The 927,500-nt window shown below is 42.3% G+C and overlaps 4 protein-coding genes, 1 long non-coding RNA gene and 1 other non-coding gene across 19 annotated transcripts; 2 read left to right on the top strand and 4 right to left on the bottom strand.

Moving 5' to 3' along the window:
* Nucleotides 1–11,950: 11,950 nt before the first annotated feature.
* Nucleotides 11,951–62,276, bottom strand: Deup1 (deuterosome assembly protein 1). 5 transcript variants are annotated; one of them, XM_036193696.1, is made up of 12 exons: nucleotides 62,112–62,276; nucleotides 60,899–60,994; nucleotides 56,871–57,002; nucleotides 50,959–51,072; nucleotides 50,148–50,387; nucleotides 42,951–43,096; nucleotides 39,338–39,443; nucleotides 34,930–35,124; nucleotides 33,539–33,625; nucleotides 25,392–25,588; nucleotides 14,420–14,534; nucleotides 11,951–12,127 (listed from the first exon to the last, which is right to left on the bottom strand). In XM_036193696.1, the coding sequence occupies exons 1-12, from the start codon at nucleotides 62,247–62,249 to the stop codon at nucleotides 11,951–11,953; spliced, it is 1,743 nt and encodes a 580-aa protein (XP_036049589.1). In that variant the 5' UTR covers nucleotides 62,250–62,276. The 5 variants fall into 5 exon arrangements, with proteins under 5 accessions (XP_036049589.1, XP_036049590.1, XP_036049591.1 ...); XM_036193697.1 differs by lacking the exon at nucleotides 60,899–60,994; XM_036193698.1 differs by lacking the exon at nucleotides 34,930–35,124.
* On the top strand, nucleotides 15,584–25,725 carry LOC118587697. The gene is made up of 3 exons (XR_004945463.1): nucleotides 15,584–15,633; nucleotides 16,061–16,141; nucleotides 24,969–25,725. It is a non-coding gene; the product is annotated as an uncharacterized LOC118587697 (long non-coding RNA).
* A 67,673-nt stretch (nucleotides 62,277–129,949) lies between the features above and the next one.
* Slc36a4 (solute carrier family 36 member 4) lies at nucleotides 129,950–159,805 on the top strand. Of its 4 annotated transcripts, none has more exons than XM_036193826.1 (11): nucleotides 129,950–130,092; nucleotides 141,163–141,286; nucleotides 142,233–142,323; nucleotides 143,503–143,591; nucleotides 145,008–145,103; nucleotides 146,120–146,204; nucleotides 148,350–148,577; nucleotides 150,213–150,311; nucleotides 153,808–153,977; nucleotides 157,619–157,775; nucleotides 158,883–159,805. In XM_036193826.1, the coding sequence occupies exons 1-11, from the start codon at nucleotides 130,047–130,049 to the stop codon at nucleotides 158,910–158,912; spliced, it is 1,215 nt and encodes a 404-aa protein (XP_036049719.1). In that variant the 5' UTR covers nucleotides 129,950–130,046; the 3' UTR covers nucleotides 158,913–159,805. The 4 variants fall into 4 exon arrangements, with proteins under 4 accessions (XP_036049719.1, XP_036049717.1, XP_036049718.1 ...); XM_036193824.1 differs by having other exon boundaries at nucleotides 129,951–130,092; nucleotides 157,619–157,788; XM_036193825.1 differs by having other exon boundaries at nucleotides 129,951–130,092; nucleotides 148,350–148,409; nucleotides 157,619–157,788.
* A 77,733-nt stretch (nucleotides 159,806–237,538) lies between these two features.
* On the bottom strand, nucleotides 237,539–251,611 carry Mtnr1b (melatonin receptor 1B). The gene is made up of 3 exons (XM_036191856.1): nucleotides 251,289–251,611; nucleotides 238,824–239,742; nucleotides 237,539–237,548 (listed from the first exon to the last, which is right to left on the bottom strand). The coding sequence occupies exons 1-2, from the start codon at nucleotides 251,509–251,511 to the stop codon at nucleotides 238,871–238,873; spliced, it is 1,095 nt and encodes a 364-aa protein (XP_036047749.1). The 5' UTR covers nucleotides 251,512–251,611; the 3' UTR covers nucleotides 237,539–237,548; nucleotides 238,824–238,870.
* A 44,343-nt stretch (nucleotides 251,612–295,954) lies between these two features.
* On the bottom strand, nucleotides 295,955–879,967 carry Fat3 (FAT atypical cadherin 3). Of its 7 annotated transcripts, none has more exons than XM_036193850.1 (29): nucleotides 879,362–879,958; nucleotides 757,471–760,776; nucleotides 627,708–628,022; nucleotides 471,434–471,495; nucleotides 413,843–414,157; nucleotides 412,708–412,918; nucleotides 412,194–412,262; nucleotides 404,359–404,498; nucleotides 391,096–391,371; nucleotides 388,577–388,787; nucleotides 380,752–384,825; nucleotides 376,563–376,759; nucleotides 375,424–375,577; nucleotides 371,623–371,856; nucleotides 350,213–350,602; nucleotides 347,845–348,059; nucleotides 346,462–346,599; nucleotides 345,544–345,687; nucleotides 342,213–342,410; nucleotides 338,724–339,522; nucleotides 326,874–327,008; nucleotides 324,818–324,975; nucleotides 317,784–318,252; nucleotides 307,934–308,087; nucleotides 305,249–305,901; nucleotides 302,269–302,382; nucleotides 299,759–299,818; nucleotides 298,990–299,025; nucleotides 295,955–298,410 (listed from the first exon to the last, which is right to left on the bottom strand). In XM_036193850.1, exons 2-29 carry the CDS (start codon nucleotides 760,757–760,759, stop codon nucleotides 297,788–297,790), a joined length of 13,833 nt encoding a protein of 4,610 aa, XP_036049743.1. In that variant the 5' UTR covers nucleotides 760,760–760,776; nucleotides 879,362–879,958; the 3' UTR covers nucleotides 295,955–297,787. The 7 variants fall into 7 exon arrangements, with proteins under 7 accessions (XP_036049743.1, XP_036049744.1, XP_036049745.1 ...); XM_036193851.1 differs by lacking the exon at nucleotides 879,362–879,958 and adding an exon at nucleotides 879,118–879,337; XM_036193852.1 differs by lacking the exon at nucleotides 298,990–299,025 and having other exon boundaries at nucleotides 879,362–879,959.
* A 7,201-nt stretch (nucleotides 879,968–887,168) lies between these two features.
* LOC118588129 lies at nucleotides 887,169–887,274 on the bottom strand. Its single transcript, XR_004945530.1, has one exon. It is a non-coding gene; the product is annotated as a small nucleolar RNA SNORA67 (small nucleolar RNA).
* Nucleotides 887,275–927,500: the final 40,226 nt, after the last annotated feature.

Raw genomic sequence — 927,500 nt, forward strand, 5'->3', positions numbered from 1 at the left:
AATCCTCAGCTGGTTGTTAGACTCTTCCTTGGACCCTGGGAGCAAACAATATAGGCTGGACCTATTATTGTTTGCGTTACCCAGGTGAGGTAAAGGGTTGGTGGAGTCAGAGCCAGTTCTCCCTAGTGCAGCAACCAGTTTGGGGCAGGGCCAACTCTATGCATCCCCATCTTCACTGTCTTCGCTGGTAACAAGAGTCACTCAGACATCAAAACAGAATGTAGCTACAGCAAGGACCTAGACATGGCCTTCGACAGTGGCCCAGGCCTGGATGACATCATGGCCCCAGGTGGCAACACAGGCCATTTCAAATCTGTATGGCCCTGGCAGTGGCACAGCCCTTGGACACTAACATGGCCCTAGGAGGTGACCCAGACCCCAGACTTCCAAGTAGCCCTTGGTGTTATCAACACAGATGGATGTCAACATAGATCATGGCTACAGTTGGACCACGGACCCAGACCTGGTCCTTGTCAGTAGCCTGGGGCAGGATGTCACCATGGCCCTGGTTGGCAGTGCAGGATACTCAGATCAGCATGTTCCAGCAGCTGCAGGTCCCATGAACACCAACATGGCTGCAGGTGGTGGCCTAGATCCTTGGCATCCACATGCCCCCCAAAGGCAACAGGAGCTTCAGACATCAACATAGACCCTGGCAGCAGCCCCTGACCCAGATATGGCTCTGGCCACAATTTAGCAAGGACAACACCATGGCTCCAATTGCCAGCACATGTCACTTGGGTCTGTATGGTCCTGGCAACAGCACAGCCCTCAGACTGCCACATTTTCTTTATTCTTCTGTTGATGGATATCTAGGTTGTTTCCAGTTTAAGGCTATTACAAATAAAGCTGCTATAAACATAGTTGAGCAAGTGTCCTTGTGGTATGGTCCTTTGGGTATATGCCCAAGAGTGATAGAGCTGGGTCTTGAGATAGGTTGATTTCCTACTCTTCTGAGAAATCACCATATTAATTTCCAAAGTGGCTGTACAAGTTTGCACTCCCATCAGCAATGGAAGAGTATTCCCCTTGCTCCACATCCTCCATATCATGAGATATCACTTGTGTTTACTTATCTTCGCCATTCTGACAGGTGTAAGATGGAATCTCAGAGGTGTTTTGATTTGCATTTCCCTGATGGCTAAGGATGTTGAACATTTCTTTTGAGAATTCTCTATTTAGAGCTGTACCACATTTTTAAATTGGATTATTTGGTTTGTTGATCACTGATTTTTTGATTGTTTTAGCTATCCTGGGTTTTTTGTTTTTCCATATGATGTTGAGACTTGTCCTTTCAAGGTCTGTGAAGAGTTGTATTGGGATTTTGATGGGGATTGCATTGAATCTGTAGATTGCTTTTGGTAAGATGACCATTTTTACTATCTTAATCCTACCTGTCCAAGAGCATGGGAGATCGTTCCATTTTTTGATGTCTTCTCCAATTTCTGTCTTCAAAGACTCGAAGACAGTCTTTGCCACTTGCTTGGATAGAGTTATTTGTGACTATTGTGAAGGGTATTATTTCCTTGATTTCTTTCTCAGCCCAATTATGATTTTTTTGAGTTTATCTTGTATCCAGCCACTTAGCTGAAGGTATTTATCAGCTGTAGGAATTCTCTGGTAGAATTTGGGGTTCACTTATATATACTATCAAATCATCTGCAAATAGCGACACTTTGATTTCTTTCTTTCCAATTTGTATCTCCTTGATCTCCTTTTGTTGTCCTATTACTTGAGCTAGAACTTCAAGTACTATATTGAATAGATAAGGAGAGAGTGGACAGCCTTGTCTTGTTCCCGATTTTAGTGGAATTGCTTTGTATCATGAAGGGGTATTGGAATTTTTGTCAAAGTTTTTCAGCATCTAATGAGATAATCATGTGTGGTTTTTTTTTTAAATTTCAGTTTGTTTATGTAGTGGATTATATTGACAGTTTTTTATATGTTGAACCATCCCTGCATCTCTGGGATGAAACCTCCTTGATCATGGTGGATGATCTTTTTGATATGTTCTTGGATTCAGTTTGCAAGTACTTTTATTAAGTATTTTTGCACCAGTGTTCATAAAGGAGATTGGTCTGTAATTCTCTTTCTTTGTTGAGTCTTTGTGTGATTTGTGTATCAGGGTATCTGTGGCCTAATAAAACAAATTTGGCAATGTTCCTTCTGTTTCTATTTTAGGAGTATTGATATTAGCTTTTCTTTGAAAGTATGGTAAAATTCTGCTCTAAAACCATCTGTCCCTGTTTTTGTTTTTTGTTTTTTTTTGATTGGGAGACTTTTAATGACTGCTTCTATTTTCTTGGGGCTTATAGGTTTATTTAAGTTGTTCATCTGATCTTGATTTAACTTTGGTAAGTTGTATCTATTGAGAAAACTGTTCATTTCTTTTAAACTTTCCAATTTTGTGGAGTTGAATATTTTGTTAATTTGAATATTGCCTCTCTGCCTTTTAGTTAGTTTGGACAAGGGTTTGTCTATCTTGTTGATTTTCTCAAAGAACCAACTCTTCATTTCATTGACTCTTGTATTGTTCTCTTTGTTTCTATTTTATTGATTTCAGCCCTCAGTTAGATTACTTCCTGCCTTCTACTCCTCTTGGGTGTTTCCTTTTGGTTTAGAGCTTTCAGGTGTGCTGCTAAGTTGTTAGTATGAGATCTCTCTAGTTTCCTTATGGAGGCACTTAGTACTTTGAACTTTCCTCTTAGCACTGCTTTCATAGTGTCCCATAAATTTGGGTATATGTGCATTTATTTTCATTTAATTCTAGGAAGGCTTTAATTTCTTTCTTATTTCTTCTTTGACCCAGTGGTGATTCAGTTGAGAGTTGTTCAGTTTCCATAAATTTGTAGGCTTTCTATTGTTTCTATTGTTGTTGGAATCCAGCTTTAATCCATGGTGGTCTGATAAAGTACAGGGGGTTATTTCAATTTTCTTGTATATGTTGAGACTTGCTTTGTGATCAAGTATATGGCCAATTTTGGAGAATGTTCTATGAGGTGCTAAGAAGAAGGTATAACACAAATTACTAAATGGTCTTATTAATAAAAAAAACCTGGAGCTAGATAATTGGGGTGAAAGCTTAGAGATAAGAATAAGCCAGGCACAAGTTCTTACTGCTAGGAAATCCTCAGCCCAAGAGAGAGCTACTTCCTGTATACTCATGCCTTATATACCTTTCTGTGCCCTGTCATCTTACTTCCTCTCTCTGCCCATCTACATCACTTCCTCTTTCTGCCCAGCTCTATCACTTCCTGTCTGTCTGTATAGACCTCCAGACCTCTATAGTTAACTAGTGCTGGGATTAAAGGCGTGTGCTGCCATGTCTGGTTCTGTTCCCAGAGTGGCCTTGAACTCACAGAGATCCAGATGAATCTCTGTCTCCCGAATGCTAGGATTAAAGGCATGTGCTATCACTGCTTAATATAGTGGCTGGCTTTTTCCTCTGATCCCCAGGCAACCTATATTTGTTAGAGCACAAATAAAATATCAACACAAGAAGGTGTATTCTTTTGTGTTTGGGTGAAATGTTCTGTAGACATCTTTAGGTCCATTTGGCTAATATGTCTGTTAGCTCTGTTATTTCTCTGTTTAGCTTTTATCTGGATGACCTGTCCATTGGTGAAAGTGGGATATTGAAGTCTCCCATAGTTATTGTGTGATTTAATCTTTAGTAATGTTTCTTATACAAATGTGTGTGGCCCTTGCATTTGGGGCAAAGATGTTAAAAATTGCAGTGTCATCTTGGTGGACTTTTCCTTTGATGAGAATGAAATGTCCTTCTCTGTCTCTTTTGATTAATTTTGGTTGGAAGTCTACTTTGTTAGATATTAGAATGGCTACACCAGCTTGCTTCTTAGTCTGTTTACTTAGGATATGTTTTTCCAATCCTTTACTCTGAGGTAATGTCTATGTTTGGTACTGAGGTGTCTTTCTTATATGCAGCAGAAGGAAGGATCCTATTTTCAGACCCATTTCCTGTTATTCCGTGTCTTTTTATTGGGGAATTGAGTCCATTGATATTGAGCAATATTAATGACCAATGGTTGTTAATTCCTGTTATTTTGGTGTTGGTGGTATTGGTGGTGTTGGTGATAGGTGTGTGTGTGTGTGTGTGTGTGTGTGTGTGTGTGTGTGTGTGTGCGCATGTTTTTCTTCTTGGGTTATGCTGGTGTGAGATTATTTATTGCTTGTGTTTTCATGGGTGTAATTAATATTCTTGGGTTAGAGTTTTCCTTCTAGTACCTTTTGTAGGGCTGGATTTGTGGATGGATATTGGTTAAATTTGACTTTGTCATGAAATACCTAATTTTCTCCATCTATGGTGATTGGAAGTTTTACTGGGTATTGATAAGTTTTAGGCTTTTGATTTGGTTGCAACAAACCAAATCAGACCAAATTAGGAAAAGCCCAGGTTTAATGGGTGAAGTGTCCCAGGCGATTCCTGTTCCCAGGTGATTCCCACCCCGCAGAGAGGAGACAGGGAAGGGACCAGAAGAACCATGAGTCTGTTTTGGGGAGATGCTGCTTGTATATCTCCTGTGGGAGTCATCCTGAGCCTTTCTGGGGTGGAGCAGTGTTTGGTGGGCTTTGAAGGGGTGGGTTTAGGGAAGAGCTGTATTTGGCGGGCTCTGAAGGAGTGGGTTTGGGGAGGAGCTCTGTGAGGTGGAGCTCCCACCTAAACAGGTGTAGTAGTCTGGGTTGTCACTCATGGTCTAAGAGACTGCAGCACATCTGTCCAGGCCTTTTTGGCTTTTAGAGTCTCCACTGAGAAGTCAGGTGTAATTCTAATAGGTGCCTTTATATGTTTCTTGGCCTTTTCCCTTTGCATCTTTTAGTATTCTTTTTTGTTCTATATGTTTAGTGTTTTGATTATTATGTGGTGGTGGGACGCTTTCTGGTCTGCTCTATCTGTAAGGTTCTTGTACCTTTATAGACATACTCTTCTTTAGATTAGGAAAATTTTCTTCCGTGATTTTGTTAAATATATTCTTTGGGTTTTTGAGCTAGGAATATTCTCCTTCCTTTATGCCTATTATTCTTAGGTTTTGTCTTTTTATAGTGTCCCAGACTTCCCTGATGTTTTGTATTAGGAATTTTTTAGACTTAACATTTTCTTTGACCAATGAATCTATTTCTTCTATCATATCGTCAACGTCTGAGATTCTTTCTTCCATCTCCCGTATTCTATTGGTGATACATGCGTCTATAGTATCTGATCATTTACCCAGATTTTCCATTTCCAGAATTCCCTCGGTCTTTGTTTTCTTTATTGCTTCTATTTCCATTTTCTGGTCTTGAACAGTTTCCTTTAGCTGATTTTTTCCCCTTGGCTTTCTTGGCATTCTTTAAGGGATTTATTGATTTCCTCCAGTATTTGTCTTTTCTTCAGTTTCTGTAAGGAATTTTTTTTCATTTTGTCTCTAAGGACATATATCTATTATCTTCAGAAAGTTGGTTTTAAGGTTGTTTTCTTGTGCTTCAGCTGTACTGGATTCTTTAGGTCTTGCTGGGCTTTGGTGATGCCATGTTGTTCTTTATGTTGTTGATTGTGTTCTTACACTGGCTTTAGGCATTTGGGATGATTATAGGTCTAGGTATTGATTTCCTGCATTTATCTTTGTTGGATGGGTGTTTTGTTCCTTGGTTTCTCTGGTCTTCTGGCCTATGTGGCCAGGGGTTCTGGTGACTATGAGTTTTTAGATCCAGTAGATTGTCTCCAATAGGGATTTTGCAGCCTCCAAGACCTCTGGAGTTTTGGGTGCCAAAATTGCCTCTGCAGTTTCAAGTACCTGTGTGGCCTCTGGGATTCTGGGTACCTGCTTGGCCTCTGAGATTGCTAGTACAGCTTGGCCCCCAGTACAGCAAAAGTTTTCTGCCAAAGTTGTGGGCTGGAATCTGGAGCTCAAGGCAAGGGGGTTCACTCTGGGGCTGTTGGGTGGGCTTTAAGGGGTACTAGTGGGCGGTGGGTGATGTCTTAATTATGGTCCCTAGGACTAGCCTGGCTTCCTGTAAAGGAGCAAGAGGTATGGGCTGGGATATGGAACCCAGGGAAGGGGTCCTGCTGGGGGATGTTGGGCTGGCTTTAAGGAGTGTTGGGGGTGTGTGTGTATGAGTGTGGAGGAGGGGGTCTAAAATTTTATGTATATTATTTTTCGAGACAGGGTTTCTCTGTGAAGTTTTGGTGCCTGTAATGGATCTCGTTCTGTAGACCAGGCTAGCCTTGAACTCACAAAGATCTGCCTGGCTCTGTCTCCCAAGTACTGGGATTAAAGGTGTGTGCCACCACCACCTGGCTAAAATTATATATATATATATTTGGAGCTGAGGATTGAACCCCGGGCCTTGTGCTTGCTAGGCAACTGCTCTCAACTAAGCTAAATCCCCAACCCCTAAAATTATATTTTTAATTAGCTTACAAAGTCCGAGTTTCCATAAGGTCTTTCATACTGATTTATGGTTTTGTTTTAAGGACTTGGTACATTTCAAGTTGGTTTTCTGATAACCATTTGTGTTTGTTGTTTTGGTAATTTATACCCCCCCCCTTTTTAAATTTGTCAGTCTGGCTATAGATTAGTTTATTGATTTGTTTTTCAGAGATAGCTCTGAGTTTTCTCCACTGTTTCTGCTTTGCTTATCACTGCTCCTGTGCTTCACTGTCTCCAACTTGTTTTGTGGCTTTTTTTTTTTTTTTTTTTTTTTATTTTTGGACTTTATGCTCCTAGATTCTGCAGATTTGAGTCTTATCCTGTTTGCTAATATATGCATTTAGTGACTAAATTTCCCTCTTAGCACTGCTTAAGCCTGCTTGTGAAGGAGACTCTCAAAGTGGAAAGGTGGCTAGCCTATCAAAGCCTCAGGTTTCACAGTGGCTAGCCTATCAAAGCCTCAGGTTTCACAGTGGCTAGCCTATCAAAGCCTCAGGTTTCACAGTGGCTAGCCTATCAAAGCCTCAGCTGTCTAGTGGCTAGCCTATCAAAGCCTCAGCTGTCTAGTGGCTAGCCTATCAAAGCCTCAGCTGTCTGTGGTCTTGTCTTTCCTTAGTGAGGGAGGGGTTTTGCTGAAGTTTTTTGGTTTGATACATTGCCAGGGATGTATCAAACTCCAGTTCAGGGATATGAAAGGGTGTTGGTTTGCTGGGCCTGCCCCAACAGTGTGCCATAGACTGGTGGCTCAAACAGCTGGAATGCATTGTCTCTCAGGCCTAAAGGCTGAACATCTGAAATCAGGATGTTGACTGGATGTGTTCCTGCTGAGTGCTGTGAGGAAGAATCTGGGTTCAGGCCTCCTTCCTAGCTGCCTGTGGTTTGCTGTCAATCTTTGGCATTCCTTGACTGGTAGGAGCAGGACCTTGGTTTCTGCCTTTGTCCCCAGTGTGCACCCGTGCCTCTGGAGCTGTGAAGGGTGAACTTCTGGTGTTTACAAGTCATCTGGTCTAAGTAGCTACAGTAGCCTAAACAGACTAAGACAGCAGGTCATCACACTTGAAGGAACACAAATCAATAAGTGAGAAGCTTAATTACCCGTTATCTGTGGTGTGTGTGCAGGCTTGCACAGGCCACAGTTTGCCTGTGGAGGTCAGAGGAGACCTTCCTGGAGTCTGAGCTCTCCTTGCACCTGTCTGTGGCTCTGAGGAGTGGAGCCTGGTTGCCAGGCTCCTGCAGCATGTACTTTAACTGTTCAGCCATCTTACCAGCCCATTAATTACTTTATGTGAAGCAAAGTAAGTTCTCACTCTTGTTAAGATACAAACAAGACAAAACATGGTTTAGAGAAAGCTGATATTAAATGGAGTGCTGAAGTGGTAATTTAACTCGAGTCTGCTCATGGGTTGATGCACTGGTGCATGGAGGCTGGGCTTCAGGACATACTCTCCCACTCTCCTCACAGCTGACGTATGAGAATGCTGTATCCTACCTAGATCTTGGTTATCCTGAGGAGACTCAAGTGGTCCAGGACTTAGGACTCAGTGAAGGTATGTTTAAACTTTCTGACCATTTCTGTTTTTTTTAGGGGTGTATAGGCTGTAGACAAGATCAGATGGGTTCAGGGTGGTTGGCCATGGGCCCCATTTCTAAGTAAACAATTTATTCCCATCTTTTAAGGAGAATACTGACACGCCTTTTTTTCTACGTTTACTGGGGGCTTTGGTCCTTTTTGTTTTTGTTGTGCAGTTCAGAATTCACCTCAAGTCTCAACGCATGTTAGACCAATGTTCTCTGTTCATTGAACCCAGCCTAGAAACTAGTCAATAACAGAAGAGTACCCCAAATCCTATGGCTTTCCTCACAAGAGGCTTTTGTGGGCACATTAAGGGCATGGAACTCTCTGATGTTTCGACTGTCTCTGTTCCCTATCTGCCTGCTTAGAGGAAGGGATATTGTGATGAAAGCCAGGGGTCCAAAGTCCATGCTCTTCCTGCTTACCACAGCATAGTTTGTTTTGTTTTGCAAATGTATGTGTGTGGTGATATATTGTCCACCCCAATACACAGTATATGTATCCTAATAAATTTATCTGGGGATCAAAGGACAGAGCCAGCCATTAGATTAGACATAGAGGCCAGACAGTGGTGGCACACACCTTTAATCCCAGCACTTGAGATCTCATGTCTTTGCTTGGGAAGGACACACACCTTTAATCATAGGAAGTGATGGCAGGAAGCAGAAAGGTATATAAGGTGTGAGGACCAGGAACTAGAGGCTTTTAAGCAGTTCAGCTGAGATCCCTTCTGGGTGAGGACTCGGAGTCTTTCCGTCTAAAGAAACAGGATCAGCTGAGGAGTTGGGGAGGTGAGGTTAGCTGTGACTTGTTCTGTTTTTCCGACCTTTCAGTTTTTACCCCAATATCTGGCTCCAGGTTTTCAATTAATAAGACCTTTTAAAATTTGTGTTACAGTATACATATGGATGTGTGTGTACCTGTGTGTGTGCAGAGGCCAGAGGGTGATATCAGGTGTCCTGCTCTGTCACTCTCCACCCTAATCCTCTTCAGACAGGGTCTCTCAGTGAATCTGGAGCTGGGATAGCAGCCAGAAAGCCCTGGTGATCCCCCTGTTTCTGTCCACACAGCATGGGGTTTGCAGGTGTATATGGCCATGCCCTGTCTTTTTACATCAGTCTTGGATCTGAACTCAGGTCCTCATGATTAAGCAACAAATTCTCTTTCTCACTGAGGCACAAATTCTTTTTTGTTTATTATTTATTTTTTATTATATTTGTGTTTTAATTTTACATATCAGCCATGGGTTCCCCGTCCTCCCCCTCCCACCCCCACCTTCCCCCCAGCCCCTCCCCTCCATTCCCATCTCCTCCAGGGCCAAGACTCCCCTGGGGATTCAGCTCAACCTGGTAGACTCAGTACAGGCAGGTCCAGTTCCCTCCTTCCAGGCTTAGCAGAGTGTCCCCACATAAGCCCCAGGTTCCAAACAGCAAGCTCATGCACTAAGGACAGGTCCTGGTCCCACAGCCTGGGTGCCTCCCAAACAGTTCAAGCTCTTCAATTGTCTCACTTATCCAGAGGGCCTGATCCAGTTGGGGGCTCTACAGCTTTTGGTTCAGAGTTCATGTGTTTCCATTAGTTTGGCTATTTGTCCCCAGACTCAGAAAGACAAACATGGTATGTACTTACTCATAGTAGGATACTAGATGTAAAACAAAGATGACTAGACTGCTACACAACTCCAGGGAGGCTACCTAAAAAACAGGACCCTAAGAAAGACACAGGGATTACCCAATGACAGAGAAATGGATGAGATCTATATGAACAACCTGGATGACAGTGGGAGTAATGAAGGGCAAGGTTTGAGGGAAAGAGAGCTTTGGGGAGCAGGAGATCCCAGCTGGATCAAGAACAGAAAGGGAGAACAAGGAATAACAGACCATGATAAATGAAGACCACATGAGAACAGGAAGAAGCAAAGTGCTAGAGAGGTCCTGAGAAATCCACAATTATCCATCCACTGTAGACTACTGGCAATGGTCAAGAGAAAGCCTGATCTGACCTAGTCTGGTGATCAAATGGCCAAACACCCTAATGGTCATGCTGGAACTCTCATCCAATAACTGATGGAAGTGGATACAGAGATCCTTGGCCAGACCCCAGGTGGAGCTCCAGGAGTCCACTTGTTGAGAAAGAGGAGGGACTGTAAGAGTGTGAATTGTTGAGACCAAGATTGGAAAAGCACAGGGACACATAGCTAACATCAAATTCTTAAGTTTAAATGGTGCTGTGGTGTGTTTGTGTGTGTGTGGGCACACGCGTGTGGTGGCTAAAGGTCAATCTCAGGTGTCACTCCTCTGGTATCTTCTACCTTACTTTTTGAACTAGAGTTTCTCATTGGCATGGATCTCCCTGGTTAGACTAAGCTAGCTGACCAGTGAATGGGGGATCTGCCTGTCTCCGCCTCTCAAGCACTGGGTTACAAGTGCAGCCACCACACTTGGCTTCTTTAGACGGGTTTTAGGGACCCAGTTCAGATCCTGTGTGTATAAAGCAAGCACAGTACCTACTGAGCTGGCTTCCCAGCCCCTTAGAAGGGATTTTGTACCATAAATGTATCTCCCCTCAAATTTATATGTTGAATTCCCAACCTTCAATGAAATGCATCAGGAGCAGGCGGGGCGGGGGAAGCTTTGGGAAGGCATCGCCCATATGAGGGTGGAGCCTCATAAAGGTAATGGATTATCATCCTTATGAGACCTGAGAGAAATTGTTTTTCTCACCTCATGTGCGAATACAGCAATAAAATGGCTGTCTCCAAGTCAGAAACTGGGCTGTCATCTAATCTAATCAGCCGGTTCCTGGATCTGGGACTTTGCAGCCTCCCCAAACTGTGAGAAATCCTGTTGAAGCCACACAGCCTGTGGGACTTTCAAAGTAGCTTAACTTCCATGGAAATCTTTTGAAATGCCAGAAGCTGTAGAGTCACAGACAGTGATGCTTCACAAAGTAGATACCATTTTGTATAGTTCACTTGAAAAAGACACTTGTTATCCACGGACACAGGGCTTCTCTTTCGGTATGTTGACACTATTTCTTTAAAAGGAACGAAAACTACAAGAGCTGTAGTCCTTCCTTCCTTGAAGTTCTTCACAACTCTGTGTGCTCTGATACAGATGTTCAGGGGTGTGTGTGTGTGTGTGTGTGTGTGTGTGTGTGTTCCACTTTTAAAGAACAAGACATCAGATTATCATTTTGTATGTTTGTTATGTGAATTTCCTTGTTCATTTTCTTGCTATTACTGCTGTAGAAACTGGACACTTGTAAAGCAACTGAATTTCGCATTCCTTTATTGTATTACAAATAGGGATGATTACAAAGGAGACAGAGGAAACTGGTGCTCTATGTTTGCTGTGTCTCAGTGGCAGCATGGCTCTCTGGCTGTGCGCAGTGTACTTTCAGGATCCTGTTTGATGTTAAGGCAGAGACACTACAAAAGTGAATGCAGAAACAGCAAAGACATATCCTTGTGCTTCTAAAGCAAATCTTAGGGTGTTTACATAGTCCAGTGTATCTATCTAAACACCTTTCACTTTTAGAAGTTCTTGAGCTTTTGTGCCCAGCACAGACTGGCTGCACTCAGTTTCCTTACATTTGGAGTTGAGCGCTTCCCTTTCTTGCTGCCTGTTACACAGGAAATGGGACTTTAGCATACATGATTAAAATCAGAAATAATTCATTTTTATTCCCAAACTATTCCTTAGACAGGAAAGAAACCCTTTGGGGCTAGTCATGCTTATTCTATCCTAACAGAACAATTAGTATGTGAAATGCAGAAACAAGCAGCTTTATGGAACAAATGCTGTTTTCTAGCTGCCTTACAGAAAAGTGATTTACTTGTGGAGACTGAACCAGATTTCTGTTTCATGAGCCTGCTTTGCAAGGGTTTTGCTGGAGCTTTCCCCCTTTCTTCCTTTTGGAGAGGAAGCAAATAGAAAAGGTGCAGAGCTCATATGTGTCTGTTCTGCTTGAACTTGGTGTATTTGTTAAGCGTGAACTCGGTGTGTCTCTGCAGCTCGTCGATGTGTGTGTTGAGCAGCTTCTCAAGCTCCTTGGCCCGTCTCTCTTCTTCCATCAGGAAGCGTTGTGTAGCCAGGGAAGCTGGGAAGGATACATCTGGTGGAGACTGAAGAGAGGGAGGCAAGTAAGGTGTGGCCAGTGCAGAGCCTTAAGTCATAGCATGCACCTTCCCTGTCATGTGAGGCATGGTCAATACAGAGCCTTAAGTCACAGGCATGCATCTCCCTGTCATGTGAGGTGTGACCAATGCAGAGCCGTAAGTCATAGGCATGCACCTGCCTGTCAGTCAACCCTGCAGCATTGACAAAGTACCCAGTTTTGAGCAGAGTCCTCCTCCCCTTGCAATGTAGTCCCTGCTAATGAAGCCCTCAAGGATTTGAGACATCTCAGCTCCACACATTAAAGAGCTCTAGAAATGAAAACTGCAGTGACCAGCTGCAAATTCAGGGTAGACCTAAGTACCAGGGAACCCAGGCAGAACACATTTTGCTGACTCGCAATGCAGGTAATCAGAACTCAGGTAAAGTCCCGGATCTGGAGTGAAGATGTAGCAGATTGGGTAAAGATGATTCATTTGGAAACAGAAATCAAGCTAGGTTTGAGGAGGAGCTGAATGCCTAGGGGAGTTAGGCAGGGGGAGGCTGGCCCAGGACATCCTGCTGGAGGTGTGTGTGTGTGTGTGTGTGTGTGTGTGTGTGTGTGTATGTGTGTGTGATGAAACTAGTGCTGCAGTACTCCCTCACTAGTCCTCCCCACTAGTCCAGATCACAGCAGGTGATGGCAGAGGCCTTGCAGCCATGTCCAAGGGTTAAATCCCAACTGTACCTTCTGCACTGGGTGCAGCCTCTCCACCAGTCTAAGGAAACAGCCTTGGACATTCAGTGTCTGATGCTGGTGGGTCAGGCACACTTGTTCTATATATCCAGGGCAAAGATGATTAGAAGCAGTTGTTGTTACATGGGATGGACACTGTTAACACAAGGTTTGCCCCAGCCTCTGCTAATGAAGTGTCGTAGTGAATTCCAATGGACTTTGCCCATCTGGACACCCAAAAGACCATGCCTGTGTACTAACACAAGTGTCAAGTTAGAGAAACTGAGGAACCCAAGGCTTGAAAATTTGCACACACTCCAGGGGTGGAAACAAAGCCCCACAAAAGACTCAGGGGCTTGGCATGCTTTTAGGTTGTGTGGGGCAAGCAAAGATATCCATGTAGAGCATAAGTTAATTAGTGTACTGGAGTTCTGTGCTTTTGGATAGAGCAACCTGATGCCATTACCAAGCAGCACAGAAGGCTGGCAAACCTAGAAAAAGGAGAGTTCCATAGTGGGTTCAGGATAGGTTAGAAATCCTGCCACTGGGGTCAGATGAATGGTAAATCCTGTTCTAGAAAAAAATCTCCAGCAGGGAGAATGCATTTCATAAGCCTCAGAGGGAAAGTCATGTTGCAGATGTTTAAGACCAGAGTGAGGCTGTGTCTCCTACAGCAGAACCTGCATACTCCTTAGACTACTCCTTCCTGTGAGCCCAGGATGACACAGAGCAGCTAGCAGATGGACAATGTTACCTGTCCCATTTTCTGTCCTTGGCAACCTCAGAGGATATTATGTATGGACCCAGTGGCAGAGTAGCCCTCTCATTGAGAGCTCCTGAGCTTGCTTCTGTTGACTCTTGGGCCAGCTGAGCCCAGGAGGTGTTCCACCCCTCGCTGACACTAAGCAGCCTCTTGGTTGCAGCTAGACCTCACTGGGTCCCTTGCACTTTGGAGAGGGCAGAGTCTTCTCCTCCCTGGAAGTGATCTGCATTTCTGGGCTGACCCTTTCTGCCTCAGGGCATTAGCACTTAAATCGATGTTCTCTGGGATGACTCAGCACATGGCCATGTTCAGTTTATACATGCTACTATATGTTAAAAGTCTATCTGGGCCTGGTGGTTCATGCCTGCAATCCCAGTACCTGAGGCAGGAGGATGGCTGCAAGTTCAAAACCAGGCTGGGCTGCCTGGTGAATTCTAGGTCAGCCTGAGCCCAAGTCAGATCCTGTCTCTAATGAAAACAAAACACACAAAAAACTAAAAAGTATAGCCAGGATTCTTTTCCTTCTAGAGATAGGTGTGGTCAAATGGTCTGTAGAGAGCACCCTGCAGTCTTATTTCAGAAGTAGTGCCACACCTTTAATCTCAGCACTCTGGAAGCAGAGGCAAGTGGATCTCTGAGACCAGCCTGGTCTACATAGTGAGCTTCTGGCTAGCCAGGGCTACACAGAGAAACCTCACCTCAAAACAACAAAACAAACACAAGGAAAAGAAGTGGCATTTTAAGCTCTTCTGCCCTTCCCTGTATTGGTCTCAGTATTGAATAATCTACCCTTAAAGGAAAACTCAGCTTCCAGAAACTCACCAGAGGGAAGACTTCATCGTCACTAACCAAGGAGCTTATCATTTCTTTGGTCTGAAATGGCAAAGGTGGTATCGGTGGTGTTGGGCATCTGTTCAGCTCACAGTCTTGGCTAATTCTAAAAGAGAAGAAATGGATGTCAGTAGTCTTCCTAAGTATCCTAGTTTTTTTCCCCTATTGCTGTGATGAAACACCATGACCAAGGCAACTTATAAAAGAAAGTGTTTCATCTGGCTTATGGTTTCAAAGGGTTGGAGTTCATAATGGCAACATGAAAGAAGAGCTGAGAGCTCACATCTTGATCTAAGACCACCAAACAAAGAGCTAAGTGGTAATGGCATGAGTCTTCCGAATCTCAAAGCTCTCTCCTCTCCGTGACATACCTCTTCTAGCAAGGCTGTACCTCTGAACCCTTCCCAAACAGTTCCACCAACTGGGGACCAAGTATTCCAATCTGTGAGGCCACTCTCATTCCAACAACCCACCAAAGGCCATGTGTGTTGTAGCTGCAGGTTTTGATTTCCTTGATGTTCAGCTAAGGAGAATCAGTTGAATGAATGAGTTTGCATATTTCTTTGAAAAAAAATTTTTTTTTAATAATCTCAACTTCCCTTTAAAAGCTTGGAATGCAGAATTATGAAACAGAAAATACAAAGATTGCTAGGACAGTCTACTGTCCTGTAGTCTTAGCCTTCCTAATTCTGTTGTGCTTTTATATTTCTAGGCCAAATAAAGAACTGAAGCAAATCTGACAGAAATCTGAACACTGAACACCACTGCCACAGGGGAAACGTTTGAGTTCTCTGCTCACTTCACAGGCTTTCGTAACGAGTCGTGCTTTGGGGATGTGGTACCACGTCTCTGTACTAACAACTCCCTTCGGATTCACTAACACACAGTTTGCTTCCCACTGGTGCACTCCCAGGCATCTCAGGCACTTGTTCTCTGACTTCCCTCTCACTTATGAGAAAGGGTTCTCAGGACAAGGGCGGGTCAATGCATGCAGAACACAGAGAGCACGATGCCTGCTGCATCTCAACACCCAGTGAGGATCAGATGCCATCTTGATGCTTATTTGATCTTCAGAAACAAGGTGAATATCACCACAGATGAAGAAACTAAAATGTAAAGTTAAATTATTTACCCATTCATTTTCTTTTCTGTTTTTTCTTTCTGGTCCTGGCAAACTGAGCCCAGATTCTTGCAAAGACTGCTAGGTGAGTCTCCTACCACTGAGCTACATTCTAGTTCTGTTTATTTATTTTTTTTTAATCTGAGACAGGGTCTCCCCAGGCTCTCCATGAACTTGAAGTCCTCTTTGCCTCCGTGCCCACCTTCCCCTGATGCCTCAGCCCCCACTAAGTGTGGGATTATATCCTCTGAGTCACCAGTCCAACTTCAATCATTTATTTTAATTGTATAAATTTTTTTCTTTTACTTTTGAGATTACAATATAACTACATCATAATCCTTCCCTTTTCTCCCCCAAGCCCTCTTATGTACCTCTCCTTATTCTTTCAAATTCATGGTCTCTTTTTTCATTGTTACATGCATATATATATATATATATATATATATATATATATATATATATATATTCCTAAATACAAACAGCTCAATCTGTCTAATGTTACTTTACTTTAGATTCCAAAGAAGGGAAGCAATGGACAGTCCTACACAGCCATGAACCACATCAACAAGCAGAATGGCACTGTAACCCTAAAGGTATGGCAGTGCCTTGGTGATAACAGCTCTCTAACTGGACTTAAGATACACTCAACAAGAGGATAATCATGGTTGATACTAGAAACCCAACCAACTACCCAAGGCTAGTGAAATCATGGATCTTGGAGAAGAACCCATAATTTTACTAAACCAGTGTAGTTTCAGCTACATTTAAACATTTGTCCCTGTACCCATATAAGCATAGTCCTCATCCCTCAGGAAGGAAACTTCTCTTTGCAACAGAGAGAAGCCATTACAGAAAATCATAACTAATCAAAATGTAGAGTTGTGGAGCCCAGCCCCAGTAGATATATCTCTAGTACAGCTCCTGTACCTAAGGCTCAGAGAACATTGCAGAAGATAGAGCAGAAAGATTGTCCGAGCCAGAGGATCGAGTTTGCTGTATGACTGTCCCTCCTAGGAATGTCAGAAATTACACCCAGAAAGTTTCACCATTGTGACTGCCCAAATGTGAACTGAACAAGGCCAACACCAATGGACATACCAAGGTGGATGGAAAAAATCCTATGGCGCCTCAACTCTGCACAAAGAACTATAGGCAACTAAGGAAGGCTGAGAGGGAGAAATAGTCTTCCTCAGGGAAGAGTACACCAATTGGTTATCTAGTACCAAATGGTCAACCCTGTTGTGGGGGCCCACAGAGGCTTCCTAGTGACAACTTACTCAGGGTCAGATAATCTGAGCTTGTTTTACCCAGCAGGGCTGTGTAAGGGGATGATTTGGCCACAGGTGTGTTTACCAAGTGTTTGGAAGGATATACACTTGGCTGTACAGCATGCTTTGATCTTGCGAGGGGGAAATCTTTTGCCTTCCCCCTTGGCGTATTATAAAAAGCCCTTTTCAATAAAGGACGAGGCTGTTGGGTATTGACACAGGCCCTCCTGAAGCTATCCTGAGTCTCTGTTTATCTTTCCATCTGATATTTCCTTATTCCTCTCTCCTCCACCTAAGAACCCTTCAAAAGGTGGGACTGGATTCCCACAACTGTAAAAACAATTGTTTACTTTTAAAATGAGAATAAATTGCTAGGAACTGGTAACTTTGAATTGAAGTCCAAGTTTTCCTGAAATTGAACCCCACAACAACAGTGCAAAGCACACTATGAAATGTATTGTTTATGCTAAAATATTGGGTGGAAGATGTAAGTAAAAAAAAAAAGCCCACTTATCAGCTTAGCAAATAATGGAACAAAACAACATACATTAAAATTGGACCAAAGACTATCCCACCTGGCCTGTCTGACTAAATAAATGTCTTTCCTGAAAGTGGGGCTTAAGTTTAATCAAATCATCAAAGACCATGAAAACATAAAAATCTCTTTAAATGAAAGCTATTTATCCTTACTAATAACCCAGATTTCCCACAGGTGTTGACCATTTTCAAAGCAATGTTTTGATACAATTTAAAAACCCACACTGTATTTTTTCTGTTCTCATCCCAAGCCCAGTCCATGTAGACTTGATTCTTATGCAAACTTCTTCAAGTCTGTGCATATAAATGACACGAAGTATCGTGCTGGGTGCCTGCAGATCAGCGTAAAGAAACAAATGTTTCTCAGTTTTACTTATCTTGAGATAAATCTTTCCCCCCATTATCCCACACCATAATTACCATGGAAACAGAAGAGCAAATTAAATGGAAATAACATGGTTTATAATGTGAACAATAGATGAAACATCTCACAGTTCGAACTAAGCAGTAACAATCGTATAATACACCCATGTATCATCCATCTCTGGCCTGAGCCTAGTGTCTACACTTCCAGGTGGAAAAAAAAAAAAAAGACAATTATAGAGGTGATCTGAGAAGTGTGTGTGTGTGTGTGTGTGTGTGTCTTGCAATCTCAGTTGTGCAGAGATTTTATACAAAGTATTATTTTTTCTAAATTATCTAAGTAATTATCCCAATTATCCATTTTGCTGTGAATGCATAGAGATGGCTTTATGGTGTTAATTACTAAGATTTATATAGGAACATTTTTTATATTATAAGATCAATAAAATATTGAGATTGAAGGAAAAACTATATTATTAAGTAAAGTGCTTTGCCTTAAATCATCTTTACAGCTGAAAGCCCTTCTAGGACATAGCTATTCAAATACTTCATAAAACTACCTTACACAAAATGCTGCACATATCAACTTAAAAAGGGCTTTAAAATTATTGCAGAAGGCTTTTGATATCCACTCACAAGTCCCACTGTGCAATTAGCTTTCCCATAGGCCCTGCTCCAGGGCTGCTAAGTATGGCAGGCTCTTCTGCTTGGAGTGTGAGATCCTGTCTAAAGTGTGAAGGCCTTTGATGTGTGGCCCATCCCACTTTTCCAGGTCCTCCTTCTGGACTATGGGATAATGTCCTAGCCAGGGACAAGAACCCACCACCTATTGCTCACCTCCCCAGCCTCACCTTCTCACACTCTACAGAAGCTCCCCATTCTGTGGCCTGCATTGTCCAGGCCTGGACCCTTTATTCTGCTGTGTTCCACTTCTTACTGGTTAATACCACAGTACAGAATTTCATAACTTATTTTTGGCTTCTAGATTCATCACTTGACAAGGGACCTTGCAAGAAGCAATGACAAACCTGCCAACTGTGTGGCCTTTTCCTGTTGGACACTAACTTTATTAGCTAGACATGAAGTCATCTTAATGATTAATGTTTCCAATTACTGATGTCTTCTTGGTTCATGATATAAGAATTTAAACCATGAAAATCATGTTTTAAAAGATTATTTATTTTCACGTGTATGTGCCTGTGTGGGCTTACTTGTATGCAGGTACTGGTGGAGAGCAGAGGAAGTCAAATCCCCTGAAACTGGAGTTGCAGGAGGTTGTGAGACACCTGATGTGGTTGCTGGGAACTGAACTCAGGTCCTCAGAAGAGTAGTAAGTGCTCTTAACCACTGAACCGTCTCTCCAGCTCCTGTGACTTCACTTTTAAGTGTATATTCTCATATAAAGACAAGCTCCATTTATTACAAAATTGGTTTGTCATAAAATTAGTTATATATTAACAGTTCTAGATCCCGGTACTTTAAACCAGCTTGTAAGTTCTCCCATAACTTCAAAACACTTTTTTAAAGAATGCTACAGAGCATCTTCACTAAATTCCATTAAAGCTCATAAAAAGTTTTAAGTGATGAATAGATTATTATTCTAGAAACTCAATGCTTTGGATCACCTGAAAATGCTTCAGATTTCAAGTGAGCTAATATCACTTCAGATAGGGATGAAAGACAAAAGTTAGGAATGAACAACAGATTGTCTAAATCACAGACTGCTCGAATCTTCCTCACTTACAAGGGAGCATTTCCTTAAACTGCGTCCTTGAGGTTTTATGAAGCAATTTTATTTTCCCTTCTCCAAATAGTTTAACTTACTGATATGTAAAGATGACTTGGGTATTTTCTGGCTAACTTACACTAGAAACACACCCTACATGCACAGACCCACATACATACATATATACACATATAAACTATATATATAATACATATACACATATGCATACATATACACACATACACAACATGCATATACATACAGATACTTATACACCACACATACACATAACTATACACATTCATATACATATATACACATATATACACATACTACACATACTCATATGCACACATACACCATACATATTTATACACACATATACACACATGTGCATATGTAAACACACACATCCATGTAAATGCACACATATGTGTATATGGATTTTGCTTCTTGACTCCCGGAGCTGGGCTGTGAGGAAAGGCTTCCTCTTCCACTGCTGGTTTCAGCAGTGAGCTACCTGCTTTCTGGTTCTCCACTGCTGAGCTCACAGTGTCCCTGCATCTCAACAACTCTTCCCTATAATGGGTTTTACATGGCAATACTTTATTCAGACTATTTGAAATGCTGTTTCTTTTCAAAACCAGGTCACTGAAGAACATTGAAATCAGACAAGGCATTAAAACAAATTTAATGAAACTTTCAGCAAATGGAGCTGGCAGGGCACGGCTCTGCAGTAGGAGCAGTTGTCCAGACTGCTTATTAAGATAATCTCCCGTGGAGCCTTTTACTCCCTCCTGCCTCCGTCTCCCACTGTCTTATTTTTGTTGGGCACTTTTAATACATGCTGCACTGCCTGACAAAGTAAGATTAAAGGCCAAGAAAAAATATTTTTAAAATAACAAACTGCAGAGTAATGGCACAACACATCACCTGCTGCTACCAGAGTTGCTCTAGGACTGAGGTGAGGAGCTGGGAGCTCAGGGCCCCAGTGACTCCCTGACATCAGCCAGCAGTGGGCCAACCCCTCCCAGCATCTTGGGCCTCTGTGGAGACTGGAAGTAGTGACATGCTTTGTGAGGTTCTTATTCTAGATTAGAAAGTGACCTCTTAGAACAGATTTTCAGTTCTACCAGGTGATCAACATGTGTTCAGCCATCAGAGGATAGGCTTTTACCCACAATGCTTCCACTGAAGTCCCCATCATTGTGTCATACCATGGCACTCCTTCCATGGTACCACCACCACCACCACCACAGCACCTTCACTACGACACTCCCACCATAGCATTCTCACCACAGTACCCCCACCATCACACCCACACTACAGCACCCCCACCATGGCATCCTCATCATGGCATCCCCACTAGGACACCTCCACTATGACACTCACACCTTGGCACTCCCAACTCTGGCACCACCACCACAGTACTCATACCCTGGCACCCTTACTATAGTGCCCCCACTGTAGTACCACCATGGTACCACCTGTTGTGGAATAATCTTTTTGTACACTGTGAAGAAATGTCACTAGGATTGGTTTAATAAGAAACTAAATGGCCAATAGCTAGGCAGGATTTTTGGGGCAGGGAGAATGCTGGAAAGAAGGGTGGAGTTGCCAGATAGACCGAGAAAAAGTAGTATGGACAGTATAGAGTAAAGGTAATAAAGCCGTGAGACAAAAAGTAGATTGATTTAAAAAAATGGGCTAATTTAAGTTGTAAGAACTAGTTAGTAACAAGGCTAAGCTATTGGCCAATCTTTTATAATAATAATTAATATTAATGATAATAATTTTATAATTAACAAATAGCACCCAACATTCAGCCACATATATTTACATAAGACCTGAGAAAACTTTAAAAAGAAGATTCTAAACACACACAAAAATGAGCCAGCTGTGGCTTCCTAGTCTTGTGTCCCTCATGCCGGCCATGGTAGACACGTCTCCCAGCAGCTGCCTGAATGCTTGAGACACCATTGTGCCATGAGCTAAGCTGCATGGCAGGCTTAAGGTTTTGCTCATGTAGAGAGAAAAGGTTACCATATTCAGTAAAGCAGGTTCAGATGGAAAAAAATCTCTAAACAGGTTACAGTGTGTTTAACAATGTGTCTAGGCTTAAGAAAAAATAGGTATAAACAGTCATAGAAAAAAATAGTTTAAAAATAATAAAGTCTTGAAAGAGAGTAAAGTAATAAAAAAAATTAAGTCATGTAAGGATGGGAAATACACAAGGAGTGTTGATCCTATATGATGTCATTAACTTTGAATTTATTAAATGCTAATGTACAAAAAACAATAGCTGCAGAGGGACATTGGATTATGGAAACTGCTAAATTAAACCAACCTATATATTTTCAAAATGTCTTAATTTCAAAATGGAAGTCTGTCAATGTGTTGTATTGGGAGAGAGGTTATGCTTTTGTTTCCAGAGGAAATTGAAAGGCTGTGGATTCCTTTTAGGTTAATAGAGATTATATTTGACCAGGGGACATCTCCTGAGTATCTTGGCTACAGACATGGGGTAAGAAGCCAAAAAGACTACAGGACAGGTGACATGTAAGCTGATCTCTTGACATGGGAACAGCTCTGATATGAGATGAGACATGATAAATCTTGTTGGCTACAGAGTCCTCATGATTTATTATATGCCATCCTTTCATATGGCATGGATAAAGATTTATATTACAGTTTGATTATGTAGTCCAAATGGACTTAGAAAGTTGACAGATATCTTTTACCTGCTGAAACATAAAACAAAAAATTATCTTTAGTTGACTTGTGGACATGGCATATTCCATACTTGTGTTAATACTGATATGTACATTACCTTTGAAAGTTTAGGTGTTTTCAGAGCAAGGGGACCAGACACCAATGAAAATGGGTGGTCCAGATGATGCAGCCTCTTAGAATGCCTCTGTTGCAGTTTCCTCAGAGTTAGGCATCCAGAACAGCTTCAAGGCTGCTGGCTGAGATGGTCCAGCCTCACACACTACTCCAGGTAGGACTTAAAATGAGCTGAGCACTTTCCCACTGCACAGAGACTGGACAACAAATAATAAAGCTAACTCTCCCACGACCTGACCATTATCCCAATTTTCTCAGGGTCTCCTAAAGATTTCAGCACCCCCAGACAACAGAAAGCAGTCTAGAGAACACAATGCCCACATTCCAAAGAGGTAGGCTTGATGGCTTTTGGTCATTCAATGGGTTGTAGATATTTGTCATCATTTAGGGGGGATGGTTACAAGTTGTTATCTTTTATGGTTGGGAAAAAAGCTAAAAAAGGAGTTAGATTCACGGATCCATTTCTGAAGGAAAAAAGGGATATATAGTATAAAAATGATGAGCTAAAAGGGTAGATTGTTGAGTCTAATTTTGAACAATCACTAGTCTCAATTATTTTACATTGGTATGGATTTTTATATATTGATACAAATTTAAGGTTATTGTTGTTAGAATAGATGTTTCTACTCTTATTTAAGGTATTGTACCTATGAAGCTCATTTAATAATGCAATGTAAGTTTCTAGTCCTTGAAAGTTATTATTATAAGCTATTTAGGATAATAAATAAATGAAGGTTAATAGTAACCTATAACAATCAAACTTGTAGTCATGTTAGGTGTTTTCAAAGTTAGAGATATGTTTTAGGTAGTCTTCAAACACTTTGAAGACCCACAGAATATGGCATTTAAAATGTTTTGTTAATATAGGGCTTTTTATGACAATGAAACATGTATGCTCCTGGTAGCACCAATTTAATTCAGAGAAGATGGTGGGCATCAAAGAAACTCCATGTGGAATTTGCTTTCAATGTGGCAAAACTAGCCATTTGGGCAAGAAACTGCTCTTGTCTTGACTGCTGACAATATGCTGTACAAACTGTACAAACAGGACACAAAGGAAAAAGACTGTAGAACTTTTCCACGATGAGGTGGGGGTGTCTTTCAAAATTTCTGCTTCAGGGTTGGGGATTTAGCTCAGTGGTAGAGCACTTGCCTAGCAAGTGCAAGGCCCTGGGTTCAGTCCTCAGCTCTGAAAAAAAAAAGACACAATATCAAAATTTCTGCTTCATAAAAACTGCCAGACATTCTTTGGGACACACAGGAAAGTGACTGCTGAACTTTGCCAAAACAAGGCAGGACAGTCCTTCAGAATTCCTGCTTCATAAAAAAAGTCTGTCAGATATTCTAGGCCAATATGTAGGCTGAAGATGGATGCCCCAACATTACAAAGGAACCTTGGGTGACTGTCCAGGCAGCCAGATGCTTCTCATTTCTATAGGTTTGGAAGTGGCTTGCACTGCACTTCCTGTTTACTCAGATAATATTATATCCTTCTGGGGTCTTTGATGGAGTTGAAGACTAGGTAGTTATAGTTACAGTTTTCCTTAGGTATGATAGAAAGTAAATTAGGTACAGAGCTTTGGACTCACCAAGATAGAATAAGTATAAAGTATTTTTTCCAAATATGCCAAATACAAATGGACTGAACATTGTAAATGAAATTCTTATCTGATAGTTGTTCTTATTGTATATAGTTTTACTATGTTAGAGTTAAAAGCCTTTACTTTTTATTTAGACAAAAAGGGGGAAATGTGGAATAATCCTTTTGTACACTATGAAGAAATGGCACTTGGATTTGTTTAATAAAAAGCTAAATGGCCAATAGCTGGGCAGGATTTTGGGGGCAGAGAGGATGCTGGGAAGAAGGGCAGAGTCGCCAGCCAGATGGAGAGGAAGCATCATGGACAGTACAGAATAAAGGAAATAAATCCACAAGACAAAAAACAGGTTGATAAAAATGGGTACCTATGGGACTGAGGTAGTGAAGGGAGAGCACTGCTCTAGAGCTTGGGAGTGTTAAGCAGACTTTACACACACACACCCCGTTTTGGTCTGTTCCATAGGTTTTGTTTAGCTATCAAGATGAGCCTGGCATTACCTTCTCCAAACCTCAGGGTCAGCTACAATTCTAGTCACCAAAATAAACATTTTAGTCACCATGAATTATTACAGAGGTATTAATGATATAAAGACAATTTACTAATAATAATATTAGTGATTAGTGACCAACATTAATACAACTACACATATTACACAGATTCTCTCATACAATCTCCACTAATACCCAACACACAAGAAACCATGAAGGCATCCATGCTAAGAATCTCAAGCTTCTGAGGACATGTTGAGTTGCAGTGTGGTCTGGACTTTCTTAATCACCATGAAAGGCTTATGTCAGGGAAGTTTGGTGAAGGCAACATGCCATAGCCCTTCTCAGAAACCCATGGTGTAAACTAACGTCTTCATGGCTCTGAGAAGTTCTGTGGAAAAAGAATTGCTTTGCTGAGCATTTTGTAAGATTGAGGAAACAGTGATCAGCCTCCAGAGACATTTCTGACTCCATAAATCCTTTGTGAAAATTGAGTTAATTAGCATGTTTCGTTGTTAACATTGACTTAGGATGTGAAATGGACAGTGGGTATTGACCTTCCATGCCCTCTACTCTCTTGCTATCCCTAGGGCCCTTGTGAGGATGTGATCACCAGTTGGTCACCATGGCAAGAATGACAACACGAAGTGGCTCTACCATGGAAGGACGGACAGAAATGATGCTTTGCCTTGATACCTACTGGAGTAGATCTAGTTTTCTCTGTTCTCAGAACATTAAAAAGACTACTAGTTTATTTGTACAGGATGTCTTCTTGCACAAGTGTTTTGAAGCAACTAGCAAACAAAAATCCCCAGGAACTCTCTGCCCAGCTCACCATTATATTTGGACAGCTATTGCCAGTGTGTACTTCTTATGAAATAGTGTGCCCAGACTCCTGTGTTATCACTACCAGATAAAATATAAACACCTGAAGAAGCCATCATTTTATATTACTTATGAATTTCCCCCAAGGCATTTCTAAATGTCTGCTCTTGATGGTCAAGCCAGCATACCTGTCTCCACTGGTCTCCATCTTCAGCTGGCTCTGGTAGGCATATGCTTCTGCTTCATCATAGCTGCTCTGATTAGGCCATGCTGCTTTCCCGTTGACATGGAGCTTTGCAAGATCGCTTCGGAGCCTTTCATTCTCATATTCCAGTTTGTTAATTGATGTGTACCGTGAATGCGCCTTGTCAGTGAAGTCCACATTCTAGGGAGTAAAACAAATCCCCACTGAATGACCTCACACATGACATGTGTTTTCCACATGTTTGGACTCATAACTTGGGAAGGCCTTTTCATTTGAGCTAGGTGACATGGTTTTTGTGAACTCTTTGTTCCCCTGGAACATTTTAGATATAAATTATTATTATTAATAAATTAATTAAAATGTACTTTAAAAGACTTTTAATGGCTGCATTAAAGAGGTGTAAAATTTATTTAATCACTCCTGTTCTTCAAAATTGAGTCTGTTTCAAAATCATCAATGGCGCTGTGACTTGCTCATACACAGATTTTCCCTGGCACCCCTTTAGAACGTGAGAATCAACTGAGTGTGTCTTGGAGGACCTCACTGGGGAGTGCTAACCCCTCTCATTGCTCTCAGACATTCGGCTGGAGCGATGGCTCAGAGGTTGTGAGCACTTGCTGCTCGTCCTAAGGACCAGCATTCAGTTCCCAGCACCCACACTGGGCATCTCACAATCTCCTATAACTGCAACTCCAGGGGATCTGATGCCCTTTGGTTTCCAAGGGCTGTGAACATATGAGGCACACACACACACACACACACACAAATAATAAATCCTGAAGAGAATCTCATAAATTCCCACCAACAATAGACTAGTGGTCTTATTTATTACACTCAGAATTGAATTATTAGTATTTGTTAGATTTGCTAATGGTAAATAAACAGCCATCTTTTTCACTGAAGTTGAATATGTTTTCCTGTTCTTTTGGCAGTTTTCACTCTGTGTGTTCTCAGTTGCTTCTTGTATTCTTTGGTCATTTTCCCACTGAGGAATTTCTGCTTACTAATATTGGAATATATTTTAACAGTAGAGGCCGCAATCCAATGTTTCTCCATTGGATTGGTGAAAGTATGGTGTGTGTGGTTTTTAAAAAGATTTTTTTTTTCTGAGACAGGGTTTCTCTGTGTAGCTTTGTGCTTTTCCTGGAACTCACTTGGTAGCCCAGGCTGGCCTCGAACTCACAGAGATCCGCCTGGCTCTGCCTCCCAGCGTTGGGATTAAAGGCATGCACCACCAACGCCTGGCTTAAAAAGATATTTTTAAAGTTTTAATTGTGGTATGTGGCATGTTTTATCTGGAAAGGGACTTTGAGTTTTGTTGTTTTAATTTAGTGAAACATCATCTTTCCCTTGCGCCTTCCTCCTTGCCTCACATCCAATTTTCTTTTTTTAAAAAGAGATGTTAAATATTTACTTCTACTTTCTTCTATTTGTTTTACAATTTCATTGTTCCACATTCAATTCTTTATCTTATTTTGAGTTAATTTTGCTATAAAAGTAGAGGAGACAGTAAAAATAATAAATTCTTCCAATTATTCAAATCACATATTGATTAAATTATCATGTCCACTGCTAGGTGATGTAACAAATTACATGGTGAACCTATGAGGACTGGGATTGGAATCTGGACTGTTTTGCTGCACTGATCTTGCAGTTGAAATAGAGCCAACCCTGCACATTTGGAGCAATGTCGTTTCATAGTAGAGATTTGCTACATCGTATATTAATGTACCACCCCCAGAATGTAAAGCAAAATATATTTAAATTACAAAATGAATGGCTTAAAAGAGGCTTAGAGATTTCTCAGGCTGCTTTAATTAAACACTGTAGGAAATTTCCAGGGCAGGTGAGTGAGTGTGAGTGCATGCACTCTTCTTTTCTCAAAGCTTTGTAGGATAGACTCTATTCTCACACACAGCAAGATCCACCTCCATCCTTCCAGTCCTGTAAGTTGACTGTCCCAACCTGCATTGTGGCTGATGGGACAACAGTTCTCTGGGGTCGGAAGGGCAATACCTTAGCACAAAATGCTTGGCTTGAGAAACCCCTTGCTTTTGAAGCTCCAAACATTTGGAATTCAAGGCCTAGAAAACTAAATGATTGGAGCTTAGACATTTCTTTTTGAAATTCCTAGACTCTCAAGCTTTGAGAACCATTCACATAGAATAACACTTAACATTGCTCCCAACTTTCTCACATTTTTGAATAGCTGCACATTGATAATCATTCATACCTCAATTAATATGAACACTGAAAATAAGCTTATAAATATAATTATGCAATATGTACATAAAAGCTAGTAAAATGTTTACTTGTTTTGCTTTGCATCAAAGGCTACATTTACTTACTGTTTTCTTGCATACTATGACAGTTTAGGAAATGTAGAGGAAGGTCTGAATTCTGGCTGAAGACTCAGGAGGGCATCCAAGCAACTCACTGAGACCTGAAGAAAGTTAGCCACTCTGTGGTTGGCCCAGCCAGTCCTTCTCCACAGCTAGAGGAAGCCACCCACAGGCAGTGGTCCACAAAGGGCTTCCCAACCACTGCCCAGGCGCCTTTGATCAACGTTTTCTCCTCAATGTAAGGACGCAAGGAGCTTCAGAATTAGGCAACTAGGAACACTCTCAACTCTGTATTTATTTAGATAGAACCAATCTCAGGATCAGCAATTTCCTGTCTAGAAAAGAAATTCTGGGGCTGGAGTTATAGCTGGTTAAGAGCACTTACTCTTGCAGAAGATCCAGGTTTGGTCCCAGTATGCACATGGCAACTCATAACTATCCCTAACCTTAACTCTAGTCCCAGGGGATCAGACATCCTCTGACTTCTGCAGGTAATGCATGCAGTACACAGACATACATGCAGGTAAAGAAAAAAGAAAAAGAAAAAAACAACTACTGTTTTAATATTACCCAAATATCACAAATATTAGGAGGCTGAAAATAATGATGTATATATTTTGCTTTTTTTTATACCTAGGGTGAAATTTCAGCTCTAATTATCCAATTTTATATTTGTATATTCTAGTAGTTGCTGAAATAATTATCTGATTATGGGGTTTTTTTGTATTTACAGAATTTTAATACACAAAAGTAGAGTTTTCTTCATTTCATAAAATTTGAAAAGAGTAACAAAGTAAAGTAAACAAGAAAGAAGAAACTGATAAACTCTAATAATAAATTAAATAGGGTGCTAAAGAGAGGGCTCAGCAGTTATGAGCCCTGGCTGATCTTCCAGAGGATTCAAATTCAATTCCCAGCAACTGTATAGTGGCCCACAATTATTTGTAACTCCAGTCGTGGGGGATCTGATGTTCTATTCAGGCCTCCACAGGCAAGGCATACATGTGTTTCACAGGCACCGCACACGTGGTCCACAAGCATAGTACACATGTGGCCCACAGGCACAGCACACATGTGGTCCACAGGCATAGCATACATGTGGTCCACAGTCACAGCACACATGTGGTCCACAGGCACAGCACACATGCGATCCACAGGCACAGCACATCTGTGGCCAATAGACATAGATGGAGGCAAAATAATAGACACAAAATAAAAATAAAGGTTAAGATTTTAAGAAATAAATGAAGTAACAGTACTCTCAAAGCCATTATTTATACATGTCAGTAAAATAAACTTGTGAGTCATAATTCAAACAAATGGAAGAGGATGTGTTCAACCACCCAAGCCCAAGAGTAAGAAAGGAAACTAAACCCAGAACTGGGCACAACACTTCACATCTGGAACTCTGACACACAGGAGGCTGATGTAGGAGCTCAAGGCCAGACTTGGATAAATAGTTCGACCCTGTCTCAAACAAGAAAACCTGACAATAACACTTGGAATATGGGAGATGAATAGAGCTGCTGGCTCTGAGTAACTTCAGTAATGAGGAAACAAATGGAAACGAGCATATTTCTTAAAAAGATACAGATTATCCAAATGACCTTGGAAAACATATAGAGATTTGAATAAGCCAAGAGGAAGAGGCAAAGGGAACTCCTTCATGTCCAAGCTGGTCCAATTGTTTGTTCTCCCTTTCAGTAACAAAGGCCAGTATTTATTATTTAGCTGCTTCTAGACACCACAGAGCCAGGAACCTCCAGTGTGTGCCTAAAAACAATTACAAAGAGCCAAGGACAAACCTCACCTTAACTAAAGCATCATCACACTGACCCAGTAACGCACTAAAACTGACAGAGTATGACTACTGTGTGTTGAACTGTGGCTCCCTACCAAAGCCTGTTGAAGTCCTAACCCCTAGTCAGAACAGGGTCTTCACAGAGGCAGCGGGCCCAGAGTGAATGCCCAGCAAAAGGAAAAGGAAAACCTGACTCCTGAGAATCATGGCATGAGTCAGACCTGGAAACCACAGCACCCTGAGACAAAGCACTGGTGTGAGGCACTCTTCTGCCCAGGAACACCAAAGACTGTCCCAGACCAGCAGAGAAAGAGGAGGAGAAAGGGAGGGGAGGAGGGAAGGATGCGGGGAGGGGAGGCTATGTGTATGCAGAATCCTTTTAGAGGGAGCATGGCCTTGAGGACATGTTGGGACTTCTTGCCTCCTCCTAGAGTCCTGCTGTTCTAAGCAAACACACTGTGACATCAAGCCAATTTAGAACTGGGAAGAATTATCCCAGGAACCCAAATCTGGATGAAAACTGGGAAATATGTCAACTACAGCCTCTAGACATCACCAGATGCAAGGGGGAGACTCACTCAGTGTGGTCTCTGCTGCAAAGGCCCTGGCAAGCTCTAGCAGCTGCATTTCACAATGGGGCAGAAAGGTCGACACAGGATCATGATTTGAAAACAAATTTACACACTGCAAAACTCCAAAAGTGTGACATTTATAGTCATAAACTAGAGTTTGCCAGCCATGCTACCATGCCTCTCCTGGAGGTCCTGGCAAGGGCATTGTGACAATGACGAGATTGGGGTGAGCTCAGGAAAAGAAAGAGCCAGAGAGCTAAACTCCATTAGCAAAGTTCCTTCTAGAATGGCAGCTCCCAACCTGTGGATCGTAACCCCTTGGAAGGTCGAGCGACCCTTTCACAGGGGTTGTCTTAGACCATTGGAAATGTCATGTATTTACATTACGATTCATAACAGTAGAAAATTACAGTTATGAAGTAGCAGCGAAATGATTTTAGGTTGGGGTCATCACAACACGAGGAACTGTATTAAAGGGTCACAGCATTAGGAAGGCTGAGACCCGCTGCTCTAGAAGGAATAGAATAACCTTCTTCTATATTGGCAATTAGCTGCTTGATGTGGTAAAAGCAAGATATTCCATTTATAACAGTGACAGGAATTGTAAATAACTTGGGAAATAATTTTAAAGGAAGGAAACAGGAACTATTCAAAGAAAACTGTATTACTGGTAAACGTGTTATAAAGAAATGGGGAATCATGCTATATCTTATTATAATAAAGGTGTTGTCCTCAAAGTTAATACAAAACCAAATTCAATTCTAGATAGAATGCACAGAAAATTACAAGAACAAATTCAGTGCACTGAGCTTAGTCTACATGAAAATTTTAACTGAGCTATTACACATTGCATTTCAAAGTACAATTTAAATGGATTGAACAATTGGATGGAAAATATAACACTTCTGAAAAAATACAAAAGCATATTCGTACGTGTGGAAAATCCTATTACCAAAGAAGGAAGCTCCAAATATATCCACCAAGAGAGGGTGATTTTTGGCAAGTCAAAGTTTAAAACTTCTTGTATAACAAAAATATGAAGTTACAGAAAATAGACTTTGAAAATGCTTCTATAAATTGACAAGCAAAAGAAAACTAACATCAGAGAAAATATGCATAAACTGTGTCTAATTCATATTGTTACAAACTGTCAACTAAAGCAGGAAACCGATGCCTGCCTATTGGCAGGGAATGGAAATCAAGGTGCTGTTGGAAAAGTTACTGTAGAAACAGTACTGGCAACAAGAAAGCTCAGTGCTGCAAAAGAAACAGGCTGTGATAACAATATTAACATTAAAACACAAATGTCCCGTGAGCAATGGCTCCTCCCTCAGGAAGCTGCTCCAAGATGTCCGTGTTGGGAAATTTTATGACCTATTTATCCAGGTGAAAATACAAAAACTCAGTCGAATACACTAGGACTAAAATACTTAGGAAAGACAGTCTGATACATTTTGATACATCAACCATGAAATATTACACAATGATTATGAAGGGTAGACTATGTTTCAGCCAGCTGGTGTGGAAAGGCATTTTGGAGCAAACAAAAACAAGACACACAGAAGTGTGGCATGTAGAGGTATGTGAACCTAGGTTTTAAAATATGTATCTCTGTGTGTATGTCTGTGTGTCTCATATGTATAGGAGCCGGAAGGGATCAGAAGATGACATCACATACCCTGGAACCGAACTCCGCAGGTCATGATGAGCTGCGATCTGGGGGTGGGGAACTGAATCAGATCTATACCAGAGCAGCAAATGCTCTTAAGTTCTGAGCCACCCCCTCTATCCCTGTCACCCTTTACTGTTTTTTTTAAATGATAAAATCCCCAAATAAGCATGTATGTGTGTTTGTATGGTATGTAAATATACAAAGTGATAGATACAAACCGAGGAGTCATTGTATCTGCCTGGCACACAGGATGAGATGTGGAAGAAGGGGATGGAAAGGCAGAAGCAAGGAAAACATGTGCTTTGAAGTCACCTGCATGCACATTATGGTTAACTCATAGACAATTATGTGCAGTTTAGATAGTGTAAAGTTTCCTAGGACTTGCTGACTTGTACTGCTGTCCACACACACACAGTTGGAGGTCAGCTCTGGGCAATGCTTGAGTTTCACATCTATGGTGTAGGAGACTGTCTCCCACCTTATCTGTGGGAATGGTCAGGAAAAAACTATTGGAGCCACCATTGTTGGCTGCCACAGAGCCCTCTGCTGCCCAAGTAGGGCTGGAGAAAGGGGTGTGGGTAATTAGCAGCTGCTTTATATATCTTTGTGCATTTTAGTTCTTAAAAAAACAAATAATATAAGTGAACAAAGCTAAAGGCCTACAGGAGCAGAGTGAAGCCCCTCAGCAGGGCTGAGGTGACCTAGGAGACAGACAGACAGACACTTGGCAGCCGATTTAACTTGTGTGTTCCATGTTAGGGAATGAAAAGACAGAGATGGCAGGCAGGTTTTTAATGTAGCAGGTAGGGAGACATTTTTATCTTCCCTTTTTATCCATCTGTGCTGCGGTCACAGGGTCCACAACCACGCTCAAGGGAGAAGGGAGGGTGCTTCCAGGTGCTTCTCCTGTCTTCATGCTGGAATATGGACTCGTGTGAGAACAGGAACACAACATGATAGAATACAACATTGGCTTCAGAAGGGGCCAGGCCGAGGCCTCAACCTACTTGCTCACATTATGGCTAATGGGACAGGCAGCTTACATAACCATGATGCCTAAATTTTCCTATCTTACCCTTTCTGTTCCTTGAACAGTTTAAAAAAACTAACAAACAAACAAACAAAAAAAAACAATGGTAGGATTTTCTCTGAGTGACTATAAGAAAAGATAACAAGGAATGCTAATATGTCAATATTTCAACCAAAGAAAGTTCTTCTTCAAAACCAACCATCAGCGGCCACATCAGACAGTGGGAATCGAGAGGCCTGGAGTCATTTCACTTGTTTGAGAGACCAGGTAGAGCCAGGGGCTAATTCACATATTCAGTCAACAGTGCTGAACGCTTGCTTTGTACCGGATGTGCTGAGCTGTTGGCTATGCCAACCTCCTGCTTGTCATCCAGTTGAAAGGGACAAGTCACAAAACAAGTCAGAGCCAAATACAAGGAAGGACGGGCCAAATCGTTCTGATCTGGGTTTGCGGGAGGGCTTCACTGAGCATAAGGTTGGCACTGAAGTTGGGCCATCTAGAATATAGGGTTTGGGGATTAAAAATCAAGAAACTTCATGTTTTGCATGTCTGGGAAGTGATCAGAACTGAGCCCTAAACAAGTGTCCCAGCCTGAGCATGGGAAGATAGCACCCAGCTCTGGCATGTGTGCTCAGTGACCACACAGAGGGTCAGCCCTGGCCAGACAACCACCTCCTAGGAGTTCTGTTCGGGGAATGAATTCAGCGCATTACCAAGTACCGTGCAGGGTCCAAGTCTCCCATCATTCCTTTCAGGTGTGTGTTTTCTGTTCGGACAGCTTTGTATCTCATATCCGAGACCTGAAAGATTAGTAGATAAGAGACACTCGTGAAACTCCTCATCTTGTTCATTAGATCTGTCACATGGGTGCAAAGCCTTTTCTGTGGTGGCGAAAGGGAACTGCCCATCAGGGTCCCCTGTTCCCTCTTCTGGCCTCTCTTCCTGTTTGAGCAGTGCTGGATTTAAACACTTAAATAATGATTTACCTTTTCCCAACAAGTCTGAAATTCCATTTCTCATGTATAGGAAATATAGCTCGAAGAGCCATGATTTAAAACCCCTCTTGAAGAGACTGCTCATTACGCTTCTTAACGCCCGATTAACTTTTACAGCAAGCAGTGTATGGCTTAATTTGTTCCTTCTGGTGTTTTGGCCGCATTTCCTTGCCTGCCTATGACTTCATTTTGTATCTTTCTTTTTTTCTTTCCCTGATATACCTGAAGGTTGGGAGGACAGACGTGTGCCTCTATCCCTGGCCTGCTCTTTTGTATAGCTAAGGCTCATTTTTTTTTTTTAAATAAAACTCTCGCTTTATAAAGATTTACTTTTGTAAGTTACAGAATATATTTCATTGACAAAGTCTAGGAAACACGGCCATATGAAAATGAGTCTCATTCATGTGCCGCGGCCCACTCTACCATGTGAGCAGCCCTCTGCCTGTGCAGTCTAAGGCCTGTGACTGGATAGGGGCCTACTCTTTCCAGCTTTTGTAAATACTCATGATTTAACTGCTCTTATGCAGATTGTTTTGGTTCATGTTTTGTGCACCTAGATTTAGAATGAAAAGGCCATAAAGCCCGTGCTGTCAAAAGTTGGTTATTCGTAAGAGAGCAGGGAAATTTAAAGACTAAATAGGGAGGGAGGGTGTGCATGAGTGTCCTTTAATGGATGAACCTCACAATCTCTGCTTGTTTCTGAGGACAAGCTGTGTGCTGGATGGATGTTTAGTCTGCAGCCCCCATGTTTAAAACAGTAATGGCAGTCTATTAAATGTGTGTGTGGGGGGGGGGGGCGGGGAAGCATTAGTGGAAAGGGCCTATTGAAAACACCGGCCAAGGAAGCAGGGTACATGTGATGTGGGAAGACAGCTGCAGGAGAATGCCAGCATGGGACTAATCACACTTGCACGCCCTGCCTTTAGTTTCTTTGATGATGCTTTGTGGTATGGCACAGGGTTTTATGAGGCACCGCAAAGCATCTCTGACACCACGTCTCAGACACTAACCCTGAGCACCCAAGGCTCTTGACAGTCGAGGGGAGGGCTAAGAGGGGCACTGGGCATGAGTGGGAGCCAGCCCTCGAGCGTGCTTTCCTGCGTGCATACCTGTTGCTTTGTTAACATTTTTTCTTTTATTTCTAATTCTATCTTTAGCTGTCTTTCCAGAAGGGCAGCTTTCTTCATGACAGTTGCTATAGTGATCTCTTTCTGGTGAAGTTCCTGGGTGAGGTCGGAGATCTCATTCCTCATGCGTTCCTGTTCGGAGCTTCGGTCTTCCTCCTGATAGAGCTGGTTTCTCATCTGCAGTGAGGATGACCCAGAGACACGAACCCTCTCACTCACGGAGCAGTGCAGCTCGTGCTGGACTCCCTCAGTCCTCTGCCCTAGGACGTCTGCGGCCCATGGCACCCCTTCCTGACCAGAGCTGACCGACAAGCACCTCGCTAAGTCCACAGTTTCCTCCCAACCCCCAATGTCCATTGCTTTCTTGTCATGTGTAAAGTGTCGCTACTGACTCAGGTTTGGTACAGACTTGACAGAAATTGTTACTTTGTTTTGTTTTGGAGGCAGGGTCTATCTCCACAGCCCAGACTGTTCATTATCTTTGGATCCTCATGCCTTGGCCTCTGAAGTTCTGGGATTATGGGTGTACACCTCCAAGTCTGGCCATCAGGAACTTCTTATGGGAAAAAAAAAAGGACCTAGGGAGGGTAAGCAACTTGCTCAAATCATACAAAAGTAAGTGTCAGATCTGAGACTAGAACTCACAGTTCTTGGCTTTAATTAAAGATTTTTTAAAAAAATGAAATGAAGTGTAAATCCCACTGTGCTGGCGTGACTCCACACTGCATCTCAACCTCTAAGCAACAAAGCACACTGTGTTGGTTAGACTGTCCTCCCGGCTTCTCACGACCCCTTGGAGTCATGTTCACTCACCTCCTAACAGGACCTGTAGGCCTTGGACTCCTCACCACCCCCAACTTTCCAAATCTAGCCCAGTTCACCTCTGGGATCTTCTGTTCTCTATTCCTGTTACTCCCGCCTTGGTCACACTCCCCAGCATCGTTGTAAAGACTACCCACTGCTTCTCACTTTTGGGAGTCACAGATAAAGTACACAGTGAGCCCTCTCGTGGAACACATGCATATGGGGCAGGGGAAGAAAAAGAAACATTTACAGCACAGGGTAGTAACTGAAGTTTGAGGAATGCCCTGGAGGGTGCCTAGCCCAGCTGAAAGGTGGAGAGCCTGGCTTATATCAGGATAGTCTTCCCAAAATCCTGAAGGGTAGATGGAAGCCAGAAAGCCAGGAGAAAACTCCCAGGCAAACAATGCAGCAAGGGTGGGGCCGGAGAGCTGTGTTCACTGAGGGAGCCTGGAGTGTTTTGATCACCTGTGTGCCAAGAAATAAGGCCAGAGAGGGAAACCAAGAAAATCCACAGAGACATACATGAATATACTCAGACACTTGGAAGGTGAGAAGTGACTCTTCTAAACTTCCTCTTTGAAAACCCAGTGTCTATCTCTAAAGGAGTAAGGGCTCGTTTTCTGTCCTCTCTCCTGGAAGAACACCTTTACAGTGTCTTCACGATCACTTCTTCCATATCACCAAATAGCCAGGCAGAATTCCAATGTCAAATTGTCCTGCTCGCCAGTGCTCTTCAAGTTTGTGAAACTGAATTAGGAGCTCACCTCACCCATCTGGCTCTCTCTTTCCAATCTGCTCTCTCTTTGGGTATGTCTGGTCTCTTCATCCAGTCCCATGATCTCATGTTCCAGTTCCAGTACTCATGAAAGGCAGTCACTTCCAAACCTGTGTCCCCATCCATAGTGGGTTGCACACCGGGATGGCCAGGATTTAGGACAGACACCCAGGGAAAGATGACCTAAAGCAGGGGGTAGCTGTGTCCAGAGGACAATGGGCAGCATCCTAGGCTAGGCACCACCCACTCCTTATCTGGTCCTGCTCTGATTACTAATATTAGAAATGTGACTTAGAAATCACGTGGTCTCAACTTTGCCATTCAGCAAATAGGAACCAGAGGTGTGTTATCCAGCTCCCCAAAACAAGAGTCTCGGTGATGAGACCTAACCCCAGAATACATGATGGGTCTCTTTAAATTACACTTGTTTGTGTGTTCACGTGCATGCTGTGGCACCCATGTGGAGGTCCAGAGAGCTCATAGGTGTTGGTTCATTCCTACCATGACTCTTGGGGATGGAACTCAGGTCATCAGGCTTAGCAGCAAGCCCCTCTATCCACTGGGCTGTCTTGATCACCCCCTCTGAATCTCTATGATTCCCATCTCTCTCTTTTTCCTCCTTACAGTTTATTTAGTGTATCAGCTATATTATTCTGCAGTGTGACAGTCTAGATTTTACTGTTTATGTCCCTGTGGTATACTTTAACATGGTCCTCTTTAAAAATGAAAGTCAGAAAATTAAGAAAATGAATTTGCTATTCTGAAAGAGGATTAAGATTTTTTTTTTATTAGTTTAGTTAGATAGTAAACACAGAGCGTGTTTCTAAATGAGATGAATTTATTGGTGCTTCCAATGACATGACTATTTTTTAAATGTGAATTTTATCACAAAATAAGGGACTAAAAACATCTCTGTACCCACAAAAGAAAAACCACTCACAAGATTCATAGTGCATGGCACTTGTTGGTGTCTTTACAATGGAATGGAAATGCTCTTTATTGATACTTCTGGAAGCTGCAGCTAGTTACCCTGGCCATCCACTATTGCCCTGCATAGCGCTGCTGCCTGGGCCTCTAGGGGCCTGGGAGATCTGTGCCTTGATCTCTCCCTCCACCTCAGAGGCTGACTCAGAGGATTCTTGACTCTGTGTTTCTGACTCTGTTGGAAGCCTCTGAACTCCAGGAGAGTCCAACTCCACACAGTGTTAGTCACTCCTTTTACCATGGCACAATCTCTGGGAATATCAACAGAGAGCAGTTTTTGAACATTATATTTGTAAAATCAGTTTTATGAGGTTATGTGGTATCAGTGTTCAAAACAGGAGAGCAACAGCAATTGCTGTCCCACACGTTTCTGCGCTGGACCTGCATTAGTTCTCAGCCAGCTCTGCCAGGATCTGTCTTTCAAGGGACTGAAAGGTAGAGACAGTGTCTTGATATATAGCCTAGGTTGGCCTCAGACTTCTTGCAGTCCTCCTGCCTCAACATCCACAAGTGTTAGGATTATTGGTATGAATTGCCACACCCAGTCAGGATCTATCATTCCAATGTATTTCCTATTGCAACTGGGGAATAATTACAAAGAAGATATATTGGTTGTAGGAGAATGAAGAACCGCAGGCTCCATATGAATCATGCCCACACCCTCCTTATCTTGGGTTTTTAGCTTTTGGCAGAGTTCTTGGTTTATTCTGGACCCTCAGAAATGTGGGTGTGGCCCAAACCACCATAGGCCACATCTGTCATGTGTTCCTCTGAGCCAGACCCTGTTCGAAGCATGTGACTTGCACTAGCTCATGGATTTTAACAGAGGTAGGTATGCAGTCTCTGGGGTAAGATAGTCTATATTCAAAATTCGTGTCTACAACTTACTGTATAATGTGGGAGAATCTTCAACTTCTTTGTGTCTTAGTTTCCTCTAATGCAAAAAGAGGATGACATAGATCCCATTTTTAAAGATGATTGTGAGGACTGAGTGATGTTAGGCTGTTAAATCCTTTGGACAGTTTGTGCCTGGCACACAGTAAGAGCCACAGGAGTATCAACAGATACCGGTTCATTTCACCCCCATCATAACCTCAGGGTGTTGGAAGGTGTGTTTCTAGTTCCTCTGAGTTGAGACAATCCCTCTGGCACTGAAAACAGAGCTTATAAGACTCAGGAAACTAACAACCCCCTGCAAGGTGAGGCCCAGGGGCCCAGAAAGTTGTAAGGTACCTCAAGTCCAGCCACTGTTTTCAGCAGTTAACAGTTGATGGGACTAGGAGACTGCAGCAGAGTTGCCAGCCAAGAAAGAGCCCCAGGGATGCAGCTTCTGTGATGCATCCTCCTCCTGCAGGTCTCTGCAGTGATGTAGCTGCCTCTGAATCACACATGGTCCTGTAACTATGCCCCCTTCTGAGGGTAATCAATAAACTCGTTGGTTTACCAAGTGAGCCTTGAGTGGAATCCTTCCCCCCATCTATAGTCAGTGCCCTCTCTGGGGTGACAGATGTTTGTTCACTCTGTCTACAGTACTAACTGCCCCATCCTAGATGAGGTGTGCAGGCAGGTCCCCCAAGGTCAGCCACATGCTGAGCACCTGCCTGTCCTCTCTCACAAAGGCACGCCTCCACATTTCATCTGCAGTCTCCCGCTAGCAGAATAACCCAAGATTTGTGTTCACACAGAGATCAGAATCATCTGCTTGGTGGATTATTTCTTTTGGAGATAGTGCAGCAGGCAAAAGAAGGGAGCGTGAAGGGAGGTTTTAAAGCCAATTTTATGCAGAGACTTTAGAGCTGAAAGAGTGGATCTCATCATATTCCATACCTTGTTTAATTCTTTTTCATGATTTGGTTGATCTGAGACCATTGAAAACAACTCTTTCTTTTTCCTTTCTGGTTCTTTAGTAGAAGGGGAACATAACGATTCAAGTCTACAAATTAAGAGTAAAGCAACACTTAGCTTCACTTGGCGAACTCTTAATTGGATTGTTAGTCTAGTCTTTGGAAGCTGTAGAAATTGATCATTATATTGTTAACACTAGCAGCTACAAAAATCACAAATTCTAATAATTCCAAGTCCTGAGAATATTTCTCTTTTTGAGTGAGAGTGGTTTTAATGGAGAAAAGGAAGCCGTTAATAGCCATTTCAATAATACATTAAAATAGGCAGCATACTGGGATTGCATATGGAGATAAGTTTTTTAAGTGTATTTATGTATATATTTTTGCACACAAGTGCTTTGTCTGCGTATATGCCTGCACACCAGAAGAGGGCACCAGACATCATTATAGATGGCTGTGAGCTACCTCATAGTTGCTGGGAATTGAACTCAGGACCTCTGGAAAAGCAGTCAGTGCTCTTAACCACTAAGCTAGCTCTCCATTCCTTGTAGATAAGATTTTTGAATAAGAGGAAAAGTCTTCTTCTTGTAATAACATAGCTTGGGAACCTAACTGGAAATATTCCCAGCTGCTGGAGCATCAAGTGCTGATGTACCGAGGTGAAGAACTACGTCAGAAGTCCAGGGAGCACACAGTCTGTAGAACATTGAAAATGACAGTGTGGCCAGGGAGGGAACTCAAAGGTGCCTAGTGTTTTTTTTTTTTGTTGTTTTTTGTTTTTGTTTTTCTATTTGCAGAATAAAATGGAACAGGAGCCACTTGTCAATATGGGGAGGGGGGAGCATTGAGGGAGGACAACCCCACCTGTTGCTTAGAGAAGCATGGCTAGTGAGGACCATTTCCCTATGTGGTAAACTGGAACCAGTCACTAAAATATAAGGGGGGGGGGGCAGCTCCAGGAAGAGAGGTGAGCTCACCACTCTAGAATCTGCTGTGACTCAGCAGGAGTCACCTGTGAGTATAACTGGCTTCCCAGAGACATCCCGAGGCTGTTCCAAACATCAGAAACACAAAGCACACAAAGCCACAACTCCAAATCTGAGCAGTGGTGGAGAGATAATTACTTTAAAGATTAGAAATAAAGGATCTTTCAAAAGGTACAAATTCCAGCGGTCTCCCTGAGGTACGCGTGTCTAAGCTGGTTGATCTTTCTGACCATCACAGTTATCACACACCCCTCCCCACATCTGAGTTTATGTAGGCCAACAGAGTGTGTGAGTGTAATTACCACTGTTGTATAGCGACCCTGGAAGGACCACTGTCAGCCTTCCGGTGAATGTTGTCCTCTCCCCCATATATACAAGGAAACATGTTTCTCATAAGCCTAGAGTACACATTACACATTACTTGCTTTTGTACAATCAGCGTACACACTGCATGCTATTTTCTACTGTCCTTGTGTTTCTCACCAACTAATGTGTTGTGAGTACTTTTATTTAACATTCTATTTCAAATGTAGTCTTCAAATTTCTCCCTTGCTATGATTTGGAAAGAAAAAAAGAATGTTCTCATTTCTAGATCCTTCCCAAGCACTCTCAAGGGTGCAGTGCTGAATGACCACTGACCCTTTGTGGTGAGCTTGCCAGGTTCCGAGACTGCATGGAAAAACATATGTGTCTGGAAAACATGACCATGTTCATGCAAATAGATAGAGGAGGTATGGTTTTTATTTTAGGAAAAGGATCTTGGAATTTTTTTTTTAATAATGCAAAACATGTCAGATCATGGTGCTTGTGCCCTAAAGAAAGAAATGGAAATGCTAACAAAATTTATTATCATCAAGAAAGGTTCTGGGAACGAATGGAAACATCACTAACCACTGTGCCCGTGCTCTGGACTGCTTCATTTTAATAAAACATAAAGAAGAGGCAGGGTCCAAGTTCAAGAAACCCAGACAACAAGTTCAAGAGCAGACAGGCAGCAGCCATGGAAACCAGACAGGAAGGATTTAAAAACTGTGGTGGGAAAGATGAAGGCTGAATAATCTACCATGGCGGGAAGCTGCGTGCTCAATGCATGGCAGCTCATTACGTCTCAGAATGAGACATCTGAGGGGGTCCCTTCAAGGGAGAAAGACATAGTTTGGAGACTAAAATGATCATACAGCTTGACAGGGACTAGAGAAGAGTTTGTGTTGTCCAAATACGTAGGAACTGTGTATTGAAAAAAGAAAGAAAGAAAGAAAGAGAGAGAGAGAGAGAGAGAGAGAGAGAGAGAGAGAGAGAGAGAAAGAAAGAGAGAAAGAGAGAGAGAGAGAGAGAGAGAGAGAGAGAGAGAGAGAGAGAGAGAGAGAGAGAGAGAGAGAAAGAAAGAAAGAAAGAAAGAAAGAAAGAAAGAAAGAAAGAAAGAAAGAAAGAAAGCAGGCAGGCAGGCTGTTTGGAGAGAACATTACCAGTTTTGTTCTTTGGTAGCACTAGCTAGACTGAAACTCATTATGCAGACCAGCCTGGGCTAGAACTCACAGAGATCTGCCTGCCTCTGCCTCCCTAGTATTGAGATTAAAGGCCTGTGCCATCATGACTAGCCTGACATGGGCTTTTTAAAAAGTATTTATTTTATGTGTATGGGCATTCTACCTGCATGCATGTCTGTGCACCATATTAGTGTGTGTAGTGCCAGCAGAGCCTGACAATGATGTTGGATCCTCTGAAACTAGAGTTGGTTATGAGCTGCCATGTATGGTTATGAATATAAAAAGTTGAACCCAGAATTTCTGGAAGAGCAACCATTGCTCCTAACCACTGCGCAATCTTTCCATGTTATCATGTCCTACAACTTTGAGGAAATTATTACTGTCTAAAAAGCAATTATCTTTCAATAAAATACCCTTGATCATTGAGCTATTCAGATTTTTATAAAATCCTATTATTCCTTTCATTAGCTTGCTGATTCTGAGAAGAAAGTTCCACACCAGTGAATTGTTGAAGAAATCAGACCATCTCTTGAGAACTTCAAACACTGAGAATTCTCAGAAGACCTACTTTTTAGTGGTTGTGAAAAACATAATATATGTCTGCTCTTAAGGGGGGAAAATCTGTGCTAATAATAACTTCTTAAAAAGAGATTCATCTTATTTTAAATTATGAATATCTATGTGTGTCTGTGCACATGAGTGCAGGTGCCCTCAGAGGACAGACACATCAGGTCTCCTGGAACTGCAGTTATGTGTTTGTGAGTCACTTGACATGGATGCTGGGAACTGAGTTAGGGTCCTCTAGAAGAGTAGCAAGCTCTCTCAACCACTGAGCCATCTCTCCAGAACAGGCAATAACCCTGTATATGGAGCTGCAGGTCATGAACGCAGAGGCAAAGTTACCACCCCACCAGCAACTAAAGCAGAAACTGTTATAATAAAGAATAAATCTCTTTTCTCTGAAAATCTATAATTAAACACCAGCTCCACACTGTTGTTTATATTGATATCCTAAAGAATGCATGATAATTCAAACCAACTTTATTCTAGTTCAAATAAGAAGCCCTTGAATATGTATATACATCCTGCTTTGAGAAGTTTCTCTCCAGGGTGAGAACTGTACCTTTTCCTGTTGTCTTGAGTAGTCTGGCATTCTCCCATTTTCAACAGCTCCCTATGCAAGTGCAGTCTTTCCATTTCTATGATCCTCAGGAGGTCATCACGTGACTGTAACTCATTCTTCACCTCTGACAGTCCTGCTTCCATGGCCTGCATTAAAAATTTTTTGACGTTCACTTTAGAATTATGGTGCACAGTATATTAAAAAACCATCTAGCCCTCAAAACAGTACAGGATATTGCCATTGCTCTCGGTTGCCCACCAGACCCTACTGCTGAAATATTGATTGCAAGACACGGGAAAATGAAACTGGTGACTTCCTCCCTGAAGGACAGGCCCGGCAGAATGTGCTAGCCAGGCTGATGTGGGAGAAAATTCACCAATGGTATTATCTAGTGCAAGTCCCTGCGTGCCAACATGCCAAGCAACACGTGCCTGCCAGTGCAATAATGGCACCAATGGTGTGGAGATAACCAGTCACATTCCAACTGGACTTGAGGCTTGCTCCTCAGGAAGGAGTCCATACCTGGGATTGGATGATGGGGAGATCCTAAGTCTGAGGAAGAAGCTGCTACCGTTACTTTGCTAAACAAACATGTTAAAGTGCCTTCCAAATATTTGTTTGTATCCATAAGTTAGTGCTGTTTTCAACCTTGGTCAGAGAAGTTTCTTCTTGCCACGGGCAGTGGTTACCTCAGAGACTCATTACTGGTCAAAATGCTGAGAATAGTCACTGTGGATGCTCAGCCCTAAATGGGACATTGTATCACCCAACCCCTCGAGGCTCAGGAAATACTGTGCAAGGGAAGAATGTAAGAGCCAGAGGATGAGGAGTTCTCTGGCATGATGTCTAGTGGACATTGGCCTGGCTGTTGTACTCGAACTTACAGCAGCTGTGGTTACCTGTGCAAGATAGAGCCTGTCAACATTCCATCACGGATGAGAGAGCTCTTGAGGACCCACTCCTCCTTGAGAAGCTGCTGGTAGTTAATGGAAACTGGGAAGAGGAAAGTTGTTTTCTTCCATGATGTAGTCACAGGCAAGTTGCCCATGCTCCAATACATAAGTCCACACCCATGGAAGCAATCCTAATGAAACCCACAAGCGCTCGCTCTCTCTCTCTCTCTCTCTCTCTCTCTCTCTCTCTCTCTCTCTCTCACACACACACACACACACACACACACACTCATGCATGCATACTCACATACATACACACTCTCACTCTCTCGCACACACACACTCACACAGTCACTCTCTCACACACACACACCTTACACACATGCTCATATACACTCAGTCTCACTACACACTCACAGAGTCACAACACACACACTCACATATAACACAACACTCATATACACACATAGTCACACACACACTCACATATCACACAACACTCATACACACACATAGTCACACGCACAACAATTCACACTCATACTCAAACACTCTCACACACACATAAAAGTAGGAAGAAGCCTTGTTAGGAAGAAGGAGGGATACGGTGAGGAAGGAGGGGACTGAGAGAGGATGATGATGGGTGAAATGACCAAAATCCACCATATATATATATGAAACCATCAAACAATTTAAAAATTAAAAAATAACAGCTCTAAGTCAATGCACTCAATTTTAAGTAAAGCATATTTCCTCTTTTGCTCCCTCTTTCTTACAGAATTCCTTTTACTCATTGGTCAGATCCTAACTGAGCTCCTAGTACATGCTCTGGGGCACAGATGCAAATTGCCCTCAGAGAGGTCACCATCCTGGATAAAGACAAAGAACCAATGACCAAACTGCACCTATGTGGTCACATTGTGTGTGAACCTGAAGAAGTGAAGTTTGAATAAAGTACGAGGGTGAACTCTAATCAATGTGGTACTTTCTGATTAGTAAAATAGTAAGCAAATGGCAGATAACCTCATGACCAAAGCCATCAGTCAGCTTTCCACACAAAGCTGGCAACACAATGGGCTAAGAGCCTTGCTCCTCTCCTGCCTCATGGCAGGCAAGCTATGCTGAAGGATCTAGGAACACCAGGGACCCTGTGGGTCTACAAGAGGCCTGAACAGCTGGAGTGAAGCAGAGGGTCTGGACAGGAGAGAAAGGGCGAGAGCAGTGGGCGAGGCTCCTTAGAAGGTGGGTGGGAGAAGCAAAGCCAGGGTAGAGAACCTGCATCAAGACCAGTCTCCTCCAGCAGCAGGAAGGAAGGACGGATGGGCTGGAGGTAAGTTTCTGCATTTGGATATGAGGAGCTTCAGAGCCCCACGGTGTGCTGGTGGAAGGGAGGAGGTGTCAGGATTGGGGGTTACAGACATGCATGCTGGCCACTTGACAATGCTGTGTACCCCTTTCAGGCATGACCATGGCCTGTGGGATGATTCCTGCAGCAGTGCTGGAGATCCCTAGGAATCAAAGGGTACCACACAGGAAGTAGTTCCCGAAGCTGTTTCCTTTCCCTTGGCAAGTTTCCAAGGTTCATCCATGCCGAACTACATCTATTCCTGTTTATGGCTGAACTATATATATATATATCCCATTACATGAATATACCACATTCTGTTTCTATTTATCAGTTGGTACACATTGTGGGCTAGCTCTACTTTTTGGCAGTCATGAGCAATGATTCCACTTTAATAATGGGAGTCCTCAGGAAGATTTCTTAAAGAAAACCTTTCATTACATGTCTTTCCCAAGGGCCTGGGTTTGGGAAGAACTGATTACTATACTTGGCCACACACATTCCAGGTGACTCAGAAATAAGTATAAAAACAGATTCAAAATGATGTCTTATGAGATTAGTTTAGCTATTCTCTGTTTTGAAGAGTGGGGATTTTTCAGGCAGAGTTAAAATTTCAAAAACTAAAGAGATGTGAAACAATTAATTATACGGTAGAAAAGTGATTTACTTTAATGCGGAAGCTACCTGTTATGTCATACAGGTGAAGAAGGGACATGCTGGGCTTTCTGCTTTGTGGAATTTCCACCGTGGAACATGAATGCCAAACAGACGGTGGCTGTGTCTTTCTTGGGAGAGAGAATTGGGAAAGCCTCAACTCCAGGCTGGTGACCTGTGGTGTCAGGGTGATGGGAGTGGTCTGTTCTGTTTCTAGAAAAAATTTCTCTGTGGTGATGAGTATCCAGGAGAAGCACTCTTTGTAATGATCCACAGGTGTGAGACTGTAAATTAAGATGTACATTGTACAAGTTGGAGATAATGATTTGATAAATAGGCAAAATAGATTGTAGTTGACAGAGTAATGTAAATTGTCTGCAAAAGTATAAGAACAATTGGAAGGATTTGTTGATATTGACAGATCTAGAATTATATTCTTGCTTTGGATTCAATAAGCCCGAGTTGACATGAGAATTAATGGATTTTTAAAACTAGAGTGTAGTTTTGAAACTGGTGCAATTTTGCATGAAAGTCAAATCAATTATTTGTCAATGTGTCAACTATCTGGGAAATGATTCGTTATTGGGACATTTCAAGCATGTCTGGAACAGTGGCGTGCTGCAAGCTACCATTAATTTTGATCTTTTATGAAATCTAAACAGAGATCAGGCATTTAAGAGTGAAACGTAGGTATGTTGTAGGTTTATCATATACACAGATTTTTGATGACTTACTATGAAAATTGTAAGATATCTCATTAATAAGTTTTACATTTTGATTACATTTTAAGTGACAATGTTTTTATACATACATATATTGGTTTGAGTAAACATACTACTTACAGTAAATTTACCCATTTCTGTCTAGTTCTCTAATGTGTCTACAAGAAGATTTTAAACCAAGGTTGAGGATGGAGCTCAGTTGCAACAGCGCTTCATCTAGTGTGCATGAAGGCCTGGGTGCTGTCCTTATTGCTGCAAAAACATAACACAATGGTGTGCAACCAAACTCCCAGTTCAGGAAGTAGAGGATGAAAAGTTCAAGGTCACCTACGGCTATATAGGGAATTTGAGGGCAGTTTGGGCTACATGAGACCCTGTGTCAAAATAAAATAAAATAAAATAAAATAAAATAAAATAATAAAATAAAATAAAATAAAATAAAATAATAAAATAAAATAAAACAAATGAAATGAAACAAAAACCAGTAACAAACACTCCAGAATTAAAATTAGACCTGTGGTTGGGGCATACTTTCCTTGGATGGTGTTGCTCTAGTTTTTAGCGCTGTATTAGCAAGCACATGAGACGTTAACTTTCCTAGCATACATATTTGAAAAGCAAGCACATGAGAGGTTAACTTTCCTAGCATACATGTTTGAAAAGTGCAGAACCATCCATTTTGTCATGAATCTCTAGTGCTGAATGCCGCACATTTAAAAACCTGAGGGGTGTGTAGGATAGTAAATAAACATGAGCCGTGGGCTATGAGTGCTGACACATTTCAAGGCTGTGGAGAGACAGATGATGTGCCTTGAGAAGACGCCGACACAGCTGATGTCAAAAGGTGCCGCCACATGTTACATGACAGCAATTTAAACAGGAATTCTCGTCTTTTTACATTTACGCCTGGGATGTGGAGCACTGTCAGGTGACTGAAGAGAGAGGACACTTTTTTTTTTGCAAATGCATATTATGGTTGCTGTATTATTTACCTCTACTTATCCTTATGTGGTAAAATGCAAATTTTGTAGAACAAACCCAAAGCTCATCTGTTTCATTAGGAAATTGTTTAACTCTGAGAGGAGCAACGGTTTTAAACCTTCAAATTAGCTGAGAAGCTTAAACAATGGATTCTCAGCATTTACCAGAAGGCACAAGGACAGGCCATAAGTGACACCTGGAAATGAAACACAGGGAGGAGGAGAAAGAAAAACAAAGAAAAGAAAAACAAAAAACCCCAAAACAACAACAACAACAACAAAAACCACAACAGAGTTCTTGGTGCTTTTTCCAAAGAGAAATTGTGAAACTTTGAGTCAAGTTACTTTTCAATTTTCAAAAACAATTTTTTTTAGGACAATAGATATTTTTTCTCTTGATGTTCCACAATCTTAGCTTTTCTTTTTAATACATGTAATTTTGTGTGTGTGTGTGTGTGTGTGTGTGTTTGTGAGAAGGACAGAGGTGGACCCTGGGTATCTCCTATTGCTCTCCACCTTGTTTTATTTTATTGTGAATGGGAGAGACCGTCTTTTGCTGAACCAGGAGCTCACTCTTCAGCCAGACAGTCTGGCTAGCAAAGCTCTGTGAATTCTCACATCTGTCCCCACCTACTCAGCAAACACTACAGGGAACAGACTTGCAGAGACCAGAGGCAAAAAGACCCCAAGGAGAGACAAAACACAAAGGTCTTCAGTCCATGCAGTGTGAATTGAAGCCCAGGGCAGAATATTTTAGAAGGACCTAGAAAAGTACTCTGCTTATTCACTGAGTATGATCCTGGCACAGGCTCCACCTGTGAAGACAGCAGTGAAATGTATGCTCACGTTGTCTTTAAACAGAAGGTAGGACCAATGTCCCATCCCAGAGGAGAGAATCCTGCTGGACCCAGCAGCTGTGAAGACAGCTCTCACAGACAGGTGGGTAACTAGCAAGCTTGATACTAGGAGATCCTGGCAAACTTCCAGGAAGAGAAGGATTAATCTTAGACTATGATGGAACCAGGGAAGATACCACCACACCTATCCCCTACGTCTGGAAGATGCCTGATTCTTCAGGATCCAGTATTTTCAGTTCAATCTGCTGTGTTTGTTTACATCTGTACTCAAAGTTTATGTTAGAATAACATCTTTCTCCAGACAAAGTTGGAGTTCAAGATGCAGATCTCTTAGAAATACCACTGGAGGAGAGAATGTGGGAGCCTTGTGGTCTGTCCCCTCACAAACACAGGGGAAGAGGACACAGGGGGAGAGCAGATGTTGATGCAGAGGTTTCAGGATAGTCCTGCAGGTCATACTGCAGGGTGGGGAAGGAGGGGCTGGCCTGGGACGAGGAAATGATCCTGAGAGGTGAAGAGCAGAAGCTATGGGCAGACTATCTCAGAGAACAGGGGTCTGCCCAGGCAGTGAGCCTTAGGATGGGAACAGACGAGAGGAGCTCAGAGATGGGTGGACCGAATGAAGAAAATGGTAGAAACAACATCTGGATGTGAGAAAGGAGGACTAGACGCAGCGGACGGCTGGTAAGGATGTCTCAAGTGTGAATTCGCACAGGTAGGAAATGAGTGTGGGACAGCAGGAGCTGGTTTTGAAGGGTGCTGTCACCGAACCTCCCTGCTAATTAAAGTACAAAGTACTTGCAAAAATTACAAACTAAAAATAGTTGGCTTAAGGAAGACAAATCTGGGTACATACCTATCAACCTGTCAATCTGATGGTGTCACTGAGAACTTCAGTTCCACAAGACTGTTCCACAGAGGCTTACGACCAAGTGTGATGATCAGACACTGACGGACCCAAAGGCTTACTCTGCAAAGAGTTTCTATGGGCCAGGTGGTTGGGCCTTTGGGAGACAGGGGCCAGTGGACACCCCAGCTTGTTCCCCTTCCCCTTTGCTGTGGGCCATGAGGTTTTAGTTTACCCTGCTCTCCTACCATGATGTTCTACCCCACCACAGGCCTGAAGTGACCATGAGCCTCAAGGAACCTTTAGTCTTCAATGTTTACCGAGAGTGCTTTGCAAAATGGTAGAAAGCAGGCTAATGTGGAGCTCCCAGCCATAAATCAAAGAGTAGCTCCATGCCTCTCACTAAAGTCTAAACCTGCAAACAAGACTGGAGGGAGGTGGTGTGGAGCTACTGGGGTACGGCTTTTAGGCACCAAGGTTTGCGACTGCTGTTCCGATGCACTGGTAATAATACACACTGTCACTGCACTATTACAAGATGCCAGACACTAACACACCCATGAGATTACTGAATTTACTCAGGTGAGAATTATAGAGGGGAGCGCTGACTTCAGCTGACAGTGCAACAGAAAGCTGTCATGTGACTGTCCGTATCCCTGTCAGGCCAGCATCTGTGCAGCTTATCAACAACAGCTGGAAATGAAGCTGAAAGCACAGGCCCTCACCTGGAACCACCTCTGGCGCAGACCCTCACCTGGAACCACCTCTGGCGCAGACCCTCACCTGGAACCACCTCAGGCGCAGACCCTCACCTGGAACCACCTCTGGCGCAGACCCTCACCTGGAACCACCTCTGGCGCAGACCCTCACCTGGAACCACCTCTGGCGCAGACCCTCACCTGGCACTGCCTTTGGTACATCTTTAGTTCTTGCAGAAGCTTCTGGTTTTCATCCTGTAACTTGTTCCTGCTCAGTGCTATTTCACTCACGGCTGACTTTAACTTTTCAATAATGAACTCATCTCTTTGGCTGGCTTCACAGCCAGGATCTGATTCACACACCAGGCGAGGGATCTCAGGGCTGCTGTCCTCTGGGCATTGCTTACCGTTTAGCTGTGTTTGGTAATTCTGTGCCTGTTTCTGAAAAATATGATAATCAGGTAAATTAAGTGAATAATATCATACTTAAGCTTCCAAGCAGTCAAAGAAGTAAAAGAATTAGTAAAGATATCTTTTAGTATTAAGCTTGGTTTGTACAGTACAGTGCTATGCTTGTTTATAATCTTAATTTCAGATGATATGAAGAGAAAATGTATTTGCTTTGGAGCAGGGAAGGGATCTGGAGGAGGAGAGATCTTATTAATCAACAAAGAATATCTAGAAGCTATAAAAAGAGAAAAAAATTAATTCAATTATATAATAGTTGAAAAATATCTCTGTTGTAAAGAAATAAAAACCAGAAACAGACTGAAGAAAAAACAGTTGCCAAGACATAACTAGTTTTAGTCATTCCTAATGTGTACAACCTCTACATCTCAAAAGAAAAGCAAGTTACGCCATGCAGGATGCACTGAGCATGGGGTGTGATGCCGAAGCGTGGAGTATGATGCCAAAGCATGGGGTACAACGCCAATATGCCATACTGAATGCAAGGATGGCAGTAGTTAACCTCTACTTATAGTTTCCAATTCAGACAATAATAATAGTTTACCTGAAACTGATTACATTTTTCAGATAGTAATTTTTGTTGAGCATCCAAAGACACCAGGTGGGTCTGGTAGAGGATCTCTTTTTTGTCCCATTCCCTTGACTTTGCTCTAAACTCCTTTTGGAATAGAGAAGGAGGAGAGAAAGAAATCGGAAATTATTATTCACTAAAAGTACAGTGCACAGAGCTTCTTCCCTTTGTGTGTCTTCATTGGGAGAAGAAAAGGTCTGTTCTTTACCTATTAGGAAAGCAAACAGGAAAAAGATGGAATTACACATTGATTGATTACTATGGCTCTGTGTTCTGTATCTGAACCACTTGCACCAGAGAGTTGCATTTCAGATTTGGGATTATTTGCATATTCATACTGAGATGCCTTGCTGATGACATCTAAGTCTAAACACACATTCATGTGTTCCACACACCCTGTGTGTACTCTGCCAAAAGGGGATGTTACATGCTGTGTTTAATATACCCATGCTGTGGCCACCCATATGACTTGTGGCACTGTGTCAGCGCTCAAAAAGCCTGAGTTCCTGGAGCATTTGGGGATTTATTTTTTTCGAGACAGGGTTTCTCTATGTAGCTTTGAGCCTTTCCTGGAACTCGCTTTGTAGCCCAGGCTGGCCTCGAACTCACAAAGATCGGCCTGACTCTGCCTCCCGAGTGCTGGGATTAAAGGCAGGCTCCACCGCCCGGCACATTTGGGGATTTTAAGTTTTCAGAAGAGGTGTGCTTAACTTGTGTATTCCATTTTTTTTAGGAAATTGTACAATTTTTAACATTCATAGAAATATGAAACATACTGAAAGCATTGATCTCTCATATGTCAAAGGGTGAGTGCTAACAAGGGGAGTCAAACAGCCTTTGGCATCAGCTGGCACCTCCTATCCACTCCTTGAATGCTCCTCCCTTTTTTTCATTCCCTACACCTAGTCACTGGACATTTTCTTTCATTACTAGGAGCTGGAGAGATGCTCAGTGATCAAGAGCCTGTACTGCTCTGCAGAGGACTCCACAGCTGCAGGGGATCTGCCACCTCTGGCCTCAGCATGCATCAGCATTCACATGTATATACCTCCCCCATAATTAAAAACAATCCTTTAAAAAGATGCCTATTTATCAAGTTCCATGAACTCAGTGTTTGTGCCTCTTTTAACCACATGTGTTGAAACCAAATGCTCACTGTAATGAAATTGAAAGTTGGGCCTCTGGGGGGCTATTGAGTTATGATCCCAGAGCCAGTGTAAGCTGGATTACTGTTCCTGCAATATAAGATTAAGAAGTACAGGGGTCAGGCTGGGCACGGTGGTACACACCTTTAATCCCGGCATAGAGGCAGGCAGATCTCTTAGTTTGAGGTCAGCCTGGTTTAGAGAGTGAGTTCCAGGACAGCCAAGGATACAGAGAGAAACTCTGTCTCAAAAAAATCTCCCTCCCTCTCTCTCTCTCTCTCTCTCATACACACACACACACACAGAAAAAGGAGGAGGAGGAGGAGAAGGCGGAAGGAGAGAAGGAAAGAGGAAGAAGAAGAAGAAGAAGAAGAAGAAGAAGAAGAAGAAGAAGAAGAAGAAGAAGAAGAAGAAGAAGAAGAAGAAGAAGAAGAAGAGGAAGAAGAAGAAGAAGAAGAAGAGGAAGAAGAAGAAGAAGAAGAAAAGAGGAAGGAAGAGAGAAAGACAGGAATCTGGGAGATGTTCAGCTGGTAAAGACATTCACTGTGCAAGTATAAGGACCTGAGTTCAATCCCCACCCACCTGTATAAAAATTCTGGATGGTATATCGGTACCCATCTATAATCTCTGTGCTGGGGAGGCAGAGGCAGAAGGATCATGGCCTAGTCATTCTAGCTAAATAGGGTCTCAGTGAGAGATCCTATCCCAGAAAAGCAAAGTAGAAAGAAATGAGGAAGATACTTGATAATTATTTCCAGCTTCCACACATACACACATTCTCATGAATGCACACACCTATCCTCAACAAAGGTAAGAATCGTGTCCCCCCATTCCTCCCATTTCCTGCTGTACAACCAATAGACAGCTGCTGAACCAAGAGGAGGAGGCCCCCATCAGAATCTCGCCCTGTTGGCCATTTTGTGTAAGCTCCCCAGCCTCTGCATTCTGCTAAAGCAGTCTGAGCTAATGTTGGTTTTATTGGTGTCTGGCTTTCAAAGCCATTGTGTATAGGATAAGGCTAACATCAGCTCATTGGGGAACAGAGAACACATCTTGGCCTTCATTCCTATGTGTCAGTTGGGGAAGAAAATGTGGGACTAGCTGGATACTGCATGCTTAGCTGCACAGTGCTGATTCAAGTAATGCAGTGTAGAGCACAATGCAATACTATGGGCAATGGACATGGCTTCAGAGGTGCCAAGAGAAGACCTCCCTGTGTCTCACTTCTGGATGGGCTGGCCACTGCAGTGTGCCTTTCTATCCAGGCTTTAGAAAACTAGCCTGGAAGATGGCCTGCTCTGAGCTCTGTTTACAGGACCTTGTTTGGAACTATTTCATGACTAACCCCCTGCCCCAATTTTAAAGGAATACATAGTAAAGGAGCAGCATGCACATATAAACCAGCTATTTACAGTACACAAGTATGATAAAAGTGTCACATAAAAGCCATGGGAACATTTTCCCTACTATGTCAAGTTGGAACATTGACGTGTTTGTCTGGAGTATTTTGAAAATGGCTGCGGGACTGGCTGGGCTATGCTTGAAAGGAAACCCGTTGATTCTGAGAATGCCAAATGTATCTTGCTTAGAATGAGAAAAACAGCGCCTTTCATATTCCTTGCACAGAAATGATTTTGAAGAATATTTGGGAAAATTTAAGTGTCTGTGTTTTTTTAAATATACAAGTCTTAATCAGTGAAGGAGGTCTGTGAGTGAGGAAGACTATAGTAACTAAAGGCAATCTGAAATCAAGTGGAGGGCATTTGCCTGGGGAAATGCAGGCACACACCTCGCTGTCTACATGCATACCTTATGACAAACTCTATTTATTAGGATAATGGGGACAGTCCATTTATGGACTGATTTTTCCACTCAATGATGTAAAAATTAAGAATGAGTCTTCAGTAGCAGTTACATATTTGAAAAATTAGGTTACAAATAGAGGATAAGAAACATTTAAAAATCAATGCAAGTTTAGATTTCAAGAATTTGATTTTAATATTTATGATGATGCCATGAGGAAACCCATTATTTTGTATGCTAACTTTAGGAAGTAATTTATTTTAATTTAAAAAGAACTCTTTGGGGAAAAATAGCAAAAATTGGAATAAGATTGGCTTAAACAGTAAATACGTTTTCCTTTTTTTAATGTTTCAGATAGTGTCTCACTGTTCATCCCAAGCTGGCCTTGAACTCAAGACCCTTCTGCCTTCACCTCCAAAGTGCTGGGATTAGAGGCATGACCCATATGCTCAGTTTAGAAAATATCTTTTAGATAATAAATATGCTTATCATCACCTTCTTAACATCCACAAATCATCTTAAATATTCCCCCAGAATGCTTTATGGGGAGGCAGTACCATTAACCTTAGCTCATAAGGGCTAAAACAGGCATCGATGAAATCTAGGATAGCTAGACAGTGTCACCGACATATCAGTGGGTACTGATACAGTCTAGATTCCTTCGTTAATCAGAGATATGGCTTTCAAGGTTAGGAGAGTCACCCAGCCCTCCAAGGGGAGTTCTTAAGACTACAAAGCCTTCTTTGAGCCACTTAGGTTGAGAGTGGGTCATGATCATGAAAATGAGTATTTCTGGTGATACCTGGGGTGTTAGTTTTTGGTTGCTGTTGTTTAAAAGAGCCCTTCTTCTGAACCCTGAGTAACAGTGTCAATGTATCAGTGAGACTACAAATCACAAAATGACCTTAACTTTTTATTAGGAATTTTTTCATACTTACATAAAAGTGGAGAATAACCAAAACCATGTGATCTTTACCCACATTAACGTTCTGTCTCATTTCTTACTCTTTGTTGACATATTCTAAGGGGACTTTCTGAACTCATGCATTTGGAGGTCAAAGGGCAGCCTCAGATGTCATCCCTCGAAGCTGTCCACTTTGGTTTTTGACTGTGTGTCTCATTTGGCCTGGAACTTAGTGATTAGGCTAGGCAGGCTGGCCAGTGTGCCCAGGGATCTGTTTCAGGATCCTTAGTGTTGGGTTACAGGTGTGCACCTCCATGCCCAGCTTCCAGACTTGAGAGTCTGGCACTTGAACTCGGGTCCTTGTGTTTGTGAGACAAACACTTTATTGACTGAACTGTCCCCCAGCCCCATCAGACTAATTTACTGATCAAAGATGGAACATCCGAGGTTAACATGGTCTAAATATCATAGAGTGAATGGATGAGCAGCATAGGGATGCTCGGGGTAATAAGCCATGATGCTCTCCCACTGCACACACACTGTCCCTAGCGACATTACTATAGCATTGATGTGTTTGTCCTAATGGAGAACATGCTACATGCTTGAAAACAAGAACAGCCATCCTCCTGAATGCTATTTCCAGATGGCTGAAAAAAAAAAAAAACCCAGCTATGTTGGATGCTTATAATCATTCAAGTTATACTGAGCTGATTTAAAACTCTTGCATAAGTATAAACATATTCATGAGGATGTTGTCAGAAACAAGTATATGCATGTGGTTCCCCTCCAGCAGCCCACAAAGAACCAACCAGATGGGCAGTGGGTGTTCTGACCTTCAGGTCAAGAACTCTGGTGAGTTCTCCAGAACCTGTGTTTGACACCTCTGAGAGGCCAGTCACACCCTTTGAGAGGCTGGGAGCAGGTGTCAGGATTTCCTGAGTGTTCACTGGGGGACAGTGGCTTTATATCTGAAGAACTCTATCTTATCCAGCAAGGTGGGGAATCTGTGGGGCCTTGAAGGTAAGCCCCAGGCCTTCCACCACACTGGCTAGTTCCGTGTCTGTGATCTCAAACTGCGATTCTCTCTGCTTTTACATAGATTTCAGAGCAGGAGTTAGAAAAAAAAGAGCAGAGTAAGGTGGTGATGTTTGAAGACAAGGAGACAGGAAGAAGGTCAAGGACAGATCCAGCTGGAAAATAGCAAGGACAAGAGAGGCAAAGATTCCTAAACTGTCTCTGACCTTGGTCCCTGGGAGATGCAGGATGGTCCTGAGCTCATGAGTAGGAGAAAATGAGACTGTTGGCTGGGGATGGGTCGCTCGGCTTAGGACCTGAGGAAAATGAAAGAAACTAAATAGGGAAACACATGGGTTAAGGAGAAAGTGACCCCCAAGCTGCACTGGAGCCCAGCAAGCCAGATGTCAGGGGCTCACGGAGACACCATCCCTTCAGGATTTTCCACAAGGGTTCTCAAGAGCACAGGAAGAAAGAGCTGGTTCGTGTTTTCTAAAGCTGTAATGTTAAAAGGGTGGGAATAAAGGTCCTGGCAGCATATGGAACCTTTTCAGAGATGGACTGTAGAAGTTCTCAGCAACGTGGCACAATTTAAAAGGACTGGAATTAGGCCTTTACAGAAGAGAAAACAACAAAACAGAAATCCCTGGGCCTTCAGACCCTGTTCTGAAGACAGGTTTGAGGATCACTGAGATTTAGTACACTAATAGTTAAATGGACATTAAAAGATTTAGTAGGTATTAGATTTAACTGACCCCAGGGTGCCCTTCAATTTCACTCAACAGCTGAGGAATCTTTGTACTTTACTTCTTCTTAGCTCTCCTAGTGTGTGTGTGTGTGTGTGTGTGTGTGTGTGTGTGTGTGTGTGTGTGTTATAAATCATAGTCATCTTTTAATTCACTAAGTTCCTGAAGAGGAAGGAGCACTCAGAGACCATACCGAATGCCATGTGCCTGGAAACAGAGCCCACGTCTCCGCAAGTCACCTTCAGAACATAAGGACTGGCGATGTGTGCTCACCTCTAACTTCTGGTTCAAACTGCTCAGCTCAAAGGGTATTTCTTCTTTGCTGGGGGCTTCCTTTCGGTGAACTTGGCTTTGCTTCATCTGGTGTAGTCTCAGTTTCTCAAAGTTATTGGTTAGCTTGGAAAACTGCAAATGATACGAAATAGTACCAGTTACAGCTGGCCTTCATACCATTTCTTTGTCGCGCAGCTCTTTGAAAATGTAAGCCATGATTAGAAAGTGCAGTAAATCTTAAATGTTCCAATTAGTGAGGATGGAACCTACTATTAAAACTCAGTTGCTGAGACCAAACATGATTCTACTTCTGTGCATATGAATCTGGGCCTTCATTAACTGTGCAGTGAGCCGATGACTCACTTGATAAATGTTTTGTTCAGTTTTGTGTTAAGCGTACGTAGGCAGCAAAGCTAACAGTCTAAAAAAAAAAAAAAACCCACAAATTTTCCTTACTTTTACTTAATGCCATCTTGTGTTGACAACTTTAATCTCAACAACTCAGTTGGTGTAACAGCCGGCGCATACTTTCATGTACATCCATAGCATCATATCGTAGCATCTGAGGAGATTTCAGAGAGTCTGTTCATTGTACCCGCTGACTATCTTTGTGTTGAACTAGCTACAGAGGTCGTTAAGCCATTGCTGACAGACTCAGGGTCCATGTCACCTGCGTCTCCGAGCGTGTTCCTGAGCAGTCTCTGTGTGTTTGTTGAAGGGCTAATCTCCTCTGCTGAATCATGGCAGCACACCTGCTTTCATTTCTTAAACATTGCTTGCTGTAGTTTTGTCTTGTCTTGTCAGCCTCCCTGTGTAATCACATTTGAAGGGAATTCCCTGAACAGCTCGTTGAGCTGGCCCTGTTTTTACAAATCTGGCACTCTTTAATTTGTGTGGCTAGGCCATTTTGTTTAATATAATTATGGATATTCTCGACTTAAGCTTGGCTTCTTGTGTTTTGTTTTCCGGCTTCCTCTAGCTTGTAGTTTGGTTTTACTTTCTTATCTCCCCATGGCTCACAGGGGTATTTTTAAGGCTGCACTGTGAGTTATAGATGTTTTGAGTGTGTCTTTTTACATCTTTCTCAGCCATTCCTCCAAGCATCAGGTTAAATACACACAGCTTGTTGTGGTTTGCAGGTATCTGATGTTTCTCTAGTTCAAATGTGGAATCCTTATTTTCTTTTCACCTTGAATCATTTATAAACAAAAATATTACATATTTTTGTTTTGTACACTGGAAACTACATTAGACATTTAAAGATTTTAAATCAAACAATTAGTAAAACTCGAGAACAGAAGGAAAGCCTGTGGCCAGGGACCCAGGATTTTACACCATATGTCTTCCTGGTGCCTGTAAAGAACTTCGGTAGCCATTGTGTTAAGGTAACTGCTAGCAGAGGCTCGAGTTTTCCCCTCTGACTGTGCCTTGGTTTCCCCATCACTCCTGAAGGATATTTTCTTTGGGATGGAAATCCCGGACAGTTCTGCTCTCTTGTGACCCTTCTGCCCCTCCCCAGGAAGCCACTGCTACCCAAACTGCTTTTCTCCTCAAGACTTGTCTCCTTCAAAGGCTTCTGAGGTTGCTCACTGTTTCTTTGATTTCTCTGGGTTTATCCTGTTTGAGGTCCACTCAGCTTGGTGACACTCTGGTCAGATTTTGGGGCACTTTGTCCACCCTTATCCTCTTTTTCTTTCCTCCTGGGATTTTAATGACAGGGATTTAAATGGTTTGTTGTGAAGCCCCATGTCCCCAGGTCTGTGTCCCTTTAGTGTTCCTTTCTTCTTGTATTCTCCATTCTGCTTCTGAGACCCTCCACTGAATCTTTCAGTTTGAGTATTCTAGTTTTCAGCTACAAAGTTTATAATTATTTTCAATATTTTAACTTCTTTGCTAGAATGATGTGTGTGTGTGTGTGTGTGTTGAGACAGTGTTTCTTTGTGCAGCATTGTCTGTCCTAGAACTCGCTCGGTAGACCAGGCTGGCTTTGAACTCACAGAGATCTGACTGCCTCTGCCTCCAGAGTGCTGGGATTAAAGGCATGCACCACCATCACCTGGCTAGAATGTTATAATTTTGATCAATTTCAAGCATGTTTGCAAGTGTTCATTGAATCATCTTCGTGGCCACTGCTTCCTACTCAGATTATTCTAATGGTGTCATTGGATCTGCTGATCCCGTATTCTCCATTACACTGAAATCTGGTTTTGTTATTGTGAGTGATTCTCTGTAGGAACCTGGAAATTTGGGGACACGGTGTCTCAAGGCTGTCTCCTGACTATGCTGGAGCAGGGAAGATGGCTACTGCTGGGCGGCAGTGGAAGTCCAGGTACCAGGGCAAACACTCCTTGTTGCAGCTGAGAGGAAGGGATTCTGAGGATGCTGCTGCACTTGCCTGGAGGGCATGGGTACCAATTTCTGCACACAGACTTTAGTGATGCTGTATCGGGGGAGATGAGGTGAATCTTCACCTTGCTGCTGCTTTAAGAGGATTCCTCTGACACTACCCTCAGGAGCAGGGGGTGGAGTGTCTTATGACCTACCACAAGGCAGTTGTAGAAATCCAGGCTCCACATTTGGTCTTCTTGACACCACTCAGGCAGGCAGCCTGGGGTGGGGGGTTCTATCTGGAAGAGGGTAGAAATCTAGGTTTCCTACTCAGTGTTTGTTGCTGGGCCAGGGCCATAGTTATTTTTTCTGTGGTATTTGGCTATTTTTGAGAGTTTCTGTGTTGGTAGTTTTGCTACTTTCTTGGTCTTTCTGCTATAGATGACAGGATTTCCTCTGGGCTCTGCCACGGTTTGTCTGTCTGCACCCATTACTGTGTCTGAGCTGTGTGATGATGCTAACAAATCCCAGTGAGCTCACTGATGCACTCACTGTGTTGGATCTCAAGGCCCTTAAGCAACCAGCCTCTTTTCCCTACTTTCTACCAAGTTCACAGGCTGTCTTACAATGTCCAGGGCTTTCAACTGTGCTTAGGAGGATAGAGAAACACACAGCTGGTCTAGCTCTCCAGAAGTATCAGACATACCCACACTGGACTGTGAGAGTGAATTCAGATTTATGTTGCTATTTTTGTAGGAGGAAAAAGAAACTAAGACTGATTGCATCAAGTTTTAGATGCTTCTGGTCTCAGCTCAGAAAACTGTAGGCAGCTTCATAGTACAAGCTGCCTTCTAGTGGCACACACCTGAATTGCAGGCAAAATGTAGACTTAGCTAGTCTGAAATATTTTGTAATAACAGTTAAGTAATGGCTTCAAATGTTCTTATTCCATTTTTAATAGCTGAATTCCCTTTCTAGAAAAGGCACTTAAGTAGGAACATTGAATACTTCAGGCTCCCTTGATTAGGTCATTACATATGAAATCTTTGCTTTCCAAGAAACATTGGTGGTTGGAGTTCACAATCACACCACATTCCCTACTGACTCCTCTACTAGGTTAAGGACCTCAGCAGCTGCTGGGCCTGTGATGCTGACACCGGCCCTATGAGACATCTATGGAAGGAGACAAGACTTTGAGGCAAGCCTAGTGGGGAGCTGCAGTGATGGGCAACAAAGAAATTGGTACCCCTCTCACGGCATATGCAGAGGCACTGCCATTTATGAACAGCCCATCAGTAGCAAGCCCAACTTGGTTCTTTCAGCGGCTTGCTTCATGGTAGTAAGCACCCATATTTTAGGCTGCTGTGGAAGAAACCCTATCCCCAGAAATAACCACAGGAGAGAATCTTGATTTTTGTTGTTCTCATAACTAATAACCATTAAAAAATTGCCCCTAGAGAGACAGAAAGTTATTTGTCTAGCATCCTGTCACAGTGAAGGCAGTGCAGATGGTATCCGAGGTGACAGCCTAGTCAGAGAGACAAATCAGGACGCAGAAGATAATGAAAGCCAGAGACAAACATGCAATTAAGTAACAAGAACATTTGCTTATATACAAAACAATTTTTAGAACATGTTAACATTCTTATCGGTCAAAAGGTATCAAAGCATGTAACAGTGCACTCAACAGGTTCTCTTACCTGAGCTTTTAGGGTCTGTAGCTGTCCTTCATAGTTCTGAGTCATCACTAAATTACATTTTTCTAGACTATCCAGCTTCTGTCGAAGTAACCCCACCTGCATTAAGAACAAACTTTAAATTAGCCTTTTCTGAATTTTACCTTAAAATAATCAGAAAATGTGCAAAGGAGAAGTGCAATCCAAGTTAAGCTGCTGCACTGAGCCAGGAGTAAACATTTGTCCTGCAGTTCTTAAAATAGCTGCTAATCACTGAGTTCGCAGACACCAAACGTCTCTAGCCGGTCCGCCGGCATGCATTAGGACAGCATGGAAGTGTGTTGATCAGCAGATCCTCGGCACCGTTGCAATTTAAATTAAGATTTGGAATTTACTCTGTATGATCTGTTTTGGGAGGCTGCTACTCATGTAAAGCTCCTGCTAATGTAACCAAAAGATCGTCTTTGGGTTAGGCTCCATTTCCTACCAGAACTAACATATTAATGAGAAAATAAAAATGTTTAAGAGCACTTGTTAAGGATTTAAATGATTCTGTTTAAATGCAGATGAGACACCTACTTACATATTTGTGTCACGGCAGGTCCTTGCCTACGCCAGGACCAATGGACCTGCCAACGGAAACCAGAGCTGCACCCACCTGTGAAACACCAGCGCCCTCAGCTTTGCTAACACCAAGTGCCATTCAGAAGTCCACAGAGGCAGAGAGTGACTGATGAAAACTTCTGTGATGATGTGTGATTCAAAGCTGGAGAGCTTTCCCACGCACATAGGAGAACACACCCACACACGCACACACCCACACCCACCCACGAACACATGAGAACACACATGCACATGCACACATACACTTTCACCAAATGCACTCTCCTTTGACAATTAACTCTTGATATGTTTGTTCACAAATGATTTTCTCGCAGATCAGAAGCAGTAAACGTCCTGACCTCTGCAGAACAAGACAGCTTTGGTCTCCATGACAGAGCTCCTAGAGGGGCCAAAGTTTACCTTTGTTTCTAAACACTCTTACTTCACACGTACCGTAAATGTCTGTTCACATTTACTGGCAGCACTGATGTAGTGAGTGTCTCCATCAGTAAATACCTGATTTAGTCTCGGCATCTATTCGATGGCATACATTTAACACCAAATGTGCTGACAGAATTGTAAGTGACAAGTGAGTTTGGCGCGTGAACACTTTGGCGACATGCGTGCTCAGTACCTCCTGTCCTTTCTGGTCCAAGCAAGTCTGTGCGTTGGCCAACTCTTGATCCCGAAGGTCTAACCGTGTCTCTAAAGCCCGCATCTTTCTTTCCCAGTCCAACTTCTTGTTGCTCACCATGATGTCAATTTGTTCCATCAGTTCTTGAAGCTCTGCTTCACAAGGAGAAGCTCTGGTGAATGTAGAAAAGTGAGATAGTTTCAGAAGACTAAGATGGGGCAGGAGGGATTCCTGCATCACTCTCTGCAGCTGCATCGCCTCCTCAAGTGGTTCAACTGTTCAAGGAGGAAGAAGCCTCAATGCTGCCAGCTAATCCTTTAAATAAAAAGGGAATTTCAGAGATGATAGTACCTGACTTAGGATTTCTACAGCTGCAATGAAACACCATGACCAAAAAGCAAGTTGGGAAGGAAAGGGGTTATCTGGCTAATACCTACACATTGTAGTCTACCCATGAAGGAAGTTGGAACAGGAAAGATTCTTTCTGTTAGTCTTGCTCATCACTGTCTCACCACAAGCCAGAGCAACACTCCAGCACAGAGGGAATGCTCCAGCATATGGTGAGTACCCTAGCATCTAGGTAGTATTCCCTCATGTGGGAAGTGCTCCAGGAGAGGGTGAGTCACAATTGCTCAGTACACCTCTGTGGTGATCAAAGAGCTTTTTCATTGACATTTCTTTGTCATATAGGAATACAACAAGCCAGTGGAATTTACATACTGGCCCAACATAGACTATGGAATAAAAGAATCTACCCCATTGATATGGTTATATTAATAAGTGAATGACTTGTGTCCTGGCTGTGACTACAGTATAATAAGCTAGAATACATGACGCAGAGGGCAGAAGAAATCCAAAACAGCAGGATCTCCATGACACAGGACAACAACAGGATATCCAAGAGGAGCCCCAGTGAGAGCCCATTTTTGGTGGTGTGACAGAAACCAGAGGCCTCCTGCCAGACCAATGACTCCTGGCAATGAACACTTGCAAATAAAGATGAATGGACTAAAGGGTAAACTGTGACTCAATGACCATACCACAGCTTCCACGACGTGATTCTTCCCCCTTTCTTGTTTTATTTGTTTGTTATGTTTGGTTTTTCTTTTAAATTGTGTTTTGTTTGTGGGGGAAGGTTGCAAGGGCAGAGGGAGGATGCGAGGGTACAGGGAGATGAGTGGGAATCGGAATACATGATGTGAAATCCACAAAAATCAATAAAAGTTAAAAGAATTTTAAAAAAGATTTATTTATTTGTGTATGTGTCAGTGAGAGTGTATGTGTATATATGGGTGCACATGATACATATGTGTGTGGGGGGGAACAGAAGAATGTATCAGACATCTTCCTCTGTTTATTACCTTGAGGAGAATCTCTCCCTGAGCATGGAGCTCATGTTTTCTTGGGTAGGCTGGAAGCCATCAAACCCCAGCTTTCCTTTTGTCCCTGTCTCAGTGCTGAGGTTACAAGCATGTATGGGATTCCTGGCTTGTTTCATGTGTGCTGGGGTCTGAACTCTGATCCTAATGATTGTGGTAAGTGCCCCTATCCACTGAGCCATCTTGTGTCTTTATTAAGCTAAACATGTGCTTATACGACATTCCCAATTCTGTTATACACTGTCTTAGTCAGTGTTCTCAGTGATGACCGTGGCAACTCTTGCAAAGGGAAGCATTTAACTGGGAGTCTTGCTCTTCAGAGGTTTAGCCCATTATCAGCACTGTGGGAAGCATGGTGGCAGGCATGGTGCAGGAGACAGAGTTGAAAGCTGAGAGTTCTATATCTGGATCCAAAGGCAAACAGGGAGAGAGAGAGAGAGAAAGAGAGAGAGAGAGAGAGAGAGAGAGAGAGAGAGAGAGAGAGAGAGAGAGAGACTGGGCTTGGGCTTGAGCATTTTAAATCTCATAGCCCACCCTCAGGGTCACACTTCCTCCAACAAAGGACACACCTACTCTAACAAGGTTATACTATCTAATCCCTGTCAAGTAGCACCACTCCCTAGTGACCAAGTGTTCAACTATATGAGCCTATGGGGGCCATTCCTGGTCAAACCACACATGCATACTCATAGGCAATTCTGGCTTCCCTTTGTTGTTCTGTGATTCCTGATTCTACCAGTGGAAAAACAAGCTCTGGCCATTTGTTTTATTTAGTTGGGAAACTGTAGTAGTATATATAAAAGTGTTAATTTAATAAAGTAATAATGGAATTATTAACTTTATCAATCAGAGCTCAGCAGTTAATCTCACCTTCAGCTTTTGTATTGGCTAGCTTTGTCAACTTGAAACCTAGAATTACCCGAGAGTCTCAATGATGGACTTGTCTACATTGGGTTGGTCTGTGTGTATGTCTGTGGGAGATTGTCCTATGTGTCGTAAACTAATGTGGAAAGATATGGTCTACTGTAGGTGGCACCATTCCCTAGGCAGGGGCTCCTGAATTATGTAAGAGTAGAGAACCAGAGCTGCACATGAGTGAGCATGTGTGCATTCATTCTCTGCTCTTGACTGTGGATGTGATGTGACATCTCAGGCTCCCACCAGGACTTCGCTGTAATGACAGACTGACCTGGAATCATGAGCCACATTCAACCCTTTCTCCCCTAAGTTGCTTCTTGTCAGGGTATTTTCACAGCAGTAGAAATGAAAGTAGAGTAGCCCTTCAGCATATGATGATGAGGCAAACATGGCTAGATCAGGCCCCTTTTCTTCTACCTCTTTTAGCAAGGTGTTTCACATATGCCTAATATGATTATCTTGCATTGTCATGTGCATTCTATCCTCAGTTTTTTCAGCTTCCTAAATGCTTTTAAATTCGCACACACTAAGCTCACTCTTTGCCTTGTCTATTGCTGAGACACTCTTTTGCCACCTTGGCTTTGAGGAGAATCTTCTACTGGAATCAACACAGAGCAGAAACTCTAGGCAAGAGCTACCTCCAGGATTTGCCCCCTTGTTGGCGTTTCTGCTTTTACCTGGGGGTTGACATTTTTTCATTCCCTTCTTCCATTCCAACTCACAATATATTACTATTTTAAGAATATTTCTTTGTTTTAATTTGAACACTTGTTGAGGAGTATCTACTTAATTCTACTACTAGAAATAGAAGTCCTTTCTACACTATTCCTTCAAATTATGTTACATATAAAACCTTTTAAGTTTTCTTTGGTTCTTGTTTTTAGAACTGGGGAGAGAAATGTAAATAGATTAAATAAGAAATGAGTGAAGATCATTTGTTATGAATAATGTTAGGAGAAGACTAAAGAATATAGTAAAATAGTTTATACAAAAAGAGCTATGTCTTTAACATGTATTTAGAGAGCAAGGTATAGGGGCACACATCTGAACCCCAACACATGGATGGTAGAAGCAGGAGATCAGGAGTTGTGGGGTATTTTGGCCACACTCTGACACTTCAGACTGTCAATAAAGTTTACCTTGAATGGGGGGCAGGCAGAGCCAGTGACTAGCTGACCAAAATTAGCTGTAGAGAAGCCAGCAATTTAGATAGAGAAGGAAGGTGCACAGTAAAGAAAGGGTGGGGACTAGAGTTTGAGCTTCCTTTTGGTTCTGGGATGAGAAAAGAGATGCATCCCTTGCCAGGTCTCTGGCCAAAATGCAAGGTCAGCTGGTTGCTTCTTGGCTTCTCTGATATAGTAAGTTTTCACTCCCACATCTGACTTCCAAGTCTTTGTTGGTCCATAGAATGATAGAGATTTAATTTAAACCTACATATGGTTGCCGGCAGCAGAGCCAGGGTCACAGGACTGGAAGCCCTGCCAGGCTATGGCCTGAGTCGCCTGAAGGGTGCTGACTGCAGGATAATGGGACCACATATGATAATTAAAATATCAGTAGATTTATGTGCAGCCACTAAGCCAACAGAAAAACATCATTTGGCACCCAATGTGGAGTGCCAAATGTAGTCAGACTTTTCTTTGGGACCACCAGTTCACAAATAATGACATGGAGACTTATTAATTATGAAAGCTTGGCCTTTAGCTTAGGCTTTCCCCAACTGTCTCTTACAACTTAAGTTAACCTATATTTTTAATCTATGTTCTGCCACATGGCGTGTTACCTCATCTTTCAGTACTGCACGTCCTGTTGCCCCTGCAACAGTGAATCTGCCTTTCTTCTTCCCAGAATCCTCTCTGCTTGGAAGTCCCTCCTATTCTCTCCTGCTAACTATTGGCCATTCAGCTCTTTATTACACCAATCACAACAATACATCTTCATAAAGTATAAATAAACATTCTGAAACCAACAGGAATTTAAGGTTATTTATTCTCAGCAACACAGCAAGTTCAAGGATAGCCTGCCTGAGTTACATTTTTTTTTTTGAGCCATCCAATCTTAGAAATAAAAACAGCAACCAATATGTGATTGCATGATGTATAATTTTGCAATAACAAACACAGTTTTATTTTCAGAAGTTACTATTTAATTTCACTGAGAAGTCTTCCATGAGTTGAGAATCTCTTGGTGTATCTCTGAGTGCCAAGGCTTTTGCCAGCCTGCACCAGTGGTTAACTGAGCAGAGAGCTGAGACACTTGATGAGTAGTGAAAACAAGCATGGATGAATAAACAGGCTGTTCCAGGAAGCAGGGTGGTGTGCGCTCTAGAGAGATACCAGTGCTCTGTTCATTCGAGAGTCACCCTCAGTTCCCATGTGGTTGAAGAGAAGTGAAGCCTGTCCCTCACATCACTTGGGCTTGCACTGTTGCATGGTTCTCTGTTCCTTGTTTTGCCCCTGGTTCACTCAGCACAGCTGCTGCTGCAGCATATAGGCTGTTTCAGAAATAAGAAGAAAACATTATTCGAGGACGCACCTGAGCTCAGCACTGAGGCACAAATTGGCCACATGCAGCAGGAAAACAGAAGATAGAATTTTTCTTTTGTCCTTTTTCTGGACTGAATTCATGAAAACTCACGGACAGATCTCTGGGGGGAAAAGTAAGGGAATGCTTGTGCATGGAATGTAACTTGACATGCCCTCCCTCACCGTGCCAGCTTCTCCCCACATCTGAGTTCCATCATGCTGTGGTTCTGTTCAGAAATAAGTTTTGACGGTAAGAGGAGTTGTCTCTAAAGAAAAAAGTCCTTTTACATCATTCTGATGGAACATGTAAGGTGTCTGTGGTGACCTCAACTTCCTGAAGCACAAATTATCTCTGAAAGTTTGCAAATTGCTTTTTGAAGAAGCCATCCATCCTTGTCTATATGGTGTTGTGTTAAGATTCATTATTCAGCTTTATTTCTGACTCGACTGAAAGAATTTTCACAGCTTGACATAAATCCTCCAACAGTAAAGACTGATCACAGGGAGATTTTCTACATTTTATTTTTTCCCTTTATAGTTAAATGTTTCAATTGCACTTTCTGATTTTGAGCTATAGGTTAGGTTGCAATTTGTATATTTTTGTAAAGGGCTGGAAGCTTTTTCGCAGCGTGACTGCAGAGAGATGGAATGGGCCTACAGGAAGTCAGTGAGTCACAGGGCACCATCTGTCTTAGTCAGGATTTTTTATTGCTGTGAAGAGACACCATGACCATGGCAACTCTTATAAAAACAACATTTAATTGGGGTGGCTTGCTTACAGTTTCAGAGGTCCAGTCCATTATCATCATGATGGGGAGCATGGCGGCATGCAGGCAGATGTGGTGCTGGGGCTGAGACCGCTACATCCAACTACAGGAAGTCAGCTGAGAGTCACACTGAAGGAATCTAGGAGCAAAAGAGACCTCAGAGTCTGCCCCCACAGTGACACACTTCGTCCAACAAAACCACACCTCCTGTAGTGCCACTGTCTTTGGGGACCACTCCATCCATGGAAGGATTTATGTTTGTCTCATGGGACTGTGGTCCAGGACTGCAGCAGGTTGTCTTAAAGTTTGAGCTGCCATACTGGTGGAGGATCTCTAGCATTCCTACTAAGTGGAACCATCCGCCATGGTGTGACACAGTACAAGACCCCCAAGGACCAGGTGGTCACCCAAGCTTGGACTTCTCAATCTCTTATACCATTAGTCAAAAGAAAACTCATTTCTTTATAAAGTTTCCAGTCTTCAGGATTTTGTTGTACTAACCAAAAAATGTACTGAGACAGAACATTAAACCCATTGATGGCTGTGTTGAGATTATAAACCATAAAGGAAATGAAAATATAATTTCTTCTCACTCAAGGTTTTTTCCTTCTTTCTAGAAGTTACTGAAAACATACACAATAGGAGTAAGGGGCTGGCCTTTTTTTTTTTTTTTTTTAAGAAAAAAAGTATTTGAGTTATTAATTGGGGGACTTATTTATAGAAAGCCCTTACTTTTCAGTAGGAGAAAACAGTGAATAAAGCAGTTTATGTCTAAGAAAGTCAGCTGAGGACTGTGGAGAGAATATGAACTTTGAATTTATGCAGACAGGATCATGGATACAAGCTAAACACTTCTTCTTCTCATTTCCATGGTGGGGACAGTAGTTACCGGGCCTCAGCAAAGACTACACTACATTGTGCCAGTTATGTACACAGTGCACTGTCTATGATATAGATCCTCAATATTTAATATTAGCATCATTAATGATGTCCTTTTTGCCTCATGATTATTCTAGTCCATGGCTGCTTTTAGAAGCAGATTAATATGAACTATTTTTTGAGATAAAGATCTTAGAGAATACTCAAGTGGTAATTGAATAGTGAAAAGTGGGAAGGGAAAGGATAATTAAATTAATTAAAGGCTTTCCTCAATTAAAGTTAGTGGCACAGGGTTCAGTAGAAACTGCATATCTGAACATCACTTATTTAATCACTCATCCATTTTGAACTGCTAATTTGTGTAATATGAACTGTTCGGGATAAAAGATAAGAACACCCAAAGAGAAATTAATCTGAAATTTAAAAAAAAAACAAAACACTTTGTCACTCCATAAACATACAAAAAAGGATTCTCAGTGTTTCCCCTCACCAGGAGTTAAAGACTAAAACCCAAAGTGGAGGGTTGCTTTCTTTCACAGGGTTGGGGAAAATGGAGAAGAATATAAGACTTAAAGTTAGCATGGGCAGATGTGGTGGTTTATGCTTTGAATGCCAGCACTTGAGAAAGAGAAGTGGGATGCTTGTGAACTTTAGGCCAGCCTGAGACACCTAATAAGACCCAGTCTTAGAAAATACAGGAGCTGGAGAGATGGCTTACAATGAAGAACACTTGCTTCTCTTTCAGAGGACCAGAGTTTGGTTCCCAGCACCCATGTTGGGTGGCTCATAACAACCCATAACTCCTCCTCCTCCAGAGGACCTGATGCCCTCTTCTGGCCTTCATAAGCCTCCCCCCCCCAAATGTTCTGATTTTTAACCTATTTTTATCTTATGAGTATGTTAGTCTGTATGTATGTATATATGTGCACAATTGCATGCCTATCTTCTGAAGAAGATAGAGGGGGACAAATCCCTGCAACTGGTTATAGATGGTTGTGAGCAACCATTTGGGTGCTGGAAATGAAACACAGGTCCTCTCAAGAGCAATAAGGGCTCCTAACCACTGAGCTAACTCTCTAACTCCCACTCTATTGCTATACATTAAAAATGCAGAAGATCCACAATTCTAGTTTTAAGAATGGATTCTCTAGAAATGAGTCATGAGAACATGACGGTGTTCATATATAGAAATTTATTATCACACCATTCACAGTTTTATAAAATAGAGAGGAGAAAGCAACAGAGTAGCACATGTTTGTAATACTTAGGACTGGCTGGATGGCAAATTACTCTAACAGTTAATAGTCCAAATAGCAGACATTTGTGATCACAGAGCTTAAAAACTGTTGTATCATTATGTATGCATGCATTAATATATAATTTGTGTATGCATGCATATATCAGTGTGTAAGGGCAGGTGTGTGTCATGGCAAGCCTACAGAGGTCTGAGGACAGTTTTCAGGAGTAGTTTTATTTCTTCCATTATGTAGGTCTTAGGGTTACACTCAGGCATGACAGCAAGCATTTGGCCACTGAACTGTCTCAGCTGCCCTGTCCTTACAGTTCTCATAAGTCAGGACTTTGGGGGTGTGTTAGCCAGACAGTCCTGGCTTAAGATGTTAAGATGTCAGCTGTAACAGTGGTTATCTCGGCAGAGGGAAGACAGAGATCTGAAGTGGGAGGAAATGGACAGATGACATCATCAGCAAGGGCAGAAGAAATGGCCAGGGCACTTTTATCAGCTCTGACTGTTTGTCTTCACAGGCAACAATGACAGGAGGAGAAAAGGGTTGTTTCTCTCTTGTCTAAAGTAATCTTAACACAAGAAGCTGGAGGCTGGTAAGGGTCACAGTTTCAGAGTACAAGTCTCCTAGCTCACTGTGTGGATTTCACTTGATATTTGCAAGACATGACTGTGATGGACGGGTCTGACTCCATTTTAAGATTAGAATCCATCTTATTACAAAGCCAAAATAAATTCATTCCTATTTTCTGTAAAACTTAAAATTTGACCAGGTCTTGACACATTTTCTGGAATTTGATGTGTTCCACAACCTATATCCTAACCTCCACCATGATAAGATGTTCTGCCAAAATAATTTTGAAATGTTCAGCCAAGTTGCTACGTAACCAAAATTCCCTTGGAAACCCCCAACCCTTGGAAACCCCCTAGTCTTGTAGTTTTGGGGCTATATAAACCCCAGATTCTCCTTGTTCCATGTTACTTTCTCAAACCCTGCTTTAGGGAGATAGCCCTGTCTGACAGAAAATAAAGCTTGCATAACTTGACCAAGGAGTTTGGGTAACGGTTTTTATTCTCATTTGGTGGGATTAACAGCCGCTTCAGCCTGCACCATTGAGTTTGTGCTTCAGGCAGTGGGCTGGTGGAAGGAGACAAGGAAAGGCATTGTCTGTTCCACAGAAGTCTGTCCATCTCTTCCTGTCTGAAAGAGGTCATTGGGCCACATGGAACTGCAAAGAGCAGAAAACAGATCACTTGTGTGGACAACAAAGTATTTATCTGAAATTCAGTGTTTTATTGCTTTAGAGAGGCTAAATTATAGAATAAAATACATATGGTTTCCCTGAGACAGTAGGGCAGGGAGAAGCAACAAGGCCAGGATGAGGTTGCAGGCAAAGCTGTCATTGCCTGAAGATAGGAAGCAAGGACTGGAGATGTGCATCTGTTGGCTCAATGCTCGCCTAGCCTGCATGAAGCCCTGGGTTCCAACCAATGGGTGTCGTAGTGCCTGCCTGTAATCTTAGCACTGGGAGGGGGAGGCCAGCCTACAGACAAAGTTTGAGGCCAGCCTGGACTACCTGAGTCCCAAGAGAAAGGGAGTGGGGGAGTCAGGCACACTCACAATCCTTACATGCTTACACTACACAGTGGGTGGAAATAGTTGGGTCGTGGGTCACTAATAAACACAAATAAGCCTGTTGGTCCCCAGAAGTCCATGCATCCTTTTTCTCTGAAAAACATTTAGCCCTGTCAATGTTTTCAGCACAGGCTCCTGGGCAGTGTTCCTTAAACAGTTTTTGTGCTCAGGGGTCCTCTGAATATTCTATGATCTCCAAACATCTTCTGCACATTTGGGGAGTCTTTTTAAAGAGTGAAGATGTAAATATTTGAAGTCAGAGTCCAATACATTTGGCCATTAGATTCCTGTTTTGGACAGTGTGCATCTGCCAATTAGAGAGACTGGTGTTTGGATTCTCAAGAGAGGAGATACTAAAATGATACTATTCCAGAGGACTCAGCATCAGCAGAGAATCAACTTACAAAATCCTCGACACGGTTAGATTTCCATCTGTTTCAGGAACTGTTGACAGTCCATGTGGGGTTATCCAGGCACTGTTTCAAAATGATGTGAGTGGCAGGGACAGTTAATCACCTGCTGACTCACTGTGGGAGGGCGACGTGGTGCCAGGTGCAGTGTGGCAGATGCTGTCCCCAAATTCCTAAGATCATGTCACAATTCATCCATACTATGGCAGTCTGGAGTTCAAAGTCTGCTGCAGAGGAGACAGACATATGCTGTGCACCTGCTGGGTAAGCACGTTTCTCGAGGTACTACATTATACCTAGCAGGTGGATGGAGTAATTGATTTATTTCTGATCTGCTAGACACATTTGGGAGCATCTGTGGACACCCATGTCAAAACCTTCAAGTTCTAGATAACAGGCAAAGATGAAGCTCAGAAGCTTGCTGGGACCAGGACAACCAATTCCTCATTTGATACTAATGTGTTGTAAAGTGTGTACTAATGAATTACAAATGGTGTCACACCATCTTTGCACATTGTCATATTAATTCAAGATTCAGAACTTTAAAATGCACTTCCAACATCAGTCAAGTGTACAAATATTAAGGAGGCATTAACCTTTATCAAGTCTTTTTTTTTTTTTTTTTGCCTTGTATGAAAAGATCAGAGTTTAATGTAACAGAACCCATAGTCTGGCTTCGCTGTAGTGTGGCGATGAGAACATCTCTCCTTCAACATTCATATTTCCCTATTGAAACTCTCCATTTATACTCTTTGGGAATGTCACGGGTAGGAATGGGATTTGAGAGAAAGCGGATGCTTTGACTATTGAGGGGGAGTGCAAAGGAAGAGTGTCTGTCCACCAACATTCTGCCATCCTTAGCACAGACAGGAGCAAAGCCCATGGGAACAATAACAAATGGACCTCGAATCGCCTACCCCAGACACACTGCAGTGTTTGCATTTTAGAGCCTCTGATGCAAACATTTTGTTCAAATACTTCGTCTTCCACTTGCTATCAAGAAACAAGCTTTCAAGGTCAAATGGATATTTTTGATAAGCTTGAATGGGAGATCCCAGGAACTGGCCTCCTTGAAGCTGATCAGAGACCTTGGTGAAGAAAATTGGGGGGGTTCAAATTTGTCCTTGCACATTGACCCACATAGCTATCAAGGCCCCTGGGGGGGGGGGACCAACAGCAAAAGAAGCACCAGCTGCAACAGGAACATGGCTCAACCTGATCGGCAGGGAACTAATCTCCACCCTCGACACATCCAGTTCGCAAACAACAGACAAACCAAGCCCCGAATGCACGAGAGGAACTCACTTCTGCTTTCTTTTGTCAATCTTAACACTTGGGGTAGCTATTTGGGGTACATGATGCATACCACCTCACTCCCAAGCCCACTCAGACAGCAGACTCTGTAGAGTTCCCCACTGCCCTGGCAATTGTGTGGACCAGGGCCTGGTGCAGAGCAGGGGCTTAGCTGTAGGTGTTGAACAGGAACATAGGTGAACAGGATCAGACACTGAAAGGAAGCTTTTTGATTAGTTTGGGAATCATTCCAAAGAGCACCAAGTCATAATTAAAATGTTATGCTGCCAGCTATGACCCTGATACATCTAAGGATTTGGACAGTTTCTGGACTGCTAAGGTTGTATTCTGTAAAACGAATCTCTGTGTAGCCTTCTGAACACCCCTGCAAAAACTAAGTGAGGTATCAATCAGATCTGGACTGGAGAAAGTAAGTCCAGGTCCTTATTAAAACAAGGAATATGTATGTGTGGTAATAAAGTAAATTGTGGTGCTTTAGAGTTTGTAGTCACATGACTTCAGTGGTATCCTACCTGTGATACCATTCTTTGTTGTCAACTTGACTACATCTAGAATGGACTAAAAACCCAAGTTGCTGGGCACACCTGTGAGAGTTTTACTTAAACTGGATCATTTGATGGAGGAAGAACCACCTCAATCCTTATCACTAGAGGTAGGAAGAGACATCTTAAATCCAGATCCATTGAGGTGGGAAAAACCCACCCTAAGTCTGGGCCACACCTCCTCCTGGCAGCCTAAAGGATGGGGAAGAGAGGAGCTTGCTCTTGTCTGCTGGCCTAGCTCTCACTTCACTGGCATTAGAGCCTACTTCTTCTCTTTGGGATTCTGACATGTACTGAAGACCAGCTGAGACATCAAGCCTCATGGACTGAACAACTTCTGGGTTCTTGGATACAGCCATTGTTGAACGCCTTGGACCACAGCCTGTAAGCCACTCCAATCAACCTCATACATGCATATTCAACACACACACACACACACACACACACACACACACACACACACACACACATTCTGTCAATTCTGTTCCTCTAGAGAAGACTAATACACCACTCCATGACAGGATGACCCATTTTCCCAGCCGCTTTGATTATTTACATGCTGCACGCCTCAGGAGCTTGGTTCAAGCACTGGGATCACTGCTTGCCACTATACTGAATGATACCTCAGTTTGGGCATCTTGGGTTAAAACGATTGCAGTGATGTGGCACTGTTCCCATGAATTCATTTGGAAGAGAAGGGCAAGAGAGTCCAATGATTTTTCTCTGAGTGAAAACTCAGTAGGACATGAAGGTTGAATTTCTATCTCCTGCTATTTTGTGAAGAAGCCATCCACTGGCTTCAGACAGAGCACCACCAACAGAAACTGTTCCACCGAAGTCTGGCTTTGTGGATTGGTAAATTGAGTGGGGTTACTCAGGAGCATGGGTGATGGGTTACTTACAGGAGCCTGGGTAAGTTATGGGTAGCTACAACACTGAAGAAACTCTCTCAACATCTGGATTCTTGGTTCTAGAAAACTTTAGCTGCCTGTTTATCCTCAGGGAAGGCCAGGGCCTCGTGATGGAATGCTAATGGCCCAATGTGTCCAGACTTCTGCCACCCGTTTCCAGTGTATTTACCCTCTGTGACACTTCACTAAGTTGTGATCATTTTCTCGCTAGTTGTGCAAAGTTGTTATCAATTAAGAGTATACCAGAAACTCATCTAACCACAGGAGGCACTTTACGTATGTGTGCATGTGTATGTGCATACATATATGTTTTGTGTGTGCATGCATGTGTATGCATGAGTGTGTGTATTTGTGTTTGTGTGTGTGCACATGCGTGTATGTGTTTGTGAGTGTGTGTGTATGTGTGCATGTACATGAGGAAGACAGGGGTGCATGTCAAGTGTCTTCTTCAATCACCCATTCCCTTATTTTTGATCTCTCACTGAATCTGGAGCTTGTCAGTTTGGCCAGGCTGGCTACTTCCCTAGGGATCCTCCTGGCTCTGTCTCCTCAGTGCTGGGATTACGGGCACATGCCAATTGCATTTAGTCATCTGGAGCTGGAGTTAACAGTAGCTGGGAGCTGGGAACTGAGATCTAGTCCTTTGCAAGAGCAATACGGGCTCTTAATCAGCCATTTGTTTTATTTATGTCTGTTTGTGTCTGTGTGAGTGTATGTGCATGTGGGGGTGGGGATGCAGAGGGGGCAGAATGCCTCTGAGCTGGGGTTATAGGCATTTTGCCTGATAGAGGTGCTGGGATTTGAACTCTGATACTCATAATTGAGCAGCAAGTGCTCTTACCATCTCTGCAACCCCAAATCAGACACTTTGAATTCCTTGTTTTGTGCAGGTCATGGCCTTTGGCTGTGTTCTAAGTCCACTTAGTCTAGGTTTAACAGAATCTTGCTGAATTCATTAGTGAAAATCCCATTGGTATCAAATGATTGACTTCCACATGCTGTACCCAATGTCTTCATATCTGTCTGCAGTCTTCGAACTGTTTTGAGTTGGTCTAGCCAGAATCCTGTAGCCTTGACGTGTCCTTTCACTTGGCCACTTCTCTGAACTTGCCCTCTTTGTATGTGAAGTGGAGCACTGTTCTCATTACCCCAAAGCTCCCTGTTGCACCTGTCCCAGGACTGTTCTCTCTTTTGTAGTCACTGAGATGAGGTGAGTGTTGCTGTTCCTTCCTGGTTGACTCTCAGAAAAGTTGGGAAACTCCTGGGAATGCACGCCTTGGAAGTGAAGCATGTTTCCCTAGTCTTCCTACCTGTGCCCAGATGTTAGGTCTACAGTAAGCACCTAATAAGTGTGCATGGAATGAGCTCCTCACCTTGAGATAGGCTTTGAAGGTCAAAGGAAGAAGCACAGGCTGAAGGTAGAGTGGAGTGGCAAGAACAGGAACCAAGCTCTGAGAAGAGATGGTTGTGGATCAGGCTCAGATGGGCAGGGGTGGGAGAGGTGGGGGATGGGGGGGGGGGGGTAGGGGGGCATGGGTGGGTAGAGCAGCAGTTGGGAGATAGAGAAATCTGGTTGATTGAGTCATAGGAAGCATGCAGGAGCAGAGGCAGAAAAAAGTCTGAAAAGTGTATTTTGGTCACATGATAAGGCCCTTGAACACCAGGGTCCCCATGCCAATGATTTTGGCTGGCAGTGGAGGGTCCCTGAAGGCTCTTGAATGAGGCAGACGTGCAACTGGAGCAGTGCATCTTGGGATTGATGTAGAAGTGGCATGAAGCCTGCACTGAAGGAAGACAGATTTTAAAGGAAGCCACTTCAGCTGCTCTGTGGTAATCCAGCAAGATGATAGAAGGCTGAATGAAGTGTGGAGGGAGAAGGTGAAGAGGCACTCAGAGGTCCTGAATCATCTCTCCAGCTGTGACACAGATGACACGTCCCTCTGCCTCCTTCCTTTCTCTTCCAAAGGCAGCTAGAAGCAGCATATTACCCACAATATGCTCATATTTCTTTAAGATGCTGAAGGTATCTGAGCTTCTCAGAAATACTCAGATTACATAGATAATTCACCAAATGAATGGAATTAAAACAAAACAGTAAAACGGAAGAGCCTTGTTGGCTGGAAACTTCAGTTTCCCATAAAGACATTATGTAATTAAAATTGGAGTTCAGAAGGCTACATTCTGATTTGCTATCTTCCTAGAAAATGCATTTGCAGATTTGAAAAAATACTCAGTAGCCTCATAAATTAATAAAAATATAGGTTAAAAACTCTGGGAAGGAAATAATCAATCACGGTGAACCTTGGCAGCATATGACTCGAGTATCCCAAAATAACTCAGGTGCTGTTAACCATAGCTTTACTCTAAGCCACAGAAGAAAAGGGCTTCCGGGATTATTGTTCAAACCAACTGTCCATCATTTCCCTTTTGGAATTCCCCTTCTCCTCCCTCCTTTCCATCATATGAGGGGCCATTTGATTCTTGGGGGTTGATTTCTACCTTCACTTGGAGTCCTTGCATGTTCTCCGCACTGTGAGCTGGTGTAGGGAATATTCTGAAGGTCACTGCCCGCTCCGACTCAAATTGGCTAAAGTAATAAGGGCTTTTTATTTCCTTTACAAGAAGTCTCAAGGTAAACCACTTCCAGCTACACCATGTTAAGAGCTCCTGGTCCTAGCTCTGCCAACACAGAGTGCACTAGCCTCAGACTATCTTTCCTCATGACTACAACAAGACTTCCAGCAGGTACTAGGATAGTATACCACACAAGTGAGCCTGCCAGGATCCCCTTGGTTTTTTATGTAACTGGGCCTCCTGAGGACATAGCTTCACTTGAGTCAATGAATGACCATGAAGATATCTTTGTTACTATATTATGCTTTGATTCTTGAACTTCTCATTGGTAAGAGGAACAAACATACAGAGACTGGGTCACATGAATTGGGACCCCTGACATGATGTAGGTATTTGAAGAGCGTGTTCTCTTAGGAAAGCAGGAGTGAGGAGAGAGAGAGAAGAATGTGAGTGTGGAAAGAAGCAGGACTCCTGGTATTAACCGACATGATAGCATGCACTATGAGCTGGAGGGTAGTTTACCTGCAGAGGCAGAGTAGGTAGCCAAGATGGCAGAGAATCAATCAAACCAGGACTATTATGTGGTAGAATGGTTGGGGATTGAGAGAAGGCCTGGTGTGAATGACTTTGACAGAAAGCTGCCTGTATGCTCTGAGTTCCAAACCCTCTCCCCTTGAGGGAGCAGTGCCCAATCTCAGTGGGAGTGGAGTGAAGGGACCCATGGGGCACTTTGCTCTTTCCTCTGCAGGTGATCCTAGTCTGGCGTGGAAGTTCACTCAAGAGGCAGAGGCTGCTTCCTGGTCTCAGTGTCATACTGCAAAGTCGACTTCTCACTGGTGTCCAGGTTCGACCCTCCCATGACTTCCTGGCCCCTGTACACCATTCCTGCTGCCCTAGCCTAGCCTTGAGCATGAAGATTTTTCTCCACAGGCTTCATCAGGACCTTCTAACCTCCCATCTATCCTTTGTGTCCCACATAAGTACTTCCTGAATCAGCTTTCCTCAGTTCCCCCAGGACCCCAAAGTTCCTTCTTTTCTGGTGACTCCAGCTCAGCATCCTTTTACTGAGAATGCATGAGGCTTGACTTTGATTGCCCACTAGTTAACTCATTCATTCATTCAACAAATTCTGAGAGCTGAAGGTACTTTGTGGGTGCCAGTGATGGACACAGCAGATGTGGTCAAGGTCCTCAAAGGTAACATCTTATGTTGAGGAGACAAGCATGAATAAAGAAGACAATATATAATTCAAGTTTCCATAATTATTATGAAGTCAACCTTACTGATGCATTGAGAGAGGAAATCAGGGATCTATCCTAGGCTTTGTGCTCAGTGGAGGTACCTTGAGAAGGCAATACTTACAGCAGGAAATATGATTGTTGCTTACACAAGTAGATAATAGGCAGGAAACACAATGTAGGCAGAGGAACCCTGAGCCCAGAAAGATCCAAATATGCAAGAAATGGAAAAGATAAGAAAACCTGTTTGGGTACAGTGGCCAAGGGCTGGTAGCAGGATTCAGATAAGCTCAGAATAGAGGAGATCTGATGGGAACTTCCAGGGTTGTGTTAACAACTTACAATTTAGAGCTAAGGATATTGGGGGAAATTTGAAGGGTTTATAGCAGAGCAGCAATAACCCATATCTTGTTTTGCAATTTTTCTTTAATTTTAAATAAAAAATTTTAAAATAGAATTACATAATATGATGGCTATACCTGGTTGTCAACTTGACTACATCTGGAATTAACTGAAACCCAGGTGGCTGGGTACAGCTGTTAGGGATTTTCTTAATTAAGTCTTTTGGAGTGGGAAAGCCCATCTTTAATATGTATCTTTCTTTTTTTAATTTTTTAAATTTATTTTTAATTTATGTTCATTGGTGTTTTGCCTTCATGTATGTCTGTGTGAGGGTGTAGGATCCCCTATAACTGGAATTACAGACAGGTGTGAGCTGCTATGTGGATGCTGGGAATTGAGCCCAGGTCCTCTGGAAGAAAAGCCAGTGCTCTTAACTGAGTCATCTCTCCAGCACTGATATGTATATTTCAAGGTGGGAAGAGCCACCTCTAATCTGGACCACACCTTCTGCTGGCAGACTATTTAAAGGATTTGGAAGAAGGCTTACTCTTTGCCTGCTTGCTCTGGCTCTCACAGCAAGCTCATTCCTTCAGTGTTATCAGAGCCTACCTCTTCAGAATTCCGACATACACTGAAGACCAGCGGAGACATCCAGCCTCTTGGACAGAACAGCTACTGGATTATTGGACCTTCTGTTGGTAAACAGCCATTGTTGGACTAGCTGGACCACAGCTGGTAAACCACTCTAATCTCAATCCCGCCCCCCCCCCCAATATACATCAGTTCTGTTCCTCTAGAACCCTGATTGAAACATAATTCCCTCTTTTCACTTTCCATCCTCTAGGTCCTTTTAGGTATTGTCCTCATGGAGGTATTGGTGTGGCTGATTCCTCTGCGTCCTGAAGGTGGGAACCCATTCCTCGGTTCATCTAGCTTCTAGAGGCTGACCTGGCTTGTGGCTTCATCATTCCAATCTGTTTCTCTCTTCACTAGCATTGCCTCTTGTAAGGATCCCCATGATTACAGTGGGTCACATAGAAAACCCAAGTTGATCTCACGTCAGGATCCTGGTGTTCACAAGTCCCTTTCTCTATAAAAGTTGATGTTTCAGGTTCAGACATAAGGACATCATTGGGGAACATTTATTCAGCTCCCATAGGCACTAATCAATTGAATGAGATCAATAGCTGTTAAAGAATGGCAGAGAAAGAATGCAAACTGAGGGCTTTTGCTTTGAAACAGAAATTAACACACTAAGCCATACTGTCCATTGCTGAATTATTGATGTAGTTTGGCTGTTTAAATTAGCTTCTATCAGACAATTTAAGTAAGAAATTCAATTTATTGAATCCATGACTTGCTGCAGTGAGGACCCTGGGCTGAGGACCTTGCTGGCAGAGCACAATGATAAAGAGGATAGAGAACTGTTGGAAAATTTCACTGACCAGGACACGGTTGGTACAGGGCCACCAGGCTGGAATTGTTGCATTTGCTAGTGACGAACCCTCATCAGTCTCAGATGGCTCACCTTAGGGTTTCTAGAGGTCTACAGAGAACTTGCATCCTTGCTACTGTAACTATGGGCCAGGACCAACAGCATTAGGAATATCTTGGTAGCATAGAGAACCTCAGGTATCACTTCAGACCACCTAAACCATGACCTCCATTTTCAAAAGACATCACACGGTTTGTATGCAGATTCAATTTCAAGAGTTAACTTTAACCCAGCTACTGCCTCCTTGTGGGAGAGAGGGGCTGTTACTTGCCGAACCCCGGTTGTTCTTAGGACACAAAACATTCTAAAGCAGTGCAAACACTATTGGTGGCAAGGCACAAAGGAAGAGTCTGGGATAGACTGACCTCAAGATTAACTGCCTCAGAATCAGCATAGATAGTCAGTTCAGTATGAGAGACAATTCCAAGCCAGAGAAGACAGGAGTCAAGGACATCCTTTGAACATAACTTTCACTTAATTAAAGAAATCTGGAAAACATCCAAGAATGACCTTAGGACTGTCATCATGCAATGCTAGAAAGTCACCATCAGGTCAGAATGAAATAAGATGAAATGCAAATGCCACCTGAATAGAACATAAGAAGAGTATATGTCGTTCAAAGGTCACAGAATTAATAGAGGGGAGGAAGTAAAATATGAGAAGTTGTTAGGAAACTCTATTCAATTATTTTTAGAAAAATCAGTGACCAGAGCCAAAGTAGAAAAGGTCGCACGTGAATTATATGCTCTGATTCAATGAAGTCAGACTCAGGTGCATCAGGCAAGCATTTGTCAAACTCTCCCGTGTGTAGGCACAGTGGGTAGGAAGACAAACAGTCTAGTGATTTGTCTACAGGGATTCACAGAGAAGGTACATCTGTTTTGTTAGAGGCACGATATAGGGGTAATAAGCATGGTGCAGTGGGAGTGCCTGGGGTCATACAGAGAGGCTTACCCCTAGGTCCCATCCCTGGGCACCAGCCATTCCGGGGAAGACCTGCCCAACTTGGTCCCAGGTTCTGGCCATCAGGTAGGACCTCCCAAACACACAGGGAAGGTTTCCCTTCTCCAAGACCCCCAGCAGACCTTGCAATCTCCATGCTCTGGCCCCACACCCATCCGCCCAAGACTCCAGCCACTGCCTGAGACTCAGAGACCAGCCCCCATCTCCCATCCAGCCCAGAGCTTCCATCTGGACCAGAGAGAGGCTTCCTGAATCTGTCAGCTCTGTCTGGACCAAGAGCGCTGATAAGACCAAGAACGAATCCACAAGGAGATGGGCAGACGTCAAGGCAGAATTACATACAACAAAATAAAGAGCAATACAGCATCACCAGAACCTAGCCCTCCTCCAACAGCGAGACCTGAACATCACAAAATAGAAGAAGCAGAAGAAAACAACTTTGTGAATAATATCATGAAGAAGCTAGAGGCTTATAAAGAAATAAAAAATGAAATGGTGGAACAGACAAACAAAAAATGGGAAGAACGCTATAAAAACTAGAGGAAAGCTGTCTTCTGTGCTTTTGATCTTAGCCATTCTGACAGGTGTAAGGTGGTATCTCAGAGTCGTTTTGATTTGCATTTCCTGGATAATTAGGGATGTTGAGCAATTCCTTAAATGTCTTTCAGCCATTTGAACTTCCTCTGTGGAGAATTCTTTGTTTAGTTCTATAGCCCATTTCTTAATTGGACTGTTGGGCATTTTGATGTCTAATTTCTTAAGATCTTTATATATTCTGGGACAAATAGCCAAACGAATGGAAGCACATGAATTATGAACCAAAGGCTGTGGAGCCCCCAGCTGGATCAGGCCCTCTGGATAAGTGAGACAACTGAATAGCTTGATCTGCTTGGGAGGCACCCAGTCTGTGGGACCAGGACCTGTCCTTAGTGCATGAGCTGGCTGTTTGGAACAGGGCTTACACAGGGACACTTTGCTCAGTCTGGAAGGAGGTGACAGGACCTGCCTGTACTGAATCCACCAGGTTTAAATGAATCCCCAGAGGTGCCTTGATCCTGGAGGACAAGGGAATTGAGGGGAGGGGCTGGGGGGGAGGGTGGGGGTGGAGTGGGAGAGGGGAGAACAGGGGAACCCATGGCTGATGTATAAAATTTAAAACACATAATAATAAAGAAAAAAAAACTAGAGGAAAGGACAAATAAAGGAGAAGAAAACAATAAATCCCTGAAAGAAAACCAGGAAAAGGCAATGAAACAGATGAGGGAAACAGTCCAAGACCTGAAAAGGGAAATAGAAAAAAATGAAGAAGACACTAGCAGAGGGAATACTAGAAATAAAAAATCTGAGTAAATGAACAGGAACTTCAGATGCAAGTATAACCAACATAATGCAAGAGATGGAAGAGGGGATCTCTGACGTTGAAGATACAGTAGAAGAAATAGATTCATCAGTCAAAGAAAACAATAAAGCCAACAAAGCCATGACCCAAAATGTCCAAGAAATTTGGGACACCATGAAAAGATCAAACCTACAAATAATAGGGATAGAGGAAGGAGAAGAATACCAACGCAAAGGCACAGAAAATATATTTAACAAGATCATGGAAGAAAACTTTCCCAACTTAAAGAAGGAAATGCCTATGAAGATACAAGAAGCCTATAGAACACCAAACAGACTAGACCCCCAAAAAAAGTCCCCTTGCCACATAATAATCAAACAACTAAATGTACAGAATAAAGAAAGAATATTAAGAGCAGCAAAGGAAAAAGGCCAAATGACTTATAAAGACAAACCCATCAGAATAACACCAGATTTCTCAATGGAGAATTTGAAAGCCAGAAGGAGCTGGACAGATGTAATGCAGACACTAAGAGACCATGGATGCTAGCCTAGACGAATATACACAGCAAAACTTTCAATCAAGACATTCCAAGACAAACCCAGATTTAAACAATACTTATCCACAAACCCAGCCCTACAGAAAGCACTAGAAGAAAAATTCCAACCTAAGGAAGTCAGATACACCCTCAAAAACACAGGCAATAGATAACACCACAGCAGTAAACCCCAAAGAAGAGAAGTACACACACACTACCACCAAAAAAAAAAAAAAAAGAAAAAAGAAAAAAATGAATAATCACTGGTTATTAATAACTCTTAATATCAATGGACTTAATTCTCCTATAAAAAGACACAGGCTAACAGAATGGATATGAAAGCAGGACCCACCTTTCTGCTGCATATAAGAAACACACCTCAGATTCAAAGATAGACACTACCTAAGAATAAAAGGTTGGGAAAAGACTTTCCAATCAAATGGTCTTAAGAAGCAAGCTAGTGTAGCCATCCTAATATCCAGCAAAATAGACTTCAAACTAAAATCAATCAAAAGAGATGATGAAGGACATTACATACTCATCACAGGAAAGATCCACCAAGATGAAGTCTCAATTCTGAACATTTATGCCCCAAACACAAGGGCACCCATATATGTAAAAGAAATGTTACTAAAGCTTAAATCACATATAAAACCCCACACATTAATAGTGGGAGACTTCAACACCCAACTTTCACCTCTGAACAGATCGGCCAAATTGAAACTTAACAGAGACATAATGGTCTTTACTGATGTTATGGCTCAAATGGACTTAATCGATATCTACAGAACATTCCACCCGAACAAAAAAGAATATACCTTCTTCTCAGCACCCCATGGAAGGAACCTTCACTAAAAATCGACCACATACTTGGCCACAAAGCAAATCTCAACAGATACAAAACAATTGGAATAACCTCCTGTGTTCTATCACACCACCAAGGTTTAAAGATAGATTTCAACAACAGGAAAAAACTACAGAAAGCCTGCAATCTCATGGAAACTGAATAATGCTCAACTGAATCACCAGTGGGTTAAGGAAGAAATAAAGAAAGAAATTAAAGACTTCCTAGAGATCAAGGAAAATGAATACACCACATACCCAAACTTATGGGATACTATGAAAGCAGTGCTAAGAGGGAAATTCATAGCACTAAATGCCCACATAAAAAAGTTAGAGAAATCTCACACTAGTGACTTAACAGCACACATGAAAGCTCTAGAACAAGAAGAAACAAAGTCTCCCAGGAAGAATAGACAGCAGGAAATTATCAAATTGAGAGCTAAAATCAATAAAATAGAAACAAAGAGAACAATACAAAAAATTAATGAAACAAAGAGTTGGTTCTTTGAGAAAATCAACAAGCTAGACAAGGCCTTATCCAAACTAACCAAAAGACAGAGAGAGAGCATCCAAATTAACAAAATCAGAAATGAAAATGGGGACATAACAACAGAAAATGAGGAAATCCAGAGAATCATCAGGTCATACTTCAAAAACCTCTACTCCACAAAACTGTAAAATCTAAAAGAAATGGATAATTTTCTGGATAGGTACCACATACCTAAGTTAAATCAAGACCAGATAAACAATTTAAATAGTTCAATAACCTCCAAGGAAATAAAACCAGTCATTAAAAGTCTCCCACCAAAAAAAGTCCAGGACCAGATGGTTTCAGTGCAGAATTCTACCAGATCTTTAAAGACTTAATACCAATACTCTTTAAATTGTTCCACACAATAGAAGCAGAAGGTATATTACCAAACTCATTCTATAAGGCTACAATTACCCTGATTCCTAAATCAAACAAAGATGCAACAAAGAAAGAAAACTACAGACCAATCTCCCTCATGAACATTGATGCAAAAATACTCAATCAAATACTGGCAAACAGACTCCAAGAACACATCAAAACAATTATCCACCATGATCAAGTAGGCTTCATCCCAGGGATGCAAGGGTGGTTCAACATACGAAAGTCCATCAATGTAATACATCATATAAACAAACACAAAGAAAAAAACCACATGATCATCTCACTAGGTGCAGAAAAGGCATCTGACAAAATCCAACACCCCTTCATGATAAAGGTCTTGGAGCGATCAGGAATATAGGGAACATACCTAAACATAATGAAGGCAATTTACAGCAAGCCAACAGCCAACATCAAATTAAATGGAGAGAAACTCAAAGCGATTCCACTAAAAATCAGGAAGAAGGCAAGGCTGTCAGCTCTCCCCATAGTTATTCAATATAGTACTTGAAGTTCTAGCCAGAGCAATAAAACAACATACAGAGATTAAGGGGATACACATTGGAAAGGAAGAAGTCAAGCTTTCCCTATTTGCAGATGACATGATAGTATACATGAGTGACCCCAAAAATTCAACCAAAGAACTGATACAGCTTATAAACACCTTCAGCAACATAGCAGGATACAAGATGAACTCAAAAAAAAAAAAAAAAAAGAATCAGTAGCCCTCCTATATTCAATAGACAAACTGGCTGAGAAGGAATCAGAGATAAATCAATAGCCACAAATGATATAAAATACTTTGGGGTAACTCTAACTAAGCAAGTGAAGGACCTATATGACAAGAACTTTAAGTCCCTGAAAAAAGAAATTGAAGAAGATGTCAGAAAATGCAAAGATCTCCCATGTTCATGGGTAGGCAGGATTAACATAGTAAAAATGGCAATCTTACCAAAAGCAAGCTACAGATTCAATGCAATCCCCATCAAAATACCAACACAATTCTTCACAGACCTGGAAAGAATAATACTCAACTTCATATGGAAAAGCAAAAAACATAGGAGAGCCAATAGAATCCTGTACAATAAAACAACCTCTGGAGGCATCATGATCCCTGACCTCAAGCTCTACTATAGAGCTACAGTAATAAAAACAGCTTGGTACTGGCATAAAAACCAACATGTGAACCAATGGAATGGAATTGAAGACCCTGACATTAATCTGCGCACCTATGAACATATAATTTTTGACAAAGAAGCCAAAACTGTACAATGGAAAAAAGAAAGCACAAAACTTAAGTCTAAGTGGATCAAAGACCTCAACATAAATCCAGTTACTCTGAACCTGATGAAAGTAGGAAGTAGTCTTGAAAGCATTAGCATAGGAGATCACTTCCTAAACATAACTCCAGTAGCACAGACACTGAGAGAAACAATCAATCAATGGGACCTCTTGAAACTGAGAAGCTTTTGTAGAGCAAAGGACACGGTCAACAAGACAAAGTGACAGCCTACAAAATGGGAAAAGGGCTTCACCAACCCCACATCTGACAGAGGGCTGATATCCAGAATATATAAACAACTCAAGAAATTAGACATCAAAATGTCCAACAGTCCAATTAAGAAATGGGGTATAGAACCAAACAGAGAATTCCCTTTTTGTTTATTTGTTTGTTTTTAGAGACAGGGTTTCCCTGTGTAGCTTTGCGCCTTTCCTGAACTCACTTGGTAGCCCAGGCTGGCCTTGAACTCACAGACATCTGCCTGTCTCTTCCTCCCGAGTGCTGCGATTAAAGGCGTGCGCCACCACCACCCGGCGAGAATTCTCAACAGAGGAAGCTCAAATGGCTGAAAGACATTTAAGGAATTTTTCAACATCCCTAATTATCAGGGAAATGCAAATAAAAACGACTCTGAGATACCACCTTACACCCGTCAGAATGGCTAAGATCAAAAACACTGAAGACAGCTTATGCTGGAGAGGATGTGGAGCAAGGGGAACTCTCCTCCACTGCTGGTGAGAATGTAAGCTTGTACAGCCACTTTGGAATTCAATATGGTGCTTTCTTAGAAAATTGGGAATCCATCTCCCCCAAGACCCAGCTATACCGCTCTTGGGCATATACCCAAGGAATGCTCAATCATACCACAAGAGCACTTGCACAGCTATGTTCATATCAGCATTTTTTTGTAGTAGCCAGAACCTGGAAACAACCTAGATGCCCTTCAGCTGAAGAATGGATAAATAAAATGTGGTACATATATACAGTGGAGTACTACTCAGCAGCGAAAAAACAATGACATCATGATATTTGCAGGCAAATGGATAGATCTAGAAAAAATCATCCTGAGTGAGGTAACCCAGACTCAGAAAGACAAACATGGTATGTACTCACACATAGGAGGATACTAGATGTAAAACAAAGATCACTAGACCGCTAATCACAACTCCAGGGAGGCTACCTAAAAAACAGGACCCTAAGAAAGACACAGGGATCATCCAATGACAGAGAAATGAGTGAGATCTACATGAACAACCTGGACGTGAGTGGGGGTAATGAAGGGCAAGATCTGAGGGAAAGAGAGCTTAGGGGAGCAGGAGATCCCAGCTGGATCAAGAACAGAGAGGGAGAACAAGGAATAATAGACCATGATAAATGAAGACCACATGAGAATAGGAAGAAGCAAAGTCCTAGAGAGGTCCCCAGAAATCCACAAAGATACCTCCACTGTAGACTACTGGCAATGGTCGAGAGAAAGCCTGATCTGACCTAGTCTGGTGATCGGATGGCCAAACACCCTAACTGTCATGCTAGAAATCTCATCCAGTGACTGATGGAAGCAGATGCAAAGATCCACAGCCAGGCCCCAGGTGGAGCTCCAGGAGTCCAACTGGCGAGAAAGAGGAGGGACTGTATGAGCAAGAATTGTTGAGACCAAGATTGGAAAAAGCACAGGGACAAATAGCCAAACTAATGGAAACACATGAACTATGAACCAAAAGCTGAGGAGCCCCCAACTGCTGGATCAGGCCCTCTGAATAATTGAGACAGTTGATTAGCAGTGGGACCCGGTCCTTAGTGCATGAGCTGGCTGTTTGGAAGCTGGGGCTTATGCAGGGACACTTTGCTCAGCCTGGGAGGAGGGGACTAGTCCTGCCTGGACTGAATCTACCAGGTTGAGCTGAATCCCCAGGGGAGTCTTTGCCCTTGAGGAGATGGGGCGGGGGGGGGGGGGCTGGAGGAAATGTGGGGGGGGGGGGGGGGGGGGAGGACAGGGGAATCCATGGCTGAGAAGTAAAATTAAATTAAATTATATATATATATATATATATAAAAGCATGGTGCAGTGAGGCCCTGGGGCCTGGGGGAAGCAGCCTGGTCACTGAGCATTTACAAAGTAGCAGTGTTAGGGAGAAGAAATACAAAACACCAAGGGTCTGACAGTTCAAACCTTGCTGTACACCCTTTGGAATTAACTATTCCTCATGCACATAAGTTCATCCTGCATTTAATTCTGATTTATAAACTGAACTATTTAGAATTGCCCATTTTACAGATGAAAAATAATTGTAACAGCCAGGAATGGTGGCATACACCTTTAATCCTGGTACTCAGGAGGCAGAGACAGTTAGATCTTTGAGCTTGAGGCCAGTCTCGTCTACATATAGAGTTCCAGGCCAGCCAGGGTTATATAGTGAGATCCTGTTTCAAAACATTATATCTTCAGATGGTTTAACCCAATATTCCAAAAATATCCTAGAATAACATATAATGCCATAGATATGTTAAATAGTTTATATTTTAAAGGGTAATACAGCTATTGAAAAACAGTAGCTCCACAAATGGTTATGGCACCCGAGGCTCACCAGTGTCTAGCTTCCTACCTTATACTGTGGCTGTGTGCTGTGGATATCGCTCTGTATAAATAAAATGCTGTTTGGCCAGTGGCCAGGCAGAAAGTATATGCGGGACAAGAGAGAAGAGAATTCTGGGAAGTGGAAGGCTGGGGGAGGAGACACTGTCAGCCGCCGCCATGAGAAGCAACATGTAAAGACACTGGTAAGCCACAAGCCATGTGGCAAAGAAACGGGACTAACAGAAATGGGTTAATTTAAGATAGAAGAAGTAGATAACAAGAACCCTGCCATGGCCATACAGTTTGTAAGCAATATAAGTTTCTGTGTGTTTACTTGGTTGGGTCTGAGCGACTGTGGGACTGGTGGGTGAGAGAGATTTGTCCTGACTGGACCAGGCAGGAAAACTCTAACTACAGCTGTGAGTTTCTTGGCAGCTGAAAAGCTCTTCAGGTATCAAAATCCTCTTTATAATTTAAAGGAAACAGATGCTGTTTACCTGGAGTGATGAACTTTTCCTCTCAGTGAAATAAAAGGTTTTTGTCATTTTAAGTGACATTTCCGTTAGAGCCAAAACTTCACAGGGAAATGACCCAGTTTGGTTCTGGGAGATTGCAAGGAGCTCAAGGTTTGGAAACTAGTGAGTCTCTCAGGTCCATTCTCGGATATTGCTTCAAGTAAGCTTTTAGTGGGTGTCTGTGTTGCTGAAGTTCATTTTTGAGTTCTGTTTCTTTTGCTGTGGGTTGAACATAAAATGTCCCCCATAGGCTCATGTGTTTGAATGCTTGGTCTATCTCCAGCCCCACAGGCTCATGTGTTTGAATGCTTGGTCTATCTCCAGCCCCACAGGCTCATGTGTTTGAACACTTGGTCTATCTCGAGCCAGGGTGCAGTTTTCAAGTGTTCCGGAAGCTTTAGGAAGTGAAGCCTAGCTAGAGGAAGTGGGTGACTTGAGGTAGGTCTGGAGGTTTGGTAGCTCAGCCCATTTCCTATCTGCTCTCTGCTTCTGACTGCATCAGGGTGTGACCAGCTGCCTCATGCTCTGGCCTCCCTGCCTTCCCTGCTGTGGGATGTACCCGCTCCAATTGTATGCCATAGTAAGCCCCTCCTCCTCTATGCTGCTTCTGGTTGGGGATTTGGTCACCACAGTGAGGAAAGTTAACTAACACATGCCCCCAAACAAACAGATTGCTGTGCTTGGCTTGCCTAGTGAGCAAGGACCAAAAACATCTCATGTGATGTTTTTGATGCCATGCCATATCATCTGACCTACTTGGAGCTGGAAGTTGAATATTTTTCAGGGGCATATAGTGGGAACCAGCATATCTGTGAGCTTGTCACAGCCCTGGTGACACATCCCCTTCCTAGTTTCTAAGTTGAGCCTTTTCTGGATTTACTTCTGTATTTCTGCCTCTCCTGTCTTCTTGGGGTAGACATGTCACACTGAAGACACCCTGCAGAAGGAGAGGACTTGACAGTCACTAGTCCATCATGGAGCAGAAAGGGAACAGGAGTAGAATGAAGCCATTACACAGGTTATGGGTGAAGGGCACATGGCCTCTGGAGTTGCACAGATGGAAAAATTCAGCTTCAGGCTCCCACACTCACCAGTCTGTGACATCAGACCAGCTGCCACGCCTTCATGATTGTGTCAGCACACATGGCTTCAAAGTCGCATTGGTTGACCCACCTAGAATTTCTCTACTGTTGTTACTGTCACTGTTTACTGATTGATCTCGATGCCACAGCTACCAGAGAGCTTGAGCACATCCACAGAAAAATACCTTACATTGTCTTTTTATTTTCCCAAATTCTCAGGGAAATGAGATCCTCAAATGGAACTTTTGATCAGTCTTACTGAAAGTAATTAAATCTTAATTAAATATTTGTTTTCTCATAAATGGAAATACCTATGTTTTTTTAAAAGTTTTACAGTTTGACAGGCGGAGAAATCCTGCCAAACGTGGTGGAAGAGCTTGTATTCTCAGACCTCTGTGTCCTCTGCCCCACAGATATCACAGAAGCTTAGCAGATCTCTGCTGAGAAAGACCAGGTCACATTCGTGTTTTGTAGTTACTGTATTAAAAAAAATCACATCATATTATATACATGCATGAGTGTGTCATAATGAAACCCATTATTTTACACAGTGAATTATTATGCTAATAACTAATAGAAATTATTTGACAGCCACAAAATTTATGTGGCATAAAACAATGTAATACAATTCTCTATTTCTAAATAATTAAAAGATTTATAAAAATATTGATGAAGGACTCATAATGAAAGTGATTGTACAATCAACTAGCAGGGTTTTTAACATTTAAAGTGTGCTCAGCTCATAGAAGGAAAAAAATCAAAGAGCTGAGGTAAATGCCCTAAGATGCACACTGGATGGCTGGGCCCACCAGGAGGCACACATGTATAAGCAACGTGGTTGTTGACAACTTCTTTGAACCTTTCCAGGTTGCCTCTGCAGCCACGTGTTTTGCTGTTTGTCTCTCAGGTCTGGAGGTCCAGCAGTCTGGAGGATCTTCCTCCTCCGGCCACACTTCTAGCCAAGTGCAGTGCTGTGGGCAGAGTCTGGGGCTCCCTTAGAAGTCGTCCTTGCCCTGCCCTGCTCTGCACCTAAGCTTGCTTCTCATCCCTCCTTTCATCCATACCCCGCTAACGTCTGCCTTTAATGACAGGAGGATGGAAACAATATCCGAATATCCAATATTGTAATAATCAGTGAAGTGATGTAGATGTCCTCAGACTCCTAAGGCAGATCTCTAACCTGCTGTCTCCTAGCCTCCTTCCCAGACACAATGCAGAGGGACTCCAGCTGGTCCTTCATATCCTGTTGGAAGCCGTAACTTGTTCAGTCTTCTGTGCTAGAAGGCCACACTCCTTTTTTTTTCTTTCTGGTCCTTGTGTTTGCCCCCCCCCCCCCCTTATCATTGGCCAGGCTCAAAACCCTGCCCATTCCTTTTTGAGAGTATTGATTTGTATATACTGTAGACACATACAGAAAAAAATCCTGTTATCTCTAAGAGGGTAAGTCACTTTCTAAAGGTTCAAAACTTGCCAGATGATGTTTGAGCACAGTGGTCCTAACTCTGAAGTTAGTGAAGATCTAGTAAATGGTCTCCAGGGAAACAAGACTCACAGTCCGTAGACACAGGAATTCATACAGGACCAGATCATGCAGTTATGAAGTGTGGGTTGGGGGGAAGTTCATGGTCTGTAATCAGAGTCCACCTCCTGGCTGGAGGGCTCATGGGCTGGTGAAATGAGTCTTGGTCCCAGTCCATCAGGAGGACTGAGTGAGTACTGATGTCCTAGAGCAGGGGAAATGGCTGTCCTAGCTCAGCAGAAGGTGAATCTATCCCTTCCCTATCCTTTTGTTCTGTTCAGATCCTTTGGATGACACCCGCTCACACTGCTCAGTGGTTCTTCTTCATTCAGTCCACCGGTTCAAGTGCTGACCTGTTAGCTAACACCATCTCAGGCAGGCATACCCAGAAGCAGTATCCAGCAGCCCTATGAGCATCTCTTAGTCCAGTCAAGCTGTCAGATAGAATTACCGTCACAATGATGTGAGAATACTGTGCTCCATGCTCCAGGGGGAGGTGGATGAAGACTGTGAAATTTGCTGTGAGACAAGCAAACCACAAACATAAAACACATAAGGAACGAATTTGAGGTTTAAATCCTGATGTTTCTCTCTGCACTCTCCAAAGGGGTTCACAGACCACAGACTAGGACATTTTATTTGAAATTGATTGTTGGTTTCGGCTTTCGTGTGTGAGTGTACTCGCTGTGGTCTGCGGATCTTTCTCTGGCTCCGGCTTTCCATCTAGTATACTGCCAGCCTAATTGCTCCAAATTGCATCCATCCTTTCACACCTAAGCTGAAAACATCCATGGCAATGCTGTGAATGTGCCTTTCATCCATCTTCTAATCATTTACTAACAACTTAAAATTTTAGTCGCTCTTTTGTTTACTATCCCATAGAATCCATAGGAGGCAAGACTAATGCCTGTCTTGTTTATTGTTATATGACCGTTGCCAAGCTCAGAACAGATAAGTGTGGTGAATATAAATTGTAAGAATGTTTGCATAGAAAGACTGTTGAAGACACAGAGATGTGGTTACAGCAAATCTCTCAGAAAGGTGGGTTAAGGAAGTCTTCATTTCTGGATTTTTTTTTTAAAGTTCCAATGCTTTTGCTTAGCTCACACAAGCTCTGGTGCTGTCCCCCCACCCCTTTTTCTCCTTCCTCAACTTCTTTTCAGTTTGTCACTTAAAAGGTGTGTCAGAGCTCAAGTCCGTGTTCACCATCTCTCTTATAAATGCCTTCTCCAGTCGATTTATCCACACATGCATTAAAATGCTCTTTACTGGTGTACCTTGCCAGGCTCCATGGCACAGGGAGAACATATATGAACAATGGACTATTGAAGGAAGATGCAGAGTGGCCATCCACTACCCTGGGGACACACATAGGCTGTGGAACCACAGAAGAGTGTTGCTGACTTGACTCAGGTGCCAAAGGGGATTAGAGAAAGCTCTGGAAGAGAAAATTAGGCTGGAAGTAAGCCTTGAGAGGGATTTGTCCAGAGAGAAAATAGAAAGAGACTTTTTCAGGCAGAGTTGGGGGCCCATGAATAATTTTATGAGGCTTCTTCTAGAAGCAGCACAGAGCAAAATGCTGTGTGTTTGGATTTTAGGAGTCCACAGCAGAAGTGAGAGTCCAGCTGCAAAGGTTTCATACCGTGCTTCCCCCAGTGGGACTCCAGGGTTGCTCCAAGACCTCTGGCCTCTCCTCCTGTAGTCCAGCTGCCTGAATTTCTGGCATCTGATGCAAGAATGCTGCTGTTATATTTCCTCATCTGTCCTGCCTCCTTTTGTGCACGCATCTGATGTTCCCAGTGGGGACTGATAAGTGCCTAAGATAAGTCCCTGAGGGATAGACAGGTGACCTTTAGTCCCGGTGCTTTCAGGTAACCACACAGAAATTGGTTTCAGATAACTAATCCTGAAGGTGGCAGGCTAGAGAGTTTCCATACATCCCCGAAATAAGGATCTTGTGCAATAACCCTGAACCGTCTTTTGAATCCTCCCTCAGAGTAAAAGGGCAGGCTCAGAACTGGGGTAGAACCAGTGCTGCCATAAATAAGGCCTGCTGCGGCCCGTCTGACCTTTCAACATTGACTGAAAAGCTTGCTATGTTTACCAAACTCCCGAGATCATGGGAGTCTGAAGTAATCTCTCACGCCTCATTAATCTGCAGTGTTTGAAGTAGTTGCTAATGTGTAATAAATCTCTGCTCTCTGAGGTTTGAGCTGAGCAGATGTGTTGTTTCAGATGAGTAATGACAGGTGTCACTCTGCCTGTCAGTCACTCGGCCCTCAATGAGGAGGTGGCAGGTCCGAAGAGTGAGGCTCCCACTTGTGACTCACACTGCTGTGTCCTAAGTGCTTAAGTGGAAGCAAAGAAAATCCAGAAATATATAAATATACAAAAATGTAGAGAAATGCAAAATGGAGGGTGATTCCAGTGTCTGCAGGTTTTGTGTGTATTCACAAAGGCACAGTGCTGTGGTTCACTGGTATGGTGTATTTTCAGTCTGTTTTCTTTCTGTTCTAGCGATTATTTCCTCTCTTCTTCTAGCTTGGGGTTGATTGTACTCTTGGAGTTCCTTGGGTGCAGCTACAGTGTTCACCTTAAGTCTCTGACGTTATTGATTGATCACAGTGACATTCTTTCCTGGCTTGGCTTTGTGTGCCGTTTTTGTAGGAAGAAGACTCACAGATTTAAAAAAAAATCCTTAGTTATTAAAACAATTTCTGATCCCCCAAATTTTAAGAAGCTCTATCCATTGGTTTACTTGATCTGTCAAAAACCAACTAGGAAGGGATGTTAAACTCCTAAATACAATTTGAAGTCAGTATTAAAACATACTCTGAAATAAGTAAAGACTACAATTGTTTTATATATACAGGATTCCAGAGAAGTAGCTGTGTTTATGTTTACTATTTACCCCTTCCATGAATAGCATTGCGCGAGCTTTGCTTATTTCTTTTTAGGCATTGGAGTGGAATGCACAGAGAAGCTGGCTTCCTGAAGGATGGTGGAAACAAAGCAAGTCACTTTGATGAGCTGGTTAAATCTGGAATAAATTGCTCACATATATTGCACTTTCCCCAGAAGGTTTGTGTCAGCCCCTTAATAGTTTCTTCTGATGAATTCTCCATCTCTTTTCTGATCAGCCTCCTCTGTTGATGCTCTGAGGAGAGACTCCCAGTTTTGAAAGCTTCTCACATCCTTATGGTGAAACAATTCTAAGTCACAGACCTCCTTAAGGGAGATGGGGGAAGTAAAAGATACCAGTTTGGGGGATGGGGATGACAACCACATAGAGACAGACAGCTTAGAACGGGAAGCACCGGCTGACAGACCAGTCATATATTTTCAAAGAAACCTCAAAGAACACAAGGCAATCTTAAAGAAAACTGAAACACTCTTAGAGGGAATGTTGGGATTTCAGCATGCTTGGCAAACATTCCTCTTGCCTAATCCCAGAGATGTTCCTAGTGTCCCCTTATCCACTAGCTACGACACTGTGTCCCCGCTGTGCCCCCCAGTACTGTCAGGGCTTTGAGCATGCCTTTACCTGTCCATGCAGATATAAAGCATAATTTCTAATATTTTTCTACTGGAGGAAGGGGCCCAGGGAAGTCAAGATATGTATGCCCGTCAGAGTCACAAGGAGACCTTGGAAACAATGATGCTCTTTGCAGTGGACGGCCAGTGTCTGTCTTTGTTGTTTTCCCCATTGTCATGACTAAATGCCAGAGAGGAAGCAATTTGAGTGAGGACATTTAGTTTGACTCACAGTGAGGAGGGCACACACCGTCGTGGCAGGGAAGCCACACAGTGAGAGCACGAGGCTGCTTGCTCACTTGTGGGGAGATCAGGAAGTAGGGGAAGATGAATGATGGCTCCCCTGACCCCAACTCTTTTTATTTGGTTTGGGCCACCAGCTCACAGGAGGGTGCCATCCACTTCAGTGTGTTTCTGCCTAACACAGTTAATGTTCTCTACAAACACTCTTTCAAGGTTTCTGTGTAACCCAGACTGGCCTCAAAGCTAATTAATATGCAGGCCAGGCTGGCTTTGAACTCACAGTCCTCTTGCCTTAGCCAGCCATATGTTCTACTATGCTCAGCTAGGCTTTAAAGTGAATCTATTTTACTCACTTAAGCAGCCATAAGAAGCGGCCCTAGCAGTAAGCGGTGGCCTTGCTGTGACTACATCTCTGTAATTTCTCCTGCCCCCGCTTGTCATCTTGCTATGCATTCAACATGTGGGAAGCAGAAGGCTCCTCTCTAGGAAATGCTATTTACCAAGGCTGCTTCCAGTGGAGGAGCACTCAGTTAAGAGTCACAAGGCATAATCAGGCAGGACTCCTGCCTGGAGACTAAGCTATTCTCTGAAGATGAACAGACACCCCACTGAATCCTTTTAGCCAGATGGTGACCTGTCTAAGTAAGTACCCATGTCACACACACTTCCTGCCACTGTGGGACTGTGACAAGACTTCTAGTTCATAAGTATGGATTAGGATCTTCTCAGTGGATGTGACATTAATAGCAAGTTGGAGTTTATTTAATTATCACACTGTCACACGTTTTTCAACATTTGTAGAATTCTAATACTCAAACACACTATGGTTTCACTGTGAAGACGAATGTAGGAGCATAACAATGTGGATTGCTGAGACATCTATTGTCTAGCTCAAATAAGATGAACCCTGAAATATAAACACTTTACCTGCCACACTTTCAGGTTGTAGAGGTCAGTCCTATTTAAACTAAAATGGGGAATACTGTCTTTCCTTTTCTTTCTTTCTTTCTTTCTTTCTTTCTTCCTTTCTTTCTTTCTTTCTTCCTTCCTTCCTTCCTTCCTTCCTTCCTTCCTTCCTTTCTTTCTTTCTTTCTTTCTTTCTTTCTTTCTTTCTTTCTTTCTTTCTTTCTTTCTTTCTTTGTGTGTGTGTGTGTGTGTTGTGTGATGCATGCACATGAGTGTGCACACAGTTGTACCAACTTGTCCACATGAACACAGAGGCCAGAGTAGAACATCAGGCATCTTGCTTTGTCACTCTGTGTTCTTGCCTTGAAAAGGGCCTCTCACTGAACCAGAAGGTCACCATTTTGACTAGGCTAGCTGGCACATGCAGCTATGCCTGGCTTTTCCATGGGTACCAGGGGTTCAAACCCAGGCCTCACACTTGCAGAGCAAGCACTCTTGCCCAATGAGCCTTCCCCAACCACTCCAAGTCTTTCTTGATCAAAACAAAGCTGATGAGAAGCAAAGGAAGAAAAAGACTAACCAATACCATTTGCTTTTCTTTTTCAGTTATTCTAATCAAGAAAAGGGGGTATTCTCTTGTGGATATTATGAGCTAGTTTTGACTTGTGAAGAATAGAATCTATTCAGAATATTTAAAAGCAGGACATTTATTAAAGGTATTTTAAGGTCTATTTCATTAGTAGGAGTCAAAGAATTCTCTTCTTAGCTAAAATTCCAAGAATAACTGGAATCAAACACACCTGGGCAGTGGCTGCCTGGTTACCTGCAGTGACTGTCTGGGTGTCCACAGTGTCTTTCTGGTTGTCCGCTGTGGCTGTTTAGTTGTCCATAGTGGCTGTCTGGTTGTCCACAGTGGCTGTCTGGTTGACTGCAGTGGCTGTGTGGTTGTCTGCAGTGGCTGTCCGGTTGTCCTCAGTGGCTCTCTGGTTGTTTGCTGTGGCTATCCAGTTTTCTGCAGTGGCTGTCTGGTTGTCCTCAGTGGCTGCATGGTTGTCCTCAGTGGCTGTCTGATTGTCCTCAGTGGTTGTCTGGTTACCTGCAGTGGCTGTCTGCTTCTCTGCCATGGTTGTCTGGTTGTCTGCAGTGGCTGTCTGGTTGTCTGCTGTGGCTGCCTGGTTGTCATCAGTGGCTGTGTGGTTGTCTGCAGTGGCTGTGTGGTTGTCTGCAGTGGCTGTGTGGTTGTCTGCAGTGGCTGTCCAGTAGTCTACAGTGGCTGTCCGGTTGTCTCTAGTGGCTGTCTGGTTGGTTTGCTGTGGCTGTCTTGTTGTCTGCAGTGGCTGTCTGGTTGTCTGCAGTGGCTGTCTGGTTGTCCTCAGTGGCTGCATGGTTACCTGCAGTGGCTGTCTGGTTGTCTGCCATGGCTGTCTGGTTGTCTGCATTGGCTGTCTGGTTGTCTGCTTTGGCTGCCTTGTTGTCCTCAGTGGCTGTCTGGTTACCTACAGTGGCTGTTTGGTTGTCCTCAGTGGTTGTCTGGTTGCCTGCAGTGGCTGTCTGGTTACCTGTAGTGGCTGGCCAGGTGTCTCCAGTGGCTGTGTGGTTGTCTGCAGTGGCTGTGTGGTTGTCTGCAGTGGCTGTCTGGTTGTCTGCAGTGGCTGTGTGGTTGTCTGCAGTGGCTGTCTGGTTGTTTGGTGTGGCTGTGTGGTTGTCTGCAGTGGCTGTGTGGTTGTCTGCAGTGGCTGTGTGGTTGTCTGCAGTGGCTGTGTGGTTGTCTGCAGTGGCTGTGTGGTTGTCTGCAGTGGCTGTGTGGTTGTCTGCAGTGGCTGTCCAGTAGTCTACAGTGGCTGTCCGGTTGTCTGTAGTGGCTGTCCGGTTGTTTGGTGTGGCTGTCTTGTTGTTTGCAGTGGCTGTCTGGTTGTCTGCAGTGGCTGTCTGGTTGTCCTCAGTGGCTGCATGGTTACCTGCAGTGGCTGTCTGGTTGTCTGCCGTGGCTGTCTGGTTGTCTGTAGTGGCTGTCCGGTTGTTTGGTGTGGCTATCTTGTTGTCTGCAGTGGCTGTCTGGTTGTCCTCAGTGGCTGCATGGTTACCTGCAGTGGCTGTCTGGTTGTCTGCCGTGGCTGTCTGGTTGTCTGCATTGGCTGCCTTGTTGTCCTCAGTGGCTGCATGGTTACCTGCAGTGGCTGTCTGGTTGTCTGCCATGGCTGTCTGGTTGTCTGCAGTGGCTGTCTGGTTGTCTGTAGTGGCTGCCTGGTTGTCTGCAGTGGCTGTGTGGTTGTCTGCAGTGGCTGCATGGTTACCTGCAGTGGCTGTCTGGTTGTCTGCATTGGCTGTCTGGTTGTCTGCTTTGGCTGCCTTGTTGTCCTCAGTGGCTGCATGGTTACTTGCAGTGGCTGTCTGGTTGTCTGCCGTGGCTGTCTGGTTGTCTGCAGTGGATGTCTGGTTGTCTGCAGTGGCTGTCTGGTTGTCCTCAGTGGCTGCATGGTTACCTGCAGTGGCTGTCTGGTTGTCTGCAGTGGCTGCCTGGTTGTTTGGTGTGGCTGTGTGGTTGTCTGCAGTGGCTTTGTGGTTGTCTGCAGTGGCTGTGTGGTTGTCTGCTTTGGCTGCCTTGTTGTCCTCAGTGGCTGCATGGTTACCTGCAGTGGCTGTCTGGTTGTCTGCCATGGCTGTCTGGTTGTCTGCAGTGGCTGTCTGGTTGTCTGTAGTGGCTGCCTGGTTGTCTGCAGTGGCTGTGTGGTTGTCTGCAGTGGCTGTGTGGTTGTCTGCAGTGGCTGTCTGGTTGTTTGGTGTGGCTGTGTGGTTGTCTGCAGTGGCTGTGTGGTTGTCTGCAGTGGCTGTGTGGTTGTCTGCAGTGGCTGTCTGGTTGTCCTCAGTGGCTGTCTGGTTGTCTGCAGTGGCTGTCTGGTTGTCCTCAGTGGCTGCATGGTTACCTGCAGTGGCTGTCTGGTTGTCTGTAGTGGCTACCTGGTTGTCTGCATTGGCTGTCTGGTTGTCTGCTTTGGCTGCCTTGTTGTCCTCAGTGGCTGCATGGTTACCTGCAGTGGCTGTCTGGTTGTCTGTAGTGGCTGTCCGGTTGTTTGGTGTGGCTGTCTTGTTGTTTGCAGTGGCTGTCTGGTTGTCTGCAGTGGCTGTCTGGTTGTCCTCAGTGGCTGCATGGTTACCTGCAGTGGCTGTCTGGTTGTCTGTAGTGGCTGCCTGGTTGTCTGCATTGGCTGTCTGGTTGTCTGCTTTGGCTGCCTTGTTGTCCTCAGTGGCTGCATGGTTACCTGCAGTGGCTGTCTGGTTGTCTGCAGTGGCTGTCTGGTTGTCTGCAGTGGCTGTCCAGTAGTCTACAGTGGCTGTCTGGTTGTCTCTAGTGGCTGTCCGGTTGTTTGGTGTGGCTGTCTTGTTGTTTGCAGTGGCTGTCTGGTTGTCTGCAGTGGCTGATTGGTTGTCCTCAGTGGCTGCATGGTTACCTGCAGTGGCTGTCTGGTTGTCTGCTTTGGCTGCCTTGTTGTCCTCAGTGGCTGCATGGTTACCTGCAGTGGCTGTCTGGTTGTCTGCCATGGCTGTCTGGTTGTCTGCAGTGGCTGCCTGGTTGTCTGCAGTGGCTGTGTGGTTGTCTGCAGTGGCTGTGTGGTTGTCTGCAGTGGCTGTCTGGTTGTCTGCAGTGGCTGTCTGGTTGTCTGCAGTGGCTGTCCGGTTGTCTGCTGTGGCTGTCTGGTTGTCTGCCGTGGCTGTCCACCTGTCTGCCTTGGCTGTCTGGTTGTCTGCTGAGGTTGCCTGGTTGTCCGAAGTGTTTGCGTGGCTGCTGATGTAAAGTGCTTATGCTCTAGCTACCTGCTCTTGAGCCCACAGCTTCTCAGCCGATGCTGCTGTCACATCAGCAAACTGGTGTGGCTTCCGTACTTTCTTGCTGTGTGATCTAGTTCCAAATCAATCTCTCACCTGATGATTTGTGTTAGCTGCAAGGAAACCTGAGAATTACCGTTTGTACTTTTCTGCCTTTTCCATGGTAAAAAGCAGTCAGATTTCAGCAGCTTTTGTCGGGGTAGACAGACAATACTGGAAGATCAAGTGACAGAGGGCACTAATCGGACATGATGTTCTTTGGGGGCACTTCCTCTTCTATGATTGAGAGAGTTTTAAATATAACCCTGGGCTAACAAAACAAAGGAAGGAACTGACCTGTTGATAGCTCACAAATCTTGAACTGTGTACACTGCCTAGCCTAGGGCCATCACTTTTTATGTCATATCTTACTACACACATGTGTTCTTACATGTTGTGTATTTAGCTTTTTCGTTATCATTATAAAGATGAAATTATACGGTATGTGAGCTATTGGTATATCAGGTTATTTTTCCGTTGTTGTGATAAAAGGAACCATGACCAAAAGAAGACAGCTTATTTGGGATTACATTTCCCTATGGAGAGTCCATAATGGCAGGAGTGGGGGATAGGATGAGGTCTGGGGGTAGGATGAGGTCTGGGGGTAGGATGAGGTCTGGGGGTAGGATGAGGTCTGGGGGTAGGATGAGGTCTGGGGGTAGGATGAGGTCTGGGGGTAGGATGAGGTCTGGGGGTAGGATGAGGTCTGGGGGTAGGATGAGGTCTGGGGGTAGGATGAGGTCTGGGGGTAGGTGAGGGTGGCAGCAGGCAGCCAGAGCTGGATGGAAGCTGGAAGATCACATCCTCAACTATAAACAGGAAGCGGAGACAGCCAACTGGAAGTGGGATAAGGCTATAACTCTCAATGTCCGCCCTCAGTGATGGCTTCATCTAGTAAGGCTGCCTTCCTAAAGCATCCGTAACCTCCCAAAGAGCACCACCACCTGGGGACAGCTTTCAAACACAGGAGTCTCTGGGGGATGTTTCTCAGTTGCTTCTTTCTCAGTTCAGACAGTGCGGATTCTACCTTTTATCTTTTGATTTTCACAGTAGCTCGCTCCTTTCAACTGTTCCATTCTGTGGCTGAAAAGATGAGCTCACACAACATGACTATTCAGGCCTCTTTCTCTTAACCGGCAGTCGGGTGTTTCAGTGTTTTGCTGCTGTGAACTGTGTTACTATGAAAATAACCATACATGTACTGGAGCATTATGGGTGTCATCTTATCTTTTTGTGGGACTGTAAGAGAACATTCGAGACTGGGTAATTTATAAAGAGCAGTCGATGGTAGGGCTGAAATCTGGAATTTCCAAGGTCAAAAGGCTTGCTCTTGGTGGCCATCTTTTTGATGAAATAGACACTATGTAGCAGTTAGCTTTGGGAGTGAGCGTGTGCTGGCTTTGGTAACAAACCCACAATAATCCCTCAGAACATCCTTGGGGGCAGGTGACAAATGTATGCTTTTCTTCCCCACCTGCTTGAAGAATTCATGACCTTCCACAACTGGACTATAGCAGTTTCTCCCTCTAATAAGCCTATGTCAAACTCAGAAGCCCTGTCACTGACCTGAGCTTGCCATCCCACTGAGCAGCCACCAGCCACATGGGAGAACTAGCGATCAAGATGCAGTGATGAAGGATCCTGAGAGAAGAAGGAAACAACAGAGGGCCATGGTGTGATCTGAGTTGATTGCTCAGGTGCAAGCCGGAAGGGCTTTGTTTCCCAGCATCCTATTCACAGTGTCGAACCAGGGAACTGTTTTATAGTGATTGTATTGTCTTACTCAACAATATGCCCAGACTGATGCTTAAGGAGCATTTTTTGGATTCTCAAATAGTAACATTTACAAAGCTGTATCCTGGTCCTCTGATTCATCAGTGGTCAAGGAGCAAGCTGAGGTCACAATCAGATTTCTTTTAGCAGAATTGCCTAGCATGTGCAATGGTCTAAATAAAGATGAAACACACGAAGGAAACAACAAAGTTTAAAGAATCATTCTCTTTGGTTTCTTTATCTCAGGAATGTGCCCATGTAGCTCCTGGGCCTGGGCTCTGCAGAGGATGGTATAAGTCTCTGAGAATTCTGTGACTTGGGCTGTCTCCACAGTCTGCGGGTCTCTAAAGCACAGTAGCTAGCCTTCCCACAAGCCGCTGGAATCTGGATCTAGGGGAGGTCTAGATCTTGTTTTTCAAGGACAGAGAAGCACAGGGAACAACACCCAGGAAGGGGGAGACACAGCCTGCAGAGCGGAGGGGAGAGCACAGGACACACACAGCAGCCTGCCCTCCCTCCTACTCAGTCACTAATCAATCAGGGATGCTAAAGAAGCTAGGAGCCTCAATAGAAACACAGCAGGAGAAGCGAGGAGGTGGGTGAGAGCACCCAGAGTCACCGTGCTGAGGCTGGGGAATGGTGTTGACTAGAGAGCCAGAGTTTGCACCTGATAGAAGCATGCTGGCACACTTTAGCCAGACCTCTTAACACCTGCCCATGCCGCTACTGGCTGAGAGAGGCTTCATTCCCTGTCTCCGCCCCCAGCTTAGGTTTATGCTCCTATATCCCACTCTAAATGCAGTCCATCCAGTCCATGCCTGTGCACTCTGGACAATCCTTTGTCTGTGATCAGGCTCCCTGCAGAGTTCTCGGGTTTAGGGGCTGAGGTGACTGGGATTCCAGACCATCACGTGTCCTTCTAATCTTCCATTGCTATGCTTTCCTCCATGGTAGAAACTGTGTCCTTCAAGCATGACTGTTCCCTGAAACACATGCTCTCTCTATGCACGCTGTCTGCAAAAGATCTTTCCCTTCAAGAGGATGGCTTTTATGAGCCTGAGTTAAGCAGGGTAATGGTGAATCTTGGAATCACAGCTGGAGTACATTCTCCTTGATTACTGGGACTCTCTCTCTCTCCTATGAGCCAACTATCAAGATGCCCTGCTCACCACCCCTACTCAATTCCTTACCTTCTGTTTCAAAAGCCTTTAACACCCCCAGGTATTGACTCAGCAGAAATTACACACTTGGTCACCGAGAGACCTGAACAACAATGTCTCATTCATAATGACCTCAAACTGGAAACAGGCATGTGAGCCCATAGGATGGATCAGCATGTTGTGGTGTATTAGTTCCCAGAGGCAGGCAAGCCCCAGTTACTGTAACCCATGTGGAAAACCCTCCCAGGATGTCTTAGGGTTTCTGTTGTGATCAAACACCATGACCAAATGCAGCATGGGGAGAGCGAAGGTTTATTTCATGTTATAACTCTAGGTCATAGTCAAACACCGAGGGAAGTCAAGGGCAGGAGCCCAGGGCAGGAACTGAAGCAGAAGCCATGAAAAAAAAAAAAATGCTGTTTACTGGCCTGCTCCTCCTGGCTTGCTCAGCCTGCTTTCTTATACAACCCACTACCACCTTCTCTGGTGGGACGCCACCCACAGTTGGCTGGGCCCTCCCATATCGATCACTAACCCAGAAATGTTCCACATGGAAAAACCCACAGCTTCTGGTCCTGTTGACAGGAAGTTCAAAATGAAACAAAACTAGAGTAGATTTAAAAAATTCTGGAGGGTCACACAAGGGCTGGAGGGGCTCTCCCCACGTAGCTGTCCCTGTGTAGCTAGCTGTCCCTGCCGCCTCTTCCATGGCACCTTTCATAGGAAGCGAGGAGAAGGAACAGGATGGAAAAACAGGGAACCAAACCCAGGCAGACTTCTGGAGAAACAGCAGGTAAGAGATAAGTCTTAATACAAAAGGAAGCAAAGGATGATGGGCACAGAGCAAACACCTCCTGTGATGCCAACAGTTTCATTTGAATCATGAAATTACTATTTCTGTTACTGCTGTTCAGAGGCTGGGTGGCAGATCCGCAGCCTCAGCGCCCCATCCACCTTAGCCATCCACACCTGGCAGTTTCCCCCTCTGCAGCATAGAAGGTGGCTGTTGAGATTGGCATTTCTAGTTTGTGTTACACTGAGATTTTATTCAATTGCCTTATCTCAGTGCTGTTTCTAACTGGTTTATCTGAGGCTTTCATAACCTTCTCCTCTGAGATATCAACCAAACAGGCCATGGAGCAGCAGAGAACCTTGACACAGAGGTGGAGGCACATTCTTCCTAAGGCATTCGAGGAGACAGAGAGAAAACAGAAAAGGGAAAGTGGCTAGTGATCGGGGCTCAATGTAATTCTCAGTCTGTGAGTCACATGTATGAGTGTGTGAGTGCATACCTGTGTGTGTGCATGCACATGTGCGTGTGTGCCAGAGGTTGTCATTGGGACGTCTTCTTCTATGGCTCTCCACCTTATTTTTTGAGACAGGGTCTCTTCACTGACCCCAAAGCTCACTCACTGATTCACCTAGGCTGACCAATGGATTCCTGAACACCACAAATCTCTTGTCTCTCTGTCTCTGTATCTGTCTCTCTCTTGTTTGTTTTTTCAAGAAAATGTTTCTCTGTATAAGCCTGGCTGTCCTGGATCTCGCTCTATATACCAGACTGGCCTTGAACTCACAGAGCTCTATCTGCCTGCCCCTGCCTCCTGAGTGCTGGGATTAAATGTGTGCACCATCACCACCTGGCACAGTCTCTTTGCATTCTCAGATTCTGCCGGTCTCTATTCCCCCAGTACCGGGACAAGAGTAAAGCCCAGTTTCACATTGGTTCTGGGGATCTGCACTTAGGGCCCAGTGCTTGCTGTGGCCACTGAGCTATCTCCTCAGCCTGTGACTGGGTCTCTCAAAGATTTATTTAGGGTGTTGTGGGTATCCTGTGGAGAGTGGGAGAGGTCTGTGAGTTGAAAGTATCTAATAGCAGGTGTTATCACATGCATGTTTTTGGTGGTCAATGATCAACATACGGAATATTGAGACTGACAGGCGTATAGAGTAGGTGCCAAATAAATGGTATCCAAATGAAAGACCAAAAAGAGGCGGAAGCAGACATTTGCTCCTATCATCCTGGGGTCTTGATAAATCATGGAGTTTGAGAATGAAGAGACTCACGCTGCCTCTTTGTCTACTGCCTTTATGACTGGCTTCAGGTCAAACCCTTGAAAACCTTGGAACTGAATTGGAGGCAAGGATGAAAGAGAAAGATGTGGTAACTAACGCATGGGTGCTTCTTAAAGACAGCAAGACTTTGGAGACTAACGAGAGCTTCAGGATGATTTTTTAGCTAAAAGGCTATCATGAGAGAATTAGAATACCCCCCACGAGTCATTTGTCATGTCATCTCTGGCTGAGAAACACAGGATTCACCAGTTGTCGATAACTATGCTCTACATATGTGTAGTCCTTCTGTTCCCAAGGAGATCTCAAAGACAAGATCTCCATTAAGTCTCACACAATGTAAGCATGGACACGAGTTGCTTGACTTTGAGACCCACCATGAGATGTGAATTGTCTGCATTTTAGTTGTGGTAACATCATGAAGTACACTTACTTTACTCCAAATGATAGAGCTTCTGACATGACACATCTGGTCTCTGTAGTGGAGTCCATACACTGGTCCTTGAGATGGATCTCACTGTACCCTAGTCTCTGAGGTAAAGTCCACTGCACCTCTGGTCTCTAAGGTAATGTCCACTGTACCCCTGGTCTGTGGGGTAAACTCCACTGCACCCCTGGTCTCTAAGGTGGCACTCCAACAGAGATATCATAGAAAGTAGAATGAAAACCCAAGGATAGCTCCATTACTATGGTGAGAGACCACAACCCATTGGTTGTTCCTGATTAAAATGTCATTATGTAGTGCATGACCATTTTCTGAGACTCAAAATAAGTCCTGGTTTTCTAAATAACAGATTCAAATTGACTTACAATTTAGCTACCTGAAGACAGAAACAAGCAGATATCTTGGAAAGTTTGCTCTGAAGGATACACATCTATTTATTAAGTAATAGGAAGAGCTTGTGATCGTTAATTGGTGCTTTTCTTTCTGAAGCTACTAATCAATCAGTGTTCACTGGGGACTATTTCCTCCTCCCCTTCCGGTACAAGAACCACAGAGGTGCTTGGGAGCTGAGATCTAGTGGAAGGGCTAAACTTGGAGTGGCCGGCCTGCAGATGTCTTTCCAGGGACTAGAGCGGGCAGGGTTGCCTGTGTGTTCTGGCCTTACTTAGTTAGCATTGAGGCCCTCCTTGTGAGCAGTGCAGGCAGTGGGCAGGTATGAGATGAGAAGCGCTGCTCGGGGCAGGAGGGGTGCTGTGACAGGTGCTGCTCTAGTCTGCAGCACAGTGGCCCAGCTGGCAGTCAAAGACCAGGGCCCAGCCCGGCGCCCGAGACAGTGGGACAGGCTGCGGGCCTCTTCTTCCCGCTTGTCCAGGCGCACCTACTGTCCACTTTGGTTTGGCCCCTAGGAGTGAAAGGAGATTGAAGCGGGGGAGGGGGGCGGACTTACAACTAACCTTGGTAAACGGAGGTTTTTCTTTGGTTTAGAAAAATGCAGACATAGTGGGTTTGTGTGTGTGTGTGTGTGTGTGTGTGTGTGTGTGTGTGTGTGTGTGTTAGAGACATCATGGAATCCCTCGTTCTCCTTCATCCAGCAGCATTTATGAACCTGCTACGGTTGTAAGCCAGACTTTAATGGCGGATGTTGGAGATATGATGAGGGACTGGACAGAAGCACCTCCTGCCTGAGTAGCTTGTTACATGCAGCAGCGAAGAAAAAAAAGCTAGCCAAGGAATAATAACACAACAGAGAAATTCAGGGATCTGAGGCACCACAGAATAGGGGTACACAGCCTGATCTAGGGGTTAGAGCCAGCATTTAAGATGGGAAGCCTGTTTAAGATGATTTGAAGGACTTCACTCTGCATTACGTTCCCTCCATCCCCACCACCACTGACTACAGTGATGCATCATCTCTCATTCACTCAGCATCTGGATCCCGGGGCTTGGGAAGGAATGTAGATTATTAAAAGCAAAGACACATCTTTGCATCCCCCTTGACACGAGTTCTTACTTATAGTAGGTTTTAAAACGACACAGAAACAGATAAGTAACTGACTGCAAGAGTGAGACAGAGTCCTACAGAAACACCCACCTAGTTCACCCACAGCAGCAGCCTTAGCCTGGGCATAGTGGTTCAGCAGCTTTGCAGACCTGCAGAGAATAGCATCTGCTAGTTAGGGCTGCACTGCCACCGTGAGGACAATCAGGATTAGGACCCTTGTGACACATTTCCTGCTGGAAAGAGCAATGGCTGTGTGGAGAGGCAAGACCTACCCAGCCTTGGAGCCCTTCCCTGGGCTGTCCCAGCTTCACTACAAGGCAAAGGCAGAGAGTCTCCTGGTAAATGTGCACAGCACCACAGGTTAGAAAAGCACACATACAAAGGAGTCATGTTGCATTTCTGTCCTGGGCAAGGCTGACTTCTCTTGGACTCCCGATGGCCCATCCCTCCCACTGACCACAGGCAGGCTCAGCTGATCTTGAGAGGAAGCACTGCTCCCTCTTTGGCATCCTCTCCTCTTCAGGGGCTTTGCATGCTGGTACAGCCTAGTCATCAGTCCTGGGAGAAAAGAGTTCTTTCACAGAGCTCCTTCCTCAGGGGTCTTCCGGTCCATCCTGTCTGCTGCTGTGTCCCCCAGGGAATCAGCAACCAGAAAACTCAGACTGTAATCCAGCCATGCTAACTTCGGATACTTGACCCGAAGGTTGGTTTACCTAGTTGAACTTCCTGTTTGCTCATCTACAAAATAAATATTAATACACCAGACTTGTCTGACAGGCTTGTTGAAATCAAGGCATGTCCTGTGGTGGATGCCAGCTCTGTGTACATGCAACACACTACCCCTAAGTCCTATGTGTCTGCAAGGGTGCATATTCCCAGGATAAAGGCAAAAGGAAGCATAGCTACACCTTGATGGGAGGAATGTGTGTGTGTAGCAACTTGCAAACTACTTTTTGTGGATTTGGGGATCAATCAAGTATGCATAGAAAGTCTTCTAGAAAGGGAGTTTCCTGTTGTGAAAATTAAAGAGGTGTATTTTCTAGAATGAGGGATTAAGGAAGGACTTTTGGGGGCTGGAATGAAGGCTCAGCTGCTAAGAGCACTTGCTCTTGCAGGGGACCTGGGTTCAATTCTCAGCACCCACGTGTCAGCTCACAACCATCTGTAACTCCAGCTCCAGGGGATCCAAAGCCTTTTTTAGGCCTCTGAGGGCACCAGACACACATGTGGTGCACATACATTTAAGCAGGTATACTTATAGTTTGTAATAATACAATTTCCCACAAGGTGTACAATTATAACACTCATACACATAATATAAACGAAAAAGGGAAGACCTTTACTCGTAGACTAAAGTGACAAGCGACAGGTGGAAATTAATATATGTAGATGCATATAACTGGCCTAGCTCTTTTTGCCTTTTTCTTGTTGTCTTGAATGAGATCAGCATTGACTACCTGCAGGAGACACTCATGAGATTGGGCCTGTGAAGGGTCTGCTGTGGAGGGAGGTGGAAGTGTCACAGGGCTCAGAGGGCATTGATGACATCCTCACTGGTCCCTTTCCTCAGAGCGGTCACAGAAGCTGTAAACCACTGGCTTGGGACTTTTTGGTGATGTGGATGCCTGTAAGCTGAGCATCGACCTTCAGGCGATATGGCGGCCTTGAGTTCCCCATTCAACTGTAAATAACTACACTAAACTCACCATTCACCAAGCTGGACTTCTGCAGAGACCTACTAATCTCCAATCTCAGGTGAGCAGACATTTTAAAAACGCAGAATTGTTACCTTCGGTGATGGCTGAGATTGACTGATTGTCAATTTGTCAGGATCTAGAATCACTGAAGAGCCAGGCCACGAGCATACCCGTGAGGGATTGTCTGAATTCGGTTAGCGCTGGCAGGCCTAGGAGGGATGATCATGATTAGGTCCAGCGGGATGACTGGCCCACTATGAGCAGCTCCACTCCACAGGCCAGGCTCCCCCACGGAATGGAAGGGGAAACGAGCCATTTGCCATCCTTCTTCTTCCGACTGTGTGCAATGTGACCTCAAGCTCCCGCCCACCATGGCTGTATCGTGAACTGTGAGACAAAACAAACCCCTCCTTGCCTTTTTCCAGGATGTTCTACACAGCAATGGGAAAGGTCTGTCCTAAGGTCTTCCTGATGACCCATCACAGCATCCAGGGAGCTAGGCAGAGAGCTCAGGAATGGAGTGCCTCCACTGACCTCTCCAGGGCCCAAGCTGCATTGTTCTTCATGAGAAGGGAATTTCCCTTCTTTAAAAGGTATGCCATTGCATAGGCTTTTCCAAAAGTAAGATAAGAAATTACAATAGAAAACACGAGAAACATGATTCTCAGACTGCTTTACTTTTGGTTGAGTAGGTACTTGTCCTTGTTGCTTCTTGTCAGTAATTAAAGTGGCAAGCATCTATCTAAAAGTTGCCCATCAAAGACTCACCACTCCAAACAGACTGGTTCCAGTGACCAGGATTCCTGGAGGTTCAATAGGAATGTTCTCTGTATGTGTTGGTTTGTAACTGGGCAGGTCACATGGGATTTGCTGCTTTTTGTAAGGAAACACTTCATCGGTAAGTTAGTTTGTAATAATACAATTTCCCACAAGGTGGCAGCAAAGCCCACAGCATGGTTATTCATCCTTCTACTAAGCCTTAGTGTCCAGGGCATGGGCATGGAGAACCTGGAGTGGGTGGTGGACCTGCCATCCTACCATGCATATCATCCCAAGACTGTGATGTATGCCTTGAGATGCTGTAGTTATTCTCCTGAGAAAACTATACTCTAGATTTAAAGAATGGATCTTAATTTTTGACATTCTGTCACTAGAATTTATAGAAACACCTACATCCGTTAAAGAGATGACAGGGCTGACATTCACAGAGGATTTGCTATGTGCAGGAGCTGTGCTGAGTGAGCAAGGCTCCTGCCACTGCATCCTTGAGGATCCCTAGGGCCCCAACCCTCTGTGAATAAAGAACTAAGCTTGCCCCGGGCCCCTCGAACCGTATGGAGCACCTGACCCACACATGCAGCCTTCTTCTGTTTAGTTTAACATCATTTCTTGGGAATTTCACATCACACACCTCAATTGCACCCACCCCCCAGTCCTTTCATATCCTCCCCCGACTCCTTGAGCACTCCCCTCCCAAAAAATAAAAAAATCAAACCAAACCAAAACAAGCAAGCAAACAAGCAAAACAAAAACAAACCAAAACAGAACACTTCTTCATGATTCCATCTTTCCAGCCTCTCCAATACCTCCTCATTTGTCCTGGTGGCATTGGGAGCCACAGAACATCACACAGTAGACCCTTTTGTCCAATCAGCTTTACTTGCAAATATTCATTACAACAAGTCCTTGGTTTGGTTCAAGGCCTCTGGTTTCTGGTACACCATCATCACTGGATCCTCACCAAAACTCCTCTCGGATGTACCAAGGCTGTCCAGAGTCTTGGAGATCCTGCGGGTATTATACCACAGGACTATAGATGGGGTAGATGTTAGGTGGGCTAGTCCAAGGCCTGACTATCGGCCTAGGTGGTAGTTGAGCTGATCAGTCCAGGCCACTGGGGCTGTGCCCCTCAGTTGAGGGGTGAAGCCAGCTCCCCTATGCCCCCTCATAGGGTCAGTTATCCCTGAAACCATGGTGAAGGGTGGGGCCATCTCTCCCATGAGGATTGGGGCCAGCTCTCTTGCTGTAGTGTTCAGGGAGAAGTAGTGCCAGCTATCCCAGGGCCAGTGTAGGGCAGGGCTGGCTCAGCATGGCCCTCTGGTTTTATCATAAATGGTTCCTAAAGCCCCCTGAGGTGACAGGGGCCACAGACATCAATACAGACCCTGGCTGCAGTAGGGCCACTGACCCAGACAGGGCTCTCAGCTGTAGCTCTGCCTCCGACATCACTATGGCATTAGGTAGCAGTGCAGGCCACTCAGATCTGCATGGCCCTGGCTGCAGCATGGTCTTCGGCCACCAACTGTTGTTGGTTGTTTTTACTCTTTTGGCTCTTTTGGGGGGCTTTTCACCCAGCTCCCAAATAAATTACAAACTGAGGCTTATTCTTAATTGTAAATGTCCAGTCTTAGCTTGGCTTGTTTCTTGCCAGCTTAACTTAAAATTACCCCATCTGGCCTCTTTCCTTTTTCTATTCCTGTATACCTTTCTTTGTTGTTTCTTACTTTGTGGCTTGCTGTGTGGCTGGGTGGCTGGCCCTTGATGTCCCCCTTCTTCTCTGGCTCTTCTTTTTTTCTCCTCCCAGATTTCTCCTTCTATTAATTCTCTCTGCCAGCCAGCCCTGCCTATCCTTTCTCCTGCCTCACCATTGACCATTCAGCTCTTTATTAGACCATCAGGTTTTTTAAACAGGCACAGTAACACAGCTTCACAGAGTTTATACAAATGCAACATAAACAAAAGTAACACACCTTAAAATAATATTCCCCAACAACCAACATGGCCTTAGGTGGCTGACCTGACCCTGGGAATCCACATGGCCCTTGGTGGTAACATGAGTCACAGCCTTCAACACAGACCCCACTTGGTAGGACCATGGACCCAGATATGGTCCTTGGCAGCAGCCTGGGTCATGGCCCCAGGTGGTGGTGCTGAACACCCAGACCATAGCATGGCCCTGGTGGCAGCAGCAGCATGGCCCTCAGACACCAACACAGCCCCAGGTGGTAGCCCAGACCTTGGGAATCTGGCATCCAGCCTTCTAACCCTGCTTGGAGGATTGGGGTTTGCTTGAGTGTGATAGCAGCTAAGTTTAGAGTCCTCCACAAGGTTTTCAGGGGGGGAGTTTTCAGTGATAAATGGTATTTTTCAGGACCTGTATCTTCCCATTCACAATGTTGTTTCCTTAGCCTCAGGAGAACCCACAACTAGCCTGGGTCAGTTAGCTATTGTCAGTAGATGTTTGGATTGCCTTTGGTAAACAAACAATCATGATTTGCAAATCGAAGTTATGTCAACATATTTCCAATATTTGTTTAAGGTTTTTGAAAATCTTAGAGTCTGTCTTAGTCCATTTGATGCTCCAGTGGGATCCTGGCGTGTTTCTGCATGGGGAAAAGGTTATTCAGCTCACAATTCTGGTGGCAAGGGCTTTCTAAGTACATTACAGTGCAACAGAGAGGCTAAAAGGGTGCTAAGCACAAGTGGGGAACCAGAGACAACTGTGTGGGAGTGGCCTCCATCTGTAACAAGCCTCTCAAGAGAATTGACCTAGTCCCCAAAGACCCCAGAGGCAGCATGAATCAGCTCAGCGGTTGCTGCCCTGGCTGGTTACCCTGGGCTAAGGCCCACCCCTTCCTTCCCCTCTCCCTACTTCCTCCATTGTTTTGCTGGGTTGCTCTAGACCCTTGCTAGGTAGGCTGACCTTGAACTTGCCATTTTCAGTGTCTCCTGCTGCGATTACACAAGTGCTCCCCTGCTTACCTTTCAGAAATGTTAACGTCACCACGACAAAGAGGAAGAAACTTCCAGCACAGAAATGGTTTGGGGACAAGATTTTCCAAACCATGGCAGAATCTAAAGTTCTAGGACATTGATATGTAGTAGTACCTAACGGCAGGCTTGTCTTCTTCCTGGGCTTAGTAAAACGCCGTACTATTATTGTAAGGGTGTGTGTGTGTGTGTGTGTGTGTGTGTGTGTGTGTGTGTGTGTGTGTGTGTGTGTGTGTGTGTGTGTGTGTGTGTGTGTGTGTGTGTGTGTGTCTCCAGTAGGATTCTGGGAAGGAAAGTCTTGGGAGAGACTGAGTTATTGCACAAGATCACATCTTAACACTTCCCCTTCCTGGTGAGGATAAACCCCAGATGCATATGCTAGAGGAGCTCTCCAGGATGATCCCTGCCTTAGCAGCTTGTGGATCTTAAATCCAGTTTATGGTGCCTTTCCTGTCAGGTGGAATGTTAATTGTCTCAGCTCCCCAGGACCAGGGACTTTCAGAGTGAATGCTGGGGAAGTCCTGGGCAGAACGGGACAAGCGGGTCAGCCAGAGTGCTGCTTAGTCCCTTGCTTCTTGCCCCCCCTCCCCATCAGGCAGGCTGCTCCACGTGATGAGAGTGCTCCAGGCAGGCTGCTCCACATGATGAGAGTGCTCCAGGCAGGCTGCTCCATGTGATGAGAGTGCTCCAGGCAGGCTGCTCCACATGATGAGAGTGCTCCAGGCAGGCTGCTCCACATGATGAGAGTGCTCCAGGCAGGCTGCTCCATGTGATGAGAGTGCTCCAGGCAGGCTGCTCCACATGATGAGAGTGCTCCAGGCAGGCTGCTCCACATGATGAGAGTGCTCCAGGCAGGCTGCTCCACATGATGAGAGTGCTCCAGGCAGGCTGCTCCATGTGATGAGAGTGCTCCAGGCAGGCTGCCCCACGTGAGGAGAGTGTTCAAAGGTCATGCAGGGCACACTCACCTGGACAGACACTTTCCACTGTCATCTTAATGATATTAACCAGATTCAGGGGGTACTTAGTCTTTCTAAAGAACTTACTAGCAACTTGTGAAGAACAGGACTGAGGTGATTTTAGCAGATTTGCTCTTTGGTTGCAGCAGCGCACTAAGACGTTGGCTATTCTGATTGGGGGAAGTGGAAAAGGGAAAAATGGGTGCATAATGCAATTTAGTAACACAAATCTGGGCCTCCTCCCCCATAAGAGTGGAGACACTCGACTTCCAGCTCCCGTTAGAGGCACAGAAGAGGTGTGGAAGGGAGAGTTCTGATTGCCTGAGGGGAGCAGGCCTCCTGCTGCAGCCAGCTCAGCTGTGTTTGGAGTCAACTTGGTTGGTCATCATTCACTCAGCTGCCCTAACCACGGCTGAGAAGGACCAGCGTCCCTGGATGGATCCCTGGGTGACTGACTGCTGGGGCAGAAGAGGTGAAAGGCGTGGAGTCAAGCGTTTGCAGCACAGGGACCCAGAGGCAGAGGACTGCAGGCTGTGGGATTCACGGGGCCATCTGTGAAACGTGCAGCTCCACATGTGGCTCATAGTCAGGGTTCACTACAGCCTACTGTGTTACTGTGTTCAGTGTTTGCGGCTCTGGTATAGGTGGTGACGTATAGGTGATGGTATAAATACTGATGTCCCCGGTATAGGTGATGGGAAAGACACTACAGAAACTGTGTTTGTTCTTCGACCCAAGCGGGCAGTGGAGAAAGACAGGCAGTTTTGCAGTGGTACTGGGAGGAGACACCACTGTTTATGATGGGAGAGATGTGGGAAGATCCCTCTCAGCTCTGGGTGGGCAGGGGACCCTGGAGTGTTTAGAATGTGTCTCCTGGTAACATCAGAAGCGACACCCATAAGTCTCACCAACATGACTCCCCAAATGTGAGCCGAACCAGGAGCACTCCAATGGACATGCCAGACTGGACTAGAAATAGCCCATAAGGCCTCAACCCTACTCAAAGAACTACAGACAACTGAGAAAAGCTGGGAGTGGATAGGTGATCTCCTTCAGGGAAGAGAACAACAATCAGTTGTCCAGTACCAGATGGTCAGCCCTAAAAAATACATGCAAGTGACATTATACAGACTGAGCAGGATGTACATTTGCACATGTACATACATGCATGTAATAACAATTAATGAAAAAAGAGGCCATGGATTTGAAGGGGAGTCGGGAGAGATATAATGGAGAGTTTGGAGGGAGAAAAGGGAAGGGAGAAATGTGATTATAATATATTATGGTCTCAAAGATTAAAAAAAAAAAGGCGAGAGCAAGCTGTGCACCGGCATTTAACCCTGTCTGCGTCCTGATCGTGACCCTTAAGTGACCTGCTGCTTTCCGCCCTGCTGCCTCAGCTGACTTCCTTGGCTTTACCCTTGCATGTGAGCTGAGATAAACCATGTCTCCCTTGAGTTGCTTTCTGCCAGGGTATTTGATCCCAGCAACAGGAAAAAAGCAACAACAAACACTGATACCACTCCCACACCTCCTAGAGGAACAGTGGGACTGGAGAGACCCATGGAGGCCAAGGGAACCTATTTTCTTCATCTCCATAGACACAATGCATCTGAGGGCACCACATTAGCCAAGCTTGTAAGGGTGAGAGAGTAACTGGTGTATCTTTTATTTGTAGTTTTTAATTTTAATTTTTAAATTACATTTACCTATTCTTGTGTGTATAGATGTGTGAGGTTCATTCATTCTTCAGAGGAAATTACTCTGGGGCACTAGTCACAGAACCCAATTATAAAAACACATAGACTTTGAGGGGGAAACCCAGCCTGCCTCAGGAAGCAGCTGTGTTAAACACCAAGCTCAAGGTTAAGATGTCATTAGCTGGGAAAAGTTCCTCATTCAGGCAGCAAACACCACTGGGACACTGCTTCTCTGGGACAGTGCTGTCCTGGGCATTGATAACTTCACCTCTGTGGCCATTTCTGCCCCCCCCCCTCCATGACATCTGTCTAGCTCATCACTTTCTTACCTACACATGGTTTTCTCAGCCAAAATCATCCCTTCATTTCTGCGACAGACAAGTCTTGCAAACCCACATACATTTCTTTTTCTCTTCCAAGAGATTTTGTTGGTCTGGGGCTATGCTCAGTTGGTGGACTGCTTGCAGGAAGCCCTGATTTCCACTCCTAGTACCTCGTAAGTCTCGTGTGGAGTGCATGCCTGTAATCCCAGCACTTGGACAGTGGAAGGCAGGGAAACAGAAGTTCAAAGTCATCCTCAACTGCATGGTGAGTTCAAGGCCAGACTAGACCACATGAGATTGGTTCAAAAAGAAAACAGGAACAACCATAGATAAACAGCACACAGGACATCCAGTCCCATGTGTCACAGCCATCCTGTTACACAGATGGTTGTGAGCCACCATGGGTGCTCAGAATCCAACCCAGGACCTCTGCAAAGACAGCAAGTGCTCTAACTGCTAAGCCTTCTCTCAAATCCCAAGTCATTTCTTAATCCATAAGACCCCTTCCCAGTTTACAGTAGTAGACAAGAAGCCCGCCACCCCCAATCTAGACAGCCCCCCAGCTCCATCCCTCCAGTTTCCCGTCACAGAGCTGGAAGCAGAGCAGAGCCATGTCATCCCTCTCTTCCACTTACCAGTCCTACTGCTCCTTCAAGCTCCCATAATGCAATGGAACATGCTTTGCAGGGTGGTGCTGGCTCCCCTGAAGACCTCTTCTCCCTGAGGCCTAGCTTTGCTAGAGGGAGACACAGCTCCCAATAGGCCAATCCAATTTCCCTCTTGGGAGAAACAGACTTTGCTGAGTTCTACAGATAGCTGTGCCTCCAGGGAAGGCCTGTGGATTCTAGACTGGCCTGCAGATTTCAGAGTCCTTGCTTCCTACCCTGGACTCTGTTGTTAGCTCATTCATTGATTCCAAACTGCCCAAGAGGTTCCTCCAGCACTGACCAGTTTTCTATTTAAGCTAGCCAGTGTCTGGCTTCTGGCATCCACAGCCCAAACACCTAGCTGGACCGAACATTAACCTCTTTAGGAACGAAAAGCAGCAGTGCTGAGGAAGGTTTCTCCTGGCTGAGTATCACCCTGCATCTACTGCCTGTGCACTCCACATTCCCACCACGATACCCCAGCCCTCTCCACACCCCCTTGCCACACTGCTGATTGTGGATCTGCCCAACATTTATTACTGGGAACTTTTTTCCCCACATGCCATCTGTTTATCTCAATTAAACAAAGTTTGAGTATACTAGATACCCTTTCTCCTCTATTCAGAAGACTTCACGCAGACTGTCAAATCTCCACACACCTCAGAATTTTTTTTCTTTTCTCTTCTTTTTTTTTTTTCAAAACAAGGTTTCTCTGTGTAGCTTTGTACCTTTCCTGGAACTCACTTTGGAGACCAGGCTGGCCTTGAATTCACAGAGATCTGCCCGCCTCTGCCTCCCGAGTGCTGGGATTAAAGGCGTGCACCACCACCGACTGGCCTTCAAACTCAGAATTTTAAAAAACCAGATTCATGATCTTATTCTTCAAGCATGATCACTTTCTGCCTTTCCAGTTTTGATACACACAACTCTATCCCAACTCCCTCTGCTCCCCGCCACCCCATGGTATCAGAGTCTTCCTGTTTTCTCTTCCAACCTGTTTCATGTGCAAGCCCTGCCAACTCTGACCTGTCATGAACAGGTGACACACAGTTCCTGTGAAATTACCTCACATTCCACTTGCCAAGGTTTGCCACCTGGACACTCTGCATGGTGGGTGTGCCCCACCTAGCTGTTCCCTGTTCAACCATCAGGGCACACTGAGACTAACCATGGTCAGTGGTTCTCTGGGACATGTTAGTACCATTGCTCTCGGGGAACCTCAGTGGCTGCTGGGTGATTTTCACATTTTTTTCCCGGTGTTTAAGATGCCAGCTCTTCTTTCAAGCCACATCTTATTCTTGCCGCCTTGGCTATCCTTTCTTCTTCGTTTCTACTTTTCTCCATTATGCCTTTCCTCTGTGTCAATCAATGAGACAAAATCATAAAAATACACTTGACATATTTAGAGCAGTGGTCACCATCAGAAGATTCCATCAGAACCAGTAAATGTGACTGGGATGACGATGTTGGTGGTAGTGATACCATAGCTCATCTCTGTGAAGTTCTCACTGTCCCCTGAGGAAGAGCTGAAGCGTGATCCTAATTAGTCTTATCAATAAAAACCAGGAGTCAAAGATCAGGGTAATAACCTGAAGCAGAGGAACAGCCACTAGTGACTTTTTACCTCTCTGAATCCTCAGACTGCAAGGAGGTTGAGATTCTGTCTCCACCTACCTTATATTTCTGTCTCAGCTTCCCGAGTGTTGGAATTAAAGGTGTGAGCCACAACTGCCTGGCCTCTGTGGTTAACTAGTGGCTAGCTCTGCCCTCTGATCTCCATGCAAGCTTTATTTGTCAGAACACAAACAAAATACCACACAACAAAGAGGTACTCTTTATCTCTTCTGGGCTTCCATCCCCCATTGTTTCTGCTGCTTTTTAGGCCCTGGTGGGCTCTTGCTTTGCTTTCTGATTGTTCTGCTCTGTCCTGGGAAGTGCAATCTCGATGCTCTTTACCTTGGTAAGTGTGATGGGTAGCTTTAATTGTCAACTGGACACAAGCTGGAATCACTTGGGAAGAGAAGGACTATCTTAGCTTAATTCATGTGGGAAGGTCCAACCCACTGTGGGTGGCACCAGTTCCTAGGCAGGGGATGTTACCAGCTGCTTCCAGTTCCTGTCACTGTCAAGTTCCTCCTGTGATGGACTGTAACCTGGAACTGTAAGTTGAATAAGCCCTCTTTTCCTTAAGTAGTTATTTTCCCTTTTGGTCAGGATGTTCTATCACCCAACAGAGCTGAAACTAGAACAGTCAAGCACTGCAGCATGTCCAGGAGTCACATGGTGTCTTTCAGCTCCTTTTTTCATCCTTGTATCCAAACACCTGATGAAGAGGAACTTTACTGCAGTTTCAATGCAGTGGCTGGAGCTCTGGCCTTGGGCTGGAGTTCGCAGTTTGTTACATACATGGGATGTTGGAGAGGAAATGGAAGACCAAAAGTAACCTGCCCTAGTGACCTCTTAAAGGTTCCACAACTTCCTGGAAAAGACCAGCAGCAGTTGGGGCCAAGAATTCAAACACATGAGACTATGGGGACATTGCACATCCAAGCCTTAATGGTGCTGAACTAACTTAAAATCTCTTGACTTCCATAAAGTCTGTGAAGATTGCCACCCCTACTTTCTTGCCCAGTAAGAGAAACCTGGCTCAGAGTCCTTTAAAAGTGTAGTTATGTTGACACCAAAAGAAGCATCCAGTTCTGGGAATGGATTACATCTAGTTGAGTTGTTGGCCAAAAGAGTCTCATGGGAATTTCCAAATAACCCAAGTTGTTGACAAGACAACAGCTCTCCACAAACTGACAGCAAAGTCCCATTGCTGAAGACAACACCTACATGACTCATTGAACATGGAGAAGTTAAGCTGAAGCCCTATATGCTAGTGCCTTTGGTACAGGAAGGTACTCTGAATGCTACCAAATGAGAAACATGAATGCCAACCCAGCCACAAACCCTTGGATTGACTGGCTGCAGTATATGTTAGGGCAATGGTGGCACACAGTCTGTGGGAGTAACCACCCAATATCCGATTTGACTGAAAGTGTACTCCATGAGCTGGAACCCATACTCAACACTGCTTGGGTGACCAAGTACTTGAGACTAGCTAGCCCAGGGACCTAGGGTAAAAACAAATATTGTTGTTCTTAAAAACAAAAACCAAAATAAAACAAATAAAATCCTGAAATGCAGCAGTAAGATGACTTCTAATGACATTCTGCTATACTCATAGATCAGTGCCTTGCTCAGCCATCGTCAGAGAAGCTTCCTCCTGTGACAGATGGGAACAAATACAGAGACCACAGCCAGATATTATGCAGAGAGACCTTGGAACACTCAGACCTAAACAGGACATCTCCATCAAACCCCTCCCCTCAGAACTCAGGGAAACCTTCAAGGAAGAGGAGGCAGAAAGAGTGTAGGAGCCCGAGGGGATGGAGGACACCAAGGAAACAAGTACCTCTAAATCAACATGATCAACCACATGAATTCATGGAGACTGAGGCAGCCTGCACAGGTCTGCACCAGTTGAAGCCCTAGAACTTAAAGGAGAAAGTGGACACATGGCCCTATCCCTAACCCAGAAGCAATCTTCAGTTGATAAGCACTTGCAAATGAAGATTTAGTTTCTTCCAAGGGCGTCTGACTGGGGAAACAAACTACTCTTAAGGTAGTCTGCATGCCCACCAGTAGATGGCCAACAGAAATACATAAACTTCCAGCTTAGTGTTTTTTATGTGATTTCCTGAGTGTGCCAATGAGTGGGTCTATTTGTTATACCTTCTCTTGGGCTCTTTTCCTTATGTTTGTTTATTTTGTTCAATTCCAATGTATCAGTTTTTGTTTTATTTTATTATTATCCCAAAGAAGCCTGCTTGTTTTCTAATGAGAGACAGAAAGGGGGTGGACCTGGATGGAAGAGGAAGTGGGAAGGATCTGGGAGGAGTAGAGGAAGGGGAAACCATAGTAAGGATGCGTTATGTGAGAAAAAAATCTATCTTTAATAAAAGGGAAAAAAGAAGAAAGAAAAAGTGTGGCTATATAGCAAGATGTCTCTCAGTTAGAGGGACAGGGGTTACAGCCTTTGCTGAGTGTACGCCATCACAGTCCAGCTGCATTGCTCTCGGAACAGCTGTGGAGCATGTGGCTGCTCCTCACCTGCCCTGTACTCTGCACCCTTTGTTTGCTGAATGTAACATATGTCTGGTGGTTTCTGGGCTCAGTCCTCCAGCTGTTTCTGTGTAGATCGAAGTAGCTCATTGGGTGGCAACACCAGGCACTTAAATTTTCTCAGACGTTCAGGATTGAAGGAGCTGTATGGGGCTGGAGTGCTAGCTAGGCTCTCGAAACAGACAACACACCACTAAGAATCAAAATATCTGTGGACAATTTGCTGTTATTTTCTGGCAAGGGGCCATTCGGATGGTCTTGGAGGAGGATGCATTTCAAAGCATTCGGGGCCCTCCTTAAGTTTATGGTCTTAAGGTTTTCTCTGTGGTAACTATGTATATCCTTGTGAGCAATATCAAAACCAGATCTGCTTTGATGGTAAAAGGGACTTAGTGGCATCTGAGCCATGCTTACATGTTAGATGATGGGTTTTCATATGACGATGTAACTTCTTCAAACTGGGATGCTGTGAATAAGAGAGAAAATGCAGGCTGCCTGAGCAAACTGGGACCAGGTGATCAGCAGGCTCCACCTGCAGATATCACTCAGCTGGGAATGGACTCTTATTTCAACTGAGCTGAGGGGCAGAGCAAGCAGGAGCAAGGGAGAGACTGAAAATGAGAGCAAGAAACACACAGAGAAATCACAGAGATGCTCCGAACAGTTTGTGGGTATTCTCAAATGGCTAAAGAAAGCTAAGGACTTGAGTTTATAAATCCCTGCTCAGGAGTCTCACATAAAAGCAGGCATTTCAGTTAAGGATAAGTCACATCCTGGGTCTGCTGAGGACAGGTAGATCTCTTGTAAATATTGGATGTAACAGATAATGAACTACCATGAATACAAGCAAGATTGGCAGGAAGGCACTCAGTAAACAGAGCACAGTATACTTGGCTACCAACTACGCCGTAGGGGAAACAGGTAGACTTTTTTTTTCTCTTTATTTTGAATGTCATCTCTTTCTAAAATGTCTCTCTCCAAGTCCCAGAAACTTCTGGTGGTGTGAACTTTGTGGACTGGGATGTGACTGTCTGACCGGAACTTCTTCCTGAAGCTTTCTAATGTCTGTGCTATCAGGGACTGGGTGTTGGTGTCATTAATCAGAATCCCTAGGAACCTGTGTATCCCAGGTCGACTTCCCTTGGGAGCTCTGGTTCTCAGTGGGGCTGATATTCTCCACAGTATCATTAAGTTTCGAGCATGCACCTCAGATCAGCATGAGAGAGTGTCGGATGCAGGAATTCCAGGCTTCCTCATGAATAACATGGCTCTCCAGTGACCTACTTATCAGAAATCTTTCACATACTCCCTTTGAACTGTGATGAAAGTGGGCTACATACAAGCTGACAGGCACAGCCTGTGAAATTAAATCCCAAGCCAGACCTTGATGTTAAAACCCTGGAACAGAGAGTTAAATTTACACAGGAGGATCTGAGCATTCAGAGGAATCCTGGGCTTCAGTGCTCAGCAGGACAACAGTTTGATTTGAAGACAGAGCAAGTGAAGTCATGTCCTCATAGTTTAGCCGAGACATAATGCTTATGGTGGGGTGAGAGCATGAAAGGGGCGTGTTCTCTCTCACTCATCTGAGGCTTTGAAACCACACATTTATTGAAATCAGAGCTGTTTGGGCCACTCCTGTGCTTTCCAGCTCTTACTGCGAGTCATTATGTGTGTATTGTTCTCTGAACAGCTTACATTTCCTGAAGATAAATAGTATGCTTACATGTTAGCAGTCCCTGACTCCACAGGGACTTTGCTAATCTTTCATTGGTCCCAAGAGAAGTGCACAGAAATGTGTGATGACTGAGTCACATACTGTACAGTGAGGGGCAGTGGACAGCACTCACTGACAGCTCGGGACCTTGAGAAGCTGTGAAGCAGAGCGGGAACACCTTCCTGGAGTCACAGCTGCATTTGGCTTCCAGGTGTGACACTTGGGGCAAGTTGCTTAGTCTAAAGCATGTCACCTCTGCTCTTTGGTAAGCTCTCTGCAGTGTTTGGGACTAGCCCTAGGGCTGGAGCACACCAGGCAAATTCTCTACCACTGAGCGATAGCCTCAGTTCTATTTTGTAGTAGTTGTGTTTTGAGATAGAATGGCTGGCTCTGACTCACTGGGTAGCCCAGGCATGCCTTGAACTGGCCACCTTCTGCCTCAACCTTCCAAGTAGCTAGCATTACAGGCCTGTGCCACTGGGTTTGGCTTCCCTTGTTTGACTGTGTAGTTGTATAACTGAAAAAAAACTAATGTAAGCCAGGTAGGATGGTGCACACCTGTAATCCTAGCAGGAGTGTGTGTGTGTGTGTGTGTGTGTGTGTGTGTGTGTGTGTGTGTGTGTGTGTGTGTGTGTGTGTGTGTGAAGACAGGAGGAGCAGAAGTTGGAGGATAGCCTCATTTACATTTGAAGGTAGCCTTGGCTACATGAGACGTTGACCTGCAAAACCATAAATAAATAAATAGATAGATAGATGATAAATAGATAGATAAATAAATAGATAAATAAATAGATAGATAAATAATTGAATCTATTTACAGTGTTTGTGGTATCTTGACAGACATACATTGTGAAATGGTTATCATAGCCAAGCTAACATATCCTTCACCTTGTGTGGTATCCTTACACTATGCATATGTAGTAAGATCACTGAACACCTATGTTTGCAATTTTCCACTGTACCATGCACTCAGTATCTTAACTATATCCACCAAGCTGTAAATTAGAATTCCTTAACTTATCTATGGCCCATTGCTGAAACCAATAAGGCCATGGATGTACATGGAAACAGAGGCACACTGAAAGGCTAATTGAAGGCAGTGGAGGCAGGAAAGGACTGTCTACCTGTTCTGTTTGTTTGTTTGCTTTTGGTGAGTAGGCACTGTGGGCTCACTTGCCAGATCACCCTAACCTCAATGGGATGATGATAAGAAGTGTGGCCTTTGAGAGCTTATGAGGGTGATAGCCTCAAGAACAAGATTACTATCCTCATAAAAGGGACCTCATAGAGCCATCTTATCATCCTTCTATGGTGTAGATGCAATGAGAAGGTAGCAGTCTGCAGCTGGGAGGAGGCTCACACCACTTGTACTCTGCTGACGCCTTAATTTCAGATTCCAGTCCAGAGCTATGATCTGCCAGTTCCCCCTTCCCCTTTTTTATTAAGAGATTTCCTATTCATTTTACATACCGACCACAGATTCCCCTGTCCTCCCTCCTCCCAACCCCCAGCATCCTCCAACCTACCCCCCATTTCCACCTCATCCAAAAAAGGTCTCCCATGGGGAGTCAGCAGGTCCAAGCCCCTCCCCCTGCACCAAGGCTGGCAAAGTATCTCACCATAGGCACTAGGCTCCAAAAAGCCGGAACAGCCAGTTTCTTTGTTTACCAGACACCTATTGAATGGAACTTGGTTACTGAAGGCTCAGCCAATTAAGAAAGCAGGTGTTTAGAGAACATGGGAAGGTAGAGCCCCTTAGGTCAGGGTCTTGAGAGGAACCACATTCTGTACCCTATAAGGAAGGCACAGTGGGAGTGAACACCTAGCTCCATTCTGCCCTATGGTCTCCTTCCAGAAACCTGATTGGAAACATAACTCAAGAGAGCCACTGAGTATTCTGTGCAGGGAGGCTGTCCAGGACAAGGAGCTAGGTAGAAAGTGGGTGTGAGCTTGGTTGGAAGCTAGCATTAACTGGGGAAGGCTACCACGGTTAGCATGCTGCCTGTCACAAACCTTGTAGTAAGGAGAAAAATGCAGAAAGAACTCCAGAATCTAGCTGGACCTTTGAGAACAGTGGATGATCTGAGATCATTTCAATGTTTTCTACACGGGATCTTTTAGAACATTTCAGAATGTATCAGTGTGCATGCTCAAAGGCTTTCCCGATAGCAGCACCTGTATGCTCTGTTGTACATGGGATGGTTGCAGGCTTAACAGTACCTGTTGCTCCACAATTGTGAGCATGCTCACTGAGCCCTGCCATTTGGGGGCAATGCAAACTGCTCAGCCTGGCCTTCCTCCTTCTCAACTGTGCCATGCTTTCCCAGGACACCCTCCTTAGGTCAGTTAGTCTAACAGCCAGTGAGTGTTTCAGTTCATTGCCTTGAATTTCCAGGCTGGGGAACATTTACCTTTCCCAGCCCCAAAGGAAAGCGACTTATAACTTACGATGGTTCCTGGTAGACTTTTACATGTAAATGGGTTTAAATGGAATATCATAGCTGGATGAGCTAGTATTAGTTTAAACCTGTCACTTGTGGGTAGGTAGTCTTTAATAAATACATGGGCTCCTTTTGACTCTAAGTGTAGTAATTTAAAGAAATGTATTTCAGGAAATACATTTTCTTCATCATCTTTCACAGATTCTAAAACTTTAGAATCTGAGGTGCTGTGTCCTTAGCCATAGAGATGGTTGGCACTGAAACAGTGGATTTGTGCTGGGCACGATAAAATGTACTTGAGAGCCTGGCTATTGGGGAAAACAAGGCAGTGGGATGGAATGCTTGAGACCAATCTGAGCAATTACTGAAACTGTCTCAAAAAAGAAACAAAAATGTGCTGGGATGTAGCTCATGGGGGTGGGGGACTTACTTGGCATTAAGACTCTGGGTTCAGTATTGAGATAGACACAACACACACACAACACAACACACACACACCACAACACACACACCACAACACACACACACCACAACACACACAACACACACACACCACAACACACACACCACAACACACACACCACAACACACAACACACACACAACACACACACCACAACACACAACACACACACCACAACACAACACACACACACACACACACACACACACACACACACACACACTAAGCCCTTTCTATCTCCCCATCAACACCATGACCACCAGCACCACCAGCATCACCAGCACCACCAAAATACCAAAGGATTCTGAAAATAACTACAGAACAGGAAACAGTATGATTTTAAAAATTAATAAGCTTCATGTTATAGATGACTTTCTAGGATATTTGTCTTAATAAAAATGAATAATTTGTAGAGGCTGATATTTCTTTTGAGAATTTAGTATTTTTTTTTACCATGTACATAGCTTAAAATCAAATAGGACTTATGATGAAAGATGGAGTCTTGCCTACTTACCATTCTGTTTGGAGGCCACTGCTCTAAACTCAGGAACTTCATTTTGTATTTGCCTCCACACTTCAAGAAAGCACACACTATTTTTTCCGTTTTGTTTATCACCATTTCCCCATAATGATAAAAAGTAAGAACTTAGCTTCTTTATATCAGCCTGCACCTACAGAATCGTAAAGTGTTTGCCATTGTTCATCATCCATTGGGATGTGACTGTGTGTATCACTCACGGCCAAGGTATATTATGTGCTCTGCTCATACTTTCCTCTATTTCTTTTTTATCAACATTGCATTGACTAGAGCTGCTGTCCGTGTGTCTATCCAGCCCCTCATCTTGTCCTGCTGCTTGGCTTTTGTCATGCCTGCAGCAAAGTCTTTTGATGTTCTCCAAAAGGAGTAAAATGTCTTTTTGACCAAATTTTATCATTTCAGAATATTACTTAATTTTACCATTTCTTTCATCCCTTCCTGGTGCTCCAGGTGGATGGACATCTGTCCAGGTGCAGCTGTGGTCTGGGATCTCTTAGGACTTCCTTGCCTGCCTAGGATCCTTGCTTCCTTGGTTGCCGTGTCTTCTAACTAGGTTTACTCCTTAATTCTGGTAAAACATTCTTCCAGGGCTCACTAAGACAGAGTACATGAGATGGCCAGACTGAGCTTGTATGTTATATTAAAGCGTGTTTGTATTTTTCTTTCACTGTATCCACAGTTTGGATACAGTTTTAGCTGGGCATGTTTTCCCTGAAAAAGTGGAACTCCATGCTTCCTGGAGCTCTAGCCTTGGACGTTCACTATTAGTTGGCAGGTGAGCTTTATGCCAAGGAGGCTCTCCCCATCACCTTTTAGAGTTTAAACTGGCAGCACACCGTTAGCATCTTTCTGTTGTTTTCATTATTCTAAAGTTTCATGTCTTGGCTTAAGCTGGCTGTCACTTGCTGTAGTGTCAGTGGTCTGCTCAGTTCTGGAAACAAATGCCCTTCAATGATAAGTATTCTTCAGTCCCCATGTGTGACTCCTGGCTTTCCCTCTCTTTTGTCTGTTTGAATTAAGATTCCATATCTGCTGGATGGATCCTATACTTAACTCTTCCTTGTCTGTTGGTTCTGCTTCCTGCTCCCACATTATTCTCTTTTTCATTGCATTCTATTTGTGTTTTGTGGATGTGCTGGCTGTATTTTTGTCAACTTGGCACAACTCTAGACATCTGAAAAGAGAGAACCTCAATTGAGAAAATACCTCCATTTGGCCTGTTGACAAGTCTATTGTGTTGATTGGTGAAGGGCCCGGCTCTGTGTGGGCAGTACCACTCCTGAAGAGGTACTTCTGGGTGCTATTAGAAAGCAGAGTGAGCAGGCAGTGCCTCTTCATGGCTTCTGCTTCAGTGCCTGCCTCCAGGTTCCTGCCTCCAGGTTCCTGCCTCCAGGTTCCTGCCATGTGTTCCTGCCCTGGGTTCCTGCCATGTGTGCCTGCCTCCAGGTTCCTGCCACGTGTTCCCACCCTGGGTTCCCCCAGGGATGGACTTCCATGCTGTCAGGTGAAATAAGCTCTTTCCTCCTCAAGTTGCATTTGGTCAATGGTGCTTTATCATAACAATAGAAACCCTAACTAAGACAGTAGATGTGATATGTTTATAAAAAATCATGTGAGGACAACGTGAAGCCTTTTCAAAATAAGTTAAAAATCTCACATCATTTTTCTTGGTTTTCAGCTTGAGAAGTCAGCCATAAAGAGCTAAGTAAACAACGACACTGCAGTAAAGGTCATGTTATCAGCACCAGTGAGGAATCTCCCAGGGAACTGTCTGTGTTTCCTAGGTCCACTCATCAGACACCTGCGATGTTCAGAAGATAGGGAGGAGGTTGCTTCTCCTTCCGGGAAATCAGCAGATGGTGAAGCCACTTTAAAATACAAAATAGGCAATACCTAACAGGCAAGCTGAAATGGTCTTCTCTATACACATGCCTGGTCAACTCGTCCCAAAGCAGAGTCCAACTGTTCAACCTCCATGATCTGAAGAGGGTTCCCTACCAGTAACACTCTGTCATTTTCCACAGCAGCAGTTAAGATTATCTGTCTGCTCCCCCTTCTCTTCCCCCCTCTCTCCCCAGCTTCTCCACTCTCTCTGGCTTGCTGTATACAGCACCTTCAGTTCCATGTGGATGGAGGCAGTGACATTCTACACCTTCAACTATAGCAGTGGTCGCAGTTCCTATGGTGGCAAGGACTAGGGTGTGTTTCCTTATATGTGATTTCGCTTCTCAAGTCTGCAGTCACTCCCTGTCAGCTGTGGTCTGAAAATAGTAGAAAATCTTAGACATAAAGAAGTCACTCTCTGTGAGTTCAAGGTCAGCCTGGTCTCCAGAGCAAGTTCTAGGATAGTTAGGGCTACACAGAGAAACCTTGTCTCAAATAACAAAACAAAGCAACAACAAAGAGGAAACCACAAATTACAAACCACACTCTGAGTACTGTGGTGAAGTCTCACACTGACGTACCCTCCTCTGCATGTTTGTGAATCTCCTCCTTCTTGTAGAGCATCCATGCTGTATACACTACCTTCCCAGTACTCACTCCGTGTCTTGGTTTATCTTACCTACTATCGTGGTACCATACAGCTTGTAATCAAGTGACCCTTAGGAAGAAGGCCAATGTCCCAATGCCAATCTCACACGTCTTTTGTTTTATCAGTCAAACCCTGCCTTATGTTTGCTTACACAGGGTTCAGTATTTATTTCACCCACAATTGCAGACATTCTGTCAGTCTTGGGATGTAGGGGACTACTGCTTCAATTCATAAGACCGGGAGCAAGAGTGACATAAGGAAGTGTCTTTTTAAGCAATGATGTATGATAGTATAGTTCTCTTGATTTCTTACTGCTTGTTTTTTTTCCTCACATCACAGGAATGAAACCCAGTCTGGAAGCCTGTCTTAACCAGGCCTCGAAAGACAGTCCAGTTAGTCTCCCCTATGTGCCATTATTAAGAGGCAATGGCTTTTGATGCTTTTAACACTTCTGGTACAGATCTCTGCTGCCCTCCAGCCCAGGGACCCAGGTCCCAGTAGCTCACCATCTCTGCTACATTTGTGCTGTTTGTGAGGAATGGGGATGTCCCTGTGTTGTGGACGTGTTTTCGGGGGAAAACGGGGTGTGAGCAAAAGTTTTACCGTGTCTAGTTATCCGATGAAAACCTTGAGGACTTCCAAGAGGAGGAAGGATGTGGGTCTGAGAGGAACGGGTTCTCTCTTAATCTGGGAAGTTTGAATATCTAACACACTGAACTTTTATTAGTGGCCTGAAACTAGACTGCCCTGTTCCCACTGAAACAAACATACCTCTTTCCTGAGCTGACTCCAAAACACAGACAAGAAACAAAAAGTTTTGTGTGATGTCCTGACAGTAATTTCTAAGTTATTTGTTTACTTACTTTTTTTTGAGACAAAATCTCATGCAGCTCAGACTGGCCTCGAACGCCGTACAAAACTAAGGATAGCCTTAAACTCCAGCCTCCTCTTCCCAAGTGCTGGGATTACAGGCATGTGCCACTGTGGTAGTCTTTCAAATTTTAATTTTATGGTAAGGCAGGGTCTGTGTATGTAGCCTTGGGTGTCTTGGAACTCTCTATGTAGCCGAGGCCGGCCTTGAACTCACAGAAACCCACCTTCTTCTTCTTCCCAGTGTTAGATTACCTGAGTAAGCCACTACACAGTCTTCAGTCTCAAAACTAAATATTTTTCTAACCAGAAGTGTTTTTTTTCCCCTGTGGATTCATCATGTATTTATTGGGGTCCACCAAAGGCCAGCTTTGCATGCAGGCCAGGAGTCCCTGCTGCAGTGGCGGTTCCCTGACTTGCCTTCTCTGGCTCACTGTGGGTGGTGAGGTGACATCCCTTTGCGTGGACAGTGAGCACAGTGGGTTCCAGTATCGTGTGGTCTCTCCGGTGCCCACAGAACCATGCAGCAATGTGTGTAGTGCTAGACAGCAACCCTAGCTTCAGCTGTCATTAAGATGCCCACGCCGGAGACGGAGTGTAAACTGGGATGGAGGAAGACCGACCATCGACCGTCGGAGTTGCAGGCTGCCCGCCTTCTGCGCGGCCCGAGGCCCCGTTTTCCGGCACGCGAAGCCCCGGGTTCAGAGACTCGGTCCCCGGCCTCTCGGAATCGCGCCTGTCACCCCGCGAGGCGCAGTCCCTCGTGGGCTGCGGTCGAGGCTGGCCCGGGCCCCGCCCCTCGGGGCGGCTCTGCGCATGCTCGGCAGTGCAGGCGGCAGAGCGGGCGGCGGGGACCTGGAGACCCCCGAGGGATGGAAGCGCCGGCGCCGGCAGAGGCGGCGGGATGCGAGGAGCTCGGTGGGTGTCTGCGGGGGCCCGACCCGAACCCGGGGCGTGGGCATCTGTCGTGTTCGCAGTCCGGGGTGCAGGCCTCCGCGTCCGCGGCGGCATCCGGGCTCCCTGTGTCTCGCGCGTCTGGCGGGGGCGTCCCTGCGCGCGCACTGAGCACTGGGGGACCGGGGACCGGGTAGCGCGGTGTGCAGAGACCCCAGGCAGAGGCTGGGAGGTCCTGGGACCCCGGCTGGGGTGCGCGCCTCCAGAGCCAGCTCCTCACAGTGGTCCGTAGGCCTGGCCTGGCCTTGCAGGGCGCTGGCTGCATCATGTGTGTCGGTGTCTGTCTGCTGGTGTGTCTTCAGGTCTCTTGTCTGTGTGTCGGTCTGTCTGGCCACCGGCCTGTTCTTGTAGCGCTGTGCGCCCGCGCGGGGAGTCGCCCAGTTTGTTCACGTCCACGTCAAAGGGAGGCGGGAGCCGCTGCCACTGGGTTTTTTCCAGGATGTTTAAAGGAAGTTGCCATTGTGTTCTTTTCTAAGCGCGGGTCTCAACTCTGGGTGTCTCCAGGTGAATCCTCTTTTGACTCTGTGCTCCCCAGCTGTTCTGACGTGGCTGCCTGGGAGAACAGGACTCACCTGGCCGTGACCTGCCCCCACTCTGCTTTCACCGTTTTGGAAGGCTTGCTTCTGTTTGCTGCTGTCAGAAAGAAAAACAGAAGCCAGGGTTAGGATAAAACGATGTCTTCCCAGCTGCACACTGAGCTTAGGAATATTTCTAATTCCATGCAGGATGTTAAGCCTGAAGAAAGATGCACTTTTAAAGTACTTTATGGGGCTGGCGTTTCTGTAATAATTGTGCCAGCCCTTTGTAATTGTTTCCTTTAAAGTTCAATAATGGTGGAAAGTGTAAGCGTAAAGTAACCTTTATTGAGAGCCTCAAGCAGGGAGCTACATAATTTGCTAGCGGGTGCCCATTAAAGGCACGATCATGTTACTACAAACTCAAGTTTATGTAACTTTTCAGTTCATGGATAACTCATGTTGGTGAGGTGTGAGGAGATGGCAGGATAGTACATATCATTAAAACCTATAAAGCTGGCGTGGTAATAGAACACACCTGCAATCCCATTTTCCTGGACTGAGGCCAGAGGCCGATAGCCTGTGCCCTACAGTGAGCACCAGGCTTGTCTGGTCCACAGAGTGAGATCCCGACTCACCTCTTTCCTCCAGAAGAGTGATTTTTTTTTTTTTTTCCCTCAGCAATTTTATGTCTAGGATATTTCTCAAAGAAATGAATCATGTGATAGCATTTTACATTTTACTGAGGAGATGGTTCAGTGCGGAAGAGCACGTCCCCTGCAATCCTGATGGCCTGAATTTGAACCCCCAGAACCCCTGTAACGTGGAGGGTGGCCAGCTGTTATCTCTGTACCCTGAGATGGGAGACAGAGGCAGGAGAATCCTTCAATGCCAGCTGCATGGCATAGCAGCAGAAACGACACACACACACACACACACACACACACACACACACACACACACCTAACTGCCAGAGGATTTTCATTACAGCATTTGTAATAGGGTCGAGGTAGTTACTGTCCAAATGTCCAATGAAAGGCCATGGGCTAAGACATGATTTAGCCGTACAGTCATCTACTGATTAGCCATTAAACATGATATGGAAGAATGTTCACCATGCATCATGTCTGTTAGCTGGAAAATTGTGTTGGCTCCTCCTCCCTAGCCCTCTTTTTGAATTTTCGAGATGGGGTCTCACTGTGTAGCTCAGGACAAAGGAAACATGAAAAAAGACCCCTTCTCCTAAAAAACCCCAAGCCCATGAGGATGCCTGCTTTGGTTATTGTGTTTAATAAGCAGACACAGACAGTGAACATGCGAGATCCCAGTCAGGTAATTGTACAGCGTGTCCAGTGAAGGGTGCTGTGGATGAAGAGCAGTGTAAGTGAGAATGAGCTGAATGTTTACAGTAACCTGACTGACTTAGGTTTAGTTGTTTATTTTTGAGACAGGGCCTTCCTGTGTATCCCCAGCTGTCTTGGAACTGAGAGGCCTGCCTACCTCTGCCTCCTGAATACAAGTGGCAGGATTAAAGGGTAAGCTTTGCATAAGTTAGGTTTTAAAAGGAGGATGGGGGAGGCACATGGGATGTAGCTAGGCCGATAGAGTATTTGTCCAATAGGCCTTAAGCTCTGGGTTTGATCCCCAGTACTAGATGAACTGGGCTTAGGGTACAACACTCAGGAGGAGACAGAGGATTGGAAGTTCAGGGTCATCCTCTGCCTCATAGCAAGTCTGAAGCCAGCCTAGTCTACACAAGACCTTGTCTTAAAAAACAATGCAGTACAAAATAAGGCGAGCTTCTGGTGGTCTCCATGTGAAGAAGGGAGTAAGAGGCAAAAGCGGAAAGCTGGAAGGCATTCCACAAATTCAGGAAGGAGACCAGCGTGCTGTCAGACCAGCATGGTGGCAGCGATGCAAACAGGCGATGAGACTGCATGTGAGGATGTGGACCAGCTTGGTAGACAGGATGGCTCCAGGGAATGAAGATTCCTTGGATTGCAGGCTTACAGCAGTTTTATTATGTGTCCAGCCTTTTATGTTTCCCTCTTTAAAAGGAGGGGTTTCATTTTCTCTCCCTTGAGTATGTGCTGGACTTAACTTCTGACGATTAGCTTTTGACTGATGTGATGGTTCACCACTTCAGAATTAGACAGTAGAGGCACCGTGCCTTCCTCCTGGCACTCTCATTAGATTACTGCCTGGCAGGGAGGCCAGCTGCCGTGTTGGGAAGATACTCAGGCAGCCCCAAGACAGCATCCATAGGGCACAGATTGGAGGCCTCCTGACAGAAGCCGCAGACCTTCCTTTTTCCCTTTTCTCTCTCTCTCTCTTTTTTTTAAATAAAATAAAAACAACTGCTATCAACAATAGAAGTGACCCCATGTAAGAGGTAACTTGTTTGCTGGGTGAAGTCACATGGGTTTGGAGAGGAGAGGAGAAGTTTGGTGTGCAGAGTTACTGGAGAGTGAGGTCTAGGGAGGAAGTTTGGAGGTTGTCAGCAGTTGGTTGTTGGAGCCCACTAGGCTTCCTAGGGGCTGTACCCAGCAGGACTGCATAAGAGGTTGACTGGACCACGGGCCTGGGTACCAGGTGACTAACTAGCAAGGGGAGGTCTTTTGCTCTACCCCTTGGCATTGTTTTAAATAGACCTTTGGAATAAAGTTCTGGGCCGGTGGATAAGGATCCAGGCCTACTGGAGTCTATCCTGTGTTTTCTCTCTGTTTCTTTCCTCTCTATTTCTAACTAAGTCTCTTATTCTTCATTCCTCAAGAGTTCCTGGGGTAAATAAGTGTGGGGGCTGGTCCTCCACAATAGGTGAGGTCTAGGGAGGAAGTTTGGAGGTTGTCAGCATATAGGTGGTATTGAAGCTGTGGAGAGGGCAGGTAAGGGAAGGAGAGGCAAAGGAGGGAGGGAGAAAGATACAAAACTGTCTGCATTATTACTGAGGCACTGTCTGGATGGTGAGATGATTTTTAGAAAGTGCTGTCACACTGTTACCCATATGCTGATTTCTGATTTTCTATAGTGGCCAAGCGTTACCCAATTTAAAAGGCATTTGAACATTGGGCATCTGTGGAGAACACTGCTGAGGATTCGGCTTCTTAGCTCAAAGGCTGGTCTTTATGTCACAAGTCATTGGGGATTTCTAGACTGTTTATATACTATTCTCCCAACCACAGGAATAAAGTAGTCTGTCTTCGTGATCAAGATAGTGGGTCATAGGTTTAGGTGACTGCATTGTGCTGTTTTTATAACAGAAACCATGTGAACTTTGTCCTGTTCTCATTGCCAGCGGATAAATGGCTTCTTATTTTGCTGGAATAAGAAGAGCAATCTAACATTACTTCATGTTTTTAAAACTTTCATAAGAAGAGGACACAGATGTTTTTCTGTGGTCCGTCTGCACCCTCGCTAGCTTAGTCCTACTTTGGTGTATTTTCTTCTGTGCATTTCCACTTTACCTTTTAAAACATTGCTGTGTAGTTGAGTACTGATTCATTGTAAGCAATGACTGCCCTTGTTTGTCTGAGACTCCTAACCACAATGTGAAGTCAGGGTTGTATTTTGTAGAAGGGATGTGCCTTAGTGAGTAGAGTAAGCTGTATACTTAGCAAGTTTCAAGAAGTCATTTTTTGGCAAGTGTCTTTGTCAGTAGCTTGCTAGTAATGAACACTGTAAGACATATTGCTAAGTGTGTCAGTCTTTAGCTACAGCTGGAGCTTAAGCTGATTTTTGGGTAGGCAATTGAGGCTGAAACAAGAGTTGGGGTGACATAAGAGAGCATTTGTGTTCTGCCTCATTCAAGTTTCATTAGTGTGTGCATATGATACCTAGTATGTCTAAGGTGTATAACACTGAATCAGATGAGTGTTTTATATATATATATATATATATATATATATATATATATATATATATATATATATATATATATATTTGAGATAGGGTTTCTCTGTGTAGCTTTGTGCCTTTCCTGGAACTCACTCTGTAGTCCAGGCTGGCCTTGAACTCACAGAGATCCGCCTGCCTCTGCCTCCCAAGTGCTGGGATCAAAGGCGTGCACCACCACCGCCCAGCCAGTTGAGTGTTTCTTATTCCTACATGTTATCCACTTGTAAATAGAAATAATTATGTTCCAATAGTTTGAAATCCACCACTTACTAGTATTTTATAAGGCATTATTGATTTTTAATCTGTTTTACCACAGCTTTTATCAGAACTGTCTGATTCACTGCTTGGCCAAAAAGTATATCAAAACACCAGCAGATAACAGAGTATGTGTAAACTACATTGGCTCATGTAATTTTTGATTTCTTGATGTATAGTATTCAGATGTTATTCCATGTGCTCTTAACTGTTAAATCTTTTTACCATATTAGGTCTTTAGTATCATCACTATGGTTATTATTTCAGAATTAATTCACTAATTCATTGTGTGTGTGTGTGTGTGTGTGTGTGTGTGTGTGTGTGTGTGTGTGTGTGTGATATAACAGGCCCAGAGGCCTCTGGGTAAGATGTCATCCAGCTGACTTCATTCCTCTGCTTAAAGCTTTCCAGCAGCCACTGGCTACATGAAGTTGGTCTTTGAGTATTTGCAGTGTGTGTGTCCCAGTAAATGCACCCTGGATTTCAGGTCCTCAGTATGGAAAACCCTACTTTTTATGTTGACTGTCTTGTCAGGTGGCAGTATGTTGGACTCATCAGATTAAACACAATACACTATTAGATGGCCTCACCATCAGACAGAGGTTCAGACCTGGTGTGTGCTCTGTGGTCTCCTGACCAAAGCTAGTGTTATTTGCTAGAGACTAACATAAGAAAACATCACTGCATTTCCTATGGGGTCTGAACCAAGGCATTATTGTGGTATTTGCATATTATATCCTGAAGTTCAGAACAAAATACAATGTCTCATTGCACGGTTAGTGATTCCTGGGGTTTCTGAGAGTTATAAGTGCCTGAGTTTGTAGCAGATCTCACCCTTAGGTTCTGACTGAAGTGGGCTATTAAGGAATATTTTAAGTTGTAGCTTCTTAGCTGTAGCTTTCCTTGTGTTAGCATCTGAGTATCTTTTAATTCTTCAGGTTTGAGTTACTTTGTGTCCTTTAAGCTGATGTAGTAGTCAGTGCTAGAACCTGATGCTTCACCTAGTTGTAGTTTAGTTAAAAGAGATAAATATTCCTTAGTATGAAATGTTCTTCCAGTAATGAAGTCGGAAACAAGAGGAAGTCATAGAGCCTTCCCAGCTGCTTTTAGACATCATTTAAGCACCGAGGCAGGCCTTGGTTAACAGAGCACCATGCCTCTGAGTTCTCCCTCGGTGGCAGAGTCAAAGTAATACATAAACGTAGACTCCTGAGTTCCAAACCTGTTAAGGAATTTTCTCTCAATTTCAACTTTTACAAATTAATTCCCTTAAATCTCATTTTGAGAAGGTTAGAGGAGTGCCCTGGAATAATTAACCTTTATTAAGATGTTCAATATGAGGGATAAAAAAGTGGATTGAAAGCAAAGAAATATAGCAATGGAATTTTTTCACAGTAGAACCAGGGAAAAGTGGAACTTGGAGCTGGTCTAACAAACTTCAGTCCGTTGCTGAACAACCTAAGTTAGGAGGGAGTGAGAGCCCAGCTGACTGAGAGTCAAGGGAACACTGTGATGCTGATTTGAAAGTCAACCATTAATTACAGTAGGTTAGATTCCCAAGTTCTATCTAAAAAAGATACTGAAAATAAATTCCCCACCTATACAATGAAAGCAAAGTTCTCATTTAGAGTTGGTATGTTTTCATGAGAAACATCAAAGTATCAAAATCATGAGAGAGCTTACCTTTTCCTTGACGTTTCATGGCTGCTGTGATCTCTCTAGCAGCCGGCTTCAAATAATAGATGGTTAAGGTTTTGAAATACTGAAGTGATAACTATCTTTATGGAGAACACAATGAACTCACTACAGCCACAGCCCAGGGCAGAAAGAAATTAGAAAGTGGGCGTAGCTGGTAGTTTGGACAAGCTGAGCTAATCAAAGTGAACGGATCAAGAGCCCACAAGGCAGTGGGGTGTACTGAGGCATAAAACCAAAGCTGACGGAAAGAATAGGGATGGATGATGGGGTTCACTAGCTTCCCCAGAAGTCACATGTTGGTCCAGCACCTCAGGAAGTGACCTTACCTGAGATAGGACCTGCTGTAGAAGGCAGTGTGACTGATGTCCTTACAGACAGGCGGGGGACTCAGGTACCGGCTTAGTTATGGGGAGTATTGCATGAATATGAAAATGACCACACACAAAATGGGACAGAGCCTTCCCAGCCCCTGAGAGGGATTCACCCTCCCAACACGCTTATTTCAGGCTTCAGCCCTCTTGACCTTTGGGATGATGGATTTTTGTTGTCCCATTTTGTTATGGTAACCCTCACAAAACCGCAGTGATGGTTTTATAGGGGAAACAATGCATTGCTTTGTGTGGACACAACAGAAAGGAAGCAGGATCTGCTGCTAGAAAGGAAACATATAACCGATCGTAATGTGTGTCTGGGGTAATTATGAGACGGCATCACAGTAGACCTGCTGTGGGCAAACGATTACTGTTCTCTTCTGAGTTTTCACTGCATTCAGGTCTAGCCTGTCCATTCTTTGCTACTAGAGACTGAGGAAAAAGGCAACCCTACAGATTAACCCATGGAGAATACACTGAGGATGACAGTCAGAGGAGCCACCCAAAGACGAAAGGTGGTGGAGCCTGAATTACCAAAGTCCTCATGAATTTAGATGGATGACTGGAATTTGGAGCTTTCCATAGCTTAGAAGATTTTAGCCTCTCTGTCTTAGTTACATCACTTCAGGAGGAATGATTTAAGCATTTCCCAGTATTGCAAAGCCTTGCCAAATCATTAAAACTCCATAGGCTGTACTCAGGTGGTGCTAGAATGGACTGCCTGAGCTAATGGATGAACACATCAGTCCCAAGCCTGTGAATTCAGTTAAGGAAAAAAGTCAATGACTCATGGAACAGTGCAAGGAGACCCAGCACAAAGACATGAGAAGCAGTGAATGAAACACTGTTTATCAAGTTGTTGATGTAAACATGGAGAGTGGACAGGGGGACAGCATGGAGTGGACAGAGGGACAGCATGGACTGGACAGGGCAGAGCATGGAGAGTGGACAGGGCCTTACCAGGATATGTGGAGAGGTGGGAGTAGAAGACTAGGAAGCAACTTTGGAAAGCTCCTTTAATGTGATTGTGTCAAAGTGCTAAGATCTGAACAGAGAGACCTAGTCTTCAAGTTAGCAGTTCAAGGCCTGAGGCCCGGAAATTAATTTTATTAGTAGTAGGACTGAGGGGCAGCCTTGGCAAAGATTGCTTATAGAGAAGAGCTAGACAGAGCAGAGGAGAGGCTCCCCTCACCCCAGCGGTGAAGGGAGAGAGAGGAAGAGAAAGCTGAGGACCTTGTAGAGGTAATTGAGCCAGAAGACATGTTGCTTCCTCCTCAGCCTCATCCAGGACCTAAGCTGGACTTCCTGCTCCAGGATCCTTGTATGTGAGGTATTTAAGAATAGGGAAATGCAAAGTAGATAGGAAATTACAAATTGCCAAGGGAGAGAGAGCATATTGAATTTAAAAAAGTAATGTATCAAATGAAGCAAAGACAGACGTCCAAAGGGTCTTAGAGAAAGGCACTAAAGTGAAAGGTGGGCAAGGGAGAGCCAACACACGTGCGGGTGGAATCCCAAGAGAGCATTTGAACCTGCAAATATCTAGAACTAGAATCCAAGATTTTAGAAATAAAAGAGAAAACCAGAATCAGTATGTCAGAAAGGCCCATTCAGTTCCTAGAGAGACGGACTCAGGATGACCAGATCAAGACACCCATAATAAAGTATTCGGGCCTTAAAGACACAGGTAGGAGGGAACCGAGATGACACTGGCCGCCACTGCAGCCTCAGCATCATGCTCCAGCTACTTGGCTGCAATAGCTGTAGCCTCAGCCAGGGCCCCATCTCTCCCTGAGTGATCCTGCTCCTCTTTGGCCAGGCAAGAAGGGCGAGAGAGTGCTGCTTGCACCTGACAGGGATCGAGAACAGATCTGTGAGGTCCTTGACCCCTCTGGCTCCTCCAGTCCTTCCTCCCTCTCTTTAGCAGGATTCCCCAAGCTCAGGCTGATGTTTGGCTGTGGGTCTCTGCATCTGTTTCCATCAGTCACTGGTTGAAGGCTCTCTGATGACAACTGGGGTCATCACCAATCTGATCACAGGAGATGGACAGTTCAGGCTATGTGTCCACTATTGCTGAGAGACTTAGCTGGGGTCATTCTTGTAGATTCGTGGGAGTTTCCCTTGTATTGGGTTTCTACCTGACCCCAAAATGTCCCCCATTTCCATCCATCTCTTTCAGTACTCTTCCCCTCCACCCACTCCCTAACTTGATCCCTCAAGTTCCCATCCCCACCCATTCCCCAGTCCATGCAGGGGATCTCTTCTATTTCCCCTTCCCAGGGAGATCATGTGTGCCCCCTTGAGCCCTCCTTGTTACCTAGTCTCTTTGGGTTTGTGAATTATAGCATGGTTTTCCTTTACTTTACAACCAATATCCACTTATGAGTGAGTATATAACACATTTGCCTTCCTGAATCTGGGTTGCCTCACTCAGGGTGATTTTTTTTTCTTTTTTTTTTTTTTTTTTTTTTTTTTTACTTCTATCCATTTGCCTTCAAATTTCATGATGTCTTTGTTTTTAACTCCATTGTGCAAATGTACCACATTTTCTTTATATCATTCTTTGGTTGAGGAACATTCTTAGGTTGTTTCCAGGTTCTGGTTATAATGAATAAAGCTGTTAAATATAGTTGAACAAGTGTCCTTGTGGTATGATTGAGCATCTTTGGGTATGGAAACCCACAGAAACAACTAACTGTGCTTATAGGAACTCACAGAATCTGAACCAACAACAGGGAGCCTGCATGTGACCGACCTAGGCCCTCTACACATATCTGACAGTTGTGTGGCTTGGTCTACTTGTGGGACTCATAACAGAGGGAGAAGGGGCTGTCCCTAACGCTTTGGCTGGCTCTTGGGAATCTATTCCTCATACTGGCTTGCCTTGCCCAGCCTTAATACAAGGGGAGGCATTTAGTCTTACTGCAACTGGATGTGCCATGCTTTGTTGATACCCATGGGAAGGCTGCCCCTTTCTGAACAGACACAGAGAAGGACGGGGGTGCAGAATGAGAGGAGAGGAGGGAGGGGAAATTGTGATTGGGTTGTAAAATAAAATTTAAGAAAAGGAAAGAAAGAAACAGATCCTGGACACTGGGACACCAAGGCCCGGCCTAGCCCTAGCTGGGCCCAGGTGCACTGGGAAGCACAAAGATCACACCAAGGCTCCATGGCCGGCTGGGTGTAGTGGGAAGTGAGTGGGTGGAGTGGGAGAGGGAAAATGAGTAAATAGGTGGTGGAGAAAGGGAAGACCAGTGGTTTGTGCACTCTGAAGTGAGGCGGCGCAAGAGACATGAAGACGGTTGCTTCTCTTGCTCCTTGGGAAAAGGTGAATGACAGTGTCCATCAATTGAGCCAGCAACAAAGGTGCTCGTGGGCCTATGAGTCTTCATTTGAGAAAACCAACCACTGTATGAGTCGCTGTGATTCCCAGAGCTGCATCCTAACCCAGGAAGAAGATCAGCACCTGCAGAATGGAGACCCACAACTAACTGGACATGCCCTGCTGTGTTTACTTCTCATCATTGGCCTGGCTGCTGATCTCTCTAGTTGTTGTTGTTGGTGGTGGTGGTTCAGCCATGAGACTGGACAATTCTATGTTGAATTACAGTTTTACCGTGCTATGCTTAACTTTGGCCAGAGATTTATTTCCTTTGGAAGGTTTGGGTTGAACAAATACTTGAAGACACCCAGAAGCCCCACCCACCGTCACTTAGAGTAGGCAGGAAGAAGACACCCAGAGACCCTGCTCGAGGCTCAATTACTCACCTATTACAATGTGATTTGAAGCTGACCAGATATGGAAAATATGTTTGATTATTTCTTCACATTTCTTGTCCTGTAAACTTCATGTGGATAAAACAAGAAGTTACTTATATTACTTAAGCTTTTTCCTCTAGATATGTGAGTGCATGTGGTGCAGAGTGTAGGCATGCTTGTGTGTGCATGTGTGTAGGCCTGAAGTTGATCTTGAGTATCTTCCTAGGTTGTCTCCACTTTATTTATTGAGACAGGATCTTTCACTGAATTCAGGATTTATGGTATCTTGCTAGTCTGGTTAGCCACTTGGCTTATTGTCTTGTCTCCCTAGAGATGATGTTACAAGCAGCTGCTCTGGCTACCTGGCTTCTTTGTGAGTGCCAGGGATCAGAACTCAGGTCCTTAAACTTGTGGGTCAGCTGTTTTATCTAGCGAACCATCTTGTCTCTGTAGCCTGATACTTCCTGATATTTAAAAATTCGAGAGATATAGCCTTACCTCAGTTTTACAACCAGTGGTACAGGACTATTTTTGTTTTGTAGATATGGACGTGATGAGGCCCTTAATAAACGAGCAGAATTTCGATGGGACGTCGGACGAAGAGCAGGAACAGACACTCCTGCCTGTGCAGAAGCACTACCAGCTGGATGGGCAGCATGGAATTTCGTGAGTGTCAGGGGTCCTGGGTCCTGGGCTCTGTCTGACTCTGTGTGTGTTTCTTAGTCTCCCACAGGTCTGAGTGTTTACAGATGCTACAGATGACACAGAGATGATTCAGAAGACTAAGAAGTCAGACATACTCCTAGATGTTTGTAGTCTGGGAGAGAAGGATATTATGATATTGAACAGCATGGGGATTTCTTCAGTGGTAATGGATGTCAAGCCCTGTATCCCTCAAAGAACAATGTCAGTGAGAAGACAGAAGTGTTTCGTGTTAGGAGAAGGCTTCTCAGAGGGAAGGAGCCTGTGCAGAGTGAGGAGACAAGCTACTGGTAGAATGGGTTATAAAGACATGTTTTGGTGTCTTGTGATCATTGAATTCTTACTTTAATAGTGATTTGGTGATTAATCACAGACACCTGAAATTTGACCAAGTAGAAACTAAAAACAACAAATAACTCTAGGTAGTTGTTTTTGTTTCATGAGTTTGAACTTTGGGTTTCTCTTAATTTCAGTTTGTTTCTTCTTGGTCAAGGAGATGGTCTCCAGTCACTCCTAGAAACTTCCAAGTCCTGAGGGAGCTCATGATAGCAAATTATTATTTTACTTGAGGGTAGTGTTAAAACTTGTATAAATATTTTTTCTTTATAACTTCCTTTTCGGGTAACAATCATAGATCAAATGTTTAGAGCCATAATTAGACAGTGCCAACAAGTCCTTCTGTTTTACCAGCAGATCCTCAGTGTTCTGACACCATAGCAACAAAGCATCTATTCTATATGCCCCATATTTCATTTCATTTTCACAGTAATTCTATGTACTTGCTTTTTATGAGGGAAGATGGGATTTGACCCTAGGGTGACTTCTTGCCTGCTGGTGGGATGGAAAGCATTACTTGTTTGTTGCTTAGGTCCTGGGTTAGTGCTTGAATCTTACGATTTCCACTTTCTAGATTCATGCAGACTCTGATGCACCTGCTTAAGGGGAACATCGGGACTGGCCTTTTGGGGCTCCCCTTGGCGATCAAGAATGCCGGCATTGTGGTAAGGTTGTCCATGTGCCCTCCACTCTAGATACAGTCTGTGAAAATGATTGAAAGCCACCATCTCGCCTCATCCAGTATGGGTTACATGTAGGTGGCCATTGGCTATTGTCCTGATACAATTATGTGAACTCTAATAATCATGGTGCCTAACCCAGAGTGAGAATTACTGTTTTCATTTATATGTGATTGCTTATTTTTAATATTTAACAACAATAAAGTCTCAAACCTAACCCAGTTCTCAATTTCTGAAGATGGATATGTCAAATTTGGGGGGGTTGTCAGAGACTTAAGCAGTGTACCCACAGCAGCTAATGTAGTAATGGAATTGATTAATTTTTTGTGTAATTTCATTAGTATTTTAGAGTCATTATAATGTGTACGTAGTATTCATAACTAAGAAGAATAGTTGAAATGAGTAGCAGCGTCTCTTAAACACAAATATCAAAGCAGTGTTAAAGACAGTTACTATAATTGCTGCATTTGAGGGCCTTGGTGAGGCGGGTTCCTGGATGAAGTAAACTACACAGAACTATTTTTAAAGGGGTTGATTTCCATGGAGGTTGTAGCTATCCCATTTTTCTGGGCTTAATGGTCCTGTGTGTAAAGTAACTAGATTTTTGATTGTTCAGGTAAGCTTTGCCCAGTTCTGCTACCCACCATAATCCAGGCATCCCTTTGAATCTGCTACCCAGCCATGATCCTTGCACTTGGGAGTCTGGCGAGTATACACTTGAAACTTTTCATGAACCACTTTTTGAAAGAATTATTTCCTAATTGCTGTCCCTGACATGTGTGCAGATTCTCCACCAGCAATTTGTAGAAAGTTAAAGATCTTTTTTGTCTAGACAGGGTGTCTCAGTGTGTACTACACCCGTGGGACACTAATACTGTAGATTGTCCTCCTGTGCTGGCTATGACTTGTGTTCCATACTCTGCTGAGTGTCTGCTCTAACACAGGCTTCAATGGCCAAGTTGGCAAGTTAGCATCATTGTCTAAAATATCACCTGAAATAATTTCTGTGTCAGAATTACTGATTTTCTTCAAGTCTGTGAAGATTTAATCAGTGGATTCAACAATTTTTTCATTGTAAATGAATTATCCATTGACCCATTGCTTATAAGCTCACTCAGTTTTTAAAAGTGAATATTTAAATCTTCTGTATTTTCTTCTCCACAGCTTGGACCAATCAGCCTTGTGTTTATAGGAATTATTTCCGTCCACTGTATGCACATATTGGTACGTTGCAGTCACTTTCTATGTCAGAGGTAAATGTGGACTCATTAAGTCTATTTGATTTATTGTAAAGCTTCATATTTGCTTAGAGAATCATTATATCATGTATCTGTTGTGCTGTTGTGCTTTGCCTCTAGAGGTTGGGTTTCCTTCCACTGCCCGACACAGCTAAGATAATAACCATGGGGCAGGCTAGCATTTTTCTGTAGATAAAGTGGTCAGGATCTGTGGGCAGTCACCCCTAGTGTTCTCAGAGGCCTGGTTTCAGGATCCCCATGGATACCTACAAGTGCTCGAGTCCCTCACATAAAATGGTGCGACCTCTGCCCGACCTTCCAGATGCCATAATCATCTTTAATACAGTGTAAATGCTATGCACATTATTATTCTATACTGTTCACCAAGAAAAATAAAGTTGTGTATGTAATTATCACAGACATGTTTTTCATGAATTTTCCATATGCAGTTGGTTAACCCACACATGAGGAACTTGTGGGTAAGGAGGGATAATGACTGTACTTTCTTTAGTGTTGACTATTGTCCGTGTGTACGTTGTATGTCTGTGGGCACATGTGTGACAGAAGGTGAGAGGGCATGGAGTCAGCACTTTCCTCCTCTCTGGGGCTTCTGGGGGTGAGCTCAGGTTGTTGGGCTTTTCTGGCAAGTACTTTCACCGCTGAGTCATCTTGCTGGCCTGTGATGACAGACATTCAAAAGGTGCTCTGCTGGGGAGGTGGGGTGGCTGCTTTTATTTAGTAGAAGAGGTAGCCAAGCAGCTGTGCCCTTGAAGTGGCAGCTCTGGGTCTTCAGTTCGTTGGTGATTCAGTTTGGGGCAGTTACTGATAAGTGTGCTGACAGACCTAGAGAAGTAAATCTCCCTTTTAGTCCTGCTCCATGAAATGCTTCATGTTATAGCAGACCAGTGGTCTGGCCCCAACATTTTCATTAAATGTTCATATAAACAGTTTAGTATAAAACTTTTTATATCATGTTTGCTGTTTAAATAATGATGCAGACTCTAGAGAGGAAGGTGGAATCGAGACTGGAGAAGGGACACTGGCTTCATGGAAGTCTTCTGAACAAGACAGGTGTAGGGAACTATTGCAGAGCCTGCACACTGCTCCACGGTGCTGTCACAGGATGGGATCATCTTCAGATGATCAGTAGAGTTGCTGGTTTGGGGTGCTTGAAGTATTTAAATCAGCTGTCTGAGACCTACAACTAGGAAAACTACAGCAGCAGATAAAATTGTGTGTGCTGCATCAGGGCAGATGAAAACTCGTGACTCATGCTCACGGGTACACAGATATTTATTCGCACTTTGAAAACAAGAGTGCTAATGTATATCCTAAGTTCACAAATCTCTATTTATTTGATGCTATTTTCATGGAATGGCCTTACAGACCAATTTAATACTTTTCTCTGTGTGTATGCCATTTAAATTGCAGGTTTAAGAAGTCAACGTTGGGGTACAGTGACACTGTGAGTTTTGCCATGGAGGCCAGCCCGTGGAGTTTCCTTCAGAGGCAGGCTGCGTGGGGGCGGTGAGCACTGGCCTTGCTCCTAATGTCTCTGTGTTGAAGTTATGCTGATTTTAACTATTCTCACTGAATATGACATAGCTCAAAGTATGACTAAGTTGTGGGAACATAGTAAATGTTTGTTATAGTTGGACGGACTCTGGTTCTAGTCGTTTACTTGTTTGCTATTTTATGGTGTTGATGGCCGTTGACAGGAGTCAGTCATTCAGACCATGTGCTCACCCCTTGCTCCAAGTCCAGTATGCAGGATGCAGTACGTGGGACCTGCCATATCCAAATGATGTCACATAGATGTCTGGCAGTAGTTGCTCTCTCCTACATAATGTTTTATGTTTTGGAACTTTCCAGGGCATCCCATTGTAAAGTAAGAACAGAGAAAATTTATCGAAGATGTTTCTGGAGGGTTGATTCATGCTTCCAGTCCTCTTGTGTTCTGCGTTCTTATGGACTTAGGAAGTAGCAAGTGTACTCCTTCTGTGTGTAAATGACAGGAGGCTGGCCGGGTGGAAGCACACTGGGCTGGTGTGCGGAACATCTCGTGAAGTAGGGGAAGGGTTTAGTCTAAAATGCAAATTTTTCTCCAGTCCTTGGGCACACTAGCCTAAAGGCTGTATTGTGAGCCATACCCTAAGCCTGAACAGAGTTCTGTGAAATTGTTTTACAAGCAGCAGTTCTTACACAGCAGATCACAGAAGTAGGACATGATGTAAAAATCTTTGTCAGCCTGATCTCTAGAGTGAGTCCCAGGACGGCTATGGCTGTTAGACAGAGAACCCTGTTTTGAAAAAACAAAAACAAAAACAAACTTTGCCTTTTAACTGAGTGAAGCGTGCATTTACTATCCTAGCCTTCTGCCTTGCTGACTGACATATGAATTTCCTGGGAAACATATTTTAAATGGTCATTATCTTAGGAAGTACAAGACTAAATGGTATTACAAAACGTTTTAAAGTAGTTAAAGGGAAATGTGGCCTGTTTAGTGCTCCCAGTGACACCACCCTGTGGGACTGTGTTTTCAGGAGCGTGGTCGACTTCTTTCTGGTGATAACACAACTGGGATTCTGCAGCGTCTATATCGTCTTCTTAGCTGAAAATGTGAAACAGGTGAGTGTGTTCTGCAGTCAGGGAGACGTTTCCTTCAGATGCCTTGTTCATTGCACGGCTCATCTGTGGAAGCCATGGCTGAAGCTAAAGGCATGTTTCACTTGCAGCCTTCTTTATAGATTCTTTTTTAGTTTTTCTTCGACAAGTTGGATTTCTGATGTTATTATTGTTGGTATTATTATGCCTGGCATTATATCAACTGTGCTTGGTTTTTTTGGGGTGTGTGTGTGGGGGGACAGAATGTTGTCTGGCTTACTGTTTTTTGATTATTTCAAATGCAGATCTCAAAAACATGCACATAGATACTGGGGTCACATCCTTGATGTTGTTGATATTCTTTAAAGGAGGTATAGGATAGTATACAGCAGCGGGAAGCCTGAGGTAAGAAGGCGAGCATTTATTCCTAAGGTCCAGTAATTGTTGCTGTTGTTTTAAAGGGTCTGAAAATACATGACATCTTGCAGTCATTCTCATGGAACATGATGGCAGCAGAGTCTGTCTGGGATCCTGCAAGATGGCAGTGATGGAGCTATTGTCACATCCCCACCATTTTTACTTGTTTTTTGAGATGGTCTACACTTTCTGTGTAGCTCAGGCTGGCCTTGAACCTTCTGATCCTCCTATATTTACCCCCCAAGTGCTGGAACCGCAGATGCGTGCCACCGTGACTGGTCATGGCTAGGTCTTTCTAGTTCTCCCAAGAGAGTTGCCGACAAGCCCTGTTTGAATCAAGGAACAATGCCTTGTGGTTTTATGTTCACAATTAGCTTTTGCAGTTACCCTGGAGTAACTACTGCGCAGTCTTGTGAACATGATTGGCATGTACTGAACTTCCTGGGCATTTTCCTGAAATGGAGCCCTCAGTCACAGGTCACAGCTGCTATGCTAGTGTGGCATTAATCTTAAAAGTTCTTATTAATAAAATCAAACCTGAAAGCCGGGTATTGGGGTGAATGCTGGAAGATCAGAGAAGCAGAACAAGCCACAGCCACCTCACCTCGCCAGTTCCTCAGCTGATCCTGTTTCCTCAGACTGGAAGCCTCTGAGTTCTCATCCAAATGGATCTCAGCTGAACTGTTGCTCAAAAGCCTGAAAGCTTAACCAGCCAAAAACTGCTAGTTTCTGATCTTCATGCCTTACATATCTTTCTGCTTTCTGCCATCACTCCCTGGGATTAAAGGCTCACTTCTTGGGATTAAAGGCGTGTGTCACCATGCCTGGCTGTTTCCAATGTGGCCTTAAACTCACAGAGATCCTAATGGATCTCTGCCTCCCAAGTAACAAGATTAAAGGTGTGAGTGCCACCATTTTCTGGCCTCTGTATCTAGTGACTGTTCTGTCTCTGACCCCAGATAAGTTTATTAGGGTGCACAATATTTTGGGGAACACAATACCACCACACCCTAGTATGTGGTTTGTTAGTTGTATATTGCCTTGAACTTAGGGTCTTGGCATCTCATTTTCTAAGTGTTGGGTTTCCAGTTATGTACTAATGATTTTTATCACACCGGGTAGGAATTTTAGGGCTTTATTTTGGGTGGGGAGTGGGAGAGAGAGGAAACCTCTAAAGACTTTTAATGACTTTCTCTTATGAAACAATGTCTGTTCCAGCCAGAGTTTAATGGGAAATTTAAGGCATGAGAAGATGAGGTAGAAAAAGTGGCTCCCTGGCTGGTTGGAAAGGGAAATTGTCTTTTATAACTAGAATGGTGCAAGTCTTTTAGAAGCATAAAGGGAAACAGAAAGACATGGAGTCAGACTTTAGAAAACAGCCTGAGGCAGCAAGGAACACCCATGTGGGCAGGTCGGGCAGCAGCCACAGAAGTGTGAAATTGTAATTGTCACTCTTGGCAGAAGTTTTCCTTTCATTGTGGGCAGTGCACATTTACTGTGTACACTGGCTAAACCTCACTGGTCATCACCATCACTGTTAGACACTGGGATGACCTCACAGGTCACTCTGGTTGGAGGGAGTCACCGTGGGATGACCTCACTGGTCACCACTGTCATAGGGAGACACTGTGGGATGACCTCACTGGTCACCACTGTCACGGCGCTTGATCATAGAGGATGTGAGTTTTATTTTCTCTCTCATGTCTGTAAGCTGATGGATAATTTCCTTCCTCCTCTGTGACTGTACTGCAGGTTCATGAAGGACTCCTGGAGAGCACAGCGTTGGTTTCCAACAGCACAGATCCATCTCAGGCATGTGAGAGAAGAAGTGTAGACCTCAGGGTCTATATGCTCTGCTTTCTCCCGTTTATAATTCTTTTGGTCTTCATTCGTGAGCTGAAGAATCTCTTCATACTTTCGTTCCTTGCCAACATTTCCATGGCTGCCAGTCTTGTGATAATTTACCAGTATGTTGTTAGAGTAAGTCTGCTTTTGAGTGACCATCCTGTGTTCCCATGTGTGTAAAGCTTTCTTTGGAGGTGACAGTTGACATGGAGAGACCTGTTCCATACACATGGCACACAGACAGTAGAAAATGTTGATTGTCCTTCAGGGGATAATGCTAATGCATTACATAGATGCTAAGAGGCTGGGTCTGCCTTGAATGTTGGTGAGGGTGCCTGTGGGTTTGTATCAGTGTTCCCAGACATCCCACCTGCCCTGTTTTAGTTCTTGTGAGATTGAGGATTGTGCTCTTACTATAGAGCCCCCATGACTCAACTCGTTGAGTTACTGTGCTTATGCATTGGAGCTTTGAGCCAGTTACAAGGATGGGCATGTATGTAATGCTCTAAGGTTTTTGCTTGCTACCCTGTGCCCTCCACTGCCATGGCTCAAGTCTGTGGCTCCTTTATTTGAAGACCGTACAGTAATTGGAATTGAGGTCACTGTTTGAAGTCTCAGGACTCTTAACCCAATTACATTAGGCAGAGGCCAAGCACCCCAAGAAAGTCAAGGATCCTGTTTTATTTCCTCATGATCTAATCCATCAAACATACTACTTCCAAGATAAGATTTCCATGAGAAGTTCACATAAACTCATTTACTGGGTCTGTTTCACTTTTCTCCCTCTGGATTCGCAAACTGGTAGGAAAGAAGGTTGCCTGAGCCTTTCTGAGCTTCCCAGTCCCTTAGCTGGACATGTTAGGTTGGTGGATCTCTCAGGAGAGGGAAGAGCACAAGGAAATGCCACAGCATCCTGCTCCGCTGAGTCTCAGTTTGGCGGTAGCAGACCATCAAGACCTTTGGGCCCTGCCCACTCTGCCCCTTGCTTTCTCTGTCATGTGTCTTCTTCACATCATGTAATTCTACATGTGCCTCAACTGTTACCAGCCTCCTCATTGCCCACATTATCACGTGCTTTCACACTGGTTTGCATAGCCTCTTTCCTTGGCCTTGAGTTCTAATTCAGCAGGTAAGGCAGAGAAGAAGATTGTGGCAAGAGGGGACCAGAATTGGGGTGTCTGGAAGGAAGGTCATTGTGGTCAGTGGTTTCGAGCCAGGTGTGTTACAGAGACTTTGTCTAGATCTCAAGAGAGTGGGAAGCATTACCATGAGATGGTGCCAAGTAATAAAGGGCAGCGGGGTCATGCACAGTGAGGAATAGGTCATGTGTGTTGTGTTGGAGCACACACTGAAACCAGAAGGAGACCTGAACCAGGGAGCAGCCAGTACTGCAGTCAGGAGCCAGGGACCTGAAGGAGTGGGGATGCATGGAGACTGCAGCAGCCTGGTGACAGTTGGGCTCTGGGTTCTGAGTCTGCCTGCATACTTCTCATGTGGCCGGAGATCTATCCCATGTGCTGTCTGGGACTGGCCAGTGGACACTGGTACTCAGGAGGAATGTGTGGATGTGAGGGAAACAGTTGTTTCTGTAACTATGTCCTAACAGCTTAGCCTCCCTTAACATATATATGTAAAACATTTACTGAATTTCGTAAGCCCAGTTGTTCTGTGAAGCTTGGAAGATGTGATTTTGTTCCTTAATTTTAAATACTTTGCATTAGATAAAGCTGTAACTTGGTTTCTTTATTCTTTTTTCTTCTTTTTTTGCAGAACATGCCAGATCCCCACAACCTTCCAATTGTGGCCGGTTGGAAGAAATACCCACTGTTTTTTGGTACTGCTGTGTTTGCTTTTGAAGGCATAGGAGTGGTAAGAATTAGCCATTACTTGTTTTTTAAACTCTTAACACAGGAAGTTTTATAGTCTAACTGTATAAAAGCACATGTGTTTTTTTGGGGGGGCAGGGCGTAGTTTCGTGTATTCATAGAACATGATTTCAGTTTGGTGGGTGAATGAAAAAAATAAAATCAAAGGAGGAGGGCCTGGCTGCCCTGAAGTGAGGTTTTTAGTGTAGCTGTAAGGGAGAAAGCAGGCAGAGGGAAGAGTCCAGGCTGAACGTGACGACTGGCCGGCACCGAGCCTGAGAGGAGAGAAGGGGCGAGGGAGCAAGGGAAGAACCACAGACTCTGGCCAGGCCAAGAGGCGGAGACTGGGGGAACCCAGCCCCTGGGAGGGAGAGGTTGGGGTGGGGGGGTGAGGAGTTCTGAGAGGAACCACAGGCACTGAGTGAGACATGTTGTAGCTTTGAGACCTAACAGTGGGCTAGACTTGAACTGGTGTTTAGTTTTTCTACTGACCAGTAACTTAACCTTAGACATGTTTCTTAGGTTCTCTAAGTCTTTTCCTTGGTAGGTTAAGTGACAATATTAGACTAGATTTTTAGCATTTTATTGGGAAAAATTTCAAGCCTATAAAAGCCTTAAGGTATTATACTGAAAACTCTTGTTAAATATTATGTAACTTCAGAAAATAGAACTCACAGTTTTGTTTGTATCCCACATTTTCAAGCATGCCCAAATAAAGCTTCTTTTTTTTAATTTTTGAAGTTCTATTATGCATCTGGCTTGTTTTGCTTGTAAGCATGTCTGTGCACCAAGTGCATGCCTGGTTCTGGTGGAGGCCAGAAGAGGGTTAGTGAGGCCTTGGAAAAGGAGTTACAGATGTTTGTGAGCCACCACATGGGTTCTGAGAATTAAAACTAGGTCCTTTGGAAGAGCAGCTCGTGCTCTTAACCTCTGAGCCATCTGTCCAGTCCTCAAATAACACATTTTCAAAAGGTGCGTGTACTGGTGTGGGTCAGGGGAGTTCAGAACAGCTTCCAGGAGTTGGCTCTCTCCTTTTACATTGTGGGGGCAAGGTCTCTCCTGTCCTGCTGCGCTGCGGCTCTCCAGGGCCAGTGTCTAGGTAGTTCTCTGTCTCCACCTCCCTCTTTCCGCAGGAATGATGTGGTTATAGATGTGAGGGAGCTTATGTAGCCTCTGCAGGGTTCTGGTGACTGAACTCAGTCCATCAGGATTGCATGTCAACCTGCCAGCCCAAACATCCTGTTACAGACTAGAATATTTGAAGGTTATGGAAATAATTATAAAGTTATTGCCATGTGAAACTCAAAGATAAGTCTCCCTTTGGGTCGGGCACATCTTGTTTGTTTTAAGGTTCAACATCAGTGAGATGTCAGTGCCAAGAGATACATCCTGAGGCCTCTAACATCTTAAGTATTTCTACTCTAAATACTTTCAATATTTGTAGCCTAGAATTGCAGATTTAGGGAAATTTGCATATTAATGTCTACTGTCCTCAAGTCTGATGGTTTGGTATCAGAACAGAAGCACTGTAAACGCCTCTTCCTGTGAATGCAAGTAGATGTTGTCTTGCACCCCCACCCCCAGCTCCCACCCCCTTGGCTCTCTGCCTGCTGAATTCTTAGGAATTCCCACAGCTCCTCTTATTGCTGTTGTAGCTGTAGATGCAGATTTTAATGTCTGTCTTTCATTAGTTTAGGATCTTAATCATTGGATGTTTAGTTAAGTGTTGATTCTCTGACAAAAGTCCAACATACAGTTGCTCATTCACAGCCAGCCTCACTATCTTTCCCTTCTCTTTTTTATTTTAATTTTTAACAGTTGCTTTGTTAGGACACAAATCAGACTCTCCTATGACATTTCTGTCATATATCATATGCTGCCCTCCCCTTCTTTTGGCTTGTCTCTTCCTATGCCACACGGTCCCTCCTGCCTTCCTGTCACACGCTTCATTCCTACCTCTCAGCCCTTCCCAAGATCTCTGTCCTGTTCTGTAGTCCCCTTCCTGCCCCCTCCACACACACTATAGGGCAGTTACCTGTGTGTTCTTATGCATGTGAGCTTTAACTTACTCTGTGTCCTGAGGACTTCAGAAGCAACACTCCACATAGCACACACCCTGGAGATCCGATTTCTAAATGCCATGCTCTAAGACAAGAACCATGTTCTGTGGAAACAAATGTCTGATGGAGACTGAAACCATGGAATCCAACATGAGTGTGGGGTCCCTCTATAGGCCAGGGAGGAAGGATGTGCTCAGAGGGACAGACAGTGAGACAGTGAGCACCACCAGGGATGCACACATGCCTGGTAGTATCCCAGTGACAGAATGTTGGGTTGTAACTCAGTGTGCATAACAGATCGCAGAAGTCACGTAGTTTTCGGAGAGTGGGTAGAGTTAGTATGATGAGGTGGGTGGGACGAGACGGAAGTACACCAGTCATCACAGTCATGATGGAAACGTGAAAGAAGAGCTCTTCAGGGTGTGGTGTCCATCTCTAAAAGCCACAGCCTCTGTCTAGTCACAAGGAAGGCATCAGGAGGAGTTCAACAAGTCAGGACAGTGAGCAAAGAAAGACTGAGAAGCCAGCCAGACCACAGGAGAGCGAGGAAGCAAGGTGAAAAATGCAGTCAGGTGACATGGAAGGTCATTCATGGAAGAGCTGGAGAAACAGAAATGGAATTCGGGGTTCAGTCACTTGTAGTTGGCCACTGTTGTCTCAGTTGTGACAACTGGTAGTATAAAGTGTTAATCACGGGAGAGCTGCTCCGGGGACACATAGGAGCCATCTGTGTTTTCCTTGGCATTTAAAAAACAAATCTAAAATTATTCTAACCAGAAAAGGTGTATAAAAATAACCAGCAGGTTGTCTGCTGAAAGCTAATCTTCAAATCGTTTTAGGAATTAAAAACTGTAGTATAAAAATCTATAGAGCACAGGAGCTGAGTGTGTTGGCAAAGTGCTTCTGCATAAGGGTGAGCCCATCACCCACATAACTAGCTGGGTGCAGATGTAATCCCAGTGCTGGGAAATGGAGACAGGCAGATCCTGATTGCTCACAGGTGGGCAGTTTAGCCCAGCCAGGAAGCTCCAGGTTCATTGAGATCCTGTCTCAAACAGTAAGGTGGAAGCTTGGTATGGTAGTGTGTGTCTTTAGTCCCAGAATGTGGGAGGCAGAGGCAGGCAGATCTCTGTGAGTTTGAGGGTAGACTGGTCTGTATAGTTCCAGGCTAGCCAGGGCTACATAGTGAGACACTCTCAACAAACCCACGAGGGGAAAACTAAGGTGGAACATAGTAGAGGAGGACACTGATGTCAACCCCTACACACGCCATACACACAAACATAGATATGTCTACATATCACAAAAATAGCTCTTACAAGTGGAACGAAGAAAAGATTTTGCACATGAGACTGCAAAAGACCAACTTCTCTAATTACCCTGGTTATTCTGAAATTCCTGTATTCTGTTCCTTTAAAAATAGTTACATTCTCCTCGTAGGTGCTTCCACTGGAAAACCAGATGAAGGAGTCTAAACGCTTCCCTCAGGCGCTGAACATCGGCATGGCGGTTGTCACAGTGCTTTACGTCAGCCTGGCCACTTTAGGTTACATGTGCTTCCGTGATGAGATCAAAGGCAGCATTACACTGAATCTTCCCCAGGACACGTGGTGGGTGAAGCTGACTCTCAGTCATAGTTCATGTGTTTTATACTCATGAGATTTGATGGGGAAGATACATTTTTAGATTTATGATGTGAGTACTTAAACTTTTTCATGGTTTCATTATTTGTAAAACTGAAAATGCATTTGACAGGCTTTAAATTTTCAAATATGAGACATGGCTAGAAACAAACAGTAACAATATTTATTCACAGAAGTATTTAAGGAACTGAAGAGAAAGCCTACAGACAGACAGATAGATGCCCTGTTCCCAGCTAAGCCATGGGGAAGGATGGGGCAGGACTCTAGGAAGGCATGCCTATATATTGCCAGTTCAAGTGTGGGGGTGTGACCTGTACTTGAAGTAGCTCTTCATTCCCTACAGGACAGTCTTACTTCTGACCCCTGCTTGCTATGGTTCTCAAGTTAGAACAGAGCAAATTAGGACCTGTGACTCAAAGACTGTTCAATCATAGTTTAGCCATCTGGTTTTCAGCTAGAAGAAGGCCTCCAAAAGTTATTCTGAGAAACAGTAGACATCTTGAAAAGTCGGCGAGCAAGTCAGGGTAGAGAGAGGTTTCCTTTGGAGAGTCTGTCTGAACCTCTTCACAGGGTGGCTGGGTGCAGCTCACTGTCTGCGCTGTGGACCTGGTAAGGTAATAAAAGTTCATAGTCCCTTGGACTAGTAACTCCCTGAGAGCTACAGGGTGACTGTCCTCTCAAATGTGAGTGCTCTGGAAAGCAAGCGTGCAGAAGGCCCTGGGTTGCGTGTTTCCTCATGTCTCCTGTGCGCATCGCAGAGTGTACAGCTCTGTGGACACTTAAACCCAAGTGAGGAGTCAAGCGAAAGTTTTCAGTGTTATTGAAGGACAGACGCCAACTGAAGAGAAAAATGGGCTTTTTAACAGAAGAGGAAAAAGTGGAATAAATGGGGCTTTTCTACAGTGTGTTTGAATTTCTGTATTACTCTTCTCGGGTTGAAAACAGTCTGTGTAGTGCTCACTTCTCCAGCATGTACTGTGAGGAAAAAAGGAGAGCAGTGTTCCAGATAACACCAGATAACAGTACTACGCGTGGACGGTCTTAACACTAACTATGTGTTAGCCTCTGGAACTCCAGCTTTATGTCAGTGAAATGTAATTATAATTATATGCAAAATAGTGTTTTCATTTTAAAGTATATTACCAGCCATTCTTTGAAGATATAACAGTAATTAGAAAAGTGAATTATGAACTAATAAGAATGTTTGCTTAATTCTCTACAGCTGCTTATCAGAACATGTGAAAAAATAGTCATTTGGTAATTTTGCATATTTTCAGCTACAACCATTTCCAGTTAAATTTTAAGGTCCTAGCTAAGTATGTCCTTGGGTAATTTCTAAATGAAGATTTATTCTTTCCAGCCCTGAGGACTTCCTTGTTTCTAATTGTGGTGTTGACCATATTTTCAATTCTACTTGCTTCTTGTGTCTGCTCCTAAGATGTGTGCCCTGCGACAAAAGCCTATTGAGTCCTTGCTTGGTCCCGGACCAGAGAGTGCATATGCTTCTCGGGGCTGTTGGTCTTAGACTGTCAGAAATAAGCCTACGCTCTAATTAATAGCTTTGCTGAAAGTGTCCTGTCTATCCTTTTCGGATAATAGGATTTGTTCCAAGGAGGTGCACAGAGGCTGTGGACCCTGGCATTTCCACAGGCGAATGAACACAGGGGCTGGTCACTGCCCCAGCCTGAAGCAGACTGCCCCAGTCACAGCTCCTCTGCCATAGCCTCCTTTCTAGTTTGTTTCTTAGAACACGCAAGTGGAGATTATTTTAAATATAGAACATATTTTAAAAATTCAGAATGTTAAAGTATTGAAATTTTGTTGTGTACTATTTTTTCATCCAAAGCTCAGAGGTTCATTGTTCATCCAACTCTTGTGAGTCCACACATTCTCCACACCTCACTGGAAATGTCACTTTCTCTAGACAGGGATTTGCTGAGGTATTGACTGAGACATGCATGCTGAAGGGTTGGAGAATTGGCTCAGCCTTTCCGAGCACTTGGTTCAATTCCCAAGACCCATGTGATAGCTCACAGCCAGTTGTAATTGCAGTTCCAGGGCATCTGGTGCCCTGTTTTGTTCCCTAGAGGCACTGGACACTCATATGGTACATAGAGATACATATAGGTAAAACACATAAAATACTAAATTAATTAATTAAAAAAAGAGGAAAAAATGAAGTGCATATGAGTTCTGGCAGGGAGCAGTCACCAAGGTAGTAATCTAAAGACTATCACACATTTTATATTGAGTTGACATACTACTGTTTATAGTGAGTCCTCCAGAGATGACCACCTAGACACAATCTAGCCAATTGAAAGTCTTTATTGTAGCTGGCTGGAACTACACTCAGATATTTAGGACTTAGTTGTAGCCCTGAGCAAGGGGTTTTTAAAGGCAAACAAAACCTTCTGTATCTCACTGGGCAGCTGCAGGGGAAGATTTTACATAACAAGCAGTTCAATAGGAGCTAAGTTAAGCAGTCAGCTGGAGAGGAGGTTTGTATAAGCAGGCAGTTTAACAGAGACTGAGATGAGGTAGCTGGGGTATCGTGGCTTGATTCCTAGTATAGAGTGGGTAATTTTCCCTGGGATTCTTCGTCAAGGAGATCAAATTCTAGTTAAACCTAAAATGGTCTTTGCAACAATACAAGATGGAGGACCCTCTGCACTGTCTTGCTCTGACAGACTACACTGGACCCTGTTAGTATGTGGGACTCTCCGTGTATCACATAATATGAGTAATTAGAGAATTCTGAAGCTGTCTATGAGCGGAACACTGATGTGCACTCGAAGCCCTGAGCTCCACGGGACAAGTTTGCATCATAAGACCAGCAGCAGCAGCAGTACAGCTCTTCCTCACTGCTTTGATCTCAACACGGGCAGCAGGTGCTGCGTGGAGAACTCAGCTGGGGAAAGATTCAGACATCCTCCTTGTGCCCTTTGCCTCACAAAAATGTAAAGCCAGGAACGCTCACATTGAGAGTCTAATATGACATTTACTTCTACATGGAAATCACTGAGGCTGTGACTCAATATTTCAAAGAAATAAAAGGAGATTCAAATTTTTAAAAGAAAGTTGAAAAAAATATTGTTTGGAAATCTCTTCAAGGGGCTGAGGATAGGTAGGGAGCACCAGCTTGGCCCTAAATGCAGTCTTCTAGCACCATGTCCCCAAGTCTGCGCTCAGCCTCACCAGGCTCATCAGAGAGTTGTCTATTGAGGACTAGAAATGTGGTTAGAGGAGGTTAGTGTTTTTGTTGTTTTTGTTGTTTATTTAAGTGTGTGTGTGTGTGTGTGTGTGTGTGTGTGTGTGTGTGTGTTGTTTTCTTTCTTAGTCTGTAGCCACTGGTCTAGTCTGGAAATGAGTACATATGTTGGCCAGACTGATGTGGAACTCACAGCGGTCCTCCTGCGTTGGCTTCCTGAGTGTTGGCCTTATAGTAGTACACCACCACATCTGGTTTGATTGGCTTTTTCTCCTTTGATTAGGACGTTTCTAAACTGCCTGGTGATCTTTATTTCTTGTTTACTCTATAAGAATTTAAAAAAAGGAAAGTCAAACTCACATTAAGAAAAACTAAATGTTGAATTTCTTTTTTCCAACAGGTTGTATCAGTCAGTGAAAATTCTGTATTCCTTTGGCATTTTCGTGACCTATTCAATTCAGTTCTATGTTCCAGCAGAGATCATTATCCCTGGAGTCACTGCCAGACTTCATGGCAAATGGAAGCGCATCTGTGAATTTGGGATACGGTCCTTCTTGGTTAGTATCACTTGTAAGTATCAGTACATGTCTATCATAAGAGCTTACTTGCATGTGCATGTGTTAATGTGAGACCTGCTTAAATCATATATTTTGCAAACAGTTATTTATTTATTTTTTTTAGAAATGGAGCTATGTTTGTATATGTGTAGATCAGGGCAGCTTCACACTCATTGTCCTCCTGCCTCAGGTTCCCAAATTCCAAGATGGCAGGTTTGCACCACCACTCCTGGCTGAGCCTTAAACTATTAGCAAGAATTCATCAGGAGGAGCTAGCCACTGTTGAGCATACCACATCGGGGCACTGTGGCTACTGCTCAGTGTATCACATCAGAACACCAGCTTTGCTCACTTGGTTAAAGTGACCTCTGTGTTTCTCTGCTACAAAGACAGTGTCTTAGGGAGATAATTTGTGACTGTACACATATCCAGATCTCATCCAGCTTTTAAACTTTTGGTACTAGAAACAAACCCATGGCCTCACACATGCCAGACATGCACTATACCCCCAGGCCAGACTTTGGTGTTTGAGACAGGGCCTTGTATGTAGCTCAGGCTGGCCTCGATCTCATGATCTTCCTGACTTGGAAACCCAGTTTCTGGATTGAAGCTTGCATTGCCACACAGCACACCCTGCTTTGTCCACTTATTTTCACAACCTTCATTGACTCCTCTTGCTCAGTGACTATGGCCTTGTTCTCTTGATAATGACCCTCTGGTATGTTGTCCTGAACAGTGGCTGACCACAATTCTGCTGTAAGAACTGGGCTTTCTCTGCTCCTGTTTATTCCTGGCACACCACACTGTGTTGTGTGTCATAGACTCCTCTGTGTGGCAGGGGAGGAGCTCAGTGCTCTGAAATAGGTACTCCAATCTCATAGCACAAAGTTAATAGTTGTTTACATGAGAAATGTTGTTGATAAGTATGAGTCCAGGAAGTGTTTCTCTGGTTTGCTCCTCCTTAGCTCAGAATAAATTATGACAGTTTCCCCATTAGCAGTGAGTGGCTTCTGCTAATTACTTTCATTGTATCAAAAAGCTCTTTGTTAATTCCCTATGTGTGTAGTAAACATGTCAACAGAAGCCATTTTTTTTTTTTTTAAATAGGTGCTGGGGCGGTTCTCATTCCTCGCCTAGACATCGTGATCTCCTTCGTTGGGGCTGTAAGCAGCAGCACCCTTGCCCTGATCTTGCCCCCCATCGTGGAAATCCTTACATTTTCTAAGGAACACTACAACATATGGATGATCCTGAAAAACATTTCCATAGCATTCACTGGAGTCGTCGGCTTCTTGTTGGGCACATACGTCACTGTTGAAGAAATTATTTATCCAACTACAGTAGCTGTAGCTGGTACCCCACAGAGTCTTTCTCTGAATGTGAACTCTACATGCTTAGCACCTGGTTTGAAATAGTGGAAGAGCTGTGAGCCTTCTGTTATCATCCCAATTCTAACAGCAATTAAGAACCAGTCCAGTGTATCACCCACCTTACACCTAAACATGGTGCCAGACTCTTGTTTTTGTTGGCACAGTATTGAAATTGGATTGTGAACGGGTCATCTTTTGCAGCTGTGGTAAACTATGGCAGATTCTTGCTTTTATCTAAGGACAATGAAAAATTTTAAATTAGCCTTGAAAATTGAAAAAAACTAAAACCAAAACCTAAACAATAAGCATACCCTGTTATTCTTTGTTTCTGTAAGAAACACTTTGAATAAGAATTATCTTTCTTACCACTATTGAGAAGATAAAGGAATTCAACATTGTGGAAATTAAATAGGGTCATAGTTAACAAAATCTTTCTGGAACATCCCGTAATAGCAAAGTAAGCCTTCTTTTTGAAAATGTACCAATTTCTGACAGGCTCTACAGACAGCCGGACTGCATAGTCACCGGGAAGCACCAAACAGGGTTTTCACCTCCTGTTTCCACTGTAGGTGGAAAGGCCATTGAAGTTTCTGGAATACTGCTCCTTTAGTTACTGTCTTAGTTAGGTTCCTATTGCTATGATACAGCACCAGGACCAAAAGCAACTTATGGAGGAAAGAGGTTATTTCAGTTTACAGTTCCATATCACGGTTCCTCCTCAAAGGAAGTCAAGGCAGGAACCGGGAGGCAGGAGCTGATGCAGAAGCTATGGAGGACACTGCTTGCTGGCTTGCTCCTCATGGCTTGTTCAGCCTGCTTTATTATAGAATCCAAGACCACCAGCCCAGAGGTGGCCCCACCTACAAAGGGCTGAAGTGTCCCAAATCGATCATCAATCTGGAAAATACTCCCACAGACTTGCCTACAGGTTAGTCTTACAGAGACATTTTCTCAATTGAGAGTCTGTCTTCCAAAATGACTCTGGAGTGTATCAAGCTGACATAACTGACAGGACAGGACAGGACAGTTACCAGTGTAGGAAATGGAGTCCCAAAATGTCAAGTGACTTCATCAAGAGCACCTACCGAGTCAAGAAAACCTGATAGTTGAGTCCATGCAGAGATTTTTTTTAAATTATTATTTTTCATGTTACAGTCAAGGAGAATAAAAAAACACATCCAGCTGTTAGTGTAGAGTTTAATTATATTAATTATATTTTCATTTTTTGAGAGTATGTGCCTGCTCTTTGAATATATGTGATATAAAAATCCAAGAATCCTGCCTGGTGGCTTTATAGACCTCACACTGGAAGAGAAGCTAACATTTCTTTAAACAGCAGGGGACTGGCTATCTGTGGGGTCTGCTGGTCCCAGGAGGTGGGGTCTCTTTCAACAGCAGGGGACAGATGGCTAACTGGGTAGTATTCTGCTCACTTGCCTCCTGGGCCTTCAGGCATCAGAGATAGATGACGAAGGACAATTCTGGATTGTCCTAGCCTCAGCATTCTTACTGCAATAGTAAAGGAACCCTAAAATGCATGCTTTGGCAACCTTGAAACAATCAAAAACTGTGTAGTAAATACTGAGACACTTCAGGCACCATCCTGAACAGCGCCTCCTTCATTCCATCTCCGAGCACACGAGCTAGGCAGACAAGCTCATTTGAGGATGAAGATGAGAATTACGGGGGTTAAAGGAATGCGTGCCACATCTCCTGACTTCTCAGCCCATGGCTCTCCAGTGTGTTGGTCTATAAGATGTTACCAAGCCATCCGTGGAATTCTCTATTTTTCTATGTAAATGTTAACTTATTTCCTTATGTCATTACTTTGTCGTCATGTGAGCCTATAACTATATCAGAAGCTTTATTTTGGTATGAATTCATAAGAACCAAAACTTTAAAAACATTTATGTTAGATATTTCTAATGATTGTTTATGATATTTAATGTTAAATTGTTACTTCAAGTCTTGTGCAGAGAAAGTGGACAAGGTTGTGAGGAAAGGAATTTCATAGGAATGTGTCTGAGAAATAGATATTTAAAACATGCAGTGGCATACAGTGAGTTAAAACTCACTGGCTGGGAGCTACATGAGGCTCTTGCTAGTTGTCTCCACGTTATATTCTACTCTGCGTGCTCAATTTTATTTTTGTATCTTCACCTGTTACTTGTGGAGTTCACCAAGTGCAGTGGGTTTTTAAATACTGGGTCACTGCAGTACTTTTTAAGTTCTGCACAAACACGGTGAGCATCTTAGCCAGGATTTCCCACACTGGAAAATCACCCCATGTGGAAGTCCTCAAATGATCAACACAAGAGAGTCACCGTACTGAAAGGAACACAGACTAACAGGAGAGGAAATAGTGTGAGACACAGTTTAGATGCCCAGTGTAAAAGGCTTGCACTCTTGTTTAAGGGCACCCGAAGATGTATCTATCATTTGATCATTTTTCTGTAATGGTTAGTTTTACAGAATTATGTTTTCTAAAGAATTTTTGGAGATGATATTTTGATTTAGCAGCTGTTTCCTTTGTCTGGGGGCCTGGAGGAAGGAGAAGTGGCCACACATACTGAGTTCATGTTTGCTGACTTGATCCGTCACATGGTAGCTGAAATGACCCCACAGTTTACTTCTCAGCACAGTGGGAGCTTCCCTGAAAGATGGCTGTGTGGGTGCCATTTCTGCTGTGGAGAGAGGGGAGAGGAAAGCCGTTGTTCACCTCCCATGGGCTAGACTCAGCCATTTGCCATTTGTCTCTGTTCCCTGACACTCCAAAGAGTATTCATCGGTGGCCGAGTCCTCTTGTCGAAACACTGCTCCTGCATGGCCCAGTTTCTTCACGTTAAGAAGTGGGAGCTAGAAGTTTTCAGGTAGATAGTGCCGCTTGAAGAGAACACACTGGTGTGTGCAGTGCCCACTACTGCCCTGCCCTGTTCTCCCTCACTTGTCACCAAAGGCAGTTCTGAGTCTCGTGAGATGGTAAAGTGTTTATGAGCCATTTATGGCAGTGCACTTGTGAATTTCCTAACAGGGTTTGATCTTTGATGTATTTGTAGTCCTAGAAAATGTCAGCGTAAGTACATGTGGGTGCCATTTCTAATGGAAGTTCACTCAGCCCTCCCGTTTCACTTGAGTCCCCACAGATGCCAGCATGTTTGTTACTGGCAGCACACATTAGGTCTTGTATGCAACTCCTTTTTCTTCAGTCAAGATGGAAAAGATACAGAGTAAGCCAATGGAGATAATACAGTTGCTTATATAAGCAGATATTAACTGTTGAGCAAGAAGATAATTGGTTAAAATATAAAGCAGTAATGTAAAATTATAAAATATTGGAAATGGGTTTATTTTGATCAGCTTGGCCCAGTTATCTTCCCTCAATTAAGAAAGTGAGAAATTTGTCTACTGAGGATAACAGGATGCTTCCTATCATTAAATGGCTACATGTTACTTGATCACACAGGACTTCCTGGATCTGGTTAGGATAGAAAAAGAAATGTGACTAGGTCTGGAATTTATTGCCTAAAAAGTGAAATGACAAATCACCCAATTGTTCAGATTTCCTGTTGGAATTGGCTCCTTTCTATGTGCATCCATGCATGTTACCCCAAAGGGACTCATCTCTGAATCCATGCAACTACTCGACTACAGATTGGACCACACTGACGATCACATTGGAAAATGTGTATTTGTCATGTGAAAATCGGAGCTGTAGACTTGGGTTTAAAAATGACTTTGTTAGCTTTCTCAAAAGTCCAGTTTCACTGGACTTGTGTCAGTTATCACTTATTTTTCTTTCTAAAAGAATTTGAAAAATGTCTGAAAGTACTGTAACTTCTCAATTGTCATTAAAGTATTATTTTGCTTGCTATTAAATGCCTTTTAAGGTTTCCATTTATAAGATTAAATAAAATGGAAAATATCCTAGCTAAAAATGCACAACTATTTTATTTTATTAAAGTTTTAAAATTAATTTCTTATTATATGTGTACATGATCCAGATGTGTGGCTACACATGCCACAATGCATGTGGAGGTCAGAGGACAACTTTGTGGAGTTGGTTCTCTCATCTTTATGTGGGCAAGATGGAACTCAGCTCCTCAGACTTGTGTGGCAAGCTTCTGTAATCATTTTGCCATTTTGCTGCCCTCCCCAGTTTTCTTAAACTTTGTTTCATTGTGTGTGTGAGAGAGATGCCTAACATTTTTCATGATGGATAGTATAAACAGTGTTTATGGATATTAAAGGCCTCAAGATTTAAGAGTAGATTAAAAATGAAAGGACACTCAGAACCATATACCCAGTGATGTACATGACTCAATTTACCACTTTTTGTATTTTAAAAAATCTAAAGTGTGTTAAAGGTTGCCACCACTAAGGATTGATAAATGTTTGAGATGATGAGCATGCCAACTCCCTGACTTGAAAACCACACATTGTGTACACGTAGTAAAAACTCATGTTGTACCCAAAAAAATCTGATTTTTATTTGCCATTTGAAAAACCTTGAAGCAATGTCAGTCATATGGGTTGATTTATAAAAATGAGACAATGGTTTCAGAAAGTGTTTTTCCACCCCCCACCAAAGGAAAAAGAATCCTAGGAATTCTGGTCCTGTAAACTTTCGACAAGGACATCTCAAAGTATGTGAGAAACTTCAAGAGGAAATACTGAAAACAAATCATCACCAAAATAATGGTAAAGCACTACTGGGCAGGTGTTGTGTAATAACGAGGCTGAGGCAGGAGATCTGAAATTCCAGGCCAGGCTGGACTACAGAAGAAGACCCCATCTCAAAAACAAAACCAATAAGCAAAAATCACTTGTAAAGCAGAACATGTTTGACCCACAAGAGAAGAAACAGAACAGAGCCTCCCCCCTCATTGTAATTGAAGGGAGATGTCCCCATAACGAGAAGCCACATCCAGTCGCCCACTATTTGTGACCAAACCTAATAAAAGTCTATACCTGGCTTGTGTCACCAGGTGCTGAACCCTGGTCCCTTCTCCATGTGGGAAGCAGCATCCAGATCTCTCCCCAGTGCTACCAGCACTCAGAACATGGCTTCTGAAGTCACCACTGGAGGGAAAAATGAGCGTGGACTGGAAGAGACGTGCCATTTCTTCATCTTACTGCCTGGAACTAATCACATAGTCTTCAGCCACCAGTCCAAAGTCGAAAGGGGCTGGGAAAGAACACACGCCAGAAAGAGGAAGTAGGATCGAGAACATCTAATGAGTTTCATATGAGACATGAATAAGAGTATCATTTTATAGAAAAAATTCTATTGAGTATGATTTTAAACTATGAAATTTAAAGCTAAAACATGGTAGACCTAGTAAAGCTTGAATTTAAGGGTTCCTGTTTGGGATGTGCTGTGGACCCCTGAGAAAACCCAGAACCACTGCTGACCATTAGGTGTCTTACAAACTGCTGCTTGTACTCTGCATCTTCTTAGTTGAAGTGATGATGTTATTGAGAACTGGCTCAGCCTGAGCTGTTCACATGAGTTCTTTTTCATCTCAATCATGAGCTATGGGGAGCCGGAGCAGCCCCTCCCACACACCCTCTTCCTGAGCTGTGGAGACAAGAGACTTGGGATGGACCAGAACCTGTGGAGTGCTGATCTGATTAGCACTGAGCATCTACATGGGATCCTGAAAAGGCAGTGGTGGAGAACTCATTTCTGTTACAGTAAGGTGGGAGGAAGGTGGGCTTTCCAGCTTTTAAAAGGTTAACTTTCTGCATCTAGGTTTCTTTTCTGTTGCTGTGCTAAAACACCCTGATCAAAAGTGGCCTGGAGTGGAAAGGGTTTATTGAGCTTACATCATGTCACAGTCCCTCACTGAGGAAGTCAGGGCAAGAACAAAAGCAGAAACCATGGATGAGGGCTGCTGTTTTAATAACATCTAGTGTGGTGAAGAGACACCATGACCAAGGCAACTCATATGAGGACGCATTTAATGGGAGCTTACAGTTTCAGAGGGTTAGTCCATTGTCATCATGTGGGAGCATGGCAGCAGACGGGCATGGTGCTGGAGCGGCAGCTGAGAGCTCACATCTGATTCAAACCATTTCTGCCAACTAGGGACCAAGCATTCAAATAGAAGCCTATGGGGGCCATTTTCTTTCAAATCACCACAGGGGCTTGCTGGATTGTTCTCGGAGTCACTCTCTGTTAGTTTCTTATACCAGCCAGGCCCATCTGCCAAGGCAGGTGAGAATTCTACCACTGATTATTTATACCACCCGTGCCCACTGTCTAGTACCCACAGTGGGCTGGGCCCTCTCACATCAGTCATCAATCAAGACAATTCTTTTCAGACATGGCCACAGGTCAGTCTGATCAAGGCATTCTTCATTTGGGGTCCCCCCTCCCCAGGTGATTCTAGGTTGTGTCAAATTGACGATAAAAACTGACCAGTACAAGTTGCCATACCAAGCCGCAGGCTCCTTGTTGGCGCTTTTTATACATCCATGGCTGATACTGTGTTCTTAGCATTCTTTCCTATCTCCATGCCCTTCCTTTCCCCAGATTATCCCCTTTCTTATATTTAGGTTTTAGAATTCAAAAAGCAACTAAGAAACCTGACTACAGAGAATATGGAATAATATTCCATGGTGTTTTGATTCTGAAATTTGCATCTACCTTTTCCTCTTCGGCCCCCAAGTCTCAGAGTTATACCAGCACCATTCCAGGACTGCAGCTGCTGAGATGAATTTAGATTCCTGTCTAAGCATAAGAAGGTGTCAATAAACGTTTGGTGAATGAGAAACAGATGCAGGGACTTAGCCCTGCAGGACCCCAGGCGCCACCAGTTCCCATTTAAAAGATAAAATCAGTAATTAAACCTGCTGTTTTCGGTCTTTTTTTTATAATTTTTTTTATTTAAAAATTTTTTTCTTTCCTTTTAAATACCAACCCCTGTTCCCCCTCTCTCCTCTTCTCTCGATCCCTCCCACCTACCTCCATCCCCATAAACTGGGAGGGGGGAAATAGAGGAGAGGGGATTGGAGGGAATGGGAGGTGGGAACATGGGGGAGGGAGAGCAGTGAAAGAGGTATCTTGACAGAGCGTACCTTTAAGGGGGTGGGGAGAAATTTGCAGCTAGCTAGGGAAATCCCCAGGAACTCATAAGATTGTTCCCAGCTAAGACTCACAGCAGTGGTGGAGAGGGTGCTTGAACTAGCCTTCCCCTGCACTCAGATTGGTGTTTTGAGTCTTTCTTGAGCCTTAGTAGTATGTATAATCCTGGCATGGCTGGGAGTGGCTACTTGCTGTTAAGTTTTGTATTTTTTAGTACAAAGCATTGTTTAATACAATATTGAAGAGAATATACCTTTGAAGAAAATAGGTAACATGAAAAGTGCCTGGTGTAGTTTGAGTATGTTTAAATGTGTTCTTCCAAAAGGTTCGTGTGTTGGGAGTTGCTCCCAGATTTGAGGTGTGGAGGTGCTGTGGACCCTTTAAGAGGTGGGATGGAGAGGGGCCTTCATGGGTCACTGGCAGCAGGGCCTCAGAAATTGTGGAATTCAGACTCTTTCTGTCTTCCTGTTCCTGTATGTCTGTATTCCTAACATGGACATCCATGAGATTGCCTAGGGATCTCACCAGATTTTCAACATCAATGAACTACGGACCTCTCTTTTTCTTGGTAAATAGTTTGTCTCTGGAATTTTACCCGAGTAATAGGTAATATACAACCAGACCTCCTTCAAAAGAGGACCTAACCCCCATCCCAGTGGGGTTAAGGCCTATGGCCTGTTCTTTTGTGCTTAGTTCTCACCAACAACTACCACTTGAGCTGAACCATCTGCTCTTGGCTTGCAGCGTGAACAAACCCAGTAGGGCATCACATGATCAGTTGAGTTGGCATGGATTATGGTGCCTTATTTCTGGAGGGTTCCAGGTTCCAGGTTCTGTGTGTGGTTTCCAAGCTGAGCATGCTGGAGTAATAGGCCCTCTGTGTGAGTCCAGGGCAGAACAAGCAGTAAGGAGGCTTATGTCCGCATACTCACACACCCCAGGTTCATCCCCTGACATGCTGTCTCTCATTCCCTGAGAATAATGCTTTCCAACCCCTGTGTTTTATAGCTTGTATGTTATTTTTCTTGCGACCTCTCCTTTCTATTAGACTCAATTAATAGTGGTCTAATGAACTGAATAAAGCAATCTAAGAATTAGGCCATTTACTCCTGACAAACACTTGGCCAACAGTAGCTGAGATTTGTCACGTGAGTACCATTATTGCCTGGTCATCTAGGTTTGAGGACATGGATGTGAAAATGGGAAAAAAGAAGAATATGTGGGTGCAGGGCGGGGGGATCTAGGAAGAGTTGGGGGAAGGAAACCATGATCAGAATAATGTGTGTGAAAAACATTTGTTTTCAATTTAAAAGAACATTATTTAAAGTTTGTGAAAACATTTAAAAAATCTCCCTCTTTGTGTACTCAAACTCAGAAAAAAAATTTAAGCCAATAAATAAACTTGCATCATTACTTTCGACTTTGACCACATGGAGCTATGAGAATGGAAACAATCTCTTAGGTAGCCTAGGACATATGATGCTCTGATAAAGCAGGTCAAAGGAAGCAAACACATCCATGTCAGTGCAGGGCTCTTTCCAGCTAAGGTCACACTTGTTGAAATCTTAAAACCATGCAGAGGAGGCACTAGTATTGAACCATTTTCAAGAAAGGAAAATGAGAGAGTCAATAAGGTTCAACAGCATGCCCAAGGGGCTAGGAGGAACCCAGAGGCCTGACCCCCACCCAGCAGCCTGACCCTCCCGACACCTTCTGACTTTAGCCAGTACATCACTTACTCCATCCATTCCTTCTTTGTGCAGGGGGATGACACTGAAAAGTTAAAGATCAAATTCATTATCATTCTATGGCCTTGTTCAACTTTAACGATAATTGCCCTTGGCATTTTTCAAAAGTCACACGACATGGCAGTGACTTCTTGGAGGTGATTATGTTATGCTTCCAGTATGTTCGAGTCTCCTTCAAAATGTCAGGAGACAAAGGAAGGAGACCAGTTCCAACTGGAGCAGGCCAGATGTAAGAGAATTTCCTATGCGTGTAATAACTATGGAAATGTGTGACTAAGAAGTGTGTTAAAGTATCCTCAAAAGACTTAAAGGATTCGGCCCACCACCAGAGAGACTGGTTGACTTTAATTTTGAAAAATCAAGGATTTTAATTTGTAGGGAAAGCCCAAACTCAAATTCAAATCCTGATAACATTTATCTAATATCTTGATTATAATTAGGAAATATCAAACAATACCCATCCTCTCTGAATGTAAGAATTATTTAAAAAATGTAAGCTTTGACATTATTTTACTGCCATTTAAGAATTCAAAGGAAATTAAGAGAGCCAATGTAATGTGATATTTCAATATTAATTTAAAATGGCTACAATTTCAGATATGTATATATGTATATGTATGGACCTATGCATATATATATATATTTTGCATAATTATCCATAGATCCACATGCATCCCATGTGTATATATACATACTTGTGAGTGTGTGTGTGTGTGTGTGTGTGTGTTTGTACTGCTTTCTTTGTCACCTTGACACAAGTTGAAATCACATGGGATGTGGGAGCCTCATTTGAAGAATTGCCTTTATCAGATTGGCCTGTGTGCCTGTCTATGGGTTGTTTCTGGATTGATGATTGATATAAAAGGGCCCAGATTACTGTGGGTGGTGTCATATCTGGACAGGTGGTCTTGGGATATATAAGAAAGCAAACTGGGCAATCTGGGAGGAGCAACCCAGTAAGCAGCACTCATCCATGGTCTCTGCTTGGGTTCCTGCATTCATCCATGATCTCTGCTTGGGTTCCTGAATTCATCCATGGTCTCTTCTTGGGTTCCTGAATTCATCCATGGTCTCTGCTTGGGTTCCTGCCTTGGCTCAGTGTTGGGACCTGTAGGACAAATAAATCCTTTCTTCTCCAAGTTGCTTTTGGTCATAATTTTTATCACAGCAGTAGATAGCAAATTAGAATAATATGTAATATATATTAAATTCTTCTAAAGTATGTATATATGATTAGTAAAACTGAGTTCAGTGGCTTTTGTGTTGCACGTTTGGGGCTATAAGGCAAATCAAATGATATTCTCATTCTGTAAATATGAAAACCTTCAGGATAGTTAGGCAATATAATCTGGCTTCCAAAGTAAATATATTGGAGTTAATGTGATTCTGATTTACACACACACTGAGGTTGGGTCTGCCAAGGGGTTAATCAAGGAGAAGTGGTGGGTTTCCATCTCCTGATGGCAAGTTGGGTCCACAGTTGGCTCTCCTCGTTCATGAGACCCTTTGCAAGAGCAGTAGAGATATCAAAGGAAATAAGACATTATAGCGAGGAGCATTGCAGGGGAGTTATCAGCAAACAAAGGATTCCTCAAATACGATGTCATTGGAAATGTGTAAATACAGGAAACACAGCAGAAATTCAGTGCAGAAAGTAATCCTAACAAGGCTGTAGGAGCACACCTGGATCTTCAACATGGACCCTGGATAGCGCAGACCTCCCTGCCTCTGGGTCTGGAAGTCCCGCCTCTGGGTATGGAAGTTGCTTGTGAGACAGGCAAATTAGTCACAAGCCTTTCTCCAGAAGGTCTGTGCCAGTTCACCTCAACCACCTAGTCTGAAGGCTGACCTAGTTTTTAAAAAGTTGAAACTAACTCTGCAAATTCTTCCAAAACCTAGAACATAACCCATGCTGTGTTGCCAGACACTAGATTCCTGATCCCAAACCAAGATAAAGATGACACTAAGAGAGAAGATTGCAAATCACTCTTCCCTTTAAGTATAGACATGGTGTACGTGAAAGAGGAGCCTCAACACATCAAAAGGAACATGCAACTCAACCGTTAGTCAGTGTTCTATTGCTATGAAGAGACACCATGACCACAGCAACTCTTACAGAGGAAAATGTTTAACTTGCGTACAGTTTCAGAGTTTTAGCTCATTACCAGCAGGATGAGAAGTGTGGTGGCAAGCAGGGAGACATGGTGCTGGAGAAGGAGCTGAGAGTTCCATCCACAGGCAGTAGAAAGAGAAAAAGCCGCTGGACTTGGCTTGGGCTTTTGAAACTTCAAAACCCACCCTGTGACACTTTCTACATCAAGGGCACACCTCCTAAGCTTTGCAAATGGCGCCAGTCTCTAAGCATTTAGATATAGGAACCTGGGGACGTTCTTACTCAAACCATGGTAATGACTAAGCGGGAAATTTGTCCCAGGATTGCTGAGCAGTCACATGTCAATTAATGAAGTGCACTGTATCAATAGAATAAAGCCCCCAAGCCACAATTAGCTCAACAGAGAAACAGTGCTTGTTGGAATTGAACACCTAGATCAGCCTGTGTTAGGTAGCAGAATCTTGCCAGAAACAAAACAAAGCAAACTCCCTCACCAAAGGACTCAGTAATAGAATGAATGCAACCCAGACACAATAGGTGAACTTGAAGACAGAACAAGAGAATTGACAATTTGGAAGGTCCTCGGGGATCTGAATAGATTTGTGTCAACAGATTTAATATTTGTATATGACAAGACAATCAGAAAGAGAGAACAGGGCTCTTTGAGAAAAATAGTTCAAACTTTAGAGCAAGATCTCCTTTTTCACAATATCAAAGCAATTCAGACACCTCCCCGCTATAGCTACTATAGTGCATATTTTTATTGCTTTTCCTATATATTTTATTTGTTCACACAGGAAAAATATAAGTGGTTAAAAAAAAACCCCACAATTAGTTTGCTGTCTCCTGTATTGCACAATTTCCTCAGGACTTGGTAGAGAGACATCTGCAACACTCCTTGGGCTTCCAAACAGTTCTGTTGTTCCATACAATTGATGGATCCAGTACACACTGTCTGGGGTCTATGGATGCCCACTGTTGTGTGTATTTGCCCATTTATTCAACAGTGTTGCTACTTGTTCTCACTGACCCATGTGTAGGAAAGTGGTGTTTGACCAAGATTGCTGCAGAAAATGCTGCTGTTTGTTGTGACACCTTACTTTAACACCATTAAATAATCCATAGCTAAGAAAAACTTGTTATAAAGCGTTACATTCATCGAAGCATTCACCCAAGTCCCAGTATCATCCCCATGTACATTTTAAGCAAGGAAACCCTTCTAGCATCGCATCTGGCTGTCTCCATCACTGCTGTGACACTGGCAATGGATGTGACCCGAAAACAGGTGAGTCCCTGTCAAGTTCATTAGAAATTTGGGTGAAGGGCACTGGGTTCTGCTAAGTATTTTGTGTCTGTTCTATTGTGCTAACCAAAATAGCAGAAGGCCACTTCTATATTCCACATCCTGATAACACTAATAACTAAATCAATACTAATTAACTGAAATTTGTGACCACAGAGGCTAATTTTCAAAAATCAAAAAGATTTATGACTTCCAGATGGGTTTTATTGAGAAAGTATATGAATTGTAATACAGAATAGAAACGTTGAAATGAACCTGCAATACTATTCTACCTATCAGGCAATACTTTTATTTCAACTGGTCTCATCTAATTTAAATTTCTGTGGACAACCATTTTTGTACTCCCGTCAGTTTGCTAGAGGCTGATTCATGCCTGTGGAATTGTAAACTAGCATGGTAAAGTCACCTTATGTGGAGTCAAATAACTTCTGAAGCCTTTGCCTTTCATTGAAAGGTGTAGTGCCCTGGAACTCCCAAGTTGGGTAACTGCGCCCTGCTTGCCGACCTTGACCTTGATGTCCTCACTATGCTAATTCCCTGCCACCCTCCCGAATGCTCATCAGAGGTTCTTTGTTTGTGTATCCTGCATTTGGTGTAAACAGCTTAGATGCAAGCATGTAGAACATTCAGTAGTGAACTTCTGTCCTCCGGGGTTCCTCCATTGTGCTGTAAGCCTGTATTTAAGGTTTCTTCCCTTCTTCAATAAATGGCATTCGGCATCCTCTGGCACGAATGACTGCTGACTTTTGTCTCTGTTTTCCTGATCCACAGCCCCTGGCTCGGACATGGTAAATGGGTGGTGGTAGTGCGGGCGTTATCGCAACAGAAAGGTTTATCCAGTGATCTTTTATTGCCCACTCCAATGTCATTTTTTTTTTTTTTTTTTGGTTTTTCAAGACAGTTTCTTTGTTTAACAGTCCTGGCTGTTCTGGAACTTGCTTTGTAAACCAGGCTGGCCTCGAACTCACAGAGATCCGCCTGCCTCTGCCTCCCGAGTGCTGGGATTAAAGGCATGTGCCACCACCGCCCAGCTCCAAAGTCATCTTTTTTTTTTTTTATAGTGATCAAAGCTATATATAATTTTCTTTATAACAGTTATAGAAGGTAGAATAAAAGACATCTCATTGAAATTATCAGGCAGAAATCACATTTCTTTGCTTCTCTCTAAAACCATGTAAGCAGATGAGGGAGACAAATTCTCACCATCAGTGTAAGAACACTGTGCGACTGCGTTGTGGATCCAAGCAGAAATGTAACACTATTAAGTAAACATGTCTTCGAATGTGTAAAGATTGTTCATTGTCAGTCTGGAAACCTATATACATTTTTTTTAAAGAAAGGAACTTATTCCAATAAATTCTTCTTCACCTTAGTAACAACACATGCATTTGTGTTAGAGATCAGAGCTACAGAAATCTAGAAAGATTTTTCCCTAGTTCTGGTTCAGTGCAGATAGCCTAAAGATGACATTTGGAGGTGTCTGAGAAGTAATTCCCTTAAGTGTTGAGATTTGACCAACTCTTTCCTTTGGCACTGAGGTGACACCAGTTGCCTGCAATGGAGTGCCATGCATTTTAACTTGTAAGCCCTTAGAACTACTGTGGGATGCTCTGAGCCCTGCTGTTATCACATGCTCTTACTCAGACCATTGTTGTTATTTCGGTTTATGGAGGTCAAGGCTTGGCATCCCTCACGTGTGGACCAACAGAGAAGCTAGGACCAAAGGACAGAGAGTTAGCTCAGCTCATAGGAGGTGGGTGGGCAGGACTGGCGGTGGGCGATGGCCTCAGAGCATCAAAAGTTCAACCTCACATTCTTTGTGCCCTGCTCCCTGCTTCACAAGCCCCAAGACAGTCTTTGTCGAGTTCTTTAATTGTACCAAAGCAGCTTTCTAAAGCTTGCTAGCTGAATGAATCCCCTTCCTGGATCTCTGTGACCATCTCCCCTTAAACCCTCTATCTCAGTGAATTGTTCTGAGAGTGAGATTCTAGCTTGAATCTGTGCCTGGATCCAGCACATAGAACATCACAGACACTCAAATCATCTTTTGTCTGAACAGTTAAAGAATGAATAACACATTAAAACAAGATTAGAGATTTTTTTGGGTTATCAAACATCAAACTCTCAGAAGCATGAGGATGACCCAGGAGGAAACCCTCACAGGACCCTTCTAATACCCTCAGAACACCAACAGGGAGTGGGGGTTGTGATGAAAGATCTGAGGCTGGGATGGAGATGTCATTTCCAAGCTTGGGGCTGGAGGGAAAAGTTGCCTCCACAAGACCTGAGAGGCTAAGAAGTACTGGATCTGAGGACCAGTCTCCCTTCATAGCTTTGCCTGTTTCCTATTTGTCTGGGACGAGAATGTTTCCCCTTTTAAAAACCTAGTCACAGGGGGAATGAGAAAAGCCCCAGCATCTGTCACTGACCCACATTCCATCTTGGAGGGCCAGAGCAAGGACCAGGACTCTTGAAGGACGATTCCCTCTGTCCAGGACCGTCCTCTGGACAGCAGAAGGACTCTCTCTTTTACATCTCTGTATAACAACACTGGACTTGTTCACAAGGACTCCACTCTCATGACCCAGCGACCTTCCAGAGTTCCCATCCCTGTGGCGTATTACCTTGATGCACAAGCCTCAGCATATGAATGTGTGAGGATACCCATCTTCCCTTCAAAGTGCCACTCCACTGTCAGAGCAGGATGGAGAAGAAAAGAGTGTTGGTGAGGTGTGGGAGGCTTGTTTAGGTTCAGTAAACCAATAACATATTTAGAAATAGAGATAAGAGCAATGGTTTCAGGGGAGTGTTGAACCAGGAACAATCATTTGAAGCTGTGTGTTTAAAAAGATATAGACTTGTTTAATAGTTTAAGGTTCATGTAAAATAAGTTTCCAGATACTCTCAAAAGAAATGATCAAGTTCTTTGCAATTTTATCCTCTGGGGCAAAGCAACCCGGAATAATGAAGTCATACAGATAAAGGCAGTGCATGGAGTCATTAGTGCACAGTGAACCCAATGGGCACAGATATGCTCTAGTCTCAAAGATTATCAGTCACAGCTCTCCCTTGCTGACTGTCCACTGCCCTGCATTCTGGAACGAGGCTTGTGCTGGTTAGTTTTTGTCAATTTGACAAAGTTAAGAGTCACCTGGAAAGTGGGAGCTTCATTTGAAGAACTGTCCCCATCAGATTAGCCTGTGGGCATGTCTGCAGGACATTTTCTTAGTTAATGATCATGTGGGAGGTCCCAGACTGAGTAGTGCTGCCCCTGAGCAAGTGGTCCTGCATTGTATAAGAAATCTGAGCAAGCTATAGGGGGCAATCCAGTAAGAGCACTCTTTATGGTTCCTGCCTGGACTTCCCCAGTGACAGAGTGTGACTGGGACTTGTGAGCCAAGTAAACCTTTTCCTCCCCAAGCTGCTTCTGATCAGCACTTTCTCACAGCAGCAGAGAAGCAAACTAAGACTGTGCTTCTAAAGTGTGATGGGCCTATTTCCTTCTTCCTTGGTTTCTCTCAATTTTGTAGTATAAGCAGGGTAGGTGTTGGAACTTTAAGACCTGGGTTCCTGCTGTTCAGACTGTGGACCAGAGACCACAGTCACCATGTACAAATTCAGGAACCTGTTAGAGATAATACCCTTGATCACATCTCAGACCTTCAAGATTAGAATCTTTATTAGAACAAGATCTCAACTGAGGGACTGTGTGCTGAAGTCAACATTTCCAGCTATTTGTTAGAACAATATTAAATATGAAAAACAAAAACAAACAACAAAAAAGGAAATAGAAGGTGAGGGTGGAGCTCAGTTGGAAGAGTACCTGCCTAATTACATGAAGGCCTGGGTCTCATGGCTACTGTGCATAAACCAGGGCCTGGCAGGGCAAGGCTTAGGAGCTTGAGGCAAGAGGATCAAAAATTCAAAGTCCTCTTCAGTTATATAGCAAGTTCAAAGCCAGCCTTTGATACATGAGGTTTTCTTTTAAAGATTTAGCTTACTCTTATGTATGTGTCTTTCTGGGGGTTTCTATGTGTATGCACACCTGTGTGCAGCTGCCCTCAGAGGCTAGAAGTGGACATGGAACTCCCAGAAGATGGAGTATAGTTGTGAATGAGCTACCTAGATGTGGGTGCTGGGAATAGAACTCAAGTCCTTTAGAACAGGATATGCTCCTAGTCATCAAGCGCTGATACGTGAGGTCTTGTATGTGGTGATACATTGTGTCCCCCCAATATATTGTGTACCCTAATAAAACTTTTCTGGGGTCAGAGAACAAAATAGCCACTAGATTAGACATAGAGGCCAGACAGTGGTAGCACCCACCTTCAATCCCATCACTTGGGAAGCAGAGATCCTTCTGGACCTCCGTGAGTTCAAGGCCACTGGAAACAGAGCCAGGCAGTGGTGGCACACACCTTTAATCCCAGGATTTGACATCTCAAGTCTTGCTTGGGAAAGACACATGCCTTTAATCCTAGGAAGTGATGGCAGGAAGCAGAAAGGTATATAAGGCATGAGGACCAGGAAGTAGAGGCTTTTAAGCTTTTAGGCTTTTAAGCAGTTCAGCTGAGACACTTTTGGGTGAGGACTCAGAGGTTTTTAATCTGAGGAAACAAGATCAGCTGAGAAGTTGGCAAGGTGAGGTTGGCTGTGGCTTGTTCTGTCTCTGATTTTTCAGAATTTACCCCAATATCTGGCTCTGGAATTTTTTATTAGTAAGACCTTATAGTGATTCATCTTACACTTGTACAAAACTATTAGTGACAATAATGATGATGACTATTATCTTGGTTTTAGAGACACAAAGAAGCTCCTGTTTCTAGATGTCCATACTTTGGACTGACAGTTGCTACTATCTCAGAGCCATAGGATTTAATGTCTGTCATAAACTGTGAAATAGCAGAGAGGACACGTGCCTTTAGCTCAGGTTCACTTATTGACAGATCCAGGACTTCAATTCTGGTCTATTTGTCACCAAGGTCAAGATTCAGCCATAATACCACACTGACCTCTAACATACCTCAGGAGCTTTCTACGTCATACTTAGACTCCTGCATCCACCTCCAAACAGTTCTCCACATATCAACTATGAAACTCACCATGTCCTCATCAAGTCCAAGTGCTTTGGTACACCATTGAGTGTAAACTTCATGGCCTCCAGTGTTCACTACCTGTTTTGCATCCAGCGTGGTGCAGGGAGGCAGCCACAGCTTCCTAGTCATGCTCATGCTTAGGACTTGTGGTGGTTTGGATGAGAAATGTCCCCCTGGGCTCATGTGTTTGTACACTTGGTCCTCTGTTGTGGTGCTGTTTGCTCTTTGGGGAGGTTGAGGAACCTTTAGGAGGTGGAGCTTTGCTGGAGGAAGTATGTCACTGGGGTGGGCTTATGGCCTCACTCCACTTCTTCATTCTCTACTTCCATGTGTGGTTGAAGATTTGATCTCTCAGCTTCTTCTAGCTGTCTGCTGCCATGCCTCCTGGGCTCCTGTGGACTCCCCTTCTGGAACTGTAAACCCTAAGGACCTTTTTCTTCTAGACGTTGCTTTGGTTGGTTTGGTCATGGTGTTTTATCACAGCAACAAATGGTAACTACTGCAAAGGTCTTCAGCGTCAACAGTGCTGCCAGGGACAAGCCTCACCAGAGCTCTTAGGAAGAATCCCATGGGAAGGCCTCCAGAGTGCATTAGCTTTAGGCTGCTGGGCTATAGTTTCCTGTCTGTGAACTCTTCTGGGGAATCTTGCCAGGACATTTCAGGTAAGACCTTGGATGATTTTCTCTGCTTCTCTCTGTGCGTTTTCATCTCTACAATATAGGGATGTGAATATTGTCTTCTCTAAAATGAGATTCTGCCTGTTCTTAGCATAGTTCCTGCCAGATGGAAAGATGTAGATAAATGTTGGCTAGAGACATCATATATAAAACTCAGATGGTATCTACAAGGTTGCTATTGTGGTTAATACATTACAGTGAGGAAGTCATTTGGCAATGTGCCTGATGTAGCAGGTGGGCAATGAATGCTAGGAAAGAAAAACAGAAATCATGGTCATGGTTCACGTGAGATGGGGGAAGGAGGGATGGGACAGGGAAAGAGACCTTAAGATCTCAGACTGTGACATAGACACATTGTTCCTAAGGAATCTCACAGAGAACCATGGTTGTATTTGGCTTTAAATCAGAGCCTGGCATCATCCATCCCCCAGTATGGAGTCCTGCACTGAGTTCCCTACCTACTGAGTAGGAAGGGAGGGGCTGGTGCCTAGCACTGAGACTATTTCTTCCTCCTCCCCTTCCCCTTTAAACTTCTCCTCCACTCCTCCTCCAATTCCCCCTTTCCTCCCTCCCTGGTTGTCCTTGAACTGAACGGGTACACAGAGCTAGGGACCTGGCTGAGACTTCTCTGGCCGACACATGGCCCTTACTGTCCCAGCTGCTTCAACAGAGCCAGGAGAAGTTAGCATGTGTCTAGACATGCTTGTTCAGAGTAGGAATGCATTTCCAAGGAGGCAGAGTAGCCCTTCTCCTGAACACACAATGGCATCATCCTCATCATTACTTATGTCTGCTGGGTTTAGGTTTTGTGTTATGTGTGTGTAGGTCACAGGTTGACATCAAGTGTCTTCATCAATTACTTATTGTTTGAGACCTGGTCTCTTGCTTAACCCTGAACTCACCAGTTTAGGTAAGACTGGCTGGCTGTCGAGCCTTCCTCATTGAAAGGACCAAGCAGATGCCATAACACGCTGCTCATTCTTCTCTCAGAGATCAGGCCTCAATTTCAGTTTCCTGAGACTTGAGCAAGCAGTCTCTGGGAGGGCCATGAATAAAATACATAGTCCTTGCAGTAGCTCCCACGTACTCTGACTACTCAAAGTTCAGCCAGTTGTTCACTGTCTGGGGTCCCTCACCAACTTAGAGCTATGTGCATGAATCAAGGACAGAGCCTGGGCCACTGAGTCAGCCCCCACAGTCAGTCCATGCTAGGCCAGCCAGCCTCCATGGCAGCTCAAGGACAAAGCCTGGGACTTGTCCCGGACAGCCCCCAAAATGATAACTGTAACCCCCAACCAATAAATTCAAAGGTTACATACCCTCACCCAATTAAAAGAGAACAGAGATAAAAATAAACCAATCCAAGTTGCACCCATGCCAAACCCCCCAAATGTCCTGAAGGGCTTGCGGTTTTTGTCTTTAAAAAGCCCCACAAAGAAAGAGCAAGCTCCTCCCAGCCTCACTGCTATGAGTGAGTATTTTGGAATGAGCTTCCCTGCTGCGACTTGTAAACTTAAACAAAATAAACCTTGTTGTTGCATTCTGGACATCCACGGTCTTCGGTGGTCTCTTTGGGGTCATGATCTGGGCATAACACTCATCAGGTTTTCTCTCTGCACCTCGGCCCTATCTTCTCCTGTCTGCAAACAGATGAACTGTCCCATAAATTCAGTGCGTATGGACCTGATGAGACTTTATAGCTCCAGTACTCAAGACCCTCACAGTATGCTGCTGCCTGTGTCTTCAGCAGATGAGGGGTGGGGCACTGAGTAAGAACACGATTACTTCAACAGAGGATTTGGGGCTCATGTAGCAAGGCAGCATGTAATATATGGGGCATTCTTAACCCTAAAGCTAATTTCGTGTGTGTGTGTGTGTGTGTGTGTGTGTGTGTGTGTTCATCTGTGTGTGGGGGCACCCATATGTGCGTATACATATGAAGGACAGAGGCCAATCTTGGGTTTCATTCTTTGGGCATGTCCTCCTTTTTGTTATTTTTTTTCTTGAGATAGAGTCTATGACTAGCCTAGGACTCACTCAGGAGGCTAGACCAGGTGGCCAGCAAACCAGAGGGACTACAAGCTGGTGCTAATGTGCCTGGGTTCTTCTTCCTGTTTTAGGTGGGTCCCAGGGATTGAAGTCAGGTCTTTGTGTTTGTTGGGCAAGTACTTCACCAACTGATCCATCTCCCCAACCTGTCGGAAGCTAATTTCCTGTTTATGGGAAATTCAGTGGAGCTGTCGACCTGTTTGAGAGGTCTGGCTGCGTTGTAAGGTCACTCTGAGGAGTCTACTCCAGGGTCAAAGACACAATATTGATGAAATGGAGCCTATCTTTTTGTCTTTCAGGTAAGGGCTGGAAGATCATTTTTGCTGTGGATTGTGCAATTTTCTGAGCACTCATTTCTAAAAGGGAATAATTCTCTTATTAAGTAGAAACAAGCAATAAGATAATTAGCTGCATTCCACTTTGCTTCAAAAAATATGAAATGGAGTTAAAATTATGCTAATCTGTTGGTGATGCTGTTTATTCTTTGGGGAGGTTGAGGAAACTTTTGGAAGTGGAGCTTCATGATCTTCCAGCTTCAGCTTCCAGAGTTCTAGGACCAGAAGCATGAGCCACTGTCCTGACTGGTTCTGAACACTCTTGTGTAAGGGTTTAAGGATAATGGAAATTTTCCAAGTTCCCGCCTTTAGAAATTTCCACCCAGAGTCCTGGGAAAGACACTACATACGGTTTGGGGTATCTGAGGGAAAGGAAACGACATGCACTATGCTCTTTTGTCCGTTAACTTTATTCCTCTATGACAAAATTCTATCTATACAGTTTCAGCCCCGTCCTCACATTCAGCTCCTCTCTGTGCCTAGTTTTCCTGTCCTCATAGTTTCCTAAGCTCCTATGCTTTTGACTTAATCTTCGTCTGCTTCATCCGCTGTTCCTTCATCCTTCCTGGCTCCCAACGCCTGGCCCTGATAAACCTTACAAGAGATCTGCCTTACCCTCTAGAGAACCTGACTTCTCTCTCTGGCCACTCAGTTCTGTGTCTCTGGAGTTCTGCTCCAGTCCTTACTGCACCTGGTTATGCAGAAAGCCCCATTGACCCCAGTCAATTGCTCTGGGAAGCCCCAGGACTGAAGGAGGAGGATGGTCTGAGCTTCATTTGTACAAGAAACAAAGCTATGCTTCTAGAGCCTTCTTGTCTTCTAGGATGGGGGGTGGGGTGGGAGTTAGTTACCTACAAGTTCAGCAGGTCTGAGAAGCTGAACTGTTTGCCAAATGGTCTGGGAGTATTTGGGCGCACAAGAATTTCATAGCAGAAGACAGCTGAAACATTAAAAACTGGATAACACCAAATATTTTGTGATAAATGGCTTCCACTAGAAAAAAATCCTTGAAATTTCTAGGTATAGCTTTAATATCCAGCTGAACCTCTATAATATATTCTTGGGGCCCACAAGAAGGGTTCATGAATGTCTGTCTTCTTCCTCCATTTCTGAGTTCTTTGTGTATTTTGAGTGAATCTCTTGTTAGACTTATGACTTGCAAATGGTTTTTATTATCTTATAGATTTTTTTTCATTTTCTTTCTTTTTTGTGTATCTATGTGTGTGGTGTATGTATGTTTTTGTGTATGTGAGTTTGTACATGTGGGGGCACAGGTATATGGACAAGTGCACACATGTGGTGCACATATGTGTGCATGTGTGGAGGCCCCTGTTGATGCCAGGTGCCTCTCTCCATTGTTTTGCACATTATATATTGAGTCAGGGTTGCTCACTGAACCTGGAGCTTGTCATTCCAGCTAATCTGGTTAGCCAGCTTGCTCCAAGGATTCTGTCTCTGTCTTCCAGGCACTTGGATACGGGTTGGTTGTCACACCCAACCAACTTTTTTTTTTTTTAAAGATTTATTTATTTATTATGTATAGTGTTCTGTCTGCATGTACACCTGTAGACCAGAAGGGGGCACCAGATCTCATTACAGATGGTTGTGAGCCACCATATGTTTGCTGGGAATTGAACTCAGGACCTCTGGAAGAACAAGCAGTGCTTTTAACCACTGAGCCATCTCTCCAACTTTTACTTGGAGTCTAGGGATCTGAACTCTGGTCTTTATGCTTGTGTAACAAGCACTTTACCACTGAACCACTTCCCCAGCCCTCTTTTCAGGTTCTGAGTGTAACTAATTTCAGTGTTAAGACCCTTCCACCTTGACAGAGTCTTAAGTGGTTTTGTTTTAGCTGCTGTATTTAGGCTTATAACCCATTTTCAGTTTGTTTTCTTCTGGAACTCAGTATTTGCAAGAACTATGTGAGACAGATTTTATACTATTACCTTAACAGATGTGACTCAGATTCAAGTGAGTTTCCCAAGATCAGACTAATACATGGTGATGCTGGGATTTGGACAGAAACATGAGACCAAATCCAGGTACACACTTGGTTATGTCACAGGCAATGGAGCATTGCTGGCCATAAGACCTTAGTTATTTTCTAAGCACAGAGCACACCCACATTCTGTGATTAGATAAGATAGAGAAGTTAAGATTTTATCCAAATAAGTGTTCACTTAGGAATTGCTATTCCATTTGTGTTTATACTGGAAAAAAATAATTTGGCAAATACCTTCCGAGGCTAGAGTTCATTAAAAAGACATGTACTCCAAGATGAAAACACATCTCAGAAGACCAACTAGATTCTCTCAAGGTCAGTGAACCATAAGCCATTTTACATTATTTTCTTCCTTAATTAAACGATGCTACATACACTATTGCCGCGCAACTTTTCTAAGATGAAGCCAATGACCAACTTCAGGCTTAGATCATTTGCTTCAGGACCGTAAGTAGCTCATCTGTCCTGAAGGTGGGGGAAGCTCAGATGGAATAGAAATGAAAAGTAACCAGTTGCAGCAGGAAGAAAAGCAAGAGGGGCAGTAAAGGATGGCCACTTGCTTAGACAGGGACTCATCTCAGCAGAGTGTGTTTGGGGACCGTCAATCTTAAATGACTGGAATGTGATGGCTGCTGGGAGAGCTTTCTGCTGCAGGATTTCAAAGCCCATTTGTTTGATTGCATAACTAGACTTGGTGACTTAACGAATACTAGTCTGGAGGCTGAGAAGTCCTGTGGGTTGCACCATTTTCTTGTCCATATTCCTGCATGGCAGAGAGAAGGGGATAGGAGGGTGAGGGTGTCTGCTCATACAAGGGCTCTACTTCTACTCATCAGGGTTTCCTGCCATCCATAGTCAAGAAGTACCCAGAGTTGTTGGAAGGAGAGAGGAAGAAGGAACAGATTTCCCAGTCTGTAAACAACTTCATCTCATATGACACTCTATGAAACAAACACACAGAGGAAATGTTGTTTTTGCTTGAAATCTTCAAGTCTGGAGACAGCTAGATAAGCAGAGTCAAAGGAAAGATTGAGTTGTCTTCAGGAAAACATCACCTGTGGTGACTCTTCTATGTAGAAGCGTCCTGTCAAGGCCTGGTCTCCTTCACAAGTCACCCTCTTCTCCTAAAAGCACTAACACTATCAACTCAGTTCCGTGGGTAAAGAAATTAAGGCTGAGATAAAAACACACTGTCCGAGGTCATGCTGCCCATGGATAAGTGGTGAGTCTGATTGTAAAAATGTAATTATAGCTAACGTAGAGCCCTCCTGTGTCCAGGCACTACTGTGAGGGCCTGATGTGTGTGTATATGGTTTCAAGGTTGCTCACTTGGTATTAGATATGCAATTAGGGAGGCCATGCCTGGGAAAGACTAAATCTCCCTCTCAGCAGGCAGTAGTTGCCTGTAGTTCTCTGTGTAGGAGTCAGGCCACTGGTGAGATTTCCATGTTAGCAAGTCTCTTGGTGTCCTCATTTGGTCTTGTGTAGGAAGCCATATTGTTGAGGTGTTTGGGGGTAGCCTCCCTGTCATTTCTAGGAATCAGAGCCTCACATCAGACTTCTGGTCCACTGACTCTTCATTCTGCCGTGTCCTTCTCTGTGATGTTCCCTGAGCTTTAGGGGCAGGAGTTGTGTTGTAGATACATGCATTGGGGCTGGGCAGCCTGTGATCAGTTGATCTCTGCATTTAGAGATTTGTGATTTTCAGAGACCATCTTTTGTAAAGAGGGTGAGAGCTACACTTGACTGGGGGGATAAGAATAAATATTTAGGAGGTGTGCTGGTCTCCTAAAGTGACAGTATTATGTTCTCCCCTAAGATCCACAACCTCACTAGCTCCACCAGGTAGTTGTTTAGGTTTCTAGTACCAGTCATGACTTCTTTATAGTGATATTTTATTTGTATTGAAATGTGATTTTATTTGTATGTCAATAAAGTTGCCTTGAGGTCAGAGCAAGCCAGAGCAGAAGCTGAGCAGTAGTGGGGCACGCCTTTAATCCCAGCACTTGGGAGGCAGAGCTAGGAGGATCTCTGTGTATTCAAGGACACAGCCAGCATGGCAGACACTCGCCTTTAATCTCAATACCAACCATAGAAGACCTGGAGGTCTGTACAAACAGGCAGTGATGAGGAGGTCATGTGGCTGGGTTTACAACCAATGAGAAAACAGAACAGAAAGTCTTTAAATAGACAGGACACACAGAAGTAGGTCTCTTGCGGAGAGGAAGGACAGCAGAAGCAGTGAAGGGTAAGGTTTTCCACTCTTGCTCTGACCTCGTGGTTTTTAACTCTGCAATCGGTTCTGTGTTTCTTATTTAACAAGCCGGTTACATCTACACTTCTTCCCTGCTGAGTGGGCCTTAATCCAAATAGACAGCTAGCTGTTAGTCACCACCAAGATACGAATGCCACTACCACATCATACTGATATCTTGTCATGCTAGTCATTGTAGTTCACAGAGTGCACAGATGGTAGGACTGTGGATTGCTTTCCTCCCATGGCAGACTACATGGGACCTTCTGACATTCTGGAAGCTAGATCTTAGGAAGGAGACCTTCAGGTCCAGCTCTAATCCTCCAAATCCTATGTCCTGAGTATATGGTGTGTTCAGGAACAGGGATTCACCTTCGGCTTCTGGAGGCAGCCAGGGGCAACAGGAACAGTTTATATTGTTTTGAGAGTCTCTTGGGCTACCCTGACCACCAGCTTGAAAGGTGGTTCCTCATACCTGCTAATGGGGGTTTTGTTAGTCTGTGGTTATTGTGGGGAGCATTGTCAGCCATATGACACACACATATGTGTATATATATGTATATATATATATATATATATATATATATATATATATATACACACACACACACACACACACATATATATATATGTATATATATATATATATATATATATATATATATATATATATGATATGCAGTTTTAGGTAAATATAACATGAATCCTTTTTTTCTTTTTATCACATCATGCATTTCCATTCCATTCATTTCCCCGTCCCTTTGTATCCATCCTCTGTCCTTGCATCAGCGCCCCCCCCCTCAAAAAAATGAAATAAAACAAAAGTTAAGAGGAAAACGGAAAGAAAAAGAGAAGGAAAAAAATCAATCTCGTCATGGAAGCTGTTGTATGACCCAGTGAGTCGTTCAGTAAGCCCTTTTATCCAGCCCTGCAGCTACCCAGGCCCAGAACCAGAGTTATGTGCTGGCCCACCCCAACATCCACCCCATCTGTGATCTGCTGGAGCATGTGAAGGGGCTGGCACCGCAGACCCAAAGTGGCAGGATGTCCATGACACAGGGCAACAGCAGCATGTCCAAGAGGAGTCCCAGTGAGGACCCAGCATCCATAGTGTGGCAGAATCCAGAGGCCTTGAACTAGACCAGTGACTCTGCAATACCCACTTGCAAGTAAAGTTATATGGACAAAATGAGTTCTTGAGGCTTTTCAAACATCCTCAGTGTTGTCTGTCCCTCCTCCTTCCCTTTCACTCTGTGTTGAACCCTCCCTTCTACCTAATTCAGTGGTTCTCAACTTCCTAATGCTGTGACCTTTTAGTCCAGTTTCTCATGCTGTGGTGACCCCAAACCATAAAATTATTTCTTTACTACTTCATAACTATAATTTTGCTACTGTTGTAAATATCTGATGGACAAGATATTTGATTTGCAACCCCCCAAAAGGGTTGAGACCCACAGGTTGAAAACTGCTGACCTAATTAAGGCTCTATCCCTGTTTTTCCCATTTGCCCTTTATATCTCCTGCATCCTGCTATTTCCACTCTGGAGGAGGTTTCAGCCCACTTCAGGCAATGCCACCCTTGAGCAAGTGGTCCTGGGGGTGTACAGGAAAGCAGGCTGAGCAAGCAGTAGAGAGCAAACCAGTAAACTGTGTTCCTCCACGGCCTCTGCTTCATTTCTGGCCTCTAGGTTCCTACTTTGAGGCCTGCCCTGACTTCCCTTCATAATGAACTGTAAGTTGTAAGATGAAATAACTCCTTTCCTCTGAAAGTAGCTTTTGAACATAGCAATGGAAAGCAAGCTAAGATGATATTCGATCTTAGCATGTACCTCAGTTTCTTTCTCTGTGTAATGGGATCCTGTCAGCACTTGTCTATGTGGTCCTTTTGAAAATCAAATAGATGGACTCTTTTAACTCACTAAGACAGGCCTCACTTAAGATAAATGTTGTCTACCTGCAATATTATTAATTGCTATTATTCTGTGTTATAGGCACTAAAGTCTTTAAAAATCTAAACTTCAATTTTAAAGCCCTTTGGTCTTAAAAGGTGTCTTTTCTTACTTCTCTGTCAGTTGATGTTGTCAAAGTTTTTAGCTATTTTGAAAGCTTAGTTCTTGTAAAAATTACATTCATTTGTTTCTGTATGTGCATGTGGAGGTCTCTGCCCTTTTAACATATGGGTCTTGGGAATTGAACTCAGGTCATCCATCAGGCTTGGCAGCAAGCACCTATACCCATGGAGTCATGTCACTGGTTCCAAAACTAAACCTTATAGTCTTATTTTCAAAGAATGAAACAGTGAACACAAAGAGCTATAGAAGTGGATCAAGGGACATTTGAAACAATATTTGACAGTTTGCTCAAAAAAACAGCAAGTCAATGGATTAATTCCTGAGTTGAGACAAAAAACACCATTTTTTTTTTCTTTTGATGCTGGTATATATTAGTTTTCTAGAAAAATCACAAAAGCCTTCAAGCTCAGCTCTACAGGGAGCCATCCAGCCATTTTACTTTCATTATTTCTGGAGAAGTTTACGATGCTGTCTCTTGAATTATAAACATGAGTGAACAGATGGTGCGGGAGAGAAGCTGTACATACTCATTTCTATGACTGCAAATTGGCCCTTCAAAGAGTCTGCCATAGACAGAGTTTGCTCTGTGACCTTACCCAAACTATGTGGACATCAAAAGATGCTATTTGTATTCCAGCTATGACTTGAAAGGATTTTAAAGTAGCCCATATTAAAATATATTCTCTTAGGTAATGAAGTTAGAACAGAAAAAAAAAATAGGAAAAAGACTATTATCAATCCCTGGGAATAGCTTGGCTAATGTAATTAGCATACCAGTTTGTTCTAAACTTCCAGGAAGCCCAGGCAGAAAGGCAATCCCATTATCAGAAAGAAAGCCATGTTGAATGCCCATTCAGATGGTAGAAAGGAGGGAGCCCTGGGCTCATGGCAAGTGTGTGATGCTGTGTGCAGCATTGTTCATTGACTGAGGAATGCTCTACCTTCATGCATGGGGCTGGAACACAGCAGTCTATCAAAGACCGACATAAAGAGAATTTGAACATCAGATCTGCATGGCCCATTTGCTAATTTGTTTTGGCTAAAGGGAACAAACCAATTGCTTTGCTATGACCAGAACCTGGACCTGTCCTGGTGACACAAGTGCCCGTGTATAACAGAAATACAAGGTATTCAAATAGTCTCTCTCCCTTTCTTCTCATGAAAAAAGTTCGTTGCTGTCAGGACTTTTGTTCCTGAGCAAAGATGAAGCTGCCTTTTTCAAAATGGTCAGGTCTAGCTTTGGCTCTATGATTCTTATTGTGTTGGAATTATTAGTAAAGAAAGAAGTATAATGAACATTTCTGAAGAAACTGCAAGTAAGCATGAGGCTTCAGAAGTCTTTATTATAGACTTAGAGGCAAAGCCATGAGACTTGTAAGATTATAAACATTGAAGCTTGTTGGATGTCATACTATTCAGAAGAAGAAACCCCATGGAAGTACCCAAAGGATTCCAGAGAGATCTTGGCAAATTCACTTGGCTGTGTCATTTCTCAGAGAAGTTTCCTATAAGAGTCTGAGTGGTTGTTGAAATAGGAAGAGACTTCTGTGGTAACTCAGTCTTTGCCAGGGCTACAGGGGTCCTGGCAGAGATTCTATCTAACTGGGGTCTCCGTAGGAAACTGTCTTTGTAAGATTGCAGGTCTCCTGTACATGGTTGTTAGTTCTGGACAGCTAATGGAAACCCCCAGGGACATTATAGAAATAATTCAGTGAATTAAGGGTGCTTTAGATTGAGGAGCAGACATTTGAATCAAGCTGGGTCTTATTATAGGAGCCATAATTGAAAGCCCTCAGACATTTTGGAGGCAGAATGTACTCCACAGAATAGTACCTGGAAAAGATATTAGAACAGCACGCTTGGGCTGTAAGTGTAAAGCATGTTTTCCCTGTGATTAAAACTCATTGCTGCTCACATCCTGTGACTCGGAGGGAAAAGTTATTTGCTATTCAGAGTGAACCATTGGGATTTGTCAGGCAGGACTCTGTTCTTCACAGACTTCCTTTCTTCTATCACTTCCCTAGGGTGCTGGCCCAAGGGACCCCTCTTCTCACATTTCAACTTCATTTCCTTCCTACAGTTATTGCCTCATTAAATATCTTCCTTTTCAAAAGTTTACTAGACACATTCTGTTGCTCTTTCTAATGCATGGAGCTTGTCATCCTCTGCACGTTCAGAGTCCTCACTTGAAAAGTAGAAACAAAGTCAGAGGGTGAGTCATCTCCATCATCATTACAGCAATCTCTATTTTACTTTCTTCCATGAATATCTTACAGACATAAGATCAGATATGTTAACATTTTTGATGAGCATCACAATTCCTAAGATGTTATGCAAAGCTCTGCATGAATATTACTTAAGTTGTATATCATAAATGTTACCAGTTCTGTCTTTCTCCTCTAGGGGTGTTTAGTGCTAGGTCATCATGAAGGTTAGCCAGCATCTGTTGCTGTTAGGACTCAGCCAAGAGATGAGACCCAAGTCACTGGTTTTATAAGAAAGCTAACAATACAAAACATCCCTAATTAGGTATAAAACACGTTGATTAATTAATTGAACAAACCAGATAAAACCATTATGCATCACAGAGATCTCAACTGCTGTGTCCAGGGCTCAGGGAACACTTCAGAAGATGGAGAATGTGGTGAGGTGTAGAGGCCAGAGCTGGAGTGTCTTCTGGACACCACAGACAGGCCTTTGAACTGATGAACTCCCAGCAGCTGGGCTTCCCAAGCCCTGGACAAGGTCAAGTCAGGAAGCTTCGTAATGTGGATAAGGGAGGGGCTGGGGAGCTGCTCCACTCCCCAGCTGAGGAGGTACTGGCAGTTGCTGCTGAGGGGAGGTCAGTTTTTTCAGGGTCATGGCATTGGACAAGTTGATGATGCGCTGGTGGGTAACTTCCCACCCACATGCATTTAGATAGCACTGATTCTGTACTCTGTGAGCTACTGGAAAGAGAAGAGGATATGAAATTGCAGAAGGCTGGAGGGATCTGGAAAGAGCTGGAGGGGGCAATGTCAGGGTGGGTATGATCAAAATATACCATATGCACATGTGGAATTCTCTGATAACAAGGACAATGAAGCCATAATAAAAGAGTCATAGAAACACCAAGTTCAGAAGGCAGCTACTATGCTGAGCTGGCCGAACAAAATAAAGATGGTGAAATACACAACACTGAGCAGTTGATGGGGAGCCCTACCCAGGTAGGGGTGACTGAGAATGGAGCTTGACTGTTCTGGCATATCTATGTATAAAGAGACACCAGGATGTGTGACCCAGTCCTGTGAGGAGGGGACATGGGCTAAAGATGTTAGAGTCTCTGGGGGTCACAATAATGGCGCCCCTGTGAACATGGGAACAGCTGTTGTTCCTGGTAGGGAAAAGACTAGAAGGTATGGGTGATGTTGGTGGGAATCTGAGGGAGAGGGCAGTTACTAATTCCCATATTACCCATGGAGTCCAAAGAACCTCTTGGTACCCAAGCTCTGTGACCTTGAGCTGGCTACTGACTCTCTTAACATCTGTTTCCCAGGCATAATGGAGACTATGGCTCTTTATTTGATATTTCTGAGTGAGAATGGAGAGTGACAGTCTTTGTGAATCTCTTGGCAAAGTACCTGGGACACAGGCCCCAGCTAAATGTTGCTGATAAATGCAGGAGGACTTTAATCATTGGTTTTTTAGATCAGAGTGATTTTGTTCCCAGAGCACATTTGGCACTGCCTGGAGATACTAATGATCACCATGTCTTGACAGCAGCAATACTAAATGCTCCTGCCAAAGATGCTGCTGAATCCCAGGCCTGGGATGCTACTGAACACCATACAGTACACAAAACAGCAAACAGTTATATGACTCCAATTATTAACAGTGCTTATGTTATATCTCCCTGGTTTGAGCAGGTCATAGTGACCCATATCAATAATTCAAGAACTCAGAGGCCAAGGCAGGATGAGGAACATGGTGGAGAGAGCAGATTAACTTCCTCTACCTCATTAGTTCTGAGTAGGGTGAGAGGCTTAAACTCACCATCAGGGACATTTCAATTATTTTTCTCATTTCTGGGACAAAATGCTCAACCAGAAAATGTAACTGATGAGGGGTTATTTTTGCTTATGGTTCCAGTGAGTTATCCTGGGCAAACCAGGCAGTGGGAACACATGGCTTACTGGTTCTCACACCAGAAAACCAAGCACTCAGGTCAGCACTATAGACAGATATAACTAGAGCTTAAATGCTATATGACAGGTCAGTTCTGCTGGAGACCATAACCCCACCAAATTGAGGCGAGCATTGACATTTCTATCTGTAAGAGTTTAGACTATTTGGACTGAGTCAATTGGTTTTGAATCAGTATTTAAAAAGCCTGTAGTCTCTATTTAGATAACATTTTTACATTTTCTTAGAAATTATAACAAGACGTCCATATCACCATCTTTAAATTGTCCTGTGGGCTTTTATGAGTGTATATACAAACATTTGTTTTGAACCACTAATGGTATCATTTTCTCTATTAGATTCTCACTCCAGGAAAAATAGTCATTTTCTGCAGTCAAAATGTTCTGCCCCTGAGCTATTCCCCCTGGAAATATAGTCATTTTCTTCCAAGTCATGTTAGTGTTACCAAATGGACTCAAGGAAAGCAAACAAACAAACAAACCCCACTGAGCAAAGTTTCTCAGTGCTTGATAGTTTACAGTTATCTTCCTGGACAAGGGTCTCACATTCTCCTTGAGGTGTTCTTGTCTCCTTTAGCAACTCTGCATGCAGTGCTAAGGTCTCTCCCTTCTCTCCCCTCTCTCCCTGTACGTGCAAGCTGCTATTTCCATAGACACCGGTCCTCACTTCAATATGAAAGACTAGCCATTACAGCCTAGGTACCACTCACATCCATGGGTGCATTGTTCACTTTCTGTAAGAGGAGAGATGGCGAGGTTTTCTTCTTCTGTGACTTTATTGCTGCATTCATAATTGCGAGTTAAAATGAAAGTGGCAAGGCCCCTTCGTATCTGGCAGAACACATGCTCTCTCCCAGTTACAGATGAGACACAAAGAGCTCCATTGAGTGGTAACAAAGAGTCTCGTATCATTAGCGCTGAACCACCTTATTAGTCTGTTTTAATTAGCCCTCTAATTATTTTCAGCTGCTGCTAATGAGCTTCAACTGTGGTAAGAAACACATCCTTAAGTAAATGTATTGAAAACTACTATTCAGCTCAGTGGAGAGGGTATTATAGCAGGTTCACGGTTGCTTTTGGTCAATGGAGGGGGTCTGCCCGGAGGTTTGTGGGGACTTTTGGTCAGCGGAGGGGGTATGCTAGCAGGGTCATGAGGACTTTAGTTCAGTGGAGAGGGTATGCTAGGGGGTTCATGGGAACTTTTCCTGTGGAGAATTAGCTGTACTGAACTTCATCAAATAGTCACCCTTATTCTACATTTTTTTAAAAAAATTAATTATTTATTTTATGTATATGAGTGCTCTACTTGCATGACAGAAGAGGGCATCGGATCCCATTATAGATAGGTGTGAGCCACCATGTGGTTGCTGCGAATTGAACTCAGGACCTCTGGAAGAGCAGCAAGTGCTCTTAGCCACTGAGCCATCTCTCCAGCCCCTGTTCTACATTTTGATTCAACCTTTTCATGAGTTTTCACTATTCAGGTCTGAGGGGTCGTCAGACTATAGCTCAGTTTAACTTCATGTAGCCCACACAAACCTGGGAAAGTAGTTTTACCTGATACCACATTTAAAAATATTTTTTTAAATTATTTTTATCATTTTGTGTGTGCTAGTGTTTTGCCTGCATGTATGTCTGTGCACCACACATGCACAGTGCCCTAGGAGGTTGGAAGTAGGCATCAGATCCCTCAAGACCTGGAATTACAGATGATGGGGAATCAAACCTAGGTCTTCTGCAAGAACCCACATGCTCTTGCCTGCCAAGTCATCTCTTCAGCCCATAGTTTAAGATGTTTCTATTACTCTGTTTCGTGAGTGCATGAGTATGGTATATGAAGAGATCAGAGCACAGCTTGGTGGAGTCAGTTCTTTCCCTTCCACCCCATTGGCCTCAGGGATTGAACTGAAGTTTCCAGACTTCCAGCAAGCACCTTCAACCTCTGAGTCACCTCAAGGGCCCTGGAAACACATCATTTTCCTTGTGTGGAGGGTCTTCAGCTCACACATTCTGAATGATCATTCTGATTCTTTGCTGACTGGGTGAGTGAAGTGCCATGGAAGTGTTATTTCCTTTCATCTCCTTGATTGCTGAGAGTCTGATCTCTGAGCTCAGCTTATCATGTCACAGAGCAGGTTTTCAGTGTCTGTTCCTATAAGAAAAAAATGTAGGTGTCTAGGTCCTTGTGCAGAGGCCATTCCTTTCCCCCAGTGCTCCCCAGCACACAAGCACCGTCCAGGCATGGACTATATTTCTTCCTTTGGGCTTTTGATCATTTCATGGCAACTATTTAGAATCTGATTATGGCCGAGGATCATCCTCCTGACTCCAAATATATGGATCTATACCATCCCTCAAAGACATCCTTTGTATGACCTCTGCAGTAGGCTGGTAACTATTTCACATCTGGATCTCCACCAAAAGGGCAAACTGATTTATAACACTTGAACAGATACTGTGGCTCTGTTTGTGGAGAGGATGCAGAATATAAAAGGGAGCAGGAATGAGTCATTGTTCAAAGGTGTCTCCATCATCAGGTACAATAACCTCATAGCTCAGATAATAATGGAATAAAATATGAAGTTATTCCCATCATCACATACTGTAAACAGTCTTAGCTTAGGTAATGATATCATGAAATAGCTTAGAGCTGAGTGATGAGCATTTGTTACTTTTATTTCAATAGAGTTCATTTAATTTTAAAATAATTTAATTTGGCTCTAACAAAGGCTGTGTTTGCTAGCTGGCTGAATATTTGACAATGGGCTCTTGTCACCTCCAGGAGCCACAGCATGGAGCTGAACATCTCCCTCTGTATATACAAAGCATCTATATAACTTTGTTTTTCACATTTTTCAAACATCTTGAACTTACTTGTAGCCTAGGCTTGCCTTGAATGCCTAGCCTTCCTATCTCTACCTTGAAGTATTGGGATTATAGATGTCATGCCACCATGCCTGAATCTACCTTTATTCTGTCTATATAGTATTCCACCCTCTCTGGTGGCTTTAAATACCAGGTGTATGTAGAGATATTCATAGCTATTTTCTCAGCCCCAGCTCTATCCTGACTCATTTTCTATCTACTCTGACAATATCTTTTGAGTACAAATATTCTTGTTAGAGATTCAGCCAAAAAGCACCGAGAGAAAAAAAAAATACCACACACTTTCAGGTAGAATTGGTCTGTGGATAAGTTGAAAAAGCAAGACAGTCATGACTGGGTAGACAATGGGATGTTTGCATAGAGACTGATGTTAGAGCCCTCATGGGGAGGTGAGGAAGGGGTACTTGGTTCTCAGACACATCAGTTTTCAGATCTCTGTTAGTGTAAGGGGGAGATAATTTTAAGCTCCCACATAGACTTTAGAAGCAAGGAGTGGTCAGGACTGAGAATACAGTCAAGGATAGCTCTATACACATGTTGTATTTAAAGCCACAGGAGCAGATGGAATGTTATACAGACAGAATAAGGGTGGACACAGGCATAGGAACATAACACCTGTAATCCTAACACTTCAAGGTAGAGATAGGAAAGCCAGGCCCTCAAGACCAGCCTTGGCTGAGTTCAAGTCCAGTGTCATCTACATCAGACTATGTCTTTAAAAAGAGGCAAGAGCCCTGAGATACATCATTTAAAAATAAGGTGAAGACTATTATCATATTCTAACTACATGACATTTTTATGCACTCTGTCTTTCCCCAGTCAAGCAATAGCCTTGAAGACAGAAGCCTCATGGGATACACGGTGGTGGCTTGCCATAGCAGGTTTTTATTGGAATGAAATGCAGACCAAAGCCGAGGCTTCTTTGCATAAAGCAGAACTGATACCTCAGTCCCTGCTCTGCACAGGGCAGTGCCTGGTCATGTAGAAAGGAGCTTCCTAGGCAGCATGCGGGTGTGGTAGGTAGCAGAACATGAATAGCTAGGCCACACAACCACACAATGTCCTGAAGCCCTCCCTCCTCCCAACAGCTCCCCAGGAAGGCAGAGAAGATGCTGACAGAGCCACAGGTGAAGAAAGAGAGCCCAGAGCTCAGCTTCAGCACAGGTCTGGGGCAGGTCCCGGGCCAGCTAGCACTCTAGTGGGCAGGTTCTGAAGAGGCATGATCCTCAAGTGTACTGGAAATCCAAGGAAATGTCAAACTGAAGGTATTTTAAGTAGCATAAAACAAAGGCTCCCTCAGAGAATAAAGAGCTCTTAAATCTGGGAAGGAAAGTGTCTGGCTAACAAACCGAAGCCAGCAAGCTTGTGCCATGCATTATTCAGGACAGCATCCTCTTCAGCTGACCGGTCAGCTCACTTTGCAGCCCAGCAATTTGTCTGATTAATTGTAGGCCCAGGCGTCTAGAGCAAAAACACTTCCCACATTTGCAAACACACCAAACTTCCTTTCCAAGACCGAAGTACAAGTTTTAAGTTTACAAGGAAATGAATGTAATTTACTTGACTTTCCCTCTAAGGACAGGCAAAGACCACACGTTCTGCTATGCCTGTAACTCATCATCTCTCCAGATTCCTCAGGCTCACTGACCTGATCTGGGGGTAATGCCACCTTTTCATTTTTCCCTTTGCACAGAACAGAATTCGGGCTCAACCAAAGAACCCACAAAAGTCTGCTGTTCTTTGAATCAGTTCTTCACATTTTAGTCCTCCAGCTTTCCTAGTCTCTTCCTCCTTCCTATTAGCTTTCCATTAATGCAACAGGTGTCTGAGGCAATTAACTTGTAATGAGCAAAGTTGTATTTTGACTCACAGTTTTGGAGACCCTGACTTAAGAATAAAGTGCTCCATTATTGTGGTCTTTGTGGAGGTAGCATATTGAGGCAGAGTCAAGCTTCCCATGTCATGAGTTAGCAAAAGAGGACAAAGAAACTGGGACTCTACCAACCCCATGGAAGCCCTGACCCCAAGACCCTCCCATAAGGTCCAGCCTAGAGAAGAGGCTTCTGTCGCCTTTGAAGTGTGCCAGTAACACACTAGGCACCGAGCCTTTAGGATGTGACCCATCTTCAAATCATCATGTGGCCTCCCAGGAAGGCACTCCTGGAAGCTGTGTTTTGACATGTTTTCACTGTGAGCTGCTTTGACCACTTTAAGAAAGATCTGACAGCCACATTTAATTTTCTTCTGTTTTACATCAACAGGTCAGTCTGAACCAATAAAGCACCTCTGCATACGAGCCTTCCAGTTCACACTGCTCAAGGGCCAAGACGGGGGAGAGCTCCAAGAGGAGAGAGGGCACTGCATAAGGAAGAAGAGAGTCAGGTGCAGCCTTGCGGGCCTTTGATGGGGAGAGAAGGCCCGCCAGGTCATGGAGATAAGAAGGTATACTGAGTTTGCAGGACACTGCCCTTGGGATTCCAGAGAGACAAAAATTCAGGAGAAAATGCAGGTGTGGACAGGAGGGAACAGCTGAAGTAGAATAGGGAGGAACAGCCAGAAGTTAGACATAGAGGAAATCATAGACCTGTGCTGCCTTGTCTACACCGGGGAACCATGGAGCTGTCCTTCCTGAGCCTGGAGGTCCCTGTGGGAACCAGAGACCAGACCAGAGGCCTTATTGGGGTCCATAGCCATCTTTTTATTTATGGCCTTAAGAGAGCCAGCAATTTTCAGATGGCCCATCCTATCATCCTAGTCCATCAGCCTCCAATTTGAATACTATAAACAACCAAAGATTATTTACTCCAGGCTAAAGGTCTAGGAGTCTAAGATCAAGGCAGCAGCAATGTTTTAATTGATGTGTGCATGAGTGTCTCTGTGTGTGCACATATGTGTATGTAAATATGGAAGCCAGAAGTTCATATTGGGTGTCAACTAGTGACCAGTGATCTCTTTAGAATCTTCCCGTCTCTGACTTCCCACTGCTTGTATTAAAGGTGCACCCCGCCCCAGGTCTGGCTTTGTACAGGGACTACTGAGACATCTCCTTGTTCCTGTGTTGGTCTCTTCATGAGACTACCCTCTTAGATGTTCTTAGATGTCAGGTATTTATCTGTGTTTTAAAGACTGCTTCATCCCTCTGCACTCCTGTAGGATGAGAGCTCTCATCCTCACTGGCACCTGGCATCCTCATTCTTTTTAGTTTTAGTTATTGAGGTAGATAGATGTAGTTGTTACTTTGTTGTGGTTTTAATTTCAATTAGAAGATTTATATATTGTAGCTTTGCATATATTTACTGATCATCTGGAAATCATCTTTTGAAAAACACCTTGTTTTTTTCCTCTTAAAAACCCCGAGCTTTCTTTTCCTTACTCATTTATATGATTTCTTCATTGTGGGTGTGGGGTCACAAGTCTTTTGTTGGATATAACTATTGCCAATGTTTTCTCCAGTAAATATCTACCTTTTATTTTCTTAATTAAAAAAATACCATTAAACAACAGTATCCTTAAATTTGAAGATGCCATAATTATAAGACTTCTTTTGTATGTTTGGTGTTTTTTGATGTATTGTTTCAGAAAACTGAGTACCATGAAACCATGGCAATATTTTTTGTCATTTTAACTTTAGCATCTGAGACTCTGAGCCATATGAGTTAATTTTTAGTATAACGTAAAGAATCTATAAAGACCACTTTAAAAAAAATAGGATTATACAATAACTAAGGAAAAAATGTTTCCCCAAACCACACTAGTGGTTTTTCAAAGAGAAACAAAGTAACTCCATAAGTATAGATATGTTTGTGGTATCCTGTCTTTACACTGGTCTATCTCCTATTCTTACGAACGAGTTTAGAAATTTTTCAGTTATGTTCAACTTTTCTCTATTTTCTTATTTCTCCAAATAATTCCTGTCAATCTTAGATCCTTGCATTTCCACAGATATTTTAAAATAACCTTTTCAATAGCCAAGTGTAATGAATCTTTCTGTGTCCCACTAGTCAGCTTCCAAATAATGACACGGAGACTTCTTATTATGAAAGTTCAGCCTTAGCTTAGGCTTGTTTCTAACTAGCTCTTATAACTTAAATTAACCCATTTCCATTAGTCTGCATGCTGCCACAAGGCTAGAGGCTTTTACCTCCCCTCCTGCATGTCCTTTTTCCTCTGTGTCTGGCTGGCGACTCCCTCTTGCTTCTTCCCAGAGATCTCTCTGTCTAGAAGTCTCACCTATATCTTCTGCCTAGCTAGTGGTCATTTAGCTTTTTATTAAACCAATCACAGTGACACATTTTTACACAGTGCAATCAAATATCTCACAACAGCCCAAATTTTTTTTTTTACTGAGATTATGTTGAATGTGTAGATCAATTTATAAATAAATGACATCCTGACAATATTGAATTTTCTAATATATGATCATATTATAACCTTCTACTCATTTGAGAATAAAGATTTTTCTCAGTGTCACTCAATAGTTTTCAATATTAGAGGTATTACACATCTTTGCTGTGTTTATTATCAGTTATTTGAAGATGATTACAAATGACATTTTACTTATTTCTGGTTAGTTATTGCAGTACATAGAAGAACAATATATATATATATATACATATATATATGTATATATACACACATATATATGTATATATATATATGTATGTATCTATATTTATTTATTTATTTATTTATTTATTTACTGTCCTTGTTTTTTATGGCCATGCTAAATTCAGTCTTTAATTTTGGGAATACAACTTAGAATTAAATTGTCTCTTTATATACCCTGAAAATATAAGATACATTTACTGTATAATCTTGGAATATAGGTGTGGGAGTCTGTAGGAGACCAACTTTGACCTACTTCCATCTTTTGAAGGGCTCTTGGGTGGAGGAGAGAAGAATAAGAAAATATCAGATAGAAAGATAGACCTAGATGATGAGGAGAGAGACAGAGACACAGGACAGCTTTGGGAGGGCCCTGGGTCAATACCCAACAGCCCAGATGTTTATTCAAATGGGCTTTTTATAATCTGCCAAGGGGAGAGACAAAATACTTCCCCTTTGCAAGATCAAAGCACACTGCACAGCCAAGTGCAGACCCTTTCAAATACCTGGTAACCATGCCTGTGGTCAAATCATCTTATGCAGCCCTGCTGGGTAAAGCAAGCTCAGATTCTCTGACCCTGAGTAATTTGGGCTCCCACAAATTCCCTCTTCTTAATAATATAAAAATTTTAAGTGGGAGTACAGAGCTTAACTCTATGCAGCTCTGAATCATCATTCCACTAAGAGCTTGCAAGTAGCTGGAATAATTATAGTAATACTCTTGCTCCTTATGGCTATTATACCTCCTAGTAAAGGAGTAGAGGCTGATAAAGATGGAATGGTCTTTTTGAGTGGGTCTAAGATGACTACAGCAGGCTTAGCTGCACCAAGACCTTTTAAAAAATCAGTAAGTCGGGGGGTGGTGGTGCATGCCTGTAATCCCAGCACTCGGGAGGCTGAGGCAGGTGGATCTCTGTGAGTTCGAGGCCAGCCTGGTCTACAGAGCTAGTCCAGGACAGGCTCCAAAGCTACATAGAAAAGAAATCCTGTCTCGGAAAAAAAAAAAAAAATCAATAAACTCCTGATGCAACCACATCAAATCTAAAGACTTTTTAGCATCAACATCAACAGGTTAACATCATAATTCTAACATAAATATTACTATACATAATTACAATTCTCTCAAACTTATATCCAAAAGCAAACTCTTAATAGAACCATTTACACTTTACAAACTTCAGCAAAAATCCAAAAGCAATCTCTCAATAGAACTTTTTGCATTTCTTGTTAACAAAATGTAGGTTATATTAACACAGGCTAACATTATCCATACAATGAATAAGAATTTTTTTTTCAAAAATTAAAGAGGAATATTAACTACCCATTTTCTTTATAATTTTTTAAACTTCAGCTTGAGCCTGGGGTAAAAAAATAAATTCTGTATTCTTACACAAACAGTTCCATTTCTACACAAAAGTTTCATTTCTACACAAAACAATTTATGAGTCAGCACAGTTAATGAAACATATATACATACACAAAACAGTTTGTGAGTCATCATTGTTAGTAAAGCATATATGCATACACAAAACGGTTCCATTGCAATTGAATCACTCCTGTTCATCCCATTTTTTAAATCTGATACCAATCTTAAAGTTCCACTGAAAGCCTTCTGATACCAGTCTTATAGTTCCAAATACGAAGAAACCTATAACCAAAAAATTTTTGCTGTTCCCTTGAATGCAACCCAGTTCAAGCACGAGTCTCTGAAACTTTCAATCTTAGTTATAGCAGAATTTTATGACAGTCTTTCCCTAGGAACTTGGCCTCCAGAAAAAAGCTGCTAGCTGGCTTCTTCAAAAAAGCTCTCTGTGCAGCCAGCAAACAGAGCTGCTTGGCTTTTTTACAGTCCCAGTCCTTGAATACCAAATACCAATAAAGCCTTTGTCCGAAATTCCTCCTCAGCAGTCTGTCTGTGCCTCCTGTCTCTGCTGGCCAGCCTAGAGACCCCATGTCCTGAGGCTCTCAATTACCTTGTGTAGCAAAGGCTCAAAGTGCCACCTGGCTGCTATGAGCTGGGGTTCTCTATCAGCCTCATGGTCCCAGTGGAAACCCAGCCTCAGCCACCACACTCCCAGCTCTGTTATCTGCTTTGCTAGGTAGGGGTTTTCCTCCTAGTGCTGCCCTGCTTGCATGGCTGAATGCTGCCCTCAGGGTGGCCGCAGGCATGGCTCCACCTTTCAGCTTGCTGCTGGGAACCCAGACTGGCCTGAGTTCACCTGGGCATTCTGTCAGCCAGCAGTTTCTCCTGGGTCCACAGTACTATCTCTGCTGCAGTTCTGCCCTGGGGGAATGTTGCTCCACCTCCGCAGGGACCCTGGCTCACTGTTGCTCATGGTAGTCAGTCCGTGTCCTTGGAACATATGCACACACTCAGAGTCACCTGCTCCTTGGCCTTCCTGGTGTGTGCCCCATGGGCATCCCTCTCTGGAGGCTCTGTCTCTCATGCAGCTGCCTTGGCACCCTGAGTGCTCCAGCTGCCTGTTGGCAGACTTGCTCTGGCTGCTGGGGTCTGAAGCATCTCCCACAGCTTCTCTGCTCGGTTTGTCCAGGTCGAAGAGTGTATCCTATAGCCATGTCAGTCTACTCTCACAAACACTCTGGCTAACTACGCTCTCCTCAGGGCAAGAAAACACACAGAACCCCATTGCTTGCAGTGGCATTCAGCATCTGCTACCCGTGACACTATGATGCCCCGAGGGTCTTAGCTGCCAGTACCTGGCTGGCACTGCCACTGCTCCCGCTGCTTCTGCCTGTGGTGGGGACTCCTGAAGCCAGTTTCAGACTGCCAAGTCCGCAGTAGCTGCCCAGTCGTGGACGCTGCTTTGTGCATCCTAGATCCCGCTCGGGAAAACCTATTCTACTCTAAGTTAAACTTTCTATTTATTCTAAGTCTTCACCTTATTCCTATACCTGAAGCCTATATTTCTCAACCTTCACCAGAACTTTTTAAAACTTTAAGTCTAACTTAGTGGAGAGATAGAAACAGAGAAACAGAGACAGAGAGACATAGACAGACAGAGACTTGCTGCAGCTTAACTTTAACTACTCACTTCATATTTACAATTTTACTACTGAACTTTAGAATATCACTGCCTCTTTGAATTAATTACCGGGCATGCCCCCTTAACCCAAGGTGTTGCTACTCTCTTTTATCCTGAAATTCCAGGCTCCATGTTCTGGTGCCATATGTGGGAGTCTGTGGGAGTCCAGCTCTGATCTACTCCCATTTTTTTGAAGGGTTCTTGGGAGGAGGAGAGAGGAATGAGAAAATATCAGTTATAAAGATAAACCTAGACAATGAGCAAAAAGATAGGGACACAGGATGGATTCTGGAGGGCCTAGGTCAATGCCCAGCAGCCCAAAGATTTATTCAAAAGGACTTTTCATGACATGTCAAGGGGCAGGGCAAAATACCTACCCTTTGCAAGATCAAAGCATATTATACAGACAAGAGTAGACCCTTCCATATACCTGATAAACACACCTGTGGTCAAATCATCCTATTATGCAGCCCTGCTGGGGAAAGCAAGCTCAGATTCTCTGACCCTGGGTAGTTTGGGCTCCCACATATAGGTTTAACAATTTGCTATTAACAAAAATATATATTGTCATGTTTTCAAGTGCTAGACAGAGTCATTTAAGGAAATAGTACCAATTTTTAATATTTAGAACAGATATACAAAGTTCCTCCTACTTGGAAGCAGAGATATACTTAGAACCTTTCTTTTCAGATTTGCTTCTTAGATGCTGACTTTAATTGACTTCAGAGCTTTTGGGTGTGTGTGCAGGAGTCTGATGGAAGCCAACAGTTAGTTACAGTCACCTCACACTTCTACATGAATTATGGAGCTGACTGGATGTGATGAGGAATGATCTCACATGCATTGCAGCCCTGACTGTGGATGTGATGAGGAATGATCTCACATGCATTGCAGCCCTGACTGTGGATGTGATGAGGAATGATCTCACATGCATTGCAGCCCTGACTGTGGATGTGATGAGGAATGATCTCACATGCATTGCAGCCCTGACTGTGGATGTGATGAGGAATGATCTCACATGCATTGCAGCCCTGACTGTGGATGTGATGAGGAATGATCTCACATGCATTGCAGCCCTGACTGTGGATGTGATGAGGAATGATCTCACATGCATTGCAGCCCTGACTGTGGATGTGATGAGGAATCCTGAAACTGGTCAACACAGATACTCATCAGCAGGTGAATGACAATTGGAGGTTACAGACAGAACATGCTAGATTAATCGTGTGCTTAGCATGGATATGAGCCTATGTGCAGTCCACAAAACTGGGGAGGAGGAGATGATATGGTAAGGTATGAAACTGCTGCAGAATATAAGAAGAACTCAGGAATGAACTTTATAAAAAGTAATAAAATTTAAGTAGTGCTCTGACAAAGAAGATAATTGGACCTAAAATCAATCACAATGCACATGGAGGGCCTCATCATCATTCAGAAACATGTGTTTTGTGTGTGTGTGTGTGTGTGTGTGTGTGTGTGTGTGTGTGTGAGAGAGAGAGAGAGAGAGAGAGAGAGAGAGAGAGAGAGAGAGAGAGAGAGAGAGAGAGAGAGAGAACCTTATAGTTCAAAGAGCAGGAGCAATCCAAGTGAGATAGGTCTTGCTGAGACAGCACAGGCCACACATACATCCAAACAAGTCTCCCCTCCAGATGTTCTGTCCCCTGTGACTAGTGATGACAGTTATCCATACTGAATACTTCTCCTTCCATCTTAAAAATTATTCACAAAGATATTAATTCAGGGAGGGGAACTGCTGTAAACTGTTCAGTAACCCTGTCTCCTAATGAAATGTTTGCCTGTACTGTCAGCCAAAGCAGTACTTGCCACCACTAAAGGACCTTTATTGAGAAATCACTTAATTAGAGGTGACACCCACTGCCAATTTCTTGTCTTTAATTTTGCCAAGACTTCGAAAACATTGAAATTTGATTCAACTGTTAAACCTCAAATGCCAAGTTCTTAAGAAAATAAATAATTTTAATATTATTGTTTTCAGAATACAATATATGCAAAATATTGTTATTTTAATCAATGTGAGCTATTTTGCATTTTTTCTCACATGGAGTCTTACTTAATATATCCCAGTCCTGACTAGCCCCATTACAGTTGCCCAGCACTCACATACGAATGGCAGCCACTGATGGGGTCCAGAGCCCATGACTCCCAAAAATCATGTCTTAATCCATTGACTCCTGAATTCAAAGAAACCTGAGAATTTTGCAGAATCAGGAAGGTCTCTATGATTTCTTTCTATCTATCAAGTCTTCTCCTGAATATAGGTCTAAGACCTTCATTCTAGATGGGATGTCCCTGTACTAGAAGGGAAAAGTTTTCTATGCAGAAGCACAGAAATGAATTGGGGTGACCAGACCTTGCTGGGTACCTGCTCCTCTATCTTATTACCAGAGCATCATTCTCTGTTAGGGACCAAGATTTCAGGAACCAAACATGAACCATGGAAAGTACTAGCTAGGCCAGAGAACAAGTCATAAGACCACTGCCCTTCCCTAGAGCAGTAACACCTGTTTACTAACTGGAGGCTCCCAAAGATAAGACATTCCACAGTCAGGTGCCATGACAACCAAATGTAAAGAGCATTCCATGGTCAGGTAACCTAGCAACAGAACAAATGGCCCTGACCAGTGACCTTAGCCGACATCTTGCAGTTGCACGACCTGCATGTCTCCCACGTCTTGCACGCCTTCCACGTCTTTTCCCCTTCCCCTTCCTGCCCCCTCCCCTCCTATGCTATATAATCCTTGTGGAGGAAAATAAAAAATGCAGCTTGATCAGAATCTTGTCTTGCTGTCGCCCCTCGTGTCCTCTGTCTCTTTCATTCGCTCCCACAGGTGGGTCGCCCCTGTTGAAACCCCGCTGGCTGGGGCAATTCTCTTTTGTTGGATTTGATCATCTTTCTCCACAACCATTCACTTCATCAGACTAACATTTAAAACATGCAGGTTTTTCCCTTTTTGGGAGGAGATAGATCTATATTTCCTTCTGCAGTCTGAGTGTTACATAAAATATACCAGATGAATTTGTATGCTTTTGTCCTGTTCATCTGACTTTGTAATCTTCACTTTTAGACTGAACCAGGGACCCTGGAGGGCTGAGAAGAATCTTCCTCCCCTACACTACACACTAAGGTGTGTGGTTTCTGGGCTCAGTTGAATGCTGGATAAAGAATACTTCATAGATGACACACCATTCACCAGAAGTCCTTGGTGTCTTACAATGACCAGCCTATCCTGTCACTCAGCTGAGTGATCATTAGATTCTTTCACTACAAGGTAAATTTTCATGTCTATCCTCTTGAGAACTCTGTATGTTAACACTTTGACCTAACTAACTTGCACCTACCATTGATGACAGCTACCAGAACCAATTGTTATAATGGAGTCAGGAAACAATGGTTTGATAATTCTATTTTCCAGGTATATCATCATCCAACCTTGGTTCCTGATGGCTTAGAACTGTTATTACTAGGCATGTTAGCATTAATTTTTTCCTTCTCTTTCTTTATTTGACATAACCCAAGCTCATAATCCTCACGCCTCAGCTCCTGAGTAGCTGGGATTTCAGGTAAACACCCCATACTCTGCCTATTGGCTCTATTTTCTCTGGTGTTGAATTACTGTTTTTTTTTTTTTTTTTTTTTTGTCCCATCAAGCCCATTTCTTTAGAGCAATTATTATTTTTCTTAACCTCTTTAATTACTTGTCTAAGTGTACTAGCCTTCATAATCTATTTTAAAGGTAAATGCCAGTAACATTTCAAAATGGGACCATTGCATATTCTATATCTCTCTAAGTGAGTGATTTGTTCTATCATCATTGGTAAAGGTGTATGTGTGTGTGTGTGTGTGTGTGTGTGTGTGTGTGTGTGTGTGTTACGTTGCTAGATGATAAAAATGTGTTCTACTTTCTGTCTGAAAAATGGAATGGTTATTTGTCTTATAAATATGTCATCCTGCACTGGCGCAGTGACAGTTTGCCTCTGCCTATCTTCTGCTCTCTGTGCACATGTGTCACCCTCCAGGATCCCCATCAGTCCTGGTAATAAACAATATTATAATCCGTCTGTCACAAACTGAATCATGGAATTTCCTGCCTTGAAGTTTCTCCATGGCACATTTGCACCCTCCTCAAGCTCATCTCACACACTAATAAACAAAGACACTTAGTTTACTTTGTTTTAAAGAAGACAAGTGGGATGCATAAGAGCCCTCTTTGTTCTTCGAGGAGTGAGAGCTCCAAGCTCACTCATCCCAGAGGTCCTCCTTTACACCCGCAAACTCAGCAGACAAGTTTGTCTGGAAATGACCTGGGCTGGGCTTTCTCAAGGATACCTTGTGAAGCAACCCAAGTCTGCAGGGCTCCTTCAGCCCTCCTTTGACCTTGAAGTCACTTCTGGGACTGCTTCTAGCTCAGTGCAAACTTTAGGTCTTCTCTATAGCAGAAATTCCCATCAGCTGAGATTTCTGCAGATGAAGAATAATTTCATTCTTCCAGGGTGAAGGCTGGCCAGACCATGTAAAGCGATGCTCAAGAAAGACCACCCTAGTACGTCGCTGGCTACACTCTTGCTCATGTGGGCACAGTTGCACACATTTCTTTTCCACTATTTGAAACAGAGAGGGATGAAATTCTTCAGATGCTATTCTCCAGAAAGGATATGGCACTAAAAGATAGTGTTCTAGTAGCTACATTTAAAAAGTGAACAAGAAACAGATGAGATTTATTTTATGTGCATGAGTATTTTGCTTGCATGTCTGTGCACCATGTGAGTGCAGTGTCCAAAGAGGCATGAGAGGGTGTCGGAGTCATAGACAGTTGTGAGCAGCATGTGGGGGCTGGGAACTGGACCCAGATCCTCCTCAAGAGCACCCAGTGCTCTTGACCACTGATGCATCACTCCAGCCCCTAGTTCGTTCTTTCTCTCTCTCTCTCTCTCTTTCTTTTTTCTTTTTTCTTTCTTTTTTTTGTTTTTTTGTTTTTTTGTTTTTTTGAGATAGGGTTTCTCTGTGTAGCCCTAGCTGTCCTGGAACTTGCTACTCTGTAGACCAGGATGGCCTCAAACCCACAGAGATTCACCTACCTCCACTTCCCGAATGCTGGGATTAAAGGTGTGAAATGAAGTGTAAGTATGTGTTTCTGATAATCAAATATATCCAAAATATCTTTCTAACATCATAAATATTAAAACTTTAGTAATGGGATATTTCATGGTGTGTGTGTGTGTGTGTGTGTGTGTGCGTGTGCGTGTGCGTGTGCGTGTGCGTGTGCGTGTGTGTGTGTGTGTGTGTGTGTGTATGTGTATGCGTGTGTACAGGTCTGTGTGTCTGTCTGCTTCATAGGCTCTCATGTACCCCAGGCTGCCTTTCCTTTGAACTGACTATGTAGTTGAGAATGCCCTTGAGTTTTGGATCCTCTTGCCTCTTCCTTTTGAGTTCTGGGAATATAGGATGCGCTACCATATCTAGTAGATGCAATGCTGGGCCTTGAACCAATCAGGGAAGTGTTTTCCAAGCTGAGCTATATCCCAAGCCCTCTTTTACAAAAATACTACATTTTTGAAATTTGATGTATATTTTGTTATGGATAGCCCAGAGTTTGGGGAAGACACTACATCTGGCATGGGATAGCTGAGGAGAAAAAAAATCTATGTACACTATGCTCTTATATCTGTTAACTTTATTCCTCTAAGAGAAAATTTTATCTATACAGCTACAGCTCTGTCAGGCATTCAGGGCAGGAATAAGTCTAGACATACCAAGCTCCTTGTCTGTCTACTCTGTTTCTCTGGGATGAAATCCTGTCTACATAGCTTCAGTTCTGTCCTGACACTCAGTTCCTCTTTGTCCCCTCATTTACTATCCTCTCAGAGCCCTGCTAAAGCTCTTCTGCTTCCAGCCTCATCTTCATCCTCTGTTTCTTCACCCTCCATCTCTACTTGCTCTCTGCTCCTGGCTCTGATGAACTCTACAAGAGTTCTGCCTTACAGTCTACAATATCTCTGTTTTCTTCTCTACTCCCTGGTCGCGCTGCTCTGTCTGCTACAACAGAAAATGCCTGTCCCTTCTTCCCCTTGTCATGTGATTCTCTGCCTCCTCAGGAATGTTGCTCCACCCTACCTTCCACCTTGATATGTAAAAACCTCTTTTGTTCTCAGTCAGTTGCTCTGGAGAGCCACTAGGCCCCAAGGCAAGGGAATGGTCTGAGCTTCATTTGCCCAAGAAACAAAGGTATGTATCTACTGCCTGGTTGGCTCTGCCTATGTGACCTTATCCAAGTACTGGCCCGAGTGGGAAGTTCACACACACATTCTATGGGAATTGTGAGCACAAGAAATTCTTAACAAGACACAGCTGAATATTAAGCTCTGTAACACCAAATAGTCCATGCTAGATGGCTTCCCACTTGACTGACCCTTGGCCTGGTCAAGGTACAGCTTTAATACACAGCTGGACTCCTTATAACATATTCTTCTGGCTCACCACATTTTATGTTGATACCCGTTTCCTTTTAGCAGCCATACTTCAAATGCTTGGTTGTCACAGGTAGCTCATGGTTACCACAGGAATGGCACTGTTGAGAAGTGGGTAGAAGCATGATGTGTATTCTCTTGAAGAAATGTGTGAGTATTCATCATATGTTCTGTCTGCTGAGTTTGCCAAGTGTGCCTTCTGAGTACATTCCAGAACCAGAGGACGACGTTTGGAATCTTACCATCTTACTGGTAGCACATTCAGTTGGTTTCCACCTTTGTTTAAAATCTTTGCAGATCTGGGTCAACACACTGCTTATCTCTTTACTTCTTATTCCAGTTTCATTCTGTTGCTTTGATAAACTACCCTGACCAAAAACAGCTTAGGAGAGAAAATCGAGTAAGTTTTTTGGCTTATATTTCCAGGCCACAGTCCATCATGAAGGGAAATCCGAGTAGGAGTTCAAGTAGGAGCTGACGCAGACGCATAGAGGAGAGTTGCTTGCTGGCTCAATCGTGGGCTAGATTTCTTATGCATTCTAAGTACACCTGACTAGGGGATGGTGTTGCCCACTGTGGGATGGACCTTTGTATATCAATTAATAAACAAAACAATCTCCCAGCAGCCAATCTGATTTAAGTTATTCCTTAATTGAAACTTTCCTCTCAGATGATTCTAGGCTGCGTCAAGTTGAGGGAAAACCTGAGATTTCCAGAATATCTATAGCTTTGCTTTATTTTATGGATGCAACATGAGCATTTCCAGCAGTCTCAGCTTTTTTATCTACACCAGACTCACAGACCTATTGTTAGTTATTTATTTGCACTCTTACCCCGAGAGGAACACGTCCCGAACACGACAAATCCACAGAAGAGCTGTTTATTAATATAGGATAGAGGATAGAGGTGACAGGCCTGTGTGAAGCACACAGGTGAGTGAGGAGAGGAGAGAAGAAGAGGAGAGAGAGAAAAGAGGAGAGAGGAGAGAGAGAGACCTGTGCAACATGGTGCCAGCTTTATAAAGAGTGAGCTGCGCATGCGTACAGGACCTCATGTGGCTACTTGGCCGTGCGCGCTTTACGCAACCATGTAAAGCCACAGAGTCTTGTCACGCGAGATGTTCTGACCTGGAAATGGCTATTTTGAACTGGAAATAACTAGGTGGTCCGCCGGGAAAGCCCAACCGTGTGGACATGTTGTGATTTCCTATCACCTGTGGCTACCAGCTTCTGGAAGAGTTCCTCCCATCAGCATCCCAGACAGAAGATTCCTTGAGACAGGCAGAGCCAAGAAATCGGATACAAAGCATTTGTTTTCCATAGGACTTTGCCAAGGAAGCCAAATGTTGGTCTCTGGAACATTTGTTATGCATAGAGGTCTCTGTAGGGTCATCAGGTGGCACCATGAAGGTTTCCAGAAGGAAATATGCGTGGGTTAATGTGTGCATTTGACCTATACAGCTAAGAATTACCCACTTTGTGATTGTGTAGATCACGTGGCTTGTGCCTTGCCTCACTGGTCAGAGCATGTCTAGAACGAGCTAGTGAGGTGGCACGACACACCTTGTCATACTTTGATCTTTGTTGTTCCAGCTCTGTGTGCTCAGAGTCGCTGACCTGCTTCTCTGGAATGTTGAAGGATTGGTCCACAGATCAAAGCACCAGGAGACTGCTGCTGGCTGTGGAGGGGCTGTTGGCACTAGGCAAGTTTCTAAGAAGCGGCTGATAGCGTCTTACTCCGTTTCATATTGGTTTTAAAACACACGGACACACAGACACACACAGACACATAAACAACACACACACACACACAGACACACACAGACACATAAACAACACACACACACACACACACACACACACACACACACACACACACACACACACACACACAGGAGACAGATAGAGAGGGGGCTGTAGGGAGGAGGAGAGGCTTCCCCCCACCCCCACATTTCTGTCTTTAAAGCATAGAGGAGCACACTTCACCATCCTGATAATCACACAGATGGAGCCATTGGATGAGTTTCTTCTCAGCCTTTTCTTCAGCCCTCATCGTCTCTCTTATACAGGTGGCTGCTGCGTAACAAAGATCAAGGGCTAATTTTTCTCTTTCCAAAATCACCAGACTTTGGGCCCTTTAACTTGTCAAAATGGACTCTGGCTCTTTAGTGTTCAATAAGATACCATTATCTCAAGTACTGTCTTGTCTCTGATGTAACATGTAAGGTCTGCAGAAATAAGCTCCCAGTGTGGTTTCCAGGGAGTAATTCGCTATAATGTCCTCCTAAGTAATCACCCAGAGGCAGGTGCAGGGCTTGCTCTGTAAGCTGACAGTCCCAGGATCAGGGGTGCTCTGCCATGCATTCTGCAGCTACCCAGGCTCTGAAGCCCATTGTAGTTTATGTGGGACCTGTGCATCCTTCCAATAAATGACAGTTGCATCATCTCTGGAGTTTCATGTGCTCCAAAGGTGTGCCATCAAAGAAATCAATGGTTGAAAAGCTCCTTACCAGACACCAGAGTTCAATTTTCCTCCTTTGGCAGCCATGTTCTTAATATACCAGGGACTCAGAGCAACCCTCCTCATGGTAACACCCCCAATATATTGTTTGCTTTCTCATGATCTCACCTCATTAGAAAACTACTGCACCCTTCTTCTCATGGTGGCTTGATGAACATATCGCCAGAATTCCTTTAGATTGCAGAACTTCCAATCTCAGAAACTTTTATCAGTTCTTAGAAACACTCCATTTATTCCTACATTACATGCAGTCACACCACAGCATTACAGTTACAGGGGTTGGATGATGACCTTACCCTGGGCACCCTAGAGATAAATAGTAGCTTTGTACCAATCCTTGAGAATGGGGCTTAAAACAAATTGTTTAATGTGAATACACTTTGTCCACTTCAAGATCAAAATTATGTTTCTGGATGTTTGCAGTTTTGATGGTGAACATGTGGGTGTGTGCCTCATTTTCCTCAAAGTCTCAACTTGCACTGTCACCCTTAGGCACCATCTCCCACTTTTAACTGTTAGAGTAAGCAGATAGCATTTATTCGGTGCCCCCTAAGAGGATCCTGGGTTCCAGAGACAAGCACAATTCCTTCCTGCAGGGTGGCTTTGGAGAGAGTGGAGTGGATGCGGAGCTGACTCATTTTAGCAGTGATGGCCCAGTAGCCTCTCTCTGGGAGAAAAAAAATTCCATTTTACAGTCATAGCTGCTTCCCACTACTGACCACCATGGGCACGGCTGATTGGAAGCTTCAGACTTCAAGAACAGGATGATGTATCCATGTGGAAGTGGTGTATGTGGGCTGCCACCCAGGGTTGTGCTGGTGTCCAAGGGCCACACTGCCACTGAGGCACAGACCCTGGCTGCAGTAGGGCCACGAACCTAGACATGGCCCTTAGCAGCAGCCCTGGCCTGGATGACACCATGGCCCCAAGTGACAATATGGGCCACTCAGATCAGCATGGCCCTGGCAGGGACATGGCTCCTAGACACCAATGAGGCCACAGGATACTGCCTAGACTCTGGGTATCCTTGTGGCCTTTGGTAACACCACAGGCCATGAGCATCAACACAGATCCCAGCTGTGTAGGACACGGACCCAGACATGGTCCCTGGCAGCAGCCTGGGCTTGGATGTCACCATGGTCCCAGGTGGTAATGCAGGCCTCTCAGATCCATCCGAGTGGTGATATTTTGTTTGTGCTCTAACAAATAAAGCTTGCCTGGCCAGTTTCTTGAGTTCTTTATATACTTTGGAGATAGTCCTCTGTCAGATGTGGGGTTGGTGAAGGTCTTTTCCCATTCGGTAGGCTGTCTTTTTGTCTTATTGACCATGTCTTTTGGCCTGCAAAAGCTTCTCAGTTTCAAGAGATCCCATTTATTAATTGTTGTACTCAGTGTCTGTGCTGTTGGTGTTGTATTTAGGAAGTGATCTCCTGTGCCAATGCATTCAAGACTACTTCCTACTTTCTCTTCTTTCAGGTTCAGAGTAACTGGATTTATGTTGAGGTCTTTGATCCACTAGACATCAAAATACCGAACAATCCAATTTAAAAATGGGCTAAAGAGATAAACAGAGAATTCTCAACAGAAGAATCTCAAGTGGCTGAAAGACATTTAAAGAAATGCTCAACATCCTTAGTCATCAGAGAAATGCAAATCAAAACAACTCTGAGATACCACCTTATACTGTCAGAATGGCTAAGATCAAAAAACTAATAACCGTCTATGTTGGAGAGGATGCGGAGCAAAGGGAACACTCCTCCACTTTTGGTGGGAGTGCAAACTTATACAACCACTGTGGAAATCAGTATGGTTGTTTCTCAGAAAACTGGGAATTGATCTACTTCAAGACCCATCCATACCACTCTTGGACATATACCCAAGGAATGCTCAATCATACCACAAAGATACATGCTCAACTATGTTCATAGCAGCACTATTTGTAATAGCCAGAACCTGCAAACAACCTAGATGCCTGTCAACTGAAGAATGGATTAACAGAATGTGGTACATATACACAATGGAGTACTACTCAGCAGAGAAAAACAATGACAGCATGAAATTTGCAGGCAAATTGATGGAACTAGAAATATCATCCTGAGTGAGGTAATTCAAACCCAGAAGGACAGACATGGTATGTACTCATTCATAAGTGGATTCTAGATATAAAGCAAAGAACAATCAGACTGCAACCCATAGATCCAGGAAGGCTATATAGCAGGGGGGACCCTAGGATGACTGTGGCTTATGACAAGGTTTAGTTTTACTCAATCACTGGGCAAGCCTCAGTGAAACATTTTACTATTAGGATAAGAATTTGCACTGTGTCAAGCTGATAATATAAATAAATAGATAGATAGATAGATAGATAGATAGATAGATAGATAGATAGATAGATAGATAGATAGATAGATAGATAGGAAAAAAAAATCATGACCAAAAGAAAAAACAAAAACAAAACCCACAAAACTTGCCTGGCAATCAGAGTGCAGAGCTAGCCACTAGAGGTCAGGCAGTGGTGCAACACATCTTTAATCCCAGCACTTGGGAGGAGGAAACTGGAAGTGATAAGGCGGGGTGGAGACAGGAGCTAGGCTCTTTCAGCCTAGAGGTAAGAAGTCTTTCTAGTGGCTGGCTGCTCTGCTTCTCTGATCTCTCCGCTTTCACCCTGATATCTGATACTGGGTTTTTATTATTAAGACCAATTAGAACTCATGCTACAGATTGCACCCTACAAAACTCTTTATCAGTGGGTCACCAGTGAGCCTTGCCATGCTCTGCAACAGGGATGATTACAGCAGCTTGGGTGTGTGAGAGGGCAGTGGCGTGGCCCTCTTGACAATTGTGGCTTAGGTGGAAGCTACTGGACCTGTTTCTGCCCACCCATCTCTGCAACCTTATACTCCAGGTGTGTGTAAAAGAAAACATCTGGTTCAGATTTCCCAGATGAAATCTGTCAACGGTACTCAGTACCATGTGAGTTTAATAAGGATTCTTGGTTACTTTAAGAATTACTAAGTGACTCCAAGCTTGGTGACAGACACCTTTAATCTCAGCACTGGGAAGCAGCTCTCTGGGATTCTAAGGCCTCCCTGGTCTATTGAGTTCCAGCAAGGCCAGAGCTATATATTGAGACCCTGTTTTAAAAAGAAGACCACAGCAAAACAAAAAATCCACACTGCACACTTCTTGCAGGTACATTTGATTCCTCAGAGCTCCTGCAGGATTCTCAACCGTTCAGGGTCTGACTTGGGTGGGAAGAGCTGCATGAGCCATCTCCTCACTCCACCCAGGAAGACCAGGTAGCTCCTCTTCTGAAGAACGACTCATGTGGTTCACAGACACCCTCTCCATTCTGTGAACCCTGAACTCTATGACACAAAGAAATTCACCTGCAGCTTTGCCTCAGTCAAACCCTCGGCTTGCTGGACACACCTTTCCTAACCCTCTGCCTTTCACCCTCCCTAACTTGCCTGCAAAACTTTGGCCATGTTCTGTGTAGCTGGTGTTTCTTACTTCTGTTCCAACATTGTGAGCATCTGAACATTTCCATGAAGATGGATGGCCACTTCATTATGTCAATACTACTGTGGCTTTGAAATCTTAGTACTATGGAATGGGGTCTGTGCGTGTTTGTACTGCCAATAACAGTCAAAATCATGAAAGACCAAGGGTAGGAACTTAGGGAAGAGTTTTCAAGCATTAAAAAAATATAGCATCCTGTTTTTATGGTATGATAGTTTCTTTTTAAAATACTTAGTACAGATGCCACAAATCCACATGTAGGTTAACCTTGACATTCTAATAGAGGTGGGTTATCTATCAATTGGCAGGAACTGTTCAGCACTCCATACTGCGTGTGGATGGCAGACCCTTCAATTAGTACCAGATTCTACACCAGACATAAGGACTTGAGAGAAATATCTTTCTACTAAGAAATTAGTGGTGCTCTAAATGTGTGGTTGTAAAGAAAACAAGCCCTGTAGGCCAGCATCTTCACGGCAATTCGGAGACCTAGATAGACTCTTTCTAGTCCCATTCCTCACTTCATAGATGGGCACCATCTTTTCTTGTACTTCAAAGCTTCAGAAGACTGTAGCTGCTGTCTCTGGTTGAAGTTCCCAGGCACTCTCTGAGGTATCCAGGACAGCGCAGAAGTTCTCTGCTTAGCGAAACAAGGCCCAGGGCTGTTCTGTGCCTCCATGTGAATGTCTGCACTGTGGTGGGACTTGGTCACTCTTTCTTTTGTAGAAGTTTGCTAAGGAGAGGAATATTGGAGACAAAGAGTCCTGCCACCACAACACTTAATTATCACAGGTTAACGATATTTTCAAAAGAATTTAACACTTAAATGGCAACTTTGGCCAAGGTCCATTTGCAATATGTGCTTGCTTTCCAAGTTGCACAGAATCCCCGATAGTGACTTCCTAGTGCTGGAATGGAGGAGAGCAAATGAATTTAAGACAGAAGAATGTGTGTTGCAGTGATCATAACATCACTGACATCTCCCACAAATGTGTGCACCAAAACAAAAACTGCTCCAATTGTTTTAATCCCTAAATTCTATCTGACTGACAATGTCATTCATTCCAACAGCAGATTTCCCCCAGGAAGAAGAACATTTTCAGAAATCTGCCTGCATCCTTAACCTGGTCCGTCCATTGGTCATAGAGATGGCTAGCGGCCAGCTGATTGCATCCTTTGCAGTAAGAAGGGCAGCAGTCTCTTAGCATTCACTGGCCAGGAAATGGGGTCAGAGGGCATCCTTTACCTGTTTGCTTCAGGGCTCAGTGACAAAACAATCATTCCACATTTCCAGAACACCTGTGCACCTTTTCATAACAGATCACAGGGCAGCACTCTTCTGAGGAGATACTGCTTTTGCAACTCAAGATCTGGGGCACCAAAACAGAGCTTTGCACATCAGCTTTGTACTAGAGAGAAAAGACATGATCACCGGCTTTCTGGGTTACCCTGTTCACCAGTGGTTTTAATTACCTTTTGAATAATGAAAGCTCCACATCAGTTCTGTCTAGACAGGGATCTTGCAAGCTTGTCATCTGTTTATTGTATCCAGTGTCTCAGTTCTACACCCTAGGCATCCTCCTCCTACTCTCCACCCAGAGCCTTGTGTGTATTCACAATTACTGAAATGTGGGTGGCTGCTGCGGTGGGATTTCATTTTACATTCATCATGAAGAGGTCTCTGTCTTGTTGCCTTTAAAAACCCCAGGCAGAGAGATGCCATTTTCACATGTAATTTTCAGGGTCATCTACACGGGACATCCAAGTGATGATGAAGGCAGAGAGAATAGATTTGCCCCACAGACACTTTACCAACTCCGACTAAAAAATGTCATCTTTGAAAGTCAGCTCGCTGGCCTGTCTGCATCACTGTATCTCCTTTTTGAAGACCTTTGGTTCAAATACACTCAACTTTCACAGAGAAGAAAGACTCTTCATTAGAATCTGCTAAAGCTACAATTTACTTCAAGCATATATCAGAGAAAGAATTCACTAGATTCTGATATTTTCTTATTAATGAAGAAAACCATGCAGTATAAAGTAGTGTGTGGGGGGTCATTAATATTCAGTCCATAGACTAAGGGAGTTATGGATTCATTAGCTCCAGACTTAGTGAGTACATTTTAGGGTGAGTAAAATCAATTTATTTTAACAAATATATTTAACAGCCTAAGTGAACAAATAAAGTTTCCTAAAATAAATGTCAAGCAAGTTTTGTGGTTATAAGGAATGTGTGGTTAAAGTTTACAGTCCTGTGAAAGTAAATGAAATCTTCACAGTTGAGTAGCCAAGGACCTCGAAGAATCCTCCGGTTGCTTTCCACCAGCATGACACCATCAGAGGAAAGCAGAGAAACAAATAACCAGAGGTGCATGCCAAGACCCCCGTGTGTCATCAGACATTCTAAAAGGGGATCAATCATGGGACCAGCTTTCCTTCACAAAATGCAAAGACTGAAAAAGTGCTATTAAAACACCCCAAACTAGATTCAAAAGGTGAATGAAAAAGCATGAATAATAATAGAAATTGAAAGAGATATTTACATAGATGCTTCAGACAGAGTCAGCAACACACTATAAGATAGACTACTACATAAACAGTTAAAACAACAGGGAAATGAAATTTATTAAAAACAATCAAATCTTGAACAGAGTGAAAATCATTTAACAAATCTAATCGAATAATAAAAAGTTCCCCCACACAAGCTAATTCCTAAAACAAATTCTACCTAATATTTAAATGAAAAGGGAGGAAGAAAGGAGGGAGAAAGAAGAAAAAGGGAATGAGGACTGGGTGGTGGGGAGATGGCTTGGCCTCTAATGTGCTTGTTATGTAAACGTGATGGCCTGAGTTCAGTCCTCAGATTCCTCATAGAAAGCTGGGCATGGGTACAGGTGCCTATAGACCAGCACTGTGGAGGCAGAGAGGGGCGGATCTCTGGCTCACAGGCTGGGCAGCCTGGCTGAACTAGCAAACCTCAGACCAAATGAAGTAGATAGTGTCCTGGGGAATGACACATGACATTGACCTTTAGTCCCCTCCTCCATCACATGCACATGTATCCACACACATGAACACACATGTGTACACACATCCATACTTGAAAGAGGAATGAGAAGAAAATTAAAAGAGTTGAGTAGTATGAAATGAAATCATTATCACTGAAGATAATGAACACATCTAGAAATATAAATGCAATGATAAGACAACTTAGATAGATTGTTAAATTAAAAGTATGTGAGTCATAGTATCAGGTAGAAAAATGACATTTTAAGCAGCATTAGTTTTAGAGATGAATGAGCAAAATTAGTGGCAGACACAGAACAGTCGCTGCCTCTGCATGTTGAATAGCATACGTGGAAGCAGAGGTTACAGAAATAGAGCTTAAAATCAAGTAACCAAGTACTCTGGAGAGTAAATAGGTGCCACTGTTGGCATCACTGATGTCCATTCCACCCTGGAACTTAGTGGCCGACTCCAGTTCTGGATGGTACAACTACAGCTTTGCAGAGAAGTGTGATTCTGACGCCAGCAAAATGTCCCACACATTCCTTGATGACCTCCAAAGGTCACACTCTCATGTGAGTGGTCTGGTGGTAGAAATCATATGACACATGTGTGTTATAGCCACAGAAGACACTGAAGAACAAAGACTTCTGTGATTTTTGAGCCTCATGTTTGTGAAGGGTCTTTGCTAAAGCTTACAAAGCATGTCCAGGACTTTCTGAGAAAGGATAAATATTACTGGAAGAAATTAGGACCAATCTACATATATTGAGAAGTATATTATGATTAAATTTTAAAAGTTGATACTGTTAAAATATAAATTTTCTCCAATTTATTTAGAGATTATTGTAATTCCAACAAAAATGTCAATGAGTTTTTTGTGATATTCAATAATATGATTTTAAAATTCTTATGGGAATTGCTGAAATCACAAAATGATCAAGATCTGAGTGGGAAATTCAGTTTCTCAGAAACTGAGACTCATTTAAAAGATAGTATGATAAAACTAATTGGATTTAGGGAATGGGTAAATATACAGATCAGTGAAACAGAATACCGAATAGAAACCCTTAAATACCTCCATTAATATGTGGACAGGAGCTGTGGTGTACAGGCACCACAGGCTAGTGGAGCAGATGTGTTTTCACAGTGAACCAGGCTGAGAGGCCTGAATGTCAGACAGACAGAAGTAAAGCTTCATTCTTCTTCCCCTTACACAGTCAATCCATGCAGAAGGCAAGAGTATAAAGGCTGGACTGATTCTGAAAAAAAAAAAAAGGTGTGTATATGGGGGGCATGTGTATGTGTACATGTTTGTGTGTGTGGGCACAGAAGTGCAGGTGCACACAGAGGCTAGAGATCTAACACATGGTGTCTTTCTCAATGGCTTTCCTCCTTGTTTTTTCAGACAGGATCTCTTGCTGAACCAGGAGCTCATCAATTTATCCTGGCCATGGAGCTCCTGTCTCTGCTTCCCAGTGACACACAATCCTCATCCCAGTGCTTGTGCAGCCAAGATAGAAGGGTTGGAAGTTTGAGGCTAGTCTGGATTACATAGGAAGAGTCTACCTCATTAAGAATGAAAATCAGTATAAGAATATGTGTGAAACATTGCATTCTGACTATTAAAGATAATGATAGAATTCTTATAGTCTAATGCTTATTCTTACTTATCATTGTGTCGTTAGGGTAAATTCTTGAGAAGTAATTATTGTCTAGATCACATCTCTATTTCCTTTCAAATTTTTATTTTGAAGACATTCATGTACAGAAAAGCTAAAAGGATAGAATAAGTACCTACAATTATAAGAATAGATTCACATAATATTATCTCTCTTTATAAGTATGTATTTTTAAGTGTTCAACACTAAGAACATCATAACATTCTACCCCTCACTGTTCAAACCTGAATCTCCTAAGAGCAAACTCATTAGCCTACTTCCCTTAACACCATCACACCCCATATGTCAACAATGACCCAATAATGTCACCCAGGTTTCCTCAGTTATGTCTTAACATCTGGCTCACAGACCCTACTTCTGAGATCTAATGTGGTTTCTTTTTATTACCTTTGGTGGTTATGTTCTTTTTAATGTTATGTCTCCTTTAATTTAGAATAATTCCTTCACCTTTTCTCTCCTTTCTTGTCTTCACTATCTGTTGTTTCTTCCAACTTTAGTGGCTAGAAACAACCATAAATATTTGCTTTCTGTTTCTCTCAGTTGTGAGTTTGGGGGTGTTTTCCCTTGTACTGTGGCTGAGGGTCTCTTATGAGGAAAATCAGCACACTGCTGGAGACAACTGAACGCTTGCTTGAGGCTGAGGCATTGCTTCCAAGGTCCCTCACTCCAGTCTGTCAAGATGGTTCTGACATTGGCAGGTGGTCTCAGTTTTCATGACATGGGCCCATCTGTGAGACTGATTTGTGCTTCTTTCTCCTAGCATGGTGACCAGCCTCTTCCACAAATTCTAATCTAGGATGACATGGAATCAGAAGTCAAAGTAATTTCTACAGCCTACCCTTTGAAGCAGCCCATAGTCCACTCTACAATACCCTAGTACTGCATGAGGTAGCCCTATTCAGTGTACTATACTATATATGTATACATACACACACACATATATAATACTATATAAATAATGTGGATTAATGATTGATGTGAGACAGCCCAGCCCACTGAGGATGGCATCATTCCTAGAAGTGTGGTCCTGGGTTGTGTAAGAAAGCAGGCTGAGGAAGCCATGAGTAGTGAGCCAGTGAACAGTGTTTCCTTGTGGCCTCTCTTTGGTTCCTGCCTTGCTGGAATTCCTGCTTTGGCTTCCCTCAGTGATCGATTTTGATCAGGATGTGTAGGCAAAATAAGCCCTTTCTTAGGTTCTTTATCACAGCAATAGAAAGCAAACAAGGACACCCTGCTCTTTTGATGTTCTCAGGTAGCTAAGGCCAAATTCTTGATATAGCTGAAGATAAGATCAGGCTTGAACTCTGGTCCTTCTGTCTGTACCAAAGTGCTGGGATTATAGGCATGCATTACCAAGACCTGCTTTATAGTGTTATGAGCACTGAACTCTGCACTTTATGCATGCTAGGCAAGAACTCTATCAACTCAGCCACATTCCCAGCTATAGTCAGAAGTTTTCCTGTGTCCTACCTGGCCTGTGGTCAGGACAAATCTCTCCCACTTATGTCCCAAAGCTGCTTAGTCCCAAATAAACACAGGGGGGCTTATATTATTTATAAGCTGGATGGCCTATTTGTTCAAGGTTCTCACTAGCTAGCTCTTATAACTTAACTCATTTTTATTTATGTATAAGTTGCCATGTGGCTTTGTGGCTTACCAGTACTTTCATATCTTGCTTCTCCTGGCAGCGTTTTGTAGCATCTCTTCCTAGTATGTTGGCTCAAGTTTCCACCTGAAACCTGAGAGAACTTAAAAAGAGATTCTAAAATTGGGCTAAGAACAGCTTCCTACTTCATGTCTCATGTGGGCCGAGATATAGAGATGCCAAGGTACAGAGATGCCGCAACATTTAGGCTTGAGCACAGTATGATGGATTCCTGCCTCAGTATTTAGAGATGTCTCCAAGCTGTGAAGAATGCTGCATGGTGGATTTAGCTTTTACTCACACAGACAAAAAAGGCTTATGGGCTACCTGCATGCTATCTGGTAACAGCATTGGCCCCAGAGTTGGCAGGGTAAATGTGATTCTCCTGGTACCTCTGCCATGTTGAAAAGTTGAGATGGGTAGAGTCAACAGCCAAGGCTGCCATGTTGATCCTAGCAACACAGTTTAGCAGTTTAAAATGTCTCCTGGTCAGAGAAGGATTATAGATTCACAATAAGACAGATTCAGATGGCATAAAACTCTAAATGGTTTACAATGTGTGTAAAAATGTATGTAGGCTTGGGAGAGAGAGGAAAAGGAGTATATGCAGTTATATAAAAAAAAAAAGTTTTAAAAAATAAAGCCTTTAAAGAGACTGCAAAAGTAGTATAAAAAATAAGCCATGTAAAGATGGAAATCACACAGAGTCTGGATTATATTGTCTTTGGGATTTTTAAATGGCGAGAAACATTTTATCATTGGTTTTATCAGTTAAATATATATATATATATTAAAGGTATCTTGACTTCAAAATTTGTGTCTAAGGATACATTGCTTTGGAAAAGAAGTTATGTTCTTATTTCCACAGAAGATAAGAATCTGTGGATTGCTTCCAAGCTAATATAGTTTGATCAAGGAAGATCCCTTGAGAGGTCTCCAGATGTTCCAACATCCAGAACAGCTTCAAGGCAACTGGCTCTGACAATGCAGCCTCACAGACTACTCTAGTCAGGATTTGACTATAATTCTTAATTTTCGCAGGATCCCCATAAGATTGCCAGCCCCCACAACCAGCAGGAAGTAGTATGAGAAGCTATACCCAAATTCCCAAAATATTGTTTATAAATGTTTATTTTTATTTAATGGGGGTTGATTATAAATATAATCTCTTTCTAAAGAAGAAAAGGGGATATAGATATGATAGGATAAAAAGGTAGATTATTAAATCTACTTTTAAAGAGCAACAACTTGTTTAAAATGTTTTACATTGCTATAGACCTTAGTTTCTTACAAATTTAAAGTTAATTTTATTATGCTGTATGTTTATTTCTACTCTTATATTATGTTTATGCAGTTCATTTAAAATTGCAATATATACTTAAAAATACAGATTAATAGTCATCCAGGATAATCAAACTTATAGTCATGTTAGTGAAGTTTTCTAGGTATACATAGACATATTTCAATTAGGTAGGTAATCTTCAAACACTTCAAAGACCTACAAAATATGGCATTTAAAATGCTTTAAAAACTTAGACTTTTCTGGACATTGAGATATGCCTGCTCCTGGCAGAACCAATCTACTTCAGAGAAGATGATGGGCAATGAAGAAACTCCATATGAATTTTGCTTTCTTTATGGCAAAGAAACTGCTCGTGTCTGGACTGCTTAATAGTATGTTATAAAAACTGGACATGCAGAACCCATAGGAAAGTGACTACTGAACTTTGCAAGGCAAGATGGTCCTTCAGGTTTCTGCTTCACTGAAGAAACTTGCAGACACATTCTGTAGAACACAGGGAGAAGCTACTGAAGAACTTTGCCAATAGGTGAGATGGTCCTTCAAATTTCCTGCTTCACTAAAAAGTCTGCCAGATACTCTAGTCCTGTAGGCTGAAGATAGATGCCCCAATGTTACAGAGGAACTTTGGATGACTGTCGAGGCAGCTAGACAGTCTCTGTCATTTCTAGAATTATGGAAGTTGCTTGCAATGCACTTCCTGTTTTCTTAGCTAATATTATATCCTTCTGTGATCTTTGATGTATTTGAAGACTAGAGAGTTATAATTATAATTTTCCTTGATTATGACAAAAGATAAATTAGATATGAAACTTTAGACTCACAAATATAGGATAAATGATAAAATTTTTTAACTTTGCCAAATACAAATAGACTAGATATTATAACTGTAATTACTGCTTGATAACTGTAATTTTACTATGTTAAAGTTAAAACCTTCCTTTTTTATTAGACAGAAAAGGGGAAATGCTGTGGGATAATGCTTTTGTACACTGGTTTAATAAAACACTAATTGGCCAGTAGCCAGGCAGGAAGTATAGGTGGGGTGAGCAGACTAGGAGAATGCTGGGAAGAGGAAGGATGGAGGAGTCATCAGCCAGACACAGAGGAAGAAGGATGACAAAGCAGAACTGAGAAAAGGTACCAAGCCACATGGCTAAACATGGCTAAGAATTATGGGTTAATTTAAGTGTAAGAGCTAGTCAGTAATAAGCCTGAGCTAATGGCCAACAGTTATAAATAATATTAAACCTCTGAGTGATTATTTTATAAGCAGCTGCGGGTCAATGGGGGTGGGTGGAACCCGAGAAAACTTCCAACTACACCCATCCTCCATTGTTGCCTTCTTGACTGTCTTGCTGGGGAAATATCAGATCAGTAAGCTAGTGCCTCAGGTTGATCTCTTCAGAAGGTCAGAAACTTGAAGAGCTAGAGAGATAATTTCTTCAATTTGTAAAAATATAGGAACCTAAAATATCACCGTTTACCTCAAATAAATGTATATGGGATCCCTTGTTCTCTGACTTCCCTGACATGATGCCTTCAGGAATTTCAGACTTGCTGTCTTCAACCCTGTCATCACTAGGGCTGTGGGTCCACACAGTCCTAATGTGCAGTTCCTGCATGTCTTAGGAAGCACATCTCCATTACAGCCACACTACCCTGAGCACACACTCTCCCTGTTCTCAGAAGTGGGTGAGGCATGGCTTACATTCTAAATCAATGTTTCCTTTTCACTATCATGACTATTAATTGCTTCCTAGACGTCATGTCTCTAGGAAGGAAGTGGGGCTCAGAACTATGCTTTTTTTCTGACTGGGAAACACTGAAAGTATCACTCCTGAGAGTATCTGAGTGTGTGTCTGTGCTCAGAAACACCCTCTCACATTCGATTTCATTTTCAGGTTGTATCTCTATGCTGGGCTGATTCGTGAGCTCTCCTCCTGAGTTTCATGGAACAGTGGCAATCTGCTCCCTGGTGAGCAGAATAATTAGAACAACTGCTTTAAAATGCACTTTAGAAAGATAGCATGGGGATGCAGCAGACACTGTTCTCCTCTCTTTCAGCGTGCTTCTTGAGCCTTGGCTGAGCCAGTGGGGAAGGATGCACCTTTTCTTCTTCTGATCCAGGCATATAAACCCAATAACTAGGCAGCCCAGACACAGAAGTATAAATGAAGGAAGGGAGGAGTAAATATTTACCCGAGTGGGCTGTCCTTGGAACTGGGCCAGACAGTGTCCTGAAGCTACATTTACTGGAGAGGTACATACGGCCTGATGGACACTGCTTGCTGCAGACCTCAGGCAGCCAGCAAGGTGCAGGGTTAGGGAGGATTTTCTTTAAGAACTTTAGTTACTGTACTTCCATTGTACAAAGTGTTAGGTGTGACAAAGCTGCTTTGTTTGTATCTATCATGAACTTTGGTCTTTCCTGGGCTTATTTCACTTAATAATCTATCCGTTTCCCCACTGGTCTCACAACTCAAATCTGGGGCTGAATATAATTCTGTTGTGTATATGCACCATGTTTTAAGCCAACCACCCGATGGTGGACATTTAGGTTGGACATCCCCAACTTGGCTGGTGTGAACAGGGCTTCTGTGAGTGTGGTGAACAGGTGTCTCTTGTACTTTTGGTGGGAGTATAGACTGGTGTGACCACTATGGAAACCAGTGTGGATGTTCATTAGAAAGCTAAAGTTAGGCCCAGACATCCCACACTTGGGAATATACCCAGAGAAAGAATTACAAAGCTACTTATCCTTCCCACTGATCAGTGCTCTGAAAACTGGTCTGCCCTGACTGTGCCTCTCCCTTTGGCATGAAAGACCTTCATCTCCAGTCTGCTTCTTCTTCTGCAACATGACTTCCTCAAATCATTTACCAGATGCTTAATGTGGTATTAAAATAAATAGAATATGGCTTAGAGCTGCGTTCATATTTGAATCTATACACAGCAAACAACACATAGTCTATGTTTTTTTCCCACAATATCTTTTCTCAGCCAGTCACAGCAGCTGAGTCTCAATAATCCTAGCCTGACATATGAACAGACCATAACCACGGAAGGGAGGTGTCTCCTTACATTATTTGCACCAAGGAGGTAAAAGTTCCAGTGCAGCCATTAGGTGAAGTGTGGGAACACAGTGCCGAACAAACTATATACTATGAACTGCTATCTAGTTGTTGGCCATGGTGCTGCACATCTGGAATCCCAGCACTAGGGAGGCTGATGCATGAGTTCAAGGCTAACCTGGGCGACACAGTAAGACACTATGAAAACAAAACCAGAGACAGAGGAGGAAAGCAAGCAAGCAAACAAAAATACCCAAACAATAACAAAAGCAAGCACTCTGAATATATTCAATAGGAGAGATCTCGGGTGATATGGTCATACAGAAAAGAATGTAGTGAAGCTGCCTCCACTCATGTGCCTGTCCCCAGTTGCCCTCCTCTCAAGCATTCAGCATATGTAATTTTTTAAATCTTTTCAGAGACATTTGGTGAGCATTATTGTACTAGTCAAGGCTGTGCAGAGAAATTAAGTTGGTAGGACATATAGGAAGAAGACATAAATGAGAATATTTATTATAAGAGTTGGCTCGTGACATTTAAGTTCACTTTTTAACACTTCGATTTTTTTATTTTTATATTAACTTGCATGTGTGTGCATGTGCATGTGCATATGTGTGCATGTGCATGTGTGCTATAGCACACATATGGAAGCCAATGGGTGGGAGTTGGTTTTCTCCTTCTATCTTGTGGATCTTGAGGACAAAACTCAGATTGTCAGTTTTGGAACAAATGCCTTTATCTGCTGTGCCATCTCACTGTCCCAGGTCTTGACATTTTAAAGAGTTCCACAAAATGCCATGTGCTAGATGGAAATTAAGGAAAGCCAGTGGTATAAGTCAGGCTAGGTCAGAAGATATATAACCCCTGTAATTCCTGGTCCACAGCTGAGAGAAACAGGCCATTTTCATAGGAACCTGAATTCTGGTTTCCAAGGGTGGGAGATAGATATCTCAGTTCTGGAATAGAATCTGTCTATCCCAACTTGGCCTTTTGCCCAAGCAAGCCTTCATGGGTTGGGTGATGCCTGCCTACATGGTGAAGGTGAATCTTATTTATTGTTTTACCTGCCAGTCTCTTCCAGGAACACCACCACAATCACACCCAGACCTATAGTTTAACAGCAGTACAAGTGTCCACTTATCACACCTCAGTCTACACAACAGTGATGAAATGCTTGTGTTTATTCCATTTTGTTCACATTATTTGTAAAAATGGTGGTTCTGCACCTGCTACTTTGCATATCGGCTAACCTGAATCGTTGCTAACCTGACTGTGAAGAGCCTTCCCATGATGGCCTGGTGCCATGGTGTCACAGAGCAGAACTGCACTGAAGTTTATTTTCCAAGTTCTTTGATACTCTGTTACTTTTAATCTTTTGCCCTCAAAATATCAAAAGGGTGTTGCCCTAATTCACTAAATGCGGTTTGCACAAGCAGGAATATACAGTACAGCAACTCAAAGCTGAACAGATAGACTAAATGCGCTTGTTTTCACGGGGGCTGTGTCTAATTCTCCTCATTAAGGGATCAAACCCACTTCGGATCCAGCCAGAAACACCTCAGAGGGCTTGTTCCAACACTGGCGCCCAAACGATAGCGCTCAAAGTTTTAACTTGACAGTCTGACAGGTAGAAGTGCGCATGCCCCAGGCTTCCTTGACTCTCCTGATCCCCTGTTGGGGTGCTGCTTTGGGGAGGTTGTGCAACTTTTAGGAGGTGGAGGAAGTATGTCACTGGGGGAGGCTTTATAGCTTTGACCCATTTCCTGTTCTCTCTCTCCCTCACTGCCTCCATCATGTGTGTAGGTGAAAGGATGATGAGCCCGCTTCCTGTTCCCGCCCTTCCTACCATGACGGGCTCTGTGACTGGGACCGGGAATCAGGAACTGTGAGCTAAAACACACCTGCTTTTCAGGATATTTTATCACAGCATTAGGAAGGGAACTAAGACCACCCTCCCAATCACCCCAGCTTTGCTTTACGCTTCCTGACATCCTAGGGTGCTGCTCTGCCTCCGGACCTCTCTCCGGACAAGCTGCCTTGTCCCCATCCTGGCAGAGAACAGGAAAGGCCCACAGCAGTGACCACCAGACTTTACACTGTGGGTCTGGGTGTAGTCAGACCGACTCCTGAATGTGAGTAAACCCTCTTTCGTGTCATGTGTGCCAAACTTCAAAAGTATGGGAATGCTAATATTTCTGCCATTGAAAATGTCCCCTGTAATGTGAGAAATCCATAGAGTCTGCTTAAAGGGCAAAGGAATTTATTCAGGGAGAAAAATTCACTGTACAGAACAGAATTGTCCCAGGTTCTGGAATACTGGGGCACAGTCTCACCAGTTCAGACCGGCTCAGTCAGTCCCACATCCAAGCCCACCAGGGAGAGAAGAGAGCTGCACATGTGCATCTCAGGACTTAAGGGTAGCAAGAGGCCATGCCCCAGGGGCATGTACTTCAAGGTCATAGGCAAGTAGAGCAGTTACTTGCTAAGTCTTTAGGGCTTCGCTTCAGGGTCATAGACCAGATATCCACTACACCCCTGGTCATTTACATAGTCAAAATGAAAGATTATGTTACAGACAGAAAAAAAAAGCAATTGGCTTTTTTTATATATATATATATAAAGCATTTGTTTTTTATTTTTAATTACATATGTGTGTGTTTGCATGTGTCTGCCTTTGGGTATGTGCAGGTGCCTACAGAGGCTAGAAGAGGGTACCTGGACACCTGGGACTGAAGTTACAGGTGGTTGTGATCCATTTGAGGTGGTGTTGGGAAGTGAGCTCTGGTCTTTGAATGATAAACAAGTTCTCAACTTCTGAGTCATCTCTCCAGCTGCCAGACTTTTGTTTAGAGTGGCTAGTTTGAACAACAAATTTGAATTTCAGGTGCATAGATCATCTCTGCCTTCCTGACTCCTTCCCCGTCACAATAGCTGTATCCCACATTGTTGTCTGGACAATAGAAGACATAAGCTTTCACAGTAATTCCCCCCACTTAAGTTAGCTTCAGATATCCTGTCTAGTTGTCTTCCCCTGGATGTCAGTGCTGGAGATGAATGACTGCTGTCTGTGAACTGCAGAAAGGTCATTCACTGCCTGGAGTCAGGAAGAGCAGAGGGCCATGGTTATGGCCCAAAAAGAACAAGGCAAACTCCAACTTTAAAGGAGTGAGCAGATAGATACCTATGGCTGCTCAACAGAGCTGCTGACTGGAGCAGAGCAAAGTTCGTATTTGAAGTCCAACAGTCTCAACTCTTGGTTGGATTGGGTCCCAAAGAAAAACAGGCAGATACCGGTGCTATTGTGTGTACTTGAGAAGGTGCTTCGAATGTTAGGAGCAAAGCTGAATGCCCCAGAATATATTTGGTCTCACATGAAGATCTTAAAAATAAATATGCACATTTAAAGAAATAAGAAGAAATAGCATTGACTCAAAAGTGACTAGCTTCCAGAATTTCTGATATATGATTCTGGGAATAGACCTCTTAGTCTGAATATTTTTGAGGGTCATTAAGAATGGAGAGGCTGGTCATAGTTATATACGCCTCCACATTAACAATGAGTTCATCAATCTCCATAGAGCTCTTCCTGAATTCTCCTGAAGCTCATACCTGCTTGGAGATGATGTAGTATCAGGCAAAATGAAGAACACAAGTGCTGGCTTAGATTTATGACCTCCTTTATCACTCAAGGTAAGGACTCAAGAATTCAGAATATTAAATTTTATCTAATTCACAGGACTAGATTAAACATTGAGCTACAAGATAGATGAAGCTGGAATTAATTAATGTCAGTATTCATATAAATTGCTTGTGATAAGGAACAATGGAATCATGGGAAGTAGATATGACACATCATCATTTCTCTTCATTTACTCCAACTGAGAGGTGGGTCAGGAGGAAGACACGATGTACTTCTGAAAAACGTGGGCAGAGTGGTGATAAAATAGTACTGGTATCTGCCTATTTGCAGTGAATTTGTATGTCCTATATATTTTGTCTGACCCAAGTTCCAAGACCTTAATTGCTTTCTGTGATTATGAGTCCAGAAGACTTGATTTTTCTCTCAGGTTTCTGTCATCTTCCAAGGCAGTATTGTTTCTATCGCCATCACATTGTCAGCCTACCAACCTTTGTCTGTTTACAACTCAACTTTAATTAAGAATGAGATTCCTGAGCTGAAGAGATGGCTCAGCAGTTAAGAGCACTGGCTGTTTTTTGAGAAGAACTGGGTTCAATTTCCAGCACCCACATGGCAGTTCACAACTGTTTATAATGACAGTTCTAGGGATCCGACACCCTCACACAGGCAGGAATGCCGACAGAATAGCAATGCACATAAAAAAGAATGAGATTCTTGTGCAAAGTCAGGGCTGAGTCCAGATGCAGTCTGTGTATGCATCACCTGCGTCCCTCAGTGGCAATCCAAATGTGAGTGGCACCGGGGTGTGCATCCCATTGTGACACACACAGATTTCCCACTGCACAGGTAGTGATGCACATGATTGATTTTTCTCCTTCTGTTTCTCTTCTAGGCTGAACATAGTCCTCTTATGAGTGTGTTTATACAGTAAAAGTTATCCCCAACTGGAATTACTTTTGCAACACAGCACTTGGAAATGCTGACTGGGGTATCAAGCTAAATATCTATCAGATAATGATGTAGAAATGTAAGTACATAATCAGTTCACATTTTCATAAGAAATATTTGAAGAGTTGTTGCATGACCTTGAAAACCACTGAGCTACTAGGACACAACTGATCTAGAGTGTCTGTATAGGGGTGGGAGATTTTGTGAGGAGTTCAGAAACTTCCTTTCCCCTCATAAGAAAGATGAGATTGGAGAGAGCTGACCCAGCAAACACAACTTCCCTCAATGAGTGACATCCCACCTGGGAAGAAGTTCTAGGGAAGAAAAGAATAGAAAACAATTCTAGAAGAAGAAGGGGAAAATAAAAGGCTAGAAAAAAGATGGTGTGACAGCTGGTCTTGTTTGTCAACTTGCCAGGGTCTGGAATCACCTAGAAGACATACTTCAGGGCATTTCCATGGAGGTGTGAATAGAGAGCATTACTGAATAGGAAGACCCAAACTCAAAGTGGGCTTCACTCTCTAGGGTCACCCCAGACATAAAGAGGTCTGAGGAAAAGCACTGTCCTCTGTCTGCGCTTGTTTCTTCTTGAATGAGTTGCTCTCTGTCACCACTGTGAGACTCCAGTCAATGTGAACTCATTACCTACAAAGAACTCTCCAGGAACCTTCAAGGTATCACTTGCAAGCTCTTCCATCATGCAGAAGGCTAACACAGCTGTATATAGTTCTGCCGACAGGCCCTCTTAGAGTGGTTTTTCTTTCTTTCTGGCTTTCCTCTTTCTCTCAGGAGTACACAGATGGCCTGAGTAGCAGAAATTTATTTCTCACAGTTCTGCAGGCTGGACCCTGCGTCTGCTAGGAGACGTCTTCCTGGTCTCCAGACAGCCAGCTGCTTGCTTAATGAAGGCAGACTGAAAGGAAGATAGCCTCCCTCTTCCCAGCTCCTCTTGTAAGGACACTCATCCCATTTTTGAGGGTTCCTTCCTCATGACTCAATTATCTCCCTGCAGTACATTACATAGTGGTCAGGTCTTCCATAGGTGATTTCTGGGGAGACACATAAGTTCAAACCATTGTACCTTTATCAGTGACTATCCCTCAAACTCAGAAGACCATGCTCAATTTTATCAGGTCTGGCCTAGTTGCACACCTGTTCTTACATGATTAACCGTATCCCCCTTCCATTCCTTGAAGTATTTGTTTTCCTAATCTCCCACTTCAGGAAGGCTGGAGGTTTTGTAATGCTGTACTGTGGTCAGAAGGCATTGCATCTGTGAGAGAGCACATGCCCTGCCATCTTCTTCTCCTGACTCCAGTGAAGCTGTGTCCAATGAGCTACGCTGGGCATGCACCATGGTGACTTCTACAGACTAAATACCTCCAGCCCAGGGGCAGCTGTAATTTCTCCTCATGGCTGAAGAAGAAAATCATAGGGTCTTCAACCCTTACCCAGGAAAATGAATAGCCCAAGGAGCAGGAGGGCTGAGGACTTTCATGCCCACATCAAGATGAATTTTCCTCTGTGGCAATGCCTTCTCAACACATCTGACAGCAGCAGTGTGCAGCTCAGTCTGCAGGGCATTAGCTGTATGGAACCTAACTGGATAATTGCAATTTGGTTAAACATTGAGAGGGCTCTGTTTTCCTTTTGAACTTTCATGTGCAATTAGAACAGAGTTGTGCCTCTGTGACTGTTAAAGGGCAATCCTTCTGTTCAGAGGATGCCCAGAAAGAAAAACAGTCCACACCAAGATACTCCGATTGGGCAATTCAGCAAGGTAGGGCCAATGTTCAGGGAACAAAATACTTGCTTGGAGACCATGTAAACTGATGCCAGTATCATAGTGGTTTTCAAACAAACAGATACAGATACATCATGAGACATTCGCACTATGGGGCTTGATATACAGTTCTATTTTCAGCAGGCACATGTCACATCCTGATGGACACATGTCTTAGAAGTTTAGTCTTAACAACAGCTATGCAGTAGTAGACAGTGGGAGTTCTCTGCCTGATGACTGGAGGAAGTGAGGCCCAGGGCAAATTCTGTCTTCTCCCATGAGCTAAAGGTACTTCCATGTATGAATTTAGGAAAGCTATTGAATTTGAACTTCTGCTTTTCACCACCTCTATGAAGTCGTCATTTAAATGGCTAATTCCCTTAAATAATAAAGACGATAAGCATTCAAAGCACCTGTGCAGAGCCTGTCCCACAGCAAGCACCAACCACTGACAATAATTGAGTCATTGAGGTCCTCCTTGACCTAAGTGCACAGCATGGTCATCATCGCTGCCAGCTCAAGCACAATTGTGGCTGGAGTCCAAATAGTCAGGTGGCTGGTAGGAAAGCCAGACTTGTATTTTTCACATGCTTTAGATGAGGAAGCCATCCTCTGAGCAAGGCCCATATGTGAGCATACCTTCACTCCCCTTTTTTCTGCCAAACACCTGTCAGTCATCTCCCAGTGCCAAAAGCAGGTGAGCTGCCACAGAGCTGTGGAGTGCAGCCCCCAGCCTGGCACAAGGTACATCAGAGTCTCAGACCTGCAGCTGCTATCAAAAACCTCTCTCAGAGCTGGTATGCTTGTTGGCTTGACACACTGGCTCCATCATTGGCCTGACTTAAAGGGAAATTAGCTACCAGGTACAATTTGGCCTGGTCTAAGAGCTTTACAACCAGCTAGCCAATTTCCAGCTTATAACTTATTAACCATGAAAGACATTGTACCCCTGAACCATGTGCACGCTCATGCTCAGGTCTTTTGAAAGCACAGATTTTCCACAGGAGACAGTGGACAGTGTCACTGGGTATTCTTGACAATTTTATATCTATGTATCTATCTATGTATCTATCTATGTATCTATCTATGTATCTATCTATGTATCTATCTATGTATCTATCTACACTTTTAAACACCCCCCATTTTCATGTGTGTGTGTGCGCGCACGCGTGGAGGTCCGAGGTTGTTACTGGGAATCATGTCTATCAGTCTTCCGCTGTATTCACAATCAAATGCAGAGCCCCCTGCAGATATGGCTAGTCCTACTGCTCAGCTTGCTCTGAGGAGCCCTGGATTGACACATGGCTGCCATGCCTGTATATGGGTTTCTGAGGATCCAGACTCTGGCCCTCATGCTTGCCCAGCAAGTGCCTCAACCACTGAATTATGTCCCCAGCTCTCTTTCATATTCTTTAAAACTATATGTTTCATAGCTATATATTTATCTCTCAGTTTGTTTTCATGGCTAATCTACATCCCTTATGTAACTATTTATGTTTTAAAATCTTTTTTTATACAAACTGGAAAAAGCAAATCAACTAAATAATTTTAATAAAATATTAATTTGATAATTTAATGCAGTTTCCCTCAGAAAACTGCAAATACATTTCTGAAAATTATAAATTTAGCTACCTGAATTTATTTGCTAGAGTTTGCTGAATGAATCGTTTACACTTACTCTTCTGCCATTGTGTGTGCTAAGAGACAATTGTCTAGTGAGGCATAACTAAACCTGTGCTTCCAATGGCTGTTTTTCTTCCAAACATCACTCTTGGGAAGCTGTGCACTCCATTCAGCCTGTGCTGTAGAGACCTGGCTTGGAGGTCAGAAGCCAATCCGTAAGACACACAGGAAAACCAACCTGTCCTCCCAGCCAAAGTTCTCAGCCTTGGTGGCCTGCCACGAGAATCCTGTGATTTAGCAGGATGTCAGGGACAGCCCTGCCATGAGCTAAGGAGGCCGTGGGAATCCTGGGTGCTCTTCATTTCACTCCAGTTTCTCTGGTGATACTAATTATGGTAAAGACCTAGAACAACTCTATCAGGCATGCCCAAAACCTGAATAGTTTTTAAACTGCATCCAAGATTTAGCTCTACCAGAAACATACTCCCTTTGCTAGATGGCTTTGGTCATGTGAGCCTATAATTGTCTGGGAGGCTGACATAGGATTCCAAGTTTGAATGCAGTCTGGGCAACTTAGTGTTGAGACCTTGCCTCTAAACAAACAAACAAAGAAACAAAGAAACAAACAAATAAATACTACTACTACTACCCCACCACCAACAGTATGTTTGACTGAGCCCTGTGGTAGAGCCCTTACTATGTATGAGGCCCAGGGTTCAACCCACAGTACTGAAAACAAACACAAAAAAAGCAAGCAAACATGTCCTAAGAAAATGGTACACTTTCCAAAAACCAACATTTACATTTTTCTGAACTGCTACAGTCTTACCAGAAAATGCATTTGGAAACGCATGAAGGACAGCAGAGTATGGTGATATTTTGTTTGAGCTCTCACAAGTGAAGTTTGCCTGGAGATCAGAGTGCGAAGCTAGCTATTAGAGGCCAGGCAGTGGTGGCACACACTTGGGAGGAGGAAACAGGAAGTGATATGGCTGGGCAGAGAGGAAGTGATAAGGCAGGGTAGAGACAGGATTCCTGGAGGTAAGAAGTCTTTCTAGTGGCTGCTGCTCTGCTTCTCTGATCTTTCAGCTTTCACCCTGATATCTGACTCCAGGTTTTTATTATTAAGATCAATTACAATTCAAGCTACAATGGGGATTCATTCATTTTTTTTCTTAAGTATTAGGCTCTTAAAGTTTTTGGTAATTGTGAGAAAGATGCCATAAACATTTGCAAGCAAAGTTTGTGTGGTCATATGTTTTCATGTGGTCAGTTCCAGGCTGAGGGTTCCTATGTGACTGACTGACTAAAATACTAGACAGTGGGGCTCAGGAGAGCTTCCCTGGCAGACAGTACCTCACAGGGCTGTCTCTGTTAATCCCTGGAGTGATGTCTTCCGGTGTGATTCTCAGAAGCCTGTGCCTGTCCCTGCCAGATGTGTGCTATGCTGGCTAGTTTTATGTCAACTTGACACACTAGAGTCATTTGGGAAGAGGGAACCTGGATTAAGAAAATGCTCCCACCAGATTACCTGTGGGTGAGCTTGAGCGGCATCTTCTTGATTGATGATTGATGGGAAAGGGTCTACTCACTGAGGGTGGTACCACCCCTAGGCTGGTGGTCCTAGATAGTATAAGAAGGCAGGTAAGCCATTAGGGGCAAGTCAGTAATCATCACTTCTACATGACTTCTGCTTCAGTTCTTGCCTCCAGTTCCTGCCTCGAGTACCTTCGATGATTGACAGTGATGTGGAAATGTCAGTGGAAATAATCCCTTTCCTCCCCAAGCTGTTTTTGTCACTGTGTTTTTCACATCAAGAGAAAGCCCAGCCAAGATGTGCCCTGTGAAACTTTGTCCTGTGTGTTTGCTTGGAGCCCTTGTCTCTGCAGCATGTGGTTTTCTGTTGTCTTTCAAAAGGATGTTCACATCTGCCCACTTTTTTCATTTGGATGTCTCTGTCTTCAAACATAGCTTTTACTTCTCTGAAAATTCTCATCACGTGTGTCTCCCCTTCCCCAACACCTCTTTAAACACACTTTTTTCATATTTCTTTAAAACACTTTCTAAAAGCAACTCTCTGTGCATCTCTTCTGTGAATGGATTTGCTTTTATCTACAAATCATGTGCTCTACCATCTTTGCATATCTTATAATTTTAAAAGTTATATGCTCTCTCTGTCTCTGTCTGTCTTTGTCTCTCTCCTTGTGCATAAGGTTATTGCTCTTAGTTACTGACAGGGAGACAGAAAGACAGAGAGAGAGACTGGGCCTGGCATGGGCTTTTGAAATCTCAAAATCCACCCTCAGTGACATACCTGTTCCAAGAAGCCCACATTTCCTAATCCTTCTAATCCTTTCAGACAGTAGTATTTCCTCACCCGTTAGACAGCTGTTTTATTCCATGTGCAAATGTCAACTCAAAATGGACTAGGCTTAAATATGAGATCTGAAGCTATAAAACTCCTGGAGGAAAATGTGTGTGGGGTGAGGGAATCTCATTGGTCTGAACAATTATTTCTTTGATATGATATAAAAATCACAAACAACAAAAACAAAATAGATAAGAAGGATGGTGTCAAGCTAGAAAGCATTTGCAGAGCAAAGGAAACAGAGTGAGCAGATACCCTATGGGATTTTGAATGATCTTAACACAAAGAAATGAGACTTTGAGGTGATGGTTATGTTTGCTAATTAGTCTGATCACTAAAGAATGCATGCATATATGTGTTATATTATTGCTTCTCAAAAGTAATACAACATGCAATTTTGAAGGTAACTCCAAGTCATTACCAAAATCAGAGTCAAAACCAAAGCAAACATCCCCCAAAAGTTTAAGAGAGAGAGAGAGGGAGAGAGAGAGAGAGAATGTACTTTATTTCATTTGGCTTAGAAGCTTTTATGAAATACCACAGACTTTGTGTGTTGTTATATATATAAACAACAGAAGTTAGTTTCTGGCAGTTGCACAACCCAAGGAGTCCTTGATCCAGGCTGCAGCTTGACTCTTCTCACTTGAGTTCATGTGGCAGAAGAGGCATGAGCTCTCAGAGATCTCCGTTTGCAGCAGTGATGATCGTGGTCACTGGTTCTTTGCCCTCATGCGCTAATTGTTTCTCCTAGTGTCTCCTCAAGATCCATTCACACTGGGAATGGGTCCTTGAGATGTCTGGGGTGGAGACATAAATGTTCAGTCTATAGCTGAACTTGAATACATGCAAGAATGGGCAACAGGATTCCAAAAAGGTGCTCAGAATCACTGAGCAGTAGGTAAATTCAAATAAAAGCTGTAGTCACTTGTAGTGATATTGTATTCCCCAAAATATTGTACACCCTAATAAACTTATCTGGGGTCAGAGAACAGAACAGCCACTAGATACAGAGGCCAGAAAATGGTGCCACACACACCTTTAATCCTAGCATTCCAGAGGCAGAGATCTGTCTGGATCTTTGTGAGTTCAAAGCCACATTGGAAACAGCCAGGCATGGTGACACATGCCTTTAATCCCAGGAAGTGATGGCAGGGAACAAAACGGTATATAAGGCGTGAGAACCAGGAATTAGAAATTAGTTAAGCTTTTAGCTTTTAGCAGCAGTTCAGCTGCGAACCATTTGGATGAGGACTCAGAGGCTTCCAGTCTGAGGAAACAAAATCAGTTGAGGAACTGGCAAGGTGAGGAGGTGGCTTGTTCTGCTTCTCTGATCTTCCAGCATTCACCCCATACCCGGCTTCAGGTTTGTCTTTATTAATAAGACCTTTTAAGATTCTTGCTACAGTCACTTCCTATCTTTTAGGATGGTAGTCATTATGAAAAAGATAAAAGTGGAACAAGTAGCCATTGTTAGCAAGGAGGTGTGGGAGCTGGAGTTTGAGCACTTTGCTGCACTTAAGTTGTGCAGCCACTTTGGCAAACAGCGTGACAGTTCCCTAAAACACAAAGAATGGAACCAACACTTGAAATTCATCTAAGTGCCCAGTAGTATCAGAACATTTGGATAGAGCAGCCATTTCCACATCATGGCTGTTTTGAGCAATACCACCACAGACACAGGTGTGCACCTAAGTCACTGAAATCTTGATTTCACCTCTTCTTGGTGAATATTCAGAACTGAAATTGTGGGTCACAGTGCCAGTTCGGTGTAGTGGACGTGGGCAGTAGGTTGGTCATTCTTCCTTACCCAGGAAGGAAATATCACTGTAAGCAAAGTCACAACAGAACCTACAGGACATTGTCCCCTGTGAAAAGTCCACTCACAGAAGGACAGGTACTGCATAAGCTCAAGTAAGAGCTTCCAAAGAAATCACTCCCCAGAGCAGGAAGTAGGCTTATGTGGAGAAGGTTGCGATTTTGCACATGGAAGTTTCCTAATGCTCTGCTGTACACTGAGTTCATACTTGACACTGGCACACTGCACACTTTAAAATTTGCTCCTCTGAGCCAAGTGTAGCAGCAAGCATGCTTGTAATTCCAGCACCCAGAAAGTAGAGGGGACAGGAAGAACAGAAGTTCAAGGCCATCTTCAGCTAGCTACATAACCAATTCAAGGCCAGCTTGGACTACATGAGATCCTATCTTAAAACTGTCTCCACCTTGGAAAATGTAAACAGTTCAGATTTTACTTTATTTATTTATTTTTGCATACTAATGTTTTATTTTTTAACCAATGATTTGTAGCATATCTGGTTGGCTATTATTTGTTAAGGAAAACTTGTCTGTCTCTTGTGACTTTCTGTGTCCTAAGTGTGTCTCTGACAAGGTATAGGTGTACTTGCGTGTGTCCTGATCCATGGTGGCCAAAGTGCTGGATGACCTCAGAGGTCAACCCAGTCAGAAGTCTGCACCTGAACTTGAGGTCCCTTGAAGGCTGAGGGTTTCCTAGAGAGCTCAAGAAAGGTGTTCCCCAGAAGGTCACAGGAGGAAGATGGCCGGGAAACATCTTTGCAGAGACTGTAGGGTCCATCAAGCAGAAGGCGAGTCATCTCTACACCCTTTGAATGACTGTCCTTGTTTAAACTCAGGGCCAGTGGTGTGAGACCATTCCATGGAGTATGCACCTCATGGCCTGATGCTCTGACTTTCTCTGCTTTCCTTTGTTCTCTAGGACACTGGTTCATCCTAGGGACACAAGAAAAGGTCCTGGTTATTAGACTTACATGCCAGGACCAGCGACATGGATAGGCTGGGAAAATGAAGGTAGATTGTATTCCTTCTGCCTGTATTTACTGAGTATGCGCACACATTTAGCAGTAGGAGACACAGGTGATGACAAGCAAGTGATGACCCCCTCTTTTTCAGAGCTGAGGTAGCAGGAAACCTCTGTGTCTGGTGTCTGGAGAGGAGGCCAGAGTCACATCTGCCTAAGGAGGTCAACTTTGACCTCCACCCACCTTCAGTGCATGGAGCCTGAGCATTTTGGGAGGCTTTGTGAGACTGAGGTGTGAACTGTGGCATTCCCTAAGTGGGAATATCCACCCTCAGTCACCAAAGGTGCCACACATTTCCCTAATCATTCCTGTAATGGTTCCCTAATATCAGACTCTGATTTCCACAACTGATTTATTTGCAGGGTCCAGGGAATTCACATTTTTTTTTTTAATTTAATTTAATTAATTTTTTTTTTTTTAGTTTTTTGAGACAGGGTTTCTCTGGGTAGCTTTGTGCCTTTCCTGGAACTCATTTGGTAGCCCAGGCTGGCCTCAAACTCACAGAGATCCGCTCTGCCTCCCAAGTGCTGGGATTAAAGGCCTGCACCACCACCGCCCAGTGGGAATTCACATTTTTAAGGAGTGCCCAGGTAACCAGGTGTCTAAGCATTCAGCCCAGGCTGGGCTTTTCCCACGTCAGGGAAGGTGAAGATGTGCTGTGGATCTGAGCCGGAAGCACACCAGCACCCCCTTGTTCTGCCTCCAGGGAAGCCCCATGGCCAGCTGAGGTGACTGTCCTTCCCTGTGGACGACATGCATATAAGATACATAACCTAGCTCAATGCATCTCTGCTACTGGTTCCCAAGTCTGCAGGGGCAGAGTGGGGTGCCGACAGGCCTGGCTCCATACCTGCCTTTGAACTTAGCACCTTTTTGGACTCTCCTCATCAGTTAAGTTCTTTGAGTTTCAGTTTCTTACTCCACAAACACATAATAGTATCTATTTGAAAGGATTAGATGTGATAGTACATATCAAGCATTCAATCACATGACTGGTACAAAGAAAACACCCTCCAGCTTTTGCTTATAGCAGTCTGTCAATAGACTGACCACCTAGAGGACAGGCATCATGGTTTTCCTGCTGGACTACACTCACCAAGCACCTTCAATTAATATCTGAAGAAAACAACATGGTGTGCACATGTGTTATTTGTGTGCTCTGTTTGTATGTGGTGAATGTTTTGTGTATATGTGGTATGTGTTTTATGGGTATATGCCTGGTATATATGAGTGTGATGTGTTTCTGGTGTAAATGTATGTAGTATGTATATGTGTGGTGTTAATCTTGTTGTATGTATATGTGGTACATGGTTGTGCTTGGTATTCATGTGTCTGGTGTACAAGCACATGGTGTGTGAGTATGCATGTGTGTGTCTCATGTATATGTGTATGATGTGTGTTTGGTGTATATGCGTGATGGATATGGATACAGTATGGTACATTTGTGATGTGCAGGAAAGGTTGATGGGTAGGACCTTCTGCACCTGCCTTTTTCCTGGGTTTCTGGAAGTCACCCACCTTCAGTACTGTAGATTTTTCTCTTTCAGCCCAGGTAATCAAAAGAGATCTCTTCCTGCTGGCCCTTCAGGGACATTAGTAACAGGGCAATGTTACTAATGTCAAAGCAGCATCTCATGGGTAGGGTTTGGCTTGTGCCCTTTGGAATCCAGTGTCCAACCTGGCACCATGAGTGAGTGTCTGCAGGTTTGTGCTTTGGCCACCTGCCAGACTTCACCAGTTGTGGACTGTGATACGAGCAGATTGGTGCACAGCACTGGGACACAAGTTACACTCCCCCACTTCAAAGCTTTACTGCTATGTCCATGTACTTGACGCAGTCTAGAGAGCACCCTCCTGGATAGGCATGGGAGCCCTGACAGCAGGCGGTCCTGGGCTCCGCAGCTCCTCAGCAAGGCAGCATTTGGAAGTATCATGGAAGCAGCACCCAGTATTCCAGAGGCCCGAGAGGATCCTCCTGTACTCCCTGCGGAAGTTCTGATTCAGGAGCCCGTAGACAATGGCATTAAGGCAGCTGTTGAAGTAAGCTAGGAAGTAGCTGGTGACAAAGAGCCCATCTGGGACCTGGAGAGCCATCACCTCTGGGTTAATAGCCACTGCAAGGCCGATGCAGTTGAGGGGGGCCCAGCATATGGCAAAAACCACAAACACTGCGAACATGGTTAGGAAACTGCGCAAGTCACCAGGCCTCAGGCGCAGCTTACTCTCAGCCTTGGCCTTCCTTCGGACCTGGAGCACCAGTACCCAGATTCGCAGGTAGCAGAAGGATACCACAGCAATTGGAAGGAGGAAGTGGATGGCCACCACGGCCGCAGTGTAGTGGGTGCTGGCTGTCTGGATGAAGGTGCAGGAATAGATGCGTGGGTCATACTCTAGGGACCCCACAAAGAAATTGGGCACCAACGCCACCAGAGTAAGGAGCCAAACGAGGCTGATGTAGAGGGGAGCACGCCAGTGACTGCAGACGCGGTGGTAGGTTGCACTATTACAGATGCACCAATAGCGGTTGATGGCAATGGCTGTGATGTTGAAGACAGAGCCAAGGACGCTCAGGCCCATCACAAAGGCACTGGCTTTGCAGTGGGCCTCTCCAAGGGCCCAACCATCATGGACAATGGCTACCAGGATCAGTGGGTAAGGGTACAAGGCTACCACCAGGTCAGCCAAGGCCAGACTCACCACAAACAGGTTACCTGAAGCAGGAAACACAGGTTAGTAGTTAGTTAGTAGAGGTCCTACAATTCGTGGTCATTACTTATGGGGGTGGAGGGAAATCACTTGGTGGGTAGAATGCTTGTAACTCAGGCACGACACCTGAGTTTGATTCCAAGATCCCACACTTTAAAAAGAAAAAGAGCCAGGTGTAGGGATAATTCTTGTAATTCCATGGAAAGACAGGCAGACCCCCTGGTGCTCGCTGACTAGCTGTCCAGCATAATCAGCGAGCACCACATTTCTAAGAGATCCTGTTTGAAACATAAGGTGGATGGCACCTGAGAATACAGGAATGATACCCAAGGTTCACCTCTGGCTTCTGTTCCCACACAGGCTTGTGCATTTCTACACAGAAACCACACACACACACACACACACACACACACACACACACACACACTACACAGATATGCACACAACGTTTTATGCTTCTCTGAAATGCTTTCATCATCACTGGGAGTGGAAACCAAATGACATTTAGAGACAGAGTCGAGGACTCAAATTGCATCCATACTTGTCTACTCACGTGCTCACTGACTCCCTTTGGTAACTTGCAAAGCACTGATAATTACCCTACTTTGTGGTAGGTGTGATAATGAGAGCAATGCCCAGTGAAGTGGATGGTCTCAAATAACTGCTTCTAGGACAGGTATAGAGACATGGTGTCCTGGTTGCATGTGTCAAAACACAGCTTGGGAAAGGGCTGCCTCCAGCCTGTCAGAAGACTGTGTGGTATAGAGTGCCTTGGGCAGGGACCTGCAGAAGTGCCTATTTCATCTCAAAAGCTCCAGGTCAGTCTAGCTCAGAACTGAGAGAAAATTAGTCCCATCATACTATGGAAGTTCTCAGGACCTCAGGATTATGCCGGCATCCAGAGCAGGACAGGATCAAAGAGGGCCAGGGCATGTGAGAGGTTGCCAGTGAACCCTGGCAAGGAGCATGGGGTGAGAGGGAGCATGGCCCGGGGTCTGAGGACCACACAGGGAGGTTGTTTAGGGATGGTGTATCCTGAATGATCTGCTGCCTTTCATCCTGTTCTGTTATTTGAGGGTTTTATTTACTTTGTGGATTAAGACTCATTTTCTTTCCAGTTGTTACTTCAAGGTGAGAAATGCACATCTGAGGACCCGTGCGCCATGTGGCAGATCTGGTTGGTGTCTCTGAGTTTCATTTCCAGTCCTGGTGGTTGTCTCCACCATCAGCAGCAGCCTTTGGCTCCTTTGGCTTCCTGGCCATGACAGTTCATCTTCATTGTCAACCTGGCAGAGTCAGAACCACTAAGGGACAGACACATCTCTGGGTGTGTCTTGAGAGTGTTTCTAGGTTAGGGCAGCTGAGCAGAGAAGACACAAGCTGAATATGAGTGGCACCATCCCATGGGTTAGGATCCCAGACTGAGGATCCATTGCCTCTCTCTGTGATTGAGGTGTGGTTGTGAGTCATGACCTGCACTGTCCCTTCCCCACCAGCCACACTCCCAGCAGTTAAGGAGTCAACCGTTGGTCCTCAAGTCTTTGTTATTAGTCTTGTCAAAGCAACCAGGAAAGCAGCTGATGTTCAAACTGTCCTGAGTTCCCAGAAGCAGGGACTGCTTCTCATAACCCAGTTCAGATAAGAATTGCTTTATTCTGGGATTTTTAAGGCTCCTTTTGAAGTTTGGAGAAGGTGCTGGAGGTGGGAACAGCCTGAGGTACACTTAGTTCTGCCCATTTCTGGAATTTGGCATTTGGGCAATGATTGAACTTTCTCTGTGACTTCTTCACCACCCCCTTCTCCTGCTGGATAACCCCCCACACTCTTCACAGTGTTGGTTTTTTAAAGAACACTCCCTTTTACCAATATAGGAAGGTCAATTGCTGCAGATCCTGATGGTTTCTGGATGGACAGCAAATAGGCGTTTGGAATATACAAATGTGACAGAAAAAGTCAAATGTGGCTGGAAGTTGGTGCCAGCTCTGCCAGCTGTTTCTCTGGGAAAGCTAAGGCAGGCACCGCTGTGTTAATGCAGCTTGTCCCCTAATAATGCCCCAGAGGCTTTAAACAGCTTGTAAATAGCGTGCAGAACACGTTAGCTCCACGTGGAAAGTGATTCAATTACTCTCCCCTATTAAGCCGGCTGTTCCTAAAAAGCTGAAATCCACCAATCCCTGTTGGAGAGTCATCTGCCCAGCGGTCCTACTGTCTTCTAGCTTTCTTGGCATGAATCCCAATTAGGTGACTGCCGATCTTACATTGCCGGCCATCTGTGAGATGCTGAGATGCTGGAGTCTCTCAGGATGATATTTGGGAGGAGATCCCTGCTGCATCAATTTCTTCCCCAGCCAGATGAGAGATCAATCAGACAGCCTGCAGCTCTGTTCTGTGCTGTGTGCAACGGCTTGTAATAAACATTCCTATACAAGTCTTGGAGTGACTCATCCTGCCTGCCTCTGTCAGACAAGGTGTGTCGGTAGGAAGGGGCTGCCACAACAGGCTTATATTCTCTGAAGCAGAGCCCCTCCATTATTCACAGGTAAAGCACACCACAGTAGCTTCTTATCCCGTCTCCTTTCTGGGAATTCTGTTTCTGAGGAGGTGGTCAGCGCTACACTGTCTAGTTTTCATCAGACAGAACTCTGAAAGGCAAAGCCACCCCTGTCCTCAGCCACTCTTTTGTTCACCTTCTGAACTCTGAAGAGTTTCCATGTGTTTAAAATACCCTTGGGCATGGAGCTTCAAGTCAGTGTTCACTTGAGCCAGTCAGTTACTCAGCAGGCATCCCCGAGAACCTCCTCATAGCAGTTCTGACTGTGCTGGGAGCTTAGAGAACGGGGGGGGGGGGGGGGGGGGGGGCAACCCATGGGCGTCCATTCTCTCACAGAGAAGACAGCCAACAAATGAAAGCAGGGTATACTGAGGGAAGTCCACAGCTGACACACAGTGGTCAACAGAGCAACAGGGCTAACCACCTTCAGATCAAAGTCTTCCTCCATCCTTTATTTGATGTACAGTACATCTGTGCTCTTCCATACACAGGAAAGACATGGCATGGTGCTCAGAGAAAGACCTGTCATGATGTACCAACACAGAAACAATAGCCCAGGTAGTCCAGGCCAGAACAACAAAGTGGGAAAAGTCCCACGTCAAACAATGAAGAGGGATGGTGTTAGTCAGGCTGAACAACTTCCCCAAACCCTTCGACCAGATTGCTCCCACCCAAGACTGGCAGTGCACCTGCCAAACAGAACCTTACAGTGAAAGGTCATAAGCAATAGCAATGTCAACATGAATCATGGGAGGCATTCTAATAACATTGTGGGTGTAAGCAATTTTGAGAAGATTGAGCAGATAATTTGTTAGAAAGTTGCTTTTCTCACAAGCACTGAAGCGATGGATACATGTAAGGTAATCTCATTATGTTCTCAATTTCCTGGAGGGTAGAAATTGTTTTCTTCCGAAGTCCTATTATTTATGAAAAACCCTCAGGGTGTCAGGATGACTCATAGAAAGGCTGAGATAAAGTTGTTCTTTCCTTAGTTATATAAATTAAAAGTATACAGGAAAATACTAAGGATGATGTTTCAAAAACTTATAGGAAGATACATAAGATGCATGTGTTTGAAAGAATAACTGTTATGATGTCACAAACATTCTTCACAATCATCAGAAGCGATCAGCTGGAAAATGTGATGATGAGCACCATCTTATTACTTTAACAAATGCAATAGTGACCAAGGATAATGGATGTGCCACCAGACTCAATGGTATGCACTCAGCACTTCTGTAAGAATCCTGCATGTTTAACCAGACAATTTAGATCTCCTAGATGAAGAAGCAGGTGCCCAGTTATGTAAATCTCTAACAGAGAAGGCTGGAGAAGAACCCGAAGACAAGAGAGCCAGGGGGGAAATGGAAGTGGAATAAAAGGCAAGGGTGTAGAGAACTGGTGTTCATCACAAGTGAAGGGCAGAAACAGGACACTGACCTTGGCAGCGAGGAGATCAGCCGGGCAAATTCTGCTCTTTGCAGCAGAATAAAGTGATGGCCTATTCTCTCATTAGCTTTGCCTTCAAGGAAAGAGAGACTGAGTAACACTTGGACAGGAATATCCCTCAGAGAAAGGATTGTAGAATTTTATTTTTTTATTCTCTGTTTTCCCCTTTTCCTTGTTTTTATTGGTGTTTTGTTTATAGGTACTGGATCACCATATGTAGGTTTTCATCGAACTCTAGCATGTACTTTCGCGCCTTTTCTTTCTCCTCTCTCACCTCCCACTCACCTACTTCCTGTTTCTGTCTCTTTCTCAAATGAAGATTTCTGACACCTGAGAAATACCAAGTTACCTCTCTGTTGCCATCATAAAAATATCCTGACCAAAGCAATTCCAAGGAGGGCTTATGGTTCATGCTTCCGAGGTCCATTATGATGGCAAAGGCATGGACCACATTCCATCTCCAGTCGGGAAACAAAAGGAGGTGAGTGCTGGTGCTCAGCTCTCCTTTTTATTTGGCCCTGGACTGCAGCCCATGACATGCTGCCACCCACAGATAGGGAGGGTCTTCCCATGTCTATTAACCTAATGAAGAAGCTCCCTCACAGGCTGCCCAGAGGTTTGTCTCCTGATTCTGCCAAGTTGACAATGTTAACCATCATGATCATGTCAACTATGACTATGAGCACTGTTATTGTCTTACTGTTAGTTGTACTGAAAGAACTGAGCATTTGACACCTGGGTCAGAATAGGATTCTTGTGAGGTAAGACATGAGTTGTCGAGCCATGTTTCAGGTTGGGATGTGTTCTGACACATGTGAAGTCAGGTGATTTAATCCTCCTGGGAACTTCCCAGGGTGTCCTTAAATAAGTACAGTCGTTGCAGCCTGCTGTGCCCTTGCCTACAGTAGTCCTGATGACTAAAGACAGCAAAGAGGGTGGGAGGTTCCCTGATGATTGCCAACTCCACAAACACAGAGGCTACATTTGCTCTCTAATTTTAACCTCTCCAGCAATACACATTTTACACTGTGAGTTACAGAAGCCATGCTCAATGTCTGCCATGCCCTGAAGGACATCATGTGTATGTATGGAAGCCATGCTTTGGAAATGAATGAAGGCAGTTGGACAGGAAACTCTCTATGACCCCCAGGAAATGGAGAACTCCCTGGGAAGAACTAGAAAGACAAGAATTCTCTTCCTTATGCAGCTAAAGACATAGTTACAGATTAAAAAAATGTTCATTTTTGCTCACTGAAAAGATAATAAGGTACTTAGAGTTGAAATGTAAAGCTGGAGATCTCAGAAACATTGGAGAGGGAGGCCAAGGTGGCCTAGTTTGTTCTTAAGCTGATAACAAGTGTCCCATATCCTGCTCAGCAACAGAGACAGCTGTCACTGAGTGGTATCTTCCTGAGTGCAGGCTAAGTGCTGATTGGAGTGGGTTTCTTCTTTCTCTCTCTTCCTGGGACCGTGGACTTCAGGTCTACTGGACATTTCTTTCCAGGCCTTCAAGTGCCTTTGTCCAGGGCCACCCACCTTCCTCAGGTATCAATCACATGCTGTGTTTCCTTATAGGGAAGGAACGGGGGTGGCCACTGTCTCTGCACAGTACCAGTGGGGAAGGATAGCCTACCTGCACCTTCTAGGAAAGCCCTCGATTGGGTAAGAGATGGTGAGAGCCCTGGGTGCCACTGGGTACTGAGGGAAGCATCCGAGTGGGGAGAACAGACCTTGAATGTGGGCCTGTGTTCAGAATATACTCCCTCCATATTTTCCCAGGAAATTGTCAGCCACTGATGCCCTCTGCCTTACAAATGGCTAAAAATTTTCAAAATGGCAGCATCCACTCACTAGCAACACCACAGCTGAGCACAAAAGTCCATTGTCAGATCATGGCTCCTGATTGGTAACAAAAAACTCTGGGTGAGTTGTCGACAAAGTTAGGGTTGATGGACACTGTTTTACATCCCTCAATGCTGGCGGAGAGAAGACAAAGGCTGGCAGCTCAGAAGGGGTGCCATTTTCTAGCCTCTTGTGCTGGAGACTGTATGGTGGTGGTGATAGCAGGAAATCCCGGTTTTATAGATGTGTGTGTGTGTGTGTGTGTGTGTGTGTGTGTGTGTGTGTGTAGACCAAAGCTTGACATCAGTGTCCATGACTGATTTCCACTTTACACATCGAGGCAAGGTGTCTTGCTGACCTTAGTGTTCATTGATGGATTCAGCTAGTCTGGCTAGCCAGCTTGCTGCAAGGATCCCATCTCTGCCTCCAGAGTGCTGATGTTATAGGTGGGCCACCACACCCACCCAGCATTTATATGGGTGCTGGAGATCTGAATTCTGCCCCTCTCACATTCATACAGCAAGTATCTTACTCATGGAGCCATCTACCCCTGCCCTTCAGACAGCTTAAGGTGGCTCAGGACAGACCATCAAGGATGCACCAAGAGGCAATGGGAAGCACAGGTGTAGAGACTATGGTATAGCTGAGGTTGCTAAGGGACTCCAGCCACCCAGGAGCAAGAGCAGGCATGCATGCCTTTGTGACTGGTCCAGACATCAGCTTCCAAGGAAAGCATGAGGTATTCTTTGAGCTTTCATTGCTCAATGCAATGATTAACTGTCAGTTGCTGTGTTGAGCTGAGTACTGTTGACCAGGTCTCTGCCACCCACTGTAGCAGAGGTTCTCCTGTCCTTCTGTGCCTGCTGTTTTCTCCAGGACATTTGGTCCCTACTGTGTACAGGCCTCTGAGGACAGAGCAGAGCAAAAGTCTATGTATTTATTCAACTAGACAGGAAGCTGGGAAGGAGAGAAGGAGGGAGGAAGGGATGGAAAGAGAGATGAGGGGGCAGTTACTCTGTTGGGGAGAGCACACAAGTATCATGGGGGCCTGAAGAGTGTGACACTCACTACACCGTTCACAGGGTTGATAGCAAACATAAGGCTGAGTTGGGGACTGAGGAAGGGGGAGTAGACATCACGGAGGTGCACCGGACAGCCTGGCCTGCAGGGAACTTGACAACAGGCTGTGAGCAGGTGAGGTAGCCAAGCTGATTGAAGAAGTCTCTGGAAGAGACTGTTCTTTGGATGGAGGAGGTAAGAGGTTGGCAAGATAGTTCCAGGAAGAGGAGTGGGGAAACCATCAAAACACTGTAAAGTGTGTGTCAGGGGAGATGAGGGGATTCAGACTCTCAGGATACAAAGCTGAGGAAAGGGCAGAGTGAGAAATGTTGTAATAGAGCAAACACATCTGGGATGAAAGAAAAGAATGACTCCCAAGACTTAGGTGCCGGGAGACAAAAAGAGGAAGAAGAGCTAGGGATTTGCATCAGGCAAGGTGAGGGAATCGAGGTCCCAGGAGAGTATGACTCTGAGTGTCACAACTAGCAGGGAAGGACGGTTCTAGAAGCTGGGGAAGGAGCAGGAGAAGCAAGATATCCAGAGGAAGCATCAGGGGAGACACAAAATTAAGGGTGTGGTAGTTTGAATTTAATTGGCCCCCATAAACTCATCGGGAATGGCACTATTGGGAGGTGTGACTTTGTGGGAGTAAGTATGGCCTTGTTGGGGGAAGTGTGTCACTGTAGAAGAGGGCTTTGAAGTCTCATATATGTCCAAGCCATGCCCAGTATCTGAGACCACTTCTTGTTGCCTGCAGATCAAGACATATTAACTCTCATCTCCTTCTTCAGCACCATATCTGCCAGCATGCCACCACGTTGTACCATGATTATAATGGACAAATCTCTGAACTGTAAGCCACCCCAATGAATGCTGTTTCTTTGTAAGTGTTGCTGTGGTCACAGTGTCTCTTCACAGCAATAAAAACCCTCACTAAGACAACCCTTTTTAAACCAAACAAACAAAAAATAAGGGACTTTGGTGTATATCTCTGAGGGCAAGTAGAGAGGTGGGAAATAAAGGAAGGAGGATATCATGGATTAGGGGAGAGTAAGGGAGGGCAGGGGAGAGTAAAGGAGAGCAAGGGAGAGTAACAGAGGTCAGGGAAGGGTAAGGGAGGGCAGGGGAGAGTAAAGGAGAGCAGGGGAGAGTAAGGGAGAGGAGGGGAGAGTAAGGGAGAGGAGGGGAGAGTAAGGGAGAGGAGGGGAGAGTAAGGGAGAGCAGGGGAGAGTAAGGGAGAGGAGGGGAGAGTAAGGGAGAGGAGGGGAGAGTAAGGGAGAGGAGGGAAGGGTAAAGAAGGGCAGGGGAGAGTAAAGGAGAGCAGGAGAGGGTAAGGGAGGGCAGGAGAGAGGAATTGGAGTCCAGAAAAGAGAATGTAGGAAGGGAGAAGGTAGTGGAGGACGCTAGATGAGAGGTTAGGAGAGAAGGAGAGGGGAGGAGGAAAGAGTAGAGAAGAGGACCTGATAGAAGACTGTTTCCGGAGAGAAAAGAAGTGATCAAACCACAAAGCATACATACAGGTAAGGTGGAGGTGAAGCAGGCAGGACAAAAGTCCATGCGTGCTCCCCAGAGAGCCCCAAGCTTAGCAAGCCCCAGGAAGCATAATGTGAGGGGACAAGCCACGGTGGGCAAGCACTGGCTTATAGACAGGGGTGACACACACCTGACTGCCCTTCTGGTGGTCAGTTCCCTGAACCTGCCCCCCACTGTCCCCAAGTTCTGTCTGAAATGGGAACTCATTTCACCACACAACAACAGTTGGCCTTGTGAGAGTCAGTAAGGGGGCCTCATGTCTCCTGGGAAGCATGCTGAGACCTCAGGTGGGCCATGTACCTTTCCATGCTCTAGTCAGAACTTCGTAAGGTTTATGTTGATATTGATATCAATTTTCAACTTGACAAGATCTAGAATAACCCATGGCACAAACCTCTGGGTATGTCTGCAGGACATAGATGTTTGTAGATAGCATTAATTGATGTGGGAAGGCTCACTTTAAATGTGGGAAGGAGCAATCTATGCACTGATTCCTAGACAGAATAAAAACAAGAATCTGAGCTGAGCTGGGTGGTCACAGTGCATGCCTTTAATCCCAGCACTTGGGAGGTACAGGTAGCTTGATCTCTATGGGTTCAAGGCTAACCTGGTCTACAAAGTGAGTTCCAGGACAGCCAGGGCTGTTACATAGAGAAAAACAAACAAACAAAATAAATAAATAAATAAATAAATAAATAAATAAAGAAAGAAAGAAAGAAAGAAAGGAAGAAAGAAAGAAAGGAAGAAAGAAAGAAAGATAGATAGATAGATGATAGATAGATAGATAGAATCTGAGCTGAGAAGCAGCATTCACCTCTTCCTGCTTCCTAACTGTGAGGACAATGTGACCGCTGTCTCACACTCCCTCTGGCCTAGCCTGCCCTTCCTTTAAAAATGGCTAATAAAGAGAGAGTAGGGGCTCACTTTTCACAGTGTTGGAGGTTTTCAGAACATTTTGAAATATCATTTTACCATGGTCATTTAGTTTAAGCCAATACTACATTAAGTAAATGACTGTCACCAGCAAAGTCAACCATCATACAAACAAGGGCTGGGCACATGGCACACAGTGAGTACTTGCCTGGAATGAATGTGATTCTTTGGTTCATTCCTAGCATCTGAGAGAGGGAGAGAGAGAGGGAGAGAGAGAGAGAGAGAGAGAGAGAGAGAGAGAGAGAGAGAGAGAGAGAGCAGGAGAAGGAGGAAAAGGAGGAGAAGGAAGAGGAGGAAACGAAAGACAGAAAACACTGGTTTAATGCGTGACTGTGGAAGTTGCCAGTAGGACAGGAATAAATGCTTGTGGACAGCATGCTAGTTTGGTTCTCTAGTGCTGGGCTGCAGCACAGGCATCAAGAGAGAGAAAAATAGGATGAGGCATTAGCAGCTCCACATGCTCTCTATTCCTGGCTGCTGGGAACTGTGGGGAGCACAGGGTGGGGCTGTCCTAAGTGGCCTGAAGGAGAAGTGGGATTCTCATCTTCCACAGGCTAGAAGCAGCAGTGGCCACTTCCTCAATCGTTTCTCTCAGGAGAACCTCAGACAACCTAAGGGCTGAACAGGGAGCCTCCGCTCATAGAGGCTTCCCTGGCCCCCAGCATGTCCAGGAGTGAAGCATGAGGACCTGGAGGGCTAGCTAGGCACCCTGATCCACAAGGACAAAGCTTAGGGTGGCTGAACTTCTGCTTCCCTGCTCAGAAAATGAATGTTTGAGGCTGCTGTGCCAGGGCAGCGTGATTAAAAAAGTAGCAAACACACATTCTGACAGTAACTTACTCTTTGCTAACACATGTCTCTTTTCCAGAGCAGCAATGAGGTCTTGAAAAGGTATTCCAGGAAACACCAGCCCCAGTGACTGTGTGAAGTTTATGCTCCTTAACAACGTTAGGGTTCCCACAGGACAACTAAAAAACTCATACTTCCCTTCTGGCTTCCTCTGTAGATAAAAACCCTCAGAACCATCTTTAAGATCCCCAAGACATTTATAATCATTTACTAGCAATGGCTTTTGCAAATGGCCTGGCATTTTAGGAAGTCATCTTTAGGCTTTCCCACTGTTTATATTTACGCCATTTTCCGTTTTACTTGACCTTACCAGGCAAGGTAAGAATTACACGATTAGCTGGGCAGTGGTGGTGCACGCCTTTAATCCCAGCACTCGGGAGGCAGAGGTAGGAGGATCTCTGTGAGTTCGAGGCCAGCCTGGTCTACAGAGCGAGTTCCAGGAAAGGCGCAAAGCTACATAGAGAAACCCTGTCTAAAAAAAAAAAAAAGAATGACAAGATTAACAGTGGGTTCCTCTCAGGTCACTTGACTAGCATTTCTCACTACCCTGTCAGGAGATGAGTTACATGCTCCTCCCCCCTGGTTTTGTTGCCCTGTGGGGAAAAGTTGAACTGGGAAAAGACTGGAAAGGAAAAAAAAAATATTCTCAGAATTACCACCTGATTTAGCCAAATCATTGTTGTGGTTCTCAAAGTGAGTCCCCCAACTCTGTCTTCATTCAGAAAAGCCAGCCCTGCCTGCAGTGTCTGAATCAACACCCTTGCTTGGAATTAGATCTTCCAGTGACTAGATGAATTTTTGACACAGTGCCAAACAGAATGCTCACATCCATTCACTGCTCACATCCATGCAGTGTCCACTCTCTCCTGCAGCAAGGGCTTTCTAATTACCGAGTGTATGAAATCAGTTTGGCAGTCGGAGAGAGAGGTGTCTCTCACAGGTTGGGAGCTTCTGTGGCCAAAAGGGGCCCCACTGAGCAGTAACAGTTAAAATGCCACCAATAGCAGCATGCAACCCTTCAGTGCCCACATCCTGCCACAAACAAGAAAAGCTTGGCTCAATTCACAATGGTACTAGTGTGTCAAGTGTGTCCTGGGTGGCTAGCTGCTAGAGGCAAGTTCCAGAATAGCTTCGCACCCCTGAACCAGAACTTCCTCTAACTTCAAAGAAACAAAGTTTAGGACCAGGATGAAATGAATGGATGGAGACACCCGGCACTGAGGGGGGAAAGTGGGAGCGTGGGGGTGTTTGTGGGATGCAAAAGGATCTAAGATTCAGGCTTCGAATCAGTGGCAGGGCACACAAGGAACCCAGCCCCGAGAAAGCTGCTCTTACCTGCGTTCCGCAGCTTGCGGTTCCTGAGCACAGAGAGGATGACAAGGAGGTTCCCCACGACATCCACGGCTGTGGTGACAACGACCACTGTAGATAGCGTGGGAGCCACCCAAGGAGCCCGGAGAGTCCCTGATGGCCTTACGCCTGCTGACCCGGACCAACTAGGGTGCACCGCCAGCCCGCCGGCCTCAGAGCAATTGGCGGCAGAGCTGTTCTCAGGCATCGCGGCGACGCTGCCAGAGGCACAAGGTGAGCACTGCTTCGGGCACTCCCTTCGCCTCCACTCCGCCTGCCCGCCCGACCCAGTGAGCGCTAACAAGAGGCTGTGGGGAGGGACCGAAAGGAGACAATTAATTGAACGTGGGCAGAGGGGCGGAGAGAAATAAAGGACCCAGACAAGGACACGGGCTCAGATGTTGTAGAAAGGAGTGCGTCCTCAGAGGCACACTCAGGACCAGCGCTGCAGCATCTCTGCCCCCAGAGCTCAACCAGTGTCTGGTCCACTTCAAGTGGTCTAATTGGTAAGGCCAGTGTCCCTAAAAACCAAGAATCCCTAGTTCCTTTACAACGTGGAGAAGCTGAGTCCATTTGGGGACACCCTGCTTTGAGACTGGAGTGCGTGCTGGTGGTTCGAGCTATCTGGTCGTCAGTAGGCTCTGCCAGGTGGTGCAGCTCTAAAGAACTCATGACTCCTGGGGAATGAGGAGCAACCCCAGAGCAAAGAAGCCAAAAGTGTTGGGCTCTGAAAGGTGACAGGAAAGCTGTTCCTTAGCCGCGTGTTGTGTGTTGTGGATGGCCTTGAGGTCAGTGCTGGAAAATCAATACTTTAAAAAAATGCTTATGTGGATATCCATTTAAGAATGGCGCTTATATGGATACATGGTCTATGCTGGAGGTTATTATAATGTAGGTTTGGACAAGAAGATCAAAGAAGTAAGTGTGAGCACAAGATGGAAGGAATATTTCCCCAGGAATGGCACTAACCTCGTTTGTGCCCCTTATGTTGGCCCTGCGTGGCTTTTACACCCACTAGAACCACTGACACCAAGAGACCAGTAAACCTGAGAGTATCAAGGTTCATTGGGCCAATGAAATCTCATATTGCCCAAGAACAAGGCAAAGTGGGGTGGAGCTTTAAAGAGGTGCCTGTGCTTTCCTCTGCCCATCCACCAAAGGACAGATGCTCAAGATTAAACAGAAATTCAGAATGAAACTCCACATTAAAACAAAGGCTGTTTCCTCCAAACCTCTTATCCATCATTGTCCACAGCAGCCTTGTGTGTATTAGCCCAAATCAAATAACAGACCACACGTCTATTGGCAGAAGAGTGGGTGAATCAACTTCACACAATGGGATAAAAACTGCTTGTAAACACAACAGCATGGATTAATCACAAAAGTACCACATAAAGCTAGAAGTGTAACCCATATATACCCAACACCCACCCACACACACACACACACACACACACACACACACACACACACACATGCCTTCAATGTGCATATGTATATGAAATGGAATAAAAGAAGGCAGTATGTATTAAAATACTATGTATCCAAAAAGTACATACTATTTGGCTTACTTTTCATGAAGTCTAAACTTCATCTGTGGTGATAGAGGTCAGAACTAGCTTGATAATAGAGATTTAGCTAATGAAGTAATTAATTTGGCAGTTTTAGGGTATCAAATCTTGTAATGGTGGGCAAACCCAGCTACCTCCTCAACTCTGGAATGTTGTTTTTTTTCCATATAACTTTATATAAGTAAAGCTCTTCCCAGAAATCAACAGAAAAAAAGATGAAGTAGAGGTAGGGGGCCTGATAGTGCAGGAGGAGGCGTATGATGACAAGTGTGCACACCTGGAAAGGTGAGATGAGCACATCTGGATCCTGGGAGGAATGTGGTTATGAGGAGAGGAGGATTTCCCCTGGGCAGAGAGAAGGCTGAAGCCAGGTGCAAATTCAGAAAGGGTTCTAAACTGCAGGGGCAGTTTGGGCTCCTTTCAAATTCTGTATTCTTGGGCAGTTTGAGGCTACATCATAGGACAAGCTTGGGGATGGGGAGGAGTTTGAGGAAAGAGAAGATATAAAATGGCATTTCAGAGAGTGAGAACTCTCCCTAGGAGGCACAGAATGCATGCCGGCCAGGACTGTCCCTGTGTATGACTTTAAACTAAACCGACCCCTTGCAGTGTCAATCAGCAAGCCAGAGCTGCTCCTGATGAGCGGGTGAGAAGGTGCATGAACTAACTGCCTCAGCTGGAGAAAGAAGTGAAATCACAGGAGAGGTCATGCAAGGCCAATGAACTGTGCTGCGTTGTCTTATGTTTAAAAGTGTGATCTTGAGAAAGCAAGTGCTTAGAGATGTGAAGTCTCCTTGTTTACTTAGTGGTGCTGGGTTTTGAACTCAGGACCTTGTGCTTGTGAGCATGCTCACTTCACTGAGCTATGTCCCAGCCTGAAAAGCAGATTTCCGAGGTGTGAAGGCTCTTGTTGGGAAGGCTCAGAGGATGCTTATGTAGTTGGTCCCTGGAGAGAGGCAGAAAAAAAAAGTCTTAGAGATGGGAAGTCTGGGATGGAGATGTAGCTTAGTGGGATGCTTCTAGTACACGTGAGGTTCAGGATGTTCTACCACCGGATGAAAGGAAGAGGAAGAAAAGGAAGATGAAAGAGGAAGGGGAGGGAGAAGGAAAGAAGGGACAGGAGGGAAGAGTGAGAAAAGGAAGCAAAGGGAAGGGGAGGAGAAGGATTAGGAGATGGGCAGAGGGGGAGGAGGAAGGTGATGGGAGGAAAAGGGGACAGGAGATATAGACACAAGACAGAGTGAAGATCCACTTTGACGGGAAGAGACAAAGGCCAAAATACCTCTTTGTTCCACACACAGACCTATAGTGAGACCCCTCTGCTATTAGCAACATCCATAGCACAAATGGAATACCAGCTGTGCCGCCTCCATTCCAACACACTCTAATAACGGCATTTGGCTAATGGAGGAATTGGCCCTGTGCTGTCCTGGAATATAATCTTGCACCTTGCTTGCATCACAATTGTGTATGTTAAGACCTTTGGGATTGGGTTACTTGAAGTCAATGCTGTATCTTGATCCAGCAGGCTGTGCTGGGTCTTGAAGGCACACGGCACTTGTAAAGTCAATTTAAAAGTCAAAACTAAATATACTTATATGCTTCAACAATTTTTATTCATACCATTTTTTAAAGATCTGAACACTATTTTTATTTGTGTGTTTGTATGTGAAACCAAGTGGAGGGAGCTGCTTACTGGCTTTCTCATCATGATTTATTCAGCCTGCTTTCTTTTTCTTTCTTTCTTTCTTTCTTTCTTTCTTTCTTTCTTTCTTTCTTTCTTTCTTTCTTTCTTTCTTTTTTTAAGACTTATTCATTTATTATGTAAACAGTGTTCTGCCTACATGCATGCTTGCAGGCCAGAAGAGGGCACCAGATCTCATTACAGATGGCTGTGAGCCACCATGTGGTTGCTGGGAATTGAACTCAGGACCTCTGGAAGAATAGTCAGTGCTCTTAACCTCTGAGCCATCTCTCCAGCTCAAGCCTGCTTTCTTATAGGCTGGACTCTCCCCCAACAATCACTAATTAAGAAAATGCCCTATAGCTAGATCTTATGGACGCATTTTCTCAGTTGAAGTTCTCTGCCTTCAGATGACTCTAGCCTATGTCATTGGCTTAAAACTAGCCAGCACAATGACTGCCTTATAAAAGGAAACATTTAATTTGGGAGTTGCTTACACTTTCAGGGGATTAGACCATAACCATCATGGCAGAGAGCGCAAGCAACAGGCAGGCAGGCATGACACTTGAGTAGCTGGGAGCTCACATTTGATCTGTAAGTTGCAAGGATGGGGGAGAAAGGCTGAGCCTCAAAGACACCCCCCCCCCCCAGTGACATACCTCCTCTGAGGCAACACCTTCTCAACTTTCCCAAACAGTTCTGATAACTGTGAACCAAACATTCAAGAAGTTCTGTGCTTACCTTACTGGGGAAGGGATGTATGGACAGCATATGAAGGATCTTTAGGTCACTGAGACTCTTCTGTGTAATCATGGAGGGCATGATAGTAATCTGTTTTTATTCCATGATGGTAGACTTTGTCCAGACCCATAGCACGTGAACCAAAGGCAAGCCCTAATGTAAACTGTAGAGTTTGGGTGACAAGAGTGTGCCAATGTGGTGTTATAGATGTGCCAACTGTCCTACTTGCTGCAGGAACTTGAAGGGGAAGTTGTGTGTATATGAGGATAAGGGGTCCGTGGGAACTACTCATGTTGGTCTTTTTTTTTTTTTTAAATTTTATTGTGACTCTAAAATAAAGCTCTTTCTAAAAGAAAGGGATTTTGGCTGGGAGAGTGAAAATTTCCCCAAGCTCATCCTTCATCAACCCAATAGCACATATGCGAACATCAGTATGACTAACTAAAGTAGATCCAGGGAGCAGTCCTGATAGGAAGTTGGGGCTATGGCATCCAGGTAATGGATGTGGTGTCAGACTCAAGAGAGTGGGTTTCATGTTCAAGGAAGACATTCTAGAAGGAGTGATTTCAGGGCCTGGTTTAAAGAAGCAGAGTGAGGTTGAGGGCTCTTGAGGGCTTGGGCTCATATCCAAGCACAGGGAATATGTTGAGGGAGTCTTAGACATCTTCAGCCTGTTCTGAAGTCAGACTATTGTCTGCTTCTTCTCTGCTGTGATTTGGGTGTATGTTGTGTTGGGTGTGTTTTAGGTACATGTTTGGTGTGTGTTGGGTTGGGTATGAGTGTTGGGTGTTGTTGAGTATGTATTGGGTATGTGTTGGGTATGTGTTGAGTGTGTGTTGGGTTGGGTGCATCTTAGGTATGTGTTGGTTGGGTATGTGTTGAGTGTGTGTTGGGTATGTATTGAGGGAGTATCCCAAGTTTGCTGTTAGAAGTTTTGTTTCTGGAAGCTTGGTTCCTAGCGTTAGGTGGCCAAGAGTAGCAGAACCCTGGAGAAGTGGGACCTGGTGAGATCTGGTGAGATCTAGTAGGTCTAGTGAAGACATAGGAGGTTTTGCCTGTAGAAAGGACTAAAGTAGGTCTCATGAGACTAAAGTCTTGTTCTTATTTCCTGTGTTACCATGTGACCTATCCCTCTCATGTATGTGCCTGCCACTGTAATGCCATGTGCTACAAGGCCTCACCAGAGCCAAGCTCATGCTGAAGCCATGTCCTTGAACCTCTAGAAATGTGAACCAAAGAAACTTGTCTTATTTCTCAAGTACCCAGCTTCCCAGATTCCATTATAGTGACAGAAAATCGACTGTTTATTTTCCAACTGTCAGAAGCAACTCTCTCACTAACAGATAGGGGGTAATTTCCTTCTTATTTGATGGTGATCTCAGTGTTTAGTTAGAAGGACCTGAGCCTGTCCTTGGGTGACACTGACTCCTGAGTAAGTCTCCTTGATCTTTAAAAAAGGTGTTTTATTTTAAATTATGTGTATGTATGTGTTTGTGTGTGGGTATATGCACATGTGAGTGCAGTGCCTGCAGAGTCCAGAAGAGGGTGTTGGCTCCCCTGAGCCAGAGCTAAAGCAATTGTGAGCCCTCTGACTAGGTGCTGGGAGCCAAACTTGTGTCCTTTGGATGAGCAGTATGTGTTCTTTACTGCTGAGCCATCTCATTACTGTTGTTTGTTATCCCACAATTTCTAGATTGGGTGCCTCAACAAATAAGACTAAAGTTTATTTTATGTATACAAATATGTGTGCTACACATGTTATGAAAATTTATATGTAAATTATTTTATATCATTAATTTACAAATTATGTATATAACTTAAACTGCTTAAACTTTGTCCTATTAGAATTAAAAGTAGTTTGCAGTTTACTTGAGGAACACTACTTAAAAATAATCTTTAAGCCAAACATCTTTAATAGAAAAATTCAAGAGAAAGGGCTGCATCATAATAGTGATAATTCTGACTCCAGTAGAGGAAAATCTAATTTGGAATCTTAATGAGATGCAGACAAAGGACGGTTGGTCTTAGAACAGGATGTTAGGCAAGCGAGCCCTGGAGTGAATAGCATGGAGTTATATGTATGGACTCCATCTCTGGGAGCACAGTGTATGGGTCTTCATGACCTCTGAGGGCAGAGAGTGCAGATCCTGTGCCCCAGAGGCTTGGCTGGGCAGGATGGGAAGTGTATTATTTAGTTTTTTCATTGCTATCATCAAATGTATAGTAAGAAACAATGTAAGGAAAGGAGGCTGATTTGGGGCCACAGTTTAAGAGTCTGTTATGGACAAGGTGCTAGGCAGCTGGTCTACACAGTGAGGAGAGCAGTGAATGCTGGTACTCAGCCCCCTGTCTTCCTTCTGTTACATCAGTTCCCTTGGCCTATAAGATGGTACTGCCCACCTCAATTAAACTTCTCTAGAAACATCCTCACAACACATCTGGAGATGTGTTTCCATGGTGATTCTAAATCCCGGCAAGTTGACAATGCAAACTGACTCTCATGGGAAGTGCCTGCACTCTCCCCTCACAGGGATGTTTCAGTCTCTGCTCAGGGCCTCTGCAGGTCCAACAGCAGACCAAGCCTTTTCTCCATTAGCACACAGGCCCATGGCTCAACAGCTTTGCATTGGGCTTTTCAGCTTACACAGCCAGAAAACCATCTAGGTTCTCTCTGTAGTTTCTCTAGTAGAGATACTTTCCTGTTCTAGTCCAGCCAATTTTCTAGAGTCTGTCCCAGGCCACAAAGCTTCATTGTAGAGATTTGAGCCCGTTCTGGTGTATGGAGTACCACTCCCCATGGGAATGACTGATGGGATTGCCCCAAACACTACCAGACAAGCCTTGGGTGTCCTTGAAGAAAGACATGGGTTGGTCATAGAAACCAACTAGTGCAGGGCACTTCTGTTTGGCTCATGTGTTGACATAGGTTTTCAGCTCATGATGCCATTTGTGAGTTTGTAGATGTTAGACTGTAGGACTTGTCTAGAGGGTGTAGGGTACTTGAACTATGACCCTGGAGGTTGTAGTTTATCCTGGTCTCTGAGGGGGTAAGTTCCTGGAAGCATGTTTTCTGGAGCAGCGCTTTGTCCTGGGCCCTCTCTGTTGTTTGCTCTTCTTCCTGTCTGATCTGAGGTGAGACGCCTCCTTTGTCACATGCTCTCATACCCAGGATGTCAGCCCAAGTTCATAGGGCACATGGTGGTTGTGTATTTGCTGTGGAGCCAAGGACGACATTGAAATTCTCCTGCCTTCTATGTCCAGGATTATAGACATGCATCACCATGCCTTGTTTCTGAGGTGCTGGAATCAAACCCAGGGCTTTGTGCATGCTGGACAAGCACTCTAGTAAGTGAGCTTCTCTCTCTCCAAGCACTATGTTTGAATGGTTGACTCTTTTTTCTTTTAATACATTTTTATTTGAAATAGACTGATCACTCTCCTAACTTCCTTCCCTCCAATCCTTCTCAAATACCCTGCCTCCAACCCCTCCCTTGAATCCCCATTCTCCAGTTGATAGCCTCTTTTTTTATTGTTAAATATATCTATATCTATGCATAAACATGTATAAATAAATCCTCTGAGTTCATTTTTGTTGTCGGTGTGTCATTGTGTTGTTTGGTGGCAGGGCTGGGTCCCATTGGCATCACCTAGGGAGGTCATGTAATTCTATGCATCCTGCGCCAGCTCCTCCACTTCTGCTGTGACAACTTACCTGAGAGGAAAACTTCTGCACACTTCAATCTGCTCTGTCATTTCCATATTCCCCTGTCCATACTGTCCCACCCTTCTGCCTCAACAACCAAGGGTTAAATGGGCCTTATTTAATTCATTGAGGTATTATTCCTCATTCATCAAGAACGTGGCTTGCCTTTTGAGAATTGCCCATTATTGTGGGCACATCTGCCCCCTAGTGGTAGTAATGGAAAATATACAACTGGACTTGGTATGGAGGGATTTTGATATAGTCTCACTGTTCTCTTTCCCTTCCTCTATTTTAAACAGGAATGGCACGCCCTTTATATGACACACCACTGTGGTGATATTTTATTTGTGTTCTAATAAATAAAGCTTGCATGGAGGCCAGAGGAAAAAGCCAGCCACTATATTAAACATAAAGATTAGGCAGGTAGCACATGTATCCTAGCATTCAGGAGGCAGAGATTCATGCGGATCTCTGTGAGTTCAAGGCCACACTGGGAACAGAGCCAGGAGTGGTGGCATACGCCTTTAATCCCAGCAGTAGTTAACCATAGAAGTCTGGAGGTCTGTATCGACAGACAGGAAGTGATAGAGCTGGGCAGAAAGAGGAAGTGATGTAGCTGGGCGGAGAAAGGAAGTAAAATGGCAGGGTCAGAAAGGATATAGGCATGAGTATACAGGAAGTAGTCTCTTTGGCTGAGGCTTTCCTGGAGGTAAGAACATGGCTGGCTTCTTTCTGTTTCTCTGATCTCTCAGTTTTTACCTCAATATCTGGCTCCGGGTTTTTTCTTAATAAGACTGTTTAGCAATTCATGTTACACACCACTGTGTTTTTAAAACATGTAACTAGCTTAAATTTTAGAAGTATTTTCTTGGAGTCTCAAAGGAGACTGGAGTTGGCATGTGAGCAATGTTGAAACAGTGGAGACAGAACATGGGGACCAACAGGACACATTTACTTTGTGATGGAGGGATCCTGAAGGTCAGGGTGAAGATGCCACCCTTAGGATATGGAACATTACCCAAGGTCCCATGTTAAAGACTGGTGGTCTTCATGGTGGCACTGGTTGGAGATGGTGAGACTTATAAGAGTATATGGTCAAGTGGAAAGTCTCAGGTAATGTGTGCCTGTTCCAAATTGAGGTTTGGTTCTCTCTCTCTCTCTCTCTCTCTCTCTCTCTCTCTCTCTCTCTCTCTCTCTTTCCCTCCCTTCTTCTTTCATCCCCTCTTCCCCCACCTCTTTCTCTACCCCCTCGCTCTCTCCCTTTCTCCTTCCCTCCCATCTCAGGGCATCACTCGTGCCTGTGACGAAGATTCTCCTATGGAGTTAAAGCTCCATCCCCATCTTTCCTTCACTCCTTGGCCATGCTCTCTGTCATTCCGCACAGAAGAACAGCAAGGAATCCACTCTGTTAGGGACCAAGATTTCAGGAACCAAACATGAACCATGGAAAGTACTAGCTAAGCCAGAGAACAAGTCATAAGCCCACCGCCCTCCCCCAGAGCAGTAACACCTGTTTACTAACCAGAGGCCCCCAAAGATAAGAGCATTTCATGGTCAGGTAACCTAGCAACAGAACAAATGGCCCCTGACCAGTCACCTTAGCAGACTTCTTGCAGTTGCACGACCTGCACATCTCCCACGTTCTGCACACCTTCCACGTCCCTTCCCCTTCCCTCCTTCCTGCCCCTTCCCCTCTTATGCTATATAAGCCATGTGGAGGAAAATGAAGTTTGGCGGCTTGATCAGAATACTATCTTGCTGTCAGTCTCTTGTGTTCCCTGTTCTTTCATTCGCTCCCACAGGTGGGTCGCCCCCGTTGAAACCCCGCTGGCCGGGGCACCACTCAATCAAGAACTAGAAACTCCAAAGCTATAAGCTCAAATAGACTTTTAAATCTTAATTCTGTCAAATATTTATCACAGAAACAAGAAGCTGAGTGACAGACATTATTGTTTACCTGAGTCAGGAACATTTAACCTAGGATATACTATCTCTATTGAAACAGTCCATTATGTTAACTGCAGCATCATATTGTAGTCTAGAATATTGGCAGTTACTTCTCCTCCCAGCCACCCCTCAGTATTGTTATCTGTAAAAGCAGCATGCAACTCTAAGAAGCATAACGCCAATGTCTTACCATCTATCAGATGTTCTATGCATTCCTTTAGTTTGTAGGGCACCTTACTGTGGCAGGGAGAGTGCAGGCTTTGAAATCTAGCCATTTGGTTTATGCCCAGCTCTGCCACACAGTGGCTCTCTGGTCTTGGAAGAATGGCATATGGTCTGTGGAGGAGCGTTACTGTGACATCACAGATTATCGTGGTGACCAGCTGTGGTGACTCAGCATGTCATGACAGTGTCACACTTCTGAATGCTTTGTGGCAGCTTTAATAAATATGCTAAAAAACAAAAACAAAGGCAAAAAACAGAAACAAACAAATGAACAACAGAAAAACCCACCTTTGCAAGCAGACCAGCTTGACTCGCACTGCTCAGAGACTTTGGGCAAGGCACTTCACATCTTTGGAGTTCAGTTATTTTTCAAATAAGGATAAAAATAAGTGATGAAGATAAAATGGGTGAATCTAAGACAGAATCACGACTGACTTGTATAGTATTGAGATTCCAGTCAGCATCTGCGTACAGCTGGCTGGGTTTTTTGCTCTTATAGTCAGGGAATAAGGGTTTTTGTTTGTTTGTTTGTTTTTGTTTTGTTTTTTGTTTTTGTTTTTTGAGACAGGGTTTCTATGTAGCTTTGGAGCCTGTCCTGGACTAGCTCTGTAGACCAGGCTGGCTTCAAACTCACAAAGATCCACCTGCTCTGCCTCCCGAGTGCTGGGATTACAGGCGTGTGCCACCACCGCCCGGCCAAGGGAATCAGGTTTAAAGAGAGTTCCTTCCATCACTCCAGGTGGAAGATCGAGGATTTGAGCCTAGATTACTTCAGGCTGGACTCGGAAGGAAGCCTTTCTGATGTTCTCCATGTGAGAGTGAGCACTGCCTGTCTTATAATAAGTGACCTTCCTCCAGAGCTCTGGATCTCTCCAGTTAGTCCATGGAGGTCAATGCCCATCCCACTCCCAAGTTCAACAGCAAAGACTCCCCAGCTAGTGACTTCCAGCTCATGCATCAACACACTGTTACTTCCTGGAGAGATTTGATAATAGATGAATATTTGAGCCCCATAATCCTTACACAGTTTCTGTCTAATATAAAAATGAATTTCTCAGTTGCCTAAATATACTGAGAAGTAATGCCATTGTTCTGATAACTTATATTGAAAAACAACCCTAAAAACTACTATAGATCTCTCTCTCCACATCTGCAGGAAAGGCCAGATCACAGAATTTGGACCCCTGGCCAGCTTCCGGTATTAGTTTCAATTCTTTCCTTTTGGTAGCCAGAGACTTACTCGTCTCTCCTCACTAGCCACGCTTCCTGCTTTCCCCTATGACTTCCCTTCTTCTCCACATTGACCCACTTTTCCAGCTCTCTGGTGCTCACTAGTACAGACTTAGGGCAGAGCACAGATTAAGGGTTCAACCTCACCAGCCCACCCTTCCATTTCAGACACCAATTGCCAGTCTCAGACTGTGGACCTGTTCATCTGACCACCACCCTGCAGGTTTTTCCAACGTAAGCAACCAAGGGGTCTCCAACCCCTTTCTTTTGGATTTTTGTGGAGACTTTATTACGTAAGCTTAGATAATTAAATAATTGGTCACCAATGACCAATTAGCTCCATTTCCCTTGCTGGAGGTTAGGACCATTTAGTAATAGACTTGGTTCCCTTGGCAACAAGCCACCCCCACCTAGGAGCTATTGGGGCTGCAAACCTAAGTTATCTCATGGCATACAAAACAGATACATCGCTTAGGAGAGCTCAAAGACTTGAGCAAAGAACGGGAAAGGGAAATACGTATTATTAGTTATATCAGAATATCGTGCCCCCTGATTAACAGGACCACCACTTACCCTCTTGTGTCAAAGATTTGGAGTCCTTTTTCCTTTCTCTGCAAAGTGTTAGCTTCCCTCCTTTTTACCCTCTCTAGCCCTCAATCTCCCTCCCACCATCCAGACAAAAGTACGCCACCCGAGGAAATGCCTGATGCTCCCACGGCCTCACCACTCCTCCTTTAACTGGACTACCTGTCTATCTCCGGAAAAAGAAGAGTCCCTTCCCAGTCCTCTGTGGGTCTCATGCCATGTCACCCTCCTACGGAACTCACATCGATTGCTGTCTAAGAAGTCTCTCATCGGTTTCTTTTTACTGGCTGTGATCAGTGTTTTCAAATTCTGCCTCTCCTTTTTAAATCCTACAGGAAAACATTTCTTGATTTCAAACCCTCTTTTGGCTATTTATTTTGTCCCTCCTTTCCCCTTCAGATTCAGTTTTGTTCAAGGTTACTCAAACTCCAGGCACCCAACTTCTTCACCTCTCATTGGCTATAACCCTTCTATCCGGCTCCTAACCCCATTACACAGGCCACAGTGCCATCTGTGGAGTCATCATTGAGCACTCTTGATGTCAAATCTCAAAAGTTCAAGTCATGCATTTTACTATCTGGTGTCAGTATAGCTGTAGGCATTGTGTAAGGCAACAGGAATCAGTGTAAACATACCAACATCCCCGGCATCATCCGAATATACCCCTGGTTAAAATCCTTAAATGCCTTCCCATTGCTCATAAAGACAAAAGCCCAAAATAAAGCACTCCACCCTGCAGCTCTGAGTCTTTTTCTTCACTCTGCAGCATCACTCTTATTTGGTTTCTCCCCACTTCCGGGTTTTTGCAGACGGCGCGTCTTCAGCCTAGAGAGTTTCCTACACTGTTTTCCTGTACACTTGGATTGCCCTACTACAGCCGTGTCTCTTTGCAGAGGAATTTCAAGGGTCAAGGACAGTTGCCATAGAAGACTACGTACTCTTTCTAGGTGTGCAAGATCCTGCAATTCTTTTCCTCATAGACTAGAGCCTCTTCTGTCAACTGTACATGTTTCTTACCTGAGTTTATTCTCACAAAGTGGTCTAATATATTAGAGAGAGCAGCCCAGGCTTGATGCATGTTTTGTGGAGGGGCTGGTAAAGCTGGGAATGTGGTTTGGATAGACAAACCGAGACATCCTCACTCCTGTGTGCAGGGGTGCAGGCTGCAGAACTGAGCCCAGGGTGAGGGAAGAGCATCCTCACTCCTGTGTGGAGGGGTGCAGGCTGCAGAACTGAGCCCAGGGTGAGGGAAGAGCATCCTCACTCCTGTGTGCAGGGGTGCAGGCTACAGAACTGAACCAGTGTAGGAAACTGTTAGGCATGGCTGGAGGCCCAGCCAGCAATTACACTGCCACATTTGGGCCTACAACTCTGAGAATTCCAGGAATTCCAGATTCAAACCTGGCCTTCCAGGTATTTTTACAGTGAATTTGTTAAAGTAGAATAAAATACTTAAAGTGATGCTTTGTTATCTTTTTTTATATAACATAATTCTTTATTAATTCTTTGTGAATTTCACATCATACTCCTGAATCCTGCTCACCTCCCAGTCTCTCCATATCTGCCCCTCATCCCTGCAGTGTCCCCCCCAAAGAACTCTCTCCAAATTAATTAAAAACAAAAGCTGGGTGCAATGGTGCACGTCTTTAATCTCAGCACTCGGGAGGCAGAGGCAGGTGGATCTCTGTGAGTTTGAGGCCACCCTGCTCTACAGAGCAAGATCCAGGACAGGCATCAAAACTACACAGAGAAATCCTGTCTTGAAAAACAAAAACAAAAAAAAGAACAAAAACGCTTACTTGCTCCTCCATCTTTCCAACACCTTTTCATTCATCCTAGTGGCATCAGGGGCTGTGGTGTGTCACACAGTATACCCCCTTTGTCTAATCAGCCCCACCACAGAATGCAATTAGTCATTGGTCTGGTTCAAAGACCTCTGGTTTCTGGTACACCATCATCTTTGGATCCTCACTGAAACTCTGCTTGAATAGCCCACGGCTGCCCTGAGTCATGGAGATCCTGCAGTTAATGTTCTGCAGAGACTAGTCCCTTCACAAACTCCAGCAGATCATAGATGGGGTAGAGGTTAGGGTGGGCCAACCCAATGCCCAGGTTTCGGGTCTGGGTGGTAGCTGGTCTGGTCTGTCTGGGCCACTGGGACTGCCTCCTCAGGCAAGGGGCAGAGCCAGTTCAATTAGGCCCATGCCATCTGCGCCAGCTCTCTCATAGCAGTGGTGAGGGGCAGGGCCATCTCTCCCAATGGTAGGGCCAACTTTCCTGCTACAATGTCCAGCAAGGGGCAGGGCTAGCTATCCCAGGGCCAGTGAGGGGCAGGGCTGGCTCAGCAAGGTCCTTGGATTTCAACAAGCATGTTTCCTATGACCCCCTGTATAACACAGGCCATGGACATGAATACAGACCCCATCTGCAGCAGGATCACGGACCTAGACATGGCCCTTGGCAGTAGCTATGGCCCAGATGTCATCATGGCCCCAGTGACAGCACAAGCTACCCATACTAGTATGACCCCATAGGCAGCAAGGCCCTTGGACACCAACATGGTCTCAGATGGTGGCCTAGACCCCATATGGCCTTTGATGGTATCAGGACCATGGACATCAACACAGACCCTGGCTGCTGTAGAGCCATGGACCTAGACATGGTCCTCAGCAGCAGCCTGGGTCCAGATGTTCCATGGCCCCAGGTGACAGCACAGGCCACTAGGATTGGCATGACCCCCATGGCAGCAGGGCGCTCAGACACTAACATGGCCTCAAGTGGTGGCCCAGACCTCAGGTATTTTCACAGTCTTTGGTGGTATCAGGAGCCACAGATATCAACACGGACACTGGATGCAGTAGGACCATAGACCCAGACATGTCCTGGGTGGCAGGGCCACAGGCCTAGACATGGCCCTGGCAGCAGCTTGGGCCCAGATGTTATCATGTCCCCCAGTGGCAGGACAGGCCACCTAGATCAGCATGGCCCTGGTGGTAGCATGGCCCTCGGACACCAAAGTGGCCACAGGTGGTAGCTCAGACGCCAGACATCCTCATGGTCCCTGTTGGCAATATGGGTCATGGATGTCAACAACACAAGACCCTGGCTGTGGTAGAATCACAGACCCAGACATGGCCCTAGGCAGCAGCCCAGGCCCATCTTGGTCCCAGGTGGCAAGCAGACTGCCAACATCAGCTAGCACTGCCCTTGACCTTCAGACCTGCCTCTTACCACAGCACATGAGCTGTTCCACCTCCCTTTCTCTCTTCTCTCCCATACACTTGCTCATCATAATGCCTTATACACACAAGGCTCCAGGTGGAGCTGTGGACACCTTCAGCCAGTCTAGGCCTTGAGGAACCAGGATGGCTAGTAGGTGCCTTTCGCCTGCCTGAGCAGCAAAGCTTTGGTATCTTAACTTTCATTTTTTGAATGTTTAGAACTTCCTTTGTAGTCCAGAAGCTGATAGTGAGAACTTACAGAAAGAAAGAGTTGATCCCCACATCCCAGTATTTGCTATGTAGAGTGACTGGATGGGAAAATGGGGCCTATGTTCTGCAAATCAACCTTCTGGACAATAACGGCATGTTCTGCAAGCAAAGCTCTGGCTGCTGGATAAATAGCCTGCCTGTTCCTACCGAGGCTGTGATGATTTCTCTCAGGGAATCTCTGCCTTGGAAACTACTTTCTATAATTCCATAGCAAGTGCATGTAAATAATAATTGTAGTGAGCATTTACTGAGCATATGCTCAGGACTTTGAATGCCTGTTCTGTGCAATATTTTATTGAGTAGTTATAATACTATGTTCTCTCCATTTTATGAATGAGGAAACTGAGGCTGAGGCTAGTTAGGTACCTTGTCCTAGGCTGCAAAGCTAGCATCAAGTCTCTGCCCTGTGCACTTCATAATTATATGTGCAGAAGCCAAAGTCCTTGTGTGTTTCCCCTTTGGGGCTTTGAGTGTGAGGGATGGTGTACAAGGGCCTCATTCTCCAACACCAACTTGCCTTAGTGGATGAGAAGTCACAAGGCACTAAACTTGGAATTGAGAGCAGGATGGTTGCTGCCCCACAAGAAAGCACTCAGTCCAGTCTCCACATTCAATTTCCTCTCCTGAGTCTGTGGGGATGCAGAGAAGACAAGGTACCTCGTGGTAGGACAGTCACCGGATTTTCATGGACTGAACATGGCATGGAGAGTCCTAAAGAACAAAACAAATTTCAGCTTGAAAAATGTAACTTTTTCACATGCTGTAAGCTCCAAATAGCAAGAGTCTATGAAGGGTCTACTTCCTCCAACCGACTTTCCACTGTGAGGTTAGCAAACAGCATCTCAGAGTAGAGCTGGAGCATCTATCCACTGCTTTTAGCCACAGTATCACCACACGGGCTTCTGGAAGGAGTCCTGGAGATGCTCAAAGTCTGTCTTCTTCAACTTTCTCTACAGCTCTCATCACATGAGAAATTTTGTGCAGGCCTGCACAGGAAGGTTTTAGTGATACAAGTGAGACACCGAGAAGAGCCACAGAGAAATTATCTTAAAACAATTCTTTGGTGTTCATATATTTCACCATTTATTAAGGATGAAAAATTTGCATACTGAGACGGATGTGGCTGTTTTTCATGAAGAACTAAATCTTGGCTGAGTATTTGGTCCTGCAGGATGTAGAACAACCTTAACGGGTTTCAAAGCTGATCAGTATTTTGATTTTATAATAATCAATCTCAAGAACACCATTTTGCATAATTATGTAGTACAAATGTCAAAAGAGTGTTTAGGATCATTTCAGAAACAGTTGGAAGTTCTTTCCTGATGCCAAGCCAAAATTTATTTAATGATTCTTTTCAATAGCAAGATAGCAATTTTTGAAGTCAAACAACACATTAAAATGAAAAGATGTGCTAATTTGATACATGCCAAGAAATGACCATAGGAAATATCAAAACTCTATTTCAACAGAACAGTACAATCCAGATAATTTGATATATGTGGCCTTGTTAGGAAAGTATTCAAAGTCTGTTTCTTGTGATCAAATTACTACATTTCTATAAGAGCAGACAACTTTGTACGTATAGTAAAAACATATCAGTTCATAACACAGAATAGTCTGGAAGCATTATTTGATGATGTTTTGCAGAACAATGACGTGCAACACGCACAGTATACATGTCTGTTCAGTACCACGGCTGCAACATGGGCAAGTACCTCAAGAAACATCTCAGATTCCTTCACCTTTGACTTGGAATTCAGTTTTGGTCGGGAACCTTTTCTGTTGTCACTATTTTTCTGTGTGTGTCAGCTGAGTATTTGGTTATGGACCCTGGATGGGGTTGCTACCAACAGCTTCAGAAGCTGTAGTCTGGGCTGGTGGTATTGGTGAAATTATTAAGGCTACTCTATGCAGTTAAAAGGGAGGTTTATTTTGTGGGGTAACTTACAAATGAAGGGTTAGGTAACAGGGTCTGGGAAAGGTGTGGCGCAGTCCAGCCATGTTCTCTGGAGAACTCTGCTCGGTCTACCTCCAGTGTCCAGGGTCCAGGAACCAAGAGAGGTGGTGCATCCAGATCTCAGGTCTTCAGGGTCCTCTCTTCACCCCACCTTGTAGGCATGACAGTTACCGAAGCTTGAATGGGGGTTGGAAGTTCCAGATCAAAGCTGGAATGGCTACCCACTACAGGCTGGAGAGATGGCTCAGTAGATAACATGCTTGCCCCACACCTGTGAGAACCCATTTAACCCTGGGTAAGGTATGGTGGGAGAAGACAGAGGCAGGATCCAGGGCCAGCTATCTGATTAGACTAGTCTTTTGTTGAGCTCTGGATTTAATTGAGAGACCCTGCCTTAAAGAATAAGGTGGAGTTCTCTCTCTCTCTCTCTCTCTCTCTCTCTCTCTCTCTCTCTCTCTCTCTCTCTCTCTCTCCAAAAATGAAAAGAAACAGGGCTTTAAGTTAAGTCAGGTTTGAAGTCGTGAATGGAGACAGAGAGAGAGCGGAAGAGGACCGGCTGGACAGAATGGCATGGGTATGGAGTCCACAGCTGCCCTGTTTTAATGTCACTTTCACCCCGTGTGTGTGTGGAGGGAGCAAGGTCATTCCCAGGGTGAGTTCAATGCCAGATTAACAGATGTCAATCCCTCAGGACTTTCAGAAGCCATTGAAGGAATAGAGCAGTGTTTCAAGCAATGCCCACAGCAATGATATTTTTTGATCCCTATTTTCAAAGAAACTATTTCCCTCTTAGAGTTACTGCCTGTGATTTTGCTCACAGTAGTAAACATGTAGGGAACACTTCCAGAGGCTCCCTCAGTGGTTGGCTTGGTGGTTTATATTTCAACTTTGAATGTTTGTATACCTTTTTAAAGCTCCTTTGCTTAGGGTCTCAGACTATTTATGACAGTTGAGAGCATTCAATGTTCTCTCTTAGGCCATGCAAATTTACACTAGTACCATGAAGACCTGGGAATAGTGGTATACATTTGTCTCACGTCAGAAAAATGGCACTGAGATTCCCATATCTGATCAGCTTCCTCCCTGAAACCCTCCCACCTTGGACTCACAGGGAGGAAGGAGAGGAATGGAGTGTGGAAAGTGAGTAGCTACCAAGCCTAGAAAAGGTCACCATGTACTCTTTGTGACTGCTACTTTATGAGTAAACAAATCTCAGTGGTAACTAGTGACCATCTTTGTGGTCTGTGAAGTCAGATTACTGCTTTCTCCATCCATCCTCAGATGGGATAGAAGTAGGACACTTTTATCTCCCATGTAAGCCCAGGATAGCTGTGCATTTTGTGGGACCCACAGATCCACTCTGGCATAGTTCATATTGGGCCAGTGCTCACAGACAGGGTAGTGGTTTGTTTTAATGGTGTGAAAAATTGACAGTAATAGCTTCCATAAAACACTGTATTTCCATGTAACCACAATCAATAATAGCTACAGGTGTCATGTGCATGTCCCAGTTATGGTCACACAGTAGTAACAGTAGCAGACAGTGGTTTTCAGACATCTAGGCATGCAGACAAGCTGAATTCTTAATACTGTGAACTGCCAGAGATTAGCAAGATTGGGGTTTATTTCTTCTCAGGAAACAGGAACACATGGGGACTTTTTTTCTGTCCCATTTTTCATTCTTCAAACTAGCATATTTTAGACTATTCCTTAGTCTTAATTTCACAAGAGGCTAATATATGTCTCTAAAAATGAGTTCTCCAGTTAAATGCATGTGTGAACTCTAAGATGAGCTTTGCCTATTAGCCAGGCTCCCGGAGAATCTCAAGTGTGGGCTGCTATGTTCACACCACTGATGAGTCTTTGGCTCTGCTAGGCAAAAGAAGACACAGCTCTCTTGGGATTACATTTTTATCGGCTTCTCTGACACTTAACGTGTACAGATTATAGCTCCATTGGGGTTATTTATTCAGAACATTAAGCTCAGCAATTACAAGTGAATTTTCCCATAATTTCTTTCTTTCTTTCTTTCTTTCTTTCTTTTTCCCTCACAGCTTCATCTCCCAGGGTTTGGAAAAATAGACTCCTATATACTAACGATTGCCTCAGCTCACACACATGAGTCCCTTGGTCTTTGCCATTTTTGCCAATCATTTGAATTCCTCTGTGCCTCTCCAGCTGCCTTGACCTTTTCTAGTTCACGCCAGCCCCACCCTCTCCCAACCATCATCTTCTGCAGGAGGCTGCTGATGTGTGTGAGCTTTGTGGAAATGTCACCTCCTGCTTTCACTCTGTTGTCCAGCACTGAGTACCTGTTTCAGCGGGGCGTTGCAGCTGCATCTCAGGGAAAGGGTTAGCGAATGAATAGAGTTACTCAGGGTGGGGAGGATCTGTTCAATAATGCATGGCTGGGCATGCTGATCTTTTAGGGAGAAGATCTCTGTAAATGAGAGCACTATTAAAATATTTACATGCTGGTTTAATAAAAAAAAGGATAGAAGCGGTTTTCACTATAATAGGGATTCTGATAATTTGCATTTACATAGCACATTATTGGCACAACAATGGTGTCCCTTTGAGTAGCTTCATTTAAAGTGGTTTTGCTTTAATTATCATCTCTCACAGGGAAGCTATAAAATGACAGTAAAACAATTTGCAAATATGTGTGTTATCCATACATGGTAAATAACAATTAAATTGTAAACACAGTTCAATAGAAAGTGACATTCCTCAGGATAATGTTTTAGTTGTTTGTCTGATATGCATCAACTCTTTTACCCCTTCATTTTTTCTTTTGTCCTATTATCTCCTATGTATTAATTAAATGATTTCTGAGGTATCAAAATGTTCATAAATGTAGTGTGTGTTCACAAGTTAACATTCAAGTTCAGATCTGTAGGGTGCGGCATTATCTGATAAACTGGCACATCATGACATCTGACCATTTCACTGCACCCTTCAGTAAAAGGACTTCTGCTTTTTGCAAGTCACTGTGAGTGTTGCCTTGGAAACAGAGTGAGCCAGCTGAGAGTACCAGGGGGAGGGGCCACTGGGGATCTATCCACATCGCATCTCTTTTCTCTTCCCTACCCCTCTGCTCTGTGCCGCACACATGGAGCCTATTGGCTTTACTTCCAAATTGTTGTCTGTCTCTTCTGTGGCCTGGCAGAAATGGATCACTATCTCTGCTGTAGAGGGAGGTCTCCCAGTTCAGAGATCAGTGGTCTATCTAAAGACGTATGGAGACCCGTGAGAGACAGAATCTGAACTTGGATTTCTAGACTCAAGGGAGGGAGGAATTCTAATGAATATGGAATACAGCTCAAGTCTGATTTATTGCTTCATATAGTTCCCAATAGAAAAAATTAGAACTGAAAATATGCAACTCCCGTTGCTCCTTGAATAAATGAGCTAATGAACAAATGACTTGGCAGTTCTCTGCAGATGTCCCCTGCTGAACTCTCAGATTTTCAAGAGGCCAGCACTGAACTTCCACTAAGCCCTTAGTACCCTACTCTTTACCTCCTCATCCCATGCTGGGTGCTCATGCTCTGTTGAGCCAGAGGAAAGGATTCTTCTGCTGCCAGGTTCTTCCTGGGACATTTTTTTTTTTTTTTGAGCAAGCACCAGGGATGTGGGACCTTTACCCTCTTTACCCTCTTCATCCTCTACTCCTGCCCAATCTGCCTCTGTGCTGAGTTATAGAGTCCACTTGGGATTTGTGATCCAAATCAGCAAAGATTTGGATGCTTAAAATGAACTCTTCAGCCCTGGAGAAGCAGCCCTTAGAAGTGTGGGCAAGGATGCTGTCTGAGAAAAGAGACACATCCTGACTGAGATTCCTATTTCCCTGTAGTGGATAGCCATCCCAGCATTTAGCCTGGAAGTTCCAACCCCCATTGAGGCTTCGGTAATGATCACGCCCACAAGGTGGGGCAGAGGAGGGAGTGGAAGACCCAGGATCAAGAGGAGGTCGCTCTCTAGGTTCCTGGATGCTGGACGCTGGAGGTAGACCGAGCATAGTTCTCCAGAGAAGACCGCCAGACTGCGCTATACCTTTGCCAGACCCTGCAACCTACCCCTTCATGTGTAAGTTATCCCACAAAATAAACCTCCCTTTTAACTACATGGAGTGGCCTTAATAATTTCACCAATATCTGGCGCCCAACGTGGGGCCCGAATCCCCTACCCTGAGATTAAGAGTCTCATGCTCTACCGACTGAGCTAGCCGGGATGGTCTTTCAGAATTCCTGCTTCTGAAAGTGGTCTGTCAGATACTCTAGGCCTGTAGCCAATTTGAATGCACCAATGATACACTAAGAAACATTAGGTGACTGTCCAGGCTGCTAGCTGTCTCTGTCTACTCTTGCAAGACTACCAAAAGTTGCTTGCGTCCTTCTCCCATTTCTCAGGTATTATTATATTCCTTCTCAGGTCTTTGATGAGGTTGGAGATTAACAGTTATAGTTACAACTTAGTATATATACATATATAATATCTTAGATAGAATATATTAAGTATTAGATTCAGGTTCTTTAGGATAGTACACCTTTTGGAATGATCTTTGTAACATGCCACCTACCCACACTCTAGACTTCCCTGGATTTTAGTATGTGTTTTTTGCTTGATATTGTTTGCACTTATTGTAATTCCAACTTATCTAAGTCATTATCCCTCATTACTCCTGGACAATATTTGATAACCATCTCTTTGTATATAGTCTTGTATTAGGTTAGAACTTTCTTATTTAGACAAAAGGGGGAGATGTAGTGGATAGCCATCCCAGCATTGGCCTGGAAGTTCCAACCCCCATTGAGGCTTCGGTAATGATCACACCCACAAGGTGGGGCAGAGGAGGGAGAGTAAGACCCAGGATCAAGAGGAGGTCGCTCTCTTGGTTCCAGGACGCTGGATGCTGGAGGTAGACCGAGCATAGTTCTCCAGAGAAGACCGCCAGACTGTGCTATACCTTTGCCAGACCCTGCAACCTACCCTTTCATTTGTAAGTTAGCCCACAAAATAAACCTCCCTTTTAACTACATGGAGTGGCCTTAATAATTTCACCAATATTTCCCTGTCAACATCTCCCTTCTGTCTGCTGTGCTAGGGAAAGGCCTGTAAGCAGCTCTAGGGTGGAGATGATGTAACGTGTTGAATGAATGATGCTCCCTGATACCTCAGAGAAGAAGCATTCCATTTTAACAGGGTTCAGGCAGTACTTCCCACAATGCAGTGGGTCATGGGAGTTGCCAATCTCTGGAAAATAAAGGAAAGCTGTTCTTCCTCTGTTTTCATTCTTTAAGCAGAATCACTGATTTGGAGCCTTAACTATATGAAGACCATGTCTCCTTCCTGACAGTTGAAGGTGGGAGGCCATGCGCGTGTCTTTCCATCTTTCCTTCTTATTCCTTTTCTCCTTTCTCCTTCCTCCCTTCCTCCCTCCTTCCCTCCCTTCCTTTTTTCTTCCATCCCCCTCTCCCTCTTTCTCTCTCTCTCTCTTTCTTTCTTGCTTTCTTTCTTTCTTTCCTTAAGAGCACAGATTTATTCTTGTTCTATCTTTATTCTAAGATTTTTTGGCATCAAAAAGCCATAAAAATTTATTAGAATATTTTCTTGTTGCTTGGGAAGATGGATAAAATCTTTAAACATGTCTGAGGCTTTAAATCTGAAAATTTTCAAATTCGCAGTCTGTCATTCTTTGACATTCTCTTTAGGATTGTTCCACTGCTGACTTTGACCTGGTTTAGTAATCTTCTAAAATTAACAACTCTAGGCAAATTATTCAGGGCTCAAACTAAACTGAAAAGTTTTTTTTTTTTTTTCATTTTTGCATTGTCCTGGGAACATCAATGTGCAGTGTCAGAAGACTGTTCATGGGCACTGACCCTTTCATGGTCTTGTAAGATCCTGAAGGTTGATTTTTAAGTGCATAGAAGAACCTAGATCATGTGAAAATGCTCTTGTACGAACTGATAACCTATGATCACTAGATTTTTCTCGATTATAGAATTATACACAGCAATGAAAAGGACAACAGAAATCCTCATCTTGGCTTTGCACAAACTTGCCAGCTGGGTTGCAGGACTGTCGCCCTCCAGTAGGGAGGACCCTTCCTGCCTCCTTCACCTTTCCTTGGGGCTCTCACTGGAGCCCTTGCTTTCTTGAGCACGCTGCTGCATTGCTTCTCTCTGTTGAACCTTCATTAAACCCCATCACCAATTCTAGTTTGTTTCATTTTGAGTATTGTAAGACATGGTTATACAGATCCAGTCTGTGTCTAGAATCTTAGAAAAGGTAAGAAACTTAGTTGTCCCACCACTGCTCACTGTAATGCATCGAGGGCTTTGGTTACTAGTCATTTAGATGCCAGTCAGTTCATTGGTGTGTTTAGTTCCTATGCCTGTATTGCCTACCTTACCTGTTCCCTTAGGAGCTAATTCCAGGCTCTTTGCTTGCTTTTCCAAAAGTCAACTCCCTGTGTTTACACAATTACACAACAAACACATCCTGACTTGGAACCTTGTCTGTCCCACTGGGTCCCCACAACATTTTGCTTGTTATTCTAAATGGTGCCAGTTCATCCCATTGGAAACTTGTATTTCTGTCAGTGTAAATTCATTTCTAATGCCTATCCATCTCACTGTAGAGACTCTAATGACTTTACTGATGTTTATGAACTATAAACACATTTTAAAATAAAATTGATGAAGAATTGCCAGGTTCTTCCAAACTTATAAATAACGGAGGTATCTCCCCATCAACAGCAGGTAACAGTACACAGGAAAAGTCATCCAAGCAGGTATACTCACCCTGAGCTACTTCAGTGTCAGTAAGCCTCTTATTATCTCTTGAGTTCTGGTCCAGGCAGTACCAACAGACACTCACTATGTAAGCAGCTCACATGGAGCAAGTGACATACTCATTCTTGAGAAGACAGTCTGGCTCAGATGAAGGCAGGAAACCTCCAGAGCAAGAGGTGTCATCCCGAGTCTTTGACTATGTATAATTTTGTTCTTATTTATTCATGTGGTGACCTTGGGCAGGTCATTTTGCTTATATAAGCTCTTTACCTCAGTGGGAGCACCATCCAGCAGTGCAGACTGGGAAAAGAAGGCAGGGTGGCAGGAGTTACAGTTATTGCTCATCGCTGTGGGCCAGGCATGTAATTTGAACATGAAGTGCTCCCTAGAAGCTCATCTTTTGAGGACTCAGTGCCCTGTTAGTGGCACTGTTTTGGGGGGACCTTGGAAGCTTTGGATGTGGTGTCTAATGGGGGCAGTTTGGAGCAGTAGAAGCAGGACTTAGCCACCATACCTGTTTCCACTCCCAAACTGGCTCTCTCTGTGTTCTGATTATCCAAAAGCTCCCACCACTGTGGATGTGCCCTCTCAGCTACCATGCTTTCCCTCATCACGAGGAACTGATAGCTCCTGAGCTGTGAGCCACAGCCTTCCTCTCGGTGCTAGTTACTAGTCTCATCTCTGAGACAAAAGATGTGCCCAAAACCAACCAATCAACCAACCAATAGACAGACAGACAGACAAAAAACCTGGGATGGTTTGAGTGAAAAATATTCCTCGCAGGCTTATCTATTGGAGCACCTGATCCCCAACTGGTGGTGCTGTCCGGAGAGGTAATGGGACCTTTAGGTGGTAGTGCTTACTAGGGGATTTAGAGACTCGCTCACTTCCTGTTTGCTTTCTCTATGTAGAGATAAAATATGATCAGCTTCCTTCCTGTTTCTGTTGAAAAGCCATGTATTTCCAGACTATGGACTCTTCCTCTGAAACTGAAAGACAACTCTTTTTTTTACCTCTTAAATTGCTTTTGGTCATAGCATTTTATCACAGCAATAGGAGCATAATTAACACAGCAGCTTAAGGAAGGAAGGGAAGAAGGGAGGGAGGGAAGGAGGAAGTGGGGGAGGGAGGAAGGAAGGGAGGGAGGGTTTATTATGGCTCATAATATGAGGGTGTCCTCTGCCATGATCAGGAGGGCGTGGAGGCAGGAGCATGAGGCAATGGGCCACAGCACATTCACAGTAAGAAGTAAAGAGAGACAAATGCTGCTGTTTAGTTTGCATTCCTTTTTGTCCATCCAGTCCAGAACCCTGGTCCGTGGAAGTTGCTTCCCACAGTCAGAGTGGATCCTACCCAAATTTATCTAGCCTAGGAAGCCCCTCATAGACATGCTCAGAGCTTTGACTCCTAGGCAAGTCTAGATCTTATCAAGTTGACAACCCATGTTCACCACTGCATTCCCTGAGTTGCTCTGCCAGGTGACTTTTTACAGTGACGAGCAAGCAGATGACAGTCTCATCATCTTAAGGATCAGGAAGTTGAGGCTCTGAGATGGTAGAGCCACAACAGTAAGAAGTGGAGGAAGGTTTAGACCTGGGTCATCTAACTCCAAGGCACAGTCGTCTTAGGAGCTGAATGTGCCTTTGCACTAATTTAAAGAGAATGACATTCCAAGAGACCAATGATTTCTTGATGAAACTGGGGGACTTCAAGGTCGGACAAAGGCTACCACAGTTCTAAGACCAGGGGAGCTGGTTCTAATGTTTCACAGTGCAGAGGGTAACTAGATGGACAACAAATCATTGTTTGGTTCATAAAGGATTAGAGAAGAATTTCAACCCATAAGAAATGTTTATGGAGATAGAAACACCAGTTACTCTGATTTGCTTTTCTACATTACATATATATAAATTATCATATAACTCATAGATATGCATAATTATTATATATACATTTAAAAGTAATAGCTGGGGAGTTTCATATCAAGAGGAGGGAGTGTTCAGCTTATTTCTGTCATGTTAGTGGATTACAAAGCCAAGAAGGGACCAGAAATTCCCCTCATGGTGGGTTTTCTGGGAATCCTGGTAAACTACATAGCCTGGCTCTTGGTCAGGGAGAAGGTCTTGATGAAGGATGTTCCAAGTCCTGGTGGCACTCTTACTAGCTTCTTTAGTTTCTTTTTTAAATGACCCTGTCTTAGTCAAGGTTTCTATTGCTGTGATAAAATTCCGCGAATAAAAGCAATTTGGGGTGGGGGAGAGGGTGTGTTTCCGGTTCCAATTCTCAAGTCGTTCTCTGTAGCTGAGGGAAGTCAGGGTGGCGACCTAGAGACAGGTACTGATGCAGAGGCCATGAACGAGTGCCACTTACTGGCTTGCTCTCACGGCTTACTCAGCCTTTCTCTTTCTCTCTCTCTTTCCCTCCCTCCCTCCTTCCATTCCTTTCATTCATTTTTTTCAAGACAGGGTTTCTCTGTGTAGCCCTGGCTATTCTGGAACTTGCTCTCTAGACCAGGCTGGCCGTGAACTCAGAGATCTGTCTGCCTCTGCCTCAAAATTGGTGGGATTAAAGGTGTATACCACAACACCCAGCTCAGCCTGCTTTCTTATAGCACCTAGGACCACCTGCCCAGGGGCGGGACTGCCTACAATGAACTAGGCTCTCCCATTACAATCATCAACTAATGCAATGTACCACAGTCTTGCCCACAGGTCATTCTGGTAGGAACATCTTAACTGAAGTTCCCTCTTTCTAAATGACTGGAGCTTGTGTCAAGTTGACATAAAACATGCCAGCACAGTGCCCCTCCCTCTTAAATATGCTCAGCATTGGTCAGATGTCCTAGACAGTTGTGCTGCTAAGGGCTCCCAACCTTCAGTCCCAGGTGACTCTGAGTTGCTCTTACACAGTGAAAAGTAAAATTTCCTCCTGAGGGCAATAAAGAATAATCAAGCCATTTAAGCATAAGAAATATGCAATTAGACTTTCCGTTTAGGAAAAAACATTAAACCTGAGGAGAATACTTATGCTTACTCTAATCCTCTGATCTCACTCATCCTCTTGTACACATCCCTACTTAGAGCCCAGGACCCCTCCTCACTTCCTGTCCTATAACCTTCTAAACATCCCTACTTAGAGCCCAGGACTGTGCTGTGGCCCCTGGAAGGACCTCCACATCCCCTCACCTCTATTTAACCTTTCCTACTCAGAACACAGGACTGTACCACGACTCTGTTGGCAGGGGCTGTCTCCTCTGAGGTCTTAAATGCAAACTGGTCTATAAGACCAGACGCAGTTTCTTCTCTCTGAAGCTGCCCTCACTTCTCCCCACAGCTCTGATGCTTCCAAATGAGACTCTCTATTATATCCCATGTATTCATTCGTCATGATGAACATTCCTTTGCAGTTATCCATCTCCCTTATCCACACTCAAGACCTGACATAGAGAAGGAGAGGGGATGCTGGACAGGAACATAGTAGGAGAACATAGAGGACAATGACAGGTGTAGGAGAATTCAGACTTACCATGCTGTTCTTTTGGGTAGTGGCTCCTAAGCCCATTGCCACAGTCAAGGAGAAGTTTCTCATTAATGTTCTCAACTTCAACCATGTGAATGGCAATGAATCCACCATCATGGGACATTTTGTTTGCAACTGTGGGGTGCTGAGAAGAGAATCAAGAAATCTGAGGAGGCAGGAGAGGTCAGGCTCACACTGTGAGTAAGGGTCCAAGATATGGGTGCACAGCCTCTTAGAGGTGATCTAGTTGCAGAATGCAAAAAGAAGGACATGCTTTTCAGGTAGGGGATGCTGTTGGGGTCTGATGTGGCATCTCTGTCTGCTCCCCAATGCAATTATCCTTCCTCACATGGTCAAGGTCCTTCAAGTGTGCCTAGGACCTGATCAAACTCAAGGTGGAAAGGATAACCACTGAAGTCTCCTTGAAGAAACCTGAGACCAGAAAATACTATGACATGAAGACTTTATCAAGAACACCATCAGGGACACTTCCCAGGTACTGCAGTCTATGTCTCCAGGGACCTTCACACTGCACGGTAGCCCAGGCTCTATTTATAAGGCTTGAGAAAGGAAGTGTGGATTGCAGCCTTGAGAGTGTCTCCCTCATTCCTGTCAGTCATCCACCCTGAAAGAATTAGGGAGAAGTTTCTCATCACTTGAATGAAGCCCCTTGCTTCTGATTTTTGAGGCAAGTAGATAGTTTGGGGACAAGGAGGCAATAATTGATGGACTTTTTATGGCCTACATGAGAGTATCAAAGGCTAGAAGAGTCCTTGTGTGCCACATTGAAGGTCTGTGAATTGCTTTTGTGTTTCTGGGGATTGTTTCTATGTTTTTCAACTATGTATGGAATTTGTGGACAGCTCGAAGCTCTAGTGCAGCATGTGTGGGATTGCCAGGCAGTGTTCACTGTGCATCAGAGCATGGGAGGAGCACAGGCAGGTCTCTCCAAGAACATGCAGACCACATGCACACACTGCTATTGCCCATCCCTATGTCTCCAGGCAGGCCTGAAATACATCATTGTGGTGGTCAACAGGACAGACTTAATAGAATGCCTAAAGCACCAAATGCTACCTGAGAACACCACTAACAGTGAGACCCTCCTATAACACTGTTGCCATGGCTTCCATGCCTATCTTAGTCTGGCACTGCAATAACACGTTTGAGTTCAGCACCAGTGTGTCAGGTGGCTGAACAGTACAAATGGCCTTGGACTAGGGTGCCTGAAACCATACCCAAGATTCACTTCCACTCTGCCTCTGGGCTGATGCTCTTGTTCAAGGATGGAGAAGGAGAATAACCACATAGGGTGACTGGTAGGGGCTTTGAACTCTGTCCTTTCACCTTCTTGCTGGTACAACAAGCCTCTGAGGCTATTACGCCAAGAATGTATAAGATTTTGTACAAGGTGGCTTAGGGCTTGGTAGACTTGAGAGTTCAGTGCTTATATGACTCTGGTTTGTCAGAGCTTCCCTAGCTTAGATAAAGTACAGAAGTTCCTTGAATTCTGTTATTGTGAGATGTAGCATCCTCAATACCTTCTAGGATGTACTACTATGTACACTTAGGCACTGTTACCATAGAAGAAGAAATTTACTGCACAATGCAATCAGATTTCTATTGCAAAGACAATATACCACAAATTTTGAAAAGTCTAACTTGAAATGGGTCAATCTCCAGGAAACCTCTTGAACCTCTTCTGAATCAAGTTGGACATAGCATTGCTTCTCCTGAGATTCTGAGGTAGTAGGCTAGACTGTCGTTCTTCGGTTTTTCAGCTATCAGTGACATCACCTGTTTCTCCTGTCATGTTGACTCCCTTTCAAGTTAAACCTTCTGGGAAACACTGACCCAGCACAGACCTGGAAATCATAGCAGGAGAGGATCAGGCCTGTCTCGAGACATGTCAAGAGCTCCACTTGTCTCCAGTGTTGGGAAGCCTGTCAGAGTCCAGCTCCTGCCAGCATGAGCCCATGCCTACTGGGACCCAGACCAAGTGGCGGAGCACCTCAAGCTGTCAATGTCATCAAAAGCCACCCATTGTGGACAGGGGATCCAGGCAGGGAAAGGGGAAGTAGGAATCCAGTGCGGAATGCTCCCATCCTATGTTCCACCTCCTTATTGAGACCTATACCAGTGAACAAACCATTTTATCTGGAATCCTTTGTTAAGATTTGTATGAATCATAATTATAGCTTTGCTGAAAATGAATGGGAACTAAACATTTAACTCTGAAGCACCCAGAGTTCTAGTATCACTCAATAAGTATGGGCAACAATGAGTGGACATCACTATATAGTTACTGAAATGAGTGAAAGAATAAGTGGATATCAGTTCACTCTTAATTCTCAAAAATTCAAGGCTCAGGTGCTTGTTTTTGAGGATGGATTCAAAAATCAAATTTTCAAAGAAAACTTAAAACATCAGTTGTCCTAATTTGGTTTCTTTTGCTGTGTTAAAACGTTGGCAAAAAGCAACTTGGGGATGAAAAAGTTTTTGTCCAAAGGCTGTAGTCCATCAGAGAGGGAAGCCACAGCACAGACGTGGGGGCAGAAATGAAGGCCACAGAGACACACTGGTTACCGCCTTCCATCTTCCAGCTTGTTCAGTAGGCTTTCTTAGACAGACCAGGCCCAGCTGCCCAGGGGTAGCACTGCCTACAGTAAACTGGGACCATCCGCACCACTCATTGATCAAGAAAATGCCACACAGATGTGCTCACAGACAATTCCTCAACTGATGGCCCCTCCTTCCAGTGACTAATTTGTATTGAGTTGACAAAAACTAACCGGTACATCAGCTAATTTTCAAGTGCCTGTTCTCTCCTAGGTCATCTTCCAGTAGACACCCAAAAGCACCTTTTGGGAGAAATGCACTAAAATAGTTTCTGATGCATGGGCAATCCAGTCCCATGAGCATTTAGGGCAGCACTACAATAAAGCTAGTTTCTCAGCAAATGATGGCTGTTTCGTGCAGACAGAGAGTAAGAGCTCCATCTTCTCACTAGAGGGTAGGGCTTTGTAATTGTCCTCTGGTGGGTCATTGGGGAACTGGTGATCCAGTGTCCTACATAGGCCTTAGCCTAATGTCAATGGATCAGAGCCATCTTAATTGAAATTATTAGTTACTTTGTGGTTGCATGTCAAGTATTAGAAGTCTTCATTTGTTAGGTTTGCTGCCTCCTGGGTAGCACAATGAAACATTCCTCAGGATGCTTTCTACTACTTACACTTCTATGAAAAGTTTCAAAGTAGTCATGTCTTCTTCAGATTCACATGGCCAGCCTGCTCATAGCATCCAATTGAATCTGACAGGATGGACAGAGCCCCAACCATGAATGTGACTGTGGTTACCTTGGGTGAATGTAGGCTTTACCACCTAGTTCCCACAGTCTAGCAGTGGAGACATACATGTAACAGAAGACAAATTACCTGTTGTAAAAGCACAGTGATAGGGGTAATTTTATGAGGCTCTGGAGGAACGTGAGAGCTAACAATGGAGATGGAAGAACAAGAGGAATTGATCTCTGTAAGAGTATATGCAAAGGTTTGGGATGGTGAGCATGGAGGACATGATGGCTGGCCTGCACCATGGATCGGTAAATAGACAGCATCTTAAAGTTTCTAGATGTCACTCTGAGGGTCTGAGCTTGATGTGGAGGCCAAGAGGAGTCATGCAGGGTATAGGTGGCTGACTTTTCTCTAAATGAGGAGTGTGGGTTTTTGTTTTTGAGACAGGGTTTCTCTGAGTAGCCTTTCCTGGAACTCACTCTGTAGCCCAGGCTGACCTCGAACTCACAGAGATCCACCTGCCTCTGCCTCCTGAGTTCTGAGATTAAAGGCATGTGCCACCACTGCCCAGTGAGTGTGGGTTTTAAGCTTCCTTAGAACTGGATTTGGTTCTCATCTAAGACATAGCCCATGCCTTCTTGACCTGATATGGCCCAGTCAGGATGACATCTATGTCATTGTTATAGAAATAAATGATCAAGACTCCAAAAGACTGAGATGGTCCCTTCTCTGGCCAGAGGCTTAATTGAAATTCTGAAAAGATTCTATTGACATTTGTTGGAACACAATCGTTCTTGTCATACCAAGCCAAGTCCTAGATACAGGAAACAGAAACCCAGGCTTCCATTGTCCATTCAGATAAACAACTGGTGTCTCAGTTCTTTGGGATGTGGACCAGCTCATATTGTCAGAGCTGTTTGCGTTTCATGATAACTCAATCCAAATGAGAAAAGTCACCCTGTGGGAAACCTGTTTTCCTTCTATTCTTCAAAGCAAAATTCTATTGCCACACAGAACAATATGCCAATCACAACACAGATATCATCTGACCAAGATTCCTAAAGAGAACCCTGCCTGTCACCACCATGCTCATCCTGTTTCCCTATAGACCAACTGAGGGCTGGAACTATTTCCATGGATAAACCTTTCTCTACTTGCATTCCTATTTCCCATAATTACCAAGTCCTCATTATTTTCTATATTGTCTCTGCCACATTAGTTTTGTGAGACAATGGTGCATAACTCAAACACAGGGCCAGTCTAAATGAGAAACTGGCAGAGGGCTCTCGGGACAACTGCATTATTCATGAAAAGACATCAGAACAATTGGAGGATAACATTAGCTTTTACATCACAGCAGCAATTACAAGACAATTATCCCAAATAGTATAATTGTCTCAGCTACGGCTTGTGGGGCAGAGCCCACACAGCGTCTGTGCTACTGTCTTGCAATGCCACCGTGAAAACTGGTCTGCATATTGTAAGAGGAAAGTCTAGAGAGGAAAACACTTGACTTCTCTTCCCTCTGCGGTACCTGACAGCTCATAGCAAGCTACCAGACATTGTATGGGAAAGGCAGCCTGAAGCCATGCTTACATCATTTAAATCACTACCTGCTTCTTCCAGGATGTACCTCCATTAGCTGTCAGCTCCTGTCTTTGTAGAAATAAGAGTCCCAGCACAGAGACTGAATCTCACTTTTAGATGTGGTCCCTGAGCCAGGACACCCTGTGTGGGACAGTGTGAAGGTGTGTGTTTGGGCGACAACCAGATGACTGACCACTTCCTGACAGTGACATTTGGTGCCTATTAGTATAAAAGCAAGCACCTGGTAGTCAATGGATGTGCAAGATCGCTGCCATACCTTACTCGTCCCAGTATCACTGAATCCCACTCTTTTTTACCCATCACTTTCTTTGGCTTAGGCTCTGCTCTAAGAGCTTTAGTTATGTTACCAACAGACCAGAGCTGTGATTCCTGGGGCTTGCCTAGTGACAGTGGCTATGCACTGTCCATGGAGGTATACAGTGTGCTGTCTCTGGCACTGGCAGAGCAAGATTCAAATGGAGATGGCACACTCTCTTCTCTTCCCTGGTCTCATGCCTTTCATATTCTCTCTAGTTCTCCCATCTTTTCTCCTCTGCTGTCCTGGGTTTTAGACTAGAAACTGGAACTCCAGGACTCCACAGAATAGTGTGTTTCCTGAGACACCAAGGAAGTATCTCCACTAAGGGTCTCTCCTGGTTGTCATTGACCCTTGACCTTCCTTGACTTGTAGAAGTAGCACCCAGCCTTGTGGCCACATGCTTTCTCTTTGTCTCTTTCCTTCTTCTTTTGTTGGCAATGGTTATTTTGGTTTAAGGAATCTCCTAATCCAGTATACCCTTATTTTAAACTCACATACATCTGCCAAGACCCTACTGCCAAATATGATTGTTCACAGGCACTGGGTAGGAAGTCATGAAATATTTTGGGGACACAGTAAACCTCATGACAGAGACAAACCCAAGTCTCTGAAACCCTGTGTGAGATGCTCAGTTTTCATAGTGCAATTGAAGGAGGAGCTTTATGGGTATAAAATAAAAATCAGCAAGTACTAGGTAATCATTCAACAGCCTTGAACATGCTCACTGGACAGCTGATGCATTGGTAAGTGTCATGGGACGTCTTGGAAACACTGATAGAAGCAATGTCTGGAATTATGTGGAAAGTAGGAAATTCTGAAGCTGTTGTAAATTGTAGCACATGTGGATTCTGGGTTTTACATACACATATATACATGTATGCAAACATGCATACACACATATATACACACATAAATATACATGTACATAGAAACACACATTCATACAAACACACTTATACATACACATACACTCACACATACAAAGACCCACACATACATATTCATAAACACACATACAAACACACACACATATACATTCACACATACACACATGCATGCATATATATGCAAAAACATACATATATATTCACACATACACACATACACATGCACACACATACACAGATTATAAATAGAGTGATTATAGTTTCATGTCATGGAAGATAGAAAATTCAATTGAAATTTGTCTCTCCAGTATTTTTTCATGTACTACAATCATCTCCCCAGTTTTGATTCAACCATTTGACACTGATTTTCACTGGAAAATCAAAATCAAAAGAAATAACTTAATTTTCTGAAGGCTTTACATAAACATTGTTCTTCATGTTATCCGAATTCAAGATCTACGCCATGTGACCAGAAAATTAAATTTTCTTATTGTTAAAAATGATCAGAATAATTGAGCAGAATGCCTCCAGGTTACAGCTCCTCTAATTACCTTGTATCCTGAATTCTTAATTAATTATATTCTGAGGCACGAGGAAGCAAGTCCCTGTATGCGCTGAGCCCTCTGAAGCCATTTTCTGTGCTGGATAAATGACTGTTAGCTTTCTCCAGCCCAGATCGCCTCCCCTGTCACCACGTTCCTCTGTGACCCAGTTAAATGCTATTTCTCTCTGGGTCACAGAAACGATGCAATCCTACAGCCTCTGTCTCAAGAAGTGGCTTCCGAAATAGATGGGAATCTTGACTTCATTGGAAAGTGAGTGGGGTGGGGTGAGAGCCTGTGTGGCTGGGTGGCACACTAAAGCCCTGTATCTCACTTTTTTTTTAGACACTGTTTCTCAATTGGTTAGGCTCGATGGCCAGCATGCCGTCATTGCTCTGCCTGTTTCTGTTTCCAGAGCTTAGAAATTCCAGGGCTGGCATTTCAAGCATGCTGTGTCACACCAAGCTTTTACAAGTAGGTTTTGGGGATTGAACTCACATCCTTGTGTTTGTACAGCAAGCACTTTACCAACTGAGCTATTTTCCCAGTCTGGAAATTTATGTTTTAAGGACTATGTTGGGTTTTCCTGTGTTGTAGAAACAGACAACGCTAAGGCTGAAGGTGGTAAAGTCATGACTCCTCCAACATGAGCTTCGGTAGTGGACATGAGTAGGAACAGCTCACATGAAATCTCTTCCCCAAACCTTCCTGTCTGAGCATCCAGCCTGAGCAGCAGGTCTCTGGTGCCTCTGAACATGCAACCTCTACAGTTCTACCAGCCTGAGATCAGGTCTTTCTCAGTGTGCTTTCTCTGGACAAAGTGAGGAACACTGCTGAAGCGCACTCCTAATTAGTCTTAATAAAACCTGGAGTCAGATGTCAGGGTGAAAGCTGAAAGATCAGAGCGCAGAGAAGCCACCAGAGACTTCTTACCTCTATGAAATCTCAGACAGAATGGGCATCCTGTCTCTACAAATCCACAGACTGAATAAAGCTGATCCTGTCTCTGTCTGCCTTATATTCCTGTCTCCACCTCCCAAGTGCTGGGATCAAAGCTGTGAGCCACAACCTCCCGGCTGTTTCTCTTTTAAACTAATTCAATCTGGTGAAGCCCAGGGTGGCCTTGAACTCCTGATCTTCCTCCTCCCAAATGCTGGGATTAAAGTTATGTACCACCACTGCCTGGCCTCTGTGGTTAACTAGTGGCTAGCTCCACCCTCTGATCTCCAGGCAAGCTTTATTTGTTAGAACACAAACAAAATATCACACAACACACTACAGTTGACAGTAGACAACTGTAGTCTTAGGGTTTCTGTAGTCTTAGGCTGTGATGAAACACCATGACCAAAAAGCAAGTTGGGGAGAAAAGGGTTTATTTGGCTTACACTTCCATATTGCTGTTCATTATTGAAGGAAGTCAGGGCAGGAACTTAAACAGGGCAGGAACCTAGAAGCAGGAGCTGATGCAGAGGCCATGGAGAGATGCTACTTACTGGTTTGCTCCCCATGGCTTGCTCAGTCTGCTTTCTTGTAGCACCCAGGACCAGTAGCCCAGGGATGGCACCCCCACCATGCATTGGGCCATCCCCTATTGATCACTAATTATGAAAATATCTTACAGTTGGATCTCACGGAAGCATTTCCTTTACTGAGGCTCCTTCTTCTCTGATGACTCTAGCTTGTGTCAAGTTGACACACAAAACCAGCCAGCATAATCTACAAATGTGGAAGCTGAAAAGCCAATTTTGGGGATGGCAGTGAAGAGCCATGACATCTGCAACCCAGGGTCTTCTGGGAATCTTGAAGAACACAAAATCAGTTTCACTCAGTTGACAGAGTGAGTGCAATATAGATTTCTATATGTGGAATGTGTAATATTGATAGTATTATAATTTATTCTATTTATAATTATTTAATGGTTTTGCAGGTAGTTAAAATGGGAAGAAATTCTTAGAATTAAAAACAGACAGAAACATTCTTTGACCTAAATTTTTCCTCCCAGAAACTTGTCTTCAGAAATACATGCATGTGTGCCTGTTTTCACAGCGATGCTCCTGCAACATCAATGTCAAATATTAGCCTATGACAAAGAGCTTGCTTTTGTAAACCACAGACTGATCATAGTACAGTGAACAGCACAGACATTACACAGAGACACACAACAGACAAATGATCGTAAACCCCATCAGTCTATCCAGCTTGGACACAGGAGGTGTTCAGGATGTTAAGTGATACAGTGAGTTTCAGGACAATTTATACATACAAAACAAATTTTGTTATGAACCCTCCTTTTATCTGTACATATGACTTGATGGGTATGTATGACTTGGATTATTTGGGATATAATTACCAAGTATTATAGGCTAGAAGATGTATAAGCAGCAAAAATTTATTTTTTGCAGTTTTGTAGAGTGGAAGTCAGAGATCAGGGTACCAGTGTAGTTGGGGTTTGAGGACTTCTCCCGTTTGTAATGTCAATATTTTATTATGGAAGGTGGTAGTGAAAGTGTTTTAACCCCCCTCCCCATAGTAAGGGCACTAATCTCATTTGTGAGAGCTCCTCACTCATAACTTTATTGCCTTTCAAAATCCCTACTTCCCAAAACCAGAGTATTAGGGTTGGAGTTTCAATATATGCATTTTGGGAAGATATACTATTTAGCCCATAGCACATATATGTGAGGTAGCTTCATCTAAATGTCTCAACAGTCAAAAGATTAGTGAGACTGCCCAATCATAGAGCACTCCTTGCAGAAAGTCTAGGAGGAGTACAAAGCCCCAGAAAAGGAACTGGGGAGAAGTATGGACCTATGGAATGCAGTGGGGATGTCTGAAGAGCTGATCATAAAACCCATGAAAAGGTGCTGGGAAGAGAACAATTTTTGTATGAAGCTTAAAGATTCCTCCTACGTTAAGGAAGTGGCCCTTTTTTACCAGAGGTGGAAATGGTGTGAAGACCCTGTTTCTATGGGAGATGGAAATGGTGTGAAGACCCCGTTTCTCTGGGAGGTAGAAATGGTATGAAGACGTTTCTATGGGAGATGGAAATGGTGTGAAGACCCTGTTTCTATGGGAGGTGAAACAGTGTGGACACAGCTGTAGGACAAGCAGACCTCCGTGCATAGCTTTGTAGACTTCTGTCTTCACGAGGAAGTCGATTTTTATTATGTGGACTATTTTTATAAAGATCCTGTATGTTCATGAGAAAAAATGTATATCGGCATCTACCCACCCTGAAATAAGCCTGAAGGAATATTTACAGAACATTGGTATATGTTTATGTACACATATCTTTTATATATTACATATGTATAATTTATAAAATATTGCTATTCATCGATGAAAACATACATATGACATGTTTTCCTGTCTTCGTTTTCTCAGTTTGTAATGAATTTGCACTGCTCAGGAAATGATAAAAAAAAGTAATACAAGTTGGGTATCCCTAATCTGAAGTCCCAAATGCTACAAAATCTGAAACATTTGAGCACTCACACACCACCACCAGAGGGCCACTCCACATTGAACCTCACACAATAGATGGCAGGCCCACTAAACATATCCTGTATGATATGAAATATAAATGAGTTGCATATTTAGACTCAAGTCCCATCCTCAACATAGCTCATTATGTATATGCAAGAAGTCAAAAACTAAACCAAAATTGAAAGTTTGAAACACTTTTGGACCCATGAATAAGGAGTAAAGGACGATCAACCTGTAGTACAATAAATAAAGAAATGAAGAAATCAGTAGAAGGAACACTTTTTATATGAGAACTGTTTTAAACTTTTGTTTGTTCAGTTGTAAATGTAGGGTACAGCCTAAACAACTAAACAGGAGAGGGTGATGGTAAGTGATGAGGTGATGAGGAAGGGTGGGGCAGGTAAAAGGACTCATAGGACATGAACGAGGAAAAGGGGTTGGGGTGGAGGCACAGGGGGCACCAGGGCTGCAGCTGAGGATGAGGAGCGAGAAGACTAAAGCTCACTTTGTTCAAAAAAATCATAATGATATGTGACACCTTATATGTTAATTTTTAAATTCATTTTTAAGCTTGTTCAAGTGGTTTATTTGTGTGTGTATGTGTGTGTGTGTGTGTGTGTGTGTGTGTGTGTGTGTGCAGGTAGATATTGTCACTTACTGTTTAATATTCAGATTGATCCAATTTTTTCTTTTCTTTTCTTTTTTTTTTTTTTTTTTGGTTTTTCGAGACAGGGTTTCTCTGTGTAGCTTTTGCGCCTTTCCTGGATCTTGCTCTGTAGACCAGGTTGGCCTCGAACTCACAAAGTTCTGCCTGCCTCTGCCTCCTGAGTGCTGGGATTAAAGGCGTGCACCACCACCACCCCGCTCCAAATTTTCTTTATTAAAACAGTATAGAGTTGGCAAAACTGTCTAAAATTTAAGTAGAGTTTAAAAGCAAAGGAGTGCAGACAAAATGGGAGAACTTTGAAAAAATAAAAAAACAACACGAAGTAACCAATATTTGTCAAGATGAACTTGTAGGTGGAAAGTCTTCCCTTCTGTACAGAGAACCATGCTTTCTAAACCCGATAGTGAGGTTTGGCAATTTTGTACAAATCTTGTCGTTAAGAGAATCACTCCGTTGGCCAGCATGTGTTCACACAGGATGCTCAGGCGGAAGCATGGTGGGTCAGGGCCTCCACTGCTGTGGTGGAAGGGAAGGGGATGATCACAGCAGGTGGGCTTCTCCAGGACTTCAGCTTCCCACAGTGTGCTGTGAAAAGCAGAAACTGCCTTGAGGAATCAGCAATGTCACTTTGGTGAAAATTTTAAGGAACTGTGAATAAAATATCTTCCAACTTGACTGCAGTCCTGTGAAAGATTGGCCATTGATGATGTCTGGGCATTGGGCTTTGGAAGGTTTTGTAGTTTCCATAACTGCTCAGAGTGACTCATTTATGAATGTTTCTACAAACAGTGTTGTTCCCAGTGAACACCCACCTTACCCCATACAGCTGTTCCTCTCACTGAATTTGCTTTGCATTCTTTCATTTAGGTAAATCATAGGTGTGAGTACAGTTGCCCACAGAGTCCCATAAATCTTCCTGGTGAATTATCCAACTGGAAGTAGTCTTGGGGACTGACCCAAGGAGAGATCTTTTGAGAGAACTATTTCCAAGTTAGAATCCAGCCTTTCTACTGCAAGACACGGCAAAGAAAGTGGACAGACAAAATCTATCCTCTCTCCTCATCTGAGAGACCAGTGCTGTGTCTCATCTCTGGATTGCCCTACCATTTTACAAGGAAGGGGGAAAATTTAAGTCAAGGCTTTCCTGCAAAGGATGGCACAGGGAAGAAACATCTGTGACTGAATGTCTTCTTGCTGCTCAGCTCCTGAGCACACTGCTGTGGTGGTGCAGGCCTTGGTGGGTCTGGTGGGGGTGGAGAGGTGGGAAAGAGTGTAAGGCACTGGTGAGTGGCAGGATACTAGCATCACCAACACTGCCCTCTCAGAAAATCCTTCTTACTAGTATGGCCAAATTTACCAAAATGAAGAATGATTGGGGAAGAAAAAGGTAGTTAGCTGCAAAAATTATTTGACTAAAATAATTTTTTTAGTCAAAACCTTCTAAGAAAGCCATATATGTACAGGGATAGTGATACACAAAGATACTATGAGAAGGAAAGTCACTACTTGGCCTGCAGGTAGCTTCTAGTGTGGAGGGAACCCTTAGAGAGGCAGTTGGTTCAAACCAGTTTGTGACAGGCAATAACTAGACTCTTAGGAATATTATAAGCTATTTCCCATCACCTTAGCGCTTGAAATTGTAACTGGAATAATTGTTGCACAGAGGCTAATGATAAGAGACAGGAATTGAATCTTTAAGTTATTAGGCCAACATTCTGAGAGGCAGTAGATGAGCACACTAAGAACTGTCTTTTCTTTTTGGTTTTTCTAGACAGGGTTTCTCTATGTAGCTTTGCGCCTTTCCTGGAACTCACTTGGTAGCCCAGGCTGGCCTTGAACTCACAGAGATCTGCCTGGCTCTGCCTCCCAAGTGCTGGGATTAAAGGCATGCGCCACCACCGTCCAGCAAGAACTGTCTTGTATCTCATTCCCAACTGATTTTATGAGAAGCAGGAGAAGGAAACAAAGGAGATGAGTTGTTCTTGAGCTTAGGTTTGCCTCTCTGGTCAGTTGTGAAAGAGTGCTTCCAACAGAAGGGCATCTAGGCATTGGTAGCCAAGGAATACCACAAAGTCATACCATGCAACGAACTTCACACAACAGATTTGTTGGAACAGAGTGACAACTGCTTCTGAGCAGGAATAGACTGTGGAGGGCTGGGCAGAGGGGATGGCCTTTTGTAGGGATTTTGGAGCATGCCCAATGAGCTAGTGGGAAAGTATGGATATTTGTTTTTGGCCCTTAATGCCACAGGGCTGGAAATTTCAGGAGCTCCAGCTCAAGCCAGGGCAGGGTTTTCCCCCTGGTGCCTACACTGTGGTCAGCCACATTTCTGCGACTAACCTCTGTGCCTCTCTGACCACCATCCCTTGCATTCTTCCTTTCCTCCATGAATGTCTGGGTTTAGGCACCTCTTAGAACCCCCAGTCAAATTACTGTCTGCTGATCTCAACCTTATTCTCCCATAGGCTAACTCAGAATGAACTACTGCATTGTGAGTGTATGCTAAGCTTATAATAACACACACATGCAGATTTGTTTCTACAGCATGGAATACAGCATGTTATAATAAAGAATATGAAAATGCCTCTATCCATCCTTTCTGTCATTTATCAAAATCAGCTACAATAGGAGTACTTATCCAAAGAATTGGTGCATATTATAAGTTGGTGCCCACCTTCCTATCTAACTTTTAATCCTTACCTTTGATTCACAGGGGGACAGACAAGCGTGAAGGGGAGTGTTGCTTAGCTGTAGTACTCCAGTGGGGTTGTGGTTGAAGGCTCTAGTATCCTGGCTAGTGCCCAGCAGGTGTAGATCCACAGTGGATGAAGCATGGATAGGGATAGCCCACTTTGACAGCAGCTCGATCCCCTTTACTGCTGAACCTGACCCACCTCACCAAGGGGAGCGTTTCTTCAGAACCTTCGAAGTCACTTCCTCAGATTAGCATTTGTGTCCTGTTCTCTCCTCTCACACATTTTAACCTTTATTTCATACAGAGAAGTTTCTGGAGACTTGGAGGAAGACTTAAGCACCAGCTATGACCTAAACTTTTGAAAAGAAGTTTTTTGATGGAGGCAGGGAGGGAGGGAGGGAGAGACAGAGTGAGAGAGAGAAGGATGGAGGGAGGGAGGGAGAGAGGGAGAGAGAGAGAGAGAGAAGGAGGGAGAGAAGGAGGGAAAGACAAGGGAGAGACAGGAGAGACAGAGGAAGTGGAACCCTTGCAGAGCTGGGATTGGGTTCAGTGATTTGCTGTCTGGCCTCCAGCATCCTCTATTTCATGCTTCTTAATCAGGCAAAAGCTCACAGACCATATGCCTGGGAAGACATAAGATTTTACTATATGGGCATCAGAATATCATTTAAAGGAACTCTGAGCTGAAACAAAGGAAGCCACACCCTCTCCTTCGGAACAGAGACCCTATTTGAGGCGTAAGTAGTGCTGGATGGGTCTTCCTAGCAGAGTACTTGCTCCCAAATGCCACGTCAGACGGACATGAGGAGACGTTTAAGAAGAGCCAACGCAGCAGAGTTTCATAGTATCTTTTTTCTTTTTACTTGAAAACGTGTTTTAATGATCAAATTTGGCAATTACAAACCTGTACACCATTGGGTAGATTTTTTTTCTTGTTTTAGTTTTTGGCTATAATTTTTGTGTCCTTTTATTCATTTTGTTTTTCTTTCATTTCTTTCTTTCTTTTTTTAAGAACACAAGACTGAATACAGCCGACAGCAATATATGCAGAAACAATCCATTTCTGTAAGGGACAAGATTCAGTGAACTATTCGCTTCCCCTTTGCATAAGGTTTGGGTTGATATGTGTGGGAGCTGAGGTGAGCGTGTAGGTGAAGAAGTGACAGCTTGTTCTGTCTAGGAAATGGCATGAAGGTCGAGTGCTTAATAACTGGGCAAAACACATTCATCTTAAAAAAAAGTCAATAGAAACATTTTTTTGAAAACAGAGTTAAATGAAAACAATAGAATAAAAGGAAAGACACAATACATTTCAAAATGAATAAAAAACATCTTTTTCAAATCTAAAGTCCTCTTTTTTTGTGGGTGTACCTCAAAAGTTTACAGAACAACAACGTGGATGACTAAGAATTCTATTTGACCTCCCAAATTAAAGCATCCGGATAGGCATCAAATACTGTATCTACAAACGCCTGAAAAATTGAAACCACCTATATACAATTTTATAAACATTTTAAACACCAAAAACATACATCTTTTACAAACCAGCCTGTTTATAACAGACAAATGTACAACATGGTCTCTGGTAACAGTGCTTTGCAAGAACCCTCCCCATTTCCAGACACATCTGTCACTCCTGAAATCCAGTAGTATGGGCTCATAAAATTGTGAAATAGGAGCAATCCAGGGATTTGTTTGTCGAAGGGTGCTACAGGACATTCTAATGGGTCCAACACACTCCAAATGACTACAGAATTCTCTAGTGCATCCTGAACACTGGAAGAGACTAATTATGGCCTTTGTGTATTGTTACATACTTGTAATTATTGCTTTTCATTATTACATAAGGAAAGAAATACCTTATTCGTTTCCTGTCTTAGCCATCTGGCTAAGTGTTCGCTGATCTCAAACCCATGCACGGTGACTTGAAACCCCCTGACGTACAACCGGAAGCTCAAAGAGATGGGCCTGAATCAGCAATGTGCGGCTGAAGGTTGCAAGACACAAACTAACAGGAACACACACCTCCTCCTCACAGACCACATAGAGACACGGCACTGAAGAAATGCCCTTGGAAGCCCCATGTCCCATAAAGCACAGGACATCCAAATCTAAGTGCATGACCAGTGTCTGCAGCAGTGAGGAGGCCAGATATCTGCCAAACAGACAACCCACAGAACACGAACACTAGATCATCCTGAACTACTTCATCCACACAGGTCTTTCATGGTTTGTTCTGACCATCTTTCTCTTTTTGTTTGTTTGGCTCTCTCAGTTTCTGCAAAGCAGCCACAGCACTGTGGCTAGTGAGTCAGCAGAACAAGGCCAATAGGAAACATTTCCCTTTGTTCTGAGATAGTGATTTCTTACGGCAGTTCCAGGTAAATCTGCCCAGGCCTCCCTGTGACTCTAAGAGCTTAAAATTTACGATTATGGCCTTGACCTACATATATTGCTATGACTTTCCCATTGCATTTTGTGAATGGACGAGATAGGGGTACACAGAAAGCAGGCATGGGATAAGGCTCAGCAGCAAAATACTCTCAGAGGAAGGGAACAAATGAAGCACACTGTCTATCCGTTATAGCCCTCTAGCTCCTGCTTAGAGCGGGACAAACATTGACAGCTTCTCTCACACCAGAACGTGTGCAACACAACTGCCAACAGATACACAGACACTCACTAATTGGCTAATTTTCTACCATGGTGGACAGAACAAGAACAGATAGTGGGCAGAGCTTATGAAAAGGAATCAGCAACATTAAACCCATAAAACACACCTAGTGGGTGTGCTATACACCACCAGTTTCACTACCAGTAACAACTATAGTCTGTGCTCACTCCATCCCCATTCTAGAAACATTCATTTGGCAAAAGCAGCATTTTGATGAATGTCCAAATCTCTGGGCCCATCAGAGTCCCGGAGAAATGGTCTTTATTTGTTTTGTTTCTTGCATATTTCAGTGAAGGAACAGCGGGAAGTTAGGGGTCCAGCAGAAGAAAGCAGCTTCCGGCTCAGGACAGCTTAGCGGTGTGCAACATTACAGAAAAGAAGTAGTGCCTATGTGGACGGGTGACAGTTTTGTCAGTGAGTTAACTTTTGTGTGAGCCTGGGCAAGTCTCTTCCTCTCTCTGGGCATGCTTCTTCCCGTTTGAAGTATGGGGACTAGCCTAGAAAATCTTAATGACCCAGTTCTTCAGAACTGTGGTCACGCCACCTAGTTGCATGTAGATCTCACTGCACTGCATCTTCTAATCTGTAAGGAAATCTAATATTTTTTAAAAAGAGAAGAACCCAATAGACCCAGTGCTTACCTGGAATGTCTATAGAGCTATTTTGCTGAAATTTAACAGAAAGGTGTCCTAAAGAAAAAAGTATTTTATGTAGGTCAGAGGAGAGGGTGGGCGGGGATTTCTTCAGTGACTCCATATCTGCCTGCAGTTAGCTCTATTTATGCCTTCATTATAGGGTTGGCCAGGCATCCTCTCTGGAAGAGATGCTGGCTAAGCACTGGTGACTCATTGGCATGGATTTCATCTCATATTGCCTGGGGGCAAGAAATGAATTGTTGGTTTTACTTTGATGGTTTTATGCTGTTGTGTTATTAGAGCACAGCAGTGATTCAATTCTGGACCATTAGTTTGTCATTTTCTTTGCGATTCTTGCAAATGTGCTTCTTACCTACGAAAAATACTAAAGACTTTATCCTTGAAAGCAGTCTTAGTGAAAGTCATTTATTTCAAGACCACAGTGTGGAGAATGCCTCCATGTGTGACTCTAACCTAGAGAACAGAAGAGAAAAACAGAGAAACCAGACAAGCATATCCTCTAACTTAGGAAGTGTGGGAATGAAAGGGATTTTTTGAAAATGACAGATGTTCAGAAACCAACTCCTCCAGAGAAGTAAGTGGATTAAAGACAACGGAGGAGGTGATAGGCAGATCCCAGACAGCTCCCTTTACACACCAGGAACCATCCATACAGAGATTTGCTCACTAGGCAGATGTGCAAATATGCGTTCCTGTGCCGTGCTCATGGCACAGGGTGGCCACAGCTGATCAAAGTAGAAGAGGGAAGTTAACTCCACCGCCGACTTGAACTTTGGAATGTTGGGGTTTTGTGTTTTCCGTGGGATGAGCATTCTGTCACGGGAAAGCGATGGCCAAAGGCCATAGGTTAGATGGGAGGGAGCCCCTAGGGTGTAATCAAATGTTACACAGTTCAAATAGTAGTTCTGGAAAACTATAAAATAGTCTTTAAAAAATCACAGTACTTGCTTTAAGTTAATATAAATGGCAGTACTAAAATAAGGTTAACTGAATTGGAGTAAGATATGGCATTTGGTGTTTCCGTAACGCTAAAGAGAAATCAGGAGGTTGAGCAATGCTTGCTCACCTCACAGTTTCCAACACTGAATCCTAAACCCTCTGGGGCAGCTTTCCCCAAGAGCAGCTGTAGTGAGTGCACGCTCAGAGAAATACTTAGGCCCTCCTCACATGCACACAGGCACACACACTTGCACACACTCGTCCTCCCCCACCCCCAATTTAATTTATGCATGGTCACTACTTACCTTTTTCTTAAAAGCCTAAGAATATTTATAATGACACCACTACCAGTTTAGAATAACACATACACCTTTCACCTTCAGTGTGAAGAATTGTGATCACCTCTGACAATCTCACATCCCACTTCTCTGAATCTGTGAATTCTGCTTAGGCTTTCCAATACGTCTCATTCTAGAGAGCAATATACCAGCAGGGATCTAGTCCTGCAGCAGTGTTAGAACCAAGATACAGCTAGGATTGTTTGCCAGAAAACACAGAACAAGGTCGTTGCAGTCTTTCTAACGTTTGAGCATTAACCTCCCCAACCCACCCACTGAAGTCTAGATAGTCTCTTATTGCTCTTTCCTAGAAACTTTCTCAAAGACCACAAACCCAACTATATTATACTGGATGCTTAACACAAATAAGAAAAAAAAAATCTGAGCACACTAAGCATGTTACTCAAACCTAGTTTTAGAGCTGAAAATTAGACAGCTTGTTTAAAAATAGAATTGGTTTTAAAGGCTTCCATCCACCTTCTTGTTTACCATTTACGTCCCTTTTCTTTCATCTAGAACACTAACTTTCTGACAAACATCACTACTATTTTCACTTCCTTGGCTCAAAATCACATGCAATGATGCCCCTGGTGGGGGCAGGGTTTAATACTGCAAGGACCTTTGCCTCCATACTTTCCGGGGCACAATAATGCACAAAGCCATTCATGTTCTCTCTTTGACTTAGTAAACCCATTCCTTCTTCTTCGTACTTCAAGCCACAAACACAGATACCCACAAACAAGGATTGTCAGCTCCCCCTCCCCCAAACAACAATTTCTGAGCCTCTCCTTGTCACTCTGGGAGTCAAGCTTGTGACAGTAAGACTTGTGAAGGTGTTCCTCACAGAAAATCCACATTTCCACAGACTTCTCTCCATCCAGACACAAGGGCAGCTTATTTTCTTCCATGCTGTAACAGTCAGGGCACAGCACCTATGGATGTCCTCTACACCTGGGTCTGGTGCTGTGTTTCCATGAAGGGAATGTGAAGGTTGGTGAGGTTGAGCTCTCCTGCGCTCTCGTAGTCACTCATGGCTACCTCAGAATCGTCAAAGCCACAGCGGGCTGACATATCTGAGGATGATGTGCCTCTGGATTTGTGCAAGGACAGAGACACACTGTCTGCTGGGCCCATGACCTCTGCGCCCTGGTTCATGCTTCCTGTAAAAGTACTAAAATCGCAGCTGGAGGGCCCCCCCCCTAAATCTGTTTCATTGGGAAGTGAGTGAGGAGGGAGGTACTGGCTGGGGTGAAACCGGGGCCTTCTCCTGCAGTCCGGGCTCATGGTGCCAGCTAGTGAGGTGGGCTGGGAGGGAGGCAGTGCCTCATACTGGTCAGGGAAGTCCTCAGGCAGTGGCGGGGGCAGCTGATCCTGACTCAGGAACTCTTCTTCATGAGGTGGGGGGTATTCACTGTCAATGTCATATCCACCTAGGTAGTAGTCGCTCTCCAACTCTCGCGTGCTACCCTGGTGTGCAGACCCTCCATCTTGGCTCTCATAGTTGGGCATTTCCTCGATGTCAGACAGCCGTGCCCCAGGCATCCAGTCAGAGGTGTCCCAATGATAGGCTGTGAGAGGAAATCCAGATGATTAGCTACCGGCAGACTAGAGGTGGGGCAGGGACAAATGAAGAGCAGGGATGGGCCTGCCATGCATTACTAATGTCTAGGAAACCCCAAGAGCCAAGGTCATGTGCAAACTCTCTATAAGGGCCCATTAGGGCCGGCCATGCAGTGGCATGGAGAGAGAGAAGGTGCCTGGCCAGTGCAGTAGTCACTAGGCCCGGAGTGATGGCCAACAAAGGCATGCTGATGGAACACAGACTCAGGATCCTCAATATCCACCCCACCCCTCTTCTCAGCCACATGCTGTGCACAAGGCCAGGCTGGCAGCATGCTGGCAGAGAGATGCACCAGTGTACTGTGATCTGCAGAAAGCAAGGAGCTTTGCGGGGAGATGGGTGGCTTTCACACACAGGGAATGAGGCCGGGAAAGGAATGCGTGTGGAACTGAGCACACAAGATGCCCGGAACATGCAAAACTCAGACTGGGAGACTCAGAGGGGATGGGGGAGGGGGGTGGTAAGCATGAGTGGAGAGGTTCGAAACACTGAAATGAGCTGTTATCCCGGGTGGTGGCAGAGTCACCTCTGTTGTAGTTCTGTCCTTGGTCCATGACAGACACTGTTCAAATACAAAGTGAAAAGTGAATCTGGCCATCCAGGCCATGCGAAGAGAGATAAAGCAGGTATTTCAGAAGCCTTCAAACTACTCCTAGGGAACCAAGGCCTAACACTGAGTTTAGGGTTTTTTGTTTTTTTGTTTTTTTTTTTTTTAAATCCCCATCGCTATTTAGGAAATTAAAACATAAATCCCATCTGTATTTTGTTACAGTTTCATTAAAGCACTAACAAAATTACCTGATATAAATTAATCCCCATAAAATTTCCATTTCTGATGACTTTACAAGTATCCACAGCTCACAGCAGGTATTTAAAACATACTCGAATGAATGTAATATTGACTGATTAACCTGGATTGCAAATGAATATTCTTTACTTTGAAGGGATTTGATAAGAAAACCTAAATATTAAAAAAATATGAACTAGATTTTTCTCTTAAAATTATTAAGTTTTTGCAATCCATAGAGATATATCTGGCATTGAATTTGATTTTTTTTTCTGGTGCTGGAGAACAAATCTAGAGTCTGGGCTAGTTAGGCAAGTTGTCTATAGCTGAGCTAAATTCCCAACCCCATTATTTTATCTAAACCCACCATTATCTTGTCCTTTCTGTTGATTACAGTCAACCCCAGATAAAGCACCACAGAAGCAAACTTTCCAGAAGGACACAGACATGCTATGAGAGGAGGAGACAAACACAAATGAAAATCAAAACCAAAGATAACAGTAAATACCTTCGTTCTCTATAGAGTCAACTACATTGTTGACAAGTTGAATGACAGTCACTATGGATGCTTTTGGCAGGAAAAGAAGACAGGAGGAAGGGGAAGGACAGTTTCTGGTTAGTTACATATTTCAAACACATGTTAATGACCAATAACAACAATAATGAAGACATTATACATAAACTCCCACAGCCTTCCCACAGTCTGTCTCTCAGGGCTGGTGTCAAGAGCACACTTATATATTGAGGCCTGGGGACTGTTGGAACAGAATGGAAACAGCAGAAAGATAGGAGGATGTATTCCTAAAAAGCATGATTTTCAAGGATGTCTGAGTCATTTCATTTCTGCATACCCCATGGCCTGTCACATCACACAAGGAAGATGGTGGCTCATGGAACTCATGGAGATTTCTCATTAGCATTCTCAAAGGCTCCAGAGGAAGACTGTCCCTGGGGATAACTAGCTGCTGGTCAGCAATGTGCTCTGAATTCAATGTCTATCATGTAGGATTCTCTGAATTGATGAGTCTGATGGCCTCACACAAGCCACTGATGGTCCAAACTAGCCAGAAGCCTATCTCTTGCTGGTGAGGCTTGGGGTATGTGAAGGAGACCTCTGGTCTATTGGAGTTGCTTTAGATGCTCATGATTTCAGATAAAAGGGCCCAGTGTTACCTGCCCAGATGCAGGTCATGAAGGGGTAGGTGAGTGAGTTATAGAGCCTTTGAGAACCATCAGCCAGAGATTATGGCTGGAGCCACTGGCTGGTCTCTGAAATGAAAAGTTCTAGATGTTTAACCTAAGATACAAAGTTGCTCTAGTTTTTCTTCTCACTGGAGGTGAAGAAGGGAGGGCACAGAAGGTAAAGGCACATGGGTCAGAGGCCAGTGCCTTTGGTTCAAAAACGGTCAGAAGAAATTTACATAGTTTGTTATCCCAGCAGACAGCTAATACCCATCAGTGTGTATGTGTGTGTGTGTGTGTGTGTGTGTGTGTGTGTGTGTGTGTGTATTTGTATATGTGTGTTTGTATATGTGTGTGCGCTTATGCATGTGTGTTTGTGCATGGTAGATTCATGTGTACAGGTTGATGGGTCTGTGCAATCACATATGGAGGCCAGAGCAAAATGCCTAAGTATTTTTCTCTCTCACTTGGCCTTGTTGCCTTGAGGCAGGTTCTATCAGTGGGCGGGAAACTTGGAATGTTGACTTGGCTGACTCGCCTGTCTCTTTCCCCCAGTGCTTGGGTCTGCTATGTGCCACATGATTTTTTTTGTTCTTGTTTTTGTTTTTGTTTTTGGAGACAGGGTTTCTCGGTGTTGCTTTGGCGCCTTTCCTGGAACTCTGTAGCCCAGGCTGGTCTCGAACCGCCTCTGCCTGGGATTAAAGGCGTGTGCCACCACCTGCCGCATGCTTTTTTGTAGGTATAAAGAGATTCTAACTCATGTCCTTATGTACACAACAAGTGCTTTTACCTATGGAGCCATTTTCCCAGCCCTTGCACTGAGACTTCTTTGGGGTGGCTTGTGTTGGGGGAACATGTGGAAGAGGTTGGGGTTACATGTAAGAAAGCAAGCTGTTGTAATCCACCAGCTACTTCTACTTGGGTCACTTTCCCTTTCTGCTCGGAGGCTCTTCTGTTTTCCTTCTGCTCAGGACACCCAGCCCAGGACTTAGCACACAGTGGATTAACAAGGGCTCACATGTTGAAAGATCACATTAATTAGCAAGTGTTAATTTTCTTTCTTTGCCAACTGCTGGTAAACAGGAAAGGCAACCTGAGGTTTTGGCTAGGGTGGGCTGCCTACCCCGGGTAGGCTGCCTGCCTGGATGATCATTTGAAAGGATTCTTGCTCTAGCACCACATGACAAACATCTGCTAGTTGGATTTTCTTCCTCTTTCCCTCTTATCCTCCACAGCTAGTTTCCTAGTTAGAAACATCAGCTCCTTCTCCATCAGCACTGGTTCATGGGAACTGGATGCACCAGATTTGGAGTTATCAAAGCAGTCTGTGAGCCACAGGAACTTCGTGTAGCATTCTGGGCAGAAAGACTTTTTTTTCTAAAGATCTGTGTCATAGTTTTTAATCAGTTCTCTGAAATCCCATGACCCCACATGATTGATTAGAAGGGAAATTCAATTGAACAAAGACATCACTGGCTCTACAGAAAAGTCACCCTGTCTCCAAAGTAATGTCTAATGCTGTGGTGGCTGAATGTAGAGCAGGGAATGAGAGGGTACAAGCGACACAGAAAGGGAGCTCATCATCATATATATCTGCTGTGAAGTATCTTCAGGGAGGAGGCAATTCTGTCACCATATAAATCAAAGAGGGAGCTGTCGTCCACACCCCCGGATGCAGATCCTGCTCTGACCAGTGACCTATTGGGTACTCTGGCAAGGACTCTCAACAATGGGTAAAAATGGTTAAAAGCCAACATACAGGCCAAGAAACAATAGCAGTAATGCCCACCTTCACCTCTTCTGCTCTCCCCAGCACCGGGAAGGGAATGTGCTTACCATTGTCATCGCCAGAATCCGACTGGAAGGAGCTAAGGGACTGAACTTCGGAGTTACTGCCTTTGTTACTGTTGGTGAAGCAGGTCACCTCTCCCGGGTCGTCAGCCCCTTTGTCTTCATGAACAGGCAAGAGAAAGCAGAAACAGCACTCAGCCCCGTGCAGTCTTTCAGTCTGGTTCTCTCCCTTCCCACCCCCTTTTCTTAGAGGCTTTCTGATTCGCTTCGAGAAAATAAGTTAGCTCCACAATGGAAAATTGATTGTGCCATAGGGGGCAAAGGTCTGTCAATCAAGTGATTTACATTATGGATTTGGACCCCTTAACCCGTGGTAAATGAGCTTCCGCATAGCTGTCAGCTGAAAGTAAGTGTTCCTGCCTCAAAGTGAGGACTACGGAGACAGTGAAATGGGGATGGAGTAGCTGACTTGCTCTTCATTCAGACTTAATTTATGTCATTTACATGAACCGATGTGGTGTCAACACCAGGTTAAATGAGATTACTTTTAAAACAGGGGCATAAATATTTTATAGGCAAGAAAGCTGTTATATTTCTTCCAGCTTCCATCTCTAGGGATAAGTGGAATTTTCAGCTCTGCCTTCTAGAGGGCAGTGGTGTTTCATCCTGGGGCTGCCAATGTTCTCTGCCCTGTGTCTGGGAAGAGGACAGGCAGATGTGAATTTTCCCTTATCCACTGGTGTTTTTTTTCCCTCTCTCTCTGCTATAGAAAAATAGCCAGATCCCCTGCACATACACACACAAATGCACACATACAAATGCACACACACAAATGCACACACACACACAAATATACACACTCATATACATCCCTTTCTAATTTGATAGATGTAGGAAGCAACAAAAAGCACTATATCTTGAGGTGGTCAAGTCCACAATGAGTTAGTTGCTCAGAAACTGTCTTGCTAGCTCTAACTGTGCCTTGCTTAACAAAGAGGGAAGCATGTTCTATAAAATCCAATGATACTTCACAGGAGAAGTGAGCTTTGGCCTGGGGTAGATTCTGGAAATAAAGCTGTCGTGTCATGAGGTATTGATGAAAAATATCCTCCAAGAACTACTGCAGACCATCTTGGAATGTGAGTGTCCAGAGACACAGAGCTGTGATGAAGGGAATAGTTACTTGGTTTTGCAGCCACAGCTCCCTACATAAAGAGTAACATCAAAGGCAAACAAGAGGGCTCTCCACCTGCTTTTAGGTGATGAAGCCAGAGCCTCAGATACACTGATAGAAGTGTAGAGAGACCCAGGGTGGGGCTTTATTTCCCAACAGCTACAACTCAAAACACAATGATGTATTTCAGCAAAGAGCAAGGTGTTCATGACTGAGCTCCAAACACTGAAGAACATGCAGGTGGTCAGCTGGCCCTGGTGGCCTCAATGACACCTGCAAGCTCTCTGCTTTGCCTTTAACTTAGAACTTCCTTTATTTCCAAAATAAAAGGGAATGCTTTGCCTGAGCGTGGTAGCACACAGATTTAATTGCAGGATTTGGGAGGCAAAGGCAGGCAGATCTCTGTGAGTGAGTTCTAGGCCCTAGTCTACATAGTAAGTTCCAGGACAAGTAGTACTACACAGTGAAATCCAATAAACAAGCAAACAAACCAACAACAATCAAAAAGAGGCTCTTCACAGCATTGTTATGGTCCCTGACTCCACTTAAGAGGCCAGGGGATGGTTTAAAATACATGTGTGTCCACAGGACCGAACCAGCACTTGGCATTAGAACAGAAATACCTCACCTGAGGTCTCCCTTCCCATGGAGCGATACTCTCTCATACTCTGCTCTGTCTCTTTCCTGCTGAGCTCCTGGAGCAGTTCCAGTAAGAGCCCAGACTCTGCCCTTTGCTTCCATCAAGCTAGTCTTCTCCAGGAGCTGATAATGGCACCCATCTTGGAGAAGCCATTTAGATGTGAGAGTACAAGCAGATGGCAGACACACAGCACTGGCAGCTTTACTTCCGCATTCTCATCAAACCTCAGTGTCTACCCCCATATGTATTTTTTCCTTTGTCTTGGTCAGTTCCTAGTACCTCACACTAGGAGCCTTATGGACATGCTTGGCTTCTATAATAAAAGCTGCCTCTCTTCCCCCTCCTCTTTCTCTCCAGAGAGAGTTTTTTTCCATTCTGCCCTCTGCCCTCAGACTGGCATCTCCAAGCTTCTTTCAGAAGTCCAGCCAGCCTACTTTCTCTTTCCCCTCAGTGAGCTGACTGTCCTACACCATCAACTGTACAATATGCAGATGGTGGTCAACTGTCATCTCGTTGACTTCTGGATTGCCCCTCCCCAACCCCTGCATGCACCCTTAATACCCACCTGGCTGCTTCCCGATTCTAGGAAACCCTCTCTAATAGTTTCCTACTGAAATTGACTCCATGTTAAGGATTCCTCAGTATTGCCCTTTTGTCCAGGAGCATGGTTTACTTCCTTGTTTGAACATGCTGTGTAGGACCATTTGAAACCCACACCATCCTCCTTCCTCGGTATAGATAGCATACTACAGAAACTCAGACTTCTTTCTGGCATATCACCTGCTTTGCCGACTCAGCCTCCCTGCTAAGTCTTAATCAGTCCCTTGTGGGGTCTGTAGAGCTGTCTTTAAAACTGTAACTAGCTCATGTCACTCACCTGCTTACAAACCTGCATCACTGGATCCTAAACCCCACCTTCTGCCTGATGCTCAGCAATCACAGCCACACCAACTCTGCTACATAGCACACCAAGCCCTTTCCCGTTCCAGATCTTATACCCCCAGGTCTTTTCCTGGGGGTTAGAATCTTGCTCCAGGAAGCCAAAGGGAGAGGGAAATACAGCCACCTGGCTCCAACCACTGCTGTGTTCCATCATCTTGTTTCATGAGACTGCCTTTCCTTCTTTCCTCCTTCTCAGAGGTTAGCATGGCTTGAGCTGCCGAGACCCAGGGGCTTCCCAGCGCACCTGCCCGTTATTGCATCTCACTTACTTTCAGGTCCTGTGTCCCAGCCATTCTTCCGGATGGAATCGCAGTCTGAGCGGCAGGGAGACACAGCTGGGAGGTTGGGAGCAACGCTGCATACCACCACACCACGACGTGCGGTCAGGATGCGCGGAGACTCAGGATGGAATGTGCTCATCTCCTGTGGCTCACCACCCAGTGCATCCAGCCCCTTGTCCATATTGCTCCTGGAGTCACTCTGGAAGCAGGGTGTGTAGGCCATGGGGCGCACTGGCACCTGCGGGGGCCCCACCTCCTGGTACACATTGCGCCCATCCCCTGCACGCAGGCTACGGAATGGGATGCCATTGCTCTTGTGCAGCAGCGCCGCTGTGGCTGGGTCCTGCACTAGCGTGATGTTGTTCCGTGAGTAATTCTTTCGAAAGACCTTCTTGCGAAAGACGATGAAGAGTACGACCAGGGTGAAGATGACGAAGAGGACCACAGCAATGCCTATCAGTTCCTCCTTGCCCACATATGAGTGACCAGCTTGGATGTTGGGCACGACCACGGGACGCAAACCACAGTACTGGCCCACATAGCCTGGGGTGCAGTTGCAGAAGAAGGAGCCGAACAGGTTGACGCAGGAGCCCCCATTCTCACACTCCTCTCGCTCACACTCGTCCACGTCATCCTCGCACCTTCAGAGACAAAAGTACACAGAAGCCCTTCCAACATCAGGACCACTAGACCAGAGTTCAGACAAAAGGCCCAGCTTTAAAACAGAAGGAAATCCCTAAAGGGTACAATTCCACGTGGCAGTGTGTGCCTGTGTGAGTACATGCACGTTCATATTCATATGTGCATGTTCATATCTGTGTATGTGCATTGTGTATGTACACATGGACATACACATAAGGACGAATTTGGGCATTTCTGTGTCCACCAAGCCCTTGCCCATTTCCTTGCATCAAGGTGTGCCCTCTCAGGTTTTCATTGGATTTGGAGAGGGAAGAGCTAGTGGAAGAGGAGAGTAAGGAGGAGAGGAGACAGTGTGGAGAAGTACCCTATCCAATCCTCTGGTCAGGTGCACCTTAGAATGTAAAATTTTGCACGTTTAGAAACAGCATATAGTATACATTTCAAACATCATGTGAAACACTTCTACACCTCTTCCCTAAGGGTGCAACATAGGGCCTCATAATCAAATTCACCAGTATTTCCGCAGGGAAACATGGATGGTTGCACCAAGTGAGAGAAACGGACAAGGAAGAGTATTGGAGCAGTTGTAGACCTCTTGTACCACCCCAGCAGTACACACACACACCCAAAGCAGCCCTTTAGAATTAGTGTGTGTGTGTGTGTGTGTGTGTGTGTGTGTGTGTGTGTCTGTCTGTCTGTCTGAATACCGTGTGTGCAGGTGTCTGCACAGGCTAGAAGAGGGAACTGGATCCCTTGGAGCTAGAATTACAGGTGCTTGTGAGCCACCAACACGGGTCCTGGCACTGACTTCAGGCCCGCTGGAAGAGCAGCAAGCTGTCCAGCCACCGGCCTCTCCCTGGCCCCAATGCAGCAAGCCTTTCAGTCTGACTCCCTCTTGCTTTAACACTGAAAGCTCATCAAAGAACGTCTGCCTCCACGCTTCTCCACCCAAGCGATGGTTCTGATACTATGCTCATCGAAAAAGTCTGATTCACCTACAGTTTTGGTAACCCACCTTTTAAAATGTGGTCCAAACATCCCCAATTTGAATAGACTGGGGCCAGGTCAGCCAGAAATTAGTTAGAATCAGAGTATTTAAAAATAAATGCAACTTTATTACTTTAAATTACATCCAGCAATTCAACGTCAGCTAAGTATTTCTTGGTAGACTCCTCAGAGACTTGCTCTAATGAACATGCCAGGCTGATCTGTAATTAGACTATCACTTGCTGAGAGTACACGGATATACTTTGAAGTGATCAAGGATGCCCGGAAGTGGCCTTTTACTCAGAAATTAAAGGATTCTCTTTCCATCTGGTTAACACTTAAATTTCACTCATTTCCTGGAGGAAAAGTTTTCAAAGGAAAGGTAAGGATTAATTTCTCAGAATAGTCATTAAACACTATACAGTAGAGTCCAGCCGGTTCTGGGAAGTGAGTTTTATGTGTGTCTCAGAATTATACTGGAAAGTATAGGTGGTGTTAAGCACGTTTGAAGAATATTATAGAATATACAGGGATTGATTAAGCTTGAAAACACAGAAAGATAAAGTAAAACACACAGATCAGATATAACCCTAGAGTCCCTACTGACATTTAAGTACTTGAAAAAATGTAGTTAGTGGGGTGTGTGTGTGTGTGTGGTGTTTTCTTGTCAGTGTGGTGCTGGTGTGCACATGCCCTGTAGAGACCAGGGGTTGATGGCGAGGTCTTCCTCCAGCACTTCCCATCTTGATCTTTTGGGAGAGCCCATCTCTCACTGAACCTTAAGCACACTAGAACAGACTGACTGGCTGATGAGACCCAGGAAATCCCAGCCCTAGGATTATTTGTCTGTGCCACCACACCCAGGTTTTTATGTGGGTGCTAGGGACTCTTGTACTCCAGTCTCTTTTCCTACTAAGCCAGCCCCTGTGAACCCTATATGGGAAAGACAGCAGTGTGGCCATTTATTCTAATGAACTATATGCTGGGTTGTTTTCTTAGGACAACAAACAGTGTAGAGAGAGGTCCTTGAAGAGTCTCACTTACGTGACACCTGTGAGGCCGGTTTTACAGCTGCAGACGAAAGTGTTTCCTATGGGGTCGCAGGATCCTCCATTCCGGCAAGGGTTGGGGAAGCAGGCTGTGATCTCTGATTCACAGTTTCTTCCAGTGAACTGTGAGAGACAGGAACACTGATAGCCTGGGGGAAACAGAGGGCCTCATGAGCTGAGGATGCCACAGTGATGTACAGAGTCCTTGGACTCGTCTGTGATAAGTATTACCAAATCCTTATCTCGAGCACAGTCCAAATTCCAAAGTTGATCAGCACATTGGTTATGTGTAACTCAGTTGCCACAAAAATACCAGGGTAGGCCGGGCAGTGGTGGTGCATGCCTGCAATCCCAGCACTCGGGAGGCAGAGGCAGGTGAATCTCTGTGAGTTTGAGGCCAGCCTGGTCTACAAAGCTAGGCCAGGACAGGCTCCAAAGCTACAGAGAAACCCTGTCTCGAAAAACCAACAACAACAACAACAATAATAATAATAATAATAATAATAATAATACCATGGTACAGTTTGGATTTCATGTTAGTCCACCAAAAATTTCCCTGACTTTCCACATTTTAAAGAATGCTAATGATACTGTCAGAGACACCAAAAGCAGAGGCCAGGGTGGTGTGTGAGGTGACCATGCTTTCTCTACCACCTTCTGCAAATGGTGACAGCTCAAGATGGGGGAGGCCACTGGTGCCACGCTCCCTCCTGCCCTGAGCTCCAAGTGAGGCCAAGTCAACTCAACCAAAGCTCAAGCCCTAACCCGTCACCTCCCCATTGTGTCTCTTTCAAGTTCTGTTCATGAACCTGTCATGGAAAAATAGGCACTGAAGTCTGCCCTCCAGACAACATGAACTACCAGAGGAAAGAAGACCCTCAGACTATTACATGTGTCTTGGGGTGGAAGGGTACATTATCATGGCTCTTTTTTTTTCTTAAAGAAATTGTTGTTGCCCCTAGAGTTAGACAGGCACTTAGCAAATGGGGGATGTTCTATGAGTTCTGCTTTGTCAAGCACAGTATTTGTCCTTCCTTAGAAATGACCCAGGCATCCCTTTTAGTATTTTAATATTTTCTTCTGTGGAATGTTGATATTTCATGACTGTTTCTAACAATCATTTTCTGTTGGCTTTCCATCATATCTTTTATTTCAAAATATTAATCACACCACACATGGACAGTTTTCTGATGGCCTTCCTCTCAATACATTGTAATTTTTAATGTTAATTAAACAAACAGCATTTGTATTATTATAATTAACTGTAATATTCTATTTGTAGCTAAGCCCCTTAGTGAATTGTGACTTTTATTTTCATGCATATCTTTGTCTTAAAAAAACAAAAATCAAAGATGGACCTGTGTTTCGATTGCTTTTTTCTGAATACTTACTTAAACTGACCTCCAGACTTTTTGCCAGGTTGGTCTTCCCGTTTGAGCCGCACATGGTGGCTTGTATTTCCACACACTAAGGAGATCTCTGTGATGCTTCTGGGGCCTCCTCCTTGAACAGCTGACCTATGCAGCTCATGTGCATGCCTGTGCTGAAGCTCAATTTCTGGATCACCTGGTTTATTCTCTCTTTCATTTGCAGATTCTATAATTGCTTCCCAGGGGAAGGGGTTGTAGGAGGCAAATTTTATGAGAACTTGTAAAGTCCTTAGAGCTCATTGAAAGTTAGATTATGCAATCTTTTGCCTGCTGTTTTTGGGAAATCCAAAGCCTCTGAAGCCTGGAATAGGCCTGTTGTTTATTTATTTATTTAATTTTTTGTCTCCAGTATGTTGGAAGATCATATTTTTGGAATTTCATGACATTAGCCATGCTGTGATTTAACGTGAGTTTGTTCTAGCCAGTGCTTGGATCCACAGTAGGCCCTTGCAATCTTAAAACTCTTATTCTTTAATTTTGGTAAATTTTCTTGCATCATTTTATTGGCGATTTCCCGTATTTTCTCTTCTGGGGACAATTTCTCATTTTGAATTGTTTTTGAGACTGGCCAACACTGTCATCTTCCAAAAAAATTTTTTTCTAAATGTCACTGAAGTCTCTAGCTCCACACCCCATGCCTTTTCTTTTGGCTATTGTACAACCTTAGCCCTAGATTTGTGTATTATGGTCATAACATCTTATCTCTCCAAGGATATTAATAATAATTATTATATAATTATTATATTATTTAATATAATATAATATAATAATTATATATATATATATATTAATAATAATAATTATATATAATAATATAATAATAATTTCTCTACCTGTATAGTTTCTCCTGGTATTTTGATCTCTATGATTGGTACTTCATGTTTCAGGCCAGCTAGGTTACTGTGCTCTGCCTCATAAACACTGGTCTAGATGTTTAGGTATTTGCGAATTTATCAACTTTAACAACTAGTCAGTGTTCTCCATAATGTATGTGGGCCAAAGAAGAATTTTTGTCTCATAATCAACAACAAAGAGATATTGCCCATTTGGCTTACTCTTCAGATTATTATTTCAATGCTGCAAAAGCAGCTCTTAGATGGATTTCCAGCCACTAGCCTGCCCTAGACTTGCTAGTCCCAAATCACATTAGAGAATCCCATAAGATCAAATCTCTTTCCTACCCTTTCTGTGTTTGTGTGTGAATGTGCATGTATGTATGTGTATGTGTGTGTGTGTGTGTGTGTGTGAGAGAGAGAGAGAGAGAGAGAGAGAGAGAGAGAGAGAGAGAGAGACAGAGAGACAGAGAGACAGAGAGACAGAGACAGAGGGAAAAAAGAGACAGACAGAGAGACAGAGAGAGACTGAGTACGATAGATTTCTTCATGTTGATTCTGCTTCTCTGGAGTACTAACACATTATCTTCCAGATTATAGAAATCCCTCATGGTCTTCTGTAGAACCATCTACTTGGTGTAGCAGTCAGCTTGACTGACCCTTTTCCTCTAAAGACTGATCAGCTATGTAGTAGTTGGGGGAGTGTTGGTGCCGGTTCTTAGTGGTGGGGGTTTGTCAGGCTAGTTATTCAACCCCTGGTAGATCAATTAGAAACAGGATAACCACAGACATCAGCCAGCACTACAAAGCAGGGAGTGTTACCAGTACATTCGTAGGAAAGAAACTAAGAAAAGCACTGGGATACGAGGTCAGAAAAGATGTTTACGGCCCAGGAAACCTAGTCCTAGAGAAGCCAGCATTTACTCATGCTCACAAAGCTAGACGGACTTAAACTCAGGCCTGGTCAGTGTGGTCTTGGCCTGTTTCTAACACCATTCATCACTGTAACTACAACTCACTGTGCATTTCTCTGTCTTCAGGATGAGAGGCAGAGTGTCCAAGCTCTGCATTGTGATCTCAGACCCATAAGACAAGAGGGCTCTGGGAAGAAATCTGCTTTTAAATGTTTACTTTTGGAGGAAGTTTATGATACACAATGAGAGAAGAAATGATGGGTTAAAATACTCAAATGAGATTTTTAATAAACAATGACAGCTATTATTCATTCTCTTTGAAAGGCTTGATTATCAAAATTAACTTGTTACTACCATGATGTTATTATCTCATTATTCTGCTGCAGAAGCTTTTATTAACAATTTTTATATCAGTAAGGCTGCCATAATAATCTCAAGTGATCCAGTGACTTAAACATCACTTCCAGCCACTCAACAGAGAATCACAGTGATCCTCAAAGGGAACAGCACAATAATCCTAGGATGGTCCCCTAGTGTCCCTCATGGGGCATTGGAGAGGTCATGAGGCTGTTCTAACACATAGGACTAGGAAGTGACTGAGTCTGAACTTAAATCCAGGTTTCCCAAGAATTTTCCATAATACTGTATGGAGTCTAGAAATTATTGAGTGAGACTAATAACTTGCCAAGAGTAAGAGGGAATAGCTTGTGATAATTTCACATCGTTCTCCTGGGGGCAAAAGAGAGATAGTAAGACAGACAGAACAGATACTCCTTCTGGGAGCCAAATAATCACTAGATGAACAAAGTCACATATGTTTCTGTTCTTCCAAGAATTCCCTATGTTGTTATAACACACACACACACACACACACACACACACACACACACACACACACGCATGTACTCATATGCAAACATACACTCCAACATACACATATACATATATACTAACACACATACACATACACCTACACACATGAAACATACCAACACATATGCATACCTACATATGCACATACCAACACATATATACATTCACATACAGTTGCACACATGTACACACTTAAACATGCACAACTATATCTACACATATTAATACATCTACACACATACATATACCTATGCACGCACACACACACACACACACACACACACACACACACACACAAATTCCTAAATATATCTAGAAAGTATCACAAATATTATCTAACACTGTCATGAGTATAAAAGAAATAAATTATTCATTGTATAATTTCCCAAAGTCTGAATAAGAATTAATTTTGGGGGAAGTAGGAGAGAACTTAGAAAACCACTAACCCGAATAACAGCTTTTCATATGAGCATATTCTAGGTGCTCTCTGTAACTTTTTTTTTACTTCTCATAACAACTGCATGACTTGTATTATTTAACTGGTAGTAATTATCAACTACTTGACAAATGAGAAAACAGGCTCTTAGGTAAGACGGTTATCTCGTGGTTATGGAAGCCAGTGAGCAGATGGACTGTGTACACTTCTCAGCTTGGAAGAGGGAAATGGCCTCACTAGCATTGAAATATGTGTACAAAAAAAGCCACAGCTTCTGTTCCTTCAAATCTTGGCGACATAAGAAGTATATTTTTAAGCCTTGCCTCCAAATCTGTGTTCCTGTTTACACTCCTACTTATAGCCTCTGCAGATGGTTTTGAAACCTGTACCCAGACAAACTTAAAGTGCTTCTCCTCCCCTTACTCAAAGAAGAACATCCCCAAACCTATTAAATGCAAAAATAGAATTGGAACAAGCAATTAGAGAGCAGATTTGGGTAGTGTAGGCAAATGATCAAGACATTTCCTGTCCTATCCCCTTGCCTACTTGTTCTTCAACCCAGTTCACCCAGACAATGGCTTCAACCTTCTGCTCTGCTCATCAGGGCAGATGAACATCATTCTGTGGGTCCACAGTCTTGATAAGAAAACAAACAATGCCCACAGCTTTGAGGTAGAAATATTGATAGACACATGCAAAGTGCCCAAGACCTAGAGTTTCATCTGCTGCCACATTGGCTGAATGACGGCATGATCATGACTTGGGAAACTACTTGGATATGGTGAGGACCTGGATCAAGGGCTGAGTACTGGCTGTTGCCCATCATCTGCATGTGGCCATGTCCAAGATGCTTGGAGAACCACTATCTATAACACAGTAGGAAACAAGAGGTAGATCACCCAGATTCCAGGGCACCTTGGAGCCTGGAGGTAAAATTGGAACATTGTCTAGGGGGCTTGTTGAGGTACAGACTGAATCAGGAGGTTCAGGTGGGATCTGACTTGCATCTTTCTAGCATCCTCAGTGATGGTGTAGCTTGTCCTGGGACACACTTGAGTAGAGCAAGGAGTAAAATTCTGGCTCTACATTTTCCCATGTATGTGATGCTATACTTCTTATTTAACTTTGCTGGCCTATTTAATCTGTAAAATGGGAGCAGTTAGTAGAAGGGAAGAATGTTCCCAGAGTATTGAAAAATCAAATGTCTTAGTGTATAAGCATTTGCAAGGTAAGAATATTCTAGTACTATGTACACTCAAACCAGTATCTCCAACCACTGAAAATTCGCCAGTGTTTCCTTTCAGGATTTAGGCATCCAGTTTCATGCAAAGCTGTCTGAGTGATTGCCTCTGGCCTGGTGACAGCACGACACAGCTTGGTGCATTACTTCACTAAATTACAACTTAGCTTCTGCTGCGTCTCCCCTTAAACTGTCTTGAGTTGAGCGTGATGAGGCATGGAGAATTGAGCACATCTTATTCAGAATGTGGGTGCTCTCTGGTCTGTGCCCCACCCAATGGGTCTGAAAATTTAAGGGTCAGAACAGGCTCCAGCCAGTCAGCCAGTTCTTCTCCACGGTGGTTGCTGTTTCTAGGTCATGTTGTGAGATATGTGTGTGTGTGTGTGTGTGTGTGTGTGTGTGTGTGTGTGTGTATGTATGTATATGTATATAGAGAGTTTTAAGACATTACCAAGGGGCAGCCTTCTTTCTGTGGTTGATTTACAGAGTCACGTTACAAGCCCACACTCTGTGCTTTGACTCCCCTGGGTTGCTGAGGGTTGCTTCTCAGGCAGGAAGAATTATAAGGCTGGTCAGAGCTGCTGACTATACCATTCCAGGCTAGTAGATGCAACTCTTTGGTCCTTGTGCCAAGGCTTTGGTTGGGTTTGGGGTAGTTGGGAAGAATCCTGAAAGGAAATGTTTCTTGCTGTGGGTTGACTTTATAGATTATTAATGTTCTGGAACAATGTGCCACAGTTTGAGAATGGAGTCTGTTACCAGGAGACCCAGTCCTCCAGTATTGTTCTGTAATCAAGGGGATGGCAATGGCAAATCATGTCCTGGAATTTTATAGTGATCAACAGGAGAGAGTTAGAAAACCAAAACCAAAACCAAAAAACCAGACTGATGTTCCAGTGAACTCTGCCATCAGATTGTCATGTGCAGGGCTTACCTCTAAGAAGTTCAATCTATGTCCTTAATTCAAATGTCCTCTTGGAACACTGCATGCATTTTAGCTTTTGATCTGGGAGCCCAAGACCATGGCTGTGTGATTAGACCTCTCTGGCAGCCAGAAATAGTTCATGAGGGCATGGCTATACTTCATTTCACTGTGCTTTAAAGAAGGCATTTCTTGTAACTGACTTTAGGATTAATTTAATGGTTCCATAAATAGGAAATAGAGGCCTGATTTTTGGCTCATTCTTTTCTTGTAACCCACCCTCCTAATTTGGCAAAAGGGATGTTTCAGGTAGTAAAAACAAGGACATGACAAAAGTGTCCGTGCTAGGTGCTGAAGAGATGGCCTAGTGGTTAGTAGGACCCAAGTTCTATTCCCACTATCCACATGGCAGCTAACAACTGCCTGCATCTCTGGTTCCAGGGGGTCTGATGCCCTCTTTTGGCCTCCTTAGGCACCAGGCATGCACATGGTGCTTGGCATCCACGTAGCCAAACACACATAAAATAAAACAAAAAAATCTTTTGAAAAAACCTTTTTAAAATGCCTTGATATTAATAGAAAACGGAGGAAAGAAAATAGAGCCTCTTCTTTGAGGCCAAGGCCTCATCTTTATAGCCGGGAGGCTGGCAGGTCCCCACTCATACTGGAAGAGGACCTCTGACATTCTTATTCTTATTCCACCTGGAGCCATGCTTCCAGAGCCAGGTTCTCTCAACCAGGCTTGGAGTCCCTGTGGGGCCTCCTCACACCATCAGAGTAGTGGGTTTGAGGCAGGGGAGTGATGTGGATGGACATGAGAGAAGATGCATGATCATTTCAGAAAAGCATATGCTCTTAGGTGCAAAGAGAAGACTGGAGCTGACAAGAGGAGCTGAGGAGTCCAGACCCAAGAAGAAAGCCCTAGCATAGAAGAAAGTAGAACACGGCTGAGCAAAGAGAGAAGGTTTGCACCATACAGAGCAAGCCTGGCCCTTAGGGAGGGCAAGGAAAGAGTATAGGAAAGAGTTGGTATGCAGTTCAGCTGGTGGGATGCACGAGGCCCTAGTTTGATCCCTAATGCCATGGATACTGAGTGTGGTGATGATGCATGCCTGGAATCCCAGTACTTGTAAGGCAGAGGAGGAAGGTAAAATATCTAAGAACATCCTTGGTTACACATTAAATTTGAAGCTGTCCTAGGATATATGAGACCTTGTTTCAATGAAACAAAACAAAACAAAACAGAAAAAAAACCTGGTGTTTCTCAGTGGAGCCCAAGAGCCATTTAGTTATATAACATACCTGCTCTGGGTACTTAGCTAAAGGATTTTATGGCAGTTAAAAATGTACCCTACTGAGCCAAATTTCCCTTTGTTCAGTGACTATTATTATTTTAAAGATAACCCTCTATGGAAGACCATGGCTTTGCCAGGAAAAACAATGTCCTGACATGGTTCAAGTATGTTACAATTTGTGGCTGCGTACCCAGGATTTGACATGGCGTGGTGTTCCATTTCAACCCAATTTAATTATATGGCTCTTTCATAAATTGTCAGTGGCTCACACTGGTAGGGTTTTTTTTTTTTCCTCATGAAAAACTGGCCATGATTTGTCATAAGGGGCTGGTTTACAGAGCAGCTAGTGGAGAGGCACTGCCCATCATTCGGGAATTATGGAGCCATAACCACCATTTATTTACATAGACTGCTGAGACAGTAAAAACAGCAAATAGATTTCTTAAATTGAGACTGTAGAAAGTTCCCCCAGGGCATGGGCCCTCATTGTGACAGTGACATGTCTGAGTCTGAACAGCTTTGCTGTCTGTGTTCCTGCACCACATCGTTCCATGGACAGTTTAGAACATTCTAATAATAAAATGGACTCTAAATTCAGAGCCAGTCTGCACGAAACATAGATGCCAATGCCGAGTAGTCTTAAATGATTGTGGAGAATATTTAAATCTGCTACTCAGATGGCTGCTGCAAAAGGCTGGAGGGGACCAGCTGGGGCTGCTGAGAGGTGGCAAGGCTCAGCCAGAGGGAGGCCTGACCTTGTGGACCACCACAAAGACCCTGCACCTAGGTGGAGCAAGGAATTCTTAGATCTCAGGCTCCTGGGCCTTCAATAACTATAGAGATGTGCTGTGGCTCTGTGCCCCTCTTTCCCCTTCATTTCCTCCCTGTACCTCCCATCTCTTTCCTGTTCTTGCCCCTTTCTCCTTGAGGATATACCTGGGGAGATGTGACTAGAGAGGAACATTGTGCCCACCCCTAACTGACTCCCCTCCTGAGACTCTCTGTATATTTTCATTTCCGTGGGTGTGAGTGTGAGTGTGTGTGTGTGTGTGTGTGTGTGTATGTGTGTATGTGTGTATGTGTGAGTGTGTGTGTGTGTGTGTGTGTGTGTGTGTGTGTGTGTGTGTGCGCTCATGTTCATGTGTAATTAGGAGGGTTTAAGGACATCCCTACTAGGAGTTATTTTTTTTCAGACACTTCCTATCTTTTCTGTTTTGAAGACAGGGTCTTCTCCAGCCTGGAACCCACCATACAGGCTAGACTGGCTGGCTATTGAGCCCCGGGGCTCACCCATCTCCACCTTCTCAGTGCTGGGGTTACAGGTTCACTTCACTGTGGCTAGCTTTTGATACATGGTTCCTAGAGATAAAACTCAGATTTTCACAGTTACCAGTCAAGCACTGACTGACTGGGGTATCCTCCAGCTCCCTCTCCTTTACTGTGACTTCTTGCGCCTTTGTAGAGTTCAAAATAGAGTTGTTTTCAAGACATATCTCAAAAGCATGCTCCATAACCATTAACTCTTGATTACAGGTTCACTCCTCTGCCCGCTTTAGTTGCTGGTAAAGTTATATCCCAGCCTGATTAGCAGCTCAGTCAGTGCAGACACCAGGCAGCCTTCTGCCGTGACAGCAGGTGGCTTCTGAAGTCACTCACACCCTACAGGGAGCTGAAGTCTCCAAGGGTGTGGGCTGTGCAGTGATGAGGTGGTGGCCTATACAGTCTGACATCTAGTTACTGGCTAATCTGGAGACCAAGCTTCAGCAGCAGAGAGGATTCAGAAGCAGGTGAGCATCATCTCCAGGAAGATCATGGGGAAAGTGGGAGGTGCTGGTTGTGAGGGTGAACCTCCCACAGGTACATGCCCTTTTCCCCTAATCGCAAACACACAAGTGCACTCACCGCCAGAGGGTAGGCCGCTGCAGCTGCCACCATGCAGACAGGGGCTGCGTTGGCATGCATCTGGGTAGAGCACACAACCCAACTTCAACTCGGTCAGACCCACGACCTCGGCGAAGCTGCTGCGCTTGTTTTGGAGGGGCAGCTCGTTGTGATTAAGCACCACGGAGTCCAGGCAACCCTGGAAACCACCGAGGACCTGTGTGACTCGCGTGTCTGTCAGACTGCGGATGTTATCCGCCTGCACCAGGGCACCAAAGAAGATGGCACTGTCGGTGCTTAGCGTCTGGAAGTACAGGGGTGCCCTCCGCCGCTCCACATAGCTGTCGTCCAGGGCCAGGCTGGTGAAATTGCGATTGAGCTCCAGGAAGACTGAGTGCCAGCTCCCGTCGTTGACAGCGCGGCTGGAGATGCCTAGGATCCCAGGGCCACTGCCACAGTCCAGCTGGAACCACAGCTTGCCTTCCACAATCTGCGTAGAAAGAAATGCAGAGCCCTCATGAGCCTAGTTTCGAAATGCCGTGATCCCGACAGGGCAGATGTTCCATCCAGGCCAGAGTTTGCATTTGTGTGAATTAAGCCCTCCACTGTCTGCTAGGAAAACATAGACCTAACACCTCTCAGATCTTCCCTCTACCGACCATAGCGATGGCCAGGAAGCACACAGTGGTATTTAAGAAAGTTTCTAACAACGGATCGTCCCCCACGCCTTTTTTTTTTTTTTTCCTTTGAGACAGGGTTTCTCTGTGTAGCTTTGAGCCTTTTCTGGAGCTCACGTGGTAGCCCAGGTTGGCCTCGAACTCACAGAGATCTGCCTGGCTCTGCCTCCCGAGTGCTGGGCCTAAGCCTTGAGACAGCGTGTTGGGATCGTGCCCCTTTTAAGACCCACTGCAATAACTCATTTGCTTCTGCACCACTCTCTATCACAGGAATGATTTCAATGAACTCACCAATATTCACTGGAAACTCACCATGTGGTAGGCAATAAGCTAAGGCAATCTACCCAGCCCTTCTGGGGCTCACTAGTCCAGTGGGGGAAGGTCATGTATTTAATCTGTACACACATACTCCCCAGACAAATTTGCAAGAGTGTGATATGGGGGAGAGAAGAGGCCAATAGAAGCAAAGGCTTCCTGGTAGCCAGCTTTGTGTGGATTTTGGATTTTAAACTCTCTCTATTAAATATGATGCCATCCTTAAGCCCATCTTTTCCCACGCTGTTCACCATGTAGACAAGAGGCCCTCCCAGTGTGTCCAGGCTTGGCTACTGCATACAGCAGAGCTGTCCAACCTCTTGTCTTCCCTGGACCACACTGTGTGAAGGACTATCTTGGGCCACATATTAAATTCATGGGTGTCTAACTCAGCCCACCACATGGCTTGCAAAAGAATAGAAACATTGATTCTGAGTGACATTGGGACATGATTTTGTCATCTATAAAAGTATGAAGTTCATGCTTGAAAATGACACAATTAAGTTATAAAGTGAAAATCACAGAAAAAAGTAGTAACATTTAAGTGAGTTTATAATTTTGTCTTGAGCTGCATTCATAACTATACTAGGGTGCATTGGTTGGGAGCCCTGGCTTAGAGCTTATTCATATTTAACAAGTCCTTCTGGTCAACTGTTTTCACTTTGGGGATGTTCCACTCCCTTGTCAGGGTGCTACAGGGGAGACACGCCAGCTTTAGACATGGTGTCCAGCACATTCCCTGGAGGCTAACACCAGGGAGCATTGCCCATAGGTGAGAAAGCTGTATCATCGAAGGATCCTACCTGGCAGACAGCATGGATCTTTAACAGCTGTGTAGACCCAGGCTGCCCTGCTGTTGAGATGGCTGGCCTCTGACCCTTGCTGCTCCACTCTGGACTGTGTTTCTTAGAAATGATATGTGACATCAGGATTAAGGGATTGAGAGCTAGGCCCCCATGTGGCCATGCTTAAATTTGGCCACTAAGGGATTCACAGCTGGGCACTGTGAGACAAAAGCCTCTAGATCTAGAAAATGATTCTGTGGAGTCCAGTGTCCCAGTTGTGAATGGGATGGAGTGGTCTGTCTGTCCTGAGAGATGCCAACACCTGCATTTCTGTTTTAGCACAGACTCTCTCAACAAGAGGAAATAGTAGAAAGGAAGAATGGAAATGAAAGACCAACAAGGACACTTCTTCCATGTCACCAGCAACTAAAGAAATAAAATGTTAAATGAATTTTTAGAAATGAGCCAAGCTGGTCTTTGCATGGTGTGTTTTACTTGTGAAAGAACCAGTGGCTTCTGCAGCATGCTCATCCTCACAAACATCCTGTTTCAGAAAGGTCCACAGTCAAACAACCCAGTGACTCTCATGCCTGCCTTATGACTCCATGGATTTTTCTCACCTGCAAGTCAGGGTCATAAATGCATGCCCCCAAATCACTGGGAGCCTGGAGAGCAGGGCAGAGCCAGAGACTCAGAGAATGCAGAACTTAACTCCAGGTCTGCCTGTACCACCCCGCTCTCTGGAAAGCATGGGTCTACCTCAGTGGTTTTGGAATTAGAGAACAGAGAGATGTGTCATGGTGTCTGCTGCAGAATGACTGACCATGTCACACATGAAGTGTGTGTGCACTCACCAGTATAAACACACACACACACACACACACACACACACACACACACACACACACACTGCTCTGGAGTATATATGTTTGGATGTGAAAGGGCTGAAAACAAACATTTATTTCCAGAGAGCTTTCACCTATATACAATTGCTGGTTTTTGTTGTTTAGCAAAATAGGCTGAATGGCTATTGTAAATCACAGAGAACTTTCTCAAGTGACAATGCACAGATGACATCCACATCTGTATTTGAGTGCAGGTAATAAAGTGATAGAACACAGCTTTGGAGACACCTTCTTCTGCAGCAGCCCATCTGCTGTTTTTGCTCCATGGCTACAAAACACTGTCCCCAGTCTGTTGTGGGAAATCTGGTGGTGAAGGTGTAGTTCACATAAGTGTTCAATTAACGTATTACTTGGTTCATTCCCTTCCCCCATCACTACCAATTGCCTGTGTATAATAACCAGAAAAAATTGACATGAGTCTGATACATCCATACACATAAAAATTCTGCAGCTAAGGATCTAAAACTATCCTCTGTGAACACTGAACACAGATAAGTCACCCCACCCTTTTTATAACATAACAGCAGCAGCATAGCCAAGTGAAAGAAGCCAGGCACCTACAGTTTCACTTTGTCCAAAGAGATATCACCTGCATCTTTATGATTCTAGGCTTCTTGAACCTTCAGGTTTGTTGCTATGACACTCTAGAATCCTGGTGCCCAAAGTTACCCTGTGAAAAGTTAATAACAGTAGGTATGTTATACCAGAGAGATAGAATACTTCCTTCTCTTTGAAGTATCTGAGTCATCTTCATATTGGAAAACTATACTCTAATAGTAGTTAATTTTTCTCTGTTTGCCAAGTTTTAAAGTTTTGGGGTTTTTTTTGTTTTTTGTTTTTTGTTTTTTGCAAAAGACGAACTTCCTCAAATCAGAGCACCAGTGAGATGGTGCAGTAGAGACCGAAGTGTGTCTGAGCTGCAAAAGATCTGTAGTCATGCCACTGAAATGGTTTATTGGTTGGGCAGGTGGGTGTTTTTTTTTTTTTTTTTCAGTGATATGCATAATTCAGAGAACGATAGATGCCCTTATGTCATAAAACATCTACATCTTCAGAGTTGGGTGAAATCAATGGTGTGCTTTGATCAATTTCAATGACTAGGGCATTAAGAGACAAGAAATCAGATCCATAAAAGTAATTTTCATAGTAAAGGATTTTGAGTAGAAATTATTAAATTATGAGTCTTGTTGCATGGGACTGTTTGTCAGAGGGCTGTGTTAGCTAGCTTTATCATTGCTGTGACCAAAATATTTTACAGAAACAGCACAGGGGAGGATTTAGTCTTCAGTTTGCACTTTCAGGGGGCCTAGTCCATCCCATCCAGGTGGATGTGACAGGGGAAGAGGACAGCTCCCATCTTGGTGGCCAAGAAGCAGAAAAAATGTGGAGTTGGAAAGGGGTCACCCACATTCAAGATAGGTCCTTCTTTCTCAGTTAATTATCTCTGGAAGCCTCTCACAGCCATATCTAGATGTGTGCCTCACCCATCTACTAAGTACATCTAAATCTAATCAAGGTCTCACTTAAGACCAATCATCACAAGGGTCATTAAGTAATCTCTGGAAAGGATGTCTTTCAGTCATGTATTTTCAAAGCCACTTATTGGGCATCAGACATGTGGGGTATCTTTAAGAAAAAAATAATTGCATGAAGAGATAAATAAATGTGTGAATATCCCTCTTCTTAACTCCTGATGTGCTTCTAACCTGTTCACCTGTCACACTCACTGTGGAGTAGTCATTACTTGTTAAAGAAGCAAACAAATGCTTCCAAATCTCAGTCTTCTCAAGGGCAGACATGGGCACTGCCTTTAAGGAGTGGGTAAGAATCAGAAAGCCGTATATGTGAAAGTACTCTGAAAGTTTCTGCAGTCCATGATGGAAAGACCCACCCACATCACCTACAAAAGTACTGTCTTTCTTTCAGTTCTTGGGTATCAAACCAAGTCTGAGAATAATCCAATTAAAGGACTTATTGACATATCACATTCCTAAATATTTTTTTATATTTAAGAACATTTCTACATCAGCCACCCGAGTTTCCGTCTGCTTTCCAGTTGGTCTGATGCCAGCACAAAGGGCTGCTCTGATTCCTCCACGTCTGCTCTGGAAACCTGACACTTTGCTTTAACAGGCATGAAGGGGACACAGCCCCTTCTTACTCTGTGGCTTTGGTTTCCTGGAAGCTCAGAAGTGGGCTTGTGCTCAACTAATGTATTTTCTATGGTTTTTTTCAATCATGATATTTTACTTTTTTTCACGTCATTGATTGCATTGTAACCTTTTATTTTCATGTCAATGGTGCTTAGATTTTATTGTATTTGTGTGTTTACGGTAAGTCTCAAATCTCTTTTAGAAGCCAGGGCAGTGACAGGAGACAGAAAGACAAGTGCTTGTCACTGCAGCCAGGGTACAGTGACACTTCTGTCCACCCAGTTTTTTGTATTTTCTGACCACTGTGCAACTCTTCACCACTTGCCAGGGGATGCTCTCTGGTTGTTGTAAACAGATTTCCTCAGCACACACTCTGCCTGAGAAAATACAGGCAACAAGGAGGTACAGTTTAGGCCAGCATTTCATTTTAGTGGCTGAAGCAAAGCACAGGGTGCTCACTGTGCCTAAAGCCAATGAGATTAAATCTCCCATGAGGCTCAGTGTTCAGCAAGTCCCCTATGAGGATACTCCTGGTGACATGGATGACTGTCTGCTCCAGTTCAGTACAGTTGCATCCTGCTATTGGCAAATTCAACATGTGAAGAAAAAAACAAAACAAAAAACAGAGAGAGGGCAGTGATGGTCCACAACCCCATGGCATTCACTCACAGAGGGTCTCTTCAGACAGCAATTGGCCTTAGATTATTGGAATTCATTTTAGCAATTCAATTTTACAACTTCAGAAACACATTTGTTTCATAAGGTATCTATCACACACGTGCATGGTGAGTGCTCCCTCAGGGGTTTATTCTTCTTTTCTGTCCCCAGAGAGGTGCACTGGTAACACACTTGCCAGGGATGGACAAATGGCAAGATTCAATTTAGGATCAAGTCATCCTTATATGATATTCTGTTCCCTCTCAAGGTTAGTGCTGTACAGAGATGATCTAACAGCAAATATTGGCATTACAGTAATCTGTTAGAGCTTGAGAGAGGAGAGGGAAGGCTAGAGACACCAGATCCTGGCATCTCTGACAGGCTCCTTCCCATTACACTTCTAGCTGTTCTTGTTTGATGATCAGTTTCCACTGGGCAAGCTCTGAAGACTTCTAAAGAGCCCGAGCAATAATAGAGTGAATAAGAGACTGAAATATAACCCTCCAAGGACAGATCAGGGGAAGCATATTTCTTCCCCACTCTCATGCCTAGACACTGGATCTGGTCTTCTCTTATCCCCCTGAGCCAGAAGCCAGGTCTGGTCTAGAGATGTGCAGCATGTAATCTGTGATCGTTTGAACAGGAATGTCAAGAAGAGCAGAGGAGAGCTTGGAGGCTAAGAGCAGGGGGTGGGAGATACCGCACTGTGGGGTCAGACCTCACTGCTCAGTAACTGAGCCACCTTGGGTGAATACATAAAACTCTCTGCATTATTCTTCTTGATCAGGTAAGTGGAGATAATATGTCCATAGCAGACTTACATTAAATTTAAAATTAGAAAGATGCAGATACATTTGTTAGTATTCTTAGTATAATCATGAAGGCACTTGAAATCCCAAGTTGAATACAAATGCCAGATTTATTTTAAAGAAAATCTGTCTGCTTTAGGCAAACTTCTGAGGTCAGGAATTTATTTAAAAATTGGGTGACTTGGATTATGATAGGATACATGGAATATTTGTGCCCACGATCTCCTAGTTCCTCCCTACGTAAGTGTAGCTAGCCCGAGCGTGGAGAACATGTGGTGAACATGGACAGTCAACCTGTTAAAGGATTAGCCTAGTCATGGGATTAATAGAGAGATCTGTCCTAATGAGCTGTGGAGTGATTGGAATGTTAAGGAGGTGTGTGCATATTCAAGCCCTTTCTATAGGGAGATGTCTCCACCAGCCAGTTTGAAAATACAACTACTAGAAAGAAATAGGATGCCAGCACACTTTCCAACCCCGTTGCTCGCTCTTTTGTCTTGAAGTCTGTTCTGGTCTTCTAAACTGACAAGACAATAATTTCAGTATCTCCCAATTTAGTAGCCAATGTAGCCATATAAGAAACAATTGTGGGTGGGGCATGGTGGCTCATGCCCATAATCACAGCGCCGAGAGGCTGAGGCAGGAGGATTATTTTGAGTCTGAAGTTGTCCTGGGCTTCAATATACGACTGTCAACAACAACGAGAGGTAAGTATAGGAGCAGAGCTGTGGAAGAAGCAGCCCATTTTACTAACCTTCAGAATCATGCAGGGGTTGGCTCGAGTGTACATTACAATTCCATTGCTCTGCAGTGTTCTCAAGCGCAGAGCCAGCTTGAAGTCTTCCTCTTTGCTATTTTCAGAGAGCCGGTACTTGATGTAACTGTTTCCAGCAAAACTGAGAGAAGTGTGCCCTGAAAAGACCATTTCAATAGCAAAAGTGTTCTTTTAAAATCCAGAAATGATCAGGGACCTATGAAGCCACCCCTACACACACACACACACACACACACACACACACACACACACACACACACAGACCAGGAAAGCTGATTACAGACCACAGCAGTTAAGGGTGGAACCCAGGGGTCTTAATTAAATCCAGTTCACAATTTTACATCATTAAATTATTAACCAGTCAGCTACCCAAATCATCCCACTTGTCCCATGTTCAGAGCGACTTGGTAAATTCCATAATGCAGATTTTCTTAGAAGCCTTAGATTCTTAACTTCCTCTTTCCAAACTTAGTATTATTAAAAGACATCATTTGATTACTCCCCCACCATTGCCTTCTCTTAGACACCAAAGAGCGGAAGAGCGTGGCTGGGTCAGGTGGTGCAGGCCTGAAATCCCGCAGCAGGAGAGGCTGCTGCAGGAGGCTGGCAAGTCAAGGCCTGCTTAGATTATAGGGTGAGTTCACTGTAACTGGATCACTTATTCTCAAATGAAAAAGCAAAGGCTAGCAGCAGCTAGACGACAGAGTGCTTGCCTTGCATATACGAGGTCCTAAGTCAATCCTGCCTAGTGAAAGAAATAGAATAAAAATTAAAAAGAAGAATGTTCAGTTCTGTAAAACAAATCCACTCTCATGAAATACTTGTATTCTCCAGTAACACCAAACAGCCAACAGGTGTCAGCTGTTGAAGAGGAAAGCCCTCTGCTGTCACAGTTCCATTGGCTAATCATTAATGACAAGGCTTCCTTTCCCTTCCCCCACCTCTCTCTTTCTCTTTGAAAAGTGTAGGCTTAAGCTTGAGGGTTAGGAGAAAAAGGATTCTCAGAAGAAATCAAGGCACGTGGTACAGCATGGCTTCTCAAAGAAGAGTCACCCTTCCCAGACTGTAATCCAACTCACTCCACCGATTCTGAACTCACCTGATTCGGAATTAACCCTCTTTTGAATTTTTAACATTCTCTCCAACATAATGTTGCAGCAAACAGATCAATAGCCTTGTAGAGTGAAAAGCAGAAAGAATGGAAATAAAGCAAATGGGTGATTGTCACCAGCAATCCAAAATTCTCTGTTTAGATGTCGGTAGAAAGGGATGCTGTGTGCATGGCATGTGTGCCGGGGCAGGGACACCCCAGTGACTTACTCAAGTTCCCTGGTTTTCCCTTCGTTTCTTGGGTAGCTCTATGCTGGACATCAACCATAATGGAGTGTGGTTCCCATTTTTTTTTATAGTAGGACTTCTCCTTGCAAAGAATGAACTTCTAAACCCTGTGCTCAGCAAAGTGCTTTCTTTATACATTAGGCGTGATAGCTCATATTCCCATGGTTACTACTATAATTACCATCACTGTATCACTCACAGCACCACAGCCATGCTGTTGGGTATGCACTACAAGAGATAGTAACTATCTCAGGTTCCAATATTGGTATTAATGTCCCCCGGGTGTTAAATACACCTTATTACAAAAGATGATCCTACTGGTGTAGCAAATGAAGACACTTACAGAGGAAAGAAGAGAAACAAAGTGAAAATAAAGTGTGAGAAGTAGATAAAAAATGTTATATTGGATAAAGATCAGAAGAAAATTATATGTATGAAAATGATGTAAATATCAGCCATGCAACATGACTGTGGACCCATAATATGACTTCCCCTTTACACAAGGAGCCCTATCTTCATTTCTCATTAGCATGGACTGGCTGTGACCTGTCCCAACTAAACATGAGGGTGAACATAGGCCGTGATCCTTTCTGAAGGTAAATGTTGTATGCACGTGTCTCCTGGGCAGAGTCATTCACACAAGGAACACGTCCCAGGAACAGGAGATCCAACCTGCCCTGTCCATGCCACTCTGTACCTGAGCACTCTCCTAGCTTCCCTGGAGGACACTGGCAGAGGAAAGGTCTCCTGCTGGCCTCATAACCCACACATTGCATGTCCTCTGGGCAGGGCTTCTCCACACAAGGATCATTGGACCCCGGGCACACTCCTCCTGTGACAAAGACAGAAGAAACATGATCAGGACACTAAAAGATTCACCACCAATTTTATGGATCATAAGAAATTGTGGGGTTGGGGATTTAGCTCAGTGATAGAGCGCTTGCCTAGCAAGTGCAAGGCCCTGGGTTCGATCCTCAGCTCCAAAAACAAAAAGAAACTGTCAAGGCCTGGGTTATATGTGATCTCAAGTGAGTGACAAATGGACCACCCAGAAGCATGTACATCAGGATGGTCAACACTGGTGATTGGTGCCCACCACAGATCTCTGTATCTGTCAACATTCCAATGCCAGGATAAGAGCAAAGGATAAGAGTTCATCCTATTAGAACAAAATATGCCAAAGCTTTATTTGGGCCAGTATCAGCTGTAGAGAGATCACCACATCAAGACTCTGCCAGGAGGTCCTGAAGGTTTCCAGCTCCCTAGCAGTCTCTTGCAAGCACTGTGGGCTTCTCTGTCTTCTGCAGCCCATTACCACTCTGAAAAACGTAAGGGCGCATTGTAAGAGATGTTAGCTGTTGATTTCAGGGAGAGAAAGGCGGGGTGGGGGTGGGGTGTGTGGGTGGGGGGATGGTGAGGAGGAAGGGATGTGGGAGGGAAGGGAGAGGGGTAGTGAGTACATATTTCTAAATAAAAGTCTAACTGTAAATTGTGAAAGCCCAACTCACTTTGTTTCCTAATCCTTTCTGCCACATGGTATTTTATTGATTATCTATAAGGAGTCCCTGACAGCTATCAGAAAAAGCAGAATTATCCTTGGCTGAGTCAGGCTTCCACTCCACTGCTCTATTCACGCTCAGTCAGATGAAAGTTTAATCCCTTAGAAGGGAAATCCCTGAGAGAAGATTAAAGTGGACTAGGGCCCAGATAAATTAGGTCAGAACGAGGGAGAAGGCAGGTACAGCCTATCGAAAGAAGCATGCTTTCCACAGGCCCCAGGGTATTCTAAATGTATTTAGGATTTTTTCAACTTGGAAGAGTTTAAGGGGCGAAGGACTCTTGAAAAAGTGAATCAACTAAAATTAACCCTCAAATGCAATGGCAATTCCTCAGTGGGTTAGTATTCTTACTGGAGTGCTCTTTCCCACTTAAGGAGGAACGTGCTGGACTTCAGCTACTCCCTTCATTGGCGGGAGCTGGCCCTTGAACTCAGTCCTCTCCATGATGCCTTCCCTGGTTATTAAGACTGTCCCACAACAGTCATCGCTGTCCAGGAGAAAGCAGGAATGTGGAGCTAACTACCTGCAAACATTTTTGGAACTGTAGTCCCCAAGAGGAGCAGCTCGCCAGTACTAGCAAACTCAGGATTCATTAGCCCCATTTGCCACTAGCTACAGATCAGTTGCAAAGGTCACTCTTGGCATTAATCCAGCTCTCAGTCTTAGAATATGAAGGAATTTTAAACTGAATATTTAGAATGATCTCTACCATGATTCTACAAGATCCAATGCCACAAAATACATCTTGAGATTTATTTAACCCCAAATCTTTATGCTTTTCATATATTCATCAGTGTTGGTGGAATATTAACTGATGTTTGACCATCTCATGAACCACTTCAAAGAGCTCTGATGACAAGTTTTAACATAACTTTAGGCATATTTATTCAACAAATAGTTGAATTCATTCAACAAGAAAACTAAAATATTAATTCAATAAAGAAACTGAGACCAATGAGCTAATAAGCCAGGTCCTACAATGATGATGAAAAATGATGTCTATAGACATTAAATACACACACACACACACACACACACACACACACACACACACACACACACTATACATCAGATCACTGTTTTGACAGGTAAGGTATGTGATATCAAGGGATGCCCCAGAAAAGGGATGCTGTCTCCTGGGAGAACATCAGACCTCTTCATAAGGAGGATTATCTAGGCAGATCCTTCCAGCTACAGTAACTTCCAAGCAAGACCAACATGCAGTAGTTTATGTATATAAATCTGTTGCTCTCAATTCCATTACATTCCTTTTACCTTCCTATTTCAGTACACGTAGGGATGCTGTCTCCAAACATCACTACATTTTCAATATACCACTATAGATATTACATTCATTATCTGTTATGGTTTTATGTAACTGCTACATTTCTAAGAAATCCTACATCCTCAAAACTCTAATTTAAAAGCCACTATTTTAAAGAAGAAAAGATGATTAGGTAAGCTGAAACAGGTGACAATGATGATATTTATATCTGTAGAAGTTGCGATTATATTTAAAAAATAAATCTAATGAATGATAACCACTGTGTTTCAGAGAAAATTCAGCACTGAGGTATTTCTACATTTTATTCCTGTTTGGCCTGTTGCCACCACGCTTCTCATCATGATAATTAGCATAGGACTTTTCACGTGATCTGCCAAATCTCTGACTTTGAGATAAAGCACAAATTCACTTACCGGCAATTGGATTTCAAGCCCACAGCTCTTTTTTTCTTGGGGATTTATGTCATAATACACAGAAAAGCATATAATTAAACCACAGCCACCAATTAATGAATATTTTACATCCAATCCCCACTAGGGAAAAGCAGCATGAGGTATGAAAAATAGTAATACAAATATAACAAGTGAATTATAAAGTGAATACCAATATTCATCATATAATGATGTACATGTGTTTTTATTCTATCTGCTTATGACTTCGATCGTTTCTTCCTTCCTTTAGCTTTTAATAAGCTTTTCATTGTGAAGGGAACATTTTTGGGTAAGGAATGTACCTCTGGACCCGCAGGGTCCTTTGCCTTCATTTCAGCCTGGGATCTGCTTAGCCGTAAATAAACAGTCAATCCAGAGGCCTGTCAGGGAGCTTGGCTCACAGGCCCACCCTCTGATGGCTTAAGGAACTCTGACAGCAAATCAGAGCCTGCAGGCCAGTCTACATTCAATATGCTCCTTTGGCGAGATGTGGTTAGCTCAACAAGTTTAATCCAAATAAAAGCATAAAATCATTGAAAACCAGCTTCCTCTGAACAGGAGAGTCTCCACGTATAACACAGAAATTCTCCGGTCCTTTCTGAAGCATATATTATCAAGGTGCATGGCTTCCACTGTTGATTCTGGAGCAAGCCATGTGTTCCTGGCCTCTGATGGTGCCAGGTCTGGATCCCTGGGACACTTTGGGAATAAATGCTCTTTTCAGTAGAGGTCTAAAGGTTTCTGGGTACACAGAATGCAGCCTGCCTGTGTGCGCCCTGAGGGGTTAATCTGATTTTAGAAATCCCATGTGGATGTCATTCCTTCTCAGGCAACTGTGCACACCTATTCTTGTTAAGAGCCTTAAAGACCCTCTCTCTGGTGGCAGAAAGTGCCTCATCAGCTCCTGAGTACCAGTTAAGAGATGACAGTGTCAACTCCTGTTGGCTTCTGGGGGGAAGTTTATCTTATTAACTATCATTGAATAATCCAGGTTTAATGAACTTGTGCTGTGCTCCGTGACAGCTCAGGGAGTGGGGCCCATAGACCTGCAGGCTCTGCATCTCCAGGCATCCATCAATATGGAGTGAGCCTGAAGGGAGGAGGCTCCCTCTCTATCAAGCCAAATGATTCCATTTGTCCTATATCAGTGGAGGGTGGGCGGTGGGAGTCTCTGTCACAACACGAAGCCCGAGGAATAAGCTCTATTTCCTATTTCTGGGTCCCCTGGAGAAAGGGTGAAGTGTGAGAGGAAAGGGTTCTGATCTGTTGACAAACTGAAGACCTGGTTAGTTATTGAATTTATTTACTCTGTGGTCTTGGACATGTTGCTTAGCTTTTCTGGATCTTGACTGCCTTTCGGAAAATCAGGACAAAGACTCTTCTTAGCGTTGTGAAAAGTAAATGGGGCAGTATCTGAGAAAACAGCTGTAAGGAAAACTTGGAATGAGGCTGATAAACTGATGATGTTAACAGGACCTGTCAAAATGGCAGGGACCAGATCTTTGTGCCTGCTGCCTGATCTGAGTAAGCTTCATAAACAGAGATGACAGGGAATACGATGTGTATTGGAGCTGTAAAATTCCACCTAGAGCCTTTGATCCTGCAGGCTCACAGGGCGCATGCAGCTATGTGTCTATGCTTCCAACCCTATCCTGGATAGAGCCTCCTGCCTCCTCTAATCCAGGGACAGTTCCTGTCTTCTCCACCCTGTGTGCAGTCCCTTATCTGAACTTCTGCTCCAAAGCGAAGGGTTTTCCACCTTAGAGTCCTCCCCAACCTTCTCCACTTCAGGTACAACCCTTCACCTCCACCTCAGGCACAACCCCTCTCCTTCCAGGTCTCAGGCATGACTTCTCACCTTATCCACCTCAGGTACAACCCCTCTCCATGTCCTCTTCAGACACAGCTCTCTCACATTCTCCATATCAAATACAGGCCCCACCCATGTCCATTTCAGGCACATCCTAGCGTCTCTATGTCATGCACATTCCTTCACCTTTTCCACCTCAGGCAGTCCCCTGCCTTGGCCACCACAGACACATCTGTATACCTCCTCTTCCTCCTTTAGGTGGCTATCTTCCCTACCTCAAGTGTAGTTGTTCTTCATACACCAGGGAGATGCACACAGGGTGTGTCTGTTCTCTGTAACTTCCCACTTCCTCAAGTTCTTCTCAGGTGGAAATTCTTGCCTCTTTCTATAGCTCTGACAATGGAAAAGCCACCTGAGCTGGAGCTCAGGGCTTCTGTGCAGTGCAAAGGTGGTTCCCTGGAGACTTTTGGAAGGCTTTGCTTCCATATTTACGACTCTCCTCACTGCCATAGTATTCCCACACCCCTCAGGGTTATGTCTGATCCAATAGCTAATACCTCAGCATACAGCTGTGATTATTAAACTGCCACTTTGAGCTGAGTCCATTTCTTGATTTACGCCATTGCCTTGTTATGCTGAAGAGTCCAATAACTAATGCTAAATCCCCGAACCAAACCCCATATGCTTTGTTGAGATGCTGTGTTTTGGTAAATGCTGTAGAAGTCAGCAAGACACCTTCTTGATTCATGGCCTGCAATAACTTATCTGAAGAAGATATGAGACATATTCTTCTGAGAATCAAGATTTGAAGCAGTCTCTGTGGCTTTCCAAGAAGCAGAGACATGCCCAGGCTATAGTATGCTTGGCTCAGCCATCCTTTTTTGTATTAGTTCACAAATTGCCAAGCTTGATTTTATTCAAGACATCCTCTCTGGAGCCATCTTATGTGGATGGAAAGTCCTCAGATGATTAGTACCAACAAACTCTAGACTGAGAACAAACCCAAGTCAGAATTCTTTTTTAGTTTTAAAAAGCTCATGGCCAAGTTTCAAGTATTATGCTGCCTCCAAATCTCTCATTTTATTTTATCATACTTATTAGAATGTACCACCATGGCCATCTACCAACAGGCTCTCATTCCCTGTTTTATAGTATCCATTCCAAGGACTGTTTTTACTCCTTCCCATCCAGCCAGCCCAGCTCTGCTACCTTTTTGACATCATGATGCTGTTTCAGGCTTTGTGGGGACAAGGACTATGCCAACTATTTCACCATGCATCTTCACATCCTACCCAAAGCTTGGGTTTTTCTCTTCACTGCTTTCTTTGCTCAACATGTATCCCTGATTGGCAAAATCACATCATCAAAAACTCCTGCTTCCAAAGTCTTTCTTAGACTCTTCAAACTAAAACTGATATGTCTTTCCTTTTTATTTCCTCTGTGCCCCAATTATGACCCTTCTTCCTCTTGCCAGCATGTGATTGTTTATATCAAGTAGTAAGAGAACACTGGTGTTTGGCTGAGAAAAGAGGACCCAAGGAATCATAACCATTCTCCTTAGCTATCCCAGGCAGGCTGCAGAGCAGGGATGAACAGGCAGTGTTATGTGAGTCTGTCAAGGCTGAAGCTGTGTGATGTAAGAAGATGGATTTTGGTGGAGTGGTGTACAATCATCTGGAGAGACCCTGGGCTGGTGCTTAAGCCTTAGCTGAATTTCTACACCAGGGATAAAGCAGACATGATATCTGCAGTGTGGAGGAGGTTGGGCTGGGTAGCCTCCAAGCTCATTCTACAGTTACACAGAGGTAGCAAGGTGCTGTAGCTAACAAATGCTTGCAGCAAGATGGTCGTATATGAATCTTGTTTTAGCCATTTATGAGCTCTGCAGCTATGAGCCTGTCAACAGACATTTCCAAGTCTCAGTTTCTTCAGTTTTTGAAGAAAGCTGATGATAAGTCACAGTGTTCTATGTAATTCTAGAAATAGAATTGGAAACTGGTCATGGATCAACAGATATTAATTCTTTGTCCACCCCTGCTTCAATCTGTGGGTGAACTGTATACTTCCTCATTTCCATGCCTTGGCTCTCACAGTCCTCTTTTGGAATTCTCCCCTGTGGCCACCTGCCTAATTCCAGGCATTCTGCCAGACCCCACTCAGGTTCCAGTGAGGTAGGATAGAAAGACAGGAGACCTTATAAGGACCTTGGAAGAAAAAGGAGCCCCTCAACTCAGAGTCTGGTTAAGGCCTCTTGCCAGGTAAAAATCAAGAAATCTAGTACAAGTAATATTCACCATAAAGACCATATTTCTGTTAAGAGTCTATGACCTCTAGAGGGCCTCCCCTCTTCTGGATATTTACTGAGAAGCTTACAAACAAGTAGACTGTTTAAGGTGGGTGAGGACAGCCCTGCTTCCTGCAGCCTTGGCATCTAGAGTTCTATCTACTAACCTGTCTGTAGTCCTGTCTGATAAACATCAGGAACCATGCTGGGATTGTCTAAATTCCTTAAGCCGTTCTTCAAGCATAATAACTTCAAATACACTCACATCCTGTTCATGACTGCAGAGAAGATAATGAGCCATGCCTGCCTTTTGAGAAGCCCACACCGAAGCTGTTAGGACTCACTTTCTTCTTGTGTGCCCCTCTAGTAATTCCTGAGCTTAAGATCTGAGTTAAATCCTTCATAAACTCCACCTCTACACTCGCAATTGCTCTTCCTGAATTCATTTCTTGAATGTCCATTTCAGGCGTTCTCTGAATGGAGATACGATAAAGGAAACTCCCCAGGCTGCCCACCCCCACGCAGCTGACACTATGACCTCCGGCCTGGTGCTGCTATGTGCTCCCTTGCTGGTGGAGGGCATGGCTGCTGTCCCACTCCCCTCTGTCTCTCCTGGAGCATCCCTCACAGAATGTCCCATTCATCTCACTGGCCTCTAGGTTCCATCCTCTGTTTCTTATTTGAATAAATATGACAATCCAGGCAGCTGCTTCTGCCATGGCTTCTGTAAACACACTGACTTTAAATGCTGATGGTCACCTTGGGAGTCTATTCTAGACAATATGTCCTTTTTGATATATTTTTATTTCGTATTTTTTGAGCAGCTAATGAAAAATTTTAAATGAGGATAATCAGTATGGTCTCATGTGTTGTTTTGACATCCTTTCCTTTTGCTTACCCCGGGGAGGGCTATGACATCTATCACTCCCTGTTTAACTTGATGTCAGACTTCCTGACTGGCATGCCAACGTTCATTGACTACTCCACGTTTTCAGTGGAGGTCATCTCAGGACATCAGAACTCTGTGTCTCTCTAGTTCTGTTCAAAGGAGCTGTTTCACGGTGCCTGGGATTTAATGAGCTTATTTGGCAGTAAAATTCACATTGGATTTCACTTGTTAGCACAACTCAGCATTTTGGTTCAAGATGCTAATGATGATAATTGGACCCCAAAATCTGCATGAGAAAAAGACGAGCTGGAAGTAGGGAGGGGCAGAGGACTGAGGCCAACTCTGTATAAACATCACTATATAGCCCCAAATGATCACTACATTCATTTATCATGCTAATTATTCCACCAAGTGGTGGGAAAGACCATTTAATGAGTCTGTCAGTCTCCCAGGATAAACAGAAGAACAGCCACACTAGTGTGTGAGTTAGATTGTGTGTGTGTGTGTGTGTGTGTGTGTGTAGGGAGAGGAATGTCTGTTGAATTTAGTGATCCTTTATTTTTAATAAATGAAAAGATGCCTCAAAAGTCAGCACCTGCTAACTTTCTACATTCCTTTATCATATTTTCACTTAATAGGAAACTTTTGAAGAAGCGAGAGGGACAATAGCTTGTGCCCTGAGTTTGAGGGAGAACTTACTCTCCTTTAACTTGTGACATTCTTCCATGTTTGTTTCCTGCTCATCAGCAGTAGAGGCACAAGAGTTGATCGACTCCTACTGTCTAGGCCTGAAGACAAGGCTTGGCTCCTGTGGCAAGCTCCCTGAAAACTGTCTGAGACACTGACCACCCTGGGATCACACTGACCACTCTACTAGGAAATAGGGATAACTGAGAACCTCATGGAGCACATACCACTGAGACTCCGATTTATATAAAAAGAGAAGAAATTGCTATAGTGCTGGCGATGTGGTACTTTGGTACTTTGTTCTCTCTTGTTGCTGTGACAAAATACCTGAGGAAATCAAGCTGAAATGTTTGGTTTTGGCTCACGGTTTCAAAGGCTTCGATCCACTGTCAGTTGTCTGCACTGCCTGAGGTAAAGCAGAACATCATGGTGGAAGAGAGTGGTGGAGCAGAGTTGCTCACCTCCTAGCAGCCAGGAAGCCGAGAGACACAGAAAAGAATCAAGGAACAAGGCACTCTCTTCAAAGGTGTGCCCTAGTGACCTTTCACCCATCATAGCCACCTTGAACAGACAACTCAACTATGAATTCCTCAGTGGACTAATTCACAGATGATGTTAGGACCCACATAAGATCCCAGAGCATAGACTGCAGTGACAGGGATCGCCAGGGACAAGCTTACTAGATAGATTAGCCAAATTAGCAAGCTCTAGAGTCAACAAGAGACCTACCTCAATATGTAAAGTGCAGAGAGAATGAGAAAGATGCCTGGCATGGGGCCTCCATACACACACACACACACACACACACACACACACACACACACGCACATGCAAGTACACACGTGTGAACTCATGTATAAATATACACATAACATACACACATATACATACACATACACACACACACACACACACACACACACACACACACACACACACGCACATTTTAAAAGAATTCTATCAGCTGGCAGACTTTGACACATAGGCCTTGAGGAGATAGTTGTTGATCTCTGTGGTGAACCAGTGTGAGTTCTTACTGTGGGCTTGGCCAAGACACATGGACCTCTTGTTGGAGGTTATCCTTGCATTATCTGCTGAAGATGAGCCTGAGCCACACAGTTTCAGCTCTATTTACTACTATGTTTTAGAATTTTACTTTTCAGCTTCATTTTAAGACTGGCTTAGAGCTGAGGACTTTCCTGACCAAGCCTAGTCTCACTAGAGAGAGGCCTAGTGAGTACTTAGAAGGCCTCCTCTTGCCTACCCAAGGGGCCGAGTCACAAAATCTATAGCATTGTAGGTTTACTGAGAGTAGAAAGATTTAAGGGGGACTATTGGGGTCCTGGGTGGGGATGTCACCTTGAAACATTGCATTTAGAATACCAGAATAATATATACACCACAGAGCAAGTCTGCATTAAAATAATAAACAAACAAACAAACAAACATATAATCCACTACATCATTCCATAAAGACACTTTGCTAAGCTGGCTAACCCCCATCTCTTGAACTCATATTTATATCTGAAGAGTCCCCACACACTTGGTCTCTGTGTACACATATCACAGAAGGCTTCCTTTAGCTGCAGGAGGGATTCTTGTTTTCTATTCCTGAACTTTACAGTAGGCAGGTGCTTACAAGCCATCCTCAGCATCATTGGCTCCTGAGGAGGCTGTGTGCCTCTCATTTGGAGTTTTCACTGTCTAGAGCACTGTTGCTTCCCAGTATTTTTATTTTCTCTGAGTTCTCAGAGTATGAGGATTGATGGGTTGCTGCAGTTTTCCTGCAGAGTTTGCCCTGTCCTGTCCTGAACTCCTTCTGACCCCTGCTGTGAATCACTACATGGGTTCTTTAGCACAGCTTTGGTGCATAAATCAGGTTGTCTGCAAAGGACATCTAGACAAGCCTGGACAGCTGGCATTCATAAATTGTTCATGGTGGCATCTGCCAGAAATGCATTTCACCTAGCATGTTTGTGCTGAATTACTTTGCAGCTAAAGTACATATGTTACAGGTCTGGCCCTCACTGCATCTACCTGATGAAAATGCAAACCAAAGTCACTCCTACCAAAGGGCAAGTTTCCACTCTTCTGGGAAGCTCCGAGGCTGTCAAAATGGCTCCTGCAGGGGACTAAAGTCCCTAGGCCCTCCCTTTGAGGAGCTTTTTCTCCAAAACCACAACCAAAATGGTGCTTAAGAGGCCTGAGGTGTTGCTGCCTGTCCCCAGTTATCCACAGGGATGTTTTATAAATGGTTTCTCTTCTGGCCACAGTCCCCGTGGACCAAGTTCACACTGGAAAGAGCAAGTCCAGCATGATTTTCTTAGAGGAAGGCTGTGTATTTATGGCTTCCAAGTCAAAGAGAGGGAAAGGGTCAGAGAGAACAATTCTTCTCACTGATTACTGAGGGCCTGTGACTGTACAGCTATGACCTTTGACCAGCCAAGGTCAAGGTTAAGTGACAAGCAGGAAGCATCTGAGCTTATCCCTCCCCTTGAAAGCGCTCTCAGACAGCTGGCCGGTTCTCAGGTTCTCAGGGAGGCAAATGGTGCTGCTGTTAGCTGTGTTACAGCTTCCTAACTCATGTGCTACCAGCACCCTCTAGCCTGCCCACTTTGCACCCTTTGGAAAGGACATACCCTACCCCATCACTTCTTCCCTTCTAATCAGTGGATGGCTCCTGCTGCCTCGGGGTCCTTTCTAATTCTTCATCCTAGCTAATGGCTGAGGGTGGACACGGCCCTCTCTGGTCTCATTTGTCATGGCTGCCACTTCCTGCCAGAGAGGGAAGCACTTTCATTCTCCTTGGGATGGTTTCCCCTCTCATCCTTTAAGCTTTCCTTAGGCAAGCCCTCCTCTGATCCCTACCTGAGTTTATCTCTGCCTACAGGATAAACTCAGCTGCCTACTGAGCCTGCCACAGGGGCTTATACTCCAACAGTAAGGTCAAAGCTGGTGGCAACAGAGGGTTGCAGCGTTTCCTGCACCAGTTGCTGCACATTCACAATGACATCAATGGGCACTTGCAAGTGGCCATCACTCACAAACTAAGCTACAACTCCATGACTATGGGGGCCAACTTCTCCCATTTCTTGTTTCTTTTACAGCCTCAGCATCTATATTAGGCATGTGAGAATTATTATTTAGTTAAATGAGTGATTGAATGTAAGAGTGGCATTTCAGTCCACCTCTAAATTCTCAGAGTTGGGAGGTGTGATGATTCATCTTCACTGTTAGCTTGACTAGATTTAGAATCATGGAAATACCTGTGGGTGTATCTACAAAGGTGTTTCCAGAAAGGTTTGATTGATCTGAGAAGACCCACTGTGAATGTGGGCAGCATCACCCATGTGCTGGGGTCCTGAACTGATTAAGAGAGAGACAGTGAAGCACTCGTACTCTCCGACTCTCTGCTTTATGACTCCAGCTACATATGTGACCAGCTGCATCAATCTCTTGCTGCCGTGACTGCCCTGCAATGACAGACTGTACCCTCAAACTGTCACAAAATAGACTCTTCTTTAAATGCCTTTGCCGGGTATTTTGTAACTGCAATGAGAACAAAAAGCATTATAGGAGGAGATTCATTTAGCAGAACCCACCATTACAGGTGCAGCGCACATTCCTATAGAAACGTGGACACACGAAGCTGATGCGAGCTGTGCTGTAGGTCATAAGTGCGTGGGAATCCAGTGACAAGCCTTGCTCACAGTGCTGCTCCTGACAGTCCAGTCCTGAGCAGTTCTTCTCCAGGATGGCTGCAATATGCATGACATTCTCTAGGTGCCTCCTGGCATTGGACAGCTTCTGGATCAGGTAGGCTGGCTTGTAGAACTCACTGCTGTGCATCTCCACAGCAAAAAGCATGTCCAACTGGTTGGTTCCCATCACAGGCTGGATGCTAATAATGCGCAGGCTGTCCTGCTTCTGGGTGAGCACTGCATTCCGCAGGATGCGCCGGAACCCATGCATGTGCAGCCCCACAAAGTCCTCAGGGGACACATTCTCAAAGCGGATGGTGACAGTGTTTTGCAACATCTCATGCACCAGCTGCTCCACATGCACAACAACATCGATGGGCACTTGGAAACGGCCATCACTCACAGAGACGTTCAGGACGTACTTCCCACTGTCCAGCCCTCCCAGGGCAATGATTTTCCCGTCATGACTGTTGACCTTGAACAAGCTCTTCTGCTCTGATTTCAGGGCAAATGTGAGCACATCATACATGTCCTGATCTGTGGCATGGATCTTTCCAATGACTCCACCGGGAAAATCATCCTCCATGGTGACAATGAAGATTTCCAAAGGGATGGCTGCGGGTTTGTGGGTGCTTTCCTCAATGACCCGCACGCGGATGTAGGTCTGAGAAACTTGCTGCGGTTTTCCCGAGTCTTTTGCCTAGGGACACCAAGAGGAGAAGAAAGAGTTAAGAATAGTAATTCAAATATCACCCTGAGACAGCAGCTGTCTGGACCTTCTACCAGGTTCACTTCTTCCTTCATCCCTTGTCATTATTCTAAAAAATGCTGAGTGTGGGCACTTAAGCAGAGGAGTGGTTTATCACTCTCAGTCATTCCCTGGGTACTGTATTAGGGGCAATAAAATGTGTCAACACAATAAAGCCAGTGGGGGTACATTAGGGATGATGGGCAGGAGTGCGACAAGACCCAGCATGCCCACATCAGGCTTGCCTTATTTTTATTTTGGACAGAAAACAGAAAAAAAATCCCATAAATGATGTCCTCACTTAGAGAAGGAATGCTTGTTTTCTGTTGGATTCTTTCCCTTGACTGGACCAGGTGACACCTTTTGGCATGTAGAAGGAATGCCATTACTTAAATGAGAATTACATCATGGTAAGATTTAGAATACAAAAGATGGCCCATCAAAGGGGAAATGGAAAACTTGAAAACCCCCTCCTCTCTTAATAGAGGAACTGCTGAAACAATCACCATGACAACAGATCTTTAATGAGCACCTGTCATGCATGGTAGAGGGGTCAGTGGTGTCATGCTTCAGAGTAAAGTCAGGTCCTCATGAGACAGATCCTCAGGGATCCAGACAGAGCTACAGAAGAGGAAATATGTCCTCAAATGTAGATGGCAAAGGGAAGCCGAGTCCTGAGCACCACACAAGCTTTCAGTCCAGCTTTCTACACATTTTGTTTGTGGTTGTGGGTGACTTGACTTCTCTGAGCTTCAAGCTTTGCATCTTCATCATGAATATATCAGTAATATAGCCCTTGAGGTTCTTGTGGTAATTAAAAGAGAAAGTGATTACAAAGTATTTAGTACAGGCATCACCCACAAAAGTATTTAGCATGTAGTTGTGCATATGGTTGTTGTTATTTTCATCATTGCCATCATTACCTCTTTATTTGGATATGCCAATCAAGAGGTGCTCAAATGGAAACTTCCTGAAGGTTGAATCAAGTTTGGCCAATGAGGTCAAACTTGAAGTCGAACTGTGGACACTCAAAGGACAATGATGAGTTTGAATTTCATAGATCTGCCAGAGGTTGCCGACCCCGATGCAAGAGGCCAGAACAGCATCAGAAAGGTATGACATCACTGGACAGAAGGTGGCAGGACAGTGAGCCCGTTCCAGAGATGGACAGGGAAATGGGGTAGACCTAAAGACCCTGGCATTGAAAATATGAAAACCTGAGGCTGAGGCTCAGGTTTGCAAGCCATACCATAGATAACTTTGGCTTAGTTGGCAAGCACTTTCTGTAAGCACTGGATGACTAATAGTGTAGAATGTGTGAATTATGTGACCTTTAAACACCCAGTTCTGTCTCTACAGCCCAGGGGCAGCCATAAAAGTAGAAATGAATAGGTAAAGCTGTGTCCTGATAAAGCTTTTTTTTTTTTTTTTTTTTTCCATAAAACATGCCAACAAGAGAAACTGTACTAGGGATTTTCATTTGCTTGTCTCTTATGGAGAGAAATGACATAAAGTAAAAGGGTTAACCTGGGATGGGTGCAGAGATGGAGCAGAAGAAAATAAAGCCAGAGGAATGACCCAGCAGGCTCTCACAGAGAGAGTTTGAATATGGGTGAGAGGGCAAAGCAACAGGGTCCTTTGGAGGAAGGAGAAGGACCTTGTGGGTGTGTCCTATGAGGGTTTACTGTGGGAGATGTGACACCCATGGTCCAGGCTGGTGTGCAGAGAATTGTGCTAGGGCTGTGAGAAGGCACTGAAAAGTGCCCTTGTCCCTGGAGTCTATGTCCTGTGACATGACGTTATTTAAATGGTTGGACAAAGGGTGTCACTGGAGAGTTCACAGATGGGCTGGGAGCCAGCGGTCACTAATTTGTCAGGGACAGAAGAGCACAAGCTGTTGCTTCATCACTGTCACCACAGCCACCCTTCCAAATGGCCAGGCAGCCTGCTGTGGGCAAGAGTGGGTTGAAACATCCTTCAGTTTTAGGACTGGAATCCAAATCTTGGTATAAGCAAAGGTGCAGGCAGGAATTCCACATGCTTGGTCACTGATGGCTCCTTTTTGTGGCTCTTGCACACCTGCCATTTTGGACTCTGGTTTTTTTTTTGTTGTTGTTTGGTTTTTTTTTTTTTGTTTTTTTTTGTTTTTGTTTTGTCACACAGGCCATTGAACTTGAGTGATTTGGATATTGGAAAGCGAGTGTCATATAAGTCCCTGGTTCCCTACTGCCTCACTAGGGAATGTATATCTAGCAGAGGTCAGACATAGCCAAGTCTTCTATGACAGTGATTGACATCCTCCTCAGCAAGGAGTGGCAGACACTACTGAGCACACCAGAAACATGGATAGGAGTCAGTTATTACCCCAAGACTCTTTACAGTACTGATTAAGGCCTCTTAACTATCCATGAGAAACATCCTCCAGAAACATCCATGCTGAACGGTGACATGTTCTTCCTTCTTATTCAGTTTCACACATAGAAACTATCTTTCTTGGTAAAAAATGAATTTAGGATTAGAAGAGGAACAGTCCTTCACTGTCATGAGCTATGTTGACTTAGTGAAGAAAGAAAAACCAACCAACAGGCAGAAGGACAGACATGAGAGAGCAGCACCCAGCGTGGACAGACAGCAAGCTGTACCTGGATGCACAGCAGGTACTCTGGGGATTCCATGTGCCGGAAGACCACTGCTGACCTCAGGGTCCCATGGGAGTCCAGCACAAACTCATCATCTTCATTTCCCGACAAAATAGAGAAGGAGAAGGGAGGCCCGTTGTGAAAGGAGTCTCTGTCTGTCACCACAAGCTGTAAGATGCTGGTGCCCACTGGCTTATTTTCCTGTATAAAAGAGTGTTGCAAAAAGGAAGTTAAAATTATACCTCTCATCACATTAAAAACAAACAAACAAGCCAACAAAACACCATTCCTGGCTGGGAGTGCTGAGCTAGAACACCAGGCATTTGCCATAAGGAATCCCCCATGGTACTTAGTGTGTCTTTGAAAACAGGCTGTGGTTGCAGCCTCCTCTTTCCCATCTGTAGCAGCCTCCTCGCTGCTGTGTCCAGAGACTATAATCTCTGCAGATGACAACACAGAGTTTTGACTGAACAGGTTCTTAGGTTCCAAAGATACAGTCAGGTCCCACCTGGCTGTCACTCTCAGAACCGAACTACAGGCTTTGTGAGTGACACTCTATCCAGGTTTTGGATGACCTTGGAAATTTACCCAGGGCCAGAAAGCATCCCCTTGCTGGGATGGAAATGTGGGTTGTTCGTGATTATGTTGTGTGGCAATTTTTTTGGAGGCCTATGACTATTATAACACAGTGACTATTATAACACAGTGTCGTATCAGACATTGTCGGAAGACAACACGTAAGAAACTTTTTAGTCAATATAGAAAACCAATGGACTTTTACAACCCATCTCCCAACATGGTTGTTGCATGTTCCTATAGGGGAAAGAAAGTAAATGCACATTTATCAACTTGAGAATGAGGAGGGACAGAGTCTTCAACTTTAGCAACCATTTTGGAAACATGATCTCGAAACAGGAACATGAAATGTCATAACTTCTTCTGGGATCAAAGTTTATCTTCTTCACTTTGAAAGCCCAGATGAAGTTCTTTGTAGCTAAGGTCAATATTGGTCTCCTTGACTCACTGTGTTAGACTTTGGCCTTATCACTCTCTAGGCTGATGTCAGCTTTATTAGTTAGTCTACTGATGACACCAGTTTAAGGATTATGTTTGAGTTCCAAGAGATGAGGAGCGTAATACATGATAATGGCTGAGCCCAAGGTTCATATGCTGAATTAGTTTATAACTATGTGTTACTAAGCATGGTGGCTCACACCTGTATTTCTAGCAGTTGGGTGCCAGAGGCGGGAAGATTGTTGTGAGTTTGAGTCCAGCCTAGAATATAGAATGAGTTCTAGATAAGCCAGGACTACATAGTGAGACTTTGTGTTGAAATTTAAACAACAAAAATTTAAAATGAAAAAAAATAAAAAGAGAAATGAAAAAAAAGAAAGAAAAAGATAGCCAGGTGCTGGAATAAATCTATTATTCTGCGCGTTAAAAGGGAGGCAGTCTTGAAAGAGGGCTAGGAAAGAACATCAGAGGTTTCTACTCTGCCACATCTCTGCCTGCTTGGTCATCAGGCTCCAGGCACTGCCTCTCTTTGGAGCCCACCGTGGGACCATGTCATCCCAGAGAAGATTTACTGCTTTACACAGACAACATACTCAGCAGCACACAAAACAGAAGATTTATTGATTTGTTTGCTCATTCTCTGAAGGCCATTTCCTCCGCAGAAGAATCTGAAAGAGTGAGAGAATGTGTGTCCTTGGGGTCACTGTGTAAGAAGGAAGGGTGTGAAATTACAGACAAGCCCAGCCTGCAGTGGGAGGGGGCCCTGGCCATGTGCTCTCCTTGTCGACTTCCACATCTGAAATAGTCTGTCCAGCTGATGGATGCATGCCGTAAACGGAATGTTGAGAAGGCAAAGTGTATTTTGTTTGAGGAGGGTGCAGGGTGGGGTGTGGCAGAGAGTGCTCCGGCAGGCCATAGCCACAGAGATCTAAGAGGAAGAGGGGAGGAGGTACGGGGATAAAAGCAGAGAGCAATCACACGTGTGCCGCTGGCAGCAGCACATGAGAGGAAATCAAAGTCTCTCCAGGAAGGAATATGATCGCACTGACAAGGGGCCAGGGATGAGCAGACAGTGCTAGCATTTGCTTCATGAACATCTCAGCGTGATTACCAGACAGCTCAGTGTCACTGGGGTGAAGGAGGCTAGTTATAGATGGCTACACTCAAGGTCTTCCATCTTATCCCAAAGGGCTCTCCAGAGACCTGACCACTCTCATTTGACTTCTCCACAAAGCTCCTGGGAGAGCTTGAGACACCCAAGGAGTAAAGTAAGATCTTCTTCTCCAGAATCCCTGTGGACCCATAAGGCACAAGCATCATTAGCTGTCTCTCTAAGTCTTCCCCATTCACAGACTGGGTCCGCACATCTTCCTAACCTGGCCTTCAGCCTCCACTAAGGAAACTTGGGCACTTTGCTCACAAGCTAACTGCTGAATAATAAGCTAACAGAGAAGGCTGCCATTTTCCCTGCAATCAGAATGCCAGCTGGAAGTCACTCCATCCTGCAACATAACTTTAAGGCAGGTGAATTTAAAGTACTAAACAAATTGGAAGGTGAATTTAAGGAGTAGCTGCTCTATCCTGAAGTTGGGCTAGTCCTTATTGATCTCTCTCCCATTCAGAAGACCACAGGTTTCTTAAAGATAGCCTGCCACTGTACAAAGATTATTCAGATTGTGTGTTTACATGGTAGATTCAAGTTCAAATCCTGACCACTTTCCAGCTCCATGATCTTGAGAGGACTATTTAAGCTCACAGATCCTTGGCTCTTTCATCTGTAAGGTATGTGTGTGCTGGGTGTGGGAGAACGTGTGTCAGTCCATGACACATGGTGACGGGGACAGGCTGTGTACATGGGACATCTAATACTTAGAAGAAACAGTACTCAATAACTCTTCTCAACAACTGAGGTGGAAAATTGAGGTTGTTTTCATACCTTCCCTAGGAAGACACACGTTGATACGGATACTAATAACCCACAGGTGGTTACTAGTTCCCAATGCAATAGTTCTAAGACACAGGTCTTTTGAGCACTAATGTCCTCCTAGAAAAGCCTGGAGGAGCATGTTTGTCTTTTCTGCCAAGTGTGAACACAGCTAGCAGCCACCACTATGAATAGAATGGGAGCTCCTGCTGGACACAAGATCTGGGAAAGCCTTGATCTTGATCTTCTCAGCCTCTGAAACTGTCATTGGTAAACTTCAGCTGCTAGAGTCTCCTATTCTAAGCTATTTTGTATAGAAGCCCCAACTCAACAAGCCAGAGCAGAGGGAGGAGGCCGAGCCACACAGGTAGTACCTGGCAGGCAAGATTTACTTACCTGGATCACAGCAGTGTAGTTGGCAGGTGTAAACATGGGGCTGTTGTCATTCACATCAGAAATATCTATGTTGACAGTTGTAGTTGAGGACATTGCAGGAATGCCGCTATCTACTGCTTGGATGAGCAGGGAGTATCCTGACACCTGCCAAGGCATAGAGATAGCAATCGAGAACTGCAGAGCCTCCTCCCTTCTGCACATGCTCAGATAACCTGAAGTCTCTGGCTGTGTCACCTTTACTCATATTGTGTACTTTGGCACCATTAACATTTGGGGCTGGCTCATTCTCTTTTGGGGGCTGGCCTACACATTTCAGGGTGTTTAGAATGGCCCAAACTCTGCCCACTAGGATACAATATCACACTCCAGATAGTTGTGCCAACCCAAACTTCAGCCTGATATTTCTAGCGGCTGATTTTGGTATTTCTGGGCTAGAGGGCTTTATCACCTAGATTAGATTTGTCTTTTAAGGTTATTGCTATGCAGTTTATTTCTATATTTAATTTTCCTTGAAAACAAGTTTCAGTCAAGAATTTAGTATTTAGAGTTAGCTCAATCTTGGACAAAGGGATTTTCTGGATCATTCTTTTTCTTGGGTGCCTTCAGGTGATCTTTCCTGATCAACTCACAAGTAGGACCGAAGTTACTAATGAAAACCAGGGCACAGCATCCTGGTTGAAGGGTTCTTCTTTCTCTGACTTATGAAGGACTAAAGTTCAAACTATGCAGAAAGGTACACATTTTTCTTTTTTTCTAAGATCCCCAACATCTGCCAAAAGCTATTATCAGTAGAAAATTCTTTCAGAAATCCAACCCAAATATCTACCTACACTTCCTTGCTACTCACATGGAGCTTGTGCCCATGAGTCTAGGGATCGTGTAGGTGTGGATGGTGAGGGATGACCCAAACCCACTCACCCGTTCCCGGTCCAGTTTCTTCTTGACCTTCACAAGTCCCAAGATGGGATCCACAGCAAATTCATTGTCCCTGTCTCCACCCACGATGGAAAAGCGAATCTGTCCATTGGGCTTGCTATCTGCATCTTCTGCTATCAGCTTCATAGAAAAGAAATGAAGCGAAGACAAACAAGGTATCACACAAGAGAAAGACAACAGGTTGATGCTTAGGGTCTCTGGCTGATGACAGTGTTCTAGGACCCCTGCCCACGATAAGCTCTCAGTGGAGGAGATGATTGGTGGGGCCAAAAAGGGCAACATTAGCATGGGACACTTATATTTCCTTATTAATTTGTACCTTTTTAGAGTCTGACATCAATTAGGCCTGATTCTCATAAGAGTTTGAGATAATGATGACAGACTGCAGAGCTAACTGGCAGGGTTGATTTCATGACCTCTTTACAGTTCTGCAAATAGTGGTCTCAGCCACTTGTGATGGTTCTTCATTGTCAGTGTGGCTGGGTTGGGGGTCACTTGGAGACACAGCTCTGGGGGCTCTTTTAGTGCCTCTATGGATGGCACAGGTGATGGATGACATCATCACTATGAGTAGAGGCCCTAGACTGAGTGGAAAGGAAGACTACAGAAACCTAGTGGAGCATTGCGCTCTGCTTCCTGACTGTGAGCACATGGGACCAGGCTTGCGCTCCTGTTGCCTCGCCTTCCCACCACAATGGGCTGTGCTCCCTCTTGAATCATGGGCTTTGTTCACACTCACCCTTTCAGTGTTTTCAGTTTTCATGTGTTCCCTCACTCCCCAGTGAGAACATACCCATGGATCTCCACTTTAGTCATGGGTCAGTTAGTCTCTAGTCTTGGATTAGTTGCCTTAGACCAGTAGGCATGATCTTTCAAAAGTTCATCTATGATACCTTGTGTTTTCTTTTCTTTTTCTTTCTTTCTTTCTTTCTTTCTTTCTTTCTTTCTTTCTTTCTTTCTTTTTTTTTTTTTTTTTTTGTTTTTGTTTTTGTTTTTCGAGACAGGGTTTCTCTGTGTAGCTTTGTTCCTTTCCTGGAACTCACTTGGTAGCCCAGGCTGGCCTCGAACTCACAGAGATCTGCCTGGCTCTGCCTCCCGAGTGCCTTGTGTTTTCTTTAAAAGCATATACTTCTGGAAGGAAAGCAATTACTAGTAATTCATACATTGATATAAATGAATCTGTGAGACCCTTTCTAATACAACAACCAGGAAGGAGCCATTGAAAGACCATGTGTGACAGACGTCTTTGAAGGAGGGTACACAAAACCCTGGAAGGGGGAGTGTGAACGAAATCCAAGACAGACCTTGCTCCTTTCTTCTCCGTGAGGTTGCTTTGTCCCAAATTCGGATGCTGCTGGCACCTACCAGAATGACAGAGTCCCCCTCCAAGGCATCCTCACTGATGACAGCACTGTAGACATCTTGACTGAATTGAGGAGGATTATCATTCACATCTGTGAGGTCGATGCTGATGGTGGCTGCAGCGCTTAGGGCTGGGGTGCCCCCATCCTTAGCTTCTACCACCAGGTAAAATCTTTTGCATGTTTCATAGTCCAGAGCTTCCAAGACAGAAATACCTCCTTTGAAGGAAAATAGAGAACTTTATATTTGATTAGGGGAAAGTGGGGTTCAGTTGTTCTGTAGGCAAAGTGCTATATTTATATCATCTCTAGCCAAGATTACATATGTGGGAGTTTGTTGAGTCCCTGAAAGCATCATGGGAGTCTGATGAGCACTGTCAGTAAGCATAGCCTCCTATTGGACACACTGCTGAAGAAATGGTCAGTGTTCACAGGTTTCTGTGATAACTCCAGTATTTCTCTCAGGCAGCGTGGAAGTCTCTGTGTGTGAAGCTGGAGAGCTGGCCAGGGACAAGCACCCTGAGGAGTGTCTCTCAAGTCTTTGAGTGGACCCAGGAGGAAGAACAAGTAATGTGTGATTGTGACCTGAGGGCACTGACCCTGTCATTAGGTAACTACTCACAGCCAACACTGGACTGAATAACAACACAGTTGCTGTGCCAATTTATAATGTTCCTGTCTAGAACTATCATGCACAGAGGCTGAGGATTTGGGGAATCTCAAGGCGGGGTGGCATGAGGTAAAAGGAGCACCTGGAAAGCAAACAGCCCTGTGGTATCACAGCCATGTGTCCCAGGTGTCCATACCCATGTGTCCAGGTGTCCACACCCATATGGCCCAGGTGTCCACACCCACATAGCCCTTGTGATGCCACCACAAGCAATCAAGTGAGCAGAACAAAAGAAGGCGTCTAGTTGAGGGCAACCTCTAAGATGGACTCTGAGAATGGTCACCCCCTCTGTCCCAGCCCTGTCTGGTAATGACCCTGTGCAGTGTTCTCAAGTTGGTAGCTAGTCATTGTGCCCATAGGGCAGTTCCCAGGTGTTTGTCTTTCTCTCACCTGGAAAACAGTCATTAGGACAATTGAGAGGGTCATTTTCTTGGGCATAGCCAGCCAGAGGACTCTAGTCCCAAGACTGTCAATAGGCTCCTTCAAATTATGATGGAAACAGAAATTTATCTCAATCAAGAGCCCATTTTGATTCATAATTGAATTTTCTGAGCATTTACTACCCCTGGAGCTTAACTTTGTCAATTTAGTTACCAAATTTAAACTATCCTTAGCCACCCCTCCATGGTATTCATATACAATTGTTGGAATTGGACAGGACAAAGCTAATGCAGATCTTGATGAGTGGAATCTTCATACAGTTTGGTAATGGCTTTAGTAAACACTTTCTGCTGGGAGGACCTGCTAGTGCAGCCTTTCAATCAATACTTCCACTTTCTTTGACTCAAGTGTACATTTGTATGTTTGTGCACAGTAGTTAAGTTGTGACGGTTAGAGCGGGCACTCCTGAGTCAGAAAGAAAAAGGTTCAAATATTGGACAAGACACTTAGGAATAGTAAAGGCTGAGGAAACTGTTAACTACTCAAAAGTTCTGTTTTTCTCATTTGGATTATGTGAGTTATATTTAATAGGACTGTAGAATACTGGCAACGTTAATTGAATGTTGGTGATCATGATACTCCCTTTTTCCTGTGTACTGACTAAGGAGAAGCAGGCCTCCTCTGCCATCTTCCATAACAGCTACACACTTTTAGTGTGATTGAGGAAAAGGGCAAAGGTCAGAGGTGTGAGAAACTTACATCCTGCCTGGAAAATGGGAATAGTCTTGACTATGAGAGGATAGTTCCTTCAGAAGGGAGCATACAAAGGTACTCTGAACCAAGGTGAGTGGGAACCCATCCATATAAACACGTTTTGGATTGACAACAGCAAAGCACCCACTTGATGTGCAGGGGTCACAGCCAATGTAAGTCATGGATCCCATGATGGGGTACAGAGGCAGCTCACCTCCTGTGACCCTCCTTACCATAGGCACATGGGATCCAATCAGAAAACAAACCCAAAGGAGACACAAATAGACTCTTGTGCTTGAATGTAAACACCACAGCTGCTACTTAGGGAATGCATGCTGGCCCAAGCCTCCTAACTAGATGTTCTGTGCTCAATTCATGAGTCAAGAATTTGTCAAGTAATCCCACTGTTTGAAGCTTGGAATTTAGAAGGGCCGTTGTTAGGAGCAGGGCACTGAGGTCTACATGCAGGCCCTGCAAGGAAGGCAGGAGGAACACGTAGATCCCACCAAGAAGGGTGATGGGATGAGAGAAGAAATAGGAAGTATTATTGGAATTGTCATTTACCCACCTGTCTTTGGGTTGATCCTAAATTTCCCTTGATCGTTCCCAGACCGGATGAGATATGTTATCTCAGCATTTGTGCCAATATCTTTGCTGGTGGCAAAAACAGAGAGGACTTGGGTACCAAGGGAAGTGTCCTCAGGCACTGTCACTAGGTAGTCCCTCCTCTCAAACACAGGGGGGTTATCATTGATGTCCAGGACAGTGATGGCGACAGAGGCGAGAGAGGAGAGGGATTGTCCTGGACTCTGGTCGGTGGCCCGCACACTGATGTTGTATGATGACTGCTGCTCTCGGTCCAGAGGCTGTTCCAGGATGATGACCCCAGAAGAGCTGTCAATGGAGAAGACCCCACCAGCTGAGTCCTCCAGGGAGTACACAACCTTCCTGTTGATGCCTGTGGAGTGACACAAGAATGAGAACAAGAACATAATAGCAAGATATTGCACTTTCCTGACTTCTGAAAGACCTGTCCAGAGAAAAAGCCATGATAGAAATAGCTCTGACTTTACAGAAATGAAATATCCAGTTTGCAAAATAGAACAAAATTAAAGCTGGGAAATTGACAACCAATACCATAATTCTTTGGTTATAATTAATGTATACATCGTTCAAGTTAATTTTCCCTGAGGAAAATTCAGGGGTCAATAGATATATGGATAACAATATACCCCAAAGAAAAGCAGAAACAAACTAACCGATCACTTCAGCACATATTTATTGAGAATATACCAGGTGCTAGTGAATGTGATGGGGGTTCTAACCATGGATGAGAATCTGAAAGCACCTGACAACTTTGAGAGGGGAGTCATGGATCATGCCTTAGACATGCCAGGATTCTTCTAGCTACTGCTCGTAAACAGATTGAAGGCTAACAGACAGGAGACAGGCACCATTTGATGGCCTCCCACAGGACTGTAGGCTTTGCATAAAGGCAGCTTGAGCAAAGGTCTGGGGTTGGCAGTGATAGAAAGCACTGGGTTCCATCTCTTCTGAGTACCAGAGGGTATTAGGTGAGATGTCCATTGAATGTGTAGGTGGTGATGGAATGCCTTCTGATGTGGGACTGGCAGCATATGTGATGCCAGAGAAGAGAGGTTTCAAATGACTCTCAGATGCAGTCTGAGCAACTGTTCTCGGTTGCTGAGAAGGACACAGATATGGGAGAAGGAAACAGATGTGGGAGGAGACAGATGTGGGAGAAGGAGGTTTGTGGTGAAAGACCTGACGACCTGACATTGAATGAAAACGTTAGGTAGAAGAGGCTGGCATTCAGAAAAGAAGCTCAAACTGGAGTTGCACTTTTGAGCATCATCAGCCATGATTCACATATAAAATGAGACTGTTTGAGGCCCTAAGGACCACAGAGGGAAAAGTGAAGTCATGGGGCTATCTAGCTGAAAAAGAGCTGATTCTGTGATCTTAAGAAATGTGTTTAGCTAATGATATCATGAAATTGGCAGGCAAATGGATGGATCTAGAAAATACCATCTTGAGTGACATAACCCAGACTCAGAAGGACAAACACAGTATGTACTCATTCATAAGTGGATACTAAATGAGAGGGAAGGGATGGCCAGTCTGCAACCCACAACTCCAGAGAGGCTAGCTAACAGGAAAAGACCCTAGGAGGGAAACATGGATGATCCTGTGAAGGAGAAGTGGATGAAATCTATGAGTGGACTGGGTGGGTGGGGTTGCAGAGGACGAGGAGTGGGGGATGAGAACATAGGGAAATGGGAGGGTCAAGCTGGAACAGGGACAGAGTGGGAGGGCAGGGAGGAAGATACCATGATAGATGAGGACATCATGGGAGTAGGAAGAGGCAGGGTGCTGGGGAGGCTCTCAGGAATCCACAAGGTTGACCCCATCTTGGTCTGCTGGCAGTGGTCCAGAGGGTGCCTGGACCAGTCTACTCTGGTGACCAGCCTAGCAAATAACCTAGTTGTCACCATAGAGCCTTTGTCCAGTGACAGTTGGAGGCAGATACAGAGATCCATGGCCAGGCACCAGGCTGAGGTCTGGGAATCCAACTGATAGAGAGAGGAGAGATATTGCAGGCAAGGGACATCAAGATCATGATGGGAGGATGTGCAGAGATGACCGGCCACACTAGTGGAAGCCCATGAACTGTGGATTGGTGGCTGTGGATCCCCCATGGGACAGGACTAGGCCCTCTGGATAAGGAAGATGGTTGTTTGGCTCGATCTGTTTGGGGGGCACCCATGTAGGGGGATCGGAATCTGTCCCTGGTCTATGGGCAGGCTTCTGGAATCCAGTGCCTGTGGTGTGACACCTTGCACAGACTTGGTGCAGTGGGAAGGGGCTTGGACCTGCCTTGGCTCAGTGTGCTGGGCTCTGCTGACTCTCCATGGGAGACCTCGATTTGGGGGATGTGGGGATGTGGGGTGGCTTGGGAAAGAGGGCTGGGGGTAGGAGGAGGGGGGAGGCAGGAGGGGGTCTGTGGATAGCATGTGGACTGAGTAGAAAATTTCTTAGTAAAGAAAAAGGAAAAAAAGAAATATTAAAAAAAGAAATGTGTTTAGCTCCAAAGCAGTCATCTTAACATATAACATTAACAATAACATATCAACCAAGAAATGTCCACCAATAGATTTCTGAATGACATTACCTGAAGGTTATCTTCATTAGAAGAGCCTAGCTCTTCCAAATGGGCATTAAACCTAAGATTTGCTTGGTCATTAAAATTCATAAGGAGGAAAGTAGGATGAATTTGTTGGTGGAAACAGCTCTGTTTTGATCATAAAATTCTCTTTAGAATAGATTTTAACTTAATATTTTAGTTATTTGTGTGTATGTGTTCTTTTGTTGAGTATGCAAAAGTGAGTGTGAGTGCCTGTGGAGGCCAGAAGAAGGCATCAGATCCCCAGGAGTTAGAGTTACAGTGAACTGCCCAAAAGGGTTCTGGGAATCTAACTCTGGTCCTTAGAAAGATAGCAGGTACTCTTAACTGCTGAGCCGTCTCTGCCAGTCCTCACAAATACTCTCAATGAAAAAAGTCATCTGTCAGAGGCCTTTGGCTATGATGACCAACTGCAATGCAAATCATGGAACCTGGAACACAAGCTTTTTAGGGGAAGACTTCATTGTATATTTCCTAGCATGACACCTTGCCAGGTGTGGGGTGGGGGAGGGCAGGCATTTGGCAAATAAGAACTGAATATCTTACTTCCCCATGTATATTTTCCTTGAAAAACAAACAAATTCCCAGCAAACCAATAAAATCAAGTGTCTGGAAAGGATGCTATAAATCACACTCTGTGGCCTTGACTTAAGAGGCTGACATAGAGAACATGTTCTTGGTCCCATTCCCAAGAGTCCATTTTTTTTCACCCTAAGCTTCATCATCTACTTTTATTTCTGTTGCAAAACAACTATCCTGTTATAAATATCAACCTCCAATATTAGTACTCAGACTAAAAACAAATGGGCTTCCTCGTTCTGTTCTTGTCCCTAGAACTATGGCTTCAGGGAAGGGCCATATAACTTCGTGATGTGAACAGGCAAGCATGCAGAAGGGATTGAGTTTATTCCTTGAAAACAATCACCTTACTGAGTGTCAGAACAGGTGCTCTGGATGCTGCCTAGACTGATTCAGTGTTCTCAGGACACTGTTCAAAGCCATGGAGGAATGTTTACAGAAACAGAGCAGCAATTGACATGAATACACCCCACAGGTTTTCAAATCACACACATTCCCTGTAGGTTCAAATTCCACCCCCAGCATATGGCACACAGTTCTTGCCAAGAGCAGGAAACAGAAGATACAGAGCCTCTCATGTGAGTATGTGCTGGGAGCTACTAAATTCACTCCAGTGGTGCAGGAGCCCAGGGCTGAGGGCCTGGCCTGGTCCTCTCAGCATATTTAGACATGAGGGGTATTAAGCTAAGTCCTGGTTTTCCTGTATTCCTTGCTCAGATTCCTGGAGGTGTTGTAGGAGACCTGCTCATGGGCATTTTATCTCTTCAGGCCCAAAGGTCAGTTAAAGAGGAAGGCAACTTCTGATTCACTGTGGAAAATCAAGTTGAATTAAGAGAGACAAGAAGGGATGCTCACAGCAAGGCCAACTGAAATGTGCCTATAATGGGGCTGTGTTTTCTTTATTGAGACAGGTAGACAGTATCATTAGAAATAACATGTTTGCCATTCCGTGGTGGCACATGCTTTTAATCCCAGCACTTGGGAGGCAGAGTTAGGCAGATCTCTGTGAGTTCGAGGCCAGCCTGGTCTACAAAGTGAGTTCCAGGACAGCTAAGGCTGTGACCCAGAGAACCCCTGTCTTGGGAAGCAAACAAACAAAAGAACAAAAAGTTCTAGGTCCGCAGCTTTCCCCTCCAGCCTCCTGGTTAGAGTCCACCTCTCTAAGGAGGGAATGCTGTTCTCCCAACTCATGCTGGCCCTGCTGTAAGAGGGCTGCTTTTATGCGGTTCATATGAGTCAGCCACACTAAGATCAGAGATCCACTCCAGGTGGATTCTGTTCACTGTGACTTTGTGAGAAGCCTTTTCTGCTTTACTTCAGCAGAATAGCAGAAGGTCATACTTCTGCCTCCTCAGAGTAGCCGGCCTACACTCCAACCCCACCTTGCTATATATTTTCAAATTCAGCAAATAGAGCTAGTTTTATTTGTGTCTCCAGTGGACTTCAGCTCCTCTTGTGAGGAGCCTACTGCAAGCATGAACCAGAAACTCCATTCCCTGCAAGCTTGGCCATGAAGGGCTTCTGGAATCTTGTGGATGGAAAGGGAACAGAAGATATTTATGCTATTCAGCGACTTTGAAATTCAATCATAGAGCTTAAACAAAGTTTGATTGCTTCTGTGAAAAACAATACCTCGTGTGCTGAGATCAGCTCCAAAGAGCCTACCTGATGTCAAAGCACTCAGCTTTATATTAGGTTGTCAAAGGCATTAACATCAGCACCACGTTTGAAGAGATGGTTCAGCTGGTGGAGTGCTTGCCTTCTAAACATGGGGACCTGAGTTCAATACTTAGAATGCTCATGAAAATAATTAAGTAAATGAAAAAATAAGCAGTATCTCAGAGCTGAGGTAGTGGCAGAAAAGATACTTAAGGCCCCTGGCCAGCCGGCTAGCCTATTTGGAGAATTCCAGGCCAGTGAGAGGCCCTGTCTCAGAAAACAAAAGGTGAATGCCCAAGGGATGACACTTCAGGTTGTTCTCTGACTTCTACATGCATGTGCACACACACACACACACACACACACACACACACACACACACACATGCACACACACACATACAGATGCATACACATGCACACGTGCACACACAGATGCATACACATGTACACATGCACACACACACACATGCACACACACAGATGCATACACATGCACACGTGCACACACACACACACACACACACACACACACACACACACACACACACCAGCTTAAAAACCAAATGGCAAGAGTCCCCACCACAAACATAGCAAGATTATGTTGATCTGGGCTTGAAGTCCTGTGTGTTCTCCTTTCTAACAGACTCTGTAAGCACAAAGCCTTCAGGATTTGCTTCACCTAATTCTCTGTCTGATGCCTATGTCTGTTCTGCCTGTCCCTCTGTAGAGCCGTGTTGGTGACATCTACCTCTGTGCTCTTTGTCACCTACATATGAACTGTCCTACAAACCCTTCTATCCAATTAGTACCTAATGGTTGTTAAGTGGGCCTCTATAATGGAGTGTGGAGTGTATAACAGAGGAAGAGATAACCTAAAGAAATTTCAATAGGTTTTCTAATAAGCCTTTCTAAAAATTATTTTTATTTATTCTTAAAAAATCCACACATATATTTGATATTTATTTGATAATATCTATCCATAACTCAGGATGCCCATCACTTCTCCCTCCCAACTTTTTGTCCTCTTTTATATTTATTTCTTGCTCACTGAAATAATTAATGCTGCCCATGTGCACGTGAGTGTTGGGTCATTTACCCAGGCACAAGAAACACTCATAAAAAAGTGACTTTCCCTCCCTGGCAGGCATCAGTGGCCAGTAACTCATCAGATAGTTCTAGGCCTCAGACGCCTCTTCCAGCTCCATGCTGGGATTTTTAACTGGCCGGATCTTGTGGAGGTTTTGTGCAGGTGACCACAGCTACTGGGAGTTCGTATGTGTATAGCAGCCATGTCATGTTTAGAGGACAGTATTTCATAGTACTCTTCTCCATGCTCTATCTCTTACACTTTTTCTGCTCTCTCAGCCCCAATTTTTTGCTCATTTTTATTTTACTTTATTGAGGTATCATAAGTTACATGTAATAACATGAACACAGAACTCATGATCAAATTCTGACAAATACTTACCATGTGGAAGCAATGCTCCATCAAGACCAAAACATCCCAATCACCTTAAGTTCATGTCTCATGATGCACATCCCCAGGTCATCTAATGGCTGGTCTTGAATCAGCACCTTCTCAGTCCCTTACTAATGTAAATTCATCAATATCTGATATTCTACAATTATGTTTAGATATCACGTCTTTTATAACCCAGGCTGTGTGGTTAAACTATAAAAGATTATCACTAAAGAAGAATGATAACAAAGCTTTGCTTCTTGAATATGTCATTGAATCTTTTGGTAATGACTTTATCCAGAAAAGACACTGTTTTCTGTCTTTCTCAAAGGAGAAACTGGCTATTATGATCCCTCCATTTGATAAAGATTTGCTAAGTGACACCTTGATTGTCTGCCCTTGGCCATGACTGAGGGCAGTGAACCCAGAGATCCCGTTTCTAACACTAGTGTCTCAGCAGCATGATACAGAGCTCTATAAAGTGGTGGTTTGGACTGTCCTGTGTCTCCCCAGCCTCCCTCTCACTTGAATCAGAATGCTAGATTTTCATGAAAATGCCTTTGGCACTGTGCTAAACAGACTGTGGCTAGAAGTGACAGCCAGGTGGGGCTCTCTTTCTCTTCCCGAGACTGTTGTGGGAAACCCTGAGCTGCTCAAAATAGTCACTGCTAAAGACAGGGTATTTCCAGGAGAAGGCATGCTAAGATTCAGTCCCCACTGTGAGGTCAAAAGATGGGACATTTAAGATAGGAATAGGTCATAAAATTCTACCCTCAATGCTTAATGGTTAACAGTTAGTGGGCCTGTTATAAAGGACATTGGACACTTTTCCATGAGATCTTTTGCATTGTAATGGTTTGCCCTATTTTAAGATTCTACAGAATCTCCATAAACAAGGAGCCCTTCACCAAATGCAATCCCTTAACCTTCCAACCTCAAGAACCATGAATAAAATAAGCCTTTATTCTTTTTAAATGAACCAGTCAGGGTTATTCAGTTATAGCAAAAGAAATGGATAAGATAGGTGCTGACTTCTCACTTCTGTAGACAGAAGCTGTAGTTGGGGTGGATGATGTTGTTACTCTTACAGCATAGTCCTGCCCTGCCTTCTCTTGACCCATATATATTGTGTCTGTCTCCTTAGACACAGACACATTTACTTCTGTGGCCTGTGCTCGAGCTGTCTTCTGATCAGAATGTTTTCTTTTCTCATCTGTCAAAAACCTTCCACATTTTTTTTCAGGGTGTTCCTGGAGCAGCTTCCTTGGCTGCTCCAGCTTTCCTCTGTTCGGTGCCTCCTTGATTTCATTTTGGTTTCTATTGTGCACTAAGTTATAAGTGTCTCCTATTCCCACTAGATTAAGGTACCTATGGGTAGAAGGACTACATCTTGATCATTTAACTGTCCAACACCAAGAGAGATAGAGAGCACCTGGCATACTAAGAGCCATTATTCAATAAGGGAGAAGCATCCAGAGAGAGAAAGCCTGGGCCTGGTAATGCTAACACATGTGAGTACAGGAGATTTGTGCACCATATATATGCATGTCTTTTGAAAATGTACATGTAGAAAGAATTAAATAACCTTAAAAGGACAAAGCATGGAAAGACATGGAATAAAAAAGATTAAAATGTGGTGAGGGACTCTAGAGCTGGTTCAGTGGCTCAGAGCACATTTCAGGGCTGGAGAGACAGCTCAGAGTTAAGTGTGCATGCTGCTCTTCCCAAGGAGCCAAGTTTGTCTCTCAGTAACCATATGTGGCAGATCACAGCCACCTGTAACTCTAGCTCTCAGAGACCTGATGCCTCTTCTGGTCTCTGTGGGCACTGCACTCATGTGCATATACTCACTACACATAGTTAAAAAATGGTAAGAATAAATCTTAAAAATCAATGCAATGCAGATAAAGCATTTGTATATAAAATGTTGTTGAGTAGATATTTAGTTCTGTAGAAATGAAAACTGGGTAACCAGTCAATTTTTCTACAATGGATACCAGCTGAATAAATTATGTTACATTGATATGCAGATAGAGTGCTGTGTACACAGTATTTAATGTAAATGAATAGATGACATGAAAATCTGTTTGTGAATCAGCATAAAAATGTGCAGGTCATAAAACAGTATCAAGTTTATAAGTTTATTTTTTATGAAGAGAAAAAGCCGAATGGATTCAGTAAAAATGTTAACTGTTTTAAAGCTGTTTTTCACATTTGCTTAACTTTCCAGATCTTACACAGTGGGCACAGATACTTTGCAAATATAAACGAGCTGTTAAAAAAAAATCATGCACTCTGAAAACAATTCTTTAATACCAATTTTGTAAAGTATCCAAGCTTTCAAGTGATTATTTCTCCAGCCCAGCTCTAATTTAATGTACATACCATTTGAAATAATTATAGAAAATTAGACCTACATATTGTATAGGCTTTCTGACAGGTGTTTCCATTGTTCATTTTAGTTCATCATGCTTAGAAAGATACTAATGCTACTTAGAAAATTGCTTTTGTCAAAGGCCCCATTATAAAGTTACTGCAAAGAGTATTTTTAAACTAAATTTTACACTTTAATTAAAGCAATTAAAAGAAATGGCTGGCCTAAAATTCTCTCATCTTCAGTAGAAGGCAAGTACCGTCCCAAGGAGTCAAACAGCTTAGGCTGAGTGCTCCTGTTTTATCTTTGAAATATATGTTGGGATAATATAGAATTAAACTGGAAGTTCCTATGACAAAGTCCAGGAATTAGCAATACTTTTAGCTTAGCAATTACTGTCCTTATAATATACTTTCTAATGACTTCTGTTTTAAGTGCCATTTCAAAGTTTTTCAATGGGTGATGATTAAAGCTGCCACATTCTCCTAGGAAGAGCATCAACTCCCAGGTTCTGAAACTCCCTTTGAAAGGTCCAAAATGGATAGAAGGCTGCCATGAACAGGTCAGGGAGATCCCACCAACCTCATCCAACATCTCCCCGGTGTGTGCCAAGTAAGTTGGCAGCAGCTCTTTCACTGGGTCTGATGGCAAGATTGTGACCCCAACCCAATACAAAACCCCAGGCCCTTTGTTTAGAAACATGAAGACATCCAACACAGCTACATCAGAGAATTAAATCAGGAAAGGGCCCCTCTAAGCAAAGGGCATTATTCTGCTTGGACAGCATGGACTGTACACACAAGAAGCCGGCTCCTGTGCAGTGAGATTTCCCTGTGACATGGAGAAAGCTACAGATGGCGTAGCCTGGCCTTGTACTAGGCCTGACAGAGTTAATTGTGTGTAAATTAATTAATTCACAAAGAGCTAAAAAAATCTAACAACTTTGCTAGTATCCTGGACTTCTGTGCTATGCTGTGACCCAGTGATGATGTTCCCAAAGTTTCATACATGGAACATTGAAGATGAGCACTGGACTATTCATTCAGTCTTCACATAGTCACTGACTCATGTATTTACTCAGTAAGAGCCTGGGGACTCCTGCTGCACACATTGAGTGTCTCTAGTACTTCCATGTAACCTCAAACATCCCCAGTTTCTCAGGAGACAAATGTGCAGAATTGATTATTCAGAAGCATTGGTCAGGAGTTTCTCAGAGACCAAAGCTGCTAAGTTGAGTCATGAAGGAGGGTAGGTGACAGGGGCGCTGAGGTGGAACCATCACAGATACAGAGAGCATTTGGGGAGACACAAAAACAAGGGAAGTTGTTGCTGTGGATATTGCCCTGTATAAATAAAATGCTGATTGGCCAGTAGCCAGGCAGGAAGTATAGGCGGGATAAGAAAGAAGAGAATTCTGGGAAGTGGAAGGCGGAGGAGAGAGAGCTGCCAGCCACCGCCATGACAAGTGAGATGTAAGGTACAGGTAAGACACTAGCCTCGTGGCAAATTATAGATTAATAGAAATGGGTTAATTTAAGATAAAAGAAGTAGATAACAAGAAGCCTGCCACGGCCATACAGTTTATAAGTAATATAAACATCTGAATGATTATTTTATAAGTGGGTTGTGGGACCTTGGGGGCTTAGTGGTACTTGGAGAGAAGATCTCCAACTACAAGTTATAAATACTGAAACTACCATTTACTCACAAGAAGTCAAAGGGCTCAGTGTTGATAAAGCTGTAATGGTAGGGTGAAGCTGCCTGTTCTCACAACCAGCCCAGAGCCACCAGTTCATTAGAACCCATAAGTCCTGGAGTAAACTAGAACCTGGACCTAAGTAAATGAGGAGGTAAATCAGCAAAGAGAGAAGGATGCTTGCAAGGGGTGGCTTGGAAAGGGTGTCTGAGTAGAAAGTGTTCTGTGATATCTAAGCTCAAGGAACTCACCAGCAGATGTTGAGTATAATGCCTGTCAGGGCGGCCTCATGGTGGGACAAGACCACAGATAAGAGCCCCACTGCACCCTAAAAGGCAGGAGGTCACACTGGGGTCCTTGGCATTTCTGCACAAAATGCCAGGAGTAGGAAGAAATTCCCCAGTTGTGGGTCTTCCTTGAGGCCATCCCTACATTGCTGTGCTTTGCATAAGTCTCTCATCCAGAGAGGGACTGCCAACATGCGCATGTGAGTGGGGAGTGGTAGAAGATGCTTGAGCTCTTGGTAGAAATCAGAATTCTCTACTCATGCTTCCTTAGAAGGAATTACCATCTTAGATGTTGAGTGTGTTCTGTTGCCATTTTAGGATGCTTATTTATTTAACTATTTGTTTTGAATAAAGGTGTTTAAAGCTGATAGTGCTTAGAATTATAGCCCGTTTGAGGATGGTGTGGGGCCCAGAGTGTTGGGGAGCTTACTCCGATGGCTAGTAAAGGATGGAACTGCTCTATGTAATCCAGTCTTAATCTTAATATCACTCTGGGTTCATTCCGAGAGTGTGACATAGGAAAGGTACATGTCTCAAGCTTGTATTCAGCCATATGCACTACTAAAAGGACTCTGATTCCGGGAGAAGGAAAAGAATCCACGGAAGTCTTAAAGGGCCTCAGAGCCCTTCACTGTCTCCAAGCCACTCACCATTAAACAGGCACCTGGGGAAGCCATTTCACTTTGAACAGCTTCTCCATCTGCAGGTAGGAGGACCAAGGTCCTCTCCTTCAGGAATATGGTACATGTGAAAGTTCTTTGAGGCCTGGAGAATGGCTTTATGCATAATATTATATACACATGCACACACACAACACACACACACACACACACACACACACATATACAGAGAGAATGCATTTGTATATGTGTACATGTTTGCATGGATGTGGGTACTTGGATATAAGTCTGTGGAGCTGAAGTCAACCTCAGATATTGTTCCTCAAGTATCATCTACCTTTTTACTTATTTTTGAGACAGCGTCTCTCATTGGTCTGGAATACACTGGTTGGATGAGGCTGGCTGGTCAACAAGCCCCAGAGATAGACCTCTGTAGGTCTCTAGTGTTGAGATTACAAGCACATGCCACCCTGCCTAGTAGTTTATTGCACAATAGAAAGAGGCTTGGAACACATTGTTCTCCAGAAAATGACTTAAATCTCTCAGTTCTCACAGAGGGTTATTTAATTTTTAGTGATATTTTAATAATCCTTTAACCACCTTTAAAGATTTAATACTTCAGACAATATTGGAGCTTGGGGGAAGGAACACACAAACCTACATTTAGTCCTAACTTGTGCAGCTCAGCAGTAATGATTGCTAAGGCATCAGGAAAAACATTGATTTATATGATGCTTACAGGAAGATGGGAGAAATGAGGATAGAATCCCTCTTAGAATATTTTCCAGGAGAAATCATCATGATTTAGAATATTGGCTCTAGGTGTTGAGGTCCTCCTTTTAAAAGAAAGTCTTCTGGGGTCAGTTTCTGTCTCTTCAAAAGGGGACAGTTTGGGCTAGATTTCAGTAGTGACATTGTAAACATCTACTAGGATTGTGATTTCCATGGGAAACAGTTATCATATCCACCCATTTCTCAACCATGTCAAAGTGGCTGTGGTCCCTAGGTGGCTGAACTGGTCGCCATGGGGTTTACCATGGGTCTGCATAAGACCCCATGTTCCTCAGAGAGATAACCATTCTGCAGGGGATTCCCAGCGATGCATGGATAGATAGAATTTAAGATGCCTGTGAACTTGCCTTCATGTATTTCTCTATTGCTCCATAGCAAGTTGCTTAAGACCCTAATAGCATAGCATAATGAATACACACTATCACATGATTTTTATGTATCAGAAATCCAGGTGTGGCTTTGCTGGCTGTTTCTCCATTATGGTTTCCTACGAAGTTGCTCGTACATTGTGAGGTGGGATGTGAGTTCATCTGTTAGCTCAATGAAGGCAGCAGGTTTGACTTTTAATCTGACTCATGCAGTTTTAGGTGAACCCTGATCCATTCATTGCCATGTGGGTTTCTCACAGCTCTGCAGTGGTTGCTCCCTGCTGTGAGTAATCCAAGTGAGAGTGAGAGAGAGCCCTCTGGATGGAACTATGGCCTCCTAAAATTCATGTTTCAAGGCTGTATTCTTTAAGAGATGGAATGGAAGACTTTTAGGAGGTAATTTAGGGTTGAATAAGGTTAGGTCATGGGGAGAAGTTAATGTGAGGCAATGGGAGCTCTTCAAAACAAACAAACTAACTAACTAACGAACGAAAGAAAGAAAGAAAGAAAGAAAGAAAGAAAGAAAGAAAGAAAGAAAGAAAGAAAGGAGAAACAAAGAAAGAAAAAGATACTTTTCTGTCCCACCTAGTATACACAAGAAAGGTCATGTTAGTCTAGAACAAGAAGACAGGGGTCTGCAAATCAGGAGGAGTTCCCTCCCCTGGTCCTAACCAACACACACCCTGACTCTAGACCATGAAACTCTGGAACTGTGAAAAATAATTTTCTTTTGTTTCAACTACCTAGTGCTTCGTTACAGCAACCTGAAGTGACTGAGCAGAAGACGGAGCTCCAGTGAATGTCGTGGCCTTCTAAAACCTACTAGCCAAAGGGGTAGCAAGGAAAGAGCACACTCCAGGAAGCAAAAGTCACAGGGCTCAAGGTTAGAGCAGGACCAGAGGGAGAACAGCTGTGGTGCTTGAGTAAGAATGGCCTCCATAGGCTGACATGTCTGAATGCTTAGTCACCAGGGGGTGGCACCATTTAAGAAGGATTAGGAGGTGTGGCTTTGTTGGAGGAAGTATGTCACTGGGGGTGGGCTTTGAGACTTCAAAGGCCTATGTCAGACCTAGTCTCTCTCTCTCCTTCTCTCCCCTCTCTCTGCCTGTAGATCAAGTTGTAGCTCTCAACTACTAGTCTAGCACCATGCCTGCCTGCATGCAGCCATTCTCCCTGCCAAGATGATAATGGACTAAACCTCTGAAACTATAAACCAGTCCCTAATTAAATGTTTTTTTTTTTTATAAGAGTTATCCTGGTCATGGTCTCTTCACAGCAATAGATAGTGACTTAGACAATCGCTGATATCTTCATGTTCATTAATTTCTAAATAGATTTGAAAGCATGTTCAATTACTGGTGTAGGCAACAAAGACAGTGATATGTGTGGTGCCTGTGATTTTATAGCCATACTGTGCTGGATCTTGGTATTAATGTACTAAAGAAGAAATGCACATGAATACATAGCAACTTTAGAACATACCTGGACTGATATATTTAATTGTAATGTTTCTATTTTTATGAATTGCAAATGATCTTCTGAGAGATGATCTAGCAATGTAACCAAGTGCTCAGGTGTTTGCGACACAGAAGTAGAGTTCCTGAGTGGTTCTCAGTGCCTATTTAGCAACAGTAGGTCATGCTCACCTGGGAACTATCTGAAATGTAATTACCATAGTGCTTTGCATCCCAGACTACTGAGTCATAAACTCTGGAGGAGGGCCATTGCCAGTGGGGCTCTGGCAATGGGGCTTCTGACTCTGTTGCATGCATAGCCATTCTACTGAACCGGCTGCTTGCTGACCTCTGAGGGCCCTCAGGTGACACCAGCATAGGTAGTCCAGGGAACTAATTTGAGCACCACTATTTTAATAGCATTATGAGATCCCCTGCATATCTGTTCCCCAGTTCTTCTGAGCTCCCTTTTATAATACCTGCTATCCTGCCACCAGCTTACAGCTCAGAACAAGTAAAGCCTGCAACGTACTCATATAGTAAATTGAACAATGGCATGCCAAGGGCAGGGCTATTATGAGAAGTGGGAATAATGTATCTGAAGCCCTTGGCACAGTGCCTGCCATGGAACAGTAGCTGTAAAAGTGGATGTTAACAACAACATTATGATTATTTTCATTTGCTGTCCTTACTGAGTGCTGTTCTTGCTTGGGAAGGTGTGGAATTGGTAGAGTCATGTAAGATACATCACACCAAAATGCACACTGTACTGAGGGAATTCAAGGCAGAAAATGGAGTGCCAATGGGGAAATGGGGCATTCCAAGTCCTGAGAGACATCCCTGTCCATCCTGAACAAATCTTATACTGACATTTGAGGTTGGCAATGCAAGCTACTATTACTCTAATGTTATGCAGGAGGGAGGCCCAAGACTTGCCCAAGGCCACAGGCTGCTAATCATCTAGGCATCTCTACAAATATGTGGTATTTTGGTCCATTTGTTTATTAGGGGATATGTGTCTTAGGGGTATCTGGTAACATCCCTGTGGCTTCATCCATAGGATCCAGAGGAGGCTGGGTACAGTTTCGTCTGGGGTGTGAGGCTTTGAGGGTGTAGAATGCTTAGGGAACCTGAGCAGAAGGAAGTCTCAGAACATGTACATAGATCCCTTGCAGCATCCACATGAACCAATTTCTTCCTGACTCCACAGGCTGTTCCCTTCCCGAGTACTGAATGTGGTAGATACTTCAGAGTTCAGATTCCCCTCTTCTGTTCCTGTGTGTTTCTGTATTTGCCTCTGAGGTCCTGTGCAAAAGTGCTACGTTTAATCAGATTGCTCTCACAGAGTATGGTGAATATATTTACTTTTCCTCATGAGGGAATCAGAAGAGTGATCACGGGAGATGAATCTTTACTTTGCCCATCCGATTTGAGAAGCTTGGGTACAGAATAGAGAGCATGTCTGATTCTCACAGAATGGCACAAGTACTTCACACTCCATTCCAGGAGGAGGCCGGGGCACTTGAACATTTCTGCTGGTTCAAGCATTTCACCTACATACTTTCCTTTGCTCTTTCTGGTTCTCCAGAAGTGGCAGACTAGAAAGCAGAAACACTGGACAGATTTATTGGAAATAGTTTTGTCAAAGAGATCTGGAAGCCCTCAGTGTTTCCTTTAGAGTACACTCCCTCACATGGCTTTCCTCTCTTTGATCAGGACCTATGCTCTCAGAGTTAATAGTTGACCAAGCCCCTGGGAAAGTCCTGTATGTCCTTATATGTCCAGGAAAACTGGTTCTTTTGGTTTCTGCTCCATGAATAGTACAGGACCCATTATGCTGTACAAATTCCCAATGGCCAAATGAGCTGTGATTATTGTAAGTGTCCCCTAGGAAGAATGATGCAGGGACAGTAGAATCACACTCAGGGCAGAATGGAAGTTTTCAGGCTCCTTGGTCTTCCTGCTTCCTTCTTTTCTGTTAATAGAAGGCTGTTATCTCCTAATTTTAGAGAAGGACCCCTTTCTGGTAGACTTGGAGCTTTTCATATCTCTGAATGTAATTACCTGTCCACACCACATCTTTGTTAGGAACTTATGATCTTTCTGCTCATGTTCATCTGTTCCCTAAGGTTGAGATTTTGATGAGCCTGCCTTGCCATTGACCTAGGCCCCTGCCAAAGTTTGTAGATTTCACACTTGAATCTCTCTCTGGGCTTCCTCCGATCCTTCTCATTTTGGTCCTTGTGGTCTTCCTCAATACTTTTTTAGGATGTTTTTTCATATCCTTGTTTGTCCTGTTCTAATCTACTTTAGATGCTCCTACTGTGTCAGGCTTCCATACACCCAGAATTGTCTATTCATTTCTTAAAAATGCTCATCCGTTTTCTTTCTGATTGAGTACCTGATCTGTAGTCTTCCTGAATGATCATAACACACCCTGCCCAATTTTCTGGTCCCATCCCCTTTCCTGTGTCCTGGACTACATGCTGTTCTCCCAGCTCTTTAGTTGGCTTAACAGAGTTCTATCTTTATAACTTCATCTTCATGGTCCATTGACTTCCTAAGTCTGTTCTTACTGAAGACTGTTCCCAAGTCCCACTTATTCTGGGGCTCGACATTTATGACTTACTCCTTGACTTCTGAGTAGCTTGAGGACTGTCTCTCTACATAACTCATCTAGGAATGTCTTACTGTCCCATTTACAGCACTTGTTACCCTGGTGCTCACTAAGTATGGGTTAAGTTGATTGGAAAATACCTGAGGTGTGCTCTGGGCCTGTACACTTCTAAGATTCCTCAAATTCTAAATTTTGTGGGAATTAGGTAACAAGAAAGGAGCAACTGGCTCATTAGAATACATTCCTTTCTTTATGCTCTTTATTCATAGTAAGAAAGCATTCCTCCTCATATCCCGGTATCTAGAAAATGACATTTTCATAAACAAGGGGCTGTAGCATATTTATTTACACTTTACAAATTTACACTTCTTTTCATGCCATGTTGCCTAAAATGGTCACAAGCTTTTTGTTCTGATCCTTCACACCACGTGTTTCTTTTGATATGAAAAACAAACAAACAAAAAACAAAACAAAAAACAAAGACCCCCCAATGAAATTCTGATAGGCAGAATTATTATCCATTTAATTAGCTACTGAATTCTTCCCTCCCAGAATTCCCTCCCCCAGTATATTCTCTCTCTCTTAAGGCATGCAACCACGGTGCTTCAAAAGCCAGATTGCTTTTCTGAAACATGAGAAGTGCAACTTTTCTTTTTCTTATCTCCTTTCTAAGCATGCTTTCCCATACACTTCGGGCTTCACTGTTCCTCTAAAGATGCCTTTCTCACTGCGGGCTGCCTGCTGACCTGTGGCAGCTGACCTGCATCCTGCTTCACTTAAGCAGCATAGTTTTCCCCCGTCTTTTCACTCTCCTCCAGGAAACTGCTAGGAGTTAAGGCTTGCCCTGCTCCATGCTTTGTCTTGTTCTGTTACTTGTTGTTTGTTTTGTTTTGTTTAAATTCTAATAAATTTTGGCTTTGTTTGACTTTTTGAAAAACAAGCAAAATAAACAAACAAACAAAAAAACCAACAAAACCAAACCCCCTGAGCTCCTAAGAACTGTTAATATCTAAAAGGTCTACTAAATCTAGCATAACCACAGAGGTACTGCTTAAAAGGCCAAGACATCCTTGTTTTTACTGAAAAGATTATTAAACTTTCATAAATTTGGGGTCATGAAGTCATGTCACTACTTTATGTGGCTGAGGATATTTCCATTTTACAGGAAAACTAAGAACTTACTGCTAATATCTAGACAGTTACCATGCTATTTCTTAGAACTCATAAAATGGGTGTAAAATTCTCTTCCTCTGTTTTATGTTATTCCTGATGGAAGAAATTCTTATAACATTATTTTTCATTCATTATGAATGATTCATTGGAAGGACCTGTTTGACTAAAAGAAATAATATGTTTAAAAAGAAGAAACCCAAAAAGTGAAGGTCTTTGGACTTGGGAATTCATGGAATCAGATTTTAGATTAATATCTTGTCATGTCTCTACAAAGTAGAGTGACTAAGTATATAATACAGCTCAATGATGGTTGTCAGAGTCCATTTGGAGTGTTATGACAAAATATTTTACATGAGTAACTTAGAGGTACCAAAATTTTGCTACAGTTCTTGATGCTGGAAAGTCTAAAATCAAGGCACCAGCAATTGACTCCTTAAAGATGCTACCTCTGTATCCTCACAGCCAGAAGGAGCATCAGGCTCCCTCCAGCTTTCTTGACAAAGGCATTCAACACTCTTCATGGACCTCCACTTTTGTTACATGCACTCCCTTCCCTTCAAAGGCTGCATCTCAAGACAAACACATTAAGGGTAAGGTTTCAATGAAAGCATTTTAGAAGGACACAAAAATTCATGAGCGGACACCAGTGAATATAGTTTACCATTTCATGTAAAGGGGTATTCTTAACAGAAGTCTCCTGAGCCAAACAGATTCATGACTTGTCACGACAAGTTAATTCAATAACTTGGATAAAGCTGAAGCAAATTCTGCTAAGAGAAAACATGCCAACCTCAAATGGGACAAATGATATGATTTTGGTTAATAACATTTTAAATAACAAAATAGAAGATATAAAGGTGAATGTTTGGCAGTGTATAGAAGTTGGGAGGGAGGAAGGAGGGTGTGGTCATGATGGTGTGAGAGGGAGCCTTGTGCTGGTTCAGGATGCTGGAAGCTTTGTGAAAGTAAGCAGTGATACTGCTGCATGTGAAGCCTTGTTCACTTCCAGGAAAGGTGACTATGCCTAGTGGATTGCACCTATGTCAGCTTTGGGATTTTAGTAACAATTCTGTAGTTAGGCAAGATATCTCCACGGAGGAGTGGGCTAAGTGAAAGTTAAAAATTCCTATGAATCTATAATTATTTCAGAATGACTTTCTTTAAGAAAGATGGAAATTTCTTTATTCTTCCAGAGAATGGCTTTCAATTGAGGTTGCATGGTACCATCAGTGCTTGGGGGGGCCGATCTATAGAGGGGGTCAGTGGCTACCTTTCAAGCCTCAGCTGCTATTGAACACATTATGAATGCATAGAATTCAGATCTTCTGAGTGCCATGAAATTTATAAAGTGCTAGAGATTAAAATATTAAACACTAACCCAACTTTTATATAATAATAACTAAATTGAGCTCTGTATAACACTGTATAAAGAAAATGAAACACACTAGAGGGCCAGATTCAGCTTCACAGCTATGTGTGTGAACTCAATTTCCACACATTTCATATGGCCCCATAATGGGTACCAAATTCAAGCACCTGATAATCACTCTACACTGCTTCCTCTAGTCTTTCACCTTAGGAAAGACCGAGAAATTTACACTGGAGACCAATGTCATATTGGGGACGCTAAGGACTCTGTCTTAAACTCTCAGTCATGAGACCTTCTGATGACAGTTCAGACAGACACTACTGTGAGCTCTGATCAAATTCCCCACTACCACTTCCTCAGCTTGGTGCATGGGCAATGGTGGGTCCTCGGTTAGTATTGCTTAAGGCACTCATTTGTTCTACCCCAGCTATCACAGTTCTTTTGTGGGAGTAAGATCTTTCTTTCCAGTTTTGCATGTGTTTCCTGATTTGAATTCAGGCTGCCAGAGAGAGCAAGTGACATGTATCTTTAATTGCTGAGATGCCAGCCAACCCTGCCATGATTCTTTTGAGAAAATGAACAAGAGTCTGGTACCATACAGGAGGTTTCTTCAGGTTGACATGATGGCCAGGCACACATATTTCCTACACTGATGTCTATGGCACCTAGGTCCTTGGTCTCCATGTGAGGCTCTGCAAAGAAGCCTTCTACTTATTATGGAAAATGTGAAGATCAAAATATAAGGTCTCCATCAATTTTTTCTTCTTCCAGGTCTTCCCATCCCTGTCCTGATAAATGACCAGAATTTAGATATTCCTCCCATTTGCCAACCTGGTTAACTGAGCAGACAGAGGTGAAGGAGGACACATAGCTAACCATGTTCTTCCTCACATCATGCAAATCAGCTCTAGGACCATATCTCTCCACCCCACCCCACCCCACCCTACCCTTACACTGTCCAAATAGCATGTGCAGTGACCAGACTTGTGTTTCTAATCTCCAGCAACTTGAACATATCTGGTCACTTCATGAAATGAATGAGTGACAGAATTGAAGGCTTTTAGCTTTTGAAATTTTATCTATGGACTAATTATACATCTTCAAGTCAAATTTTAAATTGTTAAAAGACTCATTAGCATTAATTCTGTCCTCTTTTCCCAAAAGTCTTCAGATAAGAGTCCAGAGAATCTTTCCTAATTTTCATTTGAAAAAGATTATTTGCAGTTATTACATAATTATGCACTAACAAACAGTCTTTTTGTTTTCCATTTTTCACAATAATATACATGCTTTTAAATAATTGGTCTCGGCCTTAAAATTATGCTAATGTGATAAGAGCAATAACTCAAGTGTAGCCTCTAATTTCTGTAAGGGAAAATACGAAGAGACCCTGAGTGCTACGTTTGTTTTCAGCTAATTATCATGTGTTTGCTTTTCCATTAGTCCAATAATTTTTCTATCATTTCAGAATTAAGCAGTAAGACAGTGAATTATATAAAGGCCTGCTTAGCATAGCAGACACACCCCATAATTTCCTAGTCCTCTGATTGACAGCTCTTAAAATGTACAAGCAAAAGGCTCTGTATGCCCTTTCATATTTATATCCCATCATATGGTCACCTCAATAACTTATGCATTCTTAGAAGGGCTACCTTGCAATTAACTCCAGTCTCTTCCAACTCATCATCTCATTATGTAAAAAGGATTTGAACATAAACTTTATTAGTGACTTCAGTTCTAGGTCTTTCTTATCTCCCCCCCTCCCCACTCTGCCTGGTGGTGCCTGTTTGTAAGTAATGGGGGGTGGGTAGAGGGAAGAGGCTCTGGAAAATGCCATTTAAAAAATCCACATTGCACTAGTAGTAGATTTAATTATTGGTCTTCGCACTGTGGGCAGTACAATAGAGACTGTCATATTTCAGCAGAGGCTGTGTCATGAGTCTTCTTAGAAATGGAAATGAACTCTCCCTGCTGCACGGCACAGTGTTTCAACTGTGCTTAGGAGGAACAGGCAAGTACAAATGCTATTGTTTTTATTGCTATTTTAAAAATAAAAACCACATAAGCAAAAGACCAGAGCCTATAAACTATCCCCACATCCTTAGTTACAAGGTCCAGGGATCCCTAGAACTCTAGAGGAGGAATGGGGGAGGGGAAGGAGGAGGTGGAGGAGAACACATGGAGATTTTCCTGCATAAGAGGCACCCCAGCTTAGGAGTGAAAACCTGGCTTACTGAATGTGTTCTAGCAGGAGAAGTTTCTAGAACCTACTCCTAGGAGGGGTATGCCAATGTGGGAGAAGCTTGGCTGGTGAACTGACTTACCAACATCAGGGTCCACTGCTTGCACTCTGGTCAGCAGAGCCTTAGTGGCTGTGTTCTCGTAGACACATGCAGTGTAGTGGTTGGAAGAAAACACAGGGGCGTTATCGTTCACATCTTCCAGGAGCAGAAGGACACTGGAGTGGCAGAAGCGGCCGCCCCCGTCAGTGGCCCTGGCAACCAGGTTGTACACTGGGACCCTCTCCCGATCTAACAGGGCCAAGGTTTTTAACTCGCCTGTGAAACAAAACAGCAGCATAGTTGGTCTGACTTTTCAAAAACGGTCTTTCCATGGAAAAGCAGAAAATCAATTGTATGAGGAATTCTAAATACAGGAAGTACCAAGGACATAAGGCCTAAGTGCCTTGTAAATTGAAGAAATAGAGCAAACTCAATTTTCAGGCATAAAGGAAATAGCACAGAGTTTTAGATGCACTGGCAAACCAACTGCTTGACCTTCAGATTAATTATTGCTTTTACAAGGTTTCCAGGGCTTGTCTCTTTTGGTGAATGGGGAAAGCTCTCATAGATGGATGGCTCCAGGTATAGTCCTGGTTTCCATGAGCCAGAGGCCCAGAGCATAATATCCTGTTGCTAAACATGCTGCTTTTTATCCCATCTTTTAGAGGGAAATAAAACCATCAAAATTGGATGGCTTTAACAGAAAAGTCTTGAGGGGCCCTGTGATGATTGACATAGGTCAGTTTGACATGACCTAACCAGGATCAATAGGAGTCAAGGTTCCTGGAATATTAAAGAGAGGCTATCTAGATTAGATATTCCTCTGAGAGATTTTCTTGAATAGGCTGGTTGAAGCCTTAAAAACCCATCTTAAATGTGGGAGGCTCCATTCCCTGGGCTGGAATCTTGGACTGTGCAAATGGAGAGTTTGAGCAGAGTGCTGGAATTCATTTCTCTGTCTCTAGACTGTGGAAGCAATGGGACCATCCAACTACCCCAAGCTCCTACCACAGGAGCCCCCCATCATGATGGACTGTACCCTAGAGCAACAAGCGAGATCAGCTCTTCCTTCCCTACAATGCCTTTGCCAGGGTGTTTTTTCACAGCACCTGGAAAAGCAACTAATGTAGGTTCTAGAATTACAAGGATCAAGCTGAGTATATAAAATAATGGGGTTCTAATGTATTAGCTCATATTTGTGCCACATTACCATCTATCCTTCCCTTCTTTGTTTATCTCATCAGTCTCCCTTCTACTGTCACACCATATAGATGATGGACAGATAGACAGATGGATGGATAGATAGATGGATAGATAGATGATAGATAGATGATAGATAGATAGATAGATAGATAGATAGATAGATAGATAGATAGACAGATAGATAGATAGATAGACAGATGATAGATAGACAGATGATAGATAGATAGATAGATAATAGATAGACAGATGATAGATAGATAGATAGATAGATGGACAGATGATAGATAGATAGATAGATAGATAATAGATAGACAGATGATAGATAGATAGATAGATAGACAGATGATAGATAGATAGATAGATAGATAGATAGATAGACAGATGATAGATAGATAGATAGATGATAGATAGATAGATAGATGATAGATAGATAGATAGATAGATAGATGATAGACAGATAGATAGATAGATAGACAGATGATAGATAGATAGATAGATAGATAGACAGATGATAGATAGATAGATAGATAGATGATAGATAGATGGACAGATGATAGATAGATAGATAGATAGATGATAGATAGATAGATAGATAGATGATAGATGATAGATAGATAGATAGATGATAGATAGATAGATAGATAGATGGACAGATGATAGATAGATAGGTAGATAGATAGATGATAGATAGATAGACAGATAGATAGATAGATAGATAGATAGATAGATGGACAGATGATAGATAGATAGATAGATAGACAGATGATAGATAGATAGATAGATAGATGATAGATAGATGGACAGATGATAGATAGATAGATAGATAGATGATAGATAGATAGATAGATAGATAGACAGATGATAGATAGATAGATGATAGATAGATAGATAGATAGATAGACAGATGATAGATAGATAGATAGATAGATAGATAGATAGATAGATAGATAGATAGACAGATGATAGATAGATAGATGATAGATAGATAGATAGATAGACAGATGATAGATAGATAGATAGATGGATAGATAGATAGATAGACAGATGATAGATAGATAGATAGATAGATAGATGGATCTGATTTTGCACGAGAGAGAAAATATGCAATATTTGTTTTTGTCTTTTCCTCTATATTACCCTCTCTGACCCACCTCCCTGCATCCTTGTCTCCTTCTTCCTCCAAAATAGTCTCTTTTACCTTATGTCACATACATATGAATATACATGTACATTGGTAATCTGTGGAAATTATCTTTGTTGTTGCTTAAGTGTCAATAGAAAAAGATAAGTGCAGTGAGAACCTGATTAATTGCTATTTGGTACAATGTATGACTTGTGGATCATTGCTACTCTGAATAACATTGGTGACATTTGGAAGAAGCCACATGAGTTATCAGTCACTTCCTCCTATGGTTTCCTTGCTGATTATAGTTAGTTCTCCAACACAGGCCACACTGAGTCGTTTGCCTCCCTTATTCAAAAGTCCCCAGGGGCTTTTCAGGAGGACATTCAGACCCTCCATGGTCTGTTTCAAGATGCTCCCTCCTTCTCTCATGCTCTGGTCCTTGTAACCTGCAGTGTTCTGCTTCAACTCGTAGAATCTTGCCTCAGTTTCCCATCTCCCTTCCTCAGAGTATCAGCTACTTCTGTGATATTCCTTTGCATTTCTTCTGGGCAGTCCCTTCACTGTACCTTTCTATTGTGGTTTCAGGTTGTCTATCTTCCAACAGGGCCCAGGGAGTTAAGGAGCATGTGCTGATGTGACTATGTCCACGCTTCCTGGTAGGATCCATGGGAGTGAGACAAGGGGAAGCCAGTGATTCTTGAAGACTTAGTTCACTGGGATGAACACAGGACTGGAAATATGCAAGCTGTTTACTCCTTACACTTCATTTAAGAATTTCCACTAGATGAACCACCCAATCCACAACACAGAAATAATATGCTGCCATAAAAAAGGACTTCTCCACCATCTCTGGCCTTCAAATTCTGGCATCTAACTTTAGTTTACATAACCTTTTACCTCATAATTTCTGTCTGATTATGCAAGAAAATTGGGGGCTCATAGCTTTGGAGAACTAGGCACGAATGGTAATGAAAACCAGACAGGAGTGCTAACAAGAATCAGAAGAGAACCAAAGGGATTTTACCATGAAGGAACTTCTGGATAAACATTGTGCCTTAGTTTGCATGGTGACCAGTGTTTGTGATGCAACTGCCTGCCATTCTTTGTGAGCCTGGTCTTAGCTCACAGAGCTGTGTGCTTATTTAATGCTAGTAAATGTGTGTGTGTGTGTGTGTGTGTGTGTGTGTGTGTGTGTGTGTGTGTGTGTGTGTGTGTGTTTGTGTGTCAGGGGGATGGAAGGAAGGAAGGAAGGAAGGAAGGAAGGAAGGAAGGAAGGAAGGAAAAGGGGGAGGAGACAGGAGGAAAGTCCTGACTTTAACCAAGTCAAATTCCTGTGGCCCAGAGTGCCCACATCTATACATTAGGAACTGTTTATTTCATAGTTTCTAGCACATCAGTGCCTCATATCAAGGCTCTAGTTCAGTAACTGTCTACTGATGATGAGAACACACAAGAGGATAAACTCTCACATGGATAAATAATGGCATTTCCTCAGAGAATAAATTTCACCTTACCATTTTCTGGATCTAGAAAAAATTCATTGTTTCCAGATCCATAGAGTGAGTATCGTATATCTCCATTAGATCCAATATCTGCATCCTTGGCACTGACCTTCAGGATGATTTTATTTGATGGAATGTCTTCTGGAAGAGATGCTGAATATGCAACCTGGGCAAAGGTCAGCAAGAGTGAGTCAATCATTACTGCCTGTGGTACAAATTTTATAGCTACCATTTAAGCAGATTTCTTTAAAATTCATTCATATGGTTTAGCTTTTGTAGGTTCTTTCTTTTGCCTGAGACCACATTTCAGTGTTCAATAAAACTTACTATATTCATTTTATTACATTTCTGTGCACAATAACTTATAAACATTTATTGAGCATTTACTGTATGTAAAGAAGATGTGACTGCTAAGAACACCGTGGTGAAGACAACGGATAATAGTACTGCACTGTGAGATTTGACACTGACACACTGGCTCTGTCCATTTCTCTGTTGAGAGCAAATGGACTCCCGGGATTGTTTTCACCTCTTTACAGAGTCATGGGCAACGTTGGGCCTTAGTATGTGAGATTAAGTCTACATACTTCACTGGTCTAAGATACAGAACACAAATATTGTCTCTTGGTCCACAGGTTAGAAAACACAGATTAACAATTATTTAATTTTGGCGAGAAAAAATGCAATCTAGCTCTCGTGTCAGCGTTGTGAGTTTGTACAACAATGGAAAGGCTATTTCACTGGGGTCTGGAGACCTCACTCAGCAACCATGTGGCCACGGACAGCTGTGTCATCTGCAAACAGGCAACTCACCCATAGGGTCCATTCCTTTTGTCCAGTGACTAAGAAAGGTGCTGAGAGTTACTTAAGAAGATCCTTTATGAATTACTTAAAATTTGACTTTAAGGCCCATCATTTCTGTTTAATTAGGGAGTGGCATGGGGATTGGGTGCTTGGTCTTGCTGGCTATCTAGATTCCTTTCACACTAAGAACATTTTATCCCAGGCTCGACTTCCTTCCCTTTGATGTCCAATTGGAGAAAAGAACAGATATTAGTCTGGATTTAGGAAGAAATGTGCAATGGGTTTGAATTTCATTTTAGAGGGATTAAGCCGGGTTTTAAAAATCAGTTTTCATCCCTGAAGCTCACCTGATCACATACTGGGCTGTTGTCATTTACATCACTAACAGTCACTTCCACTATGGCCTGTGTGACAAAGAGTCCATCAGAGGCAGTGATATTGAGGAAGTAAATGTCTTGTTCCTCTCGATCCAGAGGTCTCTTCACATAGACCTTCCACTCACTCTGCACCATGCCCAGGGCAAACCGTCCTCGGGGGTTCCCTCCTGTGGTGGAGACAGAGCTTCTGAGAACTCACAGTTGACACCTACATGAGAGTCCATGTGGGGGCATCCAGGTGTCCCTAACACTGTATTCTTATGATACTGAAAAGAGTGGAGAGTCCCTTCATTTCTCCTGCAAAAAGCATGATATTTATATGCTCATCTTGTGTGGAAAGTGAAACAGCAACTTTCTGAGATAATCAAATTCACTTGGAGAAGCTGGGGATGGTCCTTTGTTTAGTTTCCCTTAAAGATAATCAGATTCAAACTGTGAACCATCAATTGGCTCCTCAGGATGATGCAATTGTCTTTCCACTTGGTCTCAAGAGAGGCTGTATTACACTGTAGTTCCTGTCACCAAGACAATTTCATTAGCTACTGAGGTGATGGTGCAATCAAGGAAAGGCAGCTAGTTCTGTTAAGCGATCTTTTAATGAACGCTTTATCATACAGCAGAGGTCTCCTCACAAGGACTGGAGTTTGGGGAGAAAAGTTTGTACCACAGAGGACAAACCATTCGTATTAAATAGTCCCAACAAGAGGTCATTTAAGAAACAGCATAAAGATAAGCATTGTAATGAAATCAAAGGAACGAGAGTGAAGTTGTAAAACCGGAAAGTAGAAGAGCTGGGGGAGAGTGGCCCAGACAGATTTCCTTTCCAGTCATGACCCTGAGCAGATAAGACAAGAGCTAGGAAGAGGGAAGGAAACTTGACCTCTCCTCCCTAAGGGGGAATCATGCCAATTCTGACACCTGGAAAGGCTGGACCAAAGACGACAGGAAACAGTCAGAATGCAGACTGGGGTGGCCATTTACTTGGTATTCAGTACTTATCCTCTGCTCTAGACAGCAGGGATTCAATAGTAGATGAGACCACAAAAACTGTTTCATCAGTAAAGCTCAAGTCATAAAGGGGAAGGCAATGGATGACATGACCGAGTAAGTGGCTGAGACAGCCCCATTGCCTTGGGTTCCTCTGGGTGTACCCCAATCCCCCACGCTATGGAAATGCTGAAAGACAAACTTTGCCAAAAGAATCCACCAGCTAACCTCTGCTTTCTACTCCACATTCATCCACAATAGACACTCAGGGTTTTGATTGCTTAGGCATTCTGGAAGCGCCCATCCCTCCTGTCCCTTTGGTAGGTCTCTGAACAGTCTGCAGCTGCTCAATTCATGGATTTCCCTTTCCTCAAATAAACTGTTCACCATTTTAATGTGAAGCTTGGTATGGAGGTACACATCTGTAATGCCAACACTGTGAGGCTGAGATGGGAAGGTTGTGAGTTTAAAGTCAGAACGGGCCACATAGTGAGTGAATGCCGTGGGATGTTCTATATGCTGTGAATGTGTTGCTCTGATTGGTTGATAAATAAAAAGCTGATTGGCCATTAGCCAGGCAGGGTATAGGTGAATAAACAGACAAGGAAAATTCTGGGAAGGGGCAGACGCCAGCCACCACCAAAGGAACAACATGCCAGCAGACGGGTAAGCCATGGCCACATGGCAGCTTATAGATTAATAGAAATGGATTAATGGAAATAGGTTAATTTAAGATATAAGAATTAGATAGCAAGAAGCCTGCCATGTCCAGCAATATTAATTAATATAAGCCTCTGTGTGTTTAACTGGGGAACACAAATGGGAGAGATTTTTTCAGACCGTTGGCAGGCTGGGACTCAAGAAAACTTTTAGTTACAAGTGAAGAGCAAAATGAAGAAATGAATGTACCTAAATTTATCTTGGAACACAATAAACAAAAGCATACAGAAATATATATTGCAAACTGTTATTTCACTGTAAGAATGGAACTGGCTCACTTCATAGTCAACTTTTTATAAAAAGGCACACATGGTCCTAGAATTCTAAGTATTATCCTGGTTCCAGAGACACTTCACTATAAGAAAACACAGGATAAATGGACCCAAATCATATTAGATGACACATTGCTCCACTAGGACCATGTTTCCCCCTTTTTATAGAATTTTTCTATCAGTGTAGATATTTTTGGTTGTCACAGGATGGTAGTGAGTCTATCTACTACTGGAGTACCATGGGTAGAGGGGCCAGGTGTGACTGTGAAGTGATCTATAATATATAAAGAGCAGACTGCCTACCATAAGAGACACACCCAGCCCTAGGTGGTGGTGGTGATTACTGAGAAACCATGCCTTGGGAGACTCAGGTTCCTCTCTGTAATATCACTTTCTGCCACCACTGGCTGGAATTCAATTATGCTTTAGTTGAATATTATTCCAGCACACACACAGAGTCAACCTCTCTATTAAACACCTTCAATGAAGGCAAGCCCACACCGTTCCTTTGTTACATAAAATGATTAATGTTTCTTTGTTAATCTGAGGCAGCACAGCCAACTTGTGCTACATCAGGAGCAAAGCTTAAATCTAATTAAAATTAGCCGGGGTTGGCGCTGCTAATAGTACGAGGGGCTTTAAGCTGCGCGGCACTCACTACCTTAGAGAAGCTGATGGGATGGTCCTTTAAGTCATCTACTGATACTTCAGAGCCTATGTAAAAGTAATCGAGACTGGGTATTTAATAATTCTTTCAAGTATAAACGGGTCCCTCAGAGTGTCTTCCCTCCAAAACAAAATACAAATAAGTCAAATCCTTGCTTCTTTTGTATCTCTCCTTAGCAAGATGCTCTGTGCTTTAACTGTAGAAATATACATTTTCATGGAACAAGATGCCAGATTTTAGAGAAAGCAAAAAGTACTTGAAGTGTTCTTACGTGAGAAATGCCAGCTCCTTAAAAGACACAAAGAAGAACCTTGGGAACGTGTGGCAATCTCAGGCTCTTGGTGTTTGCTCCAGTACAGATCTTATTCTGAAGTGATGAATTAACTTTTCCACTAACTTACTTAAGCAGAATCTGTGTCCTGAGGGCATCCTAATTAATTCATTTTTCCCTCTGAATAATGTGGCTTTTCTAAGGGGAAAGCCACTTGACTACAGTATTGATGGTTTATTTAAAATATTTTGGCACAGGCCTTATGTTCTGCAGAAAGTCTCAGCATCAAGGTGTTGGCTCCAAGGCCCCAAATGGTTTTTAGGAAGGACTTTCCTAGTGCTGCCAACCTTTCCCTCTTCATTGCTGAAAGTGGGTCATCCCAGAAAGCTCCTCCTGAGCAGGGGCAGACTCTTCATTTGATGTGAATCCTGCAACCTCACAGATCAATGGTGACATTTTTGTACACTCTTAATGTCTTATTTGTCCATCTTGATTTTTCTGGTGAACAACAACTTACTATTGGGGAAGACAGACAGGGGTTTCAAGGAAAGAGGGATGTCAGAAGAAATATCCTTTGATCCTGAGTTATAAATTTAGAATTTCTCAGCAAAAGGTCAAAGGGGGACCTCTAATTTTCATGTGTATGAGTGTGACGTCTTATAACCAGAAGAAAGCTGCCACAAAGCTTTGGGGACATACTCTTGATCTGTAGCATTATTGAAAGCTCAGAAGGGAATCAAAGTTTAAAAACATCTTTTCCTACTAAAAAGAGCTGTTATTTTATTTTCTTCAATTAAAATATTTTGCTTGGGTTTTGTTTTTTAAAGCAATAGGAAGTTGGGCAGTGGTGGCACATGCCTTTCACCCCAGCACTCAGGAGGCAAAGGCAGGTGGATCTCTGTGAGTTCGAGGCCAGCCTGGTCTACAGAGTGAGCTCCAGGAAAGGAGCAAAGCTACACAGAGAAACCCTGTCTCGAAAAACCAAAAAAACAAAACAAAACAAAACAAAACAAAAACAAACAATAGGGTGTGATGCAAAGGTTTGTACCAGCTCCTGTACGAGCATTGTAGACTGTGGCTGAGCGAAGAAACAACAACTGGAAGCCTCCACGTAATCAGATTTCTCACTCAGGGCCACAATTTCCACACCTCTCATCCACATCTCATCCACCTGCCACTGGTCTTTGCCCACCTTTCTTCAGTAAGCAGAGCACATGGGAAAACTGGGGTGATGGGACTTACCCGTAATGTGGTAGCTCACTTGGCGATTTATGTTGGAGGTATCTTTGTCCAAGGTGCTGAGAACAGCTACCACTTCTCCTGGGGGGTCGCTTTCCTTTACATTTCCTCGGTAAACCTCATGAGCAAAGACTGGTGCATTGTCATTTATATCTGTCACCTTGACTGAAACCAGAGCCATGGAAGAAAGAGAGAAAGCCTCTCCAAGGTCAGAAGCTACCACAGAGAAGGAGAAGGTGGGGTCTGTCTCATGGTCCAGGTCCTTCAGTGTACTGATCCATCCTGTGTTACTGTCAATATTGAATGCTTCCATTACCTTTTCAAGGTGGGAATCTGAGTGTAGGGAGTAAGTGACCTGCCCATTGGCTCCCCAATCCATGTCTATGGCTCTCACCTGAGCAAGCTTGGTGCCGACAGGCATTCCTTCCATTATGATTGTCTCATAGCTTGATGTTTCAAAGACTGGCTTGTTGTCATTCAGATCCAATACCTTGACATCTACATCCACAGTGAATACAATGTCCACCTTGTCCAGTGGTATAGTAGCTGCTACTTTAAAGTGGAAAGCTGGGTTGACTTCATGGTCAAGGCGCTTGTCAAGCTTGATAGCTCCTGTCTCTTGTTCTATGATAAAAATACCCTCTTTGTTATTCTCTGGCCGTTCTCCATTAACTGTGCTGAACCGGACACTCTGGTTGGGCAGAATCCTCAGGGTGTCCACTGTGCTTCCAATGGCTGTATCTTCTGCAATGGTAAAGGAGTACTGTGACTGGGTGAATGAAGGTAGAAATGTTTCAGGGGGCAGGACGTGGATGTAGACGGGGATGAGGGAGTGCCTGACTGGGATGCCACCATCTACTGCCTTCACAAAGAAGGACAGCACTGTATTTTTCAGTTGGTTAAAATTGCCCTTGGTCACCATCCAGCCATTATCAGGATCAATTTCCAAGAGGTCAGCCACTGAGACTGAGGCCTCGCTGTAGAGAGAGTATGTAATTCTAGAATTTGCTCCATCATCTGGATCCAAAGCTTGAACTTGAGTAACTAAGTGGCCCCTTCCTACGTCAGCCCTGACGCTGGCCCTGTACTCCACCGTCATGAACTGAGGGGCGTTGTCATTTTCATCCACCACAATCACCCGCACAGTGCAGAATGTCATCCTCCCCCCTCCATCCAGGGCCCTCAGATAAATACTAATATCTCCTTCCAGAGGGTTTTCACGGTCTAGTCTTTCTGTTGTGATGATCTGTCCATTGCTGCCTATGAGGAATCGATCCTTGGCAAAGTCATTGATGATGGAATAGCTGATCTGTCCATATGTTCCTGGATCTCCATCTGTGGCTGGGACATGAATGACCTTTGTCCCAGAAGCTGCATTCTCTCTTACCTCAGCCACATATGTGCTTTGTGAAAAGGCAGGGCTATACAAGTTAGCCCCAAGGACTCTGATGTGCACCTGGGCAGTGCTGGTAAATAGTCCATCAGACACAGACACATTGAGACTATACAGAGGCTCCATGCGCTGCTTCCTGTGGCTAGACAGTGTGAGGACTCCACTCTTGCTGTCCATCAGAAAGCTCATTCGGTCATTCCCAGATAAAATGCTGTATTCCAACCGGTCAAAGTCAGAGCTGTCTGCATCTGAGGCTTGCACACAGGTTACAAAATGGCCCCGGGGGGCTAATTCACTCACATAGGACTCATAAATGAGCTGATTAAAAACTGGGGGGTTGTCATTGACATCAGATATATAGATGTAAACCAGGACTTCGCTGCTCATGGGTGGGAAACCATTATCAGTTGCTGTGACTTTCAAGGTGCAGTGTTGCACCAGCTCATGGTCTAGCATCCTCGCTGTCAGGATTAAGCCACTTGAGCTATCTATGTGAAAGTAATCTGTGCTATTGTAGGTATCCTGGACAATCTGATAATGCACCAGCTTGTTGTTTCCTGTGTCTGCATCCGTTGAGACAAGTTGCAGAACAGGGGTTCCAATGAGAGATGCTTCAGATAGTGTTGTGTTGTAGGTGGGCTGATCAAAAACAGGAGGGTTATCATTGACGTCATCCACTAGCACATCCACAGTGACTTCAGCCCTGGCACCTGTAAGAGCATCACTGGCTCTCACTGTCAACTTGTAAACAGATGTGACTTCATAATCCAAAGGACTAATGACTTTCAGGACCCCTGTGTCAAAGTCAATGTTAAACTGTTGGAAGGGATCCCCATCAATGATGAGGTATATGATGCCCTGGCCTTCTGGGCTTGTGGCATTGATACTGAGAATGGGAGTGTCCATTGTGACATCTTCATTGATTGATGCTGTATAAAAGGGCTTATCAAACACAGGCATTGCTTTGTTAACAATGGTGATGGGAAGTTCCACTGATTTGGATAGAGATGGATTGCCACCATCTTTGGCGAGGATGGTGACTCCATAGTCAATGTTGGAGAGGTCTGAGTTGAATGCTTCTTTTAAAATCACATTCCCTGAATTAGGGTTAATTTCAAAGTGGCCATAGTCATCCTGCAAGATGTAGGTCACTTCTCCATTGGCACCTTTATCTTTGTCTATGGCTGTCACCTGGTATATCAGAGTCCCTGGCTCAGCATCAACTTGCACAGCAGCATAGTAAGGGAGGCCCACAAAGACAGGAGAGTTGTCATTTACATCTTCAATGTTAACCCTGACTACCACCCTTGCCACACGCAAATGGTCCAGCTCACGACTGGCTTCTACTACCAACTCATATAACTCCTGTTCTTCGCGGTCAAAGGGTACTCCTGTGGTCTGTATGACTCCTGAGGTAGATTTTATCTGGAATTTATTTCCTGGGTTTAAGATGCTGTATTTCAAGGGCTCATTAAGGCGGTTTCCAACTGCATTGACAATAGCAACTTTGGTTATATTTGTGCTGTTCTCTGAGATGGAGGTGGAATAAAAGCTTTGTGTGAAGTGGAGGCCACTGTCCATGGCTTCTTTAACCATGATGGTGACCATGGCAGTACTGTAGAACTTCCCATCAGATACTTTGACTATCAGCATGTAATGATCTTTGGAGAGATTATTGTTTTTTATGGTGAGCACTCCACTATTTGGGTCCATTAGAAAATGATCCACACTCCCTTCCATGAGGCTATATGTCAGTTCAGGGGGTACCTCAGAGTCAGGGTCTGTGGCACTCACCTTCAGAACCTCCACACCAACATAGGTGGGGAGAAGTAAGACTGTCTCAAACACGGCCTGAGTGAACACAGGTGGGTTGTCATTCACATCTGTCACCTCAATTTTGACTTCAACAGGGCTCTCCGCAGTCAGCTGGGGGCTCCCGCTGTCTCTCACGTGCACATGGAAATGGAAATGTGCAATGGCTTCATGGTCCAGGTTGGCAATTGTTCTGATAGCCCCTGTGCTTGAGTCCACTGTGAAGAACTTCTTGGCTGTGGACTCCACAATCTGATACACCAGTAATGCATTTTGGTTACTGTCAGCATCGGTGGCTCGGATCACCAATGGGCTGCTGTCTAGGCTCCTGACAATGCTGTTGATGGGGGCAGCCTCACTCAGGCTGCCTGAGTATTGAGAGAAGAGGAATACTGGAGGGTTATCATTTTCATCCACAATCTGAATGCTGACAGTGGCATTGGAAGCCATGCCTGCCATGTTAGTGGCCTGAATGATGAGTTGATAGGCAGAGGTCTGCTCATAATCCAGAGCTCTCCGAGTTGTGATGACTCCAGAATATGGATTTATGGTAAAGACTCCATTGATGTTTCCATCTTTGACTTCATAAATGAGGGTTGACTGGCTGATGGCTGAGATCAGGATGACAGACGTTCCAATATCAACATTTTCATTTACTTCGGCTTGATAGTCTTTGTGAGTGAACTTGGGATGGGAGTTATCAGACATGCTGATGGAGATGCGCACAATTGCAGTGGCAGACATTGGTGGAGAGCCTTGATCTGTGACTTTAACTGACAGGACAAACTGACCCATGGCTGTCATGTCTGGCTCTTTGGAGATGGTGATGAGGCCCAGGACTGGTTCAATCTTGAATGTGTTCCCCGTGTTCCCTAAAACACAGAGATGGATGGGGAAATGAGTTGTGAAAGGGTCATGAAAACCTTTTAGTGGAGAATCAACCTTCCTCTTAAGGTACTTGTCTATAATTTGGCCAGCAGTGAGCAGCTGTTCAAACTCTCTATCAATCATTCTGGTATCAAAAGGAGAACTTTCTTTCTATGATATTGAGAAACAGCTCAAATGATTCCTAATACAATTATATCAAATCAGTAGCTTCTCAATCCAGAATAAAATCATTAGCAACACTGTAGCTCTGTGTACACATTTGAACTGAGACACAACAGCACTTACAGCAGAGTCCCTTCTGCTTGGAATATATGGAGTTTCCTCTTTTCTGGACCCATGAGAAGAGGGACAGCTGGGATTGGCATATACCTTCACTAATACATCTGCCTATGTGTATGTACACACTCTAAATATAAAATGAATATGTATTGGTAACTATTATAGGGCTGCATTTTCTGTCTTAACCCTTAAAAAAGAGCAATGTAGAAATAGTTTCAGAACACCATCATAGTCACATGGTTTCAGGTTGTGCCATTGGAATCCATGCTACTTTTTCACATGAAAACAGGCTTTCTCCAAAAGTGACTTTGGTCAGGTGGGGCATTCTTCTAAGTCATTGCTTGCTTTGCAAGTTTTAAAGATTTCCTCAGTACTCCCCTTCATCTATTCTGTTGTTTGTCCCTTTCCTATACTATATGAATACACACAGGTACAGATGCAGGTGTAAAAGCAGACACAAGAAACGCAAGATTGTTACTCTACTCTGTAACTGTTCTGTTTACTCCACATTGGGGAGCTTTCAGGAGAAGTAGGGCAGTGATGGTCAGCAAAACTGTCCTTGACACCACAATGATGAGGCACAGCCTCTGTGAAATGGAGGCCTGGGTGCTGCTGTGACATGTCTGGCATGGGAAAGAAGAGGGCTTATAGCAGAAACACTTTTGCTAAGTATGTGTAGGCCCAGCATCCATGTCACCCAAGCAATGGTCGTCCTCTACAAGTCACAGTGGCGCACAGCTTTGACCTAAGGATGCTAATAGTTCACGTCCACATTCTTTGATGTCAGTGTCCTACTGCACAGTCAGCAGGTGAGTACTGCCTCACTCTAGGTCAACAGAATGTTACAGAAGGAGTGACGCTAAGGCATATTTTCACTCCAGGTGGCCTTTATACCCCTGCTGTCCCATCACTGTGGAGCCATATGAAACATCCTTCCAGGGTGCTGTGCTCCCGTATCAGTGGGCCTCTCTACTCTTTCAGTATAGTGAGCTTCCCTTAGAGTTGGCTACTTGCTTATTCTTTTCTTCTACTCATGAATCTTTGGAAAATCAACGTCTGATTATGGCTTGGAATATGTGGCTCCTGTAGACTTTGGGCACCATGGCTAAAGCTGTGTTGTCCTTGCTTATCTGGCACACAGCACGGCAGCTGCCACAACCATAGGGCTCAATTATTACTGCAGAATGACCAATAGGAGAGGCAGGCTTGAAAACGATGTTTACTGCATCTTAGGATCCAGTGTGTTCCCAACCCTTGCTGCCTTTTATTTTGCTGAGTTAGAGGCAACACTAGCCCCAAACGCCAAACCTATACAAGACTCAAAACTGCCACACACACCCCCAACACTTTGCTTTAGTCCAAAGTAAAAGCTTCAGTATGACTTGAGACCAGGCAAAAGATAAGAATTTTATAGCCCACCAGTAAACAGAATAAAATCTGGCTTATCGGAGGCTGGTGAGACAAGTTCAATAAAATCTAGCATTTTATACAACCACCTATCCCTTGCTTCTGTTCCCATCATCTGGAAAGGAGCTTGCTCAGTTGCTCTGTCCCAAGTCAGGCTGTGTGTGAGGGATAGGCAGGCCTGGGGTCTGGCTGTGTGTGTGTGTGTGTGTGTGTGTGTGTGTGTGTGTGTGTGTGACAGGAAGGCGGGGTGGGGGAGGTTGGGATGTGTGAGAGGGACAGGCAGGCCCAGGTTCAGGCTATGTCTATGTGAGGGACACAGGCCTAGGGTAGGGCTGTGTGTGTGAGGGACAGGCCTTGGGTAGGGCTGTGGGGGGAGGGGCAGGCAGGCCCAGGGCTGGGCTGTGTGTTTAGAAGGGGCTGAATACTGTGACAGGGTTGTCATGCATACTGTAACTCTCATTAGACTCGTATGCATAGAATCAAAGGTTATTATTATTATTATTATTTTTTTGAGATATCTATCATTCCCGGAGTTTTATTTTTCTGGAAATTTGTGTTTTCTATGTAAAATGTGTATTAAAGATATAGCTTTTCTTTTGTATTTCAGTCAGGTGTCAAAGAAATGACCATGCTCCATGCTCCAGGCATAGACGTAAAAATATGAGTGAAACAAATGTTTTCAGGGATGTAACTCATACATTTCTTGAGAAGCTAAATATTAGTTTAAAAATCATCTGAAGCCTCAGGAAAAAAAGTAGTAAATTTATAAACCGATCAGTGTCCATAAAATGATAAGAATGGTGGAAATAAAGCCTTACACCCAAATGTTTACAGTGACATGAGGTAATGTATGTGGATGAATACAGGAAAGAAAAAGACAAGATTAGATGGCACCTTAGGAAGAACAGCTGAGGATGATGGACAGACTGGGAAATGCTTTCTGTGATATTTAATATTCACTTCTTAGTTTCTTTATTTGTAAACTAGAGGAATAAAGATGATTTAGTGCAGTAATAACAATATTCTGCGGTAACCAAGAGGTATAAAACAGAGATTTTAAGCAGGTCTAGATTTATGGACGTCCTAACAGTAATATGTGGGAAAACTCTTCAGGCACATGGCCATTAGTGAGCAACGTCTTCTGTGTGGATGCCAACTCTGACCCATTTAAAATGTGGCACCTAATCTAAAAAGTAGTTTTTAGATTATCATTTGATACAGGGGCTTTTTATATGTTATTGGCTTTGCTTTTTCTTAAATTTTTATTCCCAAATTACTTTCCTACCATGCTTATTTTAATCCAGCTGCTCACACAAATGCTCTTCATTTAAGGAGAAGGGCAGGGAGCTCTCCCATGCTGTCATGGAGAGAGTGTGCAGTTGGCACTGCATCCACAGACATGCCACAGAACACTTTGGGAATGTGCAGCATGAATATTCAAAAACAGTAAAACAGAGGAAGGGACACAGAACAGATAAGGGAGACTTGTCATTTTTAGCTTCATGGTCTTTTTTTTTTTTTCCTTGCTTGGACATTCATCTCTGTCATAAATGTTTTTTAGCTATCCACCTTCATCGATAAACTTCTCTTCAAATGTTACTATCCTTTGAAAACACATAAGATTTAACACACATGCTCTTATTTATTATCTGTCTGTTTAAGCAAGCAGTTCAGGTTCCACAGCCACCAACTGCTCTGTTGCTCAGATTGCCTCCAACCTAGGTAAGGTGTTTGTGTTCATGATGGGTGTGCCAGGGTGTTCATGAACCCAGCCACTGGTAAGTGAACCCAACTGTGGTTATTTTGGTCTAAGTCCGTGGCTTGTTGGTTTCTGGATCTGGGCCACTGAATTCATTACACACTTCTTTTCTTCATTTCAGAAAACTCCAAGATTGAATGCAAGGAAGGAAGCTCTTCCCTTGCTGGCAATATTGAAATGCTAAGAGCTTTACACACATCATTGCACAAATAGGTTGGTGGGTTTATAGGGTGGGCTGTGCTGCCGAGGGTGGGTGTCATGCTTTGTGTGGAGGTCTCTGCAGCTCTCACCTGCTTCTATGGAATATATGAGCTCTGCATTTTCCCCTTTGTCTTTGTCCAGAGCTGTCACTTGCAGAACAACTGATCCCAGAGCAGCTGATTCGAACACCGATGCTTCATACAGTGGATTGGTAAAGTAAGGGCTGTGATCGTTAGCATCCTCCACGTTCACAATGACTCGGGCCAAGTTTCTTCGGTAAGGAAATTCCTGATCTCTGACCTTTAGGCAAAATATAAGAAGCAGTAGGACTAAAAACTTGAATTGCAAAGAACTCACAATGCTATGTTTGTTGAGAAAATAAAATGAAGTAATGCATGCAAAGTGCTTGACCCAGTCTTGCACAACACAAAGCACTCCACAACAGTGGTATTACAGAAGAGAGAGAGATTGAGACTGCTAGCCATCTGAGAGCAGGGCAACATCATCTTTATTGTTTCACATGATGCCTAGCCTATGATGTAATATGTGGGTACCATAGGCCCAGTTCTCTCATTTCTTCCGTGTTATGTATTTATATTCTGTCATGGAATGGTAGACAGAGACTCTTCTAAGGGGTGGGATTAATGAATACAGTATTGTTACTTTCATCCATTTAACTAACATTTATTGCTATTTATGACGCCAGGTTCATGGTGTAAATAGAGTGGTTCAGTAACGAACCAGACAGTCTTTACCTTCAAGAATATTAGAATCTTTGAAATGGGTGATACAAGCAGGCCACAGAAAGGCATAATACCAAGCAGTTAAATGCTGGCATGGAATACATTTAAAGGTCTTCATAGAGAGTGGGAAGAGGAACGTAATCTAACATTCAACTCCCTGGATGAACAAACAAGGAAAAGGAAGAAGGAATAACATGATTGTGATGGTGACAAGTGATACTTTTAGACAAGCAGAGCTCAGAGCTGCTGGAGAACCTTGACCACCAGAAAGATGCATTCAGTCATAACGTCTAAGAACCCTCAGTGTGATTTTGCCAGACAGATTTACTTAATGACTTTAAAATTCCCCTGAATTGCACATGGCAGAAACTTATAAATAATCTATTCTTTATCTATGAAGCTCTGTTATTATCTGATGTATTGTTAGTTGAAGTAATACCCCAGCTTGTTCAGTTTTAAGCTGCATAACTCTAGAGAAATGTGAAGACATTGGAACATATACAAGAGGATTTATCAAGGAGAAAAGCATTTTCATGACTAGTACAAGGGAGGAATGAGCAAGTGAGGCTTGGAAGAAGGTGGCCTGAAGCAGTCATTTGTTCTAAGCATCTAACTACATAAATGATGAATGGCAGTGGGTAACCAAACTGATTTTTGAGTTTGCTGAGGGAAGGATGAACAGAAATGACTTGAAAAACAATGAGAATGGGATTATTCACCACTGTGAGGCTTCTTCCCCTAAAATATCATGTAAACATCATTATGGCCAGTGTGCCATGCTGGAATTCTATAGCTTGGTCACCCACACACAAGGATACAACCAAACTCTATTTGGAGATTGTTTTTAATGAATTGAACACTAGTCCCAAGAGTGTGAGGACTTTGTCTATCTCAGTGCTTGTGAGAGTGTTTGCTACAAAATATGCGCTTATCTGTGCATTCATGAATGAATGGCAAAAAAGGTGGCCTCTGGGAACTGTTCCTTCTGTCTCCTAGGACCTTAGGTGGAAACTGTAGCTGAAGGTATGGCATTCAAGTTGCCTTTTGTCCAAGAAGATTGCAGTGAAGGATAATGTTACTGTTGTGGATGACTTGGGAATTCATAGGCTTGGGCATACCAAACTCAATCAGTGTAGGAGATTAAATCACTGTCACCCTTCCTGTTCTTCAGGAGTATAATGGGAGCCCTGATAGGCAGAGGTTGTGCATGCCAGAGTTGTTCTGGGGCTCATTACAGGGACAGATTTTAGGCCATAAGTGAGTCAATGATAATTCTTACTCATCTTTCTTGCCCACTGGGTGGATTAACCAAAAACCTCACTTTAAATGCAAAGCCATGTCTACATAATTTGAAGGAAGGTAAATGAATTCAAGAGTCTCTGAAGATTTAATGCATGTTCAGTTTTTTAAGGGTCACCAGTATTACCCGCAGGTATCAAACCAAAGTGATATGTCATAAACTGGGTCTCTGTGCTTCATGTGGGCTGAGCAAATGACCACCCTTTTGAAGATCTTCTCAGGGGGCTTCTTTCAAACTTTTCCACACAACCTTCTGGTTCCAAACAAACCCCTGAGTTGGGGACATTATCTGTTGCTTTCCTCTCTAACCCATCTGTCAGAAGCATTTTCTGAACAGCCAGCATTTGCAGAATGTATCTAATATTTCAGGTTGACAAAAACTATGGAGTTTCTTTCTAAGAAGAGTAACTTCTGCATTGAAATACAAAGGCTAAACTGAATGTACCCTGACAGTGCAAAGGCTAGATTTATGGAATTTAAGGGACCTGGCTTTCTGAAGAGTGAGATATATGCCTTGGCTGGCTAATGGTTCTGTCAGGAGAGCAAAATTATGAGTCTGGTCCTACCATTATGTTGAGGATGTGCTTGTCCTGGGCCTCATGATCCAGCCTTTCAGCAGTGTAGAGCACACCTGTGCTGGGGTCTATCCGGAACTTCCTCATACTGATGGCATCAATGCTACTGTGGATGGTGTAGCTCAGCTTATGCTTCTCATCTCTGTCTGTGGCCTCAATCTGCAGTATCTCTGTATCAGGAAGCACATCTTCAGAAATTGTCACGTCATAATGTGGCTGGGAGAATTCTGGGCCATTATCATTATTATCCAGCACTTTGATAAATACCTGTAGTCAAAAGAAGACAAGAGTGATAAGGAACCCCAACTCACTCACTGTTAATGAAAAAGGTCACCTTTTTATTTCCTCTCTCTTTATATCCTTGTATCCTAGCTTCTAGTAGCAACCTCAACATAGAGCAAGTTCCCCTATAAAACATTCTGCCAGTAAGTAGCTGATGGTAAAGCATCAGTTCACATTAGCAGCAACATAATTTATTATAGGATCTATAATCTCATTAATTATTGAACAGCTGAGGTAGCCATGAGAGGAAATAATTCTACAGACTGATCTGAGGCATAATGTGAATGATTAGAAGGTGGCCTTCTTTTGGAGGTTTCTATTGCTAAAGTCCAATTTATATGCCATTCTTATGGTGGACTAACATAACAGCAGTGGAGGGAGGGATTAATCTTCTTTGTCAACTTGACTGTGTTAGGAGTCTCCTAGGAGACACACTTCTAGACATGACTTTGAGGGTGTTTCTGGAAGTTGAACTGTCTTGAATTTTAGTGGCAACATATCATGGGCTAGGGTACCAGATTGAATACAAAGGGAAAGAGAAGAAAGCAAGCTAACTAGTGACCTCACACTACTGTAGCCATGCTTTCCTGTCATGGTGGAATGTGTCCCCTTGACATATAAGGAAAAATAAACCCTTACATTGTTTTACCAGAAACTTCTCTTACAGCAATGAAAAAAGTAATTAATACAAAATGGGAAAAGAAATCAAGATTAGGCAGGGTGAAGGAAGGAAGGAAGGAATGGGGGGAAATTGGATGCAGTCAGAGCTTCTCAGCAGTCATAACCTCATCCTGTGCTTGTTCTTTGAGAGAAGACTAGCCAAAAGCTTGCTCAGACAGCTCCAATACAAAACTAGCACCATTTCCTCATAGGGCCCTTTGGCATGGAATCTTCTCGGCAGGTATAGAAGTGTTACGCTGATCACTCAACTTTGACAGTGATTAGATCATGGCTAATCTGGCTTCAACTGTTTTCCTAATCCTCCCCACTCACCACCCAGACTGTTTTGAAGCAAATTACAGCTATCACATCATTTCAATGTGTATTTCTAAGAGCTAGGGACTCTTACACCTGTACAAATACCTACCAGAGTATTATTGTCCCTATCTCAAACAAACAAACAAACAAACAAACAAACCAAAACCAAAACCAAAACCAACCTCAGTAATTCTTTAATGTTAAGTGTACAATTTATGCTAATATTTCTCCACTGCTAAATACACTATGTGTATGTGTATATAAACTTCTTTTAATCATAATATAGAGGTTCAAGCATTGTATTTCACATTTTAGTTTACAGAATTTCCCTCTACCTCTTTGTAAATCCTCCTGATTTTCTCTGCCCCATGGTGATTATTGCTGGGGAAGAGACTGAGAGTTTTCTCCTTAGTTTCCTGTCTGAATTGCTTGCATGATCAGTCCTCCTATTTGTGATAAATTGGTAGTGTAGTCTAGGAGACAAGGTGTGGTTCAGGTTCAAGTTCCTTTTCAGTTTGATTTCCTTGTACAAACATCCTTCTTGGGTGACACACATGCTTCTTCTGAAGATGTACCCTGTCTGATTTTGTCCCTTATACAATGATAATAGCAGTCATTGGAGATCATTACAGACTAATCTAGTTATAAAATGTTTGATGTTCTTACTCTATGATCCCTCCCTGGCTTGTCAGCTGGGAAAGCTCTGTAAAAGAAACTCCTCCGATCTTTGGTTACTATTTGCTCACCATGTAGAGGAAAGGCAGGATGGTCACTGATTCTATCCTTTAGTTCCAAGTAAGCTGTTGCTTTCTTAGCTCCACTGAGAGTGAGCAATGATGAATATTTTTAAGTATAATTATGCTTTATCAAGTTTTGGTCTGCATTTCTGTATTATTTAAAGTTTCTGTTGATGTGATAGAGACTAAAAGCAACTTGTCTTACACTTCTATATCACAGTCCATCATCAAAGAAGAGGAACTCAAGACAGGAACCTGCCGGCAGGAACTAAAGCAGAGGGAATGGAAGGACACTTACTCAGCCTGATTGCTTGTACAACTCAGGACCATCTGCCATGGAGCAACATCACACATAGTAGGTGGCCCTCCCACACCAATAAGTAATCAAGAAAATGCCAGACAGACTTGCCGATAGGTCACTCTTATGGAGGCATTGTCCCAGTTGTGAGTCCCTCTTCCCAATGACTTTGGCTTTTGGCAAGTTTATAGAAGACTAACCAACACACTGTTTTTCTTTAATATTTTTATTAACTCTTTGAGAATACCATTTAATGTATTTTGATCACATTCACCCTCCAATCCTCCTGAAACTTCCAGATCCACTTCCTACCTCCTCACTCTCAAAATTCCTGCTTCCCACCTCTCTTAAAGAAAACACTCACTGAGGACAATTTGTGCCTCATATACTCACAAGTGTGGGATCATCCACTGGAGTATGGTTGGCTACCAGTGGCCACACCCTTAAATAAACTGACTCTCTCTCACCAGAAGCCATTAACTATTACAGCTCTTCAGTTGAGGTGGGATCTTATGCCCTTCTCTCCTTTCCATGCTGGAATGTTGACTGGATTGATCTTGTCCAGGTCTTGTGCAGGTAACAATGGCTGCTCTGAATTCATGGGTGCCAACAGTCCTGTTGTCCCAGAAGACACTGTTTCATTCTAGTCCTCCCCAACCTCTAACTCCTCCCATCTTTCACCCTCCTCTTTTGTGATATTTGCTGAGCACTGACCAGGGTAGGAGGTGAGATGGATGTGTCATTTATGGCTGAGCACTACACTGACACTCAGCACAATGATAAAGGTAGGGTTCCTAGTACAAGGAGAGTGAGAAAACCAGACTTGTGCGCCTCAGTTAGTTTGATCATATTTGACTATTCTATTCATCGTGGTATTCATGTTTACTGTCTATTCATGTGCAGTCTTTCCTTGGCCAGTAAGATTGTTTTCAGGTTGGTGCTTGAGTTTTTCTGACACAATCTTGGTAGTCTTTGAATTTTTCACCCTTTCTTCTTTTCTTACTCCCTCCCTCCTTTGATTTTCAAGTGCTAGGAATAGAACCTAGAACCATGCTGTGCTAAGTAAGCACTTTGCTATTGAACTGCATTCCCAGTCAGCTCCCTTGCATTCTGATAATTGCAACTGTTATTATTTTTAGGATTGTCTTGAACATTTTCTATTCTGTTCTTGAATTGTCTATTGCTCCAAAAGTTGTTGGTATCTCTTTTTCTTCCATTTGTTAGAAATGATATTTGGAGATTACAATCTAGTACTGGGAATACTTGTTAGTGGGATTGACTTAAATTTTGCTTTCATCCACTGGGCAAAATTAGGAGAGAATTAAAAAATAATAAAAATGTTGAGTTCACAAATGTTTCCAGTTTTAGTGATTTTACTTGGTGCCATTGTTTCTGCATTTGTTTGTCCTTCCTCAGATGCTGACATTTTTTATGTTCAGTGACAAGATCATAATTAGTCATTGTTTTGTTTGAAATAGGAATTGAAGAACTCCAAATAATAAAACCTGCATTTCTATTACAGTTATTCAAAACAAGTTGATACTGTTTTTCAGCTCTCTTATTCTTGAGATGAATCTCAAAGGAGGAACTCAAATTTGAATTAGATAATTAACATCTGTTACCATAATTCTCCTCCAGAATTGAATTCACATATAAGATAATTTGTTTCCATTTGTTTCTATATTTTTGAACTTTTCTTTTAAAGGATGGAGAATGATTTATTAGCTGAACTAATAAGGAATGTCCAGGAGTTACTTTAAAGCAGAGCCTTGAAGAACAAAGGAAGCCTGGGGACTTTATTATGGAACCTAGACAAGTTCACAGAGGACAGTATTGGGACAGGCAGACTTCCTAGGGTGCCTGAAGATTATCCTGGAGTATGCCCATTTTAAAGTCACCATTAAAGAAGGAAATATGTCAACTATGTTTGGGTGCAGGCTTAAGTTACATACTTGCTTTTTCAACATTTTTATTTTGCCATTTTAAAATCACATCCAAAGTGTATTCAGAGAAGTTTAGGTTCTCAATGAGTGGGTCATAGAAAGGACATGAAGGTAAGAAGAGGAGAATGGTTGGGAAGGAGGGATGTAGAGGGGCTGGGAGAGGAATAAGAAAAGGGGAGGGGGTGGATATGATCAAAATATATATTTACTAGACTGTTGAAGAAAAAATTTTAAAAAATTAAGGAAGTTTGGCTTCCCTGCTTCTCCCTTCTCTCCTGTAGATAACTTTTATTAAAAACAGATGATTCCTCCTCTGTTTTGTCAATATAGTGATACCATATACATTTTTCCCTATGACACTATTCACTTTGCATTAACATTAGAAATTACAATGAACACAAAATGTATATTGTTCCCAACTGGCCTAAGAGTCACTTCAAAAGTGTCTGGAGACAGCTTTTGTTTTTACAACTGAAAGGAGGGATGCTGGTGACATTTAGTGGACACAGGGCAGAGCTGCTAGCTGCTCATGGCCTTGGGGAGTGTTGAGAAGCCTACTCAGTATCCTGAAGATAAGGCCACAGCCACACAGAAAGAAATGCTCTTGCAGTGAGCATCATGCTCAGCTTAGTAATTCTTTACAGACTCATTAAGACTTTTCTATTATTTGTTCTTAGAGTATGTAAAGAAAATAAATGTGCCTGTGTCTCTTAACACTTTCTCTGGCATATAGTTCTGTCCTAGCTTTAGGACAGTTTGATGAAAGGATAGATGTTTCTACAGTTTTTGTGAAATATTTTTATGTTCCACTCTTCCAAGGCTTTATCAATGTGCCTTCCTACAATAATATGTTAGAACGACTGTCTCCCCAGCCTTGCCAGCAGTGTTTGTGGGAAGAGCTTTTGTCAGCCTGCTAGATGGGAAGTGGTACCTCAGTGCTGGTTTTGTTTGCATGTTCCTATTATGAGCGAGGCCGAGCACTGACTCATGATCCTCAGAACCCTTTGCATTTTCTTTTCTGTTGAACCGCTTATGTTAGTTTATTCTTCTGTGGGCTAGAAAGTTTATTTTCCTTCTTTAATTTTGGAAACTTGGTGATATAAATGACAAGGGTGTGCTAAACTCTGCCATGGACTTTATTCTGGGTGCAAGTTTCTTTGGCATGCCACGCAGAAGGAAAGCCACCCAGCATTTCCTCTATTGTTTCTGGGTGGTGAATCATTTTGGAATATTTTCCACATCTATAGATAAACACATGTAGTTTTTATAGGTAGCATTTGTGTGTTTCCTTTCTTTCTTTCTTTCTTTCTTTCTTTCTTTCTTTCTTTCTTTCTTTCTTTTAAACTTTGCATTTGGAAATTTTCTGGAATTTTATGTGAGGGCAAGATCTAGTTTAATTTTTCTCTTCATGGCTCTGCATTTCTTTCTATGTTACTATTTTAGGGATGTTTGTGAAACTAGAGGTGCTCTTGCATTTTCCTTTATAATTCTTTTGGCTCAGTGCCTTATTTTGCCTGGTAACACCATCTCTTACAACACAGTTTTACATGGCAATGGGTCTGGTACCTCTTCTTATCTTGCTCCTGACTAACAGGAATGCCACTAATGGTTTTTACATTTCATAATATCTTAGCTTATGACTGCATTCTAGAAAATCATTGATTTTTTCCAAATAAACATATGCAGACATACCACCCTTCCAAATAACTGCACAGCTGCTTACAGTACCTGAGATATGCTCTGCTGAGTGGAATGATAGACACTCCATCACATTTGTGGCACGGCAATTTTCACTTAGGAGAGATACTAACAGGGACAGGCTTTGTCCCCTAATTTGTGCTTGCAAAAAAGTTTGAGAAGTGTGCCAAGAGAGTTTTAGGTATTGTTTTTATCTTTAACATATTTGCAAAACCATATTGTATTCTTTGAATGCCAATTCTTTAAAAAGTTCAAGTAACTTAGTCAAGATGCTAAAATATTTGTTTTGAGAGTGGCAATTACATCAACAGATGTAAAAGCCTTTCTGGCCAGCAAGCTGCCCTGACCTTCAGGAAGTTTCAAAGCTGATGTGATCTTGAAATGCTTGCCTCTTTCTGCTTGCTTTGTTCTGAGCCTAATCTACAGTCAGAACAAGTGTTCCTCTGTAAAGACTTCCTTCTCCTCATTTGCTTTTTATTTCCCACAGTTGGGGCCGTCTGTGAGCTCCTGAACTAACAAAGCAAAGTAACTCTCAAAGATGTTGTGTTCAAAATGGGGATTGAAAAGCTTACAGAAGCACAAAGGACCCACGGCAGGAGTAGAGCCAGGCATGGGAAGTATCTCCAGGGCTGGTTTCAATGCTGCCCCCCATAAACATGTTGCATTCCACAGGCTCCTCTAAGCTAAGTCTGGGTAGGTGCCAAAGCCCTGCTTTACAAAGGCTCAGGGTAGAACAGTCCATGGGGTGAATTGTTGGGCAAGACCAATTAAATCTTAAATTACTGAAATCCTGTTGTGCCTCTGTTGGCGTTTCTAAGCCACATTTAGAACATCTTTTCCAGGGGAGATGCCCCTTGCATTCTTCATAAAGGTGTGAATTTTATTTTGGAATGTATGAATAGAAAACTTATATCACAGTTGCTTCCTGTGTAGAAATGTGCATTGTAGTTGCTCCTCAGACTCTATTATATCTGGTTCCTCAATGGAGAAGAATGTTAAAGGGTGTGCCCAAAGTTATCGGAACAAGACCGGATTCCTCTGGCTTTTTCACAGCCACTTCTGTATTCATTCACAAGCATTCTCACGTGCACTTAGATTACCTATACATAAGAATAAATTTACATCTATATATGTTAGCAAATGTGGGTAAACGTCACGGTCTTTGTTATAGAGAAACACTAACTCATAAAACAGATGGGTGGCATGGCCATTTCATGTCATCATTATCAAGGAATTATTTTGAATAGGAAGTTACCTGCTACCTTGAAAATTGAAATCTGTTTTCAAAACTGATTTTCTCATAAGGTGGCAGCTACAGATCTATTACATATAGTGAAATTTTATCATTCTTTGTCTACCCCCTTTTTTAAAAGGAAGTCTTACATGGTATTTTATCAATATGCAGCAGGGTCACTTCAGCTCTTCCTTGATCTAACTAAATGCCAAAGGAACACTTGGACCAGTGTGTTTTCACATGTTAGAGGCAAATGGCACTAAAAGTGGATGGAAGAGAAGTCTTGGTGGGAGGAGAACTATCTGGGAGGTCTCCTGATCTAACAAACATCTTTAGAAAAATACTCATTTTCTTTTCCTCCTTTTGAAGCATATGTGGACAGAGAAAAGGATCAAGACAGAAGACACATTTTCATGGTAGAATCCGTTCTAAGTGAGTAGGACAGTGAGGGACTCCCAGCAGTCTTAGTGATGGGATCCACAGAGTGGAATTCAAGCCTAAGTTTGGGAATCTGGTCATAACTCCACCTCACCCCCACTCCAATCAGTATAGCCTATGCTCAAGTAACTGCCCATGTACAGCTTGAGAATTTTGAAGGATATGGAAGGAGATGTTTAATGTCAGGCTTGGTTGTAGAGCCACAATTATGACCTTGCTCTTCTAGCTTCACAAAACTAAAGCATGCCCCGAATAAGAAAATGATATTAAAAATCACAAAATCACATATCCTGAGTCCCTGAAGCAAATCAACATAGCTTTTAGATTATTATTTTGCTAGGACTATCTGTTTTCTTTCATATAAACAATAAAGGTCACTCACATAATTCATAGCTATCAGGCTCTAACTTTGTATTTGTATTAATTTGTATATATTTGTGTATAATTTATATTTGTATTAATAAAGTCTGTATGTGTTCAGCATTTGATAGTTCCAAGAGCCTTCTCATTTTTCTTCATCCTTACAACAATCTGTGAATCATGTATGATTATTTCACAGTGAAGAAGATTGAGCCTTAGACAGAATGAGCTGCCTTCTAGGAATACACATAGGTCAAGTGCCAACCTAGACTTCCACTACCTGATTCTGGCTGAATACTTTTTTCACTATACAAGATTCTTTCTCTACTGGATGAAGTTATATATTTTGTAGATATAAATGTGTAAAGGAATGTTTTCTGAATAGCATGTGATTTTGTAAAGGAAGAAGTGGGCTTGTATCTCTTTCCTGTGAACCTAGGTGGCTACTGAAACAGTTGGGGCTTCTATTTCTCCCTGGAAAAGAATGATGATAACTCCAGATTTAAATTTTCTAGGGTTGTTGGAAAATGGACATTCCTAATGAGACTTGTTGATTATCACTATGCAAACATCAAGTATTATATATTTGCATGCCTTTTCATCCATTGAGTCTTTGGGAAGGCCATGTTCTACATTTGTTTACAATTTCTATGAGGATGCAGCAGCTCTGATTGATTTGGCAGATGTACAGAGAGTATTAATAGTCATCATGGGTCATCCTTGGCAACATCTGTCCTTGTGGTTGATGCTACGCTAAGAGGAGACTGGACCTCTGGATAGCTAGGGGATAGTCCAAAGGTTACAGGTATCGTATTTCATAGAAGAACAACTTAAAAAGCTGTGCTTCTGGTAACTCCTGTCTTAGAACAGACATCAATGACTTAATGTTGTCTGTGAGAGTTGGCACAGTGCACTGGGCCAAAGGGTAGGCTCTAGTATCTACCCGTGTGAGTCTGAGTTCAGATTCTTCTCAAACCACTTGACTTTGCTTTGGGCAAATAGTAAAATGGAAATGATAGTAGTCAATGAGTTTCATATTTCTGCCACAAAAAAGTCATTACCAACTTAGATGTTTAAAATAACATCTGATATTATTATCTCATAGTTCTGAATATTGAAATCAAGACCCAAACTCAAGGGACTGACATAGATGCATTCCTTTTGAATGCTCCCCCTTTCTCATTCAGACTCAATATAGTGTCTTCTGGTTATGGGACTGGGGTCCCTGTTTTCTTGCTGGCTCCCCAGTGTCTTGAGGCCACCTGTACATACAAATTGTCTCAGCTCTTCCTTGCACTGGATTCTCAGCCTTCTTCCTTTCCTTTCTGATTCCAGCTGGGAAAAGTTGACAGTCAAACCTCTGTTAGTATATAAGTCCTACCTGGAGACTTTCGACCTTAATTATATCCCTTAAGTACCTTCTGCCATGTAATACATCAAGATTCTAAAGTGGACATCTAGAATATGGACATTTTTGAGGGGAGGCAGGGTATACCAATTCTGCCTGCAATGAGTATTTTCAGTACATGTTTTGTAAAGTCATTGTGAAAGTTGAGGGGCCTACCCATTTTTATCTAGTGAAAGCCAATTTGCATTGCCTCTGGTCCCTTTTTAACATGACTCTATGAGTCTTTAGTAGGATAATATGACGGAGACTCTTACCCTAACTTGGGGTTAGCTATCTCTATAAAGCATCTTAGTTCTTTTCTAATGCAAACAGCCACTGCCTCATCTGGGAACCAAGGCTAGGATCCACTTAAACCCCTGCAATTCTACTTATGTTGGGATAGGTGGGGACTCTTCCTTGGTGTTTTATTCTGTTCTTTATGTGCTGCCTGCCCTTCCCGCCATTCTCTGGATATTTCCTAATCCTGCTGCTTAAAACTACTAGGGCTCCTTGTGATTCTTCATCTTTACTTGAAGCAGACAGTCCAGAGACAACTTCCCTCTTTTGTCCTTCCATTTTAATACAGACTTCCTTGCTCATCTCTGGGCTTCTACGACGACATGGGGATCACTTCTGTACTGTGTTGTAATATGAAAAGTGCAATAATATCCTTTGCTGAACCTCACACAATTTCTTTCAGAAGTCTTTGTCTACCTCATCAGGTGGCTTCTGCCCACATGGGGATGCTCTGTTTTCACAGTTTGTTCTTTGAAATCTTTGTAATGTGAAATGCACAGGCCCCTTTAGAATTTGCACTTGGCCTAGGCAGTCCTCAGAAAGAAGGATATTTATGTAGCATCGAATTTTGTAGCTTGGAGGCACAAGAATCCTGTGAGAGTCAGAAGACTAGGACAAGCCTGAAGATGAAGTGAGAGTTTCATGTTGACACTGAAACCCCGAGGCTCAGATTTATTTGATATTTGTGAATTAAAACTCAACACATTGTTCATTGCTGATGAGAAGCCCATGTCCTACCATATTTTATGATCTCATGTGAACAACAGAGAGAAAAGTCCCCCAAGGAGTTCTAAACAGGTGGCTTGTAAACTACAGAACATTAATCTAGTTACTTGGAGAGAGGTGTCTGTTTGGTGCTGGAATCATTGTGTTGTTTGGGGTCATGCATGGATTTGAGTGTATTCTAACAGTTTCTAAAAGAATTCTAGAATGCTCTGTTTATTTCCCAAACATCCTATTGTTCAAATGTACCTGACACTGGTGTAGGGAACTGTTTCTGCTGCCCTGCCCAGGGAAGCCTGGGTAAAGGCGAATCAGTCTGGACTGACCAAGGCTGGTGGGCAGACAAGTCCAACATAGCCTATGGCCTTCTGACAGCAACAGTCTTGATGAGGACACAGTACATGCTTTAGAAACTGAGTTCTCATTCCTTAATGGCATGGTTCCTGAGAACAGCATGACTTGGGTATTTTTGACAAGAAAAATCTCATGATATCCTTTATTAACCTCTTTAATTTGTCCTTGCTAAGGTGATTTCCAAGTTCACTCCAATTCTCAGACTGCTTACAAATGTTCTGGAGTCAAGTCTAAATGTATTTAAGCTTGGAAAAGCCTGGTCTCAGACAAGTTCTCATCCAAAAGTCTCATTCAAAGACTTGCAACTCCATATTATTTTAATGAGTGCATATTAGACATTTGACCTTAAAACTTCCTTACTAGCTTAGTGTGGTGGAGCGTGCCGTAGTCTCACTGACTATGTGACCCGAGCCAGAAAGATTGATTGGGCTTGGGAGTTTGAGAGCAATATGGGCAATACAGTGAGACCCTGTCTTAAACAACCAACAGTCAAAACTATACCACTGTGACCTTAAGTACCTTAGCTCACTGCATATGGCATGAACGGAAGAAATATTTAGAAAATAAATGCTACTAAATTGTTGCTCATCTTATCCTAGTGGAATTCTAAATGTCTTTCTGTAACTTTTTCATTGCCATTGTTAAATTGTTAACATGAATATTTTGTGCCTCAGAGATCTGCGTACCATCTAGATAGATGCTGCTGGATATGGAGAAACTATTTATTCATTAACTCTGAAAATATTTAATGAATTATACATTCTAGATACACTGAATACTGTTTAATTCAACTGGTTAAAAAACCCAGAGGAAAGTCTGGAAACAAATAGGCTCCATGCTTATTTGTATTTTACTAGAATATGTCTTGGATTTTTAATTAGCACAAAAGAGCTGGGGTTGGATATGATAAGAAACCACTAATTTTAAAAAATCTAATTTAAGTTCCCATTTAAAGTGAATTAGCACTAACAACATAGCAGCACTGTACATGAATTGTTTGGATTGGTCTTCTAGCACACTCTTGTACTGCTCAGTGTCCATGGAATCTCAGTGAGGGGCCTCATTTATGAGTCTAGATCTAAGTATTGAAAAATGCCAAGAGGTGGTGTGGTTTAGATAGGAAGAATATATAATTTGTTGTCCCAATTGGGTCAATTATCAGACAGTATGAGGTGCTATTAATACATATTCCAGGTTAACAGATGTAAGTGGGACTCTCTAAGGCAAATGGTGGTCACCTGATAAGCAGGAAGGGACCAAAGTGAGAATCAGGAATGGTCACACACTGGCTGTCTATATATAAGTCATTTTCATTTATAATTATATTGAAATGGGAAGTAAATGGTCACTTGAAACCCATTGATCTCTTCCGCTTCTACCACTCTCTGATTATAAGGAAACAGTCATGTTACATTTTTTTTGCAGCAGCTTCAGACCAAGAGACAGTTGTCTGGACAAGCATATGAAATCTCTCTCCTCCTGCTTTCAAATTTCATGGTTATAAAAGTGTAAATCATATTTAAAATTAATCATCACTTGCTTGCTTCTGGTTTGGCAAAGCTTTCTTACTCACTACCTAAATGTGTTGAGTAGGATTCTGAATATCCATCTGGGTTCAGCAGAGAACAGGGCCCAGATCAATCATTCACATCTTCTGGGGTTGTGGGAACACCTGAGAGAAGCAGGAAGGAAGACTGGAGTTGCAGTGTATGCCGTATGGGGCTGGGTTTATGGTGCTGAATAACAAAACAAAAATCTTACATTTAAGATAAATCCACTGTGTTGAGAGCTAACATTGTGTTAGTGTCACTTGGGAAGAAGTTCGGAGGTGTTCTGAGTCAGACAAAACCTGGAAGTTTTCCTCTGACACTCAGATCTTTCATAGGCTCTCAAGAAGCAGAGCAGAAGTTCCTCAGCCTCAGCTGCATGGGGACATCAACAGGAACTTGGGCTAGATTCCAGCTCTCAGGGCTTTGGGCCTGCTCTCACCGTGCTCCGTGTCTGAGGGTATAATGTGCAGTCGGGATAGAGAACCCTGAACACAAAGACAACAGTGGATACCCAGGCCTCAGTCTTGTCCTTAATTGAGGATGCTGGGCCTTGGCTAGGCAACTTCTGTCTTAGTATATAACTGAACATGGACTCTTAGGCATCTCTAGCTTTAAATTTCAGTGACCCAAGAAATGAGGAGGGGAAGAATTTCATGTTGTGCTAACACTGACGACATAGATAGGCTCTTTGTGAGTTGACTGTTGTCAGAGATAAACCTACAGTAAACGACCAGGAAACAAATACATATCACTCTTCCATGAGCAAAAAACCACAGTCACCTTGGAAGAGGTAGACGAATAATTCTACAACATCACCAATAGAACCCTTGTCTCAGTTGTTCAATGAAACAATTTTCTGAACAATAAAATCCATGGACATAATTTATTACTCCCTGGATCTAGTTTTCATTGCTTCCATTGCTCTCTTTAGCACATCTTTGCACATTCTTGCTAGTGAGTAACTTCACATCTCACCTGAGTGACAGCAACATTTGTTCCATCGGTGACTTCCACGCTCATGTTGTAGACCGACCTTTGCTCTGCATCCAAAGGTTTGGCAATGACAATTGTCCCAACACCCTTCTCTGCATCAAAAGAGCTGTCAAAATTCCCCCCTGATGATTTCACAGAAACAACATGGAATTAGCACAGCTGAGAAGGTATTGACTGTATGGAGGCATATATCTTTACAGGGTGTTTTTATGTAGATACATTTTCTGGTGGCATCCCTATGGCTCAATTTTATAAATCTTAAATGGGACCTTACTATTTCTAACAATTCATATTTCAAATCCATCCTCTATAAGCATAACAAATGACACAAAACCCAATATATTGTAAATAAAAACCTCAGCAGTATTGTTAGAGTAACGGGCTATAAACTGACTTCATAAAACACTGAGCACATTAGCAACTCTTCTCAGCTACCGTGCTGAGAATTTGGGGAATACTTTAACTTTTTCTCTATTAGAGTACATTCTAAGTAAAAACTATTCCAATTACAAAAAACCACAAGTGATTTGATACTTTTAGGTCTGTTCTAGGATTGTTGGTAAACATTTGGCTGGTAGAATTCATAGTCCCTCAATTAAATGTCAGAAATAAACTATGAATACAGGAAGATAAGAAAAATTTGAAAAATGAATTTCACATGAAAAAGAGTCTTTCTGACTTTTGGAATATTCAGAGAAATGTATTTGGCATCTTGGCAGTGTAAATTATTTTTGTACCAAGTGGCTGATGATTTCATAGAAACAACATTTAATCAGCAGATCTGAGAGGTATGCATGGATATTATATTGCTGATACAACACTAGTGAACATATAAGGCAATTTATACAAAGGCTTAGGAAAAAATTGTCTTTTGTTCTCTTGTCTTGAATGACATACTTAAGATAGCATTAGAATCAGGACCATTTTATTTCTGAACAGAAGTGTCACTTATAAACTTTCCCAAATTAGAGACCTTTTTTAAGGGAAAGAAAAGATAACGGTCTAAGTGTTAGAACAATTTAATTAAATGTCAGTGTATGTTCGCCAGCACTATTTATTTTTGTTGGAAATTGCATGTGTGAAATACTTTTGGTTTCAGATGATAATTTTGTTTAACTTTAGTATGTAGGGCAATATATTTATTGAATTTCATGTTTTAGAAAAGAGAAGCTTGACTCTTCTGACTTCCTACAGACTGAATTTTATTTTTCTGGCCAACACATTTTTATGGTATTACAATATTAAGTAAGCAGGTGAGTGAAGGGGATGAAGAGTTACCCCAAATTACTGAAATTTGTCCTACAGTGACAAGAATAAATAATGTGGTTTACTGTCTAAAAATGTAGTCATGTATATTCCAAGCACCAACTGCTTGCAGCTACCATGTTCACATAAGATTATTTAATTACTGGAGAGAACATAATTGCCTTTGACATTTAATTAAAGCTGTGGAGATACAGGGGTACCAGAGAATTGCTTGGAGATGATATATGTTCTCAAAAATTTCATCTAAAAGAGACTCATCTTCCAATTACTGTCTTTAATTGATTTACTGAGAAGTACTAGATGCTAACTCCAAAGAAGAGTTTTGAAGGCTCAGGAGAAGAGGGGGTTCCTAGCCTGAGAAGAGAAGTGGGTCTTAGAGAGTGGCTTTTTGTTGAAGCCAATGCTCCTTGATGACAGCACATAGAATAAAACAGGAAGCTGATATGGATGACTGGCGGTACCAGTCATCTTGAGTTGCAAGGCAGATTATTTACCTCCAAGAGGTAAATGCTGGGGAAAAATAAAAACAAACCAAACACCTTTTCCATGGAAACCCCCAAAGAAAGGTACTAACAATCTCCAGAGACATGAGAGAAAGACAAGGATACAACTTCTCAAGTTGCTTCTGGAGGATATATTAATTCATGGTTCCTGTCACAGCTCAATCAACGTTAGACTTTCCGCTCCCATCCCTGATGCTTTTTACTTTCTTAAATATGAAGACTCAGATTTTTTTTTAAATTGTTGTTGTTTTGGGGGAATAGTGTTCATCCCTCTGTGTCAGTTATTTAGGAAAGGCAAATATTTGTGGGTCAAAAGAAGAGAATTGTGCAAATTATCATCTCCAGCTGAAAGATGAAGGTCAGAGGAAACACAAGCAAAGGATTTCAATGTCAGTTCTTTCTTTCACTGATTGTGACGCTTCAGAGTTTGTGCAAAACACACTCTCCCCCCACCTGTATAATGGTGTAACATTTATATATTTATATGTATATATATATTATATGAATTTTCATAATTTTTGCTCTTGTTAATAATTTTGGCAACGTTTGCAAATTTCAGTTTTATAATCCTCTCTTTTTCCCTTTGCATGTATATGCCATGTTTGTATTTGTTTCTTTCATTAGTCTTTGCAGTTTAAATACTCCTGATGAGAAACTTTGGATGTCATAGAAGAGATACATCAATAGCATTCTTGGTACATTTTCCCATCCACCAATGTGGCCCAGTATGCTATAGTACTCATTTCTAAGACATTTGCTCCTAATTAAGCCAAGATTTTATTTTAATCAAAATCTTTCCAAGTTTCCAAATGAATTTCTGACAAGGGACATAGAATCTAGACCAGCAGTTCACCATCAACCCAGACACAATATAATAAGCTACACTTAAGCATCCCATTTCATAAGCGACTCCATGCCTTTCCCCGAGGTCTTGTTTTTCCAGACTCCCTTTTGGCCTGAAAAGTGATTTCAATTTTGTAGGAAAACAAGTCCAAATCATCTGGGGCGAGGCTATCAATCAAATACAAGGAGTCCATCTTCACTAGCAGCATTCCGTTTAAACAAGATATGCTTCCTCAGAGCCAGTAACAGAACATGCAAAGCCAGAGTGTGTTGGGTGCAACAGCATGAGGCCAAATAAAAAGTGGGCAGAAAGGACACTGCAGAGCTGGCCCAAGTCCCAGCAGAGTGGGGTTCAGAAGTGTCACAGCCTTTGCATTGCTAAGGGGGGAGGGGGAAGGGGAGAGGGTGTGCGGCAGGAGTAGTTAAAAGCGAGGTCGTGAACAGCTCGCATGACAATAATTCACTTTGGGGACATTTCTCGTGGACCATTTGTGATCCAGACAGGTGTCACAGAATAAAGAAAGAGCAGAAGAGGCACATTGGATTTCTGTTATCATATTATGAAATGTAATGGATCAAGGAGGGTCCTGAAAAGACTCAAGAAATAGGACGAATAAAAACACTGGGAGCTAGCCTCTACCACTCAATTCACTGGGTATAACTGAGTTGAGCTTTTCTGTGAGATGTGAGATTTGTGGATCACATCATCTCCAAAGGCTGGGCACACCTGACGGAGGAAGAAGCTGCTGCTGGTGCTGTCTCTGCACAGCTCCCAGGCTCTTTCTCCAGAAAATCACTCCACTCTTGCATGTGTAATTATAAAAATACCAACCCCAATCTAGTAGTCACCCAGGGGGAGGTGTGACTGAGGAGCTTCCAAAATCCTGAGCAACTGAATCTCAATGAATGAAGGGAGCCGTGCACAAGCTGTTCGTTCAAGTTCAGCATGTACACTCAACCGAAGGAAAAACATTCGGTGCCAGTTACGGTGTGATTATGAATAATTTTCTGCTTTGGAATGAAGCAAGCACACAGCAGGCTGATATTTAAATGGTGGGCAGGAGCTGGAGGGCAGGAAAGAGTGGTAGGAAGAGAAAAAAAACCTTCTAGAGTTTAGTCCAAGGTTCCTTTTCTTAAAATAATTAATATGTGAAGTATTTTTAGACATTTTATTACTTTTCTAAAATGTTCTCAGGTAAGATTCTATAAATGAGATTGTTGCTACAGAGAAAATTGAGTCCTGTTTGTGATCAAGTTTGAGCATGAAGGCAGGATAGGAAAAATGAAGTGTTTGATGTTCGTTGACTAGCTGAGCAGAATTTACTCTGATGGGGGAGCAGGTGAGTTAGAAGTAGATGTGGCTTCTCTAAAGACAGGCTGGATAAGAGTTACACGATGGAGAAATGTGGCTGCTAGGTCAGGGTAGACCCAGAGGTGTCTAAGCTCTGCGGGGTGTCCAACCTCATGTGGCTGAGGATAGCTGTGAGTACAGATACAAAAAAGTCAGAGACATTTAAAATTCGGGGTTTCTTCTCTTTACCATTTAAAAAAGTAATTGTGTAGTTCTCAAGCATGAACTTTGTGGATTATATTATGCATCAATGTCAAAAGGTTGGACACACCTGTCAGAGGACAAAGTTACTGCTGATGCTGTCAGGAGTGTGGCTTGCCTGCTTGACCCAGACCTAAATCATCTGCGGCGGTGCAGGAGACAAGGCTGCAGAAGGACAGGTGTGAGTTGAGATGGCAGCAGCCAATGACTCCAAGTCACAGAGATCTACTGCCACCTGACCACCAAGGTAACCTCTCTCTATCAACACAAAAGATGGCTGAGAGGCCAGCACAGAGGGCTGGCCATCAGAGAGTCATGTAAATAGAGCCTTTCTCCTTCCTGATATTGGGTGAGGCAAGTCAGGGTGGTTCATGAGCTTCCTATTTGCAAAGTAAAGCACCTTTCTAGATTCAGGTAAAATCTAAACACTGGAAATCAGCATGCCTCAGTTCTCAATACAGAGTTGTTAATGACAGTGGCCTTTACAATTCAAATATTTGCCATCAGGATGAGATTCTGGGGCTGAGCTGAGAACCAGATTGTATGCACATTGGAGGGTATGTAAATCAGGAACGGCTGAAGGGAAATTGGAGCCTCCTGAGAAGTGTGAAGATACATGACAAAGCCACAAAGGATTGTGGGTTATTTTTGTTCCCTTCATTTTCTTCCCCTTTTAACAAGGAGAGGAAGCATGCTGTGTGTTGGGCTGTTTAAATCCTCAACAGCTGAACTTTATTATGTTTCCTTTTAATTACAGATTTCTTAGCTTGGTTATAAGTAGGGCTTGTTTTTGGGAGCTGAAGAGAGTCTCTTTGGAGTCAAAGCAATGCAAGTGTCTATGGTGGGAACAAAATGCTGCTCACATGGGGTTTCTACAACTTCGTGTTCTGATAGGAGGTAAGGAAATTCAGTTAAAATCAGAATCATGTAAGTCTGTAAATGTGCAAGGGGAAGCAAGCTGTCATGGGTTTACAACATTAGTATTCTTTCTTTCTTTCTTTCTTTCTTTCTTTCTTTCTTTCTTTTTTTTTTTTTTTCTGAATGAGGATTCACTGGGCTGAGCAGTTTAAAGCTGTCCATGCCAGATCAGGATGGTGTTCCCTGGGCCTCTCAGTGAGTTCTTCATGGGTGTCTGGATGCACTAGGTCTATGATAGAAACATGGGTTGGTTTATTCTTGACAAGAGTACTTGGGCAAAACCTGATAGGACCTGAAGCTTCATTTCAGATCCATGCTGATCTTGTCAACCTCATGCTTACTCTTTGTATCTCTGTACAAGTTACAGATGAGGATTAAGAGTTAAGGGGCATTGCCCACTCTTGGTCCCTCTCTTCTAGTTTGATCAAAGATGGTGCTTAGGCAAGGAGGAAAGGAAGACTCACAAGAGATAAATAAGCAAGAAGTTTTGACAGTGAGGACGAAACACCTGAAGATGCTAAAGCAAACGCCGGGCTTTAAAAGAAGGAAGAAGATGTAGCACACTGGGAAAAATATGACTCTGGGCCATGAGCTGCATTTTCAGAAAGGGGATTTGGTAGAGGAGAGCATCTCTGCTGAAAACTGCCTGCACCTGGGGAAAGGACTTGTTCTACAGTGAAGTAAAAAGTTGGCATTGCAAGACTTTGTTGACTGGCTGTGGGGATGAAAGTACAATCATGATCTGTTTGGGCAGGAGGCCCAATAAGTTCAATTTGTAGAAGAAGCTTGACAAACTGTTACCAGATTTACAGAGAAATGTCTGCATGGAGAAGTCCAGATCAAGGGTACAGTCCTGGGAGTCTTCAGTGAAAAACCTACTTTTATTCATGCAGTAAAATGGATGAGGAGGGAATCTATGGAGAAGAGCAGTGCTTAGAAACACAAAGATAAAGAGACACAAAAGCTAAGGCCATGGTTTATATCATTTATATCATTTCTGGATTATAGTTGGATGCCAGGAAGTGTGTTCTCTATAAACTCTTCTTTCTCTGTGGACTAGTAAGGCTATTGTGACTGGTGTACAATGGAATGTCGCACTGACCCTGGGCAGGGCCAGGAGTCCACAGAAGGGTTAACATGGTTGCCCAAGGCATCACCAACATGCTCTGTATTCACTCTGAGGGTGAAGAATGAAGATGGGATAAACAGAAATGAAAATATACAGTAGTACTGATAACATAATGTGAAAAGACTGTGAGCGTGCAGTACTTACATGCAGTACTCCTAGCATCATGCTAACCTGCATACTTGTGGAGATGCTGAAGAACTGCAGACTGGTCTGAGTAGTTGGCCTCAGGTGACGGACCACACTGAGTAACTAAGGAAGGGATGCTAGTGAGATTTACCATTTATGGGCAGCCTGGGCTAAGTGGGTAGAGGTGGGATGCTCATGCAAGGGACAGGAAGCACTTTTATGCAATAGAGAGGCTTGCAAACTGAGTTGGCGAAGGAATGACCAAAGGTATCTAGGCAGGCAAAAGACAATTGCCTGGTGACATGCACAATGCTTCCTTGCATGGAGAAAGAAGAAACTGTATAATATAATAGCTGAACAAGCAGAAAACTACTGAGATGGTGGTAAGACATTTCTCATGGGGCCAGAAGGTGTTCCATCTCAAATATGTTGGCAGAGATGAAGAAGGAATTGAAAGGTTGGTCATATGAAAAGATGGCGAGATTAATGTCAAATAAAACAAAGATGCCCCATGTTTTACAGAATAAGATGCAGAAGGCCAGCTTTTATGTGTTGGGAGTTCAGAGGACTCTTTGAGCTTTGACTGGGAGACATAGAACATTCTTTTCCTTTGCTTCATTAAACCAGATGTGGAACCTCCTAAATGCTTTCCCCAGACCCAGCTGTTCTGGAGGAGTAGCAGGTTCCTGCCCATATTGTCCAGGCAACATGAGGAAAGAAATGATTCTCCTACATCACTGCTCTTTGGGCTACTCCACTGCTTACAGAGAATCATGGGAAGTGGGCTCTGGCTCAGGCCCGCCTCTTTGACAACAGCCTGTTTTATTTCCCTGTCCCACACGCACTTCCTCTCCAGCGCTCTCCCTGCAGGTTGTGGAAAGGCTGTTTCGCTCTTTTCCTTTTGCAGCCTGGCGTGCTTGCTTGCTTTCTTTCAAGGAATTTAAAGGTTGGCTCCCAAGGTCTGCCCTGCCTGCTTCCTTCCATCTGCTTTCTCTAGTCAGGGCCACTGGAGGCTTACTGGCTGCACATGCACATCTAGGCTCTATTTCCTGCCCTTCCTCTTGTGGACAGCAGCCAGGGGACTCTCCTGCTGGGATTTTTGGTCTGTGAATACCACTACTGCTGAAAAATAGAGAGGTGGGAATACATTTTCATTTATTTTTCAATTGGAAAATTCCCAGTTAAATAAACTAACCTACAAAAAGATAAAAACAAAACAACAAAAAGCCCACATACCTCAAAAGCAATGGGAGAAAATCAAAACAATACCCCCCAAACCCAAAACCCATTTAATCTCAAACGAAGAAGTCATTGGATACGAGTAATGAGATAGCTGTTAGAGGCATGTATGAAATCTGTGGGCTGCATTTCAGTCTGTCACAGGCAGTTATGAAAGATGTAATTCAATTTGTTTAAAAAAAAAACGTAAAAGGCAGATTGGATAGTTGTATTTTAGCAAATGTGTTTGCACTAAGGGTACCTTCTGTTGAACAGTTCTGCCCACAAGCTGTCTGTAGAATATAGAACATCTCTCGAGCATGCTTGCCACCTTGAAGCAGGGCAGTCGGGAGCAGAAAAAAAAAGAACAGAATGCAGAAAAAAAGGTGAAGAAAAAGAGAGAAATGAAGGACAGCAAGTCTAGTACCATCAATACATTTAGAAATGAGATTAGCCAAGTGTGACCATAGAATTAAAATGACACACAGAAAGACATCAAGTTTGCAGTAAATAACAGACTATGGAAAATCCAGCCAGAGAGCACTTTCTGTTCAGCTTAGCTACAGAATTGGAACGAAAGCACAGGTTGGTTATTCATTTTACTGGCTCTTTTGCATTCCAACACTAATTTTAATCTTAGGCTTAATTGCTAGTTTTTAAATTTTTTCTTTTGCATTTTAAATTATTTTAAAATTTATTTGTTTGTTTGTTTGTTTGGCTAGTTCCTTCAAACAGTTAAGTCCATTTCCTGATATGCTCTAGAGACTTCAACTTACCAACAATGTCAAACCACAGAGGGGTGTTAGCTGGCTGCACAGACACCACCCCTACGATCTCTGTGACTTTGTCACTTTCCATGACTGTGAAGTTGTAAAACGGTTCATCGAACGTCAATGGTATAGGTGAAGGTGGGGGCTTCTTAATCCATTCAATATGGAGGCGGGCTGTGGAGGACTTCTGTGGTCGGCCGTTGTCCACAGCTTTGATCTACTCACACATGGAGGAAACACAGAAAGGTGACTTAGTGCTCCGAGTCTGTGGACATTCAAATCTTTCACTCACACAGTACTGAGCTAAAAGTCCATTTTCTGATAACACAGTGTTATGAGAAGAAGAGTGGTGTCCTGTTGAGGGGACTCTGGAATGTGAGCAGATGACCTGTTTGGAAACAGGGCTCACGCTACATCTGCCAGAAGCCAACTTTTAAGATATGAAACTATGAAAAAGAAATGTTGTACTTACAATTCATTGTATCTCAGGGCAAGAATGATAGTTTATGTGAGTAAAAATAGCTGATTTGATTTATCATAGCATGACTCTGAACTTCACCTCTAGTGAGGTTGAAGGGAAATGGAGTACACTGTGAGTCTCTATTTGTGTATTAGGATGTATGAGCATGTGTGTACATTCATGTGAGTACAACATGTGGGTATATATATATGCACATGTATGGGAATGTGTGCAAAAGTGTATGCATTTGTATGACCATATGTATGTGTGCACATGTGTGTGAGTATATGTATATCTGTGTCCGTGTGTGAGTGTGAGCATATGATGTCTATGTGTACATATCACATCTTCTTCTGCTTTACTCTAGATAATACTGTCATTTATGTTCAGTTCCATGAGAATAATTTAGGGCCCAAGATGTTTGGTTGGGGGGCCTAGAAATCGGGGCCCTAGAAAGCAGGCCATGGAACTGGGAAAGGTTCACTAATTGGACATAACAAAGATACCTCATTATTTAGAACATCACCTAGAAAGGTGAGAGTTTTTGCCTGTAACTGGCTCCCAGAAAGCATCTTTTTACAGCTATCTCTGCGCTCTCCACATTAGAGAGTCACTGATCAAGGAAGTAGGCATGAAGTAGGCTTCACCAGGTGGAGGTGATACTCTGGAATTTGATCTTACCGTCAGGATGTCATAACTTCCTGCTGTGAATTGCTTTCTGGAAGAAACCATGCCAGTTTTTGGGTCAATAAAGAACTTTCCGTCATCATTTCCATCCACAATACTGTAGGATATTTCTGCATTAGGGCCTTCATCTCGGTCAAACGCAAAAGCCCTGTAAATAGGCTCTCCCCTCTTCTTGCGGTCACGTTCTGGAAGCTTGATCTGGTAGACCTTCTCAGGGAACTGGGGTTTGTTGTCATTTTCATCCAGAACCTGAACTACCACCCAAATGGTAGACTGTTTTGGAGAAGAACCACCATCTGTCACTGTCACCTGAGTTTTGAAAACAGAAAGGATGATGCAATCAGAAAATATGCACACTGTCACCTACTTGTCCCAGCTCATCCCACCAATGTCCCGTTTATACACTGGGCCATCTCAGCTCTTCTGAGCACTGTTATTTATGTAGGATAGACAACTTTTTCACAGTTAACCTGTAGGAGAGTGAAGGCCTCCAAACCAGCCATGAAAGTTGCTGGAGGGGAGTAGCAAAACAGCAGTTCACAGCTGGTTTCTGCTGCTGGGTCACATGCCGTACACTGGTGACTTTAAAAGGCAGAGTTTATTTGAGTCTGGAGCCTGGGGGAAAAGGCTAATCCAGGCTCTGAGGTCTCCTGGATAAGCATTCTAATAACCTAATAAGTGCACAAAGGCCCTCTTTGTGATGCCATCACCCTGAGCTCTTCAATTCTACATAGGAACTCAGTGGGGGCATCACAACGAGAAGGCCAAAGCAAGGGTTTATTGTTGAATATAGCAGGGAAGAAGTAGAATTGACTTTGCAAAATTCCTAGTTTGTGTAGTCCAGGACTCTAAGTGGATATAAAATATGCCTTCCCAACAGACACAAAATATATTATATAGTCATTATTATAGAGCAGAGTTAGATGGTAAAGGCCTTATCTGTGCACTGGATGAAACCCTCTTGTATTGAAGCCCTATTCCTGCTTGGGCCTGTAATGCAGATGAGATCTTCAAGAAAAGGGGTTAAAAGGTTGAATAAGATCATAAAGATCCTGACCTATCTGGATTCTTTCTGAAAGATGATGCCTGATGTCCCTGTCTCTCTCTGCCATATAAGCACACAGCAAGAAGGTACAAGCCAAGAGGAGCCCTCCACTAGAAGTAAAACCATGCTGGAACTTGACCTGGGATGTCCCAGTCTCCATATTTTTATCTCAATGTTTGTCTCATCCTCAAATTCTGGTTTTCAATGTAACAGTATTAGCAGGTGGGGTTAATCATGAAAGCTTCATGGATGGAATTAGTGTCCTTATAAAAGAGGTTAGGAATACTTGCCTGTCCCCTTCTGTGACCCAAAAACACATCCAGAAAGTTCCATATGTGAGGAAGAGTGTACAGACACATGACTATTCTTGGGACTCTGTTTGTGTGATCAAGTTTACATGGGAAAATACCTTAGAGTGGAAATTTGTGAACAAAAGATTTGTTCACTCACAGTTTCAGAGGCTGGGAAGCCCACAGTCAAGGTCCCAGGAAAGTCAGTGTCTGTGAAGGCATCTTTACAGACAGAGCATTGTAGATGTGCCTTCTGATGACAGAAGGGCACAGAGAAGCCCCATTGATCTTTTAAAAATGAGGACACTAATTCCATTATGATCTAACCATACTTCACAGCCCTGCCTGCTGATACTGTTGTACTGGGCATTGAGACTTTGAGAAGACTAGTATTCAGACCAGATCATGGGGAGGAGGGAGACCAATATCCGATTCTCACTTCTGGTGAAGGTTCTTCCTGGCTTGCTGACCCAACTTCCTACCATCTGCTCATATGACAGAGAAAGATGGAAATGTCTGGTTTCTCTTTTTTACATTGTTATGGAGCAAAAAGAAAAGCATCAAATAGTTGGTTTGTACTATAATGATACATAATTTATAATTCACAGAGCATATTTTAAGTGCACTTGACAGTTAGGACAACTTGACAGGAATAATGGAGGAAAAGATCAAAATTATTGGATAATAGATTAAAGTTTCTCTTTCAAATGGAATTATAATGTAGTTTAGCTTCTTTTACAAGCTGCCTGGTAGGGTAGCTTTAATAGACTCGAGATACATTTCTATCAGAGTTCTTGCTTTTGTTGAAAAACTAAATCAATGCATTTTCTTCCAATGTTATATTTTCTGTTGGTTTATTGTTCTTTGCAAAAGTGCCACTGAGACCAGATGTGTACTCAGGCTGGCAGTAGATGCTTGGGCTATTTCCTGGGCTTCTGAGTTCTGAAGAGACATGTTTTGTTCTGCTCATTCCTGAGATTATACTACAGGTGAATTGTGTTGACCAGGATTGATTTCTTGGCTGCCTGGTCTCTCTGCCTCTTTGCTGCTTGAACAGTTTTTCCAAGTCAAGGCAGCTCTCACTGTTTTCCCTGTGCTCAACCCCCTCTTCACTGGCTATCAGTATGTACCCTGCAAAGGACTCTGAGGCCAGGTAGCTGATGAAAGAGAGTCAGATCACTGGCATATCCCACCACTTAAAAAGCTGCTCATGTATGGAGCAGGCAAACTTACAAGCCCAGGCCCTTGGAGTGTGTCTGCTGGTGTGTGGAAGCACACTTATTATATTGGCTCAGAAACATGCTGTCAGGGTACACCAATTGGAGGGGCAGTGCCCTGTGACCACCTTCCCACATGCTCTCACCTTCTTACCCACAAATTCAACCGCTACTACTTCCCTGGTATTCTCTAGTGTGTATCTATTATCCGTGTTTGCTAAAACACCATGGCCAGTTACTAGAAATTTGTGTGCTAGACTGCTTGTATGTGTCTCCCAAAATTCAAAAATAAAATGTATGACTTCAAACTTCCTTCTTCTGTATCCATGTTCACAGTGACACTAGGATCTTGCGAGTGTACCTAGAGTCTCCCTTGTCTAACCATCCACATCAGATCAGACATGGCCCCTGTGTGCTACTTCCGGGCTTAGGTCCCCTGCTAGACTGTCCTAGGATGGGCCTCATGCCTCTTACCTGGTAGATTACTGCAGCTCCCTAGTCTCTGAGGAGCCAATTTTCCTGTGTTGTAGAATGCCATTTCTTTTTAAAAAGGCTGACCATGCCACTGACCTGTGTGACACTCTGCAGGACTTCCTGGAGGACAAGGACCTTGACTGTGCTCACAAACTGACCTTTCACCTCTAAGGTTAGGGACATAGAGAGCTTGGTTGCTCCCTGTGTCCTTAACATTAACACCCCCAAAACGATCTTCACCCAGTGCTCCTGTCATTACAGCTGATTTGTTTTAGGAGTCATTCCTCCTCCAGACCTATGGGCATGTCCTTTGAGTGGCCTGGCACTATCAGCTCATTGGCATGCACAGAGCCAGAAGACAGTGGTCATCCTACATTGCAAGCGTCTGTCCACAAGCGGGTCTCCATTTAATCTCCCCCACTGTGGATACCTTGAGGTCAAGGGGTGCTTATTGACAACACCATGCTCTGGCACCTGATCAGCTCCAAGCAACACCCAAGTGTCATCAGACTTAGTTTACATACATGCCTCTTTATGACAACAAATGAAAAGAGCATTCTGAAATGGAGGAGTCTCTGAGAACAAACAAATTCCCCCCAGTACTTTGTGGTAGAACTGGACGAACCATGCACTCTGAAGTTCATTCTCACTTCCCACTTCCAGGACCACCGCCAGCTCAGGATCAAATGACTTTTGGCCAGTCTGAAAATGGTGCTTCCCTTGTGGATATTCATCTGCAATCTACTGAAATGGCTTGTTCATGTAATTCAACTCTTTTGATATCCTGTGAGCTACCAGAGGCTGGGACTTAGGCCTCCTTTCAAGTCTCTTCTGGAACCTAGATTTTCTCAGTGGTTGCTGCAGTATGTTACCTACCTTAACTTTTAGTTCTTGTGACTGCTTCTCTAAATACCCTTCTCTCTATTGCTATGTTCCTCCCTGGAGTGGGGGTCACCAATGACTCCCATCCTCAGACCCTAGTGCTCCAAGCTGCCTATTCTGCTTTGGCTGTAGAATGTCCCCACAAATAGCTCATGCATTGAGTTCTTAAGTCTCTAGATGGTAGCACTATATTAAGAGGTTCTGGTAATGTTAGGCAGTTGGGGATTGCTGGTGGAAGTTGATCAATGTGGGCATCTTCTTGGGAGCTATACCTTGTTTTGTACCCCTCTCCATTCCTCTTCTGCTTCCTGTCAGCCATGATGTGAGCAGCTTCACCCACATATTACTACTGCTGTGACCTGTCTGCCATGTTGTGAGCAACTTCATCTACATGTTCCCACTGCTATGATTTTGGTTTGTTTCCTCTTGTTGTTTTACCATAGGCTCAGAATTGACAGAGCCAAGGATGGTGGGATAAAATATCTAAAACCATGAGCCAGAATGAATTCTTCCTTCCTTAAACTATTTCTCTCAGGTGTTTCACCACAGCAGCAATAAGTCTAAATACCACACTGTCCTTGGCCTCAACCGACCCACTGAGCTTTGCCAGTATGGAAAGAGTAATTGCGTTGGAGATCAAAGTCAAATGAACTGAGACAAATCCCCAACAGCTTCTCCTCTGTGTCATTTTCCATTAACAGTGCCAGGAACCACTGTTGCTCAGGAATGATCCATGTGTACTTGCCCCAGCTCTGCTGTGGCCTGACAAGAAAACACTGCTTCGCTAACCTAGGTTTTCTGATCTGTTCTGAAGATCAATAATCAGTAGTTCTGGCAATTAATCAAAAGCTTGAAAGATTAATTTCTTGTGGGACTTCAGCTAGCTCCTAACAAAGGGGAACACAGAACATTCAGTGCCACTGAGAGGACAGTGAAGGCCATCTCATTTTCCTTTGGGGTCCTCATGGTCCATAAATGAAAACAGACGCAGAGGCAGAAGGCACCATACATGGCCCTCTGGATTCAGGTGACACAATGACAAAAGAAGCATGCTTTTACATCTATTTCTGGAAGATGAGAGAACTTCAGGGGACTACAAAGAAGTGGAGATTAAGAAACCTGGTGTGACACCAGCCAGGGAGAGGACACATTTGCCTTCACCAAACTTATCTGATATTTATTATGGCTGTCATTCCCTGTCCTATAGAGCATGAAAGTATAACATCCTGAAAGATGAGACCCCAACACTTGTCTAGTGCCTTGTCCAGTGATCACAAGTATATCTGAGAACGTATTTACTATTTCTGGGCTGGAGAGTTCAAATTTGACATTCCTTCCTATGGTCAGTGAACTGACCATAACTAGCTGTTCCAAGGCCAATATATTTGAAGTTTCACACTCTTCTGTGAAGATTCCATATGAATCTGCATGTTCTATATTTTCCCTGGACACTGTAGATGATCTTATTTTGTTTTATGAGCTTATTTTTACATACCTTTACAAGATATTTAGTGCAATATAAGACCCAGAAAACATGATTCTCATCTATTCTGTTCAAGGATATTTCCTGTCATATAGAACAGCACTATGAAGGTCAGTTTTCACACACCTTTAATCCCAGCACTCGGGAGGCAGAGGTGGGTGGATCTCTGTGAGTTTGAGGACAGCCTGGTCTACAAAGTGAGTTCCAGGAAAGGCACAAAGCTACAGAGAAAACCTGTCTTGAAAAACCAAAAACCAAAACCAAAAACAAAACAAAAAACAAAAAACAAAACAAAAAAAACACAACCACCACCACAACAACAAAAAACAAAAACAAAAACAAAACCATTATTAATGATACAACCTAGAATCACCTGGGAAGAGAGTTTTAGTAAGGAATCATCTAGATCAGGTTGTGCTATGGTCATGTCTATGGACTGTCGATGTTGGTTGATAGAGGAAGACACAGCCCACTGCAGGCAGCACTATTCCCTAGTCAGAGGTCCTGAACAGTATTGGAGAAGAGCAACCTGGCAAGCATGTGGGCATGTGTGCACTCATTTCTCTCTGCTCTTGGCTGTAGGCATGTTGTATTAAGTTCCTGCTACCTCAATGTCTTTGCTGCAATGGACTATAAGCTGTAATTGTGAACTAAAGTAAATTCTTTCTCCCCAAGTTGCTTTTTGTCAGATCATTTTATCACAGTGACAGAAATGAAACTAGAATAAATGCCTAGAATATAGTAAGTAGTTAATAAATTTGGGTGGAATAAATGAAAGTTATATCCAGTAATCTTCATGCAGAAACTTGATTTGAGACAAATTGGGGGATAAGCTGTAGTTGAAGTTTTCCTGTGTCCCACCTGTCCTGTTATCAGGACAAATCTCTCTCACCCACCAGTCCCATAGCTGCTCAGACACAAGTAAATACACAAGGCTTATATTAAATTAAAAGTGCTTGGCCATTAACTCATGCCTACCCCTGACTAGCTCTTACACTTAAACTCAGCCCATTTCTGTTCATCTATATGTTGCAACATGTTCCGTGGCTTTACCTGTGTGCCATTACATGCTGATCCCTGGACAGCGGACTGGTGTCTCCTGACTCAGCCTTCTCTTCCCAGAATTCTCCTTGTCTGCTTATCCTGCCTATACTTTCTGCCTGGCTACTGGCCAATCAGTGTTTTATTAAACTAGTGTACAAAAGCATTATTCCACAGCAAAGCTGAGTAACCAACATCCCAAAAGAGAACCAAATTATCAACATGGATTCTTAGCACACATACAGGCATGAACACATGAATGCACACACACACACACACACACACACACACACACACATACATACGCATCTTCTAAACTGCAAGTTTTCCAATTCATATCTGCAGGAACTGAGGCTCGGACGCTATGTAACTTGTGTGATACCACTCAGCCAGTGAGTGGCAGAATGGTGATCTGCTCTGTGCCCGACAGTTTAGCAGCACAGCTCACCCTCTTCACCTCCCTATCACAGCTCACCCTCTTCACCTCCCTGTCACAGCCCACCCTCTTCACCTCCCTGTCACAGCCCATGCTCTCCACCTCCCTGTCACAGCCCACCCTAGTTTACCTCCCTGCACAGTCCATGGAGTAGCATCTGACCACCATCTGTTTGGAAGTCTCTCCCCATGTGGCTTTGGATCCAACATCCAAACATTCAGCTGTACATCTAGAATCAAGCCTTCTCCCTCTCTGGATAATTGGGAACATCTTTGACTGTTTCCATTCTCTGGGCACTTTTCCTGTTCTCTGTCACTTAAACTCTGACACTGGCCATGGGACATGAGTACAATGTCTTTCAGTATCCCAAGACTAGAGGCCCAAACGTTTTGAGTGCAAATAGATTTCTTCATCCCCCTTTCAGAAAATGTGCTCTACCATTCTAAACACAGAATTGGTCTGACTTCAGAGATGAGAGAAGATATGCAGTCCCCGTTTTTCTCTATTATCTCTATACTAAATTCTTGGGAAATATGAATTGTGTATCCTTAAACCAGTCACAGAGGGAAAAAAAAAAGTGAGTATCATGCCCATGCTGGATGACACAGAATGACACAAAGGCTCCTTCATCCTGGTCTGTGTTTTCTGTGCTTTCTCTCCGCCTTATGCTCCCTCTCATCAAAATGCTTGCCCCAGCCCATTGGTAAGGCTCCATCTCTTTCGTCTGGACATAGTTCAAATGCAGCCCTTCCCCAGCCTCAGCTTCCCTGTGTAGCATATCCTGAGCAACAATGGCAAGTGAGTGACATGCATTGTGGCTTCTGCATCTGTGGCTGCCGTACCTGGAGGCCACAGTTAACATCAGATGTGATGTGGCCTCAGACCTCTCTGAGAGGGAGTCCAGCAGGCAGTTGTGACTATCATGGTCTGCTACCATCTGGGCTAAGCCCCTCTCTTTCTTATTCTAGCAACTGTCCTATCTTGACAATTCCCCTTCTCCTTAGCCATCCTTTGTTGCAGGCCTCTTGATTGCTATGAGCTGTTTTAGCATCTGCTATTATTCTGAAGAAGATAATTCTTGAGAAGGAGGTTTACGACTTTGTACACCTTCTCATTATCTGCTCCATCCTAGATTGTAGGTTCCGGGCAAGGAACAAAGGTAAAGGTGAAGCCATTTGAACTAAGAGAGGGTGTCTACACATGCAGCAATTAATCTCACAGGAGCTGCAGTACTGACCATCATAGCTATTGGACAGCTGAGTGTGACTGCATGATGGACTGTTACTCTAGAGTTTTCTATCTGGGATTGGCTGTTCCTGCACACTTAAAGGAGGTGTACAAGTATTGCCATGTTCTTTGAATATCATTTAGGAAGCCCTTTGACAAATTTACTAATATACAATCTTGTTACCATCCTCTTTGATATGATCACAATTTTAAAATATGCTTAGATGAAACTGTTTAGGGAAACAAAGAGGACAAATGGTTACAGGAGGGGAATAAAAGTCAAGGAAGGCATGAATGGAGGGGAATGTGTTCAACATACAATATATACCTATACTGGAAGGTCTTATGTAATGGTCCTTTTGTATAATGGATATAAATAATGGAAAATTTAAAAAAACTGTAGAGTTGGAGAGATCACAGAACGCAAAGGACAAGCTGCTTTGGTAGAATTTCATATAGTATGGGTGTTAAAAATATTTTTGTAGAGAATAATTTTTCACTTTTGAAAAATTTGTATGTGCATGTATGTGTATGTGTGTGTGTGTGTGTGTGTGTGTGTGTGTGCGTGTGTATGCACATGTGAAGGTTTACATGTTTCCTGTTGTGCAAAAGCATGTGAAAGTCAGAGGAAAAACTTGGTGCTGTCCTGTCTTCCACCTCAACACAGGTCACTTTGTGATGCCAGGCTAGCTGGCCTGTAAGTTTCCAGGGATTCTCCTCTTTCCACCCCTCCACCCCTCCACCCCCACCCCACTCCCACCCCCACAACCCAGCCCCGTCTAGCCATTGGAATGCTGGGATTAGAAATGTGCTACTTAGAGATCTTTGGCAACAGTCAACTCTGCGGCTCTCACTCAATTGAGCCTGTATGATAATGAGTATTCAGAGATGGGCAATACCTAGGGGGCGCTCACCAACCTAAGACAGAACACCTGTGTGTCCTGGACAGGTGTCTCCATGACGGGTAAGGTGACCTGCTGACATCCCATGCAACCTAAGTAAGAAGCTCATTTTTTAGTCAAAGTGGGGGGGACCTGTAGGTCCCTGGCACCTGTTTTGGATAACTGTTGTCTTGCTTGCTGACCTTGACCTTGATATCCTCCCTATGCTAATTCCCTGCGAGATTCCATCCTCCTGAATGCTTAAGGGAAGCTCCTTGTCTATGAATCCAGCATATTGGGTGTTAACTTCTTAGATGCAAGATTGTAAAACATCTGGAGTCAGGGTGGGGATTTAGCTCAATGGTAGAGCACTTGCCTAATAAGTGCAAGGCCCAGGGTTCAATCCTCAGCTAAAAAACAAACAAACAAACAAAACAAAGCAAAACAACAACAACAAAAACATCAGAAGCGAACTTCTGCCATCTGGGGTTCTCCCATTGTGCTGTAAGCCTGTATTTAAGACCTTCTCCCTCCTTCAATAAATGACATTCGACATTCAAAAAAAGAAGAGGGGGTCAAGAACATGATGGGGAAACCCACAAACCCACAGAGACAGCTCACCAGTGTTAGTTGGAGCTCACTGACTCTAGACTGACAGCTACGGAACCTGCATGGGACTGAACTAGGCCTGCTGAATGTGGGTGACAGCTATGTGACTCGATCTGTTTGTGGGGTCCCTGGCAGCAGGACCAGGACTTATCCCAGATGCATGAACTGGCTTTTTGGAGCCCATTCCCTGTGGTGAGATACCTTGCTCAGCCTTAATGCAATGGAGAGGGGCTAGGCTCTCCTTCAACTTGGTATGCCAGACTTTGTTGACTACCATGGGAGGCCTTACCCACTCTGAGGAGTGGATGGGGGCAGAGTGGGAGGGAGGTGAGGAGGTGGGAGAAAGGGAGGGAGGGGGAACTGAGGTTGGTATATAAATGGGAAAAAATAATAAATAAACATATTTAATAAAAATTTTTAAAAAAGAAATGTGCTACTATGTCTGGGTTCACATGGGTCTAGAGATCCAAACTCAGGCTTTCATGGTCATATAACAATGCTTTACCCACAGAACCATCTCTCCAGTTCTCTCCTGAACATTTACCCGGTGGCTGAGTGGGAGCTGGTGTGCTTTGGTTGTTTGTGTGGGGTTGGGTGCTTCCAATCCTAGTTAGAAACCTGAAAAGAATGGGTGAGGGACAGAGCACTGAACACTTTCCTACCCCAATGCCCTCATGTGTACAGAAGAACTTTTGAAAAACAACTATCTTTGTGTAACTTCATACTCCCAGAAAGCCAGCAGCAATTAGGAGAACTCAGGAGTAGCAGGGTATATCAGCTCCCTCCTGGTTCAGCTCACTCAGAGGAGCCTGAGGTCTAGACAGATTAGCTTCTTAGTCTGACATTGGTTCACCAGAAATAACCTCAATCTGTCTGAAATATTGGTACCAAAATTCCAAGTTGGCTTTTGAGCTTCAGACAAAGCATGAATTCATGAATTAATATGAATTCAGATTATCTCACATATGTGCATGTGTATATATGTATATGTGAATGTATATATATATCTAAGTACTAAAATAGACACACACTCACATATGTGTGTGAATCTAGTTCAGTATTTTGTGGTTTTAATTTAGGTATTTCCAGAGGGCTGAGCTCTTTAAAAAAGTTACTGTTCTGGGGGCTGGAGAGATGGCTCAGTGGTTAAGAGCACTGACTGCTCTTCCAGAGGACCCAGGTTCAGTCCCCAGCACCCACATGACAGCTAACAACTGTCTCTAACTCCAACATCTGACACTTTCACACAGACATACATGCAGGCAAAATAATAAACAAACAAACAAATAAATACAAGAATAAATAAATAAATGAATGAATAAATAAATAAATAAAGTTACTGTTCTGTAATAGCATATTTATTTTCCACTTTTTAATCTTCGGGAAATTTTGTAAATTTTAGCTGCCTAATTCTCAGGAGATAATATGTTGAAAGTTACTTTATCTCCTCTTTGCAGGTGGAAAAACAGAGAAATGACCTTCTCAAAAGAAAAAAAAATACTCAGGAGTGGATATAAAGGCTGGACTATAGACCTTTCTGACTGTGAGCTCAGACTCCTGCATTTCTGCGAAGACAAGAGCTTCCTGACATGTCTATAAAGAAAACTGCGAGCAAACAGTGAATTAAAGGGTAGGTCTCAAAGGAGCAGTCATTCTTGAAGATAAACTTCAAAAGGTGAAATCAGGGAGCTAAAATTAACCTCGGTGGTTTCCCACAACAGAAAGGCATCTGGAGGCTGACACTAATGCATCTGCCCTTAGTTTTTCTTTTACAAGCAGTTTCTGTTATTTGACTGATAATTTGGTATTAAGAAATCAACTAGTGGTGCAGTGTTCTAGCCCTGCACCACGCTTCCTGCTGTATTGTACATTGAGGACCACACTTTCTGTGAACTGGGGACAGAAGTGTCCCTGCTCTTTTCAAGTTCCCTCAACCAGGTATTTCTGGAAGAAGATTATTAAAATGATGGAGATGGTTGACATCATAAGAAATCTTCTGAAATCGGTGATGCAAGGGCTGGAAGGGAGGAGGAGAAGGAAGAAGAAAAGACTGAATTAGGAAGGAGATAAGGAAGCAAGGAGCAAGAAGGGCAGGTAGATGGTGACCCTCTGTGGAGAGGTGATGCAGGAGGCATGGAGCAATGTTCTAGATAGAAGTGAGCACACTTCTTCTCTGCAGGGAAGGATATTTACACAGAACAGGAGAACCCATTTGATACAGTTCGTGACTGTTTGTCTCTTGCAAGCAGATGGGAAAGCAGCTGACAGGGATTTGCTCTGGACTGCTTTCTTTCACAAAGATTCTTTCTAATGGGGAAGGACACAGCCATAGACGCTCTGCTGAAGACACTACCTGATCCCTGGAACCAGGATTCTTAGGTTAGGATGACAAAGTCACCCAATTCTTCTTCTCAAGATCTAACTTTAGCTGGGCAGTGGTGGCACATGCCTTTAATCCCAGCACTCGGGAGGCAGAGGCAGGCGGATCTCTGTGAGTTCCAGGCCAGCCTGGGCTACAGAGTGAGTTCCAGGAAAGGTGCAAAGCTACACAAAGAAACCCTGTCTCAAAAAAACAAAACAAAAACAAACAAACAAAACAAAAGCAAAAAGAAAAAACCAAACCAAAACAAACCCAAAGAACTCACAGTGTTGAGAAGTTCAGGACAAAGTCAAGCCTCGGTCCCCACAAGTGACCCTCTGAGTGCCTGAGGGAGTTGATTCTCTCTCATTTACAGGGTGTTTATTCTCCCAAGTTATTAAGCCACTAAAGGGTATCGCACGTGCTAGCACAAGGCTGGTGCTTCTTCTATAGTTTTTGGTAGAAGGCACTTGTGAATCTGGCATCTTAAGACTACAATGACATCTTTTCCCCACTATGTTAGAACCAGCAACTCTTAAATAGCAGCTTTTTTAGAAAGAGCCATGACCAACACACTTTGGCAGCATCTGTCTACTAAAATTGTAGGTTTGTCCAAATCTCTTCATAGCACTTTAGGAAGTAAAGCCTTTTCCAGTCTGACAGCTCTTCAAGCTTTGTATTTTTTTTTTTTTTCCTTCAGAGAGGTGTGTATCAGCTACTAATCTCATCCCATTTCCATTTCCTTGCAGACTCATCTGCTCATCATTTTCTATTCACAAAACTTGCTTGATTCTAATCTTCCCCATCATCAGGGACTAAACACCTCTCCCAGGTCTCCTTAGAAAGAGGGTGATTACCACGCATTTGAGAACACCCCGCTTTGCACAGATGGATCCGATCTATGTGCTCACACATGTGCTTTAAGAGTCTTGCCATGAACCAAGATGTGACATCATGTTAGCTTCAGGACTAAATCCCCCTGCACTATTTCACAGTCCCCCTGGCATCAAGGTCCTCATGATAAACTGCTCTATATTACTCTCTCTGTGAAACTGAATCCACCAGGTTTGCGTGCCAGTGGAAAATGCATGTTAATAAATTGCCTTCCATTTTGAAGCTCTGGACCTCATGCTTTCTGTTACTTTTATCTTGGAAAATTTCTCTGCCTTTGCTCCACTGATGGTGTTACTTGTATTTAAACACTAACTCTCCCATACACACACACACACACACACACACACACACACACACACACACACACACATGCCTTTCTTTCCACAGCCAAGGTTTAATGCAAAAATAAGGACATTGCTCCAGTTACTGGCTCGGGAAACAGGGCTTTTCTCTTCCCACTCAGAAATTAAACATAGGTTTTCAGGGCAACTTAGCAGGTCACTTAACACCTGTCCACCTAAAAAATATGGCTTTTAAACTTCCTAAGAAATCAGACCCATGTGTATAGAGGATAGTCCATATGGATCCAGGTAGAGATCGTAAGCCATGGCCCACAGATTTGCTTTATTTACTCCAGGCAGCATATTATAAAAATGTCTGAGAACCATTTAAATTGTGCAAGATTTCCTATAAAAAGCGAACTGTTCAGTTTCTTCTGAAAAGCGGAACTTCCTGACCCACTGATCTCCACTACATCCCAACAATGCAGGTGTGCTGGCTGTCATTCATTGTTTCTTAGGACGGAGGAACGTGTCTCACTCCTCAAGTCCTTTAAAATGGTTATAAAATACGGATAGGGAAGACTGTCCACTAAAAAGCAAATGAAGATCAATAGGTTTTTGTTTGTTTGTTTGTTTAGATGGAGACATTTTCTGTGAGCTTCATGCACAAACGCTTAGCCTGCTACACACTTTACTTATTTACAATGCTTGAATGGATGCTGTAAGCATTTGGACTTATAACCCCTGCTTTAAATCTCAGAAGTGTTTTTTTTATTTTTTATTTATTTTTATTTATTTATTTTTGTATACCAGTACCTATAATTTAATATGTGATAAAGGTAAAACCTTAGCTTTTGGCAGAGTCTGTTCAGAACAACAGAGTTACACGTTCATTATTCTTTCCCTAGAGATACTGACTTCAGGGACTATATTTCTAAAAGAATTAAAAGAAGGCTGAAAAATAAAACAACCTTATCCAGGCAAGCATGTACGTTAGAAATAGTCATAATCTTAGATACTCCTCTCAATACCTCATCAGCCACTTATTAGAAGTACAGATATCATTATCTGTAGTGCATGTAGCCCTGCATTTTAGATGCATGTAGCCCTGAACCTTAGATGATATCTTCTCCAGACTGCATGCAGCCTTGCTTCTTAGATGGTATCTTCTCCAGACTGCATGCAGCCCTGCATCTTAGATGATACCTTCTCCAGACTGCACGCAGCCCTGCATCTTAGATGATACCTTCTCCAGACTGCACACAGCCCTGCATCTTAGATGATATCTTCTCTAGACTGCGCGCAGCCCTGCATCTTAGATGATACCTTCTCCAGACTGCACACAGCCCTGCATCTTAGATGATACCTTCTCCAGACTGCACACAGCCCTGCATCTTAGATGATACCTTCTCCAGACTGCACACAGCCCTGCATCTTAGATGATATCTTCTCTAGACTGCATGCAGCCCTGCACCTTAGATGATATCTTCTCCAGACTGCATGCGGCCTTGCTTCTTAGATGGTATCTTCTCCAGACTGCATGCAGTGCCGCATCTTAGATGATATTTTCTCCAGCCTGCATGCAGCCCTGCATCTTAGATGATACCTTCTCCAGACTGCACGCAGCCCTGCATCTTAGATGATACCTTCTCCAGACTGCACACAGCCCTGCATCTTAGATGTTATCTTCTCTAGACTGCGCGCAGCCCTGCATCTTAGATGATACCTTCTCCAGACTGCACACAGCCCTGCATCTTAGATGATATCTTCTCTAGACTGCATGCAGCCCTGAACCTTAGATGATATCTTCTCCAGACTGCATGCAACCCTGCACCTTAGATGATATCTTCTCCAGACTGCATGCAGCCATGTACCTTAGATGATATCTTCTCTAGACTGCATGCAGCCCTGTTTCTGGTACAAAGTTTGGCAGCAAAGAACAGAGGCCAGAGTCAGTGCACTGGGACCCACTGGCTCTTTGTCCTTGTCTAGGTCACCACCTGTGTGTGCTCCTAGTTTTGACATGTTCTACCCCTGGAATGCCAGTTACAGCTCATACCTCCTTCTCTATGCACGATTTCAAGCCAACATCACTATCTTCCACTAAACTGTGGCACCTGCCTTCCACAGAGTCTTTTTACTTCCACCCTTCCCCCACCCCGTCTGTTCCTCACCCAAAGTCTTCTAAACTGAAATTCAATGCTTGAATGACAATTATTTGTTAGAAACCTGTAATGGCTTTTCATTGCTCAGAGTAGATTTTATAAAACATGTAAAGAGCACCAAAACTTGTCTTTGATTATTATCCAGGATCTTCGAAATTTGAAGAATGACAGTCCCCTCTTGGAGCTTTATAATATACACAAGAAAGTCTAAATAACTAGCTCAACTTTTTAAAACCAGTCTTTCTTGAGCTTTATAGATAGATACAAGAACCCTGAGTGATGCTCCTGCATGTCCCATACTTGACATTTAAAGGAACGTGTTTAGGAAGTGCTTAATTATAGGACAAGGTCCACACTCTCTATCATGAACAAACAAGACCCCTGAGGTGTGATAAACTTGTCTGTCAGGCTTTCGTTAGCTGCAGCATCAATCCACTGCACCTAAAGTTCTGCTCACACAGCCAGATGGCTCAGTTCAACACACACTTGCTAGTGCTGTGGAAACAGTGTTGTAGCTCTGGCTACACAGCAGTAAGCAATAAGGACTTCCTTGAAAGCTCAACTATTTTTATTTCAGACCCTTGAATATTGTTATGGGTTCCCACGCATAGGGTCTTCCTTATTCCTATAGTTCTTGAAAATCCTTCTGGGGCCTGCTGTCACAGTTTGTTTCTCTATAACATTTTAGCATGTTCAGGTAGAATTTTTCCTCTTTAGATTTTGGTGGGCCTTGTTTGTGCACCAACATGCTCCCTGATCACACATCTTAGTTCTCATTAACATCTGTGCATTCAACTAGATTATACACTCAACCACTGCATTGTCAGCCTCTAACACTGATGTCTGGCTGTATATGATGGATACAGATCTAACATTGTTTCCATTTAGTGTTCATATGAGGTACCAGGAACAAGGCCCTGCATCAATGAATAAATTATTTACTCTATTTTCTTTTTCACTCATAAAGGCATGTTGCTTTTATAGCCAAAGCAAGGTTCTTAGATTGCTAATAAATTAGGTAGATACCCTATTGGTTAGAAACAAACATAATTCATTATCCCATTAACAGAGTGATTAAAAAACCCTGTGCACTCTTGTATTCATAACACAACAGGTGATGTTGGTTCTTTACACATAATAAAATGAAAATACCCAGGGAAATGTGTCTCAGGATATAGCTACTGAAAGAGACATGTGGCTCCCCTTAGGTACTGGAAGTATCTTAATTACTTGCACAAGATGACAGAGAGTACATGTAAGTTTTAAATAAAGATCAACTCAGTAGACTTAAATAGATTAAAATTAAAGGTTTACACACTATCAATACCAATACCTTAAGCACAGTTATCTGTATCTGGCAAATGTATCAGTTGGTATCCATTAGTCATTGTTTTCCAGGAGAATGTAACACCAGGACAAGCTCCAGCTAGTAACTGTCCCTCTTCTGCTTCCTCCAGGTTCTCAGCTAGTAACTGTCCCTCTTCTGCTTCCTCCGGGTTCTCACTCTTTTCTATCAAATGCTTTTGACCCCTTATAAAACTGTCTGTCTCTCCAGAGTAGATCTGTGAGTTCTTCAAGGACAGAACTCTTCTTATCTTTTAGTTTTCAGGGCCTGAATCAGAATAATTAGAGATGTGTGGAGCTGTATACTGGCAGAGACAGGAAAACCCAAACATGAATAACAATAGCAGTGAAATAATTTTGTGTCTCTAGAAAATGAAACCAATCTTACATACAAAAGTGACCAAAAGGAATGTCTAGGATTGTTTTTTTGCTGTGGTTTACAATGAAGCATGGACCTTGAAAAATCCTTCATTGAAGGCCTGGATCCCTACACAGTAGAATTCACCAGTGGGAACTATGGGAAATGACTGGTTCATAGGTGCGTGGCTTCACTAGATTAACCCACTGATAGACTTGTCTCTTGGTAGCATTGTTGAACTATCAGGAGGTAGAGCCTGGTTGGGCAAATAGGTCATGAGGCGCTTGTCTTGTGGTTTGCTCTGTCTCTGTGTGAGATGAACAGCTCTATTCTACTTGATCCTCTTCATCAGGTTGCTCCACCACACCACAAGTGCACAGATGGGGCCAGAGAACTATCAAATGAAACTTCCAGAAGCATGAGCTTAAATAAATCTTTCTTTCTTTTCTTTTTTTTTTTTTAAAGTTGTTTCTTTTAGGTATCTGGTATTGTATAAAAAATAGTTAATGCAGTATTTTAGTAAAAATTGAAATAAAATGATCATAATGGCACTCTAGTAGTCTGTCATATATTCTTGAAAAATTCAAACATCTATTGCAAGGAATGCAGCAGTTTTTTGTGTATTTATGCTACTTCCAAAGTTCACTTTCATAAAATTAGTAGAGGAATCTATCCTTTGACTATGAAATCACATAGACTCAGAAAATTTCTCTCTGGGCGGTGGTGGCACACGCCTTTAATCCCAGCACTCGGGAGGCAGAGCCAGGCGGAACTCTGAGAGTTCGAGGCCAGCCTAGTCTACAGAGTGAGATCCAGGAAAGGCACCAAAACAACACAGAGAAACCCTGTCTCGAAAAACCAAAAAGAAAAAAAAAAAAAGGATAAATTCTCAAGGCCTAAATTTTCCACCCAATTCCCAGGCAGCATTCGTCTGCTGCCACATACAGCCTCAGGATGAGTCTTCACTTCTGTGGACAGTGGAGGCAGAACATTAGGGAGAATGTTCCCACCATTATGCCCCAGGTAGTCCCTGTCCTCAGGCCTAAATAATGTAAAAACAGTGGCTGGTGAGCTGTCTGCGATGTCAAAATCGAACTCCATTAAATGTGCTAAGTCATGAAAGATAAATGCGAGTTACATGGCCTCAGGAGTCAATTAAAGATAGATGAGTTAGGTGTGTATCTGCAAACTCTGGAAAGAGTCGTTGCCTAGTCCAAAAACATTACAAAGGCATTTGCAAAAAAGAATCCCAGTAAGCCTGTGGCCTGTTTGCTAGGTAAATCCTAACAAACCTATAGCTGACAGATGACATCATGCAGTCTCGAGCTTCACTCTCAGAGTGACATTATGTCGAAGTTAACCCCCTTCTATGAGCTGTATCATTTCAGACCGGAGCTGTTCCTATGCTGAGCAGATCGACCTGCACCACTCAGTTTGCAAAGCATGGAATGACATTGCCAGAAAAGTCCTACTTCCTCTGCTCTCAGAAGGTCAGGCCTGTAAGTGCCTTTGTGTGAAAGCTCCTGAGATCTCTGGTGGGAAGCCCCAAAGAGCAGTGAGCAATGAATAATGAATGTCTCTTTGGAAGAACTCTCTTTAGCGGGCAGCCAAAGCTATTTTTACTTTATGGCAAAAGCACTTTGGGAGACACATTCCCAAACCACATTACAGGATGTGTGAGATGGTGGAGACTGCCAAATGCTGGTGAAGTTTAGCATGGCAGTGCGCACTTGTGGGATGTTGAGTTATGACTTATGAGCACTACTTGTCCCGATAAGCCGCCTTCTAGCTTTAAGCACAGAATTTTGTAAATCAGTACCCCTCTTTTCCTCCCAGCTTTGTCAAAAGTGTAGGCCCTGACTCAAAGAAGGAGAAAGTAATTTACAGAATATACAGCTCAGATCCTGGGAAGGCTTGTACAGCAGAAAGTGGAATGACTTCCTGAAACTCACAGATTCATTAGATTTTTTAGAATGAAAAACCCAGCAGGAAAACCATTTGAGAACAAATTTAGGAAGTGATGACATCTGTGGATTACAGAGTTATCAGCTTCCCTGTTCCAATGCCTAGGCACATTACCATAGCAGGGGACCCTTTTCCCTTCCTTTACAGTTGAAAGAAATCATACAAATGAAAAGCCTGAGGGAAGAGACACCAAGACAGTGTCTGGTTGGCAGCTGAGGGCCAGCTAGTAGAGGAATATTCCCTACAATCTGAATCTTTGATGGACAGAGGTTTGGATACATTATTACATTGCAAGGCAGACTGACAGTGAGACCTTCTGTCCTCCTAAATAACTTCTCCTTGGATGGACTTCAATCCCTGAGTCATCACAAGTCTTGGTGTTCTTGGGTTTGGTGGATGGGTTGCCAGAGTGATAAAAACCCAACAACGCATGCTGGAGGGACCCATGGTGTTCTGTGTTATTAGCAATGATGATATTGAGGCTATCTCTTTCATACCCCTCTTTCAGAGCACTTTGCTATCTGTGATCTTAACTAGCTGATGAAGAGATTCTAATCCCATAGATTGTAGATAGATGACTCAACAAGGTCAAGTCCCCCAACTCAGAGGTCACAGGACAGTCTTGGCAGACTTAGCACTTTGTAAAACATAGGCTTATGTTATGCAGCACTTGCAGACCTGCATGGTACAGCAGAAATTCATACTCACTCCTAGAAAATGTCAACTGCACATTACTGCTGCACAAGTGGGGGCATAGGGCATTTCCATCCAAGAAAAAAAAAACTGTATCATTTATATCAATATTCTTCTTGATCTCTGTGTAATTCTTTTATGTATTCACTGATCCTGGAAGATATGTAATGTGAGAGCCCTATGGAAGACAGAGATGAGGATGAACTAAAATATAGCATCTAGCCACAGCATCTGCCCATCTCGAGATGCGTCAGTTATGCTATAAATAAATGAATGGATGGAAGGAGAAAAGAGGGCTCCATGCATGGGCTGTGTATAATAGCAACCAGGTTAAGAGTCCCTCTTTGTCACTGTGGTATTATTCAAATGCCACATCAGAGTCATGGACAATTTGGATGCCCTTTACTTTTGGGAAATCAAATATCACTCCCCCCAAAGAAATAAATATTTTTGAGTTGTCTTTTTATAAGGTGACTATAAAATTTTTCATAAAATGGGATGTTTTGAAATCCATCTGGAACCATGTATTTGTGTTTCCTTGGACAGCTGCCCAGAGGGTTTCTCACCTGCTTATTCTTAAGATCAGTGCTTCTCAGAAAATGCTTGAGGACAAAAGATCATAAGTTTTGCACACCCTTTACAAAATAAGAATCATGAGTTTATAGTGGAGTGAGTTTGTTTTCCTGTTTCCCACCCCACCACCCTGTTTCAGTGTCAACAGGAGATCATAGATATAAATTCTCAAAAGAGTGAACAAGACACTGGCTGACTAGACCCTGAGGAGGGAAGGACTGAAGTATGTTTCCCTTATAGCATTCTTCTCATCTGAACACCTCCTGGCACACCACAGCATGAACTTCTGTCTTGTGATTTGTGTAATACATTTACTGAATTAGAGAATATAAGGCTATAAATTATGATAATTAATTCTACTGATAAGCAAAGCTTACTAATATATAGTGAAAGTTTCCAATGCCTTATTTTAAGTTATTTCATACAAAATTGATTCTTACTTTTCATTATGTGTGTCTGTGTGTACATGTGAGTGCAGAGGCCAAGAGAGACCAGAAGCATCAGATTCCCCCAGAGCTGGAGTTAAAAACCATTGTGAGGTACCTGATATGGGTACTGGGAACTAAAATTGGGTCCTCTGAAAGAGTAATGTGGTGGTTTTAGATGAAAATGGCCCCCATAGACTCACTCATAGGAAGTGGCATTATTGGAGGTATGTGTGACCTTGTTGGAGGAAGTGTGTCTCTGGGAGACAGACCTTGAGGTTTCAGAAACTCAAGTCAGGCCCAGTGGATCTCTTTTCCTGCTGCCTGTGGATCCAGATGTGGAACTCTCAGCTACCTCTCTAGCACCATGTCTACCTGTGTCTCGCCATGCTTCCCGGCATGACAATAATGAACTAAACTTCTGAACTGTAAACCATCCCCAATTAAATGTTTCCATATAAGAGTTGTCTTGGTCATGGTGTTTCTTCACAGCAATAAAACACAAATTAAGACAACTAGTATATGTGCTTAACTGCTGAGCCGTCTCTTTAGCTTTTTAGGTCAGTGGTTCTCAAGCTGTGGGTCGTAACCTCGTTGGAGGTCACATATCAGATATTTGCACCAAGATTCATAACAGTAACAAAATTATAGTCATAAAGTAGCAATGAAATAATTTTATGGTTGAGGGGATCACCACAGCATGAAGAACTGTATTAATGGTTGAGAACCATTGCTCTAGGTCATTGAATTTTGATATTCATGTAAGATTTTGTTGTGGGGAAGCCATTTGCTTCCCCCAATGGATGAGGATGGAGACACCTAAGTATAGAAGCCCCTTTAGTTACAGCCCCAGGACCAGGCCTCCCTAGTGGGAGTGGCTTACCAGCAACTGGTCTAACTTGAGGCATAAGTCAAAGAGAGGAGCCCAGGCTTGAAACTAACTGGATGGCCAGGAACTAGGAGCTGGATGATTCAGGGACCTAGGGTAGAGAGGAAGGATAGTAGGATCCAAAAGGATCAAGGACACCAGGAGAACATACCCCATAGAATCAATTAGGTAGGGCTCATAGGGGCTCACAGAGACTGAAGCAACAATCACAGAGCTTTTGTGAGTCTGTGCTAGGTCCTCTGTATATATGCTATGGTTGTTCAGCCTGGCGTTTTTATGGGACTTCTACCAGTGGAATGAGGGTGTCTAAGGCTTGCCTGCTCTTGGGACCTGCTTCCTCCTACTGTTGCCTCATACAACCTTCATATGAGGGTTTCAGACTAGTATTATTGCATTTTGTTAGGCCAAGTTCCATTAATATTCTGGGAGGCCTGCACTTTTCTGAAGGGAAATGGAAGAGGAGTGGATCTGTGGGAGGGGTGGTGATGGAAGGAGCAGAGGGAGGGGAGGCTGTGGTTGGAATGCAGTAGATCTGGGGGGGGGGGTGGCCCTGGGAGGAGTGGAGGGAGGGGAGGCTGTGGTTGGGATGTATTGTATGAGAGAAGAAGAAAAAAGAGAAAACAAAAGAAGATTTTGGTGTGTTTTATTCTGAACAAGCATTCATATATACATGCTTGTTTATATGTACAGACTGGCACACACATACACACTGTGACTGTAGTTTAGGTGAGATCCTCAACCTGCCTTAGGATTGCTGTAGAGAGGGGAAGGGATCAGGTTCCTTGTATCTGCAACTACCACATTATAGTGTAACAGAATGCTCTTGCTAATTCTCAGATCATAAGGACTGTGGGTACCTGGAAAGACCCTGATGGTAATGACAGGATCCCACATGAATGGAAATCAGAGACTAAAATCAGGCCAGCAATCCTCTTTGTTAGCGTGTAATCAGTAGACCAGGCAGACTATTCAAAATTCCATTTTCTTCCCCTGTTGGCTGTCACTACACTTCATCTGCTTTTCCAAACATTTTGAATTGTGACTTAGGATCCTCTAAGGTTTTACTGCTTCAGCCTTCGGAAAGTTGTAATTAAATACATTCTAAGCAGATGTCACCTTGCCATGGTTCTGGAAAGGTATCAGAGGAAAAAAAAAATAGCCATCACAGAGAAGAAATCCTAGTTAAGGCTCTTTCTTCTCTTGTAACTGCATTCTGCTCTGTCTTTATAGCAACAAAGGTCTGTAATCAGTCTGGCTCCAGCTTTGTAAAGGCACCAGAGGGAGGGCCAGGGCGGGGGTTGTCTCTCTTTTCACATGTATGAAAGGAGGAAAAAAGAAAAGACCACCTTGAAGTGACTGAAATTACATCTGTGTGGCAGAACTTCCATATAAATGTACCCTCCAATTATGACTCCATAGCCCAAACTAGGAATGTTTCCATTTCAAAGGACATAAATGTTGTCATATTTATGACTCCATAGTACTGATAGCTACTTGAGGCCCAAGAATGTTGTAGAGACTTTGAGAAGACAGTGCCAGTGTCCATAGATGAAGAGAAGGGGCAGACTCCATAGAACTCCCTTATTCTCAGCAGTCTGATGGATGTTTGATCACATACCTCAAGGGTCAACTGGGATGAATTGTGTTCTATCACATGAAAATTCTGTCTCCAAATCCACTCTTTTGGAGTGTGAGTTGGCCCTGTTGCATGGGCCTTGAGTCTCAACTTGGGAGTCAGTGGCTGGGCATTGTGGGAGGCTCTACAGAAGCTGCACTGCTGAATTGGGTGAGTGGTATGCAAGACTGAGGTATGAAAGCCCTTATCCTGGTCCCTTCCTGAAGCTTGTGAGCTGTGGCTGGGTTCATTCATTTAGAATAGTCTGTATCTATGGATTTAATATATCAGGAATGAACAAAGAGTCTCATATACAATATGTCTCAGAGGTGGCTAAGAATTTGAGAACAAAAGCTCCATAAATTTTCCTGTTCATGACACCAGCCTCATGGAGCAATCTTAATGCAGTTGACTTTGTCCGAAGACAGTGACATCATCTTCCAGGAAAGCCTTCCCCCAATCCATGTTTACTCCCTCAAAACTGTAAATCAGTTGCATAACTATAAAAACGGCTATGATTAGTGCCCTAATGACCTGAAAGAGTTAGTGCTGCTTCCCAAAGGGTCAAAGAAACTCAGAAGTAGCATGGATGCAGAAAATCAGGTTCCTCATTCAGCAAAGGTTGGGGGGGGGCAACTCTTCTTATGCTAAGACAGGCTGGTGTGCTTTGATGCCATAAGGAGTTTCTGAAGAGTGCCTGCAGGATCTTTGTATACTGTTCACACATCCAATTTACCACTGAGTTCTACAGATTCTAATACCTGTCTATCTTAAATCTGTCTTCTCTCCTTCATCCCCCCTTAATTCAGGTCCCCATTCATTTTTACCAAAAATAGGGCCATGACATCATGTTTTACTTTGTGAACAACTCATGTTTCCTTTGCAAGATAAGAGAACAGTTTCCAAAGCAACTGTAATGGTTCATTTGTCAACATTCTACTATGATCTTAACAATAGCCACATACCTACTCTTTATGAACATGATTCTATACACACATCACTGCTTCTTTCTGTATTATGCACACTGTTCCTTTTTTGCCTTGTCTACTTGACTAATAACTAGCATTTTGTCCTCCATTTTCAAGTACTTGTCATGTTCCAAATAAACAAGCATATTGCTTTAAAATTAATTGAGTATATGTTCCGGAACATTACCATGAGGGTGATCACATGTAATTGCTGAAGCAAACACAGCTTAGCCTTTAGGGCTGAGTGCAAGCATTATCGCACTGTGATTTTTTTTCCCACTCCATGTCCATGAGCAAGGTCACCTCTGCTGTCTTTAATGGTTTGCAAACCATCTAGAGTCCTCTATTTGACCCCTTCTCCACACTCAACTGTAGCTGCTTACTTGATTTTCCCAGTGACAATGTGTTAACTCCCCATCATCTAATCCAGTGTCTGATATACATTAGGACTTAGAATGGGGTTTTATGGGCACAGGAGGCACTAAATGAACCTCATGTGGCTTGTCTCTCCTCTGAGAAGTTATTCTTTATTAAGAAGAACTAGGAAAACTTCCATACACAGGACCCAGTTATCAAGGATTCTTACCATAACTTTAGTAGCCATGTTTTTTTTTTCTTCATATGTTAAAACACCAGTGTGGTTTTTATCTCCAGTGTAAAGGTAAACTGTAAATAATGCTGCCCATGTTTAAGGATGGAAGCTTTGAGCTTTTGTAGTTATACTCTCTTCAAACTCCAATGGAGATCATGAGGGGGGTCACTAGCGATCTCAGAGCAATAACAATTTAAACGTTTGGGGGTGGGCAGGCAGAAGTATGGCCCTTTGTCCTGTACAACAAAATTCTGAAGTATAATGCCAAAACAAACAAACAAACAAACAAACAAACAAACAAAAAACAAACCATCAAATGCTAGTGGTGTATCTCAGTGGTAGAACATGTGCTTAGCATGTGGGAAGAGTTGGGCTTCAATGACTAGTATCTCAAATATGACAAAACAAATTGAAACATTGGATAGTGTTTTGGGTGATGATAAACTTGGCACAGCTTCCAAAGTGCCAATTTATCACAAGGGACTTATTACAGATGCAGAGCATACTGGCATGTTAGGTACCAGTGTATATTAAACTGACAATTTCCAGCAGAGAAAAACTGTTAATCCACTAATCAGCTGTTACACCAAAGCATGTAATCTACATCATAAAAACTCATTTCAAAAACTGACATAAAAATCAAGAATATTTATGTAGTCTTTAAATAATCATTTCTATTCTGAGGATCCCAGATCTGTGTCTCCAGCCTCAATGTAGGGGATGGCTTTGATCATATGCATCCAAGGTGCTCATGGGAAATTTTCCATTTTTGACTTCTATGTATCTTAGACTAAAGGCACCAAACTCAACTGGCACTGTCTGTCTTAAAGCCCAGCTGTCTGTGTGAACCAGGATGGCCAGGCTTTCATTGAACTAAGCTTGCTGAGTGGGAGGTTCTCTTTCCTTCCCACAATGTTTGTGCTTCTGTTTAGAAGTCTTCTGCCCATCCCTCCATCTCTCTTTCAGCTACTCCCCTTTACACTCTTTATAACTGGATGACGAAGTAGCAGCTCCGTATCTGCTATGCAATCCTCAGGCCATTCTATCATCTAGAAGACCATATACACGTTTCTGAAACCCTCTATATTTTGACAAATGAGAGACTTCCAAAGCCATCACATTCCATCACAGCCTTGACTCATCCACTTGAATTGATTCCTGGAAATTTGAAATGCAAGCCTTGGGCTAATAGTACCAGTCTTACAAGTTTACCTGTCTTTACAGGAAACTTTCCAGAACACAGAATTAGTAGGTGCATTTGTTAATTGGCCGTAGAGTACAGCTCTTGGGTATGTCCAAAGTTTCTTACAAGACACACAAAGTCTGTTCATATCCAGCTTCATGCCTTGGTGACTACTGCTCAGGTTCCAACTGTCTGACTCCTTCCCTCTTCCATGTCTTCCTCCCAGAGCCTAAGGCTAACATTTCTTCTTCAATAGATATTCTCTTTATCTGGAATTCCTGCTCAGTTTCTTCCTGGGTCCCACCTTTAATCATTTTTTCACTGTTTAATTCCCTCAAGGTAGGTGACTCCTCTCACCTTTCATTCTTCATGTCGTGCTCTGTGGATCCTCCACTGGCCTTCAACAGCTTCAGGAGCTTTGACTACCACTGAGGTCTTACTTCATGAGGTTATGATTCATTTGAGGGGATAAAATAACATTGTTCTTATCTTTGTGCCCTGGACATATAGCAGGCATGTGGAAACTGTCTATGGAATGAGTGAGTATTTGAGGAATACATAAAAACAAATTCCACTGTATTTAGAGGAGCAAAGGCTGAGGCTTCACTTGCAAACTCCTGCATGACTTTGTGGTGATTTGAAAGAAAATGGCCCCCATAGGGAGTGGCATTGTTGGAGTTGGTATAGTGTGTGTCACTGTGGAAATGGGTTTTGAGAACTCCTATGCTCAAGCTATGTCATATTCACTTCCTGTTGCTTGTGGATCAAGATATAGAACTCTCAGCTCCTTCTTCAGTACCATGTCTGCCTGCACTCTTCCATGTCACACCATGATGATAATGGACTAAATCTCAGAAACTGTAAGCCACCTCAATTAAATGTTATCCTTTATAAGAGTTACCATGGTCATGGAGTCTCTTCACAGAAATAAAAACTCTAATTACAACAGACCTTAACCCCATTTTATTCTATATATCAGGTTCTTATGGGATTCAGCCCTTTTCTGTATAATAATTAAATTACCTATTGCTGCCTTGATTCATGATTTGCTTTCTTTTCCTGAAAGACCTTATATCTTTCAACTCATGTTACCATGAATTAAATGGGTAAAAAAAAAAAAAAATGGATCGATCCTCTAGCCAGCAGAGAGACTAAAACAGAGTTCAATAGGCAGAGCAGTTCTGAAAGCATGAAAAGAAAAAGTAGGTGACTAGGATTAATGCTTTGTAACCAAGTATGAAATTCTAAACAACACAATTAAAGCCATTCACTCACAATCATTTACTGTGTATTGCTATTATAAAATAACTGAGTTAATTGAGGACACCAAATAATCCATAAAAATTTAAAATATAAAAGAGAGTAATGGAAGAATGAAATATCATCACAATATATTACTTGCAAGTGAGAATCTGTCAAAGACAGAGTTAATATTAAAAGAGAACAAAGAAAAGGCAAATGTTGTGTTAGAGATGGTAAAAGACTCTGGACTTTGGTGAGTCTTCTCATATCGCTAATTCCTTTTTTAAAGGGATGATTCTAGGACCTCTCAGAAGCCCTTAATGATCAGAGAGCAGGACATTTTCATGAGTACCTGATAGCCACTGACATGATAAGGGCACCGGGAAGAGGCAGAGTGCATCTGATGACATGAGATACTGCCTCTCCCAGTCCAAAGGCAGGAGGTGTAGGATCTAAATGTTTGTGCCCTTCATTGGAAAAGGAGCTCAGCCTGCTCCAGAGACAGAATTGGGGGAGGATGCTTTGAGCTATCAGGAGCACTTCTGACATTTAGAGTCATGTAATTCTTCAGTGTAGACACTATCCTCCGTGAGTTGCTTAGGAACATCTTTAGCCTCCCCCCATCATGAGAGAACAACAAAATTCCTCCAGACTTCCAACTGTCTTCTAGGGACAAATCTAGTCCTAGTAATGAAACACCAATCTATGTGATGTGTAGAAACTATTTCTAGGTTTTAACATTTTTTGAGACAGGATTATAGAGTCTTCCTCCCGTACCCAGATGGAAGCATTTCTAGCTTCAATAGAAAGTGAAAATAAAATAGTACTTAATTCCCTCATTTACAAATCCATGATTCAATAACAAAATCCTGAGTTTTAGCACAGCAGTACAGAATGCTGACCTGCAGGACTCTCAAATGACAGTGACTCTCTGAAGGCATGGCAGGCACAGATGGAGAGTGTCAAACATAAGATTAACTTACAATCAAGTTTTGAAGGAAAGAATCAATGGTCTAAAAAGAACCCTATTCTATTCATTCTATATAAATTGAATCAACTCTTAGGTGTGAAAATACATATGGTAAGACCAAGGAATTTAAATATTATTTAAAAATCACATTATTGAAATTTGTCTTTTATGAGACTTGAAGAGATAATTGAAGGTATAAGTGGGCATTTCTCAGAAATAATGACTGTGCAACTATACATAATACAATTATTAGTATGCTCATAAACACATTCAGATCTCCTAGAGATCCCATACTGGGATGAGAAAAAAATATTTATTTCCAAACATATTTATAAATAGGCATTTAGAAAGTTAATTCTGACTAAGCCACTAGACTTGCATTCAAGATATGAAGCATCATGTCTCTGCATGCCTCTGTGCTGTCTGAAGCCTCACAGCCCTTGCCAAGCTAGATACCTCATCCTCCACATGGAGAAAGAGTATCCGAGCTACAGAGCTGTACCTGAAGCAATACATGTAAAGAACAGAAAGGCAGAATGGGACACTGGGGGAGAGAAGGGGACTATGAGAGGAGGAAGGGAACAGGGAGGGTGATGGGTAGTAGGGGCCAAGTACAATGATATACACATATAAAAATGTTACCACAAAGACCACTATTTTAATCACCACTTAAAACATTTAATAGGAGAATAATCTGGAAACTCTAAAACCCAACACAAATGTATCAGTTTCAATCAATTTTTTTATGTTCAGCATAGCCTGATGTAGCAAAATCATAAAGACAGGAAAATAAAATCCATGATTTCATTAATCACTGGAGGTAGTCATTATTAGAAGAGACTCTGAGTAAGGAGTTGATTATGAATTCCAGAATAGTCTCTAGAGTATTCGAATTAAATGGGTACTTAAAATGTTTTCTAAATTAAAATTTAATTTTAAAGACTAATTTGGGCCAGGCAGTGGTAGCACAGGCTTTTAATCCCAGCACTCAGGAGGCAGAGGCAAATGGATCTCTGTGAGTGGAAGGCCAGCCTGGTCTACAGAGTGAGTTCAAGGCCTGCCAGGGCTACACAGAGAAACTTTGTCTCTAAAAACCAAATACAAAAAAAAAAACAACAACAACAACAATTAATTAATTAATATTAATAATAAAACTCTTTCATCCACCTACCATTGCTTCAGTTTTTCTCTCTGGAAACCTAGTCTGTCTTCCTGCATGTTGACTAAACAGCAGCAATCCCACCCATGAACATCTTTCACTGGAAACTCTACATCACAGGAGGCCTATTCTGGATAGCTAGGGGAAAGCGACTACTTTACATCCATCCTCCAACAAACCAGCCCAAGAGACTCCCAACTTCAACATAAAGGAAACCTTTGTGAATTTCTTGTGAAATTTGATTAACAGTTAAAATACTTGTACCTCTTGCAGAGGGTGAGTGATGGCACCAAAGGAACAAAACCAAATCCTAGAGATTGTGCATGCGACCCCATTTGGAAATACATCTGCTGTGGGATGGTCGTTCTGTACACTGTGAATATGTGTTGCTTTCATTGGTCGATAAATAAAGCTGCTTGGCCAATGGCAAGGCAGAATAAAGTTAAGGGGTACTATCAAACTGAAGACAGAGATGCAGAAGGGCAGAGTCAGGGCAGACACCAGCAGCTGCCCATTTATAATTAATATAAGCCTCTGAGTGAGGCTTTTTTTTTAAAATTTGGAAATGGCTATGGGATGGAGCAAGACAGAGAAAAGTGTCTGTTTACACATGGCACCCAATGTTTGGCAACTCCAATCACATAAAACCTGAGAGAGCTTAAAAAACAATTCTAAAATGGAGCCAAGAACAGTTTCCTAGTTCACGTCTTTCATGTGAGCTGCTGTACAGAGATGTGTCCCCTGGCATTATGCTTGAGCTGCAACATGTCAGATTCCCACTATCTCACACAGGCTGTGGTATAAGTGTGTACTACGTGGCAGGTCTAAGGCTTTTGCTCAGACAGATAAAAAGGATAAAAGATACACAGTAAAAAGAGGTCCAGACAGAAAAACCTCTAATCGGGTTCCAGTATTTACAATGTGCACAAGCTTAAGAAAGAAATAAAAAGGGTATGTATAGGTATAGAAAGGAATAAATACTTTAAAAAATGATGTAATAGTGTCTTTAAAGAGAGAAGTAAAATAATAAAAAAAGAATAAGCCACATAGAGGTGCAAAATATACAGGGAGTCTGGATCCTGAATGTAACTGTGTTGATTTTGAATTTTTTAATGGCTGATGGGCAAGAGACAGCTGCTGGGAGACATGGGATTGAAAGAGGGACTGACGAAATATACCAACCTAGATATTTTAAGAATGCCTTAACTTCAAAAAAGAAGTCAAAAAGTGTGTTTTTCAAATGGAATTAAAAATGCTTTGGGAAAGAAGTTTTGCTTTTGTTTCCTGTGGAAACAAGAGGCTGTGGATTTGTTCCAGGTTAATATGGATCAGGTTTGATCAAGGGAGACTTCATGAACCTTGGCAGGTGATATATATCAATAAAAGTTATTGCTGGTCTTTCCAGGACTTGGCCATTATCTCAAATTTTCTCAGGGACCCTAAAGATACTTTATCCACAGACAGTAGGAAGCAGTTTGGAGAAAATAATGTCCGCATTCCTAAGAGTTGGGGGGTGTGGATGGTCTTTGGTTATTTGGTAGGTTATGTATGTTTGTTATATTTAGGGAAATATAGGAATATAGGATAAAAAGACAACTATTAGTCTCAGATATTTTACATTGGTATAGATTTTGGTATAATGATACCAATTTAAAGTTAATATTGTTACACTGTGTATATGTTTCTATTCTTGTTTAAAGGATTTTTATATATTGATACAAATTTAAGATTATTTTTGTTACAACATATTGTATATATGTTTCTACTCCTGTTTAAGGCATTGTACCTATGAAGTTCATTTAAAATATAAGGTTCTAATTTTTGAAAGCTATTATTATAAACTACTTAGGATAATCATGAAACATGGGTTAATAGCTAGTCACCTATAATAATCAAATTTGTAGAGATATCAAGTATGCATTCAAGATCATATAGAGATATATTTTACATAGATAGCCTTCGAATACTTCAAAGACCTACATAATATGGCATTTAAAATGTTTTGTTAACCTAAGGTTTTCTATGACAATGGATGCATCTGCTCCGGGCAACACCAATTACTTCAAAGAGGATGACAGGCATCGAAGAAACTCCTTATGGAGTTTGTTTTCAATGAGGCAAGGCTAGCCATTTGGGCAAGAAACTGTTCTTGCCTGGACTCCTTGACAGTATGCCGTATAAACTGGACATGCAGGACCCACAGGAAAGTTACTGCTAAACTTTGCCCAAAGAAGGTGGGACAGTCCTTCAGATTCCTGCTTCACAGAACAAACTGCCAGATATTCTGCAGGACACAGAGGAAAGCAACTGACAAACTTTGCCAATATAGGTTGGACAGTCCTTCAAATTTTCTGCTTCATTAAAAAGTCTGTCAGAAACTCTAGACCTATAGGCTGAAGATGGATGCCTTAATGTTATAGAAGAACTTTGGGTGACTATCCAGGCAGCCAGATGTCTTTGTCATTTCTAGAATTTTAGAAGTCACTTGCAATGCACTTTCTGTTTACTTAGACAATATTATATCCTTCTGGGGTCTTGGATGGAGTTGAAGACTAGATAGTTATAATTATAGTTTTCCCTTGTTATGATAAAAGGTAAATTAGATATGAAACTTTAGACTTACAAAGATAAAATAGATGATAGAGTATTTTCTTGAATTTTGCCAAATACAAGTAGACTAAGTATGTAACTCTTACTTCATAACTGATTTTGTTTTATGTAATTTTACTATGTTAAAGTGAAAACCTTCCTTTTTGATTAAAAAAAAGGGGGAAATGCTATGGGATGGTCTTTCTGAACACTGTGAATATGTGTTGCTCTCATTGGTTGATAAATAAAGCTGTTTGGTCAATGGTGAGGCAGAATAAAATTAGGCAGTACTATCAAACTGAAGACAGAGATACAGAAGGGCAGAGTCAGAGCAGACACTAGCAGCTGCCAAAAGAGCAAGATGCCAGAGCACCAATAAGCCATGGGTCATGTGGCAATATAAAGATTAATAGAAATGGGTTAACTCAAGTGTAAGAGCTAGTTAGTAATAAGCCTGAGCCATCAGCCAAACACTTATAATTAATATAAGCCTCTGAGTGATTATTTGGAAATGGCTAGGGGATGGGGTGGGACAAAGAAAAGCCTCAATTTACATGTATCCTTCCAAATGTGACCCAGCATCTCCTAGACTAGTGTGTGGAGCCCTAGCTGACCCCACAAGTATACTTATCATATAAGCATAGAGGTCACCCATGGAGAACCTGCACACAATTTTGAGAAAGTAACAACATAGCAAAGCTGTTGGAAGCTGCTGGAAGTTAGAACAAAGAAAAATTCTTGCCTAGAGTCCTGTTAATTTTGACTCAGTAAAATTAATGTTGAACTTCTAGCCTCCCCAAACAATTTCTTGTTGTCTTAGGTCAAGTATGAAGTCATCTGTTGGACAGTGGCTTTAGGAAGTAAATATACAGTGACTTAGAACAAAGCCAAATCAAAGTGGGGCTATTGTTCGTTGCAGCAGCCCAGCTCTTGTGTAAACATTGCAAATGAAAGCATTGCTCCTCTCTTAGGTGTTGGCCCTTTGTTTTTTGTTTTATTGTGAGACAAGTTTTGTTTTATAGCCATGTTGGCCTTGGATTATTAATCCTGCTACTTCGGCTTCCCATGTGCCTCGATTATTGGAGTACCACACCTAATACAACCCTGATTTTTTAACCCAGCTACTTACATGCTACATGTGTATAATATTGCATTCATGTACCATAATAAAGTCACACACACACACACACACACACACACACACACACACACACATCTATATAAATAACATATACATCATACATACACACACATATATATACATCCATCTACATATATAACATATATATCAAACACACCCACCCACAGTGTTTATCTGTTTTTAAACAAGTTGCAAAAAATCAGAACTTCTTATAATTACATGCCTTCCAGTGTTAATGAAGCTGAAAACATTGGTGACCTCAAATCCAGAGCCCAGCAACTTTGAGATTTTCGAAGTGAATAGGTAGAAGTTTAAGATGTCTTTTTAGAGACAAATGTCAACTGAACTGGCTTTTGCAAACCCAGTCCCCAAGCTACGTTGCATCACTCAACCATGATGCAGCGGGAGGAGATTGGTCTTGGCTGAACTTAATGTGCCATGCTTTGTTGACTCCCATGGGAGGCCTGCCCCTTTCTGAATGGAGATAGGGGAGGAGTGGATGGGGGGGTGAAGTAGGAGAGAGGTAGGGGGAGGAAATGGGAGGAGAGGAGGGAGGAACTGAGGTCGATATGTAAAATAAATGAAAGAAAAAAAAAGAACCCTGTTAGAGGTGAACATTGGAGATTTTTGAAGTATGTTCTCTATCCCATGGTCTGTGTCTTCCTGCAGCCAACATCTGTTACCTGCTCATCTGGAAGGATAACCAGATGGTCAACTCTCATCTTCTTGTCTGAGTCTGTCCATGAGTGGAACCTGAGTTTTCTACTCTGCAGATTCTCTATGGCTGAGTAAGGGGAGCTCTGTTCTTAGGCTCCCCTCCCAGACACTATTTTCTCATTGTATCATAGTTATCAAAACCCTACATAAGAGTTTGTTGAACCTTCACTGAATTCCTGCCTTCCACACCCACAGATCCCAAGAGCTCAGGGGCAATGCCTTTGTCACTAGGGTGCACCCTCTTCCCAGCCAGTGTCTGGCAGCATTTGATGTACATTTTTAAAATGAATCTTTGCTTATCCAGTTTGTTCTCTGAGGGTACCAGATATCAGAAGAAAGCCAGTGTGCTTAAAAAAATCAATAAATTGAAATAAACAATATACAAAATGACCAGTTTGCCAGAGGCCAATTTGCCAAAAATCAATGTGCTAAATTTACCAAAACATTTCTTTCTTGTAACTGTTTGCATAGCTAATAGGGACTCATATTAGATTCGGCAGTTTGAGCAGCTCTTAAAGATCTCCAGGAAGTTAGAGGTGATGATAGTTTTAACCTGTCTTAAAAACAGTATTTTATGGGCATTTACTTTATTGAGAGAAACAGAAAGTGTCTTAGATTTCTCCTGAGAGGATTTATCAGTGAGATGACTTTCCTAGTGTCCTGCTCTATTGGGTCATCCCATTCTTGCTTTTCTCCTACTGCCCTGGATTATTCCCACTTTTCAGGTAGAGTCTATGTGCACATATCTACTCAGCTGCCACATCCATTCACCATAGGTTCCTCTTGCCAGGTAGTAACAGATTAACTCATCATTTGTGATGGGATGCTTTTGAATGTTTCAGGTTCCTTGAGCTGTTTTTGTATGATTGCATAATAATCACTTTAATTCTTTCAATCAGGATGATTTTTCAGCCTAAATTTGGTGCTGCAGGCAAGCTCCTTGTTAACTTTTATCTTGTCATATGTGGAGAGTTTGCTTGAGGCATCAAATATTTGTTCATCCCACAGGCACTATTTGAAATACTGAGAATTTAGCATCTTTAGCAACATCAACGATGCACATAAAGACATGTATATACATATATATATATATATAATAATTAACATGTTTAAGATTCATATTTTAGTAAGTATTTAATGAAAATCTTAGTATTATTTATTGATATAGTTAATCACATCTTTCTACAACAAATTTCATATTTATGAAGAAAAGAATATCTGAAATCTTAGGTATTGACCATTAAATATATTTGTCTGAATATTAGACATTGCTAAAAAGATTAAGCTTTTCATTCTGAGGACATGAACATCTTTAAGTGCTACTATGAACACAGAAAAAGAAAAGGCCCAGTGTCCATAGCTTATCACGGCTGTTAGCAACTCCATCCAGTGTGAACTTAACTAAACACAGTATTTGACAAGTTAGTAAATTTGATAGAGTAATTTATTATTTATAGCTCTAGAAAGCAGGTATTTTATTAGTAGCTTGCTAATTTGAAAATTAAAAATATTACAGCTTAAAAAACGAACTTGTGGCCTGATGCCCAGCCTGGCTTTTTGGCATGGTTTCTCCCGCCTGGCTCCTTTGCTCCTCTCCCTTCTCTTTTTTCTCCTCTAGTTCTTTGAAACTTCATCATATAACCTGGGGTTGGATACTTACTTTGCTATCATCGCCCTGAAGTCAGGGTTGACAGAAAGTGGATTCTTGGGGGTAAACTGACCACTGAACTTTGATTACATAGTCTTGGTGGAATTTTCTCTATGAGAACCAGATTAAATTCAAAGATTTAAAAATGCAAGTCACAACTTTTAGAAAATTCCATAGGCGAGTGAGGTTTGTCCTTTAATGTAAACTGCTTTGGTGCAGTGGAGGACTTATGAGAGCCATGGCTGCCCTCATTAACACATAGAAATTAAGAGAGAAAGCCTGATCTGACCTAGTCTGGTGATCAGATGACTAAACACCCTAACAGTCGTCTTGGAACTCTCATCCAATAACTGATGGAAGTGGATGCAGAGATCCTCAGACAGGCCACAGGTGGAGCTCCAGTTGTCCAACTGTCGAGAAAGAGGAGGGACTGCAAGAGTGTGAATTGTTGAATCCATGATTGCAAAAAGCACAGGGACAAATAGCCAATCAAAAGAAAGCACATGAATTACGAACCAACGGCTGTGGAGTCCCCAGCTAGATTAGGCCCTCTGGATAAGTGAGACAATTGAATAGCTTGATCTGTTTGGGAGGCACCCAGGCTGTGGGACCAGGACCTGTCCTTAGTGTATGAACTGGCTGTTTTGGAACCTTGGGCTTACACAGGGACACATGCTCAGCCTGGAAGGAGGGGACAGGACCTGCCTGTACTGAATCTACCAGGTTTAAATGAATCCCCAGGGGTGTCTTGATCCTGGAGGACATGGGAATGGAGGGGAGGGCCTGGGGGGGAGGTGGGGGTAGGGGCGGGAGGGAGGACAGGGGAACTCATGGCTGATGTATAAAATTAAAACACATAATAATAAAAAAAATTAAAAGAAGAAATTAAGCTGCTATTTCTTCCACCAAAATTCAGCCTTTTATTGAGATATTTGTAATGAGATATTTCTCATACATACTTTAAATATGAGAATTAAATATGTAAAACAATGTCTTTGGTGCTGACACAGCATAGTGGAAGCGTCAGTTGGGTTAGCACTGGTCATTCTGCCTTTCACTTTAAGGAGAGGACCTTTCTTAGGGACAGCTGACATTGGGTGATGGCTGTAATGCGGTTATGAAATCATATCTGGTGATTCTGTGCTATCTGTTGCTGATTTTTCCCTATGGCGTATATCTTAACCAAGGCTGCCAGTTGTATAAACTCCTCTAACAATGGCTAGCAGAGTTTGGGGTGTTTTCTCTCTCGTCTTGTTTTGATTAGAAGGCTCTTCTCATCTCACAAGCTTTTCCAACTACAGTGAGAAAAATTCTAGCTGCAGATGCCCAGAATTTGAACATTTGTTATAAGCAGTTGATTCTCAGCTGTGTAGTGTGGACTGACCACACAGTAATGGAAATCGTGGCTTTCATACCTCTGCATAGCATTGGGTCCCACTTAAATGGTGCGTTCGTTAAGAGTACAAAGCAATCCTTATGCTAAGTCTGTTTCTAGAAGGATTCAGTGCTTGGTATCTCAAAGCACTAACATTTAATCTTAGTTGGAGCTCAGTGGCATGGTTTGTAAGGTGGTTTTCATCTGTTTTTTTAATTAAATGAAACTTAAATGTTGGAAAAACTTGCTGTCGCTTCCAGTCCAGGGTAACTATTTCAAAGCTTAATAAATATGTAACGCTCTGTGCCTATTCAACAGTACTCAGGCCCAAAACATCCTTTTCACAAGATAGGATAATCTGGATAGATTCAGCTGCACTGTTGGAGTGGGTGGTAGCATCATCAATGGGCTCCACTGTCATGCCCTGTGAATTTGTCCTGGCTTGGAGACTTGCTATAGTCACTGAAAGACAGTCTAAGGGACATAGCCATGTCACAATCCTGAGCTACAAGAGGCTTTCTAGTTTCTGCCCTTGCTGTACTTGTGAACCTAGACCATTACAATATCAAACCAAACAATAAGAGGCCACACAGAGGAGAGATGAGGCCCTGCCAGTTGCAGGGCATGAGACAGCCATCCTTGACCCCATGATCATAATTTGCATGAGCCTTACAGATACCAGTAACCTACATACTGAAAGCCAAAGAAGAAGAATGATTGGTAATTAAGTCATCATGTGTTGTTACATGGTAATGAGTTCCTGGAGCAACTGTATCTCATATTTCACATGTTTCAATAACAGACCTATTCAAATGGAACCCAGCATCACCAGCTGAGCAGTGTGGTCAGGTTAAAGTTTCTGAGTCTCAAAAGATTCAGTGGAAGCTGACAACAAAAAGAAACTCTTAGGAGGGTCCTCAGTGAGATGACATTTGTGCTGAGAGCCATAGTTGCAGTTTCAATGTGGGATTTTTAGAATCATGTTGTCTCTGTATGTTTGTCTCCATTATTTCTATCTTCCACCAGGACACAGCTTTTACAAACCATCTTTATTGAGATGTAACACACATACCATAATACTCACTTACCCAGTCATAGGATGCAGTTAAAATGTTCCTTTAAAATTACAGGCTGTGACAATCATTACAGTAATCTAATTTTAGAACACCCAATAAACCCAAAAGGACATAGCTGTTTACTTCCTGGTTTTCTATGGCCAATAGTTAGTGAGCTTGGACTTGCTGTTTTTTGTCATGGGCATATATTTCTTCCATCAGCCTGATTTTCCCTTTGTGACACAGGCTGTGTGTTTTGCTCCTGAACTCTAAGCTGGAGTCCTAGGTGGTTGTAGAGAAACCCTCAGAGGATGATAAACATTTAAATTAAAGGAGCTGATTTAGCAGTTTGAATTTGAAGCATTGACATACTTTAATGATAATTCCTTTAAAATGTAAACCACTAATCACATCTAGATGGCTATTAGTGTGATTCAATCTACTATTAAAAGGTAGAAAATATTAATTTCCTGAATCTGAAATTAAGGATGAAGGAAGGGAAACAAACAGAGTTAGAGGTATGCTGCATTTTTCTAAAAATGGTTGAAAATATTTTTATACCCTTTTGGGCAATATGAAACACAACACAGTTAAATTACCTTTTTCATCAAGTCCATCACAGCTCACTACCTTAAGCCATGTTTTTTGACAAAAGCACAGCTCCAATTGTATGATTAAAAAAAAGAAAGAAAAATAGATTCATTATAGAGACTAACCATGTAGCTCATCTTATTGTGCCTTCCCAGTCCCTACAGAAAATTTAACTGAATTATATTTTTAAGTATTTTAAATTATAGGTTAAACAATCATATTAACAGTGACTTCTTATTTTAATTTTGGAGCATCAAACTCTAGGTCTAAGAAGATAATCAATCCTAGAGTTGCAAAGATATTAAAGTTCTCTGGAAGATCAATTGGTAATTATTGTGCCATAGTTTTCAGGGCCTGAGGCTTAAGCATTGTATTAAACAGTGAGGAGATAAAGGTAAAATCGTCCCTCAGCAAGTATCCTTTAGGCCATCTCTGGAGAATGTATATGTTTCAAATTCTACATGTCTGTAGTCTGCAAGTTGTGGATACAAATATCATTAGCCAAGCCCCTGTAAAGTGGGATAAAACCCAGGGGAGACAGCCAGGCATTGTGGCATACACATTTAATAACAGCATTCTGTAAACACAGGCAGGTGGATCCCTGAGTTTGAGATTAGCCTGGTCAACAGAGCAAGTTCCAGGACAGCCAGCACTACTCAGAGAAACCATGTCTTGAAGAACCAACCAACAAACAAAACAAAACCACAGGGGAGAGCAGAGAGCAATTAGAGTAATGGGACAAGTATCATTAACCCTAAAATGGCCATGGGAACCACCAAGAGTAGCATTCCATGCCAGGATGGAGGAAGACAGCTTTGCTCATGGCTTTTTCCATGTTCCAGGTTCCCCTAGACAAAAATCCCTGTACAGTAAATTCTGATTCAGAATACGATCCATTATGAATGACTAATATGATGCCTACTGCCAAATAAAATTTGAAAATAAATTACAGAAAAAATCTAAGTATATGAAAAACATATATAGAGAATATATACACATGCATATAATTAACGTGAAAATAAAGGACATGAACTAGGGTTATTGTGAGTTAAATAAGAGAAAATGTAGGGGGACAGAAAGTTACCAAGCTTTAGCAGCTTATGGTTCATTATGTAATAATTGGCTAACATTCTCCTCGAACATGGAAGAATGAATGCCTTCCTCCCACCAGCTGTAAACTCAGATGCCTGCGGCTCAGCTCTGCCCTTAGATGCAGGAGTCAGAAAGCCAACGGCATTCTGAGCAGCACATTCACAGACTATTCCAAGATGGCTGAACAGTATAGCAACTGTAGTAAAAGAATTCAGTAAGATTCAATAACATGACACTTTAAAAATGTTGCCTCAGAAATCAAGAATGTCTCACTCCATGTGTATAAATCACATATAGTCATGTGATCAGACATGACATGATGATATTACTCAAAGCATGGAGAAGGACACAGGCTCACATTTCTCAGGCACTCCTCTGGGATGAACCTGGTAGGAGGTGTCGGGTGTTTGACTCACCAGCAATGCAGCTGTCTTTGTGAACGACTGCCTTGGGAATTTACTTAGCAGAACATCTGCAGAAGTTCACTCATTCACAAATATTTCCTGAAAATTTCCTATTTGCCAAGCACTGATCTAGAAGCTGTAGAATCATGGAGAACAATGTAGATTTCATCTTAACTTGCTTATGGTCTAGAGAAGGTAGAGACATAGACACTAAATAAAGAAAGCAGAAAAGTAATTACAGGTTCTCTGTGCTTGGAGTCATGCCTGACAGGATTTCCAGGTTGACAGCTTTCATCTTTCAGACCCCTCACAGCTTCTCCTGTGTGCTCTGTGTGGGAGCACTCCTTCAGACCCCTCACTCCTTCCCCTGTGTGCTCTGTGTGGGAGCACTCCTTCAGACCCCTCACTCCTTCCCCTGTGTGCTCTGTGTGGGAGCACTCCTTCAGACCCCTCACTCCTTCCCCTGTGTGCTCTGTGTGGGAGCACTCTTCCAGACCCCTCACAGCTTCTCCTGTGTGCTCTGTGTGGGAGCACTCCTTCAGACCCCTCACTCCTCCTGTGTGCTCTGAGTGGGAGCACTCTTTCAGACCCCTCACTCCTCCTGTGTGCTCTGTGTGGGAGCACTCTTCCAGACCCCTCACTCCTCCTGTGTGCTCTGTGTGGGAGCACTCTTCCAGACCCCTCACTCTTTCCCCTGTGTGCTCTGTGTGGGAGCACTCCTTCAGACCCCTCACTCCTTCCCCTGTGTGCTCTGTGTGGGAGCACTCTTCCAGACCCCTCACTCCTCCTGTGTGCTCTGAGTGGGAGCACTCTTCCAGACCCCTCACTCCTTCCCCTGTGTGCTCTGTGTGGGAGCACTCTTTCAGATCCCTCACTCCTTCCCCTGTGTGCTCTGAGTGGGAGCACTCTTTCAGATCCCTCACTCCTCCTGTGTGCTCTGAGTGGAACATGGAAGGTAGAAAGTTAAGTCTGGGTCAGCCCAAGCTCCCCCTAGCTCCAGCCAACCACTACATAGCCCTGAGGTAGTACCTTTTCTTACTTTCAAAGCCATTTACAGACCAGCTTGGGAGTCCACCTCATTCTCCCCAGAAGGTAGGCCATCCTGTCATATGCTCTTGGTGGCCTATTGAACATTAGGAAGCAAAGTTTGGAAGGGACTTCTCTGTTCTGGGAGGGACACACCATGGAAACATGTCAGTGTCTCAGGATGAGAAGGACAGAAAGAGTGGAGCAGGCTTCCTTGGGGTCAGGCTGAGGGCTGGGTATTTTGAAATTCCATGGTCACTTCAGGGAAAACTTAGCAATGTCCATATTACCAGTGCCATTTCGAACAAAACACTTTTTATGGAGACCATGGCTGACCACTTTGCCTTGATACAGGCTTCTCTGGACTTCAGAAGGTGGGGGTCCAACATGCATGCCTTATTTATCCTTGTCCTTATCATATTGAGGGCAAAAGCTATGTACTTTAGACTATCAAGGAATAGCTGTAGGAATGATCTAAAATCAAGTTTAAATTAATACAAATACAATAGCGAAAGCACATGGCAGGACTAAGGGAGGAGAAAAGTGATTTGTCACAGAACTCTTTGAAACATACCCTCTTCCATGTTCATTGTCCCCTCATGCAGAGATCTTGTCAGTCTCTTCAGATTTAGCATTATCAAAGTGAAGCCTCTTGTCACTGGGGTGACAAAGCCATTCCATGTAATTCTAAGGCTCTAAAGACTCATTTAACAACCTCCTCTGTGGGAGTGGGAGTCATGGTGATCCTCCTGACAGGTCTTCAAGATAAGACCACTCAACCTCCACACTCACCCACAACACAATGCTGCTGTTAGCAGGGAGCTGAGCAGGTGCCCTGATGGAAGGCAAAGGGGTGTCCTTGATTATGGCAGTTGCTGTTTTTTCATAATCATCAAAATGCCTTTCTCCTTTGTTTCCATTAAACAATATTCTTATTGAATTACAAATCTAAGATTATACTAGCTTTTGGGAGACAAGGTAGGATTTTTATTACGTGTGTCTTTTTTTTTTTTTAACTTTAAGAAGAAAACTAGCAGTAGTGCCCCCCCCCATGCCAGACACTCTCCTGCTCTCTGTTTATGCTTCTATATAACATTTCAAATATCCAATGAGTTGGTTGTAATCATTTCTATTTATAGCTGAGGACACTGAAATTGTCATGGAATAAGAATTTTCTCTCATCCATTCAGTGATATCTGGCAGAATCTTTATTGCAATTATGGTTGGCCCGTCTACAATCATGAGTCTCTTTCCACACTGTAAAGAGTGCTGTTGTAACAATGATCCTCCCTCTGAGCAAATACTCTCTGGGCTGCTGCCCCAGTAAGAAAAAGGGATCACTATGATAAAAGGAAGAGTCTTGCGCTTACCCCAGAGTCTCTCTAACAGCCAGCCTCTGGGACACATTCTTCAGATAACACTAGTGAATGACTGACTCATTGGATCAAATCCCTAGGAAACACATGGCTAAGAAGGAAACTGAAATGCTCCAGCCTTTAGTCAAGCATCAATGTTTGGAAACAAGGCAACTGATTACACCCTGTGAGTCACGAACTTGATGAAAATGAGCAAAATTGAAATACATGTAAATGTATAGGAAACATTAATGAAAAAAAAAAAAAAAAAACTGACCTTTTGGTTTTCCAGGAAATGCTTACCCAGAGCTTCTTTTCCACTGACATTAAATGTATGGGAAGGAGGAGATAAGCAAGCAGGGTGAGCTGGTGGGAACCACATGGTGTCATGTAAAGAGGAATCCACAGAAATGAACTGAACTCATGATGTCTGTACTGGTGAGCTGGTGGCTCCAGCTCTGACCTCTGGGACAGACTGTGACCCTCTCTCTTCTTTTCACAGTCCCAGAGTTCTACCCATCTCTTTGCTGCACCACTTTTATCTTATTCGTGTGCTTACCCAAGCTGAGGTGGTCAGACCTGCTCACCCAGCTCCTTCTCCTCTCTAGCTGGATGTCAGGCTCTAAGTACAAAGGCACATCACCCTGGTGATCTTCATCCCTACATTCCATATGTTGTCACTGTGCTCAATCTTTGCAGACCCAAGTTCTCATCCTCCCTCTTCTTTTAATTCTGACTCTGCTTGCCAATCAGGTTCCCTGTGTTGCCAACTCCCAAGAGTATCACATCCATTACTACTCATGTTGGAGCTAGAATCATGTGTGATATTTTCTTTGATATTGTTCCCCTTCTTATTCAAAGCCTGGAGCTCTTGCCCTCTTCTAGTTGAAGTCTTGGACCCCATCACACATAGAAGTTAATTCTCACATTTTCTCATAGTTCTGTTATGTATTCTCCCTCAAATAATTAGTGCTACTCTGATAGCCCCAACTCTTTTAGGGCAACCCTTTTGGTGATTCCTATGCTTTATAAAGTGGAAAATCTATGTATGTGTGCATTTATGTCTGCCCTTGGTTATGATTTATCATGGGCTGTGTGACAGTAAATCTTTATTGTCAATTTCAGTACATTTACAAGTAGCTAAGAGATTAGTAAGTATGCCTTTGGGTGTCTGTGAGGACATTTCTAGAGAAGATTAACCAAAGGGTAGGACTGATCCTGAAGATAGACGGCATCCTCCCACAGGCTGGAGCCCAGATGGAATTAGAGACCCTGCCAGCAAAGGTCTGCTCTCTGTGTACCTGCTGAACTGAGCCACTGTCCCACCCTCCTTGCTGCGATGGACCGAAACCTCTGACACCACAGCCAGCCCACAAATCCTTCCATTTTGATTTGTTTTGTCAAGAATTTTCTCACAGTGATGAAAAAAAAAAGCTGGCTCTATGCTCACATGAATGATAATTCACCTTGATTTGATAGCAGTTTAAATATTCCCCACAATTGTATTCCATTGCTTGATGAGCTCAATTTTTAAGGTAGTCAAGTCACCCTATGATTTCTAAGTGAGACAAAGGAAAAGCTCAAGATTCTGTAAGGTTCCCAAAATAGCTTCTTTTTTTTTCTTTTTTAGAAACAAAATAACCAAGACAGGAGTTTTTATAGTTAGCTGGTACTTCCCTTTATGGATCATTTATTCTTCAAATAAATAATTCCACTGTGCCCAATAGATGCCTGGAATTGTGTCAGAACTAAAGATATGATTGATTTAAAAAAATGATCTATGAGAGAATGAGAGTATAGAATGTCTGCCCGATATGTGGAAAATCCTGGGTTCCATCCTCAGCATCATAAAAGCAAGGCAGGAAGAACCACAGTTGTCTGTGCCAGTTCCCATTTAGCCAAAAGGAACCTTGACTTCATGGGAGAAATTCAGAAGCTTCAGATATTCCTAAATCATAGCTAGGTCAGGCTAAAGAACAGCGGGGGGTCGGGGGGGGGGGGTGGGGATCGGTGGCTTCCTGTTCAACCTTTTATTTATTTATGTTTTTTGCCTTCCAACTTCTGTCAGGGATCACAGTGTAATTGAAGATGATTAGAGTGGTTTAAGTATCATAGACATATTTTACTTTTCGTGTGTGTGTGTGTGTGTGTGTGTGTGTGTGTGTGTGTGTGTGTGTGTGTGTTGGGAAATAATGATGCAGATGGCTTTGAGGACAGAGATTGGAAAAGCCAGTCAGCTAAGCCTCTGTATTTTAGTGTGGGAAGAAAAGTTTCTCTGATTTTTTAATGAATTCTTGGACAATTCTGTGGCTTTGTTCCAAAAATGTCCTGCTGGAGTAGAGGATTACCTTACATGGGTCATTACACTCCCAAAGCTGGAAGAGGGCATTAAATTAAAATTCCCTGCACCTAGCAGGCAGAACATCATGACGCTCAAAAGATGTGAAAGTGCAAAATGAATTCTGAGCACTAACATTACCAGCACTACATATTTATTGAGTTCACTGGGGGTGATAGGCACAGTGCAGACAGATGATGCAAGCAGCTCCCACAAAAGAGCAACAGCGACCATCTCATATGAACTCCCCCTTTCATTGACTTTAGAAATAGACACTATAATTTGACTTGTTAGAAACAGTCTCCTTTCAAAAGTCCCCTCAAGGTTTTCTTTGCCTTTGTATCATTTGAAAATGGCTGATTCTCTGCAGTTTACCATCTATGAATGTGGCCGAGTCTCCCAATTTCTAAATTATCATAAGAATGCTGAAGGCTTGAATGAAGAACTCATCCCTTTGCAACTGAAAATTACGGATGAAACTTTCTGGGAAATATTAAATATATCAGTTGTAAAACAGAAAATACACTATTATATATTTTTTAATTTAGGTAGGAAAACATGAGTTTTCAAAATTAATAATGCTGGGCTTTTAAACCCCCTTCAATTTTCAGAAAACACACACACACACACACACACACACACACACACACACACACACAGAAGGCATTTAAAGGATTTCATCATAAAATCCAAATATTTAATATTGAAGTATCAAGCAATTTCCATTTTTTTTTTTTTGAGCTGAGGATTGAACCCAGGGCCTTTTGCTAGGCAAGCACTCTACCACTGACCTAAATCCCCTGTGCATTGATGTTTGCCTGCATGAGGGTGTTGAATACCCTGGAACTGGAGTTCTAGACAGTTGTGAGCTGCCATGTGGGTGCTGAGAATTGAACCCAGGTCCTCTCTGGAAGAACAGCCAGTGCTCTTAACCTCTGAGCCATCTCTCCAGCCCCACAATTTCTATTTTCTAAACTAGCCCAAGTACAAAGAGAGAAGGTGAACTAAGATGAGCTTGAGGCATGTACAGAGGAATCAATGCACATTTGAGGAACCATAAAGAGTAACTTTTCAGATATGGGAATAACTCAGTTTAAGGAGCCTGACTTTCTTTATGTAAATGCTAACCCATTAGGGTTAAGAAAAAAATTAAGCACTTTAGAGAAAATGGGTTATAAACTGTCATTGTTGAATTTAGTGTTCTGACAGCTTTGAAAGTGACTACAATGTAATTTCCCAAGTTGGTAGCCACAATAATAGAACATCTGGATGTGATTGAAATGTGTGTGGCAATTAAAAAGAGAACAAGAAGGCAGCAGAACAATGCTTCTCCCTACACTGATAACTCTCGTGGTTTTGAACTTATAACCCAGACCTCAGGTATGGCTCTCAGTAGCTCTCCTTGTAGGGACTCACTGCCCCTGTGATGGGGCTCATCTCTGTCTTTTCACTTCTTTCCCTAATGCTCTGTATCAGGCCTTTCGTCCACACACCTGTGTGAAGAGTAAACACCTGGCATGCAATGCCAGATGTAAACTGTCCAGAGTGCTGATTTCTGGGTCATCTCATACCTAGAGCTGTAAGTTCTGACCTACTGGGGTCAAATCAATTCATGGTGGATGATGTAATTATGTGAGCGAAGGGGTCCAAGTTCAATTTTCTCTCCAGTTGGCCTCCACATACATGTGGCCCTTCTAATATTTCGAAAGTGGATTTATCTACAGTTTCTTATTCACATCTCTGGAAATGTCCACCACAGTTCTAGGGCTCTAGACCTCCTCAGATAAGAACTAACTGTAAAGTTGTGCTGTCACTCAGTTCTCCTTCCTCAGTTTAAACACATGGAGCAGTGGAGAAAAAAAAATGCTTTTCAATTCAGTTCTGCCAATATTCAAGAGTCTAGTACGTTTAAACTCGGTGCTAGGAAGGAAACAAAAATAGTCTTTAAGGATCCTGTAATCTTTGGTCTTGACAGACTCATATCCATAAATTATATATTTACTTATATTTTACCTTCAAAACAGGGCATTTTGTAGAAGCATATTATTTTCCCTGCCATCCGGCCCTCAAAAGCACTTATCAAGGTTGTATGAAAGTGAGTTTAACCCAGGGCAGCAATGACTGCTTAGCATGCACACTAGGGGTTTTCAGATTCCCACATACCCCAGTCTCAGTGGCTGCTCCTCTCTCTATTGGCTTCCATGGGCATCATCTGACAGGATTTTGCTTTACTTTTTTCAGAGAAAGATTTCTTTACTTTTATTTTGTGTTTGGCTGCATTATGTGTATGTACTATATCTGTTCCTGGTGTCCTTGGAGGCCAGAGAAGGGTTTCATAACTCCTGGAGTTATTGGAGTGGCACACTGTTGTAAGCTGCAGTGTAGGTGCTGGGGACTGAATCTGGGTACTCTATAAGAGCAGTATGTGCTCTTAACAACTGAGCCAGATTTTTCTTTCCAAACTAGGATAGCATGCATGCCTTCTCAAAGACACACTGGGCCTTAGCCAGGGTACTGATTTGTCTCCACTGACATCACAAAATGTCACCTGTAGAGAGGGTAGGCAGCAATGTTAACTGTGGCTGCTGTTCACATGCTCATATTTGGTAAACGCTTACCCTTCATTGAGTATTTTAACACCCTATCTTCTAGATGAGCTAGTTTTTAGATTTTATGATTGTAAAGGATTTATTGATACCTTTGGCAAAAGATGGTTACAATGTAGCTCCAGTGAGAACATGCTGTGGTATAGAATGTCACTCTGCCCTGAAAAGAAGTGAGAAGAATAGCTGGTGTTTGTGGGTAAGCTTCGGAGGCCCCCAAGGTTGCAGGCCTAGGCCAACGAGGATCCTCTACTCCTGTGTCAGTGTCGTCTGATCAAACCGTCTGTTATGTGCTGTTGGTTGATTTCAACAGTCTGACTTTGAATTGATCCATGAGCCTCCGAGTGGGCTGCATACCAACAGTATAGACATGTAAGCAGAGGGCCTAGAAGGAAGGGCGGGCAAAATCCATGCAGTCCTATGACAGGTGGTTCCCTGCTTAAGGTCATTACTGAGTCTACTACCATGGAGTACTGTCTAATGAGATCCCATGGGGGAACATAAATTTGTTAATATATAAATGAACACAATAGATGAGAAATGTTTTAAAAGAATATGTACAGCATTATAATAGATTTGACTGTTTTTAAAGATTTATATGTATGTAGATGCCTGCATGTGTGTATGTGCACTTGTATGCAGGTACCCACAGAGGCCAGAAGATGCCTGAGCCCTTGGAGCTGGAGTTATAGACAGTGAACTGCCTGATGGGAGTGATGGAAACTGAACTCTGGATTTCTGCAAGAGCAGCAAATGCCTTAAGCACTGAGCCTCTCTCTAGCCATATTTGACAGCTTTTATGTGAGGTTACATGTAATATATATTTGTATGTATATAGAAGCAAACATCTTCTGAGAGATCACATAACAAAATAGAAAAAGTAATTACTATTGGTTGGGCAAATTAGGGATGCTATTAAATTTTCCTTATTAAGGTTTTTCTAGTTGTTTAAGTCCTTTTGCATGTCTCCCTCTCTCTGCTTTTTCCTCCCCTGCAATGAATTTATGTTTTGTATTATATGCTTGAACATCATAATCACATATTACAAACCATTTCATAATTCAAAGTAACTGTGCTCCTAAAAATCCTAATGTAGTCTGAAGTTTTCCTGGGTCCTGCCTGACCCTGTTTAGTCCAGACAGACAAATTTCTCTCACCTATGGTCCTGCAGCCACTTATAATGTAATCATTCAGAAAATGATTCTTAACTGTAAATTATATGGCCTATATTCAGGCTTCTAACTAGCTAGCTCTTGTAACTTAAATTAACCCATTTCTATTAATCTATGTTTTGCCACATGTTCTGTGGCGTTATCTGTGTGCCATTACATGCTGCTCCCTGGATGGTGGGATGGTTTCTCTCTGCCTCTCCTTTCTCTTCCTGTCTGTCTGCCTGCTTGGATTTCATGTCTGCCTCAAAGCTGCCTTTATCAATGCAGCTTTATTTATCAACCAATCAGAGCAACACATATTCACAGCATACAGAAAGACATCCCACAGCATTTCTCCTTTTCTGTCTAATCAAAGGAAGGGTTTAATTTTAACATAGTAAAATTACATATAACAAACAGTTATCAAGCAAGAATTACAATGATAATATCTAGTCTATTTGTGTTTGGCAAAATTAAAAAATATTTTATTATCTATCCTATATTTGTGAGTCTAAAGTTTCATATCTAATTTATCTTTTATCATAATCAAGGAAAATTATAATTATAACAATATAGTCTTCAACTACATCAAAGACCTCAGAAGGGTATAATATTACATAAGTGAACAGGAAGTGCAATGTAAGCAACTTCCAAAAATCAAGAATGACAGAGACAGCTGTCTGCCTGGACATTCACCCAAAGTTCCTCTATAACATTGGGGCATCTGTCCTTAGCCCAGAGGCCTAGAGTTTCTCAGTCACTTTTTCCTGTGTCCTGTAGATTGTTTGGCAGGCAGGGCTGGGTGGGACACAGGAAAACTTCTGACTACATCCTACCCTACTCAGTCTAAAATGTAAGAGTTTAAAGTAGCTTAGTTTTTTTTCTCCCTTTCATAAGTGTTTGTGTGTGTATATGTATTAATGTATGAATGTATGTATTATGTATATATGTATATGTGAGTAGGGTTTGTGGGTATATAGTATGTGTGTCTGTGTGTATAGATGCATAAATCTATGTGCATGAGTATGTGTATATATATGTGTTGTGTGCATAGATGTTTCTGTATCTAAGTGTATGCATGTATGTCCATATGTATGTGGACATGTGGGTACATATGTGCATGCTTGTGTATGTATATGTATGTGTGTACATATGTGTGAATGTTCATTTATAGTTATTGTGTATATGTATTTGTGTGTATGTATGTATGTGTGCAGATATAGTTCTGTGTGTGCATGTGAGTGTATATATTATGTATTTATGTGCATATATATGCATATATATTTATGTGTGTATATATGTGTGCACATGTATTTGTATTTATTATGTTTATGTATTTGTGTATATATGTATGTATGTGCATATATTTCTGTGTGTCTGAGTTTATATGTGCATGTTGTATATATGTCTATGTGCATGTGAATTTGTGTGTTAGTGTGCATACATATGTATATATATGCATATATATATATATATATATATATATATATATATATATATATATATATGTCTATGTCCCTGTGTGTGCATGCAAGTGTGTATATGTATGTATGTGTGCATATACATATTTTCTCTACCTCTCTGTGTGTTTGTATGTGGATGCTTATGTTGTAGAATATTGTTTTAACTATGCAAAGATGTGTTACATTTGTTTCACCTTGTCTGCCTAAGGCACCTGATTAGTCTAATAAAAAGCTGAATGGCCAATAGCTAGGCAAACAAAGGATAGGTGGGGCTGGCAGGCAGAGAGAATAAATAAGAGGAGAAAAGGATGAGAGAACAAGAGAGGAAGGAGGAGAGAAAGAAAGGGGGGCACACCTGGGAAAAGAAGCCAGGCAGCCACTAGGCAGCAGACACAAGCAGCAGTGAGAGTAAGATACACAGAAAGTAAGAAAAGTAAAATCCCTGAGGCAAAAGGTAGATAAAGAGAAACAGGTTAATTTGAGCTATAAGTGCTAGCTGGAAATGAGCCTAAGGTAGGCTGAGCATTTATAACTAATAAGAAATCTACATGTCATGGTTTGGGAGGTGGTTGGTGGCCTAAAACCAAAATCCTGGTCCCTGTATATGCTTTAAATCACCAGAAATTGATTAGTTCTCCTCATATGCTAATGTCCCTTTGGTCTACAGGAACTTTTAAGTGACTAGCCCTTGGAAACATTTCTGAAGAGGGGCAGATGGCTTTGCACATGTATTGAAGTGCAGATCCTGGATTTGTCATGGCCTTGTGCAAGGGAGTTGTGATTTTTCATGCAGAGGCATGTCGTGGCTATGGCTGATAGATACAGAACAGCCTCTGTTTAATAAATGTTGAATAAATAAAAAAAACCTTATCATGTTCCCTTGTCAAAAACAACAAGAGGGTCTCCAGTTCCTGCAAACCATGAGAGCCTGTCTGCTGCTGGTTTGGATCTCTGCCACTAAGGCTAGAGTAGAGCTTGGAATTTAGCATGGCTTCCTGCTTTCTCTGCCACCTCCTCAGATCCTTTCTGATGCTTGGAAAGGCCAGACTTTGCCTGAGGGATTCTTCCTTTCACAGAGGCTCACAGAAGGAATCATGCCTCTGTCCAGTGGTGAAGATGGTCTAGTTTGGTTTGACCCCTTTATGAATTCTGGCTGCCTGGTCTGGAGAGCTTTGTGTTAATGAAGCTTTAATAAGTACAGCACTAAAGAGTAGTTTATGTAAACAATGTTGATGTTTTTCTGTTTTATTTAAAGTAGTTACCTGGAAGTATACACCATTTCAATAGCATCACAGGAAAATATATATTAGCACAGAGCTTAGCTCCATGCCTAATCCTGATGCATCAGCATCTTTAAAAGTGCACAGTAGCATGCCAGGGATCGCAACAGTGAATCATAAAAAAAAAAATCTAAGATGTTCTTTCTGGATTAGATATTTGTCACCTCCTGGGAGTGGCAGATTCCAATAGGAAACCGTGGTTCAGGAACTGCTCTTGGGCTTTGAACATAGGCTGTGGTTCAAACAGTGACCTCTATGCAGGGTGGGATGACATGAGACAAAAACCCTTCCTTCCTTCACGGCGACAGGAAAAGTGGCTGATACAGGACACCTAGGAGACACCTTCCAACTCATCTTAGAATTAAGTTCTGGAAAGACCAGGGTGAAGTGAGGTTGTACTTATCTTTACAGAAATTATCATCTTTCAAGGGCAGATGCTTAGCAAAGTAGAGAAGTCCCTGGAAAACACATTGACTAGCAAATGGATTTACATCTGAGCCGATTTACATCTGAAAAAGAGAAAGTAGTGCACAAACTTACTGAACTGCAGCACATTTCTCTTATTGTGGGGAGAGAATAACCAGAGTGCCTGATTAAGTTAAATATCTGAATAAAATTGTCAAAGGATAAATTTAATTAATAGGAAAGTGAAGAGACTTCCAGGCATGCAGAAAATCAGAGTCACACGAGTTGCATCTTACAGAAGATGATGGATAAGTTTGTGAAAAAGACAGACACTAAATAATACACATGTCTATAGGTTCAGGTATATCTCAGTTATGTTTTGATATTTATAAGAATTTTACTGCATAAACTCTCACCATATTCTCTCAGCTACTTCAAGTTTTACACATATTCAGCATAATCTTTCATTTGCCGTCTCTATACTGGTTACTTGGTCCTGTCCTGTAATATTTTTTGATCTACAAAGAAAATACTTTCTCTATTCTCTTTGGGAGATTTTAATCAGAATATCCAGCCCCTAACAGAGCATCATTTCAAAATCAAAAGAGAAGCAGAATCATGCTCTATTTGTAAACAAGATAAAGACACACACAATTAAGTCAGGACTGTGTGTGTGTGTGTGTGTGTGTGTGTGTGTGTGTGTGTGTGTGTGTGAGTGTTCAATATGAGAGAGTCAACTTCTAGGGCAGCTACAGAGAAGAAAGGTAACCTATGGTGTTTTTTGAAGACAGGGTGAAAGGAGAAGGGAGAGGGAGGGGCTGGCAGTGCTTTGTAAGTGCCTGACTCTCTGTGCCTTGTGTATATAAATCAAGGTGTTGCTACTTCCACTTTACAGATGAAGAAAATCATAGTGGGAGAAAATTTAACTTGCAATCCTCATGCAAAGGAAGGAGGCACAAGGCCCTTGGATTCTATCTCTGAGCTCACACTCTTTCCCATGTGCTGATTGTGCCTCCAACACTCTCTTTTAGGGTGCCATCAGTCATGTCATACACACAGAAGTCAGAGTTCCCCAGGTGTAGAACACAGAGGCAAGAATGTCAGTGTGTACTAACCATACCTTTATTGTTCACACACATTCCCTAACATCCCCACCCTGAGCGCCTTTCAGCTGTCATTTTATCTACTCTTTACATCAACTGAGAGACAAAGATTATTACTCCTCTTTATGGGGGAGGAATTGTGGTGAGATTTTATTTGTGCTCTAATAAATAAAGCTTGCCTAGAGATCAGAGGAAAAAGCCAGCCATTGTAAGTAAAGACAGAAGTCAGGCAACGGTAGCACATGCCTTTAATCTTATCACTTGGGATGCAGGGATCTGTCTGGATCTCTGTGAGTTCAAAGTCCTACTGGGACATGCCTTAAATGCCAACACTAGTTAACCATGGAGGTCTGGAGGTCTGTACAAACAGATAGGAAGTGACATAGCTGGGCTGGAAGAGGAAGTGATGTAGCTGGACAGAGAGAGCAAATCAGATGGCAGAGTACCAAGGCATATAGGCATGGGTAGACAGGAAGTAATTGGCTCTTTTGGAAACTGTGGAGTTGGTGAGGTAAGGTTAGCATGTGGCTGTTACTCTCCTCTGATCTCTCTCAGGTTTTCAGGCTTATATCTATCTCTGTGTTTTCTATTTAATAAGATAGTTTAGAAATTCATTTACAAGGTATATGAGGTCTAGAGATGTCCAAGACTACATCTGAGCTCTGCAGTCTACCAGATTCAGACACTCCTGAAATGAATGCCTGGCTTCCCTAGTGGCCTTGATTCAATACGTGGAGAAATAGAGTTTTATGCCTTTGGGGTGCTCCAGCATCTGATAGGCAAGATGCTGAAGTATAACTTGTAGTATAATCTACATTAGTGATTATACAACAAGAAAGAGCTAGTGCCTTTACACCTTATTTTGTAGCTGACTTCTCTGAAAAGGGAGTAATCTGGACTAAAGACAAAACTACCAAGCCATGATGCTTATTCACTAATTAATGTGTCTATTTCCAACACTAACTGAGGGTGTAGTAACTGGCCTCCCACACCACAGCCACGGCTGCCTGTCAAGGATATATAAACTTTGAATGCATGAGCTACACATCTATTTTTGTATCTGTGGAGGTAAGAGAAGAGCAGCAGAATATCTTCACATAAGTGACTTCCAAGGTAATTGAGACTTAACACTAAGAAATCATGGAGGATACAGAAGCTGTGCATGCCACTCTGTCTGCATTCCTTGCTGTTCTTCTGCATTATCAAGTTCTTTGGATTCTGGGAATAACCAGCTTCCTATGATATGATATGATACGATATGGTATGGTATGATGTGATCTGATCTGATCTGATATGATATGATGAATTAGTCTCCTATGGAGACTAAACTAGTTGGAACTGTGGTTCAACTGCCTCAGTCTCCTGAGTAATGGGGCCACAGGTGTGATTCAGAGCTGTATGACAGCCACACGTTAATGTGACTTCTCTACAGAGTCACAAGTCCATGCATCCCACACACAATCCAAGTATCATTAATCTAGGTATAACTAAAGTGCCTTCTATCATGGGGATAGCCACCAATACCCAACCACCCATGTCCTCTGGGTTCCTTTTACAGGGTGTACGTGCCCTGTTGGCTTCTAAACAGGTTCTTTCAAGAAAAGTCAACTTCACTTTATTGGAAAGGAAAACTATAAAATAGACCAGAGGTAACTGAACACTAGAGGATCAGAATGTTACCTGGTCAACTAAACTCCCCAAGAGGTTAATTCTCACAGTCAGGATTCTCCAAATGGGTCAGCAGCTATAAAAACTTATGTACAATGATGGAGAACTCCAGTCTGTACTACCAAGTACTATTTTTGCAGGACTATTAGTTATAATTATTAGTTATATTGGTTAATATATAGTTAATATAACTTAAATTAGTTATAATATTCCTTCCATAATCAATTAAAACAATTGGGTATATTCAAACTCTCCTGTGACATTACACAAAATAAAAACACCATGGCTATAAAATATACAATTTAAAGGTTGAGGGCAAGAGAATGAATGGAAGAGGAAGAAGAGAGAAGGGAGAGAGGGAGGAAGAGGGGGAAACAGAGCCTGAAAGAGAGGAGAGAGAAAGAAGAAAGAGAGGAGAGAGAAAGAAGAAAGAGAGGAGAGAGAAAGAAGAAAGAGAGGAGAGAAAGATCCAGTTGGCTTTGGAGTCTCAGTAGACTTTTGAGGCTAGTGTGTCATGGAACTGAGAAGGCAATGAAATGTGCCCTGGGGTACACTGGTCTGATTCAGATGACCCAGGACCCTTAAATTCCCAATTGTGGAAACTTTAGAAAGTTAACCTCATGCCTGTCCCTGGATCCCTGCTTGGGTCTGGAGTAGATAATTTCCTTCTTTATTGACAATGTCCTCACCCTTACCCAGGTCACACTGTCCTTCCTGGGTCTCACTAAAACATCCCACAATCTTCCACTGTCTCTGCTGCCCTGTATCACGATCAATCCACGTGAGTCTATTAAATGAGGAACAGAATTTATTAAGATACAAATTGAGGAAATACACTCACAAATACAGAATGGAGTAGACAGCAGAAGTCATCTTCTGATCTGACCAGGAGTGAATCCACCTCACAGGCAGGAGCAGGGAGAAGGGCATGTGACCCTTTTTCAACTCCTTATAAGAGGTCATGTACAATGGCAGGAAGCACCACCTCCTTTGGACTGGATAGCCCAAGGTCATGGGCAGAGCAAACATCACTACAGTCCTGCCCTAGCTGGACTCTGTAATCAACTTCTCAATAGACTGAGGGCTGTCTGCTGCACTCAGGACAAGTATGGGATCCTTACTGCATCAACCTGTTGCTTTTCACTTTGACTTCCTACTGTCTCAACCCTCTGCCCCTGCTCCACATGGACACTCCTCTACTTTCTGTTTCTTGGACAGAATCTCAGACCCAAGCCATCAATTGTCACCTCTTTAAATAGGGCTTCCTCACCAGCCCATCCCCCCACACGCTGGCATTTCCTTCACACCTTTTCAGTGGCTTCTTCCTTTGACTGTCATATGGCTTATCATTCCTGCCCTCAGTCTGTAGAGGGACTGGGTAGTGCCTAGTCACAGGCAGAGACCAGGCTGCATTGCAGTTGCCCAGACTCTGTTTCGTTTCTCCTGCATGGAATGAGATGAAGTTTACATCTGAGGGTTCTATCCTTAGGGCCCCATGTGATAATAGCCAAGACCTCAATAACTACGTTTACTTTCCTCGACCCTTATTCAGTGCCAGTCGATGGATTCAGGATCTCATAATAAATTGTAAACGTGTAACAACTCTGTGAAATTAGTTTCTATGCTACCTATCATCCCTTGATTTTATATCACACTGAGCAGGTGGGCTCTAGACCCCAACCTATACCAGTTCAAGCACCAGCCTGGTTCTCCATACCCAGCTACGTCTCTGAAGACTCTGTAAGTATCAGGGATGTGTGTGGGAAGTAAAGCCTACTGACCCCAAACAACCCTATATCACTTCTCTCCAGCACAACATCATCCCTGCTCTGTACCACGCCCTCCCCAGGGTACCATGGACCATGAAATACTGTCTGTCTTCTTTGCCTCCTTCTGGGAGGTAACAGGTTTAGCTGCCTCATAACTCAGCCCTTCAGAGCTCCTAGGTTCCCTCTGGAAAGTAGAGAAACACACAAAACAATACTGGCATCACCAACCTGAACCAGTTGGAGTTTCAGCCCATTAATAGGATTTTTGGGAAAGAATTATTATAATTATTTTTGTAAGACTGTAGTCTTTATCCTTATGGGATAAAGATGGTGTGTTAGACAGATTATCACAGGGTTATGCTATAATAACAACACTCTATTATACATGGGACTTGGAGTTCTGAAAAACACTTTGCTATAGAACACAATGTTTTATATTAACAGTGTCCCTATAAGGTATAAGTATTATGCATTCTCTGCAATACTTCAGGGGAGGAAATAAAAGTCTAGGGTGATTAATTATATAGTGTGATGAAAAGCTTGAGGTTACACAAGGCAGAACACTTCAATGCCCAGGGTTCCTTACATAGCTCCTTCGTGGTGAATAAGTAAATAGAGAGATTCCTGGATAAGGTTTGAGAGTTGTGTGTGTGCAGTACAAGTATATGTGTATTTGTGTATGTGTGTAAGTTTGTAGGTATATGCAAGTGTATGTGTAAGGAGTGCAAATATCTTGAGGCACATGTAGGTAGGTAGGTATGTAGTTGTGTATAGGTGTGTATAGGCATGTAATTGTGTATATGTATGTGAGCAGGTGTAGTCCTAGGGATAAAAGGAGCATTTCAAATGTGTGTACATTATCAGCTCTGAATAATGCCCTCACATTTGAACATCATCCTCCATGCCATATCACACCATCACACTTAAATCATGGTGCTATGAAACTCCTTCAAGCTTCCCAACAAAGACCCTGGAAATGTACAGGAAGAAGATCCACAGCACTCTCTCATATCTGTTTTTCTCATCTGTTGCCTTATACTGTCTTTTAATCTCTCTCTTTCCTCGGAAGTAATGCTCTTTGAGTTTCCACCATGGCTGCTCCTGTCTTAATGAATTATGGCTGTGGATTTCACAGTTTCAGGAGCAGTCATCTTGGGCTGTGAATCAAGAAGCACCTCTCAGCCTCAACTCTCTCCCCAGGAAGAGAAATGAGGTGATCAGCATCCTCTCGAATGACATGCTTCACTCGAAATGTAGTGCTGTTGCTTTTTTTCCTGTAGACATCTGGAGATGAGGCCAACAGGGGTCTGCTCCCAAATGTTCTCTGATTATTGATAGAGTCTAAAGTCCAGGCAGAGATGTGCAGGCACCTGCCTGTCCTTAGCAGTACATGGAGAGGACTGCACTGGAAACCTCTGAATTTGGAATCAATCAGGCCAGAAGGAGCACTGCCTTGGAAACTCACTGCTTAGATGTGTTAAGGTTCTTGGTTGAGATGAAGAGTTTAGTGAAAGCCAATTTTAATGAGCGCTGATTCTCTCTATGCGCTTACCTCCAGAAAATGTTCCGCCTGCTGCTCTCGATCCAATTTCCTTGAAGTCGTGGTAATCAGACCTGTGTAGAAATGAGAATATTTTACTTTTAAATATCTGGGGCAAGTAGCTCATTGAATATGGGGGGGAAAAGCCCAGTTAAAAAGAAAGCAAAAATGATGGAGAATGGCACCCCTCCACTTCCCAGGGTTGCTCAAACATTATTAATGCAAAATCAAATGTGCTAAGAAACTGTGGGACATGATCACAATTCTACTTAGCACAGAAGAGCCATTGCTGTCTGGGAGGAATGCAAAACCTCCTAAGAAACATTGTTTTTCTAACCCAAGGCAGTCAGCCCAAAGATTCATTTACCTAGGACTGTAGTTCTCTAGCAGCCGCATTAAAGGTTCTTAAGTTGTTAACAGGTAGTTGACACTGATTAGATTCCAGCTATGAGAGGTCACTTTTTTTCTCTTTTAATTTTATATGCTTACATAATTTGGAGTTACACTTTCCAAGAGGATGGTTTCTGCAGTAGCTACACTTGTATACATAATTATCTCAAATTCAGTAGCTCTCACAACAGACACCTCATGATAATTTTATCATTCTGCTTTATACATTTGGATCTTTATACTAAGATATCCCATGAGGAAGGACCTATCTCTTCTTCTGATGTCTATAAAGAAAGAAAATGAGAGGGTGGACCTCTGAGGCCTCCTGGCTTATTGCACAAATTTGTCTTTTGCACAGTTTATTATTCTTATTTTGAAATGGCTATTAGGAACCAAATTTATTTTCCATTTTTCCATCAGAACATCTCTGAAGAAAACACAAGTTGGGTTTTTTTTTTTCATGGTGTATGCTGATTAACAAGGGAAGAGCAAAGAAAAACTACATATGGTGGAAGGCTTCTGGGTTCTACAGGGAAGTTCTTGACCCTCAGGCTGCTGAGCTATAGATGGGTGGGTGTGAGGGCATGGACTCTAGAGAAACAAGAGGCCATAGGAAATTAAATGATGCCTTGGTGATGTGCAAAATCATATCTCAGTTAGAGTAGCACAGCCCTCTGCCAGCTGGCACACCCTTCGCCCTGTGCTTCATTTGCACCAAGAACTCGTTTGTGTGGCTCAGCCTAAAGTGCTTATTTTGTGGTGAGAACACTTCAAATTCACATTCTTAGCAAATTTGAAATGTATAACACCATCTTATCAACTAGCTGTACCCATAGGCTTTTCAGATTTGACTCGTGTTGGCCAATCTGACACGCCACATGTCAACAGTGCTCTCCTCTGCCATCATAACAATTCTTTGTTCTCAAGTCTGTGACTTTCCAGTGGACACATGGACATGTCATGATGGGAAGACTCTGCCAATTGCTTCCAATGCGGTTACCCATCTTGCTCCTTACCTAGAATAAAGGAGGGGACCCTGCTATTGGCTTTGGATCTACTTTGTGGGGTAGGACCTCTGCAACACTGCCCCAATAGTGTTCAGAGGTCGAGACAATGACTCCTTTCCTCTTCACCATTACAATACTTCCTAGAAGTTTAAAAACACAGATTCATCACCCCACTTCATCTCTGGTTTCCTGTATCAGAATCTGGGGATGAGGACTCAGATGGTCCTCAGCATCTAAGATCAAGGAGTTGTCCAATTGGACCCTTCTTTGCTGAATCTCACTAACACTTTCCATTGTCATCCATCTTTCTGCCTGCTCAGCCACATCCAGAAGGCGGAGAGGAACTTGGCTCCTGGCTTCATATTGACTGAGGAACTGTGTCCTGTGTGGTCTGACTCACACTCTGCAGTTCCGGCCCATGCTGTCTGACAAGGTCATATGTCATGAAGGCTCTTTTCAAGTGAATAGTAGCTGTTTTCACAGAGTGAGAGAGGCATTCATCCAGCTTCCAGCCTCCTCAGAGGGAGTCCCATGTTAGAAGACACAATGGGATTGTGACATGCTTGCTATAAGAAGGCTATAAACACGTGGCGGTTAGAGGGAGAATTCTGCTTTCTATTGCACATCTCTCTCTCTCTCTCTCTCTCTCTCTCTCTCTCTCTCTCACTCTCACACACACACACACACACACACACACACACACACACACACAGATCAGGTACCACAGACCTCTGCTCCCCAGAGTCCTCTCATGTCACCAGTACTCCTGCAACCTGGGCTCAATCAGCATGAATGCCCAGGGTGACAATCAGCTTTTCTCCTAGTGATTGCTAGGGGAAGTCTTCAGGAAATTTGTATATATTTACAATGCTCACATGGGTCTGAGAGAGCAGCCCAGTGTCTCCCATTTGTGTCCTTCACAAGTGAGTTTATCAGTTCACAGAGAAAGGGACTGGAAACTCTTTACTCAGCAGTGAGCTGGAGCTGGGAAGCCAAGCAGTTACTGCTCCTAGAGGGAAGCCATAGGGAAGTATTGCACACCCCAGTACTCTTGGTTTCTGGCCTCTGTGTGCTCTCAGACATAGTAAAACACAGGACATAAGGAGTTAAAAGTAGAAATCATTAGAAAAGCAGATGAGGTAGAATGGGGATAGTGAGAGAAGCCAGTGGGTACATGGTTTCTTTTGAGAACCAGAGTCCTTTACATATTATTAAGGTGCAGCTTGTGTAGTTTGTACTATGCTCTGGAAAGTGTTGAATTGCATACTTTATATGGTCAGATGTTATTTTATCTAAGTTATGTACCAACAAAGTGACCAAAAATCTGTGGAAAATCACAAACTTTGCCTTTCAGGTTTTAACAAATATTCATATTTGTGAAGTGAGGATACTTAATGAATGAATGAGCTTAGCAATCAGGCTTAAGTTGGGCTTTCAAGGAATGAACAAAATTATCATGTTTGTCTAGGGAATCTGGAACTAAGAAACAGTGAACTTTTGGGGGCAGGGGGTGCTAGAGTAGTAATTTATGGTTTTTTTTTTTTTTTTTTTTGCACTGAAAATCAAGTCTTGTTATCTGGTCAGTTCTAAGAAAACCCAGAAAGGTTACAGTTTACTTCCTAGAGAGGTACATGCTTGGGATGAACAGCAGGACACCAAAAGCTAGGCTGCTTTCTACAGTCAGGAAGGAAGTCAGGAGGCCCCACTCACAGTCCTGGGGGATTCCTTAGAAACAGCAGCTTCATTTCCACTGTTGTGTTGTCCACAAATGCATTGGGTCTTAAAACAGAGCAAAGGAGAAAATAGAGCAAGGCTCCCTTCAACTGCACTGACTCAGCCATGTGGAAAGGAATCCCGTTCTGCAACCTACTTAAGAGAGGTGTGGACACCGCATTGGAATTGTAGACACATGGGATACCTATACTTGGAGACTTAAATGATGAAATGGAATTCCTCCACTTTGGAATGTGGTTGGGCTGTAAGAAAAGCCACATAATTTGGTATGGTTCCTTATGCAAACTTATACTTAGGAGGTGGGGAAAGATGCTAGCCGTAAGTCAATGACATTTAGTGAGGTGATAAATGACTGGAATGGGGCAATTACTTTAAAAATAGATGGCTTTGACTTTGTCATTGAGGGGGCAGGAGACTTGAACAATCTCTCTGAAAAGCTGACTAAAAAAATGTATCTGCCTGGTCACAAAGACTGAAGATACTCTAAAGTAGTTGTGGTCAGAATGATGACACATACCAGAATTTTCCTCTCTCTCTCTCTGTCTCTCTGTCTCTCTGTCTCTGTCTCTGTCTCTCTCGGTGTCCTGGGTCACATCTGTGTAACTACAAACAGGACATTCACACTTACTTTAAGTGCAGGTCTTGGCTGGGTCAGCATGATCCTCCCAGAGGGCAGGATGCTGGGCTTGCTGTTAAAACATCTAACTAGAATTCGTGCCACCCTTAGTACTTCCTGTGTTTCGCACCCAATTTCCTATGTCCATGCTCGGCATGCTGAACTCTTCCTCATACTTGCAGATGGCCCACATATTACTTTTCCTGTGCAACCTTCCTAGACATCCTACACACAGCTGCAGGAAGCTTATTTATTCTCTGGATCCCCCTTGAAGCCATAGCCCAAGAAGCCAGAGACTTAAGGTGGTTCCCCAACCCAAGTTCTCAGGTCAAGTGCTTGTCTCATTTGCTGGATGCATAAATTCTGCTCTGAGGGCAACCAGAGTGTTTCTCTGTTTGTTCAAGTTTTCTCTAATGGCTATTATTCATCTGGTACCTTTGATGCTTAATAAAGAGATTGTGCAGTGTTGTAAGAAGAAGTTGTTTGGAGGAGGCCTGAGGGTGAAGTGGACCAGTCTTCCAGAACATTCAGTGGTGTTGTTTTATTCAATGTGGTCTTAGTGCACAGGGATGGAAGCAAAAGTTCCCCCAAAGTTCCCATAAACTTAAAACTATTGCTTAATTATTTCCCCCCTTTTCTTCTTTGTAAACCCTCTCCCCCTCTCCCCTCCTTAATATTAAGCTCAGTATTTCACTCCTTGCCTAAAGCAGTTTATCCTTGATCTTGAGCCCATAGATCCTTGGACCTTTCCACATTTCTCCACATCCTGATTTCTATCTAACTTATGGAGAAATGTGTGAGAATAATAATTTAGTAATGGATAATATATACCACATATCACATACTGTCCTAAAAAGTTCACACACATGCTCTTGTAGAATCCCACTATAAATCAGATATTGTACAACCTAAGTATGCTTGTCTATATGTGCACTTGTGTGTGTATATGTGTGGGCCAGATATTGATGCAGAGAATTTTCCCCTATCACTCTCTGCCTTGTCTTTTGAGATAAGACCTCTCTATAAACATGGAGCTTACTTATTGGCTAGACTGGCTGACCTGCAAGCTCTGGATACCACCTGTCTCTGCCTCTCCAGCACTGGGGTCACAGGCACAGGCTGCATCCCATCTTTCCACACGGATGCTTAAGCTCTAAGATCAACTCCTCATGCTACAGCAGAAAGTATTTTATTTACTGAGACATCTCCCCAGCCTCAGTTCTGCTTTGTAAACAGACCAAACAGTTGTTTCCACTTCAAGTTTATTTTTTCTGATCTCCTGGAATTCCAGAAAACTAAACTATCATGACAGTGAATCTTCACTGTCAACTTGACTGGATTTAGAGTCACCTAGGAGACACATTTCTGGATATGACTGTGAAGAGGCTTGAGGGAGGGAATATCTGTATCTGGAAGAACTATTACATGGGATGGGATCATTGGATGAATAAAAAAAGGGAAAAGAAGAAGGTTTCTTGACCACAGGCACACTATGACTGGCCACCATACACTCCCTTTGCCCTGCCATCCCACCAGGGTGGGTTGTGTCTCCTAAACCATCAGCCACTCCAAGCCTTTCTTCTCTAGTTGCTCAAAGCAGACATTTTATTACAACAATGAAGAAATAACTTATACTGACAATTGCTGCTGTGAAGTAAGATGGTTACTGTGATAATGTGACTATGAGGTTCATAGGAATTTGAACTAGTTTGTAGGAGAAAAATGGAAGAGTTTGGACTTGTGGGCTAGAGATGCCCAACAGTGTTGTAAGCAGAGTTTAATAGACCATTCTGGTGGGCGTATCAGAAATCTGAAAACAGACAGGCAGGCAGTATAGATTGTGCTCATTTTGCCTTAGAAGCGGTGATGGAGGATTGGGATAGACATTGTTTATGTGACAGTCTGACAAAGAATTTGAAAATGTACTGCTCATGTTATGCAAATTTAAGCAAGAACAAATGAAAAAAATAATGCACTTATGTTTTTTGTAGAAGAAATTTCAAGACAATATAACATATGGGCTGTGTCATGGTTATTAACTACTGTTCATATTTAACTCTGAAGTCAGACGGAAAGATTTAAGAAATATGTGGTTGGTTAGGAAAAGAGCATGAACGAATTTAAAGAAGCAGGCAAGGCTGTTGTGGAGAAAGTTACTGTTATTGTTGATTACTGTCACTGGGACAACAGGAAAGGTCCCCTGAAGACAAGATCCCAATCAACACAGGCTCCAAGTTGTGAAAAATGGCAATTTGATAGAAAGAGAGAGAATTTGAACTGAAAATGCAGTTGACAGGGGGTGATGGTGAGTGCCTGCTTGGGAACAATCAACTAGGGAAGGGCATTCCAAGATCCAGTTACTTAGGTACACAGAAGCCAGTGCAACTGTGACAGAATCTTTTTCTTCCTCAGCGTTTAGTCCTCAAAGAAAAATTAAAATGTCACCTCTAGTATTTTCATATGGATATAAGGCTATTTGTTGAACTTAGAAATAAATATGGTCACCAGGCGGTGGTGGTGCACGCCTTTAATCCCAGTACTTGGGAGGCAGAGGCAGGTGGATCTCTGTGAGGTTAAGGCTAGCCTGGTCTACAGAATGAGTTCCAGGACAGGCTCCAAAGCTACCCAGAGAAACCCTGTCTCAAAACAAAACAAAACAACAACAAAAAACAAACAAAAAAAGAGAAATAAAATGGTCACATACCAAACAGAAACTTCAGACTTAGAAGTAAAATTAAAGCAAGTGTCAGGACTGCTTAAATATATTCTTTTTAAAGTTGGCTGGAGAGATGTCTCAGAGGTTAAGAGCACTTGTTGCTCATATATGGGACCTAGATTTGGTTCTCAGCATCCACATGGAAGACCACAACATCTGTAACTCCAGTTCCAGGACATCTTATGCTTTCTTCTGGCATCCATAGGCACTAGGTATGCACGTGTTACACAGACCTATATGTGGTACTCATATGTATAAAAGCACCTTTAAAATATCAACAAATAAATAACTAAGAAATATGTAATCTCAAATTTGAACATACATATTATATATAATTTCTTATAAAGAAAAGAATAATCAGAAAGGATGGGAGCTAAGATATTGGTTACAAAATTATAGAAACTGGACCTATTTGATGTGCTTCTTAAGTAAGGGCTGCTTCATCAGGCATGAAGATCTGGAGGTGCTCCATTGAGCACACAAGTACTGCTATTAAATTTTCTTAAGAAAATTTGACAAGGGATACCAACAGAGCTTAAGCCTGCAACACATGCATTTCTTTATAAATAGGCATTTATAAGCTGCTAATAGACACCTTAAAACTCTACTAGTGAGAGTGTGTTTTCAACAGAAGCATGGAGACACTGACATAGGCAGGGTTCACCACAGCTGGCTCTGTAACAGATACACTTCATTTTCTGGCCGGGCGAGCCAGGGGACAGCTCTTCGCTTTAGCAGCAGAGAAGTCCCCGCGCTCCTCTGCCAGACAAAGACACTTTCCCATGTGGACTGAGCATTCTGTAACTGCCACACACAAAAGCCATCTTTTGAAAGAAAAGTTAGGTGTACACACATGTCTACTACCTTCCTTTCATGCCTAACTGATAGAGAGAGGTGCCCATAACCTGGAAGGAGCATCTGAGGCTCAACAAGCTCTTCCCCAGTACATACCATTTGCTATAGAGTTGATGGGTGAAGGGCATCTGGGTCAGGGTGACTTACTCTCCGAATAAAGTGTAAGGTAACACCAGCAAGCAAAGGAGAAATGGTGATCTGCAGGAGAAGGGCTTTTCCGAATTCCTCCTCTGTAGTGTTCTGTCTGTAGCTAGTGTTTCTGCTTCACAACCATCCATGCATACACCTGTGCACATGCACATGCACATAGAATTAAGACCACTTTTGCCAGGGTGCCTGGATACTTCCCCAGCCCATCTGTTCTTACAGTTCTTCTCCTGATCAGCATCCTCCTCATCACACAGAACCCTTGGGCTCTGCTCTGCGACTCTACCTAGGTTGAGGAAGCATTTATGCACCTGAAAATGTCTCTGGGCTGTTTTGCTGTACTCTGAATGCTTATTGAATTTCTTCAGAGAAATTAAGCTGCAGATGGCAAGCCAGTATTAAGGATGTCATAGAAAGTGATGCCATCCTTAGGTGCCATTAACACATCACTGGTGTGCGGACTCAGATGTGCAATATGGCACGCATCTCTTTTATCTTTCTGCCAAGATATTTTTGCATAATTCCAAATACTGTGTGATGAAAATAAAGAAGCAGAAATGGCTGGAAATCTAAATTCAGCTAAATATAAGGGCTCTAGGGATTATTTGGTATGGGAGGCATTGGGAGGTTGCTCTAGCAGTGGGTATACCAAAAAGCAGCAGGCTCTGGCCTCCGTGTGTCTAGCTTCCCACCTCAGCTCAAGCCAGCTGCATGCCTTTTGGCAAGTTACTTAGCTTCCTAAATTTTTGTAAAATGAAAGTTATTAAATTAAGCAATCTGTTAAAAATTCTTGGCTTGGTTCCTCCCACATACTAAATGCCTGGATGATATTATTATTTTTATCAACAAGCAGAATAGCCATGGGGCTATCCTGTGCATCCCACAGTCTAACCTTGTTTTTCTCATCTTGAGATTCCCTCCTACTGTTTCAAATGTTAGTGTATCAAAAATCATGTCTACTCCCCAGTCTGTTCTCTGGCAGATAAGGAAGATGTTGCTTATAGTTTAAGCAACTTACTCAAAGACTTACTGGTAAGAACTTTCAATGTATGACTCTTGCATCTCATTGAGAGGAGCATGTACATCCTCAATGGTTAGTGTGGCATGGATTAACACTGAGTGTTCCCTAGGGGATGGGGAGTATTGAAGTGGTAGGGGCTCTTCTCTAGACAATTTCTGGGTTTTAAAGTCAGCTGTGTGTTGGAAGTACTCAGGGAGTTCTTACATATATTGAAATCAGGCCCCACATCTAAAGGCTGACTATATTCTGTTACAGGTTGAATCCTAGGCCTTGGTTATCTCTGAAACATCCTGGCTGGTTCCTCTGTTCTGAGGTTCAGCCAAGGTTGAAAGCCACTGTCGATATGGTTGCTATGCTCTCGGTGATAGGGTTATAGTAATCAAGCTGTGGCTTATCTGGATGATTTGGTTTCCCTGCCATGAGCCATACTGCCCATAATTAGCAGTCCATGAAATGTAGTGCACTGAATTCTCTAGAGCTCTGTTCCAAATGCCCCCAGCAAAGGACCACACTTGGTGGAAGTCATGTGCCCCAGCCATGATCTGACCTAGGCTTCCACCTGTCTTACTATGACTCATCTTGGCTACAGTGTTCCCTCAGTCTGCAGTTTTTGTTTTCCTTCTTTTGGTAGAGTTCACTCTGCCTTGCCCCATGGATCCCCCTTAGCAGAGGTTCAGTCATCATCTCCTGGTGATGGCTCCTCTTTCCACATACACGTCTCCCCCCAGGCACAACTGGGAGAACTCAGTAGATACAATACTAAGGCCACATTTTTCATCAACGCACTGAGAGCCCAGTGAGGAAGATGGATACACATTGGAAACACTTCAACAGAAGGTGTGATTCAACACATACTCTAGGCAAATCAGGATGCCCAGGGGAAAGATCATAGACTGAATGTGCTGTTGGAGAGGTAAAGGGAAGTATGCTGCATTTAGACCTGAACATTAGTGGTCAGTAAAATTTCCAGATCACCAGAGACCTTGCAAGGTTAACATGCCAAACCAGTATGGGGCTAGGGGCAGAGGCTTGAAGAAAGAGGTGGAGCAGGGTTTAAACACTGGCTCTGCAGCTTCTTTGTTCTATGCAAAGAAAGGTTCTGGGTACTCTTGCCACCTTAACTTGGAGAGAGTACATAGACTTAGTTAGGAGGCACACAAATGAAGGATTAAGCTCTAAGGGGCTGCAGGAAAGCATTAATCGTGGCTGGTAAGGTTCCTTGCCACCAATCCTGCTGACCTGAGTTTGATTCCCCAGAACGCAGGTGTTAGATAGAAAACCGACTCTACAAAGATGTTCCCTGATCTCTACTTGTGTACCATGGTACTTGCAATCCTGCACACACACACACACACACACACACGCACGCACGCACGCACACACACACACACACACACACACACTCACGAGAATATTTTAATATTGAAAGAAGTAAAGCAGGTATACTTGGCTACAATGCAGTGCTTCTGCTTTCCTACAAGTGCTATGACTTCACTCTTCTTTATCAATGGAAACACTGATCCATTGTGCACATTCTTCCTAGACATCCCTTGGCTGTTAGACCCCTCACTTGCCTGTGTACTTAGGCATTGCGAGCAGTGCTGCAGAAAACATTGTTGTGCAAGTGTCGCTCTGATGTGCTGACTTAAAGCAACTGAGACCATCACATGTAGAGAATCAATCCAGGCTCAGGAACACATAACATATGCTTTCTCTGGCTTTTGCTTCCCGGATTTTGTACAGAGACATAAAATCATCATGTATGGCATATGACGGGAAAGTAGCTATAAATTGTCTGGGGGAAACAGAAGAGACTAATGGGAGGTAACACGGTGGGGGACATATGCTCAACATACAATTTTAAGTATAAAAACTTAAACATATTTTTTATGCTTCCAAAACAGTACACATCTTCCTTGTGTTAAAACCTTCAGAGCACAGGCTGCTCTTTCTCACTGCACGTAGAAGGTGTCCTTATTACCTCAGCTTGGTCACTCTGACAATGCCTGTGAATTCAGTAACCAGACAACCAAGAGACGAAGTTTCCTCCTGTTTGAAAGATCATGGAATATTCTTTAATTCACTCCAGAGGTGTGAAAACAGGCACTGCACTCCCCTAAGAAATTATTTCACTGCAAATAATTTATTCCCACATCTGTTTCCATGTGACAGCTAAAGTCAAGAGGATGGATAAAGTGCAAATTACTCAGAGAATGTGTAAAGTCTTGAAAATGCATGTGTGCTTTGAAGACACAATTCATAAAGACCATTTTTATTCTATAAATTATACAAGACCTCTTAGTAGCAATGTTGTGAAATCAAATTAAGAAACACTACTTTTTATGGGAGGCTTTGCACATTATCAGAAACCTGTTAGTAATAACAGAGAGAGAGAAAGAGGAAGGAAAAGAGAAAAGGCACGCATTTTGCAGTTGATTTTCACATAATCCAAGTCTTTGCTTTAAATCCACATATGCAATGTACATGCTCATTCTTATTGTATCACCTGTCTGAGAATCTGTGATAGCTCCATGGCTGGTTGGGGTTTACCTTTCTGCCATCTTGGTAAATTAACAGGACAGAAAGATCTCAGGAGAATGTTTAATGGCTTCAAGACAAACAATTTGTGAGGCAGTTTAATTTTAACAACCACCATTTTGATGTCCTAATTGCAAATAGCCTATATAACTGTTCATTAGCATTTGTCCAACAGGGTTTCTGTTCCACAACACTGTGTTAAACACAGTAACCATGTGTTAAGAACTGTGAAGTCACACTTCCTGAAATACTCTGGAATCTACATTTTCTTCCTCTATAATTTTTTAAAAACCTTACTACCTTATTTATTATGGATGTGGGGGTGTGTGTCTCCCATTGAGCTGTGTGGAAGCCAAGTGGTCCTGCAAGATTTAGTTTTTCCTTCCTCTGTGGCCCTAGGGATTGGACTCAGATGTGGTGGAAATCTCGCTCCTCCTCAGCCATTACCCTGGCCTGGACTTCCCTCTAATATCCTCCTCAATGAGATTCTGAAACAATGGAACTTCACTGTTTGTCTGCTCTTTGGGAGGAAGTACCATTTTGGCAAGAATGATGAACTTTCTGCACCATGATTTATCGACATAGAGGACACAAGCCTCTTTGAAAATGTTGTGAGCCCCAGTTTTTTTCCTCTAAAGTAACAATGGCTTTATGGGTAGCAAATAACCTCTTTCCCACTAGGGATAACACTTGAAATTTTCTTCTTACACTAAACAAAATGGAAATAAAGGAAGGTTTAACATCATTTATAGTACCCTGGAAAAGAGGTCATGTCAATCCAGACAAGGAGAGCTGTATCCCCTTTTGTAGAAAATGCTATAAGCCATACCATTATGAACTCTATATGTTGTTTCTGCAGTAGCCTGTGACTTTCCCCAGGTTAGCCATGATTTTAATCACATAGCGTTCATTTTTGGGAGGTGAAACCACTGTTAGTGTCTTTCAGACTTAGCAAAGGCTCTGCAAAAGGGGACCAAGATGTCTTAACAAACCCAAGGAATAAATTACAGGAAGCATGTGTATTAAATAATCAGATAAAGTACAATGCATCTAGTTAAATATTTTTGTTGCCAGGTATATGTATGTGAGTTTATGTGTGTGCTTGTGTGGAGGTCAGACATCAAAGCTGTGCAGTATTCCTCAGGCACTGTCCACCATGGTTGTTTTTAAGTGTGTGTGTGCACATACATGTGTGTGTGCCATTGAGTAGGTGTGGAAGTCAGAACAACCCATAGGATCAGTTCTTATCACAGTAGGTTCTGGGGATGGAACACAGGCCATCACACTTGGAGGCAGATACTTATTCTACAGTAGGTTCTTGGGATGGAAAATAGACCATCACACTTGGAGGCAGATACTTATTCTACAGTAGGTTCTGGGGATGGAACAGACCATCACACTTGGAGGCAGATTCTTTGACCTGCTGAGCCTTCAGATCTTGGTTTTTGAAACATGTCTCATTGGCCTGAAACTCTCCCACTAGGCTGGCCATGGAGCCCAGAGACCTGCTTGTCCCTGCCTACCCCAAACTGGGATTGTGGGTGCATGCCACCATGACAGGCTTTAGTAGGGTAGATTCTGGGAAGTGAACTCAGATCCTTCTGTTACGGGGGCAAGTGCTTATTGACTCAGCCATCTCTGTACCCCATAGAAAACATTTTGCATATGCATGTATATGAGTAAGTTACACATGCTCTCTGCTATTCAGAGCAGGTAATGGTCTATATTGTGAGAACATTCACTCAGCATTGAAACCACAGCTTTTCAAATCATGCCCTTTGTGGAGCTTCCAAACAAACTCTGTGCTGTGATAATTACTGTTTGGGGCTTTTAATGTGAAACCTTACAGGTTTACAAAAAGCCTTGTTGATTCTGTCCTACATCAGAGTCAGCAGTCTATGAGGTTAGTGGGAGGAGTGTGGGGGGAATGGCAGATTGCCAATGTTCCTGACTTTCTAATATGTATTTTATTTCTATTTTGCTTTTACTTTTCATTTAACTAAATTATTTTATTTGTCCAAGAACGTGTCACATATGAACAGAGATTATTAGCCTGACAATCATAGAATTCAGCCGATATTTCACTTCCCTCAATAGAAGAAAACATCAGCCTCAGGTTAGTCCTTCCAAAATGTCTATAATGGTTAGTAAGACTGTGCTGTGGGTTGGTGTCATATCCAATGGGTGAGTTAGCTGGCATTTGAGAATTGTTAATCAAGTCAGCGAATGGCTGCATGAGTTGGAAAAGCAGGAGAAGAGATGGAGAGAAGCAGACACTGGCTCTGTGGCTCTGTGGATTCTGGGAAGTGAACTCAGATCGTTCTGTTATGGGGGCAAGTGCTTATTGACTGAGCCTGAGAGGGTGCAGGGAGAGGAACCTTCTAAGTCACACTCTGGGAACTACAGCATCTCCTGAACAAATGGCTGTGCACAGAGCCCAAGAGGAAATTTTCAACCCCCTTACCACCCTGAGAGCTGGCACAGTGTTACTGTATGCCATGGAATTAGCTCCTGGTTTTGTATTCTTCAAATAAGATTATTTAATGTTGCTACAATTTTAATTCTTTTGAGTCATCTCATTGTCCTGAGATTAGAAAATTCCGGGCTCAAGGCTAGATCAATTAAGGTTGAAACTGTATCAGTGAGTTTTGTTTATTACCAAGGAAAAGAAAACCATTGGGAGACTTTTCATTAGCAAAAGCGTGTTGACAGTCTTGACTACTCTGGGTGCATGGCTTTTGTTTTCTTTTTGGTGGACAGACAGACATTGTGAGTCTCTAATAGGATATTCACCACTATTCTTCCCTTTCTCTTTCTGTGATAAAATATCCTGACAAAAAAGCAACATGAAGAAGAAAAGGCTGTGGGGTTACTGTTCTAGGTTATGGCCTATAATTGCAGAGAAGCCACAGAGGCAGGGGTTTGAGACAAACTCAGAGAATTGAGCAGAGAGAAATAGAGGAACCCATGCTGCCTGACTGCTTCTCTGTGCTTATTTAGCTTTTTATTGTGTGTGTAATTCGGGATTCTCTCCCAGAGAATGGTGCTGTCCACAAGGAGCTGGGCCCTCCTCCAACAGTTAACAATCAAGAGATTCCTCACAGAGGTGCTCACAGGTCAACCTGATCTAGACAATGGGACTCCCTTCTAAGGTTATTCTAGACTGTGTAAAGTTGACAACTAAAGCCAACCATCACAGTTACAATGATAACCCTATTTCTGGCTTGGCACCTGTGTACTTGCCCTTTAAGAACTACTGGGAGTAACACAGCGCGCATAGTGAATGCAGTCAGTTACATAAAGAGGACAAAGAAGGGTTTGTCAGACTGCCATTAGTCAAGGAGTTGAAGCAGCTTTACCTCCACTCTAATGGAGAAGAAAAGGAACAGAGGTGAAGGATCTGCAAAACTGTCCCCATATTGCTCCAGGAGATCTTAGGATAAACCTTGAAATTGTTTCTTACATGCTATTGAGAATGAATTGAAAATAAATAGACTGAGACTACCAACATTAAACCCAAGCATCTGGTCCCAACCAAACTATAGGTGGGGCCGCCAGAGAAAGCCAGTCCATTACCATGAAGGAAGTCCCTCCCTCCCCTCTGTTTCTCACCCCATCCCCTGTCCTCATCTCAGATGGAAAGCATCTCTTGGGACAAGTCATCCTGATGTGCTCAAATATTGTTTTGAGTTTAGCACTGAGAATTCTAGTATCAAATCCAGTATTAAGCCTTGTGCAAGCAGAGCTGCTTGGCTGAGCTTAGCTGCAGACCACATCTGGAAGCTGAGCCTTGGTGATTCACTTATTACACAGAATATGCTCAATGTTAGATGCTGGTGGCAGTGTTTGAAGCTGTACCTTGACATCCACTTTGGTTTGCAATTGAGGAATCCCAGGTACAATACTCAGCTCACACAGGTAAGGATCCTGCTCAGAGACTCTCAGAGTCGCTTTAGAATTTCCTTTTGTCTTTACTCATGTACACACATTTCAAAATATTTTCACATTTTCAAAACCTCTCCACATCTGCTTCCTGGGGCAGCTGACATCAAATGACATCTTCTGACTGTTCCTTACAAGCATATTAAATTTCATTTATCTCAAAATAATTCTGAATGACTGTTAACAGACTACTAAGACTATGGCAGTCAGCAGGTAAGAGGTTTGAGTGCTCACAGGATCAACTCACTTCCCAGAGGCCTGAAGTCAGGTCCAATGACAAGATTTTGAAACTCCACCATGTTGACTGACTGTGGCATCTTTATTGGTAGTCATGAGGACACAAGACTTTCTTCCTTTTAAATTCTGTTCTCTATTATTTCTAGAAAATTACTTCATCAACAAACCTAAGTATCTGAAACTGTGTACATCTGGTTTTCCATCTGAGTACCCATTCCCATTCTTTCTTCACTAACTTCTAAGTATGTCCAGATAATAAGACTCTGCATTGAGTTTTGGCTACTGGTGGGCTGGGGCATCTCTTACTCCCTCTGCCCTGGTATTGCTTCAGGAAGCAACATCTGAAGATATGGAAGGACTTTCATCTTGAGACACTGGGCTGTTTTAGGGCCCCTTCACTGGGACCTGAAGGGATTCAGGTGCTTCTCCTAAGGGTTCTGCTAAGACTTTATCTTCTAGATTCCAGGATTTCCTTCAGAGGGACTTCTCTCCCTTGAATTGTGTCTTTCTCCAGCTCCACTCTTGATAAATACTTTTTTTTGAATGCAGTCTTTATACTCAAAATAAATCCCAAAGAATTCAGTGTATTATTATTTATCACCAGAGTCTACATGCTTCTTGTGCTATCACCACATAAATCTTATTCCCGTTCATCTTATTTCCTTAGGTTGTTACCTTTGACCTTCCCTTCCAATGTCTCTCTTCTTCTCTGGTCTACATAGCTGTCTCAATAGTTAGACTCTTCTTTAAAAAAAATTAGTGCAAATGATACTCTTATCTCTTGTCCCTCCCCGCAAGTGTCCCCGGCTCATTTTCCTTCTTCTGACCCAGTGGAACTGAAAGTACCCTGATGGTGTACATGCCATTGACTATCATCCTCCTCCTGGCCTCCTTGGAAGCATGTGCTGTGAAAAGCCTGCACTGCAAACTTAACCTGTAAGGCCTGAATTCAGTACCTAGTGCTGACACATTTACAACCTCAGTACCAATAAGGACTATGGCACATGCTCAGGCCTTCATAAATGACTCTTGTGAACAAGAATGAACATCTGTGTGAAAAACCATAAGCGCTGCTAGAATGAATCTTCCTGTCATTATATTTCAATAATTTTCATCAATTTGTTTATTTAATTTGTTGGTTTTGACTCTACTACTGAGTCTTCTTGGATCCGATCAGAGAGAAAACCTAAAAGATAGAATAGTGGAGTGGAGAATGTCCAGTTAGGCTCCAAGCCTAATGCCTCTCAGCTAAGTAACTGTGATCAAAGGACTCTACTTCTGCATTTCAGCTTCTCACCCATGGAATGAGACGGGCTAAATCTGCCCTCCAGACTACAGGCAACAGATAGTAAGACTTGGAACACCATCTGCAATATGTCAAGTGTTCAGTGTGCCCCTTGCTCTTCTCATTTGTTGACCTTTTATACTCTTGTTTGCCTACCACAGTCAGTCAACATGGTGAAGTTTCAAAATGAAATGACAAGCAACCACATTATTAATTAATTGGAGTTTGGAATATTTGCAGAAAATTTCATAATGGCAATCTATACTTTAACAAAGATGTACGGACTTGAAGGGCTAATTATCAGGAAAAGATACTTAGAAGTTTGTTACTACAACAATGCTTTATGGTCAGATCTCCGTGACCAGTGAATTCCAGGAAAATGGATACATATTCCACCAGCACACAAAACAGGTCAGCATGAGAGGTTAAAGGCCCAAAGTCTCTTTGTTCAGTAGTCTGAAATCAAGGCTGAGAGTTTTTTAGTCTCTGGCAGTCTTCATAATCAGCAGCTTTCTTTTCCTCTGAGGAAGCCTCAATGTACTCCATTTTTCTCATGCATACTCTGCATCTTGTGTAAATGAGTAGCTGTTTGTAGCTGTTGATTTTCTTTTTACCTTCTTCTCCTTTCAGATAAAGAAATTGTGGCTTTGGGAAGTAAAGACCTTAGCAGAAGATGGTAAGGAGGTTTTGGCATCTGGAGAGCAAGACTGCCCATCCTCCTGGTTGCACCTGTATCAGACATGATGTAACTACTACAAAAACATCCTAGACCCTCCGCCGAGTCTTTAGTCTCTTGAGAAAGGACCCAGTTCAGACATGTTTGGTTCTCAGATGCTTATAACTCAGCTGCCTCTTTATCTTAGCTTTCCTTTGCATGGTGCTAACACCCAGTTATACATAAAACACAAGTTTAGAGGTTGCAGGAGAAATTTTATTTCATAAAGAAAACATTGATTTCTGCAACAAGAAAACAGCAATTAAAGTCTCTCTCACTGATTCTGTCTCACCCCAGTCAGAATGGCTGTCATCAAGAAAACGATAACAACACAAACAGAAGAGAGAAAACAAGCATCAACTGTTGGCAAGGATGTGAGAAAAGGGGAATCCTTATCCTTGCTGGTGGGAGTGTAACTGGTGCAGCCATTACTGGAACCAGTATGGATGTTCCTCATGACAATGAAAACAGAGCAACTGTTTGTTTCACCAGTTCCACCCCTGCACATGTGCCCAAAGGACTCTGTAAGCATCACAGAGGTGCCCGCACAGGCCCATCACTGCACTACTCACAGGAGCCAAGATGTGGATAAGTCCAGATGTCCACCAACAGATAAATGGATAATGAAATTGTGGTACATATACATAATGGAGTTATAGTCTGTTACAAAGAATGAGATGATCCTGTTTGCTGGCAAACAGAATTGGAGAAGATGGAATTGGAGAAGCAAAATAAGCCAGACTCCAAAAGTGAAATGTCACCCATTGTCTCTCATATGCAAAATCACCCCCACCAACTCCCACATGAAAGTACACACACATGTGTAAGAGAGACATGACAGTAGAAGGGAGACCATAAGAAAGGAAGCTTTAAAGTGGAGCAAGAGAACGTAATGGAATAGACATTGCTCGCAGACATCAATACAAAGATGCTAGTTAAAGAGCATGTGCGTCAACAACTTCTCCATCACTCTGTAATAGGAGAGTCCCGCTGCAACTAAGATCCACTTCTCACCGTACCTCTTTAAAAATGCAGCTTATTTTCCATCTAATTTTGCTGATGCCCTTGACAAAGATATATTGAAACTTGTGGTGGTTGAAATGAGAATGTCCTCCATAGGCTTTTATGTTTGATTACTTGGTCCCCAGTTGGTGGAACGGTGTGGGAAAGATTAGGAGGTGAGGCCTTTTTGGAGGACATGTGTTATTGGGGTCAGTCTTTGAGGTTTCAAAAGGCTGTCTATTCCCAGTTCTCTCCCTCTATCTTCTTCTATCATTCCTCCCCCTCCTTCTCCCGTTTCTCCCCCTTCCCCTTCCTCTCCTTCCCTCTCCCATCTCATCCTTCCCCTCTCTTCTCTTCCTCCTCCCCTGCCCCACTCTTCTCCTCCATCCCCCTTACCTCCTTCCCATCCCCTCTTTCTCCTCCCCTCTTCCCTTATCTCACCCCTCCCCTCCTCTTCTCTCTCCTCTCCTCACCCCTGTCTCTGATTTGTGCTTGTGAACAGGTACTTTCTCAGCTACTGCCACAGTGCTATGTATGTCTGCCTGCTGTGATGCTCCCTGTCAGGATGGTCACTGATTCCAACCCTCTGGAACTGTGAGTCCCCAATTAAATTCTTTCTTTGGTAAGTTGCCTTGGTTGTGGTGGTTTTGTCATGGTAAAAGAAAAATAACTAAGACAACATCCTAAAACTTCTAGGTGAGATGTTTGAGATCCTAACATCCCCCGGAAGTTTTCCTGGGGGACATTATTGCTATTTCCTGTCTCTGATTATCTAAGACTTCTGAACAGTCATAAAGACCTCAGGACACATTTGAGCAGCAGAATAAGAGAGATATTTGTTTTCCACATAGCACTGGATTCTCTTTCTTCATCAGTCAGGTGAGAGATAACAAGACTCTACCATGACCACTACTAAATTATGATAAAGCATTTAAATCACCTAGCATTTCAGGGGAGGTGCACCTATGAATACCTGCCTGCTGTGGGCCTCAGCTAGATTAAAACATAATCCAGATCTGTTTTGGAGTAATCTTTATCTTGGGTAAATGTACTAAATCACAGCAAAGGTAACGCTAGTCCTTGTAAACCACCATGAACATTTGCTGGGTACTGGTTCATTATTCTGGGTTGGTACCCTGTGATCTCCACCCTGGCAGTTACCCATTGGCAGAATTTCACTAAATGTTGTCCCTGTCAATAGTCTAAGGATAAACTCAGTCAAGACTAGAGCTCCCAAGAGGCACTACCCTCTTTACAACTTTCTGCTACGTAAGAGGATGGAAAAATCACCCCAAATTATCCAATCAGCATAACAAACAGGGGATACTGATTTTTCCTTGTCTGGCAAAACTTTTAAACAAGAATATTGAAGGAAATGAATCTTGTGATTCTCTTCTCTCAGAATGGTGCTTAGCAAAAAATCCGATCAAGTGAAATTAAAGTTCAATTTGACCCAAATTCTGGTAAGGTAAACACACCTCAAATGGAGGGTGATGGCAACCTTATTACTTAGAATTGGACAAACAACTGGAGGCAACATGATTATAGCCTGGCAGCAGCAATGGCTTGCTTAGCAAACTGTGAGAGCCTCTGTTGGGAACATTTAACACCGCTTGTATTTTGAAATCACAGACTACATCTACAGGCAATAAAGACTGTTATCTCTCCGATTCACTGCAGTCAGAAAAACACCCACTTGGTTCAGCTATAACACATCTGCCCAGAGAAATATTTACTTTTCAAGCCTCCTGGGTATGCTTTAAATTTCTCCTAATTGCTACCCACCGTGTTCTAAGTTTAAGTGCTATTGGGATGGACTTCAGGTCTTTCAATGCTAAGAAGTTCCCAGCTAAACAGTCGCAAAGAGAAAATCTCTCTAAGAGCTAGCTTCGCATTTAGGAAATGCTTTCCCTTCCTCCAATTGCACAGTTAAGAGTCCCCTGAAATGTGAGGTGTTCCTCGCTGCTCTGCTCATTTGGCCTCTTAATAAAACATAGGGATGGTAAATGTCTCTTGGGGACCACTAAGAGAACGGTACTCATGCTTCCTGCCTGAGAATTAAGTTTTTTCAACTGCCGAAGCCATATCCTCTGGGCACCTTTTCAAATTATGAGAGTAACAGGCATTCTTATCCAATTAAAATGACGAGAAGAGTAAGTCAGGGAAAGGCCTGTTTTAGACACACAACTATGACTTAACAGCTAACAGTTCCAGTTATCAAAGAACACCCACATTATAAAGATAATTTTAAAAGTATTTTTTCATTTATCCTTTCAGAATTTCATATATATATATATATATATATACATATATATATACATATATGTATATATATATAATATTTTTTGATTATACTCATTCCCTGCTTCCTACTCTCCTGGATATCTTCAAATTATAAAGATATCTTAATAAGCATACCTCACATGCCTTGCTCTTTCCCAAATCTTAATTATGTATATTTTCCTACATATTTGTAACATTTCTATTATAAAGAAAATAATGAAGAAGGGAAAATCAATATTTCAAGTGTGCACCCAACTGATGACACCCCTGAGACACACACACACACACACACACACACACACACACACACACACACACACACACACACACACTCACATGGACAGTTCCACACAATGACCACTCAGGGGTTCTTTATGGATGAAATAGATCACAACACAAGAAAAGTCATGATTCTGGGAAAGGAACAGGAATGAGAGTCTGTTGATTGGAGGGAAGTGAGAGGAAGCAGGGATGGCAATCTGAATATATCATATACGTGAATGACACTGTGAAATAAAGTTAATCAAAGAATGAGGAGGCACAGCTCAGATAGGCGATAGAGAAAAAGGAGTGGTGACCGTCTGTCCCAGGGCTTGTGGTGTCTGCTCCAGGTGAGCACGTGCTTCTCAGTGCCCCACCCTACCCCACAGTGCACCCTAACTTGCCTTCCTTTAGCTCCTTGTTCAAAACCAGGAGCTCTCAGACTTTCCAGGCATCTGCACCATAGGATTCGACCTCCAAGCTTTGTCATCCCTCATGGTTTCCACATCAGGTCCTCTCAGCTCCATGTCTGGACCACAGGATGTGTATATCTCAGCAAACATAGATCAGGGAAAGTCTCTGAACTCATTTATTTTCCAACCAGTCTTCTGGTTCAGGACCATGTCCCTGTTTTTCATTGGAAGTCTAGAAACCAGACTAGTGTGAAAAGTAACCATGTAATAGCTAAGAAAAAAAGCTAGGCAGTCCAACGCATGCAGAACTGTGTACCACCCCTGAACACTTAACACTGTCTGAATAACAAGATGCCAAACCAATTGCAAACGTATGCAGAGAGCGTGTGTGGTTACTCCTTCTCTGCACCTGTTGCCTATCAGCTGACACTCCTAGGAAGCATCTCTCTTCCCTTTTTAAAAGCATGTGTATGCTATGTACATGCAGGAAGATTTAAGAGGACAATCACAGGCGTTAATCCCCAGGAATTTCATCCATCTTATTCTTTGAACCCAGGTCTCTCATTGGCTTTGAGCTCCTTAGATTACCAAAAGACAAAGAAATGGAGCCACCATACTGGGTAAGGTTTTCACATTCTATTGGGATTGGCATCCACTCTCCCTCTGCCCAGAATGCCTATCACCAGGCACTTTCCATCACTAGTAACAACTATGTAAAGCTAATAGCAAAGGCTCCAGCCATATCTGCCTCCAAATTCCAAAGTCTGGAAACATTGCAGAGGCCACACCTTCTAAGATGCTCCTGTAAGATTTTCTTCCTTAAAGTGGGTGAATGGTCTGACTTAAAGAGTCTTTCCAATGACATGGCAACTGAGTGCAAGCCCTGTGACTTGTAACTGGATGGGTCTGTCTGGGATGTGATGATACCTCTCATATGCTTTGTTATTTGGTCTTAGCCGTGAAGCATACCAGAACCTCATCCACTCATTTAATTTGCCTCATAAGCTGCCTATAAGTCCCATTACTATCTAAGTACTTTATTCAGATAGAAGATAAGATGAAGAACCAATCTGGGTTTGTCCTTGACCTCCTGGAATTTATGGTTTAGCAGGAAAGCTCATGCTGGATACATACTGAATGCATTCTGGGGTGAAAAACAGAATAAAGAACAGTGAAGCATCCATGAAGGAAGGACTTACATGACAGTGTCCAGGGTAAAAAGGTGAGCTCTCACAGAGAACACAATTGGGAAAGCTGAGGAAGAGGAGCCATTCGGACGGTAATCAGTGTGTGGCAGGGGACACCCTGCACAGAGGCCAGCATGTAGTAACAGTGAGCTGAGGGCAGAGCCATTACAGTGAACAGCATGAGCTAACAGCCAAGGCAGGAAAGAGCCCAGTGAGTCTTCGAAGATCCAGAAGCCTGAGCCACAGGGTGTTCCTGTATTCTGATGTGGAAGACCCTGTCCAGTCTTTGAATGGCAGCCTTAGTCTCTCATTATATGTTTATTTTTATGGCCATGGAAAGCTATTTAAGTGTTTTTGAAGGAAGGAGTGACAATGACTGATTATCAGTGTGGGGCTCAGTGGCTTCCTGAGCCTTCTTCCCATCCTCTGAGTAAGCCCTGGCTAGACACTGAGTGTTTTTGTGTCCAGACAGTGTACCCATGCTAACCTGTCTCATTTTTCTGATGCAGGTGTGACCCATTTATAAAATGCTCTTTCTCTTTTGAAATCCAATCTGTCTCCTCTGCAGATGTTATCGCAGTGTAAATAATCCAGCTCCTGCTTTGCTACAGTAAAATTTAGGAAATTTGTGGCATGAAACATTGTCTGGCCCCAATTCCCAGGCACTCTGTAAGCTGGCTCAAAAGAAACCTGATATGTCAACACAACTCATCTCCCCAAACAAGGCGGTACAGCTCATTAATAAAGTGCTTCCTCCCAGAGGTAACTTGAGTAGCCGTTAAAAGGATGCTAGTTGCTGTATTTTGTTAATAAAGAAAGAATAGGGAGCAGTGGTTGCAGGTTCCTTTCTAGAAACATCCCCGGGGTGATTTGTTCTAATAGGGCAGGGAGTGTCCCTGGTGTTGGTGCTGGTGGGCTTGGAGTTATCAGAAACTTGTGAGTTGCAAAGGTCATTTAAAGGAATTTTCCAGAACGGAAAGCAGCTATTTCAACACAAAAGGAATGAAATGTCTTTATCATAAAAAATAAATGACAGCCTGCCTATGTCTCAAAAGCATGCTGACAAAATGGAAGTTAAGTTATCAGCCAGTGGGAAGGGACACTCAGGGCAGCACTCACCAGGGTCCTTAGAGCATGGAGAACAGCAATGGTTCTTGTAGGGTCTCATAGCTAAGGCAGCCACCTCTTGAGAACAATCATGTCTTTGCTTTGACCTATGCATCACAAACAGAGAAGGAAAAGGCTCTGTTGTGGTGGTAGAACTGGGTCTTGGACCCGATCCATCTCCCTACTCCTATCAGTGCTACTTTTTTTTTTTTTTTGGCTAAGCACTGTTAATTCTTTTGGTGTGTATGAATGTGGGTGCACACGTGTTTGCAGGTATGCATGCCCATAGAGTCCAGAGGTCAACCTTGGCTGACATTCTCCAGGAGCTATCCACAGAGTAGGGTAGGCAGGTCGGCAAGCCTCTGGAATTATTTGGTTCCACTTCCCTAGTGCTGGGATTATAAGTACATACCACCATGCCCAGCATTTTTACAGGGATTCTGGGGATCAAACTCAGTTCTCATGCTTGGGTGGCATGCGCTTTACCAGATGAGCTATCACCCCAGCTCATGGAGGTATTGATTATTTACAGAACTAACAGACTGAGTAACATACCCTCACATATCTGTACACTTCTACTTAGAGCTTCATGTGAAGATTTCCATATCATGGATCAGGTACAGGGATTTCGACATTAAAGGATTTTTCCAATGGCTTGCAGCTAGAAATCGTTTGGTATAAAGTTGGAAGCCGTGGTCACCTTTTTCAAAAGCATATTCTTCTAACAACGTAACACTGTCTCATTGACTCACGATAAAATAGTTAACCTGTTTTGTCCTAACTCACAGTGGAAAAATGGCTGTTTTTCTCACATGAGGAATAGTAAAGCTGGATAAGCACAGAGGGAGAGATGATGGCAAGTTGATAGTGAAACACAAGACTGGTGTATTAATGGTGCATTAAATCTGTGTATTAAGAAAATTATGGATACAACCCCCACAGGCTTATCTGGGTAATCAAGGAGGTGGGCTGTATGCTGAGGACACTTGCAATGTGATTATGGAGGGCATGGGTTATTTTATCCAATTGGCCATTTTCCTTGTTTTACATGTAGCATAGGGCAAGGTTTTAAAAAGTTAAATAATTTTACAAGAATCACACAGATTTAGGCAGTAAAGCCCAGACTCAAACCTACTTGGTATGAGTGTGAATCTCACATCATTTCCAGCAGTCTGTTTCTATATGAAGACTCTGATGCAGCTTGGGGCCAATGTGTCTCACAATTACTAGGATCCCTGGAAAGTGAGAGCTGCCCAGACTCTTCCTGCCTTCTTCAGTCTCCTGTGGTGAGGACCTGGTTTGTTCTTTATGCCTTCTACCTTATGCATAGAGAACACAGGGGTGCTGAGAGCCCCCATTTTGAAAAAGATTCCTTCCTGGTTGTGATGGTCAATATTGATTGTCAGCTTTCCAGAGTCTAGAATCATCTTGGAGAAGCCTCTTCGAATGTCTGTTAGAAAGTTTCTAGATTACACTAATTGAGAAGAGAAGACCCACGCTTAATGTGAATGGCCCTATCCTATGGGCTGGGGTCTGAGACTGAATGGGAAACAGAAACTGAGCTCACTGCTATCATTCATCTCACCGTGTTTCTTGATTGGGATGCATTGTAAGGAGCTGCCTTGTGACTTCCTTTCTGTGAGAGTTGGTATCCCTTTGTACTGTGAGCCAAGGCAACTGTAGGTTGCTTCATGTTGATTAGTTGAACACATCAACAAGAGAAGTATCTAATACTCTGTAGTAGGAAGCAATTGATTTCTGTTGAATTGGATTAACAAACTGGAAAGAATCCATCTAACATTGCCCTGTAAGGACTCCATAAGTTCTTAGAACTTTCTGGTCCTGTCACTCAGCCATGAAGACACTTGCTCCTGAAGCAGAAGAGATTAAAAAGCACAACAGACCTGGGGCTCCCTCATTTGGTCTTTCCTAAGGGAAACTAGTGTCAGGCTCCTGCCCTCTGCCCTTTCCTGAGACATAAGAAAAGCTCACACATCATCATGTTGCCGTTGAAAAGGCTTCTGCAACAAAAGTTGCCTGCAACCTACTTTTATATGAGAGCCTGACATTTGCTGCACAGCAGAATAATAAGGGGGGTGGGAGAAATCCCCTCAAGCCAATGACATTTCTGTGGGAAAGGCCGCAGCACTGCAGAAGAGTGAGTGAAGGTGGCAGTTAACCCCAGGGACACTTCGCTGTTTTTCAGTCATTCCAGAAGGAGGGCAAAGAGAGAAAGGAAGGGCTGCTACTTCTTGCTAGGGATGACATCACTGCCCAGGCCAGATCCAGCACTCTTCAGGTAGTTCAGCAGCACTGGATCACCTTCATGGCTATTCACTGAAGTCCCAGTGTCATCTCGTCCCACTTCGGCATCCCAGAGGTTCAGTGGGAATGCCACTCTCCCTCTGCCTTTCTTCCTAACTGCTGCAAAGAGCAGTAGAGGCTGGCTTATGGCTCACCACTCCTTTCTTCTGGCTTCCCTACCCCTCCCTCCAAAAGTGGGGCCACTCTGATTCCTACTTTAGCAGGATTACCACCAGGAAAACTCTCATTTAGACTATATTTTAGCCCTTTGATTGCATCCTTAACTTTGACTAGAAATAAAAAGTAGGATCCACTAATCTATGAGGTGTCACCTGCCCCTTGTCAAAAAGCTTTATAAATGATGTCATCTAACAGCTGCTTTCTTTACTGTGACGCCTCTCAGGTTCAACCTCTAGTTCACAGAATTTCCAGTTCTCACTGAGCTGTCGATTGTTGCATGTTGTCAACAGGTAATGTAAAATTTGCATCAATTGAGACAGGAGATTTGAACCCAGTGCCAAATTGGAGGGAGGCAACAAAAGCTCAAAATGAGCATAACTTCATAGTCATATAAAAGACCAAATTAGAGATCCGGGCAGTAGCTTCCTCACTGCCATGCACCTGCCGTCATCCTCACTGCACAGGAGTGAAGACAGGCTTAAAGGGGCCTGATGGAGGGCAGAGAATGGGATCCCCATCAAGTCAGACCAGAGGGCACATGTGGAGACTGTTTCTCTTCTGGAATGCAGAGCTGACCATTAACCATGATCGTCCACATTACTGAGCACAGCTATTGGCATTAGTTCTTAGGGGTTTGGTGACCAGGATTGGAAGCAGCATCTTGTTCTTGACAAGTGAATTTCAAGAAGTTTCAGACACTCTAGAGGAACTTTTGGTGGAGAACAATAAAGGTAGAGAGAAGATCAGCCATCATCATTGCTTGCCTTTCCTTTTGAGCACTTTCTTGTTTTCGTTTCTCCTTTTCCTTCTTATTAATTAGAACCCTTGCTATCAGGACCAGATGAGATAGCCACAGTTGATACCTGTTAAATGTTCAAAAATCTCTAGTTTTCACTGGACTCATTCTTTTGTATTCAACAACATCTTACTGTGAGAGGCATTTGCTCCATCTTTCCTCCCTGGCAAGTGAACCCTGGACATGATGTGAGGTCAGATGAGTGAGGCTGCTGAACCCAGTGTGAAGGACAGCATGCACTGGCAGGCAGGCCCGAAGAAACACCATCCATTTCTGAGGCAAACAGAGGTCCTTTTAACCTTTCCAATCTCTCAGTATTAAAATAACTTTGGCTAAATATATTAATAGAGTTGGATAAAAACGACCTAACAAGCCCTCACAGGAGTTGAGCATGAATCAACATTTCATCTGACACAATGACAAATGAGACCAGTGTGGATCCTTGCTGAGGAGTTTTAGAGTAAAAATTTCATGATAATCATATGGCCAAATGAGTACTTTTGTATGAAATCTAATATTGTAAACAAAATGAAAAACAAATATAACCCACCTGCCCTTTTGGGGAACAGAGGACCAAGAGAGGGATGAGAAATAAAAAGCAAATAGAAGGCATCCACTCAAAAAGCAATCAAATAAAGAATATCATATTTTAGTAAACTATATAGGGATGATGTCTTCCTAAAGTATCATAAATTAATACAATGTTTAAAATTCTGGGATATAAATTCTCAAATGAATATAACAAATTCATTGCATATCTTATGTTTTTATTCCTAAGCTACAATGGTATTCTTTATGAATGTAAGTGCTCATTTAAAATGTGATGTGTGGGTGGGTAAAGGACATTGGCCATGCACAGACATTGCCTAGATGTTTTATCATTATTAACTGATTTCCTAGAAGAATACAAAATAAACTTAATGGTGACCTGAGATCTAGGTAAAGAAATGGCATGCTAATAGTTAGTCTTACACCAAGATTCTATTATCATCCATGTCCTTCCCTTGATCTACAGAAATTGAATTGTCTCTTCATGCACAGTGACAGAAGAACAAGATCAATCAGATTGTCACTATCTTTAAGCAGATCACAGCCTGTTATGAAAGGCCATTTGCTAAAGTGTCATGTTATAATCCAACACATTCAACATAATTCTATGTTTTATGAGTTAAAGCATAAAACATAGTATGAGGTAATTAGGCATTAAAATACCAAACAATCCAATTAAAAAATGGACTACAGAGCTAAACAGAGAATTCTCAACAAAAGAATCTCAAACGGCTGAAAGACACTTAAGGAACTGTTCAACATCCTTAGTTATCAGGGAGATGCAAATGAAAATGACTCTGAGAAACCATCTTTCACCTGTCAGAATGGCTAAAATCAAAAACACTGACGACAACTTATGTCAGAAAGGATGTGGGGTAAGGGGAACACTTTTCCACTGTTGGTGGGAGTGTGAACTTGTACAGCCACTTTGGAAATCAGTATGGCAGTTTCTCAGAAAACTTGGAATCAATCTACCTTAAGACTCAATGATACCACTCTAGGGCATATACCCAAGGAATGCTCAATCATAACACAAGGACACATGCTCAACTATGTTTATAGCAGCATTATTCATAATAGCCAGAAAATAGAAACAACCTAGATGCTCCTCAACCAAAGAATGGATAAAGAAAATGTGATACATATACACAATGGAGTACTACTCATCAGAGAAAAACAATGACAGCATGAAATTTGTAGACAAATGGATGGAACTAGAAAATATCACCCTGAGTGAGATAACCCAGACTCAGAAAGATAAACATAGTATGTATTCACTCATAAGTGGATACTAGATGTAAATCAAAGGATAACCAGACTATAACCCACAGCTCCAGAAAAGCTAGCTAACAAGGAGGACCCAAAGAGGATGCATGGATCACCCTGGGATTAGAACACAAGGGAATGGTATGGTAGAGCTGGAACAGGGAAGGAGTGGGATAGCAATGAAAGAGATATCTTGATAGAGGGAGACATCATGGGGATAGGGAGAAACCTGGTGCTAGGGAGGTTCCCAGGAATCCACAAGGATGAGCCCCTACCCAGCTTAGACTACTAGCAATAGTGGAGAGGTTGCCTGAGCTGGCTTACCCTGGTAATCAGATTGGCAAATACCCTAACTGTCATCATCGAGCCTTCATCCAGTAAGTGATGGAAGTAGATACAGAGATCCACAGCCAAGCACCAGGCTGAGCCCCAAGAGTTCAGTGGAAGAGAGGGAAGAGGGATTCTATGAGCAAGGGGCATCAAGATCACGATGGGGAAGTCTACAAAGACAACAGAACCAAGTTAGTGGGAACTCATGAACTTTAGACCAACAGCTGTGGAGTCTCCGTGGGACTGGACTCAGCCCTCTGCATAAGCAAGACAGTTATGTAGCTTGATCTGCTTAAGGGGCCCCCTGGCAGTAGGATCAGGCTCTATACCTGGTGCATGATCAGGCTTTTTGGAGCCCATTATCTGTGGTGGGATACCTTGCATAGCTACGAGGCAGGGGGAGGGGTTTGGACCTGCCTCAACTGAAAGTACCAGGCTTTGCTGACACCCCATGGGAGGCCTTACTCTTTTGGAGAGAAAAGGGGTGGGTTGGGAGGGAAAACTGGGGGGTGAGCAGGATGAGGGAAGAGGGGATCTGTATGTAAGAGAGGTTGGTATATAAAATGAATAAAAATTTTCTTAATAAAAAATTCATAAATAAAAAAAAGAATCAACTTGGGTCCTAAAGGATGGGTAGGAGCTGGCCAAGAAGGAAAAGGGCATGCTACACTGACTACACATTTTTATGTGGAGGTGAGAACAAGAATGCACACTTGGAAAGCAGAAGTCCTGACATGTACTTGTATTGGAAGAGTATTGTGAGGGGGGCATTAAAAGAGTAAGAGTGGAGGAGAACAAACTATGAAGACTCTTCCATGACATTCTATAGATTTTCATCATTGGCAATGAAGGCTCATCTTAGAAGCACCAAGCTACATGACTTAACTTTATTTTCCACCCATAATGAGCAGCTACATGAAAGTTAGAATGGGAAGAAAAAAATTAGCTGGGTTTGTTGGACCTGCCTTAAGACAATGGGATGGGGATGAGTAAGAGGAACTGAGCAGACTCACAGATGGGAGGTAGGTTATGACTGGTTTCTTGTGGGAGGTAGGAGACAGAGTACTTGAGGATGTTAAGATTTACATTTTTATTTTACTTTCTATATAGTTCTTTAGATGAACAATTGAGTAGGCTTATGTACCATTTCTCAAAGGAAAGGGTAAGTCTAGATGGTAGTGCTTTTTGGAGCATGGGTGTACATTATACATGCAAAATCCAAAATTCAGATGGAGTGATTAGTCTTGGGCATAGGAGAGCCATCAGGTGGCAGAGGGGTGGACTCATCTGGCAGACCCCCAGGAGCTCTAATCTCCTTTTAGATCACACTCTGCCACTTCCTGCTCTCTCCTATGACTATGTGTTTTCCTGTTCCTGCCTATAACTATGTCACTTCCTATTCTCTACTAAGCTGGTACTCTGTTACTTCCTGCTCTCTCCTGTGATTCTGATTGTGCTACTTCCTATCACTACTTTGGATTCTGTCACTTCCTGTTTTTTCTTAAACTGTGCTCTCATGTCACTTCCTATTTACTAATCTGTAGTTGGGTCTCCTCTCTCTATCGAATCAGTGTGAACTTTTTGTCCTCATTGTTAAAGCTTATTGTGACCTATTCCTAAACCCTTTTTATACTTATGTTGTTCAACCTGGATGCTCAAGAAAACTATTCTCCCAGCTTTAGACTTTCCTTTTCTATATTTACTTCACAGATTATAATCTGAATTGTATCATTTTTAACTCCAAATGTCAGTATATCCTTAAGGTGTCCCCAGCTGGTTCAGTGGTACACAATCTCTTGTCCCTCTAGGCTTTGGGGGGTTCACAGCTTTGGTGTGCAATCCTTCTTCCTCTAGCCTGTCTTCTCACAGGCTTAATAAACCACTTTCCTGCTTTGGAGTAGGACTTTATTGGAAGCATGCCCATAGGATATGCTAAATAAAGAGGTGCTGAGTGGAAATGACTCCTTGGGCTTAGCACATACAGCATACTCTGCTCTCCTCCTGGGAGCATAGGGCCTTCCTATCACATCAACAGCTAAAAGCTTCAGGGCTGATCAGCCAGGTCCCAGTGGGGACAGAAAGCTTGAGATGATGTGATAAAACATGACAAATGACTTCGTGGGCTGGACAAGATGCAGAGATTAGAGCTTCCTGTTCCTCCCGCTCACTCATCTGCCTTGTCTCCTTGTCAGGACCCTTGCTGCCTAGCCCAGAGCATCAGGATGTCTGTGGCAGAGCAAGATGAGGGAAACACATAACAGTTTCATTGTGATATTTTGAAGTTTAGGAACTCATCAAAAACAGAACATCACATCTTACAGGAAAACATGTGACCTCAGTTGTCAACAATTCAATATTGTGCAAGGAAATAACCTACCTCAAGGTACAGTCAAGAAGAAACAGACTTCAGGGTCCAGGATGCCCATTTTGTAAATTGTTTCACTTCCCCAAATTAGGATTACAGCAATGACTGGGGAGATGCTCCTCACCTCCAAATATGCCCCTCGTTTCTGCTGTACTAAGGAGAATGGCATCGAGTTCACTCTCTGACAATGCCTCTTGTTAAGATGCTCTCACTCTGCTCAGCACTGCACCAGCAGCTTGAGGGGAGCACCAGTATTAATGGGTGTGATGTATGTGTCCTGGCCTGGCATACAAATGTTATTTCAATAATTCCAAGCACAACAATGGGTATATTAACAGAGAGGTAGGGGGAAAAACATGAATCATGCACTTGGGTTTCAAGAGAGTCGCTTTTCTGTATAACAGTTACCCACATTGGCAGTTATATATGGCATGCATCTTACATCTGCTTTCAAAAACAAAGATCCTTTGTATCATTCTGTCCTATAGTTCCTTCTTCACGGTCTCCACCTGGATTGTATGAATAGCTGCAGTTTATTTTAGTAAAAAGTTAGATGCTGATTTATTGATAATTTATAAAAGGCCTTTCTCCTGTTTCCAGATCCTTCTGAAACAGTTGGTTTTTAAATTCTAAGGACAAATGGGTTCTCCCCCACAAACAAATGTATTGCTGCTTCTAAACAGATCAGTGGAGATGAGAAAGTGTATTTATTTAAGAGGACATGTGTCAACATGTTCTGGCAGAAAAGCTAAGATCAGAGAAACACTGTCTGTCACAAACATTAATGTCCATTCATGATGCTTTCCAACCCATGTGGGAAGCCATGTCCACAAATTCAATGTGTGTGGGGGGAGTGGTCCTCAGAGGCAGGACATGAATCTTGGGATTGAATTTACTCAAGGCTTCATCACATCTGGAAAGAACATCTTCTCTCAGAGCTGCAGAACAATACTGCACCCATGGTTCAGAGGACCATGTGTGTTTCTGCCTACCATGGAATTACGTTTTATCAAATCTTTCTGTGAATATTTCTGAAATAGTGTTTTGGGCTTCAAAATGGACATCCAGTGTCTGAACAGCTCACTGCTGAGCCCTCTCTAGGCGTGGTCCCTTATTTCCTTTGGTTACTTGTGTCCCATCTCTCAGCTACAGTCTTCTATGGGATTGCAAGGCATTTACAACATCATTCTCTGGACTTCTAGTGCTCAACCCTATAACTATTTGTGCTTAATAATAAAGAATTTAAAGACTGAACTATTGAAACACAAACACACACATATATGGAGAGTGATAAAATAATATTTTTGACCCAGGATGGCCTTAAATATGCTATGTGACCAAAGATGACCTCTTTCCTTTATCTCTCAAGTGATGAGACTACAGACATGTATTACCACATGTGGTTTACATGGTGCTGGGAATTATACCCAGGGCTTCATGCATCCTAGGTAAGCGCTCTCCAAACCGAGCTTCATCCTCAGTTCCCTTAGGATAATATTTTTTTAAAGATCAGTTTTACTAAGTCTGTTGTCATAACTTTTAGAGCCATTAAGGTCAAACTTTGAAACACCCCCACTGTGAAGACAGCTGTTGCTGCTTAAGACGTGATCTATAATGAGAAATATTTTATGTTCTGTCTCTTTAGGAGATTTGGATTGACAGCTATATCTAATAAAAGTCTTTCGGTTCATAGGGTCAGTGACAGACAACTGAATTTCCTTTCTCTCCAAGCCCTGATCTTAGTGTATGGAACAGCTACATCAACATTTTAAGACACAATTGAAATCATAGAGTGAGAGACACAGAGAATTTTCCCCTTAGGATCTCATGAGTTCTTAAATTAATTATAATAACTAACTAAAGGCACCACTAAGAGCTAACACTCCATCATGTGTAATAGTGAGATCTCATTAGGAAGAGCAGCGTAGATTAGGCATGGTTGTTCTGCATTGTAGGACTGGTTATTGCATTTTCTAGGCAGACCTCTGCTCTGAACTCATTTATCTTCTCACGCAGTCTGTCTCTGAGGACCTCCATACTTATCCCAGTCCTTGGCATTTGTAGAATATTGTAAAAGAGCCTGACATACTCTGAGTATCTTTATCCACCTTGAGAACTCTAATGTCAATTTTGGATCACATCTCTTTCTTGCCCACAATATACCTCTATAAACTCCCTATCGTTCATCCCCTGTCCTGGAAAAATGTGCGTGTGTTTTAAATCAGTAATTTACATTTAGGTTAGTTGTTAAAATAGTCCACCAAATGGGTTCCCACTGTGCTCCTCCTATGCAAAACTCCCCATAGTTCATCAGATGAAGAGGAAAAATGATACTAAGATATGTACATAATGGAGACACTAATTCTTCCTTACTTTTGTTCTCAGTTCTTTTCTGTGAGCCCTGGAATAACACATGGCTAATGGAAAAATTCCAAGAAAGAACTCTAAACCTTGGCTGATGCTTAAGCATATTTTCACCTTACTACCTTCCTAACATCCTTTCAAGAGTGACTACACAACAGCAGTGTGTTCCCAGCTTGCTATGCACATGTGCAAAGATCCAGGTTGAATTTCCTCAGCTGCTCTCTGCAGCTGTTCCCCACATCTCCCTGATGGCAGATCTTTGCAATGAGTCTTTATTCCCAACACCCAGCACTCTTCACTCACGTGGTAAAAAACGGGATCATTTTCTAGCACCAGCCTCCTACTTCCTTCCCACTATACTTCATGATTGACAGTAGGGGTCTAAGCCTGGGCAGTGCCTCTCTTATGGTATTACTTTCCAAGAAATAAATTCTCTTATTCCAGCACCTATTTTTTTTTTCTGTCTGAAACTTCCTGTTCTGTCATCTATAAAATGAAGATAACCATGATGAAGAGCAGGGAAAGTCATAGGGTAATAGATGTGAGCATTCTCAGAAGAGAAGGTGAAAGTAGAATTTTATGAATTTGTAATTTGAAGGCAGGCAGGAAGTTTCCCCATGTGTTTTCTGGGCTAATGAAAGCATCATATTCTGACTGTCAGAGCTTAGCATCCATTGCAGTTATCACAGTGTGGATTTGCAGTGTGGTTGCATCCTCTGAGCCCTGTTCTCCAACAGGCTTTAGTTCCCATGGATTCATACCTGAGCCCTGCTCTTTGATCCGGGGCAAGCTAGTGAACCTTTGTCAGTTTTAGAGTTGTGTTTTCAACTGTTAGAGAAGAATGGTGAAGAAACTGGAGATTATGTGAAAATGCATTTCCATTTCTTTTCTCTTCTCCACAATCTACATAGATGGGCAAATGGTGCAATAATCTACCATAAGAATTTCCTTATTCTCAGACAGAAGCCTGAAGTATTGAAGCCTGGGTACTGAAGGCATCACAGAGCAAAAGGATGCTAGAGGGATGAGGGCAGTGGTGGCGCTGGTGGTGGTAAAGATGGTGACGATGATGATAAGGAAGGATAGTGATGGTGGTGTTGGTGATGACTAGAGTGGTCAAGGCTTGAAGACAATAACGGCCTTTAGACTCTCTGCCCACAGGGTACTTACAGCTCATTTAATGAGGCTTATGCCTAGTTGCTGAAGCATACTGAGCCAGCTGTCTTTCCAAAAGGAAGTTCATCTATTCAGAAAAGCAAATGGGTCCTTGAGGAGTTGTATAAACATGCCTACTTTTGAAGAACTTTAGAAAGCAGGAGGCACAGTAATCAAAAGACTAAAAAACTAAAAAGGCCAGGCCTTTTCATTTTTTCTTTTCTTTTGAATTAGGAAGACATCAAGGTAAGAACAGAAAAATCCTTGGACATTGGTTTTGAAAAGTTGGACTGGTAGGAAGTTATCACAGCATCACTCTCTATCTCCTCTGTGCTCTGGGATAAGCCCAAGAATTCTTCCTTCCCTGCCCATCCTTGTGTGTGGGACCCTGCTTCCTGGGGACTCCACTGTGTCTCTGTGTGGAGACGTGGGCCATCAGCATGGCACCCAATGCCTGCAAGTGGCTATGGAAGACACAGACTGGGAGCAGTATACCAGAGAAGCTGACTTCTACGTTAACTCACTTTTAAACACCTCAATCTTAACTTTTAAAATTGATATTTGATTTAATTTTCAGAACATCTAACAACTTGGATTTGTTAATTTGATCTTTTAACTATACATTTTTTTTTTTTAGATTATGGCTACTTTTATTGTTTTGTTCTGGTTTAGTTTTCTTTTTTTAATTTTATTTTATAATTTAATTTAATTTTACATATCAGCCATGGATTCACCTGCCCACCCCTCCCCCCCAGCCCACCCACTATTCCCATATCCTCCAGGGCAAAGATTCCCCTGGGGATTCAGCTCATCCTGGTAGATTCAGTCCAGGCAGGTCCAGTCCCCTCCTTCCAGGCTGAACCAAGTGTCCCTGTGTAAGCCCAAGGTTCCAAACAGCCAGCTCATGCACTAAGGACAGGTCCCTGGTCCCACTGCCTGGGTGCCTCCCAAACAGTTCAAACTAATCAACTGTCTCACTTATCCAGATGGCCTCAACTATAAATTTTATGAAATTTAAATACAAATGAATTATTTCTGATGAAAACTTAGTGTTCAACTTAAAGTCTGTTGTTAGTATAAATGCATGTTGAGTTTTAAAAACAATTTGAAAAATGCAATGCACTATTAACATCTTTGTATTTACTAAATATTTTAATTACAATATTTTGTATATTGTGTTAAAAAGCATTAGAATTGATGTTGCCTTATTTTTGCCTTCTTAATGTGACTAGTAAACTTGTGAAAAATCCTGTGTGCCCTCCTGTATTTCCATTGGACAACAGTGGTCTACTATAGAATTGAACCTCAAATTCAGATATTGTCTGACAACTAAAAATACCATGAGGTACTGAAAATACCATATGATCTGTAATGGATTTATTGGGTCTAATGGGGCCTTGGTTCTACAAGTTAAATTTGAGTCTGTCTTCTATTATTTTATCATTAACTTACTCTTGTCATTTGAGTTCTTCCTTAATCTTGATACAACATTTCAAAGTATTTTCAGCCCCTTTAATCTTTATGTTCTCTGAAAACTGATAAATATGGCTATTTGTTTGAATGGCAAAAAGCTATATGCATTTGGGAGAAGACATGGGAATTCCACAACACATTTCAACTTCTCACTGCCGTTTGTAAACATGAGGGCCTTTCCTTTCACCATTCTGTGAAAGGTCTTCATTTGGACTCTTGTATTTAACAGTCCTGCATAAGCCTGACTGCCTCATAGTTCAGGACACATCCTTTCTTCCTGTGTGCATGGTACAATGAATCATTAAACCCTGTCAATGGAACTTCTGCCAGAAAAATGTTACCTAGGAAACATGAAAAGTTAAAGTCATCTACTCAGCAAAATCTAACTGCAGTTTGCTGGAAAGATGACTGAATGCTCTGCTGGAAGTTTATCTGAAGCACACTAACCATTCAGTGCAGCAGCAGTTCAGCCCCACCATTCCAAGGACTGGTGGATCTTGGCCATGTCAATGGAAAACAGCCACACTAGACATAAGATGGGAAAGAACCTTAGCAATGAGATAGACTGTTGGTCAACCAAGCCTTTCACTCAACAGAACACATAAATGCAGTCTCCTCTGTCTTAGTTCCTGATGCTGGTTATCCATTCAGTTTTTATTTATAATGACATCTCTATAATGCCCCAACACATACCACTATTCCACTTCTCTCATTCCTCCCCACATTCCCCTCTTTCTCCCCTCTAAGCAATCTTTAGTCCAAGTATTTATTGAAAAGACAATTTGTTTCATTGAACAAGAGATGAGGGGCAGAAAAAGAAATGATAAAGAATTGAATTTCAAGAATCATGTCTGAGTCACTGTTGAGTTTCTCCACCTAGAAAATGGTATCTGAGCTGGTAGAGTCCTCCACCCTAGGATGTAGCATTAGTGGACTAATTAATGAATGTAACTCACTCTTTAGAGTTCAAAGAATGCCATTAATGCTAAGTATTTTTAATACAGAAACCATTTAAAGTAATTAGCAAAATTACAGTTGCTTTGTATTAGAAAGTAGATTTAAACTTGAGAATCCATTACTGGAATAGCAAAAATAGCAGAATTAATGGTGGTCTCTGCCACTGCTGTGGAAATTTCATGGAAGTGTCTGGTGGTTTGGTTGTCTCATCACATTAAGAAACTGGTTATATGCAATGAACAGCCCAGGTTAGTGAAAGAAATGTTGGGAAGTAAATTAATACACATAGGTGCAAAAGATGAAGTAAAAAAGAAGGTCCCTACTCCTGTGAGACTCATGGGTCTGGAGGACAGCAAGGACTCACTTCTGAGCCCCAGATCTGCTGAGAAGCACCAAAGGGAATTTTAGTAAAGAATATAAATCAGCAACAGTTCACTATTTATATCCTAGAGCCAGGATAAAGGAGATTTCAAGGAAACCTGGTCATACCATCTAACTCTACAGAATTTCATTTCTACCCACAAGATGAACAGGCAATTAATGTTACTACTGTCAACATTTGTTACAGGCCAAAGCCAAGTGGTGGAGTCAAAGGCAGATTAGGCAACCCTGCCTCAGTGGTTCATACATCCAAAATGTGGAGGATTATGTAACTCTGCTTGCAAGCCAGACAGAGTCTATGCATCTCACAGCCCCATCAGTAGGTGTCTGGGTGATATGCAGTAACAGATGGGAAGGCTCCAGGATATCTTGTAGCTCAGGGACCAGACAGGATGTTTTTCTCATTCATTCCCTGAATGTTTGTGCAATGAGGAGAAACTGTACAGTATCATGCAGGGCGAGAGGAGGTTCCAGAGCTGAAGCCCCCAAGAAGCCTCCGGTTATCTGAAATGCTTGAGACCAGAGGTGTTTCAGATTTGTGAGTTTTGGAGATGGTGAAATAATTATATGTTCCTTATCTACACCGTATCACTTAGCCCAAAAACTGAAGTTCACACTGTTCCAAAATATGACACTTTTCAAGTAACATATTGACACTCAAAGAATTGGGGATTCCTGATATGTAAATTAGGAATGCTAAAACTGGAGCTATAGCTCAGTGTCAGAGCATACACACAGCACGCAAAACTCAGGCTAGAGAAGGAGAGGGGAGTGGGTTGCATTAATGATGATCAACCCATCATAATCCCAAGCAAATAAATACACTGCACCCACTACAGTTCTCAGAACATCGAGGGGCAAGCATAAATGTTGAACATAAGATACAGAGAGTAAGGGCCTGATTTATGGCAAGCACAGGGAGAGAGTCAGGGGAGAGTAATTCTGGCCTGGAGAGGCTAGGAAAATCTACTGAGGGCCATATTTGAGCTGACTCCAAAGATTCTGAAGAAGGCAGATGAGACAACAAGAAAAAATAAACACATGATGACAGATGTCTACTTTATTTTACTAGGAGTTTCGTATAATTATTATACTTTGACCTGACAACAAACTCCAGAGGCGAGTGAGAAGAATTCAGGATACTCAACCCAATGAGATGCTGCCTCTAACAAGGCTTCAGCCCTCCACTTTTCAGCACCTCTCAATAACGCCATTATACTTTGCATCCATCTCAGGATCAATCCATAGATTAGAACTCCTTGATCTGTGTCCAAAGACTCTATCACTAGTCCCCTGGATGTTACTTATCCAATCAATTGGGAAATCAAAATTAACCATGACAGTCGGATTGAGGTTTGAGCAAGGATGATAGAAGCACACGTTTAAAAAAAAAGACAAAATAAAACTAGAACAATCTAAAAGGCGAGGAGCAGAGGAAGCAGACACAGTAGCAATGGCTGGGTTGAGGCTGTGACAGGGGCCTACAATGGGAGAGGAAAGTCATAATGGGCAGCTGGATAGTTAGGCAAGGGTGCTATCATTTGTGGAGGTGGGGGAAAGCAAGAAGGAGCATGTTCACCTGGGAGTCAGAGGCAGGCATGCAGAACTCAAGAGCTCTGGTCTACCCTCTTAAGCTGGAAACAGCCTTCTGATGGCTAATACATAAGCCAGATGTCTAGGCTGGAACACTGTAGGGACTTATCTTGGCAGAGATATTCCAAGTTCAGGTCTCTCTGATTTTTTTTTTTTTTTTTTTTTTTTTTTTTTAAAGTTCACTCTAGCTGAGGCTTCAAGAAGCAGAAAGAGCGAAAAGGAAAGCCAGGTTAGAAGTGGGTTGGGACTCAGAAGCAACCAAACTAAGCTCTTGGTGTTGACTCCCAAAGGCTGCAATACCTACAGCCCGCTAGGGAAATGTGTTTCTGCAACTGTTTTTGAGGAAAGATCTACAAACTAATCTGAAAATATGCTTCAGAGTAGAAAAGAAAAATAATATTTAAAATGGGATGATTTAGTTGTTTGTAGTCAAATTTTAAACAAAAGATGGAAAGTTGAGAAATATTTTAAAGCTCCCTGCGATGTATGAGGGAACACTGAGAAGCAGTAGGCGACATGTGTTAGGATTGTTTTTCTAGAACCAGTGAAGTCTTCTTTTAGAGGCAACATAAATAATCTTTTACAGTAAAAATAAAATCCGAAAGGGGCTGGGAATTCAGTTTAGTGGTAGTAGAGTGCCTACCTAGCAAGCTTGAAGTCTGGAATGCAATCTTCAGTAAATTAATAATAATAATAATAATAATAATAATAATAATAATAATGATAATTTAAGTAAAATGGGGAAGGAGGGTATATTTTAAATTGACTCAATAATTAAAGGGAAGTAGGTTCTTATTTTGCAGTGAGAAGATGGGATGTGTTAGGTTCACAGGTGGAAAGAATTACAACCAAATAACAACCAAAGGGCCAAGTGCAATCTAGAGACCAACAGCAGTGCAGTGGCCTACTGGGGTCAAGGCTTCATTACTGCCAGACACAGCTGCTGCTGCTGCAGGGAATGTCACTCGGGATGAGCACATTCCTATTTTAGTAAAGTTTATTATACTTTTAGAAAACAGAGACCTGATCTGAGTATTAACAGATACACAGTGTCATCTTGGTGGAAGGTAGGCTGAAGAGGTGACCAATGGCTGGACTGTAGGTATATTATTCACAGGCTGTGGTACCAGAGGCAGAAAAGGAGGGGGCAGGAAGATACAACATACCATTAGAACAAAAAAGATTCAGCAAGCTGGTTTGGGGACTAAAATAGGCTTCGTGGAGGGGGCAATTTTACTTGGACACTGAAGAACATATACACATAAGCACATGTGGACTCTCTGTATCTCCCTGCCTGTCTCTGTTCCTACTTCTCTCTGTCTCTGTCTCTCCGTGTCTCTGTCTCTCTCTCTGTGTCTGTCTGTCTGTCTGTCTGTCTGTCTCTCTCTCTCTCTCTCACACACACACACACACACACACACACACACACACACATACACACACATACAATTTCCTCTTGGCAAGCAGAAAAGAGTATTTTAGTAAAATATAAGTGCAGGATCAATTTACTGGAAAATGTGAGCTAGGGTTTTTGTGTAAGTTTATCTCTTCAAAATGTCTCAATAAATTCTTAAAAGCAGCAAGTTTTATGGTTGTAAAGCATAGTGAAATTAAATATTTAGAAGTCACACTGTTTTGAATATCTAACTTGTGCAGGGGTCCCAATATTCCTTCTGCAGAGGGATCTGCCCCACCCCCATCAGCACTGTACACCCTTGACTCTGACTGGGAAAGATGAAGGGAAGAGGGAAGTGTGGTTTTATCCTGAAGAAATGTGTCCAACTCTTACTGAAAGACAGGTCCCCTTCTGGATCACTAGTACAAGGCCACATACAACTCTAGAGAGAGGAGAAGAATGCTGGCTCTTTTCACTCCCCACCTAGTGAAGACTCACATGTCAAGAAGGCATGCTTCATATATGGTCAGCCCCTGACACTGGATGTATTAGCTGCCAGGTGTTTCCTCCAGAGGAAATCTTCAGAACTAAGAGGGTTTCCCAGATTACATCATCCCCTCTGTCTTTCAGTTATGTGTTATTTATTCAGTGTCTGTCTCTCTCCTATATACCACTTGAATGATGTGCAGCCATGCTCAGGCATTTTTGTTCCCAATATCTAGAACAATATATTTATTGAAAAAAAAAAACTGTATACACATGACACTTACTTAAGTAGGATGATGGACATGCAGAAAGGGACAGTGATATCAGCATTGGGCTACTTAGAAATGAATCCTTCATGAAGGCCAGCCCCTTTACTAAACTGAGTTGGTTTACACTGGACATTTCATCAGAACTAATGATGGCTTCAGAGAAAGAGATGGGCTGATGATGAGATTAATGCATCTATAATACCTAGTTAACTAATTTTCCCTTTCTAACTGGTGAAGATGTCCCCCTTGTAAATCTATGTTTAACAAAGCAGGTTCCCTACCTTGGCAAATAGAACTTCAGGCAAGTGTTCTCTAGTGCTGCCAAGGGTAAGTCCTTGGTGAGGTCCTTGTGTGCAAGCCCACAGGAACCCATTACGCTTTCATCTTTAGCAACACAGAGTCCAGTTTTTCACTTGGGTGTCTTGAAACTGGCTATGGTGGGAACATTTACACTACAAGATATCAGCAAGCTATTCAGGGTTCTTTTGGTGAGCCAATTCATTCCACATGTCCGCTTCTCAGGCTGCCTGATTTGAAAGTCTCTGCTAATGAACCACTCTTGTGTAGCCAATAAATAATAGACATAGACTCAGCAACAGCTGGATGTTAAATGAGAAGGACAGTGTATGATACAGACTGCAAACAGGCAAGGATGCAGAGAGATTATAAATGAAAGAATTGGTGCTAGGATTTGCCAGGATAAAGACTGTACCAGGGAGACACCAGTTTGCTGGGAGTTATGTCATTATAAGTGGTTTTACCCTCCCACACTAGCCAAGGTGCCCTCTTCAATATCCAAGAGGAACAGAAGACCCCATCTAGTTGCAATAGTAAGAACTGACAGTTTAGTCAACTTTGGATAAAACTGGTGACTGTTTCTCCAATGCTTGCTCATTCTGGGGACAGGATGAGGGTGAGCTGTTAAAGTGGCTCTTCTCCATAGTATAGTTTAGTTTAGTTTGTTTCTGTGGTGGCACACGCCAAGCATATGCTCTATCACCGAGCTGTAGTCCTATACCCCCAGTAATGCTTTTAGAAGGAGAGTTATTCTTGATCTGTTTGCCATGGGAATAAACCCTGAGAAATAGAAAGAAGATGTATAATTTACAGAGTGAACACTCAGAAAATGTTGCTAAAGAAATAATAAAGAAAGGCTCCCTTTATGATTTCATAGGTGGTCTCTACCCAGCTGTGGTCTGCATCTCTGATGCCAGGCTTTAGGAGGACATAGTGTCCAATTTCCTCTTTACAGGGCCATGTATGTACATGTGTATGGTAGAGCATTCAGAAAAGCGGGCAATGGCTGTAATGATGCTCTGGAGAGACACACAGAAACATATGACAAGGAAGCAAGCTCTCTCCAACATTAGAAGAAGGAAGAACACTGGCAAAGGAAGAAGACAGCCGGTTTTCAGAAACTTCTAGAGCTCTGTGTTCATCCAGTCAGTCCAGCACCACAAAGATGGCTGGGAAAACATCTTCAGATAAAAGGCAAGTGATTCTTTAAGACATAAGACCCCAGGACAAATACCAATGGCTGATTTTTATGAAGCTCTCTTGAGTCTAGCTTGCCATAAAACACTGTCCTAGGGTGGCTATAGTTTTGTACTTCCATTTTAAAATTTATAACTCCACACAACTTTAATGGAAATCAATAGACCCAGGAATTTTATACCCTGTACAATTAGTGCAAAATATCAGTCTTCATCACAACCAGAGTGAGACAAACTTCATCATAAGCCCAGACGCTTTCCCATGCACTAAATATGAAAGACAAATATCACCATTTATGCCTCACTGGGCAAGTACAAGAAACTGAATTATAAAGGCAAATGGAAGCATTGGGACTCAATAGAAAACTGCAGAGGAGACAGATGGAAGTCGGCAGAAGAGGCAAAGTTCAGCTCTGCAGGAAGTTACTCAGAGATGCTTGATGGCATTTCTCAGGGATCCAGGGATGTCTGAAGAGGCTAGGACTGTCTAGGTCTTATGTATATGGGGCCTTCACTCAAAAAGTAAACAGCAGTTTTTATAATTTTTGGAGCTGGTGAAGATCTCATGGTGAGCTCTCTCAGGAAACAGATCAAGGTGAAGAAGATGTATGAGCAGGTCCAAAGACTATAAAGGGGGCAGAATAGAACAGAAAGAGGAACTGAATTCTAAAACCTGTTCCAGCTGATCCTTTGGAAAAGACAGCCCTTGTTGTGAAACAGTTTTCTCTAAGATTAAAATATTCTATCTTGTGGGAAGCTCCTTGAGCAGGAAGGTAAACAACTCAAAATAGCTTCAGGAAGTCCCTGAAACTGACAAAATTCTCTAGGCACCTCCTTGCCAAAATAAGCAGTAAAATCTTAGAGTCCTCCTCAGACAGAAGGAAGCTGAGCTGCAAAGAAGACAGAGGAGAAAAGCTGCACAGAAGACTCTGAGATCCGACCAAAGTGGTTTAGACCAATGGAGGCACCTGCAAAGGATGCCCTCCAATCCCACTGAGCTGCCTGGAGGCTGTACAGTGTGCTCCAGGTTCCCATCTTTGTGAACTGTTACCTACGCTGGAGTGGCTTTGGTGATGCAGCTGCCTTTGTGTCTTTTCTGTCCCTGTAAGTAACCCTTCACCCACAGTTCTGTGAGTGTCCCCAATAAAAATTATTGGTTCCCTGAAGCAGCCACCCCTCTTATAACAGGACTGATCCTAACAGGGCCAGATTTTGTTTTGTTTGTTTGTTTTCCCCAGGGGCCAGTTTGCTACGACCTCTGCCCCATATTTCCCCATCATCCTGTTTTGACTCATGTCTGGCTTCAACCAGACCCTCAGGAAGTACGTCTAGTCTGTTAGCCAATCAAGGTCTTACCTGGCCACAAGCAGGAACTGTTCTTACTATTTTCAGTTAAACAGACCCCTTACACTGCAGACAGACCCCTGACACTGCGACCACAGTTACTTATCAGATGTCATGAGCCAAATCATAAAATGATTTCCTGTACCAGTAAGGATCTATACCCAGTCACTTCAGGGTACACTTAACCACAGCTGGAATTACCCTAATCCTGCTTCAAAGGAACCTGAGCGCCTCTCTCAGGGTTACCATTTGCCACTTTGTCAGATGACTTGACCCAAGCATGCTGGTGCTGCAGGCCATAAGAATATGAAATAGAGATTCAGCTGTATATGATAAAGCTATACCTAGAAGGATCAAGGAATCCTTCTGGAGGAGAAGTAAAAAAATCAAGGAACATTTGATGTTATTCAGCTTTTAATCTATCATCTGTCTTCTACTATGAATTTCATGTGCACTCATAACTCCTAGGCCATAAAGGCAAACAGTCTCCTGAATTAAGGTAAACACCATTCGGGAGACACCCCCTGACACCAGGTGCATAGCTTTGCTTCTTGTGCAAATGAAGTTCAGACCATCCCTTTCCCTCACAGGCCTACTGGCATTCCAGAGCTATTGACTCAAAAACAAAAGGGTTTTTTGCACAACCAGGTGAGTGAAGAGTGGGGCACAATTTGTCTCAGCCTGAGAAGAAAATAACAAGGAAAAGGTTTTGCAGATTATAGATGGATTTTAGTCAGATCAGGAGAGGAGAGGAAGGAAAGATGGGGTATGGAGGAATGGAGGACAAGGATGAGGTTGAGAGCATAAGAGTTTAGTTATTACTTAGGACTATAAGAGGGCAGGAAAAGAAGGGTCAGAGAGGAGCTAAGCATGAGAGGAGAAAAGAAGCTGTGTAGAGAGAACTGACTCAGAAGAATAAAGTGTATGGACTAAAGAGTTTTGTGTACATAGATTCATTTGATATCATCAAAGATTAGATTATCAGCCAGTTATAGATTCTTCCTGGACTCTGGGAGGGGGCTATCAAAAGCCTGGACCCCCCCATAGTTTGCTATATGCTGGAATTTTTATTCTCAAGAAATTAAATGTTCTTGTTGATTGTATACGTGTCTGATGGTCTTTTATGGAACTTCTCATGGACCCTAGCACACCAAATTGGACTTTGGTGGTGTCTGCACTTTGGCCTGTCATGGGATCCATATCAGGGATGAATAGAAGTGTGTGTTACACCTCTCCAGGAAAGGTTGTGTCACACAACATCCCTGAAGTGTTGTCCCATCTTGATGTGGGCAGGCTTCTGTAATCCCATTCATTAGGACTGTCCTTGTCCCTGTCACTGGAGAGGAAAGGGTGACTCTCTTCATTTAAAACATATGTTCACATATGGGATCAATGGGGTTTATCAGCTTCCAGGAAGCAGAAAGAGGCAGTAATCCATCCTAAAGACCACGTCCAGCATACAGCAGCACCTACCATGGTCTCAGGTCTGAGTGGTCAAAGGCACCACCCACACACGACTATGAAAGCACCTTTTCTGACCCTGGTAGCATCTGTGGTTAAAGTTATACTTATTTATTTTTAGATGGGGGTCTCATGTACCACAGACTGACTTTGAACATATTATGTAGCTCAAGATAACCTTGTTCCTCTGCCTGTACCACCACATTTGGCTCTAAGCTACTCTGTAAGTAACCACCTTCCTGTTTTCTCCACCTGCTATTTGCACTCCAGGAAGCACTTTGCCATCTTCACTGTTGGACCCCCTCTGTCTTTGCTAGCATTATGTTGTCAGGCTGAAGCTTCAGAACAAAGAGAAAACATCTACCTCTGACTTTTGTGATCTGCAAACTATCAACCCTCTGAGGATTGTCAACTTGACAGGCTCTAGAATGACCTAAAAGAAAAGCTTCTGGGCATGTCTTTGAAGGACTTCCTAGGTTAATGGAGGTGGGGAGATGTGTCCCAGGTGGGAGTGGCACCGTTGCGTGGAGTTGGCTTTTAGACATCATGATGGAGGTGGTGAGCTGAGCAACAGGATTCCTCCCTCTCTGCCTCCTGGCTGTTGGTGCAACTGGTTGGTAGCTTCATTCTCCTGCTCCCACCATTTCTGTGACATAATAATATATCCTCATACTGTGAGCCAAGACAAACCCATTTGTAAGTTGCTTTGGTCAGGTATTTTATTCCAGTTTAATACAATCCCTAAGGAGTTAAAAGGAACCTATTAAAACCCATATCTACTGGAAGAACAACATTATATACACTTTAGAATAGGGTTCACACATAGCTGGAGGAATAGGGGGTGTGATGATTAGCATTGCCAACTTGAGAGGTTCAGGAACCACCTCTGAGGTGGGCCTCTGGAGATGTGTGGAGCATTATCATGCTGTATTAACTAATGGGCGAAGCTCACTTTCACTGTAAGCAGAGCCGTTCTCTAGGCATTGGGATCCTGGTCTGTGCAAAACAGAGAAAGAACTGGGCAGCACCATGCAGGAATTACTGTTCTCTGCTTCCCTATGGGTACAATGAGACCAGCTTCTTCAGGCTCCTGCTACCTTGATTTCCCCACAAAGATGGACTGCCTATACCTTGAGATGTGTGTGAGCCACAACAAACTCTTTCTCCCTTAAGTGGCTTTCACCAGAGTATTTTTTAGCACAGTAATAGAATGGTTAACTAAGACAGACAGCATATCATTTATTTAATGATTTTTCTGTCCCACATATTCAACATAAGTAGGAAGACCTGTTTTTGCCAGAGCTATCAAAATCTCAGATCAAGCATGAGGCAAATATCTGTATTTAATATACATGTCCTGTATATTTTGTTTAGAGGGACGAAGACCCAGAGACATTAGGAGAAACTCAGATTATCTGATAGGCTTTAGTTTGTCAATAAGCCAGTGCCTTCTCCTCATCTGAACTCTTTGCTCATTAGAAGCATGAGCTATATCTGTGTGGCCCTGACATCTTCCAGAAGTGGCTGTTCCTGTTGGGACTTCAATGCTATTAGGGTAAGATGTATTTTACCGACTCTGCTCTATTTCCTGTGTGAAGGATCAATTTAGAAGAAAATACCCATGAAATATTTACCTTCTTGAGCAAGTACATTCTGTATCAGTTTGAAGCACCATGTCATATTGACATAGGGCTCTTCAGTTAGGACTAAGCTTTGGGGAAGCACTCAGCCATGCATCCACAGCTCACCTTGTTCTTACTTTTATCAGTGACCTCATTTAGCTGTCCATCTTCTGATTTGTAGCTGTCCTTAATAAGCTTCTGCGAATATGTCCTCAGCTAAATTATTTGTTCATTTTGGATAAAAGTCTATTTTATTTTGTCATAATCATATATCTTTATTTAAGTCTAAGCACATTAAGTACTTAGCACATGATTGCCAATTGATTTTATAAAGCTTTTGAGGTAGATTAAAGCAAAAGGATCATACAAGGAAAGAAGCCAAACAAAGAATTCAAGTGTTGTTATCAAAGAAAAGGATATGTGACAAAATGACAAATATAATTAGAGGTATATAATTACAGTTGACTGAAATTTGGGTGTGAGCTTCCCGGAAACCAATGGGAAAAAGAAAAGAGATCTCCTGGGTTTTGTCAGAAGACAGCAGAGCAGGCCTAGTGCAGCTACGGCTCGCATGAATCTGAGAGATGACTCTCACACTGATTCTAAGAGGAAGGACACAGTGGACATTTCACAGGAGTTATAGCTGGGGTTTGGGAGATGGCCGAGAGATAAGAGCATACGCTGTGCAAGCATGAGAGCTGATTTCACATCTCCAACCTTCTGGAGGACAGAGATTGGAAGACTGCTGGGGCTTGCTGCCTGCTAGCCTAGGCCAAGCTCAGTGAGAACCTCATTTCAAGGGAATAAGGTGGAGAAAAATAGAGTGGGACACTTGGCACAGTCCTCTTATGCACATTCACACACACATGAGCACATATGTGATATATATGAAACACACAGAAGTGAAAATACAACTGTGCCTCTGTAGGTGGCTTCCTACAGTCTAGTTTTGACATTCTCTGCATCATCCACACTTAAGCTTAAAGTCTAACCCCACATTTAAGCATTAAGTTCTTCTTTGAGAACTCTGTTCTGTTTTCAAAGCTCTTCCTTGGGCCCTCTGCACAGCACATCCATAATCTCCATACGTGCCTCATCCACCATGCTGGTTTCTCAGTCTGTATGCTCTTGTATTGTTATAGGTCTGGAATTTGATATTATTGTTTAATTCAATATTGTTTTTAGGGTGTCTCAGAAGGGACACTGTTTGCTTTTATTAAACAACATGACACATGAAAGTGTCTGAATTTTTTTTCTACTTCTCCATGCAAGAAGTCCAGTTACCTTGCCATTGAGTCAGAACTATCCTTAGCTTTGTATCCCAAACCAGCAGGAAATGGAGTGCCAACTCTAGGTGCATCCTCTCAGACAACTCTATGTTCTGTTCTGATCTCTTAGAACCCCAAGTTTCCATGTTGTGGAGAAACTAAGCCATAAGTAGAAGCCACACACTGGTATTCTAATAGTTCAGCTAAGCCCTGGCTTTGGGGTTTGAGAAAAAGATACTGCAGAACTCTTAGGCTCACTCAGCAGCCTGCCAAGCATCACTCACAGCTTCTGTCAGTGTCACGCAGAACTGTTATCCCTCCCCAGTTTTAGATCCAATGAAATGTTAGTTGCTTGAGGACGCTACCTTTTGTGTAATGGTTTTGGAATGGTTTGTGTAATACTTGATAATGAATTGATCATAGGTGTCCAGAGGCTAAGATCATGCATTTGACTTCATTTAGCCATTCACCTCTCCAGATATGGAATACCTGCCATTTCCATGCAATGATATAGGAGTTGGAGATAAGTCAAATGAATGAGAAGAAACCTCCTGCCCTGGAGAAACTGACATATGATGGAGCAAGGAAGAAAATGAGTGTGTAAATAAGAACATTGGTTTTGTGATACCCAAGTTGCCAGAAAGTGACTATTGAATGCAGTATGTACTTTTGTAAGTTTTTAGCTAAACAAGCAAAAGAAAATGAAACACAAAATAAACAAAAAGTTTAATGCATCAGCGCATTCTAAAGACTCATTTATTATCATGGCAAGTCAGATAAGTCAGAGGAGTTTGTAAACAGCGCATTTCTGGTTTAACCAGCAGCAGGAAGGCCAGTTTACCTATTTCACGAAAAGGAAACATCTCATTTGCCTAAGGAGTCCTAAAACTTTTTTATTAGCAAAAATGGGGTAACCCCCAGTTTTTCAGGAATGTAGGTTGTCCCCTAACTAGGGTAGGAAGTATTGCTCCATAAAATGTCAACATCAAAACAATATAGAAAAAATAATTACAGACAGCGTTAGTGCTGGGAGCTGATAAGGACCAGATGGTCTTTTGTATTTACGGTTTTCCTTATGCATACAAATGCTTTGGGGATCTAATTAGCCTTCCACAAAACTCAAACTGGGTAATTACTATCATTATCCCCTTTTCAAATAAATCTGAAGTCTAAACTGCAATTATGTTTTTTATCTTCCATTTGGTATTCAGACATTTTAAGAATTATTCTTTGCCATCTACTCAGAAAACTTCTTAATATGGACTGAAGTGAAGTACAGCAGGATTATATTGAAGAATACACTTTTAAAAACATGGCTAACTCTGTTAGAGAAAGTGCTGACAACATGGAGTACTTCTCCGGTAGTCACACTGCCGTGCTCATCAAAAGCAAGTCCCTGTCCTCTAAATTTATGTTTCCTTTCTGCTTTTCATACTGGAAGAGAATTCCTACATGGAGACATAGGCAGTGGAGCGTGGTGGAGAAAGATTTTCCATGCAGTGTCCTGTGGTAGATATGTCAATTAACTTCTGACTCTGCCTGCGAAGTGTAACACCTGGGCCTGCAATGCACTAAGGAGACTTAGCAGAGCATGCAACAAGCTTGGAATGCCATCTTTATGGGGTTTTTGGCCTTGGGACAAGAGAGTAGCATGTAACAACACCTCCAAGCTGCAAATCAAAGCAGGTATGACCCCTATTAGGGAGTTCACGAAAATCTATTTCCAGGGAGATGTGCACTTGAGAGGGGCTTCAGAAGCTAATCATTTTATTTTAGGCATAAAGCCAAGGATGGGAGTTATCAGCAGCCATGCATGTTTTCCATGGCAAGATGAAACATGGAGAGTGATAGTGATGCACATCAGAAACTAGTTTGTATCTAACATCTAGTTAAGAGGTCAGGATATTTAGAGTGCCTGCCTGACACCTCACACTGCAGCATCATGATGAACTGATCCCGAGGAGGGGAGGGATCTGAAAACAGGGAAATTCAGGTGGATGAACTGAGTCACAGAGTGTATGGTCTCAGGAGACACTTTTACCACAGAATGATGCTGTGTGTCAAAACAGCTTCAGAGTAGGCCTATGGCCTGTCTGACAGAGACGCACTAGCCTTCAGGCCCAGAGATGGCTCTGGGCTGCCCTGGTAGCAGTGGTACAGGCATCTAGACAATGACAGGGATGTTGCAAGGTCAGCACTTTGCCCTGCCTGGTGTGATGACAAGGATGTCACAGAACAATGAAGCAAATCTTGAAGATGTGTATTCTTAGTTTTAATCATTCTGCTGATAGGTAATAGGCATCTACTAATTGTGAGGCACCAAGGCAAGAAATCTGCAAGTGCAGATGTCAGCAAGTTCTTTCTTCTGAATTGAAACCTTTTTTTCCCTTGGGAGAAGGAGAGATGTTCATTAGGTCTCAGGAAATAAATGAAACTTACAAGTCTAGGTAAATAAATAAAACTGACCAGTCTCAAGGAGTTCCTGAAACCAAGATTCCTAAGTTTTCTTAAGTTCCAAGAGCTACTAAGGAGAGAATGACCTATTGAGCAGCCTACAACTCATGCAGGCAGCCCCAGGGATGTAGTTATTGTGAGTCCTCAATCAGTATTGGGTATGCTTTTTGGTGACTCTGAGTTATCCATACTTCTGATAAGGAGTGCAGTAAGTTATTTGATTCTTAAAGCTAGGTCTGGAAGAATTATTTCTCTCGTTTGTGGTCAGGGCCTTATCTGAAGTGACTAGTCATTGTTCCCATTTCCAAGGGAAGAACAAGACCCCACTCCCCATTCTAGTGTGGTCATCTTAGAGCAACACTGCTGACCAGTTGGTAGCCATGTCTTGTGTCTTAGCCTTCTGTGGTAGCTCCAGTGTCTACAGCCATGATCAAAGCTGGGAAATTGGTAATGCCAGGGGCTGTCTCCAACTATCCTGAGTATACTTACCTTCTTGTAATAGCTTGTTCATGAAATCTGTTTAGTTCATGATATGTCTTATCCTCAGGATCCTTCTTTGTGCAAGCATGGAAGGTGTATTATTCTTCTTACAGATGCTAAAGGTCTTAACAGTGGTCTTAAGGACTTGTCCAAAGCCATACAATGAGTAAGAAGCCTGACTAAGGCTCACATGAAGGACTTCTCACAATGGATCTGCTCTGGAGATATTCTTCACCCTGTCAAACTAGAGCTCCTGCCTCTGAGAAGTTTGCATGCCAAGTTAAACCCTCCACAGGACTGCCTGAACAGTCTGTTTCGCTGAGGAAGGCTGCTTGCCTTTAAAGAAAGCTTCTGTATTTCTGAGGGTGTAGGTCCATATTCCAAAAGAGAAAACTTTGAGTTGGGGCAGAACCAGGCCATTTTCTTTCGAGCCTATTGCAGGGGAAAGAGCAGATTTTCAGTTAACTGGCCTGGGTTCAAGGCTCAGTCTAGCCCACATGAGCCCTATCCCATGGCTGAACATCCCTGGGGCCTGGCTTCCTCACAGACAACCACCTCTGCAAGTGGTTAACAACTGAAAGTACAGTGCAAGCAAAGAATCCCAAGGCTGGCATAATGTATTCTGCTTCATTTGTTCATTTTAGCACCGCAAAGGAGTGCCAAGAGGAGAGAGGGAGCTGTAATGACCAAATCCATGGGTGCAATGCCTGTCTAAAAGTAAGAATTAGCTCTATTCCTATCCCCATGGAGCTATTTTGGGTTTATGGGTTTGTTCTAGTATAGCCTGGGAGGGAGGTAGTCCATAAGCATTCTCATCATGCAGCAGGGAGGGGCAGTTGCTGGGCAAAGTGGTTTACCTTGCAAGCACCAGGACTTAAATTAGACCCCCAGCATGGATGTAAAAACTAGGCGCAATAGTTTGTACTTGTAACTTGAGAGCAGAGCAGGTGGAGACAGACAGATCCTGGAAGCCTCCTAGTAAGTCTGGCCTCAGACTTACACAGGCACATATATGTACACACACACACACACACACACACACACACACACACACACACACACGAGTTCATAGGAGTGTCTATCACAATAGGAATATGGAGATGACCTTCTTGTCTCCCACATGTCAATAAGAGAATCCAAAAGGAAGCAGTCAGTAGCCATAACAGTCTTGTTAGGATCCAGAATCCCTATCTTGGTGTTCTCCAGAAATGCTCTAGTAAGCAGCAGAATTTCACTGACTGTCCTTGTTTATGGATAGAAAAAACTAAAAGGGGCAATCACAGCAGCAATCTCTGCACAATTATAAGAATTTCCTCTTGATTTGAATACAGTACCAACTCTCTGGTTAGGATGAAATCCAAAAATATCTTCTAATATCCACTTAGCAGAATGGCCTTTGTAACAGTCAAAGTTTTGTGTGGGACCCAGAAAATAATTGAAATGACAGTCCATTTTTGCACTAGAGGTTAAAATATCCAACTTCCTCAGCTCTCTCTCCTAATGCGGAATGACCCTGCCAACATTTGGACAAGCACAGGGAAAAGTGGGTCATGCTTGCTATGAGGGCACTGCTAAATTAGACTCTTAGGGATCCACAGGCATCCATAGGGTGGTCACAGGAAAGAAGATGAGACTCTCAGGGTCAAGGCAGATCTTGCTGGAATGTCTCCTTACCTGTACCATGATTGCTTTGGATCAGTTCTCTGTCACAGAGGATCCTTGTCACAGACCCTTGTTCAGGGTCATACATATGAGACCCACTCTACACAGAAGACCAGGGACATGGTCTAGGCTAGACAAATCACTTTTCTAAGACCTCAGTCTTCAGAGTTCATCTTATGAACATGCTCTTTGATCTTGCAAGTCAAATTAGTATCGAGCTCAGTATGTCAGTATTACATGGTACATGAACATCAATTTCCACTGTTAACATCTATTATTTTTGCTTGCTTGAGTTTTTATAGTTATATATGATAACAAGAATGGCTGTTGCATGTATGTATGTAGAAAGATAAATAGTGACTCCATATTAGATGAGCTACACATATCTTGACCACAGAATTTCTGAATGTGAGCTTGGAGAAAGGATCTTTGAGAATAGAGTTAAGTATCTTGAGATGAAATTATCTTGGATTACCTGTGTGTAATGTGAACTAATGACAGGGATCATCATAAGAGATAATCAGGGGGAGATTTGGAACACAGAAGGGAAGGCCAAGGACAGGAGCAGAGGTAAGGTTGCTATGGCCCAAGACCAAGGAATATATGCAGCTACCAAACCTGGACAAAGCAAAGAAGTGTCCTTCTAAGAGAACATTGTCATCTGTAACTACAGATTTCAGACTAATCCAGAAGAGTGAAACACACTTCTAATGTGTTAAGATATTGAGTTGGTGGTGGTTTATAGAATTTACAGGACACTAAGAAGCTAAAATAACATATATAATTAGTAGCAGACATATATATTTGATATTCTATATTATAATGAATGTGTCTTTATACAGATAGATAAATCTGGAACAAATAATAATCACAGTGTCACAGTGTTTAATGAAGATTTGTTTTATCACCTGGTATCTAAATTTCATTGTCACCTCAGGTTTCATGATAGGATTTGAAAACACTCTGCACATTGTGTTGAATGATGGGAGAGTTGGAGTAAAGAACTTTGCCTCATCTGGGGGACATAATGATACTCCAAAAAATAAAATTTAAATTGAGAAGAGAGAAAACTATACAAGGCTATCTCTGGAATAATCATGAAATACCAGGCCAAGTTTGTACTCATTGAATTAATAACACATATAACCAAAGGAGAGACACCGTGTCCTCAATAATCTGCAACATGAAGCTTAAGGTAATGACACCCCAAACCTTTACGAATTGTGTTCTTATTTTTATGTGTACACCTTTAGAGTAAGCTTTCTAGTTCCTAACTAGCTCTATCAATAACAATAAATAGCTTCTGTGATGGCCATAATTAATAATTACTGAGCACTTACTGTGACTGAGGCTCCACTCTGAAACATTGATGCACATTACTTTGTTTAACAAATCTATATAAAACTCCTTTGAGGACTGCCATTATGCATATTGTTTTTGCAGATATAAAAGCATACACTGTTTGGGGCAAGATGAAGTGATTCTCCTGAGTTGATGCTCTTTCTCATTATGAGCATGGCTGATCAGCTTCTGCCCCAGCTGTTGGGTTCCAGCTCAGAAGCATGCAACTGTATACTCCAGCAGTGTACATCAAGCCCAAGAGCCAGGTCCTGAAATGTATTGTGGGATTATCTTGTGTCCTCATCAGGATGAGGCCTCTTTAATTATCTGTTCCAGTATACTGGTAAAGCATAAAAGGTGGTGGTGGTGGTGGTGGTGGTGGTGGTGGTGGTGGTGTGTGTGTGTGTATGTGTGTGTGTGTGTGTGTGTTATTGGGAAGGTTAAAAACAAAGACTAGGATCTAAACAGAGAGAGTAGAGGACATGGGTCTTCCAAGGAGTAGGAGTGATACAGAGATGGAATGTGAAGACACAATGGGAAACTGGACCTGGCATTGTCCACTGAACTCATCAGAGCCAAGCTCATGAGTCTAAGTGTGGTGCCCATCCTTTCCCATAAGAGAATTAAGTAAATTGGATTTCCATTTCAGAAAACCAAATGGAAAAGTTGCTAAGCAGAAGTAAAAGCTACACAATGCTCAAGACTAAGGAGAAGTTTTCAACAACTGAATCTGTCTGCAACTCCACTAACTAAGTACTAAAGTGGAAGAATAACAAGGTGTGTCACCCTGAAGACCTATGAAGCCATGGTCCTCACTGGCAGAAGAACACACAAAGCTCACAGACATTGCTGCTCCAGAGCTGTTTCTGCACTCAAGTGTTAAGCTTGTGCAGTGAACAGCTCCCAGCAGAGTGGACAGGCCAGATGGCTTAGAAGCCTCCAAGAGAACATGTGGGTAATGACATTGATACTTTCAGATTCTAGCTGTATGTGGAAAGAGCAACAGAACCTGCAGCTCCCTACATTACATAGAGAGGTACTCAGCTCTGAGAATGCAGGGTCTTTACTGTTTTTAGACAAGGAGGAAACAGGTCAACAAGAATGAGATAGTATTAAAGAAATTTCTGGGATGGCAGATATTCTATCTGAAGTGCCTGAGATCCTTAGGAGGAATGGAAATCATTCTTGCTACCTCCATCGCTCATTATGTGTACACCTATCCACATGTTAGGGGAAGCTGGGTGGATGATTAGTCTGGAAAACAACTCCTCAGTGTCTGTGACTCTACATAGCAGCATTAATATATCATGTTGCTATACTAATTGATGAATGCATCAACCCAGAGAAATGCAGTATTAGAAGAGAATACAATAACCTGATCTATCTTCTTGTGGTCTACATGGTTTCTGTTAGACACAGCCTATGTCAGACTAGCATGGTCACTGTGAGATACATAATACACCAACAATTAAACTATAATCATTGCAATATTACTAATATCAACATCAAATTATTTTATGTTTCCTTAAAAGAACATTGAAAATTTAGGAGACATTAAAAAATATCAGAAATCAAGGTTTCTCTAAAGAATTGTTTAAGGACCTAGAGGTGACTTGGGGATTTAAAGTTCTCTCAGACCTGAGCTCAGTTTGCAGCACCCACATTGAGTGGCTCACAACTGTTGGCAATTTCACTTTCAAGGAATTTAATGCCATCTTCTGGCTATTTGTGTACTTTATTATTTTGGAGCTAACCCTTGCTGTGTTGTATACTAATGCATTTAATCCATTGAAAAGCCCACAGAGAGTCCAAGCATGCAGAAGAGATCATAGGCTGCATTTCTAACTTGATGTTCATTTAGACTTAAATACAGTAGCTAGCAGTGTTTTCACTCACTGACTCTGAGAGTTCAAATATATGAGGAGAATAAATTAATTCCTTTATAAGCAAAGAAGAATCAGAAAGGTGCTAACAAAACCAACAACCGTGATGTTGCATCTATGAGATCAGAGGTAAAGCAAGTTGATAGGAAATCAGAAATAAAGGATGCCCAAGGGGAATCATCTGGAAAGATCCTGGTTATGTTTTTGCATTAGGCCAAGGGTATGTCTGGTAATCGTGGGAAGACCTAAGTGCAGGATAGTGTATATGCTGGCAAACATGTCTACACTATCCATATTATTCAGTGTATCTGAAATTTTAGGTGTAAAAAGCCATCCTTTCCGCCAGTTCAAGGAGTGCCCCTCAATCTGCTCAAAAGCCATCTTACAGAGGTCTGTTTGTTGCAAAAATCAAGTTTGTGAGGCTCCTATTTCTGTATGACTGTAACCCATCCTGTAGTATGCATTAAAAATCACGTGAGCTCCATGAACATCCCAAACCTCAATGGACATCTGTCCCCTGGACAAGGAAAATATAGAATATCAAGGCAAAAGGACAATGTTCAAACAACATTTAGCTTTCTCTGAGAATTGAGTTTATTTCTAGGAATTCTATGTATTCAACACACTTGTTCATTTATTTATTTATTTACTTACTTATTTAATTTTTTTTTTTTTTTTTTGAGACAGGGTTTCTCTGTGTCATTTTGGTGCCTGTCCTGGATCTCACTCTGTAAACCAGGCTGGCCTCAAACTTATAGAGATCTGCCTGGCTCTGCTTCCTGAGTACTAGGATTTAAAGTGTGCGTCACTGCTGCCCCGCTAATAATTCGTTTATTTTAGAAAATAGAAGGCTATGTGTGATGAGACTGTGCCATTTCTTAGAGTATGATGAAGTCAGACTCCCTTCTACATTATAGAGAACACTCAGAAACTGGGCAAGGAAGGATGAGCCAGTATTCACAGTCACCCAGCTTTGGCTTTTTGAGGGGTTCACAGCTCACAGAAGCAAAGCCAGAGACTGCCCCCGGAACTCCGTGCATGCTCATATCATCGTGGCTGCAACTCAGTATGATTGAAATCTGTGTTGCTGCTTACCCGGCACTTCTCTCTGGAAATCACTTGTGACTTCAGCAGTGGCAATGAAGACAGTAGTAATGCCACAGCCACTCTTGTTCTTTACGACAACTCATTGCAAACACAAGAGAATTTAACTGACTCTTTTCAGCAAGAGATGAAGCGTGCTAATGGCCTTTGTGTAGTCCTTAGTGAGATAAGTCACATAAAAATAGAACTGGTGTTTCCTGGCCTTCTCAGCTTCTTCTAAGCCTTCTCCTCTCCAGGCAGCAGGATAATGTGTCTACCTGTGCCTAAATCAGATCCAGGGCTCTGAGGAGAAAGAGGAGGCGAGACGTCCAGGGCTTTCTCTAAAACCCTCTTTTGACGAGACATAGGTTTCCTATCATGTACATTCTGACACAGACAACTGCTTGTTACAGACTGGTGGCTTCATGGGAGGGTGTTCTTTCTTTTGAGTTCTTTTCAACTGAAATGGAATTGCATCATGCTACACCCTCCCTTTCCTCCATCTATCCCTCCTAGCTCCCCTCCTTTCAACTCCTCCTGTGCCCTCACTCTCAAGCTGATAGCCTCCTTTTCTTAGAAAAAATTATATATATATATATTTGAGAGAAACCTGAGTAAGTTTTTGTTGGTATATATGTAGTTTCAGGGATGACTACTCAGCATTGGACAACCAAAGAAAGAATGCTTACTTTTTGTGTCTTTGTACCCCTTCTTTCTTAGGTCTGAACTCTCACAGGACAGTAACTGATACTGATCGATCTGCTCAGTAAGGCTTTGCTGTAGTCAGTGAGTGAGTCTTTGAATATTGTTCAAAGGCAAATGGAGGACAGAGGAATGATTACGAGAAGATATGAACTGTTTGTAGTGACTGTCAAAGGTCAATCAGGATGGGGACGTGGGTCCAGCACCCACAGCATAGGTAATATTGCGATTTCTAACAAGGTGATTTAATTTGTATAAGAGTTGTTACTAAATGGAGAGGATTGATACTGATGTCTCATTTAGAGCTGGGCACTCCATGGTCTCTTATTCTTTGCACATTGATCAATTGAAGGGATCTGTACTGATCACCATTTACTGCAAAAAGAAACTTCTTCAATGAAGTACTCTATTCTGTGGGTAGTATGATGAGAACACAAATTGTGCCAGTTTAATACTATGTCGTTTATCTGGAGAGAGGAGGTTTTCTCCAGGGGTGGGGCTCCTGAAAGGCTACCCTTATGCCAGTGTATGGTCCTATACCTGTGCCATATAGGCAGCACTCAGTGAAACTTGGTGGGACAGGGTATTGGAAAGGAAAGTAAAAAGTGGTGGGAGTGGTGAGGTGGTGAAGAGCTGGGGAGAAGGCATTGGGAGTGGATTTGAATAAAACATACTATGTGAATGTATGGAATGCTCAAGTAACAATAAATAGAATTAAAAAGGCTGAGGCCACCAATGAAAAGACACAGTGGGGTTGGAGAAGCTGTGGAACCTGAAGCCAGGACAACACAATCTTCAGTCAATCCCACACTGTGCTAGTGAGTAGAAACCGTAACAGCTGTTAGGAATCTTGCTGACCTTGTTATTGCTGTTATAACATATTGATTTCTCTTTTATGTGGATCTTTGTTTCTCAGAGACTAGTAAGTGCCCTAGGAGGTTCCTGAGACAGGCAAAACCAAAAACCTCCTTGTCCAACAGTGTGATGAGCTTATCTGTGGACTTCTTCCCAAGCCACTATACACACACACACACACACACACACACACACACACACACAGAGAGAGAGAGAGAGAGAGAGAGAGAGAGAGAGAGAGAGAGAGAGAGAGAGGTGTCCCCAAGGTTGTGAGACCTTAAAGAAGATGAAATGGCAGATTTGAATTGTAATTTCTGGAGCACTCTAGCTGGAATTTGGATTATGGATATGGTAATGACAAGTCTCTGATTTATAGAAAGAGTAATCTCTGGAATAGCTTGACCTGAGCTGCTTCTATATAGCCAGGTATTATAACTAGTCAAAGAAAAAGTTCCTGTCCTCTATACATAGATGGTCCTAATGGAAGCTGCTAATACAGGGGATTCCAAGGCTTTGTTACTGTGTAACTAATGACTCATACAGTTTTTCCTGAAGCAACTGTAGTCATCTCATGTGGAAATATTTACCTTGTTGTAAGATAGAACATTTTCTTCCCATGCATTACTCTTAACACAAAAGACTGTATTTCAATCACTGCAGTTAGATCTGAGAATAACCAGTTTCTGTTCTCTGTTAAGTGCTGGCTGAGCTAAACACACTCTGTTTCTAGGAAGATAACAATGTCAAAGATTAGAGAGAAACAGCAGGCATTCTGGGGGATTTAACTGTTGAACAAATGTCTGAAAGGTGCTTCAAAGTTAATTTAAGTAATTTTTAAAAAATTATACCCTGAGTTGAAGGCTAAGAACTCTTTAACTTTGTATATAATTAAAACATAATGCTGAAGTCCTCATTAGACAGTTATTCCTGGTATTTTAATAACAAAGTAGAATGCCCTCATCATATGGCTTATTATTATATCTGAATGTACTACCAATTAAATTAGTTTTAGCGGAAAACTACAGCATGCAGCAGAGTCTGATTCAGAAGTAGAATCTCTATGAAATTCTCCCTTCAACAATGGCAACCTAAAAATGCTTTCCAAATATTCACTGGGAAAGGGTCATAACAATAAGGAAGAAAACCTTACAATTGTATTTCATGACAGTACAGGCCTGGTGGTGCCTGCAGTACAGGAGAACTGTTTGTGTAAAGTGTTCTGGCTGCCATAAAGAAATACTGTAGGTGGGTAGCCCAATGGTATGCATGTATGGTTTCACAGTTCTGGATATGGAAGCCCAGTGTCTGGTTTCAGAATACATTCTTCTTGGTCTGTAGACGAGGTCTCATAGGGATTTTATCTTGGCATGCTCTTGGGACTTGAGTTGGTAGAGTTGGGGTTGATAGAGATAGAGTTAGAGATCTACTCTCTCTACCTATGATCGTATTGGATCAGACCCTTTCCAATGACCCTAATTAGCCTCAATCCCTTCCTTAGAGCCTCGTCAGCATTTACAGCCATAGTGGCTATTACAGGCTCAATGTGTGATAAGGTAGTCATACCAGGTGTTACAAGTTCAGTGTGGCTAGACAGTCACATTGGGGTTACAGACTTAGTGTGTGGTTGAAGAGACACTGGGATTCAGTCCATATACTACTCAACAAAGAGAGTATATAGTGGCTTGATCTTCAATGTAGGAGGACATCTTACGCACAGAATTCTGACTGGCTTCTCTTGCTACTAGGGGTCATTTGGGGAAACCTCTGATTATGCTCTAGCACTGGGAGAAATTCAAGTAAGATCTAACAGAAAATCAACTTGGTGATACAAATGTACCTGCCCATCTTGGGAAACAGATTATAAAAGAGGAATCTAGGTTGTCAAAATAGTCAATAGGCTGGAGTCCACTATGGACAGTACAAATACTGTCACAGCAGACCCTGCTGGGTTGTACTTCAAAGCTACCCATCTAAGACTTTGCTGTTAGACTCTCTGAATATCTAAATCTATTCTCTTCTTATTAGGACTGTTATGGCCAAGGAGGTAGTTACTTACTACACAGTAGCCTTCTATTCCTTATCTCCTCTACCTCCAAGACTCACAAGCAGGAGGAACACACCCTGGTAGACAAGAAAGAAACTGCTAATCAGTATTGTGTGTAAGAAAGAAAGTTAATAACAACTCTTTCTTAGGCCCAGAGTCCACTGCTCTTTCCTGACACCAGTCATCTGTGCAAGAGGACAGTGATATGGATGGCTCCCAATGGATTTAGTCAACTTCGTAAATTCTACTGACCCCAACTTGATACATTAGTATGTGTGGAGTTCACAGGGGCATCAAATCAGTTCTTAGGATATTATCTATAAAAGAATGGATAGGAAGTCATCGTTCGACAACGTATTTGCCTTATGTTGGCCTAAAAAGCACAGTAATCAAATGAATTATTTTTTACAGATACCCATTGTATAAGAACTAGGTGTCTGAGCCTACTTGAGTCCAGGATTGAAAGCTGTCTTGTGTACTAAGAACTATTTGGGAATGGAGAGATGGTTTGGTTCATAAAGTGCTTGCCTAGAAGCATCAGGACCTGATCTCCATGTGTAAAAGCACATGTCTATAAGCCAAGTGCCGGGAGGACGTTGGCAGGAGGGTCCCTGGAGTCCTTTGGTCAGGCTCTTTAGCCAGTTGGTGAGTGCCATGTTCAGAGAGAAATCCAGACTCAAAAAACAAGGTATTGTATAGTCCACAAATGCATCTGACATTGACCTCTGGTATACACACACATGTATATCTCCCCATCTCCAGAAGGCATGTGTGTATACAATCATGAACATGCATATACATACATGTAGAATGGTAAATCTTGACTGCCAACTTGTTGGAATTTAGAATCTGTATGTAAACATACCCCTGGACATGTCCATAGGAGATGTTCTAAATTGGGTAATGAAGATAGAAGACCCATCCTAAATAAAGCTTTATTTCATGGCTGGGGCCCGGACTGAGTGGAGTACAGAGAATGAGCTGAGTACTGCTTTCATCTCTCCTTTCCTGACTGCAGATACAATATAAGTGGATGCTTCACATTTCTATGCCATGCTTTCTCCACCATGATGGCCTCTGCCCTTAAACTGTGAGGCAAAGTAAACCCTTTCTGCTTAAGTCGCTTTCGTCAGATGTTTTGTCACAGCGGTAAGCAAGGGAACTAGCATGTCATAAGTGTGATAACACATTAAAATGAAGAACCACAGAGGTGCTTATCAAATGAGAACTGCAGCTGTGAATCTCAGACTTCAGCTGCTTATTGTCAATAGGGAAGACAGGACTGGAGGCAGGGTCTTAAAGAACTTAAAGAATGCTCCTTTGGGAGCGGGGCTGAGAAAGGCCCACCTTCTTTCTCCATGGGCTCTCAGGGACAGGCTCTCCTGAGGCTGGGGGTACAAAGAGACACTTCCTGTCTCATCTGAGGCCTGATAGGATTAGCAACGAGTACATCTCCACAGGGAAAAGTGGACACCAATACATGAGACACCAGCAGAAATGGCCTAGCACTGCCACTGCACCTGCGCCACAAGGAACTTCCCCCTTGACAGGGTCTGAGGCTGCTTTCCTGCACTGATGCATGTGTGGCTCATGCTGCTTGCCTTCTCAGCCTTGCCTGAGGAGGTCTGACTTCATGCTGCAGAACAGAGGGACGACCGCCTGGCTTGCAAAGCCAGACCCGATGACATGCAGCAGTGTTGGCTGTCGGTAGCTGGGTTTGGGGACTGAGTGTCTTGCTGTCCTCACCACGGCTCTTTCTATGTGAACATGCCTGACTCTGAGCCATTTGCTTTTCATTAGTGCCTTTCATGAAAGTGAGCTGGGATGGAAGGGGACTCAAACGCAAATGACTGCTGGCCTAACAGCAGCAACAGGTATAAAACACTGTGGGCCTCTGGATTTTTATATCATCCACAGCATGTCTAGTCCTCATTAGCATGGAAGGTGGACATCCAGGCCTGCTAGAATGGCTGTTTGCTTCATGGCAGATTATGTAGCTAACTAGATTCTACCATCTCACAGATGTTCCGTTTTTCTCCTTCAAAAAGAGTTTGAGCCCCCCCCCCCAAAAAAAAATACCAGCACCTATAAACATAGGCTTTCAACTGTCACCTATGACCCACAGCTACACTAATAGTGACTAATTTAGTTGACATATTTTTCCCAAGCAGCTATAAATGCTCTTTATACATAAGACAGCTATTCAGTGGATGGACAAACAACACGAAAGAAACACCAAACAAATAAAAACAAAACAAGCAAACACCCTGGCGAGTGGGAGAGAAGCTTGGTGAGTCAAAAACAGAGGGATGATCTCCATTCTCCCAGGTCAGCAGCTTGATTGGACGAGCACTTGCTGCCATGAAGTGTATCATGCAACGTGTGGTCTACCAAGGGGAAAGAGAAGCTAGGTTTTAATTTCGCAGTGACCTTTTATTGTCATTAGCATCCTTGCTTTCTGATCTAACAGGGAAATCAAAGACTCAGTGAGCAGGCTGCCATGGTGACCCTGGTGACAAAAAAGACTCAAGTTGTCCTGGCAATACCTACCATGCACTACTAAGCTTAAGATCTCAGGGGAGAGTATCAGAGCCTGAGTGAATCTCTGTCGAGTTAGGGCTTGTGGTTATGAAATGGGAGGAAGGTCACTCTGCAGCGAAGTGGCAGCTTTCTCTCAGGTTGAGGAAACATTCAGTTGACCTAGTTCCATTCTCAGGACTAGAAGGGGAAATAAATTGTAAAGCTCTACACTTAATACCATTACCAATCTGGTTTCTTGGCAATTCAGGTTTTAAACACTCTGGCCCCAAAGCTTCTTGCTTTTCATGTTTGATCTGTAAGTGAAGCTTTCCAAGGAAGCAGTGTGCTGGACAATTCATGCTTTTCATTTATCACACTCCATTGATAGCCTGCCAGGCATTCTGCTAGGTGCTGAGAATACAGAATGAAAAGGTCCAGATTCCATAACCTCATGAAGCCAACCATCTAATAGGGGGTGTCAAGAAAATAAACTACTGCTGGGTCCGTGGGAGAAAATCGTCTTGAGGGATGGTGTGGGTCTGAAGGTGGGACTAAGAAGAGACACATCCAAGGAGAAGTTCAGAGGAAACTGGAAGTTCTAGAGTTTACTGCCAGGGATAAGTTAGACGAAGACAGCTTCAAGTTTGATCCTGGCGAAAAGCATTCTCTGCTACATTTAGTGAGGAGGGAATACTTCAGATCTAAAGAAGTCGAGTCCACAGAGAATACAGGACACAGATATCAGAATGTGGGTAAATTCATTGGTCTGAAGCTCAGATTATCAAAATGTCAGATGCACATGAGCACCATCAGCAGTGGTAGGTAAGTGTGGTAGCCTGAGGAAAACTAACCTTTAAGGAGTAGGATGGGGAAACACAATCCACAAGGATTACAAGAAGTAAGTGTCAAAGAGAATGACTGGGAAAGCGTGTATGCCGTGGTACTAGGAGGAGGAAATTCCAAAGTGGGCATGGCCAGTCACGTGCATCTTTCACAGTGGACTGACATACTTTGCTGTTAGCAGGGAGGGAGGGTCCTGGTGACTCCAAGTGAAAGCATGCTTGCTGGTGTAAGGCTAGAAGGGCTGCTGACTGAATGGGAGGAGAGGAGTCCGAAGCAATGAGGACAGTAGCTGGACCATGAGGGCTCTGACCACACTAGGATCTCTCTCAGGGATCCTCTGAGGGCTTTGACAACATCAGGATCTCTCAGGGATCCACTGAGGGCTCTGACAATACTGGGATCTCTCAGGAATCCACTGAGGGCTTTGACAACACCAGGACCTCCCAGGGATCCACTGAGGGCTCTGACAATACCAGGATCTCTCAGGAATCCACTGAGGGCTCTGACCACACCAGGATCTCTCAGGGATCCACTGAGGGCTCTGACAACACCAGGAACTCTCAGGGATCCACTGGGGGCTCTGACCACACCAGGATCTCTCAGGAATCCACTGAGGGCTCTGACAACATCAGGATCTCTTGGGGATCTGGTTCAGAAGTTGAGGTCTGAGCCACATTCTAATTCCTCTGAGCCCATGAAACTTAATATCGGTATTGTACAGGCTTTCCTGGTAATTCTGCTGGGTTGAGTTCTTGGGGAAAATGGGTTAGTTTTTGAAGATAGCATAAAATAGAATGAGAGAAATGGGGCAGGTGTCAGGATTAGGTGCAGAGTGAGAAAAGGGATGTAGAGACTCAGTCACTTTCTTGGGTTGGCATTGGACAGGGCAGTGGAGGTTAAGGTGTAGGGAGAGAGAGAAGAGGCCGAAGGTCCTAGGGAGGGTCACCACCTAGTACATAGAAATAATTCAATATATTTGAGCCACCTCTCCTATCATTTACCATTTTACAGGGATTTCCAGCTTAGTTATGAGTCTTTGAATTTGCTGCTGTGTCTTGATTCATTTCTAGTCACATTGATTAATAAAGAGTGATAAGCTGGTAAGGAGAGACCTGGATGTAAGCTACAAGTTAATTAGCCTTGTTCCAGAGCACCAAAGATTTAGTAGTATCTTAAGTAAAAAAGTTGTACATCTTTCTTTATCTTGTCAGCATTTTAATCCTGAATGACTGAGAAGCCAAGCCATCAGAGAGCAGAACATAAGTTTGACTATATTAGGAAAAAAAAAGATAGGATCACTTCCAAAAAGAATTCCTGCAGTGAGTGTGTGTGTGTGTGTGTGTGTGTGTGTGTGTGCCTGTGTGCAGACACACGCACAAGGGCATACCTGCATGTGTATGCACTCACGTGCATGTCTGCAGAAGACTTTTGTACTAGTCTCACATCAGAATCTTTGGCTGCTAAGTCACCACTTTATCAGCTGCATGCACATGACATCATAACAGTCTCCACAGCAACTGGGAGTGACATTGCAAGCCTGTGTGGGATTAAATAAGTGAAAAAACAAGAATGGAAGAGTGGACAATCTCCTAAGCAACAAATGTGCTTTTCCCATGGAAACACTGCCTTGTGGAAAAGAAAGAGAAGCACAGATAATAGATTCAGGTACACAATAGCTCCTAAATATAGCATCAGACTAACACTCTGTCAATTGCGATTTAAAGACTATTCAACCTATGAGAATAATCGCTGGAAGAAAAGCTTCCTCCAGTTTATTTCTCAAGAGCTGAGGGAGAGATACTGCTCTTGACACCAGTGATCACATATCACAAAGCTCACAGAAGAGGGCAAATATGAGTGAACAAGATATGAAGCCTGATTCACTTCAATAAACACCAAAGAATGGAAGTCAAACTTAATAAACCAGATAGATTATATGTAGATAATTAGCACCATAAAATTCCCTATGAAGAGAATCAAGATTTGAAATAGCAAGCTCCCCAGATGAACATAACATAAAATTTACATTCTAAGAGGTAGTTAAACAATGAATTTTAAGGAATGATTTACAAACCATGGCAGCATGTAAGTTGTGAACACATGCAGTGTACTGTAGTAAACACCTTCTCTTTGACAGCCCACCACAGGTAGATCCTTTGCTCTGGCTTAGATATCCACTGTCTAAATTACCCCAGAGAATAACAAAATGAAATTGGTCTTGTTTATCCAGTAGCACAGTGGCAGGAAGGATCTTGAACATCAAGTCACTCAGAGGGTATCAGAGGGTTGAGATGCCCAAAGTCCCTCATGGGGCTCAATGGCCTTTATTCAGCCTTGTTCACTTACGAAGCTGTTCATGCTCAATGTGCATCTACCATATCAACACCAACTCTTAGGGAAGGGGGAATGTCAAGAGATGCTGTCCAGCTTTCTTGTCTCATTGTTTAAGAAAACAAAGTTGAAAAAGTAAATTCCTGTTACATTAGTGAGACTGGAAGCACAGTGTCCCTCAATGCTCACACTATCTCTTGTTTCCAGCTCAGATACCCAGGACCTGATCTGTGTTATTCACTGTTAAGACATCATTCTCTAAGTTAGCAGCTCTGTACCCAATCCTTTCCTTTTCTACCCACATCAATCAAATTTCAGAAGAGTTGTAAGTCAGATAGCCTAACATAATTTAAATCTCAAGGAACACTTTAACAAAAGACTCCCATTCTGTGAAGTGTTTGCTAGTTAAGAGAGCCTCAGAGGAAGCAGCTTCCTTCTCCATCTCTTTACAGTCCACCCTGAAGCCATTCCTTCCTATGTGGAGTTCTCTTCCTCTGATCATCAGAACCTTCTAGAACCATGCCACAAGCCCTATCTGCTCATGGAAAGCCACTAAAATGGTTAACTAACCTCTGAGAGGCTAAAATGGCTTCCTAATCTCTGTACAAAAGGGTCATCACCTCTCATCTGTGACACTTGTCAATGTTAATCCGAGCTTTGCGCACATCACAGAAGAACCTAAAGCAACAAGAGCATTCCTCTGAACTCCTCCAGGAAGTAGGACATCCATGGCAGATACCCATAGTTAATGAGAGGTGATTTTCCAACTGATTAAACTTCAGAGTAGGGGAGTCAGTGCCTATCTCAACCACGTCACAGCTTCCTTTTAAAAGTCAATCCTTTTCCTTTCCTCTGTGTGCCAGGGGTGAGTGCCACTGCATCACCTAGCTGGCACTGGGGTGAGGGTTTCAGAGAGCATATGTCCCTCAGCCCAGAGCTTTAGAACGCCTGCCCATTCACTCTGGAGACACTGCGGGGTAGATGTCAAGGCTCTGGCGCAACTACCTAAAATATGCCAGCAAACTTAGCTGGAAGAACATTGGATTCTTTGTATTTATTCTTTTTAAAAGAACACATACATGGGACTTCATTTCTAACCAAAGTTTTTGTTTTTATGATCTTTCTTTGTTTTTATGGTCTTTCTACTTAGCAAAAATTGATGCATTAAATTCATGTTTGAATCTCTCTAAACCAGTAATTCTTAAGTTGTTCTTTTTCCAAACTCTTTGATTAAGTAGAATTTAAGCTGCTACCAAATTAAATCCCAGCCTTCAAAACTATTATCTCTATTGTCTTTCTTTAAAATGAACTCTCCATAATAATTCAGCCCAGTATAATTCCAATGTCTTACTTAAATTGGGATAAAAAAAACAAGCTGAGATAAATCTGCAGCCAGGTTCTGGTGCTTCTCCAGGGAGTACAAAAAAGGACTTTTCCAGAGGAGTACTTGGTCTCTTTCCAAACCTCAGGCATCCTCCAGCTAATCCTCCATTAGATGCCATTTGTTTGGTTCACTTCAAAGCTTTGGCTACTTTCTTGCATTTTTCTGAAAACAAGGAGTTATCTGTGGAAATCATTTTGTCAGGCAATTTGGCAAGTCACTTACAATACTCATCAATTTCAGTGCTTTAATTAAAGCCAGGAAGTCCCCTGGCCCAATGTGGTTCTCCTGTCTGGGTCACACTTCATCTCTGCCTTCAATAGGACCAAATAATTCAAAGTGACAAAAGAGGAGATTCTCAGCCTGGGGTTTGCTAAGTGTATCTTGGGTTTGACTAATGTTATTTTTCTTTAAAATTGTTGAAGGACAGAAACATGTTTACTGACCAGGTTGCTGACCATTGACCTATCTTAGCTCCCCCAGGATAGTACCAAATGGGCAGGCCAATGACAACTTTGGGAAATAAGGAGCCGAGGGCATGCCAGCAGGCTGTGTTTAGCTGCTAACTTTGACAGTAGCATCTCTGCTGTCTGAACCATTGGTCTAATGGTCTAGGTTTCATTGGGGGCTCCAGCTGACAACATGATTGGAAGGAGCTTTCATAGGCTGGCTGTGCTGGCCTCAGGTGCCTTTTTTAGCAATGACAGCTAGTCTTAGGGAGGGGCAGTTGAAACACAGGTTATTGTCATACAAACAGAATGACTTTGATGCTATAGGATCTGACAGCCTATATTATGAGTTGGGCAGCCTGGAGTTTCTCCACAACCCCACTCCCTGAGGTACAGTCAGAATACTTTAACTGTAAAGCAAGAGGATCACACTAAGGTGCTGCAGGTACATAATCTAAAACTCACAGAAGCAGGCAGCCCATAGGCTGTGATGCCATTTTATTGAAAGAAATTCAGTATGAAGAAGACAGCTTGGATCCAGTGCAGTCTACCTAATCCCCTCTTGCATTCTGTCTCAAGCAGTCATCCAGCACTACTCTTAAGAGTCACACTGTATCCTGTTGGAAGAAAGGTTCTCTCTACATTATCAAATCCAAGTTAAGAACATTAGCTTTAATCTAATATAAGAAATATTCTTGCAAAAGCAGGAATTTTGGATATAGACAAAAGACAAAGGGGTGGCGATATGAAGAGGCACAGGGGTAAATATGGCTTCTTACTATCCAAGACATCTTGAGCAAGTTCTCCACTTAGAAAGACTCAGCATAGCCAGGCGGTGGTGGTGTACGCCTGTAATCCCAGCACTCGGGAGGCAGAGCCAGGCGGATCTCTGTGAGTTCAAGGCCAGCCTGGTCTACCAAGTGAGTTCCAGGAAAGGCACAAAGCTACACAGAGAAACCCTGTCTTGGAAAAAAGAAAGAAAGAAAGAAAGAAAGAAAGAAAGAAAGAAAGAAAGAAAGAAAGAAAGAAAGAAAGAAAGAAAGAAAGAAAGACTCAGCATGGCTGCAGCACTCATTGTAGATTTATGTCCTCTAAAATCAAGGGATGACAATTGTCTGCTGTTTAAGTCACCTGGTTGGTGGTGGTTTTTTTATTAGCCCTGGCTAAGGAGTTGTTGAACTCTTTGTCTCCTCTTTTGACTTTGCTCAGGTTCCTGTCTCTCACTTCATCACTACAAGAAATTATAGAGGCCTGGAGAGATGGTCCAGTTGTTAAAAGCACTTGCTGCTCTTCCAGGGGACCCAGGTTCAGATCCTAGCACCTACTGTGGTTCACAACTACTTGTAACTCTAGTTCTAGGGTATCTGATGCCCTCTTCCTGTATCTTTACACACTGTATATATATGATGAACATACACACACTCAGGGGATCTGATGGCCTCTTCCTGTATCTTTACACACTGTACATATATGATGAACATATATACACTCAGGAATACATATGCACACATTATTAATAAATATTTTTTACAAAAACTTTTGCTAACAAGTCTACATGGCTGATCTATTTCCACATATTCAGGGAAGGTCTACTGGCATTAAGGTGATGTGAAGTGGCTTTAGTCAGTATACCATCCCCTTCAAGATGGAACTTAGTCAACTTCTAGATCTTTTTCTTCAGGCCCTCAGCTTCAACTAGTTGCTTACTCAACAATCTCAGCAATTCTAACTTTCCTTCTCTCCTCCCCTCAATTTTCCCTCCCACCTTCCTGTCTTTCTCTAGTTTTTTCCTTTGTTGTTATGTAGCTTACCGTGTAGTTGAGGCTAACCTCGAGCTCTTGATCCTCCTGCCTCCACTTCCCAAGTGCTGCTATCACTTTCTGCACTGTTCTGCTTCCCTTTAGGCTGTGATAACATTCCCTTTGGCCTTCACTGGGCACAGCACCTTACAGCTGCAGACAGCTGTCTTTCTCTTTTGGAGTCTTTCTGGGAAACTTTTACTCATCCCAGAAGGGCTTGATTCTCTGCCTGGATTGCTTCCATAGTAATATGCATGGCTCTATCAAGATTCACTGAATCTCACTGTAATAGCCTCTTGCCTGCGAGTTTCTTGGGAGTGACCCATGCCTTGTTTGTCTTTGGAGCCTTGGCTGTTTTAGTATCTAGCATAGTAATCAGCTTACAGCAAAGAGTTCATAAATATCTATTGTGAGGGGTGAAAAGTTTTCATATTTAAAAGCAGGCAGTACTTGCATATGCTGTAATTTTCAAAGCAATCGTTATATGTAATCTTCACTCCACAATTTATTACTCTTTCTAATGCAGTGAGAAGTGAATTATCTTGCTTGCCTTCAACATAATATGGCATAATTTCCATTTTTTTTTTTGGTACACACACCAAAAAATAATGAGTTGGCTTATCCTATGCTAACCCATCTTATTTAAGAACAGATCTTCAACTCATTTCTAAGTCACTTCAACAGCACATTTTTAGGATAAGTGTCACTGTGCTGACCAGAAAATAAAGTCCTGGAAGGGGTGGGCCTGGGAGAAGGTGGGTGCTAAATGGAATATGACAAGGCACCGTCTTTGGACAGGTCTCAGGTCACTGGGGGAAATGAATCCTTTCTGCACTTAGTTTGGACTCACTTGTTTGTGTAGTTCTGGGGAGTTGGCATGGCAGAAATTTTTGCATGCATTTTTGTTATTGTTGTTTCCTAAGCTTGTAAGATAGCTTAGAGCTGAATGATTTGGTGAGAAGAGACCTTCAAAGGCAGCTCTTGGGTCAACCTCATTATGAGAGGGACTTGGAATCCAACGTGCTGGGGAGCCTCTCTGGGGGTCTTAAGGTCAGTGACTGATATATTGTCACAGAACCACCCAGGAACTGGGCCATAACTCTTCTTGAAGCTCATCCCCACAGAAAAGAATGCTTGTTGTAGCTCTGCAGCCAAGTGTGCTGCAGGGAGTCTCAGGGAAGAACACTGTTTCAGGAAGAATATTTAAATTCCTTTTTCTTAACTTTTGTGCCTCTGCTATGAAATGACCAGAGCTCAGATAAGAACTCCATGTGCCTTTACTGTGGAAAGCCTCTTGCCTCTCCTTTGAGCTGATTTTTCAGTACTTCCTAAAATTTGGTGAAAGCAAGTCAGGCACAAAGTCTAATATGTAATGCTTCAACAAGCAGATTGATATATAAACACACAGCATGCCTATTTCTTATCAAAAGGGAACACCTTGGAAGCTCCCCAGGAGTCAAGTCTGAGGAGGTGGCAATGATGGATTTACAGTCTACCTTTACCTAGCAATGATCTCTGCATGCTCATGTGGACACTTGCTGTGTATGTACTTAACTGATTATGAACAATATCTCACTACTGGATGATTAGGAACATTGTCTTTGATCAATAATGAATATTTAATGCAAAATGACTATGTCAGTAAAAGTATTAATTAACTATATTAATCTCAGTAAATGAAAGAATTATGTTCTACCAAACTATTTAAGGTACTGGGATAAAATTAACTAGAATCTAATAATGGTGAAGTCAAGAATTCTTCTGTACATGGAGTTTCTACTTAATGAGGTCCACACTGTGCATCGAAACCTCCATTCACTAGAACAATGTGGACTGTCAACATGCAGATTACTCAGCTTTGACATGGAGCTACTGTGTCCAAGTCCAAATTTTAAACCTGCATTCCAGAGTTTTGGAATACCATAATTCCACAGACCATTACATGAGAAACGATGATAAGAGCCCTCACTGGGATTAGCTTTATTGTAGATACCTACACGTTTACCATCATTCTTATGACATGAACTTGTCCAACTACTCAAAGAATGGTCTTAAATACTTAATAGATTAGGCTCAGGCAGAGACTCAGTTACTGTGAAATAAGATACATATAGGAAACCTGCAGTTAGCATAATGCTCAGTGATAAAAACCTGAATTATTGTTCCTAAGATAAGGAATAGGAGGAGAGAATTTTTGCTTCTATTGGTGAAATTTGTATTGGAGGTTCTAAGCACAAGAGGAAAATAAAAGACATGAAGGTGGAAAAGATGAATGGAAAGCTATTGATGATCCTCACCTCATATGTCAAAAATACTAAGGAAGACAAACACACACACACACACACACACACACACACACACACACACACACACACCAGGCACAAAGAAAACCATGGAAATGAACACAGTAGATGAAGCAAAGGTTCAGGGCATAGAATACATCACTTGTATTATATGCACTTATAATGAACAATCCAAAGATGAAATTTAATATATTTAAATTTATATAACTTAAATTTATATAACATCCCCAGCATTGAAACCTTGGGAATTAAAGTAAACACATGTAAGACTTGTACACTAAAAGTTACAAAATATTGTTCAAAGAAAATGTAAAAAGATCAGCGGAAACACGTTTCATGTTCACGAATCATAAGACCAAATATTGTTAAGATGGTAATACTGCAGGCTGGGCTGTGGCCCAGTGGTAGAGTGCTTGCTTAGTTTGTGCAAGGTCTTAGACTCTATCTCTAGTACTGAGAGAACAGAAATGGTTGTACTTCATAAATTATTCTAAAGATTAAACACTACACACCAAAATCCTACCAGATGCTTTTATTTTGTTCTAGAAGTTAACAAACTGATTCTAAAATTTTTGTAGAAATTCAAGGAACAAAGTATCACAATAGTCATGAAAAAGAGAATAAAGTTCAGTGTGTCACTTTCTAATTTTAAAAATGACTACAAAGTTGCAAAGATCATATAGGTTTGGTGATAGCATCTAGACTTTATATTTCAGGAAAACAGATTCTTGAATGTTACTGAAATAATGTTAGCTTATTTATTAATTTGTTGAGTTAGACAATTTTGAGATACAGTCTCATATAGTCCAGGCAGGCTTCAAGATCACTAGGTAACTGAGGATGACCTTGAACTTCTGAAATGCCTGCCTCCATTATCCCAATGGGTGTTGCCATTATAGGGATACAACAGCATGTTGGCTGGATCTCAAGGTTTGTTCGTGCTACACAACTGCTCTACTTCAGATTCACATTCAAGATGAATGGACTTCAGGAGAGATGTCAAGATCATCCATGCTGTGGGAAATAGAACAATCTGAAAGGTTTTCCCATGACACTGGAATAAACCCATGTCCAAATGAAAATCATGAAGGGTCTCTGTTCACAGGAAATAAAAATGAAAGATTCAAAATGAGTCAGAGACCTCAATAGAAGCACTAACTCTGTATAACTTATAGGTAAAAATATAGGATTAAACCTTCCAGACATGGGATTAGGCAAAGACTTTGGATACTTGAAGAAAAGCACATGTCATAGAAAGAAAAAGAAAATTTGGTTTCATGAAAAATTTTCACTAATTTTGTTCTTCCAAGAATAGCATCAAGGAAGTGGAAAACACACCTACACACCAGGAGAAAACATTTGTAAGTCAGACACCCAGGAAAAGACTTGCATGAAGGATAATTAGAGAACTCTTAGAATCCATTAATAAAATGAAAACCAGCCCACTTAAAAGTGGGCAAAATCTTGGAATACAACAGCATAAACCCATTCAGTTTATTAAAGGATTCTCAATATTATTAGTCAAAAAGGAAATGTATATCTAATTAACAACAAAATACAGCCTCAGACTCAGGAGAGAGGTTATCATCAAAACAAAGAGGTAATAACCGGCATCAGTGTCAGTAAGGATGTGGGAAGACAGGGACCCTCCCTCATGCGCTGCTCGTAGTAATGTCAGCTAGTGTAACATTTTTGAAAATACTCTAGTAATTATTCAGACTTTTCACATGGAGTAATCACAAGTTGCTGCAATTCTATCCCTAGGTATGTCCTTGAAAGAAGTAAACTGTATCTATATTAAAAACTCATATATAGATATTCAAATAATCACTGTCCCCCAAATCTGAAGACAACTTAAACCTTCATCAACCAAGAAAAGATGAATGAATATGACATATTGATATAGTACAATATTATTTTACAAGGAGAGAAATGGAATACTGTTACCTACTGTGAAATGGAAGTCCTTCCAGACATGAATTAGAGAAGAAAGACATATTGTATAAAATGATCTACTAAAACGCTCAGATTATGGCATTCTAGAGATGACGAGCAGTTAAGAGCTCTTGTAGGGTTTCAGGGTTCAGTTCCCAGCACCCATATGGAGGTTTTCAACCATCATAACCCTAGTTCCAGGTCGAGTGTCCTCTCCTCAGTTCTGCGAGCACTGCACAAGTACATGTGGTGCACTGATGCACATGTGGTGCACAAATATACATGGTGCACTGATGCACATGTGGTGCACTGATGCACATGTGGTGCACTGATGCACATGCAGGTGAACATTCTATCCATAAAATTAAAATAAATAAATATTAAAAAACCCTCAAAACAGGTGATTATGTAGAAGCAGAAAGGAGATATCTGCTTGCCAATGAATGAGAACCTTGCCAAAACCCCAAACAAAAGAAAAGCAGGGAGTGGTGATAAGGTTTTGTTTGGGAGTCACAACCATACTCTAAAATTGTTTGTGCCAGTGGGTAGAAATTCCATGTATATAAACATCGAGTTTTACATTTAAAAGAAGTTAGGAAGCAAATGGAACATGTTCTTTTGCTTATGTCCCAGAATAGAAAAGAGCAGCTTCTTAGTAGTTGATTCTCCAGTGAGGAGAGTTACTAGGTTCAAGTTTCACACAGGCTGGAATGTGGGTTAGAAGAATAATCCCCAAAGACACAGAGAGAAGAGAGGCCGCGGTTAACTAAGAGATGGCAGTTGGTGAACTGCATGTACTGATGTAATTCTCAACATCTGCTGTCTCCCACACTTCCTGTCTGATGCCCTCATGCATCCCATTTCCTCTGCAGCAGTTCGTGTTTTTGAAGGTTCTGTCTTCACCTGTTAAGACTGCACCTTTATTTCCAGGTCTCTGCAATGCATCTATCTCTGGAAAAGCTTCTTGCCATCTCTTCTATACACTCCACACGCACCCTTTGGTCCACTCTTGTTGGGGGTTACAGTGCAGTGTAGTTTGGTCTCCACGGTGGGACTAGAACTCCAGTGTGTGCAGATTCTTCTGTGCTCACAAAACATTCCCCACTCTCCTATGGAAGGCCTGGCCGACTTGTATCAAATGCTGGCCACATTCAGATTATAGAACTTCCTGTCCTTTCTTGTTACAATTCTCCACTCTTCTGTTTACCCCAACAAAATGGGGCTCAAAGCCCATGGCAGCCTCCAAGTTTCTCAGATTCATTAGGGAACCAACCACCTCTTATCTTCTTACATGAGGTGCTTCTCTGTATCAGTTTGCCAAGTGGGGCATTGGCAGGAGTATTGAGAAAGGAGCCAATTGTCATTTCTATGATCACTTTGTAACAAAGGGGAGAAAGGGCTGGTGCACCGAAATGGTCTTGTATGGAAAACACTATCAATATCAAAAGGGAAGGAAAATCTAGAGATGCCATCACTCTATTAACTGAAAATGCAGAAACACAACAAAATAATGAGTATTACTGAAGTTGTCCAATATGCTTAGTAATGTGCTAATTCAGTATTTTTTCCTGCATTTTTATTATCTTGTAAAACCATATCCTCCTCCCTATTTTTTTTTTTTTTTTCATTTTGGAGATGAAGAAAGATGAAGGTTAAGCCAATATGTGACCAAGGTTACCCTAGTCTGAGCCAACTGCCCTTCTCTACTTCTAAGGCCTTCAGGTATCCAGCCCTGAGGTGTGCAGGCATCCAGCCCCTGAGGTGTACAGGCATCCAGCCCCTGAGGTATTCAGGCATCCAGTCCCTGAGGTGTTCAGGCATCCAGCCCCTGAGGTGTTCAGGCATCCAGCCCCTGAGGTGTACAGGCATCCAGCCCCTGAGGTGTACAGGCATCCAGCCCCTGAGGTGTGCAGGCATCCAGCCCCTGAGGTGTTCAGGCATCCAGCCCCTGAGGTGTTCAGGCATCCAGTCCCTGAGGTGTGCAGGCATCCAGCCCCTGAGGTGTTCAGGCATCCAGCCCCTGAGGTGTTCAGGCATCCAGCCCCTGAGGTGTGCAGGCATCCAGCCCCTGAGGTGTGCAGGCATCCAGTCCCTGAGGTGTGCAGGTATCAAGTCCCTGAGGTGTTCAGGCTTCCAGCCCCTGAGGTGTTCAGGCATCTGGCCCCATGGTATACAGATATTCAATTATTTTGCCCACAATCATAGAACTTTCTGATTAACCTCTGCTAAGACCATTGTAAGTTGATCCTTCCCTCCCTTCCCTCAATTACTCCTAAATCACCTGAGTATCTAGAAAGAAATCACTCAATAACCTTGTTTGGCTATTTGCTTGTTTCCCCCTGAACTAAGAAAAAAATATTGAAATAATCAAAGACATCAATGAAAATATCATCAGAAAAGGACATATAAATGAATCTAGGTTGAGGAAACAAATTTGGTTTACTTCTTAATCTTGGATTTGAAAGTATTTTCCTATCAATGCTGATTTAAGTGTTTCTGTCAGAAGGATTTCCTCTTATGGAAGCAGAGGTGGGAGGCTGTATCTAGTCTTTGCTCGTTTAGCAAACAGGAAAGCACCCACTGTGTGCTGCTGGCTTGTATCCTGCATAGCCAGTGTGAATAAGAAGGACAAATCACAACAGAACATCTGATTATGCAGTTTCCATCCAATTATGGAAAGTGCCATAAAGATTTGTAAGACAGTTTGCTTTACAGAGGAAGGAACCCAAGCTGACCTGAGTTGCCAAAGAAAGATCTCTTGAGGACAAGATGCTGAAGTAAGACTAGAGAGGGGTATTGAGAGATGATGGGGAGAGGGCAGAGAAAAAGAAGAGTGGATAGAGAGAGATGGTGGGAAAGAGAGGGAGAGGAAAAGAGGAGGAGCAAGGGAAGGAATGAGAGAGGGAGGAGAGAGAGACATGCATACATACATATATACATACATCTGGAGCCTCTGATTTTCAAGGCATATTTGGTTTTAGATGCTAAAACCTCTAAACTGGAGAGGATAGGCCTGAATACTGGTCTGAATTACACAAGAGATCAAATTTCAGAATACACTGAAAAAAAAAAAACTTAAAAAACCCTTATCTTAAAAAAAGCATATCGTAGAATAAGTGTTATTGAATCCATTTAGGAGATGACTAAAACCTGTCTCAAGACCTCAGGCACTCATTAGAATCACTCTACAAAATCACACTAGTACATAAACTATAAATGACAAAGCCTTTTAGAAGAGCTTGTGGTTCAGTGGCAGTGTGCTGACCTAGTGTGTGCAAGGTCCTGGGGTTGATCTTTGTCTCAGTCAAAAAGAAAAATAATGTACCTGATAAACAGTTGCCCACAGACTAGATGAGCAAGGAGATATTGTGCCACTCACTGAAGTGGAAACAGAAATACCCTTTCTTATTTATTTATTTTTACTAGTTTATTTTATTTATTTAATGTGAAGCAGGTTCTTCACACAGTACAAATTCAAACATCACCTCAATCAAAGTTAATTTACCTTAATCTCAGCTTACTCAAGTTTATATCAAATGGAAGAAATTCCATAAAAATGTGTTCTAAAAGGCTTCATGTAGTGTTCATATAAAAAATGAGAAGCCCTATTGGGATTTTTTTCTCAAATTATTGACTAAGGTCCAAACTTAATAAATAAATTCTCATTTTTCTTACTAACAAAGAAAGGCAGCTTTAGTCTGCCAATTTCAAGTAGTTCAGTGTCAATTATCCAGTGTCTGGAGCTGTACAATGATAACAAATGATACACCTCCTGGGCCAATTTGTAAAGTAATTGAAATAATATCAACACATCAACAGGAATGTATGTGCTCAGACTTCATATACACACATACACATACAATATCATTACACCAATAGAAAAGTGTGCATTTAGACTGCTCTCTCTCTCTCTCTCTCTCTGTCTCTCTCTCTCACACACACACACTCATACACATCCTTATACATACACACACACAAAAGTTTCAACATATTGATAGTGTGTTCTTAGACTGCACACACACTCACATAACCACACCCACCCACATACTTACATACAAAATATCAACATACCAACAGGAAAGTAATGTGTACTTTGAACACACACACACACACACACACACACACACACACACACACACACTATTAAAATACCAACAGGAAAGTTTGTGTTTAGACTGCACATGAACATATATACATATACTCACTCTCAAACACAATCACTTACACATATGTACACACAAGGAGAGAGAGGACGGAGAATACAGCTTTCTAGCTAGCTTACTCTCACATTCAATGTGAACATTTTTATATACAACCCCAATAACTAATAATTTTCACTCTGATATTAGATCTTTTGTTTATTTATTTTTTTCTGTTTTTACTCACAAAACAAGCTTTGAAACAAAAATCAGCTGTTCTGTTTTGCATTTAACTCAGCTTAGTGAGTATATAAACTGGATGTACCTTTGGTCCATTTGTTTGCATGAGTTCATAGAGTGAATGTGAATCTAAATTTGATCCCATCAGGATGTTTGCTGTGTACATTTAAAACCCAGGTTAATACGCTCTATGGTTTGGATGTGATGTGCCACCTACAAACTCTTACTGGGGGCTTAGTCCTCAGATGATAGCAATATTTTGAGAGTTTTAAAAACTTCAGAAGATGGATGGAACTGGAGGAAGTAGGTCATCCAGGTGGAGTGTCCCTGGGAGTTGTCTAGGGGCTCCTCTCTGTCACCTTCTCTGCTTCCTGTCTACCGTAGGGAGAGCGGTTCTGCCACTTGCTCCTGCTGCCAGCATGTTCTGCCGCCCAGTAAGTCCAGAGCTAATGGAGCTGAGGACTATGGACTGTGAGCTGAAATATATCAGGTATCCTGTTACAGCAAAATGACCTTTGACAGGCACAACATGGAAATTCATGTGAACATACACACAGTGACAAAACACAAGTACACATGCATACACACACACATACAGGCATATTCACATATTGCACATTGTCACAGAATGTATACTCACACAATCCACTGATATACACACATACACATACTCATATAGACATGCTCATATACATACACTATACTGACACATACACTGATACACACATGCACACACTGATATAGATATGTGTATATTCACATGTATATTATACACAAATACACATGTCAGAAAACAAGCACACATGCACACATACTAAGGTGCATGCACACACACACACACACAATTGCCTGTAAATTCCAAGCAGTTTTTTAACTTATAATCATGTTGATCAGTACACAAAATTCTCCTATTCCCATTGTAAGCCTCTATAACCATTTTGACATTATCAAGAAATGACTTGAAATTCATTTCTACAATGGAGTAATATAGAAATTTATGGAGAAAAAGGTTTAGTTCATTAGACTTCAGAGAACAAAACAACCATAATCATTACTCAGCCATCATTCTTGATGATCAGAAAAGAAGGAAGGACTTCTCTGGTTAGTGCCAAGTGGACATAAAGTTCCTGCCCTAGCATTTCCACAGCCATAAAAACAGACCTAAAGGCTTGTCCCCTTTATCCTGGGGATAATGCTTTTATCCCTCTGGACCACAGTGATACTTCCTTTTACAAGTCTGCCCAGCAAACTCTTACAAACAGAAAATATTGAGAGTATTTTCAAGCTCTCAGGCTACCAAATGACCTCACCCTTCCTTGGAGTTGACCATGGAGCAAAATCCTGCAGTGTTGGGATGGAAGGAGTTTATTTTATTATTGCTGAACTCGTGAGTTCACAGCCAACATGGTCTATTAGGTTTTATCAATTCTTTGATTCTCCTACGCATAATTACACAAATTGCACCATGGGAGACAGCTAACCCATTCTAACCCCTTCTGACCCACATCTTACCATGGAGACAGCTAACCCCTTCTGACCCACATCCCACCATGGAGACAGCTAACCCGTTCTACCCCACATCCTACCATGGAGACAGCTATCCTGTTCTACCCACATCCCACCATGGAGACAGCTAACCCATTCTACCCCACATCCCACCATGGAGACAGCTAGCCTGTTCTACCGTGTTCCTGTATGCTGTCAGGGGAGAGTCGGGCTGGAGATGTTTTGAAGTCTAATGCAAGGAGAAGAAGAAGGCAGAAAATATGGAATCTACAAAGTCACATATTTCACACTCAACCATGATTTTTCCATTTAGTTTTTTATTAAAAGCTGAGTAATTGCAATATGAAAGCGTGAACACACGATTGAAAAGTAACAGCTACCCGCATATCATTCCATAAGGAGCTGGAAATGAAAAGTAAATTAACTGAGCATCGGCAAGTATCAATATCCTGCTAATATAAAACCCATCAGGGCCTGTGTGTGTAATACTGCCTCAAACAACTTGCCAGGAATAGAAGTAAAATGAATTAATGTTTGAAGATTCTGAGGTCAAGGAGCTGGTATTTCTTCATAGTTCCTTCACAGAGGTGTGCAATTTAGTATACTCTTGTATCATTATCTCTCCTTTTCTGTGGGGATCCTAGCTTTTAATTTCCTGAACACACTTAAAACCCCAACCACAATGTTGAATGCCACAGTATTTATACTATTCAATTATTTTTAGTCTTAAAAAAAGGGCTCAAAAGGCAGATATTTTATTTATGTGCCTAGGTATCTCAGATTTGAGAGATGATGCTCCAATATCTTACCAGAGCAAAGGAAATTGGGTAGAGAGGAACCAGCAATATTAAAGGCATGTAGAGAGTGGACCTGAAAATAAATCAGTGGGAAAAGTAAATGTTGTACTTCCATTTCAGAAGTAAATGAGAAATTGGTAGTAACGTTCTGACTAAATAATATGACTCATGGGATGAGATGATTGTGGTATTATGTAGTGCAGGAAATACAGGCACATGGCTTTCACATGATGCCTAACATTTGTTTACCTTATTCTTAAATGCATGTTTAAAATATAGTTCTACTTGGTTAATTTGTCTTAAAACTAAACAGTAAAACAATAATTATCCCTTCGCATATGCAAGAGATTCCTAAACACTTGCTGAAGAGCTAACTTCACAGGGAAAGCAGATAAAGTCCCCTAAAGACACGGCGTGTTCTCTTATTAATCAAATGTCTCTAGAAGTTAAGGGATGGATATAAGTGCTGCCATGTTTTGTTAATCTAATGGATGACACTGTCAGCAAGATGTATGCCTTTGGGGAAGCTGCTCTTCCTCCCTGAGTCTCCTGCGTCTACCATGCTACCTCACCTGCCAGAGTGCTGAGCCAGAAGTGAAATGGACAAGAGGCACAATGTCACCAGGAAAATCTAACAATTGTTCATTAATCACCAACAAAATGTCTCAGCACTACAAAGAGTTCAAATCTACCAAAAATACAAATTGAATTCCAGATTTCCATGTAAAGACTTTCAATCAAGAGCACAGATATGAAGAGAGAGGACCTGGTTGAGAGCCCCTGCTTCAGTGACTTCTGCATCACTCACAGTGAGCTGACTTGAACGAGGGAGAGGGAGATTCAGCAAGTGACTGATGCTCACCTGCAATCTGAAATGTCAGGCTTACTGCAGCAACCTTTGTCCCATCCCTTTGCTGCTGCAGCTGGACAGAGGTTTTCCTGTGAGACTAATGGTAAGAAATTAACATACGTGTCATAGGTGTAGTGCCAGAACACAGGTTTGGGATTCAGACATGGAATTCAGACAGAGTGAGAAAGCTAAGTTCCATTTTCAGTTTCTAACTGAGCACCATGAGCCAACAAATTCAGTGTGTTCAAGCTCAAGTTTCTTCAGCTCTAAGATGTGATTTAATAATAGCAAACTCAGTGACTAGTGCTGAGGTGAGGCTAAGCCATGCAAGCAGTTAGCAGAATGACTGACAGACACAGCTCTCAAGGGATGAAAGTACATTCATTACTGCCATTACCATCTCACAAGTGAAGAGTCTGCTCATTAGTGAGTTAGAAGGAGGTGGCAGTAGGGTTCAACCAGCAAAGTTGAGCATCCTTCCTTCCTGTCTGCCTCCCAGTAAGTGCCCAGGGGCTGGGGATGGTGGACACCAGATCCCTTACATAAACAATGATCCATTCCTGAAGAAGGTGGTGCATGCTGTATGCTCCTTCAGGAAAACAGGGTATGCTTGCAGCCCAGATAACTCTAGAAATGATGATGTGTTTTTTCCTAAACAAGAACAGAATGGAATAGAATAGAATGTTTGACTCATAATTAAAATAAAGTGATAGAGATATAAGGAAGATAGGTAGATGGATGGATGGATGGATGGATGGATGGATGGATAGATGGATGGAGAGATAGATACTTTAGTAAACTCTTGGGTCAGATTTGTGACCAACAGACATTGCAATAGAAATCTCAGGCCTCTGGCTGAGAGTACACAGTGGTGCTTTCGGGACTACAGAGGAGCAAGGACAATAGAGAATAAGGACTGGACTTTTGCCACCAGTTGTTGAGGGTTGACTGAGGGGGATCTGTATCACACCACTAACTCACTCAGCTTGTGAATGAGGAGAGAGTGTGAGGTCTTGGGTCAAAGACGGCATTCTGTATCCACTGGTCATGTCTCCCTGTCTTGGTTCTCAGGTTTGCCTCTCACATGAGTAAAAGACTGCAGAAAGTCTTAGCAGGAGTCTAGATTCTGCCACTCTCAGGAGAGGACTAGGAAGCATGTCAGCTATTCCAACATTTGTTTTCTCACTTGTGCTAGAGGGCAATCTTAGCTAGTCTATTTTTTTAATATTATTATTTTGAAGTTTTATGAAGTCTGCCTGTGTACTCTAGGCTATGATTTTGTGACAGTCTGCCTATATACTCCAGGCTATGAAATCTTCCTGACTCAACCTCCTGAGTGCTGCCATCACAGGTGTGTGACTATCATAGCTATTTAGTTACATCACTTTGAAGTTAATTTTGATGAAGTTTGATTTTGAGAGTTGCAAAATATATAAGGTAATCTTTAAGTTGTTTCAATTATTGTATCATTTGGTTTTTGGATTTTCCGAGGAGAATTTACAAACCATATAGGATTATCTCCTCCACTTTTCTTTCTCTTGTAACATTTTCATAATCTTCATTATACCAGGATGTGTGTATTTATTTCAAGATTTGTTCCTCACATGATGCCACCTTATATACCTGATACTCCCTCACTTATTAGTTGGAATATATCTGTGCCTTATTCAACAATGTCTGTTAAGTATCTTTAGGGTGATACTGCTCTGCCTACCCAGAAATCTTAGCAACGTGATCACTCATAAGAGTCTTCTCAATTGCTTCCTCTGACAATGGTCCTGTCAATCTCTGTCCCTAGTGAGAGGATGGAGATGCTTGTGGATGGGGCAGGTGTCAGTGATTGCCAAGTCCTTCCTGTTTGTGATGAGGCATTTGGTAGGAATCAAGATGACAAAGCTCACACACAGCCTGGACTGAAGGAGGTAGCAGATTTATGGGCAGGATGGAAAGGTCCTTTTGATGACAGTCAGTGATCAGGGGAGGCAGAACAAAGATGTGGTCAGTTTGAGCTTCATACACGGACCACGGCACCTGTGTCAGGACACTACTGCAGTTAGAGAATTGTATCTGAATCTCATTTACATCCCTGTAGACACAGCTCAGGAGGCATTACATCAACAGTTAAAGAAGAACAAGTTCAAACAGTTACAGCTCATGGGTGCTTGCTAACATCTAGCAGATCCCTCCTGAAAACATGATTTGTTTAAACCCAAATCCTTTGCATCCTCCATGAGAGAATATAGCACAGGATGTCTGGCTCAGGACAGTATGGGCCATACACTGAAAAGGATAAGGGTGTGTGTGGGGGAACAGCCTTCATAAGGTTCCCTGCTGGGAGCAGAGGGAGGGGATGAAGGGTACATGTATGTTAGTGTTAACATAAAAAATCAGTAGAGGATGTCGAGTCTTCTTGCTACCATCTGCCCTCATCAAATATCATGGGATTGGATCTGGGGGAAGGATTGTGGTCAGACTGGAGGGTCCCCAGGTGAGCTGCCGACCTGTTGCCTGAGAAAAGACAATTCCTGGAGCACTATTTCTTCAGAGCTCCCAGCTTGCCACTATAGATATAGAAGTTATTAAAGACCAATTAAATATCATTAAGTTTATAAGGTTATTCTCCATTCCCTGAGAGCAAATTCTTAATAAAAGCGAAGAAAACAACCTCTACCCAGCAAATTAGTCCACATATATTAACATTTGCTTTATAAAACAGCATTAAAACATCTTTGACTGTTTGCTCTAGAAGACCGCTACTGCAGGACGCAGACTGCAGAGGCTGCCTCTGAAAAAATGAATGGGACAGGTTGGATGCCAGGGAGGCTGTGCCAGGAAGACACGGACACATTGCCAAGTATCTAATGACCGCATGTGTCATGTATGTTCCTGAGAAATGTAGAAATGTCGAGACTCCAGGCCCTTGCTGAGATCGGAGTGCAGTTCTATCCAAGGGGGTGTAATGAAAATACAATGGCATTGACATGACACACTGAACTGTCCAACTTGAGAATCTTACAGTTCCTGTTTCTTGCTCTTGATCGTCCAGGATTTTGGCTTATTTGTTAACTGATTCATATGCAAAGGAAGTCAAGGCTACTGTAGAATGCATGGTCCTAAAAACAGTGCAGCCAGAGCAGCACATGGTAGGATCAGCCTTCACAGGGCTCAACCTGCAATCGCAAGGAGCTTTCAAAAGTCTGCAGCTCTCACTAACGACTTAGAAACACAGTGAAGCTTACCGAGGTCCAGGAATTACAGAGAAAACACACATCCTTTCAAAAGTCTGCAGCTCTCACTAACGACTTAGAGACAAAGTGAAGCTTACCGAGGTCCAAGAATTACAGAGAAAACACACATCATCCCAACAGGACTCTTACTGTTTTATTCTGATTAGTATAGCCTGAAAAAAAAAATAATGACTTATCATCACCTTCCCTAACAGGGTACATACTGAAAGTAAGGAAGGCTTTTCCAAATGAATGTTTGGCATAGGCAGGACCCTAAAATAATTGTCAAAAAAGCAAGTAGAAGCTGTCAGCATGGTAGATTTTATTTTGGGACTGATAACTGACAAGGGAAACAATAAATGGAATAGGAATTAGGCATCCCGGGTCTTCTGACTTCTTTGTTCAATGGCTGGGAAAGTTTGCTCCACTTACTTCATTTTTTTTTTTAATATTCCCCAGAATGAACATCTACCAATTACATCTCAAAAAGGAACGACTTGGGGACAGTAGTGGAGTATAAAATCTGTTCAATGACAAAGAGAACCAGCTGGATCAGAACCTGAGGGGGTTGCTCATCTGAGCGTCCATAGTTTCAGTATGCTCTAGTCCTGTCTATATCTTGATGTCTGGTTAGAACATGGCATCAGTAAGGAGGGAAAACAGCTTCTGTTTGTCTGCTGTTGTTTTTATCTTTGATTTTTTTCTTTCATAATACAGTATTTTATTTATTCTTTCAAGAGTTCTTTATAGGTAGGTATACAATGTACCTTGGTCATATAAACCCTCATTCCTGATCTCCAACACTTCTCATTTTCTTATCTCCTCAACTTCAACTTCATGTCCTCTTTCTTTCTTTCTTCCTTTCCTTCTTCCCTTCCTTCCTTCCTTCCTTCCTTCCTTCCTTCCTTCCTTCCTTCCTGTCACCTTAAACAAGATAATCAGTCAATTTACATCTGTTCCCCCCTCAGTAAAATTGGGATAAAAAGGGAAAGATGTAGAAAGGAAATAAGGTGGTGGACATAACAAGAAGATGCCTTGCAGTGTGAACCCAGTGCACGCCAGTACTTCTCATTCTGCAGAAGCAGAAACAGATGCACACATGTTATGAAGACCTGTCTGGGAGCTTCAGGCTCCCAAAGCCCCAGGTCCACAGGAGGGCCATGGAATTTAAAGCACTTAACCACTTACAAATCAGGACTGGCCGCACTGAAATGTGGATTTTTTTTTTTTCGAGGCAGGGTTTCTCTGTATAGCTTTGCGCCTTTCCTGGAACTCACTCTGTAGTACAGGCTGGACTCCAACTCACAGAGATCCGCCTGGCTCTGCCTCCCGAGTGCTGGGATTAAAGGCGTGCGCCACCACCGCCCGGCTGAAATGTGGATTTTTGGTGGCAGTCATTGGAAATAATGGTGTGGCCACAACCCTAACTTTTTTGCAGAAGCATAAACAAGCGATCCTCTGGCTACAGAAATTAACAGTCTGTGGAATAAATATTCTAACACTGCACACAGTCGGTCATCTCTACAATTTGATGTCTTTTCCCATTGTCTTGTTCCTTATCAGGTCATCTGCTCTAACATGTGCATGCACTTGTGCACACCCACAGGCACACTCATACACAGACACACACATACCTGCTACTCTTCGCCTTTTTATTTGAAGGTGGCTGCATAGACTGTCTTGGTCTGTCTTTATTTTCACACTCACACCTGCTTGTTTGCACTTTCTTCTTACAGCAAGCAGTCAGGTGGATTTTTTAAGAATACTGACTATCACTTCGTATCACATCTCTTCAGAGCTTTCTGTGGCTTCTTAGAATCTAAACTCCCACATTCTCAGCCCTATCTCCCTCTCTACTTCTCTAATGGCGTGTCCATCTTCCTCCTGAATCCTTCATTCTGGTTCTTGAAGTTAGTAAGATAGCTTTAGCCTCCAGGCCTTCGCATTGATCTTTGCTCTCCCAGAACACTCCTTCCCACCTCCATTTTCCAGATCAGTCGGCTTCAACTGAAACCTCCAACTTGTTGATGCCCCCAGCATCTTTCCTAAACTATGGTAACACTGCCCAGTTGGCCTGTCACTTTCCTTATTACTCTCTCTATCTTCTGTCCTCTTGGCTCCAATTTCTTTTCTTTGCTCCCCTCTTTTTCTTTGTCTCTCTTCCCCTCCCTCCCTCTCTCCCTTCTTCCTTCCTTCCTTTCCTTATTTTTTGTTTTGTTTTGAGACAAAGCTTTATTCAGCAGCTCAGAATGGCCTCTAACTCACAGTAATTGTCTTGCCTCAGTTTCTGAAATGCTGGGGTAAAAAGTGTGAGTCACTATGCCTGACTTGATATTCTTTTCTATCTTACTTTCTCTAGTACTTTTTATTCTCTGAAAGGTTTTCCTTTCTTTTTGACTTACTTGCCCTGGTGCATCCATGGTCACTTTGCCGTATGTTCCATTGAAGCAGACTCCTTGTTTGGATCCTATGCTTACAGTAATTCTCCACAATAATACTCAACTATCACCTACTGAATGAGTTAGAGAGGATTTAGTGACTGCAGCTCTAAGAGTTCTTTGGGTTTTATCCTAAGTTGTTCTTACTTTATGATGCCTTCCCTAACAGTTCTACCTAATCCAGCTGCCAACAGGCATGCTTTCAGAAGTAGTACTTTATCAGAAGCTGTTTTTTTTTTTTTAATGTTTTATTAAGTTCCCATCAATGTTTTAACTTTATTGAGGACAGCAACCTTGGCCATCATGAGTGCAGCTAGAGTCAGGGGAGATCAAGAGTTTAAGTATTTAACTCACAAAAGAGGCCAGTGGGCTTATTTAGGTACAATTTTAGCAAGAGTGATTGGGCAGCTTCTTAATTCACATTTGTCGGTTGCAGAGGAGTAATTGGGGGCCAACAGAGAGCTGATTAAATGAGGTCTGACAAGAAGTGACTGCTAAGAGAAAGGAGTCAAGAGAACAGCTATAAAAAGGAAAAGGTAGAGCCATAAAGTCAAACAGCACAGACAGATACACAGAAAATGGCCAATGACCTACTTTAACTGCGTGTTCAGCATCAGGAAAGGCAAGTTGGTGAGGCCCAGTGTGGTCATGGGTGTCCCCTGTTCAGTCAGAATTATGTATCTTGGAAACTTTTCAGTCAAATCTAGTTCTAAAAAGCCCTGCTTTGAATTCCAGCATATAAATAAAAATAATTACTTAATGTATAAATGGCTAAAGCTACAAGACTAGTATCTAGACTTCTTGTTTGCATACGTGGCACTGCCTCCATGGTGAGATGGAGTAAATGAGGTATTCCTGCTGGCGTAGCACAGAGCTGGGCTCACAACTCTTGATAATAGAAATACGTTCTTAGAAGGTAATTTTTCATCTCTCTAATTCAGTTGCTAAGGAACCAGAATTTGATTTGATATTTATCTGGGATAATTATGGGGCTGGGGTTAGTATGTAAAATGAAATAAATAAATAAAAAACTAAAAATAAAGAAGGAAATTGATATGCAGTGAACTAATAACAGGAATCACAAAATGCTTATAAATGTAAGTCCATACTAAAAACCTGTTAGAAAAAAATTTGATGAATATGATGACAAGCATTCACCTATAATTAAACTGCAGCTTCATTTTTTTTTAATAAAAAAAGAATCTTGGCAGCATATGGTAAGTAAGGTGTGTCTATAATGTCAGCTACTAGTGGGGCTTAGACAAGGGGATTGTCGGAGCCTATAAGACAGACTTCAGCATAAACAACACAGCAAAACCATATCAGCAAACTGAACCAAATCTAATTGAGGCAACCAAAAACTGTGAAAAATTTCTAGTCATTTCTAATCCAACCATGACCGATAAATGATTTGGTTTATTCTGTCACAATAAATACTGTGTTAACTTACGATAAAATTTTGCAAACTATGTATCAAGGTGCAGTAAGATACAATAAGACATGTGTAGAGAGAAATAATATTGAGAGTATGGGGTAAATAAATTTATGAAATGTAGAATAAGCACAGAGACCAGGAAAGAGTTGAACTAGAAAATAAAGAAAGGGAATATTCATGAATGTTGGTAATTCAAGGGCATGAGAAACAAAATCTGTGAAATCTTCATAATTCATAGTGGAAACCATAGGAGGGGGATATGATGTAGTCATTGTGTCAAGACTGTCACAACTTAACTGGCCTCAATGAGCCATGTGGCCAGCATCTGGGGCTACTGGGACACACTGCTGTTTGCTGGAATAGAAGCCTAGTGTAGGTTGTAGTCAGAGCTTTTATACAAACTTGAATAAGAAAGAAGTTGCTTGTTCTAGTTGGATACAAAAGAGCACATAACCAGGTCTAGTACAGGAACATGCACTTTCTCTCTGTACCCACAGCACACTCTCTTGCTCTGTACGTGCATCTGTTGTGCACAGAATGGCAAAAGCTCACAAAACTTAAAAGAAACGTGCAGGAACTCCAGAGCTTCTCTGATGTCACATAAGCAGTAAACAGTGGCCACAGAGGAGAGACTCTTCAGTGGGTGGGTCGGCCTGAAACCAGTGCAGGAAACTCAGGTGATGCAGCTTTCATGTATCTTTGCCCATGCTCGAGTGGGGCTTTCCAGTGACACAGCTGGCCTAGTCACCCATGTTCCTGTCACCAGCCCCCCCAGAATGTATATGTTCAACAAGCTGACTTGGGTACCAACTACCATCATTCTTTTGGTCTGTCAGCAATGAACAAACTTTTGTTCACCTATTCAGGAAAATTTACACAACATGATTATGTCAGTAGAATTATGCCTTTTCTCATTAGAGAAGGAGTACTTGGTGGCCTGGTACGCTGGAGCACAATGACTTCAGCCAATCTTGCAGAGAGCCTCATGAAAGCATGGTACCTAGAACCTCCATCAGTCCATGGCATGCACTGAAGTTACATGTAATGTAAACAAAGAACTGTGTAAACTCTGTAAAAACAGCTTTGTGGTAAGTCTCTAGATTCTCTTCCCAAAACACTACGCTCCTATTTCTGTGAACCCTGACTATAGTACTTCTGAAGCTGTCAATTTCCTGTAGAAGACAGGATTTGATGATATCATAGTTCTTAGATTGCTTGATGTGGAAGATCTCACAGTGAATCTACCCAAAATGGTTTCAATCTCCACTCAAATTCTTAAAAGTAAAGCATTCACATATAGTATAATTATTTCAAAGTTGCACTTGGTTACCTCCCCCTTGTCCAAGCCTCCACATTAGAATCTTCCCAACAGAGACATTACCCAGCACTCTCTCTTGCTGTAGGCTTACAATTCATGGGAAGGTGCCGTGAGCAGCTTCTCATCCAAGATCCTGATAGCAAGGTACACAAACAAGCAAGAAAGCCTGGCTGATATTGCAGTGTGGAACAGTAGTATCTTCCTACAGGTACATAAGACCAAGTGTTGCTTCAACGGGTCATATATAAATACATTGTCTGATGGCTCATTTGTCACCAGTGAACTCTTAGTGTTTCCTAATGAGGAGATTCTCATGTGCCTTGGAAGAAGATGAGGGAATGAGCTCACCTCTGAAAACACTTGATGATTATTTCTTCAAGAAAGGTCCTGTTTCTTTTGTACTTAGTTAATTCCCCAGTAAAAGAAAGACCAAAGTAAACAACTGAAGAAATCCTGGGTCAGGAAGTACTACCATTATGTTCAGAAAGAAAAGCAGTTTGTGCTGTGGATAGAATTCATTTCTCTCCCATTATAACCACAGCCGGTTAAAAGACTGTCAGGAACTAAGTGGAACATTTTGGTTAGCCGCCCACATCCTTGTACTCAGTTCATATGATTCCAGTCTCCTCACAAAAGCATTCTAAAGTGACATCAAGAGGACACATGGGTTGGGGAGTAGAGGGCTCTTTAGAGGACCCTTGATGGAGATATGGGTTCCTTGAAATATGAGCAACTGAGTCTCTACTACTTTCTTCTGAAGTCATGGGCCACCAAAGTCAGACTCAGTTGAGGGATTCCCATCTTAGCACATCCATCATTCCTAACAAAAAGAGACTTTCATCATACCTAGCACAACAAGGCCAGAGACATGAGGAGCACACAGGATTGACATGGGTATATATATAAATCAATACAATTCTTATCCCTGGCTGTAAAGAAATGATACATAGGAATATGTAATTCACTCTGTGTGCTTTCTTTAACCTTTCACTGTACTTTATACTAATTCTACTGTATTTTTTTTCCATAGGCAGTCCCACCTCATGCCCATTTTGAAACAAAATAGAAAACATTCTAAAGTGTAATGTGTATTTTAACAGCAGATATCAAGAGAGGTGGGACTAGAACTTATGGTAAAGCAACCTGTGGTTCTGTCAGATACAGGACATCCTTCAACCAGGACCATCTCACTATGAATCATCCATAAATACCAGCAGACATTCAGAGCTGGAATTTCAGACGCTAACTTGCATTTAAAAAACAAAACTAAACAAAAAACAAACAAACAAAAAAACAAAACAAAACAAAAACCATTGACAGAGAACTAAAATGATGTGCACAGCAGAAATCTGGTTGACTGACTCTAAATGATTGTGTGACTAAGACAGTAGTGGAAGTTATACACAGAGATGAAAATGGATATCATCTCATGGCTTAGAAGCCTTGGAGAGGAAGGGAGATCATGTTAAATCTTTTGTATGAAGCAGTGTACGTCTAACAAGTGGCATCCACATGTTCCACGTGCTGCTCATCTTCCCTAGACTTCTATTCTGACTTGAGATTCTTTCTGGACCTGGTGCCAAGTTCCCACCATGGCACTTGCCATTGCTTAAATATGGAGAACTAAGCATAGGGAGGAGGGGTCCCAGCCTTTCCTGTTGTTAAGGGTATGTAAGGTTAATGTACAGTAGAGTCATGTGCTCTTGATATCATAGTCTAGATTTGTTAATTCATGTTGCTGACATGATGCTTTATAACAAAACTTGACCATACATGGTCACTCTGCCCCCACTTCTGTAGCCTCTCTGGCTTCCCATGGAGTAGAGTCCCTGAAGTCCTGGAATGTGTTTCAAAAAGAGATTAGTAAATGCATTTGAGACTATGCTGGTAACTGCTACTGCGTTCATGTGAATCCTTGACACATACTGTACTACATCTTGGACCAGTTCTGGAGCCCCTGGACCAAAGGGAAATTGCCTTTCTAGAAACTGAAAGATTCAGAAGCACCTGATTGTTGCTGATACTACTAGGTCATGGTGGATCTGCAAACTGTGCAGGAAAGATCCTAGAGACTGTGGATCCCAGCTCAGAATCTTTACCTCAGGAATGGAGTGAAACAGACCTCATCTCCACTATCCAACTATTCAAAACAAAAAGAAAACAAGTTCTGGTGAACATGTGGAATACTGATTGTGGGAAGAGGAAATAGGGGCAGTTTGGGATTCCTCAATAAAATTAACCCTGACCCAGAAAAAAAAAAAAGATAAAAATCAGGGGGAAAATACAAAAAAAAAAAAAAAAAAGACTCAACGGGTTTTCATAGATGATAAAAGCAGCATTATCCACTGTAGCCCTAAGATAGAAGCAACACAAGAGACCTTTTAAAGATGGATAGACAACATGCCTCAATGTGTGTTGGGATGCTGGTCAGCCTTTCAAGAAAAGGGATTCAGAAACATCTGTACTGTTGAACCCAGCATATCGTTCTAAGTAAAATAAGCAGCTCATGAATAAACAAATATCATGTTACTCTAGTTATAAGTAAGAGGTACTTATAATAGTTAAATTCAAGGTCTTGCAGACAGAGTGGTTGTCAGGGACAGAGTGGTTTTAAGGAAGAGTTCTCTCATAGGTGTAATGGTTCCATTCTGTATCACAAGTTCTGAGAAGGTATGGCCATGAGAGTGCACTTGATATTATTGAAGTGTGTGCTTAAAATGGTGGAGATGATAAATCTTACACTATACATATTTTATCAAAACTAAAACAGCAAGTTCAATAGAAACAAGCCAAGTTAAATATGCCCAATGCTTAAAAAACAGAGCTCTATACTATCATAAACATGTTAAATGCATTTGCCTCATAACGTTTTCTAGTATAGCTGTTTTAATTAGTATTAGAAATGACTCACACTTCAAAAATAAATGTTATTGTCTAAAAATAATTTAGTGCCTACATGAGTTTGGAAGTGATTCATTCTCCTTAACCACACACTAATGGGGCAGCCTTATTTATGTTATAAAAACCTTAGGAGAGAACATTTTCAGCTTAGCTATTAGGACAAGGTGTTCCACAGATGTAGACTCAGGAAACGTTCACTTTTCCTTTGCAACAGCTCATATGTCAGAAGCAGGGTGCTCGTATTCCAACTGCAGCTAGTGAGACAGTTCTATGCTTTGTGGGGGAGTGGAGATATTTTAAGTTCCTGTCATGAGTTTTGTAAAACAAACAGTAGTTTTACAGTTTAGGATGGAGTTGGTATTCCTACATGTCTCTGCTATTGTGAAACTGCATTAGACATAGAAAATTCTTCCTGAAAATACAACATTATAATGGAAATTATGAGATTAAAAATGAGCTAATTAGGCAGGTGGTGGTGGCACATGCCTTTAATCCCAGCACTCAGGAGGCAGAGCCAAGTGGGTCTCTGTGGGTTCGAGGCCAGCCTGGCCTACAGAGTGAGATCCAGGACAGGCACCAAAACTACACAGAGAAACCTTGTCTCAAAACAAACAAACAAACAAACAAACAAACAAACAAGCAAACAAAGAGCTAATTAGCATGATTGTTCTAGCTTCTGTTTTGTTTTTACATGTGGTTGCTTATATGAAACATGTGCTATTTGAACTGATAGGAATGCATAAACTCATTCAGTGCTCCTTAATACTTCTGACTCACCTCTCCCTGAATATTCCTCTCTCAGTTACATATGAGTAAGTCCTGCTCTTAAGGAACCAACCTTTTTTGGAGATACCCATCAGCAGGAAGTGCCTGTTCTATGAGGAAGGATGGGCTATGCCCTCATTCCTGTTTGGAGGAGAAGGACATTAAACTTCAGCCTAAAAGGATCTGAGAGAACAGAATCCACATCTACAATGCAGAACACAATAAAAAGCATTCTAAATGCATTTTATTGCTTTGTTCCAAGGGCAGGTGAATTTCCATTAGGCTTGGCCATAGAAATCTTTCAAAGGGTTATGCATCTAAATTAGCTTTTTGGAGAATGACCATAAACCTTCAAGGCCATTAGCTCTTTTGTATTTGATTGAGAACACACAAAGAGCTCAAAATAATTGGACTTAACTGCAGATTATCTCCACAGGAGTGGAAATGAGTCTGGGCTGTTGACACTGTAGTTTCAACACCACCTTTTCTCTGGTCATCAACTGAGTCTAGATGAGGCCCTGTATTGGAATCCTAGCTCATGCAACTTCTTTCTGAACTGAGATACAGGGTTGATAGAGAAAAGGAGACTGCAGGGTATAGGCGAAACACATCTGTTGTCTGTAGTATGTTTCTCCTTTGCTTCTGTCTCTGCATGAGCAAACTCTGTCCAGTATAGAGTGAACAGGCCACAAACTCTGGCCTATTGACACAGGGGCACCTGACTGAGCTGTGCAAGACTGTGTCAAGGCTCAGAGTTCTAGAACATACCATCTCTATTCTTTCAGGTCCTCTCTTTTCAGTTTCCACATTCAGTCAGCTATGTTTAAATTTGTGTAGCAGCAGCAGTATCTAATAAAATATGAATCTGGTTTCATGAAATGCTATAGCCTGATTATTTCCTACCATGTAACTTCTCAGATTTTTTTCAGTCATCTACTAAATGGCTTCTGACCATTGGTGTGGGTTTCCTCACTTCACTTCAGCTTTCTCCCTTAGGACAGTTCTTAGGGAAAGTCTTCCATTCTTGTGTCACAGTGTATCTGTCAGGACAGCTTTCCTACCACATGTTGCCGTCTACAGCACAAAGGTCAAGTCCAAATCTTCTCTGTCCCAAGCAGCTTTTCTCAGGCTTCTTGTTTTGGATATTGAATGTCTCCTAAAAGTTCATGTGCTAGAAGCCTAGTCCTGGGAATAGCTGCTGGGGGTGGTAGAATCCCTAGAAGACAGGGCCTTCCTTCTGGGAGGTGCCTAGGTCATTGGAGGCATGCCCTTGAAGAAGACCACAGATCTTGAATCCTTTCCTCTTCTCTCTGTTCCTGGTTCGCAGGTGACAACTGTTCTTCCACTCATCCTTGCTATATGAGCTTTTCCCCCAGATGCCTAAAACAGTGGAGTCCCCTGATTTTAAAAAAGAACTTCCAGGAACCATTGCCATAATAAAATACTGTGACCAAAACAACTTAGGGGAGGAAGGGCTTATTGCAGCTCATGATTCCAAATCACAGAGTGTCCTTCAAGGAAGTCAAGGCAGTAGCTTAAAGGCTATTCCTGCATGCTTCTCCACAAAGCATTGCTTCCTACCAAGGAACTCACTTCGCAGCTAAAGAAATTCAGCAGGTATCATGATGGATGTTGTTTGCTAGTTGGCTCACAGGTAGGCCTAGAATCTTCTAAGCCTCATATACAGTTCAGGACCACCTGGCTAGGGATGGTGCCACCCACAGTGGGCTTGGTCCTCCTACACCAATTTTACAATCAAGACAATCCCTCACAGACATACTCACATGCCAATCTTATCTAGACATTTTCTCAGCTGAGGCTCTCTTCTTATGTCTCTAGGCTTTGTCAATTTGACAAACTAACCAGGACCATCAATAAGTCAAAACAAGTCTTATATCTTTATAAGCCAGTAGCTTCCACCATTTCATTGTAGTGACAGAAATGTGTCAAAACCACCGTCTCACCCCCCATTCTCTACTATATACTCCTTACATATTGATCATACTACTTATCATCAGTAAGCATTTGAATTGTACATGGATGCTAAATCAAAGGAAATTCTTATATAACATTTATTGGAATGGTATTAAAAGAGACCAAAGGGCAAGAGAACTGAAAAAATAGTAAAAAGTAAAAATGTATAGGAAGGTAAGATTTCTTTTTCCAATTTAAAATGTACTGGGATTTAATTTAATCATTTTGGGTCAAACATGAACTTCCAGACATCATATTGATATTGCTTTGATGTAGTGAGCTGGTGTTCTATGTGGTTGCTTTGGTGCAAGATTGATTTCCTATATTTAAACACTGTTTTATGACAAACGGTATTTGATATAGAAGCAGACAGCAGTTTCACAATATGAATGGCCTCAATTAGGACTCACTTAGACGTGTCATATCTCTGTAATTGAGATCTGAGAAGGACTGTTGTTGAGAGAGAGAGAGAGAGAGAGAGAGAGAGAGAGAGAGAGAGAGAGAGAATCCAAAGTCATCAGGAAGAAAAGTTCACTCAGATAAACCAAATACAGCATGTCCACTTTGCTGAGCTATGTACAGAACAAGTTTATGCTTAAGTAGGAGGTATGATTACATTAAAAGGAGAATTTGGTCTCTGTAAGTGTTTGCACTCAGCCCAGACTAGAAATCATAAACTGTTCTTTGTACTTGAGAGCTACTCATGTAACCAATATTGAATGCATGCTCTCAAATGCTCAAATGCTAGCCAAGGGGAATGTCCATAGTCAGTGCATCTGCACTGGAGGCTTGCTCACCAGTATTTCTGCTTCCTTTTCACAGTGGTGAGAAGCCATGGCCATGCAGCTGGAAGCTACAATACCCCCAGTCTTCTCTACAGCTGGATATGGCTCTTCCAAGACAGCAAAAGGCAACCTTGAGCACTTTCATTGGAAAAGGTGAACTGAATGTCCTATACTTCTGTCATTTTCTCTTCTGGGATACAGAAATGAACATTTCTATGACTCAGCATCATTTATGGGGATAGTGATAATGTCCAAGGATCTGGTGGAGTCAGAACATGGAAAAATCTCAGCCCGTGTTTTATTGCGTGGAATAGAGCTGGATGTATCTTGGATGTATCACACCCACCATAGTAAAGAGAAAGGCTTCTAAACTTCAGGAGTGTTTTTGTAATGATGACCTAATTTTACCTTAATTAAAATAACTCATCATTAATTCCCTAATATAAATCTCTCCAACTATGAGAGGGTGGCTACAGTTCACCTTCTTATCTGCATTCAGAGCACACACAGGCTGTGCTTAGCCGTAGTTTTCAGGAGTATGATGTGTCTTCATGGCTTCTGGGTTAACCCGGGGCTACTGCTCCCCTCGCAAACATACTTGGCAGCTGTCTCAGAGTGACTGTTTCCTTTCTCATTCCATCAACTGATCTGTTACCTGCCATGGTCTGAATAAGGTCTGTGGCTCTGTCACTCCCCGTGCAGTGTTTTGTTAATTGATGTGGGCAGAGTGGAGACTGCTCCAGTGCAGGACTGTCCCTAAGCCTCCATTTCCCCAACTGAACAAGCAATGCTGGAGCTAATCCCTCAGGAAGTAAAGTCAGGAGGAAGTCGTCAAGAGGGTCAGACTGATTTATCAGTGAGGTCACTGCTGATAACCATAGAACATTCTAAGTGTGTAACTGGACTTGATGAATGTAGCATACTTGCAAGTTACTGGAAAAAGAAAACATTTCATCTCTGCCTTGGAACAGCATTTTACTGCAAGAAAACAAATGAAAAATGTGTGAGTCCTGCCAAAATGGCATAGAAAAGGAATATGGAGCAAGGCAGTGGAAATGCTACTACTCCCAAATTAGTCTGCAGGTGCATGGACAAAACTGTGAGTGAAAAGACGCATGTCTCCTGCAGGAACCTGCCTGGGAAGGTCAGAGCTTGGGGACTCTCCAATCCATCAGTCCACCCCCTGAGAGTGAAAGGGGGGCGGCTTACTGGAGGTGAGTGATTTGACGAGGTTTTGAGCAGCAGACAGCTACCAACCAACCCTGCTTCACTTTCACTGCAGAGAGAAAAATGCAAAGGAGCAAATTCCTTCCCTGCTCTGATCTGGCTTTACATAAAGTCAGAAAAAAGGCTTACGGGAGATGGGGAAGATTTTTTCGCTCCAATTTTAGGCCTATTCCTAAAGAAACAAAGTAAAGAAGGAAGGAAGGAAATAAGTAAATAAATAAGGAGATGCTGCATGGGATCAGCTCTAATGGACTTACACCAAGAAGCACTTTCACCTAATTCAACACATCACTTCCTACAGATCAATATACCTATCCAGAGGATCCCAAATCACCACTGACTTCATTTGAGTTTTAGAGAATTACAAAACTATGCCTTATTTAGTGCAAAATTGAAAAATCTCATGTCAGTATTGGCCTAGTTTCTGAAAACAAGTAGGGAAAAGGAAGAAAAGCCATGGATGAATCTGCTTGCTGCTGCGCACACACCCAGGTGGGCTGAGGGAAATGCGCTGCGTTGCTATGCACACCGTTGCCGCCATGTCCTTCACATCTGAAATCATTCCAAGGTAAAGCAACCTTTCCCTTAATTACCAGGGACCTGTGTTCCAAAACCTCTCTCTTTCCGTATAATTACCTGGGGCCCATGTTCTAAAAACCTCTCTTCTTCGATTTAACAAAAGCAATCCAGGAAAATTGGTGGCTGAAACACAGCCCATTTCTTAAAAGCAATGTATTCAGTGAATCAGAGTACACTCCCCAAAGGGAAGGTATGAAAAGATTGCCAGTATTCAGGCTCATTACTTGCAATTAACAGAGACTCATTTAAATACAAAATTAGTAGAGTTTTATAATCTCTGATTCTGGAAATCTGGTCAAATTCCCCAAATTTGAATTTATTGAGAAAAAGAACTAGAATAAGATAGCGTCTATCTTGGTCAACATTGTTAAATATTTCAGTTGTTATTTATTTTCAAGCTTTTGGAAAATTTGTAAGGGATGGAAAAATTAACATGGACTCACATATAAAACTTTATGTATTCTCCTTAGAGACTTCTTCAAGTCCTAGCAATAGCCATTATGTTCAAAGAGTGTGGTCAATGTGGCACTGAATGGGCTCAGTCTTCTCATTCAAGAAGACTGTCTTCAGTCCCTTGACCCTCATGGCCTCCCATTCTGAGGACTCCAGCATGGGATCTAAGTATAAGAGACATTTCAGAGTTAAATTTTCTAAGAAGCACAGGCTTCTCCATGGGCTATAAGGGAGAACTAAAAGCTGAATGAAAGCCTGGCATGTTTGCCCTCACTTTGGGTCAGCCCTATGCTTGACTCTCCACAGTCTCCTTAATTACCAAGGAGTGTTTGATTGCTTGATCCACCTATTTCAAGGACGAAGGCACAAAGATAAGCCATTGTCTTAAACCCGAAGCCACCTTAGATTCTAGAAACAGCCAACTATCACAGGAGAAACCCCATTGCAGTATGAGGACACTTATGTATAATGGCTAAGCTTCAATGTGGGTCAGACCAACTCCCAGGAGTCAGATTAGCCCCCTTCAAAGCTGACAGCTATAAAAACTACCTTCCAGATCCACTCGTAGAATCAAAGAGCAGAGACAACTGTGGAAAGGCCTTGTCCATGCATCACGCATACCTCTTGCTTCCGCCTCAGTCTTCTCTCTGCTTAAGCTTAAAGCATCTGTCAGTAACCCAAAGATAGATTTCAGGTCACTGGACTCCTCTTTCTGTCTTTTGCAGTGTGACCACATTTATTAAATCTCTTCTCTTTGCTCTTTACTATTACTCACCTGTTTTAAAATAATTTTTATTGAAAACTTTTAGATTATCCCACTCTCTTTCCCATCCAACTCCTCCCAGGTCCCTCCGCATGCCCTCTTAAGTTCAGGACCTCTTCTTTAATTGTTATTGTAATGTACGTATACCTCTGTATATATTAATGCAACCTGCTAGTCTATTCAGTGTTGCTCCTGTGTATATGTGTTTAGGGATGACCATTTGGGATGGGATAACCAATCAGGGGGCTGGTTCTCCCTCTCTTAGCAGCCATTGATTGCCGGTAACTCTTCCTCTATGTGTGGGGCTTTATGATATTTCTTCTGTCCACACTAGAATGTCACTTGGTGCTGTAATTTGCCTGTCTTGTTCAGAAGGCCATGCTGTTGAGACTTCATGGGTGCAGTGCCCGGTGTGACACAGTCTTGCAGCAGACATCCTAGTCCTGTGCTCTGACACTCTTTCCACTCCCTCTTCTATGCTAATTACTGAGTCTTAGATTTAGGGGTTGTGTGGTAAATGTATCCGTTGGGAATGGGCATCACATGGCCAGTTGTTCTCTGTATTTTGATGGTTTCTGTCTGCTTCAAAAGGAAGTTCTTTGATGAGGCATGAGAGTGATACTTATCTATGATATAAGCAAAAATATTCTGAACGCTACTGGGAATTATATCGGTGTGCTGGCTGTGTATTTCAACTTGACACAAGCTAGGGTCATTAGAGTGGAGGGATGGGGGATAGGCAGGTCTATAAGGCATTTTCTTATTTAGTGATTAATGTTAGAGGTTCTAGTCCAGTGCGGATTAGGCCATCCCTGGGCAGGTGGTGCTGGGTTCTATAAAAAAAGCAAACTAAGAAATCAATGGAGGCAAGCCAGTTAGCAGCACTCCTCCATAGTCTTTTCATTAGCTCCTTCCTCTAGGTTCCTACCTTGTCTGCATTCCTTCAAACATGACCAGTGACCTCAGTATGCCACACTGCTTCTGAACCTCCTTGAGTGGGCTCAATTCTAACATCCTTCACCACTTCACCAGGCCATGTTTGCTTTTTCTGAAATATAAAGGGAGGCTAGAGGGAGAAAGAAAGGAAGGAAATGAGGGAGGAAGGGACAAAAGAAGAAAAGGAAGGTAGAAAAAATTCAGGAAAGAGAGGGGACAGATAATATACTTACTTTGATAGCAATAAGCACAGTGCAGTCAATGGAATAAAAGAAGCATGGGAAGGAAGAGGGGGAGGAGAGGAGACGGAAGAGGCAGTGCCATGGCCATGAGCTGAGGGCTATGGTATCACCATCCTGGGTTTAATCTGGAAACTGCCTGCTTCCTAGCTGTGAAAGTTTGGCCAATTAACTTTACCTCTCTCTGTCTTTGTTTCTAAATTTTTTAAGGCAGGATTATGGACTACCATGCAGGCCTGCTATAAAGATCGATGTGTCACAACACAGTTAGAATAACACCTGGTTCTCTAGAAACAATTAAACAACTGTTACTGCTTGTCTATAGTAGTTTATAATTGTCTCCCTAAGGTAGTGCTTACAAGAGAGATGTTTGGTGATATACCAATTTAAGAGATGGATGAACTTATTCAATTTTTTTTTTTTTTTTTTTTTTTTTTTACTTTAAGATATCTTAGAGCAGAATAGAAAACTGCAGATGGAATAAGTCCCTTTGCTAGAAAGCACTGACTCCTCATTGGGACCCACCTGGCAACTAAGACCAGGGTAAGATCGTGGCCACTCTGAATTTTCATGTCCACCTCCTTAACTTTGGATAACCAATTTACATTTGCAGGTTGGAAAGTCAATCACTCAAGGAGTGTCCATGTAATCTGCCTCATCCCCCACAAGATGGAAGTCACTGCCCTAAACCTATAGACACATCACATTCCAGGAAGAATGAGAACTCCTAGGACAGACCCCAGTCCAGATGAGGATTATTGTCTCCCATTATCTATAGGGCCAGGCTTGCCTTGGAGCAGGAGTAGCATCATGTGGGATGCAATAGGATTGTTCTGGACCACTTTGTAGAACCAGAGTTGGGACAGTGACTGGAGAGAGCACATCTTATCCTGGACTGGTTAAATGTTAGCACCTCTGTGGTACTATTGTGTTCCCTAAAATATTGTGCACCCTAATAAACTTATCTGGGATCAGAGAACAGAACAGCCACTAGATATAGAGGCCAGAAAATGGTGGCACACACACCTTTAATCCTATCAATTGGGAGGCAGAGATCCATCCAGATCTCTGTGAGTTCAAAGCCACACTGGAAACAGCCAGGCATGGTAACAAGAGCCTTTAATACCAGGAAGTGATGGCAGAAAGCAGAATGGTATATAAGGCGTAATGACCAGGAACTAGAGATGGTTAAGCTTTTAGGCTTTGAGCAACAGTTCAGCTGAGAGACATCCAGCCTGAGGACACAGGATCACCTGAGGAATTGGCAAGGTGAGGAAGCTGTGGCTTTTTCTGCTTCTCTGATCTTCCAGCATTCACCTCAAATACCTGGCTCTGGGTTTGCTTTTATTAGTAAGTATCTTTAAGATTCATGCTACACACCTCTTGCCCCTTGCCTCAGTCTCTCCTTGGGGTTACTGTACCCTTCATGTGTTCTTCATCCTAATGTGGCCACACTGAGTAAACTGTTCTGCTTTCCACTGCTACCCATCCCTTTAATTGGTGTGACAGGGACAGGAGCCTGAGCCTGGTCTTTTGGGCTGTTGGAACCTAGGCTTTTATACTAAAAATTCAGCTGTAAAGAAAAATAAAATTCTCAGATATTTTATTAGTTGAAGTGACCCAACCTCAGAAAGACAAAAAACATATGTCCTTCCTCATATATTTTTAATGTTTTAAGTATGTACATAAGTGGATTGAATGGGGGTGTAGGACGTGGAAATGGAGGAGGCCATGAAAGGAGAGAAAGATGTTGAGAAAGAGCTGGACAGCAGGACATTTGGGGTACTACAACTGGGAATGGCATGGAGTGTACAAGGGGGAATGGGATGGGAAAAATTTGGGAAGAGAATCAACAGTGACAGATTTGTGGTTTTGTTTAAAAAGCTCATATTAAAACCTAATACTATGTATACCAATGAAAAAAACTTCAAAATAACAGAACTTGTTATAAAAATAGATACATGTATTGAAAATTCAACTGTCTAAATTAAAATCATTTTATAGTGAATTACTACATTGAAACTAAACAACAAAATAAGGCAAAACAAATCTTCAAGTATCACAGACAAGTGAAAATTAGATTTACAGTCACTTCTGTTTAAAGCACGGAACATGGGTGAGCATGCTAGCCCTACCCCTTCCTGTTGCCCACCTCTCTTTTCTGTAGACTGTCTACACAATGTACCACAGAATGTCGGCTTTCCTGCTTATCACGGTTTAAGAACATTACTCTCTCAACAGTATCACTGCCAAGAACTGTCATTATCATCCCTCTTTCCCACCACCCCCCTGCATAGTAGAAAGGGTATTTTGGGGGAGTTAACATTTCTTAAATTTAAGCTTTTACATAAATACAAAAGGGATATCATTTAAAAATATGAATCTCTACCTCTCCACAGACTATTCAGATCGCAGGTCAAGGCAACATTCTGCCCTCCCCCTAAGATAACAACTTGATTTCCAGGTTTCCAGCTCCCTCCAGAAGGCCAGCTTCCCTGGGACAGCACCAGAGAAGCATTCTGCCACATTCTGGGCTCCCCACACAGAAAGGAAGCAAGGAAAAAGGAAGAGAGCCCCCTGCAATGCTCTGATCCTCCTCCGGGCTTTTGTGTTTGTAGGGAAGAGAATGTCTGTTCAAGGGGAGCATCCCTGAGTCCTTCCTGTTTGGGGGAAAGGTCTGTGTAGTGAGGATTAGACAAAGGAGTCTGAATTGAGTTTAATGTAATGTGATCATAAAAGATGGGTGGTGTTTGGGGGGAAGTTATTAAAAGCGCTAATATGATTTGAATGTAGTAACAGTCTGATAAGGGAAACCAGTATTTGCAAGAAAATATGCTAAGCAAAGAACAAAACTACTACCTAATGGTGTTTAAAGGGCACTTTATCAAGCACAGCATGATAATCTCCACTGTCTCCCACAGCCCCTGCAGCTGGTTTTGGACCTGGCTTTCAGGTCCAGCAGAGGTCTGTGTGTATGTTAAGTAACAGAGTTCGGCCTCGTGGAACGCATGTCTAGTGTCAGCAGCAGGAGACATGGGGATGAGCCACAGGTTATGCTATGATCTCTTTAAAGCAGAAGGTAGCAGCCCCGAAAGGATGTGATATCATGGTATCTATGTCGTTTGTCACTAAGCTGGGGCTAGCCTTGGAGATTACATGGCTTCTCAGACCAACAAACAACCCCTTTCAAGTGCTGCTCTTGACACACTACACAAGGCTTCTGAGCTTTCATTTCCTTATTTATGAAACACTGGATGTCATATATGCCTTCCTCTTGGAAATGTATAATTACCAACTTAAAAACACAGGACATTCATCTAAATTTCATTATTAAATCTATAATAAATTGCTTTCAGGATATAATTTTTTAGCTATTGAGGGTAGGTCATTTGTAATATTCATGTTATAGCTCTAACATTTCCTCTTTTTTTGATTGTTATTTTCATAGATTTATTTATTATATTTTACCATGTTTGTGCCAGGTACCTGCAGAGGCTATTGAGAAGGCATCAGATCACATGGAACTGGAATTACAGATGGCTGTGAGCTACCATGTGGGTGCTGGTAATCAAACCGGTGTCCTCTGGAAGAGCAGCCAGTGCGGTTAACTGGTGAGCCATCAATCCAGCCCCTGATTATTGTTTTTGGACAAGTTCTCTCTCTGTAGTCCCTGCTGACCTGATAGTTACTATGTAGCTTCCTGCATGCTGAGACCATGGGCAGGAGCCATCATAGCATGCTGATGTGGTGACTGTAGTTGTTAAGAACTGCCCACATTCTAGAACCAGCTCAGCCACCAGCCAGCCTTCAACAACTCAATACCATCATCACCAGTGGCCAAATGTAACACGAGTACCCGTTAAAAGGCCCCACCAGCATGGCCTGCTCTCTTGCTCTGTCTCTCTGCCTCCATCTTTCTGTCCTCTGTCTCTCTGTCTCTCTCTCTTTTGTCCCCACTCCAAAGTGGAGGTGGTCTTCTGGTCCCCCCCCACCTCCAATAAATCTCTTGTGTGAAACGATTTCTGCTTCATTCCTATTGGTAAACTATTAATTGTAGTCATGCAAGTTAAATAAATTAATCTGCATAAAACATCTATTATCAAACTTTATCTATGGTGGTGTGTATATTTACAATACACATTCAGATATACAGACTTGTGTATATGCACAGTGTTCTGAGAAGGTGGCATGGCATCATTTCTACCTTGTGTGGCTTTCTAAGATGGCTGATAATATGAGATGCCCATTCCTAAAGCAATGAAATAGTAATAATCCATTTAAGGAAAAGTATAGATACTACATGGGTGCAAATGGGGAGAAGTTAGGAGGCTTTGATTGCTGCACCAAAACACGTGGGGGAAGTAGATACTCAATTGCAATGGAAAGGAATTACTATTGAAAATAAGAGTAATAGAGGAGGGAGTTCTCAGGCACCATCTCAAGGCAGCAGGAGCCCAGAAGGGAGAAGGATTGGCCTGTTGTGTTTCAGAGACATCAAGACTTAAAGCAAGAAGGAGCTGTTTGAGAAGATACAGTGGAAAAGCTCATTGACTATAGCTCCTCTGCCTAGACAGGTGATGCTGGATACTGGAGCCCTGTGATTTCTCCCTGCGAAAAGAGGGCAGTAGAGCTTTAAATGCATGACAGGCTCCCCTGGAAGTTGAAAAGTGAGTGTCTGTCTTTGCATCTGTGCTGTAGTGTGCGTGTGGGGTGTAGGGTAGGCAGAGTCCAGAGCCACTGGCTGGAAGAGCTGAAATGGAGGAAAGGGTCAGTCCTATCCAGCAGGAGTGATGATGGGGCCGATTGGTCCGACTGGCTGAAGCCATGAATGTGGCAACAAGCCAGACATTAGGAACCCCAAACAAGGATGGAGGTGGGACTGAATCAAGAAGTCAATGCAGAAGCCCATGGGTCCCTGAATTACAGCCCTGGGATTTGAGCAGGGGTTTCTGAAGTTTGCCAAGAGAAGCTGTGGTATTCTAGGAGACAAGCAGGCTCGGTGGGGAGAGCAGGGCAAAAATTTAGGCAGCACAAACCACCATAGCAAAAGTGGGAGGGGCAGGGACGTTCATAGATACGGAGGCAAACTTAAGGGACAGACAGAGAGAAAGACGGTAGAACAGGTGGTCTGTGTGTATTCTGTATGCACAAGGTCAGGAGGCTTTCTAGAGAAGTCCAGGGTGACGCCTTCAAAGGGCTGATGATCAAAAAAGAAAATAAAGGACAGGACAGAAAACTCTCTTGGGGGCTAAATTCAAGGCAAAGTCCTATGGGTGTGCGCATGCTAAAATATCCTTCCAACTGGAGGTTCAGGACAGGAGTGGGGAAGCTGTACGTCAAAAAGGAGGATGCTGAGAGGCAAAGCTAGTGATTGGATAACCATTTCCCACATAGAGGAGATGCAGAAATAACTATCATGTCACTGGACCAAACAAGACACTGGGCATTCCCTTGAGCTGGAATACGCAGAGGTGTGTAGGTGGAGATATCTGGGGGTGATGGGAAGAATGTAACCACAGTGAAGAAGAAAGGTAAGATCTCCTGCAAGGGACTGTGTGAGCTGCTCTATGCTAACTTAACAGAAATAAGATCATGGCCCAAAAGGTTTCGTATGACTAAAGCAGTTAGGGCAGCTGCTGTCCATGGTGTACTTGAGTAACTGTGCTTCTGTAGTGTTTTGGTCTGTGCCTACTTATTCACCCACGCTGGGCATTTAAAGCATATATAACAATTATCTTGTGATACTCAGAAACTATACAATTCCTAGCTTTCAAATAAACGTTTGGTAACGTTTTTAAAGAAGACAATCAGATTTTCATTGCCTTTTAAGGAACTGAGGTGTCCCCTTGGTGAGGCGAACACTGTCATGCACACCCACTGAGTTTTCATAACAGAAACCGTTAATAGATAGACTTTCTGATGTTGAAGTGGAGATCATCAGAATGCAAGAAGAAAATGGCAACTGTGTATTTCCCCCCTTTAAAATAGAACACAGGTTTTTACTTAGCATGTCCAGTACGGTTTGGAATCCTGGAATATGGAGGATTTTCCAGTGACACACTTCCCTCAGTGAAGTACTATGTCCCCAAATTTAATTATCTTAGGGCATAACCACAATCTATGATAGAATGTTCCCTTTTATCCGCAGCCTGCAGCAATTTGCTGAAATGGAAAGGTGGCCTATTATTGAATATATCTCTAGAAAAAAAAGGGGGTGGATTCCATAAATTTTATCAATAGCACATTCCAGTTGCTTACAACCTCAGAAGCGCTGGGGGCTCCCCTGGTGCTCCGTATAAGCCGCTGGTCATAATTTAGACCAATTTCTTTCATTCTGTCCTCTGGTCACCATCTGCTGCTCATATTTCTCTCATTCTTCAGCCTTATCTTCAACTTCATTTTACCCCTCCACCCTTTCCCAAGCAGGTTCTGTCTCCTAATTCTTTAATCTTTTCCATGGATCCATTCCTAGTCTTTAGCAAATGTTTCATTTCTGTTGGATCTTGGCATGAGAGTTTAATGAGAACAGACTAACAGTCGTTTATGTCACAAATTTAACTACTCATGTAATCTGCACTTCAGCCTACAGCACTGTGGCTCTATAGATACTCATCTTATGTTTAATAAAGAGCTGTCTTAGTGAATCAGGCTCCAAAATGTCCTTATAAGGTAATAATACATCCCATTCACCAAGATAGCTATTTTTATTTTCATTCCTTTCTACTCTTCTGTCAAAGCCACATACTTAATTATCTTTTCAGCATTGGCTTTATGATATATTAGACAGTTATGGTAAAAATGTAACTTTGCCATGTACTTTTATTCTGAAGAACATAAAGATTCTTTCATAAGTGATCTAACATGTCCTTAAAACACTCATCCCTGAGAGATGGGAGGTTTTATTACTCTTCATTTTATAAACAGGGGAAGAGAAGTCTGGGAAGATTACATGATTAAGGTGAGCTGGACTGGAGAAGCCAGCTGGAACAGAATGCTTCTCCCAGCTCCACTGCTAATGCAGCTGGGAGAGGGTACCAAGTAATAACTCCCTAAATTGTAGTCCATTATTGAGATAGGAAACGTCTGCCATAGAACTGAGTGTGAGCAACACTGCTATCTGTTCAGTCCCCATTTGTCCAGTCAAGGATTCAGTAAGCACTCTTTAGCCAAGCTGACTGCCAATGTCACGTTTACTCCCTAGACTTTTGTCAGGTGACTGGTCACTAGGACAACAGGTGACTCAGGGTGAGCCACCTACTGACAGGAGTGACTCTGGGGTCTGAAGAGAAAGCTCAGCAGTTAAGAGCACTTGCTGCTCTTCCAGAGGGTTCAGGTTTAGTTTTCCACAGCCACACTGGGTGGTCATAACCATCAGTAACTCCAGCTCCAGGGGATCTGACATCCTCTTCTGGGTACCCATACACATGGCATACATTTTCATGCATGTTCACTTGTGTGCACATGCACACACTCAAACATGCACACAAATAATAATATTTTAAGGGGGTGTCTCTGAGCTGGGTTCTGAGGATCACCCTCAATGAGCAAGTCACCTTCAAATCCCAGAACTGAAAAGCCTGGTCTGTGTGGCCTGGAACACTTCTCATCATCCATCATGTTTACCACCTTAGTAAGGAAAACAAATACTGCCAAGACTTTTATCAGACCCTGTTGGTGAAGAAATCCAAGGAATAGTCTAGTCAGTGTTGGTCAGAGTTGCTTTCTTTTTGCTAATCCTTAACATTAAAAATTCAAATTGCTGATTTTGGGAACTATTTTGGCATTTCTTTAGGCCAGTAGTTGGTTTGCAGATATGTTCAAGTACAACATTTAATTTGAATTCACATATTAGACGTGGGGAATCCCAGTATACAATGGATGCTATAGGGACATCAGAAAGCTCCACTGACTTATTACACATACACTACATATCTCCATGCATTGCATTGTTTTAATTCAATGTCCCCAACCATCTGGTCTCTTTTCCCCCACACGGCATGACTGAAGGGAATAGGTTTTTGCATATCAATGAATAGGAAGTGTCTATTAGCAACAGGTCTGCTTTTACTTTGGAATGTCTGGGGGTGTTTCTGTGCTCTAGGCACCTGTCTTCAAGAAACTCAACTCTACAATATTAATTTCTTCCCAGGTAGCTTCCCTTTGTGGCAAAATTTAAAGTTTCAATACAACCAATGTGCTGCTTCTTTGTTTTGGTTACCAAAAGCAAGATCTAAGTTGAAGAAGGTCAGCCCCCTTTTCTCATCTCCCTGGACCCCTTTCCCCCAGCCCTCCCACTTCCTTAAAGAAAGTGATTCATTGGCCATGAATAGGAAATGTAGACTAGCTCTATTTTTCTCCCTTCTGTATACGACAAAATGTCAATGGGCTATAATGTTTGTCTGGAAGTTACTATTACTTTCAGTGGGGGCATTATAGAATGTGCAAATTTAGAAAGCTTGCCCAAATCTGTAACCTTTGACGTCACATCACAGAGGCTAGACTTTGAGTCCACTATCCCCAGTAACAGAGTGTGTTTCCATGACTATACTAACTGAAATAGCAGAAGCATCTGCTTGCAAAGGAGCACTCAGCCTACAGTACAGGGAAATAATCACTCCTCTTGGGCTACAGATTTATGAATTTACTTGTGATGCAATCCACCTGTTTGTAATATGTCCCAAAGATCCCACCACAAAATGTTTTTTGATGACACAGGCTAGGTCATGTTAAAGTTGAGACACTCAAGTAATTTAAACCAAATTAAGTAACTAATATTCTTCAGGAATTAGCTTTGGGGACTGTTCCACAGGAAACATGTAGCTCTGCACCACAGCTGCTAACCCTCTCCCAGACCTCTGCTCTCCCTTAGACCTGCTCTTCAATTTGCATAAGTTACAGAACCTAGTCCTATGTCGAGCAGCGACCTGCATCTGCCTAGGCTGTACTTGGATCAGAGCATATTTCTAAACTCTCAACTTTGAATTAATTACATAGCATACCAAAGTCATTAGCATATAAATCTCATTCTAAATGTGGTATTATTTGAGTGTAACCTAATGGGGGAATGTCAGCTATTTTAAATATCTTCCCAAAAATCCAAGTTTCAAGTTTCTATTCCTAGTGTCCAAAACACAAAATAAAACAAAACAGAAAACATTCCCAAACATCCCTGTAGCCCTTCCTTCTTCTTCTGTCTTATAACTTATTTAGAGTCCTAAAAATTAAAGACAGCTGCTACTCTCAAGAAAGAAGGTGAAGTTAGAGATGCAACAAAATTCATCCATGTTGCTTATTAAATCACACCATTTAGATGTTCTGGATATAGAGTCACATGTGCCCTTGTCATTGAATCATAGCAACAAGTTTGTGAAGTAAGAACCATCCACCTGTTTAACAGACTGAGGAGGAAACAGAATTGTTATTATTGGTGAAGGACTGGCCTGCCCTACACTCTCCAGCACTCACAAAACAATTGGCTCAAGAGGTCCGTAGAGAGAACACACATATCTTACACTTATTTCAGTTGCAAGTGTGAGAGATTTCATACACCGTGGTGTTTGGGTGTAAATCTGTTCACTGGGGACATCTAATTCAGATTCATAGAAATGAATTCTTCTCCCCATTGTCACCTCAGCTGCATGCATTGCCCGAGAATCAGAAGACACCCAGTTGGGGTGGACCATTAGTTATGCAGGAATCCAGAGGGGCAATGTGTCCAGGGCGTGGATGTAGGGTGGGTTTGCCTATATGAGCTGAAGTCATCTATACATTTCCCTTAGTTTTGAATGTAGTCCTCCCAAAATCATGAAAGAGAAAAACACACATATTAGCTCAGCGGCTCATAAATGAGAAAATCTGGATAAAGGTGAAATTCTGACCTGACAGTGTTTTAGAAGTCAAGCCACAGGGCATACAAACAGCCTGGTGTGCTTTTGGGCTCTGAGGATGTCTGGCCTGAATAAGAGCCAGCTGATACTCTTGAACTGCTCTTTCTCACTTATGGGAGGATCCTGGGGAGTGATGCCTAGGGTTTGGTTTGGTTTTAATCTGGTTAAAAAGGGTAGATAATGCTAACCCATCATAAGATAACCATGACATAAAGTCAAGAATGTATGCCAAAAGCTTAGCACCATGCACGGCGTGCAGTGAATCACCACAGGTTGTAGCCATCAATGCCAGAAACAGCAATGAACATGAAGCACATAGGTGTGTGCGAGACAGCATCCACTAGAAGCTTGATACCATCTTGCTCAACTTTAAACCCGTTTAACTAAGTGGAAAGAAATACCCGTTTCACAATTTACAGGCTGTATGAGAATAAAACAAACCAACTGTTATGGAACATCGAACTGTTTTTTCCACACTGTGGAGACTGGGTAACAAGGTTTCCTGGGCTGACTTTCATTATCTCCCAGCTCATCAATAAAGAAATAAGATCTGGCTAAACTCAGGCCAGGAACACAGCCTAGAAAATTTGGAGCTCAGGTCTGACCTCAACTGAGCTACTGCCAAGATCCAAGGATGGAACCCACTGTGTGACCTGAGGAGAGGGCACCATGGCCAGGAGTGTTCTACATTGCTGGCTTGCTCCACTCACGCACCTCATGATCACCTGTATGCTTCCCATGAGAATCGGGATTTGGGGTGGGGTCTTTATTTCCTTGGTTCTGTTGATTGGGTGTTATGTCAGACATTCCTGGTTAACCTTGGCCCTGGAGGAGCATAGCACTTCTACACAGGTGTGTGGTACAGCATTTGACAGCCAGCCTTACCCACTACTACGCCATTTCCAACCAGCACGGAGACATAACTCAAAGCTCTCTTCTCTCCAGGCCCTGGGGGTGGTTCATACATGCCTGCCTTGTAGAGATAAAGATTTGCTCTTTCATTAAGACTGCCTTGAGTGGAATGTGCCAGTTTCATACTGTGGCCAAATGGAAGAACTTTATTGTAGTTAATTTCAATTTCCTTTATTAGTTTTTCAATTGACCAGTGTATTAGTTTCTTGGGCTGCCATAGAAAATGAACACAAAATGGGCAGCTGAAAAAACACAGACATTTATTCTCAGAGCTCCAAGACTAGAAGGTCCAAAATCAAGATATCAGCAAGGTTGGTGGGGAAGAGGCTCTGGAGTAGAATCTGGTTCAAGCTTGAGTTATCTGGCCTTTGCTGGCAGCCTGTGATATCGTTGGCTTGAGGCTTTGTGGCTCCAATGTCTGCCTTCATCTTTCCATGCCCGTTTTCTGTGCTGCCAGGGCTTCTGACTCAGAAGCATCGCTTGACTTAAGCCCATGTTATTCCAGGATGACATCATTTAAGAGCCTTAAACTTAATTACATCTGAACACTTGGAAACCTTATTTCCAAATAAGATAGCTTTTTTGATGCTGGGGTTTAGGACGTGGCCTAAGATTTGTAGAAGCACTGTGTAGCTGTGCTTGAGAGGACAGAAGGATGTTTGCAGGAACATAGCAAGTGCCTGCTGGAAAGAAGCCAAGTTCCCTTGGGATGCTTCCTTTATTCTGCATCACATCAGGCCCAGGGGAGATAGGAAGCAGGAACAGAGTTGGCCAATTTTTTAGAGTCCTTCTGAACTCATTAGCATGAGGGTTTGTGACCCAAGGCCACCATCACCTACTGAGATTTCCTCACTGGTCCTCAGCTTATGAAAAACAGGGGCATTCTTTGACATCTTTGTGCACTGAGCACCTGAACAGGTACCCTAACCTATTTACTAAATTAACACAGATGAGCTCCAGGAAAAGGTAGAGAAAGTGAAAGGAAATGGAATAGAAGCTAGAAGATAAAGTGGCTTCAGTCTTTAAAAAAAAAAAAAAATCTAACATAGCACTTGTCAGCTTTTGATGGGCCTATTTGTAATACTGTCCCCTCTCCTTTTCAAGTGAATTCTAAGTGTCATCTTCACAGGGCTTGTTTCTCTAATTTGGTTAGCAAGATACCACATGCTTTGCAGTTAACTCATGAAGAAATAAAATCCTGAAATTGTAAGTACTGAACATTCAGTATATGTTAGGAAAGATGAAAGGTTCTGTTGCCATGGCAACAATATGAGCTGAACAAGGACAACTCACCCATTCAGCAATTAGCTACCTCAATTACCAGTTAACTAGGTGGAGGTACCCCCACATAAATTCATTTCAATCCTTCCATTCCTGGAAGACTTCTAATTCTTATTCCTTCTCTTACACGCAAGTGATTGTGATGATGTGCCACCCCATGCTGCCTTTCATTTAACTGCATCATTAAGATCACAGTGTTGACAGGAATTAAACAAAGCTGCGGTCAGATGTTAATAACCTGATCCAGGAACACAGGCCACAGTTCTGTCTTTAAATATCCCTTGACCTCAGTGCACAGGAGAGAAGATGTCTGACTCTCTGCAGGACATTTTCCATTGCATTTTCCTCACTGGGATGCTGACAGCATCATTTCTGAAGCTCATTTCAGAGCACATCAGCTTTGGGGCATAAACATTACCCATGGAAGTCACTGACATTGTTACTTAAATGGTATCTTTAAGATAGCACAGATTTAGTTATACTTAAGTGTGTTTGGGGGAACATTATTTCAGCATGAGGTACACTGAGGGTAGACCTCCACAAGGGCAGAGGCTACACTCACACAAATGTCCAGTCACCAGGGATATCACACCACTGAAATGAACAGAGGAATCAAGGATCAGGCAGACAATGGAGCTGCCAGAGCCAAATGTTCGTTTAAGGGTGAGATTTTAAGCTCTTTTTCTCTCCCCAGATATGGCAGGCACAACATTGCAGTTTTCAGATGTCTTTAGAAAGGTTCCCAGGAATGCCACCATCTTGAGTATTCTTGAAGTCTGCCTACAGTAAAGCTGAGAATCAAGAGCAGAGGGTATTGAAATGTGGAGGGAGCACACAGGAAGACTTGGAACGAGAAGAAACCCAAGGATGGTGATAAAGCACGAAGAGCCCATTGAGAAGAAGAGAGCAAGAACAGCTACGCTTGTTCTACCAGCTCCTGTAAAGACACCGGACCAAACTTACTACTGAATCCTCTAATCAAACTTAGTTCAAAGGTGACATTTCATCAAATTCATCTTCATCCGTTAGTTAAATTTGCAGAGAAGTGTGGTGTTATTAGATGATGATATCATCACCAAATGAAAAAAATGGCCCCAAAGTCAAGGCTACACTGGGGATGGAACTCTGCCAGAGCAGGAAGAAGCCTGCTGACCAGATCCACAGTGGTGGCCACTCTTGTTGATTCTCAGACCCCTGAAGATACCCACTGTTTTTCTGGTTACCCCTGCCCCAGCACTGAGCTGCACAGATTTGAAAAGGGCAGTTCACCCTTAAGGAATCCTCCAAGAGTCTCCCTCCTCCTCCTCTCCCACTGGCTTCTTCATCCAGGTTCCTTCCCTGTTATCTTAGTCTTTAATCCTCTCTTCCTTCATCATTCTTCATATCTAGGGTCTCCTAGCAGGAATCCAAATGGTCTTGGTGTATGTAGCTGGAGTTGATACAAAGAAGTTTATTTGGTCTTATGTTTTAAATCTTGGTCCCAAGAACAGTTCCTGGTATGGAATAATTATGAAATTGGAATTGATAAGCAATTTTAGTTGAAGTCTTATTAGATGGCAAGCATTTCATGCTCAGAGTAAGTGCTTGGAGGAGAGTTTCTCTCATGCATAATCAGTGCACAAGGAATGAATATACAAGCATCCACACTTTGACACATTGAAATTATACCCTGCTCATAATTTATTCTAATATGGAATAGTTCTGTGTGTGTGCTCAAAACAGAGCAAATAGAAAAGGGTCTTGCCTCTTTCAGGCAGTTGTTCACAGTACCTCACAGGGCTTGCTCTTAACACAATCCCTTGAAGGCTGACAATATCAACTAATACTGTGTTGTTGTTGTTGTTGTTGTTGTTTTTTTCACTTACCAAATATCTGCACAAACATGTCAAAATCAGTTCAGTACATTGTCTTTAAAACTACCTGATGGGCAGAAGAAAGTTTAGCATCATAGATGGCAGAAATGGCCAACCAATGATTGTTGAGGCTGGATGGTGGGCATCAGGGGACATTCTACTCCATTCTATTGTTTTTCATATTTTAAAAATATATTTTATAGCCATACTTCATGAAAATTTGGTCAGGCAGTCACTAATGAAAATACAGCCCTGTGCTGAGATTCCCTGACTTTGCTGGGCAGCTAATGAGCACGTGGTACATAGCAAATTTACCTTGGTGCAGATGTAGGGATAACCAGAGACCATGTCTGTCTCCAGGTGTGCAGTGGGCATTTATTAATTTTAGATAGCCAAAGCTGAGATACACCCTTAAAGAACAGCCTAAAGAGTAGTGTCGGGTCAGTTTTATTCTGTACATGTACTACAAACTCACTTTGTAGTTTTGCACACTTCTAGGTAGTTGCATATTCACTTTGTTTTTCTCAACAGCCTTCCCTGGATTTGGCTATGTGATGTCTAAAGCATAGTCCAGTGAACACTGTCCACCATTCTTGTTGCCTTTTGAAACAGTAGATTTTGGAGACTGCTGTCATATACGTTAAGTGAACCCACACAGACAGACAAAAGGCAGCAGCCACACGTCAGAAAGCTGACAAGGAGGCCTGTGGTGAGATACAGCATTCAGAGTCATAGCTGCAATGGCATCACCTGCTGGAAATCACTTTCCCAAACAATTATATGACAAGCCACTGAGACAGGAAGGACTTGCGATTTCCACTACACACACTAGGTTCCTAATGAAGGCAGAGAATATTCTGGCCTTATTAAATATGCAAAATGAGAAAATTAAATGGGGAAGATCTTAACCATTCCAAGAAGTGACCACCAAATTTCTCATGAATTCAATAGACTTTATAGCAAAGTTGACCGTCTCTCTTGGGGACAATGATAAGAACTACAATTATGTGCCCAATGGTGTTTCTGGTAAATTTTCCACAAGGACAATAAAAAGCTCCAAAATTTACAGGTTTCACTGGTGAAAACTGGAGCAGCTTCCAGTTTCCATCTCCCCCTGCCTCCATCTACTGTATTATGTCTACTCAAAATAATTTATCTTATATGTCGTCTCTCTCTTAATGGAGATTATATACACATTTGTGCAATCACATAGATTTTGCATTTCAATCACAAGCAGCTAGCATTCATAGAATGTTCTAGAAGTTTTCCTGACATTATCACATTATTCCACCTGTAATGATATTATGAAAAGTATGCTCAATATCTTCAGTTTACAGAAAGGGAAACTGAGGCTTGGAGAGGTACATAGATGAGGTGAAGATTATTGTGTAGCAAAGGAGGGGCTACGGAAGGTTGGTGCACACCCATTGCATTTTACTGACAATATGTTGCTGTTACTTGCACAGATTCTTAGAAACTTGCACCATGAACTTCAGTCATATGGCAATTGATGGGGTACAAATATTGGAGAAGTCTTTTCAACCTCTGACAAGTTCTGTCTAGAATGCCCCCCAAAGCAAATGGTTTTCATTTTTATGAGGACAGAATAGTGTTTTTCTGTCCCTGTGTCCCTGTGTCCCTGTGCAGTGCTGGAAGTGGAGGAGCACAGATGATTAAAATCCGGTGCCCTGGGCATTGACAGATATCCACTGGAAAATGCTCCAAGAGGTCAGAGCACAGTGTGAGCACCTGTCTGGAAACCTCCAGAATGACTTCACAGGGGTATAGGGGGGATGATCTTCCAGCAGAGTTCTGAAGGATGAGTTGGGAACTGTCAAGCAAGCAATGTGAAGGTGACATTCCAGGCATAACACATAACAAAGGGTTTTCCAAGACTAGAAGGCCAGGCTGGGCACAGCCTGGAGGTCTTCCATGCCCCAGCAAAGAGTACAGGCTCCATGCTATGTGATTAGAGAGGCGTTCAAGACTCTGGAGGACTGTGTTAAAATCTGTACAATCACAACATCCTAAGTTTAGCCTGTCATTTTGTTACAGCTTTATACACTTGGCCTAATAGGGACACACATTTGGTACTTTCTGCTGCTACAGCTAATTCCCCTGATCATGGGTCATACATAAATGACTTTTTTGCTTGTTTAGCATAAGGCATATGCATTATACTAAAGTTTGCCCAATAGTTCCTTTCTCCAGTGTTTGGTTATGCTTTTAGGACATTCTGGACACTGCCCCTGTTGGTTTATCAAACTCATTGATAAAAGAAATATGTCCAAGGTCATCTGCATGTTATATATGAATACATTTCAAATTCTTCTTGTCTTGCAGGTACTTGAAATAAACATAGAATTTTAAAAGAAATAGCAAAATGCACTTTATCATCTGCAGTCTGTTGACTCACTACTGACAATTTGATTTGTGTGAAGGAGGATGCTGATGTGCTCCTTACAGTTCTCTTGGTACTCATGTTGTTTAGAAGGCATTGAACAAATATTTTTTGGATTGGTGGAGTGGAGTCAATTCCAAGCAACGTTTTATAGGATGCTCTGAAGATTAGAGCTAAGAATAATTTTCGTGATCAACACCTTTCTTTACACCTGTATCTTTTTTTTCCCCCGAGATAGGGTTTCTCTGTGTAGCTTTGCACCTTTCCTGGAACTCGCTTTGGAGACCAGGCTGGCCTCGAACTCACAGAGATCCACCTGCCTCTGCCTCCCAAGTGCTGGGATTAAAGGCATGTGCCACCACCGCCCGCTTACACTTGTATCTTAAAGCCACTAAGAGGTTATTTGTTTTGTGAATATGTCTCCTGTTGTAGGAAAGATGGGCCTAAACTCACTGCAGAGCCCAAGTTGGCCTTGAACTCAGGATCCTCCTGTTTCAGCTGCCTGGTGCTGGGATCACAGAGATGAGCCACACTCCTGACATGACGGAGGTGCTTGCTAAATTGTAACAAAAACCTCAGTAGTAACAGTGATATTTTTGGACAACCTTTGACTTTCTGAAGTTGGTTTACATAAATCTATTTTTAAGCAAGCACAAAATATGTGGTTCCTGCTCAAAAGTGAATTATTCATAGTAATGCCCACACAAAGGCTGGAAGGCCACACTCTTTAGAAACTCATAATTACTTACAAGCCTTCCCTCGTACATGCTTGTTGTTGTGTGTATGCAATCCATATCAGGTACAGATGATTCTTGTTCTATTTGGAGACTTAAGTAGCTGCCCAGAAACCAATTAGAAAGTATTTTCTGAGCAATTACTCTCAGATGACATTGGGCTGAGAGAAAAGAACATTTGTGTGGAAGAAGCAGAGACACTGGGTATAGAATCTCTTTCTATAGCAGTTTCTTGGGTTAGGCCACAAGCCAAGGCCAGTCATAAAACCCCTTCAGATGCACTTAACACCGTGAAGATGATGTGCTTAATGGCAAAGGGATGTCCAGATAGGAGGTAAATATTGTTTCTGCCTGTGTCTATCTATAAAGGTTTTCCTAGAAACGATTAGCACTTAAATCAGTGAACTGAGTGAAGAGGATCCTCTTCATTCCAGTATGGGTGGATATCATGCAATCCTCTGAGAGACTGGATGGGGAGATAAGATAGAGGAAGGGTAAATTTATTCTCTCTCTCTCTCTCTCTCTCTCTCTCTCTCTCACCAGAATTTCTACTATCTTCTGCCCATGAACATCAGAGTTCATGACTCTTGGGATTACATCATAATTATCCCCATTTTCCACTCTCCTGTTCACAAGAAATCTGATTGGGGCTAAATTGCACCCTGAGCCTCCCTTGTTTCCATCAGCCAATTAGAAGCTATTGGTTAACCCTGGCTAATCCATACTGTAAGATACTGTGATGGCTATTCTTGGTTGTCAACTTAACTCCATTTGGAATTAACTAAAATCCAAATGGATTGGGCATACCCTGTGAGGGAATGTTTTTTCTTAATTAAATCATTTGATTTAAATGGGAAGACCCAATTTAATCCAGATCTTTGAGGTGGGAAGATAAGCCTTTAATCCAGATCTTTGAGGCAGGAAGACATACCTTTAATCCAGTGCTTTCATCCAGATCCAATCTGGGCCACACCTTTTGCTGGAAGCCTATATAATGACATGGGAGAAGGAAGCTTTCCCTCTCTGCCTGTTTGCTTTTACTCTCAGTAGCAAATCCATCCCTCCACTGGTGTTAAAGTCTACTTCTTCAGGATTCTGATGTATCCAGCATCATGGACTGAGCAACTATTGCATTCTTGGATTATTGGACCTTCCATTCATAGATAGCCATTGTTTGATTTGAGGGACCACGCAGCCTATAAGTCACTCTAATAAATCCCCTTTATGTATATAAGAGAGAAATTCATTCTATTAGTGCTGTTACTCTGGAGGACCTTGACTAAAACAGACACTGTATCTATGTTTGAGGTAAAGGACACCGAAGCTCAATAAAGCTGAATTATCTGTATCAGAGGAACTGGTAGCACATGAACAATGTCTTCTATATATGAGTTATTCCAGAAATCAAGAAAGGTACAAAAGGAGAGCCAGCCAGCATAGGGTACATAAGGTGACTTTCATGTTCTGTACAGTAGAGAGGGCTGCTTTGAACAAGACATGGACACATAGACACCTCATATTTGAATTTGAGTATCCAACTGCTGGTTCCTATGTGTGCAACTTAATGTTAGCTAGTGATGGGCTCCAGAGAGACTATCAGAGCTCCATAGTGTCAGGAAGAGCTCAGTGAATACTGCTGGCCAGTAGGTTGGGGCAGCTACAAAACAGGACAAAGAGGAAGAGGGCAGCCAGCATCCTGAGTAGGTATTTAGTTACTCAATTTAGTGAGTAAATATAGACACTATGAAAATTAACACCCACACCCTCTTTCTTCTTGGGCAAAACAGCTGTTTCTACTTACTGCTTTTCTTTATTTTTTAAAATTATATTTGTGTGTGTATTTGTTAGTGTGTGTGTGTGTGTGTGTGTGTGTGTGTGTGTGTGTGTGTGAGAGAGAGAGAGAGAGAGAGAGAGAGAGAGAGAGAGCACATATGTGCACATGGACATTCATGTCAGGGCATAAGTGTGGAGGTCAAAAGACAGCATACAGGAATTGGTTCCTGACATCATGTGGGGTTTGAGGAGCAAACCCAGGTTGTCAACCTTGGCAGCAACCTTGCCTTTACTTGATAAGCCATCTTGTCAGCCTAATGTCTTGTTTCATGTTATTAAACACTTGATGTCAATTTGAAATGAAAATTAAAGAAGAACCTTATTTAAAGTTTGAAGGGCAAGATAGTATTTTATAGAGTGGGTAATATTTTCATAATCTAAAATACCTTTAATTGTCACTTTAGTGGAAAACTTAAAGTTATGAATGAAACACAAAAATAATTGACTTTTCTTTGTATAAATGACACTTATCTTCAAAGTGCTCTCAGAACATTATTGCTACATTAGATAAATAAATTGTCATAAAGGAGCCATTTGGAGCAAACACATGTACACAGAGACACACATACACACACACTTACACACACACACACACAAAAAAAAAAACAAACAAACAAACAAACAAAAAAAAAACATAGATCTAAGTGACTGCCAATATGAAAGAACAGCTATAAAACTGTCAGCCACCCTGTGTACACCAGGGGGCAGGAAATGGTAGAAACCTGGAGACTTTGCAAGTATCTCATATAGGCCAGTAAGGAACTGAACTAGTATGTTCTTCCACAGTGAAGTGCTTCCTCCTTCTCGAGGCTTAAGTCACCCTTGAAATATTTTGTCAAAAAGTTAGTGATATGATAAATAGCATGTTGGCAGACATTGTTCCTTGTGCTAAAAGCTTATCTTAGAATCTTCAAAATATAAAAAGGTTTTCTGCAGAAAAATTTCCCAAGTCTGCAGAAGTAGTTTTAAAAGAAACCAACATTCTCTAATATTTGCATAGAAGTTGTTTTGCGCAGTTGATATGTGATACAGTAGAGTAATAAATAAGAAACATAGTAAACATGGACGCTTATGTACACAATTCACTGACACAGTGGCCAATGAGTAACACCACATGCTGACCAGCAGTCTCCCTGAACTATAGTGAACAAAAGTGATGTTAGATGGGCAGAATGAGGTCTTTACAGAGCCCAAGGTTGGACTTTTCCATTCAAGTTTCTACAATATAAGAATGGATTCACAAAAAAGGAGACAGAGAAACATTTCAGAAAAATCAATTCCATTAGGAAAACAAAAACATGATTGTTTGCGAGTGTATGTCCTTGGATTTAGCCATGAATTCTTAGTCATGAAAGCAAAAGTATTTGCAACAAAAACAAACAAAACTCAAACTATTCTTAATCGAAACTAAAATTTAAAATGATAGTTCAACGAAGGAAACTATTAAGAAAGGAAAGAAGAATCCTGTCCAGCCAGCATCTGAGAGCTCTCCTCCTATGCTTCTGTGTCGAACACTTGGTCGCTACCTGGTGGGACTCCTGTAGAAGGCTGGAGAGACTCTTAAGAGAGGAGGCCTCGCTGGAGAAAGCAGATCAGTGGGAGCTTTCAAGGTTATTCCTAGTCTACATCTCTTCCTCTGCTCCTTGTCTGGCCAAGGAGCACCCCCTCCAGGCTCCTGCTTCTATGAGATGCTGCCCAAGCTTCTGACACTGTGACCCAAACAAATCAAGTTGTCCTCGCATTTATTTTCTTCTCAATAGGGAAAGTGAACACAGGAAAACCTAAATGTTAGTAAATTCTATATCTGATATTTGTATCTAGACTGTGTATAGAATTCTAATGCCCCTCTGAAAGAAAAAGGACCCAGCACAAAACTTTACTAAAGATTTACAATGGACTGTTTAAAAAAAAAAAAAACAAAACAGATAAACAAATGGCCAAGAAAGAAGACACCTGAGAAGACGTCCAATATCTAGAACTATTGATCACACAGAGATCAGACCACAATATCACAGCATTCCTCCACCATGCCACCAAAAACAGAGATAGAAAGTTTCAGGGAGAGTGCGGGAACACTGACTCTCCCACACTAGTTAGAATGTAAAGTAGAACAATCACCTGGGAAAATAGTAGGGCATATCCACAAAGAATTCAATGAAAGACTCACTCTGGGCCATAGTAATGCAACCCCTGAGTCCATACTCAAGAGGAGTAGAAGTATTTATTACACATAACTTCATGCTTAGATGTTCTTAGGAAGCTACTCCAAATTAGTTAAAAAGTAAAAAATAATAAAAAAAAATCTGAATATCCATCCTGATGGATGAACCAGCAAGGAGCTGTGCCAGTAGTATACATGTGTGTAAAATAAAGAAAAATGAAGGTTGAAGAATGCTGTAACACACAGACTCTGACGGCACTGGCTAAGTGAAAGACACTTACAGGAAGGACTTACGGGTTTGTGATTCCACAGGAGTCAAGCACCCAGTGTAGGGAGAATCACAGAGACTAGACTGATGTGCGCTTGTCCCTGCAGGGGCATGGGGTCTGAAGAGTAATGGCAAACAGGCACAGGTTTCTTCTCTAAGCTAATACAAGTCCTCTAAAATTGGTTGTGGTGGGGTTGTGAGAAATTCATATGGAGTGTGAATTACAAATCAATATAAATATTACAAACTCCCTTCCCCAACAAAACAGACAAAGAATAAAAAAGCCCCTAGCAATGATCTGGAAGTGGCTGGGTGCTATGGTTGCTGGTGAACACATACAGAGACACAAATGAACTCAATATCACTCACAGTGGGATTCTGCTATACAGGCTTGGATTCCAGTCATACCAACTGATTTTTGGGAAGGTACAAATTCTAAGCCTTGGTTTACCACTTTTGGAAACAAAACTTAAGTAATAGTTGTGGAAACTAAACAAATTAAAATGAAAAGCAGCATGTTTCCAGCTTGTATTAGAGACTTAAGTGGCCTGGTTTCAGTGACCAGCACTGTCCCCTGGCAACCAGAGATGGGTGCAGAATGTCAGCTGCTTCTGAAGGAGGAGCAGGTGCTGCATCAGATGCAAGCCTATGGGGTCAGGCCCTGGAGAGCAGGGGTAGGTCCAGAACAGAGATGGGAATCTTAGTCCTGGGAGACACTGCACAGAAACATAAAGGTGACTTTTAAATACCATGACACTAAGCATCTCAGCTTTCTGCCCTCTGAACTGTCAGGACAATGGGGCTCTACTGCCTGCTGTCAAGACTAAGATGCGTGGTAAAAATTGAGAAAAGCTTGGAGGTGATAATGTTACAAAATATTTCTTTAAATTACCCACGGAAGGCAGGAAAGTATTCTGTCCTTGTGTTACTATGTACCAAAGGCTGTTCATTGGTATGAATACCCTCTAAAAGCCTCCTTGACCCACACTGAATTGGACTCCGGGGTGCATGAAGGTGAGGAATGGACCCCTCGAAAATGTCCAAGGTCTGCTCTCGGTCTTATGGTTTTCCGGCCAGGTACACAGCAGCCATTTGGAAAGGCTCCTGAAAAAATGCTTTGCTGGGTAATCCAAACATAAAAACAGCACACAAACTATTTTGCCCCTGTGTTATTAATTACCTTTTGGGACTGAAATAAAACAAAACAAATTACCCCTGCTGAGCAGTGTGATAACCAGAGATGGCACCAGAAGAGCTAAGCCTGTTCCATGCCAGTGACAAACAGGGCTTGCTCTGTGCCAGAGATAAATTGGACATGCTCATCTCCCGCTAGAAATAGCTTTCAACCTACAACTGCAGGTTTTGAGTACTCAACAGCATAGGTGCATGCAAGCATGCATGCCATACTTACACATAGGAGTATTGCATGTCACATCCACGTTTGGGCTTCTGAGAGATTGTTTGAAAGGTAATTTAAATTCCCTCTTATCTAAATAAACATTTTTCTGGAGTTATTGAAGTAAATCCCTATCAATAGCTTGTAATTATGTTCTCTGGAAAAAGCACACTGATAGCCAAGGGTCTCTAGGAGGACAGAAATAGCATCCTCTCCCCGGAATTTGAGCCCTGCAAACTCTCACTGCCCCTGCTGTTGGAGCCCAGGCCCTGGATAGCAAGTGAGCACGTGGTGGAATGATTCACATCGCTAAGCATTTCTTACAAGCTGGAGGCAAATGGCTGGATGTGATAGCAGGAGACATTTACCCAGCCAAATGGAGGAAGCCACTCCAGAATGAGGCTCATAAAATGTGGGGCAGAGCCTGCATGCCTAAGCACATTTGTCAAAGGTGCCTGGCACATCTTCTGCCCGAGTAGTCTGCCCTCAGGAGCTGTGGATGAGCTGCTAAATGTATTTACTAAATGCAGAGCCTTTTGAGGTTCCTTGTAAATGAGACAAAGATTTCAGGATACTCCAAGGCACTGCGAATTCTAGTTTTCCTGTTTTGGAGCAGGACAGCCTTAGTGTGCAAGCTTCACCACCCCTGTGCTGCCCAGGAAGAAATATGGAGGTTTCCAAAGTCTCCCCAGAGCAAAGATCTGCAGGCTGTACCTGCATCACAGCCTATTCACACAGGGCACAGCAGCGGACCAAGCCCTTCCTGTTCTATTAGGGAAAGCAGTGCAGGAGCTGTGGATCTGGAGAGAACTCATGCTAATTCCAGCTTAAGTGATCCAGGCAAAGTTCTTGGAGCTGGTGCTGAGTTTCAGGCCATGGGCCTGGCACAATGAGATGTACAGACAAAAGAGAGTCTTCGAGACAGATACACCCCAGATCCCTCCTCTTGTTCCCCCCCCATAGGGTAGTAATTACAACAAAAGGAGTGAACAGCTAAAGGGAAATCCAGGGAATTTGTGTAAGACAGTGTATTGGCATTTCCAGGAAAACCTGGGCCCAATCTTCCCACAGAAAGTGAAGATGAAGGAAGGATGCTCAGGAAAGGAGAAAAGCTTGTAATCAAAACTAGAAAGAATATTATAGGCAGCACAGAAGAAAACCAAAGAAGGCAAACAAACACGGAGAAATGGATAGGCCAAGCAGCAGCTAGAGACTGAGCTAGGATTGAAATGAGAAGGGAATAGATCCAGTTTTAACAGGTATTATGAGATACTCACCATACTTCAGGTTTGAATCAGGGTACAGTCAATGTCAGGAGCTCAGGGGAGAGCCGAAGAAGTTATGTGTTGGGTGTGAGTGGGATGACTGGCCAAGTAGGTGACTTTGAAGGAATACTTTTCAGTGAGGCTGGCTAGCAATTCTGTGGCTTTTTCCCTTTCCTTACTGGGGCTTGGTAGCCTGAAAATAGCAAACTAACTGTCAGCTGTGCTTACCTAGAGCTACAGCGCAGTGATCTGGGTGGGAAACTTGGTGTGTTTGGAAAATGATTGTCTGGCTCTTTGTCTCTGCCCAGCACCTTGGAAAGCACCTGGAGCAGCATGGAGTCTGAGCACCCAATTTTAGAAAGAGAATGAGGACACGAGTGAATGAATGAGCCACCCCGGTTTTCAGCCTTCTAACAGGGAAAGCAGACCAAAGGGCTGAGAGAACTGTTCCGGGGATGTGTCATGATGGAAGTGTGCAAGCTCTGTCCTGGCGATAAGCTGAGGTGTAGTGAGGACGCTTTAGATGGAAATCATGAACTTTGAGTTATCTTCCTCACAGGCACTGTAGGTCCTGAGATAATGGTGAGGGCAGGAGAGAGGAGACAATGGAAAACCATGAGCACAGCACATGGCTTGTGGAAGACATCTGGGAGGCTTAGATAAAAGCTTAAAGAATGGAGGGAATGCAGGGCATGAGTCTGGATATAAATTACCTGGGTCTTCTTGCACTGTATTAAGCAGAACAGGAAAAGAACTCTACCTAAAAGGGCTTGGAGAAAAGGTGCAGTCTTCCTCTGCAGTGAGCTGAGCTCCGGAAACCCATAAAAACAATGTAATCACAGTGAACATTTCTTGAGTGCCTATTGTATTCCAAGTGTTGAAATAAACACTACGTGCTTGGCTGAGTTAGCCACAGGACTATCAATCATTATCATTTTTTCCCCAAATGAGCAGACAGGCTCTCTGAGTTGATATTTAGCTTCCCTGGTCATAAGCTGATAGTATAATCAGCATGCACACACAAAGTGTTCCCTCTTAACTAAATAGGCTGCAGAAAGAAATGAGGAAATGCAAAGCCACGGGTGGGAATTGTAATTTATAAGTATTTGTGTGCCTTTGATTGAGAACATAAACACCATAGCTTCTCAGAAGGATTCTGTGAATTCTGCTGACTCTGCCAATGACAGAGCAGAGCTGTGCCTGGCCCATCCAGAGGGGAAGTGTGACTGCCAGGATTAGTCAGCATGGGCCATTGCTTTCCCTTTCAGCTCAGACACAAGACACAAAGAGGCTACGATAAGGGACAGTCTCTGCTCAGCTCAGCCTGGGAGTTAGCTGCAAGGAACTGACCAGAGGTGGCCTAGACACGCTCAAATGAACAAACCAATACAAGTCATAAGGAAAAGGCAGATTTGGTCCCCACCATCTAATTCTGCCCCTGGTGTGGCAAAAGGCCCCACATGCAACATCATGTTGCACAGAATCTCTGGCTTTTGTGCACAAAAGCCACATTTCCACATTTGAAAGCCAAGCAGATGTGCGGTGACTGACAGAGCCTGGTATCAGCATGCCCAAGCTATGACTTACTTTTTTCTAGAAGAAGCAGTCTTCTACAAAGTTCTAGACTCCAAGTTCCTTGAAGCTAAATTCCTATCTTGTTTATCTTTGTACTCACAGGCCTATGGCTCAAGGCAGGAAGCTCACAAGCATTTAGAAACAGAACCTAACCACTGGTGTAAATAAAAGTGATGCTTGCAGTTGGAAAAGCACAGCTGGACTGTTAACTCTTACAGCACCATCAGAGGGGGTAGTTCACCCTGGAAACCCAGGTTGCTTTTAGAAACCTGGAAAGACACTGAAGTTGTTAAGTTTTTCCTTTTCTCACCATCTATTTTTTTTTCAATCTTAGTGTCTTACTTCCTCTATATACCTGCAAAATTCCAATTACTCTTTGATTTCTTTGGTAAATTATTTAAAGTATGTTATAGTATCAGGGACAATGTTAAATGTCCTTAAAACAACAAAAACCATTGCAAAAAAAAACCAATAAATCTTTTAAGATTAGGGCTTTTGCATAAAGTTATTCATCTTACAAACAGCAGGCTGTGACTTCATTGGAATTCAGGAATCTTTAAAAAAAAAGAATTTTATATTTAAAAATCCTCTTTTTGTTCATATAATATATTTTGATAATATTCTTCTCCTCCCCAACTCCTTGCAGCTCCTGCCTACACACCCAACTTCAGGTTCTCAGTCTCGCTCACAAAAAAAAAAAAGAAAAAAACCAAACCAAACAAAAACCAACCAACCAAACAAACAAACAAAACCCCCACAAAAACAAAACAAAAAACCCTCCCAAAACCAGAAAATAAAACAGACAAACAAAATAATAATGATAATAAATAAAAACAATAAGATGAAAATACACCCAAACAAAACAAAAAGTTGAACAAACAAAAACAAAGCAAAACAACCCATGGACTCTGCTCTGTCTTGGCCAGCTACTCCTAGGAAGGGGTCCTGTCCCAAAGTGTGGCTGCTAAGCTAATGATACTCCTCTCAGGGAACTCAGAAATTGTGACACAAATGCATTTCTTCATGTGATTCTGTAGGCCTTGTCTTCATTTCCCACTGGGAACAAAGCACATTCCTTATGTTTATTGAAAACTGCAAGTATGAACACTATCTCTCATGCTAAAATAGAATACAGATTGTTTTCTCCTCCCTAGTAATCTTAAATGTGAGTTATCTTCAGGTCTGTTTCTACATTTGAGTGTGGTACTCTTGTTATAAAAAGGGATAATCACATTCTTAAATTTTGATTAAAATTTTAAATTTAAGTTATAATTAGTAATATAAATACATCACATTTTATGTTAAAGAAAGAATGTGGCTGGGGCACAACACAACAGAAGAATACTAGTCTAATGTGAACAAGATGCTCTGTTTAATTCGCATTGGTGTGTGTGTGTGTGTGTGTGTGTGTGTGTGTGTGTGTGTGTGTGTGTTTGTGTGTGTCGGGGGGGGGGGGGCAGAAAGAATATGTATCCAGTTGGTTTTTGTAATTTGCTACTGTAATTCAGCAATTGCCTGATGCTAAGGTGGTTGAAATTTCCATCTGAATTCTTATATTTAAAATTTTACATCACTACCTACCTAGAGCATGGGCAATTTGTAATGCTAGCAATTTCTCAGATGCTGAATATTAAAATCTACTTTTGTATTTCAAGGGTTATTTCTAATTACATGCATACTTGCTGATCCATCTGCTACTACATAGATGTTTGTGGTTATATATGCTTGAATGATTATTGAAAATTAAATAACATCATAAACAGTTAAATTAATTTCTTTGGGCATACCAAAAGCAGGAAGCTTACCCTAAGATAAAATATTATTTGCCTCAGCTAACAGGCAGACAGGCTTCCTTTATTCATCACTGAATTGTCACTTTTTACTTGATAGAGTTAAAAAAAGAAAAACCTTGAAATTTGAGCAGGCAGTTCCCAAAGTACATTATGAACAGCAGCACATCTTGGCTGGATAAGCAATGTAAGATTTTAGTCTAAAGGTGTTTCACTGTCAAAACAAGCCCATCTCTTGTAATAATATGACCAAGTACAGTTATTTCAGTAAGAAATGGTTTCCATGAGAATTGAAAGGTACAGAGAACCATAAAGGAAGAGATTTCTGAGTTGCTTCCTCTGTGTGCAATAGCAGCAGTCATTGTAAACTATGAGAGGTTAGACTTCAGGGCTTAAGAAGAGTGTGTTTCTCCAGACCGTACAGAGATGCTAAAGAACAGCTTGCTGATAAGAAATTCTTGAAACAAACACACAGGCATATACTTCACAGATATGTGTATACACAAATAGTAACACACACACACACACACACACACACACACTACCCTGGACATTGAGAGAGTAGTGCTAGTGGGAAGGTCATAAAACCTAACCAGGTCACCTTTTTGCCTTCTCCTTCCCGTCATTGCGGATGCTCTCTTGTTGAAGATGCTGTGTCCAACACACTAAGAGACACAGGGATAAACAGGAACTAAGAACTTTCTAAGCCTTCCCCAATTTACTGCAGTTGGATCATATTCTTGTGAGTGCAGGTGCTCTTTACACAACTGACCTGGCTCCATAAGACCTCAACACAAACAATCAAATGCACAAAGAATGCACAAAGTCTTCATTTCTTAAGGGTTCTTTGTGTCTGTCTCAAAAATTTGCTAAGTAAAATTTGTGTGTTTATCATATTAACTTGTTTTACTGTCCAGACCTCAGCCATGAGTCTTGTAATCTTGAGGAAAATGTGGTATTCTTTTCATTATGCATCCAATATCTAGAACTCTTGTGTCTGTCTTCAGATCCTGTGAACTGAGTTTTCATGGATGCTTCCCTAATCTTCTCATCACATACTAGCACTACTCCCCAGTTACCTCGGCATGACATTTGGCCTCTACTCCAAAGAGCACCTTACTGAATTATCCAGAGTGTCTAGACAGTGTTGGCACTAGAAGGAGGAATTCATTCCATTTCTGTGAAAAAAAAAAATAAATGGATGGGGTGGACTCAAGTGTTAGCTCTTCATTGCTCTTTTCGGACTACATGTGGCTCTCCTCATAACTACTAAACTTACTACCGCTGACGATCATACTTTACTCAACAGCATCTAGATATATGCTGCTGTTTGTTCTGCATGCATACAAGCATGAGGCCCTAAGTTTGGATCAACAACACTCCTAGCTAGTACTAGGGAGGCTGCAGATCCTGGAGGAACCATAGCCTGGCTGTCAATCAAACCAGCTGGCTTGGTGAGCTCCAGGTTCAGTGAGAGATCCTGTCTCAAAAACTAAAGTGCAGCATGATTGAGCAAGACCCTTCACATTGACCTCTGACCTCCTTGTGAATATGTAGATACATGCACATGCACATAAACACACACATACACACAATAACATATAAAGTTAGCACTATTCCTTTGATGACACCACACCCTGTAGTATGGATACTAAATGTATCAAATCAGGCTAATGATTTTATTGTGCCAATTAAACATTGTGCATGTCGATGGTTTCCTTTTCTGAAAAGTGGGGATCACTTGAGTTCTGAATCATTTTGATTTTGTGCTTATATTGAAAGGAAAAATAATCAAATGTATCTTATACCCAACACATGCAAACATAGTGTGCTGGCACACTGATAATACAAACTATCCTGAACATTTCAGCTGTGACACCAATGTGGTCAAAAGCAATTTCCTAGCCCTACCTTCCCAAGGAAAGAATAGATTTTAACAGTACATATGCTGCTTGGCATCTACTGAGACTCACATGTAGTTGTGCCAGAAGACTTCAACCTGAAAATGGTAAAGAAGAGTGCATTCATGTGCATGCTCATGCACACACACACACACACACACACACACACACACACACACAAACACGTGTGCAGGGAGTTTTCTCTTTTGTTTTGTTCTTTTAAAGAGAGAATCATGACCACTAGGTGAAAGGAACAAGGTAACTCTGAGGACCAGCTTTCTCTTGGCAGGGAACTGGTGAAATAGGTTGCCAATTTCTGCCAACTGCTGCCAAGGGCCAGGACTGCTGTGCTTCAGTTGTTGGCAATGACCACCTATTGTTTGTGAATTTCTGTCTTGGGGGACTCGGCAGAGATGGGACTCTGGGCAGCAGGGAGAGACAGGTCAGTACTTGCAGTGGTCATCACTGCCTGGGGCATACAGGACACAAGGGAGAGGCATAGGAAAGAAACCATGCCACATGTTCTCTGGAAAGGACACTCGTTCTTCAGCTCCAAATTATACTTAAATTGGCAGATGGCTATTTCTACTGAAATATAAATCATAAAATAAATCTAATAATTATCCCTTCTAATTATTGAACATTCACAGCCAGCAGCTTCCTGGCTCTTCTCTCTTGGCAGGTAGTTTCTGTTTAAGCTAAGTGGCAAGGCATTTCACAGTAGCCCATTCAACTTGAAAAATGACCCTTTTAGGAGACTTTTGTTTGGAGAACTTAAATGCAGACATCTTCATGTTGCTTTACTGCATCATTCACATAATCTGTGAGTCCCTAATGAAGTGGTATGAAACAAAGCAAGGCTCTCAGTTTTTGAAGGCTTTCTTCTTTTCTGGGCAGTTCTTCAGTATTCTAGAAACTGCAGGATGCCAGAGCATTGGTTCCGACGTGTCTTTATAAACCTCTGTCTGGGCCCCATGCCTCAAATTCTCTGAGCCCCAGCATCTTTATGTACAGTGAAGTTACTCACTCTTCTTGCCTAATAAAAAACAAGCAGTGAGAGTGCCTATGTGAGCTGGAGCCTTGTTACTTTAAAAATGGTCTGTCCTATGAACTACAGGCAACTGCTGAGAGAGAGATTTAGCCTCATCCAGGGATGAGCTCCTGATTGGTTAGCCAATGCAAAATGATCAGCCCTGAAAAAACATACACACAAATGACAAAAACAGACTCAGCAGGTTGTATTTATGTATTTGTACATCTCTGTCTATGTGTGTGCAACAATAATAATCAAGGAAAATGAGACCATCGGTTTGAGATGGGAGGCATGACAAGGTTAAGAGGAAGGGTACATGGTGGGTAGAAGAAGGAGAAGGAAGAGTAGAGTGATATAATTATATTCTAGTTAAGGTGTATTTTAAAAAAAAAAAAACTACAACTGTCTGTCATGTATAATTTTCTCCATGGTATGCCAACACCACATGATCTGGGATCAATGAACTTAGTATTGGGTTCTAATCATGGCAGTTCAGTTGAGGGTCTCTAACTAGTTAGACTCCTGAAGCATTTTCTTCTGCGATCCTTTAGGAATAATGACACCATCATTTACATTTCAGGTGTGATTTTGAAAATAAAAAGTAGATGCTGTGTGCACTTCCAAGAGGTACTAAAGAGTGCTTGGTTCTCCACCTTCTTGTCCTGCACCTTCACCTAACATTTCTACAGTCTTCCTCTACTGCCATCTCAGCTCTGACACTGAGTCTGGAAGTCTCTGTTATTAAAGAAGACAGTGCGAGCCAGATCTTTGCTTTGAGATAGTGTAAGCAGAGCAGGTATTTTATGTGTGCATTATATATATTTCTCTCTCTCTCCCTCCCTCCCTCCCTCTCTCTCTCTCTCTTTCTCTCTTCTCTCTCTCTCTCTCTCTCTCTCTCTCTCTCTCTCTCTCTCTCTCTGTGTGTTTGCATGCTATGAGTACATGTGCATGTGTGTGCATGTGTGTGCAGGACAGAAGTCAGAGTTAGTGTCTTGCTCGATTATTATCCACTTTATCTCTTGGCATTCTCACTGGGGCTGACATTGAACAGTGTTATACATTTGGCTAGACTGTCTGGACAGTGTGCTCTGGAGATCTGCTGGTCTAAGCTCCCTTGGCAGTAGGGTTACAGATGTGTGCAACCATACCCAGCTTTTGACAGGAGTGCTGGGATGCTGAACTCAGGCCCTCATGTTAGCACAGCAGGTACTTTACCACTGAGCTGTACTTTCAGTCCCTGCTTTGAAATATCCTAATAAACAACTAGAGCTCTAGATTGCTACCCTAAGTATAGGGAGCTGCTTGTCCTAAAATGAAATGTTCTAGTAGATAGGGACAAATAACACAAGTCTGAGAAAGTGGACATCTGATAACAGGTCTCACTGTCCACCAAAGAGATAATATGACATTTTTAGCCACTTAGAAGTCCTCTGCATATAGGTCCAAGTCAGGTTCCAATGCTGACACAGGCATAGCACCATATTTGGCACTATGAGCTGGGTGTGCTCATTTTCCAGACTTCCATTTTAAACAAATGGCTGGGCACATGAAAGAGAAGAGACCATGGGCTCAGCACACAGCTCAGTGGTCAACACTGTTGGCCAACAAAAACTCCCAAGACCAACTTCTGCTTTCTTCCGAAATCCCAACTTGCAGGCCAACTAGTCTTTGACTAGAGGAAAGCTTTGGTTTCAATGGTAGTGAAGACAGAGTCCTCTATGTAAGGAGAATGTCCCTCCTTTCTTCTTCTCCTCCCTCTGGGGCCTTCTTTCCAAAGAACTGAGGTGAGTTATGGCAATTGTCTTGGAGGTTTCCAGGGAAACCTAGCCAAGCATCTAAAGTCCAAGTCTTTTACACAAAGTAATCTTAAAAATTATACAGAGCTTTGGAATTGTTCTAAGGACCCTAAAATTGAAAAGATCATTACTATCAGCTTCCACAATAGACAGGAGCGTTTTTCACGTTGAAGCAGATTCATTCTGTGCATGCCCATTAGGTCTTGTTCTTTTTATCATGGGAAAGAGAAAGAAAGATTGAGAACTGCAAAGGCAACCCAAGAATGTCCTTGTATTTAAGCAGAACTGCACTAAGAAAGATTGTTCAGAGATTCACAGGAAACCACATTCCCTGGAAAAGAGTGGCCCAGGACCCAGAGGGCTCAAATTTAGTTTTGTGATGGGTGGGGATATGACAATAAAATATTTTTTGATATGACAATAAAATCTACCCACTGAGGACTCCAGAGAAACAAAGGAGGCTCTGGGTGCCTATGTAACACATCAGCAATAGAGAATTATCAGGACCAAATAGTAAGTTCGGGTATTTCTGACCCAACACGTGTCTCTTTGGAAGATGTGCTGGGTTTAGTGATCCTAAATTCTCCATTTTGTTTTGTTTTCTTTTGCTTTTGATACAAGATTTCTCTGTGTAGCCTTGGCTGTCCTGGAACTAGATATGTAGACCATGCTGGCCTTGAATTTGTAGAGATCTGCCTGTCTCTGCCACCCAAGTGCTGGGATTAAAGTTATAGGGGCATCACTGCCTGGCCAAAATTCTTCTTTATAAACAGAGGCCTTAGAAATACTAGCATCCCTCTAAGATCTCATGTGGAACAAATATTTTACAAATCAATGGATCTAACCTGCTCTGTCCCCATTATTTGAGCCACCAGGGAAACTGCTATTCTCATGCAGGGCAGAAAGGCCCCAAGTCATGAGTCTTCCCAAGGATCAGGAGCTCAGAAGATTTAGGAGATGTATCTCCTCCATGGTACCTACATATACCGCCTAAGCCCAGATTCTAAACCAAGCACTGGCTCCTGAGATGCTGGACTCCTGCTCAAATGAAAACCTGGCCTGATTCTGTCTGGTCTTGTTAGGTCCATTTGCCTTGTTAGCAGGCCAGACTTTCCCAGCACATGAAGATGATGGTTGGTCAACCATGAGTCTGTATGGGAGAGAGCAGAGCTGCACAAGTGAGCTGAGGCAGATAGCACATGGCCATAAGAAGAGGACTTGAGTGGGGTGTGGGGTAGGTGGGGCCTCCTCCATCCCATGATGTTTCCTTCTTTCTCTCTGAGGTCTGGAAGAACTCTAACTTGAAACTCTCTTTTCAGGATTGAACATCTGTCACCACTAGCACAGCAGTTGGCCTTAGAAACAGTTCCTTAGTTGGAGTCTACTACTCCTCTCCACTTTATCCTGGCAGAGATGATATCTTCCCATTTCATTGCTCCCACACCTCTTGGTGTTAGAGCCACAAGCATCTTTTGCTTAGCTAGCATGAAGATTGCTTCTTTTTTTAGGTCAACTGATGCACAGAACTATCAGAAATTCATGTGAACATGAAACCTTGCATCAGGTCGCAAAGAAAGAACACCAGCGACATTAAGTGAAATACTTAGGACATGATCTCCCATTGGGATTAAATGAAGGCCACCTCCTTATCCTGGTGGACTGGTCTATTGGGCCTCTTTTACTGGTTTCCAGTAAAGTTTTCTGAGGCAAACAAATCTAGCCATTGTCTGCTTTAAAAAAATATGGTTCTGCTTGGCCACATCTCACCCCTAAATGTCACCTGTGCCAGGGCAGGCATCTAAACATACAATCTTTGACCCAAGAAGACCTTGAGTATAAGATAAATCTACTCTCTCAAATAGAATCATGGGCAGAATTAATCTAATTAAGCTTGTAATCAAACAAACAGGAGTCTGTGTGTGATTGGGGGTGCAACTCCAAGCCTTGGGATTGCCCCTTTGAAGACAAGAACACTGTCATCATGTAGACTGGAGGAGAAGCCTGTAACCCTTGACTGTCCTTCTGCTCAGCGTGAGCTGGGCAAACAGCCAGGGAGGGAAGCCCTTCCTGTTTTTGCTTGCAGAAAGAGAATTGTACTTCTCCAAATACAAACCATCAGTCCTGTTGAATAACAGATTCAAACAACAAGAATATGATTTGTATCCCCGCGTTGGAAACTGACTCTCTCAAAGAAGGACAGCAGTGCCATTCATGCTTCACTACACACAATTGTTTTGCTGTAATGGTGAAAAGCCACGGTGAGCATATTTTGGTGAAGACCAGAAAACATCAGCATAGAATATGAGGGCAACATTAATTACTGCTTTGACCTCTTCCTTCCCCGATGTCACTGTGGATTAATCCCCTGGGCACTGTTCTCCTGTTAAAATATGGAGTCAGAACTGCCTGTAATATGCAGGTTAAAGTACTAGAGAATGTGAAGATGTCAGAAAACAAATCCCAGAGAGGAATGTAACACTGTTTTCCTTAGCTTATGATTACCATACAAATAGGCTCCTTCTGAATTTAAATTACAATGAAAAAAAAAAGTCCTTTACATTTGCTCAAAGCCCTGGCAGAGATGGAGGGGCAGGGGCTTCCTGCTCTGCACTTCCAGGGCACTCACAGTCTGTACTGCAGCACACACAGAAAAACGCCACCAGGCAGCATCCTCTCCCTTGGATCTGGGGAAGTATCATGTTGTAAAACATTATAGCAGACGGCATTTCTTGAATTAAAAGCAGAAATCTGTTATCTCCAACCACAGGGAAAAGTTATGATAAACACCGTACGGAGAAAAATCGAACAAGAGAAGTAAGAAGCAAATGACAAATTTGTTCCAGGAGGGAATGTTTCACATCAGAAATGCTTAGTTAGGATCTCATGTGATTGCTAGGGACAGTGCAGCCAGAAGAGCCAGGTTTTGGGGTGCAGCACTGTCTGAATGGGGGAAGGAGCTGTCCAGGTGTTTGCCCAGGCAAATCCCAACATGCCAGGTCAGCAGTTTCTGGACAAAGGACATATTTGGAGTCTATTGCTACATACCTTTGACAATTACTATTAAGCAATTGATTCTGTGTTAATTTATCTGTTTTCTACATCTATTCAACAAATATATATTAAATAACCGGGCTAGTGACAGACAGAGCTCTATGTGCCTTTGCTGAGACAGCTCTGGTGAAAGCTTGGCCTTTGAGTGGGATTTGCTCCTCAGGTTCAGAAATGCAGGTGGTGAGGGTCAGGGTTTTTGTTCCAGTATACCTTTGATTGGCAGCCACAACAAACTGGAAGTTCTTCATTTTGTTGGGAAAGGAGTTTTTCTGTATCAACATCCTTTAGCAGAGTGTATTAGTTACTTTTCTCATTGTTTGTGACCTGGGAAGAAGCGACTTTGGGAGGAAAAGGATTTTGGCTCATGGGCAGGAAGGAGACTGAGCCCTTAGCAGCCGAGAAACCAAGGCACCAGGAGCAGCTCCTGTCCACAGTGTGAGAGGAGTCTGCACGTTCAAAGCTTGCTGGATGTGGGAGCAGAGAGAGGGGAATGATGATGCTTACTGGTGATATGTGTTCCTTAGTCCAAGCAAATGACCCACCACAAATCAAGTTGTCCCCCAAACACACTACTTTGAAAGCTAACAGGGCCTCAGTCCCAGACAGTTCTGTTGGGGCTTCACAGTAAGAGCTCTGACAACCAGAGTCACAACAGAGACTAGATCTCTAGTGTCCAGACATTGCCAGAGGACAAATTAAGGAGCTAGTCTTCTCCTACTACCACTTGGGTCCAGAAGACAGAACTCAGGCTGTTCAGCTTGGGAACAAGTGCCTTCACCTGCTGAGCTAGCTCACTGAGATACACGCACAAAAGTCTTAGTTTACAGTTCTGGCTTGATGAGGAACTTGGAGTGTAGAACTATAGAGAGGAAGGAAGCACTGTTCCATACAGATCAATAAAAATGAGATTAAACACCACACGAACCACAGCAGTGATAGGGAAGTGCTTCGAGAGACAGACCCCCACATCATGGGGACTGAGGTATCCTGTACTTTCATATGCTCAGCACCCAGTGCAGTAGCTGATATGGAATACGTTTTCATATATTATTGCCAAATTATGTGATTAATCTTTAATGTACTATAGTGATATTTTATTTGTACTGAAATGTGATTTTATTTGTATGTTAATAAAGTTGCCTTGGGGTCAGAGCTAGCCTTAGCAGAAGCTGGGTGGTGCTAGTACACGCCTTTAATCCCAGCATTTGGGAGGCAGAGCTAGGCGGATCTCTGTGTGTTCAAGGACACAGCCAGCATGGCGACACACACCTTTAATCTCAGTATCAACCACAGAAGACCTGGAGGTCTATACAGACAGGCAGTGACGAGGAGGTCATATGGCTGGGTTTACAACCAATGAGAAAGCAGAACAGAAAGTCTATAAAAAAGAAAAAAGACACAGAAGTAGCTCTCTTGCGGAGAGGAAAGACAGAGAGCAGTGAAGGGTAGGGTTTTCAGCTCTCAGCTATTGCTCTGACCTCTTGGCTTTTAACTCTGCAATTGGCTCTGTGTTTCTTATTTAACAAGACGGTTACATCTACAATGTACCAATTAAGCAGAATAATACAACCACCACACTAAAGGCCAGAAAACTGGCTGGTTTACTTATTTATGACAGACAGAACCCATAAGCATGACTCACTGTGTTCAAGTTTGCTCATGGTAAGGTTGACAGACATCTGTCTGCAAGCATTCCATCACCCACCACTTACTTAAAGTGCCAACATAATGTTTGACCTCTGGTAAAAAAAAATGACAGGCCTAAGCAGGGTGGCTATGACACTTAGACAAGCATCTCCTGACTCTGAGACAAGGATTCTTATAGAGAGCTCCCCATGCAGCACTGGGAGACTTGGAGAGTAGGATTTTCTAAATCTGTCACAGACAGACTCCATAAGAGGTTCAGCACTATGAAGCAGGTATAAATTACAATCACAATTAGAATTTCTGCTAACAAAAAAAAATAATTTCTGCTAATAAAGGCCAACTTCTGTATTTCTCCTGTATATGAAAGTAAAAGGCATTTCACACTATTTACCTACCTTTACCTCTATGTATTAAATCACCTTAAAACCAAACAGAGAAGAGAGATCGTATCACAGGGGCAGATGGCTCTGTGATCCTGTTTTAACCAGGTCAAAGTCATTGGCCAGAACAGTCAGTGTTGAAATCCAGTACTGATGGGACTCCCAAAGCACTTTGGTAACTGAGAGAGAATAAACCGACTTAAAGAGAGACTACCAACTTCTTAATCTTTCTCTCTGGATAGGTGTGAAAGCACCAGTACTGTGGATATCCTGATGACCCAATAACTGTGTTAATAAAAAACCTCTTTTCAGTTCCTCAGAGGCAGAGGAATCCAGAGATGACATTTTGAAAACACTTCAAAAGGCCAGGCATGGTAGTGCACACCTTTAGTCCCAGCTCTCAGGAAGCAGAGACAGGTAGATCTCTGTGAGTTTGAGTCTGAAGCCACATAGGAAGTTCTAGGGCAGCTGGGGCTACATTGGGAAACTCGATTTCAAAACAAAGAAACAAAAACATTGCAAATGTCAAATGTAAACATAAGCAAAACCAATGTAGAGAATTTCAGCCCTCATTGGATTTCAATAAGGCCAAGTGACTACTTACTGTAGTGGATAGCCATCCCAGCATTGGCCTGGAAGTTCCAACCCCCATTGAGGCTTCGTTAATGATCACGCCCACAAGGCGGGGCAGAGGAGGGAGCGGAAGACCTAGGATCAGGAGGAGGTCACTCTCTTGGTTCCAGGAGGCTGGACGCTGGAGGTAGGCCGAGCAGAGTTCTCCAGAGAACACGGCTGGACTGCGCTATACCTTTGCCAGACCCTGCAAACTACCCCTTCATTTGTAAGTTAGTCCACAAAATAAACCTCCCTTTTAACTACGTGGAGTGGCCTTAATAATTTCACCAATAACTTACTACAAAGAGAAATGTAGAACCCCAGGTTAGATGCGAGTAATACAGAAAACCTGAAGCCTGTGTTTATCCATCCATTCATTCAGCATTGTCATGGAGCACCTGAAATGTGGGAAGTTGTACTTTTGTGGGCTAAAACCAGTCACTTATGTTACCAATGCCTACCACACGTGCCTGGCAACTAGTTAATGTGCAATAAACAATACTTAATGTTGAACAAAGAATGAACAAATGGGTAAATAAATACTGAATAAGAAAAATACTCCTGAGGCTGACAAGATGGTCCAGTAGTTAAGAAAGCTGGCTGCTCTTCCAGAGGACCCAGGTTTGAATCCCAGCACCAACATGGCAGGTCACAACCATTTATAACTCTAGTTCCAGGGGATTAGATGCTCTTTTCTTGCATCCATGGTCACAGCATGTCCACAGTGACCAGATATCCATGCAAGCAAAACACTCATATATATAAACTTTATTGTAGGGGTTCAATGACATCCAAAGGAACCTGTCTCAGCACAGTAAACAGTCTTGATTTAGTAGTAAACCTGAGAAGCAGATAGCCTGTGTTTGTCACCCCCTCCCCCCCCAAACAACCTTGCAAGGCTTTTGTTTGTCACTTATAGACTGTGTGAATGAAGGGAGAAGGGGTTTCTGAGCTGTGCCTTCTGCTCTGGCTGTCCTTGGCCCCTGTCTGCAGAGACTTCCAAAGCTGATACCATCTTGGAAAACTTGATTCTCCAGGACAAACACTGATCTTTGTTTAATGCATGTTCAGACTTCCTCTTCTGCCTTGTGAGTGACATGTGTTTAGCAACTTCATTCTCCATCAATTGAAAGTTTGTGAACGATGGGGACATTGACATTGCCTATTTTATATTGACACAGTCTTTGCCCTCAATGGTTTCAACCTGAAACACCCTTTAAACTGCAAGATGCAAGTTTGCCAATAGAACAGGTAATTTATGGGACTTCTGTTTGCTGTCAGAATAGTTTGCTAATGAACTTCATTCCCAATGATGGTCCTGAAGGCAATTCTGACAAGTCAGCATTTGTTTGCTTATCTATGAATAAAGAGAATCTTAAAACCAAATAAAAATTGCATCTAAAGGGATAAAATTCCCTACTCTTAATAAGCATTTGTTTGTTTGTGTTGTTTTATTTGTTTGTTGAGATGGGGTTTCAGTAGTTCTGAGTAGGCCAGCACATACTATGAAACAAGACTGCACTTGGGCTCATAGAGATCTGCCTGTCTCTGCCTCCAGGGCGCTGGAATTACAGGTGTCCACCACCAACTAAGGTTCTCAAGCAGACAAGGCTGGACTCCAGCTGGTTTGAAGCTCAGCATGATTCAAATTTCTGATCATCCTGCCCTACCTCCCAAAAGGCTGGGGTTACAGGCATTGCTCCATGGTGCCTGGTTTATGTGGTACTGGGATCAAATCTGGGGCCAAACACTCTACCAAATAAGTCACTTACTCTCTGTTCTTAAGAATCTTATTTCTTTGTGGCCAGCATATTTTTTCATCCTATGACTAGCCAAAGAAATAACAATTAAACAGTTGGCCTTGTTTCCTATCTGATTTCTTTGGTTGTCATTCAAGAACTAGAAATATTCACTAAAATAAAAGTATAAAAGTAAAAACTGCAATAGAGAGAAACTTTGATCTTTTGTGTAGCTGGTAGAAGGCTATGCACACTGAGAAACCATTGTCACAAGCTATATGAGTAGCTTAGTGACCAGAGTCTGGGCCATAAAGGCTTCCATTTGAGGGCAAGACTGTTCCAGCAAGGGCTCTTCAATTTTTTGAGAACAGTTGGAAGACAGAAATAGAAATTATTGTACTTTAGTAAGTCTAAGAGGTCACTAGGAAATGTGCAACTCTAAGACATAGAAAACAAGAGTCTCAATAAAAGAACTATCACCCCTCAAAATGATTTGGGTATGACAATTTTCTTTCCATGGACATGAATGGGGACTACGTTCTAACATTGGATTTGTCTACAGAGGCTATGTTCAGTCATCCTCAGAGAAGACACTGGCCTGGGATTCCAGACCTAACCATTGCAGAGCATGGCTGCTAACATGGTAGATTTGCCTCTTGGGAGGTATCTTCAAGGTCACCTTTCATATCCTAGCCTGCTTACTATCCTAAGTCTCATTTATATGACATTACCACAGATGAAAGACAGCAGGTTAGAGGGCAGAGCCCTGAAAGAGCTGAGCTTGGAAGAGAGTGCCAATAAGCAGACCTCAAGGTAGGACTCCAGTAGTTACAGCATCAGGCTAGGCTAAATGAAAATTAGACATGTAGAATGGGCTACTGTATTGCAGGGATCAGTGCATAATGAAAATGCAGGGGCCTTTGTTCAGAAAGTACATGAAGCAAGCAACAGATCATGGGACCTCCCAAGCATGAGTCTTATGTCACTGTGGGTTGTTTCAAGAGACTTGGCGAAAAATTGAAGGACACATTTGATAGAGTTTAGAGAGTGGTCCAGAATGATGGTCCTTTTGTTTGTGCAGACACACAATGGCTTCGGGTCCATCATCTGGGAAAACCATCTGTTAATACACATCACTTCTCAGGCTTAAGAGAAATAAGACATGATCACAGATCCAAGACAAATCTTCAATAACAAGCTCAGAATTCACCCTGAAATCAGGCTTCTTTTTGCCTGATTGCAGTGATTTTGCCTTGAGAACATTATGGGAGAAGGCCCTGGTTTCCTTGTGTTCTTTCCTTGCATAGAATCCGAAGTCAATAAAGGCTCATTAAGTTAGAGTAGGGAAAAAGCACCAACTGATTTACATCATTAGCTGGATGCTATGACCTAGCAAAGCCTCGGCAGAGATCCACTTAAACATCCCTGACATTTCTCAACATATATAGGCAAGAAATAAATCTCCAATGATTTTTAATTATGTACAAAAGTGAGAATTCAGAGACTCCTGTTAGCAGAGGCTGTTTCATAGTAAAAGTAATTTCACTGGGCACTAAAAGTTCTTAAATACTAACTAAAATTGTAAAAAATATATCTACAGCTAGTTTCCTAATACACTATTTTAATAAATGTCCTTATTTCTCAGACCCAAACATCATGTCTTCAGAAGAAAGCATTTCTCACCATGACAGAAAACAATTTAACTAAGTAAAAAATCGACCATTTAGGATGTACATAGAGCCGAGATGAAGTATATCTTTATAAAACAGCAGATTTTACAGAGATGAGAAATATGCTTAAGTGGTGGTAGAATTCATTTCGCTTCGACAAAGCATGTGATGCCAGTGTGTTTGAAACAGTGCACTGGAAAGGCTCTCCATTTTTCCCATGTAATAACCTGTTTTCAATGTGATGAATTTTGTTTTGCTTCTCCTCATTCATGTTCTCAAAGATTTTTCTGCCTAAAACCACCAATTAATATCCTAAGTATTTATCATTATTAGAAATATAGCTCTCACAAAAAGTCCTTGATATGAATTTCTGCATTCTAAACTGGGTGACTGGAGCAATGATGTCAATTGGTGGCGAAGCAATGCTGACGGATGAGCTCATGAAGGGGGAGTTTATTGTTTTATTCCTTCTTGCCTTCTATCTTGTGCCTATCACAGTTCCGGATGTGTAGTATGCACTCATAAAACATGAATGTATAGTAGACATCCAAGACTTTCAAGGCTTCTCGTACTGTTTGCCATCAATTGTCAAAACAGGATTCATTTTAAGTAAAATTTCTGAAGTGAAGAATTTTGAATACATTTAATTCGTTATAATCATTAATATTTGTAAATACTTCACATGTAAAAGCTAAACTAGACACTTCATAAAATTGACTAAACTACTGAATTTTAGCAATAAACTCATTAACTGTCATAATTATACTCATGGGGAATTTGAGCCATAAGGGAGTTAAGAAGCTACTCCATTTTCATGTAGCTGGAGAATCCTCCTTTTATAGGTGGGTTTTTCAGAATATAACTCTGAGAAGATACATAGTTTTCATGCACATCTTGTTCAACATACTATAGATAAGCAGATTTAAATAAACTAAAATAATTAATTTTTAACATTTGTGGAGGTTTTTTTTTTTTTTTTTTTTTTTTTTTTTTTGTTTTTAATGGAACATGTGATGGCTAGTTTTATGTCAACTTGACCCAACGTAGAGTTATCTGAAAGAAGGGAACCTCAATTGAGAAAATGCCTTCGTAAGATACAGGTGTAAGTGATTGACAGGGGAAGGCCCAGCCCATGGTGGGTGATTCCATCCTTGGGCTGGTGGTCCTGCTTTCTTATAAGAAAGCAGGCTTACCCTTTTGGAGGAGAGGATAGGGTTGGGGAATGACTGGAGGTGGGAGTGGGGAAAGAGATGAAAGGGGGGATCTGTGGTTGGTAAGTAAAAATGAATAAAAATTTTTCTTAAATTAAAAAAAGAAAGAAAGAAAGAAAGCAGACTTAGTAAGTAGCAAGTTAGTAAGTAGCATTCCTCCATGGCCTCCATCATCTCCTGCCCCCAGATTCCTGCCCTGCTTGGCTTCCTACTTTTGACCTTGCTTGACTTCCTACTTTTGATAATGAAGTGTTACATGGAACTGTGAGTGAAATAAACCCTTTCCTCCCCAAGCCGAATTTTGTCGCAGCCTTCCATCACAATAGTAAACCCTAACTAAGACAGAATACTGTGGATAAAACTTAAATCAGCACATTTTTATCTAATAACTGTTAAAGAGATCTAAGACTTTGTTGAAGCACACAGTTAAGATGATATTAGTCAGTACATGCAGAATTTTACTGTAAAAATAAGTAGTGATTCCAAGAGATATAGATGGAGAGTCTTGTCAAGAGTGTGTACAGGGAGACACTTTCCACTGTTGGTTGTTTTTTGTTTGTTTGTTTGTTTTTTTCTATATCAGCACATGTAAAGGTACAGGCATTTTCTCCTCTTTAACACCTCTCAGTAACAGCAGCCTCACTCCCAACATGGTTTCCACAATAACAGATAGTTATAGTCCTATCTATTATATAAAGAGAACCCATTTCAAACTTCAATGGTAAACTGTGCATTAGTACCAACAGATTAATTGGGCAGAAAACAGATGACTTCTGGTAACTTCTAGATTTGCCATTGTGTTCTTTGGGACCAAGTCTGCCATGGCCAGTCCATCCATCTGTCTGTTTGTCAACTATAAGCACTCAGATTTGCAACTACTACAGCCAGATATCATTTCTGAAGCCTAGCAACAAATTTTGGGAAGAAAGAGCCATGGTCCAAGCCTCTACCTCAATCTACCTGTGACAAGAAAGAAAGGACTGGAGGTTAGCAATGGAACAGCAGAGATTCTGCTGTAAGCTGCAGCTCACAGGGAGGGTCCTCCTTCCAGGCATTCTTTCCCACTGCATAGTCAATGCAATTCTTACTCTTATTGCTTCTTTGGCTCTTCAAAACCCGAGTCTACATTTTTCTCTCACTGTATTCTCTCCACTGTCACTGTCACTTAAGACTTAAGACAGTCCTAGGCAGAGGTATTATTAGAGTCATCAGTGGTAAGTAGCTCTATCCCTAACATCTGCTCCCACCAGTGTTTTGTAGTGATTGGTGCCAGTATGGGTAGATGGTAAGATAATGCTGCCATTGCTTAGTGATGCCTGTCCATGCCAGCATGAGCAGACCATGAGAAGTTGTTACCAATGATTAGTAATGTCTGCACAGGAAATGGAGCAGCAACCTAAGGTTAGGGTTTGGTAGGTTTGACCCTTGCTCCAATTCTCATTTACAAATGACAATTCTGAGGTTGACACAAATGAAATGAGCCCTCCCTTTGTTGTCAAAGTAACTAAATGGCAGAGGCTGGACTGAAATTCAGAAAACCCATTGCTCCCATTAGTGCGTTTGCAAGGCACCATAGTGTAAAATGAGTAAAAAGCAGGGTAGGCAGATAGGTTTCTGAGAGTGCATCTTTTGTTTCTTCACTGTCCACGTGGCAGACACAACTCAAGTGATGACATAGATGGGAGCCAGCATTTCTGGCAGTCTTAATCATACAGTGAACTTAATGAACCTTGGGGAAAGTGTTACATTCAGTCCTAGTTTGCAAACACAAACTGTATAAGGAAGGCCTTAATCATGTACTGTGAATGTCAGTTAGCAGAAACAAACTGCATGTGCAGATTTGTTTAATATGTAACATTTATTGAGAGTATGCTATGTGCCAAGTATTCCTTCTAGTACTTTACATACGTTAAACTATTTAATCTTAATAGCAAACCAATGTGCTATTAAGATCATTTGAAGTTGCTCAGAGGAAACTGTAGCCCAGAAAGGTTAAACAATCTGCCCAATGTCATATTGCCAAGTTCTGTGTTGGATAGTTTTAAATGTCACCTTGCCATAACCTAGAATCACCTGGGGAAAGGGTCTAAATTGAGGAACTGTCTAGATCAAAATGGCTTGTGGGGAATTTCTTTTCTCGGCAATTGATGTAGGAAGAGCCAGGCTGTTATGGACAGTACTATCCCCTAGGCTAACCCCTGAACTTTGTAAGAGTGAAGAATGCCAGCAAGCATGCCAGCAAGCAGCACTGGCTACATTCATTTCTTTCCCGTTTTGACTGTGGATGTGATGTGACTAGGTGCTTCAGTCCCCAGCTTGACCTCTCTGAAATGCTGCACTATAACTTGGAATTGTCTGCCAAATAGACACCCTTCTCCCTGAGGTGCTTTGTTGTTATGGTATTTTATAACAGCTGTGGAAATGAAGCTGCAACATGTGAAGCAGCTGGATTCGAGTGCGGAGATATTTGACCCAAGTGTTTGTCCTCTTGAACACATTCTTGGTGGCATTTTCTGTGTTCAGGTTTATCATGAAGCCTAACTGATTATGCAAAGTTAAGATGATGTCATTTTCTACAAATAAATAAGACAACAGTCAGGGCTCACCATTTAGTGCTTTGAAATTTTGTTATTGACATTCCTCATGCTTTCCTAAATTAATCTACATCAATGTGAACAAAATGTATAGATTTTTAAAACACTTGAACTCTTCATAAAACTTTCAAGATGCTAAGAACCAAGTCACTCAAAGATGACAACCGCAAGACTCAAAGCAAAGAAAAAGTGGCATGAAGGCCAAAGTAGCCATGATGTTCTCTAGTCTATTAAGGAAATCTCAACTCATCTTACAGTAACTGCCCATATGTAACACTCAGGGATCATTTATAGTGGTACTTCCAGATAATGTGAGCCTGACAATGACAAGTGAGTAACAATAGATGAGATCTTGATTTACAAAGTACCAAAAACCAGTCAACAATGACTTCCATACAACTTCACAACCTGAGGCAAAGATGTCTAAGACACAGGATAGCATCATCAACAGATAAAGCTCTAGAAATCCCATAACAGTTATACTTAGTCATAACAAACACATGTCCATTCAAACCACTAACACACATATCTAGCTAAAAACTAGGGCAAAAGTGTTGAAGTTTCTAACTTTCTATCCAGAGAAAAAGGACCACTACACCTTGTGTAATGTTCATAGGGCTGACTACTGAGGGACTTTGGGCCAATCACCTATGAGGTAGAACTCTTGTCTCTTCCCAGTGTTCTGGCAGATGCTAAATGAGGGACTACTGAAACACAATAGCCTGGTGCAGGAAGCATCTGGCAGACTTTCACAATGGCATCCAACACTCAGTGATACAGGGAGGCAGGTAGTGGTTTCAATTAAAATTCAAGGTTTCCCTCAGAACAGAAGACAGTAATAAACCAACACAGTAAATTACTGCTCTGGAAATAACACCCAGATACAAGAAATAAAAGAGAAATTTATGACCTTAATCAGTCTCCTTTTTACTCATAAATACATCTCTATCATCTACTTTATTTATGTGACTCCATCACCTTCCCAAATAATCTTCAGTAATTTCTTGTAGCTTTCCAGAGCAGCTGAGCCGGAATGGAGGAACAGGCAACAGGGCTCAGACCAGCCCCAGGGGCGACCAGCATACTGCATCTCAGGCTGCCTCTGACCCTCCGTTAACAGCCAGGGATGCAGTACCATCGCTGCAAGCTTTAATCATGTAGGTTCTGGTTGCACAACCCCCTTCCTCTCATTAAAGCTCTCTATCCTATGATGTAATTATAAATAAACAGCACTTCAAAAATCCTTTCCCAAGTAATCCGGTTTACTCAAAATCCAAAACTATTTTTTGTAGGTGGCATAAAACACTTGCCATTTTCAAACTGACAGTCTGTTTTTTCTGTTTTTTTTTTTTTTTAATTTGTATCTATTTGGGGGTCAAATTCTTCCCTGCTATTGATGGTTGACAGTTTTCCACTCAGCCTAAGTCTTCATAATCTAATGGCCTGCCAGAACCCAATCTCAGCACCGAGGAATCCCTCTAAATTCCCTGGGGGCTTGTACGCATAGCATGGCATGCTTGCTGCAGACACCAGAAGTTTCTGGAGCTTGAGCTGCTGACTACCTACCAAGGTTGAAAGGGCGATACACCCCTGCTTCATTCCACTTTCCTGCATGTCTGAAGTCACATTGTGTGTTTATTTATCAGAAGGCTGACCTTAAACAGGGACAGGATTTGGAGCTACAAACTATTTCAAGCCTAAAACTCCCCAATAATCTCTTCATGTTGTTTTCTGAAGAAAGCTGCTCAGAAGAGGCTCAGATGAGAGTTTGGTCACCAGCTAAATCCTCCTCAAATACTAAGGAGCCAATAACTTCATACACATTATTATATTTGAAGTTTTGTTATTGTGTAGTTCCCTTTACTCCTAATAGAGTTGATATCAAGTGTTCATGGAGCCTTTAAAATATGAGAAAACTAGAATTAAAAAGGGACAAGAGGTAATTTTGCATTTCCTCCTTTTATATTTTACTTTTCATTTTGAATAAAATATAATTACCTTGTTTCCCCTCCCTTTCCTCCACCCAGCTGCTCCCATGTACTATTAGTAATAATATGCATACATATGCTTCAAATATATGCATTGTTTTGTTGTTTTTAAATCATTCTGCCCTGTCATTTATTTAGTATGGATACTTTGCAAACAGGGTCCTGTGAAGGGTTCCACAGTGCCTCAGTGGTTTTCAGAAAGGGCATTTCTGTCTGTAAGGGACAATGGTCTGGAGAGGTCTTCACTGCAGCAGCTAGGGAGGTGTGTACTAAGGATATAGTAGAGGCCACATAGTTGCTAGATACTTTAAAGTGTATGAGATCTCCCAACAGAACAACACTATTGGAGTTAACATGCTAGAAGTATTTGGGCTGAGGAATTCTAAAATGGTCTTTAACAACATGCTGATAGAGCTGGGCCCTACAAGGTGTAGCCAGTGCCCACAGCAGGAGGGAGCATTGTCCTTTGGGCATGGCCACTCTAACCATTCCTCAGTATCCCAGAGGTGCCATGATCCCAGCTTGCAGTTGTGAGTTGGTCCAGAGGGGATTACCCATCCTCCTCAGGATTGAAGGACAGTGCAGAGATTTTCCTGTTGTTCCTGTTCATCTAGAACACATTGACATGGACGCAAAGGTCACCTCTGAATTTAAATAACATTTAAATAATAAATCCTCATGAGCCCCATTTGTTCTCCTGAACTTGTTAGACTAAATGAATACAATTTAATATTCTATAGGATAAGGGCTCCTTTCATGGCTGAATGGAGTAAGGGTGATTTACGGTTCCACCCATACTCATTTGCCACATTGTCTACTTTGTGCCCAGGTCTTATGAATATCAAAGTGTCATTCAGGCCATCTCTACTGGTTTGGGAGAAGTTACCATTTGCTATGAAGGCAGTTCCAGAAAGCAGTAACGAGGAAGAGCGCAGTCGTTTGCACTCTCGTTCACCTGCTTTTTATTCCCGCTTGAAACCTCTGTAATTGTGCGGCGCTTTCCTTCTGATTTCCTGGAAGAGATGGTGTTGTAAGCAGATTCCCCCAAATGGAGCTGTGCAGAAGCACGGGGTGTTCTAAGCAGATTCCCCCAAATGGAGCTGTGCAGAAGCGCGGGGTGTTGGTGTTCTAAGCAGATTCCCCCAAATGGAGCTGTGCAGAAGCACGGGGTGTTCTAAGCAGATTCCCCCAAATGGAGCTTGCAGAAGCACGGGGTGTTCTAAGCAGATTCCCCCAAATGGAGCTTGCAGAAGCGTGGGGTGTTGGTGTTGTAAGCAGATTACCCCCAAATGGAGCTGTGCAGAAGCGCGGGGTGTTGGTGTTGTAAGCAGATTACCCCCAAATGGAGCTGTGCAGAAGCACGGGGTGTTCTAAGCAGATTACCCCCAAATGGAGCTGTGCAGAAGCACGGGGCTTAACTTACTTTGGAGAGCAAATTGTTTTTTAATACTCCTATCTTGTGAGGTAGTGTTTCCTTGACAATTAAGTATTCAAGCACTTTACTGAAATTGGATATGATTGCTTCTTTATTAAAGTAGGTCTAAGCTCCATTTTACCAATTCTGCTTTGTTCTATGTTTTAGAAATAATACAAAGAAAGGATGTAGAATTGGGTGAGTGGGAAGTATCTGGGATGAGTTGTGTGATGGGATGCCATCATCAGAATATATTGTGTGAAAACTATTTTCTATACAATTAAAATTATAAATTAACAAGTGTATCCAAGTATTATATAACATCCAACTTTTTAAGTGAGACCCTGTGGTGTTTTACTCACACTGACAATTAAAGGGACATGATTTTCATTTTTATCCAATTAATAAAACGGGAAAGAGAAGAAGGGTATGAGAGTTGGTAGGGAATGGGTGGAGAAAGAACTTGGAATTCACAGTTGATTCTCAAAACCACAGCACAGGAAAGTGAGAGAGTTGAGGTAATTTATGAAACTGGCTGCTTGTTCTGTAGGGCTTTCTCATCCCTAGCTACCTCCCTTTGGTCAATGAAGTCTAGAGACTGCACACCAAGCTCTCATGGGGACTCCAGCCTCTGCTGGGAATTTGTCAGAAACACAAATTACCAGGCTTCTCCACAGGATGCCTTAGCTAATAAGATCACCTGGTGATTATCAGGCTGATGCATGGCTTGGGTTCCTCAGTTAACTCTCTTATTAATGGTGAGAGTTACTTGTTATCTCTTACACTACACACCCAAAGGCAAGAGGCTATTATTTACAGCTGATTGAAAAAACTCAGGCCATCCAATATTTTGATATTGGATGTCTACATGTCTACATCCCAAGGAAGCAATAGTCAGGTAGAATTTGAGGTATTCCAATGGAAGACACAATTTTGAAGACTTGTCTTTCTCAAATGATTTGGGGAGTGTGTGTGTGTGTGTGTGTGTGTGTGTGTGTGTGTGTGTGTGTATACAGCTAGTCTAGTTGCAGATAAAATATATTTTGCTCAGATTTATCCCAAGATGCTAAGTCTAAACTACCATTTACAAGTAGGTAAGACAATAGGCCCATGAGCAGAGCAAGGGTCAGAGATCAGAGGCAGACATAGCAATTGAAGAAGGTAACTAAGATATTCCACGTCGTAATAAGAATCCATGGGAAGAGCAGCATTAAGCAAGGACCTGTTTCATAGACACATGCTATCAACATGCCATGCCTGCGCCTGTGTTTATCAGAGGGAAGAAAGATAAAAACCTCCAGTCTTCTGTATGTTACCTCTCTAAACAATCACTTAAGAGGCAAACTTCTCAAAGGAACTCTCTCTCTCTCTCTCTCTCTCTCTCTTTTGTTTTTTTGAGACAGGGTTTCTCTGTGTAACTTTGTGCCTTTTTCTGAAACTCACTCTGTAGACCAGGCTGGCCTCGAACTCCAGAGATTCACCTGCCTCTGCCTCCCGAGCACTGGGATTAAAGGCATGTGCCACCAGTGCCCAGCTTCTCAGGAACTCTTCAGACACTCTGAACCATCAAATACCATCAAACTCACAAACAAAAGAAGTGTAAATATCTGGAGGTTATGATCTCATATAACATTTGTGAATCTTTTACAATCCCCTCGAATTATTATAGTGCATCCTGGAGTAGCTGAAATATCTCTGGACTGGCTTTGGAGGTTAACTGAACCAGTTTATATTCTCTGGGTGGTGATCAGAACTCTGCCTCTGTGGACCAGCCCATTCCTCTGGACACTCAGGACTGCCAGGCTCCCCTAGCTGCCTGCTTGCTCTGATACCAGCTACCCTGTTCATGGCTGATCATCTACAGAGTTCAGTAGTTCAAATTTTATGCAAGTTTCTTACACAGTTGACTTGCATGAGGTATGATGATCTATCTTCTCATGAGACTAAATCTCCTTAGTTCAGAAATCATCTTCTTTTACATTCCTACCCACCAATATTAGATCCAGGTATACAGCCAGACCAAAAATGCACTTCATAAAACTGAATGGAAGGCCCCAGTGCCACACACTGATTGAGTGATGCAAAGTCCCTTCAAGAGTCACTCTTATGAGACAGTGGCACACAGACAGTCTGCTCACAGTCTACATAGTTGTTTGTCTAATGAGGAACACAGACTGAGAGCAATCATTATGTCTAACACATAGTGAGAGCTCCACCAAATGCTAGCCAGCTGAGCTGGAGTGGGCACAATGGACAGAAATAAAGCAAGTGTCTGAAGCCATAGAGAAACTTCCCACCATTCCCCCTAGCTTTGTTGGGATGAGCAGAGATTGGTCAGCTTCCATCACTCAGCAAGCCCTGGAAGGAAGAATAGTTCCTCTTCATCTGAGTCTGAACATTGCACAGCCTCTTGCTCATCACACTTGTACAGCCTCAGCAAGGAGTTGCATTTGAGTGACCTCACCTGCTCTGTCTGCAGCTAGTTCAGGGCATAGCCCAAAGAAGACTTTCCAACTTGACAGCTTTTCTTTTTCTGCCTAGCCTACAAGGAGCACTTGAAGAAAGCCCACAGCCCACTTATTTTACATGGCTCCAAATCTGGTAGAGGAAAACTCAAATGGGCCTTTTGGCTCAGCAGAGAAATCTCTCTCATCTCGAGGTCAGTGACATCCATTATGTACTATAGGCTGTAGACCTAGAACACTGGCACAATTCACATTTACATTAATCATTTTCATCATTATTTATGTAGCACATTTCCAGAACAAAGTAAAACTCTTTAAATTTCATCTCTACCACAGAGAGAACAAAGGGTTAGTTTACTAGAATCAACAACATTCCAGTTTAAAAAATCCAGAGCACAAATCTTTGCTAAATGTATTGGTTATGTATATCCCCTGCTTCATTGTTGAAAAATATTGCATCAATGTTTTTGCCATAATTCACACTAATGACTTTATAAGGATGGAAAAAATTCTGAAAATTAAAGCTGTTATTAGGGAGGCCATCAGATTCTCCCCACAACAAAAGCAACACCCTAAACAAGGAGCTTACAAGCTTTGGTGAGATTGATCCCCCAGTGATACAAAAATGAAAGAAAAAAGCACAACCTGGAGAAACAGCTCAGTCAGCAAAATGCTTGCTGTGCAAGCCTAAGAGGGCCTGGGTTTGATCCCCAGCACTCCCATAAAAAGCTGAGCAAGATAGCCTGGGCTTGTAATACCAGCCCTGGGGTGGGAGAGACAGATGTATGCCTGGGGCTTGCTGGTCAAAGAAAGAAAGAAAGAAAGGAAAGGAGGAAGGAAGGAAGGAAGGAAGGAAGGAAGGAAGGAAGGAAGGAAGGAAGGAAGGAAGGTAGGAAGAAAAAAAGAAAGAAAGAAACCAAACAAATTAACAAACAACAAAACCAAGATGAACAGTATCTGAAGACTAACAATTGTGTTTTGAGTTTGGCCTCTGGTCTCCATGTCTATGTACAAATATGACCTCCCACCCACATAACATCTATATACACAGGCACCTACACATCCCACCCCACCCCTACATAAAAAAGAGATGTAGTCATAATAACACACTTTTTTTATAGAGTTCTGCATTTTACTGGCATCCTCCACAAGCACTGTGACTTCCATTGTCCGTGAGTAATAACTGTGCTGTAAGCAAAGTTGTGTTCACTTTCCAGATAAGAAACCCTGGCTTATAGACATTAAAGCAATTCCTGCCATTAGCATAAAGCAGACAGGGCATCGTCATTTGTCATGGGACTTTGCTGTGCTAGGCAGTGTGGTAAATTCTCATGGGACTCCTGAATTCCTTGCTGCAATCATTACTTATTGTTCTAGTTTCATTGCTGTTGCTGTGATAAAACACCCTTACAAAAAGCAACTTAAAGGAGAATGAGTTTATTGTAGTTCACAGTTCCAACTCACAGTGGGAGGAGCTTGAGACCTTTGCTAACATTATACCCACAGTCAAGAGAAGAGAGAAATGAATAAACACATGCTCACTTACTTGCTAGCATTTGCTCAGTTCAATTTCTCCACTGTTACACAGTACAGGATTGCTAGGGAATGGTGCCACCCATAGTTGGCATAGAATTTCCACATCAATTAACCTAATTAAGTCAGTCCTCCACAAACATGTCTACAGGCCAACTCAATGATGACAATCCTTCGTTGAGACTCTTTCCCCATATGATTCTTGGCTGCACCTTGGAAAAGCTAACCATCACACTCATGGAAACTAAATTTCAGAGGGGATCAGCAACTTGCCCAAGCATAGAAAGCTGGTAACATCTGGACTGACTGATTTACTTTATGTTCTCTGTGGTGGTTCATAGAGTTTCACATTTATGAAGTCCATGGCAAATATTTTAAAGGCAGGATTCTAAACATAAAACAAGCCCTCTCTGACCATCTCTCTTGCCAAACTCATATTCACTAAAGCTCCTGTACTTCAGTTAAGTGTTGATTCTGCCACTGTGTCACAAGTGTTAACTGTTCTGTTACTTTCATATTACTTCTGGTCCCTCAAAAGCTCAAAACATATCTTAAGCTTATGATCTTATTTATTGGATTTTGTGATAAAAAAGAAATAGGGGCCATGATCTTAATAACTGAATAAACAAGATATATTGTTTTCTTATATTATGTCTGAAAACCAAGACATGCTGTGCATTTCTTTGAGACAATTAGACAAGTTAGATGAAAATGTCATTCTGGGCACAGTTTTTAAAAACCTCTAGCAAAGACAGAGAAATTATACATACAATTAAGGCTCTTATTATGCAGTGTAAGCCACATTATGATAATGTAGGGCCTTCTGAAAATTCATGTGCATAAAAGACAGTGAGCACAGTGCACACAAGGTCTACTCTAAGTTCTTCACATCAGACACATATTATCTGGGATAGTCATTCTTCTTTCAAGAATGTGTGTGTATGTGGTTGGGTACACATGTGTGTATATGTGTGTATGTGCATATATACACATGTGGCCATGTGTATGTGGAGGCCAGAGGATAATTTTGAGTGTAATTCTTTAGCAACAATGTCTATGTTATTTTTGAGACAAGGTCTCTCACTGGCATGGAACCCATTAGGCTAAGATGGGATGGCCAGGGAAACCAAGAGGTCTGCTCATAAGAGGTAATTGTCTTTTTCAACTCTAAGCAAAGGCCAGCAGCAGCTGAACTTGTCCCTCTGTAGAGTCCTTTAAGCTAAAAGCAGGGTGTCAGGTCCTCCTCTGATGACTGAAATGGTGACCCGATCAAGAAGGGATAGCATGTGGAGCGTGAGGCATCAAATGTCACAACAACTTACTTATTGACATTGCCTTTGTTTTCCCCCCGCTCCTCCCCTCTCCCTTCTCCTTCTCTCTGTCTTCTCCCTGTTTAATCTTTGAAGTATCTGCATTCATTTCTCTTTCTTCACGTTTTATAGTCCTATACCACAGCACAGAAGTAGACCAGAAACTCTTCTTGGCACAGAACAAGGACTTAGTCCTCAGGTATATGGTGACTGTTTGTGCTGGGTGTGCCTCAGATACTGGGCCAGGCTCCTTTATCTGTGTCTTCTCCTTCTAGCACAGGTATGCCTTGGCCAGACACTGCTAGCAGATCACCACCTTTCATTTATAATGAAGCAGAGTGAAAGTCTTGATCAAATACTTTTAAGAGCATTGAAATATGACTAAAAGTTGACTGATTGACTCAGAAGTGGGCTTATAAAAAACCTCTCCTAGTTTTATGAATTGGAACTTGATATTTATAAAGGACATAATGTTCACAGTATATTTCTCCTTTAACAAATAAAGACAAATAATTATCAATTCCACTAGCGTTCCTGAGGAAAGTCTATCTATACCAACAAGCATCAACCAAATCCAACACTGACCAACATCAACTTACCTGCCCAGAGAAACATGAAAGAATTCCATTATTCTAAATTTCAATTAATTAAAGCCCCAGCCATCACATTCTCCCTGAGGGCTTGAGGTCTCTGTGCAAATTTAAAAGTGGCATAGTATAGGAGAGCAGTAGCATGCCTAGGTTGACTTCACCACAAAGCCATGTTCTAGAGGGCAACCTAGTCAGGACACATTCAGCCAACGTCCACACAGTCCTGATCAGTACTCCTTTCTAATATGCACTTAACAAATTCACTTCTTTTTATAACCTTTAGAAACCTTTTGAGCAAAAAGTCAGAAATTAAATTGTGCCTACTTTTGTGTAAAGCTTCAGATACAGATATGGGAAGTTCTTTGGAACATGGGCACCTCATTGATAGAGAATGTAGGGAGGAAAATCTTTGAACTTATAGCTAAGCCTTTGAGAGCTTCCTTTGCAACAAGCTGGAGTGAGGCCAAGCAAGGCAGAAGGACCTACAAGTAGAGGCCTCACAATGCTAGCTCACATAATGAACACAGCAACAGGCTGCTGCTCTGGAGAAAGAGGAGATGCAGCTGACCATCTGAGCAGTCCTGGACCGTGTTTTACAGTGATCAGAGCAAGCCTGCAGCTTGCAGTCTGTGTTGCTTCTGATTATTACTACATGAGTTCACCTTAGTGTCAGTTGAGACTGAAACACTCCAAGTAGACAGAAGAAACACCCACTTGGGCATAAACTATTCCCAGAAAAGAAGACTCTGTTCCATAGACAATAAAATAGAAAAGCCAGCAGCAGCAGGGGCCAGACAACACATTTAAAAGTGGACAGCCAATTTCAATTCAGCCAAGCAAGCACTTACCTGTTTTGATATTTATGGCAAAAAAGTTCTGTGGGTTTCCACTTGTAATCCTATAGGTCAGTCTTTCATTGGAACCAGAGTCAGGGTCTTCGGCTTGTATCTGAATGACAGACACATCCTTGGGAGAGTTTTCCATGACAACAGGATAATAGATGGGTTCCGAGGTCAGGGGAGCATTGTCATTCACATCTTCAACTTCTATGTAGACCTCAATGGTGGAGTACAAAGGGACCACACCCCTGTCTGTGGCATACACTGTCAGCCAGTATGACCCTGTTGTCTCTCGATCAAGAATGTCAGCAGCAGTGATGACTCCTAGGGAAAAACACAGAGCACTTGATGGCTTAGGCAAAGGGAGGCAGGTAAGTGAGTAACCCAGAATTCAGGAGGGCAGCTCAAATAGTCAGGGCATACTGAAGAAGATTAGCAGACGGTTGGTCTCTCTCTCTCTCTCTCTCTCTCTCTCTCTCTCTCTCTCTCACACACACACACACACACACACACACACACAAACACCACAGAGAAGATGGAAGAGTGAGAAGACAGTCTTTTGAGAGACAAAATGAGCCCCATCTTGCAAACCAATCTCTCTATTTGATGTGATGTGCTGAATTGATTTCATACAAAACAAACACTCTTCTCAGGTAAATTATTTTATCTACTCATTTACAGGAATGAAATAGACCCTTCAAATGTTCTTGTCTGTTAAAATGGAAAATGTTCTACCTGCAAAGATCTAAGCCTGCACCATACTGTTTTCCCGAAGAATCAAATGTCACAGCTATTCTGCAACAGTCAGGGAAGAAGCCATATCAATATACTTTCTAAATGAGCTTCATCGCCCTCAAGGACTCTATTGAGGGCCCTAAATAAACCCCGGACCACTCTGAGAGAGGCTCATGGGCAATCATTTTAAATTAGGTGAAAAAAAATCGCCTAAACTACTTTCTTCTGGCTTTCTTATTTCATAGTTGAAATGAAAGCCAAACCGAAAATCAAATAACAGCCAGAGACACCAAAAAAGACAACACGGTGCCTTCTTATGTCACATCACAGCCGTCACCCCAGTAGCCAAGCAGCAGAATCATCACAGGTATAGCATCTGAGCCACAGTTACTATTATGGGAAACCAGGTCCCAGCTTAGGACATCTCAAAATTAGTTAGGATGCTCTTAGAAGGTGTGGGGCTCATTAAACCCTTAAACTACAGAAAGTTACTGGAAAAGCCTCAGGAGCCGGTTCCCCAGCAACCCCAACTCCCAGTTCCTTCATTCTTATTGGCCTTTTGTCTAATTTGGCATTCAATTTGACCTGTAGACCTGGTAAAAACAACTATTAAGTATTGCCACTGGGAAGGGAGAGAGCATCTAAATAGACACAGGTTGGAATAGCCAATGGTGAGTGCCCCTCGGGATAGGAGGAAATATTCAAAAGAGGTGAGGCAGTTGATATTGCAGCCTCATCTCCAAAGTTATTTACCACAATTTGTCACAGTGATATGCCAGAGACAGAGATCACCATATGCATAATATGAGATTAACTTGAGATCCCATTCTTTATTTAAGGGCTTTTTTTTTTAAATAATAAAACTTATGCTAAGAAAAAAGAAAGCTTTCTACCTATGTATTTTTCTATTCTTGTCTAAAATAGTTTCTTAAGTATTGAATTTATGAGGCCAAGGCATGTGTTTTGTGTGATTCATATGGGTGGAAGTACTTGTGCTTATGGGATGTGTGCACACGGAGGCCACGCACTCATCTTGGGCTTGTTCCCCAGAAGCTATCTACTTGTTTTTTCTCTTGAGATAGAATCTCTCATTTGCCTGGGATTTCCAATTTGTCTAGGCAAGCTGGCCAGCAAGCCCCAAACAAATCTGCCTGTTATTACCCCAGTGCTTGGATTATAAGCACATATTACTATACCCAGCATTTGTACACAGTGTTAGGGAAGAAATGAAAGCATTTTTTCAAGTCATCTCTCTACTTCAGCATACACATTGCTAACTGTCCTTGATCTGTTATCTTCTAGAAAGTGTGTATCAGCAGTGGGTATTTTCGGGGGACTGCTATCAGAAATCTTCATCTTTATATAATAAGTTATTAGGAAGAACACAAAAATTAAAATATACTATAATTTATCTCCTGGAATAATAACTATTGAATTCACCCATCAGAATATTTGAGTCATTCTTTTCATTTTAAAATATAATTATTTCTTTTATTTATGTGCATGTGTGTGTGCTTGCATGAGCTTATATGTGCAAGTGCCCATGCAGGCCAGGGGGCTTCAGATCCCCTGGAACTGGAGTTACAGGTGGTTGTTAACTACCTGATGTAGGTGCTGGGACCTGAACCCATGATTTCTGCCAGAGCAGTAAGCACTCTTAGGCACAGAGCCATCTTTACTGCCTTTGAATCATTCCTTTCTAAATTTTAATAATTTAGCTCAGTCACACAAATGTCCCAGCTATGGTAGGACAAAATGCTATGATTGGCAGAGATGATACTGGCAAGTTTGCTAGTTTGCTACAGGTATAACTTTAATTAAGTCAAAATATGTTCACAGCCCCAAATTCTTCAGGGTTGAAAAATATGGAGATTTTAAATGAAATGTCAGAACATGACCTTTGGGTCTTGAATTGAGAACGTGTTAATAGGATGTGCTGTCAGATATTAGCTGTACCTTCATCCAATTTTAGACCTATTTGCTACAGATCTTCAGCTCTCTAACTCAGTACAGTGTTGGGGTCTCCTAGTATGTAGACTGGGAATTCCAGGGGTTTGTTGTTGTTGCTGTTGTTGCTGTTTTGTTTTTAGAAAAGGCTTTTTTCAAAACGTTCCCTCAACTGAAATGAACTCAGTAGCTGCTCTGGTGTGGACTCCTGAGTTGCTGATAACAAAAGTGCCACCATTACTCTTTTTAGGAGACTTCTAGATGTTTCTCTTTTCAGATAAGAAAGCTGCAAGCAAAGCTTACAGATTCAAATTGTACACTTAGGATCCTGGAAGGAGTAGCAGGAGTAACAGCTTCAAATAAATGCCCAGTAACATAATGAAAGCAGACAGCACGCATGTTCTTTCCCCAGAGAATGCCTCTTGACTTGCATGGTGATTTGATGCTTACCAAATAAACCTAGGTCCTGTAAATAGTTGCACACACCACACAGAGACTACTTACCAAATAAATAAGAAGCTGGGTTTATTTCCCAGATCAAATACATTCTAGGCAATGAAAATGCAACATCCAACAAAGTAAGATGGGTCAGGTCTGAGTTTTGTGCCGTTTCTCCCCTATTTATACGCTATGACATAAAAAGCCCATCTATGTCTATTATGACACACTTGCTGAAGCTTACTATGGGAAAACTATTCCACAAAAGTTCTGCTTTGTTTCGTTTATCCATGTTGAATCTAGTCAAATTACTTTTTTTCTTTGAGCGATGATGGCAAATCATAGGCAATGTCATACTTGGATAATCAGCTTTGGTTGATCAGATCATAGGCATTGCACATATACAAAGGCATTAGAATGTGTGAATAACAGTGATAATAACTTATTTTTCTTTACAATAGAAACAAAAAGCCCTTTGCTGCCCTATTTATTTATCACCAAATAGGCCACTACGTCAGCATAAAAAAACCAAGTCCCCGAAGGGGGAAAGTCTATGGTTTTTCCTAATTGAGTTTCACCAGTTCTCATCATCTATAGATTTCTTTGATTGTTTTCCAATTTTCATTTGAATTTCATCCCATTAAACGGCTGTGACCTCTGACACTCCCCTGCCTTGCATTTTTCTGCTGTTCCTAATTGAGATGAAATGTGCCCACTTGGGCTATGGACAGCGCCAGAGGCACTGAGGAGACCCAGATAACTGCAGTGTTAGACTAAGCTGTACAAGGAGACAAAGGGATTCTGTGGTCCCTATAATAGAACTCGGAGGGCAGCTTGTGTATTTGTTAAGTACCTAGAGTCTGGCTTTGAATGGGAAGGAAAAGGGCAGGAGAGAAAAACAAAGCCATCTTACGACACTTGGTTACCATACTGACTTTGGCCACATGTAAGAGAATTTAATCTCTTAAAATATTCCTATACTGAAATTACTTCATGTTTAAAACTATTTAAATAACAATGCAGGTTAGTGAGATTTTTGCTGAAATGACTGAGATTTGTGAGGAAATTATCTTGTATTTACAAGGCAGAGATGAAAAGTCATGTTGATTTTTTTCCTTTTATAAAGACATTTATTTAGGAACTACCCATAATGCAAAGTAAAGTATATGAATAAAATAAAAACTTCTATTTTATGATTTTTAAAAATGACAATAATACTGTGAAAATACAAGATTATGTAAATTGTTGACTTCATGAATGTCACCTGACATTCACCTGCAGAAGCTCTGGCTGACCCAGTTGAAGGGTTCGGATCCTAGAAACAATCAATGTGTACACAGTCCGAGTTAGACACCGGCATCCATGGAAATAGTACGGGATGCTACTGAAGCTGGGGACCTCCACTCCACATGCATAGCTCTAAATTAACTGTGTATTCCTTAACTAGCTAGAGCCGCAGAAAAATGGGAGGGCGTTTCTAGAAATAGGGGTCTAGGGGTCTTGCAGCTGCTGCTGCATCTACCTTTTCTCCTTGTACCCACCTCAGTTCATAAATAAGCACAGGAAAGTTCCAGGAAAACTACATTAGACTGCAACAGAGGCCAAGAGTGGGAAGTGCGACACCACCAGACACTATACAAGTAATCTTGGGGTCTCAGAAGACAGAGGAACATAGGTCACACGGGACAGGGTATATGTGAGTGTGTGTGACTGCATGTGAAGTCTGTGTGTGTGTGTGTGTGTGTGTGTGTGTGTGTGTGTGTGTGTGTGTGTGTGTAATTATATGTGGGAATACATACACATGTTTTAACATCCGGTGACATTCATCAGGAACTATCTTGGCTTTTGAAATGGTCTGTCTCACTGGGACCTTGATCTTGCTGATTAGATGGCACTGCCTGTACCACCATGCTCTGCTTTTTTCCACAAGTGCTGAAGACTGAACTTAGGCCTCCTTGTTTGGGAAGCGGGCCAAACGAGCCATCTCCCCAGCATATAATACAGGAGACTGTTTGGGATGGGTTCAGACCACCTGCTTGCTCAAAATCGTATGCATGATCAGCAGCCATGGAAGTACTGCCCCGTCTTTCTGAGGAGTAAGTTTATTCACAGTCTTAATCATGGAGTTAGTGGCTGTCCTCTACAAGCCTGCTGGTTCTGTGGCCTACAGCATTTCAGAGCCTGCCTACCTTACCCAGCAGGAACCCCACACCTACAGAGAACCTGACAGATACTGCATATAGTATCCAAACAATAAATTAGGCTTGAGTATATGTGAGCTGTTTCTATCTCCAGAGGCCCTGTGGCTCCTGCCATGCAGGAAGAACCTAACAGAGAATTATCATCCTTTGTCGTATCCATTAATTGTGTCCAACATGTGGCAATAAGCTGTAAAGCAAAAGAGCCCAGGAGAGCAGACAGAAGGAGCTGTTAAAAGCATGATTTAATTAAAATAGTAGGGGACCTGGCTAAGAAAACCTCAGTTCCTCACTGGTTGTGTATCACCCACACAAACACAGCAGATGTAGACCTGTGAGCTCACTCTGCTGCAGAGACACTCTAGAGAGTCTAGTGACACATACAAGTAGCAAAACACCACATTTGACCTGTGGTCCTCCAGCAGGCCTCTGTTGCACGGCTAAAGGCCACAGTCAGAAATGCATATAGACCCCAAATCATGGATCAAGGACAAGGGCTGCTCCATCTGTGATAAGGTGACTCAAGGATCATCACACAGGAAGAACCAGTTGGTGGCAGTCTTCCAGCCATGGCCTAAGAGCCCAGTTGTTACCTAGACAATCAGGCCTGGGTCTGACCAGATTGGTGCAATAGCTTTAAGTCCCTTGAAAGGAGAGCTGCCTTCTAATGAGATTGCCTCCCTCCATGTACAATAAACTTTCTGAATTCTTCTCCCTATGTTACCATCTTACAATCCAACTGGAGTAACCCTCCCTTAACACACACACACACACACACACACACACACACACACACACACACGTGAATGCACGCACAAACGCACATGGGTTTGTGTATGCAAATAACCTCTATTTCTACTTAATTCACAAATTGAACATTCTGCTTTGTGAAAATGGTAAACAAGTCCTCAAGCAGATGTGACCTCTACTTTTCCTGCTGTAATTATATTTACAGTTTTGTGGCATTTAGTGCACAATCCTGCAGTTTTTTTCCTGTCTGTCCCTCTCTCAGTTCCGTAAGGGGAACAGTGTCCGACTCATCTTCTGTCTTCCCTGTGCTTAGCACAAAGCACAGACAGTGAAAAAGAACAATTCCTGAACCACTGCCCTGCACAGCAGTGCTTTGCCAGAGACCACACCAGCAGGTGAGGACTGTAAAACCTTGTCAAGGAAGACATAAAATCTACTATGACCACGTATTGCAGCAAGGATAGCGAGGAAGGCAGGCAAATGTGAAATATATTTATTCATAACAATTAAGTGCTTCAAAGACATAGCCGACACAGGATTTTTGGATCAGCTATAAAAATACTTTATTTTAATGAGTAGGCTTAATTGGCCATTTGTGTACATTCCTGCAGAGAAACAATATTAAACCCCTAACTAACAGTTGTTCATAACCAAAGGCCTCAGAAACACCTTACTCTTGGTTTCTGCCCATCAAGCTGGAGTAGCAAGCATGACCAGAGGTTTCAAAGGCTGGTTAAATAGACAGGCACAGTGACATCTGGGAATCATCCAAAACCCATGAGTGGAAAAAAATAATCCTAGAAACAGGTCTGTGCTGCCCCACTGCCTCAGTGCACACTGACCTCCCAAGAAGCCTGGCTCCTCTGGGAATTGGTGCAGCCCGCTGGCTTGCACTCTGTTTTCCATGGCCCAACTTATCTTTGGAGAGTGATCTGGATCCGACAGCCACGACTGTCCTAAAATGAAAAACTACAACAATTTAGCTCCCATTACATAATAATTCACAACCTCCAATGGACAAGCACAAGTCACTTAGGACTCCCATTTGGAACAGCGTATCTCTTGGAGTTCAGATGACAGTGGTAATTAATTTGGATAATGTGATTCATATACTGTCCCTCTCCTTCTCTGTAACCTTTGCCACAGTGAGGTGATGCCACAGCAGAGTACCACCTCAAAGGAGTTGGAAGCAAGTCCTTTTATGTCCATGAAAACTGAATCCAGCAGATGGATAGGGAGCACTTTATTTTTACAGGAATGAAAACAACTGGTCTTCATTGATTTTAGTAGTAATTAGTAGCGATTAGTTCATGAGCTGTGGAATCATTGCACTGTGACAGTTTTATCATACTTTTGTGAGTGTATACAGGTGAGTTTTATCATAATTTTGTGAGTGTATATAGTGGATGTGTGGATGAGAACTCAGGTCTGCACACTTGCATGGAAAGTGCTTTTTACCCATTAAGTGACCCCCTTCCCCAGCTTGACTTGTGATTTCAAAAATTAAATATGATGAAAAAGGGAAAAATAGGATGCCTGCATAAAATAAGAAAAAAAAATCATTTTTGACAAAATGCATGCACGAGAGAGGTAGAGGCAAAGGCAGGCAGGGTTTAGACACAGCACAATGAAAGTGGAGCTGGAAAGTCTCTGCTTTTCCTTTGTCCTTTGTAAGGGATGTCCCCTGCTGAAGGGTCACTTTCTCAGTCTGTAAGGGGAGGGCATCACCTTGTAACCACTACAAAGTTGAGGACACCACACCCTTAGTCCACCTATCACAACAGCAGTGAGAAACACTGTTTACGATGCTCAGTGTTTAGCAATTCTGTAATCAATGCTGTAACTATTAGACTTTTTTATGTTTACATGATTATTGTAAAATTGCTAGCATTTTATAAGGCAATATACATATTGCAACTATGTATTTTTCTAAAACCCAGTAATCAAATATTACCCCTCAAATTCTATGGCCATGACTAAACAGCAAAGATGCAAGTCCATATCTGTCCACCACCATTCGTGGAGGTTTCTTGGGAACAAATTACCTCCTCCCTCAGCTTTGCCCCAGCCATAGAAACATCATGCTTGTCAAACAAGCTGACAGGCTATCTCTCTACCCCACATTTATGCATTGGGAGACTTTGTGTTACTTGGCAATGTTTTCTTGCCTTGCTTTGGGTCTCCATTCCCAAACTAGAGGCCATTTCAACTTATAATTAAGCCTTTCACAAAAGTAACCATTCTTTTATGCAGTCTACTCCATGCTGATATAGACTGTTGTTACACTGAATGATTGTAAATTGTCAGTCTATTTGAAACAGGTACAAATTTATACACATATGCATACATACATGTATGTATAGATACACATGTAATAAAAATAACGAGGAGGTACCCTCACTCGTTCACTAAACTTCAAAGTCTCTGAGCTCATAGGTGATGCTTCTTTTCTTCTGAGTACATTGTGTGGGCTCAAAGGTCAGCATCCTCATTTGGACTGAATGATTATTAATTTGCACATGTCAAAACTCACTGGTAGAACTGATGTCAAGCCAGGAGGCAGGAGGAGAGATAAAACACAGTGTGTCTCAAGTACAGGCTCAAAGGCAACAGCATGCTTGTGTCACTTCCTTGAACCCAATCCATCATAGACGGAACAGAAAATGGAAATCCATATTAGAAAAGACCTCAACAGAAAAGTCGAAGGAGGGAGGGAGAGAGACAAGAAGCAAGTCTGTATGTGCCTGTGTTCACATGCATTCATAAGCTCCATGCACAGCTGACTGCTGGATTCCTGGATGGTACTCGGTTTGTACACATGAATCCCGAAAGTTAATGGCATTAGGGCCCTGACTCTGCACCACTATTAATAGGCACCCGATTAGTGTCTTTCAATTTACAGCTGTCCACAAGCTTCATGATTTCCCAGTGCATATTACCATTCACTGGTAAAGGGCACTCCAGGAAATCTAGTCAAAGACAATAGCTCAGCCACAATTAAAACAATTGCATTAGTGACTTGAAGACAAAGCAAAGGGTGCTGGGAAATTCACTGCAATATTTTACAACCCTAACTAATTAAAGATCACATCCCCCATACAGCCAGAGAGCATGCTCAAGGAATATCCGCAGCTGAAGACTTTCTAGTTTGATGGTTACTATAATGAATTTGGTCCCTGAGGTACAGAATAACAGAAATCATCTTCTAGCTGAAGGTAGCAGGATGAAAGTCTGGCTTCCCTCTATTCCCAGGTACTTTTTCCTTGTGACCTATCCATCTCACAGGACAGTCATCAGCTAATTTATCTTCAAGAAACACAGGAGATGTAAAGGGGGTGGGGTGATCTTTCTTTAACCTGTTAAATGCCTTCCATAGGTTTAATGTTGACAAAGATTAAAAATAGCATGTCAGGATTGTCAGGCTATAAGTTGGATGGATTTCCTTTACTAACTAAGGAGAGCTGTCTCTCATCAAAAGCAGGCAGTAGACTAAAAATGTTTTTACCATATGATTAAAGTATCTTTACACAGGTAGCCTCAGGCACCTCAAGTCATTGCTCTAAGGCCTGGAGGTAAATTAAGGTGGCACTTTCTTTTCCCCATCTCTAATAGGATTGTACATTCTGCTGCTGGCAAAACCGATTACACTATTACCCACTGCAAAAGCCTCATTTCTGAATGCCGATGTGTGTTCTGTCACATTCGGCTTGAAAAAGAATTACACCTGACTACTGTGTTCTGTCTGATAGGGGGAAACTTCTTGGAAGTGTTTTCAGGGAGACTGAAACCAAGAAGTATAAAGAAAAGTGCACATTAGGCCTTGTGTGTGAGAGCTATTTTGAAACTCTATGGTATATTTTCTCCTTTGAAGTTTTTGTACAACCAGACTAATCATGTTCATCAGCAATTTAGAACAGCTATGTCCCTATTAATGCAGGTGCTTTAATCACCAACATAAATTCATTCTTAGAAGAAAAAAAGACCATGGATAACACCACATTAAATATGGATTTCACTGATATCAAATTAAATTAAACTACATAATTCAACCTAAACTAATGTTTTACACCTCAACACAAATATTTGGGAAACGATCTGTGAAGGAATAAGAAGCTTGAGTGAGTTTGGCTTTTTCCCTGTTGACGGTGCTTTTTAACTCTGGTCAACAAAGATGCACAGGTACTAGTCTGCTAGCTCGTGCAGACTGGAAAGTGAGCACAGAATTGTTCTCACTTCAGTTCAACCCAAGTCTGATTACCAGCAATTTCTCACAAAACCTTTGGCACATGTGTTAGTTTTCCCAGTCTCAGGGCCCAGTGCGGGCTCTTTCGGCTTTAGGCTGGCTGTCACTTTGCTGAGAGAAGTCACAGTTCTTGTGCATTGTCCTCTAACACAAGGCAACTGACTGGCTGCCTCTCTAGGTTATCCAGGCTCAATCACATAAAGGATGGCCTCTCCTCAGGAAGCAGCAAGTACTCGGTTTCTACCCAGACTGACACAAACAGAAGGTAGCCAAGGCAAGGTCAGAGGTAGAGGAGATGCTGCTGTCTTTGTCTTCAACCTATGCCCATGCGACATCCAAAATTAAAGTTGGACTTTGTATACCATACTGAAGTGGGCAGAGCCAAGGCACCTCCCAGGAACTGAATGAAATTGCCTGGTCAGCTTATTCCACGTGAGGATTGTCTCCATCCCTCTTCTGCCTCTTTTGCATAGACTTGGTCACCCCACCCTCTGGAATTCCAAGGCAAATTCCATGCACCTCCAGTACCCATTAACCACACCATGCCTCAATTTCCATTTTAATATTTCAACTGGGCATCAAAGGTTTTTAGTAACTAGCTCCTTGTGAACAGCACCTAGCACAAGGAAGGACACATAGTTCTTCAATGAATATTTGCTAAAAGAGCAGCATAAACAGGAAAGTACAATATAGATGATAAGAAAATGAAGGACATGAATAACCAAAGGTAAAGTTACAAATTCATTTTACAAGTCAGGCAGCAAGAGTGAATTAAATACAAAGCAGTAAATTCTTTGAGGATGAAGGCAGATCTGTCCTTCCCCACATCCCCTATGTACCTACACCTTTCTCTCTCTCTCTCTCTCTCTCTCTCTCTCTCTCTCTCTCTCTCTCTCTCTCTCTCTCCCTCCTCTCTCTCTCCATACTGAAGATTGCCTGTAATCACAGTGTTATAACAGATACAGAAAACCTTGGAAAGGAACTCTCAGCTATCTTATAAGTAAGACTTTCCCAAAGTATTTACAATCTGAATTCCTTAATACAGTGATTGACTGACAGATTCTGACCAATTTAAGCTGCAGTATCTCAATAATTACCAGATGATGTCATGCCATAAAATGTGGAGATACACTCAGGTCAGGGTCTGACTCTGTCATTAAGTGATGGTGTGACCTTTAGCCAGCCAATAAATTTCTCATCATGTCTGTTTCCTTCTTCAGGAGATGAGGACGATAACAGGGAAAGGATACCTAGTCCACAGGGTAATTAACTGAGATAACCAACTGAGAAATGTGTGTAAAAGTGCTAGAAAGGCAGGTTTCAGAATTTGTATAAAATTCACCAAACGGAAATATTTTTCCATCAAAAGCTTTTTGTGTATGCACCTGCTGATAGTGTTGAAAATGAACAGACTGAGTTTTGACCTGCGCCTTCCTGTGGAAACAACCCTGTGATACAGGTTCATCATCTGACAAAAAGGCCTCAGACCTCAGGTGCAGCAGAAATCAGCCATGCTCCCTTTTGAGTTGGGGTGAAGGGCTATTGTACCTAGGTTCAAGTTAGCCCTACACAAAGGCTACAGGATTTCCTCACTGATGCCAGGCTCATTACAAAACACTTTCCACCACCAAGGAGGAGGGTGGGAAATGCCTCGAGATGCTGTATGTTTAAGTTATGTGTACAATGTCCGTGCAGTAGGAAGAACATGGTGCCAGCCATTAAGCAGAACTGTATCATTTCCTGCCTATCAAGTGTTACCTTTAATGCTATCTCTGGAGCTCTCCAATTGAACAGAGCATGTCTTCATGTGCCACTCTTGAATTATAAATGACATCAACTTCCACCTTTCTTCCTTCCTTCCTTCCTTCCTTCTTTCCTTCCTTCCTTCCTTCCTTCCTTCCTTCCTTCCTTCCTTCCTTTCTTTCTTTCTTTTTGTTTTGTTTTTTGTTTTTTGTTTTTCGAGACAGGGTTTCTCTGTATAGCTTTGCACCTTTCCTTGAACTCACAGAGATCCACCTGGCTCTGCCTCCCGAGTGCTGGGATTAAAGGTGTGCACCACCAACGCCCAGCTCCACCTTTCTTAAAGTGCTTTGTAAGCAGGTGCATGTACAGTTCCTTCTGTCTCTAGCAAGTGTCTGTGCTGTTTGAGCACCATCACAGAGAAAAAGCTGAATGTGGTAGACAAATCGTCACCTGTTGATACAATCTAGGAGTGTGCTGGAGATGCCCCAAACACTGGCAAGGGAAATCCAGGAAAACATTTATCAAGAGGCTGACCATGAATTCTATCACAGGAATCCTGTATGATTTCCAGGCAGAAAGGCAGCTATAGGAGAAGTGTAGCAAACTTTCTTATCAGACTATCTTTGGACTACCAGCCCCCAAATAACAACATAGAAACTTCTTATTAATTGTGAAAGCTCAGCCTTTAGCTTGTCCCCTGCTTGCTTTTATAACTTAAATCTGCTTCTATTAATCTACATTCTACCATGTGGCTTTTTACCTCTTCTACATTTCTGAATGCCCAACATGTTCTGTGTCTCCTGGTGTATCTCCAACTCTCTTATTCCCAGAGTTCTCTCTTCCCCCGAAATCTCATCTATTCTCTCCTGCCCAGCTATTGGCTATTCAGCTCTTTATTAAATCAATCACAGTATAACACATCTTCACACAGTGTAAAGAAATATTCTGCAACATTGAAGAGATTTTATAACATGGAATAAAAATACAGCATTTATGTTAGAAACAGGAAACAGAGTGGGAGGTCCAGGTAGAGATCCTGAAGGACTAAGATACCGCTTTATACTCATCCACATATTCACTGACTAACATATCTGCTAACTAATATATTTTTATTTTGTTTTTAGTTGCATGCTGTACATTTATTACACAAATGTTCGGTCTTATTTTGAGTTTTCATACGTGTATCTTACGTACTTTGATTGTATTCCCCTTGAACTTATTATTCTCTTATCAGCACCTCTACCATCCCATGAGTCCCCTCTTATTATCGGGTCACACACACACACACACACACACACACACACACACACACACAAATACACACACATAATTTCCACATATTAGGAAAGACATACAGTATTTTTTCTGTCTTATTTGTTTAACATATTGATCTCAAAGTCCATTTATTTTCCCTGAAAATGACATAATTATGTTTTTCTTTATAACTTGATACATATTTCCAGTGTACAAAGAAAATGTTTTCTTTGTTGATTAATCTGTTCACAGACATACCTAGGCTTGTTCCATGAACTGGTTATTGGACTCATATAGCAGTGAACATGAATGTATAGACATTTCTGTGGAGTGATAACTCTGATGCTTTTGAATCCCCAGGAGTGGTTTAGCTCAGCTCTACAGTAGTTTTGGGGGGACTTCTATACGGAGTTGTATGAATTAAGATTTTCTGAGCAGCAGAGAAAGGTTTCCTTTTTCCCCATTTAATATTCTTTACTTCCTTGGTAGTAACTATTCTGATTTGGAGTGAGATGGACTCTTTTATAATTAAGTCTTTTTTATAAGTTTTTCTTATATAACCTTGAATTTGTAAGTAAAAGTTTGCATATGCTGAAAAGACCATGGTCTTTTATTATCTGTCCCTCTGGGAAGCAGCTGACACGATAGTTAGACACTGGCAGAGTGATCCTAACCCATGCTTGCATCCATAATCTCCACAACAGATTCAATCACTCATCAGTCCTGGAGTTTATGCACTGGATATTGTCAGTACTCATCTTTTGGATGGATCATCACCAGAAAAAAATGCCACATCCAATGAAGATTTCACAGATTACTAAAATAAATAGCCAAAACTTGGATGCATCTTAGAAGCTCTGATTTAAAGCAGCTGATTTGGATGGAAATAGCTAAGAGTTTATGACCAAAATCGTCTCCAGCACATGTGGCTTGTACTGCAAAGAGCTCTGCTAAACTGCCAGGTCATGGATCCGAACCCATCACACTGTGTGCATACTTTCATTGCTCTCTCTGGACCTTCTAATGGATGCTGAGTCACTGGTGCTGGATGGATATCTTCTCTATTTTAGTTCTGCAGACATATTGCTCCCAGGCATGACTTTGAGAGGAGAACAGGTGTTCTTCACTGGCTTGAACAGCTAACGTCTCTGCTCTGAAAACTTTCTAGGTGCCTAGGAAACAGCTTCCAAGTAGATTAGTTGTTTTCCTTCTGCTTCTCTTCTGCACACCAGCAAACTGGAGGGAATGCACTCATGGCCACTTTAGAGCAGCAATGAGAATCTCAGTGACAAATCTCTTCAATTGTTTTCAGCCAAACCAGCCAGTCAACACTGCATGAACACGCCATTGTGTACCAATGGTTGCAGCTGTCTGATCCCTCTGAAATAGGCACTGGGGAAAGGCATGCTGAGCAGACCTGGATGTTAGCCCCAGCTCTGGCACCAATCAGCTGGGTGATCTTGCACACCTCATCTTCCCTAAGTGCCTCAGCCATCTCTCTTGTTTATGGAGAGTAGTGACTCTTGCCCTGCCCACCTCACCTGGTTGCTGCACTGAAGAAAGGTTGAACAAAAGCACCCAGGAAGTAAAATTTTCTAGCAAAGATACTATTCTGTTACCAAACAGAAGTGGTTGTTAATTCTTAATGAAGGTATGAACTCACAAGAAAGAGACGGTATGGTAGGATGAGTTTTTACTTACAAATTACTATATATTTTTGCCACATTGAGTACTTTAAAGGAAGATGTAAAGATCTTCTAAACCAGCTTTCCTGATGCCCCTAAATTATGTTCAGTTGTAGAGTCAATTAGTTGAAAACAAGCAAACATGTATTGCATTAGTAACATGTTGTGGTTGTCTGGTGCCCTGGGCATTTCTGTGGGGTTGAAAGTTGAAGATCTGAGGTACAAAATTTTGCAAGGTATGAGTCACATGTTCCATGTGTGCTAATAAGGTCCCTGTGAAGTGAGAGAATGGAAGTATAGTTGTGGCTTCTTCTTTCTCATCCCACCAGGGCACTTCCCTGGACCAGTGCTAACTGTATCAAAGCACACCTAAGAGACTCAATGAAGACTCTATTTACTTAATTCCTGTCCTCTAAAACCTCAAAATCCTATTTATGTTACTTTCAATAGATAATTCTCCCTGAGAGGGACTAAGCAATACCTACCTTTCTTCTAAGGTCACAATGACAAACTAGAGCTTGAGTCAATTGCAGGTCCCTACAATGAACCAATGAGTTTATTGAGCTCAGTTATGTAGCATGAGTGAGAGCTTATTGATAGGAGTGTGTGTGACCACCAAGCAGCCATCTTGGGAAGTCTTCACTCAGCATAGCTGATGGCTTTCCATAGACAGAGAGCCATAGTCTCATCATCCCCAGCCTGCATAGTCTCTTTTCTCCCCAAGACCACCTGGGATATTTGCAAATATTGCAGCATCTTCAGAATTAATGGGATCTTATCTGCATAGGAGTCTGAAAATATAACAGAAGATGGAGAAGAAGCTTTCCTAAGGTATCTGTACTTGGGCCATGGGCACTTTAGGATTTCAGGCAGAATACTTGTAAGGAGAGGTGACAAAAAGCTAAAAGAAAAGAGCTTTGGGTATTCGCAGAAAAACATCTTCCTAACATCTAAGAACTAATTCAAGCAGATCCCAAAATGCATAGCAGAAATGTTGGAGCTAAAGAAGAGATTCTGGGAACTCTACCCAATGCCAAACCTATGAATAGAGGTGAACAGCTACCCTCAGAAATGGAAGGGTCTACAAACTTCATCTTGGGTCAAAGCTGTCGACAACAGATGAACCAAAGAAGTAAATTTTGCCTTGGATTACTATAGGTGAGTTGAAAGCTCCTTAAGTTTGAGAATGAGAAGAAATTTTGAGGAAAACAAAGCTGAATAAAACAGAAACCGATTTCAACTCTGACTTTTCTTTAGCCTTGTTTGTGCTGGCCAGTAGGAAAATCGTCAGAATATCTTGATGCTGGCTGTCCCAGGGATTAGGAAACCAATGTGGTATAGAATCACTGTGTGCCAAGAATTGTTTGTTTCATAACATGTGAAGCCCAGAGAGGTGAACAACTTATCTGAAGTCACAAATCTCAGACAGGGGTGTGACCATGTTTGGTAACAGATCTAGGTGGCAAAACAAGGCCAGGCCACCTGTCATGGTGGGTCCAGCTGTAGAGTTCTGGGAATGAACTCTAAAGACAAGGGTGAATCTGATTAATCCTTACAACTCTCCAGACTATAATTCAAATCTTCCCCACCACATCTTCCCCACCAGCCCCACAATAGAGTTAAGAATAAAAACCTACTGTCTATTGGGCATGTCAAACATCTCTTTGGGGTCTTCTATACATCTTTTTACTCTGAATATAACCTTACTGGCTATTGTGGAAGTCACAGCAGAGGTTTTACAACAAGGAAACACCAAAGCCAATTCAAACCAAGGTTTGTCAGCAAACTGGTGAACATAATTCACTAAACAGTTTATTTAACCAAACTGAAGCAAGTGCCTGTGATAATGAGCCCATATTTAATTACAAGATTCCTCAGAAGCACCCAAGTCCAACAAATTACATTGGCTGGAGATCCACACACTTCAAGCTTCAACAGAGTCCCTGAATCTCATCCCACATGCTGCCCAGGCAATTATCTCTGCAGAGTTGATGTGAGTTACAACAGACAGACACAAAGGCTATGGATACAAGAGCCAGGCAAGTATGCAGCCCAGAGTGGTCCACACTGAAGACCATCTGAAGAGAGCTAAAGCCTGTAGATGCCTACCTAGGGAAGCAAACTGAGTGTAACTGTGGCCTACTGTGTCCATTTAGAGGAGTCTCTGACTCTCAAATTGCTGGTGGAAAAAAAGAATTAGCCTTGGGAAAAGTGAATTTTCAATTCAAGTCTTAATGTGAACCACTGCTGGAATAAAAGGCCTTTACACATTCTTCTAGTGCCAATACCTAGGACTTGAAGGCCATAGCAGCACCAAGGAGCTCAGAACAAAGCCGAACTCTAAGTCAGAATGATAACATATACAATCCCAACATAAGCTCAGTGTGATTAAATATACAGCTCAGATTCAGATAACACACACACACACACACACACACACACACACACACACACACACACATCCATACTCCAGGTCAGAATAATGACATATACAGCCCTAATCCAGATTCAGCAGGACTTGATTCAGGCTTAGAATGTCTGGCTCTAAGTTCAGAATGACTAAATACACAGCACTGCTCTAGGCTCAGATGGACTTAACACACAGTGCTATCCCAGGCTCAGAATGACTATGTCTATGGCACTGTTCCAGGCTGTTACTATACAGCTCTACTCCAAGTTCAGAGTGACTAAGTATATATCAATGCTCTAGGCTCAGAGATACTAAGTACAAAGCACTGTTACAGGCTCAGAATACATAGACAACCCTGTTCCAGGCCTATCCAACTTTTCAAATGCCTTCCATGTTATCTAGCCTTCCCTTCCCTTCCCTTCCCTCACTTCTCCTCCCCCGCCCTTCCCTCCCTTGCCCTTCCCTCCCCCTCCTCTTCCCTCCCCTGTCCTCCCCTTCCCTCCCCTCCCCTTCTCTTTTCCCCTCCCTCCCCTTCCCTTTTCCCTGCCCTCCCCTCTCCTCCCCTTCTCTTCTCTTCCATGCCCTCCCTTTCCCTCCCCTTCTCTTCCCTTCCCTCCTCTTCCCTTTTCCCTCCCCTCCCCTCCCCTCCTGTTCCCTTTCCCTCCCCTCCTGTTCCCTTTCCCTCCCCTTCCCTCCCCTCCCCTCCCCTCCCTCCACTTCCCTTTCATGCCTGTAGAATTATGCTTCAAACCCCACTTTTCACATTACCCCCTCCAGGAAACTTCCTGCAGCCTCTGGTTCTGGCAGAGTCTCTTAACTTGGAACTGTTGTCACTTGGACAGTACAGTTCTTTGTTGTGAAAATGAATCTGTCCTGTTCATCAGGGGATGCTTCGCAGCATCCACTCCAATGAGTAGAGACCCATTAATAGAGGCTAGGAACATCTGTCCAGTTGCAATAAAACATGTCTGGGCCCTGTCCGGTGCATCCTTGGACCAGGGGGAGGATAGGAAGCCACCAGTTTGAAATTCCTGAGCTTGATGACTATGATTTTACATTTGGTCTTTGATTACTCTGGTCATCCTTAGATCTGCAGAGAGTGTGAATCATTGACAGTACTTTCTAAGCCCATTTCCCTCTGTTAACACATGTAGAGGTTAAAATGGAAGGATTTGAATAGTGATTTACTGTGGCAAACTCAAGGCCTCTCGATGCTCTATTTTCAGTCTTCTGCACCAAATAGATTTATGCCTGTAAGGTCAAGGGAATGTTGAATTCTAAAAAGCAAAATTCAAACCTTGACTCTACATTTTCTTTTCTAAGGAGTATAGTTAATTTTAAGTATCTCTCAAGGTTTCTGTGTTTAATGAAATACACACATTAAATTACATTGCAGGATCACCTTTTCCTGTACTTGTAGAAGACTAAGAACAGGTTAAGCTATACAAAATTGATTTACAAAGAGTATGAATCCACACGATAAGCCATGGTGTTTTCAAACATCTGTGACAAGAGTTGACCTGTATGATCTTGGTATAGTCCAAAGAAATTTTGAAGAAATTCTTGAAAGAATGCTTTGGATTAGAAATAAAATCCAATGCATATGAGGGGCCCCTCATTGTTTTCAAAGTCTTGTACCACAGGAGGTCTTCTGATGGTTTACACTGCTCAGGAGTGGGTAACATGAAAGGTAAGCAGGCAGCCTGCAAGAGCGAAGAAATCATCCTATATCCCAAGTAAGGCGGAGGCTCTAGTCCAGTGTGCAGCACCAGGCCTCTCTCTGCTCTGTTTCAGAACTCTGAAGCAATATTTTAATGCAGAACAAAGGACCATTCAGCCCCAACTTTCTGAAATTGGAATTGTATTGCTGTATGCAAAACCAGGTAGACAGTAGAGGCAATTGGAACTGATTATACTGATGGCTATCATTATTGCTTGAAAATAAACCAGCATTAAGGATATGCAGACATTTAAAAAAGAGCCATTTCCTTTGTCAAATGCAATTATAATTAATTCTCCCAAAATGTATATGCTCAACCCAAATCAGATGAAGGAGAAAGCCAAGGGGGGAGATGGGCTCCCTCTGTACTGCACACTAAAATTCTTAATTAAACCCAGACACTCATAAGGAGTCTCAGAAGAAAGGTTAATGAAATGGGGTAGGAAGGGAAGACATCTCCAGAGAATCTTGCAGATTCAGAGCTGTCTCTTTGTTGCTCTTGAGCAGAAGTTTTAAAAAAATCCCTGCAGAATGTGTGTCTTTTTTTCCAATCAAGAAAGTCAGGAAGCTACTCTCAAGTTCTCTGTAGAGGCCTGTGTCATAATATCTTTTCCAGAACTCTTACCAGCACTGAAAAGAGGTAGCAAGTTCTCAACACCCAGTTCCTGATCTCAGAGAGAAACTTGTAGTATTGTGTTTGGCTCAGTGATAGCCTGTTAGCATCTGGTAGATGTTAGACTTTGGACAGACTTTAAAGTAGGTAAGAAGATCCCAATAAGCAAAGATGCCCTAGTGTTTGACCCAAGTACAAACATGCAGGGCTACACCTACTATCCATGGGAAAAACACAGACTTCAATGGGCGGCAAGTTCACCTGAATCCCAGGCCAAGGGCCAGCTGAGAGGCTCAGCATATTTTCTCAACACAGCCAGTGAGCAAAGGAGATAAGGCAAGAGGTGGTGTTAGAGGAACTAAATGCAGAGGACTGTATTCCATACATGAGAAAAGAATCTGTGGTGAGCCAGGGACAGGCTTCCTGGAGGCTATCTCTGTTGTCAGCAGAGGTTTGTACTGTTGGATCATCCACATGGCACCAGGATGCTCCACCCAGGTGACCTGTCTGTGCTCTAGGTAGGGGTCCATGTGTTTCATGCATTTTGTTCTCCTAATCTGCTAAAATAGCTTCCAGTCACCACTCAATCTCAATGGAGAAGACACCAACTTTCCTACTTAAATGAAATTACACTTTAGGGTAGGACACATAGAGGCATGAGAAGATGAATGTGCTTGTTCACTGCCCATCATTAAGAAGGAGTAGAGAAGCTGAGATCCAAATGCAGGCAGATGGGTTTTTTAAGCACAAAGACCATGTGTATAACAGTCTCAGCAAACAAGCATGGGTGAGAGAAGGATTCACTGAGCAGGTGACACCTAAGCTGAAATCAAGGACGCTTTCATCTAAATAGAGGAGGGAAAATGTGGCAAAGAAGAGTAGAGGGCTGGTGGCAGATGAGGGAAATTGGAGGACAAAGTGAGGCCCGTAGCAGGGTGCTTGGCAGATGGGGCATGAATAACAGCAGCTGTGGAAACACAACCTAGGTGAGGATCTACAAGTGTATTTTAAAGCTGTGTAGAAGGGCTGAAAATCATCTAGAAAACAACTGAAAACCCTCCTTTTCAAAACCCTTTGGCTTCTGTGTAGAAAACAGAGATTCAGAGGGTGGTTATGTAGAAAGAGGGAAAAGTACAGTTGTCTAAGTTAAAGCCAGTTCTTAAAGAGTGGCCCCTGGACCAGTAGTATCTATAACTGCTGAGGACCTTGTAAAAATAAAGGTTTGTATATAATATCTACTGAATCAGAAACTTTGGCACAGGGCAGGCATTAGTTACTATGTGATACATCAATACACATTTAGTAGCTGAAAACAAAGTGTTTAGTATTTCATTGACCCCTTGGGTCAGGAGCCCCAGCATGGCTTAGTGAGTCTTTGCCTCAAAGTCTCAACGGGATGCAATCACAATGTCAGCCAGGCTGTGTTCTCATTAAGCAGGTGGGAAGCTGCTTCCAAGAGATCCAGAATGTTGTCTGAATTGATCTGCATGTGGTTGTAGAAATGTCAATGTCAGCTTCCAGCTGGTCATCTTCTAGAGGCTATTGTCAGTCCCTGGAGCCTGTCCACAGCCTCCTTGTCATATGAGCATGGTTGACATGGTGCCTACATTTTCAAGCCCACAAAGAGTCTAGAATAGGGTTAAAGTTTTTGCCACGCAAGCATAAGGACTAGAGTTTGACTCTCCAGAACCCCATATAAAAGCCAGGTAAGCATGGTGGCCCATCTGCAATCCTAGTGTCTGGGAGATGAAGAAAGGGAATGTTCTGGGTAATCTGGTCATCTAGAAAAGCTGAATTGGCAGGTTCCAGGTTTAGTGAGAGACCATGCCTCAGTAGACAAAAATGAGGTAATAGGAAAGACACCAGCATCCACCTCTAGCCTCTATATGGACACAAATGCACAACATGTACATGCATACTCACACATGTGTGAACACACACACACACACACACACACACACCCCTTTAGAATGAACCTTCTAGTAAGACAATCTCATATAATGTTGTATTGAAATCCTGAGAGTCACCTTTTCTAGTGGTTAGAAGAAAAACATCAATCACTTACAAAAGAGGAGAGTAATCTACCAAGACATGAGCATCAGAAGGCAGGGGTTAAAGAACACCAGATATTTTACCAGACAGACCCAGTTCTCTATGTGTAACCTGCCTTCTTTTATGAGAATCTCTAGTTAAGTCAATGGTTTTGACAGGCATTTCCAAGGATTCTTGAACTTTCAAGAGATTCTTGAAAGTTCACACTAGCACTGTATTTAACACATGGACTTTGGAGGCATAAAGATGTGGTTCAAAGTCTTTTCCTGCATGACCTTGGGTAACCTACTTAACCTCACTGAGCTCAAGACCTTGTGTGTAAAGAGGCATTCCTGTGGCTCTACTGCTTAGAAGGCTATGAGAATTAGAAGATCATCAGTGCAGGAATGCCTAGCTGTCTGCCTCAAAGTACATGTTCAGTAAAGGTCCACTGTTGCTCTTAACAACTATGGAGTTTGCTTGCTTCTGACTGTGGCGTTGAAACAGGGATTACATAAAGCTCCTAAGTGGAGAGTTATACATGTGGGAACTCATTCAGAAGGCAGTGTCTCCTGTATTCCACAGGATGCTGTAGATACAAGATTAAATACCCTTAGAAACAAGGAGCACTCTGTTGTCTTGGGAGGGAGATTTATTTTGGAAAACATGATATAATTAAAATATATATCATGGAAAACATGATGAAATTGAAATCTGCTCTTCTGTCTCTCCTGTTCTCAGGTGTCTACTTTCCTCCTTTCCAGTCAAAGCTCAGCTCCCCAAAACTTGAGATCTTTACTTAAAAAAATGACTGCTACAAGGCTCCTCAGGGAGTTAAGCACAGGCAAGATATTGGTGGAATATAATTAAGTTAACTTCAAACTCTCCATGGTTCTCCATGCCCATGATATAGGGATCAGAGTTCATCTTTGTGGAAAGCAAGTGAAGTGAATTTGCTCACTGGGATAAGGGAAAGACACTGGAGGTATATCTGTGCTTGTATAAGGTACATCGACATTACATGTACATGCAGGTCCATGTGCATAATTATGAATTTGTAATATATATGCATATTTAAGTGTGTGAATCTTCATGTGACACATATGTGCATGTACATATGTTTATAAGTGGTGCATGACCATGTTTGTATGTGTAACTGTAGATGTATTATATACATGCGGTACATGCACATGTGTGTACATATGCATGTGTTCATATGAGCTAATGTTTATGATTTATGTGTGTCTATGCATGTGTTTGAACACTCATGAGTGTAAGCAACATAGAGTGTCTACCTCAATCACTCTACCTTATTTCTTAAGACAGGGTTTCTCATTGAACCCAGAACTCACTTATTCAGCTAGGTCGACTATCTAATTAGCTCCAAAGGTCTTCCTGTCACCACCTCCTCAGTGCTACGATTACAGTATATGTCACCATGACCAGCTTTAGGTGAACGCTAAGGATCTGGGCTCAGGTCTTGTTCCTTTTATGGCAAGCATTTTATGCAGTGTAAAACCTCTCCGGCCCCTAAACATCTAGGACTTTGAATGAAATTTGATTACAGCATCTGGCACAAAGAAAGTATCTACTAAAGGCTTTTAAAACAAGTCAAGGCATGAACGGATAGATGGAATGAAATCCTACATTCTTTCCCCCTACTCTCCGTTTTGACCTCTTATTGTTTACTATCAAGATACAAGACAGACATGATAATAGCAAACAGCAGGCTTGTGCGAAGGAAAACCACAACAAAGTATTTGGCTAAAATAGGCAGGCACCACCATCTGCCTGGGCTGCAAAGTATAATTTAGTAAAACAACAGGCAGAACACGTGGTTTGGAGACTGTTAATGCACAGTCAATAAAGTAACTAACCAATCCGTAGTAACAGCCCCCCAAAGGACAGTTCTGAAGTGCTTTATTCAGAGAGCAAATTAAAGCAAAGCAAAGCTGAGTCTAGCAAAAAACCAGCAGCCTCTCGTCTGTTTCACGTATGAGTCCTCAGAGACAGTTGTGAAATTATCCACATCTTTCCTATGTCTCCTTTGTTCAGGTACAAATACACCATATGAAATCTGTGCTTGTGGCTTCACCTTCTTCAATTCCCTGCACACAGAATGGGCATAGAGGTACCTGCTCATGAACAGTATTGATCTATGTGTGGCCACACAGAGATTGACAAGCCTATAATTAGCAGGCAAGCCAATGTTTTCATTCTTCACACTGAGAACAGTTCTTACCTTTCTGGGTTGCCCTAGCACAGTGGTTTTCCACCTTCTAATGCTGAGAACCTTTAACAGTTCCTCATGTAGTGATCCCCAACCATAAAATTATTTCATTGCTACTTTATAACTGTTACTTGGCTACTGTTAGGAATCATAACGTAAATAATTGATATGCAGGATATCTGATATGTGACCCCCCCAAAGGGGGTCAAGACCCACACAGATTGTGATCTAGTGCTAGCAGATAAGTGAGAATTCCCATGAGCATTTGGTACATATAAATTTGTAGCTGTGATTGTGTGTTTGCATATGTAATGAAGAGAGAGGAGACAAATGTTTTCATTCAGATAATATGTGGCCAAGGAATGAGCTGTTCATGAATGGGTTTCTTTGGTTCCTTTTATTTCCATGTAATCTATTCAATGTGATATCCTCATTATGATATCTGTCATAATGCCATTCTGTCAATATACAGTCTACAGTGATTTCAGTGAGCAGAACTACAGTCAGGGCCTCTTCCATCTCTAGAGAATGATTCTGTAGCCCATGTCTGCTTCTCTGGGTCCACACAGATACTTCAGTCTCTAGAACCTCTTCCACATAAAATGTGTCAACCAGCAAACAGGATGGAAGAGACAAGCAAATTTTTTCTCTTTGGCACTTATGTTTTATATAAACTTTCTAAGTTAGCATATAAAGAAATAGGTTTCCTTATGGCATTTTCATATGTATTTTGTTCTTATTCAGTCTTTCCCCAACTGCCCTCCCCTGAACCTTGTTCTGATCCCCTTTTTCCCCTGAAGCGGCCTCATTTATACTTTTATGTTCTATGAACCACATTACTCTCTCCCTGCCCTTAAGATCTGTCTCTCTCTTCTCATAGTCTCCTTTCTGCATTCAACACACACACACACACACACACACACACACACACACACACTCACACACACTCACAAACACACACACACACACTTTCAAAGACATGTCTAAAAATTACTTGTCCAATTAACTTCTTTATGAACAAATAAATTCAGCTCACCACAAACTCAATACAATTACAGTCTAGCAACCTGGGAGTCTGATTTCAGAATATTATTAACAGTATTTATTAGCTGAAGATGCAATGCAGAAGTGAACATACAGGGTGGAATTTACAGTTATTGTCCTGCAGAGAAGAGGCAGGGGTGAACCATCCTTCTAATAAAACTTCCATACAATAAGCTGGGGTTTAGGTGAAGTGATTTGATTTTTTTTCCCTGCAGCTCAGTGACTTACACAAGACAACACTGATGCGATCATATTATTTGTTTCTCTTCTTGGCAGAGGCCTGATGAAAGCTTTATCCATTGTTCAAATGTAATTTTTATTTTCTCAGATTTATCTCCTTTTGAATACCATTCTGCACCTGTCTCTCTTTATCCTAGAAGGGAAGATGGGTGTCCTTGACAGCATCTTATGCTGTATGTCCCAGAAATTTTTCTTGTTCACTAGTCACACAAATTGCCCTTTCCTGGATACTGTATTATATGACTTCTAGGCCAATAGAATAAACAAAATCTAAAACAATGAGCCAACTATAGTGGCTCAGACCTTTAATCCTAGCACTGAGCAGCTGAGACAAGGAGGAGAATTGCAGGTGTCTGAGGCCAATTTGGGTTCCCTGGTAATTTTGAGATCATTCTGAGCTAGACAGTGAGACTTTGTCTCAGAAAATTAACAAATTAAATAATAGTAAAAGCAAAAGGAAACACAACTCTGCCAAGAGGGAAACAGCACAGGGCTGACTTTTGTAACTTACACAACACAGACAAAACGTGATTTGAAAGCCCTTTGCCAGTGTGACAGGACTGGAGAGCAAAGGATGACATCTATAAGAAAAGCCATTCAGATGTTCTTACTGAAAAAATGAAGAGAATTCAGCCCCTGGTTACCTCGTTACATCACATGCTAATTCTTCTATCATTAATAACAGTGGCATGCAACACAGACCCTCCTTGTGTAAATCAATAAGAATCCCCTAAATCAGGCAGCCTCTAGGAAGTTCCCTTTGGTAACAGGTAGTAAAAACTTGAGGTTTGCAAGTCGGGGACATTAGTGGCACAGAGATTGGGATCTCATCTGCAGGGATCTAGGACATTTATGAAGCAAGTGGGCATTTATTGAGTGTCTTTTCTGTGTAAACACAACACAAAGACCTATGTTTTCTAGATCTTTCGTTAGAGCTCATTCTCCATACCCAATCTTGTATGTCAAGAGATTCTGTGTGCTTGGCAGGATTTGATACAGAAGAAGGGCTTAACAAGCTTGGATGGAAGAAAGGAGGCGAGGAAGTGAGAGGTTAACACCAATGTCGATAAAAGACAGATCTGTCAGGACACCTGCAGCTGCTGAAGTCTAATAGACAGGGAGCCACGAAAAGAAGTGTCAGCTCTGTTCAGAAGAAAGCAAGTGACACAGAAGCATGTGGCAGGACAAGTAGGAACAGAATGTCCGCCAAGAGGTTGGCTCTTCCTGGCCACTTCCAGAGACTTCTGACAGGTGTGCTCCTCCTCCATAGGACACAGGACTTGGCAAACATGAGGTACACTGTCGTTCATTTAGCTTGACCAGTTTATTTGAATAGTTGTTCCCAATGTTGGGCTATAGCAGGAAGATTCAGAACCCAGAAGGATGCGTATGCCTTCCTGTATTGCACATACAGTTACCTCATCCCCGCCCCCCACTTATTGTGGTGGCTAATTACATAGTTGACTTGGTTAGATTAAAAAATGCCCAGGGCTTCAATGAGACATACCACCGAATGTGTTCATAAGCACTTTCCTAGAGAGGCTTATTTGTGGGTAGAGAAGCCTCCCTGAAACTGGAAGGCATGAATTCATGGTCTGGAGTCCTGGACTGAATAAAAAGGGAGAAAGAACAAAGGGAGTAGAGACCTTCATCCATCTCTCTCTCTGCCTTCTGAGTCTCCTAGATATGAGCAGGCAGCCTCAAGTTCTTGCTGCCATGACTTCCCACCATGATGGACTGTCATTTTTCCAACTACAGGACAAGAGAAGCCCTTCCTCCATTAAGTTACTTTCAGTCAGGCATTTCATCACAGAAATAGTGGAGTAACTAATACAAAGATCATGGCTGCTTTTTTGGGATTCCTTCTGAAACTATGGAAGCCTAGAAAGAACTGTCTCCTCTGTCCTTTTCTCAGTGCCAGGGATGCTACAACTTCTGCAATAGCAATGGGCAGCCAATAGGGAGTGGAAGCTGAGAGTGAATCTAAAGGAGCAAGGGATCCAAACAGTGAGACACCCAGCCTGATTTCAGAGATGAAGGAAGGAGGAAAGATCCTGGAGGTTTCTGTATCAGGTTGTCAGGACCAGAGCTGCAGGTGGAATCAGGAGCAGTGACTCAAGTGCCATGTGCCGAGGAGGGATGATTCCAATCCTGCTGTGGGTGTAGAGATGGGGATCACAATGTTAGAGATCAGAAAAATCGGGACCTGAGTTTGGATTCTGGGGAGCTATGTAATCTCTCCACAACTTAACTTGATTCATGTACCAACTAGAGAAATAAAGAACCCACACAGTCAGGATGATATAATGATTAAATAATCTAAATAGCAGTAGACCTGACACTCCAAAATTCCTAGGGGATGTAGCAATTCTTAATTCTAGAATAATCACTCTAAGTTTTTATTTCCATAAGTATTCTGAATAGAAAATTGGAAATGATGAAAAATGAACACAGATGTTCACCAATATGCACTGAAGTGTTTGTGTGTGTGTGTGTGTGTGTGTGTGTGATTTTCTCAACAACTTGGGATCTGAATCATTATGAAGAATTATAACTGTTACTAGAAACTGAATACATAATATGAAGAGGTATATATTCTGCACAAATTGAATACCCCAAATTAACATTGTTAACTCTCAGTGTTGCACAGGGGTATTTATTGTATTATGAGTCTGGTGTGATGGCCTAGAATGATTTAGTATTTTCCTTGTGGTACATAGCCACACCAAGAAATCAACTCAACTAACAAACCAAGGAAGGCGAGATTATATTGACTAAATCTTCCTTCTAGACAATAGTTAAGCATATTATTCAGGAGATAAGATCTTAATCATAATTTTCAAGGACAAATCCTCCAACTTTGTCACAATAGCATGAATGAATGTACAGGGTTGGCATAGATGTATAGTAACCTCTCTCAGGCAAAGCTTCCTTCATCCACAGGACAGACGTTCAAAAGGCATTTCTATCAGTATCTCTTCTAACTTGTTCATAAGTGAAATAAATCATAATGTCAACCCATGATTGACTTGCATATGTTTTGTCTACATATTGACACATGGAAATATTTCTCTTTAAAGTCAGACACTGGGAAGCCTTGTATGCTTCTAACTAATCATTTAAGTTCATGCAAAGCCACAATAATACCTGTCTCACTTCCATTCCATAAACCACGATATCTCTTTGATTTCTCAGGAAAACCATGGAAAGTGGCCCCTTTGGGACAATTTCCTAATAGTAACAGGAGGAAGAGGGAAATAGGAGATATATTTCATGAAAATTCACTAGAGCAGGGAACATAGCATCAGGTGTTCCTCTTGCCTTTCACCTCTTGTGGTGTACCCCCAAATCCAAAATAGAACAACAATAAACTGCAACAGTGTGGTTCTAGTATCAGGAACCTTTGGAAATTAGTGTTTTCATTAGCACCAGTGAAAAGTCTGGCTGAAGTTTGCTAAGCTGACTCCAAAATGCTCTGTGAGGCTCAAAGCTCCAGCATGTTTTTATGACAGTATGACACACTGATCAGATGAGACCAGGAGGTGTATGTTAGTCATGTGTCCCCGTAGTTTAAGAGAAGAGGCTATCACATACTTCCCAGAGCCTAATTTCTACATTTGGGAATGGAATGTAAAGGGAGACAGGTGTTGTCAAAACCCAGTGGTCCTGGTTATCACAAGATGATCTGATTGGTTTGTATAAATAATTTTGCAAACTGGTTATGACTCAGGAGCTGCTAATTAGGAATAAGCAGGGATTTTATCAAGTCCCTTTGATAAGGGAATATACTGAGAACATTAAGAATTAATTAAGCGGTACAGCACAATTGTGTAGTAAATATTTATAAATATTTCCAAAGTCAGTAGATGAATGAGTATGCTGAAAGCAGAACATTCTACAACTTTGGAATTTGCTGTATGTGGGACATGGCCGTGGGCAAGTCATTGCACACCTCTGTCATATTTTAATCATTTATAAACTATAGAAGGTGAGAGCTACTTACCTTTCCTATTTATCTTGGGAAGTAGACTGGGGAAATAAATTGCTACCACATGTGGACAACATCTCAAGTCCTTTGAGAGTTCTTAGAACATCCGTCTTACTCATTCTCCCTGAGCTCCAGGCACACCAAACTTCTCTCAATCAACAGCCCCTCCCCCCAGTCCTTCAAGCAAAAGCCATAGAAGGCAAAAGATCCTCTTTAAATGCTTTCACAGTACTGCAAACTACTTCTCCTAGCAACACTACAAGTCCAATTGTGATAGTTTATTGGATAAAAATCTCTCCATGCCTGTATGTATTATAAGCAAAACACATATACAGATAAAGTACGTGAATAAAGTACAGACAAATTACAGTAACAGGTTAGGACCTGACCTAACAGCAGCTTTTAAGACTTTCACCTCAGCTATTAATTGTGAGGAGAATTCTCCCTAGACTTTGCATGCTTCCCCTTCTCCCCACATAACAACTGAGTTGCTGCTTGTCCTATAAAATGGACATTTCCTTTGGACTGGGGTTCAGGGAGCTCAGGATTTCTGATGCACATGCCCAAGCTGGCTTTGTCCAGTAGCCATGTCAATCACCTACACCATAGCAGTGACATTTTCAGCATTTGTAGATGACCATTCTCGTACAATGAAACGGAAATTGGCATGTTCAAAAGAGTGAGAGACCATATCACTCAATTGAGAAGCAAGGTTTCTATGATGATTTCCCAATGTTTTTAGAGAACACTCCACAAACTGAAAAATCTTTTTGGTAGAAGAGATTATGGAAGTCATGTTTCCCAATCATTAAAACTGGAGAAACAAGCTAGGCATAGTAGCTAGTATCTCCAAGCCCATAACTAGAAAGGATAAGGCAGGAGAATAGTCAGGAGTTCAAGGTCTAGCTGGATGACAACTTGAGTTCTAAGACAGTTGTATATAGAGTGAGACTGCCGGAAAGAAAGAAAGGAAGAAAGAAAGGAAGGAAGGAAGGAAGGAAGGAAGGAAGGAAAGAAGGAAAAAATAAACAGAAGCCTATAGTGGTTTACCTGAGGTAGACCAGTAGCCTGCAGTCAGAGGGATTGAATCCCTCCCACCTCCATGCTCCCACCCTTGTTTTCTAGTTCTCTTCCCCTTTATATTTACTTCTCTGCTTATCAGGTGATTGAAAACATCATGAAAATAAATAAGAGCACAATCAAATAATACAAGGGGAAAAAGATCTTCACATAGGTTTGAAAGTATTTTTTTTTACCAAAGAGGAAAAGAAACCTTTCTTCTCACTGAAAATAAATGAGTGAAAAATATCTTAACTATAAGGTTTTAATTTTCCATCAAGTAGCCAGGCACACTGAGTTTTTGAGGCTGGGCCACTGAAACTTTATTTTGGAGGTGGAAAACTACCTACTATCTGTGATTTTAACTGTTCCTGGGATTGCACATGGATAGAAGTAGAATATTTACTTCCTTCCTTTAAGAAATTTATATTGGTCTAAGAGTGGAATTCTGTCGGGCGGTGGTGGTGCACACCTTTAATCCCAGCACACGGGAGGAAGAGTCAGGCGGATCTCTGTGAGTTCGAGGCCAGCCTGGGCTACCAAGTGAGTTCCAGGAAAGGCGCAAAAAGCTACACAGAGAAACCCTGTCTCAAAAAACAAAAAACAAAAAACAAACAAACAAACAAAAAAGAGTGGAATTCAGTGAGATAGTGCTTCCCTAGAATGCCTGAAGCTTTGGGTTCAATTTATTACAAAATAATAATGTTACTTTTAATAACAGTGATAATAAGGCAATAAAAAGGAGAGAAAATAGTTTATATGTTTGGGGGGATTAAAAATAAGAACAAAAGTCTGAGTAGAGTCAAACTAACAAACCAAGGTGACAGAAGAGGTAGAGGACGGAAGTGTGTAGCATTGTCATATGTTATATGTTCATGTTTCAGTGAGGTAGACACAGAAAAAAGCTGATTTTCATGTAATTATTTACAACTATGTCAGCTCACCATTTCCTGATAATAGATGGCATATTTGAGTAAATTCTCTTTATTAAAATCATATACATTGTTGTTTTCTCAATGTTGTTCATTTCACAGTCTCAACATTTTCATAACTATGAAGCTAGGATAGATTATTCTCTTCAGAAACAACCAAGGCTTAGGAAAGTCATCCTCATGGCCCAACTCAAAAAGCCACATTTCCAATCTACTTGCTACTTCCTGAGTTGAGCTGTTGGATTAAGAAATAGTAGTAGTCACTGGGTCAACAGAACTGAAGAACAAGGATGGAAAAACTAGAAGAAAGAGAGGAATGCCAATGACTATACAGACTTGAAACCCATAGGATGTGAAGTCCTGAGAAGGTGTTTTTAATAAGAGAAATAAGCAAAATGGAATGAATCTAAATGATATAATCTGTTAGAACCAGGGAAATATCTGTTATAAGCAAGCCTGGCTAGAGAGAGGGCAAAGCAGAGGAATTTTTTATCAGTTGTAGATCCTCCACTCTTTAAAAATATCTTGAAAACTGAAACCCAAGTTTTCAAGAACAAAAAACTGCTTAATCAAGTTTGAAAATGTTCATGTGATTTGAAAAATCCAGTATTTAACTTATGGCTAGCTTCCTTAAATAACGTCTCTGTGCTGTAATCTTCCCCAAGAGCATTTCATGAAGCTTTGTACCTTCCTCGCTTACTCAAAAGTATGGAAGTCTTCTGGTTTGTGTACTAAAAACATTAGCCAGGACAGTAGTATTGACTTCTAAAGAGCTGAGTCCTCTAACTGACCCAGGCCATGCTACTCTTTAACAGACCTCTTGCAGCAAGCTCTCCAGTGACTCCAGGTCAAGAGTGGTTTTGACTTGCATAGACCAGAGCTATATAAGTACCCCTGTGTTCCAATACAAACACAGAATACAGTGAACCATGAATGAACTCAACCTTCATGCTGACTCAACATCTGCTCTGGGATCAAGTCACAGCTGTGCTAAATGTAAGAGCTACAGCACTGCATACCACAGCTTCCACCTTTAATAAGCTCACACCCAAGCTTGAGTACAGACAATAGAGTAAATAAGCAGACTAGCAGACAGTAAGTACTAGGAGAGCTGCAGACAGTAGGAGGTGAGCAGTTGATTCGCGTGAGAATAAGGTCAGGAGGAAAACTCAATAGAGCATTTAAAGTAAAGATGCATCTACATGAACAAGTCCCTATGAAGAACAGGAACAGATTTATCCAGAAAAAAATGACAGACATGTTGAGCTTGGAGAATTTAGATTGTGTGTGTGTATATATATCACTTTGGACCTATTTATTCAATCCCTAAACTAAAGAGTCTGGCAGCTTGTATTTTTAGATTGCTGTGTTTGCCACCTACACACAGCATGAGGCAATGGACAAAAATACATACCACACCAGAAGCCCCCAAAATAGAGGCATCTTCATTGTCATCTGTTATCCAGAGTGAATGGCCTCACGTTACCATAGAAATCCCCATTCTCTTCTGTGGGAAGGTATATTAAATAAAGCTGTCAGACGGCCTCAATTAAAAATAACAAATGAAGACCAATTACGGTCTCTCTGGATTTACTAATAAAGTTCATTAATGAACTTTCCACCAGGTGTTCGGAATCTAAACGATAGCACATGGAGGAAGTCTCAACACAATGAGAGAATTTCAATTATGTGGTGTATTACCAGCTCTGGCTCCTGGCCTTCTGCACAAGACAGGAGCTCTGATGCTGGTCATGGGAGCAGAAGAAATAAACAAGCAGAGGAGAATATTGTAGGGAAGACTTGATGCTGGCAACAGCTACCATGCTTGAGATGGAACTTAGTTTTACATTTTGTTTTCAACTGGTATATCTGATACAACAGTACTCTGGTTCCCTGGCATAGTTTAGTGACTATGGGTTTCTTGTCTCCTTTCATGTTGGTCTTCCTACCCCATGCTAGTTCATAATGTTTTTGAGCTTCTTGAGAAGAAGGGCTCACATTTTATGCTCACAGATCAGTAAATATACATCTTAATCATTTTATTCCTCACTGTGAAGAAACTCAAGGGAAGAAAGGTTTACTTCGGCTCAGGGTTTGTGTGGGTAGAGGTTCAGCGTGGCAGGAAATGCATGGTGGGGGGGCCAACTCATTTGTGGGGACAGAAACAAGAGGCTACTGGCTCATCTCTTCACTAACGAAGAAGCAGAGAGGGGAAGGAGTGAGGCCATGCTATATAACTAAAGGCTCAGCTGCCAGCAACCCACTTCCTGAAGCTAGGCTCCACCCCCCAAATGGTCTACAATCTCCAAGAATAATTCTACCAGCTGGGCACAAATGGCCTGGGGACATTTCACACTGTAACTGTAACTGTTCTGCACAGCCCACCTGCTGTGATCTGACAGGGACAGTGTATTTAAGTGTCTGCTGCCCTCAGCTACCCTCGCTTTCTGCAGTGCATCTCAGCCTTCCAGCTTGCCCTTCTTATTATGTGTGGAACAGGCAGTATGGGAGCTACTCTGTTGCTAAGTCCACTAAATCCCAAACTATTTTTACCTCCATAATAAGAGAAAGTAGTCTATGAAAGACAGGAGCAAAGTCAATTGGCTGTGATTTTTCTTATCACAGAAATGTACTTAGATGTACCATAAAAATGGCTTTGAAAATGTTACATAAATAGTAGATATTAATATGGGTCTAGTATTTCTGTCTGGAGAGTTGATTTCAAGTGGTCCCAAAAGAAAATAGGTACACCAGCTCCACCACCTTAAATGAACAGTTGCTTCACTGGTCAGTGTCATCCAAAAGATTTGCTCAGTATCGTGTAGTTACCAGTTTTCTGTCTGTCTACTTATTTCTGGAGTCCTCTCCCATCCATTCACCTTTCTGCTCCCCATCATACACACATGCTTGCACATATCTCTCCCTCTTTCTCTGTGTCTCTGTCTCTCCCCCATCTCTGTCTTTCTCTGTCTCTATCCCTCTCTGTCCCTCTCTGCCTCTGTCTGTCTATCTGTCTATCTGTCTCTCTGTTGGCCAGGCACATGGACCTTGAAAGGGGTTTTTCTGACACTTCAATTGTCTCATAAATCACTTAACCATCTTCCTTTGCTCCACATTAACCTTTGGTGTTTAATTTCTTCCCTTGTCACTTGATTTTATGACCTCCTCTCTCCATAAAGATTTTTTTTATGGAGGTTTGTATGAAAGTGACTCCCTAAAAACAAATTCCCATTTTTCCTTCATATTCTATCCCACAGCTTTAGATTTAACATAGAAGGTTCCATGTGGCCATTCACAAATAAGGAGGCACTGGTAGTCCATGCTTTCTCTCAGGGCACAGGATGCTTTCTCTCAGGGCACAGGAGAGCTCATGTATTTGTTGCTCTCCTGAAGTACTCCTTGATTGCATTTTTGTTTTGTCTTCCTCTGGTCGGAAGGGGCTCAAGAAATAATGCAAACTACTTTTGTCAGTGATGGAAACTGGGAGCCCCAGGCTTCCTCTCTGAAGGCAGCATCTTGCTGGATTTTGTCATGAATATTTAGGTTCCTTCTGAACTGTTTATCCTACTTCTGACACGAGGCTCCCACAAGGAAAAGTAGTTCAGGATACATCTTCACTTTTTTTCTAGTGACTCAAAGACAACAACAAAAAACAGTCTGAAAAGAATGGCCAACAGGTGATGCCTGGTACATGGAGTTCTCTGCTGAGAGATGAGCCGTGTCTTGGAAGAAGCTGCTAAGAACAGCACTGGGCTAAGGCCCTGCCAGTCCCAGACTCTCCAGGTAGACAGGAGAACTGAGGAGCAGTACCCCCCCAGAAACTAGACAGAGACACAGTTCCCACATCCAAGGTTTGAGTCAGAATGACTGTGAAGAGACAGAGAAAACAGCTTCAGTAAATTGGTGATGATAAATCCCAAAACAGCTCCTTACTCCTGTCTGGGGGATATGGTAACAGGGAGAATTATATGGGATCAGTCAGCTGCAGGAGAAGGTATTGTTCCCTCAAGGCCCTCCAGGTACAAGTTGACATGATAACATTGTAGCTAGAGTTTTTCCAAATTGAGAAAAGCATGAATGGAATCCATCTATGCAAACAAGAGGCTAGAGAGGCAACCAAGCAAATTGTGAGTTCTCTCCAGTGACTTCTCTCAGCTGGCTTCTTCGCGCTCCTTCTCTGTAACCTGGGAGTCAGCTGGGACCAACCTTTCCCAGGAGCAGCTCTTATGCCCAGAGAAGCACTTCACCCTCATTCTTAGCTCCTATCCAAGCTTTTCTGTCAGTGCTGGCTTCAGATTCGTAGACAGTGTCCTTCCTTGGGACCTGGTTTCCAGAATAACCACTGTTACAGCCTTTTGGAGTCTCTCATTCACGGGGATGCTCATTGCCCTGTGTTCAAGTGTTCAGAGCCTACAGTCCTGCCACCCTATGCTCTAAGCATTTTAAGACCTAAGATGATAGTTAGCCACTTACTTTTGCATGGCCACATTCAGTACAGGAGTTCTAATCAACCCAAGTAGAATCCATGTCTATTCTACTGATGTATAGGCCCAGGATTATTTTGGGTGTAATGGTGGGAAGCTTGTACAGTTTTTTCACAGAGCTCCATTATGTATAATCACGGTGTGCTTGACAAAGGAACTACCAGAAAACACACACACGCACGCACGCACGCACGCACGCACGCACGCACGCAATCTAGCATCAGACAAAGCCTAGGCTGACATCAGATCCCTAAATCCCAAAGATGCCTTTGTCGATCATTACTGTCTTCCAACACATGAGGCCATGAAGTCTAGACCTCACTCTGGGCTATAATTATAGGAATTATATATCCATTCCCCACCCCTGCTGCATGTGTGTGTGTGTGTGTGTGTGTGTGTGTGTGTGTGTGTGTGTGTGTGATGGTGTGCTTGTGAGTTCAGAGGGCAACTCACGGTAATAAGTTCTTGTCTTCAACCATGTGAATCCCAGGGACTGAACTCAGGTCCTCAGGCTGACAGCAAGCATCTTGAATTTGCTGAGTTGTTTTGCACCCATAAGAATGAACATTTATTTCCTTATCTATGTGAAAAGGTTCATTCTGAATTTCCTTTCAGTCCCTGATTTCACAGAGTATGTTCTCTGTAGAACAGATTATTGGCCAAAGTACTTTCATCCGAAGAAGAGATACAAAACCTTTGAGACCTTTGTGTTCAGGGTGAGTATTTAACTTAAATGAAAATCCAAATGAAACAGTTGAAGTGATTGGTAGTGTTTTTTCTTAGGAATAGGTTCTAAAATTCAACCCACTTCTCTCTACTTTGATACTTAATTAAAGGAAGCAAAGTCCTGCTTACTAAATTTGATGGCAAAGCTAAATCAGGTGGCTCTCCAAATACTATGAAAACCTGGGTAAAACTTCAAAATCATCATCATCTACTAAAAATATTATCAAACAAAAATGAAATGTCAAAGACAAATGGTTTAAAAATATGAATGTAGTTAGCTGATTTGGTGACTCCCCTCCCTCCCTCTCTCCCTCCTCGCCTCCCTACTCTTTCTCCCTCTCCCCCACATACACACAACTAAGAACATTGCTAATTCCAATTAAATTAACAAACATTGACTGAGTGCCTTCTCTGCAGTAAGTACTATGCCAATTAAGTATACAAACACGAAGAATGCAGTCCCTGACTGTAAGAAGCTTATAAGCCTAATTAGAGAGATTGACACACATATGAAGGGCCACCATGTGCAGACAGTGATACCACGAAGAAATTCAAGTACATTCGAGCTGCAGAAGCTCTGAAAAGATTCCCCCCCCCCCAGCATGTATGTTTAAGTCTTAAAGCATAAGTGGAATGGTAAAGCAGGCACATTTGGAAGAGCCAGCAGCTCTTTTAAGAACCACAAACCACTCAGTAGTGTGGGAGATGGGCCCAAGTGTGCCACTGCTTGATCACGAACGTCCTCTAACGCTGAGTGGAAGGGCTGTGCATCTCTCAGCATCTCTGGAAGGATGCTGAGTTGGAATGGAGAGGGCTAACTGGTGGTGGCCAGGCTGGGGGCCATGGCAGTTATGCTGTGTTTACACTGACATGGATTCGGGCAACAGAAACACTTAGTAGCTCAGTCTTTGTTTTGAAGCATTAGAGATCAAGCCTGATGCCTAGCTTCTTTCCAGTTTCCTTCCATTAGAAGTAACATTATAATATTCATTTGTGCACATGAGGGGGTGTCTTTTTAGGGAATGATTTGCATAAGTGTATTTCACCTGTGCTTTTCTGAGTATCCTCAAGTCTTTCTTCAAAGCTCCTGAAGACTCCTGCTGCCTCTCCATAATAACCCAAGTTTCTGTTCCTCACAGCCTTAAAACAGATTGTTTAGAACCAAGTACTCTTTTCTAATTTGCTGTATATGTAATGATTCTTGGGTGAGTTCTCTCATGGTTAGTAAGTATTTCCATTTTCTCCTGTATAAAATGTTTAGGCAAGACATTTGGCTATTTTTCTACTAAGATATTTTGTTGAATTTGTTAGATTTCCTTCTATATAGTGATATTAATAATTTATTAGCACTCATTCTACCTTTCCCTGAATCTTAGTTATTTTCTTTTCTGAAATTTTTGTGAAGGACATGACTTCTTTCAAAATGATTTTCATGTAAATATATCATGAAGACTCAGAATTGGAATATGGGAGAATAATAATAGAATAATAGAAAAATAATCTAAGTGACAGAATGTGGATAACTCCCAACCACAAGTCATGGTGAAAAATAAGTAAGACGCATGTGCACATGTGTGCAAGACTTCTGTGTCTGAGTCCAGACATGTCAGCCAAACACTCAGGAAATGATCATGTTGGATCAGCCCTGTCTCCCCTAATGGAAAATGATAACCATGGAGTCCTGTGGGTTCCATATACAGCAGAACTCCACAGTCCCAAAAGGCTCACATTCTAAATAAGATGGATGAGACAATTAAGACAAATAGACAAGTGTTGGGAAAAGGTAATTTGTACCCACGTCGTGGAGTGGGCATGTGGCTTCTAGGCCCAGGCTCACATTTCAGGACAATTTAAGGTGATTCAGACTCTAGCTAAATGAAATCATAGTTAGAACTGGATTCTGAAGGTTACAGAAGAGCACATACAATTCATGTGACTGAGGATATCAACTCAACTTAGATGAGAGAAGTGACTCACAAAGACACCATGACCTCACATGTGGTGGTCTACAACACTAGAATAATTGTCTTCCATCTCTGAAATGTATGCTTATAATTAACCAAAAATTTTGGCAGACTTAAAAACAAGTATAAAATAAAAGGAAAGACTGTCTTAGAAGCAGACAGAGTTAAACTCAGCTTTGGGACAATTACTAAATCATTTTGTAGATTCAAATTATTTATCACAGGATGGGCATAATAGCAGGTATTGGTGATTGCTTCCAAATCTGAAATTTGATCACTGTACAACAATTTCCAGAGACACAACAGCTGCCATAGAAACCAAACCAAATCGCCAAAGCTTTGGGAAAGGCCTGGTGAGGGGCTGAGGAAGCTCAGCAGTGGAGGCTAGCTTGTAAGCGTGAGGGTCTGAGTTCAAGCCTCAGCATAAAGCCCCACATAAAAAGCCCAGTCTAGAGGTGTGCTTGTAATCTCAGTGTTGGAGAAGACAAGACAGTGACAGCCCATCAGCTTGTTGAGCCCCAGGAACAAGCGAGAGACCATGTATCAACAATGAACAAATAAACAAACAACAACAAAAACCACAAGGTGCATGGCTCCTTACAAACAATATCTAAAATAAAAACTCTGGCCTCCTCATGCATCTCCTCCTGACCTTCCTCACACCCACCCCTCCACTACAAACACCCCTTCCCCACACCCACTCCTCCCTCATTATTCCCTCCCCCACACCACCCCTCCCCCAATCCACCCCTCCCTGACATGTACTCCTCCAACACGCACAGGTCCACGGGCAACATTTTTCAAGTTTTACTTTTTCTATACATAATTTTATTTCTTTCTAAAATATCACTTCCATAGATTTTGAACATTACAGAAAAGAGGACCCCATGGTCAACAGCAAATAATAGCTCCCTCTACTTCTTGCTCACATAAAATGTATCATTAATATTTTAATTTAGCTCTTGAAATAGAATCTAATAATTTCCCCTTTGTTTGGCCAAAAAGAGACAGATGGTGAATGAGCTTATAAATCAGCCCCCAAAATTCTTGAAGGCAAATGAATGCTTTATAAATCAGGGTTTTTAAAAGGTCTCATTTTTATAACAGTTATTACTTTGAAGCAATCTTTCCGAAATTATCTTCATAAACATTAAATGGAGCTAATTTATGAGTTCCTGAAGAGTTTTGGATTTTCGGATATAGCCACTAGGACCCCACATGCCTGCCTCTTCGCTCTTCATGGTCTATAACATAAACGATGAACTTGATCAACCTGATGGGTCATGAGGTTCCAGCCCTGCTAGATGACAAAGCTGTGTGGGGAAGTTAGTACTTGGATCCAAAACTCAGAATGCATTTGAACAGGATTTTGAGATGGAAAGACATATTAGTTGTTTGTGGCCTAAAACATGAAAAAATAAATTATCAGGGAAAATATGATGTATAGAGCTTGCTGCAAAGTCTCTAGATATTCCACAGTCACTTGCTTTTGTAGCTGCCCCATCTCCTAGACAGAAGGAGGAGTTATGGACACCACCCCAGCTGTAGACACTAGGCCAGGCCAACTATATTCTGATTTAATCTATTTTATGATACAAATGTGTACTTTTGCCTAGAGAATAGAACACTGAATTCCTACAACACATATGACAATGAATTATTTTAAGTAGCAACTGGTTAGTAGCAGACAAACATTCCTGCTCTCTCCACAGTTAGAAAAATCAAAATTCCCCAAGCTATGATAGCCCACTGCCCATACCAGGAAAAGCTGAATTAGAGGCCCAACTGGCCTTCTGTGAGGCCACCACACTCAGGCTCTGAGGTTCATTCTGTGGACCGTTGCCACTGAAATGTGGAAACTCCTGATCAGGAGGTGCTGCCTGGACCCTGCTGAGGATGCCACACATTAGGTGTATGTGCTTCCTGGGTGACATGCTCACTCCCTGTTGCATTTCTGGAGTTCTGGATTCTGACATCTGTCTGATGCATAAAGCTTAGGTACAGAATGATACACCCATGTTAAGACTTTTGTTAACATAGAAGGGCAATGCCAGAGTCCCAGGGCTTAAGAAGTGATGGCACATCAGCCTTATGCTAAGAGGGAGGACACACATAGCCCTGAGTAATGTCATCATTGGCTATGTTACTCTAGGCATTCTGCACAGAGCAGAGGAGACAGCCACAGAATTCAGGGACTGGTGACATCTAAGAGTCTGACTCATGAGCAAATGCAGCCGTGATTGAGGACAGACACCTTATCAACTGAACCATCTGCCTAGCTCCTTTCATAACATTTTGGAGAAGTATTATCCCTTGTTTTCCCCAGAAGGAAGGTGGGAACCATATGCAAGGTTTAGAGACCTGAAGAACATCATGGCATAGTGCATCTGAGAGATTTTCTGGCCTGCTCTTGTGACTATCATCATTACATCTGTGACTTTCTCCATGGTTTACTCATTGGGATTGTCTTCAGTCATCATTCTAAACCTCGCTTATTTTTGAGGGCAGAGTTTTATAACATAGCCAAAATCATTACTAGGAAGCCTCAATTCAATTTTCACTTAAAAAATAATTCTGATAATTGCATTGGCTTTAATATGAACTTTCTGCACAAGTGGATCAGTCTAACAAGCCATTCACCATCCAGCATGCAATTCCATCAGCTTAAATTTAGTAGTTTTCACACGTACAGGAAAAAAATAAATTGATTTAGCACCTTTCTCCAAACCCACAGTAATACTGATGATTTTTTTTCATGCTGTTATTGTACCCTAGCTGCAGATATTAGTTACCCTAACTGCGTATCTCGTAAATCAAATAAATGCTTTCCCCTTCCTGTAATCACGTGGGCATCTGCTCTGGCATGTTTCAATGGCCATCCACTGGAACTCATTAAGAAAGCATTATGTGTAGTAAATTAAAATGCGAAGTCTATGATCTTCAGACAAAAAGATGACAAAGCTTATCAAACGTCTGCCTTGGCCATCTCATTAGCTCCTGGATTTAACTGGCATTGTCCTCTCACACCGTCCCTGGGAGTTTTCATTTCTTACAGACACAGTGAAGCAGACAGGCTTTATGTGCTAGGAATATTTCAACATTCCAAAGAAATGACTTTTAAACAGAAATTGGAGGCATAAATGAAGGCTGAGGATATTGTAAGAGCTGCTAAGAAGCACTGATTTTTTTTTTTCACACCCATTCTTCCCATATTCTCCCACAATTACCAAATCTATCCACTTTGACATCACCAGACAATTTGTTCCTACACAGGCCTTTGAAGAGGGGGTGCACACTGCTTCTTCTGAGGCATCAATGCCCCAAAGCCTTTGTAAAACCTTCCCCAAAGCAGAAGGCAATCCTGCTGCCCATGACAGCAGAAAAGGGCACAGAGAAGCTGTAAGTCCTGGTAAGTGAGAATCAGATCATGCTGACTTGGAAATTAGAGTCAGGAGTAAATATGGCATTGCCTTGGGATACTTCAAGACGGACACTTCATCCAAGGTTGAGACTTACGCTGCAGGCGTCTGGAGGGACTGCTCTGAAAGAATCAATAACAAGAAAGCATGCTTTCATTTGCTGTGACATGGGACAGACTTGTCGCTTCGAGGAGTGCCATTTGAGGGGAATGTTAAAGGACAATTCTTTTACCACATGAAAGTACTTTAAACTTAAAGGCCTTTTCCAACCACTGGGTGTTATTTCAGACCAAAGCAGTAGTCATTTTCTGGGCTCCTGCTGCAAACTTGAAAGCACGTATTTTCTCTGTATCCTTAGCACCTAACACAGTGGCCAGTACATGCTTGGGAGAACAGCAGCCATGTCCCATTGTCCACTAACCATGTGCTGTGTGCTTGGGATGGAACACACTGTGGTTTTCCCAAATCATGAAAGAATAACTCTTTTTCAAAGTTAGAATGCCAAGAGTCAGGGAAAGCTAGCAAACGTCAATGTCACGGAGGGGAAGGCACTTAAGAGGCTGACAAGGGCAGCTTCCTTTGGTATGACTTTCACGTCCTGCAGCTGATGAGTTGGGGTAACGATGTGATGCCAGGCTACTTTGGCAAGAGTAAGTAGAATGCTTGCTAGACACACAGATGCTGAGAATTATCTAGTAGAGCAGACTGAGTGGGTCTCTGAGGACCAGAGAGCTGGGAACTTTAACAAATTCCTCAAGGCAGTTCTGATGCTAACAAAAACAGCTCCAGAGAAGTACTTGGTAATTTTCAGTAGCTACAACAAATGGTTCTTTCCATGGCTTATTTCACAATATTTCACAGTACTGTTAGGTATTTACTGGTGTCCATCCTACCCTATTGACAAAGAGCTGGACTTGAAGGTCTTTGCACTTCCCCCAAAGTTGTGCCCATGGCTGGTGGGTAGAACTGCCACTGGCTTAGACTGTTGTCTTCTGAGTCAGCTATCTGAATCTGTAAAGCACTGCACACACCTTGGTGTGTACACACACCAAGGATACAATCATTTGCTAAATAGTATCTGCTACTCATCTATTCAGAAAAGAACAGCATGACATGAGAACAATTCAGAAACTGTAGTTAACGAACAATGTGTAAGTTGAGTCAATATCACCCATCATTAGGCATTTTTAAGTGTTGGCATAGATATTTGCTTCTCTATAAAGCCTTCCAAAATAGCTAGGCAGAATAAACCTTCCACTAAGCCAAGCTCCAGGTGCACACTGAGTCTTTTGGCATACTTCACTCCAACATAGTGAGATCCTTCATTTGCCTCGCATAGAGCTTGGTGCATAGCCCTGCTCTGACCTGCAGACATCAACATGTATCTACAGAAAAGAAGAATAAAGGGCATGGTAGATGCCACATGGATAACAGAGTTGACTACAATGAGTTGGTGACTCTCTCCAGACAGAAGGGAGTGAGACATGCCTAAAGGTTGGTTGACCAGAGGGAAAAACAAACACAGTCTTAACAGTTATATATTTTATTGACTTCTACTCCCTAAAACATGAAAAGTGTCAGTAGAGAGAAGGCAGTGAATTCATGAGGGTGTCAGCAGGTGAAAGCTAATTTATTATTTTGATTTGGAAAGTCTTTCAGAAGAGTGAAGGAATGGGGTGAATCCAGCATGCAGCATACATAGGAAGCTTCATCAGAGAATGAGAAATGAGGCTGCTTTGGGCATGCTCTGATTGCTGATGAATCCTCAGCTCTTCTTTCCACATTAGTTGTTTGTGCCATTTTTCCACCTTCCTCTGCAGACTCATAAACCAGAGCAACTCTTAAATAAGAGGCTGCTGCCATCATCTTTAGACACCAAGGAGAAAGGAAATTCTGAAGGAGACAAACTGCCATAAAACTACATGTATACTTAAAGCCTATAGGGTTCTGACCCAAAGACTCTCTGTGCACAGAGCAAGGATCTTTTCAGATCTCCTGAATACATTCGTATTTATTCAAAAAATTTGCATTTGAATGTTTTGCCTGCAGGTATGTCTGTGCACCATGTAACATGCAGTGTCCACAGAAGCCAGAAGAATGCATCAGATCCCCAGGAGTGGAGTTACAAACAGTTCTGTGACATCATATGGGTGCTGGGAATCGAACCAGGGTTCTTCGGAAGAGCAACCAGTGCTCTGAACCATGAGCCATCCTTCCAGATCCTACACTATCCAAAATGTCCTTTTAGATAAGTAACAGGGGCAACTCTAGGCACAGAGGGTGGAGGAAAAAGTGTGAACATGTTTCTCAGAGAAGTCTCCATAGGTCCACACCCCCCCTTCAGACTTCTGAATTTTCCCTCCAAACTGTCCGTTTACCATCAGCTGCCTCAGCCTCAGCCCAGGCGCATTGCTGGACCTCTCATCTCCCTCCCTCTCTGAACAAGTCTCTTTCTGTGGGTATTCACCCTGATGGTGATAGTGCCCTCTGCATGGAGTTCTCTGCCCTATCATCTTGTCTCTTTGTCAGTTCCAACTTAACCCTCAGAGCAAAAGGTTCCAAATTTGTCACCACTCACGTCCCTTGCCTTTTAAACATGGCTGAGTCCCTTGGCTACACAGCACTGTGCATGCTGTGAAAAAAAATTCATAAATGACTTTCCTCTAATTTTTATAAATGTGTTTACTCTAATTTTAAATGTGTTTAATCTGATTTTGCCTATTATTACTTCCAGATCATTAACTACGTGAATGTGGGGACTATGTCTGATTCGATTGCTGTCACAGCAGCAAGCAAGTGATTGGGCAGCAGGGGCAGTGGGGAGAAAGCCTTTCTTTCTGGTGTCAGCCTTCAGAGAGGCTGGAAAGAGGGTAAGACAACTGAACACACACCCAAGTAAGAAACTGAATTGGTGTTAAAAAAAATCCATAGAAACTAGCTAACTAGCTTCTTGACACAACACTAAAAACTAAAAATAGAGCCCATAGCAAATGGTACATTATTTTATTAGGACAGGGTCAGCATTACTGATTTTTCCTTTAGGCTCCAATAGCCAGGAGCCTCAATAAGAGTAACATTCCCATGGTTTGCACAGCTCAGAATAACAACAACCTCGTGTCTGCTCTCTGGGTGATATTCCCATGTATCTGCAGGGCAATAATGACAGTTCACCCAGGAAAGGCCCGTCCATCTTATAGAAACACATTCAAATGAAAGAAAAGCTTTCCAGAATGTCTCTAATACCTTTGTGTTTTAGGTGTATAACACACGACAAAGACTAGCCACAGTGGGGGCACCGGGCATTTGTTGTGGTGTGAGTGAGAATTGGGTGCTTGGATCTCTCCCTTGAGATGAGACAGTGAATTTCCTCTATTTAGCCTGTAGGCAGGAAGTGGCTTTGTGCTTCTAGCAAGCTCTGTATCACTGGGCCGCACCAAGTACAGACACACTTTCCCTAATACTGCTTTCACAATGTTTATCTTAAACATGCCTGCCTGATAACAAACCACTGTCTTTGAAAAAAGTGAACTCTGGACTAACACACACTGTCACAGATAAGGAGGCAGTACTCCCAGCCATTCCATCCCTATGTGTGGCTAGACCAGCCCTGCTGCTGCCAGTGGCTTAGGGCTGGACCTGTGCAGAACACGGTGAGGCAGGGACTGGGGCCATGCTTCCACAGAATTCTTATTTCCCAGATGACATGGGCATTTGAAGACCATTACTCATTCACTAGAAAATAAAAACATATCCTCATCCTGTTGGGAACCAGGCAGGAGTTTAATTATCCACCCTGTCTAATACACAGATTCAATAGCTGTGTTTCCATGTCTGTCTGTCGCCCTTGGAAGTGATACAGCAAACAATTCCCAGGCCTTTCTTTACAGAACACTGTCTAACACAAAGCTGCACACAATACCCGAGGCAGGTGTGACTGGAGAGAGAGAGACACAGAGCGACCGCTTTCTCACACTGGGTAGCAAATAGAACCCTGGAAGCAACAAACCTGGAGCCAAAGAGAAAACAAATCAAAAAGTTTTTTCTTTGGCTTGTGCTAAAGCTCCTTTTGCAGAATATCATAGCCTGGAGGAGCCCTGAAGGGGCGGGTCATGGAGCATGCAAAGGCATTTGAGGCTATGACAGAAATATATCCTGTCCTGTAACAGCTAGACTCCAGTTCTTATGCCCTAAGGAACTGTGGCTTTGATATCTGGCCACATAGAGTGAGTGTATGATGACACCAATCCACTGTTGGCTAGTCTATCAATCAGCAGGACATTTGCTCCATGTTAAAGAGGCAAGGAGTAAATGAGACCTCATCTTTCCAAATAATAAATGTTGGGTCTGAGCTAAGTATGCAATGCATTACAGTCATTCTGCCGTGAAGAATTTCAGAGCACTCTCTTCCAGGCATAGGCAGAGGAGTCAGAGAGCTGTGAGACACGCTGGAGGTTATTTAAATGGCATCAGCCTTCGGCTGTGTTGTTAGGCACAAAAGTGTTATCAATGCCATGAATGCACAGCGTGTGTCGAGACTTACCTGTCTGCAAAGCAAGGAAGAAGCAAGAAACTAGAAGTTCTCAGTTCTGAACTCACTCCATGCCTGCTCTCGCCCTAAGCCCTATGGAAACACCTCAGGAGGGGCACCTGGAACTTCAGAGAGACAAGTACAAAGCTGGCCGACCGACCAATCCTGCAGAATGATGGGAGTGGACAGACACTGAGACAAGATTACAGAGAGGATCACGAATGCTTCCTCCTTCCCAGCCTTCTTAGACCAAAAACCAGCCAAATCTATAGCATCTTGTGAGGTTTTTTTGTTTGTTTTTTTTGTTGTTGTTGTTGTTTTCGTGTTTTTTTTTTTTTTTTTTTTTTTTGTACAGTGTGTCTCACATGTAATATGAACCTACCACACCTACCAGAGGGACTTGTTCCTTGGAAATGCTAATGGAAGCCACTTATCCCCTTTGAATTGCAGTTACAATGTCCTACAACATGTTGGAAACTGGGAACAGTAAAAGGAATAAGGGGTGACTAGAGTGCTAGATCCCCGAGTTCCACTGCAAATTACCAAATACAAGCATGCACTCACTCTACTATCACCATTCTCCCCCACTGTTTTAGTAGCAGAAAAATGCATGTTGTAATCTGTGGAAATTTAAAGAAAACACTTTGCGGAAAGAAGAGCTATATAAACCCATATGGAAGGACAAAGAGCATAAGGAGATGTCAGAGCCTAGAACCGATGGGTGGGGAATGCACTTTCAAATACAGATTAATCGGCGATGTGGCTGCTGTTTTTACCAGTTAGCCCTGGGTGAGTTTGATTATTGCTTCAAAGGGCAAAAATGCAGCAACATTTCATTAGTTAAAATATTTAAAACATGCAGGCGGAGCACCATATCTCACCACAGCCGTAGACCATGACATGAAAAAGGAAACAGGTCACCTAACCATGAGGGGGTTGTTGTGAAAACTGGACTTTGAAGTGGAAAGTGAGGTTTTATTCTTTCATTAGTCAGGTGAGAGGCAGTTAGCCTATGGGGCCAAGATGTGTCAGTTTATTTTCACATTTGATTAAATTAAACAGTCTTAATGTGAAATACTAAAGTGATATGCACATGGTGATTTTTATGGATTTTTTTTTTTTTTTTTGAAGACAAAGATGGGGCTAGAGAAGTTGCTCAACTGCTTTCCTGGAAGGTATGAGAAGCACTTGAATTTGGATCCCCAGAGCCTAAGTCAGGTGTGGAGAAACATCACTGGAATCCCACCAATGATAAAAAGGGACATGGAGACAGGAGGATGCCTGAAAGTCCCAGGACATGTTAGTCTGACCTATTTGGTAAAATTCCAGGCCAAGGAGAGACGCTGCCTCAAACAAAAAGGTACAATGCTCCTGAAGACTGAGACTAAGGTTTTCCTCTGCCTTCCACATTCACATCATGCATGTCCGCACCTACACATGTGTATGCCTACACACAAAGGTACAACCACAATATAATGATACATATAAAAAGAAAGAGGTATCCAATAATGGAAATTGATTGGTTTTTCTTTTCCCTTTCTCCAGATAACCATGGCTGGCCCAGCCCCAGTTTGCAAAGCAAATCATGGGCAGTTATCAGAGATTTCTCAGAGTGAAATCAAGCACACAATTGCAGATGTATTCATCAGAGCTGATAAGTGAAAATCACATCAAATTGTACATAAAACCTCCCATCGGAAGTAGGCTTATCTTTTCTTTCTAACTATTTAAAATAGCTTTATTTCCAGAAGCACCCTTGCCCACAGCTTCTCTGCTAGCAAAATTATTGGTCTCTGTCTGTTGTCTGGGGCAGAAGTATGTAGACCCAAAGGCTCTTGGAAAGTCAGAGAACTGCACTTGTAGGAAGGCTGCCTCTAACAAGTGCTGGCCTCTCCAGACTTCATCCAAGAGCCTGCAGACATTTCCCAGCTTGCCTGGCTGTTTTCACACATTCCACACTTGCCTCTGACCAAGGAAGGCCTTGCTGCTTTGTCTCTAACCACTTCAGTTCTGATATCTCCTCCTGCCCGGTACATGGACCACAGCACTGACTTAGCCACCTTTCCGTTGCAGACCCAACCATGAAGCTTTCTTAATCAGTGTACCAGAGATAGCATAGCAGTACAACGATCTTCAAGACTGGATACATTTGAGATTTCATTTTTAAATGTAATTAATTTATTTATTTTACATCCCAAAGTCTCCCCTCCCAACTCTCCTCCCACTCCCTCTCCTCCCCTCCCGTCCACTCCTCCCCAATCCATCACCCCTTCTATATTCTCTCAGAAAGTATATCAAGCTGCAGTAATACCCGAGCAACTACCCATGAGAACAGAGACAGACAAAGATCCAAGGACACCCCCTGTTCCCATTGCCAGGACTCCCATAAATAAACGAAGCTAAACAACTGTCACTTATATGCAGAGGGCTTAGGTCGGTCCCATGCAGGCTGTCTGGTTGTTGGTTCAGATTCTATGAGTTCCCATGAGCCAGGCTAGCAGATTCTGTGGGTTTTTCTGTGATGTCCCTGACCCCTCTAGCTCCTACAATCCCTCTTCCCTCTCCTCAGCAGGACTCCCTGAACTAGGCCCAATGTTTGGCTGTAGGTCTCTGATTCTGCCTCCATCAGTCACTGGATGATTGAGATTTCATTTTTGAGCTATTTATCATGGCACACAATGACAAGCTCTCTGTGTCCAGCACTGGAAACTCTGTAAATGGGTTATACTATGTCAATATGATAGAATAGTGTTAGCCCACACATAAAGTGTTATTAAGAAAGATTGTAATGATAAAATATAAGTTGTAGAATATTAGCTAAAGATGTGTTACATTTTTATGCTGTGGAACATTTGTTTAATGATGCGAAGATATATTGCATTCTTTCATGTTGCATTTGCTTAACTCTGTGAAGCTGTGTTACTTTGCCTGCCTCAGACACCTGAGTGGTCTGATAAAGAGCTGAATGGCCTATAGCAAGGAAGGAGAAAGGATAGGCAGGGCTGGCAGGCAGAGAGAATAAATAAGAGGCAAAATCTGGCAGAATATAGAGGAATGAGAAAAGAAGGAGGAGGACTCCAGGAGCCAGCCACCCAGCTATAAAGCAGGCCATGGAATAAGAAGTAAAGAAAGGTATACTGAAATAGAAAAAGGTAAAATCCCAGAGGCAAAATATAGACAGAATGATTTGAGTTAAGAAAAGCTGACTAAACCGGGCAGTGGTGGCGCATGCCTTTAATCCCAGCACTCGGGAGGCAGAGCCAGGCGGATCTCTGTGAGTTCAAGGCCAGCCTGGACTACAGAGTGGCACCCAAACACCACAGAGAAACCCTGTCTCAGAAAAAGAAAAGAAAAGCTAGCTACACATAAGCCAAGCTAAGGCTGGGTATTCATAAAAAAGAATGAGACTCTGTGTGATTTATTAGGGAGCTAGGTGGTGGGACCCCTAAAGAGTAAAGAGACAAAAGAGTAAAAACCAACACCAACAAATATACATAATTTATCACTAAGTACAATATAGGTTGCACCCATGAACCCAGCTCAGAAGGCAGATGCAAGGACTGGCACACACGTTTGCTCCAGTCTGGTAAATCCCAGATCAGCTAAGAATACAGTTAAAAACAATAGGCTAGATTGCATACAGTTCATATAACATGACTTCATTTTGTCAGGTGATATAAACACACAAAGACTAGCATAGGAAAAGATGGCACAGGGAGGTGTTCTCAAGAGCTGCTTCAGAGCAGCACCATTAAGGCACTGATGTGTCCCTCTCTTTTTGGTTTATCTACAAAAATCTGTTTGCAATGCCTATTCGTTGATTTTACAATTAGAATACCTGTAAACATTTTCTGTTGTGATTTTGCTTTATTTTCCAAGTCATTGGAGGAAGGAATGATAAAGAATTTTTTATAGGTAAAAAATATTAGAAATTAATGTTTTTTTCACCTATCTACCATCTACCATTTATCTGTTATCTAGCTACAAATACATACATGCACATGAACACAATATAGCAATGCATTATGGGTTACTCGTACTTCTATGCTAGGGTAGCATCCTCAGTGAAATTAAAACTGTGTAAGCAATGGAACTATTATGAAGAACCAGCTCTTTGGTTTTGAGCCTGGACCAGGCATGGTTTGGTATTTAAGGTGTTTTAGTGCTTACAGTGAACCCTTAAGTAGATACTCAGTATCTGTTAGAAGAAATCAAGTAGTGGAGTGACCTGCCCAATGCCACTCGGAGGGCAGAAGAGCAAAGAACCTGGTCTAAATCCCTCAGAAATCACACCACCATCAAAAGCAAAAGTGCAAACTTTTCATTTTCAGATTCTCAAGATTCAAGACCACATTCTCACCTGTCACCCCTTCATCCCATGTTTCATGTCTTTACTTCTGGAGTCAAAGGTAAATGAGTGCCATTGTCTCCAAGTAGCTTTTCAATACTGCTAAGTAAGAGGCAGCCATATGCTAAATAACAGAAGCTAACATCTATTGAGTGTCTGGACTAAGATGTTGTGTTTGATATGGACTCTCTTATTACTTCTCATGCTGAAAGAGCACTGAAGGTCAGTGAGTTCACAATCCTGAAGGGAGGAGTTTGAGAGAGAGAGAGTTCCAGTCTGGCAGAGTCTCACTGGAGAGTGCCTGGTTTACATCAGCCTGAGAACAGGATTTCTGCTGAACTGCACCTATGAAAGAGATTGTCTTCCACAAATGGTATTCTTTGCACCATAGTCATGTCGCACAACCAAGCTAGCAGAAGCTGACAACTGTCAATGTGTATCCTGGCCTCCTTGATTTGATTTCGCAGATCACTGCCTACAGGAAGCCATGCTTCAGCCTGGAAAACATCAGCCCATGAATTAACAACATAATTACTTCATGATATCAGCTGACACCACACAGCAGCAAGCAGGTGTCCCGGTAGAGTAAGATTAATGAAGTGGCTGCAGCAGGAGCTTGTCAGAGCCACAACTTCTGGGGACAGAGTCCTGCGAAAATTGCAAAGCATGGCTCTGCGGAAGTGAAATGCAGAGTGAACTTGACACTCTAGGAAGAGATTCAAATGCTCTCACAGCTTCCAGAGTTGGAATTTTACTGTCTTTACATTCATATTATTGGAGAAAATATGTGAACAACATTCTTATGGCAAGGACATCCAGGGATATTACCCCAAAAGATGTATTTTGTACAGTAGTTTGCATTTGTACTGTCCTGATTGAGCCTAACCCCACATGCTCCTATAAGGTTGAAGATTATTGGATAGAGACTGTGCAGGAGCCCTTGTTACAGGAGACTCAAGCGCTTGGAACTGAGCAGCAATAAGGACTGTGGAACATGCCTAAATCCTATTTTCTTCTGCATCTTGAGGCACTCCAAAGTTAGAAGGGTTAAAGGAATGTACTATAAACAGGGGTCAGCCATAAAAGGTGCTAGGTGTTCAACATTACTATTTTCTCTTGCCTATAATCACATACACAGACCCACTATAAACACACTAGACTTACAATTTCTCTGGTCCTCAATGTCTGCTCTAGCATTCATCTATTAAATCTTGATGTAGCTAACTACACCCAGCTATGTCTAAGGCTTTCCATAAGCTACAAGAAAATGGAAGGGTGTATCATATCTAAGTAAGAGAAATAATGTATCCCTACAAGGCTAAAAGAAGTTTCTAGATCACTTACTGCTGACTTTCATTAATTCACAAAGATTTCTGTGAAGTATATTTCTTCCCATTGGGTGAACTTGATACAGGAGCTGATTAATAGTAATACCCTATACTTGGTATCTTCCCCAACTGACTCCCATGGCCAGTGTGAATCCAGGTGACATGCTTGAGGTCAAATCAGACAGGTTGTACTGAAAGAAGGGTAGGGGACTGTGACAAGAGTCTACTGAGTCCTGTGTGCTACATATGGGACATATGGGAAAAGTAAAGATTTTGAGGAAGTGATTGAAAAGAATAAAAATGTCTAATAATACATTACATGAAAATAATAGTTTGGATATAACAGATTAAATATATTGCCAAGATCTTTTACTAACTTTCACTTTTATTCTAGAAAAGAATTAAATGGTGTATGGCTGGCTTTACATGGCTACTAGAGAGTACAAATGAAGACCAAGCTCAGAAAAGGATATGTGCTGTATTGCTGAACCAGTGAAAAACAAGCCTCTGCACCGCCCACTTGGTGTGTGTGTGTGTGTGTGTGTGTGTGTGTGTGTGTGTGTGTGTGTGTCTGTCTGTCTGTCTCTGTCTTTCTCTTATTTGCTTTCCTTCCTCCCTCCCTCCCTTCCTTCCTTCCTTCCTCCCTCCCTCCCTCTCTTCCTTCCTTCCTTCCTGCCTTCCTTCCTTCCTTCCTTCCTTCCTTCCTTCCTTCCTTCCTTCCAATAAAATGGGGCTCTCACTGTGCTATCCAAGGTAGTCTCTAACTCTTGAGCTTGTCTTATCCTTTGGCTTCAGCCACCTCAGTGGCTGGGATTATAGGCACACTTAGCTCAGCATTTTGCTTACTCACACAGAAATGTATTTGATGGCTTAATATACCACCTAAACACTTGATAGGTGCTACTTTGAAAGAAGTGTAGACAGTACATAGTAGAAAGCCATGACTGAAATGCATTTCAAGAAATGTTAACTATTTAGATATCAACCTACCTTCCTATCTATCTATAATTCTATCATGTTGAATAAAAGGTTTAATTATTAAGTTTTTAAACACATGGTGTGTGTGTGTGTGTGTGTGTGTGTGTGTGTGTGTGTGTGTGTGCACCTCTACATGGAGCACCTGTGGTGAGAAGGCAATGTAAGCCAATTCTCTCCTTCTGGATGTGGATTATGAGGATCAAACTCAGGTCTTCAGGCTTGGAGGCTAGTGTTTTTCCCACTCACTGAGCCATTTCCCTGACCAAAGTTTAAACTGAAATAAACAAACTGCTTAGTTCAGGCCTTCCCCAAGCTCCTCTACACTAAGTATGTAGTGTATACATCAAGAAAAATCCAGTGCTCAGTGGCCTCAGATGTGTGTTCTTTCCTGTCCTTGTATTTCCCTCCCCTGCCATTTCCCCCCTCTCCCCTCTCCTGTCACCCCCTCTCACCCCCATCTCTTCTCTTCTAGTCCCTGTTTCCTTTATTGTTTAGTTTTAATTCCAAATGTGGAAAGTTAGAAGAAATGAAATTTTTTATCTCAGACCAATGAACTTGGAGCACTGATTAACATAACACACTTCTAAGAAAGGACAAAGACTGCATGACCTGGATGAAAGTTAAAGATGATAGTAATAATCTAGGATAGATATTTAGCTGTGTCCTTTACATTATTAGTCAAGAGGAAGAGATTCGGCATTTGTGTACCATGCTCCCTCTTGTCAGTCCAGCACTGAGTCTAGGACCTGTGATCATCTGTTGGATTGTATCTTAATGTTAAGATCTTCTCAATAGTGATTTATTTGGGGAGAGAAGAGGAGATCAGGAGCCAAGGCAAGAACATTGGTTGGTTAAGATAAACATGGACATCAAGTTAAGATCACTGTGGTTAGTGTTTACGGAACACTTTATCTGCCCCTGAGTTTTCCATAGTTTCTATTAAAAAGTGAATTTTCTGTTTCCCATTCAGCAACACAGAATCATGGTACACAGCAGAGCCCATGAGTGAGGCATCCCATTCACAGAATCATGGCACACAGCAGAGGCCATGGGTGAGGCATCCCATTCACAGAATCATGGTACACAGCAGAGCTCACGGGTGAGATGTCCCTTCAAAGAACTTTTACAATCTTTTCCTGCCTGCCATCAAATCTGTTTCCTGCTCTCTCCATTGTGCTACTGATTTTATTCCTCAGTAGAAATATGTTAATAACTGTGAAGGATTTCACCACCTGTTTTTCCCACCACGTGCTTTCTGGGTAGTTTCCTAAGGGTTACTAAAATCACTATGCAAACAGTACCTTAGTCAGTCTCACAAACTGCTGGGCAATTTCAGAACTTTTATTAGTAGTTCCCACCATTTGAACCCAAGGCTGGAAACAGAAGCCAGGTGATGGGCACACTGTTTTGAGAATTCCAAGAGGAAGCACTTAGAGGATGGGACACTCATTTTCATTAGCTGAAAGCATATCCACAGCATACTCTTTCTAACTCTTTATTTGTTTTTGTTTTGGTTTTTTTTTTTTTTTTTTGAGACAGGGTTTCTCTATGTAGTTTGGTGCCTGTCCTGGAACTCACTCTGTAGAACAGGCTATCCTCGAACTAACAGGAGATCTGCCTGCCTCTGCCTCCCAAGTGCTGGGATTATAGGCATGCGCCACCACTGCCTGGCTCTTTTTAACTCTTATTGACTAAAAGCAAACACCTTTCAAAACAATCCAAAGATATTTGTAGACTTACATTCTTGTAAGCTGTGTATCTTTTGATTATATCTGCCTATCCATGAATGAACTTATTATGGGAACTTCAGAGAAAACAGTGCTGTGAAAAATCAGAGTTTTTGACCATGTCTTTAGAAAGACAAATGACTGATCAAATTCTCTGCTCAAATTTCAGGTGTCTACTCACATCTGACGAGTTCACAGCTTGGGAACATAAAATTCTCACATACAATTGCTCTGGTCTAAGAATTGTTTGGAAGATAGGAATATAGTTCATTATCTAAAACATGTAACTTTTGAGATCATGACTTTGATGGCTGGAAGCCATAGGATGCATGTAATCCTAGAACACACAAACTGAAAACAAGAAGATCCCTAGGGCTTTCTGGACAACTGGCCTAGCCTACCTGATGATTTCCAGGCTATTAAAAGGCCTGTCTCAAGATATAGGTAGATGGCATTTGAAAAACAGCCCTTCAGACTGTCTTTTGGCACATGCATGCGCACATGCACATGCACATGTGCATACACACACAATAAACAAATGAAATGAATAAATAAATAAATAAATGGATGAATAACAGAAGTTGTTTTGCCCATAACAAAGTTAATAAGTTAATATACCATACAATTACAATTTCCAGTTCTTATCTCTGGTCCTTGATTCAGATACTGAAAAGCCATTGTCCTGTTTCATGGGATTGGTAGTCTGAAGGAAAACAAAGAGACAATGCATTATAAAGTTCCAGGAGACACAGATGTGCACAGCACAAGGAACACCACAACACTACAGTCCACAGGACAATGTTCATTTCTTCCCTCTCCAAAAAGCTGGCTTCTTTCCTTGTTTAATGTCTTTCATAAATTTGGTCTCCAGGGAACTCAAGCTGCTGTTAATTATGCATATCAAGTCTCTGCTGAGCCAGAGGAAACTTAATTATTCTAATTTTCAAGGTCATAGAAATATCCAAAGGGGCTAGTTTGATAATCCGAAGAATAATGCTATCACAAAGGAATCAGAGACAGAGTCGGCTATGGAAGACTGGTTACAACTCCACCTACTGAGCAGTGCTAATGGTGCCCTAATTTTGCCACCCAAACCAGGATACCCCTGCTTAGGATACCTTTCCCAGAGTGGCCTCCCCATGAAGCTGGCCACAGGCTGGAACTCTTCTTGAGGGGTAGATGGGTACACTGTGGGGAGGGGAGAATTCTCTTAATGAATAGGCATGTGCTTAGGCAATCATCTGATGAGGCTCAGTCAAGAAGAAGACAAAAAAAGTAACATAAATGTCTAATGAAATTCTAAACAAAATTCATCCTATACTTTTCCCCAAAAAACTGGTAAATTGTGACCAGTAAAGATGGTAGTTCTTTTTGTCAGATTCTTGATTTTTGGAGGGTCTTGAGTTTGGAAGTCCATGTTAGGCAGGAATTTCTTTTGTTTTGTTCCTGAAATAGGACAGACTGAAAGACAAGTTTTCAACAGTGCAAACAGAGTCTATCTGCTAATAACAGCTCAAGGGAATACAGCCTATAACATTCCCCTTTCTCAGCTCGGCTTAGCCACGAAGGCAGGACTATTTTAGGATTCTAAAATTACCATGTATGAAATAAGCAGTCTTTGGTGATTTCTTGGCTCTGGGGAACATCTCTTGACTCTGAGGGAGTTGCAATTTAACATCTCCTTGTCTCAGTCTGCTACAGGAGCCCTCTACCCCCCTTCTGCTTCTCATGCAGCAATTATTATTGCTAATATGTTATGTGTGGTTTGCAGGGACTTCTAGAAACCAGAGGCTCTGACTCCACCACATCTCCATTAGTTCTCTCCAGTTCACTTAAAAAGCTCTCTCATAAGCCCTCTCCACTCTACTCCCCTGCCACCATAGCTACAAGGAACCAGTCCTTTAAGCACAGATGCAGCCTAAAATAGGCACCGCCCCTGCTTGTTACCTTTGAAGAAGATGCAGTTTAGACAACTAATGCCAAGTTTGACTATTTGAAAGGAAGCTTTTGTTTGTTTGTTTAAGATATCATGGGTTTGCATGTAGATTAAAGAGCTCAGTGCTGGGTATTACTCACTTATGGCTAAGGAGGCAATTATAGTAAACCAAGATCAGGCCTGGGGAAGGAGGGCATGAGATCCAGTGTGCCAGTTTCAGGAGAAAGAAGCTGGTGACCAAGGCAGCACCACGTGAGGGAAGTGATCAGAACCATGAGAGGAAAAGTAGCTGAATCCATGGGTAAAATGCCTACTTGTTCTTGGGAGTCGTCTAAGCTCTTCGTTTTGATTGGAGACTGAGCATTTGACAAATCGGTCCCTCAGAGCAGAAAGAACACAACTCTTCCTATGGAAAAGTCCTAGCTCTTCAGTATGGCATGAGGCTCCCACTAAGCCTGGGAGGTGGGAAGATAGTATGCAAGTTTGCCCCTGTGTTACGGAACTGGAAAGCCTTTTGCAGATTGTTCAGTTTTCCCATGCTTCAGTTTCCTCATCTGACCTTCACCTTGTGCTGGTTTTCATGGGGACACCTTTTCCCTGAATGGAGTCCTGCTCTCTCTCCAATACTTGATTCATTCATTTCAAATCTAGGAGGGTTGCCACACTGATCCAGGAGAAAGAAAAGTGTTGGGGTCAGCTGTGCACTTCTGTGACTTGAGGCTGAGCCACCTATAGGAAATTCTGACTGCTCTTCCCAGGGCACAGATGCTGCCAGGCAGAGGGAGGCCCACACTATGGCTGTGAATGGTGTAAACAGTTGTGTAACTCCAGGATTCGGTTTTTGCAAGAGTCTTTGGTTCTCATATAACCTACACCTAGCAATTTAGCATCTATAAATCACAAAGATACTTCAGCCACTACATTTTCAGCATAGAAGCAAAGGTAATCATCGATGGCTTGACTTAGGCATGTCACAATCTCCCTAGGCATGCCTATAAAGGAGTTTCCAGATTGGGTTAATTGGGGTATAATGGCCCACTCTAAATGTGAGTAGCTATTCCATGGACTAGGCTCCTGGACTTAACAGGAGAAAGTAAACTGAGCATCAGCATCATCCATCTTTCCTTGCTTGCTGACTGCAGACACAAAGTAGCCAGCTGCCTCAAATTCCACTGACATAACAGCCCTACTATGATGGATTGTTTGTTGCACTTGAACTGTGAGCCAAAACAAACCCTTCCTAAATTGCTTTTGTTCGGTATTTTAGAGCACTAACAGTAATGTTTTAAGAAGTAGATCAGCAGGCATCTGAGCTACCTAGCATGGAGTCTACTCTTATGAAAGATTTCACTGAGTGATGAATGAAGCATACTCTTCTACCCCCTTTGAACTTGCAACCTAGGGAGTACCACCTGCCACCCAGAAGTGTGTGTCTCTAGACTCATAGCACAGGCTGACATCTGAGCAACCCCACGCTGCCATTTAGAACTGTCTTGGTAGTGACATGTGTAAGCATCTTCTGGAGAGACAGCCTGGAAAACCCAAGACCACAGTGCAAGGATCACTGGCTTTACACTGGGCCTTTGACAGTCAAATCCCTGAGATTCTGATGCAGCTAAATAGGGGTGTACCCAGGCTGTTTCTCAGTCTACTTTTACAAATCAACAAGGATGCTAGATTGATGTTGAAGTGGTCGGTGGGGGTACATCCCTCAACTACATCTAGATTTAAAAACAGCATAGAGAATGAGGCTACCCTTAGAAACTAAGCAAACTCTTCCGCTAAAAGTCAATTTATGTTCTAAGTTCAGAAATGTTAGACTATTTAGAGATTTTATTCTGCCTGAGAATGTGCTCTGTGCTAATGTGTGCTTATTATACCACAGATTTGGCATCTTAAGGATTATAAAGGGTGAGAGGCAGTTCCTAACTGGGAAAGGAACTGTTTCCATGACAATAATTTGTGTCAGAACCAGCTCAGGACTTTTAATTTAAAAAGCCTCACATTGATGCACTCCCAGAAAAGTATGAACTACCAAGCATCATCTCTCACGTGGAAATGCACCTAAATCAAGGTTCAATTTATAAAGAAGAAAGAGAAAAAAAAAAAGGACAACTCCTTAGACAGCAAGAAACTGGCCATGCAGCCCTTGGAAGGTAGATTTGAGATATAGCTCACTGATATGTCTTAGCATATATTGTTGTGATCATTTCCATAAAGAGATTTAATCTTGCCTCTCTACAACAGCCCAAGAAATTAAGAGCTACTTTTATTCTCACTTTAAGAGTAAGGGAATTGGACACAGAAAACAAAAAAAGACTCATCCAAAGTCATCAACTTATTATTATTAATTATTACAGGCTTGGGCCACGAGTTCCTACCTATCTGGTGTCAGAGGGACAGCACCCTGCACCTGCAGAAGCCTGTCTTTTTGTTATAGACTGACCTTGAAAACTTGTCCTAGCTGAAACTTCATCCTAGCTCAGACTCATTCCTACAAGCTTGTATTCATCATGGACCTTCTGGATCACCCTAGCTTCCCTTCCTACACTCCACAGTCGTTTCTTACTCCTTTCTTTCAACTTCTCCCCCAAACACTTCTGCAGTCCTGAGCACTGCTCTGCTTCATGGCAGTGGGCAAGTATACTCACATGATGACTCTTGCCTGGCTCTGTGCACAGGTCAGTCTCCCCTCACAGGAGAATTTTGCTTAGATGTAACAGTCACCTCTTCTGCCTCTGTGCACAGGTCAGTCTCCCCTCACAGGAGAATTTTGCTTAGATGTAACAGTCACCTCTTCTGCCTCTGTCCAGTGACCATAAATGACCACTTAGTGTCAGTCATGACATGTATTAGTTACCCTTGCTATATCTAGTTTGCATTTCCATGGGAATGGTTTATTTTTCCCTTCAATTCAGATCTTAGTTTACTTAGTTGGGGATCACAGAGATCAGAGTAGAGGTGCTATACACCATGGAAGAATTTCCCTCAAGGAAGCCAAAAAGTATTTGATAAAGATGAGAATTATTGAACAAAAGAATTCAGGAATTAAATTTATACTTCAGTGGTAAACAACAAAATTGGTTACCCCCTACCCTTCTGCCAACAGCAGGTTCTAGAAAGAGAAAGCACTGATTAACCTGAACTTACAACTACAAAACATCACACTGAAATGCCACACCTGCTTGTTTAAGTCAGTCTCAATGACATCTATCACTGAAATAAATACAAGGAAGAAAACAGATCTCCAGAAACAGTAAGAGACCAGAGAGTAAACAGGCTCTTTGGTGGACTTAGAAGTAAGTTTTCCTTGTTGAAGATAATATGTACATAGATCCATAGCCAGCACACAAAAGTCAAGCCTTTCTTAATCCATCTCATCTTTGGAGTCACTCTCACAGAGTTTATTTTAGATATATAAACCCTGGTCCGACCTACACATCCTGAAAATGACAAAATTTGTTTCTATGAATTTGTATTCCAGGCAATTCCATGGAATCCTGGTCCACGCTGGAGCACTACTGATACACTTAGGATGTTTGACCCTGAGACTGATGAATATCAATAACCCAGACAGGGGGTAGAAGAGTCACTTCTCTCTCTGACAGCAGCTAGGGGGGAACATCCTTGGAAAGAAATATAACCTAGTGATTCTCAATGCCAACGTCCTATGATTTTTCTGGGAATTCTGAAAAGAATACATCTGACTCTGAAACACTGGTGGTTGGCTAGAATGGCCACGCACCATGATCAGACACACAGGCTAGGGACGTTGAACAGTGTAGTTTAATTCTTTACCCTCCCACTTCTGAAGTTAAGGTCCCAGCAGATTCATCTTCTGTGGCTTCTTCCTGGATCTCTTCCCATTGTCTTCCCTCTTGTGTGTCTGAGTCCAAATTCAGTGACTTTTTAGTAGATCTGATCTGGCAATATATCCCAGTCTGGTCTCAAACTCACAATCCTCCTGCCTCAGCCTCCAATTGTGAAAGCCAATTTTTCCTTTTCATAGGATGTCAGCCACACTGAATCAAGACACATCATGCCTCAGCCTCCCAAGAGCTGGGGTGGCTGTATTTTAACTCTTAAAAGACCTTTTCTTCTAGTACACCAGCTTGCTCTGGGGCTTTCCTTCAGTGACAGAATTCCTTGTCATAGCATCTTTGAGGAAGAAAAGGCCAAGTGCCCTGGAAGCTACCATGAAGCATTCTCCTCTACTGGGTCCATTTCTAGAATGGTGTAGGAAAAGTATGCTCACTGGGAATTTCCCTGGCAATATTCATTGGTATAATTAAAGTGTTTTCTGCCTGGAAGCTTGTGGCTGAAAGGGCCTGTAACAGTTGGTTTTCCTTCTTTCCACACATAGCTTAGTTTCTGTTTCTTTTATTAATCAAATTTCTATATTGCACCTACTATAAGTAGGACATAGGCTTATAGCATAAGCTCCACTTTGGTTAGTTACATGGACAACTGTTAAATAAAGAAGCATTACACAACCATACAACAGTGGAAATAAAACACCAGAAGACAGGAGATGCAACTGAGCTGTGAGGGTGTCTACTTCATAAATATTTGACTGATTGTCCTCCCAATTAGCCAGGCAGCTGTTCAGAGTAAGTACTTTTATTTTATTTTCATGGTGCTTGATATCAAGGCCAGGGCCTCATGCATGCTAGGCAGGTTTTCTTCCACTGGCTCACATTATAACCCTTGATTCACCCCTTTGTCCAGGTTACAGTGTAAATTCCCAAAACAGTATATGAGACAGAAGGGGGAGAGGAGATAACTTAGAGAGGAAGGGAGCAGTCTGGAGGAGGGGAGGAGAGGGGGCAATAATATAGCGGAACAGGGACACTTTACATATCACTTGCCTTATATTATATATTATAAATAAAGTAGTTAAAAACTAAGATGAAGCCTCCTCTTAAAGCATGGGAACTATTGATACCAAACGAAGAACAACTACTTTTGTGTGTATTATTCCTGTGCAGCACAGGTCACTAGAGAGACAATGGGGCTTCTGCTTGTGCTCAGAGCCCAATATTTTTCATCAACTGAGTCTTCATTTCCACTTGCATGTACAATCCAGATTTTATGACCTAGATATAGGGTCCCGTGCCCAGCTATAAATCAGGAGGAGACAGGGTTGTGTGCCCTCTTGTCCATCAGTTCTGATGTCATCACCCTCTCCTCCCCTTCTCTGCTTAGCACCTTTCCTTTCTCAGTGACTTCCTCTTTCTGTCTTATGTATTCTGTTCTGAAGATTTACACTGTTGCTCAGACTAGCTTCAAACTCTCTGTGATGCCCCTGTCTCAGCCTTGCAAGTGCTGGGATTACAGACCTAAGATATAATACCTGTCGTTATTGTCAAAATAGATAAAAACACATGCAGTCACTTTGTAAGTGATAGAAGAATGGATGGTCTGAAGGGTGGTATTACGATCTTCTCTCCCTCATTGCCATTCCTCTGTCTCCTTCTTCCTATAACGTCAACATGATGAATTGGAACAGGGTCAAAGAAAAGATCTCACTGGGAGATTGCCATCCTTCTGTGGAGAAAGGATAGATTTCTTGCAAAAGTCCTTCAGGAAATATCCCAAAATGTCATATTTAGAACATGCTTCCTGCTAGACTGGCCTTGGTGATTGAAAATTAACTGGGTGATCCTCCTGAGTAAGGGACCATATGGCCACTTATCTTTGGTTTTCAACCTCTCTCTCATGGCCAAGTCAAGAGCTTAAATCACATCCTGGCAATATTTCCAAAGAGTACAGAAGAACCTGAACATTTCTATGAAAATAGATTTAAAATCCAAACTGCATGGAGTTGTTAGAAGAAAACACAATGCCAGGAAAATTGTTTGGTAGTTCGACCAGGAACTGATAACATAGCACTGTGTGCACTCAGGGCTTTTGGCTACTGGCAGCCCAGCTCTGCTCCCCAGCAGCTGTGCCAAATTAGGAACGTTTATTCTTAGGAAAAATAAGCTAAGAAAATCCTCTCCTCTTGCAAAAGACTTGTTTGATAGTGTTGTTGGCTTGTTTGTTTCTGTAGCTTGGAAGCTTTCAAAGTTGTATCTCTAGCTTTGACAAGATAACACTGTACAAAGGTAGGGAACATGAAACTGTTTATACTCTAGACCTTTGACATAGTTGTAGTTATAGACACAACAGAAACAAAGTAGACATAAGTCTAAAGGAAGGGCAGTGGGAAACAAGGAGGGGATGTGGGAGTGAGGATGTCATAAGAGCAGGGTACCAATTTGGGAGAGGAAGTCCATCAGCAAGAAGAAGATGGAAAGAATTGAAGGGGATTGAATAAGAACAAATCATAGTGATATGCATGGAAATGTCACAATTAAATGCATTATTTGTATGCTAACAAAAATTTTGATTTAGAAAATAAGCAGTCATATATTAAAAATTAACCCTTGATATCTGGAGAGACTGCCCTATCTCACATGTGTGGTGTGTTCACCATTGGGGTACAGAAGGTCCTGTTGTGGACCAAACACTGTTTTTTTTTTTCTTATTTTTGTTTTGTTATTATATTTTAAATTACTTATATGTGTGTGTGTGCATGTAGGTATGCAAGCATGAGTTCGGGTCTCAAAGAACAGTGGAGGCCAGAAGTGTTCACTCCCAGTGAGCTGTTCACAGGCAGTTGTGAGCATTCTGACATGGTTATTGGAAGATGAACTTGAGTCCTCTGAAAGAGCAGTATGTGCTTTGAACTGCTGAGCCATCTCTCTGGTCCCTCATTTATTTTAAAAACATGTTTAAAAACAGGGGAGAGTAGAAGCTGAGTCTGTTTTAGAGGACACAGAGCTTCTTAAGGCCAAGCCCTTCAGCTAAAAGGTCTCACCTAAGCAGAATGGGAGAACTGACTTGAGGTCTTCAGAGATATAGAACTTGTTTTTGCTGGTGTGTATATGAGTGTGTGTGTGTGTGTGTGTGTGTGTGTGTGTGTGTGTGTGTGTGTATGTGTGTGTGTGTGTGTACCAGAGATCAACCTTGAGTATTAGTTCTCAGTTGTTATGAACCTTGTTTCATGAGACAGGGTCCCTCACTGGGACCTCGACCTACAGATAAGACTAGACTGGTGGCCAAGGAGCCAGAGGGATCCTCCTGTTTCTGCCTCCCCAGCACTGGGTTTTCAAATATGTACCACCACTCTCAACTCAACCCAGTCCTTATGTTTGCACAAGTCCTTCCTGGTTAAGCTCCAGGGCTGTTTTTCACACTATACACAGCAGAGGTGATCCTCAAGTGTTTTATAAGAAGATGCATGGTGCTTTATTGTCTGGAGGTTGATGTTGCTGGTCTCCTGAGTCCTATAGCAGGAGGACCCCACAGCACTGAGCCACACAGGTGCAGGGACATCCATGTACTAAGGGAACCTCAGTTCCTTTTAGCCCTTAGCTTTGCAGGAAAGTTAGTGTTTGAGACACACAGCTGTTTTATAAAGAATGCTAGAGCAGGGTACAATGGCACATAGGAGAAATCCTAGACAACTTAGGTCTATTGCTGGTCAAGAGACAGGATGGAAATACTAGTTTCATGGCACTTTGTATATGCATTCCCTTAATTGGCACAAAATGCTATTTGTAGTTTCATATCAGTGGGAAGACAGCAGAGCACTTGGCTCTGATAGAGGCAAGATAGATCAGCCTTAGAGACTAAGGGGTACAGCAGACATATGGTTAAGAACCAACTGGCTGTGGCCTTCAAAGCTGGGGGGTCAGCCATAACTCATCTGCACTGCTAAGTTCCTTTAAGGGGTATTTATTATCTTCTAGACACAATTTATTCTTCTGATTATTCATTTTTCATTACTATGGAAAGCAAGATTAAATTGTTTCGGCAGCAACTGCTTACATTAATCTTTCAAATATGTGTTCCATGTAAAAGTCTTGTCAGGCAAATGGATCTAATTCCCGCCACCCAAACAGCCACAGATAAAAGTAATCCAGCCTGAAATAAAAGGAGTTCCAGAATATGGGGTGTAGTGGAAAACACAGGCACAGACAATATAGAAACACAGTGGAGGATTCAGAGAGTGGACGGGGGAAGGGAAGGATGCTGGAGAGTTCATTTATTAGACCCAGGAAATTTATTCCATTAACATTTTAATTTCAAAAGTAATTTAAATTAGCACTTTATTTAACTGTGAAATTAGATTACTCTCTGTTTAACATGCAATGCACTTATGAGCTTAATACATGACAAGTGCTGAGGACGAAGACCATATCTCTGAATGCCTATAAATTGTATTTCAGTGTCTATGAGATTGTCAACAACTGCCTCATTTTACAAAACAGGCGTTGCAGTCACAAAGAGCTTGAGGAAACAGCCTGAAATCACACAGCCATGCAACAATACCTGCAGAAGTAAACAAGGCTAGTGGAGGAGCAGGTCTATGCATATTTGGAGAGCTTGGTTGTTGGAAGTAGTTATCCTACCCCTTTGTAAAATACTTAACTCTTTTCCATTTTCCCTTCCTATTTAATCTCTCCCTGTAATCAATTTTGCAACTTTCAAAATAAAGATGAACTTATTTGCTGCCTTCTCAAAACATTACTTAAATAAATAAGAAGTCAGTTAAATCTACTGGGGACAAGAATGAAAAAAAATTGCAATGCATTGAATAAACAATCACACATTACTGCTCCTTCTTTGTGATCAATCTACTTTGGGTATGTCAGAAAGCATATTATCCAAAGCAAGGCCAGTGGGCAAGATGGAGCCATCAAGCAAGTGTCAGAAAACTGTTTAATGGTAAGAATGGAAACACAAAAGTGTGCATCCTCTGGGGTTTGCTCTGCATCATGTCTCAGAACGAAAGCTTGAGCATAGGTAGCAAGGCCACAGAGAACAGGGAACAGGATATCAAAGTGTATCTGTCAAAACCTGGAAACTCAGAGGGCCAAACAGTGCTGATAGGACCCCAGAGCAGTGCAGATGACAGGCCCCAGAGCAGTGCAGACAGGCCCCAGAGGGGGTGCAGGCCTCCATGCTAGAGCATTGTGTCTCTAGAGCTTGCTTTGGGACCTGAGAAGCAGTCTTTAACTTTGCCCATAAGAGGGGTTCACCAGCCACTCAAGAGACAGCTCTGGGAACAGGGTCTGAAGAGCTGAGTCCTGAAGAGCACTGAGCTGGCAGTGCAGAAGCCTATGGCCATAGTCTGTCCTCTACACAGGTGCTCTGAGTACTGAACCAGGGGAGTGCATCTGCTGGAAAGTCAGCCAGCAGGTGTGAAAAGAGGAAGGCAGACAGCCATTGGACAAGACACAATTTTGTATATTAGTAAGATCACAATTGTCATCTCCACCCCATCAGGAAGTCAGAAATCATCTTTTATTTAGTTTAAATCCCTCTCTGTGGGGTGAGGTTTTAGGCAGCCTGGTCAAGCATTTGTGAGGATCTCAGCTCACACTTTAGAAGGCAGTTTGAAGGTGCTTACAATACAAATTACCTTCCTTTTTTTCCCTCTTTGAGACAAGGTCTTGCTCTAGCCCAGGCTGGCTGCACTCAACACGTTCCTTTTGCTTCAGCTCCCCAAGCACTGCTATCAGAGGTGTGAGCAGCCGCATGTGGCTAGAACATTCCCCATGTGCAAGTGTCCTAAAGCTCTTAGGATAAACAGTGTGTCCTGCATAGACTCAGTGTTTAGAAACATTCCTTCCAAATATTTCATAAAAATTAAAATATCCTCGATTAAATAAATACATACAATTTACATCTACTTAAAAAGCTATGTAAATTAGCAAAATGATTTTTTGTTATTATTTCTAAAGCTAGCAAAGCCCTCATAAAAACAATCAACAAGTACGTTGCTAATGAATGCAGACTCAGCACAGAGTGTACAGCACCAAAAACCTTTAGCTGTGGGTAGCCACCATTTTTCCGTATTTAAACGGCATGAGATTAATTTTCTATTACTAGGTGATAGGCCTTGGTAGTTTGGTTGAATACCAGGGATGCTTTAGATATGACTGGCATTGCTAACCAGTGGATTTGGCATGAAGCAAATTCCTTCCCGTAGGTGGGCCTCAGCCAATCAGTTGAAGGCTTGACAAAAAGGTTCAGTTTTTTCCAATGAAGCAGTTCTCAAGACTTCAACTCTGTCAGCAGAGGCAGGAAGGAAGGCCAAGGCTGAGTTTCAACTATGGTCTCACTCACTGCTTGTTGTAGCTACTGAAAAGCAAAGGTGGGTTTTCTCTGAGGAGACCGTGCCTGTCCCCAAAATTATAGGAGCTAGTACTTCAGAGTATATCTCAACCTCTTCCCCCTTTTCCTCCTTTTCCCTCCCTGCTTTCTTCCTTTACCCTGTTTCTCATTTATATACCCATAAAGGTCCTCTGCTCTCCAGAGAACCTTGTCTTCCATACACAAGGTGATACATCTCTTTATTAACACTCTTCTACCCTACTGTCATGTGGTTTGAGTCAAGAGTCCCTCCACCCCCCAAATTACAGGTTGTGTCCTGGGTTGGATAACGTCTATGACTATTTTATGCTCAAAGCTAGAAGTAGACGCTTGATATTTGATAGTCACAGGTTCCTTCAGCTATGGTGGTGTTTTCTTTGTGACTCACAATAGTCTATGAATCACACTATCACATTATATGTATTATATTTAACATGTATATGAAAACTCAAAGAGCTTAGTGATGTTCCTGTCACTACACTATTGTGCTGGCTGTTGTTTCTGTTAGGTAAATGAAGTGAGATTATAATAGCTACACCAAATAAGAGTGTGCTTGCAGAGTGTATGTCCTTTAGTACCTCACAAGGTTCTGACTGTTTACTGCACACAGAGGGGAGGAATGAGGCTAGCATACGTGTTGGCAGCATTATGCTGCTTCAGATTTCAGTCATCTCTGGCCTATTCCATTTCTCTTGCAGATCCATCAAGTTTAGTTAGACCATCAACCACACAATAAAGTCACTGACAGTGGCAAGCCACAGTCAAGGGCCAGCTTTCCATGCCATGAAACTCTTCATTACAAGTGCAGTGGAGTCTACAATCACATTCTCACCCAGGCTCTGTGCCCAGCTTCCCAGCCTCTATTCCTTCCACCACACACTATTTTGTGCCCAGTTTCATGCCCATATTCCTCCTAAAGCCTCCAGTAGAGCTCTGTCCTCAAATACCATATCCATGCTCCCTCCAGGTCCTCATTCAAAAAGCTCCACTCATCACATGGCCTGTACTGGATATTCTCCGATGATAGAAGTCTCTGAAAGGGGCCCATCACTCAACATGGAGTTTGACTTATGACAGAGGAGTCCAGGATCAATATAAACATCTTATCAAACACTGCTTCTCAATATTAACATATAAAGGAAGCTCCAGGTGTGTGAGCAAGAGCCAGGGGGCAGGAGCAAGATTTTGAGTAGCAAGGGAAGGGACAAGCAACAGGCATGCTCGTCCAGGTGGAGTTCAGACCAGAAGTCCTTGGATATGAGAAAAGAAGACAGGCTGAGCTTTCTGGTTGGTCACAGCACAGATGCACAGAGAGCTAGTTGTCTCTGTAATGTTATGTCACTGAGGTCTGACCGGAAGCTAACAGACTGAAACACAAGAGTTTGCTCACAGCTGAGTGGAGGAACTAAAGGAGCAACCATCATTAATGCCAGTGCGAGTCTGTTCAAAGCTGAGTTCTGTATACATGGAGCACCTGAGACGTGGTCATCTCAGCCACAGAAGCAGCATTTTCATTTATCTGGGAAGAGCTCAGGCTTTTAGAGGCCCTGTGATGATGTGTGAGGGCTTCTCTCAGCCTAGTATTCAACCAACTGCTTCTCTCTTTCCACATATTACCCACCCTGCCATTATAGAGAGTCACTTAGCCTTCAAGAGAACAAACACACAAGATGCATCTAAGAGGAAAGAAAAATGAATCATTATGGTTGTGAGTTTGTCATTCAACAAAATGCAAAATATATTTTATACTAAAATTTAAAAGATGCTACTTTGGAAAGCTTCCTCTTCAATTATGTTTAGAGCAAATTTAGGATCTCTAAAAGCTGCTAATGCAAATTTCATAAACCCACGTAAGCACATAGTAGCTCAATTGCCACATACACACAGGCACATGCCAATAAAACAGGAGGAAGCCAGAAAAAGAATCCCAAAGACTTCTGCCTACAGACAGATGGAGAGATACTGAGTAGAGAAGGAAACAAAGCCACAAACTTAAATATAAGACCAGACATCTTCCCAATTAATTTTGCAAACAATAATAAATAAAGACTGAATTATAACTAAAACAACAAAAAAAGTATAGGTTTTAGAAGGAAGAAACTAAAACAGCAACAGCAGGATTAGTGTACTTAAGTTCAAAATGGTGTTCCAAGGACCAGACAGGCTGTGACATTAAGAATTGAATTTGACTAAACTGGAGCTGAAGAGTTACTCTTTGGGATGTTGTTCAAGCAAAACCATCCATTGAAACCTCCACAGATAATTTTGTTTATTCGCCTGAAAGACACCTTCCTATCATGTTGTGCAATATCAACAGGCAGGGGAATTATCCCCAGACAGGAAAACACCAGCTAATGGAAAATGAGAAAGTTAATAAATGAAGTCAAATTGAGTATTTTATGAGCACTGCTGAAAATACACTCAACGATGTAAAATGCCATCGTTATGACTGAGCATAATAAAACCCATTACTTGTCTTAAAGGCTATGGCGATAGAAATCATTTAAATCAATTGAGTTACTGTTTCTTAGCAATTTGACAAAAAGGGAAAATAGTGTAATTGGGAATGAAGTGCCCCTTTGGGAGCTGAAGACAAGCTAGCTGGGTTTCTAAGTGTACTTGAATCTGTTTGTATGTCCCCCCTTCCTTGTTCCAAAGAAAATGAGCGGAGAGGCAGGAGAAAGCTCCTGAGTGGAGATGCCGAAGGCCTAAGATTTGTAGAATTTCAATAATTACCAGAGCTTTAGTTTGATCCACCCCTTTTCACTCCTCTATTCTATCATAAAGGAAAGCAGATGGACAGTGTTGATGCCTGAGATTATGTGAGACCACACTGGGCAGTAAGTAAAGGCAACAAGGACCCTCAGTGTTTCGGAGAACAAGGCTCCAAGAACCATGTCTGGGTGATGCTGTGCTCATGAGATCTCAGTCATTCTTTCCCACTATCCCAGCCTCCATGGGAGCTCAAGAGAATTTCAGCAACTTTGGGGAAAGTAGAATTCAAGAAGCAGACTTATCAATAAAATATTTTCTTGGTGTGATTTTTAATCACCAATAAAAGAACCTGATGAATATTAAGTATCATTAATACTGTAAGGCATGCATTGGGCAGCTTTTGCTGACAGGACCAGACAGGAGAAATTTGGGCTTCATAATATATCACTCTCACAGTTTAGTATTAAACTCTACTCTTGCACAGCAGTGGGTGATTTTCATTAAAACCTTATTTGCAAAATCACCCTGGTGTCAGAGTGCACCTAAATGATCTCTCTGTGTTTTTCCTCCTTCAAGCATTCTTAAACAAATGATCTTCCACAGTAGCAAGTTTCCTATCAGTACAGTCTCTCAGAGTCTAGCCTCAAAACATGGACAAAACCTCAGGAACTAAGAGGCTGAAGGATTACATGATATGTCTTAGTGAGTTAAAAGCGAGTCCAATTGACTCACTCTTACAGATTTCTTCCTTGTGTCCTTTAAGATTGGTCAGGGGACTGAGTGGTGGTGACGGCGCATGCCTTTAATCACAGTACTCAAGAGGCAGAGCCAGGTGGATCTCTGTGAGTTCGAGGCCAGCCTAGGCTATAGAGTGAATTCCAGTAAAGGCACAAAGCTACACAGAGAAAACCTGTCTCAAAAACCAAGACAATACAAAAAAGATTGGTCAGGGGTTCTGGACTTTAGTGATAAGAAGACAGCCAGAGATGATCAAATATGTAACAATAACAGCAATAAATATTGATCATGGAGAAGGCATAGGTAGAAACTCAAAATGCTACTGCTATGTTGCTAGTAGAGCAAGTCCTATCCCAGCACACCTACTGATGATCATCAACAACAAAAGCAATTCAGAGTCTAACAGAATGGTGAGTGGAGACCATCTCTGCTCTTACACTTGACCTTCAGCAGGCCCTCCAGCTCTGCCAGCCTTCAGCCCTCTGCCTAAGTCTCCTATGAACAAAATGGACAAAAACAGGAGGCTGTTCGTCCTGAGTGTGTGGGGTTAGTCAGATGCTTGTCATTTGCAACAGAAGACAAAGTTTCTGGAGAGCCATTTCTCCTCAGATGTGTGGAATTCCTTTTAGTTGCATTTGAATGTGCTTTATAATAGAATCAGAGAGGGACACTAGGAACATAAAAAAGTGTATAGCAACAGCAGTGTTGGCTGCTCGAAGACCATTTTATAACCAGAATGATTATATAAGGAAAAGAAAATACAGAGCCTCCAAGGGAATCTTTGTAGGGAGCACTGGCAAGATAAGTTAGAATATTACCTGGAGCCTGGGGTGGGGGGGGGGAGAGTTGGTGCCCGGGGGTAAATATTTGGGATTTTAAGTCAGGACTCAGTCTTGGAAGAGTCAGCCATGGAAAGGACAAAGCCTGTGTTAGAATCTTTTCTACTTTGTCTGAGTTATTAAAAGATAGATTGGAGGTCCAGATATGATGAAAATGTTTTTAGTACAGGACTAATGATTTTCTATAAACTACAATAGGTTATGTCTTTGTTTTGCAAAGACTGAAAGTATTATAAGGGCGGGGGATTTAAGCACACTGCCTAAAGCCTTTCTCAGCAGGACATTCCACAAAATAGAGCAATACAATACAGAGAGAGAGAGAGAGAGAGAGAGAGAGAGAGAGAGAGAGAGAGAGAGAGAGAGAGAGAGGACTTTAATGTACAAAGGACTCTATGGAAATTCCTTTAGCAAAGTCCATTATGTGTCTATCACTTCCCACAATGACCAGTGACTGCTCTTGGCACCTGGTGGTCCTCAGAACACTTCAGATGGATCCTGTGGACCTCTGAGCACAGTGAGACAGACTTGTGTAAATCCTGTCTTTACCAAGGAGCCCAGTGCCTTGAGATGTCTTCCCTTGCAGGGTCACTCCAGAAAGATTACAACCCAGGCAGTCTTACAGATGCCCAGTGTTGTTATGATGCAATTTGTTTCTCTTATTAGGGGAGTGGGGAAGTTTTTAACTTTCAGTGAAGCTGTTGTTCTTGTTACTATAGTGATTACCAAGTAATTGATTTTAAAGGTAGTTTCTTTCCAGACTAGCAAAAGATGCTATCTGACATGCAAGGCTACCATTACATATTTGCTAAGAAGGGGATGTACAGGAGATTTGGTAAATGCACAGAATGCCTTGGGTTGATTTTCCAGAAGAACGGAAGATGCCCATTTACAATTAGGAAAAATGTATTAAAAGGTGATTTCATTGTTGATGGAATTCAAGTTAGGAAATAATTAAATACTATACCTAGAAACAGCTCATTTTGATCCAGATGACAAAGAGCCTCCAGAGAGTGATTTGCTAAGTCAAAGCAGTGACCCAGTGAAAGGGGCTATACTTCTTACCTCAGAAAGCCAGGGTTTGACAATGGGATTCATTACAGCTTTTGCTTAAGGGGTGAACACTTCTGCAACAGTTAGTGCTATTGTCAATGTAACAAAACTTAGAGTCACCAGGGAGAAGGGACTTTGGGTGTGTCTGTGGGGGGCTATCTTGATTATATTAGTTGAGGTGAGAAGACCTACTCACTGTGGGTATCACCATTCCCTGGACAGAGGAATCTGGCTGGTAAGAGCAGGGAAAGCAAGCTGAACATGAGTATGCATATATCCACTGCCCTTTTCATCTGACTGCTTTATGCAAACTTCTGGGGCCACAAGCCACAACTAGTCAAAATTCTAATTGTGTTACTGGTTTACACAGCTGTCTTCCTGCCTATTGTATATAATATGTTCTACACAATACAGAGTTCATACTTGTCCCCTTTTAGTATCCTAAGACTCCAGCGAAGCATTTAGGAGATGGTAAAATCCATTTTCCAAGTTGAATTTGCAAATGAGCACAATCAAAACTCTAATCCTGAATGGACATTTTTACTTAATGAGGAACACAATCCTGTTCCCAGTGATCATGAACTTTTTCCCATCAGTCTTTATCTATCTATCTATCTATCTATCTAACTGTCTATCTATCTAACTATCTGTCTATCTATCTGTCTATCTGTCTATCTATCTATCTATCTATCTATCTATCTATCTATCTATCTATCTATCTATCTAAGGCAGTGTCTCTCTACATAGCCCTGGCTGTCCTGGAATTCACTATATAGACAAGGCTGACTTCACACTCACAGATAGCTGCCTGCTTTTGCCTCTAGAGTTGTGATTAAAGGCATGTGTCACTACACCCAGCTTCCACAACTATTTATTATAGTAGCTAGTATAGTATCACTTTTAAAATGGAAACTGAACAAAAAAATATGACTATGACTTCTTAAGAACTGTGAACAAAATCGTCAATTCTTAAGAATTGTCAAGCCAGTGGGTTATATGAATATATAATGACAAGAGATTCACTTTTAAATCTCCAAATAAAGTCCTGGAGAATCAGACAACTGCTTAATGCTTTCCTTAGTTACTATCTCAGGCTTTGGACAATACTTTTTAAGTTAAACATCCAAGAGCCTGGGAAAGAAGCCCCAGGACACAATGCCCACTTCTTCATCTGCATCTATCCTGGGACACATCCTCTGTTCCTTCCAAAGTTCAAACACATCTATGTTTCATTGTAGAACACAGGCATGCTTGCCTGCACCCGTAAAGGAGACTGCCAAAGCCACAGGGAAAGGGTCCCATCAACTCCCCTGTGCACTTTACCCTCCTGTCAGAGACCCACTGAGCAAAGACAGCTGTCAGCTTACTTCTTACTTCAATAAAACAGCATTCATCAGGCAGTGTCTCAGAGATGCTTGCTAAACTGCAAACACTTTCCAAGGATGATGACAACCTCTTGTTTGGGTTGTTTTTATGCCGAAAGAAGGCCATCACAAAATGCTGACAAAGTTTAGAAAGGTGCTTCTGGGTGACTCTTTCACGGGCTTCTCATATGTATTTAAAAGAACAGAGCCAGGCAGTGGTGGTGCACGCTTTAATCTCAGCACTCAGGAGGCAGAGCCAGGCAGATCTCTGTGAGTTTGAGGCCAGCCTGGGCTACCAAGTGAGTTCCAGGAAAGGCGCAAAGCTACAGAGAAACCCTGTCTCGAAAAACAAGAACAAACAAACAAAAGAACAGAATTTCCATTGTCCCAATAAGAGAAAAATACATAAAGAGCACGGGTTCAATGATTGTATACGTTAATTATGACTCACTTTATTATCGAAAGCTCCCTTTTAAAACAGGGCTTTGAAGACTTGTGCCTAACTGCATGGAAATGGTTGACAGTGAAGTGCAAGGGCCGGGCACCAAACAACACAAACTTCCTTATGCTGAAATATGAATTCTTCCCTAGACATGGCTACTTAAGTGCTTTTCCTTTGCCAAAATATTTGAGGCTATAAGACAGCATGAGGGGTGTGCTCATGTGACAGCATGTGAACAAGTGGCTGGCTGGCAGAGGGCAATCCCTATATTATCACTTGGTAGTGTCTACCTTTACTATTTTTAACATGGTCTTTTACCTGGAACTCACCTAGTAGGCTAGAATGACTGGCCAGTGAGCCCCAGGCTCTCCTGTATGGGGATTACAAGACACCTCAATGTTCAGCTTCTTCACTTGGCTTCCAGGAATAGAACTCAGGTCCTCATATTTGTAAGGCAAGAACTTTCTGAACTGGTTCATTCTCCCAGCCCTGCAAAAGTGTTCTTAAGAGCCTGTTTATACCATCTACAGCCAGCAAATCTGGGAAAACTTCAACATTAGTCCTGGATTTTAGCTTCTGTGGCCTATCTGTTGAACAGCACATGGAGTTATGCTGTGAAGTAATCCTTTTCTTTTCAGTCACTACAAATGTTCTTCTAAAAATAAAGATGGTTGCCTTAGCTAGCTTTTTATTGCTGTGAAAACACCACCATGACCAAAAGTGTTGGGGAAGAAAGTATTTATCTTACAGCGTGTGTTCCATCATCCAGGGAAGGCAGGGCAGGAACCTGGAGGCAGGAACTGGATTCAGAGGCCATGGATGAGTGATGCTTATTGATTTGCACCCATTGTTTGCTCATTCTGCTTTGTATCATACCCAGGGCTACCATCAAAGGGGAGACATGGCCCACAGTGGTCTGGGCCCGCCCAGATCAATCATAAATAAAGAAAATGCACCACAGGCCAATCTGATGGGGGCATTTTTTTTTTCAGTTAAAACTGCTTCTCAGATAACTGTAGCTTATGTCAACTTTCTAGTGGGGTCTCTTACATGGAACTAACCATCCTAACCATTCTGTTTCTTCTCAAACTATAGCCATTGACATCTGAAGCATGGAGGTAGAGTCAGCTCTGGCCAGGATCACCCTTCTGAAACTGGATAGCATAAGGCAAGCCAAAGATTATCCTGCTGCTCCAATGAAAGGGAACAAGCCAGTAAGAGCCTTGAGCATCTGCTCCCACTCCAAAGATTCTGATCTCATGCCTTTCCTGATTCAGGCATGCCAGGAACACACAACAATTCAGGAAAGTGGCACCCTAGGCATGTAGCACATGGATGACTGATCAGTCTGCACAATACCCCCATACTCACTGCTGAAAAAATTAGATCAGATGAGAGCACATTTTAAATTGTAAAATGGTAGGATAATTTTAGGCTTGCAACTCATAAAGAGAATGCATTAAACAGGTACTGGAGCTATTCATGCTGGAATTGGCAGGAAAGCCTCCCTCCCCCACCCCATCAGGGAAAGAAAGTTATATATTTTGCAATTCAGAATATTCTGTAGTAGAGATGTCACTACAAAAAATATAAAAATCCATGCCAAGTTTATCTTAGTAAGTGTATTCTTTAGGTTCTATAAAAGCCCATTCTAAATAGGGCAGTGTATTTGGCTCCCCTGCAGTGAAAATTATCAGTTTATTATACACAGCTTTGTTGAACATTTTCTAAGAAAGCAAGCCACCCACATTCATAGGCAACGTTCTTTGTAGGCCAAAAGGTAGTAGAGGAACACAACAGAGATACCAAGCTTTGAAAATCAGCATAAGAAACAAGTTACATATAAAATAAAACCTTATGAAATTAATTATGTTTTGTTTTGCAATGCAAAGCAACCAGTACCCCTGAGTTTGGAAAAGGAAAATCACCTCTGAAGTCCAACATGGCTACTAAGCTAGTTTATCACTTGCATGGAGCTTATTTTTCTGAGTCCTATTCTGTTCTATGTTATCTTATAGCTTATTTTCAAATCTGTGAATTGTGTTGCCAGTGAAAGAACTCAGAGTGAAACCAAAGGATTATAGAGATGCACATGTGACAAAGACAGACAGAGAGAATCTAGTACCCAACTGAGAAACACTGTAAGGCCTGAGCATCATTGGCCACACAGCAGTTGCTTGTTTTACAGAAAGCACTGAAATCACAGGCATATTACTACCAATTTTCAGACACAAATTCCAGAGTAATGAAGAAATGGGGTCCATAAAGACACATGTCTGTCTTGAGCTAGGTCATTGAGACCAGCCAAATAAACTCACTTCTGGGAAGCACTTCCATTTACTCTTCAACACGATATTCTCTAACATACATGGACACAATATTCTTGGTAAAAATATAAATGAGAAAAATACCTTAAGTTTTCATTTTTGTGCTGTTGAACAAACCCAACTAACCCTTTTTTAGTGCAAGGCGGAAAAGGTGCCGTTCTAGACCCTACAGAGGAATGTAATGAAGATATTTTGTGATGAGAAGACACACAAGGAAGACCTACTCAGACTCATGGAACACTCACAAGCAAACCTTTCTTCCATTTCTACCTGAAGAAGCACAAATGCAAGAACATAATACTATGCAGAAGTGTAGCTAGAGATTGGGCAGATTTTACCAAAACATAGTAGGGTTAGCTAAGCAAAGTACCAGGGTGGGGTAAAGGCAGATATAAGACCGAATAATTTACATACAATGTATCTACCATTTGCTAACATGTAGCATGTTCTCTTGAACATGACTATATGTTATCACAGTAGATTTCATGGGAAGTGGTACTATTCTCCCTACTGTAGAGATTAAGGCAGGCCACAGGTCCTATTTGGTTTAATATACAAACCTGTGTGCTCTCATGAAACAAAAAATTCCTTTATTGATATTCAAAATGTATCACATATGAGTCCATTCATTGGATTTACAGAAAAGGAATAGTTGTGAAGACAGTAAAAAGATTCTGAGGTAGAGGAAGAGATGAACAGATGTAGGGCTTTTAGGCTAGTGAGTTTTCTCTGAACTGCTGCCCAGACAGACAGAAGACGTAACACCTGCAGTGACTCCTTACTGCCCAGACAGACAGAAGACGTAACACCTGCAGTGACTCCTTACTGCCCAGACAGACAGAAGACATAACACCCCGGGACTCCCAAGGCAGCCATGGAAGTTGGTGCATGTTTCAGCCACTGCTGTGACAAAAACTGAGAGAAACAACTTAAAGAGATCAACCTTTGCTCTCTCCCTCAGAGACTAAAGGCCAAGGATTTATGGAACTATTGCTCTGGATGAAAGAAAGCAGAATGTAACAGTGAGGAGTAGATGGCATTGGAGACTGCCCACCTCTCACCGGCCAGGAAGGAGCCTGGGACACAATACTTTTCAAAGCCACAACCCTCGTTGGCCTACGTCCTTCAGATAGATCCCACCTCCTACAATTGCCTTCAGATTCCAACTCCATCAGACAATAAACCCAATGACTTGGTCAGCTGTCATGATTCAGTCTCCTCTCCAGGACTGAGTCCACCACCACAGGATGCCTTCAACACAGTGTGAGCCATTTGAAGGCCATTATCAAAATCGTACAGTGAGACTACATGCAGTGCCAGGGTTTGTGATGGCGTTTTGTAAAGTTTAGTTTATGTGTATAGGTGTTTCACCTGCATGTATGCCTGTGTACCATTTGAGTACCTGAAGAGACTAAAAGAAGGAAGAGGATCCCCGGAATTGGAGTGACAGAGCTCCCATGTAGCTGCTGGGCAATGAACCTGGTCCGCTGGAAAAACAAAGACTTCTCTTAATGGCTGAGTCATCTCTGCAGACCCATAAGAATGATGCAATGTAAGTTTACTAGTGGTAATAAATGCACCAAGCTAGTGGTAGAGGCTAGAAAGCAAGGGTAGGCTATGTATGTGGGAGAGCCAAGGACATGGGGAAAGTTCTGATTTCTTCTCAATTTTGTTGTGATTCAAAGCTGCTATTGAGTTACATGTAAGTATATATAATACGTATTATGTATGAATATATGCATGCATATTCATACTATACTGGTTGGACTTTTGTCATAAAAACAGAAGAAAGAGGAAATAGATTTTGAATTTGGTTAATTCTTGTTACAGTTAAATACTTTATATGAAAAGGCCATGCATATGGAGATCATGCTAGAGTTGCCAGACACTGTTTTGAACATAAATAAGTCTTGGAATTTAGGAACATGTCAGGAATAAACCATCCATTCACTTGGCTCACGCAGGCTAAGACCTCAACACAGCTTTGATTCGGGTTTTGTGACTTTGGAGACATACAAATAGTTTGGGGAAAGCCCAGGCAGGGGTGATGAAAGTAACAAGAGAGTTTGAAGGTAAGAAAAAGGCTGACAAATGATTATTAATTACCCTCCGAAGACAGACCGCGGGGAACTCGATGGCCTCCTTGAAATGCAGCAGAGGTTGTTGTATAAAATATGATCACCGTGATTCACAATTCCATAGAGGAGGAAAACAGAGGAAGCAGGCTTAGGAGGAAGCATGGCGAATTTAGATGAAATAGAAAATAAATCTTTCATTCTGAGAGTCGGAGGCACTAAAGCAGGCAGCCGCTTAAGGCCTTTGAGCACTGCTTTCCCCCAGAGCCTCCTCAGGCCTCGGCCAGCTGTGCAGCTTGACTTAACAACGCCTTCTCTAGGAATCCCTGTGTCCTCCCCTTCACCAAGCAGAGGGGTTCCTTGGTATGTAGCAAATACTGAAACCATTTCTATAAGAAATTCTACAATGCCATGGACATGACAAATCTTCCAAATGCTGACTTTATCCTTTTCCCTAAATAAGTAAGGCCAAATCAATTGGCTGATACAATGATGGATTGTATCATTTCTAGTGTTTCTTTGCTGTTTCTTGCCTACGTGACTAACTAGCTTTAAGACTTTCTTATCTATGCACATTAAATTTGTCCCCTGAACTAACTGTCCCTAATGTTCAAAGTAAACTGAAGAATGAAACTCTAGTTTGAGACTGGAGAGATGGCTCAATGATTCAGAGCACATAGCCCCTTTTACAGAGAACCTGAGTTTGGTCCCCAGTACTGATATCTTGTAGCTTTACAACCACCTGGAACTCCAGGTCCAGGGAATCCCACAATCTCTTTTGGCCTCTGTGAGCACCGGTACTCACATGTATACACCTATCCATCTACACACATGCACACACACACACACACACACACACACACACACACACAGAGAGAGAGAGAGAGAGAGAGAGAGAGAGAGACAGAGACAGAGAGAGAGAGACAGAGAGACAGAGAGAGAGACAGAGAGAGAGAGACTTAAAAATCTAGTCTGAAGTATGAAAACTCCCTTCTTCCTATGAGGCTTATTTCTCCACAATACAGTAGAGTTTTGGAGAAATTCTCCAAGATTATTTCAAGAAAGCAGCATGAAATGAGTCATATTTCCTATATTTGTTTATTTTGCCTAGTTCTGGCAATAAGGCCAGGAAGGTCAAGGCACAAATAAGGACCTGGTGTGACTGAAAATGGGCTGCTCACAGCTGGAGTCTGGGCAGAAGGAGATCTGAAAAATTATTCAGTAAGTTCATCTCCCTTTCTCATGAGCTACTGAGCTAGCTCACTGACTAAGAATGACAAATGAGGAGTTAAGACATAAATAACGTAGAGCCTGCAATAGCTGATACAAGAGCCCTTTGTGGAAAAAACTGGGGAACACATCCCCAGCCTGGAGTTCACTGCAACTGACTTCCAGAAGGTCTTTGCCAGGCTGTATGGCCAGCACTGGCCATGAGCTCCTCACCTCTCAGTTACTGAAGAAGCAGAATTAGCCCTGTACTCACTTCCAGGGTAATGCCAGAGTGATTATTCGCACATTCACATGCACACACATGTGCACACACACTCATGCTGCAGTGCATACACCACACACACACACACACACACACACACACACACACACACACACACACACACACACACACACACACACACACACACACACACACACACACACACATACACACAGACACACACAGACACACACAGACACACACACACAGACACACACACACACACAGACACACACACACATACACACAGACACACACAGACACACACACACAGACACACACACACAGACACACACACACATACACACACACATACACACACACATACACACACACACACACACACACACACACATACACACACACACACAGACACACACACACACAGACACACACACACACACACACAGACACACACACACAGGTGCTAGAGAGATAGCTCAGCTGGTGCAGTACTTGCACAGGCGTCACGAGAACCTGAGTGTGGATCCAGTATCCCTACTGATTGCCACATGTACGTACGTACGTAAATTCAGCACTGAGGAAGTACTGACACTATGATTATGGAGATTCACTGGCTGAATCAGTGACCTCCATGTCCATCAAAGGACCCTTCCTCAAAGATAAGGTGGAGAGTGATGGAGTATGACACCCACTTTCATCCTCTGGCTGCCATATGCACACACACAGAGGTTTGTTCACCTCTGTGTACATGTACATGTCTATCTGTTTTCAGATGTGTACAACAATACACAACTAATTTTTTAAATTATGGTGCTCTTTTAAATGGCCATATAATGGAATTAGCTCACAGTGTGGACATGGCAGGAAGGATTTCTTGTATATAGGGTGTTGCTACTTATATGACAAAGAGGTCACTGACCACCTTTTGCAGGGGATGGAGTCTGAATCCTGTAAAGACCCTCTGTGAGAGAAATAGAATATCTTTATCTTTATATTACTACCCTGGTGATTACATGTCATGTTTTCCTTCCAATGACAAAACAATGTGTGTTCCTTGGTTACCTCTTCTTAGAAATGAGCAGATGAACCTACACACCGGTACATTCACTAGCCATAAAGACCCAGTCTGTTTTAGTGCTCTCTAGTTAGGAAAATGAAATCCCCCTCACCACCACCACCACAGTACAGAATGCTGAGCCTGGCCAGGCACAGAAGACAGGAGACATTCCCAGTGCACCTCATCTGCAGAACTGCAGAGAAGTGCCTCTGAGCTGCAAGCGCCACCCTGCAATCACAAAGGCTCACAACTGCAAATATCGTCATGATCTCCTGGAACTGATCTAATCCTGTGCCCAATGGCGCAGATAAAGGTTCCTTTTGAATACCAAATACAAGGAGTGGGACCAAAAGAGGGGGGGAAAGTGACAATAATTTGACAGCGTTTTAAGGAAGACTGGTTCTTTCCCTCTCTCCTGTCACAGCAAATCACACCAATGATAATGGCTCTGTGGGCTGAATGAATGGAAGATACATTTGCTGAGCCGAGGAAATTCCACGGGCAAGCCGCAGTAGAGGAGTTAGCTCATTAGTGGGCCTCATACACAGGGTACACATAGCATATTTCACAAACCTACAAGGGTGTTGGAATGCAGCTGTACATATACATGACGGCATTTTCTTAAGTACAGAGGGAGAAAAAATGCTTATGTCTTTAAGTCTTGATGTTCGCGTGGTGCTGATGTGTTTATATGTATTTATAGATATGCATATGAAAGCTTCATTAATTCAACTTAACAAAGAAAGCAAATACACTATGGTGACATTTATGAACATCTGTGCTAAAATCATGAATAAGGATTATCTATAACACTTGGCCAGAGAAAGTTAATTTCAAATCCCATGAACAGCAAGATGGAGACTCTTTCCTCCCAAGACATCTTTACTGCACAGGAGACATAGACAGCAGCACTTCTACACGTGATAGTTAATTCATTAACAGTTGACAGGATCACTAAAGGAAGAAATATTTAAAGATGGGAATCCTTTATATATGGAATTCTGCTGAAAAAATGTGCACTTTTTTTCTCATCAAAGGCTTCTGCCTAACCCCATAATTTATAAACTAGTATTAGGGTCACCCTGTGATCTCGGGACAGCATTAAAATACTGTTATTTAAATCACCTCAGGAATTAACCTGTGTGGTAACCATCTTCCTCTCTCCACACAGCCATGTAGCCTACATTCTCACTATTCTATGATTCTGAAGTGTTTCTGTTCTTCCCTCCTGAGCAATAATCCAATCACTGAGAGGGACTTGGCCTCACAGGATCTCTCTGCAAACCTCTAACTCAGCCCAAGCAGTGGGCAAAGACCCATGTAGCCTTGGGCTACCCTATCAGGAGTGCCCACGTTGCTGTCCTTCCAAAGGAAGACATTTTGGACATTAGCATCCTTCTTTGTAATGTGCCAACAGAGAATTATTACTACCTTAGTAGATTGGAAGTAGAATTTTGATTTTCTAATGGAAATGCCTTGGACATTACTGTGACACTCACTTGTGCCTCTGTATGTATGTATTTGTGAAGGTGTATTCAAAGGGTTAATGCCAAGTAGAAGATCAGCTCTTGAATTTGAGAGGCACTGTCACATGGTGTCCCACACTGAGTCCCAGACTGAATAAAAAGAGGGAAGTGAGCAGGCCAGCTGAGCCGCCATTGTCCCTCTTTCCTTGTCCCTGGTCTGCTGCGATGTGAGCAAGCAACCTACTGCAGCTGAGTGAGAAGTTGCCAGCACTGTGACTGCACTGCCTCCACCCCGGAGCTAGAACCCATCTTCCTCCTTCAAACTGCTTCTGCTTTGGGGTTTTGCTTTGTCACAGTAAGGAGCCCAGTGACTGGTGCATTAGAACCATGGTAACCCGTGGGAGAGCTTCAACAGCAGCAAAGCAACTACCCTAGAACGATGTGCTGGACTGCAGCAGCACCTCTAAAACTCACATTTGAAAAGTCCAGAATCACTGAATTTGGATTCCTGGTCTGTACAGCCACAGTGTAAGAGGACGTGGATTTAGGCTCTCATCTGCGAGGGTCAGTGTCCTCAGAGGGAAGGACACCTGACGCTCTCTTGCTTACTTTCTATCTCTGCTTTGAACAACCAGAGGCAAATCTCTGTGTGAATTAAGCAGCCATCTGCTGGTTAGGAAGAGTGTCAGTGGATACTGACACTGGAAGCTGGTTCCCTGGCCTTGAAGCATCCAGTTGTGTCGTAAGACAGTACATTTCCATTGTGCATGCCACGTCATCCAAGGCATATGTTGTAGCAGCCCAACAGACAGACACCAGTTCACAGGGAGACTATTTTCACCAGTCTGCCTGTAGATAAACACCACTTCACAGGGAGACTCTTTCCACTACTCTGCCTGATAGACAAACAGCAGTTCACAGGGACACTCTTTCTACAACTCTGCCTGGTAGGTGGGAAAACTCACTCCCCATCAATTTCTATGGCAGAGTTTCCCTTTGAATCTCGTGGTTTTTCAGTGTCTCGATTAGCAAAATCCATGGGAATGAGAAGTGTGATTCTGCAGGAGGATCATCATGGTAATTTAACAGGAATTAATGCCCTCTTATTACAAAGCACCCCACACACTGCCTAACAGTCAGCAACAACTAGAATTAATTCATGTCAGATGGACAGCACGGAAAATCCATTTGTGACCCTGGAGTTATGGAATTTAGCATAATCACACATGCTCTTGTCTGGATAATTTTTTCTCTCCTCATTGAATTAGGTGCCTACGTTAGATTTTAATCTGATCAGCCCTGACCAGTTATATTTCTGTAATCAAAGGCATTTCCTCTCAAATCAGCCCACAGACACACAAGAAATTATAGTCAATGTTTGAAGCCCAGCTAAGATATAGCACCTAAATATTCACAAACAACAGGATATGTATAATGAAATCTAATCAAATCATTTATTCATCCCACCCCTTAATAAATATTTTCTGAATAATTGCCTTGTGGTAGGCAGTATTGAAACTGTTTGAGGGTTATGGAGTGAAAAGGCCTAATTCTAAGAAATGCTTCAAGAGTGTATTGGGTATTTGTTCCATTACTAGTAGAATAAATAAAACAAATACACTTCTGAAAAGATACCATGAAATCTAACTAGTCCATTTCCATCTCCCTCTTTCTCCCCTAAGCACATCAACTTTCTTTTGTGTGACTTTTCCTGGGAGATGTACAGAATGTTATTAATCTTAGGTAGGATACTGGTGGATGGCTAACCATACCCATCAGTTGATCTGGGTTGCTTACTGGAGCCTGGGTAACTCATGAAAGTTCCATCCCTGAAGCCCTCTGCCCAATTTGCAGGTAACTCACACAGGGTCTCTCCTCTCCAGCACTTACTGCTGCTTCTATAACCTTGAGGCTAGGTCATGTGAGTCTTTAACCTTGAGGCTTCTGATCCAGGTAAGATGGATGAACTTCTCTCTACCCTCTAGGAAAGACAGTTTCAGGTCAGAGGGGATGACTACACAAAATTCTCACAGTCTCTTGAAATCTTTTAAAGAACTTTTCTAATAGCAGCCTGCAGGTAAGCCTGAGCATCAGTGGTACCATGAGGTTAGTGTCTGGAATAACTGTTTCACCTTCAAAATATGTTTAGCTTCTCATAGTCCTTTTCTGAGATAGTCCCCATGGGTGGCACATTCTAAGATATGATGAAGAGAAAATACAGATCCCTGGCTGAACACCTTTGAGAGACACCAAAGCCTCCCACCTCTAGGCTCTAGCCAGGAAAAGTGCATATCACATCAAGTCTAGGCACTGCCTGTCAGGACAGCTCTATGTAACCCACATGGAAGGATTCCATTGCTTGAGTTCCAGAGCCACTTAGCCTCTGCACACAAGAGAATGTCCAAGATTCACTATTACTGGTTCCTGGAAAGGATGTGAAATGTAATGTCACCCAGAGAACTCTAGTGAATTAGTACAGACAAATTACTTTCCTTTTTAAACAACTCTGCCAGTCCATTGAGTAGCTTTCACATCAACAAATTAAGCATGGTAGGAAGTAAAGAGACCAGACTCCATCCAGGGAAACAAGAACACCATTCCCTTGGTTATGCTAATTTAGGATGCACTAAGGTATTTACTTAAAGAAAGGAACAGATAGTTTTGAAAGAATTTTTAAGGACTCCTTGTGTGCTGAAAATAGAATCATCGGAGAGTAAAATTAAACTGTTTCTAGAATGTGGCCATATTCTGTCAGGGCCTGGTGTAACACGTGGAACCAGAAATAAAATAGATCTGATCCTTTAGACTATAATTCTGAAATAGTTTATTTCTCAGAGCATATGACATTCTCCATAGAAACATTTTAAAAAGCCATATAAAGTATGTTGCAAATGGCAAAGGAGCCTTCCTACCAGATTTTTTAAAACCTGAATTTAGTAGAATCTAAATGAATATTTTAAGCAGTTTGTTATAAATCAAGTAATGTGTCACCATGAACCAAACAATGAAGGGATTTTTACAGCCTTTACAATAACAAGATGTATTTTAAACTTCAAGAACATGTCTTGAAATAGTCAGGGTTTAAAAATATTCACAGATTTAACTGGGAAATGAAGAGAAGCTCAAAATAATACAGTTTTGCTAAAAGAGAATCAAATGAAACCATTGAAAAAGTTCTCTGGTAGATTAACAGATCTTACTGTATAAACAGGAGCCTTGCTCAATTGACATTCCAATATGACAGCGGAAGAGATATTTTAAAAAGATTATACTAGAGAAACTATCGCCAAGCAATAAGCCTCTTTAGACAAAGGCTTACAAAAGACTGCCACTATGAATTTCCGGTGTTAATCTAACAGTGTTCCAGGGACACTCTCAGGGCATAAAACCTTGGCTAGGCAGCTTCCAAGATCAGAGTGATATATCCATATAAGGGTACTAGAAGCTGCCCCAGCACCTGGAAGAGGTACACCTGTCAAAGAGGTCAGGCAGGGCCGATGGAACAGGCTCCTCATGACGTTGTCTCCTACATGGCCATACCCAGGCCCTTAGCAATGCCACTGTGCATACTCCCTTCCTTTATCTTCCCTGACTTGTCTCTGGTCCTTACTCTCCTTGCGTGTTACGCTCTCTGAGGCCCACCTGTTACTTCCCCGTTCTGCCATGGCTTCTGTTCAGTTTGCTCTTTCTGGGGGTCTTAGTGGCATCCTAGCAGGCATAACAGGAAACAAGACTGGGTGAGAAAAACACAGCCAGTTAATAAGAAAACTACAAATTAAACCATTTAGGAAGACAGAAGGTCAGACTTGAAAGATTTGGTAAAAGAAGAAAAATAAATAGAAGGCTAATAGACTCAACCTTTATTTTCTTGTGGCCATTACAACTGTGCCCTGACCTGCCACCATTGAAAAATTCTGCTGTCTTTCTTCTAAAAGAGAATATTAGAGAAGAACTTGGGCTCTAGTGTGGAAGCCAAAGGCACAGTTCAAACAATTAACAGCTGTATGACTCGGCAAATAGGTTAGTTTCTTTCCTTTAATATATTCAACAGTTTTTAAAATTGTCAAATTTCTTAGTGATGAATTATCTCCAAGAATAAATCCTGCCTGGAAAAACAGTTATTTTTTTTCGGTTTTCACTGTTAAATTTGCTTCTTTTGCTAATATTTTACTTGGTATTTTCATGTGAATATTTGTAAGAGAGAACTAACCATACTTTTGTTATCAAGAGTGCATCCATTCTGCTAAAAACATTAGCATTATAAAACACATTGTGAGACATAGTTTATAAATGAAAATATCTGTGCCAGGCACATTTCCTCCCTATGAGTTCTTACTCAGAGTGGCTCCAAAGGCAGCAAGAGCAGGACAGACTGTTGCCACTGCTCGTAGTTGCTCCCATAACCAAATGGTGAGGTGTTTGCTGAAGACACCACACATCAATCTTAAAATGGCCAGGACACTCTCTTCCTGTTGGTTAGCTTTCATAGTGTTGGAAGACGCTATGCAGGCTGCTAGGGGAGAAGGATCTCAATGGTCTTATCCAGCACAGGCTCTGCATGATGCACCATGGACCTGCCATGCAACCTGCTCCCATTGGCGTGATAATGGCAAGACACTCAAATGGAAATACCCAGCTTCTCTCTTAATTACATTAGAGGCCTGCTCCATGGGATGGAATTCATATCTGGTAGTGTAAACGTGGTTAAAACCATGATTAGGGAAATGATAGGCCCTAGGAGAGAAACTCTTGATGTTGTTTTCTAAATAGTGCTGTGAAATTTCCTTCTAAGTATCTACAGTTCTATCCATATGTTTGTGCTTCTTCCAATCTTGATTTGAGAAGCAGTGGGTAATAATTAATGCAGAAGTTCCTTAATGTTCAATGTGCGCAAAATAAGCAACTGTGAGTGCTGCAGATGGGATATCTATATTACATCCACCCACCCACCCACCCTGTCCTGTTCAGGGCTCAGGGACCATTGAGAAAGAAGAGGTAGAAAATGGTAGAGAATGGAGAAGAGTGTTGTTATATGGTGCCCTTTAGGCTATACATTGGCTGTTGTACATACAAATTCACAGTGGCTGCAGTTGTATACATGAGAACTATATAAGATTGAGGCAGTTACAAATCCCAGTATGAGTTCAGGAGGGCATTAGTCTTAGCTAAGGAGCCACTGACAATTGATGGCTGAGGGAGAAAAGGTCACTTTTCTTTTGCAGTGGGTGTACACTGATAGGTTTCCCATTTCCTACTGAATGACCAGATGCCCATGAGCATATGGGCAACACTAATTGGACTTAGTGGGTTAATAAATTAATAAACAAAAATAAAAATAATAAAATAATACAAAATTTATAAAAGGACATGAAATTAAGAGGGCAGTGTCCTGGAGGGTCTTGTAGGGAATGAGGGATGAATATGATCAAGGTACGTTGTATATATGTACACAATTTTCAAATAAACTTTAAACAAAAATAAATATAAACACATAGTTTTTCCCTGCTTTGCTTTCCCTCTTTAATTTTCTGTAAAATAATGACTAATTTGTTAGAATATTATCATCTGTCTTGAAAATCAGACAGATGCTCTTGTCTGACAAGCTGATAGCCCTGGGGTCTTGTTAATAAAGGAAGCTGGGTAAGGTGGACCACAGATGATGGAGAACACTCACATCTGGATTTTCTAATGGACCTGCCCCCAGATTCCTTTAAGATTTTTCTCTTTATATTTGGTTTTATCAAGTTTACATATGACGTGTATAATTATGGATTTAAATGTGGGTTTTCTTTGTTGTTCATTTGATAATATCTTTCTACATGGTTTCAGAACTTCTTTAATTGATATTTCCATCATTAAATTTAGAAAACTCTTGAATCATTTTACTTCAACCATCTCTCCTCTTCTATTTTCCCTCCTTTTTCAGTTCCTGGCACCCCAATCATGTAACGACTATATCTACTAAGAAGTTTCACAGTTCTTGAACGTCCTGCTAGTCTCCTTTTTCCAATCTCATTTTGTTTTCACATATCAATTTTGAAAATTCTATTAATTTACCTTCAGGCTCAACTGCTCCCCAAGCTGTCTGTTTGGTCTACCTTTGGCTTTTTTGAAGATATATATTTTCTGTTAATGTGCTCATTGTTTTGAGAACTTACTTGAGTTTCTGTCCTATATTTTACATGTATCTCTGTTCATATGTTATACAAATTTTCCATTAGTGTCTTCAACACAATAACTATAATAATTTTAAATTCTCTGATCATTCTAAAATATGCATCACATCAGAATCCACTGCTGAAGATTACTTTGTGTCTTGACATCACTCTTCTCTTGCCTGTGGCATACTTTGTTCTCTTTGTTGTATTGTTGGAAGCCACCAAAACTGTCTAGGATAATGGGCACTAAGGTAGCAAGGCATTTAGTGCGAGTATTTCAATTCAACTAGGATGAATTTACTGGTTATTATACCAAAGACTTCGGCTGTCAATGGTGGGCTTCTTGGTTCTTCCTTGGCACAGCTCCTTGGGCACAGTCTTCCTTAGAGTGTCCTCAGGAGAATTCCATTGTTTATGATGGAGTGAGTGTGTTCCTGGACATGCAGGAGTGGAGAAGGAAGTATTCTTAAACCGTCCAGGCCTCATTCTCTTCAGGAGCCAGAGCTTCAGGGCCGTGGACTTCAGGAGTGCCTCTGTCCCCTGTCTTTCTAGGCAGAGCTTTCCCTCTGCCTCCCCCTTCCTCCTTTAAGGTACCAGTCTATATTCTTGAAGCTCTCTTCACTTCTGATTATGGACAAATTGGTTGAATTATTTTTTCATTAACTAAGAAGGAAGGCTGAGAACCAAGTGACTTCCTCCCAACTGGAATAAGATTTTAGAGTTGTCCCCTACCCCAAATCTTCACTGAAAGGAGCCATGATGGCTGGTGTGTCCTCTTTCCCCAGACTGTGAGACAACATTCTCAAATCATCTTCCTGAGTACCTGGTGTGGTTCCAGAGAGAAAAGCCTGTGAAAGTGACTGGTCCCCATTAGAGGGAGGTGGTAGGAGTTTACATTTTCTTCTGGTCTCCACATAGCTTTCAGCAATTCATCAAAAATTACTATTAAAACATCTCTGCCAACTATGGCATCTAGCAATTTCTGTTCCCAGGGAAGCCCATTTCACAAAAATCCAGTTTGCCTATGTATTTTCTTTAATGGCAAAGGCTATGGTTTTCAAATTCCCCCTTGTTAGAATTAAAGGTGATTGTCTCATTGATGATTTTCAGCTTTTCATGTTTCTTATTTTTCTGTAGTTGATTAATTAAGCTGTGATTTCCAGAAGTTTTCCAGTTTAAAACCCTTCAGAAAGATGAGGATAATGTATTCTATATCAGTCATTAAGTTAGTTGTGCATGTACTCATACAAATGTCTTCATTTCTGCTAACCTGGAGGCATGCATTCTTTTGGTTTATGCTTCCTCAAGGTTTTGATCATACCAGTCTGTTTCAGTATTTCATTGTATATAGTTATCTTTTCTCATATAGAGATCTATCAACATTGTATTTATCTAGCACTGCATCACAACAACAATCAGTTCAGGCAGCCATTGTCAAGATGGCCTCTCCCATAGTCACAGCTGAACCTTTGAACTCCTCTGCCTAAATGGATGTTTTAAGATACATGTAGATGTTTGGACTGTGACAAACTAGAATTTTTGGGGAATTGTCATTAAACATTTGTGAGAGCCTCTAAATGACTTACAGATTGAAGCAACACCCAACCCCAGTCCTAGAACACAGCATGGCTTTTGTCAGAACCACATACATTTCCTGAAAGGCAAAAGAGAAATACACTCTCCCCTTCTGGTTTTAAGCTCCAAGCATAGCCAACATTTTCTTTGTTTTGTGAGATTTTTAAAGTCAATTTTCAAGACTCTTAAACCTGCTTTTCTATATAGTTATCCTAATTGTCCCTCAAATAAATAATAATTTTCTTTGTTCTCAGTAAGACAGCATGAGATTTTATTCTAGGAACCAGCACTTCCTCCTCTGTGTGCAAGATGCGCTGTGTCTGACTGAACTGAGTAGAAATGTCAGGTGGCACTGCTACTTAGTACAGCTTACAACACTTTAATTTCAAATACCCTCCTCTCAGATTCTCTCAGACCCCTGCTCCTGTACAGTATTCACCATTTGTAGTCAACCTTATCTTCTAAGCATTATGCATGCTTGTTGAGGACTGTGATCCATAGAGAAAACACTTGAAAGAACACAATTCAATGTGGAAAGCACATTCCTTCTCTTGATAAGAGATCCAAGGCTAGAACAGTTACAGAGAAAAAAGGCTCACTGTGCTTCCAGACAGGCTAGAAGCCTCCTCTGGGTTTCTTTGGCATTACCTTACCAAGCTAATAAATCACCATTTGACATTTCATAATAAATACCTAATGAAGTTACACATCTGCCTTTCTAAAAGTTCAGCTTATACCTATTTTGCTAAATAAAATTAGGAACACAGGCAAAGAAAAAAAATGTCATGTACATGAGTATAAGAAGGCAGATCCACAATGGTGAGTATTTAGTTCCTGACCACCTCACAAGTCTGGGGTAAAAGCCAGCAACAGCTATTAATGTTTGCCTCCAAATGCCCCACCTAGATCCAAACTCCTACCAAAGTCACCCTTGGAGTACAGCAGGTACAAGCAGACACAGGTACCAAACCCACTGCTTCCTCCCTATTGTTCTCTTGATGTGCCTTCTGAATCTCCTCCTGATTGAAAGCCTTGAGTCCATGAAGGACACTGGGCAGGAGATGTGCAGATATGGAAAAGCCCCCCTCATGCCCCCCCAGGTTATCTGTGGCTGAGAACAGACTAGTGTAAGTGACAGTTAAAACATAAAAGTGTCCTTAATCCACTGCTGTGTATCTAACTCAGTCATTGTTCACTCTATAAATTAGTAGCCATGCTCCTGGCTAGGTTACATCAGTTCATCCTCCAGGACATCTGTTCTCTGTTGCTAAAGCTGGGTTTGTGCTGTAAGCAAAAGCTACATTTATACATTCTAGTATAACTTGCTAACAGTATTTTGTAAATGAGTTAAATGTTTCACATCAAAAACTATCAGTCTGAGCAAAAAATAAGTTAATTGAGAATGGGTTTATAAAGTCAGTTATCAAATTCAAGTGGGGGACTTCACAAGAAAATAGCATTCCCTATGTAAGTACAGAATCCAACACCCAGGTTATTAGGTATTTCCCTTTCCAACCCATTTTAGAGAGTCTGCAAGAGAAAAGTGCAGATGACTTGGGCTTTAGTAAAGAAAAATTATGTAAATCACGGGTTTCTTAACAAAATAGTAGTGGTGAAACAAATGTGAAGCTCATGATACAACATTGAATGCCTCTGGGTGTAAGCAGTCACATCTTGCATGTGTTTGTAAATGTAATGACTAAGGCGTTTGCTGACCATCTTAATTAACAAACAGCTAGAGGTCTTAGCTGAATCACATTTACCAATGATTCTGTGTGGATTCTCAGAGCTGATTAATACTATGCATACCTGATCATTTACTCTGCCTTTATTATATTTAAGTTACCAAGTACTTTCTTCATTTATATCTAGTTCTTGCTATGTCCTGTAAAGTGAGACAGAGTCATCTATGGAGGACAAGAAAATCAGGGAAGCCCCACACTGAAATTCAGATCACTGACCTAACACAAGACTTTGGAACCGATAAGGACTTACTTTAGTGAAAAGCCACCAGAGTTTTCTAAATGAAAGATCAAAACAGAATAGCCAGGAGGATATTATTTAGGAGTTATTTTTTTTTCTGTTATGAGTTGAATTCTGTCTCCTGAAAGGTATCACTGGGGTTCATATCCTCTGCCTCCAACACAAAGGCTTTATGTGTTGTTGGGATCTTTGAAGAGGTCATCCAATTAAAAGTCAACATCATAGGTGCTTTTGTGATGTGTCTGGTGTTCTTATCACAAGAGAAGTCTGAGCACAGACACAAATGCAATAGGGAGAAGCCATCCAGGGGGCTGGAATGACCACATTTGCACGGGGGGGGGGGGGGAGGGATGCACGGGGGGGGGGGGCTGGGGACAACCAGACGTTGAGTGAGACATGACAGAATTCACAGAGACCTTAACTGGGATCACATCACTGCTAACAGTTTGACTTGGAGACTTCAAAACTCTGTTATATGGAAGTGTTAGACAATAGATATCTATTACTTACCTACCCTGTATTTGGAAACTAATACTGTATTATTTTGTGAACACTTTTTTTATTTGTGTGTAGGAGTGCATGCTTGTGTGTATATTCTGGGTTACAGTGTAAAATCCAATTTTTACTGTGGATTGCAGTCAAAGGAAGATTTCCAAACAGTCCAATAAAACAAGCAACTAGATTATCTCTAGCCTTTCATAACAGGATCCAGAACAAAATTAAAATGTAAAAAGTATGGGAAAGAAGATATGCTATGTGGGTGGCTGAGGGATAGAGAGCAGTGACTTAAGAAAGGGAGGATGGGGAGGATGATCAGCATCATTAAACAGAGAGGCTCATAGCGAGCTGGGGACACACAGTGTGAGACTGGCCATGTGGCACTTGCAAGATAGCAAACAAAATGAGCTGGTTTTGGCAGGTATTTGGGGAAAAGGTTTTAGCCATCTACTTTGCATAAGTAAAAATGATTTAACCCAGCCAAAAGCTTCAAAAGAAACTATGTGAGGCGTGTTAATGATACTGGGATCTCCATCCAGACAGGGAGAAAATCAGAGTGACGGAAAGGCAGACCTTCAGGGACCCATGTGCTGTTGACAGCAGACGGTGAGAGATTGGTTAATATTCTTACACAATTAAACTAATTCCCTTTAAGCTTCCTCTGTATACCATGAACAAGACATCCATACCCCTTGGAAATTAGCTTTTTGCATCTGGGAAAGTGTACTTCTTAATGCCCAAATCCTCAAAAAAATCCTGGTTAAATTTTATTTTTACAAAGGCCAAACCAAAAAGCACTTTGCAAACAGTTTTAGCCTTGCTGCAGACTAGTATAGCATATGTTGGTGATACAAATTAAGTGATACTAAATGCCTGCAATATAAGGCATGATTTCCATTAACTGAGAAAGCGGCATTATCATACGGCTTACTTATTTATAAAGGTGTGACCAATGAGCCTACCAAAAGGACATAAACAAAAGCTAAGGGCTCATTCTGTCACAGAACGATGAGCAGGGTAGGTGACACATAGCTGGCTCCTCCTAAACTGCAGTTCCTCATCACATCCAGTCCTCCATGGGAACCTGGCTGTGCCTCAGCTCTGGGTAGAGGAGGCTTTTTCATACCCTACCCATGCCTAACCTCCACCAACAACAAAGACCTCCACGAGGGTACTATGCCCAAGCAGGAGGAGCGAGTGGTGAGACATTTACAGTCTACAGCTCTAGGTGCATAAAACCCTTCACGGAAGGTGGTGGGGTAGCAGAAAAAGCTCTGTGAAAATGGTTTCAATGAAGCAAACCCTGGCTTTGCCCTCCCTGCTCCCCTTTAAGGCTCTGCTACGTACCTCCACTTCTGTGGCTTCTCTGCATCATGGAATCATGGCTCGTAGCTGTATCCCATTTCCCTCAGATTTATTAAATGCAATTCTCATTTAAACTAATCCTGTATGTGAGGGGCCCATCCCCTTGTCCTGAATGCATTCCAGCACTGGGAATACAAGAATGAACCATGTACCCCTCCTAACATTGCACTGTCTTGACCATGCAGAGACTGACTGGGCTGCGGGCGGAAGAAGACAGGAAGAGGACAATGGAAAAACTGATCTCCCCCAGGAAGAGCTATGCCACATATTGGCACCCTACAAATAGGGACCACCACTCCATGAGGGATACTTCAGGTGCTAAACGACACTCCTCCCTCAATCCGTTCAGATTTCCCTTTAGAACCTAAGTCTTTCAGTTTTACAGAAAGACAAACAATCAGTGAGAGGAATAACAGGAGAAGCGCTAGGAAAATTATGGAGAAATCCTTAGGACTCTGGACTCCATTTTAACTAATAGTGTCAAGCAGGAATGGAGTCATGTATGCCACTCACACATGAAAAAGATGGGGTGGTCCTGGTGGTTCATCATTCTCACGTGTACGGGTGCAGTCAGCAAGTGCCTGCCACATGCAATGCTGTTGTGGGTTCCTGTGACCTGTCCCACACCCTCTGCCAGTGTAGCTATTCTTTAGAAGGGGAGGCTAGAGAACAAAGCAAGCACATTGTAACGAGTATCCCCAACCAGAAGTTTAAAAATTCCCCCACTTAGCTAAATAGCAGTTTCTGAGTGAACCTCTCCACACAGTCCTTTTCCATGACTGCTCACCAACAAGCAGCCCACAGATTACACCACGGAAAACACCGCTCTCATGGAATTTAATTAAGACATTAATTACGCTGTCAATAATAGCAAGTCACAAGTAAAGTCAGCATTATTTTTGAAAGCAAAATTGCAAGTTCCCTGTCCCTTCCCCTCCATAATCTAAATCAAGCAGGAGCCGTGTTTGTCTCCTGATTGCAGTATCAGCCATTGATCTATGATGCCTTGCTCCTGCAAGGCTTGGTTTGCGGGTGTTCCTGCTGATGAGAACATATGGTTTGGATGGCTTGGCAGGCAGAATCCTGGCAGAAGAGTCTGGAGGCATCAGCAGATGCTGCACAGCTCAGACATCCCAATGTTGGCCTAATTGCCGCTGCGCTTTGATGCCACATGTTTCCTGCGATTACAGCAATGTTTCTCACAAGGAGACTGGTGGCAAAACAGAAGCCCTCTCCAGTCCCAAGATAGACAGTGTGCATGTGCACACACAGGTACACACTCACACAGGGAACACATACATACATGCACACATGCACACACAAGCACACATTTATGCAATATCAGACGAAGTCTCCTTCCATGCATAGCTTCCATCTCCTCCCAATGGTATGAAGCCAGAGAATGAGCTTGCTTTTGCCCCCACAGAACAGCTACCATTTACTATACACTCTCAATCAATTAATCAATCAGCCAACAATATGACCATCCTTCCAGAGAACTCACAAAGAACAGGTAAAGGAAAGCCTATTAACAACTCAGACAGATTGAATATCTGTGCTCAGCCCCAGCATTCAATGTTAAATAATTCTAGACATCTTTTCTCAAGGAAAGGATTGAGCCAGGTAAACTGATCAACACAAGACAGTGTATAGTTCACCAGTAGGAACGGGTGGTGTGGACCCTTCAGAAGGCATGGCACTTCATATACTTGGGGAGTTAGGGAAGCATTGAGAGTTATCGACGGATTCCATGAACACTGTAACCAGGAAGTCTTAAGAAGGATACACAGCCCAACAGAGTGGACAGACAGACAGACACATGCACCAAACGTTGGAAGAATGGGTCATTCCTCTCTTAAAAGCACAAATTACACGAATGGGAAAATGTGAATAACAAGCATTCAACAATGGACAGCCATCACCATCTACAGACACCGGGGTGAGGAGAGAGTTCAGCTGGGCCAAAGCAGGATGCTTGAGGTACGCGTGCTCTGTGGGTAGAAGTCTGAGCTGGAGTAACGTCCACCGTCAGTGTGGGGCTGAGGGTGACAACGCAGCAGTGAGCATTGGAAACAATGAACACCACCAGAGCAGCATCAGGACATATGTCCCGTTCCTGCCTCCCACATGATAGAGCATTAGGACGCTTGCCTGTCCGTCTCAGAGGCAAGCTGGTGTTCGCAGACCTGTTTCCTGGCTCTGAGACATCAAATACAACTCCAGAACGGACAGGTACAAATACCAGGAAGCGTTGCCGCCACCACGCTAATTTAGATAAATCTCTTAGTCGGAATGAGAAAATGATTTAATAGCACAAAACTGCCGAGCTGTCTGTTTTGAATGTCAAACATTTGCATAGCCCACATTTGTCATTAACTGGATGAAAAGTAGACAAATTAAGGAGCTGACAGAGTAGAGATCTAACCCACATTTGAATAATGGCCCACAGAAAGCACAGTGCTGTCCCCCTTTACAGAAGGGTTAGGGACTCTGAAGAAGTAAGAAGGGAAGATTATACACTGGTGTTTTCAAGATGTGGATCCAGGACGTGAGCTGCTAACCCTTTGCCTGTCACCCAAGCAACAATGCCACCACAGTGGCTTCCACAAGGATTGGGGGACACACAACCTAAGAATAACCAATCTAGGAAAACTTGGCAGGGTGGTTGAGTGTCAGGGTGCTTATTTTTATTTTCAGGGTTGTAGGCATGCCCCTGGCTCTTCTACAGTCTGTGGACCAGATGCTAGCTGCAGTATGACTCCTGATCCAAAGACTAGCAGAGGTAGAAGAGGGCTGAAGGACAGCATGGTGGACTGGAAAAGAATGGATACTAGATCACGTGGATGGAAATACAAATCCTTTCCTCCCACAGCCTCTCCCTCACATAGCATTGGGATACATGAAGTTGTTAGCCCCTGTGGAGTTTGAATACTGAATCTTAGGTGTGTGTGAGCTAATTAACAAGGCCTTCAATATGCAGGATGCATACCAATGAACAAGCACTAGCTAGCTTCAATGGCCTCTCAAGGCCCACAAACTGAAGTATACTGTATAACCTGCTACTTTAAAACCCACATGTCAGACTGTACCCTCAGTCTGTAACTTCAGGGTTCACACCTTTACCACACCCTGCCTTTCCAAAAACAGATCCTTACACATTCTGATCCATGTCACCAAGACTTCCTTGTCTGTCCTACCAGCCTCTATCCACCCATCCTATTTGGGTTCCACTGATTTCAAGATGCCATCTATTTATTTATTTTATTTCTTATTAGTGTGTGTGGAGGTATGTGTCACAGCTGTGGTGTGCATGAGTATGTTGTAGAGTTTATTCTCTCCTTCCACTTTTATATGTGTTGTAGGGACTGAACTCAGGTCAACAGGCTTATATGGCCAACACCTTCACCCTATGAGTCATTGTACCAGCCCAGGAAGCCACCTTTAGGCATTCACTTCTCTTGATGTACAAAGATCGAATGGATTGGTTTCCTTTGTGTTATTCTGATTACCCTGGGCATAAAAAAAGGAATGGAATTCGTCAATAGGGTGGCTCACATCAAGGTTTTACAGAGACTTTGAGGCACAGAAAAAAACATGTTATTTCTGGTAGGTGATTCACAGGTAAAGCACAAACAATCACCAAGGCCCAGTTAGCCATGACAGGTACCACAGTAGCTCCTTGACATAAGTGACTTAGGGTGCTCACCAAACAGGTTGATGGTGACAGGGTTGAGCTGGGCCCACAGACGTGCAAGGCTATTACCCGCACATTTTCCACAGCTGGCTTTGCTCAGGTCTGTCTCTCCAGTGTTGTAGTCCGAGAAGGTCATTCCTAGCTCAGACCTACATAATTCATTTGAGAGACCTGAGAGAGGGAAGAAAGCTTTTAGTTATCCCTCTGGCTCTTTCTAATCCATCCCAACATAAGCTCTATCCCTAGCTGTTTTAGAAACTTTCTTTTTTTCCTGTATTTTTTCATCAGGAGTCTTTTCTTTCCCTAACAAAACTTAGCTCTTAAAGATCAAAAACTTTGCTTTTAAAACTGTCATTTTGATGTGGACTTCAAAAGCCTATTTTGGAACATTTTTTTTCTCCTCTCTCCCCCAGCCCTCCCTTTGCTTTGCTCTGGGCATGCCTCCTGCTTATTCTGCTCCCTACCTGGAATTCCTCTGATTCTCAGAAGGTCCTGTGAAGACCGCTGGCTGCAGATAAGACAGTGTAGAAAGGGATGCTCAAAGCTTACTATCCACAAATGTGAATGGCTGTAATCCCATACTCTTGAAGAGAATAAATTGTGGAAAGAGCCCAGCTACCACATCTGACACTTACTCATCAGCAATGAACTCACCAGGGCCCATTTCATCATAAATAGAAGGAAGAAGTCATTGTCTTCATTTCTGACTGCTACCTGGAGACCAAATTATTCTAAAGTGAGAACACACGTCTGGAACACTCAGGAAGTGAAGGCCTCGGGGAGACACCAGGCACTTGGCGATGGGACCCATGCCGCCTAAAGGAATTGCTCTCTGCAATTGGATCTATTTTTCTTCAACTTTCTTTGCATGTAAACCTTCTTTTGCAAATGTGACTTCAAGTTTTCATGGTATTTTCTCATTTGTACAGCAGGACTGAGAACAACCTGCCTGGTGAAGTTGTAAATGTTGAACAGCCCTCTTTGTGTGTGTTGAACCCAATTCAAGGCAGAGAATAGAGGCCATCTTGTCACATTCCCCAGAGATAAGCTGGGTGTGCAAGAACATTCCTAAGCCTGGATCCAGGAAGTGGTTGTAGTCACAGGAGACTCTCCAGAGTATACTCAAATCCTTGGGTCCTACTGCCATCACAGGGCATGCTCTGTATATTTCAAGTACAGTTCCATTCCTGGTCTTTGGAGTTTGTTTTAATTTTATGCTTCTGGGACTAGTCAAGGACACTTTGCCAACTCATAGAAGAATGTATAGGTCAAGGAATTTAATCTTTCCATCACTAACAATCTGTGATAATGTCTGATGGGGCATGGTACCCCAGAACCCCATTTCCCTCTCACCTTGACCAGTATAACTCAAAACTGCACTTCAGTTTCCAGTTTGTCTTCATGTGTTAAATCTTCTGTGTTCGCGGCATTAATGGCCAATAAGAAAACTCTCTTGGATGCCTACCTTCCTTAAATTTCTTCCTTAGAATCTCTGTAGTATTCAGCATTACTCCAAATAACGCCCCTAAATTCAAAGAATTGGGAATTCCAAAGTAGAAGTTCTTATTTAACAAGGTACACCCACATAGTGCCTGCCTCCCAACGGGAGTTACAGAAAGGTTTTCAATGAAAATGATGGACAGAAAATACAGCGCTGGCTTTTGCTCTCAATGAACTGTGTGACTTTGTGGGCTGAATTAAGTTCCTGGCTAAAATTCATATGCAGAAACCCTCATCCCTAGTGTGATGGCATCAAGAGGTGTTTGCAGTATGTAAAAAAGCCATGTGGGTGGAGCATTCATGAATGAGATTGGCATCTGTCTTAGCCCAGATCCTGTAGCTAGGACACAATGTCTGATACTGTGTAACTATGAAGAACGAATTATAATGTAGACAGCAAGCTACACTACTTCTGGTAACAGACTCATGGCAAGAGAATAAGGAACTACAAACAAGACCCCAGCCCTGTAGCAGCTTAACCCAGTGGTATGAAATTGAGAAGTCCTCTCTTCCCTTTGGAAGGGTGGGGCCCATTCCTGTAGACTCTGTCCTCCCTACCCAGCTTGGCCCTGCCCTCCAATTCCATCACACTAAGGAACAAGCCTTATCATATGCTATCCTAGCAGCAGTCAAAAGGAGTTCTGTCCCCCTTGCTTTGCATGAGGACTTGGAAAGAATACAAGTCTCTATGTCAGGAAATGCCCCCACACCAGAACCTGTCTGTGCTAGATCCCGATCTGCCTTCCCAGACACACATGAGAAATAAATATCAGATGTTTATGCCAGCGGTCTAGTGTATTTTGTTAAAGCAGGCCAAACTCAGAAAGAAGTTTCAGTGACGTCAATGCTGCGAGTTTTAGTTTTCCTATCTGTAATAGAGAGGCTACCAACAGCAGCAGTGTTATCCTGTTGTTCTGAGTATAGATTATCAGTGGTCATGCACAATGATGCTTGTTAGGCGAGGCATGGGGGAGAGACAGCTGGACACACAGAGATCTTGTCCTGAAGATGTCCTGGTACAAGGTGTAAATGAAACACATATCTAAGAATGTGATTGAAGGCAAGTGGAGTGTCTAGTTCAGGGAGAGGGACAGGACCTCCAACAAGATCAAACTTGCTATGAGGGTGCCAAGATTACTCCCCCCACCCCCACACACAGCTCTCTCTTGGCAGTCATGTTCCCATCTCTGTATCCCTTTTCACATCACCTCTCCCACTGTTTTGAACTTAACTGTTTAGCAGACAATCTTTCAGGAACTACAGGCTTCGTCAGGACAGTGGTTCTATTCAGTTGGTCTGTAGCTATGCAACCCATTATTTCTCTGCTAGGAAACTCACTCCTATCTGACATAGAGTAAGGAGTCCTAAATAAATGTCACCGAGACATATAACTCATTCTTTATCTTCCATGTCTGAAATATGTAAGTAGGAAATTAAGAAATAAATTATAGCTGTGTCTTCATCCTCCTGTACACCGCTTCGCTGTCATTTCTTCTCCAGGAAATAACTTTACCTGAGGCAGTGTGCATGCTAAAACAAATGAGCAATATTAGCAGGCATCTCCTCTGGAGGGCTTGATAAAATGATCCCAACCAAGTAAATGGATGATGGGGGTGGGGGTAGTGGACAGGACCAAGTAGAGTCAGTGACAAGATGAGGACACATTTCTGCAACAATTTCATTTCCTGGACTCCAGAAAAAGCAGATATATAATTGTGGTATGTTCACAAAACGATTCTGATATAAAACTTTAAAATTTCATCACTCTATCAGCTTGGAGCAAAAACATCCAAAACTATAGTCAGTGCTCATCTACTTCTCCCTATTTCTAAGTGCTGCCTCAAATGGCTTGGTAAAAACCTCAAAATGGACACTGCAGTTCAGATGAAGACCTTTGGCTAGAAAATATCCTTGTACCTTATTTAAAATAAGGACCGAGTACCATGACTCTCTATTGACTGAACAAGTACTCTAAGAAGAGGGCCTAGTAATAAGAAGGAAGGCAACAGTGATAACTAATGTGTTACCCAGAACACACAGCTTAAGCTCTGGCCTGAGCCAATTCCATCCAGGTCTGAGTACTGCTGTCACCACTGAGCTGGGAGCAGGCCCACAGACAGTGTCGTGCCACATGGGAAACATTCCATCCAAGAGCTCATTGAATGTCTTCTCCAGCAAGTATTTATGGGACACTCGTGACAGGGATATTCAAGGTCTTTTATATGTTCCAAGGCACTTACTTTAGGTGAATGGCTACATTTTACCAAGGAGGAAACAGACACAAACAGCATTAAATTGTCCAGATGCTGCAACTGAGCAGCCACATAGCTGCAGAATAAATCAGATGGAAACAGTGTCTTGTTTATTGCCTCAAATATTATGAGTGGTGGAAAGAAGAACGCTTGCTTCTGAGTTGGTCATTTTATTATTCATTCTATTTTGCCTATTTTTCTCTTTGGGTTTTTCTACAGTGAATATTCAATCTTGGCTATGATTTTTATAATAGAAAAATCACAGGCTGACTATAACATGTTAACAGTCACTATGTGATGGAGAAAATGTTTAGAGAGCAAACAAAATGCCAAGATGAGCTGTCTAAAAGGCAGCCTGAATCTAATTCTAAACTGACCACCCATGGGCACTCTTGGTCACCCACCCACTTATCCCCTAGAGTGTCACAAGCACAGACTCAGTTGATAAACATACATTTAATTAAAATGCAGGAAGGTAATGACTTTAGGAGGTAATTGAGAATACACAGAAAGAGTCGATGGTTGATCTGGTTTTGAGGGTGGGCTCTTATGATATAATTTCTAGATGGAAGTATTCAGGTTCAAATGTAGCTACCATCCCAGATGGAGCAGGGACTGGGCATGCCCTGATGTGCTACGTACCAGGAATTCCCACATCTCTCTGCTCTCTCTCTCTCTCTCTCTCTCTCTCTCTCTCTCTCTCTCTCTGTCTGCAGGAATCTGGGTCATTCCATCGCAGGGCTGACCCACATCTACAGACAAGCAGCCTTCCCATCTTATTAGAGAAACATCAGCTCTGTGGAAGCAAGCCTTATGAATAAGTAAATTTACAGATAAGCCTGTTTTAATTAGCTGGGGAAGAGGAATCCCACTCCTTCTCCCACATCAAGCCAACACTGATTTCCTTACATCTAGGCACATCTGTAAACAGCTCCCCACCTCTGTCTCCTCCACTCTGCTGATTAGTCTCTTTTAAATTCCTTTTGAATATAATTAATGTGCTTTCCCCACTCTTTCAACCCGTATATCAGCAGAGCTTTGAAGCATCCCTCTTGCAGGAAGGATGATAGCGTGAGTGATTTCTCTGATTCAGTTAGCTTAGGATTTTCACAATGAGTTCACCAGGCTGTAGGATATAGGACCCCAGGAGGAAAGAGCTTCAATGAGTTAGTCAAATTCTTTTCTGATCTTTCCTGGTCAGAATTTGAAGACACACCCATCCCTGCTGTGTGTCTTCCCCCCAACTCCCTGCCAGAGAAACTCTGTTTTGTCATCCAAATCTGCTTCCCAATGGCCCATTCTCCTCAGGGCAGCAACTCACCCTGGTTTCCTACTTGATGCACAAAGAGAATAGACAAAGTCATCAGAACCAATCAGCAATGATGGAGGAGGCAGGGTGCACCCTCAGGGTGGTCTGAGTGGGATGAGACAGTGAGGCAGACCCCTTTGAAGCCTTTGAATTGTTTTACCCAAATGCCCCTCTCTGGACCTCTCCCCAAACCACCGCGTAAGAATTAGCGCCCCTTCCCATCACACAAAGGAGGCTGAGATTAATGACATTCTAGGTCAGCCCATGTTTCTGTGGGGGTAGGGATTTTGTAAAATGCACATGGATTTCTTTGTTAAGCTTTAGTGGCTGCTGGGAAGCAGCCTTGCAGTTTGAGGATTCCACATAAAATAACAATAATTTGTTGGTTTTAATTTTACCATTAGATGGTCAAGAGCAGCAATGTCATCTGAATTAGTTATCACATCACTCCCTTTTTCTTTTTCATCTCTCTTTCTTTCTCTCTTTCCTCCTCTTCCTACTTTCATTCTTTATCTTTTTTGTTTGTTTGTTTGTTTTGCAAGACACAGTTTCTCTGTAGCTTTGGAGCCTGTCCTGGAACTCACTCTGTAGACCAGACTGGCCTCAATTTCACAGAGATCCACCTGTCTCTGCCTCCTGAGTGCTGGAATCACAGGCACTACCCCAACCCCCTCCTCCCCGATTCTTCATCTTTTAAAAAACTTGTTTGTGAGTCTTGAGGACCTGAATTCAATTCCCAGACTCACATGATAGAGAACTGATGATCACTGAACACACTCTGTCCTCCATGTGTGTATCATGACATGTACAAGCAAGTGCAAGCACACACACACACTAAAAAACAATTTAAAGTAAAATATATTTGCTGCACTGGTGGATCAAGAAAAATCTGTAGCTTTGGCACATGTCAGTGGCAGCCAACCACTGGTCTCTCGCATGAGATCCCACGGGCGAGGAAGGAAAAATGTGGCACCAAATGAGACAGTGACAAAAGGGATTGCTAGAAGACTGACTCCTCTGCTCGCTAGGCAGAGTGCCCACTGGATGGGCTGTGAATTCACTCTTCTACCTGCAGCAACGTCCTGGATTGGGTCACCAATGCTCATGTGATGCAAAACTGGGACAGACAATACATTCGCAGCTCAAGCTCAAATGTGGCTTTACTAGGTCAGTTTGGAGTTTCTCAGTGTCTGATTGGTATACCAGCAGCCACAGGTGAGAAAGGCCAGCAGGCTGTGGCTGTCTGAGGACTTGAACTGGAAGGAAGAGAAAGACTTGGTTTGATTTTTAAAAAGTTCTTTAGGGTGTGTATATGTGTGTGTGCACTTGTGTGTGCATATTGTGTGCAGAAGCCAGAGGTCAGCCTTCAATATCCCCTCCATCCCTCACTACCTTATATTGTTCTAAGATTCAATTGTTTTATTTTAGGTATGTGAATGTCTGCCTGCAGGCATATATGTGCATCACATGCATGCCAGCCAGTGCCTGGGGAGGTCAGAAGAGAAAAGAACATGAGATCCCCTGGATCTGGAGTTACACCTGGTTATGAACCACCATGAGGGTGCTGGGAACTGAACCCTGGTCCTCTTTAAGAGCTAAAATTTCTCTAAATTGCTGAGACACCTCTTCAGAGCTACTATTGTATTTTTTGAGGCAAGATTTCTCACTGAACCTGGAGCTCCCCAAATCTCTAGACTAGCTGGCCCATGAACCGGCCTCTACTTCCACAATGCAAAGACTATTGGCACACCCAGGCCTGCAGCCAGCTTTTCACTTAGGTGCTGGGGATCTCCACTCTGCCTCATTCCTCCCCTTCCAGACCCTGCCCTTCAGAAAGCCTGCCAAGGGTCGGCTCCTCCCCAAGAGATGCTCAAGACCACACCTACAGGGTATTCAAGACACATTGTCTAAACCTGCCCTGGGATTTCTCTCCTGCTTTCTTTCCCCTAGAATCACCCGGGGTACTTTGTTCTTTAAACCTGGACTTTTAGTTCAGCCAGATCTGATTTACTGTATGGGCAGAAAAACCCAGTATCGGGGTAGGGAAACCTTTTAGGTAGAACCTCAAAATGCTCCCCTCTCTGAGCACCAGAAAGTTCTTATCCCACTGCCTTCCTGGATGAGAATGCCCCAGCAGGCAATTTCCTCAGTGTTGTCTCTTTGCTGACCACTAGACTCACCACACAAACCCTGGCTGAAACACCGAACAGAGAACAGATGAAAAGCTGCCTGCTCCTTAAGATGACGCTACAGCAGCGCCCCTCCATGAGGCCCTCTGGTTTTTGTATTTTAAGTACCAGCTCTGAAACCCACTTCTGAGGGCCAGTGTAACATACACACAAAGTTCACACCTGGGAAAATTAAAAATACATGTGAAAACATGTCTTTTTTTAAATTAAGTACTAGAAGTTCATATTAAAATCCCAAGTCAAAAGAAAACTGAGCTCATGCCCCTTGATATCAAAAATTCTAGATGCCCAGAAGCCAGGGTCTCCTAAAATAACACACGATTGATTGCAGCCAGAGTTCAATTTTCTTCCAGAGCTCCTCGTGTTTTATTAGACTTTCTTCCCCTAAAGTAACTTCAGTGTTGCAACGAAGAACAGCAAAACCCGAGGAAGCTCACTGGAAGGACATAAACTTCCCTCCAACATCTCAGAGAAACACAGCAAGGAATGAGTCCTTCTTGTTATTCTTACTGCCTGCATACCTTTCCACACCAAGCAACCAATCAACAGTCTCCAAAGCCCGCCCTTTAAGAAAATGGATGGAATTAGGTACTTAAGGTGGAGGGTAAACTGTAGTTTTTCCCTAGACTGCTGCTAAGATTCAGATTTCTGAAATTAAAGAGGAAAAAAATTAAATGAATGGATGAATGGAGGTTTAGGGTGCTTAGCATACAGCTCAGTGATACTTGCATGTTTGTGTAAGGTCTTAGGTTTAACTCTCAGGAGCTCAAAACAAATAAAGAAAACAGCAACAAAACGGTTCAGAATCTGTCTGAGCATGGTGACTCACATCTATAGTCTTGGCCTTCAGAGGACAGGACAGGACCGGTCCCCTCCTCTGCTGATGCGTTTAAGGACGCCAGCCACCAGGCATCTTTCCGCTTTCAGCTGCGCTGCACATGGCCTCTGCAAAGTGCCTCTCTGCTGCAGTTCTCTCTCTTGCTCTTGCTCTTCTCTTGCCTGTTCTGCTGTCTGGTCTGTCTGTCTGTCTGCCTGCCTCTCTCATGTCCCTGCTCCCAGGTGGTCTTTCACACTTTCACTGTCCCCTCGCCGCTCCCCCAATAAACCCCTTGCAGTACCCATGTTGCACATAGTGTGTTCTCTCGGGGCCATACCTTGGCAGGGCCTCCCGAAGGTGCCCCCTTTCCTCATTTTTATCCTTTCAAGGAACATCGCTGCAAGGCCGAGTCCAGCCTTGTCTACACAGTGATTTTCAGGCCATCCAGGGCTCTGTAATGTATCAAGAACGACGGGGAAAAGAAAGAAAAAGAAAGGAGAAAGAAAACATAATAGCTCATCGATTCATCACATTCTAGCTACTTGGCGACTTTCTGGAACGGAATTTTATCTATTTAGTTTCTCGAGTCAGGCAAGTGTTCTTCTCAAACCTCAATTCCTAGATATGTAATGGCATAAAAGGACATAAAAATAGATTTCAGTTTCAGTTTCTAAGACTTGACTTTCTCTCCTGTAGCTGAACTAAAGGCTGTATCCCTTCCTTCAAGATGACCGGGTTCTATTTTTTTAAGGCAAGGTCTCATGTAGTCCAGGCTGGCCTTGAGCTCTCTGTATGTAGCTTCCCACAAACTCCTGACCACCTTACTGCCACTTCCTAAGTGCTGCAATTACAGATAGGTACCACCATGCCTGAGCAGTTCTCTATATTTATAAAAAATATATATATAAACAAAGTCAGAGAACAGATTTGTGGTCACCGGAAGGATAATGGAAATGATTACCTCTCAGGTTTACTGTTTCTTGCCAGGTTGAGGAAAATGCTAAAAATAAAGAGTGGTGATGGATATACAATTTAGTGAATAAACTAAGAGCTACTGAAGTATACACTTAAAAGAGAAATGTGTGCTCTCTGAATTTCATCTCAATAAAACATATAATCAAAACCCATCAAAATCCTACTTTCTCTGGGGACTCATCAGTAGCTCACAGACTCAGAGATGTCAACTGGGAGCTGAAGGAGAAGAATGCAAGTTTATTTTGCAGCACCTGCTGAAGGAAATGTGATCTCCACATGTTTCCTGACATGTAAAGAAAGTCTATTTGGGAAATCAAAGACTGATGTGCCACCAGGAAGAAGGCATCTCGCAAAGGTGACCTGAGGGTTAGGGCAACTGGGTCTACTTCAGGTCTTTGAGAAAGATGAATAATGCAAGCAGTGCGTCTCTTCTCAGAAGCATGGGTAATCATGCCTCACAGGGCTAATGGTTGTTCACATGGGTACAGTTTTACAACTTGATGCTCAGTCAGTAAGGTTTCTTTTGGCGTGTTCAAGAAAGAAAAGATATGCTGATATAAACTGTATTTGGCAGGTGAAACAAATGTCACAGGGGAAGATGGGGATGCAGAAGGGATAAGAGTCTCCAAGGAGCTGAGAGCCATGGCTAAGTAGACTCAGTGAATGCCATGCAGCAAGCAAATTCCACTGAAAGCCTTGGGAAACTGGTACCAGGTCCAAACCATTAATTCAAAGCATTCTGGAGAGGCACAGGAAGGGTCATAGGCCAACCCAAAAGAGTATTTTAGATATTAAAAACATTTACTGCATGTGGCAAGTGCATTCACATTTATTTTCCAGTCCTTTCAATTTTTTTAAAAATAAAATTTAATCCCAATTATCCAGAGAACAAACATCTTGTCTGCTATATTTCATTCCTCTCTTCCTTGGGCATTTACAGACAGAAAGACAGACAGACAGACAGACAGACAGACAGACACACACACACACACACATACACACACACACACAAGTGCACACAGAGGCATGTACAGCTGTGTTCACAAAGCTGTGATTACCTGGTGGCCTTGCCAACAGTATCATCAGCCAAAAGGTGCAATCCATTCATCTCTCCTGGGCATGTTCTCCAAATGTTTCTCCAGTTGACAACCAGATCCTGTAGTGTGGCCCTCAGCCTTACTTGACTTGATAGCCACCATCTTCTATATCACTCTTGTACACCTAGGTCTGATTGCTTCTTGAATTTCTTCCTCCTCTAATGTTTAGAAATTAGAAGCCCAAATTCCTCTACTTCAAAGATTCTGTTCCAGTCATTTGAGTCACCCCAAAACAGTGACATGGAAAAGCTAAAAACCAAATAGAAAGATGATTTTTTTACCTCCATGGTCTCAAACTTTTGAAGATGATGACATTGACTTTGAACAGATGGAGACACCAAAGCCAAAAGATGACCTACAAACACCACAGTTGCCCAGCTAGCATAGAGCAAAACTAGTCTGAGGCTTAGTGTTTCTTTCTTTTTGTTGTCTGTTTGTTTGTTTGCTGTTGTTGTTTTGTTTTTGTTTTTTCCCCTCATCTACAATCCACTAAAAAGATTTTCCAGGGCTGCAAGGAAAGAGCAATGGCAGTGATCTGAGTTACCAAGCAGCCCTAGACCTATGGGATGCAAAAAAAAAAAAAAAGAATGAGCTTTATTCAGAAGCTGTGGCTTCTCCTTAGTCCCATAAAACAGAATAAAGCTATCCAAATCAGCTCATGCTATCTGCCAAAAGAGAGAAGGGGCTAGGACTTGTTTAGTGTAGAAATGATGGATACTTTACAATCTTCTGTTTCAAAACTGGAGTTTCTTTTGGAATGAAGAAGTCTGGTGTAAATCCATGAGGAATCTGTTCTATACATAAAATTGCTCATTACCATACAACATGAAAAAAATGTGGAGAAAGTATGCTAGCGTGTTTTCCCATGCTGATGTAGAAGATACAGAATTCTAAAGAGGTCAGGAAAGCTTTGCCTACCAGAAGTTGTTGGAACATGGGTCAGGAGGGGCCAGAGATATAAAATGAAAAAAAAATGTAACTCTAAGGTCTGCATGTTTGTCTTTCTAAAATTAGTATGGAAAGATCTTCACCCCAGCAAGACTAGGAGATACAGTCATTGGGAGATGAGGGATGGGACAGAGTGCCCATGAAAGGGTAACAGCCCTTATAAAAGAGGCCTGGGAAAAATTCCTTATCCCTTCCACTATGTGAGGACCCAACCACAAGCCACTGGCTTGGAAACAGAAAACAGATCTCAGCAGACGTGCTTCTTCAATAGCAGCCCTGAATGGACCAAGAAAAGACTTTTGTAAAGAAATATCAAAAGAGGTTAATATGAAATATAAAAAAATTTATATGAATTTATAAAAAAATCTAAGATATAATGTTTACATACTATAAAATTGAGATAAGTAAAGATTTTTTTTTAAAGCTTGGAGCAGTGAAAATCAACACCCTGGGTATAGCTGAGGTAACATGGAAGACCTTACAGAAAACAAAACAAAACAAAACAAAACTGTAGTCAAAACAAACTCAAAGCTTCACTCAAGGTTGAGAGCACCTGCTGAGGGCAGGCCATGGTGCTGATGGAGAGTAGAGACTTCAACAAACAGGAAAGCAGGCAAGGATGATGGCTGTCCTGAAGATAAAGCCTCCTAGATAACAGACCTTTAAAAACTGGCCAAGAAAGTGTTAAACACATCTTTGTGGAAAAGCAAGCCAGGTGAAAAAAATTAAAATTAAAATTTAAAAAAAAATACCAGAAATATGGGAGACATTGTATATGAGAGTGTATTAGACAGATCTGTGATTTTCTTTCTTTTTTTTGAGAGAGAGTGAGAGAGGAGATATAGGGACAAGCTGAGACTCTCTGTGGGGCAATGAAACACAGCAAAAGCTATCCAACAGTAATAATTTCCAGTTTGGTTTCTCCAAACCTAACCTGTCATCATCTCTTCCCTCAGAATCTTAAATGGCTGAGAAAAAGTATGAGAAAACCCAGTGTTTACAGTCAAGGTCTTCAAAGACCCTCAGTGTTTCAATTATTTTTCATGGACATATGCATTATTCAAAGCTTTTAACCACAAAAGAACAAAGGAAGCAGAATGATCCTCCTTGCAGGATTTGAAACTGATGTGCACACACACAGCATGGCTTCTTCATGTTATTCAGCCTTTCAAAACAACTTCACCAAGACCCTGAGCTGCTCTTGCCTGGGCACAACAGCTTTCCCCAGTCTTCTTCCACAAACACCTGCGGTGCCAAGTGTTGAGTGAGCCAGACACAGTGGTTCATTGGGTAGAAACCCTGATTCCAAAGAATTTGCTTCAATCTGAAGTAAATCAGACAGTAGATCCTGAACTATGAGAAGAATCACCAGTGACATCAGTTTAAGATGGGTTCTATGCCTACAGCTGGAGTGTGCTCAGCACCCCAAGAAAGGGAGATGACTGGTACAGCTGATGGACAATGTAGTTGGGAATTCCAGTAGCATGAATATCAAGCGGAAAAGCCCTCTCAACTGCAAGCTGGGCAGCTAAACAGGATCTTTGTTTGTATTATTATTATTATTATTATTATTATTATTATTAATCATTATTTCATTTTCTTTTTTTTTTTTCTGGAGCTGAGGACCGAACCCAGGGCCTTGAGCTTGCTAGGCAAGCACTCTACCACTGAGCTAAATCCCCAACCCCTATTTAATTTTCTTTGTGTAAGAATACATTTTAAAATAAAACAGAATTCTAACACAGACAAAACACATAACAGAATCTGAATTTACTTTGTGACCCAACAACAATTTTTGTTTCCTGAAACAGTGTGATTTTTCAAACACAATCTGGTGTAAAAATATATCATTTAAAACTGTGTATGATGATTTATACCTGCAGTCACAGCATTCCAGAGATGCAAGCAGGAAGGTTAGAAGCAACTGGCCACATAATACCTTGCCCCAAACAAGCAAGCAAGCAAACATTACATTACTTTTAACTACAACACAAAATTCTTGCTTCTGGTTGAATGTTACCAGAACACTCTCCTACTGAGATTTCTCCATTGAGTTAATTATGCATTCATGAGATACACAAATAGCTGAGGGAAATTACTGAGCATCTGAGCAAGACTCTAAACTTCCGTGGACCTCTATTTCACTACTTGTAAGACAGAAAGAGGATTAGGTAACTCATTTAATACTGGTAATAATAAAGTGAAACATAAAACTAGACTTTTGAAAACCTTACCCATTGTATCGTTACAGATCCCAATCTGAAGCTTTGCCTCTGGTGTAAATATTTGCTAATGCACAAGCACTTGTGGACTCTCATTCACTTCTTCATGTTCCTACATGTATCGAATCCTCAGGTTTGGAAATTTATACCTCAATATCCTTATGCTCTTTAAAAAGCTGCTTGCAATTGAGAGTCATCTTTTTAATGTCCTCCAAAGAGAATTTATACTGTATTTATGGCCTGGACATAATCATTACCTTCCAATAAAAATGACTCATTAAATAAAAAGCAATTTTCACTAGTAAGTTCTTAAAATATATTTGCTTACTTATGGAAATCCAATAGCCTCTTGCTCAATATTTTCTGCATTTTTCAGTACAATTATTTGAGGCCCATATTTCTATTCAAGACTTGTCAAATCAGAAAAACTTAGAAACACTAGGATGACAGAAAACCACACCAGGAAGCAACCATGCAAACAAAATCGCTATCCAAAGTGAATAGCTCCAAGGTTCATCAGAGAAGGACAGTGGCCCAAGACCCTTCAGTCTTCTTCAGGTTAGTATCCAACACACAGCAAGGCAGCTGCATCCAGTATCATTATGGAGAATCCCACAGACAAACTGGAAAATATTCCCAGCACAGAAGCATGTTCTTGAGGGCAATAGCTGGTTGGCAAGCTCTGCCTATCAAGCAAGAGTCCCATCCCAGGCCCCCAAGATGATGGCTGGATGGAGAGCCAACAACACACCTGCTCATTAGCACTCAGAGTGCTTTCCAGGTGGCTGTGTCTGCCTGGAACCAGAACAGACAACAGAAATAACCACCAACTGAAATGTAGAAAGGTCCTGGGAAGCTCTCCTCACAGAAACTACAGATGACCACAGAAGTCCCTCTTCTCTGACCCCCAACGAGTGGTCTGACCAGTGAATTCCAGCAGAGAAATTCATTTAGCCCTGAGGAGATGGAGTGCAAAGGGGCAGAGACTCCCAGCATGCACTGCCTACAGGTACAAATGCATGGGTTGTGTTTTCCATGACTCACTAATATTTCCTAACAACACAATGGTTTACATTTTAATGTTGGTGTTTTAAAGTCTGGCTTATTTATATACAATACAATAATTAGGGAATTAAAAACTTTGAGAAGGGTTTGCATGTGTTAATGACTTAAAAATCTTGGCAACTAAAAGCTGAATTTGTATGACTTTTAAAAATGTACTTTGATCTTTGTTCCAAATGTTATATGTTTTTGTTTGTTTGTTTGTTTGTTTTAGGTCAGGAAGCAACAAAATGCAAAACACCAAGTTGTGAGATACCATCAAGGTGGAGAGGTCTCTCAGGGGGTGTGGCCCAGGGGATGGACTGGGGAGGTGACCCAGGGGGCAATTGCTCATTGTTCTAGCTTGAGGATTTGAGTTCCTGTCCCCTCCATGTTAAAATAAACAAACAAAAGCCATCATGGTGGCATGTCTCTGTAATCACAGCACTAGAGACAGACAGATCTTCAGTAACATAGGCACCTACTTTAGATAGACGGTAAGTTCAAGAGGAGCAAAAGACCCTCCCCAAAAGTAAGATGGAGAGCAGCAAATGAAGACACCCTATGTTGACTGCCAGCCTCCATACACACACACACACACACACACACACACACACACACACACACACACACAGAGAGAGAGAGAGAGAGAGAGAGAGAGAGAGAGAGAGAGAGAGAGAGAGATACAAACACACACACACACACACAGACACACATACACACACACCAGGGTTACCCAAAACCCCTCAGTATAAATATGAAATGCACGCACTGGCACTAAACTCAAATAAGAATCAAAGATTTTTTTAGTCTTATCAAAAACAACATCCTGGTGAAGTTTGTTAAGATGATTACTTCAGACATCCAAAGTACCTTCTAGATTATGGAGACAGCCTTGAGCAGAATAACGGCCATGTTGGCAAGAGCTGGGTTCTGGGCTGAGCTGTTCCATGGGTCCTTTGAGGGCGCTGGGAAAATCATTTCACCTCCATAGTTCCAGTTCCTGAAATACTGGCTCTGGGCATTCTAAGAAATCAGCAGTTAAATAAAAATCCAATTCAATTACTACTTAAGCGTTTTGAATAGCTAATTGTTTGGAAATTAGCAATTTAGCAATTGTGTTTCCTGTTTCTTGCATGGATACATGTTATCTAGACTCAGTGCCTGTCTTCAGCACCAGACAGCACATCACACACAGCGGCTGTTCCAGGCACTGTGTTTAAAGGCAAAGATTTTATGGTAATAAAAAGCAACCTTGGTCAAAAAAAAAAAAAAAAAAAAAAAAAAAGGAAGTGCATTTGTAAAATTGGGTTCATTGCAGGGAGATGAGGTATATGTGAATAGTTAAGAAAAGTATGACATCCAAGTACTTCAGATTTGCTACAACTGGAGGGATTTGATATTGGGTTCATCAACATCAAAACTTGATTTATTAGAAAAATATGTTCAAACAGGATGCTTTAAAGCTCAATAAAATCTCTAGGTACAACTGCATTGAAAAGCTATGTTTTTCCTACAGAGTTTTCACTCTTTAAGATCTATTTTTATTTTTCAAACTTATGTGTATATATATGTGTGTGCCTGTGTGCGCCCCCATGTATGCAAGTGCCCACAGAGACCAGAAGAGGATTCTGTCAGATTCCCTGGGGCTGGAGTTACAGAAAGCTATGACACACCCAGTGTGAGTGCTGAGAACCGAACTTGGGTCCTCTGGAAGAAAAACTGCTGAGCTATCTCTCCAGCCTCCTTTTCACCTTTCTTTTCAGAGAAATTATCAGAGTTTGTGGCAAGCATCCAAATCTAATCGTTTTCTTTTTCTTCCTGTGATTAGAGACCTCATCTGGGGAATTTTCTTTATAACCCTCTAGTACCTATGTACTCTCTTCTCGTCTGTGTCTAAAGTCGCCTGGCTTACTGTCCTTTATTCTTTACATTTATCTGTGCTGATCATGACTGTCTGCATTAGAGTGAATGATAGGGGATTTCAGATTGAGGGAGTTTGGGATAGCCAGGGCAGCTTGATTTCTGATATTCCAGTGAGCACTGCTGGGCACCTGAATCAGTGTAAGTAAACAAGATCTATCATCACCCAACATGAGTTAGTACCAAGCAGTGGAACAGAACAAAGAGAGCATGGAGGTGAGCTTTCTCTTATGGATCGGAAACACTTTCTCTTGTCCTCGGACAGCAGAATTCCAGGCTCTCCTGCCTTTGATCTCTAGGATTTCTATCAGTGTAGTTATCTCCAAGATTGTTCCGGTCTGAATATAAACAATCATTCCTCATATGCTGAAGTCTTGGTGCCCAACTAATTGCACAATGGGAGGGTTACCAGGTCATGAAAGTACTGACATCATCAATGAATTAACCCATTGCTGAATTCACAGGTGATGGGCTATCAAGAGGTGGGGAACTGGATTATTGCAAGAATGTTGTTGAAGGTTGTCTATTATCTGTTTTTTTCTTCTTGGTACTTTAATTCTCTGTCTACTTCCTGGTTCCCAGTGACCTTAGTGGCACTGTGTCATCAAGCCATTGTCCTGTGATGTGCCCCAGCACAAGCCCAGGAAAACTGACACCAGCTGACAATGGACTGAAATAATGAGACAAGGCAAATGTTTCTTCCTTTATAATTGTTTGCCTTTGGTATTTTGTGGCAATGACAGAAAGTAACTAAAAGCATGTGGAGCAAGGCCTTAGACCTGGAACTGGAGTCTCTTTCTTACTAGACTGAGCCATGCTGCTAGCCTCCCTGGTTCTCCTGCTTAAATGCTTCTTCTGGAGACCTCCAGAATCCTGTGAGACAGATCTTTCCTGCCCCCTTTCACACTTGGGGACAGCAGGAGGGGGGAAGCCTGAAAAGAAGCTGAGCAGATACCATTCCCTTAGATCCCAACATCAGCCTCTTCTCTCTCTCCACTTCCTGCCTACAAACTCACACATGTGTATTTGATAAAACTACATTCTGACCATGGATGTTCACAGGAAAGGAAGGGCACAAAACTATGGTCTAGCCACACTGATGAAATAATAAATAATCCTGCTCTTTTTGTTGTATGCTTTTAAGAATTCTAGGGTGCCGGGATAGAAATTGTGGGTTTTAATAAACCAGAGTCCTGAGAAATGTATTGTTTGTGTTATGAGTTTCTGAGTAGTAAAATGCCTCCACACACAAGCATCAGAATGTATGGGCTTTTGCCTTGCTTTTTGGTTTGTTGTGAGTACAGAATCTTTCCAAAGCACAGCTCAGTTTCAGCCTACTCTTCGGGTGGTTCTCTACCAATGTCAAGCATGCTCCAAGGCAACATAACACTTAACTGCTCATCCTGCTTCCTAACTGAAACTCTTCACTGATACAACATAGCAGAGTTTCTTGACTCCCACTCCAAACAGCACCTATAAAAAAATGGAGGCGGTAACAGCTGCATATAGATGAACTGTATTATGAAAGTTCTGGTTTCCCTGACAGCTACCCAGACATATCAGCATATCCGAAAAGTCTTAGCTGAGAAGTTGGTACTTTTCTGTGAGGAAAATCATGTCAATATGAGGCCAGGCATGAAGAGGACACATCAAAGCTAGCCTCTGCTCACATTTCTTCAATTCCAGGCTGAAATTGCCCTACCCTGTGGTTCCCTGTGACTTCCTGTGGACGCACAAGGGACTGGGAAACAATATGGCAGTTGTGCAGTTGAGACCAATTTAATAACACGCCAGTATGTACTTGGGGTCCTTTCTATCTGGCCTGGCTTCCAATTTTCCTCCCCTGTGCTCCCCTGGGATCACATCCTTAGGACCTATCAGGTACTGTCCTTCTTCCAGCTGATTTATAGGAAACCTGGGCAATGCTGATAATCCTGTCTTCTCATTGCAATGATCATTGTCTCACTGTGTGGTAATGAGGTGATGAACTCTTCCTGGCTTAAACCCAGGGATGCTTGGGGTTGTTAATGCAGAAAATGACTAAAGTACTCTGATTAAGCTCTTAGAATCTGCCGGGCAGTGGTGGCACACGCCTTTAATCCCAGCACTTGGGAGGCACAGGCAGGTGGATCTCTGTGAGTTTGAGGCCAGCCTGGGCTACAGAGTGAGTTCCAGGAAAGGTACAAAACTACACAGAGAAACCCTGTCTCGAAAAACAAAAAACAAAACAAAACAAACAAACAAACAAAAACAAAAACAAAACAACAACAACAAAAAAAAACCCCAAACCCCAAAAACCCTCTTAGAATCCACTGCTGACTTGCCTGGCCCAAACTGCAGCTCCATCCCAAACTTGGAGGACTCAGAAGAGAAAATCCAAAGCAAGCTTGTTCTTTCATGTGAGAGATGTGGAAGACAGCAGTGGCTTCCTGCAAGTGTTCCTGAAGGAACGTGAGATAACACTAATTCACTACCTGGTAACAAAGTACAGAGTGGGCCTGGTCTATGCATCTCACTTCCTGCCTGGTTCTCATTGTATTTCGCAAATTATTTTGGGAAAAGTTTCTGCTCTACAGTCTCTAAATGTCACAGGATTATGTGTGTGGAAATCAATTTTATTAGAATTATGTACACACTAACATAAACAGGTTATGGATAAAGTATAAATTTACTATAGATTAGAACAAATTTGGTTTCAGGGTGACATCCTGCTTCTTATGGGTATCCCACCAAATTATGAAGCCCTAATTTAGCTAAACTATGATTATATTCTTTTGAATCACACTTTGTGCCTATGAAGTTTAGAATTCTAACCTAAGATTAGCATCTGTGAACATCTGCAGCTATGCTCTCTGAGTGATTCAACCAGAGCATACCAGCCACATCCACACATACACCCAGGTAAGGCAGAACTGTGAGTTCTGTGTGTGTGTGTGTGTGTGTGTGTGTGTGTGTGTGTGTTTTAAGATCTTTTTTAGTGTGTGCATCTGTGTGAGTGCATATACTCATGTGTCTACAGGCGAGTGCAGAGACCAGAAGAGGGTGTTGGATGCCTTGGAGCTGGAATTCTAGTTATTAGGTTCTGGAATCCAAACTCCAGCTCACACAGTTGAACAGAAAGTACTTTTACCTTTCATAGCATCACTTTATCCCCTCCACGTTGTCATTTGAGTCAAGGTCTCTCTCTGTGTACCTGGAACTCAACCAGTACAGCTAACCCAGCTGGGCAGTGAGCCTGAGGAATCCTCTGTCTCCACCTCCACAGGACTAGGATTACAGTCACCCCAGCCATGCTTAGACTCTATGTGTGCCCCGATAATCCAAATTTAGGTTCTTATGCTTGTGAGGGGAACATTTATCAACTGAGCTCTCTCCAGCTCCCACATGATAAGTTTTACTGACATTGTTCAGTGTCTTTGTCCTTTGCCTCCAGATTCTTGCCATGGTAATTTTCATATGTAAGGCAAAGTACCTGTAAGCATTCTAGGGATCTGAATAATTTCTATACATAAAAGGGAAAGATCCAGGAAGCTATCTGAGGAAAATCACCAAGGTAAAAGACATGTAAACCTAGCATAGGAAGGCATGGCTCCTACAACATTGAGAATGAATGTTTTGTCCTGGATAATGAAGTACCCGTACTGTGCATGCACTGGGGATTGTTTTCTGTAGATAATCAGATGTGTGTGTGTGTGTGTGTGTGTGTGTGTGTGTGTGTGTGTGTGTGTGTGAGAGAGAGAGAGAGAGAGAGAGAGAGAGAGAGAGAGAGAGAGAGAGAGAGAGAGAGACTAGAGAGAGAGGGTGTATTGATCTCATTGTAATTACACATTAATAGTAAAAATATACGTGGCAGTGAGTTTGATAGGATATCTTCCAAAATTTGATAGCAAGGTTGAAAGTTTACATTAAATTACCAATAACAAGTAAGCCCAGGGAAAATACATCTTAACTCTCAATAATAAAGCCAGATTTCAGCCATCCACTGTGGAAGATAGGCAAATGATATTTCCATGCTTTCCAGAGCCATTTCTGTGGGTTTAAAGGATGTCTGTGGTATTTATGAACTTTCCAGTTTATGGAAGTATAATTTTTCCCTCATTGTAAAAATGTGCAATTTTTCTGTCATAACTTGTTCTTTCCTCAATACATCCACTCAGCAGTGGCTCTCTGGCCCTAAGGGAGCTGGGCTCATTCCTAGGGTTGCCTCAGAAGACCTCCATCTTATCACTAACTCGCCTCAGTGTTCCAAGTGTCTCTCAGAGAGTCTTACCTCAGAACATATGGAAATCATCTCCCAATTAAAAGGCGATGGTAAGGCCGCAGGAGTGGCTGGTAGATGCTTATGGCTCTTGTACATGACACACTGTACTGTTATACATTTCTCTGTCTATATGACCTGCCCTGGACTTAACCCACCACACATTCTGAGCAAAGCTCTAGAACAAGAGAGAACAAGTACATAGTTGTTGTGGATATTGCTCTGTGTGAATAAAATTCTGATTGGCCAGTAGCCAGGCAGGAAGTATAGGCGGAACAAGCAGAGAAGAGAATTCGGGAAACAGGAAGGTAGAGAAAGAGAACTGTGAGCCGCTGCCATGACAAGAAAGATGTAAGGTACTGGTAAGCCACAAGCCATGTGGCAAAGTATAGATTAATAGAAATTGGCTGAATATAAGAGTAAGAGCTAGACAATGGTAGGCCTGAGCTAATGGCCAAGCAGTTTGAATAATATAAGTGTCTGTGTGTTTATTTTATAAGTGGGTGGTTGGACTAACAGGGCTTGGTGAGGGCTGGAGAGAAGGTCTCCAACTACACATAGTTAGTATTAGAATTTGGGAAAAAAGAAGTAGAGGGCCAGAAAAACATTTTATAGGTCTCAGAGGTAAACCCCTGTGTCTTTATGTTCTTGTCAAACTACCTTTTAATGTGTGTGTATGGTATATACTAAATTCTTTATCTTAATTTTCTCAAGTTTTATGTACTTTTTAGGTCGCTATGTTTCATATTCAATATATTTTACTAGCATCATTTTCAACAGTATGTTGCTTTTTCAAAGCAACCAGAATATTAACTATGCTATGCAAATGAAAATCTGTGAATTTAATCACAAGGAATGGCCCAGAGGAGCCACTAAATCCTATAATGTCCAGTGGGAAAATTTGGAGAGCCCTATTTTATTCAATAGCAGTGCACAGAATTTAATGTAAATCGAACCAACTCCTACTCACAACTCTTTGCAGATATTCTCTGGATAAGATGTACTTTCATAAAAAAAAAAAAAAAAAAGAAAACTGGCAAGCTGAAAATACAGACTGCAGCCCATTTTCATTTTCATTTCACTGAAACACTGTGAGTGTAGTGGCATCATATAAATATTTATCAAACTCTATAATTCTTCCAACTGTAATGATAAATGAAAATGTCCTTCAAGGTACATGCAAAACACTTCCAAAAATTGCCCTGGTTAGAATATCGAACTGATACAAGCTACTCAAAGTCATGGAGGACACTAAATCCATGCCTCCACCTTCTGCACAGCATGATACACAAATAGGAACTGGACCTTGCTATTGTATTTCTACTACTGCCTGTGTCCATTTTTAAATGTGAAAGAAGGACCACACACAGAGGAGAGAGCACACATGTCCCAGGTGCTCAGCTTGCTACCCTGTTTGGATTACTTCTTTATGATTGTCCTTACTCTCATCATTTACTGGTTATATGGGAACAAAAACAGCCCAAGATTGATACACAATGCAGACATAAACCAATAGTCCTCCATTAAAGCTAAATTGTCTCCAGCCAACAGCTGAAAAAAGGTCAAGACAAAACGCACCTGCTGAAAACTGTTCTAGAAACTCTGTCCATCATCTCCCAGAAGCCTCTCTCATCTCTCGGGCCCAGCTTATATGACAACTCCTAAGTTCTTTACAACACTGGGAAGTGTTCAGAGCTCCTCGGGGAAGCCTGATTGTTTTCCTTGCAAATGATTATGGTCAGAAATCCCAGAGCCAAGCAAAGTTTCTGTTGTCACTGGTCATAACTTTATTCCTCTGCTTTGCTTGTTCTGATTCCAAGGGCTTGGCCAGAAGCTATGCTTATTTTGAGTCAAATGAGCTCCAATAAGATATCACTTCATCTGAAGTAGATGAAGAAAAGGAACACTGTTCAGTCTAAAGTTGTCATGAATTATACCAAAGTCTCCTAAGAATGAACGTCTTCATCCTGAGCTTATCAAAGAGGAGTTACCAGCAACTTGAAGAGGGGTAGAAAAGATAAGCAATCATTCATAAGACAAATATTGTTTCCAGTGCCTCTGAAATCAAGGGAAAAGAAAGTTACCGTGCGTGCAGCAAGTCAAAGATGCTCCTGTGGGGTCAACCACTCTGTCAGTATCTGGGTTGGGCTCACGGTTTTTGCAATTGGATAAAGCTCTTCAGTGTTTTCTAACAATAAAAAATTTCCATTTTTGGCATCCACCGTCTGGATTATCTGATGATCAGAAACTGCAGAGAAATGATTCTAAACATAGCACTGACTTCACTTCAGTGAACTAAATATATGCTATTCAGTGCATGGCTTTTTTGTTTCCTTGGCCACCAGGTGAGACTTATCTGTCTCTTTGTAGAGGACCAAAGCACAGCATGATAATGACAGAGAGTTTGAAATATTCAGGTCATTCTACTATCCACTGAACCCCTTTCTCTGCCCATTTGTGGTAGTGGAGAAGCAGGGCAGGAGGTAGATAGCAAGAAAAAGACCTGCTTTACATTCCTCCCTGGAAAATAGATAGCTATCACCTCTTCTGTTCCTTCAGACCTCCAACATACCAGAGCAGGGTTATAGAAACCACATTTAATAAAAGCTGCTGGAAAATAGTCCTCAAAATACATTTAAAGTTAAATCTGTTTCAAAAACATTTACCTAAGAAGACCGTTTTACCAGTTAGGCTCCTGGAAGAAGGCAGACAGTGCACAATGCTAGGAAGAAGCATATACTAAATATGCCACACAGTGCTAACCTAAGGAACAAGCATATACTAAATATGCCACACAGTGCTAACCCAAGGAACAAGCATATACTAAATATGCCACACAGTGCTAACCTAAGGAAGAAGCATATACTAAATATGCCACACAGTGCTAACCTAAGGAAGAAGCATATACTAAATATGCCACACAGTGCTAACCTAAGGAAGAAGCATATACTAAATATGCCACACAGTGCTAACCTAAGGAAGAAGCATATACTAAATATGCCACACAGTGCTAACCTAAGGAAGAAGCATATACTAAATATGCCACACAGTGCTAACCTAAGGAAGAAGCATATACTAAATATGCCACACAGTGCTAACCTAAGGAAGATGCATATACTAAATATGCCACACAGTGCTAACCTAAGGAAGAAGCATATACTAAATATGCCACTAACAAAGGCATGGGTGAAGGTCACGGAAAGCCAACAGTGTATATTTGATGTTCTAGGCCCATCCATCAAAGGATTTCCACAGCACCTAGTGTGAAAAAGTCAAAAGGAGACATTCCCTGAGCCCACCCTTTTCCTCCTCAAGCTTCACTTCCATCAGAGAGTATAAGAGTCAACTTGCCTATAGTCTTCTGGACCCACAACAGGATACAAAGTAGATATGAAGAATCAAGTGAACATACCTATAAAAGTTACAAAGTTTTATTTATTGATTGTTGAAAATCATTGTCTAAAAGAGCAAGTACTTTTTCAATTAATTAATATTTCCTGGACCCTTTTTTTGGAGTATATAGTTATAGGCATATATTAGGTCACTAGCTTCTACAGAGTCTATAAAAATAAAATAAATAAAGCATTCTATGTCCAGACAAGTTGGAGAAATGCTTTCCAGAGCATCAATACAAGAAAAAGATCAAGCTGACGGCACTGTGCACGCCAGCTTCCCCTGCGACATCAGATGAGTCAAAGGAAACGAACCCTGGCTCACGGGACTTCTGAGTGTGATCACAGATATGAGAATCTTACGAAAAATGTGGCATATAAACAGTGCTCAATAAACATTAGCTTTGCTGCTCTGGAACATTCTGGAAAGGCCACCACTATGGAAGGTCCACACCTTACATCTGCATCTCTTTTACATCATTAGTGTCTGCCTGGTGTTTCTTCTTTAGGTAAAATCAGTTCATGTGAGATAAGATAGACAACAGTGGCTAATGTCACCACTGCTTCATTGTGTCATCATTTAGTAATGACCATTGTCTTTTCTCCCCCTTAGTAAAGGAGCTGTCTTCACTTGGACTTCTATAGTTACACTTACACTCTGTACTTTATCGACAAACACAAAAATACTGATTACAAGTTTAGAAGCTGGCTAGTCCAAAATCAGTGTGAGAATTGACCTAATGTCTGGCAAGTGCCCATTCCTCATGAAGGGTTTCTTCAACTGTACCCTCACACAATGGGAGGGGAAAGAAGTTCACTTGTGCTGCTCTCCTAAGGTTACTGATTCTGTTTATGAGGAAGGAACCCTCATGACTTCTTTTCCACAAAACCCACCTCCCCACCCCGTTTCCAACGGCTGTTAGATTCCAACACATGGATTCTGGATGGATGCCAACCGTCAGATACTTTCAGACTGCCCTCTGTCCCAAAGCAGTGCTGGGCCTGTCCTAGGGCTGTGCTCTGACTCTCAGAATCTGAGAAGATGCTGCATGGAATCTTCCAGAGTCTCTATGAGTCCAAGCATCCTTTCTTGGGAAGAAGACACAGGGACCGCCTAGGAGGGCTTGTGGGAGGAGGAAGGGAAATGGGGTAAACTCCAGAATTTTTCCCACTGGATTTCAGATCTCAGAACTGCTAGTGACTGGACACATGATCCTGACTTGGAAAGCCTCTGATACTACCTCATTGACTTTAAAAGCAACTTGCCCCAGGCCGGGCCTTTATAGAGTCTCAGTGAATGGAAGAAATAAATAGCAATAATGAATAACATAATACTTTTTCAATTATCTCTGATTAAAGTCCCAAGCTAGAATCAGTTTGTCTTAATTAAATATTTCTTTAACCCCAAGTAAACAAATTAGTGAAACTTGTGCTATACTTTGTGGTTTACAAAATAATCAAACACAAATTCATAGTTTAAAATATACATTGTGTTCTTTTTTAGAACATTTTGTACCTCTGAGTAGTCAAGAATATGGATTCCTGTTGTGCCATAGAGTAAGAATTCATTCTTTGTGAAGGAAAAACTGATTAAATTGCATCTTCCACACTAGCGATTTAAATTGTGATCAGACTCAATGTAGCATGAGGAGAGTTAATCCAGCTCCTATGAATATTATTAAACATTTAATAAATGCCGGTGCACGGTTAAGAATTTTAAAGGTGTGGTTTTTGCACCGAGCACCAAAAAGTCAAGAATTTCAGTCTAGGAAGTGCATCGACCACTCCCAGCACCCCTTCCCTCCTCATGAGGCACAAGCTCCCAGGATTATTGAAGTACAAATGGGCTTAGGAGCCATCAGAAAGACATTCAGAAAAAGATTGTCACTGAGGTATAATAAAAAGTTTATCTGTATAGTAAAATTTGATTAGAAAAGAAATGTGCCTAGCACCTGAGCTACATCATCTACCATTTAAAGGGATGAGGAAAAAGACCTCAGGAAAAATACCAACTCTGCCAAACCCTTTTTTGGGAGCCCAGGGTTCAGGCCTTACTTTCTTTCATTTTTTAAAAGGAAAACAGTTTATTGATTAATTGACTGATTGATTTTCATTTTTCTTTATTAAGACATTTTCTACTCACTTCACATACCACCTACAGACCCCCCCTTCCTTCCTCCTCCCACCTCCAGCTCTCTCTCCCAAGCCCTCCCTCCCCTGCCTCTCCACATCCCCCAAATCAAGGTCTCCCATGGGAAGTCAGCAGAGGCCAGCACACTGAGCCTAGGTAGGTCCAAGCCCCTTCCTACTGCACCAAGGCTATGCAAGGCGTCACACCACAGTCACCGGATTCCCAGAAGCCTGCCCATGCACCAGGGACAGATCCTGATCCCGATCCCCTTGCCTGGGTGTCCCCTAAACAGTTCAAACCAAACAACTGTCTTCCATATCCAAAGGGTCAGGCCTTACTTTCAAAGTCTGCGTGGCAGGATGGCTTAGAAAACTGACAGGAAGTTTCTCAGCTCACCTAAGATCTACCACTTACAGTCTAGGACCTTACTAGTGATCCTGCATTGTGAACAACCCCCCAGGATTCTTGCTCCAAATCAAAGTTGGTGAGTAAGGTCAGACATTCAGCAACTGTTGGCAGCTGACTTTCAACTTTTAAAAGGCAAAGATCCAAACAAGCAAAGATCATGTCTGCCTTCATGGGATGCAAGTGGGCCCAGAAAAGTTTAGGCCTGAGCCTCAGGAATTGCTGCCAGGCTAATGAACCACTCCTTGAGTGTTGGTTTTAGCGATGCTTTTCAGTACTTAAGGGCCAAGGTTGATGGATCCTTAAAGAATCATGTAAGGCTCTGAGCCCTGTAGTTATGGCTTCTTTGTTATAAACTTCTTAAACCTCTGAACGCTGGCACAAGTGTACACAGCAATCACCCAGGAGCTCCTGGGCTTAGATTCTGAAACTTGGGGTCAGTGACATGCAACAAAGAAATATGATGCGGAATATTATGAAAATTCTACTCTTCAGCTTCATATCCAGGCATCTTTTCTATTAAATAGAGGGAAAATTTTCATTGTCTAAGAGAAGACAATGAAGTGAAAGGGGAGAAGGTCTGAAAAAAAGATCTCAGAAACACACAATGAGTGTGAAGAGAGAGATCACTGTCCTCAGTCTCAGGAGATGCATATGCACAGTCTGGCTTCCTTCACCACTTAATGCAAAGGCTACCTTCACAATTCACTTAGCTTTGACCCAGTGAAGCTAATGTTCAAATCAAATGAATTTCTAATCCATCAAGTAATGTTACAACACAACTGACATTATTTTTATAAATGAGTCTATTTTACAAAGTTTAGAATACAACAGAACAGATATGAACCATTGAGGTTTTCTACATTTCTTTGGTGAGGGGTTTCCAACAACAAGGATATTAAATGTTTGGAATCGTTTTCTAAAACAAAAACCCAAGTAAAAACAGTAAACTGCAGAATATATAGGCAAGTATAGGCTACTTTTGACAACTTCTCCTGCCCTTGACTATTGGAGTCAAGCCCAAGGTTTAGCTTCCTAATTGGACAAATTACTGTAGCTTAGATAGCAGTAGTTAATAACTTAGCTGTACATCCCCCTATTGACATCCACCTGAGTTACAAGTCTTAAAATGATCATTGCAGGAGGAAACTAAAGCCCCCTCTTTGAGGGCACAGCAAGATGATGGCAGTCCACAAGTTCAAGAAGGCCCTCTGCCTTGACCATGTGGGCACACTGATCTCAGGCCTCCAGCATGCATAACTATAAGAAATGAATGTCTGTTAAAGCCACCCATGGTGATGGATGGCTTTTATAGCAGCCTAACACTGAATGAGATAGGTACTAAGCAATTCTATGACTTTTATAGAAGATTAGTTAGTATATGCAAATTTGCCCTGAAAACACAACACACTAATACCACCATTTGCGGGACTAGAGAAGATGCATTTTCTTCTTTTGAAATTTTTAGAATCTACTAAGACTACTAAAGAAAATATGTGGTGCTAACAGAAGACACACACTCACACACACATACACACACACACACACACACATATGCATGTACACATACACTTGCACACATGTGTATGCACTTGAAAGTGGAAAAGGACATCCAAACATTCACACACATATACACATGTATCTAGGCATATACACATTTGTACAAATGATAAACATAGCAAGCATTTTTTAAATTATGCTGTTATCTATGATGGAAGGTAAGTAGATAGACTTGGGCAATAAAGTATTTGCCGAATTTGCTCTGCAGTTTAAAACATCTATGAAATCAATTATAAATAATGTGTTATACAAAAATCCCAAGGCAGTTAAAAACAACAGCAGCAGCAACAAAACCCTCCTGAATAATAAAAGAACCCTGGAGGTATCACCATCATTGACCTCAAGTTGTACTATAGAGCTATGGTCATAAAAACAGCATGGTAGTAGCACAACAACAGGTATGTCCACCAATGGAGTGGAATTGAAGATCCAGACATAAACCCACACACCTATGGACACCTGATATTTGACAAAGAAGCTAGAAATAGAAACTGGAAAAAAAGAAACCATTTTCAACAAATGGGGCTGGTCAAACTGGATGACTGCATGTACAAGAATCCAAATAGATTTCTATCTTACAATGTTGCACAAAACTCATTAAAGACTTCAACTTAAAACTAGATACACTGATAGAAGAGAAAATGGGGAAGATCCTTAAATTCACTGGCATAAGCAAAGACTTTTTTAACAGAACACCATTAGCGCAGGAATTAAGAGTAACAATTAACAGAACTGAGAAACTTCTGTATGGCAAAGGACACCATCATTTGGACAAACTGGCAGCCTACAGGATGGGAAAAGATTTTTGCCAACTACACATCCAATAGATTGCTAAAATCCAAAATATTTTAAGAACTCAAAAAATCCTAGATATCAAGAAAACAAATAATCCAATTTAAAAATGGGGTACAGGTCTAAACAGTATTCTCAAAAGCAGAAACTCAAATGGCTGAGAAACACTTAAATGTTCAACATCTTTAGATATCAGGGAAATGCAAATCAAAATTACTTTGAGGTTTCATCTTATACCAGTCAGAATGGCTAAGGTCAATAAAGTAAGTGACAGTTCATTCTGGCAAAGATTTGGAATAAGAAGAACACTCGTCCATTGCTGATGGGAGTCAAACTTGTACAGAAACTATGAAAATCAGCTTATCAGTTCCTCAGGAACATGGGAATCAATCTACCCCAAGATCCATCTATACCACTTTTTGACATATACTCAAAAGGATGCTTCATCCTACCACAGAAATATGTGCTCAACAATGTTCACTGCTGCTCTATTCATAATAGCCAGAAATTAGAAGCAAACTAGATGTCACTCAACTTATGAATGGATAAAGGAAATGTAATATATTTACAAAGTGGAATATTACTCAATGACTAAACTATGAAATTCTCAGGTAAATGGATGGAACTAGAAAAATAATCCTCCTGAGTGAGGCAATCTAGACTCAAAAAGACAAATATGATATGTATTTGCATATAAGTGGAAATTAGCTGTTAAGTCAATAACCAGGTTATAATCCATAGAGGCAGGGAGATTAGATAAAAAGAGACTTGGGGACAGCTCAACATCCTTAACAAAGGAGAACAGAATAGATGGTTCTGGAAGGGGAAGAGGGAGACTAGAATAGGAGGATCAGGTGTGGAGGTGGAGGGAAAAGGAGGATGAGGGAAGGAATATGGGGAGAGACAGCTAAAATCAAGGGTCATTTGAAACAGAAACCTAATACAGTAGAAGCTTCCTAAAATATATACATGCATGAAGGAAATCTAAACAAAGTCACCAAATAATGGGGAAGACAAAGCCCCAACTGGACATCTTTGTCACCAAATGAAGCTTCTAGTTGGGACTGGGTTACAGTAAGTTGAGTTGTTGGCCAAAGCGAACCCATGGGAACCCTCTAACAACCCAGGCTGTTGTCAAGACTACTGGTTGTTCTTCACAAACTGACAGCAAGGCCCCATTGCTGAAGGCAACACCAACATAGCCCATTGAACATGGATAAGTTGAGCTGATGCTTACAAAGAGCCCTCCCCCAACTACAGACTGGTACTCTGCAAATAGCAAAAGGAGAAATGTCAACACTAACTCAGGCATAAACCCTTTGATTTACAAAGGTGTTGTGCTTGCAAGATCTGCTAGTACAATGGTACATTAAGCTTGTGGGAATATCCAACTAGTATCTGATTTGACATAAGGCCTAATCTTCAAGATGGAATCCATTTCTGACATTGCTTAGGTGACCAAGAACCAGAGACTAGATAACCCAGGGACCTAGGGTAAATCCAAACACTACTGTTCTACTAAAGGAATATAGAAATAAAATGACTCCTAATGACTTCAAGTGATACTCATAGATCAGTGCCTTAGTCAGCCATCATCAGAGAAGCTTTCTCATGTAGCAGATGGAAACAGATACAGGGACCCACAGCTAGTCAATATACAGTGAGTGAGAGACCCTGGAACATTCAGCCCTAAGTGGTATGTCTCCATCAAATCCCTCCTGTTAGGGCTGAGGAATCCCCCCAGAAGAAGAGGTGGAAAGAATATAAGAGCCAGAGGGGACAGAGGACACCAAAGGAACAAGGCCTTCTAGACACAACATGACCAATGCACATATGCACTCACAGAGACTGAGGCAGCATGCACAGGGCCTGCAATGGTATAAAGCAAATGGGGTGTTAGAGCTGAAGGGAGAAGTGAACATGTGTCCCCATTCCTAACCTAGAAACTATCTATCATTAATAATCACTTATAAATGAAAACTTAGTTTCCTCCAAGGGAGTCTCTCTGGGGGAATTAACTACTCTTAAGGGTAGGCCACATGCCCAGCAGTAGATGGCCAACAGAAAGTGAAGTCAAAGCCATGTTTTTAGGTTCCTTGTCTCATAATGACATATCAGGGCCCTTACTTCCTCTCTCTCTCCCTCCCTCCCTCCCCCCTCTCTTTTTCTTTTTCTTTCTTTCTTTCTTTCTTTCTTTCTTTCTTTCTTTCTTTCTAATTTTATTTTACTTTTTATCTATTTATTTTTCTCTTTTTTTTGTCCTACAGGTCCTTTGCATATATGTTATAGCTTCCAGTTCTGTTTTTATGGGATTTCTGAGTGTGCAAATGAGTGGGTCTCTGTGTCTATTTATGTTTCTTTTTTGTTTGTTTATTGGTTTTTTCGAGTATTTATGTTTCTTATATCTGTATTTTCTTGGTCTCTTTTCCTTCTGTTTGCCTCTTTTGTTCTATTCTGATGTATTTTTGTTTTATCTTGTTTTATTTTATTATTATCCTTTAGAAGCCTGTTTGTTTTCTAATAAGAGGCAGAAAGGAGGAGGATCCAGATGGGAGAGAAGGTGGAGAGAAAGAACTGAAGGAGCAGAAGGACAAGAAAGCATAATCAAGATATATTAGATTAAAAAATATTTCAATAAAAGAAAAGATATAAAAAATTAAAAAATAACATTCAAAGGTGTCTTATACCCAAGTTTTTATGAATAGAATTTATACCACGATTCTTTTCTTTTACAAAAATGCTTCTCAAGTCACATGCTCATGTCAGAGTATGAATGCCCATTGTTCAAGGGCTGGATGTAGGCATTCAGCATGAAAGACCAGGCAATGATTCCCCACAGCAAAGCTTTACTGTAAAGGGAAAGATTCATATATAAGATGCATTTGAAAATCAATTTCATAGTTCTACTTTAAAGCTAATTCGAATGTAATTGTTGTATCAGGACCATTCATTTGGTGAGGGTCAGAATACAATCACCAGGGGCAACAATGATGTAAAACTTCTCAGTAGACTACCTCCTAACAGCCAAGGAGAGAAGGAGAAACAACACAACACAGATAGGCAACTCACTGGGCACCATGTAGACTGAGCTACTTAGAAACCAAACAATTCTAAGACGTGGTTTAGACTCTATGTCATGTCTCCTCTAATAGAGAATCTTCCCCATCTGCCCCAACGCCCTGATTCATATCCCTTCTCCAAACCAACAAGTAGAAGAGGTGGAGGGACACATTGAACATAAAACATTAAACTTACCACTCTCATCATCGATGCTGAATCTCCCAAGACCACTGCCATCTCTTATGGAGTACTGGATTTCTCCATCCCTACCAGAATCCTCATCATGGGCAGTCACCTGCAGCACACTTGTCCCAATCCGTGAGTTTTCTTTTACAGATCCAACAATAGCAAAGTCTGGGAAATAGGGCATATGGAGGTTTTCATTGACATCTACCACCTCCACCTCAACGAAAGAAACAGATGACAGAGAGACAGGCCGCCCTTTGTCTTTGGCCCTGACTGTGAGGTTGTAGAATTGCTGCTTCTCGTAGTCTAGCTCTTTGCTCAAGCGGATGGCTCCACTTGCTTTGTCTATTTCAAACCTCCCATTATAATCATTAACCAAAGAGTAACGGACTTGACCCCCTAATCCAAGGTCAGGATCCTGAGTCTCAAGCCAAGCAATGACTGTACCAACAGGGAGATCTTCAAGAACCTTCACACTGTAGCTAGTTGGGATGAAAGCTGGGGAGCAGTCATTGACGTCATCCAGAAAGATCTTCAGGGTGACAACAGAAAACAGCTGCTGGCCACTTTCTGCTTTGTCCCTGGCTTCTATTTTCAAAGAATAGTTGGCTTTGGATTCCCTGTCCAGTTGATCAGCTACAGAAACAATTCCAGTTGAGCTATTGATGGTGAACTGCTGTGTGTCTGTCAAAACCGAGTACATTACCTCACCATTAGAGCCAAGGTCTTTGTCTCTCGCTTCCACTTGGATAATCTCGGTGCCGATACTTGAACTTTCAAGAATGCTAACCGAGTAGCTGTCCTGAAGGAACACTGGGCTGTTGTCATTCGCATCCTCCACATTGACAGTCAGCAATCGCCACGATGATTTCTGTGGCTTTCCAAGGTCATAGATGGTTATGTTGAGGAGATAGAGGTCTGTATGTTCTCGGTCCATGGGCATGAGGACTTTCAGTTGCCCAGTTTCCATATCAATATTGAAGCAACTGTCTGTATTTCCATCTGATATTGTAAACAGCACCTTGCCATTGAAGCCAGAGTCAGCATCATATGCTTTAATCTTCAGAATGTTAGTTCCAACTGGCATATCCTCCTTCACAGCCACATCAGAGGGAAAAGACTTGTCAAAATGTGGTCCCTGCCTATTAATTGAATAAAAGTCAAGAAACCCATCTTCTAGATGCAGTTTCCCATTAGCTTTTGCTTTAATGAGTAGTTTCTCTGCCAGTTTCTGAGCCACACGAGTTTCTCTGCAACTGAAGCTCTTTGAAGACACTTTCCCATGGAGGACTGAGATGTTAATGGTCATGGGGTCTGCAAAATTCTCCCCATCTGTAGCTGTGATTCTGAGGGCAAAATTACCATTTTTAATGCCAGAATTCATCAGTGGCTTTTTAAGTTGTAAAACACCAGAGTCTGGGTTTAAATAAAAGAACCCAAGTTCATTTCCAGAAATGATTTTGTACTTTACAAGTTCAAGTTCATCAATATCTATCGCAGAGACAGCTGTGATGTGGCCCCCAACAGGAAAGTCATATGAAATGACTCCCTGGCAAGCCACTTTTTCAAAGAGAGGGATGTTGTCATTGACATTTCCCACCCGAATGGTCACATTCACCTCACTTTCATGGCGGTATGGGGAGCCCCAGTCAGATGCTCTCACGATGAACCTGTAGGTCTCTGGGGAGGATTCAAAATCTAACTCTTCAGTTGTGCTGATCACACCCGTGAACTGGTTAATGGCGAATGGTAAAAGGTTCAGGCTGGCAATGCTGTAAGTGATGTAGCCATTTTCTCCTTTATCCTTATCAGAGGCAGACACTGTCAGAACATTTGTTCCAACAGGAATACTCTCATTCACAAAAGTCTCATACAGTGTCTGCTGGAATTCTGGGGTGTGGTCATTAGCATCCTCAATCCCAATAGTGACTTGTGCCTTTACATCTCCTTCCTTGTCTGTCACCTCCAGCTTATAAACATCCTTCTTCACTATATTCAGGGGCTGTGCTGTGACAATCAGGCCGGACCGAGGGTTAATTTTGAAGTACTCTGCATCCTTCCCAGGAGATAGTTTGTATTCCACATCCAAAGGCTCAGGATTCACCTTGACTATGGCCACCAAGACACCAGGAGGGGAAAACTCACTTATGCTGACTTCATACAAATCTTTTTCAAACCTGACTGGGGTCCTGTCTCTCTTGGGGTTGGCAATGTGGACTGTCTTTAGTTCTGAAAACTTCTGAGGTGACCCTTTATCTTTTGCTTGAAGAGTGAGGTTGTAGCCATAGGAGAAGCTTTCCCAGTCTACCTTCCTTCTCTCCTTGACTTTATACTCATTCATCCACTTTCCTCCTTTGACCAGGAAGAACTGATCCAAAGGATCTCCAGCCACGATGGAAACAGATTCAATCTCTCCATTAGCCCCCTCATCCAGGTCATCAACTGTCACTACTGCATATGTTGGCTCCTTGTCCAATGAGAAAGGGATGTGAGTGACCACATGGATAATTGGAGCATGTTCATTTATGCGTTCAATGTGAACATAAAGCTTAGCAGTACTGCTTACGCCATTGTTGCCATAGAGTTTCATTCCCCGGTCCACTGCTAAGATCTCCAGATCATACCTGTTCTTCTCATCGTAATTTAATCGGCCACTTAAGGAGATGACACCACTTGTGGGGTGGACTGAAAAAAGATCAACCTTGTTTTTAAAGTAGTAGTAGAATTCTCCATTGGAACCGATGTCTGCATCTGTAGCTGTCACCTGGGCAACACTAGTCCTAAGTGGTGTGCTCTCTGCAATAGTGACCGAGTAAGTGGTAGGTGAAAACAGAGGCCTCAAGTCATTCATATCTAAAACCTGGATGTTCACTTTGGTCCATGCTTCCAAGTCTTCTCCTCTGACAGAACCTTTTATGATTAATAAATAATTGTCTTGGATTTCCCTGTTCAATATGGCAGAATTGCCACCTTTAGTTCTGATCCTGAGAAAGCAGAAATCTGCAATGATGACCTCTTCAGCTTTGAAAAAACCTTCCTCGTCACCAGACACTATTCTGTACTTGATGTCCCAGGACAGGTCTATTAAGGTGATGCCCATTCTATTCTGGCTGCTGACATAGGTCCTCGCTGCTGAGTTTTCATACACTGTAGCATTATAGATGGATTGTGTAAAGTGGAACCCCAGGGGCCCTGTTCCTGGCAGCCCCTGGGAGACAGTGGCCAACAGCTTCAGGAGCAGCAGGAGGAGGCAGGAAAGCGGCCTTGTGCCCACACAGTGTCCCATAGTCACACCCATCACATCACATGTCCATCCTGGAGGGAAACACAGAGAAAAGATATAGATTAATTCAGAAGAGAGTGAGGGAAAGAAACACACACACACACACACACACACACAAAAAAAAAAAAAAAAAAAAACAACCCTGTTATGAAACGGTGCTTTCAGAAGGCTTTATTGTAAAATCTTTTCAGTAAAGCAGCAATACTAAAATCAGAACCTTCACTGCTACCAGATAATAAAGAATTCAAAGTCACCAGGATTTAACCTTATCTTGATTGTACTTTCTTAAATGATTCTTTTCTACTTCTTTTGGGATTGGTTTGGAACACCAAGTTTATTATATGTTGGAGGTCAACTTAGAGATGGATAATTGGAGACCTCAAATGCATTTAACTTTGACCTATAGTAGCCTTTTATATAATTATACCAGGAAGCTATTTAGATATCTTTATTACTGCACAGTTCAAAATTTTAAAAGAAAAACTCAGAAGATACTAAGACTATCAATAGAAAATTAAATAATTGAGTACATTCTTAAACTAGGATGTAGTCACAAAAATGATGGTTAGAGACAGATGCTTTCAGATGCATGAAGATGAAGGACTAAGGTAAGAAAAGGTGGCCAGGCTGCATTTGAGAGTGTTCTATTTAAATATTGACATGGACAGTTGCATCTTTAGCTTTGAAGTGTCTACTACTGAGGGATGTGGAGAAGTCATTTCATTTCCCACTTCTCTCATTGAACATTGCTCACCAATGGCTGCTCAGATTCCTTTACACATTGTAATCTTGTAAAGGCCTGCATCAACATACTACTGTCTTCTGTTGTTTGTATTTTAAAACTGACCAAAATGAGTAGATAGTTCAATGTCATGAGAATAAACAATGTCCAGTGTAATGACGCACAGGTGACAGTTCCTTAAGGAGCTGCATGCCCACCCTAAGTGACCCTCCTTAGTGGCTACCATCCATCACAGAGTCAGAAGAGGGCAAACATACTTTCCTGAAAGTATATGAGGGATCCCATGAGTGACCTCCAGCTACTTTTATCAGTGAATACCAAGTTGTGTTAGTCTCTGTAGTTTTATGACCATGCAGATTAAAAGGCAAAAACATTTTCCTATTTTAATCAGTAAAATCTGTTAAATACTGGGTGGGAAGTGGCCATTTAGCAAGGAGTGGCTAAATCAGATTATATTGACAGTCATATTTTCAGAATGTCTAAATATGAGTTATTACTCCAAGTAGCACTGTCAGGGCCCTGCCAGTCCCCTGTAGGGGGTGAAGAAATGGAGACATAGATGTCCCTGCAGGTGCAAGATGACTCAGGTAACATACTGCTCATCCTTTCTTTGGGCTGTACTTCAAAAAAGGCTTACTTTATTATTTTTCATATGTACAGGTATGTGTGTATGCATGTGGGTATGTACAAATAATCACAGGTAACTTGGAGGCCAGAGGTGGCCAATTGCCTGGAACTGTAGTTATAGATGGTTGTGAGCTGCCTGATCTAGGTAGGGCCTCAGGAAGAGCCCTTAACCATTGAGGCATTTCTGCAATTTCTCACTGTGCTGCATTTAATCCTGAATCAGGCACCATTTAACCTGATGACATATTAGAAAATGGGTAGTTAAATACATTAGCATATTGGTTAAGCCACTGGCCCAGTCAATGTTGCCAGGTAGATGTGGCTAATCAGGCTCCCAGACCCTTGGCTTCCCTAATGTCACTCATCTGTGTGCTTGTCTACCATACCTTCATTCTCACAGAATCAGATGTAAGCCAGATGGCAAATTCAGGCTTCTTGACACACAGATGATGTAATTTACTTCTACTGAAGTAGTCAATAAAGATTATTGATGAAAATGCATGGATCCATCCAGCATCTCTAATTCTTTATCTCCTTTCTGGCTATAAATGACTGGTATTACAATTAAAAAAATCTCTGCATAAGCTTAACATTTTAAAGCATTACACATTATTTTTGTAGCATATAAAATGTTTCAAAGTCGGCAAAGTACATGTTATTATAGGCTTTTTCTAGGTAGAACATAAACTTTCTTTTCCTAGTGGCAGAGGGCAAGTTTGAGTTGAGGGGAGTGTGTGCATGCTGAGGTCCTGTGGGGATGGTGTGCCTTGCCGCTGCCACCATCTGAATCACCCAGAAAATGCTGACTAGCAGGGAGGAGACAGTGTGTTCAGTCCAGGAACCTCATGGGCTCATGGGCAGCATAGACCACAGTGGAAAGCAGAAAGAGGGTATAACCTTTTACAAAAGAAGTTAATTTTACATGTAGCTCCCTTGAGTATCATCAGGAAATGTCTCATGGGCTGAGAACATAAATAATCAGAACTGGGCCATTACTCAGAGAACCAGAAAGAAGACCAGGCAGGTAGCAGCCAGCGATGCTAGTCAGTGGGTTTCAAGAAGTACAGTATTTGTTTGGCTCCTGGGCATTTCAGAGGTAACTTGATTTGTATTTTGTGTTGTACATGCAACTACACTCTGAATGTGGTAGCCCCCTCTCTAGCAATCCCACACTGAAGCCAGCAGAAGCGTTAATGATATTCTGTGTACACTGATAGACCTGTCTTGTCATCCTCTGAAGATGCCTAGATGCAGCGGAGGTGCTGATCTCAGCCCCTCTGTGACTATGAGCAGCAACACAGGCTGTCAGAAGCAGATGCGAAGGCCACGTTCTGTTCTCTCACATGAAAACCCTGGATTCCTGTAGTACAAATCCAGTCTCTGTCTTACTTCCCATTCATCTTGTTAACTTTGGAAGCTGCCCATGGAAGCAGTTTGGCCCGTCCTCTGCTGGAAGAGCTTGAAGTCTACAAATGCAAGAGAGGTACCACTCCCCAGTGCTCAGCTCCTGTCCTTACATCCCTGCCCCAAGCTCCTACTACAGAAAAGCTGAGAGAAATCATACTTGTGCCCAATTCTGTCTCTGGCATCCAGTGCAGCACCCACTGTACATGAAACAATCATGCAAGTTCAGTGAACAGCACCTTGCAGTACCAATGTAACTAGAGGTCTTAATATTTCATTTCAAGTAAGCACACCTTAAGAGAGGGAGACAGAGACGGAGAGAAAGAAACAGAGACAGAGAGAATTCAGAAATTACATGGGTTAAAAAAGAAGCTTAAAAATGCAGTTTCCATAAGGGGAAACTGAGGGCCTAAGGAAGGAAAATATTACCCTATACACAGTCCTCGGATCTCCCAAGAGTCAATACTGTACTGTATGTCCATTCTAATCACATTCACTGACCAACCATGGGACAATCTCAGAATGAGCACTCATCAACATTTGGGAGGACCATCCTGTTCCAATCTCTGGTGACTTCCCTGGGATATTTTCTCCATGGAGTAGTTTTCTACCGTAACCTAGGGGTGGTCACCTTTACAAAGCCTTTTGTGAATCCTTCAAAGCAGAGAGTGCTGTCATATGAAACTGACTGTTCAACTTAACTAATCAAAATTGGTGCTTTCAAAAACTGAGTTATTCTTTAAGCAAGATCTCTGCTGCTTTCCCTCTCTTATAAACTAGAATGAGTGGTTTTCAGTACAATTGGAAATACTTCAAAGCAGGTTAAAATAGAGTTGTATTACTGTGCATGGAAATTAATATTTAATGAAAAAAAAAATGAAACACTAAGCAAGAGTACCTTTGTCAGCTTCAGCTGTCACACCCAAATATCTCCTACAGCACTTACATCTGTGGTTTTGAAGAAGGAAAGCCTCACCTGGCACAAATGCTGTCTGGCCCCCTCCTCACGGGTTTCAGGAATCCATGAGTGCTAGAAGTCAGGGATTGGTGTAATTGTAAAGTAAACACTAAAGAAAACCCTAGCTTCTGTTCTTAGCATGCCAACATAACAGTTGCCATTATTTCAGCAAGGTATTGGCTTTTCCACATGGAAGCCAAAGCTTTTTGTGAAGCTAAGATAGTTATGATGTCTTAGATGCCCTGTGCATTGATTTAGCCCACTGCTTCTGGATTATTTTAAAGAAAGCACCTATTTCTGAACCCCAGAGCCCATTTTCTACAACTTAGCAACATAATCAATATTTTTATACAATCCCCAAAGAGCCCACTGAGCCATCAATCTTGCAGACATTTGTCTTTCAGAGGCAGGCTGGCATGACTCCCAGGAAGCCCTCTTCACTGTGAGTGTGCATCCCAGTTTGGGGCTCAGATGGAGCATGCAGACTTTCCTTTACAGGGCATGAATAAAGATGGAGACATTGGGGCAGGGACAGTACTAGTCAGCCTGGATTCTGTGAGTTCTCAGGCACGAATCTATAACCTGGTGATGATGTCCTCTGCACCACAAACCCGTTCTCTCATCATTATGAACAGGGAAAAGCTACCAGAAGGAATATTCTACTTTCCCTCTCTATTTTCCTGACTTACTTATTTTGAAATGGTGTATTCTCCCAGATGTCCCTCAACTGAAGAATAGATTTTTAAAAATGTGGTACATTTATGCAATGGAGTATTACTCAGCTGGTAAAAACAATAACATCATGGAATTTTCAGGCAAATGGATGGAACTAAAAAAAAAAAAAAAATCCTGAGTAAGGTAACCCAGACCCAAAAGGACAACCATGATATGTACTCACTCATAAGAGGATATTAGCTGTAACGGATACCCATTCTACAGTCCACAGACCCAGAGTAACTAGGTAACAAGGAGAGTGCATGGGGGACATCCAGGTCTCCCTGGGAAGGGGAAAAAGAACAGATTTTGTAGGTGGACTGGGGGCAGATGGAGATGGGAATAGAAGATATTTGATGGGGAAATGGAATAGAAGGAGAGAGTATGGAGATATTTGACTGGAATTGGGTTCATTTGGCAGCGTGTGTGACGTGGAAACCTAGTACAATAGAAACTCACAGGATAATACAAGTGTTACACTGATGAGGAATCCTAATAATGGAGGATTTAGAGCCCAAACCAGTTATTTTCTGTAACTAGGCAAGACCTCCAGTAGTGGGACTGGGACACCAACCCAGCCACAAAACCTAACTAAGCAGGGATCACAGGGGCTCACAGAGACTGAGGCAGCAATCATGGAGCCTATGTGGGTATTCGCTAGTTCCTCCCTTGTGTTTGTGGAGCTTGGTGTTCCTGTTGATTCCTAAGAGTGGGAGTGGGGTTGTCTCTGGCTCTTTTGCGTGCTCTTGGGACCCTTTTCCTTTCACTGTGTAGACTTGTCCAGGCTTGATGGGAGGACTTGTGCCTAGTTTTATTGCATCTTGTTATGCTGTGTTCAGTTGATATCCTTGGGAGGCCTGCTCTTTTCTGAACGGAAATGGAGGAGGAGAAGGAGGAGGAGGAGGAGGAGGAGGAGGAGGAGGAGGAGGAGTAAATCTGGGGGAAAGGGGAGGTGTGTGGGTGTGGGGACACTGGGAGGCTGTGGTTGAGATGTATGGTATGAGACAAGAATAAAGGGAGAGGGAGGGAGGGAGAATCTGTTCTACAGAAACTGCTCAAAATGTAAACTGTGTGAAGCTGTGGAACATGCAGCAAAGCCAAAACATGCAGCTTCTCCTCCACAGGTGTCTTTGGGGGAAGATGTGTGTATCGCTACTGCCCCAGGCTGACTGCCAATCAGAAGTGCACTGTGAAAAAGCTCTCACCAGCAAAAGGCTGCTGAAGTTAAAGAGAATGCTCTTTGCCACAGGCCTGGGTTGAGATCCAAACTCCGTCATTAGCTGTGCAAACTGGGACAGGTTATTTAACCTTCTTACTCTTATTAATGAAAAAAAAAAAATGGAAGAAAGGTGCCCACTCAGCAGGATTTGGGTTAGAAATAGAAAGCACTTCAATTCCTGGCACAAGTAATTATACAAGTTTAACCAGCCATCATTCAGTAAGGTAGATTCTAGAGACTAGAACTCTTGAGTTACTGGAGGGGATCCATGGCCTACTCCATATTTTCTTCTCTAATAGAAAAAGGCACACCCAAGTCAAAGAAAAGATGCTTCATTCTTGGCCCAAGGCTATGAAGATTAGTGTCCCCACCAGAGAAACCTGAGTCAAGTTTTATGTGTATTGATGAGTCTATTTTCTTGTCTGTCAAATGGAGTTCATAGCAGACGTTACTGCTATTCCCAAGGTCTAGCAGTAGGTGGGTGTTGTGTTTTACACATCATCCCAAACTTGAGTGGCTGAAAAAAGAAGGATCTTGTTTAGAGTCTGGCCTGAGCTATACAGAGAGCTTGAGGACAGCTTACCCATGGGGCAAGACCTGTCTCAATAGATAAACAAACAGTTCCACAAACACTAACTGACATTATAATTACTTAGTTGTTCAGGAACAATAACACAAAACAGAAAATCACTGAACACCAATGGTTTGCCCTTAGCCATGCGGGGCATCCTTCCTATGAAAACTACCATTCAAAAAGCCCACACCAATAGGTGAAGTCAGTATCACTGAAAAGACAGGGCTGTTCAGTGACATGCTGTCCTGGGGCTTATGATCCCAAAGGCAGATCTGACTTGAATTCCCTTTGTGGACTGCTTGGAACTTCTCGGCACTCTGGGTCCTTGCTCCTGAAGTCAGTTATAGACTGCCTGGATGACACATGAGGGAATAAAGTTGTGCTGTCTGCCTCATGCTAATGACTGCCTGAAAAGAAAAGTTTACAGTGTGTGTGTATGTGTGTGAGTGTGTGTGCACGTGTGCATATGTAGGCATACTTCAGTGCACACACACACAAAGCCATTAGAGATAATACAGGATACGATAGTAGCTATTTGGATCACCAATCAGTAATGTGACAGCGCTATCACAGATCATATAATGATGTATTGAACCAAAGCCACTTACAGTCAATGAAAGTTACAGCCAAAGGTGTCTTAAAATGAACTAGCCTAACACTGTAGCTTTACCACAAAAGAAAGACAGCAGCTTACATACTGTGGACAAGGTCATATGGTTTGCCAGTCCCAAGGCTGAAAAGGGACCTCAGATCTCCAGTGTGAACCTGACACCAATACTGCTCTTGCCTCTTCTCATTGCTCAGGTCTGTCAAGCATGTCTACAAATTGCACTTACCTCCTGAGGTTCAGTCTATGAACTACCTCAGCAGTTTCCAGTGTGCATCAGAGCCATCACTGGACCTGCTAGAAGTCAGGATTCTGGTCTCTTTTCCTAAGTTTCTGACTATTGGCCGAGGACCAGTGGCTCTAAGCATTTAGAGTTCTAATAAATTCCAGAAGGACTATCCAAGGCAGCCCATTGGAGATCTTCTACTCTGCAGTTTGAACTCTGGTGACCTTAGTGTATTATTTTCTCCCTTATGTTTCAGTTATCAAGTGTCACTCAAAATAGACACTGTGCTGGGCACAGGCATGGAAGTGCTGGGCCACCATTTCTCCTTCTTATAGTGTCTACCAAAGTGTCTTAAAAGGGCAAAGATTCACCTTTAATTTAGTGAAACTGAGCTGGTCTGCATACAACAGAACTCTACTTCAGGCTCCAAGGAGAAGACACAATGAACATGCTTCCACCACACCCTTGGGGTCATCTGGCCCTGCTGGTCTTTCTGGATTATAGGCAGCATATCTGAGTAGGACTATTAACTGCTTCTCATCCTTGGGAGTTTGAATGGCACCTTCTGGTACCATGAAAGCTAAGGAAGTGTGTGTGTGTGTGTGTGTGTGTGTGTGTGTGTGTGTGTGTATGTGTGTAAAATGTCATTATACTATAATTTCAAAAAAATTAAAATGAATATGAGAGAAATCAGCACTACAACTTAGAAAACATGCAGAAACAGTGGCAGGGCATAGGTAAAAATATTTAAACTAGAATTCCTTGCAGCCTTTAAGCTGTTCCCAAATAAATCTTTCCCTTCCTGTGCTAAGCCACATATGAGAAATGGTCTTGCATTGCTCTCTCTGGATGAAGCATGCTGCAGGTTTAATGTTTGCATTTACCATTAGAAGAATTCCCACATTAGGCAGTCAGAATGCAGTAAATACAGCCACACAGCCTTTAGCCACAGTGTGTCCTGAGAAACAGTCACGAGATGGAGCACCCAGGGCTGCTGCTGGCCAACAGGACACACTGCTTCCCTGCACACTATCTTTTCAGTAGACAGAGTATATTCTAAGGCAATGACAAGAAGTATAGCATAGTAAATACATGACCCAGGATCACAGTCATTTATTTACACCATCACTGTCTGCTAATGCTCTGTAACTGCCTGTGCAGGGCATGTTGGCTTATCCCAGCATCACCACAGCCTGCAAGAGCTGCATCATGCTAGAATGTATGACAGCTACAATGTTGCCAGGTGATGAGAATCTGTTGGAGCCATTTTAATCTCATGTGAAGACTGTTTTTAAGTGACCACACTCTGTCATTGACCAAAACATTGTTTTGTTCACATGACTAGACTTTTCATGTATTGTTGAATATATACCATGTAAATTGTGATTCCTGTGGTACATCTTGCTGTTCTAAAACATGCCTATTACCCTGCAGCCCTGACCTCTCCCAGGTTTACAGTGTGGACAAGATAAAGTGTGCTGTAGTTCGCGGCTGTAGTTTGCAGTGTGGAAGCAGTGGCAGAGACATCTGGGGTGGCCCAGAAGGTGCCACATCTTATTCTTCCTTTGCACCATAGGATATGAGTTCTCATTTTAACTAACTTGAGCATTATGTCCCAAGAAACTGTCCCAATACCCGTTCCCCAAACACCCCTCTGCTTAGCTGAAGGAGAGGGCTCCACAGTTCTGACAGTATTTTCTAACCTATGAAAAAGCGGCAATCACAGAATGTACACCATTCTTCCAGACACAAAAGCAGACATAGGAAACACAGCTTGGTGAATAATCCAGCTATTTTTTAAATTTTTATTATCTATTTTTACATAGCCAAATCAAAACTACTCCAATTACTCTGAGATGTTAAACCAAATACTAATTTCATATTTTCTCCATCTGAAAAACTTTTTCTTGCTTCTCCCGAGTGCTCCTCTAATCTGTGCTTTCTAAATAACTAGAATATTCAATTCACAAGACCACAGCACCTATTATTGTGCAACATGAAGACAGAAATCCCAAAGCTCACAGTTGATTTTTGCCAACCAGCCAAAGATGTTATTCTTTTCTTACTAATAACATTATAAATTCTAATTTATTGCCACTGTTGCAAAGCATTTTATTGTTTCAGAGTGACCTCTTAGGAGAAGTCAGTTAGTATGAAGCAAGAATTGTTCAAGTTCATTCAGAAGAAAATGGCTACCCAGGCCCAGGTTATGAATTCCCTTCTTTATTTCCTCCCCAGGTGCTGGAAATACTTCTATATAACACTGGTTAATGTCAAGTATCATTTCATCAGGAAATGCTACAAATACAGGGGTAATTCAACCAGGGGCTATCAGAAAGAAAGATTAGCATGTTGTTCAAGGCTTTCGGAAATCACTCTTCTCTCTGGAGAAAAAAAATTCATCATAGTGCAAGAGAAAAAAATGTATGGGGAGAATATCATTTGTCCCTGTGCTTCCTCTGGTGGCATCTCTTACAGAAAGCAAACAGTAAACACATTAACATTCTCTTACACTCAAATTTAAAACAAAAGGCACAATAAAGGAAGCCTTTACACAATGACACTGTTTACTTTGTAACAACTGTGTAAAAGAGAAAAGAGCCACAGTGTTACAATGAGACAAATACCCTTAAATAGTATCAATTCCAGTAGTTGTTAGGGCAAATGCAGCTGAGAGGGAGGGTGCTCTCTGGGGACCCTCAGAATCCTTGTGATCCATTCTGAAACAGTAGATGTCTCTTCTCCACGTGTCCCTGCTGTTTTTTTTTTTTTTTTTATTTTTTTTTTATTTTTTTATTTTTTTAAAGGCTTCGTATCTTTAATCATCCATCCCAAATGCCAGAACTTGCTGTGGCATGTCCTTCTGTACGCTGTGAATATGTGTTGCTCTCAATGATTGATAATAAAGCAGTTTTGGCCAATAGCAGGGCAAGGTAAGGTTAGGCAGTACAATCAAACTGAGGAAGGAGATAAAGAAGAGTGAAGTCAAGGCAGATGACAGCCAGCTACAGAGGAAGCAAGACATATAGAAAATGAGGTCATAAGCCATGAACCATGTGGCAAAGCATAGATAAGAAATATGGGTTAATTTAAATGTCAGAGCTAGCTAGTAATAAGCCTGAGCCATCAGCCAAGCATGTACAATTAATATAAGCCTCTGTGTGGTAATTTGGGAAGTAAATGCTAGGTGTAATCGGGTTACAGGACAGAAAGTTCTGCCTCTGTTACAAGAACTGGTTCTCCTTTGAGGGAAAAACGATGTGATTAGTAACACTGGTAATCAGGAAGAGGAATACAATAGGAATTGGTATAACATCAGGCTTCGTTCCTGTGAAGAAAGGAAGTCCTGTGGGGCAGGAAGAGAAAAGGTTTTGTGTGTGTGTGTGTGTGTGTGTGTGTGTGTGTGTGTGTGTGTGTGTGTTGTCATTTCAAGACAGGGTTTCCCTGTGTAGCTTTGGAGCCTGTCCTGGAACTCTCTCTATAGACAAGCTGGCCTCAAACTCACAGATATTACCTGCCTCTGCCTCCTGAGTGCTGGGATTAAAGGAATGTGCTGCCACCACTACCTCGTGTGTGTGTTTATCACACACAGATGAAGAAAATGATGAGTGTCCTTTTCCACAGATGAAGAAAAGGATGGTGAGTGTCATTTTCCAAAAAAACTGAATACTGTAGATGTGCTAACTGAAAAGTAACTTGATTTTGAATCTTTCCAAGATTATATGGAGGTCAGGTCTCCTCCTGGGCAGAGGACACCACAGAAGCAAATGGGCTTGGTTGAATGCACTTGTCCATTTGGACAAACATTTGCACCAGAGTGTAATGCAGAACACTGAGTTCTGCTTTGGTAGATAAACACTGTGCAATTGTTAAATGCCTCTGAGGAGACAAGAGATACTGAGTTTGCTATAACATGGTTATATATTTTCTGTTGCCTCATAAAGGTTGAGAATGGACAGATGGGGGAAACAAAGAAATATGGTGAAGGCTATCTCAAGGTAACAATTGGCATAAAAATGAGAGATGGGAAGAACTAACCAAATAACTTCACACAGAAAGAGAGATTCAACACTATGAGAGATTCAACATAATAAGCAGGGGCAAGAGAAATTACTTAGAGGTACAGAGCAAGAAACAATCCCCAGGGATTTGAACCAGCTTGTGTGTGGACCTGCAAACACCTTCTAGAAATTTGATCCTTATCTAGTATGTCAGTCTAGTCTCAGGTTGTCATCACTGACAAGTGTGCCTCAGCAAAGGGCCCAGTGTGGACTTGGTTCCTTCAGCTTGCCCATCCTCCATGTCAAAATTCCGGTGGCTGTTGTGGGAAATAATCCTCAAGCTCAAGAGCCTGAATGGGTGATTTAGCATTGTGCTTCAAATCAGCAGCCTACAGAGTGCACATAAGTGCACCCAGCCCCTCAAAACAGGTCTGAATAAGTACTATTCCATGAAGGCTCTGCCACAGAGCTTAGGACAAATGTTGAGGGCAGATTCTGTCCTGGGGATTGAGGAAGAGCAGGCATCTGAGCTCAGCAAAAGAGGTGTGGGATTGATTCCTCTGGAGCTCCATGAATCTTGTTGCTTATGTGAATCTGAGGATTCAGTCTGGTAGTGAAGGGACTTCCTGAGAGATGAGTGTTTGAAATAAAGTTACCATGTTACTTAAGCAACTAAGGAATCAAGACAGGATGACTAGGAACTGCAGACCCGCCTGGGTTACACAGAGTCCCCGTCCAAACCAACCCAAACAAGAAGCATCTAAAACTACCACGACAGAAAAAGTTCAGTTACCAAAGAAGAGCTTGTTTTTCTCCTGATCTCACTCCTGGTATCATTTTTGAAAAGGAAAGCCAGATGTGGTAATGTTTCAAATGTACCAGTTTATAAAGAAACAAAAGTAGATCACAGGTTCAATGTCAGGACCTTGGGGCAGAGCAGATCAGACCTCAGGCAGAACAAGAAGGAGAATGCTAGGATGCCAGGCAAAAGAGGGCAGCAGCCAGGCGCTCCAGCTTTCCTACTAGCCTGGTGCATCTGCTCAACTCATCCCCAGCACTCCTGCTGTCCCCAGGTAGCCACACACCTGACCTTCAGCACATCTCAGCCACCAGGTCAGTTGGCTTCCTGGCAAAGCCTTTCTGAAACTTTCAAAACAATGAAGTCCAAAACTGTCCATATAGCTGAGGGACTGTGGTAACTCTGGCACTGGTCTTGGGCACTATTTCAAACCTTTGTCTGCCTGCTGACTGTACTGGCCTCCTTCACTCTGTTTTTGTTGTTGTCTTTCACATGCTTCCTGGGTTTAATTCTCTTCCCTAACCAGTTTGCCACCATGAAACACAGGCATACAACTGATCCCAGTCCTAGCTCTGGCCCCTGATGCACAGCCTCAGGATATTTTCTTTGTAGCACTTGATATTATTCTGAACATTTTCCCCCATTAGGCTGTTTGATTAGCATTATCCAGCTTGACTATGAATTACAAAAAGAATGAGACTATCTCTAAGGATAGCTATTGTTACCTACACCAAACACTTGTCCACCCAAGGTAGGTAAGTACACAAAACATTTCTACTGTCTAATAAGGTTCAGAAAATTATCAGATTAGAACAGCATTTATTAATTGGGGTCAATTTTTCTCCTCGGGGAGCTTACCTCCAGTAAATAGTGTGTGATAACGTAAATCTTTTGCTGTTGGCACAACACCAGGACAAGTAGGCCACAGATGACTCTGGAATCACATGGGCTGGCTCTAACATAGCAGCAATGCTGATTCCAGAAGCACTCGATGAGAGGAACTACTGCCTTTATTTGGAGAAGGATAGATCCAACCATGTAGAAAACCACAAGTCCTCATAAAGGTGACTGCCTAGAGTGTTTCTACTGCCACTCAAAGGTCACCAAGAGAAGGTCACTTCTGGACTTTCAACAAATGGGGCTCTCTTTTGTTAGTGCTGAGGCGGTTCCCATCTCCAGTAAGTTAACTTAATGGGTTCTGAGCTCCTTGCTTACAACAGAGAAGAAAGGAACCCCCTGCTGCTGGTGGTGGAACCATTTGACCTCATTTCTCAACAAAGCATTCACATGTGGCAAGACCATCAGTCACCCTGACAGCTAGGATCCCCATTTGTTCCCAACAACTAGTGTTGTGCAGTCTTCGCCCAACCTCAGTTGGATCTCACACTTTACAGAAGCATTTATTCTGCCAACAAAATCAAGACCTCGGAAGATTGATCTTTCCAGGTCAACTCAGGGTTGTGTCTCCAGAGGTTTGCTTAATTTTCTCTGCATGTCTATGAAGACTGCAGCCTCTGAGTATCTGGGCAGCCACACTTCTCCATAGCCCAGAAGGCTGATTTTATTCTGCAGTGTGGTTCACAGGGCAGGGGCTGACAAGCTCTGCCCTGTATGGAGGTCTCAGCACAACTCCACAATTCTACCCTAAGCTACAATAACCCAGACACATTAAAACAACCCTTACGATAAACAGCTGCAGAACAAGAAGTGGGATTGTTGCTCTGGCAAGCTTTAAACCTCATAGACTCATTTCACATAGTTATAGAGTTTTCTTCGAGTCCACCCCTGAGTATATATAGTTAAAAACCAAGTATACACTTTACTGCTAATTATGTATTACAAATAAATAGTTTACACAAGCATATGTAAACTGTGAGGGGGAGCATCCACAGCAGATGTTTAGGGACAGCTGTACAAGAATGCTGACATGAATGGGGATGGAATTTATTTTAAGCTCCCACAAGAGTGAGGGAAGGTTTGTTTAACCTTTTACCAAACTCATCTCCCAAGGGTTCAGGTCTGAATGCTCCTTTCGAATAGATTTCTGTTTTGTTTAACATGCCTCCCATCTCCTCTTTTTCCCCCACTCAAGAAAGGAGCCCTGGCGATTTGACCACTTTGAGCAAATGTCACTCAGACATTACAAATATGAGCTCAGAAGCTTGCTTTTGAATGTCTGTGTGCTATTAGCAAATCCTAGGAGACATGAGTAAATGATATAAATTTAGAAGCAGAACAGTCCGTGTGCCAAACACTTCAAGAATCCACTAGGCTACACTGTTGTTTTTTAAGAACCACCACATTCCACATCAAAAAGAAAATGTCATCTCATCATCTCAACAATGTCACCCTTCCATTAATCACATTATAAACTGCAGGACTAGTGAGAAGCTATTTCAACTAAATATCCTTGACCCTGTATTTGGGCATGTTTCTTTTGACTAATATGTATGTACTCTACAAGAATAAATATTTGGCACTCAAGAAAGTATTCAAATTGGTAAACAGTAGTAGATAGCACAGCAGGAATGCTCTTCACTTTCCTGCATCTCCTGAATTATTGTTTTAAGATGTTCTGCAGTTTGGTTCACAGGGCAGAGTTTCACATCTTCCAGTTTAAGAAGACCTGAAGGTGATGTGTCCAGAATCAGGGATGCAAAGAAAAAGAGCCATTGGTAGTGCAGAACAATAATGCCTTTGCCTCAGATGTGAAATGGTGGTGCTGTGAGCTGAGATGACACTCCACAACATATATCAAGGGATGTCTAGTTGAGTGCAAAAGTCTCAGACTAGAAGTAGGTGGTTATATTAATATGGCATTTCAAAGTAATTTTCTTGGGGTTCAAAGAGTATGCTTATTGACCATTCTTTCCTAGAATCTCAGATGAAAGCCATGTGGTCTACAAATTTCTTAAAGTCTTCTTTAAAGTCTGCCTGTTTTTCAGAAACCATCAAGATACATTATCTGATAATTACATTATCTGGTTTCACTAAGCAATAGTTTTTGGTTATTTCATTCTAGTTTTTTTTTTTTTTTTTAAATAACAAAACTTCTGTTCCTGGATATTATAATACTAATCTCTTGCTAAGTAGCCATGAAGCAAACCAACTAATTAGGTGTGTAATTATATGACAAAAGTCATATAGAATATGTAACAATAAAACTCAATACATATCAACCTGATGCTTTTGAAACTTTTATTTTGCTATATTTGATGTGGGGAGAAAATTTAGAATGATTTTTTTTTGTTCTATTTCTTCTCCCTATAGATTCAATTTAAATTTTATTTCCATTTTATATGTTCATATCTATGTGATACAGTGTCCCCTTAATTCCTTCTCAAGGCCATTAGCTTAAGTTGCAAATATCAGTGTACATATCCTGACTGAACCCTACAGAGCTGTATATTCCAAAGAAGATAATATGATCATCTTTGTGTTTTGTGTGTTCATATGCTATTTATATTTTAATATGTTTAAAGATAAACATATAAAATTCTTATTCAGGATGGTGCTTTTAAGCATTTTCTGTGAGGGTTATGTGCTTACATCATTCAGAACATCTGAACTTGTTGGCAAAGCCTTAGTTTTTCTGTTGGAAAAGCGTGGAAGTGAGCAGTTATTATAGAATATGCAATTTCAAGACTTATAGAACCCCAAGGGAACTCACAATAACTGTAATACACTAGCATGTATCCATCATCAAACCGACTATAAAAGTCCTTTAACTTAAAAAAAGTCATAATCAACCAGTTAACTTAGATGAAAAGCCACAGAGTAAAACCTTCAGTTTGAAATAATTTGAGATGTATTGGAAGCATTCAGTACAGAGTTAAGCCAGGTGGGAGATATGTCCATGATTCCCTGAACCTGATGTTTTTAAACAAAAATGAATATTTAGGTTCCCAGGTAGGCCAACAGAAAATGAAGCTCTCAGGATGAGGGATGTAAGTTGTGGAAACTCCACATCCTTTAAGGGAACAGGTGACAGACAGGTGTGTGGCCAATCTTGCTGCTGAGCAGTCTCAGAACTGACTGTGTCTAATATATGCAGAGTTCATCATGACCCTGATAATTCATGTCCCTTCTGGATTAGAATCTCCTCAGGTGTAATATGTGATGAGTACAGGTGGCACCCCTCCAGCCTGACATCCCTCATACAAGCACCATTTAATTGTGGATGAATCTTATCTGAGTCAGTGCTTTGCTGACAGGAGTGGAGAGCTCTGAGCAGGTTTCATGATGCTGTCCAGAGGCTGTTCAAAGTCTGTCAGGAATTGAGGCAGATGTCTTTCTCCTTAAGGTGGTATTTCCACATTCTACCATGAGTGAAATTATGAACTTTGTAAGATATATTGCTGTGTCGGAGATAGAATCTCTCCTTGATCAATGGCATTCTCTGCAATCTCTCTAAGACAATTGAAATTAAAACATAAAGAATGAAAATCTAGGCTCTGTATTGACTCTGTGATGGAAAGAATAAAATAGATTCTGTAAAAGCCATAAGGCATAATCTTACTATGATTTTGATTATATTAACATTACTCTTAATTTTAAATATAATGGTGCTACTCTTCTCAAAGTATTATTCTTCCTTCCTTTTATCTCCTTCCATATGAGAAAATATGTTGTGTAAGTGATCAACTACATTGTGTAGCAATCAGCCTCTTCCCCCATCAATTTCCTTGACACTTAGAATCTAGGTAAGTAAGGACAGAAAGGAAACTTTCTCTCCATTTGATTCTCCATTAGTGGGGATGTTAGGAAAGGGCATGATTACAGAAGCACTTTCAGAAGAATTTTAACTCTGTGCATCTCAAGTATGGGGCAATCCAACATTAGAATGTGAAAGAAATTTCTATGGGATTACTACTAGTTTTTGGTGTTTCAAGATCAGAATGTAGAAGATCTAAATAACAGTACTTGGAGTTTAAACTCTCAAAAGCAAACTCACAGAGATTGTAGAGATGGCCACACCAAACTCAACACACCTCCCTGCTATCAAAGACCAAGGCAAGTCCCTGTTTCCTTGAACTTGATTCTCTTATTTCTAGACTTTCTGTGATCCTAGGACAATCAGTTGTTTCAACTAATACATAAATAACACTACTATTATGACTTGATGAGAATCTAAAGCTCCCAGCAATCACTTATACAATAAATATCTATTGCTTTGTAAGTAGTGCTGCAATTTTGATTGGGCTCCCCAAAGTTTTTGTTATGATACAGCAGTGTTGGCAGGTGGGGCCTGACAGGAATTTAGTCTAAGACACACCTTCCTGAATGGATGACTGTGAGTCTCTCTGAAAAGCATTAGCTCCCCCAGAAGCAGGTTCATGTTGCTGATTCATACTCATCCTTTCACACTCTGCCCTGTTATGACACAGCAGCATGCCAGATGTTGGCACCATGTCCTTGGACTTCACAGCCTCCAGAATTATGAGCCAAATAAACTGAACACGTTACCTAGTCAGTAGATTTCAATTACAACAGGAGAAAATGAGCCAAAGAGACAGGTGCCCATCAGACCAGAGGTGCAAAAGCCCAGAAACTAGAGAGTCAAATTGTTAGCCAGTTGAATGACTTCAGACAGCTACTGATTCCACTCCTCTCCAGTCATCTAAGGAGATCTTTAATGTAAGTATCTCACCTTCCATTCCATTCTTTTCAGCTCCATGTTGCTTTATATTATACAAGTGTGATCTTTATGTTCCCGGCATGCCTTTGGAACTATTAATTACACACAAAAACTACTTCTTTCCCACTAAACACCGAGCAGAGATCAACCTGTAGGAGAAAAGAAAATGGCAGCAAAGCACTATAGAGTGAGCAGAACACGGCAACAAAACCTATTAATCAGGAGACACTGAATAATATTACCAAGGGCCATGAAATGCCAGAATTGTGGCCATATACATGTATTGCTTTACTTTATTCTCACAGGAGCTCATAAGAGTATCATTATTTCCACATAATGGATGGAAAGACAGAGGTTTCAGAGCTTAAGCTCTTGGCCCACATTGTGTTTCTTCACACCTACTAAAGCTGCATCTCCCACATGGTGTGTCTGATTTCCTTGCCTCATCTCTTGACCCAGCACTAGACTCCTATCTGAGGTGTTCACATGGGCAAAAATCATCCTAATGATTGATGACAATCTTTTTTGGTTCCCAATCCAGAAAGTGCAAAGGATGTGTGTGAGCAATGGTGGGGTCTGTTCAACAGAGAATCAGTGAGCTGGGTTAGCTAACCAGAGGAAGCAGAAGTACAAGATGGCAGCATCTGCACCCTAATGCGCACAGAGTATATCTTGGAGGCCATTTTGGAAGCTTCCCTGCTAAGTTTTCCCCTTTAATGTCCAGGTAACCACTGGGACAGAAGTGTTGCCTCAGGAAAGCAAGGGTTTCTCGTGACTAGGATGGAAAGTTCCATATTGTAAAAGCCAGCTTCCTGCTCTGCTTCTCATTGTTTCTAGACTCAATTGTGTTGGCCACACACTGAGCCTGAAGCAAGGGAGCTGGCGACAGCTAGGTCTCTGATGAAGGACAAGAACAGGCTTTGGTTTTATATCCCCTTTGGTTACAAGGTCAGCTGCTTCCAAAGCCCTGGTGACAGACACTTTAATAAGGGGGACTTTATGGCTGAAATAACAGTGATCACCTGCCCTGGGGAATTATGGCCACTTGTCTTGCCCACTGCCTTTATTTTGTTAAACAAACTACAATATGACCTGCCTGAAGAGAAAATATTTATTCAGATCAAGGAAAGGACTTTCATATGAGAAAGAGGTTTGGATGGAACTCCAAAGGAAAAGAGAAAAAAGTAACATATTTCATGCAGACTCCATTCTGGTATCCATTCAACCATGGACAGCAACCATAGCAATGTGAAATAAGATCATCCCCATCTCCCAGACAGGCTAAAATCTTATCTCACGCAACAGTCCCAAGTGTGTGTTTTATTAAACAAATTAAAGCATTTAATTTTAGACATAATTATGTTAACATTTACACAACTGTGTACAGCATTCAATGATGATATTTTAAAATTTATAATATAGTTGTATAACTTGCATACACAAACAGGCACACATACATACACACACACATGCACAGGCACACACACACAAGCACATAGTGTTCTTGTAAGTTTCTCTAGCAAGAAATCCCTTTCTTTGTTTCATTACTATAATTCCCCAACTGAAGTCAATCAAAACTCATTAAAATACTTCACATTACTAAAGATTTCCTGTGTTTATCAGATATTTGAAGACTTTCCTTTCAAACTGTTAATATTCTCAATAATAAACAGTTTACATATTTGTGAGGCATGACAACACTAAAATGAACATTTGCTTATGATATACTCAGGGTTCTGTGATGCTTATCTTCACCCCTTTCCCAGGGCCCTGCATTTAGAGTTAATGATGAATCAAGTTACATGGTGAGCTGGTTAAAGCATAAAATGTTCAGTGTCCTCTTGCTTGTCTTTTGACACTGGGAATAGTGTTCAAATCTGACCTGGTTCCTCACCTGTCTCAGAAGTTGTGGGGCAGAAAAGGGAGCATCAGGACTAACATATGAAAGAATCCATTGGCAGAGGAAAGTCCCCACTATCCCACTTCAGGCTACATGTAACATATGTGTATTCACGAACAGCATTCAAAGAAAAAAAAAATACCAGTATCTCCAAATGTAGTGGATGGCATGTGCCCTCTAAATAATCTAATAAGCATCATGATGCTGGCAGCTAGTTTTGTTTTTCTTTGCTCCAGGACACAAGAACCTGGAAATGTCAGTAGGTACCATCAGTACTCTGATTTACACCTGTAACATTGCAGGGCAACCATGTATCTGAGAACACTCTGAAATGTAAGTAATAAACAGTCTCCGATTGTACGCTCATGGAAAGCAAGAAGGACAAAATGCCTTGTTTAGTGTCAAGAAACAAAGAACAATTGAGTCAAAAGCGATCTGATAGATTCCTGGTGAAGCTAAAAAACAATTGTCAGGGAATCCGCAAACAGGGAGGGTAGGGTAGGGGAGCAGAGGGATTGAAGCTTCTATGGTGACAGCAAATTCTGCAGTCATGAAATCTAGAAATGCATGTTTCAGCATACATGAAGTCTTGTAGCATTTCAGAAACACGGTTTTAACATGTAAACCACCTTCTCACCTTCGGCTGTCTGAGGGGCTTCTGTGATCACCTTGAAGATAATCCAGTTCCTTGCCCCTTTGGTTTTATTGTTGGGAATCTCTCCTCCTCTGGGCCCCCCTCTCCCATTCCAGAATCAAACCTCAGAAAGCTCGCCAAGGGTTGGCTCCTCCCCCAGATATGCTCAGACCAGCCTACAGGGTATTTAAGACATGGTGTCTAGACCTGACATGTGATTTCTCTCCTGCTCTCTTCCCCAGAGAATCACCCAGGGTGCTTTGCTCATTAAACCTGGACTTTTAATTCAGCCTTATCTGATTTATTGTATCATTGGAGAAACCTAATATCAGGGTAGGGAAACCTTTCATTTATGAGACAGTTTTGTTATATAGTCCATGCTGTCCTCAGACTTACTATGTGGCCCAGGCTGGTTTTGAACTTCTGGCCTCAGATTTTCAAGTATTAGGAGCACAGGCATAATCTACCATACCAGCTGACAATTCTGTTTTCTTCATTCCTTTTTCCACTATCCTTTAAGAGTTTTGGAAGTGCCTGTGAATTTTCTCAGGTGAAGGATTCCCAACTTCAGTTGAAGACATGAGAAGCACAAAGTCATTTTCATGTTTGGCTTTAAGAGCCTGCTTGATTTCTAGTAATGGAGAAAAATACATTCAAATGAAGTTGCAGTTTATTAAGCACAGCTAAAGGCTCCCTATTTATCACCCACCCAGCCAGCTTCTTTCCTCCTCGACAGTTATTACTGCAGAAGCAGTCGGGTTTTGGACTCACTGATAGGTGAGGACCGGGAAAAGCCAGCAGCCGGAGGGAGAGGGTTTCTGCTGTCACGTCTGTTTTCTTTGTCATTCAGCAGTCTTCCCCCCCCCCCCCCCAGCCGTTCAGGGTGCTTGTCTGCAGCTCACAGCCGTCACAAAAGAGCTGGCAACCCTTACGCTCTGTTTACTGTCTCAGCTGAGAAACAAAGGAAGAGAAGCGCCCAGCAACAGAAGCACAGCAGGAAGAATTTAAGTTGGCCCCAGTGTTCAGGAGCTGAAGTTAAACCAGAGAGTCAATAGCAGCCTTCTTCTCTCAGAAACCCCTTGACTCCTTGCAGCTTGGCTGGCAGGGGCTTTAAGTGAGGAGGTGCAAACAACTCTGACTAATGCATAATGCAGACAGCAGAAAGGTTGGTGCCTGGTGAGAAATGGCGTGCTAGGAACCATTTCCCCCAGTTCTCCAATGTTGAGGCTTGGAGGCCAATGAGATGTCCTAGGGCTTTGTAGCAAGTAGTTGACAATGTAGACAAAGGCCAGAGAGATGCTCAAATGCCAGTGCCTGTACAGCCCACCAGCTCCACAAAGCAAAGGGCTGTGGAGGCTTTCTGATACCCCACCTGCAATTCCAGCATTTTCAGAAGCAATCCAGAAACAGTGAGATTCCAACAGGAACATGATATCAACTCTCCCTATCACAGGTGACTCGGGAGCATGTCTTCATTACCTGTGATCATCCGCACACCTCTACTTATTACTACCTTTATGTGCTGGTGCTTCTGACAAATGTCCTCCAGTAGACAATACAATCTCTGCCCTCTGAAACTCAGCTCCCCACATTCTCCATTGCCACACAGAACATGTAATTCAAATTTCCCTTCTGATGTCACACTCTTTAAAATGTATTTGGAATGCCACCTGCATCAGAAGAAACTTGACCTATACCAGAAAAATATCTAAAAAAAAAAAAAAAAAAAAATGCATCCCAACCATTATAGCACTAATACATTTTTATAATCTCTGCCATCTGAACAGTTTTTCAAATTATTCAGGTAATGTTTCAAGTTTTTCTAGCTTTTTCTCCACAGCCACTGTTTAAGTAGGGCAGTGATTCCCCTGACCTGCAGCAACAGTATCTGAAGGTCAGATGCCATCAGAAATGCTCAGTCAAAAATCTAAGATACTATCCCACAACATAAGCCACACTGTCACAGTGTGTTGTCATGACTGTTCTGTTACCAGTCACTGTTCATCTTATTTTGTCTCCTGTATAATTAAATTAAGGTCTGTCATATGTGTGAGTATACCGAATTGGGAAAAAAAGATATATTGGTCCTAGCACTATCTGTAGATTCAGGCACCCACTGGTACTCTCATAAGCTGTTCTCCATGTCTAAGAGGGGACTAAGAGGGGACTAAGAGGGGACTAAGAGGGGACTAATGTGTTCTCTTTGTACAGATGGAGAAGTCAAGGCTCAGAAAAAAACAAAACAAAACAAAACAAAAAAAAACCAAAAAACTTTGCTCTAAGACCCAGAACAAGGAATAATCTCACAGGTTCTTGGTGCGCAGAAGCCCCCACTATTAAGGACATCAAGTGTCCATTTAAAGTGCCTTACATAAATGCTTCAGACTCGATAATTCTCAAGAGAAACTGGCTCAGTATCAGAGCCAGCATCCAGCAGGAACCTGATGGAGTATGGTTAACTGATGGATGAGAGAGTATAAAACAAAGGTGTAGGGCTCTGGTCTCCCTTTTCTTCTTTCATAGCCACTAATCCCATTCTAGATACCCACCCTCAAGTCTACAGGGTATCCTTCATTGACTGCCATATACCATCACCTGTGAATTTGGAGATTAAGTTTCAAACACAAAAACTCAGAAGAACACAATCAAGCCGAGCTCCGTCATGGTTTTAGACAGAGAAGAGAAGCATCAATACACAGGGAATCTGCTGGTCCTCAGTAGATGGTACTTCAAATTGTAACTGACTGACTGAAAGATTAGTCTCAAGACTTGTTTTCTGAAGGAGTTTGGATATAGATATGATGTGCAGCATATGTGTGTACGTAGAATGTGCAGCAGTTATCCCACTCAGACAGATGCAAGGCTCAGGACTGGGCAGAGAGGGGAGCCCTCTCACTGATGTTACACAGAACCTATGGGATGCCTGCAGACTTCAAATCCTTTCTTACTCCCTTCCACAGAACTGCTGGTAGTTTTAGAGATCTCAAATAGATCCCAAGGTTTTAAGTGAGCCAGCTCTGATGTCACACATCTGTAATCATTGAACTAAAAATGCTGAGGCAGCAGAATCATGGGTTCATGCCCAGGCTGGGTCACATAGTCACACCTAACAAACAAATTAACAAGAAAGGTTCATAAAACTCAGTTTTCGTTTTTCCCAAGAAAGGCTTGCTGAAGGAAACACTGTCTCCGTGCAGTTTTTGTACAGTCTCGATTACATCCCAAAGGACGATGCTATTGTCTGAATGCACTGTTGTGACTTGTGCCATCCTTCCTTTCTGCATTAGCAGTTCAGGAACCCAAGCTATGAAAGCCCACATGTGGTCTGATGCATCCCACTAAACCTCTTTCTTGTAGGAAGACGCCCTTCAGCTTACGCTGCTCACAAGGAACTGGCTCATATGATCCATTCCCTCTTATGAATCTCCAAACCTAGGGAGACCAGCCCAAAAACACACTTCAGGGGTTGGAAACAGGTACGATCTGCTGACAGCTTCTGGGATCTTGGAGGGTGAACTGAGACAACGGAGCACTAGTTCACTCAGGTGACTTTCTAGATCCTGGGTCTCTAGGAGTTCTAGGGGACAATTTTGTGTCTTCTTTCCCTAAAATAACTAAACTTAGAAGTCTACAGCAGTCATGTTTAGATATGATTCTAAAACCAAAAACTAGTCAGCATACATAACCAAAATAAAGGGCATTAAGAAAAAAGAGTGGAAGGGGGGGAAGGAAAAAGAGAGAGGGAGAATATGGAGGGGAGGGAGGTAGGAAGGAAGGAAGGAGGAAGGTTGTCTGGCTGCTAGAAAAATAAAAGTCATAATAGTTCTATTGCAACCTAAAAATAAACATTCCAGCTTCACTTGTTATCCTATGGCCCATTACATTAGTGAAATAACACAGGTGCTGGCTAGACTTGGCTTCATGTGGAAAGGCTGGAGGAGCTGGCAGGAGGCAAGGAGGAGCACTGGGAGGCAGAAGACAATCTGGGTTTGGAATGGGAGCTGACAGTGCTACAAATGCCCAGACAGAGTGAACCAAACAGGGAAGGGGAGGGCTGAGCCAAACCCCAAGTGCAGAAGGAAGAAAGAAGAGATTGGGGCCTGTGCAGTGCCCAGAGAAGGCCAGTGATCGGGGTACCACACTGTCTTCTGTGGGGAAGAGGAAGAAGAGCAAAGACCAGGGATGGACAGATGGGCAGTGGAGTCTTCTCTCTCTCTCTCTCTCTCTCTCTCTCTCTCTCTCTCTCTTTCTCAGAAAAATGGCCCGCAGGTCCTCCAGTTATTTTGAAAGGATGCACACTCTGAAGTGAGATGAACACAGTCAGTTTAGAAGTTCCAATGGTCAACTAGCTGGTCTGTTTCACATTCTCGGGCTAAATGACTTCCTCAAATTCTCTGCTCAGAACCAGTTACCCAAAGACTAAGGAATCCCAGGACCACTGCTTTAGCTCCTGAGGGATCAGCGACCCTGGAACTCCTGCAAGGGCTCCAGGCACAGGGAATGATGTTTAACCACCTCCAAAACCCAGGAAAGTGGGGAAGTGTATACACATAGTGATTTTTAAATATTTTCCTGGCTGTCATACAGCGTAGTGTTTGCTTTCCAATTTTTCGGAAATACTCTTTTCCCCAAATAAAAACCCACCAGTGTGAGCCCCAGCAACTGCTCCCAGCTCTAGCCTTTCAAGCTGTCTGACCTATTTCTGTCCATTCTCTGCTCCACTCTGCTCAGCTACAAAGAGCCTTGAATCCTCTGATTCCATGGTTCTGACTCCTGGCTTTGCAAGTAGGGGGGAAAAGAGTAATAAAAGGAAATCTTCCATCAGCCTAGATGCCTGTTAATATGGGGTCTGCAGAAGTCTACAAAAAAACTAACAACTTTCATGTAGAAAAAAGTCACTACCAAGTTACATGATAAGCAAAACAACCTTGGTTTTTAATAAATATAATATTAAAAGACTCTCCACTGCATAAGGAATTCCTTCAAGCCATAACCAAGCCTATTTTGCCTTGAAAAATGTCCAAGTGAAATAAAAAGGCCTTCAATTTTATTTCTCTACCACAAAACCAGGGTAAGAGAGCAGTGAGTTGTTCTGGATCAGTGAATGGCAACTCCAGAAACCTCTGTCCCTGCAATTACTAAGGAATTATATGAAATGAAATAAGCCACACTCAGAGAGATATGTATCATGAGTTTGTCCTCATAAATGTGGACACACACACACACACACACACACACACACACACACACTTACATGTGTATGTTGGATGTAAAAGTAGACCAGGGACAAGGGGAGGAAAGGGAGAGGTCTATGGAAGGAGGAGGACAAGGAAGGCTGCTGTCATGTGACATGCAAGCAGAAGAAGGACCATTTGTAAGGGGAAAGAAAGTAGCCATAGGGTTAGGGAGGGTTAGGGAAGGGAGGCTGAGACACTGTAGAATAATCTTTTTGTACACTGTGAAGAAATGTCATTCAGATTGGTTTAATGAAAGCTAAACAGACAATAGCTAGGCAGGATTTGGGGGGCAGAGAGAATGCTGGGAAGAGGAGAGCAGAGTCACCCAGCAGACACAGAGGGAACAGACATGCAAGAAAAGAGGTAAAAGCCACGAGTCATGTGGCAACGCGTAGATGAATAGAAATGGGTTAATTTAAGTTAGAAGAGCTCGTTAGAAAGAAGCCTGAGCTATTGGCCAAACTTCCATAATTAGTAAGAAGACTCCCTGTCATCTTTGGGAGCTGGCTGGTAGGGCAGAGAAAGACTAGCTACAGGGAGAGCATCCGGGAGGTGAAAAAGAACCAAGTAAAATGCTTTAACTATCACAGTGAAAGCATGCCTTTGCATGATAACCAGCGGTTTTTTAGAGTCAGTTGGTTGACAGAAACAAAGAGTTTATTTGGAGACAGAGAGACATTTCCAACTGGACTACTGAGCTTAGGAAAGTGTGTGCACAAAAGTCACAAAGTCAAACCAAAAGGATTAGATCTCCAGTCACTAACATAGACAATAACTGAGCTTGCACATTTTCATTCCTGTGTTAGGGGTCTATGGAGAAAGTAAGTCATTGGTCACTGATGAAGGAGTTCAGTAATGTGGATCCTAAAACTGTACACAAAATACATTAGGTGGTTGTCCTTCATCCCCATAGCATAGGTCAGAGATGGCAGGTGCCCTGACTGCTTGTCTGGATGTCCTTTGGTCCAGACCATATATAGCCCAACATAACATCCATTTTAACTTCCTTTAGCTACCCACATCCTGAAGTTTGTGATGGTGGGAAAAGCTATTGTAGTTCAAAATGTGGGGCTTGGAGCAGGAATGGGCTGCTCTCAATTCTATGATACTTAACATAGAACATAGAAATTCACTGTGGCTAGTTCACATGCAGAGGGTTGATGGGTTAGGCTCAACCATGTTTCTGTTCCTCCAATTCATAAGGCTGCTTGCACAGAACAAAGATAGAGTCTGCAGTGAGGCTGTCCTAGCCTGTCTGATGTTTATAGCCATGGTGTTGCTTGGAGGACAGTATATTTCATTAGAGAACTAACACTCGGAATTCCAGGAGATGATCATAGTTGATATCCTTTATAGACAGTATGTAAATCATTCAAGCCAATGAGAATACTAAAATATAGAGCAGGGAGTGAAGAATGCCCCATCTAGATATTGAATGGCAGGCAGAAGGACCTTCTCCTCTCTTTCCCTTCTTCTTCTCTTGAATATGGCCACTATTTTGCAACCAGGGAAAGGGGAATCTAAGAGAATCACAGAAGCACTGGCCCCAATATACCTATGCTCTGGGTCACTGCTGGATAACTGGGTATGACAAACTGCTTGCAAGCTACTGCAGTGGGCTATTTCTTGTCATCAAACCTGTTACAAATAATGTATATATGTTTTCTATATACTTACTAAAAGATACTTTAAATATATTTATATATAATCAAGGGGGAAAAATATCGAAAATAGGGGGGCAGTAAGAAAGGCTTTTCAAAATGTGCAACAAAGCCTGACACCATGAAGTCCAATTTCTAGTACCCACATAGTGGAAAGAGGGGACCAACTCCCACAAGTTGTCCTCTGGCTTCCACAAATAAATTTCAGCATATGTGTACCCACTCACATAAGTAAATGTAATTTTTAAAAATTCAAAAGAAAAGCTAAGAAATATCACCAACTAAAAGAATACGAGTCCTCTCACAACCCAAGTCTAGCAGCTGCTGCTGAGTGTTCCTGGTCTCCATCACATCCTGAAAGAAGAGATGTGTCCATTCAGATATCTTACCCTACAGTCACATCCCAATAGATTTTCCTGAAATGTCTTAGAATCTCCCTTGCTTTCTAAGAAGATGAAAGATACAGATATTTTACATCAGTTCTGTTGGCTCAATAATCATAGAACCTTGTATGTGTGCTTGGCACAGCTTAGCATGTTTAAGGCTGTGTCTTGTTTCACCTTGAAAATATTCCATGTAGTAGCTTCATTAGCTTTGCATCACAGATGAGCAGATGGAGAGACAGAGGCTCCATAGCGAAACTGCTTGCCCGAACCACATAGTGAGCACATGATGAAGTGTGCTTAGCCATAGTACTGAGCACATAGTACTGAGTACATAGTACTAAGTACAAGCAGTGCAATGCCACCCTGTGTATGTTTTAATATGAATGTGCTTAGGAACCAAACTCATTCCTACTCCCATACAATAGAGAATGGCCTCACATCTATGATACGTCACAGTCTTGTGTACCAGCAGCACAAATACCATCTTATCCACATGTCATATGGGAGTTAAGGGAAGGAATACTTGCTGAAATGAGAAAAAATCTGCCTTCAGCTACAGTATATGAAAAACCATAAGAAACAAAACCAAGAGAGGAAGAGGAAGGCAAACTGCCGTGACATCTGTTCAGTACACCCAGGGAACACTGATGAACAGGCCCACGGTTCTGACAGGACAGCACACACCAACTTCAAAACTTCTTCCTTTTCTTCACAAAGATGTCCTGGAAGTAGCTCTAGCCACGAGGAGGGTGTTTGGGGGGGTGTTTACACTCTTTGTTCCCTGAGGAATAAAAACCCTCTTTGGGCTTCCACCAACTACTTAGAGCTGTCACAGCAGGCAGGAAAAGTCAAGCCTGTTATCACTTTACCTTAGTACTTTCACATGCTACATGTGGGGACCTCACCTGCTCTGAGTGTCAAACAACAGTCTCCATTAAATGTTCAGAGTCGAGGAATATTTCCCTAGAGACTTGCTGTAATGCACATAACATGTTTGAAATGGGTCTTAAATGCTATCTCTGTAAGAGCTCTTGTTCAAGGATATCTCATCAAACTCATCCTCAAAGCCCTGATGTGAGCATTTTGTGAAAGTCTCCAGGAGTCTCACAGGGGTTCTAGCTTGTAGCAACATTTGTAGAGATTTGTGTTTTCAGCATACATTTACATTGATAGTATCAGCCATGACACGATTACCATTAATGCCCTGGTATGATTCTCTACTACCCTTGGACCCTCAGACAAGACCTAACCAGAGTCCCTGTTTCAGCAACCATGATTTATAGTGACTGTAGACACATCTTCAAAGGCCAGTCATTGACTTGCAGTCTCAAAGCACCTGGCCTTGAGCCTAAGCCACAACTGGCTAATAGGAGTGATGGTATGATTTACATTGTCTTAGAAGAACTTAATTGGGTAGAAATTCAAGAACAGGTTTACCCAAAGCAGTGTAACAGCAGAGACTACCACACTGAACATTCTAGTTGCAGGTTCCACTGAGATTTCACTAGATGCTAAGCACTGTTTCTAAAGTGGCTGGCAGGCATCATCTCTTCCCATGGCTGTACTGACAGGTCCAGCAAAATACAAACTCAGGAGTTCAAGGTCAGTCCCAGTTTAGCCACAAGCTTTACTTTTAAAGATGACAGAAGAGATGGGGAGAGAGAATACTCTATCATTATAGGGGATTTCTCATTTTCTCACCAGCTCAGGTTTTTGTTTCTCTTGTTATAATAAAGCACCCTGAACAAGAGCATCTTGGGAGGAATGGTGGTTATTTTGACTAACAATTCCTGCTCACAGTCCCTCATTTCAGGGGAAGTTGAGGTGGGAACTGATACAGCTACTAATATCACATACACAGTTAAAAGCCAAGAGAGAACGAAGGCATCCTGGATCGCTTGGTGCCTATGTTCAGTTAGCTTTCTCTACTCTTACATGGTTCAGAACCCAGACTATGAATTGCTGCTGCACTCATTAAAGGTGGGTCTTCCCACCCCAATTAATAATTAAGATAATCACCCATAGACTTGCTGTCAGGCCAACCTGGTCTTGATCATTTCCCTAGGTCATTCTAGGAAGTGTCAAGTTGTCAGTTAACAACTACCCATCACATCCTTGCACAGAAACTTCTTCTCATCAGGACCAGTGTTTCTTCACTTCCCCTCCCTCTCTTCCACCTTCCTTCCTCCTTCTCTCTCATTTCCTTACTTTCTTCTTTGTCTTTCTTTGTCTCTCTTTTATTTATTTTTCTTATTTTGTCTAATTAGATCACCTCTATTATGCCACAGAACATCATTGAGGGAATATTTTTTTATTATTCTTCTGACTTGCCTCTCCTTAAAGACTTACCCATTTCATAAAATTCTTTCAATATTTACTCTATATAATTTGTTATCCTCTGAGCACTTTGGTTTCATAATTGCAATACCTCTTAAGCATTATTCTCTAAAAAAATTAGAAAACATGGTTTTCTCCTTATTACTCAACCTTTGTAGATGTATCAGCTGACAAGATGACAAAGAAAGCCTAAGAATAATGAATTTTGTACCATTTCAAAAAATGTGTGTTCCCCAACACAGGCATGATCTTCAGTGACCCCTGAGCTACCACACACGCAGAGTCAAGTCTCAAGCCAATGACTTGATACCTTGTCAACTCTGTGTCAATCCTTTGTAAAAGAATGTGCTTATCAGCATTTTCCAAACCATTACATCCCAGAAAGTCAGTATGCATTTTTGGAAGAAGAGGGGTTCCACTGTGTTGAGTTGGGTCGGGGATGTCAGGGTCATCTTGGGCCAAGTCTGAAACCTATCAACTACCTAAGAGAAACTAGAGCTGCCTTAAAGGAATCCCCCAGATGTGTCTTGGATACAAGTCATCAGCTCTCATTTGCTGCAGTTTGGAATTTGTGAGGCTCTGCGATCATGATGCCAAGTGGGAAACTACTGCCCAGGATAGAATAGGATAGATAGCACGTGCCTCCAAGGAAAAGCCAAAGAGAAAGGGCTTGGGAGAAAAACTGACTCACTTCCTTTAGCTCAATGTTTAAAACTCATTTAGCTATGGAAAACTCAGCTGGTTTCCTCCTTCAGGCTCTCCACTCAGTACCAGCCCCTACCTAATAACAATATTCCATTGAATAAAATATGGAAAATACAAGTAAAAGCAAATTCAGGCATGTCACAACCTTCTCTAATTATACTTTGATTCTCATGTTCACATATATTCGACTAGGAGTGGCAGATAGCTCTTAGTGCCCTGGTTCTCATCCAATGTTCAGTGTTCCTTTTTCTCATGTACGTACTTTTACTGAAAGGTACATGGGAAAAATGACTTTTAAAAGCCGTTTCCCTTAATACCTTGAATCCCCAGTCTTGTAAGCTCCTTAAGTGTGAGGAGCATGGCTTTTATTTTCCCATCAGCAGCACATTGCACAGGATATAAAAGGAACCAATATTTGGTATTGGTGCTGATTGGCAAGGCCGACCACACACTGAACATGGGAAATTATTAAAGCCATTGTTAAAAAAAAAAAACAAAAACAAAAAAACCTCATTTAAAGCAACACATAAAGAAGTGAGAGTGGAGAGTGGCTTGATGCCATCCAAAGTCTCAAGCAACCAAATATCATTTGAATTAAGCCACACGCATGCAAGCACTTTCCCACCACTCAGGGTCATATAATGAACAAGTTCTGTACCTTGTCCACCACCTTCACTGACTCCAGAATGTCAAGCAGTTACCCCCAGTCAAGTTCATCAATGAAAGAAAAACACAGAGCACTCCAAGGGAGGTATTGTGATGTGAACTATTCACTTGGCCCATCACTGCCTGAAATCTTCCATACTTTCCAAGAATCAATTGGAATTTTCAGGTCTGTGTTCAAGTAGCCATTGATGACCTTCTACTAGATGAAGGTTCTGTAAGAAGGCACTTGATCTGCTCAGTGCTGTGACAATACAGTGCATAGCATAACATATGTTCTATAATTAGCCAACTTGGACGAATGCAGGAACAGACTTCCCAGTGAGCATGGGTGAGCACACCTTCTGACACTGCAGACTTATACCACAGCACCTGTCCCACAGCATCTACCTAGGTTACCATCACACTTTCCCATCTTGGATCACCAGTCTAGATGTGAGCCTCCTGGTTTCTGAGGCATATTTCCCTGAAATGTTTGTTTATCTTTCAACTATCTGAAACTTTTGTTTATTTAGTAAAGGGCTCATTAATGCTGACTATATTTCAGCAAAGCAATGTTTTTACCTTTATGGATATTTTAATCCAAGAAATTATAAATACATTTATTTCTATAAGTTGGAATTCTTCTACCATGACTTCATGTTCCAAGAATCTACAGACAAAAGGGAAATGGACAATTTAGACTACATAAAAGAAAAAGGAGGAGGATTCCTTTGTTAGGACCACAAGCATTCTAAAATACAAGTATCTCACTGAGTTTGACATCTCTATATTTCTTGCCCTTTACATATATCTCTAATTTTCAAAATACAATCCCAACCTCCAGGATGTTGGCTGCAATATAAAGTTGTAAAAGATGAGGAAGCCTAGAAAAGGTAAATTTGGAAAACACAAAGATACCAAAGGCACAGAACACCATCTTTCCATCCATGGGGAAGCAATCAGTTTTCCTTCTGCAACCTCAGAGGAGCTTCATGAGAAATCACTCCCTGCCTCAATATTTGGTCCTTGAGGGATGGGACATCAAGGTTGTCACTCACTTGTCTAGTTCTCAGTTTCACCCACAATAAGATCAGGAGTTCCACTATACAATGAATTATTGTGAGGGAGCTGTGGTTTACAAAGAACATATTTTGGAAGTAAAGACAGAGATAACTTTGGCACCCTGGAAGTGGTAAGAGATTTATAATAACCCTTCTTCTCTGTCTTTCTAGACCCAGTGTCCCTGATAGATGGGGTCTTCTGTACTGAATAAATACAAATAAAACCTGGGCCTTTTAGGATCAAAGTATCATGTTTATAGCTTGAGAAGGCAGGGATCACTTTGAAGACAATCTTCCAGGCCAGTTAGTTCAGTCCCCTGGCGTGGTCAGACTTCTTTCTACAGGTCTTCCATACATCAAACATTGTGTTATGGAACTGTATAGCTGCCAGGAGAAGAAGCTGTGGAAAAACGAACACTCTAAAAAGATGTAAGGTGTCACCATTTAGCCTCAATTGTGCAGTGACTACCACAAAGAAGCCGTAGACTTTGGTAACAGATGTTGTTCTATCGAAGGAACTTGATAATTAGGAACACCTGAGAGCATGACTTCATTTATGATGGCTCAAAGCACACTTGCCAGGTGTCCACGACTTTGAAGAACAAATTCTTTTCTCAACCAACAGCCACGCCTCTTCCTGAAAAGTGCCTCTTGCTAATTCCAGAAGCAAATAACAGTTAAACGATAACAGCAACCCTCCAAAAAACAAACAAACAAACAAACAAAAACCCCTACAACTTCAAGTAATGTGGCAGATCTGTAAGTGCTTAAATACAGCAGAAAAATGAAGGGACATCCATTAGGGGAAAAAAATCTGAAATTTTCTTGAATCAAACTAATGCCAACCCCAAAGAAGAGTGGCATGATTCTCCATGTCCTCATGCTCAGAAGGAAAAGGGAATCATTTTGCTCTTACAGGCTCCTGATTTTATTTATCCATTCATTTTCATTTTGACAGCTGCACTGGGGAATACTTTTTTCCAGTAATGCTAAGTAATCAGAACTGTAGTGGGTAGCTGTTCCAGCTTTGATCTGGAAATACCAGGGGGCTTCGGTAACTGTCACACCTACAAGGCAGGGCCGAGAGAGGACCCCTGAAGACCCGAGATCTGGATGGGGGAGCTCTCTTGGTTTTTGAACCCAGGAAGCTGGAGGTAGACTGAGCAGAGTTCTCCAGAGAACACTGCCGGACTGCACCACACCTTTCCCAGACCCTGTAATGTATTGCTTCACTTATAAGTTACGCTACAAAATAAACCTCCCTTTTAACTACATGGAGTTGCCTTAATAATTTCACAAATACAGAACACTCTAGAATCCTGGCTACATTTAAATAAATTGAACACCATGTCAAGATTAATTTTTCCTGTGGTTCCAAATCTACCATCTTCTTGGTGGCACAGCCCACATATTGAGTGGCAGGTATTTACAACATGACAAGGAACTGAATTGGAGAGGAAGGCAATGTGGTCATTAAACAGTCCCCTTAGTTCAACACACAGCAGCTTGATGCCTTCCCTCTCTCTCCTCCTCTAGGCCGAAGAGCAAAGCAAAACTGATCGAAAGATAAGGTTTCCAAAAGTGACTTCATCATTTTTCCTCAAAACAAATAGTAAGAAATATGCAGTTCTAGCAGTAACTTATTTTCACATGCGTTTTTAGCTTAATTTTAGAGGGCATTTAGAAAAATTGATTGACAATTTGGTTGTATAATTTGCCAAGACTAACCTAAGCAATTAATTGTGAAGTAGTCAAGGAGTGAACACTCCAATTTAACTCTCTAAGCATGGGTAGCCAAGAGCATATTTTTGGCATGCTAGTAAGAGAATGGTTTTAATAGAAATTCATTTAGATTTTTTTTTTAAACCAAAGCAACTAATAAATATGCATTTGGTATATATTCTTCAAGAACAAAGAGTTAAAACTGCCAATAGGCACGTTATCTCAGGGCACAGGTTGGTTCTCAGTCCCGAACCCCTACTTCGTTTCAGCTAAATAAGACCTCCTCTGCTTACAGAGCTTCGAGTGGAGTGTCTGCTTTGTACTTCCAGAGTAATTCCATCTTCCTAGCATCATCTAGTCCTAACTTTGTTTTGCTCCTGGCACAGCCTGGATTAGGAGCTCTGCAGAGGCTTTGAAGGTCATTCAACCTAGCACTTTCTGTTCAGTTTCTACTTGAGGACTCATTTTTTTTCATGACAAACCCTTTGGGAAATCTTTTAATGATCTCATCATTTTTGCATGGTGTGTGAGAGAAGATTTGAAATAAAGCATTTCACTTGAGATCAATACATTATTAAAGATTTTATCTCAAAGTTCATTTAATACAACTTTAATAATATTCATTATGTATGAAGACAAATTTTAACTTTCCCTCATGTATAAGTAATATATTCTGTTTAATTTACTTCAAATTTATTTTATAAGGAAAAATGTAGTTTGTCTATAATTAAAATTTGAAATAGCATTATGGTGGGTATTATTTATTTACCTAGAATCAAGTATTCAACTACTGAATATCTTATCAAATATAAACTTGATTTTTGATAATGGAAAGGTATATATCACATACTTAAAATTAACTATTGTTTTTCCATTTTTATTATTTCAGGATTCAATTGCAACCTATTGACAACCATAGAGTCCATGGATGCTATTTAATCCCCATGATTAAAAAAGCAAAGAAGACAGAACAGGTACTTGGTTTTGCATTTTGATAAGCTGATATGCAGTATTAACATGCTGATCAGCTCAGCTTGGAAATACCCTGATGACAATCTCAACAGCATCAATGTAAATGCCACTTTTCAGTGTCTTGCCAGTTTAAGGGTGCTTCAACATTTCTTATGATTTCTCTTTTCAACCCCAAAATCTATTAATCTATATAAAACATCATGCATGTTTAAAAATCAGGTTGAGTATGTCTGTGGTGATATATTGTGTACTCTAATAAAATTTGCCTGAAGATCAGAGAACAGAGCAAGTCACTAGATTAAACATAGATGCCAGGTAGTGGTAGTACACGCATTTAATCCTAACACTTGGAAGGCAGAGATCTGTCTGGACCTCTGTGAGTTCAAAGCCACCCTGTATTACATGAAATTGACTCAGTCTAGGAGAGAAACAGAGCCAAGCAGTGGTGGCACACATCTTTAATCCCAGCACTTGTGATCTTATGTTTTGCTACCAGTATTTGGGAAGCACACACACCATTAATCCCAGCACTAGGAAGGAAGGAAGGTGGCAGGGCGAAGAAAGGTGTATAAGGTGTGAGGAGACAGGGTAGAAGCCTTTTGGATAGAGAGCTATTTTGGCTGAGGACTCAGAGCTTTCAAACAGAGGATTCATGGAGTTGGCGAGGTGAGACATGGCAGTGGCTTGTTCCTTTATCTCTCTGATCTTTCAGCATTCACCCTAATATCTGGCTCTGGTTTTTTTTTTTATTATAAGACCATATTAGATTTTGAGCTCTATATGTGTCTAATACACAAGGCATAGAGCCTGATCTCAGGCTACTGATTATACATGTGCATATGACCTTCTCTCACTATGGTGGTTGCAGCCAGGAAGCCTGCCAGGTGAATGGTCTAGTGAAGAGGTTGGAGAACTTATTTAGGAACTAACTAAAACTCCTGGTTATTTGGCTACAGAGATAACACACAGGGACACTGGTTACCACAGCCTTAGCAACAACCCTAGCCCACCCCCACTCCCAGCACCAAACCCAGGCCAGGTGAGGCTCAATTCCTTGGAGGCAGCTTTAGAGGTGAAATAAAGAGTGGCCCAGCCAGAAGTGGCAAGTGAGTCCCCTGAGCACTATCAGGCTGTAACTCCTTGTGGTTTAAAGTCTTCTGTGGCGAAGGAGATGACTCAGCGGCTGAGGTGCCTGACACTAATGTGAAAACCAGAGTTCAGGTCACCAGCACCCACATAAAAACTCTGGGCGAACATCATGGGCCACCTCTACACATATGCTTGTAAAGTGGAGAAGGACAAACTAACTAGATAAAGAATCAGTGAGCTCTGAGTTCAAGAGCTGTGGCTTCAATGCGTAAGGTGCAGAGTGATCAAGGAAGACACTGAAGTTCAAATCTCAGCCCCTGACACACACAAACACACCTATACACAGGAAGAATAAAAAGAATGATAAAGACAGAATCAGACAGGAAACCTAGCTGCAGTCCTGAGACCCACCAGAAGCAAACGGTGATAGCAAATAAAACAAGCATGCAGCATAGAGTGCTCGCCAATGCTCAGGAAGACTAAAATTCCCTTTCTTTCTACCAAACCAAGATAGGACTGTGTTTTTCTCTGCTTAATACAACAACAACAACAACAAACCTTAGTAATTTTTGTAGAGTGTTTGGTTTGTTTTATTTGCAATCCCTGAAATTGAACTTAGGGCTTTGAGCATGCTAGGCAAATGCTCTCCTACTGAGCTACAGCCCCAGCCTTTTTGTAAATGTAAAAAATCAGCAAGTTCGAGTTTGTGTGATGAAGTTTCATACCAGTGCAGGCAGGAGCGTATCACTATGCTCCCCTCTGAACCTTAGAATCAATTAAAATTATGCAATGACCTACTAACTAGTCAAAGATTACAAAAGTTCTTAAGTTAAGAAAAATATGAAAGGAAACTGTGTTTTGTACATGCATAGAAAAAGACACTAGGGCCAGGTGGTAGTGGCGCACAGCTGTAATCCCAGCACTCGGGAGGCAGAGGCAGGTGGATCTCTGTGAATTCGAGGCCAGCCTGGGCTACAGAGCTAGTACAGGACAGGCTCCAAAGCTACAGAGAAACCCTGTCTCAAAAAACCAAAAAAAAAAAAAAAAAAAAAAAAAGAAAGAAAGAAAGAAAGAAAGAAGGAAAAAAAGACACTAGGACATGATAAATGTGCTTATCACCTAGTCTCTGAGAGTTTATCATACAGAATTATGTTGGCTTTACACTAATAAAGCATATGCATTCTTAAAATCATCTGTGCTCTGTAACACCACACAATAAAACCAAGCAGCTCATCAGGTAGATAAGGCTTGAGGAACACCACAATCAAAACATTGCTCATAACATATTTTTTGAAAAGCAAGAAGCTAATAAAATGGTAGCAAAATGCAGCATGTGTTAAATGGTTGAAAACTGTGTGAATACTACAGTAGAGGTTGCAGTTTATCTTGTTAAAAAAAAGTCTTAGAATTGCATGGGTGCCTTTGTGGCATTCCTGTGAGGCTGCAGTTGTGGTTTCGACATCACTTGGTGCTTCTTGAAGGATCTCCATATTCTGAGCTTTGGTGATGTGGGGGTGGGGACTCCACGTTGTATACCATTGCAGAGCACTAAGGAAGAATCTCAAGATTTTGCAAGACTGTCAAAACTATGGAAGGTACCAAAAGGAAGAAGCTTTGATGGGAAAAACACATGCTTTGGTCACAGACCAATCCTTAGTCTGTGGTTAAGAGGCCTCAGCTAGTAAATTAGGAGCACCTGGGAACCTTCTGAGTGGGATAAAAATTTCTTTGCAAGAAGAACATTCCTTCTGTTTAAGGAGATGATGAAGCTCACCCAAAATACACAAAAGAATGTTTTCAGTTGGCTATGTTTTCCTCACATATCACTGTCAGGCTTCTATGACAGTCAGACTGAAGTGGAGTTCCCAGTAATTTCCAAGGCAATTGTTGTTAGTATGATTGATACAGAAGCCAGTTCCTGTTTTGTGTGGAATAAAATGACTAATGGACTCCCAGAGCCTTTCAAAGATAACTCAGTTATTTTCTGAAACTAGGATATCTCTACATAAGAAGTCCTGTCTTCTCAGCTTATATGTAAGATGACATGTATGCTTTGCTTTTCTCCAGATTCAACAAAAGTGGCACAGAAAAGAACCACTCTTATCCAAAAGGCTTGTCAGACTCTGAGAATCCTCCAGGATGTAACATTCCAAGAACACCCACAGGTATAACTGCCTCTACTCCATTAATAGTGACTATGAATCTTCACATAGATTACTAACATGCTCTGGAATTTTTAATTGGCAAATCATAACCCAAGGAATTAAAATAGTTTTATCTTGGGAAGATCACAACTCCTGTTTCCTAAGTTTACAGGCATGATTAAAAAGATGGCCTTGTGTATACTATATCTCTCCAAGGATAAAAGAAAAATTGTAAATGGAAAGAAACAGGAAATCAAAAAGTTTGTTGTTTGTTTTTCCTTTAAGACAATGAAATACACATTCTGTCTACAACCATAGATTGATGTGATTGCTTTCCATTTAAATATTAAAAGAAAAAAAAAAGAGGATCTAATAAGATGAGCTACAGAAGTCAAGAAAAAACTCTCATTTCAATCTTCCCTCTAGACCCAATTAGTTGGAAACCTTAGAAAAAGAACAATGCACCAATTCTTTGCAGCAACAAATTATAGAAGCCCTTGCCTTTCAGTCAGAGTAAGTGACAGATAACAGCATAATAAACTCAGCAGGCATGCCTGCAATGCACACTTTTTGTTGAACTCCTCATGCAGTCCCCTAAGAACTGTGTGTCAGAACTCTAGCCTGCCTGTTCCATCCTTCATTCACTGTCTAGATAACAAGAAAAAGGCAACCATCTCCCTTTCTTACAAACCTTGTCCTGGAAGAAGACAGAGGAGGATGGAAGGAAAAATGGAAAGGATCATGATAATCACTCTCACAGAATTGAAGAATTGGCCATGAACTCAACACACAGCAATGAGCCCCTTAGTTTGAATGGTGCTGGTTACAAGTCCTGAGCCTGCCCTACTTCTGTCTCCCAAGGGAAAAAAAAGTATGTACTGCTCTCCTCCTTCTCCCCCTCCACCTCCCCCCCATTCATGTGTGTGTAAGAAAGAGCAAAAGCATGCACCAATGTATGGATGAGGAGGGAAGGGCTGAAGAGAATGGAGAATATGAACAACATATGGAATGAGCCTCACAACGATGAGGTCAGGACTGCCAAGGGCTGCATTCTGGGGCAGCAGATTTTCACAAGGCTTCATGACTTTGCAAGAAAATGGCTTGTGGGGATACATAACACAAGTAACTAAAAGAAGAAATTAGATACAAAATGAGTTGGCTGAACTGCCAAGAATGAAGGATTCAGACACTACAGGTTCTTGGATTTCATTTTCACACAGCCTATGGATTGACTCCCCCCCACCCTCACCCCTTGCTAGAAAGTTCTGGGTCCCTGGGGTGCTGAGTTCCAGAGGACCCAATTAACACCATACTTGGCTAGCTCCCTGGTATGATCAGTATGACATATGCTGCTGTTAGCATTACTTTAAAATAAGAGAGCCTGCTCTGATTTATATCCTCTGTTGAGTGACAGCCAAGTGGGGTGTCAGGAGGGGTACCCACATGTCAGACAAGAAGTAGGCTATAACTTGATGGAATCTGTTTAAGACCTTCATTTTGAAGGGAGCTTTGAGTTGGTAAGTTGCCTTCTCTGCATCTGCAGGTCTTCCTGGCCCAGAGGCACTTTCAGGCTTTTCCAGGTCAGACTGACCACTGGTCATGACCTAATCCTAGTGTTTTGGCAAATGATGAACTGGAGAACCTTGTCTGGGAGTGTTATCTTGTTTTCTGTCACAGTGAGTAACCTTCACATTAGACTCCTTACTAATTGGTATGTTTTCCCCACTGGTTTTAATTCTGCTTTGTTGTCAGGTAACTGAAGTTTATCATAACCCAGAGATAAAGCAAGATGACAAACAACACAAAATTTACATATTCATCTTGCTGTTACCAAAAGAAGGCTGCTCTTCTGAAGCTTGTCTCTGCTCTTCACAGCATCATTTTCAGTGTGACTCGATTCATCTGGGATACATCCTTTTCTAGACTTTGCTTGACATGCCTTTGTTTCCCTCTCTCTCTCTCTCTCTCTCTCTCTCTCTCACTCACACACACACACACACACACACACACACACACACACACACCTGAAAGAGAGTTGAAAGCAAATACCATGCTTTTCCTATTACAGTTCTAATCCTCTGGTTTCAGAAGTGTGTGACTAGAAATAAAATGTTCACGGTAAGTTCAGAGCTTCAATAGGAGGCACACATCTCGGTGCATCACTTTCTGATAAAATTGTTAAAGAACAAATTTCCATAAGAATAAGTTCAATTTAGAGTTTTTGTAAAACAGGAGACCACTAATTCCCATGAGTCAGTGATGGTCTTAAAGAGTTAAGTCACGGAATCTGAAAGCCTGTGTTTAAATCATCTTCAAGCAATGACACAAGCTGAGGAGAGACATAAAATTAGTAAGTGCCAGGAATGAGGGGCTGTCAACACTAACCCCGAATTTCATGCTCCTTGGCCCTAATGCTGTGTTTTATTTAACACAGATCTCCCAATGAATAATTGCTCTCTTCTTGTGGGGTCTGGTACTTTAACATCAACTGTGGAGGAACTTCATACTGTGAGCTCCTTTGAGCGATATAGTGACCCAGGAAGAACCAGAAGCATAGGGCTAGGTCTGGCTGGTAGCTGGCACCTGCAGCTGTCTTTCAAGGGAAAGTCTAAGATGCATTTCCTTGCCAACCTTCCCCTATAGGCTCCCTCCCCAGCCTCCCCCTGCAGCATCCCAGGGGCATCCTTTAGGAACATGATCACTTGGATGAGCAAATCTGGCCTGACTGAAGGGGATGGATACACTCTGCTTTCTGGAATGCTACTTATGTCTCACTTGATTATATTTCTGCCTGGCCAGGGAGTGAGCCAAATTAAACAAAGGAAAACTTCTGAAATATTCCATTTTGGCTTGTATATGATGTTGTTTTCCCCTGTGCTGTTTTAAAAATGAGTTGGGGTGTCACTGGTCTGAACTGTCCTGTATGGACCCTCATGAAAGAGAATTCTCTGACATCAAGAGCAGATCAAGGTGTTGGGAGGACTGATACTAACCCAATATGGGAAAAAATATAAAGTATCAACTTAAATATAAGTAAAGATCCCTGGAAGAAATTTGTTTCAGAACTTCAGCCAGGAGAATCTGGGGAGCACTGCTGTGGATGCCCATGCCGTTGAACAAAGATAGACCCCTCTTCCCTGAAACAAGACCATGGAGGGTGAGTAACAGGAAGACAGCAGCCCTGAGAAGCTAAAAGTAAAATAACAATAAGGACACGCCTATTGTCCACTTCTGTTTTCTTATTAGAACTAGTACATGCAGGTAACACGTGAGACTCCACCCATTGATTCAGCCAGGTCAATGTCCCTAAAGATAAGATTTTGCTTTAAAAACTCCTCAAAGATGAAAAACCCATACAAAAAGTTTCCACCTATCCTTCCCTCAGCGCTCCCAGGGGTTAACACAATGATTATGGTGTGCTAATTCTATGTTAACTATTGTTGATATTGGGAACTAATAAACAGATTACTGGCTCTTGTCAATGGCTGCACATTCTGTTATTTTGCTTGTTCAGCATTCAACACAGGTATCTGCACAGACCTTCCCTGTCATGTTAACTCTGTCTCCCTGGTCTATAAGATCCCCTTACACTTTGTCTCTCATGATGTTGGCATTTGAAGAGTTCTGGTTTATGGTATTGTGAACTGCCTCTCAGTTTGGTTCTATCTGGTATTTTCTCAAGATTAATTCTACTATCATATCCAGAAGATGGGATGATGCCAGACATCCTGGCATGCAAAAATTTGGTCATTAGATTAACTGTGATTGTTCTAGGCCTGGTTGTTATGAATCTACAGCTTCCCCTTTTAATCTAAGCCTTTCTTATGGAGACTTACTCTGGTTCTCAGAGAGTATTTTGCTTTTGGTACCTTTCACCCAGTAACTTTGGCACCCACTCTTGACCCTTTGCTTTGATGGATGCCACGTGGTAATTATTTGTTCCATTATTCCTTTTACATTTATCAGTTAGAATCCCAGTATAAGAAAAAATACCTTTAAAACAATTGTTTAAAGAAAAAAATAATGAAAACTTGATGATCTTTAAACCAATATAATTGGTCTATACTATAACTACATAATAGCTCCTCAGTGCTGCCTGCTCTTTGACAAGGTGAGAAAGCACCAGAGGCTTCTGCTGGCATGTCAAGATCTTCAGCAGCAGCAGGAGGAGGAAGACAAAACAGAACAGAACATATCATCAACTTCCCAGCAGCGATGGCTTATAGCAAGGGAACTCTGAAACCAATGCTAACTTCTTTTAGAAATGCTTACTAAGGTCCTATAATTTATAATGCCCCACACATGTTCTTTTTCTGGCCCAGCTCAGGGTCCTACAATACATTGAATCTTCATGCCTGGGTTAGTCTGACAAAGTTGAAAAATCACCCCAGCCCCACAGAATGAAGCTGTTGCATGCCCCTGAATCAGCACATTCACTCTCTGACCACCATCACTGGACCCTCTCCTTCAGGCCACCACATGTCTGCTTTATCTCAGCCTGGTCTTACCTCATCCCTGTCTAGTTGAGGAAGAGTCAAGTTGCTTAGGACACAGACTGAAGCTTTCCTCTTGACTTCCTATTCTGAAATTGTGCCCTCCCTGCTACAGTAAGATTGACCTCACATCTCTCTATACTCCTGTGTTCTCAATGAAAATAGAACCCAGAAATCAGCCATCTTTGCCATTTCACATGTATAAACACCGTGTAGAGCCAGCTTAGCTACAACCTGTTGGACTTAATTTTTAGTCATGGGAATAATAGGAATAAAACCAATTCTACTAGGAGGAAACTTCATGAAAGCCACACGGGTACCAAAACTACACACTTTCCCAACTAGCCAATCTTCAGTATCTTTTCCTTACAACCAGGAAGCCAAGACTCTAGCCCAGAAGCTTGCATCCATATCAATCAGATTTCCAGGAAGATGAAGAAGTCTGAGAAGCAAGTGAGATCAGTTGCTTCAAAAGAAGCCCCTCTAGAAACTGGCATACAGATGCAGACAGAAGCCAATTTTCACTGAGGCAAAGGTACAGGTCACAAAAGTACCTGCATCCCTGCCACAGCAAGAGGCAGCAAAGCACAGTTAACTCACTCCTCCTTGCCTCTGAGGACTAAGAACCCCACCTGGATAGGATTAAGTGAAAGTCTTATGAAGCAAATAATACAGAGAGGATTGGAAATCATATTGCAAAGTTCCTGTATTTTCCAGATACATATTTTTAAAACACTCTTTCAAAACTTGAAAACACCAAACAGAACATGTTGTCAAATCTTTTGGGCTTTCAACTAAAATCTTCATATAAACATGCAATTCCTAAAACAGGGTCTTGTTTCATTATTTATTATTGGTTTCTAAAACCCTCTAAATTATATTTTAATAGGCTGTCAACACTATCTCATGATTTATAGCATAAGCTGCTAAATTCTTGTTCAAAATGAAATGTTTGAACAATGATTGAATTCTGACAAACTCAGCTATGACTCTTGCTTTTCTGACTGTGCACCCCCAAATACAAAAGTCTCAAAAAGAAAACAAACAGAGAGAGAACTCATCACCTAACATACATAATGGGAACTCTGAAATAAATAATAACTAGTTTTTCATCATAGAAGATGGGCCACGGAACCGGAAAATGGTTGTGGGGGCCTCTGTGAAACATGTCTTCTCAATGTGACGTGGCAACTTCTTCCATGGACTCAGAGCCGCTATGGCAACTCACTCAAGACCTAAGCTGGATGGGGACAGTAAATATTCCATCCTGCATAGGGGAGAGGCTTTTGGAAGTTAATAGCTTTTCAGTGACAGAAAGTCATTTTCCCCAGTGGTGTAGCCATTGGTGAATTGGCGAGACTTGGCAAATAGCCCCATCCTTGCTCAGCAATCCAAATTAAACTCAGCAGGCCACCAAACACAAAAGAGACATGAAAACAGGAGTGGACCAGCTGGAACAAAAGGTTCCAAAAGGAGAAAGAGCAGGTGGAAAAGGAGCAAGGGGGTGAATTTGATTTATATATATATATAAATTTATATATAAATTTATATATAAAATCAAATATATATATAGTTTTAATACATGTCTGAATTATCAAAACATTTTAAAACTTAAAAAGTTTTCCTGCTCTTAAGTCATTTTTATAGTAACAAATTCAAAGACCTTCTAGAGTCTGAAATCAAAAACAACTGAGTTCTAAAGATATCTCCACTTGACTAAAAGTGTAGGACTCAGTTCTTCAGAGACTATAGCAAAGCCCATGATGGTTCTTCCAAGACTCAATGTCCGGCCTATGCTTCCAAGGGTCTGAAAGGCAGATGATCCCTGATCTCATCCTTCTGGCAATATTTACACTCTCTGGGGCTGCTATGGTAGTGACAGAGTTCTCATAGTGACAAAAGGAAAACCATCTTCTACCCCTGCATAATAGAGGGAAGAGAAAATGGCACAATGGAGATTCAAACCCGGGGCCAAAGTGTCAGTGTCAGATGGTCCTTCCCAAGGCAGAAAACTAACCCATCCAACTACAAAAAAAGAAGTAGCCTTGTTTGTTTGCTTGGGAATCAGTTCAGGTTTCAAGTTGTCCAGGAGTACTCCATCTTTTCCATGGGTGGCTATCCAGTGGGAACCCATGGACCACTTCACATGGCAGGATATGCAGGATTCACTGATCCCCCACAAAGTCTGTAAAGAGCTTGGAGACATAGCCATGACTCTCACCCCTGGGTAGGACTGGGTCTGCTAATTAGCTAGGCACAGGAATGAAGACAGCACAGCCTGGATCTTTGTTCACCCCAACAATGTTATTAAGTAAATATCATTTTGGTGAATAAAATTAGACTAAACCCACGTAAGCAAAATGACTTCTTTGCCTCCCTGGATATCTTATTAACATAACACAGCCAGATAATTAATCAGTACCAGGCAATTGTTAAATGACTAATAAAAACAATGATTAAAATAATAAACTCCAACTTGAGACTATTTCTCATTCACAGAAGACTGTGTGCTCTGGTTTGAATTTTCTACCGTAGGAAAGGAAATGCATACAGCTACAGAGCCTGTTTGTGCACAGAGCAACTTCTTTGCGGCTAGAGTGGACTAATATTCTACCGGGTGACTTCCACCACCCGGTTTTAGCAAGTGTGCTCCTCTTTTCCCCTGAAGCTAAATGCAAAATCCAAATGCAATAATGCCAAAAGGAAAAGGGGTGAAGGAACTTGGGGAGTAAAATAAGAGCTTAGGTGGTAATTACAGTTTGCATCTTCATGATAAACTGCTTGAGTTTTCAGCTGATTAAACACTAGTTTGGTTCATTATGAAATCATTCTAAAACAATGGCTAAATTTTTCCTCTTAGGATTCCAGTTTCTGTCTCAAAAAATCAGTAAGACCTTTAGATATTTATATCCAGTAGTATTTCAATCTTCCTAGAGAATAGTCTGCATTTTCTATTAGGTCGTTCTTACCACTTTCACTTTCAATGAAAAGGCGAACATGACCTCCTGTACTGGAGGTCATGGCACACACACACACACACACACACACACACACACACACACACACATGCATATGCACACATGCATATGCACATGTGTGCATATTTCCAGCCCTAGGGCAGAGGTAAGAACTGACCCTGGCCTTTCAGTGGAATTCTTGAATGTTCCCCAGAGTAAGGCTATACATTGATGACCCACATTTTCTCCAAGACCCATGGAGCAGGTGAGAGGTGTAGATTCTTCTGCTTACAGCTAACTTATCTGACAGACAGACAGCCCCGACCTAACATGAGCCACACGGTAATAGTGAATTTATGCAATGGATGTGTCTTTTAGTTCCACTAGCAGTAAAATCACTTGGCTTACAAGTTATACAGTCCATCACTGAGGAAGCAGTATTCCTCCATGCTTTCTTATTTACTTCCTAACTCCAGGTTCCTGCCCTGAGTTCTGGTCTTGGCTTCCCCAGTGATAGACTAACCTGTAAGCTGAATCAGCCCTTTCCCCATCAAGCTGCTTTTGATCACAGTGTTTTCTCACAGCAATAGAAATATAACTGAGACAGATGCCTTCTCTCCTGTGCCAAGCACTCATCCTCTTCTTTAGCCAAGTGTCTTTCCTCCTAGGGGAACTGTTGGGCATCTTAAGAGAAAGATGAAATCTCCTGAATAACTGCTACCCTCTCACACATGGCTCTTGGCGAGTCTGAGTCCCTGGCTTGTTGGAGACAAACTCAAGAGAGAAACACAAGCGAGTGCAGACATCAAACCCTGGCCAGTATTGCTGGTCACCAGAGGAAAGGGAATAATGAACAAAAGGGTCGGCAGCTCCAAGATTCAAGAAGAGCCCATGCAGCATCTGCTGAGGAAAACTCTGGCCAGACAGGACAAACACAAAAGAGCATCAGGCTACTCAGAGAGCCCTGGAGCCAGCACCAACCAGCCTCTAGCCAAGACACTGGAGCTCAAGCCTAGTAATTAAAACATTGTGTTAGACTAGAACCACAGCCAGGTGAGGAAGTCAAATGTCATCCACGAATCTGACAAACACCTACCAAGGCTTTCCACAGGCCAGGAAAGTTCTAGCTTTCAGGACACACAGAGAAGGACAGGTCACCATCGCTCTTAGATTCTGTTTAGTGGCAACAGACAGAAGAAGCAAATACAAAATGCCGCATAGTGGCCTGTGCTAATTAGACAACACACCAAATGATAAGGAGAGGCTGGGGTGCAGGAAATAATCTACTTAAGTAAGGTGTTCAGAGGATGCCTCTCTGAGAACAAAGGCATCAGTTTGAAGATCTATGGAAAGGCATGCAAGACAGAAGGAACAACAGTTCAAATCCTAGGATAGAAGAACCTGGCTGCATGTCTGCGCATGTTCATTAAACCCTCTCACTAAAAAAGACAGACAGTCTACCTTTGATATTTTCATAGTCTAGTGGGGGGCACAGACTCAGGAACACAGTAAACAAATACACAAATATCCATAATCACCAATTGAATGAGTTCTCTATACAAGTCTGCAGACACCTGTAATTTTAGCTCTTGGGAAGCTGAGGCAGGAAGATTGACATGAGGGAGAGAGTAACCTTGGCTTACAAAGTAAGCTCCAGGCCAGCTGGAACTATTGAGACCCTGTCTCAAAAATAAAAATAAACAAATGGTTCATGAGAGGCTCCTGAAAGTACAAACTTGATTAAAGAATTTGAGCTAGTGTAAGAGCAATGATTAGTTAGACACCAGCATAGAGAACAAAGGCAGAGAGTCCGGGACACTTCTGCAGCCAAGGTGTGCACCTTGGGCTGATGAGCACAGGTATGGCTATTCTCCATGGCCACAATGGATGGAATGCACATTGTTTGCCTATGAGAACTGGATTTATTTTGAATCATGTACATCCTAGCACACACCTGCTTCATAAGTTACTATCTCTTGGGCTTGTGGATAGAGAGGGAAGGACTAGCCAGGTTGTGAAGGCTGGAATATACAAGGACACACAGTAACATTTCTCTCTGTGCATACTCAGACTACTAAAGGCTTTACAGTTCACAAGAAGCTGGATGAAGATGAATTGAAGCTATTGACCCAGAAGCCTCCCTTATAAAGCTATCTTTTAAAAAGGTCATGAAGCTTCTTTATTATATATACTTTTAAAAGATTTATTAGTGATTTGTATGAGTATTTATTTGCACTACGTGCATGGCTGGTGCTCTCAGAGGTTGGAAGAAGGTATTGGATCTCCTGGAACTGGAATTGCAGACAGTTGTGAGCCTCCATGTGGGTGCTAGGACTCAAACCCTGGTCCTCTGCAAGAGCAGCAAATAGTCCAGACTGCTGAGCCACTCTCCAGCCCTACTGATGTTATTCAAATGATAACATGGCCTTTTGTTCCCTTCACTAAAGAGACATACATTATATGCAGTTAATTTGAAGAGATGAAAGGTGGTTTTAAAAGCTTTATAATTACTTCTATGCAGGCGTTCCTGCTGCGATTATCACATCTAAGTATTCACCCATTCTCTGGGATCCACCCTCATCATTATCTTGTTCACATGGAATCAGTCAGTCCATCTGAGAGATACACATCAGAATCAGAAATCAACTTTAATATCCTTTGGAAATGGCAGAAAGGTTTATGGCATCTCTGTCTCTAAGGTGCCTCCCAAGTTTTGGGACTTCAGGGGTACACCACCAAACTCAGTTTATGTGGTGATAAGGGTCTGATCTAGGGGCTTTTTGCATGCTAGATAAAAACATTCAACCAACTGAACTACATCTCCAGCCTTGCCCTTCACATCTGAAAGATCTAGTCCAAAAAAGGTATCAAAGTATCTAGAAGAACTCAAATAATGAGCTGGGTTTGAAAATTGATGTGTTCCCTCAGACTGACCAATCCACTTTGAAAGCAATCATCACAGGAAGTTTTTATCTATCTATCTATCTATCTATCTATCTATCTATCTATCTATCTATCTATCTATTTTCCTGTGCCCTGTTGTCTCACTCACAATCTCCTCCTTTCTCAGACTTCAGATAGACTCAAAGCTATGGGACTATGGACAGTTAGATTCCTATGTGGTAGCTGTGCTCACCAGCAGGACCACTGGCATTGAAGAAGATGCAACACTTCTTCAGCCACAAACAGTAGAGATATGGCCACAAATCCTCAGGGACATAACTCACAAAGATGAGCTAAGTGTTCTGAACATTAGCAAAAAGGAGGCAAAAAATGTGGAAGGCCAGCTGCTGAAATGAATTCTTCCCTTCAAAAGGCCTGTCCCACTTATAGTCAAGGGTTCTGCCCAAAAGGCTCAGGGAGAGTCTTAATCTCACCCACACTGTGACAAGCTCAAAACATTTATTTACCTTTGTTGAGATTAAAAAGTTTCAGTTAATTAGAAAGGATAGGGTTGATTTGCCTGAAGAAAAATTAATAAATTAGAAGTGACTTATTGGCCATTTTTAATAATATAGAGGTTTATCATGAAGATTGCAAATGTATACATGCATCTTGGGATGTTAAACAAAGACTCAAGCTATCAGAGAGTTCATGGGACTTCAGTAAGAACAATGCACCCACTTATATGCTACTATTTTTAGCTCACATTGCTTGCAAATGACCTAATATTACCTCATTTTAAAAGTAGTTTAGAGTAGAGAAAGTTCCTATATATGAAGTGAGCACATAGAAATCCAGAAACCAATGAAGAGTAAGGGGACCAGTCACTGTCTCCGGAGGTCTCCTGGGGGAAGGATTATAGATTGCTCTTAGGAACAGTTGCAAATATTTTCATTTACTGTGCAGAGTCCTTTCCTTAGACAGAATGCATTGGTCGAAAACAGAAAACTATAACTAAAGTTTAGATGACCGAACCAAAGACATGCCACATTCTTAGATCCCTTTGAAAGAGTTAAACGTTCCCCTGCTTGGATCCTCTCTCTTCCTGTGCTTCGAGATAAGTACCAGGAGATTTATGTGCCATGAATTTCCAATTACCCATCTCCACCAGCTGGGCTGTCAGTCATCACTTGCCTCATCCTGGATGCCTTCACCACCCCCACAGAAACAAGCTAATTCCTCCAAAAAGAGCTTACCACAAGCCCTGCAAAGGTTGGTTTATTATGTCCAGTGGATGCTGGACAGAATTTCTTACTAAATGATTGCTATTCCACCTTCTCACCCTACCCAATAAAGCAATACTTTGCACCTATTGCGAACAATTTAAGATTTCAAAAGGGATTGATAGGCAAAATTATCCATCCTGCATCCTCCCAGTATCCACTGAAGCAGAATTGATGAGCTCTCAAGAGTAATACCCCCTGCTTTGACATCTGGAAGCAGGTGGGAGAATTCTAAATGGTAACTATACTCACTTACAAACCTGCAGAACATAGGAAACAATATGTTTTCACATTCATGCTCAAACAATGATTGTGGGTTTGGAAGGAAAAATTAATGTCGGGAGATCTCCACTGAGTTTGGTCATGGGTTATGTCTAGAGAATGAATTAAGATCTAAAGTACTATTAAAAGGATTATAAATGGTCTGAATATAAGCCTTGTGGTTCAATACCTTTTTAAAAATGACAGCTTTTTGTAGTTTTTAGATATTATAGGGATACATCTAAAAATTATTTTAATTTTCATATTATGAGATGCTCATCAACTAATGATGGTGTCACAGCTCAATAAACTAATTAAAACAGGAAAAACGGCAATTGTCATTTGGTGATCAGAACAATGGTGAATTTTCGAATGGTTCAAATTTATTTCCTGTGATTGTCCCTATGTATATAGATCTAGGTGATGAATGGTGAGTTCTTATATGTAAAAGAATATGTCAGGTGTTTAAAAAGATTAACTAAGGCAAAGCCTTTTCATGAGGTTCTTATAGAATTTTGTGCAAAGTTAACTGTGAGGATTCTGAAGATTATGTACCTGCTAAAGGAAAACAAGGATCAAAAGATGGTGTCAGGAAGGAAGACTCCACCAAAGATGGGTAGAATCCAGTCAAGTACAATCTTCTCGTGATGTAGATGAACTAAGTTGCCTCCTCCTCCCCATCCCTCCTCTCTGCTGCCCTGCTCCTCCCCCCTCCTCCTGCTCTCATCCACTGCATTGCTTACAACCAGCCACAACTCTGTACTGTTTCACAGACCCCGTGTGGGAGTCAGGTGTGGAATTCTGAATTTTAAGCCAGGGGAAGCTGAAAGCCTAAGGTCAGAGCCGGCAAGGAAAGAACAGTTGTGTCTATCTACCCGGAGTTTGCTTGACAACCACCCAGCCAGCAGAGACTCTATTCCTATGTCCTGCCCTGCATGTTCACCAGGCTGCTGCCCCTATACCAGCTCTCCACTGGCCAGACCCAGGAGCTCCTGCCTGTCATCAGATCTCCAGGCTGTGCACTGGAGTCGGAGGCGTTGGTCTCACCCTAATGTGATGGTCTTGTGTGGCTCCTGATGCTTTGTCAATATACTCACGATGATTAGTGGCTATCCAAGAGTCTTTATGACTATTTCACAGACAAAACTCAAGGGTTAAAGGTCCTTTCTGTCCATATTCAGAAAAAACAGCTGGCTCAGAGCTGAGGGGGTATGTTTCCCCCCAAGAAGACAACAATTTCCTAACTGTGACCTAAAATTTGAGGAGAAATAGGGGGAAAATCCATAGAAGAGGGTTTTTTTTCCTCAATAGATCAATGTGCATTCAAAACCAAGATTTAAACTTTGATTCATTGATAATGATGGAAGATTGACGTATTTTTCCCGGGAAAGTTGAAGCTAATTTTGACTCTTTATCCACAACTCAGTGAAAGAACTGTATTTAACACAGTTCAACCCAGGATAACCAACATACAGTTTTCAGGTCACACTCTTCTCTCTCCTCAAATTCCTTCCTAGTGATCACTAGTGGCCTTACCTTCTGGCTGGGTCTCAGTACAGCCTTAGAAGATGTCTTCATAGAAAGGAGGGTTAAAGGAAAGCAGGAAGGAGATGAGAAAGAGGAAGAAATGAGGCACAGAGGAAGATTACAGAGAATGAATTGAGCAAGGTACTATGATATATAGATATGATCAAGTTATGAAAAGAACACCAGCCACAGGGTTCCAGGCAGCCCCCGTGGACCCAGTCTGAGCCATGTCTCCTGCCTGCAGCATCTCTATGCACCCAAGGCTGAAGAGCTGTCTAATGCACCCCAAAGTCAGTGGTCCCTACATGTAGTGAATGTCAAGTAGCAAGTGCTCAGTAAATGTAAGTTGAGGATATGGTAGAATGACAGGGACAGGATGCTCCACTTTGAGGAGACCTCCAGCTCTATGTGTCCTTTGCTCAGAAGACAGCATGAGGCTTCCAGTTTGCCAATGAAGATGCTGAAAGAAGAAGTGGCCATAGCCACTGAATAAAGCAAGCAAAGGGCATTAATAGAGATCAGGAAGGATTGCAGGAGATTATGCAAATGCTGCTGGATTTTCAACCAGGTCTTTAGAAAGAGGAGGCTTGGAAGAAGGAACAAAGAGTCGCATGCCTGAAATGAATATCCCACAAATGCCTAGCTCCAGCTTCTGCATTTTGTTTTATTTATTCATATTGCAAATAAGAACAAAAAGAGATTATGGGATAGAGGATTTTTTTGTGACTTACAAAGTTTGGTTTGATGTAGCAAATAATGTTAAATGAAATAACATAAGAAAGGCAAAATCAAGTTGTCCTATTCTTTGGGAAAGTTACTGCATCATAAATACTTATTTCTTAAGGCCTGATTGGAAGCCATCCCAACCTTGGGGTCCAAAGCACACTTATTTCCACTCCAGCGTGATGTGGCAACAGCTTATAGGGCATCTCCATAGACACCTTAGCAGTCCAGCAGCAATAGGACCCCACTATACTTTGTTGTGTAAGTATTGTGTGTGGAGTGTGTGTCCTCCCAATTTCCCCAATCCACATCCTGGAGCTGTCTAGCATAGTGGCCATACTAGAGATGGAGTCACCACAGAAATCAGGTCTCATGTATGGGGTCCCATGCAATGGGCTTGGAGTCCTCATAAGAAGGAATATCAGAGAATGTTCTCCCTTCCTATGACCAAATCTAAAGAAAAGACAGCTGAGACAATGGGGAGAGATGGTATGTGGAGTCCAGAAGTGAGATCTCTGCAGAGAGCAGGTTTCCAAAGTATAGCTATTTGATTCCCCAGCCTTCAGGGCTGTAGGAAAAACCACTCTCCACTGTTAACAGTGGTATTCTGTCATGGCAGCATGAGTAGACAAAGACAACTGAAATTGACTGAAATTGACAGGTTTTAATAAGGTGAGGAAGCCACTTCCTGAGAGATCGCAGCATCTGTCCTACCATGTCTTTGTGGGGCAGCAGCTTCAGCCATGCACAACTCTCTCATGTACTCTAGTACTGACTAGATAAAGCCTGCCTCATCTACCTCTAAGTGGTGGTAGTACTCAGTAATTGAACCAAAAATAACTGAAGATCTCCATGATCACAGAGTTGTGCTCTTATTACAAACAGAGCAGGGTCCTTCCTCTGGACTCTGACAATCAGTGTCCATGAGAAAGAAGGCTCAGAAGTCCCAACTAGACTCTCATCTTGAGATGACTCATACTACAGGTCTATTACTTTTAATTGCTCAATCAAGAAAACCGATTGATGGTAAATTAAGTAAAGGGCATGCACCATATATTCAAACTCAACAAGAAAGAAAAATTCTATATATGATAACAGAAGTTCTACTTCAAAACAGAAACAAAAATTATATGTCGAGTAACTGGACCACAAGTATGATTATAATTTTCTTTTTAGAAATTGAACCAAGTTCCATTATAATTTTTTAACAAACTGAACCAAGCTCCAGTCTCGGCAGAAACAAGCACTCTTAACTACTGAGCCATGTCTCCAGCTTTGACTTTCTTCTTTACATTCATGTGCATTTTATAGGATTCCTCCAAATGGCTGAACTATGTTTGAATTAAGAAAAAGAAGCTAAATATTCTTGACCTTTCAAGAGCACAGCCTTCATCCTGTTTTCTGAAAATGTAGAGAAGATACATGAATACAAAGAACAGTTACAATCAGACCCACAATCTCATGGATAACCAGTACTGACATTTGGAACACAGTAGAACTGGTTTCCTTATATAGTTTGATAAGTTCCCATCAACCTCCCAACTAAGCCTTTTACCCGGTAGCATCAGTACCATAAGCCTTTTACCTGGTAACATCAGTACCCTAAGTCTTTTACCTGGTAGCATCAGTACCCTAAGCATTTTACCTGGTAGCATCAGTACCCTAAGCCTTTTACCTGGTAGCATGGGTACCCTAAGCCTTTTACCCGGTAGCATCAGTACCCTAAGCCTTTTAACTGGTAGCATCAGTAGTACCCTAAGCCTTTTACCCGGTAGCATGGGTACCATCTTCATTTCTGTGTCCCAACCTCTGCCTCCCTCAGGCAACAGGGATCCTCTGGGAAATGTGTGCTCTGGGTCCCCACACTTCTACTGCCCTGCAGCAGCTCAAGGAGTAGAAAGTCTTTGTTTTCAGAAACACATGGTAGGCTAGTGCCTGCGGTGTCCATGACCAGGAAAATGCCAAACTTCGTGCTCCCAGACACAAGGAAGATTCTCCCTAAATGTCAATCCTTTCTTCTCGTATCTCACCCACTGCCAGGCACATGGGAGGCTATTGGTAAATGTCAACACCCCCCACTTCTGAATTACACACTTAAAGGTCTCCTTTAAGTAAATGTGTCATTTCAGGTAGGAAGAGTTCACAACATACTGCATAATTTAAAAAACATTATGCATAGTCACACAGATATGCAGTTGGGTTGGCTTGGTAAACACAGTGGCACCTCCACTCTGTGTTTTAAAACTTCACATGCTAATTTCCTGGAAGACATAAGGCAAGTGTCACACAAATTAAGTCTTTACAGACAAAAGCAACCATCTCGTCTCACCTACCATTCCCGTGGTCATGTTCAACATACTCTAGCTTTGAAACTACTGCTGTGGGTAAGTTGAAAATAAAGAAAAATATAGTTCTGGACATCTGGATTCATTAAAAAACAACCTGCTACCTTTTCTCCCTAATGGTGATAATGATAAACTTATGCTTCACATAGTCACACACTTAGGCTAAAGATATACACTTGGCATCTTTTATGAATTATTCTTCAGTTTGGCATTAATCCAAGGTTGTATTTAACCAACAGGCTCTGTCTTGGTTATAAGCCATCGATATCTGTTAATGGATGCTTGCTTGTGGTCCATATCTATGGTTACATTTTGTCTTATATTAGGTAAGAAGGATTTAAGCATTAGCCAAGCTTTTACCGGCATTCACATATGTCATTACACAAATTAATTTTTCATCTTGAGGAATAAACAGTAAACGCAGAAGGACATTGCTGTCTCTACTTGCCTTTGGAAACTAATCCTGTTCTCTCTCCTGGACTCGAGCCTAAAGTCCAGGTGGAGGTGCCAGAGGAATGGAGAGGTTTAGCTGGACAGGGAGGACTCCATGTTGATGCAGGCTAAGAAAGACATCGCCTGGTTGGAGATCTCACACGCAGGTGTACATTTCCAAGAGAAACACAGATCTCCACACACCACTCCAGGTCTGAAATCCTGCCCACTGGGAGGCCTGAGGAGCTTAGGCTCTTCTCTGTAGCTCGGGGCTGAGAAGGAGAAATTACTTCTGGCTGCCAGAGCATAGTGTACATTTAGACCAAATATCTCTGTTGAGAGAGGCGGTACATATTATATCTTTGCCCAATTACGATAGTGACTCTGGACTCTTCTTTCTTCCTGGATTTCTAATTAGCTAATGCTCCCCACCTCTGTAGCCTGCAGTCCACAGATGAGGGCTCTGGATTGCTTATTGCTCCAGCTCTTGCAGTACTAATTTGGCAATGTCTTCACCCTGCCCTCTACTCTCCAACCTGAGCCTGATTTCATAAGGGCAGCCATTAGGTTTTCAATGAAAGAAAATAGTAGCTCCTACCTGGGAATAATTCCTTCAGTTAACATGTTCAGAGAAAACCCTGCTAAGTGTGCAGCAAACACTGCGGTCAGTAGCCTGTAACTGCCACTTGAGTTTTAAAGAATGACAAATTACTGACAGTCTTTAAATTTCAGAATATTCCTTTGTAAAGTGGAGACAATATCTACCTACCTCCCCGCAGAGATGAAGGAGAGGAAGAAAGGAAAGGGGTAGGGAGAGGCAAGGAGAGAGGGAGAAAGAGAGAAAAGAGGAAGAGAGACAGGAGAGAGATGGAGAAAGAGAGAGGAGATAGAGACACAGAGAGAGGAGAGACAGAGACAGTGATATTTAGCGAAGCATAGCCTAGAGTAAACACTGAGTGTATCTTATCTCTCTGGCTATGGTTGGTCTCTAGAAGGATCAATTGGGGGCATCCGCCTTCTTGGATGTCTTTGTAAGCTCAGGTTCTTCAGGCTAGTATTTGTAATACTAACAGTATAACTGAGAGGAAATTCTATGATTACATGTACAATCTTTGTGTTTGAAGGTAGCTAATATGCAGCTGAAGAAAGCCATATAAATTTAATCTACTTCCCCTCCCATGAGCTTGGAATTTCTCTTATTAACTATTAACACCACAGAAAACAAAACCTTTGGGCCACAAAAGGGTAGACTTTCTCTGAAAATATCTATTCATTCATTCAACATGCTGATGGCATATTATGACATAGGCTTCACTGAGGAGCTACAAATACGGCCCAGACAAAGATAATAATCTTTGCTCCCCAGGGCATCTGTATTCTAGGTGAGAAAGAAGAGAAAGGAATGAAGACAAAGCCCAAAATAGATGAAGGTCAGAGGATGCCAGGGACAGCGGGGAGAGAGGACCATTCAAAGCATTACAGCAAGGCCTTGACAAGAAAGGGACCCACGTGTAAGGATGAGGAGCGGGAAAGAGACTGAGTTAGGGCTCGGAAGTGAGAATGGGGATCTCAGTCAGGAATAGGCCTAGTGAGAGAACAGTGTGCCAGGAGTCAGTTCATGGAGAAAGGTCAGACTAGTTCAGCGAGAAGGACCAGATGATGAGTATTTTTGCAAAGGTCACAGGATTAACTAGGAAGCCACTGGTATTTATAGCAGAAGTGAGATGGAGAAATGTAGCCAATATTTACCCGTATTTCTGAGCTGATTTGTTATAAGCAGAACACAAAGGAAAGCAGCAGGTTATATACTCTGCTGACTGCGACGACAAAGTGCCTAACAAGGGTGACTGAGGAACGCAGGTATATGGGGCTCACAGTTTGTGGGTCCAGCCCCTTACTGTGGGGAAGACAAGGCAGCGGGATGGAGAGGCAGCTGCTCACATTGCAGGGGCAGGCAGGCAGCACTGAGTGGAAAATGCTGGCACTATGTCCTTTCTTTTTTTGCAGTGGAAGACTCATTGAGTGTTGACATCCATGTGTAGGGTGGGCCTTCTTGCACCTCAGTTAATCCAATCTGGGAAATTCCTTACAAACATGCCCCAAATTTGTGACTCTAGATACTATTAAAATAACAATTAATATTAGCTTTCACAGGAAGAAGCAAGGAGACCAGCTAAAGAACATTATGATGATTTTATCTTTTAAATTAAAAAGCAGAGAGAGCATGGGTATTTTGTCTGCATGTTATGAGCGCATACCATCTACCTACAGTGGCCAGCGGAAGGCATTGGATCCCCTAGACCCGGAGTTTTGAGCCACCATGTGGATTCAGGGAATGGAAACCAGGTAGGTACCTTGGAAGAGCAGCCAGCCAGTGCTGTTAGCCACTAAGAGATCTCTCCAGTCCCACCGCAATGATTTTTAGAAAGAGCTGTTGATGGACTAATTGAAGATAGTAACAATGAAATATGTTTAGACTCTGGAAATACTCCAAAGCTAGGATTATGGGATTTATCTAATAGTTGAATGTAGAAGAACACACACACACACACACACACACACACACACACACACACACACACACACACGGCTCCAAGTTGGAAAGATGATGGAGCAGGCACTTCCTAAAATGGGACAAGTATGAGGAGGGCGAAACTAGATATGCATTTTGGACATGTAATTTCAGATGCCCATTGAAGAAGCTGCCCAGTAAAAAAACTGCAGACTGTTTTCCTATCTAGACTACAGAGCATGTTAGACAGAGATTGGAGGCAAGGAAAACCGATCACTGAAACTCATACAACCACTGGAGTCATCCAACAGAACCCTTCAAAAACTGGAAGCTTCTAAACTGCTACCCAAGATGAATTTATTAATCGCTAAGAGCATGATTTAGAGAACAGACATTCTTGGAGAGATGAGAAAGACTACGTAAGCAATTGTTTTCACAGCCTTGCACCAATTCTGCAGTAAGGCCTGACCTGGCCCTCTGACCTCAAGCCAATGGGGAGTCCCCAAACAGGGCCCAAAGCATACAGTGAGTTATTGTTCAAGCTCTACAGTTCTAAAGGAGAGTTCTGAGCACATTCACAAGGAATGCAAATGAAGTCCTTGCCATGGGAAGCTTTTTTTGTTTTTCTAAATCAGGCTTAACAATCTGTCACCCAACAGCTAAGTGAGTTTCAGTAAACCTTGATTTTGATGCTCACATCCTAGCAAAATGTTTTGAATCCTCACAAGCACATGACAGGGTTTTAGAAGTTGTCAGTTCCTTCAGTTTACACAGCGCCTTGACTTCATGTATCTCTACAGCTGAGTTACACAGAGGGAAAGCAATTCAGAATCAAATGCCTGTAGATGGATAACAGAGTTGCAGCAATGGACTGATGAGCAAGGGCACAGCAATGCACAGAATGTATGCACTCATTCCTGTATGAGCTGTGTGTCCTGGGAAAACATTCAACATGAGAAAAATGCACAGATGCACCGCAGGAGACACAGGAAGCAAGCTTGTTCTTACAGGCTGATGGCTCCAGAAATGTCTTCATCACTCAGCCATTTTCTTTTTTCTTTTCTTTTCTTTTCTTTCTTTCTTTCTTTTTTTTTTGTTTTTTTTTTGTTTGTTTGTTTTTTCGAGACAGGGTTTCTCTGTGTAGCTTTGCACCTGTCCTGGAACTTGCTTTGGAGACCAGGCTGGCTTCAAACTCACAAAGATCCGCATGTCTCTGCCTCCCGAGTGCTGGGATTAAAGGTGTGCACTACTACCGCCTGGCCATTTTCTTTATCCCTAAAGCAAAGGACCAGAGCAGATGATCTTTTCTTGTTCAGTGTTTGAGGATAGGCTAGGGTCACACTCGACAACATTCTATATTGGTTTTGTGAATCTCACTCCTTCCTTCCTTCCTTCCTTCCTTCCTTCCTTCCTTCCTTCCTTCTTTCCTTCCTTCTTTCCTTCCTTCCCTCCCTCCCCCCTCCCCTCCCCTCTTTCTGTTTCTTTCTTTCTAACATTTGGTGTGTGTGTGTGTGTTTGTGTGCGTGTGTGCGTGTGTGTGTGTGTGTGTGTGTGTGTGTGTGTGTGTGTGTATGAACAGGTCAGAGGTCAACTCCACATGTCATTCCTCAGTAGCCATCCACCTTGTTTTTTGTTCAGGGGTCTCTTACTTGCCTGAAGCCTACAGAGTAGGTTAAACTGGTTGACTAATGAGTCACATAGATCTGCTTGTCTGTGCCTCCTGGTGCTGAGATTACAAGCATGTGCCAGTCAGTTCCTGCTCACACATCCCTCCCTGTACATTTACTCTTCTATGTGCATATAGTCTTCCATATACAAATCTGTGGCATAATACACTTACTCTGTGCTTCTTCTGCCCATATGTCACACCCCTTCACATTGCTACTTTGGAAAATGCCAATATACTCAATTTGGCGACATCCCAGCGTGGTCAGTTCATAGCAGAGTTGCTCTTTGGAAGAGCTGCCCCTGGGGACCTGTAACAATTCTGGGCAGCTGCACTCTCTTATGGAACCAACATCTGGAGAAAAGAGATTGCTTCTTCAATAAACACCAGGCCTTCTGATAGGCAAGGAAAAGAAAGAGACCACCTACTAGAGGTCCTCAAAGAGAAGCATTAGGATGTGTAACGGTCAAGGGACACTTCCCCAGTTAGGAAGGTCATGGAATAGAAGAACAGCCAGAGGACTCTGAATTGGCTTATTATTTCTATATACAACTCTACCTGGCAACAACACTTGTAATTGGAACAGCAAGGTGGGAAACTCAGCTCCACAAGAACAGCTAAGGATGACAGGCACAGAAAGTTTTATCCTGCACAAAAACGGCAGTTCTGAAGCAAGACTTCAGAGCTTGGAAACAAGTTTCTCAACTGTGTAATATACTTCCTGCCTTAGATATCACAGCAGGTCTTTACTCCAAAACACATGTGGATGCTTAAACAACACTTAAATGACCTTCTCCCCAAAGAATTAAATTACCATTTATAGCCTATGCCTCTATTAAAAATTAATGAATTTACTAGCTCCTAGGATGAAGGCCTTCATTTGTTTCTTAATGAAGAAGGCTTTGATCTGCAATTCTCTAAGGCTATGATTGTTTTTTTTATTCTTCAGTTCTCCTCATTAAATATAAATACTTCCATTCACTAAGATACACCTGCAAAGCACTTAAAACACCCATTTGAACAATAGGGAACCTATTTTTGTCTCTTGCAAAGAATGCACCATTTAAAGTTCTGTTGTAGCAAGGAAGGCATTTTCCTCTGGTACCCAGGCACTGATACAGGTGGTAGAATATCAAAATGGAAGGTTTGTAGCTAATCACCATTTACAGAACAGATTCAAAGGGCAACTTCTCTAAGTGCAAGATCTGAGCTGTACTAAGAATTCTTCACATATTGTCTTTAGCTAAAGGAGGAGGAGGGACCATCCAAGCAGAAGCCACAGTTTGATTTATTGACTACTTCAGACTGCAACCCTGATGCAGCACCAAGCACCAGGAATGGCCTTCCCTGGCAACTGCCACAGCTCTAATAGCAAAAGGCAAATGAGCCCTCAGTGTACACTGAGAGGTGGCTGGCAGCCACTAGAATTCTTTCTTCCATGCTGTCACTACTGCAAAGTGCCCTTAACCATGTTGTAAGTGTTATGTATTATTAAAACAAAGAAGCTGTGGCACTTTTCTAAATGAACTAGTTATCAAAGACTATTGCTAATTCAAGTGTGGTCATTCAAGAAAGCAGCTACAATAAAGAAAAATCTCATTCTGTATTTGAATAATATAATCCATTCTACTATGTTACCATGTCCTGGTTACACAAAGAATTGGGTGAAAACACAGAGTGTGTTCTCTCTGTGTGTTTAAGAAAGCTTGGAAAAGCGGTCTCCAGGATCTCAGCTTTCATATCCATTACTCATTGCCAGATGATCCAGGCTTTGATGATATAAAATTTGGAATGAGCAAAAACCCTGTCACGGGGATTGTCTGCCTAGAAGTCAATAAAAGAGACTTGATCCCTGAAGTTTTCAGCCCACAGACCTGCAGACAGAATTTTTCAATCCATCAGCAACTGGAATGGCAAAGCTGGACCAGCGTGGTTATTACTCGTGACAAAGTTGGGGGAGTTTGCACTAGGAATTGTGTCTAATCCACACGCTGGGGCTGACAGGGAAGAGAGTTTTCTGTCTCCAGGGAGGGGAAAGTGATGCTGTTCTTAGGCACCAGTTTCTGTCAACCCTTTCTTGGGGAAGAGCATGAGCTTTGGCATTCAGGGTTGTTGCCAGGATGTTTACCCACTGCTAGCCATCCTTCCCACCACACCTTTGTGGGGACAACTGGGTAAGTAAGGTAAAATATTCTAGAAAACAGAACATAAAAGTCTACCATGAACTGTCTCCATATAAAACACAGATACAAATACATAATTGACTGAAGAAACATTTTCTTAATTTTGGCACTGAATTAAAAACATATGAATGCCCTTATTTTGAGACAGATCAAGGAATGTGCAAAAAAGGACCAGATATAAGATCCTTCTGCCAAGATGATTGTTTTTCTCTGAGCATAAAGGCGATAATTTCAAATTTGGCAGAGGTAGATGATTTCATAAGAACAGAAAAGACCTAGCTGCCTGTTCCCAGATGTCACAAGATGATCCACCAGACATTGGAGTGTGCCTCTCTGATGACTTCACTGGAGCAGCAGGAATGAAATGATTACATGGACAGACCAAGTTCAGCACTTGACAGACTGCTGAGCTGTCCAGTGTCCTAACCCTCATATCCATACACACCCCACAGTTGGTTTTTTCCCACCGTAGAAAGCCTAAATATTTAGCAAAATAATAATAACATCAATAATTATAGCAGAATGTCAGTACCAAATAGTTTGCCCATAGTTAAAAACTGTGCATATGGCTGGGTGGTGGTGGTGCATGTCTTTAATTGTAACACTCAGGAGGCAGAGATAGGCAGATCTCTTTTGAGTTCAAGGGCAGTCTGGTCTATAAAGAGAGTTCCAGGACAACTAGAGAAACACACAGGTACACAGAGAAACCCTATCTCAAAAAACAAACAAACAAAAAGAAAACAGCAAACTGCATAAAGTGTGAATGTGAGCAGGGTGACAGACAGGAGCATCTACTTTCAGACATTGTCACCTAACTGCTGCACATGCCAATCACAAGCAGGGGCTGCCTTGCCACGTGCTCCCTTCCCCCACTTCTTCCCACCAAAAAGGAGGATATATATCTTCTGTCTTTGACACATATCTCAGTTCTCATGAACACCCCCAATCTGTGCCCAAGAAATGACCACCAGTAGCAGTCACCGCCCTCCAATGTCTCTGCTCACCTCTGTTCCCACTGCACAGATGAGCCACAAAAATAATGTCTGTGGTGCCATTTTCCTAATAGAAAATTCTATCATCCATGAGCTATAAGTATCAAACATCAAGCTAGACAAAAACTCCAGCTTCTGATGTCCCCGAGGTGATGGTGTCTTTGGCTACATTTCAGGAATTCAATTCTACTCAGGAGATATTTATAGGGGAGCTTCCGAGTGCCAGCACTGCACTCAGCTCCCACGAAACAAAAGAAACAGAAAGCTGCCATCCTGCTCTGTCGAGAATATTACCCGCCAGTGTCCTCAGAACCATGTTTGAGGTATTATGCCAGAAGCAGGTATGGCTTAGAGGAAGGGCAACAAAATTCCTAGTACTCAGGCTCTGCAGAATTCCTCTTTAAAGAATCAAAAGTAGAATTTGTAAATATGTGTTTTACCCCAAGATTGACAAGTGAGTTTTGATTCCAAGAACTCAATAGCCTGGCTTCCTATCCACCCCATTCCTTCTGCTCCACAAAGAGTTTTCCAGGCTTTGATCTCTCAGGACACTATCCTAAGAGATGGAGCCTTTACAATTGGACAAAGACCAGTGAACAGAAATAGCACTGGATATTCATCGTCTCTGTCCAAACCTGCCATCAGACCTCCTATTCCATTCTCTACACTATTTCTGCTTTCCTTTCTATGAACACTGTCCCCTACCCCAAGGAAACTACCCTCTCCCTGCCCTGCTTGAGGCATACTAACTACCCTCTGGAGTTCAGAGGTCATTCGTTTTCACACTTTCTACTGTTGGGTGTGCTGCATGCAGAACCAGTTCGCCTCCTCACATCTTATGTGTCTAGCTTCAGGGCCAATCTCCTCCACCACCCTCCAAATAGACAACATGAACTTAGTATACCCCCAGCTCTTTGTGCACTCACTCACCATGTGCTTTCCAAGGGCCCAATTCTGTTGTGCTTGGTTCTGGGGTAGTAGAGATGGATGAGCACAATTTTGTTCTAAGCTCTCAGAAATCTTTTAGAAATATGCCACTATCAAGACACAACACAAAAGCATAAGAGATCTAATAAAGTTCTGATGAATTATGTCCCCAGAAAAAAAACAGAGTAACATTTGCTTGGGTGTCTCTGAAGGCTTCCAGGAAGAGGCACCTGTCACTCCTATAAACTATAAAGTACTTGAGAACAATATGTAGGTCAGGTTCAAATGTGTCAAGGTACACTAGGCATAATGGTCCGGGGAATAAAGAAATGAGAGAATCACGCTGCTTAGCTGTCTCTGAATTGCAGGTGAAACCAGAAGCCTCTTCAAGTGAACAGAAAGACCATCATTAGCTGGAAAAATTTGCAAATAAGCTGAATTCGAGTCCTTGGGCCTTTCTGGGGCTGCTAGCTAAAATGTGTCTGAACTCCAAACCAGGAGACTAATGAATAAGAATCATGGAAGTGTCAGAAGCCAGTGTCAGGAGAGACCCTGGCTTACATGGCTGTCATAGCACCTAGGGTGCCTCAGAAAATGATTTAAGGTTTAATTCTCAGGGTGGCAGTTTGGTGTCAAATGTTTGACTGATGAACTTTATAATGCTCAGCCTCCGTGTCAAGTAAAACACCCCAAATGTCTTCCAAACTCTGAGCAAAGTGTGTTGCTGCAGCAAACCTCAGAGGTGCTCTGCTTTAGTGGAAATGCAATGGTTAGTGGTATGGCATGTCTGGGGCCAAGTGGTGTTGGGGGGGTTCCAAGAATCCAAGTTGTAGCAAGGAAGGGGGCTTGCTCCTGGTGTGGACTTTACCGGGCTATGCTGCAACAGAGCACAGAACCTGGATTTGTGGAAGAGTAGGAGCCTGAGAAGAGGCTTCCCCTCCAGACCTTGAAGTCATTTGTTTTATGCCTTTAGAAGTCATCCAGCTTCTACAGCCTCAGTTTTCTCATCTGTGTAATGAGTGCTTACTTCAAAGTCTTACTCTACAGACTTGGGTCACCATGCAAATGTCGGAACAAATCAGTATGTAAGCAGCAGCAAACCACTAACTACTGAGATTGTCTGCTTTTCCATCAAAAATTAGTAGTCAGCATAGATACATACAGAAGTTTCCAAATACTCAGTGCAGACCTGCCCACCCCAAATATGAAGTCTTGCTCTGTGAATGAAGAAAAAGAATAAGAAGCAAAGATCTATTTGGTACATCGAGATGTCTGGACCATTTTGTATTATGACATCTAAAACACCACAGACATGACACCCGTAGTGGACAGCCTTTAAAAATCACAGCAGACTGATCAGGATGGTGAGCTTCCTATGTCTCGCCTTGCCTCCTGTTTCTCCTCATATGGCTTACCTTTCCCAAGACCTGCCTCGCCATCTTATGCTCAACAGACACAGACTGGTTCTTGTGCTTAGAATAGCTCTGCTGCCTTCCTGTCAGGCAGCCCCTTCTGCACCAGGCAAATGGTCTCTTGAGCATCCTCAAATTCATCCTTTCTTTTCTGATCTTTGGCTATGTTCTAGCTGGCCACATAGTCAACCTGCTCTGTAGTCTTTGCCTGTGTTTTGAGAGCAGCTCCTAGTTTAAATTTTTTCTTTCTTTCTTTCTTTCTCTCTTTCTTTCTCTCGTTCTTTCTTTCTCTTCCTCTCTTTCTTTCTTTTTTATTTTTATTTCATGTACATTGGTGTTTGCTTGCATGTATGTCTGTGTGAGGGTGCCAGATCCCCTGGAACTGGAGTTGCAGAGAGTTGTGAGCTGCCATGTGGGTGCTGGGAATTGAACCCAGTTTCTCTGGAAGAGCAGCAAGTGCTCTTAACCATTGAGTCATCTCTCCAGATCTCTCATTTTAATTTGCTAAGATCTTTCTACATCCCAAGCTCATGCAGAACAGCATCAGCATCACCCCTGTGCTTACTCCACTAGTCAGAGAACATGCCCATTATGTCAACAGATGACACACTTTCCTCCTGACACTGAGAATGGTTCTGTGAGCTAGCTGTCCGGCTCAGGTGCCTTCAACTTATCTGGAATTCTTTACACAGTACTTTATATATAGTAAGCATTTAGTCTTCTGCTCTTTGAGGGAAAAGGAGTTCACTCATTTTTCATTATTTATCCCACATTGACTATCTATTCAAAGATATAGATAACATTTGTAAATAAACATTTGGTTTTTAGTGTGTCTGATAGTAAAGATGCCTATAGAGCAAGATAAAAATAAACACAGGATCACAGATATGAAGCTCTTGAATAAAGAAAGCTTTCTGTTTTAAACTCCCTCAGAATTGATGATGTAAGTAAAGTCATGTACAGAATGGTAATGATCAATAAGCTGCATGAGAACTGTTGAGGACTGACATCTAAATGGGGCTTTGCTTTTATAATATTTAAAGTCTGTTTGAGAGTTTTCCATGCAGCTGGTGAACTAAATATTGCATTTATGACAGAGGATTACATTCTGATGTCTATCCACTACAGCATCTTTAAGGCTGTTTAGTGCAATGACCAGACTGTAATTGCTAACAATGTAGGAGACAGTAAGTCCTGACAGAGGGGTTTAAAAATCTCTTTATTTTAAATTATGAGCTGATGCATTTGAACCTGACTTTAAAGAGACAGGTTTTATAGTTAGAAGGTGGATGTGAAGATCTGAAATGTAGCATCCATACATATGAGAACATCAAGATACTACTAAAAGCATTAATGCAAACATGCAATAATTTCTCCCAGGTTCCAGTGCTCAGGAAGGTGGTCACCAATGAGTGCCTGGAGAAAAAGCCTTCATTTCCAGTTTACTCATAAATTACATTGGCTGAGCACCCATTAAGGGCAGTCATCATGTTAGGTTATTCGGGAAAGTCATGTAATCGCCATGCCCAATCTTAGGATTATAGTATGAGGACAACTAGAGATGCCCAAGTGAAGGGTGGACTTGCTGCCACAAAGTACAGTAAGCACCAGCCTGTGGAAGCACAGAGAGTTCCTGGAAAATGTCACAGGCCTATCCTTGAACTCACCAGTGCATGCTTAACGAATATTGCTTTTCTTGATTATAAAACACACCCACACTTGTATACACTTGTAAAATATTGTTCACAATACTGTAAAGAAAAATAGAAACCACCTATAACTTTATCTGCCAGTTAACTATTAACTTCAGCATGTATCTTTGAAGGGATTCCTGGGATCTCTCTTCTCTTTCCACCAACAGCTATAAACATCAAAACATATAAAATACAATGCATATGCATAAGTTTGTATTTGATATTACTTTGACCTAATAGTATATTTTGTATGCTGCCTTTTGTTATTAAAAGTCAATGGAGATATAAATCTAATAGATATCTGATGTACTATGGTACTCAGGAGGTGTGGAGCCCTGTGGTGGAGTACTTGCCTAGCATAAGCAAGTCCCTGAGCATGTCAAGAAAATAAGGATCCCACAAATAATTATGTGCAAATATGCTTTACAATAGCAAATAAACAAACAAAAAAACAAAACCCCCTGCATTTCAAGGACCTGAAATAAAATCTCTAAAAATAAGGAAATACTTGGATATAGATATGCACACACTTAAATCTAACCTCCTCAGTCTGTAATGATGCTCACATGTGTTTTGAGGGAGGACTATTTGGTATTAGATAAGCATTTTGTGTGCTTTTACTTGGGTTGAGACTATTTCTCCTGCTCTCTACATTCTGTCTGTCCTTATGCCCATAACTACTTACAGTCCTCAGCCCTCATCAAGGAAATTTCTCTGTGGTGGCTGACTTTTAAAATAATCCCTGTGAAGGAGAAGTATAGAGTACTTTTCCACGTAAGCGGGAACCATGGCTTGGATGCAATATGGATTCCAAAACAATTCTCCACGCCCCTAATGTCCAAAGTGTTGTTCAGGTTCCCTGAAGAATGTCCTTTCTGTAGTCACTGACTCGGTGACCCTGCTTTCTTCAGTCATGAGTCCTTAATAGCTTAGGGCTCTGTCCCCAAGAGGACCTCGCCCATCTTCTGTACCTAAAGACTCAGCAGCGAAGGAGAAAACTAAGCCAAACATTGGGACTGGTCATAGTGCAGGCACAAGGCAGGATCTGGTGAATGTCTAGATTTAGATAGAATATCAAAGAATCAAACTATGTTCCAAGGGTTCGTAAAATCTTGAATACAGCTATTGCAATACCAGCCAGAGCTGGGTGGGCCTTACAGTAGAACAGTAGAATTGAAAACTAACTGAAGCCAGTTATCACAGCATTAGAAACCAGACCTAAGAGCTTGATACGGTAAGTGGGTGGTAAAAGGGACCAAAGTGGACAGTGACTCTGGTAAGGTGGACAGTTTGGTAGGGAGAAGTGAAAGAGGATGTCTTAGGGACACTGCGGTCTAATCCAGCCTGAGAAGGCTAAGCTCTGGCCGGGGACTGTAGCAGTCTAACCATGACAGAAAGGATGGCTTGGAAGGCTTCCACTTTCAGTGTAGGCTCAAAAAGATGGGAGCACACAGCTTAGGGCACCTCTCATGGCACCAGCCATGTTTATCACAGCTGTCTAAAATCCTGGCAAATAGTTATTGTCAAATAGGTGCTTGTGTGGACCCTACTTCTAAATTGCTTCTAGAAGTCCTCACAAAGTCACTGTCCCTAAGACTCTAAGACTTTTAAGAGCCCTTCCAAGCTCAGCATGCTGGCACCCACAGAAGCAAGCCAGCAAAGTGGGCGAGTAGGAAAGGCTTGGCAGTCACAGGGAGGCCCAGACTCCATGCTCTTGTTCCCTCTGGTTTGAAACAGCAGATAAGATGAGGCTATAGAGCAGACACAAGGTCTCTGTGTTACCTCACGGTTCTCTTGCTAGAGTGGGAAAGAAAATGCAGGGAGACGGTAAAGTGATACTTTCGTTGTTCTTGTTCTAAAATAATTTTGGAGTTTATACACTTTGCTACAGTGTTTTCTAGAAGGGTGTCATAGTAAATTATTTAATGATTTAAAATTAGAACATTGTACATTCACAAGATTTGAAAATAAGCTCAAAATCATCAAGAAAATAAATACTTCTAAATTGCCCCCAAATCGAAGTTCCTAAACTTAAACCCACTATTTGAAATCTATTTAAAATATTGAATTTCTTAGCAAACCCCTTTTAACACCAATACAAAACCAAACATTAAAGGTTTTCTAATATTTGACTAAATACTAAATCATGTAAACTTTATTTTACTTCATCATGCTGTTTTGTAATAAATTGTTTATTTTCCAAACAAAATCAAGGCCTTGCCCTTAATTTCACCCCATCATTTCACGACAGCCATATTCTAGACTGTATGAATGAAGAAAACAATGAAGAAACCACTCCCAGGAACTGTGCAACCTTGAGAACTTTGGTGTTCAAGGCAACTAAAGCTACTACAAACAGATTAACATAAAAAAGCTACAGAAATCTTGAGGGCCAGCTAAGGAAGTTGAAGGAAGCCCCCATAAGGTTCCAGCTGGAATTTTCTGGTCTCATAATTCAGTCCACAAACTCTCAGCTCCTGCCCTTGCCACAGTCTAGAAACTCTGACCTTCATCTGACTTTACTCAGAGGCTCCATAACGACTTCATCTGAAGTTCTTTAAATGATTTTGAGAAGGGTATGATATTATACAGTTATTACAATGAGGACTGCAGGAAACATTACTAGATGGATATCGACATCTTCCATTAAGTGGTGATTCTGTCAGTAATTTCTTTTTACTGCATGTCAAATTCAAAAACACACAAGATCTTGCTTATTATGTCTTGCACAATCCCTGCAGGCTCAACTTGTGCAGAACCCAGGGAGGTGGGGAGAAGGCAGAAGGAGATGGAGGGGAAGGGTTTAAAAGAGTTGCTACAAAGATGTTGAAATTAAATTTATTTCTCCCCAACAGCTAGAATTATTTTAAAAGAAGATACATGTTCTCTGTGAACATATTTGGCCTCACTTGTATAAAACATATAATATACTCATGGATTTACAATTTTAAAAATACATAAGTGCTATATCAAACCCATGATTTCACATAGTATTGTCTAGTTTAGAATTTGCTGAATTAAAATAGAGCTCCCACTATCATCACTGCTCAATAATGCACAAAATTCCCTAGACTTAAAGGAACTCCAGATAGTTCACTCACACTAAGGCATTGCAAAGTTTGTGTAGAAACAGAAAACCTCCAACCAGGAAGTGGGCACAGTCCACTCTACCTTCTGTCCTACTTTGTATTCTGCTGGATGACTTCCAACCAAGAGGGACTCCAAAGGAGGAGGGCTCTGAGCACATAATCCCACTGATCCCCACCAATGCCTCCTAAGGGCTTCATCATTTTTTCTCATTATTATCTCTGCACCTGATTTGGGCAGGGCTGTAGAGCAAAATAATAGCCAGAGAGTCCTTTAGTGCAAATCTGTGGCCTCAGAGCATTATGGCAGGTGAGAAGGACTGTATGAAGAGCTGGTCTAAAGTTTTATACAACTGGATAATGAAAAAGATGTAGTCTCAAGGCAATCACAGCCAACTTGAGAAAGAAATCAAAGGAGCCACTTCTTCCAAGTGTCACACACTGATTAAAAACTAGATAACAGTTTTGAAGCACAAAATACACCCACTCCCAAAGTGGGAACCCAGAGGAAATCAGGTAAGGCCAAATCACATTAAAGGGATTTATGGGATCTGACTGTATGGTTGCTTCAGATGAATGGGGAAAACCCAATTTACCCAGCCCAGCACATCAAAGGAGATTGTTAGCTCTCCCTTCCAGAGATAAATCAAAGGTGCCACAAAAGTAAAGAGAAAAATGCAAGGTGCTAAATGTCAGTCAGTGAACAGGCATTTATGGAGCAGATGTCCTGTGCCAAGTGCAGGGCAGTGAACCCAAGGCAGACTCTCTTCCCTGAGACTGGATTCTTTTGTGGGAGACAAAGAGTACATTATAAATACTGGCAATTTTCAGTTCTAAAATGTGCTTTGAAGACAGTGAGATAGGATCATGCTAAATTAGTTGCAGAGAGGGATTGTTTCAGCTAGGGTGGCTTTTCTGAGAGAGGGTGTAAAGGCTTGATGCAGCTGAGGGATGACCTGTAAGAAATCAGATCTAAGGTGACACAGCAAGACTGAGTGGGAGCAGGATGGCAGAGAAAGCCCCACATGTCACAAAAGAGGGAGAAGGAGTCAGGGCTTGGAAGGAATGCTTGTCCTGAGGTGCAGAGGAAGTGGCAAGTTGGTCTCTACCCATGGGAAAGCATGAAAGGTTCCAGGCAAGGCTATGATGTGTGGGTCAAAAAATAATCCAGATTATAGGAAGTGCTTAAAACCAACAGACTAGGAATATCATTAGAAGTAGAAAATAAAGAGATGGGTGTTGCTGAGAATGAGCTCTGAAATGCTGTCGGTATTAGACATTAGTATGAGGATCAGTAGAGGAGATTGAAAAGGATAGACCAGCATGGTGAAGGAAACTAGATCAGAACAATAGAAATGAAGCTCAGAAAATAGTGCTTTGAAGACTAAAATGGAAGTAGCTATGTCTGACAAATGTTGCTGAGATACTCAATCTGGGAGTTTAAAATTTTAAAGGTCAAATGAACAAGTCATGAGTCACCTGACAAGAAAGTGTTTTCAAAAGAGGTGGTCCACAGCTGAGACCAAAGTGAACATCATCCTTACTACCCTGGTGGCTTCCCTGGCAACTACTTTGGAAAAGTCAAACTTGTAACTTAATGTATCTAACCTGAACAACACTTCAACAAGTAGTGATGGAATGGATTTGGGAGTTCACTGAGATGTGACCAAGGGAAAGGGGCATGAAGCACCTTGGCTATGTGAGGATCTAAAAATGGAGCTCTAAGACTATGTGACAAAAAATCATTTCCTCAATTTCTAAAATCGTTATATTTAATACTACAAGCTCTCTACGTAAAAGTAACTAGAAAAGGTAGATGGTCATTTTATCACAATGGCGTTTAGACCCACAATCTCATGGTTATTCTTTGTCTTCATTCCTAACAAGAAATACAAATTTTATTTTAAAATAAGGGCCTCATGTAGCTCAGGCTGACCTCAAATTCACTGTATAAGGTGACCTTCAAGTACTTATGCTTCTGCCTCTGTCTCCCAAGTGCTGTTAGGATTACAGGCATGCAATATCACACCTAGTTTATGCTTTATCATGTTGAGATAAACCAGGGCTTGCCATCTGCTAAACAAGCAGTCTGCCAATTCCCAGCTGTCCTGTTTATGTGACAAAAATATGCAGACCAGCAGACAACATAAGGGAGAAAGAGTTTACTGGCTTAAAGCTCCAGGTCACATGATAGAAGAAGGAAGCAGGTCACATCATATCCACAGTCAAGAGCAAAGAGATGGTCTGCTACATTCTCACTTGCTTCCCTTTGTGATCCTGCTTACCTGCTTAGCTAATGCTCTCCATTCTTTTACAGTGCAGGGCACAGACTATGGAATGGTGCAACCTACATTTATGGAGGGTCTTTCCATCTCAATTAATAATCAGACAATCCCTATGTGCCCACAGGTCAACCTGATCTAGATAATTCTTCAAATAAAACCCTTTCCAGAGGAGATTCTAAACTGTTGACATTTATAACTAACCATCACACCAGCTCAAGAAATACACTTTGTGTGAGTGTGTGTGTGTGTGTGTGTGTGTGTGTGTGTGTGTGTGTGTGTGATGTGTGCATGAGTGTGGTGGGGGGGAGAGGAAGAGGTGCATATGTGCCCATGACCATCCTTTGGGACTCAAGAACAAGATTTCCTGCTTTTTCACTCTCTACCTTATACTGCTGAAAGGGTCATTCACTAAACCTGGAGCTAGCTGTTTTATGCCCAGCAAGCCCCCTGTCTCCTCCCTACAAGGCACTTCAATTATATGCACAGGGCCAGGCCTGGCTTTTCATGTGGATTCTGGGGGCCCAAACTCAGGCCCTCATGCTTGTCCAACAAGAGCACTTACCCACTGAGCCATCTCCACAGCCTCTAAGAAATACTCTTAATATAGCTTCCATCTCACAACTTCAAGTCCAAGCTTTTCTAATAAATAACTTAACCATCAACTGCAAAGCAGAAGTCTGTCTGTTCAGATTATGCATAACAGGCTCACTTTTTCATGGGATTTGGTAATTTTAGAAAAATAAATCAATCAAAAGTATAGTTTTCACTCTTTTCTTTCTTTGAAAATAACTACTGGTCATCTTACTCACTTGTGGGTCTCAATGCAGTCCTACATTATCTCAATTCAGGGCATTTCAGAGTGGTTGGAGACTAAACGGCCAGGCAAGTCTGTTTGTAGCTCATTAAGACCAACGTCTCTCAGCTCCTGGGGCCTGTCTGGAATCTGTCAACACTCTGAGCTGGATCATAACTATAAGGAAATGTTTTTAACTTAACTTTTGACCTTCAGTCTAATGAGTCCTCTAATTCTACCAGTTCAATCTGTTGAATAATTCAACAAACAGCGTTCTGACCCAAGGCAATTTACAACATGATGGTATTTTTGCTCTTAGATAAAGAGGAGGAAAAGCTGATTCTGCATTCCATTGCAGCTCAACATGCTGAAAACACCTGAATACATCTTTTTTTTTTTAAATTCTTTCTGGGCCAAGTGAGACCCGAGATGGAAAGCATAATGTTCCCAAACCATAATCTAACTTCACTTTAATCTAAATATCCCACAAAACAATTCTTCTTTCTTCTCCAACCCATCTTCCTTAAGGAAAAAATGTGAATAAAAGCAATATTTACCAGGGGGTATATATTGTACATGTTTGCAAACAGCAATCAGACATTTTTAGAAGCCAAGGATAACTTATACTTTAGTCAATTCTCCATGAATTTCAGGGAAATAAATTATACATTAATCATGGTTACCACAACTGCACAGCTATTACTTGAATGGAAAAGAAATACATAGAGGAGAGAGACCAGAAATTAAAATTAACTTAGTGATGTATCTGAAGGTTCAATTAGAATCTATGCAGACAGCCAGCCATTAAAGGAGAAAGAAGACATACTGAAATTATCACCTTAAGGAAAGTTATTTTTTCTTTAAAAATTAGGAATAATAATGATATAGTAATCTCATTTGCAATCAGTGGACAGGATCAAAGCCATCTAGGCTAAATCACATAACATACAGAAGATCATCATGTAGTGAGGTAAGACAGTCAGTCCATCCAGGCTCCATCACAGGGCATATGAAAGAGCACCATGTAGTGAGTTAAGACACTCCATCCAGGCTCCATCACAGAGCATATGAATGATCACCATGTAGTGAGGTAAGACAGTCCATCCAGGCTCTATCACAAGACATATGAAAGATCACCATACCATGTAGGGGAGAAAAGGCACTGGGTGCTGATCCATTTACTATCACTTAAGAAGTGGAATGGCCTTCATTGGGGACATGGCAAAAGGTGGACTAATCTAATCAAAACTTCCTCTGCCTCTTTCAATAGCCCTCAGGGCAAGTCCCCTGGCCTCTCTGAGTCTTAGTTTACCTACATCTGAATAAATGGAGAGGGGCTATCTGCCATGCTAACATTTAGGAAGATCACAGAGACAGTGACTCAGTTGTGACCACTTTGCTTTTGTCCCTTTTAAAGCCTGCACTGATTGACTGTTTGGGGCAGAGACTGAATTTACTCTCTGAGAGTCTGTCATGCCTGTAGTCCATAGTGAAGGAAGAAGTACCTAGGTGTTCAAAGTGTAACCATGCACATTATGAAATGAATGTGCTCCATCCAACCTCACTCCACAGATTCTAACAAGCAAGTTTCCAATGTTACCTGGTCAAGGACACAGCCTTATGTGGTCCTGTAAATGTTGTTGTGTTACAAAATTATTTAGGATGGTAGGTGCTATCCTAACAAAGGAACCCCTATAAGCAAATAATTTTAACCAAGCTTCCTTGAGAATTTCTTCTCTCTTTCATTTAAAAATCCCTCTATACCTCATTCAGAGGGTATCAAAGACAGAGAGCTGGTATTGGATCTAACTGGGAAAGCCTGTTCCTTGGGCTCACTTCCCATCCCCAGCCCCAGTTTTTCCAACATAAGAACTTTGAAGTTGTTGCTGTCTAAATTCCATGGTCTCCAAGAAGCTGCTCTTGCCCAAGGACCTTCTGCCAAAGCCTGTGCCCCTTCCAGGATGCCAAGGGGCCTGCCAGACTCTGATTTTTTTCATTTTGCTCAGTGCAAATATGCCCACCATTCTCTTATGTTTAAGATGTCAGAGGTAGTTAGCTGATTAGGTGTCTGGTCAGAGGTTTCAAAATGTACTTGAAATTTCCCTAAGACCAACAGAGATTGGCTCTACAACAGCAATCTTGACACTGTGTTCTTGGGGGATAGGTGTAGATAGCACTACAGGAACATGAGAATTTTTCTTCTGCCCCATAATTCTTCTATGCTGAGTGAGCAGGATGAAATATCAAATAATCAACTGGCTTATTCTTCAGTGAACATTCACAGCAAATGGATTGGTACCAAAGTGAGCAAAGTGGAAATCTAGGGAGCTTAGGTCTTTGCCAGGTAGTGTGTGATTAGCAGGTAGTTTTCTATGCCCTTCCACACCAGGTAGTCACTGACTACAAAATCCTTCATGAAGAAGGATAAAGGACAATTATACAGACACATACACAGGCCATTTGGTCATGGGATGTTACTCCGTGGGTGACATACCAGAGTTCATTATAATTTTGGCACATGAACCCAGAGAAGGAAGTCATTTGATGAAATAAGAGCAAAGCACCCCTTCCCCCTCCCTAAAGCACTCAAATCCCTGACAGCTTTCCGTGACAGCTTCTGGCAGATAGTCACTACCATACAAATAGAAAAAGAGAAAACACTGGGAAAATCAAGTTGGAAAGAGGGAAAGTCCTCACAAATCGCAGGTCTCTTCAGAGCAGGAAAGGTGTATGAGTCTCCTTCAGGATACCTCAGTCTAAGAGACTCATGCTGTGGAGCAGGGAGAGGCTCATATTCTCCACAGCAGACTCTAGGGCCATCTCCTGGCACAAAGTGTACCCACTTGAGCTAAAAAAGCAATGGAAGAAGCTTAGATTAAACTTAATTTCCTGACACACACAGTGACAAAACTGGAAGCCACCTGGTCATCACTGAACTCCACTCAACATGCCCACCTTATGATGCTTTATCAAGGAGGAGTAAGTAACATCTCAGGCATGGGACAGATAGCAGCTTATTCTTAAAGACACTTTATAGCTCCTGCTCATATACTAAAGAGAAAACACACTTTCTAGATTATCTGGACATCATTGCTTACAGTGAGACCAGGTTCTCAAACTGGAGAAAGAAAGAAATAGCATGCTCTGCAAACAAAATTTTGAAAAAGAAATGTGGCTTATTTATTCCTTACTTCTTTTAATTAAATGCTTGTAGGCATTATTTTAAGAGGCATTTAGGCCATAGATAAGTGTCTTCCAAATTAGAGGTTTGGAAGAAAAGAATACAAACTGTGACTTGCAATTAATAATAAACAGTATTTAATGAAACTACAATTTTAGCTGAGAGTAATGCTAGCTATTAACTCAAGAATCAGAAAGATATGATGGAGGAATGGGAAAAGAAGACAGAGGTTCCTAGAGCCTCTTGACCTTTATTCAAAGTGTGAGCATTGGAATATTTGTGGACCAATGACACGCTGGTCCTGTAGAACACACTTCTCAGTTCTCAGAAGGACAGAAGTTGGATTTCAACCCAGCAATCCACAGAAATGCCTCATCCTGAGTCACACGCAGCTAAGGCTGTGTTGTTGTTTGGAGGCATATTTGAGCTGACCACATCTCTCCTACTTTCCCTACTTAATAATGTAACCACAGTAAACAGCTTTCTTACTTGGGTGAATTTCTCCTTACATTCAAAATTCTTCCAGTGAAGAAATGGAAATTTCTGCCTCAGAAAATCATTATCTTTTCAACACTCCCCACCTCAAGCATGGAGATTTGGGGGTGACTTACAGAGCAACACTCCTCCAATGCTTGTGGCAGCATTTTAAAATATGAATAATGATGTCCCCCCAGCTCAGTAACTGCCCTATAATAAACTCTAGACACTACCCACAGATAATGATCTAACCATCTTCTCAGCCAGTCAAACTATTTAATATTTGCAGACAGACGTGACTCGGGTAACCACTACTTCAGTCATTTTGCTGTCTATCTGAGCTCCTATGTACAGGAAGAAACAGCCAGCTTGATAATTTCAAGTCACCTCAACTTCCTATGAAGGCTCTTGTTAAGTTCACTTTAACTCAATAGACAGAGGCCGTAGCACATACATGGACCACCTAACACCGCAGTGTGTTGGTGTTGGTATAGACAAGAGACTCACATGATACCTTTATGCTGTATTTTTGAAAAATACATAAATGAAGCTTCTGGTCTATTGTGGGTCCCAAGCAGCTCATGATCCAGCTTCTATAACACATCTTCATGGGGACTCACTTCATGGGGGTCTTCACTGCAGCCCTTGAAAGAACTATCAGAAGTGAGATTTTATAAAAAGATTTAAGAACTTTTGAGCAAAAGCCAGATAAGAGAAATAAGGCTAGCTGTTTTTTATGCCATCTGTTTCAATTTCATGCCTTATCACTTTTAGAACCAAGTAAGAAAGCTGATAAAGACCTTTGCTTTTCCTTTTTCCTACACGGCAAATCCGTGGGTGAGATTTTTTTTTATGTGACTCTTAGTAGCACAAAATTGAATATTCTTAAAATACAAAAACACATATCCTACACATACACACACACACACACACACACATACACACACTACTATGAGCTGGTAAACTGGAACTTCTCTGTCTGGAGACAAAAACCAAATCCATGAAAGGAGAGGAACAGAGGGGAGGGGCTGCAGGAGAAGGCTGCATCAACTCAGGAACACAGCACACCAACATTTCTTCACACTGGGTGCCTGGAACTCGTGACAGATGTAGAAGGTGCCTCAGCTCTGCTTTGCTGATTCAGAAAGAGAGCTGTTTAGTGCATAACACATACACGCCCTGGTGAGGAAAAACCTCAGCTTTGAAAGACTTGAGGGCAAACCTTGGGTGCTTTGTAAGAGCACCCCAATAATTTACTCTGCTCTCTACCTCACATATGGAAAACACCAAAGGAAAACATGAAAGCCCACCGGAAATCATGCCCTTTGAAGCTGGAAGGTCACAAGGTCCATTCCATTGGTTTCCAACAGTATGCTACATCCTTTCCATTTCATTTTAGCTCAGCGCCTCTCCTGACTTAGAAGCTATGCAATTGCTTGTGACTTGACGTATGTGGAGACAGACTGCAGTCCTTCTCAAAGAATTACGTTCCAGGCACCGAACTGCCTCTGATGCCTCTCCACAGTGGACGTTTCCTTGTTATGTACATATGTATTATGCTGTGTATCAAGGAAGGTAGGATGCTGAAGGCACAGTTCTAAAGGTTCATTTGGGGCAATCCCTGCAAATTCAGCCTGTGTCCCACTTCCGACTGGTGGCACTAAGAGCTTCCATCATACCTGTGGGCCCACATTACTGACATCTTCTTAAGTTGAGATCTGCCTTTTCACACTAACATACATGCCCATCATTCATTTAAAGTGCATCGTCTGCTATAATGTTCAAGAGTCTTGTGCAACAGAAAAAGTTTCAGATGACTTTTGTGTCACACTTCTTGTTCTCCCCATTTCCCAATTCTGAGAGTTACTTGCAAAGTCCACTCCTAATAACTCCTAAATAATAATAGTGGAAATAATATTGGAATAATAAGGCTAAGAATTAAAGATGTACTTAAAGATACACAGGATAACAAAAAGGGTGAAACTGTTTGCTCAGTACAACATTAAGGAAGATTTAGATTGAAATGGAAAAAAAAAGCTAGGTAGTCCAGTTTCTTCTTGTGGCCAGGCTCCCAAATGCCAACAAACATGTGCACAACCCCCCCTCCATCACACACACACACACACACACACACACACATACACACACACACACAGAAAAAGAATTGTAGGCACACATACAAAGTCTGGCTTATCTGGCTCCTTCCTGCCCACTAACTTCAAACTAAACATATACATAGTCTAACAACCTCAGTTCTTCCCTACTCCCAAACTCCAAGACAATCACATGTATATATACATGTTCTTCTCTATTCTCAAATTGCAAGCCAAATACTTGTATACACAAAAGTACATATACCTGAATGAATGCACATTTTCACATACACACAAAGCCTGACTCCCACCTGCTCCCAAACTCCCAATAAAACATGTATATGCATATATAAACACATGTACACACACACACACAGAGAGAGAGAGAGAGAGAGAGAGAGAGAGAGAGAGAGAGAGAGAGAGAGAGAGAGAGAGGCTTGACCAGACTGGCCCCCTAGGCTGTCTATCAACTCTTAACTTTCGCCAACCACTCTGCCCAATTCCACCACAGTATTTACATCATTACTTTCTCACCAATTTCTCTTAATATTTTTAACTTTCTCCTTATTATCTAACTTCTAATCTTTCCCTCTGAACAAACTAGTGGGGAACTTATGATTTTTCTTTCACGGTCTTTGGTTTCTGGCCCACATGGTCATTCTACTCTTCTAGTGTTCTCCATCGTCAAATTCATCTCTACTCACTAGTCTTTATGGCACCACTCCCTCTCTTCGTCAGTATTCCTTCGATCTTCATTACACAATGCCTACTTCCATATAGCTCCATAATAATCATGGCTCACACAGCAATGCCAAGTTCTCAAGAAACCCAACTGCCAAGTAAATAAAGTCCAAGGTCCTGTCTTGACATTTTGCACTATTCAATATTTAGCATCAGTATTCCCAACCACAAATATCACACAGGCAAACTTCTGATGGAGTGAAAAGATTCACACATTGCTTCCATGATACCTCTGTCCTCAGTACTGGGTCTTTGTTCTGGTGCTGTATTCAATTGAGATGTTCCTTTGTAGCTCACTCAACACTACAGCTGTGTCTCAGGAACTATCCCATGGTACCTCAAGCCAGGACAAAGTTTCCTCATTTGAATTTCATAGTACATTGATCCCTTGCAATTCTTGTCATTATGTGCCCTGTATTTTAAATTCTTCTGCAAATGACTTACCTCTCCCCACCGAGAAAACAAGGAGTGGGCATTAACTGTAGTTGTAGTTTTGCCTTAGCTGTTGTACATTAGGCACTCAGGAAGCTCTCACATTTATTTTTTTCAATGACTATATTGGGAATCATCCTGTACTGAAGCATATGTATTCCCAGAGCTAATAATGAAAATATAATAAGTAAGAGAACAAGTAGATGCTTTGTCATCCCCAGGGCACTCTGGGTAATAATAACAAATCACATTAAAACAGAAAATGTATTGTGATGTACCTGGTGTCAGTGGGAGAGCTAGGATTAATGTTCCTGGACCCAAGAAAATTCCAGGCAAGAGGAGGGGACCCTGATGTGGGTATGTGGTAAAACTGATTATAGAGTGGAGCACTTGGATCAGAAAGTGCTGTACACAAACAGCTGGAGCCAGGCCGCAATTGCCTTCAGAGTCTTTGGAAAAGTAAAATAGTCACAATTAGGTCACATTTTTCATTAAAATAGAGTTCCTAGGCTAGAGAGATGGCTCAGTAGGTAAAGGTACTTGCTGCTAAGTCTGACAACCTGAGTTCAGTCCCTAGGACCAACATGGAAGAAAGAGAAACCTGACACCTGCCAGCGGTCCTCTGACCCCCACACATTCATACCCACCATATAGAATATATACTGTATTTACATATATTCTCTACCCAAAACAATCTCTAGAGGATCTGGATTCGCCACATTCATTGAAGAGTTATTGAAAAAGTAGAACTATGCAATTTGTGAGTTTTCAATCACACACCAAGCCCATTTCTCTTCCACATGTCTGCCCCTTGCTGGTCTCTCCTCAGTGGACACTCATTCTTCAAAGGCGCCACAGAGAGACTGGGGTTTATAGTTCTGGAGAGAAATGGAAAAGGTTGTAGGTTTCACATTTTTGTTGTTATTTTTAGGGTAATTTTTTCCTTCCTCAAAATTTTCAGAGATGGAGAATCCATTAGGTAATTACGTCCAGCCCAAGAGGCCAATTCATGATTGTTCCCTGCAGCTCGCTCTCCAGCAATTTTCCAGTCCAATTCCCCAGGGAAATGTTAAAGCCATCTCTCCCACAGCTACTTTCAAATTTAGCTTGAACTTGGTACCACTGTAAAGCTTTCGATGTAAACTTTATAACAAGACCTGAGATGAAATTGCAAGCAGCCATTAAAACCAAGATCTCTTCTTTTATTTGTTCCAGGGGGTGGAGTAGAGGAAGACTGGCGAAGGCACAGGAAGAAAGGACCACAGGAGGGTGATGTGTGCTTCTGTGTTAGACTTGCCATAGCTGCTCGTACACAGGTTTACTGAGAAATACTTACTCCTGGTTCTGAAGGAGTAGGCAGAGTTCTAAAACCCTCAAACAAGTAATAGAGCAGAGGATCAGCATTGGACACTTGTCCTCCAACCTAGAGCATCTTGTTAGTGTTCTAATCAATGCATTTGAGCTTGCCACATTGCCAAACTGTGACTCAGAGTACACAGCCCTGAGACCAATGCAGGACTAGGTTCTTATCATGGATACAAAATTAATTAGCCATGTAGTCTCAGAAATAAGTAAGATCATCCAATTTCTGTCTTTTCAACATTAAAATGGACATGGCAATACCCGTGTCTCACAGGAAGAATACTTAAGAACATGAAACAAATTACATAAACTGCTTAGCATAAAACATGCTATAACTCAGAATAAGTCCATACCAGATATCAGTGCTAAGACAAGACAGTTACTAATAAGACTCCAAGAAATATAGTACTTTATGATTAGAAATAGCTAGATTATTTCATGTCAAAGGACATTTCTTTTGTACTGTGGTTTTCAAATTCCATGTCATTCATTTATTCAGTCATGCATGCATACATACATATGCTAATTATTTTTGAAAAAATCTCATTTGGAGAACTATTTGTGTTGTATGTGTGCAGGTACACATGTATAAATGTCAGAATTGCAAGTATCTCACATGTGTGTGGAGGCCCAGTCTTGCTACCTTAGTTACTGAAGCAGCCTCTCTCAATTGAGCCTAAAGACAGCCAGCATGCTCAGTGGATATCGCCCCCTGAGCACTGGGAGTCAAGTGGGTTCTCTTGCCTACCTAGCGTCTTCCATGGGCTCTGGGAATCTGAAATCTAGTCCGAAAGCTTGCATAGAGGCTTGGTCTGCAGCACTACCTCCATAATCCACTGAAGGATAATTTTTGTTTGTTTGTTTCTGTGGTCTCCAGTGTGGTTGTAAACTCCACTCACGCCCATCTGTCTCCAGATAGTACATGTCTAAACCTAGACAAAAAGAATCTTGCTCACACAGAAGCACACCGGTGAATTGAAGATGAGGTTTCTGAGGGAAACCAAGAACCTTGTATTTTGCCCATGCTTGTTTTATACAGTACTGAGGATGGTAGTTAGGGTCTCCTGCATGCTAGGCGAGCACTCAACCAGCTGAGTGCCATCTTCCACCAGAATTCTGCACTTTTGAAAACAGTTCTGCACTCAAATTAAAGACATTTGGATCAGAGTTCAGCCCTCTAGTTACTTGAAAGTCAATGATTGTGTAACCTCTCTGTTAGAATGGGATAGCTGTCACCTCCCCATGTCAACTATTTACATAATGGACTGTCCATCTGGATCCACACACTCTTGGCATGTCTTTCACAGGAAATGTTATGCATCTAGTTAGTGGGCGTTTGAAATGTGGACGGCAATGCAACCTTCTTTCACTTTGTTCTATAATGGGCTCGTTCTTGTATATCTCCTCTGACACACATGTCTTATCCATCATGTATGAGACCCATTCTTAGTGACAAGACCTTAGGAAGTAGCTATCATTCTTATCATGTCGTTACAGAGAAGAACATTGAGGCACAGAAAGGTTTGATAATTCCCAGCCTCAAAGCATCTGGGTAAGGCAGAATAAGGTTCTATCCTAGGCAGTAGAATCTTCAAAATTGTTCATTTCCTCTGATAACCATGTCAGAATCCCATTCAATCCTTATTCCATCATTCATTCATTCATTTATGCAATATACTTTTTGAGATTATAACTACATTTCTCCCTTCCTTTTCCTCCCTCCAAACACTCTCATATACTCAACCCCACTGACCTTCAGATTCATTGCCACTTTTTCCACTAATTGTTATTGCATGCATCTATGTAGATGTATATGTACATACATGTACATTTCTAAACATAGCCTGTTCAGTTCATATAATGTTACTTGTATGTATGTTTTCAAGGATGACCATTTGGCGCTGGACAACCAATTGGTATGCACTTCCTTGGGAAGGACCACCTCTCCTGCTCCCAACTTTCTTCAATCGCCTACAGTTCTTTGTGTATCAGTGGTTCTATTCTATATGGCAGTCACAGAAGTGGGAGACACAGATTGGATAATGAAAAAATTGGGGCTAAAGGATAGCTCAGCTGGTAAAGTGCTTGTCTTGCCAGCATGAGGACCTGAGTTGATCCCAAGATTCATGTTTAAAGCCAGGTATGGAGGAACATCACTGTAATTACAGTGCCAGAGAGACAAAGGCCGAAAAATGACGGGAGCATGCTGGCTAGCCTGTCTGACTTAAAGGTGATGAAAGATGCTGTCTCCAAAAGTAAGGAATGACACCTGAGTTTGTCCTTCCATCTACACAAGCATGTGCACATGTACAAATGCACCTGCACACACTCACACACACTCACACACACATACTCTCACACACACACTCACACACATACTCACACACTCACACGCTCACACACACACACACACACACACACACACACACACACACACACACAGGCATATAAAGTAGTGGAAAGATCATATTATATCCACCCAGAAGACATTTGTAAGGAAGTGATTTTTCAAGTCTTAAAATTCATAATTATCTAATAACTAAGTAGGGTTTTTTTTTACAACCTTGGGATAAAAATTATGCAAGTAATTAAAGTCAGGATCTCTGCTTCTAGCTGGATGGTGGCATGAGGCAGAGATCCCTATCCTAGCTGCCAATAAGGTTTCCAATTACCAGTCTTCCCAACAACTCTAGGGGCGGGGGCAGCTACTGCATGGTTTCAGTAGGGTATCCTGGCCTCCAAACACCCTCTTCTCCATGCTCCGTGAGCTTGAGGATTGGGGCATTCAGCCTCAGCCTGCAATTTACCTGAAACCACTCTGGTGCTCAGAAAGATTTAATCCATAGCAACACCCTAATTTTCTCAAAGGCTCAGCAGGCAGGACCAGCACTGCTCCCTAGCAGGGTGCCAAACTGTTTAAAAGTTCTGTTTCTCGCCCTTTGTCTCTCAGAGGCTTTAACAAATGCATTAATACAACTTTTCATTGTGAGGGTCTTGTGAATAAAGTTGTCTCTGATTAGTTCATCATCATGGATTGTGCTGCAAGCTTTTGTCAGAGTCTCATCCTTTCTTAGGGTGCACCTCACTGCTCATGTTTGGATGTACAAAGTCCAGCTTTTGGTGCAGAAGAGGCTTCACAGTTTCCATAGGTGACAGAAAGAACATGGGCCTTCCTTCCATCTCTCAGGACATGGCTGGTGTTGTCCATTTGGAGGCCACCAGAATGTGGAGCTCCCTGCCCTGCTCCCTTGACACTGCTGTTACCTGCTTTGGATCTGGGGCTTCATGGGGATCTTTGATGTAATGAAATGACATCTCTGCCTTATAGGCTTGAAGGACTGTTGCTAACTGATCTGAACTAGTTTAAGTGTTCAAGTCCAAATGAGGGAAATCTCAAAGCAGTCCAGGAATCTTCTATGCCAATTTCAGTTCAGAATTCATCAATAGTGAAACACTTCCAATTTTTCCAGAGCAGGAGCCCCACTAGGCCCCTTCCAATCTGCAGATTCTATAACACAGCAAATCTGTTCTCAGCCTGGATGCTTCACCTTGGACAGTTCAATAAACAAATTCCTCACAATGGCTGGCTTTCTTAAAACTCACTGCTAAAAAAAATGTACTGGAGAAAAATCATGGCTAAATCCCAGCTACAATTTTGCCTTAGAAAAGCTTTATTTCCCATGGAAAGAAACCCGAGTTTCTGTGAGGAAATGGTCTCTGTAAATCCCAACACTGAATAATGGCCCTTTAGCTGCCCAGTTGGTCTCCTTTCCAAGGAGCCAATAAATATGTCTTAGGTGCTCCTGGCAAATGAACACCAGGACTCATGCTCCAGAGAAAACTCTCAGAACAGAAACTAAGGACTAAGTAAAATATATTTAGTCCTGAATATGTGTGTGTGTGTGTATATGTGTGTGTGTGTGTGTGTGTGTGTGTGTGTGTGTGTGTGTGTGTAGTGTGTGTATCTCATTATATAGACTGAACAGGATAGGTTGTATTTATATATTTAGGAATGCGTGCATGCACACACACACACACACACACACACACACACACACACACACACAATTGAAGAAATCAGAGCCATGAATTTGGGAAAAAGCAGAGAGTTTCTTAAGAAGGGTTGGAGGAAGGAAATCAAAGGGGGAAAACAGTATAACTGTATTTTAATTTCAAAATATCAAAGAACAGAAGCAAAGCTGATAACCTGTGAAAGTAAGTGTTTTATAGGATATATTTACACTAAAGAAAAGAAATATCCACTGGAGAAAGACCCTCACAAGGAGTAGGAACAAATTTAAAATGCATTGTAAGAAGCAAGGGATTAGAATCCATCTCAGAGGAGGAAAGAAGGACATATACTCATGAGGGACTGTTTTGTCTCCTCTCAGTGGACACTATCCACTCGGTATTAGGAAGCAGGAGAAACAGCTTCAACTTTTCAGTAAGAAACTTGGCTGACTATACAAGGGCTGGACCCAGGACCCCATGACACCCCAAAGGGAAGAAAATCAAGCTGGTGTGGCCTTATGGATATGAAAGAGAGGAAAGTCTACCTGCTGATGCTGCTTGATTTGAGCAAAGGCCAATATTGGAAGGAAGGTGTGGCATTTCAGAGAGAACAGAAAGTACTCAGGCTAAATTCACGTCCTAAAGTGATTGTCAAGACCTAATTGGGGAAGTAAGGTTTGTGAGCTCATCCTCTGTCCCCAGATCTATAAAGAGATGAGATAAAGAGCTGCCTAATGAAACAGAGAGAGAGGCCTTCTCAGAAGTACTGCCGGCCATGATTCAGAAAGAAAGAGTCTTAGTTGTGGCAGAGGAAGGCTTACTTGCAATTATTTTTATGTTCTTTGCCCAGTTAAGTGGTCTAAGACAGTATGACCAGGGAAGTGATCTTTCGGGGCTCCTGTGGTTTTTATGGAGATCCAGGTTTGAGAACCAGGACTTAAAGGAAACTTTCATACCAAAATGTAACTCCTAAAGACATCTGTAAGGTTGATGGACTCATAGGACACATGAGGAGAGGAGAGGAAGGGAGAGGGGAGAGGAGGGGAGAGGGGAGGGAAGGGAAGGGAAGGGGAGGGGAGGGGAGGGGAGGGAAGGGAGGGGAGGGGAAAGGAAGGGAAGGGAAGGGAAGGGAAGGGAAGGGAAGGGAAGGGAAGGGAAGGGAAGGGAAGGGAAAGGAAGGGAAGGGAAGGGAAGGGAAGGGATGAGAAGGGAAACGAAACAGTAGAATAGATGGCTTCAGTGACCCTTGCAGCCAGGTGCATTCTTGTAGGTTCTCCATAGACTTGGTTTAGCAGAAGGCTGTCGTCAGTGTCACGTCAATATTCAGTTAATTGTGATATTACTGGGACAAACTCACAGCTCTAGTTCCAGCTGGCAGCTGTGTAGCTATTCCCTTCTTGGCAATAAGAGAGGTAGGTGTGGCCTGGATGGTCCCTGACCAAGGCTACTAAAGCTGCATGTCTGGGTGGGTCCATTCAGCTGGTTCTGTTCTGGGTTCTGTGCCACTGTTCCTCTCCTTTTGCAGATTTGCACCTTGGTAGAAAATACTCCCAATTTGCAGGATTCTTCAAAAGACATGTCATAGGCACAGTTGCCACATCAATTCTCTCTCCTGCTACTTTGTCACTTGGAGTATGGCTCCGGACTCCCTGGGAGTCTGTGGAAGCTGCGCCCAGCCCATACTGGATTTTGGTTTTATCATCTCAAGACCCTCTGTCCTGTATTAGTGCATGGAGCGGTAACCGGTGACAGGGAAATAACACAGAAACCCAGATAACTTAATCAGCTCTAAGAGTAATCAACAGTTCACTTTGGTGGGGTTTTTAAGTAGTTAAAGCTAAATAGTGAAGAAGGGGTGTTTTTCTAAGTTAAAAACAAACCATCAAACAGCACTTAAAATGAATGCTCAGTTTGTAGAGCCTTCCAAGATTTTAGAGAATTGAAAGAAGTAGATGAAAGTGAACTAGGTCTTATCTCAACTTCTTTCACATTTTTCCTTCCCAACCAAGTACTGAGCCTTCCACAGCAGGCCTTGTCTTCTCCTCTCAAAACTGCCTGAAACATAGGATCCAAGTCCTTATTTAATCTAACAGACTCATCCAAAAGCAGAGAGTTGTGAGCTTTTGTGAGCTTTCCCAGCAGTTTTTTTTAATCCTTTTTGAAATTATAACCTGTTGTTATTGTTTTTTTTTTTTACTCTTTTGGGGAGCCCATTACCCAGCTCCCCAATAAATCACACACAGAGGCATATTCTTAATTACAAATGCCCAGCCTTAACTTGGCTTGTTTCTTGTCAGCTTTTCTCAATCTAAATTATCAGTGTCTAGCTTTTGCCTCTGGTCTTTTCCCTTTCTCTTACTTCTGTAAATCTTACTCTTACTCTGTGGCTTGCTGTGTAGCTGGGTAGCTGGCCACTGGATTCCTCCTCCTTCTCTGGCTTCTTCTTATTCCTTCCTAGATTTCTCCTTCTATTGATCCTCTCTGCCTGCCAGCCGCGCCTGTTTCTCTCTCCTATATCGCTATTGGCCATTCAGCTCTTTATTAGAACATCAGGTGTTTTAGACAGGCACAGTAACACAGCTTCACAGAGTTAAACAAATGCAATATAAACAAAAGTAACACACCTTAAAATAATAGTCTACAACAATATCCCTACTGTAATTAATAGTAAAACAAATTTTAATCCTGAAAGCATATTGCCTGAGAAATAAGCAGTGACAAAGTTAGAACGGGAAAAAAATGACTGGAAAATCTATAGTCTGAACATGAGCAGATAATATCATTTTGATAACTTCATCAATTATTAATTAATTTTAAGTGCCTACTCTTTTTGTCCAAATGTTGCATTCTAAATAGTTCTTCTACATTAATAAAGACAAATAATTAGATGCTTCCAGTTACTATGGGAAGATCTGTACTACAGCTTTGAAGAAAAGCTTGGCCTTGAACACATTCGAACTTCCTTACTTCGGGTTCAGAGCTCTTATCTGCCCACACAGCACCTGTCTCCACAGTTGTGAGGTTTGGGGGGGACTCTCCAGTGACAGTCAGTGCTCAGTTCAGGATCTGTGTGGGTTCTCATGACTAGTAATTCTTCTTTCTGTTGAAGTACTTGAATTTTGTCTGGTTTAAGGGAGGCTCCTCTGGAGTTGTGTGTTTACTAAATATGTCTCAAGTAAATACCACATGTACAGTGCTACTTGATTGATCTGCAGCAAACAGGGCTGTCTTTATCACAGCAAACTGCAGATTTGACTTTCTGTAGCAACATTGTGAGTATGGATGTCATTTTCCTAAACAGTACAGAAGACACACTTGTGCCTATAAATTCTGTTTGCAAACTCTGTGAAGAATTGACAGCCATCCCTAGAAAGCTTTCTTTCCCCCTTTTGTCTCCTCCTCACAGAGAAAACACAAGCAGTTTCTTTAGTCAGGAACATGGAAATGGTTCTGAGACTCCTTCTCACACCTGCTCCGAGTTCCCCCCAAAGCTCTGCCCCTTGCCTGCCCCTCCCCACCAGGCAGCCACTTCTCACCCACAGGAAGGCTCAGCCAGGCTTCTACAGCAAGCCTACCAGCCCTAGGAGTGCTGATCCTTTCTGCTTTGGACGTACTCCACTGGCTGTGAGAAATTAATTCAGAAAGGAACAACCAAATTATCTCCAAGTTAATATTAAAGGCAGCCTAAATACTGTCCTTTGTTTCTAATAATGAACCACCAATCTGCAAAGTTGGCTGACTTGTTGCTTAAAAGAATGCTGGGTGTCAACACTGTATACCTACATTACCTTTCCATAAAAAAATACTATATAGCTGCTCTATGGTAGAATAAAAATGCTTAGATGGAAAAAATACAAACTGGTATCTGTATATGGGAAAAATGTTTAAGAGCTGTCTATAAGTAAGAATTTAAAATGTCAAATATCTGGTTTATGTTATAATCAAAATTACTTGGGTGCTAAAAATAGGAAATGTACCCTTGCAGAGTTTCTATAGCCACTTTGTATCTATAAACAAGAAATTCATAACTTAAAGTCCTTGCATGAAGTCACAATTTTAAATGCCCATATTTGAAAGAATTTTGGATCTTTTCAAAATAAATTAATAACAATACATTGATCCCTAATAACTACACAACTGAAAAAATTTGAAGTGTAGAAGAAACCACAAGTTTCTCTTCATGTAATGTTAGCTATAGGTAATCTAAAAGGCAGCCCTTTGAGACGGGAGAGTCTGCTCCATCTTGTTCGAGAATTATAGATTTGCAATCAGGTAATGATGTTTATAACTAATTGCAAGAGTGGAATCTCACAGTGCAATTAGTGTTAAGTCCACTCTGGAGCTGTAAATTCTCTCCAACTCTCATATATGCAAAGTAAGAGATTCAATCACACCTTGAACGGCTGGCTGCCAGTACCATGAGGTTTTATAAGGTATCTGTGCTGTCTAAAACCCATTTCATCTTAAGGAGACTTCTTCTGATGCCTTGGTCTGCATTTGAAACTGGAGGAAGGGAGATGAGCACTCTGTTACAGTGAGTCCAATATCAATCTTTCCCAGGACTCTCCATCTGCACACACAAAAGCCAAGAACCCTCTTAAAAGAATGTGATTTATGAACTTGTAAAACCCAGGAAGTCAATCAATATGTAATGAAGTACAGCGGAAAAAAAGAAGCACGAAAGGAAGGCATGCAGGTGTGACAGAATGCTTGGTCGATGGCAATTACTGACATGCCTGGATTGAGAGCACTCGGCTCTCTGTCTGAGACCTCTGCTCTGACGGATGCTGATGGATGCGTGAGACGCCAAACGGGCACACACCCCTTACTCCTGTTTTCTCTCTGATAACTATTTCCTGTCAGTGACTCCCCAAGGTTCATCTAAGGAGACAGGGATTGTTTCTAGAATGACCAGCACTCAACATCCCATACTGCAAGAAGAAACTGCAGGCACTCTAACTTACTTTAAAACCAACAATTGGTTTTCCAAATGCCCACCATCACCTTACAATTTTTAGTAAAAGTATACAAGACAAAAAATCTGAAATGCTCCAACCCAGCAAGTGGTGAGGCCCAGAAGTCATATTTTAGAAAACACCACTTTCTAATCTTCATTAGTTATGTAATCCTCCACTCATCTGTAATAATACATTGGAAGCTCAAAGGTCCCTTTGGCCCTGAAATGCCCACTTCTTACATTTTGAGAACTTTCTGCCCCAGTAAGAGTACTGAACTGATGCCTCCCACAGGAGAAGCAAGTGCTACTGAGGTCTTCACCAACTCTCTGGGCCCTCTGGCTTTGAGGCAGGTTTTCATTAAGGAAAGCTTGAATTTGTGATTGCCTTGACCTCCTTAGTGCCTGGGATTTCAGGGAGGAGTCACCAGGCCTGGCTTTATTTTTGAGACTGCTAATGCCCCTGTGTTGTGGGAATGTATTTTACCACCTGAACAGAGTGTTAACGCCCACTTCCAACCAACCTATCATATGTGTGGAGATGTCACTTTAAAGCAGGGAGATTTGAGGTCTTATATTTAGAATTTAGGTGCTGTCACTTGTCCTTTTTCATTTTCTAATAATATAGTTTCCATAATGGTAATATAAATAAGTAAGTTTAGTCTAGAGCTTTAAACTTTTTCAAAATTTGTTTTTTAATGTTTTAGTATTTAGAATATTCATAGATGTCAAGTATGGATTAAATTTGTACAAATTTAGTCAAGAGGTAAATGGGTAAGCCTTTATGCATCTAAGAGAAACACATCTCCAGTTCAGCACACCCTGTGTCCATTCTAAGAACTTGTCTGTGTTGCCTTTCATATCTACATCTTTTCTTTGACAATTTTGAACTGGATGTAAAATAGGCAGAGGGTAACTGCATCTATACATCATTAAACATCAGGTGTGGGGTGTGCTCATGTGAGTCCTAACAAATGATACCATTGCTAACTAACTTTCCCTAATTTTTCAAGTGTCACATGAGAATATAAGGTACAAATTGAACCATTCTTAATAGGAAACACCATCAGTGGCACAGGCCTATTTAAAACATAATTTTCTTATCCCAGTGGGAGAAAGAAAATTATTAAAATAATCAAACATCAAGAGAAAAAGAAAGAAAGAAATGGGGAAATAGGGAGGTAGTGATTTTAAAAGATGGAGCTGCTATGCTGAAGTCATTTCAACCATCTTCATCTCTATTATTTTTAGACTCTAGGTTTCTACCTATATTGAGATATTTATCATATTGCTGTTAACCTTATCCTGTTATGTAAAAGATCACTAGCCCTTAGTCATCCTGCCCATTTCTAACACAGTCCTTATGATCAGCCTGCCTCCTCTTCACTCTTGACTCCTAAACACACATTAGTCCCCAATGCTCTCTGACCAGCATTTTTGGACTCCATGAGTAAGATCATGTGACATTTGTCTTTCTGAGACTGGCTTAGTCCACAGAAGGATGCCCAGTTCCACCCATGCTGTTCCATCCCTTATCAAGGCTAAGTAGTACTCCCGACTGTGTTATGTGTGCCTCAACTTCTTTATTCATTCATTGGTTGAAAGACATTTATGTTGAGCCTATTTCTTCAATGGTATCTCTTCAGTACTGGGATCTTAATGCCTCTGACTGTGAGCCCAGTAATGGGATTGCTGGCCCATACAATGTGTGAATTTCAATTTTTCCAGCAACTTCCATGTTATAGACTACATTAGCTTTACCAGATGCGTTCCACCAAAGCAATGTGTGAGCCTGTTCTTTCTTCACACTCCTACTGGCATCTTCTTTCATTCAGTCTTTGATAGAGCTTTTCTAACTGGGTTGCAATGGTTTGCCTTTCCTGTAACATTCCATGCCTGGTGAGCACTTGTGTGACATTTTTTAAGAAATGGCTATTCACTACGGGAGTGCTCGCCTCCAAATGGGATATTTATATCACCGCCTCTTCAGGGCTTAGGGAAGGATGATAAGAGCCTGAGAGGACTGCTGTGAAGCAGTGTCTTCTGAACATAACAGTTCTGCTGCACACATGAACTCATGGCAGTTGTGACCAAATACACAAGACCTACATAAAATCAGGACAGTCAGAGTTATAGCATAGACTGGCCACCCCACTCCTTATCCCCCACCACCACCTAAGGCACTATTGAGAGCTGATTACCGTGGAGGTTGGGGGGTCTATATTCTTCAGACATGCTTCCAGGGTAGGTGGCCCATGCTCCAGTTGATGACTGTCACCCATAAACATGCGGGGAGCACTGATTTGACTCAGGTTGGGAGCAAGAAATGGTGAGGAGTCTGGGAGAAATTAGATGTAGAGTTGACCAAAACACATTTTATATATATGGGGTTTTCAAAGAATAAATTTAAAAATAAACTATTTCAATTTTAAGTGCTTTTATTTATTTTTGAGAATGTCATAGAGTATATTTTGATCATATTCTTTTCTTTCCCCCTAACTTTTCCCATATCATCCCCTACCCTCCCATTTCCTGCCAGTGCCTCCCCAAGGTTCATCTAAGGAGACAGAGATTGTTTCTAGAATGACCAGCACTCAACACCCCATATTGCAAGAACACGATCAGATGTAAGACATCTCTATTTAAAAAAAAAAAAAAAAAAGTAGAGTCTGGTTTGTGTTGGCCAACTATTCCTGAGCATGAGGCCTGACCTGGAGTGTGGCTGCTAAACCTAGTATCACTCTATTGAATAAAATGTATTCACAGCAGTTATTAATTACAAATAGCTTCTTGTCTAGTAGTGGGAATTTGGGCCCACCTCCCATTCACAATTTCGGAATTTTATCTGGATTGAACTTATACAGGTCTTGTGCATGCTGTCTCAGTCTCTGTGAGTTGATATGTGTGTCAGTCCTGTTGTGTCTGGAAAATGCTGTTTCCTTGGTGCCATCCATCACTTAATGGCTTTTTACAATATATCTGCTTAGATCCTAAAGCGTGGGAAGGGGCTTTATAATGACATCCATTTACAGCTGACTGCTCCAAAGTCTCTCTCTCTCATTCTCTGCCTATTGTCACCAGCTGTAAGAAAAAGCTTCAGTAATGGGAGATGAGTGATACACTGGTCTATGGGCATAGCATCATGTCCTAAGAAGTCATTGTATTACTCTGTTTATTTAGAACAATAATAGCAGTAGGTTTTTCCTTAAGGTCCATAAACTGTCCAGTCTTAGGTTCTTGGTCTCATTCACAGTGTCAGATATTAGTTCCAGCTCATGGACCAGGCCTTAAACGCAATTTTAAAAAGTGGTTGGTTACATCTTTAACATTTGCGTCACTATTGCATAAACAGGCATCTGTCCCTATTGTAGCTCACAGAATTCATAGCTGGGGGAGACTGATGAATACTCTTCTCCTCTTGTAGCATGTACAGTGCCTTCTGGCACAATGAATGCTAGTCAGTAGGGAGAGAAGCTTCTAGATGAATAGCAGTTTGATTCCTCCACATTTAATGGCATAGTACAAGATGTCATCAGCAACAGGGTCTTACTATCAGGTTGTGGAGGGGAATCAATAGTCTTGGCAATATCCCATAAAGTTAGGGGAGGTGTATAGGATCCCTTTGGCCAACTCTCAAAAAGATGTAACCCATTTCTGGTACTAAAGTTTTTATTTGATAGCATATAATGTCTCATTGTGGTATTATCTCCCCTATTATGTGATAACTCCGTTGAAATTCTCATATACACATGTATTTTAAGAAGTAGGTTTTCATACATTTCAAGAGGCCTTTAGGACAAATTATCAGTCCCTGCATTCCTTTCTCTACCAGGGAGGGATCCCACACCTCTCCCCATTTAATCCTTCTATTCTAGTTTCCCTTTCTCCTTTATAACTATTTTATAACTACTTTATATTTTTATAACTATCAGCCCTTCATTTGAAGATCCCCTCTTCCTCCCTCTCTTGACTACTGACACAACATCTGTGGCTTTTCTAAATGAAACACATATATTTAGATTTCTAAAAGCTAACTTCCACGCATAAGAGAAACACAAAATGTTTGTCTTTCTGGGTCTGCTCTCTCTCTCTCTCTCCCTCTCTCTCTTTCCCCATCTCTCAGAATGAATGTTCCTAGCTCTTTTTATTTTCCTGCAAATTTCGTTTTCATTTCTTAACAGTTGAATGATAAACATTCTGAGAAAGAAATAAGAGAAACAACACCTTTCACAATAACTTCTATTCCAACTTTAAGACATTTTTAATTAAATTATTTGGGTTTTTGATATTGCCTTCTAAATACTAGATGCTGACTCAGATATATTTTTTCCAGAATATTCTTTCATTCTGTGTTTTTTCTCAGCTCTTTTGGTTATTTCTTTGCTCTACTGTTATTAGTTTTTTTGTATGACACAATCCTATGTGTCACTTTTTGCATTTTCTGACTATATTTTAGGGCTACATGAATACCTTTGTACAGGCCAACATGTGGGCATGTCCCCAAGGTTCTCACAATAACATCATAGCATTAAACTAATGCTTAATCCTTTTCTGGATTTATATGTGAGAGGTGGAAACATTCTAAATATTTGTTTCAAAACCTTCAATTTCTATTTAAATGTTACTCATATTGAAATCATTAAAGTTATTTTCTGCATGGACTTGCACTGTTTTTTGAGGCTGGATCTTGCTTTGTAGCTCACTCTGACCTCACACTGGCGATCCTGCTAGCCCAGCCTTCTGAGTGCTAGGGTTACAGATGTGTAGCCTTGTGCCAGGCCCTAAATGCTTTCAATGAAAGTGTGTCTGGCTAATTTTTATAAGGAAATTTGTTATAAGAAGTAAGACTGAGAGGAGAGCTCAAACATTTTGCAATTCAAGTGCCAGCACCCTTAAGGATGCCTGTAACACAGAGTGGTCATCAATAATGGCTCAGCAATGTCCAGCAACCTGCAATGCCTCACAGGGGTAGGGAGAGAAGATTTGCTGTCTTTCACAGAGGAGACTCTCTCTAAATAGAGAGAGGTTTGCTGATTTTTTAATGGAGGAACTTCATTCTCTGTCCTAGAAGAGATTCTCTCTTGGCAACTAGCTTTCTCTCATTCATAGGGAAATCATGTTCCATCGTATAGGAGTTTTGTGTTCTCTCTCTCTCTCTCTCTCTCTCTCTCTCTCTCTCTCTCTCTCTCTCACTCACACACACACACACACACACACACACACACACACACACACACTAGCTCACTAGCTCTCTCATTCTTGCTTTTTTCTGCCCCTCCTTACCTCCCTCTCTTCCTCCCTCCTTCCATTCCTGTTTTCGTTAGAGGAAGTTGGAAATGTTTTCCCCTTGGATTTGGAAATGATGGTCACAGAAGTCAAGTCACAAACACAGACATATTCTTACTTGTCTGGACATTTTCTTTATGTTTCTGCCAGGTGGAAGAATGCAAGAGTGGAAATATATTGCAAATGACTAAAACAGTCATAGAAGCAACTCATCACACCAGGCAGGGGTGGAAGAACACAAAAACAAGCAAGAACCAGAGTCATCAAAATGCGAAGAGAAAGGCCAAGCAGGCATGATTTTTCCTGCTGAGTCAGGAGCAGCCTTCACTGCTGATATCCTTTTAAGAGGCTTCAAGCTCTGCCCCGCCTACCCACACAACACACTTACCTGAGTCTAACTACACAAACCACTCACCTGAACTCAACTTCAGAAGCCCAGGTCTATAGCTAGTCCTTAAGCATTCCTTAAACTACTCCATCTCTGAAATCACTAAGAAGCCCCAACATCCTTCATAGATTTTAATCCTTCTTTAAACATCTCTGACTCCCTCTTCCTTGCAGACCTGTTCTTTAGCTTTGCCAAGAGCTCTAAAGTCTATGACAATGCGCTGGTTGTTGTTCCCTTTCCATTTACATCATAGATGTCTTACATCTGATCGTGTGCTGTCCTCCACCCACATTTTCTGACAACCTGCTATTCTGAGTAACTCCTCAGCTTTCTTTTCTGCAACTCTTAGGTTGTCATGGATTTAGGAAAAGTTCTCCAGAACAGTATGATGCATGTTCTAATAAATGAGCCCTTACCCATCCCCATCCCTGAGACCTTCCAAGTAAAAGCTACAGCAGTGCCTGGTCCTGTTGCTGTGACAAAACACCTTAGGCGATCAGCTTATAAGGAGAGAAGATGGATTTTGGCTCACAGTTCCAGAGGTTTCAGCGCTGGCCTATTACTTCATTATTTTGGATGTGAAGAGGCAGTACATTGTTGTAGTAGCTATAGCACAATGCCTGCTTGCTCCATGGTGGCTGGGAAATGCAAAGATTGGCCGGAATCCTAATATTTCCTTCAAGGGCATGTCCTGTACCCTAACTTCCCTGGCAGCACCCCTCCCGAAGAATCCACCATTTGTATATGTTGTGTGCACTGTGCAAGTGTAGACTCTTATCTATGCTCACTGTACCAGTGCAGACTCTTATCCATGGTCACTGAACCACTGTAGACTCTTATCTAAGCTCACTGTGCCAGTGCAGACTCTTATCCATGCTTACTGAGCCAGTGCAGACTCCATTTCTGTGGGATCTCTGCTTTGCCCCACAAATTTCTTCAGTCAGCCCTGTTTCTTCCTAGTCAGTTGAGATCGCTCTCACTTTTGCCTCCTCCCTTTCCTGTCCTTCACATTTCTTGTGGAGTAATCTCCACCAGCTAGGACTTTGTGGCCTTACAGCACACAGACCTCAGCCCACAGTGAACCCACTTTGCAAATTGTCTAGCCCATCCTGTCTTGCTCCTTGAGAAGGCTGTTTGTTTCCTCTTGATGTCTTTTGTCTCCTTCTTTTGAGCACTGGCTTCACTGACCCTGGAGAACCATTTGCTGAGGTGGCAACGTGTTCTCAACCCAGACTTCTGTTTCTACCCATCCTCTCCCCTTCTTTCTGCAAACATGATTGGCTTTCCTACCTGGACCCAACTTTGTCCTTAAGCTTAGCCCCACCCCTTCCTTTCCCTCACTGCCAAATCTTAGAAGGATATTCAAAACTTGCTGCTTCTACCTCTTGTCTGCCCTCTTCCTCTGGTGGACATTCCTTCCCACCAGACTGCTTAGTAAATGGTACTTCTCTTAGTGCCAAATGCAACAATCTACTCCAGTTTCACCCACTCCCATGCCTATCCTCACCACATGGCAGGAGACTGGCTTGCCGAGTGTTGCCTATCTCACTTTTAATGAAATTCTGCCCCCCTCTACCTCCCCCATCACCCACTCTTCTGGCTTCCTCTTGGATTTCCCAGACTCCTGTCCTCAAGGTTTGTGTTTTCTCACCCTCAGGCAGTTGCTGCAAAATTTGCTGCCCAAATGGGTCAATGGCCAAGATTTACAATAAAGTTCTATTGAAATATAGCCATAATCCTTCATTTATATATTCATCTGTGGCTGCTTTCAAGCTACACAGGCAAAGTTAAGTATTAGTCATAAAGACAGAATGGCTACCAAAGCCTACGTGTTCTTTCTGGCTCCTTACAGAAAACACGTGCCAGATTTCCTCTGGAGGCCTTACAATGGCTCCCAAGGGGAGGCCTGAGAGTAGTAGTGTTGGTGCTTCTCAGAGCCTTTAGAATACACAGTCTGTGAGTTCTATCCTAAATTCTTTGAGAATCTCCAGATTTCCAACAAACCCTGCAAGTAGCTGGTGCCTATTAAAATTTGAAAACTTCTGAGCCATCTTCAGAGCCTCAAGTGTAGACACATGGTGTTGATTCTTGAGTCAAGCTGAACTGCTGTGTGGCTAATTAGTGTTTCCAAGTAACCACTAAACATTTCTACTGGGCTTTGATTTAGTTATCCAGAAAGCCTATTCTTAGTGCCCTTTGTGGAATAAGATGTGATCTATGCAGAGGATATCACCGTGGGCCAATTCAGCCAGTATGATGCAGGAAAATCTTCAATTGAAGTTGCCTTTTTCTAGGTGACTCTAGTCTGTCAACTTGACAGAAACAACAAGCATGGTATATGATGCCCTCTTTTGGACTCTGTACGTACTGCATTCATGTGCATATGCACACATATACACATAATGCAGATTGTATGATCATATGGTCTGTGCTGATGTTGGAGGCCATGTGGATGCCCATGGTTCATGCTGTCCCTAGAAACCATGTGGAAGTCCATGGTCCAAGCTGTCACTGACTGTAAAGGGCAAGGGAGCTTCTTTTGCAAATGTGAGTATCAGTGACTCACATTTGAGAATAAGAGACATAGAAGACTTCTTTGAAAACCTCTCTCTGTCCCCCACACCCACCACAAGCCCCCCATAAAGAAACAGTCTAGATAGGAAGCCATTGAAGAGAACTCTTAAAAATTGTGATAGGGATCCTGAAGTATAGCTCCTCCCTCACAGTTGATGGCTTCTGGTGGGAGAGGGGTGCGAGGGTAGGGTGGTGGGTTATTCAGTTTTCTTTAAGGGGCTGGCCACTGGGAGTTTGATCATGCTTCATTGAGTATATGGGCAACACAAATTGCACTTGTTTTTTTTTCTTCTTTTTTTCTTTTCTTCTCCTTTTTGGGGGGTCACAAAGGAGGGCATGGACTTGGGAAGATGGGGAAGTAAATATGATCATGGTACATTATGTAAAACTCCCAAATAATCAATAAAAATATTATCATGGGAAAAAATGGAAATCAGAAGGGGGTGATCCTAACTCTACAGAAGAGTGAGGAGTGCAGAGGTTGAGAGAAATATTTCAATTGAGCCTGTGCAGGGGAAGAGTTGGGATGGGAGCCCAGAGTCTAGGTTCTCCACGCATGCTGAATGCAGTGAGTAGTCACATGGATGAGGCTTTCTATTTGAAGGCATTTCAATAAAGTTTGGTTCTAGCATCTAAAAATGACTTACAGTGAATATTCCATGGTTTGGAATAAGAATCTAAAGTCCAATTCAAGTGACTGTTGCAGCTACTACCATAGCCCATCTGGTAGCATTTTACCACATTAGTAGGATGAGGGCCCAGGAAGAGGCCTTTCAGGTTGCATTTGCTAACATCCTTGACAACAGAGAGCACAGACATCATGCTCAGCAATGCTCTTTGAAACAAAGCTCTAAGCTTCTACAATAGGCCAACAACATGCAAAATGCTTAACCAACTATTTTCTCCTGAAGTTTTCTATTTAGGAAAAAGACAATTTCCTAAAACATAAAGCAATACATTTCTTTTTTAAATCAAGCCTTCTACAAAGAACATTTCCATCTAACTCTAAGCAAACTCATTTTTAGAACTCACCCCCAAAGTCCCAAATGAAACCCTGTGGCTGTGGCTGTTATAACTCACCTAGCTGGAACACATCCAGCGAAATCATTTGTGGTCATGGAAACAAAGACACCGGAGAAGGACGGATGCATACTTTACTCATTTTAGCTACCATGGAATCTCAGCTTTGTCTCCTCTCATGGAAGCAGTGTTGGTGGATTCGAGTCTGACAGCCCCTGTGTCAGTATCAGAGGTGAGGCAGAGCAGGACCACAGGAAAGAGTGACTCTCAGGATTGGATCATATGTAGCTTAGATAGAGAACTATCTTCAGATTTTGAACTTTTAACACAGTCTTATGAATCCAAAATTAAAACTCATGCTGTGTTTGTTACTTCATAATAACTTGTAAGTTTTCTTCAGAGCAGTGGTTCTGAACACATAGGTTGTGACCCCTTCCCGGGGGTTGAATGAATATCAGATATCCTACATATCAGACATTTACATTATGATTCATAACAGTAGCAAAATTATAGTTATGAAGTAGCAACAAAAATAATTTTATGGTTGGGGAGTCACCACAACATGAGGAACTGTATTAAGGGGTCGCCATATTGGGAAAGTTGAGAACCACTGCTCTAAAGGAAAGATTTGTCCATGATAACTGGACAAAAAAAAAATGACAGACAGAAAAGCCCTGCAAATACTACTTGTCTTTATCTAGAAAATACAAACTAAATATGATTTCCTCTCCTATTTCACCTAACTTTGTGTACACAGAGAAATGACATCATCCTTCAGTGTTGTTCCTCAGGGGCTGCCCACCTTTGTTTTTGAGAGTCTTTCACTGAGACCTGGAGCTTGCTGTTTAGACAAGACTGGCTGTCCAGCAATTCCACTTATTGCCACCTCTTTTGTCAGTACAAGTATATATCGTGATTCCTTGTTGTTGTTGTTTGTTTTTATCTTTTTAACATGGATTCATGGATTCTGGCCTTGAACTCAGGCCCCCAGGCTTGCAAAGGCCAGCACTTTACTTTCAGGCTCTTCTATTTGTTTTATTCATCTGTCAGCTAGAAGGAAGGCAGTTTCATTTTGTAGCCCAGGCTGGTCTCAAACTCATCATGCTTCTGCCTCAGCCTTCTGAGTCTGGGATTCATTACAGATACACCAAGGCCTACCAAACTTTACTTTCCAATTACTTTTTTCCCTACTGAGACAGGGTTACGATCACCTTCCTCAGGGCCAGTGTGGCTGAAATACAAGTGTCTCACACTCCTTTGAATTCTTGATGGTTATCTGTAGGTTTATCTCATTCCCTAGAACTTAAGTTCCTTTAGAGCAACTGCTGTTTTTCTTTCCTAGACCCTTCTGGCACCCAGTAAGCTGCCCAGGTAGAATAGTCTTATTCTACTATATGTAGAGTGAGTCAGAAAAAGTAGGGTAGAGTTGGGGAGCCAGACTTAATGGTACTCTTTAGCTTTGACTTCAAAGGTTACATTACATGGCCATTTAAACACTGTTCCACTACTTTAATCATTAGTCATTTTCTAATGTCCTTCATTAGAACTTTGTAGTAATGCCCCTCTCAGCAGAATTCAAGATAACCTGTTTTTATCAGCTATCTGAGCAGTTCTTCATAACCAGAAGACATTTAGATAAGATACTTTTTGTATGATTTATAAAAGCTAAGCATAGCATCCTGAAAGAATTTTGTGTATATTTCAAAACTGAGTCCAGGGATGCCTTCCTAACTCATGAAGAGTAAGTCAGATGCTCATGCTGGAATTCTGTGGTAACAAATTGTCCCTGCAATCAATGTGGTCCCTCTTCTTCTTAATGTCAGGGAGACATTATAGTTCCTAAAGCTTTGTAGTTGTATAAGCCTTGTTTTACTCTAGGCACAATGCCTGTGCAAGCTAAGAATCTAAACATCTCCATGTCTGCAGGTGCACAAATGAAATTCACTACTGAAATAGTACTGATTATTACAAGTTAACCATCTCCAATAGGGCAGCTTTGCAAGCTGGGGAAGGCTCATTTAACATCAATTACAAAAGAAGGTGGGTGAACCTTTTTTAAGAACACACCCATTGAACTTGGGGATACAGCTCAACGGTCAAGTGCTTCCCTCTCATGCTCAAGGGCCAAGGTTCAATTCCCTGCATTATGAAGAGAAAACAACAACAAAATCAAAGCTATCTATTATATGGTGAAGGCAAACATTGATAAACAAATACTGTAACTAATCAAGCAGATAAAGTACCAACAATAACCTGAACTCAGTGCAAGTCACCAGTTCTCACTGAACTGAAATTAGATTACTATTAATGCTGCTGCCAATTCTGGTGAAATCAAATTTGAATTTCAGACCATGTGATTTAAGTAATTCAGGAACTTCAACCAGCATAGGCACACAGTTTTCTATAAAAAATATCTGTGAGAACTCCTTGCATACGTGAATGAATAAAATATCGATCTGGAATTACATTCTACAACAATGATTAAAACATTTGATGCAGTAAAAGAAATTTCACAAATGATCCTCTGTAACCCTGTCTTTGCCAAGTACAAATAATTGTGTTTTAGAAATCTGGGCTCTCTATTTCCTAAAGAGTATTGAAGAGAGGTTTCTTCCTGAGAAGAAAACATCAAAATGCTAGGAAATGTAGCAACCTCAAACAGCCAGCCCAAAGCCAACAAAGAGTTAAATACCCAGGATTGCTCAGTAATGAATGCTTAGTAAGTTTGGCCAAGGAATATCAAGTAGACACCAGGGCTAGATCAACTGCTAAAGGGATGACCTCCTTGAATCTCATTTGCATAGCAATGAGATGCCAGAAAGCACAGGGTCTGAAACAGTAAAGCTGTCTGTCTCTAACCCTGCTTTATTTTGTTGTGACTTTAAGCAAAACTGCCTTCCGAAGTAAATACAAAATCATTCCAGCAGTGAGTCTGTATATATAAAATGGACTGCACTACCATGTGCAAAGACTTACTGAGCCGTTCTGTGAACAAGATCAACACAAACTTTCAAGGATGTTTCCAGGTAAGTTGCCAACCGATGTATGTTATTTCAGCCAAGGATAATGCATGTCTACTCACAACAGACAAGCCAATATGTCAATAAGACGAGCCAAACTCACTCCCAGTGTATCTGTTGCAGCCTGGGGCTGTTTTGTATAATCATGCAAAAGCTTTCCATCACATTCAGGGTTTGTTTTTGTTTTGTCTACTTTATTTTAAAGACAGTGCTTGCAAGTATTATTATCATCAGATATAACAAGAAAGAGTGGGGACTTTTACCCCTACTATGGAAGAATGCCACTGCTTGTCAATACACTGGTGGAATCATGCACACAGCTAAGGTAACAAAAAGGATAAGAAATGGCAGCGCTGTACAAGCAGTGACAAATGGAGAAGACATTCAACAAAATCCTCAAGCTCTGTATATTCTAAAGAAATAAATAAATAAGGATGTTCACAAGCTTAAAATGTCATGAGCTCACTTCTCTCCCAGTCCTATGAATCAGATTCAATGTGCAATTAAAAGAAAAAAATCTGCTTCATAATGCCTTAGACATGCAACTTACTCAGATAAGATTGTTTTAGGAAAGCAAAGAATGCAAGAATGTGAAGGTGTGTATTCTCTTCTGTCACTATGTCAAGCAAAAGTCTCAAAACCCTGTACCACCCTTCCAAAGGCATAAGTAGCAACTTTTATGTTAGTGATTTTGATAGGACCTCAAATTATTCACCAGACATCATGAATCTACTTCAGGCAACAAGATTAATATTTCAGTAAGTCCTCTCCCACGAAACAGGAAGCCTTTTAGAAATGACCTTGGACCAGATAAGAGGAATTCAGAAAAAGCAGGGTCCAAAGCCAGAGGGTAATTGTGTTCAAAGATTCTTTTATGCAAATAAGACCCCTAATCAGGCTAATGCAACTTTCTACATTTTTATCTTCCATCTTTTTATTTACATTCATCTGAGAAACCAAAAAAAAGAAAACCAACCAACCAACAAACAAACAAACAAAAAACACCAAAAGCCAAAAACACAAAACAAAACAACAACAAAAACAAAGAAACCCAAAACAAAACCCAGGAAAACCCAGCACATTTCCAGCTTCCTATACAAAACAGTCACAGGGAACTACAAGGTAGTCACTGGGAATCCTCTGGCTCAGTTTCAGACCCATTGTCCCAGAATGGTTCTAAAGTCAGCCCATCAGTTGGTGAAGATTCCTCAGATAGAGTGGACATCAAGTGCATTAGAGCCCCCTCACCTTCCTCCTTCCTTTTATGTTATCACATGACCTGAAAGGGCAAAGTCATTTTCAGAAGAGAGCATTGTACTGCCCCTCTCTGCAGGACTCTGTTTGCTTCCAGCTGCCCTGGGTGTACACTCAAATTTTAGAAAATTTTTGGGGCTCAGAACAGAATACTCCAAAGGACAGTACCTGGAAATGAAATTGTACTTGAAGGAATTGAAAGAGTCTTGGAAGGGAAGGTCTCTAAATTCCTATTGTCTCTTTCTTTCCCCCAAGTAGGTCACAGAAATTAGAGTTCTCTGTCCCAAGGTGGTTATGGGAACTCCATATCCTCTTCCTCAAAGCTAGATTCAAAATTCAGGAGTAAACCTCTCACTTACACACCTTTCCATGTAGGACCAGGCCATAAGGGCTTTTCTGAATACATGGTAAACAGAAGTCCCCCATTTCAGAGGCATCCTGCCATACAAAAGAAAGGAACATAGAGAGGCAGAGAAGAATCTGAAGAAACAGGCTTTGCTGGGTGTCCCTGATTCAGTTGCCTACCATGAAATAACAAAGCCACAGAGTTGTCCATTCTTAATCAATCCTAACTTAGGAAGAGGGAGAAGGAAAGAGAGAGGGAAATGGTGAAGGAGAAGGGGAGGGGGAAGAGGAGAAAGGACAAGAAAAGGGAGGAAGGAAAAGGAAGGGAAAGAGAAAGACAGAGACAGACAGAGAGAACATTCCCTGGGTCTTTTTGGGTCTTCATTTCTGAAGACCACACAGTCATGTAAAAGTCTGAAGACATTTTTGTTTCTTATTTCTGAGTTCAATTTCAGTAATCCTGGGAAAGGTGGGGAAATATTTCTATCTCCTCAACTCATACCACACCACTGTGTACTCATGCCCCAGGTGCTTTAGATGCTGTAGTCTAGAGAGAGCATTTCCTTCTCTAGGATTGCTGTGACTACAGTCAAACTGAGAAACCCAATTCAGAAAATCCAGGGTAGAATGCTAACTCCAAAACTTCTGGAACCATGTCATCTTCCACACATCACTCATTGGTGGTCACAAAAACTACAGTTTCTCTGCCTGAAAGCTAACTATAAAACTCAGCAGTAGAACTCAGATGTTCCCCACCTTCTTCTCCCTGTGCATTTCAGTGTCCCATTTATAAGGTAGAGATAGGAGAATATGAACCCAGAGGATTTGAGGAGATGGACCAGGGAATACACACTGAAGGCTTTTATCAGTATTAGTTGCTGTTAATAAATACAAACACCATCTCAAATGGTACAGAGGTTAAGTCCTAAAGTCATGAGTCACTGTAATTGATAATGTCAAGAACCCCTTTTTCATATTTTGCTAGGAACTGAGGGCCAGCTGACAAGTAGGGAATTTTGGATTTTTCTGCTGTTCAAGATTCTTTAGGTACATCTTTCCTCTCTTTCTCAAGCTATCTCGTGTTAAAGCTGGTGCAGTGAAATTGCCCCTCGTAGGTTAACTTGGGACAGCATTTCTTCTCTCATCAATTCTGTGACTCGTAGGATCAGAGCAGAGCAGCTCTGTGCAGTCTTCCTGGACTCTGATTTCCAGGAGCTACTTATTAATAAAAACAAACTTGAGGCCAGTTATTAGGGTGAATGCTGGAAGATCAGAGAAACAAAACAAGCCACAGCTTCCTCACCTCACCAGTTCCTCAGTTGATCCTGTTTCCTCAGACTGGAAGCCTCTGTGTCTTCATCCAGAATGAATCTCAGCTGAACTGTGCTGCTCCAAAGTCTAAAAGCTTAACAAGCCAAGTGCTTCTAGTTTCTGGTCTTCTCGCCTTATATATCTTTCTACTTTCTGCCATCACTCCCTGGGATTAAAGGCTCACTTTTTGGGATTAAAGGCATGTGTCACCATGCCTGGCTGTTTCTAATGTGGCCTTGAACTCAGAGATCCCAGAGGGATTTCTGCCTCTGGAATGCTAGGATTAAAGGTATGAGTGCCACCATTGTCTGGCCTCTATGTCTGTCTAGTGGCTGTTCCATTCACTGAGCCCAGATCAATTTATTAGGGTGCACAATATTTTGGGGAACACAATACCACCACACAGGTTGATGATGCTCTGGCCTAACTTGCAGCTTTATCCCAGATCCTGACAGAATGTTACTGTTCACTTACTAGAATGAGGGTTTTGTGTGGAGAAGAGCTTTAGGATCAAGTCTTGACACTGGCAGATAAAACATGTGTTCTAAAATCGGCCCCTATCCATCTTCATAATCAATTCTACCTCCCCAATGCCTACCTGGAAATCAGTTCTGATCAGAGACACTAATAATGAGTGTCTCTTTTTAGCAATACCACGAAAAACAAAATGCCCCAATCTAAAAAACAGGGAGGACTTCCATCATGGAAGCCATCAAGAAGTGACTGTTGGATCTCAGTCATCACTGAGCCATCAATGCAGCCTGCCTATATATTCTCTTTACAGTTGAGTAACAACACTGATCATACCATTTAGACTCAGCACCCAGACCAGTGCAGTTTGCCCAGAAATCTGCATGGAGGCAAAGGCTCAAACACCCTTTCATGGAAAGACCTGTGAATTAACTCTCTGCCTTTTTAATTACTCTCCATTACTCTCCCACTATTTATAAGGATTTTTTCCTTTTTTTGCATAACAAAATCCAACTCTAATCAATACATGCAGTATATCCCAGATGATTAGTGTAATTCTGGCTGCAGCAGGATATTGGAGCTGTGCCAGGCTTACCTAGCACACAATTAAGTATCTGTAATGCCTGCTGCTGCCCAGCAGGCCTTGTGAGTTAATAGAGAAAAATGGGACTGGCACTTGCCTCTACCAGCCCCCATATGCCCTCTCCCTCACGCTCATCTGCTTATGGACACGTACAGAGTATGGCTGGAAAAACACAGGCTCAGCCAATCACGCCAACCCCAGAGGAACAGGAGTGTGAAAAGATGCTCTTCAGAGTCTTAACTCACTATCATCTCATTTCAGTAAACCCTCCCAGAAAGAACAGAGCCTTCTCCCCACCTACAGTCCCAACACGAGCTGTTAGAAAAAGCTACACACAGCAAGACTAGGGGGTTTAAGCTTACCTACATCTATTGCCAGGTATTATGGTCAATGCATCTTCAAGCCAATTCTCAATAAACACAATTCACTTAAAATGAAATTAAGAACATTACATATTTCTCATGCTCTCATGGAGCTGATGTTAATGAGATTTTGTTTGTTAAGCTCAAAGGATGGCAAAGTATCTGAAAGACAATCTTTTCCAATTTCCATTCATTGAAGGAGGAGTTATTGGGAACATTTTATATAATACAACATCCTAAGACACACACCTGCTTGTATGTTGATATGAATGGCCAGGTTCTCGGCTAACAGCTATATTGCAGTATAGTGTTTAAAAAGGAAAGATTTAAAATGTAACAAGCTGTGGATTTTAATGGGTTCTCTTATCGACCACCACATGAATGCTGGATTCCTTTACATGATGAACTTAGAGAAGCACAGTCACTGCGTGGTTACCCTGTAAACCCACATTCTCTTGCCCACAATGGTCAGAACCAGATATGAATTCCCAGTGTGTACTGCCATGTCTTAACTCCTTGTGGGGTGTATGGACAGTAACTTAGTGTGAAAATAGTTATACCACAGCATTTACAAAGGTTTCCATGTTTAAATACTAATTAGAAAAGGTCTCCAAGGGTCCTTGTGGAAACATTCTTGATTATGTGATCTTTGTTTCTTGAGAAAGAGAGCTTGCCTCTGAGAGGTATTTCTGTTCTATTCTATCTTTTTTGGACATCAAGATCCAAGAAAGCACACTGTGAGGTAGATAATTCTTGTATCAGGACTTTTCTTGCAAGCAATGTTGTGCTCTTGAAAGGTAAGCAAACACAGGCACATCCACCTGCCTCCTGGGTTGCCTTCATCACATTGAATGAGAACATTCAAGGAAGCTTCATAGTCCTGACTGACCAGCCAACAAGATCTGAGTATATATGCTGAAGGACTTTCCTTTCAGATACAAAATGTGGATTACAAATACCTATCCTACATGAGACAATCCTAGCACCTCACAGGGATAAATGTTAATATCTGGCCTTATACATTCAATAGTGAAAGTCAAAATCACTGCCCAGATAGAATATAAACCATCATTCAACTTGAAAGACTAAATGCTGGCAAGGTCTAGTACTAATAAGAGTACAGAACTGCTGGGCAGTGGTGGCGCACGCCTTTAATCCCAGCACTTGGGAGGCAGAGGCAGGTGGGTCTCTGTGAGTTCCAGGAAAGGTGCAAAGCTACACAGAGAAACCCTGTCTCAAAAAACGGAAAAAAAAAAAAAGAGTACAGAACCAAAGACTGGGGAGATGCCACTGAATCCCAGAAATGCTGCTGCACACCGAGTCAGGAACATCAGCATAGCCACGCCACCATATGAGCTGCAGTAAGAAGGCCATTTGAATAATAAAGTTGACTGTGCCTAATCTGAAAGTATGACGTTCTCCAAAATCTTGATCTTCCTGCACTGATATGACACTGTGAGTAGAAAATTCTGCTCCATAAAAATGTTATTCCGCAAAATATTATCAAAAATTAAATGAACCCCAAACTTGAATTAACCAGTACTTTAGCTCATGAATGTCCCCCTTTTATAGAATGTCATGGGCTCTGAGTGCAGAGATGGGGGAACACAGGATGGGAGGTGTAGACATGACCTTCATGAGGGCACCCACATTAGCCAGTGGCCACAAGACCTGGGGGTGGACATAGGTGATAGGGCACAGGCAAGACCATCTGAAGGGCACAAGCCTCCAGCCAGCAACCATGGGACTTGGGAAGGGACAAAGTGATCAAGAAGCAGCGATGAAAGAATAAGGGGAAGAAAAGAGCAAGGCCTCAAGAAGATCAATATTGAGTTTCCACAGACTAAGATGGGCATCAGCCCCACTTAATGTCTTCATAAGCAACCTGACAAGGCCAGGCATGGAATCCTGGGTTGGATTATCCTGGCCTAACTCTCCAGGTAATCTTAAACTATTTTTATTACATTTTCTCAATATCAAAACCAGGTGGACATTTGACATTTGCATTTTTTTGAGACAAGGTCTCCCTACATAACCTTGGCTGGCCTTGAACTCCCTTCATAGGCCAGGTTGTCTTCCAACTTGTAGAGTTGACTCTGTCTAGGATGAAAGTGCTGGAATTAAAGGCATTCACAATAACACCCATTTCTAATTCTTCCCCAATTGCCCTCTACTCTGATGCTTTTCCTCAAAGTAGTATAGAGAATAAAGGTCAAACTCTTTCCCAATATCATATATTTGAAGGAAAATGTATTTCCACAATGCAAACACATTCGCTTCTTTTTAAGAAATCTGATGTCCCCAATCTAAACATAAGGAACAGATGGATTATTGAGAGCCAAAATATTCTTCATTTAAAAAAATATTTTTCCAGACTGTAAGGTCCCCTAATTGAATACATTTAAAGTATGATTTGCTTTGGGAAAAATGTGATGTATACTCAACATTTGAAAATGTAGCTATTGTATAAAAACAATCTAAGCTTATTCACTTTGATTATTATAATAACCACTGATGAGCTCTGAGAAGGAAGAAAATCTCATAAATACTGACATCTTCCCCTCTCTCCTTCCTCTTTAGAGAAAAGGTGTAATATGTTATTAATCCTACTATTTAACAAAAATATACGGAGTGCAAATTGTACAGAATGTGCACACTACTGAACACAGTTTGGGAATAAAGTGATTAACCCAAGTAATTACATGCACATAATCTACTCTTTCAAACTGAGAGACATGATCTAATCACTGGATAATTTAAGGCAACTTCAGAAATACATGTTACTTTACATGTCCCGTTCTAACATTTACATTGCCCAGTATCCTTATCCAAGTGGAGTCATTCTCTCCTGAATGTGAATCTAATGTCTCCTTTTAAAATTCTAGCACCTTACAATCCTGTGTTACTTCACTTCACAATCTTCCTGTGTGGGTTCACACATACATGTCTTTTCTTTTACCTAACTGACAAATATCATACAGAAGAGAAAGATAAATTTTGAAGAGTAAGGTGTCACATTAGTTTAATAGATAACATGCAAAAAATCAGCCTCAGAAAAAAAGCACACTCTAAATACACTTTCCCCAACAATGGCGAGTGTGAAGGGCCAGCATATCCCATCAGCCTGGCTAACAGTGTGATGTGTTCTTAGTTCAGCCAGACTGAAAATGAGCTGCTATGTCTATAAAACAAAAGGAATTCTAAGTTGCTGTTAAACAGTTCCTAGTTAGAGGATATATCTGGGAATATCAACTAAAAATTATTTAAGAATTAGCTGTTCACAATACTCCAGTGCAGAGGGCATCAACTTTCAGACTGTAAGCAGGTCACTGAAGTTCTCAATGGCTCCATAAAGCTACTCTCTCCTCCACTCGGTAGTTACTAGCATGCACAGGCTTTCTTTCACTCACTGTAACATGCTCCAACATTTACGATCATCAAACACAGTTCAAAAAGAAATACACCCTACATGGATAAAAGAAAAAGAATCTTTCAATCTCCGATCAGACTGGAAAATGTTTCTTGCCAACAATCAGGAATAAAAGGGATTTGAACCACTAAACCAACCAAAAAAAAAAAAAAAATAAACGACACGGAAAAATGTAAAGCTATGTATAAATGATATCATTAAATAAATCTAATACAGAACCTGTCATTACAGATATGAAATTATTCCCCCAAATTGCTTCTGATTTGCTAGAACAGAAATTCTACCAATGTTCCTGCTTTGCCCTGCACCCCCCACCCCCTTTAAAGGCGCTAGAAGTGCCTAGATCCCTGGTGATAGTCGTAGTTTTAGAGGACATCCATCCTTCCTGTGTGGGAGTAGCTATTAAGATGAGAAGGAACACCATTTCCAACTGTTGTGAAGTTATTAGTAAATAAATAAAGGGGAGAGGGGAAGAAGAAAAGAAAGAGGGAAGAAAGAGGAGAGAAGGAAGGAGGAGAGAGAGAAGGAAGAAATGAGAGAGCACAATGTGGAAGTCACAAACACAACATGACAAATGGTCACACTGAAACAGCTAAGATCCAGAAGATGGTGAGCTTTTACCGAGAGAAATGCACCCCAAGAAAGCCTTCCTGTCAATAAGCCCTGATCCTTGTTCAATAATTAATTATACATTGTATAGTATCTGAATATGGACAGCAGATTTCAACATTCTTTAACTATATTCAATTCTAAGCAAATTTTCCATTTCACTGGCATTCTGAAGTCATTATACAGTCCTATCAAACTGGCATTAGGTTCCCAATGGAGACACCATACACTTGTGAATTCTGATTCATCTGTTGGCTAAAATAAAACATCTTCACTTCAAGGGTGGGGAAAGAGTCACACCCTCCTCTCTCCACCACACCAGCCATACAACAGCCATGTGCATCTGACACTCTCATGTGTACATCTCTTTGAAGTAAAGTTCTCCAGATTCAAGCTAGGCTGAAGACACCTTGATATCAAGTTGCTACTTGACTTGTGTGAGCTTCATGAATCGCCTGCCTTGTTTTCCATGTATGAGATCAGCCACTCCCATCCTTCAGCTTCCACTGATGGCCAAGCACAGACACCCAAACTACACCTAGAAATAAATCTCAGAAGTCCAAAATATTACTTATACATTTATACTTTAAAAGTCAACAGAATGTCACCTGCAATAGATGGTCTAGGTTTCCAAAACGTCCAAGAGGCTTCTCTTACCTAGATAGCTTCATTAGACTTCTAAAGCAAACAAAACCCCCAAGAGCGTATGTTTACAAAAGCAAACAAAAAACCCTGACATTTATACTGTCATTAATCACATTTCTCCTGAATTTAATGCCTTCATATGGCAGGATTTAAGATGCTTTTAAGTAATATTTGGCGATATTTAGTAGTACTGATCATTCGGGGCATATCTCAAAGCATGAAGCACCATCTAGCTGCTCCAGAGCTCTCTTGTTTGACCTTGCATGGTATTGAAAAAAACTACAGGGATTGGGGATTTAGCTCAGTGGCAAAGCGCTTGCCTAGCAAGCACAAGGCCCTGGGTTCGGTCCTCAGCTCTGGAAAAAACAAAACAAAACAAAACAAAACAAAACAAAACAAAACAAAAAACTATAGTCTTTGGACTGTAATTTGGTGGTCATCCTTAAGGCAAAAGGCAAAATTCTCCATTTAGTTAAGTCTCTATGGTTATGCCTCCCTTATCATGGGCACTTATCTCTAGTATAGGAGAAGAAAGAAGAAAGAAACAAAAAAGGAAAGAAAGATAGAGGAACAGAAATACTATGTACATCTGTTATAAAAATCCCCAGTAATAACAAACATGGAGAGCCCCTCTCACATTCAGGAATCGGGATCACATGGCAGTCCATTTACTTTCCTTGGTTTTTATTTATTGTTTTGTCCTGTCAGCTGAAATGTAGGCAACAGAACTAATTTATGAGGTACAGAACACCTTAGGAGTTCTCTGTGCCATAGCTAGTTGTATGTCTATAGCTAAGTCACAGATAACAGAGAGGTAGGGCTTGGAATGCACAGTGTACACTTGTATCCAGGCTCCCAGACACGTTCCAAAATCCCTAGAGTCCTGTTTGACTTGGCAGAGTGGAGAACCTCAAGAGGATAATGGAGAAAGGGTTGGATAAATTCTGGAATCCCTCTTAGACTATCAAATAACATTCCAACAACCTCTTTAGCCTGTCCAATGACTATATTATATATTCAGGTTTAATTACGAGTAATAAAAGGAGATTAATGGTAGGGAATGTGATCAGCTCACTATATATATGTATATATGTTTTACACACACACACACACACACACATACACACACACACACACACAAACACACACACACACATATATATAATTGTGAAAGAGTACATTCATTGAGAAGGAAAACTTTATATCCCTCCTAAAAATGTATACCACCTCATATTCACTCACCCTCCTATTCAAGGCCCTGCTCATTGTCACTCTTTTATTTCCAGTTCATAATTGCAAATATGTTTTGATTTACAGAGCAGATGCATGGCTATCTCGCACCTTCCCAATGAAACAATGACTAATCAAAGCAATGACAGTTGCTTTCATTGGTCAGCATGGCAGAATCAGGATCACCTAGGAAGGACTCTCAGTGGGGGATTGGCTAGATCTGGTTAGACTGTGGGCATGCCTCTGAGGGATTTTCTTAATTGGGTTAATAGAATTGGGAAGAGCCATCCCGAATCCACCGTTTCACTGTCTGGGCAGTGGACTGCGTGAAAAGGAGAGAGGCAGCTGAAGAAAAGCGTTTGTTGCTCTCTGCTTCTTGACTATTGATACAACTTGACCAGTTGTTCCCAGCTCCTGACACTGTAACTGGAGCTGGACTATAACCAGCAACTGTGAACCTAGTAAATAGTTTCTCCCCTAAATTGCTTTGGTCAGATTGTTTTTATGCTGCAACAAGAAAACAGACAAAGATTTAAAACAATGGGTGTAGCTAGCTATTCTTTGAACCTTACAAGACAGAGGTAGTTTCAGTAAATATTGCTAAAAATAATTTAAATAAATGAATTCTGGGCATGGTGGTACTAGCCTTTAATCCTAGCACTTGGGAGTTAGAAGGAGGAAGACCCTCAATTTGAAGCCAGCCTGGCTACATATGAATTCCAGGCCACATGACAGGGTCCTATCTTATAAAACAAAAGAAACGGTGTTCAAATGATACAAACAACAGTGAAAGATTAAGGAGAAACAATGAAAGTGAAGTTAACTTGTAAAAAGAATAAAAGGGCTAATTACCTTAGAGTCTACATGGCTTTACATAATGAAAAACAAAAACACACCTAGAAGTGAGCGTTAATAAGTTCATTCATTAAACAGAATCTATAGTTCCCAATACTGAAAGGGTTTGAAGGGTCAGAATGTCAGATCTAAGACCTATCCAGGTCCTCTGTATAACTTTTGTGTCCAAGAAGGCATCATCTTCAGAAGGTAGTATCTGAAGGAAGATAATACTTGGCCTTTCCCAGAAACCTTCCAAGGTTTCTACATCAGCATATATATAACAACAAAATCAATTAAGTAGAGCTTATAAGGACTCATAGAGACTGAAGCGGCAACCATGGAGCCTGCATTCCTGTGTTAGGACCTCTGCATACATGTCATGGTTGTTAGCTTGGTGCTTCTGTGGGACTCCTAACAGTGGGAGTGGAGGTGTCTCTGACTCTTTCACCTGCTCTTGAGACCCTTTTCCTCCTACTGGGTTGCTTCACCCAGCTCTGATGCTAGGGTTTGTGACTAGTCTTTTTGTAACTCGATATTTCATGTCTGGCTAATATCCTGGGAGGCCTGCTCTTTTCTGAAGGGAAACAAGGGAGCAGTGGATCTTGGGGAGAGGGGAGGTGTGTGGGAAGGAAAACGTGGAGGAAGGGGAGACTATGGTTGGGATGCATTATATGAGAGACCTCAGGAGTGGAGGGAGGGGAAGATGTGGTTCAGATGTATTATATTCCAGAATAATAATAAATAAACAAAGAAAGAAATCAATGTAATCACACTGACAGGAAGACCACACTTTGATCACAAGATTGATTATTGTGTTCTGAGGTCCATTCTCCATTTTCCATGATCACACCAGGAAATTCACTCTCAAACTTCTGCCCTCCAACTGATTTGGGGGTTGGGAAGAACTCTTGAGGTGGTAGAGGCTAAAATTGAGTCTAACTTGGGAATTCTTCTTCAATACATAATCTCTAGATTGGGTAATTTGATATTTTCCATGTAACTGACAGTCAGAAGCTAAACCAGAAGAGTTCAAGCCACTAGACAAGTCCTCAATGTCTCCTCAATAAATTCAATCTGTGTTATTAAGTTGATTGTTTTAAAGGCCAGCTTCTCTGAAATATTCTTGGAGAAGGGAGTCAATGGGGAGAAAGCTTATGAGATGAGAAGATATTCAAAGAAATCAGTGAGTTTGAAATACAAGTGCAGTCAAATGAACCCACAGAGAGAAAAGCTTTTTTGTTTTTTTTGGTGAAACTGAGGATCGAACCCAGGGCCTTGTGCTTGCTAGGCAAGCGCTCTCCCAACGAGAAAAGCTTTTTATCCTGTCTTCCCAAGGAAGCAGTTACAGTGTGGGTCTTTCTGTCCTTAGCTCTTACAATTGGGTAGAAAGCAGCAGATAAGGATAAGGATATAATCAAGAGTAGGAAAAGAGAAGGGTGAGGGAGAGGAGGAAGCAAAAAGGACAGAAACTTATTAATAAACAACAGGGCTATCTATGTTCCTCCTTTCAGTGTGGTGAGCATTAGAGCAGCTGTGAAGTGCTGGATGGAGAAACAGGTCAGGACACTAGCCCTCCTCTTTTTCAGACCCATTTGGTTGTATGTGGCTCAGGCTGGTCTGGTAGCCTGGAACTCACTATAGACTGTAGAATAACTTTGAACTTCTGATCCTCCTGCCTGCATAACCTGAGAGCCGAGGCTACATCCTGCAGGCTCCTTTCTTTTAAATGCCCTTTCCAATTCTAGTGTCTCCACAGTCAGCAAAGATGGGGTTCATCAATACTACTTCAGCAATCAAAGAAATCAATGTAAAGGAGCAAGTCCACCTGAGCCCAGGACAGGAACCCTACTCAATGTTCTTGTAGCAGGAAAACACTAGAGTTAACTCAGAGGGAAACACCAGATGTCCCCCACTAATATGGTTTCCCTCTTGTCTAACAGTCACCTGGGCAGATCCAAGGCACACAGACACACCAGCCCTAACTCCAAGAGTAATAAGAGAACATCACTAGGTTGTTGGTCTGTGAGGAAACATTAACACACTTTAAAAGCACAGCCCCTCACAGATCATCCTCTGACTTGTGGATTAGACTGAATACCCCTGCTCCATGGCAGCTGCCTGTTTCTTCCCTTTTGACATAACTCATTGTGTAGACTAGAGCAGGCCCTCCCTTCCCTAGCATGGAAAGCATGCAGGAATAGCACAACCTGCCACCGCCCTTATGTGAACAGTCAGAAGAACCGCTGCTTTACAAAACCTGTGAGCTAGCAAAATACCTATATAACACACTGGTCGTGGGCACCCCACCCACTACCGCATCCCCGGTTATTGCTACTAGTTTCATTTCTTAGTAGCTCAGCACAAATTTAATTGCTGTTTAACAGACTGACTGGGTCCTGGCTATTTAAAAATTCCCAAAATGTCTCTGCCAGGAACCAGAATAAATAAAAATTGAAAGAAGGGGAGTGAGTAGAGGTAAGGCTGGAAAGCCAGTCGCTGGTCAACAAATATTGGCTGCGAAAATCCTGCAGTGATGAGAGATGGAGCCAGCTCAGCAGCTGACCAATTTCTGATCTCCCAGCCAGCTGTCTCTCATGCCGAGTTCTGTGTGGCTCAGATATGAAGACGTTATAGCGTGGACAGTTCTGGGAACTTTCACATAGTGCCTAGAAACCGATTCCAACATCATTCATTGCCCAAGTTCCAGAAGCAACAAAGGGGACTCCTTATCGAATTGGTTTTAATTATTTGGTTTAATTCTGGAAGACAACTTTTCTCCCTATACAATGTTAAGAAAAAAAAACAACAATAGAACCCCTCACCCACACCAAACCTACTGTATAAAAATCTTATCAAGGAGCAGAAGTAAATGTGCATTTAAAAAAATACTCTTTGTCTTTTGGCACACTGTTTTCTTGCATGTTTTTTTTTTTAATTCTCCCTGTGCAACTGTCCAATTTTGGAATGAGAACGAAAAGGGGCGGGGGCTTGTAGTGGTGGATCGAAGCAGTCAATGACCAGAAATTTTTAGGAGTCCATATCATTTCTATTTCTTAATCTTTTCCCTTTTTCCTCTCCCTCTTTCCTCTCCTCCTCCTCCTCCTCCTCCTCCTCCTTTTTCTTCTTCTCTCTCTCTCTCTCTCTCTCTCCCCCCCCCCAACCCTTCGCTCTCTTGCTCTCCCATCTCCTCCCTTTCTTTCCGGATGAGATTCAATCTCCACATCACACTGAGCCCCCTCCCCCACCTCTTCCCCGCCCCCCCCCCGCCCCCGCTCAAGCATTGGATAACCCAGAGTTGCGAGCTTGCAGCAGCAGCAGCAGCAGCAGCAGCAGCAGCAGCAGCAGCAGCAGCAGCAAGGGAGCCTATGCTTTCTCCATCTAAGCTGAGATGCCGACCTCTGGGTCCTCAATTCCTAGATGGCAGTTCGCCCTTTCCATCTCCTGAATCAAGGCAGCTTCGCCTGCAGTATGTCTGGCCTGTTTTTGTCTTTCAACATTTATTTTAACTCGGCCCTGGCTCAATCAAATCCTGGCAACAAAGCCTGAAGCTCAAAGCCATCGAGGTGGACTGGCGGCCAGCTCCCGGCCCCTCCTCCCACCGCCCAAACTCGCCTTTGAAAAGACAAGCGTCGGGCCAGAAAATTAATGTGTCGGTGGAAAGGCAGATAAAAAGCTGAGACGCGAGTGTCCACTAGTGCTGTGGGCTTTGCAGTTGTCTTCTATATACCTTTTAAACATCAAGGCCTAAAAACTAAGAAACCGCTCCGGACTCCCGTGCGGTAGCCGACCCTAGTGAGAGCGTGGCTCCCGCCCTGCTCCCTCCCCCATCTGGCTGAGTCGGAGAGAGCGGGTGCTTGGCGCGGTTTGTCTGACACTTGTAAATGGAAGTGGGATCCAACTTGGAAGCAAACGCGCCGGAGTCTGGGGGCGGGGAGGAGGGGAAAGCAGAGAAAGACTCCCATCGGTCGCCTGGTCCAGTGTTGCTCCCTCGCGCCGCTGCTTAGGGGGTTCAGAATACCCCAAGCAAGATCCAGGTCCCGAGCGCACGCGGCGGCGAAGTGGGGCTCCCCCAGGGAGGCTCGGGACACTGGCTGACCTCGCTCCCGGATGCTAGCGCTTCTCTCTTCTGGGAGACTCCCAGGCTCCAAGGCGACCTGACAGTCTGCAGCCTATCCCTACCTTCACGTCCATTTGCAGACAACCCCATGGCCGGGCTTGCCCGTTATTGTATCTGAAGGTGGGTGACACGGCCAGCTCGCACACCCAGGAGAGCCCCCTTTCCTCTGGTAGCAGGAGCCAGGAGATGAGCCTTAGTGCGCCCGGGAACACTCGGCACTCTGCATCTCATTCGCTCTCCAAGATCACCAGAGCATGCTACAGCAGGGCAGAGAAAAGCAACACGAGTTGCTTTCCACAAAGTCTAATCGTGGTCAGTGCTTAAGCATTTCCGAAAACACACGCGACAAAAGTCGGCTAGGGAGAGAAACGGTGAACGTAGTATACTGCTAAAGACACCCGAGCTCGGCACCTCTCGTCCGCCTAGCCCTATGCGTTTTAGCTCAGCGACCCCAGCTGGCCGCGTCCTCTGGCTCTATGAGCTAGAGCGCCACGCAAAATCCTTCCAGGCCCTCTCTGCCACCTCCAGCCAGCTCCCTAAGATCCCCAACTGCACTCTGGAGAACCGACAGTCCCTCATCACCTCCAGGAGGGACTCCAGGCGCGGACCAGTGTGCCTTCAACATGCCCAAGTGGAGCCCCAAGGGCCCTTCAGCATCCTTAGGATGGTCAGACTTGAGCTATTCTCTTTTCAAATAGGAAAGCCCGTCCTCCCGCCCGCCAAAAATCATGCTTTCTCCCTAAGCATTCGGGTCCATCTTCCCGTCAAAACAACAGGGAATCATCTCTTGGCTACTCAGCCAAACTGTCGCACCAGTTCAAAGTCTGCTGTCATTCAGTACCTTTCACAACCCGACAAGACTCAGATGTGAGGAGAGGACCAGCGAACAGGCTGGGCTACCATTCCTGCACGGTGGAAGTGGAGGCTAGGTTCCCTGCTCCGCACATACCTCCTCTAGCAAGCACCCAACTTGCGCCTCTGGGTCCTGCAAGTGCATCCATTGGCATCTGCGCCTTCCCATTAATGCTGCAAGCGCCAGCTACCAAGCGGACTAGCTGCCTGATCAAATCCACCTGCAGCCAGCCGCCACAGCTCAATGAGGATCCGGAGGAGCGTGCAAACATGCAGACCCGCAAGCACTCTTTCCTCTTATCCCTAGACCTAAACTTGACCAACTCCGGTACCTATTTCCGGGCTCCAGCCGCAGGGCTGAGTCTTCCTGGGTTCTAGCTGGTAGCGGTAGTGACCACAGCTCCCGGCAGCACCCAGGCAGGAACTTTACAAGGTGAAAAGTTTCCCCCACGCTTTCTGATGCCCGAGCCCCATTACAGCTTCTGTGTAACCTGGTAGCTGGGGCTGTTCTGAGCAAGGTGCGCTCTAGCCGGTGCACCCTGCAGCCAAATAAGCACGCTAAAAATCCTCACGCACCCTTGCCTCTGCCGGCGATGCTCCCCTGCACCAGACGCGTCCTCTGTGGTCTTCCTCTCCGGCCTAGGGTGAGCTGGCCACCCCGCCGCCTCCGCCGCAGTGCTCGCCGCGTGCTCCCGGCTGAGGCTGGTGAGGCGAGCGGAGGTGCTCGGCGCTTGGCGCTCAGGACGCCGCCACCGCTGCGGGTTGGCGGGCGGAGGAGGGGAGTCGGAGGAGGATGGTGGAGGGAGGAGGGGGACCAGGAGAGAGGTCCCAATGCTCAGCCCAGATCACAGCGCAGCCTGCCGGGAAGAGCGGTTCTCGCGTCTGCTCTCCGCAGCCTGCACCGCTACAGTTAGTGGAGAAGCTGCTTCGGGTTCCCCATCGCAGCGGCCGCCGCAATGCCAAGCCCCGAGCTTCGCTGTCTCCTCCTCCCTCCCCGCAGAGCTGCGTCCTCTTAGGGGACGACCAGTGATCTCTGAGCGCCACGCGAAGACGGGAGGCTCGGGAGGGGGCCAGGGAGACGAGGCGGCCCGCAGCAGGACGCTCTGGGCGCCCCGCCTGGAAGCTGGACTAATTTTAGAGCCCAGGCTTCCTCCACCCCTAGCTGGGCTAGAAGGACGCACCAAAGTGCGGTGCAGAGGCAGTAGCCGGGAGAGCTCCCTGTCGTTTTCAGAGCGCGCGCGCGCACGCACCACATTCAATCTGCGGGGCGCTGCATCCCGCTGCCTAGAATGCCCTAGACTTCTCCGCAACAGAAGAGGAAACGGAGGCACGATGAGGCCAACATGGCTTACCCAAGCTCCTCAGGCTAGTTGGAAGTGCAGTGGGCCAGACTATCAAACGTTGTACCTCTTGCCGCCTACACTGGACTCGCGTAGCTTTCCCACGTATTTCAGATCCTCCAGATCACCTTTGTGTGAGAGGGAATCCGACTAAAGAGTAACATGACTCATCACCCTCACCCCATCTGAAACACTGTGGGATGGGAAGACATTCCAAATGGGGGTGAGTGAGTGATCTCTGAGGAACTAGGTGATTTGCAATGCCAACTGGTGGCCCTCTAATTGCTATAACTTCTGTATCATGCTCACTAGTCCAAGTATTTCTGGAAAATGCCGCCCCCACCCCACCCATCCCACTACCCACTGCTGCAGTAGCGCTTGCCTCCAGCCTTTGCTCCCCTCCTGCGAGCGAAACAGCTCAAATTAACGGCCAGCGCCCCGCCCCTGCCTACTCCCTGCCCTCATTTGTCTAAAGCTGGCGCTCTCTCCAAGGAGGTGCCTGGAGTGCCCTGTCCCAGGTAGCTTCTCCAGGACTCTGGGACTGATCACTAACACCAACAGAGGTGCGGCAGGCCTACAGATCTGCTGTGTAGAGAAAATCGCTCTTTATTTTTGACCCCTCAATTTCTCTTCGGGGACCAAGGTCTGTGACAGCTAAAAGTCATGCCCTTTGAAGAGCTCATAGAATTTACCTTCCTGGTCTTCAGCTCCCAAGCCTGGGGCCTTAAAGCTCTAAAAAGCCCTCCACTCTTAGTAGGGTGGGAAGTTCTCCTTGAAAGCCTTCTGCGGCCTTCTGCACTTCCTTGACTGCCCCATAAAGCACTCTGCATGCTCCGGTTACTTGCCTTGAGCGGTTAATGGAAATACTAAGGAATACTGACAGCTCCCCATACATCAACTAATTCCAGGCCAGAAGCATGATGGTGTCCAGGGCTTCACTGTTACAAAGGCCAGAAGAAAACTTGCCTGCTCTCCAAAATGTTGTCATTTGCATAATTTTATTCTGATTTTATTTTTTATTCAGGCACTTTCTTAGGCATTAAAAGTTTATTGCCATATAAATATGCTCCCGATATGGCGTATTCCTTGTGACTGACCCAAGGCAGCTAACATTGCATCAAAGGTTTTAATGAATCAAGCATTTCCCGTTCCAGTGCTTCTGTGGAAGGACTAGGAGAGCTACTGCCTGAAGCCAGCACTTTGGGAAGAGTCAGCTGGCCGCGAGTTGGTTCCTGGGATGCTCAGGGAAGTGATGTCGACCTCAGAAGAGGCTATCTTCCACCTCCTTCCTGGGAAGCTGGTCAGGTAACTGGAGGAGCATTGATGCTATGGGAGTCCAGTCCCTCCAAAGGCTCTCTCATGCCTCAGAGGCACTTTGCCTTAAGTGCAGAAATCTGTCTAACTCTGCCTCCTGCCCTTAGGCAGTGTGTAGGTAGTAAAGGAAACAGTCTCTACTCCCAGAGCAGAAACGGGCCATGACAACCTGGGGGTAAAGGACTCTCTGCAAGGGCTGCAAGGGGATGGAATAGTTTATTCAGTGGGACACTCTCTGGTCAGTTCAGATTTGGAGGAGCAAGTAATGCTTGTTGATATCAGAAAAGCATCTATTTTTTCTTTTCTTTCTTTCTTTCTTTTCTTTTTTTTTTTTTTTTTTTGGTTTTTCAAGACAGGGTTTCTCTGTGCAGCTTTGTGCCTTTTTTTTCATAACAACCTACTATGTACCTGTGGTACTGAGGTCACATCATTGATAAAACTATGAACTTAATGAATGAGCCAAAGGCTTTTATAACACTTAACTTTCCACACATGGCACCCTGTTCAATCCTAGTATAGTGGATACATTTATCAAACAGTCAAAGAATAAACGAGTGCAGAAAGCATGAGAGTTCTCTGTTAGACTGGATAACAGCACAGAAGAGAGCTTTAAGCAGAAAAATCAGGAATAGGTAATCGTGTAAGCTGCTCTATACACTTCCCATGTCCACTCCAGATCCTCTGGGCCTTATTCTCCACTAGGCCTCTGAGGAAACTTGCTCTTCTGGACCGCTGCAAGCTGTACTGATAGTGTGGTATCCTGGGCCTCTTTTGTAGCTCACCTCCCACCCAGGTGTCTCTTGAAGTGCTTGATGTAAATGGAAACCTAGATGTGTAGGATATTAAACACTGAGAAATCTTTAGTTACCAGGACATGGGTACGTTTGGAAATTTGCATGACTCTCTGCCACAGATGGAGAAGGCAGATGTGTTCCAAACAGCTTCTGGGGTGGTCTTGCTGCATGAAACAGTGGTCAGCTTGGGTGTACACATGCTCCTTCCCTCTATCTCTGGCCCTCTGACCCTCCTGTGCTCCTGGGATCACACTCACGCCTCTCTCCCAAAAGTTTTTCCAGTGAAATATTTTAAGGTTTATTTTTATTATTTTTATTTTCACATACCTATATGCATGTGAGTATATGCCACAGGACGTCATGTCCTTTGGAGATGGAGGCAATTGGTGAGCTGTCTGACATGACATGGGAGCCGGGAATTGAGCAAGGTCCTCTGGAAGCATGTGTCCTCTTGAAGCACCAAGCTGTCTCTTACTCGCTGTAGCCCTAGCCATTTCTCCAGCCTCTCCAGCAAGTCTGATGTCACACTTTGCTTTCTGGCAACCCCAAGCTAATACACCAGTCACCCTTCCTTTTTACTTCTTCCTCTTTCTTTTTTATTTGTCTTTTATATCATGTATCTTGATCCCATCAATTTCTCTGTCCCTTTGCAACAGCCCTCCGCTCCTGCCTGCACACACACACCAAAAAAAAAAAAAAAAAAAAAAAAACAAAACTGAGAGAAGGGGAAAAGAAAGAAAGGAGGATTAAAAATTTCATCATGGAAGCTGCAATGTGACACAGTGAGTCACGAAAGTAAAGCCCTCTGTCCGTGTCCGATTGCCATTCCTAACCATTGCTTACTCTAAGCAACTGCCAAAGTATGATTCATAGTATCTTTTAAGGATAATATATGAATATATACAGAATTGATCATACACAGGAATATATGTATGCCCAACTTTCTATGTACTTGTAAGACTTCTCTCAGTGATCAATTCTGTCTGTCACGTTCTACCCAGACCTGTTCATCTCACTGAGTTTGTCTCTGTGTTCAGGAAGATTTTACTTGTATGTCATGAGGTAATACCTATCTTATTGCTAACCCTGAAAACATTGAATTTAAGAGATATTTTGATGACCAAATGGACTATTTAGGGAGGTGAGAGAATGTCCTTTCCTCAAAGTATTAAATCAAGCACACATGACTCTCGCTAACATTATTTTGGGGACCAGATAAAATCTTGCTTTGTTGTGTGTTTCGGCTTAAGTGTGAAGCATCCCGACATGTTCAGTTGCTGCTCTGGTGTTGATTTGGGAGGTGGTAGAACTGTTAGCAGTTGAAGCCTCACGGGAGGAAGTAGGTTACTGCTGATTTATGGAATTGCAATATGTGGTAAGTCCAAAACACAGACTGACTTCTTTCCAAATTTTCCAACAATCCTGGTACTACATGTTACAGAGACGTCTTCTACCAGCCCAAGATGGGTGCATCACATTTTTCTTCTGCACATATCCTTATTCAGCCCTTAACTATACTTTTGCAAAAGTTTAATTTTTGGCAGTGTGTAATGCACTGTGAAAATATTCACCCCATCACCCTTATCTCCCACATTTATCTCATACACATACCATGTACACATATACACCATGTATATGTGGTCATATACACTATTATTATGTATGCAATAATACACAAATTATACATACATACATATCACACACACCACGTACATGCAATCACACTCCACATATACACACACCACACACACACATTACACACATAAACACACCACACACACACACACACACACACACACACACACACACACACGAGTGCTCACAAGTTAGCCACAAGCCCTGTTTTGAAGTTCTCACTGTGTAACATTATACTTTTTCTTTTTTAACACAGCATTAAATCTGTAAAGAGAAGAAAGTACTCAGCCTGACTCATCTGACAAAAATCCAAATTCTCCAGGTTGCTTCTTTATGGGGGTTGTGATTGAGCTGGAATCACCAGGTAATTGCTTCTATTCGCCAGCACCTTTTGCTTAGGTAGGCACAGCTGGAGGTAAACTGCCCACAGTGTCCTAAAGCTGTACATCCCTCCAGGTTCCAGCTAAGTAGAGACCTGCTGAGGAAGTGAAATCAGAGACTTGGCCCCTTTCTTCTTCTCCTGGTGTATGGGATTTTTATGCTATAGTGTGGCCCCTGACTGATAAAGGAAAGGCTTTCTGATCTGTGTCAAGTGCCTTCAGAGAGGAGGGGGTTCTGCCTCCTATGGGACTCCTAGAGGGAAGTGGATTACTAGGACAGACTGCTGCCTGGCACCTGAACAACCCTGGTTTTCCTGGTGTGTGTTTGCATGGGTGTGAGCATAAATGTAAGTTTACGCATCTTTTGAAAAAATGTCATGTTATTTCTGAAATCGGGAAATAGGAATCTGAAGGCAAATGATTACACAAAATCTTTACTGATACTAAGAAATAGTCAAATTACTTAGAAGGATTAAGCACTCTGGAAAGTGAATGCGGCTTCAGGAGTTGCATAAGAAGTGTTTCCATTCTTTTCAAGTTGCACATAAAATCAATAACATATTTTAGCCATTTTTCAAGTGTTATCCTCCATGAATATTTGAACTCTTGGTGCCAATAACTTTTTATTTGCCTTTAAGCTGAAATTGACTGGGTTGATAAAGCCTTCTATCTCTTAGAGTTGGAAGGCTCAGGGAAGAAATGTCTGCAGAAATTTTCATTTCTCAGTACATATTTCTGATCTTGTTTTGGAGCAACAGCAGTGACTTTACCACGTGTTGAAGGGACACTCTTGGAAGTTGGTAGGGAGGCCAGAGTTGGGTGGACATCTGCAAATCTGTCAAGTGCCCTTCACATCCTGAAGGAAGAGCACCATGTTCCCAATAGTCTTCAGAACCGATGCTGACAAACAGTATTTGAAGATCGTGCTGTAATTTCGGGTCAGAGTTTTAAGAGGGGAGTAAGAGTTCCAGGAACCATTCTCAGTGAACATGTGCATTTCAGCTTGTTGTGCTAGGATGTTAGAGAGCTATAGAAAATTAAGAAAGCATGTACTTTGTTTGTTTTGAGTCGTGTGTGTGTGTGTGTGTGTGTGTGTGTGTGTGTGTGTGTCTACTTTATTGTGTAGCTGTGACCAAGTGTGCAATTGTGCATATGGAGGACAGAGCTTGACATCAGGTATCTTTGATTGCTATCTATTTTTTTTTTTTGAGACATGGTCTCTCATAAACCTGAAGGTCTTGGATTTGGCTAGGCTGGCTGGCCAATGAGTTTCATGGATCTCAGCTCCTCTCCCTGAAGCACTGGGTTATAGGTGTGCCACCACACTTGGCCTTCTGCATGGGTGCTGAAGTTCTCAACCCAGGTCCTCATGCTTGCATGTCAGATTCTTTATGGGTTAAATCATCGTCACAGACTCATGAATTTTTAATTACTATGAATTTGGATGTTATGATAGTTTCAAAGGCTATATTAATAATTTGGGACTAATCTTGTCAATAAGATCACAGCAAGAAAAGCCTGCTGTTTTTCATTTAGTGAGCAATTGTGCAATGGCGGATGCATTATACAGACACTCCTGAGTGTTACTGTGTTACGGAAGTGGAAGGACTGGAGGTTGACATAACATATATAGCTCCTGCTCCCAGGAGTATTTGCATCTTCTTGTCTCCACTGCACTCCAGAAGACAGGTATCACTCAGTGCCATCCTTGCAGTTACATCGATGCCCAAGTGGCTCTCCATTTCAGAGCATCTTTGTCATGCTCAACCTGCTTTTGTTGCAAAGAAAAGGCAAACATCTTTCTAAGTGGATAATCACTTGAAAATTGCTTCCAGAGTGCCAGTAGGATCTTGAATCTGCCTGTTCCACATGCTGGGACGTCACTCTGGTTCCTGAACAGTCTCTAGGGGACTGTTCCAAATATTTCCTCTTGAAACAACTGGAATCCTCTGAGAAATAGGAACAGCTGCTGATAGGAGATTGCTGTGCACAAATCATCCTCCTGCCCTAAAAGGATTAGGAATGACTCTTCTGAGAATGGACTCAGGCAGCTCTTTGTTTATTTATTGCAGTGGTAGATGTCAGTGGAGCCAGAAAGCATCTCTCTGACCCCCCACCCCCACAACACGGCACACATTTCATAGACAAATGGCATTTTCTTTGCAATTGGTTAATTTGGAAAGAACCACAGTGCTCTCTCTGTCTGAAGGAAGACTTCTGTCCCAAAAAGGCTTCCCTTGTGGCTTCTAATGAACATTAACCATATGATTTTTTTTTACAACCCTTCCAAAATTATTGCTTTTCAAAATGCCAGTCCCTAGCCCAGCTTGTTGATTTGGGCCCCATTCTTTCATGACCCTGTAGAAGGCACAGAAAAAAAAATCTACTAGTAATAACCATGCAGTGGTAGCCACCACTGAAACACCCATGGCTGTCCAGTGGAGCCTTTTGAAGTGTTGGCTGGGATCTCTAAGCTGCAGCTCATCCAGGCAGGGGGCCTTGGGCTGGGCTCATCATTGTCAGTTTCTGCTCTGCAGCAAACAAACAAGGCCTACCCAACACAAAGGAGATGAAAAAAAAGAGGCACTTTACAGTACCAAGAAATGAGTGGTGGGGACAGAAGAAATGGGTCAGCCGTGATCTTCTAGAGGATCTGGGTTAGCCTCCCACAGCCAGGTAGAGTGGACCTGTAGTTGCAGGTACCTGCTCATATGTGGCATGTGCATACACACACACACACACACACACACACACACACACACACACACACACACAAATCTTAAGAAAAAGAAATGAATGGTAGCTCTTTAATTTCCTAAAACAATAACTTCACATGTTTGTGCACACAGATATATATGGAATATGTCATATCTACTTAGTATACCGTAACCAGTTAGTTACAAATTCTTTTTTTTTTATTACATGTAGGCAGCCAAAGACAGGCAAAGGCAACAAGCATCCCTTGTTCCTGCTATATTCCTGAAAAGGACACTAGTCAGCCCCTTGGAGAGGGAATCGCCTTGGACAGTAACTCTTTTTCTACATTAAAATAACTTTTATTTTATATATATTTTATGTATGTATGTATGTATGTATGTATGTATGTATGTATGTATGTATTTATGCCTAGGTATATGTCTGTTTACCACTTGCTTGCCTGGTGCTCTCAAAGGCCAGAAGAAGGTATTAAATCACCCAAACTTGGAGTTAGAAATGGTTGTAAGCGGCTGTTTGGGTACTAGAAATCAAACCCAGGTCCTCTGGAAGAGTAGCAAGCATTTTTAACAGCTGGATCTCTCCACCCCTAGCCAGCAATTCTGCATACTGGATATAGTGTTAGCCATGGTAGCTACTCAAAGTTGATTTTGTCATGACCGTTGGCACTCTAATAATGGGGCCAAGTGTTGCATGATTAATAAACACTGTTGACTGCAAGATGCATTGTGCAAAGGTCTAGAAACTAGGACAAGCAACAGGAAACTTGAGCTGTTTGCCGCTGAGGGAGCAAAGATTCACTGGAAAGGAGCAATGTAGCATATGTTGCAGTCACGAGACAGGAAGAATAAGCTGATGATTTTCTGTGACACACAAAGGGAGATATACAGAGGGTGAAATACACAGGCCATTTTCAAAGGTCGGTGAGAGTCATGAACCAGGGCTTCCCTGTGATGGCATTAAATGTAAATAGTAATGAGAAGGTTGGAGTTTATAGGACAGTCTCAGTGTCTTATGGCAGCCGAGAGATATTAAGGCCCTCCAGCTGAGACCTGACAGGATGAGACAGGAATTTGAGAGCTGATGGCAGTACCAGGGAAGCTGAATTGCAAAGGGAAGACTTAGAGCCAATGAAACTGTGAGTGCAGCCAGGCTGAGGAGGGGGACACACCAGCAGGGCCCTGCCTCTGTTTCAGCTCAGCCCCTTCATTCCTGGGAAAGTCACCTGGTTTTGCAGGTTCCTGGCTTGGAAAGGAGTGCTTTTCCCTTGTTCTAGGCACTGTCTCAGGCCATACCCTTACCTGATCCTCACCAGCACAGTCATTTGGGAGGTCTGAATGTAGTAATAATAAAAAATATACACATATAATATTAATATACATATCTATATTAACACATAATATATACTATATGCGCATATACATATACTGTATATAATATATTAACACATACGGATATATTTTATATGTAATATGTGTGAATACTTTAATGTATATTATGTGTGTTTTGTATATATGTATATATGTATATATATATTGTCCAGCAGATGCTCAGTAAAGAAGAATGAGAAACTAGGTTATGAAAATACTAAAGGAACAAGGAAATTGCAACGTATTTTCCAGAACCTGTTGTCACAGAGCAAGCATGGTTCTCCACATGGAATGTGGATCCCAATCCCATGGCTCTTTCTCAAGGATGCATACAATCACAATTAATGAAAAATGGAGGCCATGAATTTGAAGGCAAGGGATATATGGAAGGATTTGGAAGGAGAGAGGGAAGAGAGCAATGTTATAATTATATAATCTCAAATATCTAATTAAAAATAAATGTGGCTTCTGACCTTTCATTGAGCCGAGAGACTGTTTAAAGGCAGAACTCATGCCCAGCATGCAATAGCGGCCCAGGTTCAATCGCCATCACTGCAAAATACATAAATGTAAAAGAAAGACAATCTGTATTGTTGAATAACTGATCCTTTGGTGCCTGCATGGGCATAGCATTCTTGTCCTAGGCTCCTCATGGCAGACTTAGGTAATCTTTGAAAAGCTTTTCCCTCTTTCCCTGAGGAGTATAGGAACTTCTGCTGCATGCTTCATCTTAGGCAGAAGCAGGAAACATTTCAGCAATCCCATTACCTAAATTCCTTTCCCCTGATAATAAACACTGTACTTTCCTCCCGAGTATCTTAGCTTTTAGTCTTATTCTCCTAAAACAAAATATTTCTTGAAAGGATGTGGCCACAATCTACAAGCACCTAAAATTTTTATCACTGTAGTTGACCAAAGGAATAAATGGTGTTTGATATCTTTAGGGTCCTCTAAAGCCATGCTAAGCAAAGCATCTTATTTTAACTATGCACTAGCAACTGTGTCACTTGATGTGGAGTCGTTACTTACTGACTCTTATATGCAGAGTTCTATGCTGTTTGTTAGAGAAGGAAGTCTGACACCTGGAACCATGCTTCTTCCTATACACTCTTTGCCTCTGAAGTACCATTAGTGAGACTCAGGAAGCCAGGGTCTAGAATACTTGATACCGATAGTGCATTCAAACTCTGTGAAATCTGACAGCATAAAAACTGCTAAAATGCAGTTGCTCTGGGTTTGGCACTGGAATAAGTGCCTCATTTTGCACTCATAGCATCGCAATGAAATCAATATCATCATTATTCTTTATTTCGTCCATAAGGGTGGAATTCTATCTCATAACTCACCCCCTCTAGTAACTTATGTGAAACCAAATCTCTGTTCAGAGCTTGAAGCCATAACACCTATTATAAACCTCTCAATAGTTGACACCCATATATTTATACTTATATAAATCTGAGGTTGTAACAAACATACAGCCTGGCATTGTAAAACCGTTGAAATAGACAGTAGTATCTGGTTCTAGTCATATCCTACTCATGCTAGCACAAATAAATAGATTCTCATGCTGCTTTTGTTGAATGAAATATTTTTATACTTGTGCCTCTTTACATCCATCTCCACTGTCATATTTAATTGATCTGTGTTCACCAAAATGTATGTAACACTAATATTTACAGTGAAATGTAGATTTGTGATATTGAAGTGAAATGATCCTAACTTTACAGTTCTGTCCTAAATTACTTTGTAATTTTGAACACATACACAGACACGAAGGCTAACTTAAGAACTTCTACTGCTTAAGAACTTCTACTATTAAATTGGGATCCCCTGCCTTACCACATTGTCATGATGATTGCATAGGAAGAAGGCAAGGAATGTCATGGGACACCCTGCAAATGCTCCTTTGGGGGTGTATAAAGATGAGCATCTTGGAGCAGATTTTTTTCAGGAGTAATTTGAAGGAGAGGAGGAAGGGCGGATGACTTTCTTATTGAGGTGTGGTATTCCAGCCCCTTGCTCTGGCTTTCTTTTTGTTTATTTTCTCCATTGTCTAATGCTGTAAATCTGATAGTAAAATATTGATTTTAGTTTGGTGTTGAAATGTTGCCCTGAAGATCCATGGGTTCAAGGCTCTGGTGCCAACTGATGGACTTCTAGGCAGAGTTCTAGTTTTATCTCTGGATTAAAGGCATTGTTCACTTTCTGGGAAGTGTTGGAACCTGTGGACAGGGTGCTGTTAGAGGAAGCAGGTTGTTGGAGTGCAGCCTGGAAGGAGCAATCTTTGAGCACCACAGTGTGAGCAATTCTGCCACACCACCCTCTGTGCACCATTATCACTCTTTCCCATGGGCTTAGACCAGTGGGATTAACTGAGTGTGGACTGAAAGCCCCAGACTGAGCCCAAATACACCTTTTCTCTTTTGTTTTCACACCTTGAGGAAAAGCTGACCAACACAACATCTATGGGTTTTGTCTCATTTTGGTTTTCAATAAGCAAAACATTGTAGACCCAGAAGCAAGGCATTTGCTCACACACATCTTTTTATTCTAACAGATCTTCCCAGGTTTTCCCATCCACTGCTGGGGACCAGCTTCTGTGAATTCACCCAGGCCCAGCCTAATAGTGATTCTCCTCAGGCTAGTGTCAAAGGACTTTACCTGGTACCCATGCATATGCATCCCAGAAGCCCTGTATCAAGATATCTTTATTGAAAAGGATGTAGAATGGAGTCTCTTCCTTCCTTCTACCTGCCAGTGATCTAGTGGCCCTGATCTTCCAGCTCCTGCTTTTTTTGTCCCCTGAGACAGGGTTTCTCTGTGTAGTTTTGGTGCCTATCCTGGATCTCACTCCGTAGACCAGGTTGGCCTTGAACTCACAGAGATCTGCTTGCCTCTGCCTTCTGAGTGCTGGGATTAAAGGCATGTGCCACCACTGTCCAACTTCCAGCTCCTGTTTTATCTCCTCCTTTCAAGCCACTCTACCTTGTCCCTTATTCCTGCTTCTTTGAACTGTGCTCTGAATGAATCACTAGCATATTACACCCTGTCTGGCTGTTTAAAAAAAAACAAAACAAAATAAACAAACAAAAACTTGGGTTAGACAAATCTGAGGGATAGAAAGTCAATATCTTAAAAAAATAAATCCCCAAAGCAAGACCCTATTATGACAAATAAGACAATAAGATATCTGAAAAGTGAAAGGGTACAAATCAAAGCCATGCAAACCCTATTCCTGAAGAATATTCAGTAAAAAATGATCTAGGTTCATGCCCACAATATTGAAGCTGAAGAAGAAGAAGCCAGCCATCTATTCTCTGTGTTCCCATTGTATGTGAGATATATATTTTTGCACATACAGGAGTTACAAGAAAGAAATCAACCAAGATGCTGCCCACATTATCTGTGAGTTCTGGTTGTGAAGGCTAACCTTTACATTTTTTTGTAGCATTTTCTTTCACTTTTTCAATTTTCTATAACCATGCAGTACCTTTAAAATAGGAGAAAAATAATCCAGGAATTAGAAATGAAACTACACAGCCAGTTCTTCCTTCTTTTAGTTGTTTTCTACTCCATAGGAGCAAATGTACATTTCTGCATGATGAAGCACAGTGACATCCAGATCCTTGTCTCTTTCACAGATCAAGGGTTCATGCATTTGAACTGTAATTCAATTACAAACAGGGGCCCAGAGATGTCTTCCGTCTCCAGGTCTGTGGGAGCTGCCACGTTGGTGAGGTTGAGTGCACATGGATAGAGGGAGGATGGTGTTAACACGGTAATGATGTAAAAGAGCACTGAATGAGCATTGAAAGCAGGAAGGTGTCAGCTAGGGTTGGAAGCTGCCTTATAGTCTACATCTAATCTGCATTTCTGTAAAGCTTCCAGACTGCCCTTGACATCATTCACTTGTTGGTAATTTTTAAGAGAAATGAACACTGAAACGTCTCTAGTATTCTCCACATCATGAATGCTTTATAACTGGATAAATAGACAGTGATCCCACAGAGTAGTAGTGGGAACATTGTGCTTAAGCCCAAAGGATATAACAGCCACTTCATATCCCATTATTATGTCACTGGGATCAATGAAGCTGTATCTACCACCAAGTGAGACAGAGTCCTCTTGATAGACTTCTTGGAAGACATTCAACCCCTTTATTTTATCTTAAATACTATGGTTTTCTTCTTTCCCAAGCAACTAAGATTAAGTTGAGAACACAAGAATAAAGAATGCTTTTGACTTCACCCTACATGAGCAAGCTAATGAAATGCTTTCTGTAGAGTGAGTAAAGAGCGAGGCAAAGTTACCAGTGTACAAAGTTGGTATGTTTACTGTTTGATTCGAAGTCCACATGTGTTCTGCCTCTAGATCTTTCCTTTCCCCTGTATCCACTTCCTTGACAGTATGACTACAGTTTCTTTAAAATCTGAACTTGGCACTATGTCTTGCTTTGGCTAATTTGATAAGAGTAGAAATGATAGCTCTGGGTGATTTCCTCTTGCTCTCTTAGTCTTTGCTATATGAGCAATGTCTCCAAATGGCATCATGAAAAGAAAACCCCCAACTAGGATCATGAGGACAGTTTCATTATGATGGCGTTATGGCATTATGCTAGGAACTTAGCCTCCCAGAGTCACTTCTGATAAGCAGTCTAGATTGCACAGACCCTGTGTGATCAAAAAAAATATACATTACTGTTGTTGTAAGATACCAAGTTTAGAATGATTCATTACTAAACACTGAATAATAAAATGTTTTTTCCTAATTTCATTGTGTCAACTAAAATAATTTAGAGTGTTTTGTAGGCAGAAACTTTTTTTTCTCTCCAGAAGCATGTTCAGCATGGCATATATAATAATGTGTGTTGAATGAATGAATGATTCAACACACTTGTTAACCTACCATTGAAAACTTTATCACAAGTTACAGAAAGAATTGTGTGCTTTTTTCAGAAGATGAGCTGAAGTCTTAAGCTCATAGTCCCCAGAATGTAAATATATTTGGAGGTAAGATTTCTACAAAATAGTTTCAGTAAACTTGTTAGATTGGACCCTACCCCATTGGGATTTGTTTTCCCTTTGAAAAGAAGAAATTTGGGGTTGTAGAGATGGCTCAGTAGATAAAGTTATTGTCATGGAAGAATGAGGATAAGTTTGGATTCCTAGAACCCATATAGAGACAAATGTGCTGTGATGGGTTGGGGTTGGAAGCAGGATACTCTCCTGTATGCACAGTGGAGAACAAGAGGAGAGCCTACATCAAACAGGTGCAAATTAGAGACTGACACTGGAGGTTGTCTTCTGATTCCCACATGTGGACCATTTCACATGAAACAACACACATGCACCTGCATGCCTGCATGCAAGCACACCCGTACACTCACACACTCACATTATCTATGTATTTATATACACAGATAAATAAGTGGGAACACATGGAGACAGAGATTGTCAGTCAGACATGGAAGGAAGGTGGGAAACAATACACGAAGAGAAGATGGTCACACTTTGGATTGGTGTCTGCACAAGTTAGGTGACACCTCACACCAAGAGATGCTGGGAAAGTACCAGAAACTGTGAAGCAACAATGCTTTCCTTTATCCTGTCACCATATGGAAGAACATGGCCTGCTGAGACTCTGCTTCAGACCTCAAGCCTCCAGAGCTATGCTACTTTTCTAGTTTAGTCAATCAACTTCAATGAAGCAGTCAGCTGCAGGAAACCAGTATTTCTCTCTTCTCTTATTCTCCACTTCCTTCATGCAAAGCCATCACGTGTGACCTTTTATTCCTCATACATGCAACTCCCTCTCTCTAGCATCCTTTGCTCTCTCTTCTAAGGAAATTATTTTCCTCTTCATCTTTCAAAACCAACGAAGAGCTCATTTCTTCTAGGAATCCCACAAGAATTCCACAGCAAGACTTATTTCTCTTCTTTGTCTTCATTGCTTCAGGAGTCTCCTGTAGTGTTTGTCAGAGTGCCCAAAATTAACTGTCTGAATGCTTTTGTCTTAAAGATTATAAACTCCTGGAACAATGCTACATAAATCATCCTTATGCAAACTTTTGACTTCTACATGTTTCTGGATGTTGCAGATAAACACCTGCTGATGATTTTGAGGGCTTACTTTGGAAATACAGGCCTGAGACATGGTCAGAGAGGATATGGAAGATTTTGGTGTCTGAGAAAGGGAATTACAGAGGCTTAGGAAGTGGATCAGGGTCCACTTACCTTCAAGACAAAACTTAAAATACACTTCTTGATCTAGTCCACACACTCACACCTAAGTAGCTTTATTGGATACTATTAAGCAGAAAGAAAAAGAATTCCCAGAGAACTGAGACGGCTCAGCAAGTAAGAAGCTTGTTTTACAACTATAATGGCCTGATTTTGAATCTCCAGAATGCATATAAAGCTGGTATGGTAGCATGTAAGTACTGCTCCTAGGGTGACATAAGAGTTAGAGACAGAGAAGTTCTGGGAGTTTATGAGCATCTAACTTCTTTTGGGACAAAATCTCATTAAGTTTCCCAGGCTAGTTTTGAACTCATTTTGTAGTCCAGGGTAGCCTTGAACTTGTGGTGTTGTAGTCTTAGTCTCCTGAGTAGCTGGGACGACAGGCCTGTACCGTTAGACCTGGTTGACATAAGTGACATAAAGACTCATTTCATGTGCTTGCTTTACAACACTGAGCAACTTATTTGATCTTACAGGAACTTGGTTATTCCATTTTTGGCAGTGGAGGTGGTTATCTCTGCTTTGTATGGAACAATGATTGGCTGTCCACTGCAAAGAAGCAGAGCACAGTAGGTGTTTATAAATGGCAGCTTCCTTGCTTTCAGTCTAACCAACTAATAACTCAACCCAGAAGGAGTATGTTGACTCCTTGTAACTTGGGTAAGGGATCTGAACAGTTTGATGTCCAGATCAAACCAGTTTATAGTGTGGCCATCACAGTAAAATATGGGAAAGTGATTAAAGGGGAAAAAATAGGTACACCTCTATAGCCCTGAAGAATTTATGTCAACTTTAACCTTTTAAACAGTTTCACAGTTGAGAAACTTCAGAAATCAGGGCTAAAATGAAAGTGGACAGACTGTGAACATGAGCCATAAAAGGGTCTCTTTTGTAACAATGCAAGCACAATAACTCTTGCTTAAATTTTATCAGGTTTCCCAGCTTTTTAACTGCTGGATAGAAATCACAGTATGGTACCTGGATTCAAGGAAGAATATAAATAATATTATAAATGCCAACCGCTTTGTGGTCTCATTTCATACCTGTCAGCCCCTATTAGGAAACACATCTCTCTGTGAGTATTCAGACATACTGGGTTTCCTTCCTTCTATAGGGCTGTTTCAGCCTCTACTATCTGAGGCAGATTCCTGTTCTTGAATTTTGTGGTTCACAACAGCTATGGTGATATTTTATTTGTGCTGAAATGTGATTTTATTTGTATGTTAATAAAGTTGCCTGGAGTTGGGTTGGGGATTTAGCTCAGTGGTAGAGTGCTTGCCTAGCAAGTGCAAGGCCCTGGGTTTGATCTTCAGTTAAAAAAAAAGCTGTCATCTGGGCTGGAGAGATGGCACAGAGGTTAAGAGCACTGACTGCTCTTCCAGAGGTCCTGAGTTCAATTCCCAGCAACCATATGGTGACTCACAGCCATCTATAATGAGATCTGGCACCCTCTTCTGTATACATAATAAATAAATAAATCTTAAAAAAATAAAAAAAAATAAAGTTGCCTGGAGATCAGAGGTCATAGCCATTAAGCAGAAGTCTGGCAGTGGTAGCACATGTCCTTAATCTGATCACATGGCAGGCAGTGTCTCTGTGTGGTCAAGGACACAGCCAAGCAAGGTAACCTGAACTTTTAATCCCAGTACCAACCATAGAGACCTGGAAGTCTGTATAGACAGGCAGTGACAAGGAAGTCATGTGGTTGGGTTTAGAGCCAATGAGAAGGCAGAACAGAAAGGCAATAAGAAGGCAGTCAAACAGGAAGAAGGTCTCTCTCTCTCTCTGGGGGAAGCGATGGCGTCGAGGTGGTCAGATAAGGTAGTAGTGGCTCTTGCTCTGATCTCTTGGCTTTCACTCTGTATTTGGCTCTGTGTTTCTTATTTAATAAGACTGTTTAGAATATCATCTACAAATACCCATCTTTGAATGGAACAAAATATTCTTTCTGTCCATGGTGTCTGGTTCCTTTAGAGATATATTTATTCATGTTTATTAGAAGACATATTTTGGCAGCAGAATATGGAGTCAACATCAGATTGACAATTACACCAGGTGTTGGAGACAATGATCCTAAGACCTGTGATGACTCTCCATTTAGAAAGGCCACCATGAGGTCACCTCCCTTATGGGAATTTCTCAGGTTCACACAGGGAGGAGAGACAGTCTCTTTCCCACCAATACAAATATCTTTAAAATATACTTCCCCATGGAGATTGAGATTTTACTATGTGTACTGTAGACTAGAGGATTCAGTGCCTCTCTTAACTAACTCTTCATATTAAATTGTGTAAACTACATATGAGAAGGATAACGTTAAGGAAAAGCAGTATAAAGAACCAAATTGTAAAGCCTGTTTAATAAACACCTCTGAACCAGAGGGCACATAAAAATAATATTTTGAATCTTTTACTAATAATATTAATATGAAAATACTTAAAATTAATGCATACAGTGCTGTTATTACCCCAGTTCACTGAAACTGTTTCACTGATGGTCTTAGCCAACTTTTAACATATGCTGTGAGTTAGAGAAAGCATGGAATTTATTTCTTCTGATTTGTGTGGAAGCCAGATCACAGGGAGAGGCTTCCTGATGGTAAAACCTCACATGACAGGTTTACAATTGAGCTTCGCTGAATTCTCTCACAAGAAGTACCTTGTCTGATTCTAGTGGAGATATCTACCTCCCACATCACTGTCTCCTCTGGCTACATGATTCATATACCCAGATGAACTATCATGTAAGAATTAGAGCAAAAAAGAGGTAACTTCAGCTGTTTCAAACTCTGGGGGTCATCACACTTAGAATCTGATTGAAACAGTCCCCCAGGAAGGAGAGAAATGGACCTGAAGAGAAAAATGCAAAAGAAGAAGCCCAGCTGAGCAGGGGCAGATAACATGATGGGAACTTGGTCATTCTGAGTCTGTGAGTGCTAGTGTCTTCTTTACACTACAGTGGAGACAGTAAGTGATTACAATATGGAAAGGGAACAGTGGCACTCAGGAAGCAGCTCTTCCATGAGCAATTAAGTGGCAAGTAAATGAAGGTTTTAAGCTAGCCATGAAAATACTGAATGAGGAATGAGAGGTGTGTTTATAAATTTATGTCATAATATAAGGATAAGGCAAATTGTGATGGTGTTTTCCTTTAATATGCACACTTGGGAAGCTGAAGTGAGGCAAGAGGACTATGAGATTAAGGTTAGCCAGAGTTCCCTAGTGAGACCATGTCTCAAAAACAAAACAAAAGATAACTAGGGGAACTCAGAAGAACAAAAAATTATATAAAAATATGCCTCTTCAAGCACAAGGTAGGAGCAGAAAACAACACAGGAGATAAAAATGATGAATCAAAAAGACACTTGGAAGAAGTTCAGTGTTGAGTCATTAAAATATGTAGGGTGAAATACCAACTGCTTTTACAATGAGCAATTAAGCATTTGTAAAAGTGACATCCCACCTACCAACACTGCACCTCACCCCTCCCTTAGTTTATGTATTGTCAGGCAGAACGTGGAAATCACCCACTCCTTGAAGTGCATATTCAAGCCATCCCAGGAAGACCCACAGGGCTCCCAGTTGAGAAGGAGACCATTGTGGGTTGCCTCTCCCTGTCTTCACCACCATCATTTCTTTTGTCATTTATTTTTGTGGTTCCAAGTTTCTCTTCTCCTTCCATGTTGCCCATCCTTTTTATAAAACTCATACCTAACACTGTACTTCCAGGCACCTGGGGCTTTACCCCAACATCCAACATAGGAACTCTTTTCAAACAGACTTCAGTCTCTCGTTAGAAGCCCTCTGGTGCTCTCCATCTTACCCATGTATGGGCTACATAGGCATGGGTGACTAGTGATTTCTTTGGCCCCATTTTCCATTGTTCTTCCCTTCCTTGCTTTATTAGTTTCCTGTTGCTTCCATGACAAATTACCACAAATGATGGGTTTACACAGGACAAGGTCACACTCTTACAGTTTGGAAGTCAGACTTCTAGCTATCTTGGAAATCACTGTGCCGGAAAAGCTGCCTTCCAACTAGGCTTTGGGAAGCACCCTTCCTTGTGTTTCTTACTTCTAGAGGCTTCCCGTGTCTTTATCTCATGTTTCTCTACCAGAAGCAGCCTGTTCCAGCTGCTGCTTTGGCTTACCATTTTGTTACTCAACCCTCATCCCCTTGTACCCAACACATGTTTGCTTTCCCGATGACAGAGAAGACCCACAGCAGGTAAGGTTGTTAATTCAGACCAGTGAGCAAGGCTCGCCTTTACCATGTAAGGTGACATATCCACAGGTTCCTGGTATAAGAACATAGATATCATTAGGAGCAGTTTTTCTGATTTCCACATACACAGGAGCAGTACTCATGTTCCTGTTTCCACTTCTTCAAATCATTGTTCAAAAATTCCCTACTCAGTAAGGCTTTCCCTGGTCCCTTATTGAAAACTATGCTCCATAACACAGTCGCCTTCATCTTCCTGTACATCTACCACTCTGCAGTGCCCATCATTATCTAACTTAGCATAGAATTTAATTTACTTACAAATTAAACGCATGTTTATTGTTTCTACCCATAAGGTCTCAGAGTGTCAAGAACACACTGTCTGCTTTATTCATTATTGCATTCTTTGTGCCTAGAATATAGTCTTACAACTCTTTGTTCCTCAAAAATATGTTGGAGAAGTAAGTAAATAAATAGATGTATAGATACATGAGTGGATGGAAAATACATGTGTCTCTTGCTCTATTTGTATACATGACTCACACAGTAATGTGTTTTGTGTAGTGTATGCATGTATACACATTGCTAAAATGGGAGAAGAATGGAGAGTTTAGAAGTATAAGGCTCCAAGAGCTCTTAGAAGTTGAAACCTCAGCTCTATAATTTGCTAATTTTGTGACTTAGGACAGATTCACATCAACATCTAAGCTAATATTTCTCTGCCTTAAGTTTTTCACCTGTAAATTATATCTACTTCATGAGACTTTATGAGAAGAGAAAATAATTAAATGATTAAACAATGAGAGTAACACATTTTTAAAGTTTTCAGCTACGGAGAGACAGAGAGACATAAAGGTGAACATTGATTTTTATTTGGTTGAATCAATCAAAAAGGATGAAGATATCATTGGCTCTTCAGAGCCCAGAGAAGTGCACCTCTGAAGTCAGGAGCAGGTATCCTCAGTGTGAGTAAGGCCATCACAAGGTCAGGAGTCACATTTATATCCTTTCCTTGTTTTCTTTTAATCTATACAAAAGGAGCAGACCAAGCAACTGCGGCTGTGTTGGGCTTAATGTGCCCTCCCTAGGTTACTATTTGTCATGTGGTATGGTGCAAGAACATCCTGTGTGCAGATGTATTTCAACAGTCTAAAAAGGGCAGAAAGGTCTGCTCAGTTATTACCAAAATTGCTTTACTCGGTTTGCTAAGTTGCAAGTGCTTGCAGAGTGCATTTACAGGCATCCAAACTCCACAAAATGAAAAAATAGCTTGGAAATTTCCCTTAAAATAAATAGTGGATAGCAGAAAATTGAGATAGCAAACACAAGTTAAAAGTAAAATCTTCAAGGTATGCATTTTTTCTTGTGAGTGAGTCACAGAGGGAAAACACAAGGGCAGTGTAATCAAATGTATTGAGCTGTCACATACAAATGGTATAGAGATGACTGTTTGAAATATTGAATTATCACCACTCCCTTAATGGCAGGCCTTTATGTAAATGTAAATTGTATCCTTGACTATTATCATTAATGGCAGCCTGAAGTCACTACCATGATTGTAACATTAACTGCATTATTTCCAATGTATTCTTATTAAAATGTAGTATTTTTCAATATGATTTATAATGTACACTATCTATAAGCAAAGTAGTGCTAGAATATAGCATATAAATAAATACATGTGCTGTTCTGTGCAGTCAAACATGGTTTCTGTCCAGGTTGCCGATAGCAAATAAACATGGAGCCTTTACAAGGAACAGGTACTGTTGTGGTGAATGGGGTGTGTTTGGGGGTACATGGCAGCTTATCTGAGGGATCAGTCCAGTAACACTCCCTACAGGAAATCAAGGCTGAATGGTGAAAGGCAAGGTTGTATGGGTGAGCTCTCTACATTCAGGAGAAAGTCAATACAGGCATGGCAGTCAAATGCACAGTGCAGAGAAGTATCCAAGACATTCTAAGTTCAGGCCTTCTGATCCTGGGATTCCTTTGAGAAGCAACTGTACCTAAGTTAAATGATCAAAGACTTTGGAGCCAGACAGATTGACGTTTGAGCTTAAGTAATGCTACTTGCTTGGTTGCCTGGACCAGATACTTGTTGCTGCTCTTCTTCTCCTTGCTTCTTTTCCTTCTCCTCCTTCTCTTCTTTATAAACAAATTAGAATAGTGTTGCTAACATTCATGGTGAGTCTTCACTTCTGGAAGCACCAGAGGGATATTTCCATGGTTATCTAAATCTTATTACCTTGACCTGGAAGATAACCATCAAATCAACCAACCTGGATTTGTTTTACCTCCTTTCATGCAGCATCCAAGCACATGTCTCCATGGCTGCTCTTGTCATACCCATGTAATGGGTGCATTTTAAAGTGTTCATGTGTCTCTTCTAAGCAGCAAAAATGCTAGGGACTGGCCTTCAACAAACACCAAATCTCCAGGCACCCTGATCCTTGATCCTGGATTTCCTCACCTCTAACTCCCTGAGAAATCAATTTCTGTTGTTTAGAAGCCACTTAAGCTATATCTTTCTCACTCCAGGAACACTCACACTATCACAGTAGAGAAAGCTGCTCTGGGCAACAGACTGTAATCATGTCCATTGAGATAAATTATCAGCCTTTGGAGTGATAGGAAGAGCACTATTCATCACTGCCCTGAAATTTCCTCATGATATGGTTTAGGAAAAGATACTGTACTTCTGAGTCTCAAATCTCCTCTACAAAATGGAATATGGCATCTGCCTTGAGTGAAGGCTGCAAAGATCCAGAGAGATGATGTATCTGGGGCCTGGGACTGTAGCACAGTTGGTAGAGTGTTTACTAATACACATAAAGTCCTGTGTTCCACACCCAGCACCACACATCCTAGGTGTGGCAGCACAGTCAAAGTGAAAGAACAAAACGAACATGAACAACTGAGTGAAAGGCAGTGTGTCTGAAGTACCAGGCACAGCACTTGGCACAGATAGTGAACACAACAATGCCATTTGAGCTCTCCTCATGGTCAGTGCCCCTGCTTCCTGACATTCATACCATTTTTCAGAGAGTTGACCATCCACGTTGGACGCCTTGTCTCCCTCAAGCCTGTCACTGGTGTTGCCTTGCTGCTTCTTTGAACAGTGTATGTCACCTGATCACTTCTCTAGTGGGCAGGGCAGAGAGGAAGAAGTTAAGAAGCACAGAAGCCAGTGCTCTGGTGTCAGTGAAGGAAGATGCTGGAGGGAGGGCAGAGGAGGTAGTTCCAGAAGCAACAATGGGAGCTTGGCTATTTTTGCTTTAATTTTTATTAATTAGTCTTAATTTAATTCTCACTCAAAATTTTAAGTTGATCATTGAAAAATAATTAGTCCCAAACTGTACTGACTACAAACAGCATTGTACACTTAAGATTTTAAAATGACTAAAGAAGCAGAACAAAAGAAAACAAGTTACTAGAAATAGCATTTATTATGTGACCATGAATCAAGGCTCTGAAAAGCAATTGTAAACCAAGAAGCTTTTCTCAGTTGAGACCATGCAAATCTAAGAGATCTGTTACCTGGGTTTTCTTCTGGACTTAAGATCAACTTCTACTTTCTGTGGCATGGCCAGAGAGTCCCTGAGAAGTCTTGATAAAGTACCAAACAAATATCAGGGACATTGACTAGGGCACAGGCTTTTTCTGACAGTGACAAGGTGGCAACAATAGCCCTGGGGACCACATTTAGGCAGACTCTTCACAGCCCACATGTAGAACTGTGGTACAGTAGTAGGGATTAAGAGTAACCATCCACAGTGTGCTTCCTCTCCTGTTTTCACAGGAACAAATGATGTAGGGATATAGTATTGATCTCACGTTGACACCAATTATGAGTAACAAAAATAATGAGAGGGTAGAAAGTTACTTATTAAAATAGATAACATTTCCCTGGTAAACTGTACCCCCCCCCTTACCCATAGGAATGTCCATTTGACAGTACTTTTATCTCACAGGGCAATTATCCTTAACTATTATCTTGGATTTACTGTCCATAAAATTTTATGTGAGGGTCCCATATTGTCACTCTACATGGAAAGACCTTCCAAATAAGGACAGTCATCCTTAGGACCCCTTGTCATCTGTGCTATTTCTTAAAATTGCAATTGTTCTTTGGGCTTTGTAGTGAGGCCACTTATGCATCAGTCTTAGCACATTTAGTTTATAGTCACCAGGTTAGGAAGTAAAGCACTTCCTATAATTAATGCCCTCATTAAGACATATTTCCTTCTTTCCCACATTAATGATAGATACGGCACTGTAGACTGCTGTCAGTTTACCACATGAGGTTTGAGAAAGGGTGTCCACTAACCATCAAAGCAACAGTTCATGCACGCAGTTTCACCTGCATTCGTATAATGAGAGGGGTTTGTGGTTCCTTCCATCACTCTTACTAGCATAATGACGACTAGCTGCTATACTGCTAATGACCGTGAGCATTTTACCTGCATGGATGTTTGTGCACCAAGTGCTTGCTGGAGCCCAAGGAAGCCAGAAAAGTGTGCTGTGTCCCCTGGAATTGGAGTTACAGATGTTGGGAGCTACCATTTGAGTGCTGAGAAACAAATCTGTGCTCTCTGCAAGAGAAGCCAGTGCTCTTAACTGATGAGATATCTCTGTCTCTGCTTTCATTTCAAACACAAGCCCCAGGAGCTAAACTCCTAATCCCATGCTTTTACTATCAGGCTTTCTTGCCCACATCTTTTTGTGCCTTCCAAGAAAGGCTTGGCCTTTCACAGTTTCAAATTCAGATGTAGAAGTAGCTCAGATTCAGTGGGCTATACTTCAACACCCAACTCTCCAAGAAATTAAAAGAATGTATATGTTCATTTTACTCATATAAAGGTTACATAAAACAGTATATAATAATGATAAAATGTGCAATATTTTTCATAGTGAAGTCTAAGTAGTCGTTGATTTTCACAGAATGTTTTCATTGATTTTGATGATTTTCAGCACTCATAGACAACGTATGGCTGTAATTAACAAACAAGTAGATCTTAAGCACATATAGGGGTTGATCTTTGGCTTGCAATTAAGGCTATATAAAAATTTAAACAATGAAAATGTATGTCAGAACTTCACTTATTTGACTATGATAAGACCAACTTCTTGGCTGGATTGAATAATAATTTATTTCTCCAATATTCTGTGCTATTTATGATGCAATAGGCACACAGAGCCAAATATAGTCATTTACATTATTAACATACCTTCATCATTTCCTTTTTAGTTTGGTTATTTTCACTTCCCTTATCTGCTGTTAGTTATCTCACACTATTGTTGAGTCCCAACTAGTCCACTTTCATGTCTTTTCTCTTGTGACCTGCTGAGTTTATGTGAAGTTGTTTTCATGAATCTATGTGTGGTGCACATGTGAGCTTGTGTGTGTGTGTGTGTGTGTGTGTGTGTGTGTGTGTGTGTGTGTGTGTGCTTAGCGTTATATACTGAAGCAACACCCACTTATCAGTGTCTTCACTGCTGAAAAGGATGACTGTCCTCCTCCCAGCCACCACTGACTTCCAATAATTCCTCAAGCTAATGATGGGGCCTCACAATCCCTTTCTCCATTTGTGATGTAATATTGACAGGGCACATCTTCGTGCATGTATTTGATAGAAAACCATACTGGTATGAAATCATGAGCATAACAGCCCTGCCATGTCCAGAAGGTTGAATTTCATAGCATTTTCATGAATGTAAAACTTTTGGAAAAAATAAATAGAGCCCCATTTGAAGAGTGCGAATACAAACACAATTGTCAGCATCAAAGCTATGAATAGGTCATCACTAAGCAAAGCACTGGGCAAAACTGTGCAGCAGCAGCATTATATGATTTCTAGTAATCAGATGTGAGAGACACAAATAACACCAAAGCACAGGTGAAAGTCAAAAATCATTGAATTCATGAGCTTTGGGTATTTATTTCCTTCATTTTTAATAAAATTCATTAAATCTAAGATTATACATCTGAATATTAAATAATGTCTACATTTAAGAGTTAATTAAATTAATTAGTTTAAATTTAATTAATTAAAAATCCTGAAAATGTAATAATTGGGTCTTAAGAGCCACTGTAGGCTGGCTTTAGTATTGTTATTCAGACCCATATCTCCTCTCCACAGAGGTCAACTGTAGGCCTCTTACTTCTCATCATTCAGTATTACCATCATTATGAGTATTGGCAGTTATATTTGAGATGCAGCATTACTCTGAATATGGGAATTAACTCTACACTTATGCTGGCATCTAACTCACAGCAACCTCCTGTCTCAGCCTCCTGAGTGCTGGGATTGCAGACATGAGCCATCCCAGCTGGGACAAATCCTTCCTGAAACACTTCTGATCCTGCTACCCACAAAGTTGAAGAGGAGGCTTAGCTCAGGTTTTTCAAAAGGGAAATAACCATATAAGTGGTTTTCACTGCATGAAGACAAAGTAACTCTTATTCAGAACAATTAAGATGTGACATTGTCACACCTCAAAAAAGGGATTTTGTTCTACCCAGAATAACAAAGGGCCTCCAAAACATCTCTTCCAGACAGAGGTCATTGGTTCCTAAGACAAACTTTGGTTCCTACTTTGGGAGACAGCCCATGCATCTAAGCTCTAAATAGGTCTCCTTCTTTTTCTTTTTTTATTCAAGCAGAGTGGTTTTAGAAAGCTTGCATCCACTGTCCTAATCAGTTCAATCAGATTGTAAGTGCGAGGCTAATCACACTGTAAGTGCCACACACTATCCAACATTTCTATTTCGATTTTCTCACATAGTGTATTATAATCTTTTTCCTATTGTGTTTGTAATTTCCATTTTATTAGCTGCATATGAACCAGCACAATTTCTCCTCATGACAGCAGTCTTTACCAAAGTTCATGTATTCATTTAGCATTAGGATGTGGAGAACTTGTGTGGCAGGTGTTTGCTACAAGCAACTAATGGAACTCTGATGACCCCTTCACAGAACTTACAGTCGTTTAGGGAAGGGAAACATTACACCAACTCACAACTGTAGACAGGCTGAGGTGAAAGCTGCCATGGAAGGCTTCAGCTTTGATGTCCTCAAAGGCAAGATTGCACAGGGTCTTGCAGTTCATTTTAAGATGATCAGATTTATACTTTGATTTGAAGGTTTTAGCAGGTGTGGAATAGAGTGCAGTTTGTACATTTTTAATTACACTTTTATTTATTGTGTGTGTATGTATGTATGTGTGCATGTGAGTGATGTGGTGTGAGCTATGGCCCTAGTGTGGAGGTCGGAGGATAACTTTTGGGAGTTGGTTCTCCTTTTCCCCCACGTGGGTCCTAGTGATGGAAATCAACCTCCAAGCTTGGGGCATGTGCCTTTTCCTGCTGAACCATCATATTGCCAGCTTTAGTTTATATTTTTGGAAACCTCCCATGGCTGTTATATGGAGGATGGGTAGAGAGGGCAAGAGAAACCGGAGAACACCAGAGGGCTACTGAGGAAGCAGGAATGATGCTGGTGATTTGGGGGAAGGCAGTTTCTGTGGTGACACAGGCAGTGGAAACAGCTGTTGCTGTTAGAATTGTCAGGATGCAGGGGTGATCTGATCCATGGTGGGAGAAACTCCACAGATGGGGCCACATGCTTTCTAAATAGGCACAAGCCATAAAAACTGCTTGCTGCCCACAGTAGGATATCAAACAAGATGTTTCATGTATTTTTTGTCCTAGTAAAGGTATTCAAAGACAGATATAGTGTCTCATATCTACAACATCAACTCTTGGGAGGCTGAGGCAGGAGGATAAAGAATTCCAAGCCAGCCTGGGGAATATAACTCAATATTACAACACTTGACAACTTTGCAAAATGTCCTTGTTCAATCACTGGCTACTGCAGAGAAAAGGACTTTAGGCCATCCTGGAATACACAAGACTCCATCTCATAAAAAGCAAAACAAGCTCCCCCCAGACAGCAGCAGCAACAAAGCGAGCGAATCTTGTGACCACTTTAAAGTGTAAAATAAAGCAGACTATCTTTTTGAATATTTACTTTTCTAAAGACTAACATAAAAATAAATTAAAGACCTAGAGAGCAGTCAAAGTGCATGCTAGGTAACAGGAGAAACGAGATACAGAAGAGCTTCGGAAATTATTCTATGGAAGGAAGAGGGGAAGCTTAGAGATTCTCCCAAATAAGGATCATTGCAAATACAACAGGTTATGAAATTCTGCAAGGCAGCCTAGGTAGTGTCATAAGATGATTGGAAATCGGTAAGTTTCATAGATGTGGATTTCTTCTTGCTTATTAAGATTGGCTTTTCTTTACACTAGAATGGAAACTTGGCAGCTAAACAGTGTCATAGGGGAAACCTTGGTTATAAGCGACTTATTGAATATTGAAGTTATATCTCAGAAAATCTTGAATTATGAAGCATATGAATGAGGCTCAAAGACACCTTTAGCTTCTTTGAGTCCCTTTCTAATATGTTATCATAGGTGTGAATAAACATGGTGCAGTAGTTGTAGTTGGTATTATTTTCCTGAACTATGCTCCAAACCCTTCCTTGTCACTAACATTGGCTCCCACTAAACCAGCCTCTTGTTAGGCAGCATCCTAAGATTCTCTTTAAGGAAAGCATCCATTGGTGATGTCTAGAAACCTAGCATTCAGCTGGATGCACTTGGCTCCACAATATCCTGACCGTGGAAGAGTGGGGTAGCCTTTCTTAGCTTCCTAACAGTAATAGTCACAGGATTGTTGCATACTGAAAGACATTCCACTGGCAGACTGCTTCAAACTCCTTTGTAGAGGATGCTTAATAGCTGCTCACTACTATTTAGTTTTCATTTACTAAGTTTGCATTATTATTCTGTTGTTGATAACAAGTTTTTACAGGTAGTATTTGTTGAAATTTTCCTTCCTGTGTCTCACTAGACTTTTATCTTCCTTATTTTATATGCTGGTGTCTGATTATCTTGTACTGTAGTGGAAATTTCTCCCCCAGCTAACTACTGCCAGACCCTGCATTTATTATATCTTCACTAAACATCACCAGATGTATGGAAAGCACTATTGCTTCCTTAGTTTCAGCTGAGGCCCCAGTTCAGGTGTGTTCACTGTCACATGATGCAACCAGGTACCAGGCCATCTGTGCTGCATTTGCAGATGAAGATCCAAACTCCAGTTTTGTGATTTTTAAATCAACATCAGCCTGTCAAAGGACCTGGAGGCAGCAGTTAGAAGTATATGGAGGAGTGTCACTGACCATAGTCAGAGCAGATGGCCTCAGTAAGCACAAGAAAGGTCAAACCTAGTAAGGTTGGAGATAGGGAACTGTGGCAGAGATCCATCCAGATCTTTGTGAGTTCAAAACCACACTGGAAATAGCCCCGCATGGTGACATATCCCTTTAATCCCAGGAAGTGATGGCAGGAAGCAGAAAGGTATATAAGGTGTGAAAATCAGGAACTAGAGCCTGGTTAAGCTTTTGGCTTTTAGCAGCAGTTCAGCTGAGATTCATTTGGATGAGGACACAGAGGCTTTCAGTCTGAGATAATAAGATCAGCTGAGGAATTGGAGAGGTGAGGTTAGCTCTGGCCTGTTCTCTCTGATCTTTTAGCATTCACCCTAATACCTGGCTCCAGGTTTGTTTTTATTAATAAGACCTTTTAAGATTCATGTTACAGAGGTTGGTTAGTTGTGTCTACATAATAGTGAGGAGAGGTATGTTGGTTTGAGTAAAAATGGGCCCCATAGGCACCACTAAGAGGTATAGCCTTTTGGAATAGGTGTGGCCTTGTTGGAGGAAGTATGTCACTGGGTTCTGGCTTTGAGGTCTCAGATGCTCAAGTTATGCATAGTGTGGCAGTCTCTCCTGCTGCCTGCTGATCAAGATGAAGAACTCTCAGCTCCTTCTTCAGCACCATGTCTGCCTGTATGCCACCAGGCTGCTCTCCATGATGATAATGGACTAAACCTTAACTGTAAGTCAGCCCTAATTAAATAGTTTTCTTTATAAGAGTTGCGATAGTCACAGGTCTCTTCTTTTATTTCTATAAAACCCTAACTAAGACAGGAAGTTTACTGTGAAAACCCAGAAAGTTAGGGTAGTGGAGATTAGGAGTAGAGCTATTATGGTCACATCTTCAGGAGTTATAAAGGAACCTCCACATTGACGTCTATAGTGGCTAGGAAGACTCAGACTCTCACCAGAGGTATTTAAAGGCTCCCATTTCCATCATATGCTCACTACCATTTGTTTGAACTGTTTTCATAAAAATTACTGTTCGGATTGGAATGAGATGAGATGTAATTTTAATTTGCATTTTTTCTGAGGGCTCAGGATTTCCAATTTTTTTTTTTTAATTTTCCATGTGTTTATTGGTCATCTGTACTTTATTTTGGGGAACTGTTCATTATCAGTTCATTTCTTACTTGGGAAATTTTGTGTTTTATTTTTTTTCAAATTCTTTACAAATTATAGGTATTAACTCTCAGTTAAATATTTCTGTGCTTCGTTCTTCACAGTTCACTACTTTCTGACATGAGTGGGTGATGTTATTTTACCCTGTACTATAGGCTACACAAGGGAGTGGCCAGTGGAGGATGTTACTAGGAATGAGTGGAAGGCAGCAAGGGAGCTTCAATATCTAATCCATGCATCTCCCTTTGTGGAGTCTCTGGAGGCTGGTTGTTCCACTCACACAGGGCATTGCTGTCCCTAAGATTGTTTGTACTTGAGTCCTGTTCCCTTGCTATTCTCCTGTAGAATCCAGGCTCATGCAGATCATCAGAGGATCCTGTGATTCCTGGCTTCCCTACCACATCTCCATACATGTAAGAACATGACTCCAGAAAAAAATGTTCCTGAAAACTTGGAGAGAAGAGGAGAGTTGAAGAAGTTTTAGAATCAAGCCAAGAATATGGTTAGTATTTATCCTAGATGAGCAGGCCTGGGAAACAATGCCGATAAATCATAAAGAGACAATCATTCTCTATGAAGAAAGATCTTGTGAGAAGGAATAGAGTGTGTCACAAACCATAGAGAGAGCTGGGAAATAACAAAATTAGTAAATTGGCGATATCCTTTTTTCAAGAAGAGTCAGCACAATTACTAAATCCTGGAAAGGTAACACTGGACCAAAAAATATTAGACCAGAAGTCATGATTTCAACATGAAAGAAACAAATGGCATTGGAGGACTTCACAACATCCTTGGCTTGATATGGTGGTGCACACTAGAACTTCAGCACTGGGAGGAAATCCAGGGGAGATCTTGAGTTCAAAGCTAATCTGGGCTACAGAGAAAGACTCTTATCTCAAACAAACAATCCAACACAAGACAACAACAGCAACAAAGAGCACAAGAATGAAATAAATACACAGCAGTGTGTGGACTGGGCACTGAGAAGGGGGAGATTGTGTCTGCCAGGAGGCAGGGGATAAGGACAGGAGGGCTCAGGGACATAGTAACTGCAACCTGAAGTTAGTTCCTAAAGTTGGTAAAGGAAAGAAAGACAGTAGAAAATTTTTATAACAGGAACTAAAATCAACTGTAACTTAACTAATGGCAACTAATATTTAGAAGTGCTAATATCTACAAATGATTAAAAATGGCTTAGAATAATTTAGTGACTAACAGTCCTTCAAGAAAATTACAGAATGGCTGGAACTTTCTGTTACAATGTTTGCCTCTATCTTGTCATTTATGACACCACAGTAATTGAATAGATACATGGAGTTCAAGAAGATGTTTTAATTTAATAGTCATAGCCTCATGCCCTTACTATTTCTTTTTGGCAAGAGAATTTGGACACTTTTCTAGATACTTTGAAGTAAGTATTACATTACTATTGATCATGCTCACCCCACCATTGCAACAGAACATCAGCACTTATTCCTGTTACTTACATGTAACTGTATGCCCATTGACTGAGCCAAATGAAACTAAAATCACTATGAAGTAATGCTTAAATTCATTTTGGCAACTCAAATACCTAGCAGGGCCAGTGGTACATAGAAGACACTTGGGAAAGACAGATATATACAAATTAGTTAATAAAGGTGTAATGGTTAATCCCAAGTGATTATAAAATTATGGAAGATGTTCATGACTGTTTTCTAAAGTGTAGTCATAGCTTAGTGTATAAAATCTGGAAATATGTAATGTTTGAAGGTGTGGCATAGAAAGGCCAGTCCAGAACATCCAAGTTACAGGGCAGGCTGTTACTGGGTTTGAGGATTCCAAACTTTAGGAGGCTCAGTGAAAACGTGGCCAGGGGGTGCTTATTTTTGGTTTTCCAATCATGTCAAAGAGACACTAATTGGAGATAGGTTGAAGGTAAAGTGAGAGGCAACTGCCTGGCCACTGGCCAAACAACATTTTAATAACAAACTTTTTAAAATAACAAATACAGGAGAATTCCAAGGGCTGGAGAGATGGCTTAGTGGTTATGGGCACTGACTGCTCTTCCAGAGGACCAGGGTTCGATTCCCAGCACCCACATGGCAGCTTACAATTGTCTGTAACTTCATTTCTAGGGGGCCTGGCACCCTCACACAGACATACACACCAATGAATGTAAAATAAAAATAATTTAAAAAAAAAAAGGCAGGAAGTATAGGTGGGACAAGAGAGAAGAGAATTCTGGGAGGTGGAAGGCTGGGGGAGGAGAGACAAGCGAGATGTAAAGACACCGGTAAACCACAAGCCACGTGGCAAAGTATAGATTAATAGAAATGGGTTAATTTAAGATAAAAGAAGTAGATAACAAAAAGCCTGCCATGGCCATACAGTTTATAAATAATGTAAGTCTCTGTGTGCTCACTTGGTTGGGTCTAAGCCACTGTGGGACTGGCGGGTGAGAGAGATTTGTCCTGACTGTGGACCAGGCAGGAAAACTCTAACTACACTAATGTTCCAATTCTAAGCAGTCACTTCACAGGAGACTTCAGCTTTCTCTGTGTGAAACACCCTAGGAAACAGTAACTAGACATGTGCTGTGGAAAGACTCTTTTATTGTCAAGTGATGGCCTGTTCTTTATTTTCCTCCTGCCATTCACCCTGAACTGGTTCATAAAATGAGGCTAGCATACAGTGTTTGTCATTTTAAAACTACAATACTTAGACTACTTACTTTGATGTCATTATCAGTATGGGTATCTTCAAATATACCTTTTCACATCTTAGCTTTTTCTGATTTATTCCTTGTTGTTTTTACTGATTTTCGTTTCCTTTTGTATTTGTCTGAATACATTTTAGATTTTTTTTTACTTCTACTTGTCTTTTTACTAAATATTTTAAAATTCTGTGTGATTGTTCTAAGATATATATTTAAAATTTTTGTTTTAACTAAGATATAACATCATTTTCTCTAACCTTCTCCTCTCTCCAACCCCCTCCTATGAACCCTCACTTCCTCTCAAATTCATGGCCGCTTTCTCTTTCCTTATTATTGACACACACACACACACACACACACACACACACACACACACACACACACCTGTTACACATAACCTGCTGAGTCCATTTGGTCTTGTTTAAATGTATATGTTTTCTGGGGTGATCATTTGTACTGGACAAACAATTAGGGGAGCATTTCTGGGGAAATAGATTTTCCCTCTCTCAGCAGTATTAATCTCTTACCTCAGGTTTATGTTATATTTTTTAACTCACATTGTATTTACTCACATCAGACTATACCATTTCAAACCAGAATTGGAAATATCCTATTACAATTTCTATTTCTTCCCTTTTACTTCTTTAGAAGTGATTGTTGCCATGCGTTTTCACTCTCAACTGACATAGACTCAGCAGTACAATCTGATTTTCTTTTACATTTCATGACTTATTTTTAAAAAATCTTGTTTTTCTAAGACAAAATTATGTGTTATTGTGTGTGTGTGTGTGTGTGTGTGTGTGTGTGTGTGTGTGTGTGTGAACACATGCACACGTAGAGTCAGAGAACAACTTTAGGGAGTCTCCTTTTCCTGTGTGATCTGGGGAGGAAGCTCAGGTTGTCATGCTTGTGTGGCAAGTGTTTTTTACCAGCTGAGTCATTTCACACACCCTAAATTTAGTAAGACCTTTAAAAGTCAATATCTATTTCCATTTTAGCATTCTGGCTGCTCTACTTCTCACCATTAGTTAACATCTGAACACTGAAGCTGAAGTAACTCCATAATTATTATCCCTTAGATAGACTTGATTTTATTCTAGAGACTGGCCTGGTTAGTTAACTTGTCACAACCACAAGATACATTCTTCTTTTCTATTGTAACAGATACTAATATTTAGGCATGTGGTCCCAGGTATATTGTTCCTCACCTCCGAAATCCATAGACATTTCAGAAAGCTGACTACACAAAGGACAGGCTAGGATTTTGGGCTGTCATCTGCTTGTAGTGCATCTATGAGCCAGAAATAGATGTTCACGAGAAGACATTAATACTGGGCTGTGATATGTAAAGGGACAGAAATACTGAGAGATCTGACATTTATATTCCTTAAGTCAATTGTCTGGTAATGTATTTTGTGATAACAGAAATAAAGGAAAGGAATAAGCTAGAAGTCATGGGAGGAATTAAGTAAAGAAAACCTTGTTTTCTATATGCTGCCTGCTTCAAGTGCCCCCAGTGAAATATTGATTCAGAGCCACCTTGAAGTGCACAGAATTCTTTTTCCCTGAGAGTGTTAGTTATAAAATTAGGGAGAAATAACTATGGCCTATGTTATCAAGGAGATTAGAACCTAACAGGGATTAGTATGTCAATGAATACCAATGAAGGCATCAATAAACCCATATGGAAAACTTACACATAAGCATAGATAGAGAGGGCAGTACCTGCTTGCTGAGACGTAGCTGGCTCAGAGCTAGTTAGTTAGGCTAACCAAGAAGTTACTCAAGAATTAGTGTCCTTATCAAAAAAGGGAACATGAGATGAATAAATATATTTTCTTATCTAGAGTTTGTATTTTCAAATCAGTGTCTTTCCACAAATATTTTCATTGTTGTTTAATTTGATGTTGCATACAGGTTTTTTGTTATTTTTTTTTTTCAGTCAGAGTTTCTTGTAGCCCAGGAAGGTCTGAAGAATTTATAGTCAAGGCTGGTTTGGAACATCTAATTTTCCAACCTCAGTGATTAAGTTATAAGTGTGCACCATCAAACAAACATATACAAATATAATATTTTGTTTTCTTGAAACATAGAGGGTCTTGTGTATACTAGACTAGCTTAGAGAACTTGATTTGTATCGATGGATAGCCAAGAACTTCTGATTCTGAAGCCTCCATCTCCCCGGTGCCCTCCTTACACCTTTTCATAGCAGAATCCAGATTCTGCTAATGCTCTGCTGCGATGTCCTTTCCAGGATGGGTGCCACTGACCTCTCGCCATTAGAATGCCACTGAGGAAGTGTTCACAGCTGCTTCCTCCCCTCAAGAACTGCCTGGGCTCACTGGCCTCAAGCAGTCCTTATCCCTAGGAAGCTTGCTAAAGGTGAAAACTCACAGGCTCATTCCAGAACCACTAATGTGTATGCTTCAGAGTGAAAACCTGAGATCTACCTCAGCAAACCTCCCTTTTGATGCTGTGTCACAGTAGACGATGAGAACAGTTCGAACTGCTGGAGCTACTGGTAGTTTATGTTCCTGCCCATCCTGGCTGTATAGTTCATGACTAAAACAGAAAAGATCCAAACCCTTCCTGTAGAATCATAAGGGGTGCACCTAACAGAAAGACTCAATAAACCTCAGAGCCATATTCAGCCCAGTACTTATTTTTTTATATATATTTTCTTTATTATTATGTGTTTTAAATTTTATACATCAGCCATAGGTTCCCCTGTCCTCCCCCTTCCTCCCCCACCTTCCCTCCAGCTCCTCCCCTCCATTCCCATGTCCTCCAGGATCAAGGCACCCCTGGGGATTCATTTAAACCTGGTGGATTCAGTACAGGAAGGTCCTGTCACCTCCTTCCAGACTGAGCAAAGTGTCTCTGTGTAAGCCAAAACAGCCAGCTCATGCACTAAGGACAGGTCCAGGTCCCACTGCCTGGGTGTCTCCCAAACAGATCAAGCTATTCAATGGTCTCACTTATCCAGAGGGCCTGATCCAGCGAGGGGCTCCACAGCCTTTGGTTCATAATTCATGTGCTTCCATTCGTTTGGCTATTTGTCCCTGTGCTTTTTGCAATCTTGGATTCAACAATTCATGCACTTGAAGAACCTCCTCTTTCCTGACAGTTGGACATCTGGAGCTCTACCTGGAGCCTGGCTGAGGATCTCTGCATCCATTTCCATCAGTTATTGGATGAGAATTCTAAGACGACTGTTAGGGTGTTTGGCCATCTGATCACCAGACTAGGTCAGATCAGGCCTTCTCTCTACCATTGCCAGCAGACTACAGAGGATATATCATTGTGGATTTTGGGGGACCTCTAGAGCACTCTGCCTATTCCTGTTCTCATGTGGTCTTCATTTATCATGGTCTGTTACTCCTCATTCTCCCTTTCTGTTCTTGATCCAGCTGGGATCTCCTGCTCCCCTAAGCTTTCTTTCCCTCAAATCTTGCCCTTCATTACTCCCACTGTTGTCCAGGTTGTTCATGTAGATCTCATCGATTTCTCTGTCATTGGGTGATCTTTGGGTCTTTCCTAGGGTCCTGTTTTCTAGGTAGCCTCCCTGGAGTTGTGCAGCAGTCTAGTCATCTTTGTTTTACATCTAGTATCCTCCTATGAGTGAGTACATATTGTGTTTGTCCTTCTGAGTCTGGGTTACCTCACTCAGGATGATTTTTTCTAGATCCATTGATTTGCCTGCAAACCTCATGATGTCATTGTTTTTCTCTGCTGAGTAGTATTCCATTGTGTATATGTACCATATTTTCTTTATCCATTCTTCAGTTGAAGGGCATCTAGGTTGTTTCCAGGTTCTGGCTATTACAAACAAAGCTGATACGAACATAGCTGAGCAAATGCCCTTGTGTTATGATTGAGCATTCCTTGGGTATATGCCCAAGAGTGCTATAGCTGGGTCATGGGGGAGATGGATTCCCAATTTTCTAAGGAAGTACCATATTGATTTCCAAAGTGGCTGTTCAAGCTTGCATTCCCACCAGCAGTGGAGGAGAGTTCCCCTTGCTCCACATCCTCTCCAGCATAAGCTGTCTTCTGTGTTTTGATGTTAGCCATTCTGATAGGTGTAAGGTGGTATCTCAGAGTCATTTTGATTTGCATTTCCAGGATAATTAGGGATGCTGAGCAATTCCTTAAATGTCTTTCAGCCATTTGAACTTCCTCTGTTGAGAATTCTGTTTAGTTCTATAGCCAATTTCTTAATTGGACTGTTGGGCATTTTGATGTCTAATTTCTTGAGTTCTTTATATATTCTGGATATCAGCCCTCTGTCAGATGTGGGGTTGGTGAGGACCTTTTCCCATTCTGTAGGCTGTCGCTTTGTCTTGTTGACTGTGTCCTTTGCTCTACAAAAGCTTCTCAGTTTCAAAAGGTCCCATTGACTGATTGTTTCTCTCAGTGTCTGTGCTACTGGTGTTATATTTAGAAAATGATCTCCGGTGCCAATGCATTCAAGAATACTTCCTACTTTCTGTACTATCAGGTTCAGAGTAGCTGGATTTATGTTGAGGTCTTTGATCCACTTGGACTTAAGTTTTGATCATGGTGACAGATATGGATCTATTTGCAGCCTTCTACATATTGACATCCAGTTATGCCAGCACCATTTGTTGAAGATGTTTCTTTTTCCCATTGTACATTTTTGGCTTCTTTGTCAAAAATTATATGTTCATAGGTGTGCGGGTTAATGTCAGGGTCTTCAATTTGATTCCATTGGTCCACATGTCAGTTTTTATGCCAGTACCAAGCTGTTTTTATTACAGTAGCTCTATGGTAGAGCTTGAGGTCAGGGATTGTGATGCCTCCAGAGGTTGTTTTATTGTACAGGATTCTTTTGGCTATCCTGGGTTGTTTGTTTTTCCATATGAAGTTGAGTATTATTCTTTCCAGATCTGTGAAGAATTATGTTGGTAATTTGATGGGAATTGTGTTGAATCTGTAGATTGCTTTTGGTAAGATTGCCATTTTTGCTATGTTAATCCTGCCTATCCATGAGCATGGGAGATCTTTCCATTTTCTGACATCTTCTTCAATTTCTTTTTTCAGGGACTTAAAGTTCTTGTCATATAGGTCCTTCACATGATTAGTTAGCATAACCCCAAGTTATTTTATATCATTTGTGGCTATTGTAAAGGATGATGTATCTCTGATTTCCTTCTCAGGCTGTTTGTGTACAGTATATAGAAGGGCTACTGATTTTTTTGAGTTGATCTTGTATCCTGCAATATTGCTGAAGGTTTTTATTAGCTGTATCAGTTTCTTGGTTGAATTTTTGGGGTCACTCATGTATACTATCATGTCATCTGCAAATAGGGAGAGCTTGACTTCTTCTTTTCCAATTTGTATCCCCTTAATCTCTTTGTGTTGTCTTATAGCTCTGGCTAGAACTTCAAGTACTATATTGAATAAGTATGGGGAGAGGGGACAGCCTTGCCTTGTTCCTGATTTTAGTGGTATTGCTTTGAGTTTCTCTCCATTTAATTTGATGTTGGATGTTGGCTTGCTGTAGATTGCCTTTATTATGTTTAGGTATGTTCCCTGTATTCCTGATCGCTCCAAGACCTTTATCATGAAGGGGTGTTGGATTTTGTCAAATGCCTTTTCTGCATCTAGTGAGATGATCATGTGTTTTTTTTCTTTGAGTTTGTTTATATGGTGTATTACATTGATGAACTTTCATATGTTGAACCACCCTTGCATCCCTGGGATGAAGCCTACTTGATCATGGTGTATAATTGTTTTGATGTGTTCTTGGAGTCTGTTTGCCAGAATTTTATTGAGTATTTTTGCATCAATGTTCATGAGGGATATCTGTCTATAGTTCTCTTTCTTTGTTGCATCTTTGTTTGGTTTAGGAATCAGGGTAATTGTAGCCTCACAGAAGGAGTTTGGTAATATACCTTCTGCTTCTATTGTGTGGAACAATTTAAAGAGTATTGGTATTAAGTCCTCTTTGAAGATCTGGTAGAATTCTGCAGAAACCATCTGGTCCAGGGCTTTTTTTGGTTGGGAGACTTTTAATGACTGATTCTATTTCCTTAGGGGTTATTGGACTATTTAAATAGTTTATCTGGTCTTGATTTAACTTAGGTATGTGATACCTATCCAGAAAATTATCCATTTCTTGTAGATTTTCCAGTTTTGTGGAGTAGAGGTTTTTGAAGTATGACCTGATGATTCTCTGTATTTCCTCATTGTCTGTTGTTATGTCCCCCTTTTCATTTCTGATTTTGTTAATTTGGATGCTCTCTCTCTGTCTTTTGGTTAGTTTGGATAAGGGCTTGTCTATGTTGTTGATCTTCTCAAAGAACCAACTCTTTGTTTCATTAATCCTTTGTATTGTTCTCTTTATTTCTATTTTATTGATTTCAGCTCTCAATTTGATAATTTCCTGGTGTCGGTTCCTCCTGGGAGACTTTGCTTCTTCCTGCTCAAGGGCTTTCAGGTGTGCTTGTCAAGTCACTAGTGTGAGATTTCTCCAGCTTCTTTATGTGGGCATTCAGTGCTATGAATTTCCCTCTTAGCACTGCTTTCATAGTATCCCATAAGTTTGGGTATGTGGTGTATTCATTTTCATTGATCTATAGGAAGTCTTTAATTTCTTTCTTTATTTCTTCCTTAACCCATTGGTGATTCAGTTGAGCATTATTCAGTTTCCATGAGACTGTAGGATTTCTGCGGTTTTTTCTGTTGTTGAAATCTAACTTTAAACCATGGTGTGTGATAGAACACAGAGGGTTATTCCAATTGTTTTGTATCTGTTGAGATTTGCTTTGTGGCCAAGTATGTGGTTGATTTTAGAGAAGGTTCCATAGGGTGCTGAGAAGAAGGTATATTCTTTTTTGTTTGGTTGGAATGTTCTGTAGATATCGATTAAGTCCATTTGAGACATAACTTCAGTTAAGTTCATTATGTCTCTGTTAAGTTTCAATTTGGCCGACCTGTCCAGAGGTGAAAGTGGGGTGTTGAAGTCTCCCACTATTTATGTGTGGGGTTTTATATATGATCTAGGCTTTAGTAATGTTTCTTTTTCATATGTGGGTGCCCTTTTGTTTGGGGCATAAATGTTCAGAATTGAGACTTCATCTTGGTGGATCTTTCCTGTGATGAGTATATAATGTCCTTCATCATCGCTTTTGATTGATTTTGATTGATTGATTTTGAAGTCTATTTTGCTAGATATTAGGATGGCTACACCAGCTTGCTTCTTAAGACCATTTGATTGGAAGGTCTTTTCCCAGCCTTTTATTCTTAGGAGGTGTCTGTCTTTGAATTTGAGGTATGTTTCTTGTATGCAGCAGAAAGATGGGTCCTGTTTTCGTATCCATTCTGTTAGTCTGTGTCTTTTTATAGGTGAATTAAGTCCATTGATATTAAGGGATATTAATGACCAGCGATTGTTCGTTCCTGTTGTTATTTTTATTTTTTGGTGGTAGTGTGTGTGTATTTCTCTTCTTTGGGGTTTACTGCTGTGGTGTTATCTATTGCCTGTGTTTTCATGGATGTATCTGCCTTCCTTAGGTTGGAATTTTCCTTCTAGTGCTTTCTGTAGGGCTGAGTCTGTGGATAAGTATTGTTTAAATCTGGTTTTTTCTTGGAAGGTCTTGTTCACTCCATCTATGATGACTGAAAGTTTTGCTGGGTATATTAGTCTAGGCTGGCATCCATGGTCTCTTATTGTCTGCATTATATCTGTCCAGGTCCTTCTGGCTTTCAAAGTCTCCATTGAGAAATCGGGTGTTATTCTGATGGGTTTGCCTTTATAAGTCACTTGGCCTTTTTCCTTTGCTGCCCTTAAAATTCTTTCTTTATTCTGTACGTTTAGTTGTTTAATTATTATGTGGTGAGGGGACTTTTTGGGGGGTCTAGTCTGTTTGGCGTTCTATAGGCTTCTTGTATCTTCATAGGCATTTCCTTCTTTAAGTTGGGAAAGTTTTCTTCTATGATCTTGTTAAATATATTTTCTGTGCCTTTGAGTTGGTATTCTTTTCCTTCGTCTTTTCATGGTGTCCCAAATTTCTTGGACATTTTGGGTCATGACTTTGTTGGTTTTAGTGTTTTCTTTGACTGATGAATCTATTTCTTCTACTGTATCTTCAATGCCAGAGATCCTCTCTTCCATCTTTTGCGTTCTGTTGGTTATACTTGTCTCTGAAGTTCCTGTTTGTTTACTCAGATTTTCTATTTCCAACATTCCTTCTGCTAGTGTCTTCTTCATTTTTTCTATTTCTGTCTTCAGGTCTTGGATTGTCTCCCTTGCTTTTTTCATGATTTTCATTCAAGGATTTATTGTTTTCTTCTGCTTTAATTGTCCTTTCCTCTAGTTTTTTATAGCATTCTTCCCATTTTTTGTTTGCCTGTTCCTCTACTTTATTTTTGATTTCTTCTATATAAGGCTCTAGCCTCTTCATGATGTTACTTATAAGGTTGTTTTCTTCTTCTTCTTCCATTCCATGATGTTCAGGTCTAGCTGTTGGAGAAGGGCTAGGTTCTGGTGATGCTGTATTGCTCTTTATTTCATTGTATTTACTTTTGCCTTGACGTCTGCCCATCTCCTCTTGTGTTCGTTCTTGGTCTTATAAGTGTACTTGGTCCAGAGAGAGTTGACAGATTTAGGGAGCCTCTCTCTGGTCCAGATGGAAGCTCTGGGCCAAATGGGAGCACTGGTCCAGATGAGGGTGCTGGCCAGATAGAAGCTGGGGGGCTGGACTCTGAGTCTCAGGAAGTCCCAAATGTCTCCTTATTTTGTCCAGATGGGAGCTCCTCTTGTCCAGATGGGAGTTCCTCTGGTCTCTGGTCCAGATGGGAGTTCCAGGGCAGGATGGAAGATTTGGGCTGGTCTCTGATTCTCAGGAAGTGGCTGGGGTCTCCAGCAGATGGGTGTGGGGGCAGGGTGTGGAGACCGCAGTGTCTGCCTGCAGTCTTGGAAAAGGGGTGCCTTCCTGCAGGGTCCGCTGCAGATTGGAAGGAAACTGGGGCTAAGTTTGTCAGGTCCTCCTGGAGTGGCCTGTGTCCAGCAGTGGGACCCAAGGGCAGTTGCCTATCTGGCTATAATCCCAGGCACTCACCTCTGGTCTAGATGGGAGTCCCAGTACTTATTTTTGTAAATAAAGTTTTATTAGAGTAAAGTCAGGCTTGTGTATCTTACTGTCTGTGTCTATCTCCATGCTATGACATCAAGCATGCACACTCACTCTTCTCTTTACAGGAAGCGCCTGTGACTGCTCATCAGGAGTTTCTTGTATCTGGAGACCAGGAGGTGCTAGGCACTACATCAGTCAGTCTCTTCTCCATGATCCTCTTTCCTTTCTTTGCATGTTGTTTTTCCTAATCTCACCTCAGGCTGTCCTTCTAGAGAATATGACAAACATACTTGAGCCTTTCCTCTTCTGGATCCTCCTTCCCTGCCATGTTTGCTATGTTTGTGGTGGCTTTATTAGAGAACCATGGAGCTTCTTAAATGGTTTCCTCTAACTGGTCTTCTGGATCAAAGGTCTTCCTTTCAAAAAGGAGAGGATTCTATATCTCTTCTCTGCTTTCCTTCTGCTCTGACTGTAAACCAGGGACGAGAGACAGCCTGCAACAGTTTGTCACACCGGTTCTAATATACAGTACTCTCGTTGGGATTTACAATTTACAGAGCCCCTGAGGATCACATGTTATTTTCCAGTTCATGAGTATTCAATATGTTGTAGTACACATAAAAGTTAGATCGTCAGTTCAGGCCTCAGTGATGATGGAGAGATGAAGAGAAAGGTGTTACCACAACCTATTCAACTAAAAATAAGATGGCGAAAGTCTGTAGTCTGCAGCTTGCTAAAAGTCCTGTGAAAGTACTACATTGTTTTAAAGTATTACACAGTTCTGCAGTCTACTTCAGCCACTCAGGAAGTAGAGCACAGAACCATGTGACACTTTAGAAACATGAAGCCATGCAGCAGAAATCTTTCAGTAAAGTGATGCATGCAGATGCCATTGAAGCCTAAGGAAGAATGTTCCTGTCCCATGATACAGTGGACTTTAAGATGCTTTCTTACTTGTAAGCTAAAGGACACAGAGGAAACCCAAAATTTAAAAATATATATAATTAGAATCAAGAGTGGCAGCATCAGATGTCCTTTCATGGAAAGGGGAAGAGCTGAAATGAGAAGGGAGTGAAAAAGGATTGATTGTGATGCTGAGGTTGCAGTTAAATATCGGCTGAGGATTTGGGCTGGGATGAATCGAGGAGACTATTCCAGTCTGGGTTTAGAAATGGTTGACCACTTCATAAAGTCTGAGACTGATTCTTGGGATGCAGAAAAGAACAACCAACCTCTCTTCACTGCTTTGGCAAACTCTCAAACAGAAAATCTCTCCTGTGGATCATAGGCTCACAGTGGACTTTTCAAATGGACAGCATCAGATGAACTTAGAGAGAAACTCCAGGCATGCTTGGACTTTCTTGGCCCCCTAGACTGCAAATAATGACCCCGAGAATTATTATTAATTATGAAAGCTTGGGCTTAGCTTAGGCTCTTCTCCAACTAGCTCTTATAACTTAAATTAAGCTGTTTTTATTAGTCTGCATTCTGCCATATGGCTTAATTACCTCTCTTCTGTACCATATATCTGACTTCTTCCTTGTCTTGCTGGTATTTCAGCCTCTCCTTTTCCTGGAGTCCTCTCTCTCCCAAGAAGTCCCACCTATTCTCTCCTGTCTACCTATTGGACATTTAGCTCTTTATTCAACCAATCAGAAGGCACTGTAGACAGAGATGTATCTTTACAATGTAAACAAATATTCCACAACAAGCTTTTAAAGTTGCTTCTAAGTGTAGCATATAAGTTGGGTACATGGTGACTGGAAGAGAGAAACTACCTAAGAAAAGCATGAAGAATATTGCCTGAGGTGAGTTAATTTCTAAAGTATGTACAATGTATGCAAGAATTTAGCTCCAAGTTTCCTGAAACCCCAGGCGAAAAAGAAACCTCATTAGTTACCCGATATTCACTTCAGACCAAAGAAGGCACACACATTTACAAGCAGAAGCAAACCTTTTGTGGAATTGCATCAAATGAGATGAATTTCTGAAGAACTCGTATTTGCAAGCACTGTCTGCAACAGCTCTACAAAGCAGCAGACATTGAGGAACTGTTTCATATCCACTTCCTGCAAAGACTCAGGGCAAAGCCTGGAATCATCAATCAGGGAGGAGGTTCTGTGGAGAACACAGATAATTTTGTCCAAGTACATTGCTTCCTGATGATCCAAGGAGTCTAGAAGGAGGAGCATTTAACTTGCCCACCAGAATGCCTTCTGCAAATATTAGATGTCTTAAGCTGGCCTTGGGCAGGTGATAGCTCAGATAAATCAGGTCTGAAGTCTTAGAAACACCATTAGTGTAGCTATTGTATGCTGTTGGCATACATGAATGCTGTGCCTCTTAGCTACCAGACACATGAGTGAGACAGCAACATTGCTAAACTGTGGAGCTGATTTACCCTCCTATTTGACAAGTCAGAGGGTCAACCCATTTTGATGCAGGCTTAGCAAACACTAGTATCCACAGATAAAGCTATTTCCCTCACAAAGATGCTCTGACTCCTTTCAAGCTTTTGCCAGAAACCTTGAGTGCATTCCCCATGGTCTCAGCCATAAAACAAAAAGCAAGTGCTGCCATCACAAGTGGTGTCTTTCCTAAGGTTCCGTTGGCAGTGTGAGATCACTAGAATTTTTTTTCTCATCTCCTGTATTGGAATGGTTTATAGTAAACAAGACACCTTGCCTAAGCAAGTGAAAACAAAAACAAACTAATCATGAGTCTGCAAGCATATGGCTTCTGCCACCCTTTATTCCCAATCCAGTTCAGATTAAACTGCCAGTAAACTCATTTCTTGTCATGAAAACCTGTGTTCCATAGCTGAGAACTTTTGCTCTTAACTGGATGTCCTGGTGCTAATGTGTGCCTCTAAGAACTTTGGTATGAATACATAGAGTAGATATGAATGAAAAACATTTGACTTCCTATTATTTACCTTGTTGTAATGAATGTCTTTGTGTCTCTTTGTTGCTCCTATTAAAAGTCCATAGTTTCAAAATGTAGAAAAGACTGTGCTTTGGAAGTTTGAAGTGAGACGCCCTGCTCACAAATGTGGATCTTGCTTGAGAGTAAACTTATGATAATTCAATTATTTGCTTTCATGATTCTTCAGCTGAGAATGCTGTACTTTCAATGTTGCAGCTGTGATTATCACAGCCATGGAAGATCAGGGCAATAAGACGTGAGTTTGATTTTGCACCTGGGCTCTTTAGGGTAGTTCTTCTTTGTTTTTGTTTTGTTTTGTTTTTGAGACAGGATTTCTCTGTGTAGCTTTGCATCTTCCTGGAACTCACTTTGGAGACCAGGCTGGCCTTGAACTCACAGAGATCTGCCTGGTTCTGCCTCCTGAGTGCTGGGATTAAAGGTGTGCGCCACCACCGCCCAGCTTGTAGTTCTTCTTTATAATTACTCATTTTCTGTAAAAGAACACTTGCCAGACATGCAGAATTCTGAGAGTTTGAAAGAGAAATGTCATTCACAGGCTCATGTGTTTGGATATTTGGCTCCCAGATGTTCAAGCTACTTGGGAAAGTTATGGACTCTTTAGATGGTAAAGCATTTCTGGAGGAAGTACGTCACTAAGGTATAGCTATGAGGGGTTTTAGCTTGGCCCTACTTCCAATGCGTGAGCTGTTTTCTGAGTGTGAACAAAAATGTGGTCTTCCAGCTCCCTCCCTCCCCCACTGGCCCCTGCCTCCATGCTTCCCCTTACTGTTGACATACTTTCCTCACTGCAATAATGGATTCCATTCCTCTGGAAGTCAAAGCTAAAATAAACTCCTCTTCCCAAAAATGCTTTTTGTCAAAATGCTCTTATCACAGCAGCAAGATGAAACTGAAACAGTAATAAATTGTATTTAAAAAAAATATCCTCAGAGAGTTAAAGTTTGGTGATCATTGCCACCATCTTTGTTATACTGATATTACAAAAAGGAAAGTCTACAATGTAGAACATTCAAAGTACAAAATGAAAAGCACCCACTGCCACTCTCGTTCTCTTGGTGGTAAATATGTGAACACTTTGACATGTGATGCTTTTCCACAATTCTGGTAATTACTTGAGCTCAGTGATTTGGGATCCATCACAAAAAAATACACTGGTAAGTATTTTGACTGAAAAGGATGTATAAGGACGATTTTGTGTAAAGAGAAATGGCAGCTTGTCAGTGATACAGGATTACATTTGTGCATATAACTTTAAACAATAAACAACACAAAATAAAGTAAATTTGTTAATTTTTAAATAATTTAATAAATAACTTTTAATAACTTATTTTCAATAGTAGTATTCTTCATTTTCCTGGTTTATTAAGTAAAAAAGAAGCAGAAGAAAGGGCAGAATAAAAGACTTTGGAGCTCAGTGATACTGGAAAAGGTGTTTGTGGTGTCTGAAAAGTGTCTCCACAAATAACTGCATAACTGATGTGTTTGTATAATTTTATCTGCTCCATAAGTTTTCAACTAGAACTTTTTGTTATTTCAGCAGGACTCACAAGTGGATGCCAGTGACATGTAGCCTTAATGTATGCTCCTGAAAGTGCTTTTGCTTACCTCAGGGGATGGCAGGCTTTGAGACTAAACAAAAGCTAGAGAGAGATGGGAAGGTGTGGGGATGCTGCTCACTATGCAGTAGAGTCTGAGCCTGGGCATACATGGCACACTTGGAATCACTGTCTGGCTTTGAAACACAGTGAGTGATGGTGACTAACTGGAAGACTAAAGAGAAAATCCTAACAGTGAATCCTGTGAATTGTCCAAGGAAGAAAGGGAGGCATAGAACAAAAACTTTCCAGAAAATAATTTGGAGAATAAGCAAAAATTATTGTGTATGTACATATAAAACAAAATTTAACATGCAAATACATTTATGTAGACCAAAGATATTATAACCCATATAACTATATTTACATAAAGTAAATCTATATATTTAATATTGTACAAATAATTAAACATATATTATGATAACTATAAATATGCTTAATAAATGATATAACCATAATACATATTTATTATAATATATGAATTAAATACTATAATGGGACTTATATATAAGAGAATATAACATATATATTCAAACTAACTTTGCTGATAAAGTGTAGTTTGAAGGTAGTTGTACTATATTATTACATATAGTGATGTGCTCTGGTCATTGACTTGTATACCTCACCTCCAATATTCCTGTGGTTTAGTGAGTGAATGGCAGAGTTTAGACACTCTGGACCTTGACATTATTAGCTTTTTCTAATAAAAAAAAAGTATTTCAGGAATAAGAGGTTGTCTGAATTTTTAGGACATCTTAATTTTTAGCTTCTAAATACAATTAAGAAATGGCTTCTTTGGGGGCTGGGGATATAACAGACTTTGTCTCATATGTATAGGGCCCTCCATTCTATTCCCAACACTGAAACAAAAGTATGGGAAAATTCAGTTTGAAATAGAATTAAGACCAGGACAATTAGTCTGGAGTACCTAATATACTAGAATACTCTGTGCTGAGAATCTCCCTAAGGAATCAATAATCTTAAAAGGCACTTTAGCTTTATAAAATAAACAGATTTAACATCCCCACAATCCTATTTTCACACTATTAACCAAGAAGTATGTAGTCAGCAGACTCTGATCTGTGCTGGTACTTGTTAACACTTCATTACTGGGCTCAGCTCTCCGAGTGTGCCAAGAATAAATTCTTTTCCTTGAAGTCCATGTATTTTCCCTAACACCCCTGAGCTTCTTGGGGTATCTATTTATGTATGCCCCCCCATGATATAGTGGCTTCTGCCAACATGGAAATTCTTAGACTGTCCCTGTAAGGACTGCCTTCAACTCCGCTGTGGACTTAGTTCTACTTAAGGATACTTGTCCTGACAGATGTCTTTGAGAAGATGGACTGATACATTCCTGAAGGATGTGAGTTTGTTCTGTTCACTATCTACTTACCCAGCAGTTACCATGTTGTCAAAACCTGTGAGGGTTTATTGATAAACCATAAACAGCTTTCATCCAAATCTTTGAAGGTTTTGTCAGTTGGTTAGGGAAACTGTGTTTGAGCATGTGGTTCACAAGACAGTTTGTGAAATGATGATGATAGGTGATGATAATGGCTCAGGTTAGACCGTACTGAAAGGTCCTAAAGCTTAAGAGAAAGTTGCATGTTGGCATATTGGGATGATAAGCAATCTAGAAAGTATAGAGAATTTGGCCCTAGAAACAAGCCCTGACTTCTGTCCTTGGGGATTTGAACTGGGCACATAGAATTCAACTAGCCCTACCTATAGTTCCTATTGGACTGATGAGGGAAGTTTCCAACATATGAAATCCTAACATTTGGGAGTTATTTGATGCTGTAAAAAATGTGGATGTGAAATGCCAGGGACATGAGACTGCAGAGGTCCACACTGAACCTCAATAGGAGCCCCATTGTTCTCTAGTCATTTCAAGTACTCACATTTATGTCGTTGATGGTCAGTTACTCAGGATTTGGAGGCTTATATCTGTTCAAAGTCTT

The sequence above is a fragment of the Onychomys torridus genome, chromosome 7 (assembly GCF_903995425.1).
Source record: "Onychomys torridus chromosome 7, mOncTor1.1, whole genome shotgun sequence".
Classification (NCBI taxonomy): Eukaryota; Metazoa; Chordata; class Mammalia; order Rodentia; family Cricetidae; genus Onychomys; species Onychomys torridus.

Bases quoted from the DNA above. Each gene is read 5' to 3' on its own strand.
- Slc36a4 (XM_036193824.1), top strand. From the start codon at position 130,047: ATGGAAGCGCCGGCGCCGGCAGAGGCGGCGGGATGCGAGGAGCTCG. The intron at 130,093-141,162 runs GTGGGTGTCTGC...TTTGTTTTGTAG, and splicing joins GGCGGGATGCGAGGAGCTCG to ATATGGACGTGATGAGGCCC. The intron at 145,104-146,119 runs GTGAGCACTGGC...CTGTGTTTTCAG, and splicing joins AGGCAGGCTGCGTGGGGGCG to GAGCGTGGTCGACTTCTTTC.
- Mtnr1b (XM_036191856.1), bottom strand. From the start codon at position 251,511: ATGCCTGAGAACAGCTCTGCCGCCAATTGCTCTGAGGCCGGCGGGCTG. The intron at 239,743-251,288 runs GTAAGAGCAGCT...TTCCTGCTTCAG, and splicing joins CCGCAAGCTGCGGAACGCAG to GTAACCTGTTTGTGGTGAGT.
- Deup1 (XM_036193696.1), bottom strand. From the start codon at position 62,249: ATGGAACAAATTGACATCATGGTGAGCAACAAGAAGTTGGACTGGGAA. The intron at 50,388-50,958 runs GTAAACTATTAT...CATATTTTTCAG, and splicing joins AAAAATGTAATCAGTTTCAG to AAACAGGCACAGAATTACCA. The intron at 14,535-25,391 runs GTATGCTGGCTT...CTTCTCTTTTAG, and splicing joins ATGGAGACCAGTGGAGACAG to AATTAGCCAAGACTGTGAGC.
- Fat3 (XM_036193850.1), bottom strand. From the start codon at position 760,759: ATGGGTGTGACTATGGGACACTGTGTGGGCACAAGGCCGCTTTCCTGC. The intron at 388,788-391,095 runs GTAGGACCAGAC...TTTTGCCTAAAG, and splicing joins AGCACATCCTCAACATAATG to GTCAGAGATCAGGAATTTCC. The intron at 384,826-388,576 runs GTGAGAGCTGCA...TCTGTGTTTTAG, and splicing joins CATATATTCCATAGAAGCAG to GGAACACGGGGAACACATTC.